The 1,153,433-nt window shown below is 47.1% G+C and overlaps 1 protein-coding gene across 5 annotated transcripts; it reads left to right on the forward strand.

Annotated features, from left to right (window-relative positions):
- The first annotated feature begins 45,424 nt into the window (after positions 1-45,424).
- Positions 45,425-970,006, forward strand: GLT1D1 (glycosyltransferase 1 domain containing 1). 5 transcript variants are annotated; one of them, XM_069620126.1, is made up of 13 exons: positions 45,429-45,629; positions 150,317-150,465; positions 191,907-192,012; positions 253,238-253,289; positions 393,322-393,358; positions 403,845-403,901; positions 405,520-405,588; positions 562,192-562,287; positions 603,158-603,207; positions 705,099-705,142; positions 705,676-705,796; positions 803,021-803,119; positions 964,370-970,006. In XM_069620126.1, the coding sequence occupies exons 1-13, from the start codon at positions 45,562-45,564 to the stop codon at positions 964,535-964,537; spliced, it is 1,116 nt and encodes a 371-aa protein (XP_069476227.1). In that variant the 5' UTR covers positions 45,429-45,561; the 3' UTR covers positions 964,538-970,006. The 5 variants fall into 5 exon arrangements, with proteins under 5 accessions (XP_069476228.1, XP_069476231.1, XP_069476227.1 ...); XM_069620128.1 differs by lacking the exon at positions 405,520-405,588 and having other exon boundaries at positions 45,432-45,629; XM_069620130.1 differs by lacking the exons at positions 705,099-705,142; positions 705,676-705,796 and having other exon boundaries at positions 45,426-45,629.
- The last annotated feature ends 183,427 nt before the right edge of the window (positions 970,007-1,153,433 follow it).

A 1,153,433-nucleotide genomic window follows, 5' to 3' on the forward strand; every position in this document is an offset into this window, starting at 1 on the left:
CCCCCCACAAAGGACGGCTCCTTCTGTTAACACACAACCGTTCCAGCCAAAAGGCACGCAATAGTCGGGGAGCATTCAGATTGGAGGCTGGTTCCCAGGTCCTGTCCTCCGGGTGGTACCCCTTCCAATCAATCAGGTAGGATCTCACCCCGCGACGAAGGCAGGTATCCAAAATGGCAAGGACTTCATATTCATCCTCTCCCCTCACAGAGACAGGAGCTTGGGCAACAAGTAGCCGGGTACCGGGTACAAAAGAACAGGGCAAGGAGACATGAAATACAGGATGTACTCGCCAATGAGTCAGAATGTTCAAATGGACAGCAACGGGGTTAAGACAATGTAGGATCTTGTAAAGGCCTACATAACAAGGCAATAGTTTTCGTTTACCCCGAATGGTGAGGTGTTTAGTTGAGAGCCATACACGATCACCGCGGACATAGGAGGGAGCCAGTGAACGCTGCTTGTAGATGAGTTATGACCGATTCACATATGGCAACAAGAGTGTCTCTTGTGGCTTTAGCTGCAGGAATCTGCTTCAAGGAAGGCAGAACAGGTGGAAGAATCCTCGGATGTAGACCATATATGGCATAAAACGGAGAACAACTGACTAACGAGTGCCTGGAGTTATTGTAGGCGATATCACAATTATTGCTGAGATAAAGTTCTTGAGCATACCATAGCAGAGCACTCACGCAAAACCGGAAATCTGTGAGGGTCTGGTTGTGTTTGAAGGGTTAATGCAGGGGGAAGATATAGAGAATCTCCCTGAACCTCTTCCCACCCCTGCAACGACTAGATTAGTCAGCAGGGGGAGAGCAGTTCCAGGGAAACCCTCCGGGGAAAGAAACCCTGTATCCGGGATGCCGTCAACTCAGGAGTGATGATCCTTCATGAGGATTCCTTCGGGAGTCTTCAGAGAATGTTCTGTCTGAGTAATAATGAAAGTAGGAGTTAGATTGTTTTTTAAGGTGGAGTTGGAAATTAAAAGAGGTGAGTGAATTAGAGTGACATACCCTTTGGAGTGGACGGTACTTTGAAAAGACGTCAGTATTCGGGAGAGAGAAGCTTAGCGTGGCAATGCTGAGCGTAAAAGATAAATAGAATAGTTAGTCCTGGAAGTAGGGGCGAAAGAGATTTAAAGGAATGGGTAAGTACCTGGAAAGGGGGAATGAGAGAGCCTCGCTGTGAGAAGCGTCTGGGGTAGCCAAAAGCCAGAGAATGCTCGTCGGAGCTATCTCTGTTAGAGCGATCCGGGGGTAGCCGCTGGAAGAACGAGGCTGTGTGAAAGTGAATCTCGCGGGTCAGTGCCGGACGAACGAAGGAGACAGAGTTCGGTGTAAGGGGAGTCTGGATAAGCAATGTTGGTCCGGGGATTGGAACAGTCTGGAAATAAGATTTGAAAATTAAATGTATGCACATAGAAAACTGGGAAGGACAGAGATAGGAAGTAAGCCTAGAAATTGAACTCACGAAGCGTTGGGTAAACGGAGCAGCAAAGCATCCTTGCGTTGTTACGGTGGGTTGATATCCTGTGTACTGCGTACGAGGCAGAGACTTCCTGTTTCCAGCTAAGGGAAAAACTGCACCGTGGCCTCTGATACGTGCCGCCATCTTGCAAGGAAAAATGGATGATACGCGTCTGTGCGTCCAACGGCGCCACAGAGACCAATGGCACTTTGGAAATATCACAGGCGAATTCAGTGGTTCCCAGAACTGACAACCAGTTTGACTGATGTTGTAAGCACAAGCAGCGGAGATATTGTTCCATCGTGCCATTGGTACGTTCAGTCTGGCCATCAGTCTGAGGGTGATAGGCCGAGGACAACCATGCATCAATACCCAGAGAAGAGGTGAGGGCATGCCAAAAACGTGAGGTAAACTGTGACCCCCGGTTGGAGATCAGGACTGTAGGTAGTCCGAAGAAATGCACCACATGATCGAAGAACAAGCTAGCCAATAGGGGAGCAGTTGGTATGCCCGGGCACGGTATAAATCGTGCCATTTTTTTGAAGTCGTCGACCACCACGAGGATTGTTGACATGCCTTTGACCAAGGGAAGTTCCACCACGAAATCAAGGGTGACCGTATGCCAAGGATGCGGTGGTAAAGGCATACTCATCAAACGACCTACGGCTTTCCCTGGTTGTCTTACATTGTATACATATAGCACACCTAGAGAAATACTGTTCAGTGTCCTTCTTCATGCCAGGCCACCAGCACCATCGGTGCAGTAGATCGTACGTTTTAGCTTGACCAGGATGAGCTGCTAATGGGAGATCATGTGACCATTCCAGGGCCTTTCGTCTGGTTTGGTTGTCAGGAAGGTACAACAGCCAATGAACATAGGGAAGGCCAGCAACAAGTTTAGCGCCCAACACATCAAGGAATGAGACATGATCTTTGTGTCAAGGATGTCACTCTGTCAAGAGTGGCACCGGGCACCCAGGTAGGGTTTAGGTGGCCATGCTGATGCAAGGGGACAGATAAGCACACACAGCAGGAAGCTCAACAAGAAAGAATAATAGGTAACAGTAGCTGTGAACAAAAAGGGCAGAGAATACAAAGGTACAAACAAACTGGATTCCCTCTTGGGGTGTATGCAGAAAATGGGAAGGAGTGTTGCACGGACCTTTGGAAACTCCAGCCTTCTGCACAGATTGCTATTACAGGAGCCCACTCTGTATGCTCATGGCTGGGAACAACAGCTGTGGGTGTCTGTACAGAAACAGTATAACTGAAATGGATAACATAAGGGAGAACCAAAGACTCAAGGAAGAGAAGGACAGGGATCAAGAACAGGGGGTTGCAAACAAGGAAGAGAGTAAGGGAGCAGTAGCCAGGAAACAGAGGGGCTGCAAACAAGGAAGCAGGGCTGGAGTAACGGATGGCACAAGGTGCAGGCAAACTGTAGTGGACTGCAGAGAACTTGTCATGATCTCTGCTTCCAAAAGGCCAGGACTTACCCAACTCCCTTGGAAGCAGACCCATAACCCAGGTTCCGAGTGCCAGCCAGTCCCAATTGGGACCTTTTGGACCCTGTCCTGGCGCCAGTGGTGCCAGGCTCATAAATATGCCCAGTCCCAGCGCTGCAAGCGCCGGGCTCATAATGCTTGGGTGGACTTACCTGCAGCAGACCATGCTGCTTACTTACCTGCCAGTTGAACCCCTGATCCTCTTCTGTTTGGGACTACTTTTCCTGTTGGGTGGGGCAGGAGCCACTCCCTAGGTTCAGAACACTGGAACTCTTCTGGAAAGCCGGAACTCTTTTCTTACCTAGGCGTGGCTGTGGAAGGAGACACCTAAGCACTACAGGAGGCTATTTAAACCACACCCGATGGATGAATCTTGCTTTGCGTTATTCTGCATCCTCTGCAGCAGAACGCTCATCGTGTCTTCTGCATCTGATCCTGGGCCTAAAGGAAAGAGGCTTACCATCCTGAATCCAGTCTTCAGCAACATCTATAAAGACAAGAAAGAACAGGTTAGCACTACGGTCTTCAGTGACAGCTCATCTCTTACCTGGTCCATCGGCTGTCATCAACGCCTCGCGCAGCATTCCTGCATCTGAAAGACAAAGGCTTACCTACTCTTTACGCGCTCCGGAGGTCATCGCACTGCATTCCGGCATCTGAAAGACAAAAGCTTACCAACTCTTCGCACGCTCCGGAGGCCTTCGGCGCTGCATCCCGCATCTGTAAGACAAAAGAAGGTGCGTTTAAAGACATTGGGTAACGTTAAATACTCACGTGCCATTACTCCATCCACGCGGAACTCAGTGGGCATTCCGGCATCCTTCAGCAGCTCCGAACTGGTACCTGCAAAATAAAAGGACAGTTAGTGCGCATCGTGAAGCAAGCAACAAGCGCTTACTTACGCGCTTCCAGGCGCTTCTATTCCGCATACGGGTCCATCCTCAACTCACTTCAGCCAGTCAACCGCCATCGCCGGAACCCTGCAAAATAAGAGACAGCATTACAAAAGACTTTTAAAGACATTTGAAATATTCGGAACTCACCGTTCGTGAAGTAAACGACGGACAGCAGTCCTCTGAAGTCAAGAGGCCTGCGCTACCTATCCAGTGAAGAAACTGGTTACAGCACCCTGCCCCGAGGCAGATGGAGAGCTCGGCGTTCACTTACCTAAGGTGAGAGCGTTAACCTTTGGGGTTCTACAGGAGAGGAGAAAAGGAAAGAGATAGGGACACCCCAATAACCCCAGTTCATTAATCCCATATTTTCTATCTGCAGACATCTTACTCTTCGAGTCAGGCATACAGTGCACAGAGGTCCAGCCCAAAGAGCCAACCGGGTGCTACACATCACTTTTGAAGATATGGTAGTCGCCCAGTCAAGACCGGCGCCTCTGCGAGAATCAGGTGAGCGTTACAGAACCGTAGTAGGCTGCAAGGCAGGGAGCCCAGAGGAGCAGGGCAGCGAGGCAGGGAGTCCAGAGGAGCAGGACCGAGAGCTGTAGTAGGCTGCAGACAGAGAGCCCAGAGGAGCAGGGCAGCGAGGCAGGGAGCCCAGAGGACCAGGGCTGCAGGTAGAGGAGTGTAGTAGGCTGCAAGGCAGGGAGCCCAGAGGAGCAGGGCCGCGAGGCAGGGAGCCCAGAGGACCAGGGCTGCAGACAGAGGAGTGTAGCAGGCTGCAAGGCAGGGAGCCCAGAGGAGCAGGGCAGCAAGGAGCGAGCCCTCGGGAGCAGGACAGCGAGGCAGGGAGCCCAGAGGACCAGGGCTGCAGGCAGAAGAGTGTCACATGCTGCAAGGCAGGGAGCCCAGCGGAGCAGGGCAGCAAGGAGTGCTGGAATCAGAAGCTGGATGAAATGGCAACAGGAACAGCATTCAAATCGGGGCTCAAGGCAAAAAGGTGCTGGGAGAACTCTTAATGCAAGAGACTGAGCTCCTGCAGGCAGCTGCTTAAATACAGCCCTGCCCTGTACTGAGGCAGGCTAATTGGCAGCACCTGGAGCAGCACACCTGAAGGCAATCTGCCTCCTCCCTCTCTGGTCCTGAGAAGGTGGAAGCAGCACTGATCGCTCGGGCTTCTAGGGATTGTGGTTCCAATACTGATGAATGGGAATAGCCAGGAATTGATAACTGATGCAAGGTGCATTATAGTACATGTAGTTAGCTGATTTAAATAGGAACGTACCAAAGTCATGCAAATGGAATTTAAGGACCAAAGTGTGAATAGGGGTTGTTCAAAGAGTATTATGAAGATAAATGAGTTCCAAATAGTCCATGATGGTTGCCAATGTGTGTGCCAGTGGCACAGGCATGACAGTATGCCCCTCCTCATGCCCATCTCGAGGCCCCCTGAAAACTGACCATCAAGAAGAGCAAGTCCAAGGCCTGTCACACCGTGAGAGAGTCTTATACTAAAAAGGCACATCATGAAGATCCAAAAACTGTTAAAGACTGCAAGGTGAGAGTTAATAAAGGAGGAAACTTTGACAATGTTCAGAACCTGTGAGATTGAATCCAGAAAAGACAAAGCCTTAGGGGCACAAAACACAACAGCGCGTTCATGACCTGAGGGACTGTGAAGATCTGCTGCAGGCTCCATGGTATATATTGCTTTGAAAGTAGGGGTCTTCTTCAGGGCTAGCAACGGTACAGTGCTGAAAGGGGGAACCAGAGACACACCTGAATTGGTTGCTCTAGGAAGGTCTTCCAAATCTTCAGAAGGATTGGTAGTCGGTGTGATCTATATATTTGAAGACAAATCAGACAAGACAGGAATTTCATTGCAAAGTGTAAACAGGGGTATCTCTTTGTTCACAAATGGATCTTCAACGGTATTCAGATACATGGACTGGTTCTTGAAAGGAACGGTATCCTCTAAGCACTCGGTTGTCTCATTAGATATGATAGGAACTATCACCATTCCAGGATAGTTTGAGGGATGTAGATCAGGAGGAGAAGGTGCTGTGGGATCAGGTTGTGTAACAGAAGCAGAGGATCCAGCCGCAGCGAGCATAGCTGCGGAGGAAGCAGAATTCAGGGCATTGAGAGTATCAGAAGTAGCAGTAACCTCAGGAAACACAGCGGTTGGTTCTTCAGAAGCAGCAATGGCAACATCAAGATTTGTAGCAGGGACTTCAGGAGTCACAAATGTTGCAGGGACACCCTGAGTTGCAGGGAGTTCAGAAGCCACAGCAGCAGGGAGATCAGGAATAGCAGTAGGAAGTTCAGGTGCTGTAGCATCTGGGAGTACAGGTGCCACAGGAGTACCAGCGGGCAAGGACGCAACTGAGGCTGATGAGTAGAGTCTGGTAGTTTAGGCGCTGCAGAGGCACCAGCAGGAACAACCGGAGCTGTAGCCTTAATAGGAGAACTTTTAACTGACTTTGCAACAGGTACTGTCCTTGCAGGCAGAGAGGAAGGGGTGCTTCTACTGCAGTAAGAGTGATTTGAGATGCCGCCTCAGTAGCAGATTCATGAGTACTAGCAGGAGGAGCACCAGAGAGTGAGCTTGTAGATTCTGTAACAGGTAGCATGGCTGATGTAGGATCCGGAAAGGGTAAGCTTTCTGATGGTTGGCCGTCAGAGTCTTGTGTGCTCAGGTTGATAGATAGGTCGGGGGTATTGACTGTTGGCAAAACTGGATTCCAGACAGGTAGTGGGTATAGTTCAGGATCTGAGTCATGGTCTGGTGCACAAAAGTCCATAGAAACAGAGTACATCTCTGACTTGGTCACTTCAGTAGAGGCTGTATGTGTGAGTAAAGGACCGCCATCAAGGGTAAGAACGGGACAATCCTTTGACTCAGCAGGATCTCCAGTCAGATGATTACACTTGATTCGTGGTGTAATGGCAGTGTGAGCAATCTGGCCCACCGGAGGAGTTGATTCTTCACTATCCGAACAACAGCCTGAGTTACTGTGGCTAGTAAGTGAATGAGCTCTGTCAAGCTTTAGAAGGTATGCATATGCCAAGTTCAGATCTTCCATCTGCTCTGTATAAATCTGTATCTTTTTCTGTGTTACCATTCCAGGCCTTATCATGTCAATCTCTAAAGACAGAATGTCTGGTGTTTGGCAGAGTGTCAGATGGTCAGGTAAATTGTGTCCCTTTGCTAGATTCTTACAATGCAAATAGACAAATTCATCATAGAGGTATTCGGTTTGTCTTTTGAGGCGCAAGAGCTGTTCTTGTAACTGGTATGTTCTATTTGCCAGTTCTACAACTTCAGAATCTGGTGTAGCAGAAAAGCCAGGTGTTGCAATGTGAAGACTGACCTTGGTGTTATTGTGGTTAGTAGTTACTGGGGGAGCATTAAGACAACCGATGGTCAGTATTGGTCTTTTGTATCCAGGACCAGCTGCACTAACCTCAGGATACTGAATGCCTTATCCTGTTAAATGAGTGTTATCAGCAGTCTGGGGAGGTTGTGTAGCTTGCCAAGCTGATCTTGAGCATATCACTTTGGCAACAGCGTACTGTGGTTGAGAGTCTGCCACAATGAGTGCAATATCTTTGGCTGTATCAGTGTTAAGACATTGGTCCTGAGACAGGGCAGTCTGGAATATAGGAATTGAAGGTGTGTTTACAGGCTGAATGTCGAATGCAGTGTCAGCAGAAAAGCCAGAAAGCACATGAGTGTTTTCCACTGTTTGGGCTAACAAAATCTGCAAGAATTCATTATCTTGATGTAGTTCTTCTACAGATAGAGACTGCGGATCATAGTGTCACCCGCAGGCGTTCCGACTGGCGGTTTCTTCCGTGCTGGGTTTTGGGACGTAGGTACGGGAGGTACTAGTCCCTCCTTTGTGTCCGTTACTTTTTCCTCCTTGTAGCGCGGGGCCGCTGGGAGTATATCTACTCTCCCGGCCCAGCGGTCCCTGCCTTGCAACTATCCTTTGGAAGCTCTCGCTCTTCCGGGTATCTTCGCTCCTGCCTCGCTCTGTCCAGGCTTCAGTCACTTGCGCCCTCCAGCGAGTGTTCTTCTTGCTTTCTCTCCCCTCCAGTTTTCTCTGCCGCGCCTCAGCGTTTCTGTTTCTCTTCTCTTGCGGCCCCGTCCCCGCGGATAGGCGCCGCCCCTTTCCCTGTGCTTTTCTTTTCTCTCTCCGCTACTTGCCTGGCGCCTTTCTCCTTTGCTTACCTCTCCTCCGGTCCTGGCCCCGCTTGCGGCCTTGTCTGGTGGGTGTTCCGGGTCCCACGACAGGACTCCCCTGTTCCGCTGCAGTGTTGCCTTCAGTTACGCATACGGATCCAGTCTACTATCTACCTCCTACCCATCTGAAAGTCTACTTTCTGCTGGAACTACGCCTTCCGGGCTACAGACCAGAGGAGTCCAAGGGTTTTTCCCCATTCAGGGTTTTTTCCCCTATTTCGGCTTGGTTCCGGAAGGGAGGTCCTCGGACAGCTGTTCTCTTCAGCGGTCACGGTGGCCTCCCTCCGTGACAAGCAAGCTCATCGGAAAAAGGAGAAGGATTATCTACTCCGATGGCATCTGCAGGACCCCGACAGCGATTCCGGCGGTTCAGGTGAGGAGAGTTCGACAGAAGGGGGAGAAAAGGGAGACCAGGCACTTAAACTGTCACAGATTGCAACGCCAAAGAAAGACACCATGTCAGCCGAAGGGCAAGTGCAAGAACTTTGGAAGGCAATTCAAGCTATGTCTCAGGAACTTCAGGCAGTCAAAGCTGAGAACGCCCTCCTTAGACAAATGGTATCCGCCCGGGAACCTCCTCCTCCAGAACTACCGCCTACAACACTATCCTCGGGAAAATTTGATGGTGCCCCCAAAAAAGTGAAGGAATTCCTAGAGGCGTGTACCGTCTACTTTACTTTCCGACCCCGCACTTTCTCTACAGACCAAGCGAAGGTCGGCTTCCTAATCTCGAACATGACAGGCAACGCTCTGACCTGGGCCACTCCCCTAGTCACAAGCAACAATGCCATTCTCCAAGATTACGCACCGTTCCAAAATTCTCTGAGACAGACTTTCGAACGCCCAGAGTTGTCATTTACTGCTTCTGAAGAGTTGTTGGATGTAAAGCAAGGTTCTTTGGACGTCCTGTCGTATATCTCTGCTTTCAAAACAGTAGCCTCTGGCGCAGGCTGGCCAGAACCGGCACAGTATGCCGTTTTCAGGAGGGGTCTAAAAGAGGAGATTAAGGATGAGTTAGCCAGATCTACTCGCTCACCTACTTTCTCAGACCTGCTAACTGCTGCACTACATATCGAGTATCGCCTACAGGAAAGGAAGATGGAAAGACGCAAACAACGAGGCTCAGGATTCCTCCTGGATTCTCGGACATACTCTCCCCCTAGTCGTTCTCCCGCTGCCGCTTCAGAGGAACCGATGCAGATTGGCTTCACACGAGCACCTCTGACTGCTGCCGAAAGACGGCGAAGAAGAGAAAAAGGACTTTGCGCTTACTGTGGGTCGGATCAACACCTTCTAAAAGACTGCACAGAACTGCCTAACAAGAGGCAGGGAAACGATCACCCTCGGCATCAATAGGGACTAGTGTCCGGGGGTTTCCAGTTCTGTCTACTCGTCCCTATATTTCTCTAACTGTTTCTTCTTCTAACTCCAAGGAAGATTCCAGACTCATGGTAGTTTCAGCTATCATCATGATAGAAGGCGAGAAGGTGGAGACTTTCGCATTATTGGACTGCGGAGCAGCAGGAAACTTCGTTGATACCCTATGGGCCGATAAGGTCGGTCTACGCAGGATACCCCGGAAGGAAGGTCAGAAGATAGAAGGAGTTGACGGCTCTCCACTATCATCCAGACTCATCACCCATACCACTGAAGAGCTATCCTTAACAGTTTTTCAGCACTCGGAAGTGATAAGGTTCGACATCATCCGGGCTGCACATTTTCCAATTATTTTGGGGATCACATGGCTTTGCAGACACAATCCCCAAATCGATTGGACAAATAACCAGCTGAGTTTCTGTTCTGCATACTGCACCGAACACTGTCTTCCACCGAAGAGTCAGAAGGGCCTTCAATCTATTACTGCTCACACCTCCAACTGTGTGGGGGTTTTTGCACTACCCAATTTTTGTTTGAAATACTCCGAAGTATTCCAAGAAAGCCTTCACTCCAAACTGCCACCCCACCGGCCCGAGGACTGTACCATAGATCTGGTACCCAATGCACTAGTTCCCTTCGGCAGAATGTTCTCTTTAACACTTCCGGAGAAGCTTGCGTTACGTAACTATTTGGACACAAATATGACGAATGGGCTGATTCAGCCTTGGAAATCCCCTGCAAGGGCTCCCTTATTTTTCATCAAGAAAAGGGATTCCACTGAACCTAGACCCTGTATAGACTACAGAGGTCTAAATAAGGTGACTATCCGAGATCGTTATCCCATGCCATTGATCTCCGATATCATCGAGGCTGTACAAGGAGCCAGAATTTTTACCAAACTCGACCTCAGAAACGCATACCATCTGCTCAGAATCTCCAAGGGTGACGAATGGAAGACGGCATTCCGCACTCCATTCGGCCTGTACGAGTATAAGGTGATGCCATTTGGACTGGTTAACGCTCCTGCAGCGTTCCGAAGATTTATGGACAGAATGTTTTCCGACATGCTTTCCACTTCTGTCATCATCTATTTGGATGATATCTTGGTCTACTCCTCAAACTTACAGGAACACATCGTTCATGTCACTCAAGTTCTTGAACGTCTACAGAAGAACGAGCTATTGGTTAAAGCCGAGAAGTGCAAATTTGCGGTACCTTCTGTGCAGTATCTGGGTTACAAGTTATCAGAAGAAGGAATAGACATGGATCAAAGGAAGGTTCAGGCCATTCTCGAATGGCCCGCCCCCACTTCTGTCCGAGAGGTGCAGAGGTTCCTGGGACTCTCCAACTATTACCGAAGGTTCATCCCCAACTTCTCGGAAGTGGTGTACCCCATCACTCGCCTACTCAAGAAGGAGGCCTCTCCGTTCCGCTGATCAACCGATACAGAGAACAGTTTCAAGTTGCTCAAACATCTCTTCTGCTCAGCTCCGATTCTCCGACACCCGGACCAAATCATCCTGGAGACCGATGCCTCTGCAATTGCCATCGGAGCGGTACTACTTCAGGCTGTCGGTGGAGTGGAACATCCGGTAGCTTACTTATCCAAGACACTCTCACCCAGTCAATTGAATTATTCTGTCCTAGAAAAGGAGCTGTTGGCAATGAAATTGGCTTGCGACGAATGGCGCCATCTGCTCATGGGGGCCCGACATCCCTTCCTTATCAGGACTGACCACAAGAACCTGAAAGCCCTCCAGGAAATGGAGTGTTCTAATTCCAGGCAAGCACGTTGGGCCTATCTTTTCTCACAATATGATTACCAGATTTCTTACATTCCTGGGTCACTAAACCGTCTGGCAGACGCCCTATCCCGCGAGGACTCCAGCAAGGAAAGGGCCTCGTTATCCGCTGAACCTATGTTTCATTGCAACCGGATATTGGCCCTTGTTAGTTCTTTCTTACAAGAGGTTAAAACCGCTGTGGTTCAGGAACTTCCCCAATTACCGCTACACTCTGACTCTCCTTACCAGGAGAAGGACGGCTGGCTGTTCTTCAAGAAACAACTGTATGTTCCGGAAGGCATGCTGCGGAAGAAGATTCTGGATTGGTGTCACACTTCTCGCCTTGCAGGTCACCGCGGGGGAATCAACACCCTGGAGCTCATCTCGAGGAATTTTTCCTGGCCCACCGTGAGAAGAGATACCCTGGACTTTGTGAAAACCTGTCCTATTTGTGCTCGGTCTAAATAGCCGACAGGGAAACCGTTGGGGTTACTCACCCAAGTTGAGATGCCTACTCGCCCCTGGGGGTTGGTTTCTATGGATTTCATTGTAGACCTACCGGTATCCGAATCCTGTACCTGCATCATGGTCACGGTGGATGCGTTCTCCAGGATGGCACATTTCTCTCCTCTTTCTGGTGTTCCTACAGCCACCAGGATGGCTGAGGTATTTGCACGAGACATCTTCAGACTTCACGGTTTACCTGACAAGATCATCTCTGATCGGGGTAGTCAGTACACCTCGAGATTCTGGACAGCCCTGTGTAACCGATTGGGGATTGAGAGAGCACTCTCTTCGGGATTCCATCCCCAATCCAACGGGATGACGGAACGTCTGAACGCTACTCTCGAACTATATCTGAGATGTTACGTCACTCAGCATCAAGACAATTGGGTTTCTCTACTGCCTACTGCAGAATTCTCGTATAACAATACCAGGCACGCTGCCATTGGTCTCTTGCCATTCTTTTGTACTTATGGGGTCCACCCTAAGTCCATTCTTCCTGAGGTTCCCAGTTTCACCAACTCCCCAGCGCCCGAAGAGGTATTGGATCAGATCAAGGATGTCCATGCCACGGCATTGCAGAGTTTAGAGAACAGCAGGAGACGATCGAAGATCGGAGCAGATAAACACTGCAAAGAATGTCCAGATTGGAAGCCAGGCGACAAGGTGTGGTTGTCCACTCGGTTTTTACCCAGATGGACAAGACCCTCTAAACTCTCCCCTCGCTTTCTGGGTCCCTTTCCCATTCTTCTCAAGATCAATCCTGTGGCTTACCGTCTTCGGCTGCCTCCTTCTCTGAATCGCATTCACCCTGTATTTCATTTGTCTCTCCTTAAACCTTTCTATTCCGATTCTCATCACAGACCAGTGCCCAGACACGCTCCCTCACAGACACCCAATCAAGCAGAATTTGAGGTCTCCAACATTAGAGACTCTAGGTTCTACCGAGGGAGGTTGGAATACCTTTTGTCCTGGAAGGGTTATCCGGAGTCGGAGGACTCTTGGGAACCTGCTTCTCAGGTGCATGCTCCTCGCTTGCTCGCCAGGTTCCACCGCCTGCACCCGGGGAAACCTGGGGTGGTGCGGACTGGAAGGGGGCATACTGTCACCCGCAGGCGTTCCGACTGGCGGTTTCTTCCGCACTTGTTTTGGGACGTAGGTACGGGAGGTACTAGTCCCTCCTTTGTGTCCGTTACTTTTTCCTCCTTGTAGCACGGGGCCGCTGGGAGTATATCTACTCTCCCGGCCCAGCGGTCCCTGCGTTGCAACTATCCTTTGGAAGCTCTCGCTCTTCCGGGTTTCTTCGCTCCTGCCTCGCTCTGTCCAGGCTTCAGTCACTCGCGCCCTCCAGCAAGTGTTCTTCTTGCTTTCTCTCCCCTCCAGTTTTCTCTGCATGCCGCCGCGCCTCGGCGGTTTCTGTTTCTCTTCTCTTGCGGCCCGGTCCCCGCGGATAGGCGCCGCCCCTTTCCCTGCGCTTTTCTTTTCTCTCTCTGCTACTTGCCTGGCACCTTTCTCCTTTGCTTACCTCTCCTCCGGTCCTGGCCCCGCTTGCGGCCTTGTCTGGTGGGTGTTCCGGCTCCCACGACAGGACTCCCCTGTTCCGCTGCAGTGTTGCCTTCAGTTACGCATACGGATCCAGTCTACTATCTACCTCCTACCCATCTGAAAGTCTACTTTCTGCTGGAACTACGCCTTCCGGGCTACAGACCAGAGGAGTCCAAGGGTTTTTCCCCATTCGGGGTTTTTTCCCCTATTTCGGCTTGGTTCCGGAAGGGAGGTCCTCGGACAGCTGTTCTCTTCAGCGGTCACGGTGGCCTCCCTCCGTGACAAGCAAGCTCATCGGAAAAAGGAGAAGGATTATCTACTCCGACGGCATCTGCAGGACCCCGACAGCGATTCCGGCGGTTCAGGTGAGGAGAGTTCGACAGAAGGGGGAGAAAAGGGAGACCAGGCACTTAAACTGTCACACATAGTTACAAATGTCATAGTAGTTACACATAAAAGGGTCAGCGAGCCAGTGAGTGTAGTACTGTGCTTGCAAACCTTTGTTTACTAGGGCTAGTCTGTCATTTAAACTAGGGTTTTTGTTTGCTGTCCTTAGGAAAACATTGGATTTTTGCAGAGGTTTCTTGAACCGAAAAGAAAGCATCTTTGGTCTGAGTGTGCCTTTCCTGTCTATGGGACAAGAATTTTTTGGCTCTTGCATTCTGTCAATGATGGCACTCTGTCAAGAGTGGCACCGGGCACCCAGGTAGGGTTTAGTTGGCTGTGCTGATGTAAGGTGACAGATAGCAAACACAGCAGGAAGCTCAACAAGAAAGAAGAATAGTTAACAGTAGCTGTGAACAAAAAGCGCAGAGAATACAAAGGTACAAACAAACTGGATTCCCTCTTGGGGTGTTTACAGAAAATGGAAAAGAGTTCTCCACGGACCTTTGGAAACTCCGGCCTTCTGCACAGATTGCTATTACAGGAGCCCACTCTGTATGCTCATGGCTGGGAACAACAGCTGTGGGTGTCTATACAGAAACAGTATAACTGAAATGGATAACTTAAGAGAGGACGAAAGACTCAAGGAAGAGAAGGACAGGGATCAAGAACAGGGGGTTGCAAACAAGGAAGAGAGTAAGGGAGCAGTAGCCAGGAAACAGAGGGGCTGCAAACAAGGAAGCAGGGCTGGAGTAACGGATGGCACAAGGTGCAGACAAACTGTAGAGGACTGCAGAGAACTGTAGTAGGCTGCAAGGCAGGGAGTCCAGAGGAGCAGGACAGAGAGCTGTAGCAGGCTGTGGACAGAGAGCCCAGAGGAGCAGGGCAGCAAATGAGCGAGCCCAGAGGACCAGGGCAGCGAGGCAGGGAGCCGAGAGGAGCAGGACAGAGAGCTGTAGTAGGCTGCAGACATAGAGCCTAGAAGAGCAGGGCAGCAGGGAGCAAGCCCAGAGGAGCAGGGCAGCGAGGCAGGGAGTCCAGAGGAGCAGGACCGAGAGCTGTAGTAGGCTGTAGACAGAGAGCCCAGAGGAGCAGGGCAGCGAGGCAGGGAGCCCAGAGGACCAGGGCTGCAGGCAGAGGAGTGTAGCAGGCTGCAAGGCAGGGAGCCCAGAGGAGCAGGGCAGCGAGGCAGGGAGCCCAGAGGACCAGGGCTGCAGACAGAGGAGTGTAGCAGGGCAGCGAGGCAGGGAGTCCAGAGGAGCAGGACCGAGAGCTGTAGTAGGCTGCAGACAGAGAGCCCAGAGGAGCAGGGCAGCGAGGCAGGGAGCCCAGAGGACCAGGGCTGCAGGCAGAGGAGTGTAGCAGGCTGCAAGGCAGGGAGCCCAGAGGAGCAGGGCAGCGAGGCAGGGAGCCCAGAGGACCAGGGCTGCAGACAGAGGAGTGTAGCAGGCTGCAGGGCAGGGAGCCTAGAGGAGGAGGGCAGCAAGGAGTGAACCCTCAGGAGCAGGGCAGCGAGGCAGGGAGCCCAGAGGACCAGGGCTGCAGGCAGAAGAGTGTAACAGGCTGCAAGGAAGGGAGCCCAGCAGAGCAGGGCAGCAAGGAGCACTGGAATCAGAAGCCAGATGAAATGGCAACAGGAACAGCATTCATATCGTGGCTCAAGGCAAAAAGGTGCTGGGAGAACTCTTAATGCAAGAGACTGAGCTCCTGCAGGCAGCTGCTTAAATACAGCCCTGCCCTGTACTGAGGCAGGCTAATTGGCAGCACCTGGAGCAGCACACCTGAAGGCAATCTGCCTCCTCCCTCTCTGGTCCTGAGAAGGTGGAAGCAGCACTGATCGCTCGGGCTTCTGGGGATTGAAGTTCCAATACTGATGAATGGGAATAGCCAGGAAGTGATAACTGTAGCAAGGTGCATTATGATACATGTAGTTTGCTGATTTAAATAAGAAAGTACCAAAGTCGTGCAAATGGAATTTAAGGACCAAAGTGTGAATAGGGGTTGTTAAAAGAGTATTATGAAGATAAATGAGTTCCAAATAGTCCATGATGGTTGCCAATGTGTGCACCAATGGCACAGGCATGACACCTTGGCCCATTGCCTTAGTCTATCAAAGAGTGATGGAGAAACTGAACACACACAAACAACAGCACCGGAAGGTAGTATCGGTGTTATTGGTTTTTGGGTGTCCATATCGGTTCCGATGCGTGATAAGGCATCCGCCTTTCCATGTAGGGGGGCGGGGCGATAGGTCACAGTGAAATCATACAAGGTAAAAAACAAATGCCAGCGTATTTGCCTAGCGTTGGTGCATTTCACATGTGACAGAGCCTGAAGGTTCTGATGGTCTGTATACACTGTTACTGGGTGTCCTGCGCCCAGGAGGTGGTGTCTCCACTCCTTGAACGCCAATCTGATCGCCAGGAGTTCTCTTTCCATGATTGTATAGTTGCGCTCTGCTGGTGTCAGTTTCTGGGAGTGATAAGCCACGGGATGTAAACGCTGTGCAGAGGGGCATATCTCTGAAAGGATGGCCCCGACCGCAATAGCGGAGGCATCTGCTTCCACTATAAATGGAAGAGAAGTGTTGGGATGCTGTAGAACAGGGGCAGTAGTAAAAGCCTCTTGTAAGGCCTGAAAAGCAGACTGTGCTTTTTGGTCCCAAAGGAAAGGAATGTTGGGACTAGTTAGGTGGGTGAGTGGGGCCACTATTTCGGAAAAGGAGGCGATGAAACGCCTATAGAAATTCGAAAAGCCCAAGAAGGACTGAAGGGCTTTCACCGAATTTGGGACAGGCCAGTCCAATACCGCCTGGACCTTGGAAGTGCACATGAGTACCCCTTTTTAGGATATTTGAAATCCCTGGAAATCTACTGAGGACGCATGGAACACACATTTCTCTAGTTTTGCATATAGAGAGTGTTCACGTAGACGTAGTAGGACAGAACTGACATGTTGTATGTGTTGTGGGATCGAGTCTGAAAATATCAAGATGTCATCGAGATAAATCACAACAGAACAATCTAGCATGTCTCTAAAGATGTCATTAACAAAATGCTGGAAAGTAGCTGGGGCACAATCTGAGACGATACCACAATCTAAAGTGATACAGATACAACTCCCACTTTGGCTGTTCCTTCACTCTGCGAAAGTCTTGAACGCAATGTAAATAAAGACTTCCCCACAAGAGCACAGCCTGCAGGAATTTAATACACCTATCAGGCCGGGGGCTTCAGTGAAAAGGCAGGAGCAGCAACAACAGAGCTAGGGGAACAAAGAATAATACAACAGTTCAGAAATGCAGCCAGGAATGCCAGAATGCAGCAATTACCACCCACGATTCCCCACTCTTACCTACTCAGCGAAAAAGAAGACCAGCAACCTACTTGTATTCAGTGGGAAGGGTGATGTCTGTAGTGGATGAAAGAGGAAATCCGAAATCCAACACAGTTGTGCAGAGCCACCTAACTCGAACGGCACGAGGGCGCAAATTAAAGTGAAAGTTCAGAACAAATCCAAATGTGAAAACAGCATAGTGTCCCAAAGTGTTCAAAAAACAATACAAGAAGTGATCTGGTAGGCAGGAGAGCGTCCAATAGACTAGCGATGTGTTCAGGAATCTTGAAGGAGAAGGAGTTGGTGAGCCAATGAGTGCTAAGTGAGAGAGCAATTGGAAGGAAGTGCGAAAAATAAAAGTTCACAAAAAATAAGGAACTTAAACCAGGGCTTGCAGCTTTATTTTCACGCTAGTCCCTATGAAGAGCAAGGTCCAAAGATCAGAGGCGTCATAACAATAAGGGGTAAGCAAGAGGAAGTCGAAGTAACGTGTAGCAGAGTTTGGTAATCCAAGGGGACAGCAGAGGGAGTCAGGCGTCGGGAGACCAGAAAAGGACAAAGGCAGAGGCGGAGTCCTTATTCACAAACCGGGTCAAAGTAACAGAATGTCAATAGATACCAGGATACAAGTGCTTGTAACTAGCTCAGTTAAGGAGCACCCGATGTTTGAGACACCAGGAATTAAATACGGCAGTCACAGGAAGATGTGGAAACACATTGCGTGCGTGTCACGTGACCGCGGGATGGAGGGCTGTTGGGAAATGTAGTCTGACGAACCCCGAGCACCGAATAGCGCTGTGAGAGACACCAGGGTAGCCTCCAGGTGTTGACAGGCACCCCCAGACACCGCCACCTAGGAAACCGGGGCATGACAGTTCTTCCCCGTTGTCTGTAGTCTCTACATGTTAGGGTGCGGGCAGGGGGATTTCTCCGAAGTATGGCTTGATGTCACCCAGGAAGATCCAAGCTCTTCTTCCTTGTAGCTTGTCTGCAGATGGAGTGACATCATCAACTGTCAAAGGTCCGTTGAACCTTGTCTCGTCCCTCTTTTTTCTCGTGTGATTCCTCACCAGGACCGTGTCTCTGGGAAAAATTGATGGTACATGTAGATTCTGAACTGAGCTTGTAGTAATATCTCCTTCTATGCTCTGTGCTGCCCTACACCCTTTTTGTCGTTGCTACAGCTGTCCTGAAATTACAGTAAGACAAGATGTCATGCAATTCAAGTAATTTAGCATTTCAGACCCTATGATTTCTCCTGTTGGCTGGGCATCATATCTAGCTCTGTCTCGGGGTGTCAGTGGAGTATGCATTCTTCTGCCTGTGGCTATCTCGTGCGGTGTAAGATGATGGTCAGAACCAGGCTGGTTTCTGAGTGCATACAGTGCCAACGGAAGGCAGTGTAACCATTCCTTCTTTAGAGTAAGCTTCAACTTGGCTATCCTTTCCTTTAACAAGCCGTTGAGCTTCTCACAGACTCCATTACCTTGCGGGAGATACGCCGATGAGAACTTGTGCTTTATACCGAGCAGCAAGCTAATATCTTCGAAAACTGCATTAACAAAGTGAGGCCCATTATCTGACCTCAAGACCTCACATATTCCCCACCTGGGAAATACTTCTCTCATCAGAAATTTGGCCGCACATGTAGAGTCTGGGTGTGTACATCAACCTGCTTCTATCCATCTAGAGAATGGACACACCACAACAATTAGATACCTGTACCCATTACATACTTGAATCATATCGACGTAATCGACATGCAAGTGCTGAAAAGGTCCATTTGTCCTTGGGATGACTCCGCTAATTACTTTTAGTGTATGCCCAGCCGTGAACTGCTGGCAGATCATACAGTTCATAAAAAATGCAACGTGTTCCGCTAAGTTCGGTACAAACCAGTCTTCAGCGATTGTTGCTGTTATATTTCTTTTGACATGTGCGCTGGGTAATGCAATTGTTCTAATGCTAACTTTAACAGGGCTACAGGCATTACTGGTTTACCAGTGCTGTCTTGTCACCACAAGCATTTGGAAGGGTTTAAAGAACACCCTCGCCGCTTCCTGAGGTGCTTCCCCTTGGAGTTCCATTAACTGGGCTTGCCCCATGTTACTATAACCCTCAGGTTCACTTCGTGCAACGGTCATTCTTTCATTTATATTAGTGATTTATACATCCATTATGGGTTCCCCCTTGGAGGCCATAGGCTTGGCCTATGTGTCTGCCTCTTGATTTCCTCGTGAGATAAAATCTGTCCCCTTCATGTGGGCGGCGCATTTCACAAACGCTATGCCCACTGGGAGTTGTAGTGCCTTAATGAGCCTATCCAATAGGGCTGCGTGCTGTACTGGTGTGCCATCTGCTCAGAGGTAGCCTGTCCTTTTCCAGCTCCTAGACCCGCGTGCACTGTTGATGTCACATAGACGGAGTCACTGTACACCATCACTTCCTGATCTGCGTGATTCTCGATGGCGAGTATCAATGCCAATAATTCTTCAGCCTGTGCTGAATGCTGGGATGGCAATCGTGCACTAACAAGTACCCAAAACTCTCCATTTGCCATGTGTCTTACCACAGCGGTGCCTGTGTACCTCTGCCCATCATTTTGATTGATTCTCGAACAACCGTCAACTAAGACCATTTCTCCTTTTGCCAATGTATTTTCTTTCACTCTGGGAATTTCATCATAGAATTCCTCATAATTTGTGCAGTCATGGATCGGCTCTCCTTCAGTGACTGGCTCTGCTATGAACATAGCTGGGTTCACTATTTTGCATCGAACTATCTTAATCGATGGATTCGATATGATCACTTCATAAGCAGAAGCTCTCTGAGATGTCAATGTGCCTTTCGGTTTCTCTAGAATGGCAAATAGTGTGTGCTCGACAAAAAACGTCATTGAGCATCCCATCACAATGGTTGTAGCCTTCTCTATGGGGAACGCTGCGGCAACTAAACTTTGTTCGCAAGGGAAATGGCCTCTCATCACTGGGTCCAAATTCCCACTGTAGTATGCCAAGATATGATATGATATGATATGGCATTTGTAACGCGCCTATACACAAGTGTTTCAAGGCGCGATGAGGCAGCGTGGGGGGAACAAGGGGAAGACAGACAACGATCCTACTAGGCCAGGTGTCATTCAGACCGCGCAAGTTCAGGGGTAGGGGGAAGGGAAAAAGTGCAAGGGGAAGGGGGATAGGGGGAGTGCAGTACAAATAAGTAGAATAGAAATAAAATAATAAATAAATAGGGCCAGCTGGTGGCAAGTGCAAGGTAAGTGCAGACAAGTGCTGGGGGGGGGGGCTGTAGGGATACAGAGACAGTCCCGCAGTGCAGGGGTTGCCAGGGAGGCAGTGCAAGTGAAGAGTGACTGGGCCCAGGACCGAGGTCGGTGAGAGTGGCCCAGTTGCAGAATCAGTGCAGTTCAGGTGAAGAATTTAGCAGGGGAGAGGGAGAGAGAAAGCAGAAGTGAAGAGGAAGGTTTTGAGGTGCTTCCGGAACCGGAGATGGTTCTCCTCAAGTTTCAGGGAGGCAGGAAGGCTGTTCCAGAGGGAGGCCCCTGCCGCGGAGAGATATCTACCCCCAGCTCGTTGCTTTGAGAAGCGGCTGACCCTGAGGGAGTTGGAGACGGATGAGCGTAGGGCTCAGGAAGGAAGATATTTAGGAAGAGAGAGTTGAAGGTATTTAGGCCCTAGGCCCCAGAAGGCCTTGTGGACAATGCAGAGGGTTTTGAACTTAATCCTCGCAGCCATTGGGAGCCAGTGTAGAGATTTCAGTCCTGGAGAGATACGGTCCCTGGGCTTGAGGCCAAGGACAAGTCTCGCAGTTCTGTTCTGGATGAGTTGCAGAGGGCAGAGAGTGGAGGCAGGCAGATTAAGATAGAGGCTGTTACAGTAGTCCAGCTTCGAGAGAACCAGGGCTCGGGAGACAGTGAGCTTCTGGGGGAAGGAGAGGAAGGGAAGAATACCTCTGAGGAGGTGCAGCTGGTAATGTGACTTCTTAGAGACGTCAGATATATGAGGAGAGAAGGAGAGTGTGGAGTCGAAGATGACCCCGAGGTTTTTTGCCTTGCAGGTAGGAGCAGGAAGAGGGCCAAGAGAGGCCGGCCAGAGAGCTGCAGGGAAGGAGGGAGTGGGTGTGCCGATGAGTAGGATCTCAGTCTTACTAGCATTAAGGCAGAGGTCATTGGCAGCACACCATTCCTGGATAGCAGAAAGACAGTCAGAGATGAGGGAGGGAGAGGAGGAGGCCGAGGGTAGCCTGAAAATGAGCTGGGTATCGTCCGCATAGCACTGAAAGTTGGGGCAGAGGGCGGCGATGCGGTGGGCAAGGAGTGCCAGATACTGGTTGAACAGCCAGGGAGAGAGATTAGATCTCTGGGGAACGCCACAGGTGGAGAAAAAGATGTCAGAGAGGAAGGACCCAAGTTGGACCTGGGAGGGTCGATTGGAAAGGAAAGAGGTCAGCCACGCCAGAGCCTGACCAATGATACCCAGGTTATCACGGAGACGGTTGAGCAGGATGGCATGGTTGACAGTGTCAAAGGCAGAAGAGAGATCGAGCAGAATGAGAACACACGGAGTGTTGGAGTCGAGGTTCAGGAGCAGGTCCTCACGGATGTTCAGGAGAGCAGTTTCCGTGCTTCTGGCCGCTCTGAAGCCAGATTTATGGTCATGGAGACTATCAACAGCTTCAGCATGGAGGTTAAGCTGGGAGATAGCCAGTTTCTCCAGGAGCTTGCCCAGGAAGGGAGTGATGGAGATTGGGCGATAGTTAGCCGGACAGGAGGGGTCGGCAGAGGGTTTCTTAAGGAGAGGGTGCACAAGGGAGTGCTTGAGGGGGGATGGGAAGACTCCAGAGGCGAAGGAGTGGTTGCAAAGGTCAGCCAGGGCAGGAGCCAGGGAGTCGATGTGGTCCTTGATAGTTTTGGAGGAACAGGGGTGAATCTGTTTAGATGAGACTTTTATAGATCGGACTTGTCTGGAAACCTCGTCAGCAGAAAAAAGGGGAAAGGCAGAGAAGGAGGGAGGAGGGGTGGCTGCAGAAGGGCCAGAGGAAGAGCAGGGAAGAGAGGGGGGGAGGTGATAGGAGGAGAGTGAGGACAGGATGTCCTGAGTTTTAGAGATGAAGTGGGAGGCCAGTGCAGTGCAGAGGGCCTGGGAGGGGACAGGAGAGGTAGAGACTGCAGCAGGGTTGGCAAGCTCCTTGCAGATTTTAAAGAGTTCAGCCGAGTTGTTAGATGCCGCAGAGATGCGGGCTTGGATAAGGGCTCTCTTCTTGGTGAGAACAGAGAGACGGTATTGCCTTTGGAGCAGGCGGCAGGCCAGTTTGTCAGAGGTTGAACATGAAGCACGCCATTTCCTCTCTGCCACCCTGCACTTGCGTTTTATCCGAATCCGGATCCGAATCATACCAGGAGTTACATTTGGCTTTGGGCTACAGGCGGATTTTCATGACAGGGGCAAGGATATCAAGAGTATCAGATATAGCAGAGTGGAGCAAGGAGAGGGCTGTGTCAGGGTGGGAGTCAGCCGAAGGGGGGGGGGCGAGAAGGTGGCAGCGAAAGCCGCAACTGACACGCGCTTCATGGGTCGGATGACCGAGAAGGTGGGTGGCAATGATGAGGGTGGCTTTGCCTGTGGGGTAGGGAGGGTGAGGTGGGAGGATAGGAGAAAGTGACCACTCCAGGAGAGAGGAGTGGAGAGAGGGACAGAGAGGGGAAGGTCAGAAGAGATCAGAGCATCAAGAGTGTGCCCTGTAGAATGAGTAGGCCCAGACGGGAGAATAGAGAGTGAGAGAGAGTCGCAGAGGTCATGAAAGAGTCCAGTGGGGGGACAGGAGGCATCTAGGTGGATGTTGAAGTCCCCAAGAAAGAGGAGATGAGTGGTAGAGGACAGGAGTGAGGAGGAGAGGTCATCCCACTCAGAGAGGAAGGAGGAAATTTGACCAGGCTTGTACCCCAATGTGGTTCTCTGCGTGAGTACTGCCGTCATAAAACTGCCATTTGTGTGTGATAACAGGTAGAATTCCTTTGCATAATTGGGAATCCCTAAAACTGGTGCCGTGCAAATGGCTTTCTTAAGTTCAGTAAACCCTTCTTTCATGGTTTCAGACCATTCAACTTTTTTCTTTCGTCACCTCTGCCTTTTTTAGGGCCTGTAATAAGGACTTGGTATGTGAGCTGTAGTCAAAGACCCATTCCCTGACGTAATTACACAGGCCTAGGAAACTCTGCATCTGTTTTATCGTGTGTAGCTTGGCTGTGTTCAGTTTGGCTTCACCCCTTTCAGGGGTGATTCTTTTCCCCTCATGCGAGATCCGCTGGAATATATACAGCACTTCTTGCTGACAATATTGTAACTTTTCCTTGTCAACTTTATATCCTTTCTCAGTAAGTATAATCAATAGCTGAATAGAATCATGTCTGCATCATTCCTCTGTCGTGCTTCAAATTAAAATATCACCCACATATTGCAAGACAACATTCTCTAATGCGATGTTACTTAAGTCCATTTGCAGGACTCTATTGAAAATTGAAGGAGACTCACAGTATCCCTGGGGTATCCTTGTGCTTTTCAGACGCATCTGTCTGAATGTAAATGACGTCAAGTCTTGTGAGTCTTTTTGTAATGGGATTGAGAAAAGCACATTTTTCAAGTCAATCACTGTGAAATATTTTGCCTCAACAGGTATATTACATAGGATCATGGCCGAGTTAGGGTCTAGAGGGAACTCGGCCTCAACAATATCATTTATCGGGCGTAAATCTTGAATTAGTCTCCACAACCCTCCCTTTGATTTTTTAATCGGATAAACCGCGGTATTGCATGACGACTCTGATGTCACTAAGATGCCCTGTTCCATCATAGCAGAAATTGACTTGAACATCCCTTCATCTGCTTCCCTAGACATGGGATACTGTTGTGCTCTTGGCAAAATTGCTCCTGGCTTCAGTTTAATCCTTACTTCTCCGACTCAATAAGCCTACGTCATAGGGGCCTGTGGTCCATATCCATACTGAGACAGTTACCTGGGCCATGTCGTCATCAAATTATTCAGAATGGTTTTTTGCCAACATCATTCTCTAGGGCACTTCTCTTTTGATCAATCTCACCCAAAAAATGAGATTTACCTCAACTGTTATTTCCTCAGCGTCTGTTCGTTCGTTGAACAGATCGTCATCAGTGACGTCAGTTAGTCTGTGCCCTTCGATGGCGATTACTGTGCATCATTGTCTGCCTTCGTCATCATAACCATCGATAAACGCCATTTTTCCTCACACTATGGCGGTGTGCATTGCCATGAGAAACACTTGTCCCTTTTCCTTCTGCATAGGTATTTGTGGCCTAAATAGAAACTCATCCGGGGTTCTCATGGTTTTGTCTGCAAGGCCTGGTAGCCATGCCATTAGTATGCGTACTCCATACGCAAATATTTCTGGTTCCAGTAGAACAGCCCTCATAGCTGATTGTCCTGCGTATGCTCTAATCATTTCGCATACGCTCAGATAATGCATTTTTTGAGTCGAACCTACTATGCCCTTTTCCGTGAACGAGATTGTCATGTTTAACTTCGTCATCAAGTCTTGTCCCAAGATGTTTACTGGAGTTTGCCTTGAATATAACAGTGGCACATTCATGTCACATTCTCCTATGGAGACTGGAGGTTTTTTTCGTAAAAGGAACACGACTTGTTGCTCCTGTGAAGCCCTGAGTATTTATAGCATCGCTGGACAAGGAAAACTTGCCTTCGCGCATACACGGGCGTGTTGCACCTTTTTCTACTAGGAAGGAATATTCTTTATCCCCTATAAGGACATCTACCCTTGGTTCCTGGTGAGAGTCAGGTGTCACAGATAGGATAGAAGACATCAGGTTTCCCAGTGAGCTGTCCTAATCCATATATAACTTTGTCCCATGCTGCGTGAATGGATTACCTCCATCACCAGTGTTTGCTCTCATTCCAGAATTCGATGCCTGTCCTGCACTTGTTGTCTGCGACAGTGGCATTGGCAAATGTTGAGACTGTCCTTGTGGGTAACCTATCAAGTTCTGGTATTGTGCACTTTGTTGTGCTCCTGGCGCTTGCTGTTGCACCGTGTGATTCTGTGCAATTCCAATTCCACCCTGCTGTAAAACCACAGGTGGATTCACCGTTCCTATTCTTGTCCGCTGGCCACTTTGCACCATGCCTTGACTTCCTCATGTGCGTGCTAGGTGCCCTGATATCCCACACGTCCAACATATCATCGGTGGTTCGATTATTTGCCCCTTTGACATATCCTTGTTGCCATTTTGCATGTTTTGAAACCCTCCCTGATTACCTTGGAAGCCTCCCTGGTTACTCTGCCATCCTCTTCCCCGAAAGCCTCTCCCTCTGGGATAAAACCCATTACTGCCCTGATTACCTTGCTGTTGATTATTGACCTGCTGTATATTCGGTCCATCTGTGCTAGTTATCATTGCCCCTTCGATGGCATATTTTGACAATTTCTTCTGCACTAATTTTGCCTCTCCAGCTTTTCGTGCAGCCCCTTTTTTGCGATTCTTTTCTTGCAGTAGTCTGCAATAGTGAGCTATGGTCAATTGTATTTCAGACCACGGCTTGGCCTTGATTCCTACCAATTTCATGAGTTGCTTCTGTACCTGATCTGGCAGCCCTTGGCATAATATATGGTAAAACACGGGTATAGATTTCCCCCAAGATTCCTGCGTTTCCAACACCCATGCGTCTTGGAAATTGTGAATCTAAAGCAAAGGATCTTCGGATTCCTTCATTTTACGTGTCATTATAGCTCCCATGTCAGAAGTGTCTGGGTATAGCAATTATAATGCTTTCTATACCGTGGCACTGCAATTGTTAAATGGGGCTCCATCGTGCGCATTAACTGTAGTCACGCCAGGGTAGCCTGCATGTGTCCACACATTATCAGCTGTATCACCCAGAAAGGCAATTAAAAGACCCTTAATATCTCCAATAGCCAACGTGTTCCCTCTCATCATTTTTTCCAGCTCAAGTATCCATTTCCCAGCTCCCGATGTTAACATTGGGAGCTTATTTTTCAGGTTTTCTCGATCCATGTGTGGCCATGGAATACATTGAGGCCTCGTTCCTCCTTTTTCGAGCAGCGGGAATTGTAACACATGACACTCCTTTTCTTCTCTTATCACGTTTATGTCCACTGCAGGGGTAATATTCCTGCAGCGCTGTCTCCCTGGCAGCGTCCTTAGCCTGTTCACATAGGGCGGTGGAGACACCCCCCTCTGACCGTAAGATACTCCTTCGTGTCGGTCTGATTGTGTGCCTGACTCTAATGCCTAAGGTGCAGACTCACTAGAATCTGACCATCTTATTCCCTTTCCCTTAGAAAAGCATTTTTCACATCTTCTCTCATCTTCCTTTTCCTCGTATGCCTCTCTTTCTGCATCTGATACTGTCTGTGCCCAACTCGTGCAACTCCTCTCATCTCCCTTGTTCTGATTTAGTGTCAACCTATATATGCAGAGCTCTCTATTTCTACTACTTCTGGAGGCGTCCTCAGTGTCATACAACTGGGTGCTCTCAAGACGCTCATCCTCTCCTCTCTGTTGGGGTACTTGTTCTAGCCCCATTTCATCATATATTCTATCGATCGTTTCTCCGATGCTTCGGGTGTCAAAGTCATCCTCGACATTTGGCCTAGACGTGCCTGGTACTGAATCGTACTCAGGAAAGTATTCTTCTATGTCCTCCCAACCTACTACTGGATCAGGTTTTTTAACCACTCTTTAAAGATATTCAGGATCGTGTGCTCTCGGTCTTTGCTTGAATTCTATGTCGTCATCAAACTCTCTGCGCTTCCTCGCTTCCTCCCTGACTCTATCTTCTTCCCGTTGCTGTGCATCTCTATGTTCATTTGCTCTTCGTATTTCCTCAACCCTTTGTCTTTTTATTCACCTTTCCCAGATCTTTTGTTGTTCTTCTTCTATTTTCATCAGTTCCTGCCTACACCGTTCATCGGCTGCTCTCTGCTTGTAACTGCGTTTCCTTTCTTGCTCCTCATGATACAATTTCTCTCGTCTCTGCCTGTCTCTTCTTGTAATCCTCTCATCTCTCAATCCTTTTTCCAATTCCGTCTAATTTCTTTGAAAATCGTCTAGCTCTCCCATTTGTCTCACTTCTTCAATGCCTTTACCATTAAGTTTCAACAGAATCTGACCTCCCATCCATTCGTTCTGTGTGAATGCTATCTCATCAGTTCTATCCTCATCTCCTTTCCATCTTTTGCCCTTTCTCTTGGTATTTAGAGATGTACTTGTTTGCGTCTGGTCTCCGTTCCCCTTTCCGCATCCCTCCTCGTCCCTCAGGAATTTGGAGGTGATATCTCTATCTCTATCTTTGTCTGGTTTTTTGTGACTACTTTGAGTAGGTGACTCATATGCCGGGTTGCTATATCCTGTGGCTGCTTTAAGCTCTCTTAACGGGTTCAATCCTTCCTCTTTACTGACTTCACCTTTTGTTTCTGGCGGGGCAGGTGGCGCGGAAGGCGTCTCACCCCCCTCTGTGCATACATTAAGTATCCAATCTAAGGGCGGCTCTTCCTCCTTATCCTCTTGGTACATCTTCCAAAGCTCTAAACTCGCTAGGCGTTTATCTAATTTTTTCACAGTATACGTAGCGTGCAAATATGTCGTCATGTGTTGCAGGACCATTTTAGATAGTGACCCGCCCTGGGGCCACAGCATAAACATTTTGTTGGCGGTTCCCTTAACCCATTCTGCACTGTACTTTTTCAGCTTAGGTGCATGTTTTGGCAACTGTTTGCACAAGTGTATTAACGGTGTAACCTCTTCCATGCTTAAAATTATCTTTCCTTTCCCTCACACAACACTCAGTTATGTTTTGCGTTACTTAAACAATATCAACAATATGAGCGAGCACCAATCGTTGGAAGCTCCAATCCCGTTGTTTCCATCAAATTAACTTTTTTCTTTTTCAAACAATAATCATCGATCCACAATATACAGTGTCTTGGCCACACAATCGCATAATTTCCGTGCTTATTCCTCAACATTTCCTTATTTACTATGACGTTAGAGAAAAAAGAAAAAGAACACAAGAAAACATAAGACAGATGAGACAGACTACACAGACTCGACAGACTAGCCGGCTACACACTCTCTGCCCCTATGAGTTACCCCGACATGGAGTGTAAGCCTATCCCTTTCAAAGCATCTTTAACTGCTTTGGTCTCCTAATTCGCCCTATTTAATTCAGGACTTTGGATGCTGGCTTCTTCTAGCCGCTATATTAAGCGTAGGTATTTGGGCGTATCCTCTCTCTGCTCAGGTATCCTCCTCTATGCTCGGGTATCCTCCCGGTATCCTCTATGTATCACTTGGTCACCCTCAAGTCGTTACTTGTTTCCCCTTATATATATATATATATATATATATATATACATTCTACTCTATCTCTACCTTTATTTTTTGACCCGCCTCCCTCCGTTACCTTCCCTTACTTGTTCTAATGCATGCAACTTTTTGCCAAAGCGTTCAGTCTTATTCACTCACTGTTCGCATATTTTCCTCTCTGGATCCTCGGGATCACCGCTTTCGTTACCGCCTCTCCTGCTGTACACTCGATCGGCTGCTCGTAGAAGTGGGAAGGGGTTTTGTGGGTGAAACACAGGTTCCTTCAGACCTTACTTTGCAGGTTTATTTTTTTACTCTAGCCACTATCTACGGGGAGCTTCTCGGTCTCCTTAGCCGGATGGCAAAAGGACTTGTGATATTGCCGAGGACCTAGAGTTACTTTATGTTGACGGTCAATGGGTGTCTTTGTCTAATCGATAACCATCCTCTCTCTGCTACCAAGTGTGCACTAGGACCCCAACCGGCCCATAAAGCTGGGGGTTTCCCAATAGCACTTTAAGATGAGGCAGCAGCACCCGTGAGATGGATGGGGATGCAGATTAATACTCTAGCATCAAATCAATAAGACAACTTAATGGTTTGGCAAAGGGAGTCTGTTTAATGACAAGTACAAAAAACAGGGAGTTCAATGAATATCAGCAATCGCTCAATCTTCCTTCTCGCTTCCACTCCAACGAACTTCATAAAAACCACATCTTTTATACTAAAAAGTCATCATCCCTGACATGTAACGCTTAAAATGTTGCATGCAATTCTATTGGTTATGGGAAGGTAACTTTTCTATAGGTACTATATCTGTATACGATAGTGGAGTGAAAGGATTGGATAACTAGTGTCAAGTGGGGCATCTAAGTCCTTCCTTCAGAATGGCTATTGTGGACGTCACTAAAAGTACGACGTCCCATTGGTTCTACAAACTATAGGATCCTAGATTACATGGTCCATTGTGATTGGGTTGGCACCACGTCCCCTTGTACTTTTCCACTGGCTTAGCAGCGTGCAGAACGGTCGGCCATGTGCGGGGTGCTCGCCCACTCTTCCAGCCTCCCACCAACCAGTACCACCATCCATCACCGCCCCAATGGCCATGTGTCAATTAATTTCTTGTTGGTAGGCCTCGATGCTGCCTCTCTGTCTGGGAGAATTCGGCTATATGTGCACCGCACAAGGCCGTGCGTAAGTGTGAAAGCCCCAACTCTTCTTGTTTAGCAGGTCACGTGTTTCAGGCACTGTGAAATCGTCTCCGTCTCCATGCAATTTGTGTATTTGATTTTAGCTTTCTGCCCACCAAATGCCTTCTGCTGCTTATCCTGACTCCTTTGAACAGGATACTCTGCTCTTGGCGTCATAAACTGTATCTCCTATTCTTCTGTGTAAGCTTAGATGACCTTGGCTTCTTTGCACGGGTTTCATGCATCTGGGTTTTGTTTTTGTCCTTAGCTTTCGATTCCCATGTTGAGGGGCTCCTCTCCTGTGGCCTCTAGTAACTTGCGATTGATTCTGCTCTTGTGTACAGTGGAAATATACGTTATATAAAGTGCTCCTTTTGAGGTAGATAAGTGTAGGTGGCGCTTGCCACAATCTATCTCTCCACTAAGCAAAGCAAGCCGCACAATTTCCTAAGCTTTCTTGCGGTTCCAAGCATATGTACACGTGTAAACTGGTTGCATATCTTCATCGCTCTTATGGAATAAGCTTCTTACTTGACATCACTCATTTTGCTTCAAACTCAGGATGTCGCTTATTGTTACTCACCGCTCCGTAAACAGGTCAGGAAGATAGATAGATGACCTTGGAGACGATATGTACACAGGAATTGATATTCAGCCTCCAATTCCAGCTCCCCTGAGTACAAGACTCAGGCTTCCTCAAAGAGGGGCTCTTCTTTACAACGTACCTCTCTGCTGTTTCAATTGGAACAGGCAGAGGTGTCAGTTGAATAAGACAGCGGGGAGAACACACACCGCCAATACCAATGCTGCAAAGGAATACAAAGATATTAAACAGTGCTGAGAGAAACAATTAAGCAATCAAGCACAGTATTGGAGAGGAAATACCCAGGCAGGGATTGGAGTGGAACTTTCCCCGGGATGGACCTACAAGTAAAGAATTAAACTGAAATGAGTGAATTAATCTAATGGATTCTTCCTATAGAGAGTTTTTGGCACAAACAACAGACCTGAATTGTGGGACTCTCAAGGGTTAACGATTTCCAGGATTTGGAGAAAACAACAGGAAAAAATAATAAACAGGTAAATTAGTACAGGGAAGTAAACCCGGGCGGCACGAGGGTCGCGCTAGAGCCGGGTTGGTGCAGGATCAGGAGAGCATTAATATGAAAATAAGTTTGTTGTGTGTTGTAGTTCAATGAATGTCCCAAAATCCAGTAGAGAGGAATACCAACAGAGCAGTAGGTAAATGAGGTACAATAGTCAAAGTCAAATTTAATCCAGTGGATGCAAGGATTAAATTTAAAACCCTCTGCATTGTCCACAAGGCTTTCTGGGGCCTGGGTCCAATATACCTTCAACTATCCCTCCGTAAATACCTTCCCTCTCGAGCCCTTCGCTCCTCTACTTCTAACTCCCTCCGGGTTAGTCGTTTTGCAAAAAAACGAGCTGGGGGTAGATCCCTATCGTTGGCTGGTGCCTCCCTTTGGAACAGCCTCCCAGCCACCTTGAAACTTGAGGAAAAACATCTTCAGTTCCGGAACCTTCTCAAGACCTTCCTCTTTGCCTCTGCCTTTGCCCCCCTTCTCCTCTGTTGATCTGTTTCTTCTCATGGCATTGTGCACCTGGCCACTCTCTGTTCTTTCGGGCCCAGGTATCTGCTCACCCTGCCACCCTCCTGCACTGCCTCCAGGCCACCATCTGTACTAGGGTTCTGTATCTGCACCCATACAGTCCCCCTCCCACGTTTCATCTGCACTTATCAGATATACCTTTCTGACTAACTTTCACCTGCCACTTGCTGGCTGCACTACAATGGTTTAAAGCCCTTATTTATTAGTTATTATATTTAATATTTATTTGTTTTTCTCTCCTCTGGTTCGCACTTTTCCCCCATTTTCCTTTCCCATGCACTTGCACTTTCTTAAATGTCACTGGGCCTAGTAAGATTGCTGTTTTTTCTGTTTTTTCTCTCCCTTGTTCCCCTCCTTTCATTTCATTTCAAAGATGGCGCTGGCAGAAATAGCAGAAAACAAACACAGTTGGTTACCTGAAACACACGCTTCCCAGACGAGGGTTGGAGCATCTGAGGTGTTCCGAGTAACCGCTGTCGAATGAGTTGCAAAGACAGCAGGAGCAGGGAAGGACAATCCAAATAACATTCTGCGTCGAATACCAGAAGATCACGACAATGAAAAGGACGGAGAGAAGGCAGTCCAGGGGCAATCCGGGTCGATACCGTAGCGGTCTATAAGAAGTTCCAATGGAATAGAAGACATAACAATCCAGAAGTTCGAGCGTGGGTCGGAACCAGGAGATGAAGTTGGGATTTCGTGACAAGATTTCACGAAGAAAAACGGACGTAACCGCAAATAGTAAGAAACACTAATTAGCAGCAACAAGCCCTCTGGAAGACGGCAGTTTTAAACCCATAAGGGGGGTGTGCCTTGTTGTACGTCCTTCACGTACGAGACATGTCAGCTGACACGGGTTCCGCCGTAGCTTGTACAGGCACCATGGCAACCTGTATCTGCTCCATAAAGGAATCTGTGAATGGGACGTACTCCGCAGGGAAGTTTTTATCTGCCGAAGTGTAACACTTATCCATGGTGTTTCGTCTATTTTCGTCATTCACAGGTCATCATTTTCTTTATATGTTGGTCAGTCCGGGATCTTGTGACATCACCATTCGTCTTCCTTTAGGACTTTCTTGGCTTCTTCAGGCATTGTGTTTTGGCAGTTGTCAGTTTGTCTCACTTGTTGATATGGTTTTCTCAATGGGTACCTTACCGTCCAAGGTTTCTTAAGTGCAGGTACTTCAATAGGTGCTGTCTGTCTGATAGGTACCGGGCAGAGCCCCACTGCGGCTCTCTGTTGGTTTATTTGCTCATCATATGTCACATATTTCGGCGTGAATGTTCCTGGTACTTCAAAATGGGCGCTTTGAGTGCGGGTCATGCTTGGGACCTCCTCTACACATCTATTATAAAGTTGGAGTAGTTATGGTCAAGTTTATTGAGGTTGGCGGAGGTGGCGGGGATTAAGAGTTCTGTCTTGTCATCATTCAGGCATAGACCATGAGAGGCCATCTACGCCTGGATGATGAGGTACACTCTATTCACCAAGGCCAAATCCTCTTTTTAGTCTCCCGTCAGCAGGATGAGGATCTGGGTATCATTGGCATAGTTTGTGTAGGTGATACCAAGACCATCAAAGAGGGGCTTTGTGAATATGTTGTTGTTACACATCGGCAGCAGGGACCTCCCGTTCCTCTTTTTCATACATCTCCCTTGCAGGGAAATAAGCGCTCCTGGACTTCCCTATGGCACAGATACAGGTTGCCATGGAGCTTGTTTAGGCAACAGAGACGGCCATGTCAGCTGATACGTCCTGTGCGTAGAATACGTGTGAGGACGCCCCGCCCACCTGCAGTTTAAATCTGGCGTCTCCTGAGTGCTTTTTGCTGCTAATTGTGGCGTTATTCACGCATCTGCTTTTGTTCTGCATTTCCTCTCTCCCCTCGGATTACCCTCCGCGGAGTTATGCAAATTGCCTGGTTACCCGATCCTTGTTTACTCTTACACGGACTGCTATCGTGTTTCGCTTTGCTCTTGATATGGATTGCTAATTGCCGAAAATGGAACTCTCTCGGACTGCAATTGTCTTTTCCCATGGCTGGTGTTTGATCTCCTGGTGCCCGACTCGGAACGTCTCCCGGATTGCCTCACATGCGCTGCGGGTGCATCCTTGCTTCTCAGAGTACACCGCGTCATGCAAACTCCTCATGAATACTATGGAATTCTTGAACTTACTTGGAAACGTGAGTACTGTTTTACTGCTCTTCTGCAACATTTATAGAATATTCAACCAACATTCTTGAGATAATCATACACTGTCTCAACATTACCTTGACTGCTTCAGTTATCATTATTACTTGTACTGGGATTCTTGGGTCTCTTTCCTAAACCGGTACCTTCCGGACCTGCTGGGACAATTTCTACTAAGTGCATTATTCTGAACGCTTTCCTGTTTATGCACCACCAACCCGTACCTAATGCGCCCCTCATGCCGCTCGGGTCTATTTTTCCCATACTAACTTCCCTGTTTATTATTTTTACCTTCCGTTGTACTCCATTCAACTGGAAACTTTAGGCACTTCAGAATCCCTTTACTCAGGTCAGTCTTTTCTGTTTATTAACTATAATGGGGGCTTGCTGGTCTGGGTTACTTACTCACGATATTGGGGTTTGTTTCCTTGTAGGCTCAGGATCCATAACATATTCAGCGCCATTTAAACCTTGCCCTAGGTATTCCAATTTATGTGTTGTTGTTTTTGTTCCAATTGAATACTTACTGTACTGTTCTAATCATTTCTGTGATTCCTTTACAGCATTGGTTTGGCGGTGCGCGTTTTCCCTGCTCTTTTGTGCGATTGACACCTCTGTCTGTTTGTACCTGAACAGCAGAGAGGTACATCGTAAAGAAGAGTCCCTCTTCTGGAGGAAGCCTGAATCTTAGAATTCAGGGGAGCTGGAGTCCTGGAGGCTGATTGCTAATCTACTCAGTATACCACTCCTTTCTTCAAGATCGTATTACCAACGCCCCCACCAGTATACGGTGTGGTAACAGTTGTACAGGGTTGGTGACACACAGGAACCCTGGGGCACTCCGCAGGTAATGGGTGTGAGGTCAGCAAATGCTGCGGGTGAGAACACGCGCTTTGTCCTGTTGTCATGGAATGATTGGACCCAGCCTATTGTTTCTTGTAAAAAGTGGGCAGCGGACTCCAGGTGGTTGCACAGGATTTTGTGGTCCACTAAATCAAACGCCGCTGAGAGGTCAAGTACGAGCAGTAGAGCTGCCTTACCACTGTCTCTAATTGCATCAATTTGTGCCTTTAAGTCAATCAATGCTGTTTCAGTCCCGTGTTGGGGCCTGAAACCGGATTGGCATACTCCCAGAAGATGGTTTAGTTCTAGATGTTGTTGAATTTGAAGGTAAGCTATCCGGTCTAGAATTTTGAGAAGGAAGGGGACTGTGGTGATGGGTCTGTAATTAGTGGGTGTAGATGGGTCCAGTGTTTGGTTTTTGAGTAGTGGGAGAACCCAAGACTCTTTTAGATTAGTTGGGTTGGTACCGGAGGAAAAGGAGGCATTGATAAGTTAAGATATAAATGGTGAGCGATCTCTAGCTGTGACCTTTATGATTTGGGCTGCGCAGGGGTTGCCTTGGCAGTTTTATGGTTTGAGGGTAAGTATAACTTTTTCGACCTCTAAGATGGTTACTTTAGCAAAGCTAAAGCGGGGGGGAGGTTGTTTGGAGGGTGTCGCAGTGTTTTTGGATGGTTACAGAGTAGGTTTGGTAATCTTGGGGTTGGAGAGGTGGAGGGCTTCTTTTTTGTTGGCAATCTTGGCTTGGAGAAATGCTACCTTGTTGGATAAGGCATTTCGGATGCTTGTGCACCATGTTTTATCCTTCACACAGGTATCAGGGGCTTGGATAGGCGTTTCCATCTCTTTAAGGATGGTGTCCGATCCCTTGTCTACCTCCCCTTTCTCCTCACCTGTCTCTTCCGAGGTATGTATACAAGGATCAGTCTCTACCTTGCTTGGCTTCTCCTTAGTCCTTGGAACCTTGCTTTTCTGGGTCCTGGTCTTCTTTTCGTGAAGATAAGGTCTGGCCCCTCCGGAGGCCACCTTGACAGAAGGTTGGACCTATCACCGGGGAACCCCAGGGGGCCAGCCTCAGTTCTAGGGAAAAAGCCCGAAGGCGGAAAAAACCCTAGTCCATAGATGGGTTCGGAAGGTAGGACTTAGATGGTGTCAATCGATAAATGGCAACTCCAAGATGTCAGAGTAGATGATGTTGTTGATGAATTGAGAATCCAAAAGACAAGAATATATATTATACGGAGGAATAGGGTAGAGGACCCTGAAAATAGGGTAGGAAAAGGATGGTATAGATAAGAAAAGGGGTGCTGTAGGAAAAGTAATGGAGAAGGACTACTATACCCAACAACAGTGAGAAGGCAATTGAGCTGGCAATAGAACTGCCTAAGTAGTCTAGAGTAGCTCTAACCCCCCACGGCGAAACGGAAACGGAACCAAACGCCAGCAGGTCTTACGCCGTAGGGAGAGAAAAGAAGGTAGAGAAGTAGGCTAACGATACGCTGAGGCTTCTAGCTCAGCGCTTTCGTGAGAGAGGAATAGTGAAACCACAGTCCGAAGGGCTGAAGGGACAGCCGATAGTAAGGTAAGTAGGAAGCTCCTGTTCCCGGACGCGGAACACAGTGTGCGAGCACCCTCGCGGCCGGAGAACCAGGTTGAAAAGTAATGTACAAGTTTTAAGCTAGAAAGAAATAAAGAAGCGGAAAGGTACCGCAGCAGATATTACAGCGGAACTCGTGTGCGCAGAGCAGAACTGTAGCGAACACGGAATAGTAGAAATGAATGACAACAAGGAAACAAAGGAAGGAACAAGGGGAAAAGAGAACTATTAGGTAAACACAGGATGGCAATAATCCACAGACGGAGCGTTGAGAGAGAGTGAAACAACAGATACAACGCGCCGAAAAGTGGGCGGAGCCAGATTATATAAGCTCCAGCGTCCTGTCAGGCGCCATGTTAAGTGAGGACTAGACCGGTCATCGTCGGAATCGCCATCGATACCAATGTTTCCAATCTTGGTTCCTGACAGATGGTGAACAATTATTTTATGCTGGACTTAGTTATACTCATCTACCATAGTGAAGGGATCAGTATGGTTGGGAAGTGAGTTGAGGGTGGGTAGGAAAAGGGGGGTACGTTTTTCGGCTGTGATATTTCTTTTATTTCTGGTAAGAGTGGCAGAGGCTAGGTTATTGTTGGGAGGTGTGGGTACATTGGCCTCTAGGGTGAATGTTATCAGGTGGTGATCGGACCATGGTTGGGGTGTTATAGAGGTGATAGAGGACTGGCGATCTGCGATCCAATCAAGAGTCCTGCCTTTAATGAGGGTGGGTAGGGTCACTTTTTGGGTGAACCCTAGTTCAGCGAGGGAGTTGTTGATTTGCATACATGGAGGTCTAGTGGGTCGCTAAATCCTAGATTTAGGTCGCCTAGGAGAAGGCATTGGGAGCTGTTTTTTAAATTATTGGAGAGGATTGTGGTTAGGTCCTCTTCAAAGGACCCTAGAGGATCTGGGGGTATGTATATGATGTGGATAGTCAGGTTTTGGGTATCGGTAATAGTTAGCTTAGCTGTGAGGGATTCACAAGAGTCGAAATATTGTGATGGGGAGATCTTATTCCAAGTGGTTATTCCAAGCCACATTTAGGAACGTTTAAGGTGCCTCTCAGTTTGCTAGCGCCTCATCTCGCCACTATTCCTCACAGGGTTTCAATATGAGCCTTGCTCCCCCTCCTCTGTTGTTTCTGGCGGCAGAAATCTTTATCTTGTGTGCCACGAATGATGTTGGCTGCTACAATGCGGCCCTGCTCGTCTAAAATGTCGGGCCGCAAGAGCAGCTGGAAGCATGCGCCGCGTTCCGAGCCTCTTGGTGGGCTGGTGAGGGATGCAACGTTAAACTGTGCGGAGTGCTGCTAGAACCTACTGTTACGTCTCTGTCTCCTCCCCGCAGGCATGGGCGACTTGCCGCTTCATTCCTGCAGCGTTGGCAGTTGCCGTGGAGACATAGCGTTTCCCGGGCCAGGATTCGAACAGGTCACGTACCCAGTCAGCTGATCGGGACACAGCGAGGCAGACTCCACCCCTTAACAAACATACATAAGCGTTCGCTTCCCGGAAGATGCCGCTTCTAATTAGCGTTCTTCTATCCTGCTTCGTTTTGGACTGATTCATTGTATTTTGGACTTTTTGCTTGCCTGCTCGACTTGCTACAGCCTGCCCCTTCTGTGTTTTGGCGAACCGGACTCACGTCTTTGACGCATTCGAGCTTTCGCTCACTTTTCGTTACCTGCGTCTCTCGGGACGCTCTGATCTTGTTTCCTCTTGTTCCCTCTGGCGGTTGGCTCCCTACTCCGCTCTTGGGAACAAGATCTTTCTACCTGGGAAAGCATTCCACTTTGCTACATCTAGATCAGTATACAACTCTCCTTCCATTTAACTACTGTGATCCGCTCCAACCAATTCTTCTCTCTTGCCTTGACATCCTCTTCTGTGGTAATTATACGACCCAACCCTGCTGCAGCTCTGTTTGGATACCTACATCTTTGGAACTGTACTATACTTTATTTGGATTGTGCTGTTTGATAAAGACACTCTTGGAACCAACGTGTACCCTTACTAACCCCCCTCTTTATTATTTTGTACCTCCGTTGTCAGTGGCGTAACACAAAATGTGGGGGCCCCCCTGCGATCCATGCTAAGGGGGCTCCCCAACTCGGCAACAAATCACGGGTTGCGCCACACTCTGAACCGGCCTAGATTGTCACGCTTGCACAATACGCATGAACGTGCTGCTGAAGGGGTATGCAGCACACTGCACTAGGAGAATGATATAAATATGGGTTTTAGTGCAATATACAGCACACTTTCTGAGATAAATTGGCTATAAAGCCAGAGTGTTTGCAATTGTTTTGTAGGGTAACAAAGTCCAATACATGCCAGTCACCAACAGTGCACAGGAACATTAATGCTTTGCTATTAAAAATGCCATGCCACACTGAAAACATGTCCAACTGGCTGCACAATGTAGACCAGTGTAAACACCTAATAACATTATAGTAAAGCATGACAGGCCACATTTAGATATACCTAGAGTGGTTGCACCAAAACGCCACTCAGAGCAATAACACTCATCAAGAAAAGAGCACACATTAAAGAGTGTGTCTCTGCGGCCTCTAACAACACGACCAAACTCTTTAAAATCTGCAAGGAACTGGTCAATCCTGTCGTGGTCTACACCTCTCCTGTTCCCTCCCAGGCTCTCCGTAAAGCTCTGGCCTCTCACTTCTCTGCTAAATCTCAGGACATCCTGTCCTCTATCTCCTCTTCCTCTCTCTGCCTCCTTTGGCCATCTCTACTTCTCCTCCTCCTTTTTCCCCCTTCTCTCTGACAACACCTGACAAGGTTTCTAGACAAGTCCGATCTGTGAAAGTGTCATTCAAACAGATGCTCCGCTGCTCCTCCAGAACCGTCAAAGACCATATTGACACCCTCGCTCCAGCCTTGGCCGATTTCTATAATCACTCTTTCGCCACTGCAACGTTCCCCTCTCCCTTTAAGCACTCCCTTTTGCACCCACTCCTCAAGAAGCCGTCTGCTGATCCCACCTGCCCAGCAAACTATCATTCAATCTCCATCACCCCTTTCCTGAGCAAACTCTTGGAAAAGCTAGCCATCTCCCAGCTTACTCTCCACACTGAATATGATGGTTGTCTCCATGACCATCAGTCTGGCTTCAGATCTGCCAGAAGCATGGAATCTGCTCTCCTTAACAACCGTGAAGATCTGCTCTCCAACCTTGATTCCAGCATTCCTTCTGTTCTCATCCTTCATCTTTCCTCTGCTTTCGACAGGGTCAACATCGCCATCCTGATCAATCGACTCTGTGAGAACCTGGGCATCACGGATCAGACTCTAGAGTGACTGACCTCCTTCCACTTGGACCACCCCTCCACTCCCAGGTCCATCTTGGTCCCATTCTCTCTGCCACCTCTCTCTACCTGTGGCGTTCCCCAGGGCTCTATCCCATCACCCTGGTTTTTCAACCTCTACTTGGCCACTTTGGCCTCCCTGATCTCTCCCTTCTGCTCTAACTTTCAGTGTTATGCGGATGGCTCCGCTTTCCTTCAGGCTCCCCTCAGCCTCCTCTCCTCTCTTGCTCATTCCTGACTGTCTATCCACGATTCAGGATTAGTGCGACTCCAACGATCTCTGCCTTAATGCCAGTAAGAGAGATCCTTCTAATTGGGACCCTTGCCTCTGCGTTTCCTCTCTCACTACAGCAGACCGCCTTGGGCCCTCTTCCTTTGCCTTCCTGCGAGGCAAAAAACCTTGGTGTCATCTTCAACGCCACACTCTCTTTCTCTCCTAACATCTCGGACATCACCAAGAAGTCCCACTACCAGCTGCTCCTTTTCAAAGGGACTCTTCCCTTTCCCACTCTCCACCAGAAGCTCACTGTCTCTAGGTTGGACTACTGCAACAGCCACTTTCTCAATCTGTCTTCCTCTAGTCTCCGTCATCTGCAAATAATCCAGAACAGGACTGCAAGACTTACCCTTGGCCTCAAGCCCTGGGATCGTATTTCTCCAGCCCTGAAATCTCTCCACTGGCTCCTGGTGGCTGCAAGGATCAAGTTCAAGAACCTTTGCATTGTCCACAAGGCTTTCTGGGGCCGGGGCCCACACTAAATCCAATGCTCTCTTCCGAAATACCTTCTTCTCTAGCCCTTCACTCAGCTACCTCCAACTCTCTAAGGCTTAGAGGTTTCTCCAGGCAGAGAGTGGGGGTAGACCTCTCTCCTCTGCTGGTGCCTCCCTCTGGAATGGCCTCCCTGCCCCTCTCAAACTTGAGGCGCACCACCTGAAGTTCCGGAAGCAGCTCAAAACGTTCCTCTTCTCTGTTGCTTTCTCCCTCTCTCCCTCCCCTGCTGACCTACCTGTCTGCTTTACCAGAGTCTCTCTGAGTCCAGGCTCTTCCTTGATTGGTCACCCTTGCACTGCCTCCGGGCCTACCATGCACTTAGGGGCTGTAACTGTAACCCTGCAGTCCCTTGTTCTCCTTGCACAACCAATAGCCGCTCTGCCCTGGCTGCACTTACTCAGAGAATTGCTGCCCTGTTTTCACCTCCCCTCTCACTTGCACTTCCATCCCTCCCTTCCCCCTTACACTTCTCGTTCTCGCAATGACACAAGGCCTAGTGAGATCGTTTGTCTTGTCCTCCCTCTATCTTCTCTCTCTTTGCGTACAGTTGTGTACAGGCGCGTTATAAATGACTTGTATCATATCATTTTATCACGGATGCCTAGAAAAATATACAATGCCGCAGTAAGAAATGGCTAGACTGGCAGCACCCAAATGCCAATCTAGCCAGGTAATTAAATTTAGCAGGACTGCTTTATCAGAAATGTCTAGTTAAAAGAAAGTCACACCAAACTGAGGAATGACTAGACTGGCTGCACCAAAATGCCTCTCTAGCCACTAATACCACATATCATGCCTGCTTAGCCTGGACATGGACATCCATTATGATTTATCACACAATCCCGCCCCCCACACATCCCCTCTCCCTCCCACCTACTACCCCCAACCTCCACAATCAGATCCTTGGCCAGGAATTACCTCCACGTCCCTCTTCCTTGTCCCAGAGCTTACGTATGAGGCTCCTTGTTTCATAGTTAAGTACTGGGATGAGGAACAGTGGGACTAGGAGTGATGAAGATTACAGGTAGCTAAATCCGGCATTACCTCCATGTACCTATACCTCTTCCCAGTACTTGTGTACTGGGGCAGAGTGCCTCACACACAAGTACTACCTCATACATAAGTACTGGGACGAGGAAGAATAGGGCTTGGAGTAAGCAAGGCATTAAACACATGTAGTGGCGCAACACCATTGAGTTGACTGGGCTTCAGCACTACCCCCCCTGAAATGTTGGGCTATATTGGCTCAATATGGCTAACCTTTAGAGCAGTTGCCGGACCGAACAGGGCACAGATATTAAATGGCACCTGGTTTTTGCTGTTAACAAGAACCCAGCAATTACCAACATAAAGCATTACACTGTTAGTACCTGCATTCAAATGCCACATTGTTTAGGCAATTGAAATTGTGATGTGGGTTTAGTACTTGCATGCCAGGGGAGTGATTGGAAGGGTAGAGAGGGAACAGGAGACTTAAAGGGGAGAGTTAACTGCTTGTAACATTGAATATGCACTAGAATAGTCTCATTTAAATGCGTAAATAAGTTGGATGCCCCCACACAAATAAGTTTCCCCCTCCCCACTGCCTGTGAAGTTAGCGCCTCTACCAACATTTGAAGGATTAGCCCCCCGAAATGAAGGTTTTGTTGTGCCCCTGTACACAAGCACACACACCATTCACCATATATACACCCAGTCATCCATATATTTAAGTGTGCACCCTTTCACCATACACTCACACAGACAGCCACCCATGCATTTCAGTGTACACCCTTTCACCATACACACACAGGCAGCCACCTATACATTTGCGTGTGCACCCTTTCACCATAGACTCACACACGCACACGTCATAGAGTTGAGGGGAGCCCTATTACTTCAAAAAGAAATTGGAGCTCATTACGGGTCCAGCGGTAACTGTGCCGGTGCTACCGACGGGTTGCCGCCTGACCCGTAAAAAATTACTAGCACCTGACTTCCCTGTGTCACCGTGCTATTTTAAGTCCGGCGGCCGGGAAATCAGGCGCCGGTAATTTCGTTAATCCTCAGACTCCACGGGAATGGGGACACGGAAGCACCTGCACCATTGTTAACAGTGCCGGTGCTTCCGTGACGGGTCTGCCTACTGTGGCTGCTGTGCCTGGCAGGATCAGACCTGTCGGGCACGGCAGCCCGGCAGGCAGACCTGTAATATGCCGGTCTGGAAACAACAGTGCCTGTAAGCTTACCAGCACCATTGTTTCTGGACCGGCATGGTCAGAATGAGCCCCATTGTTTCTTTTTTAAGTCACTGGGCCTCATCACGAGTCTGCCGGTAACCCTTAAATGCAGCGGTAGTGCTATTACCACCGCATTTAAGGGTCTGCCAGATCATGGCCTTGGCGGATTTCCGCCAGGCTCAGAGCCGATTTTCGGCGCTATTACCGCCGGCAGGAAATCCGCCGGCGGTAATAGTGCAAATTTTCTCCGTTGGGCCCAATGGGGAATGAGGAATCAACTCCTCTGTCTGGGTTTCTTAAGACAGAGGAGCGTATTGCTTAAAAGTGGGATCACCCCAGCTTGGGCTGAACTATTCAACTTCACTCCCTCTTGTCTGTTGATTCGAGGTCGGGGCAACGCCCCGGTCTGGCCAACACAACCGTGAGTAACACCTACCTCCAGTACTTTTACTGTCACCCGACCCAGCCAGGCCATGCTCTCGTAACCAGATTTTTCATAGTGTACTTAGAAACAATGCTATTTGAAGCCCCTTCCTGTGTTGTCAAGGGGTGAAAGGACGTGTTCCATCACTTTCTGTGATGTCACTTCGGGGATTGGGTCAAATCACATCACTTCCCATGATGTAATCAGAGGTCAACGGTCGTGTGATGTCACTTCCGCTATCCCTGGCATTTTGGTGAAATGACGTCCCTGTGCCAGTGTCCGAAGGGACTAACACAAAAGAGGGAGCAAAATTGGAGTGGGGTCAAATAGGGCGAAAGACAAATAGTGATACAAGTAGATGATGAAACACAAAGAACATAACACACATACAGGGGTCGAAATTAGGATGGGATAAGCAGGAGTTAAAAGCAGCTTCAGGGTATCCAGCATTAACAAGTTGCCAGGAGCTACCACTTGGGAACGAGGAGCTAGTACATAGCCTTCCGCAAATCTAACTTCCACATAAGATGCAAACATATAATTTCCCTATTATTTATGACCCCTTAGGCTTTAAATGTCATACAGATGTGTCTTGAAGTGTATTAATAGATTTCCCCAAATGCACAGAGTTCAATTCACATTGGTTTGTTTGTTCAGCAATAGTTGGGGTTGGGAACCAAAAATAGCAATTGGTAGCTACAATAGGCTACAAGCAAGAGCTAAATAGCTCCCAGCTCCCCTGAATTTTGAACCCTTCACATGGAAAATGAGACAAATAGAGAATTATGTTGGGGAGACAGGGTACATTTGATAGAAATTTGTCGGGGAGACCCGGATGGCCCTGGCACGAGAGTAATGTTGTGACCTTACCATGTCAGACCCTGCCCCACGTAAATCATAGATTGATGAGTAACTGCAAACGTTTTCATTTAACGCACTTATTCTCGTGTGTTCCATGCTTTGTGTTGAGTAATTGCTGTACTGCTATGCTCCAACATAATACATTCAACAACATTGCTTTTTTTTAATGTTTGTGATATATAGTGCCACTTAGAGCCTCCATGTATGTCTGAAATAATGACAGACATTGATTACATTGAATTTGGATCTTACAGACCTTACCAGAAAATGAAGGGTTGAGGTAGTTCCTCCCATGACAAAGCCCTTATACCTGTTTGCACACTTCCAATCTTTGGCACCACTGAATAATTTAGGAGCAACACAGGGAAGACACACAAACTGCCAGATTCATGGAATTATTTGCGTGAAAAACGCAGATTTGCGCGCCTTTCTGCCCGAAAAAACCCATACGGCGCGCAAATCTGCGTTTTTCATGCAAATAATTCCATGAATCAGGCTGAAAATATCTTTCACATCTAAAATAACGTGCCTTTATTAAACTCAAGATTCTCTTGGACATGTGTGAAAAGACCATCCAGTGCTCTGTTTCCCTTTGAATTCTTGGACTTGTAGACGTTTCACATTTGAAAAGTAGGAAAATTACAAATCCCAGAATTCCGAGTAAAAACGGCACTGGTGGGAGGTGGGGGATGTTTTTGCATTGCAACTGCAGGCTTGAGCGCTGTGCATCCTTAACAGCAGCAGGTGTGTGAGCCAAAGGGCAACAGGAAAGATGGCAGCGCTGTACCCACTCCTGAAGAGCAAGTCCATGCCACTCCGGACAAAGATCAACGTCTGCAAGGCGATCATCAGACCAACCCTGACTTATGCCTCCCCAGCATGGATGACCTGCCATGAGCGACACCGGAAGAGTCTTCAGATAGTCCAGAACAAGGCCCTGCGGATATGGTCTGGAGCTCCACTCTTCACAAGGACAGCAGACCTTCACAGAGACCTGGACATCGAGAGGTTGGATGAACATCTAGCGAAGTCTGCCAAGAACTGGATCAGAACCCGAACCCTCTGATCAGAAGACTCGCTGCCACCACTGCAAACCCCTTCGACTGCAACCGCGGCCCATCACTGCGAAGACCCTGTGAAACCAGCCCTACTGTGACAAGACCACACAGACCAAGAAGAATACTAACCCACGACTACACACTCAACCCGAGAAGATGGAGTAATGAGGCTCAAGCCTCGGTATCCAAAAATCACAGCTGATGGATAAAATCTATCAGCAAGAAGAAGAACAAGCGCCCAAAGGGCGGGATGCAGCAGTGAAAGGGCACATGTGCTGCCTCTGCCCCGCCCCAGAGAGGCCTCCCCCCCTGTGATTGGCTGGTGCCAGGGAATAGTGGCCCGGGCCAGCGGCTCACTGCGCTGTTCAGCAGCACCATGCACAGCTGTGGCCGGGTTGCCACTGGTGACAGCAGTTCCCCGGGGGCCGAATGACGCCCGCCGGGGACTGCGAGCGCCGCCGCCATCTTGAAAGGGTGCACATTGCAGGGAGCGCAGCGGGAGCCGCTCGCCTGAAGAAGTACCTTGAGAAATATAGACAAGATATCTCACCGAAAAGAATTAGTGAACAATACTCCTGAGATGTCGCGCTAGTCTGGTAGTAGAACATATTTTGGAATTGAATGTAAGGTTTCTCGGTTTTTTAGCCATATGCGGCTGTAATTGTAAGTTGCAGGCAGTAGTGAGCAGATGACCCTTGCGTCGTCGCCGCTGTTGCGCCGGTCACTCTACATCTGAGGTCTTCCAGGGAGTCCGTCACCGTCCCGGGTGGCGGCGGTCTAGTGACGCTTGTCCGTCTTCTGTGTCGGTGCGGCGCCGGGGCATTTCTCAGTGACTGCGGCGGCAGTCCGGGAACTAGCTCCTCGCCTTTCCAAGATGGCGGTGGAGGCCAGCGTGTAGTCCTTCCTCTGTGTCTGGTGTGCGATGCTGGCAGCCCTCCAGTCCTGGCAGGCTGGACTATCAGGCAGAGGCTGTGACCCGGGGATCCTGGGGCAGCGGTGGGCGCTATGAGGCTCCTGCTGCTCGCCTGCCTGCGAGCCCGCACCGGCAACAGCAGCACGGCCAGCAGGATACAGTAAGAGTGGGAAGAGGGGTGGAGGGGGTGCAATTAAACAGAAATAATTAAATATCTACATGCATAGGGGTCCCTATAAGTTATGCATGGGGATTAATAACACCGGTAAAAGCCAGGGACCTATTGTGCCCAATTCTGATTGGGAGATGGCAGCCTATTATTTTTTATTTAATTTGCATTCTGGGTTTTGTAGTCCTGGACTTTGCTATTATAAAGCTATGCCTATTAGTAACAGAATTCAAACATCCATCTCTACAATGCATTTGGGCGTCTTGTTATATATGCGCTGTAATCAGATACTCCCCTCCCCTCTCTTACCAACCTATTTTCTCTCTCTTTATCACACCATTTCTTTCTTCTCCTCTCTCAATACTTATTCTAACGCATGCAAAACATTTTCCAACTTGTGCAAACACAGACATTTTGTGTCTTAGAAAAGATGTGCCCACTACTCGACCTTATTCCACACTGAGAAGATTTGACCCTAAACTTTTTCCCATTTTGCATTTACAGCTACACATCACCAAATTCCTATACACAAGGGACTGTGTGGCCCCATGACACATGCAAAGGAGAAACTAGAGAGCTGTGAATCCGTCTGGTCCTCCCATCAGAACACTGTGCCCAAAGCAGGCTTGCTGTCATGCAGAGACTGCATGACGCAATTGCACAGGAATGCAGCTTAGCATGTGCTAGACTAGTGTCAGTATGCAGCTGACCCCAAGGCAGCGTGGCAGGACCTGTTTAGCTGCAATGAGAATACCTGTGGCCTGGGGTGATTGAGAGCGCTCTTAACTGTGTGGCAGGAGCAGGTGGAGCCGTCGATGGGAAGAGAACTGGCATATACAGACATATTGCCACCACCTGGTCCAAATGAAGCCCTCATTTGAGGACTGAGCAATTTAAGCAAACTTGCAAAACAGGAGACCCGTGCACTGGCGGTTCCTGTGGGAAAGAAGTGGTTGAAGGCTAACGAGTGGGTAGCACCACCAGGGAATAAAAGACAGACATCCGGGTGAGTGTGGCCTACCCTGAGACGGAACCAAGATGCATGCAACTGCCTTTTGCTTGCATTGGATCCTGGACCAGGAAGAGATCCACCAAACCTCTTATGAGCGCTTTTCTTTTTCCCACCTGCTGCAAGTGCCAGCAGCACTCCGGGCTTGGCCCTCCCACTTAGAGGCAGTAGTAGGAATCACTCTGCTGTGAGGCCCAGCCAGGGCTCCGGTGGCAAGAAGCACTCACAACTCTCACCTCAGAGAGCAGTGTATTTACTTTACTTTTAAACTTTAAAAGCAAAGCAAATAGACCGCTCTCTGAAATAAGAAATCGATCGTTAACGTGACTGCTGCACCCGCAAACATGCAGAGAACAAAAGTCTGCACAGAGATTAATATATCAGTAGACCCTCTGTGTGGAAGCTAATGGCTTAACTTTTAGTTGGGCCGTGTCTCCAATGATTTGCTGTGCTTTGTTTAACTGAATAGCATGTGAGATGCAGTGTCGTAGACAGGGTAGTGCCTAAGTGGGTCCAGATAGAAACAGGTAAAACACACATACAAAAAAATGTGTGCGTGGATTGCATGCATGTATGAATGCATCCATGCATGTCAGGGGTGTCTGTAAGTGCATGCATGTGAATTCAGCATGAATGGTTGACATGGGTGCAAGTGTGAATGAGAAGAAAGTGAGTGTGGCTGTTCAGAGTGTTCGTGAAAATGACAAGCTGTATGGTTGGCTGAATTTGTATGAATGTGTGTATATCTGTCTTTGTGCATCCCTCTGTGTGTATCTGTCTGTGCGTGTGTGAGCAGTTCGACCATTCACACAGTGTGCATTCGTATGGGTTTTTTGAAATCTTTTATTAAATGTAATAATGGTAGACCAACCTCTGGAACATGTGTGGGGCTAGTACACACACAGTTTCCTATGCTCACACCATGACAAACAAATAGACCTGTGTGCTCTGGTTGGCCAACCACAGGCCCAGTCCACCCTGTCATATATAGTTGGAATGTGACCGCCAGGAGTACACTAGGTCATCTCCAGAAAGAGGGGGCGCAACCATGCCCCTACCATGGCCATCTTGATTAACTAACAAAGGCTCCATGTATCTGCTCTGTTATTTTGGTGGGTCCTGCTGCTGGTGGCAGTAATTAACATAATAATAGAGTGTATGTCAAACAGGCCCACCTGGGGCCTGGCTGCAGAGATTAACAAAGGATACAGGAAACCCAACAACCTTTCATATGTAACTGTGTCAACCTGAAGCCAGCACCCCCCTCAGTATCAATGATGGTTAACTGTCATGTCTAGGACTGTGTTCTTACAGTAGTCCAACCTGGTAGGGGGACCTCATTCATAAGGTACAAGAACTTGGTTTGCAGGAGCCAGAGAGTCTCGTCTCCCCGCAGCTTCAAGGTAGACCTGACGCTTTAATCACAAAGCACAGAGAGATCCATCAACCCGAGAGGCTCTTTGATGACCGGAAGATGGGTGGGACTTAGTATCACAAGTTTTCACCCCTTTACCTATCCTGTTGCAAAACACTCTGGTTATGACCTTATGCATACAAGAGATTGTTGGTAAGGACCCCAGGATTGGTTCATTAAGGTAGGCTTATCCTACACTAATCACTGTGGACCCTTTGGCTTGAGAAGATCTGAAGGCTTCACAAGAAGTAGCAAGAAGCACTCATCCTTGGACCTTGGCTGAAGGCACAGTCTGCCTTACAGCTTCTGCCAGTGAAGGAAGGCCAGGAGCATCTGAAGAGGGAAGCAAGACCCCTCCACTAAATGTCTCCCAAAGGAGCAGAGGGACCCTCCAGCCGCTCCAGAACCAGTACACAGCGTGCCCTACTAAGCTCTGCAGCAAGCTTCCTGGTTAGGAAGTGCCAGAAAGCCTTTGAACCTACAAGCAAGTACAAGGCAACTGCCTGCAAAACACTTCACGACTGGGGACCGTGTAAGAGGATTCAATTCAACACTACAGCTAAATCAATGCCTAGTCTGGGATACTGAATGGAAAGCCTTATTGATATATCTTTATGTCCAGTTCATGAGTTTTGGATGACTACCTCTATATAACACCCCTCTCTTAGAATCCCCCTGACCCCACTGAGCCAAGAAGTAGTTCTGTTTTGCAAGTTTAAAAGGTTTATTTGAGAAATAAAACAAAATATAGATACCACGCTTTTATAATAAATTAATTGTCGATATTGCCCTTATAAATATAATGTTAATCAACAATGGGTAATCTGGCACTAGCACACTTCTTTACAATCAATGAGGAGTTAGTATAGGATGGATAAAGTAGCAAAAATACTTTTATGATTTCAAATGGATGCAATGTTGAATGAAAATGCCGTACAGAAACTAATATGGTTTCACAAGATATCATATGTTCACTTTTCCCCTGGTGGCAATTCACCCCCCGCCCCCCTCCCTATATGCAATGCAAGGAGATGGAAGTAACACACACAGTTCTCAGGAATGCAATCAAATACAATACGAAATTCAATTCCGACCCCAGCAAGCTTAGAGAAAACAGGTATGAGTTTTAAAACACAGGCCCAAGTGCTTTGAATGGGGTGGCAAGGAAGTGAGAAATATGCTGAAAATACTTTTAATTCCCTTTAGGAGGTTCAGGGTGAGTGAGAGATACTTGGGATGAGCTCAGGCTCACTTTAGCAATGATTCAGGGATGGTTATTAAGAGGCAAACAAATTTTTAGCAAAGGAAAGCAAAAAGCTGCTATCTTTTTACAGGTAAAGAAATCAGGCCAAATCGCAAATCGCGGCAAAATTCGCGAGTGCGTGAACCGCGATTACGGCAAAAGTATAAGGAGTAGCAAGTAGGTTCCTTGGAAAGCTGAGATTCTAAGCTTTCAGAGGAAAGTTAAACCAAGTTCCTAGGACAAACGGTTCCAGAGATATGAACGATTTTGTAAAGGTCGTTTTTCGGATTTAAAGTAACTCAAATTGACAGGTGACAGCTTTGAAAATGACAGGTGACACGATTTCTAGGAGACAGTTCTAATCAGATTAAAATAGTTGGATTACATTATTTTAACTAAGAGTTTATGTCTGTCACAATCTGATCTAAGTACTCACTCCTAGCTTTGAAAGGACTGGACCTCGCCTTGGATCGGGACAGGATTGGCTGCGGTTCCCTCGCCACGGGCGGTCTCTGCGCGCAGCGCCTGGGTCAGCTCCGCTCTGCTGGGTCTGTCGGGCACCGGTTCTGCTCACAGCGTCTGGGTCAGCTCCCCGGATACAGCGGCCTGTGGTTCTCTGGATCTCTGGTCTGCTTTCTGGGTGTCTCTGCTTTCTCTGGGTACAGCACTGCTTCTGGATCTTTCTGGCGCAGGGTTTCAGGCCAGAATCAACAGCTCAGCCCGGCTGTGAATAGTCTGCAAATGATTTTGAGGCCTGCTGAAGAGAACTCAGCTTGTGGGTTAGGCCTGTTCTTTACAAATTATGAAGTAAAGTCTTGGTCTCTGAAGATTGATGGATTGAAGTCTGAAGTCTCCCAGCAGAGCGTCCCGCGGAAAGTGAAAAAGGGATCTCCACTTGTCCTGCACTGTCTGCTTTTATGTGTTTAGAAAGTGGGTGTGTGCGCAGCATTACTAAGCCAGCCCCTCTCTCAATTTATCATTGGCCAAGCTTTCCTTTCTCCCTTGATTGGGGGAAGGATAGTGTGTCAGAGGGATGTCATTTTATGGCCTGCAGAAAGGACACTCCCCTGTCAAATTGCACACAAATCTATATTTGATCCAAATACATATTCTCCCAAATACACAGTTGTTTTTACATCACCTACACACATCATATATCACATGAGGTAGGCACTGTTCCGACTCTGGCGTTTCTAGGAGCTTGGGTAAAGAAATGGCAACTTATTTTCGATTTTAGTGGGTTATGCAAAATTGGTTTTTCATTAAAAATTATACACATATACATGGCCTGTCCATACATACTCCAGTAAATTCCCATGTCTCTAGCCTAAACACAGAGTCTGTAGTATCAATAAATAGCGGGGTTTTGCCCCAGAACATCACACAAATTGGAGTTTGGGCTTGAATTGTGGGCAAAGTTTTCATTTTAACGATCCCCAAATTTCATATTTCTGTCATCTGGTTACCAAGAGTTATCAGTATTTCTGTAAAATATATATTTGCTTTCAATTCAAAGTACTGCAGTGTTTGAGTCCGCACCCAAAGTTTGGGGATGACAGTGATCACATTTCTCTCCTGGCTGGCAGATCTTTGTTGACAGGAAACAGTCAAAATCACCATATGCTATTCAAGGGAAAAGGTCTTTTGTGTGGGTTCCAGCAAACTGAGGTCAACAGACCAGGGGGCCACTTTGCATTTGGTTAGCATGACCATGTGATATCCTGGGCTTTCTGAGGTGAGAAGGTTTCCCAGCCTTTTGGCCTGTTAATCAAATCAGATTGTCTCTGGGAATAGCAGGTGGTTAGATTTCTAATTAACCCACAGTCTTTTGAAGTCCCAATTGTCACAGAAGGCTGATTATCTTCTGAAGTAGCAGTTCTCCTGTCAGAGTTTAAACCGCTAGCGCCGCCTTGAGTCCAAAGCGGGTACTGCATGGATTTTTTTTTTTTGGATCAGTCTTGAATTAATGCATTTCAAACAAGAGATTTTACATGGAAGTATATTATCCAGGTTCAGCACATGGCACTGGTGTGGTTCTGCCGTAAAATAACGTTGTGCCCATAATTTAACAATATTTGACCTGAAGAAAATGAATTCCCAATAGTTATGGGTTGCTTTTGGCAATCAGCATTGCCCCTTTTGCAATGGTTTCAGGCTACTGTGTGTAGCCCAATGGTGGTTATAGTCAGTGCCCTTCTGTGCCCACAACATAAGCAAAAATGGGTGGCCGCCTATTCTTCATGCATTTTCTGGGGAGTTCTGGCCATCATGATGTTTTCAATGCCAGTAAGGCACAGTTTTTGTGGTAGGGCTCGGATGCATGGGTAAAAACATCCCACAAGCGTCCGCCTTAAAGGACGACACAAGCTGATTGGAGAAGCTGGGAGAAGTGGCTCGACTGGCATCTAGCGACATCCTTCATAAAGGAAACTTTTGAGTCGGTCGAATTCCTTGATCTGCAACTGACAGTAACGCTGACCATTATCAAGCTGCAATGGCCGATCAGCACTGAGACACTGATTCCTGACCCTGAGCTGCCGTGTAAGGCAGCCTGCAGCCGTTTCTCCAGCTTCTCTCGCTGTACCATCTTGCTGCCTGATACCCGTAGCTGACTCCCGTCTCAAACTCTGCCACAGAAGCCTGCAAAACGCTCTGAAGCTGACTAGACTCTGTCGAACACCTACAGCACAATCTACATCGTGGTTCTGTCCCCCCTTGTCCTTCCCCGAAGGCCCCTAGAGACATATAAGACCCATTGCTCCCTTTGTGCTGAATATAAAAACCTTAAACGTTTGTGGTTGTTAATCATACAAACTACCATTCTTTCAGTATCCAGAGTGTATCCCTTTTCCCTCTTTGAAACTCTTTCCTCTGCATTCCTCCACAGGAGGGTTTAGATTTCCTAGTATTGCTAGAACTGTCTGTTGTGATATAAATAAAGTATATATTTTTGATACAACCTTGACTGGACAGTCCCTTTTTATCATTGGGTAATTGTATTTTCGCTGTGGTGCAACTAACTAGCGATCCATGACCTTTTGGCGATGAGGCTGCCATTCTGTCTGCGTTACCAAAATTCGACAATGAGATTTATAATGTGCTTGTTATTCCAATCTGTTTGGTTACCTTCTGGTGTATTAGAGGTGTGGGACTGATAAATGGTTTAAAAACAGATATTCATCCCTGTACCACTGGTACTCGGAAGTTGATTTGTCACAGTGTGTGTCTGTATCTGTAAGGTGCGTATCTGTGATGCTGTGCCCCACGGAGGGGGCTTTGGAGCATGAACATTTTTTGGCAGGTGGATGGCATGTTTTACTGGCATTTTATGTGCAAATGAAAGCCAACTTGCGTGTTATTATGTGAATGATGTTTTGGAGTGGGTTGAGGGTACTGCAGTGGGGCTGGCTGGCCCCTACTGTGGCATGGACATTTGGACTTGCATTAAGGGCAAAGCCAACCTGATGAGTGTTCTTACATGGGGAGGACATGCTTCCTTACTTCCTTACTGTGGCATGGCATTGTTTTACTGGTGTTAAGGTGAAAGGCAACATAACTGTCTTTACATAGATGGGGGAGGAGGGGCATTTGTGCAGCTCACAAGACAATCTTTCCTTCTGTGGCATGGCATTTTTTTTTTTTTTACTGTTAGGGGGAAAGGCAAGTGTTCTTATATGGTGGATTTGTGCAATGATTTCCTTTTATAGCGCTTTCGCCAAAACAATGTAGAGAGAACATATATAAAATTATCACGCTACTGAAGCAGGACCTCATTTATCTACCTGAGAAGGCTGAGCTGGCCTTGCTTGAATTTGAACCTGCAGATCACACGCAGACTGCAGCAGCAAGCGTTCAACCCGCTGAGCCATCCTAACAGCTAGGCAGCAAGGACATGTTTTATTATTGTGGTAATACCAAAGGTTGATTAATTCTAAACCCTCCCACCATCATCCGTTTGTTTTGATAGAGTGGGCAAAGGCATCATGAAGATGTGTTTGAAAATACTCCTGTGCATTGTTGGTGACTAGGCTTCGAATAGATTTTTATGTTTTACCCTACAAATCCGATCATAAACTGTGTGTATTTTTATACCCTATATATCACAGCAAGTGTACTGTAAAATGCACCATTTTAAACCCTTATTTAATTATTGTTCTCTTGCGGGAGAGGAACCCCCTCCAAACGCACCTTGAGTGGTTTAGTCTCCCTTGCTACATTGGGTAGCTCCTGCGGATTCAGACGGGCAGAACAAGCACAGTTCCCTCTTCTGGCTCCTCTTAGGATGAGCCCTACTACATTAGCTTGAGGACTCAAATCCTGGCTACGCCTCTGGTGAGTTGCAGTGAAGGATGCATTTAATGGTCCAAGGGAAGGTCTAACATCTGTTCAGCCTCATAGGCTCGGGGTGGGGATCAACCGTGCAATAGTTCAGCCTCACAGGCTCGGGGTGGGGATCAACCGTGCAATAGTTCAGCCTCACAGGCTCAGGGTGGGGATCAACCGTGCAATAGTTCAACCTCACAGGCTCGGGGTGGGGATCAACCGTGCAATAGTTCAGCCTCACAGGCTCAGGGTGGGGATCAACCATGCAATAGTTCCTCCTCACAGGCTCGGGGTGGGGATCAACCGTGCAATAGTTCAGCCTCACAGGCTCGGGGTGGGGATCAACTGTGCAATAGTTCAGCCTCATAGGCTCGGGGTGGGGATCAACCATGCAATAGGTGTAATGGCCACACTCACTATCGGCTTTACAACCGGCCACCTGGCTGTGCCCCTACCTCGCAGAGTTCGCTCTCTACAATTGGGTCCCATGTTGCCATACGTCCATGACCCTGAAGAGGTACGTGATCTATTTTGTGCGTGTTGAGCGCTTATTTCTTTCCCCGCCTGCCACAAGCAGGGTGCAGTCTCCATCGACTCTTTGCTCCCGGCCTGACATGTGGTCAGAGACACTCGCACTGGTCTCTTCCAGCTTTCTCCCCACCTCCAGTCTCGTCCTTTTGCACCCAGCGAATTTGGCACTTGTGCTCTAATCTGTCAGCCCTCTCCTATTTTTATGTTATTTGAGTACAAACCTAGGGCAATCAACAGAGCACTTTACAATCATTGGGGGAAGAACAAGGTGAGGAAAGCAGAGAAACGGCAGTGGAGGGTTGAGGAGGATCAATTTGGCAGCCAGGAATCTACAAGCAACAGTGGGAGGAAACCGTGGGGAGCAGATCACCCAATCACAGGTCTGGTTGCGATTAGAGGCTTTGTGGACCTATGTGTTGGGGAGGAGTCACTCCTCCAGGCATACGTTAGTTTTCAAAAATTGATTGGCAGCATGTATTAATCACATTTTTCTTGATTTGCAATGAAACCTGATTTTGTAGTAATATTTTAATTGTTACCAGAAGTTATTTGTAGCCAAGATATAAAATGAGCAACAATACAGTAGATGTGTTTGCCGCGGAAGTAAAACGTTATTGAGAGGAGTTTCTGCAAAATGTTAGCTGCTTGAATGGACATAAATATATTAAGGCTCTGAAAACACTTTTCAGTGCAAGGCTCTGTGCAGATGGGTGCTGTCAGTGTCGCACTGGGCAATGTCCTGTATATTGTGTGCTAGACCCATCCTTTGCTGTGTAAGCAGAAGTTTAATAAAACCAAAAATGTTCACGTTGTAAAAGGAAATTCGTAGCCTGAGACTAAGTACAAAGTATGGATTTGCGGCATGTAGGGTAAGTGTGACCTTGCCCGTCATGGATATCAACTGTTTTCATTTTAGCATTATCTTGCTTTCCATAAAGTGTACAGATCTAGTAATTATTCTTCTCCCCAATACACTAAATAGAAAACATTGTACGCTTGAAAGGAAATTCGTGCAACACACTCGGCTAAATAGAATGGCTCTTTATGGCCTTTTATTACACTAAAATTACTGCATAAAACAAAAGGTTAGTAATACATCACTGTTTAAAGTGCCTTTTCTGCAACTTTTAATCTCTGCCAAAATCTGCACTGGGGAACTCCAGGCCAGGCGAACAGAGAGATTTGTGCTTAACGGGGAATTGGGAAGCAGTAGGCCTATCCTTCCCCCGAAGCTCCATCTGATCTCCTGATCTGGTGCTCCCTAATTCAAACCTCCCACAAATGCAGGAAAGTACTTTTCCAGAAAGTTCTCCTGTTGGAAGCATCCATTGGCATTCGGCCGAAATGTCACATGGAAAACTCCAAGAGGCCTCTTTCTCATGGGAGCTCGAAAGACACCATAGTTTGCTTTCGGCTCCTACAACGTTATCTGGTGCTTTATTCAAAACAGGCCCTGAAACACTGCAGACTGGAACAATATATTTTTCTAGTGATTCAAAGAATGCAGACAGTACTCGGAGCTCACATTAAAATGCAGCCTTCACTGACGCTAGAGGAAAATGTCCACTGCGGCACCCAAAATGCATTTCCAATAGACTCCATGTTTATCAGTCAACAATATGACATTTCAAAAGCATTAGAAGCATTATTTAACACTTTCCAGGGCAGGGCACGGCCGCTAATGGGCTTCAACCCCTGCACAAAAGTGCAGCATTCCAGCACTGCGCATCCATGAAACCGGTATTTATCTTTATTGACACTCGGAGCAGCCATCTGGAGTGTGGATCGCAGGAATTGCATAAAGCCTGGTTCCCTTAAAAACAAAGTACCCATATGCCCATGATTGGAAATGAGTGTTTCCAGGACCTGCATGTGAGCAAGGAGGTGTGCAGGTGAGTGGGTTGAGGTCTGGCACTCCAGTGGAGACTCGGCCTGGAGCACCCCCCTCCAAGGACTGGGTGAAGGCTGGGCAGAGTCCCAGCATTAAATGCTGGCAGCTACTTGCAGACTCTGATTGCGTTTCCAGCCTCCGGATTGGCCATCTCTCTCCCGCGTATTGCAGTAGATGTGCAGACTGGATGGAACTATTGATCGCTCATTTGTGTTAACATAAAGTTAGTTTGGTGTATTCATTATGTAACGGGAAAGAAAGTTGGAGACTGTGCAGCGTTAATGGCATAGCAGGTGAAGATCTGGGCAAACTACGTTGACTATTGTAGTTTTGCAGCCATCTCACTTTCAGGGGAGCTGGTATAAAGCAACAGGGTGATGAGATAGAATGTCAAGGAGTTTGAGTACAGCTCATGGGTCGAGCACCAGTTTCACAGATGTATGCAACTAGCAGGTTACAGAACAAGGTTTGCCATAAAAAGCATTGGGCTGTGTAATCCTTACATTTTCAAAAGTGTTCGCTCCTCAGCATAATGCACTTTCCACAACCAAAATGACATATAGTTTACACTATGAGAAACACATACTTAAACTTTACTGAAAACCACAGTGACAATTCGCTGGTTTGAAGTAGCAATACTGTAATTCTGCATTGTGTAACAATTTACATTTTAGGAAGGGAATTGCGGGACTGTCTTTAACAAAAATTAAATAAAGTGAACACCTCGTCAGGATATAGTTGGCTTAATCGCCATTCTGGATTGCAATTATTTGGAAAAAAGAGAACATTTCTTGCGTAGCACTTAATTTTCAAAGTGGAGGAGAAGATTACTGCTGCACTCTCTCTTTGCCTCTTTGAAATTACAGTGCACAGATAAGAGGGTGGCAGGACCCCCGAGGACAAGAGAGTAATGCAGAGTGAGCTGTGATTTCAGTGAACAAAGTCATTTAAATGGCTAAAAGCAGATGAGGTGGCAGAGGGGGACTGGCGAGATGCAGCGCCAGGACTGATGAATTGGGTTGGTTTGAATGGGCTGCAGGCGATAGCATGTAGTGGGGACCTGCCAAGTCACCCACTGGGTAAGTTGTGCAGAAGAGGGGTTGTTTGCAATCACACTGCGCACACAAACTGCAGTTAAGTACAATTCGTTAAGATTTGAATTGAAATACGAGGCAGCCTGACATGTTTCGAGCTAGAGAGCTCTTCTTCTGTAACTGCATGTTGATTGATAGTTAAAATTAAACATTGCATTTGATTTTAGAACATACAATACGTACAGATCCCAGACACGGAGCACAATTGGCGGTTATTTCAGACCAATTCACAGGCCAATCGGAAATCCATACAGATGACACATTTGTTCAATTAAAAACATTTTAACGAATTATGCATATTAGAAAAAGGATATTGGCCGGATGCAGTCGGCATATACCCAGTTCAAGGTAAGTACATAGACAGGAAAAAGATGGAGAAAAATAAAAATAAGAAATGGCTGAATTAGCATATGTTCCATTGTTGGTCAAACAGATAGGCTTGTGATGTACTAATGAGATCAATTATTTAAGGTGTACCTTGGAATCTTGAGAAGTCGGTACAGGTCACTGGAGACGCATACATTTTATGTTTAATGATATGCAACTCAAGTGGTACTACAGCTACAATTGCCAAAGAGTTAGATAATGTACCTCACTTAACCATGCATTGGTGTAAGGTTCTTCTTATAATGCTGTGGCAAATCACGGGCTCCACTGAAATGGAAATGGATTGTGTTATCTGCACACTTGCGCTTTCCAATGATGTAATATACATGCATGCAATTTGCATGCTTTCATTTCGTTTTGTAAAGAAATAGTGAAATCATACCTATATTAGTGCAGTTGTACGTACGGGCACTAAATTAATCGAGGTTGAATCTGTGCATTGTTACGAGCCGTAACATTTGTTGGATTAAGGCATCCGTACGAAGCCGAGAAGAGAAGAAAAAAACACAAATGCGCTCACTAGCAGGCGTACTGGAACCGTTAAGACGGTCAGATGCGCTATTGAGACCCTAATGGCCCATTTAGGGGTATACACAAAAGAGCTACACTTACCAGCATCTCCGCTGTGAGGGCGGTTTTGGAGCCAAGCGCGAGCGGTCCGCGCTGGTTAATATAAAAGCGGGAACACGCTGGAGCATTCAGCAGTTCAGCGCCGAGTCCCAACCAGTCCGGCATGCTGGGAGTGCGTGTATTAAGTTGGGAGAACAGCCCAGCCATTGTGAAGATTGGGTTGAGCAAAGGATAGAAGCTAAAGGCGCAAGAATAAGCGTGATATGCAAGCAGTTGGCGACAGAAATTGAACATTGAAAATTAATTGTCGATGAAACGGGTGGGTGTGCCAGAATTATGCACCAAGATAAAATGTATGTATATGAGCAAGGGCAATGCATAGATTGAGCTGAAAGGGGCTGTACAGGGTCCATTGTGGACCCAACATAGATGAACCAAAGTGGCTGGGCATGAGTAATAGGTAGGCTGCGGTTAGCTGTTGATTACATCTTTGGCACCCAACGTTCCTGAGCACCATGAAACGGACTAATTCAAGGGCTACCTGTAATTACAGTCTGCCCTATATGAATATTGTATGGTTGCGTGAATATAAGTGAATGCTAATTATGCGCAATTGGTCAATTCTTCTGTATAAATCTATCCGGATTGGTTACAATGAGTCACACAGGCTAAATGGATGACCATCCTTGGATATAAAAAGAACTGCGCGATTATGTGATAATAATATAGTCAGGTCTACTCGAAGAAATACAGATAGTTCATGGTCCGTTTTGAGCCCATGTGCTACAGTACAATATTGGCAGATAAGATGGGCTTGGCCTGAATTTGAGGACAAGATTGCCTCCACGTTGAGGTAGGGAGACTTTGGCCATGCCTGCAAATTTAATCAAAGCTTTGTTATCCATTTGGTGGGCTAGTTACCAGTGAATAGCCGGCGGATATTTGGAGTCTTGATTAGAAATGGTTGACAGATGTTCCCGTATTCTAATCTTCAAGGGGCGAATAGTACTGCCAATATAGCGCTGACACATGTACATAAGATACAATATACACAATATTTCCTATTGCAGTTGATGAAGGAATTAACCTTGTGTGTGCCAAGATGGCCAAATTCGATTTTAGGAGTTTCAAATGCAAAAACGCACATCGAACAGCCCCCACATTTGTAGGAGCCATTGTTAAGTGGCTGGTGCAGCCAATTGTGTTTACGTTGTGTGTTTGACATAAATGAAGGAGATAGAATGTTCTTTAGATTATCAGCTTTAGTGTAGATGAAATGGGCCATTAGGGTCTCAATAGCGCATCTGACCATCTAGACGGCTCCAGTATGCCTGCTAATGAGCACATTTGTGGTATTTTTTTTTTTTCTTCTCTTCTCAGCTTCGTACGGATGCCTTAATCCAACACACGTTACGGCTCGTAACAATGCACAGATTCAACCTCGATTAATTGAGTGCCCGTAAGTGCAACTGCACTAATATAGGTATGATAAACAGCAGCAGGAGGTGCCAAGAATTGGGTTTGAACTGCGACAGAATAACACGAGGGAGGTTACTTATGAAGAATATTGTGCCGGAGGGAGGGGAGAGGCCTTTGGAAGGGGAAAAGGTGATGAAGACGAAGGATCAGCTCTATTCACCTCAGATACTGGACCTGAAGGATCCAGTGAAACCGCATCTTCCGGCCCTAGTACTGACTACACTGTTCCTGGAACAGAATAGCATTTCCCTAAATCGACCCTATATTTTGTCTTTACTGGGTCAGATTCCAAACCTAAGCCTAATTGAATCTACGGACATATACCTGGTCGATTATATACACAGGCAGAGGCTGGATTATGTCCGTATAGTGATACCATCCCCACTGGTCAGAAACCTTATGATGAAAGAAGCGGAAGAACTGTATCGTAGGGGTTTTGATATTTTTGAATATGTTCAGATCCAGTCAAATACATCAGTGACATCTCGAAACACAAGCAGAGAGCAGAGGGAAGGAGAAAGGAATGAGGAGAGGGAAAAGGAGGAGAAACGGGACTGTAGATGGCTCGCCTTGTCATTGAGAGAGTCCATTGACAGTCTCAAAAAACTAGGGAAGCCACTTTAGTAAAGACAAATGGTACTCTGAAATTGTTAACATGGAACTCGAGAGGTTCGGCTAATCTTCTACATAATGTGAGTTTAATGAGGGACCTGGCACAATATGATTTATTTATCCAAGAAACTTGGTCAAAGGTCCCTTTATGCTGGGAGGGCTTTACGGTGTGCTCTCTATGTGCCCAAGGGGGAGGTAGAGGTCGCCCTAAAGGCGGCCTCTTTATTGCAGCAAAGAACCATCTGAATCTGAAAATAATGGGAGAATGGGCCTTTGCATAGCATTTTCTGGCCGTGGGTTTCTTACTGCTGTACAACAACAGGGATGCACCTTTTTTGTTAGTTAATATTTACTGGAACCCGGCTGAACTCTCGGACAGGCAATTATGGCTGGAATTATGCAATTTAGGGTGGTTATTGCAGAATTGGTTGTTAATTAATACAGGAGGCCAGATAATGATCGCAGGTGATTTCAATGCAGCTATTCATGGGGATTCTTTTAGTGGGTATGTGTTGATTAGTAAATTGGGGGAACAGTATGAAAGGGTTGACAACCGAATGTGCAGGTGGAGGATGTAGTCCCACTTTGCCGAGATGTGGGGCTTGGAAATTCTGGTAAACCTCCATCCAACTTGGAAAGCTAGAGGCTGCCATTCGATAATCGACTACATCATATGCTCAGGGGATTTGTTCATCTGTTCTGGGAATCTTGAGTGCATTGAGACCACCTTTAGTGATCATTGTTTCTTGTCTCTTTTAATATGTATCATTGTGCCAATTGTGTCTAAAACTGGGTGTGAGTATAACATTAATGTCAATCAATCTGGGAACCGAATCTCATGGACGGGAAGAAAAAGTAGACAATTTACCGTTTCCATGAAAGCTGACATTGAGAATTTTTCAGAAGAACAGAGGAAAAAGACCTATGTGGCTAATACCTTTACAGAATATATCCGCAGCTCTCTGGAAAAATTGGGTAAAACGGATAACAGGGTGATCCAATTTAGGAAAGCTAGAACACATAATTTCGACCTGGAAATCGGAGATAAAAAGCGGGCCATGAGGAAAGAGGTCAGACTAATTAAGAAATTGAGATTGACATTTATTAAGATTGTGGATAGGATCAAAAAAATCAAACAATGTTATAAAAACTGGTCCATACAACATAGAATAACCAAAGGTCAGAGTGACGGGGGAAAAAATGCTGACCTCTTTAAGGGATTCTAACTCCAGAAACCTTTGGTATCTAATTAATAGTTGGGATAAACCCCAGAAAGAGTTACTTGTGAATCACATTAATGAAGCAACTTGGAAGGGTCACTTTGTTAACATGCACTGGCCTAAGAAGGATGTGGCAGCGGCCCCAGGGAAGCATGATACTAAGTGGCTTCTGAATTTTACCACTTGGGAGATAAAAAACTTGTAAAATCTAAAAAGTCTGCTGCACCTGGCCCTAATAATTTGTCTAATAAAATCCTCAAGTCTGACCCTGATTTATGGGGTAAAATACTTTCCACTCTGTTCGCCAATATACTCGTTACCAAAACTTTTCCATTGTCCTGGAGGGTATCTATTATCGTACCTATATTTAAAAAGGGTTCCCGATTATGTCCTAAGAGCTACAGGCCAATTGCTATGGCCGACCCGGAATCAAAACTGTTTTCGTCACTTGTCCTAAGAGATATCCAGAAATGGAGTGACGATAGATAAACCGGTTTTGGATATGAGACACTTTGGCTTTAGGAGAAATATGGGGACGGAATGCGGGGGGCTCATCTTGCATTGCTTGAGAGCAGAAGCAATGAAAAAGGCGGAGACCTCGGTATTTATTGCATCAATGGACCGGAGTTCCACGTTCGATGTGGTGGATAGGAATATACTGTGGATTAAATTAAGAACTTTAAACATGCCGGCAATCCTGTTGGATATTGTAAGGGCAATTTATTCTCAGACGGATGTGAGAGTTAGATTGGATTCAGCAGGTACCTTCTCAGATCTTTTTACCATTCATAACGGATTGCGTCAAGGCTGTAGACTGGCTCCAACAATTTCCAACCTATATGTTAGTTGCGCATATATTGCTCTACTAAATAGGGGGTTTGTTCCACCGAGAATTTCGAACATACGTATGGCCTGGTTAGCATACGGGGACGACTTTCTTCTAATTGATACCACTAAAGTGGGACTTCAGCGTATGCTCAGAGCCTTCGAGGGTTTCATTGACTCAATTGCATTGAAGGTCAATCCCGACAAAACTGTCATTGTTCGCCTAGGGAGGAAGAACAAGAAATTTAATATGCTGTCATGGGTATCGGGGAATATCAGTCTTAGAGCAAAAGTGGAGTTTAAATATTTGGGTTTCTCGATAGCAGGCGCACAGTCTAGACCCCTACTCCGTACACAATTGAAACTTAAGGCTGACATTGCTATTTCTCAAATGCGGGCCCTAGATGCAAAATTTGGGAAATTTTCAATGATTCCTCTTAGAGAATTTTATACTAAAAAAGTGATTCCCAGATTAACATATGGGGCTGAATTCCATCCCTTAGCATGCGAACGAGATTGGGCCTCGACAGAAAGCTACATCTGGAAATCGGTATTGTATCACCTTCCGAAATGTATCCCGTACAATTTAATTAAGTATGAAATGGGTCTAAACTCGCTTCAGGCACTGGTGACCTGGAAAAGAATGACATTATGGAGGAAATGTAACTCCTTAGATACCAATACTTTGTATCATTATGCAGGTCAAGATACTTCTAATCCTTTTATAGTGGAACTGAATGAGGAAATTACAAAATGTTTGATTCTATGGGGATCTCAGTCACGTCTTCGGAATAACCCGGCTAGGGTGAAAGAAAGTGTGTTGGGTTTTGACTGGATCCATACAAAAAATGCGATACTGAGTACCAAATTGTATCAACAAACGTGTGCATTAAATAAATGGCTCCCAGGGATGGAAAGCTATCTTAACAAGTATCCTAACATAACAATCCGAAATGACTTCATGCGTTTTAGATTCAATGTATTGCCTACTAACCAAATACTATCAATTAGATCTACTGTTCAATTAACATGGCCATGGTGCAGGTTCTGTAGGGCAGAAGGTATGGTAGAGGACCTGAAACACACATTGTTGGTATGTCCGGCACTGAGGGAAAAAAGACTCCTAGATTTCGCTCAATATGTTAATAACACTGCGGATGTGGACAGAGAATTCATTTGGTATAAAATGTTACACAATTGCACAGGCAATTTGAATATCAGGGTCGCAACATTTCTGAGAAATATTTGTGCTATGTTTTAAATATATGGAGAACTTTTAGACTGTGAGTTTTTACGTTCTAATTATGGTATGGCTTTCTTACTATGTAAGTTTTTGAGTATGAATAAGGATGCTTATTAGGTTACTTTACAAAGCTATGACATAAAAAAAAGCTAATGATACAACTGGGTATAAGTATTGCTATGTATTGTACAAGAGAATTAAGGTGTTCTTTCGACAATGGTATTTTGTTTCTGTTTTGAATCTTTGTAATGATAATGATTCTCTTTTCTTTTTTGTAAAGGTTTTTCTAAACCAAAACAAATAATAAAAAAAAAAAATTCCTAAATATAGGTATGATTTCACTTTATTTCTTTACAAAACGAAATTAATGCATGCAAATTGCATGCATGTATATTACATCATTGGAAAGCACAAGTGTGCAGATAACACAATCCATTTCTATTGCAGTGGAGCCTGTGATTTGTCACAGCATTATTAGTAGAACCTCACACCAATGCATGGGTAAGTGAGGTCCATTATCTAACTCTTTGGCAATTGTAGCTGTAGTACCACTTGAGTTGCATATCATTAAACATAAAATGTATGTGTCTCCAATGACCTGTACCGACTTCTCAAGATTCCAAGGTACACCTTAAATAATTGATCTCATTAGTACATCACAAGCCTATCCGTTTGACCAACAATGGAACATATACTAATTCAGCCATTTCTTAATTTAATTTTTTGTCTATCTTTTTCCTGTCAATGTACTTACCTTGAACTGGGTATATGCTAACTGCATCCGGCCAACCTATATCCTTTTTCTAATATGCATAATTCATTAATATGTTTATAACTGAACAAATTTGTCATCTGTATGGATTTCCGATTGGCCTGTGAATTGGTCCGAAATAACCGCCAGTTGTGCTCCATCTCTGGGATCTGTACATATTGTATGTTCTAAAATCAAATGCAATGTTTAATTGTAACTATCAATCAACATGCAGTCTCAGAAGAAGAGCTCTCTAGCTCGAAACACGTGTCAGGCTGCCTCGTATTTCAATTCAAATCTTAACAAATTGTACTTCACTGCAGTTTGTGTGCGCAGTGTGATTGCAAACAACCCCCTTTTTTGCACATTTAAATAGCTAGCTTTGCTACAAAAGTATCAATTTAATTAGTAAGCCTACAGAATCGCATATCAAATTGCTTTACGACACTGCTTATTTTATGCCTCGATTACTTGAAGAGGAGGGTCTTGAGCCTCACGTAAAGTTTCATTAGGACCAGATGCCAATATTTTTTGTATGTGTCAGTTCTTTCTACCAAGGGTTGTACCTGCTCCAGCCACACAGTTAATAACTCTCTAAATTCACTCCAGCCCACATGTATTCACAAGTGCAGCTAAACTGGTCCTGCCACACTCACTTAGTGCCAGCTTTGTATTTTTTAGTATTGGCTCACGCAGATGTGACCTGCAATCTCATGCTCCAATCAACGTATTTCAACCCCCACTCTTCAGGGCAAAAGATCAGCCAGTGAGTTAGTCAAATATGAAATTTGTAAAAAATAAATTGGAAGCGACTTATACTAAGTTGGTCTCCAGTTTTACCCCTCAGAGCACTACAATATACATGTATCCAAAACAATGATCAATACAAATGAAATGTTACCTGCCTATTTGAATCTTGCTATCTGTGGCGAACCAGAAGAAGGACGCAGACACTCTTTGGACCTGCTGAAGGGTTTTTTATTAAAGAATAAAAATAAAGGCTATCTCTCCCTATTGCTATGGGGTTGTTCCCGACCCACATAAACTAACTTGGGCGCTCGTCAGTCGTCGGTGAATGTCCAAAACAAACTGTCCACCATTCAGCACGTAGCTCACTGACCTTACTGCTATATTAACCAGAGTCAGGAGAATGACTCCCTTCTCCTGAATTGTGCTTATTGTACCACGCGTTGGTGCTTCTTTCAATAATTACGTTTCAGGTAGCCTCTTGTGACTTGTATGAACTCTTGAAGTTCCCTCAGGAGTTTCTTGATTCCGTTCTCCTTCTTAATCTTCAGTTTCTTTGCCCTTTTTGGGTTCCTCTGATTATCAACCGTCTCACAGCACCACTGCAAAGGACTTCGGTAGAGATGGGAACTTCTTGGATATTAACAGTTCTCATTAATATCATATACTTGGTCTGGGATATAGTTTGTCCTATTGGTTTCTCTGGTTTTTACTTCATTGCATCCATTCTCTATTTTTGTTGTTTGTACACCCATATGTGGACTCTCCCTCTTCATAAGGTATGTTTCTACAGCAGAGGCGTAGACCGGTTAAGGCCTGAACGGGCAAGGCCCACCCAGAATCTGTAAATGCCCACTTAGCAGTGCTGTATGGGTATTTACAAATGGTGATGTCACTGTGATGGGCCCAACTACGTTCGCTTTAGGCCCCACATGTTAGACAATCCTGGCTACGCCTCTGTTCTCCAGGCTCTTTTAGATCCCCCTTCAGGGTTTTGTTTCTCTCTTTCCTGCATTTATCGTTCAAGTTTGTCCTCAAAATTCAATATTTATACTGGGATGAGTTTCCCCAACTGTGTAATAATTCCTGTTTGGCTGCCCATTCTCCCAGTTACCGCCTTTAACAGCAGGAGACTTCTCCAGATTTGGGCCACCTCTGGGAACTTTCTTCCTCTTGCTTGGTTATCATTTGGCTTTTGTGCTCCAGACTTTGTTCTCATGCTGTCTCGATGCTCTGGCACCCAGCTTGACTGCTTCTTGCTTTCTTGCTGTTGTCTTGGCACTGTTCCACGGGCCCTGGCCCACCACCACTCCTCCGCTTGCGGTCATGCCACCACTTCTGCTCGGTCTCTGGCTTAATCGGCTTTTGCCTTTGGGGTTCTGCAGCGTTTCTCGCATCTCCTCCCCTCGCCGCCCCCTCTCTCACTCTCTTGTCAGGGTTACAGCAATTCTCGGGTGTTTCTGCTCCCCTTCGTTCAATGCAGGTCTGAGCAGCGCAGGCTTTGTGCTTCCCTTCCGCTCCTCCTCTTTTCGGTATATTTTTTTGGTTTACATTTTTTTTAAGCTTTAACAAAAAATGTAAGAACATCATCATAATTGCATATAAATTCAATTTGCCAATTAAATAAAAAAAAATAAACAATTCGTTACAGTTCAAATAAAAAAACCTATGGATGAATTAAGAAAATCTTATTAAGAACAAGCACAATCCACTACATTAGCTTACGGTCATAGATGGACACCGTCAAACAATAAATGAATGAACAGTTTACATGTGCAATCAATTGACAAATCAAACCCAATTACGATAAATTTAGAATCGTTTTAAAAAAAAAAGGTATAATGCTGGTAGGGGCCTTTAGTTGCTCGCATATGCAGGTCTCCCTCTTGTTCTCATTCAATATACGCCCGCTCTTCAACGTCCTCGTCTCTGTAGATTGGACACTTTCCTTTAAAGAGACAAGCTCTCTTTCTTTTTGCAATTGATGTACGTTCTCTTTTCTTTTATTCAACCCTTGAGGCTTGAAACGTTCTCGGCATTCCAAATAGTCCCATGTAGGCCATTAGCTGTATAGGTTTATGGACTTCCTCACAGGAACGGGAGTCTTTGTCCCCTAAGGTGGTGTCTCTACCATCTGTGACAAATCGGGGGGGAATTAGTCCTGTCTCCACAAAGGGGAGCCCCCCCCCCCCAGTGAGGCTAGGGGGGTGAGCCCACTTCACAACACCCTCGCCGAGGTAAGTAGGACTTCACCGGCAGAGATTCACTTTGGGGACAAGGACTCCAATTCCTGTGAGGAACTTGCTTCATCAGTAAATATAATGGCATACATGAGGATACTAAATCCTGTCGTCTTCTCTCTTTGATTCTCCTTTACTTCTTTCGGTTCCAGTACTCTGATATCCTTATCTCTACTGTGACACGTAGGATTGGTCCCATTACGATTCTCACTCATGTCTCTGGGTTTTAAATGTACAGTCTCTTGGACTTCACTTGGACGAGTTTGATTGGTGTAAGGCAACCAAACTCCAGATAACCAAGCAAGAAAAAACAAACACTCCCCTGGGAGACAAAAGCTGAGTGCACTTCTCTGCAAGGTAAACACATTTATTTTGTATACAAAAAGGTGACAGAGGGGCCCGTAGAACCTAACTACCACAGACCGCAAAAATTAGGTTATAAGGAAAGCTATTGTCATCAGTGACGCAGGCAGTATATTCAGTGTTATACACCCCAACACCCCCTCACATTGGTTACCACCTATATACATGCTACCTGCCCTCTATAGTCCCTCGGCCACACCCTAATCTACACCTACCCTCTTAACGTAGTCCCGCCCCACCCCCCGATTCAGTTCCCAGCTACTGGATTGTCGAGTTACCTGGAATGTTACCTGCCCCATTGGCCTAGTCCTAGGGTGTGCACTTGGTCGTTAATATGACATGAGCTCCGTGGATACCTTTTTGAGGTCAAATTGGCCCTTTTAAATGGGTTGTTTATGTAATTTACGGTATTGCAGTTTCTACCTCATGAGACTTTTATCTTGTATTGAATTATAATAAAATTATTTTGTATTGATTATGTACCCCTGATTGGTTAATGTGATTTGTAGCGATGCTCTAGAGTAAGCGACTGTTGAAGAAACTCTTTCTCTACATTTTTATTACTGATTAGTCTCACCTTCCCGAAGTTAGGGTAGAGGACCATTTTTATTAAAAGTGGTTATTTGGGTTCTCCAAAACCCTTGTTTGAGTTTTTTATAGTGGCTAACGGTCACAGAGATAATTTTGAGAGTGCGAGGAATTGCCATTGTCCTGTAAGACTATTGAGACTGTTTGCTTATCTTTTCCTACCCCGTTCCGGAAGTTGGATTACCGCTTTCTGATGATCATAGTGGTAATCCTTCACTCGCCCCCATCCGTTTTTTGTGAGCTAGTTTTTCTACGCTTAATCATGTCAGAAGAGATGACTCTCGCATATAGCTTGGGGAGGCCTTTCTTCTTCATGAAATGGAAAAACTCTATGGATCGATCCCAAGGTTCCCCACTTCTGCCCTCCACATCTCCTTTATCTGTAATATGTACTGTGCCAGGTCCTCACCGACCCGCATTGTTTGTGCTATTAGCCATTGAAGATCAGGGTGTCTGGGTATGCACGCCACAGCAATGCCCACACTCGGGCTCTACTCATGGCTGTCATCTCCTAACCATACTCCACCTTTATTCAAATGTTTGCCTGATCTCCTAATACTGCGGCAAACAAGCTCTTCATGACGCCCATAGCCATGGTAATGCGGGCTGTCTGTTTCTTAGACATTTATATTCACTACCCTGCACCCGCCTTGAGGGATGGTAGCACCTTTTATCAAATTATTTCTGTCCATATGTGGCCAGGGTACATATTGTGCACTCCCAGGACCCTTCTGTAACAATGGAACCTGTGCCCCCCACCATCCTTAGAACCTTCTTTTCCCCTCCCTGCTTTCCCGTCACTACTGCCATATGCCCATGGGGTGCCCTCACCAACTCTCCAACCGTGGTGTTATGATGTGTGGGGTCTCCTCCCCTTGCTCATTCTCTGTATCCCACTCCTTCTCCTGCAACTGCGCCCATGTCGGCGGCTGATTGGACCGGGCCATAATCTAAACATCCGGCCTTCCCCTATACTGCCTTTCAGAATACTGTCCATTACCATCTTTCTCCACATGCACATCCCTAATCACTGTGCTGTCAATTCTGAACAAAATGTCCCCTGCTTTCCATTTATCTGTTCCGATAGGTGCCCTGCCCTGTGCCCATCTCCTCTAACTCCGGTCTCACTAACTCCTTTTCAACGCTTCCTCTAACTGGCCTCTCTGGCTGTCTATGCACTTGTGCTTGAGTGCCTGCAGATGCTATAGGGTTCGTGATGTTCACATACTTGGCTGACGCTGATGGAGGAGGGGGAGGCGACGGGGGTGCAGCGGGACATAGGACGGATTTGCATACCCTGACGCAGCACGTGTGTGCTAACACCCTAGACTGGGAGGCTACAATGCTTGGGCTGTGGTCAGCGGGATGGGGTGCCCCAGGGCATTCGGGGCAGTGGACGTGGTTGGGACACATGGTAGGAGTGGCCCATTCGCTGTCTTTGCAGAGTCAGGCGGGGCATCTTCAAAATCCTCCATCTTCCGTAGTTCAACACCTTCTTTCTGTTCTTTCATTTCTTCCCCTTATACTTTGCAGTTAAAAATGTATGAATGTGTCCCAGAACCTCCCTGTTTTTTGTTCCCTGTTCTGGCCACGGTTTGTACATGCATCCTCTCATCTCGGTGACCAACTTTTTATGGTATTTAATTATTTTCTTGAGGAAAAATAAGTGGGCACCACTATGTAAATTGGTATTTCTTGGAATATTTTTTCATAAACTATGAGATTCAGGAAGGTAATTAGAAAAAGATTCACAGGAGCTGGCTTCGATGAGTCTGGAGACACCCTGACTCGTATAGCAAAAAGTCCGAATAGACCAGGTAAACCAACCTGACCACGTAGCCGCTCTCCGTATATTGTTCCAAATAAGGGACAGTGTAATTTACAAGGATGGTACTGTTTTCAGTAATAATGGTTCCTTTTGTAAAAAAATGTGGTTACGTAGAATAAATCACCAGTCTGAATCAAGGTCTCATTTGTTTATAAAGCAAAAAGATTTAAAGGTAATGACTAATTTAGTCTTCGTCAGGACGCGGCTACCATCTCCCACAGTTACAATCGATTAATGGTGCCAATGCATTTCGGAGCTAGACGCTCCTTCATCAGGGCAAGTCTGTATTACATAATGTAACATAAATAAACGGAGTGTTGATAAAATCACATAATTAGCAGAAGGGAAAACAATGAAATATATAAACACATCATGCATAAATCAATTGATACAAAATCAAGACATAATCATAAAAAATATAATAGGTCACATACCAGAACGTGTTGGAATGCAGGACGCGGTAAATGGATAGTGGGAAAAGGAGATGAACAAGTAAAATGAATAGTGGGTTAACAGAAAGATAAATATTCAATGTGAAGAGAAGAATTAGAAGTTACCTACAGGGATCGAGGTAGCCAGTAGTAAGAAGGACAAAATGTCCGGTTCACGAGGGATCGGAGGTCTAGGGACTCGATCAGACGAGAATCTGAAAATGTGACAGTATATCGGTAAGAACGCCAAAAGGTAACATGGAATTGTCAAGGAGACGAGAAGCAGTGTGCTTAACTGCGCTCGCGAGGCTGCGAGTGCACAGAGGCTGGAAACGCGGGTGGCAGTAGTGCGCCGTTTCGCATCGCCAGTTTACAGCGTTGCCTAGGGAACTGAAGCTTAAATAGACACGTGACCGTAGTCCGTGACGTGTCCGTCTAGTGAAAAGCGCGGTGCGGTTTGTATGCTGTGTTGCGAGACTAAAGGGGCCATTAGAAAACAAACAAACTGATTCTGAGTGCTAGTGAGTGTGAATGAGCTATTGTGGAACATAGAAAAAAATAAAAATTAAAAATTAAAAAATAATCAATGGACATAGAAAACATACTATATACAAAAAGAACAATATCTGCATAGAGGCAGAACAAAGTAATGAAGAAGTAAATAGAACAAAGTTAAATGACACAATTTTGTGTACACAAGAAACTTGTAAGTATCAGGAGCAATTATAGTGCTGCACAGTTATATTAAGACCATGTCTTCAATTAATCATCAGAGTGTGGAATACCTATGGACACTGGTCCCAAAAGGTAGCAACCACATGTGCTACCTTGGGTCCCAAACAAAAGTTCGGGAGGGGGGAAAAGTATCCAGGTAAGAATACATAAGATTATACAGATACAAGGCAAGTATATGTGCAAATACCATGGAACAACATGGATACCCTCAAATCTATGAGGAAGCAACCCATACCTAACATGGTCAAGGTTGAAACGTACTCAATGTAAAGGACATATAGTGTTTCACCACAAAGATTAATGTACCAGATAGAATGGTGTACAGGTGACAGATCACAATGTTCGTACCATTAATATATTGACTTGCAAAGCTTCGCTAGCGAACCGCTAAGAGAAAACATAGGAACATAACAACTCAGATGATACTTCCAGGATCACAAAACATAGGAACATAACAACTCAGATGTAACAATGGTAGTTAATCTCTTCATTCAGGCCATTCGGATAAAGACTACCTAGTCTGTCTATCCAAAAGGTTTCCCTTTGATTGAGTCGCAGGCCCAAATCTTCATGTGGATTGGTTTTCTTCAATACTTTCAGGATCAGGAACCTGATTTGGTTCAAATTATGGCTTTTATCCCGCCAGTGTCGTGCCACTGCTGAATTAGGGTTACAGTTACGTATACAAGAACGGTGTTCGTTCCACCGTGCTTTGGCCGATCTTGTGGACTGTCCGACCTAATACTTCCCACCGGGGCATTTGATACCATATATAATGTTCACACTATCACAGGTTCCAAATGTTTTTAGACAAATCTTATTGCCTGTTCTAGGATGGTATATAGTGTTGCCCTTGATTACTCCCGAACCTTTGTTTGGGACCCAAGGTAGCACATGCGGTTGCTACCTTTTGGGACCAGTGTCCATAGGTATTCCACACTCTGATGATTAATTGAAGACATGGTCTTAATATAACTGTGCAGCACTATAATTGCTCCTGATACTTACAAGTTTCTTGTGTACACAAAATTGTGTCATTTAACTTAGTTCTATTTACTTCTTCATTACTTTGTTCTGCCTCTATGCAGATATTGTTCTTTTTGTATATAGTATGTTTTCTATGTCCATTGATTATTTTTTCAATTTTTATTTTTTTCTATGTTCCACAATAGCTCATTCACACTCACTAGCACTCAGAATCAGTTTGTTTTCTAATGGCCCCTTTAGTCTCGCAACACAGCATACAAACCGCACTGCGCTTTTCACTAGACGGACACGTCACGGACTACGGTCACGTGTCTATTTAAGCTTCAGTTCCCTAGGCAACGCTGTAAACTGGCGATGCGAAACGGCGCACTACTGCCACCCTCGTTTCCAGCCTCTGTGCACGCGCAGCCTCGCGAGCGCAGGTAAGCACACTGCTTCTCGTCTCCTTGACAATTCCATGTTACCTTTTGGCCTTCTTACCGATATACTGTCACATTTTCAGATTCTCGTCTGATCGGATCGAGTCCCTAGACCTCCGATCCCTCGTGAACCAGACATTTTGTCCTTCTTCTTACTACTGGCTACCTCGATCCCTGTAGGTAACTTCTAATTCTTCTCTTCACATTGAATATTTATCTTTCTGTTAACCCACTATTCATTTTACTTGTTCATCTCCTTTTCCCACTATCCATTTACCGCGTCCTGCATTCCAACACGTTCTGGTACGTGACCTATTATATTTTTTATGATTATGTCGTGATTTTGTATCCATTGATTTATGCATGATGTGTTTTATATATTTCATTGTTTTCCCTTCTGATAATTATGTGATTTTATCAACACTCCGTTTATTTATGTTACATTATGTAATACAGACTTGCCCTGATGAAGGAGCGTCTAGCTCCGAAATGCATTGGCACCATTAATCGATTGTAACTGTGGGAGATGGTAGCCGCGTCCTGACTAAGACTAAATTAGTCATTACCTTTAAATCTTTTTGCTTTATAAACAAATGAGACCTTGATTCAGACTGGCGATTTATTCTACGTAACCACATTTTTTTACAAAAGGAACCATTATTACTGAAAACAGTACCAGCCTTGTAAATTACACTGTCCCTTATTTGGGGCAATATACGGAGAGCGGCTACGTGGTCAGGTTGGTTTACCTGGTCTATTCAGACTTTTATTTGTTATTGAATTATTTTCTCCCTATACAATGGAACAGCCGTGCACACACAGGGTTGACGACTCCATCTTGACTACCCTTGCTCAATTGTTACGTACTGTGTTAGACCAAGCTCTGGTGGTGTGGGGCCTTAGCGCCCCTTTCCCATTTCCAATCCCCACTCTCCTGTCACTCTCACATCACTACATCCTACATACACACCTTAGTCTCACTTCACCTGAATATATCCAACAAAATCGGACCCCACTGCAGCCTACATTGCCACAATAAAAACGCTAATAAACCACAACAAACTACTACTTTTCCTCATGCACCTTTTTATATGGATTAGTACAAAATGACAGCAGGCAAAAAATCCGAAGCCCAAAAGTCCGACCCCTATTTGTATATATATATATATATATATATATATACACTAGTGTATGGGGGGGAGTTAATAAAAATGTATAGGGGTAAGGTGGGGGGGGTCACCCCATATATATATAAAGGATCTGCCTGAAATTACCAAATGGAAAAGTCTGCGTCCCAAGGGATCCCAGGCCCTCTCAATACATGAGGGCTCTACCCTTATTCCTCTTTTCCTTTTTAATCCTACAGCGCTGTCTTCTCCCCCCCCCCCCAATTGGAGAGGATCCCGTTAATCTTTCATCCTCATACCATACATAATAAATACAAAAAAATAATAATTATATATATCTCGCCACGCAGGCTTTTCACTCCACTTTCATTTTAGCCACAACCCATTGCTGCACTCCCCAACACTCACTCCCCACATCTGTGTGGTTTCTCCACAAAAGGTGCACTTAGATCTACGTGCTCTCCAGAGTTCCTCCATCATGGGATCCCATCAACGGCCTGCACAATCAGAGCAGCGCCCCGTTCCGAAGGGCAGACAGGACTTCAGGCAACACAGCTCGGCCAAGTCATATGGTGTGCCCCTTTTAGAATAATGTGCGTTTCTCTTGATGCCAGACATGGAGGCGCCCCACCATGCCCCCCCCCCCCGTCACAGGATTAAATTCTTGCTCCTCATATCACAAATCGCGGGATGTTTCACTCCTTGCTCCCCCATTATCAGCTGCCCCTCCCTGTAGCTTCTCCTGGGCCTCTCGTGGACCATACTAATCAGCCAAATACTGATGGATTTAGGTGTCTGACAGTTCAAATGGGATGGCCATTTGCCAGGGGTCAGGGGGCACTAGTGCCCTAAATCTAGACCAGGCCTTTTGGCAGCTCAAGCCCTCTGCTCCGTGTGAGGAGTCAGTAATGCGAGGTGGACAACTGTTTAATGTTTGATCAAAATAAATGAAGTAAAATGCCCCACTCTCCCAACTCTGCTGAGGATTTTTCTGCCTAACCCTCTGCCCTCTAACACAAGATAACTGACCCTCACACTAAGCAACAAATACACAAAGCAAATATATGGCAATACAATATAACATAATCAACATACACAGTTTCTTAATAACCTTCTAATGTCCTGGGTAAATTCCCTTCCTCCAGTATTCAATCTCAATTCTGCTAATGTTCAACTAATTAACGAAATAAAGAAATCCTTGTAGGTAAGAGTCTCAAATCAGTTCTTAATGTTTCAAAGCCCAAGTAAAGGTTTGTTCACCAAGTTCCAATGATGGCAAATCATTTCTTTCTCCTTGGTCAAATATCAACTTTCCACTTCCTCAAAATAGCACCAATGTTAATCCTAGCCACAAGGCTTTGTCGCCACTTCTGGAAGACTTGTCAATTTCTGGCCCAGCACAGGAGTGAGAATATGGGGACTGGAGGAGGGCCACCACCACCACCACCGGAGCACACACCATGGGAGGAGCAGATGACCACCCTAATCGACATGGGTACGATAGTCGGAGGAGCAGAGGCAGGCACTGGCACCCAGGAGGCTGCAGATGAGTAGCCCCTCCTCCCCCCTTGGAAAATGCATTGTGTGTGTGGTCCACCTGTCCCTACCCGGTGTGAATGTCTGACAACCAGGCATTGGGGGTGCATTACGTGTGATGTACCGCAGCCACCCATGAGTGGCCCCTTTGTACCACAGCACCCTTGTGCCCCCAGGTATCCAGAGTAGCCTGAAGTACCTCCAATGTATAAATGCAAGCACGAAGGCGCACAGATCCATGGCCTGGCCACAGCAATGTGATATGAGCGTGTGTATCAAAGCACCCCCTCGCTTACAGCGCCATGCGAGGTGTGCATTTGCATCAGACATCTGAAAATGCCACTCCAACACATCTGAGCTGTGTCCCTTTCATGTAGTACATTCCAGCAATCCCAACATTGTGAATAACAAACATGTTATGGCCAAGCATGATACAAAACCTGCCCTCACCCCCTGTCAAGCATGTAAGTTGGCCTGTTCTCATACCAGACCCTATGTTCCCTACAGGCACGCATCGATCATCAGAGGGCAACGTTGAAGAGGAGGAAGCCGGTCCATCGGAAAGGCACGCCCAGACACGTATCCAGCCAGCACCACAACCCGGAGAAGGGGACCGGCCTGACAAATCAAGGAGTAGAACGCACCCAAGCTCACCCCACCGCAGCACAGTCACACCACCTCAACCACCCCAAGCCACCAGGGTGTCACTACCTCAACTGCCCCAAGCCACCAGGGGGTAGCAGGATGTGGAGGTAGCCACCAGTGGAACCAACACAAAGGACTGCCACACATCCAGTGATGAACAGCATGTTGCACCGGTGTTGTCACCCATTCAGAGTCCCAATCAGGAAATGGGCACACCCCAAGGGACCCCGGAGCAAGAGCATGGAGAAAGCCACACTTCCCATGTTCCAGCACTCGGAGTCGTGCCCACACACCATTGCCCAATGCGGAAACACCCTCCATCATATGGCTCACCTGCGGGCAACCCCTCATTCAGCGGCAGCCACACCAGACAGGCCACCACGTCCAACAACGGTTCCCCTACAATCCCACGTAGACCTGGCAGGCCGACGAGCCCCACAAGTGACAGACCCATAGCCCTGGGAGCAGCAGTAATAGCGCTCCTGGATGTCATTGAGGCACATCAGAGGCGAATTCAGGACATGCCGGCTTCGCACAACCTCCACATAAAGGCCATAAGCAGTGCTATTTTGGGGGGCAACCAAGACCATGGTGCGGGACAATGCCCGCAACCATAGAGTCATTGAGGGAGTGTACTGCGGCCCTCACTGGATTAGGGCATAGAGTCCGTGAACTCTGTGAGGTCCAGAGCAGATGCGGGAGGCCAATAACCTCCAACGCCAGGAGCTGCAGTTGGCGGGAACAATTCCATCAACTTTGACAACACCCACTGAGGGATCCCTGCAGGGTTCGCCCAGGCGACGTTCCTTGTGCCATCCCTAACGGCGCACCCTAGAAGGTGCTGGACATGGGAAGCGTCAACGTCCTTCATAGATGGACAGAGCACTGTTGGGCTGAGGACGGGGTACATGGACCCACATGCACTGTGTTGGGGTGCTGGTGGGTGGAGGGGGAATGTGTGCTGGGGTGTTGGTGGGGGAATGTGTGCTGTGGTGTTGGTCGGGGGAGAGGGGAATGTGTACTGGGGTGTTGGTGGGGGGGGGGGCTTTATTCCACGCAAAATAAATTCCTGCATAGAAAGCTTGGACGTTCATGATTGTGTTCAAGTGCTCTTTATTTGACAAGTGATGTATGTGACATGTACCTAACCACCTGTCTCGCCAATCCCTCACCCCATCCCTGTGGCTGTCTCAATGTCTGGTGTTGCGTTTTCTACTTGGCACATTTATCTACATTTGGCCAGGCATGTGAATGGCCATTAAGGGGTCGCTACCTCTGGGATGTTCATTGTCCTGACTCCACCTGCTCATCTACAGTGGTTTTGTGGATGTGGTTACAATTTGACTCACTTGGTATTCCTTTGTGGTGCCCAGGATGAGATTGCTCTTGGGTGTCAGGGTGAGTAGCAGCACTGCAACACAGACAAGATGCTTTGTGGTTGTTGTGTTTCCATTTGTGATTGTGCTTTCAAAAGTGTGTGGCATTCAACTTCTGTGTGTTCTGCTGTGGGGAACGTGTGCAGGGGTTCTTGTGCGACACACATGCATGGAAATAGTGCTGGCTGTGTCTCCTGGTGGCATGCACAAATTACTGTGTGTCTGCCCCCCTTCATCTGGTGAACCTTGCCCTGCATTTCATGCAAGAATTCTACTCGCCCAACATCCATGTGTGTTGGCCTCAGTGCCTCTTCATGTAGGCTGGCAGGGTACCGTTGCGCAGTACCATGGAGTCGTGGGTAGATCCTGGGTAGAGGGCGCAGCAGTGGCTGAATGTTAAGTAGGGGCTACAGGTCATCTGCATGTTGAGGGAATGGAAACTCTTCCGGTTCCTGTAGGCTGCCTCATGGCCCCGGGGTGCTACAAGTGCAACATGTGTGCAGTCTAGGGCTGCAATCTCATTTGGGACTTGGGCAATGGCATGAAACTGTGCCATGACTTGGTTGACCTGTGCCTGTGTGGCTGGCGATACAATGTGCTCATTGACATGGAGCAGCCGTGCATCCAGCACCTGTCCCAGCACGGCACTGAATGTGGACTGGGCCATACCATGCATCATGGCAATGGTGTGTTGGAAGCTGCCAGTCCAGAGGTACTGTAGGACGGACACAAGCATCACAAGTGAGCTCACAGCAGTGCTGATGGCTATACGGCTGCCTATGTCAGCCTGGATTGTGTCCAGCAACTGGGTGATGGTTGCCCTGTCCAACCTGTACTCTGTCACCAACTGCCGATCAGTCAGGGCCCAGGGTGTTGGCCTGACCCTGGGGATGGCTAGCCGCCTTGCTGGGGATGGTCGCCTCCACCCCCCCCCCCGTAACCACCACGCCTCCTGTGGTCCCAGGGCCCTGGGCTGGTTGTCGGGCCTCTATAGCTCCAGGCGCAGCATGTACATGTCCACATCAAGGCTCCCGGCTCCAAATGGAAGCATGGGGTGTTGGGGAGGATGTGCGGACCATGGGTGGGTCTTTTGTAGGCCTCTTGTGTGCATTGTTTCCACCTGGGCCCTTATTGCTGTCTCATGTTTTCTTTTACCTCCAGCATTTGGCCGGCAGTATTTTCAGCGGTATTGGCGCCGGTTTTCCGGGCGCCTTGTGCGCCAACGCTGTACTTGTGATCGGTCTCTAATAGCGTGTTTGGTTGCTGGCACTATAACAGCCGGCTGTTTCGGCACCGTCTGTAATGGTGCCGGCAGGATTTACAGTTGTGATCCGGCACAGCGGTATTGGCAGTGCTAATACTCCTGATGGGGCCCTTAGTATTTCATTAGCTCGAAGAAAAAAGCCTGCATCTCTGGGGCCACGAACAACAGGACTGAACTGTTCAAAATCTGCAAGGAACTTGCCAATCCTTCTGCAGTCCCCACCTCTCCTCTGCCATCCCAGTCCCTCTCCACTGGCCTCTCACTGCATAACCAAAACTCAGGACATCCTGTCCTCGCTCTCCTCTTCACCCTTCTCTTCTCCCTCACCCGCTCTCAGACCCCCCCTGGCCCCCCTCCCCCTTCCCTCCTACTCTCCTCTTTGTTGCCCATACTACCGGATGAGATCTGTAGACCAGTCCTCTCTTCAAACAGGTGCTCCCCTCCAGAACTATCAAGGACAACATTGACTCTCTTGCTCCAGCCTCGGCTGATTTCTGCAATCTCTCCTTTGCCACTGGCTCCTTCCCACTACCCCTCAAGCACTCCCTTATGCACTCTGTGCTCAGAAGCCTTCTGCCGACCCCTCCTGTCTGGCTAACTACCGTCCTATCGCCATTACCCCCTTCCTGGGGAAAACCCTTGGAGAAGCTTGTCATCTCCCAGCTTACACTCCACACTGAATCTGCTGGTTATCTCCACAACCATCAGTCTGGCTTCAGAGCAGCCAGAGGCACGGACACTGCACTCCTGAACACCCATGAAGACTTGCTCTCAAATCCTGATTCCAATTCTCCTTCTGTTCTCATCCTTCTTGACCTTTCCTCTACCTTTTGATACGGTCAATCATGCCACCCTTATAGGCTCTGTGACACCCTTGGCATCACGGACCTGGCACTGGACTGGTTGACTTCCTTCCTCTCTGACAGATTTTCCCAGGTTCAACTTGGCCCTTTTCTCTCCCCATCACACTCTCCACCTGCAGCGTCCTTCAGGGCTTTTTTCTTCTCGCCGTGGCTCTTCAACCTCTATCTTGCCCCTCTGGCCCATTTGATCTCCACCCCCTCTCCTCACTTCAAATGTTATGCAGATGGCGCGCAGGTCTCCTTCAAGCTTCCCTCCACTTCCTCCTCTTCTTCCTCTCTTATTCCTGACTGCTATTCAGGCATGGTGTGCTGCTAACGATCTCTGCCTTAATGCCATGAAGACTGAGATCCTTCTTATTGGGACCCCTGCTCCCTCATTCCCTCCCACTCACTGCCCCCCCCTCCGTGAGCCCCCTCCCCTCACCTTGGTGTCATCTTCGACTCGCTCTCCTTCTCTCCTCACACCATGGACCTCGCCAGGAAGGCCAGCTTTTAGCTGCATCTCCTCGGAGGCATTCTTCCTTTCCTCACCTTCCTCAAAAATGCACTGTCTCCAGATCTCTGGTCCTCTCGAGGCTGGACTAATGCAACAGCCTCTTCCTCAATCTGCCTAAATCCTTCCTTCGCCCCCTTCAACTAATCCAGAATTGGACTGCGAGACTTATCCTTGGCCTCAAGCCCAGGTACCGCTTCTCTCCAGCTCAGAAATCTCTCCACTGACTCCCGGTGGTTGCGAGGGTCAAGTTCAAGACCCTCTGCATCATCCACAAGGTCTTCTGGAGCCTGGAACTCCTCTACCCCCCCCCAACTCTCTCTGCCGAAATAGCACCCTGCTACAGCCCTTTCATCTTCTAGTTCCAACTTTCTGCTGAACAGATGTTTTTCCAAGCAGAGAGTGGGGGTAGATCTCTCTACAGCAGAAGCCTCCCTCTGGAATGGCCTTCCTGCCCCTCTCAGGCTTGAACTGGACCTCCTTAAGTTTCCACAGATTTTCAAGACCCTTCTTTTCTCTTCTTACTTCCCTCTCCCCATCCCCTTCTAATGTCCCCCTCTGCTGCATTGTGACTGGCTGCCTGGTTCCTTCTGAGTCTTGCAGGGCACCAGGCCCTCCTCGCCCAGTCTACCACTAGGTTCTCCCCTGACCCCACTTCCTCAACCTCCCAAAACCTGCACTTACCCTACCAAGCTCCCTCCCCCTGTACTAGCCTGGTGGGGCCTACACCCCTACTTAGTCTGATCCAGCCCCGTCCTGGCACTTAACATGTGGACCCTCATTCCCCCCCTCCTCCCCACTCCCCTGCACTTCTTGTTCCTGCACTTGCACGGTCCGAATGGCACACGGCCTAGTAGGACCGTTTTTTGTTAATCTTTATCCATGTCTCCTCCCCGCCCGTCTTATTGCGCCTTACCACACCATTTGCTGTATAGATGCATTATGATATGATATGATAAGGCATTTGTAACGCGCCTATACACAAGTGTTTCAAGGCGCGACGAGGCAGGGAGGGGGGAACAAGGGGAAGACAGACAACGCTCCTACTAGGCCAGGTGTCATTCAGACCGTGCAAGTGCAGGGGTAGGGGGAAGGGAAAAAGTGCAAGTGCAAGTGCAAGGGGAAGGGGGAGGGGGGGAGAGTGCAGTACAAATAAGTAGAATAGAAATAAAATAATAAATAAATAGGGCCAGCTGGTGGCAAGTGCAAGGTAAGTGCAGACAAGTGCTGGGGGGGAGGGAGGGCTGTAGGGATACAGAGACAGTCCCGCAGTGCAGGGGTTGCCAGGGAGGCAGTGCAGGTGAAGAGTGACTGGGCCCAGGACCGAGGTCGGTGAGAGTGGCCCAGTTGCAGAATCAGTGCAGTTTTGGTGAAGAATTTAGCAGGGGAGAGGGAGAGAGAAAGCAGAAGTGAAGAGGAAGGTTTTGAGGTGCTTCCGGAACCGGAGATGGTTCTCCTCAAGTTTCAGGGAGGCAGGAAGGCTGTTCCAGAGGGTGGCCCCTGCCGCGGAGAGAGATCTACCCCCAGCTCGTTGCTTCGAGAGGGATGAGCGTAGGGCTCAGGAAGGAAGATATTTAGGAAGAAAGAGTTGAGGGTATTTAGGCCCCATGCCCCAGAAGGCCTTGTGGACAATGCAGAGGGTTTTGAACTTAATCCTCGCAGCCACTGGGAGCCAGTGTAGAGATTTCAGTCCTGGAGAGATACGGTCCCTGGGCTTGAGGCCAAGGACAAGTCTCGCAGTTCTGTTCTGGATGAGTTGCAGAGGGCAGAGAGTGGAGGCAGGCAGATTAAGTTAGAGGCTGTTACAGTAGTCCAGCTTCGAGAGAACCAGGGCTCGGGAGACAGTGAGCTTCTGGGGGAAGGAGAGGAAGGGAAGAATGTCCATACATACCCAATAAATTTAGTTAGTTTAGTGCTGCTGCTTCCACCTCAACAACTTCGCTTCTACTTTGCCTCACAGTACTCCACTTTGTTTAGGCTAATACAATGTTGCATCTACTGACAACCAGATATTCCACCACAGCTTGAGTGCTTTGTACTACTAACACAGTGATTTGTACTTCAAGATAGGCTTCAACAAGATTCACTTTAAAGTACTTCAACACCTTAAAGTAGGCAACACACTCTTCCTCTGAATATCTCTCTTTAAAAAGGGGCAGCCTCTTTGCCTTTCTTTTCTGTCTACCACAATAACAACCAGGGTTTGCCTTTACGACTCACTTCTCTCTGTCTTCCACAGTCTTAGACAATACACGTTGTGTCAACTTCAAAATAACTTTATACAAGCAGCCAGTTTCCCTTCCTCAACTTTTGTCTTCACCTTTCTGCCAGGTACTAGCCCAAGTAATTACCCAGAAGCCTTGGTGCCACTCTCTTAGCTTCGGGTAATGATTGCACACTGTTTTCCTAGGCCAATGAACCGTTAGTATCTTCACAGTAACTGTTAGATTGCTTATCTCTGAGAAAGGCTGGTTGCACTCTTACTATGGGGAGACTCTTGGCTTGGGCAACACTTGCTCTTCTCTGCAATGATAAACTTTTTAAGTATTTAGCTTCTTGTAGATGAAAAGGTATGCTGCGTTAAAGTAAAGGATCGAGTTCAGTCTTCCTTTGAGAATCGCAATTAGACACACGCAAAATCTTCTTGATATAGTTTTCAAAGATCACAGGCTTCAGAAATGTTTTTTATAAATGTCCGGTATTCAGTAATGAACTTCGCAACATTCACTCTTCTTAATAAGCGACGCAGGACCACTCCTTCTGGTAGTTAGTCTTTTAATGGTTTGGCAATGTGTTCGAAGCAGCGTTTACTTTTCATGTGAGTAATGACTTCCCTAATATATGCAAGTGCAACTTTTCCATTGTTAAATGATCACGACTTCAGCTCGCTTTTAACCATACGAGTGAATAGGGAACTGGATACTGTTGCTGGCAATCTTCCGCAAGGTATTGCAATGCCAGGCTTCATTCACCGGCTTAGCGCTTCCTCTGTGGTTGCACCGCTTACACGATTTCGGCCACAACTTCTACTGCTTCTGGCTTCTCAGGGACCCACACTCTTCCTCTCTGAAGGTGTCTCTGGTTCGGCCACATGTTTAAGGAGCACATCTCGCTTCTGAGACACACAGCTTGACAACTGGTCCTTGCCACGGTCTCCAACACATTCTCTGCACGGCAACTACAGCAATCGGACTGGCATGGGGAAAGACAGCCTCTCTGCATGCTTTTTACTGCACAGCCTCTGCACTTCAGAGTTTGGGGGAACAGGGCCCTCGGAACAAGTAGGTGAAATCTGCAGTATACACGTCCCGGCATCCCTCTTGTTCTCCCATTTCTGCTTGGTTTGCCAGCTTCGTGCCTTCTTCCTGCTTTTACTGATACAACTTGCATTCCAGTCACAGTTCCAGCTTCTTTCTATTGCCTGCACCTGAGGGGGCCTTTTCTGCCTCTGAGGCTCCTTCAGGTGTGGGCTCTTGGGCTTAATTGCCTGACTACACAACTGCATGCATACTCGGCCCTCTTCCTCGTCCCAGTACTCATGGGATTATGGTACTTGTAGTCCCCTTCAACAGTTATTTCTTTTAAATATTGAATTGATTTTAAGGGTAGGTGTATTCCTCTTTATAGTCCTTAAAAGATGGACGCTTCCATTTGTGGTTATAGAGGCAGACATTTGATTCAAGGAATTTCCATGAGATCCTTTCACATTATACCTTTTGGGAGTAAGGTGGATGGTCATCCTGAAATCCTTAGAAGATCTTTCTATTGACCAGGCTTGCTTAGATTTTCCAGAATGTGTACCCAGAGTCGTAGATCTTGTATGTGGGTTGGGGATATTATTATGACAGTATGCCATCTCCTGTTTTGGGAACCCAGAAAGGTAATTCTTTCAGAGGACACATACTGCGTCTCATCCCACGGGATCTCCTCACCACCCTGGGCCTTGTCTCCTCCCAGGTGTTCCTCCCGCAGGACCCCACCTCAAGATCAGCAACAGGAAGCAAGGGATCTGTGTTTGTCCTTCCGGACGGGTGCAGCCCGTCCCCATGCTCGGCCATTCACATTCCTCTTTTAGTTTCGCAGGCCTACAACATAATACAATTATATTTTTATCTGCTGGGCCTGAAGGCCTCTGTTCGGTTTCACTGCTTGGGCTTGATGTGTGAAGGTGATACAAACTGCTTTTGTGCTACACTGCTGCATCTAACAGGGCCTGCAAACGAATAGGCCTCACTTCCAATATGGGGGTGTTTCAGTATCTCTCGCATCTGGGACCTGGGCATACATCCTCATCATTTTCCGCTAACTACTGCACTTCACTATACCTCGTGCTCGAGACCTACCTACGTTCCCATACCTGCTACAAAATATTATCTTCATTATTCCCATTTTGCACACTACAACCCCCTGAAGTCACGTCACCACTTTCATTTCCCCTTCCCCCTCCTCGAAACCACATGCATCCTAAGTTTTCTGAATGTGTGGGTGCAGCTGTCGGTTTTGTGAAGGCATCATGAAGCGCAAGACATAGACAACAGATTCAAAGTTCAAACAAAAATGTTTTATTATTTCAAATGTCAGGATGGTTGAAGGCCTAACTTGCCCTATAATAAGGTGGGATTTCCCTGCCTAAAGAAACTAAGGAACGTCTGAGTCAGAACTTTCAACTTAAAGCCTGTGTCCAAAACCTATACTTGCCCTCACAATTAAAGCTAAGAAATGTGTGTGGATGTCCGTAATAAAAGAAATAGCGTTCCACACAAAGTTCTGAGCTTCTTACAGCTCCTGGCTTACTTTTCAGCTTCCCATCCCCAATTTCAAGCAAGTTCCACAAAAGTCTTGTCATTCTCTTTCCCAAGTTCAAGACATCTGTTTCACTTCAGCAATTTCTTTATCTTTCACAATTGGAGTCCCCTAGTCTAGGCGCAGTTGTCAGGCCACAACATGCACCCATTACAGGTCGCGCAGCCAGGAACTCTAGGCTCTCCAGCTCACACAGCTTATTCTGGATTTGTGCCGGCGTTCTGATTCACTCACTTGGCTTCTCTTTGTCAGCCCCTTTGCTTTGCCACAGTGTGTTCTTTTCTCTGCCAGTCTTTTGGCCTTGCCACAATGTATTTTCATATATAGTTCACTTCGTGGTGATTTGGTTCCTTCACAACCTTGCTTTCATGCTCTCTCGCACTCTTCCATACTTGTTTTATTTTGAACTTCATACAACTTGTGCTTTGCTTCAACTGGCAATATTTAAATTTCACACACACTTGTCATCACGGCACATTGTTGCCAAAAAAACCTTCCTTTTAGTTTGGAAATTCCATCGTGATTTTTCACTCTGCCACTTGCACATTACATTGTCCTTGCATTTTCCTTTCGACCCGTTGCTTCTCCAGCCCCAACGTCAGGATTCAAAAGCGATGCCTTTCCGTGGCCACCTGACAAGAGGATCCAAGGGGAGTAGGTGTGAGGATACCCTCGGGTTTCTCACAGTAGGCTTGCATATGTGGCTTTCATTAAACATGGATGTGTTCTGTTATGCTATGTTATTTTGCATTTATATAGCGCCTTATGTACCATTGGTACAGTCTCAAGGCGCTGGTAGGTTGAACGCCCTCGGGAACCGAAGTTCAAGTCAGTAGAGAGTAGAGAGAGTAGAGCGAGTCAAAAAGGTGCGTGTGATGCACCAGATATGTGTGCAGGTGGTGTGGCATTCGTGTGATAGCTGCTTCTTAGCAGTAACTGTGGTGGTTGGGAGATCAGGAGTATGTGTTCGTTCTGGCAGGTTGTAATCCAGACCGATTCTGGCTGTGTTAGGCCTGAGGAGAACGCCTGGCTGGGGGGTGCGTAACCAGCAGTGTTTAGTTAGAGTGATGGGGGGTATGAGGCAGATGATGGTATGAGAACAGCTATACCGAATGGTGTCATAGTATCGCTGTGTTCTATTTGAGTGGTGGTGTAAGGAAGAGAGTAAGCATGTAGATTGGTGGTTTACTTAAGTGCTTGAGATCACGCTCATTCCAATAGTTCCATCAACTTCATCGGTTCCGTGTACTCCGACTGTTCGTGCATTACTCCGGCTGTTCCGTGCACTCAGACCGTTCCTTTCAATGCTCTTTCAGACGTTCCATGCCCTCCAAACCATTGCATGTACGTCACACTATTCTTTGCACTCCACTCCATTCCATGCATTCCAATCCGTTCCATGCACTGCAACCATTTTATGCACTGCAACCATTTTATGCACTGCAGCCATTTTATGCCATGTTTCTGCTTGCAGTCTGTATGTTGTGAGGAACCTGAGGGCATCCTCAATCCTTTTCCCCTGGTATCCTCTTCTCGGGTGGCATGGGAAAGGCCATTGCTTTTGGATCCTGACCCTGGGGGTGGATATGTGAGGGAGAATCACCTTGGCGGAGGAGACTTGGGGTGGGTAGAGGACTTCCTTAGGTGAGACATGGTATCCCCCATTTCCCTTTCACAACTAACCCTCTATTCTTCAAGCTTCTATTGGTTTTTGTCAGCCCTTTCCCTGTGTTCCCCCTCAACTATTCCCCAAAACACACCAGTATGCTACTGGGTCGAACTAGAACAACACTTCCTCATTATATTAATGTAGACACATATCAAACTCATTTGGGTACTGGGACGAAGAAGCAGACAAATCGAACAAACCATCCTCACTTTGTTAAAGTAGACGCCTATCAACCCCAGACAGGTACTGGGATGATGATGATGATGATGATGATGAGGAGGAGGACAAGAGTGAAACAAGACTACCCCTTTAATGGTGAGCGGTCTAGTCCTTCTTGGAGTGAGAATGGAGGCGAGAACTTTAAAAGCTGGAATACCGAAGGAAATGGAGTCAGCTGTAGGAGAACGCCCACACACTGCTGGGTGCAGGCAGATCTCTCTGGTGTATGTGTGGCAGGAGGAGCGCTGGAGATCGTGGAAAAGTGCAAAGCATATGCAGAGGGAAGAAAAGGTACAGGACGTTGGAGGCCGGTGGCAAGCCGTAAAACGGACGCCGGCGAAACAGAGGGAAACGGTTGTGTGAGTCATGCTTTGCAGATGACGCACTGCTGGGTGTGCACAAGCTATAGAAGACCGCTGGGAGAAGATATGAGGGACCCGACGAGGAGAGAAAGCAACCCGTGGCAGTGGAGGACCTTGCAAGGAGCCACAAGCCCGACCAGTGAGTGCGACCACAAGGGGGAATACCGGGCTGGCAGGCGGTTATAGAAATAAAGCTATGGACATTGGTATAAATGGAAAACACACATTGCTCTGTGAAGTTAAAGCAGATATAAGGCATTTTGAATACTGAACTAAATGAAAGCAAGTTGGGAACACTGTTGCCTCTTTAGGAGTGAAAGAAATATTGTGCATCTTACTGAAAGGATGTTTTTGAATTGTACTGAAAAGATGAACTGCATTAACTGAAAACAAGTGCTAGCAAAGCCAAGAAAGCACAAAGAGTTGTATGAGAAATCCAGCATTGGCCAAAGCCGAGGAAGTTACAATGTGCAACACACATACAATTCCATTCATAGTATTCCTTTCAATCTACATGCATGCACAGTTTAACAAGAGCTTGCATGTAATGCTTTGTCTCTTCATGTTTCTGGGTTGGAGATTTTCTCCAGTAACCCATACTTGGTTGAAACCCCTCTTCCCTCCCACATTACACCCGACTCTGCCCATGCATTGAAAGACAAGGGAATGCAGAGGATTTATCCTTTGCACAGTTCTTAATTAATAGTATACATTCTTCCGACATTCATTTTGTTGCACAACTTCCAGTTGGTACTATGGCTCCCTGCCTGCATAAATACATATCTCACTCACTCACTCACTCACTCACTCACTCACTCACTCACTCACTCACTCACACTCTCTCACTCTCTCTGATGGTACTTGCAACGATATCCTGGCCCAAAGGACCCCACTGGTTTAAACCAATACCTGTATGCACAAATGTTACTTACCTTTACAAAGTCGCAGCGAAAATGCTTTCAGATTTGTATTTTGTATTTCACTGCAAATTGGACTGGACCTTAAACCACATCTCATTTTGTATTTGATGTATGTAATGGACACTGAACATTGGGATATTAGCCACATGTGTCCCTGTTTTAGAATTGCACCTCCCTGCATACCCAGTCCTGTTACCTTCCCAGATCTTACCTTGATCAATTTGGACAATTTAGGGAATTCAAGGGATAAAAAAAGCATTGTTGCTTAGCAAGTTGCTGCGTACCTCTGTAGGTTTGACAGCTGTGTAGCAGAGCTATCTATTTAAATTACCCTGTTCATTGAAAGCATAACTCACTCTTCATTTCTCTCTTGTCCTCGGGGTTTACCACCCTCGTTTCTCTCTTCACTGCAAGTTCAAAGGGGCCAATGGTGAGAGAGTGCAGCAGTAATGATCTCCTCCAATCCTTTGGGACTAATGGAGAAACAGTCCTGCAATACCATTCCTAAAATGTTAAGTTGATACATAATGCAGAAGTACAGTATTGCTACTGTAAAACACTGTTTTTCAGTGAAGTTTCTAATGTATGTAAATTTTATACGTGCATCATGTTGACGAGTGAGCACTTTTGAAAATCTACATGATGGCACTATCCTCAAAAGCAATTGATGTCAAACCTATTTCTGTGACTTGCTGGTTGCATATATATGTGCAACAGGTGCTCAACACATAAGCTGATCTCAAATTCCTTCACCTTCTCTCCTATAGCCTTATTACTTTATAACCGCTACCCTGAAAGTGAGATGGCTGCAAACTACAACAGTCCAACTAGTTTGTTCGGCTCTCTGCCTGCTACACCCTCCACTCTGCTTAGGCTCTTACTTTTTTCCTCTTGTATAATTACGCTAGCTTAGTGTTTATGCAAAGTAGTGATCAATAGTTCCTTCCAGTCTGTACATCTACAAATCTACTGCAATACCATGCACTGTAGTTATAATGAAAAAAGAGAGAAAGGTGCCATTGCAAGGTCAGAGCTACGCTGTCAATGATAGGATTGGTCCAACAGCTGTGGTACAGGAGACAGTGTCATGCGGCAGCCCTGGGCGTTTTGGAGTTATTGGAGGCTCCATTGACTTCCCCATAACGCTCTTCTTCGAGACGTGCATTAGCGGTCTATATTGCCGAAACAAGCATACACCGGCTTATCAACACGGGATCGGTGCGTTGCAACCCTTGATTTCACTCCGGGTAAAATGCTTAGTAGTTCATTCTTTCTGCTTGTCCACTATCTTGCATTGCTTTCCCTCCAAGACTCGACTCCTACTCGCGTAGCCCATTTTCTCCTCGCTGCATCTCTCTATCACTTCCTGGTTTTCCCCTCTGTGCTCCGACAGCGCCTTTTGCTCCTCTGTCTGGTCCTCGGAGACATGCAGCCCTGCCTGATTTACTCTCTCGGCAGGATTGTGTGCCCAGGATTTCTTAAACTTTGTTTCACGCGCACTAGCACGCTGTCATATAGCTTTCATTCATCCTCCTTAAGTGAAACCTCTATTCCCTCTTTTGTTGCTTGGACTCTGTTAAGTCTCCGGATTCCATACTTCCTGTTTTCTGAACCTTTACATTTCCTTATTCAGTTGTGGAAGAGGTATTAAGAAGTTCTACTGTTCACGGAGATCTGCACAAGAAACATCCTGCGTGCTGGAACCTCCAGGGTTTTTCTGCCTGACTGCTTTTGCCTAGGCTTGGTTCAGCTGCCTGGAGTGCCCACTGCCTAGCAGTTTGCATATAAGGCACAGTGGCATCCGGGGGAGCTCCCCCTTATCTCTTCCAAAAGAAGAAGGGAAAGGAAGTGGACTCCAGGAGAAGGAAGAAGCATCCGGCGAATCCTCAGACACGCCAAGTGAGGAGAAATCCAAAGAGGAAATCACAGAACTTGAGAGACCGTGGCAACATAGGACGCAGTGTTACCAGAGCAGACTGTGAAATGAAGGTTTGTGGCTCTAGTTGCCTACGCTATAGACTCAATAAATGGTTATTCCAGTCCATTGTAAAGGCCAAAATTAGATATTGTTAGATAATTGTATTTAGTGATCTTATACAGCCAACATGTGTTTCGACCATACAGGTCGTCTTCAGGGTGACTTGCAAAGAATAATGTATCCCCTGCTGGAATTATCATGCTAATGAAGTTTCCAATGTGCTGGGCGTCTTACGGCCCACAACCCCGATGGGTAAAAACGGCGTCTTAGGGCCCACAACCCCGATGGGTAAAATTGGCATTCCGCGTGTATGCTCTGTAGTTAACCTCTAGAGCTCGCTTTGCTCTAAAATTATGCTTTCATTATATATTACCACCTACTAGGGATGCCGGGAACACAAGTGGAATTAGCAAGTAGCCGTCCACACTGCATGCCGGGCCACTGCCCAGCCTTCACCCTATTGTTGGGGGTGATGTCCCAGGACAAGTATTCACTGGAGTGCTGCACCTCGTTGTGTTTCATTTAATTTACCGTTTAAGATGTAGCTTCTAATTTTTTTGGGAGGTCCATCAAGAGACCCGGTCAGACAGGCATCATTCCATAAGCAAGTTGGGTGTTCTCATCTCTGCATGGGTCAATGGACAAGTCTTCCCTATGGGTAAATTGGTCCGTTTGATCCCCCACCTTCGTCTTCAACACCCAAATCCACATTCCAGCATCCTATCTCTCCTTCCTATGGGTATCCCATTCATTTTCCCTCTTGTCCTGTCCCTGTGTTGCCAGAGGTGTGGAAGGATGTTGTACTCTTTCTGAAAAAATACTATTTTATTTATACTTTAAACTCCTCAGTGCTGTTGATGCAAATCCAAACAAAGGATTAAGGAGTCATATTGCGAAAGAACAAGTCAAGATGCCCTTTATTGCTGGTTACCACACCACATAAACAGACAGCACCCCATCAACCCACCACCCAAATCTAACCCTAGCAGCCTCCCTTCTATCTCCGCAGAGTCTGGCCTATTACAATGCATGTCACTTCTGCTTGACCTCTCCCGCCCCCAAGGCATAAGAATAGTACTCCTTGTATCTATTGGAGGAGACTGACACATAGTTGGCATGGTTTTTGACATAACCTTTTATTAGTAATGAAAATAAAGAGAAAACCTAACTTTCCGTAACTCTAATAGGGGTTTCCCTGCCTCAACTATATACTAAAGGATTTGTCAAGAAGTGCGTGTAAATCGCCAGTCCACTGTCCTGTGTCAAAACCCTACTTCTGTCCATCACACTTGTAGGTAAACTGAAGAGGTAGTGGATCTTTGTGGTCTAGAAGAATGGCTCCCTGCTGAACAGTGGATCACAGTTCCAGTTGTTAGGTGGGACCTTAACCTGCAGGAATGACTCCCTTGCCCAGGTCTCAATTCCTTTCCAAGGTGCAACACAAAGTTCCAAGTTGAAATGTCAAACAAACAACAACATTCTCAGTTCAACTCAGAAAGGGTAAATTTCACCTCAAACATCACCACTCCTTATTGCACATGGTTACTTTTCACCATTGTGTTGCTGGAGAAAGTCTCCCTACTCGAAGTATCTTGTAAACTCAGTTTGCCAGAGAATGACTCCCTTCTCCAGGTGTCTGACTCTCAGTATTTCTCCACACACAGACACGGGGAATGGCTCCTTCCCCTGGCCTTTCTCCGGCTCTCTGATCGATGTGGGTCTCAGACCCGTATCACAGTTCCTTTATTGATTTGTTTTGGCAGACCTGGTTCACTACCGTTCCAGGTACTGCCACAAAGATGATTACTGCTGCTCTCCTTTTTAAGGTGCGGGTCCCAGACACTGCTCTCTTCTTTGTACTTCACTCTGCTAGCCCTGGTTTACTCTCTCGTTGGATACTATTATTCAATGTAATGCTGTGTGTTATATATGGGTCCTTTTATATATGGGTCCCTGGCCCCTGATTGGAGCCCTGTCTTGCCCCTTTTGCCGACCCTGACAGTCCATGTGCCTTCTGCGTCTCTGTCCTTTGTTGTGCAGCACTCTCCACACTTCTGAGATCCTCTTTGACTGCTCTTGCTCTTCTGATGCTTTCACGGCTTTTGCTCCGGCTCTGTAGCATTTTATTCAAGGACGGGCTGCGCGTCTCTGCACAATCGCTCTGTCCGGCGTCTTCCTATGCCGTGACTCGCATTTCCCCAGCTCCTCCTTTCCTGCTGTGCATGGCGGACGGGGTCGGGCGCCTCTGTTCTCTCCTTGTGTTCTGGACAGCAACCTCTCATTTCCGTGCTGGGCGTCTTCCGAGCTCACGGTTACTCCTGAAAGGGTTCAACGGCAAGGTAAGTCCTTCCTCTGTCTTTATTTGCAACTGGCAATAATATCTAAACGCTCATTAAGATTCCAATAGGGACTCTTCATGGCTCTGCACCTCCCCTTCATCTCAATACTTTTTTACTGAAGTCGTAGTCCAGTCCTCCCTTCTCTTCCTCGTCTCGGTGACTGCTGCCTCATCAATCTTACAGACATAAATGGAAGGGTGCAACAAGAAGGTGTGCGGTATGGGACAAGGGGGGTATGAAGGAGTTTGGTGGAGGCCTGGAATACTGCGTTCCCCCGAGATGTCTTCCCTGATCCCCAGAGTTTGAGTCTCCATGAGATCCTTCCGCTGAGCACCACCCCTAGGGAGACTATAGGGTAGTGGCCTCACCTCCCTGGCATCATGGGAAGGGGATCCCCCTCGGGAGAGAAATGACGACATCTTGGGATTGGTCACAATATCCATAGTCTGTCTTCCTTTTCCATCCAATCGCTCATCACGTGATTCTCTGCTTCTGCATCAGTCGCTCTGGTCGTCCTCTTCCGGTCTGGGACCACCACCACCCCTGACGCACTTTAGGCCAAGGTTAAGGTCCCATTGTCGAAACTGGGCTCGGCTGGCAGAATTGGGAAATGGCGACCAGGTGGCCTTCAACCATAACCCTCCCCCCCCGCTGCCCTCCTCAGAGTACTCCTGAATGCACTGTCTCAGAAGTCCTATTGTGAATGTCCCAATAGAGAGCCTCAAGCCAATAAGAAATTTCCCTATCCATTATCGGCTAGGATTTAAAGAAAAATAATAAATACTTGGGTCGTTGTATAAAAATGAGTGACACTTCAGGTATTCAAATATATCCCCAGAATACACCCATATAGTTGTTCACCCTCATATGTGTACACTGTCATCTCATACATTCATGGTATCATCAAAACAACATGAAACTTGTTCCCCCTCGCCCCAGGTTCATCAGTGTTCACAGCTTACCCCCCCCCCTACTTTTGCATTTACTGTTCAACTAATCTAACTGAACTACTTATACCCCGACAATAATTCCCTAATTCACCTTTCATTTGCACAGGGAATTCTGTTCTAATCTTCAACTGTCTATGGTTCACTCCTGCTTTTCATTTGCGCAGGTAAACCATCTACCACTACAAACATTACTCTTTACAGTGTATATACAATCATCCTCCTGTATTTGTAGTAACTTCCCCAATTCTTCGGTTTCCTGCTGTACTTATAGCAGGGCTAAGGAGGGGCTAGGGTCAGGGGATTACCGAAGAGTAGGTGAGCTGCAGGGTCTATTTTTGTATCACCACGACTCTTGAACGGCGACAGCACTTCATACAACACCAGATTGCCCCTGCCAATATAAGAACAAACTGTGTGAGACATACTATGGTAGTAATGTAAGGTTGTTTAGACACTTCCTGATCTACTGCACACAAAACATCTCCTGCCATGCATATTGGGGCTGTTCCATGGGCGACCTCAAATGCTTCTTTCTCTTTATTGAACACTGTTTCCAACAGCTGCAAACTCTTTGTTGCATCTGTTACATGTTTTACTGCTTTTTCTATATACCTGCTGTCCTTTCTGTAGCTGGCCCGAAAATAGTAAACTGCTTAGTACTTGTATGATCAGTAAAATGCACATCAGACTTTGGTGGTGCTTCTAACTCTACACAATGATCCTTCCCTCGAAACAACCATCTCCCTACCAAACTGGATCCAACTCCTTCAACCTCCAGAAGACTGTTTCCAACAAGCACTATCTGTGCCTCACTTTACTTAAACAGGTGGGGGCCTGTAATGGGTTCAGCGGTCATCCCTGTGCAAAGATCAGGTATCTGGAGGCATTGTTGGGTGTTTCCCTCCCATCCCCATACTTCATGTCACCCACTCCCAGCTGCATCCTTCCCACGGTCCGGGCAGTATTCTGCTGGCCCGTGCCCATAGTCCTTTGCTCGGCCGATGTGCTGTGAATGAACACTTTTTATCCTCCCAGTACCAGCCACTGTAGTTCCAGAAGTTCCTCCATTGCCGTTGATGTTCAGATATCCCAGTGTTATTCATCACCCGTCTTGGCCAACTATTATATCAGACGTCTTTTCTGATGGATATCAAGTGAGTGTTCAGGTAATCTTGCACCCCTTCACATGCTATATCTCACTCCAAATGTCCTGCTTCCAGTACAGCATCCTGCTTGCAGTTCTCCATCCATCAGTTTCTGAAGAGCACCTTTGGTAAGCTGACAAAGGGTGCCTATTACATGGAGCTCGCCAATACGTGCCTCACTGTCTGTAAGCGCTGACCCAGATATGAGCCTGGTGGCTTTCACAAGTCGGTCACCTGGCCCCTCTAGGTTTGTACCTTATCTATACCCATGGTTGCAAGTGCAATATTAGCTCAACTCCACATTTTACCCGGTACTTCCCTTTTCTGTTGTTCTTCAAACTCCTCTTGTTGCTGTGCCAAGCGGATTACTGCCCCCTTTGTACCATTACAGCAATGCGTAATCACCTCGACAGCAGAAGAACAGTAAATAAAACTGTGGCGACAGTTGGATTCAACACCATATATGTAGAGCCTGATCTATCCGGATTTGACACAGGTTTGTACCATAACCGTTGAGAATAAACTGGAGTAGACTTCATAAACTCTATTATGTCCATCTCTGGTGACGGGAAATGCTGAGTCATAGACCGTGCATATTCGATTTTCTAAACTGGCTGAAAAGTGGCACTGTGCATGGGTAGAATTGGAACCCATTTTGGTAGGTCAGAAGGAGTACACATACTCTGATTCATGTTCTAATCATGACTGTATTAAAGAGAAAAGATGAGGTCTAACTCTCCCTATTCTGCAAGGCTTCACTACCTAACAACACTAACTAAGGTGGTCATCAGTCATCCATGAATGTCTATAAACGAAGAACCATTCCCTGTCCAACTCTAACCTATCTGACCCTACCACTATTCTTAACCTAAATATGGGAGAAGGCCTCCCTTCTGCTGAGGCTTCTTGACCCGTCTCTCAGCCACTTTTCAGTAGAAGATCCTTAGTCTCTAGTAATTACTTTAACCAGTTAATTTAGTGTGGTCTTGACCTTGGGTTTCTTCTCTTGGTTTTCCTTATGATTGATCGTTCTCTCCTTCCCTGGATTGTTTTTCTAACAATTACCTCTTTGGAATATTTCTTATATTCATGAACAGTTCATTTTCCTTGGACTTTTCACTCGATTTGCTGTGGTGTTTTTACCTTGTTTATTTCATTATCAAAGTCCTCTTTTATGACGGATTCTTCTGCCTCTTAGGTCCTTTTGATCCGCTTTATAATCAATTCGTACCCAATAGATTTCTCTTGCAGGTGAACTTGAACTACTATTGTTGTAGTTTCTCTCTTCGGACTGTGACAAGTAGGAGCTTACAATGTTTTTTCTTATTACCTCTTGGTTCTCTTTAGTACGACGAGTATGAGCATTCCAGTAATGATTATCGTTCACTCGTATTATGGCTTTACACTCGTAACTGCGATGAGTAGGAGCATTCCAGTATTGATTTACATTCCCTTCCCGGGTCACCTGTTGTCCCTCTACATTCTGTGGGGAGGGTTCACGTCACCGGGTTCTTTGTGGGTTCAGAACTGGCTTCTTTGTCTCCCTTCCTGGCGTCTCTCCACCAGTTTCTCTTTCCTAGTTGGCGGTCTGCTATCTCGGGTTTCCACTTGTCACCACCACCACTCAAGGTCTCCCCCACCACCCCCTCTTTCTTCTCTCCTGCTGGTTTTCTGCCTACTGACTGTAGCACAGCTCGGGGCTCTGCACGACTGAAGAACACTGCACGTCTGGCCTCAGATGCTCGCACCCTGGGTTTTCATTTCCCCAGACTCCTCCCTTCTTTGGGATGATGTAGCTGGAGGGCTTCCCTGTGTGTACAAAGCCATTCCTTGTTCTCTCTGCTTGATTCTTTCCCTTCATAGGGCTTCATTTTTGTCCCAGTTGAACAAGATTTTAAATTGATTTATTTTGTTTGTCAGATTGGCAGTGACACATTTTTTTAACTTGTTTTTTGGATGTTTTGTCATCAGGTAGATTTACTGGTGTTATCTTGAAGGATCCTTTAGGGAGTTCTCCTGAGAACGGGAGTCCTTGTCCCAAAAGGTTGAGTCTAGGGAGGGTATTGTGGAGTGGACTCCCCTCCCTAGCCTCACAGGGGAAAGGCCCCCCTTTGGGCGAAGGGACACATTCCTGTGATTCGTCACGAGGGGTAGGCTTCCACCCACCCTGAGAACACGTCCACTATCACCAGCAGACACTGCCACTGATTGATATTCTCCAACTACCAAAGTACGAGCTGTACCCCACATATGGACCATAAGGGGGAGGATGAGCACCTGGTCCAATCGGCACACATTTCCCCACATTATTATGTAGACAAATTACACATTGTTGATAGTATTCTTTGGCCATAGTGCTAAACTGCGTCATACACCCTGAATGTTCCACTAACATTGTCATTGCATCCGTGCCAACATGAGCCTGCCACTGATGCATCCTGACAAGGTTTGCCACTACTAACCGCCCCTGCTCATCTCGCCACAGAGAGTCCTCATGCAGCCGGCAACTCTTCTTGGCCCAATTGTCTTTCTCCTTAGACGCGCGTTGCATATTCTCAATGTCTTTTATGAAGTCACTTCCTGCTCGTTTTGCACTGGTAAAACATATACCATTGTCCTCTAAGGTAGCAGCCAATTTAGCGGGTCGATCAGCAAAGTCATTCCCAAAGCTAATGGGATCATCCAGTCCCTGGTGGGGGCAGCACACTTATCGATAGCAATTCGCTCGGGCAGCATTATGGCATCTATAAAGACCAGTGCGCACTGACAGTTTGTTTTTTAATGGGTGTACCAGTTGAAGTCCTGAAGCCTTTCTGCTTCCAGAGCTGATGAAAGTTGGTGGCTAAACCAAATGTGTATTGTGAATCGGTATAAACATTAACAGGCTGCTGGGCCTCCAATCGGCAGGCTCATATAAGACCCACTAACTCTGTCACCTGGGCTTACGTCAGATGGGGCAGTTTCAACTCTCCACCACTTCCCTGGGTGCACATACCACATTACCTGCCCCCACCTGCCCACTCTGATTTCTCAAGCACAATCCGTCCACAAAGTACTTGAGATTTGGGTTAGATAATGGTAAATTGGAGAGGTCTTTGCAGGACCTTACCAAATAGTTGGTCACTGACAGTCATTTGGGGTAGAATCGTGTGCCTCTCCCTTCTTTGGGATGTGTAAGAGGCTGGATTCAGAACTGAACATCTAGTAAAAGTAATGTTGCAAGAGTTCAGTAAAAGCATCTCATATTTGCTGTCTCTCAAAACCGAAATGTACTGAGTCTTTCCCTTGAATGATAATGACACCACCGCGTGTGGAACAGCCACCTATAAAGGTGACCCTAATAGGATACACTGCCAACGGAGCAGCAGCCACTGATCGTAGGCAGAGCAGTATTCCCGCCACAACGGGGTCCAAATCATTACTGTAATAAACTCACTCTCACAAACAGCAACATCTCATCAGACCTGAAACAATTTACATTCCACTCCCTGTTGCCTTCTACCATCCCAGGCACAAAAGGCTCCCTTCTAGACAAAAATGCCTCTATGGTTTAGAGACACAAAACCTCAAAGTTGACCCCAGTACAGAGCTTGTGATACTTAACACTACACACATCAACACAACTGCAAAACTACAGTATGTTTTTCTTCTCACCCTACTTACATTGCCCACCCAGATTCACTGGCTTACCTGGTGACCATGCAAATGCAACAGAGCACAGTGTAAACGCTATTTACGAAACCTGTAATTGAACACGAATAACCATGTGTGCTTAATCTAATACCCGGTCAGCATGAAATAAATAATATCTCTACATTATATCTAACATGGGGCAATTTGTCTCCCCCAGGTAATCGAAATCACGAAATTGTCTCGGTGTTCTAGCCCCCCAGATGCTTGTTGGCTCTACTCCCATTCCCAGAGCTATAACTAATGCCCTGTTGTTGGTTTGCCACAAATCCTCGTTGCTTTGTGTAATCCACACCAGGACGCTAGTGTCTGGCACACTGATTTCTAATACAGAGTTTGCCCACAAGGTCCAGGCCGAACGTTAATGGCCACCTTATACGATCCCCCCCAGGTGGCTCTATTACACAAAAGAAGTGGTTGTGGACTCCCTTAGGGTTTGGTTTGCTCAACGTCAAAAAAGAGGCTTAATCCTTATTTTAATGTAGATTCTTCATTGGCATGTTGGGAGACTAACTGGAGAGAGCGAAATAAAAAGGGTGTTACTACCCGAATCTTATCTTCAGCTCATTGCCGCCAAATCGAGCTAATCAATGTCGACTTGATTCAACGGCACCTATAATACTTGCTTTGATTTTGTTTGTTAATCCAATCATGCTGGGCTTGCTACCTGAGCTTCAGGTCGGCTGTTTTGATCTGAGTGATCATGCAATGCTTCACGAAATGTAGTGTGGGTAGGAAGCGAGCACGGGACATTCTGTCCCATAACCCCTCAGTTGATCTATGAGGAAATAGACTAATGTGGACAACGGTTAATATGGATAGCCTTAATTTGGCCTTGATTGGGAGTGGACAAACCGGGTGTGAAATAATGTGGGAATGTAAATGGGACTTAAAGAGAATGTATACGTATACAGGCCCCATGAGAGCAGACATTCAATTGTTAGTAAGTAAGAAAAAAGAACTAAATGCAAAACTTTGCAGAATTAGGAGGTTTCAGGTTCTTGGTGATATGGATAAAAACTTTTTTACAGAATGGCTGCGTGAACATCAATTTCGTGACTCTGCATCTAGGTGGAAATGTATACATGTTTTAATAAGAACTCGCGATACAAAGGTTTTGGCAGATGAGGCGGCACCAAAGAGCTGGTTCTGCTTTGAATGAAGTCTGTGCTATTTCAGAGTCCACTTGGGAACGCTTCATTACGGACGTTATTGGCTTGCTAAGGAAAATGGACCTCCCTTTGAGTGGACGACACTCGTGGGTACTGCAGTGCAGATCCATGTATGGAGGCGGACCTAGAGGGAATCATTGGCCCGGACGGTCTGTGTGCCACTCTTATAAAGAAAGATCCAACATGCTGGACAGATTTATTGAAAATAACAATTGTATCTCCACGGTCTTGGCAAGAATTCACAGCCCGATTGTTCTAGATTGTTAGCAATGGTTGATTGCAGAGCTAAGGTTTTTGCTGACTTTCTCCTTGAAATGTTAACGGAGTGGTCTACATCGTAACAGTTGCTACACAGTCATCAAACGGGTTTTAGAAAGGGTCTTGGTACCTTGCACCCAGTTTGGGTCCTTTTCACTTTAATATCCAACACTTATCACTACACAGAGTCCTCTTTATATTTGTGTTTTGTGTACTATTGCGCAGCATTTGATAGTGTCAATAGGATGCAATTGTGGAAGAAATTGGACACTTTGGGGGCGGGGGGGATTGACCTGTCGCTATTATACTGTATTAAACTCCTATATAACGATACGAGTGAGAGAGTCCAAATGTCGCAGGAGGGTGTTCTATCTAGGCCTTCCTACTAATGTAGGGTTAAAGCAGGGTTCTTTCATTGCGCCCTTTCTTTTAACTTGTACATTGCAGATTTTGCATGGACTTAAGTAAGGCACACCACTACCCTCCCCACTTTGGTAGTGAGGATATTGTATGTTTAACCTACTCAGATGAGACGGTTATCTAGCTAGGACAGCAGTAGGTTTACAACACTCCTTTAATTGCAAATATGTGAAAATTAAGGAATGGTGCATTAACATCGCGAAGACCAGAATAATGACCGTTGGGAAAAAGCCCCATGCTGGTTCTTGTTTTAGCTGGTGCTTGGGGGACATTAGACTGGAATAGACTGCAAGTTATACATTTTTGGGAATTCTTATTAATGCCACCTATTCTTTTAGTTACTTTGTCAACCATTTAATCCAAGCCTTAGGTGGAATTATAATGGAAATCGGGAGAGTTATAGATAACAGCCGTGACTGATCTCTTGATGTCAAACTCATGGTTTATAAAACTTCAATTGTTCCCGGCATATTGTAAGCCTTAGAAACTTTACCAGAGCGGGCTATTACCTGGTTGCCAAAAGACAAAGCCAGAATTTAGCGATCCCTATTGGGTCACCCAGTGTCTGTTCTGGTGGATTTGGTTGTTTCGTCAAGTGTTTTTTTTCAGTGGGTATTTTTACGAAAACAATTTTCTGAAAAAATCATTGAAATTGTGTGGGGTTGCGAAAGGGCAGATAAGGGGTTGGGGGACAGACAATAAGAAATAAGTGAGAAAGGGGAACTTGGGGGTGGGGGCGTATTAACGCCATAAATAATAAAAACAAAAATATGACTTTTATTGTTAAAATTCGTTTGTAAAAACACCTGTTGTAAACATCACTGTCGATGATATCACATTGAACTCCGTAGCATATGGTTTAAGTATTTGGAGAAAATGGTCAGCCTACACTGTGAAGAGATTGTTCTGCATTGTGCGATTGAGCACAAGGTCCCTTTGTTCCTAAATAAATGTAGTAAAAGTAGAAAGTGCTGTCCCTTACGCACTTGGCACATCTACGCAGGTATGTGGTCTATGCACAGCAGGGTATGCTACAAGATTGACCAAGGAGTTATTTGTTGATCCGCTTTATTTTATACCCGCGCTTTTACTTTTGCCAGTACTGGCTACTACTGGAGCATGAGCAGGTATTCCTAGGGAGCAAGGGTTAGTCGCCTTTCGGGGTCCCAGGTGGAATCGATTTGTCACTCTAAGGAACACATGGTGGCAACAGTAAAGACTGACACAAGTGATCACAGTTCAAGGGTGTTTATTAAACTGTATATGCAGGTTGGAAAAACACTAATCGAAACCTAAATCTAATATGGCAGCAAGCTACGACCATCAAATAATAATAAGGCAGTCCTAGGGGCGTCTTGTCAAATAAAAGGGCCTATACTGAAAAACAACTTTTGCCAAGCCTTAAAACTAAATACAAAAAGAGTGTGGGATGGTGTTCACAAGAAACAAAGTATTCACAAATGATAAGTCAGGATGTGGTAGCCAGGAATATCCCTCCCCCCCCCCCCCCAAGTTTTGAGCATGGGACTAGGTGGAACTCCTGAGCACAGTACACTCTCGAGTTTTACCAGCATGAGACAACAGTTCTGTTCTCATGTATCGGGACCTTTGGTGGTTAAGTCTCTTTTCTACCAAAAAAGTCTCTTGCCTCCAAGGACCTGATTTGTTGAAAAAAAAACAAATATGACAAACAAGAGTTCCTTTCCAATGTACGTTGGGGGATGACTTCTCCCATAGGGCCCCCTTTCTGGGCTCAGACCCTTCTCATATGTTTCTCCCTTCGTCGGGTTCACTATGGCATTCACATGTCGTTGGGTGATGGTTTTCCATCCCTGGATCCCCCTCTTCTGGTCTCGGACCCCTCTTGAATGTTAACCTCCCTCCGTCCGGTTCACTATGACTTTTTCAAAACAATCTCAACTGTTGCATTCACAAGTTTGCTTTTTTAAACAATGCACTGTGGACATCCCTCCTTCGGGTTCACTATTGTCATCACAATGTTCTTTCTCTTTTCTCGCTAAGCGGCATTCATCTCCCTGAGCTTTCCAATGGTTTGTCTGTCAAAGACTTTTGACTGTACAGAGGATTTTCCTAGACCCATGTATGACCACTTTGAACATTTACTTGCGGCTCTCCTAAGGCCGTCTGGTATCAGTAGTTTCAACAAATACAGGATCAACGAGAGTCTCTCGAGTGAGCACCCACGTGGTGCCACACCCCTCTGCAGCTGTTTTTCCCCTTAATGTTAACCGTTCTTTGAACTTCCCTTAATTTGCCACTTTGCGACTTTCTTTCAACACAGTTTGGTTTCTTATCGGCTCTCCCCATGACTCACCGGCTGTGATGAACCGCATGGCTTTCTTGTATCTGGAGTCAAGGATGGTACCACGGTTGCAGGCGTCTCTCTGTCCTGCTTATCAGCGTAGGCATGCTCCGTGTAGAATTGACATCTGCTGTAACACACGCTGGCTATTGTTCGCGGTCTTACGATTCATTGTGCGGAGGTTTCGCGGGTCTGGATCGTGGTGTGCGAAGGTGTTCATGTCGGAAAAGGAGAAGGGTAGAGTGTTTGAGGATGGGGGAAAAGGTGTTATAAGAAGGGCAATACTGCATCTCACCCATTGGTGTCCCACTTCCACTCCCCAAGGACCCCCCATCCAGGTGATTCTCCCTCACTGGTCCACTGCCAGGAACTGGATCCAATAGCGATGGCAATGTCCTGGCCACCTAGATGACAGATCCACTGGGACTAGTCAGGGAGACACCTTCCGGTTTCTCACATCAGTTATTACTCCGTGTGTTGCACTGAGTGAGATCAGAAGGGCTCTTCCAGGTTCAAGACATACAGATCTGACCAGTTTTGGAGTCATTGGTGGTCACAGCAGCAGCTTTTCATATATGGCAAAGTGCCAACATTAGATTAGAAGCTATTATAGTGTGAATGGATTTTGTGGGTTTGAAACAAATATGATAATATTGTTATTTTAGATTTTGAATGTGTTGGCCTAAATAGATTGTTCATGTTGTATGACTCTGGCTACAAGTGTGTATTTATATTATGTGTATATAATGTTTGTATGTGTTGGTGTAACCATAAGCACTTGAATATATACCGGGGTTATAGTGCCCTAGTTCAGAGGGTTAGGAAGCCCTTCTCTCCACCTTCAACCCCCCCCCCCTCTCCCTATCACTTGCTTTTAGGGGAAAGTGACCATCCCACTATAAGTGTTTGTTCACGCGTTTCTCTTCCTGAATGATTTGGTTTGCCCCACTACCCTAGAGGGTGCCCTTACTGGTGCTCTTCATACCGATAAGGGGGCAGGGGGGCAGGGGGTCAACAGGTCAAGGCCCAGCTTCTAAGGTCCCCTCAGAGGTTAGCCAGACATTTTAGAGCCTCTCCTGAGAACAAACAGCACTTCTGCTTTATCGTAACGTACTGTTAAAATGGCCAACCGTGATTGCCAGACTAGACCCACACTAGAGCTTTAGTTTAAACCATTTATTTAGAAGAAATTACAGAAAGTGGGCAACATAATAAAGGGCTTTTCCACAGGATGTCCCTAACACCAAACTAAGATGTGTGTGTAACTCAGTGCAGAATAGTTTCTTCAACTAAAGGGGGTGCTCAGATAGTCTCTTCAAGGTAGGCATCAACATCCAAGACCTTTCCTCTAAAGGTTCCTAGGTGCAGGCTTCCTGGGGGACCTCCCGCCTGCCCTTTCTCTGTGAAAGAATCTCGCCTCAGAGGTTAAGTACCGAGTTCCAGGGTAGGACCCCTGCTTGATGTTCCAGCTTCTCGCTGTTTAGTTATGATCTGTGTTGTCCATGTCTGTTTCTTAGAAGCGTCTCAAGTCTCAGGCTTGTAGGTCTGTGGTTCAGCAGAGTGAAGGGGCGGGTGGTTACCAGGTCCAATCCCAGGTTTCCTTACCCACCTCAGTGGGTCCTAGCCACTGTTTAGTTTCTACTTTCCGCATTGCCACTCTGCGATCTCGTACCTCCTCCCACTATAGATTTAACCACTTCCGATCGGGGGTTCGCCCCTAGCCTAACCTTCTCCAACCAATATCTTCTGCACTTTATATCGCTGTACTTGATTCCTCCTCTCTCAATACTACTAAGTCATGAACCCTCCTAAATACTCCTCTCTACACATTCTATGCTCTTCACACACATTCTGTACTCTACAATGAACTCTTCAGATATACGTCCTACTCTGCTCTCAGTTTTTCCTGCTTCCTCAGCACTGACTACACGTCTAACACCTCATTCACCTTTCTCCACAAGCGTCCTCCTGCTAACCGTCCACCTCCTCTGGTCTCACTAAACCACAACTTTTGCCCAACCTTATCCTTGAACTCTTGGGGTTATAGATCGTGCTCTGATCACTCGGGGATATAGTGTCTGGCTCACTCAAATGTCCCCTGATCCCCTCAACACCGTGCATTCTGCTTCTCCAGTCCCTTCCTCCATGCTCCACTCCAGGCTCTCGTTCTCTCCGGGCTCTCTTCAGACACCACCCAGGCGACTCTCCTACTGTGCTCGATTATCCCGCCCTTGGGTGAGCTTCAAATTGGGTTTGCAGCTGGGAGTTTCTTCAAAACCTAGCTGGATGATTGGTACCAGTGTTTTTTTTTTTTTGGCAGGAGCTGGACCTTTTGCTTTACCCATCGTTACAGAAATTCTAAGAAGGCAGGTAGCCATTTTGGGGTTGCGTGATTTGAGTAAGGACTTTGCATGCCGCTTTCTCTTCTGTGTTTCATATGAATCATGTATTCCCCTGTTGGCAATTGTTTCTGTGCAAACCTGCTTTCATAGTTTGTTGGGGCTGTTTAAAAAAATAATTGGCACATGTCAAAATTATGTTATGGATTGCGGTTGAGTAAAACCTATTGTCTGTCTGTTGCTGACAAGTACATTCTGCTTTGATGAAGTCATCCTGTAATGCTTTGTGTTCACTAGGCTATACATAGTTTGTGCATTCACTATGACACAACTCTTGTTTGTAGCATTCTCATGCTTTTGTGTTGATTAAATGGATCGTGTGCAGTAGCCAAACATTACATGCATAACAATAAATGTGTGGGTTCAGAAGGAAGCACAGTGTGTTGAGTACTCATTGCAGAGATCTGAGCTCAATGTTCATATGCAAGATTACAATACCAAATTCCAGCAAGGCTGACTCTGCCTTTCCTATGTCTGGAGTTGATAAGTCTGCATGTATATGTACTTTGTTTGTAGCACAGCAGGTGCTACTATCAGCAGTGTACCTGCACCAGATAGGGGTTGTTATAAAAGCATCAGTGTGGTGAAGCTCTAGAATTCGGTTTATTCATACGGGTGGTTTTAAAACCTAGGCAGCCATCTATAATGATGAGCATAATGTGTTAGTATGGATAACAAAGGCGTTCTCTCGTATACTGGCTTTGACGATACTGTGATCCTGGGAAAATGTTATATTACTGACAGTACTATGCTATCTTCTGTGAAAAGGTTTTAATATTCATGAGGAAAAAATGTGCTTGCACTTGGAATCATTGTATGTAAATGTTCTCATGAATATTAATGGAGGGTATTCTGAGCACCCGACGTGGATTTGGCCCCCAAGTCCTGGAGTTGGACAACCCTGGAAGCCCATTTGGGTGGATGGGGTTCTAGACCGAAGAAAGCAGACCACGTGTGCAGCCCTCTGGCAAGCAGATTTTAAGGTCTGCTCATTTGACACAAAAAGCTGTTATCATTGTACAATTAAAAGGTTTATCTGCACGTTTATACTTTACAATTTCTCAAGCCTGTGTTTTGGGCATTTTTAAAGCTTCAACATACAAAAGAGAAACCTCAACAAAATCTTAACATCACATCAATTCGACTGCTGGAACCTGTGCTCCCTTGGTGTTGGAGGCAATGAATCTAGAATCATTACCGTTTTGCCTAATGCACTTCTATAGCTTTTTGTTTTTAAAAATGGTCTTGTTGCGTTCTGTGATTTGTGTACTTTCCAAGTTGGTTCTATAAAACTGGATTATTTTTTGTTAATGGTAAGAACTGGAAAGGAAAGTGGTGAAGTGCAGAAATTGCAGAGTGTACGCAAATCACAGCATCACCCCTTAACCATGTTGTGATCCCCATCTCATTAACTTCGTATTGCCTAACTTGCCAAAATTACCAGTCCCTAAACCTTTCAAAATTGTCGCCCTTCAGAGGGATTTCGTTTTCCGGGTTATGTGATGAATTACACAGAGTGCTGGCTTAATCCCTGCTAGGTGGCCGGGGAAAGGCAGCCTCTACCTTATCCTGACCCTGGGGGTGGTATTAGCCGGGTGGATCACCTGGGAGGAGAAGGCCACCAAGGGAATAGGGTGACTCTGTTGGGAGGGACGTGGCACTCCTCTGCTTTGGCAGGAAATGTTTACATAATGCCAGAATATTTAATGCCATGTTGTTGCAGTAAGGCTTCCCTTTCCAAAAGCACTGACAGCGTAAATAGTGGAAACCCTTATGGTACCAGGGGAATGGAACATGTAAGAATCAGAATATTGATGCCATTGTTTTTGAACAATGATTCCCCCTTGGGTTTGAGCTACGAAATCAAAAATCAACCATTTATTCCTTCAAGACCCTTTTCTAGTAGTATATTCTATAAATGGAGTAAATTGGATAAGATGAAAACTGAAACTTTTGATTAAAAAGGAAAATAACCTTAGGGACTTCAAGTCCCATAATGCGATAGGTACTGGGACTAGGAAGAGTGACTCGGAGGTACACAACTGCAGTATGCAGTCCAGTGTTTCTGACGACCTGCAACTGAGCGGGAATCGTGATTATTTAAATCTCCTTCAGGTGCCGGTCAAGAGAAGTAGTGTCCAACAGCAGTGTGAGCAGCCAAAGCTGAGGAGTGAAGACGCCGGAGACGTTGCTGTGTTTGCTGTTGATTGTGGAGCCGAGAGCATTGTATTAGCAGGGTAGCTGATGTGCAGAAGTCGCACAGCAGAAAGCTGTGCTGTAGCAGGTTGCCCCGTGAGAGAAAGGAGTCCCCCCCCCAACCCCCCTGTTTGTGGTTGAGTCCGGTGGCTGGCGTGCACCAGAGTACTCTGGGAGCGAGGCCAGCTCCCTTTTTGAAAGATGAGAGCCGTGAAAGTACAGTCGGAGCTGTCGAGAAAAGAAGTTACAGTGGTGGCGCGTCAAATGGACATGGAGAGAAAGACCGGTGAGTTGGCCTATGTGTGGTGTTCCTGGGGCACTCCGTGATAGAGCACTAGGTACTAATGAGAGTGTTTTGGGCATAATACCAATACGGGGAGGAAGCGAGAGAAGACAGTTTGCAGATATTATTGCCTAAGTAAAAAGAAGGGAATATTTAAGAAACACTGTAACCACCTTTGCCAAGGTAAAGAGGGAGCAGTATTGCAAAACGTTAACCATCATTGCCAAAGTAAAAAGGGGGTAACATCTGCCCAAAGTATAATTCCCGACAATAGGCACTCCTTCCCACAAAACTATCTAAACTAACCCATTGATCAAGGCAGCCCTTATCAATGCGCGATCTATCCCTGCCCACGCACTGGACATTGCTGACTTCATAATCACTGAAAACCTTGACCTCTTAGCTTTCACTGAAACATGGTTACATGCTGCATCTGGTCCTTCACTGGCTCTAGCCATACCTGCCAACTATTCTATAATTAGATGTGACGGGAATACTGGCCAAGCTAATGGGGGTGGGATTGCCATTATTTTCAAGAACTCACTTGACATTAAAGCCATCCCCAACACCCAAATCCCATCTGCTGAATCACTCTTTCAAATTGCCGCTATCTTCCAACCAGACGATCAAATTACATCTTATATACCGTCCACCTGGTCCTATTTTACCTTCAATGAGGACATTTTGTCACTTCTCACCAACAATGCTAAACCAAACTCTCAAAGCATAATATTAGGTGACTTCAACCTAGGTTTTAAGGACCTAGCAGATACTAATGCCACGGACTTAGCCAGTACGCGCTCGGACCTAGGCTACTCCCACCACATTCATGAACCAACCCATATCAAAGGTAGAACCCTAGATTGGCTTGCAGACATTAACTGCAATATAGATTTGACCACCATCACTCTGTGTATCTGGTCTGACCATTACAAAATAACCTTTGCCATTAACACTATGCCATACTGCCCTAGTGTCGGCACGGCACCAGCGACTCACTCGTAATAAGAAAAACTTCACTATAGACACTCTTCTCTCTCTCAATAATACTCTACATTCGGCAGACCCTACAGTTTTAGTGGACGCCTACAACCAGGCCATGCTGAAAGCACTAAACACCATTGCCCCACTAAAAATGCGCAAAGCCAAACCTCGTGCCCACCTCAATTCCTACACAATACACACCTCATCTGAGAAAACTCTGCAAAACAAAAAAATGCTGAAGCATGTTGGAAAAACTGCCGCTCTCCTAACAACAAAACTGTTGACCATTGCATCCTCAAATTACAAAGGAGCTACCATTCAAGCCAAACAAAACTACAATGAACGCATTACGCTAGCTGAATCAAATACAAAAGAATTATTTAAGATTCTAAAAGAACTTGATTCTCCTATCAACCCTATTGACAATTGTAGCTCAGATGCCACATGGTGTACTAACATCCAGAAAGCTCTACTAGATAAAATATCAATGCTCCAAACTAAAATCAACCACAAAAAACAACTTGTGATCACTGACCCTGATCATAAACTAATCCTCACTAACAACACTAGTCCTGAACCATCCTTCAAACCATTTAGCTTCACCCCACTTGACACTTGGGAAGTAGTTAACATCATCAGGAAACTAAAACCCTCCAATTGTCAAGGTGACCGCTGCCCCGCTCCTATCATTAAAGCCGCTGCACAGGACCTTGCCCCCTTCATCACGAATCTTATACTTCTTTCAAAACAGGCACGGTACCCGATAACTTAACTTAAAATATGCCTGGGTTAGTCCACTCTTCAAAAAACCTTCTCTTGACCCTAACAACCCTTCGAACTACAGACCTATTACGACGGTGCCTTTCTTGTTAAAAATACTGGATCGCGCCGCCTACTTACACATTCAAGCATATCTAGAAACCAATAATATCCTGGGCCTTAGACAATCCGGTTTCCGCCCCAGACATGGCACGGAAACAGCCTTGATCGACTTAGTAAACCAAATACAGGATGTGAAAGACAAGGGCAAATTAGCACTCCTACTACTTCTCGACCTATCGGCCACCTTTGATCTTGTGAACCATCGTATACTGTGCCAACACCTTAAATCAGCCGCACATTTCTCCGACTCTGCTACTTCGTGGATTAGATCTTTCCTTGATAATAGAACTATGAGTCTTCTCATCTTCAGCCTCTGCTCATCCTTCTCCTGTACTCTGTGGGGTCCCTCCAGGATCTTGTGTATCCCCCACGCTTTACAATGTTTTCACTAAGCCTTTATTCGATATTCTTGACCATATGGGTGTATCGTATACTAACTATGCCGACGACATGGGGGGTGGGGGGAGGTCCAGCTTTCCTGTCCAGACGGCAAAGCTCTGGAATACGCTTCCTACCTCTATTAGATCTGGGGCATCTTTCCATATCTTCAAAAGAAATTCCACACGCTGGCTACACAAACTAGACTGCTAGACCCCCTATAGTTCCACTAACCTGACTGCGGCTGCGGTCCACCCTTCTTGCTCTGTCTGAATTCAATACTCGTATTGTTTACTCTAGTTGTAACCTTTTGTAATGTGTAACTGAATACTCCTGCATAACTGTACTGCATTAAGAGCTTTAATAGCTGTAAGAAACGCGCCCAGCTGCCCCAGGGCCGGGAGCGCTTTATAAATAAATAAAATACAAATTCGATAAACAAGAGCTTGTGGAAAACTTTATTCTGAAGAGTGATGAACCTTGTTTAATCATCAGACAATCGAATTGCCAAGTAAAACCCTCAAGGAAGAAAGGAAACACAACCTGGCCATTGAAACAAACTTTGTGTTGCCCTTGAAGCAAAACTGGAATATTGAAAAGATCTTTACCAATTGGAACTTTTGTTTAGGAAAATCCTGCTATAAACCTGGGGAAGGGGATCCAACCCTAGTTAAAAGGATACTTGGTTATGAAAGCCGTAATTGAATCTAATTGTTGTTTTGTTGAAACTGAATAGCCATCTGAACTCCTATTTTGTTGAATGTACAAGTGCGAGGGACAGGTATCTTTTTGATGTTAGTGTTTTCCTTTAGTCTTAGTTTTATTGGCAGGGAAACTCCTGCCTATAAAATCCACATTCGGTTAGGGAAAGTGAGGAGTTTGTCACACCCTTTTAAGTTAATAAAATGGCTACTTATGAGAAACCTTGCTCAAGTTGTCTGCCTCACATTTCTGACCTCTCACAGTATGATCTTCAAAAAAGCCTCACTCATGGTTTTCACCATGAGTGGTTTTCACTGGCTAATAGTGTTGTGTCTCTATAATAATAGCGAGCAGTCATATTGCACACAATAACCTGGTTTCTTTGGTCTCTAATGGCAACACAACCTGAAAACCATGTGCATCTCCAATTCTCAGTCTGTCTGGATATGAACACCTTCATGGTACCTTCTGATCTTCCCTATGTATGCTAGGGGGTATGTAGCGTTCTCCTTGCTGTCAATGAATCTCCTGTATCCATGCTTGAGCACCTTTGCATTCCGCGAGGCATCTAGTGTGCGTCGTCTGTCTATTCCGGATTATGTGCACCTTTTTCACATGATCTGTCCTGCATTTATACCATTGCCAGTATACCTTCGTCCTGGATGCTATTGATGAAAAGTGTCCTGTACCTATGCTGGACCACAAGTAACTTTATTCTTAACTGCCAATGTTACCCTTAAAAAACTACTTGTTTATCATTCGGAATGCAGCAAGAATGAAGAGGGTAATGGGGCTGAAAGGGAGTACCTAGGCTTCTTTTGAATGCTGCAAGGCACCATATAAAGCGATGGGTGATGATCGCAATGAGGCGAGCAAGACCAGATATTTGGATCCCTCAATTCCTTTGGTTGGGTGAAGGTGTGGGGGGAGGGCACAAAGGTGCTTAAGATGGCCCTGCCCGGGTGTGCCATGAACAGATTGGGGCCAGGAACATTGCGTAATAAAATTCTCCTTTTAAAAATAAGAAAACAAAGTTCTTGGACCTAGAGAACCATTCCCTGGGTCACTGGAAGGAGTCCAAAAGAAGTAGACTTCCTCTAACTATCCTTCCTAGCACTCACATGTAAGACCACTGCGACGAGTGATCTCGCTTACCCACATTCCCGCTGGGGCAAGCAATCTTATCCCTGTTTGGATGCCTACGCCATGCAGTACGGTTCTTTCCTTTAAGCTCCCCTCCGTGTGGCTAACTCCTTCTGCATTGCATGCTTCACATAGAACACTTACAGTGGGCCGTGCACAGCCAGTTATTGCATATGTATTGCTTTGCAGGTGAGGAGGATGTTCGTGATGTCACTAGTGCTGACACTACCCCGGTGTCTGACCCATGGTGCCCACCTCCTCTTTACCAGTGGCTCACACAGCTTGAGGGATACTGGAAACATAACCAACTTTGCCCGTAACCACAAATTGCAGTGGCGCACACCACCAGACTTTGCTCCAGATGTTAGGGCACTGACTCTACACTAGCTTCACACATCACCTGCAGGAAGTGTGAGAAACCAGAAGGTGTCTCACCCACTAGTCCCTGAGGATGTGTCATCCAGGTGGCCAGGACACAACCATCGCTTTTGGATCCAGTTCCTGGGGGTGGACCAGTGCATGAGGATCACCTGGGTGAGGTGTCTTCGGGGAGTGGGACACTGGATGGTAAGATGCGGTATCCTCTTCCCTAGAATACCTTTACCCCATCCTAACAGGTAGGATATTTAGGAATTCAACCACACGCGCCTTTATTACAACACAAACACTTTTTCACAGACAGCCCGCGACAAGAGAAAACGTACTAACACCCGAGCCGTATAACTGACATACCCCAATACAATGGTCAAGCAATTACTGACCAACACACACCTGACTTCATCACAATTTCCCACACCCGCAAAAGGCAGAGCACGAGAGCACACTCTGAGCGAGGCAAAGCACATGAGGAAAAAAATTGTTCCAACATGGCAGTTCAACACGAGGAGAAAGATGGCGAAACAGAAGGGGATCGCAAGGAGGGAAGTTCCCTTGACCTTTTCAAAAAGGAACCGTTCGCTTCACGAAGCCTCGAGAATAGAAAGCATACAACTAAGAAACCAGGTTGAAGAATCCTGCATTGTGTCGGAGGTATCCGAGGCCGTCCTGCGTCGATAATAAAGGTGGGAGTGGTACTGTCCTTGGCACCAACAACAAAGCACTGTCAGTTAAATCAACAAAGCTGGTGAGTTGGGGAGACCAATACAATACCGGTCTGTGTTGAAGCCAAGGTTACAAGCAGCAACATTGTTTGGCAAGCGCTGAAACGAACATTGCATGAAACGCATGCGATAACCAATGCAAGTAAAGTTAAAGCAGATGAGTGATTTAACTTTAAAACCAAGGTACAATATCTTGGACCGAGTAGTTCAGCACCACATGTGTGTTCAATGAAAGGTCTCTGTAAGGTATCCAGCTAAGTGAAAGAGTAGCAAAGGATTGTGAATCGAAGTGGTACTGCAACGGATCAAGCAGAATCCCGTTCACAATCAAGTCTTCGATGTTGATACAGTAAAGAAAGTTGATGGCAAAGTAGATAAATTGGTCCGAGCCCGGCAGAGGGAGACTGATTGAAGATTTTGTGTCAAAGTGGATTTGAGCCCGGCGCAGGGGGATCCAATGTGACTAGTAAATCCCGTAAAAAAATGGTGTATATGTGAAATACCTAATGTAAAGCAACTTTGTTGCATCAGGCCCTCTTAAAGAAGGGACTTCGAATGGCGAAGAGACTTTGGCAGAGACTGTCATAATGTTGACATTTTGAACTGCACCCTCATGCTAGTGAAGCCAGAGACTGCTTAACTTGCGTGTGCCGCCTTGCCCCGTGCTGAAAACGTGGGGAAGGGAAGCCAACGACTTGAATATCCTGAGCTATCATTTCTTGAACACTTTTCCTTTGCAGAACACATTTCTCACACTATTTGTATTTAGAGGTAAGGATTGGCAATAGGTTTATTAGTTTACGCCCTTTTATTTTGACAAGACACCACTAGGATCTTCGTAGCTTGCTCCCATCTTTAGATTTAGGATAAATAGTTGTTTTTTAAACCCAATTGAAGTTCAATAAACACCCTTGAACTGTGGTCACTTGTGTCTGTCTTACTGTTGATACCAAGCCTTTCCTTACAAAAGCCTCCAACAGCGCCGGCAGCAGGGGCTCGCTCTCTCAGGACCACCTTGTTGCCAATATGTTCATAGCACTGCTCAAAGGCAGGTAAGTACTTCAAAGGTGTTTATTAAGAATACAATGTGAACCCCTTCTCCAGGTTGCCCTCTGTCTTTGTCCTCTTCAACTGTTTCTTTCTGGGGCGCCACTATCCAGTCCTCTCTAAACATTCCAGTAACCATTAAGCATGGATATAGCAACATAAGAACTAGAACACTCATGATACAACACAAGGCTACCATTGTTGAAGGAGAGTCAAAAGGTACAATCTGGAAAGTGAGTGATTGGTGTTATGATTCACAGGATCTCGTCACTTCTCTCCAAAGGGGAGCCCTTCCCTGTGAGGCTAGGGAGGTGCGCACGCTAAGCAATATTCCCCCTAAGGGTGGCAGTAAGCAGGACCTCACAGGGAGAGACTCGGTGAAAGAACTCCCTAATCCTTTTTCCTTTGAGGCCATAAGTACCTAATCAGTACCTCAAGAACTCCAACCTGAACTGACCACTGTTTGTATTGTAACACCTCTCACCTTACTCAAAACCCACAATACTGACAAGAGGAAGAGTGAAGGAAACATGAAGTGTGCCAACAGGTTGGAATCCAATCATACTGGAACGAAGATGAGTGAAAGAGTGATAACAATCACTTCGCCATTAGAAACATACATCACTGGAAAGAGTTGGAGCCATGGAGTAATGAAGAATACGTCTTGGAGACTGAAGGACAATGATCCTCTGCTGGGGAAGTCCCAGAAAGATCATATACAAATCAAAGATGGACTTGGAGAAAGGGGAAGCCAACACAGAGCAGGCGTAGCCCTGGAAGCTCAGACCTGTGGAAGTAAGCTGGTCCTCATTCGAGGACGTGGCGAAGCAGAAGAAAAGCAGTCTAGGAGCCGGCAACGAGCCGACTCATGTGAAGGTGTGGAAGATCCAGGTGGTGGAGTGACCTAGAGCAGGTGGACCGGGCAGTGCCCAAACAACTTTGAGGACGATATGCAGAGGGCACTGCAGAGCCATAGAGAAGGACAGAAAGCCAAAGGGTGAAACGCTTGGAGTGTTCATCAGCCCGAAGTAAGCCCGCAACCCCAGGAAGAACCAGTGATGCTGACCCATCAAGCTAAAGTAAACGGGAGTGGCGGGAGACCCGGGAGGGCAGCGTGGTACAGAGAAGGCAGTAGCGAAAGTCAAGGATTCTACTAGAGTCCTCTTCTTGTCTCTGTAATTATGACAACATTAAAGCAAGTCCAGAAGACTTTAGGAGGCATCTACCTCATCCCAGTATTGGCAAAGTAACTAAAGTCAGCCAACGGGACTACGGAACTGGTGGCACTCGTCCCAGTAGCAGGAAAGAGTGTAGAATAAATACAAGAGGATCGGAAAAAGGGACCCTGGTTGCAAGTCCCATTAGAACAAAAGATTGTGATTATCTGGAGGAACAGTCGGGAATAGCAGAATGGCTGAAACAGTCGACACTAGAGCAGAGAGGAAAACACTATTTAAGAGAGGCTAGAGGAGTCCCCCTTAAGGGACTAAATGGGTTACTTAAGACTATCACAAGGAACTATATGAAGATGAGCTACTTTCCTGCATCCCTTTTTGTTTTCTGGTAGGGTCTAAGTAGATAGTTTATGGACTCAAGATGGGTTATTTTGATTATTTCAACATCATCGACAACAAGCATCATAGTTGGATTTCTGTTAGACAGGAAACCCCTTCTTTGTATAGGGACAGCTGGGCCTATTATTTCAATAAGGTCTTGGTTAAGAATGCCAACATTTTGTCCGCCTTCTTTTTCTGACCTACCACATAGGGCAGAAACGGGACAATCTGAATGTATTCATTTATAAAGCGCTAGCAAACCCATAGGCAGCAGAGCGCATAACATCTGACACACACAGAACGTTAGAGGAAGTATCAAAAGTATCAAGTTGGAGAACAGTAAGATCCAGGAAATTAGGAAACCAGTTTGTCAACAGAAACAGGGTAGAGTTCTTGGGAGCGAGGCTATACACTTATCGGGAGACTTACGGAGTACCATCTGGGAAGTTGACGAGCTCGTGGGACAGAAGGGAAGATTGAGGTTGCCAGAAAGAGTGGATTAGATTGCTTTTGGGGAGGGAAGGGGAAAAAAAGAGGGGAAATGCAGGGGTACCAATTGGCAACCCAAAGGCGGAAAGTTGGAAGACCATAAAGACATGTATAGAGTGATCAGTGGAGCAACAACTGAGTGAGATGGAGAGCAGTTTGAGGAAGCAACTTATAAGAGACTCTCTTAGAGAGAGGGAGACATCCGAGGCAAACCTTTAGTGGTACAAGACGGTTGAGATGGATCACCTGAAACGAAAGGGAACCAAGATACCTTGATAGACATGAGTGGGAGGTGGAGGTGGAGGTGGAAGTGGAAAGACTTGAGAAGGGGTTAGTGCCCTACCCTGAGGGAACAGTAGAAGGGAAGAGAGCTAAGAATAGGAGGTTCCTGTGGACGACGCTGGTCTAGAATGTTCAAGTCAGCAACACACCAGGATACAGGAAGGAGTGATTGGAAAGATGTTTGGCAAGCTGGGCAGGCCACTTGGGAGGAAGAGAATGCTTAGGAGCAGGTCCCGCTACTCTGTGTAGCCCAACCAAGGCCGGGGAGACCTACTGGTGAGAGGCCCTAAGCAGAGACCACAGGGAAAAAAAAGCTTGCTGGAAAGGTCTAGGTGACCACCAAAACACAGCTCGCCAGAGAGGCATGGAAGTGCAGCAGAGGGCTGTGTGCTGGACAAGGAGGTAGCTCAAGGTCCAAAACACTCCCTCATGGATATTAACGGAGAAGCACGGTCCTCCTTAACTACAACACTTGGTGTGAGATACTTTGGTTTGGACACCTGGAAGATTGTTTTGTTAAACTTTGGGGTTTTATGTTCCCAACCGTTCTGAAGCTTTTGTTGGACTTTTTGTATTTTATTGGATTTTATATAGCGCTTTTAGCCAAAGCGCTTTACATAGAACAGTTAATCCATTATAAGCAAAATGAATTATTACATGAATCTTGCAGCAGAGAACAATATACAGACAATTTATAGTGAAACAAACAGTAGTATAGAATTGCATATAGCTGAACGGTGATCGAAACAGCCATTGTTTGTCAGGCCGGTGGCTAGAGTAGGTAGGATTTTAAGGCAGTGCGGAATGAGGAGTTAGAGGTGATGGACCGTAGAGGGAGAGGGAGAAGGGTCCAATGAAGTGGGGCGAGAAGTTGGAAGGAACGGAAACGGGATTGAGCAAGAGGAGCGGGCGGGACAGGGAGTAGGAAATGGTTGGCAGAGCGAAGTGGACGAGGAGGGAGGTAAGGTAGGGTGGAGCAAGACCATAGAGAGATTTAAAGACAAGACAGAGGAAGCTGAATTTGAGTTTGGAATTAAAAGAGCGTCAGCCCAGCGAGGAGAGAGAAGAAGAGATTGAATCATGGAGAGGGAGAGAGAAGACTGAGCGAACGGATAGCACAGTGGTAGATTGATTTAAGAGGGGCTAGATGTGAGGAAGGGAGACCAAAGAGGAGAACAGAGCAATGGAAAAGTCGAGAGAAGATTAAAGAAGATATTAAGAGTTTAGTGGCATGAAAAGTGAGAAAGGGATGAATTTAGCGCTTGTTGTATAGGTGGAAGCAACCGGCCAGGGAGGTGAGAGAAATGTGCTGATTGAAGGAGAGGTTGGAGTCGAGGTGGAGACTGAGATTGCTGGCACTGGGGGAGAAAGGAGGGAGGAAAGAGAATGGAAGGAGAAGGAGGAGGGAGGGTATTAGACAGAAAGAAAAGAACTTCAGTTTTCTCAGTGTTCAGGGTGTGAAAGTGGGAGGACATCCAGGATTTGATAGCGGTAAAACAGGATGAGAGTTTATGATGGATGTCGGGGGTGAAAGATGAGAAGTAGAGAAAAAGCTTTTGGAACACTGGACATTGCAGCAAAGAAATGATTTGTCGCAAGACTGTGATCTTTGGATGTTTTCTTTAAGAACCCCCTTGGCCCGAGTCATCACTTCAGAGACTGCATTTTGGAAGCCCCATTCCAACCTTTACTTTGCAACACCTTGATCATCCTGACACTTAGTATTCAGTATTCAGTTTACCCACCGTTATCGTGACCAGTTCGGTAATTCATTTGAGCATCGTCCTGACCCCACTTCTGGTGCGATTTGCAGATTTCCTCTGTAAGGGTGCAGAATGATGACTGATACACATGTGGCATGCTGTTGGCATAAACTTTTATTAATGCGAAAATAAAAGGGAACATCAAAGAGAAAACCTATTTCCATATTCTAAGAGGGGTTTCCCTGCTTCAAATTAAACACTAAGGAATCAGTCTGGAAGTCCATGAAAACAAGAGTCCACCCGTCCTGTTTCAAAACCCTACTTCTATCCCTTACAATTGTAGCTAATTAAAGCGGTAGAGGATCTTTTGTCCAGAGGAACGGCTCCCAGTTCCACTTGTTGGGTAAGATCTTTGCCTGAGGGAATGACTCCCTTTCTCAGGCAATCAAGGTACCAAACAAAGTTCCAGGTTTACACGTCAAACAAGCAGCAACATTTTCAGTTCATCTCGAAACGGTACATTTCCACCTCAAACGTCAACATTCATTATTGAACCAACCTTATTTCTTCACTATTGCGTTCTTCGAGAATGCAACCCTTCTCCAGGCCTCTTATTCGCTGATTTCAGAATGCCAGGAAATGTCTCCCTTCCCCCTGCCTTTTCTCAGGCTTACTGTAGTTGGTTTTCAGCAGAATGCCTCCCTTCTCCAGGTATTCTGCTCTCCGTGGTTTCACAATACCAGTGGGAATGTCTCCTTTCCCCTGGTCTTACCTCTGACTTTTTCCCAGTTCACACAGCCAGGGGAACCTGGTTCACTATCATGTCACGTATGGTCGGCTTTCTTTAGCTTTCATCTTCTCTTCAGTCTCTTCCAATGAGACTGTGAAGAGGAAGATGTCCTCCACCTTCCCCTTGGTTGTCTCTAAATTCGGGTAGGGTCTGTCAACTGATTGTGGTTCTCTCTTCTCTCTGGGGTTTCCCACCAGTCGCAGACTGAGGTTGGTGTCTCTCTGCAGCCCCACTGTACTTTCCACAACCTTCGCTGGCCCCAAACAGCCTTCCGGCAACCCGCATACCTTTCTGTGTGTGGTCCGCAAGAGTGTCTGATAACCTCTGCGGGGTCCCTGTGGCTTCCGTGGAACCCTTCTATACTGCAGCGTCTCTGCAGCTCGGACTTCTTCCCAGTCGTGCGGTTCTTTCCCGGCACCACCCAGGCTTTAGGAATGACTGGACTTTCCGTCCGCCAGACTGCCGTGCTGTACCTCATTCCTGGCCTGGCTTTGGACCTCTCGGCTCCCTTTCCTGCGTCCTCGTCTGCTTCCTCTTCCTTTGCAGTAGCGTTTTCGCTCTTGCAGCTCCTCCAGGGAGGGCTAGACAAATTGGTAAATTCCTCTTTGGTTTTTATTGGAGAAGTGCACAAAAAGCTGGATTGCGTCATGTGCTTGTTGGTGATCAGCATTGTTCAGCGCCTATTTCTCATCCCAGTCCTTGTTCCATGATGGTCTATGCAAGTACTCTCTTTCCTCCCTCGTCTCAGGACTAATGAGTGGTAGACTAATTAATAAACATACATAGGGGTAAATTAAAAGGTACTGGGGTCTAAGGGAGGATTATTAGGGTTTGGCTGATGGTCAACAGACTGCGTTCTCCTGCTGTGTCCTCCCTGTATCCCAGAGGGGAAATCCCTCCTCATGAGATCCTCCCGCTGAGTACCCCCGCCCCCCCGGGGGACTGTCGGATAGCAGCCTCACCTCCTTGGACTCATGAGAAGGGTCTCTTTCCCCCCGCACCCCCATCCTGGGAGAAGGGTCGACCATGCTGGATTCATCACACCCCTCAAAAAAGATCTTTGGTCATTGGTGTCTATTTCTGTTAGCACAAGGTATGGTAATAATGGGTGGTAATAATGAGCAGCGCTCGTATACCTGAGAGTTCGTAGCGCTATATAAATGCTAAATTATTATGATTATTATTGTATTGTGCAGTGATTCCACAGCCCATGTGTTGGGACCTTGCCATAGTGTTTAAATCGTCCCCTGTTCTTCCATTGTACCACACTGCAATTTAACATTCCTTCGATCTATGACCATCCGCCACGAGTCTGGCAACTTACCGTCTTTAACTTTCATGACATTGCCCTTTTACTATATGCCGTGCATCTTGCCCTGCCACTACTATATGGGTGTGCACAGTGTCTAGTGTATCATTCACTTCAACTATCCTGTAGGCTGCTGCAGTGGAATAAGCTCATTTAGCGTAGCGCCGCAGCTGATACCCCGCCACCACCACCACCACCGCTGCCTGCACCACCTCTGCATTGTATATAGAACCTGTTGACATCATCACACGTCGCATTGTGATATTAATCTGCTGTGTATACCTGTTTAACTCTCACAATGTCTTCCATGAGTATGCCGCCTACTTTGCAGATCTGAATTCCAAGCCTGATTTAAACTGCAAAATTGTGCGCATTTACTAATCCCAATCTGCGTGTAAACGTTAGCATGCGTACCTCACATATGTTATCGCAAGTGTCATTGTGTATGATCTGGTGAGCTCTCTGCAAACATCGGCTTGCCAGCAAATTGTCACCATTCCAAAATGTATGGTATATATTAATTGCACCATGTACTCGCTAGACAAAAGTCATTAGACAGCAAACCGACAAACTCCTCGTGTGTGTTGCTTCCTTGTTTTACTGCAGATACTTTTCAGTTATCCTTCGCCATGCTTTTTACTGTAACTGCTCTTTTACTTTTACTGTTTTACTGCCTATGCTTATCAACTATCCATAGCATGCCAAACGCCTCCCATAGCACCATGTTCATATTGCGATCGATTTGCAAGGATTCCATCAGCCAATTGCATCCTACTGTATGACGTGATGCCCAGGACTTTACTAGGTATCCTCCTATTGGCCCCTACCAGACAGTGTAGCCCACCGCACTATACTCAATAGTATTTTGCTCCAAGTGCACGGCTTGTACTATGCTCTGTGGTATGTTATAAGCGTACAGCATTGTATTGCGCATCACGCCTATACTACACACCCTTTTATAAGAACTTGCTAAAACTACCATTCACCCTAGACCCAGAATTACTTGCCAAATGCATCTCAGACGTTGTAATCTATTAGGCGCACCGCTACGCGCACTGGCAACATTGCTACTACTAATGATGCCTGTCCAACAGCAACACCATTGTCCTAACACGTCCACTGTAGCCTCGCATCACCGCCCACTCACCGTATCCAACATAATGGCCATTAACACCACAGACGCCACCCTATGCTCCAGAGGCACATTCATCCAACTAGGTATAGGCCTAGCACACTTGTACTGTCCTAGACACCACCCCCTACCGTGCCCCACCCCATTCCTGCCAAACATACCAGCGTTCGCTACCGTACCTATCATCACCCCATGGCACCCTTCACCATGCCTATCCTAGGCATAACTCGTCGTGTCAGGCTCTCCTCCAGAACACACAGCTCCCTTGTACTCACTAAACCTATACTAGGTACTATGAGAAAAGTAAGACTCTTCTCCAGAACATCCAAGATCCACACCCTCCCAAAGGCCTCAAACAACACAGGCAGACACCAAGCCACCAGCATTAGTATACTGACGTCACCGAACTGAATCTTAAACAACATAAAACCCACTGCACCCTCTCCACCTGTACTCGGTGCTCAAAAAACACTATCTGCCATACACATAGCATACCTAAAAGGAGCACTGCTCAATGTAAGATCGATAGGAGCGTATGCCGTAGACCTACACAACCTTATCCTAGAATACATACATACATGATTTCTTAGTTCTAACGGAAACCTGGCTCCATTCAGTCTCAGGCCCACTACTTGCCATCGCCATACCACCTGAGTATACATTACTAAGATCAGACCGCCAAGATACTACAGGCAGAGGAGTAGCTATCATTTCCAAATCTTCTCTCCAATTCAGAGAATGCAAAACCGAACAATACTGAGGTACAAACTCCTAGCTCTCAAATTACCCCCAGACCTCAAAACCACTATTAACTTTCTAATAGTATACAGATCCCCCAGCTCAAACAATTACCCAGACATCGAACTACCTCTTCTTATTTCGCCTCCAATCAAGCCCAATACCAAATTCATCCTCCTAGGAGACATTAATTTAGGGTACAATGATATCTCAGACCTTAAAGCTACCGCTTTCCATAATGCCTTCTAGGAAATACAATTCTCGCAAATTGTTAACTCCCCAACCCATTCAAAAGGTTGAATCCTAGACTGGAATCTCACACTGAATACCACAGTCCACTTAGAAGAGATCCTAGAGATTTCCTGGACAGATTACTTCCTCATTAAATTCAACATTGTTTTAACTAAGGGCCCCACTCCACCCACTACCCCTTCTGCACCCATCTTAATGAGAAATGCACAGAAACTCACCCCTGAAAACTGATCTCCCTTGCTAAACAAGCTACTCAATGTGCACCCTCCAGCGGATTCTAATCCAGACAATATCGCACTGCACTATCACACCTGTCTTAAATCGGCTATAGATGAAATAGCCCCTCAGACCCAAACTCCCTAATCTTAAACGCAGCAATTCATGCTTCAATGATGACCTCATCGAATTTAGAAGGGGAAAAAAGGGCACTAGAACACCTTTTCAGGAAAAACCCTACCTGCGAGTGAAAAAAAACTTCTGCTAATATTGAAAGCCTACAAATTGGAAGTATTTACCCAGAAAGCCAACTCCCTTAATATACACATCACCAATGCCACCTCAAACAGTAAATAATTATTCTCCATCAGAGAATTGGAAACACCCATCCCCCCTGCTAGCTTAGCTAGAGTAAAGTGAGTAAGCAATGGTGTACCACCATCCAGGATGCAGTAGTATGTAAGATAAACACACTCCAATAAAATAGAGCTGCATAGAAAACTTTAGTACCTACAGCAGAGCCAATAACATTAGCATTGACTCACTCCACAACAAATATCCCTGAATTCCACTTCACGCCAGTGAACACAGATTTGGTGCTCAAAACCATATCCTCACTCAAACTCTCTAACTCCAAAGGAGACAGTTTCCCCGCCAAATTCGTTTAAGGACTGCACCCCCATACTAGCACCCATCATCACCAATTTCGTTGATGCATCATTTAACATGAATACCATCCCAGCTAACATCAGAGAAGCCTGGGTCACCCCACTCCTCAAAAAACATCCTTGGATCCCACTACCCCCAACAATTATAGGCCCACCACCACAGTCCCCTTCCTACTCAAAATCATAGACAAGTCCAATCCCATCTCGAAAATAATCAGTTACTAGGGGAAAGACAATCGGGCTTCTGCCCGAGACACAGTACGGAGACGGCATTATTGGATTTAAAAAAAACAAATAGACACTATCAGAGACTCAGGGAAACTGTATCCTATTATTACTCGACTTATCCACAGCCTTGGACTTAGTAGACCACAATAAACTATGTCTGACATTCGTGAATAACTTACATTTTTCAAAAGATGCTAGCGCCTAGATCAAGTCATTTCTTGCAGATCGTACATCTAGAGTAGCAATAGGTGATGTAGCAGCAGGCCCAATAACAGTCCCACTGGGAACTCCCCCAAGGATCCTGCCTCGCCCCGACGCGCTACAACGCGTACACAAAATTACTCTTTGCAGCGTTAGATGCTATGGGAGTAATATACACCAACTTCGCATATAACACACAAATACTCATCCCCATCTCAGGCAACCTCGAACAGGACACCATTGTTGTCAACAAAATGTACTCCATCATCCAGAACTGGATGGCGTCCAATAGCCTCTGCCTTAACAGAGAAAAAACAGATTTTGATAGTAGGATCCCCAGACCGACTAAGTAAGCTCCACTCACAATATTCAGCCATAGTCATTGACAGTACCTCAAACAACATCTCCAAGTCAAAACTTTAGGGGTTTACCTAGATTCTAGCCTTGCCATGTGTAAACCCATTAGTGCACTCTCCTCATCTACAGCATACACGGCTAAACTTACAGCTATAAGTAGGCCCTTCATAACACCCCAAAACTGCATCACGCTTGCTAGAGCCCTCATCCTGGCCAAGATCGACTACTGCAAATTCTCCTATTGGGGACCTAAAAATAAAACATAAACAAAATGCAACTACTTCAGAACAAAGCGCTTAGAGCAGCGCTAGGCATAAAAAAGAGGGACCACATTGCAGCATAGAAGAGGCCCATTGACTTCTCACACAAGCCAAGATACTACATAAAACCCTCACCATAGCACACGGGTGTATTAGGCACTGCACCCATGCCTAACCCGCAAAAACACAGCTAGAACTCGCAGATCTAACAGACATGCACCTCTGCATCCCCCGCTTCAAGAATGTGAGAACAGGTAACTTCAGCTGCCCAGTAGCAGCCCCCAGAATAAGGAACTCGCTACAGCCTACATCTGCAATGAACCCTCCCTCCTAAAATTCAAGAAAACCCTCAAACCCTGGCTCTTTAATAAATTCTAAAAGCCACAAGACCTCCACACCACAATTCAACTGTGAATGTAAATACTAGAATGTAAGATTGTAAACCTGTATTACCATGTAACTTTTAAACTTTTCTTAATGCAAGCCATTCTTTCGTGCAATTCTCTGCACATACCACTGTATGCCTGCGAATATGCGAACATGTAATGACTAAGTATCCAAGTAATCTTGTAACCTACGCCGTGACACCCCAGGGTTTGGGCGTATAACCAAATGCAATAAATAATAAAAATAAATAAGGGGGATGCATCACCCAAAGCACAACATGTGCAGTCGCCTCTAGCCACTGGCTAGTGAGAATTGGCTCTTGGCGAGTAGGAAAGGGTGTGATGGGTGTTGCGGTATGTGTACAATTGAGGGGTGAGGAATTTTTTTATGGCTGCCTAGTAGCTTGAACTTTGACATTTTGACCCCTACATCTCGCCTGTATTTTGAAGCATGGATGAAGATGCACTGACTTTTCTTTGAGTTCCCTGGTTCCTCTGCATTTTCATCTCTCGGGTCCCATTCCCATATTTGATTATAACGGGGACTCATGGGAGGGGGTTTGAAAATCTTATTTGCCCATAGTGTATGACGTCTAGCGCTCTCGTTTACGCAAGCCCTCATTGGGCTGCATTTGTGATCCTGAGAATGATGGCGACATTTGGAGACCATATCGGGATCTGGATATAGAGATCGAGTTGCAATAGGTGGGTGTGTGATAAGAGGAGGATTCTTTGCGGGCGAGTTGTGATTTGAGCCAGTTGCCTGACGTGGTGCGCAATGAGAGTATGCAAACAGATATGTGGAGCTTAGCCGCCAGGAACGCTGGTCTGCTACTCATGACTGCTTTGTAGATGATACATTACGACTTGAACAGTATCCTGGCCCTGGAGAGGAAGCCAATGTAGGTCACGTAGGGCGTGATTTGGTCAAATTTTCACTCGCCCATATTGAGACGTGCTGCAGCATGGTGGGCTTGAAACACTTATGTATAGGCGTGTTACAAATGCCATATCATATATCATTAGGGGAGCCAAGTGAGAGCCTGTGAGCCCCGTCAGGGAGGGCATTGCCCTTATCGATGTGCAAGACCACAACTGTAAACTACTGGGCTGGATACACAGATGTTAGCCCAGTCTGATCTGATCCTCCCAGCAATTCCCATTTCTGCTCTGAGAACTACATTACTCTAGTTCTGGTCTTTCTTCTCCGATCTTCTCCTCTACCACCCCATCGCCTCTCACCATTTGTAATGGTGGTCTAAACAACGGTGCTGGGCATAGAAAATTGCCTCTGGGAAAGACCTCTTAATGATAAGCGCCCCCACCCCATCTTGCTTTTTACCCACCCTAAGGAGAGCTAGAGACAGGCTGGCTAATTCAGTACTGTAACCAGCCCCTTCTTCCAACCCATTGCCTCACTTCTCCCCAAAACTCCCCCGTCTCAGACTCGTTTCGCCCAGTGCTGAGATGCAAGGGGATGCCAGCCTTCTGATTACACTGTATAGATTATAAAGATTTCTTTCTTATTGTAAAGCACTTTCACTGCGTACGTATCCTAATGCCCTCTATAGAAAGTGTTAAATGTGTTTTAGGAAAAATGGGAATGAATTTCTTACTGAACCACCAAAAGAGCATGCAGTGCACTCGGCCACAAAGTACTGCCCTCTTATTTACACATATGAAGCAGCCCCACCACCCCCCGCTCCTAAAGCTCAGCACAGCCTAGGGGGTCCAAGGTAGATGTGGCTGCTTAGGTTGGTGGGGGAAGGAGATGGCAGTATTCATTTTCTTCTGCTCATTACTTCGCAGGTGTTGGTGCATGACTGGGGCTGTGATGTGCAGTCTGCGAGTTCTAGCTTGTGTTTTTTTTAATTGGGTTAAATTGAGTAGTTTAGTGAAGTTACTGTAGTGCCAAATGAAATCTGCTAATAAATGCAGAACCATAAATGAATTGCTAATAAAGGGAATGGGGTGGGTGCACTATAACATTAAAAATAATTTCCTGAGCTGAACAAATAACCGAAACAAAACCACATCCTGAATATTAATTTTAAATCGAAAGTGAGATTAATGAGCATTTTCATGGCTTTCTGCCTTTTTGTGTGTTGATATTGGTGGAGTTGCAAGAGCGTAAGAGTTCAGAGGACTCGAAGTTTGGGTGTCTGTTTTTTAAAGTGCTGCACTAGAAGACAGCGTATTTGGAGCCGTTGGTGCAGAGCCTAGCAACAGCTTGAGGGAAGGAAATCCCTCCAATACCCCCAGATTTGGGGGAAATACAGTTGGGTAGTGTACGGCGTTGAAGCCGGCTGGGCACTGCCCACTCGAGCAGTCCTGGCTTGTACTAACTGCCACTATGTGGAGGCTGGAGGGGGCGGCACCTTTAACTTGATGTCCTCTTAAAGCTTCCTGCCTCTGAAATAGTGTTCACGGCCCAGCGTGAGCTGGTTGTCGGTTCTCGACTCCAGTGCTTGGAACATTTAGCTCGAAGACCCTGTGTGTCCGGCACCTCCATGGGTGGCTTTTTGCCCACCCCACCGACCTGCTTAAAGGTTTCGATTGATTGGATCTGGGGAGGGCCTCTTTCCCCTGTGCTCAAAAGAAAATATAAAACAGCCAAGACCTACTTTTGGACCTTGTCCAAGGGAAAGGGTCTGCTGGTGGCTTTTCACCACCACAATTGTGTCTCTTTATAATAGGCCCTTGTTTATGTTCACAGTCCAAAACCTATAGTTCGTGTATGACTGGTGTGCGTTTTTGGGATTTCAGCTGGATCTCGCTGGTTTTGCTTGAACCTTGGATGGCTCTCAGTCCTTCTCCCTTCAGGAAGACTTTTTAATTACCCCTTCCCAGTCTGGGGGGCTTTCAGCCTCTTTGGGGCTCACTCTTGCTCATTTCTCCCTCTTGGTTCCTCGGTTCTTTCACCCACACAAGGCTTTTCTGCTTGTTTCCACTCTCTGGAGCTTCTTGCTGTTCTCCCAACTCCGGGATTACTGGCCTTTTCCCAACATCGGGGCTTCTCTGTTTCCCCACTTTAGGACTTTGTGCTCCTTACCCACGCTGGGGCTTCTTTCGGTTTCTCTCCCCACTGTGGGCTTCTCCTTCTCACTCCCCACTCTGAGGCTCAGTCTCTCTCCACTCTGGGGCTCAGTCTCTCTCCACTCTGGGGCTCAGTCTCTCTCCACTCTGGGGCTCAGTCTCTCTCCACTCTGGGGCTTCCCCCCACCTCATGTTCATCAGAAGCCACTGTATTCCTATATCTGATGAGTGGTGCTCTCCGGGCAGGCTATGTAGAACTGCTTCTTGTCGGAGCAGTTTACACAACTCCTCAACTGGACTTAATGGTGGTGGGCATCTCCTACTGTTTTCGACTGGCTCTGTGGAGGAGCTTGTGGGCGATTCTTCCTTTGGCATTTGCCCCAGCTCCCTGAGATACTCAGTTCTCACCCAGGCTGCCATGCCCCACGGCTACGGTTCTTCGCCTTCTGGGCAGCGTTGCACTTATTTCAATGCCACATCTGACGTTCTGTCTCTCGGAGCGTCTTTCCTCTCCATGTGCACTCCGACATAATTAAAGTCTGTGCGACGAGTGGATCCTCCTTTCGAATTGGTTCCTCGCTTGACGTGACTTCAGGAGGTTGGTTTTCCTGTTCTGCCGTTTTCCCTAAAGAGGATCAAATGAAGTTTGGGTCAGAAGCTGAGAGAGCCATTGTTTAAGTGTTCTCGCACATCTTGGTTCCTGCATACCCCAGGAGGGGAAGGATGGTGACTTAAGTCTCTCCCTGGAGTTTCGCTGTTGCCCACGGTGGAGTCACCTACAGAGGGATGCTGCTTACCCAGTCCCCTAAAGGGTTTTGAGCTTAGCAGGCTCACCTTCCTATTCCCAAAGGGGGTGGCTCCCTGTTGGAGAGGGGCGACCACTCCCTGAATTTCTCACAGTACACGGAGCAAATTGGGTTCCAGTCTAGGGGTGCTCTCTGTACTTTCCCTGTACCTTGAAGGAGGTCCCCACTTCTCCAGCCCAGACTTCTGTACAACCACTGCTTTTTTCAAGATAGGTTGACTACAGCCAGTCCACCCCTGCTTTCAAATTCTCTCCCTTACTCTGTAGGAGCCTAAAGGCCATACCTTATCTCGCTAACTTCCTCCGTCACCTCCTATGGGGCCTTGCAGGGTAGTCTTGTAGTTCTGGTGCCCTTCACCTGATGACGGTCCCTAAACATTCTCTGCACTCTCCGGTCTATTTTTTTCCCTCTCTTGGACTTTCCCCTCTTTCCCTCCCTCTCTTCTGGTCACTCTTTCACTCTCTTCTGCTCTCTCGCCCTCTCTTCTGCTCTCGCCCTCTCTTCTGCTCTCTCTCGCCCGCTTCTGCTCTCTCTTACCCTCTCTTCTGCCCACCCCCCCACTTTTTATTCTCCCTCCAAACTACCTTCACTTATGCACTCACATACAGCCAAATTGGTTCCACCCCCTCAGTCCCAACCCTTTTCCTTTATCCTCTCAAGGCACTCAATCTCCTCAACTCTTACTCCACCTGCTACAACCTCCTTGCTGGTCTCTTGGTCCTTCTCTTCTGACCTCCTCCATCTCGCCCATGCACCATTCACTCTCAACTCAACCATCTGGCTTTTTATGGCCCTCCCTTCCCTGCTTAGGAACTCCCCTTGGCTGCTACTGGTTCCCTGGATCATCTGCCCCCCTGGGAAAATCCATATCTGAGCTCTACCCTTGAGGGTGGGATTTCTCGCGAAGTCTTCCATAATCCCTCTAATCTGCTCAGAGGGATCATTTGCTCTTTTATTTTTAACATTATCATTTAAATAAACCTCTCGTCATTTATTAAGCATAGTACAACAAAAATGTATACATAAATAACACATTTCCATTAGGACTAGTAAATCCTTCTAAATCAAATACGACATATTAGGTTAAAAGGAAGAAAATAAGACCCATTTAAAAGCCATCCACCCCACCATAGTGGAACTTCTCCTCTCTCAAACATTTATCTGCATCTGTTTAAATTCTATGAACACTTTACGAAACAATACATTTCTCTTTGATCTTTTCCTGTCCCTGGTGAGTCTGTTGACATATGGTCTGGGGAGTATTCCTGAGTCTCCTCTACTCTGAGGTAGTCCTCTGGCAGTTTACATTTTGCTTTTGTCCACTGCTCTCCTGTAGGTGGCTTGTGGAACCTTGTAGTCCCAGTTTTCCCTTTTCCTTTTTTGATCCTACCCACTGCTCCCCTGCAGGTGCCTGTGGAACCATGCAGTCCCCGTTTTCCCTTTTTCTTTTTGCTCCTGCCCACTGCTACCCTGCAGGTGCCTGTGGAACCATGTAGTCCCCGTTTCCCTTTTTCTTTTTGATCCTGTCCACTGCTACCCTGCAGGTGCCTGTGGAACCTTGGAGTCACCGTTTTCCTTGACTTAGTACTGCATCCTGGAGCCATGATCCATGCCAGCTTTCTGGGTAGTCTGGTGCCCACTGGCCATTCTAGTCACTGTAAAAAGAGTGCTGGGGGCTGAGGGCCCCTCAAACCCCCACCCCGACCCCCACCCTCACCCCCACCATGCTCATACACATGACCTTGTCGCAATATTCAACACCTTACTGTTTCTGTGTATGTTCTCTGTTCCTGTGTGCGCACAGGCTTGGTCCCAAACCTCAATTAAATGAATAAATAGTGCTCTCTGGTTACCAGGAAAAGTAGTTAGCTGAGGGTAAAATGGAAAGTGGCAATGTGTACTGCGAGACATAATGGGTGCAATTCATTTGTTTCCTTTATACGCTTTTCAAATTCTTTGCGAAAGATGAAGACCAATGAGGCAACTAAATATCACATCATACTGGCATTGCCCTTTGGTTGTGTTATGTCTATGAAGAAACGCAGATACATGATCATGTATTTACATAGATAGCAGTACTGAGGTATTGCCTTGTTACTGGTAGAAACAGTGGGAAACTACAGTAAGGGAACAAGAGTAAGACTCGGACACAGTGGCATTTTTGGTATTGGTTAAATACTTTTATGAATAAAATAAGAGTGGTTTGCGGAAATCCTACCTATTTCTAACTTTAGGAGGGGTTTCTCCTGCCTCAACAAAACCAAGGAACGTCTGTGTCAGAATGTCCGGTGTCTAAAATCCTAAGCTCTATATAACGTCTTTTAGCCGAACACCTACAGCTTCTTTCCAAAGTTCTGAACACAAAGTTCTTAAAGTACAAAAACGAAAATCAATAAAGTTCCACCAGAAAAGGACCTTCCCTTCGCCTAGATTCCTCCTGGCTTTTCAATGTCCCTTTTAATATACTCCACACTCTCAGAGGAGGGGGGGTTCTGGGGAGTGACCCCCTTACCCTGAGCATCCTTTAGTTTCACAGTTCAACAATGTTCACACTCCAAAGGGGTATTGTTCTTCCCTTTGAGATCCAGACCTACACCTTCAGATCAACCGTTAACATGCAGCAGACTTTTCCTCTTTTCCCCCAATGCCTGGTTTACTCTCCTGCCAGTGCTTTTGACATTTTTGCTTGATTTTCTTAATCGGCCCTCTTAGTATTTCAACGTAATTTCACTTGCTCCTTTATACATTTGCTATTCCATTCCCAATAAGTGCTGCGACAAGGGAGATGACTGTAAACACTCCTGATTGACATTGTGTCTCTGACCCTGTCTTCATAGGTTTCTGATTTACCCAAACGTGGGTCTCCCCGCTCACTCTAGTGGCCTCACCAGTTTCGCTTGGTGACTTTGGGCACCCTTGTCGCGTCCATGCAGCTCTGCAGCATTCTCAGACAGGCAGCTGGCGTCTCCCTCGCTCTCCGGTCTCCCCGGTCGGAGAAAAGCTTCTTCTCTGCTAGCTTTCAACCCGGTGGGATCTTTTCTGACATGCTGCTCCCCGGGATGTTGTGCCTGCTCCTTATCTACTCGCCGGTAAGCTGCCTGCTCAGTTGCGGTCGGCACAGAGAAGATCCCTCCTCTGCTTTTCCAGCCCGTGCCGGGAAAGAGTCAGTCTCCATAAATCATCGCTGGTAGGGACTTTTTAATAGTCCAGCATCGATCACATGTCCATAACAAGTAGAGTGCATGGCGTGCTTCTCAGCCTTTGTGATCTTCCTCGTCCCACTAATTCCATATGAATATGTATGGATGGGATTATTATTCATACTTATTTGTTCTGTTCTTACATCACAAAGGTGGGAGGGTGACGGATTATTATTGTTTTCATCATTGCTCTTTTAGGAAAAGGGTTAATGCCATGTTCTATCCAGCAAGACTCCCGTACTGCCCTGAGATTGGTCTCCCCCTGCACCCCAATGTGTTGCTCCCACCAATAGCCTCTGTGAAGGCATCATGAAGTAAGGCACAGACAGATTCACTTTTCTAAAATAAATGGTTTTAATATCGATTCAAAATCCACTTTGTAACCTTACAGGCTTTTCAACAATGTACTTTCGCTCGCTCCACTCTCTCTCTTGTCTGGTGCTCTGCTGAGCAGCGCTCACCTCTTCCAAACCTTCTTGCTGCTGTCGCGGCTCGGGGATCTGCAGTGCTCTTGACCCTCTTGCGGCCCACTGTGGCCTCAGCATCTTTCTGGCTCTCCTGCAGCTTTCAGCGTCCTTTTCACCAGTCCCTCTCCAGCCGTCTCCATGTCAACCTCGCTTCCCAGGCGGGTCTCTCTCCCCAGTATCAGATTAACTTTGAATTCAATAGCGGTAGGAGACTTGAACTTGTCGTGTAGCGGATGAAATCTCCCTACCAATGTAACCCTCAGGGGTACTAAAGGACAGACTGAGGGTTCTATTGATTGGAAGAGGACTGGACACCCCGGGAACCCTCTGGCTGCAAAGGAAAATCTCTGATTAGTACAGAATCAATACTGTGTACAGCAGACCAGGGAAAACCAGGAATTAGACTAACCTGGGAAAAATAGAGTGCAATTCCTGAGACGAAAGAAGCAATGATATCAGTATACGCAGTCAGGAAGTTGTAAGCAACCAACCTGCAGACAGAGTGAAATGCAAATGATAAATTCAAAAGATTTACTAAATAATAACCAGTTAAGGGGCACTGGATCAGCACTTACCGGGTGAACAAACTGAGTTCCGTGGACAAGGTGCACATTCTATGAGCTGGAAGTACCCTGTTGTAGGTAGAAGTTGCAGATAGTCTTTCCTGATGAGGCGGACCAAGCAATCTATACCAAACGGCACGAGGACGCCTAGAGTCCCAAAAGTGCTATTGGGCAGTCTCCAGTCCAGCACTTTCGCCCTTTCTCCCACTGGCACGAGGACGCCTAATTAAAGTCCTGAAGTCCAAATCCAAAAAGTCTTAATGAAATCCAAAATCCCCAAGAGAAGAAACTGAGACGGTTCATGTCGAAATACCAGAGCTGGCTGAAGAAGCAGAATCAGTTCACAGAAGCAAGTCGGAAGCAGTCCGCGTCGAGAATGAAAGTTCCAAAACAAATCCAAACGTGCTAAGCAAGGAGCGTAATCCCGTAATGCAGGCCAAGGGTCGAGAAGTGTAGAATTACAAACCATGGAAGAACACGCCACTGCCGAAGCAAAACAACGGGATCAGAAGTGTTAGTCTGTTGCTAGGGGCGGGGATTTATTGCGTTACACGCGGCGTTCCATGTGAGCGCCGTCGTAGTGGCGTCTCTGCAGGGCGTGAGATGCCGAGTACCCGTCACCATAGCAACCACCAACAAGCATGGAAGGATAATGGCGTGCTGTGTGGGGGGAAGCCGTGATGATAAACACAACGGGTACCCCCCCGCGAAGCTTCAGCCCTTCCGGGTAAGCTTCCAAGACGTCTCCTTTGAGTTATATAATGGCAGCGTAGTTTGACACGTGAGGGCGACTGTCGTTTTCTGACAGTTTCCTCCCCTAAAGGCACCCTCACACCTCGGGAGGCAAGAAAACTAGCCAATAAGGCCAGAGCATGTAGTTTGGATTCAGGCTCCCATGTACGATCCTCAGGACCGTACCCCTTCCAGTCCACTAGATAAAGCCTAACCGCGTGAGATACCTTAGTATCAAGAGTGGCATTAACCTCATACTCCTCCACACCCTGAACCAAAATCGTGGGCGGAGGGGTGGACGGGTAACCTAGTCTGCTTTGTGCAGGGTTTGAGTATGGATACATGAAACACAGGGTGTATTTTCCAGGCAGATGGCAGATCCAATTTCAGTTCCAGAGGATTAATAACCTTGACCACATAAGACCCCACGAATCGGTGGCACAAGGCAAACCTTCATGCCAGGTGCATATGATGGCGCATCCCTTCGATGACGGTCAGCGTATTTCTTAGCCTGTTCTTGGGCTTGCACCAGATGTTGCATGACATGGCCGTGTAATGAGGCCAAGTCTCGAATGCATTCTTGAACAGCTGGATTCTCAGACGTGGATCTGGGATTCAAAGGCAGGGTGCGGGGATGCTGCCCATAAAGAACAGAAAATGGCAAAGTACCTTTGGATGCATGAGTGGAGTATGTGATCTCCGCCATCATCAAGACTGCCAACCAAATCTCTTGGTGTTAAATTTTTGTTCTAGAGTGACGTTCAGTCTGGCCATCCGTTTGAGGGTGATAGGTGCTGGAAAACCTATCATCACTACCCAATGATTGTATGCGATATCTCCAGAAACGTGAGGTGAACTGTGCTGTGCGGTCTGATAGTATGATTTCCGGGAGACCAAAAAACCTGAATACATGACGCAAGAATTTTTCCGCAAGGGCAGGAGCAGAAGGCAAACCTTTACATGGTACAAAGAGTGCTAATTTCGTAAAGCTGTTTACTACCACCCAAATTGTATCGTAGCCGCCAACCAATGGTAGTTCTGCTATAAAATCCATGGCGATCATAACCCATGGCCGAGCCGGAACAGTAAGTGGCTGTAGAAGACCCATGGGTTTTGCGGAGCTGCATTTGCTTTGGGCTCACATTGAACATGAAGCGATTCCATAACATCCTTGTGCATGGAGGGCCACCAACACCAGTGTTTTAACAAATCCATAGTCTTTCGTTGACCTTGCTGCCAAGCTAGCATCATGACACCAGGACATGGTCGTGCGACGGGTGCTGGAATCAGGTATATAGATCTTGCCTTGTACATAGGGCAAGGATTGAATAATGTCCATGTTATACGCCTGGATTTCAGCTAGGTTTTTAGCCACCCGTTGTTGTATGACGGTTCTCCAGATGGGGAGCAGGTGCAAGTGGATCTAGGTCACCTGGCCTAAGCCCCGCCCACCTGGTGCCTTCCTGCCGCTCTTTTTCACCATTTAGCAAGCCCCGCCCACCTGGTGCATTCCTGCTTCCCGCTCTTTTTAACCACTTGGCAAGCCACGCCCACCTGGTGCCTTCCTGTTTGCCGCTCTGCTTCCCTACTTAAGAAGCCCTCCAGCTTCTTTTCCTTTGCAGATGGGGAGCAGGTGCAAGTGGATCTAGGTCACCTGGCCTAAGCCCCGCCCACCTGGTACCTTCCTGCCTGCTGCTCTTTTTCACCACTTAGCAAGCCCGTGTTTTCCTTCACCATCACTGTCTTGTGGCCAATGCTGGATTAGACTTTTATGGACTTCATTCATTCACGGTGCGTCACTCTTTCTCAACTCTCATGCTGGACTTCCTTTGCATCTTGTACTCATGGGGTCCTGAATCATGCTGTTTCCATCTTCTTGTATCCTGGTTTACAACATTGTGTTACTACTGACTTCTGCAATTGTATTCGCCCTCCACTCTTGCTTCTCCACTCTTTTTGACTGCTTACTCTCTTTTCTCTCCTCCTTTCCCTTCTCCCTTTTCCCATCTCCTCCCCTTACTTTCTTCTATGCACTTACTCTGTTAGAATTGTCACTGGACCTAATATGATAGCAACCTCGTCTGTTTCCTCCACCCTCCCATTACTGTTTTTTTTTTCCTCTCCACCACTCCTCCAGCACTATCTGAAAGGTCATCAGGTCTAGTATGATAGTGTTACGCTCACCTGACTCCCACAGAGGCGGTGGCCTGGTTCGCGCTGCTGTGACCTCTTCTAAGGTGATGCGCAGGGTTCGGAAGACAGACTGGACCGGGCCCCCAAATCTGGCTTGTCTGGCTCGCAGAAGTATCCTTCTGTAGGCAAAAATAGGGGATTAGCTGTCTGCGGGGTAATGCAATCGGCCTCCCACTTTCCCCTCACCCTCCTCGAAACCCTTCTGTGATTCCTCGTAGCATCTCACCTTAGGGTCTGGAACGACAAGCTCTCCATCCTGCTTCTGATGCAGGGGCGCGTTGGTATCCAGTTACTTCACTGGATTTTCGGATTGGTGAGAACCAAACTTGCTTGGCTTCCAGGTAAGTTTCTTGATAAGAGGTTCCCCTTGTGTCCATGCATTAATGTACTAATGCTAGTGTCTTTTTCCCCATAGGGGCCGGGGTACGGAATGCCGGGGAACAGGCACCGACCCGAGATGAGAGGTGAAATCCTTGTAGAAATCAGGTAAGTCTTTAATGAGCGTTTTTTGGTAATGTCTTTTCATTCGCTCATTAATGCTGATGTCTCTTTTTCCCCTTAGGGGCCGGGGTCCGGAAATGCCAGGATGCGGCGCGGACCCGAAATGAAGAGGGAATGAATCCACAGGTAAGTCTTAACATGGAGATTTAGCTTTCATTATTCCCTTCTCTCTCTCACCTTTTGTTCTGGTCTTTTTCTCCCTAGGCGCTGGGGCGTGACTGCAAATCCGGATGATCGCTGCAGAACATGGAGGCGCCCTGTAAAGGTGAGTGGAATGCGGCGCTGCAGCGATCGACACGATGAGCTTTTAAATAAAAGTTTTCCTTTTCAGGATTGTCGGCGAGATGTCTCCGGGATGCGGATTTTAGCAGGTAAGGACTTTTCCTTCTTCTGTTCTCTTCTCTTCTTCCTTTGCAGGTGATCCAGGATGCTGGCAGGCGTGGCAGAAGTCAGGATGCAGGAGCTGACACGGTGAGCGTCCAGCTGCTAGATGCAGAACAACGCGAAGCACGTGTGGCTGTTCGGGTGGGGTTTAAATAGCCTTGGAAGAAGTTCCAGGTATGTATCCTTCCCCGACCACGCCCGGATGGTAAATTAGTCCCTCAGGTAAAGTAGTTCCTTTCAGGCCTCAAGGAGGGCCTCTATATGGGGTTGCTGGGTCCTTCCTTGGGGACTGGATGTCCGCTTTCGGGGACGCAGGGCCTGAACCGTCTCCCCGGGAGCGGGCATCATGACAGATAGTTGCTTGTTTTGTTCCTCCCATCCCTTTCTGCACCCCTCTCCCTCACCTTTTTGTTTTTCTCCGGCTCTACCAGAAATGTCGTCAGGCCTAGTACGGTAGTCACCGGTCTGTTTTCATTTCTTTCCCACTCTCCCCCTCCCTTCCTTATCTATGTCTTAGCTCTTGCACTATCTGAAATGTTGTCAGGCCGAGTACGATAGTTAATTTCACATCCTTGCTGTTCATGGCCTGTAAGAATGTGGTTGTATTTTCCCTTCTTCCCTCCCTTGCCTTGAAGCGCTTTGAAACACATTGTGTATAGGTGCTACATAAATAAAGGATCATATCATAAACGATAATTTCTCAAGGAGACTTTTAGAGTACAGGTACTAACCACTTGATTCGGCAAAATCAAACCACCGTCTTGGATACAGGTCTGTTTTTTTTTTCTGTGTATCCTCGACGGCGCATCTGCTTTTGAATGTAATGCCCCTGGCTGGTAGGTCAATACGAAATCATACATAGAAAAGAATTCATGCCAACGGGCGTGTCGTGCAGTCATGCATTCCAACGACTGTAAGGCCAGCAGGTTTCTATGGTCTGTATAAACCTGTACTGGTTTCTTTGCCCCAAGGAGGTGATGTTGCCATACCGTGAAAGCCTCACGCAACACCAGTAATTCCCGCTCTGTGATCGTATAATTGCGTTCATAGGCCGTGAGTTTCCTGGAATGGTATGCTACGGGATGAAGAATACCAGTATCTGGACATGGTTGGGATAAGACTGCTCCTATGGCCACGTCACAAGCATCGGCTTCAACACAGAACTGCTGTTCAACATTAGGATGTTGCAAAACCGGAGTGGATGTAAGAGCGGCTTTCAGAGCATCGAAAGAGGTCTGGGACTCAGGCAAAATGACGCTTGTTACTCGTTAGGGCAGTGAGAGGAGCAACAATAGTCAAAAAACAACAAATAAAGCACAGATAAACATTTGCAAATCCAAGGAAGGACTATAACGTCTTCAAGGATGTTAGAACCGGCAAATCCAGAACTGCTCTTACTTTTCCGTTGGTCATCTTGACAGATTGACTCATGATATCGTAACCCATAAATTCCACACTTGTGGAATGAAATATGCACTTTTGAAGTTTTTCATGTAGCTGATTATCGCGTAGGCGTTGTAACACCTTGGATACATGTTTAACATGGACTTCATAGGAAGATGAGTAAATTAATGTCGTCCAAGTAGATGACCAAAAACCGGTCCATCATGTCACGAAAGATGTCGTTAATGAAGTTCTGTAAAGTGGCCGGTGCATTGCATAGTCCGAACGGCATGACCAGATATTCAAACAGGCTGTACCTTGTCTTAAACGCCATCTTCCATTCATCACCTTGTCGGATCCTTACAAGGTTCTATGCACCCCTGAGGTCTAACTTCATGAAAACTACCGAAGATCCTAACTGATCTAATAAGACATTGATCAACGGTCTAGGGTATTGGTTCCTTACAATGACTGCGTTAAGTTCACGATAATCTATACAAGGCCTTAGATCACCCTCTTTCTTAGGTATAAAAAATAATGGAGATGCTGCAGGTGAGCGGGAAGGACAGATGAAGCCGATATTTAGAGCCTTGTCGAGGTATTCTTTCAATATGGCATCCTCCTTTTGTGTCAGGGAATACACCCTTCACAAAGGTATTTTGGCCCCCTCCACGAGATCAATAGGGCAGTCGTATGGTGGATGCGGTGGGAGCGTTTCTGCGCCTCCCTTGTCAAAGACATCTTTGTATCCAGCATACTCCGGAGGGAGAAAAGCAGCAGTGACGCTACCAACTATGGCTGCTGAGTCCAACAAGGCATGAGAAGGGCTGGGAAGGCTATCGCTCGCTTGTGAGCAAATGGAACGGCAAAGCATTGAGTCAAAGACCAATGAACCAGCGGCCCAATCAATGACTGGATTGTGCTGTCTGAGCCAGGGTAAGCCTAGAATTACCCTGAACTGTGGTGCTGTTATTACATCAAAAGAGATGATTTCAGAATGACTGCCATGGATGTTCATCATCAAATCTATGGTTCGTTCAGTCACTAGACCAGAGAGCAGAGTAGTGCCATCACTGCATTGACCACTTCTGGTTGTTCTTTAGTAACTAGTGGAATGTGCCACTCCTGAACATACTGGGCGTCAATATAATTACCAGTAGCACCTGAATCTAGGACTGCTTCCGATAACCATGGGGTTCCTTCCGGATATGTGAGAGTGGCAGGTATCGTGAACGGTGCAGATAACGAGGAGCCCTGAGAGGCTTTGCTCGGCATAGGGACTCGGTGTATTGCCGGGCTCTGGCATTTCCCCATTTAAATGTTTTTTTTGGGACATGACCGCAGGTAATGACCAAATGAACTGCAACAGAAACATACATTGTTCTTCTTGCGGTTTTCCCTCTCGTCTGCAGACAAAGGACCACGGACAGCTCCTATCTGCATGGGTTCGTCAACACCGGAAGTAGGGTTCACACTACTATGACGGACGGGTGGTGGTAAGCGTTTCTCCCCTTTTCTCTCCCTCTTCCGGGCATTGATCTAGAGAAATAGATCCAAAAACTCATAAAAAGATGTAGGCACCACAGTGACTGTAGCAAGGATATCCTTAAGCGTGTCAGACAACCCTTTATAGAATAGTGCAGCCTTCTTCTCATCTGGCCATCCTGTCTCTGTCACCAATTGATTTAATTTGGCCAAGTAAGTCAATAGGGGTGCCTCGCCTTGCTGTAAATTGAGAAGTTCCAGGTCGGTAGCCTGAGACTTGTACCTGGTGTCAAACACTCGGCTCATGGCACTTATCAGTGCATCGCAATCGTATAGTAAATGGCTACCCTGTTCTAATAAAGTGTTAGCCCAGACTGCTGCCGTACCACCCACAGTTGGGCAGCACAAAAGCCGCCTTGGTGGTTGAGTCCGGGAAAGAAGTCGGGTGGCACAAAACGTGCAGCCTGCACTGATTGATAAAAGTTCTAAAGATTTTAGGATCGCCAGAAAAACGTTCCGGCGGAGCCAACGGAAACTATGCTGCCATGTACACAGGAACCGTATCTGGTCGTGCCTGGGCTCTGGCAGAACCCGAGCCCGAAGCCGAGGCCGAAGGCTGAACTGGAACCCCAGTCCCACCTGCTCATAGTTCTACCTGCATGTCATCAATGCAGCAGTGAGTAACGTTATGTGCTGCTGTCATGTCAGCACGTAGGTCGGCCCTGAGCTGGACCAGAGTGGCCAGTGGGTATCCATTGGTGTCCATGTGTAAGGCTTCTGATTCTGTCAGAATAACCTTGAACTCAATAGCGGTAGGAGACTTAAACTCGAAGAGGACTGGACACCCCGGGAACCCTTTGGCTGCAAAGGAAAATCTTTGATTAGTACAAAATCAATACTGTGTACAACAGACCAGGGAAAACCAGGATTTAGACTAACCTGGGAAAAATAGAGTGCTACTCCTGAGACGGAAGAAGCAATGATATCGGTATACGCAGTCAGGAAGGTGTAAGCAACCAACCTGCAGACATAGTGCAGACATAGTGAAATGCAAATGATAAATGCAAAAGATTTACTAAATAACAATAACCAGTTAAAGGGCACTGGATCAGCACTTACCGGGTGAACAAACCGAGTTCCGTGGACAAGGTGCAGATTCTATGAGCTGGAAGTCCCCTGTTGTAGGTAGAAGTTGAAGATATAGTCTTTCCTGATGAAGAGGACCAAGCAATCTATGCCCGACGGCACGAGGGGCCTAGAGTCCCAAAAGTGCGATTAGGCAGTCTCTAGTCCAGCACTTTCGCCCTCTCTCCCGCTGGCACGAGGACACCTAATTAAAGTCCTGAAGTGCAAATCCAAAACGTCTTAAGCAAATCCAAAATCCCCAAGAGCAGAAACTGAGAAGGTCCATGTCGAAATACCAGAGCTGGCTGAAGAAGCTGAATCGGGTCACAGAAGCAAGTCGGAAGCAGTCCGTGGCAAGAATGAAAGTTCCAAAACAAATCCAAAAGGGCTAAGCAAGGAGCGTAATCCAGTAATGCAGGCCAAGGGTCGAGAAACGTAGAATTACACACGATGGAAGAACACGCCACTGCCGAAGCAAAACAGGATCAGAAGCTTTAGTCTTTTGGTAGGGGCGGGGCTTTATTGGGGTACACGCGACACGTGATGTTCCACGTGTGCGCCATCACTGCAGGGAGTGAGATGCCGAGCTCCCGTCGCCATGGCAAACCCCAACGCGCACAGAAGGATAATGGCGTGCCGCGTCGGGGGAAGCCGTGTGTTATGTACAAAGGGAGGCTTTCACATAACCAGTAGTTTAAAGGTAAAGAACCTTTTATTTGCAAGTTGATGACATAAGACGACCCCCAGCAGGAGGAGTACAATCTTCCCACTAAGGCCCTGCTTCTTCACTGGCTCTCCTTGGAACCCTGCTACATAAGATGCAGTTCTATGTTCTATAGTATCTAAGTGACAATAGACATAGTGAAGGAAATATTATACACTCATGGTTTAACAGGTAAACATTGGAAACACTGCACATCCTAACACCTCTCCTCCTTAAACATAACAAGTAACTGTGTGGGTGAGGACCCACTAAAATTGAAACCTGTAAAACACATATTGAACAACTGAAATTGAAACCTGTAAAATAAATATTATACACTCGTGGTTTAACAGGTAAAACATTGGATGCGCTGCAAGTCCTGGCACAAATCAAGAGCATAGATATATGACATCTAGTGGTTGATTAGGTAGAGTCACAAGAAAGTCCCTGTCTCCAACTAACTGAAGACAAATTAACATTGAAACGGAAAAGCCACCCTTTCCTTATTCCAAATAGCTCCTCCTTTGACCAACACTGACGAACCCAAGTCTTTCACAACTTGCTTGGGTTCAGAAAACAACGAGGCTCCTTTACGAACTTTGGTGGGGAGCTTGACTTTAATCCAATCACCCTCTTTGACCTTGAGTTCCCTACAACAATTCTTCTGATCATACCTCTCCTTGGATCTAACCCCAGCTTCAAAAATTCTCCTTTTTACACTCTCTAGATCCACATCCACCATTTTTGATTTGCCCATCCAACCTGGACATAAATGAGTATTTGGTTTTCTTCCTCTCAAGATCTCAAATGGACTCACGCCTGTGACACTATGGGTAGTTAGCCTATACTGGAACGTGCGTTCCATCACTGTTCTCACCCAATCTCCTCCAGTAGCCACCGCTATCCTAATAGCCTCCATCAGAGTCCTATTAAATCGTTCCACACACCCATTACTCTGGGGATGATATAAAGAAGTATTCACCTGCTCAATCCCATGATTCTCTAAGAATTCTTTAAACTCTCTGGAAACAAGTTGGGTCCCATTGTCAGACAAACACTTTCTTGGAAACCCTTCTCTCCAAAACAGTTGTTCCAAAAATCTGATTATACTACTACTGGATATGTCCTTGAGTACACATACCTCCGGCCATTTTGATAATAAATCTATGACTACTAATAGGTAGCTATCTCTGCCACCACCAATATTAAATGGACCGAGGAGATCCAACGCAATTTCGTCCCAAGGGACACGCGGGGACTCCCTCACTACCATGGGAACTTTTTGCACTTTCAAGCCTTTGTTTCCCTCAATACATTCCACACAGTCTTTGACTTGTTCCTCTATGTCCTTGTCGATACCAGGCCACCAAAATTCAGACCTCACAAGTCCCTTCGTCCTGGCCAGACCTAAATGCCCAACATGGGCCAACTCCAAGACAGACTTCCACATACCGACTGGCACAACCATCTGGTGACCCTTGTATAAATAACCATCCTGAATCCATAGCTCCTCCCTCACTTTGGCAAAACCATTCATCTCGCCCCTGTGGCTCTTAATTTTACCTTCTGCAACCAGAGCAAGTACTCCTTGATATACAACATCCTCCGTGCAAGACACATCCCACTCACTTTTCTTTAATGTTTCATGCACCTGGAATATTTCTGCACTCTCCTCTGAACTTGTAAAGTCACTATCGTCAGAAATTTCCCTCTGGACAGATCTAGACAAGGCGTCTGCAACCACATTAACCTCCCCCTTTACGTGGAGCATGGTATACTGTAACCCTTGCAATGCCGTGACCCATTTCATAATGCGTCTTGACACTCCCTCCAAACCACCTTTTGTAAAAATTCCAACCAAGGGTTTATGGTCAGTGCAAATGGTGAAACTCCTCCCCCACAAGAATCTTTTAAATTTCTCGACACCCCAAACGCATGCTAGAGCCTCCTTCTCAATAACTGAATATCTAGATTCTGGGCCCTTCAAAGACCTGGACGCAAAAGCCACAGTCTGTAAACCTGTCTGATCCTCCTGCATCAGAACAGCCCCAACACCATAATCACTGGCATCAACAAAAAGCAATGTGGTTTTACTTTCCTCAAATATTTTCAAAATGGGAGCATTGACAATAGCCTCTTTTATCATCAAAAATTCTTTCTTGCACCGGTCACACCATTTAAAAACGACTCCCTTGCGAGTGAGAAATCTCATATTCCTCGACATTTCTGCTAACCCCTTGACAAATTTGCCGTAAAACTCCACCAGTCCCAAAAATGATAGTATGTCCCCTTTAGACTTAGGCTCCTCCATTCTTTTTATGGCCTCAATAGCCTCCTCCTTGGGTCTAACCCCTTCCCCAGTGATCTCATGACCCAGGTACACCACTTTGTTGGCTTTAAAAGTACATTTTTCCAAGGCAACGGTGAGGCCTGCCTCCTTCAAAATATCCAAAACTCTTTTCAAACGAACATCATGCTCCTTCTCATCACTCCCACATACAAGAACATCATCCTGATAACACATCACCCCTTTTTCACCCCCAAGTAATTTATGCATAATACTCTGAAACACACTTGCGGCTGAGACCAAACCAAATGGCATGCGAACACACCTGAACAATCCAATCGGGGTGATGAAGGCGGTGAGATCCCTGGAATTAGGGTGCAATTCAACCTGATGGTAGGCCGATTTAAGATCTAGTATGGAGAACACTTTTGACCCAGCTACTCCCACCATCAGATCATCTATTCGGGGAAGGGGAAACCTGTCTGCCACAACCATGCTGTTTAGATGTCTAAGATCTATACAGAGCCTCAAAGACCCATTGCCTTTTCTGACTACAACTATGGGACTGACCCATTCAGATGCTTCTATCTTTTCAATGACACCATCTCTTTCCATTCTCTTGAGTTCTTCCTCTACATCTCCTCTAAGAGCAAGAGGAATAGTTCGCAGTTTTGCAATCTTAGGGACAGCTCCTTTCTTTAGGCGAATTACATGTACAAAGCCCTTGAGACACCCCAATTTCCCAGATAACGTGGTTTGTATCTCTGTGGGCTCTCCTCCCGCAACAGACATTACCTGCTCGGGATGACTTGCCTCAAGCCTTATCTTCAATTCAGCTTGATCACTCCATGACAACAATTCACCCCCTCTGTTGGTAACATACACACAACCTTTGGCCTTCCTGTCCTTAAACTGTAATTCAGCATCAAAGCAACCTATAATATCTATGGGAACATCTCCATAAGCATTTGCTTTAACAGTATTTTCCCACAGAGTACAACTATCGAATTTGTTCCTCCACACTTCCGCACTTATCAAGGTGTAGTCAGCACCACTATCCATTAGCATGCGTACGGGTACACCTCGAATTACAACCTCAGCATAAGGTTTCTGCATTTTCACTCTGCCATTGACAGCATTCACTGTAAATACCACTTCTCTGCCATCCTCACAATATGACTCATCTTCATAACTTGCACTTATTTCATGCACTTGATTTGACCCAGCATTAAAATTTCTACAACATCGGGCAATGTGCCCTCTCACACCACACTCATTGCATATGATATGAATAGCAAAGCAATCCTTATCAGAGGCTATATGCGACAAGCTTCCACATCTAAAGCATCTTCTCCCTGGAAAACCTCTGGATTGTCCTGAATCCCTAACCATCTTGAAAGAATTCATGTCTTTGGGAATCCCTCTGCTATCTTTTGCAGGAACCCATTGACGCCATCCTCTGCCAGTTGCCGGTCTGTTCTCTTCGCTCCTTTTAGCATTCTGCGAGGCGCGTCTTGGATTCCACGTACTCTGCCTCTGAACAACCTTTGACACCTTCAGCACTGAACCCCGACTCTCATCCAACTTGGGTTTACCATTGTTCACAGTATCCGATTGAAGAACTTCAATGCACTTATCTGTGTGTTCCACCATTTTCGCTATCTCAATTGCTCGATCCAAAGTGGGGTTCCTCTCTTTCCATAGTTCTTTCCCAATACTGTCATTGGAACATTTAATCATTAGCTGGTCTCTCAAGTGCTCATCCTGACAGTGATTGAATTTGCATTTCACTGCTAAGCCCCTTAAAGCCGTGACAAAATCCTCGATACTTTCCCCATTCTTCTGCTCTCTCGTGGCAAATTTATATCTTTCCAATATAATGTTCTCCTCCACTCTAAAATGCCTGTCCAGTTTGGCTAATGTTCTTTCATATGGACCAGCATCCAAAATGTCAGAAGGCTCCGGCAATCTCTTTAAGACCTCTTGGCCTGCAGTTCCCAAACAGTGAAATAGCAATGCCTCCTTGCGCTCATTGGAGTAGTTGGCACCAAACACTGCTAAGGCATATTTGCTGAATCCTTCCTTCCAGTCTTCCCATCTAACCCTGGGTTCACCTGGCACTGCCAGAAAAAACACAGGAGCAGGCACATTTGCCATGTCTCAAAGTTGCAGAATAGAATAACAAGCTTGCAATTCTGGTTTAACCAATAGAGCTCCCACCCAATCAGGTAGGTGACACTAATTAAAAGATAGCTGCTTGGTTATGTACTCACCCTGGAGCGCCTCACCAGGGTCATCGGCGGCGACTCCTTTCTCAACCTTGCTCAGTGTGGGGCCAGGGTGTCCAATGGCCGCTCAGAAAACACACAACCCAAAATCCAATTATAAAAGTGCCAAAGCCGTGTCTTTGCCAGCCCAGTCTCCACAAGTTCAACAAAATTGCAGGGGTCCAATTCCAGCTCCCACAGACCACGGAGCCTCCAGGGGTTTTCCTCTGGCGCTAGCAATGTCCCTCCGGTGGATGCCACACACTGGATGTCAGGCCGTCAATAATCCGCTGAAAAAGGCCCTCCCTCAGGCAAGTCAGGCTGGCTCCGCTCCACAGCCAGCACACTAGATCTGTAGAAAAGGCGCTGGGGGTCGTCCTCCGGGTCCCAGTCAAAATCCTCGTCGCCAAATGTTATGTACAAAGGGAGGCTTTCACATAACCAGTAGTTTAAAGGTAAAGAACCTTTTATTTGCAAGTTGATGACATAAGACGACCCCCAGCAGGAGGAGTACAATCTTCCCACTAAGGCCCTGCTTCTTCACTGGCTCTCCTTGGAACCCTGCTACATAAGATGCAGTTCTATGTTCTATAGTATCTAAGTGACAATAGACATAGTGAAGGAAATATTATACACTCATGGTTTAACAGGTAAACATTGGAAACACTGCACATCCTAACACCGTGATGATAAATGGAACGGGTACTGCCACACGAAGCTTCAGCCCTTCCTCGTAAGCTTCCAGGACCTCGCCTTTGAGGTATACAAAGGCGGCGTAGTTTGACTCATGAGGGCGACTGTCGTTGTTTTCTGACACCCAGACGGGTCTCTCCTTTATATATGTAGCTGTAGCCTCTCAGTTGGTTGCAAGTGCAAGTCCTCTGCTTGACTATAATTACATTTGTCAATGGGACATGTCTGAACCTTATAGTGGTCTTCAACAGTCCTCTTCCTCTTCCTCGTCCCAGTACCAAATTGGTGTACACAGATGGAAGTGTGCATTACTCCTGGTTGCCTCTTCCTCGTCCCAGTTTTAAAGGACTATCAATGTGGGACATTTGGTGTGTGTGACAGTGGGGAAGATTGGTAACCTAGAAAGGTAGGGAGGCTAGGGTGAATTCTGATGAGGGAAAAGGGGATACCATGCCTCACCTAAAGGCCTCTTCCCTCCACTCCCCAAGGACCCTCCACCCAGGTGATCCTCCCTCGCATATCCACCCCCAGGATCGGGATCTAAATGCGTTGGCCCTTCCCCTGTCACCTCAGAGGAAGACCCAAGGGGAGTAGATGGGAGGACGCCCTCAGGTTCTTGGCACCCCCAAGGGTTGCTATCAGGCAGCTTGTGCCCTTCCTTGGCCACATGAGGGGACACTCTCCCCAGGGAATTGGCAAGTACTTTGCTGGATTTGTCACTCTACCTATTGCTTCTCGTATAGTTTGTGTTCTACATTCCCTGTATTAACTTTTTTGGAAAAATCCCTTCTCTAATGGGACCTCTCCTGGAGACGCACAGGGGGCTGCTGCTCGTGCGCGGGTTGAGGTGTCATAGTAGCTTTTGGAGCTCAGTATGTGGACTTTCAGATGGTTTGGACTCGCTCTAAGCCACCTTCCAAGTTTCTCATCCCTGAAGTTGTTTATTTGTCATTGGTGGCCTTTCGTAACTTAAAAGCCCACACAAGTCTTGGTGCAAAGCTTTTAGTCTTCTTTGTGTTAAATGGTTACATAGTGAAGGTTGCAGACTCCTTCCCAATTCTACAAAATGCCCTTTTAGGATGTTGGATCCATATCCCAAGCTGCCTAAAGGCCGATGTGGCTCAATCAATGGCTTCAAGTAAAAAGAGCATCTTCCTTCAAACAGTCTCTTCGCCAGCCTCACTATGTGTCTTGTAATAATAGACCTCCTTCAGCGCGATGTCCATGCACTCGGTCCATAGCACAGCAGTCGAGCAGCACAATAGACCGAGTTCATCAAGTGTCTTTGTAGTTGTGCTGAACAGGCCCTGCAGCTTCTCGGAGGTGACAGTGGTAGGGTTGGTCCAGGGGTTATATAGAGGGGCCTTCACCTCCTACCTGATTACGCACCATATCCTGCAACCACCCAGCTGCTTTTACTGTCCTCCACGTTGCACCAATACTTGCTTGTGCCCATGAGCTCAAACCTGGTTCTTACCTCTGGGATTAGCCTCCTCTCCTTTCATGAAAAGCGTGTTTCTCCGCCCACCTACTCCTCACAATTTGTCTGCAAGTCGTGTTTGCCTTCAGTGGCACTCTTGCATCTCCAAGAGTCTCCACATTCCTCTCCTCCTAGTCTCTCTTTCACTTCCTCAAACCTATTCCCATCCTCTCTCCCCACTGTTGCTACTCCTGCCTTCTTCCCCCTGTTCATTTCCTCCCCTCCAATTTGGCCTCATTCCTTCTCTTAAAAGGTCACCTTTCTTCTCCCCTCGTTTTTTCTATGCCATGTCTCTGCCTCTTTAGGACTATTAACTCTTGTGTCACCCCACTGGTCCTTATTTCTCCTACCTCTTCGTTCAAATATTCCACTAACCTTCCTTTCCTCTGGTTGTTTCCTTCTCTCCTACTGCCTTACCAACTTCTCCTACCTCTCCTGCGCCACCACCCTTTCCCACCCCATACGCCTCACCTCCACCTCCTACCTCTGCTGTACCTGTGGCCTAATCTCGCCTCTCCTGTGTGTTCCTCCACTCCCCCAAACTCTGACACTAACCTTTGAGGCACTTCACTGCTGAGCCAAACTTATCTTCATATATGTGTCATGGTTACTCAGGGTCTGGGATTGGTTAGCGGCTAACCACTCTTAGTTCTCAATGAAAAAGTTGGAAGGATGTTTACGTTGTGCGGTGGGACGGCAGAGCCTGTAAAGAATCTGCCATTTTGGTTTTCTCATTGACCATGCATAGTGACACGCACATGTGGAAGCTTGTGCACTGGGCTAGTACTGCTCTTGTGGAGCCTGGTTCATTGCTTACTGTTTTCTCTTCACTTTTGGCCAACTGTTTTCTCAGGATTGCTTGGGGTGACATTTATTAAAGCATTCCTAGATATAGCATCATGGAGAGGATGTTGAGTCCATGCGGTCGCATCTCCTGAGGGGACAGAACCACAGACATGCTGTTGCTCCCCTGTTGAAGGGCCAGCATCACTTGGGGTAGGTGTATGCAACCTTTTTGACTACAACTCCCATCAGCCCTACCCAGCACAGTCAACGGGAGGAGTCACGGTTGTCGCAGTTCAAAACATCTGAAGAGCCCCAGGTTGCAGACCCCCTGCCTTCGGGGTTTACAAGGGACAAGCCCTGGCCCAGGAATCCACCTCATATTGGCACTGGGCTGCAAATCACTGTCCCCCGGGTTGCCCCAAACACGTTTAAGAAAGTGGAGACAGATTATGGGAGTTGTAGTCGAAAATATCTGGCTGGCCATATGTGTCGGCTGTTCTTACTTGAATAACCCAGCCCTTCATCGGTGCATGCTCCTAAAGGATCTTCTGTAGCTAATGATGCTCCGTCCGTGCTGTAGATACGGTGTTGCATGCTCCTGAAAGATCTTCTGTAGCCAATGATGCTCCTTTCCATGCTGTAGATGCGGTGTTGCATGCTCCTGAAGGATCTTCTGTAGCCAATGATGCTCCGTTCCATGCTGTAGATACGGTGTTGCATTACCCTAAAGGATCTTCTGTAGCCAATGATGCTCTTTTCCATGCTGTAGATACGGTGTTGCATGCTCCTGAAAGATCTTCTGTAGCCAATGATGCTCCGTCCGTGCTGTAGATGGTGTTGCATGCTCCTGAAAGATCTTCTGTAGCCAATGATGCTCCGTTCCATGCTGTAGATACGGTGTTGCATGCTCCTGAAGGATCTTCTGTAACCAATGATGCTCTGTTCCATGCTGTAGATACGGTGTTGCATGCTCCTGAAGGATCTTCTGTAGCCAATGATGCTCCGTCCATGTTGCAGATACGGTGTTGCATGCTCCTGAAGGATCTTCTGTAGCCAATGATGCACCATTCCATGCTGCAGATACGGTGTTGCATGCTCCTGAAGGATCTTCTGTAGCCAATGATGCTCTGTTCCATGCTGTAAATACGGTGTTGCATGCTCCTGAAGGATCTTCTGTAGCCAATGATGCCCCATTCCATGCTGTAGATACGGTGCTGCATGCTCCTGAAGGATCTTCTGTAGCCAATGATGCCCCATTCCATGCTGTAGATACGGTGTTGCATGCTCCTGAAGGATCTTCTGTAGCCAATGATGCCTCATTCCATGCTGGAGATACGGTGTTGCATGCTCCTGAAGGATCTTCTGTAGCCAATAATGCTCCGTTCCATGCTGTAGATACGGTGTTGAATGCTCCTAAAGGATGTTCTGTAGCCAATGATGCTCCGTTCCATGCTGTAGGTACGGTGTTGCATGCTCCTGAAGGATCTTCTGTAGCCAATGATGCCCCATTCCATGCTGGAGATACGGTGTTGCATGCTCCTGACGGATCTTCTGTAGCCAATGATGCCCCATTCCATGCTGTAGATACGGTGCTGCATGCTCCTGAAGGATCTTCTGTAGCCAATGATGCCCTATTCCATGCTGTAGATACAGTGTTGCATGCTCCTGAAGGATCTTCTGTTGCCAATGATGCTCCGTTCCATGCTGGAGATACGGTGTTGCATGCTCCTGAAGGATCTTCTGTTGCCAATGATGCTCCGTTCCATGCTGTAGATCGGTGTTGAATGCTCGTAAAGGATGTTCTGTAGCCAATGATGCCCCATTCCATGCTGTAGCTACGGTGTTGCATGCTCCTGAAGGATCTTCTGTAGCCAATGATACTCTGTTCCATGCTGTAGATATTGTGTTGCATGCTCCTGAAGGATCTTCTGTTGCCAATGATGCTCCGTTCCATGCTGTAGATACAGTGTTGCATGCTCCTGAAGGATCTTCTGTAGCCAAGGATGCCCCATTCCATGCTCTTAGATATGGTGGTGCATGCTCCTGAAAGATCTTCTCTAGCCAATGATGCCCCATTCCATGCTGTAGATACGGTGTTGCATGCTCCTGAAGGATCTTCTGTTGCCAATGATGCTCCGTTCCCTGCTGGAGATACGGTGTTGCATGCTCCTGAAGGATCTTCTGTTGCCAATGATGCTCCGTTCCATGCTGTAGAGACGCTGTTATCTGGAAAGGCTCACTCTTTAGCTTAAAGTAAGACCTGCCCTAGTTTTGCTAATGAAGTGAAGATTGAATGTAGTTTGGTTTATGCAGCATGTAGACAACCTGGCTTGATACGCAGACTGTGTGTGTTTGAGAAGGCACTGCTGTCGTCCTACTGGTTCTTCAATCACCCAGCTCCATGTATCTCTTTCATCCACACAGAGATCACTTGGAGGCGGCAGGACACATCTGTGTGCTTAAAGATGCTGCTGGTTTTGGAAGCTCGTCCGAAGTGGCCAACCTAGTCGCAGAGGAAGACTTTGAGGCGGCCCTCCTCATTCATCTCTACAAAGCAGGCCGGCTCCTTCTTGGTAATACCTTTTGTGTTTATGAAAAGCCCATCTTTCAATGTGAAAAGGGATCTGAGACCACATGGAGGGAGGGAGGGATGGCTGAGGAATATGCCTTAATCCGCTCCAGGTGTCCCCATCGAACACAGGCACGCGCCTCCCTGTTGGAGATCAGCATTGCAGAAGAAAGCAGAGTGCCCCCTGTTCAGAAGCTCCAAAGGGGTCTTTCTAAATGGTGTAATTCATCACAGCTAGATTGTAGAATTGCGCCTGCCTAAAATGCATTTTACAGGCGTTGCCTTTTCAAAGTAAAAGTGAAGGGGAGCAAACAGAAATGTACAAAACCTTGTTTTATTTTTCCATTAAAATGTGTAAGTCATGTTTTAAACTTTTACATTGTGGTGCTCAGCCATTCACCGCGGTGGGGCTCTTGAGTACAAGAGGTTTGAGAGAGTGTTTATTTTTTGGAGAGAGTTTTTATTTTTAAATTGCTCTTATTGAAGTGCTCTGAAATTGCAGTTCACAGTGAATGACATCCTGCCTGCTTTCAACACTAGCCTCCTAAAACGCCAAATGCATCACTGTACTAACTCTCGTCATCCCTCGCTGGTACCCTGAGTCCTATTGCCGCAAAATATTAAAATGTGCCTAGACCTGAAGTAAGAAGGCTTGGCAGCAGCAACCCACACCTTGCCATTCGACCCACAACAAGTCTCACAAACAACACCCCACTACTCCCGTCACTCACTCGCCCAATAAACGGATGAAAAGCAGTTATCGATGTCCAGGCCTAATAACATAGGACACTACATACACGTTCAGGTCGGAAGCATAAGCTGCTGCTGCTGCTTTGTTGAAAGGTGTTCACTTGCAGGTGATCCGTACACAGGCGACACAGCTTCAGGTTTTTTGAGTTGGCTTTCGAACTGTACCCGAGGACGGAATCGTTAAACTATTCCTCCCCGTGGGTCTCTCCTAACGGATCCTGCGTGTCCGTCTCTAGACTTTACATTTACATTAGACTGCATACTTGTTACTTCACGATTACTTTGCCCTTCTGATCAGTTGTCTCCATTATTTGACACAAGGTGCTCTGTGGCCGCCTCGCACAGTTTTTTTTAGGGGCTGGAAAGGGTTTCACCGCAACTCCACCTCAACTTTGGCCTCTCAGGCGTATTCCACCCCACCCCCTGCCTCGAGTTTCGTTGTCGATGCTGGTGGCTGTTCAGCACCCTGTGGTTCCTGACAGTTCTTTCGTGTTGGCTTCACCTCGTAATGCCCCCATGAATCTAAGGGGGCATGGAAGGGTATGGAAGGAGGAGACTGACACACAGGTGTCATTCTTTTGGCTATAAACCTATTATTTGTTTCAGAAAAAGAAGAGAACACTCTAACTTTCCCTATCTTCTAAGAGGGTTTTCCCTGCCTCAGCCTAAACACTAAGGAAAGCTGTCAGGATGTCCCAGAAAATAAAAAGCCCACCGTCCTGTATCAGAAACCTATTTCCTTCCCTTGCACCTACGGCTAAAGTAAAGGATTGGTGAGTCTTCTTGGTGCAGAAGAATGACTCCCTTCCTCTGGAGAGCGGACTCTGGTTCCATGGAAACAAGGGACTGTTCCCAGAGTGAATGACTCCCTTCCCCAGGCCACAATCCTATTCCGAGGAGAAAACAAAGTTCCCAGTAGAAAGTCATAAAGAGGACTACAAGTTCTTGGTTCAACTCAAAGTCCCAAAACATGCACATTCCTTATTGATGATGATTACAGATTTTTCTGTTGGATCCATGGAGAGTGTCTGATTCTATCCCATGGGGTATGACTCTCTTCCCCAGGGTTTTATTCAGACTGCCTTCTGTGTTGTGTCTATTGCGCAACACCAGATGTGATGTCTTTTCAGCATCGGGGTGAGGGGGGGGGGCTTCTCGTAATGCCAGAGGGAATGACTCCCTTCCTGTGGTGTTTCTCTGGCTTCTCTGCTGATCATTTAGCAGGCCTGGTTCGCTATCCTGCCAGGTACTGCTATTGCCCATAAAACTGTGAGACCTTCTTTTCTGCACTTGGGGGTCCCAGACACTTCAGGTGCAATTACGCGTACACAGTCTCTTTCCCAGGCTCTCTTCTCAGCCCTGTTCTCTGGGATACTTCCGCCCTTCTTTGTAGGGCCTGTGAGGGTGCAGAATGGTGGCATGTTTTGGGTTATAGATTTTTATTAATTAAAAGTGGGTTGGAAATATGCTCCTCTTGCCCTAAATCTAAGAGAGGGTTCACAACCTCAAAGAAAACTAGTCGGGAAGTCTGAAACTAAAAGGTCTGTCACTTGTTGTGTGTCAAACCTACCTCTGTCCCGAACACTAACAATCTAAAGTAACTCTGCAAGGAGGATCGCCTCTCAAAGTAACACGTGTTCATTGTCCTTTCAACCAACAGAAAAGTTCACAATCTCTCTGGTAATAACAGCGTTCCAAAATACGAGATTCCAGTGCTAGCGTTTATACTCCTTTCCCATAGACTCCTTTACTTATCTCACTGGGTAACTTGTGAGGAACTGTTTATTAGCGTCACAGTTCTTCATCCTACCAGCTTGGCACAGTACACTTATCAAGCGCTCTATACCAATGCTAGGCTTGTGTTCTTTCCCCTAGTCTTCTTTTTATCTTTATTACTGTTCCTTTTGGGCTTCTGAGCACCTTTTCTCTCTTAGGTAAAATGTCACTGGATAATTCACAAGGAACTGTTCCTTGGTTTCATAGATATTTTATTCTACCAACTCGGCACACTCCACTCCAACTCAGCATAATCCACTCCAACTCAGCACACTCCTCTCCAACTCCGCACAATCCACTCCAACACGGCACAATTCACTACCAAGCGTAGGATCCCTTTTATCAGTTCTAGGGATCTTGAACCTCTTATTTCCAACCTCTTCATATGGGTGTGGGTCCCAGACTTGCAAAGTGGCTCGTTCACTCTCCGGCCAATCATGGACTGTCTTTCTCTCGCAGAGTCCCAGACCCTCTTAATCTTCATCACTTCAAACTTAGGTTTCTCATATGTGCATGGGACCCAGTCTTGCAATGTAACTTAGTGCTTGCTTGGTTTACTTTCCTGCCAAGCATGCAACTCTTCCTTGTTTGCTTCTTTTAACGTCAGGGTCCCAGACCCTCTTGAGTATGCGCGCCACAATTGCGCTGATGTGTTGTATCCGCTTGGTTCACACTCTAGCCAAGTATACAACGCTTTCTGCTTTGCCTCGTTGGCCTTCAGGGTCCCAGGCCCCCTTCTTCTTGCTTCTGTGTTCACCCCATTGCTTTCCTGACCTCCAGCATCTCCCGGACAACCCACGTACCCGTTTCCTTCTTTCTTGCAGGTATCTGTGGTTCCTTGGCTGCTGCGCCTCTTTCAGAGGCTCCAGTAGCGTTCACGTCTCCATCGGGGTCTGCAGCAGCTCTACAGTCATCCCAACACTTCCCGGCTGCATGTTCTTTCTCTCACACTTTGCAGGGCCTGGGGCCCTTACAGGATTCACTCAGCGGCAACCAGAGTAGTGTTCTCCTCGCGGACCACGTTCAGGTTCTCTGTTTCCTCTGGCTACAGCTTCCCTTCTGGCTCGTTTCAGCTGCTCCTGTGCACGGCTCCTGCTGTTCCTCAGAGGATATATGTATATTTGTCTCTCCTGTCTCTGCCTCCCACCCCCACTCATCTGTAAGGAAGTGATGGTATCAAACAGTGAAGACAAACACAAGTGATCACAGTTCAAGAGTGTTTATTGAACTTTAAATGGGTCGGTTAAATGCCTATCTAATCCTAAATCTAAAGATGGGAGCAAGCTACGATCATCAAATAATAATGACGCAGTCCTAGTGGAGTCTGTCAAAATAAAAGGGCCTATACTAATGGACCTATTGCCAATCCTTACTTCTAATAACAAAGGGTGTGGGAAACAATGTTATGCAAAAAGAAATGTGTCAAGAAATATGTCAGCAGTTGTATTCCCTTCCCCCCACATTTTCAGCACGAGACAAGGTGGCACGTTCGTGCTCCAAACACTCTCTGGCTTCTCGGCCACAAGGATGCAGTTCCAAACACAAATATCAGGGCCTTCTGCGCCAAAGTCTCTTTACAATCCGAAGCGTTAGAGAGGGCCTAATGCAACAAATAAACATCAAAGTTACTTTCTTCTTAGAATTTCTACATTCACAAGATCTCAGGTGATTTATTGGTCACGGTTATAGGTCAAAGGATCGACTGCAAAGGGTCGAATGACAAAAGGTTTGAGTCAATAGTCTCAAACAAAAGGTTTGAAAAACATTTTTTTTTTCTTTTTTGGGGGGGGGGGTTTACCAAAACCCCCGTTTTTGTGTTAAAAAGCATTTTTTTTAACCTACACGGAAAACCCAAAAACAAATATATAAAAAAAAAAAATGGAACCTTTGGTTTTCGACCCTATTGACTCACCTTTTTGAATTCGAGCCTTTTGTAATCGATCCTTTGACTGGACACCATTGTTCACCACGGGTCCCACTCCGCCGGGCTCAAACCCTTCTTTTTACCACAAGGTTTACATTTGGTCTCCCTAGTTCGGCCTTGGGCCATGTAATCTCTTTTTCTACGTTTTCCTCTTGATGTCAAAATCGAAGATTTTCGAATGTGCAATGGGTTTTGCTTAAACCATTGTAGGATCACTTTGATTTACTTCACGCAATGTTTTTAGCACTCTTGGTGGGGTACTTCACTGAGACCTTCGATTGATCACATTCGGGGTGACGGACCACTCTGTCAACGGTTTAGTATATTTCCTTCTTAAGTTCAAGCATTCATCAGCAGTATAGCTTTACTCGCGTCTTTCATCATACGCATTTAACAATGTTTGTTCCAGTGCTCGGTATACAATGTTGCCGCTTGCAACCTTGACTTCAACACAGACTGGTCTTGCATCGGTGTCGCCAGCTGTGTTGATTTCTCTGGTGCTGCTTTGTTCTTCGAGCCAAGAACGATACCACAGCGGCTGCTGCTCCTCCTTGCCTTGATCAGTTACACAGGAGGGAATCCGGTATTTTCGACAAACAATGCAGGATTCTTCAGCCTGGTTTCCTGGCCTTGGCTTTCTTGAAAGAAACTATTCTTTGCCAAAAAGGTCAAGGGCATTTCCCTCCTTGTGAACCCTTGTTGGTTGGCCGTCCCTCTCCCCTCGTTTGGCCGCCGACTCGAAACTGCTGCTCCTTGTGTGCTTTGTCTTGCTCAGTGTGCTTTCATGCTCTGCCTTTTATCCATGTGGGGAAGTTTAATGGAAGTCAGGTGTGAGTAATTGCCTGACCTTGCCTGACCTTAGTAGTGGGACACCAGAACGGGCTGTCCGCATTAAAGTGTGAAAGTGTTGGAGAAGGGAAAGGGGCGGGGGATAAGGTTCCCACATATCCTACCTGGTATGATGGGGTAAAGGTGTTAGAGGGAGGGATGAGAGAGAGAGAGGGAGAGAGACTCTCTAGATCTCGCTCTCTAGGTCTCTCTCTAGATGTCTCTCTCTAGATGTCTCTCTCTAGATCACTCTCTCTCTCTAACTAGCGGGTCAGACGCCGTCTGGTTTCTCACAGCTTAGCTGCCTTCAGTCTCCTGCATGGGATTGCTGTACTGCTTTGGGAAAATCACTTGCATTGAGAAGTTAGACCGTTCACTCTGCTTCTCTAGAGTGTTCCTAGGATGCCTGGCCATCTACTTCACAGTACCAGTTTAAAAAGTATGTGTATAAATAACACTTTGTACTTTCTGGTCTTTCAGTATTGTCATGTATGTTGGATTGATTGAGTTGACAACAAAAGACATTGGCTCTATCTAGAGAGGGGGAAGGAGGATTTAGGTTTGTAGAAGGGGGTAAGTGTATTGAAGCAGGAGTCATACCGCATGCTCCGATAATGGTCCTCCCCAATCCCATAGAGGAATTCCTTCCCCATGTGTTCCTCCCTCAGTACACCACCCACATGGGGACAATTGCACTGTGGACGCAGCGCCCTACCTCCATGAGAAAGGTCCCCCTCCCCCTCTCCTAGGGGAGAAGGGATGCCCTCCTCAGATTCATCACAGGCCCCAGGCCATTCTTCTGTCTCCACCAGCTAGCCCCCTACCTCCAGGGAGCTTCTGTTCAGGATCCGGCCAATCCCAGGACTCAATCTTTGCCATCCCACGGTCTGTGTGGTCTGCTCCAGCTATGGCATGTCTGTAGCTGCTGCTCCCTGCTGGCCTGCCTTTCTGATGTTGACCACTTGGTTTCTTCTCTTCCTTCGGGATGGGCAGTCTGCTTACAGTCGGGAGAAGGGTTCTTTCTCTTTCGACCCTTTTCAGAGGCTTCACCTTCTCACCTTGTGTCTCGGTTCCCTGTGTTTCCCTTCGCCACACGGCCGACCTGCTTGCAGCCCCTCGAGGGGAGGGTGAATGCCATTTTCACTTCTTATGTTCCAGTCACTCACCTATTGTCCATATTGACTGTGTCTAAGGTTTGAGCTCGGACTGACTTCCTTCAGGGCTATGATGGAGTGGAAATGGATATCCATGCTGAGACTAATTTTAGATCCACCAAAGGGGTCACCATACGAAGATGTAGCACTTTTTTTGGGAAAAGGAGAAAATGTGTTCCTTAATAATTTGACCCTAAAGTGGCAGGAAATTCTGCGTAATTCAGAATGCTCAATGGAACTCCGGACTCATAATCCAATGGATGTCAAAGTTTGTTTGCAACATAGCATTGGATTCGGACAATCGACAATATGAGGCTTGAAAAGATCTCTGCTTCATATTCACAGTTAGACAAACCGAGGTCTCTCATGCCCCAATATCTGAGAGTCACCTGATCCAGCGATCAGAGCAGACTTTCTAAGATTTAGACAAAATGTACTCCCCAAGCTGGAAATTCTCTCTATAAGAAATAGAGAGCAGTTCTGTACTGCCAGTTGTGACGGATGCAAAGAAGATATAGCTCAGTCGCTTCATCATTTATTATCAAAATGCTCAGGAACTTAGGCGTTAAGAGTCGCAAGTTTCCAGAAATGTGTCCATGATGTAAAGTGGCTGAACTTGCGGAACTTAACTTTTGAAGTGGCTGCTCTTGTGAGAGCCCTTAAACTGGGGACAGGAGGGAGGGAGGGAGGGGCATACATCAGAGAACAGTGTAGTGATTTAGTTTTGAGTAATCATGAAATGTGCTATTGCTCATGATTTGATGCTCCTTTTTTTGTACTTGCTCTGTTGTATGATCTTGTATGAACAGTTTGCGTTTATGAATTAAGTTTGTTTTTTAAGCGTGTGGGGGGGATCCTTTTTGTTTCTCTTTCTTTTTCTTTCTTGCAATTGGTTGAGTATTTTATGGTATGTGTTAAGTCATTAATTGCTTTTTGTTTTGTATTCTATGTACGACTATGACACTATAAATCTACTCCATGCCGCCTCTTCGTCTTGGTACTGGTTATAATTCTCAACTGGGTTACTTGGATTCCTCTTCGTCCCAGTCTTCCCACGTAGGTAGTCCTACTCTTCATCTTCTCAGTACCTTTTAAGGAGGTTAGATTATCTACTTTACACAAGTACAAGGAAGTATGGGGAACTATGGTACCCGGTATAGCGTAGGAGGATGACGGAGGTTGTGGTATAGTCTGGATATACAGAGTTCTCCCCAGATAATCATCCCTAGTCCCAAGGGGGGGGTCCCTCCACATGAGATCCACCGGCTGGTACAAGGGGGGACTATTGGGTTGTAGCCTCACTTCCCTGGCTTCATGGGAAGGGGTTTCCCTTTGGGGAGAAGGGACAACATCCAGGGATTCGTCACGGGGGCTAATGCAGCACAAGAGTTCCCATACCAATAGCCTGGACCGCTGCAGCACCTATAATACTATGTCTGTCTTCCATCCTTACCTGAAATCGCGTGGGATGAAAGCGTGCCCACTTACATTACCTATCCCTCTTCGTACTACAGCAAACTCGTACAAAACAGAGGACTCTGAGATGCCACATGTAGAACATTTCTTCATGGCACTTACAAAAACTCCTCCGCATCATACCTAAGCCCACATCACAAATGTAGTCTATGCAGAGCAAAATAACCAGGCATCCTCAGTAAAGCAGTGAATTTCCAAACTCTGCCCGTTTAAGGGCCGCTGTGAGGAGGGGCCTGTCCATCCCTGTGCCCTCTCATGTGCAACATGGGGCGGGGCGGGGCTCGGCTTACATTTATAGTCTTCTACATTGCATGCCCATACCACAAATCCTTTGATTTTCTTCCTGTAAATCAGACTTGGTGTGTTCCTTCCCTGCATAAAACTTTGGAATTATTGCTTAGATCTTTCTCTTGTCGACACCTCGAGAGACCATTTCACCAGTCTTCGAATCTTTAGGTCCACTTAACCAAAACCCAGAGCTTTGAGTCAACAAGTGTCATAAATTGTCCATCACTGGTAATGCTTTCTGGAACGTCATCATCTGTGGATGAGAGAGAGCATCTGCAGCCCAATGTGTGGTGTCCTTGCTGTGCGCAGCCTGCCTATTGATGCTTTAAAATATATTTTTTTATTTTGCTTGTCTCCCGCTTTCCTTTCTATGGAAGTGGGGGACACCCCTGCATCCCCCAAGGCCCGGAATGGTAATGTCCATCAAGGGGAGCGGCTTACTTTTCGGATTTCGTTTTTTTCCCACACCAGTTTTTTTTGTACAGATTCCGTGCAGTTCTGTTCTTTAACAAATACCTCTTGTTCAATTTCTTGGGCCAATCGGAGTGCACCATACATGCCCCATGATGGCCCAAAAACCATGTGTACCGGAAGCGTCGGTGAACTGCTTCACCTGTGAGAATAATACTCAGGAGGTCATCCACCAGCTCACCACATTGACGTCCTTTAGGAAGTGTAGCCACGTTTTCAAATTTTCTTTCAAACCTGCCCCCTCTGCATATTCCAGCAGTTTCCACTGACAAACACCATACAAATAACCAGCCAGATGTGTTTACCTCTGCTTCGAAATGAAGCCTTCCTATCAATGCCTGTATTTCACTCAATGTAGATTTGTCTTCGGCCAAGACATTCTCGATGCTTTTAGCAAATGCCTTAACCTTCTCTGGCAGCAGAAAACGCAGAAGTCGGGTCAGGGTAACTCGGCGACCTGCTCTGCCACACCACAAAGAAAACCTAGTTATGTCTACTTCTTGGACCTACACACAAATCCCTGAAGGAACTGTATTGAGCCAAAGTGAAGCTTGATTTTTGGCACCCACATAGTAAGCGGTCCCGGAAACAGTGGCTGAGCCGGGGTGGAGCCATGAGGGGTGCTTGCCCATATCCCCCACCCTCTGGACTGGAACTCTACTCGCAGTTAAAAGCAAAAAAAATAAAAAATATTGGGCTCATGGCTGCACATGTACTGTGCTTACTGCGACCCTGCTGCAGGTGGCCCTACCCTTGACTTGGATGATCGTCCGTTTGGCAAAACGCAGGGTATCGTCCCAGGCAGCAGTGTTTGGTCTGGGTGATGAAAATTGCACTATGCTGCAAATGCAATTTCCTCTGGCACTTTTTGCCATCGGCCGCCCAGGCCCAGACTTTCTGGAGCCGACATGGGCAGGCAGGTACCAGAGAGGGCAGATTTGCTATGTAGAAAATGATCCACTCGCCCAGCCCAGAAACAAACGTCCACCTGGACCAGTGTGAGAAACCTGGAGGTGTCTCACCCGCTAGTCCCCGGGGAGCTGTCATCCAGGTGGCCAAGACATGGCCATCGCTTTTGGATCCAGTTCCTGGGGGTGGACCAGTGCGGGATGATCACCTGGGTGAGGGGTATTGTGAGAGTGGGACACCGGATGGCGAGACGCTCCCCTTCCCTGTAACACTTTTAACCCATCCTACCAGGTAGGATACTTAGACACTCAAAACCCCCTCCCCCTTCCCGACACGAATGGATTAACACCCGAGCTGTATACATATCATGTCCCAATAAATGGTCGCGCTGGGTCAGGCAATTACTGACCATTACACACACCTGACCTCCATTACACTTGACCACATGGATAAAATGCGGAGTACGACAGCACACTGAGCAGGGCAAAGCGCATGCTGGAAGCAGCAGTTCCAAGATGGGAGTTTAATACAAGGAAAAAGACGGCAAGACCGAAGGGGATCGTAAGGAGAGACATACCCTTGATCTCTTCACCAAGAGGCCGTTCTTTTCATGAACCTTCGAGAATAGGAAATGTAAGATCTGGAATCAAGGCTCAAGATTCCTGCATTGTGTGTCGGAGGTACCCGGGGCTCTTCTGTGTTGATAGTCAAGGTGGGGAAAATTGATTGCCGCTGTGGTACTGTCCTTGGCTCCTACAACTAAGCTACTCCAGTCAAGTTAGCATAGCCGGTGAGTTGGGGAGACTGATATCAGACCGGTCTGTGTTGAAGCCAAGGTTTCAAGCGGCAACACTGTATAGTGAAAGCTGAAGCGAACAGGAAGTGTATGTGCTAATCAACGCAAACAAAATTTAACAGATGAGTGATTGAACTTTGAAGCCAAGTTACAATACCTTGCTGTGGTCGAGCACCACATGTGCGTGCATTCGAAAGTCTCTGTTCGGTATCCAACCGAAAAGTGGCAACATCGAAAAGGATGATAAAGTATTGTAAAATCGAAGTGGCCCTGCAACCGGTCAAGCAAAACCCTGTGCACATTCAAAAGTCTTTGAAGTCCATGGCATAAAGAAAGTTGATGACAAAGTATATAAAGTTGGTCTGAGCCTGGCGGAGGGAGATCAGCTGAGAGCTTTTGGGTAAAGCAAGTTTGTGTTAAAAGTTAAGTTGGAAAGTGAAATCAGTCCAAGCCCAGCGGAGGGAGACTGATTGACTAGTGTGTTGAAAAGGATCTGAGCCCGGCTGAGGGGGTTCCGAGGTGAATAGTGAATCGCCTGAGAAATTGAGCACCTATGAAATTCTAAGAGGAAAAGAACTAATTGTTTGTCTGATCAGGCGCTCATAAATAAGAGAATTAGAAAGGCAAAGATACTGGGGCACAGTAGGCTCTGAAGCTAATGATTGAACTGTATCCTTGTGCTAGAGAAGCCAGAGACTGTGCTAAGCTTGAGTATTCTGCCTTGTCCCATGCTGAAAACCTGGGCAAGGGAGGCCAACGATCTGAAAATCCTGACATATATCATTTTATGAACACTTCTTTCTTTTTCGTCATCCTGTTTCCCACACTATTTGTATTTAGAGGGAAGGATTGGCAATAGGTTTATTAGTTTATTTTGACAAGTCTCCACTAGGACTGCGTTATTATTATTTGATAGCTTGCTCCCATCTGTAGATTTAGGATTAGATGGGCATTTTTCAACCCCCTTTTGTAGTTCAATAAACGCCCTTAAACTGTGATCCCGTGTCTGTCTTACTGTCGATACTATGCCTTCCTTACACCATTTAGTGCTACGGTTTTTGTGTGTGTGTGTGTGTGTGTGTGCGTGTGCAGATGCCTGAGAGCCACTCTGCCACCCACCACGGCTACAGCAGCAATGCCTTTCCTGCTGCCCCTGGCCGTGGCACTGCCCGACTCATAGCCCCTGACCTGCTTGCCTGCCCGTGTGTACATGCCATGCCCTGGCATTTAGGCAACGAGGAGCAGGTAGGTGTCGAAATAAAATGTGTTGTGTGTTTCTGTATATTGTAACAAATCTAGCAACATCTTCCCTGATTCTCTGGAGAGAAGCTTCTCTTCCATGACCAGGGAAAGGCAAAATCTACATGACTATGACCCTGGGGGTGGCTATCCGCGGGAGGAACACATAGGGAATGACGAACTCCAGAGCAGCAGCAAAATACTGAATCAAAATAAACCTTCAGCTATAATTCTTAATGACGCCAATGTGCCTTTACATGGCTTATTGTGACGCAGATAAAAAAATCCCAAGTTTTCTTGCCCAACAACCTTATTTACCTTCTCACCCAACCCATTTTATTTTTTTTTTTAGTATTGAGATGAAGAGGAATTGAACAATGAGGCTGACCAGAAGCGGTAGGCAAATGCCGCGTTCTAGTGTTTGAAGTTTAAGACACAATACTTCAAAGGTTTGCTGTTGGGTGTACTCCCCGGCCCGAACAGGAATTCACAAACCAGGGCCTCTGTGGTTAAGAAGAACTTCGAACAGATTTGCAGTGTTACAACATCAGACTTAAGTAATGCTTTGGGGAAAGCCATATTCTCCTTGGTGTTCTTCAGTACTCGTTCGCATGTTCCAACACCTCTGCAAGTTATGCTCCCCTCTTTCTGAATAACCTTTTCCAGAAGGGCAGCCTTCTTGCCACCCTTTTTTTTCCCCTACTGCGTTAACAAACACTGACAATGATATGGTTTCATTTTGCTTCTTCCTTGGCTTTGGCAATGTGGGTTTATACCAGCACTTGTTATGTGCTTCTTCAAATATGGATAACATGCTTTACAACCCTTGGAACTCTTTAGTCCCCTCCTGCCTTTGCCAATATCTGTTGGTTTTAAATTGCTGCAATATTGCTTTAATTTAGCTTGGGCCATGGTTGTCTGCATTAGGTATTAAAAGTATTGGCCCATAACTTTCGCTGGGTCCTCAAACTCTTGCACTTAAAGACAGTTATTTGGTTTTGAAAACTATTGTTTTCTCTGGTTTCTAATAGTTCAAAATTGCTTTTGTTTTCAGTTTTCACTCAAACGCGAGTCATTTCTACTTTGGAAATGCCTGTATCAAGCACGCAAGTGGTCTTGGGGCGCTCCGTTGTCACTATCAGCTTGTGAACTCACCGGGTAAGGCGTGCGCTTCAGTTTCCTTCACTGCCTGCTCACAGCTGCTCTGCTCCTGTGGCTCCTTGCGACCCGGCAATCTGCTAGTTTTGGTTCGCTGCTGCTCGCGTCACTTGTAAAAGGAGCTTAATTTGCTCCGGAAGCTCTCTGGTGCTCGCCAGCCCCCGGAGACGGCCTCATAGAGACTAAAGATTGCCATGCTTTTGCTTCCCGCTGCGCAGCTTCTGCAATTATTACAACTGGAGGCTAAGACCCTCTCAGGAATGGCTACTGTTCTCAGCTCAATAGTGGTCCCAGAGTCGTCTTCCTCCTCCAGGTTCTGCTCCTGCTGCTCACACTGCTCTCCTGCACTAATCGCCTGCACCTGAGGAGGCCTTTTAAGCCTCCCAGTCTTCCTCGGGTGTGGGTTATTCCTATTAAGCGGACCACTGCTGCGGTTCTGTTCCTCTTGAGCCCTCTTCTTCGTCCCAGTACTTCTGGAATTATGGGACTTTGAATGACAAAGTTACATTTTCTCACTTGAGTTTTGGTCTTAAACTCATTTCTGTTTCTCATAATATTCTTTGAAGGAACATCATAAGGAATAATCACAAGACTGAATTGTATCGAGGAATAAAGTTCTTTAGAGTCTGAATTGTTATTCACAAACTTCCATTCACTGTACTTTTGGGAGTTATAGGAGCTTCTAGCTTTATAATTCTCCAGGGTAATACAAAAAAGGGTTTTCATTTCTCTTAATGCCTAAGGATGTTTTTGTTTTTACCCAAATTGAGATGTTCTACTTGTGGAACAAGAAGAGTGTTAAAACAACAAGCCATTACATACTGTACCATTGAGGAAATGACCTCCTTAAAGGAAGACCAATACTGTATCTCCTTTCACAGAGTCCTCTCATTCCCCGTTCTCCTCCCAGGTGATCCTCCCGCAGAACACCACCCCAAGGTCATGTAAGGAAGGCATGGCATCAACAGTAAGACGGACACAAGTGACCACGGTTCAAGGGTGTTTATTGAACTTCAAGAAGGGGTATGATAAACGCCTATCTAAACCTAAATCTACAGATGGGAGCAAGCTACGACCATCAAATAATAATGCATTACTAGTGGTGTTGTGTCAAAATAAAAGGGCCTATACTAAAAAACCTATTTCCAATCCTTACCTCTAAATACAAATAGTGTGGGAAATAATGTTATGACAAAAGAAAAGTGTTCAAAATGATATGTCAGGTTTTCAGGCCATTGGCCTCCCTTGTCAACGTTTGTATTGCGGGATAAGGTGGTTCACTGGAGCATACCAGTCTCTGGCTTCTTTAGCACACGGTTACAGTTAACTCTGCATCAGAGCCTCCGGAGTAAGTCACGTTGCTTCTCAAAGTCTCTTCACTCAAAGGGCCTGATGCAACCAAATATACAGCAAGTTATTTTCTCTTCCAGATTTTCACAAGTATTCTCATCGGGGTGAGTCAGTATCTACTCCGGATCCCCCTCAACCGGGATCAGATCCTTTTAGCATAAAGTTCCACACAGCCTTCCCTGCGTTGGGCTCGAGCCTGTCTTTCACCTTTCACCTTTCACCTTTCACTTTACACACAATGTTCGTAGGTTTTTCCTTTTCGGGTGACTCGCGGTTCACCGTGGATACCCCTCTGCCATGCTGAGATCCCTTTTACATAATTAGTATCCCTCAGCCGGTCTCGGACCAATGTTAATTTTGCATCAAGTATCAAAGACTTTCGTATGCGCACAGGGTTTGGCTTGACCCGTTGCAGGACCACTTCGATTTCACAGTTCTCTTTCTTTTAACGTTTGCACCCTTTCTGTTGGATATCTACATGAGCACCCATATAATGCCGGACCACTCTGTATACAGTATTGTATTTTAGCTTCAAAGTTCATTCACTCATCTGCTGTCTTAATAATCTTCATACAATGTTGCAGCTTGCAACCTTGGTTTTCACATAGAGCGGTCTGGTATCAGTCTCCCCAACTCCACCGGCTGTGCTGCCTTCACTGGTGCTGCTTTGTTGTAGGAGCCAAGGACAGTACCATGGCGGCAAACACTTCTCTCTGCCTTCATTATAGATGCAGGAGAGCTCCAGGTACCTCCGACACACAATGCAGGTTCCTTTAGATTTTATTCCAGGTCTTATGTTTTCACGTTTGAAGGCTCATGAAAGATGCGATCTGTCATTGAAAAGCTCAAGGGTATTTCCCTTCTTGCAATCCTCTTCGGTCTTGCTGTCTTCCACCATGTATTAAACTGCCATCTTGAACTTTATGCTTCCTCATGTGCTTTGCGTTGCTCGGAGTGTGCTTTCGTGCTCTGCCTTTTATCCATGTAGGGGAAGTGCGATGGAAGTTGGGACTGTGTAATAATCAGTAATTGCCTGACCATTGTAGCGGGACATGTCAGATACGGTTTGGGGGTAAGTTTTCCCCTCACAGTGAGTTGTCAGTGAGCAAGTGTTCATGTTTGAAAAGGTGGGGGGGGGCAGTTGAGTTCCCTACATATCCTACCGGGTAGGATGGGGGTAAAGGTGTTACAGGGAAGGGGATACCCCATCTCGCCGTCCGGTTTCCCACTTCCACTCCCCGAAGACCTCCCCCCCCCAATCCAGGTGATACTTTTGGACTGGTCCACCCCCATGAACTGGATCCAAAAGCAATGGCTGTGTCCTGGCCCCCCGGAGGACTGATCCCCGAGGACTAGTGGGTGAGACACCTTTAGGTCTCTCAGTCAGGGTCAGAAAGCGTCTTCCTTTCTCAGGCCACCTGGGAGGAGACTTAAGACAGGAGCTTAGGAGTACGTAGGATTCATCAGTTACCGGAGCGCTTGAGAGCGAGAGTTGCATATCATTAACAGTGCTAGAAAGCCCAATTAAAGTAATTGGATTAACTGATACAAATATGAACATTGTGAAGAAAGGGTCACGATCCAATGCTTGAAAAAGGACATTGACATGAATACGACAAATGTGTTAAGAAAGGCTCGCTGACCCAATATTTGAAAAAAGAAGTTGATACTAATAAGAACTTTGCTGAGAAAGGGTCAGAGACCCAATACTGGAAAAGCATTATTTCTTGGATAACAGAGTAAGTGGCAAACGGAAAAAGCCCTGGCAGGATAGTCTATCGGGCAGACAGTGAGCCTGGGACCGACAGATACGAAAAGGTATAAAGCCCTAGCAGGAGACCAAACCAGGCACTCTGAGAGTCTGGGGATCCACACCCAAGAAACTGAACTGTGATATCCTGGCAGGAGAGTAAATCAGGAGTAAGAGAAGTAAACCTAAAACCGTGGAACAGCGAGAACGAATACAAAAAGGGAAGACCCATCCTTTTAAGGATCAGTAATAAAGCTGCAGTACCCTGGCAGAGTACACCGGGGGTAAAAAAGAGGAACAATCAAAGGAAAAGGGAAGAACCCACGGACGTCATTTCACTAAAATGCCAGGGGTAGCAGAAGTGACATTACATGACCCTTGACTTCTGACTTCACAGGCAGTGATGTCATTTGACCCCACCCCGAAGAGACATCACAGGAAGCGATGATGCACAATCTTGCACAACTTGACAAAACGGGAAATGGCATCACATATCATTGTTCCTAAGTACACTACAAAAAATATGGTTATGATATCACTAATGTGATACATAATGGACCACCATATGTATTGTTAATATCAGTGTGTATAGGCCCATATTACCAAATTACTGTGAATGCTGGCAGACGTCCAAGGCCATGTGAAAATGATTACGCTAAAGCGCTTTATATAGAATAAATCTACATACGATATCATCCAACCGGTGTTGGTACTCATTTATTGACCTCAGAATTGTAATAGTAATTGTTTATTTGTAAAGCGCTTATAAACAAGTGAAGTGCTTCATGGCGGGAAGTAAACGAGGGAAAAGCAGTCATCATTCTTAGGCTTTGAAGATTCCAAATGATCTTCACAAAAAACTAGCATACTAGGCTAGAGGCATTTCTACTAGTGCAAGTGCCAGACAGAAAGAAGGGGGGGAAGGAAAAGATCTATCAATAAACTACCGTATTATGCCGAACAACTTGTCTGATAGTGCAAGTGCATGACAGAGAGTGGGGAGAGGGAAAAGGACATACAGAACAATCAACTACCATACTAGGCACAGTGACATTTCAGATTGGTTGGTCGTCACTAATACGCCTATGCATAAGTATTTCAGATACAACCAAGCAAGGGAGGGCAGACGGAGGGAGGTTGTGCATGGAGCGAATTCTGAGTGCAGTAGAGCCAAGCAGAGTGCAGAGGCCCGGAGGTAAGTGCAGGACTGGAGGGGGAGTCTGGGACCTGTGAGGCTCTGGAGGTGCACCAGGTGACCAGTCGGCCAACTGAGCAAGTTGGGAAGTGAAAGGAGGAGGGAAGCAGGGGAGAAGAGAACATAGGTTAGCAGGGGAGAGGGAAAGTGGAAGAGGAAGAAGGATGAAAGGCTGAGTTGGCTGTGCTGGGATTCGAACCTGCAACCTGCAGATCATACATACACATCACAGCAGTGAGCGCTCAACCCACTGAGCTATCTTCCAGGCTATAGTAAAATGAGCAATTACATGTCTGAATGGAGCAACCTAAGGTTGTGAATAGAACACACACCGAGAGGATCACAGGAAGGGCCTACAGTGGGGGTCCCAAAATAAATCCCACGAAGGGGCAGAGAGTGGTACCTCGCATGTTAGGGAATGCAGTACAATGGCTGTTTGTTGAAGGGCCCGATGAGTAGGTCCCTAGTGCTGTAAGGTTGGAGGACTCTGCTGGACCATCACCTTCTGACCACAATTCCAGGGAAGCGGACTTCTGGAATGTTTTCTCTGCAGGGAAATGTCCTCTGTGTAAAAGGGCGACTGCCTGGTATCCAGTGACCCGGAGAACACTGAAGTCCACTTTCCCATGTCTCTGGGACATGTAGCCGCTTGGGACACCTCACCGCATTTTACAGCAGTCTTTTGTATGCGGACAGATCCATATATACCAGTTTCTGGCCCACCAATCTATCCAACCCCTATTATAGCACCCCTCTACCCGCTAGAAAATGTGGTGAGATGTCCTACTGCGGGTGCCATCAGGTGGGCAGCTGCCATTCCAATTCACAGAAAACACAAAACCAGCCTAGCAATTGTAGTTTGGTGATGATGTGTGCAAGAAAAAACAACGTGGTTGTGGAAAAAAGTGTTGTATTGCCTGTCTTGGGCCCACCAAATATGTGAGTTAAATTATTAGAATTCCTATTAATTTCCACAGCTACAGCGATATTGCTTCACAGCATGCATAGTTAGCTAGAGAGAGGGGGGGTCTTCTACTCCGGCACCCCTCCCCACGCTGCTAAAATGAACTTCCCCATATGTATTGACCCTAAACCTCTGTGGGCACCCCACCCTGCTTCTGGAGTTAAAACATAAAAAATAAACTTTCTCTGTGACCTAAATGCTCTCAGGCAATTAAGTAACATAAACATAAGACACAACGCCCTCCTAATGTTTATTCCTGAGGCATTCCCAATACCATCAGAATCAAAAGTGCCTCCTCAGAACACACAATGGGCACAGGTTAAACCTCTACTTGCTGCATAACCTCAGTCTTGTGACACAGCTCTCAAGTCGCTTGACAACGTAGACCTGTTTCAGCATATTTTCTAGTAGAAGGGTGGCCCCTGTACTCTGTCCCTCGAGAGTGAAAGGGGCTCCCATCCCCCTAGCCGGGGATCCCTACTTAGAAATGGCTTCACACAAGATTAGTTTACTGCAGCCAGGGTAACTCTACTCTTTAATCTGCCACTGATCTTGCAAAGCCTGAAGGCCGTAGCTCTCTGAGGTCCTAGGAGAACTAAATGAGCTAGTTGGTGCGGCCTGGCATTCCTTTTGTCTGCATGACAGTTTCTCAACCTTTTTTTTTTTTTTTTTTTACTTGCCTTACTAGGTCTGGCTCCACTTTCTATACCCCCTGAACTCTGTGTCTTTCTGCGCTCGTCTCCTGATCTAACCTCCTCCCTTCTAATCCTGCCATCATGTCTTTAATCCTGCATCTACTCCCCTACAACCACCTCTTGGAATAGGGTTGTGAGGTGAAAAGACAGCCCCAGAGTGACAAAGGTGGAGGGGCCATTCTAGGCCCCTATTGTGAGAGTGAAGCTGGCTAATGTGGAGTTCCATTCATATATAAAAGACAGTACAAAACAGTAATTTCCGACATAAGGCCTAGTGAAATGGAAAGAAATGGGCCTAGCCAACTCCGCTAAAATGGACAGGTGCGCAAGTGAAGGGGAATCTACCTGAGAGCTTAAAACTGATGGTTATGCCCAGTGAATAAGAATCATCATGTGGTACTGCAGATGCTGACTTTGTGTAAACTGGGAAAAGGCACCTTTTGACGGATTCAAACCTGCAGCAGTGCACAAGGGAAAATATGCATTGAAATGATAGGCATTTGGAAAATACCAAGGAGGAATTATGCCTTACATTTAAAAGAAAGGTTGAAGCCAAGGGACATATTTCAGAGAAAGACACTTACATTTCACAAATAAACTGACATTCAAATGGAAAGGTGCATTTGTTGGATTTTCTGTGTAATTGTGGCCTATGTGTGAATAATACCTACAGTTTATTTATTTGTATAGCGCACGAGCAGCCAGCAGGCATCGAGGCGCTGTTGCAAAGATTGTCTTATATGCACATATTTAACTTAGTTACGCAGAAATAATTAGCTCTTGGTTACTTTGAGCTTAAGAAACAATGTTGCATTAATTAACTTATATCACTTATCTGTCCAAACCGTATGTCAAGAAAGATTGTTTAAACAACATGGCCAGATATAATGCTAAAATGTTACATGTAAGCACATCTTGTTGGTTTGAAGCTGTATTTTCTGAAGTATGGATGCAGCTGGTATCCTCCCCACTGAACTGAAAGGTCTATGCCTTTTGAAAATTTGAACTTGAGACCTCAGCTGGGCCCACCAGGAAAAGCAGGAATGGTTCAGTTAGAATTGCAAAGAAATAACAAAAAATTAGATCAAAATGGTTGGAGTTGTAGATGAAGTGACCTTTTAAGGTCAGGTCTCCCATTGACTGTGCATTAGTGGACTACAGAAATGACCTTTTCAGGGCTGACTCGACCTAAAGAAATGGCATCAGAGCCACTAATGGATGATCAAACATTGTGTATGAAACAGACCTTGCTGATAAGCAGCTATTCGTGTCAGGTGATCATGGAGAAATGAAACTTAGTAAAAGGTGGGGGCTATGTGAAACTTAGCAGCGTAGGTGAAGCATTGCCATTGATTAACACTGGACTCCTTTTTCCTGAATAAAAAGAGACTTGTGTGTCCCAGTGAGCTCATCCTGGACTCCTAGTAATGGAGATAAGAAGCCTGTTGGTATCATGCAAATATGAATCCTGTGTGATGTATACAATTTGAGTTATGAAGACAATTATGATTCTGGCCTTCTCATAATTCCGGGGAAATGGAAAGTTGGTGAGATGATAGGTTATGGAAGTAAGGTTTGAATCAGGAAGGGGCAGATTTGATGGGCTTGCCAAAATATGATTATTATTTTCTGACTCGCTATAAAAGATAGAACTCAAATATACATATGTGCCTGCAGTTATCTAGGGTAGGTGCCATGTTAGATTTTTAGGAACCTTAAAAGGTAAACCCTCTTGTCTTTTTGGGATGATGAATCTTTCTCCTCCCTCAGCCTCCATCATCCAACCCCCCAACTCCTTGTCCAATCAACAGGCAGTGGGCATATTGGGGAAGGGGGAACTATGATAATAATGGGGTGTCAACAGCCCTATAAGAGATCAGTTTCCAATCTGATAGAGATCTTTCTTTGACTTTTTGACTGTTGGGACCTTTCTTTATTGCTAGAGGTAGTCTACTTCTGCACTCTTGCAAGTAACAACCAGCAGAGAGAAAGGGAGCTACCAAGGCATTTAACATTGCATGGGAGATGTGAACTGGGAATTCTACAAGCTAGCTGGGCCTGCCATATGAGAAGCCAGAGGAAGACTGGGTGCAGGGGACTACACTTGACCGAAGCCTTTGACCAGATTGTGCTGTCCTCAGAGGAGCCCTGCCGTTTCCCTGGATGACCCATTACCAAGGCCTCCCATGTAACTAGGTTAATCCAAATTGCAACAAAAGTGTGTGTGGGGGGGGTAATCTGCCAGCCTTAATCTTGAAACTGGGGAGACCCTTGGCACATTTTATTAAAGCTAACTCACATTAATTTCACTATAGAAAGTCCCCCTATCCATTTTAATTGAATTCTGTTGTGTTGGAAACTGCCTGCCTTAATCCCTTCCATTAAATTCTGGGGAGGGGTGGAGCTGTATAGAACCTTAGAGCATTGAATTGAAGATAAATTAATTAATTCCCTGTTAGAAAATCACAGGATAAGTGGTGTTAGAGTTTGAAAATAACAAGTTCATGCCCAGTGTGTTAGAGACGGTATAGTCAATAATGTATTTGGGTGACTCTGCCTTTCTGAAACCCCTGTCTCCTGTACAGAAGGGGGGTGTCCATAATCCCACAATAAGTAACCCTAAAACTCTGCCATTCAAGTGAATGTGGAGTGTGCGAAACAGAATTTCCCATTTATTTACTCGCATTTCAAAACGATTTTCCCAAGGCCCTGTATTTTATGCAAATAAAATGGCCAAACTGATTTGTTTTTTCATTGCCTATTTTTTAAACCCTGCCTGTTAAGAAAAATCCAAAACTATGTTGCTACTGTATTCCCACTCCCGGTACCTTGCCTTCAACTTAAGGGGTGACTTAGAACTGATGCCTGGGGGTTGCTGGGAGAGAAGAGCTTTGTGATCACTGGGCAATCACTGGGGTTTGTTTCAAATTTCATAACTGATAATGTGCAAGAAATCAACTGTGTTTTGATGAAGTCTTTAAATTCAACTTGTGTTGTAGCATCTGTAAGATCATTAGATACACAAGTCCATCAATTGGTGCAAGTAATTTGAAATTGTGATTGTGCCACAGCATCTGTGGCTGATTTCTTTGGGTTGTTTTATTGTTCTTTGTCAAACCTTAAATAAATATATATATTCTTACAATACACCGGCCTGGTTCCTAGCTCATTGGTGGTACAGAGGGTATTTTCTGGGGTGGTGCGAGACAGGTTGGAGACCTCACTAAAGTTGAATCTGTAGAAGTGCTTTTGGTGCAAGCCACATTGCTTGGGGTGGGGGGCGGCGGGAGGGACTCCCTGAGTTAAGTGACGGCCTAATAAATCATGACAAAGTGCCCCGCTCACCTTCCTTTGATATAGTGCCACGCTCACAGTACAGGCCCCAGTGATGTAGTGCCCTGCTTACTGTACACACCCCTGGGATATTGTGCTGTGCTCACTGCACAGGCCCCAGGGATCTACCTCCCCACTCATTGTACTGGCCCCAGGGATCTACCTCCCCACCCATTGTACTGGCCCCAGGGATCTAGTGCCCTGCTCACTGTACAGAATCCAGGGATCTAGAGTCCCGCTCACTGTATAGACCCTTAGGATGTAGTACCCTGCTCTCTGAACAGGCCCCAGGGATATAGCGTCCTGCTCACTCTACAGATCCGAGGTATAATGGCGTCTCGGTCACTGTACAGGTTCCAGTGATTATAGTGCCCTGCTCACTGTACAGGCCCCAGGGATGTAGTGCCTTGCTCACTATAAAGCCCACAGGGATACAGTGCCCTGCTCACTGTACAGTCCCCAGGGATGTAGTGCCCCACTCCTTGTACAGGCCCCACAGAGATGTAGTGCCCTGCTCACTGTACAGGCCCCGGGGATATTCAGTGCCCTGCTCTCCAAACCCTTTCTCCCACTGTTCCCTATCACAGAAGTCTTCTCTCTCACACATTTATCCACATACATGCCAACAGCCACAATGGTTGCCACTGTCAGTCCCAACACTGTGCCTTCACTTTCTCCAAAACTCGCCAAAGTCTCTTCCAAGCCCTGCTGCTGTTGCACACTCCTCTCTGGTCCTCCCGTCTCCTCTTCTGACCTCACCCAAACACTTCACTGCCAAAAGACTCTGCTGAGGTTTTATATCCCTCCTCTTCCTGCCTAGACAATTCTCTCCACTCCCATTCCCTACATGAGGCAGCTGCTTTCCTGGGCCAATCTATAGTGTAAGGGTGCAGAAGGAGGTGACTGACACACAGCTAGTGTTTGCTATAGACTTTTATTCACCAAGAAAAATAAAAGAAAACATAACTTTTCCCTACCTCTGTGAGGGGGTTTCCCTGCCTCAACTAAAATGGTAATGGGTCTATCAGTGTCCTTGTAAACTAAAAACTCTAACTGTCCCTTACACTTATAACTAATCTATAGGGTTGTGTCAATGTTCTTGGTCCAGGAAAATGTCTCCCTTCTCCTGGCCTGGGTGGCACAGTTCTGGTTGCAAGTTCTTAACCAGGGCGAATGTCTCCCTTCCCCTGACCCCAATACCTCCCAGACAAAGCATTGTCAATCTTGTAAGTTCTGTTTTCTCACCCCAGGGGAATGACTCCCTTCCTCTGGATCACAATATTCTGTGGTTTGATTATTTTTGCAGATTCAATCACCTGGAGAATGACACCCTTCTCCTGGTATCTTGATTTCACAGTCACTTTACACTCAGCAATACTGAGGGGGGAATGACTCCCTTCCCGTGATGACCCTTGTTTCACTGTTTTCCTTCTTTCTCAGTAACTCATGTTATATGTCTTATATGTCACTTTTTATTTTTTTAAATGTATTTTACATTCTGGCACTAGGCCATCCAAACCCGGGCCTTTCCCATTTGGCAGCCCCAGTATCGCCTCTTTGAGCTTCTCCACCAGTAATAAGGTGTCCTGTGCTTTCTTGGGTAGCATAGATGTGGGGTGTAGATGTGGCTCAACTACTTTGAAACTACTCTATTTCGGCGGCTGATGATGCCTCGCCTTTTGGTTGGTATACTTTGTGTAAAACGTGTGAAAGACATTGTGGTTATCTCCATCCCTGTGAGCTAGTTCAAAAAGGTAATGGGCGTTCTACCTGCCTTTCCCTGGACCTGATGAGCCAGCAGTCATCATGGACGATCTGCCTCCCCTTATCGTAGTGCCATCATAGGCCTATCTATAAATCGCACCTCTCTATTTGCCAACTCTCGAAATATATCCAGTTCAGCCCTAATGTCTGCCGGTAATATAGGTGTGTGGTCTTGCGAGTAACACTGCTGCAGCTCCCCCAGCCGTCTCTAGTCCCTCTCTAGTCTTGCCTTATAGTGTGCAGTACCCCATACTCTAAAGCCATTGCTTCTCCCCTAATATGAACCTTAAAGACTTGCCATAATGTCAAAATAGTAGGAATTGAGCTCACGTTGGTACTAAAATAGATTATGTTTTCGTGTCTGCTGAGTGAGAATGCAGAGCCCGCAGGGCTTCTGGTTTAAACCTCCATGCAGACTTTCTCTTGCCCTCTGTCGGTCAAGTTAGTGTCATCATAATTGGGGGTTGATCTGATTGTTTGTGGCAAAACGTTGCATTCAATGACGTCTATACGTGAGTGCATGTCATGTACAGAGGAATAATAAGTATACTCTTGTTCCCCATGTAGCATTCTCCACACATCCACCAGACAAATGTCTACTGTGCCCTCCTGTATTGCGACAGTAGCCCCAGTGCGTGCACAGTGTGTCTTCTCGTTCTGTCCCTGTCAACATAAAGTATGGTATTAAAGTCACCACCCCAGATTGTCGTCCCTGGGAAATGCTGCCATTCGGTGCAATATGTTGCCATAAAATTCTGTGTCATCTATGTTGGGACCATAACTATTCACTAGCACCAGCTCTCTTACATAGGTATCCATGAAGTATATAATATTGCCCCTCCCCATTTGCAATGCGTCACAAGCATTGGAAAAGTAAGGACTTGTGTACCAGGGTCATTAATCCCGATGTCCTGGTGGAGTATGAGGTGCAATACCGCTGGGTTCCCCAGCTGGCGGCTATTATCTTTCCTTGTTGTTCTACCATATGCTTCGCCTGGAGGATTAAGATTTTAACGCCATGTCTATTGTCTTGTGCCACTATCTTCTGTGTTTTAACGGGTTACCAAGTCCTTGTGCATTCCAGCTCAAACTTAATGTGGGACTGTGCGTCATCCTGGATGCACATCTACTGGTGTCCAGTCATTTGATCGAATACAAAGGATCGAATGACAAAAAGTTCGAGTCGAAAGGATCGAAAAAAAAAATTTCGAATGCATTTTTTTGTTTTGTTTTTTTAAATTTAACATAGTTAAAAAACATGTTGTTTTTTCTAAAGAAAACGGGGGGTTGGGAGACGAACCCCCGCCCATAAAAAAAAAAAACTGAAAAAGAATGCATTCACCCCTTTTTTTCCGGTCCTTTTGACTCAAAAAAATGCCATTCGATCGTTTGTATTTCGACCCTTTGACCTATAACCACATCTACTATATAGATAAGGGGTACTACACATAACCCGCATCTGTCACAATACTTTCACCATGTGGGTTTTAATATTCTTCCCAAACATTGTCCCTCCCCCTCCCTCACTGCCCAACTCCAACTCCAACTTCCAGCAATCAAAACAGTGCATTTGCAGTGCACTGTTTCATGGCGAACATAGCGGGGATCTCACACTTGCACAAATACGCCCTTTTCAGGCTAAGTGATTCTTAAACCCACAATGGTTACTATCTGCTAATGTAACATTTCAAACTTTGTATCGCTTGTTCATACAGTCAAATTCAAGATTTGGGTAAGTTCTGCATTGGGGAGTGGGTGGGTGACTCTATTTTGGCCTCAATGAACTTCACTGTTTCTACGGCATCGTGAAAAATAAGTTTTGCCGTCAACCTGAAATCGCAGCCTAACAGGGTAATAACACAGCATATTGTAAATTGTGTTCATGCAGCAATTTCTTGGCTCTTAGGAACTGCCGCCTTTCTTGCTGAACTGATACTGAAAAGTCTGGGAATAAACAGATTGTTTGCAAATTCAGTCGCAGTTCCTGCTTATCTCGGGCCAGCTTCAGCAGCAGGACTCTATCTCGGTAATTCAGAATTCTGGCGATGATCGGCCTGGGAAGGTCACCTGGCTTAGGTTTCGAAGGAAGGGCCCTCTGTGCACGCTCGACCGTGAAGTGAGGGGAGAGGGCATGGAGATATATATAATTTTCATGTATGAGCGTTCTCTGGGACTGCGACTATGCTCATGTTGTTCCTGCAGGATCTAGAGTCTAAGTCTTTGCGCTTAGATTTAATGGCCTCACTTCCCTCACCAATGTGCTCACACAAGTATGGTTCTTGTCCCAGGTTTCCCCAGTATAGCCCACTTGGTCTTCTGGTTTGCCAAGTACAGCCATGAGGTAGCAGTGCTCTCTCTTGCCCTTTTAGATTGTAAGTGCCAGGTTTCCTTGTCTCTAGACTTGGTTCACTGTCCTGCCAAGTACAGCCACGATGATGTTGGTTTATGCTTCTCTTCTCTTATGGGTGCAGGGCCCAGACCCATATCTCTCTACTGCTTGGATCTGGCAGACCTGGTTTACTCTGCTGCCAGGTACTGCCACGAAGAAGATGACTTATATTTTTGGGTGCGCGTCACAAATCCGTATTTCTCTCGTTAAATATTTATGGTTCTTCTTTACCACAGGGGTTCCCTTATTGCCCCCTGCTCTGTCGGTCTTACTCTATTAACTTCTCCTGAGTCTTCCCTGACTCTGTTGCGCCCCCACCAATCATCCCGGCAACCCAAATACCTCTAGGAGTTCCATCGGCGGGCTCTGGTCGATCTTGGGCTCTTCCTTCTCTAGTCTTGTGGCTTCCTTTTGCCTTCTGATGTACTGCAGCAGCTCCGAAGTCTCGGGTCCCTCGCAGAGGGTATGCCTGTACTTGACCTTACCGTCCAGCTTCTCCGTGGACTGCCCCTCTGCTCTACCAGCTTTCAGGTCAGTTCTTTCAATGCCAGCGTCCCGGTCAGAAACCCCTTTTTACGAATTCGGCCACTACCATTCGATCGATTATACAAAAAAATACTGAACATGTGGAGCGTGGGTTGCAGGACTGTTCCCCCCCCCCCCGCTTCCTCGACATTGAAGACTGGGTACTGAAAAAGCACAAAAAAGGAACAAAAAGGGACCCTGCAGGGGTAGCATTTACTGTATTTTGCGGCCCAATTGCACATTTTAAACTGGTTTTATGCCTTTTTCATTGTATGCTTAAATTTACAAACCATTCGCTAAGAGCCACGAGAAATCAAAGCGCTGGTCTTTGCACCTTTGGCAAGTCCCCCATTAATGCCCGTGTCTTTGCAGCCTTGGCAAGTCCCCCATTAATGCCAGTTTATTTGAACCCTTGGCAAGTCCTCCATTAATGCCTGTTTATCAAAGCGCTGGTCTTTGCACCCTTGGGAAGACTTCCATTAATGCTTGTGTCTTTGCATCCTTGGCAAGTCCTCCATTAATGCCTGTTTATCAAAGCACTGGTCTTTGCACCCTTGGCAAGTCCTCCATTAATGCCAGTTTGTCAAAGCACTGGTCTTTGCACCCTTGGGAAGACCTCCATTAATGCTTGTGTCTTTGCACCCGTGGCAAGTCCTCCATCAATGCCTCGTTATTTGCACCCTTGGCAATTCCCCCATTAATGCCTGTTGATCAAAGCGCTGGTCTTTTCACCCTTGGGAAGACCTCCATTAATGCTTGTGTCTTTGCACCCTTGGCAAGTCCTCCATCAATGCCTGTTTATCAAAGCGCTGGTGTTGGCACGCTGGGCATCGCATCATGCCCTCCATTAATGCCCATGTAGGCAGAATGCATTGGCGTCAGCGCCACACTCACCCCTCATTCTTCCACACTCAATCGAAAGGCGACAATTGCGATGTCCACACACCCACTGCTCCAGATAAGATATCAAAGTGGGAATATTTTACTCCATACTTTCAAAAGTTGCGAGTAAAATGATTTTTTAGGGAGTACAAAAGCAAGTCCCTTTCCAAACGGGAGTATTTTATAAGCGCGAAAAAATGTTTTAACAATAAAACGAATGTTGTCATAAATATTTCTTGGCACCTGGTTATTCATGCACATTAAGAGATGCATGTTTACCTCTTTGGGTCAAGCAGCAACAATAGTAGTTTCTTCCTTTGGTACTAGGTGTATTACTGGTCCAAACACATCCCTGGAGCTATGTGGGTGAAACTAGGGCGCAGGCTCCTATGTGTCAGTTTCCTATTTCTGTTGGAAGCATTTGTAGTCTGTATTTTTCTTTTTTGGGAGTATTTTCCCAATTGTTAGGGAGTAAGTGTCTGATAGACCCCTTATCTGTAGGCCTGCACACACCCATTTTAATTTTTTTACCCAAAACTTTCAAGTAATCAGTCCCTGCCTGGAGTGTGCTGTATATAGTTTGCAATTCTATTACTAAATATCGGCCAGACCAGGCCAAACGTGGCATATTTTCTAAAGTAATGATTTTAATCGACAAAATGTCCTTGTAGGAGCTAATTGCTGTCCTTTCACCTATTATATGTTAGCATGGAACAACTCTTGTGACATTTCCAACAAAGTCTGTAATATTCATTAATCCAAGATCTAGGACTTTGTTACAGCTTCGCCCGGGTTAACCCGCCCGGATAACATCTTTTCCACACTAAGTCCTTCAACTTGACTGGGGGGACTCTGGGGGGACTCTGTCCCTGACTGGTTGTGAGGCAGCTTCATGCTCACCCGCCCCCCCCACACTGCTTGTTTTGATAACCCTATGCCTGTCCTTAACTGGATGAGGGGTACGTTTCCGTGAATGTGAGACTGCGACCTCCCCTACATACATCATTACTGTCACCACCATCTACCCGGCTCCACAATGCCTTGCACAGCAACCCCCCTTTTGCGCCACCTTGACCCATCATCCAGACACACACTTACCCGTTCCTCCACTTTGGTCACCACAAACCTAGACAAGGGGTGGTCATTACGAAGTTGGAGGAAGCCATGGCGCTATTAGCGCCATGGCTACCCCCATACCACATACCGGGTCCGGATTCCCTGAATGGGGAAATACCGGGCCATTCCAACCTTAGAGGACCCGGTATTTCCCCATTCAGGGCACCCCTCCCCATTCGAGGCCCCATAGGGCTCAATGGGAATGGGGAGGGATAGCTCCCTGGTCTGCTAGCGGGACCCCAAAGGGCGCCTGGTTTTACCAGGCGACCTTTGCGGGTCCTGTGAGCAGACTCGTAATGGGGCGGTAAGGGGTTTAACAGTGCTGGCACCATTACTGGGGCCGTTAACCCCTTACCGCCCAACTCGTAATGACCCCCAAAGCCTTCACCATGGACCTAGGATTACGCTCTTTAACTGCGTCACCCACACGCACTTGCAAAGCCGGTCACTGACCACCCTCTCCATCTGCCTATACATCGCATTTTCTAGGATATCCTTCAAATCCACTAGATTTGACACCACCTGTCAGACACGGCGGCCTATGTTTTTGACCCTGCTTTTCTGCCCCTCATCTCAAATGGTGATTACTCGCTATGGGTAAGTGAGCACCTCATGCCAGTCCAAAATGTTTACAACCGCTAATTGTAAGGCATCTTTCTAAGACCTGTTTAATATCTCTAGTAACCTGTTGGCTGCGGTGTTGCATATGTCCTATCAGTGTCGTCCTATGATGCCTAATTCCTAAATATCTCGAACGTTATCTCTTTGGATACGAACTGCACGCATTATCCTAAATTACCAGGTACTCCATCCCAATCGGAAATCTCTCTCATGAATGCAAAAATCTTTTCTTTGGTAATGGTCTCTAATGCTGTTGCCGCTACCCACAGTGATGCATAACCCACCGTTACCAGAATGAATCTCAAACTTCCCTTGGGAACGTTGAATGGATCCATGATGCCTGGCACTAATTTACTCCAACCTTCTTCAGGGATCATGACAGGAAACTCTGGCTGCGTCCGTACTACCCGACTCTTGTCATTCACAACACATGCCGTGCAGTCCCTCGCAGCCGCTTCCACAGCACTCTCCATGGCTGCCCGCCTATAGGATTCCCTCAATCGCCTTTTTTTTAAAGGCTCTGGCCCAAATGCCCCTCATGGGCCTGCTAATCCATTGTCCTGTGCCCCTGTGTGTTCAGATCCCATCCTCTTTGCAGTGAAGTGACTACTCAGTGACCCTCATGAGTGGACGTGAAGTTTATTTATGCACTCCAAAGCCACCATGCCCGGTTGCAACTGTCACCTGTGAGAAACCTGAAGGTGACTCACCCACTAGTCCCTGGGGATCTGTTATCCTGGTGCCCAGGAACCGGCCATCGCTTTTGGACCAGTGCAGGAGGATCACCTGGATGAGGGGTCTTCGGGGAGTGGGACACCGGGTGGCGAGACGCAGTATCCCCTTCCCTGTAACACCTTTACTCCATCCTACGAGGCAGGATACTTAGGAACTCAACCCCTTTCTCCCCACCTTCCCAACACTAACACTTTCTCATGGACAGCTCCCTATGAGAGAAAACGGACTAACACCTGAGCCGTATACCTGACATGTCTCAACAATGGTCAGGCAGGGTCAGGCATTTACTGACCATTACACACACCTGACTTCCATCAGACTTCCCCACGCAGATAAAAGGTGGAACACGAGAGCACACTATGAGCAAGGAAAAGCACACGAGAAAGCATCACTTCCAAGATGGCAGTTTAATACAAGGTGAATGATGGCAAAACAGAAGGGGATCGTAAGGAGAGAGGTGCCCTTGACCTTTTTCTGAGAAGAAACATTATTTTCATGAACCTTAGAGAATAGAAGACGTAAGAACAGGAGACAAGGCTGAAGAATCCTGCATTGTGTGTCAAGGCGGGGAGAATTGCTTACCGCTGTGGTACTGTCCCTGGCTCCAACAAAGCAGCCCCAGTGAAGTCCGCACAGCTGGTGAGTTGGGAAGACTGATACCAGACCGAACTGTGTTGATGCCAAGGTTGCAAGCAGCAACATTGTATAATGAACAGTGTATTACGCGTATGTGATAATGCGAGGAAAATTGAATAACAGATGAGTGATTGAACTTTGAAGCCAAGATACAATACCTTAGAGTAGTGCGGCAACGCGTGCATGCTCATTCGAAAATCTCTGCAAGGCATCAAATTGAAAGGTGGCAAAAGAGTGAAGAATTGTGAAATCTAAGTAGTCCTGCAACGTGTCAAGCAAAATCCCATTTACAATCAAAAGTCTTCAATGTTAATAGCGTAAAGAAAGCTGATGACAAAGAAGATGAAGTTGGTCTAAGCCTGGTGGAGGGTGACTAATTGAACTTTGTTAGAGGATCAGAGGCCGCCTGAGGGGGATCCAAGATGAATAGTGAATCGCCTGAGAAATTGAGTACTTCTGATATCTTAAGAGGAAAATCACTTGTTTGTTTGTCGCATCAGGGCCTCTGAAAGAAGAGACTTTAAAAGGCAAGAGACTTGGGCACGGAAGGCCCTGATGCTAATGATTGAACTGTTTCCTCGTGCTAGAGAAGCCAGAGACTATGCTAAGCTAGAATGTACCTCCTTGTCCCGTGCTGAAAACGTGGGGAAGGGGGGCCAACGGCCTGAGCATCCAGACATATCATTTTGTCAACACTTCTTTCTTTTTCGTAAACAGTCTCCCACACAATTTGTATTAAGAGGCAAGGATTGGCAATAGGTTTTAGTTTAGGCCCTTTTATTTTGACAAGACACCACTAGGACTTATTATTATTTGATGGTCATAGCTTGCTCCCATCTGTAGATTTAGGTTTAGATGGGCGTTTTGTAAACCCTTTTTGAAGTTCTATAAACACCCTTGAACTGTTATCACTTGTGTCTATTAGGGAGAATTCTCATTCAATGGCTAATTCCCCTTACCTAGTGAGTCCCTCAGTAGCTTTGCTGGATTTCTGGAGTTTGTTTTCCACCTGGTAAGAGTGTGAGCTTTTCCCCCCCACTCTTACCTGTGTTTTGCCATGTGTAATTTGACTGTTTTTATGATTGTGGACTCTGGAGTACGCCTCTTCAGTAGCCCCACTCCTTTGTGGTGTTACACTGCACCTTCAGTGCAGTAACACAGGGTTGTCTCTTAGGCTTCCCACCGACTCCATTTTCTGGGGCTGACTACTGTCCCCCAGAAAAGGGTAAAGTTGCCATTAACTTTACATAGTCGCTTTTAACCATGGATCCAGTACACCCGATCTTATATGGAGTATTGGAAAGGGTTAATTCTTAGCCCTATTTATCTGTGCCTCTTGGAGCATTGTTTCGCTCCCTTAACATTAAGACTTGGCTGGTGGCAGTGGTACCTACCCTAATTTTCCTACAGCGGTTATATTATATAACGTGGTAACGTTTTAGGCTATTTTAGTAGCCTCGAACTTTAAACACGCTTGACCAAATATTTTTAGCTCGGCTCCGGTTGGGTTTAATTGCCATTTCTGTTTGTTAACATCCTTCTTGGCTCTTTCTTTGCGCGGCAAACCAAGTTTGCCTCCTTTGTTCGCCGACCTTTGGCGGGCTTCTGACCAGAAGCGCTCCTTTTGGCGTCTGGGTGTCTAAGGGGGGCTGAATGTGAGTGAGGGGTGTAGTCACCCCCTGCACAAGGTCTCCTTAGAGACCCAAGTCGCACTTTGTGTTGATTGACTGTGGTGGTTGTCCGGGCTGGACATCCCCCCTGCTGAGTGATTGACAGCCAGGCTGTGTGAATTGGGGATTTTGGCATAAAAGGCAGGACTCTTGGGCTAGAAGGGCGAGTCGCCACTGGAACTGCAAGGAACCAAAGAGAAGCGGAGAAGGAGATGGCTGCTGCAACCCCGGATCCCGGTGAAGCCCTGCTGCTGTCCTGAGCTATCTACCCTTCAACGACTAGAGAAGATCCAGTCTGGAGTCTTCTTCCCTTGAGCCGGGTGGGATCAACCAGCTCACCCTTTCTTCAGTCAGAGTATCCTCTTCCGGGTCGAAATCACTGCTGTGCTGTAGTGGTCCAGATAGCCATCAGAAGAGCCCTCTCCTGATTTAAAGGAGCGCACCTTTTATTCATCGTTGTCTTTTTCGCTGCTGCTGGCCTCATCCCTGGGTAGTGCAGATCGCTCCAGACGTCCTCCTTCTTGTCCCCACGACTGAAGCCGCAGGAACCGTGAGTCTGCAGGAACTACCAGGAACATCTGCCGTGGCACCAGCTTTTCTCCAACGGAATAAGGTACTGTGCACATTTGGTCGTTCTCTCCGACTGACCATCCGGAATCGGGGTGACCCCTTTTCCTCCATGAAGATTTTTACTTTCTTCCCTCCCTCTTATAACTTTTCCTTCCATCTGACAATATCTAAGTACTCTTGGCATCTCGAATCTCGAACTGTTCAACGTGTGATCCTCAGCAACTGAGCATCTGCTCCATTGACACTGGCGTAGGCCTATTGTCTGTAATCTGTATCTTTGAACAAGTCCTCGAGTCTCCTTGCCTTGAAAAAGTATTGCCTTTGATTTTTATTCACTTTTCCCTTGTTTGAAATTCTTAAGTTCAAAGTGTGTTTTAACTTCGTGAGCATTTCTATTCGCGGGTACTCGTTAGTATTGCAACACTGGTCTGTCAAATCCTAATGCACTTACCTTGACTTTACTGGCGCAAGTGGAATTGGTTGTGTCTAGTGTATTTTACTTGTGGTTTAAAATTTTTAGAAGTGAAGTGTTTTATAACAGATGGTTTAAAAATAAATGTACTTATAATTTTTTACCTGAAACCTTGAGTCGGTGTTTGCTTGAGTCACAGTAATTGTGCTCCCTTTGTGTAATCTCTGCTACTGCTCATATACTCTTGAGATAAGTCTGGCTGTTCCGCTACTGCTACCACTTTAACAGTGTAGTACAGGCTTGTACCAAAGGTGAACTTGTATTACCACTTGTAGTCATAATTGTGTGTAGTGGTCCCTAAGGGCACTGCACAGGATTCTGCCTAACATCTATCTTACTGTTGATACCATGCCTTCCTGACACAATGCAGGATTCTACATGGAACTAACATAGTATATCATACTAACACTGAAGTAGGTTCCAGCACGTAACAGTAACTACAACAACGTGCCTGGTTTAGATCTCAGATTTGAACAATCTAAATTAGGTTTCTTTTTGTGATAAATTGTTTAAATAAATAAGCCTTTCCCTTGACTGAACGGACACTTTGAGCGTGAAATTGATTTATACCTTTTCTCATGCTCAATTTGATCTGTAATGCTTTATATTTTACTCTCTGTAATTGTTACATTAATTTGATTTTGACTTTTTGTCTTTCATTTTTGTTTTCCATGTATGTATTGCATGTTTATGTCTAAGAATGGTTATCTAATGTTGCTAATGTTGTTTTAATGCACCCTTTTTATGTATCATATTTCTATGCAAATGTAATGTGTCTAATGACATTCATCCAATGTTCTAGTTTTGATTGATTTGATTGTTTTTTTCTACACTATTAATGTGTTTTTTACTAAGAATGGGTGTTGTCAAGGTGTCCTTTGTGCCGCATGATCGAATAGAGATAGAATTACCTTTATGGGTAAAGAGGATTGGACCAGGTAATTGTATGGTAAGAATTCAAACCTGATAGTGCCAACCCACAACGCACCAGTACCCCTTGTTGTTTTTTGATCCGGTTTAGGGCGTGTAACAAGCTGGTCCATATAGAGCTCTGTCAAATGTTCTTGGCAGCTTCACATTGCGTTGCTCTGATCCTGGTCTATTTGCAACACAGGGAAGTATTGTCTAAATGAAGTCTGGCTTCCATTGGTAGACCGTAAGACTGTCGCGGCAGGCTATAAATACCACCCATTCCGCGCTCGTTAACCTGCTCATGTAAACCCCCCCCTGCCCCCGCAACCACAGGTTTCATATACCCCCGTTGAAGATACTCTCCTGCAGGGCCTGATACCAGTGGAAGGAAGGGTGATCTTGGTTATTATATTTTGCACGTTTACCGCAACTGCTATCGCCTGAACTCGTCCCAGGCTGTTACCTGTGATGAATCATCACTGATTCCCCAGCGGAGACCGCCTCCCATGTGGCCAGGGGATGGCAGCCGCTACCTGACCCTGGGGGAGGCTATAAGAGGCAGGATCACGGGACAGGGGACAACTACCGGGGCGGAGAGGTGACTCCATCCGACAAGATGTGGTATCCCCCCCCCCTTCCCATAAGGAAGACCCTATAATACCAGAGTTCTTAATGGATTGTTATCAGATAACGATTCCCTCTTATAGTAAGTCAGAAAACCTTTCCTCTATATTATTCAAGTCAAGCCCCCATCTATGACTCAAACACTCGCAACTCACACATAACCGCTTCCGTTTCTGAGGTGTCTTTGTGAGACTTTTGAACACCACCCTCCAAGAAATCAAGTAACCTTTACGGACTTGAACTCCCATACCTCCTCTGGTACTAGGAGGAGCAAGAGGAGGAGGCGGACGGGAGGAGGAGGAAGAGGAGGAGGTGGAGGTGGTGGAGGAGGAGGACGACGAAGGAGGACAACGAAGGAGTTTGTGCAAACCAAGAGAAGCCCAAAGCCAAACATGCAGGCTAGTTGTTTTACTGCACCTAAAGTGCATGGGACATTTAAAAATGGCATCCACACTAATAAAAAAGGCAGTGCGGGAGAGAACAGTACAGGAGAAAACAGTACGAGAGAAGACGTGAATATCAAAGCAGTGGCTCGCAAACGTGAGACGCATACCGTTGTGGCGGGAAGAGAGGAGAGGTGCAGCAGGCACACCCGAAGGACCGTGGAAGCCGCAGAGGAGCTCCTGGAGGTACGGTCCTGCAGTGAGGCAGCACTCTCTAGTCCAGACCACAGAGAAAAGCTGTTGAGTGATCGTGGAGATGCAGGAAACGCTGGAGGAATGCTCGTACAGTCCGAGAAGCCGAACCAGTGAAGAAGCTCTATCGCAGAGGCATGTTAAGAGTCGGAGGCAATGGGAAAGACCAGCGAGTCCCTCAAGAGCAGTTGGGGACCCTGGGGCGTACCAACATGCATGCAACCGAGTGATGGAATGGTTGGAGATTGATAATGCGGACAATACTCAAAAGTGGTTCGAATGCAGACAAAATGGCAAACTAATTCAATATCCAATAAGAAGAATATCTGAATGCAGACAAAATATAGTGCAGCAACAAACCCCAGCCAAATGCAGATGTATGAGAGGCCTATGTGGGGGGAAAGCTGAAGCAAGTGTTACCATAGGCAGATCTAGACTGAACACTTCAGGGTATATGCTACTCTGGTTCAGTGAAAAGAACAGTGAAACAAATGAGAAGTCCTGGCAGGCGAGTATACCAGGCAGCTGATATTGTGGGAAGATGCCTGGTAGGGGATACCAGCTGATCTGAGAAACCCATGAAAAGACCTGGCAGGAAATTATACCAGGTGCTTGAAGATGTATAAAGACTTTTAGCCATTTGAGAATATACCTGACCGGGAAGTATACAAGGGGATCTGAAAACCCCATAGAACGATTTCTGTCATGGCAGTATACCAGGCAGTCCACAAGAAGAGCTAAAGAGAGACTGCTAAGGAATGTATTGTTTGACCAAGAACTTTGAGAGTCCACTGAAGACACAAAGGAACTGTTTGATAAAGAGACCCTCTTGCCACCGTACCTAGAATTCTAGGTGAAGGGAACCACCCTTTGTCTCCAAGGGTCTTTCCTTGGAGAACACTTGTGTTGGAGTCAACCTTCTATTTTGGTTGCAAACACGTTTTGCTTACATCAAATCAAAGACCTTTCCTTGTACCCTTTGTTGTGTTGTTTCTAGTGTGAAGGTCAGTTTAGGGCGGTTTGGACCCGGTTTTAAGTTACTGACTAATTGACACAGACAGATCTTTATTTTTATTTGTGCAGATAGCGAATTTCCTCTTTAGAATAGGTCTAGGGAGGCAGTTTCCCAACCCCCTTTTGTTTAATAAAATGTCTGGCTTTGAGAATATCATAACTTCGTGCTTGGCTCTCATTTCTGACTCATCACATACCTCTTAACGGTACTAAGCTATGGATGGGTTGGTACCATGAACATATGAACGGAAGCCCTTCATTTGTAGCAGGCCATGACATCTGAATGACCCAATGCTCAGGCAAGTTCCCTAGACACACTAGCAATGGTCTAGCAGAAGCTTGTTTTATTTTCAGGTGTTCACTGTGTGTAGTTAGGACAAACCTCCAAGAGGCGCTTAATACCTTTGCCTGATTTACTGCTTTTATGCTAGTTGAATGTTTGCAGAACCAAGTGTAAAGTGCAGTCTTTGTTTGCAGTGCTGCCCCGCCTTCAGCTCTGTTTCACTTTATTGGAAAGTTTGATGGTGATGAAGCAAATGTGGAAATGATATCGCCACAGTTCCTCATTTTGCAGTCTGCGTGATGAATACGTCTATGCTGTTTGTTCATTGCGAAAATGAGGTAGCCAGGCCTTGAGGAAACCAAAGAGGAACTCTCTGCTGGGGAGCGCAGCGACCTTCTGTTTGCCATACAAACCCCACCCATGGGATAGGACCAGTCATTGATGCAACCTTTGAACACCCCGCCCTCCTCTTGTTCCTGGTGCCCGACAGCTGTTGGCCTCCTCCGAGATGTAACTGCGTCTACCCGGGACATGCGTTCCTCATCAAGTGGAGTGTAGGTCACTAAACTGGAAACAGGGACCCCCATAGCACCCTTCTCCCCACCCTGCTACAAACATCTGCATTGTGGGATCACGGTTGCTGACCTATCTTGTTGCAGCTCCAACTCCCTGGCATAGTTGCTGGATGAAATATGTTGTGTCCATCTCTCCTGGTGCCAGGGCAGTCTCGTCCTTGAAAAGTTGTGTTTAAAAAAATAAAGGTTTTTGTGAAAATAACCTCTTTTTTGAGAATAGAGTCTCCAAAATATTCTCGTTCTTGTTGTGCTCTGGTTGTTAATGATGTCTACCTCCCTGTAACCGGTGAAGATGTAAAATGCTGCTTGGCCTTCTCTCTAGAGCCCGCAGTTTTCCAGGCAGCTGGATCAATGTAGTCCCCCCTTCCCCTTCATCATCTGTCAAACCTTTTGCACATGTCACACTGTCCCGGCTGTCAATCAACTCCTGTGTGAGTGTACATGGCATCCCCTTACAGATACGCACTAACCATTTCCTCAATACTTCACGTACTGAATCTCGACTCTTTCCTGCCTCGCCCTATACCACCCATACCTTACCTTCACCATGACCTCTGGCCACGATAGCCATAAGGAGGCACCCATGACCAGCCATCCTCTCAGCCCCATAGAATGGATGCGCCGCTTCGCTGCACCCCCACTCCTTGCCACCCATGCCCAGTGAAGAACAGAAACTGTAGACTTGGCTCCCGATTCTTACCTACTAGGTCATCCAATAAAAAAACTACCCAGTCTCTATCCCCATCCCGAACTGCCCCTAGCTAGCCAGCCAGTCAGCGCTGCACTCTTCATGGACAACACCCCTAAAACCACCATCAGCGCACTTGAACACCATCTGATCAAAGGTGCTCTCATCAATGCCCGCTCTGTCGCCCATGCACTTGACATTGCAGACCTTAGCTCCGCCAACAACCGCTTTCTGGCTATCAAGAAAACCTGGCTGCATCAGGCAGCAGGCCCAGCTCTGTTCCTTAGTATTGAATAACCCTCAGGGATGGCGAGGAGTGGCCTTTATCGCCAAAACATCCCTGGGCCTTAGAGCGACCCCCTTGCTGACCCTCCGTTCCGCTGAACTCCTGTCAGTTAAGTTCCAACTCTCCGCAGCACAAACCGTCCTTATGCACCTTATTTACAGACCTCCTGGTCACATCTCATCCTTCGAGGAAGAGATATCCGACCTCCTGACCACGAATACTAAATCAGGATCTCAAATCGTTCTTCTTGGGGATCTAAATCTAGGCCTCAGCGACCCTAATGATGCCAATGCACTCTTCCTGGAAAATACTATCTCCCAACATGGGTTCAAACACAGGGTCTCAGCCCCAACTCACAACAAAGGCATAACCCTGGACTGGCTGGCAGACCACAACTGCTCTACCGCCATCGTCAAAAATGAGCCAATTGCCTGGTCAGACCACCACCTCATCTCTTTCTCCATCCAAGGAAAAGCGCAGCCGAATACCGCACCGGCCACAATCCCGCAAACCCTCTCTAGGAATAACCGTAACATCAACCTGCAAAGCCTTGGACCCCTAAGCCACAACATTCTGACCCCTGCAAACTACACCAACCTAGATGTGGATAAACTTGCTGACCTCTACAATAAAATTCTTGAATCAGCATTAGGCGCCATCGCCTCTATCAAACTTACCAAAGCTAAACCAGCAGCCCACCTGAACAAATGGTTCAATCCTGAGCTCAAAATCCTGCGGAACGCCAAGCGCTTCGCGGAAGCCACCTAGGGAAAAACCCCTAACCCGGCCAACAGAATGTAATTCACAGCAGCATCCATCACCTATAAAACCTCTATCTTCAGAGCCAAAAAAGAGACCTACGACAACAGAATTGACAATGCCAAATCAAGAACAAAGGAGCTCTTCGCTATCCTAAGGGAAGTAGAGTCCCCCTCAACACCCTCAGAAACCTGCGTCAAAGATGCAGACTGGTGCGAGAGAATCCAAAAAGCTCTGGCAGACAAAATTGCCATACAATCAAAAATCGAACTGAAAGTCTAGCCTAGGCATAAGAGCAAACCCTCTACCACCACCTAATACTAAAACTCCTACGTGTCCTCACTTTTCTTTCACCCCTGTGGAAAGCATCATAAAAGGCCTCAAACCTTCTAGATGCCAAGGGGACTCCTGCCCAGTTGCCATCATTCAGGAAGGCGCCAACGACTTTCATTGCAGCCTTAATCGACGCCTCCTTCAAAACACGCTCAGTCCCTAGCAACCTAAGGAGGCCTGGGTCATGTTTTCTAAAAAAAAAAACAGATCTAGACACAAACATCCCCACTAATTTCAGGCCCAACACCACTGTCCACTATATCCTCAAGATCTTAGACAGAGTGGCTTATCTGCAAATTCAGAAGTACCTGGAAGAGAACAACCTCCGGGGCTTGAGACAATCTGGTTTCAGGCCAAGGCACGGAACAGAGACAGCCCTTCTGGACCTAAAAGTCCAGATGGACGAGGCAAAGGACAAGGGAAATCTAGCCATTCTCCTGTTGCTTGACCTCTCGGCAGCCTTAAACCTCATAGACCACCAGATCCTCACGGAACATCTGACAGCCTCAGCTGCATTCTCTAGCCAAGTGACTGCGTGGGTCCAATCTTTCCTAGCGGACCGGACCACACGGGTCTTCTCACCTGGGGCCTCAGCCCTCCCAATCCTCTGCGGCGTCCCACAAGGTTTGTGCGTCTCACCGACCCTATACAATATCTTTACAAAGCTATTGTTCGACTGCCTGGACAACTTGGGCGTCACATAACACTAATTATGCTGGCGATATCTGGGTTCTCTTCTCATCAGGTTGCTATGAAGAGACTACATACGGATTAACAACCTTTACCTGGAGATCCAAGCTGGATGGCAGAACATGGCTTATGCCTTAACAACGAGAAAACTGAGCTCCTTCTCTTCGGCTCCCAACCTCAAACGCCACAGCCTCCTCCACGGCTTACACTAACAAGCTTATTAATGCTTGCCAAGCCTTCCTCTCACCTGCTGCATTACTCTAGCCAGAGCGCTAGTGCTCTCAAAAGTCGACTACTGCAATACTCTCTTCCTTAGCACCACAGAGCGTAATCTGAACAAACTACAAGTGCTTCAGAACAATGCCCTCAGAGCAGCCTTGAGTATCCCACGGCACTCGCACATCTCCAGCTTCAGGCAAGATGCCCACTGGCTCCCGGTTCAAGACAGAATCACCTTAAGATCCCTTGTCATTGTCCACAAATGCCTCTCTGACGACCCTAATTACTTCACAGACCAGTTCAACAAGCACACTTCAGCCAGACCTACCAGAGTCCCGTATTCTCACTGTCCTAGTCATCTCCAAATTCTCCCCAAAAAAATTAAATAAAAAAAAGCCGGTGGTTCCAGCTTCCCAGTCCTCACTGCGAAGCTGTGGAACGCTATACCCATGAACCTCAGAGCTGAACCTTCCTTCTGGACGTTAAGAGCAAAAACGATGTCCTGTCTCGCCAACAAGAATGTCACCACTGTCTGACTTACTAACCAGTGTATTCTCCCCTGTGTCCACCACTTGACCACTCTGTAACCCGGTCATATGCACTTAACTGTTATCTTGTTGTATGTCCATAATTTGCTGTAACTTTCTCTAAGTCTCCGGCGCCCAGTTGCCTCAGGGTTCGGGGCGCGGTATAAATAAACTAAACTCATTCTAGCCAATCCTGTACAGTTTAACAATGTCACTTATATGGACAGCAGGTGCTTCCTTCTGGCTCAGGTAATCTGACATCTACTGCACCTAGAAACCTATGCATTGTGTGGAATAAAAGTTGTGATACTAGATTTGTGAACCATTTTCTGTCTCAGAATTCGGTACATGTATTCCTTCATTTTCTAATTCCAGTTCCTGCATTCGTCTTGTGCAGTTCTGAAGCCGCTCTTGTTCAGTTAGAAAGGACAGTGATTCGAGTATGGTTTGGTTTCTTGTTGCAGGCTGTGGGATCCCATTCGGAGCCGTCTTTGGAGGAACGGATATTAATGAAGATATTAAAAATGAGGAGAAATCCCTTGTGATGGGGGCCGTACTGGAGGAAGCCAGGTAAGGCATCAACAAAGTGTGAGCAGCTGTCGGGCCTGTCCATGGGGCTCTGTGCTCAAGAACATGTGTGAACTACCGATGGATGATGGAAGATGGTCTGGACATCTCCATGTGCAAAGGAGTAGGTGACCTTCTCCATGCTTGGCTGGAGTACGCGAGTAAAGGGTGTAACCATGCCCTTGCGCAAATGGATGATATATGCAGCTTCACGTTTGGATATGAGCTTGCCTCAAACTGTATCGATTCAGAGTGGGCGAGATGGTGCAACCAACATCGTGTGTGTTTGCAAAGTTGCAGCCAACTGGTTTTCTGGATAGTGCAACCATTTGGAGAGTTTGGCCAATTCAGTGTGTGGACGGAGTTTGGCGCAATCCCATTTACGTGGGACTGGGGGGACACTGTACATAGGAAGAACCTTATGTTGTGAGGTGTTTATGTCCACTGTATAGGATAGGAAGCGCTGTACTATTGCAGCGGCTTCATGGCAGTGAGGACCAGAATCCTCCTGTGCCGAATATTGAGCACAGACCTCCTTTGGAAGAGTAAGCTATGCGATTCCACCCTAAACCTCATTTGGTCCATTAGTCCACCAGATGTTTATTGCAAGACTTCCAAATAGCAGCTGGAAGAACCCTGAACGCTCTAACAACACTGTGAAATGGCAGCAGAAGCTGGGGCTGGCTCTAAACAGGAAGGGATGTTCTGAAATGAGGAAATCTTACTTTATAATTTCATATTTTCTGTACAGTGCACAGAGTCTTATTCTTGATGGGTGAAGTCACGGGCAGGCCCGCAGCAGGAGAAACATTTTCTATTCAAATGTCCCCCAGAGCAGAGACGCCGCTTTCTGGCCAGCATCGCTGACGGGGGCAAAGAACCCTGAGGACATCAGTGTTATTGGAAGCCAGAACATGTAAAAAGATTGCAAAGAAAGTGCACAGTGAGGGGTCACAATTGCTTGGTCATGGTGACCCACTAAGTTGCAAAGGGTAGAGCTTCGCTTTCACCCAACTTCGGTTTCTACGGGTTGGGTCCTTGGTGTGTGTCACCCCCTAACATTATATCAACAGGGAGATGGACGAGTAGCTCCTTAGAAAGACGATGATTTGAAATGTACAACAGATAGAAGAAGCCTTACCCACAGATATGAAAAAGATAACATTTCAGAATTGTTTTTGTACAAGAGGTGTAGGCCATCTATAAGGGCCCTGAATCAGTTTACTCCTGTTTACTTTGTTTTTTCATCCCCAATTTTTTTTCCATTTTGAATTTGTACCTTTTATTTTTTTTTTTATTTTTATTTTTTTTTTAAATTGGGTGTAGCAGCAATATGGGACAGGCATCCTCACATTAACCTTAATCCGACCCCACCTCTAAAACATTATCGCCTTTCCTACATTTTCTATTTGTACCTTTGTTTTGAAATGGACATTGTAGGTGAATTTCTTGGGGATGAATAACATAGAGATGCCCTCGCCTCTTCTCTCCAATTTCAGACCAGTGCCCAGACTTGTGCTGGCATCTTGTGCAGTAGTCGACACAATAAGGGTTCCTGGTAGGCCTTGATCTTCCAGGCTATCACATATAATCATATACAAAAAGTGATCAAGGCCCCCATGTCGCACAACATCTACCCAAATTTGCTTTTCAATTCTATAAACAATTTCTTTATTTTATTCATGTATCAAAGATCAATAGTTCTGTAAACAGGTGTACACACATACAAAGAGGCATACAATCATTGATTTACAAAATAAATGAAACCCAAGTGTCGATTCATACAAAAACACTTAAAGAATATGGTTCTATGTGATCATTTCGCTTTTTGTAGGTCGCCCAACAAAAAGACCGATTTTTCTTTTTTTCGGGCGATTTTTAGGCAGCCTGCAAAAAGTGAAAATCCACTTTGCCTTTGCCACCCACTCCTCACCCTCCCCCAACCTTCCCGAAGGGATTTGTTGAAAATCAGTGGTTACACCTCAGAACCACCCTCCCTCACTACCCCCCACACTCCCAGAAATTATACAAACACAACACACACTAACACTCAGTTGCAACACACACACTTACCCGTTCACCGTCGCAGCCGCTTCTGGGTCCTTTAGTGCCTTTAAGCCCCTGCACGTACTTGTGTGCGTTGCAGGGGCGTGACAATTCGATTTCGAAAGACCACTCCATGCTGTCGCGCAGCAGTCTTTCTAAATCGATTGTTGGGTGAAAAGATCTTTATAAAAATCTTTTCACCTGGACTGGAAAAATGTATATTGAAGATGAATCAAAAAACAAACATACTTATATTATACTATGGAAACCCCTGCTATATCGAGGGGACCCCCAAATCCTATTGGTCCTTTTTGTGACCTGCCCTTCATATGCAGTGTCTTGATTTCTTCAGATAGTCAGTCGACAGTGTGTTTTGGCCATTCTATGAGCAATGACAATGCTCCAAAATACATACAGCCTTCATCAGGACAAAACCAATACTTTAACGGACACCAAATGTGGTCCTGTGTTTTTCTTGTATCTCCCATGTGTAGCCCCTCAATAGTTGAATCTATTTTGCCAACTCTCACAGCGTTTACTCCTCATTTGTGACTACCACCTTCGTCTTCTGGAAGCTGGCCAACGGTAGTTGGCAAAGTCCAGCTTTACAATATCTGGTCTTTCAAAGGGTTCTGACTTCTGTCTTCTGGCAACCTAAGCCAGTATATCGGCTCCGGGTACCCAGCAGCTTAACTTCAAATCATCATAGCGCTCCTATGAAAACTGATTGACAGAGCAGGGACCTGGCATGCTGTTGACACATACAGCAGATGCGGTGGTGGAGACGTGCTGTATTATACCAGCCTGCAGCTCCTCACTCCTACTCCTTGCCGCCACCTTTTCATGTTACCTCCTCTACCACTCCTCTTTTACTCCTCATCACTACTGATCATCTCCTTCTACTACGAGTCTCCTCCCAAACCACTACTCAAGCACCTTCCTTTCAACCCTGTATTGCTCACTATACAATCACTCCTTACTCTAGTCTCACTAATCAATTGCCAAATTAACAGGCGCACTCACTCTGCAGAACCACTTCAACTCCTAAGCTAATACCACGCCTGCACCATGAATCCCCTATACAAGCTGCTGCACGCTCCATGCTCCTGCTAGTCTCTTGGTCTTCTCTTCTGCACTCTCTCGTTCCTGGACACATGTCCCATGGATGGCACTGATTTCCCTTCTGTTGGGGATGGGTCTGTGATTTTAGATGCAGGTTTTCTAGAAATGGATCTGAGTATCTGTTCCACGTGTTAAGGCGCAAGAGAAGGGTTTGTAAGTGAGCATCCTGACACAAGGGGGTGGGGGAAATCGGGGGTTGGGGGCCCTTTCACCTGCTCTTTCCCAAAGGGGAATGACTGATCCTGGTCTTCTCCCCTCATCTCCGACCACCCATGAAGAAGGGCTTCGACCCCTTTCTGAACTTTTCACATGGTACTATGGCAAAAGTAAAGGCGTTGAGGTATTCCCTCTCTATGGCATTCCAAATGTATTCTTGATGGTCTATCCTTCCAATTGTGTCCATCTTATTGTGCCCTATGACTCTATGCCCCTTCTTTGCTTCACAGGTAGGTTTATCCTAAATGAATCAAACCACTGCAAGGAAGGCATGGTATCAAACGGTGAAGACAGGCACACGTGATCACAGTTCCAGGGTGTTCAATGGACTTCAATGAGTTGGTTGAACGCCTATCTAAATCTAAGAATGGGAGCAAGTTACGACCATCAAATAATAATGCAGTCCTAGTCGAGTCTCTGTCAAAATAAAAGGGTTTATACTAATAAACCGATTGTCAGTCCTCGCTTCTAAATACAAAATGGTGTGGGACAATAGTGTATACAAAAAGAAGTGTTCCAAGAAATAATGTCAGGATATTTGAGCAGTTGGCTTCCCTTCCCCACATTTTCAGCACGGTAAGGCAGCATCTTCAAGCTTCGCACACACTCTGGCTTCACTGCCACGAGGATACAGTGCAAAGCATAGGTATCCGGGCCTTCGCCAAAGCTTCTTTTCCAATTACAGTCTCTCGTTGCAGAGTGGCCTGTCTTAACAAACAAGCACGAAAGTTCCTTTCTCAACAGGATTTCACATTCACAAGTTCTCAGTTCCAGTGTTCATCATGGGTCTCCCTCATTTGGGATCGGACCCCTTTTATCAGTGTGCACAATTGGTCTGCCTCGTTCAGGCTCTAACCATGTAATCTCCCTTTCTATGTTTTCCTCTTGATATAAAAAATCGAAGACTTTCAAATGTGCGATGGGCTTTGCTTAAACCTTGTCAGGACCACTTTGATTCACTTCACCCAATGCTCTTACTTTTGTTTCTTCCACTTTTTTGCTGGATACTTTTTAGAGCCTTCGATTGAGCACCCACTTGGTGCCAGACCACTCTGTCACTGGTATTATAGTTTCCTCCTTAAATGTTCAAAACATCCATCAGCAATGAAGCTTTCCTTGTGTCTTTCATCACACGCGTTTCAATCTTCGTTCTTGCGTTGTTTATACAATGTTGCTGCATGCGACCTAGACTTCAACACAAATCGGTCTTGCATCGGTTTCCCCCGACTCATCTGCTGTGTAGATCGCTCAGGCGCTGCTTTGATCTTGGAGCCAAGGACGGTACCACGGCGGCTGCTGATCCTCCCCGACTCAGTCAGTCATGCAGGAGGGCCCCATGTATCTCAGACACACAATACAGGATTCTTCAGTTTGGTTTCCTGGCCTTATGCTTTGTACTCTAAAGAGTTCTGGAAAGCAATGGTTTCTCGCCGGAAAGGTCAAGGGTATCTCCACCCTTGTGTACCCTTCTTGGTTGGCAGTCTTTTGTTCCTCTTTCAGCTGCCATTGGAAAAGTACTGCTCCTTCGTGTGCTTTGCCTCGCTCAGAGTGTGCTCTCATGCTACGCCTTTTTTCCGTGTGCAGAAGGTTAATGGAAGTCGGGTGCCAGTGATTACCAATAAATTGACTGACTTTGCCTGACCATAGTAGTGGGACATATCAGGTACAATGCTCGGCTGTCGGTCTGTTTTCTCCAAGAGCGAGCTGTCTGTGTCAGTGTGCGTGAAGGGAATGGGCACAGGGGGTAGAGTTTCTAAATATCCTATCTGGTAGGATGGGGTAAAGGTGCTATAGGGATGGAATATGGCGTCTCACGATTGGTTGTCGCACTCCCACACCCCGAAGACCCCTCACCCAGATGATCCTCCCGCACTGGTCGACCCCCGAAGTCCGGATCCAAAGGCGATGGCCACCTGAGAGAGAGACCCCCGGGGACTAGCGGGTGAGAAACCTTCTGGTTTCTCACAGCACATATAGTGCATACGCATGGACTGAAATGGAAATTCGAAACGCAGAAGCTAACAGCAGCGTCTGAGTATCCAGCCCTGGTCAATAAGCAGGAGCCAACTTTAGGGAACAATTAGTTAGTGTATATATAGCGTGGCACAAAAGATTTCAACATGAGATGCCAACTGTTATTGCCTGTCTATTTATCGATGATCCATTATGCTCTGTCTGTCTGTTAGATGTGTCCTAATGCTTCTTTATACACATTACCATCACACAGACTTAATGTCACATAGAGGTAGCACCATCCAAACATACAGATGTTTGGATGGTGCCAGTTGTCCTGGTAACGGTTTGAGAGGCCACCCTCAACGAGTTCCTTCCCTCCCCAATCGAGGTGTCACACAACAAACTGTTTAATGTCAATTCTTTATTCAGCCCTATTTCTGAAACCTCTCATACCCCTTGGATCCCTCCCCCTGAGCTACCAATAATCCAAGAACCAGGCCGGTGTGCAGGAAACATATTTGTATTTATTTGAATGATGGGTAATGGAGATCACACTAAACTACAGATGCCACCTTCTTAGTGGCTCGCAATTAAACTTCTTGTTACATAAAGCTTACAAGTTGGTTGGGAAAACCGAAATCTCAATACTTTTCTTTCTCATAATTTCAATTCAAGTAATAATCTACACTGTTCAATGAACAAAATGAGTTTACTTTTGCAATGCTGTGCAATTTGTATTTCCCTGCGCGCTTAAAAGGCTATAACTGTTTAGTTTACAGATTTTTTACAAATGCATGTGGCAATTATTTCACCCCCAATTTTGCTTTAAAAACCACAGGGTGATTTAACAGTGGGTTTTTCAGTCCTCCTCCCCCTATTTTGGTCTATGTTGGGGAAGTCGGCAGACAGAAAAATTAGGATGATTTTAGAATTTTGTATTCAGAACTCTCTGCCCCACTACACGTAAAGGCCTGTGTTTGGGAAGTTGGCAGTTTATGGATTTATTTTGTTTTAGTCTAGGGACAAAGACACCCCTCTTCCTAAGAGAAGTCTGGGTTAACAGACAAAATAGGATTACCCAATTACCTTACAGTCTATAGTGTTCAGCAAACGCAGGGAATTAGCTTTCTTAATCTTTAATTTTAACAAAAATCAACCTGTGGTATTCTGCCATGGGGAATTAATTAAATGAATATCTGTAGTCACATGGGCTGAGGAACTACACAGTTCTGCACCCCTCTCCCACCCACTCTAAAGGAAAAGTATGCAAGGCCAGCAGGTTACTTGCCTTTTGTTTTCAAAGTGGTCAATTCTACTTACATTGAAGACCTCTGTTTTAAAGTTCAGGAAAGGCTGCTGCATTTCAGGACCCTCTGGGATGACAGAGCAGGTGTTTGGTCTCGCCACTCTGAAGGATGGTCCACAGCTCTTCACCATAGGGCCCAGTCAGCGTAATGCTTAATCTCTGATCAAGATATATTCCGTGCTGGACGATTGGCAGCCAGCGCACAATGGCGACAGACTTCAGCGCTCTGCGACCTACAGCTTCAGGCTTCTGCCTTCACAGTAGAGTAAGGGAAAAGGCGAACACATTGACACCTTTGCTCCTGCCCTGGCCAATTTCTGCAGTCTCTCCTTCGCCTCAGGAGCCTTCCCCCTGCCACCTGAAGCACTCTCTTGGGCACCCTCTTCTCAAGAAACCTACAGCCGACCCTTCTTGCCCGGCAAACTATCGCCCGGTCTCTATGGCACCTTTTCTGGCCAAACTCTTGGAAAGCTGGCCATCTCACAGCTTAACCGTCACTCCGATTCTGTTGGTTGTCTCCATGACCACCAATCTGACTTTAGAGCTGCCAGAAGCACAGAAACTGCTCTCCTGAACATCCATGAAGACCTACTCTCCAACCTTGACTCTAACATCCCTTCTGTCCTCATCCTACTCAATCTCTCTTCTGACTTTGACTCGGTTAACCATACCATCCTGCTCAACCGTCTCTGTGACAACCTGGGTATCACCGATCAGGCTCTGGCCTAGTTGTCCTCTTTCCTCTGCGATGGACCCTGTGGGGTCTAACTTGGGTGCTCCCTTTACTCTTATCTCCCTCTCTACCTGCTGTGTTCCCCAGGGGTCTATCCTCTCTCTGGCTGTTCAACCAAAACCTGGCACTCCTTGCCCACTGCATCGCTGCTCTCTGCCCCAACTTTGTGCTATGTGGATGACACTCAATCATTTTCATGCTTCCCTTGGCCGCCTCCTTCTCCTTCTCTCATCTCTGACTGACTGCCTGCTATTCAGGAGTGGTGTGCCGCCAATGATCTCTGCCTTAATGCCAGTAACACAGAGATCCTCCTCATCTGCACTCCTTCACCCTCCTTTTCGCTCACTCTCTGGCCGGCCTCCCTTGGCCCTCATCCAACTCCCACGTGTGAGGTGAAGAACCCCAGGGTCATTTTCGACTCCACGCTTTCCTTTTCTGCCCACATCTCTGATGTCTCTAAAAAGTCAAACTTCCAACTGCACCTCCTCTGAGGTTTTACTGCCTTTGCTCTCCTTCCCCCAGAAGCTCACTGTATCTCGAGCCCTGGTTCTCTCTAGGCTGGATTACTGCAACAGCCTCTTTCTAAATCTACCTGCCTCTACTCTCCGCCCTTTGCTACTCATCCAGAACACATTTTTTTTATGACGTTTTTTATTCGAAATGGGGGGTTCCCCCCCTTTTTTAAAATTTTTTATTTTTTTAACATTTTTTTTTTAAATCCCGGACCTCAAAATAAATATATAATTAAAAAAAGAGAATTTTTTTTTTCGACCTTATTGTTAGTCGAGATTTTTTTTCTCGATATTTTGACCACCATCCAGAACAGGACTGCAAGACTTCTCCTGAGCCTCAAGCCCTGGGATCGTATCTCTCCAGCCCTAAAATCTCTCCATTGGCTCCCAGTGGCTGCAAGGATTAAATTCAAGACCCTTTGCATTGTCCACAAGGCTTTCTGGGGTCTGGTTCTAAAATACCTTCAACTCTCTCTCCGCAAACACTTTCCCTCTCATGCTCTTCGCTCCTCTTCCTCCAACTCCCTCCGGGTCAATCGTTTCTCAAAGAAATGTTCTGGGGTTAGATCTGTCTTTGGCCAGGGCCTCCCTCTAGAACAGCCTCCCTGCCACTCTGAAACTTGAAGAGAATCCTCTCTGGTTACGGAAGCACCTCAAGACCTTCCTTTTTGCTTCTGCCTTCTCTCCTACTCTCCCCGGTTGATGTTCTGCTTGGGCATCATGCACCTGGTAACCTTCTGATTTCGGGCCCAGGTACTTCCCACCCTGCCACGCACCTGCACTGCCCCCTTGCAACCTTTGCACTTTGGGTCTGTATTCTGTAAACCTACAGCCCCCCCCCCCCTTTCCCTGCACTTATCAGACACACCCTGTCTGTGCCTTAAATATAGCACTTGCCACCTGCTGGCTGCATTACCTTTTTTGTTTTTCATTCCTATGTACAAGACTTCCACCTTCCCACTTGCCCCCTTGCATTTCTCCCTTCTCTCTTCCCTGCACTTGTGCATTCTCAATGTCACTGGGCCTAGTAAGATTGTATTTTTTGTTCTCCCTGTGTCCCATCCCTTGCCTTGTCGCACTCTGAATCACATGGGTATGAGCACGATACAAATAAAATATCAATAAAACACCTTTCCCCTATAATTCTTAATCTCTTCCTGCCGTCTGCCAGCTTTTAGCCAAGGCGAGCACTCTTTTTTTTAAAATGTATTTATTTATTTATTTTTAAAATGTTGTCCCACGTGTAACAAGAGATTTCCGTGGAAGGGCACTGATAAGGTGTATATCTTTTGCCTTCCTCACGACCACTGGGAAGACCAATGCTGTTTGTGTAGGCTCTTTAAGCCGAAAACACTCCAGGATCAGCGTTCGAAACACTGGGCAGCTTTCCCGATGGAAGCTGGAGGAATCGGAGATGGAACAGGACAGCATCTGCATCCTACCGGACAACCAGGAAACAAGATTCCAGAGGGACAGTCCCAAGCTCTGAACAGCAGACACCTCGCTCGCCACTTGGTGACACTGCTTCACATGTTAAAACAGTACACTGGTTGGCGCCTCTATTAGAGACCGTGTAAAACTAAGCACATTTCCAAAGAGAAGAAAACACTACCTCTGACATCGGTTTTGACGCAGTCGTCCAAATGGACTAAATCCTCAACGGAGAAGGGTCCCTAGGCGCCCTCTGGGTTGGTGTCTCATAGAACATCCCTAGGGTTAACACCAAAGATTTTGTTTACGCTGACCGCGTCTGCATGTAAGGATTCTTTGGGTTCAAACGAGACAAAAATATAGGCGCCAAAATCCTCTGTTACGACGCATGTGGAAAAAACTAAAAACATATTCAGTAAGCCCGTTCACTATTACTGATAGACTTAAGAGAAAGAGGGATGTTCACACACCAGGGGAAAAATACTTTTCAGCACTAGACGTAGCTTCACGTGGGTCAGGGGGGATGGACTAAAACATTTGAGTCCACTATGAATTAGGTAGCTTTATTAGAACACCATCCCTTCAAACCTCATGACATTTTTTGGAGGAGGAGGCTCCAGTTAAAAGCGTGAGGGTTGCGCCCCACTTGCCCATCTGAAGAACTAGCGGAGATTGAAATGTTTTGTTATGTTGACGAAGATGAGTTTATAGATAATAAAGGTCTGGACCTAGAGGACCTTCCTGTCCCCTCCCCTGATATTGAGGGTCCAGTTTCATCTTCGTCTATTGAGGAGTGTTCTATATAATGATTTTCTAAAAAAAGCAGCTCATTGCTTCAAAATAGATGTGCATGAACCGGAAGAAGACACTGGTTTTTGCCAATGAAATCCCCAATGAAAAGAAGCAGGTTAGTCCACATAGACCACTTCTAAAATCAATAAAAATATGGCTGTAACAGTGCTGACAAAGCCCAGACACCCACAGTTTAAGCCAGCCCCAACAGATCCTGTTATCAGGAGTCACTTAAAACCAGATTCCTTGGTTGCCACTACAACACGGAAAAGCGGGGCACACCTTGAGCGTCGTCTGAAGCCCCTCCAGGTAAATAAAGTAAAAACAGTATGCTTTTGGCAAAAAAAGGCTCTACCTCTGCAGCCTTCCAGATGAGAATAGCCAACAATACAGCTCTTTATGACTAGTTACAAATGGGATATTCTGGAGGAGCTTGAAAACCATGCTCCAGAGCCCCTTAAAGCTGATATGCTAAAAACATTAGCTGAAGGCAGGCAGACTGCTAACGCAGTTCTTAAAAGTGCCCTAGATGTTGCAGAAACAGGTACGGTGATTGCAGAGGGGAACTCAAATTAAAAGATATGCTTGGCTACGTACTTCTAGTTTTGAGTAGAGACACGAGCAAGCTGCAAAATAAGACCACCAAACAATAGAAGCTTTAGACCAGTTCTCGAATCCTCCCTTTCAAAGAGGATCATAGTCCAATTGCTGTCTTTCTGTGGCCACGGACACTCGAGGTCACAAAGCCAAACCAACTACTCGCCAAGGACGGGTACATCTTTGTGGTTCTCCGGCCAAGGAGCAAGCAGTTAGTCCTGTTCTCTCAGACCATTTTGCAGGGGATGAGTTAGAGGGAGAGGCTAAAACACAATAGGTTTGGCAACACCCTCTAAGCAATGACATACAGTTTCAAGTCCACTCCCATATAACCTCAGTAGGGCGCCGTATTTCACAATATGCCCACATATGAGAGGGGATCACATCAGACAAGTGGGTGTTAGACACCGTAAGACACGGTTATTGCATGGAATTTCAAGAGAAGCTAAATTATTATCCACTACGGCACAGAAGAAATCTGTTAGAACACCAGTGGATTCTAGAAGAAGAAATGTTCGCACTACTGAAAAAAGAAGTGATGGAACCCTTCCCGCAATCACAGGTAAACAAGGGTATTTATTCTGTGTACTTCCTCTTTCCAATAAAAGACGAGAGCAAACACCCAGTGCTAGACATCAGGTTAGCAAACCGGTATGTCATGATGGCAACACTACAAGAAGTCCTACAATTGCTCAAAAGAGGCGACTTCATGGCAACAGTAGAAACAAACGATGCATAGTTTCATATTTTAATGCTACCAGCACAACTATCTAAGGTTCAAAGTGGGTCAATCACACTACCAGTTCAAAGTGCTTCCTTTCAGAATTATGTCAGCTCTGTGTGTTTTCACCAAAGTACTAGCTGTGGTAGCAGCACAACTGCGCAGAGAAAGCATTCCGGTGTACCCTTACCTGGATGATTGGCTGATAACCAGAGAAACTCTAGAAATGTGTCACCAAAATATGCAGAAAACTATCAATCTTCTGCACAAATTAGGCTTTTCTATCAATGAAAAGAAATCCAGTTTAATTCCACAGTAAACGAAAGCTATTCCTAGGGGCTATAATCCATTCCCCTACCAAAGATGCATTAGACCCGTCCCCACCCCCTCACCCCCAACGAGAGGGTCCAAAATCTACTAAATATGAATGAGGACACACACCGCAGATTCACTTTTCAAAATAGACACTTTCATTAACTTAACTGTCCGGATGGAAAAGGCCTAACTTGCCCTAGTCTAAGGTGGGATTTCCCGACTTAAAGAAAACCAAGGAACATCCGAGTGAAAGAGTTCCACGGAAGAATCTGTCTGTGTCCAAAACCTATACTTGCCCTCACAACTAATTCTATACAATGTGTAGGGATGTCTGCAACCAAATGAAAATGGTGTTCAACCCAAAGTTCTGAGCTTCTTCCAGCTCGCAGCTTCTTTTCAACCCCCTTCCCCAAGTGTAAAATAGTTTCATAACAAAGTCTCAAAATGATCTTCGGTAGACTAAAAGGGAAATAGTTTCAATCTGAAACCAGGGTTTCCTTCACCAAGTTTAAGGCAGTTCACAACAGAAGCACTGGGGTTCCCTTCCACAAGTTCAAAATAGTTCCATTTTAATTTCAGTTTTACTAGGTTCAAAGATTCACAATTTCTGTGGTTTACCTTCCGGTGGTTGATTTGCCTTCATTCCGGTATTTAGAAAATAAAAACATCTAAACTACTACTTTATTTTGATTCAGTTTGATGTTTAAATAGGCTTATGTATTTATGAAGTTGAGCAATAAAGTATTTTTTACACCATTGAAATGTCTATTTTGCAGATTGGAACTTTTCAGAACCGCTCCTTCTCTTTTCTCAAGGTGTATGGTCCCTTTAACACTTTACGTAATTGTTAATTCAAGGAACAGTTCAGACCGAGACCTTCGAGAACGTGTTCCGTTCCTTTCAGACCCACGCGACCACTCGGCTGCAATGTATACTTTCACATTTACTGGTTCCTTCACAGTGCGCATGGTCAGTTTCACACCGGGTTTCCTGGTCTCTGAAATTCACCGGCTTCCGCTGCAGGCTCCTCACATATCGTGGTGGACTCGCTTCAACTTGATGCCTCCAGGGTTCCCTCCTCTGCCCCATAGACACGCCTGCACTGTTGCCGCACCACAGGAGAACAAGCACACTGCCTCTTTTTAGAAGGCTGGCCCTTCAGCATGCCACTTTCTCTTGCGTTGCAGTTGCACCAGAGAACTCCTATTCTCACGCCACCCCAGTTCGGACCGCCAGCTTCGTCAGTCCCTGGAATTCCGAGCCTTGTCACCCGACAGCTCTTCAACCAACTGCTCCCAGCAGTGTCTTGCTTATCTCAACCCCTCTGTCCTCTTTTGGCTTCCAACTTTTATACACCTGATTGAGCTGCAGGAGTGAGTCCTCTTTCAACTGCCTGACTATAGTTAGGCTTATTGGTGAGACATGTCTGGTCTTTGTAGTGGTATTCCTCAGAGGCTCACTTCCTCGTCTCAGTATCCGAGTGGTGTAGTTGCATGTTGGTGTGTATGCCTCCTAGTCTCTTCCTCATACCAGTACTAGAATGGCATGACTGAGACAAAATTAGGGAAGCTAGTTTACATTAACCCATAAAGGTTGGAGAAGGATTGGGTGGGTTTTTATTAGGAAAAGGGTGGATATCATGTATCGCCCATGGGCCTCCCAGTCCCCAATGACTCTCCACCCAGGTAATCCTCCCTCCCTCCCTTGCTTGTTCACCCCCAGGTTCCGGATCCAAAAGCGATAGCTTTTCCCTGGCTACCTGCGCAGAGGTTCCAAGGGGAATAGGAGTGAGCATACCCTCAGGTTTCTCACATAAAGCAGATCCCTTGTTATAAAGCCAGTCAGCAGAAAAGTCATGGAGTTAATGCATCTTCTCGGCACCATGGCCTCATGCATCTTCATCGTGCCAAACTTAAGGCTGTATGCGCGGCTAGTACAGAAATGGTTAGTGAAACAGTGTTCGCAAGCGAACGGCAATTGGGGCGATCTAGTCTAGGGTTTGCAGGAGGAGGTGTTAGCCCTATGGACAAAAGAAAACCTGTTGCAGGGAAAAGCTTTTGTCAACCATCCAATAAACCTCACTATCACAACCAAATCATCACTCGAAGGGGTGAGGGGGGCATTTTAGCACAAGGAATGTAGCCATGCACTGTCCAAGAAACACATCAATGTCCTGGAAATGCTAGTCATCATCAAAGCACGCCGAGCTTTCAAACATCTGTTGGTGGGAAAGAATGTGCTGATTATAACGGACAGCACAACGGCCATGTTTTACCTCCACAAGCAAGGCGGCACTCATTCCCAAACGCTTTCCACACTGGCACAAAGGATATGAAATTGGAACCTGCATTTCTAATTGCGTCTTTCAACCCCAATCCCCTGGCAGACACGCGAAGCAGAAACATCAATCGATCCTCAGCCCACGAGTGGGAGCTAAATGCAGACATTGCAAACAACACGCTGGGGGCAGCCAGACCGACCTTTTTGCCACAAAAGAAAACACAAAATGTTATGTTAAAGCTTCTTGTACCGTACAGTGTTGCCGCGCTCTGGCAGATCTGCAATGCAAGTAGTTGTCTGCTTCAGTTTGGGGAAACAAGTCACTGAGCGTTGGTGCATTTTCAGTCGGTAGCCATCATGTGGTTAGTAGCACCACCCCCAACAATCCATCTAAGTGTGACACATTAATGTTCCCAACAATCCATCTAAGTGCGGTACATTAATGTTCCCAACAATCCATCTAAGTGCGGTACATTTCCTACCCCCAAGAATATGCCAAAGGTACTCCTCCAAGTTCCCACAGGATGCGTTCCAAGGGGAACGCACTGTGGATCAGTTGGTCAGGGACATTTGCTCAGGCTATTCCTCCAACCCCACTCTTGAACAAAGTCATCCACAGGCTACACGATGAACACTTGGTGATGATCTGGATAGCCCCAATGTTGGCACTTCAAGCCTGGTACTCCTACCTCCTCAAGATGGCCATTTTCCCACCAATAAAAATAACATACATACTGTGTCGAATCGGAAGAAGGAATTGGACACGGTAAGGATATTCTGAATTCTATTGAATGTGTAATTTCTCTATTGCTAAAGAACTTCCCTGCCTATCTAAAGAAACTAAGGCTGCTCGTCCGTCACCGGGGAGTCCCAAAGTAAGAATGCTCTCGGTCCAAACCTAACTCTGCCTGACCCTACCACTAGTTCAACCAACCTATACTCTGCCAAGAGAAGGTCATTCTTGCCCTAGGCTTCTCGTAGTTCCTGATACTCTGCATGGGAATGTCTCCCTTACACTTGAGCTGCTTAATGCAATCTTCTTTGGTAAGCTCTGGATATCTCCTCCATGAGCTCTTGTAAAACACTTCTGGGCTTGGTGCTCTCTTTAAGCTTATGCTGCTTACATCTTGTTTTGAGATAGTCTCTCACACTCCCTTTCACAGTCTCTCAAAGCATCCTTGGCTACTTTGCATGGGACTTGATCCCCTTTTAGATTCCTCCTGCATTCTCTCTTTATTACGCTTTCTTCTGTTATCGGGTTCTCTTGATAGTCTTATATCATTTCCTCCAGAAGCCGTGCTTGGGCTTTGCTGTACCCACTCTTTGTCCATTAATTCATAAGACCTTTTCCATTCTTCTCAGGGTAATTGTCTCTAGTCCCTCTTTGTTCTCATCACAGGGTTATATGTAACTGGCTTTATGAGCCTTTACCATTGGCAATCAAACAAACAACTTTATTCCTCATATCTCATTTTTGTGACTGGGACGAGTTGCACTCATCATGTGCTCTTGCCCCGGCTGCCTCCCGCTTTTTCCATTCTCCTGGTTCTTTCATCTGTGTAGGGGAACATTACAGGGCTTGTCTCTTGCTCGGGTATTCTTTGTTATCAGTTTTCCCGTTCTGGATTCTCTGCAGTATCTCGTTCTCGACTTCCCTTTGGGCTGCAGCCATCCACAAACACAGCCGACGGGGAGCTTCTTGCCCTCCCAGCGGTGATGGTCTTGTCGTTCAGCAGGTGTCTCACCGACCACAAGGCGTTTGTCGTCACGCCACCACGAGCTCCTTGATACTCGGACAATGGTTTCCCAATCGCTGTTCTTGCTGGCCTCCCGGCATCTCACTGTGGCGTTCCTCACCAATTTGAAGTCAAGGGCTACGTGGCTCGGCTCTGTTCCGCCCCACCAAGGTGCGATTGCATCAGTGGGCTTCCCCCCGTGTACCATACTCTCCTCCTCATTCCTCCACTCGTCTCACTTAAATACATGTCTTTTTTTAAAGAGACATCCTCTTTTCCTTTTTCTGATAGATTCACTTCAGCATTGCCTGCAGCCATAAAGATGTCATATTCTGCTCAGGCAGTCCCATATACGCCGATGTGTTGAGCAATCTAGGGAGTTACTCATAGCCACAGGAATCCTTGTCCCCTAAGGGGGCGTCACTCCCAGTGAGGTCCCATTTGTCCGTACCCTTACGGAGCGTATTGTGGAACAAACTCACCTCCCTAGCCTCAATGAGGCTGTATCCTCTTGGGTAGAAGGGACAAATACCCTTGGTTTGTCACAACACACATCACGTTATCACAAGAGCAGGGCCAAATCCTACATCCTCAACCTCAGACAACCAACTGAGCGGCATGGCTACTGAAGTCCTAGAGTTCGACCATTTTAATTTGCCTCACAGACTAATGCAAACCTTAAGAGGCCCGTACCCCAAATACACAAAACTGCCATTTTATCAAATGGAAAAGATTTGTGCTGTGGTGTGAAAGATCGAACTTCAAACCATGCACAACTTCACAAATAGGTTCTTACCTGTTATACATGTTAGACTTGGGTTTAGCCTTAAATTCATTAAAAGTCCAGTAGCATTGCCTTCATATAAAACCTTGCAAAGCAAGGTTTCATGGTGCAGGGTTCCAGTTGCCAAAGCCTTTATGAAAGGGGTTAAATGACTTTAACCTCCAATCGCAAACCCACCTCCAGGTTTGGATTTAAATGTTGTCTTCAGCAAGCTCATGGGGCTACTGTTTAAGCCAATGCATTAAGCAAGCTTTAAAGATGTCACTTACAAGGCTGCTTTCCTTGTAGCTATTACTTCTATTTGTATGGAGTGAGTGAGCTTCATGCTTTATCTGTGGCACAGCCTTTTGTCACAATGCACATAAACAAGGTGGTCTTAAGAGCGCATCCATGTTTTTCACCAAAATACACTTCAATGTTCCATGTTAACTAATCCTTGGAATTGCCTGCTTCCTTTCAAAACCTGCAAAACTCTGGAGAGCTCTTCGCACATTAGATGTGCATGGAGCAGGCATGTACTACCACAACAAAGCAACACCACTCTGTAAACCAGAACAGTTCTTTGTGTCACTTGCTGCTGAAGAGCAGGATATCCTGTCTCCAAGGCTGCCATTGCAAAATGCATGTAGCAGTGTTACACATTAACATATAAGCCTCTACCATTCTTAACGCGTCATAGGGACGAAATTACTGACGGGTGGGACACGCCGCTCTGAAGCATGCATTTGTCTGGGTTCCTTCTTTTAATCCACCTCCTTCATCTGGTACTACTTGCTAGTCTATGCAACGCATGTGATTGTAAGCAGATCCAAAAGCCTCGGAAGACGAGCGTTGCATACCTGTAATCATCTTTCTGGTACTTGTTTCTTCTTAGATTCACATGTGCATACCCTTCCTCTACTCACTGGGAGTATGAGAAACATAGACCAAGAAATCAGTAATTATTGTTGATCACAGTTCATCGCATACAATTTATTCACAGCAGACTTCATGCTACCTCCGGTCAGGGAAAATAATGTGAGGACCTCGACGCATGAAGGATCATGGGTCCAGTACACATCACGATAGGGATAGTATTACAAACATACTCCGTCGAAACCCCTTTTCGAAATTGAAAACAAATCTTGTGATAATCCAACCACTAGATGTCCGCCTATGCAAAGCATGTGAAACTAAGCAGATACACGCATCAGAAAGATTATTACAGGTATGTAATATTTGTCTTATAGTTTCTGAAATCTATTTTTTTTCATAACTACTACCACAAATCCAGGTCTGTACATTGAGCAGTAATGTATTTTTTACATAAAACATACATTTCCAGCAGCGTCGTCGTAGCCAATGCTTCAAAATATGATGAATGAGATGAGTGAAGGGAGAATAAAAGATGTTCCATTTTATTTCCAAAACATTTATACGTTTATGAAACTTGATAGGAAAGGGAGTTGTGCCAAAAAGGTGCACTGAAGGAGGGAAATGGAAAACATGCCTATTGTAAGGATTTTGGGCTCTCCCTGTTGTACAGGTTTGTGTCTCTAGTAGATGTGGATACAGGAGGAGTTGGCGCGCTACGTTTCAGTTGATGTGGCAGTTTTCAGAAGCAACCCCCAGCAATGGCAAGGCTAATGCCGATGGGCTGGGTTGCCTCTGTACTGTTATTATTCATCACAGTCATTAAAGCAATTGATTTCTTTTCCTTCATTGATTGGCACCGGAGCGTTCAGAAAGGTGCTTGAATTGTAGATTCCTTGTGATACGCCACAAAACCTCATAAAACCAACTATTGAACGGCACAGGCCTGCATAATGAGTTCCCTGCTTTCATAGTGGTTTCAGTCTAATAGGAATACACTTTTGTTTTCAGTGCATCTTTGTCGTGCCTTCTAATGATGAGCAGGGATATAGGCAGGACTGTTGCTAATTTTGGGTTTGTCGTGACTCTGGGCTAGCTAGCCTTTTTGTTTGTAACCCCTGAGCTTCTCTCCGGGGCTACAACCAAAAGAGCCGTGGCTATAGCCCACTCAGCCACCCCTAGCAATGCTTCTGGATTTAGGCTCAGTACAGAACCACGTGGCTTTTTAGTCGGGTATTGCTGCATTGTCTCTTTGCATCCCATTACTCTGCTAGGGATCGTTCCACCGGAAACAGCTCATTTTGATCATTGTAAGTCTGTCTTGGAGGCAGGTCCAGAGCCATGTTCAATTTAACCGCTCACACTGCTTTTTTGGAGTTGGGGAGATCTCCGGTCTCTCTCCTCACCCCCCCCCCTCGTGATCTTTGTTTATCATTATGGCCTCCCTCTTGTACTCAGGGTGAACTTGTTTAGTGTTCATCCATCTATGTTTTGCTGATAATCATCTAGTCTTTCGTAGAGCGGAAGCTGGCCTCCTGGGTGGGTGCTTGCCTTAGCGCTGTTGAGGGATGAATGCAAGTCCATTGAGTTTCATGAACCTAGTACCTCATTGTCAATCCCTCCTCTAAGCTACAGCATTTTATACCGCTGCTTGGACTCCGTCTATTGCCTGCTTTAGCGGTTGCTGGAACTAGAAAGGGGATACCTAGTGAATACGTAGGATATGTAGATTGTGTAGTTTGAATAATTGTATTGAAACTAATAGGCATGTTTTTACTTGTTGTCCAGCTCTGAGTAACTTGACCTCGAGGGATTTGTGCATGATGTCAAATGAATAAGTAAATGGAACTTTTGGGTAAGGTGTGTAAGTGGGACATCTATTTCCCTAAATATGGCTTTGTTTCGCTTATGGCAGAGAACCAATTTAAAAGCAGTTCAATGACCGTATGAGCTGAACAAAGGGATTTAGTAGGTTTAATGGCATGAAATATTTAAAATAATAATGGATGAATAAGGAAATGTGTATCGAGTGCTGTTCTGCACCATGGGAAGTATTAGCTAGGAGATGGACTATACTAAGGTCACCAGAAAAGGCTTTTTTTTTGGGAACACCTACTGGTTTTATTGAGTGTATATTGTGATTATATATTTATTAATATTGATTCATGAAAGGATGTAAAGATGTATAATGTGATATTTTACTTAATATATTAATGTGTAAGTATGATAAATCTATGTGAAAAATTCAATTTTGAACTAAACACCTAAAATAAAAATAGGTAAAAGAAACTAGAAATCTAGTATTTGTTGGCAGCCAGTAATTTAGCCAGTCGAACCTTTATCTCCAAGCACTGGTAACACACCCTGCACCGATTCTCAAGGTAAAGCATCTTCGATTTGTACGATTATTATCCTTGACATTGGCAGTAATGTTCACTAGGCTATTCACTTTTTTTAATTCTTTTTTTTAATATAAAAACTTTCATTTGGTAAACAAATGTAATTTACAAATGCAGGACATGTGTTTGGGTGCAAAGTTCACTCCAGAATCACTGGTTTACAGGTTTCATAAAAATTTCTTTCCATGATGTTCCAAAAGCAGTACACTCCTGCCTATTACACTCAGAAGGCAAGAACACATCACATAAACACACAGAAGTAAAATGGAAAGAACGCTGGACTAACGACGGAACAAGAGAAGAACTACAACAACCACACAAAGTGTGAAAAGGAAAAGATGGGATGGGAACAATAGGTAAACGATGCTGCAGGTTGCAATGTGGTACTGCTGGTCCCCGAGGAGAAAGTCCAACTCCCATGCGCTGGTTCTGGAGCATGATCCTCTTGTATGGGTTAAAGTGCAACATTGGAATGTTTTGGGGTTGTAGCAGACTACAACATTTGTGGGGAAATGTCTTTGAACGGATTTCTCTAGCGCTAGGGGTTGAGCTGTCGTTGGAACCATCATCTGTGATCTTCAGCTTTATTCTGAGGTCTGTAGCTTTGTCGGGCAATTTTCTTTGGTCCTACGTGGCCTTTCCAAAGTGACTTCATTTCATGTCTCCCTCTGTGCCGGGCCTCTTTCATAATGGGAGTTGAGGAATGGGTTCTTCATCGCGCTCTTTTGTCCCCTTTTCTTTCTCACCGTCCTCCTCCATGTCACTTTCCTGCTGATCCGGGGGACACACCTGGAACCCCCGCCACTTCCTCTGTCCCCCTACTTCCCTCACTACCCAGTCCATTCCCCCATTCCCTAACCCATGTCCCCCTCACTCACCTACACTCCTCAATGCAGCTATGCTGGCCTGGCCCGTGTCCCTGTACTCTGCATGCAGGCGAAAACAACATTCTGTGCTGGATTGCGTGCACTACACCTTTCCTGCAGGGACCATCAGGGGCCTGCCTACAGGACTCGAATGAGCCCAAATAGATAAACTGAAAGTATGTATGGCAGACGGGCATCAAGCAAGTATGCTACAGTTATCCAGGTATGAAAGAATCATACTTAGTAATAGTATCCGAAAGGGAAAAGGTGTGGGAATATGGCCTTTTATGGAGCAACTTCAATGAATTGTATGTTGGCTTGCATGCGATTTTATAGCTGAGTGTGTGGCACAAGGATCATACAACAGGATGGTTTCTGCAACACAATGAGCCTTTTTCAACTATCCCTAAACAGTCCCACTTTGATCGCACTGTCTGGTCAGTCTTGGAACTGAGGCATTCCCCTCCCCCGCCCCCCCCACCCTTCTTCTCTCCTCAAGTCTACCCTCTAGGCGTTGCTGGTTTTCTGTTAACTGCTCCGGGTATAATCAAATCTCAACGATATTCTGAACTAATGGACTTGGTACCAAGGGGGCAGTTCTGGCACTGCCTAATGCTGCAAGAGTAGGGCCATGCGATCGTCCTTGCCCAGGGTGATGCACTCTGCACTTACCTCTGCCTGTTTTGCTAATGTGCTAATGTTCCTCCTCGATGTTTAGCCACATGCTAGTTTGTCCTCCCACCATCTCGTTTAGATCGGGGTCTGATCCTCTGCGCCTTGCCTTGGGCCCACCGGGGACCCCCCCCCCCCCAAGCCTCCCTTTGCTGGTTCTCTACTTTCTCCTATTGTTCTTCCTCTACTACAGCCTTCAGATATTTGCCAAATCTCTCCTTTTCTTCTCCTGCCACTTCTCCTGCTGTTCAGCAGCATCCTCCCTCCTTCTCCTGCCATTTCTGCGTGATATTTGTCTACTTCCTCCTGCCAATACCTCTAGGTTTACCCACCTCTTCGTCTTCTCCCACCACCTCCTCCTGATAGACCACTTCCTTCTGCCGCCTGTGATGAGCCGACAATGAGACAGGGACACAGAGGTCTCATGTTTTTAGTTACAGACTTTTATTAAATAGTAATGGGGGTTGGAACATGCCTCGCATTCCCTAAGCCAAGAGGTATTTGCCTACCTCAACAAAAATAAGGGTCTGTCCTGTGTCAAGATGTCCAAAGCAAAAAATGTCCTGTGTCGAAGGTCCTATCCTAGCCCTCACACTCTAAAAGTAACTCTAAGGTGCTTGGAAAGTGCACAAATGTTCAAGTTCAACAAAAAGGTATACATCCAACAAAAGCTCCAACTGAATGATGTTCACAGTTCCACGGAATGATTCCCCCCGGTTTTTTTCTCCAGCAAAGCAAAAGTTCAAAAGAATAACCAAGTTCTTTACAGTTCAAGAGGATGACTCGCCTCCTCTTGATGTTGTAATATAATCCAGGAAAAACAAGTCCGTTTCTCAGATGCTTTTCGCATTCAACGCAATCCAAAATCCTAAGGGCATGAATCTTCCTTGGAATTCTGACTCACAAAACACCTGGAGTACTCTCCTGTCAGGTTCTTTCGTATAGTTTTCTTTTTTTTTTACTTTATTTTATAGTCACATCAGAACAGAGCCAGTACAGATACAACAGAGCATCATAACAAATAGTACATGTCGTTTCAAATCTCATATTACATCGTTTGTCAGATCAAAGCATTGACGAGGGTGTAAAGTCATTTTCCGAAAGCATATTACAAAAGTAGCTCCTAAACGGAGCCCAAATATCTTTAGGGCGGCAGGTTGCAGATACAGTTAATACAAATTGTTCTTCACATTCATTCACCATTGTAAGGTCCTTAAAGTCTTCTCGGCGGGGTGCATTAGCAGATTTCCAGCACTTTAATATGCAGCGTTTCGCGATTACACAAGTAATATTAAATAGACGTTGAGTGGTCTCGGCCACCTTACCAATGTCCATGTATAGATATTTCAGGGGGGAAGGGGAAGCAGGAATTGATGTGATTTCCTCAAGGATATCAGCGACTTGGCCCCAAAACACCACCACTGAGGGGAATGCCCAGTACATATGGTAGGCGTCTGCGTTTGGCGCGTTACATTTGAAGCATTTCCCCGTACATTCCGCCACAAACTGGGCCATCCTAGCGGGGGTGTAGTGTAATTGGTTGAGTATTTTAAATTGAATTAGTCATAACCCAGAATTAAGAGATGCAGATGTAGTGAATTGACAGTACTTGATCCATTGTCCCTCGCTCAAATTGGCTCCCAAGTCCCGTTCCCAGGTCTCCTTCATGGTATTGCTGGAGGTTGAGTGTGACTGAACCAGGGTATACAACAGCAAGGCCCCCTTTTTCTGTCCCTCAATCGTCGTTATAGCCCTTGTTCATTCATGAATTGGAGGTTCAATAGGGAATGTTGCAATTTAGCAGCAAATGCAGCCTTCATGCGGTGGTATTGGAATCGTCTGAGCAACTCACCTCCCACAGTGTCTGTAAAGTCCTTCTGTGTTACATATGTACCCCCGGGGAACATATGCCGCATTTTAAGTTGTTTGGTCAGGTCCCAAGCTATCTGTAGGGCTTTATCAAACGTGGGTGTGATGTTTGGGTAGTCCCATAGTGGGACTTCTGTATCATATGGGACTTCAATTCCAATCCTCTTATATATTTTGGACCACGCATGTACAGTAGTGCTTACCGGATCAAACTCACAGGAGTCTTTGTGACTGGGGCCAAAGATGATTGACCAAACATCGGAGGGGGAGGCAGCATATTTCTCAATGGGGATATGCGTGGCTGTGTTGGCGGGATCAAACCAGTGTTTAGCGAATTGTGCCAGGGCCACCAAGTAATATAATTCAAAATCTGGGTCCGCAATGCCACCACTCAAGAACGGTTCCACCAGTTAGGCCCATTTCAACCTGGCGGTCTTCCCACTCCACACAAACGAGGAAGCAAGTGATTGGAGTTTCTCAAGGCTGGACTACTGTAACAGCCTCTATCTTAATCTCCCTGCCTCCACTCTCCGCCCTCTGCAACTTATCCAGAACAGAACTGCGAGACTTGTCCTTGGCCTCAAGCCCAGGGACCGTATCTCTCCAGGACTGAAATCTCTTCACTGGCTCCCAGTGGCTGCGAGGATTAAGTTCAAAACCCTCTGCATTGTCCACAAGGCCTTCTGGGGCCTGGGGCCTAAATACCTTCAACTCTCCCTTCCTAAATATCTTCCCTCACGAGCCCTTCGCTCATCCATCTCTAACTCCCTCATGGTCAGCCGCTTCTCGAAGCAACGTGCTGGGGGTAGATCTCTCTCCGCAGCAGGGGCCTCCCTCTGGAACAGCCTGCCTGCCTCCCTGAAACTTGAGGAGAACCATCTCCGGTTCCGGAAGCACCTCAAAACCTTCCTCTTCGCTTCTGCCTTCTCTCTCCCTCTCCCCTGCTAAACCTGCTCAACTCCCCACTGAATTCTACACTTAACCTGCATCTGGGCCACTCTCAGCGACCTCGGTCCAGGGCCCAGCCACTCTCCACTTGCACTGCCCCCCTGGCTCCCCCTGCACTGTGGGACTGTCACTGTATCCCTACAGCCCCCTACCCAGCACTTGCTCTGCACTTACCTCGCACTTGCCACCAGCTGGCCCTTTTTATTTATTATTTATCATTTATTATTTTATTACGCCACTTACCTTGTACTGCACTTTTCCCCCCTCCTCCTCCCCCTGCACTTCCTCCTTTTCCCCTTACCTCTGCACTTGCACGATCTGAATGACACCTGGCCTAGTAGGATCGCTTGTCCGTCTTCCCCTTGTTTTCCTCCCTCCCCGCCTCGTCGCGCCTTGAAACACTTGTGTATAGGCGCGTTACAAATACCATATCATATCATATCATATCATATCATATGAAGATGGTTTTGCCGGGCCAGATGGGTATGTTACAGAAATAGTACAGTAATTTGGGAAGGACTATCATTTTAAGGAGAGCCACTCGACCATATAAGGAAATAGGGAGTTTTGTCCACAACTGTAATCTAGCTGTTAATGTCAAGGAGTTCTTCGTGATTGTCTGTATACAGTATGTTTTTATTGTTAGATACAACCACTCCCAAATAGCGGACTCGTATCGGAGACCATTTGAATCCGCTTATGTTTGAAAGGTGGACGGGGTCAAAGGAAATAATTCCAACTTGGAGACATTGATCCTATACCCAGAGTATTTGGAGAACAAATGTATATCTGCCATAATAGGTCCCAAGTTGGTTTTCGAATCTCGGATATAAAGCGGAGTATCGTCGGCATATAAAGATATTATCTGTGGGTGCCCTGTCATCCTAAATCCTCTGTGTGTGGTTATTCCAGACAAATTCTGCCATGGGCTCAATTGTAAGGGCAAACACAATGGGGGAGAAAGGACAGCCCTGCCTGGTACCCCTACCTAGGGAAAATAGAGAAGATATAGTGTGGTTAGTGAAGACCCTAGCTTGCGGGTTAGTGCAGAGCAGTTTGACGCATTTAAGAAGCTACTGTCACAGGCCAAAGCACTTCAGCACTGAGAATAGAGATGCCCAAGACACTGAGTCAAACGCCTTCTCTGCGTCTACGGCTGCAATTGCTGCATTATCTTTCGGATTGATCTGCGCCATTACTCCAAAGAGTCGTCGCAGATTAAGGGCAGTGGAACAAGTGGGGATAAAACCCGCCTGGTCGGGATGGACCAAGGTGGGCATGTGTGGTCAAGTCTGATTGTAAGGATTTTGGAAAAGATTTTAGCGGCTGTGTTTATCAGGGAAATGGGTCTATATGAGGACATGTCATGTGCAAGGTGTCTGGGCCTAAGGAGTACAGTGATCACAGCTTCGCGCATGGATTCAGGAAGTGTGCCCATTCCATTGCTTCTTCCCACACCTTCCACCAAATAAGGGCTAGCCTATCATGGAATTCTTTATAGAGTTCGGCGCCTTGGCCATCTGTGCCCGGGGCCCTGCCAGATGTTAGTACCTTTTTATAGCAGTAGAGATTTCTTCAAGTGTAATGGGCAAATCCAATGCAGTATGAGTTTCCAGATTAAGGGTGGGGAGGTCAAGTTCCCGTAGGTAGTTGGTTATCTCCTCTACGGATTTTTTCATCTCGATTAGCGTAAAGTATTTTGTAAAATTCAGCAAAGTTGGCATTAATGTCCTCTTTCCGGTTCACCCCGCCCCCCCCCCCTGTATGGTCTGAATACTGGCAGTCTGGTTACAGTAGCTCTCGGCTTTAAGCAGGTTGGCCAGGAATTGACCTGCTTTGTTACTTTTGCCTGATCTGCGGGCACGGGCAGGAGTAGCCATATATAGGACTTCTCTGTGGACCAGTTTATTAAACTCACATAGTGTGTCGTGGATGTCAGAAAGGATTTCTTTACTGTGTGGCACTGTAATCCACCTAGAGCGCTGCTAGTTTAGCTTCCACTATTCCCAATTCCCTTCTTACTGTTGTCAACAGCACAGTTGTCTTTGCCATAATGATACCACACACATATGCATACATGTGGGTCCCCAAGTATGGCGGAGGGCATCCTGCAGCGCCTGGCATGCTGTGCAACACCTCGTAGAACCAGGGTGAGGGAGATCGGGGAGTGGTCCGAGAGGGTGCAGGGGTGAATCTCGCAAGCCGATATCTGAGAGGGACGAGCGAACGATCCAGTGGTCTATTTGGGACTCCCAGTCATGAACAGTTGCGTAGTATGTGTACTTCCTTGTAAGTGGGTGAAGCGTGCACCATGTCTATCGACATTTGTGCAATTATCTGCCGTAGGGTGGATGCGGCCTTCGTGAGGGGGGTAACAATGGATCTATCAAGAGACACATCGAGAATAGTGTTAAAGTCCCCCTTCCCCCCCATAGCACTAATGCATCTTCAGATGCGTCAAGCATACCCAGGATTGTCCAGTAAAACTCTGGGTCATCCAATGTTTGGCCCGTTGGTGTTGACTATTAACATTGATCGGCCAGTCACCTCTCCCCATACCAGTGCAAATCTGCTATGAGTATCCACCCTACTGTGCAAGTATCGGAACACCAGTGATGGGTGAATGAGGGTAAGGACACCCCTGGATTGGGCAGAATACTCTGTATAGTTTAGCAGTTTAGCGACTATGGTGCGGGAGGAGCTCCTGGCTTGGGTGCTGGGCCCTGTCCACCAAGAAGTGGTCTGTAAAGGCGTTGTCGCCGAACAGGGATTTCAACAGCACTTCAACATGTGTTTTCATGGGGCCCTTGCAGAAGGACTCTGCTACTCCCACAATACCGATGTTGTTGCGTCGGGACCTGGATTCTAGGTCATCACATTTGCCACAGAGTTTAACCATCTCACCTTTCAATAGAGTAATATCGCAAGTGTTCTGTCCGATGGAATCTTTATTATTGCTGATCCTGGTTTCAATTTCTGTCACTCGTGCGCTCTCATTTTCAACTCAGGCTTTCAGCGAGCCAATGGTGGCAACGATATCCTCTAATTTCACATTGACTGACATGAACCCACTCTGTACAGTGACGAGGAGCTGGTCATATCTTGAGTTTTCGGAGGATGTCATCGCGGGGGGGCGGGGGGTCAGCCGGCGGTGGCCGTATGTTGGTTGGGGACTGGCTGCTTTTGAAGGAGTCCATTGGTCCAGTCCTCTCTTCTTTGAACTAGTTCCCTTTGTCATCGCCGAAGCCTAGAGTATAGATGTCACTCAGTCTTAGACGAGGCTGCGGCATGCAAGTCTACAGCTAGGGCTGGCATTTGCGGATGATTAATATGGCGACTCTGTACATCTGAATGTATCTGTTTGCTTTGTCACTGGTTTATCTCGAGGCAGTTTTGTAATGAGGCATTCAAAAGGAAATGTACTCTTGTGGTAGCCCTGCTTTGTGGAAGGACAGGTGTACAGGGGAAGTATATAGTAGAAGCAGAGTGTCCGCGTATTGCTCCTCCCAGGCGCCAGGCCGGTAGCAACTCCTCAGAGAATAGCTCGGGATTTCTGGGGCACCACCATGCAGTCTCCGAGCCCCTTATTTCCAAGGACCCATGGGGTGTAGAGCACGGCCAGTCCGGCGTGCATGTCTTTGTATGTCTCAGGTTGCTTCAGTTGTTACTGCAACATTGACAGATGTTTAACAGCTTGTCTGTACAGCAGTGCACTGAATGGGCTGTGGTCTCCCACGTAGTCGTACCAAGGAGATTATTGTACGTAGTTTTCACATTGGCCCATCAAATACCAGTTCCCATGTCGTCCCAAGAGCGTGGTTTGATAGGTGTTTAGCCAGACCTGTAGTTGGAGCCGTCCAATTAGCTCCTAATTAGGTTGTCACTGTGCGTGTTAAGGCAGCCTCACTTCGGTCGCCAACAGCAGGGCTGCGCCAGTAGCTACAGCAATCTTCCCCCTAGGGGGTCTCCGGCTTGTGCTAGCAAGTGTTCCGTGTGGGGTTAGTACAGTGCAAGCTTGCCGCTTCTGTGTAATTGATCTTGAAATGCCTGTAATTGAGATATCAAGCTAGGGAGTGTAGCGGTTTTTCGGGGGTAGTTCGGTGGTTCCGATACCGATGTACCGCTGCAATCGCCAGCCGTATAGGAGCTGTGATGGAGCGTCGCCCAGACAATTTTTATAGGGGTTCTCTTATGTAGTGCAGGGGGGATGGTGAGGAGGTGACCAGCAGTCGTAGACACAGCGCACAGGCCCAACAAGGTACACTGAACGAGCTACAGTGCCCCGCCAGTGACGTGGCACTTTTGCTAGAGTGCGTGATATGTGCCGGTCACTTGCACACTCCCCCACCCCCCCCCAGTTCACTGCTCCGAGCCGCTGCGGGCCCGGCAGCCACCAGCATAGTTTGTGTTAGTTTTCCCGCTTGCCACCACTGCTGCAGTGTGTTCTGCAATACTAGGGTCTGGACGGTGCGTACACCTTGACTGTGTACGTGGCATAGGTTGTCCACATTATTCTTGTTGTTCTGTCTGAGTGGGTGGGCACCCCGAAGCGCTTCTGGTGAGTGATTGTCCAAATGACTTCTGCAGCTCCCCAGACCCCCTAAGTGCGCTGCTTACGGATAGCTAGATTGACCCTTTTAACATACGCCTGCATGGAATCTCTCCCACATTCCAAGCCGCGGGCCACGAACCGCCCATGCGCCACAGGTCGCACACACCCACACGGTTCAGTGACCGGACGCAGCCGAAGGATCAGGGCAGTACGCTGCTTCCACCAACAGTCTCCCCTCAACTACGGCAGATATTTACCGCAGGACCTCGGCGTCAGGATCTGCTCCCAGTGGAGTCCGGTGCTGTCTAGGGTCGGATCCAAGGGCGTGGGCCGGATTTACCAGGTCTCCCCCGTCGTGGCTTCAGGGCAGTCAGGATAGTTGAACGGTTCCATAGGTTGCCCAGCGCCACAGGCGTCTTCTCTCCGGATAATGAGGAGAGCTTGTGTATTTTCGCCTGATGGCCACACACCAGGGCTGTCCACGTTGCAGTCGTCTGATCAACTATATCAACGGGGGCAGGGTCGCCACCGCCCGGTGGTGCAGGGAGACAGTCTCGCTGCTCGGATGTCATCTCGAGTAGTCGCTGTGTTGTTGGCAAGCCGCTGCATATGGTGTAGAGGAGCCCATTCGTTGCCCGCAGGCGGCCCCACTCAGTGCGGCCTGGAGGTGTTTCCTATCCTGCGGGCTAAAGTGACCGCACTGCAGTACCTTTCCCCGGCCTCTGCTTCCCACAAATATCTTGGTCAAATCTAGTTGGATTTCGTCCGAACTTTTCCCAGCAGGTGTGCACAGACCTTGGGATAAGTTGCATGTCGCTTACGTCTCACAGGTGGCCCCAAAACAGGATGGTAGATGGTTCAGGATTTCAGCCGGAGAGGATCCCAACACTCAGACAGCCATCTTGTGTGCGCGCAACAGCGCCCCCTCTTTCATTTAGTTTCTTGATAAAATTTGGGGGCAGGTCCTAGACTCGCAAAACACCTGGTGTACTCTCCTGCCAGGTTCTTTCATATAGTTTCTTGATGCAATTCCGGTGCAGGTCCCAAACTCGCAAAACACCTGGTGTACCCTCTTGCCCAGTTCCTTTCCACATTCTCTGCAGTTCAGTTTGCACACTTGACTTTGCCTGGTATACTCTCCTGCCAGAACTTTCTGTTGCAGTTTATTTCACACACTTGACTGCCTTGTATTTTCTCCTGCCAGGAATTTGCTTATCATACCATGTTCCTATGGCTTCCCTTCTGTCTTACCCAATTTCATACTGTTTCCCTGACACCAGTCCCATTGTCTAGGGCTTCTGAGGTCGTGCCCAACAGTGCTTTGGTGTCCCGACCCTTTCCCTGGGCTCACTGGTTGCTTTCTTGTACTCTCTCTTTGCGTCTCCCACTCTGCCTCGGATACTTCTCGAACTCTTGCGACTTTTACTGAACCTGCAGGCCCCTGCAGCAGGTGCCCGGGTGCGGTCAAGCGTCCCAGCTCCCTGCTTGCACTGTTTGCTTCCTTTCACCTAACCGCAGCCTCCACAGAGCTTCACTGTGCATGTCGCTCATTGTTGCTCCGTCTCCTGCGCTGCTGCCAGTTGCTGTACTCCCTGTCTCACTGCTCGGCTCTTCTCACCACAGCTGGGTAAGAACACGATGAACTCCATAATTCTCTGCCCGGCATTGTTTTAAACGGCGTCGGGCCAATTGGCTTCCTCCAGCTAAAAGACCACTGGTGTTGGTTCTCACTAGAAGGAATCATCATTGCTCCTTGCTTCTTCTTCATCTCAGTTTGTGTTACTTTATTAGTTATCTGATATTGAGGAGTACTATCATTAGATTTGTCAAAGGATTCAGGGGAATAATGGTAGTATGACATAGGGAATGGAGGGAAAATCCTTGAAAGGTAAAGGGGATACAATGTCTCACCTGATAATGCCATGTCGCCCCATGGGGGTTGACCACCTCCCTTGTGGTCCTCCCTCAAATAGCCACCCCCAGGATCAGGATCAGGTAGCAACTGCTGTCCTCTGCCCACACAAGGAGAGGCTACCTCCGGGAAAGGAGTGATGACCTCGTCGGATTCATCACGCTCCTCGATTCTCAAATCTGCTCTTTAAGCTCCTGTTGTCAAGTCACACCAACAGCCTTTCACAACCATCTCCAAGCAGCCACACTATCTGTGTGAGACTCTGGACTTATAGAGCCTTCCTGAGTCAGACTCTGTGAGGGTCTTCACCCGTGATGGTATATTGGTTCTGGAACTGGAATTGACTGATGTTGATGGGTTCACCTGGGTTAGTTAATTGATTGACGAGGAGCACCAGGTCTTTAAACAGCTTGTCCATGATCTCATATCTGTCATGATTATGGCCTGCTGGGAGCTGTGGGGGCTGTACAATACTGCTTCACTGAAGTCGATACTTTAAAACTCTGGCAAGTGCAGATACATGTTTGAAGTTCTTTTTTGATAGCATGGCTCGCAGATTCAGTCCTATATGACCTTACTCTACATGCGGCATTGGGAGATTTTCATGTTCTCCTGAAGACGGTGGTTCAAAATGTTAAGAAGATGCCAGCATGCAAACACCTAATGGACACCACTGCATCAGAAGATACTTCATGGCGGTGGTTGCAGTGAGTTTGAAAGTCTATGTGGGTTGGGGGAATTGTTTCAGAGGAGAATTTGAGAGGTCGATATGGTGGGAAGAGGAAAACGGGTGGTGCACATGCTAACTTCCATCCACAAAAGACAGGTACACCATCTCAGTGCTTGTGGTAGAGCGACACACTGGAATTCGGTGGCCAAGCTATGGGGAGTGGCAGGAGTATGTCGGCAGATTGAGGATGATCAGGTTAATCTGCTGGCATTTAGATTCCAGGTAACTTTGATTAGAAATGCAATATAACTATTTTGTGGCCCCTTGCACGTACTCTCGCTCAGTTAACCACTTGCTGATACCATTGTCAATTAGGCTGGCTGCATTGTTTTGTAAACAGTTCTGACATGTTTAAATGGCCAATTGTATCCCTTTACCAGTGCGAATGCTAGTGTTATGAGTGAATTACAGCAGTAAACTACTGTACTTATCTTCAATTCACTAACGTTATTGACTTATTCAATAAAATGTGTTTTCTGTACAGTTGCTTTTTATTTATTATTACTGTTCAGAAGCCTTTATGGCCTCTCCAGAATATCTTGAAAATATGTCCAGCAGATCAGATTAGAATACAGCAGGTCGGTGGTACCGGCCTGTAGCACATCAATGTGTGCATTCTTAGATGCAGGCTGCAGCTCATAGTCATTAGCAGTTGTTGTGGTAGTGAAGGGTCCCACGGGTAACAAGAAGCTTAAATTATGCGTGCTATATTGGTGGCTCGGATGACAGCGATGTTGACATGATGTTGCAATTTAGCAGGAATCCAGTCTAGCCAATGGGAATGAGATATGTTTTGTTTTTGTTTGTGTTTTAGTCAATATGGTTTTGAATTGCATGTGCGCCGCACGATAAATGTTAAAACTGCTGATGCATGTCTGATTTGCTGCAGAGTTCTTTGATAAGTAATTGTGCTGGCTGAATACCTGGGTTGTGCAATTTAACTGTGTGTGACCGAGAAACTAGTTTTACAAGGTTGGGGAAGGACTGCAGCAGCTGCGATGAATATCAGATGGTCAGTTTCGAGCACACCTTTTTTATGGGCTAGGTGCATTGTGAAGGGGAGATGCAATCTCTGTAGGTGTATAGAATTCTGTTACTGAATCACTGGAGTATTCCGGACAGGTGGTGCTAGTTTTTAGGACCGTACAGTTGAACCTGATGCGGGTTGCTTGCGGGGAAAAGAGCACTGATAGATCATGGGTTTTCAATAGAGTTGTCAAGGTGTGGGTTGGGACCATGTGGGCTGGAATGGTAAGTTGCATAGTTTAGAATGAAATGTGGACACCAACCTGTTTAGTGACAAAACCAGCAACAATAGATGAAAAGGAAATGTGTTTACTCTCCTCCTCTTCACATCAATGGGATGTTCATAGAATAGCTGTGTGCATCACAAGTAGGGGTAAAGGTTTCTAACCAGATGGAACCCATGATAATTTAAATTGTTTGTAAATTGTGTATTTAGTAGATGATACTATGACCAAATATGGAAAGGCCCCATAGAAAGGTGTATAGTAAATATGAAACATGCATTTAGAAGTTAAAGAGGATGGTGCTTAGATTAATGTATCCAATAAGAAGTGTGTGAACTGAAGGGAATATGGTTACATTGTATCGGTTTAACCAATCACGTGTGGGGGGTTGACTCTGTAACAAAACCTTTGGGAGTTTTTTAACTGTTGCAAATTGTATAAAATGCGTGTTCTTCGTGTGGTTCAGAGAGACAGGTTAGTTTGACTCCATGTCATCTAACACCTCCCGGCCGTTTGTACAATAAACATGCTTTACAGACAATGCGTGTACTGTGAGAAACCAGAAGGTGTCTCACCCACTAGTCCCCGGGTATCGGTCATCCTGGTGGCCAGGACACGGCCATCGCTTTTGGATCCAGTTCCTGGGGGTGGACTAGTGCAGGAGGATCACCAGGGTGAGGGGTCTTTGGGGAGTAGGAGTGGGATAACACCTTTACCCCTTCCTACCAGATAGGATATATGAAAACTCTACCCCGCTCCCTTTTCCTACACAAACACTTTCACATTGATAGCCCGCTTTGGGAGAAAACAGACTAACACCTGAGCAGTATATCTGACGTGGCCCAATACAATGGTCAGGCGAAATCAGGCAATTATTGACCATTACACACACACACCTGACTTCCATTAAACTTCCCCACATGGATAAAAGGCGGAGCACAATAGCACACTCGGAGCGAGGCAAAGCACATGAGGAAAGAGCAGTTTTGAGACGGCAGCTGAACGAGGGACGAAAGACTCTGAACTACGAGGGGATTGCAAGGAGGGACATTCCCTTGACCTTTCAGGCAAGAAACCATTACGTTCATGAGACCTTCAGATTGGCCAGTTTAAGGGCAGGAAACCAGTCTGAAGAATCCTGCATGTGTGTCGGACGTACCTGCCCTCCTCCTACATGACTAATCGAGTCGGGGAGAAGCAGCAGTCGCTGTAGTACTGTCCTTGGCTCCAAGAACAAAGTAAGACAGATGGAGAATATCGACACAGCCCGTGAGTTGGGGAGACCGATACCAGACTGGTCTGTGTTAAAGTCAACTTGCAAGCAGCATCATTGTATAATGAGTGCTGGAACGAACATTGTTAAAAACGGTGGGATGAAAGACAGACACGGTTAAAGTTAAACTGCTGATGAATGCTTGAATTTTGAAGGGACCAATACGATACCAATGACGGTGGTCCAGCACTGCGCACATGCTCAATTGAAGGCCTCTGTAAGGTATCCAGTCAAGAAGTAAAAGTTATAGTGTTGTTAGGAGAAAGAGTGTGTGAATCAAAGTGGTCCTGCGATGGGTTAAGCAAGTCTTTGATTTTTGATATAGAAAGGAAATATTGGAAAATGAGAGGGTGGTCCAAGCACATTCGAGGGAGGCTAATTGAGAACCTTGTTAAAGAGGGTCTGAGCCGGAGAGAAGGGGACCCGGGGTGAACAGTGAACCACCCGAGAAAATGTGCATGTGAAATCCTGAGACGAAAGGAACGTTAATATTTATTTGTCGCATCAGGCCCTCTGAAATAAGAGACTTTGAATGGCAAAGAGACTTTGGCACAGAAGGCCCGATACTGAGATTTTGAACTGCATCCTTGTACTAGAGAAGCCAGAGTGTGTTGGCTAACCTGCAGTGTGCCGCTTTGTCCCATGCTGAAAACGTGGGCTAGGAAAGCCAGCGGCTCAACTATCCTGACATATCATTTCTTGAAAACTTTTCTTTTGCATAACTTTATTTCCCACTTATTTGTATTTAGAAGTAAGGATTGGCAATATGTTTATTAGTATAGGCCCTTTTATTTTGACAGACTCGACTAGGACTACATTATTATTATTTGATGGTTGTAGCTTGCTCCCATCTTTATATTTAGCATAGAAAGGTGTTTTACCAAACCATTTGAAAGTTCAATAAACGCCCTTGAACTGTGATCACTTGTCTGCCTTCACGGTTTGATACCATGCCTTCTTTACAGTACATACTCTTTAAGGGTGGGCCTGTTTCTTGTTACGGTCGTCAAAAGGCCCACTCTTACACAGTACTAAGGCACCTGCCTATACCCGCATGTGGGCACCATCGTGGCGAGAGTGAACTTCTATTCCCAGTCCTCCGGGGAGTGGAGCATTTTGACAGAGGAGTAAATGTAATATGTACGAGTGGAGATTGCAGCTGCCACAATCATCCCCCCTGTTGAACGTTTGTGGAAGCTCTTGCACTCCATTTCTTCCTCTGCGCACTTGCAATATGCCACAATGTCTCCCTTTTTGCCTTCTTCCTTAGAATGCGTTCATTGGGACATGGGTATCCAAAATGTTGTTGCATGCCTTGTCTGATTCCCGAGGTATAAAGGTGTGAAGACCTACCAGAGCATGCTTTTTTTTACAGAGGACGCATGCTCGTACACTCGAGAGCATCCGGTTGACTCATGCCAGTCAAAGAGGAGGCTAGGATTGCGAGCCTCCTGTGCCACTTCCCGCTGTGGCATGACTTTTCCCCCTTCACTGGGCAGTCTCACTCCACCAGCTTCCATTACCTCACCCCCACCCTCTCTACTTGTCTGCCGGTCCTTGCGTATGCTCAAACAAATGGCTTGGGCTGGCAGGGCGTTGCTGGCCAAGCCTGCGCCTCTACCTGGTGCTTAAGCAGTGCTGGAAATGAAAAAAAAATGTATTGGGGGAACTGTCACCTCTTTGGAGGGGCGGAGGTGTGGGAAGGAGGGGGCGGGACCAAGGGGGTCTGCTCTCCAGCTAGGTTGTGCAATACAGAACCCAATCCTAGCGATTTACATAAAAGCAAAGAGCATTATGGGCACATCATAATGTAAATAATTTTAAATGTTTAGCATGTCTTATAGTGATTTAGTAAGAAGCCCTTTTTAAGTGAATAATGGACTCTTCTGTTGGTCACAGAATTGACCCTAATAAAGACATGACTGTAAATTGCAGGACATATATACTAGTTTGAACAGCAGCAGCACTGTATGTGAGGCTTTGACAGTTTCTGCCTTCAGTGCTGAGTCTTCTGAAACCCTGTTGATAAACGAGTTACCCGTGTGTGCACTGTAACGAGCCGACTGCTTTCAGAAGCGCTCAGTGCCGAATCTTCTGAAACCGGTTTGCTTCTTGAGGCAGCAGGGCCTAAGAGTCGTGCACTGGCCCCTGTGTGAGTTATGTGCTGGCCCCTCAGTCTGGGAGACAGAGCGGTGCTCCGGCAAGGTATTTTTTGACAGAGCGTCGCTCCGTCTTGTTCCAGCCCATTTCCTGCACTGGCGCTTAATGCTATAATTGAAGCCTGATTTCTATGCTTTTCCTTTGTTCTTCTCAAAGTTGCCAATCGGAAAGCTGGCAATCGAGGCTGTATCCACCTGTAAAGACTGCATTCTAGTAATGTGGGCGGAGGCCAACTACTACACTATAGAGGCCTTGGGTGTCATCTTGGACTCCACCCTCTCCACCTGGGCCTCCCCTTCCTGCTCCCACCTGTAAGGCTAAAAACCTCAGGGTCATTTTCGACTCCACACACTCCTTCGCTCCTCACATCTCTGCCATCTCTAAGAAGTCACACTACCAGCTGTACCACCTCAGAGGTATTCTTCCTTTTCTCTCCTTCCCCCAGAAGCTCACTGTCTCCAGAGCTCTAGTCCTCTCTAGGCTGGACTGTTGCAACAGCCTCTTTCTAATTCTGCCTGCTTCTACACTCCCCCCCCCCCTCTGCAACTTATCCAGAACAGGACTGCGAGACTTGTCCTTGGCATCAAGCCCGGGGATCGTATCTCTCCAGGACTGAAATCTCTGCACTGGCTCCCAGTGGCTACAAGGATCAATTTCAAAACTGTTAGAACTCACCACCAGGTAACAAGGATGGTAGGAGCACGGTAGCAGAAGACTCCGGAAGTCGCTGTAGAGTTCTTCACACAATTGTAACCCTCTGCTGTGTAAAGCTTACAGACAGAAGGCTCAAATAGTTGGAAGAAGAGACACACACACCCGATGGCACTAACTGGGAGCAATAGAGGGAATACCAAGATCAGTACTGTTGTAATCTTGTATAACCGAAAGTAACAGAATACCAACTACACCAACCTGAACGGTGGTACTCTGCGTTGATATTACAGAAGGGTAGTGAAGATTTCCTCAGTAGCCCGGGGATTCCGAAGCCAATCAATACAAGAACAAAATAAGTCTATTGAGGATTCTACGCGAGAGAGTGATTAGAGTACTAATACATGAAAGGAGAAATGGTTCTTAACATTCTGTGTTTCGTAGTTTCTGTGGTCCCAGTTTTAAGGATCCAAGGTCCTACCCCGATGGCGCAAGGACGCCTAGAACAAGGAGAGTCTCTAGTCTCGGAGATCCAACGCGGTGGAGTTCGAGGAGTTCCCCTTCGAACTATTCCAAGAATCCAGGCAGATGGGTCTTTCTGCAGACAAGATGGTGGCAGGGGCAGGCAGATGAAAAAACTTCGTAGGATAGATGCAGGCAATGGAAAGCCAAATCGCAAGGCAGAGGCAGTCCAGTATGCAGAACGAGTTGGCAACTTGCAAGCTATGGAAAGCAGAATCACAAGGCAGAGGCAGTCCAGTATGCAGAGTGGGTTGGCAACTTGCAAGCTATGGAAAACAGAATCACAAGGCAGAGGCAGTCCAGTATGCAGAATGGGTTGGCAACGTGCAGGCTGTGGACAGCAGAATCACAAGGCAGGGGCAGTCCAGTATGCAGAGCGGGTTGGCAACGTGCAGGCTATGGAAAGCAGAATCACAAGGCAGGGGCAGTCCAGTATGCAGAGCGGGTTGGCAACGTGCAGGCTATGGAAAGCAGAATCACAAGGCTGGGGCAGTCCAGTATGCAGAGCGGGTTGGCAACGTGCAGGCTATGTAAAGTAGAATCATAAGGCAGGGGCAGTTAAGTATGCAGAGTGGGTTGGCAACGTGCAGGCTATGTAAAGCAGAATCAAAAGGCAGGGGGAGTTCAGTATGCAGAGCGGCTTCAGTAAGCAAGACAAACAGCAGCAAGGACGTAGTAAGGAAACAGGGTTGGACAGAAGCAGGTAGACAAGAGGCAGAATCGAAAAAGGCAAAATAAAGGTATAGAAAACGAGGATTCCAAGAAGTACGAGGCGGTTCCAAACCCTTCAATCAGAAGCGCTGTGCCGTAGACTGGGGGCCGGCTTTATTCTGTGTACATCACGTGCCATAGTCACATGATATGTTGATGGCCGCGTGTCTGCGCCAGAAGCGTTCTCCTTGTTGCCAGGGCAACCGGTAACGAGCGAGAAACTGAGCTCGATGTTGCAGCCTAGGGTGATGTCCGAAACGTGAAAAACGAAGGCCCAAGGATTTCTTTTTGGGTGTCGGACGTGCCGACAAGTTTCTTTCCACAGGTACTTTAAACCCAGACTGTGTAGAACCGTGATTCCTAACAAAAACCCTCTGCAGTGTCCACAAGGCCTTCTGGTGCCTGGGGCCTCAATATTTTCAACTCTCTTCCTAAATATCTTCCTTCAAGCTCTGAGGCCTCCCTCTGGAACAGCCTCCCTGCCACTCTGAAACTTGAGGAGAATCCTATCCGGTTCCGGAAGCACCTCAAAACTTTTCTCTTTGCTCATGCTTTTTCTCCTCCTCTCCCCTGCTGACCTCCTGGCTGAAACTGAAACTGCACTGGTTATCTGGGCACCCTCCGATCTCGGGCCCAGGTCCCTCCCCCACCAGTCACACACACCTGCACTGCCTTCATTGCAACCCCTGCATTTAGGGACTGTTTCTGTATCCCCACTGTCCCACTACCAGCACTTGACACCTGATGTCTGCACTTACCGTTGCACTTGCCACCTTGGCAGTACTTTCACTTATTGCTTATTTATTCTTTTATCCCATGTACTGCACTGTCCTCCTCTCCTCCCCCCGCACTTTCCCCCTTCCCATGCACTTGCGCGATCTGAATGACACCTGGCCTAGAACGATCGTTGTCTTTCTTCCTTCTGTCCCCCCCCCCCCCTTTGCCTCGTCGTGCCTTGAAACACTTGTGTATTGGCGCGTTCTAAATGCCATGTCATATCATATCATATATATCCTCACATCTCCCGACTTCTCAGAAGTCATATTATCTGCACCTCCTCAGAGGCATTCCTCCTTTCCTCTCCTTTCCCCAGAAGCTCACTATCTCCAGAGCTCTGGTTCTCTCTAGGCTGGACTACTGCAACAGCCTTTTTCTTAATCTGCCTGCATCCACTCTTCGCCCTCTACAATTTATCCATAACAGGACTGCGTGACTTGTCCTTGGCCTCAAGCCCAGGGATCGTATCTCTCTAACCCTGAAATCTCGCCACTGGCTCCCGGTGGCTGCGAGGATCAAGTTCAAGACCCTCTGCTTTGTCCACAAGGCCTTCTGGGGCCGGGGACCACACTACATCTCACTTTCTCTTCCTAGGCATCTTCCTTCTCGAGTCCTCCGCTCATCCATCTCCAACTCTCTGAGGGTCAGACGCTTCTCCAGGCAGAGAGTGGGGGGTAGACCTCTGTCCTTGGCTGGGCCTCCCTCTGGAACAGCCTCCCTGCCTCTCTCAAACTTGAGTAGGATCACCTTAGGTTCTGGAAGCAACTCGGGACCTTCCTTTTCGCTTCCGCTTTCTCTCTCCCTCTCCCCTGCTGATTGTTATTGTTGTTGTTATTGTGCTTGTACCGCGCCAAAGCCCGTAGGCATCCAGGCGCCGAGAGAACAGAGTACAGTGAATAAAAAGACTACCGCAGAAGATTAATCTAGTTAAAAAGATGTGTTTTTAATTGTTTTCGGAAGGCAAGAAGATCTGTTGTCTTGCGCAGGGATGCAGGCAATGCATCCATGACTTGGCTCCCTGGGTGTGAAAGGCCCTTCCAGAGCCTCGAGAGCGTTTCACCCAGTGCTGTACCAAAAGATAGCCTTCAGCCGACCTGAGGTTTTCTTTAGGCTGGTAAATGCTAATGACATCCTTAAGGTAAGCAGGAGCACTACCAAAGATGCATTTATGGCATATGGTTATTAATTTAAATTGAATTCTGCTTTCCACAGAAAGCCAATGCAATTTTTTTTCTGGCTGCAGTAGTGGGTTCTGAGCGCTTCATTTGGAAAATGATGCGAATGGCTTTGTTTTGTATTTTTTGTAGCTCCTGGATTTCTGCTTTACCTGCACTGCCTAGAAGTGCATTACAGTAATCTACACGTGGCAAGATGACAGCTCTCACGAGTTTAATACGGTTTTCAACCGAGACTAGTGGTGCAACTTGCCTGAGCACTTTAAGATTGTTAGGGAGAATTCTCTATTTAGGCTGAATTTCCTAACCTAGTGAGTCCCCCAGCAGCTTTGCTGGATTTCTGGACTTTTTTTTCCATCGTGGCAAGAGTGAGACTCTTTTCTCCCACTCTTTGACATTCTGAGGAATTAACCACATTCATGTCCATGTGTTCAATGGGCTATTGGGTCTTTTACTCCATAGGGTCTCATGTGTTTTACTACGTGTGTTACACCGCACCCTCCGTGCCGTAACACTGGGATGTCCTAAAGGATCCCCACCATAGACTCCATACCCTGGCACTGACTACTGTCTCCCAGGGCATGTAAAGTCACCATTGGCTTTACCAGACCTAAATTTACTAACAGAACTAGTACAAACCACCCTATTGTGGACGCACTGGTAGGGGTAATTCGATTACCCCTGGGTCTGTTGTTCGAGGGGGCACTGTCCCGTCCCCCCTCGTCGAGTTTTGGCTGGTGGCAGTGGAAACTACTTTGTATATTCGACCCCGAATATAATCCTATGGGATTCTTCCCATTGTTGGAGGCTGATACTTTTTCACGTTAGTCTCTAACGTACTGCCGGTTTATTTGTCTTAAATAAATCTACCGGGTGGTATTTTCTACCAGAACTCGGTTTTTAAAATGGCGTCTGTGTTCACCCCTAACTCCGAACCAAAGGTTGAGCCCTTTGTTCCACTTTTGGCAGGCTTCGGCACAGAGGCCCTCCAAAGTGGTGCCATTCTGTCTGGGTACCACAGGGGGTGTGGGAGGGGGTTTAGGCACCCTGGACTGAGTTGCCTTGCCAACTCAAGTCGCACTCTGGTGTGATTGGCCCAAGTGGTGAGCCGCCCCGCTCACCACTTAGCGTGTTTTGATTGACAGCTAGGCTGAATGAATGGGGGTTTTCTGCATAAAAGCAGGGCTTTTGGGACTTGATCTTCAGAAGTCGCCACAGGACCTAAGAATCCGACGAGGGTAAAGCTGAGCCGACCTGCAACAACGACACCTCTGGTGGAGCCCTGTTGAACCGACTCATCACTTCCCAACGACAGAGGAGATCTCCCTGACGCAGAGTCTTCTTCCCCTGACTGGTGGGAACAACCAGTCCCTTTGCTTTTTCTTCGCTTCCAGGGCGTAGTGGTCGAATTGCCCGTGCTGAGCACCCCGGAAACCGGATAGCCACTAACCTGTACCGCGACCAAAAGGTGGTGCCTTGTGACAGAGCACTCCGCGGATGGTCTCTTCCCTGGTGGTGCAACGATCTTCAACTTTCCTTCGATGACGAGACCATCTCATCTCTTGGCAAAGCCCTGACTTGCATCCACCACCAGGAACAACTGCCTCCGCCGGAGCTGTCTCTTCACTTACAAGGTACTGTGTCCGCCTGGCTTCCCTTGTGACGGTTAGCGTGAGGTGTCTTAAATCCTTACCTTTCCATTGGGACGCCTCCAGACCTTAACATTTTGTTCTAAAATGGGCCAACCTTTCTGTGTCAATTTGCTACTAAGACTCGAAGTGCATTTCCACTGTGATACTTTTTGGGACATATCGCCTTGCCTCTCTCCGAGTGGGCCTGGCCTCTGACTTTGTGATCAACAGTAGACCCTTCCTTGCTTGCCTTGCATTTGCTTCGTAAAAGTGTTGGTACCGAGTTTGTTTCATACCCTGCCTTTTCTCTCCCGTTCTAACGAATATTAGAGTGTCGTCTAGGTTAAAGCATTCACCTCTGTCTGCAAAAAAGTGGTGCCATTGAACCTAGACTTGTCGAACTATTGTTAGGGCATTGATCTACTTATAGTAATTGTGATTGAAGTTGTTTGCCGTATTAGTGCCAGAGTGTTTTTCATAGATGTGTTTTTAAAATAAATAATTATATATCTTTACAGCCAAGCTCTGTTCCGTGTCTGCTTTTTCTACTGTGAAAATTGCCCTATCTTGTATACTCCACATACTGCCTAGCTTTTCTTGAGGGAAGTCTGACTGCTCAGCCACCGCTACCAATTGAATCTTTGTGGTAGAGACTGCTACCAAGTGAGTTTACTGCCAAACACCTGTAGGCCTAAACTTTTTGCAGTGGTCCCAGAGGGAACTGCACAGGGTTCTGCTTAACAAAGATGATAGTTAGTGGTAGTGGCTGCAACATGGACTTCACAGTCTGAACTGTTTTCCATGAATGTGCCCAAGGTTTTAACTTTCTGCACGATGTTGATGAAACTACCATCTATCCTAAAACCAGTATACTCCTGGGCCAACTTAATTTGTGCCTGTGATGTCTGTCTGCTGTGCATACTGGTTACCTGGACTTGCTGCACAAACGGTTGACCTTACACTGCCGCAGGGCCTCCCAACCACTTAAGGGACTGTATCTGCAACCCTACAGTCCCCTGATTCTCTGCACCTATGAGCCACCAACACCCGGCTGCACTTACTAGTTACTTGCACTCTCCTCTCCCCCCTACCCCCTTGGCACTTCTCCCCCTCCATCCCACCCACCCGAACTTGCGTAATGTGAATGACACAAGGCCTAGTAAGATTGTTTTGTCCTCATTCTGTTTTCCCTTCTTTGTCTTGTCGCGCCTAGAAACACTTCTGAACAGGCGCTTTATAAATGACTTATCATATCATGCCCTACTTGTATTCATCCCAGTTTGGTTTATTTGTGATCTATTGGAATGACCATTCTTACAATGTGATCCTATTGTCAATTAAAGGTTTATTTTTTACATAGCCTCTAACGCCGACACACGTTCAAACCTCTGCGGTCTTTCTCAAGGATTTAAAGATGGAATCAGTTTATGATGTATATGATTAGTGAGATGAAATACAAAGAACCATATATGTAAATACACGTCCCAACATCTACAAGTAATTGGATAATATAAGGCAGTATCACGGAAGGGGAAAGTGAGGGGAATAACAAACGAGAGAAATAAAATGACGAGAGAGGGAAAAAAATGTGTCATTGGCATCGTTTAGCTAATGTCCTTGAAGTTTATATTGTTATTCTTTGACCATATGAATATCTTGGCTGCCTTACGTGAGAGAAGAAGCAAAAAAGAAATTAAGTGGGCACCACTTGGAAGCATCCGCTTGAATTCAATAATACAAATGTAGAAAAAAGTAAGAATAATAATAATTGGACTTTTTAGAAAAGTATACAGGAGCTGGCTGTGATGAGCGTGGAGGCACCCTGACTCGAAAAACATGTGAAGCAGGAGACCAGGTAAAAATACCTAGCCCCGCAGCCGCTCTCTGTTGGACCCAACATGGGTTGTGGTAATATAAAGTTCTTCAGAACTGTAGTTGTTCAGTGTGTGAATGAGGTATTCAAAATTCAATAAGCAAGTTTTCAAAAGAAATGAGTCTTCATTGTTTTACAACAATGATTATCGAAACAAATCTCAAGGAACAGTCACTAATAAATTATTAGTGAGGAAGCAGCTGACACATCTTTTGTATAGAACAGACTTAACCTGCCAATGCATTTCGGAGAATCTTCTCCTTCATCAGGGCTAGTCTATAGTATTGCAAATCAATTGAATGCATAACGACAATACATTTGATGACACATTAACATGATAAATGGTAAAGCAAATGTTTCAGAAATGAGTGGATTTCCGGAAAAAAGAAAAACGATGCCAAAATGTAAAGGACAATTGTATACATGATGTTGAAATGGGAAGAAGAATCTGTATCTTTTACCTCTAGGGTGTGAACAGCCTTATTCTAAAATGGTGCCGTGTTTTGTCCGTACATAAAACGGTATGAGGCTTTCGTACTGAACGCTCTGTGGAAAACAGGGCAAGGGGATCATGCCGCTCTGGAAAATGAACATGGGGTTCAAGATCAATGACATGAATCAGGGGCTCAAGACTGGTAATAGAAAATACGGTGCAAGCGTACCTGGTGATTCACGGGTGGTATCTGCCTCAGCTCCTGGGCAGATGCGTAATCGCAGCCGGGTACTGCCGTGACTAACCGTTGCTAAGGCAACGGTACTCTTAAATGCCACGTGACCGCATCACGTCCAGGAAGTGGCGCGATGCGGAGGTTGAAACAAAATGCTGGTAATGTGGTCATCGAATGGAATTTAACCAAAGCAATCATTTGTATGATTTACTACTGTTGTACCAAGTATTGTAGTGGGTCTGTAAATAAAAAGGAACATTGGGCATAAACATAGAAATGGAAGAAATACTCAACATTGAAATAATATCACTCATTTGAAAGAACTGTACAAGGAAACAGTGCATTGCTTACATAAAGATGCTAATATGGAACGAGACCCCATCGGGAAATACATCATGTAATATGGATGTGCACCATTGTCATGGGCGGTGCCGCCAGTGGGTGGCACCTTGGGTCCCAGGCTGAGGATCCGGGATCTACGGCAATGGTGCTGATACTTTAAAAAACACCTCTAAGGAAGAGTGAAAAAGAATGAGTCCCAGACAAAGGGCCCGGGATCAACGTAATGATATGTAAAATCACCTCTGTGGAGAGATGAGTCAAAGGGAAGAAAAATGGGGAATTGAGGTTGTTGCAAATACTGTACATTTAGGAAGTCAACTGAATATCAAAAATGTGAATAGGTCCACGTGGTATAATGTGATGGAATACAGAATAGATCAAAATGTTGAATATAGCAGGAAACGCATCGAATTTCAAATGCGGCAATGATAATTGATCTCCTCATTGAGACCATTTGGAGCCAGGCTGCTAAGCTTATTGATCCAAGAAGTTTCTCTCCTGTTGAGCCATAAGCTCAAATCTTCATGTGGATTGTTTTTGGACAGAGCTTCTAGGATCAGAAACCTGATCTGTGTCAAGGTGTGGCTCTTTTCGACCCAATGGCGGGCTACTGCAGAGTTAGCATTGCAAATGCAGGAGCGGTGTTTGTTCCAACGGGTTTTGGCTTCGTGAGACACACATTAGTGGAGGCACACAATTTTTGACCTTAGTACTCACTTTGAATTAACATGTTGTTTGAAGATATTGAAGGACTTTCATCAAAATGAGCTGAAACCCTATGGTTTTCAATAGAGGAGGTGACTGCAATTCTCAAATTGATTAGCGAAACGTCAATTGGCGCACAAGGGGCTACATCCAGAGATCCAGCTAAACGGATCAAACAGTTGGAATATTTAATACGCAAAGAGATCAACAGCAAATTACATGCGATCACATTGGATCGCTATTTTAAGAACCAACGAATCCCCAGAGGCTTACGCATACAACTCCGTCCCTCCCCATGCAAGGAGAGTAAAGAGTTTGTAAGTGGGAGGCCATCTTGAACAAATGCTCCTTGGACCTGATTTTATTGACCATCCAAGAGCTTTCAAAAAATGTGACTTCCCTCAACACTGAAATCCAAGATATTGAAAAAGAACTAGTTTGCTCACTGGGGAAGGAAGAATACGATATCATTCTGGCAGATATCAACACTAAACTTGAAGATTACAAGACTGAGTTGGAACAGAAGAAAGTCAAGAAATTCAAACGTGATACTTGTGACTACATCAATGAAGAAGTGTACACGTGGATGGATACATATGCACCAATAGCACCTAAAAAGCGCTAAGTATCCATTGGACAACACATCCAGCTCTGACTCAGAAGCACAGAGGGATTCTGAGACTTCCACAGAACAAGCAATGGGTAACTCCAACCGTACAACCAGTCATTCAGCACAAACACCCTCAACTTTGGCTTTTTTAGGCGCCCGCCCAAAAGAACCCGCAAGGGATGGAGGAAATCTAAGAAACAAACCACAAACGAGATTGCAACTACGGAAACCCTAGTCATCAATATCTCCCATAGAACTTTGAACAAACCAGAAGAAGACACCCTACAGAAAGGACTCAGCTTCGTACCTACACATAGTAAAACATTATTCGATACCAAGATCGAACTGTATACGTTTGTCAGGAAACTCAAACTCAAGGTCTTTTTCGAAGAATTAGAAACCCATGAGGGTCCAGAAAACATCCCTGGTTTCCAAGAGTTCAGGGCCAAAAGTGGATTCATACCACCTATCACAGTACCATCGATTGACATCTTTCAGAAGCTTGTCACCAGAGACCTTGAATGGATCAGCTATAAAATCCCTCCGCACAAGAATCTCAAACCCCACGAGATGACAACTCATTAGAAATCTCTACAGTGACAAGAGTATAACGATAAGCCCAGCCGACAAAGGAGGCGCTCTGGTTATTATGAATACTGTTGATTATGATGAATGTAAGAGACAACTATAGGACAGAACTGTATATGCTCCCTTGGATCATGACCCCACCATTTCTATCAAACAGAATTTGGAGACACTATTGGACAAAGCCATGGAACTCGACTGGACACACTCGCAAATATCTGAACAATAACTATCCCAGAATTCTGAACTTTTACACATTACCCAAAATCCATGAAGATCTTATCAAACCTCCTGGAAGACCTATAGTTGCAGGCATGGACAGAATCAATCAACCACTAGGAGTCTACATTGATTTCTTTCTTCAACCGCTGATACAGAACACCCCCACCTACATCCGTGATACCATCCATTTTTTGCAGAAGCTCAACACCATGACTCCAACAGGATCACTTGATGTTTACCATAGACGTTAAGAGTTTATACACATCCATACCTCACAACCTTGGAATTGAATCGGTTGAATGGTTATTACTACAAGCACCTGATGTTAGAGCGCAAAAAATAATTCATATTGACCCTTCTCCAATTTATTGCTGAGAATTCTTACTTTCAGTATCGCAACCAGTTTTTTCTGCAGATTTCCAGAACATCGATGGGTCCCACCATGGCACCCACATATGCGAATTGCTTTATGTACAAATTCGGGACTGATTACGTACTTAACAAACGGGAAAGGAACAAGAATATCCACCTCTAGGTACGATACATTGACAACATTTTTGGATTTTGGACAGGCACTGAGGTAGCATTTACTGTCTTCTTTGACTACCTGAACAAAATCAACAGGCGTATTCAATTCACCAGAGAAATATCACACAATAAGATCACTTCCCTCGATGTCAAAATGGAGAAGAAAACAACCGGTTACAGTACCACCCTTTTTTGCAAAACTACTGATCGCAACAACCTACTACACCGTTTGAGCTTTCATCAACCTAGCTTACTCAAGAACCTTCCCTACAACCAATTATTACATGTCAAAAAGATTGTCAGCGATCCTGAAGACTGTTTGGCACAACAATTTGAGATGAAAGAGAAATTCCTGACACGTGGCTACAAGAAAGAAGAATTGGTTTCAGCATCCCAAAGAGTGGATACTCTTGACCGAAATACTTTACTGTCCAACACTAAAAAAAAAACAAGAGAGAACTCAAATCGCCTGTCTATGTCTCCAAATTCTCAGTTCAGAGCAATAAGATCAAAAACACCATTAAGAAACATTAGAGTAGCTTCAAGAACGACATAAGGGTAAAAAATGTGTTTGATGAACTACCGGTGTTCGCTTACCAGAGAAGTAGGAACCTACGGGATGAATAAGTGCATAAAAGACCGCCGACAAAAGAACTGATCATTCAGCGAACTGGAACATTCCCTTGTCTCCACTGTACTAACTGCAATTCGGTACTCAAAGGCAACATCATACACCATCCACGTACAGGCAAGAAGATTTTCCTGAAAACTTTTGGCACTTGCGATAGTGCCAACATTATATATGGTATCAAATGCCCATGTGGGAAATATTATATGGGCCAATCCACTAGAACAGCCAAAACCCATTGGAACGAACACCGCTCCTGCATTCGCAATGCAAACCCTAACTCTGCAGTAGCCCGCCATTGGGTCGAAAAGAGCCATAACTTGACACAGATCAGGTTTCTGATCCTAGAAGCGCTGTCCAAAAACAATCCACATGAAGATTTGAGCTTACGGCTCAACAGGAGATAAACTTTTTGGATCGATAAGCTTAGCAGCCTGGCTCCAAATGGTCTCAATGAGGAGATCAATTATCATTGCTACATTTGAAATTCAATGTGTTTCCCGTTATATTCACTGTTTTGATCTATTCTGTATTCCATCACATTATGATACCACGTGGACCTATTCACATTTATGATTTTCAGTTGACTTCCTACATGTACAGTATTTGCAACAACCTCAATTCCCCATTTTTCTTCCCTTTGATTCATCTCTCCACAGAGATGATTTTACATATCATTATGTTGATCCCGGCCCCTTTGTCTGGGACTCCATTCTTTTTCACTCTTCCTTAGAGGTGTTTTTTAAAGTATCATCACCATTGCCGTAATCCCGGACCCTCAGTCTGGGACCTAAGGTGCCACCCACTGGCGGCACCGCACATGACAATGGTGCACATCCATATTACATGATGTATTTCCCGATGGGGTCTTGTTCCCTATTAGCATCTTTATGTGAGCAATGCACTGTTTCCTTGTACAGTTTTTTCAAATGAGTATCATTATTTCAATGTTGAGTTTCATTTCTATGTTTATGCCCAATTTTCCTTTTTATTTACAGACCTACTACAATACTTGGTACAACAGTAGTAAATCATACAAATGATTGCTTTGGTTAAATTCCATCTGATTACCACATTAGCAGCATTTTGTTTGAACCTCTGCATCGCGTCCAGGAACACTTGCACCATATTTTCTATTACCAGTCTTGAGCCCCTGATTCCTGTCATTGATCTTGAACCCCATATTCATTTTCCAGTGTGGCACGATCCTCTCGCCCTGTTTTCCACCGAGCGTTCATTACGAACGCCTCATACTGTTTTATGTACGGACACAACACGGCACCATTTTAGAATAAGGCTCTTCACACCCTACAGGTAAAAGATACAGATTCCTCTTCCTATTTCAACATCATGTTACAATTGTCCTTTACATTTTGGCATTTTTTTCTTTTTTCCGGAAATCCACTCATTTCTGAAACATTCCACGATCGGTATGTCACCATTTTCATTTGCTTTACCATTTATCATGTTGGTGTGTCAAAAAATGTATTATGTATTTAATTGATTTGCAATACTATAGACTATAGCTGATGAAGGAGAAGATTCTCCTAAATGCATTGGCAGGTTAAGTCTGTTCTATACAAAAGATGTGTCAGCCGCTTCCTCACTAAGAATTTATTAGTGACTGTTCCTTGAGATTCTTTTCGATAAACAATCATTTTTGTAAAACAAAGACTCCTTTCTTTTGAAAACGTACTTATTGAATTTTGAATACCTCATTCACACACTGAACAACTACAGTTCTGAAGAACTTTATATTACCACAACCCATGTTGGGTCCAACGGAGAGCGGCTGCCTGCCTTACGTGAGATGGATATGGAATTAACTATTTCATGATCTCGCCATTTAGTCCTAGTGTATTGCACCTGTTGCCCGCTCTTGTTTCCTGCAAGCAGGAATCGTCCTTCATATCTAGATACTGCTCTGTGCTTATCGTCAATACATTATCTATTTAATACCAAGGGTTACTCTCCTTTTCATGTGCTTTAGGCGTTCTGTTCTCCTATATTGCTTAGCTTCATAATATGTTGTTCATGATTCATAGTTTGTTTCTGTGAATGACAATTTCTATATGTTATGTTATTTTGCACTTATATAGCGCCTTATATACCATTGGTATGGTCTGAAGGCGCTGGTAGGTTGAACACCCTTGGGAACCGAAGTTCAGGTCAGTAGAGAGAGTAGGGAGAGTTAACGGCACGTGTGCGCCCCGGGTATGTGTTCAGCTGGTGCGGTATACGTGAGGTAGCTGCTTCTTAGCGGTAGGTGTGGTGGTTGAGGTCTGGGGTATGTGTTCGTTCTGGCTGGATTTATCCAGACCGACTGTGGCTGCATTAGGCATGATGAAAACGCCTGGCTGGGGGGTGTTTAACCAGCAATGTTTACTTGGAGTGATGGGGAGTGAGCGGGAGGTGTTGGTATGAGAACAGTTATACCGAATGGTGTCATAGTATCTCTGTGTTCTAGTTGAGTGGTGGTGTAAAGAAGAGAGTAAGCGTGGGGTGTGATATGATGGGTTACATGCTCTTTCAAACGTTCCTGCATTCCAGACCATACTATGTATGTCGCGCAGTTCTATGCGCTCAGGTCCGTTCTACGGACTTTTATTCATTCCATGCGTCCCCGACAGCGCTACACTCAGTTCTGCTCGACGCACTCATGCATTCCAGTCCGCCCCGCGCGCTCCTGACTGCCCCACGCATGCACTCCTGTCTGCCCCACACATGCACTCCTGTCTGCGCCTGTATTGCGCACTCACCCGCTCCCCGCACACAAATATAAAGGCATTTATGTGGTGCGGTCGGCAATTCGTACCCTGGACGCAAGCAGAGCCCACTGCATTACAGGACTGTGAGCTCTGTGACTCTTCCTCTGAAGATTCAGTACTGCATTCCTAGCGGAATAGCTTCTGTCCGCATTTGGCGTTCTGTGAACTTCTGCGGTTCTTCCCTTCTACGTGATCTAAGTTCATTAAAGTGCTACCATCACATTTAATATCATGATACACTCATTGTACCCTCTAAATAACTTCCCTAGAGATCCTACAGTTTTGAGGGCCTATTGTAAAATTGAGGCCTTTAATGAAAAAAGGAACCAGAACATTGGGGACTTCAAGTACTCGGATGAGGAAGAGGGACTCGGAGACCAAAAACTGCAATGTGCAGTCTAGTGGTTCTAATGACCCACACCTAAGTGGGACCTCTGAATATTTAAAACCCCCTCAGGTGCAGGCCATTAGAACAAGATGATGGAGCAGTCGATGAGGTTGCCAGATGCAGTTGCAGCAGTAGGAGCAGAGAAATGAAGATGCTGGAGCCGCCAGTGTTTTTGAAGCAGATGCCGGTTCTGAAAGGGTCTTCTAGATTGAAAACCTGTAGTGCAGACGTCGTGCAGCCAGAAGCAATGTTTTTTATTTATTTATTTATTTATTTACATTTATAAAGCGCTCACACAGCCCGCAGGCATCGAGGCGCTGTTACAGGAATTGTTTGTTTTTCTTAGTTGCGAAATTGCGTTTTTTTTGTCTTAGTTACACGCGCTTAAACACCCGGAGGTTTCTAAGCGCGGACCCGGGGATCGAACCTGTTGCTGCTTCGTGTCGTCTTGCTTCCAAGACGCGCACGCTGCCGCTGAGCTATCCTCCCGGGTTTTGAAAGGCTTTCCCCTTGGAGAGAGAGGCTCTCTTTATTGGGTGCCTTGTCCTGGTGTCCGGCGAGCTACGGAGTGCACAAGGAGCGAAAAAGGCTCCTTTCCCGATCTGTGCGGGCCACAAAATACAACCAAAGCCGTTGCTCGCTCAGAATGCATCAGAAGAAGCAGAACCGGCAGTGGATTGAGCGGATACGTCTGGGAAAGAAAGAAGCCACGGATACCAATCGATTCATGCTTTGAGGCTCGGCGTCGGGCAGCCTACGGGTCCTGGATGTGGCCAGGCACTGCCTTGCGGCGCAACTTTTGAAGGCCTTTACTTGGAAGTTAAACGCCAACCAACTCCGTTGGATAAAGCTGGAGGAAGACTGGTGTCGGAACCCATTAGAATCGCTCCTACACATGGTAAAACCCCGGGACCCTCCCAACTCGGGCCCCTTAGCAGCGACAAGAAACACGGAGTGCTGGAAAAGGGCGGCCCGCCAATGGAACCGCAGAAGCGTTGTGGGCCCTCTCTCCCGGATCTGGGATAACCAGGCCTTCTCTCCGGGAATTACACCAAACAACTTTGATAAACGGAAGGAAGGAAGGAGGGCTGACGAACATGGCAGACTTCCTCGAGAATGGCTCCTTGCTAACTTTCATAGCCTACAAAGCCAAATTCCAAGTCCCAGAAACTGAGAGATTCCGGTACACGCATCTCAGACACTGGCTATCCCACGACGTGATAAGGAAAAACGGAAGCAGAGACCTAACAGCCCTAGAGCGAACGCTCACAGCGGGCCCCCTCGCCCCCTGTGGAAAAATATCCACCATGTTCAGGCTGCTAGATAGATCAGACCCCAGCAAAAAGAGGCCTACATGCAGTAATGGGACAAGGACATGGGTAGAGCCTTCGAGCCTGAGGAATGGAGCCACACCTGGGCCCGAGTACACAAAGGTTCAAAGTGTGTCGCCAACAAAGAAGGCGCAATTAGAGTTTGCTACAAGTGGTACCGAACACCAGAGATCCTCACTAAATGCAATCCAACAATTCCACCACAATGCTGGAGAGGATGCTCAGACAGACATTCTGTTCAACCTCCTGTGGTCATGTCCCAAAGCCACACAGTTTTGGAAAGAGGTTCTGGAACAAATCAAATCCATCACTGATCTCTCGATCCCATGGGATTCTGTGATATTTCCGCTGAGAGCCACGGGCGAAGGCCAATTTCCACTAACCGGCTGTATAGCAGACAGGTGCTCTCATCTACTCACAGCAGCGAAGATCTCATTCTCAAGGCTATGGAAATACCCTGAAGGCCCAGCAAATCCCATGCGGTGGTCTAAGTGTTGGGACATAGTAGCGGCAGAAAAAATTACAGACTTCTGTTTCGGAAACTAGAGCAAGTTCTACAACACCTTGGCACCCTTTCTAGACTATACGCAGCAATTTCCAGGAGTGGCGAGAAAAGCCCCTACCCTTTGATGGATGGCAAAGCAGAACTAAAGAGCCAACCAGCGGGCAGCAAGCATACACTGAGAGGCCTCACGCCGAGCCAGGGACCTTCGTAGAAACCGTATCCCGGACCCAAGCTTCTCATACTGCAACTGGACCCTCGGATGTGAAAGCTCTCCCTCACATAGCACAATGTACAGTCAGCTCCAACCTAAGGTCTTTTATTGTTGTGGTTTGTTTGCCTTTGTTGTTTCCTGATTTCACAACTAATCATTGCTCATTCCAATCGATTTCTCACGATATGCTTGTAACTTGCACTTAAAATACCAATAAAAAGAATCTTTGAAAAAATTAAAATAAAGAAACCAGTGGGTTTACCTTTATTAGGTAATCCCAGAATGCTCTGTAGTCGACCGCTGGCTGTTGATCATTATTTTGAATGCCAAACAAATAAAAGAAACTCATATTGGCATTATGAGAACTTTGAAAGAGGACAAGAAAGAAAAGAAAGGTTATTATTGCCCAAGCCAAGAATATTGCCACAGTAGAGAGAGGGCACTATTGAACCAAAATAGAAACCCACTTTGCCAAAGTAAAGACTGGGCAATACTTCAGAAAGACGTAAACCAACATTGACAAAGACAAGAGAGAACAATATTGCAGAAAGTGTAACCATTATTTCAAGAGTGAAGATGCAATAGTTAAGCAAAATACCAACAAGCGTTGCCTAAACCAGGACCAGTGGAATAAACTGCACCAATGTGTAATGTATCCTTACAGAGGAAGTTGTAAATCCTAATGTTGCTGAAAGTCCAAGACTTTTCTAAATGTTTGAAGTAAGCCTCACCACATAGTACTTGTAGTAGTGTTAGGAGTTGTTATCCTGGCAGGCGAGTATACCAGGAAAGGGATTTCTGAAGGTAGTCCTGGCAGGTTAGTGGACCAGGAAGAAGATATTGAAGTACAGCATTGTGGTTGAAGGTTGTGAAAGAAAGGAAGTAGCAAGGCCACAAATGTGTTTAATGAACTGTCTCAAAATTATCCTGACAAACGTTGTTGAAGACAAATTGTGAAAGTATTATTTTTCCAGGAGGAGAGGTTAAGTTGAAATATTATTTGTAAGTGTAAAGGCAAAGACCCGTTTCATTTTGTGGAAATGTTGCCAAAGGCCAAGTGACAGACATTTGGAGTGAGAAGAACTTGGTATTGTATTCAGAACAGCACTTGGCTACTAAAAGGAACTTTCTATTTTAAACTTTGAACTGAAAGATCCTGCCTTAAAGTTGGAGAGGGGGATCAGACCCTGTTTACAAGGATACTGACTTATAAGGTTTATGTTCAAGCAGAACGGTTATTTTGTTAAACCTGAATTGGCCTATGATACCTCTTTAATGAGTGTGATGTATTTATACATTTTTGAGGGACAGACTCATTTTTTTTAGTGTTTTCGTTTAGTCTTATTTTGATAGGCAGGGTATTCTTCTCAAGTTAGGGTTAGCGAGGCGTTTATCACACCCTTTTAAGTTTCTAAAATGGCTAATTGTGGAAAACCTTTATCAAGTTGTGCACCTCCCATTTCTGACTCTACACAGTGCACAAGGCGCACTATTTGTTACTTGCCATGAGTTATCACGCACCAATGTCTAGTAGTGAGTGCAAATGAGTGGGTTCCGTACCATTCCTGTTTTGTGAGCATGCAGGATTAGTACATCTCTACTTTGTCATACTTCTCAAAGTAGTGTTTTGTTTTGTGGTATTGTATCATTTTATTGTGAATTATACATCCTTCATGAATTCCTTGGACCTTCGGGTAAATGCAAATACATCGGCCATTATGGTTTTCCAGATCGGTAAACGAAGAATTTCAAGCTGCCAACAATTTTTACCAATGCCAGCAAACATCTGCTTCCCCCTCTAGCTTCAATGGTAAGGCCCTTGCTTCCAAATAGGGGGGAAATGGAGCAGGCTTTGGCTTTGATGAAATCATGCAAGATACACTTGTTACGAATCGCCCTAACTGGGTATCTAGTCAATTCATCTAAACCCATTGCATCTAACGCCACACCATCACATTATATTCAACGAAAAGCACTACCAACGAAGTACCTTTTCATTGACTATAATTCAATGGTATAATCGAAACTGGGGTTAGGGTAAGATTAAGGGTTAGGGTTAGGGTTGGGGCTATGGTTAGATTAAGGGTTACATTAGGGTTAGGTTTGTGGATTTTGGGGGAGTCTGGGGGGAACCCCCCCAAATATACCAAAAAAACATTAAAACGTTACAAGGAGCTGGCCAGTGCGGACATTTCAGCACTGGACAGCTCCATGTGACGTTTTAACGTTACAAATAAAGCATTGAAATGCTGTCTTTTACATGTAAAAGTGCATTTCCATTGAAACCAGTCCATTTTATATTTTCGATGGATTGGTTTCGATGGAAAAGCACTTTTACATGTAATAGGCTGTCGATATATTGGTAAACGTTGCTTTGGTTTCGATGGTGTGGCATTTTGATGCTTCAGTTTCGATTAAATGACTAGGAATCGCCTAACTGTGTATTAAGTAAGACCAGTGAGTTGCAAAATATTGTTTATTTGTTTTGGGAGTTTTCGGACGTAAACATTCTGCAAGTGATTGAAAATAACTTTTTTTGCCTCCCGCCGTCTGTTCCCAGTTTTGTCACCCATAAGGAACTTAACTTATCAGATCTAGAGGGTGAATTCACAATAGAACCTGTCATATTTTGTTTTCAACTATGGAATAACCTGAGGGCTGCTTTTTGTAATTTTATTATCAGGGCTAGCCTAGCTAAGCCTCGCGTGCATACCATCCAGTGGCTGCAATATTATATTAAGTCCGATCTCCAAAATCCAAAAGATTCACGCACAAAGCCACTTTAGAAACCCAACTCCAATTGGTAATGAAGGTGTTAGTATTTTAAAAGTGCCTTTATTGATGTTCAAAGAGAAGAAAGAGTTATTAAAACCATCCAATGCAAACGTATCAAATTAACAGCCTACAAGATTATTTTAAGTGGACTAATTGACTAAAAGAAAGCTCCCTAATCACGAGGGCAAGATTTATTAAACTGCCCATAAGGACTGTGCCTGTTTCATGGTCAATACGTATCAAATTAACAGCCTACAAGATTATTTTAAGTGGACTAATTGACTAAAAGAAAGCTCCTTAATCACGAGGGCAAGATTTATTAAACTGCCCATAAGGACTGTGCCTGTTTCATGGTCAATTTCTCATGGTGTCAGCAGCTGCGAACTATGTGGTACCTCGAAGAAAGATGTCTTGCATGTGTTGTTCTTTTGCCCAGCATGTACTCGACTCGTCCGAAGAACCCAGATTCTGATTTTGAAAGAGTCCGGTATTCATCAATGCTGCAAGGTTGAGTTTCCATGTGTAAGATATGTGTTATGTTTGAGACAAGCCCAAAAACAGAGGGAAAAACAATTGCAAGCACCTCGGGTCTGATTAATTTATAGGACCCCAGATTATGCTAGGGGTGTAACCTGAAGGCAGAGGTTTTATAATGCAGGGCAGGTCTCTTTAAGTAGTTTATATCTGCGCATATACTTATAGGATTTTTTTTAATCAGTTGAAGTACATTTTCAAGTATTTTCCATTTTAGTGCCTGGGTTATGAATTCATGCTTCGTTGTATTTTTCCGCTGCTTTCATGACACATATTTGTCAAAATAAAGTTACTGTTGATGATGGCATTGTTTTGCAGCCCCCCCCATAGATCATGCACAGTATGTGTAAGCACTCTTTGCTAATCCTGCCTTCCTTGGAACATTGGGCATCCAGCATCCTTACCATTAACTATATCCCGGAGTGATATCCGAGAGAGACCGAGCGACAGACAGACTTACTTCCTGAATTGCAGCCAGACAGTCTGGTATAAGAGAAGAAGCAGAGGTTAGCCTGGTTACGCTGGGAACTGTCCTGAGAACACGCCATGTGTTACCAGTATTCCATTGAGCACCACGGAATAGTTAACATTTAGAGTTATAGAGAACATTTAACCGTGCTGAAATGTGGGGTGTGGAGGACAACAAGGGGGCCAGCTGTAGCGATTGGTCACCAGGAGGCGTATGCCATTGTTACTTCAACTACTGCTTTTTAAATTTTACTTTTATAGCTTACATTTTGATAGACTCAATTTGCTCAGGGTGACCAAATACGGGGGTGGGGGGTTGTGTGTGTGTGTGTGTGTGTTTTTTTAAAATATATATATATATAAAGTTTACAATGCAGAGCAGTCGGGAATAATTCTGTGCTGGTTGGGTTTGGGCATGTTTATCTTACAGGGTAGGGGTCGAAATTGGAATTTGTAGAGCAGGAGCTGTAAATGGCCCCTGTGGCGATTGACAGGATCGTCACTTTTCTCCAAAGGGAAGCCCTTTCATGTGAGGCTAGGTAGGTGAGCCCACAACGCAACATTCCCCCTATGGGTGGTGGTAAGCGTGACTTCAAAGGGAGAGACTCCCCTCTTCGGCACAAGGACTCCTGTTCATCAAACTCCCTAAATCACTCTATGAAGAACCATTGGAACCCTCAAGGCTGCAGGAGAAACATCCTCCACAAGTCAATGTTTGTAATTGTAATGTAGCACCAATTTACCATCAAACAAACCTACTGAGAAGAAGAGGATACCAGAAATAGATTGCCCAGTGGCTGGCAGCCAACCATACTGGGACTAAGAAGATTGAGTGAGTGAGGAAGAGCACTCATGAGAGAGAGACACAAAGAACTATGGTTCTACGCTGGTGAGAGACCAGTACTTCCCCTTAAAAACAGAAGACGGACAAACGTATGTTGTTGGTGGAACTTGCGCGGCTCAAACCTGGTGAGAACGAGAGACCAGAGATCCACGAGAGGTCCGCTCAGCCGAGAGGACTCCGGCAACCATGAGGCGGAAGAAGCACAGCGAGGACGGCGAGCCAAACTGCATGCCCAAGAACGAGAATGGAGGCAGTGGCATGACCCCGAAGATGTGGACTGACTGTTCCTAATACAACGCAATGACCGCAACTGGAAAGGCTCTGCGGAGCCGCGCACTCAAGCTGGAAACAGAAGACAGGCTGGACGCGGCCAAGATGTGAGTGGCAGCCGGACCCCACAGGAAGAACCAATGACACCAATTCATCAGAATAAAGGTAACTGGAGCAGCAGAAAGCGCGTGGGGGGACTAATCGTATTCTTGGCAGTGGTTGTGACTACCTTAAAGAAAGTGAAGGACAGTTTATCAACCCCACAGAGTGGTTGAAGCGTGATTCAATGATAGAAAGCCATCTAGAGCCACTGCAAGAATCCGAAAGGGATAAGACCCTATTGTGAGAAACCCAAGGAACTGTATTGAAAGACTTAAAGGCGAAACAGAAAGGGTGGAAAGAGCCCTTAGAAGAATTAAAGGATTGGATTCACATGGTCACCTAAGACTATTTGAAACTGGACTAAGCCTACCCAGGAGAAGGGAGTCTTGCTACTGGACCCTTCCTTTTCCTTTGATATTTAACTAGTGGGAAGGTTAGGATTGGATAGCTTTTGGATGGAGGACGGAGCATTTGTTTAGATTGCTATACTGACGACAAGGCCCATAGTCTTGTGTTAGGTAGGGCAAATCTTTGTGGTAGGGACCGATAGTCCCGTTCTTACTATTTTAATAAAAAGAGAATTGTAAGAATGCCACCATGTGGTCACCCTCCTTCTTCTGACCTACCACACGCCTGGAAGTCAGGATGTTCCTCTAACCAGGAGCTACACATCTGGCCTAGGAGCTATTGTTTAATCGGTGGATAACTTAAAAAGAGATCAGCACATAAGAAGACTAAAAAATGTAGAGATAGAAAGGAAATCTCTTTGTATAGCGATTTAACATGGATAGTTGCACACGCCAAAATAGCCAATCAGAAGTGCTGGAAAGACTTGCTTTTCTTCCCAAGCGCGCATATCGCACACCATAAACCCCTCTCACTATTGCTCTGTTGTTCTGTCGTTCACTCTTTTGCTGACTGCTTCTATCGATTCTTCTTGCCATTCCTCATTGCATTCCTTTCTCTTTTATTTTCTGTCATGCTAGTACCTCTCGTTTAGTCATTTGCGATCTTTGCCGCTGCATCCATAACTCTTCAGCTACGTTTGTTTGTTACTGCATCAGTCTCTGCTGCTGTTTCTTTATCACCACACATTTCTCCCTTTTCTGTGATGCCACCTGGCTCATTCGTCTCTTTTTCCCTCGGTGTTCCTGCAGAATGCAGAGCTAACACCTAGCGAGCCCCAAATCCAACTTTCATGAGAGGCGCAAACTGTAGAGGTTTCTTAATACTCCTTTAATACAAATGCCCAGACATTTAGTGAACGTCGGAGAAGTATGGTTGTAGAGCACCAGTGACCGAGAGCCAAAGGTAGCTCCTGGTGGTGCTAGGCTAATCAGGCTGTCGTAGGCTATAGCCAGCAGCTGAACTGCTCCCTGCCGGGGGTGAAGAAGGTGCTCCATAAAAAGGAGGATCTGGAGTTCTTTTCTAAATTTCCTGAGGCCGTGGCGATAGTGATGCGCCAGAGGTTCCACTAAGATCGGGAATGCTTGGCTCCCGTTTCTTTTTTGTGTTTTCTACTTCTCCTGTCTGGCCAAGACATGATTTCTGGTGATGTGCTGACTGCCGGAGATGACGAGTTTGCTTGCTAGCTAGGAGAAAGGTTGAATGGTGACTGTATATCACGTAACTGGCTTTGAAGGTGATGGGTGATTGTAGGGTTGCAAGTGAAGTTCCATGTGCACAAGTTATATGGCGATACCCGTGGCGACCTTTCATGAGGTGGCAGCTTGCATGTTTTGGTACTCATTTGAATCTTTTTTGGTTTACTCCTTTTTCTGATGCCCTGACTTTTCTGTTGGATCCTAATTGGCTCTCATCTTTTTCCAAGATTTAAGAACCGTTTGATGTGGTGGTTAGGAATGTGTCTGACTTGACATTCAAATTGACATTCATTTTTACCCCCCTAGCATCCAAATGGGCCTCTTCATTCCCCTGCAACCGTGACAGTAAGGTGTTCTGTGGAGTGGCTGAATCGGAGCCCATTACCATCACCGGTGGGGTGCCGCAGGGGGCTTGCACCTCTCCCCGTTTCTATAATATTTTCACGGCTCTGTTATTTGCCATGCTAGACCATGATGATGTAATATTCACCAATTACGCAGATGACCTGCAATGTGTCATCCCGTTATCTGGCTCGCAAGACTTGGATGAACTGGCTTTTAAGAAAGTCTTCCCCATCAGTGAAACCTGGATGGTTCACAATAAGTTGCCCTTAAACAAATCCAAAACCGAGCTCTTAGTTATTGGATCCACTCATACACTCAAAAAACTTGGTCCAAGCCATGACAGTTTTCAATTAGGTGATGAAACTATCATTCCTCTGAAAAAAGTGAAGACGCTTGGTGTTACTTTTGATCAGCGACTCTCCATGAAGCAACATGTCAGCAGTTTGGTCTCTTCATGTGCTTACTATCTAAAATTATCAGCACACTTAAGACACTTTATATCACAAGAAATGCCGAAACTATCGCAAGAGCAATTATAGGGTCCAAAGTTGACTATTGTTCCGGCCTCCTAATGGGCCTGGACAAAATTGATCGTAACAAACTCCAAGTGTGCCAAAATGTATATGAGAGTTCTGAGACTCAAGCGCAGAGACCATGTTACGCCTGCCAGACGCGCTCTCCATTGGCTCTGTGTGGAGACTAGAATTTTATTTAGAACCCTTACCATAATACAAAAATGTAGACCGGGTAAAATGCCGGACTATCTACAACTACTTCCTATGAGAACAAATGGAAGAGCCCTGAGATCAAACAGTCAGCACCTTCTAATTGTCCCAAAATGCAGAACGGCAAGGTGGCTAGCATTCTTTGCTATTGGGCCCAAGGTCTGGAACGCTCTCTCCCTAGAGATGAGAAGAATTGAATCACAGGAGACTTTAAAAAAAAAAGCTGAAGACTTATCTTTTGAACTAATATTGTTTTTAAACCAGGAATTACATTTTAATATTTAACTCTCCCTGTTATACTGTGTTTTTATTTGTTTATTGTGATGTTATGTCTTGTAGCGCCCTGAAGCCCTAGGGTCCATGACAGTGCTATATAAATACAGTAAAGTAAAAGCGGATTGTGGCAGAGCTTGCAAGCATTATCCCTCTGAGTGCATGATCACCAAACTCCTAAGCAAGCTCCATCAAGGCACTGTCTCCATGGACCTAATCTGCCAGGCTAGAGGAGTCCAGCATGAAGGCTGTGCATGGAAGTCTTTTCCCCTGCCGTGTGATTCCTATGGAAAGCCTGTGGGGGAGCAGAGGGGTAACTCGGGGTGCCTCTTATTCGCAACCAGTCATCGCTGCTTTCCTCACCTCCCAGAATGCTGATATTTTGGTACTTTTTGACTTTTTCAAGAGCATGCCATTTGCTTTTCAGGTTTGCAGTGGCGTTTACAGGCCAGATGAAGGAAGCCGCAGAACTGCGCTGGGTATGTTTGAACGCTAATTATTTTTTCTGTTTGTTCATTCTTCAGAAATCGCAGCACTGTAAGTTTAATGTGTCACATGAAATGACTTCTGCTCAACAGGAGTAAAGGATGAGTAGTGTCTAAATCGTCTACTCGGCCCCCAAGCATTCTCCAAACCAATAGGGACCCCAATCATGAAGGTAAAACGGGCACAGTTAAGACATGTACACCCATCACCTTTTGTGCTAACGTGGGCCAAGGAAAGGCTATATTCTCAGCAGGGGTGTGAATGTCATCCAGTAGCGACCCAAACGGCAAAGTACAACAGTTCAATATAAAATAATGCCCTCTATAGGATCTATAAGAATATATACTTTAATTAAACACTATAAAAACCCACCCTTGTAAAAGAAGACAGAAAATGCAGAACAGGAAGGTTTAAGCACTCTAGATAGTTTGTCAGGGAGGAAATGCAACAGTGTTGTTCAAATGGATGTCTTTATGGAAAAAATTGAAAATGGCTTTAGCAATCTCTCGACCAGGGGGACAGGGTTACTTGCAAGTGCCTGATTCCAATGTTAGGCAGTTGAGTGCTTCTCAGGCTCTCCTCTCCAAGCCTAGGGAGGTTTGCAAGTAGAGTGACAGGCCATGGTCCTCAGCAGAGGTTACCGCCAGTGTGCCCAGGGAGTGGATAGGGCGCAGAGCCTGCCTTTGCATTGGACCACTCCTTCTTTACCTCAACGGCTGTAGGCTTTAAAAAGGTGAACTCTCGTAAATGGGGTCCAAATGCATTATTTCTCAAGTCCTTGAAGGTCCAAAGGTGAATCCAAGAAAAAGTGGGAGACTGTCTTTTTATCGGCAAAATGACATTTGCGATTGGAGGGAAGCACACCTGCCCGATTGAAGGGGTCCAATCCCTGTCATTGTGACAAGCACCCCTTGCTTTCTAATGTCATACCCAGAGTGCTTTTCTCCCCCCTGGAAGTGGGGGAGGAAGGAGAGGAAAGTCCAGAGAAAAGTAAGATGCAGGAAGCCTTTCTCCACCCCACATATGCTACCCGACTGTCCTACCTCCGCCCTTTTCCAAGCCTACAGCTTTAACGGTGCTGCGGTGTGCAGCTCCCCAGTGTGAGGAAGGTGTTGGGAGGCAGATGAATGGGTCATCCAAAGCTTTTGCCCCTCCCCCACACCAATACCGCAAATGTGAGAGACGTTACTCACTGAGACAGCCGTTCCGCCCTTCTCCCCCACTGATACAGCAGGGTTTGCGGACAATATAAACTGAAGAGGGTAAAAGCATTCAAACTAACATAACAGAAAAAGCTCATGCATTCAGCACAAAGCAAACATGCAGCCCACATGAAGACCATGTACAATAGGTAATATGTGCATTTAGACATATAGCATCCGCAGACATGAAGAACACTTAGAGAGCCAATGTATAAGGTGCATGCAACAGGAACGACACACGAGTACAGCTCACTAAACACAGAAGCAAGAGCACAATTGGGCAGCCATCTTCTTAAAAATGGAAGCCACAGCATGTCTTTGAACGAACACAGGCCTGAAGACCTTGAGAAACCTCAAAAGGCTGAATCCACTGAAATACATATCTGTGCAGAGCTCGGGCAGTGTCTGGCAACTAGGACCTAGGTTACAGTGAAATAGGGGAGGATCAGAACGAGGGAACAAAGGCACAAGGTAGCAATTCCCAAGATGCAGACAGTATCCTCCTAGATTAAAGTTTTATAAGAGTACAACCAGCCTTTGTTAGTCAAGTGCATAGGAAGCCAAACGAATAGAATGTCCCTGCTAGCAAGAGAAAACACAGCACACATTAATATTAGATAAAACCTCAATAAATGGGAGGTAAATCTATTCCAAAACACTGCCCCATCGCACGTGACCCATAATTGGAGAACACTGGCCATTCATTAGAAAGAAAACGCAGATATGACATCTGCTATAATCCCTAAAATCGCACATAGACACGAGGCGCTACACAAGGCAAAGTACAAAGGGATTGCCCGGTCTCATGGACTGAGAATGAGGGATGGTAACTTTTAATTGAAGGAAAAACGCTCCATGTGCCTCTCCCCCTCTACTTTACATCTGGCTCACATCTTGACGACCTCTGAAGTGTCCAAGGTTGGTAATCAATGTGCCAACCTATCAAATAACTTAGTTTCATCCCGCCCAGCAAGTAGCATGCCAACCAATTCCTTGTCGTAGAGATGTTTTATCCTTTATCAATATAGGGGTGGAGCCATCAAATACTTATAACCAAATGAACTGTTTAATCTGTATGCAATCTATATGTAGCCAAACCCATTAACCAATTCCCATAAGCTTTGTATGCTATCATGTTATGACATCATTGATGACGTATTTGTAGTACTTGGGCAACTGTTTTTGATCAGCATGTTGAGAGCAATGAGATTTCTATACGTGTATGCTATCACGGCTTTATCTTGATGTGAATAAAGCTGGATTTGGAGGTGCACTTTGTCTCCTCTGTCATTGAGTCTGGTTTGGACTGATTCCGATTCCTCTGGGGTTTTGGGGTCACCTTAACAAAGGCCTTTGAAGCCAGGCTCACAGGGCATCTCCAGCTAGAAGGTCCCAGGCCTAGCAAGGGAGCTCTTACCTCCCGGAGAGTCGATAGAGGCATGCATCCTGCCCCTTGGTCTCATTCGCTGGAATGCAGGCAGTTAGGTGACTGAAATCCACATGGCCTCCCATCTCTGTCTGGGTTCACAGGGATGGCATCGGCATGCTACAGATCAGATGTGGCTTTAATAATTGTCTACTGCCAACCACTATAACAATAAATATGTTCAGAGTGTCCTACCCCTCTGTGGGTAGTTATAATTATGCTGGTTCTGGAACAGCGGTATAGACTCAAATCAAACCGCTTTACTGCAGTGATTTGGCTGTCACTGTAGCGGTCAAACAGGGCACTTGTGCCATCTGGACCTGCTCCGTGCCACTGAGCAGGGGCTGCACATCAGGACACTGATGCACACTATGTTTAGGCACGCAGTTCCGTGTAAGGTGGGTCTGGTTGGCCAAGAACCCTTTCGGAGATGATTACCCACATGTTATCTGCCTTCCAGGTAGGCGTCCGCTGAGATGGAAAAGGAGCGGGATGCCAAAGCCATTGGCACTTGATGTTATTGTCGGCGAACTCCATTTGCCACCCAGGGCACTTATTTTTTTTTTTTAAAACTTTATTTTTGTTTTCCTTATCACATGACATACGTTTCAATTTCCCTCCAACATTGAAATACAAAAAATGATTAGTGATTCCCCCCCCCCACTGATTCATACTGTACTTCTGCATCTTTGTACATGTGCATTTTTTTGGCTGTATTAGGGTTCCCGGTCACTGGGGATTCATGGTGAGTTCAGTCACTATCTGAGTTCTCCGTGTCCGAAGGAGTGCCACGTAGGTATGCTCTGAATGGGGACCAGATGTCTTCCGGTCTGCACGGTATGGGCAACATCCTTGTGTACGTCTCCTCGCATTCGTTAACATATGTTAGGGCTGCGAAGAATTGTTCAGTGCGTGGGGCGTGATTGCTCTTCCAATTTTGAAGAAAGCACTTCTTGGCTATCGCGCAGGCAACATTGAACAGTCTCCTGTTTTTTTCTGTGGTTTTACCTATGTCGCCGAACAGGTATTTCTGGGGTTTGAGCTGCGCCTGGATTTGTGTCCTATCTTCCAAGATAATTGACACTTCACGCCAGAACCCGGCTATCGGGGGACAGGCCCAGTATATGTGAATCCGCATGAGGGTTGTTGCATTTCGGGAAATTTCCAGATAAGGAATTATCAAACTTTGCCATTTCGACTGGAGTGTAATGGAGCTAGTTCAGCATTTTGAACTGTATTAGTCTTAGGCCCGCATGCAGCGAGACTTTCTTAGAAAGGAGGCAGTATCTGGCCCATTTCCCTTCTTCTATTTTAGTGTCCATGTCCTTTTCCCATGAAGCCTTGATGTTCAATGATTTGGTGTGTATTTGGACTATGTTGTATAGCTTGGATACCCCTGTGCCAGTTTGGGAATACAAAGATTGATAATATGCATGTTCGGGCGGTTCTACTGGGAACGTTATCCATCGTTTCTTGAATGCCGCTTTCATACGATGATATTGCAAAGTGACAAGTTGTTTTCTCCCTACTGTGTCCGCAAAATCTTCTGGGGTTACGAATCTACAATTTGGGAACATGGCTTTCATTTTAAATTCATACTTCGGGATCCAAGCCTTCTGTATGCTGATGTCATATGTTGGCTTAATTCCCGGGAAGTTCCATAGCGGGACCTGTCAATCGTAGGGTGTGTCTATGCGGAGCCTCTTACTGATTGCGGCCCATGCTGCGATTGTACAGGATGCCGGGATGAATTTGCAATCATCTTTGAGATTTCGCTAATATTATGGATCTCGGGTCTGTTGGGCGGACCGAGTGTCGTTCAATGGGGACATGTGGTGTTCTGTCTGTGGGGTCCTGCCAGTACTTTGCGTATTGTGCCTGTGCCACTTGATAATATAGCTCAAAGTCAGCGCGGCAAAGCTCCCCATTTCATAGGGTTCCACTAGTTTGTCCCATTCCAGCCTGTTGGCTCCGCCATTCCATATGAAGGTGGTCGCCATGGAGTGTAGGTTTTCAAAAAAGGGTTTGCGTGGCCATATTGGAACATTGAACATGTTGCTGAACATATAGAGGAGCTTGGGGAGCACTACCATCTTAAGTCCCGTGACTCGGCCAGCAAGTGATATGGGAAGTCCAGCCCAGATTTGGAGTTTGGTATGGATCATCTGCAATGGGAATTCATAGTTATCTATATATAAGGACGTTTTGTCTCTGGAAACCAGGATTCCCAAATACCTAATGTGGTTAGGGGCCCATGTCGGGCTGTGCGTGTAGGGCAGATAGTGACCTGTGTCAACGGGAAGATTTCAGATTTAGTGGTGTTTATTTTATAGCCGGAGTGTGTAGTGAAGTCTCCTATCACTGTTAGTATGGGGGCTAGGTTCTTTTCTGGTTATCGTATATACAACAGTGTGTCATCTCCATATAATGAAATGGATTGATAAACACCCACCATTCTTATGCCCCTTAGTTCTTGCTCCAATCTGATTGCAGCCACCACCGGTTCTACAGTAAGAGCGAAAAGGATGGGAGAGAAGGGACATCCCTGTCTGGTGCCTTTATGTAAAGTGAGATGGTTGGATAGGGTACGATTTGTTAGGACCCTAGCTTTGGGAGAGGAGTAAAGAAATCTGACACACTGTGCAAAGTACGGGCCGAACCCAAATTTGTTAAGCACTTCAAACAGGTATGCCCATGAAACCGAGTCGAATGCTTTCTCCGCATCCAATGTTATAGCTACCGCCTGTACTTCCGGGTTAATCTGAGCCATGATGCTGAATAGTCTATGCAAGTTTAAGGCCGTGGACCTTGTTGGAATAAAGCCGCACTGGTTGGGGTGTATTAGGGTGGTCCTTTTGGGTAACAATCTAGTGGCGAGTACTTTAGCGTAGATCTTGGCGTCTGTGTTAATCAAGGAGAGGGGGCGATAGGAGGAGCGCTCATGGGCGGGGGCATCTGGGCTTCAGTAAAACCGTTACCACTGCTTCTATCATTGTGTCCGGCAGTGAGCCGGAGCTCATGGCTTCCTCCCATACTAAAGTTAGTATTGGAGCTAATATTGTGGAATATTCTTTATAGAGTTCAGAGCTCAGGGCGTCTGGTCCTGGGGTTTTGCCGGCCGCCAGTGATTTGATCGCTTCAGCAATCTCTTCACTGGTTATTTGCTGCTCGAGGGCCCAGTTATCTTCGAGCGAGAGCCTAGGGAGGGTGATCTTGCTCAGGTATTTCCTTATGTCTTCCTGCGTGCGTGTGTCCTGGTTTGCGTATAGTTTGTTGTAGTATTCAGTGAATTCAGCATCGATTTCTTCTTCCCCGTGTACAGCTATTCCATCACCTGTCAAAATGCTTATGATTGGACTGTGGTTACATTCATTCCGTAATAAGTGCGCTAGGTGATGTCCTGCCCTATTGCCCGCCCCGTATCTACGCGCCCTGCTTGGCGTGGCCATATATTGTTCTTTAGTTGCTAAATCATTAAATTTTGGAGGTGTGCGTTAATGTCGGCCACAGTTTGCTTATTATGTGTTGTGCTATATTGGTTTTCGAGTGTTTTCAGATGTGTTTCAGTATTGTCTAATTCGGCTCCGACGGTCTTGAGGAGTCCGGTGGTTTTGGACATTATGCTGCCTCTTACCCACACCTTGAATGTTTCCCATATTGTGGCCCACTTGTCTACTGACCCTTTATTCAGTTGGAAAAATTCCTCCATTTCACTATAGTGACTCTGCCACACTTGGGTCCTTCAAGATATTTGAGGGCATTCTCCATCGCTGACATGGTGGTTTAATATTATGCAGTGATGCCTCAAGTATGACTGGAGAGTGATCCGAGAGGGTGCGGGGGGTAGTATATCGCAGCGCTCTACTGAGTTAATCAGGGACGAGGAAATGAACCAGTACTCTGTGTACTGACGAGTAGAACGTGTATTGCCTGTCTGTTGGGTGTATCCCTCTCCAGGCATTGGTCAGGGTTAGTTACGCTAGGGCTTGATGTATGATGGTGGCCGATCTAGTGAGGTTCCTCTGTTTACTCGAAGACCTGTCTAATGAAACATCAAGGATAGTGTTAAAGTCCCCTCCCCACAACACCCAATGCGCCCACTGTCGAACCAATTTCGATGAGGAGATGGACATAGAATTCGGGGTCATCTAGATTTGGGCCATAGGTGTTGATCAGTATCAATTTTTTGCCTGCCACTGTGCCCCAGACCACAGCATATCTGCCCTGTGGATCAATTTGCTTTTTTCGGTGGCAAACCCCAGCAAAGGGTGTATTAGCGTGAGGACACCTCTGTTCTGGAATGAATATTTGGTGGTGTCTGTTATTACCCCATTGTCGCAAAACACTTTCATTGGTTCCCTTCAATGCATGAGTCTCTTGGAGCATGGCAATGTGCGGGCGATGTCTATTGATGTATGCTCCCACTTTATTGGCTTTTGCCCTATTGTTCAGGCCCCGGATATTCCAGGTAAGCAGTTTAAGTTTTAACCCAGCAGGTGTTTTGGTTTTCTGCACCATTTCGCTGGGTTCCAACAGAGCTTTGGGGGGGAGGTAATCTCTTTGGGGGGGGATCAGCGCATGATACAGTGATTTCATTTTTGACTTCAAACAAACCGGTTAACCTCTTCTCCTTGTGCCCAACTGGGAGTAACAGTGTTTTTGAACAATAGAACAGTCCCATGTTGCCCGTGCCAACCCCCACCCACACCATCGGCCCCAACTTTATGATGATCCCTTTGTTACAATCTTGTGGTTCTCCCAAAGGGAGGACGAGTGCTGCAACGCCGCTTAGTCGAGCGCGTCTCATCCGGCTTCATTTGGGGTATGGAAGCTGTGATACCCCCTTCTGCCACTTTAACTGTATAGGTTCAACGTAAGGATATAATGGCGTTGTAATCAGACAATGGACGTCTTTGAAGCTTATGCTGGTTGTTGCAGATCGTTTTGATCAGGTTCATGTCTTTGTATTTTATTTATTTGTATAGTGCACCAGGCCCAGGGGCAACCAGGCGCATCACTTAGTTACAACATAAGAAAAACAGACAGAACCATAATTACAAAGTTTACAAGTATAATACAGAATTTACAGGTATGATAATAGCAATGAGAGGACAAGCAGATTATATATACATGTACAAATTAAGCAGAGAACCCAGAGCTAAATGTCCTGGGCGGCCAGCCAGGTTTTCATAAGGTGTTTGAATCTCGGGAATGAGGGTTCTGCTCTAAGCTCATTAGGAAGCGTGTTCCAGAGTTTAGCTGCCAAGACAGGGAAGCTAATTCCACCTGATCTTTGGAGATTTAAACGTGGAACCTCAAGGCAGTTTAAATGAGCCATTCTGCGGGGTCTAATGGACTTGTGGAGGGCAAATCGGCTGGCCAGGTAGCAGGGAGCTTGGTTATGAAGGCATTTGTGGGTAAGAGCCAGGGTTTTCAGGGAGATACGGTGTGGGACTGAGAGCCAGCGAATATTGCGTCTGGTGTCGGATATGTTTTGGCGCCTGGGAATGTTGAGGGCAGCTCTAATCGCATTGTTTTGGGCAATTTGCAACTTGTTTAGGTTGCAGCAATTGGTGCCTCGGTACAGTGCATTGCAGTAATCAATCTTGGATAATACAAGAGTTCTAGCCAGGGTGACACAATTGGTTGCAGAGAGGAAAGGGGGACAGGCTGTAATAAGCTTGCAGGTACATGCCGCTGTGGAAGAGACTGAGTTAGTTTGTCTGGTCAGGGATAGGGTCGAGTCAATGTAGATCCCTAGGGTTTTTGTGTCCTTGGCGGTTGGGATGATAATCCAATCGATGATGAAGGACTTGAACGCACGGTTGAGTTTGGTAAGTTTTTGTGGCGAACCAAGAAGGAGGAGCTCAGTCTTCATCATTAAGACAGAGTCCGTGTTGAGCTATCCACGCCTGGATGACATTGATAGCGAGGGAGTCAGCCGTGTAGTCACCTGAGATAGGGATTAGTATCTGGGTGTCGTCGGCGTAGTTGGTGTAACTGACACCCGGATAGTCCAAGATATTGAAGAGAGGTTTGGTGAACACGTTATACAACATGGTGAAACACAAGATCCTTCTGGCACGCCACAGCAGACAGGTGCAGGTGGGGCGGCTGCTAGTGGAGAGAACATGCGCATTGATCTATTGTCTAAAAAGGAGCTAATCCAGGTTGCAGCTTTATCGGAGAAGTGTGCAGCTGATTTAAGGTGGTGGCAGAGGATTTCATGATTGACGAGATCAAAGGCCGCCGAGAGGTCCAAGAGGAGTAAGAGAGCAAGTTTGCCTTTGTCTTTTAGATCTTCTATCTGTGTTTTTAAATCTGAGGGCAGTTTCAGTGCCGTGACGTGGCTGGAACCCAGATTGCCTAAATCCCAAGAGTTTGTTAGATTCAAGGTAATCTTGAATTTGTAGATATGCTTCACGGTCGAGGATTTTTAGTAAAAACGGGACCGTGGTGATTGGCCTGTAGTTAGTGGGTATAGTAGCGTCCAGGGTAGGTTTTTTTCAATAGGGGGATGACCCACGTGTCCTCTAGATTGTCGGGTACGATCCCAGAGCTAAAGGAAGAGTTGATGAGCGTAGCAATGAATGGTGCTAGGTCATGAGCTGCTTCCTTGATTATAGCTGCCGGGCAGAGGTCGCCTTGGCAATTGGTCGGTTTAAGGCTGGTGATGATCTTTTCCACTTCGGAAATGGAGAGTGGAGAGAAGCTAAAAGGAGTCGGAGAGTCTGGGATGGGGTGGGGATAGGGTTGGGTTGTTGGTTGGATTGTAGGCTTGATTGTTTGTTATTGATTTTAATTTGGAGGGTGGCAATCTTGCTGAGGAGAGCCTCTTGGATTTTGGTACACCAAGTGCTATCTTTGATGCAAGTGTCTGGTGCAGTGACAGGGGTTTCAAGTTCTTTTAGGATTCTAAACAATTCTTTGGAGTTGGATTTGGCTTGTTCGATACGTTTATTGTAACTCGAGGTTTGGGTTTTCTCAGTTTGGATGGGGCGATGATATCTAAGGCTTTTTGCATAGTGAGGTTAAAGGTGTCAACCATAGCCGTGGGGTCGGAGCATGAGCGAACCTGGCGGAGGAGTCTGTCGCAAGTGATGTCACGTTTATTGCGGGTGGCAGTAGCCGGTGCAATGGTAGGAGAGAGGCTGGCAGGTATGGACTGAATGTTAAACGTAATTAAGTTTAGGTCGGTCCATGCATACTGTTGGTTAGAGATGATATGGATAGGACAATTGTGGGAGGCTAGCCAGTCGAGGGTTCTGCCCTTAACGTGGGTAGGTTGGTTGATAAGCTGTATGAATCCTGCATTCATAAGCATATTATCAATAGTCATGTCAGCAGTGTCATTGGGATCAGTGAGGCCCAGTTTAAAGTCCCCTAACATCAAGGCTTGGGATTTGGTTTTGGTGTTATGAGTGATGATGTTTGAAGGGTCCTCAGCGAAGGTGGATAGCGGCCCAGGTGGCCGGTAAAGTAGATGGAAGGTGATAGTGGTTAGGAGTGACGGCTAGTTTGGCTGTCAGTGCTTCCATAGAGGAAAAGTGATGCACAGAGGAGAGGTGGAAGTTTAGAGCATTTTTATGGATGATGGCAATGCCACCACCTTTGGACTGGTTAGAGTTACGATTGTGTCTGATAATGTTGTAACCTGGAGGGATGCCAAGGGAGAGTAGTGGGCCAGAGGCTGCGTGAAGCCAGGTTTCGGTGATAGCGATAAAGTCGAGGTCGAGGGTAAGAATAAGGTCAGCCACTTCTAGAGCCTGAGCCGTGAGTGATCTGACATTGATTAATGCACCCTTAATATTGCTAGTGTTAGGAAGGTTGGGGTGAGGTGATGGGTTTTTCAAGTGTGTGGATGCGGTGGAGGTCAGAGGCTGTTTGTTTAGATGCACAAAGTGATGGGAGGCGTACGTGAGTCGCGAGCCAAGTCTGGCATTTCTCAGGATGATGGAACATGGTATGTTTGGTGAAGGTCTGGAAGCAAAGTGTTGGAGCCATAAGGCTGGGTTGTTGAGTTAAGGGTTGACGTGGTGAGCAGTGGACGGCATAGTCATGGTGTTGTGAAGATTGGAATAGTGGAGGGAGGCGGTGGTGTAATTGGGTATTGTTCCACCGGTGTGCCATGTGAGGTAGAGTAGGGTGGGCAGTATTCTTGGAAATAGAGTAGTGAGGGTGGAGGGCATGTTGGCCTAGTACAGTCTAAAAGCAGATGCCTACCAGATCTACAAAAAGGGTGGTTGTAACGCTCACCTGATTCTCGCAGAGGCGCCGGTCTTGACTGGGCGACTACCGTATCTTCAAAGGTGATGTGTAGCACCCGGTTGGCTCTTTGGGCTGGACCTCTGTGCACTGTATGCCTGACGTGTAGAGTAAGATGTCTGCAGATAGAAAATATGGGGTTAATGAACTGGGGTTATTGGGGTGTCCCTATCTCTTTCCTCTTCTCCTCTCCTGTAGACCCCCAAAGGTTAACGCTCTCACCTTAGGTAAGTGAATGCCGAGCTCTCCATCTGCCTCGGGGCAGGGTGCTGTAACCAGTTTCTTCACTGGATAGGTAGCGCAGGCCTCTTGACTTCAGAGGACTGCTGTCCGTCGTTTACTGCACGAACGGTAAGTTTCGAGTCATTCAAATGTCTTTAAAGTCTTTAGTAGTGATGTCTCTTGTTTTGCAGGGTTCCGGCGATGGCGGATGACGGGCTGAAGTGAGTTGAAGATGGAGCCCGTGTGATGAATAGAACCGCCTGGAAGCACGTAAGTAAGCGCTTGTTGCCTGCTTCACTATGCGCTCTAACTGTCTTTTTATTTTGCAGGTACGAGTTCGGAGCGGCTGCAGGGTGCCGGAATACCCACTGGATTAGATGTGGAAAGGAGTAATGGCACGTGAGTATTAAAGTTCCCCAATGTCTTTAAACGCACCTTGTTTTGTCTTTCAGATGCGGGATGCAGCGCCGAAGGCCTCCGGAGCGTGCGAAGAGTTGGTAAACTTTTGTCTTTCAGATGCCGGAATGCAGTGTGAAGACCTCCGGAGCGCACGAAGAGTAGGTAAGCCTTTGTCTTTCAGATGCCGGAATGCTAACCTGTTCTTTCTTGTCTTTATAGGTGTTGCTGAAGACTGGATTCAGGATGGTAAGCCTTTGCCTTTCAGATGCCGGAATGCTAACCTGTTCTTTCTTGTCTTTATAGGTGTTGCTGAAGACTGGATTCAGGATGGTAAGCCTTTTTCCTTAGGCCCAGGACCGGATGCAGAAGACACGATGAGCGTTCTGCTGCAGAGGTTGCAGAATAACGCAAAGCAAGATTCATCCACCGGGTGTGGTTTAAATAGCCTCCTGTAGTGCTTAGGTGTCTCCTTCCACAGCCACGCCTAAGTAAGAAAAGAGTTCCTGGTAAGAAAAGAGTTCCTGCCTTCCAGAAGAGTTCCAGTGTTCTGAATCTAGGGAGTGGCTCCAGCCCCACCCAACAGGAAAAGTAGTTCCAAACAGAAGAGGATCAGAGGCTCAACTGGCAGGCAAGTAAGCAGCATGGTCTGCTGCAGGTAAGTCCACCCAAGCATTATGAGCCCGGCGCTTCCAGCGCTGGGACTGGGCATATTTATGAGCCTGGTGCCACTGGCGCCAGGACTGGGTCCAAAAGGTCCCAATTGGGACTGGTTGGCACTCGGAACCTGGGTTATGGATCTGCTTCCAAGGGTGTTGGGAAAACCCTGACCTTTTGGAAGCAGAGATCATGACAGTGGTTGAGGTAGAGGTGCTGTTGTAGGCAATTACGCACAATGTTAAACAATAATAACAATGACCACCGTAGATGCAGTGGCGTGCACAGAAAGTAAAGCAGCAGTACCCGCGGTAGCAGTGTATTAGGGTACAGATACTTAGATACCTAGATTCGATTTTAGCAGAGGGAGCCAAAAAGGCAGTCGATTAAGATGCAGAAAGGCACAAGTTCAAATGCATTAGTAACGAACACATAAATGTGATTTGTCTATGAGGAGAGGGGATAGTAGAGATGTCTACCAGAATGTAGAGTACATAGGTCCGACTAAAGGTGGCGCGCTGTTGCAAATGTTTTAAGCAACCTTAACGTCCAATGCAGTAAATGGGACACATAGCAGATGCCGGTAAGGTAATAAAGGGAGCAGATTGAGTGGACAAGGTAAGGGGCGCGGGTGGAGTAGGTAGGACAAATATGGATTACTCACAACCTCATAAGAAACGAGCAAGGGGTATGGCATTGGGCTCTGGTCAGCTCAGGACAGTCTCTGGACAGTTGTTGGCCTTGCCCTCAGGGCTTTTCCCAGAAGGGCCGGCTTGTGCCTCCCGGCGACTGATGGGTGGAGAAGTAGGGTGGGAGAGCCAATCATCAGTCTTCTCAGGTCAGGTGAAGGAAGCACAGAGTAGGGGAGGCTTCAGAAGGCACGGGCGGCCATCTTGGAATGGATTCAGCCTCGTGTGCTGTAATGGTGGTGGAGTGGTTGAGGCTCAGTCAGAAGGACAGCCACAACTTTACAAAATTTGCAATGTGCAGCAAACGCAAGCGTTTTGAATTGTAGTGCACAAACAAACCAAGAATCGATTTTAAATGGTTACCGCGCCTAACGCGCTAAGAATAACCCAGGGAGTCACAATTGCTAGGGCTAGGTGACATAACTTGGTGCAGTCCAGCACAAGGTGCAGCAGCAATGGGTCACTGCTCCAGCAGTGGCTAGGAGCTCCTGCTCCAGCACAGACGATTTTCGAGTGCTCTGGGCATCAGGCACTGAGCTTTCGTATCACAGGGCCTTTCCAGGGGGCTGGGTTCACGCCTCGTCGCCTGATAGGTGGATTGGCACGCTGGGAGAGCCAATCATCAGTCTTCTCAGGTCAGGTGAAGGCAGCACAGAGGAGGGGAGGCTTCAGAAGGCACGAGCGGCCATCTTGGAATGGATTCAGCCTCGTGTGCTGTAATGGTGGTCAAATGGTGGTCTTCCAGGAGGGAGAGGAATTGAGGCCTCCACGTATGCCAGTACCGCTGTGGGAGATTCAAAGAAGTGCATCCATTCGCCATGTTGTATGCGTAACTTTGCTGGGAACAAGAGAGCGTAGGGCACCTTTGTAAGTCACAGCTGACGTTTGATGGATTCGTAGGATCGTCTTTGGACTCCTGCCTAGAAGTCGGGGTATATGTGGATGTTGTGTTTCCTGTGTTTCAGGGGTCCCTTTTCCTGTGCTAGTCTCAGGGCTGTATCTCTGACCCTGTAGTTCAGCAGTCTGACGATGACCGTATGCGGAGGGGCCCCCGGTTTGGGTGGTGGAGCGATGCGCCCTTTCAACCAGAAATTGTGGGGAGAATGAATCTTCACCCAGGAAGATTTCAGCAGAGTTTCGATTCGAGATTACAGTGGGCCTTTACAGAAGGATTCTGAAAGTCCAACTATGCGTATATTGTTCCATCTCGACTCCAAGTCGTCACTCTTGTCCCGGAGCTTATTCATTTCCCCTTTTAGGAGTGTGATGTCATGGGTGTTTTGGTGGGTTGAGTCCTCGTTCGCACTGATTCTGTTTTCGGTGTCTGTGATCCTTGCACTTTCTTTGTTTACTCTGGCTTTGAGAGAGCCTATTGTTCAGACCATGTCATCCAACTTAACATTGACCGCCAGGAACCCATTTTGCACCGTGGTAAGGAGATGGTCGAATTTTGTGTCATCTGTAGTAGAGGATGTGGTGGCTGTCGGTGGGTCCGGGCCTTCGGAGGGTGATTGTAAGTTCATGAAAGAATCCATTGGTTCGGTTTTCCTGCTTTTGACTACGTTTTTCCCGGGCATCTCAAGGTTATTTGCTATGATTGTTGTGGTCGAAATGAAGAGCACGGATGTCCTATTAGGTTCAGGGATGTCTAACCGAAGATGCAGGTTGACGTGGGTGCTGGTTGGCCAGTGGGGTGGGCTCAAGGCCGACTGTGCCACAGTGCAGGTTCCCGTCTCCCTCTCGTCCTTTCTTGGTCTTCAGTTCAGTTCTCTGTGGTCACGACTTTAGGGTGGCGTGGCCAGGTCAATTTGGGCTGCGAAGGTCGCGATTGTGACCTTAATTGTGTCGCTTGAAAGATTAATGGAGCTCCCTGTGGTTAGTGTACAGATCAGGTCCAGCGATAATAGGGAGCGTGCTGCAGTTGCCCCTCCCCCACACCCCTGTCCCCTGCCCAGGAGGATAATTGGTTGACAGAGTTCTTGGTCCCGTCGTTGGCAGCAGCACCCGATAGCCTGGCACAGCATCAATACCTTTATTTGGGCGTGGGACATGGTAGAGTTTAATATCCACCATAGTGACTGCTACAGTGTTTTTGTCTCCCCAGGGGTCCCGGCTTCTGGGGGCATTGAATGAGCAAAGAAACTGATGAATCTTGCTGATCAGAGTATAGGCCTCCCTCAAAGATCTCGCAGAGCTGCTGGGTTTGTTTTTGGTGGCACTCCATGGAAGAATAGGAGGGAGAGCTGGTGGCATTGTTCTTTCACATGCGGGTGATGGCCTGGTGGACAGGAGGGCTGTTCGGGAGTTAGGTGTTTTCTGGAAATGTTAGCTGTTGCTATACAAGTTCAAATGCCTGCAGTGTTTAATAGTATGGAACATGCTGGCTCTCCCTTGCCTTAATTCACCCCTTCTCACCACTGCTATCACAGCTGTCCCTCGCAGCTTCCTTCAGCTATATGGCTATGTAGTTCCTCGAAATGTATGCCTATGTCGTTCCTCTAGTTTCCCTGCCCTCGCTGCTAAACAATGGAACGCCCTCCCCCAACACTAAGAACAGGAGAATCCTATTGGGCCTTCCGGAGAGCATCCAAAACCTGGTTATTTGCCTACATTTCTGTCGGGACGCACTAAACTGCACCTTTTTTTTTAAACCTGTGAAAGAAAATGTGTTTTTATGTTACATGCAAGTCTGTACATCTGAATACATACCTTTTTGTTAAGCATCTTTTAAGAAGGGGTTGGCCAATGGGCCTCGTGCAACTGTTTGTTTCTCAAGTGCCCTGATGCCTGAGGGTTTGCGCGCGCTATACAAAAGCCAAAAATAAATTGGTGGTTGTAGGTAGCGTTCTCCCTAGGTTTGAGTGGTCGCCGCTGGGTACTATCTGCCCGCGGGCCTGCAACCCCCACACCCTTAATCCTGGTGGGCCCAGTCCGTGGGGGGTATATGCAGCGGGCGTGGACACATTGTCCTTTAAATTGTGTACCAGCTGTCTTCCAGATGTGTTGTAAGGTAGGGTGGGGCAAGTCCATGGGTAGTTTTGAAGATGATGAGAAGATGTTCATACTTGGCTCTTTGTGTCCTATATAGCCAGCCAATCTGGTGACCGAAGCAAGAAAGGTTAAAGTGTGCAAATTGCAAAGTTGAGGACTTGGTCCAGAGGTGAAAAAGCATAGTTTTGAAGTCCATGGAGAATACTGACCCAGTATAGCTGGTTCTCCATCAAAAAAACCAAATCATTGTAGGCCACAACATTTTGAAATCCAAGGTGCTAGTGGGTACATTGGAACAACGGTGGAATGAGTACGGACATAAGCCGTTAGTGACCAGATATTTGGAAGGTACGGTTTCCAGGGAAATGTTTACACTATTGAGAGCTAATGTCATACCCTGTGTACGGAGGTCCGCTCACGCAGCTTTGCTTGAACCAGTTTCTCCTACAAGAGAATCAAGCACTTGGAAGGGAGATGCTTGTGTATCCTCTCTCCGAGAGAATGAAGCACTTGGAAGGGAGATGCTTGTGTATCCTCTCTCGGAGAGAATCAAGCACTTGGAAGGGAGATGCTTGTGTATCCTCTCTCCGAGAGAATGAAGCACTTGGAAGGGAGATGCTTGTGTATCCTCTCTCGGAGAGAATCAAGCACTTGGAAGGGAGATGATTGTGTATCCTCAGCACTTGGAAGGTAGATGATAGTGTATCCTCTCTCTCGGAGAGAATCAAGCACTTGGAAGGGAGATGATTGTGTATCCTCTCTCTCCGAGAGAATCAAGCACTTGGAAGGGAGATGATTGTGTGTCCTCTCTCTCCGAGAGAACCAAGCACTTGGAAGGGAGATGATTGTGTATCCTCTCTCCGAGAGAACCAAGCACTTGGAAGGGAGATGCTTGTGTATCCTCTCTCCGAGAGAACCAAGCACTTGGAAGGGAGATGATTGTGTATCCTCTCTCTCCGAGAGAATGAAGCACTTGGAAGGGAGATGATTGTGTATCCTCTCTCTCCGAGAGAATCAAGCACTTGGAAGGGAGATGCTTGTGTATCCTCTCTCCGAGAGAACCAAGCACTTGGAAGGGAGATGATTGTGTATCCTCTCTCTCCGAGAGAATGAAGCACTTGGAAGGGAGATGATTGTGTATCCTCTCTCTCTCCGAGAGAATCAAGCACTTGGAAGGGAGATGATTGTGTATCCTCTCTCTCCGAGAGAATCAAGCACTTGGAAGGGAGATGCTTGTGTATCCTCTCTCGGAGAGAATCAAGCACTTGGAAGGGAGATGATTGTGTATCCTCAGCACTTGGAAGGGAGATGATTGTGTGTCCTCTCTCTCCGAGAGAACCAAGCACTTGGAAGGGAGATGATTGTGTATCCTCTCTCTCCGAGAGAATGAAGCACTTGGAAGGGAGATGATTGTGTATCCTCTCTCTCTCCGAGAGAATCAAGCACTTGGAAGGGAGATGATTGTGTGTCCTCTCTCTCCGAGAGAACCAAGCACTTGGAAGGGAGATGATTGTGTATCCTCTCTCTCCGAGAGAATGAAGCACTTGGAAGGGAGATGATTGTGTGTCCTCTCTCTCCGAGAGAACCAAGCACTTGGAAGGGAGATGATTGTGTGTCCTCTCTCTCCGAGAGAATGAAGCACTTGGAAGGGAGATGATTGTGTATCCTCTCTCTCTCCGAGAGAATCAAGCACTTGGAAGGGAGATGATTGTGTATCCTCTCTCTCCGAGAGAATCAAGCACTTGGAAGGGAGATGCTTGTGTATCCTCTCTCGGAGAGAATCAAGCACTTGGAAGGGAGATGCTTGTGTATCCTCTCTCGGAGAGAATCAAGCACTTGGAAGGGAGATGATTGTGTATCCTCAGCACTTGGAAGGGAGATGCTTGTGTATATTCTCTCCGAGAGAATCAAGCACTTGGAAGGGAGATGATTGTGTATCTTCTCTCCGAGAGAACCAAGCACTTGGAAGGGAGATGCTTGTGTATCCTCTCTCGGAGAGAATCAAGCACTTGGAAGGGAGATGCTTGTGTATCCTCTCTCCGAGAGAATGAAGCACTTGGAAGGGAGATGCTTGTGTATCCTCTCTCCGAGAGAATCAAGCACTTGGAAGGGAGATGCTTGTGTATCCTCTCTCCGAGAGAATGAAGCACTTGGAAGGGAGATGCTTGTGTATCCTCTCTCGGAGAGAATCAAGCACTTGGAAGGGAGATGATTGTGTATCCTCAGCACTTGGAAGGTAGATGATAGTGTATCCTCTCTCTCGGAGAGAACCAAGCACTTGGAAGGGAGATGGTTGTGTATCTTCTCTCCGAGAGAATCAAGCACTTGGAAGGGAGATGCTTGTGTATCCTCTCTCCGAGAGAATCAAGCACTTGGAAGGGAGATGCTTGTGTATCCTCTCTCCGAGAGAATCAAGCACTTGGAAGGGAGATTTACTGCTAATCTCTCATGGTCCAAGTGATCTACAGGTGGCTGGCATTGTGCTCACTTTGGGAAGCCTGCCTTTATCTTTATTGCCGGATACATGAACTGATTATCTATAATCAAGGATAAAGAATTCGATCTAGTAGTAGGGGATCTTTGTAACTTTGTCCTAGTTTGATGGTGTAAATCCTGTCGTGATAAATGTGAATTATTGTTTTTTTCACATTTTATTAGCTGTGTTTCTGCACAGGCACTTTGGAGCAACCACCTGGATTGTAGAATAAACACCATAAATAATATGGATTATTTGTGTAACTATTTATACTTTGGTATCATTACATCTTCCAGTTGCTGGAAGTTACTATGTTTTGACTGAGGGGAAAGTGGCTGTGCTGTGGTTTTTAACACGTGGGACTTTGTGAAGGGAGGCTCATAAAGTGGGTTACATGTGAATTATGAGGTGAATGTTTTGTTTTTTAAATTAAGTTTTGTTAGTGTGCAATGCTTTTATGGATTGGTTTATCCAAACATACTGTTACTGACTGACACGTGACAGCGTTGCAGCCTCACGTTCCATTGGCTGCTGCTGCTTGCCTGTCAAGCGCTGATGCATGCCTTTTTAGTGCCTGGGGTGTACTGTGCACTGGTGTCTTCTTTCCGGCATACACAGCGTGTGTTACCAGGTAGCACTGAACAGTGGCCTGTAGTTACTGGGACCCATGATATTTTAGATTAATGAATCTATAAATGGCTGCTTGCTGGACCGACCACTGGCATAGCATGCCATAACCCAAGAGTACGGCTCGTTTCCATAGTTATAAGGACTATCCTCAACAAACTTTCCAAAAATGTCCTGTAGGATAAGTCACCCACGCCACCCATGCCAAGGCGCCACCCAGTAACACCATTGGAAGTTCACCTCCAGTTCGGAGCCACTTGAGCAAGGCATTGTGGTCATGCAAATTAGCTAAATGCAAGCCTTTCGCTCCAGAAAACCCGGTCTTGCAAGACCGTGCTTTCTTATATAGTGCTTTTATCTCCTGCAAATCCATAGGAACTGTGTGTGTGCCTGTGTGTGTGCCCATCGTGTGTTGAGCGACCCGAGGAAGCCATGTGGATGCGGATGGTGACATGCCCACTTTGGGTTTAACATTAGAATAGGTGAAGATCCAAGCCACTGTGTTTAACGGAGTGTTTGATCCTGAGGGGTTGGTGCGTTGTTCTGGCAGTCGTGTGCAAATCAGTGCTAATGAGACTGTTGCGATGATTCCGATGGAGTCATGACTTCCCTTCCGGAAGTAGCCTCTCCCCATGTGACCAGGGGACGGTAGCCGCTTCCTGATCTTGACCCTGGGGATGGCCATATGAGGCAGGATCACATGGGAGGAGACAGCCTTCGGGGGAAGTCATGACTTCATTGAATGATGCATGGTATCCCCCGTTTCTTTTGAGAATACCCCAGCCATTCCCCATGCATTTATGGCTTGTCATGTGTTCCCTCACCCACCTAGGAAAGACAATTAAGACCTTCTCTTTGACTCTGTACATTCATCAAATGTGGATGGGCCTTTAAACACCATTAGAAACATTCTGCCAGGAATTGTCAAAACCACACTACCAGTACTATAAACCCAAGAATACTGGGACGAGAAAGATGCATTGAGTAATGAGTATTTCTGTTAGCCCAAAGCACACTCTGCACTCTATTGTTTGGGAAAGTCCAGCTGAGAGATTAAAACTGGCAAAACAGCTGAGGGGGTCAATCTTGCTGACTAGAGAACCCAACGTCTCTCGATGAGACGGGAGGACTGGAATGGTGTCCGTGGAGCAGGGAAACTTTTTGAAAAGAAGGAAAGCAGACTGCAGTTGAACATACGCGGTGAGGATGCCAGAAGCAGACCGCTTCTGGGCGTACACTGGTACTACAAGGCAGGCTCCACCGAACTGAAGAACGGAGAAACATGGAACCGAAAGGCAGAAGCCGCGAAACCGTGAAGACGCGGCGAGAGAAGGCAGGACGCCGCACAACCACCACAGGCTTGCAGCAGGTGAACTGATATATGCCAGCCAAAGCCGGTGAGTCCACCCAACGGACAGGGGGACCACGGGGCATGTCGGAAAGTATGTCTAAGTACAACCATCATAATTGAGGTAAATGAGAATGAACGAGCAAGGAAAATACTCATAAGAAGGCATAACAAAGTATGCAAATGAATCTATCAAGTGTTTGAAGGTATGGATTACATTAATGCAAGAAGCACTGGCAGGATAGCGCACCAGGCAAGTTTAAGGAAGTTGAAACAAGTAAAAAAGACTAACAAGTTTGGGGGTGTGTGCGGAGCACACATAGGAAATGTCCTGGCAGGAGAGTTTAGCAGGCAGCTTGAGAGACACAGAAGTATACAAGAGTAAGCCCTGGCAGGAAAGGATACCAGACAGTGTTAAGTTAAACAGTATGTTATACAAGCATCTAAGAAGGTCCTGAGAAGGATATATATCAGGACTGCCAAAACACCATGCAAACATATTAAAAGGGAGATAAAACCTGGCAGGAGAGTACACCAGGTATCCTGAAAAGACAAGGTCCTGGGAATGATATACATATTGGGACTGGCAAGAGACTGTGCTGACATTTGTATTTTGTAGTTTGTACCAAACCGTATAGCGGTGCTGATGACATGATTCGTACAGAATAAAGCTTAACCCAAATACAGGACCACCATGAATATAAACGAACCCTATTTAAACAAATGTTTAAAGCTCTATGAAATTGGTAGAGTGAACGAACGGTCCTCAGTTCCAATGGTAAAGAATTCCAAAGTTTTGGACCAAAAACAGAATCTTCGGTCTCCCTGAGACTTGTACACAGAGTGGGGTATAGACAGAATGACAGTGGCTGGAGCGCAACTGTCTGGCAGACTGGTATGGATGAATAAAATCCCTCAAATATTGAGGAGCACTGCCATGTACACATTTAAAAATAAGGCAGGCTGCCTCAAATATGATGCGATCCTCTACTGACAGCCAATGCAAGTCACAGCGGAATGATTACACATGAGCAGTTCTGCCCAGCTTGAAGATCATCCTGATTGCCGTATTTTGGCCTTTTTGGAGTCTTTGGATTTGTTTACATGGGATTCCTAGCAGCTGACTGTTGCAGTAATCCGAATGGGTGCTGGTCAAAGCACCAACCACAGACGCATGATCTTCTTTAGGAATATAGCGAAGTGCCAGGCGTAGGAGTCTCAACACAAAATGCACTGCCTGAACCTTTGCTCCCACCTGTCCTGCACTGCCAAGATCATCTTGCCAGACACAGCCCAAGTTCTTTACCCTAGATACACATTTTGGGGTCTTTCCCAAAAGGGTTGGGATGGGCAGTTTCTTGGCTGTGGTCAACAGATGTCTTGGTCCGAACATATGAAATCTTGGCAGGAGAGTATACCAGACGAATGCACATTTCCAGGCAGTTTTAAGTTAAACTGTGTATATTATTGTTAATCAGTAGGCGGGAGACAGTAGGCGGGTATAAGCAATATGTCCTTTATTCAGTTTAGCAACCAGGTATCTTTTATAAGTGGCTCTTTCAAAACAAAATCAAGGTTGTCACACTCAGACGTTGCTGTGGCTTCCTAGGATGAAAAATAACAAACCACCATATGCTCGGCACGAAATTAAAGTATACAAATGTTCAGTCAGGTTTTCACTTTTTTTATTTTGCCGCTCTGCAGAACACTCCGTTAAACAGAAACACCCACTGTACTTCTGCTCGCCCGATGAAAATAAAGAAGAATGTTTGTTCGTTAAGACCTTGCCTCCCAATGCCGGCTTGGCCGCTGCTTTAAGGTCCTAGTCATGAGGAAAGAGCTTTCGTTCCTGACCCTTGTCTCCGGCTCACTTTTGCTGTATGCTTCTGGGCCTTTGGTCTGGCATACAGGGTTCCATGGTGCCTGATGTCATGATCTCTGCTTCCAAAAGATCAGGACTTGCCCGACTCCCTTGGAAGCAGACCCATAACCCCGGTTCCGAGTGCCAGCCAGTCCCAATTGGGACCTTTTGGACCCTGTCCTGGCGCCAGTGGCACCAGGCTCATAAAGATGCCCAGTCCCAGCGCTGTAAGCGCCGGGCTCATAATGCTTGGGTGGACTTACCTGCAGCAGACCATGCTGCTTACTTACCTGCCAGTTGAACCCCTGATCCTCTTCTGTTTGGGACTACTTTTCCTGTTGGGTGGGGCAGGAGCCACTCCCTAGGTTCAGAACACTGGAACTCTTCTGGAAAGCAGGAACTCTTTTCTTACCTAGGCGTGGCTGTGGAAGGAGACACCTAAGCACTACAGGAGGCTATTTAAACCACACCCGATGGATGAATCTTGCTTTGTGTTATTCTGCATTCTCTGAAGCAGAACGCTCATCGTGTCTTCTGCTTCTACCATCCTGGAATCCAGTCTTCAGCAGCACCTGTAAAGACAAGAAAGAACAGGTTAGCACTACGGTCTTCAGTGGCAGCGCATCTCTTACCTGGTCCATCGGCTGTCACCAACTCTTCGCGCTGTATTCTGGCATCTGAAAGACAAAGGCTTACCTACTCTTCGCATGCTCCGGAGGTCTTCGCACTGCATTCCGGCATCTGAAAGACAAAAGCTTACCATCTCTTCGCACGCTCCGGAGGCCTTCGGCGCTGCATCCCGCATCTGAAAGACAAAAGAAGGTGCATTTAAAGACATTGGGCAACTTTATTACTCACGTGCCATTACTCCTTCCCACGCCGAATCCAGTGGGTATTCCAGCACCCTTCAGCTTCTCTAAAGCTCCGAACTTGTACCTGCAAGATAAAAGGGACAGTTAGTGCGCATCGTGAAGCAGGCTACAAGCGCTTACTTACGTGCTTCCAGGCGCTTCTATTCCTCACGTGGGTTCGATCCTCAACTCTCATCAGCCCGCCATCCGCCATCGCCGGAACCCTGCAAAACAAGAGATATCATTACAAAAGACTTTTAAGACATTTGAAGTGCCCAGAACTTACCGTTCGTGCAGTTAACGACGGACAGCAGTCCTCTGAGGTCAAGAGGCCTGCACCCTTATCCAGTGAAGAAACTGGTTACGGCACCCTGCCCCGAGGCAGATGGAGAGCTCGGCGTTCACTTACCTAAGGTGAGGGCGTTAACCTTTGGGGTTCTACAGGAGAAGAGAAAGGGAAGAGGAGAGAGGCACCCAATAACCCCAGTTCATTAATCCCATATTTTCTATCTGCAGACATCTTACTCTTCGAGTCAGACATACAGTGCACAGAGGTCCAGCCCAAAGAGCCAACCGTGTGTTACACATCACCTTTGAAGATACGGCATTCACCCAGTCAAGACCGGCGCCTCTGCGGGAATCAGGTGAGCGTTACACCTGATGCTTCCAGACCTAGTATGCCCATTCGAATCCTGCCATTTCTTCCGGCTACTCTTCGCCGCTCGCACTCCGTCAATGCTGCGGTTCTTGAATGATTGACATTTAGGGCTTTTTAAGCTCCGGTTGGATTGCCGTGATTCCTGAAACTGCATGATGGGATTAGTTGTTCCAGCTTCACCCGTTGCTGGGCACCTCTTTGTAATTTCCGGCACAAGAACATTATGCCCTGGGCTTCTCACTGTTTCACCTTTCCTCTTACTTGTTACCCCTGCCTTCTTACTCTCTGCCAGTACGGATTTTTCTGGGATGTTGGCGTCCGCCGCCCTTTAGGCTGAATGGACGGTTACATCCGTTACAGACATCGTCGCAGATTCTTGGTGCCCCTGGCACGAGTGCAGTGCTCTGTCCCGATCGCCAGGGATACCCACCTCACAATTATACACGCATCCAAGGAGGTCCTGATAAGGATCTAGATCAGGACTGGCAAAAGACTGTATTGGAATCATACAATGTGAGAAAACAGAGTGTGTCTCACCTGCTAGGCTCCGGGGATCTCTGTCTCGGGGGGCCAGGGAACAGCCATTGCCTTTGAATCCAGAACCTGGGGGTGTACCAGTACGGGAGAATCACCTGGGTGAGGGGTCTTTGAGGAGTGGGGGTGAGGTAGCCGATGGTGAGATGCAGTATTCCCCCCTCTTTTGTTTATCTAACCCATCCTATTTTTTAAGATTATGGGGTCCGAACCGCCCCCTTTTTACACAAACACTGGGCCAAGGAAGAGGGTGACTGAGAGTAATCAGACTAACTCTAATACATCATACTGGGCATGTCCTGTTAATCGGGTCAGGGAAAATCAGGCACTTGACTCTAAGTGCATACTACACCAGATACCAATTGGCTCTTCTCGCACGAATAAAAGGCAGAACCCAGAGACACACTTTGAGCAAGGTGGAACACTAGTACGAGCAGAACCTCTGGGGTGAAGGCAAACCCACTGGAGCAGAGCAATGGACCAAGGGACGAGAGCAGCGGGTCAAAAACCCCAAGAGTTCCCTACTGGAGGTCGTTGCCTCCGACAGGTCGTGAAAGTCATGTGGAGAAGGCCAGATCCCAAATCAGAAGGCTGCTTTGTGTTTCAAGGATGCCAGCAACCTTCCCAGGTGAATAGCAGAGTTGGGGAGGCGAGGCCACGCCTGTGGTACTAACATTGACTTGTTAATTGGAAATTGTAAAACCAAGAAAATGGCGCACACAGCCGGTGAGTTGGCAAGTGACCAGAGAGACCATGTGTGTTAGTTTGAAGTAGCAACATTATATCGCAAGTGAAGGTTGCATGCGTGGCGATGAGACGCAAGGAAAGGCAGACCTGTGAATGAACATTGAAGTGAAGACCGCTATAGAATCAGCGATACTGAGTAACTCAGTGGTCCGGCGAAAGAAAGTAGCCCACTCAAATCTCAGTGAAAGGTGCATTGTTTGCAACGATGAAGCGAATGAACTGCAAAAGCGAAGCAAGCGAAATTAACTCTTAGAGAAGGGGGAGAGTGACATTTGAGCCTGGAACTTTGAGTTGAAGTGGTCCTGCGGAGGTCTGTAAAGAAAGCCACGCACATGTATTTTCTTTGGAACACTTATACACAACTCAAGGCCAATGACATTACTCCTTTTCACCTTCGAGTTCATTTATTAGAATGTGAGGCTCAGAATTGAACTTTGGACGGACGGTTTTGCTTTGGACATTTTAACATCGACAGACCCTTAGTTTTGGTTTTAGGTAGGGAAGCGCCTCTAGAGAGGCATTTCCCCACCCACTTTTATTATGTGTTTTGACCAACACCATGACTCACTTGTTTCAGAGTTTCATTCCTGACTTCTCACACTGTATTGATGGGTAATCTGGTCCTTGACTGGCTCCACTAACTAACGAATCGGCCGGGCGCACAGGTGTTGGAATGCATGATCAAATCACTGCCCCTCCCAAACGATTTAGATTGCGGACAATTATATTAAAACATGGAGGGTGCTGTAGGGGTAAGGGGAATTCTTATGGGTCGAGGTAATCGGTGGGAGACACATCTATTTCGGGAGATTGTACAGGGGAAGCTAGCCATTTTCTTTGCGCTAGCGATATGTAGAATGCATTTCATGTTCATGACGGTTATAACCTGAACTAATGCTGCAGTTGAGAGTAGGCCTGAATTCTTGCAAGTCGTGTTGAATTACAAGTCCCAGGCGCGGCAAGGAACACGCACATACACTCACACATAAACTTATCAAGCCAGACCTTTGAACAATGCGAGCAGCTAAATGGGAGAAGGGCTGCGGGCCAGTATAAAGGCCATGTCCATGGGAACCGGGGCAGAGGTCTTGGGTTCCCAAAACATGAACTGAGATTTAGGACACTAGCGGCCACCAGAATAATGGTCGTCTTATTTGAACTACCAGATGCACAGAAATAACACTCTCCAATCCTTCAAGAAGTGGATGGATTAGTGGGACACCACGACTACCTCTTGTGAGGGGTAACTGATAAACAGGGGGGGGGGCAGAGAACAAGGCCCGTGATTTATAACCAGGAGAGCAAAGGGTGATGCCAATACAGTGGGGAGGCATGATGGGGGGTGTTAGGGAGAATTCTCTGTTAAGGCTAATTTCCCAAACCTAGTGAGTCCCCTAGCAGCTTTGCTGGATTTGTGGGGTTAATTTTTTTTCTCCTGCTAAGAGCGAGACTCTTTTTCTCCCACTCTTAGACATGATTTGAGATATCCTTTGACTTTGTAATTTGTTTTATGGGCTGTGGGATCTTTTACTCCATAGGGTTTCATGTATTTTTAGTAAGTGTTTTACACAGCACCCTCAGTGCAGTAACACAGGGGTGTCATAGTGACCCCCAAACATAGACTCCATTACCTGGGACTGACTACTGTCTCCCAGGGCATGTAAAGTCACCATAGACTTTACTAGTCTTAAATTGTGAACAGTACCAGTACAAACCATCATATTGTGGAAGTACTGGTAGGGGTAATTTTCCCCTGGGTCTGTTTTTCGAGAGGGCACTGTGCAGCCCCCCTCGTCGAGTTTCTGGCTGGTGGCAGTGGTTACCACGCAGAATATTCCACTGGAATATTTCCTATGGGATTTTCCCATTCATTTTAAACGCACCACTTTTTTGGTGCAATGTTAAAGATACCGCCGGGTTATTTTATTTAATATTTATTCCCCGGTTGGGTCTTTTTGCCAGGACTCGGTTTTAAAATGGCGTTTGTGTTCGCCTATGTAACTCCAACTCAAGTCGAGCCCTTTGTTCCACTTTTTGCCGGGCTTCTACACAGAAGCCCCCGAAAGTGGTGCCACTCTGTCTGGGTCTACAGGATGTGTGGGAGGGAGCTTAAGGCACTCTGGACTGAGTTGACTCGGCAACTCAAGTCACTTTCTTGTGTGATTGGCCCAGTGGTGAGCCGCCCGGCTCACCACTTAGCATGTTGGAGTGACAGCTAAGACTGATGAATGGGGGTTTTCTGCATAAAAGCAGGGCTTTGGGGACTGGAACTTCAGAAGTCGCCACAGGACCAAAGAATCCGAAGTGGGAGAAGCTGAGCCAACCTGCAGTGACGACACCACCGGTGGAGCCCTGCTGAAGCGTCTCACCACTTCCCAACGACAGAGAAGATCTTCATCCGGAGAGTCTTCTTCCTCTGAACTGGTGGGGATAACCAGTTCGCCCTCTTTTTCACCTTCTTGGATCATCTCGTGGTCGAATCGCCCGTGCCAAGCACCCAGGCGGGCGGATAGCCACGCTTCAACATTACAGCGAATAAAAGGGTAGTACATTTTTAACCGGGAAACTCTGCGGCTGGTTTCTTCCTTGGCAGTGCAACGACCTCCAGCTTTCCTCCACGTCGAGATCTCCTCTTCCCCTGGACGAAGCACCGACTCCCGCTGCCAGGAACAACTGCCCCCGCTGGAGCTTTCTCACCATTTCAGGTACTGAGTCCCGCCTGGTCTCCCTTGCAACAGACTGTTCAAAGTGTCCCATAAATCCTTGACTTTCTATCCTGGGGTGACCTGGGACCTGCTAACTAACTTTTCCTGACTTGATCCAACCCTTTTTGAACTATCTGCAAAGACTCTTCAATGTACTATTGAACTGTGTGATCTTGGACACATTCCGCCTTGCTCTCTCCAAGAGTGGGCCTGGCCTATGACTTTCTACTCCTCAGTAGACTCTGCCTTTTCTGACTTGCTCTGGTTCCCTTAAAGTGTTGGTATTGTGTATTTTCCTAATTCTGCCTCTCTCCCCCCCCTTCTTAACTAACTTATTGGAGTGCCATCTTAGGTTAAGCGCTCACCTCTGTCTGTAAATAAGTGGTGTTTAACTAAGACTTGTTCAATAAGTAATCAGAGATATATATATATATATATTAATAGTGACTGTGTTTGAACTTGTTTGCCATATCAGTGCTAGTGTATATTACAAAGTGTTTTTTAAAATAAATAATTATATACTTTTATACCCAAGCTCTGATCAGTGTTTGCTTGTGCTACTGTATTTTAGTACCTATCCTGTATACTCTATATACTGCCTAACTCTTCTTGAGAGAAGTCTGACTGCTCAGCCACAGCTACCAGGTAAATCTGGGTGGTCCAGACTGCTACCAAGTGGGTTTGCTGCTAACTCCTGTGGTCCTAAGCCTTTTGCAGTGGTCCCAGAGGGAACTGCACAAATTTCTGCCTAACAGGGGGGGGGCGAGGGGAATGGGCTCCTGCATGTCTGGGATGAGCGGCATTCTGGTCTGCAAGGACCAGGCTAGACTTATCTGCCGAGTTCATGTTGATGAGCAGGGGTGCACATCACATGGTTATTAGTAAAGACAGAGTGACGTCTCTTAAGTTTAACCAGTTACTTTGCAGCACTTCAAGGTGGAGAGACTGTTATCCACGTGTGGTGAAGATGGCACAGCCAATTGGAAACCATTAGTATGTAAATAGGCTGCAGCAAATAAGGGTGGGGGATGAATATTGTATATCGAGTGCGTTATGATGATGTGCACGTTTATAAGATGAACTCCATTTTGAGGACGAGTGCGAGAGTTCAGTGGCAGTGGACTTGTAATATACCCTGTAGCCTTTCCCTTTTGTATACAAAATAAAGCTCCTGCTCATCTCGAAAGAGGGCACACCTAGCGTTTTTCCTTAGCTGGTGGTTGTGGATTTACCCTACACTGGTACTGGGGAAGAGGGTAAGGGGGGGGCACGGTTGTTCCTGCAGAAGTTTGAGCATGGGAGAAGAGTACCAACAGCAACACCAGATACGTGTTTTGGCTTAGTCTGGCCTCATCAGTGAGGTGAAGCTGAACCTCTCTAAGCACAGAGAGCAAGGGTTCCATGTCTGGATTATCCTGGGTAACTTCGGGTGAAACACAAAGTTCCTAGAAATGCACAAAAAGGTCTGGGAGCCCCTCACCGAGAACATACATGGCCAAATAACCGGTTCCATGGGAGGGTGCCCAATCGGGAGTGTCTACAACCATATTGTAGCTTATTTTACCTTTCAGAGAGGAGCCCTTCTACTGAGAACGAACATGGGTCAGATACCCTGTTCTAGGGACTTTCTTCCACGCACGTTTTAGCTCACTGGACCCCTCAATGAGGAGAAATACCCATTTGCTTATCAGTGTTTGTCCCACCCACATGGGCAGTCCAGCACCGAAATGCTATGCTATGCTTTGCTTTCCGTGGGGGCGTGGACCGATAGCCTGTGCATTTGAGAAGCATAAGCTGTCTGTAACCTAAGGGTCTGGGCTGTAACAAATGAAAATAAATAAATGGCGCCCTGACGTCGCTTCTGCGGGCCTTGGAAACCCCTTACCTTGAGTCCTCCCTCCCTTCCGATGCTGTTGGCACAGTGTGAGGTGTATTGTCTTGAAGAGCCTTTTAGTGGCTCCAAGAAGCTGTGCGTAACCGCACATGAATCGGACAGGCTGGCTTCTGCGCACATGGGGGTGGGGGTGGGGGGGGGGGGGAGGGTGGACGCTGCTGCAAGTCCAAGGCCGGCTGATCCGTTTCTGGAAACCAGTAAACTCCAGTGTGAAACAGGAGAAGCGGCGCTTTGAGTTGGGTGGGCACACTGAAGCGGAGTAGAGAAGAGGGGGGGTGTGCAATTGTAGACCGGACATCTACCACAGCCCCATGCCCCCTCCACCCTGAAACGTAACCCCTCAGGGTAGATGGGCCTGTGGGTAAAGGGGGAGCGCCTCCCAGTGGCTTTCCTTCCTAAAAGGATAGTCTGGCTCGGGGTGAGTCGCTCTCACACAGGGGGGGGGGGCTCACTGTGTTTGGGTGTCTCTGCCCCAGCCCCACCGTCCTTTATCTGATTAGCCCCCTCCTGGTTTCCCTATACAGGATGTCTGTCCACCTCTGGATTACTTCCCGTGTGTGACCAGTTAAGTGACCCCCCCCCCCCCACGCCCCACGCCCCACTTCTGTGGTGTGCAGCGCCTCTTATCACTGTTCCTTTCGGAGCTCTCAAGCCACGCTCTTTAGTGCACGGGGTCGATGACTTTATCAGTGGGATAAAAGCAAGTATAGGCGCGCTGTGCCAGGCTCCCAGCTGTCGGGCGAGGTTCGTGCCACCTGCAGCAGGAAGGCCGTGTGCTGAGAACTGGCATTAGCCACCGGATGCAGGCCAGATGGCAGCCGCAAGCGTCACTGGGGTCACTTCTGTGGCCCCAGCGTGCACAGGTGGAGCTTGCCTGTGGCTACACCCCGAGCAGAGAGTTACTTCTTGAGTTCTAAGAAAATCTAAGACCTGTTTAAAAGGCTAAAGGGCATTCATGAGTTCACATTTGTTCCCCACAGCGCCGCCATGCGTCTGTGTTGGACACCAGCACTTTAGAAAAGCTTCGTAGTGCCCCAAAGCACCTTTTTGCTGGATTTTTGTATTTGATGAAGAGTAAAACGAATCCAGATAATGAATGGTGTGGTGTGCTGGCTTTGCCGCAGGGGAACACAGCTCACTGCACCATGATGTCACCTGCTCCCGAGGGAGGGTGCATTGCAGGGTCCTCGTCCTGTCTGGCCTCCTGATGGCTGACAGTCTATGGCTTTATAAAGCGTCCTTCCACGAGAGACTTTATCACACTTCAGAGCTGCCACAAGCACAGACACTGCTCTCCTGAACATCCGTGAAGACCTGCTCTCCAACCTTGATTCCAGCACCCCCTGTGTCCTCATCTTACTTGCTCTCTCCTCTGCCTTTTACACGGTCAACCATGCCATCCTGCTCGAGCGTCTCCGTGATCACCTGGGGATCGCTGCTAGAAAAACCTCTCCCGATCTAAAAGCTTGGGAGGATTCACTATTGGCTGCAGGACAAAACATCTCCCGATCTAGAAGCTTGGGAGGATTCACTATTGGCTGCAGGACAAAACACCTCCCGATCTAGAAGCTTGGGAGGATTCACTATTGGATGCAGGACAAAACATCTCCCGAACTAGAAGCTTGGGAGGATTCACTATTGGCTGCTAGGAAAACATCTCCCGATCTAGAAGCTTGGGAGGATTCACTATTGGCTGCAGGGCAAAACATCTCCCGATCTAGAAGCTTGGGAGGATTCACTATTGGCTGCAGGACAAAACATCTCCCGATCTAGAAGCTTGGGAGGATTCACTATTGGCTGCAGGACAAAACATCTCCCGATCTAGAAGCTTGGGGGGATTCAATATTGGCTGCAGGACAACATTTCCCGATCTAGAAGCTTGGGGGGATTCACTATTGGCTGCAGGACAAAACATCTCCCGATCTAGAAGCTTGGGAGGATTCACTATTGGCTGCAGGACAAAACATTTCCCGATCTAGAAGCTTGGGAGGATTCAATATTGGCTGCAGGACAAAACATTTCCCGATCTAGAAGCTTGGGAGGATTCACTATTGGCTGCAGGACAAAACATCTCCCGATCTAGAAGCTTGGGAGGATTCACTATTGGCTGCAGGACAAAACATTTCCTGATCCTTTTGGGAACTAGTAAACTATGACCCAGGATATTTCATGACCCGAATCAATCATGACGAATGTACCCGAGTCTGCTTGTGTGGGTCGTTTTGGCCCTCTTTACAATGCACCTTCCAACACCAGACGGCCGGAGACCATCACTGAGTTTAAGGGCACCCAGTGAAAATGTAGTGCGTGAAAAGGTTGTGGTGAAAATACCTCTGCAGTAAAATAAGTTGCCAAGTAAAAAGTAGTCTATTCATGCAACGGAAAAGTAGCCAAACATGTAGTGCTGCTAGGGTAATTTTAACATTAAGGAAGATTTAGTGGGCTTGTGATTGGCTGGTTTACGGTTAGGATGGGGATTAGAGTAAAGATGTTGGGTATTGGTAAGTCATTAGGGTAGATTAAGTGTTAGGGTAGGGGCTATGGTAAGGCTAAGGCTAATAGAGTAATCGTTTGGGTAAGTGTTTAATGAAAGGGATAGGCAGGTTTGTGAGGACTGGTGATTTTAACGTAGCATAGCGGTTAGGATAAACCTAGTGGGTTGCGTAAAGAGAGCATTAGGGTAAGGCCAAGTTTAGGATTCGGTTAAGGGTTTGGGTTAGGGCAAGAACTGTCATTTGTGGAGAGCTGGTGATGGGTTTGGAGATACGTTCACTGTTCATTTTCTATTTATTTTGTATTGAGTAAAAATGCTTTAGCGCGCTGAAGGGTTAGTGTTCTGTAAGGGTTCAGGGTAGAATAAGGGTTGTAATTGGAGTTAAGGGAAGGTTTAGGAATGGAGTTAGGGTGGTTGGGGAGGTTTCGTTTGAGGTTCGGGTGATATTTAGGGTTAGAGCATGTACATTTGTGTATTTAAGAATAGCTTTTTTGGCAACCTTGTTACTGGCAACATTTTCACAACTTGGATTGCTTGTATTGGAGGACTACTGTGATCAATCCTACAGAATCCTCACCACCAAGACCCTGCCTAAAGTCTCCTCCTAGGTGGCCAGGGAAAGGTAGCCGCTTCCTGCCCCTGCGGTGGTATTAGCCAGGAGGACCACCTGGGTGGGGAAGGGTGCCAGGGGAGCAGGAGGACTCGGTTGGGTGAGATGCTGTATTTGTCTTCCCCAAGGAGGAAAATATCATTGATGCAGGAATATGTAATGGCTTGCTGCTGTCAGAGAGAGCTGTTATTTTCCCAAGCTGCTGTCAGAGAGAGCTGTTATTTTCCCAAGCTGCTGTCAGAGAGAGCTGTTATTTTCCCAAGCTGCTGTCAGAGAGAGCTGTTATTTTCCCAAGCTGCTGTCAGAGAGAGCTGTTATTTTCCCAAGCTGCTGTCAGAGAGAGCTGTTATTTTCCCAAGCTGCTGTCAGAGAGAGCTGTTATTTTCCCAAGCTGCTGTCAGAGAGAGCTGTTATTTTCCCAAGCTGCTGTCAGAGAGAGCTGTTATTTTCCCAAGCTGCTGTCAGAGAGAGCTGTTATTTTCCCAAGCTGCTGTCAGAGAGAGCTGTTATTTTCCCAAGCTGCTGTCAGAGAGAGCTGTTATTTTCCCAAGCTGCTGTCAGAGAGAGCTGTTATTTTCCCAAGCTGCTGTCAGAGAGAGCTGTTATTTTCCCAAGCTGCTGTCAGAGAGAGCTGTTATTTTCCCAAGCTGCTGTCAGAGAGAGCTGTTATTTTCCCAAGCTGCTGTCAGAGAGAGCTGTTATTTTCCCAAGCTGCTGTCAGAGAGAGCTGTTATTTTCCCAAGCTGCTGTCAGAGAGAGCTGTTATTTTCCCAAGCTGCTGTCAGAGAGAGCTGTTATTTTCCCAAGCTGCTGTCAGAGAGAGCTGTTATTTTCCCAAGCTAACTGAATGTGGTGACAACAATCATAAACAGTTATGTATTGGGAGTAAGAAAACTCCTTTTGAAATCACTTACATTAATAGAAATGAAAGCTGCTATGACTCCCAGGGGAGTAATGAAGCAGAATCTTTAAATAGGACCAATTCAGACCCTGAAAATCCTCATTCCTCTGAAAAGCCAAATCCGTCGTTGAATCCTTATAATACTCCTTTAGGGAATATAGAGAAATGAACTTGGTATTGATATTTCATTGGAAAAGCTGATTTTGACATTGTGGACTCCAGTCCCACTATTCCCAAAGTCCCGGAACGAAGAAGAGGGCTGCAGAGGCACGAGACTGCAAGTTGCAGCCTATTAGTGGCCCACACCTGAGGGAGATTGGGAGGCATAAAAAAAACCCTCAGGTGAAGGCCATGGAGAAGAGTAAGGAGAAGAGCAGTAGCAGGAGCTGGAGTAGTTGTGGAACATCCATGTGGCGGCAGAAGTTAGGAGTGCAGAGCTGCTGGGACCACCATCGTGTGCCGAACGGATGCTGGTCCTGGGAGGGTCTCTTCTGTACGAGACCTTGATTGCAGAGGTTGCGCAGCGGGAAGCGATGGGATTGATGGCTTTCCCCCTGAGGACCGCAGCTGCAGAGGTATGCAGCGGGAAGCACGCACTATGTAAGACTTCCCCATTGTCAGACAGGCTCCGGTGGAATGCGAGTACCGTAGAACTGTAGGAGCAAGGAGAGCTCCTTTATCGACTGGCTCGGGCTGCGAGAGACTGAGAAGGGAGTGGTTGCCGGGCTGCACAGAAAAGCCAAAGCAGAGGACCTGGAGGCAGCGAGGCAAACTGACGCGCACGCCAGATCCGATTATGACACCAGAGTGCTCAGTAACCGCCTGCTAGCCAAGTCCAGGGGCCTTAAGCATGGAAATAATATAAACGGAGTGAAGTGGAAAAAGAAACTTCTTTATAAATACCCAACTGTTACAAAGCAGATTAATTATTCTTTTGCAAACCAAGCTGATATTGATATTTATATTTTATTTCTATCGCGCTCGTCCACAAGTGTTTCAGAGCGCGACAAGGCAAGGGAGGGGAACAGTGGAGAACAAAACAGCGATCTTACTAGGCCCAGTGACATTGAGAACCCGCAAGTGCAGGGTAGAGGGAGAAGGGGAGAAGTGCATGGAAGGGGGAGAAGTGGAAAGTGCGAAGCAGAGGAGAAACAGATAAATAATAATAATAAATTAATAAATAATAAAGGCAACAAACAGTGGTAGTGCAGCCAGCAATTTGCAAGCTGACTCAAAACCGAGCAGGTGGCAGAACAAGAACTTAACCATCAGACCAGAAGGGTGTGATTGTATCTATATGGGTCAGATTAAAGGCCAGCAACAAGAGGGGGCAAAAACCAGAGAACCCGATACAAACAAACATTGCCAAAGCCAAAAGGGAATCCTACCAAGGCAAGTTATAAAGAACCAACATTGCCAAAGCCAAGAGAGGGTAAATCATTATTCAGGTGTTTGTACAACGTACTGCCCATGTGTAATGGAGGTCATAAGAGGAACTGGCTTAAACCAACATTGCCAAAGTCAAAGAAGCGTAAATGCTGACCGTGGGGAAACAAGAGTGGCAGCAGGGCTGTTCGTCTGACGGAAGGCATCCAGGAGAAGGGTAGCATAACGTGTATTGCATGTGGCAATCACAAGTGTCTATTAAACAGCACTAATGTGTTTGTTTTCTCAGAAGACAAACCTGATGTTGTGAAGCAAAGGACATTGCTAACTTGTTGGAAGCTAACCTTTACTGCAGAAGTACCTGTTAGTAGTTTTATTCTGTCCTGGCAGGAGACTACACCAGGGCAGAGGACCTTATAGTAGTAGGCCTGGCAGGTGAGTGGACCAGGTGGAAGTCATTGAAGTACTGTGGTGTGGGTGAAAGTTGTGTGAACTGTTAAAGAATCACCCTGACAAATTAATATCGTTGAAGCAAGTGTTGTCAACTGCTGTTGAATTATCTAACAGTGTTTATTGTGAACTGGTGCAGAATTATCCTGACAAAGACCTTTTTGTTGATCCTGATGAACTATGGAAGCATTTTCATGATAAGTTGTTTTGACCGAAGAGGAAAACCTTGTTGAACATTTTTGAACTGTTGGTTGAGTTCAAGTTGGAACCAAAATAACTGAATTGGGACTTTGCTACAAGACCGGATTTCCTTATCCTTTTGGAACTGTTGAATAGAATCCTGCTTGAATCTGGGGAAGGGAAATTCACCCCGATTATAAGGAGAGACCGTTATCCGGTGGTGAACATAACTGTTATATTTGTTATATTTGATCTGCCATATACTACCTTGTTGAGTTGTTGGATGTACAAGTGTGAGGGACAAAAACCTTTTGTTAGCATTTCTTTTAGTTTATTTTAGGCAGGGAAATCCTCATTGGGGTAGGGATAGTGAGGCTTTTATCCAACCTTTTGAATTTATGCAATGGCATCTTTTGAAAAATCTTCAAAAAGTTGTCAGCCTCACTTTTCTGACACATCTTTTAGTTAAACGTTTTGCTGACTACATTTTCCTGGTGACGTATTCCCATAGAACCAGTTTAATATAACCTTAGAAGAAGCAAACTTGCTTTGAACAAGTCACTATTGGGTAGAGGCCCTGGACCTGACAGTAATCCTGTGGAATTGGTCAGACACCTGCAAGAATTCTGGCCCCCGTTCCTAACGGTTTGTCTGAATATGTAAGTAAATACATGTTACTTGGCGTCCTGGACATCTGCCATTATTTATCCTATTTACAATGGTCCTGGAGACCTACCCAGCTCCTACAGGCACATTTCCGGCTTGGATTCACAGTTTAAGATCTTCGGAAGGGTCATCCTTGCTAAATTGCAAGTCAGGATCGCCAAAGTTAATATTCTCAGAGTTCCCACTTGAGTTTAGAGGGGGACTGGGCCCCGATGAACAGCCACTAGATTCATATCCGGGTGTGGCAACTCATGATGGTGGAAGAGGGAAAAGCTCTACCTTGCATCTTTGGAACCTAAATAGCATTTACTAAGCTAAATAGAAACATATGTGTTTGCCTGAGAGATTACAACTGTCCGGTGGTTCTAGTTCACATATGATCCATCAATCTTCAAGAGCATGTTTGTGTAGTGACGGAGAAGGCCAGTGGACAGCATGGTTTCTGGTTGAAACAGGTGTTGGTTGGGGCTGTGTTGTGGCCCCAATATTGTTCTCACTTTGTTAACCTTCTAATATAAAAGCTAGTGGAACTCGCAGCAGACCCCCCCCCATTTTGGTAACATTTCAATTCCATTCTTGGCCTATACGGTGTGAGAAACGGGATGCTGGCTCCCTAGCTAGTCGCCGGGGATCTGTCATCCAGGTGGCCAGGACACAGCCATCGCTATTGGATCCAGTTCCTGGGGGTGGACCAGTGAGGAAGGATCACCTAGATGGGATCCTTGGAGATTGGGACACCAATGGGTGTGTAGAAGAGGTCCCAAATAAAACCTGCACTCCAGTCGTCCATTTTGAAGTACCAGAAACGTTCACACCAAAATGTGACGTATGATGAGCAAATAAACCAGCAGAGCGCCGCAGTAAGGCTCTGCACACTGCCTATCAGAAGAACAGCACCTATTGAAGTACCAGTACCAAGAAAACCATGGACAGTAAGGTATCCATTAAGAAAACCCTACCAACAAATGAGACGAAATGAAGATTGCCTAAGTACCGTCCTGGAAGAAACCAAAATGGTCTTAGTGGAAGACGAATGGTGATGTCACGAGGACCCGGACTGACTTGCAGATAGAAGAACTGACGACCCGAGAATGATTCAAAGAGACGAAACGTCATGAAAAAGGATATTGTGAACCTAAGGTAAAAGGACAAGGTCAAAATGCAAAGAAGTTTAAAGCTGTAAGCAAGATGAAGACATTCAAGCAGTTTACACCTGTAAATACGCTTGGAACCGCACGAAAGATAAGAAAACAGTGCAGCTTTCTGTGCTTAGTAGAAGAATAGTGCGGCAAGCGCCATTATACATAATCTACCTCAAAACGAAGCACAGTATTCTAAGTGTATTTCTACTTTGCACAAGAAGCAGAATCAACCCAGGTTACTAAAGGCCAAATGAGAAAGATTCATATTTAGCAAAACGAGAAGAGACGGCTGAATCGAAACTCGGCAGAGGCAACTCGTGCCAGGAAAGCGAAGGTCGTACCAATAGAAGAAGCGAACAGTAGCTACATTTAATTGAAACTAAGAACAGAATATCCTGCCTCTGAAAGGTCGAGATAAGAAGATGTAGGCAGGTGTCGGGCTAAATGAGAAACAAATACACAAAATTGATAGAAAAGAGAGAAATTGACGGTGTAGGAATCACGTGACCAGCCGAGCAAGAAGAAGCAAGGGATTACACCTATGCTTGGCACCTGTCCAGGTGGAGATATCCAAACTTTTCCAGACAGAAGATGCAGTCTTGAGGCCAACCACAGTGAACTAATTGACACATGGCTACTAAGGTTATGATTGGTTGTAACAAGGACTGGAGGAAGGCCGGGTAACTAAGGGGCACCGCGCACCTGGCCGACCATTCTGCGTGCTGCTAAGCGAAGTGGAAAAGTATGCATGGGGTTGGTGTCAACCCAATCACAATGGACCAAATAATCTAGGGTCCTATAGTTAGTAGAACCAATGGGACGTCGTACTTTTAGTGACGTCTACAGTAGTCATTTTGAAGGAAGGGCTTAGACGCCCACCTGACAGTGTTAACGCAATACCCTCACTCCGTTACCATATACAGATATAGTACCTATAGTAAAGTTACATTTTCCTAACCAATAGAATTGCATGTTAACTTTTGGGTGTTACACGTCAATGATGATGATTTTTGAGTATAAATGTTACAACTTGTATGAAGTTCGTTGGAGTTGAAGCGAGAAGTACCATCGTATCACTGCTGATATCTGTACTTGTTATTAAACTGACTCTCTTTGCCAAACCATTGAGTTGTCTTATTGATTGGTGTTGGAGTAATGAATCTGCACCCCCATCCATCTCAAGGGTGCAGCTATCTCGTCTTGAAGTACTTATGAGCAAACCTCGGCTCTATATGCCGGCCTGGGGTCTCGGAGTATAGGTGAGATGCGGTATCCCTCTTTTTTCAACACCTTTTCCCCATTCTACCACGTAGGATATTCCAAAACACTGCCCCATCCTTTTCTACACAAACACTTTTGCACAACACAAAGGACTAGCACCAGAGCCGTTTACCTGACGTGTCCCAATACCAGGGTAAGGCAAAGTCAGGCAATTTACCAGAATCACACACACACACCCGACGACACTCTCTTCCCCACAGGGATAAAAGGTGGAGCACAAGAGCACAGGATGAGCAAGGCATACTGCACAACATAAGAGCTAACTCAACACAGCAGTTCAAGAGGAGGAGACTGACGGTGCAGACTGAGACGGCGACAAGGAGAGTCGACCTTGCCCTTTCTGACCAAGGCCTGTGGAACCTCCGCAGAGGGAACGATAAGTCAGCGACCAATAGCCAATGTGTATTGCAACAGATGTGCCTGGCACGCGAAACCCTCCTCCCCTGGTTACCAAGACGGGGAGAGATGCTGTTCTCAGTGGTACAAACGTTGACTCCAATACATCAGAAAGCCAAGCATTTCATCACAGCCGGTGAGTCGAAGGGAGTGTCGATAAGAAGCCGAACTGTGTTGAATGGAAAGTAGCCAAAGCCAAAATTGAACTTTGAAAAGCAAAAGGATACTATTAAAGAAAAAGGGGGGAAACCAGTTACAGAGGAGTCTGCACCACGTGCGTGTTCACGCCGGAAACTCTGGCCGATGACCAAACGATAAAGACTAACACAGAAAGCAGGCCTTGGGACGAGGTGAAGAACAGCCAAAGTGGTCATACAAGGGTCTTGCAAAATCCTCTGTACTGTTGAAAGTCTTAGAAGACAGAGAATTGTGAAAGATAAGGGAAGGGAATCCCGCATGGTGAAGATAAGTACATGAACAGTGTGTTACAAAAGTAGACGAGAGTGAACCTGGCAGAGTAAAGCCAACAACCAGGGGCAAAGACCGAAAAACTCTTTTAAAAGACATTAAGATTTGTGAACGCAACAAGCATTGCAAGACAGGGGGAAGGGAAATGTCCCCTTTGTCATCTGAGGTCCGAGCCCGGCTGAGGGAGATTCAGGGTTGTAAAGTTATCACCCCAAGTTCACTGAGAAAGGAACTGTCTTGATCATTTGTTTGAATATGACTTCTGAGGGGTCTGCGCCCTGAAGAGGAGTTCCAGGGTTGGAGCCATCACCCAAAGTGTTTGTAGAACTGAACTTTGTGTTTGTTTGTCGAGAGCATCAGGCCTCGAAGGCAAGAGACTTCATTAGAAACCGACTTAACCATCGAAGAACCTGAGAGCCTATACGGAACTGTTAGCTCGTGCTGGGAAGGCTTGAGCGTGTGCTGTGCTCCAAAGTCCCACCTTGTCCCATGCAAAAACGTGTGGAAGGGAGAACTCGAGGCAATCGCATCCTAACTTATTATTTGTGAACCCTTTCTTCCTTATTTTGAATACCCTATCCCACACTCTTTCTGTAATTGGTTGTAAGGAATTGGCAATAGGTTTTTCTTAGTATAGGCTTTTTACTTTGACAAGACGCCACAGGGACTGCCTTATTTTTCATTTGATGGTCGACGCTTGCTCCCATTTTAGGTTTAGGGTAGGCCTTTTTCCACTATGCACTTGCAGTTTAATAAACACCCCTTGAACTGTGATCACTTGTGTCTGTCTTTACTGTTGTCGCCATGAATTCCTCACAGCGGACAACACTGTTTTGGTGGCCAGAACACCTCGAGCCCTACAAAAACGAATTATCATTTACACTGATTTAATGAGTGATGTAGACCTAGTAATAAACTTCTCCAAATCGCCTGTAATGACTCTCCAAATGAATTCCCATGGAGGGCGCGTTGGCTCTTCACCTTCTCTCTTTGTAGACGAGAACTAGGCTGACTTTCACCACTTCTTATTACTTAGGCATGACCTCCACATCGACATTGCTGGGTACTAGACATTGCACTAAGCAGGTAAATAGCCGGATACCGGCTGTAGGTGGCTATAGGGGCTATAAGGGTTATAGGGGGGCATTTTGTTTTGCCAGTACCTATAAATGCTATCCTACCAAGTTAATGGTGAAGATTTACTCTATCAAAGTAAAACATGCAGCCAAATATGGTGTGGGGTTTTGCCAGTTTAGCACAGCTCCAAGTACAGGAGAAAAGTGTTTAAATCGAGTCTTTGGTTTACCAGCCTCTGCTGCACGTTTTGTAGCACATCAGGAGTTGTGTTTACCTTATTTGGAACATTAACTTTTGCTTGAACCAATGTCTCTTTGGTTGCGAGTATGGTGCCGCGATAGAGCTGTATTTTTTTTATTTATTTCTACCGCGCCGGAGCCCACAGGCATCGGGGCGCCACATGTACACGCAGTCACATTATACAAACAAGTCACGGGACAACACGAGTCTACGGATTTTCAGGCGGGTTTTAGCTTAGATTAAGGGCGTCATCTAAACAAATTCTAATGCAACGTATTTTGAGTCCTGGTCTGTCCTCAGAAAATAAGACCCTGGCTTACCCGTGGCGGAGGCATGTAAAACAACACCCTCTATGATCAATGCTAACTCAGTATTTAAAAATACCGCTATTATTAATACTCAAGCAGGCAAGGTCTATAAAATGAGGCTAGGAGAGTCCTTGGCTCTGCAGAGAGAACGCCTGGAGCTAATGACAACCTCCAACTGTTACAGCGAATAATGTTGAAAATTATCTAGCGTTCTCCAACTATTTAAGGGGAAGCTTCCTTATAACTAGAGCCAGGTTCAATGCCCTCCCTCTCAGGGCAGTAACTGCTAAATGGGTTGCCCAATAATGTCCATTGTGAACTCTGTAAGGCGGGTTCTGAAGATCTATTGCACCTTTTTGTTTTTTTGTTTTGCTTGTGGCAATATTCACTGGTGGACTTGTATTCCATTACTGCACAATCCTAATTGTTGGCAGTGCTGGCTGAGTCCTCATTGGTTTCCATTACCTAGATTTTCTAGGTCAGGGTATCTTTAGCGATGCGTAAGAAATGTCTTTCTAGTGAGCATCCTGATTGTACCTGAATCAGGACAGTTTATCTGTACTTTTTGAATTTTTAGACTCGCCAAACGATTTCTTTTAACGTTGCATGCTGCATAGGGTTAAGCCGTGGTTTTATGCTACTATTTATTTGTAATAAAGATCATTGATCAGAATTGGAAGTGCCAATTTCGATGTACTATTGTGAACTTGTCTGCTTTGCTTTCTAGTATTAACCCTAGTGGCTTATTCTATATATGACTTGTTTGATATTCTGTAATTATCTATTTGTTTGTTTATTCCTGTTATTTATTCATGAAATGTTCTGATGTTATAGTATTTTTTTCCTTAAATACATCTATTTTGACTGACAATTAGAACAGCTTCCCCATTTCTTATTAAAGTCCAACCCTAAGATGCTTTGGGGCCTTGTGTCCAAAAGTCCCCAGTTCCAAAGTGTATACTCCTTCAGGTAAGTTCTTATAGGAATAGCAGTGCCAGTGGTTATGATTGATGAGTTAGTTAGATGAGGGTTCAAGTTCAGTTCAAGTGAGTACTCCACGCAATCCAACACACTACGATAGGCTTAGAGAAGGATCCTCAACCCAGGTTCCACCACCAAAGGTCAGGTCAGAGTGAGTTAGGTTTATACGCCCCAGATACCTGTTGCTTCCCACCCCAGTCTCCAATAGTGTATGTACACTTACCCATCTAGCTCAGAGTTCTCCAGATACCACAGTTGTAGGGTCCAGACTTTGTTCCGGGCCTCTGCTTCTGTTTTTGTTTCTTGTTCCAACCGCGAGGGCGGTGTAGACAGAAGAGATACTTTGTGTCACAGATTTATGTGCACAGGAATCTGTTCCAGGCCCCTTCCAGTTGGAGACCCAAACGAAACCAAGTCATGAATTCTGTTGGTGTCGAGCAAGGGGCACTGGAGAGGATCCAACAAAGATCACTGGGGTCAAGTGGCGACATCCAGCGGTGAACACAGGAGCATCCGTGGCACAGCTGAGGCGGCTGGAAATGCCGGAACAGGTGACTGTTGGCACAAGCTGAAGATCTGCCCAGTTCCAATGCTCTGCTCGGAACGACGCCTGCTGCGGCAGTGAAGCCCAGGACAGACCCTGGATGAACTACCGCTTCATCCGTGGACACCTCAGAAGGTATGTATCCTCAAGCAAGGGTCGGGACTTGGGGGTCGAAGCACCACCAGAGCCTTTTCTGAGATCGGGTTAGAGGAGCAGGGCTTCACCGGGACAGCACTGGAGTCGATGCTTGTCAGCTGCTGGTGGTCATCGGCGGGCTGCTGGTATTCGGCAGGTCATTATTGAAGCAAGGCTTCTACCAACAGTCACAGGAGTTTTCTTTTTATACAAGGTTCAGGCTGTGAGAAAGCCGACCAGTGGTGAGGATCTGCACCATTCAAATAGCTAGTGGCTATAGATAGCCACTGGCCAGCAACAGCCTCTTTGGCACCAGTGTGTCTCTATCTATATATATATATATATATATATATATATATATATATATATATATATATATATAGTCTATATACACACACACACACCGGCTCCCCCGCAAGTATGAGCAACACCGGGAAGGAAAGTAAAGCAGAAGGCTTTACTGGCCTCCAAAAAGGCAGAGAGACTGGTGGGAGGAAAGCAGCACATCTTTCCTAACAGACGGGGAAACCCCGGCCCTAATCGTAGTTCTTGGATGGCCACTCTTGCCCCAGTGTTCCTTCTCCCCTGGTCTATTTGGTCTATTAATGGCAGCAGTAAAGCAATGTTAGTGATAATAAAGCGTTTGCATTGGAGAATCTGCAGTCCAGTAAATCCTGCAGAGTGTTGAGCATGCCACATTGTAAGTCTAGCAGCAGTGCAGCGCATGCCCGCAGCCAATGCCCACCACCGCATGGGGGCGGGGGGTTACGCCCCTGCCTCCCCACGTTAATGTAAATAGCAGAAGCAGAGTTGGCATTGCCCCAGGAAGTAGAGGGCTGTAACCTGGCACAGAGGCATTCCCGCAGCCATCGTGCATCATTTATAGACCCCGCCCTCGGGCCCTAATGGGCGATACAGGCCTGTTATACGGCCTTGCTGTCCTGTCTAGGGCTCGTCGTGCGTGGTGGGCCTTGGGTGGGGTCTCTGAAGCGTGATTACAGCCGCTTTACTTGCGCTGATGCCGGTAGCAACGTGTTGTACAACTCGGGGTGCATGTCCTGCTGTTGGTTTGGACAGGATCCGTGTGACCCTGGGCAGATTTGCAGAGACCCTGATGGAGTGTAAGGTCACTCGGAGTGGAGGGCTTCCGCCAGCATGCCCCTCTGGGAGAAGGAGAAATGTGGCGGGAGACCACCTTCTGCCAGCTGGCACTGTCAGCCCCTCCACCTCGCGGCCCAGCAGTCTCCTCGCCCGCCCTCCTCCCCTCACGCCCTCCATCGCCTTCCGGTCTGCCGCCATGTGTATGCACCCCTGAGTCACAGCAGGTTCGGCTTCCGGCGGTGCCGACTCAGCCCTTCATACTGGGATACACAACACTGTGCACTAATGACACTTACTACAGCGCTTGGAACTTGGGGGTGGAGGGGTGGTGGGTATCCGCTGTCCGCTATGAATGAGTGCAGCATTTCATTATTGGCAGCTATTAACTCTGCCCCCCCCCCCCCCCGCGAGGGGATCAGTGCGAAGCTGAATGATGGCAAAGGGGCGACCTCTGGTGTGTGTGTGTAGCCCCGTTTACTGAGGGCCACGCACCCTCCCGTATCTCCTGGGGGCACGTGTCTTGGCTTGGAGTGATGCCATGTTGTGGGAAATGCGCCCTGATGCCAACCCTTTGCCCGCTCCCCGCTGCTGGCACAGAGTCGGCATTGGCACCGCTTCCCTCCCCGCCGGGCATGGACTTGTCCCCACGCTGAACTCCAGAGCGGCAGCTGCTTGGCACGGGAAGCGTGGGCGCACGGTGCCAGGCCCCTGGGGCATCTTACACGTTTACCACTCACTCACTGGCAATCAAACCGGCAGCGCCCTGGCGGCAGGCCACGGGGCGGGCACACGTGTAACATGGAGCCTGGTGATGAACATCGCAGCATTGAGCCACGACTTCTAAAACTGCGAAGTCCGCGGACCCGGCCCAGGCTTTGTGTTTTGAGAGACCCCTTCCCAGGGAAAGGCGAGGGTTCTGACAGCAGCAAACATGCTTTATGCTGGGGGTTCAGCTGCCCGTAAATAACTCGTCCGCACACTCCCCACATGGTTCATTAAAAATGAAATCCGCGAATATTGAGAGCCAAATTGGCATCTCTCTGAAGCGGGCCCAGCAGCGCCTCCCCTGAGCTGGTATTAAATGGTTCGACTTACTCCGCCTCATGGCTTAATCCATCCGCGTGCGCGCCCCGCATCCCTAATTGGAGCCGACGCTATTACCCCACATTAGTATTTTCATGCCGGCTGTGGCTGCCACGGGACGGCGGAACACCGTGAGGCACACCGTGAGGCATGCGTAGGCCTTTCGGGTACTGCACACTCTGCGCCCAGTCTCTTCCCAGGACCCCCCTTCAGCGCAGTAGAAATGCCGTGGAGTCCTGGCACCGGAATCTAACCTCCACGGTAGCCCGGCATGCCGCCAAGCTCCACACACTCTGTGCATGTACCCCAAGATGCTCGCAGGCGCGTCAGGGGTGTGCACCTACCTCACTGTGCTAGGGGCTGCTGGTGCAGGCCGCCATGGTTGCGTCTAGGTCTTCGACATTGACCTCAAACCTCCCCACCAATAGAGTGTCAAAGAAAGTCCATGCTTTGGCAAAGAAAGTTTTCGCCTCGGGGCACATGGGCACACAGCTCTTCAGGCTGTGTATGCCTCGTGTGCCTTTGCAAAATGTTCGAATCTTCTCTGGAACTCTATCTCCGAGGCGGGAAAGATTTCATCGAGTCATCGGAGATGCTCAGTATCAATTGAAGGTCCCCCCTTTCGGCTTGACCTCTGCCCCCAGAATCTAAGCTGATTGCAGTGGTAGTGGGCCAACGCAGAAGAGCTGTCATCTTTAGGTTTCCATACTTGGACAAAGGGCTGATCCTGGCACGGTCGCCCGAGCAAGTTTGGCAAGCAGGTCTGTTTGAGGGAATTTCTCCCCAGGTGGGTATTGGGGCACGCGTTTCTGGTGGAGTGGGTCTTTGGACCTCCATTATGCATCCCCCACTCATCCTTTGGGGTTCTCGGGAGGATGCAGAGATTCAGGGCTCATCTGATACTGATCTCCCAAGACTGGGTGAGGAGGACGTGGTATCCAGATCTCCTGGATTCAGAGATTCAGGGCTCATCTGATACTGCTGCCTCCCTGGCTTCCTCGAGGTCCAGACCTTTTGTCAGTCTGGAGGCAATGTGCTTAACCTGAGCCCGGACCCACCCTACCTGTATGCTTGGCTCCGCAGAGGTACAGGGAACTGGGACTTCGAGGAGGATGTACTAGAGGTGTGTTCGGCTGCGTGTAGACCGCCCCCTATGTCTCTGCTTGTGTGCAGATTGAGAAAGTGTGTGCCTTGGTGCAAGGTGAAGGGAGTGGATCCCATGTCCTTTCTGGCCTTAGCCCAATCACGCCTACCAGTGGCCACGGTGTGATGCTGGAAATGCATCGGAGGGACAGGGCCTCCGTATCCTTGTCATTTACTGCTTTTTATCGTGTGTTCTGTCGTGTTTTCCTTGCAGGAGTTCATGTGGGACTCCTGGTGGTGCAGCTCTCTTTCTTTTGGTTAGGTGAACGGACCCGTGGGATACCCTTATGGCACCCATGGGTGGGGGTACAACCCTGTGCCCCTAGTGTATGTTTTTGGGCACCTGTGGGTGGCCCACAGAGCAGGGTATGGGCTGGTGGCAGCTCCATGCTGAATTTGACAGGTGCGCAGAGTATCCTCCATTTTGGGATACCCCGGCCCTGCCATTGGGATCAGTTGATTCCTGATGGAAACCAAGATGGCCCCGGTGGCCTCTTGCTTTCTATTACCCATTACCTTGTTTTCCCAAAGTCCTGGGAAGCCCTGACTCTGTCCCTTCCCCCTGACTGGCTGTTGGATGGAAGTGCCATATATGGTGTCGTTGTGAAGGCCTAGTCAGACTAGCTGGAGCCTTCCCGGTGATGTATGTTGTGGGTACCTCCTGTGGGTGGGACCTGGGTGAATAGAGTGTGAGACGAATATGCATTCTGTGTTGTGGGTGTCTAGTATCTGGTGGTTGACACAATGACTGAGACAGTCCTGCCCAAACCGGTATGAATGCAGCTTGGAGTGTTGAATGGCTCGGTACTTGTCCCAATACACATAACTTGTTGTGGGTGTCTGGAGAGAAGTGAATGGCCTGAATACCTCGTGTGCCTGATTGGCTGCCTGCCTGCATGAATGCCGTAGTCGTGATTGGATGCTTGAGTGTGACCCAGCGGAATGAATGGGAGATCAACAGTATATCTGGGGATGTCTCACTGCTAGGAATCATGTTCAGAAGCTGAAGTCTACTATGACGAGCAACTGGATTAACTGACGCTTGACCTTGAAGCCCTGCTGGACGAGAAGAATTGCTGTTGCTCTCCTTCACAATCTGAAAGCTGCTGTGCCTCCAAGGACTGACCCAGAGAGGACCTGGTAAGGCGCCCTCTTCCCGAGCTACGAGGGACCATCGTGGACAGCTGATCTTTGCCAACGCTCCCTGGTAGACAGACCTTCGACAGGCTGCTGACCCGATACGGGGACTGCTGCGGAACTCCAAGGAGAAGCACTCGGACTGTTGTCCGCCACTGTCGACGACTGCCATCGCCAACCGGAGCCGCCGTGCTCCCTGTTTGCCTAAGAACTTCCATTGATCATCGGACGCTCTCGTCTGCATCATCATCCGCTTGTCTCCTGCTGGAGAAGGCCCGACCGTCGACGCACCGAGGAGCATCCACCAGTGGGTTTCCCGCCACCTAAAGACCACAGACGCCGACGACTCGACACCCTTGCTGGGCCACAGTTCTTTATCTCTTTGCGGTCCAGAACTATTGTCACCGAGGTGCCCTGCACGCCTCTTCCTTGCAGGACGCCAACGCTCTGTCGTTGACGAGCACTGCTAGGAACGAAGCGGCCACTTCCCCGCCATAGTTCACCCTGTTCACCGTCGGACGTTCGACGACCCGTGACTCCTGCTTTAAAGGGAGGGCACTCAAGAAGGACCGGTCGACGCATCGTCGGAGAACTCTACTCCACCAGGTACATTGGGGGGGTAAAACCTTAACAGGAAGAAGTAAGACTATTGAACATTTGGACTGGGCTTGTGTTATATATCTTTATCTACAGGTTGCCCAGGTTGGGGGGGGGATCTCCACAGAGAACTGTCTAGGGTACGGGGCCAGTATTCTGCCTATTGTTTCAACCCCCTTGCGTTCCTTCCTATCTCTATTGCTGGTTTACTCGTTATTGATCTGTGTGACATTTTAACCGTACAGTTGATGCACTTTAACGAGATTCGATAACATTAGTGGTACCACTTTTGAGTTGTATATATTTATCATTCTTGACTTCCGAGTACAAAGTGCGTTGTTGTGATCGTGTACATACCTTTTGAATATTAATTATATAAAGACTGTGTTTTCAGTAATACAGTGTGTGGACTTTCCTTTGTGGGGGTTCGGGGACTACACTGTACTTAAGAACCAGCCTGCATCACCTCCTGAGAAGCTAGGCCTTGATTGCGCGTCCATTGCTACCTTATAGAGAATCTGGGCTGGGGTCTTCTGTGCCTCTCCTCTACCATATAGAGAGCAGAAGTACAGACACCCCCTACCAGTCTTTACACACGGTAACGGGGTATCTGGTGGTGGGCGCCATACTAAGGTTCATTCTTTACCCTTCCAGTGGTGTCCCAGCTCTTCAAGGGCGTGGTCAATTCTTTCCCTCCTTTTGCCTTTTGTGGTTCCTGATTGGGATTTGAACTCGCTTCTCACCGTCCTGATGGCGGCTCCGTTTCAGCCATTCCTTTAGGCTCCCATCAGACTTGTTACATTGAAGACTGCTTTTTTGGTGGCAACCGCGTCTGCAATAAGGGTCTGTGAATTTCAGGCACTCTTGTGTAAGGCCCCCTCCCTGAGGTTTTTTATGGAGAAACTATCCCTGAAAGTTACAAAAAAGGTAGCAAGCGTCCCTCTCTAAAAAGAACATGACCTGATAACCTGTTCTGTGTTTTTTTTCCCCACATTGAGAGTCCGCAGCTATCACTTTTTGCTCACTATGACTTTTCACAAAGGAGGAATATCCATTTGCATATCACTGTGTCCCGCCCACAAGGGCAGTCCAGCACCGAAATGCCAGGCAAAACCCCTTTGAACAAAAGTGCCAACAGAAACCCCAGGCACATGTTTCAGCCTTGTTGGGCCTCATCAGTGAGGTGGAGCTGTGCCTCTCTAAGCACAGTGAGCAAGGGGTCCACCTCTGGGTTCCCCCAGGTTACTTTGCATGACCAACCCCAAAGTCCTTACTAAAATACAATAAAGGTAGCAGGCGCCCCTCTCTAGAAAGAACATGGCATGATAACCTGTGGTTTTTCCCACTTTGAGAGTCCACAGCCATCGCTTTTAGCTCACTGTACTTTTCACAAAGGAGGAATACCCATTTGCATATCAGTCTTTGTCACGCCCACAAGGGCAGTCAGTACAGAAATGCCCGGCAAACCTATTTGAACAAGAGTTCCAACAGCAACCCTGGAGAAACTATCCCCGAGTTAGCACAAAGTTTTTACCAAAGGGGGTATCGGAATTCGATCTGAGCCAGAGCATCGATATTTGATCCTCCACCACATCCTCCAAGGATGAGGAGCGGCTCCACAGGTTGGATCCCAAGTGGGTGATGAGTTTTTACGGATCTATGTGATTACTGTGACCCCCAGAAGTCCAACGGCCGAAAATGCAACTTTTTTTTTTCTTCAACCACCTTTACACCACATACATATGCAGAAAACCCCCGCAGTCTCCCCATATTTGTATTATGTCCCATACCCCTCCACATATATATATGTGGTGTAAGGGGGGGGGAGTCTGAAAAAAGTCTGAATTTTCAGCAGTCAGAATTATGGAAGTGACATTTTGGTATATTTCCGTGTTTACCTGGCTAGAACAGGCAATTTCAGGAAGGGTGATTTATTGTGTTTCGGCAATCCAGGTTGGGGTGAGCGGTTGCCAAGCAGACTATAGCTCGTGGGATAGTGCTGTGCATTTCTGAATATTATCAGAATGCAGGTACGGAGGTTCCAGCAGGGCTTAGGGTCCTCTCTACTAGAGGGGTCATGGCTTCCTCGGCTCTGCAGAGGACAGTTCCAGCTAGAGACATTTGCCATGTGGCAACGTGGTCCTCTGTGCGCCCGTTTGCCAAGCAACTTAGACATTGCCCGAGGGGCCGATGCTTGCTTTGGTAGCACGGTACTTCAGAGTTTCTTGGTGTCGCGTCTAACCCTCCACCAGTATGGACACTGCTGTCTATCAAGATGAGGAATCTGTGGGAGAATGGAATCCATTGGAGATTAAGTTACTTGCCAGTGCTGTTCTTTCTATGGATTCTTCTCCACAGATTATTCATCGCCCTCCCAGCCTACCTCGCTTGGAAGTCCATGGTCTGAATTTCAATCTGCGGCCACACCTCTATGTGCTGATGACATGAGGAGCAGAGTGCTACACTGGGACTGCAACATCTAGTTTGCTATTGTTTGTTTTGATTGCCTTGCCCCCTTTCTGCAGTTCCCTCTCGCAAAGTTGGGAACTGAGATAAGAGGGCATAGTGCATCCCCTTAGTACAGCGATCGATTTCCCGTCTGGTGTCAAGAGTGGTGCGGTTGAATATGAGCGGCACTACGCCCCCTTTTGAAAGATTTTCGGTGCAGATGCCGCTAGAGGAATATCAAGATGAGGAATCTCTGGGAGAAGAATCCATAGAAAGACCATTACTCCTTTTTAGGGAGTAAAATAGTAAGTCCCATTCTCAAATGGGAGTATTTGATAAGCAGTCTACATTGTAAAACAGAAGCGTTTTGTAATCAATATTTATATGCAGCAATTTATTCATGCACATTAAAAGATACTTTTTACCTCTTCACATCAGGCAGTAACAATAGTCGTTTTTCTGTGGCATTATGTGCACAACTGGGCACAACGTGCCCATGGAGCAGTGTGGGTGTAAGCGGGGGGGGGGGGGGGGGGTTAAGATCCTATGTGTCTGTCCCTTCTTTTACTTGTGAGTAGTTTGACTCCCTGTTTTTATTTTTTGGGACAGTTTGCCTATTTTTAGGGATTCAAAGTGTCTGATGCACCTCTTATCTGTAGGGCTGCTTTGGTGGCATCCAACCTCTTTGGAACATGTCCTTCTGTGTAGTTACCCCAACATACTGAACTACTATCCCTTGCATAATATGTTGTAGGATAACTACTAACAACATGTTGGCACCAGAAGGAGTCCCCAGTCCTGTGCCTAAATGGTGTCGTACTCCGGAAATGCCTGTCATCCCACAAGAGATCCCTTTTTTTTTTAGAAAGCGCCTTTCATCGCTGCAGGAGCTGTTGCTGCTTCTATGCGCTATGATAAACCGAGGAAGGCTCTATTGCCCTGCTGCACACACTTCCAAGCGTTCACCACCAGAAGATGTAATGTTGATGTGCAGCGCTGCATGCTGTTCCCAAAGGCCACTGCATGTATAATTCTCAAAGGAGGCCTGTGCGTGGGGCACCAGCCTTTCTCCAGGCTCTTTTCATATAGCCAAGTGAATGGACACAGCCTTGGGACCCCCGATGTGGAGCAGATGTGTCATCCATTGTTACCCAGACATGAAAATCCTGATGCCGTGTGCATGCCTCTATGTGGGTCTTGGTCACAAACCCGCTAATGTTGCCTGAGCCTTCTGCACCAAGGCCAGTGTGCCTTACATCCTCGGTGATTCGAGCATACACGCCTTTTCTCACGGCCATACTGCTGTAATAACTTCTCTGCTCATTCCTATGTTTTCACCCCTCAGGGGTGTTATTCCGTCCCCTTCCCATGGATTTATTTCAAAAGGGTCCAGCAAGAGTGCACCACACTGCCCCTCTTGGGATGCCAGAACATATTTGAGATTGTGCCATTTTTTGCATCAAAATGTCCTTTCTTTTTAAAGGTTGCGCTAGGATTTTAAAAAATGAACTGTTTCTCCTGCGAGCAACAAGGCAAGGTGTAACTTTACCTGCTGGTAACTGGCTGTTATTTTCTATTGCCAGCTGTGAGGAATTCGACCATCCGCACGAGGAGAGTGTGCTCGCCTGGGCTTATTTGATTTTGTTAATGATGAAAATCAATGATGGGAGATCAGCCTCTGATAAATGTGTGAGGCCATTCCGCACACATTTCATCTGCTTCCCGCACAAAATGCATAGTCACGTGTACTCCGGGAAGACGCAGCCTACAGACGTCTTCTTCCCCTCTCATATTCAGCTGGAATGTGACACCCCGGGTACATCAAAGAATCTCAAGAAGGGGGGAAAGGCACACCTTCCTCCAGCCAAGGGAAGCCTCATTTAAATATCAATGGCATCATGGATCTGCATTCCTTTTGTCTAGTCTGGCTGGTGACAGTGCATACTATACTAACAAGATAATTGAAGCAAGCCTGAGGGGGCTTGGTTGCCGGATAGACAACAGGAAAGGTGGGGCTAATGCCCCTTTGGTATGCAATGTGTCAACTTGAAGCTAGTTCCCACCTCTCTGTATGAAAGGTAGTGAACGGGCTGTCTGGGTCCATCAGTTACCGCAGGTGTCTCTGCAGAGCAGACCCCTTTCAGAGGGCAGAAGTATGTGATTTGGGGAATACAAAATGCTCTTGCCACATACTTCAAGGGAAACCTGCGCTTTAATCAAGAGTGACAGAGCGTGCATTTAATCAACAGGAAGATGGGTGGGACTTAGGTATGTGTTGTCACCCCTCGTCTGTCCTGTAGCAGGGCACTCTGATCCTGATATCATTCACAACAGAAGATTGTCTGTGGGGATCCAGGATTGCTTCATTAAGGTAGGCTTAGCCTGCACCAATCATTTGCGCTCATTTGGCTTTAAGAGAGGACTGAACCCCTCACTTGAGAGATCATCCGACAACTTCAAAAGGAGTAAGAAGATGGGACTCCTTTGGATCCGGGCTGAAGGTACAGTCGAATTTACATCTTCCCCCAGCAAAGGAAGGGCAGGTGTTCCAAGAGGGAAGCAAGGTCCCTCCCCTAACATCTCCCAGGAACAGAGGGAGATACCAGACTCGGGACCCATCCAGCAGCGCCAGAACCAGTGCCCATCCAGCAAACAGCGTGCCCTGCTAAGTTCTGCCAGCAAGCCTCCTAAATGGGAAATGCCGGAGAGTCTCTGGACAAAGGACAAGGCTGTTGTCTGTAATCGCTCTCTTGAGCTTTGGGCTGTTCTCATTGAAAGGACGATACGAGCCCTTCGAAGAAGCTAGGAGGAGTTCCATACAAGCATCATCCAGCATCCATCTTTTAAAGACACTTTCGAGACCGTCGATTCCTCCAACCCTATCCAGCTGCACCACTGACTGTTGTCATGCCACAGTCACAAGAGCCGTCCGAGCTGCCTCGACCAGCATTCCAGATCCACCAACCGGCACAGAGACAACGATTCTTGGCCCGAGCCACCGTGCCGGGCAAGCCTGCACATGTCTGTCCAGCCTCGCTTGCTGAACTGCTTGCCGCCTGGTATCTGCAGCTGTCTCCCGCCACTTACTGTCTCAAGGGCTCCGGAGCACTCTGGAACTGTCTCAATGTTGTCGAGCCCCAAGAACCTCTTCAATACCAGGTACATTGTCATTCTGTCCCCCTGGTCCTTCTTCGAAGGCCCCTAGAGACAGTTCTGATCCTTTGCCCCCTTGGTGCTGGAACCTAAAAACCTTGAACAGTAAGATTGATTACTTTACCGACTACCCTCCTGTCAGTAGCCAGAGTACATCCCTTTCCTTCATGAAACTGTCTGTCCTCTGTATTCTTTTACAGGGTGGGTCGTATTTGTAATGTGCTGGAACTGTCTGTTGTAGTAATAATGAATTCGATATTTTTATACAACCTTGCCTGGAAAGTCCCTTTTGTCATTGGGTAATAATTGTATTTTCGCTGTGTTGCAACTAACCAACGATCCACAACCGTGCGGAAATAAGCCTGCTGTTCCGTCCATGTTACCAAAATTGGACAAGGAGGTCCTATAATTCACTTGTATTCCAATCTGATAGGATCCATTCTGGTGTACTAGAGGTGTGGGGTTGATTGATGGTTTAGTAACCTATATTCAACCATGGACCACTGGTGCCCCGGAAGCTGATTCGTCAGACCAGCACTACCAACCAAACGGTTGTAGATGCAGCCTGGACCTTTGGTCCCTTACAAGGTTTTTCATAACCCTTGCATCCCTCCCTGTCCTCCAACCCCCCTACAGAGCCTGTTTGCATCCTTCTCGCTTCCCCCCCACCATAGGATAATTTACCTTCAGTGTGATAGCAAAATTCTTCCAGGACACGCACTATGATAGGGTATGTCTCAAAATATTTGGCCAGTCACTCCCTAGGGGAATGCTTGTGTTGCTGCAACTCTCAATCTACTTTTAACTATAATAAGAACAGCACTCCATCTACCACCTTCAAGATAAGTGTTCTTTCTCTGGTGTTGCTGCTGTCAGTAATGTCTGGGGAATGTCTCGCAAATGCCCACCTAACATTGTGGCTCAGAGTGAGAACGCAAGGGGACTTGGGGGAGGGGAGAAAGCCAAAGTGTGACCGTTCCTTCTCCCTGAAAGGCCAAGTGACCAGGTCAGAACTACACTTCCCAAGCGAGGTGTGGTGCAAATCTAATTTTAAAACAATAATTTCAAACTAGAAACGTTTGTGACACCATCTATCTAAAGGCTTGGCATAAAGAGTCGAAAATCAAGAATAAACACTTTTTTATAATACAGGCTATACGGTATGGCAGAGAAAAGTGGAGCTAAAAAGTTTCCTTTAAACCAATAAAATGTGTCGGGATGTTCAGAAATCAACTATGTGCTGCTCGGGTTGCCCCTCTACTGTGTGCTGCTCGGGTTGCCCTTCCACTGTGTGCTGCTCAGGTTGCCCTTCCACTGTGTGCTGCTCAGGTTGCCCCTCTGATCGTTAGTTGCACTATCTCGGTTTTCAACGCCTCTAGGGGGTGTTGCCTGCACTTCTCGGCCGTCGGTGTGTCTTCTGCTGTTCAGTTTCCGATTGGCTTCTAGGGAGCAGTACTCAAATGATGATTTGATTTTTATGTCCACTTCCTCAGTGTGCTTTTGGAAGTGAGTGTCCAAGCTCCAGCCTGCAACAGTTATTTTTTGGATTCGGGTTCTCAATGCTCCCTGAGGCCCTATGCCAATGTTACAGCAAGGGATTGGTCTTCAAGGGTCACTTTTGCTCTTGCAACTCTGACCTGTTCCTGCGTGTCGTGTTTCTCATTATACTTCACATCTCAATGCTATCCCTGCACTCTTGCATGAAGTTCCGGCGTGCCACATTTATCTGTACGCCAGTGATCTCAGCTCTAAACTCTCTGGCTTGAAGTTCCAGCATACAGAGTCTCTCCAGCTAGTCAAGCCTTTCGTAGTACTCCTGACATTCTGACTGTAAGGTCCAGCATACAGTGTCTCTTCGGATTGAAGCGGAGGGCCCAATGCCCTCCCTGGGCATGACACCTGTGGGTCTGGCAGCAGAGACGGGGCACAAGGGAAAGAGGGAACACGGGCCATCTTTAATGCATCTCAGGATACCAAAGAGGGCACACGGGCCATCTTTAATGCATCCCAGGATACCAAAAGAACACCAGCCACGAGAATAGCAGGGTTTATATAGGCAAATTACACTGACCTCTTATTTTCATGCAAATGCAGGATACATTTTCAATAGGCTCTCTTAACTAACATATGAGCCCTCCCATCTTTCAATTGGCTGGCTTTCTTGTCAATCACCAAGCCCACATGACCTCTCTTGACAAGCCTCACTTGACTGGCATATAGGCTAATTAAATTTGTGTGAGATCCTACTGACCTTTATTATAAATCCTTTAATGTCTTCAAAGGAGCTGTCTTTATCGGATCACTGGAGTCTTTCTGGCAGGCTAAACAATGTTTTTCATCTTATTTGTTGCAAACCAAGCAGCTGTTTGCTCTAATTTGGTATTTTCCCAGACCTATAACTGGCCTCCCTCAAGCCATCCTTGTCCGATTTGCTGCCAAGAAATTCTAAATATAAGCACCAGCTGCAGTGAACTATCCATGAACTGCTGTAGAGAATGATTTCATTATCTTTGCATGACTATGGGTTTTTTTCCACCGTCTTGTTTTTAGAATTTAGTTGACTTTTACTCTAGTCTGAATGTTCTGTGCCACTACCAATGGGGAGTTGGGGTCATCACTCAGTTTCTGTTCAGTTTTCAGACTAGATTTTTGATATTCACGATATATGTGTAATACCCGAGATACCCTCAACTGCGTGAGGCATTCTGACCCTACAAAATGTCGCCGTAAAATGTGCCTTTTGGCCTACAAAGCGCTACAATTCTAATTTTTGCAATACTGAAACTATTGATCAGCCTGACAAGTGATCTGCATTCAGTTTTGGGGTGGGAGGTCTAGTAGCTCCTCTACAGGGTAGTTGAGTCTTTCATAGTTCTCTTGACATTCTGACTGTAAAGTCCAGCATAGAGAGCATCTTTATGTAGGTTCTCCATGCCTGCTAGGAATTACATCCTCAAATGCAATGTTTCTTATGTAGCCAGCCTCTTGGAAGTGTGACGCCAGGTTCCAGCGTATGTCCCCTATTCTGAAACTTAATGGTTGACCTGCTTGGAGCCCCAACCTCAAACGCTCCTTCTCTGGTGTCCAGGATGCATAGACGACTTAGACCTTGACGTTGTTACAGAGCTTCCGTAGGTTAGTCCTGCTAATAAAGCTGTTGCGGCCTTCTTCTGCCCACACAATATTGTCCGTTATATTTGTTGTTGGTAAGAGATGGAATAGCATAAAGGGTGGAGGATTGGGAGCAGGAGAGGGAAGCTGCATACCGCGCAGTAGAGGAAGTTCAGTACCAACGTATGCATGCCAAGGAACAGTGTGGGCTATTGCTGCCAAGGTCTGCAACAAGGATAAAAGCAGAGCACAGAATCATGCAGGAAAGTGACGAAAGTGGCCAGCAAAGGGTGATGTCAGAGTCCCCAGGAGTTATCCAGACAAGGAGTTAGGCCAGGGAATTATCTGATGGACAGGAACCAGGAGATAATCCACCGCCGGCTTGTGCCCAGTGAGTAAGATGCTGCAAGGGAGACACCATACCAGAAGCCACCCTCCCTTTATGGCTGCCATAGAGTAGACTGGCCCATGCATTACCTGGAGTACTCTTCACACCCCGCCCCCAACACCTTCCCAAGCATCTGAGCGCCACCCAGGCAGAGGAATGTGGTTTGACTCTTTTCCATGGCACATGCCCAGCATGGCCAAAATCTCCAGACAAGACATCATCCCTCACAACAAAGCCCCCCCCCAACCAGTGTGATTTCATCGCCCCCACGTAACCCAGTGTGATGATCCACCACTTGTCTATGGCAGGGTATGCCCAGTGAGGAAGATGCCACAAGGGTGATACCTGCCCATTAAAGCAGGTCGACTATCTTCCCGTGCTGGCTGCCATGGGGAAGCGGGGCCCATTCACCATGCAGAACCCTAACCTTGTTCCATGCATTCAAGCCCCACTCAGGAGGAGAAACGTGGATTGGATCCTTGCCACCGCTCATGACTGGGCCTCTCTCTTCTCATTAATATCAGCACTCTGGGTGATGGCCATCCTTGCCTTCTGGTTCCCCTTGACCTCTCAACAGCATTTGACACATAAGACCACCAGACACTTATCGACAATCTACATCATCTCATGGGGATCAGCAAGATCGTCCTCAGCCATTTGAAATCATACCTTCCTAATCGACACCAGTTCATATAAGTGGATTCTTACGGATCATCAACTCTACCCATCTCCTGTGGAGTCTCAAGGATCCATCCTCTCCCCCTTGATCTACAGTCTTTACATGGAGCCGCTTAGAATCCTCCTTGCTCCCCAAAACATTCACATTCACCAATACTCTGACACACAGATCTACCTCAATATATCCTCCATGGAAGACATCAACACCCTCAAAGCCTGCCTCTCATTGATCCAGTAGGGAATGTCCAGTGCTTACCTAAAGCTTAACCCCTCCAAGACTGAATTCCTACTTCTGACCAACAACACCAAGCACGCAGACCTGGCTCTCTGCTGTTATGTTAGGTTACCTGAGTTTTGATGGAGCGCTGCTTTCACCCAAAGTTATCTTAATGCTGGTGGTAAATTAGATGGATCAGAGGCCCAATTTTGATTGAAAAGATGGGTCTTTAGTTGATTCCCAAAGGCAGATAGATTCTTTTCACCTCCAGGCAATGGTGGCAGACTGTTCCACATTTTAGCCGCAAACTCTGAGAAGGAGCGTGCACCTTTTATTTCTCTTTTGTAGAGGGGACTGATAATGGTATTTCCTTGGTTACATCTCGTGGGGTGTCGAGGTGTATGCAGTTTGAGTCTAATCAAGAAAGAAGTATTTGGCCAACTCAGGGTCTTCAAGGCGATGCACATACTCCTAGATGCTGTCCGTTTCGTTACTGACAGCCAGTGGAACGCTCTAAGTGCAGGGGTGATATGGTCCATTTATGCTATGTTCAGTAAGTCTGAATTTTGTATTCTGTACTCTTTGGAGGCGATGAAGTGAGGTTTGCGTTATACCTAGCAAGGCACTGTTACTGAAATCAAGTATTGATGGAGTCAAAGCATTTACAGTGTTTACTTTCTGGGGGAAGCAAAGTAGAGCGAGCATTGGTTTGATTTTCCTTTAATAGAAAAAAACTGCATTTGTGGTAGTTTCTATCCATCCAATTCTTGATGGCAACTAGACCGTTTTTAGTTTGCTGTAATCGGCCCTTTTTCAATGTCAATTAAAATATGTGTTTCCACATAGTTGAAAGAAGAGTCCATATGCTATGCTCATCAAGGGCTTCACACCCCAGCTGGCCACCTGTGCCACGTCCCTTGGGTTTGATATCGACCGACACCTCCATCAAACAGCACATGGCAAAGAAGATACAAACCACAATGTACAACCTTCTCTGCTGCAGAAAATCAAGGCCCTCATCCCAGAAAATGTCAGATCTGCTGTCCACGCCTTGTCTTTTAAAACTTGCATGGTGGCAATGCCCTTTTGCAATGCCATCCGGCGACTACCCTGGCTCACCGTAGATGTGTCCTGTATGCTGCAGCATAACTCCTCAAAGGACTCTGCAAAATCGACCACATCACCCTGACCCTCTTCGAACTGCACTGGCTCGCGCTGCAAGCCTGTATCATCTTGAAATCCTGATGTATCATATACAAGGCTCTCACCCGGAGGTTCCCAAGCTACCTCAATGAGTTACCAGCATCTCCAAAGGCCTACGATCTGCCAGAAGTAATGACATGTGCAGACATGAACTCGGCCAGTGCAGGAAGGAGAAAACTAGAAGACCGGCCTTCTGTCTACGCTCCAAGACTATGGAACTTCCTCCACATCAACATCCGCCTCTCGCTTCTACAGTTCAGGAAGGAGCTCAGGACCCTCCTCTTCAAGAAATGGCTCCTCACCAACACCTAGGTCCATGCACCATACACCGTCCATTCCCCACCATAGCTGAGACTGGATAATCTGTTCCCTGTGGTTTCCTTCCCTGGTTGCTTGTAGATCCATTGCTGACAACTGCTCTCCCTATCCTGTTGTTGGATCCCCTCTCCCTTGATTCTCTGCTAGTTAACCTTGATCTTCCAGCTATGATTGTATACTCTGTTGCTTCCTGAAACGAGGTCCATGTTCAATAAATATCCCCAATAAAAATGGCCTCACCTGGACATCCAGCGAAGGGTTGTTGGCGCCTAGATGGTTGCTGGTTCGGCCACCTCTCCTCTTCATCAGTACCCTTGGCTAGATGGTGTCTGGAACAATGCGCTATGAACAATCGAGCAGGAAGCCAAAGTTTTCTTTCCTACTGTTGTGCCTGACGTAACTTAGCGGGCCTCGTTCCCCTCGCAGTTCTTAGCGTAGCCCTAGGCACCTTTATCTCCATACCACATTCCTGGGCTAGTTTTAGGCTCCCATTTCTCCCCTTCCATCCTCTACACCCCCACCGGGCTGGTTGTAGGCGCCCATTCCTCCCCACAAACGAACAGGTTTGAAGAACCGAAAGAACAGGATTCAGTAGAACCGAGGCGCACCGAGATCTCCGAAGCGAACAGACGGAACTGAGGCTACGGGTGTCGTGCGTCCTACTTATAACATCCAGTGACGTCGGCTCGACGGAGGCCCTCGAGGACAGCGTATCGACGACGACGCCGAAAGATTTTCCGAAGCAGCACAGCTGTGGTGATTACTGCAATAGATATGGAATACGTCGTCGGACCATCCCATCGAAAGAACGTTACCAGGTAAGAGTAACTTGTTCTTCTTGTCAAGGTTCGATAAAAATATAGATTTTTAATGAAGAATGCAGACAACTAGCTAAACATACTAGCACACTCCCACCCCTGTAAAGAAACGGACAATGCAGAATTTGGTAGAAATGCACTCTGGGTAAATGAGCAGGGGTGTTCTGACACTGGTGGAGAGTGGGGGTAGGGGCCAAATGTCCCCATTGTCCCAGAAGTGTGTCACAGACAGGGCCTTCTCATAGTACTCTGTCTTTGGGGCTCAACAGCACTGAGCCAGGCTTTACGGCATTGAACCAGGAATCTGGGAGCTTTCGGCTCCAGTCATGGCCATCTGTCACTGCTCTGGCTGAATCATGGAGCAACAGGTCCCAACGATAGGGTGCTATTCGTCTGCGGTGTCTGATTGCATGTCGCAGACATTGGAATGGTGGGTAGTGTTTAATTGGTGACGCTGGAAGCCTTGGGAACAGCGAATCAGAAGCTTACTTTCGGCGGCAAGATGACTTAGCTTGCTCAACATGGTGTCTTGGCACTGCAGCACCATCTGGTTGGAGCTCAAAGAAGCTGGCGGCCAACTGGCGTTGCCGAATTGGTGACTTGAAAAGACTTGGTGGGGCCTTGGCTATAGAAGCGTCAGAGCTTCAGCGTTGAGCAACCTCTGAGCTGCAGTGACTGTTGAGCGTTGGAGTTAAAGATGACCCCATTGGTTCCCATGCAGCAGCTTAGATGGTGTGTAAGGTGCTCAAACCTTTGTCAAGGCAGTTTGGAGATGCAGTGGCAGCCAGGGGGGTCACTATTCCATTCTGTAGTTGTGGGGAGTCCCAAACCAGGGATTCAAGGACAAGGCGTGTCCTTCTGTTCCACTCCCAATCTAGTGAGCTTGCTTGGCACCTTCAGGGGTTCTTTCACCTCCAGAGACATGGTCCTGGATCCAGTGCAGCCACAGTGAGGCCTTGGTCGCGTAGCAGCCACACCCACTGTTCCCTTGGGATAGCTTGAGGGCAGAGTTCTCTTCTGTCTTGGATTCCTTCTCTCTTTACTTGTCTGGCAGAGCACTTTGGGATAGACTGTATCACTTGCAGAGGTCCTGATGAATTCTTCTTTTCCTTGTCGAAGTCCTAATATGAATCCTGGAATGAGCGGGTGCCCCACTCCTTTTATTGGCAAAATGCTCTGAGATTGCCCAAAGCAAGTCTGCTGCAAGGGGTCCAATCCCTGTTGTAACAAGTGTCCTTTGCCTAATGACTTCTCGTCGAGAGTGCGTTGCTTGCAGGTAGTGGAGGGGACAGTGAAGGGAAGTGGATGCTAACTGAAAGCAAATGGTGGGACCTTCTGCAACCTGAAGTCCCTCCATCTTCCATGGCTGCTAGTTTCAAAGGCTGTCCAGTGATCGGCACCCTGGTGGGAGGGACGCTTTGTCATTGCTGCCTCTGAAGCGCCATTCCCAATGTATAATTGTATATATCTAACCTGCACCCCCGTGCTCCATGTAACGAAGTTCCTCATAAGTAACAGCTCATCGATGCCCCAGGGCTGTTTGTGCTCTATACAAATGTAATAAATAAATAAGTCTATTCTTCCTACGTACTTGACATCTAACCACCTGAGCTCCTTAATCTATATGTTCCTAATCTATCCTTCTGCCATCCTATCTATCCTTCTTACGTACTTCACATCTAGTCATCTCTGCTCCTTAATCTATAAATTCTTCCATCTTTCCCTCGGCCATCCAGTCTATCCATCCTACATAGTTCACAACTAGCTATCTCTGCTGCCTAATCTACACGTTCGTCCATCTATCTTTCTGCTATCCAGTCTATCTTTCCTACGTACTTGATAGCTAGACATCTCCGCTCCTTAATCTACATGTTCTTTCATCTATTCTTCTGCCATCCAATCTATCCTTCTTACGTACTTCACATCTAGCCATCTCTGCTCCCCAATCTATACATTCTTCCATCTATCATTCGGCCATCCATTTTATCTTTCCTATGCACTTCCTATATAGCCACCTCGGTTCCTTAGTCTATATGTTCTTCCATATATCCTTCTGCCATCCAGTCCATCCATTCTACATGCTTCACATCTAGCCATCTCCGCTCCCTAATCTATATGTTCCTCAAGCTATCCTTCTGTCATCCAGTCTATTTATCCTTTAATACATAATATCTATCATTTCGTCCATTTATCAGTTTTCCTTTCTTCCCTCTGTTTTTCTGAGTAGTCCTTACAACCTCCACATCTAGTCTCTGTATATTTTGAAATAAAAGGTATGAATTCTAATTCTGGAAAGCGAGTCCCTTTATCACTACGTGCCGGAGTTTGACAAAATGCAGGAACACTTAGAAACAAACTCAGCTTTGTATTTAAAGTCCTCACAACCTTCTCACTGGTGGGGACTTTACCGTTTCCTATGGACACTTTGACACATAACCGTCACTTGGGTTACTGGGATCAACAGATCAGTCTCGCGCAGCTTAAAGTTTAACTTTGTTAATTTGGCCCTGTGCTGTATTTGTCTCAAACTAACCAGGAAAGACGCACATTGTAACTAAAATGTGTCTGGACAATGGAATACACAGAAATCCAAAGTTCGTATTGTCCCTCGCAGCGGGGTTAGTACCAAAGTGAAAATGGTGCACCCATTTATCTTCCCCAACTAAACTGTGGTCTCTGCCATTATCTGATGGTTGTTGATATCCAGTGGTTCCCCCTTCCCTGGTGGAATGTGGTCACAAAGGAAGGTCCCAAACAAGCAAAGTCTCAGGCCCAGGCTTTTGGGTTTCCCGCAAACCTTTTAGTGTGTCCAAGTAGGTGCGTCCCTGGTGTGCTGTGCCACCTCCAGGATGGGAATGTAGAGCTGGATTTGTTCCGTTGGGCAGTTCCAGCTCCTGCTCCAATAGTCCACCCTCCTTAAGAACCTGATTCTTTTCTGCAAATACTGGTTGATCCACGGATAATGATCCTTCGGTCTCCCTGAGGACAGTCTCCCAGACCTCGGCCTCTCGGGGTCTGGTTCTCCGTCCCCTGCTCTGTATTGCTGAGCCCGTCTGATACCCCCCCCCCTGCCTGCAGCCAACCAGGTCCGCCTGAACCTGCCTGATCTGTATAGCTTCCTCCTCCTCCTCCCATTCCCTGCTCCCAGATTCCTTCTTCCCGTCACCTCAGTCTCTTGCTCTCATCCCAAACCTCCCCTTGCCAAGTGCTTTGAACACTTCCGCATCTTTTCCAACTTTCTCCAAACTATCATCAACCCCTCCTTGGTATCTACTGCCTCCTCACTATTCTCTTCCAAGTATTTCTCGACTACCTCTGTACTATAGCCTGTCTTCTCCTACATTCTGTCACTAGCCCCAAAACACCCACCTCCAGCCTCCTGAGGGATTTTGATCCTCTCAATAAACCACCTGATCTGTCGCCAACCTCTGTGTTTTTTCCCTCCGCCTGAAACCTGCCACAATACTGCTGCTGGTTCCCAACCATCTCCTCTTAGTCACCAGCCTCATTATTCGCCTCTTGTGTCTCTAGCTCAGATTGACCACCCCTAATGTGGCCTCGCCCAGCCCCCTGGCACGCTAGCCACCTCTGGTTTTCCCTCGCCTGGTCACCCACTCCAGAGCTCTGTTCCAGCCTCTGCCATGTACTCCCTAAGCTCGCCACTTGCTTCCAAACTCCCCTCTCCAGTTCCAACTCACCTTCACAACTCTATCCACTCTCCAAATGCCAATCTCCTCTTCCTCTAAACACCCACTCTGATTGGGTGGGGTCTCTGAGTTAGGTAGTGCCCTGTATCTTTCCCCGGGGCTGGGCTTTGGGTGAGGGTCTACATCTGTGCCCTGTAAATGGGGCAGGATGCATTGGTGGTTGTTTCTGTGTGCACATGGTTTTAATTGGGGCTGGACCAAGCCATCATCTGGCGGTCTGTCATAATGGATTCCTCCACTCTGCCTTTCCTGCTCCTATCTGGTGATGTTTGCGCTGGGCCTATGTCACCTGTTTGTCTAGCGTTTGATTGGTGCGCTGGTCAAACACTTTCAAATCCTTTCATTTAAATCTTTTCTGAATTTGTGTAAATTTCCTTTTTGTTTTGTTATTCAGATGCCACATTGTATCCTCGGGTAGGGCACCGTGGATGTGTACAATGTCCCTGCGACTGTTCACTTCCGTGGAATGGGGGTCAGGGTACTGTGCCCATAGGTTCGCCGCTTACTGCCCTGGGCCCATCATCCCCTAGCGTGGGGGGACAGACGCCCCCTTACTAAGGCCACCTGTTAATCTCTGGAACAGATGGGCAACATTGGGACAATATATAGATGCCCTAAGGGAGGTAAAAGGGGTAACCCCTTTCCGAATGAGTCCAGAAATGTGGGTGCAGAACTATGAGGCTTACTATGTCCAGCCGCCCCTTCTTTTTAAATCCTACTTTTTTCAGTGTAGTCTTATTTTTAAAGTGATTTGGTATTGAGCAGTTTTGAACGGATGAGGCGAGATGAGCATTAACCTAATTCATCTTTAAAATATTGAGTACACATTTGCTCTTTGAAAACAAATTGATGACTGCACGATAGAACCCCCGCCCCCTGTTCAGCTCTTTTCATTCTGTTAAATGCAAGTTAATGGTTAACTCTGATGCCCCTTAATGTCTGTTATTGAGAGAACCTCCAACCATGACTTGAGAAAGTTCAAAACTGTGCAGTAGTATGTTCTGCTCAGTTTGCGGATTTCTAGCCCTGCTGGGGTCTTGTGCCAGCCATCACGTTTCCTCAGCATTTATTCATTTCATGCAGATAAAGCAGTGTGCCCAGTGATTTACCGCCCCTAGGGCAACCGAGGACAACTGGCAAATTGAAGCGGAATTCCTCCTTGCAGATGGACTTTCTTTGATGTCCAGAAACTTTCTACCAGAGCTTTTGACAATGGATATAGGGGAGATGGTCCTGCCTGACCATGCTGACGTTTTGCTGGCGTTGACCTGCTCTGGGCTATTACGTCTGGTGAGAAAAGATGGCACTTACATAACGCCTTACTACCAGGGGATTCTTTTAAGAATATTGAAGGGGAGCCGACTTCATATGCCTCGGAGAACAAGGGCTCATTAGTGGTAATGGTGTTAGGATGCACTGAAGGCCACTATTGGGCACAGATAATAAGTTCTGCCTTGCATCAAATGATCTCGCAGAATAGGGAAGGTGGTGGGGGTAGAGGGACCCACAGGGTATCTAAGAAAGAGAACAGCTCTGGTACCTCCAAAGGCAAGGAAGAGGTATACAGAGCGTAGAAGACTTCAGATCACTGGCTTACACAAGAGCAGAATGTGAATTCGCACCTGGGAAAGGGCCATCAGCCAATCTGGTGGCTGGAACAGCGGGTGAGAATAGACATTCTCCGCCCGCTTCTTCCAGCCAGCTAAGGCCTTCCCCAGGTGGCAACATTTTTTTTCTATTATATGTGGGGAGGCAACTGGAAGCTTCTCCCCGTTTACTACATACCTCCCGAACTGTCCCAAAACAAACCCTTCCTCTGTCCTCCCCTTTCCTGCCTCCCCACTTATCTGCCAGAGACCAGACCTTTGTGCTCCAGTCTCTGCTCTTCTCCTGATACCGGCTTCTATAGAAATGGAAAAGGGACTTTGTCCCTTTTCTATATGGCAGTGGACATCTTTTCTTTTTTCTTTTTCCTCAGGAGGTTGGTTGCGCAAGCAGCGAATCTTCCAAGGGTGGAGAAAAAAACATTTGCACCCCAGGGTACGTATGGCTTTCACGACCAGCGGTAGGGGGGTTGAACATGGCCGCTAATGGCCCACAGCACGAGCTGAGGTCCATGTTTGGCACAGGCCTACCTAAGCGCGGGTTGGCGGGCCATTACTGGCCATATTCACTGCCCGCCATAGTCGTGAAAGCCATACTCTTTAATACCAGACAGGATAGAATAGGAACCTTATTAACGAGTGGTTTTAAGGAAGAAGAAAACAGTTGGGTAATGTCCAATAGGAAAGAACATGTTCAATAAGGATGAGGGTGTTCCCTAAGCTTTCAGGGTGTTTTATGAAACTTGTATAGACGTAAAACCATCATGGGAGGCGTAGTATTTTGAACCTTTTTGGTGATCTTGATTTACTGGGGCTGGCTGGTGGCGTTTGGGAAGCAGGAGAACTTGACCTATGATGGGAGAAGAAATATTCCAAGCATGAAAACTGATGCAACCTAATGAAATCCCTGAACTAGATAAATCGAAACTGCAGTTCTCTCAGGTCATTATGATGAATCCTGAAGTCCTCCCTGGAGCCCAGCCTAAAATCTGCTCCCATGTGGCCGGGGAAGGCAGCCGCTACCTGATCCTGACCTTGGGGTGGCATCTGGAGGGAGGATCACATGGAAGGAGATGGTTTTCAGGGGGGAGTGGTGACTACCTTGGGAGGGGACATAGATTTCATCTAATGAGGATGAGAACCCTATAATTCCCAAATATCTAATGGCATGCTTTCACTGTGCAAGTCCAGTCACCTCATGAGAAAATCCAAAGAACTTTCTATGAAAAGTCACCTAGACTGAATACGTTTCATATTCCTCGGGAACACATGAATGAAATGTGGCATCCTCCAATTACCGTTTATTTATTTATTTATTTATTTATTATTTATTGCATTTGCTGATCTGCCCAAACCCAGAGGTCTCCCAGCGTAGGTTCCAGGATTATGGAAGCACTTGATGGTTACAGAGCAGAACGTAAATATTAAAACCACGAGCAATGACATTTTAGTTACAGAAAAATCAGATTGACAGAGTTTAAACATTTACAGATAAATACAGTTAGTTACAGCAGAGAACAGTTACATCAGTCCTATCATTGTGGACAAGTCTAGTACGGGAAGGTTAGAATTTATTAAACCATATTTTTAGTGGGTATGAGACGGCTCATTGCTTATGTTTGCGGGGAGTGAATTCCATAATCTGGCAGCTGCTACAGGGAAACTGGATACTCCTGTCCTAGAATTCTTGAAGCGGGGAATGAGTAGATGAGTACTAGTGTTTGACATAAGGAGTCTGGTTGATGTTTTTCGAGTGAGACAGTGCTTCAGGTAAGTAGGAGCTTTTTGGGTGATGCATTTATGTGCAGTGTGTGGAAATCAGGACAGTAGCCGATCTGGAGTTTTTTGTAGACCTTTATTACACACTGGTTAAATGTAATGTCTTAACCACGGTAGTTGGACTCCAGGTTGACCCCACAGTTACTTCACTGTGAGTAAAAGGCACCAGGAGTTCCTCTTCCCTTGAAGTGTCTCCTATTCTCACGGACCCGGATAGGCCCACCAGTTGCTCTCACTCTCCTCTCCTTCTCCCTGCAAAAAGCAACAAAAATGCCATTAGGCCAGTCCCTTTTATACCCGGTGCTTGGAGGGAAAAAGGGCCAATCAGGGACATCTTCCCTCCCCCCTTTCCGATTGGTGGGGACTCTAGGCACCCACCCTCTATGAATAGAGCTGCCCCCTCCCCTCCTCCTCCTTTACCTTGGCTGCCTGGTTCCGGCTCCCCCTCCCTGTTGTCAGCCACGCCCTCTCCATAGGCTCCGCCCCCCCAACATGGTGTCTCCCTTGAGGTATGCTTCCTGGAGGCCCGTCCTGCTCGAGGCCCCATGCTGCTGCTAGGGGTCTGCCCTGCTCGAGGTAAGGAGGGGGTTCTGATATGTCCCCCCTGTCTGGTTCCTGACCATGTGTCTGGCGCACCTCCGATGCCGAGCGGCCGGCACGAGCCGGGCTCTCTAATTCCCGAGCCCCGCCGCCGGAGGCCGCCGAGGTACGCCGTGTTCGCGGGTCGCCCAGCCGCAGCGCTAGTGGCCCGGGTCCTCGTGGGCAAACGCGGCGCTGCGGCTGTGGGCACCCACGGCGCTGCGGCTGCAACGCCGGCACTGTCGCGGGACGCCGATAAGGCTCTCCCTTTAACAGGGACGCCTCCCCGGCGCCCGCCCTCAGCGCCGCACACGCCCGCGGTACAGCGGGCTCCTCTGGCCGGGCGTCCCGCTCTCCGGCGTCCACCCTCACATCCTCACACAGTGGTAAGAGTTTTGTACAGTATTCTATCTTGTATAGGTAGCCAGTGTACCTCTCTCCTAGACTGTGATATATGGCCCCCTTTCTTGATCCCTAGAGCTGCTCTAAGAGCTTTATTTTGCAATAATTGCAATTTGGCTAGATGTGTCTTGGCGGTGCCTAGCAAGAGTATATTGCAATAGTCTAATTTAGACATACGAGCTCTAGCAAGTGAGATGCAATTCTGTGTAGTGAGAAGTTGTTGACTGAGGGAAATTAGTTTTGCTGTATAGGCTGTGGAGGAGGGGAGCGAGTTAATGTGTTTGCTGAAGGTTAAGCTGGAATCTAGATAAACTCCTAAGGTCTTGACTTGGTTGGAGATGGGAATAGGGGTACCATCTATGACAATAGAGGTGCAATCCTGATTCACTTTTTCACTTGGGCTGGGGATACTACAATAAGGATCTCAGTATTTTCCCTGTTTAGGCAAAGGCTGTTTGTTGCCATCCAGTTCTGGATGAGGGAGTAGATTTTGTTTATAAGAATGGTGTCTTGTTCTGTTCTTGATTACCAGTGATTGGAATGAGTATCTGTGTATCATCCTCAAAGTTGGTATAGATAACTCCCATGGCATCTAAAGATGCAAATAGAAGTTTTGTATATGCATTATAGAGCATGGGGAGAGACATGATTCTTGTGGTACACCTATGGGGATTGGTATAGGATCTGACGCCTCCTTGCCTATGGCTACTCTGGAAGTGTGCTCTGATAGGAAAGATTTAATCCAAGCGGTTGCATTATTTGAAAATTGAAAGTTATAAGATAGTGCCAGGCATAATTTTTTCGTGGTCCACTAAGTTGAACGCGGCAGACACGTCAAGTAATAATAAGATGCAAAGATTTCCGGAATCTCTGACAGCGTCCATCTGATTTTTTTAAAATCAAATAGTGCTGTCTCGGTGCTGTGTTTGGGACGAAAGCCAGATTGTCTATTGCTTAGTAAATGGTTGTTTTCTAAATGTGTTTGTACTTGGGTGTAAGCAATTTTGTCGATTTTATTTTAAGGAGGAAGGGGACTGTGGTCATGGGTCTATAGTTAGTGGGTATAGTGGGGTCTAAGGTGGGTTTTTTCAATAGGGGCGTGACCCAAGCTTCTTTAATGTCTGATGGGACCGGGTTGCTTCTGAAGGAGGCGTTGATGAAATTGGTGATGATGGGAGCTAGCGTTAGCGTGCAGGACTTTACTAGTTTGGCAGGAAAGCTATCTCCTTTACAGTGTGAGGGTTTGAGAGAGGCGTTGGTCTTTATTACTTGGTCCTGGGTGACTGGGGAGAAGTTAAACTGTGTTGCTGAAGCTAAATTTTCAGTCAAGACAGCCGGTGCGGTGTCAGCGCTCTGGACCAGTAATTTTCTTTTAGTCATAATTTTATCTGGTAGAGATTTGATTCTGGTGGCTAGGGCGTTCTGTATGGTGGTGCACCAAGCTTTACTACCGATGGCTGGAATTAGATGAGGGATAGGTGTTTCCAATTCTCTAACAACTGTAAACAGTTCTTTGCTGTTGGACGCGCCATTGGTAGTATGTGAGTTCAGGGTCCACTGCAGCATCAATGAGTGACATGGAGATGCCGAAAGAAGCCAGTGATTTGGCCTGCAGAAAAAGTTTGACCCGGGGCGCTCCGAACCAAATGTTTGCTAATACCAGACAATTTTGAATATCGAACAAGCAGAACTAAAAGGAGAAAACTGTAACCCACGTTGCCAACAGCCAAGACACTATAACAAAGAGATAAAATGCAACAAAGCTGCTTTTCTCTTTTCCTGAGATACCAGTTTGGGGAAATCTGTAAACCATATTGCCCACAGTCAAGATACTCTAAAGATAGGCAACCATTACTCAACCCTCCTCACAGGGGATACTGGTGTGGCGAACCTTGGAACAAATATTGCCACTAAACGATGAGACTAATTGTAGAAGTTTGTTGTTCCTGGCAGGCGAGTATACCAGGAAATAAACAGTTGCTTTGAAGGAATGTGGTGTGGCAAGTGTTGTGGAATGAATCTGTTAACCTTTATCATCATGACAAACTGTTGCATCACAAAAGACAGTTGCTGTGCTAACCTGACAAAAAGTATTCCATTTGACGAATAGTTGTGATATTCTAACATCCTGGCAAGGATACTGTGTGAAGGAAACAATTGCTTTGGTTTATGAACTAGTGACATTTACTTTACTAAGAACGCTACTGTGTGGAGGAAAATAATTACTTTGGTTTTCGAATCACTGTTTTGTGAAAGAGACTTTTACTTTTTACCAAGTGGAAGGGCTCATTGGATGGAAACATTTTTTCGTTGAACTGAACAGAACTTTATTTAATCAGCACTTTTTCAAGGGACTTCCGGAGTTGATCAAGGGGAAGGGAGTCGCACCCTGGTCACAAGGAGTATTTTCTAAGAGCTATAATTTCAAACGTTTGCACTGTTTTGTGGAACTGAAGCCGGATATATTTACTATTTAGTTATGTGTATTAGTGTGAGGGTCAGATACATTTGGACAGCACGACAGCTTTCTTTAGTTTTAGTTTGCTAGGTAGGAACATCATCATTAGAAAAGGGATGGATAGGTGTTTATCTCACCCCTTTGTTACTTTTAATTTAAAAAAGCAAAAAATTGAGAAAATTACAACTTTGTGTCCGTCACGTATTTTTCTGACCTCTCGCATCATTCATTGGAATGCTCGCCTCTGTCTTAAATGAGGTCTACAGAGCGATTGAGAGAGATACAAATATAAGCTACACAGTATTTGCTCTGCTGTTGCCTCAGTCTTCACCTAACTAGCACAATAGAAGATGTACCAGGCCAATAAGACTTTACCCCTCTCTTCCTTGACCTTTTTACCATTTACTTTTGTAAAACCCTGTTCCATGGTCGGAAGGACCATGCAGGACAAGGCAGGAAGAACTATGAAGTGCTACTACATGTAAGATATGTTTGCAGACATGCAGAAACCTCTCTAAGGTGCAGGCTAATTTAGACATTAATTACACAAAACCGAAAACGTCCACTGCTTATGATGGTCACAACGGAAAATGTGGAATTGCATGCTTCTGCTGGTATTGTAACAAAAAGCATGGACACCACTCTACTTATGTTTTGGTGGTTGTCACTACTTGCCCTTGTGCAAGGAAAAGCCATCAAAATTCCCAATTCAGCGCAAAGGGCTGCGCTAACCCTGGACCAGTATACAGGGCTGCCAAACAGCAAATGCCGAGCGGGGAACGTGTATTACTGGGGTGCGCGGGAAGTTCCACACGCGATTTCAGCAGGATACGTGTATTTCTGGGCTGCGGGGAAGTTCTACATGCGATTCCAGCAGGGTACGTGTATTACAGGGGTGTGCAGGAAGTTCCACACGCGATTTCAGCAGGGTCTCTGTGGTGCGGGGAAGTTTTGCACACGATTTCAGCAGGGTATGTGTATTTCGGGGGTGCGGGGATGTTTTACACGCAATTTCAGCAGGGTAAGTGTATTACTGGGGTGTGCAGGAAGGTCCACACCCAATTTCAGCAGGGTACGTGTATTACTGGGGTGCGGGCAAGTTTCACACGTGATAGGCCCTGTGCGAGTGGGGTACGTGTATTTCGGGGGTGCAGGGGAGTCACGTGAATTGGCAGTGTGGGTCCTCCCAGGTGTTCCCTCTACACCCTCCACGGCCCCTGCAGGCAGACCACACCACAGGGGACTACCCTGCACCCCTGGTCATGTCCCGCAGGCAGCCCATCCACCATGAGCATGCCCCCACAGCCAAGCCACATGTCACCTTGCACTAGTGATCACCAACGCATTACCCCCTTGCACCCCCACCCCCCAGCAGTGCAGGGCACCTGCCAGCAGGCCCCCACTCATGTCCCCTTGCACCCCCACCCCCAAGCAGTGTAGGGCACCTGCCAGCAGGCCCCCACACATGTCCCCTGCACCCCAACCCCCAGCAGTGCGGGGCACCTGCCAGCAGGCCCCCACTCATGTCCCCTTGCACACCCGCCCCCCAGCACTGAGGGGCACCTGCCAGCAGGCCCCCACTCATGTCCCCTTGCACTCCCACCCACCAGCAGTGCAGGGCACCTGCCAGCAGGCCCCCACACATATCCCCTGCACCCCCAGCAGTGCGGGGCACCTGCCAGCAGGCCCCCACACATATCCCCTTGCACACCCACCCTCCAGCAGTGTGGGGCACCTGCCAGCAGGCCCCCACTCATGTCCCCTTGCACACCCACCCCCCAGCAGTGCGGGGCACCTGCCAGCAGGCCCCCCACTCATGTCCCACTCATGTCCCCTTGCACCCCCAGCACTGAGGCGCACCTGCCAACAGGCCCCCACACATATCCCCTGCACCCCCAGCAGTGCGGGGCACCTGCCAGCAGGCCCCCACTCATGTCCCCTTGCACACCCACCCTCCAGCAGTGTGGGGCACCTGCCAGCAGGCCCCCACTCATGTCCCCTTGCACACCCACCCCCCAGCAGTGCGGGGCACCTGCCAGCAGGCCCCCCACTCATGTCCCCTTGCTCACCCACCCCCCAGCAGTGCGGGGCACCTGCCAGCAGGCCCCCACTCATGTCCCCTTGCACCCCCACCCCCCAGCACTGAGGGGCACCTGCCAGCAGGACCCCACTCATGTCCCCTTGCACACCCAACCCCCAGCAATGCGGGGCACCTGCCAGCAGGCCCCCACTCATGTCCCTTTGCACCCACACCCCCCAGCACTGAGGGGAACCTGCCAACAGGCCCCCACACATTTCCCCTGCACCCCCACCCCCCAGCAGTGCGGGACACCTGCCAGCAGACCCCGACACATGTCCCCCAGCCAACACGCCATCACAATCTAGATCCCTGGCCCTTATGGCCAGCCTCCACATGCCAAAGACCCACCCAAGTATTGCATCCACCCACATAGAAATGCAAATTACATGATACAACCCCATTTGCAAGTATGTAAATGAACACATGTCTGTCACACACACACACAATAGGTGCAAGTGAATGTCAAAACCCATATCATGACATGAATGAAACCAATGAGATGATACCACAAATGGAAGTATAAAAAAATATATATTAAAGATAACATGAACGTAAATCAAATTAAACACACAACAATGGGAATAACAAAATAAATGGTCCATGTCCGATACATTATGAAAATCAAGAAACCATAAGCAAAAGAAATCCCAAAAGAAATGTTGTCCAAAGTCACAGTTCAAAAAATCATTGCTCCATGGTGAAAAAAAAATCAAAAAAGATGAATCCAATGTAAAGCTATGTACAATTGAAGAATCCAGGGTCCATGAGCCCAACGTAAGAAATGAAACCTACCAAAAACTACTATCTAATAAAAAAAACTATATACAAAAATGTGGTCCATTATCCAAGCGGTCCAAAATAAAGGAAAAACCAAAGGAAACCTAATACTAACTATTTACAAGGGCAGCGGGCAAGTCCAACGGCCAGGGCATCATCAAACTCCTGCTCGATGTCCTGGAGGCGGTCCTCTTCCATGGCCCTGAGGGTTCGCAGAGGCGATGACATCTGGAACTCCAGGTCCCTGCGAATGGCCTCGAGGCACTCGGCCCGCCTCAGGGCCCTACGCATGGAGTTCTCCACCCTGACCATCGTGAGCCGTGCCTCTTCCGCCCGCTGCCGCTCCGCATCTATCACATGGCCCAACCGCTGCCACACAGAAGACACTTCCCGTCCAGGGTCCTCCTGCCCTCCGGCCGATGCCTGCCCCTCCGATGTTGATGGCCCGAGCCATCATGGCTCCCACCTACAGCCTGCTCCTGCTCCTGCTGCTGCTGCTGTTGCTGTCCATGTGTCCTGTCCGATGGTGCCTGCACATCCTCCATCTGCTGGTCTCCAGATGTGGTGTCCACCTCTGCTGGACCGCCAACTCCCGACTGTGGCAGGGATGGGATCTCCACCAAGCTGGCTGTGTTGGTCAGGCCAGGTCCACAGGGGGCCCTGGTGGAATCTGGGCCGGAAGACGATGTGAAGAACGACCGGCGCATAGCCTCCACAAAGGAGGAGAGGTCCGCCAGAGTGCACGTCACATGTAGGAACCCACCGACCAGGGCCCCTCCCAGCAGTGCCACGTCACGACACTGCTCTTCGTGATGGCGTGCGTTCTCCGCCCAGGAAGAACGCACGTCATCACGAATGACACGCGTGCACAACGCGACACCCACCAGGACGATTCCCATTCGGTCGCGGGACCACTCGCCCGCAGGTAGTGGAGAGGCAGGTGATATGGCACTCTCCCCTACCTGCGGACGGGCCTGGGATGGGGCCTCCCTGCTGGTGCATGATGGTGCAGGCACAGGGTCAAGGACAGCGACATGCACAGGCCCCTCCGCGGTGACCTGTGCTGCCTCCTGACCCTGGCCCTGGACTGCACCACTTGCACCAGTGGACCTACCCCCCACCAGGCCCCATGTGCGGCTCTGTAGCGGGCTCCTCCTCCTCTGTGGAGACCACCAACCTGGATGTCTCCACACCGTCTTCCGCCATTGGAAGCCCCTGTGGGGGCTCACCCGGCCCTTCCGCCACAGCCGTTGTGGCAGACGCAGCACCAGCCCCCTCGCTCCCGGATGATGGTCATTCCTGGGAGGGTGGCTGGGCCTTGCATCGACGCCCAGTGGAGGCATCACCGCCGCCTGGCTCCACAGCGCCGTGTCCGCCCTCTTCTTCACTTGACGCTGCGTAGAGGGAGACATGGAACACAAGCATCAGGGTACAGTACAAAATACCCTAGACGGGAAGCAATAACACATGAGTGGCACTGTCAAATATCACTTCTATCCTGTCATTCCACAACACATGGGTGAATGCACACAACACACATGCAGAAACAGTCCTGGCGCCTGCAATCAACCTCAACATCCATGTAGAAGGGCCCTTGTAAACCAAGATGTTGCCTTCAAAGTCACATGCATCCTTGGCGTTTCAAAGTCACACACACACACTTCTCAGGCACACACACACACATGTGCACCATACATGTACATGACATCAGCACCCATTCCTCACCCCCCTCCATGTCCAGGAACAGAGACAGCCATGCTTTCATGTGTGCATTCCACATAGAGCTCCCCGTGTTGCATTAAAACACATGCACCAACCATGTGGTTCACACATAACTGGTCTCACATGCATCACCATAATGTCCCTGCACACACACATCCATACATGAACTATGCCACACATACAGGCAAGCATCAGACTACCAGCACACTGCAACATGCCCTGTCTCACACACCAATGCTTGGCCACTTACCGCTCAACTCCAGATGGGCCGGGCCTGCCTCCGAAGGACCTGGGCGTCGAGTGCTGGGCCTACGTGTTCCAGGACCCTCATCTGGATGGTACTCGGGTGTGCCCGGCCCCCCTCCGCGACACACCGGGCCTTGTGGAGGGTCCTGGACCTGAAGTCCTCCCAGCGCTTCTTGACGTGCTTGATGTCGCGGGTTGCCACCCCCTCCGCGTTGATGGCAACCACTACGTCGTCCCAGATCCTCTCCCGTCCTTCCTTGTTGGTGCATGATGTTCAGAAGAGGGCATCATAATGCCCCAGGACTTGCTCCACCAAGACACCAACTTCGGTGGCAGTGAAGTTGGTGGCCCTCTGCCTCTCTGGCTGGGGGTTACCAGTGGTGCCAGATGGAGATGTGCCCGACATGGCAACCCCAGAGGCAGGAGTGGGTGGGCAACTGGGCCTGGGGCTGGGCTGTGGAGCGATGGAATCCCAGTCGGGAGTCTTCTGTTCCAGCAGGGGTGGACACAGCAACTGGACCCCTGCAGATGGCTGACGTGAAGGCACCAAATAGCAGGGCACGTGGGCAGACAGGCAGCAGCAGATGGCTGGTGGGAGAGTGCTCGGGGCTCTGGGGAGCAGGAAAATGGCTTTTTGGGCAGGAGCGTGGTCTTCCGTGTGTACGCGTGGCCAGCTTGATACGGAGTGATTTGGCATGTGAAAATCTTGCACGTCAGCGTGTAATTCGAGGAAAGGCCCTTAGCGCATCAGCAGACGTACGCGATATCATTGGACCAAAGGCCCTTAGCGCGTAAGCGCGTCTGTGACATATTGTGCACGGGCGTTGCCCTTTCGCATGTAAAACTTGCCGCGCACCCCTGAAATTCACCTACTGCCTCGACCAGGGCACTTTCGCGTGTGAAACTTCACGCGAGCCCCGTAATACACGTACCCTGCTGAAATCGCATGTGAAACTTCACGCGAACCCCAGGAATACACGTACCCTGCTGAAATCGTGGGTGAAACTTCACGCCAACCCCAGGAATACACGTACCGTGCTGAAATCGCGGGTGAAACTTCACGCGAACCCCAGGAATACACGTACCCCCGCTCGCTCGCACAGGGCCAATATTCCTGGGGTTCGCGTGAATTTTCACACGCGATAGGCCATGTGCGAGTGGGGTACGTGAATTTCGGGGGTGCACGGGGAGTCCTACACGTGAATTGGCAGTGTGGGTCCTCCCAGGTGTTCCCTCTACACCCTCCACGGCCCCTGCAGGCAGACCACACCACAGGGGACTACCCCGCACCCAAGGTCATGTCCCGCAGGCAGCCCATCCACCATGGCCATGCACCCCAGACATGCCACCTGTCCGCTTGCACCACTGATCACCAACTCATGTCCCCCTGCACCACCAACCCCCCCAGCAGTCAGTGGCACCTTCCAGCAGGCCCCCACTCATGTCCCACTCATGTCCCCTTGCACCCCCACACCCCCAGCAGTGCAGGGCACTTGCCAGCAGGCCCCCACTCATGTCCCCTTGCACCAGCACCCCCCAGCAGTGCAGGGCTCCTACCAGCAGGCCCCGACACATGTCCCCCAGCCAACACGTCATCACAATCTAGATCCCTGGCCCTTATGGCCAGCCTCCACATGCCAAAGACCCACCCAAGTATTGCATCCACCCACATAGAAATGCCAATTACATGATACAACCCCAATGGCAAGTATGTAAATGAACACATGTCCGTCACACACACACAATGGGTGCAAGTGAATTTCAAAACTATATCATGACATGCATGAAATCAATGAGATAATACCACACATCGAAGTATGAAGAAATAAATGTATTAAAAGCAACATGAATGGAATTAAAATCAAACAACCAACAATGGGAATTAAAAAAAAAGCTGCATGTCCGTAAAATAATGAAAAAGAAATCCTAATCCAAAGGAAAGGTGTCCAAAGTCACAGTCCAACAAAGCAAATCCAAGGGAAAAACAAAAGTGAAAACCATTGCTCCATGGGGAAATCCAAAAACAAAAGTTGAATCCAACAGTCAACTATATACAGATAAACAATCCAGGGTCCATGATCCCAACTGAAGAAATGAAACCTATCAAAAATGCTACCTAATGAAAAACTATATACAGAAACGTGGTGCATTGTCCAAGCGCAACCAAAATAAATAAAAAACCAAAGGAAACCTAACACTATCTAACTATAGGGCAGCGGGCAAGTCCAATGGCTCACATGTTGATGTCCCGGGCCAGGGCATCATCGAACTCCTGCTCGATGTCCCGGAGGCGGTCATCTTCCATGGCCCTGAGGGTTCGCAGGGACGATGACATCTGGGGCTCCAGGTCCCTGCGAATGGCCTCGAGGCACTCGGCCCGCCTCAGGGCCCTACGCATGGAGTTCTCTGCCCTGACCATCGTGAGCCGTGCCTCCTCCGCCCGCTGCCACTCCGCATCTATCGCATGGCCCAACCGCTGCCACATGGAAGACACTTCCCGTCCAGGGTCCTCCTGCCCTCCGGCCGATGCCTGCCCCTCTGATGATGAAGGCCCCGAGCCATCATGGCTCCCACCTCGTTGTTGCTGCTGCTGTGCCGCTGCCTGTGCCCTGGCTCCTGCTGCCTGCACATCCTCCTCCAGCTGGGGTGCAGTTGTTGAGGTGGCCACCCCTGCTGGATGTCCGACTCCCGACAGTGGCAGGGATGTGTCCTCCACCAGCCAGGCCGCAGGGTCAAAGGCAGCTCCACAGGTCACCCAGGTGACACATGGGTGGGAAGATGGCACGGAGGACGGCTGGCGCATAGGGGGTTCAGTTGAGGAGGGGGTCGGAACAAGGTCCAGAAAACCGAGGAATCCGGCCCTGGTGAGCTGTCCCAGTGGGTCAACGCAGTCAACGAGCCATGCGAGAAGACGTGCAGTCTCCTCATGAAAAGACTCCAGGTCAGCTCGCATGGCACGTTGACGCAACGCCACCCCACCCAGGACAGGCTCAACCCAGTGACGGATAGCCACATCCGCAGGGAGAGGAAGGCCAGTTGGTGTAAGCCAATCCTCTCCCTGGGAACGGGTCTGGACATAGGTATCCCTGCTGGTGCAAGATGATGCAGTCGCAGGATCGGGGACAGGATTACACACAGGCACCTCCGCGGCGGCCTGTGCTGCCTCCTGTCCCTGCCCCTGCACTGCACCAGTGGAATCCCCACCTCCAGACCACGTCTCTGTCCCTTTCACGGCCTCCTCCTCCACCAAACCCCCCACCAACCTGGATGACTCCGTGCTATCTTCCTCCGTCGGGCCCTGTGAGGTCTCAGCTGCCCCTTCGGCTGCCGAGGAGTCCAAATCCAACCTCCGCCTCTTGGACCTCCCCTCGGCAGCTGCGACCTGGGATGCGGCACCGGACTCCTCACTCCCTGACGAGATGACAACCTGGGAGGGGAGCCGGGCCTTGCGTCTCCGGCTGGCGGTGCGATCCCTGCCGCTGTGCTCCACAGCACCTTCTCTGCCCTCTTAATCAGTTGACGCTGCAGACAGGGAGAGATAGGAGACGGGCATCAGGGCACTGTACAATGGACTCATACACACATTACAGTTGTACATGAGTGGCATTGTCAAACTTCAGACATGGCATCACAATCCCCAACACACATGTCATTGCAACTCACACACATGAGCTATTCCACAGCCATATTGCAACAGCCAGCACCATCCATACACATACATACAGCATGAGCAGCCAAAGGTGAGCCAGACATCACATGAAACACAGGGAGTGCACTAGACATGCACACACGCCACCACAATTACATGCATGTGTACACCTCCGCCAACTGTCGCAGTGATGAGATTGGCATCCATGTCACATCTGGCAATCAGTCTTCTACATATCAGTCTCACATGCATCCATATTGCATCACTGTTGCACCCATGTCAAATACACACACATGCACATGTACACGGTGCAGATACATGCAGCTGGAACCAACATACATGTGTGACACCACAACCATGCCAACATACATACACAGTAATCCAAACATGTTTGCTCACACATCTGCATTTGGGCTGCATGCTTACCCACACATACACCATCCATGTGTCTCACACATGAAAGGACTTGCATGCGTCAGCCTCACAGCCCTGTACATACACATCCATACATGGCCCTACAAAACCACATGTACAACCTGCACACTACTGGCACACCACCACGCGCACAGCTTCCAGTCAGTATGCATGTACACTTACCGCTCGACTCCAGACGGGTCTGCCTCTCAAGGACCTGGATGTGGAGCGCTGGGCTATGTGTTCCAGGACCCTCATCTGATGTTCCGACAGGTGTCCCCGGCGCCCCGTAGCATCCGCTGCCTTCAAGAGGCGCCGGGGCTTGTTGAGGGTCCTGGACCTGAAGTCCTCCCAGCGCTTCTTGACATGTTGGAAGTCGCGGACTGCCAGCCCCTCCGCGTTGATGGCAGTCACAATGTCCGTCCAGATCAGAGTCCATCCTTCCTTGTCGGCGGCCGAACTTCCGAAGAGGGCATCATACTGCCACAGGACTTGCTCCACCAGGACACCAACTTCGGTGGCAGTGAAGCTGGTGGCCCTCTGCCTCTCTGGCTGGGGGTTGCCAGTGGTGCCAGATGGTATAGTGCCCGACATGGCAACCCAAGAGGCAGGTGTGGGTGGGCAACTGGGTCCTGGGGCTGGGCTGTGGAGCGATGGAATAGCAGTCAGGAGTCTTCGGTTCCAGCAGGGGTGGTCACAGCAACAGCACCCCGGGCTGACGTGCAGGCAGCAAATGGCAGGGCACGTGGGCAGCAGGCAATCGGGCAGCAGCAGATGGCAGGTGGGAGCGTGCTCGGGGATCTGGGGGGGCAGTCATTCGTGATCTTCCGTGTGTGAACGCGTGGCCAGCTTGATACGGAGTGATTTGGCACGTGAAAATCTTGCACGTCAGCGTGTAATTCGAGGAAAGGCCATTAGCGCGTATGTGCGCTGACGCGCTTGTGCGCTAAGGGCCTTTCCTTGAATTTGATTGGACCAAAGCGCGTAACGCGTGTCTGTGACGTGACACACGCGGGTGTTTCCCTCATAGCACGTGATGACAGAGCACACATGGAAAAGCTGCACGTCTGAGTGTCAGCGCGTGTAATTGGAGGAAAGGACACATACACGCGTAAGTGACATGTACGTGTGGGCCGGTTTAAAAGGTACGTGTAGAACGCCATTTTTTTGTACGTGCTTTTCGTGGAGAGCGAGTGGGTAAATTCTGTACTTCTTGTCGGTTTACACCCGATTACTTCACAGCGTTTCAAGTTCGTACTCCCTGTTACCCCTGACAGCTTTCATTTTTTTACTTTTTTTGGGCCTGTTTCCTCAAACAGTGTTCACTTCTCCTTTTGTCCTGTATCCTCAGAAAGTGTACAATTCTTCTTTTGGCGGAGGTGTTGCCAACGCGCACACGCGCACATTTTTCACGTTCTTATTCCAGGCAGACGGTGAGTTCCGCACGTACTTAGCAACTGTGCTTGCCCCGTGTGTCGCGTTCCCCTTCAAAGGTCATTGTAGGTAGCGTGTATTACGCGTACGCTTATTTTTGTTTCTGGGTGCCACAGCGTAGTGCGGGTTCATTTTTCCACGTACGTGGTCTACGAGGGGTTGTGTGCACGTTTATTTTTGGTTTTGGGCTGCCTGTGCGTTGCGTGACCCGTCATCTTCCCCCCAGGGGTCACAGACAGCCTTGTTAGAGCACTAGGGTACGAATTCCATCTAGTAACCTACCCCTTTGACCCCCAATTGCCCAGGACAATAGTTTACTGCTCCTCCCATACGCACAACAACATCAGTGCTATGGTTGGGAGGCGACCAAGCGGTAAGGGAGGCAAAGGTGTCCGACCTTCAAAAGGTGGACGTGGTGGGCGCGGTAGGGGAGGTGGCCAGGATTTGCAGGGTGCCCCTAGACCCCCATGTGTGGAGGACCAATCAGGGACGCCCATGCTCCCCCCCCCCCCCCCCATGGTTGAAGGAAACACCGCTGAGACCATCTCAGCTCAGCCCCTGTTGGACCAGCCCATTGTGGCACCTGACCTGGCACAGGATGACTCACTGGCTAACTTCCAGGTCAGCAAGTCTAGGCCACGTGTGGCAGTGCAAGTTGTCACCAAGGCACGTGGATCTGGGGCAGCTATGTCATCTGCTGCCCCAAGTATGCCCCAAGGTGGTGAGGCTGCAGGGGCAGCTGCAGCTCCATCCGCCCCAGCTCTGACTCTCCCAGCCAGGACAGTGTCGGTCCTGGTCCATCATACTGATGTTCCCCCTGCCAACATCACACTTCAGACAATGCCTGCACCAAGTCCTATGGTCAATGTGCGTTCACACACTCAAACAACCCAGTCCACCGCTGATTCTGCCCCTACTGACCAGAGTGGCGTTAGCCACTCTGGCTCAGCTCCACCTTCTAAAAAGAGGAAGAAGGGTGCTCTGGCATGACAGGCTGAGACCCCAGGCACGGCTACACACTCTGGCACGTCAAGGAAGCCTTGCTTTAATGACGCAGAGCTTAATGCACTTGTGAGCTATGTGTCGCAACATAGCCACGAAATGGTGGGGACTGCAGGGTCCAAGACCACACCTGGTCAACGTAAGGCACACTGGCAGACCATCGCCGACCATATAAGTGCCCTTGGATTTGTGAGGCGCTCAGCTGATGATTGCTACAAGCGGTGGAACGACCTGAAACGCAGAGCAAAGGACAAGCTGGCCTCAAATCATGCCGCTACTCTGGTGACTGGCGGTGGGTCTCCACAAGAGGACAACAAACTCACTGAACATGAGTCTGTTGCTGGGACCTTCGTCACAGAGGAACAGATCCGAGGTGTGGGAGAACTACCTGATTACGAAGCATTGTCCGGTGAGTGCCCATGCGTGTGTGTGTAGTGCATGTGTATGTAGTTTGGATGACGGGTTCTGATTGAGTGCCATGTGAGGGTGTGTTGTGGGTCACCCATTTCCTTCCTCACATGGGATCCCGAGCCTTGTATTTGGCTATGACTGCATCCCTTCTGCCCACAGTATCCTATTAGGTCCACAATTGTGCAGTTGACCTTGTACTGCCATCTTGCAACTACATTGGTCAGAATTTGTAAGTGTGCCTTTAGGATAATATTTTCCACTCTCCCCTTTTTTGCTAGACATTTATCAACCATATTGTGACATATGTGATATGCTTCGGTCATTGTTTACTGGCCACACCGGGGCAATGCTTTACCTGGTTATCTACACAATGAGAGCATTCAGGCTGATGGAGTATTGGCCAGCACAAATGTTTAGATGAGTGCCTGTTTGCATGTTGAAAATGACAGATGTTTCCTGCGATGTCAATGTGAGGAAAAATAGATCAGCCAACTATTACTGTATTCTTGTACCTTGCATGTGTTGCTGTGAGTGGCACATGTGTACTTAGTCCCAGTATGCAGCATTTTTCATGTCATCATGTCCATCTCATATGGATGGGTGACAGTACTCAATCACTGACATATGGCTGTACTTGTCAAATGTACCATGGCTATGCTAAATGCCATCTGTGTGCTGCCATGTGTCATGTATGTGTATTGGACATGCCACTCATAGGCCAATGTGTGATGGCAGTGCTACCCAGCATGCAGCAAATGTGTTGCTCTCCCATATTGGTGTCATCAGTGTCTGCCTTTTGCCTCCCCTTACTACTCAGTGACAGTGCAGGCATGGGAGGGTTATAGTCATGTGGGACATGTGTGAATCATGTACTGGTTCTGTAGCTTGACAGGCCTATTTGTGTGCTATGGTGCTAATGCCTGTTTCCATTTTTTCTCTTTCACATTTTTGCAGGGGATGACGCACTTGATGCAGTTGAGGTTGAGAAGATGGTGCAGACCCAGGAGGAATCCCAGGCACGACTGGGCACCGGCGGGGGACGTGGTGTGGTGGTGGGTGAGAACCCAATCCTCCTGCAGACCATACTTTCCAGGGGTGTCTCTGGATGCACCTCCCCAGACCTCTATTCAGGTGCTGATTCGGATGATGAGACCTATGTGCTGTCACAGGTAAGTGTTTCTGGCAGGGATTCTGTTCTGGCCAACCCACCTGCACCAGGGGTAGATCCATCTATGGGGATGTCAGTGTTGGTAGAGGCGCCTTTGGCGGTTACGGATGCAGGGTCACACTCCACAGCATCTGATCCTGTTCCTGGGCCAGCGGATCAGAGGGGTAATGCAGTCCTGCAGCCTCAGGCGGTGCCAGCACAGCAAGGTGCACATCGCCTTGCCCCAAACAGGTGTGGTGCCCGTCGATGCGGTGGCCGTACGCCACCAGGCAATAGCATATGGGAGAACTCCATGTACGCTATGGCAACCCAACAGTCGGCATCAGTTGAAATGATGGCTCAGGCAATGGAGAGAGTGGCCACTTCCATTATCCCCCCTGAAAGGCAGATGGAGCAACTACAGCAGGCAACAGACTCCATTTGCCAATCGCACAGGGAAGACATGTTGGCGTCCAACAGGGACCGATGGGCGGCACTGGAGACTCTGTGCCAATCCATCTCAATAGAGTCCGAGGCCCACAGGGAAGCCCTGAGTGAAGAACTCCATAACCTCAGGCAGACTCTTCTTGAGCTTGAGACTTCCGCTAATTTTAGGGCAGAACAGCGGCTGGAGCACCTCACAAGTACACTCTCAGCTGAGATGCGGGCAACTCGGGAGGAGATCCGGGCATCACGTGAGGTGTTGCATGGGGATCTCCGCACTATAATCCTCCAGAACGAGACCTTCCACACCCGCATGCTTGCTGCCATGGAGGACCATACCAGGGCTTTGCGTGGGCTGCCTCCCATAGCATCACCACCTCCTGATGCAGAAGCAGAGGGTCATGAGGGCGACAGCAGCAATTCTCCCATATTGGCATAGCCGTGCAGGCCATGAGCCCATGGAGGTGTTTTTTCCCCAACATCCACACAGGTGGCTGTTAGTGTGCACTTTGTCCTCGGACCTTCTGGGTGGCCTCCCCCCCCCCCCTAGCTCCCTCATGGCCATTTTTGATTTAAAAAAAAAATTGACAGTGTGTTGCCTTGTGTGGCTCCCGTGGGCATCCACTGTATTCCGGCTGGGCACATGCAGGCTTGTGCTGAGTTTGGGTTAGATTGGGTTAGTCGCCTGTCATTTTGAGTTTACTTTAAATCCGAAAAACGACCTTTACAAAATCGTTCATATCTCTGGAACCGTTTGGGCTACGAACTTGGTTTAACTTTCCTCTGAAAGCTTAGAATCTGAGATTTCCAACAAGCCTACTCCTTATACTTGTTCCGCAATCACGATTCACGCTCTCGCGAATTTTACCGCGATTTGCGATTTGGTTAAAAATCCAGCCACGTGTAACCATCAGCAGTCATTTCTTTCCTTGCTAAAAATTTGTTTGCCTCTTAATCACCATCTCTGAATGATTGCTAAAGTGAGCCTGAACTCATCTCAAGTATCTCTCTCACCCTGAACCTCCTAAAGAGAATTAAAAGCATTTTCAGCATATTTCTCACTTCATTGCCACCACATTCAAAGCACTTGGGCCTGTGTTTTAAAACTCATACCGGTTTTCTCTAAGCTTGCTGGGGGGGGAACTGAATTTCGTATTGTATTTGATTGCATTCCTGAGAACTGTGTGCTCCTCTTTCCATCTACTTCCATGTCTTACATTGCATAGGGGAGGGAGGTGAATTGCCAGAGAAAAAGTGATTATATTATCTTTTGCTAAAATCATCTCAAGTATTTCTGTACTGCCTTTTATTCCTCATTGCTTTTCCCTTGAAATCATAAAAGTATTTTTGCTACTTGATCCATCTTATACTAACTCCTCATTGATTATAAAGAAGTGTGCTAGTGTCAGATTACCCATTGTTGATTAACATTATATTTATAAGGGCGATATCGATTATTCATTTATTATAAAAGCGTGGTATCTATATTTTGTATTATTTCTCAAATAAACCTTTTATACTTGCAAAACAGAACTACTTCTTGGCTCAGTGGGGTCAGGGGGGATTCTAAGAGAGGGGTGTTATATAGGGGTAGTCATCCAGAACTCATGAACTGGACATAAAGATATATCAATAAGGGTTTCCATTCAGTATCCCAGACTAGGCATTGACTTAGCTGTAGTGTTGAATTGAATCTTCTTACAGTGTAAAATGACATCATCTGTGTAGGCCATCCAGAATACCTTTTTGTTACCCAATTTGGGACTGACAAATACAGATTTTGCCAATGCAATGCCCAAATCTGCCAGATAAAGATTATAAAAGGCATGGTACCAAAAAGGACCCTTATCTCAGTCCCCTAGTGACTCTTATCTTATTTGCCAAATATCCTTCCTCATCCAAGCATACTAGAGCACTGTTATCATGGATAAGTTGAAGTATGGCTAATAAGGTAGGTGGAATGCCCCATGCTCTTAATTTAGCCCATAGTTTATCCCGATTTACGGTGTCGAACCCCTTGGAAAAATCAGTCATGGCTACATATAACTAATCATTTTTAGTTGCCTAGTCCTGGTCTCTTAATGTCATAAGAATAATACCATTTAGAGTAGTGCTCATGCCTTTTCTAAACCCAGTTTGAGCCTGATATAATATATGCTTTTCCGCTCTCCATCTCTGCAGTTGTTTCAAAATCAAGGCACAAAAGACCTTGATATCCGCATCAAGGATGGTGATCGGGCAGTAATCAGCAGGGTCTGACCGATCTCCCTTTTTGAAAATGGGTATGATTATCGGCTGCTTCCCATGTCTCTGGCAGTCTTGGAGATAAGAATTTTTCTAAATGGCATATATAATAACGGAGACCATGTATCTCTGTTAGATTTTAGGATCTTATGTGAAAGACCATTTGGACCAGCTGTGCCAGAATTAGACGCTTTGACAATAAGATGATCGATATCCGCTCTTGCAAAATCAATGATCCAGGGTGCATCTTTAGCACCAGGCTCTACTGCATTGTTGATGGGATTATCGCCTTCCAATGCAGACACTATTTATCTTCAGTGACTTCATTCAGTTATTGATTCTGAGGGTGATTGAGGGTATTAATCATTGACTAGAAATTTCTCGTGTTTTAGTTATTAGCGTATTTAAAAAATGTTCTCCATCAGCCTGTAAGAGAGAATACTGATGTGAACGAGACCAGTTTTTATAGGACCTCTTTAGTCGATTTATATTTATTTTGTACATTTCATCTGTTTTTTTGAGTCTAAGATAGCAAAGTTATTTTCTATGAAGCCTTTTTCTACAAAGAACTTCATTATCAAATTTATGACGGGTGCTAGATCAAATAACACTCATGAGTGTCATGAGTTTAGGGGTTTCTTGACTGCAAATAAAGTCTTTAAAACCTTCACGTGGGCATACTTTTCCAAGGGCCTGTGTATCATTTTCTTGGATCATTCTAAAGAGAGCCTGTGTAAGTTGCACGCCATTTTTTTTAAATTTTCTAATTCGGTTTCCAATGTTATTTACTGAGAGGTCTAGATGTATGCTTGGATGTTTTATTTTCTTTAGACAAAATTTAGTTATTTTATTATGATCACTTGCCATAGTTTCCTCAATGTTCATGGTCCTACAATATGCATACATTGATCGTGAAAGATGTACATAGTCAATTGTTGAGGACTTCGAGCCACTTTTCCACGTAGGTTTTGGCTCCAAGTCTCCACGTACATTACCATTCACCCTCAGCAAATCCCATTTTTTTGCCCATATATTCCACTTTTCACCATTTCTTTTACTCATTCCCTTTTTTAGATTATCCAGGGACAGACAGTTGGAGTTGAAATCACCAGCAACAATCAAATTTGGGTCGTGGTCCATTAACCAATTATCCAGAAGTCCCGAGACTTCCCCTATGAAATCGTTAAGAGTGGATATAGCCACATTCTAATATATTCAAGACTGATAGTTAAGGTTTTGGAGCACGTGTCTATCTCTAGTTCAACTCCCAGGATTCCTGGTATTGAGTCAGAGATTGTCGTTCTTCTTACAAGAGAATTCCTTACAGCAACCAGTAAACCACCTGATGGTCTTCCACCTGAGAGGCTATTGGCCATTTGTTTGACTATCGCAAATCCATCAACCCATATTTGTCGACCTAGCCAGGTCTCCTGAAGCAAGACTGTCATTCTCAAGACAAATTGAGCTCTGGTGATCAGCCTGAAGGAAACTGTTAAACCCTCTAGAGTACCAAACTAGCATTTGTAGGTCCCCCACTATAAAAGCAACCGAGGTAGTGTAACAGGCTTAACAATCTCACCCTTCAAGACTTTAATCAACCAAGCCGAACCCTTAACTTCACACACTTCCGATATTACAACCATATCCATTACAGTAGGTTTGTTATATATGGGATCATCAGCCATCTCTAGGATACCATATTTTCCCATTTCCTCATATTCAGCCAGAATTGATTTTGCAATGAATCTGGAGCAGAGAACAACCTCACGGCATTGGTGCGATCAATGTCTGGAAATCTTTTATAATCAATGTCATGAGAGGTGATGCTTTCCGCTCCCAATACTTTGTGCACTAACTTAAGATTGTCTCTACGATTCAGGAGAACTTCAGAGTTTAGATCGTATTTTGATTTTAAAAAAACCATCTTTCAACAATTCCTGGACAGCTCTTGTGATCCAGTTTTTTACTTTTAGTCTGTTTATTTTGGTCCGCTAGCTGAGCCTCAGAAGAAGAAACCTTTTTTGAATGGGCATTCCCAGTAAATGACCCAAGATTATTTTGCGGCCCAAATAGACAAGACGTTCTTGTTTCTCCAAAGCTAAGCAGTTGACTCTTTCTTATGGAGCCAGATTGTAATTGAGCAACATCCCCTGGATTATCCTTAATATTTATAGGGGGGTTCAGGCAGTTGCTACTATTTCCTATATTCACATTACATTTAGTTGGAGAGGTCTCTGTATCTTTCCCTGTCATAGGTTTCCTCTTTCTTGCCTCCAATATCGGCGCTCATTGGACCGCTTTGGCTCCAGGCGGGACACCTGCATTTCTTTCCACTTCGGGTGCCTCTACAGATAGTTCAACTTCCTGTCCCGAGGACGATTCGTCGGAATGTTTTTCTGGTGGATTTATGAGATCTGCTTTGTCCCACATTACTAATTAGTAGTTTTTGATCTTCGTATCTACCACGAAAAAGATTAGTCTGAACAGATCTATTTATAATTTGGCCCATATTGAAGGGTTCTTTCTCCAAAGTTCTAGCTCGTATAGTATCTATTTTGTTAGGAGAGCATGCTACATTTACCCTTTTTGGTACCGTTCGATCAGAGTCCAGAATTGCAGTAAAGTGTTTTTTTGTCAGGGCTGCAGTTTCCATTGCAGAGGGCACCATAGATGACCCATGGTATCCAGTTATAATATCGAGAAAAAAATGTCAAAAAAAAATAACCAAATGTTTTTTTTTTATTTTTTATTTGTATGTTTTTTTGGGTTTAGGTAGTAAAAATCAACAGAGTTTGAGGGGGAAACCCCCACATTAAAAATGTTTTTTTTTTGAAAAAACATATTTGAAAAAAAAATGTTCTACATTATTTTTTTCTACATTTTTGCAGTCGACATTTTCACTATAAACCATGACCCATTGCCTACTTAGAGTTCCAGCAGACCTTTATTGTGATTGTTCAGATTGTTGCTAGAGGTCGAGGGAGTATTTGCTCTAGTTTCTACAAGGGCCAAGTATGGATGGGCCTCGAACCTCCTCAGATTGAAAACATACATTTCAAGAATTTTCTTGATCCCTGTCTTTTAGTTTTTTTTTCTTCTTTGTTTGGTGCATTGATACTTTGTGAGGTCAGTGTTTTTTTGCTTGTGGGGGATCGGTCTTGCTATTGGTTATCTGTTTGCTGTTTAACGCAGTAACAGTATTGTATTCCCCATTAATGAATAGGGTAGATATTAAGTCGGTCCCTATACATTTGTCTAGCATTACCTTAGATGTTTCCTGCGGGTTAAAAGCCAGACTATTTAGAATGTCCATTTTCACATTTAGTTCACTTAAGATACGAGTATGCGCTAGGACCTCATCCCAAATGCTATCGTATAGGGCCACAGGACGTATAAGGTGATGTCAGCTTTAGTTGCTCATCTGCTTCCCTTAAGCTGTGATGTGATGGGTCAGGATGTATGTTTTCTCTCTCCGATTGCAAGGAGTTGGGAGTCATTAGTTCTACTAGCTCTGATGGTGAGTCTTGCAACACTGGACATGAGGTATATTCAACCTCTGAGATCTAATGTATATACCTCTTAGCATTGAGGTGTTTTTCAGTACTTTCTTCATGGACGGCACACTGATCAGAGCGTATTGTTACAGAGGCAACGTATCCGGTGTTGCCAGCACACTCTAAGATACTGCCATCAGTTATTTGCTCCTCACAGACACAGAGGTTTGCCTTAATGCGTTCTGGGCATCTAGTTTCCATACTAGTCCCCACTTTAGGGAAGAACTCTGACCTTCGTCCCAGCAATTGTTGTTGCACCCAGGGATCTCGCCAGTGTATTTCAGTGTTTTTTTCTCACTATTGTGCAAGAGTTTGCCGGTAGTTTTCACCTTTTCAGATTTACCCATTGAATTGCCAATTGTTAGAAGGGACATGGTACCCCTAGATTGTCCACGTTGTTCATTGGCACATGAGACCTGGGACAGTATTTTCAACTACATGCCTCCATCAAGCCCACCACCCCCTCCCCCCCACAGACTTGTCTGTCATTTTCTTCTGGCCGTGTGTTTGTGGCTGAAGTTATTTGCATCTCCCGCAGGCAACAACCCATCTGTCCATCGGTTACTTTCATAGTTACTTTGGTTTTTCCCCCCCATCAGTCCATTGGTATACACCTCCTGAAACAACATCCGGTTCACCACCCCGGGGACTCCTGATTGGCCTGCGATCTCACTGCCCACCTCAGTAAATATTTGAGGCTCGATCTCCGTGCCTGTCAGTGTTCCAAAGTGCAACCCCTCCAAGAGGTTTTATGCCGATATATGGCAAACCTCTTGATGTAATTTGTTACAAGGGACCAAATGACTGCACAGCTTTTAGATAGGGTCTGTGAGGCTTACTCTATGGACAGGATACAATCGTAATAATCCTGGCAGAGCAGAGCTACATACCAAACAGGCTCTTACTAAAGTCAGAGAGATGGCTGCACAGATTGAATGTATCGATCGGGTGGTCAGGGGGAACAGGGAAGTCTTTGATTATGGATACTTACAGCTGCAGAGATAACGGCACTCCGGTTGACTCTAGACTCTTCAGGGTCTCCGAGATACTCTGGTACCGTGTCCACAGCAGACCACTCAGTCTCATCCACTCCGTGCAGCGCTCCACGCTCTGTGAGGGATTAAATGTTTGGACAGCAACAACTCCTTATTCAAATAAATAGGTATGGAAAAAAGATTCTACAAATAAAGAGCGCACAGCCTCCAGCAGAGCACTCTTGTCTCCTCCACTCTGCGCTGATTCTTTGAGGGTTTCTGAGCCCCTTTTATCCCTTTCTAGTAAAGTGTCACTTGGCAACTCACAAGGGATTTCTTCTGGCTTTCATGCCTCATTATCCTACCAACTTGGCACAGTTCGCTACCAAGTGTAGGATTCCTTCTGTCAGTTCCAAAATTCTTATCTCTTGTATTCTCAATCTCTAATGTGGGTGCGAGTCACAGACTCACAATATCTTACATGACTTGGCTCACTCTCCTGCCAAGTCAGTGTTCCTTCACTGTGTGTCTTCATTTTTGTCACAGGTTCTCAGACCCTCTTAAACTTCATCAGTTCAAACTTTGGTTTCTCGTATGGGTGCAGGTCCCAGACTCTGTTCCCGTTGTATCTGTTCGGTTCACTTTCCTGCAAGTATACAACTCCTTAGCGTCCAACATTCTCTTTCCTGCTTTTGTGGGTGGCCATTGCTTCCCCAGACCTCCAGCACCTCCTGGGCAACATATGGACCTGTTTCCTTTCTTCTCCTCTTTATTTGTCTTGCTTTCAATTGGATGTACGTGATTATTTCAAAGCTGAAAATTTCCAATACAAAAATTACGAATTCTAAATGTCCTGAACGTAATAATAATGCACATCAACCCGCCCACTATCCCCCTTTCTTCCCTCCACCCCCCCAACCCTAAAATGTATCTCCGGCGCCAAACGTACCTTTTGTCCTTCTCTGCAGTGCACTCCCTGCAACGTGAGTTTTACCTCCCCATTCAGGGGCGGAACTTCTGCCGCAGGTTCCTTTTTTTTCTTTAAAAAAACTTTCTATGGCCACCATTTTCCTTTTTTATGGAAGTGGAGACAACCCCGCAACCCCCGAATTCCCATAATGTTGATCAAGGGGAGCAAGGACACACCGCAACCACTGCTCTCCTTATTCAACATTATTGGATCTCAGGTTTTTTCCCAATACCGAATTCGGCATTTTTATCCGTGCATTTTTTTGGGACGTTTTCTATGGCTACCCTTTCAATCAGGGTTTCAGACCCTCTTATTCCCTCATTTTATTTGGGTTCAGGGTCCCAGACTTGTTCTAATGCGTGGTGCTGCCTAGTTTACTCCCCTGACAAGCATAGCACGCTTTCTGCTTTGCTTCTCTTTCATTCAGAGTTCCAGACTCTCTTAATTTCAGCTCTTGCTTGGATGCGGGTCCCAGATCTACACTGTTGCATTGTGTCCGCGAGGGAGGGAGGGAGAGAGGGAGATGGATATATATATATATATATATCTCCCAGATGCTCTCTATCCAGCTTCTGTGGGTGCACTGTTGCTTCTCAGGACCTCCAGCACCTTCTGGGCAACCTGTGTACCCATTTCCTTCCTTCTCGCAGGTATTGGCAGTTCCCGGGCAGCTGCCTCTCTCTGCGAGGTTCTGGTAGCGTTCGGGTGTCCAGTGGGGTCTGCAGCAGCTCTGCAGCCTTCCAATGCTTACCAGCTACGTGTTCTCTTGCCCTCTCCCCCTTTCTTCTAGATCCTGCTACCTGTCTGGCTCGTGTCAACTGTTCCTGTGCACAGCTCCTGTAGTTCCTCCTCAGAGGACCTCTCCCTCCTTTCCCCAGCTGAGTCACTTTCAAACTCCTGCATGGGATTGTTGACCCGATTGGGTCACCAGTGTGATCCTTGGACTCCCGGTCATCTTCGTCGTAGTACCAGTTGTTTAGAGTCAATGCATGATATGTTGTACTATCTGATTTCTTTTTTTTTAGTCTTGTTGTGCATGTTAAGTTGGCTGACTGGGCAACAGAACATATTTGCTCTATCTAGAGAGGGGGAAGAAGAATTGAAGTTTGGAGAAGGGGTTAAATGTATTAAAGTAGGGTCATTCTGCGTTCTCTAATGATGGTCGTCTCCCGTCCAATAGAGTGATTCCTTCCCCATGTGATCCTCTCTCGATGCACCACCCCCAGGGCGACTATTGTACTCTGGATGCACTGCCCTGGCCCCATGAGATGGCTCTCCCCCTAGGAGAGAAGGGACGACATCCTCAGATTTGTCACAGAATGGATAGCTCAATCACTTTCCTCATCAATAATAGTGAATAGTTCTATGGAGAACTATGTAGCATTGGACACATGTCGAAGGGATTTGCACGATGCCCTTGGCTAGTGTGCTAATGGCAAAATCGTACTGAAGCTTTTCGAAATATGCTGCGGTTAGAGTGTGGTTTTGGTAGTGACTGAGCAGAGCAGGATTGGGGATTTATGAATCAATGGAAGTTTGGTGACATTGGCACGATTTATATACTGACTAGTCCTAAATATCGACTATTGCCTTTGAATAGTGTGGGGATCAGAAGAACGACGCAGAGTTTCGGAGAACATCTTCAGAAGGACTTTATTAAATGATATGGTGAAACCCTGACTATCCAATTGCTTTGTAGTATTCCCTACCAATTTGATTAACTAAGATGCTCGTCAGTCGTCTTGAAATGTCCAAAAAGAATGAGTCCATCGTCCAAAAACGAATGCTATCTGACCAGACCACTAAGTTGAACAAAAAAAATAAGGTCAGGAGGTGCATTTTACACTGTTCTTTAGTCTTTTTAAACTCCAGTTCAATGCTTACTTTTCAAATAGTCTTATGTGACTTCTTGTATGGACTTGTTCAATACTCTTGCTACTCCCTTTCTTTGATGTAATGAGTTTCCTTGAGTCTGGTTGGTTCCTTAAGTTAAACTTGATATAGTTTGCATAATCATGCTTACTATAAGTCTATATGGGATTCTTTTTTCTCTTGTCAGAAAATATTTTCCCTCTCTCTCTCCTCTGTATTCTCTTGCCAGTTATTATTTGTGAAGGCTTCTTGGGCCTTCTGCTCCTTGTCTTCTGTTGTTCTTATATCATTCTTTTATACCACTCATTCACTTCACACGCAGGGTTAATCTTCCTTTCTTTCCAGTTTAACACTGTACATTCTTGTACGTTGTTTCTCCTAAAGGCTTCCCAGCTTTTCTCACTTTCTTTGCAGTGTACTTCAAACTCTGACAGTTCTTTCTCTCCCATTAAGGATTAGTTCTTCTCTTTAGGTCATTTAGGCAGTTCAAGTTTAGCAACAACTCCATTGGTTTCCATTTTAGGGTGGGTTATACTCCTTTCCTTCGACCAGGCAGTTCTCAAGTTTGTCTGATGTACTTTCTCACTTTTCTCGCATCTACTGGGATGAGTTTCAGCATTCTTGTGATTCTCGTCTTGATTTTGGCTCCTCCCTGGTTCTCTCCCTACTCGTTCAGGTGGGAACGTCTCTTAGGTCTCTTCGTGTGTTCTCTGTTCGTCATTTGTCTACTTGCTAGCATCTTTTTCTGATGCAGCTCGTCCTCTCTCCAAACTTTGGTATTCCTCAATAGGGGACCATATCCGCTGTAGTGGTTTGGCGGTCTCAGGGTTGGGGCCCGGGCAGCCTGGCCACTGCTGGATCTTCATGGTCACACCGCCATCAATGCTCCAGAGCCGCTGTTGTCTGCGTCCCGTCTCCTTGGGTCCCCACGCAGCTTGATTCTCGGTTGCTGGCTTCCAGCAACTTTAGACTTGGTGGGCTCTGCGCTTGTCCCCGCCTCCAGACAGTGTAATGTTACATGGGGACATCCCCTGCTTCACCATGCAATCTTCTTTCCTTCCCAAAGTTAATGAACACTCCTCTTTACATCCACTCATCCCGATGGACCAAAGCTTTTCAATTAGAGAGCCAGCTGCTCTTTTCTCTCGTGGGTAACACGCTTTCTCTTGCTCCTTCAAGTCTTGATAATTGGAAGTTTTGGCTATGGGAGACATTCCCATATATGCCATTATATGGCTTGGCTTCAGGAGTTACTAACAGGAACAGGAGTCATTGTCCCCTAAGGAGGGAGTCTCTCCTGGTGAGGTACCACTTGCCTGGAGCCAAAGGGAGTGTGTTGTGAAGCAGGCTCACCTCCTTATCCTCACAGGGAGAGGCTCCTCCTTGCGGAGGAGTGTAAGAAAGGCATTCCATCGAAGTAAGACACACAAGTGACCACAGTTGAACGGTGTTTATTGAACTTTCAAAGAGGTGTGATAAACACCTACCTAAATCTAAGATGGAGGCAAGCTACGACCTTCAAATAATAAAGAATGCAGTTCTATTGGAGCCTTGTCAACATAAAAGGGCCTATACCAAAAGAAATAAAAAAAATATTGCCAATCCATACTGCTAATTTACAAATAGTGTGGGGGAATGTTCATGAAAAAGAAAGAAGTGTTCACAAAATGATAAGGCAGGATGTTCGGGCCATTGGCCTCCCTTCCCCACGTTTTCAGCACAGGGCAAGGCGGTTCACTCAAGCCAAGCACACACTCTGGCTTCCTTGAGACAAGGATACAGTTGCAATGCCTTCTGTGCTCAAGTCTCTTTTCCATCCAAGTCTCTTGATTCGGAGAGCCTGATGTGCAAACCAAAAACATAAAGTTATTTTCTTCTTGTAATGATATGGTTTGGGTGTCTCTCCCTGAATCCCTCTCAGCCAGGCTCAGATCCCTTTATTTTATGATTTTAAAAATTATTTCTTCTTGGGTGACTCACGGTTCACCTCGGATTTCCCTTAAGCTGGCTATATCCCTTCTTCACCTTGAATTCGTCTCCATCAGCTGGGCTTGGACCAATTGCAGTTCACTTTATACTTATCGTAGACTTTTGAATGTGCACAGGCTCTGGAATGACCTGCTGCAGGACCACTTCAATACCAAGTTCCTTATTTTACAATGCATTTAAAACTCAGTTCGATACCTTACAGAGATCTTCGAATGATCACCCACGTGGTGCCCGGAGCACTCTGTACCTAGCCTCTTATTTTGCTTTCTCAAAGTACATTCACTTCTTTAGTTCCCACTTGTTCGTTCCTCTCATCACATGCGCTTCAAACACTGTCCTTTGTGGATTTCTTCTTAGTGTTGCAGCTTGCAACCTTGGGTCAAACACTAGCTGATTTTGTTTCTTGTTTCTCTGGCTCACTGGCTGTGCTGCTTCTACTGGCGCGGCTTTCGTGCAGCAGCCAAGGACAGTACCACAGCGGCAATTGTTCCTTACGGCCTGGGTTATCAAAACTGGAGCGCCCCAGATATGTTTGATGCACAGTGTCTGATAGATCATCATCAGTTCCCGTTGTTAGGCTTCTCACTTTCCAAGGCTCCTGTCAGTAATGGTTTCTAGAAGTCAAGGGTACTTCCTCCTTGCAACCCTCTCCAATCTCGCTGCCTTTCTCCTTGTTATATCGCCATGTTGGAACTGCTGCTTCCTCGTGTGTTTTTTCTTTCTCAGTGTGTGCTTTCGTGCTCTGCCTTTTATCCGTGTGGGGGAAGTGTGATGGGATACAGGTGTGTAAATGATTAGTAATTGCCTGACCTTGCCTGACCAGGGTGTTGGGTCATGTCAGGTATTCAGCTCTTGTGTTAGTCCGTTGTCGCTCACGATGAACTGTCTGTGAGAAAGTGTTGGGGTAGATAAAAGAGGATAGGGGGGGTTGAGCTTCTAGGTATCCTACCTGGTAGGATGGGGAAAAGGTGTTATAGGAAAGAGGATACTGCATCTCACCCTTCGGTGTCCCACTTCCACTGCCTGAATACACTTCATCCAGGTGATCCTCCCGCACTGGTCCATCCCCAAGAACTGGATCCAATAGCAGTAGAACATATTGTAGACTGGCCCTTGTTTCAACTGGTCTTAAATCTGCTTGGTTTCAGAAAGGAAATAGGAACTGGCCGGAATGGTCTAATAATACGAGAGCAAGCCAGGTGTTCTAAATCCTGCTTTAAAATGCATTTCCGGACATATCCACAGTGTTTGATCGTGTCAACAGATCAAATTTGTGGCAAAAATTAAAGTCTTGGAATCTCCCCACTCCATCTTCGATATACTAATCGAGTTGCATGCGAACAACTCTTTACAGATCAGACTAAATTCCATAGGCCATATGTCTCTCAAAGTAAAAACTTGGAAGGTTTACGACAAGGCTGTGTACTGACCCCGGCTCTAGTTACTCTCTACATTTCTGATTTGGAAAACCTTTTATGCAAGGAGACTCCATATCCTCCTAAATTGGCCCACATCCCTATGAAGCACAGGTTATTGCTTTATTTGCTGAAACTCCCATTGGATTGCAGCGAGTGCTACATGCATTGCAAAAATATATGGCGTCCAACAATCTTTGTATCAATACACTGAAGACAAAAATACTAACCATCTCCAAAACGAGAAAAAGTAATCCATATTCCTGGAATCTGGCATGGGACAAATTAGAGGTAGTCAGTGACTATACATATTTGGGCCTCCGTATTTGGTCAAAAACCTATGTATTTAAGATTTGCAATCCTATGCCAACTAGAGCTATTGTTTGTGTCCCAAATGGCTACATTTGATGAGAACTATGGTTGCTTTTCATTTCTTTCAGTACTGAAATTGTTTAAATCTAAAGTGGTCCCCACCGTAATGCACAGAGCAGAATATATTCTATTAATCGCAGCATCAGCTGTCAGAGGATTGAGGGCTTGATATTGACCAGGACATTTCGAATGGTTTGTGTCCTCCAAGGTATTCCACATCTTTGGCATGTAATGTCCACAGCTGTGTACTTTGGAAACTTTTTCGGCAGAGGATGTGTACAGGAGGGCGGAGCGACCTCTGACGGGCCCATGGGATCAGAGCTCACCCTCGAGTACCTTCAAGACGAGATAGCTGCACCATGAGGTGGATGGGGTGCAGGATTCTCTTACTCCAACACCAATCAATAAGGACAACTCAATGGTTTGGCAAAGGGAAGTCCGTTTAATGACCCGTACAAAAACGGGGAAGCAATAGGAAATCAGCAGTGATGCGGTCGCACGTCTCGCTTCAACTTCCACCTTCTTCATTCAGACAGCAATAGTTCTAGTAAATTCTCTTCATCATTGACGTGTAATACTCACGTTTGTCATGCATTCTATTGGTTAACAAGAAAACTTAAGTATAGGTACTATATCTGTATATGGTAAGAGTGTGAGGATTGGATAACTCTTATCGTGTGGGCGTCTATGCCCATCCCTCTACATCACTCATGCTAGACGTCACTACAAGTATGATGTCTCATTGGTTGTACTAGCTATAGGACCCTAGATTATTTGGTCCCTTGTGATTGGGTGGGTTACACCCCTAGGCATAAATCTCCACTTTAATTAGTAGCATGCAGAATGTTCACCCAGATGCGGCGTGCCCCGAGATTCACCCTGCCTCCCTTCCATCCAGTACTTTAGGGCTATGTGTCAATTAGTTGGCAGAGGATGGCCTCGAAACTGTAGCTTCTTATCGGGAGAAGTTATGCATCCTCTGGGTTTGGATGACATCAAACGGTAGTACCTCTTCGCGCTTGGCTGGTCACATGTCAGTACACCGTGGATCTGCTTCATTTTCCCTCTATTTGTGTATTTGATTCTTCCTTTAGCTTTACCACCTGCCTGGGCCTCCTTATCTCGACCTTCACTGGCAGGCTGCTATGCTCTTAAGTTTCGGTTCTTCGAAGTTGCCGCTCTCCTCCCTTCCTTAGGTTGACCTCGAATTCAAAGGCATGAGCTGCTTCTTGCTAAGTTTCGATTCCGCTCTTTCGTCTGGCTTTGTGCTGGTATATGAATCCTGGCCTGTTTGACCCCGTTCATTCTGGGCTTAATTCTGCTTTTGTAAAATGGATTTGCACTTGTGTAATGTGATTCTTTGAGGTAGATCTATAGTTGGCACTTGCCACACTATTCTTCTACTAAGCATAGCAAGACGCACTATTTTCTTGGCTGCTTGCGTTCCAAGCCTATTTACAGGCATTAGCTAGTTGTAGATTTTCATCCTAATTCTTTATATTTCGACATTTTCTTCTTCCAAGTCCATTACATCATTATTCTTTACATCTCGTCTTTGCATGTCATCTTTCGATTGTCGTTTACGTTCATCTGCATGTCTGTCCGGGCCCTTGTGTCGTCACCTTCAATGAAGGCCCTTTGGGTTTCTTCGGGGACAGTTTGTAAGTAATCTTCATTTCGTGTCAGCTGCTGGTATGGTTGTCTCAATGGGTACCGTGCTGCCCATGGTTGTCTGGTTATTGGCATTTCAACAGGTATTGCTCTTTTGATGGCCAATGGGCAGAGCCCTAGTGCTGCTCTCTGTTGGTTTATTTGCTCCTCATACATCACATATCTCGGTGAGTATGTTCCTGGTATTTCAAAATGGGTGGCTGGAGTGCAGGCCATATCTGAGACCTCCTCTACACTCCCCCCTCTGGTCGGTTCATCAACCACTTCTGCTTCCTCCTTTTGGATTCATCTTGCTTGGTTCTTCTGTGTCCATTTCTTCGTCTTCTGGGTTTGTACATGATGGTGTGAAGGAGTGTCTCTTTGGGGTCCTGATTTTTATCACTCCTTTGAAGCTTTCTGCTGTTTTTACATGTTCGTCTTTGTTCCAGGTCATTAGCTGACACTGTCCATTCGGGCTGGAATAGATAGATTTTCCTTCATACTTTCTTCGTTTTCTGGGATACACAAACTTTGTTCCTTCTGGCGCATACTCGCTGGCCTTCACAAAGTCTCTAATTTCTTCATCAGTCAGGTCTCTGGGCTTCCATCCTGGTTTGACATTGATCATGATCTTCATCCATATGGCTTTCTTCGCAGTTTTCTGGCACTGTGAGATGATTATCTTGATAACACAAAATCCTAATAGTATCATCAGCAGCAGAGCTCCCAGGAACTTGAATATGTCTGCCATCCATTGTGGGACCCACGAGAATAGTGTTCCAAACCAGCTGTCACCACCAACTTCGTCAGTTTCATCGATCATCTGGATCTGTAGGTTTGTCAGCATACTTATGGCTTCTGTTAAGGTCCCATTTTCTACGTCATGTGACGGTATAAATGTGCAACTTGATTCTCCGATTTTTGCGCAAACACCTCCATCCATCGCTGTGATCATATCAAGTACATATCTGTTCAGTAAAGTGATCAATCGAATTGCTCTTAGTTCTTCTTTAATCGCGTTGAATACTTTTATGGTGGTGTTGATGGTCTGTAATAATTCCCATCTGGTTATCTGCAACCATTTGGTATCTACACCAACTTGGATTCTTGGCATGAAGATCGTTGTGAACACTGATGAGGTGAGGCTGAAAAGCCTGTGCTCATACGGGATTGCATGGAATGCTGCTTCTGATTTGGCAGAAAAGTAATTTTCTCTCTTCATTCGGGATACCAGCTCCACAGATCTCCTTTTCCTCAGGTGGGCATCTGCTGTCCAGGTAGTCGTTCAGTTCATTGTCATCTTCATGCAGGCTTCTCTTGATTCTTAGTGTCTTCCTGTAGTTTGCTATTACTACATCTCTAAATGCATCTGTGTGACTTTTCTTTGCTGGGGGGTCTCTCTGGCATGCTGGTTGGTGGAGCAGGTTTCTTTATCTGCATCAATGTGGTAGGTGGAGGTTTTGCAATTCTATCCTTCTTCTTTGCGGTTTTATTTTTCAGTTCCTCCTGCCGTTACTTCGCTCTAGCTATAAACGGGAATAAATGATCTATCAACATTTGTGTCTTTGCAGTGAATTCTCCCGTAGCCGCTTCTGTCTTCTTGAGGGCTTTTGCTATGTCTGCGTTAGTTGGCCTTTCACTTGATTCTCTTCGGCCTCTCTCATTATTTACTGGTACTGGTTGTTCGGTAGGCAGTCTCGTGCTCTCTGTTGCCTTCGCTTGAGGTTCTGTGGCCATTGACACTCGCCCTGGTTTGTGTGCATTCAGTGTGTGGGTGCGTGTAGTTGTCAGTGCTATGTTTTCATCCATGCCGTGCTGACCCTGTCTCCAGCTTTTCTCTTCATTCGTTACCACAAGTGTGTACGGATCAGCGCTAATTACATTAATTTTCAGTTCATTTGCTTTACCATTAGATTTCCTTGGGACTGGGATGACTATATAGGGTCTGGATGCTTTTGTGGGACTCATGTGTACCCCATCAGGTGGGTGTACTGAAATTGAAACACTTCGTGTACCAATAAAAAATGCAGTTCTGATCGTTAAAGATAGCAAAATGATGAGAAACACAATGCATAAATACATGATAGTGCGGTCGGTTGAACGGCAACGTTTCCTTCCAGAGAAGCGAGGGTGCCCCTCTGCTTGTGGGAGGACCTGGTTACTGTTCTGGGCCCCCATCTCAATCATCTACTCAGTGTCAATGTTATTGTTTTCCCCCAATTCGATATTGTTCTCGACCAGTTTGTGTCATAAAGTGCCTGGTGCTTCACAAGTGTCACCCCTCTTGCGGGTGATGATTGTTTCTGGATACAGGATACAGTTCTTTTGCTATACTATGGAAAAATAGATTAGACTAATGCTTTGGTGAGTCACTTTTACTGTGCATGCTCAAAGTAAGTAAGTTCCCAGTCCACCCCCCGAATCTGCTTCAGTCCTGAGGACATGCTGGACACTGCCATTTTTTCCATTTCTTCACATTGAACAGTCAAAACAAATAAAGGCGAAGTTCTTGTATCTGCTTCCTCGATCTGTCCATCGGTGGAAGGTGTCACTGGAATCTCCTCATATAATCTCTGAATTTTGGACAGCACCACTTGCAGCATGATACCATGGAGGAGCGTTCCCATCTGTGCAACGTTGGTTGGATCTCTGATGAATGTGAGGATGTCAACCTCGATAGGTCTCTCCACCATTTCTGGAAAGTCAGTGGCTAGTCTAAAGAGGACGTTGTGTGCCAGTCGGCTATCCTTGGGTGACAGGGATATTTGTCCTGCCTTGCTGGATTCTACAGGCCCTTCCCTTGACGTGAACAGTCCTTGCACTTTCCTGATGCGTGGATTGCCACTAATTAACTGAGTTTAATCCACAGCTGGTTCAAATGTTCGGAGTTTGCTGGATCTCGAATAAACGTGAGAGTGTCTGTGTTCTCCCGACAATACCTTGGCACTCCTCTATGATCCAAAAGAAAAGGGTATTAATGAGTTCATCTATAAACGCCTGCGGTGGAAGCATTTGTGTCCTTCTCGCTGTACTCGGGCAGCACACTGAAGGCTTCTGTGATGACGGTAAGTAGCTGCCAGATTATCTTCTTGATGGCAGGATCTTGGATAAAGTCTGAGGCACTGGTGACCTTCCATACTAGTGATGGATATGATTCCAATAATAACTGGAAGTAGGTGAGTACATCCCTTGTGATGTTTCTGCTGGGGGACACCATAAGTGCTGCCAACAAGGTCTTGATATTTGATGATTCAGGATACTGTGTTTAGCTCTTAAGGTAAAAGTCCTTGATCACATTCTATTAGAGTCTTGTTTCTCAACAACGCTTAAGTGTGGTTTGGTTTACAAGTTTGTGCCAACAAACGCGTTGTGGCTTACATGCGCAACTTTCTTCTTCACCCTGCAACTAGGATGCACAGAGTGTCCGTTTATGTCCTTATCCCCTTCTGCTTAGAGGAAATGTCCAGTTTAAGCCACAACTTGCACAATGGTTCTTTCTGTCTTGGTTTTGCTGCTCATGCATCCTTCTTCCTCGTCATGGACCTTGTCTGCACATGCTGTATTTCTTCCCCGTTGTCTGTGGTTTCTTCACGGTGGAGTGCAGCTAGAGGGCTTTTTCCGATGTAGAGCTTAATGTCATTGAGGAAAATCAATGCTCTCCTGCCCTGCAGTTTCACAGCTAAAGGAGTGCAATCCTCCATGATAAAAGGACCATTGAATCTTGGCTCGTCCCACTTGTTCCTCGTATGTTTTTTCACCAACACAGCATCTCCAGGGAAGACGAGTGGAACACGTAGACCTTGAACTGCATCTGTTTGTGTCTCCTGCTGTATTTTGTGCTGCACTGCACCCTTTTTGTCATCGCTGCAGTTGGTCTGAAATTATAGTAAGGCTGCATGTCATGCAGTTCAGATATTTGTTAATTTCGGTTCCCAGGACCTCTTGGGTTGACTGGGCATCACATCTAGTTCTGTCTTGAGGGGTTAGGTGGGGATTCATTCTCCTTCCTGTGAACTCGTGTGGCGTAAGATGATGGTCGGAGCCTGGTTGGTTCCGAAGAGCATACAATGCCAGTGGAAGGCAGTGCAACCATCCCCTCTTTAGAATAAGCTTCAACTTGGCTATCTTTTCCTTTAACAAGCTGCTGAGCCTCTCACAAATACCATTACCTTCTGGATGATAAGCCGACAAGAACTTGTGCTTTATACCAAGCAACAAGCTAATCTGCTCAAAGACTGAATTTACAAAACGAGCCCCGTTGTCTGATCTCATCGCTTCACACACCCCACATCTAGGGAACACTTCTCTCACCAGGAATTTGGCCGCACAGGTAGACTCTGGGTGTTTACATGGGCCTGCTTCTATCCATCTAGAGAATGGACACACCACTAAAATTAAGTACTTGTACCCGTTACACACTTGGATCATGTCGACATAGTCGATATGTAAGTGCTGAAAAGGCCCATTTGGCCGGGGGATGACTCCTCTCACTACTTTTAAATGTGTGCCCAGTGGTGAATTGCTGGCAGATTATGCAGTTCACCAAAAAGAATGCAACATGCTCTGCTAAATTAGGTATAAACCAGTCTTCCGCGAGCGTTGCTGCTAGATTTTCTTTCGACATGTGTAATGGATAATGCTATTTTTAGTAAGGCTACAGGCATTACCGGTTTACCGGTGCTGATTTGCCTCCACAATCAGTCAGAGGGGTTTAAAGAACACCCCTGATGTATCCATAGGTTCGTCGTGTCCTGTGGTGCCTCCCCTTAAAGTTCTATTAGTTGCGTCTGCCCCAGATTACTATAGGCTTCGGGTGTGGTACGTGCCACCATCATTCTCTCATGGGTACATGCCACTTCCACTTCCATGATCGTCTCACTTTTGGAGGCCATACGCTTGTCTTCCGTGTCTGCTGCGTGGTTTCCGTGTGAGGTGAAATCTGTCCCTTTTAGTGTGGGCGGCGCATTTCACGACCGCTATGCCCAGTGGGAGCGGTAGTGCCTTAATCAGCCTGTCCATTAAGACTGCATGCTGCACTGGCGTGCCGTATGCTCAGAGGTAGCCCCTCCTTTTCCAGCGTGCTAGTCCTGCGTGGACCGTGGACGTCACATAGGCAGAGTCACTGTACACCGTAACTTCCTGGTCTGCGTGATTCTCAATGGCGAGTATCAACCCCAATAATTCTGTAGCCAGCGCTGAATAATGATATGGTATTCGCGCACTGACGAGTACTCGAAATTCTCTGTTTGCTATGTGTATCATTACGGCAACGCCTGTATATCTTTGTCAGTCTTCTTAGTCGATTCTCGAAGTTCCTTCAATAAAAGCGATCTCTCCTCCCACCAGGGCATTTTTTTTTTTTTTTCCCTGGGGATTTCATCATAGAATTCTTCATAGTTTGCACAGTCATGTATCGGCATCTCCTTCAGTGACTGGCTTAGCTATGAATGGAGCTGGGTTCACTGTTTTACATCGAACTATTTTGATCAATGGATTAGATATAATCACTTCATAGGCAGAAGCTCTTTGAGATGTTAACGTACCCTTTGGTTTCTCTAAAATGGCGAATAATGAGTGCTCGACGTATAACGTCATAGAACATCCCATCACAATGGTTGTCGCTTTCTCTATGGCGAACGCTGCGGCCGCTAATCTTTGTTTGCATGAGAAGTGGCCTCTCATTACTGGGTCCAGGTTCCCACTGTAATATGCCAGAGGCTTGTACCCTAGCAAGATCCTTTGAGCGAGCACTGCTGTCATAACGCTGCCATCCGTGTGTGAGAAGAGGAAGAATTCCTCTGCATAATTAGGGATCCCTAGGACTGGAGCCGTGCAAATCGCTCTCTTGAGTTCTGCAAATCCCTTTTCCATTGTCTCGGTCCATCAATGTTTTCCTTGGTCACCTGGGCCTTCTTTAGGGCCTGGAGCAAGGGCTTGGTATACGAACTGTAATCGAATACCCATGCTCTAACATAGTTGCAAAGGCCTAGAAAGCCCTGCATTTGTTTTATCGTGAGAGGCTTAGCTGTGTGCATGATGCCTTCTGCCCTTTATGAGGTCACCTTTTTACCTTTATGTGAAATTAGCTGGCCTATGCACAGCACCTCCTGTTGACAGTATTGTATCTTTTCCTTGTCAACCTTATATCCTTTCTCAGCCAGTATAGTCAGTAGCTAAACAGAATCGCGCCTGCATTGTTCTTCTGTGGTGCTGCAGATCAAGATGTCGTCCATGTACTGCAAAACAACACTTTCTAGTCCAATATTGCTTAGGTCCATCTGTAGGGCTGCTTTTCAGACGCATTTGTCTGAATGTAAATGACGTCAGATCTTGAGAATCTCGGTGCAACGGGATTGAGAAAAAGGCATTTTTCAAGTCAATCACTGTGAAATATTTTGCCTCGATGGGTATGTTACATAGGATTGTAGATGGGTTAGGGATTAGAGGGAACTTGGCTTCAACAACGTCATTTCATGCTCTTAAATCTTGGATTAAACGCCAAGACCCTCCCTTTGATTTCTTGACAGGATAAATCACTGTATTACAAGAGGACTCTGACGTCACTAAGATGCCCTTTTACATCATGGCAGATATCGTCTTGCGATTCCTTAATCCGCCTCTCTGGACATGGGATATTGTCTGGCTCTTGGTAAAATTGCTCCTGGTTTCAGTTACATTTTTACTTCTCCCACCCCCTTCAGGAAGCCTACGTCAGAGGGTCCTCTAGTCCATACTAAGACAGGCACCTGGGCCATGTCGTCGTCAAAGTATTCAGGACGTATTAGCGCCAACATCCTTCTCTGAGGCCACCTCTCTTTTGATAATTTTTACCCAAAATATGAGACTCACTTCCATCCTTGTCTCTTCTGAGTTTGGTTGTTCTTCAAGCAGATCATCATTGGTGACGTCAGTCACTCGATAACCTTCTTCAATGGCGATAATCGCACACCATTGTCTGTTCATCATCGTAGCCTTCGACCAGTGCTACTTTCCCTCGTACGGCTGCAGCATGTATCCTTAAGGGAAATACTTGTCCCTCCTCTTCATGCATATGTATTCTTGGTCTGAATAGAAACTCATCAGGGGTTCTCGTAGTTCTATCTGCGAGGCTTGGTAATCCTGCCATAAGCACACACATGCCAGATGCGAAAACTTCTGGCTCCAGCGGTATTGCTCTCATGGCTGTTTGTCCTGAGTATGCCATGATCATCTCGCATACGTTTGCATAATGCATTCCTGGAGTGGAGCATACTATGCCCTCCTCCGTGAACGAGATCGTCATGTTCAATTTTGCCATTAAGTCTCGACCCAAAATGTTTACTGGGGTCAGACGTGAATATAATAGAGGTACATTCATTTCACTTTCTCCTACGGAGACTGGGAGTGCGTCTGTAAAGGGAACTTGACTGTGAGCTCCTGTAAAACACTGAGTATCTATGGCCTCGCTGGTCACGGAAAACTTGGCTTCACGTATGCATGAGCGTGTTGCACCCGTGTCAACTAAGAAGGAATATTCTTTAACCCCTATGACGACATTCACCCTTGGTTCCCTATTAGGGTCTGGTGTCCCTGACAGGATAGAGCACATCAGGGTTCCCAGTGAGCTGTCCTAGTTCATATATAAGTTCGGTCCACTGTACACTTGTGCATTCTCTCCATTCCCGGGGTTACCTCCTCTTCCGGAGTTTGTGCCCTGGGCCATTTGCGGTGGTGCCTGTTGGAATTGCCCTTGTGGCAAATTCCCCATGTTCGGGGGTTGGACCCCTTGTTGCGCACCCTGCTGCACGCCTGGTGCTTGCTGCTGCACTGTGAGATTCTGTGAAACACCCTGTTGTGAGATTGCAGGTGGATTCGCCGTGCCTGCTCCAACTCCTTGGCCATTTTGCCACGCGCCCTGACTTCTCCACGTGCGCGCTAAATGCCCCGTCATTCCGCACAGCCAACATACTGGTGGTGGTCAGATTATTTGTCCGTTTGACATATCTGGGCTGCCCGTTTGCACGTTTTGAAAGCCTCCTTTATTGCCTTGAACCCTCCTTGATTACTCTGCCATCCTCTTCCTCTAAATCCTCTTCCCCTTGGGTACTGGCCTACGTTACTTTGGTTATTCTGCTATGGGTTAGCCACCTGATGTAAGTTCTGTTCAGCTGGACTAGATAGCATGGCTCCTTCAAGGCATACTTTGATCATTTCTTTTGCACCAGCTTTGCTTCCTCACCCTTTCGTGTTGCCTCCTTTTTCCCCGATTCTTTTCTTGCAACAATCTACAGGAATGTGCGATAGTTTACTGTATTTCTGCCCAAGGTGTAGCCTCTATCCCCACCAATTTCTTGAGCTGTTTCTGCACTGGTTCTGGCAACCCGTGGCACAATATGTGGTAAAACACTCGTATAGATTTCGTCCAAGATTCATGCGTTTTGAGCACCCACGCGTCTTGGAAATTCTGGATATAAATCAACGGATCTTCTGACTCATTCATTTTTCGAGTCATTATAGCTCCCATATCGGAAGTATCCGGGTGTAGCACTTGCAGCGCTTTCCATACTGCTGCTCTGCAATTATTAATTGGCACTCCGTCATGTGTAGTGTTAATAATGGTTACACAGGGTATCCTGCCCGTGTCCACACATCGTCTACTCTCTCACCCAGTATGGCAATCAGTAGACCTTTAATGTCCCCTATAGCTAACGTGCCACCCCCTGTCATTTTTTCTAACTCATGTATCGACTTCCCGGCTCCCGATGTCAGCATTGGAAGCTTGTTTTTCAGGTTCTCTCGATCCATGTGTGGCCATGGAATATATTGCAGTCTTTTCTAATAGCGGAAATTGGAATGTGCAGCCTTCTTTCTCTTCCCCCATAGTTCCCCTGTCTATCGCTGGGGTAACATTCTCACATCACCGTCTGCCTGGCTATGTCCTCAACCTGTCTATAGGTGGGTGCTGACACCCCCCTCTGACCATGTTCCTTCATGCTGGTCAGACTGCGTGGCAGACTCTGATGTCCTCGGTGCAGACTTGCTAGCGTCTGACCATCGTACCCCTTTGTCCCTTGGGAGCCGCTTTACGCGCCGTCTCCCATCTTTATTTGTCTCACACTCCGTTTCCTCTCCGGAGTCAGACGTTGATTGTTCCCAATTCACGCAACTCCTTGTGTCATCCTCATTTTTACTGATTTCTTGTCTGTCCAGGGACAGTCTCCTGCTCCCACTACTTTGGGTGCCATCCTCAGTGTCATATAGCCGAGTGCTTTCCAAGCGTTCGTCTTCCCTTTCCCTTTGGGACATTTGTTCTAGCCCCATTAAATCATATATTTTATCAATCGTTTCCCCGATGCTTCTGGTGTCGAAGTGATCTTCAATATTTGCCCCAATCGTACCTGGTACTGAGTCGTACTCAGGAAATAATTCTTCAATGTCTTCCCATTCTACAACAGGATCGGGTCCTCACCTCTTCTCTGACCTTATCATCTTCCCTTCTCTTTTCATTTCTACGTTCATCTGCCCTTCGAACTTCCTTATCTTTTTGTCTCTTTATCCTTTTTTCACATACCCTTTGCTCTTCTTCCAACCTTAGCTGTCTCTGTCTGTACTGGTCATAGGCTGCTTTCTGTTTGCGATCAAGCTACTTCTCTTGCTCCTCGCGATATAGTTGTTCTTGCCTTAGCCTTTCTTTCCTTCTTATCCTTTCATCCCTTAACTCCCTTTCCTTCTCCTTCTCCCTTCCCTGTGCCTCATCTGACCTTTCCTTAGGTCTCGCTTCATCACTTCCTTTTCCATAGAGTTTCAACAGTATCTGCTCTCCCATCCATGTGTCTTTTGTGAATGCTATCTCATCAGTTCTGCTCACATCTACTTTCCATTTCTTTCCCTCTCTCTTTATCGAGAGATGCACTAATCTGTGCCTGGTCCTTCCTCTCCTCATCGCGCCTCTCCTTGTCCCTCGGAACTGCGGAGATAAGATTCTTATCCTGATCCTTCCCTTTGTCGCCCCTACTGTACGTAGGTGACTCATATGCAGGGTTCCTATACCCCATGGCTGCCTTAAGCTCTCTTAATGGATAGAGTCCCTCAGGCTTGCTTCCCTCGGTTTCTGTTTCAGGTGGCGCAGTAGGCGTCTCACCCCCCCTCCGTGCATATGTTTAATATCCAGTCTGCCGGTGGACATTCATTTGAATGTTGGAACATTTTCCAAAGTTCTAGAACAGCAAGATGTTTCTCTAGTTTCTTGCCTGTATATGTGGCTTGCAAATAAGTTGTCATATGCTGCAAAACGGCTTTTGATAAAGACCCATTTTGAGGCCACGGCATTAAACATCTTGTGGGTGGTACCCTTAACCCACTCAGTACTATACTTTTTAAGCTTGGGTGCATGTTTCGGAAGTTGTTTACATACTTGTGCTAATGGAGAAATGTCCTCCATGCTTAAATCTGTTTCTAACAATACTTTCATGCAACTTCAACACTCCCAACAATATGAGCGAGCACCAAATACTGCAAGCTCCAATCTACTCTTTTCCTGCCAGAACATTTGTATCACCAATTTACTTCAAAATCATCAATTTGTGTGTGATTCCCTCTTAACTATAGAATCGTGTAAAAACTCTACTTATTTCAAACAGGGCGACACATTTCCTTACATGTGACATACGACAGAACACATAAAACAGAAATTTGACAGACTAGACAGACACCAGCTGGACACAAATATCTTTCTCTAATTTGTACCCCGACATGGATTTTAAACAAACCCCTTTTACAATGTCTTTAAACGTGGTAGTAGTATAGTCCCCTATTACGTGGGCTCTGAGTTCACGTTTCTTCTTACCGCTACATTAAATCGCAGAAATAAGGCGTATCCTCTATCTTAGGTGTCTGCCCTGGTATTCTCTCTTTTCTCGGGTGTCTACCCGGGTATTCTCTCTTTTTATTCCATTATTCTCAAGTCATTATCCCCTTCTATACATACAGTCTTCTCTACTTCTGACTATTTTCTTTTCTCCACCTCACTCTGTTACCTTTTCCCTTATTTGTTCTTATGCCTATGACATTTGCCAAAGCAGTCCATTTTTTGTTTCACTCTCTGCTCTCATGGTTCCTCTCTGGATCCTTGGGATCACCGCCTCTGTTACTGCCTTCTTTAGTCTTTTGTCTGTTCCGCTGCCCGTAGGAATGGAAGGGTTTATGTTTTTAAAATGGGTCCCTTCAGACCCACTGCAGTTTTGGATATATTTAATTTATCATTGTCCACGGGAAGCTTCAGTCTACTCGGCCAAATGGCGAAGGACTTGTGATATTGCCGAAGACCTAGAGTTACTTAGTATCGACGGTTAACAGGTGTCTTATTTTAATCAATAATCGATGGTAAAAACCATCCTTTCTGCTACCAAGTGTACAGGAGGGCAGAGCGACCTCTGACGGGCCCAGGGGATCAGAGCTCACCCTCTAGTACTTTAAGACGAGATAGCTGCACCATGAGGTGGATGGGGTGCAGGATGCTCTTACTCCAACAACTGTAAGTGATTTCAGTCCGGCACTTCACCTAAGTCAATGCCTAGCGTGAGATGCACAACTGAAACCCTTAATTTATTTGTGTCTAAAAGATTTCATTCTGAACGATGTACTACTTATATCACGACCCTCTCTTTGAATCCCCCCAGTCACACTGAACCAGGAATCAGGCTGGTTTGCAAAGTTAAAATTTTTATTAATGTATTGCACAATATATATCACACTATTTTAATGGGTATAGAATGATCACCAATGGGGTGATGTCACACTAAACAATCTCTTTAATATCAAGTAGTAATGATGGGGGGGAAAAAATTATGCAGCACAGAAATAAATGGCACTATGATTACTATTTCCCCCTGCCCACTCCTCAGTCCCCCAATATGCAATATGAAGAAATAGAAGGGGACAGAACAGGTTTCAGGAATGCAGAATTCAACAAAATACATCAATCCCAATTTCCCCCCAGCAAACACCAGAGAAAAACAGAATTGATTGGCAAACTTGTCAAAATGGTTTTAAAGTTGGCTTTGAGTTGAATACTGAAAATGGTCTAAATCACTGAAATGGTTTAAATACTAATGGGAGCTGCTTTGTATGGTTTCAAACAAACACTAGCAATGATTTGTGACTAAACAGCAATGGAATTGAGGTTGGGTGCAATGAAAAGCCATTTTACACGTTATAGATTTTAGCCAAACTAAACATTTGCAGCAAACTTTTCTGCACGCGGGAATCGCGATTGCAGAAAAACTATAAGAAGTTGGGTTCTTTATAAAGCTTAGGATGTTAGCTCCAAGTAGACACTTAAATATCGTTTCTAGCATAAAATATGAAGAAGTTATGGACGTTTTCATGGAGGTCGTTTTTTTTTTCAGATGGAGGCAAAATGTAAACAAGATGCGCTTTTAAAATACAAACAAGGTTTCTTTATACTAGGGATGGACTATGAAGATGCAAACTACACGACGGCACAGCCACCAGACCAGGACATCTCCGATCAGGTTTTTAGCCGCTGAGACGCGCGCCTTCTTCAGAAAAATATATCGGCGCAAAGATGATTTTAACCATATTATTACAGAAGGACTATAGGATAAGAGAGGGAGTTCAGGCAAGACAAAATGGATTTCTAGCAATACAGTTCTGGATATGAGATGGATTTGAGTTGGGTAGGGATGACTATGGACAGTACATAGGTTAGTGACAATCCTATACTATGGATACCCACTACCAATGTTTTGAATGGAACCGTCAGGGATTCTGGTTCTGGTCAGGGATACTTTCTGGGACAGACTGCTGGGCACACAGGACTGGTCTGCTTTCGCGATCAGCAAAGCGCTCTGGACACTGCACGGCAGGACTGGACAGCAAGGCGCTTTGGTCTACACTGCACAGCATGACTGGCCTGGATCTGCAATGGCTCTCTGGTCTGCACAGCGCACAGCATGGCACCAGAGTGGGTTTTAATCTGCTCTTCTGGTTATGAAGATAATTCTTTGGCAGGCAAGCAGTTACAGCACAGCCTGGCTACTTCTTTGGTTTCCCCGTTAAGTTTGTGGGATGGGTTCTGGAAGTTAGGCCCAGCTGAAAGTGGTTCATCTATGCTCTGAGCCTTTCTGCTTTCAAAGTTTCTGTAGTCTGGAACAAGGAGTATGAATGGATCTCCTTCAGAGTGCTTCGCCAAATTCGGGATGGTGGGTGGATCAGTCTGTTTTCTAGGTCCTCAGCTGTCTCTATTTATGTGTTTGATAAAGGGGTGGGTATGCTGAATTATCCCAGGCGCACCCCCTAGGTAGTCTATTGGCTAAAGGCTGCTCTCTCCCTTGATTGGAGGAGAAAACAGAGTTGTCATCATGATGTGGTTTATGAGGCAACATCCTCCCCTTTGCCTTTTGCACATAAAATCTATTTTTGCTATAATACCTCTTTACATGTGTACAATATTTATACCAATAACACATAGATCACATATTTTGTGGAGCACACCCTCTTCCAATCCTTGTTGCGGTGGGATCTTGGGTCTGGATTTGACACATTTTTGCACTTTTTGTCCGGGACACAATATCTGATTTGTCCAATATTTTGTACATATCTGCACAAGATTTCTGGGCATGATCGTATGAAGTTTGATGCTTCTGACTTAAATACAATTGCTACAAAACCAGAATTTTCTCTGTGCCTTCTCAGAACCTCGCACAGAGTTCTGGCTCCTTTTAAAATGTGCACAACAAAATCACATTAACAATGCTGTTCTATAATTTTTACAACTTCGCACAGTCCTTTATCAGACTTTTTCAAAAATATGCTTTCTGTGCTTTATGAATCAACAAAAGTGTCTGTCTCCGCCTCCATCTCCTTCTTGCAGCTCAAGAGCAATCTCCGCCCTCTACCCTCTGGCAGTTGCCACTTTGACACTTTACAATCTGCATATCCTTTCAGCCAAGGAAGGTCCATTGTCTCTGCCAAGAGCAGCCCAAAATCTCCTCCCTTGATTTAATCAACACATAGTTGTAAGTTCCAAGCCTTGGTGGGAAGCAGTAGAGATGCCTTTTGTTGGGGGAAGCTTGGAGTGCAGCTAAATTCACTGTCAATTTATAACATTTTTCTTAATTTAAAATAAAACTTGCAATTTTTAATCAACCAGCTAGAACTCGGATTCCAGTCTCTAAATCATGGAGATTACATAGTTACAACCTATGTTCCTCTTGATAACAGGTCACTTAATTCCAACCATTTGATTTCAATTGCACAAATGTAAGCTTCTGATGCAACTAATGACCGCTATCCTACAGGCGGCCGCTGAAATTGCACCCATAGTTTGACAGATTTTCACAGGCAAGCACACTTTTTACTGTGGATATTTTGATGATAGATTCCACTTTCCTGAAATTGTATGTTTATAGTGATTCCTTAAATGAAGTGGCGGGTAACACCCAGCAAAGATATTGGATGTTTTGTGGTGTTCTGGACCGGTATTTTGTATTTTCAGCAACCAAGAAAAAGGGATTTAAGAGCAATTTCTGGGTTTCTTTCAATAAAGCACTGCCTTTCAGCAGTTTCCATGTTTACTTGCTGGCAGACCAGTGACATATTTCAGCATTGAGGTCTCCTTTCCACTACTGACAACAGGCAAAGTAGATTTGGCAGCCATCTTTTTGTGTTTAACAGAGGGCAATTTCCATGGGTTTTGGCGCGCATAGGGCTTTTGCGGCCATTTTGATTCCTGCAACATCAGCACACAGGGATGTCGCAGGGCAGAGCCAGTGGGTTAAAACATCCCACAAGCCCCCCCCTCGCAATTTGACTTTTGACCGCCCATCAAGGGGAAGTCGTGAGATTGGGATGTTCAATTTTTTTCTTTCTGGTCCAAATGGAAAAATGTGTCTACTTCTCCCATCAGTACTGGATCGACAGGTTTTCCTCGCCGGTTCCTGATGAGAGTATGGAGCGATACCCCAGGCCCCTTGGATCTTTCCTTCCGGTCCCTGGGTGGTCCTCCTTGGTGCTTAGGATCCATGGTTTCAAATTCTAGGATGACAAAACTGAGGATATTTGTAGACCTTTCCCCACCACTAGTCATGTAGTGGGGTAGACACATACATTTGACATATGACAATCTTTTCTGTTTGCAATTATTCCTAATTATAACAGATGGAATAGTTTTATAGTTGGAATTCTAGGGGTCTGGGATGTCCCCCTCTGGGTTGTTGATGAATCCTCCAGTTGCTGCAGAGTGTACCTAGGATGGCAACACTTCAGTTGGTTGATGTGGGCCCACTTATCTTCCCCCTCTGCCAAACTGCCTTTGGGGATATGGATTTTGTAGGCAACTGGTGAGATTTTGTCTGCAATTTCAAAAGGTCCCCGCCAGCTAGGAAGACATTTTTGCTGTTTGGCCTTGTTCCTTTGGAAATTGTACAAAACGACCCGGTCTCCTCCTTGGTATTCTTTTCTAGCAGGTCTAAGGTCATAGTGGGTCTTCATACTGTCTGCACAATCATTCTAGATTGTGCTGAGCATAGGCAACATCATGTTGAAGGTGTTTTCTCAGATTTTCAACATACTCATGAGTTGTGGAAGCATTTATCCAGGTCTGCTCTTGGGTTCTGTAGAGCAGATGCTGGGGAAGCACCATCCTTTGTCCAGTCATCAGCTCAAACAGTGACATTTTAGTTGCAGAATAAGGGGTAGATCTGATGGCAATCAGGACAAGAGGTATTTGGATGTCCCAACTTGGCCCAGAATCTGCCACAAACTTTTTTAATATGCTCACAATTGTCTTGTTGTATCTCTCAACTCCACCACTAGAGGCTAGCCGGTAGGCAATGTGTAGGTTCCTTTTGACCCCAAGTATCTCCCACATCTTTGTCATCACTTCGCTAGTGAAGTGGCTACCTCGGTCTGCCTCGATCCTTTGGGGTAGTCCAAAACGCGTGAAGATGTGGTTGATCATCAGGGCAGCTGCTGTTTCTGCCTTGCAATTTTGGGCTGGGAGACATTCCACCCATTTAGTGAACAAGCATGTCACAGTCAACATGTACTTATTCCCCCTAGAGGAGCGAATCACGGGCCCGATAAAATCAACTTGTAAATCTGACCAAGGCAGTGTCATCCCCCTCTTTTGGAGAGCGCACGGTGTGTGAGGGTTGTTGGCTGAAATTGTGCACACACGAGACACCCCTTCAAGTATTGGTCGAGGTCCTGCCCCATGTGTGGTCAGTATGCAATCTCTCAAGATTTCAAGTGTTGTATGAAACCCCCGATGACCGGCTGTGGCCGCATCATGGGCGTGACTTAGCATCAGGCTTAGTAATGAGGTAGGGACCTCTCACTGATACTGGCCAGCTGTGGATCTCCTTACCAACAAACCGTCTTGGATTCAGAACATTTTTGGACATTTCATCAACACTCTTGAGGTCCTCTTTCCCTATGTAATCGGTATCCGTCAGGGGAAAGTTCTCAGGGTCCTCAATGTGTTGATAAAACTTACCAATTTTTGGATCCCCTTTTTGAGCCGTAATCAAATCAGCATCTAGGGTCTCCTTACTCCATTACGCAGTTGAGTTCATTGTGAGCATTTGTCTGGGACCTAATGATAGCAGTGACCTGGATTTCCCCCAACAGGGACTCGATCTCAAGTAGATCCCCCTGGATGGCTCCGGTTTTGGCCAGCAGATCAGCTAGGTCATTTCCAATTTTGTCTGGTCCCTCTACTTTAGACTGACCCTTGATCTTTGTCCAGTAGATGGTCATCCCATTCGAGGTGACCAGATCAATATTTTGAATTTCCCATGTTTCAATGGTTTGTTATTAGCACATAGCATGCCTCTGGTTTTCCAATTAACCAGGTGCCCCACGAACCTGTTCCGTACATAATCCGAATCAGTGATTATGACCAGTTCGTGGGGTTGATGTTGGACAGCAGTGAGGATGGCTTGATGCACAGCCATCAACTTTGCCACTTGACTACTTCGGGGATCAATTTTGTACCCAGCGGAGGGTTCTGGGGCATCATTGTTACGCTCACCTGGTGTCCACGGGGGCGTCTATCTGAACTGGGCTGTTACATCTTCCCGCGACACACGGGGCGCCGAAATGATGGACTGGACTGGACCACCTAGCTTAGCTTGTTTTTCCCGTATGAATACTCTTCTGTAATGGAGAAAAGGGAATTAGCCACCTGCGGTGACTGGGCGCCAACCCCACCTTCCCCCCACTCCTGCGATCTCTTCCCACAAATTACTTTCCGAACTCTTGGTATGTTCTCACCTGATAGTTTGGAAAGATGAGCTCTCCATCCTGCCTCGAGCGCAGGGGCGCGTAGATGACCAGTTACTTCACTGGTGTGGGATGTTGGAGAGTTGCAGAACGGTCTTGACTCCATAAGGAAATAGTTTGAAAAAAAGTTCAAAAACGTCTGGCCTTCCAGGTTGCCATAATAGTTCTTGAGAAGAGTTCCAAGTGGCAACCAGTAAGATGCAGGTAAGTGTTTATGGATTTTGTTCAGTTCGATAATGAGGACCTGGTCTAACCTATGACCCTTTCCTTTTGCAGGCGCTGAATCGGTGGAGGTTCCGGTGATTGCGGCCTCAGGCAGTAACCAGGTAAGTCTGTAGCGGAATTCGGTTTCCCCTACTTGCGCTTTTGCGTTGCTTTTGTTTCCCCTTTGGGGCGGGGGTACAGCGGAGAAGCGGTCGACGACGTGCCGACCCGAGATGAGGTAAGTCCCCCCTGTGGTATCAGGTATGTCCTGGGGATTGCCTTTGTCTGGGAATGCTCCCTTGCTCACCTTATTGTCTTTATTTCCACAGGTGTTGGAGAGCGGCCGCTGGATGCTGAAAAGCACGATGGAATGCAGAGGATTGCTTCAGGTGAGTTCCCGCGCGGCGCTGCAGGGTGCGAAGCAGCACACGTCTGATGATTTCTTCCTTCTAGATCAGAGCCAAGAAGATTCAGGATTCAGGTAAGGATTGCAGGTAAAAACTCCGGTTCTAACCTTCCCTCTGCTTTCTTTCAGGTTTTCAGGAGTTCCGACATCCAGGCGAGCATGGCTGAAGACTGGAAGCTGCTGCAGGCACGGTGAGCGTTACGCTGCAGGTGCAGAATAAATCGAAGCATGGGTTGCTGTCAGGGGGTGGTTTAAATAGCCTTGGAAGTAGTTCCAGGTAAGTATCCTTCCGCGGCCCCACCCGAGTAAAAAATAGTTCCTAGGGAAAAATAGTCCCTCCTAGGCCTCATTTGACTTCTGGTCACTGGCAGCATGGTCTGCCTCAGGTAAGTTAGCAGCATGGTCTGCTTCAGGTAAGTCCTTGACCATGAGCCTGGCGCCCATGGCGCCAGGACTGATTCTGAACTTATGAGCCTGGCGCCATAGGCGCCAGGACTGCACCCAAATATCCCCTAATTGGGGTTCATGGGCTTGCATTAAATGGCATGATGCCTGCTTCCGGGGTAGCTGGGCCAAACCTGGTTTCCCGGGGGCAGGCATCGTGACAATCATTTACCAATGCATTCCCTACGCCGGCCACAAGTTCTTTTTCCCCGTTGTTGTTAACATGTTGTAACGCTCACCTGATTCCCGCAGAGGCGCCGGTCTTGACTGGGTGAATGCCGTATCTTCAAAGGTGATGTGTAACACACGGTTGGCTCTTTGGGCTGGACCTCTGTGCACTGTATGTCTGACTCGAAGAGTAAGATGTCTGCAGATAGAAAATATGGGATTAATGAACTGGGGTTATTGGGTGCCTCTCTCCTCTTCCCTTTCTCTTCTCCTGTAGAACCCCAAAGGTTAACGCCCTCACCTTAGGTAAGTGAACGCCGAGCTCTCCATCTGCCTCGGGGCAGGGTGCCGTAACCAGTTTCTTCACTGGATAAGGGTGCAGGCCTCTTGACCTCAGAGGACTGCTGTCCGTCGTTAACTCCACGAACGGTAAGTTCTGGGCACTTCAAATGTCTTAAAAGTCTTTTGTAATGATATTTCTTGTTTTGCAGGGTTCCGGCGATGGCGGATGGCGGGCTGATGAGAGTTGAGGATCGAACCCGCGTGAGGAATAGAAGCGCCTGGAAGCACGTAAGTAAGCGCTTGTAGCCTGCTTCACGATGCGCACTAACTGTCCCTTTTATCTTGCAGGTACAAGTTCGGAGCTTCAGAGAAGCTGACGGGTGCTGGAATACCCACTGGATTCGGCGTGGGAAGGAGTAATGGCACGTGAGTAATAAAGTTGCCCAATGTCTTTAAACGCACCTTCTTTTGTCTTTCAGATGCGGGATGCAGCGCCGAAGGCCTCCGGAGCGTGCGAAGAGTAGGTAAGCCTTTGTCTTTCAGATGCCAGAATGCAGCGCGAGGCGTTGGTGACAGCCGATGGACCAGGTAAGAGATGCGCTGCCACTGAAGACCGTAGTGCTAACCTGTTCTTTCTTTGTCTTTACAGGTGCTGCTGAAGACTGGATTCCAGGATGGTAAGCCTTTGTTCCCTTAAGCCCAGGATCAGAAGCAGAAGACACAATGAGCGTTCTGCTGCAGAGAATGCAGAATAACACAAAGCAAGATTCATCCATCGGGTGTGGTTTAAATAGCCTCCTGTAGTGCCTAGGTGTCTCCTTCCACAGCCACGCCTAGGTAAGAAAAGAGTTCCTGCTTTCCAGAAGAGTTCCAGTGTTCTGAACCTAGGGAGTGGCTCCTGCCCCACCCAACAGGAAAAAGTAGTCCCAAACAGAAGAGGATCAGGGGTTCAACTGGCAGGTAAGTAAGCAGCATGGTCTGCTGCAGGTAAGTCCACCCAAGCATTATGAGCCCGGCGTTTCTAGCGCTGGGACTGGGCATCTTTATGAGCCTGGTGCCACTGGCGCCAGGACAGGGTCCAAAAGGTCCCAATTGGGACTGGCTGGCACCCGGAACCGGGGTTATGGGTCTGTTTCCAAGGGAGTCGGGCAAGTCCTGATCTTTTGGAAGCAGAGATCATGACACATGGTAAGAACATCCATCCACATAGACCGTGGGCATTCCCTCACACTTGTCTTCTTCAAAGACTTTGTGTGGGGAATTAAGGTATGCCTCCATGTTGTCCTTGATTTTTAGACTTTCGTCCTCGTTCTCTGGCACAATCATGCAAGTCAGCCAGACCTTGCGCGAGGGGACGCTTCTTGTTTTGGCCATATCTGACCTCTACAGGAAAGCCTTGCATTGACCGCATCCAGGAAGTAATTCGGGATTACTCACATTTCCGGCCCGGATTCTGTCACTTTGGAGATATTGCAGAGGCTGGTGTGGAGTCTCCACTATGATGTGTTCCCCCTGGATAAACGGGCGGTAATTCTTCAATGCCCACACCGTTGCCAGGAATGCCTTCTCACAATCATTGAATTTTTCCTCCACAAAGGATAAAGTTTTACTCTCATAGGAGATTACTTTATTGACCTTGTCATGCTTTTGATATAATACTGCAGTCAAACATTTATTTGAGAACCCTGTCTCCAAGAAGAACTCCTTGCTTATGACAGGGTAAGATAGGCAAGGCGCTTGTGAGAGGCTTCTTTTGAGTAGTCTCACTGCCTCGGCTTGTTCTGGACCCCATTCCCACTTGACCCCCCCTTAAAAAGATGAATCAGGGGTCTTGTGACCTCTGCGTAGTCCTCAATGAACTTTCTACTGTAATTAGTTAGTACAAGGAGGCTCCTTAGTTCCCGCAGAGTTGTGGGGTCTTTTAATTTCTGGACTGTTTCCACTTTCTTTTCCTGAGGACAGAGACCCTGAGGAGTAATCTCATGCCACAAGAAATTTACACGGGTTCTACACCACTGTGCTTTCTGAAAGGAAAGTTTTGCTCCGGCGGCCCTCAACTGCGTCAGAACATATTGGATCTCCGCTATGTGTTCCTCCACAGATGAACTTGTGATGAGGACATCATCTACATAAGCCAGGTTACCCCTCTCACGCAGGTCGGGCATGGCCTTGTGTAGAAAAATGTTAAATTAATTGCCGGAGTTGATGTATCCGAAGGGAGTCTGGGTCCATGTGCACTGCTGCCCCCTGAAGATGAAAGCTAGCTTGTATTGGTCCTCCCTACTGACGGGTACAGTCCAGTACCCATTGGTCAGGTCAATGGCAGTGAATACCTTTGACCCCTGGATCTGGGCCAGCCCTTGGTCTATGTAGGGAAAGGCCATCGAGAAGTATGGACTAGTTTGTTGAGTTCCCTTAGATCGGCACAGAGTCTCCACTGGCCGTTTGTCTTCACAATCCCCAGCACCGGATTATTGAAGGTGCTGTGGACTGGACGAATTATCCCACTGGACTCAAGGTTCTTTATTATTTCAGTAAGGGACTCCATTGATGCGAGAGGCAAACGATATTGCTTCACAAACACTGGAGTCATGCCAGGGTCCGTGGGAATTGTTGTGTGGATGTCGGTGCGACCACAGTCATGAGTCCACCGCAAAGAGATCTTGAATATCTAAGAAAATGTGTTTCAATTTTTGCTTCTGCTCCAGAGTCTTGCAGCCATCAGCTAGGTTGACTCTCTCTTCAACCATCTGCCTGAAGCCTGGAAAGACTTCCAGTTTTGCTATCTCAGCGGCCTCCTCCAGCTGGGTGGAGAAGTTCCTGGTCAAAGTGCTGATTTGGACTGGTGGCTTCAGGTGGGGAACGCAGTCCTCGCAGACTTGGAATATCACCTCATTCCTCCTGAAGTCGCAGATCACATCTTCCTTACCATACGGGCAGGAAGTGTACACCAGGAAATTCTCCCCATGCCGGGTGAAGATCCTGTCTGGTGTTGTCATCGTCACTATCACTGTCAAAACAGTCCCCATTGAGGAGTCTACGTGGGGATCTGTTTGTGGGTCTGTCTTTAAGGAGGGCTCTACACAGCGGCGATGGAACATAACTTTAAAATTCTCCACTCATGGCATCACTCTCCTGTCACACTGTCCAGGATGTATCCCAACGTGTTTCCGATGTGTCCCAGAGCATGTGCTAGTAGAGGAACATGGTTCCATATGTGGTGGGAGTGCCCGGTCATACAGGTCTATTGGTCAGAGGTACTTAGTTGGATTAAGGGCATCCTGGGAACATGTCCCTCTCTCCACCCTCTGGAGATCCTTTTGGGTACGCCCTTACCGGAGAGTGATGACTTGCCTTTTTCCAGGGTGGAGGGTGCGATGTTGAGGGCTGGGAGAATGGCCTTGGCTCAGAAATGGTAGTGCCCTCAGGCCCCCACGAAAGCGGAATGGTATAATGAGCTCTTAACTATTTTTACATATGAGAAACTAACTGCTATTGCCAATGATAATATGGCTTCGTTCTTGCAGGACTGGACAATTGTATTATTGAATGAGGACTGTGCAACATTAACACTCCAGCTGATTTTGGGCTTTGTCCGAAGTGTATAGATGCAAAGAAGGGGTTGAATATGTGGCTGTACTACGGTTTTCCGCAGTTTTTGGGGACTTTGCCGATTGAAAGGGATTTCTGTTTTGCTCCTTTTTTGGTATGATGCTGTGGCTCTTCGTTTTATGCACTGGGTTAATTTTGAAACCTTTCTTCTATTGGTCTGTTGATTCATCTGTAGCTCTATGGTTGGGGGGGGGGGGAAGAGCGGGTGGGTTGGGTGGGTTGGAGGATGTGAGTTTTTCTTATTGTAAATTGACTTGGATGTTTTGATCCCGTTCTTCTTATGATACTTCTGTTGTCAATGAAAAAGTTTCAATAAATAACAAGTGCAAAAAAAACAGACCTTGGGGATTGGTTCTAACACTTCATTACCTAAATCTATGGAAAAATGTCAGTCATTAACCACCATTCCAAGAATGGTGCCTGCAGTTAGTGATACTCTTTAAGTCGCTGTTATCCACCTCTTTTGGAATGGTGTCATGTTCTATGTTGACTAGTGGTGTTGGGTTTACCCCTAACCCTTGCTGTTGGAAGTGGGCATTAAGCTGAATATAGGTTTCAGTTCCTGTCCTCTTTTAACTTTCACTTCCAGTGAGAATTGTAGGGTCTGTTCTGGGATGGTGACTTCCTCTCCAATCTGAATTTTTACTGCATAAGGCAGCAGCTGAGCTGACCTAAATGCTTTCTCTGGGTCATCAAAGCCCATGGGATTGCCCGCTAATCGGGACCAAGCTTTGAAGTTTATTAGGTCCAAACTAATGGCAAAGTGTCATGACCCTCGCCCAAAACCCCCTCTGGCAAACCCATTGGCCAGGTGGAGTCAGGACTCGGGCCTCTAGAGCCTGGCATCCTCTTCAAAAGCCCTCATGGGGCCAGTCCTGGCGCCTATGGCGCCAGGTTCATACACCATGAACAACAATGTACTTGGGAACTACTTCATTGTATTGGCAGCCAACATGGAGGCATCCACATAGCTTGGTTCCTAAGACCCAAGCTATACGGTCTAGTGTTTTGGGTGTGGCAGACTGTAAAGTAGTGAGCCAGAGACAAGAAGTTAAGTTACCCAATATTATTTTATTCTTACAGCTCACCAGAGGTTAAATGGTTGTGCACCCGGACTTCTCCTTATCCAATTAACTTCACTTAGAGTTCGTAGCAACAAAACAAAAATAAAGTGTCTTCCAGGTTTATCAAAAGACAAAATTCAAGGATTGCAATATTGCTTGTCCACAAATGAATGCAGTTCAAAATATGGAGAACCCAGGAATGGCAGCCTTTCTTTGTTCAAAGCAGCAATATTCAGACTCGAGCGTTTACTCAACACTTCCGAATGGTTCAGAGCCTTTCTGTTCAAGCTCTGCAGCCGGTGCTCGGAGCCAGCCGTTCCACACTGGCCTTGGCTGGACTTCATTAAATAAACAAACTTTCCTTTTTCCGCCTTTGGGACTCAGGCGTCTTCATCTACTGTGCAGTCGGATTTGACTACAAGTCCGGTACGGTACACTCCAATGAGTGTTCCTTTTTTCTCTAATATGCCCACTGATCTGGGGTACTGTCCTCGTACCATTCCGAGTCCACTCTGTCAGCCTCCTTCCACTCCTGCAAAACGAGAGACAAGTTGAGCTGTTTTCTGATGCTTTTAACCCCGGTGAGTCTCCTCCCCAGTAATTAGCATTAGGCGTTCCCAGCCCTGGGCTCCTTACACCTGAGACTAATTCACCTCTTCCCAGCTTCAACTTCACGGAGTTGGCTTTGCATTTAACCCCCGCCTGCCCGGGACCCCCATTATATGGAAATGTGGTTTTTCGTCTTCCTTGTCTGATTTCTATTCCCATTTACTGGCTTTTGTTTTGATTATGTATCCATTGGGGCATTCTGGGATATGTAGTTTGTCTTTTCTCTTGTGTCTCTTATATTTATATTGTCCGGCGTGATAGTTGATTGGTGGAGCATTCTGGGACATGTAGTCTGGGCTTTTACTTGTTCCCACGTGTCTCTTAAACTTGTCATTATACGGTCTGGTGTGATTATAGACTCATCCCCCTCCCTCTTGTTTTGTTCTGTATTGGCCGCTATTGGTTCCTCATCACACAGGCCTGGAACTACTTTCCCTGGTACTACTTTACCTGGGCTATATAAACCACACCCTGACTTCTGAACATGCTTCGTGTTACTTTGCAACGTGACGCTCACCGTGTCCAGCTATTCCCTCGAACCTCGGAGAAGCAGAACCTGCAAGGAGACAAAAGGAACATCATTAGCAGCAGCATCTTACCTGCAGTCTTCATCTTTAAACACTTGCAGCTACTGAGAACAGCTTCCTCGAATCTGCACGCCTCCCGGACAGAACGACCTGAAAGAGGAAGATAGAGGCAACATTAAAGAAAGCAGTAGAGACATTTACAAATTACGAACTGCTCAAAAGGCTTACCTGGCTGGTCGGCTCTTGGCTGGCACCACTCCGGACATTCCACTCGCGCTGAAGAACACTGCGACCTACAAGGAAGGAAAACACAGGTTAGCAAAGGCAAGACTTCCCAGTGCTGCGCATAGCGCTTACTTACCACATCATAGCGCTCTTAATGCACCATAATTTACCAGCGGGGCTCAACCAATCCAGTTCGCCGCGCTGAAGCGCCGCATACCTAAGGGAGAAAAAAGACATTTTAAACAAAGAAAGGCATGCAGGATAGCAACAAAACTAAAGAACAGCAATAAGACCTACCTGAACAATATCAAACGGGCCGGTGTCAGTGAAGTAACTGGACCACACTCGCCCATGAAAGACAACGCGCCCCTGCAAAGATTTAAGTGTGCTCTCCGTCCTGCAAAGAAGGCAGGACGGAGAGCACACTTAATTCTACCACAAGGTGAGGAGAGGGCGCCAGAGGGACTGAAAGCATACGGGGGTGGAGAGAGGATACTTCCCCCCCCCCCCCGTCGGTCAGTTTTGAACACAGTCCTCCTGTATTTTCAGGCAGAACCTTCCCCACGGACCACATCAGGGCAAAGCTGAGGAGCATACCAGCGAGTAACCCAGCTGGGTGGTGTCCCTGTGGATACCAGGTGAGCGTAACACAAACCGATTGAGAATGTCACTGCTGAAGTAAAATGCAGCAGGGACATCTCGCACAACCCAACAATTCTGGACTATGCTCTTGTCGCCTATGGAAACTCTGAGCATACACCTGCTAGGCAGGAAGTGTTTAGAATTTGGCGTTTCCAGGTCCATTTCCCATTTGTCTATCAGTTTAAATGTGGGAATGGCTGGACCTTGTGGGAGTTTGCGGAACATGGCCTCGTTGATGACGCTCTTACCGTTGTTCACACACCCTCGGGCGAGAACGGTCCTTCCCTACATTTAACTGAATAGGGATGAACAACTTCTCCTCAATTTTCTGAATATCAGACAGGATTTGAGCTGATTTCTCATCTTTCTGGACTATAGGAGTGGGAATTTCTGATTGGGAATTTGTAAAGAATTTCAGTGTTTCCTTCCAGTATGGAATGCCACCTTAGACTGGAAGGAAGGTTGATTTTCAGAAATAGAGAGGGCCACCCCTCCCCCCCCATCACCGGTTTGTTGTCCTACTGCAATTACTGTCACGTCTGGGATTTGGTTGTTCTGGAAGTGAAATTCTATTTGCTCAGGTTTTTGTTCAACCATGCGGCATGTGCCGTTTAAACTAACATGGTTGACACTATGTTTCAATTTTATTGGTCAGTTAGTCTGGGTCCAGAGGACCTTGTTTGCACAATCTATGAGAGGTGACAACCTTTGCAGGATGTCATTCCCTAGTAAACAAGGTGTGCCCTCTGGAGTCACAACTATGACCGGGTGCTTCACCTTGTGTCGCCCAATTTTAATATCCAAATCCACAGTCCCCTCGACTGGAATTTCCTTCCCGTCGAAGTTCTGAAGTTGTCCAGGAAGAGGGGTGAGAGGAATTTGGTATTTCTCCCCCCCTTCCTGAATTCTGTTGGTCAAAGGCCCTTTTTGAGAGAAGGGTAGCTTGGGAGCCATTGTTCACCAGTGCCAAAATTGTACACTGCCCCTGTATTTGGACCGGGGCATAAAATCTTCCCTCCCTTTCCTCAAGGGGGCAAAGATAATGTACATTTTTTGACAACTGGTGGGTTAGTTTCTTGGTTTTGGACACTGACAGGAAGGTGATTTAGGCAGGATTCTGTTTGGAGTCTTGGGGATCTGAAAGAAAAAGGTGACAGCTAGATATGGGGGAAGTTCTCGGTTCCCCTGGTTCTGATTCTGGGCCGTTCCATCCTTTTCGGATGCACTTACCAGGATGGGTTTGAACCAGGGGATCTGCATGCTGATGATGGGTGGTGCTAACTCAGTCCCCACATCTACCAAGTCTAGATTTGGATCCTTTGGGACCCATTCTTCTTTGGGAGGAGTTCCCCCATCTCTGAAGGAGAAGATCCTTTTCCCAGGATCCTCTGAGGATCCCTGTCCTTCAAACTGGAAGACTTGCACCTCCTCCCCAAAATGGGTCTTTTTGGGCTCTTGATTTCTCCTACCTCTCCTCTGCTCCTTGGGTTTTAGACTTTCGGGGGCAGGAGATTTTGGTTCAGTTTACTACGTTTCCAGGGGCTTTTTATATGTGGGGTAGGAAACTTCCTCCAAGGCTTTACACTCCCCTTGTGCCTCCTCCCTGGGAACCGGTGGGTTGTCAGGGTTCTTCCCCTGTCATTGCTCTGGAGCACTAGGTCCTGGATTTGAGGCATTCTACGCCACCATGCTCATCTGAGGGTTCTGTTAAGCTCTCAGCATGTGACCCAGATCCTGTGCCATGTTTTGGCCCTGGCGCTCTAGTTGGGACACCTGCTCTGGCTTGTTCGGGGTCCTCATGTCTCACCTTGGCTGATCCCGGGAAGGGTAGCTATCCCTTCTCCCAAAATACCCCAGGTTAGGAAAATGTGGGTACCCCTCCACCCTTGGCCTCCCCTCTCCCGGATTGTGCTGTCTGGGCTCAGGAAATTGAGGAAAGAAGGATGGATTGTTTTGGGGGTTGAAATTTGGCGGGTACCTTGGGAAGAAATTCTGCCCGGTATTTGGGGGATTACTGCTCTCCTGGGGGATGTGAGGAGGGAAGTTCCCTGGGTTAGCTGCTGTCTGGTTGGATCCCTCCTTGGGCTGGAGGAGTCCACACATAACCCAGGATGGGTCAATTCCCCTTATAGTGGGGGCTGAAGTAGTCGGGGGAGTGAGGGGTCCCATTTGTGGGGTTACCTCCCTGGCTCCCTGTTTGTGATTGGCCCGAGGGCCTTCTGAGTTTGGGGTTGTTTTGATTCTGTGCGGGCAGGTTTTTAGCCCCCCATCTCTAAATCTAAAATTGGGGCAACCTTCACCTCCGCCACATTAGCAGCACCAGGGGTGTTGGTTGTTTTTGGAGCTTTTGGGATTCTTTTTGTTTTCTACTGGCTTTTGCACCTCATAAATACGTATGGCTTGTTCGATGACCCAGTCTAGTGATCTTTTCTCATGAAAGTCCCTCACTAGCTGGGTCATGATGTACTTAGGGAAAGCGTGGAAGAAAGTATTTACAAACTCTTTGCTGTCAGTGCGCACCCTTCTAGTGGTCTGCGCAAAGGCACGCTTCAACTCTTGAACAAATTCTTGTGGGGCCTGATCTTCCCCACATTGCAAGTTAAAGGGTGCCTTGCGAGCCTCCTGAGGGTTCCTGTGCACAGAAAAATGTTTGAAGATGGCCGCCCTATAGGTGGACCATCTGGAATGATTCTGATCCTCCAGCCCCGCAAAGAAGCTGGAGTACTCTGGAGAGAAGGTCCACTTTACATATTGAATACAGCTTTGGCTGTCCTTCAAATGGAAAGTCTCCATTTGTTCAAAGAGCTCAAGGTGCTCCCAAACCGAATATTTCGCATTCTTATGATAGGGCGTGATGACGCTCCTAATGGCCGTTTTCGTTTTAGGGGATCCTTGAGCAAGGCCCTCTTGACCTTGTTGGCTTTTTTGGTTTGGGTGACCCTGGTCCACTCATCCTCTGACTCGGAGGCACTGTTACCAGAGGTGCCTGTCTGGTCTTCTAGGCTCTCACGGATTCTGTGAGCTTGGGAATGGCTGGCAGAAGGTGGGTGCCTAGATTCTTGAGTCCTGTGGCGCTCGGAGGAGTCTTCTGATTCCTCCTTGCTACCAGGATTTGCTGAGTACCCCCTTCCCCCCTTCCTAGCTGGGCAGAGGTTTTCAGGATGCCCTTAGTGGGCCTACTCTCATGGAGTTCCCCACTGAATTTTACCATCTGGTCTCTGGGTAAATTGTGTGTTTGAGGATCCATTTCTCTGACCCTCCCCTCATTGGAGTCTCACTGATCAGAGAATAGGGCCCTAGCACTTGGGAACCCATACCCAGATGCCCGCCCATCCATTCCTGGGAGGTGCTGATCTATGAGCCCCATATTCCTCATTGGATTGAAGTCTGCCATCCCCGTGGCCCTTGGTTCATGTACGCCAGTGGACACTGGGGTGCAGAGTCCATGGAGTGGAAGAGATAAAGGTCTCTGGTACTAGGGCTCCTGAGGTTATGCTCAGGTGTTTCCCTTTCCCAGCAGACCTCATCTCTCTCAGTCCCTGCTCCCTGTTGCCATGCAAGAACCTGACCTTTTTGTTCTTCTATCAAGGCCTTGCTAGTCTCTATCAGTTGTTCCTGCATAGCTACTTGTCTGTGGAGCCTGTTATTTTTCTCACAGAGAGCCTCATTGTCTGTCTGTGCTTCCTGTGTCATTTGAGAGTACTGGGCCAGTTTTTGCTGCAGGAGGGTTACCTCCGAGTCCTGTCCTTACTGGCCTGATCCTTCCTTGCCAGAGCATCTTCCATCCTCCTGGAGTGCTCTAACAGTTTTGTGTAACCTTTTTGGAGTTCACCCAGTCCCTGAAGGGCCAGGTGATTTTCTTCCATCTTATCTTTTAAATAACTGACCTCCAGGCCTAAGGTGTCCCTTATCGGAATAAGAGTACCCCTCTGTGCAGCCAGGTCGTCCCTTTGTTTTTGGAGTGCACCAGCTTTCTGGCGCTCCTCATCGAATTCTGCCTGTGTGTCCAGGTCTTTCAGGATTCATTTATTATTTTCTTCTTTTTCTTGCTCTAGGTGGTTTTGCAGGGCGACTACCTGCTCTGTGCAGGCCCTATTAAATGTATTTGCTGTTCCAGCTTTTTCTGGCTCTGCAGTAGAGAGTCCAAACCTTCTTGGCACTCTTTCTGCAGCGCCAGTACTTTGGTAATCTGCTCTACCTTCTCCTGCTGCAGGATAGCCATATCTTTTTATTTTTAGTAGGTACTGCCTGGTTTCATTTTCTGATTCATGGCTCTTTTGTAGCCCTTGCTCTGCAGAGTCCAGATCAGTTTGGGCTTTTTCTAATGATTCTAGTTGCTTGTTTGCCAGATCTAGGTTTTCAGCATGTTTGTCCTGTATTACTCAAATGTGGAGGTACAGATATGCCGCTATTTTGGCAATCTTACTTTGCTCTTCTTTTACCTTAGGGGTCATATACAGTTCACTCAATGCCATATTTAATGGACCCTGATCTCGCCATATATTTAATCCTGTTGCAGTGGCCTGTTCTTTGACTTCCTGCAACCACACATTCTGATCCTGCTCTGTCCATTCACCCCTGACAAATAATGTGTGCAGTAGGTGTTCTTTCGCCATATTGATTTCTACCAAGGTCGCCATTCCGGAAATATTAATTTCCTTTCTGATTTACAGGAGTTGTTTTTATTTTTGCAAAACAGACCAAATTCCTTAGAGCGTTCCTATTGAGGGGTGCTTTTCACAGGGTAACACAGCGTGGTAGCCCAACAGGGTTTATGTACCCCATCAGTTAGCACACTGTATTAGACTGTCACAAGTGATATGTCTAATTCAGAAATCCGGGATGAGCCCCCAATCTTGTAAGTGATTTCAATCCGGCACTTCACCCAAGTCAATGCCTAACGTGGGCTGCACAACTGAAACCCTTAATTATTTGTTTCTAAAAGCTATTGTAATCCGAACGATGTACCACCTATATCACGCCCCTCTCTTTGAATCCCCCCAGTCACACTGAACCAGGAATCAGGCTGGTTTGCAACGTAAAAATATTTATTTATGTATTGCACAATATATATCACACTATATTAATGGGTATACAATGATCACCAATGGGGTGATGTCACACAAAACAATCTCTTTAATCACAAGGGGTAATGATGGGGAAAAAATAATGCAGCACAGAAATAATACTTTTGGGAATGTACAATCAAATGGCACTATGATTACTATTTCCCCCTGCCCACCCCTCAATCCCTGCAATATGCAATATGAAGAAATAGAAGGAGAGAGAACTGACTTCAGGAAAGCAGAATTCAACAAAATATATCAATTCCCAATTTCCCCCCAGCAAACACCAGAGAAAAACAGAATGGATTGGCAAACTTGTCAAAATGGTTTTAAGGTTGGCTTTGAATGGAATAGGTAAAACACTGAAAATGGTCTAAATCACTGAAATGGTTTAAATACTAATGGGAGCCGCTTTGTATGATTGCAAACAAACACTAGCAATGATTTGTGAGTAAACAGCAATGTAAAAACTTGATTTTGAGGTCGGGTGCAATGAAAAGCTATTTTACACGTTCTAGATTTTAGCCAAATGAAAAATTTGCGGCAAACTTTCCCGTGTGCGGGAATCGCGATTGCGGAAAAACTATAAGAGATGCGTTCTTGGGTTCCTTATAAAGCTTAGGATGTTAGCTACAAGTAGACACTTAAATATCGTTTCTAGCATAAAATATGAAGAAGTTATGGACGTTTTCGTGGAGGTTGTTTTTTTCAGATAGAGGCAAAATGTAAACAAGTTGCGCTTTTAAAATACAAACAAGGTTTCTTTATACTAGGGATGGACTATGAAGATGCAAACTACACGACGGCACAGCCACCAGACCAGGACATCTCCAATCAGGTTTTTAGCCGCCGAGACGCGCGCCTTCTTCAGAAAAATATATCAGCGCAAAGATGATTTTAACAATATTATTACAGAAGGACTATAGGATAAGAGAGAGAGTTCAGGCAAGACAAAATGGATTTCTAGCAATATAGTTCTGGATATGAGATGGATTTGATTTGGATAGGGATGACTATGGACAGTACATAGGCTAGTGACAATCCTATACTATGGATACTCACTACCAATGTTTTGAATGGAACCGTCAGGGATTCTGGTTCTGGTCAGGGATACTTTCTGGGACAGACTGCTGGGCACACAGGACTGGTCTGCTTCCGCGATCAGCAAAGCGCTCTGGACACTGCACGGCAAGGCTGGACAGCAAGGCGCTTTGGTCTACACTGCACAGCACGACTGGCCTGGATTCGCAATGGCTCTCTGGTCTGCAGAGCGCACAGCATGGCACCAGAGTGGGTTTTAATCTGCCCTTCTGGTTATGAAGATAATTCTTTGGCAGGCAAGCAGTTACAGCACAGCCTGGCTACTTCTTTGGTTTCCCCGTTAAGTTTGTGGGATGGGTTCTGGAAGTTAGGCCCAACTGAAAGTGGTTCATCTATGCTCTGAGCCTTTCTGCTTTCAAAGTTTCTGTAGTCTGGAACAAGGAGTATGAATGGATCTCCTTCAGAGTGCTTCGCCAAATTCGGGATGGTGGGTGGATCAGTCTGTTTTCTAGGTCCTCAGCTGTCTCTATTTATGTGTTTGATAAAGGGTGGGTATATTGAATTATCCTAGGCGCACCCCCTAGGTAGTCTATTGGCTAAAGGCTGCTCTCCCCCTTGATTGGAGGAGAAAACAGAGTTGTCATCATGATGATGTGGTTTATGAGGCAACATCCTCCCCTTTGCCTTTTGCACATAAAATCTATTTTTGCTGTAATACCTCTTTACATGTGTACAATATTTATACCAATAACACACAGATCACATATTTTGTGGAGCACACCCTCTTACAATCCTCATTGCGGTGGGATCTTGGGTCTGGATTTGACACATTTTTGCACTTTTTGTCCGGGGCACAATATCCGATTTGTGCAGAATTTTGTACATATGTGTGCATGATATCTGGGTAAAATCGTATGAAGTTTCATGCTTCTGACATAAATACAATTGCTACAAAACCAGAATTTTCACTGTGCCTTCTCAGACATCGCAGAGATTTCTGGCTCCTTTCAAAATGTCCACAAAAAAAATCACATTAACAATGCTGTTAATTCTATAATTTTTACAACTTCGCACAGTCCTTTATCAGTCTTTTTCGAAAATAAGCTTTCTGTGCTTTATGAATCAACAAGTGTAGTGTCTGTCTCCGCCTCCATCTCCATCTTGCAGCTCAAGAGCAATCTACGCCCTCTACCCTCTGGCAGAGGCCACTTTGACACTTTACAATCTGCATATCCTTTCAGCCAAGGAAGGTCCATTGTCTCTTCCAGGAGCAGCCCAATATCTCCTCCCCTGATTTAATTAACACACATGTGTAAATACCTAGCCTTGGTGGGAAGCAGGAGAGATGCCTTTTGTTGGGGGAAGCTTTGAGTTCAGCTAAATTCACTGTCAATTTATAACATTTTTCTTAATTTCTCTAAATCATGGAGATTAAATAGTTACAACCTATGTTCCTCTTGATAACAGGTCACTTAATTCTAACCATTTGATTTAAATTGCACAAGTTTAAGCTTCTGATTCAACTAATGAGAGCTGTCATACAGGTGGCTGCTGGTACTGCGCCCATATTTTGACAGATTTTCACAGGCAAGCACATTCTTTACTGTGGATATTTTGATGATGGATTCAACTTTTCCTGATATTGTATGTTCATATTGATTCCTTAAATGAAGTGGCGGGTAACACCCAGCAAAGATATTGGATGTTTTGTGGTGTTCTGGACCGGTATTTTGTATTTTCAGCAACCAAGAAAAAGGGATTTAAGAGAAATGTCTGGGTTTCTTTCAATAAAGCATTGCCTTTCAGCAGTTTCCATGTTTACTTGGTAGGCAGCCCAGTGACATATTTCAGCAGTGCGGCCTCCTTTCCACTACTGACAACAGGCAAAGTAGATTTGGCAGCCTTCTTTTTGTGTTTCACAGAGTGCAATTTCCATGGGTTTTGGCACGCATGGGGCTTTTGCGGCCATTTTGATGATTCCTGCACCATCAGCACACAGGATGTCGCAGGGCAGAGCCTAGTGGGTTAAAACATCCCACACACCAATCAATAAGGACAACTCAATGGTTTGGCAAAAGGAAGTCCGTTTAAAGACAAGTACAAAAACGGGGAAGCAATAGGAAATTGGCAGTGATGCCGTCGCCCATCTCGCTTCAACTTCCACCTTCTTTATTCAGACAGCAATAGTTATAGTACATTCACGTCATCATTGACGTGTAACACTCAGTTTGTCATACAATTCTATTGGTTGGAAAAGGTAACGTAAGTATAGGTGCTATATCTGTATATGGTAAGAGTGTGAGGATTGGATAACTCTTTATCGGATGGGCGTCTATGCCCATCCCTCTACATCACTCGTGCTAGAGGTCACTACAAGTACGACGTCTCATTGGTTCTACTAGCTATAGGACCCTAGATTATTTGGTCCATTGTGATTGGGTAGGTTAGACCCCTAAGCATAAATCTCCACTTTAATTAGCAGCATGCAGACTGGACACCCAGATGCGGTGTGCCCCACGATTCACCCTGCCTCCCTTCCATCAATCAGTACTTTAGTGCTATGTTTCAATTGGCTGAGGATGGCCTTGAAACTGTAATTTCTTATCGATAGAAGTTATAGCATCCTCTGGGTTTGGATGACATCAGACGTTAGTACCTCTTCGCACTTGGCTGGTCACGTGTCAGTACACCGTGGATCTGTTTCATTTTCCCCCTATTTGTGTATTTGATTCTTCCATTAGCCTCGCCACCTGCCTGATCCTCCTTATTTTGACCTTCACTGGCAGGCTGCTATGCTCTTAAGTTTCGATTCTTCTGAGCTGCCGCTCTACTCCCTTCCTTGGGTTGACCTCGATTCCTAGGCATGAGCTGCTTCTTGCTAAGTTTCAATACCGCTCTTTCGTCTGGCTTTGTGCTGGTATATAAATCCTGGCCTGTTTGACCCCTTCCATTCTGGGCTTAATTCTGCTTTTGCAAAATGGATTTACACTTGTATAATGTGCTTCTTTGAGGTAGATATATAGTTGGCGCTTGCCGCTCTATTCTTATGCTAAGTATAGCAAGCTGCACTGTTTTCTTAGCTTCTTGCGTTCCAAGCCTATTTACAAGCGTTAGCTAGTTGTAGATTTTCATCCTACTTCATGGTTACGTTTCTTTATATTTCGACATCGTTTCTTCTTCCAAGTCAATTACATCGTTATTCTTTACATCTCGTCTTTGCGTGTCATCTTTCCATTGTCGTTTACGTTCATCTGACCGTCTGTCCGGGCCCTTGTGTCATCACCATTCGCCTTCAATGAAGGCCCTTTGGGTTTCCTCGGGGACAGTTTGTAAGTAATCTTCTTTTCGTGTCAGCTGCTGGTACGGTTGTCTCAATGGGTACCGTGCTGCCCATGGTTGTCTGGTTATTGGCATTTCAACAGGTATTGCTCTTCTGATGGGCACTGGGCAGAGCCCTATTGCTGCTCTCTGTTGGTTTATTTGCTCCTCATACGTCACATATATCGGTGAGTATGTCCCTGGTATTTCAAAATGGGTAGCTCGAGTGCAGGCCATATCTGGGTCTTCCCCCACCGATGTCCTGCGTCGATGGCGTCGGGGTGATGTCCCTCGAAGGCCTCTGTCGAGGGTAACGTCACCGGATGTTATAAATAGGACACACGGTGCCCGTAGCCTCAGTTCTGTTTTTTCTGCAAACTTGTTTGCTTCGGAGACTCGGCGCGCCTCGTGTATTCCTTGTGAATATGTCTTCTTCTTCGACCCCTCTGACTCTGCGGTCTGGCTTTAAGACTTGCCGGGAATGCAAGTCTAAGATCTCGATTACGGACCTGCATCGCATTTGTTTGTGGTGCTTGGGCGAGAGTCATTCCACCGACGACTGTTTGAAACGCCAGTCGCTGACTGCTAAGGCCTTGCGGGAGCGTAAGGGGAAGTTACAGGTAGGTAGGGGTTCTGAACCCAGTAAGTCTCGTAAACCTTCCAAAGGGATGTCCACCGACGATTCGAGGGGTGACTCTCAGCGTCGGAAGGAGTCCCGGGGATCTCGGTCCCAGAGTGGTTCCTGCCATTCGTCCTCCTCGTCTCAGCATTCATGGAAGCGCCGTCACTGATCGCTTTCCCCGTCCTCCTCGGAGGATGGTGCCTGGAGGAAAGTGGCTTATCCTACGTCCTCGTCTCTGGAGGAGTGGGCAGCGTTCAGGGAGCAGATGCTGGCGATTTTCCAATCCCATTGCACAGTTCCGTCCGTACCTTTGCAGGAAGCAGGCAAGGAACGGTCTCGATTCTGGCTCGGGTCCACAGCGCAATTCTCATCGGGAACCTTCGAGGTCCCGTTCGGACAAGGTTTAGGTGGATTGCCAGAGACGTGCTTCCAGATCTCGGTCCTCGCCCCCGGCGAGACCGCAGAAGTCTGGTAAGGGCTCGCAGTCGCCATCGACTCCGTCAGCGCCGTGTCCGTCGGATACGGATGTTGAAGCTTTGCCTTCACACCAGCCCTCGGCGCTGTCGACCCCCCCTCGATGCCAAAACCGTCGGCGCTCTCGAAGCCTTCAGGGCCTTTTAGCTGGGATTTGCTGATGGAGGTCCCTGGTATGGTGGATCCTCCAAGGAAGGCTACTTCCAAGTCTTTGGGGCCTGTTGAGGACTCCAGACCCTCTCCTGTCCGAAGCAGGAGTTTTTCCTCCCTCTGGATGACATCGATGAGGATGAGGAAAGGTCAGATTTAGATTTTGACCTTGTTGAGCCTGATGTGGCTCCTGTCTTTTCCGGGGACAGTCAGAAGAGTTACATCAATCTCTTTGAAGCTTCCAGTTGCTTGTTTGCCAGATCTAGGTTTTCAGCATGTTTGTCCTGTATTACTCCAATGTGGAGGTACAGATATGCCGCTATTTTGGCAATCTTACTTTGCTCTTCTTTTACATTAGGGGTCATATACAGTTCACTCAATGCCATATGTAATGGACCCGATCTCGCCATATATTTAATCCTGTTGCAGTGGCCTGTTCTTTGATTTCCTGCAACCACACATTCTGATCCTGCTCTGTCCATTCACCCCTGACAAATAATGTGTGCAGTAGGTGTTCTTTCGCCATATTGATTTCTACCAAGGTCGCCAAGGTTGCTTGCACAGGACCAGGCATCTTCACACTGTGAAGCCATCATTCTCTATTCTGGATCACAGAATTCTTCCATCCCATTTTACCCAACACCTATAAAGAAAATATGTAGTTCAATCTCCTTGTGCAGGAAATCTTGACCCTGCTGGAGAAAGGCACTATAGAACTGGTGCCTGTAGCGGAGAGGAACAAGGGGTGGTATTCCCCATATTTATTTATTCCAAAGAAAGTCGGGGGGATTGAGACCCATCTTGGACTTGGGTTGGTTGAACAAACTTCTCAGTAAGGACAAGTTCAAGGTGGTCACTCATTCTCAGGTCCTCCAGGCCCTTCGACTTCAGGATTGGTTGGTGTCTCTGGACCTCCAGGATGCTTACTTCCATGTGCCGATTCATCCAAAACACAGAGTATCTCAGGTTTGCAGCTGGCGACTTGCACTTTCAGTTTCGGATCCTGCCATTTTGATTGACCTCCGCCCGAGGGTCTTCACCAAGCTAATGGTGGTGGTGGCAGTGTATCTCAGGCGAGGGGGGGGATTCACGTCTACCCCTACCTGGATGACTGGCTGATCCAAGCGCATTCTCCCAAGCAAGCTCTGGCTCATCTCAGCATCACCTGCCGCTCCCACTACAAGCTGGCCTTCTCCCTCTATTTCAGGGAGACTCATCTGACACCTTCCCAGCAGCTCCAGTACATGGGGGCTGTGTTGGACACGTCCTTGGGTGGGGGGGAAGTGCTCGCCTCCCAAGGTGAGGGCTCATCACATTGTGCAGATGGTGGACAGGTTTCAACATGCCAAGAGTCTCCCGGCTTTTGAATTCTTAAGGTTGCTCGGCCTCATGGCATTCTGCTTTTTTCTGGTGCCAGATGCCAGGCTGCGGATGAGGTCCCTGCAATGGGTCATCAAGATGCAGTGGTCACAATTCTCAGGCAAGATATCGGATCCTGTTCAGATTCCACTCTCTGTCTCAAAGGATCTGCTGTGGTGGGCCAACGAAGGAACATGATGAAGGGGAAGCAGTTTTGGCAACCGTGCCAGAGGTGACAGTAGTGATGGACGCTTCCCTCACAGGATCGGGAGCTCATGCCACAGATTTGACCGCCAGCGGTCGTTGCTCTCTGTTGGAGTGCAAACTCCACATCAACCTGTTAGAGCTGAGGGCCATCAGGCTGGCCCTGAAGGCTTTTCTGCCATCTGTGCGGAGGAAGTGTGGCCTGATCATGACAGACAATACAGTGGCCATGCATTACCTCAACAAAAAAGGGGGGGTAGGGTCACTCTGGTTGGGCAGAGGGGTGAGGCAGCTCTGGTTCTGGGCAATCCAGCAGGGAATAATTCTCGGCTGTTCATCTGGCCAGAAAGGAGAATGCGGCGGCGGACGCTCTGAGCAGGCAGAGCATTCTCTCACGAGTGGGAGTTGGCTCAGGAAGTCCTTCTGGAGATCTTTGCGACCAGTGCCAACCGGAAGTGCGAGAGATTCTGCTCAAGGGAATTTCCTCCGAATTTCCTCTGAGAGGATCCTTAGGAGACGCCGTCGTAGTGGATTGGTCATTCCCACTTCTGTACGTGTTGCCCCGGTCCCCGTCATTCCTCAAGTGTTAAGGAGGTTGCCGAGGATCGGATCCCACCTGATCCTCATTGCTCCGGATTGGGCCAGGAGAGCATGGTACCCGGACCTTCTAGACATGTCCATTTGCCCTCCACGCCATCTTCCCTATGGAGAGGATTTGCTCTCGCGCGCACGAGGGTTCTCAATCCAGAGGTCAAGACTCTCAACCTTCACGCTTGGTATCTGAAAGGTTGAGGTATAAGGATTGGGACCTCCCGGATGACGTGATGGAGGCGTTGCTTTCAGCCAGGCGGCCAGCAACAAAATCCTTGTACCGTTGGCGTAAGTTTTGCGACTAGTGCAGGGGACAAAATGTTGATCCTTTTCAGTGTTCCATTCCTATGGTTCTGTCTTTCTTGCTTTCTTTGGCCCACAGGGGCCTTCAAGTAGGTACCATTAAAGGTTACTTTGCGGCGCTCCCCATCTTCAAGCGCTCGTCTGTAGAATGTTCTTGTTTTAAGATTCCTTTAATTTCACAATTTCTTAAAGCGCTCACTAATGTGTTCCCGCCATCCCCGTTCCAAGTGCCAGTTTGGGATCTAAATTTGGTCTTGAAATTCCTGATGAGTGCTCCATTTGAACCTTTGCACTCTTTTCCCTTGAGACTATTGTCTTTCAAGACAGTGTTCTTGGTTGCGGTTACTTCCGCTCACAGAGTGAGTGAATTGCAGGCACTTTCATCTAAGCCACCCTTTACTGTGTTCCACAAGGGTAGGGTTGTACTGAGGGTACGTCCTTCCTTTCTACCTAAGGTAGTGTCTGAATTTCATTTAAGCTAGAAAGTGGTTCTGCCTTCTTTCTATCCTCCTCCTCCTCATCCTGGTAAGGAAGAGGAGCGACTCCATAGGTTGGACCCTAGGAGAGCTCTGAGCTTTTATATTTCTAGGATGTCCAAGGTCAGAGTGGACGATCAACTCTTTGTGGGGTATGCTGGACACTAATTGGGCCCAGCTGTTACCAAACAGACCTTGTCCAGGTGGACTATCTTCACCATTACTGAATGTTACTGATTGGCGGGCAAGGACCCTCCTGAAGGGTTGCCAGCTCATTCCACTAGGGGCGTGGCTACTTCCACAGCCTGCAGCGGGGAGGTCCTATTAGGAATATTTGTGATGCAGCCACATGGGCTTCTATCCCCACCTTTGTTAAACATTACTCACTGGATACGCTCCATGGTCAAGATATGGTCTTTGGAAAGGCGGTTCTTTATTCTGCCATCTGATTGGGTATTCTAAATTCTTTTCCCTCCTCTGTTTTCTGGCACTGCTTTGGGAGTCTGTCAAAGATGTGGAATACGTTGGAGGACACAATCCATTCAAAGAACAAGTTACTTAACCAACTGGTAACGTTTTTTCGACTGGATGTTCCTCCAACGTATTCCACATCGCCTGCCCCTCTGGTGAATTTCCTATGCTATTGCAGCTTACGTTCCCACAAGGCTTTGTGCAGTCAAGCAGGCATTGGGTATGTGCATGTCACACGTTATGGAGGAAAAAACATAAACTGAGGCTACGGGCGCCGTGCGTCCTATTGATAACATCCGGTGATGTAGTCCTCAGCGGAGGCTTTCAAGGGACATCGACCCGATGCCATCAATGCAAGACGCCCCCTGCCGAAAAAGTTTCCGAAGTACACAGCTGTGGATAATAATGGTCAAAGATGTGGAATACGTTGGAGGAACATCCAGTCTAAAGAACGTTACCAGTTGGTAAGTAACTTTTTCTACTCTTGCCGCCCAAGAATGTCCCAGCTCAGTACGCCGATATGAATTGGGGCTTACCTCTTTTGAGGCTTTATAAGCTATCTCTGTATCGTACACTTTTAGCCTGCCCTTCGAATTCATTATTTCTAGCTCTGAGACTAGCATTACAACAAAAATTCTTAAACTCTTATGCTTTGGGCAGATTCTTGTGATGAAATTTTAAAGGAAGTCAATGCCCTGGAAGACACTGGGACTGTAACACTTTGGCGGTCGGGAGAGCTACTTGGAATGGTGATCTGTCTAGCCACGTGATTCCTCGATATGCTATAACATATTTAGGGTCTGTTGAGAAAAAAGGTGTTCTTCCAGAATACATTTAAAAAAATTGCCCTCTTGGGCAAATAGGAATTCTTTTATACATATCAGATTAAACCTTATTAGTGCAAATTAAATCTTATGTTATCGCATGGGAAACCAAATATGGCAGAATCAAATGTCGACTACATAATTCAGAGGAAAAGGTGAAGTCCTTAGAACTTCTTTTTATAGATTGTCCTGCATTATCTGATTTGGAATTCTCGATATTTAGTCGCTTTGTACATAATGAATCTTTATTCTCCAAAAACATCTTGTACAGCTTTTTAGGTGGAGCACAGTATTAATGATGTTTTCTTCTAATGTTGTTAATTGAATAATGGAATTAATAACTAAGGAGGAAAACAAATTAACTCTTGGGAATATATTTTAAATTCATTTATATTTTTGTCAAATATATTGTATATTTACTTATTTTGTATGAAGTGTGAAAAGTTTGTATAAACTATAACGCAATAAGAAAATAAATAATATGCATTCTCAGTTTATTATGAAGCCATGGTTTTGTTAGCAAACCTAAAAATATGACCCTTTTACTTTATCTTTACAGCCGCATTGTAGAAACAAAATATATGTTCAACCTCAAGGTAAGCATATCAAAGTTGAAAAAACAATGCTTAGGTTGTGTGAGTTGTTTTGTTTGTTCCTCTCCTCTTATCCATAGGTAATGCGGTCGTTCTTCGCAGACTCCCGTTCCACTCCTTCTTGGACTGGTCATGCCCTGTCCCTAAAGTCCTCTTTCTGCTGTCTTTCTTGCTCAAGACTTTCATTTGTATTTCCCATTCTCCAGCATGGGTCTGGCATGGATTCACATGCTCATGAATATTCCCCGTCGTCAGGCTGGGAATCCTCGGTAAAGAAAAAATCAGTATCAGTTTCGTTTCTGATCTGTCTTTCTTAGTAGTAACCAATCACTGATCTCTGGGTCATACTGCCCCCAGCCAATGACTGCCCTCTCCCTAAACCCCTCCCCCGGCAGCCATCCTCAGATTTTTACCGCACGTTCAAGTGTTGGGAGTCCTCCTGCTTTAGCTCTTGAGCTTTTACTGCATTTTCGCGCTTTTTCAGGAGATTTTCTCATTTTTTCGGTTTAATCGAGCCTCAGGCTCCACCGTTTCCACTTCCGATAACGGGGACCCGTTTCGGAATTCTTCTATGCCCCTCAAGGGTGAAGTTTTCGTTGAGTTACGCTTCTTGGAGGTTCCAGAAGATCTACGGCCTACCTCACCGGACATGGCCCAGGACAAGGGAAGCTCGACTCCCCGATCCAAGCTGTTCAGGAGCTCCCGGGATGTGGATTGCAAAATGTTTTCAAGGAGGACGAGCATTCGAGATGTCTCTACTGCCTTCATGAGGACAAGACGCACGTGGAGAAGGACTGTGCGTTCTGCAAGAACCTGTCGGAACGGACCAAGCAAGATCGTCGTTCCCACCTCACCGCCTGGCTGGAGAAGGGCATAGCATGTGAGAAGGTGAGGAAAAAGTCTGAGCGGTCTTCTCAGTCCTGTGAGGGCGCCCCGACGGGGGCCCAACAGAAGGCCAAGCACCGTGAGTACGCGGGCACCGGGAGCGCCGAAAGGTCGGGCTCTTCGGCTGCTAAGCAGGGCACGACTTCCCCGGCACGATCAACGACGAGCCAGCGCTCTGGTTCGGGCAAGAGGAAGTCCGAGAACCCGGCTAAGCTTCTGGAGAGGCCCCGGTCAATCTCGAAGGGAGCCAAGGGGGAGTGAGGCGATGACCCTCCCCCCAAAGCGAAGGCCAGGGCGCACCTAAGGTGGTGAGGGCCTTGATCCACCCAGCAAAGGCCTCTATTGAGGTTGTCGCAGCGGCCCTGGCGAAGCCGGCAGAGACTACGCCAGTGGAGGTGGCCTCGGGGGCCCAGAGTTTCCCTGCCACCGCGGAGGGAATCCTCTTTCCAGCCCATCGTGAAGACCCTCGTGAAGACCCCGTTGGAAAAGGAGGGGGGGTGGTGGCCATTACGGACTCGGATTCAGCGTCCGAGGAGGATCTGGTGGAAACCGTGAAAGGCCTCAATGAGAGGTTTGAAGGCCTCAACGAGAGGTTCGAGAAGTTTCGATCCCAGGGGAAGGTTCCTGCTGATGGGATCGAAGATAGCGACGATGGCGACGACAAAGGCCCAGTGGAGCAGCCATCCCGCCCATCGCAGCCATTGCCCGAGCCCCAGAATAGCTCGGCGGCCATTTTGTTGGTGATCCAATCCTTATGTACTGAGAAGGACGAGGTTGCCACGGACCCCGATGGAGGATCCAGAACCAGGACCGTCGGGAAGCCTCCGAACAAGTGGAGGAGAGTCCACCCTGCACCACCCTTCGTGCCGGCAAGGCCTGTGGACCCCTCACCCCCCTCGCCGGACCCTCGGGATGATACGGCGACGGACACGGACGACGACGGTGGCGATGATACAACAGACATTCCTTCATCACCCCTTCGGGCCTCTCTGCCTGACGAAATTGGCTCTTTCCACGCCATGATAGCCAGGGCATCTGAGCTCTTCCAGCTCTGCCCTGAGGAACAGAAAAAGGAAGGCTTTCTTTACCAACGACGGGAGGCCAAGAGAAAGACGGTCCTCACTGTACCGCTGCTTGACGACATCTGGGACGAGCGACTGGCTATCCTGAAGAACCCTTCCACGACACCTGCCAAAACGGACCGGTACGAGAAGAAGTACCGGGTCCCCGATGCCGCCCCCTTGTGCCTCAGGGCCCAGCCTACGCCGGGCTCGGTCGTCTCGGCAGCGGCCAAGAAGAAAGCGGCGGGTGCAGCGGCTTTCAACTTCCACTTCCCCGCCGGACAGCGAGGGCAAGAAATTGGACTCGGCGGTGACAACGATTCAGGCGGCCAATGCCTTAGCGATTGTGGCCCGTTACGACAGGGAGCTTTGGTTCAAGATATCTACCCTGCTTCCTACCAGACGACAAGAGGGCAGAGGCCCTACAGATTCTGCAGGAAGGTGAGGTGGCGTCGGATCACGCCATAATGGTGGCAACGGACATTGCCGATACCGATTTTCACCAGCTGGGCAACAAGGTTTGCCTTCGATGCCGAGGATGGCTCAAGGCGACAGACTTTTGCCAGGATGTCCAGACCAGAGTGTTGGACATGCCGTTCGATGGCAACAACCTGTTTGGGAAGACGGTGGATGAATCCCTCCAGGCCATCAAGACCGACACAGACAGCCCGAGCCCTAGGAGTCCTTCAGCAACGGTGGCCCTGTCAGAGCTCCGTAGGCAGATAGGGAGCCTCCAAGGGATCCATCGGTGGCTCTTCTACGTACCGCCAGACGGCCCGCTCCTCGTCCCAGGAGGCCTACAGAGGTCGCGGCAAGCAAGGAGGGTCTCCCCGCCGTCATCAAGGAGGCCAAGGCGGCAAGGCATCTTCCAAACAGGACTGAACCGGCCGTGGCGTCGGGCCCCCACCGAAGCACCCAGGTGGGAGGCCGGCTGACGAAGTTCGTCATCGTGTGGGAGTCCATCTCCACCGACCGTTGGGTGCTGGACACCCTGGCCCGTGGACACTCGCTAGAATTTCAAAATAAGTGTCCTCGCATTCCTCCCGTGGCCAAGAAGGAGAATAGCGTCCCTCAACTGCTGTTGGAGGTAAGGGCGATGCTCAAGAAAGGTGCCATTGAGCTTGTCCTCAAGAGGCTCCGGGCTCCGGAGTATACTCAAGGTACTTCCTCGTCAGAAAGAAGACAGGTAGTTGGTGCCCCCTCCTGGACCTTCGTCGGTTAAACAAGTACATCAAGGCACAGAAATTCAGGATGGTCACCCTCCAGCACGTGCTGGGACAGCTGGAGAAGATCGACTTCCTATCGTTGCTGGATCAGGAGGATGCTTACTTCCACATCCCCATTCTAAAAGGACAGAGAAAGTTCCTCAGATTCCTAGTCCAGGGGCATCACTACCAATTCAGAGCCCTGCCGTTCGGATTAAAGTCGGCACCGAGGGTGTTCACCATGTGCCTCACACCAGTGGCGGCGTGGCTGCTCCTGCAGGGGATCCAGGTCTACCCCTACCTGGACGACTGGCTAATCCGTGCAAGGTCAAGAGAACTTGCCGTCGCACACACGGCGAGGACCGTCCGCCTGCTCACGGAACTGTGATTCGCCATCAACAACCCCAAATCCCACCTAGTTCCGTCGCAGGTGGCACTGTTTCTGGGAGCGAAGCTCGATACAGTGGAGCGATTGGCATCTCCGTCGGAAGAAAGGACGATGGCCATTTTGGGAAAGGTACAGCGCCTGTTAGCCACGGATGTGGCCAGGGTGAGGTCCATCAAGTCCCTCCTCGGGATGATGTCCTCATGCATCTACCTTGTGCCCCTTTGCAGACTTCGGATGCGTCCGCTACAAGAGTTCCTCGACGCCCACTGGATTCAAGCGGCGGGCAGCTTCGAAGAAAGGATCCCGCTCGACGAGGAGTTCCGTCGGGCGATTCTATGGTGGGGTACCCGTGCGCACCTCACGGCAGGCACAGAGTTTCAGAGCCCGGCGTATCAGGAGACAGTGACGACGGACGCCTCCCTGGAAGTATGGGGGGCCCACACCGGAGATCTCCACGCAAGAGACCTCTGGCTCCCAGAGGAGAGGTCTCTCCACATCAACATCCTGGAGCTACGAGCCGTGTTCTGGGTGCTCAAATCGTTCCTTCTGTCCCTGAAGGGCAAAGTGGTGAGGATCTTCACCGACAACACCACCACGATGTTCTACATCCGGAAGCAATGAGGCACCAGATCCCCAGCCCTATCCAGGGAGGCCCAGGATCTGTGGCACTGGGCCGTCGCCCAGGGGATGTTTCTGGTTCCCTTCCACCTGGCAGGAATAAAAAACACCATCGCCGACTCACTCAGCAGGGAGCTACGCTCATGCCACGAGTGGGCACTACGCCAGGACCAGATGGATCGGCTCTTTCAACGATGGGGCAAACCCCAGATCGACATGTTCACGACGGCGACGAACTCCAAGTGCCAGAGGTTCGCCAGCAGGTTCACACAGCCGAGGAGCATGGGCGATACTTTCTCGTTCCCTTGGGCCTGTTCCTGTACGCGTTCCCTCCGTTGCCGCTGCTGCTCCGTCTCATCAGCCAGCTCAAGAGGTCCAGGTGCAGGATGATCCTCGTCGCACCGGCGTGGCCGAGACAGATCTGGTTCCCGGACCTTCTGGGCTTGTCAGCGTCCCCACCTATCAAGCTGGCGATGGACGCGGATCTTCTCTCCAGAGAAGGAGGCGCCATTCTTCATCACGACCCGGAGTCGCTGAACTTGCATGCTTGGCTCCTGCAGCACTAGAGTTTGGAGGATACGATATCCCGGCTGTCTGCAGAGAGGTTCTTGCAAAAGCCAGGGCCTCCTTAACTCTCAAGTGCTATGGACATAAGTGGAAGAGGGTCTCTGTCTGGCGCCGTGCACAGAAGATTGACCCTCTGTGGGTTACGGCCCCTCAAGTATTGTCGTACCTACTGTCGCTGGCAAAAGCTGGACTGGCTCACTCCTCCATCAAGGTACATCTGGCTGCCATCTCCCGATAGACCAGAACTACAGGACGGGCGTCCTTGTGGTCTAATCGCCTGGTGAAGGAATTTATGAAGGGACTATTCCGATCGTTCCCGTCGGTGAAGGCCCCTGACCCAGCGTGGGAGCTCAACGTGGTGCTGACCATGCTCATGGGGGACCCATTCAAGCCTATGCATTCGGCGATGTTGAAGTTTCTGTCGTAGAAGACAGCATTTCTCGTGGCCATCACCTCTGCACGACGAGTGGTAGAGATCCAGGCCCTATCTTGCAAGCCTCCATACTTGACTTTTCACGACATGAGGGTGGTGCTGAGGACGCACCCCTCCTTTATGCCCAAGGTGCCGTCGAACTTCCACCTCAACGAGCCCTTGGTGTTGCCAGTTTTCTTCCCTTCGTCGCAGGCCGAGAGGACTCTGCACTCGCTGGACGTAGCTAGAGCGCTGAAGTTCTACGTGGACTGCACGTAGAGTTTTCGGAAGACATCACAGCTGTTTGTGAACTTTGGACCTGTGAATCAAGGGAAGGCTCTCTCGAAGGCTTCCATTTCCAGATTGCTCTCTGGCTGCATCATGCACTGTCACCGGTTGGCAAACCGACCGCTGCCCGGCCGTCCGAGAGCCCATTCGACCAGAGCGATCGCTGCTACCACGGCGTTCCTGTCTGGTGTGCCCCTGCTGGACATCTGCAGGGCTGCTACGTGGAGGTTAACACACACCTTCACAAGATTCTACTGCATCGATCGGGACTCCAGGGAGGAGTCCAGGGTCGGCCAAGCAGTGCTGCGCAACCTGTTCGCTTAAGGTGAGCCTGGTGAGGAGGTAAGAGATGCTTAATGTTGAGTTGTTGTATTGCTTAATGTTGAGCCTGTTGCCACCTGCCGTGGTTGTGCATGTGTATACTGCTATGTATTCTTATATTCATGAGCATGTGAATCCATGCCAGACCCCATGCTGGAGAAGGAACAAGTTACTTACCTGTAACTGTTGTTCTCCAGCATGGGTCTGGCATGGATTCACATGCGAAACCTCCTTCCCCTCTGCGGCTCTTTACTTGGTCATACTGCCACTTTACGTGCTACCAAATCTGAGGATGGCTGCCGGGGGAGGGGCTTAGGGAGAGGGCAGTCATTGGCTGGGGGCAGTATGACCCAGAGATCAGTGATTGGTTACTACTAAGAAAGACAGATCAGAAACAAAACTGATAATGATTTTTTCTTTACTGAGGATTCCCAGCCCGATGACGGGGAATATTCATGAGCAGGTGAATCCATGCCAGACCCATGCTGGAAAACAACAGTTACAGGTAAGTAACTTGTTCCTTCCTCTGCTTGCACAGGACCAGGCATCTTCACACTGTGAAGCCATCATTCTCTATTCTGGGTCACAGAATTCTTCCATCCCATTTTACCCAACACCTATAAAGAAAATATGTAGTTCAATCTACTGTATTTTACTTGGACACACACCAACACGAACTGCACATATCGGACACATCACCTTTCCACCATGACGAGTTAAGTCGCCTTTTCTGTTGAAGTGTTCAGGTGCTCCATCACATGGACATGTTGGAGTCCATCTGCCCTCATTTGTTTATTTTCTTGTGACCACCCTTTCATGTTACCTGTGTTCATTCCAGTCTCTTAACTGTTATCAGCTCTATCCTTGGGGACAAGTACTCAATATCTGCAGAGGAACTCACAAAATTCCTCTCTTGGACCCAGCCCTACAGATAAGGGGTGTATCATCCACTTTTACTCCCTAAAAGTAGGCAAATACTCCCAAGAAATAAAAATAGGGAGTAAAAATACTCCCAGGAAAAAGCAGGAAACGGAAACACGTAGGACCGTGTGCTTCTGCTTTCACCCACACTGCTCCATGGATATGTTTGGGTCAGTAGTGCACATAGTACAACAGAAAGAAACTACTATTATTACAGCCTGATTAAAAAAGAGACATTGTTTACTACTTCCATTGTGCATGAATAACTTGGTGTAAAGGAATATTTATTACAGAAACATTTCCATTTTCCAATGAAAACATTTTTACGCAGTTATAAAATACTCCCATTGAGAATTTGAATTAAATCTATACTGCCTAAAAAATTATTTTACTCCCAACTTTAAAAAAAATAGGAAGTGATACTCCCACTTCAAAATATTATCTGGAGCACTGCTTGGACCAACAGTAACGTCACAGCTGCAGAAAGACCAAGTCACTGCTTGTTATAGTGCCATAGGACCCTGCCTGAAGAAATATCTGGTAAGACTAACGTGAAAGAAGAGTGAACAAGCAACACCAATCACTCACTGGGCACAAAACAGCAATACTATGACAAGGAGGAATGAGCGAATGATGGAGAGCGCTCAACTGGAAGAGAGAAAGGACTATAATCCTCCACTCTGGAGGGCCCAGCAGTGTATCATAAAAAGGGAAGAAGGACCATTTTCAGTGAGAAGTGAAACCCGGGAGTGTCAAACCAGCGGTGTTGTCGAAGCGGATCCAAACTGGGAGATCCTCCGAGTTGAGGACGCAAGCAGTTGTCATGTGAGGGAAGCACCAGCAGAGCTCAAGGAAGAGGAAATCCGGGAAGGAAATCCCCAAGAAGAGAGCCAGTCATGAATGCTAGCTTGTGACCCAAGAGAGGTGGACGGTACAGTCTGGTAACTATGCCAAGAAAACTGCAACATTGGCGCTGCAGAGCCATGGACAAGAGGGGGAGATTCTGAGAGAAAGCAGAAGCCGTCCTGACAGAACAAAGAGAAGTCCCTATTCTGCAAGCTGGCCCAGTGACACCAACCCGTGCAATAAAAGGTAACTGGAATGACGGGAGACCTGGGAGGGAAGGCAAGTGTAGGAGTACCAGAACCATACTCGGATCAGTAGCCGTGATATAAGAAAGTCAAGCAAGGAATATTATTGGCACAATCATCACAGGACTCATCCTGCTCATCCCAGTGATACGAGAGAAAACCGAGAAAGTGAGAATCTTTATCATATGCCTTGTCTCAGTAATACCATAAATAACCCAGAGAACGTGAGACATTACTGGAATCATCCTACTCGTCTCAGTAATAAACTAAGTGGCCAAGAGAAGAACTACTATTGGGTCTATTGTACTTGCCCCATTGAGAGAATCTGTGAACCAGAAAAGGAGAATTTGCTGTAGGATGTCTTACTCATGTGGAGTTAAACAACCATAGGAAGACGGAAACCTGGAAAACCATAGACCGGTTCTTTTTTCCCCATTGATACTAGAGAAAGAGACTTTCGGAGTCACTTGACAAAAGCACAAAGAGAAACTCAAAGGTCAAGAACGCCAAAGAAAAGGACTTTACAAAGTCAAGAGAAAGGGGAACCAGGAAGTTGAATTCCCCTAAAGGAACTGAATAAGTTGATACAACAGATAGCCAAAAACTATCTAAGAATTATATATTAAGGTTGAGAAAGCTTTTCCAGGAGAAAGGAGTCATTCGCCTGGTCTTTAGATGTTTGTCTTAGTAGTAGGATCAGTGCAGCTTTGTATTGGATGATGGACCGACTGTTTGCTTTGGACTTCACAACTTCACAACTGAAGTGCACCATGGTTAGTTTTGTTAGGCAAGGAAATCCACAGATTAGGGGACAGTGAGGTCTTGTACCTATTGTTTGCAATAAAACATCTGTAAGAATGCCCCAAACTGGCCTGTCTCCACCTTCTGACCGACCACATCCCCCTTGTTTACAAGGGTATGGCCTCCCCTCGTGCCCCAGTGTATGTCCTAATCCATCGCTGCATGTCCACATGTTGTCCCTTGTTTATACACCTCTTCCTCCAGCTTATTTCTATCTATGGCCACTAACATTTGCTCTCTTGGTTTACTAGACATTTCCTTGTTTCTTCACCATACCTGGTGATTTTTATATCTGGCTTGAGACGGAAGTGCTTGCCGCTATCAAAACTATCTCCACAAACCTCTGCAAATTAATTTCAAACAATTGGTCCCATAGAAAAACTGCCGAGGCTGTGCGCTTCTAGGACCAGTTTCTACAACCAGATTGGCATCATTGTATCTGCCCATCCCAACTACCTTGAGGCCACAACCTCGCTATCTCAATCACCATATTCACAGAACACTCCCATATTTATGCAAAGCCACCCAAATGGCCCCTAATGTTGACAAGTCCTTAGGCAATAATTCAAACACAGAGCCCCACATCCCATCTTGACTTCAGACCACTACACCAGACAACCTGCTCAACGTCATTTACTACTGTATACACACAATCTGGGACACTGTAGTTTCAGAAAATCTCCAAAACCTTTTAAAAAGAATCAAGCCTTCAAATGGTTTTACCCCTGAGTTGAAATGTCTCAAACGTCTTGGCACCAGCCTCCCCTGCTAGCCCACTAACAAATTAATTTGCTTCGGGCGCGCAGGGTGGATAGAGGGAGCACAGATGGTTAGAGGGCACGCGGGGTGGGTACAAAAGATGGATAGAGAGTGCAAAGATTAATAGATGGAGTGATGGATAGAGGGAGCACGAGCAAGATGGATTGAAGGAGTGAGGGATCGAAGGTGCGAGAGATGGATGGATGGAGTACGAGAGATGGATGGATGGAGTGCGAGAGATGGATGGATGGAGTGCGAGAGATGGATGGATGGAGTGCGAGCGATGGAGCGATGGATGGATGGAGAGTGCGAGCGATGGAGCGATGGATGGATGGAGAGTGCGAGCGATGGAGCGCTGGATGGATGGATGGATGTATGGAGAGTGCGAGCGATGGATGGAGAGTGCGAGCGATGGATGGATGGAGAGTGCGAGCGATGGAGCGAGCGATGGATGGAGAGTGCAAAAGATTAATAGATGGAGCGATGGATAGAGGGAGCACGAGCAAGATGATTGAGGGAGTGAGGGATCGAAGGAGCGAGAGATGGAGTGCGAGAGATGGATGGATGGAGTGCGATGGATGGATGGATGGAGAGTGCGAGGGATGGATGGAGAGTGCGAGGGAGGGAGGGAGGGATGGATGGATGGATGGAGAGTGCGAGCGATGGAGGGAGGGAGGGAGGGAGGGCTGGATGGAGAGTGCGAGCGATGGATGGATGGAGAGTGCGAGGGATGGATGGATGGATGGAGAGTGCGAGGGACGGATGGGATGGGAGGGACAGAGTTGGATGGATGGAGCGCGATGGAGGGAGGGAGTGCGAGAGTGTGTGGGAAGGAGTGCGTGCGAGGGACGGAGGGGAGGGAGTGCATGGAGTGCATGCGAGGAGAGAGATGGGTCAATAACTGCCCCTGTACACTAGTGTTTCTGGGAGGGCTGGAGGGAGGGGCTGCGATATGGAGAGAGCACGCAAGAGATGGTGGAGGCAGCGCAGATCGGGCCTCCTTTGCATGTTTTGTGTGATCGCAGAATGCTTTCCCTCTTCGCCGGGGGTCTTCGCTCTGCCAGTCTGCAATGCCCTACCTGAGTGATCTTGTTCACAGAGCAGTCCCAGGCAAAGCAAGCTTCATGTGTTGCATAGTCAAGGTTTAAAATGGCAATTTTTCTTGTTCCCAGGAATATTGACCTCGCCAACTCCAGCTTTCAATTATGAGACGTTTCTGCGCAGCACAGGTACCATTTTGCATGTTAATGAGTCGGGGAGAAAATGAAAATGGAAAGCTCAACATGTTCTTATAGAAAACCATAAAGCAAAACAATGGCACTCCTCCAAGGTCCACTCAAAGATTTGTATTCCAATTCAGTGTTTTTATCATTTTTTTATATAACAAAAGAGCCAAGTGCTTGTATCTTATATAACATCTGTTCAGTGAAGTGCTTACACAGGGAAAAACAATGTTACAACTGATCAGCTAATGTGCCCCAGCTGTGCCTCTCCCCCATGCAAGAGGAAAGTCATGACTTCTGTGCCGCAGTGGTGTTCAGAAGATCTCCATCCTCATGTGTGCTTGTGATATTGGTTTGCTTTTGGCGATGCACAAACAGCTCATTAGTGGCTTCTGTGCCTTAACGAGTCGAGTATCCACAGAGCCTTGGGGATAATCTAGGCCCAGCATAGAAGGGGTTACCATCGCTGATGGCCTCACAAACCCCCTGGCTCTAAGCTGTGATTCAAAGGTTTCTATTAGAAAGGATATCATGTATTCAGAGTTGTAGTGTGCTATTAGTCTGGGATACACTAGTGTCTGTGCCTCTCTCGTTCCCCCCCTCACAGTACATGCCTCCATACATCTGAGTGTGGTAACAAGTGATGGGCCAGCCCCACTGTCTGAGAACTGGATAAGGTGAGGGCCTAAAGGCTGTAGCCTTCTCTATCCGATTCCCTCCAGGGTTCTTCTAAGGAGCTCCCTATCCAATACGGTGTCTGGTCAAAGGGTCGAATACATTGTTTCGAACTACAATAGTTTCGAAACAAAAGGACTGAAAAAGTCGAATGCCTTTTTATTTCGTATAGGAAAAAAAACTGGGTTTTACACTAAAAACAGGGGCTTTGGGGGGGACACCCCCAAAAAACAAAAAAAAAGTACGTACATTCGACTTTTTTTTTCGGTCCTTTTGGTTCGAAACTATTGCATTCAAAACAATTGCATTCTACTCTTTTACCTACAACCTCCAATACTCACCTGATCCCATGGTCGAAGGCTACCTCAATATTCAATTCAATACCTGTTTATTCGACAGTAAAGAACATAAAAATAAAATGCACAAGAACTAAACACATATAAAAAACATGCATAGAAAAAAATTACACTGAATAAAAAGGAGATACAAAAGTATGACTCTTCGTGGAACACTGCTCGTCATTCCAAATCATTGTGTAGCGCCCAAGGGTGTGATCAGTCTACAGGTTTCACATATTCTCTCATGTTAAAAGCACATTGCACATGAGCTAATAAAGCCAGGCCAGTGCGAGGAGTTTCCACCATGGGCGACATTAGCAAACGCCCAACTCGTTACTCCCAATAAAAGCATACGCCTGGCAAATTAATAAAAAGTGCAATAAATCCTCATATGATGCTTTGCATAATGGACAGTTGGGCTCTCCATCGTGACCTGGCCATGTCGCTATGATTGATGCAACCTCTGTTTTGCTGATAGTTACTCCAGTCTGGTAACCCTGAATGCGATTGGTTGAATGTATTGTGTATGTGCAATTGAAAGAACAAAGAAATATCGAGGCTGAGTACCACAAAGGAAATGCACCAATCACAGATCTTTTATTACTGTACAGTTTACAAAGCAAAACAGATAGCCATCTGGCTCCCAACACCTCGCAGTGTGTACCAGCTGACAAAGAGAGGTGAGAGAGTGCCTTTTATACAATTCATGTAATATTGTCCAGCTTCTCTTCATTTTAATAATTCTTGGTCTAGAGTTCGTGCCTAGTTCACATACAGATTATACAATATTATGCAAAGGATTACATAGGTTTGCATTTACATGAAGACACAATAGCGCTGTATGTTCTCGTATACCCCGGTAAGCCTTATACTAAGTTCTTTTACGTACGCTCCAGGTTTGTTCTTCATTGTCCCAATGTTTATACAAGGATGAGTCTTGTGAGCTGAGACAACACTTAAACAACAGTTCATATGACGCACAAGGTCTCATTGCTCAGTCTAAACAGTTGGCTCTCGGACAACCTAAACATTAACAGAACTCCAAGGTCGGAAGGCTTGGTTGCAAGTTGAAAACATAGTCCACCATTTTAGAACGAAGAACACACGAGTAGAAATCAAAATGGCGGATGAATCTTAAAATGGTGGCGAAGTTAACTCAGAATCTGAACTTTGCAACGCAGTTTTCCGTGTAGCGCAAGTAGGCTTAGGCCAATATAAATACGAAGGAGGCACTATATAATTACTGTTTAACACAATTACATGGATTCCTTCATTCATTGGTCTCTGGGCTTGGATAAAAAGCCTGAGGTGCTGTTTTGTTTTCATAAAATTCATAGCATCAGTAGGATGTGTAAAAAGAGTAAGTGCGTTTATAAAAAAAAAAATCTTCTTTTATTCAAAATCCATTAGATCTCCTTATAGCAGAGTTTTACTGCGAGAGCGTTAATTAGAAAATGGGTCAGAGTTGCCTTGTCATGGCCCCACAGTCTCATCCATTGACAGGTTTCAGGGAAAGCTGATCTTCAAGGTAAAGTGTGTTTAGTTCTAAATGTGCTGCAAAGTTCGATGATGATCATGATGGGTCTAAAATGTTCTTCAAAAAGTTATTTTCAATGATTTGAAGCAGGGCAAACTCTGCAATTCTCCATCAATTCAGCCCCAAAATTGCAACCGCCATGGATTTGGATCTATACTCTTCCCGGGCCATGTTCACCGGTTGGGCCGTGCACGTGGCCATGTTCACCGGTTGGGCCGTGCACGTGGCCATGTTCACCGGTTGGGCCGTGCACGTGTTCACTGGTTGAGCCATGCACGTGGCCATGTTCACAGGTTGGGCCAGTCAGGTTTTCAAGAATCTAAGTATTCCCCAGTGGTTTGTTGCATTTTAACACATCGCTTTGACACCTGAGCATTACCATTCAGCCTCATAATGAACTGAACACCCAGATAATCACATTCTTTTTTTTTTTTAAATGATAGAGTTTAATTTTTAAACTTAATTTGTCAGTTTCTAAGAATTTTCCGTTTTATGCATTTCTAGCTTATGATGTCTTTGTCTAGCTTTAGTATTTCTTGAAAAAATTGGCATATCGTAAAAATCAGTTTGTTTAATTTACCATTGAGCATCATCGTCCATCTTTCTTCTGCCTCCATGTTCTGTTCTGCGATCTTATAGAAGGCACCGAATCTGAGTCTTTGTGTTGAAAGGTTGTCGCATTCCACCAGAAGATGATGTAATATTTCTGGTTTCTGTGTCTCTGGACAGAATCAGCAAAATTGTTCTGTGGACAGGATTAGCCTCGTTTTTGCTAGGTAGAAGTGGGTAGGTATGGTGTTCATCCGTATTTTCAGGTATATTGCTCGAATCATGTTATCTGGGAAGATGGTCAAATAGGCTGGAAGCTCATTGATTGCTCTTATGTCCGTTTTGCATTGTATATTCAGGCTGTATTTTCTTTTGTGGTTATTGGTTTTTATCCAATCGTTTCTCATCAGCTTTATCTTTGCTTGTTGAGGGCGCAACGTGAGCATTTCGTGGAGATCTCTAGTTTATCATATGTCGATCAAGGTTGTCTTTCCATTTACGAAGGATTGTGTTGTTCATTGCGCTCGGGTGTGATCTTAAGATTTGGAATGCAGTTTTTTTTGCGTCCGCTAGCAGCTTACGGTATAGATCAAGATGTTTTGAGGGGATTGGGTCCTCCGACGTATTCCATATCTATGACAGGTAATGACCACAGCTGTGCTGCTTCGGAAACTTTTTTCGGCATCTACGTCCTGCGTCGATGCGCCGTCGTCAAGGACCTCCTCCGACGTCATCCGATGTGATAACTAGGACGCACGACGCCCGTAGCCTCAGTTCCGTTTTTTCCGCGAACGTGTTGCTTCGTGAATCTCGGTTATGCCTAGACTCTTTAGAGTTCTGTTCGTTTTTGTGAGAAAATCCTTCGTCAGAAGATGTCTTCTACTTCGTCTTCAACCCCGCGTCCGGGCTTCAAGAAGTGCGGGGAGTGTGGGTCCAAGATGTCTGTGATGGACTCGCACGACGCCTGCCTCTGGTGCCTCGGGGAGGCCCACGACACGGATGACTGTATCGACTGCCAGTCGCTCACGTCCTAAGCCTTACGGGAACATAAGAAGTTGTTGTCGGTAGGCCGGGTGTCCAAGCCCCGGAAGTCAAAGTCTGCGGGGCTTTCGACAGATGATTCGAGAGGTGACTCTCCGCATCGTCATCGGAAGTGTCGTGGGTCTCCTTCTAGGAGTTGGTCTCGCCACTCCTTGGCCTCTTCGAGGCATTCTCGGAAGCGCCGACAGCGGTCCTCTTCTGAGGACTCTGCCCGGCACGTCGCTTACCCCACCAGCTGTGCGACGCCGGAGGAATGGGCTTCCTTCGTTAAGAAAATGCTGCCGATTCTCGAGTCGGAGGGTACTAAGCCGTCCGCGCCCCCGAGTGGGTTCGGCCGTAAGAGGTCGAGAGACACCGCTCGCAAGAGTGGTCGGCACGGGTCAAGGGAGAGGTCCCGTTCGGACAAGGGGATTCGTTCTCGACGTACCCATTCCAGGTCCCGGTCCTCGACGCGTTCAAGGCCGTGTGCACCTGTGATGTCTTCGAGGAAGACATCGACGCCTGAGGCGTCAAGTGCGTCGACAGGCTTTCTCGAGGCTCTGTCTCCGCGGAAGTCGTCAACGCTTAGGTCGTCGAAGGACAGGCTCGGAGCTCCGGACTGTGTCGACGCCGTCGATGCTGGCGGCGCTGCATCTGACGTTGACGCCGATTTACTCGACGCCGATCCTCTCAGCGCCGATGCCTGTTCTCTCGACGCTGGCGCCGATTCACTCGACGCCTTTCGAGGCCGGGGTGTCGGAGGTACCCCGTGGCACGGGGGAACCCCCTAGAAAGGCTCTGGTTAAGAGCAAGCACTCTCGGGTGCCTTCTTTTCACCACCTGGAATATATTTCGGAGGTGGATGAGGATTCTGATGGCCTGGTTCCTAGTCAGGTTCCAGATGGGATGGTCTCGGGCCATAGTCAATTTGACGATTTGAGACAGTCACTGCATGATGCCAGTGGACTGGACACCTCTCCGGAGGTGGAGTTTTGTAGGCCTGAGCCTGGCTCTCATGCCGATTCCTCGTACCGGCGCCTTATGGCTAGGGTCTCTGAGTACTTGGGATGGTCTGCTCCCCCAGGGGAGTTTGTGCAGGATGATCTCATGGACATCCTTGATGTTGCTCCTCCAACGGACCCGGTACTGCCGTTTCATATGGCTCTACAGAGAAGGGTGGCAGCGGCTTGGACTGCTCCGGAGAGTCTCCCGGCGGTGGGCAGGTCCTTGTCGCGAAAATACCGTCCAGCCAGTAGCGACCCCTGCTACTTGACCAGGCACCCCACTCCGGAGAGTTTGGTGATGCAGGCGGCCATGGCCCTGCAAAGCAGGCGTCGTACCCTACCATTCCTCCTGATAGGGACGACAAACGTTTTGATGGCTGGGCGAAGAAAGTGTTTTCTTCAGGTGGTATGGCGCTTCAGGCGGCCAACTCCATATGTGCCTTGTCTCGTTTCACACACACTCTGTGGAACTGTGTTGTGTTAGCGGCTGAACATATTCCCGAAGGGGACGAACGGGATGTTTTCCTTGCTATGGTCCAGGATGGTAAGGATGCCATGTGTGAGTCCGTTCAGTCGGGTTTGGACATGGCTGAATGCGTCAGCAGGTTCATGGCGGCGAGCACCGTGATACGCAGGTTTGCGTGGTTGCGGAAGTCGGGGTTTGCTCCTGATGTGCAGTCCCGGCTCCTCAACATGCCCTTTGACGGTGAACACCTTTTTGGCAGCAAGGCTGATGAGAGCCTTGAGAGGTTGCAGACCTCCAAAGCTGCAGCAAAGTCGTTGGGCGCTGCAGTCCGCCAACCTCCGCCTTTGCATCCTAGGGGACAGCAATGGAGGGGTGGTTCCTTTCGCTATTACTCGTCCTTCAGTAAAGCGAGAGGAGCGGGCAGTCAAAGAGGCCAACGCAGGGGTACCAGAGGTGGACGACAGGGTACCCGTGGTGCCAAGGCCGCTCGGGCAGTTGCCTCTTTGCCCTCAGGTAACGTCGCAGCCACTACCACTCAGTCATGAGGCCATGTCCCATGGTTCGCCGGTTGGGGGAAGGCTGGCGCAGCATCTTGTAGAGTGGTGTGCCATTACTTCAGATGTGTGGGTTCTGGAGATCATAACCCACGGCTACTGTTTTCCCTTTCGGCAGAGGCCTCACGACAATCCACCAGGGAACCTCTCTTTGAAGTGTCCGGATCCGCTCCTTGCGCAGGAAATTCAAGCCCTGCTGGAGAAAGGTGCCATAGAACTGGTGCCTGTAGCGGAGAGGAACAAGGGATGGTATTCCCCTTATTTTTTGATTTCGAAGAAAGACTGGGGATTGAGACCCATCATGGACTTGCGCGGTTTGAACAAACTCCTCAGGAAGGACAAGTTCAAGATGGTTACTCTCTCTCAAGTCCTCCAGGCCCTTCAGCTTCAGGACTGGTTGTGTCTCTCGACCTCAAGGATGCTTACTTCCATGTGCCGATCCATCCCAAGCACAAGAAGTACCTGAGGTTCGCGGTTGGCGACTCGCACTTTCAGTTTCGGGTCCTACCATTCCGATTGACCTCCGCCCCGAGGGTTTTCACCAAGCTCATGGTGGTGGTGGCAGCGCATCTCAGGCAATGGGGGATTCACGTCTACCCCTACCTGGACGATTGGTTGATCAGGGGGAGCTCTCCCGAGCAAGTCCTGGATCATCTGTCCGTCACCTGCCACTCCCTTCACAGGCTGGGCTTCTCCCTCAATTTAAAGAAGTCCCATTTGACGCCAACACAGCAGCTCCAATACATCGGAGCAGTGCTCGACACTTCCCTGGGGCAGTGTTTTCCTCCCTAGGAGAGGGCTCTTCACATTCAGCAGATGGTGCACAAGTTTCAGCATGCCCAGACGCTCCCAGCGTTCGAGTTCTTGAGGTTGCTCGGCCTCATGGCATCCTGCATTCTTCTGGTGCCAGAGGCTCGCCTGGGGATGAGATCTTTGCAGTGGGCACTCAAGATGCAATGGTCGCAGTCCTCCGGCAGGATGTCGGACCCGGTTCAGGTGCCGCCCTCGGTCGCCCAGGACCTTCTGTGGCGGGCCGTCAAAGGCAACTTGATGAAGGGGGCTCCGTTTTGGCTTCCCTGGCCGGAGGTGACGATCGTGACGGATGCATCCCTCATGGGATGGGGAGCTCCTGCCAACGAGCTGACAGTCAGCGGTCGTTGGTCTCTGTCGGAGTCCAGACTCCATATCAATCTGAGGGCCGTCAGGCTAGCCCTGAAGGCTTTTCTGCCGACTATGCGAGGAAAGAATGTCCTGATCCTGACGGACAACACAGTGGCCATGCACTACCTCAACAAAAAGGGGGGGGGGGGCAGGGTCACTTCCTCTGTGCAAGGAGGTGATGCAGCTCGAGTTCTGGGCCATCCAGCAGGAAGTTTCGATCTCGGCAGTTCATCTGGCCGGAGACGAAAACGTGTCGGCGGACGCTCTGAGCAGGCAGAGCACGATCTCTCACGAGTGGGAGTTGGCTCAGGAGATTCTCCTGGAGATCTTTGCCCTTTGGGGGACCCCTCAAGTGGATCTCTTCTCCTCCTGTGTCAACTGGAAGTGCGAGAGGTTCTGCTCGCGGGAATTTCCTCCAAAAGGAGCCTTAGGAGACGCGTTCGTGGTGGAGTGGTCATTCCCGCTGCTGTACACATTTCCTCCAGTCCCCGTCATCCCGCAAGTGCTGTGGAGGTTACGGAAGTTCGGTTCCCGGATGATCCTCATTGCTCCGGCGTGGGCTCGGAGGACATGGTACCCGGACCTTCTCGACTTGTCCATCTGCCCTCCACGTCGTCTTCCCTACCGAGACGATCTGCTCTCACGGGAGGGGGGGTCAGGTTCTCCATCCAGAGGTCAGATCCCTCAACCTTCACGCTTGGCTTCTGAAAGGTTAAGGTATAAGGATTGGGACCTCCCTGAAGACGTGATGGAGGTGTTGCTCTCGGCCCGACGGCCAGCAACAAAGTCTCTGTACCGTTGCCGTTGGCGTAAGTTCTGCGACTGGTGCAGAGTTCAGAATGTGGATCCTTTTTCATGTGACATCCCCATGGTTCTGTCCTTTTTACTTTCTTTGGCCCACAGGGGCTTGCAAGTGGGTACCATTAAAGGTTACCTGGCGGCGTTGTCCATCTTTAAGCGCTCGTCTGAAGAGTGTTCCTACTTTAAAATCCCTTTAATTTCACAGTTTCTGAAAGGGCTCACTAATGTGTTTCCTCCGTCACCTTTCCTGGTGCCCGGTTGGGATTTAAACCTTGTTTTTAAGTTTCTTATGGGTGCTCCGTTTGAGCCTTTACATTCTTGCCCTTTGAGGCTGTTAACTCTGAAAACTGTGTTTTTAGTTGCGGTTACTTCCGCTCGCAGAGTGAGTGAGTTACAGGCACTTTCAGTTAAGCCACCCTTCACTGTATTTCACAAGGACAGGGTTGTCCTTAGAGTTCGTCCTTCTTTTCTTCCGAAGGTGGTTTCGGAATTTCATTTGAGCCAGAAGGTTGTTCTTCCGGCGTTCTATCCTCCTCCACATCCTGGTAAGGAAGAGGAGAGGCTCCATAGGCTTGATCCTAGGAGAGCTTTAAGCTTTTATGTTTCATGCATGTCCCGGGTCAGAGTGGATGATCAACTCTTTATTGGTTACGCTGGAAAGCGTTTGGGACAAGCTGTGACGAAACAGACTTTGTCTCGCTGGATTATTTTGGCCATCTCGGAGTGTTACTGCTTGGCGGGTAAGGACCCACCGGTTGTCTTGCGGGCCCATTCTACCAGGGGTATGGCTGCATCTACTGCCCTGCAGAGGGGTGTTCCTATTCGCAACATCTGTGATGCAGCCACCTGGGCTTCAGTACATACATTTGTACGTCACTATTCCCTCGATTCCATCCGAGGACAGGATCTGGCCTTTGGCAAGGCGGTCCTTTGCTCTGCTATTTGATTGGCAATTCTAAATTTTGATTCTAAATTCTTTCCCTCCTCCTTGCTCTGGTACTGCTTTGGGAGTCTGTCATAGATATGGAATACGTCGGAGGACCCAATCCCCTCGAAGAACAAGTTACTTTCTTACCTGGTAACGTTCTTTCGATGGGATGGTCCGACGACGTATTCCATATCGCTCCCTCCCTACCTTCCCCGCTGCAGAATTTCTTTTGCGATTGCAGCTTACGTTCCGCAAAGATTTGTGTCTGACTGGCAGTGGACTAATGTCACACGTTCTGGGGGAAAAAACTACAACTGAGACTACGGGCGTCGTGCGTCCTACTTATCACATCGGATGACGTCGGACGTTGGAGGAGGTCCTCGACGACGGCGCATCAACGTCATCGACGCAGGACGCAGATGCCGAAAAAAAGTTTCCGAAGCAGCACAGCTGTGGTGATTACCTGTCATAGATATGGAATACATCGTTGGACCATCCCATCGAAAGAACGTTACCAGGTAAGAAAGTAACTTGTTCTTCTATAGTATGATCGAGCTGATTGATTGCACTGCTACTTCATGTCTTATTCTGGGCATTGGAAATGAAGGTTGGAGTTGCAGGATCTTGCGCCAGAAGCACGTTTCTAATTTTGTCCAGTTATGTGGTGGCATTAATCATTGCTTCAGTTCCATAGACAATTGTTGGGATCACTTTTTGCTTGTAGTATGTCGTTATGGGTTTGAATGAGTATTTTCCGTACTTTCACTGTATTACACATCCTTGTCTTGTTAATGAATGGATTTTTCCTTCCAGCTTCATAGTCCATTCCTTTTCCGATTTTGATTGGTTTATGTTGATTCCCAAATGTTTGAATGTAGATACTTTGTCTAGCTGATCACCCTTTAGTCGGAGTGTTGTTTTTCCTTCTTGTAGTACATTTTGGTCAGTGGCATGACTTTCGTTTTCTTTGTATTGATTGTAAGTTCATTGATATCCATTTATTGGCCTAGTTGTGATAGACTATTTTGAAGGCCGGGAGCTGTCTTATCCAGTAGGATGATGTCATCCCCATACATCATGATTTTCACTGGCTTGAGTTGATCTTTGGAGGATTCAAGGCATCTAGTTGGAAGTGGGTCTCAATATCTGCTGTGAAAAGGTTATAGAGCGTGGCTGCTAGGGGACAGCCCTGTTTTAGACCATTTGAGGTGGGGATATTCGCTGTTGTTTGTCCTTCTCTGGTAAGTCTTATTGTTATTGAGGTGTTTGAATAGAGTTGTTTGATTGGTCCCAAGATGTCGTTTGGGCATTTCCATATTTCGAGTTTGTCCCATAGTTTTTGCCTGGCGATACCATCGATTGCCATGTGCAGATGTATGAAGGCCGCATATTTTCTCGATTGCTTCATGCTTAATCGAATTCAGTAAAAGTAAATTGACGTTTGTGCCAACGTTTGGAGTGAAGCCAGTTTGTCTGGTTGCAAACCGTTGTGTCACGGTTGCTCATTGCTTGAGTTTTTGCAGAAGAATAGATGCAAACAGCTTCCCCAGGGGATCTACTAGTGCGATTGGGCGAAAGTTTGCTGGGTCGTCTCTAGGTCCTTGTTTGTAGATGGGTACTATTGCGGTTTTCCACGACAAGGGTATCTGGTTGAGGTTGTTTATTAGTACCAGGATGTTGCTCATAAGGTTGGCCCATTATTGTGGGTCTTTCTTAATTATTGCATTTGAGGTCCCATCAGGGCCTGGAGCGTGGGATATGTTTAGTTTTTGGATCATATCCAAGATGTCTTGGTTGTCGCAAAGTATCGTCCACTTTGTCTTCTTGATCAGAGGTTTGTTGTCCGTTTCTGAATGTCGGGCTTTATATATGTTTGAGTAGTGTTGGGTCCATTGTTGTTCTGTCACGTTTCCAGTGAGTTTGTGTTGGTTAGCTGAGTTGTTGTTCAGTATGTTCCATAACTCTCTGAGGTTGTGGGTCTTGTATGTTTCTATGATGGCCTCTGCGTCTGCTTGTAGAAGTCATACGATGGGATTTAGTCCAGTGGTTGTAGTTTTGTTTTGCCGCTTTGATTTTTATGAATGAGTCTTTGTCTTTTGTTTTCTTTATATGTCGCAGGGTATTTCTCAATATCTTTTTCTTCTCGGCTAGCTCCTTTTTGTAGGAGTGAAGGTGTTTTCTCGGGTTGTTGTCATCTGCTTGTAGTAGGGAATTAATAGCTATTGATAGTTACGTTTCTGGACATCAGGCAGTGTTGTTTGGAGGAATTGCTTTGTAAGCGTAGCAGTTGCTTGTTGGGTTATGCGTAGTTTACTGCCTGCTGTGCAAACCTCCAGTGGGATAGTTTGGTGAGGCTGTAGTTGTTGCTGCATGTTTCGGCCATGTATAACAAGCTGGTTGTGGTCACTTTTTGTTGTTTTGATTATGCTAACTTTTTCTTTGGAAAGGTAGATGTAATGGATGACAGCTGACGATTTTCTGTGGGACCAAGTTGGTAGTATCTTGTTCGTCTCATCTGTGGGGTGATCGATGAGTGAGAGGTTGCGGATAATGATTTCTTTTGTCCATCTTTTGGCGCGTGTTGTCAGATCTTTGTGTGGAATAGCTTGTCTATCTGAATGCCGTAAGTGAAAGTTTAGATCTCTGCATATCATAAATTCAATTGTTATGTACTTGCTGATGAGTTTGTCTATTGTTAAGAAGACGCCGTCAAGAAAGGTTTCGTTGTTTATTGCTAGAGGGTTCCAGTAGAGCTTAATGATAGTGATTATTCTTTCTTGTTGGTGGTTTGGAGAGGCAGAGTTTAAGAATCCTTTTATTTTTATGACAGTGTTTTGTATCCACGAGTTGATGTTTACAGATTGAATTATGGTCCATGTTGGGTCGATCTTGATTAGGGTTAGTAAGCCTGATTTTGGTCTTCCTTTGGATCTTGTGGGTGCTGGGATGAGGAAAGCTAGAAAGCCGTCACAGCATGGGGTATGTGTCAGCCAAGTTTCTTGAAGACAGATGATCTGGTGCGTTTCAAGTTCAGGTGATGGATCGTTAAAGAGATGGCCATTGCCCCTGGTGTTCCAAGAGCACATGGTCCAGGTGTTCTTGAGCTTGTTTGATGGTTATGAGATATTGTAATATCGAGATATAATCACATTCTGATTCTGATACCCGGCATTTTAAGAGTTACTGGTGTGGATTGTTGGATGATTAGTTTCTCTTGCCAGCTTTGCTAAGCAAGAATGTTGATTTTTCAGCATTGAGGTTGTTAGGTAAGATTTCCACAGGGCTGGTAAATCTTCCTTGCCTGGTTCAACTCCAGAACTTTTTGCTTTCTAGTGAGATATTTTCCATTAATACCTCAGTGAGTGGGAACCTTTTTCCACACTCACCTGTCTTTAACTCTTTTTATGGGTGTCATTTTTAAGACTCTCCATAGTGTCTTTTTAAAGTTATCATGTTTAACAACTTATTGGCAATAAGTGCCTGTTGTTGCTGGGTTGCCCTAGGGGGTTGCCCTAGGGGGTTGCCCTTGGGAACTACAGTTCCCAAGGGTAGAAAGGATCTTTGGATCCCTTTTACATTTACTTCTGTGAAACCAGCACACCCCACCTTATGTGGAGTGCTGGGGAGATACAATGTATCCCCTTTCACATTTAAACTGTAACAATTCTGTTACAGTGACAAGCTTACCTTTAATGGCTGGTGGCAGTGATACCTTTTACTAATTTGGTGCACCTTTACCGCGTGCTGTAATCACAGCTGCAGTAAAGGCACCTAAGGGTGCTCATTTTTACCAAAATGGCCCCTGTCTTCTTTTTCTGCCATTTTAGTGTTTCTTGTCGTTTCTTGTTCCTTCCCCTGACATCCAGGGCGGGAAATTCCTTTGTTTGAGTTTTGCCTTTGGCGGGAGTCCCCTGGACACCCCGCCCAGGCTCCAGTCAGTCTGTAAGCACAGGAAGTGGGGGATGGGTCCCAAACTTCCCCCTCCTTTGTCTTAGGTCTTCCTTCAACTGGGCCAAATCCCAGTGGGGGGTTGGCTGTCCTGATTGGACAGCCAAACGCCCCTTTCTTGTAAAATGCGGGGAGAGAATGCAGAGGTTGTGTTGCAGTTCCTGATAAATACTGGAAACCTGGAGGCTGAAGTCATGTCGACCACTGGAACAGAAAACCGAAGAGGATGACGAAGGAAAAGCGGCGGGAATGATTTCCAGCGGCCGGAGAGCCTGCTTTGTAACCGGAGCCTGCTGCAGCCCTTCCTTCCGATCGACCTGGGGACTCCGAAAACGACGACCCGAACCCAGAGCCTGGTGAGACCCACTAGACTCGAGACGACCTGCATTTTGAGCCATCCCACGGGTTTCTGCGACCTTGCGTTCTTGCAATACCCCAATACCCTGGGACCTCCAGCCACTGTGCGGTGCACGGTCTTCCGAATTCCGAATCTTGCTGAAACTTCGTGGACATCTTGGTCTATCTCCAGAGACACGAATCGAGTCCAAAAAGTCCCCTCACAAGAGTGCTGGACCTTTTAAACGACGAGAATTCAACCGCGATTTTCTGTCTTCTTCTGTGCTCCTTGAAAAGGCGCCAAACCCGCAGAACCGCATTCAGCCGCGAGAGAAATCTTGCCTAGAGCCTTCTTCATCGATCCCTGCTGCAAAGTCCCTTCTGAGGTCTTGTGTTCAGTCTCCAGGACAAAAGGAATCCAGTGACCAGGTATTTGGCTGCAGTCCCTGAAGTTCTCCTGCTGCAATCTCTTCTTCATTGCTGAGGTACTGTGTTGGCTTGGGTATATACTTACCTTAAGCCTGTTGGGATTTCTGTGTAGTCCTGGGGTGTTTTCTGTGATTGGGAGGCCCCTCGTCCAGTACACCCAGTCCCACTGCTAGAATCCTGCTGGGGTGTCTTCTGTGAAGCCCCTGGACCCTCTTCTAACCCTAGAAGTAAAGTACTCACTTGGTTGCCAGTTTTCCTAAGGAAACCCTGACTTTTGCTACTAAAGAACTTATTCTAACACTGCCTGTTGGTCACTAGTCCTAGTGACCCCCCTTCTGCCACTGAGAACACTCATGCTCAAAGGGAAAGACTTTGAAGGGATTGGGACTTCTGCCTAGAAAAGAAATCAAGTGTTTTACTTACTGAGTTGGTTGGTTGGTAACTGTAATTCTAAGAGTGAACAGTTACAAAAGTTCTTACTGATCTTGAATGTGTGATGCACTGTTCTTAAAAGTATGGTTAACATCTTTTCTTCCTTAGCCACTGTTTTGCCAGTCTAAAAGAAAGTAGATGTGAAGGTATTTTACTCTCCTGTGATTAGGTTGTGCCTCTTTACAAAAGTAATGTGTTGGTTTCACCGGATTATTCCAAAAGGGTAATTGTATGAGTGTCCTCCAACTGTTGGTATCACCAGGTTAGTCCTGTTAGGATAACTGTATGAGTGTCCCCCAACTGGGTCTTGCTTCCCCTGACTTGCTGCTAGCCTGTCTTTAATAAGTCTACATTAGGTTGTTGCCTACCTTGAATATATATTCATTAAAGAGTGACATTGGGTTTTACTTTTCCCTTCATGGTGAAGTCAAAGTAAGTGGGTTTTACTTACCTGGTGTTAGCTGTGTGCCATCCAAAACAAGTTACCAGAGTTATTGCTCACCTCAATCTGGGGTTCCCTGATTTTCAAAGCATCTGTAATTATACATTACATCCATAGGTTTTACTCACCTGGTATAACTGTGTGTTATGACAAAAGTAGTTATAGGTTTTTACTGCACCTAGAATAAGTGTTTGACTATTCACCAAAAGTATATTGTCCATTTGACTGTTTATGTGATTTGTTACAAGAGTCACTGTACAACTGGAAGGGCCTACTGTCCTTGTATTACCAAAAGTAATCTAAAAATAACCATTGGTCTTTTACTCCCAAAGAATAGGCTTGGCCTATACTAAATGTGTATAACAAGGTTTTGACTTCCCTAGAACTACTGTTAGTTGTTCCAAACAAGGTCTATACTTGGGTCTGTGTACCTTCAAGTATAGTGTTGTGTTTTATATTGTGATTTCATATAATGTTTCAGTATTTACTTAACCCCTAGATTTATCTGGGCCTACCTGTATTTAAATAAATCCTTTATTTTTATAATACATAGTGTTTCAGTGTTTCTTTGGATCATTTGTATTACAATTTTCACTTGTACTGTATCTACTGCCCTCTCTCCCTCCTAAGATAAGCCTGGCTGCTCTGCCTACGCTACCATGTACTCAGGTGGTACAGTCTTATACTAAGAGTGGAGTCTTGTACTGCCTCAGTTGAATGGTTTTACTAGGCCCTTAACTGGACTTCAGAAAAACTGTCCTAACAGAGGTTTAAATCTTGAGAGCTCATAAATATAGTGTATGCCGTGCTGAGTTATTGTAAGCATGGGGGGAGGGGAGTTCTTGCCATGATCACTGCGACATCGGCAAACACCAAAGCCAGCATAAAGCGGTTGCTGATTTTAGGGGCATCAGCACCAGTCTCCAAGAAGGCTGTTAAAATGAAGCGAAAATAGGAGCAGGCCAAGAAAACATCCTTGCTGCACTCACTCCAAGAGTGATATAGGCCTATAAGCCCCTGCACCGTCTCTCCTCCCTTTCTTGAATGTTGGTTGTATAATACAGGGGTCTGTGATATTCTGAGACTAACCATAGCAATATAACCTATAGTCAAGAAGGTAGCCCATATATCTGTGTCCTAGGAATGCCATCAAAGCTTGGCCTTTGGCCCAGTGTTTGCTTATTTTTGGCTTCCATAACCTCCGATAAAAAGTATTTGTGCAGGGGAGTAATTCACTAGCTATCGTGCCGGTAGTATTTAACTGGGTAATCGTGGGCAAATCTTCCATAAGTGCGAGATGTTCTGAGTTATGAAGGCAGAAAAAATGTTTTTCACACTTGGCATCTTCAATGGCGGTTTCTAGGCTACATGATACTCAAAGGTAACTTGGCCGTGAAGATGCATTTCCCCAAAACTTCTTGGAGTCGGTAAGTGCGGCGTCCTCAGTTAAGTTAGACCATGACTGGTTAGCCAGTTCTTTCTTTCTGGCAGTAATGCCCTTTTATATATGCCCTGGGCCTGTTTGAGTTCCATGTTGGGGGTGTCTGCATTTTTGACTAGTGTGACATGGTCATTCTTAGCTGTGGAGTATCCAGTGTTAAACCATCTCTTTGATGTGGACAGGCCTGAGGTCTTTAAAGTATGAGAAAAAGAAATTGAGAGACTCCCCATCAGCTTGTGATGGATTAACAGCGCCTGTGTATTGTTAGGGATACTTTCTTTGTTGAATTCGTCCCATTTCCATCTATTTATTTATTTATTTATTTATTTATTTTTACATTTATTTTACATTTATAAAGCGCTCACACAGCCCGCAGGCATCGAGGCGCTGTTACAGGAATTGTTAGTTTTTCTTAGTTGTGTTTTTTTTTTCTTTGTCTTAGTTACGTATTTATAACGCGCTTAAACACTCAGAGGTTTCTAAGCGCGGACCCGGGGATCGAACCTGTTGTTGCTTTGTGTCGTCTTGCTTCCAAGACGCGCACGCTGCCGCTGTGCTATCCTCCCGGGATCTACTGCAATTGACAGATATGGTGACTGAAGCTAGGGGAGGGTGTACATTTGTGGGGATTGTGCAAAGAGACCAATTGAATGACCTGTGAATGGGATGGTAGTCGCTGATATTTGATACCTGTACTTTGAAATCAATTATGGAAGACCATTTTGTCCAAGATATGATCGATCATAGAATAGCCACTTGGGGCCGATGGGATGTTGGAGGAAGTGCGACCATTTAAATAGCGTAGCCTCCATTCCAGCATCCACCCATAAAATTGGAGACCTTTGGAACAAGCCCCCAGGTCCCTCATGCAAGGATCAGGAATACCCAAAATTTGATCTTCGTTATTATCAAATAACTCCAAGTGGGTACCACTTCCCAATCGTAGGTTGAAGTACCATCCAAGCAACACCCAGTCATTCTTGCCAATTATTCAAGTCACAATAGTGTTTGAGACATTATTTTGTTTTTCAAACTAATTATAAAAATGGATCAAAACAATGTTGTCATTTGTATGGCCTGATAGTTTGAGCAATTGTATGAAATTCAGAGAGGGTTTATATGAGATCATTGCAGATTGAATTGTTCTGATGAAGACGGCCAATCCCCCAAATTGTCTGCCACAGGTTTTCTGGCAAAGGTTTTGTTAGATGCATATATTTGGTAAGAGACATAGCCATCAATTGCTATGTCTTCGATTGCCCAGGTTTCTTGAAGTAAGATTATATCATGTGTAATGGGGAACTTTAAGTCTCTGTCTACTTTTAAATTACTAGATGCACCTGCAATATTCCAGGACACCAATGATATCAGAAAAGTGCCCAGTTTGATACTACTCTGTTGTCATTTGTTTTGGTAATGCCGGGCTTGAGAAGTTGGGGGTTGGGCGGTCTGTCCTCTTCCTCGAGTGAAGATGTTGAAATCTGTTTGTCTGCAATACAGCCTGAAAAGGGCACTCTGGAAGCCACAATCTTAAGTCTGTGGTGTTAAGGATTCATATGGGGTACCCTTTGGTTAGACTTCTACTTGGAATGTTTAGTTCGATTATTGTCTTTGAGACTGGAAAGCACAGTAGTTGAAGTATATAAATGATAACTGGCGTGTGGGATTTAGGACCTGGAGCATAGAAATAAGATTGAGGTAACATTGTAGAATGATTACTTGTTCCTCACCACTAATATTGGAATTAAATATGTAAGTGTAAGTAGTGTAAGGAGTCGGGAACGATACTTGGACACAAATTAGCCATGATTTTGGTTAAATCATTTTATTGAAAATAAAATAGATTGGGAAAATGCCTCTCAGATCCTCCTCTAAGAGAAATGTCACTACCTAAATCAAAAACTAAGGATCTGTCTGTGTCAGATGTCCAAACAAAAACTGTCCTGTATCCAAAGTTCTAGTCGCACCCTCACACTATAAACTACATTCTAAGGTGGAGATGGTCTTTAACCTTGATTTGTTTAGAAACGTGTTTGTAAAGGATAAAGGTCCTTGCTCCAGAGGGTGGTTCCCTTCCCCTGGATTCCTCTTTACTCCTTGATGTTTCACAAACAACAGTTCCTTGAGACTTTATGGTCAATAACACTGCCACACAAATGTCTGGCTCTGTATTTTTGTCTCATTCTGGATGCCTGGTGTACGTTTCTGCCAGGGTTTTGCTCCTTTTCTTCTGGTTAACACAATCCCTTTTCCTAGTCTTGATGTTTTCCTCCCAGGACCTCTTGTATTCGCACAGTGGTGGGTGCCTGGTACATTCTCCTATCAGGGATTCCTGTATTCACACACTTGTAATTGCCTGGTAAACTCTCCTGCCAGGAGGCCTGTTCATGTGAGGCTTCTGCCTTTTTCCAGAGTTGCCCACGTACGTTGTCCGATAATGTATCTTCTGGATTTATTATCCTATTCGGGTTTCCCATTGACTTGGATTGTATGCATTTACATATCTATAACGATTTTGCTGATGATTCAGTTCCCCTTTTAGTAATACGTCCTTTTGTTCCTTCTTGCTCTGTGGATTTATTTACAATTACTTTGATTCGGCTCTGCTGCTGATACGCCCCAGTGTCCCTGCTGTCTCTGGTTGAACTCACTCACCCTTTTGGCATTCCTGGATTCTCCAGAGGTCAGCTGGCAAAGCATTTCCATCTGCTTTCCTCTCACAACCGCTTCCTTTTGGTTTCTCTGTCAATCGTGGCTTCCAGTTGTCTTGTCTGCTTCGTTCACGGCTCCGGCAAGTAAAGCGCTGTTCTATCACCTGCGAACGCCCTGGAGACTCTCACCGGCTCCTGGCGTTCCTGCAGCATGTCCTTCTCAAGCACCATCTTCTATCTCCTTGGTCGGTGAGCCGCCTGGTTCCACAACGCCAGTCTTAGTGTTTCAACTCTTCGATCCTCGTGGAGAAACGCAGCTCTCTCCCTCTAGCAGCAGACTTAACTTCTCTGCCTCCGCTCTTTACATTTCTCAGGTACAATTGCATGCCTAGAGCGCTTGCTGGGCTTGTGGTCTCCTTTGGTAATTCTGGGAAAGGAAGTCGATTTTTGACAGTTGGCCCAAAAAATCTGGATACGCATTTTCAATTTTTTTCCAATGACAAGTTGGTCCCAGATGATGGATGGCTACTGGAGAAGGTGGTTTCAGAAGTCTCACAAGGCAGACCACAGTTGGATGGTTGGCCTATAGGTCTGAGGGAAAAGGTTTTCCCTCTTCTTCATGGGAGGATGAGTAGATGTATGACAATAGGCCATGAGGGTATTAGATATGGGAGGGTTATCTTCAAGGGGAAATGGGGAATACTGTGTCCCACCGTAGGAAGCCATGACATTTCCCGGAGGTTCTCTCCCCTATCCCCTCCCCCTCCATGTGGTCCGCCCTCATATAGCCGTCCCCAGGGTCCGGATCAGACGCAGCTGCTGTCCCCTGGCCACATGAAGGTTTGAAAAAGATGCCACATTGCAGTCTGCCCCCAACCCCAAAGGTTTTCATAGTCACCGACCCAGCACACTCTTCTTGCCATAAGTAGTGATTGTGGGTCGATCTTTTGACCAATCAATCTGGTGTTTATCCAGTGCATGGTTTTGTTAATCAAACTTATAGTTGACTGTCTCTGAGAAGGAGAGAGAGGCTGGACCCCCACCAACGGTAGTGCTGCTGGTGCTAGGTGATCTTTTTGTTTCTTGGATCTATTGTTTCTTGATGCATGATAGGACAACGTGGGTACGAATCGGCTCTCTTCCTGTTGGTTCATTGGTTATGAATCTCCACCAACAGCGTTGCAGCCTCTATTGTCTTTCCTGCATCTTGGTTCCTCAGTTGGCTCGGCGCTGTGGTTGGAGTCGGACGACTACGTGTTATCATAGCATTAGCAGGAGTTGAGTCGTGGCTGAGTTCTTTGTCAGCCTTTGTTCTCATAGGGGTACATGTGACACCAATTTATGCAATGACTGGACCTCCTTCTTGACCACTCTCTCATCCATAATCCTAAGAGCACTAAGGACAGCAGGTCCCCCCCCCCACTTTGTGTTTATTAAGCATTTCAAATTCCACTCAGAAACAGTACAAACAAATAATGCAATGCATTCCCAACTCCCACCACCCTACCACCCCCCCCACCCGAACCAAGAGCGACATAAGGGTCCATGAGCGATGCACAAAACTTGCACAAAGGGTAGAGCAAAGGAATTGAACAGAGTAAGACTTTTCCACCACCCATCCCCATCGGTTGGGACCCTAGTGTACAATCATCCGGCTAAGGCGTATTGGAGCGCAGACCATCCCCTTTCGCCTTCGAACCCAAGTAACAGCTCAAATAGATTGGAGCCTTAGGGCTTCACATTCCACACTCAACAGCACAGTCATCCGTTCCTGTATAAAAGAAGACATATCATTGGCTATCGCCGCGAGTTTCTCATACGTACAAATTGCCAAAAGTTTATTTAGCCACTCTGTTTTCGTTGGAGCATGGGACTCTTCCATTTCTGTGCTAGGGCCATTCTACCCGCCCTCAACATAGCACACGTCACTGTAGAGAAGGGCACTTCCTCACTCTCAGGCCTGGGGACACCCAGAAGGATCTCCATGGGATGTAGGGAGGGACACAATCCCAGAATGCTCTTAATCCAACTGAGGAGCTCCGCCCAAAATGTCTGTATAATTGGACATTCCCACCACATGTGGAACCACGTACCTCGGCCAGAGCAAGCCCTGGGACACATAGGAGAAACGTTAGGGAACATCTTGGACAGGGTGGCCGGGGGTCGATGCCAGGAATGGAGAATCTTAAAATTATGCTCCATGGCTGCAGTATAGCCGCCCCTTGTATATAGCCCGAAAAACCAACTCCCAAGAATGATCATCCAGGGCCCCTCCCAACCTCTCTTCCCATACATGTTTAAAAGCTTGTCTGGCCTCCAAAATCTGCCATAACTAAGACATTATAAATTTTGGAGAGCGAACCCTTCCTGGATCTAGCCTCCACAAAGATCTTCTCAAATGGAGTTCGAGGATGGGAAAGGAGGACCACCCAGTCCTTCTCGGTTAGGATGCCCTTAATTCGCAGATAGTCAAAAATGGAGATTGCCTTCTCTAGGAGTGCTTCTGACACCTAGGCGAAGTCTACAAAACACCCCTGATTAAACAATTGAGCAGCCCTCTCCAGCCCCTGATCCGACCATGCTTGAGTCCCACAAAATCCTCTAGTCCCTAAATTTAGCGGGGGGCCCCACAAAGACTACATCGGAGAAGACCACGAAGAGAGGTACCTGTTAACCCTATTCGGTTTCCACAGTGCCCAACGGACCGAAATAAAAATGGGATGGGATTTGGTCACTATCGGTAAAGCGCCTGGGGGGCCCAAAGCAAGTCCCTGACCTTATAAGGATGAACCTGCACATCCTCTACGAATGACCAATATATTCTAAGGTCATCCTTGAGGTGTTCCATCATCACCCGCAGTTGAGCTGCTTTGTAATACTGTTCACAGTCCGGCAGGCCAAAATCCCTGTACGCCTTAGGAAGCGTCAAGGTGTCGTATCTCACTTTAGCTCTCTTGCCTCCCCAGACAAAACGGAGAAGGCGTAAACGAGAGAATCAAAGAAAGAACTCGGGATGATACAGGGGAGAGGCGAAAAAGATAGAGAAGCCGGGGGAGGATATTCATTTTCACAGAAGTCATACGTCCAAACCAGTAAAGGGTGAGTGGAGCCCATCTATCCAAATCCCTGTAGATCTGGGCCTGCAAAAGGGGGGAAATTCAGTTCATAGATTTTTCCCAGATCCCTAGGTATGTTGGTTACCAGATATCTAGTACTAATTCTCTCAACCCTCATCCCGAGGACATCTATCATTCCACCAATCTCCCCGTCCACCCTACCCATTGGCATAATGCAGGATTTAGACACATTGATCTTTAGCCCCGAGAACGCCCCGAAACACTGAATCAAATCTAGCAACCGCGGGAGAGAGTCGTGAATCCCCGTCAGATACACCAAGATATCATCCGCAAAGAGAGACAACTTGAATTCGCAATCACCACACTGTACCCCCGAGATACCCAAATCGCCTCTAATCATAGTGGCAAAAGGTTCCATTGCCAGAGCATACAGAAGGGGGGAAAGAGGGCATCCCTGGTGAGTTCCTCTGGATAGCGTAAAACTCTGAGAAGTGCTACCATTAACTAACACCCGGGCCTTAGGATCATTATACAGGGCCGACACCCACCCACCCACAAAAACGGTCACCAAACCCCATTCTACGGAGCACTTTTCCCATGTATGGCCACTCCACGCGGTCAAAGGCATTTTCGGAGTCCAGCGAGAGGAGAGAAGCCTCAGACTTCCGTAGGGACACCTCATGCATAAGACCCAACGTTTTCCGAATATTATCGAAGCCCTGTCGCCCGGGTATAAAACCAACTTGATCCCCATGGACCAACGAGGGGAGGAATCTGGAAAGCCTGGTCGCCAGAATTTTGGCTAATATTTTTACATCAATATTAAGAAAGGAAATGGGCCTGTATGACTGGCAAAGGGATAGGTTCTTCCCTTCCTTCGGAATGACCACAATTAGGGCTGACATCATGGAAGGGGCGAGGCAACCCATGCCCAGGGCGTCATTAAAGAACTTAGCTAGAAAGGGAACCAACGTGGATCGAAACACCTTGAAGAACCGAACCGTAAACCCATCGTCTCCCGGAGCAGTGCCACTCCTCGAGGAGATAGCGTCAATCACCTCCTGAGAAGAGATGGGGAGCTCCAGGGAGGCCGAATTCTCTTGCGCAAGGTGCGGTATAGGGAGAGAGTCAAAGAACCGATCCACCTCGGCTCCATCCCCCGTGTATTCCGAGGTATAGTGTTTCATAGTCCTGCCTGAACTGGTCCACTATTTGCGCATCACCCAGAAACTTCTTGCCCTCCCGATTGACAATAAGGTTGACTCGCCTACTTTTACGAAGCTCCCTCAACCTCCAAGCCACGATCTTGTCCGCCTTTCCCCCCTTTTCCATATAGCGCTGCTTCAGGAACGCAAGCCTTCCCTCAGTCTGGCCTACAAGGAGGGCGGACAACCTCGCCCTAAGATTCTGAAGTTTCTCCCACTTGCTTGGAGCCATTTGCGATTTCAACTTCCCTCCTGGCTGGATAGCTGCTATCTGTTCCCTCAACTTAAGCTCCTCTAGTCCTTTCTCTCTTCCTCCTAGCTCCCATTTCTATCAGAACCCCTCTCATCGTGGCCTTCAACGCATCCCACACAGTTTTCTTTCCACTTCCCCAGTGTCGTTGAACGAGAGAAAATCGGTGATTGAGGTTAAGAGGGATTTCCTCATTTCCCCATCCCTTAACAAGGAATCATTACAGACCCATTTCGACTTACCCTGGGCCAACAAAGGAACATGCAATGAAACTCGAACAAGATCGTGGTCGGACCAGGGGACAGTCTCCACATTAAATTCCGAAATGCAATCATAGATGGATGAGTCTACAAGCACATAATCAATCCGGGAGAAGGATTGGTGCACTGCAGAGAAGTAAGTGTAGAGGGGATCTCGGGTGTCTCCGGCGGGGTGAGCATCGACCAAACCCAGTTCCTCATTGACCCGATGGAATACCTCTGCACACTTAGCCTGGGTCCTAACATCAGGGCAGGGCTTGGAGGATTTCCTGTCTTTATTGGGGTCCAAAACCATGTTGAAATCTCCCCCGACTATCGGGACTCCCTCTGCGAATTCTCTAATCCCCCCCCCACCTTCTGCCAGAAAATGTCTTTCCCTTTGTTCGGGGCGTACACCCCCACAAAAGTGAAATTGCGACCTTTCACGTCTCCTTTAAACATAATGTAGCGCCCCTCTGGATCAACCGTATGGGCCCTCGGAGAGAAGTGCGCATTTGGCGAAACCAAGAGAATAACCCCTCGCTTTTTTGACCCATATGAGGATCGGAACACCTGCTGGACAGCTCTAGACTTCAGGGTAGGCTCCTTCCCCCTCACCCAATGAGACTCCTGCACAAAAGAAAGTGAAGTTTAAGTCTTACAAATTCCCTCAACACCAATGACCTCTTGTTCGGAGAATTTAAGCCCCGACTGTTCAGGGATCCCACCGACAGGGGTTGAACCGAATCACCCATTGGAAAAGCCACTTAACTCGTCCACCCTCTGAGGGGGGATCTTTGCGCGAACCCAGCTCCATACCCTCTGTGCGCACAAGACAGTCAAAGCCAAGACAACTGAACAAAACTGACTACAAAACATATCGCTCTGAACCCCCTCCTCCCGAACAAACCCAACCCCCTCCTTCCCCCAACTTGTGAGCGTCTGAAAGGACTTTGGCATCCAATTGCCAAGTCCCCAGACCACCGTGGATCGCCCTCACCTGGGCGACAACTCCCTCGAAACAGCACAGTGATCCGAGCCCCCCCCCTCCGTTATAAAGGAACCGGTAGTCGAGAAGGCCATCTAAAGGTCAAACAAAAGTACAAACAAGAACCAAGATCACCTCCCCTTTAACCAAGTTCCAAGGACTTGCCATCTCGACCCTCAACCAGTTTCTCGTTTCCACCTCAAGAATTTGACTGTCCTGGAGACGGCGTATTCATCCTTCTATACTTCCTGTGTCCTCGGACTCGCCGTCGTCCTGAGGCCTCCGAGGAATTTTTCCGACTGCTCTTATCAGGGCCGTCACTCGGCTGAAGCTGTCCAACAGGAGGGTCCCCAAGCATCTCTCCCATCGCTCTTTGTATATCGGTTTCAGAGGAGAGGGAGTACTTGTCGCCGTTGAACTCAAAAGATAGCGAGAATGGGTGGCCCCATCTGTAGCGCACCCCCCTGGCCTGCAACCAAACCATCAGCGGCCTACAAAGCCTCCGGCGGGCGAGTGTAAGAGCCGAGAGGTCCTGATATATAGAAGTCTTGGCTCCGTTCCAGTCAATTGGACCCTTGCGGCGAGCCAACTCTAAGATCTTGGTTTTCTCCACAATGTAATGAAACTTCACCAGGATTGATCGGGGACCACCCGTGCTACCTCCCGCCCTGTGAGCCCCATCGATGGTGGGGATGCTGGTGTTTTCACCATCAAACAAGATATTCACAATTTCCTTAATCTTTCTCTCGATGTCCACTTGCGTCTCCCCCTCCTGTTCTGGAACACCAAGGAATCTCAAATTGGAGCGTCGCTCCCGATTCTCCAAATCGTCCAGTTTGAGCATGAGCTTCTCCTCCCTCCTCTCTAAATCCGCAAGCCGCATATCAAACTGGGTTTCAAAAAGATCAGCCGAAGACTGATTAGCTTCAAGGGCCTGGATGCGGTCCTCCACGTCACCCACCTTTTTGTCTAGGGAGTCCAGCCTCTTCCCAATGTCTGCTCTTAAACCTCGAATCTCCTCCAGTAATGCCGCCATATTCCGACTCATAGCTAGAGTGTCCGTGGCCTCGGGCTGGATGGTAGCCTGTATGTTGGAACCTCCCTCCATGCAATGAGGTGACCGCTTAAACCTTTGCAGAGCCTGCACTCCGCGCATCGACAATTGCACTCAGCAACCACAAAGACTGCGCGACCCCCCCCCGGGCGTGGGAAGGGGCATACAACCCCTCCTCTACACCCGCTCTGAGACTGCACAGCTTCTGCGCACCCCCTGGCCAAGCTTGCCGTGGATTCTCGGTGGAGGAGCAGGGGTCCTTTCCCCGCCACCCCCGTGATCAGCAGAACTCCAATGCAGGTAGAACACAGAAAAGGGGGTAGCTCTGGAGCAGTTCAGGTTCCTCCTCTCAGTTCCGGCCAGGGGTCCGCTCCAGAGAAGCGTGGGAGACACAGAGGCCTCTTAAAATGATGTCCAGGTTGAATGTGTGCGTGAGGGCATACCCACAATGTCACTTCATGAATCCTCAGGGCAAAGGCAGTCCAACCATAGAGGAGCACAGTAGAGAGGACCCGCCCGCAGCTACTGGGATGCACGTGTGCGGGACCCCAGACACACACAAGGGCGCCCGGCCCTCAAAAGTTCCAAAAAACTGCAGTTGCCACACCCCCTACCATGGACGGGCTGCAGGTAACGAGCCAAAGAAGTTCCAAAAAACTGCAGTTGCCACACCCCCTACCATGGACGGGCTGCAGGTAACGAGCCAAAGTCCCCTTGCCGGAAACGATGCTGCGGCGGGCGGCTTCCCCAGAACAGATGACCAAAAAAAAAAGGGGGGGTGCTGGCTGCCCACCCCGTCGCACAGAGTTGGAGAGGGTCCTCACCCTGTCACCCCTCTCAACAGGGACGTTCAGCCCAACAGTCCCACTGAACTTTTCTTGGGGCCCTTTGCGTCGTCACAGCTGAGTGCAGGTCTCCCGGGCCAGCAGCAATACGGCAGACACAACCAGTCCCCCAGCGTCCGTTCTTCGTACTGGCTCCAAGCTCCTCGTCTTCCAACAGCAGGTGCCGAGCAGAAGGTAAGGATGCGCCTGCTCTCCGCCTCCACCCGCGGGCAGGCGCTCCCCCTCCGGCACACCAGAACGTCCCGCCCCTGCACCGGAGAACAGCTGGCCACACACGATCTTTCACTCCGGAGCATCCACGGCTCACCCGGGGCCTGAAACTAATCCGCACACCCCCGGACCGGGGACCACAAGCACAGGGGGCCTGCAGGACAACCGCCACCACAGCCCAAGCGCGGGCACTCGGTGCTCCTCAGCCCCTCCCCCGCCGCCAGCAAGACCGTTGGAAGGCGGCTCTCCCGACGGGGCTGGCAACAATGCTCCGTCCGGCGGCTGTAAGGAGGGCTGCAAACAACCACTTCCCGGCACCTCCGGAGGTCGGGTCTTCGCTCACTGGACTCACAATGATGTCAGAAAGCGCCAGGGGGGACTAGGCTCTGCATACACCGGGCTGGGGGCGGGGGCTCAAAATTCGAAAATTACCCGCCCAGGTGAGGAGATCGGCTGTGAGACTTCAGCTCATCTCAGCACCCCCTGGTGGCTCCCAAGACAGCAGTTTTAAAACCATTCAGAAGGTTTGTGGTCAGCTGTTATTTCTCAATGAAGTCCGCCTTCAAGGTGGTTAGTTCTTTAGCCAGATCTAATAAGACTTGAGCATATATTGTTTCCTCGCTGTCCAAATGAATCTTGTCTGGGCTGGTTTTGCTGACTTGCTTTGTCAGATAAAGGTGTGAAAGGCACAAGGTCCAAACATCCTTTCATAGCAGGCTTTTGCATAACTGCTACACAACTTTGGGTTGATATACTTGTTCAGATTCCTTAGGAGGATCAAGTTGATTTGGGACCAACTTGGACTGGTTAGTTGTTCGGAACAGTTTCTCGGGTGAAATATTGATTCCATGTGGCAGTGGCAAAGAAAGGTCCCTAAATGGGTCCTCCATTGGGACTGAGCCCATTCGGAGGAATTGCTAAGATTTTAACCCGTAGGCCCTTTAAGCAAGGTAGCGCTATATGGGATGGATGGGGGTGCAGAAGTTCCTCCTACACCAATAAGATCGACTTGGCAAATTTTGCTGTTTTATTAACCATTATCTAAAACAGGAAGTACAACAGACATCAACGGATGTTTCACAAGATCGCTCAGCGAATTTCATAAAAAACACATTTGTATAGTAAAAACTTGTCATCATTGACGTCATACTGTGTGGCAAACTAAGAAAACCTAAGTTGGATCGTGGTAGGTCAACGGAAAACATCCAGGTTTACTTTGTATGGGGGATAGGATTGTGATTGGTTCTCTACAGACAACTATGCCCACCCAAGTGCAAGTAATCTTCAGTGTCATAAAATACACAACGTTTCATTGGGTCTTACTATAGGGCTCTTTACTACGTGGCCCTCTACAATTGGTTGGCACGCTTGTATCCTTCTGGAATATTCCCCTCGCTAGCAGCGTGTAAACTTGTACCCGAGGTGCTGGTGGTTTGGACTTCACCATGCCTCCCCACCCAATTAGCCCATCATCACTCAAGCTGTCTGCCATTAGAATAGTCTTTGAACTTGGCCTTGCAAAGTATTACTGCTCCTGGGAATAGAAGGGAGTGTGAGCATACCCGTATCTTCAAGTATTAGTGTGGTTTGCCCAAAGTCTATTTCCATTTAGACCAAGTGACAGGAGACCGTGTTTTGAGCTCCTTCTTCGTAGTAAATACTAGTAAAATTAATAAAACTGGGCACTCATTGTCTTTCTTTTTCACCTTAACCAGAGCTTGTCTCGCCTCTCACGCTCATTGTATCTTTCCACGATAGATAACCAGTTTCTTGGCTGCCTCAATCCTTGACGCTGGGCTAGACAAGCCTTCTCAATTCTTCCTCCATCGTCAGCTGTTTTTTCTACTGCACCACGCTTTAGCCCTTCTGTTCATGGGGTCCAAGTTTGCTAAAACATGATGTGGAACATCCGGATTCTATATAATGGCGGCACCGCCTGCAGTCTATTCTCTACGTATAGCCAGCCTTCATGAATACTTAGTCTACTTGGTTACAGCATCTGTACAATTATAAAACGGCTTGCATTTTCTTTAGTGATCTTTGCATGTGCTTTTTTTTATCACATGAATTTGCACAGACAATTTACTATCAATGCAAATCCTAGGGAGCAGTGTGGCAGGGCAAGAGGACGATGCGGCTATGGTTTTGACATTTCTTAGATTATTAAAGGATATGAATAATGCCCATATCTCCCCATTGCTTTCTAGGGTTTCCCAGCCGATATTAATAACTAAGGTCCGAGCCAGTCATCAAAAAGTTTACAAATAAAAAAGAAAAGTCTGCTGTCCAAAAATGATTTCTGCCTGACCCCACCATTATTCTAACCCGAATGAATGAAGTCCGGAGAACGAATCCCTTCCCCGGACTGTGTCTCTTCTTAAAGAGTTTGTTCTTCAATCCAAAGTCTTTTATTATGGTAATGTTAAATAGACTCTCTTCGCCTGCTTTATTAGACCTTGTAACTCCTTCCACGGATTCTTGGCTTTGTTGTTTCTTCCCTGTTAGTTTTCAATGGATCTTCTCTTAAGCTTTGTTTAACGCTACTATGTCCTTTTGATTATTTTGGCATACTTTTAGTGGGGACAGAGTTTCTTGTGTAAGGAACTCATGGTGGCAACAGTAAAGACAGACACGGTTCAAGGGTGTTTTATATACTGTATAATGGGTGTGAAAAACGCCAAATCTAAACCTAAGATGGGAGCAAGCTTCAACCATCAAATGAAAAATAAGGCAGTCCGTGTGGCGTCTTGTCAAAATAAAGGGACAATACTAAAAGAAACCTATTGCCAAATCCTTACAATTAAATTGTTACGCTCACCTGGCTCCCACAGGGGCGTTGGTCGGACCTGGCCAGCTGCGGCCTCCACCCACGTGATGCGTAGTGCAGCGATGACTGACTGGATCCCCCCTCCTAATCTTGTCTGCTTGACCCGTAGAAATATTCTCCTACAAGTGGAGAGATGGATTTAGCCCCTTGTGGATTCAAGTGATAGCACCCCCACTGTCCTCCCCACTAATCACCTCTGAAGCGCCCTCTCAGCAATCTCACCTTATATTCTTGAAGGATGAGCCCTCCATCCTGCGAAGCACGCAGGGGCGCGTTGATGACCATTTACTTCACTGGCCTGAGTATATTGGAAGAGTTGTAGACGAATCCTGACTACAAAAGGTCCTGGCAAGGAGCCGTATGTATATAGTTCGTAAGAGTTCAAAATGTCTGGAATTCACTCCTGTCCAATTCCTCTTTTATCTTGCAGCTTTGACCCAATAAGAAGATTGGCAGCTGAAAGCGCTCCGGTGAAAGTCTGTTACCCAACACTGTCCGGTAAATAATGCCAAGGGTTAAACTTGCTGCTTTCTCCTTATCTTACAGGTGCGGCATAAGAAGATGTGGCGTGCTGATGAATTATACCACCGGCGATCAAATCAGGTAAACTTATGGCGGCTAAAGAGATTGTCTCTGTCTGTTCTCTCTGCTCACCTTGTTGTTTCTTGTCCCCCTTAGGTGCCAGGATTCGGCGATGTAAAGGTGGAGACAGCGCCGGATCGAAGAGATGCTGTGTGGAACGGTGAGTATGGCGCAGCGCTGCTGCTGGCGATGCAACGCTTTTAAAACAAAGTCTTATCTGGTTTGAAGATGCGATGAATCCGGAATCGGGTAAGAAATCAGGTAATACTCTTGTTCTAGCCTTGCTTCTTTCCTTCTTTCTAGGTGCTCCAGGTTCGAGGCGGGCGTGGCAGAAGGCTGGATGCTGCTGCTGGCACGGTGAACGTTACGCTGCTGGATGCAGAATAACGCGAAGCGTGTGCTGCTCTTCGGGCGTGGTTTAAATAGCCTCAAAGTAGTCCCAGGTAGGTATTCCTCCCCAACCACATCCGAGTAACAAAATAGTCCCTAAGGTAAAGTAGTCCCTTCCAGGCCTCACATGGGCTTGGATCTTCTTGCAGCATGGTCTGCATCAGGTAAGTGTGCACCTATGAGCTTGGTGCCCATGGCGCCAGGACTGATGTCCCATATGAGCCTGGCACCATAGGCACCAGGACTGAACCCAGACAGCCCCTAGCAGGGGTTGCTGGGTTTTCTCAAGGCGACATGATGCCTGCTCCCGGGGCTGATGGACGTGGTCTGGATGCCCGGTGGTATGCATCATGACATAAATACAGAAAGAGTGTCGGAAAGGGTTTTCGAAATAAGTGTTTGTAAATAATATGTCAGGATGTGATTGCCAGGGGTCTCCCTTCCACACGTTTTGAGCATGGTATAAGGTGGCACTTCTGAACACAACACACGCTTGTGTTATCGCCAGCACGAGACGACAGTTGAGTATCAGCGATTAGGTTCTTCGATGGCCAAGTCTCCTTTATCAAAAGTCTCCTGCCTTCGAGGGACTGATGTATTCAACAAACACAAAGTTCCTTTCCACGTATACTTTGGGTGATGGATTCACCACTGGGTCCCCCTCTTCCGGGCGCTAACCCTTCACAAATTTTATTCCACAAATAAAATAAGTTCCTTTTCTCAATGAACTTTGGGTGATGGCTTAACCCCTGGACCTCCGTCTTTCGGGCTCAGACCACTCTCGACTGTTAGCATCCCGCTGCGGGTTGGGTTCACTGTGACTTTCAACACAATCTTCCTCTGTAACACTCACAAATCTTAATGTCTTTTAAACAGTTTATTCTGTGGACACCCCTCTGCTTGGTTCATGCTTGTTAACACACTGTTCTCAGGGACTTCAGGCTTCGCCCATTTGTGTCAGCATCCCTCGGCCGGATTCACTCTTGCCAACTTCATCAATCATGCCTTTTGTAAACATCTGTCGGTCAAAGCTTTTCGAATGTACAGAGGATTTTGCAAGACCTCTGTATGACAACATTAAATATTCCTTTAAAGCATTCCCAGGGTATTTACAGTTTCAACAAACGTGGTCTTGACCAGGGTTTCTCAAGTTAGCACCCACGTTGTCCTTGATCCTTCCGCAGCTGGTCTTCCCTTTAAGAAAAAAGTTCTTTGAACTTCCTCTAAATTGCTACTTTGCGGTTCTTGTACAACACAGTTCGGTTATTATCGGTTCTCCCCTTGACTCACTGGCTGTAATGAACCAATTGGCTTTCCAGCATAGCTGGACTCAAGGTCAGTACCACAGTAGCAGGCGTCTCCCTCAGTCCTGCTTATCAGCGTGGGAATGCTCAGTGTACTAATAACATCTGTTGCAACACACTTGGGCTATTGTCCACAGCCTTACGATTCCCTCTGTGGAAAAGGGCAAGGATGCATCTCTCCTTATTTGCCGCCTTTCTCCAACTTTCTCCTCCTTTGCTGGGTCTGGATAACTGTCTCGTTGTGCTGTCTGCTTCGCTTTGCATGTGCTTTCATGTCCCAACTTTTTTCCCTGTGGGGAAGGGAAAGGGCCGTACGGTGTGTGTGGTTCTGGTCAATTGTCTGATCCTTGTATTGGGACATATCAGGTAAACGGTTCTGGTGTTAGTCTGTTGTGTTTCGTGTTGCGCAAAAGTGTTTGTGTCGGAAAAGGTAGGGGGGGCAGTGCTTTCGAACGTCCTACGTGGCAGGATAGGGAATAGGTATTGGAAGAAGGAGAATACTGTGTATCACCCATGGTTCTCCCACTCCCCAAGGACACCCCCATCCAGGTGATCCTCCCTCCATGGTCCACCCCCAAGAACCGGATCCAATAGCGATGGCAGTGTCCTGACCACCTGGATGACAGATCCCCGGTAACAAGCCAGGGAGACACCTTCAGGTTTCTCACACTTGGTATTTAACATTCTCTCTGTCCTGAGATGGCATATTTGGCGTTTCTTTCGTATATACCCTGCAGGTCTTTACTTCATACGCATATGATTCTCTTCCCAATATGCACAGTTGGCATTAGCTCGCACCGATTGCACGTGCACCAGGTGGAGACGGCGTCCATGCGACATGGTCCAGGCTCTTCATCCGTTGACTGGTCCTCCCAACTGCCGTCCGAATCCCCATCGTTTTCGCGTGCTTGCCTTTCCAGTAGTTCTTCCTCGGTGTACTCGGGCTCGTACATATACGGCATTATTGTAGCCATTGTGTGGTAAAGAAAGTAAAATAATTTACAGAGATGGTACAGGTGTTCACAAGGCCTAGAAGCGGCGAAGGTAGCTGACCAGAGCACAGAAACGAGTCACAGAATACTCAAAGTAACACAGAGAGAGGAATGGAATCGAAAATCTGCTGCTGTGTGTTGTGAAACGGTGTGTTTATACTTATTGAGGAAAGAGGCGTCCTGCCATTTCCATGGCGACACTTCATTAGCTGAGGCGCAGCGATTGTTGACACGAAACGTGCTTTGGCGTTGGGAAATGGGCGGTACGCGTCTGCTGATGTCAGGCTCAGGGGCGGGGGATTTGATTTAGTGCCGCAAACGCAGGTGAGCCAGGTCGATGGGGGGAAATGATAGGATTATGACAAAATGACGGCTCATTTCGAGTGCGTTAATGGACGAAAAGTCGGGTAAGGTCCATAGGAAAGTTTTCTACGATCTACCGATTTATGCTTAAAAACACATGGCCGAACCGTAGGGACAATAAAAAAAAAAGTCCCGGAACTATCCTTTAAGGGGTTAATGAAACATAAAACGTTAGAAGGCATTGAATGGCGAAATACCGAAAAAGGCCTTGGCACTGGGGGGCGGAGGGGGGTTAAGGCAGAGATTGTTGGAGGTGCACCAATCTTGAATCGATGATAGACAGTCGGGAATGAGCGAGAGAGGAGAGGAGGCTAACTCCACTGCCTTTATTTAGAAGTGTTAGTGTCTGCAATAGTTCCACTGCCTTTGCTTAGGCTCTTTTTCTCAACAGTATTTGTATCAGTAACATTTGTAGGATGTTTCGAGGCATGTGTTGTGGGGAATTGTGGTATCTTGAACTTGCTGAAATCTGAAATTGTATCCATTTGTGGCTGTCACGCTCACCAAGGCAGCGACGCGCTGCTATACATGTACTTTTCCGCCTTTGGCTTTCATTTTGCCCTCATTGCTTGTGGGCTCCGCGATAGAGGATTTTGAGCAGTAGTTGCGAACTACAATTCCCATCAGCAAAGGAATTATATTGTCATCCGCGGCGCGTTAGCAGGGCGCTTATAAGGCTAGGCTTTGCCGGTTCGCATGGTGAACGGCTGCTGGCCCTTGGAGAAACTCAGAGGCTTTGCTAGGGGTGGGGGGGGGCTTAGAGGGCTGTTTCCCCGGGTCTTTTGGTTGAAGCCCCGGATAGAAGCTCAGGAGATGCAACCAAAAGGCTATAGCTAGCCCCGGTCCTGCAAGTCCAGAGATTATCATAGCCCCAGATCTTTTCCAGACCTAGCAACACCCCTGGAAACTCTTACCTTAAAGGTATTACGCAGTTATTTCACTCTTAGCGGATTACTCTTGAATACTCACTGCTCTAACCCAGCAACATGCCAGCGGTCCTCACACTCCTGCACAATGTGCGCAGTCAGAAAACCGATAGTCCTGCCCAGAATGTTACTGGCCATCATACTAAACACACAGGGCACCACTGCAAAACCTGTCTGACCATGCACCTGAACCCTGTGAGATCTGTGACTTGAGGTTCCTAAAAGGGGCCGGGAATTCCCCAAAGCAGAGTACAGAAGCAGTGCTGGGTGACCCTGTGACCGAGCAGGGTACCTGTGCTGGCTAGTGGAGAGCACGGAAGGCCATATTCCTGGCATTCCTAGTGCCCCGATGAATTCTGTTACATTAGACACTAGTGTTACTGCTGGTGACTCTCGCCAGGGATCCTCTCTTACATGTCCCTGCTGCACACACGATCTCTCGTCCAACGTGGAGGTGAGGTTGCAGACTATCTGGTAGCGCAGCTGGGTGCGCGTCTTGGCACCACATCTGCACGCCCAGCTCAAGCCATCGCACGAGAGCGCGGAAGCGGCTCAGGTAGCCATGCCCTGGTGGGGGCTGCGTGGCCCCCAGCGGAGCATGACGCGCCTGCGGAATAAAGCGCCTATCGCCTCCTGTGCCGCAGTAGCGCTGCTGGGCCAGGGTGCCAATCGAGACCTCTGGGTCATCAAGGGAGCCACTGCGGACTGCTATTGGCATAGACATGCTGCTTTCCACATGGCACCGTGTAGGCCACTTCTTTGCGTGATGGCGGGGCCCTGTGTTTGCCCGTGTGCTCATATGTGACATTTATAACGCGCCTGTGCGCAAGTGTCTACAGCTAGGCGCTGCAGCTCAGAGGTTTGGGGCCCTTGCCTGCTGAGCCGTTTTGGGGCAACCACCGCCTGGCCAGTGAGTGATGCGCAGTCGGTCCCTTCCAGGTGGCACCTTTCCGTGGGAGGAACCGGCACGTCCTCTGCATCTGTTGCCCACCCCTGAGTGCCTAGATTGGCGCGTCACGGGCCTCCGCCTGTGCCAGGCCTGTGCCCGCGAGACACGTCAGAGTGTGATGAATCGGCACGGTGCCCCGCTGCTGCCAGGCCAGGATTGATCGAGAACACAAAAAGCGCGCATTGAGCAATCTGAAGCTGAGAGGCTGGCGCTGAATAATGGCACGCGCCTACTGGCGAGGTGCACTGCTGGCACCGCGGGGGTCCATTTTGAGCCCAGCGAACAGCTGCTGCTCGCCCACAGAGATGCACGGGGCGCACTGTGCTGGCTGCTTAAGAATGGAACGGCCGGGGATTAGTCACGCTGGGACAAGTGGCCTGACCGGAAAGCTCGCAAACAAGCACAGCGCGGGCCTGCAAGTGCAGCGCCAAGTGCAGTGCATGCAACGGCGGCGCGGGCATGCAAGTGCAGCCCAGTGCACGAGGACTGCCAAGTGCAGTGCATGCAACGGCGTTGCGGGCCTGCAAGTGCAGCGCCAAGTGCAGTGCATGCAATGGCGGCGCGGGCCTGCAAGTGCAGCCCACTGTACGAGGACTGCCAAGTGCAGTGCATGCAATGGCGGCGCGGGCCTGCAAGTGCAGCCCACTGTACGAGGACTGCCAAGTGCAGTGCATGCAATGGCGGCGCGGGCCTGCAAGTGTAGCCCAGTGCACAAGGATTGCCAAGTGCAGTGCATGCAACGGCGGCGCGGGCATGCAAGTGCAGCGCCAAGTGCAGTGCATGCAATGGCGGCTTGGGCCTGCAAGTGCAGCCCAGTGCACGAGGACTGCCAAGTGCAGTGCATGCAACGGCGACGCGGGCCTGCAAGTGCAGTGCATGCAATGGCGGCGCGGGCCTGCAAGTGCAGCCCAGTGCACGAGGACTGCCAAGTGCAGTGCATGCAATGGCGGCGCGGGCCTGCAAGTGCAGCCCAGTGCACGAGGACTGCCAAGTGCAGTGCATGCAATGGCGGCGCGGGCCTGCAAGTGCAGCCCAGTGCACGAGGACTGCCAGTGCAGTGCATGCAACGGCGGCGCGGGCCTGCAAGTGCAGCGCCAAGTGCAGTGCATGCAATGGCGGCGCGGGCCTGCAAGTGCAGCCCAGTGCATGAGGACTGCCAAGTGCCGTGCATGCAATGGCGGCGCGGGCCTGCAAGTGCAGCTCAGTGCACGAGGACTGCCAAGTGCAGTGCATGCAATGGCGGCGCGGGCCTGCAAGTGCAGTCCACTGTAAGAGGACTGCCAAGTGCAGTGCATGCAATGGCGGCGCGGGCCTGCAAGTGCAGCCCACTGTAAGAGGACTGCCAAGTGCAGTGCATGCAATGGCGGCACGGGCCTGCAAGTGCAGCCCAATGTATGAGAGCTGCCAAGTGCAGTGCATGCAATGGCGGCGCGGGCCTGCAAGTGCAGCCCAGTGCACGAGGACTGCCAAATGCAGTGCATGCAATGGCGGCGCGGGCCTGCAAGTGCAGCCGAGTGCACGAGGACTGCCAAGTGCAGTGCATGCAATGGCGGCGCGGGCCTGCAAGTGCAGCCCAATGCACAAGGACTGCCAAGTGCAGTGCATGCAGTGCAGCATGCAATGGCAGCACGGGCCTGCAAGGGCAGCCCAGTGCACAAGGACTGCCAAGTGCAGTGCATGCAGTGCAGCATGCAATGGCGGCACGGGCCTACAAGTGCAGCCCAATGAACGAGGACTGCCAGGTGCAGTGCATGCAATGGCGGCGCAGGCCTGCAAGTGCAGCCCAGTGCACGAGGACTGCCAAGTGCAGTGCATGCAATGGCGGCGCGGGCCTACAAGTGCAGCCCAGTGCACGAGGACTGCCAAGTGCAGTGCATGCAATGGCGGCGCAGGCCTGCAAGTGCAGCCCAGTGCACAAGGACTGCCAAGTGCAGTTCATGCAATGGCGGCGCGGGCCTACAAGTGCAGCCCAGTGCACGAGGACTGGCAAGTGCAGTGCATGCAATGGCGGCGCGGGCCTGCAAGTGAAGGACTGCCAAGTGCAGTGCATGCAATGGCGGCACGGGCCTACATGTGCAGCCCAGTGCACGAGGACTGCCAAGTACAGTGCATGCAATGGCGGCGCCGGCCTGCAAGTGCAGCCCAATGCATGAGGGCTGCCACGTACAGTGCCTGCAGTGCAGCATGCAATGGCGGCACGGGCCTGCAAGTGCAGCCCAATGCAAGAGGACTGCCAAGTGCAGTGCATGCAATGACGGCGCGGGCCTGCAAGTGCAGCCCAATGCATGAGGACTGCCAAGTGCAGTGCATGCAATGGCGGCGCGGGCCTACAAGTGCTGCCAAGTGCAGTGCATGCAATGGCGGTGCAGGCCTGCAAGTGCAGCCCAGTGCACAAGGACTGCCAAGTGCAGTGCATGCAATGGCGGCGCGGGCCTGCAAGTGCAGCCCAATGCACAAGGACTGCCAAGTGCAGTGCATGCAGTGCAGCATGCAATGGCGGCACGGGCCTACAAGTGCAGCCCAATGAACGAGGACTGCCAGGTGCAGTGCATGCAATGGCGGCGCAGGCCTGCAAGTGCAGCCCAGTGCACGAGGACTGCCAAGTGCAGTGCATGCAATGGCGGCGCGGGCCTACAAGTGCAGCCCAGTGCACGAGGGCTGCCACGTACAGTGCCTGCAGTGCAGCATGCAATGGCGGCACGGGCCTGCAAGTGCAGCCCAATGCAAGAGGACTGCCAAGTGCAGTGCATGCAATGACGGCGCGGGCCTGCAAGTGCAGCCCAATGCATGAGGACTGCCAAGTGCAGTGCATGCAATGGCGGCGCGGGCCTACAAGTGCTGCCAAGTGCAGTGCATGCAATGGCGGTGCAGGCCTGCAAGTGCAGCCCAGTGCACAAGGACTGCCAAGTGCAGTTCATGCAATGGTGGCGCGGGCCTACAAGTGCAGCCCAGTGCACGAGGACTGCCAAGTGCAGTGCATGCAATGGCGGCGCGGGCCTGCAAGTGCAGCCCAGTGCACGAGGACTGCCAAGTGCAGTGCATGCAATGGCGGCACGGGCCTGCAAGTGCAGCCCAGTGCACGAGGACTGCCAGGTGCAGTGCATGCAATGGCGGCGCAGGCCTGCAAGTGCAGCCCAGTGCACGAGGACTGCCAAGTGCAGTGCATGCAATGGCGGCGCGGGCCTACAAGTGCAGCCCAGTGCACGAGGGCTGCCACGTACAGTGCCTGCAGTGCAGCATGCAATGGCGGCACGGGCCTGCAAGTGCAGCCCAATGCAAGAGGACTGCCAAGTGCAGTGCATGCAATGACGGCGCGGGCCTGCAAGTGCAGCCCAATGCATGAGGACTGCCAAGTGCAGTGCATGCAATGGCGGCGCGGGCCTACAAGTGCTGCCAAGTGCAGTGCATGCAATGGCGGTGCAGGCCTGCAAGTGCAGCCCAGTGCACAAGGACTGCCAAGTGCAGTTCATGCAATGGTGGCGCGGGCCTACAAGTGCAGCCCAGTGCACGAGGACTGCCAAGTGCAGTGCATGCAATGGCGGCGCGGGCCTGCAAGTGCAGCCCAGTGCACGAGGACTGCCAAGTGCAGTGCATGCAATGGCGGCACGGGCCTGCAAGTGCAGCCCAGTGCACGAGGACTGCCAAGTGCAGTTCATGCAATGGCGGCGCGGGCCTACAAGTGCAGCCCAGTGCACGAGGACTGCCAAGTGCAGTGCATGCAATGGCGGCGCGGGCCTGCAAGTGAAGGACTGCCAAGTGCAGTGCATGCAATGGCGGCACGGGCCTGCATGTGCAGCCCAGTGCACGAGGACTGCCAAGTGCAGTGCATGCAATGGCGGCGCCGGCCTGCAAGTGCAGCCCAATGCACGAGGACTGCCAAGGGCAGTGCATGCAATGGCGGCGCGGGCCTGCAAGTGCAGCCCAATGCATGAGGGCTGCCAAGTGCAGTGCAGTGCATGCAATGGCAGCACGGGCCTGCAAGTGCAGCCCAGTGGAGGAGGACTGCCAAGTGCCGTGCATGCAATGGCGGCGCGGGCCTACAAGTGCTGACAAGTGCAGTGCATGCAATGGCGGCTCGGGCCTGCAAGTGCAGCCCAGTGCATGAGGACTGCCAAGTGCCGTGCATGCAATGGCGGCGCGGGCTTGCAAGTGCAGCTCAGTGCACGAGGACTGCCAAGTGCAGTGCATGCAATGGCGGCGCGGGCCTGCAAGTGCAGTCCACTGTAAGAGGACTGCCAAGTGCAGTGCATGCAATGGCGGCGCGGGCCTGCAAGTGCAGCCCACTGTAAGAGGACTGCCAAGTGCAGTGCATGCAATGGCGGCACGGGCCTGCAACTGCAGCCCAATGTATGAGAGCTGCCAAGTGCAGTGCATGCAATGGTGGGGCGGGCCTGCAAGTGCAGCCCAGTGCACGAGGACTGCCAAGTGCAGTGAATGCAATGGCGGCACGGGCCTGCAAGTGCTGCCCAGTGCACGAGGACTGCCAAATGCAGTGCATGCAATGGCGGCGCGGGCCTGCAAGTGCAGCCGAGTGCACGAGGACTGCCAAGTGCAGTGCATGCAATGGCGGCGCGGGCCTGCAAGTGCAGCCCAATGCACAAGGACTGCCAAGTGCAGTGCATGCAGTGCAGCATGCAATGGCAGCACGGGCCTGCAAGGGCAGCCCAGTGCACAAGGACTGCCAAGTGCAGTGCATGCAGTGCAGCATGCAATGGCGGCACGGGCCTACAAGTGCAGCCCAATGAATGAGGACTGCCAGGTGCAGTGCATGCAATGGCGGCGCGGGCCTACAAGTGCAGCCCAGTGCACGAGGACTGCCAAGTGCAGTGCATGCAATGGCGGCGCAGGCCTGCAAGTGCAGCCCAGTGCACAAGGACTGCCAAGTGCAGTTCATGCAATGGCGGCGCGGGCCTACAAGTGCAGCCCAGTGCACGAGGACTGCCAAGTGCAGTGCATGCAATGGCGGCGCGGGCCTGCAAGTGAAGGACTGCCAAGTGCAGTGCATGCAATGGCGGCACGGGCCTGCATGTGCAGCCCAGTGCACGAGGACTGCCAAGTGCAGTGCATGCAATGGCGGCGCCGGCCTGCAAGTGCAGCCCAATGCATGAGGGCTGCCACGTACAGTGCCTGCAGTGCAGCATGCAATGGCGGCACGGGCCTGCAAGTGCAGCCCAATGCACGAGGACTGCCAAGGGCAGTGCATGCAATGGCGGCGCGGGCCTGCAAGTGCAGCCCAATGCATGAGGGCTGCCAAGTGCAGTGCATGCAATGGCAGCACGGGCCTGCAAGTGCAGCCCAGTGCACAAGGACTGCCAAGTGCAGTGCAGCATGCAATGTCGGCGCGGGCCTTCAAGTGCAGCCCAGTGCACGAGGACTGCCAAGTGCCGTGCATGCAGTGGCGGCGCGGGCCTACAAGTGCTGCCAAGTGCAGTGCATGCAATGGCGGTGCAGGCCTGCAAGTGCAGCCCAGTGCACAAGGACTGCCAAGTGCAGTTCATGCAATGGTGGCGCGGGCCTACAAGTGCAGCCCAGTGCACGAGGACTGCCAAGGGCAGTGCATGCAATGGCGGCGCGGGCCTGCAAGTGCAGCCCAATGCATGAGGGCTGCCAAGTGCAGTGCATGCAATGGCAGCACGGGCCTGCAAGTGCAGCCCAGTGCACAAGGACTGCCAAGTGCAGTGCATGCAGTGCAGCATGCAATGGCGGCACGGGCCTACAAGTGCAGCCCAATGAACGAGGACTGCCAGGTGCAGTGCATGCAATGGCGGCGCAGGCCTGCAAGTGCAGCCCAGTGCACGAGGACTGCCAAGTGCAGTGCATGCAATGGCGGCGCGGGCCTACAAGTGCTGCAAAGTGCAGTGCATGCAATGGCGGCGCGGGCCTACAAGTGCAGCCCAGTGCACGAGGACTGCCAAGTGCAGTGCATGCAATGGCGGCGCAGGCCTGCAAGTGCAGCCCAGTGCACAAGGACTGCCAAGTGCTGTTCATGCAATGGCGGCGCGGGCCTACAAGTGCAGCCCAGTGCACGAGGACTGCCAAGTGCAGTGCATGCAATGGCGGCGCGGGCCTGCAAGTGAAGGACTGCCAAGTGCAGTGCATGCAATGGCGGCACGGGCCTACATGTGCAGCCCAGTGCACGAGGACTGCCAAGTGCAGTGCATGCAATGGCGGCGCCGGCCTGCAAGTGCAGCCCAATGCATGAGGGCTGCCACGTACAGTGCCTGCAGTGCAGCATGCAATGGCGGCACGGGCCTGCAAGTGCAGCCCAATGCACGAGGACTGCCAAGTGCAGTGCATGCAATGACGGCGCGGGCCTGCAAGTGCAGCCCAATGCATGAGGACTGCCAAGTGCAGTGCATGCAATGGCGGCGCGGGCCTACAAGTGCTGCCAAGTGCAGTGCATGCAATGGCGGTGCAGGCCTGCAAGTGCAGCCCAGTGCACAAGGACTGCCAAGTGCAGTTCATGCAATGGTGGCGCGGGCCTACAAGTGCAGCCCAGTGCACGAGGACTGCCAAGTGCAGTGCATGCAATGGCGGCGCGGGCCTGCAAGTGCAGCCCAGTGCACGAGGACTGCCAAGTGCAGTGCATGCAATGGCGGCACGGGCCTGCAAGTGCAGCCCAGTGCACGAGGACTGCCAAGTGCAGTGCATGCAATGGCGGCACGGGCCTGCAAGTGCAGCCCAATGCATGAGGGCTGCCAAGTACAGTGCATGCAGTGCAGTGCAGCATGCAATGGCGGCACGGGCCTGCAAGTGCAGTCCAATGCACGAGGACTGCCAAGTGCAGTGCATGCAATGACGGCGCGGGCCTGCAAGTGCAGCCCAATGCATGAGGACTGCCAAGTGCAGTGTATGCAATGGCGGCACGGGCCTGCAAGTGCAGCCCAGTGCACAAGGACTGCCAAGTGCAGTGCATGCAATGGTGGCAGGGGCCTGCAAGTGCAGCCCAGTGTACGAGGACTGCCAAGTGCAGTGCATGCAATGCGGCGCGGGCCTGCAAGTGCAGCCCACTGGACGAGGACTGCCAGTGCCATGCAGTGAAGCATGCAATGGCAGCCCGGGCCTGCAAGTGCAGCCCAATGCACGAGGAATGCCAAGTGCAGTGAAGTGCAGTGCATGCCGTGTAGCATGCAATGGCAGCACGGGCCTGCAAGTGCAGCCCAATGCAGAAGGATTGCCAAGTGCAGTGCATGCAATGGCGGCATGGGCCTGTAAGTGCAGCCCAGTGCACGAGGACTGCCAAGTGCAGTGCATGAAATGGCGGCACGGGCCTGCAAGTGAAGCCCAGTGCACGAGGACTGCCAAGTGCAGTGCATGCAATGGTGGCACGGGCCTGCAAGTGCAGCCCAATACACGAGGACTGCCAAGTGCAGTGCAGTGCAGTGCATGCAAGGGCGGCCCGAGCCTGCAAGTGCAGCCCAATGCATGAGGACTGCCCAGTATTTGTATTTTGTTTATTTGTATAGCGCAAACCAGGCCCGAAGGCTACCGGGCGCATATCTTTGAGGCAGTGGTTCCATAACAGTATGACATTTCAAATAACATTTTGAATTGAACAATGGAATCGGAACACATTAGAAGTATAGACAGAAATACATAGGTAATCAAGTATTCAGAGTGAAGGTTGGTCATCCGAGGTGACTAGCCAGAGTTTAGCTTTGTGTTTGAATGAGTTCAGGGAAGGCAGGTTTCTGATAATAAGAGGGACAGAGTTCCACAGTTTGGCTGCCAGGACTGGGAAGCTGGACCCGCCGGCTGTTTGTAGCTTGTATCTGGGGATCAGTAGGCTCTGGCTAAGGAGGGTAGACCTTAGAGATCGAGATGGGGTGTACTGCGTGAACCGTGAGGAGAGATAGATGGGGGGCCTGGTCAGGGCAAGTGATTTTAGTGAGATCTTTTGGGGGACTGACAGCCAGTGAAGGTTCTTCCTGGTGGGCTGATCTAGGGATATTGAGGGCTGCTCTGATGGCGTTATTTTGTATGATCTGGAGTTTGTCTACGTTGCATTGATTAGTGCCTTGGTATACAGTGCATTACAGTAGTCGAGTTTGGACATGACCAAGGCCCTAGCAAGGGTTATGCAGTTCTGCGTGGAGAGAAAAGGGCGACATGCTGTGATCAGCTTGCATGTGTATGCAGCGGCGGCCGCGACTGCATTAGTTTGTCTGTGGAGGGAGAGAGTGGAGTCGAGGTAGATTCCAAGAGTTTTAGTATCTTTGGAGACTTTTATTGAGTTTCCGTTGATATTAAAGGACCTGAACATGGGGTTCAGTTTAAGTCTTTGCTGTGTACCTAGGATGAGGAGCTCTGTCCTATCGTTGTTAAGACAGAGCTCATGTTGTGCCATCCAGGTTTGAATGACATGGTATATGTCATTTAAGGATTTCGAGTCTACCGTGTAATCACCCGTGATGGGAATGAGTATCTGGGTAACATCGGCATAGTTAGGTGACACCCAGATAGTCAGGCGCATCAAACAAGGGTTTAGTGAAGACATTGTAGAGGGTGGGGGGTGCACACAATCCTTGGGGGACCCCGCAAGGGACTGGCGCAGGGTCGGCAGAGGAAGTTGGGGAGAATACCCTCATATGTCTGTTATCCAGGAATGATTTAATCCAGTTAGTGGCATTGTCAGAAAAGTGGGCTGCAGTTTTCAGATGGTGGCAGAGGATTTTGTGGTTGACCAAGTTGAAGGCAGCAGTTAAGTCTAGTAGCAGGGCTAGTTTACCTTTGTCTTTAAGATCCTCAATTTGGGTTTTGAGATCGAGGAGGGCTGTCTCCGTACCGTGCTTGGGTCTAAAGCCGGTTTGTCTAGTGCCTAGAAGTTTGTTGGTTTCCAGGTAGTTCTGTATCTGGAGATACGCTGCTCTGTCGAAGATTTTTAGCAGAAATGGGACTGTCGTGATGGGCCTGTAGTTGGTTGGGACCTCAGGATCTAAGGTTGTTTTTTTTTAGAAGAGGGATGACCCACGCATCCTTCAAATTGTTGGAGACCACGCCAGATTGAAATGAGGAGTTGATAAAGGTAGTAATGAAAGGGGCAAGGTCATGGGCCGATTCCTTAATGATCGGAGCTGGACAGGAGTCCCCTTGGCAAATGGAAGGTTTTACATTGCAGTTGATTTTTTCAACCTAAAGGACGGTGAGCGGTGTGAAGCTGAAAGGCACAGGAGAGTCTCGGGTGGTTATTTTAGGTGGCAAGGTATTGCTAAATAGGGGTGTGTGGAGGGAGTTTTGTTTGGCGTTAATTTTGGATTGCAGAGTAGTTATTTTGTTGAGAAGTGCATTTTGTATATTGTTGCACCAGGTGCTGTCTTTGGTTCACACGTCAGGGGCAGGTGAGGGGGGATTCTAGTTCTTTGAGAATTCTAAATAATTCTCTTGTGTTAGATTCTGTGTTACGCTCACCTGGACCCCACAGGGGTGTCGATCGGACCAGGACAGCTGCGGTCTCCTTCAACGTGATGCGTAGTGCAGAGATGACTGTCTGGACTGGCCCGCCTAGTCTTGTCTGCTGGACCCGAAGAAGTATTTTCCTGCAGGTGGAGACGGGGATTAACCACCTGTGGGTTTTAGTGATGGCCTCCCAACTGTTCTTGCTCTCCCCCACTAATCACCTCCGATATCCCCTTAGTAACCTCACCTTATGTTCGTAAAAGATGAGCTCTCCATCGTGCGTGTCTTGCAGGGGCACGTAGATAACAGTTACTTCACTGGTTTGAAGGCGTTGGGAGAGTTCCGGGAAGTATTGACTCTGAAGTCCCTGGCGGGATTGGTAAGTATCAAGTTCAAAGAGTTCAATGTGCCCTATGTTCACTCTTGTCCCCTTCCTTCCTTCCTTCCTTCCTTAAGTTGCAACTGAGTTCGTGAGAAGAAGGTCTCGTAGCTGCTGCTGGCGTTCAGGTAAGAGTCTGTGTTACCCAACGCTGTCCGGTAACTATTGCATGCGCTAACGTGTTGTTTTTCTCCCTCTTTACAGATGCGGCATATGAAAATATGGAGAGTTATGGAATAATACCGCCGGTGTTAAATCAGGTAAGTCTATGGTGGTAAGAGGTTGTATTTGTTGATTCCCTTGGCTCACCTTGTTTTTTCTTGTGTCCCCTAGGTGCCGGATTACGGCGAAGAAATGGAGACAGTGCCGGATCGACAGATGCAGTGAGAACTGGTGAGTATGGCGCCGTGATGGAGCTGGCGAAGCGACGCGTGCAGGACTGATGTACTTTCCTGGTCCGGAGATGAAATGGTTCCGGAATTAGGTGAGGAATTTGAAATAAGTTAGTTTTCTAACCTTGTCCTTTTCCTCCTCTTTATTCTAGGAGCTCCGGATTCGAGGCGGGCATGGCAGAAGACTGGATGCTGGCTGCAGGCACGCGGGCGTGGCAGAAGACTGGATGCTGGCTGCAGGCACGGTGAGCGTCACGCTGCTGGATGCAGAATAACGCGAAGCATGTGCTGCTGTTCGGGTGTGGTTTAAATAGCCTCCAAAGTAGTTCCAGGTAAGAAGTTCCCTAGAGCCACGCCCGAGTAAAAAATAGTCCCTGTAACAAAATAGTCCCATCCAGGCCTCATGTAGGCTTGGACTCTTTTGCAGCATGGTCTGCATCAGGTAAGTAAAGTCTATGAGCCTGGCGCCTATGGCGCCAGGACTGATTTCTATGATGAGCCTGGCGCCTAAGGCGCCAGGACTGAACCCAGACAGCCCCTATCCGGGGCTGCTGAGGTTTAAACAAATGCCTGGATGCCTGCTCCCGGAGCTGAGGGCCTTGGTCCTGATGCCCGGGGGTAGGCATCATGACAGCCTGCTTGGATATGCGTAAATTATACGTCTTTTTTGGCTTAAAGGATGGCTTCCTTATAGTTAAGTGAGGTGGTCAGGAGGGAGGCTTTATTAGTTGCACTAGGGTGACTTTTCCAGAGGGCTTCGGCCTTGCGCTTTCCTTTACGCAGAGCGTTAAGCTGCGGGGTGAACCAAGAGTTCAGGTGGGAGTGTTGTTTAGCTTTGCGAATTTTTAGCGGGGCTATGCTCTCAATGGCTTTGAGCATCAGGCTGTTGAAGGTGTCTACTAGGACGGTGGGGTCCTTGTGTTGCGTGGCACAGGTGTTCAGAATAGGGAGGATGAGAGGAAGCAGTTTCTCCCTGGTAATGTCCTTATTATTTCTAGTGGGTATAGCGGGGGCTATGGTAGGTGTGGGCTGAGGGTTGGTGGCTGGCATGAAGAAGGTAATGACGTGATGGTCAGACCAGGCGCAAGCAATGTTGGAGCTGACAGTGGTGTTACAGTTAAGGTCCGCTAACCAGTTGAGTGGTCTACCCTTGTTGTGTGTAGGATCACGAATGCGCTGCTGGAAGCCTAGGTTGGAGAGGGTAGTGGCAACTTTAGTGGCCATGTGGTCCTTGGGATCGGAGAGGCCGAGGTTGAGGTCGCCTAGTAGCAATATCTGGGAATTAGGCTTTGTGTTAACCGACAAGGTGGATGCAACATTATCAGTAAATGATCCCAGTGGTCCTGGAGGTCTGTATATAAGGTGGAGTGTTGCTGTGTTGGTAGGTGAGAGGGATAGTTTCACTGATAGTGATTCTGCAGAGCTGAATTGTGTATTGGCGGCAACCCTCATAGTGATCTTGTCACTATGTATGAATGCGACTCCTCCAGTCCAGTGCAGTCCATGCATTGTAGCATGCAATGGTGGCACGGGCCTGCAAGTGCAGCCCAATGCATGTGGACTACCAAGTTCAGTGTGGCTTGCAGTGTAGCATGCAATGGCGGCACAGGCCTGCAAGCGCAGCCCAATGCATGGGAACTGCCAAGTGCAGTGTAGCATGCAATGGCGGCACGGGCCTGCAAGTGCAGCCCAATGCATGACAATTGCCGGTGCCGTGCAGTGCATACAGTGTAGCATGCAATGGCGGCACGGGCCTGCAAATGCAGCCCAATGCATGACAACTGCCGGTGCCGTGCAGTGCATACAGTGTAGCATGCAATGGCGGCACGGGCCTGCAAATGCAGCCCAATGCATGACAACTGCTGGTGCCGTGCAGTGCATATAGTGTAGCATGGAATCGCGGAACAGGCCTGCAAGTGCAGCCCACTGCATGTGGACTGCCAAGTGCAGTGCAGCATGCAGAGGCTGAAGGCAAAGGGCACTGCAACATGACATGCATTAGTAAGAAAAGCCTGGTCTTTCGTTTGGGACCCCAGCACATTGCAGCCGTATAATGAGTGAAGAGACCCCACAGGTGAGTTTTTGGGGTGGGTCATTTTTTACCAACAGCACAGGACTCGGAATACCCTTTAACCTGAAGACATTTTTTGTTGGTGCAAATGAAGCAAGTCACATGACCCCCAGCCCCGCCCAAATGTTTGAATTTGTTTCTCACTCCTTTTCACACCACACAAGTCTCTCCCAACCTTTTCCTCATGCATACCCGGTTCTCCCCTTTCACATCCTGTGTTCTCGTCCCTTCAGCACACAACACATTAAACACGCAGGGGCGACTGGAGGAGGAGTCAGTCATTCACAAGACCTCATGAGTCTCTTCCCTCCACAATTCCTCATTCTTCAAGTGCTCTAAACTTCTCACCTGCTGTTAGGCAAGATTGTATGCAGTACCCTTTGGGTGCACTACAATAACCTTGACCTGGCAATAGGGACACCCAACCTTTGGTATAAGTCTGAACTAAACAGGTTGGTAGTGTGGCTGAGCCGCAAGGCTTATCTCAAGAGGGGTCAATGTGAGCTGTAATGTAGTGACACAGTTTCACAATACAGTTATCCAAATAAACACACTCAAGGTTTCTTGATAAAACAATTATTTATGTCACATTCAGTTATATAAGCCTTGTTCAGAAAGGTAGCAAAAACACTTAAATATACTTCAAAACACACTCTTACTTTCTCTAAATCAAATGACACCCATTGTGGATGGCACACACACTTACTACACCCTCAGGTGACTTAAGTAGCTAGGGCACTGTGGACATTGATTTCATTTAGAGCAATACTGAGATAGGTGAACACGATAGAATAGAGGAATAAAACAAAGGTTAACAAATAACGCATAAACAGGCAAGTACTTTCAAACACTTTCTAAAGCACACAGTCGGAGGTAAAATGGTGTCTCTCGGGGAGCCAGGGCAGCCAATGTTAATTGCACAATGACAAGGGGAGCTCAAGACCTTCTTTGCAGGTAGGTAAAAAGTCTTGCACAATGTTTTTAGAAATATTTGTAGAAAATAGAACACTTCAAGGGCCACAACCTGGGAGGCCTGTGAGGGGCAAAGCTTTAGCAACTTTGCAAGGTAACCAAGACAGGTCTCAACTGAGAGCAAGTAAGACTACACAACAAGAGGTAAGTTCTCTTAGACTTTACAGTACCTCTGGTTAGAAGAATTGGTTCCCGCTGGCTTCTGTTCCTGTACAGCTCTGCAGATTGTGTTGTTCCTGAGCCTCAGTCATTGGGAAAAGAGGGAGGACGTCTGGGGACTCCTGCTCTGCAATGGGATGGTCAGCGGCTTAAAAGCGATGCACACAATCTGGTGTTCCTCTCCCTGGCTCTTCGGTTCCAGCAGCAACTGCAGTGGGAATACAATCCGCTTCGAGACGATGTTCAGGCGGGCTTACGTTGGAGTTGATTGGTCCCACCAACTCAAGGGGAGAAGTCGTCCTTGCAGGGCTTCTCTAGTCGAGGCGAATTTGGAGCTTCAGCACAGCAGCTGGGCTCCACCGGGCAAACCAACAGTCCAGGAGTTGCAGCAGTTCTTCCTCGGATTCCTTCGTCCAGTGGTTGACTCTGCCTTCCAAGCCAAAAAGCCTTGTCTTTTATGGTGGTTTCTCCCATTCATTCCAGCCTAGCTGTCAATCACACAGCAGGGCGGCTGTCATTGCCGAACAGCCAGCCGGCCAATCACCTTTTGGGTGCATTCCTGTAACCAAGGAGATAGAGCACAGGGAGTTTCGGCACCTCCTTCACTTCCTGCTCCATCCAGACATACTGGAGCCAGAGGCGGGTGTTACGCCGTTGGCTGGTCACACCCAGCGGACGAACGCCCATAGGTCTACCGTTCCTTCCCTCTCTGGTTCTGGTCCACATTCCCCTTCTACCCCCACATCTCCACTCCTTCAGGCAGTGCGGCAACGGCAGCGGGTTATAATATACAGGAAGGGCACACGAAGGCATCCTGTTGGTTATGGGCATACTTAGCTGTTACTTTCACCACATCAGTGGCAGCTACCCGGGTGTCTCTCAGCCGGCCGGAGGAGCCGCCGGCTCCTCCCGCTGCATCGTCACGCCTCCAGGAAGACCCGCAACATATTGATACTTTGGGTCATGTGATGAGGAAATGTGCCAGATCACGCGTCATGTGACGGGGCCACATGACACTCCTCTGCCCATTCAAAACCTGAGAGGGAACGCTCATTCAGTGCTTCACAGCTGATCCATTTGAGTACTGTTCGGCGTCTTCTTGTATTTCTGTCACGGTACTGGACTACGGACTGTTTTCCTGGATTCCTCTGGTCAAGCTCTTGGTCATCGTATTGCTCTGCTGTTTCAGGACTCTTTGAACTGTTTTTTGGATTCCTTTGGATTGCCCTTGGCTTCGACGCACTCGGCTCGTCTCGACCTTAGAACTCTTCACGGACTGCATACGGATCTCCAACTCTACCCACCCATGCAGTTATTTGCAGTGCTATACCATCTCAATTGCCTTCCAGTGTGACACCTTACCCGCTGCTGCTTGTTGCACTCTGCAGCTGCACGGAACACCTCCATTCCATCTGTGTCATTCAGAACCCAGACCCCTCCATCTTGATAAGCCCCTTGGTATTCATTTACGCCATGTTTTAATTGTTTCGCTTGCCATTGTACTTACCCATTGCTTGCCTTACGCGGTCGGGGGGGTCTCCGGTGTTCCTGGTTCCTGGCATTTCCGGCAATCAAAAAAACCTGTGGCCTCAAGGATCGCTCAGGGAGTTATTTGTATCTTCCTGAGTGGTACTTGTGGACAGAGGCCCCATAATCTTCACGACCATCAAGTCATAACAGCGGGCTTCACTCGTGAATCCCGCCAAAAAGAAAACAAAGACCAAACCTGGTTTGGCCGGCAGAGTAAATCTCAAGAAGGACCTTCCTGACGGGAAATGACAAAAAAAGAAGACTGGGCCATTTTGACACAATGGGTGGTACCCATGGGTGCCTTACCGTGGCTGTGAACGCAGCCCGCGGTAAAAACACACAATGGCAGTAAAAAGTAAACCACTGCCACCAGCCATTAGTTGTAGGAAGGGCGACATAAAAATGATACATGAGAAACTAGACAAAGGGGATACTAAGTAACCCCTGCACCACCCTATCGTAAGATAGTGTGCACTGGGTCTAGAAAGTTACAAATGTAAGTAAAGTCAATTTCACTTTGAAACAGTAGTTTCACCAAGAGAATGTATTTAAACCTTTGCGAAATCTAAGTCTTCCCTGTGCCACTGCACGGAAGGTGCTGTGCGACACAATGTAAACATGATGCCTATGGAGCTTGTCAGACTCAAAAGTTTAATAAGAACACAGAATTTAAATCACATTAAAATTACATGAGAATTCCAAGATGGTGGCCGTGAGGGGTAGACGTGCCTGAACGTCGCTCCATCTCTGCCCCGCCCCCAAGGCCGCAGCAAAGAATATCGCCAATAAAGCGGATTTAAAAACCGAGGCAAAGTGCCCCCGGCGAACCAAGAACATTAGGGGGCCAGAAATCCTAGGAGCCCTCACACTGACTCGATCGCATGGTGCCTGAGTAGAGGAGTGAAGTGTGGCAACACTACACGGGGAAGCCCGCAGACACTCGAGTGTGCAGGAGAAGACCAGAGGTGACAGGAGGTGGACAATGCGGTCGCCCGAGCGCACACCCAACGATAATTCCCCCCTTCCCCATCCATGCCGGGGGGGCGTGCGGAGAAGGATACACGTGCCTGCCCACACCAAGCACTGGGCACTCAACATCGGAAGGATCGGGCGTGGCACCCCACACAAGGATTCGAGGTGCGGGCAAAAGAAGCAGCCCGAGCGGGCTTCCAGGGGAGAAAGAAACACAATGCAGAACGAAGCACTGCGGCCAAGGAAACGAGGTATTGGCCTCATAGCACGGGGAAGGCCCAACATTCGGAAGACCAGGCTCGCGCATCGATGAGCGTGGGAGCCGGAATGACCAGGGAGGCCCGAGGCATCTTCCCACGCCACGAGCGCCTCAGAGGAGCAGCACAGACCCCCCAATATAGGCGGGAGAAAGGAGAGGATAAGTCCGCCAGCGCACACACGACCAGCAGGGTTCAACAGATGCACTTTGGGTAAGGCGCGCCCCCCGCAGCATACAGCCGCGCTCCCAACGTTCTAAGGAAGTGACTGCATAGCAGCCCAAGAGACACTGCCTGCTCACGGAGGCCTAAGCATACCCATCTTCCCTCAAGGACAGCGAGAACACCCCTGAAACAAGAGGGGGTCCTACATGGGAGAGTGGCCCAGGGGACATACATTGCAAATACCAGTGGGGCACCCAGAAGACGAGGCAGCCCCCCTGCCCCCAACAACTAGAGGACCATTATAGCAGACGCTCCCAAAGCAGGGGTGGAGCCCTCTCCGCGCACCAGGCAAGCAGCAGCGGCACCCCAAACAATACCATCACTGGGGTACAAAGCCATAAGTCATAGCAAAAGGGTTGATAACCAAGAGGACACTCAGGAAGACCCAATCCCCGCAAACTTCGTGCAAGCAGCACCCCCCCCCCCTCCAGCACAGCAGGAGCCGAGAAATGAGAGGGATCCAAGAGCGATCTCACACCCGGGAGATATTTCTTCAAGGTTCCCTCAGACTCACTAAAACAGTGGACACTCCAATACATGCAGGCGACTCCCGCAAATGGCGCACAGCAGGGACAGGGCTGGCAGAGACACCAAGGACCACCACCATCCTCCAGCAACGTGGGAATAACTGCTCAAAGACCCCAGAAGGTAAAGGGAGTGGAGGACATTTCACCTGAAGTATTCGAACTACAAATACTCCAAACAATATCTCGGATTGGCAAACTGCGTCCAGGGGCCAACCCACACACAGACACAGGAGAAATTGCCAAAGAGTCACATAGTGGGGAGAGTCCACACAGGACTTCAACAAAATAGGAGACCTACAGACCAAATTGCCCCAAAGAATCTGGCAACCCCTCCCACCCTGGCTTCCCATGAGATAATACACCTGAGGAGACGCCTAGCTGTAATAAATCGCACACGTGTCAAAATCAAGGGGCGAAAATGTCACCAGCCTCAACGCAACCCCAGACAAGAACCAAATCTGGTGTAGCTCTGGAGCACAGAATCAACCACCCAATTGAAGGGAAAGGGACAAGACGACCCACGTACAAACCGGGAACAGTGTGTAGCTCAGACAAACATGGCTAGTAAGGAAGACATGCATGCATAGTTCAAAGAGTTCCAAGACCAATTCATGACCACGATCTGCACCCAATTCGACACCATAAGAGAGGAAATGAAACAGGCAGTCCAGGAGATGAAAGCATATGTGACATCTCTTGGGGAAAGGACAGACACGCTAGAGGGAGTTGTGCAAAACCTGGAGGAAGAGGCGCAGCAAAATGGTAAGACCTAGGAGCGCCTAGCCCGCTTGGCATACAATCTAGAACTCCAATGTGAGGACCTAGAACATCGCTCATGGAGATCGAACATTAGATTCAAGAGGGAGGCGGTACAACAGGTCTTCAAAGACATCCTTTCCCTAGAGGATGACACAGACATCCAAATTGACAGGATCCACTGGGTGTGCCCGCAAAGAACAGGTGAGACAGGAGCACGACCCAGGGACACGTTGGTAGCACTCACAGCCTATACACAAAAGGAACAGATCCTTCGGAGAGCCAGGACAATGGACCACATACGGATGAACGGGGTGGACATACAACTGTTCCAGGACCTAGCGCAAGGAGAGAGATGGCCCCAGCAATCAAATAATTAATCGCTAAACAAATCAAATACAAATGGACATTCCCCTTCGGGCTACTTTTCACGTGTGAAGGGAAACAACAAAGAATTGCCACCTACGAAAGTCTACGAATCATGAATACACAAGACCAAGACAGCATCCTGGAACAGGTCAGGAGAAAGATCAGGGCAGCAGCGTAACCCCTGGGAATGGAAAACCATACACAGAAAAGCACGACTACCTACCAAGAAAAAGTGAGACCACTACAGGGGACAGACAGAAAGGCAAGACACCCACTGCATAACCGGCCACCGAGAGCAACATTCTCAGCAGCCGGCGGCGATAGGTTGCAGTCAGAAAGAATGCAGACATTAGGAAGCGGCCAGGGGGAGGCGGCCTAATCGGCGTCACCACGTGGAATCCGCATGGAGTTTAGGAGCCCCCACAAAGTTATCCCTGAGAATACTGATGGCCTGGTGTGAAAGGCGGTAGGCCTGAGCATCCATAGGTTCCAGAGTCCTCAGGACAGTTCTAGGGGGGAGGGTAGAATGCAAGTTGGGGGTTGCATCGGAGAGGACGGAATAAGAATGGGTACATGGGGAGTTATAGGGGAAAGGGATAAGGGGGGAGGTGGAAGAGGATGATGGCAGCAAGGATCTACAAAGAGAAAGCAGTTTGACAGCAATAAGGCATTGCAACAATGCAGCAACATAATCCTGGGAGCATGGATAGCCGGGATCCCAAAGCGATAAACGTCTTATCTTATATTGTAAGAGGAATGAACACTCCCATCAAAAGGAAGAAATTAGAACGTCAAGTGTGGAAACTTCAAGCAGACATCCTGCTATACCAGGAAACTCACAAGGAAAAAGATGGGGCACAAATCATAATCATGGGGGCATCCCAGGTATACCAGGCAAATGCGGGGGAGAAGAGAGCAGGGGTCCTCATAGCAATACATGATAGACTACTTGCCCAAGTTCAGAAGTCCTTTGCAGACGAGGAGGGGCGTTACCTTTTTCTCAACGTTACCATTGGAGGTAAACCACTCAGCTTAGCATTGGTATATGCACCCTATACAGGGCAACAAGGCTTTCTGAAGACGACTTTAAGGGAATTAGAAGATTTTCGCCACAGGGGAAAAAATATTTGGGGGAGACCTCAACATAGCTTGGGACCCACGAATAGACAGTATCAACACAGCATGGACAGGAGCTATTGCCCCTTCGAGAGCTTGGGGAAAACCTTCGAGACTCTAGCACTACAGGACGTCTGGCGTGGAAACAAGGGGAACATGCAGGAATACACCCACGTCTTATATGTACACAATTCCCAATCCAGAATTGACTATATTTGGGCTTCCACAGGACTGATCGGGAAAGTGGCAGATATGGCAATCGGCCCAATATCCCCCTCAGACCACGCCCCATTAATAGCACAGTTTCGACACCAACAATCGGCGGAGAGGGGTCTGGTCTTGGAGGTTCCCAGAGGACACCCTCCATGATGCTGTATAGGTAGGGTTGGTCAGGGAAAAGACAGAGTGCTACTTTGAAGAAAACTATAGGGGGGAGACTCCTCAGGGGTTGGTTTGGGATGCTTTCAAGGCTGTCCTGCGAGGGGAATTGATAGCGTTGAAGGCACAAAGGGATAAGCAAAGACGGAAATGGGAAGAGGACCTGGAGGGAGAACTGAAGGCATCAATGAGTGAATTAGTTGAGAATCCGGGTAAAAAAGTGTAACTAGCCCTGAGGCACACACTATGGCAGCTGGGTCTACTACAGAATAAGAAAGCGGAAATGGCCCTCTTACACCTGGAACACAGGTACTATATTGGCGCGAATAAAGCAGACCAGTTACTTGCCAGGCAGCTCAGAGAAAGGGGGCGCAAGATCACCATCCAACGGCTAAATGACGACAAGGGCCAGATGAAAACGAGGACATGGATGAAGTGATGAGGGCATACTGTCAGCTCCTGTACCAATCATACTCACCCACAGAAGGAAAGCAAAAGGCATACGTGAGCAATATACAACTCCCCTAGATTACGGATATAGATACAGAGGCGCTGGAACTAGAAATACAAGAGGAGGTCCACCGAGCTATCAAAAACCTTCCGAAAAATAAAGCGCTGGGGTTGGACGGATGCACTTATGTCTTTTACAAAAAATATAGGGATATACTAGCCCCTAAAATGATGAAATTATGCAATACATTCAAAGTACAAGGGAACATTCCAAACTCCATGAATGAAGCAAAGCTGGTTGTCTTCCCCAAACCAGGGAAGGACCCGGCACTCCTGGGATCATACTGACCGATAGCCCTGATCAACGTAGACGGGGGGGGGGGAATGTTTTTGGGGGGGCGGTTGGGGGTTGGGGGGTTGGGGTGGGAGGTTTGGGGGGGGAGGGGCGAACAGTCTCTGGCCTCCAGATAAATAAACAAAAGTTGGAAATGTTGAACTTGACGGCGGACCCTCAACTAGTGGAAAACCTGGCGATAGAGATGCAACTGAACAAGCCCCCGGACGAGCTTCAGTACCTAGGAATTAAATTAACTGCCACAATGGGACAGGCCTATCGGGCAACCTACCCGAACATTCTAGCGAAAGTGAGAACAGACCTCGAGAAATGGCACTCCCTGATCATCTCCTGGTGGGGCAGGATGACGGTAATAAGTCGGTCCCGCCGAAGATTCTGTACTATTTCCAAACACTCCCGGTGGCGATCCCACGAGCGTTCTTCAGGGCCCTCAACAAACTGGTGATGGCCTTCATATGGAAACGCAAACCGCCCAGGCTGGCAATGTTTACTCTATGTACATCGATCAAGCAGCTGATGTTCCAGGAATGCAGGAGAAAAGTGGGGATACAGACCTCAGAGGAATATAAATACACTCAACTGAAGCACTGGGTCTCCTCTCCCCTCAATAAGGAAGCAGCCACAAGACAACTAACCCCGTTCGAGACCTACATAATGTCCGACTCGGGCTCCAAGAAACTGGTCTCGAATCTCTACAGGCTCCTAAATGACCAAGGGGTGGACACGCAGTGGGCCTACATGAAGCGATGGGAAAAGACGTTGGGAGTGCCTGTATTAAGACAACAATGGGCCTTGACATGGAACAGAATTCCAAAACTGACCCGCTCTATCCAAGTTAGAGAGATGTGGCTGAAGGTGCTAGTACAGTGGGACTTCACACCAGAAAGACTCCATGTAACGTTCCCGGCCATGAGTGACAAATGCTGTAGAGGGTGCCGGGACAAAGGGAACTGGAGACATATATTGTGGGGCTGCCCGATCCTTCAACCCTTTTGGGAAGAAGTAAAAGCTCAAACAAGTAAAATGCTCCTAAAGCCCGAAACAATATCAGAATCAGTATGGCTAGCTGGACTGTGGCCTCTGAATTAAAAGGACTACTCTAAAGCACAGCAGAGGGGAGGAATGACATTGATCATTGCAGCATGGCTTACGATAGTCCAGCAATGGAAACAGAAAGAACCACCTTCACAGACCGACTGGCTACACAAGGTATGGAGATTTGTCTCACCGGAATGGATGACGTATAAACTGCAAGGAATGCGTGAAGCTTTCCTTAAAGATTGGGGCAACATATTTACCTACAAAGTGACTACATGATCCAATGGTGCCCCCACAACATACGAATACTGGACCTGAAGAATGCCGAGTCCTGAGGTGGAAGAAGATCTGCAGTCCATCATCCTGGGGGGCAAGGGGGAGTCGGCGAAGGGAACACAAGGGAATTAATTCACTGTTTAGGAAAATGCTAATAAACACAAGTTTAAAAAACAAAATGACATGAGAAAAAAGTCCTAAAGTCCAGCAAAAGAGCTGGGGGTCTCTAAGGTAGAAGGGAATTTGAAAATTTCTGAGAATTCCCCCTAACACCTGCCCCTTCTCTCTCTCTCTCTCTCTCTCTCTCTCTCTCTCTCTCTCTCTCTCTCTCTCTCTCTCTCTCTCTCTCTCTCTCTCACACACACACACACACACACACACACACACACACACACACACACACACACACACACACACACACACACACACACACACACACACACACACACACACACACACACACACACACACACACACACACACACACACACACACACACACACACACACACACACACACACACACACACACACACACACACACACACACACACACACACACACACACACACACACACACACACACACACACACACACACACACACACACACACACACCCCCCCCCCCCCCCCCCCCACCTTCCCCAACACTATGGCTCCTCCCTACCTGTCATGGTCATGAAGTCAGGGGCACAGGCATGCAGGGGTCGCATGCACAGGAGACCTGGGTGGACACTGTCCTGGTGCCTCTGGCGCCAGGCTCATGAACAAAAGTAAACAAGAACATCCGTTTATTATGGACATAGCACTTCAGATACATTAACCTTGAACATTCCATCCATTAAGCAGCCCCAAGTGTATTCTTGGGTGTGGCTGCTAATGGATGGCAGGGTGTGGCTGGTAAGCCATTCCTAATGGGCGTGCCCACGATCTCAGCTATATAAGCTGCCCCGATTCTCACGACAGACGCTTCACGTTATTCTGCACTTGCAAGCATCGTAACGCTCACTGTCGCCTGAGGTCAGACTTACCTTTGAAGATCCTGCTTCCTGGACATCCTGCTTCCTGCTAGCATACTTACCAACTGGGGGAAGATGTTCTTACCTGTACATCTTTTCGGCGAACCAAGTATTCATCTTTACACTTTACGGAATGCCGAATTTTTCATCTTGGCACTGCATCACGACACGCTCCATCGTCGACAGCAGCGCCTGCAAGGAAAAACAGAAGACAAGGTTAGACATCGAAAAAACATTCAGTTTAAGGTTGCGCTTCCCCATACTTCGTGCTTTCCTTAAGCCATCACTTCCATCCGGCCGCGTCACACGTCTCCCAGCTGCATTGAGGCCGCATTTCCATCTGAGGGAAGAAAACAGAAGAGAGACATTACTGCGGGCATACAGAGGAGCAACATATAAAGACATTAAACAGAATGAACAGCATCACAATAGCTCAAGAAAGATTTACCAATTATAAGGAGAAGCATAGTCGCAGCTGGACTGGACTAATCCTCATCAGGGATCAGTGAAGGAACTAGATCCCATTCGACACGCCCCTGCCAAAAGTAGCAGGACGGATAGCTTATCTTCCATAATTTGCAGGAGCAGTATCACCACGTACCACCGCTCACAGCTTTTCAACTGAGGGAGAGGCCTGAAGGGGGTGATTCAAGTTCAGGGAGGGCTGCAACCGTGCCCCAACGCCTCCGCAGAAATCAGGTGAGCGTAACAGCACCTACGTTATTTACTAAGGTGCTCGTCAGTCACTTGTGAATTCCCAAAGGAATAAATCCGCTGTCCAAAACTACCTTTACTGACCCGACCATTATAAAAACTAACTTGAATCAGGAGAATGGCTCCCTTCTCCTGAAGGAATTCCTAGTACCAGTCTTTAGACTTTCTTGACTTCTTGGATCAGAACCCTCCAGTTCCTTATTTCCGTTATTGGGCTTTCAATAATATACAATCTGCAAATAGCCTCTCATGACATCTTGGATCAAACTCTCTAGGGATCTTTTATTAATTCTCCTTTCTGGGTTCTAGCTCTCTGACCTCTATTGTGTTTACTTGGTATGTGGTTCGATTGTTTGCTTTCTCAATGCTCTGGGCCATCTCGGGGTTCCTCTGCAACACTATAGAGACTTTGTGTAAGATGTCGAATTACTTTCCCCTTTTCCCGGGTATTTCTATCCCTTCTTCTCTTCTCTTCTCTTTGTATTAATTGATTCAACGGTTCTTTCTAAAATGTCACAATATTTGCATCTTTGTTTCACTTCTAACTCAGTTTCATATTTTCTTCTGGGACGAGTTAACTATGCAGTGTGATTCCGTTGGGTCCTCCTGGACTTCCCATTGTCCCAGTCATCTTCTTTTTGGTAGGAGAGTTACTTCAGTAGCCTTTTTCCTCAGAGGCTGCCTTGGTTGACAGACCATCCATGCCTTTTCTTCCTTGGTATCACACTCCTAATGGTTTCTCGTTTCTTCGTTGTAGTCTTGGTACTCTGTTTCATGTCAAAACACCCTGCAGGCTTCTCTGCTTTGTGGTATCGGGGAAGTTATTTAGACCCTCGGTCCACCACAGACTCCTTTCGTGGTGTCACCACATTTAATTGTACTCCTGCCTTTCAATTTGCTTGCATTTCGGGTATGCCGTAATAGTTCCGGCGTACCGTTTGGCGATGCCCAGCGAGTTTGAAACTCGCGGGTTTCCTAACTTCCTTCACCGTCAGGACTGACGTAGCTTGGTGTCTTTCCTGGCTTGTATATGTGGTTCTCTGTCTCGCTCTCCATTTGGCCTCTCAGAATGCAGCTATCCTATTGCCTGTCCCCACACTGCCGCCGCTGTCGGAGGTGGCCGTTCTAGATGGTGCAGCCTGACATGGCACAGTCCTAGAGTAGGGTCCATTCCTCGAAACTCGCAGCGAGACCGGCCGCGAGGTTTGCAGCGTCTCCCTTCTCGTGTGTTCTCAGCCCCTCTGCGTAACTGCTCCTTGGCATAAGGAGAAGGACACAAACGCCAGTGTCGTTATCGCAGACCCGGTCTGTATTCAGGTGACCTTCCTTTGATTTATGTTACAGGGAGCATCGGAGCATTGGTAGTGTCTTCACTGAGCACTCTTTCAACTACACGCTCAGAGTGCTCCGTGGTGGGCTCCGTGTAGCATACATTGGTAATCACCTGTTATCTCTCTTCTTATAACTACACCCATACTTTGTCACTGTCGCCTGTAAAGATCACCAAACCATCTAAAATCACTCTCTTTAGTGATATGCCAGTTACAAGGCTAGACACCATGTATAGCAGGGATTAGGGTACAGACCTGCCTATGGAAACAAACTGTTTCCAGCACTGGGTTGGGGCACTCCACTATTCAGTCCGATGCCTTGGGCGGGGTGGAACTCTTTTCAATCTCCGCCTTCGGCTACCCACAGACTTCAGAAAGAACATCTTTTGTCCACTAATCTCATGCTCGCCAATAAACACTACAAGAGTGAGGACAGCAATGCTCGCCCCCCTCCTCCCACATCTATACAGTCACTGATAAAGGTGTCTGATATTCATGTCCATGAGGGTGTAATTGGGGAGTCGCTAGAGGACATGTATCTTGATAAACCAGAAGACTATGTGCCTTTGGGCACCCAGATATGATCAGTTTGACCAAAATAAAATCAGAGGAGCAATCGGAAATAGGGACCGTGGAAAGCAATGATAGGGGGCTGTGTGATTCCAAGGCACCAGAAAACTGGCCGCTTCTTAGGGATCTTATGCTTCGGGACCTTGCTGCACGCACAAATATTGATGACTTTCAGGGGTGGGTGGTTTCTGCAGGCCCCAAAATACCTGCATCACACCCAGTAAACTTGCAGAAGTCAAAACAAACGGAACTTAAAGGAATGGAAAAGTCCTCTCAAACTCCCCCCTTCCAAAATGGATCCCATCAGGGCTGCCAAACTGACTAAATAGAGTCTCTTCACGAAGGACTGTCTTCCCAGCTGAAGGTAGCCCTTCCTGTTCTTTGCCCCGTGGGTGAAGTCCTATTGGAGGGCAATCCGCCTCCTCTTAAGCCTGTTACTTCATCTCCTCCCTTAATTTACAAGGATATTCGGCTAAAAAAATCAACAATGTCAAAAATTAGGGATCCCAGTTTTTGTTTTGTTTTGGACTCCAGAAACCTCATCATTACTAATGTGGACAAGCCGAGGGAATTTGAATCAAGGGAGGCTCTTAAGAACAAAATCTTAGCTTGGCTCGATCAACAAGTGGGCCCTAACTGTGTCAGAACACAAGACTGTAAAGTCCTCCTTAGAATACAGATTAACAATTGTTGTTCCACAGACAACACTGACTGTATTGTTATTGGATGTGGTGTAAGCATTTTAACTTTCATTCTAACTTTCATTGCTCTCGTCTACTAAGTTAAGAAGTGTTTTGAACTGACTTGTTTTATTCATCATGTATGTCCTTGTATAACATATCCAGTTTTTCTTTTTTTCGTTGATGTTGTGTATTTTGTCTATGTATTTTGGATTTTGTGCTTAGTATTTGGGCGATTTATTTCTGTAAATGTTTGTCGGCGCCCTTAAGCCCCAGGGGCAGCGCTGCACAGTGTAAATAAAATCAAATAGATGCACGTTTATCTACATACTTGTCTCAGTGGTTTGGGCATTCCAACTTAAAGAGACATTGGACCTCACTAAGAGCATGGCGGTCGGGGAACTACGATACCGGTAAGCATGCCGGTACCGTAGTTCCCGGACCGCCATACTATGGGCTGTGCTTGTGGGTGCCTGTCAACCCTCCAGGTTTTTCCTGGCTGGCTGACCGGCTCCCGCGAGCACAGCACACCGGATGCACCGGCACAACTCTGCATGTGCCGGTGCATCCAACGTCCCCATTCCCATTCAGCCCTATGGGGCCAAATGGGGATGGGGGGAGTCCCATATTCCCGGCACCTGCAAATGGGTAATTACCGAGTCCGCCAAGCTTGGCATGACCCAGTTCTTGCCCATTCACGGGTGCCAGAAACAATGAAACTCGGGCGGCAGCCATGCCAGTTTTAACAGCACGGCTAACGCCAGAGTTGTAATGAGGCCCATTATCTTTTTCCGTAAGTTAATAGTATCCATCAGGAGTCTCTTTGTTCCAGTCTTAATACTCTGTTGTTTTTGGGTTTTTTTTAAACCTTTTTATTGTAATTTTAAACACAAAACCACTTGAACAACAACACACTACACATTTCTACTGGCACTTTCAAGTTGGAGTTAGAGTCCATATTATTCCTTATTTGCTCTGTTCACGGCGAGGCCCTTTTTCCTCCCATCCATAATGTTCGTGCGTTACTCTTCTGTATTCCACCCGGGTGCATGTGGGCCGTCCATCTCCCCTTTGGCTCATTTCGTCTCGTGATCCCCAATCTTCCTCTGTCGTCTGCTTAGACCTCAACCAGGCCTCTTGACTCACCTATGCTATCCCTTTCATTGCTTCCAAACAGGTCCTGCACAAGGGTGTTCTATGCCAATATCTTAACCCCACTGTTGCCTTCACCCCTTTTTGACGCCCTCGTCCACACTGTTTCGGCAATCCCCCATTTTTGCATGTCCGCCGGCCTCCACTCAATCGAAAGTCCTGTGCTTGTGTTCCACGTCATTGCTATGCAGCGTGTGCAGGATGGATCCCAGCTGGCCCATAGGCCTGGGGGTTTCCCAAACAGCACTTTAAGATGAGTAGCAGAACCCTTGAGATGGATGGGGATGCAGATCCGTACTCTTGCACCAAATCAATAATGACAACTCAATAGTTTGACAAAGGGAGTCCGTTTATTATCAAGTACAAAAAAATGAGAAGTTCTAAGAATATCAGCAATCGCTCGATCTTCCTTCTCGCTTCAACTCCACTTAATTTCAGAAAAACATAACATTTATACCAAAGACTCGTCATCACTGACGTGTAACTCTTAAAACTTAGCAAGCAATTTCATTGGTTCTAGGAAGGTAACTTGACTATAGGTACTATATCTGTATATGGTAACAGGGAAAGGGGACACCTTTCCCCGTTACCATATACAGTTGCCCTACCTGACAATGTCGGGTGGGGCAACTAAGCCCTTCCTTCAAAATGGCTACTGTAAACGTCACTAAAAGTACGACATCTCATTGGTTCTACTAACTATAGGACCCTAGATTACACGGTCCACTATGATTGGGTTGGCATCAATCCCACTCATACTTTTCCACTTGCTCTTAGCAGCATGCTGAATAGCCGGCGAGGTGCAGGGAGTTTGTCTGCACCCCTGCTTCCCTCCAATTATTGTTACAATCAATCATCACTTCAGTGGTCATGTGTCAATTATTTCTTTGTGGTTAGCCTTGAGTCTGTTTCTTGGTCTGGAAAAGTTACTATGGCGTAAGTTTCTGACACTTTTTACATCAATTGTATCACTCTAGGCTCAGGATGCCACTTATCCATGGTATTTCGTCTCATGTCCTTCTCGGGTCGTTATATCTTCTATATGTGAGTAAGTCTGGGTTCTTATGACGTCACCATTCGTCTTCCTTGAATATCATTTTAGCTTCTTCAGGTATTGCATTCTGACAATCGTCATTTTGTCTCACTTGTCGACATGGTTTTCTCAGTGGGTACCTTACTGTCCAGGTTTTCTTACCTGTCGGTACTTCAATAGATGCTGTTATTCTGATAGGTACTGGACAGAGCCCAACTGCAGCTCTCTGCTGGTTTATTTTCTCATCATACGTCATATATTTCGGCCTGAACGTTCCTGGTATTCGAAATAGGCGGTTGGAGTGCGAATCAAGCTTGGCACCTACTCTACAGGCGTTTTGCCAATATTGTCATCAAGTCTTTCATTTTTGCCAAGTGTGTTCTCTGCTTGTTTCCTCTTGGGAACAGACCCAGTAGATAAGATGCCAGCGACCATGCTTGCATTTGGATTTCCCTGTTTAGCACTCTTTCCTTGATAATGTCCAAAAAGTTTGTTATTCTCGGCATGACCAGAACATATACACCATATCCGCCAGCTCCACCGCACAGCGTGGGCAGCTCCAGGTCTGTCTATTCCCCATGCTTGACATTCTTTTTGGCGTTAGAGATGCCCTATGTATGAGGTAGAGCTGCATCTGTTGAACCTTGCGTTTCTGGAGACTTTCTTTGCATATTGGAGGGCCCTGTTCCATTCCTCATCCTTGAAGGGTTCCTGAAACTCTTCTTCCCATTTAGCTCGAGCTTGTAATTCTCTCGTGTTAGTTCCTAGTAATTGTTCATAAGGCCTGGTCACTGTGTCCCCCCCCTCTGAAATGTCAAACCATGAATCTAGTGCCCCCGTGGGTCATCTGCCTCTGGTAGGGTCTCCCATCTGTTCCTTATCATCCTAACCATGCTATTGTACAATATGAATTGGCCCCTCTGCATGCCTTGCTCTTCTACCAGGGTCTGAAAGTCGACCCAGTGTCCGTTTTGCTACAGATCTCCTATTTGGGCTTTTCCCTTGTCTTCCCACTGTGTTCTGAACATTGCCAGCTTTGCTATGCGGACATCTACTAATCCCCTAGTGGGATATGCCTAGAGCAGGGTCTCTTGTGCCTTGGATTTTCCATGCTCTTTTCTATAGGGCTCGGCCCAACTTTATCATACTGGGGAGTGCTTTGGCTGAAGCGGTGTCTGTCCACAGGAGCCCTCTCGGGTAATACCGCTGCAGCGACGGTTGAAAAAGTATGGCATCTAGCCACCGTTCCACTAATTGAAGTTGAGCTGCCAGATATTATCATTCAAAGTCCAGGAGCCTGACAGCCCCCGCACTCGTAGCCCATTTGTTGTGTATTCAGTGCAACCTGTTTCTCCCTCCTCCCCACGGGAACTCCCTTGTCATGGCGTGTAGCAGTTTAAAGAATGACCCCATAATGTTGTAAGGAATGTTAGTGAAATAATACAGGAGGCAGGGTTGGACCGTCATCTTCAACGGGGCCGCCCTACCTATCATCCTCAACGATAGTGTCCTCCAAAACTGCATGGCCTTCCCTATTTTATCCAGGGCCATCTGTGTGTCGGCCTTGTGTGTCTCTTTAGTATCATGGTATTTCCACCCCTAGATATCTAAAGGTAAGTGGGGTCCATGTGAGGCCTATATCCAGGCACCGGTCTAATGTCACGCCACTCTGGCCCGCCAAGGGCAACAGCAAGGATTTTTCCTTATTGATGGTGATTCCCGACAGCCTGCCAAATGCTGCCAGGGCTTCGAGCAGGTCCAGCAAGTGAGTCTGTGGGTTCAGGACATAGAGTAGCATATCGTCCGCATAGATGGATATTTGATGTACTTCCCCATCTATCACTATTCCGGTGTTCCTGTACTCAGCTCTTAAAAAGGCTGCAAATGGTTCTAGTGCCGCCAGGATATATAACATCAGGGACATGGGCATCCCTGCTTTGTACCCCGTGCTATGCTCCAATCCTCCGAAAAATGTATAAAAGCCTGATCCAATGTAGGAACCCTTCTCCTATCCCAAAGTGGGCTAGCACTCCCAGAAGCCAGTCCCAGTTTACTGAATGGAATGCCTTAATGGCATACAGTGACGCCACTGTGCTTTCCCCCTCTTCCGGATTTGTATTGTCGATGACGTAGTGGAGTCTGTGGAGATTCCACGTAGTATTCTGTGCTGGTACATACCCAGTTTGGTCTGGGTGCACCAACGTGGGCATAACCCTTTTGAGCCTGTTGGGCAGGGCCGCTGTGAGTCTTGGTTTATCAGGAAGATTGGTCTACCCGACCCGCACTCTAGGGGTGGTTTCCACGGTTTTAGTATAGGCACTCTTATGGATTCAGACATGCTACTCGGGAGCCGTCCCCTCTCGTATGCCTCCTCTAGTGTCTCCAGCAGTCTCAGGCAAGACTGTCCCTGCATTTCTTGTAGAATTCCCCTGGTAGTCCGTCAGGTTCCGGGGACTTCCCTGTCGGTAGCTGAGCTATGATTGCCGATAGTTCTTCCACTGTGAGGGGTGTGTCTAACATTTGTGCTTGCTCTTCTGTTAGGTGGGGAAAGTTTGATTTCTGCCAGAGCATCTGTTATGTCTCTCTCCTCTGGCTCCTGGACCCGGGAGTATAGTTTCTTGTAGAATCTCGAGAAAACTGTTTATGCCTTCCTGGGTCCTAATCACCTCCCATTGTTCGTCTTTTATTGCATTTATCAGTTCCCGCTTGCCCTCCTGTTTAGTTAACCAGGCTTGGAGCCTGCCGGGCTTGTCTCCCTCTACATGTTACCTCTGTATGTACTTCCCATAATCCAGCTTCCTCAACCTCTCCCAAATTGCCATGCACTGTTGCCTTAAGGTGATGAGATCTCCCGGTTCTCCCCCATCTCGCCCGCCCGTGCTTCCGCCCTCTTGACCTCCTTTTCTACTCACTCTAGTTCAGCCAAAATCGCTCCCCTGAGGCCTCCAGTCTTCCCCATTGCTTCTCCTCTGACCACCACCTTAAGGGCCTCCCAGACCGTTCCAGTGCTATCCACACTCCCTGCGTTATGCTCAAAATAGTCTTCTATCGTGCTCTGGATGTGCTCCTAGAATTCCCCATCCAACAATGCTTCCGCCCTCAGTCGCCATGTGCGTATGGGGGCTCTCCTGTATGTATGTTCCCAAACAACCCCCAGCGAGGCATGTTCGGACAGTGTTCGTGCATGAATGTGTTCCCCGGTGAATTCCCCCAGTGTCTCTTTGCCCGTGAACAAAGTCTATTCGAATGAATGTCCCATGCGGGGCACTATAGTATGTGTATCCCCTTTTGCCCCTGTGTACCTCTCTCCAGACGTCTTCTAGCTCGAGCTGCTCCAGTATCTTCCTCAGTGTCTTGGCTGGCGGCGCAGGTTTATTATGCTTTGTGTCCAACCTGTCCAGTCGGGGGTCTAATGTGCAGTTGAAGTCGGCGGCCCAAATAATTGTTGCATCCCTACTTGGGGCCAGCCGAGGTGTAAGTGTCTTGAAGAACTCTGTTGCTTCGTTGTTGGGAGCGTACGTATTCACCAGGCATACCTCCCGATTCTCCAGCATTCCCTGTATGATCAGGGCCTTGCCCTCCGCGTCCTTTTCTTGTTTCATGAGTTGGAACGGGATCTCTGGAGCGATCCATGTCGCCACTCCCCTTGCATAGTGAGTACATTCAACTGTACATCTGGCCTCCCCATTTCTTGGCTATCTTAGCTTGCTTTTCGGCCGTCGGGTGTGTCTCCGGTAATATTGTAATGTGGACCTTTGACCTATTCTGCCAGGCGTAGACCCTTAACCTCTTGACTTAGGCGTTTAGCCCCCTGACGTTCCATGCAACTATATTTAATACCTCCTGGTCCGTGTGTTCACTGGATCTGGGGGCCTGCTCGTTCCCATGGGCTTGTGTGCTGCTGTTCTTCTAGTGTTTGGTGCTTCCGGGTCTGCCTCCACTTTCCCCAACTCGTTGGGGTGGTGTCGGTCCTTGCCATCCCCGGTAGACTCTTCCTGCATCTGGTCTGTACAGGCCCACGTTCTCTCTCTGCCTCTCTGATTCTCTGTGTTTGGACGTAGCTCTAATTGGTCTCTCTTCTCCTCTGCCGTGTTCTTGTCGTTGGATGCTTCTTCCTCCACTCGTGCCATCTCCTAACCAAACTAACCCAGTAACTACTACTTCACTCGTTCTATCCAACCACTCACTAACTGTAACTTATAACCAAATACCCAGCCTCCTGCCCCCTGCTTGGGCCTCGCTGCTTCTCTTGCACCGCCCACCGAGGTGAGACCGGCTTGCGGCAGCATGATGCCTTGAAACTGACATCCTAACTAACACAAGTCTTGGGGTTGCGTGTCTCGCGGCCATCCGCGGGAATAGCAAATCCCCATGCTCATTTAATTATATGTCTACTGGCTTGCATAATGTCTATAGTGTTGGGACCGTCATCCTGTGATAGGTTCATTCCTGCTGAACTCGAGGTGAATTCTCATTATTGGCGTTGTTTCTGGGTCTCCCTTGTGGGATGCCCTGTCAGTCCATGTATTCCTAGGCCTCCTCCGTTGTCTCAAAGAAATGTGATCTGCCCTCAGTTTTGCCGGGTACAGCAACATATAACCTAAACCAGCTGACTTGAGACGTTCCTTGTTGGGTCTGTATCGAGCACGTTGTCTCTGGACCAGGATGGTGTAGTCTGGATAAATTGTTATTCTGGAGGAGTTTCTGTTCATCACCCCCCCCCCTTCTCTAGAGAATGTCAGTATTTTATCTCTGTCTTTGAAGTTCAAAATTCGTGCAATCATTGATCTCGGAGGAGCCCGTGGTTGAGGCCTCTTGGTCGGGGCTCTATGGGCTCTCTCCTGTTGGGTGTCCTGACCCACGTTTAAGCTATCATGCTACAACATTTGGTGCTGTGGGCTTAGAAAATTCAAGATGGCGGAAAACCCACATGTGCGCCGAAATCCAGGAAAGCTGCGCAGTTTGTGCGCACACCAAAATGGTTGCCTCACTTGTCACCCACCAGTGCGAGAATGAAAGGCCGGGTTGCCATGAGGGAAATGGGTTGCCAAAGGAAAAACAGTAGCGCCGGTTAGCTTCAAAGCGCTTTAAAATCACCATTGGACTACCCGCACAGTAGTCTGAAACCATTGGGAATGGCAATGCTGATTGCCAAATGCAACCTAGAATTGTGGGGAATTCATTTCTTAAATCCCAAAAATGGGTGCAGTACCAGTACTCACCACTATCCAAAAGCCGGCGTTTTAAAACCACCCTGTGTTTCTCTGAAGGAAGGCTCAAAATGCCTATTTTCAAACATTGCAACATGTGCAAAATATTCACTGAACACCAGCAGACATTTGGCAGAATGAGGTTTTGTGTGCTTACAAAATCTGGGAAATGAAGAGCCCAAAACAATGCTTATAACAAAACTGCTATGGAGTCAGCAGTTTAAGTTGCACTGGATTTAAAGACACTAAAATCGAAAATGTTTAGATTAAATGAGTGACCTATGTTTGGTGTCACATGCCTTTGTAACTGTTGAAATGTCATAGTTTTGCACTTAGAATCAGCATTCTAGCTGCATGTGTAAAATTGCAAGTTAATTTAAAAAGCAACAAAAAACATCACAGTTAGCTGAAAGTCTGGCTTAAGGAACTTGATTCTGCCTGGCAACTACCCCCATCAGGAGTGAAACTTGAGTCACAACTGTGTTCCCAGGCCTATCTGCCTTTTGCTGGCCACACTAAGGATATGCCATCTCTCTGATAATTGAATTAAGGGGAGCCCCACAGAATACAGGAGCTCTGAACAAAGCCTGTCTTGACTCAGGCTAAGGTTTTATTACAGCGGTCGTAAAATGTAGCTTCCTCTTGGCAGAAGCTGGGAGGGGCACTGCCTGTGAGAGCAAGCTGGCTTGGCAGAACTGGATAAACCAGTATTTCCACCATGTGACCTGGGAAACCACACCCCTTTGTAGCCAGAATATTGTTTAGAAAAAGATGAATAACTCATGGTGCGGACATGTGAAAATTTTATAAATGATACCATAATTCTTGTGATTTTTCTGCCCACAGTTTAAGAGGTTTTTAGAACCGGTGGTATGTTCAGGGGGGTGTTAGCGGAAAAGTGGATATTACTCTAAATGTATGCATGTTAAAAATCTGAAACTTCATCAGTTAATGTCCATACTCCCTGCGCACATGCATGTAAAGTTGGGTCAATGTCAGAAATTGAAAAATCAGTTAAAAAGTCAATTATGTGCCATTTCTGAATGCAAGCTCTTAGAAACAGCAGATTTGGACAGAGACATGGCTAAATTCAGCCACACCATGTATATGTAATTTCAAGCAACTGTGTAACTGTGAAATATGTCTTTTGTTATCAAATATAGAATATGTGCAATCTGACAGGGGAGTGTCCTATCTGCAAGCCATAAAATGACATCACTCTGACTCACAGTTCCTTCCCCAATCAAGTGAGGAATGGAAATTTGACCAATGACAAGGGAGAGGGGCAAGTTTAGTTATGACCAACACACACACCCACTTGCAGAACATATAAATGGACCACTGAAACTTAGGTAGAGACCTTCAAATCCATTTGCAGCTGGAAGCTCTGCCGGAAAAATCCATACTTACCTCCATCAAATTTCAAAGAGCCAACACTTAGACTCCAAGATAAACAGAGACTTCAGAACCTTAACCAGAAAGGCCACTGCCAGCAAGAGTATTTGTCAGCAGGCCTCAAAATATTTTTGCAACTGAACTCTTCAGACAGCCGGGCGAGCCGTCTGAATTTTGCCAAGAACTTTTGCAAGAACCCGGTGACAGAAATATCCAAGGAGAAGGCAGGACCCGACCCAGAGAACCGGTGCCTAGCAGAGACCAGGCCATTGTATCCAGAGTGCTGACCCCGATGCTGTGAGCAGTTCCAGAGACCAGACGCTGTGCCCAGAGACCGTCCGAAGTCCAGACCTGTTGACCAGATCGTGACAAAGCCGCCTTCCTGTTTAAAATCTCTTGTGAGTACTCAGCAAAACTCAGCACACATCTCTTAGTTAAAATCATATAATTCAATCCATTTTTAATCTAAGTAGAACTGCAGCTTAGCAATTGTGTTATCCTGCCATCATTTTTAAAACTGAAAAAGTGCTGCGTTTAAAATTTGCAAAACCAAAAACGACCTTTACTAAATCGCTCATATCTCCGCGACCGTTTGTCTTAGAGACTTGCAGTAACTTTCATCTGGAAGCTGAGATCCTAGGCTTTCTTAGGACCCCAAAACGATAGTGATATTCCTTGTGGTTCCTCTGTAATAGCGCTCGGCGCATCCGCGAATTTTACCGCGATTTGCAAAATTCTCCACGTGTGAAAACAGCAGTTTGCTTGCCTTCCATTTGCCAGAAATTCGTTTAACCTGCTAATCATCCCTGAATCATTGCTAGTGTGAGCCTGGACTAATATTAACTAGATACCACTCACCCTGAACTTCTAGAGGGAATTAAAAGCAAATTTAGCATATTTTTCACTCCATTTCCAGCACATTTAAAAGCATTTTGCCTGTGTTTTCAACTTCTGTAGTCTAAGTTGCTGGGGTGAACTGAATCACATTTGATTGCATTTCTGAGAACTGTGTGTTTTCCTTCCATTTCCTTGCATTGCATAAAGAGGGGGGGAGTGGATTGCCAGAGAAAAGTGATTACATTGTTTTGTTGAAATCATATCGAGTCTTTTCTATACTGCATTTCATTCATTCAACCTTACATTTCCTTGAACCCTATAAAGCATTCTCTACCACATTATACTTCTGTACCTATTTACCAGTGTGCTACCTTATCCATTTCATGTCAACTCCTTAGTGATTATAAAGAAGTGTGCTAGTGCCAGATTCTCCGTTGTTAATATTTATCATATTAGATTAAGTGTGATATTCAATTATTAATTTATTATAAAGTGTGATCTATATATCTATTGTTTAAATTATCAAATAAACCTTTTAACTTGCAAAACAGAACTACTTCTCGGCTCAGTGGGGTCAGGGGGATTCCAAGAGAGGGGTGTTATATAGGGGTAGTCATCCAGAACGCATGAACTGGACATAAAGATATATCAATAAGGGTTTTCATTCAGTATTATAGACTAGGCGTTGACTTAGCTGTAGTGTTGAATTGAATCCTCTTACACTCCACTGCAAAGCCTTGGGACAGTACCCCTGCCCCGATCTTGTGTAACAGGAGGATGTCGATGTAATTCGTGGGCTCCTGGCCCTCTTCTCCCTCTGGCAGTCCTACGATCCGGATATTATTCCTTCGAGCCCTCTCTTCTGCATCCTCCACCCTCTGTTCCAGGATCTTCACTCGTCGGAGCACATCTAACATTTGGGTCTTGGTGGTTGCAATGTAAGTGGTATTTTGCTGAACTTGTTGCTCTGTTGTACCCACACAATCGGCCAGATTCCATGCATCTTGTCGGAAGAGGTCCACATCCACCATTACCGTGTCCATCTTGTTTTCCAGGGACGCCTTCAGGGCCACTATGGTGCACAATATTGGCCTTTCGCTCTCACCCTCCTCCTGCTGTACAGTTCTGGACGAGGCCATGGCAGCGTCCGATGGAGTAGGCTGGCCCTTATCTGACTTCCTGGCAAAAGGTTCAATGCTGGTTTGCCTGCCTTTACCCCCTTTCGATTTGCTTGGCATTCTTTGCTTGTTCGGCATAACCCCGTTCTTTTCCTCCTTCTCCTTACCGGGCAGCCCACCAAGCTTCTTCTATGCTCTCCCTGATTTGCCCTGGGGGCCTGATGAGCCGTGCACTCCTCTGGTTGAGGCGCTCTGCTCCTCTTGAGTCACTGGTTCGTTTGGTGCGTTGCTCGTTGCACTCTGATGTCTATGGCACTCCGTCAGTCATGTGCCATCCACTGCGTGAGTCTCCTTGGGTTGTGCACCTCTTTGCCCTGCAACGTTACTCCAAGGTGGTTTGTGCTCTTCCCCCGTGGGCTGGCCTTCGCCGTTTATGCATATATGCGTGTGTTTGGTGTCTAATTAAACCCTGGTGCTGCAGGGCGGTTCTCAGCGTGGGACACTGTTGACTGTGCTCCCCACTCCCACCACATGCAAGGTCTTGTGTCCAATGATTCTTCTCCCCTGTACTGTTAATTCCCTTTCCTCTGTCTTGGCCTTGCTCTTGGTGCTTTTGTCTAGTTGCGAAGCTACCTTTTTGTGTTCCCTTTTACGGGCCAGTCGTAGGGCTTCTTTGCTGGGTTCTGTTGTGGGGTTCCTTGTTCCTGAGCAGTCCGGATACCCCCAGGCTTCCAGTACCTCCTTCGTTTCCCTTCCAGTTGTCGGATGGAGCGTTGCACTGTGGTGGCTTCAGGGTGTTTATTCGCCTCTGGTCCGAGACCTTCCTTCCCTCCTGGGGCCTTCCACCACTCTGTCAGCTTCCCTGTGGCGGGACAGTGTTACCCGGCACTGCCCTTCCTATGCCGGTTTGCGGTTTTGCCTGCTGCCTAGGCCCTGAGGTGCCCGCTGTAAAGACTGGAGGGCGGTGCCTGTACTTGTGCTCTCTATATGGTAGAGAAGAGGCATAGAGGACCCCAGCCAAGATTCTCTATTGTGGTAGCAATGGACGAGCAATTAAGGCCCAGCTTCTCAGGAGGTGATGCAGGCTGGCTCCTAAGTACAGTGTAGTCCCCAAGCCCCCACAAAGGAATGTCCACACACTGTATTAGTTAAAACACAGTCTTTATATAATTAATATTCAAGGTTATATGCAGTCACAATAACTCACTTTGTGCTTAGTTAATCTATAATGGCAAATGTATATAGTTCTAAAGTGGTACCACAATTATTATCAGATCTCATTAAAGTGCATCAACTATACTCTGGTTAAATGTCACACAGATCACTTAATAAACGCAACCAACAATAGACATAGGAGGAAAGCAGTTGGTTAGAACAATTGGCAGAATACTGGCCTCTACCGTTAAACACAGTTCCGTGTGGAGATTCGCCCCCCACGGCCCGGGCAACCTGTAAAGTAAAGATATATCACAAGACCAGTCCATATATTGTTCTAGAAGTCTTATTTCCTTCTACAATAGTTCTACAACCCCAATGTACCTGTAATAGCAGTGTTTGTCATTGGGTCATCGACGGATCCTTCTTGAGCGGCTCACTTTAAGGCAGGAGCCACGGATCGTCGAGATCCCACGAGGAAAAAGGGTTAAACGATGACAGTAGGTGGCAGCTTCGTTCCTAGCAGTGCTCGTCAACAACGGAGCTTTGGCGTCCTGCAAGGAAGAGGCGTGCGGGGCACCTCAGTGAGGATAGTTGAGGACCGTAAAGAGATTGTGAAGAAATGTGGCCCAGCAAGGGCGTCGAGTCGTCCGGTGTCTCTACGATAGTCAGGTGGCGGGAAACCCACCGGCGGATGCTCCTCGGTGCATAGGCGGCCTCGACTTTCTCCGGCGGGACAAAGCGGTCGACGGTGTAGGCGAGAGCGCCTTTGGATTAAATGTTACTTAGGCAACATTTAGCACGGCGGCTCCGGTCGGCAACTGGGATGGACAAGTGTCCGGGCGCTTCTCATTGTGATTCTGCGGCAGTCCCCATCTCCGGTCGGCAGCCTGTCGTAGGTCTGTCTACCAGGGAGAGCTGGCAAAGATTAGCAGTGCACGATGGTCCTTGTAGCTTGGGAAGAGGGTGCCTAACAAGGTCCTCTCTGGATCAGTCCTTGGAGACACAGCAGCCTTCAGATTGGTGAAGTAGAGCAGCAGCAAGACTTCTTTTCCAGCAGGGCTACAAGGTTAAGCTTCAGTTTCAACTTCAGTTTCTCTTCAGCTTCTGAACACGAATTCTAGCAGTGAGAAGCCCCCAGATATACTAGTTGATCTCCCATTCATTCTGCTGGGTCACGCTTAGGCAACCAATCGGTCAGAAGGGCATTCATTCATGCAGGCAGCCAATCAGGTGCATATTGCATTCAGGCCATTCACTTCTCTCCAGACTCTCACAACATGTTATGTGTATTGGGACAAGTTCCCAGCCATTCAACACTCCACCCTGCATTCATACCAGTTTCGGGCAGGGCTGTCTCAGTCATTGTGTCAAACACCAGAAACTAGACATCCACAACAAGAAGTGCATATTCGTCACACACTCCATTCACCCAGGTCCCACCCACAGGGTGTACCCACAACATACAGTCACTGGGAAGGCTCCAGCCAGTCTGGCCTGGACTTCACAACAACACCATCTATGGAACTTCCACCCAACAGCCAGTCAGGGGGAAGGGACAGAGCCAGGGCTTCCCAGGACTATGGGAAAACAAGGTAACAGGCAATAGAAAACAAGAGGCCACAGGGGCCATGTTGTTTACTATCGGGAATCAACTGATTCCAATGCCAGGGCCTGGGTATCACAAAATGAAGGATACTCGGAGCACCTGTCAAATTCAGCATGGAGCTTCCACCAGCCCATATCCTGCTCTGCGGGCCACCCACAGGTGCCCAAAAACATACACTAGGGGCACAGGGTTGCACCTCCACCCATGGGTGCCATAAGGGTATCCCATGGGTCTGTACACCAAACCAAAAACAGGAAGAGCTGCACTGCCAGGAGTCCCACATGGACTCCTGGCCAGAAAACAATACAGAACACAAATGAAAAAGGACTACAGGACAAGGACAGGGAGGCCCTGTCCCTCCAATGCATTTCCAGCATCACACTCGCTTGCCTCTAGTCTGTGCACCTCCTTCTCAAGGCTGTACTCGTGGCCAGGCCACGATGTCCTGCTCGATGGACTGTGCCTTCCCACGTGTCCATGCCAGTTCTGTGGGTAGTTTATGCCCTTACCCCTGGCCCCCTCTGAGCCTGAGCCCACTCCCTGTAGTTGCTAATGTGGGACTGTGTGCCGTATATTGTAGTCTTTCATGTGCTGTGTCTTGGCTGAGTTCCGCACTCTCATGTTTCCTTTAGTTCTCGTTCTGTGGGTGTCACCTGTTGCACACCGGCAACTCCTTTTTGACTCATCTTATAATAGTGCTCCTAGGGGTGTCTGCGGGCCTCCTACCTTGCACCTGATGCTCGGCGCTGGGACCGCAGTCTGTGTCTTTCTGTGCGCTGTTTGGGAAGGGCTCCTTCTGCTTCTATTGGGCCAATGGTCTTCCTCCGTGTCCCTCGTCTGGGCGTTCTCGCCGTCCCCCGACATTTGTCCCCAATTGCGCCTGTTGTGGGCCTTCACTCTCCCCCAAGGGGCCCGTTTCTGGTCCTCCCAGCGTCCCCCCACCCCTCCAGTCATCCTCCCGTGTGGTAATTGCTGTTTATGTCGAGTTCTCCTGTGATCGCTATGCCCCGGCCTCCAGGAGTGCACTTCCAGCCTCCCCAGTGCTTGCCTGGGACTAGTCCGCTTGTCTCACTGATAATGCAGCTATGACCTCTGCTTCATAGCAGTCCTCCCATATAACAGGGCGCAGGTTTGATGTTTCTAGAGTGCGTCGGCTGTTGCCTTTGTGGCCGGACCGCACCAGGGTCTGCAGTCCGTATGTTAACTCTAGTTAACAAATCCCGCTTGCTGCAGTCATTGCCTCTTACGCCAATGCTGTATATGGGCAGACCCTGGAGGGAGTGGACTATTGGTTGCAATCTTTGCTATGGGAGCCAGAGCGAGTAGCACTGTTATTAAGGCTAGCAACAATATATCAGCCGCTTCTTCTTGTAGGGTTCTGCTTCCCAACGGGCCGCCCGCAGTATAAACCATCCATATATTTTCAGCCATCTCACTATTCTCGTTTGCCTCCACACTTCACCTGCCGTCGTAGCTCAGGTTGGATCACCGCTGGGACTTTGCACGGCGCCCGCTCCAATGTGCTGGCAAAGGGCCCGCTCCGACGACCCCTACCACACTGCTATTACTCACGAGGTTGTTCTGTGGCGGTCGCCATTTTCTTTCTTTCGGTTGTGGGGCTTCAGTGTTCCAAGCTTAATTCTCCACGTCGGCTGCAGCAAACAGTGTGTTTGCACTCGTACAGTCCTGCCTCCTTCCGACATCCAATATAGTATTGCACATGGACCCGTGCAACCTGGGTGCCCTATTTCAAGCCAGGATACTGACGGATCACCGAGAGCTCGAAGAGAAAGCGTCCTCACAACATGGCTGCTTAGCCACGCCCCCAGTCCTGATACTCCTATTATAGTGTTTTTTTCAATAGTCTTGATAATGTATTGGATTTGGCATTTCAAAACATCTCATTTAGGCCACTTTATGCATCGTCTGAGGGAGTTCCCAAAGGGGGAGTCCCTCCCGGTGAGGTCCCACGTGCCTCTATGTAAATACCAAAATAATGTAATTGCCATATTTTCTTTGCCTCAGCAAGACTTAAAACATTGTCCATGTTATAGCATTATGTCCATGTTAAACCAATTGCTTTTGTGTCCGTACACGAGGCCCAGGGTTTTCGCCTCGAGCACATATTACTCATAGATTCAGGAATGTCCCCGGCTCTCCTTTCCCATGAAGCTACATAAACAGCGTTTGTTAGCACTTTTTACACTTCCCTCCCACAGTGTGCAGCTTTGCAGGTCAGCATGTGTTCGCCGACCCTAGAGTCTATTTTATAAACAATGATTGTCTGACATCCGCGCTCTTTCCTGGGAACATAAGCACAAATCCATCTGTACTGACTTTTGTTATTCTCTGGAATCTGTGTGAAAGGGATTGTTCCAGGTGCTCGTGCGTCACTCTGTAAAAAGATATATCCTGCTTTTGTTCAACAGCCCATAAATGGACATCATTATCACTACAGCAACAGGATATATGTAGCTTGTAAAATTCCCTGTGTCAAGTGTAATGAATTAGCTTGTGTACGACCATACATGTCAAAGGTTATATCTGCGTCTTGAAGCGTATTATGACTTGCTTAGATAAATTATATGAGTGATGACCATTTGCGATGCCCGGCCTTTGTAAAATCTCACCGCAATGTCTGGGAATACAGCCAAAAGTCTTCCGACAAGAATTTATATGTTTGGAAAATGTCTGGTTCTGAGCCAGGCATAAGACTCAATGTAATTGTTTCCCTATAAAAGCATGCTCACCGTAACACTGGCAGCAGACACTAGCAGCATCCCTCTGATGATGCTACGTGTCGGCCCTTCCGCGGAAGCTTTGTTTTATTGCAATAAATGATTGGTAAACTCACATACGAGTGCGTTTATTTTTGACGGAGACCTCCGCCTGGTGAATTTTAGCATTGACTAATTGGCGTCCCTGGGTGGGCCTTGCAGATGCAGCCCATCGCTTTGATGCGTGCCTTCCAGTGAGCTCCCGTCTCCGGCGGACGACTTATTGGGCCCAAATTCTATTGCACCTTTTCTGCAAAAGCGCAAGTCCTCATCGGAGACGGAGATCAGGAAGAAGGAGAGACGACTGCTCTGCCAAGGACCAGACGAACCAGACAGAGGGGAGGTCTCCTTGGTGCGGTGAGTGAATTGTATCTGCAGAAATTGTATTGGTGGACGGTAAGCCACAATTGGTATCAGTTTTATGGTACGTATTATTTTTTGGGTTTGGTAAGGTATTTTATTAATAATGGGAAACTTGTGTGACCGAAACAAAAATGAGGAACCTATGCATGCACCTGCTGAAGGCACTCCGTGTTATACTATGCTAACTAACTATGGGCTGGGGGCGGTACAGTTTTGCAAAAATTGGGAGGACTACACAAAGAAGTCCGTTCAATTTAGATGGCCTCCTAAAGTCGGGACTTTTGTTATTAACACAATCGAGCATTTGGAATTAGTATTATTAAGAAAGAAGGTCCGCCCTGCCCAGCATGATGCTATTCGCCAGTGGCGAACAGAAGCGATAAAGCAGAAAATGTCCCAAGATAAAAAGGATAGAAAGAAACAAAAACGAACCTTGCAGGAGAAGGCCTGTGAGTTGGATAATAAAGAGTTTGAGCACCAGCTAGATGTAGAGGATCGGGCTGCCCTAATAAAATATAGTAAAGGTATGTACCCACTTCTCCCTAAAACAGAAAAGGAAATTGCCAGCTTTAACATCGAAGCTGATCAGGATGCAGTCAGATTAACAGAAATTCTTTTGCGACTAACAGTACCTGTCATATTCCCATCTAATATTGCGCCTCAAGTGCCTTCTGCACCTCCTCCTCCACCCCCACCCCCTTATGGTACCCAGATCGGCACCATGGATCCAAATAGTACTGAGGAAGAGGAAGCAGGGCATTTGCCTAGAAAGCCGCCCTTCTTCACTCGGGTTGAATTTGCCAGGTTAGAATACATAGCAAACGATTTATTTGATAACCCGGCTGGAGGGGTAAAACAGAAATTGAACACCTGCCAGAAGAAGGAATTTCGCCAGGTAATGAGAATACATTGCGACCTTGTTAATAAGTGGTTGAGAGATGATGCCGAGCGCCCGTGGCCTGCGGGTTTGCATAACATTTATAAAGACCTTGACACTGAAAAAGATCGGGCAGCTCTATGGGATAAATACAATCAGATAATTGACCGGGTAACTAAGGAAAAGAAAGATTACCACGACCAACTGATGTGGGAAGAAGAGGAAAATTGTAGAAGAGCGCAGTCCTTGCATGATGCCAAACCGACGGCTAACGCTTTGATTAAAAGGATACTTAAAGTAGAGGAGCCAGGGAAGTTAGACTATTCGACGGACATATTTGCCACCCGTAGCGAGGCAACTCGACTGGTATGTCTGGAAGGACTTTTAAACAAAATAGGACATGAATGTGGAACAGGTGGGCGGAGGAAGTTTGTAAAAAGGTGAAAGAGTGCGAGGCCGAGTTAAAAACGTATAAACCTAATTGGGAAGTAGAGGATCTCAGGACGCGCAGATTGTTCAAAGAATTATTAGAAGTATTTCTCCCAAAAACCCCAATGATGGCACCCGGGAGGGAATGCGCGCCTATTGTTACAGCAAATGTAGACCCAGCCAAAGACCCCATTGTAACCAAAACATATGTCTATGTACCCCTCACTAGAGCAGAATTGTTTAGTATAATAAAAAGCACCCCGGACCCTAGGACTAACGCCGCAGGATTCTATAGGGAGCGAAGAGCGCTATTCAAAATGTGTACCTTGACTTTGCAGGACATTGATCATGGGATGTCTGCAGTGACACCGGCAGATGTATGGGAACCCTTTAGATCTCAGGACCCTTCTGGGCATGTCATCAATTGGACAGCATTAGAAAAAGAGGATACAGACCGGAAACCAATTGACCCCATTCCAGAGGGCCTGAAAACACTAGGGACGAGAATATTAAAAGCATTAAGTGACGTGTTGCCAGAGGTAGATGTGAATGTTGAGAAGATGGTTGCTGTTATACATGGCCCTGTAGAAACAGTTGGGGACTGTTTCCTGAAATTTGAAAGTGCATTTAAGGCACACAGTGGTCAGTCTGTTAGTAACCCTACGGGTCAGAGGTATTTCACCATGGGCTTTGTGAAGGGTTTGCGTAAAGCAATTAAGAAACCACTCGAATTGGCCGAGAGCACTTGGCAGGCAAGCACTCCGTCCCAGATTCTAGAGATGGCTAAATATTACGAATGGCAGGAGGAGGAAGAAATGTAAGGTAAGAAACAGGCAGACAGGAACTTAAAAAATAAGGTTCGAGGGGATTGGGTCCTCCGATGTATTCCATATCTATGACAGGTAATCACCACAGCTGTGCTGCTTCGGAAACTTTTTTCTGCGTCCTGCGTTGATGCGCCGTCGTCGAGGACCTCCTCCGACGTCATCCGATGAGATAAGTAGGACGCACGACGCCCATAGCCTCAGTTCCGTTTTTTCCGCGAACGTGTTGCTTTGTGAATCTCGGTTACGCCTCGACTATTTGGAGTTCTGTTCTTCTCGGTTCTTCGAACCTGTTCGTTTTTGTGAGAAAATCCTTCGTAAGAAGATGTCTTCTACTTCGTCTTCGACCCCGCGTCCGGGCTTCAAGAAGTGCGGGGAGTGTGGGTCCAAGATGTCGGTGTGTCAGCGATTATACAATGTTAGATATAAATATCAATTGCTCCAGGTGAATAGAGAAGGAAAACAGAAAATCACCTACCTGGGCTGGATGAACGAAGAGAAATGTCCTGTGGCCCGGTGAGTGCCTGGAATGGATCTCTCTGACTTTCCTTGCAGAAATTAGGAATTCCCCTGAAAACCCCCTCCGGAGTCCTGCTCAAAGGCTTGATCCCCGGGAGGTTCCCAGGGAAACCCTCACGGGGGAAAAAACCCTGCGGAGAGCTGCTAGAGAGCGTTGTCTCCCCGAGATGTTCCAGCGCGGGATGCAATTCCGCCTTCTGTGGTTGGGAGCTTCTTAGCAATTGAGACTAAGTTCTGGCTAAGAAGATAAGATTAGATTAGGTTAGAGTAGGATATAATTTCCTTGTCTATCAGTTTACCAGACCCCCTTTGTATTTTCTGTTCTATATCTTACCCCCAGTTAGTAGGAAGAGAGGCGTCCTGGGAAATCGATGTGAAGGAAGAGAGAGGTAACCTGGAGTTCCCAGAAGTACTGAATCGATGGGCTAAGGAAAACAGTAGAATAGAAAAGAAAGGGTAGAGGGAAATATAGCTAAAGATCCCTAAACAACAGTAGCAAAAACCGTAAAATATAAAGCCTACGAGTTTGTAAACAAAGGAAGCCTCCCGGAGACTGCTCACGGGGGGGTGGCAGTTAGCCTGGGGTGTTGAGGTAGGTAACTGCGCTAGAATAAAAACATGAAAAGGGAACAACCGATTACGGAACTCCCTAGACTGCCGATGGAAGAAGGATTAATATAAAGCGTACGGAATACCTTGTGGAGGGCGAGGATCTGCATTCCGAACAAAAGAGAAACTGGGCTGGAACCGCGCTCCTAAGAGGCGTGGTTTAACTCGTCCGAAGTCTGGTAAAGTCTTTTTCCGTACTGCCGTAGCAGTCTGCAGATCAAGAATAGAAGGGAGAATAACAAGGTAAGAGAGTGTCAGAAGGAGTCAGGAATAAGGAAGCAAGGATAGGTAAACTGTAACAAACTAACTCACATAGCGCTTGTATACTCCTATGAGATCAGCAACGCACTGGACTCTTGGAGGATTCGGTTGATAAGCTGCTTGGGAGGATGTGACGTCAGTGAGCTGCAATGTGTTCTGGTATAGAACATCTAGACTGTTGTGTGTGCTATGATCGCCAGATATGGCGGCCATGTTGAAGTACCTCCCAGGATAAGGATCTGCCGTACAGAACATGACACGGTGACGGACTCGCACGACGCCTGCCTCTGGTGCCTCGGGGAGGCCCACGACACGGATGACTGTATCGACTGCCAGTCGCTCACCTCCAAAGCCTTACGGGAACGTAAAAAGAAGTTGTCGGTAGGTCGGGTGTCCAAGCCCCGGAAGTCGAAGTCTGCGGGGCTTTCGACGGATGATTCGAGAGGTGACTCTCCGCGTCGTCGTCGGAAGTCTCGTAGGTCTCCTTCTAGGAGTCGGTCTCGCCACTTCTCGGCCTCTTCGAGGCATTCTCGGAAGCGCCGACAGCGGTCTTCTTCCAGGTCCTCTTCTGAGGACTCTGCCCGGCACGTCGCTTACCCCACCAGCCGTGCGACGCCAGAGGAATGGGCTTCCTTCGGGAAGAAAATGCTGGCAATTCTCGAGTCGCAGGGTACTAAGCTGTCCGCGCCCCCGAGTGGGGTCGGCTGTGAGAGGTCGAGAGACACCGCTCGCAAGAGTGGTCGGCACGAGTCACGGGAGAGGTCCCGTTCGGACAAGGGGACTCGTTCTCGACGTACCCGTTCCAGGTCCCGGTCCTCGACGTGTTTGAGACCGTGTGCACCTGTGATGTCTTCGAGGAAGACATCGACGCCTGAGGCGTCGAGGGCATCGACAGGCTTTCTCGAGGCTCCGGCTCCGAGGAAGTTGTTGAAGCCGTCGACGCTCAGGTCGTCGAAGGACACGCTCGGAGCTCCGGCTTCGAGGACTGTGTCGACGCCGTCAATGCTGGCGGCACTGCATCTGACGTCGACGCCGATCCTCTCGGCGCCGATGCCTGTTCTCTCGACGCCGGCGCCGATTCACTCGACGCCCTCGACGCCGGGGTGTCGGAGGTACCCCGTGGAACGGGGGAGCCCCCTAGAAAGGCTCTTGTTAAGAGCAAGCACTCTCGGGTGCCTTCTTTTCATCACCTGGAATATATTTCGGAGGTGGATGAGGATTCTGATGGCCTGGTTCCTAGTCAGGTTCCAGATGAGATGGTCTCGGGCCATAGCCAATTTGACGATTTGAGACAGTCACTGCATGATGCCAGTGGACTGGACACCTCTCCGGAGGTGGAGTTTTGTAGGCCTCGGCCTGGCTCTCATGCCGATTCCTCGTATCGGCACCTTATGGCTAGGGTCTCCGAGTACTTGGGATGGTCTGCTCCCCCAGGGGAGTTTGTGCAGGATGATCTCACGGACATCCTTGATGTTGGTCCCCCAACTGATCCGGTGCTGCCGTTTCATATGGCTCTACAGAGAAGGGTGGCGGCAGCTTGGACTGCTCCGGAGAGTCTCCCGGCGGTGGGCAGGTCCTCGTCGCGAAAATACCATCCAGCCAGTAGCGACCCCTGCTACTTGACCAGGCACCCCACTCCGGAGTGTTTGGTGGTGCAGGCGGCCACGGCCCCGGCAAAGCAGGCGTCGTACCCTACCATCCCTCCTGATAGGGATGACAAACGTTTTGATGGCTGGGCGAAGAGTGTTTTCTTCGGGTGTTATGGCGCTTCAGGCGGCCAACTCCATCTGTGCTTTGTCTCGTTTCACACACACTCTGTGGAACTGTGTTGCGTTAGCGGCTGAACATGTTCCCGAAGGGGACGAACGGGATGGTTTCCTTGCTATGGTCCAGGATGGTAAGGATGCCATGTGTGAGTCCGTTCAGTCGGGTTTGGACATGGCTGAATGCGTCAGCAGGTCCATGGCGGCGAGCACCGTGATATGCAGGTTTGCGTGGTTGCAGAAGTCGGGGTTTGCTCCTGATGTGCAGTCCCGGCTCCTCAACGTTGCCCTTTGACGGTGAACACCTTTTTGGCAGCAAGGCTAACGAGAGCCTTGAGAGGTTGCAGACCTCCAAAGCTGCAGCGAAGTCCTTGGGCGCTGCAGTTCGCCAACCTCTGCCTTTTCGTCCTAGGGGACAGCAATGGAGGGGTGGTTCCTTTCGCTATTACTCATCCTTCAGTAAAGCGAGGGGAGCTAGCAGTCAAAGAGGCCAACGCAGGGGTACCAGAGGTGGACGACCGGGTACCCGTGGTGCCAAGGCCGCTCGGGCAGTTGCCTCTTTGCCTTCAGGTAACGCCGCAGCCGCTACCACTCAGTCATGAGGCCATGTCCCATGGTTCGCCGGTTGGGGGAAGGCTGGCGCAGCATCTTGTAGAGTGGGGTGCCATTACTTCAGATGTGTGGGTTATGGAGATTATAACCCACGGCTACTGTCTTCCCTTTCGGCAGAGGCCTCACGACTATCCACCAGGGAACCTCTCTTTGAAGAGTCCGGATCCGCTCCTTGCTCAGGAAATTCAAGCCCTGCTGTAGAAAGGCACCATAGAACTGGTACCTGTAGCGGAGAGGAACAAGGGATGGTATTCCTCTTATTTTTTGATTTCGAAGAAAGACGGGGGATTGAGACCCATCATGGACTTGCGCGGTTTGAACAAACTCCTCAGGAAGGACAAGTTCAAGATGGTTACTCTCTCTCAAGTCCTCCAGGCCCTTCAGCTTCAGGACTGGTTGGTGTCTCTCGACCTCAAGGATGCTTACTTCCATGTGCCGATCCATCCCAAGCACAAGAAGTACCTGAGGTTCGCGGTTGGCGACTCGCACTTTCAGTTTTGGGTCCTGCCGTTCTGATTGACCTCCGCCCGAGGGTTTTCACCAAGCTAATGGTGGTGGTGGCAGCGCATCTCAGGCAAGGGGGGATTCACGTCTACCCCTACCTGGACGATTGGTTGATCAGGGGGAGCTCTCCCGAGCAAGTCCTGGATCATCTGTCCGTCACCTGCCACTCCCTTCACAGGCTGGGCTTCTCCTTCAATTTAAAGAAGTCCCATTTGACGCCAACACAGTGGCTCCAGTACATCGGAGCAGTGCTCGACACTTACCTGGGGCAGTGTTTTCCTCCCCAGGTGAGGGCTCTTCACATTCAGCAGATGATGCACAAGTTTCGGCATGCCCAGACGCTCCCAGCGTTCGAGTTCTTGAGGTTGCTCGGCCTCATGGCATCCTGCATTCTTCTGGTGCCAGAGGCTCACCTGCGGATGAGATCTTTGCAGTGGGCACTCAAGATGCAATGGTCGCAGTCCTCTGGCAGGATGTCGGACCCGGTTCAGGTGCCGCCCTCGGTCGCCCAGGACCTTGTGTGGTGGGCCGTCGAAGGCAACTTGATGAAGGGGGCTCCATTTTGGCTTCCCTGGCCGGAGATGATGATCGTGACGGATGCATCCCTCACGGGATGGGGAGCTCATGCCAACAAGCTGACAGTCAGCGGTCGTTGGTCTCCGTCGGAGTCCAGACTCATATCGATCTGTTGGAGCTGAGGGCCGTCAGGCTAGCCCTGAAGGCTTTTCTGCCGACTGTGCAAGGAAAGAATGTCCTGATCCTGACAGACAACACAGTGGCCATGCACTACCTCAACAAAAAGGGGGGGCAGGGTCACTTCCTCTGTGCAGGGAGGCGATGCAGCTCGAGTTCTGGGCCATCCAGCAGGAAGTTTCGATCTCGGCAGTTCATCTGGCCGGAGACGAAAACGTGACGGCGGACGCTCTGAGCAGGCAGAGCACGATCTCTCACGAGTGGGAGTTGGCTCAGGAGATTCTCCTGGAGATCTTCGCCCTTTGGGGGACCCCTCAAGTGGATCTCTTCGCCTCCAGTGTCAACCAGAAGTGCAGAGGTTCTGCTCGCGGGAATTTCCTCCAAAAGGAGCCTTAGGAGACGCGTTCGTGGTGGAGTGGTCATTCCCACTGCTGTACGCGTTTCCTCCAGTCCCCGTCATCCCACAAGTGCTGCAGAGGTTACGGAAGTTCGGTTCCCCGATGATCCTCATTGCTCCGGCGTGGGCTCGGAGGACGTGGTACCCGGACCTTCTCGACTTGTCCATCTGTCCTCCACGTCGTCTTCCCTACCGAGACGATCTGCTCTCACGGGAGGGGGTCAGGTTCTCCATCCAGAGGTCAGATCCCTCTACCTTCACGCTTGGCTTCTGAAAGGTTGAGGTATAAGGATTGGGACCTCCCTGAAGACGTGATGGAGGTGTTGCTCTCGGCCCGATGGCCAGCAACAAAGTCTCTGTACCGTTGGCGTAAGTTCTGCGACTGGTGCAGAGTTCAGAATGTGGATCCTTTTGCATGTGACATCCCCATGGTTCTGTCCTTTTTACTTTCTTTGGCCCACAGGGGCTTGCAAGTGGGCACCATTAAAGGTTACCTGGCGGCGCTGTCCATCTTTAAGTGCTCGTCTGAAGAGTGTTCCTACTTTAAAATCCCTTTAATTTCAGTTTCTGAAAGGGCTCACTAATGTGTTCCCTCCGTCACCTTTCCTGGTGCCCAGTTGGGATTTAAACCTTGTTCTTAAGTTTCTTATGGGTGCTCCGTTTGAGCCTTTACATTCTTGCCCTTTGAGGCTGTTAACTCTGAAAACTGTGTTTTTAGTTGTGGTTACTTCCGCTCGCAGAGTGAGTGAGTTACAGGCACTTTCAGTTAAGCCACCCTTCACTGTATTTCACAAGGACAGGGTTGTCCTTAGAGGTCGTCCTTCTTTTCTTCCGAAGGTGGTTTCGGAATTTCATTTGAGCCAGAAGATTGTTCTTCCGGCGTTCTATCCTCCTCCACATCCTGGTAAGGAAGAGGAGAGGCTCCATAGGCTTGATCCTAAGAGAGCTTTAAGCTTTTATGTTTCACGCATGTCCCGGGTCAGAGTGGACGATCAACTCTTTATTGGTTACGCTGGAAAGCGTTTGGGACAAGCTGTGACGAAACAGACTTTGTCTCGCTGGATTATTTTGGCCATCTCGGAGTGTTACCGCTTGGTGGGTAAGGACCCACCGGCTGGCTTGTGGGCCCATTCTACCAGGGGTATGGCTGCATCTACTGCCCTGCAGAGGGGTGTTCCTATTCGCAACATCTGTGATGCAGCCACCTGGGCTTCAGTACATACATTTGTACGTCACTATTCCCTCGATTCCATCCGAGGACAGGATCTGGCCTTTGGCAAGGCGGTCCCTTGCTCTGCTATTTGATTGGCAATTCTAAATTTTGATTCTAAATTCTTTCCCTCCTCCTTGCTCTGGTACTGCTTTGGGAGTCTGTCATAGATATGGAATACGTCCGAGGACCCAATCCCCAGGGAAGAACAAGTTACTTTCTTACCTGGTAACGTTCTTTTGATGGGATGGTCCGACGACGTATTCCAGATCGGTCCCTCCCTACCTTCCCCGCTGCTGAATTTCTTTTGCGATTGCAGCTTACGTTCCACAAGGCTTTGTGTCTGGCAGTAGACTAATGTCACACGTTCTGGGGGAAAAAACTACAACTGAGGCTACAGGCGTCGTGCGTCCTACTTATCACATCGGATGACGTCGGACGAGGTCCTCGACGACGGCGCATCGACGCAGGACGCAGACGCCGAAAAAAGTTTCCGAAGCAGCACAGCTGTGGTGATTACCTGTCATAGATATGGAATACGCCGTCAGACCATCCCATCGAAAGAACGTTACCAGGTAAGAAAGTAACTTGTTCTGCTAATGCAACAACTGGTACAACCATCTTATAGTAAACAAAAGGAGCAGAAACCCCAGGAAAGAAACCCAGCAGGTAATGCCCCACAATGGACACCCCCACAAATTGATCAGTGTTCATTTTGCAAACAGACGGGGCATTGGAAAAATGAGTGTCCTATATTGATGGCACGAGGTGGTCAACCGGCGGGTGGGAGAGGAAGAGGCTGAGGTGGACCTTATACGGGAGCACCCCAAGGACAGTGAAGGTTTGTAAACCCTGAAAAAAATGTATTCTCAAATGGCGCGGCGCAGCGACAAATGGTTGAAGTGAATGGCAATGGGTTTGCGGAGGATGAACTGAGTGGAATGATGTTCTTTGATAACACAGCAGCAATAAGTTGAAACACCCCTAGTGAACCTGGGGAGGCGGTGTCTGTTCCTATATACCAGAAAGGACCGTATGTTAAATTGCAAATAGGACAGCACCCCACCGTTAAATGCTTGGTTGACACCGGGGCAGGTAACAGCTCGGTTGACGCCAAGGACGTCCCCTCAGTTCCACTATCGGGTGAAAATAAGGTTTCTCTAGGGTTCGGTGGGGAACCCATATGTACTCCAGTGTCTCAGAAAGTTGAAACATCTATATGTGGAGTGAAATTGACTAACAAATGGTTACTTACTAACAGGTGTCCCGAGAATCTCCTTGGATTAGATCTTTTGAAAGCTCTAAATGCAACCATTGATCTCCGACAGGTGTGCGAATGACCATATGTAAATCCAAAGTGGGTGGTGGTTATCTGACTGAACCTTTGTCGCCAGAATTACAGGCATTGCCCGCAGAGCTTTGGGCTACTAGTAGTAATGATGTGGGGGTTTTGAACATTCCCCCTGTTGTGATCAAGGTAAAACATGGTGTCCCTCTACCCCGAACCCCACAGTACAGAATATCTCCAGAAGGGGAAGCAGCATTGGTTAGGATTGTACAGGACCTGATGCAGCTTGGGGTTGTTGACGAATGTGATGACAGTCCCTGTAACTCCCCGGTTCTTCCAGTCCATAAGAAAGGAGATGGAGTGACCCCATACAGATTTATTATTGATCTCAGGAGAATTAATAAGGTTGTGGACCCCAGGTATCCAGTTGTCCCCAGTGTGACTAGTATTCTTACTATGGTCCCCCCCACGGCTACTTATTTTAGCGTCGTGGATTTGAAAAATGCCTTTTTCTCCATACCCATAGCTGAAGAATCCAGATACCTTTTCTCCTTTGTGTTAGCACAACGGCAATATAGGTTTTGTCGAGCGCCCCAAGGTTACACAGAGAGCCCAGCTATTTTTAGCCAAGCACTAAAACAACAATTGGATGAAATTCTGTTACCCCCTGGTGTGATGCTCATCCAGTGTGTGGATGATATTCTTATTTGTGGAGACACTGAATTGAGTTGTAAAGAAGGTACCTTGATCGTGTTACAACATTTGGCATATCATAATCGCAGAGTGTCGCTTGAGAAAATGCAATATTTAATGCCTAAGGTTGATTATTTGGGATATGTCCTCACTGCAGAGGGTCGATCGCTGTCACCTGAAAGGGTACGATTAATCCAAGAAATGGCCTATCCCAGTACCTTTAAAGAATTGAGACGACTGTTGGGTATCACTTCATATTGCCGCCATTGGGTCCCTGAGTTCTCCCTGTTAGCAAAACCCCTGTTACAATGTCTGAAGACAGAGCAGGATCAGATACCCTTCACTTGCACGCAAGAAATGAGAGAGGCCTGCAACGCTTTGAAAAGCGCCTGGTGTAGTGCCCCCGAGGTTGGGACACCCAATTATGACAAGCCATTTACTCTTTTCGTACATGAACAAAAGGGTTGCGCCCTAGCTGTATTGACTCAGGAACAAAACGGAAAGCAAAGGCCTTGTGCTTATTTCTCTGGCACATTGGACAGTGTGGCTGCGGCACTTCCCCCCCTTGCATGCGATCGGTTGCCGCAGCAGCGGTAGCTCTCAGTGTGCTGGTTTAGTACTGGGGACTGCTATAATTGTGAGAGTTCCCCATGCCGTAGATGTGTTGCTCAATACAACTCAAACCCAGCATCTTACAGCAGCCCGCTTGACACAATATGAATTGACATTGTTTGCACCAAATGTAACTATCATGAGATGTAATACTTTAAACCCAGCTTCCCTTTTGCCCTTGCCGAGTGGTGAGGGAGATCAAGACATGCATGATTACCTTATACGCACTGATGAGCAGACCCGAGATAGGGTCGATCTCAGTGACCTTCCCCTAGAGGGAGGTGATGGGGTTCTATTTTGTGTTGGCTCGTGTTACAAGCTGGAAAGTGGGGAGACAGTGGCTGGGTACGCGATTACAACTGAAAGTGACATTGTCCATATGGAACGCATACCCGAGTTATCAGCGCAAGCTGCAGAATTAAGGGCATTGACAAAGGCTCTAGAATTAAGCAAAGGTTTAGCTATAACCATCTATACGGATTCAGCCTATGCGCATGGTGTGGCCTTTAATTTTTGCCTGCTATGGAAAGAAAGAGGGTTTCTCACCTCACATGGTACCAAAATAAACAAATTATTGATGGCATTGGCTGAACCTGCTCAGGTGTCTATAGTGAAATGCTCCGCCCATTAAAAGGTGGTAGATTTTGTGGGGCAGGGAAACGATTTTGCAGACCAGGTGGCTAAATATGCAGCGGAACACTGTAAACTGCCCCTTCCAGAGTGTAACGTGCTGCAAAGGAATGTGGCTGGGAAGAGGGATGAGGGTAAATTGGGAAAGGACCCTGAGGAGATAGTACAGGACATTCAAAGGGAAGCGGCAGATTGCGAAATTAAAGCATGGACTAAGGACAGTAACAATGGACAAACTTCTAAAGGGGTGTGGCTGGATAAAATCAAAATGAGGTGGTTGCTCCCTGACAGTTATTTACCCATGGTAGTCGATATGGCGCACGGGAATGCCCATGTTAATGCAAATGCAATGGAGGATATTCTAAGCAAGGTGTGAAAACAGGAAAATTGGATCGTATTGCAGGAGGTGGGTGGGCAGCACAGTGTGCCATCTGCCTCCAGCACAATGTGGGCAAATCTGTGAAGGTACCAGCGGGTCATAGCAGACTCCCTACGCAGCCATTTGAAGTAGTATACATGGACTTTATACAAATGGAACCAGTTGCTAAACTAAAATATTGTCTTGTAATGAGGTGTGGATTCTCTGGTTGGACGGATGCTTACCCCCTAAGAGACAACACTGCTATTTCCACAGCTAAATGTATCCTGAAATACTGGGTGCCCCAGTACACGGTGCCCAGCCTTCTGCATTCCGACAACGGAGTACACTTTACTGGTCAAGTTGTGAAGCATGTATTTACTGCCTTAGGCATCGATCAGCGATTCCATTCCATTTATCATCCCAAGAGTGCCGGGATTATTGAACGATCGAATGCCGTAGTTAAAAACAAATTGGCAAAAATCTGTGCCTCCACAAACCTGAAGTGGCCAGATGCCCTTCCTTTGGCGTTGTTGAGTATGCGGACCACTCCAAAGGGGACACACAAATTGTCCCCCTTTGAGATCGTGATGGGCCGCCCCCCAAGTGCCTAGTCTGTCCCTAAACCAAGGGTTATTGGTAACATTGAACAGCCATTGTTGAGGGATTACTGTGCTGAACTCACACATAAACTATCTATTATCCATCAACCGGTGAAAGAAGCAGCTCCGCCAGCCTAGAAGGAGAGGGCCATGCCATCAAACCAGGGGACTATGTCCTGGTAAAGAGCTTTGATTGCACAAATTGCCCGCAAGCCCGCTTTAAGGGGCCATTCTTGGTCCTCTTAGCAACACAAACCGCTGTCAAGGTAGCGGGTTACAAGACGTGGATACACGCCAATCATCTCAAGAAGGCACCACCTCAGATATTCCACCCCCCGACCAAGGACACAGATCATTTTGCGCCGAACTAACGGAGGACACTCCAAGGTATAACTTGCGCCCCAGGAAGCAACATTGATTGCCTATGTCAGAACAAGCAAGGACAATTGAAAATACAGATGAAGTGGCCTCAGCAACCCCTCCTGGGTATGAAGTAGCCCCACCGAGACACAGATGAAATGGCCTCAGCACCCCCCCCAAGGCTAGGAAGTAGCCTCAACGAGACGAGTCAAGGTAGGAGCCAGAAGTGGTGACAGCAGGACGGGTTATACTGTGCAACCCTTGGGAACAAAGTAGGTTGTTAAAATGGATAATGGGGATGCGGGACAGAGGCGTCCTCGAGTAAATAGATATGCATGCACCCCAAAGGAAAAGCTCATCTTATCCCTTGTCTGTATTTTTATAACAATAGGGTTCGCCATATTCCTCTGGTACCTTGAGCATCATGATATTTATGCTGCCCGTAACCTGCTACCCACCACATCGCAGCCCCCTACACTAGAACCAGTAACTATTCCCCATGTAGATCAGGAGTATCGGAACAAACACCCCAGGAATAGCATCCTGACATGGATGAATGATACGAATCAGATTCTAAATAATACCAATTGTTACATCTGCACGTATGTTCCCCATAGCCATGAAAGCGGACCTGAATGGTACGCAACTCCTGCCACAAATGACACTTGCATACCCCTGCGGAATTTTCTCTTGAGTGCCTCTAGGAATGATACCTCCACTTATACTATAACAGACAACCATTTTGGTGAGAATACAAAAAGGAAATTAGCAGAAATCGACTGTAAATATGACGCACATAAAGAACTACTGTGCTCGGTAACTGATGAGAATAGAGAACAAATACTCGACATGCTCAACTCGACAACTTACGATAGTGGGAAAAGGGAGGACTGGAGGTCGTACACAGTTAGTTTCATCGGCCCACATTCCCCTGACGTCAAACGCAACCCGGTATCTAAATAGATCCGCTCCCTGTCCGCCAGATACAAGGTTCATAGATCCGGTCCTTCTTTATACCGGAGATGGGAGGGAAGAAAAACTACCCTCCCTGATACCCGTGCAGAATATAATTCGACAAGCACCCTTTTGTTACCAACGAACCCAACCGCCTCATAAGGGTGTCTTTATGGGCCAACACACCTGTCTGATTACAGTGGATTTAAACAGTTTGTCAGCACCCCTCCTTCCTCCAGAAGGGGCCATGTTTATTTGTGGGGAAAACGCTTACCTCTGGTTGCCCAGCTATTGGAAAGGCAGATGTACTGTTGGCTATATAATGTTAGGACTACATTACAAGCCATCAGAAACTGCTAATTTAAGGAAAGAAACTAGGAGAACAAGATTGAGTATGGGGAATTATGGGCGAAGGAAAAGAGGTGTTATCACTAAGGAAGACACTACTTGGGATGAATTCTTTGATTTTCTAAAAGGCATAGTGATGCCAATGGGAATAGTTATGAATTCCAGGAGCATTAGGAACCTGGCTAGGTTAGTGGAGAAGGAATTAAATGTGACAGGCGACATACTGGCTAACCTTACTAAAGAAGTACAGGCAGTCCGGATGGTCGCATTACAAAATCGACTGGTATTAGACACAATGCTTGCAGAGGTAGGAGGGGCTTGTAAAATAATTGGCACTTTCTGCTGCACTTTAGACCTGATTATAGCACCGATATCTTTAAAGGGATCGATGAAATGCATAAAATGGCAGCTCAAATCCATTCTGAATTTGGGCCCGGGGATGGGACATCCTGGTTCTGGGATTTATTATGAAGCTGGGGATGGAAGCTTCTCACCCCTCTTCTCGTCGTGGGAGGATTAACAGCTGCTTACTGCTGTTGCATCCAGTGCTTTCCCTTGTGCTCATCCGTCATAGGAGACTGCTGCAGAAAAATGATGGGCACACTCACACCCAAGTCCACAAATGCCATGGTCACTAATGAGATGATAAAATTGGAAGAGGCGATCGAGGGGTTACACACGATTGACGTATCAGATAATGAAAGTGAAAGAATAATTAAATACAAACCAAACCAGGTGTATTATTGATAGTCTTGCTGACGCAAAAGGGTCGTTTGTAAATACCAAAATAATGTAATTGCCATGTTTTCTTTGCCTCAGCAAGACTTAAAACATTGTCCATGTTATAGCATTATGTCCATGTTAAACCAACTGCTTTTGTGTCCGTACACGAGGCCCAGGGTTTTCGCCTCGAGCACATATTACTCATAGATTCAGTAATGTCCCCGGCTCTCCTTTCCCGTGAAGCTACATAAACAGCATTTGTTAGCCCTTTTTACACTTCTCTCCCACAGTGTGCAGCTTTGCAGGTCAGCATGTGTTCGCCGACCCTAGAGTCTCTTTTATAAATAATGATTGTCTGACATCCGCGCTCTTTCCTGGGAACATAAGCACAAATCCATCTGTACTGACTTTTGTTATTCTCTGGAATGTGTGTGAAAGGGATTGTTCCAGGTGCTTGTGCGTCACTCTGTAAAAAGAAATGTCCTGCTTTTGTTCAACAGCCCATAAATGGACGTCATTATCACTACAGCAACAGGATATGTGTAGCTTGCAAAATTTCTCCCTGTGTCAAGTGTAATGAATTAGCTTGTGTACGACCATACATGTCAAAGGTTGTATCTGCATTTTGAAGCGTATTATGACTTGCTTAGATAAGTTATATGAGTGATGACCATTTGCGATACCCGGCCTTTGTACAATCTCGCCGCAATGTCTGGGAATACAGCCAAAAGTGTTCCGACAGGAATTTGCATGTTTGGAAAATGTCTGGTTCTGAGCCAGGCATAAGACTCAATGTAATCGTTTCCCTATAAAAAAGCATGCTCACCGCAACACTGGCAGCACACACTAGCAGCATCCCTCTGATGATGCTACGTGTCGGTCCTTCCGTGGAAGCTTTGTTTTATTGCAATAAATTATTGTTAAACTCACTTAAGAGTGCGTTTATTTTTGACGGAGACCTCCGCCTGGTGAATTTTAGCATTGACTTCTACCCCTAGGAAGCGTATTGCAGAGCTGCTTCACGTCCTTAGCCTAATAGTAAGGGATTCCCTCATGGGGGTAAGGGACAAATTACCTCAATTCGTCATAGATACCGCCCCTCATCACATCACACTCTGTCTTGAAACGTCCCCCCAACCTCATTGAGTCTATAGGAATTGGACACACCCTATATGGAGCATATGATATTTTCCATGGATTATACAGGATTGGACTACTTTTCGCATGATGCACGCCAGTCAGCTAGATGCATGCACCATCCTTCTGGGACCAGATACTTACTCTGAACATAGTCTTTTATGCTTTGAAGAGCCAAAGGTTCCTACTGAACAACGCAGGGTAGTCTTCAGGTTGCTCTTACTTCTTTGACTGCTTCTAGTACGTGACCTACCCTACGCTTCTCCTGAATTGCTTTTTTTAGTACTTTTGCTTTGAACTCTGCTGCCTCTCCTCCTTCCTTCTTTGCTATCCCCCTCTTCCCCGCAGATGAGGTTTCGAGACAAGTCTAATCTATGAAAGTCTCGTCAAAACAGGTTCACCCCTGTTCCTCCAAAACCACCAAGGACCACATCAACTCCCTGGCTCCTGCCCTGGCTGACTTCTGCAACCACTCGTTCACCACTGGAGTCTTCCCATCCCCTGTGAAGCACTCCCTTGTGCACCCTCTTCTTAAGAAACCCTCGGCGGACCCTTCCTGCCCGGCTAACTATCACCCAATCTCCCATCACTCCCTTCCTGGGCAAGCTCCTGGAGAAACTGGCCATCTCCCAGGTTAATCTCCACACTGAATCTGTTGGTTGTCTTCATGACCATCAGTCTGGCTTCAGAGCTGCCAGAAGCACAGAAACTGCTCTCCTGAACATCCGTGAAAACCTGCTATCCAACCTTGACTCTAACACCCCTTGCGTCCTCATCCTGCTTGATCTTTCATCTGCCTTTGACAATGCCAACCATGCCATCCTGCTCAACCGTCGCTGTGATAACCTGGGTCTCACTGTTCAGGCCCTGGCGTTGCTGACTTCTTTCCTCCCTGACAGACCCTCCCAGGATCAACATGGGTCCTTCCTCTCCGCTATCTTTTTCTGTACCTGTGGTGTCCCCCAGGGGTCTAACCTCTCTCCCTGGCTGTTCAACCAATACCTGGCACTCCTTGCCCACCGCATTTCTGCTCTCTGCCCCAACTTCCAGTGCTATGCAGATGACACCCAGCTCATTTTCAGGCTACCTTCGGCCACCTCTTCTCCCCTCCCTCCCTCCCTCCCTGCTTCCCTCCCTCTCTCTTCTCTGACTGTCTGTCTGCTATCCAGGAGTGGTGTGCTGCCAACGACCTCCGCCTTAATGCCAGTAAGACTGAGATTCTCCTCATAGACACACCCGCTCCCTCCTTTCCTGTAGCTCTCTGGCCGGCCTCTCTTGGCTCTCTTCCTGCTCCCACCTGCAAGGCTAAAAACCTTGGCGTCCTCTTCGACTCCACACTCTCCTTCTCTCCTCACATCTCTGACGTATCTAAGAAGTCACACTACCAGCTGCACCTCCTCAGAGTTATTCTTCCTTTCCTCTCCTTCCCCCAGAAGCTGACTGTTTCCAGTACTCTGGTTCTCTCTAGGCTGGACTATTGCAACAGCCTCTTCCTAAATCTGCCTGCCTCTACTCTCCGCCCTTTGCAACTCATCCAGAACAGGACTGCGAGACTTGTCCTTGGCCTCAAGCCCAGGGATTGTATCTCCCCAGGACTGAAATCTCTGCACTGACTGCCAGTGGCTGCAAGTATTAAGTTCAAAATCCTATACATTGTCCGCAAGGCCTTCTGAGGCACGAGGCCTCAATACCTTCAACTCTCTCTTCCTAAATATCTTCCTTCTCGAGCTCTCTGCTCATCTGCCTCCAACTCCCTCAGGGTCAGTCGCTTCTCCAAGCAAAGAGTTTATGGTAGCTCTTTCTTTGGCTGGGGCCTCCCTCTGGAACAGCCTCCCTGCCTACCTTAAACTTGAGGAGAACCATCTCTGGTTCCGGAAGCACCTCAAAACCTTTCTCTTTGCCTCTGCTTTTTCTCCTCCTCTCCCCTGCTGACCTCCTGGCTGTAAGCGGAACTGCACTGGTTACCTTGACACTCTCTGATCTCGAGCCCAGGTCTCTCCACCACCAGTCTCACGCACCTGCACTTCTTGCCTGGCAACCCCCGCACTTGGGGACTGTTTCTGTATCCCTAGAGTCCCCCTACCAGCACTTGATACCAGATGCCTGCACTTACCCCTGCACTTGCCACTTCTGGCTGTTACTTTTACTTATTGTTATTATCTATTACCTTGTAATACACTGTCTCTCCCCCCCCCCCCTTCCCACGCACTTGCGCGTTCTGAATGATACCTGGCCTAGTAGGATCATTGTCTGTCCTCTTTGTTCCCCCTCCCCTGCCTCGTCACGCCTTGAAACACTTGTGTATTGTCACGTTATAAATACCATATCATATATCGTATCATAGATCATACCTGACACCTGTGTGTTCCGTGGTACGTGCTTTGTCAGTCTCTGATGGTTCCTGCTTTCTCATCTCAGTCTGACGCCTTGGACTCTGGACCTGCATGTATAGCTTGGACCAGGTTTTGTCAATTCTTTGGTCTTGGAGGTTTCTATCTCCTCATTGGGATATTTTCCATTCCAGCCCTTCAAGGCTTTCTTAGTTCGTTTCGCCATCTCTCAGGATATTCTCAGTTCCAGCCTTTCAAAACTGTCTTCTGTGCCTCTCCGTCCTCCACCCGCTTGTTCTCTGCTACTGTGTACCTGTGTGCTTGCAGCTGTATGTCTTAGGAGAGGTGGCGTCTTTAGGCTCTGAAAACTGCAGACCTAGCTGTCTCATAGTCTGTCTTCCTCGGCTCCTCCTGTTGTTGAAGGTCAGTACCTTGATGTCAGGGTTGTTTAATGCTAGTATGCTGCTTGGGCGCGTCTGGCTTCCTTGACAGGGATACAGTCCCTTGCTCACCGGTTGCTTCCTGGCCTCTGTGGCATTCCACAAGTCCTCCACCCACCATGCTTGTGCCACCTACAGGCTCTGGCAAGGGAGGCAGTTCCTCCTTTGCTCACCAGCTCAGACTGCTGGCCTTTTCCAGCTGACTTACTCGCACCCCTCTGTGATTTAATCCAATGGAGTCGTCATGGATTTCCTGGCGGTAACCTCCTCCCCTGTGGCCAGCCTGACCGGGGGGGGGCGGCTATATGAGGGAGGATCCACAGGGAAGAGACGGCCTCCAGGGAGATGTCATGGTTTCATTGGATGAGACATGGTATCCCCCCATTTGCCCATGGAGAAAACCCCTTGATACCCAATACCATAATGGCCTATTGCCATACATCTATACCCTCCCTTTACCGAAAATAGAGAAACTTTTTCCCAAAACCTTTTAAGCCACATTTATATCCCTTGTCTAAAAAGAACTGTTGAAAGTGATTTCCCAAGTAATCTGCATCAGTTTACATCAGTGGACTCCTTTTCCCACAAACACCAAAGTACTGGGCCAAGGAGGAAGAAGGGAACAATACAGAGCAGAAGGAACCTCAAGCTTAATGAGCATGCTAGTTGTTTTCAGAATGCATCTGTGTGCGGGACATTTAAAGATTGAAAACAAACTATAGGAAGCTGCTATTTGGGAGAAGTCATCGCACCTCTTTGCGAGGCGTGTGCGCCCTGGAAGCACAGACTGGTGTGGCTGAGCCAAGGTGCTCGCCAGCAAGGAGACGGAGGAATATTGTGCGAGCAGGATGTGCCGCAGACATGCCATGAACCGACCGAAGCTTCCTGGGCATTTGGCAATGGGAGAAAGCAATGGTTCACCTACCGCAGACCAGAACGAAGGCAGGTGTGCTGAAGCGGAGCCGCAAGGGTGAATTTGAACGACATGGAAGCAATCCACAGTGGGAAACAGGAGGCAGAGCTTTGCCGTGTGAGTGGAAACGGAACTGAAGACACCACACCGAGTCGGTGAGTCAACCCAAGCAAAGTGGGGACCCCGGGGCATTTTGGTGACCGCGCCAAACACAATTCGTAAACTTTCAAGCCACAGAGACATTAAAGAGATGGTTTGCAAACCAAGAAGGTATTTTGCAAATACAAACCCCAGCCATATTAGTGTATGGAATGCAGATATGGGGGAAACACGGGGTGAATCTTGAAACACCCAGTATACAAAACCAAAGAAGGTATGCAGTTCTGGAAGTAAAAGAGGAACTCTTACCTATGAATATAAGAAGTGCTGCAGGCGGATAAACCAGGCAGCTACAAGTGCATACGAAGGCCTGGTAGGGGAGTATACTAGGCAGTTGCAAATCTACAGGAAGTCTTAAGAAAGGACTGTTTGTTGAACAAAAGAAAGAACTTTTGAAAAAAGGAACTACAAGGCTAAGTAGCCTGGTAACTAACAGGATTGTTATGGCCCAAGAAAGACACAAAGAACTGTTAGACCAAGAATCATTTGCGTTAAGGAAGCATCCAGGGGAAGGCAATCACACTCTGGAACCAAAGCTTGCTACTCTTGGTTACATTTTATGTTGAAAGGATTAATTAACCTGAGACAAAATCCAGGAGTAGGGAATTCCCCTGGAACGAAGATCTTTGTTTTCACCTTGGAATACTTGTGTATTTGAATTGAGGAAAAATCAAAAGGGAGGGAATACCCCTCTGGAACCACAATGTTCTTTTACCTTGTAGAACATTTATGTTGGAGGAGTTCTATTTTTCATTTTATTTCCTTTTTTTGCAATCATCAGGGTAAAAACATTTCCCTTTTCACCTTCTAATTTAGTTTTTAGTATGAGGGTCAGGATAGACCGTTTTGACACATGAACAGTTTTGTTTTTGACATCCCGATATGGACAGAACCATCGTTTCTGGTTTTAGGCAGGGATATACCTCTTAGAGTGGGGTCAGAGAGGCATTTTCCCAACCTGTTTCATGTCAATAAAAGCCTTTAACCAAAAACAATGTAACTTTGTGTCTGCCTTTCATTTTCTGACTCCTCGCACCTCTCTCACTAGTGCCCAGTCTTTCCAGTTCCTCCCTTAAATGAGAAAAGAGATCCCATTGGTTCTCAGCAGCAGTACCTGGGGGAGGCAGAAACCAAACAAAAGGGCCCTGTGCTTCTTAACATTGTTCAGCCTCCATGTAGGCTATGAATGTTTGGGAGTCAGTATAACGGGGAGGTAGACTTTTATCTTTGTTTGGTAATGCCTCGTACCCCAAGCGGTTAACCCCAGTGAGAATCTGCTTGCCCTTTCCAATAGGGAGTTTTTTGCTTACCATGCTCACCTCCCTAGTCTCAAAGGGGGCTGATCCCCATTGGGGACGAGGGCCGAATTCCCTGATAGACATCGCTCTCTCCTTTGCAATGTGTTCCTTGTATGAAACATATAACATTTTGTTATACTTGATCAGCTCTTTTAAAACTGTTTTGCTGTCGCTGGGAAATTCCTTCATCCAGCTTTCTGCTCCTTTCTCCATGGTGTAGCCAGCTGGGACTTTACCCATCGTGTGTGCACTTTCTGGTGTTTCTAATCTCTATTCCTGTTGTGTATTTATACTTTTAGTAGAATCTCTTTCTGATTCTCCTGGGATTCATTAGAAGCAATGGAATTTACTTTGGTATCCCTCATCTGCCCATGAAGAAAATCCCTTGATACCCAATACCCTAATACATCTACACCCCATTTTATGGAAAATAGAGAAACCTTTCCCTAAAACCCTATAGCCCACACTTGATCCCTGGTCTAAAATGTAAAAACCCCAAAGCTACCTTTTCCAGTTCTAACTATCCACCATATAGAGCTGGCTCATTCAGAAGGGTTGAAAGTGATTTTGCAAGTAACCTGGATCAATCGACATAAATGGACTCCTTTTCCCACAATCACCCAAGTAATGGTTTGAGGAAGAAGGAAAGGACAATGCCTAGCAGAGCAAGCCTCAAGCGCAATGAACGTTCTAGTGATTTTCGGAATGCACCTGTGTGCGAGCATTTAAAGATCGAAGGCAAACCCTTGGAGGCTGCTGTTTGGGAGAAGTTGTTGCACCTCTATGCAAGGCTTGTGGAGCTTGGAAACAGGAACCAGTGTGGCGGAGCTGAGCAGCTCGCCAGAGAGGCATCAGAGAAACTCTGCGAGGACTGGATGCTACGCAGAAACGCCAGGAGTAAGTGGAAGACTCCTGGGCCTTCGGCAACCGAAGAAGGCAGCGTATGACCTACCGGGACCTGGATGGTAGCAGGCATGCAGAGGCGAAACCGAGAGAAAGACCAGAACGACACATGAGCAGTCCAGAGTAACTGCGAGGGCAGTTTGCGTAAGAGGGAACAGGACCAAGATCACCATGCCAAACCCAGGCATAGCAGGGACCCTGGGGTATTTCGGCAACCACACCAAGTAAAAACTATATCCATTAAAGCCAGAGAAATGAAGTTAATAAAGAGACTGATTGAAGACCAAGAAATTGCTTAAATCGCTTAACAAAACCTTTTCTCCACGCAACTAAGTGGACACATCACTCAATGGGAGGTGAAAGAATTCAATTCACATCCATGACATATTGGAAAATAAATGTATTAATTTATTAAAATATACCCTAAGGGTTATAAAATATCATAATGTATCAAAAATAGAAACAGTAGGAAAAAGAAAAAGCTAATAATTCATATTAACATAATGATTGCTAGTAGCATTCACCATATATAGTATGCAACAAACCCAGATCCACTCAAATCACCAACTATTCAAACCATACTGCACTCATACACACCTTAAATAAAATAGTAATCAAAAAATAAAAAAAATGCATAAACATGGGAGTTTTTACACAAAAGTTATAGCACCATTCACAAAATCTAGCCAGTAACAAACACTGTACTGCTAAATATAAAGTTTCCCAAAACTAGAAAACTTAAATTGTCTCATTAATTGATAATTAATCAGGACAGGAATCAAAAGATCAATCAAAAGACCAACGTGTTTCTTTCCATCTTCATTATTAAATCATTTATGTGGAAATTCATCAGGGATAAAGGTCTGGAGTCTTCGGAGCTGAATGGTACTGGATTGTCGCAAAGCACTGTACAACTGTCTTGGCCTGACACCTAAACAAGAAAGCGAAAATTACTGATCTCATACCAAATGAATTCAATGAGTTCAGCATTTATCTGATATGCTCTATCAATGGGCGAGTTATCAGGGTCAAATGACCTAATGAAGAAAATATTCACCTGATTGCGGTCACAAACAAAAGTGAATGGACCAGCAAAGCTTTCAGAACTATATGAATTATGTTCCAGCCCAAAGTGCTGTGTAAGAGAGTAAAAATAAATATCCCTAAAGATGGTGTAAAATGTCAATCGGTGTAATAGCTGGTTACACCGATCATAAGGAGTCACTCGAGAAGTAGTAGTGACAGACTGATTACGATTTAAATAGGTAACAAACTGTCATGATCTCTGCTTCCAAAAGGTCAGGGTTTTCCCAACTCCCTTGGAAGCAGATCCATAACCCAGGTTCCGAGTGCCAACCAGTCCCAATTGGGACCTTTTGGACCCAGTCCTGGCGCCAGTGGCACCAGGCTCATAAATATGCCCAGTCCCAGCGCTGGAAGCGCCGGGCTCATAATGCTTGGGTGGACTTACCTGCAGCAGACCATGCAGCTTACTTGCCTGCCAGTTGAGTCTCTGATCCTCTTCTGTTTGGAACTACTTTTCCTGTTGGGCGGGGCAGGAGCCACTCCCTAGATTCAGAACACTGGAACTCTTCTGGAAAGCAGGAACTCTTTTCTTACCTAGGCGTGGCTGTGGAAGGAGACACCTAAGCACTACAGGAGGCTATTTAAACCACACCCGATGGATGAATCTTGCTTTGCGTTATTCTGCATCCTCTGCAGCAGAACGCTCATCGTGTCTTCTGCATCTGATCCTGGGCCTAAGGAAAAAGGCTTACCATCCTGAATCCAGTCTTCAGCAACACCTATAAAGACAAGAAAGAACAGGTTAGCATTACGGTCTTCAGTGACAGCTCTTCACTTACCTGGTCCATCGGCTGTCACCAACGCCTCGCGCTGCATTCCGGCATCTGAAAGACAAAGGCTTACCTACTCTTCGTGCGCTCCGGAGGTCTTCACACTGCATTCCGGCATCTGAAAGACAAAAGCTTACCAACTCTTCGCACGCTCCGGAGGCCTTCGGCGCTGCATCACGCATCTGAAAGACAAAACAAGGTGCGTTTAAAGACATTGGGGAACTTTAATACTCACGTGCCATTACTCCTTTCCACATCTAACCCAGTGGGTATTCCGGCACCCTGCAGCCGCTCCGAACTTGTACCTGCAAAATAAAAAGACAGTTAGAGCGCATCGTGAAGCAGGCAACAAGCGCTTACTTACGTGCTTCCAGGCGCTTCTATTCATCACACGGGCTCCATCTTCAACTCACTTCAGCCCGTCATCCGCCATCGCCGGAACCCTGCAAAACAAGACTTTAAAGACATTAGAATTACTCGAAACTTACCGTTCGTGCAGTAAACGACGGACAGCAGTCCTCTGAAGTCAAGAGGCCTGCTCCCCTTATCCAGTGAAGAAACTGGTTACAGCACCCTGCCCCGAGGCAGATGGAGAGCACGGCGTTCCCTTACCTAAGGTGAGAGCGTTAACCTTTGGGTTTCTACAGGAGAAGAGAAAGGGAAGAAGAGAGAGACATTCAATAACCCAGTTCCTTAATCCCATATTTTCTATCTGCAGACATCTTACCCTTCAAGTCAGACATACAGTGCACAGAGGTCCAGCCCAAAGAGCCAGCCGTGTGTTACACATCACCTTTGCAGATACGGTATACGCCCAGTCAAGACCGGCGCCTCTACGGGAATCAGGTGAGCGTTACAGAACGCAAAGCCTACCACAAAACTCCCGTCCAGGCGCTATGGAAACCTCGGATACAGACCAGCTAGCCCAGTTACTTGGGGAACTAAGGGCAGAAGTGCATGCAGCCCGTCAGGAAACGAACGCTCTAAGAAGGGAACTGATTGTTTCCAAGGAGCGAACAGATGATCTCGCTAGACAATTGCTACAGTCACAAGCCGGACAGACCCCGTTACCCGCATCTGGGGGTAATCTTCCTTCTACATCCTCTATGAATCCAGTGCAGATCAACCTACCTGGGAATGTACCTCTGGCTCCGCCCGAACGATTTTCTGGTGACCCAAAGAGGTTTGCAGTATTTATCAATCAGTGCCGGTTGCATTTCTTATGCCGGCCAGCAGCCTTTCCAACTGATCAAGCTAAAGTAGCTTTCGTGCTTTCGTACCTTAGTGGCAATGCGGCAGACTGGTCGATCCCTCTAGTAAACCAAGATGATCCGGTCCTCCATGATTTTCAAGCTTTTCAGCTCAGTATGGAAAAACTGTTCGCAAGACATTCACAGGGGCAGGCCTTGGACAATGAGCTTCTTTCGTTGCGACAAGGTAATCAAGACCTTTTGGCTTATATTGCGTCTTTCAACAGACTGATAGTGGAAACTCAATGGCCTGAGGACAAAAGGATTACGCTGTTTTATAGAGGTCTACGTGGAGAGCTCAAAGATGTGTTAGCCCAAGTAGTGAATCCCCCACAAGATTGTTCGGACTATATAGACTTAGTCGTTCAAATAGATCACAGACTGCAGAACAGGAAGGCCGATCGTTCCAAGTTTGATGCTCGAGTATTTTCCAAACCGCCAACTCCTTCCAAAGGAGTAGACCCCGGGGAACCCATGCAAATAGGGGGTCTGAAAGGTCCTCTAACACAAAGGGAGCGGGAAAGGAGAAAACAGTTGCAATTATGCCTCTATTGCGGAAACTCAGGGCACTTTCTTCGAGACTGTCCGGTGAAACCTGCCAAGAAGGCAGTAGGAGCTGCAGTTACCAAAGTTACAAACTCTGAGCAGGGAAACGACCTCGCCCGACAAGAATAGAGGTCCTCTTGCCGAGCGTGAAAACCAGTTCCGTGACCTCGCATTTCGTGATACCTATGGTCCTCATTAGCCCTGATAATCCGGATCGATTACATGCAATTGAAGCTTACGTCGACAGCGGTGCCATCGGCAATTATGTGGATCATGAAATGGTTTTGAGGATGAATCTAACTCTTTGTCCCAAGGCTGTAAAGGACGTCATTACTACGGTGGATGGTACGGAGATAGCCTCCGGGCCAGTAACGCATACCACTCAAGAGGTGACGCTAGTAAGTCAAGATGGACACCATGAGAAGATCGTGTTCGATGTGATCAAGGCCCCTCAGTTTCAGATTATTCTAGGAATACCTTGGTTAGAGAAACACAATCCTCTGATCGATTGGCGAGCAAGAACGGTCCAGTTTCCAGAATGTGTCTCTACTTGTCACCCTCCACCTGGTGTTGCACTGGCAGCAATTTCTTCAGAGACTCCCCAGTTACCTCCCGAATACCTAGAATACCAAGATGTTTTCCGGAAGGATCAGGCTAACTCTCTACCTCCTCATAGGTCTTATGACTGCCAGATAGACCTGATACCTGGATCTACTCCTCCTTGTAGTAGAATTTATGCCCTCACCGAGCCTGAGAACCTTCACCTTCGACAATACCTGGATCAATACCTGGCAAATGGGTTTATTCGTCCTTCCAAGTCCCCTGCTTCTTCAGCTTTGTTCTTCGTTCCAAAAAAGGAAGGAGACCTTAGAACTTGTATAGATTATCGCTCCCTGAACCAGATCACCGTTAAGAATAGATATCCGTTACCTTTGATCCCTGAACTCCTGGACCAAGTCAGAAAAGCATGCATATATACAAAGCTGGATCTTAGAGGAGCTTACCACTTGGTACGAGTAAAAGAGGGCGATGAATGGAAGACGGCCTTCCGCACCAAGTATGGACTATTTGAATATCAGGTCATGCCCTTCGGACTTTGCAATGCCCCGGCCGCCTTTCAATATTTTATGAACGATGTCTTCAGAGAGCTCATAGATGTGTGTGTTGTTGTTTACATTGACGACATCCTCGTTTATTCTTCATCGGAATCTGAACATCGGAAACACGTGAAAATGGTCCTCGAAAGATTGCGTCAACACAAACCTTTCGCTAAGTTGGAAAAATGTGTTTTCAACGTGACTGAAGTTGAATTCTTGGGATTCATATTATCACCTGGCGGAGTGCGTATGGATTCAAAGAAGGTCGATGCAGTTCTCAAATGGCCATCACCATCCTCCGTAAAAGGTGTGCAAAGCATGTTAGGCTTCGCTAACTTTTACCGCAGGTTTATCCCCGAATTCTCTCGAATAGTCCAGCCCATCACTGCCTTGTTAAAGAAAAACAAACGTTTTGAATGGTCTACCGAGGCGGAACAAGCTTTCCAGGATTTGAAGACTAAATTTATCTCTGCACCAATCTTAAAACACCCTCGCCCCGAACTCCCCTACATCGTGGAAACTGATGCTTCAAGCCTTGCCATGGGGGCAGTTCTATCACAAAAGGACCCGGTAACCAATCAGTTGCATCCCGTGGCATTTTGGTCCCGCAAATTCTCGCCTCCTGAAATCAATTACACGATTACTGACAAGGAACTTCTGGCTATCAAGTCTGCCTTTAAGGCTTGGCGGCATTATCTGCTGGGGGCCCGACACACCGTTACTGTGATTACGGATCACCGAAACCTGCAATATTTGAAAACCGCAAAAGCCCAATCCTCTAGACAACTCCGTTGGGCATTATTCTTTGCCGAGTTTGACTTCATAATTACCTATCGACCTGGTACAAAGAACGGTAAAGCTGATGCCCTTTCTCGGATGGCAGTGGAAGAACACTTGATCAACCCTAAACCTGTACCAATCATTCCCGAACAAAGAATTCTGGGTGTAATCGCCACAGAATCCATAGAGGAAGTTAAGGATAAGGCCAGGCAACTTGTAACTCCACCAGACATACAGAATTGGCATCTGCAGGGAAAGGACTTTGCAGTAAAGGACAACTTATTGTATTTCCAAGAACGATTATACCTACCCAGCACAGATTTACAGAAAAAAGTAATATCTTGTTATCACGATTCTTTAATGGAAGGACATCCCGGTATGGCCAAGACCTCAGAAAAGATCAAGCGCTACTTCTGGTGGCCGTCTTGGAAAAAAGATATCAGAGACTTTATAATGTCCTGTGGATTATGTGCCCAAAACAAGAGTCAAAAGGAAAGACCAGCAGGCCTCTTACGCCCTATTGACATCCCACCTCGCCCTTGGCATACGCTTTCTATGGACTTCATCACCGATCTACCTCCATGCTCCGGATACAATACGATTCTAGTAATCGTGGACTTATTCTCCAAGATGGCGCATTTCATTCCGCTCAAAGGCTTGCCAACAGCAGCAACTCTGGCCCGAGAATTTCTCGAAAACATCGTCCGACTGCACGGTTTTCCTTCGGTTCTAATTTCGGATCGAGGTAGTCAATTTATTTCTCATTTTTGGCGAAGTTGCTGTCGGTCGGCTCAAATTGATGTGAGACTATCGACCAGTCACCACCCTCAGACCGACGGACAAACCGAGAGGACCAATCAAACTCTGGAACAGTATTTACGCTGCATGCTGCAACAAACTGAAAAAACTTGGAAAGACATCCTTTGGATAGCCGAATATGCCTACAATAACTCTGTCCATTCGGGAACTGGGAAAACCCCGTTTTTTCTTTTGTACGGCAGTCACCCTCGAACCTCGGAGTTGGATCCCCTCCAAGATCTTGAAACACCAGCAGTAGACTACCTGCATTCTACAATCACCCAAGCCTTTAAGGAAGCTGTTTCTCACCTTCAAAGGGCTAAAGAACAATACAAGAAAGGAGCAGATCAACATCGGAAGGAAGCCCCTCAATATCAAGTAGGGGATCAAGTCTGGTTATCCACCAAATATCTACCTCTAAAAGGGCCATGCACATTCAACCCAAGATACCTTGGTCCCTATTCCATCACTACCATAGTAAACCCAGTAGCGGTCAAGTTGGACTTGCCCCCGCACATGAAGATACATCCGGTCTTCCACGTCTCTCTATTAAAACCCGTGCAACCTCAAACCCGACTAACTAAATCTCCAAAACCTATCCTAGTTGATGGAGAACTCGAGTTAGAAGTCAAAAGCATTCTGGACTCCAAGATCTCCAAATCTAAACTATTTTACCTAATTGACTGGAAAGGCTACGGCCCCCAAGAGAGATCCTGGGAACCTGCTGAATATGTCCACGCTCCTCGCCTAATCAAAAGATTTCACCGAACATTTCCTGACAAGCCAAAACCCCCGGAGAAGCCCGGTTTGGGAGGGGCCTTGAGGGGGGGTACTGTCATGATCTCTGCTTCCAAAAGGTCAGGGTTTTCCCAACTCCCTTGGAAGCAGATCCATAACCCAGGTTCCGAGTGCCAACCAGTCCCAATTGGGACCTTTTGGACCCAGTCCTGGCGCCAGTGGCACCAGGCTCATAAATATGCCCAGTCCCAGCGCTGGAAGCGCCGGGCTCATAATGCTTGGGTTGACTTACCTGCAGCAGACCATGCTGCTTACTTGCCTGCCAGTTGAGTCTCTGATCCTCTTCTGTTTGGAACTACTTTTCCTGTTGGGTGGGGCAGGAGCCACTCCCTAGATTCAGAACACTGGAACTCTTCTGGAAAGCAGGAACTCTTTTCTTACCTAGGCGTGGCTGTGGAAGGAGACACCTAAGCACTACAGGAGGCTATTTAAACCACACCCGATGGATGAATCTTGCTTTGCGTTATTCTGCATCCTCTGCAGCAGAACGCTCATCGTGTCTTCTGCATCTGATCCTGGGCCTAAGGAAAAAGGCTTACCATCCTGAATCCAGTCTTCAGCAACACCTATAAAGACAAGAAAGAACAGGTTAGCATTACGGTCTTCAGTGACAGCTCTTCACTTACCTGGTCCATCGGCTGTCACCAACGCCTCGCGCTGCATTCCGGCATCTGAAAGACAAAGGCTTACCTACTCTTCGTGCGCTCCGGAGGTCTTCACACTGCATTCCGGCATCTGAAAGACAAAAGCTTACCAACTCTTCGCACGCTCCGGAGGCCTTCGGCGCTGCATCCCGCATCTGAAAGACAAAACAAGGTGCGTTTAAAGACATTGGGGAACTTTAATACTCACGTGCCATTACTCCTTTCCACATCTAACCCAGTGGGTATTCCGGCACCCTGCAGCCGCTCCGAACTTGTACCTGCAAAATAAAAAGACAGTTAGAGCGCATCGTGAAGCAGGCAACAAGCGCTTACTTACGTGCTTCCAGGCGCTTCTATTCATCACACGGGCTCCATCTTCAACTCACTTCAGCCCGTCATCCGCCATCGCCGGAACCCTGCAAAACAAGAAACATCATTACTAAAGACTGTAAAGACATTAGAATTACTCGAAACTTACCGTTCGTGCAGTAAACGACGGACAGCAGTCCTCTGAAGTCAAGAGGCCTGCTCCCCTTATCCAGTGAAGAAACTGGTTACAGCACCCTGCCCCGAGGCAGATGGAGAGCACGGCGTTCCCTTACCTAAGGTGAGAGCGTTAACCTTTGGGTTTCTACAGGAGAAGAGAAAGGGAAGAAGAGAGAGACATTCAATAACCCAGTTCCTTAATCCCATATTTTCTATCTGCAGACATCTTACCCTTCAAGTCAGACATACAGTGCACAGAGGTCCAGCCCAAAGAGCCAGCCGTGTGTTACACATCACCTTTGCAGATACGGTATACGCCCAGTCAAGACCGGCGCCTCTACGGGAATCAGGTGAGCGTTACACAAACGTCTCCTTCATATATATAAAAATGGATGGAACGCAGATGTAATGGAACAAACAAGGACAGCTGATAATGACCTTATAGTGATGAAGAACCTCACCCATCTAACCAAAAGGGTGAGGGAAAGAAAAAGATAAAGAAGCATAGACCGCGTATTGATGTACCAAATCTGTTGACTCCAGTAATTCTAAAAAAGTGTCACTTACCCTGATATAGGACGACTACTAGTCAGTTGGAAGGTGTGGGTAATCAGGAAATGATATACCATACACATACAGAACCGTATACTGACAATGGAAATGCACCCTGCAAAGAAGGAACAAAGAAAATCTATGTATCATATGTATAGCAAGTCAGGCTCAATTAGGACATTAGCTGGTAATGACCGCCATAGGTTGAACCAAAGTTAAAACACAAGAATGATTGACAAATGAAATTCAGAGGGGCGCTTACTTTTCATAACATTGTGAGCAAAGCACTTGTTTGTGTTTGAACAAAGCCGCGCTTAGTCGAGCGAAGTGAAGGGAGATCAATTGTGCGATGATAGATGCTACGAGTATGCCTCACAGTCATTGTAAATTGGTACCTATAAGATAGACGAACAAACCCAATAACTGTCAATGAAAAATATGGAAAAAAATGGGCGGCAGCACAATTTTTATCATAACCAGACAGCAACAACTCCGGGAAATGCCTAAAAAGCGTCATGAAATATTCAATGAAATGTCACGTCTCATGAGCCCGTGTAATATACTAAAAGTTTGAACACTAAACACCGTGATTGGGTGATGTTAACAGCCGTGCACATAAACTATGGTCCCGGAATGATTCAACGGTCGTGTCAGTTGGAGAGCGTAAAGCTGTTAAACAGTTAAACAGCCCGTGTACTGCCCTATTAACATTCATAACGTGTGGTACTCACCTTGTGCAGTCGCAGGACCCGTGTCTGTGGTCAAAACGAGGAAGTCTTCTGAAAAATAGTAGGACTAACGGAAGTACGTATAGCTATCCCATATATATAGTAAAACATCAAGGCTCTCGTTACGTGATGTAGCAAAATAGTGACTCGTACGAGTGGTCATATTGAAGTGACTGCAGTGATCTAAGGAGTACACAGTAAACCTGAACACGTAGAACAAGCAATAGGAACAAAATCAATCTCGATGGTGGACCGTAATAAGATTGAATACAAATCCTAATCAAAACGGGACAGTGCAGCAGGGGATAATAATAATAATGGTAAAAGTAACCTGTTGCACAAAACCTTCAAACAACAGTTACAAAACCAAATCAAACTGCTCATTAAGACCGATCAGGTGACTTCTGGTTAAAAATATTACCCTAATTTCTTCATTCACCAAAATACTTCTGCTCGTGTTGCAACCGTTGGCAGTCTGTATTTTCTTTAGAACTTTCAATTTAAATTTTCACAATCGTGGTTATTGGTCAAAAAATATCCAACAATTAGGGCTGTAACATTTTTATTCCTAATGCAGCTCTTATGTTCAGTTATTCGAATCTTCACCTTTTGTTCGGTTTGTCCAGTGTACAGTTTTGGATAGGTACACCAAATGGCATATATAACACCATTAGTGTTGCAGTTGGTGAATAACTTCTGTTGCCAGGGTTTTTTTAGGCCTATATCCATAGACATACTCTGTTTGGTAGAGGAACAACACTTGCACATGTCACACAGGGCATGGCCACTGGGACTATCTAAACCCCATTGTTCAGTGATAGTTTTTTGAGAAGTCAACTGGTCACTGATATCGTTCCTTGTTATCAATTCTTTAAGATTACGTCCACGTTTAAGCGCACATCTAGGAGTCGGAATAGGATTATTGCCTTTCTATAAAATGTGCCAATTCTTCCTAATGATTCTTACAATCTTATGAGACAATGGATTGTAAGTACTCACAATCCCTAATCCATCCGGATCAGATGTGGGTGATTTTTTTCTTATACTCTAGTAAAGATTTGCGGTGGTTATTGGAAGCCCTTTTAAGAGAACGATTGACAATTCTTCGGTGGTAACCTCTTTGGATGAGGTTCTCACTCAGAATCTCGGCTTCCTCCCGAAATACATCAGGATTAGTGCTGTTTCTCTTCATCCTAAAAAATTGGCCAAACGGGAGGTTGTCACGAAGTGTTTTGGGGTGGAAGCTGCCATATCTTAATAGAGAATTCCGATCAGTGGGTTTGTGAAAAGGTTTGACTTGTAGAGTATTATTGATGTTATTCACTGAAATCGTTAAGTCTAAAAAGTCAATGTTATGCCTTTCATAGTGAATGGTGAACTGTAAAAATGGATTAATACCATTAAGCCAATCAAAAAATGTCAGTAGGTTCGTCTCTGGGGCCACCGCTTGCTCACATCCACCCCTCTGACTCGATATTCATATACTCTCCACAGGGTCCCCAACTAGGAGCCCTGATGAAGGCGGAACTATCGCAATAGAATACCGCCGAAACGTGACGAAGACAGGGAATCAAATCACACATATATCCCTGATCCTTTGGAACTTATATTCCGGTTCCAACCATCAAACCTCACGTTGGCAAGGATAAAAAAGATATCTTGTATCAAAGACCCTGCAGCATTAATTGCTTGAAATTAACAATTGCAAAAAGGGACTATCACTGAACAGTATCCACAATTTGGGCAATGATATTGTCTATTTATTGAACCAGTATCATGTATATGTCCATTTTGCACTCTACTTTATGATTTAGTCACTTTAGTGTAAAGAAATGAATATAAACCCAATGTTCTTTGTGTTTTTTTGTTTTTTTTCTGTGAATATAATTGTGTTAAAACACTTATGTACACTGTAATCTCTCTCCAAAAAAACGTTGTCTTCTCAATGTACCATGTGGATGTACTTGTATTTTGTTCTACCCTTGGTTGAGATTATAACCTTGTTGACTTCCGATTATGTGTTCCGGTTTTCTTTAAATATATGATTTTTATGTCCTTGGAAGTAGAAAGTGATTGTCTTGTATTCTTCCTAAACTATATTAGTTACCTTTTATTTATTTCTCAAACACTGGAAGCATCACCGTAATATTTTCCTTTGAAACACAGAACTACTTCACTATTTGGGTGGATATATAAGAACAGCGGTTGATCTTACCTTAGGATTTCCGCAATCCGGAAACCTTTCAAAAATAATAATTTATTATTTTTAAAGAAGAAAAAATACGAAAATAAATAGTAGCAAGGGTACATTCTTCTGTTTAGATGTTCTACTTTTGGCCTAGTACCCTTTCAAAAAAGGCCTCCCCCTACTGACCCCGTCTGGGGTTGTTTGTTATCATTCCACGGCAACCGTGTTGCTTAGGGCCTTTCCCTGATAGGACTCTAGTTAACCTCTTTAACCTGAACTTGTCCATCTCCCTCTCTAATTTCTACACTCTTTCCCAGAGTTAACCCTATTTCGGGTGTTGGTCTACACGGGGATATTGGACGACAGACCCTACGTTTATCCGCCATCCAGAACAACCCGTGAGACATCCCCCTGTTGGGTATGGCTGAAAATGCTACATTAAGCTTTACTGACCAACAGATCCAGGACACCATAAGTGGTCCCTCATTTTTTGACCCCACAGGTGATAATCCCCCTTTAGGTGCCACAAATACAGGAGACAACATTCTACGCCTTAAAAAGAAGTGTTTCCGTACCGAACTCCACGCACACTTCCTAAGGGAATACTTAAGAAACAGCATTATCCCTAGTGGACTAATAGTGAGAAATACTCCGTGCCTCTTTTTAGATGACAAAGAATACGTAACCAACTTTAGTTATGTGGCAACAAAGTGTAGCCGGGACTTAATGGTGTTAACAATTACCACGGCCCAACGTATTGCTACCCAAATTCAAAAAGAATTAGATTTAGAGGAAACAACCTTCATAACCAACACAGCCATTACTAATGCCAAGAATCAGTTAACTGATCTCAACAAGCAGTTCTCGGACTTTAAAACTGCTACTCTCACCAGAAAAACCAAGAAACTTCAGAAAGACATTAAGGAATTTCAACTTGAAATCATCTACCCCTATATTGCTGATAATTACATCAACAGTTTAAACATAGGTCTGGCCCAAGGCACAGGCTCACGGACACAGAAAAATCGCCGGAAAGGAGCAACCTTCTCCGGTTCCAGCAGCGGGTCATCATCTGATGACCAATCTAGACAACCACTGCCACAGGGTCACCAGCTGCCCAACCCAGCCTTTCCCCCACCATCCTTTTATCCTTTTTTAGGGGGTGGCGGGTTTGGCAACCCCCAGTGGTGTTTTCCACAATGGGGTTTTCCACCACGAGGAGGTGGAAGAAACCAACGTCCCCGACGCCGACGACCGAGATACTGAACTCCAATACCGATTCAGAAATAATTCCTATATTCAATCTAGCCGGCATACCACTTTCAACGGCAGAAACATCCGTCCTCAGCAAAGGTTTATCATTCGTACCAACAGGTCCCACTGACTGGTACGACTCCGAAATGGAGATTCGAACCTTCCTACGCAAAGTAAGACTACAAACATTCTTTCATGAACACAACCTAGGTACGGAGGAAGATGAGAAAGACTCTGGGCTACATAATCCCTCTTCATTCACGCCCTCAGACAGCCAAATACCCACTGAAATCCTCACTTTTGAAAGATGCATCTTGAATGACTTCGCCAAACTACAAACCAAAACAATCAAGATCAAACACAACCTAAGTTTATCTGAAAAACAAGCTTTGATGTCGCTACAGAAAAATAAAAACATCATTAAGCCTTCAGATAAAGGTGGCGGCTTGGTCATTATGACCATTGACCAATACAAAGATATGGTGCTGGCACTACTTAATGATACAGATAGTTATACTATCCTTCGTAAAGACCCAACACAAGAAATCTGCCAAGAGATCCTAGAAACCGTAAATTTCGCTTTACAGCGCGACTGGATCACCAAAAAAGAATCTGAATTCCTAATCAAATCACGAGGAAGAACCCCCTGTTTTTATGCGCTTCCAAAAATTCATAAGGATCCCACTAACCCACCAGGCCGCCCGATAGTCTCTGGCTGTGGCTCCATTCTTGAACCACTCTGTAAATTCATTGACTTCTTCCTACAACCCATCAGTACAAATACATTTACCTACCTTAGGGACACTACACATACCATTACCATATTTGAGGGCATGGATTTTGACCCCACCAAACAACTTTTGGTAACTATGGACATTAAGTCCCTTTATACAAGTATACCGCAGGAGGAAGCGATCGAATGCATACGGACATGGCTAACCGCCGAGCTCCCAGCTGACCGGACCCCCACCAACTTTATCCTTGAACTAATGTCAATAGCACTACGGAAAAACGTTTTCACCTTTGACAATTTATTGTACCTACAGACAAAAGGTACCGCCATGGGCGCAGCTTTTGCTCCCAGCCTAGCAATCCTGTTCATGACCAAATTCGAACAAGATTTTGTACTAACGTTAACATATGGCAGCCCCAGATTAGCCATTGGTACCGATACATAGATGACGTGATTTTCATATGGACCGGTACCACCCCCCAACTAATGCCCTTCTGGGCCTGGCTCAACACATGCAATATTGACATTCAATTCACCATCGAGCATAGTGCTTCTGAAATCAAGTTCCTGGATCTGTCCATTCAACAAAAAAATGGTAAACTCACATGTAATCTGTATCGTAAACTCACATCCAGGAACACATTATTGCACTATTCCAGTAACCACCCTACACACGTCAAGGACAACCTCCCATATGGACAGTATCTCCGAATACGTAGAAACTGCACAACACTTGAAGACTTTAATTACCATGCAGATAATCTGACCACCCGCCTAAAAGTAAGAGGTTACCCTAAAAAACAGCTTGAGCAAGCCAGGAAAAGGGCAGGAAACAGTAACAGAGAAACCCTTCTCGAGTTACAACGCGATACCCAAGACACCCAAGAAGATCGCCTCACGTGTGTTGTTACCTTTGGAACCCACACATCACAAATAAAGAAGATCATCAGTAAACATTGGCACATAGCACGCCTCAACCTTCCAGAGGAACCAATTCCCAGATTTGCCTATAAAAGAGCAAAAAACATCAAGGAACACTTAGTACACTCCCAATTCCAGCCAAATAAGAATCCCACACGAACATTAAGACCACTGCAGGGCCATCACCCATGTGGCAATTGCGTGGCTTGCTAATTTACAAAGAAAATGAGTAGTTTCCAAATTGGACAACGCAAATGGATTTTGAGGGATCTCACTAACTGCAAAAGCCAGAATGTGATTTACTGTATCGAATGCTCCCTGTGGACTTCGGTACATAGGTCAAACCACAAGAGCAGTCAACATCCGGATCTCGGAACACAGATCTAGAATCAGGTGTAAGAATCTTACATCACCCCTAGTTGAACACTACATGGAGGCAAACCACACACCAAACAATCTCTTCTGGTGGGTAGTTGAGAAAATTAAGGGGAGCCCCGATATCCAACAAAGCCTCCTTAGGAAAGAGTCCAGGTGGATACACCTACCACCATGGCCTCAATGAAATCTTTCAGCCAGTAATATAACAATTATGACGTATGTTTGCTTCAACGTCTCTGCCCATCACTACTGATTAGACCCTCCATATGCACACAAGCTTTAATCAATAAACTGCGACAAACAAAGCTCTTGCTTTTCTCTGTTCTTGTCATGTATATATTAAAAATACGCACGGAGTTACGCATTCCTCCTTTTGCCTCTTTGCTCAGCCCACGACTTCACATGAGACCGACAGCAACACTTTCTCTACACTGAGGCAGACTGTAAACTGATACTATCCCCCAGCATGCTCGAGTGATTTTGTCTCGGGTCGCCATGACAGCGATCAACTACGCGGCTCAGCGCATGCGTGATCATCACGGCCCCGGCAATTTAGAGCAGGCAGTCACAGTCTGCACACACCCTCGAACCAGACGGGACGGGTGAGACGAGCCTCCAGCCTCTCCCTCTCCCAGCGGATGTTTGCTGAGTCATGCAACAGTTCAGAAAAGCAATGCAGCGGGTAAGCGTGAAATGGGTTTTTTGTCCTTTTCCCCAGGCACGCCTTCACCTCGCATGCAGCTTCTAATACTCCATGCCACCGGCCCGCTCTCCACTCAAAACTCTTTTCGCAGCCCATTTATTTGGCACTTCGACCCACGTGACTGAGTTTAAACACTCCAGACCGGCCGCCGCACTGCTTCTTGCAAACCTCTCGTGCACACGACATCGTGAATGCACTTAGGCATCCAAACGCACAGCGCGCAGTTTTGGAGCACTTCTTTCACTATTCTGGTTTTGGATCCAAGCACCAATAGCTACAACATTTAAGCCACATTTTTGGTGCACAGAATTTTTAATCCACCATCCCAACACCCTCGAAACAAACGAGTTCTGGTCCTTAGTTCTGTTTTTCTTACACAGGCAACAGTCGCCAGCCCACAGTGAATAACTACGTTCCACAAAGCACCGACAGAGTTGAAAATTTATCCAAGCGGTGCAATCTCTTTACTATCAGGTAATCACTACTGGTAGAGCATTACTCTCCACTTTTTAATACCTTTCTTATATGTAGCTACTTAGCAATTTCCTATTAGTACTACATAACTTGGGGGCAAGACCCCCGATCTACAGCCTCTGTTCCCCTCTTTTCTATTATTTTCAAACCTTATGCAGGATATCACCAAGATGTGACTGTGACTTTATCTGAGAGCTCTCAGTGTTCACATAGACGTATGATCTTGTCGCCTGATTTTCTCCCCGTGTGGCCTACACCCGAACCTCTGGGATCTGAAGCACCGGCAGGTAAGCCGGCCACCGGTGCCGAGAGTTTTAAAATATTTTTGTGCAGTGCCCTCAGTACAAGGGGCCACCGCTTGCTCACATCCACCCCTCTGACTCGATATCCATATACTCTCCACAGGGTCCCCAACTAGGAGCCCTGATGAAGGCGGACCTATCGCAATAGAATACCGCCGAAACGTGACGAAGACAGGGAATCAAATCACACACATATATCCCTGATCCTTTGGAACTTATATTCCGGTTCCAACCATCAAACCTCACGTTGGCAAGGATAAAAAAGATATCTTGTATCAAAGACCCTGCAGCATTAATTGCTTGAAATTAACAATTGCAAAAAGGGACTATCACTGAGCAGTATCCACAATTTGGGCAATGATATTGTCTATTTATTGAACCAGTATCATGTATATGTCCATTTTGCACTCTACTTTATGATTTAGTCACTTTAGTGTAAAGAAATGAATATAAACCCAATGTTCTTTGTGTTTTTTTTTTGTTCTGTGAATATAATTGTGTTAAAACACTTATGTACACTGTAATCTCTCTCCAAAAAATGTTGTCTTCTCAATGTACCATGTGGATGTACTTGTATTTTGTTCTACCCTTGGTTGAGATTATAACCTTGTTGACTTCCGATTATGTGTTCCGGTTTTCTTTAAATATATGATTTTTATGTCCTTGGAAGTAGAAAGTGATTGTCTTGTATTCTTCCTAAACTATATTAGTTACCTTTTATTTATTTCTCAAACACTGGAAGCATCACCGTAATATTGTCCTTTGAAACACAGAACTACTTCACTATTTGGGTGGATATATAAGAACAGCGGTTGATCTTACCTTAGGATTTCCGCAATCCGGAAACCTTTCAAAAATAATAATTTTTTATTTTTAAAGAAGAAAAAATATGAAAATAAATAGTAGCAAGGGTACATTCTTCTGTTTAGATGTTGTTCGTCTCTGTGCCAGATCATCCGCACATCATCAATACCTTTTCCATAAAATCTGATTATGGCGAAAGGTATTGCCCTCACTGCAAATGCTTCGTTGTTCAACTGAATCAAAATAAAGAGTAGCTAAGGTGGGGGCCACGGCTGAGCCCATGGCCTTGCCATGGATCTGTTGAAAATAATCATTATTGAATTTGAAGTAGTTCTCTGTTAAGGCTAATGAGGTACACCAAAGTATGAAAGAATTGGGAGTTATACCTGGTGTGCGTTTAGCAAGCAGCAGTTTTTCAATCGTGTCGAGAGTGGATGACTGTGGAATCTTCGTATATAAAGCAACAATATCCAAGGTGACCAATATGTCTTTACTACTATTAAAAGGAAAATATTCAATGAGGTTGATGACACTAGTTGAGTCTTGTATCAACGTCCATCTGTGGCCATCAAAAAACCGCTCTTATGACCGACTTGGTCCTTGAAAATACCCATGTGACCTCTATGCCCCAACTCAATCGCTGCACTCCTCAGATCTTCCGGGAAAAGTGAACGCCCTCCTCTTTATCAATTCTCCTTGGACAGACAGCTCATCCTTAATGCATCTACATTTCTTTACACTATATATGCTGACTCCTGGTAACTCTTCTCCATCACCATGCCGTTTCTCTCTGACACAACGCTTGACATACAGATAAATGTCCTCCTAACATGCCTTGACCCATCCGTCTTCTGCCAAACACTCATCAACATTAAAAATATCTCTATCATCCACTTTATTGTCACTACCGGGATCTTAATCCGCAACGTCTTTGCTGTAAGTATGTCCGCAACCAAATTTTCTTTTTGTTCCACATCTTCAACTACAAAATTCAATCCTTGAACTCTCGTCACCCACTTCATAATTTGCCTGGAGATGCCATCCGAATCACCCTTAGTGAATGTCCTCCCATAAAGATACACTGTAAACTTTCCAATGGCACAGCCAATGCCTCCTGCTCAATCGGAGAGTACCTCCTCTCCACATCCTTCAGCGTCCTGGGTGCAAATGCTGTTGCACACTTGTTGCCATTGACCTCCTTCTGCACCAAAACAGAACCTAGGCCTAAGTCACTCGTATTAGTATAAACTACTGTCTTGAGATTGTCTTTGAATCCACTGAGTACCGGCACCACCACAATGCAATCCTCGACACATATGAACTCATCTTCACATTCCTGAGACCACACAAATGTAACCCCTTTACTCGTAAGCCTCCTGACTTGCGAGCCCCTTTATGAACTTTGAGTAGTATTCAACCAGCCCTAGAAACGATGAAACGTCAATCTTGGTTTTGGTTTTGGGAGCTGGCATCTCCACAATCGTCTTCACCGTGCTGATCTTGGGCTTAATCCCTGCACTCGACAAATTGTAACCAAGGTACTCAACTTCACTCTTTCTAAAGTGACACCTCACGCAGCTTCCCAAACAAGACTCAGTCTGTGATCATGATCTACTATGCTACACGGTCATATCAAAATGTCTTCCTGGTAGAACTTCACTCCAGGAAGATAGATATGATATTTATTTCTATTGCGTTCATGCACAAGTGTTTCAGAGCGCCAAGCAAAGTGTGTATTACTCTTTGAAAAAGTCTGGCTGCTGACTCAAGCCCAAAAGGCATGCACACACACCTAAACATGCCAACATGGATAATAAAGGCCGTCAAATCACACGTCTGAATGCAAGGGAATTTCATGATACACTGACTTCAAATCAAGGAAGGAAAATATCTTGGCCCCAGAATGATCAGAGATTAACATATCGGTTTGTTTGTTTTATTCACTTTTTATGCGCGCCAGACCCATGGGTAGCAGGGCGCAGCAATGAGAAAATGCAAAGCTTACATGGTTACAACATAGAATGATATGCAGTGTGCAATAAAGGTCTCTAAATCACAGATAATTACAAAATATACAGTGTTCAAGGTATGGTCAATCGGAGTTACAGACATATACATTAAAGTTTGACGCGAATGATTACAGTGGGGGAGATAGGTGACACAGGTCAGCTAAGGTCAGTAGAGGTTAGGAGGTGAATGACATTTTTTCTGAAGCGAAGGAAGGGCAAGTCCACTCTCAGGTCTTGTGGCAGTGAATTCCAGGTTTTTGCAGCCTTTACAGGGAAGCTATTTCCACCGATCGTGGTGAGTCTGAAGTTAGGCATTATTAGACAGTTAGAATTGACACCTCTGGTCGGTCTGAGAGAGGTTTTCCTGTGGAATTTGTCTATCAAGTATCTGGGGCGGAGTTATTGAGGGCTTTATGGGTCAGAGATAGCATCTTGAGTTGTATTTTGTTGTCCGTGGTCAGCCATTTGTGGTGGCGTCTGGCGGAGGAGATAATGGGATCTTTTGTTTATGCCCAATGCTGCTCTCAAGGCATTGTTTTGTAATGTTTGTAGTCTTTGGGTTATTGTTTGATTGGCTCCGTAATATAGTGCATTACAGTAATCAATTCTGGAGAGTATTAAGGCTCTGGCCAGGATTAAGCAACTGTTATTAGAAAGGAATGGTCAATTTGCAGGTGTAAGCCGTAGAGGAGGCAAGGGATTTTACCTGTTTGTCAAATGATAAGGTGGAGTCAAGATAGAATCCAAGGGTTTTTACATCCCTGGACACTTGGATGATATTTCCATCTATATTGAAGGAGGAGAATTCCTGGCCTAGTTTTTTAATATTGGCTTGGGTGCCCAAGATTATCAACTCTGTCTTATCATCGTTCAGACAGAGGCCATGAGTGGCCATCCATGCCTGGATGATAAGATATACCTTGTTCACCAATTCCGTGTCCTTCACGTGATCCCCAGAAAGCGGGAGGAGGATCTGTGTATCATCTGCATAGTTAGTGTAGGTGATACCTAGAAGGTCCAGATCATCAAACAGGGGCTTGGTGAAGATGTTATTTAGAGTTGTGGAGACACCAGAGCCCTGGGGGACACAACACGAGATGGGGGTGGGATCTGCCGCTGCTGAGGGAGAGAAGACTCTCATGGTTCCCTCGCTCAGGAATGATTCGATCCATCTGATAGCCTCCGGGGAGAAGTGGGCGGCGGAGTCCAGGTGACTACAGAGGACTTTATGATCCACTAAATCAAAGGCAGCTGAGAGGTCCAGGAGTAGCAGGAGTACTGTCCTCCCTTTGTCTCTCAGCTCGTCAATTTGGGATTTCAAATCAATTAGGGCAGTTTCTGTTCCATGTAAAGGATGGAAGCCCGATTGTCTCTCTCCTAAGAGGTTGTGTAGTTCTAGATGCTTTTGAATTTGGTTATATATAGCTTTGTCCAGTATCTTGAGAAGAAACGGTACCGTAGTAATTGGGCGGTAATTAGTGGGGATGAGGAGGTCTAAGGTCTGCTTTTTAAGGAGGGGGAGCACACAGGACTGTTTAAGATTGGCAGGCATGGTGCCTGAGGCAAAGGAGGCGTTAATCAGTTTAGTGATGAAGGGAGATAATTCTCTGGCAGCGTCTTTTATTAGTTGTGCTGGGCAGTTGTCACCTTTGCAGTTGGAAGGTTTGAGCGAAAGGATGATTTTTGTCTACTTCCTGGGTGGTCATTTCAGAGGGTATTGCTGTGCGCCAATAAATTATTAGTGTGAGGCATTTTAGGCGAATCCTGAATTTTCAGTGTTTCTTTTTTTTGGAATGTGATTTTATTTGCTAGGGCTTGTTGGATATCTGTGCACCAGGATTTGTCCTTGGTACAAGTGTCCTGTGTGGCGATTGGAGACTCAAGTTCTTTTAGAATGGAGAAGAGCTCTTTCATGTTAGAATTGGATTTGGCTATACGATCGTCGTACGAGTTGCGTTTTGCCTGGCAAACTTCTTTTTTGTATAGTGCAGAGAGAGAAGTTGATTTAGCTTTATCAACTGAAGGGCAGAGCCTCCAAGTGGTTTTGCTATTTCTTTTCAGGATACGTAGGTCTCTTTGCTGTGGTGTAAACCATTTGTTTAGATGAGCTTTAGGTTTGCTTGATCTAAGTTTGAGAGGTGCCAGTTTATCTAGAGTAGAGAGCATAATGTTATTGAATTCATGCACTAAGGTACTAGGATTTAGATTTTCAGATCGTTGAGGGTGGGTAATATAGCGGGGATAACCTTCTCTGCAGTAATGCATTTTCTATTTCTAGTTAAACATAGTGGCGCTAGTAGAGGGGCCATAGGGTTGGGTCTGGAGGTGGCTAAGTTAAAGGACACCAATGAGTGGTCAGTCCAGGGTAAGGGCATTATGGAAGAAATAGTGGCTGAGCAGTTAGTCTATCCAATCTAGCGTTCTCCCCTTCAAGTAGTGCGTGGGCTTGTCAACTTTTTGAGTTAGGCCTAGTGCGTGAATCATATTGGCTACCACTGAGGCATTAGTATCCGTAATGTCCTCGAAGCCTAGGTTAAAGTCCCCAAGAAGGATTAGTTGAGAACATGGTTTAAGGTTGTTAGTGAGTAAGCATTGACCTTGACCTTAGCCTCCTTCAGAACACAGAGCAAATTTCAACTCCCATGTGTCTTTGTCAATTAGGTTGTAATCCGCAAAGCTGTCAGTTGACATCAACACCTCAACTCCCTTGATCATGACTAATGATCTGGGATTGTTCAGTTTCCCCCCCTGTCACTGCAGTCACTATTTAAATAACTCACACCTTCCACAATTTCCGAATCTGAGTCCCTGCAATCATTCTCCTGCACACTCCCAGACTTGACAGACATCCTGCAACATTTGGCCAGATGACCTCTCATACCAGACAGCCGGCATTCGACATGCACCGCAGTGCACTTTCTTGAATTTGCAAAACACTGAAGACGTCCACAACTAAAACATCTCTTCTGCTGTAAATCGCGGGGTCGAGCACCTTGTCTTCGGGAATCTAGAAGGTCCAGGCCCTCCTGCCATCATTGCTCATCATCTCACTAGTCTTCTTGCTACCCTGACAGTGACTCCTCATGCCAGAGACCACGCCAACTCCTGCAGAAACCCTCTCTGCAGTGTTCTTTTCTGCCTCAAGACTGAGCTGTTAATGCACTGAGCAGTGTGCTTGACTTGGTTGGGCGATTTAACTTCAAAATGCTTATCTAATTTGGCAATACTTATGTCAAAGCTGTTCCAAGTCGTGGCATCTGGGGGCTGGACAGGCTGTGGAAGCCTTTGGAACAACACCTGACCTGCATTACCCAGACTGTGATAGAGCAAGGCATCCTTCCTCTCAACCGCATAGTTCGTGCCATATGCTGCCAAAATAAACTTGAAGTCCTCCTTCCAATTCTTCCACTTCATCAGTGGTTCACCAGGTTGGGATAAGAATAGGGCTGGTCCAGGAATGTTCTTCTCCTAATCACAAATCAGCTGCACTGGCACGTCCTTAAGGAGCCGATATCCTATGCTTGGGAGTTATGCCAGATGCCTAAAAGTGGATAATTGACAGTACTCCACTGACTGGCACTTAACACATTTTATCAACAGTACTGTGTTTAAATGGTCAGTCAAAGGTGATCTACTGATTGGCACCTGAGAACTGTAACAAAATTACTCCTCTGTGTTTACACATACACAATTGGTAGTGTCTTACTGATTGGCACTGGCTGCACTTAAATGACAAGTTTTCTTTTTTAGATTCACTCTTCTTTAATTGCCTTCGTAAAAGCGCTGAGCACCCAGCGTTGTTGCCGGTTGCCACCGAAATACACATCCAATATGGCAGCATGCACGGAGATGCTGGAGGGTCCTTTCCCCTGAACTCCTGAAGATAACTAGCATTTGTGTAGATCACACGCACACTGCGCTCGCCGTTTGCCACTTCGCTTGACCCGCATTCTCGCTGGGCTCACCTGCTCTGCACTTTACTGCCTGACACCCTGCCAGAGGCCCCCAAATTCCACCTTCTCGCTGTGACAGGGGCAGTGACCACCATCTCAATCCCTCCAGCGATCACGGGCTCAATGCTTCATGCAACGCAGCTGGCAGCAGACCTGCAACCAGCAACGGATCCTCCGAAGCAAAACGGCTCCTCCAAAGCCCTCTCACCTGGCTCTGCAGCAGGCATGGACTGTGCAGGCAACACAGGGATTCAATACCAGCAGCTGCACTAAATACCTGTCACTTCTCCCACTCCGTAGGTTCGCTCCTGTGTCCTTCTCCACTGCAGCCAGGACAGAGACTGACACAGATGGTGCAGAAGAGTTGAGATGTATTCTTCAGACAGCAGCAAGATAAAGATGCAGTCATTACTTCCAGTTCTCCTTGTCAACCGACTATCAACATTCCTGATGGTTAAACCATAATAATTCCATGCAACGGAAGGTAGTGACATCAGCACATTCTGAGATGGACATCAGTGAAACGTGCAAGAATGATAACTGAACTTTATGCATGCATGCCATACGCACTGTAAAGAAAGATAAGTAAGCAGCCTTACAACAAACTCCTCTTAGATCAGGGTAGAGGGTCCTTTTTCCCCAAACTTTTTTGTTTTTAATGAGTCTTTAACCAGAAACAAGACTAACTTGTGTCCGAGTTTCATTTCTGACTCTTCACGTTTGTCACACGCGGGATCAGGCTCAGTTGACATAAATTGGGGGGGGGGACCCTTACATTTGAGAAACTCGGCAACAGAGCTTCCGATCCATCAGTTTATCACAGAGCATTCTATTGGGTTTGACTTATGCAGTAGCAGGGAGGAGTTGATCCAACCCGGGGATCAGGTTTTAATACCCACAGACTTGGTCCTCATTCCTCCACATGGAACTTACATTAGACTTAACACTCAGTCAGGCTTAGCCTGGCGACATGGTCATGATGTCATAGCATGCAGTCATAGACTCCAACTATAGAGGTGACATAAAAATCTTGATGCAAAATAACAGAAAAGAGGCATATCCAGTAAAGGCGGGAGAAAGAATAGCCAAGGGGATTCTGGAAAAGCCTCGATTTCTTAACACCAAGGAATTTAGAAATTCTGACAAAACTGAAAGGGGAAACCAAGGGCTTTGGGGAGGCAGGCATAGATTCCCACAGCACATCAGAGGCAGCAGAAAATAGGAAAACAGGGTTGATTTCAGGTGGTCTTCTCACCAGGTGTAGTTTGGTCAATGTCACAAAAATGAGTTCAATCAAAAAGGGCTGTTTGTAAAACCTTCTCCACAGAGCCCTTGCAATATTCTCAAATACTGTCAATGTCTTTGGTTCCTTTGGGTTCCCTTCCCCAAGCGTCAACTTGTTCAAGTTCCAAACACCGCAAAAGAAATAGAGCGCAGTTCCTTTGAAAAATTCAGGGTTCCCTTCCCTAAGCTTCAATCCTTTCAGCACTACAAAACAATAAGTCTCCAACTTTGCTAGGCCTCTCAGGCCCCCTTTTCAGTTTCCAACACAAATTCAGTCTAGCAGGATGTACTTTGCTTTTCCTTCAATAGCATGAAAAAATAGGTATTCCACGTTTGTAGGCCTCTCAGGGTTCCTTCCACAAGCTTAGGCCCCTTATTGGTTTCAAACACAAGTTCACCTTGTCTGAATGTACCTTTCCTTTTATATACCGTTCTTTTACACTCACTTCACTTGTGGGGTACAATCAGAGACTTTCAAAACCGCCTGGTTCTTGTCTCCTCCTAGGCGGGACCACTCTGCTCTTATGCTCGTTATGTTAATTAATGTTAATTAATTTTACACAGCGCACGAATACCGAAGCATTTTGGCCTTAAAGTAAACCCGGAGGATTTAAGAACTAGCTGACAAAAAGAGTATTTCGAATTGATACGTTTTTGACAGCCAACGAAAAGAAAGGAGGTTTTTTGTAGCCCCTAGTGAAACCGGCAGGGAGTTCCTCAACTTCGCGGCTGCCACAAAGAAAGAGCATCCCCACCCCCCCCGTACCGGCTCAATCTGGTAACAAGGAACCACGAGAAGACAGGAGCCCTTAGACCGCAGTTCACGGGAGGGCACATAGGGACAGAAATGTTCCTGGAGATAGCACCAGAACCATAAAAAGCCTGATGCACTATTACCAGTGATTTAAATGGAACCTGATAGAGAACCGGGAGCCAGTGCAGAGATCGCAGGATGGGGGAGATATGGGCACCATATGGGTTACCAGTGCAAATCCTGCCCTTGCCGACTTCTGCAACCACTCCTTTGTCACAGAAGTCTTCTCCTCCCCCCTGAAGCACTCCCTTGTGCACCCTCTTCTCAAGAAACCGTCCGACGACCCGTCTTACCCGGCCAACTACCGTCCAATTTCCATCACTCCTTTCTTGGGAAAAACTCCTGGAAAAACTGGCCATCTCCCAGCTTAATCTTCACACTGAATCTGTTGGTTGTCTACATGACCATCAGTCTGGCTTCAGAGCTGCTAGAAGCACGGAAACTGCTCTCCTGAACATCTGTGAAGACTTGCTCTGCAACCTTTACTCCAACACCCCCTGTGTCCTCATCTTACTTGATCTCTCTTCTGCCTTTTGATACGGTCAACCATGCCACCCTGCTCCATCGTCTCTGTGATAAACTGGGCATCACTGGTCAAGCCCTGGAGTGGCTGACTTTTTTCCTCTGTGACCGACCCTCCCAGGTTCAACATAGGTCCTTCCTCTCCTCTATCTCTACCTGTGGTGTCCCCCAGGGGTCTAACCTCTTTCCCTGGCTGTTTAACCAATACCTTGCACTTCTTGCCCATCGCATTGCAGCACTCAGCCCCAACTTCCAGTGCTATGCGGATGACACAACTAATTTTCAAGCTACCCTCAGCCACCTCTTCCTCTCTCATCTCTCACTGTCCTTCATTTAGGAGTGGTGTGCTGCTAATGATCTCTGCCTTAATGCCAGTAACTGAGATTGTCCTCCTCAGCAAACCCGCCCCCGCCTTTCCTGTCTCTCTCTGGCTGGCCTCTCTTGGCCCTCTTCCTGCGCCCACCTGTGAGGCCAAAAACCTTGGGGTTATCTTCGACTCCACACTCTTTCTCTCCTCACATCTCTGATGTCTCTAAGAAGTCACACTACCAGCTGCACCTCCTCAGAGGTATTCTTCCTTTCCTCACCTTCCCCCAGAAGCTCACTGTCTCCAGAGCTCTGGTTCTCTCTAGGCTGGACTACTGCAACAGCCTCTTTATAAATCTGCCTGCCTCTACTCTCCACCCTCTGCAACTTATTCAGAACAGGACTGCAAGACTTGTTCTTAGACTCAAGCCCAGGAACCGCATCTCTCCAGGACTGAAATCCCTGCATTGGCTCCCAGTGGCTGCGAGGATTAAGTTCAAAACCCTCTGCATTGTCCACAAGGCCTTCTGGGGCCTGGGGCCTAAATACCTTCAACTTTCTTCCTAAATATCTTCCTTCTCGAGCTCTTCGCTCATCTTTGTTGAGCAGAGCGGGATTGAGCGGTCGCCCGTAGCCCTGTGCAGCATCTGTGAGGCTGCCCTGTTTCAGGCCCCGTTGGGCTCAGTGAGTGTTTCATTTGCATTCATTTTTTCAGGCACTGTTTTGTTTGTATTTTCATGCTCCGTACGCGTTGTGCTGCCCCCTGCTCCCTCCCACCTCTTCACTTCCTGGTCCTCCTCTCCCTTCTACCTCCCCGCCTGCCTACCCCCCTCTGATTGGTTGTCCTCGTTGTCCATCCAGGACTACGTGACGACCGCTCTCCACGCTCGCTTCTTTGTTGAGCAGATCGGGATTGAGCGGTCGCCCGTAGCCCTGTGCAGCCATCTGTGAGGCTGCCCTGTTTCAGGCCCCGTTGGGCTCAGTGAGTGTTTCATTTGCATTAATTTTTTCATGCATTGCTTTGGTTGTATTTTCGCGCTCCGTGCGGGTTGTGCTGCCCCCTGCCCCCTCCCACCTCCTCACTTCCTGGTCCTCCTCTCCCCTCTCCCTCCCCGCCTCCCTGCCCGCCCACACCCCCTCCTGCCATTAAACCCCCCTCCCCACCCCCCTCTGGGCAGCCCCCTGCCCGGAAGCCCCCTCGGCTAAGGGCCCCTTAGGCAAATGGCGGCTCCTACGGCTGCGGCTCCTGATGTGTCTGCAGGGGACGCCAGGCGCCGCTTCCGCCGTTCTAGCTTGTTCGCTCCACCTGCGCGCCCAGCCCACCCACCCATTCACTTCTTTCGCTTGGTTCTACACTCACTGTGTTCCGAAACTTTTGGTAAACTAGGTCTGTCTTTCTCCCCTTGCAGGACTCTCAAACTTAGGTGGCCCCTACACTGGGTACCTAACACACATTTACTGTGCTACTGTTGCTCTGAAATGTTGTAAACTAGAGCTTTATTCTCCCCTCGCAGGACTCTCAAACGTAGGTGGCCCCTACACTGGGTACCTAACACGCATTTAATGTGCTACTGTTGCTCTGAAATGTGGTAAACTAGGGCTGCCGCTCATCCCTTGTCCGCTTGCCCTAGTCTGTCCTCCCTCCCCCCCTCCTTATCCCATGGTGCTCTCTATCTCACCTATCTTCTCTAACTGCTTCTCCATTGACTATCCTGCTCTCCTCACTAAATCTGGTAGGAAAAAGCTTAAAAAGGACATCCTGGTCTCCATCCCAGGCCTCCCTATCGCTGACACCTACACTAATGCCTCCTCCAAGGAAACTCTTACTGACATCCTCTTTTTCGTGCCTTCCCCTGACCTATGGACCCTTCATATGGTCTCTGTGCTCTCTCCCTTCTCCTCTTCTCCCATTAATGGTGGCACCCGTTGGGATGTCCTCTTGGCCCCCTTCCGCTCCTCTAAGTCGATCATTAATGTCTACACTAATGGGACTGTCTTGGTCCAAAGCCCTCAGGCCAACCTCCACCTCTTTGATAGACGCTTCCCGCGCCTCATCAACTCCCTTTCCTCTCCTGCTGTCCCCTCTTCTCTGTCATCGGCTACCTTGCCTCCACCCTCTCATCCCACCCTCTCTCGGACTCCTTCACCTCCACAGGGCGTACCTCTGATCTGTACCCCTCCGTGGAAGTCCTTCAAGGAGGGCAACCTTCTCCACATTGCCACACTCAACTCTCGCTCTGCCGTCAAACATTCCTCTGATATCTGTCGCCTTCTTGAGGAACTGGACCTCGACATCCTCGGTCTCACTGAGACATGTTTCACGGCCAGCTCTGTCACCAGTTTTGACACACTCCTACCTGACGGTTACAAGATCTTTTCCGTGCCCAGGCCCAACCGTGCTGGGGGGCGTGGCCCTTATCTTCCCTGAGTGGATTCCTGCCACTGTCACTCCTAGGCAGACCTACTCCTCCTTTGAATGCCTTGTCTGCCGCCTCTCTCCCAGCCACTCCCTTACAGTGGCTACTATCTATCGGCCACCTGGACCTCTCCTCCTTACTCCTGTCCTACCTCTCAACTCCTCTTGCTTGGAGACTTCAACATCCACATTGATACCTCCTGTCCTCCCTCTGGACTCTTTCGTGACCTCTGCGACTCTCTCTCACTCTCTATTCTCCCGTCTGGGCCAACTCATTCCGCAGGGCATACTCTTGATGCTCTGATCTCTTCTGACCTTCCCCTCTCTGTCCCTCTCTCCACTCCTCTCTCCTGGAGTGATCACTTTCTACTATCCTCCCACCTCACCTTCCCTACCCCTCAGACAAAGCCACCCTCATCACTGCCACCCACCTTCGCGGTCATCCGACCCATGAAGCGTGTGTCAGTTGAGGCTTTCGCTACTACCTTCCCCCCCCCCTGCCTCCCTTCGGCTGACTCCCACCCAGACACAGCCCTCTCCACTCTATCTCTGATACTCTTGATATCCTTGCCCCTGTCATGAGAACCCGCCTGAAGCCCAAGGCCAAATGTAACTCCTGGTATGACTCGGATCTCGTCACGCTTAAACGCAAGTGCAGGGTGGCAGAGAGGAAATGGCGCGCTTCATGTTCATCCTCTGACAAACTGGCCTGCCGCCTGCTCCAAAGGCAATACCGGCTCTCCGTTCTCACCAAGAAGAGAGCCCTTGTCCAAGCCTGCATCTCTGCGTCATCTAAAAATTCGGCCGAACTCTTTAAAATCTGCAAGGAGCTGGCCAACCCTGCTGCAGTCTCTACCTCTCCTGTCCCCTCCCAGGCCCTCTGCACGGCACTGGCCTCTCACCTCATTTAAAAAACCCAGGACATCCTGTCCTCACTCTCCTCTTATCGCCTCCCCCCTCTATTCCCTGCTCTTCCTCTGGCCCATCTGCAGCCACCCCTCCTCCCTCCTTCACTGCCTTTCCCCTTTTTTCTGCTGACGAGGTTTCAGGACAAGTCTGATCTATGAAAGTCTTGTCAAAACAGGTTCACCCCTGTTCCTCCAAAACTATCAAGGACCACATCGACTCCTTGGCCCCTGCCCTTGCTGACTTCTGCAATCACTCCTGCGCCTCTGGAGTCTTCCAATCCCCTCTCAAGCACTCCCTTGTGCACCCCCTTCTTAAGAAACCCTCTTCCGACCCCTCCTGCCCAGCTAACTATCGCCCAATCTGTATCACTCCCTTCCTGGGCAAGCTCCTGGAGAAACTGGTCATCTCCCAGCTTAACCTCCATGCTGAATCTGTTGGTAGTCTTCATGACCATCAGTCTGGCTTCAGAGCTGCCAGAAGCACGGAAACTGCTCTCCTGAACATCCGCGAGGACCTGCTCTCAAACCCTGACTCTAACATCCCTTGTGTTCTCATTTTGCTTGATCTCTCTTCTGCCTTTGACACTGTCAACCACACCATCCTGCTCAACTGTATCTGTGATAACCTGGGTATCACTGGTCAGGCTTTGGCGTGGCTGACGACCTTCCTCTCCAATCGACCCTCCCAGGTCCAACTGGGTTCTTTCCTCTCTGACATCTTTTTCTCTAGCTGTGGAGTCCCCCAGGGATCTAACCTCTCCCCCTGGCTTTTCAACCAGTATCTGGCACTTCTTGCCCACAGCATCGCCGCTCTTTGTCCCAACTTTCAGTGGTACGCGGATGATACCCAGCTCATTTTCAGGCTACCCTCTGCCTCCTCTTCCCCGTCCCTCATCTCTGACTGTCTTTCTGCTATCCATGAATGGTGTGCCACCAACGACCTCTGCCTTAATGCCAGTAAGACTGAGATTCTACTCATCGGCACACCCACTCCCTCCATCCCTGCAGCTTTCTGGCCAGCCTCCCTTGGCCCTCCTCCTGCTCCTACCTGCAAGGCAAAAAACCTCGGGGTCATTGTCGACTACACACACTCTTTCTCTCCTCACATATCTGACGTCTCTAAGAAGTCACACCACCAGCTACACTTCCTCAGAGGTATTCTTCGTTTCCTCTCCTTCCCCCAGAAGCTCACTGTCTCTAGAGCCCTGGTTCTCTTGAAGCTGGACTACTTAACAGCCTCTATCTAAATCTGCCTGCCTCTACTCTCCGCCCTTTGCAACTCATCCAAAACAGGACTGCGAGACTTGGCCTTGGCCTTGGCCTCAAGCCCTTGGATCATATCTCTCCAGGACTGAAACTTTGCACTGGCTACCAGTGGCTGCGAGGATTAAGTTCAAAACCCTCTGCATTGTCCACAGGGCCTTCTGGGGCCTTGGTCTAAAATACCTTCAACTCTCTCTGCCTAAATATCTTCCTTCTCAAGCTCTTCGCTCATCCACCTCCAATTCCCTCAGGGTCAGCCGCTTCTCCAAGCAACAAGCTGGGGGTAGATCTCTCTCCGCAGCAGGGGCCTCCCTCTGGAACAGCCTTTCTGCATCCCTGAAACTTGAGGAGAACCATCTCCGGTTCCGGAAGTACCTCAAAACCTTCCTCTTTGCCTCCGCTTTCTGTCTTACCTTGCACTTGCCACCAGCTGGCCCTATTATTTATTGTGTATGCTACTAACCCTGTACTGCACTTTCCCCTCTCCCTTTCCCCTTGCACCTTTCCCCTTCCCCTCCACCCTTGCACTTGCGCGGTCTGAATGACACCTGGCCTAGTAGGATCGTTGTCTGTCTCCCCCCCCCCCCTGCCTCGTCGCGCCTTGAAACACTTGTGTATAGGCACGTTACAAATGCCATATCATATCATATATCATATCTTCCTCCAACTCCCTCCGGGTCATTCGCTTCTCCAAGCAACGAGTTGGCGGTCGATCTCTCTCTTCGGGTGGGGCCGCCCTCTGGAACAGCCTCCCTGCCACACTGAAACTTGAGGAGAACCATCCCCGGTTCCGGAAGCTGCTTTAAAAACGTTCTCGCTGCTTCTGCTTTTTCTTCTCCTCTCACCTGCTGAACCTCTGGCTGAAATTGCACTGGTCACATGGCTACCCACTGTTCCCGGGCCCAGGTTCCCTCCACCGCCAGTCGCACTCCTTGCACTGCTTTCCTGGCAACCACCGCACTCTAGACTGTCGCTGTATCCCTTCAGTCCCGCTACCAGCACGTGACCCAGATGTCTGCACTTACCCTTGCACTTGCCACCAGATGGCCATACTTACTATGTTATTAGTCTATTATCCCGTGAACTGCACTCTCCCCTCCCCCTCTCCCCTGCACTTCCCCCTTCCCTTACCATGCATTTGTGTGATCTGAATGACACCTGGCCTAGTAGGATTGTTGTTTGTCTTCCCTCTGTTCCCCCTCCCTTGCCTCGTCGCGCCTTCAAGCACTTGTGTATAGGCGCGTTATAAATGCCATATTATATCAAATACAGGCAGCATAGTTTTGGAGGGGCTGCAGATGATGGAGGAGGTACAAATGTTGGGCCAATAAAAAAGAGGTTCAATAATCCAGCCAATTTAGAACTAAGGAGGCCGTAACTAAAGGCCTACGTTGGACCGGAAGAAACGGCAGGACCTTGCGAAGCCCCTGAAGTTGAAAGAATACTGTTTTACAAATGGGCCCAACTTGGCCATCCATCTACAAGGAAGCAGAGAAAATGACTCCCAAGTTTTTACCTCCAAAACCGTGGAGGGACATGGGCCGAGTTCTATGGGTCAGAAGGCAGGAGACCAGGTTGAAGCAGACGCGGAGACAACCACCCGAGGGCCATGTGGTGGGTACATCACCAGGACCTCTGTCTTGTCCCCATTCAATTTCAGCCAATTGCTGCCCATCCACTTACTCATGGCCAGCAGGCAACTCCTAAGCTGAGATGCGAGGCCAATTTGGGTAGAATCCATTCGGACGATGATTTGCATATCAGCATAGGAGTAACACCTGAAGCGGTAAGAGCGGATGAGCAAAACAAGAGGCTGTATATAGATATTAAAGAGGGCCTGGGACAAGGCTGATGCTTTAGGGACCCAACACAGTAAGACCGAGGCGGCTGAGAAAAAGGAGGCAGGTGTCAATATTTGGCTACAGTCGACCAAGAAAGAGACGAACCAGGCCAAGACCTGACCAGAAAGGCCAGCCGCTGCCAAACGATCCAGTAGTATCTGATGGTCCACTGTATCGAACGCAGCCGATAAGTCTAACAAAATGAGGGCTCCTGTTCCACCTCCATCAGCCATCAGGCAGAGGTCCTCATGCACGGCCAGGACGAAAACCAGACTGGAAGGAGTTCAGAAACAGAGCGCTCCAGAAAAGAGGTGAGCAAAGGGGAGACGAGCGATTGGGAACTGCAGTTTTCCTCTCTGCGATTGATCTGACAAAAGGATACGATCAGGTCCCTGTTAATCCAGAGGAAAGGGGTAAAACAGCATCTTCCGCTACCATTGGGCTTTTTCAGTTTAAGATATTACCTTTTGGATTTCAGGGGGCACCGGCCCCCTTCCAAAGGTTAATGGACCAAGATCTCCAACCCTATGCGTTTTTCTGCAGGGCATCCATTGATGACCTCATCATCCACAGTAGACCCTGGGAAGAGCATGTTCCTAGTCTCAGGGGTCAGCATTGCGAGGGGGACACACAGTTGCAAGTTCCCCAACAGTAGTCCTATATTTTAAAGGAAAATGGGCATGGAAAAAGGTCTATTTTGCCCTAACCCAGGGGGAATGTTCCTACCTATAAAATTAAGACTAAAGAAAGTTGATGTGTCCAAAATACATTTGACCCTTACACTAACATTTAAAATCAAAGGCTACATTATAACTCTTGTCACTTGAACCAAGTTATGCAAAACCATACATATATACAACTTCAACAGAACAATCCTTGTCTGCAGGGTCTAACTTTTCTTTCTCTGAACCTTTCCAGGGGAAGGCATCTGAAAGGGGATGGGAATGTTTGTGTCGTTGGCATTCCCCTTAACATGACGAGGCTAATGTTCTTTCTACAATACAGGTTTAAATGGTTTGGACAACAGTCTTTTAGTCTTTAGGGTGGCAAAAGAAAATCTATTTTTAACAAGGGCTTGATATGAGAAAGTTCCTTCAAAACTGGTTGGTATCTAGCAGGAAACAGTCTTTTATAGTTTTTCAGGATGACAAAGCAAAATGTTCACTTTCAACAGAAAACTTGATATAAGAAAGTTTCTTCTCAATATAACCTTGGATTTCCTGGTAAGCTCCCCTGCCCAGAACCTCTTTACTGAAATATTCAGTTCAACAAAATACAAATAGAACAAACTCTTTTCCAACACAACACTGAATTTCCTGGTATACTCCCTTGCCAGGAGTATCCTCCCTTTGGCTCACACAGATCCCCTGGTGTACTCTCCTGCTAGGTATCTTTCAAAAAAGGTTTCACTACCTTATCAGCTCTTTCTGAAACATTCACATTTCTCTCAAATGTTCTCACAATTGCACCTTTTCAGGGGCACAACCTTGTTTACTTTAGTTAACACTTGCATCAATTTTCCCATAGTGGAATCCCCTATATGAGGGGTTATTCAAGCTCCTTCTTTCAACCTCTTTTACAATGTCTCTTGGCAATGCTTGTTCTTTCTTTTGGCTTATGGCAATGCTGGTTCTAGGTTTCCCCCAATTGACATTGCTTGGGAGAATTGTACCATATTTACCCTGCGTTTCGCTCTGTAAATCTATTTGGTCGCTATTCAAAACCCACCGGTCTCTTCTGGTGTCTCACACTTGTGGTTTTCTGTAGTAGCAGAGCCCTGACTCAGGTGTGACATCTGCAGCTTGTCAAACTGCCTTTCAGGGCCTCTGTCGGCTTTGTGGTCCCTTGCTACTACCGTTGCTGCCTGTGGATTTGACAGCATTGTGGACAATGTGTTTGTGGGTGCCGGCTACTTTGCTGCGCTACACTGGAGTCCTCTTGTCTCAGTTCGGTCTCCCCCAATCCGTTACATCGTGTGGACCAGTGCAAGTCTGGGAGCACCTCTCCACTTCAGCTCAGCTTGCTCCTGCACGTCTGCCTCTCTCTGCGGCTACGCTTCTCGCTCTGCCTACTCTACAGCCCGTTCCGACTTCTCCTTCACCTGTGGGTGATTTCCAGATTTAAATGTCTGTGAAATGGATTGAATGCACCACAACTAGACCGCACGTCACTCTTAGTATTGCTGTTAATTCTCATTGACTCCTTATTCATCTTCCTTGTCCCAGCACTAAAAGCCTTCTAGGAATTGGAGTGCAAAGCATTTTCACAGTGATTCAAGTTCTTTTGTTGAACACTTTTGTCTACATAACAATCATCATGAACACCAGATGTCAAATGAGTTTTAGGGAGGTTATGCATTTAGGAAGAATGAATAAAGTTCATTTCATGATGTCCCTATAATTAGAGGGTGGGTCTGAATGACAGCAGGCCATTAGAAACTTTGGGAGCAGGGTTTCTTCTTCCCAGTCAAGGGAAGTATACCGCGTCTCACCTGTCGGAGCCATCGCTTCCCGACAGCAATCTCCTCTCATGTAATCCACCCTCAGAATACCACCCCCAGGGTTAGGATCAAGTAGTGGCTGCCTTCCCCTGGCCACATGGGTGGAGTATATCGGCTGGGGTGAGCGATGACTTAGCAGGGTTCATCACACTAGTTAACATAGCATTAAGAAAAGCTGGGCTCACAGCAAATCCAAAGAAATGTCACCTGGCACAATCAGCTGTCAAGTATCTTGGATTTTTTTGTTGGCAATGGGCTGGTTGAACCCCAAAATGAGAAAGCCAAAGCATTGAAAGAAACCCCAAAACAAAGAAAGACTGTTTGTGCCCTCCCTGTCTCACACGTGCAAGAAAATAAAACAGACACTCCCCGGACAGGGAATAAGGCAAAAGAGAGCAGGCTGCGAAATTTCAAGGAAAGGTTTATCTAGATCTCTGAGAGCGCTCTGACAAAGTTAATGTTACATCACATTATATAGGCACAAAAATGTGTCTAACATATGATACTATGATGGACCTGGATTGGTCAGCTGGGGTGGTGCTTTAGGTGTGGGCATCGTCTCGCCCTCCTGGTTGGTTGCTCGGTTGGCGGGAGGATGAACGTCAGACATCTGTATTCCGGATGGGTGAAGGTCAGGTCGTTGTGAGAGACGGTGGTCACTAGCTAAGCTAACATAACTCATTCTCTATAATGCATGCACTAAATATTAGTGATTCAAAAGACTCTCAGTAGTTTATCATGTCTTCTATAAAAGTCATTCAAGTGTGTATCTTATATAACATTTGTATTATACAAGTCAGAGGTTGGGGGTCTTGACCACTATAATACAATACCCAGAGTGTATGTCCATACGTGCAAGAATCTCAGGTATGTGACATTTGTTAGTATTGGGCACAATATACTGCAGCAGAGGTCTAATGTTAGTTAGGGGTCTGCTGGGTCGGCATCACGGCACGGTCAATGGTCTGGCACATGAAAGGAATATCTTGCAGGGACACAGGGTCAGAATTGCAGTAAGTTTCCACTGGCGAGGGTAAGAGGGCAAGGACGCTTTTGTGGAGATGGATGAGCTATGTGCTTAGCTCATGTTGGTTCACATGCAGGACAGTGATCTTAGAGGAAGAAAGATGTGTTACATTTATTATTTGTTGCAAGCACCTCCGGCTTCAGCGTGAGAATGGAGCTGCAGAATTTTCCATTCGGAGTGGGAACGAGGGTGGGGGCCGTGTGCTCTGAGCCTGGCTGCTGCGGGGAAAGGGAGAGAAGCATTTCGTACTATCGCAGTGAGGCCTGGTCACCAAGATGGAGTCGAAAGGGGGTACAAAAATGGATGCCCTGGGTCCTGCTCAGTGGTCCCATCTATACAAATGTAACCCAAAGTTAACATTACATAAGGGCAAGGGGCGAACCCACTACTGGAGGCACTTGGTCCGAGTCTTGTACTGAGAAGTGAAGGATGCGAGGGGCCTACTGGCCCCTTACTCCCACACATTCCCCCCTTTCGTTACATCTAAATTAACGAATATTTATTTTTTATTCTTTTCGTTCTCCCTCCGGTAGTACTCAGCCTCTGCAACTGCTTCGTCCCACGCTGGGGTACCCTTTATTGGCATCCATGCCCTGCACACGCTTCTCAAGCTATTCCCTCTTCTTGCATATTCGTCTGGCGTGCACATCAAGTAGATCCCACCATCTCCGTCTAAGTCCACCCATACCTCTCTATACCATTGCAACTCCCTTGGTTCCCTTATCGTTGTATGATGCAAATGATCAACCCTGTCACCATATTGCCTGTAAATAGCTGTCATCCTGTATTGCGGTGTGGTGTATTCCCCTATTTGTATTTGTGCATCTATCATAGTAGCTACCGTTGTCGGTCGGCCCATTGTTACCATCATCATAGTTGAGGTAGGCATGCTCTTTTCACAACACCGGAGTCCCAGTTGGCACACACAGAACAATAGGAGCACAAAGACGATGATGGGGACGAGTATTTTCATTGCCACGTTTACCCATGATGGTATCCAGCTGAACAGATTGTCGAACCATGTGCTTTCCTCTGCGCCTCCTTCCATTCTCATCCTCTCTCCTAGATTGTGTACTGCTGTCATCACATGTGAGAGTGTCCCGTTATCAGCATCTTCAGTTGGCACGGACGTGCAACACGCCTCCCCAATTTTTCGGCAAACACCACCGTCCATCGCCATGAGGAGATCTAGGACAGATCTGTTTTGCATTGTCATTAGGCGCAGTGTGCGGAGCTCTATTTTTATAACTTTGAACCCTTCTTCAGTGTCGTCAGCCAGTTGGATGAGCTCCCAGCGCACTATCTGCAACTATTCGGCGTTTGTTCGTGCTTGCAGTCCCAGAACAAGAAGTGAGGCGAAAAATGTCTCTGCTGATGAAAAGAGCTTGTATTTCTGCGGGATCTCAGCAAGGAGTTTCGATGATTCGGATGAGATGTAATTGGAGGACATTTTACTTCGTGTTAGTTTTTTCTTCAGTTCATATTCTGACAATATTTCATAAGCTGGAGCATCTGTTATCATTAGTTCGGGCGCTGTCGATGGTTCAGCCGATTGCCCTCCTGCTGATATGCCAGCCGATTCTCCCATCATTCCTTGGATATGGCTTTCAGGTATTACCATCAGTGCTGTATGGAGGGTGGCTAAGGCACATGTACCTTTCCATGCTGTTGGGAGGTGTACATAGGCTTGCTTGCCACAAATCCAGTACATGTCCATGAGTGCAGCGGTGCCTTTCTTCATGTCAGGTATAATTACCGTCTTGTTGCATCTCCGTGTATCCCCCATGTTCACTCTTCCTTCCCCATGGAAACACAGTTCATGTGGTATCTCTTTCTGTATTTTGATATGTTTTTCCAGGGCTGTGACCCACGTTAGCTTTGTGACATGTTGCGACCAGATGGGGGCACATACTTCTTTTATCCATTGGAAGGTGTTGTTGGATAGCCCTCGGAGCGCCTCTGCTTTACATTCGATAGATTCCTCATGCCATTTATTTTCTGCATACCTCGTCCCCCTGATAACAAGAAACGGTTCCTTAAGGCAAACTACTCCTTGGCGCTTGCTGGTGCATGTTCTCTCATGTTCCAGTTTTTCCATTGTGATGGTGTGCGCTTGGAAGGTGCTTTTTATCCCGCACAGAACCAGATGAATTAAACATTGGGCCTCCGACAAGGGCACTTCCTGGGGTATTAACACTTTCGGTGTTCCTGATCCATGTGGAATGAGCGAACAGACATAGCAGCTTTCATTTGTTGCCTGCTTCGCCGTGGCACTCATGTCAGAATACCATTTATTTGATTGATCAGGGTGGCGGGGGTCTTCTATTTCGTCTAGCCCCAGGTCATGATAAATGTATCTTTTCTCTCCTGCCCCCCTTTTTCTTCTCCTTTTTCCCCATTCGTTCTCCCCTTTTTGGGAACATTCCATCCCAGGCTGTGTCATTGTTGTTCGAGATGGCATGTATATACTCATTAGAAGCAGCAGCGTAATATGAGGTAGGGGGTATGGTTATCTGTGCATATGTATTTGTGTAAATTACATCATTTTGCCAATAATAATCGCCATCATATTCATTAAGTTCATATTCATATTTGGAAGTAGCAAGGAGACACTTGTTGGGTCTGCGGTGGCGTGTTCTGGAGTTTGCATTACAACTGTACCATTAGCATCAATGTCATATGTTTCTTTCCACATCGTCTTTACCCCAGTTCATATCAAGTGGGACCCTTCTCGTATCAAGTTAGCCCCGCTCCTCCCCTTGTGCATGTCATTAACCAAAGATAAGTGTATAGTACTAGGCCATGAAAAACAACATCACTGAAACAAAACTGCAGCACGTTTCAAAACATATTCAACATTGCTGAACCTATTAGCCCTAATGGAGTCCCTATCGCTATCTAACATAAAGGTGTTTTCGGTGATTGCGCTGCGTTGGTCCATTTGCCACCTGGAGGGGCGATACAAAGTTGTTAAGTCACCAGAATAAATACAGTTGTATATCTACATATTTACTTTTTCATTATTCACTCATTTCTGCTATTCACTTTGTTCACTGTTATCTTAATTACGTCCTTTGCTTTAAGCATTTCATGTCAATATTGAGAGAGAGAGAGAGAGAGAGAGAGATAGTGGTGAAAAGAAAGTGGAAGGAGAAAAATGACATGGACATAGTTCATTTTAACCAGAGGGCGTGTCGTCATTTTCGCCCTTTACATGTTCTATTTACTTAAATCACATTATCATTGTGTCTGAGCCTCATCCTCGGTGCCGCTTGCGCATTCCTGTTGAGTCTGAGGGAGTGCACTATCGCGTGCCCTCCTCGCATCTGAGAGGAGCACCCAATATTTCAGTCCCTTTAACTGTGGTGGGCGTACTATAAATGACCTCGTAGGGGCCATGAAACCTCAGTGAATTCCATCTCCTCACAAAGCTCCTAACGTAGATTTGTGCTCCTGGCATCAGTTGCCCGCTTGGGCTATCATGGTAGTATCGCTGCATTTTTAGTAAATGGTGGTGCAATTTGTCGCGCAATGCTGCGTACTACGCGCGTCAGTTGGGGCAGGTATTCCTTAAATTCCTCCCCCAGCACTGTGGCAGCTCTGTGTGCGTCTGATGCTCTCCTAATCGGGGAGTGTGGTGTGTGTATTTGCCTCCCAGTCACAATCTCATGGGGGCTCAGATGGTGGTCCTTGCATGGTTGCGTTTTGAGTTGAAACAGTTCTAGGGGTAAGCAATATACCCAATTCTTTTTCAGCGTATTACACAATTTTGATAGTTTACTCTTTAGTAATCCGTTGATCTTTTCCACCACCGCATTCACCATCGGATGATAAATGGAACACAGTTTGTGTTTCACCCTGAAGAGTGACGTCACTTCCTTGAAAAGGTCATTCACAAAGTGTGTGCCGTTGTCTGATCTTATCACATCACATATTCCCCAACGAGAAAAGACCTCTCGCACCAGGAACTTCGCCGCACACCTCGCGTCTGGGTGGGGACATGGACCCACTTCCATCCACCTTGAAAAGGGACATACCACTACAGTTAAATACCTTGCTCTGTTACATCGCTCTCCCATGTCAGCGTAATCTATGTGTAGTTCTCTAAATGGTCCTACTGGTTGTGGAAGGGTGCCACGCAGTGTTCTCAATGTCTTTCCTGAATTGTATGTTTGGCATGTTGTGCATTCTACTACAAATTTTGACATATGTTCCTGTAAATTGGGGACAAACCAATGTTCCTGGATGTCTGCGGCAATATGTTGTTTTACTACGTGGGCTGGGAAGTGCAGCTGTTGGAATGCTACCTCTAGCAATTCTACTGGCATCACTACCTTTCCTGCTGTCTCCTGTCTCCAAATTAGATCTGTGGCTGATTGTTTGTACCCCCGTTTGCTCCACAACTCTTGCTCCTCCTGTGGTGCTCTCCTTTGTAGTTCTATTATCTGCGCTCTTGGTGTGTTACTGTACGCCTCTTCCAATGGCTCTGTAATGGCTGATTTTACAACTCACTCGACTGTTGGTGTTGTATTGAAATACGAGGCCTCCTTCACTGCTGCGTCGGCTGCCACGTTTCCCAATGAGACTGCATCTGTGTTGTTGGTATGGGCTTGGCATTTCACCACTGCCACTACCAATGGTTCTGCTAATGCATCTATCAGTTCAGTCAATAGTGCGGCGTGCTGTACTGGTGAGCCATCCGATCTCTTGAACCCCCTCCTACGCCAGCGGGATAGGCCTGAATGGACTGCGGTTGTTGCTTATGCTGAGTCTGAGTATATTGTTACTGTGCATCCTTTGGCTGTATGCAGTGCCTCAATCAATGCAGTTAGTTCTGCTGCTTGTGTGGAGTAATGGGACGGGAGGCGCTTCCGGCCCGTTTCAGGGTTTATCAATGCTGACCCATCTATGAAATATATCTCTCCTTCCTTCAGGGCTTTTTTGCTCGCTTTGGGAATGTCATCACCCTCCCCTTCATAGGTGGCCTAGTCGTGTTCTTGCATGTCCTCTCTGGTGCATGGTTCTGTAATAAATGTTGCTGGGTTTACTGTTTTGCACCTGACAACGTGTACGTTGGGGCTCGAAATTATTACCTCATATGCTGTTGCTCTTTGTGTGGTTAAAGTTGATTTTGACCTCTCAAGAATTGCAAATAAGGAGTGTTCTGCATATAGTGTTACCGAACATCTCATCACAATTGTGGCGTTTTTTCAATGGCGAAAGCGGCTGCAGTGAGGGACTGTTCGCACACGAAGTGTCCTTGCATCACTGCATCTAATGTTCCGCTTTAATAGGCCAATGGTTTGTGTCCTAATGATGTTTTCTGTGTGAGCACTCCTGTCATCAGTGTTCCATTGCAGTGTGAAAATAAGAAAAATTCCCTTTCATAATCTGGGTTCACGAGTACTGGTGCATCTGCAATGAGGTCTTTTAATCTAAAGTACTGTGCCATCATGTCATGTGTCCATTTTATTGGGGCCCTACTCTTCTGTGCTTCTTTCAATGCTTGTAGCAATGGGCGTGTGTATGCTGCGTAATCAAGGATCCATGCTCGGCAATAATTACATATACCGAGGAATTTTTGCATTTCTTTAACTGTTTTAGGTATGATCATGTTGTGTATAGCAGCTGCCCTGTCTGGGAGTATCCGTTTCCCATCTTTTGATATTAGCTGTCCGAGGTATACAACGTCAACCAGGCAGTATTGCAATTTTCCTTTGTCCACTTTATACCCCTTGGCAGCCAACACGTTTAATAGTGTTAGTCTTCTCTGCACTTTTCTTCTGTGGGGCTGCAGACGAGTAAATCGTCTACGTATTGTATAATGGTGCTCTCTACATCTATGTTTCCAATATCTTCACGCAGTACTCTGTTGAAAATGCTTGGGCTTTCGCAATACCCCTGTGGGAGTCTGCAATGTTCATACCTATTGTTTCCTAGTGTGAATGCTGTCGGGTACTGCGAGCCAGGGTCGAGTGGTATGGAGAAGAAGGCATTCTTCAAATCCACCACAGTAAAACATGTAGATTCTTTGGGTATGCTGCACAGTATTGATGCCGGGTTAGGCACTAATAGGAACTCTTTTTGGATGACGTCATTGAGTGGGCGGAGATCTTGGATCATCCTCCACGCCCCTCCCTTTGCTTTTTTGATCGGGAAGATAGCCGTGTTACAGGGGGGAGTTTGATGGCACTATAATACCTTGTTTTAGGAGTACATTTATTGTTTTCCTAATCCCTTCTTCTGCTTCTCTGGACATGGGGTATTGTTTCACTCGTGGCAGTATGGCACCTGGTTTTAGTTTTATCTTTATTGGTGTCACCTCATGGAGTAATCCTACATCGTGGGGGCCTGTAGTCCAAATTTCAGGCGCCACCTTGGCCATGTCTTCCTCAAATATTGTCGGCGGGGCATTAATACTAGCCATAAGTGGGTTGTGTACACATCTGTACGGAATCATGATGTCACATGGTATGCTTATTTCCATTCTTATCTCTCCATCATCTTCGTTATCAGTGAATAATTCCTCATCGGTTATGTCTCTTAGCATTATGTTGGGGTCTATGCATAACTGAGTTCTCTACTCACACCCATGCACGTCCAATCCTATGACCACAATGCGTTTGCTTGATACCTGAACTGCCTCGATGTCTATGGACATTATCGTACCTGGCACAACATCTGTGTGTGCAATTGGGCGGAATATAAAATCTGATGGTGTTCTCCATTCTTTTCTCGTTATCTCTGGTACCACTCGGGCTAATACCTTGATGCCATAAATAAACATGTCTATGTCAATGGGTATTCCTCGCACCACAACTTCATTCATCACTGTGCTGATCATCAACATTGCTCGTACTGGGCATACTGCTGGGGTGGAGCACACTATTCCCCGCTCAGTAAACGAAATGGTCATGTTCAATTTACTTAGCAAATCTCTGCCCAGTAAATTGATTGGCGCGTCTTCGTGGTACAGTAAGGGTGCACACACGGTTTTTCCCCCTACTGTTATAGCAAGATCTTTAGTGTAAGGAACTTTTAAAATAGCCCCAGAGAACCCCTGCGTTTCCAAATTCCTGCCTGAGAGCGGAAACCGCCCTTCCATAAGACATGATTTCTCTGCTCCCGAGTCTACCATGAAGATCAACTGCTTGTTTCCTATCTCTGCCCGCACTAGTGGTTCCTCTTCTGCACGTAGGGTGGTGGATAGGACTGGACACGCAAGTGTTCCCTGTGGGCTGTCCTAGTCTGCATACCTTTCTTGCCCTGGTACTGAAAAGACATTGTCTCCGACCACTGTCACGCTGCGGAAGGGCACAGGAGCGCCATTTGCAGCCGTTGCGAAACAGTTACTATTTGCATTGTTTACAGCGTTTTGTCTCGCCATGGGTTGCTGTGCGCTGTGATGCGGTTGTGGGGGTGGCTGTCTTTGCTGCATTTGGGGTTCGTTATAGCACTGGTCTTGTTGTCTTCCCCCTCCCATTGGTAACCCATAGGGGCTACCTGGGTGTGGGCATCCACATCCTTGTTCATTTTCCATGGGCTGCTGCCCTTGGAAATACCCTGAAGGCCGCATCCTGCAATCCCTCGAATAATGTCCCCATCTCCCACAGTTCCAGCAAGACCCTTGCGATCCTCCTCTCATCCCCTGCCCACCAAATCCTCTATTCCCCATACCCCCAAATCCTCCTCCCTGGCCACGGTACCCGCCTCTTCCTCTTGCTGGTCTTTCTTGCCACTGTGGTCCGCTGTATGAATCCTCTCCGTTCCACGGTCCTTGTTCTCCTGCTGTCCGCACGCTGCTATTGTCACTGGCCTACTTCCCGCTCCTTCATCCCCCTCGTTTTCTCTATCTGCGGCTACGCTGGCGTTTACGGCGGCGACCGTCACCAATTTGTTCTGCACCAGTTTTGCTTCGTCTGCCAGCCTTTTTTGTGCTATCTCTTTTTCCCTCTCTTTGATCCTCCTGCAGTGGTGTACAATTATACTCTGAATCTCAGGCCACCCCTTGGCTTCTATCCCAGTTATTTTATCCAAGGACTTCTGTACCTCCTTAGGGCGCCCCTTTTTGATGATAAAGTAAAACAAGGCGGTGGACTGGTTCCACGCCGTGCCAGTTTCGTTTCTCCACAAATCCTGCGCCCACAGTATGAATTGCGTAGGATCCTCGTTCTCCTCCATTGTACACTGCATCACTAAATGTAAATCTGGAATATCTGGAAACATGCGCCGCAATGCATCCCACACTTGTGCTCGAACGTTGTTGAACGCCGACCCATCGTGGCGGTCACAACTCATTGTTACTCCGGGGAATCTGGCATTTTCCCATACTGCATCTGCCTGATCGCCGACTGCCGATACTAACAAACTTTTTACGTCGCCTATGGCTAATGGCACCCCTGCTGTGTGTTTTTCGAACATGTGTATCCATTTCCCAGCTCCTCCCGATACGGGGGGGAGAACTTTCAAAAAGTTATTTTTATCCATTTGGGCCCATGGAATGTAGTGCGGCCTACCTGCCCCCTTGTGTATCAACGGCATCTGTAACTTATGTTTCTTTCCTGTTTTACTTACCGTACCTTACTTACCAACATATTCCCTGTTCGCTGTCTTAATCTACCCCGCAATCGTGGGGGTGATCGCGGGTCCATCATCGAAATGATGCGGCAGTGGGGACCCTTCGGCCGCCAATCCTTCATATTCGTCTAGATCACTCCACACCTCTTCTATCTCTGTTTCTTGTTCGTAATTCTCCTCCTGTCCTTCCCCTTGCTGACTTTCTGGAGTAGCTGGACATATAATCCTCACTGGTTTGTCATTCAGATGGAACAGGAACTCCCCTGATCTCCACTCCTTTTCTCGCCCTTGTGGTATGTGTGTCCCTTGGGATGTTATGGATCGTGCTGACTCTGGTGTTGTTGGTGCTAGTTCCCCTGTTGTGCTTGGTGGGGGTGAGAGATCTGTTACGGATAATGGAGGCACCTCCCCTCCCCCAGGCAGCATTTGTCCTCTGTCGCACAATGCTCTCAGCCGTGTTTTTTCCATCTGCGCATGTGCTAGCTGGCGGTCTAACTCTCTGGTTAAGTGTGCTAAATTCACGGGGGTGCACTTGTCGGGCCATACAAACCTCCTTTATCATAGGGCGGTGGTGCTGTAGCTACCGCTCCGTTTGAGGGTGTGGGGGTGAGACATGCCGGTACGTATAGAGGCTCGCTGTACCCTACTGCTGGTCTTGACATTAAGGGATATATTTTAGTTGTCACCTTCAGCTTGCCTCTTCCTGCGTTTTCGGGTTTTCACTCGTTCTTTCTTTACCTACCTCTGCTGTGGGTGTAACTTCCTCGAACATTCGCCACAGGTCCAGTAGGTCTCTTCTATTTTGTAACTGTTTCCCCTTATATCTTGCTAACAAGTGTGTGGACACTAAATCTAACACCCGTTTATCGAATGACCCACCTTCTGGCCAAATCGGCGTGTCACTATCTCCTTTTATCTCCGTCAACCATTGATCGTGGTACTTTTGTATCTTTTCACTGTATAGAGGAAGATGTTGACAAATATGGGCTAGTGGTGTTATTCCCCCCATGATGATGGTTCTCCTTGTGCCTGTGTGTATGGTTGAATCTGTCTCCCTCTAATCATCCCTCCACCCACTCGTCCTTCCTTCTAGATCAACAGTATATTACGGGTCTTTCAATTACTGATAGTTTCTACGTGCACATATATCTATCAACACATGTCAGTATGCAATGTCACTAATGTGATTATTGCCCTTCCAAATTCAACAGTTCACTTTTGCATGTATACACTTTTATCAACAAATCAATTGCAATACCTTGATATTCTTGAAAACAAATAGACGGAACATGAAAAACATATAACACATATCATGCACATGCACTACCTACACGCTTTTATTTCCCCTTTGTTCCCGTTAGCACTCTGTCCCCATTTCACCTATTCTCCTCATTCACTCCCCACCTCCTACACCTTCTTACTCATTCCCAAGAATTCTCACTTACATGGAAAAAGAATATTCTAAATAACTACTCCGAGTCTACTCCATACACGAGACTCCTACTATTTTCTCTTTATCTTCACTTATTTATTCTGCACTGGACGAGACAATGCTACGCGGCGCCTCCTTCTACCCCGTTCGGGCTAGGATACCTCTTCTCTTCTTCTCTTCACTTCTCACAAAACCTAATGGCCGTATAAAGGACAGATCAGAAAAGCCTCATCACTCACACAGGCCCTACTCTTCCCTATAATCCGTTACCACCGGTTCCCCTGTTCCCTCCTACTTCCCCCTTACCTTTCTTTGGTAACCTTTGCAACCGGCACTCCCGTGTTCAGCCAGGTGATCCGAGGGTCACCGTTTGCGGTCCGATCCCAGTCAGGCTCGCACCCCAACCAAGCCGTGGCCCGCCTCGGCGAGCAGCTTTTCAGTTGGGTATTCGTCAACCGGGAACCCTTGACCCTTCTTCATAGTGCGCGCAGGCTGTCCGGCCACGGAGGCGATGGTTTTGCTGGGGGGCGTACCGGATCTCGCCGCACGGCGCAGGCCTCGAGGCACCTCTCCGAATCACGTCGCAGGGGGTCACCAAATGTTTGTGCCCTCCCTGTCTCACACGTGCAAGAAAATAAGAGACACTCCCCGGACAGGGAATAAGGCAAAAGAGAGCAGGCTGCGAGAGTTCAAGGAAAAGTTTATCTAGATCTCTGAGAGCGCTCTGGCAAAGTTAATGTTAAATTACATTATATAGGCACAAAAAGGTGTCTAACATATGATACTATGATGGACCCGGATTGGTCAGCTGGGGTGGTGCTTTAGGTGTGGGCATCGTCTCGCCTTCCTGGTTGGTTGCTCGGTTGGCGGGAGGATGAACGTCAGACATCTGTATTCCGGATGGGTGAAGGTCAGGTCGTTGTGAGAGACGGTCACTATCTAAGCTAACATAACTCATTCTCTATAATGCATGGACTAAATATTAGTGATGCAAAAGACTCTCAGTAGTTTATAATGTCTTCTATAAAAGTAATTCAAGTGTCCTACAATCCAAATGTTATAGTTGATATAAAGTCATAGGTTAGGGGTCTTGACCACTATAATACAATACCCAGAGTGTATGTCCATACGTGCAAGAATCTCAGGTATGTGACATTTGTTAGTATTGGGCACAATATACTGCAGCAGAGGTCTAATGTTAGTTAGGGGTCTGCTGGGTGGGCACCACCGCACCGTCAATGGTCTGGCACATGAAAGGAATATCTTGCAGGGACATAGGGTCAGAATGGCAGTAAGTTTCCACTGGCGAGGGTAAGAGGGCAAGGATGCTTTTGTGGAGATGGATGAGCTATGTGCTTAGCTCATGTTGGTTCACATGCAGGACAGTGATCTTAGAGGAAGTAAGATGTGTTACATTTATTATTTGTTGCAAGCACCTCCGGCTTCAGCCTGAGAATGGAGCTGCAGAGTTTTCCAGTCGGAGTGGGAACGAGGGTGGGGGCCGTGTGCTCTGAGCCTGGCTGCTGCGGGGAAAGGGAGAGAAGCATTTCGTACTATCGCAGTGAGGCCTGGTCACCAAGATGGAGTCGAAAGGGGGTACGAAAATGGATGCCCTGTGTCCTGCTCAGTGGTCCCATCTACGCGAATGTAACCCAAAGTTAACATCGCATAAGGGCAAGGGGCGAACCCACTACTGGAGGCACTTGGTACGAGTCTTGTACTGAGAAGTGAAGGATGCGAGGGGCCTGCTGGCCCCTCAATCCCACACAAGACCTATGAACCTTTTTAGGTTTAGCAGGATATTACCGACGTTTCATCCCTATTTACTCATCCATAACATCTTGTCTTACTGATAAACTAAAAAATGCAGAACCACAAAAGATAAAATGGAAAGAAGGCAAATAGTGCTTTGATAAGTTCAAGCACATTCCTTGTATTGAACCCGTTTTGAAAGTGGCAGATTTCAACCGGGAATTCCTTCTACAGACCGATGCTTCAGACATCGGCTTGGCGGTGGTTCTTTCACAAGATCATGACAGCATTGAGCGCCCTATTCTTCACATCAGTATAAAATAGTTTCCTCGAAAGACAAACTATGCCAGTATTGATTTTGAGGCGCTGGCGATAAAGTGGGCAATAACCCATCTTAAGTACTATCTGAGGGGCGGCTGGTCACTGATTACGCTCCATTAACAGATGAGCTTCCGCAAAAGACGTAAATGCAAGAGTTAGATTTACAGCCCTATTGTTTTGCAGTGGAACGGAGAAAAGGAAGAGAACAGGGTAATGTGCGCTTCCTTTCCCGTTTTCCAATAGGTGCTAAGAGAACCAGCAGCATTAGGGGAAGGGTATTGTGAGGGGTCAGTAATGTGAGACTCAATACTATGTTCAGTTTTCTCAAGATCTGACATTTTTTTATAAACCAAAATGAACAATAAACCCTAACAAAACCTCCTATACCAGGGGGATTCCTTACCTATTCTAGCATCTAAGGCCAAACCTCAGAACATTCACAATACTAACCCTCACACTAAGCAACATAAACATTTAAAGGAACATAGAAATAACCTAAAGGAAAGGTTTTACCAATCAACCAAAGTCTTGAAATGTTCCAAAGAAATAAGCTTGCACACAAAGGTTCACACATAAAATTCCACTGGTAACAGTTCTTCTTTGCTTTGCTTGATGAAAAGACTCACCTTTCCAAGTTCCACAAAGAAAACCGCACCACAAATGGGATTCCTGGAAAGCCTCCTTCCAAGAAAGAATAAACAAAGTTGAAGACAAAAGTACCACTCCTGCTTAATAATTCTACTTGCAAATTCTGCAGTGTCTTTATATACAATTTTGTCAGGATGCTTCTGCTTGGGGTTTGCTCTCTCTCCAGCAACTCCCTCCTACTAATGAAACTATGTGAGCAGGCTCTCTTGCCCCACATTTGACTTTGGCTGCTGCTACATTCAACTGCTGCAGTTCTGACAATTGTATTGGCGACCACAGTTCAGCTGCTGCTACTGTAACCTGTAGGGTTAGTCAATTTCCACAAGACTTGTTCGACCTCTACATGTTGGCAAGGCGCTCTTCTCTCTTGTGTGCCAAGCAAGAGCAGCCTCTTTGCCTTTCTTTCTGTCTTACAGCTACCACAAAATATGTTCTTAGCTTTCAGACTTTTTCTTCTTCTTCTTCAAGATGTTGATTTGAACATGTACCCAGCTCCTTACCCAGCTTCAATGACGACATTTCTCCAGGGGTTATCCCAAAGTTGTAGTGCCACTTTTCTCAGCCTTGGATACCCTTTATCACCCAAATGACAAAGGACTCTCGTAACAACAGCTTCAACAACCCACTGCTTAGATGAGCTGGATATGCTCTAATAGGGTTTGATCTACTGGCTTGGGTAATACTTGTTCTCTGCTTCATCGTTCAGGGTGCTACAAGAAGTCAGTTTTCTAATAAAAAAAGGACACACAATTTCGTTTTACTTTGAAATGCCACTTCAAAAGATGCGCATTCCCACCTTTCGGTCAGCTACCAGCCTCCAAGGTTATCGGGAAACAGTGGGACTCATTACAAGGTTGCCGGTCTGGAAACAACAGTAGCGGTAAACCCGCCGCCACCGTTGTTTGTTTCCGGACCGGCAAACTACAAGTTATGCAGGCGGTGGCCTTACTCACTCCAGGTCTGACCTGGCGGGAGTAACGCCACCTGCATGCAGACGGGAAATGGAAACACTGCCACCATTAATTACAGTGCCGGTGTTTCCATGGAGTTCATGGGAATGGGGAATAAAAAATAACCAGATCACCAGGGTTGTAATGCCCCAGTGATTCTGGAAAGTCCGGAGCCGGTAATTCACTACGGGTCCGGCGGATGCCTGCCGGTTTTTCCAGCACGGCTAATGCTGGACTCGTAATGTGGCCTAATGTCTCATGTGCAACCTCTTCAGAAGTTAAAACTGTGCTTGCCAAATTTTGGGAAAGTCAATTAGATTACCAGTAACTTTGGGCGTGTTAACAGGAGCCACGCGAACACTCGGCATAGAGTTATATGATAATCTCATCACGTGTTACATTTCCCTTGTTAAAATGTCTTCCCATTTCTACGAACAACTTTAGCTCGCTTGAATATGTATGCGAGTGACCATAAAGCTGGCTACAGTTATTTATTGGTTGATTTGGAGTATGGAGCAATCCCTGCGACTGCGAGCTGCCTCTGCTTTCCTGCATGATTCTTCTACTGCTGCTGCTGCAGGCACTCTTGGGACCCACACCCCTCTGCTGCACGGGTGTCTCTGATCCGGCCTCATTTAGGCAGTGTTTTCCACTCTCCAGTTGTCCTCGGCTTGCTTCTGCGGTGGATGCACGACTTCCGCTCTGCATTCACAGCAATTAGGCGCACCTGGAGAGACTGCCTGTTTCTTCCAGTCTCTTCCAATGCTGCCACAGCCAAACAGGGTTTGTGAGCAAAGGGCCAACTCAGAGCATGCAGGTGAAATCTTCCCTTCCTCTGCTCCGCCGTCCCTTCTGTGGTTACACCTCCTTGTGAACTGCCAGCCAAGTGCTCTTCTGCTTCTGCTACTGCTGACCTTCCAGCTCCTGCTTCTTTTTTTCTGCTCTCCGCTCCTCTCCGCTTCCGCCTTTTATACCCCTCAGGTGGGTAAATGGGTTTTAGGTACAGAGGCTTGCCTGCCGGACCTCCTGCATGCCTCTTTAGCCCTCTTCTTCTTCACAGTACTTGAGGGATTCTGGGACATGCAGTCCATTGTAGAAAGTTTAATTTTTTTCTACATCTCTAAAAGGGTTAAGTAGAGACTTCCTCCCTTGATATTATAATTGGAGTAAAAATGTTCAACCTTTTTAGAGACCGATGGGGCAGAAAGTCACAGGTTCGCAGTTCCTGTTTGAATACGTTTGACACTGTGGAGGATATGGATTTTTAGGGGTGTAAAATATAGGTTAATTAGGTTCAACCCTAGATTGAAGTACTTCTAAGATTTTACCTTTTTACCCTTCGTAGGAGGCTGAGATGTATCAAAATGGCAATAGGCCAATTCCTCCTCTAAGTTTGGGTTAAAAAAAGAATTCTCCCAGGAAAAGTACTGTCTCACCCTTCGAAATATCCCCACCTCCCTGGACCCGGTCTCCACCCAGCTGATCTTCCCGCAGCACACCACCCCCTGGATTGGGATCAGGAAGCGTCTGCCCTCTTCTGGCCACTGGGAGGAGACTTTAGGCAGGGTTTTAGTGGGGGTGCGGGGAACAGCAGGATTCTCCTCAGTATGTGATGAATCTTGTGACTAGAAGACAACGGCCGCTAGCTGATCCTGACCCTGGAGGCGGCTTTATGAAGGAGGATCACATGGGAGGAGCCAGAAGGGCCTCTAGAAGCCAACAAGCATCGGCAGGGTCAGCCGCTCCCTTTACGCCAATTTGATTTTCCCTCCCATGTTGCACCTGTTGGTGGATGGTTGGCAGGGCATTGGCCCCAGTGGCAGGAAATACCTTCCAAGGCCTGGGCCCTGCAGTTGATTCAGTGGGGTTATTGTCTGCCTTTCCTAAAGGGGCCTCCAGACAGACCTCCACCTCCCCTGATCCAACCTGTTGTTGAAGGGTGCCGTGGAAGAGGTACATACCGATCAGAGTGGCATGGGTTGGTATTCCCGTTACTTTCCGGTGCCTAAGAAGCGAAGAGGTCTCTGTCCATCTTGGACCTCAGGGTCTTGAACAAGTTCCTGAGGAAGGACAAAATCATGATTATTTCGATGTGCCGATACACCAAACGCACAGGAAGTTACTATTGTTGCTCATTGGTGACAAGCACTGTCAGTTCAAAGTGCTTCCCTTTGGGTTGACCGCTGCGCCAAGATTTTTCTCCAAGCTGATGGCGGTAGTTGCGGCTCGCCACAGAGCACGCTCTCACATTGATATTGATATTTTAATTCTATCGCGCTCGTACACAAGTGTTTCAGAGCGCGACAAGGGAGGGGAACAGGGGAGAACAAAACAGCGATCCTACTGGGCTCAGTGACATTGAGAACGCGCAAGTGCATGGGGGAGGGGGGAGGGGAAAAGTGCATGGAAGGCGGGGGAAGTGGAAAGTGCGAAGCAGAGGAGAAACAGATAAATAATGAATAAATAATAAAGGTAACTAACAGTTTTAGTGCAGCTAGAAAATTGCAAGTGCTAGGTTTAAGGCAGCAGACAGGGTAGGTCTGATGAGTGCAGGAAGAAGGGGGGGGCTCTATGGGTACAGATACAGACCCCAGTGCAAGGGGGGGCCTGGAGGCAGTGCAGGAGGGTGGCAGGGTGAGCAGGTACCTGGGCCCGGAGGACAGAGGGAGGCCAGGTGCATGCTGCCAAGAGAGCAGATCAGCAGGGGAGAGGGGGAGCGAAGGCAGAAGAAAAGAGGAAGGTCTCGAGGTGCTTCTGGAACTAGAGATGGTTCTCAAGTTTTAGAGTGGCAGAGAGGCTGTTCCCAGCTCGTTTCTTTGAAAAACGACTGATCCTGATGGAGTTGGAGGTAGAGGAGCGAAGAGCTCAAGAGGGGAGGTATTTGCGGAGGGATAGCGGAAGGTATTTTGGACCCAGGCCCCAGAAAGCCTGTGGACAATGCACAGGGTTTTGAATTTAATCCTTGCATCCACTGGGAGCCAATGTAGAGATTTCAGAGCTGGAGAGATACGATCCCAGGGCTTGAGGCCAAGGTCTTGCAGTCCTGTTCTGGATAATGTGCAGAGGGCGGAGGGTAGAGGCACGTATATTTAGAAAGAGGCTGTTAGAATAGTCCAGCCTAGAGAGAACCAAAGCCTGGGAGACAGTGAGCTTCTGTGGGAAGGAGAGGAAAGGCAGAGTACCTCTGAGGAGGTGCAGTCGAAAATCTGACTTTTTAGGGACCTCAGAGATGTGGGCGGAGAAGGAAAGGGTGGAGTCAAAGATGACCCTGAGGTTCTTAGCCTCGCAGGTGGTGGTATGAGGAGGGCCAAGGGAGGCCGGCCAGAGAGTGAGGTGAAAGGATGGTGAAGGTGTGCCGATGAGGAGGGTCTCTGTCTTGCTGGCATTCAGACAAAGATCATTGGCGGCACACCAATCTTGAATGGCAGTTAGGCAATCAGAGATGAGAGAGGGAGAGGAGGTGGCAGAGGGCAGCCTGAAAATGAGCTGAGGGTCGTCAGCGTAGCACTGGAAATTTGAGCAGAAAGTGGCAATGCAGTGGGCGAGAGTTGCCAGGTATTGGTTGAAAAGACCGGGTGAGGGGTTAGACCCATGGGGAACACCACAGGTAGAGGGGAAGATGGATGAAAGGAAGGACCCAAGTTGGACCTGGGAGGGTCGATCAGAGAGGGAAGAGGTCAGCCAGGCCACAGCCTGATCAGTGATACCCAGGTTTTCAGAGACAGTTGAGCAGGATGGTATGGTTGACCGTGTCGAAGGCAGAAGAGAGATCGAGGAGGATGAGGACAGAGGGAATGTTAGAGTCAAGGTTGGAGAGCAGATCTTCACTGATGTTCAGGAGAGCAGTTTCCGTGCTTCTGGCAGCTCTGAAGCCAGACTGGTGGTCATGGAGACAGCCAACAGAATTGGAATGAAGGTTAAGCTGAGAGATGGCCAACTTTTCCAGGAGTTTGCCAAGAAAGGGAGTAATGGAAATTGGGTGATAGTTAGCTGGACAAGAAGGATCAGCTGTGGGTTTCCTGAGAAGAGGATGCACAAAGGAGAGCTTCAGAGGGGAGGTGAAGGATCCCGAGGCAAAGGAGCGGTTGCAAAAATCAGCAAGGGCCGGAGCGAGGGTGTCAATGTAGTCCTTGATGGTTTTAGAGGAACAGGGATGAGCCTGTTTTGACGAAGCTTTCATAAATCGGACTTGTCTAGCGACCTTGTCAGGGGAGAAAAGAGGAAAGGACGAGAAGGATGGTGGAGGGGTGGCTAAAGGAGGGTCCGCAAGCACAGATGGGGAGGGGAAGGGAGAGGAGGGGTGTGGGTGGAGAGGGTGGACAGGATGTCCTGGGTTTTTTAAATGAAGTGAAAGGCAAGGGCATTGCAAAGAGCCTGGGAGGCAACAGGAGGGGTAGAGACTGCAGCAGGGTTGGCCAGCTCCTTGCAGATTTTAAAGAGTTCGGCCGAGTTGTTAGATGCTGCAGAGACATGAGCTTGAATGTGGACTCTCTTCTTGGTGAGGACAGAGTCTGTATTGCCTTTGTAGCAGGCGACATGCCAGCTTGTCAGAGGATGAACAGGAAGTCCTCCATTTCCTCTCAGCCGCCCTACACTTACGTTTAAGCGTAGCTAGGTGAGTCATACCAGGAATTGCACTTGGCTTTGAACTTCAAACGGATCCTCATGACAGGGGCAAGAGCATCAAGCGTATCAGAAATTGAAGAGTAGAGCAGAGACAGGACTGTGTCAAGATGTGAGACAGCCAAAGGTGGAGGGGGGTAGGGGGGAGAAAGTGGTGGCAAAAGCCTCGACTGACACAAGCTTCATGGGCCAGATGTCCGCGAAGGTAGGTGGCAGTGTTGGGGTAGGCTTAGCTTGAGTGGGAAGTGTGCCAGGAAGTCCTAGAGGAGGTCTTCATTCTCTGGGGTACCTCAGCAATGGATCTGTTCACCACGGAGTCCAACAGGAAGTGCAAACAGTTTTACTTGAGGGAATTCCCAGCGAACGGTGCACTGGGGGATGTGTTTCTGGTGGATTTGACCTTCCCTCTCCACTTCGCCTTCCGTCCAATTCCCGTCATTCTTTGGGTTCTCAGGCGGGAGGTTGAAGAGATTTCGAGCATCCATGATCCGGATCGCCCCGGATTGGGCGAGGAGAACATGGTACTCTGATCTCCTAGAGCTGACCATCTGTCCACCTAACTGGTTGCCTCGGCAGCCGGACCTCCTGACCCAGTTGGAGGGTCCAGTGTGCCACCCGACCCGGAGTCCCTCAACCTACATCCGTGGCTCTTGAGAGGATGAGGTATGATGACTGGGACCTCACAGAGGAGGTACTTGAGGTGTTGCTGGCTGCATGCAGACCTTCTAATAGATCTCTGTATGCATGCAGGTGGAGAGGATTTGAGGCGTGGTGCAGGAAACGCAAGACTGACCCTATCTCTTGCCCCACCACCACAGTGATGGAGTTCCTTCAGTCACTGGCCTCTTCAGGCCTTCAGGCTGCCACGGGCAAGGGGTATTTGGAGGCGCTGTCTGTATTCAAGAGGTCCCCAGACCAAGGTTCCTGTTTCACCATTCCGGAAGGGCCTTTTCAACAAGTTTCCACCAACCCCTTTTTTTGTCCCATATTGGGATCTTAAACTGGTCTTGACCTATTTGATGGTGGCTCCGTTTGAGCCTATGCACTCATGTTCTTTGTGGCTGTTATCCCTTAAGACAGCCTTTTTGGTTGCTATCACATCTGCCAGGAGGGTTAGCGAACTGCAAGCCGCCTGCTGCAAACCTCCTTTTTCTAAAGTTCTTTCGTGAGACAGTATCTCTTAAAGTCGGACCAGGATTCCTTCCTAAGGTGGTTTCAGAATTCCATCTGTCCCAGTCTGTTGATTTACCTGTTTTGTTACCCTCCTCCACATCCCTCGAAGGAGGAAGAGCGGTTCAACCGCATTGATCCCAAGAGAGTGTTGAGCTTTTGTTACTCGCAGGTCTGAGTTTAGGAAATCAGACCAGTTGTTTGTGGCCTACTTTTTGTCTAGAAAAGGCCTTGCCATCACTAAACAAACCCTATCACGGTGTATTATTTTGTGCATATCGGGGTGTTACCAATCAGCAGGCAAAGAAATTCTAGCGGACATTAGGGCCCACTGGACCAGAGGGTCTCAGCCTCCACATCCCTTCAGAGAGGAGTCCCTAATAGGGATATATGCTGGGCAGCCACCTGGTCATGTTTACATACATTCACGTCGTGCCAAGAAGGCGGCCACCTGCTAAGGAGATACGCAATCGAAGCAGTGTTAAGCAGACTAGGGAAGCAGCGGAAGATCAACTGAGCCGTCATTGCTCTCAGAGGAAAGAAGGCAGACTGACAGCAGAAGCATTGTTGCAAAGCCTGACCTCCAGAGGGAGTCCGCATGAGGAACCAGTGAGTTGGCAGAGAGTGAATGGTGACTTGGAGCGCTGCGTACACAAGCTGCCACAAACCCGTAATTTTGAATACTAAACAAAGCTAAGCAGAACGTATTTAATGAATACCAAATAATGAAAGCAGACTATTCTAAGTAGCAAAGAAGAGAGTTCCTCATAAGGGACTCCAAGAGGGAAAAGTGTAGAACCAGTACTATCTACAGCCAAAAGGCTGTCGAAAGACGTTGGGCAAACTACCAATGGGGGAAATCTCTAACCAACATTATCACAGCCAGGTTACAGACAGCCCACATCAAGACAACGTCTAGGACAAGCTTATAACTAGCTTTACCTGGGGTGTTGCTAGGTTTGTATAAGATCCGGGGCTAGGCTAATGTTGGGACTCTGGGCTAGCTAGCCTTTTGGCTGTAGCCCCTGAGCTTCCATCCTGTCTACAAACAAAAGACCCGGGGCTATAGCCACTTTAGCCCCAACCCTCCGTGCAGCGACGCCTCTGAGCCTTACCAGTAGCCAAGAAGTTGAGACAAATGCTTAATAAAGCAACCAATGTATAGGTTCCCTTTAGAGAGATATCGTTCTGGGAAAGCTTATATCTCACATTAACAACAGCCATGAAATTGTGAAACCACACTAAAAGACTGAGTGGAGAACACTGGAATCAAGTTTGAAGTTAGTGGTAGGAGTTTTCATCCGATCAGGCAAGTAAACCAGTAAAGGGCTTGCAGTGGTTAGTCCTGGCAGGTAAGTGGACCAGGAAAGATGATGGTTTGATATCTTTGTAGCAGAAATATTTTTGGAAATAAGTTTTGTTGAATCAAAAGAACTTATGGGATTTATCAATTGTTGACAAGCAGTAGCTTCACTGAGACAATTTGTTGTTGCTATTCTGACAAGAAGTATTGATGTGCTGTCTTGATAAAAAGTTATTTTGAAGAAAGTGTTCTATTATCATAGAACAATTGCATTTGGTTTTGGAACCTGTGTTTTGGAGAGAAAGTCAATTGCCCTTGCAAGAGGGGTGTTGTGGAAGACATTGAGTTGTTTGAATTGTCAACCATTTGTGGTGAAAAGGACCTTTGTTGTTTCTCCAAGGAAGACTCTGTGATTGAAAGACTCTTGTATTTCTTTGAACAGAACTTTGTTGAAACATAACTGTAATCTCAGTATTCCTGAAATTATTTGGCGCGGAAGGCAATACAACCGTGGTCGCAAGGAGTACTACCAAGAACATTTCAGTTTGAATTACAAGACAGTTTTGTTGAACTAAACTTTAGCCAGATGTCTTCCTTGTATGATTTTATTGTATGTATTAGTGTGAGGTCCAGAGATATTTTGAACAGTAAGTCAAGTTTCTTGAGCTTTAGTTATCTAGGCAGGGACCACTCTTTTGGGTTAGGGAAAGTTAGGCATTCATTAAATCCTCTTTCTGCTTTGAATAAATGTAAACTTTGAGAAAACCTTACCTTTGTGTCTGGCTCGCATGTCTGACCACTCGCAATATACTGCTATGCAACATGCTCATGCCCCGCCCCTTTCCGCGGGACATCCCAACAGAATGGAGGAAAGGGGAATTCAAACTAATAGTACAGTTGTCACTGCGATTAGTAGCGTTTTCAATTGTAACAGTGCTTTTTGTTTTGTCCAATGCTCTGTAGCAATCCCCGGGCCCTTGCAAAAATATCTTTATTTTTAAAAACATTAACTAAGTTATTGAACGTGAATGGATATTTTAAAATTCATTATGTTGAGAGAGATTGAATGAAGGGAATGGTGCCCCATTGTTGTACTTTTTGCAAGAGTAATATGATGTTTCAAATGTTTTATTTCCATAATATGCTCTTGACCTTTAGATTGACCTATTCCTGATGAATTCATGTTTTAGCATTGAAGCTTATTTGCCTGTTTTGATATCTTTGGTGGTATTATTTCTGAGACCCATTTTTGATGCACATAAGGATTGTGTCTAAGATTTGGCCTTTTCTGGATGGCGTGTGCTATCGAAATGCCTTCATACGTATTTTTTGTTGTGTTGTGTGTGCACCGCCTCCTTCCAGCCCACTAGTAGAATATAGTGCATATGATGTACAAGCATCGCATCAGGGCTACTGATGTCTTAACATCCCACCGTTGTCTTTCAGGGATTCAGCAGGAACTGAACAAGGTGAAGCTCTTCGTTTTGGTGTGTGGTCTGCGACGAGTGAAGGACCCTCTCTATTTGGTGGATGCATTTTCAGGTGTGTACCCTGATTACCTTTCTGATGAGTTTGGCTTGTGATGCTTTCGGATTTTTACCTCATATTTTGGCTGCTCCATATAGAGCACTTCATGGCAGCATATGGGTGGTAGAATTGGACTGCAAATTAATATTTGCACTATAGCATTAACACATCATGACAAGTACACACCATAGCAGCATTTGTGAACTCCACCTTCTTTTCCTGCCCTTTGGCATCAGCTCAGAGCATGACCACCCGTCCCCTTGAATAAGTACTTTAAGATGTTGTTACTGCGCAACATCTTTACATCTGTTTACAATATTGATGTGAAACCAAGGCATGTTCCCTGCCAATGCTTTTCCTACCTACCAGACATGTTACATTCTATACTCTGATATAGTTGTGTTTTTTCTACTTAGAAATTGGTAATTGTGCCCATACTGGTTCCTGCATTTTCATTTAGTCGTTCATGGTTAGAATAACATTGACGTGATCAGTGAGTCAATGCAACACCATAAGCATAGTGCAGTATATAGCAATATAGAGGGGATATTCAATACACCAAGTGTGATTTGTTTAAAAACCAATTGTTTATTTTCATGATGCCATATTTTCAATGCTCAAATCACCAATGGGTACCCTCATTGCACCTTTTGCTTAGTTCCAGTAAGACGCACCTTGGTCATGTTTTATAATCCTGCTATGGTTATTTACAGGTTCATCCATTGCAAGAGAATCATAATCCTTGCTCGGGATTGTTCCTGTAATACTCCATAAATCTGGCCCTTTTCATGACCAATTTTATAAATTTTTTACTGTCCCAAGGAATAGTCCCAGCCGAGCTTAAATCCCCACAGTTACTCCCCTTCTAAAAAGAAATCCAATCTCGACCCAAGTGACCTTCAAATCTACTGGCCGTTAGCGGGCCTCTCTCTTGGCCAGGAAAGATCTTGGAGAAAGTTGTGACCAATGAACTCCAAGATCATGTGGAGAAACGCTCTCATGGATGCTTTGCTGTCTGGCTTCCCCTCCAAGCATGGCATGGAATCGACACTGGTGGCAGTGTGCGATGGTCTCCTGGATTGAGCCGATAAGGGTGAACTTTCCTCCCTCTTGTTGATGCTAGACCTTTCCGCAGCGTTCGATACGGTAGACCATAGTATCCTACTTCTCTCATTTAAAGACAACAGCGTAGTCTCGGACAGGGCTCTGCCGTGGTTCAAGTCCTTCCTATCCATTCGATCCCAACAAGCTAAATGCAATGGTTTTTTTTCTCATAGTCTGACACTCAAGGCTCGTCACTTTCACCTCTCCTTTTAAACTTGTATATAAAAACCACTGTGAAGCATCTTCTGGGCATTTTACTTAAGTGTCCACTCGTACGCTGATACATTTTTCTGAAGGTTAGCAACAGTGAGTAATCGTTCCAAAGAATTGATCATTGTTTGAACGCAGTAAATCTCTGGATGACCCGCAACCAATTGCAACTTAATGCCAACAAAAAAGGAAGTTGCACTGTTTGGCCCTAAACACCTGCTAACAGACCCCGTCAAAGTCTCCCCCTCCTCCCTCCCTGCCCCCATGCTTTATTGCCTCAAGCCTTGCCTGTGCACTCTAAATAAAAAGAAATGTGGCTGCATCTGGCAAGCAAACCTTGGAAGTGAAAAACAGGTCTGGACCAAGGTGCAGTCTGTGTTCTTCTCTAGGACTCCTGCATCTTGCCCTCTCTTTCGTTCCGCAAGAAGACCATGCTATGGTAGTGGGAGCACTGGTTAACTCCTGTGTAGATTATGGGAATAGTTTATTGGTAGGCTGTCCAGAGAAACAACGGTCAAGTCTTCAGAGAGCCCAGAATGCAGCCGTTCTGTTAATTTTTAAAGTTCCAATATATTCATCTATATCAGGACTACGCAAATCACTACAGTTACTCCCTGTGAAAGAGAGAATAACATTTAAGGTCTTGTGCCTGGTCTTCAGGTGTCTCCAAAATGTGCTCCTTCGTATCTGTTAGGACAGGTTTTCAAAACTCCAACTAGGAACTTCATAAAACCATGCAAGTAGGCAATACAGAATCTCCAAGTCTTGGTATAAGGCTGTACCACCTGAAAGCATGTGGTAGCATGGACAGAGCAACGGGAGAAGTTCCCTATAGTTGGGGAACTCCCGTCCCCTGCACACTATCACTAGCTTATCAATAAGGCAAACGGTAATGTATACTTATGTATCCGATTTGTATCGCATTGATTACATGTGGAAACCACTTCGTTTGCATATAACAGGCATGTATTACACAATTCTTTTAACATAAAAATGTGTTTAATTCATTAGTAGATGGTAACCCAGCGTGTTTCAAGATAAATTCTCTTCATCGGGGGTCTTCAAACAATGATTGATCTGAGAAATGATCAATTCAGGAAATTAATGTCTTCCAAGAATCATAAGTTTACCCACATAAGTCACACTACCACAAAAATGGTCCCATTTGAGGATCAACTTCTTAATGGGTAAAACAAAAGGTTCCTGACAAAGTTCCATAAGTGCCCAATGTCCTGCATCGCTATTGGAAATTAAGGCAAACAAGCTACTATAGGTTAACGGTGAATGTGAGATTGGTGGTCACAAGTATCGCCCAGATTTTGTTAATCAATTCGCCCAAATGTATGTCTGTCCCTCCGTCCACAGTAAGGTGTCAAAAACTGACTGTTATGTACCTTTCCAGACGTCAGTCATAAGGGGTGTGGTGGCACATCAAGTACTGTATAGAATTCCAGTGACATCAGTCTTCAAATTCCATGAGAAAACCCTATAGTTGCATAAAAGTAAAATATTACTCTCAATGGAGCCCAATGAGTGTCTAGCAAATGCAATCGTAATCTCGGGGTGTGAGTTGTACCACCCCCGGAAATTCCATGGGATAGACGTTTTATGATGGTAAGGAGTCGTCTTCTCTCTGTGTAAGAGAGAGAGTGTAATCTGTCTATGAAACCATTTATAGTTGTGGCATAGTATCTCCGGGCTAAAGGGCATCAATAGCATCGCATAAGAATGCTTACCCTAATGTCAGCTCTGTGAGTGTAAAATTCAAGCCGCGATCTCCTTGTAGTCATCACCGGCCAAAAAGGTTCATCTGCAACAACAGAGAATGTTTGGCAAATGAAAATGTATCCCCAGGAATGTACTGCTAGTCAGAGTGAACTAAGTGAAGGAGCAGTCCTCCCAACCAAAGAGCTTACCCTTAAGGACAGATTTTTACTCCGTCAAACTTTGAGGTGTCTTCACAGCGTCCACGGAGGGGATCGCTGTTACAGTGACCGCTGTGTATAACTGTGTCATTGCGGAACGTGAGGGTGTCAAGCCTCAATAGCGGCCGTGACATCATGAATGTAAACAAACCCGCATTATGGTGCGGTTATAGAAAATGGTTTAAAAAGTCCAAATCATTCTCGATATTTGAGTGAACATAACATGGTCCAAATAGAGGGCACCATCGACTTTCCTAGTAAAAAGGGAATGTTGCAAGATGTATCTAAGGTAAGAAAGCATGAAAAAGGAATGGACAGACCAACTACAGCCAAGTGTGTAAATCCCAAGTCAAACATGTAGTTAAACACACCAAACCTCCACCACAGGCCCTGATTACTACATCTGTGACCTCCTCTATTGCACCAAAGCTCCTGAAACGTTGTTGAAGTCCCTACAGGGTAAAATATTGGTTGATCCAGCCAGACATTTTTTCCCCCCTTTTCCCCCTTCCTGAAGTTCAAAGAACAAGCACATGGACAAAAGAAAGATTTGAAAAGACTATGGACAGGGTATCTGATTGTGTAACCTTTCATGGAGAAATACCCCATTAAGCAGAAAACCCTGCTCCAGACGCCACACCCTCCACCACATGATGTCTCTGAAGACACTGGTAACATCTTTCAAGATGTCAGACTATCAGGGTGATTTATATTTATCCAAGACCAGCGGGATGAAGATTAACAACTTTGGCAAGGGGACGCTGATCAAGGGAATTGGTCAGCAACTCCCAGCCGTGATACCCTGGATGAGCCTGATGTTTCTGACGATGTTGATGATCCTCTAGAGCAGCCCAGAGACTCGTCTCCCATGGACAATCAACTCCTTTTTAATAATCTGCTTGAAAGAGCAGCAGAGCCCTTTCAAATCCAGACTCGGGGAAACTGTTTCTGATCCTGACTTTGTAGAGAACATCTTAAAGGAGGAAAAAGGCTGTTGGCAAGTCTACCCCCCTCTTGAATTCTACCAAAAAGAGAATTGTGCCTTCCCTTCTCACACCAGCCCTCACACGGGCTGGAAACCTAAGAGTGAAGAAAATGTTCAAGCCGGCATCAAGTGACCTGCTATATATTCAGGGTCATGTACCACCTGATTCTCTCGTAGTCACTAAAACTAGGAAGGCGTGCTGGAGTGCCACTATCAAATACTGAGGCACCTCCGGACAAAGAATGTAAAAAGCTGTACTCTTTAGGCCAGAAGGTCACTGCTTCAGCCATCTACTCGTCACGCATTGCCAATAATTCTATGCTGTAGGCAAGCTACAGTGATGTCCAGTGGGGGTTGCTCCATAACTTGACTGACGTGCCCGAGCCACCAATTCACAACTACTAAACATCATCAAAGAGGTTACCCATAATATTGTAAAGAATACTCTGGCCTCTGCAGAGTCCTTGCACAGGGAATCATATTAAAGAGGCACTCTTGGTGCGAATTCTGGGTTCAAACCAGAAATTCAGGCCACCGTACTAAACAGGCCTATTGAAGAATTAGTTTTGTTTGGCAAAGCTGTGGATGAGGATTTAAAGAATGTAAAGAAGGAACACGACAAGCCGATGTTTCAGACAAGGCAAGGGTAGAGGTAGGAGTGAAGCCTCTAGAGACTCCCCTGCCAGCAAGTGACTTTCCCATAAAGCTTCTCTCCCATGTATCTCCGGTAGGAGGCTGGATTCCATCATTCACCTACGCATGGCAGGCGATAACCTCAGATCAGTGGTTGTCGACTACCATCACAGACGGATACTCTATCGAATTTCTACTAAAGCCATGTTACAATCTGCCAAAAAACAGAAGGATGTTGCCAGACCATCAGCTCATACTGCAAGCGGAAGTAAAGACATTGCTTTAGAAAGGAGGCATATAACTCGTCCCTTTTCTAGAGGTAAACGAGGGCATTTATTCAGTGTACTTCCTTGTACCCAAAAAGGACTTAACCATGCTCCCTGTATTAGATCTGCACCCCGAAACAAGTATGTCAAGTTTGAAGAATCAAAAGCTACCGTCCCTGGAACAAGGAGTTAACACTCCCAAACCAACACCAAGGACATCTCATGAAGAATGGACTCGTGTACCCTATGGCTATATGTACCTTTGTAAAACAACTCCTTTACTATGGAACTCTGGAAACACTGAGACGAGGAGGCTAAGTCTAGAGGAAAGAAGAGCCGAATAACAAACACAGAACTTTAGTCCTTTGTTTATATCTGCCAACCAGGCAACCGATTAAAGAGAAGAGGGACTAGTTGTTGTTGGAGTCGAAGAGGCAGTCTAAGACCGAGTAAGAGCAGTTGTGGAAGAAATGGCAAGTGGCAAATAGATAATCATCTATACGAGCCATGCCTATCAGCAGGGGAAATGGTCATCCGTTTGAAACCCGAGAACGGGTACGGCACTGTGGAGAATCTGCAGAGTGGTGCTGTTAACCATAATAGAACGCTGCAGAAGTGTGCATCGGAACCAGCGTCTGATGAGAGACCCTGCTGCTGTAAAGGAATAAGACGCAACGCAAAGTACTATGATCACGCGGTTACTGCATCACGACAGCGGGCAGAGCTTACACCTAGAAAAGATCTCTTTGAGCTGGATTGCCATAGACTGAGAGAACCGAGGGGGCAGATTGATAACTTTCTATCCCAGTGGGACCGACGGCCACAGAGTCAGCAGGGCGAACGGACGAGGAGTTTGGAGAACACCTTTTTCCTCAAGTTGTGTCACAACTGTAAGCAAGGGGATCCAGTGGGAGGCAATCACTACAATTGAAAAGACAAACTGGTACGGGTGCAAGCTGAATATGGGGGGCAACCCAGCAGTGTTTAACTGGGGGAAGTATTTGGTTGAGTGGACAGAAAGGCAAACCCTCACTCCCTTTTACAGGAAAGCAAAGGCAGCCATTTGAAGAGGATAGGCAAAAACCTGCAAACCATTACCAATATATAATATTTACTTAAAACAAGCATACACCACCTGGAACTAGTGTTCTGGGGAAATTGCTGGAAATCGTGCTACTGAGCTATTTATACTGGGTAAGTGGAAAGACCCATAGATTCTGACAGGAGAATACGCCAAGCCTACGGATCAAACTAGAACCCAGTGATCCCAATCCCCTATCAACTGCTGGGAACCAGCTTGATAATTGAATAAAGTGAATACTAGAACTCCACAATAAATCGGAGGAAGCCACGTCTGGCAGAAACGGATGGAACCTTGTATTGTGAACTCTTCGTATCTAAACCAAAAGACCAGGGGAAGGGGATTGTCCCCTTGGGCATTACTGGATACTCTTCTGGGGATGGAACATACCCCCTTTATACAGTGAGACATTTAGAGAAAGCTGCACAGAAGCAGACGAAAGACATATTATTTTTCCCCTTTTAGTGGGTTTAGTAACATTTAGAGTGTGAGGGTCAGATTAGGATTGGACGCAGGACGGAGAACTTCTATTTTTGAGACATCCTGACCTTCTCATTGGTTAGTTTTGTTGATGTAGGGAAACCCCTCATAGAGTTAGGACTAGTGAGGTGTTTTTCCAATGCCTTTTATTATTTGAATAAAATCATTGAACAAAACCATCCCCTGTGTCAGTCTCCATTCCTCTGACCCCTCACACAAGCCACACAAATTGAGGACAACTTCACTGCAGGAGGCAATCCCTCTTCTCAAGCAGGGCAACATTGGATATGAAAGATGCATACTTTCATATTTCAATGTTGCCAATGCACAGAAGGTTCCTGAGGTTCATAGTGGCAAACGCTCATTATCAATTCAAAGTACTTCCATTCAGCATAGCCTCAACGCCAAAGTGTTTAACAAGGTTCTAGCAGTGGTGGCGGCCCACCTTCGCACAACGTCCATTCTAGTGTATCCTTGTCTAGATGACTGGCTTATTACAGGAGACACACCCCAAGCCTGTCTCCAGAATACAGTCTACTTACTGTTCCAGTTAGGGTTCTAAATCAACGAGAAAAAAACAAGTCTCGTACCCAGTCAGGTGAAATAATTTCTGGGAGCTTTAACTTGGATGAAAGACAGCATTTTCTTCCCCTCCAACCACAGGGTCCAAAACACTTTATTAAAAATTCCACAATTTATAGCTGGTCATCAGATAACCGTACGCAAGTCCATGTGCCTGCTCAGAATGATGGCTTTCTGCTCAATCTAAGAGTGGCTCGCAAGACAATGGTCTCAGGCAAATGGTCAGTGGGACGACCTAGTGGTTGTCTCGCAGTCTCTAGTTCTGTCCCTGCAGTGGTGGTCAAGGGAAAACCTCCTCAAAGGGAAATCATTCACCACAGTGTCAATAAAGGCGAATCTTTTTTTTTATTATTAAGTTTATTGAATTTTCTAGAAAACATACAAGCAACAAACTTATCAGCATTGTAATCCTAGAACTCATTGCATAGAATCCACACCCCATATCCACCCCCAACCTTCACAGAATCTAAAAAGCAAAAAACAGGCCAACTTATTATCACATGTCATCCAAAAACCCACCCCACATATCATCAAACAATTTCAACTTTTTGTTCCTGCGAAGGATAACCTTCTCAATTCTGGCCACTTGCCTCAAGTCCTCCACCCATTCTGAACAGGTCGGTCTCTCATCACATTTCCATTTTCTCAAAACAATTTTTTTCGCAGAATTTGTAGCCCTAAAAAACCAGCATTTCTGTGGATAAGGGAGATCTTCCACTTTATCATTCTCACCCAAGATGATAGTGTTATAATCAAAATCCTCTTGCAGTAATAGAACCTCATTAATCTTCTCAGTGACACTCCTCCAAAATGTCCTCAGTTCATAACAGTCCCAGATCAAGTGTTCAAAGGAGCCGACATCATGCTTACACCTCCAACAGGACTGAGTCAATCATCCCTCTCGCATAAAGTCTCTGGGGAGTCCAAAACACTCTATTAAGAATTTTGATTTGGCGGCATTGTTCTCCAAGATTAATGGATGTCAGAGTTACGTTTTTACAAAGAAACCTCCACCTCTCCACAGTCATATCAGAGCCAAGGACCTCAGACCACTTAGTTAACAACCCCTCTGCTGGGGTGTACTGTTGGCTCAGATTTCTATATACTTTGGATGCCATACCACCTAATGTCTTATATTCAGGTAGCCATAACTGCCAACCACCGCCATCAACAGTTCTCTGGTTCCGCAGCAAACCTCTCAATTTTCTGTATTCACCCATTGTACAGTCTCTGAGATCTTTAATTTGTGAAAGTCTTCTATAGCTGATCCATTTGCCGTCTTCCATCAGATCACTCAACCATAGTACACCACTCAGGAGCCAGTTCAACCACAATAGCGGCCTCCCATTCAGCAAAATACCTGGATTCAACCAGATAGGGATGTAATCATTATCACATACCTTACGCTTACTTTTCTTCCATAGTTCCCTCCAACAAGTTCTCAGGAATCTTGTCGGCGGAAATGAGCGATAACCAGATCCATCCACCGTGGACAGTATGGCCCTAGGCGGCAACGGAGAAGAACTACTTGATTCCGCCAGCGTCCAAACATCCTCCGAATCTTCAATAAATGGAACCAGATGCCTGGCTCCAAAGGCCAAATGATAATTCTCAAAGTCAGGAACCCCCAAACCTCCACAGTCTTGGGGCAGCTGCAATTTCCACAAGCTGAGGCGTGGCTGTTTGTTCTCCCAGAGAAAAGACTGGATTAAACTCTCAATTTTCCGCCAATGGCCCTTCTTTACGTCCAGGGGAAGCACACTGAGCACATAGTTGATTCGCGGTGTTGATGTCATTTTCATGGCATTCACTCTCCCCCAGAGACTCAATTTAAGTGCATTCCATCTCTTCAGGTCCACCTCCAAAGATTGAATCACATGTGTAATATTGACATCCATTATTTTCGAGACATCATTCGTTGGCCAAATCCCAAGGTATCTCATCTTATTCGGACACCACTTAAAGGGAAAGCCCTGCATCTTCAAAACAGTGCAAGTGGTTGATGCCGGCAGCGCTTCCGACTTGGTCCAATTGATCTTGTATCCAGAAACCTTGTTGAACACATCGATCAACTCCATCAGCAGAGGAATGGAGCTCTCCACATTCTGAACCACCACCAGCATGTCATCCGCATACAAACAAACTTTCTGGGAGGCTGCACCAAAGCGTACGCCCTCAATTCTATCCTCTTCTCTTATCCTCACAGCCAGCAATTCCATGGCGATCACAAACAGAATTGGCGACATTGGACAGCCTTGCCTCATCCCTCTCCCAAGTTCAAAAATGCCCGAGTCCATGCCATTAGTCCGAACACAAGCAGTCGGCCGGGAATACAGCAGTCTTATCCATCCGATCATGGTATCTCCAAAACCAAAGCCTTTCAATGTACTTAAAAGATATGTCCATTCAATACGGTCGAAAGCTTTCTCAGCATCCAAGGACAACGTCACCACATCATTATGGTGTTCTTTGCTTTCATACAGTGTCAGCAACAATCTTCTCACATTTTCTGAAACATGTCTGCCTTTTACAAATCCAGATTTGCCTACATCTACGATATCCATCAGCGCATTCTCAATCCTCAAAGCTAACGCTTTGGCGAAAATCTTGTTGTCCGTGATCAATAAACTGATCGGCCTATAGCTGCCAGTTTTCACTGGTGATCGTCCCTCCTTCAGAAAAACGGAGATTGAAGCATGTCTTGTTGAACTTGGAAGGTACCCATTCCTCAAAGAGGCGCGCAGCATCTCTAGCATCAAAGCAAACACCTCTTCTGGGAAAATTTTGAAAAGTTCAGCTGGTAGCCCATCCGGGCCTGGACACTTCCCAGAATTCAGCGCATAAGCAGCCAACCTGAGATCCTCCATGTTCAAATCTCTTTCCATACACTCCAAGGATTCCAAACTCACTTTCTTCAGATGGCAGTCATCAATGAATTGACCAATTGTACGCTCAGATAAGTTGATCTCTGAAGAGTACAGGGTTTTATAATACGACAGAAATGCCGCATTAATCAGGGCGAATCTTAACACAGACGCCTCCCTATCAGGGTGGGGAGCACATTATCTCCATCATACAGTGCACAGCGTTTGGGCTCAGACTCTAGCGAACAAGCACATCAACCTGTTAGAACTTCTAGCAGTGTTCAAAGCTCTGAAAGCCTTGCAAGATCGGTTATGAGGGAAGTCTGTTCTAGTCCTAACAGGCAGTACTACAGCCATGTTTATATAAACAAACAGGGAGGGACACACAGACACACTCTACAGGTCTGTGTAGATAAGCCCAGAACATATGGAATTGGGCGCTGAGAGACGCATGTTCCAGGGGAACACAATCTTCTAGCAGATGTCCTCAGCAGAAACGTACAGCTTCCCACAGAACACGAATTGGAGTTGCACGCCGACATTTTACACAATGTCTTCACACAATGGGGTCATCCAAATATTGACCTCTTCGCAACACTGGAGAACGCGAAATGCACAGACTTTGCCTCCAGGTATCCCCAGACAGGATCCAAAGGGAACGCCCTGTGGATGAATTGGTCAGGGAGATTTGCCTGTGCTTTTCCCCCACCCCCAAGTCCTCTCCACAACAGGATAGTCCACAAGATACACAGGCACATGTCAAACATATCCTAATAGCTCCAATGTGGGCCCGACAAACATGGTTCCCACACGTAATGAGGTTGTCTCTTTGCCCTCCAATCATACTTCATGCCTGATCCACATGCTGTCACAAGATCATGGATCGACACTGCATTCATGTACTCAGACACTGAACTTAGCAGGGTGACTCCTGAATTCATGGTTTGGACATTTGAATCTGCCTCAAAGATGTCTGGACATTCTCAAAAGACACATAAACTTAATACTAGACGCTTCTATTTTAATGAATGGAAAAGCTTTGTCATTTGGTGTAGATCACGTAGCATCACTCCTATTGACTGCACACCCTCTCACATTGTTCTATACCTACTTTACCTTTTGGATTCAGAGCTAGTCTTTAATTCACTAAGAGTGCATGTCTCAAAAGAAAGTCTCTTGGTGGAAAGTCCCTGTCATTAAATCTTTTATGGAAGGGGTCAAAAGATGACACCCTCCAATTTCAAATCCAACTCCCGGAAGGGACTTGAATGTGGTCCTTACTAAACTTATGGGCCCTCCTTTTGAGCCAATGCATGAAACCACTCTTGGGTGTCTCGCTTATAAGACTGCTTTTCTCATGGCCGTTACATCTATGAGGAGGGTCTGTGAACTGTTCTCAGTTTAAAATCCATTCATCACCATTAACAAGGACCAAGTGGCTTTACCCACACATCCTCACTTCTCTAGTAAATTCATCTCCAGGTTTTATGTCAACTTTCTTCCAAAACCCTACAAATTCAGTGGTGAGAAGCCTCCATACTTTAGATGTCCGAAGAGCTGTGATGTATTACCTAATGGAACTAAACCACTACAGAAAACAGACCAGTTTTTTGTTTCCATGGCCACTGGAAGAGAAGGGTAAACCTGTCTCATAGTTGGCTATTTCAAAACAGATTGTAAAATACATCCTGATACTCTTTCAAAGAGAACTTTACCTTTTACAACCAGGGCACACGCCACTCGAGGGACAGGTGCTACTTTAACTTTCATTGCAAATGTACCTTTAAATGCCATTTGCAAAGCAGCTGCCTGGAGTTCTTTTCATACCTTTACACAGCATTACCGTTTAGATACACATTTTAAGAGTGAGTCACAGGTGGGTCAGGCAGTGTTAAGACCTCTTTTTGCCGCTGTTCTTTCTAACATCGCACCTCCTTCTCCAGTTACTGCTCACTAGTCTATACACAGCATGTGATTATAAGCAGATCCACAAGCCTCAGAAGGCATACATTACTTCATAATTGTATTCCTGATGCTTGTATCTGCTGAGATTCACATACGCCCATCCTTCCTCCCCTCTTGGAGTTAAAGTTACATAGACGTCATGGGTACAATAGACGTCACACAGGGATAGTATTACAAACATTTCCAGTCGACGTGCCTTTTTCGAAACTCGAAAGCAAGAATGCAGTATTCTGCACCTACCACTAGATATCAGCCTGTCCACAATTTAGAGGAATTACTTTTTAAGATGTTCATCCACAAATATCTATGAAAAGGTAACTAAATACAACTTAAGAGCAACGTTGCCTGCTTGAGCTGAAGGGCACCAATCTTCATCAGTCGCTCTTCCAGTTTCAGGTTCCACAAGACTTGTTGGAAACGTCTTTGTCAGGGTGAGTTGTTGGGTGTGCCAACTTATTTGTTCTCCAAAAGCTTTCCCTCCTCTGTATTGCAGTCACTCCCAGTTTCAAGACCAGAGTGGCTGTCACATGGATGTATTTTCCAAATTCCTGTCGGAAGGAGGAGTTTGGAAGGAATTTGGAACCATTGCATCTCGTACGTTGCTCCGTTCCTGAGTTGGGCAGTGGGAAATGGTTTCAGGTTTCCTGTTCTTGATTTCTGCTCTTGTTTGCTAGAGTCAATCACCCACAGATATTCAATGTCTTTATGAATCACTTTTTAAGCTTCTTATTTTATTCTAGCCTGCCTGATTGGCAATTTAATTTACTCAGATTGTTGCTTGACTTGAACTCTTCTGCCCAGGCGCTGCTCGTTGCAGTCTTTGTTTTTTGGTACAGTTGATAAGCTACCTCGCTTTTCATAATTATATGTTGCTTACAACTTCACGTCTTCCCTTAGTTGGGCATCTAATAAAACTGTTCTTCGAGTTAAACAATATTCTCTTCAAAGCCGTTTATTTCAGAAATATTTCCATAAAAAAATCAATCCAAATACATATCACGTGTGCACATTGCACCTTCAAACATACCTTTTTCACAAAGATAGAAACAATAATAGAAAACTGATAAAAAATGACGATAAGCCACAGATAAAATTAATTTTAATTAATTATGGATTTTCTGTTATCTAGAGCTCCCTAACAAATGTTAGTAGGACCAATCCCCCGCTCTAAGCGAATCAGCGCTCAGAAAAAAAACAAAGCTGGTCTATGTTCAGTAAAACCAAGTTCCCATAAAATCGGTCTCTGGCCCTCGCTCTGGGCTCTGAATATGCCGGGCAAAACAATACAAAATGTGAAAAGTCCTCTAACGCAGCATTGCATGATATTCAAGATTTCTTCATGGGATTACGTTCCCAGACTGCCGTAATAGCTCTGAGAGGAAGACAAAATGTGTTCTGGTGATCAACATTTTTGTTGGGCCAAATGATAGTGATATGATAAGATTGTACAATGTGTTAGCATTCAGAGTCACACAGATTTCTGTGTTGGATAATAACACAATAAAAAAAAGTAGACGGGAGCAGCAATAGATGTTTATTTCACTTAAATAAACATAAACATGACACATTATGTAGAGAGACTGTCCAAATGCATTGTGGTGAGTTACCTGAACTCCCCATCTTGATATGTGCGGGATGGAAGCCACTGGTAACTGGCCTGGATTGGCCACTACTATATGTGGATGGATCCTGCAGGCCCACTACTCCCCTCTGCCCCTCACTTACGAGATGTGGTAATGCCCCCTGCCCCCGGGAAGACTTTCCGGCCGCCGCCCATAAGGATTGAATATGCTACAATGCATTGCGAGTAGTGTCTGCAGCTCCAGAAACAAAACTGCCAATTCACAAAAGTGGGAGGATATGTGGTGTGAACTCTCCAGAATTTCCGAAACCCAAAGTATGCGTGTCCCAATCTTAACCAAGCTGGCAGAATCACCAGTGCGGTCTGAGCGTCTGTGCCCCTTCTCACCTACCTCTACAATGCAAAATGCTGTTTGCCCGCTCCCCGCTAGAGAAGTGAATTGGAGATGACACTGAAGACTATGCATTGTCATGGGTTTTGACCCATGTTGAATCAATAGACTGGGTAGATGTGGGGATGAGCTGTCGCCGCCCATTATTCTATCCCAGAACAAACTAAATCAATAGACTGGGTAGATGTGGGGATGAGCTGTCGCCGCCCATTATTCTATCCCAGAACAAACTAAATCAATAGACTGGGTGGATGTGGGGATGAGCTATCGCCGCCCACATTCACGCCAGAATAGGAAACTGTGCAGTACTGGCATGGAAAACATCATGATGGCCAGAACTCCCCAGAGAGTGCACAGGGAAAACATGAAGAATAGGCTGCCACCCATTTTTGCCTATGTTGTGAGCACAGGAGGGCACTGCCTAACCACCATTGGGCTACACACACAGTAGCCTGAAACCATTGGGAATGGCAATGCTGATTGCCAAAAAAGCAACTCAGAACTGTGGGGAATTAATTTTCTTAATCCCAAAAATGGTTGCATTACCAGTACTCACCACTATCAGAAAGCCGGCGTTTTAAAACCACCAGACTTTTGTGTAAAACTGAACAAATGAAACAAAACCAGACCAAGGAAAGACTTGCTAAGAGGTGGATACAATGTAAAACTATATTTAGAAATGACTTGAAGGAAGTCATTATTTAATGTATATATCAAAAATTGTAAGTGATTTAAACTGGGAACAAAAAGTGACATTTAGCTGAAACCTGGCTTAATGAAACTGAATTCTGCCTGACAACTACCCCCGACAGGAGTTGAAACTGGATCAACAGCCACTCTTCCCCTTGCCAAAAGGAGTTGTCACCTCTCTGATTAGATTAGGGGTGGAGCAGCTGGGGACTACAGGGAGTTGAACAAAGGCCTGTCCTGGACTCAGGCAAATGTTATATTGGGGGCGTCGTAAAAGTGGCTTCCTCTTGGGAGAAGTGGGAGGAGAAGTGCCTCTGGGAGCCACCCGAGCTGGAGGCGGGGACAGGCAGAAGCTTCCCCCGTGTGCTTTGGAACCTAAACCACACCCATCTGGGCCAGAGCATAATTTTAAAAAGATAGATAACTCATAGTGCGGACTTGTCAGAATTATATAAGTAATATCATTATTTTTGTGATTTTTCTGTGAACATTTTGAGAGGCGTTAGGACCCTGTGGTGTATTCTGGGGGGTTACTAGCGGAAAATAGGGTCTCACTCCAAATGTCTGCATGTTAAAAATCTGACACTTCATCAATTAATGTCCATACTCCTTGCGCACATGTGTGTAATTTTGGGTAAATGTCCGATATTGCAAAACCAGTTAAAAAGCGAAAAATGTTGTCATTTTTGAATGCAAGCCCCCAGGAAGATCAGAGGCGGACAAGCATGGACCATAAGGAATATATCATGTGCACATGTAATTTCAACAAATTGTTTATCGGGGAAATATGTATTTGAATCAAATATAGATTTGCGGGCAAACTGACCAGGGGAGGATCCTCTGACCATAAAACCTACAGCATCACTCTGACAATCCATTCCTTCCCCCAATCATGGGAGAGGGAAGAATTGGGCCACTGACAAGTAGAGAGGGGCAGGCTTAGCTAGGCCCAGGCACACACCCATTTTCAAAACACATAAAAAGAGACTGCTGGGACAGGTAGAGGCATTCAATTCCATTTGCTGCGGAGCATGCTGACCGACGACTTCACATCCAGAGATCCAGATTTCAAATCCATCAATCTCCAAAGACCAGAACTTTACTTGAGAACTTAAAGCAAGGGCCTAAACCCACAAACTGAGAACTCTTCTCAGCAGGCCTCAGCATCCTTAAAATCATTTGCGAACTATTCCACAGCCGGGCGAGCTGTCTGAATTCTTTTGCCAAGAACAATTGCCAGAGACCAGACCAGAGATCCAGAGTGACCCATACCGCTGTGAGCAGAACCAGAGAGCTGACCCAGATCACTGTGAAGTGCCGAGACCAGAACCGGAGTCCAGTCCAAAACCTGACCAGATCCGTGGCGAGGCCTATTTCAAATTTATATTGTGAGTACCTAGCAGAACTGTGCAGAACCAATCTCTTAGTTAAAATGATCTAATCCAAACTATTTTAACCTAAGTAGAACAGCCTCCTAGAAATCGTGTCATCTGTCATTTGTAAAGCTGCACAACTGTCACCTGTCAATTCTGAAGCTGCAAGCTGTCACCTGTCATTTTGAGTTTACTTTAAATCCTTATACCGTTGCCGTAATCACGATTCACGCACTCGCGAATTTTACCGCGATTTGCGATTTGGTTAAAAATCCAGCCACGTGTAACCATCAGCAGTCTTTTCTTTCCTTGCTAAAAATTCGTTTGCCTCTTAATCACCATCTCTGAATCATTGCTAAAGTGAGCCTGCACTCATCCCAAGTATCTCTCTCACCCTGAAACTCCTAAAGGGAATTAAAAGCATTTTCAGCATATTTCTCACTTCATTGCCACCACATTCAAAGCACTTGGGCCTGTGTTTTAAAACTCATACTGGTTTTCTCTAAGCTTGCTGGGGGGGAACTGAATTTCGTATTGTATTTGATTGCATTCCTGAGAACTGTGTGCTCCTCTTTCCATCTACTTCCATGTCTTACATTGCATAGGGGAGGGGGGTGAATTGCCAGAGAAAAAGTGATTATATTATCTTTTGCTAAAATCATCTCAAGTATTTCTGTACTGCCTTTTATTCCTCATTGCTTTTCCCTTGAAATCATAAAAGTATTTTTGCTACTTGATCCATCCTATACTAACTCCTCATTGATTATAAAGAAGTGTGCTAGTGTCAGATTACCCATTGTTGATTAACATTATATTTATAAGGTCGATATCGATTAATAATTTATTATAAAAGCGTGGTATCTATATTTTGTCTTATTTCTCAAATAAACCTTTTAAACTTGCAAAACAGAACTACTACTTGGCTCAGTGGGATCAGGGGGGATTCTAAGAGAGGGGTGTTATATAGGGGTAGTCATCCAGAACTCATGAACTGGACATAAAGATATATCAATAAGGGTTTCCATTCAGTATCCCAGACTAGGCATTGACGTAGCTGTAGTGTTGAATTGAATCTTCTTACAGCATCAACCACCATTTAGGCCCTCAGGTAATTAATCATTGCTTGACTTGGACTAATAGCATAAAAGTGCACTTAGGAGTCCCCCAAGGAATAAGAAATCACAAGAGAATTTTTAGAATCTCATAGGGGCAAGCCAATCGGGCGGAGAATTGGGAAGCCATCCCCAACTCAGAATGTGTTAAAGGGCTGGAGAAAACAGTTAGGGAGATGGTTTAAGTAAAAGATGTGCTCACCATCGCGCCTGTGCTACAGGGCGAGTGTTGAAGGTTGAAAAGCAGAGACGCTGACATCCTGGGAAAAGGCTGAATTTTAAGGAAAGCTTGGGAAAACACTACCGGACGGCCGGGAAGGCTGGTTTGTAACCTGCTAAGAACTGGAACGCCTGCAGTGTATTTAAGTACTTCCAAGGATCCAAGTTGGCAAGATGCAATCCAAGGTTTTCCACCTGTGATCCCTGGGAGTGGAGAAATCTCACCTGTCACAGGAGGGTGACATAATATTGACTGCCTGACGAGGACCCTGAATGTGGGGGGCCAGGATTCCCATTAGCCTGAGATATCCAAGGTCCATGGAAGACTTGTGGTGAATCCTGAGTAATCCAAGGTATAGGCAGGACCTGCTGTGTATCCCGGGCAACACTAGACCTAGGAGAGAACTTTCGGGAATTCTGAAAACCGTTGGGCAATGAGGAGCCTGCAAGTGAACAGCCAGCACATTTCAGAGAGGACGCGATCTATAGAAATAATATCTATGAAACTATTCATCCGTGGATGGCCCTGCACAGCCTCTGTTTAAATGACGAAAAGACAGATATTCTGCTCATCGGCTCTCCAGCTCGCTTGGCCAAACTTGACAACATGTACAAACTCTTCAACATAGATGGTCACAAAATCCCTGTCGCCCCTGCAGTAAAACACTGGGTGTTTACCTAGATGCTACCCTCAAGTCACAGCAAGAGAACCACATTGCCTCTACTTCAGCCTATGCAACAAAGCTAATCAACACCAGCAAACCTTTCCTTTCCATGGAAAATCGGCTCACGGTCGCCTGAGCACCGATTGTGGCTCTAAGTTAGATTAATGCACCTCACTACATCGTGCACCTCAGAAAAAAACTGAACTAAACTACGGGTTATACAGGACAACGCTCCCCGGGCAGCCTTGGACTTGGGCAAAGATGCACACATTTCGGAGACCAGAAAAGCTTTCCACTTGCTGCTGGTCAGAGAGAGAATTACATTTAAGACTCGCTCCATTACCCACTGATGATTATCCAAACATATGCCTTCATACGTCACTCGGAAACTGAAAAGACAAGCCCGACGAGTCCTCAATGATCTGCTTACAAACATTGCCTGACTATCCCAAGATTGAACCGCAAAAGAGCAGGAGTTTCCCGGTCTACGCGGCTGGCCTCTGGAACAACCTCCCTGCCCACCTGCAGGCTGAACCATCCTACCCACTATTCAGAAAGAAACTTACAACGCCCCTGTTCAATTAACCTACTGTATTGTCTTCTCCCACCCTCCCTCCCCCAACCTGGCTTTCAATGTACTGTAACTAGTGCCCAGATGCCCTCGTGCCGGTATTACCCAAATTATTTTATATATATATATATATATATATATATATATATATATATATCAATTATAACAAAATATATATATAATGAGGAGTTGCGGGGGGTTTCCCCCACATATATGTAATAATTTATTTATATTTAAATAGCACGCAAGCAGTACAGGGGCATTGAGGCGCTATTACTTGCAATAACTTGGTTACAGTTATTGTCAATTGGTCAATTTGGTCAATTGTGCAAAGGTCAATTGTGATTCGAACAATTGTAGTTCGAACAATTCGTATACAACCCTCGTGCCAGGTGCGCTGCCATATTGTATAAATAAATAAGCTTTGTAACTGCATACCTGGAAGACGTCCTAAAGACCAGCCGTGGAAGGGGGGCAGAAAACAAGTCCAGACTATGTAACTCATGAAGGAGTCTTCCCAGGAACAGCTGTGTTTTGGTTATTTTGATTAGTGCAAGGACAAACCTTTGAGAGTAATGACATCTAATTTTTACCACTTTAAACCCTTGTGTCAAGGTTGTCATTGCTCTGCCTAACACAGCATGGAATGTAGTCCTGGGAAAACCAGTCTTAGCAGTATAAATATGAAACCACTGCAAGGCTATTTTGACCAAACATCTTTCCTGCTTTCCTGTGCCGATTGTTAGTTTGTGTCCCACTCAGAACTCTAACATTTTACTGGGTTTTGAGTTGCCTGATTTTTCTAGTTTAAGCTCTGCAAAGATTACTGGAAGCAAAGATAGGCGACTAAGCATTAAATAGGGTATGTGGTTGGTGACATCGACTAATTTAGGAAAGGAGAATGTTGATATTGAACAAATATGCTACACATGTGTTCAACTTCAACAGAATGCATGTTAGTGGTAAAAAAATTAAATGTCTTGTGGTTCATTTATTTTGTTGTTTCGTTCTTACTTAGTTTCATTTTAGAAATATGACCCTTGTAAGACTTGCACCTACCTACATTGTTTTGCCTAAAAAAGGAAAACTAGTTAGATGTGGCAGATATGTCTTTCCAACCTAGACTTATTTATTTACCACTATTGGGTTCCACGTCCCTGAACACTAACCACTGGATAGATGAGGGACATTTAGCAAGTCCCTGAGGGAGTTTAGCCAGGTAAGGCGGTTAACCTTTAGGTCATCATCTCACCTAAATGAGCTCTCGGTATCTGGTAACCAGGGTGCTCGGGCCCTCTGGGCTAGGGCGGACGTGTTTGCAAACCAGCTAGAAGACGTGAAGGTCCTAGGAGCCATTGACAGTTCAATAAAAACCTTGAACTGTCTTTGAGCGCTGGAGTGTTTCTTGAGCTGTCTGTGACAAATGTTTGAAATAAAGATCATTCAGGCCCTGATACAAAGGCTTCCCACTACTCGAGAGAAAGATGCTAAAAGTGGCATGAATCAACCCAACACCAAGATTACCGACCAGGCCCACACCCACGTAGTTGCAGCTATGACTGAAATGTGGAAGAGACGTTGGCGGTCTTACTGAGTAGGAAGGCGCTGGTCAGGACTGTTCTCCGTATTGAGGTTTCCAAAGGGACATAGGGGAGAATCACCCCTAAGTCTGGTCTAACTCATAGGCACTTGATGAATGTGGAAGCAGGAGATATTGAAAGTGACTATCAGCGAGACATCAAAGTTGTCCTCTTCAACCTAGGGAGTAAACCCTGCCAGATTAGACCCATCCAAATTATATCCCAATAGGTATATCAGTAGATTCTCATCCTGAAAGTGGAATAAGTCCGGGATCTGGGCTACAGAAAAAGATCTGAAAGAGTGGGGAAACAAGGCAATGTCACAAAAAGACCCAAACCCGCTACTATGGCTGGAAGACCTTGTGATGAATCCTCGTCACTGGGCCTAAAAGCCAGTGGGGGAGCCGGCTCCTGAGAAACAGACACTGTCCAGCTTTGCTAACGGATGTTGCGAACTTGCCAGGTCTGTACCTTCCTTACATGAAAATAGTGTTGAAAGACTTTGTCCAGCAGGCGGGAGAAGCAGAGGATAAGAAGAGCACTCACAAGATGTGTTTGTTTATTCATTTACTTATATACAGCAGGAAAAATGCTCTATTGAGCACAACAGAGCAATAATGGATAAGAAATCGATTTGATGGGAAGCAGTGAGCTTCTAACAATGGGGTGAGTTTGATGGGCATTCTGGGCAGGCTGTGGAGGGGAATAAATGGTTTTGTCGAGAGGACAGAGCATAGTTGGGGAGACCAAAGAGGATGCTGGTACTGTAGTCCAGTTTAGAGAAGACAAGAGTGGTTAAGAGAGGCTTGGTGGTTTTGAAAGGGAGGAAGTGCCTGATTGTCCTAATATTTAGGAGATTGCGGTGCGCTGCTGTGCCAGTTTTGGAGATAAAAGTAGAGAAGGTGTGAGAAGTGTCATAGATTACGCTGAGGTTTCTAGCTGAAGAAGAGTAGGCAAGTATCGGGTGGGATCTGGATAGGCAGAGGAAGAGATGAGCGCTTTTGGCAGGGAAGAAGAGAACCTCTGTTTTGGTACAGTTTAACATCGGAGAGATGGAAGCCATCCAATATTTAACGGCAGAGAGATCATTTGAAAGTTTGGTAGAGAGATTGGAGGAGAGTTCATGAAAAGAGAAGATGATTTGGGTGTCTGCGAAGATTTGGTACATGAACCCAAAGGAGGAGATTGGTGCCCCAAGATGTGTAGAGTGTAAAGAGGAGTGGACCCAAGACAGAGCCTTGTGGAACAAAAACAGAAGGAGTGAGTTGAGAGGTGTTGCTCCAGGAGACCGAGAATTGGTGAGGTGCAAGGCAGGATTCAATCTAGGCAAGGGCTTGATCGTGAATCCCAAGAAGATAGAGTATTATGGAGATCAGAGTGATTGACAGTGTCAAAGGCAGTGTAGAAATAGGATAGAGGATGGGTTGGAGTGCTTAGCAGAGGCGATGAAGTTGGACACATGCATGGGAGCCTTTTCTGTAAAATGTCAGGAGTGGAAATCTGATTGTAGGGTGTCTCGAAGGTTGTGGATGTCTAAGAAATTGGTAAGGCGGTTGAACACAGCCCTTTCGAGCACTTTAGACTAGTGCGGAAAGAGAGACACAGGGTGAAAGTTAGCCGGTAGGTTTGGGTCAGCCCCTTGCTTTTTTTAGGAGAAGAATGACCATGGCTGTTTTGAAAACGGAGGGAAAGCAAGCAGAGTCGAAGGACAGGTTGAGGAGTCCAGTGAGGTGAGAGGCCACTAAAGGGGCAATAGGCTTGACTAGATGAGGAGCAAGAGGGTCTGATGGGGCGCAAGAGGGGTTAGCCTTCTTCAGTAGAGATAGCACTCCATATTGGTGTGACTAAAGTGGGAGATGGAGGCAGCGGGTGATGGCAGAGTAGGCAGAGTGTAAAACTTAAGAGGAAGGGAGCGTGTGGAAGGTCAGGAGAGAATCTGTGATGTACGAAATGTTTGCAGTGAAGTATTCAGTTTGGTCATTAGCTGTGACAGTGGAGTTGACCGTCATTGAGTTAGGAGAAGTAAGGAGGGAGTTTAGGTTGCCCAGTAGCTGGCGTGGATGGTTGGAGTGAAAGTCAATGAGGGTTAGGTAGAATTCTCTTATCGCTCTATCAAGAGTTGACTTGAGAGTGTTGGGACAGAGGTAGAGTTGCAGGAGCCTCCGTTTGTGCAGCAGCCGACACATGTCTGTGCAGAGTGAATATATGAATTGGCTACTTGAATGTATGAATGGGCTGTCCCATGGCTGAGGATGCTGAAATTTAGAGGTGAAAGTAAGCAGTGGGAAGGGACTCAATGAGGGTTGGGTAGAATTCCATTTTTGAGAGAGTTCAGGGCAGAGAGATAAAGTTGCAGGTCCTCTTGCGCGTAAGTACGCATACATTTGCGCAGCAGCTGATGCAAGTCTGTGCAGAAAGAGCGTATGAATGGGGTGACCCATGGTTGAGGATGCTGAGACTTAGGGGTGAATGTAAGCAGTGGGAAGTAAGAGGAGAAGGAGTCCAGTGGTAGGGATTGAAAGCTGGAGAAGACAGTGTTGGTGGAAGAGACATTAGGTGTGACATAGAGTGAAAACTGTAGGTTGGAGAGAAAGTGGGCAATGGCAGAAGGTTTACATTTCGTTTTAATAGATGACGCAAATGGTGATGAAAGGTCAGAGGGTGGAAAGGAGATGGTGGTGGAAATTGAGTGGCCTTATATGGATGGTGTGACAGTAGTATTGGTGGCTGAGAGATAGGTGGTGATGTGGTGATGAATAAGAGATCCAACGAGTTACCCCCTGCGGTGGGTAGTATAAGGAGGGCATGGTATCAACAGTAAGACAGACACAAGTGACCACTGTTCAAGGGTGTTTATTGAATAATAAACCTATAAACCGCTAAGAAGCGAAACACAAGAAGACACTCTGAGCGAGGCAAAGTACACGAGGAAGCAGCAATTCCAAGATGGCAGTTTAATACAAGGCAAAGGTTGTTAAAACAGAAGTGGATCGTAAAGAGGGAAGTGCCCTTGACCTTTTCGACAAGGAATTGTTACTTTCACAAGCCTTCGAGAATCGGAAATGTAACACCAAGAAACATGGTTGAAAAATGCTGCATTGTGTGTCGGAGGTACGCAGGGCTTTCCTGCGTCGATAGTCAAGGCGTGGAGAATCGCTTGCCACCATGGTACTGTCCATGACTCCTACAACAAAGCCACGCCAGTGAAGTCGGCACAGCCAGAGAGATTGGGAGAGTGATACCAGACTGGTCTGTGTTGAAGCCAAGGTTGCGAGCAGAAACATTGGACAGTGAACGCTGAAGCAAACGGTGAGTTTTTTAACAGGTGTGAGGAATTTAACAGATGAGTGATTGAGCTTTGTCTAATGTATTGGATCTTGGCTTCACAGTGGTCCGGCACCACGTGCATGCTCATTCGAAAGTCTCTGTAAAGTATCTAACTGAAAGGTGGTGAAAGAGTGACAAAGAATTGTGAATCTAAGTGGTCTGCAACGGGTAACCCTGTGCACAATCGAATGTCGAAAGTTGATTACAAAGGAAATTGAAGTTGGTCTGAGCCCGGCAGAGGGAGATCAGCTGAGAGCTTTTTGGTTAAAGCATGTTTGTGTTGAAAAGTTAAATTAGTCTTAGCCTGGCGGAAGGAGACTTATTGAATATTGTGTTGAAACGGATCTGAACCCGGCTTAGAGGAATCGGGTGAATAGCGAATCACCTGATAAATTGAATACTTGTGAAAGCTTAAGAGGAAAATAACGTATTTTTTGTCGCATCAGGCCCTCTGAAAGAATAGACTTTGAAAGGCAAAGAGACTTTGACACAGAAGGCCCTGATGCTAATGATTGAACTGTATCCTCGTGCTAGAGAAGCCAGAGATTGTGCTAAACTCGAGTGTACCGCCTTGTCCTGTGTTGAAAATGTGGGGAAAGAGGTCAGCGGCCTGTCCATCCTGACATATCATTTTGTGAACACTTATTTCTTTTTCCTAACCCTGTTTCCCACACTATCTATATTTAGAGGTAAGGATTGGCAATAGGTGTATTAGTATAGGCCCCTTTTATTTTGAGAAGACACTACCTGGACTGCGTTATTATTATTTGATGGTCGTAGCCTGCTCCCATGTGTAGATTTAGGATTAGATAGGCATTATTTAAACCCTTTTTGAAGTTTAATAAACACCCTTGAACTGTGATCACTTGTGTCTGTCTTAATGTTAATACCATGCCTTCCTTACAGTAGGGAAACAGGAGTTCAAGCGATGCCAACAACTGTTGGCGAGGCGAACTGTTAGTCTCCAGTGGAGGCTACGTAGCCCTGTCTTGCCGACACCAAGCAACCCTGACCAACCCCAGAGGTTAAGATTTATTCTAAACCTTCTAGCCGTCACCTCTTTTGTTTTGCTATTGTCACTCCGAGTGGGACAGGTATACCTAGACGTTGATCTTGTGCCTGCTGGGCCCAGAGACCCAAACTGCTCCTCACTGATGACGCCCAGTTTAGCCGAAACATATCTGGGGATGCTTGTGGTCTCGTGCAGAAGGGATTTGACGAAGCATTTTCTTAGTGCGGACCGAGAGCTGGGATTGCCTTTGGAGCAGGCGGCAGGTCAGTTTGTCAGAGGATGCACAAGAAGCGAGCCATTTTCTGTCAGCCATCCTACACTTGCATTTAAGGGTGATGAGGTCAGAGTCGTACCAGGGGTTGCACTTGGCTTTGGGCTTCAAGCGTATCCTCATGACAGGGGCAAGAAAATCAAGAGTATCAGAGATAGAAGAGTGGAGCATGGAGAGCGCTGTGTGAGGAGGAGGAGGAGGAAAAGGAAATCCACTCCGGGAAGATTATATCTCATTGCGGAGCAGATCTTGTAGCCATCAGGGAGGAGAGTGTCAATGCTTGTGACAGAGCTGGCCGTGAACCATGTCTCGGTGAGACCGAGTACATTGAGGTCAAGTTCTTCCACAAGGCGGCAAATGTCAGAGGAGTGTTTGACAGCTGAGCGAGAGTTGAGTGGCAATATGGAGAAGGTTGCCAACCTTGAAAGAGTTCCGGGGAGGGGTATAAATCGGAGGTATGCTCTGTAGAGGTGTAGAAGGAGCCCAGGGGGCGCTGAAGAGGAAGGAAGAGAGGGCAAGGTAGCACAAGAGGAGGCAGACGGGGGGGATGCAAGGAAGCCGAGGAAGGGAGTGAAGGGACAGTGGGAGAAGAAAAGAAATTGATGAGGCCGGAAGCGTCTATCAAAGAGAAGAAAGTTTGCCTGAGGGCCTTGGACCTAGATGCTGCCATTCCGGTAAACATTAATGATGACGTTAGAGGAGTGGACGAGGGCCACAAGGGCCTCCACCGGGTGCCATCATTAATGGTAGCAGAGAAAGGAGAGGGCACAGAGACCATATGAAGAGTCCATAGGTATGGCAAGGGAACGGCAAAGAGGATGTCGGTGAGGGTCTGTCTGGAGGAAGCACTGGTATAGGTGTCAGCAATAGGGAGGCCTGGTTTGGAGACCAGGATATCCTTTTTGAACTTCTTCTTACCAGACTTGGTGAGGAGAGCAGGATAGTCGATAGAGAAGTAGTTTGAAAAGATAGGAGAAACGGAGAGCACCATAGAGTTAGGTGTGTGTTAGGCAGAATCCTGTGCAGTGCCCTTAGGGACCACTACACACAATTAAGACTACAGGTGGCAATACAAGTTTTACCTTTGGTACAAGCCTGTACTACTATGTTAAAGTGGTAGCAGTAGCGGAGCAGCCAGGCTTATCTCAACAGTATATGAGCAGTAGCAGAGATTACACAAAGGGACCACAATTACTGTGACTCAAGCAAACACTGACTCAAGGTTTCAGGTAGAAAAATATAAGTACATTTATTTTTAAACCATTTGTTATCAACACGACACTTCTATTAAATTCAAAATCACACTTAAAATACACTACAACTAACCATTTCACTTTGTACGGTATAAATCAAGGTAAGTACCCTGTGTTTGAATGGACTGGTGTTATGAAACAAGTAACGTTACCGTGAATACAATTGCGATCACTTTTTGACAGTTTGGTCTACTAAATAAACGCGTATCCGCAGCAAGAATTGCTACCGGGGCAGAAACACACTTAGCACTTCAGATACCCAGAGGGAGTTGGGGGCAAAAATCATAGGCAATACTTTGGTTAGGCAAACAGAATCGGAAAACACTCATAGACAGATATTCAAGAGTCAAGGCCGGAGCCAGTGTCAAGTGGAACCTGGTTCCTGTTGTCGAGGATCACACAGTCGGACAGTTCACGATTCAACGTAGCCAAGAGTACTTAGATATTGTCAGTGTTCGGAAGCAAAGGTTACAAGAAAGAGGGAAGATGAGGACAAGCCTTGTAGAACGAGAAATGGGGATTCACCCAAATTCCTCAAGCAGGACACAGTACCTTGTTCAAAATGAAGAAGCTGGTGCCACGGCAGTTGTTCCTGGTAGTTTCCAGCAGACTCACGTTTCCTGGAGCTTCAGCAAGAAGGACGACGATGAGGGAGTCTGCACCACGCAGTGATGAGGCCGGCAGCAGCGATGATGAATGAAAGGTGTGCTCCTTAACTCCTTAAAAACAGGAGAGGCTCTTCAGGTGGCTATCCGGACCACTACAGCAGTGTGCAACGATTTCGACCACGAAGGAAATCCTCAGGCTGTAGAAGATGAGCTGGTTATCCCCACCAGGCTCAAGGGAAGAAGACTCCGGACTGGATCTTCCCTGGTCGTCGAAGGGTAGATAGCTCAGGACTGCAGCAGGGCTTCACCGGGAGGGGGTAGTTGCAGCAGCCGTCTTCTTCGTCGCTTCTCTTCGGTTCCTTGTAGTTCCAGTGGCGACTCTCTGACTTCCAGTCCAAGAGTCCTGCCTTTTATGCGAAAATCCCCCATTCACACAGCCTGGCTGTCAATCACGCAGCAGGGGGGTTGTCCAGCCCGGACAACCACCTCAGCCAATCATGGAAAAGTGCGACTTGGGTTTCCTAGGATACCCTGTGCAGGGGGTGACTACACCCCTCCCTCACATTCAGCCCACCTAGACACCCAGGAGCCTAGAGGAGGGCTTCTTGACAGAAGCCCGCCAAAAGACAGTGAACAATGAAGGCAAACCTGGTTTGCCGCGCAAAGGAAAACACAAGGGCCCTCATTACGACCCAGGCGGTAAGGAGTTTACGCCGGCGTAAACTTCACCGACCCTTACCGCCTGAGTACGAGTTCCCGTAGCGCCATGGCGGATTTAACACCTGCTTTTAGCAGGTGTTAAAATCCATGGCGCTAAGGGACCTCGTTGTTAATTACGCCACCGTAATTTACGGTGGCGTAATTAACGCCTTCCCCACTCCCATTATGCCCTATGGGGCAAAAATGGGAATGGGGAAGGGTAAATGGGGATTGGGGACTTACCGCCCCGCCAAGGTCGGAATGGGGCGGTAAGTCTGCCAACCACCATGGCGGAGTTGGCAGCTTAGCGCCATGGACCATGGTGCTAATAGCACCATGGTTCTCCGCCAAGGTCGTAATGAGGGCCAAGGAGTTTAACAAAAAGAAATGGCGAATAAACCGCCCCGGAGCCAAAAGAAAAAGTATTTGGTCAGGCGGGTTTAAGTTCGAGTCTAATACAATAGCCTACAATACTACCACGTTTATAGAAGATAACCGCGGTAGGAAAGTTTAGGGTAGATACCACTGCCACCAGCCAATTCTAAATGTTAAAAGAACGAAACAATGCTCTAGGAGGTACAGCTAAAAAGGGCTAAGGACTAACCCCTTCCAGTACTCCATGTAACTTTACCCTTTTCTGGGGGACAGTAGTCCGCCTCAAAATTGGAGTCGGTGGGAAGTCTGCACGACAACCCTGTGTCACTGCACTGAAGGTGCTGTGTAACACACAAAATAAGGGGGCCACTGAAGTGGTGTACTCCAGAGCTCACAATCCTAAAAACAGGTAAGACACATAGCGAAACATAGGTAAGAGTCGGGGAAAAGCTCACACTCTTACCAAGTGGAAAGAAATAACCCCAGAGATCCAGCAAAGCTGCTGAGGGACTCACTAGGTAAGGGAAATTAGACATGAAATGAGAATTCTCCCTAACAGTGGGGGAAGAGGAAAGATGAAGAGGGGTGGAGGGGAAAGGTATGGGGGACAGCAGGGGAGGACACAAGGAGGGGTGCGAACAGACGAGACTGAAAGGGACCAGACAATAGTAGTCAATTGAACTAAGTAGAGCTCAGATGGAAGAGCAGGTAGAAACAAGGCAATCCGGTAAGCAAATCAGGTTACCAGGGCACCAAGAACAGAGCAGTAGCTAAGAGGGAACCTAGAGGAGGGAGGAGCACAGCAGAATACAGAATATACAAAAGGACAAGGACAAAGCAACCAACAAATGTAAACGTAGAAGAAGGAAGAGTGCAGCAGAACGCAAAGCAATACAATGCAAAATGGAGCAGTCAATGAGGAAGAGCAAAGGGGCCGCGTGGGTGCAGGAGGATGGTGACGGGTGAGGCGCGAGGTGTTAAGATGGATTTCTGAACCCTGACCTGGCGGGCAGAGGTTCAGAAGGCCAGCCTAGTTTCTTGGAACAGGGTAACCTTCTGGACAAGCCTCGACCAATCAAGGTAGCATTGGCAGCGGTCAAGACTAGGTCTCAGGTGGGGTAAGGGTCATCGAAAGCCCACAGTGAGCACACAGTGAAGGACACCTCAAATTATTCTGTCAGTCAAAAATACATATACATTTATTAAAGGCCTTTTAAATCAAACACAAGCAAAGATGAGCAGTAAGACTTAAACTAAAACCACACTACTACAGAACATATATACAGTTACAATGGCCTAAATGAATGGCACACAGTAAGGGTCCACAACCTTTAAGGGAAAGGAGCAAACAATGCGACTATACTTTAGGCCGTCCTTCACTTTATGGATCCTAACTGGAAGGCAGTCCAGTCCCTACGTGCGGTTGGGCAAAAACGGGTCTCTTGCAGGGGCTGTAGAAGCTCAGGAAAGCAGGTGAGGCAGTGAAGAAGTTCCTACTATTCGAGGAGGGTCTCCCCAAGAGGGCAGAACAGACTCCCAAGAATTGAATTGCTCGGTATCATATGATAGGTTATTTATAACGCGCTTAATACCCATAGGTGTGGACCCGGGGATCAAACCTGTGTTGCTCTGTCTTGCTTCCAAGGCAAGCATGTTGCCCTTGAGCTATCCTCCCGAGCACAGGCTACCTTGATAAAAGTGAGTGGCCCTCAAGGGACACTCATGCGTAAAAAATGGATGGATGCGCCAGGGGCCACTGATAAGGGATGCAAATACTCACCGACCCAAGGCGCACTCCGGATCAAACTTTGCCAGTCGAGTCCACTTCGGTTGCGGGTTCAAATGCTGCAAAAGTGCAGCTCTGCGGCTTTCAGCGGCTGAGTTCCAGGGATGATACTGTGGTGGGAAAGTGGCGATTTCTCGTCTCCTGGTGAAGGGATCAACTCCATTTCACTGCAGCTCGTCTCAGGGCAGAGGGGGGAACCACAGCAGCACACCCATGAAGTTTGTCACCACGGCTGGGCGAAACGGTGACTGCGTGTACTCGGGTTCATGCATACTCACTTAATTCTGGACCTAGAGCACCTAGGTGTGTGAAACTCTGCGGCAGAGTGCCTTCAACCCAGTACTTACGATCTCCAAAGTCTCAAGAGTTAACTCAGACTGCGGCGGTTCCAGGGCAAGGGTCCTGCACAAGCTGGTCAGTCCACTGGTTGGCCCAGGAACACTTCCGAAAAGGCTCACTTGCAGGTTAAGGTTGCCACTATTCAAATGGGGCGAAGCGCCTTTGCAGACCTTTTAGTTCGGTCAGATGCAGAGGGGTCCTGCAGGACAACATTGCGCTCAGGGTGCCAAACCTTCCAGCGGTTCCTCTCGGCTTCTTAATTTTGGGATGCTTGGATCCTAGCCTAGGTTCAGTGAGAACTCAAGAGATTGACCTGGTATGGGTGTTTGGGCCCTTCTCTTATCCAGAATATCCTTTGTGCCAAAACAAAGAGGACCCAATGGGACCGGCTCACATACAGCCATGCCAGACATGGACCAATCACGGACCACGGTGGTCCCAGTCATTCCCAGCACACCAGACTCTCTGGCACTCAGGATGTGTATTGGAACTAGACAGTCCAGCCCACATCCTGGAGGCAGACACAAGGCATGCAGAAGTCTGCGAAAGCTTGGGATTTCGCGGGAGAATGCATGACCAAATGAAGACTGGCGCGGGTCTGCTCAACCTGGGAAAGGCAAAGGGACAAGATGGCCAAAGAACAGAATAAAACCTCATGGCGTGGCCATTTTGGAACCAGGCCACCTTCCTGTGCCAACCGCAGGAAAATGTAGTTTGCGTGGCAAGAAAGGGTTAAAAATATGCTAAAGTAAAAGCTGCCACCAGCCCTGTCCAAGGCACATCTGAACGTCTACCAAAAAATCCTTTGAGGGAGCCTAGGGCCTTTGGAAACGAAAGGAAGAACCCAGCGCACTGTACTGTAAGGTACATTGTGCACTATTAATAGGTTGCAGAAAAGTTGCAACATAGGAAAGGACTAAGGGAAACAAAGTCTCCCAGTACTGACTGTCTTTAAGGGCACGTCAGTTTCCCCTTAACGAAGTAAGCGAAAACCCAGCAGAGTGCAGCAGAAGGCTGTGCTCCACTGGCAAAAGTCTAGCTAGGCTTGTCCAACAGCAAAAAGTTGGGGAGGGGGGATACAAAACTGGAGGGATAATTACACATAAATGGAAATCTTTTCTAACACGAGGCACGTGTGGTCGGGAGTTGAGAGGAACCAAGCGGTCAGGGACGCGCAATGCGACCTACCAGCGATGGAAGTGCGAGGAACAGGCGGTCAGGGACGCGCTGCTATGAGCGAAACCAGGGTGGTAGTGCGTGGAACCAAGCAATCAGGGATTGCGAGGGTCCACGCGGGCTAAAGGCGCGAACGAGGCCGAGGATGGAAGGGCGCTGAGATGCACAACGATCATGGAAGTTCAGAGGAACACACTGACGCAAGCATGGCCAAGGATGGAGAGGGTGGTAGAGGGACCATGCAATTCGGAGGTGCATGGGAAAGCAGGGAAGTAGAAGGCACAGAGGCGTGCACGATTGAAGTTTGCGGGTGAACACAAAAGTCAGGGGATGCGCAGCACACACGGAGGTACGCAATGGAAGATTGCGAGCGGCCACGCATGTAAGGGAGGCGAAGCGTGAGCGATGCGAGGATGGAGGTGGCGAGGCTGCACACATAACAAGCAGCGCTAGAGGCGCACAGATGCGTACGCAAACAAGGAATGCGAGGGGCAATGCAACACAGGGAAGGGCACGGGAAGAAAAGATGGAAGGGTGAGACCGGAGCTCTACAGGGGTAGGAGGGGAGAGCACAGTAAGATTCACAGGCGAAAGGTAGCACCAAAAAGGGGGACAGGGGGAGAGGCATAGGTTGCAGGGGAGGGAAGGGACATAATCAAGGACGAGGCTCGGTTGTAAGGGCTAAGAAGTGCAGGGCAGGTTAACTCCCCAACTTCTTACATGGTGGCTGCAGACAGCAGGGTGAATTGTCTGCACTCGCTGTCTACGCCACAGGCCCCTTCGTCGCCAAACACCTGCGTCGTTCAACACTGCAGCCTTGTCCTGCGAGGGCTTTGCCGCAGAGGGTCTGAACCTCTGATTTTATAGGCTCGGTTGCGTGGACGTAAAACTAACTTGTTATGTGGGAATTGAGCAGCGTCTCCTGCGAACCTTCATCGTTCAATACTGCGGCCTTGCCCTGCCGGCCAGTGTACAACATTACAGATGCATAAAGGAGCGCTTTTTAGTAGTAACCACAGAACAGATATATAGCTGGGGGTAGGATACAGAGGGGCAGAAAGGAGGGCTACAGCTGTACCGGGTGGCAGGGAGGAAGGAGAGTGGCAGGCGGCGTGTGGCGAGTCATGTGGCACTAGGGGTGACATGATGGCCTAGGTGTTGCAGGTTCGGGGTCTGCTTACCTTAGCCCTGCTGGATTCCGGAAGTAGGAAGATTTCGCTGGGTGCAGACCATTCACCACCGCTCATTGGGCAACACATGTCCATGATTGTCATGGCAGAGCTTCCAGAAGAGGCTCTTATTGGGAGTGGTTTCCCCGTGTTTTACCTCTTCCTCAAGGAAGTGAATGGATCTCAAAGTTCTTCCCAGGGGTGTTAGGGGGTGCGGGGCCTAGTGAGCAGGGAAAGGGGAAGAATCCAAACGATAGAGTGGAGGTGTGTGAAATGGTCACTAGTTTGACCTTGGCAAGAGGGTAGTGGAACCCCCTTCTATAAGGGGAGAGAATGATTGTAGAGAATGCAATGCCAATTCTAGCCCTGAGGGGGACTGTGGCAATGGAGAGGGACCAGATTCCTGTCCAGCCCCCCGCCACCCCGCCCCCACTGCCCCGTCTGTTTTTCTGCAGTACTGAATTATATCACCCAGTGCCTATGACCCAGAATACTGGCAGAGTATTTTTTTCTGGTTTCCGAATGGCCAGTGAGTGACAGGAAGAGCCCAGCAGAAGAATACAAGCGTCTCATACAATGCTATAGTCCAGACCCGACAAAGAGACCACAACCAGCTTAAAGTGCTGCACACAGGTCTGAAAAGGGAGCGTGTTGATCCACGCGCGGTAGCTCCGCGACACCTAGAAAGTCCTCCCCATTGGGTTCACGGGAATACCAGAGACTTAAGCAAACCTGCATCATTCCAAAAGGGACGAGAGACCTACCTCAGAAAGGGAACCGCATTGAATCCCTGGTGATGGTACGGACTGACGGGAGATGGCCAGCAGTGACGGGTACATAATGTGTCAATTGAGTACGCCTATACAGAGCAATGCCCCCGCTTGCTTGGTGTCTCTGGTGCATGACTGCATTATACTTGCAATCCTTTCCATGCTCCAAACCTTCTGGTAACTTGGTTTCCCTCTCAAGTAGATGAAGAACTCTGATGTGTAACCCTCTTCTCAGATTGGGGGTCCACGGGAGCGTGTCATTGTGCCCTGCTTCCTACCATTATGTGATATGCAGGGACCCAGTTGTAGCTTCCCTTAATCGCCAGTTGAGTCTAAATGGAGGCTTTTCTCCGGGGATGTTAACCATATCCTGTCACATTAATGAGATTGGTCGTCTCACATCCTTCACTTGTATGTCTCCTGCCCATGACATACGAGAACACCCTTTCATTGGATCCAGAGTTCAGACTATTGTGGCAACGCAGGGTCTGTGATATGGGTAACTCTCATTATGGATTGCCATGATTGGTGGCCATTGACCTTGGGATCTCTTGCCCAACGTGCCCTTGAGTTGATGCTGACCTTGACAGAAGTAGATTAAATTGGTCTAGGGTTGGTTTCATGACTGTGTTTTTTTATTGAACAGCCCCACTGGAGATGGAAACCTCGCCATATTATCTATGACGTCACGGCTTGACGAGTTGGACGATGTTGTTTAATCCTAAAGGTCAGACGTTTAACAGATTGCAGTGCGGCGAGACGTCCCACCTGACCTTCTATTCTGCACACATGTTGCAAGCGTTGCCCCCGCCTGAAGATTCTAGACGGTGTCTACGTCTGATGCGTGCACCCCATGCGAGCAGTGGCCACGGTGCACAGCTGTATTGCACTGGATGTGCTCTCCCTTGCCTGGGGTTCCCCCCTCTTCGGGGTACCATGCGCACTCTGTTGAACTGACCCAGAGTAAGCACTTTCCATCCACAATGGTTTTTGTGCGGCGTGGTTATCTAAGATGTACACACACAAGCCATGTTACAAAGGTTGCGATCCGTTTTTCCTGAATAATATTATTATTGAAGATGTTCGCTTAATGAAGCTTTGAACGAGTGCAGCTTCCAAGGGGCGGTCTCTTTATTCTTTTTAATTAACAGTAGCCAGAACACATTTTAAGGTTTTTACGAGCGTCTCAACTTTTCATTCTTTTTTTAAAAAAATGTTGAGCCCTTCCTCTTCGAGTATTGAACATTTAAGGACATATGCTTAGTGTCTGCCTTGTTCATCACGAAGCAAAGGTGCCAACACTTAGGTCTGCAATGTTTTTTTTTAGTAAAGGATGCTGGGAGATGTGGTGTGGTGCCTGATCACAGTGGTAACTTTGATGTTTGCGCTCTAGATATGTCGCTCAACGTGCCTGGGCAACAGACTTCATTGTTTTTGGTAACCTCACAAAAAATTGTATTTGTTCAGCAACTGGTTCCACGCTCAGTTGAAAACATCTGGCAATCAAAACCTTGCAGACCCCCATCTCTAGTGTAACAGGTCGCCACGTTGACCACTTCTGGGCATTAACTCACGTGCAACTCTACAGTTTGGGAATAATTACTTCTAATAATAGCGCTATAACCCATGAACTCAGAAGCGTCTGGGGGCCCAGAAGATATTTGCTCCAGCTGAAAACATAGTGGCGCGTTTACAAACGTTCAGGGTTAAGTCAGGTGGCATACATTGCCCATGCGAATATAGTTAATGATCACAAACGAAACCTGTTGGCAAAGGCAATAATTAAATACCCGAATCTCCAACATTACGCTTTTAAACTGGTTCAAAGAATCCATAATTGTTTCCTCCTTTTAACCAGAAAAAAATCCTGACTTGTGGCAAGTTACAACAGAAGTATGTTCTAAGCATGGAAAACAGCAGAAAAGCACATGCTTCCATGTTGTACCCCCTCGAATCACTGGCTCTGGCGCCTGCTCCTTTGCTTGGGGGGAGGGAGGGGCTGTCACCTCCGTTGCCTACTCTTGGGGCCACTGTCCTAGTTGTGCCTATTTTTCCTTCATTTAAAGATAGGCTGGACATGAGTGCATCACAGCACACACTTCTAGTTCACACTCAAGGAATGTGCACGGCTTTCCTCCTGTGCTCCAGGATAAGTTCTGCTTCTGCTCCGGGCTTCAGCACCTTGGGAAGGAGAGTGTCATGACCAGAAATGTGTGTTCCAAGTACTAGATGCGGGAAAGGGAAGAAAGACCAGTACATTTCTAATTAAAAGAAAGCCCCTAGAGGAAAGGACTGTCCATCAAACAAACCGGCTAAACCATTCAGCCCCCCAACATAGGGGCTCTAGAGACTCCACTGTCGGCTGTAGATCTAAAGGTCTTCTACACTGGGTTCTAAGAATGTTTGGGACATGAACTTAGTTTAAAACGAGTGCATTTTCTTCCTGTCGCTAATTACTTCAAATAATCCAGTCCTACTTTGGGGTCCTCAAACTGTTAAAAAGTTTACTTTTTTCATTTCTAAAGATGGAGGGTTTGTTTCAAACCATTACCCCAGGGAACAAGGAAATGTGCTCCTGCCCTGGGGCATTTATTGAAGTGTGGTTATACCCTCGCGGGTAGGCCATTGGGGATTGAGCCCAGCAAGGCGATGGTCAGAGTTGTACGGAGGAGTAATTGCTCGTGCAGTCCCAGTTGGGTTGTGGATTTTGACAGATTTGGCAGCACACTTTTCAGAAATGCTTCCGTTTTATGCACTGATGACAAGCGTATTTGATATCTGTAACATATTTTCTTATATTTCTGAAATCAAATTCTATTACACTCTGGCAAGTATGAGAAAACAATGCTACTTACTAAAACAAATGGTATAAATACAGACTGAATGCACACACCTTAGGCACAGTGACCAAAAACCATGCCCATGAGGGTGAAAACTCCTGGCACAAAATACACTAGTCTACACTATGAACACTAAATCTGCCTTTAATGGATATTCAATGTAGCAACATGATGGCTCTCGACACATGTTTCAACGTCTTGTGTAGGCTCGCAGTTAATAGTAGAGCCCATCTTCTTCATAGCCTATTTGTTTGCATTTGTCAATTTCCGAATTCTCTTTGCGGGCTTTAGCCAAGTGAAACTCCTAATTTATGTATTATATAAGTTAATAAAATGCTGTCGATTTACAATATGTCCACTGATCTGGTATTATACTCTGAAACGTTATGCCAGCAATTTTGTATGGCTCAGAAATGCCTTATAAATGAGGAACTGTAGCTTGAAAAATTGGACATGATCTGGAGTATTGTGTTCCAGGGATTACAATTAGATATGATCTAGGCTTGAACTCGACTGAAGATGCCATCATCGCATCGTCAATTAGTATCGTTTGAAACTCATTCACTTTATTCCTTGATGGGGAGACCAATGGAGGCCATTTACAAACTTTGAAAAGCGGTGTAGCGTATAGTATATCAGTGGAGACCTTGTTGGAGAATCCGATTTGCGTGATAAGGATGATTCCAGACTTGGACTCTATCTACACCTGTGATGATAGGAGTAGATAGGCCCTGAAAACAAGAAGAGCGGCACTCTACCGCATTACCTGCGTCAATGTCCTGTCAGTAGATTTAGGGAAGAGTTTATGAGAGTGCGCTTTAACCTTCTTTATACCAGGGACATTGTATTTACTAGAGCGCAAATGGGAAAGTGCTACGTATCAGTTCTGTCATCAGGCAAAAAACCAGAGAAGAACTTTATAACGCATTAGTTTGATTTGTCGTTTTTTAAACCGCGATACTTTTTGGCATTACATACGACAGTTCTTGGTTTGCAGAAATACTGGAGATTACTTGCTAGATTGTGAACTATGGAGACAATGTGTGGGTTTTTATATATGATTATCAGAGCTGTATTTGTGTGTAGGGAAGTCTTTATTTCGTTTTTGGGATCTATTTTGAAGTATTTTTGTTTATATGTTGTGTGATTTATTGTGTAATGTGTGCATAGTGTTTGAAATAAACCACATACAAATGAAACAACAAAAGGAAACCCCTAATGTAAACTTTCCAGTGTGTTTGGCTTATGATTACAGGGCTCATAAACACCGGCGTTTATGTGGTTGTCCATTTGGTAAATTGGCCCAACTTCAGTTCCCAGATGTCTGTGTGCAAGGGAATACATGGGGAATTTTGTTTTTAAACACTTCTACAATGAGAAAGCAAGCCTTTGGGATTCTGGTTTGGATTGAAAGGGAACATTTGTTTTGCACAATATGTTTTCAGAGGGAATGCCATGTGTTGGGATTTTTGTTTTGAGGACACTAGCACATTCAATTGAACAGCCGGGCTACCCAATTACATTAGACTAGTCATTTACAATGCACTCGGATAATCTTTTGTCAATTGCAAATTTTGACAAAACATCACCCCGTGATAAATGACCCTTTGGGAATTAATTATATTTTTAGTTAATTGTGCTACGGTATACACGACCCACCCACTAACGGAGAGCACCCACCAATGCAACGGTAAGGGTTAAACAGAAAGAATCCAGCACGATTCAGTGCAACGGGATAGAGTGTTCTTCTATAGAGAATTCATTGAGTTAACTTTTTAGTTCAATATGGACAGGGTCTACCCAGTTTTGCCCCCACCCCCCTGCACACACTAAGGGAAAGATATTAATGCAGGTAGCTCCCCTCACAATTGATAGCGTTGGGATATATCTACTTATATGTTAGATATGTTCTTAGCTCAGGAGACCCGCCATATCCTAGGACCCTCTTTCAGGCAGGCAGCTCACACCTCAAGCCTCTATCCACCAGCCAGGTCCCTCCAGCCCCAGGCCCCTCTTAGATCCCTCTTAGAGCCCTCTCAGATGGGGTTACCAGGTTTCCATAAAATGTCCCTGGGTCTCCTTTTCTCCCTCCTTCTAGGTAGCTTTGTTGCCCTGGCAAGGTAGTGCCCCGATGGATTAGGCAGCTCTCCTAGTCTCTCTCCCTAGTGGTTTTCTTGCCGGTCCCCTCTTGGAAATTGCCAAGATATAGGGCTGATGACACCTACATATTATAATTCCCACAATACGGATTCACTAGCTCTCTCCCTTCACCTCCAACCAAGACGCCCACTGGCTGTTGATAGGACCAGAAGTTTGGAGGTATGGGTTAATGGAAGCTGAGGGAGGAGGAAAAATATATCATTTCAAAATGACAGGTAGTTTTACACTTTCGGGTTCTGAAAATCTAACACATCGGCTACCCTAATTTTTCGCAATTTGCTCCTGAGACGAAATAGTGGCAAATCTGCTGATTCAAACCTTACTTCCATAAGGTATCAACACATTTCTATCCCCTCTGAATTATGAGAAGGCCTGAATCATAGTTTTTTTTCATAACTCAAGTTGTATCCATCACACAATTCGTTTTTTCATGGTTCCAACAGGCTCTTTATCCCCTTTAGTCTGAGGTGAGCTCACTGGGACATACGATTCTCTTTTAATTAAAGAAAAGGTGGCCCATTGTTAATGGGAAGGCATCATATGGGTCCCTCAGTTTCACATAGCCCCCACCAATTATTAGGTTTCATTTCTGACTGGCCCATGTGATCAAGCCCTCTCCTCCTGGGCTTCAAAGGCTTTTGTTCGGAGCTAATGCACAGTTAATGAGGAGACCTGACCGTAAAGGTAATTTCTGCTGGCTGTGTAATCTGCAAATCTCCCAATTCTGATCTAATTCTCTATATAGCTTAGCAATTTAACTGAAAACCAGACACTCTTCTCCTAGAGGTCCTCAGCCAAAGGTCTTGAGGTCAAAGTTTCAGAGGCACAGACCTCCCAGTTCAATGGGGAAAAACAAGCTACATACATAATTCTAAAAGAAAATAGAATTTTACATTGACATGATGTAACATTTTGTATTCCACCTAGGCCTGCTGTTGATAAATAGAATCTTTCTTTTCTGCTACATTAGAGCAGAGGTAGATTCATTATTGATCTTATGCGCACAGAGAGGCCACAGTTAACTTCGGAAACCAGTGTTCATTTCTACAAAAACGAAATAGGTCTTTCTCTTTACAGGCTGTCATTTTATGTGATGAAAATTAAGTCCCTTTATTCCTGATAAACGCAGTCTGTCATTTGACTATTTCTTAAATTTCAGGCATCATTCCTCCTTTTTATCTTCCATATATGCAGTGTTTCAAATGAAGCTCTTGTAGAACATGCCAAGCGCTGTGGTAGCACCTTCCCATTGCAAAGCGCTCCTGTGCTCTCGATATAGGATCACGCTTTAAGCAATAAAATAAATGTGTTTCAAATAAGGCTTTTTATTGAGTACAGTCCCAAAGAGAAAAAACAAAAGGGACATTGAAACACAAAGATTGCCCCTGAAGATGTGCACGCTGCTCTATCAAACCGGGATTCTACACAAGTTGTTGAAACACCTGTTGGCCACCACCATCGTTATTGGTGGATTGCCCACGAAGTCAGACTGTGGTGGATATTCAGTGTTCCAGGTAATGTATTCTTCACCAGACTGCTCATCAAGTTTGCCCTTACGGCTTTGCTTTGCAATGATTGTAATGTTACGTGCACTAAATCCTTATTTATGCATATTTCTTTTTTTAATCATTATAATTTGCACTTGCTTGAGTATCTCAGTGTGTATCTAGAAATGTCAAACCTAAGTCAAAAATATGAATGCCCCTGTCTTTAGTTGGATAAAAACCATATGTGCTTGTAAAAGGTTTCCCTCCAAATTGGTTGTAGTCCATTGCCCAAATGGAAATCAAGAAGTCATTCTTTATTGCCCAGTGCAGAATCAAGAAGTTATTTTTCAATAAATTAGGGGCTCCCCATTCGTATGCACTCTGCCCATGACCATAGCATGTTTTCAGTTTATCTGGGTATGGCATAATTGAGCACTCTTCAGCTTCTTACTTTTTCAGGGAACAATGACATTTGTGGACCCTTGTCACTGCTTGTATCCACCAAAGTGCACCGGGCATGTTGGAGGTATATACAATGAAATAGGAAAGGCGCAGAGTAACTTTTACCAAGTGTTGCAAAAATGAGATACATATAAAACTAGCGTTTCTATAGGGAGTACACTAAGACATGCTTTGTGCTGTTGATGCAATAATATTTTCTAAATAAAGACAATCGTAATCCACTTAAAAGGACAGAGAAACCATTTTTCTGTCACAAATGTGACAGGTAAATGGTGCACTGCATGCGGTCTGTCATGTGGAAAGACACAAGTCTCTCTAGAACACTGTGAGCCAAAAAGTTACGGCAAAGAAAGAAATCCTGGGTATGTAGATAACAGAATTACTGTAAACCAGTGTACCTACAGTAGTCCAATTATTTCCTTGTTTCTGAAATTTGCTGTGAAATGTCCAAAATAAAGAAGTTGTTAATTAGGGGAACTCACCTAGAGTCGCACAAGAGATGACCAACTACTCTCCTACTAATAGTTGGAGTTTGGGGATGCAGTGAAGAAGAGGTGGTGGCCATATTCCGGTCCAAGCGGCCGGCCACTTGAAGGGAGAATGCTTGCAAGCACCTAAAGATGCTTTTCTGGGAAGAGTGAAGAATTGATAGAACTTTCTCCTAGTTGAAGAGTTTATAGAATAGCACAACCAGAATAGGCATGGGCTTGGGATCAACACAGGGAGAAAGAACAGGTGGAGCTGCGCTAGCGCACACATGGAATTGGGTGGACTGGAAATGCATGGCTGTGTTTTATTTTTTTAATGTCTGCGAGAACAGTTTGCGGGTGCTAATCTTTAATTTGAGCTATTGAAAGTATTTTTCTCTTGTAGAATGGCACCGAAAGGAACCCAATGTTTACATGCTCATCATCGGACCCACAGTAAGTTTTTTGTTGTTGGTTCATGAGTTCAGATATGCCACTATTTGTGCTGTCGCATACCTTGTTTTCCTTGTACAAGACACACTCTGGGATTTATAGAAGGACAAGTGGCTGGTGTACACACACACACACCTACACCCTTACACCTTCTGAGCTATTAAATGTGAAATGTGACTCGGGAGGATGGCTCAGGGGGCAACAGGCCCGCATTGGAAGCAAGACGACACGGAGCACCACAGGTTAGATCCCCGGGTCCACGCTTATAAACCTCTGGGTATTAATCGCGTTCTAAATAACCGATCATATCATAAATGCTTTTCCACCATCTCATTGAACGCTTGTTTTCTAAATCCAATTCAGCCCATTGTCACGGCTGAGGGGGAGAATAGGCTCCAGGAATCAAACGGGAGGACCATTCTTTTTATTTTTTAGCTAAAAAAGGGTGTGAGGGGGGGTTTCAAAGAAATGAGAAGGAAGCAACTCCAACATTTTTGGGGATGTATCGGTCGTTCCCTCTCATTGTCCTAGCAGTCAAAAGAAAGTCAGTTGGTCTCTGTGGTTCGTCTCCCTTGTATTTCTTGGCTTTGTTGATGCTGTTCGCTGTCCTAGACTTGGTCAGGCTTCTGCGATGTTAGGGGGTCCGTCCATCTGATTGGCTCAGGAGTCGGTGCTTGCTTCAGGTGGTGCCATACCAGGGTCAGACCTCCCAGATTTCCCTGGGCCCAGGGCGCTTTTGTGGTGAGCCACAGAATGCTGGCGACTGACTCTGCTGCCACAGGACACTCAGCAGGGGGTGATTTAGTGCCTCTTCCCCAGGATGCTTCTATATCTTTTCCCACCGCCCTGAGCTATTCTACCTTCTCTGAGTTTCCTCTCTGCTCGTTCTGGACACCCCACAATGATTGAGCCTCTTCATTTACACTCCGTTCTCTCCTGGCTGCCACCATCTGCTTTCGGTAATGTGGTTGTCCTGATCTATTTGTCTCTTGGTGGTCTAGCCATTTCACCTTTCTGAATTCTCTTACACTTCTTCCCTCCTTGCTCCTCATCACATTTTCCTCCTCGTCCTCCTTTATTCTTATATTAGAATGCCCTCCTTCTGCTCTCTCCTCCCCTCTACAGGTCTTTCTACTCATTTCCACCTGCTCTGCTTTTACTCCTATGAACTATCTGAAATGAAAGCCCGACACAAAGTTGTCATGTTTTTGGTTAAAGACTTTTATTTATTAACTTAGACCGGTTGTAAAAAGGCCTCTGACCCTGCTCTAAAGATGCGCTTCCCTACCTAAAACCAAAAACGAAGTATCTGTCTATGCCAGGATGTCAGAAATCAAACGCCATCCTTGCGTTCAACCTTCCATCCTGACCCTCACACAACAAGTGAGAAAGCAAATGTCGTTTACCTGGTATTGGCAACAAAACAAATGTTACAAAAATAATAGAATAGCTCCAACGTATATGTTCTCCAAGATGAAAAGATCTTGGTTCCAGAGGGTGATTCCCTTCCCCAAGCTAAGTGTTTGGCGGTGTTAGAGCCTAGAGGTTGAGCCGGGCGCTCATATGGACTCAACCCAATCCTCAAAAAGGTACTGAGCCATTGGGATATATTGTCTTTTTATCTTCTACTTACTGACTCAAAATCCTGCTTACTATTTTTGTGTTAACTGGTGCCAGTGAAGGAGCAGCTGCTAATGCTTTTGAGCTCCCTAAACTCACGGTTTTACGTGGCCGTGATGCCTATTTTGACATTTGTTTGTGCCAATTTATCCCCGTAACAACTCCGGGAAATTGGAGTGACGGCAGGCTTTTGCCTTTGAGCTCCATTCCCTAATGGCTCATGTTGGCGTTTTCCCCGTTTTTAATTTCCTAATCCGACTTCCAACTAGGAGGTTGATTGTGAAACTGATAGAGAGTGCTTTATAAGCCTTGTTCTACTTGGAACCTATTGAAAATTAACTGTGCGAATTTCCTGAACATTTTGGATAATTGGAAACGTAAAGAATTTTGCACAATAATAGAAAACAAGAGTGCTTGTGGTGCATGGTAGCATCTTAATGGACTAAATGTATAAGACCTGTTAGTAGATTTACCTGGGATTAAACAGGGCATGAACTGCACTCTTGTTGGTTTATTGTCGTTTGTGCTATTAAGGAGAGAGTGACTGTGGGTCTTGGCACTTTGAACTCTCAGTAGACAACAACGTTCACCATTAATAGTGAGACCAATTTCTGCCGCAGAAAAGGAGTAATATTTAAAAGACATTTAACCCATGTGATTGGTAAATACTGTCTCTCTAAAGTGGCATCCATTGTGGGCTATTTATATTTTTACTTGTAATTGCTTGTAATTTAGCTTTTCTATAAGCCTGCCCTTTGTTTTTGTTGCCAAATAGTTATCTCAGGAGATGGTGATTGTGGGCTAGAGCCCTTTGAACTCTCGGAAGTGTTCTAGAAAATTGAAGTATGTCACCGTCATTGACCAGATAAGCAGCAGACGATTACAAATAAAAAGTCGTCTGCTGCTGATTTACTGGTTCCTCCGGATAAATTAGTGCTGGTACACGTGAGTAAATCAATGGAAACTGCACTAAATATTCATAGAAATAGTTTCACATCACTACCTAATGTGCGCCCCTAGTGCAAACTATGGTAACAGATTTTGCATTGGACGAGTTCAGTGCCCCATAGGAATACGACGAGTATGTCATCCAAATGTGTAGGGGCCGCAGTGAAATCTAGATTCATGCAAAGACAAACCTTGCACCGGAGTGTAACACCAGTGGCCGGTCAGAAGATCATTGCTTTTTTCCCCACAAGCAGGCTCGAGTATGGAAATAAGAACCTTACAACCCCTTAGAGCATGTCTCGTGGAAGGCGCGGGGAATCTGACTGATAACAGTATGCTTGAGGGTGTGGGAAACACTGCTTGCTTGGCATTTGATATAGATCAGACTAGCTCTAAAGAAAAAAATTGTCTCCTAGAAAAAGTGTTAAGAATGAACACGAACCTTTACTGTTTAACAATCAAAAGTGTCCCGTGTAAGGAAAACATAGAGATGAAGTTCTCTCACCTGGGAATTTGGAGCAGAATAGCAGCTATGGATGTAGAAAACAAAGGTACCCAGATGGAGATGTTCTAGCTTCAGATAACTATTAGAATTCCCCCCGAGAAACACCCAAAGACCTGGGACAAAGGCCAGGGCAAGAGGAGGTTCCCAGGGAAACCCTCTTGGGGAATAAAACCCTGTGGAGCTGCTAGCGAGCGTAGACTCCTGAAAACATCCAGTGGAGGTAGATTACGCTACACTAGAGTGTGGTGATGAATAGACGTGTCTTTAAAGGATAGGATCCCGAGTAGAAGAATCAGATTGGCTAAAGGGAAATAGTGAAACAAAGTGGTTAGAAATGATTCTGCCTAGTACTGGAAAAGACACCTCTAGAAGCGGAACCCTTAGCAAGGGATCAATTGTAGCAAGACTTAGAAATGAGAGTAACCGACGATCCGGTATGATCTGAAAGACTGGATACACTGGAAGGTGTAGAACAAGGGAAAGTGATGAACAAACACTCAAGAGTAATTGGAAACAACCTAACCTCCAAGAGGGGAGTAGAGAAAAATAGTTACCCTGAATAAACAGAGACCCCCGTCTAGCTTGATGAGTGACTGAGGTTCAGAAGGGATGAGAGTACAGGGTGTTGCGTCTGGAAGACGAAAAAAAACTATAAATCCGCAGGACAAGAAACCAAAAATTCTTATAAATGTCTCAGGACAGGAGAAAAGGATGGCTACCGAAGGAAACCCTAGTAACCAACACCGGTCGAAGGCGGATGTTGGAAACAAATTTTCCCAAGGCGAGTGGCTTGGGCGGCTCTGAAAGAACCCCAGAACGGGAAGGCAACGAAGCGTCCTTATGTAAACACACATAAACAACAACAAAGATCAATTAGTATCAATAGAAAAGTGGCAATAAGAATATACACCCCAAAGGTAAGTCTGAGTAGAAAGAGAACAAGATTCCGCGTTCGCAAGCTCCTTGGAGAGTAGCAACGCGTCCTTGTCTGGGAGAAGCAGGCAGATAAACTGTTGGCGCGTCGGCCTGGAAACGTTGCAAGTCATTCTGGAGCGCGGCGCCTAGACTGCTGCACATACTGCAGTGGACTGCAGGAGCCGCCATGTTGGGGTCAGGCATCGCGTTAGGATTAACGCAGATAGTCGTGACAAAAAGGGTTTTCAGCTAATAAAACTCAGATCGTGGATGGGGAAATGTCATCAATTAATGGTGAGTTAACTCCTGGTTCCCCCATACAATTTCTGGGACTACTCCCTACGAGTAACCTAGTACAAAGTCTGGATATTAGTTGATGCATCATGCTATAAGGGAAGCTGACGAGCAAGTTAAGTTGTCATTACCATCAATCGCAGCACATAATTGTACTCTTAGTCCATCGGTAGAGCCTTATGTCAATATTAGAGATGAGGTCAAGGCTCATACCCTAATATTAACCAAATTAAATGTACAAAATGATATATTAAGCAATTGGGCTTTCAAACAGAAACAAATACCACCATTAGAAGTGACAAACAGGTGGGAACTACGAATCTCACTCTTGGTGCCCAAAATTTGGTTGTTTATGGTAGAGAACCGTCATTAGAAGAAGGGGTTAGAGATAAGTCTAGTGTTAGTTGTGACAAACAAATGGGAACAGCTAAAAGGTCTTGTACGCAGTAGAGATCTCTAAATCAGGATTTACATCACATAATACCAGAAAGGCAGAATGATGATCCTATAGGAAAAAATAAAAAATTAAAAGAAATCTAAAAATAGGAGGTGAAACCAGATCAGATGCATCCGTAGAAGATGTCTCACAAATGTACAGCTGGAGGAAAATGAAGTGGACCATAGCTGCTCTAGTAATATCACTAATGAAAAATCAAAGGGAGTTGCATCTGAGCCACTCATCTAAACATCAAAACATGGCATGTCAAACTAATTGTGAGCACCTGGTATATTCTGATTTGACTAATAACAATCAAGTCTGCCAAATCCCCAAAGTTAAACAAAATGTGCCATCATACGTAGGGACCATGGTGGTAATGACTGCTGGGAGACAAGGGAGTAATGGTATCTCCACCCAGACTATGCATATTGGAGATGAACCTGTGGAGCAAACTGCTCATGAAGAAACACAAACTATTGGGATCTCGGCTCAACAGGTGCCAGAAAGACTAATGCCGGAATGCTCCAATGATCATAAATGGAATACAGATACAGAACAAGTTAGTTTGGGGGAAAAAAGGACCAATCTGGGGGATAGAACGCAGGCTGCAATTTGTAAAATGCCTAAGCACCCAGGCTTAATCTCGGCTGTAAAGGGGAATGAACCATTAGTGATTGAGACCCGTGAATGCCAGGTCCCCAAACTAAGCAGGCGGGTGAATCATTCACAGAATGAAGAATGTGGGCACACTAGTGCTGATCCCGGTCGATCCTCTGATTTCGGACGGGAACTAGGGGTTAGACAACGGTTGACTAAAATGTTTCAGTTAAAGGAAAGGTATTTCGGGCTGAGAGGGATCAACTTGTATGGAAAACTCCCAGAAATATAAGCAAACCTCAAAAGAACCCAGAAAATGCAAGGGAGATCAGACAAATTAAAAGCATAAAGAAGACATGACACCATAGTTTGAACAACACCCACAATTATATCTGGATATAGCCCTTAACCAGGCAAATATGCTGAAACTCTTGTGTGAAATTCCAGTATTAGAGAGAATCTCGACATCAGATATAGACCACATTATTTTCCCCTATGAGGCCTGCACGGATTTAGTGGAGGGACATTGGTGGTCTTCCTTTGTCGTTAGATCTCTATTAGAGGAAAAAAGTGAATTTCTAAGGCTAGGATGCTTTGTGTATCAGGAAAGGAAAGAAATAAGGGTTTTATTGCATAGAAATGATGATATAACTGAAGATACACTTGGCTTCATAGTACTAGTTCCTCTGACAGGTGGTGGTAGTGCGAGTAACGAGGTAGAAAAATCTGGCACTTTCATTGAAAGATTGAGCAGTTTGAGTGGGGCTAATGCCCAAGGAAACTGCTGATGGATGTTCGAAACCTTCTAGTGGGAATTAGCAAAGCAAGATTGTGCCAAAACGTCATTCTGATATAGATGAACTGTGCTTAAATTTCTGGAATACAAGAGCTTTCAACAGCTTCTTGAGAAATGAGGACTAAAACCATGTTGTTGATGTCAATGACATTGTTCTATTTCAAGAAACATGGCTGTCCGTTACAATCTGTATAGATGGGTTGGATGTTAAACCGACCATCGAGGGGGTCTACTGATAGCAACAAGAAATTGAAAGATAAAGGCTACAAGCATAGTGTCAAATAGTTCACATGGTATTTTAACGGTCTCTATTGAATTGGAAAAAGGGGAAGAAGTTTACCATCCTACCGTTAAACCTCTTTTGGAACTCTGCAGTAGTAGGATTAGATATTTTCTTCATTGAAATATCAGAAATGTTAGGCCCATGGTTGTCTGCCGGTGAAACCTATGTGATATTAGCTGGTGAATTAAACTGTGATTGTTTAAATAAAATTGTGGGACTTGATGACTGTGAATGGCAATGTAACCAGGGCCCTACAGAAAACGGCAACCGGGGAAAGGCGGTCTCAGTTACAATAATTGTGATTCTATCTAGAGTTATGCTTGGCACATGCAACATATTTAATGTAAAATAAACCAACCTAAGCGGTCATAAAGTGCTTGTAACATCATTCAAGGTTGACATAAAAAGCTATTATTCTGACTGTTATAGGGATTAGATGGCCAACGGTAGAGGTTATTGGATCCAGAAATGTAAAAGTGGAGGGGCTAAACTGGTGAATAAACTAGAAGTATTTTATTATAACGCCACTGTGGAAGAGCTGACAGATGCATGTTCATCCAAGGGGTCCAAGGCATTTTTGTGGGACTGTGTTACGCTCACCTGGCATCCACGGGGGCGCCACCTAGCCTTGGTTGGATGATTAAAGATGGGTCTGCAATATAGGAGAGCTGGATTCAATACCAGATTGTCTTTGTTTTCCCACCTCCCTTGGCCTGAACTCCTTCCTCCCCCTTGGGCCTTCTTCTCAGTTTAATATTGTAAAAGGTGGATTCTCCGTCCTGCTCCTCATGGCAGGGACGCGTAGATGCGTGGGGGCGAGCAGCGACCAAGTTCCTTCACTGGTGCAAGCCCCCTGTATGAATCCACGCCTGCTGCGACTCCGTAGGTTTGCTGCTTTACAGTCTTAATATGCAGTTCTTATGTTCCTCTTAGTTTGAAAAATAATGTCTTGCTTCTTTCCTTTTAGATATGGAAAGGTATTCTAGTGTTGTCATGCAGTTTGAAGATGAGCTTGGGCCGGTAGGCGAAAGCGCGGTGTGCGCGATGCTGTCCGGTGAGTAATGCGCGATGCGCGGCACTGTTTCGCCTTTTATATTGCTAACCTGTGTCTTTTCTCTCCTTGCAGGTTGCAATGTTCCTCGCCGAGCGCCGTAATGTTTCAGCAATGATACTGACCAGGAGATGACTACCCAGGTAAGAATTGTGTGGCTTTCTTCATTCAGGAGGAAACATGAGTAAACGCTTACTAATGCTGTCTTTCTTTCTCCTCTTTCCAGGTTATGGTATTCCAGGATGCATGCGGTGCCGGATGATGGAGTTGGTACCTTCAGGTGAGTGGAACTGAAGTCCGCGATGGATTGAAGACAGGATATTGTTCTAGGTACGTTTCGTAGTGTTCTTTCTCTCTCTGCAGGTCCTTGGTTTCAGGTAAGCTGGCATCAAAGAACTGGACACGGTGAGCATTACGCTGTCCACAGCAGAATAACGCAAAGCATGTTCTGCTGTTTGGGTGTGGTTTAAATAGTCTCAGGTAAAGTAGTCCAGGTAAAATAGTCCCAGGCCTACCACACCCAAAGTAGTCCAGGCAAAGTAGTCCCAGGCCTGCCACACCCAAAAGACTAGACCGCATAGCTCAGTTCCTTGTAACTGAGCTATGTGTGTGCCTCCATGTTGGCTGAACCCCCCCAAGTTAAATAGTCCTAAGTAAATAGTTCCATTCTAATGTTGATTTTCATGATGGTTATGAGCCTGGCACCAAAGGCTCATCTTGGATGAGATTTTAAGGGCTTTGACCTGACCCTAACTGGAAGGCTGACTTGCCATTGAGGGCCAGGGGCAAGGGTCATGACACTGAGAAGCCAAAAAGTTCACAAAATAGGAATATCACCCATCCACATATATTCGATAGAGCCTATGGGTTAGGAAAATAATCTATAGGCATCAGATTCGGCAGCTAAGGCTGAACCAAATAAACAATGAGAAATATTGTGAGAAGATAACTGACCAAGCGAGACGGTTTAAACAGTGGACCCGCAATCAGATATCTAATGTTACAAACAGATGGTGAGACGATGCTCAATTTCCTCTCCCAAAAGAACTCATGAAATATCTTGACATTAACTAACAATCATGATAAATCGCATATCGAGTTCCAGAGTAATGGGGTAAGTGAATCCAATTGACGAACACACTGGATTGAAATGAATGGTGAGATTAAGTCTAACAAGATCACGCATGATTTGGGAGGATAGCTCAGCGGCAACGTGCTCGCCTCGGAAGCAAGAGGACACGAAGCAACACAGGTTCGTTCCCCGGGTCCGGGCTTAGAAACCTCTGGGTAGTTAAGCGCATTATAAATACGCAACTAAGACAAACTACAAAAAAACCAATTCCTATAACAGCACCTCGATGCCCGCAGGCTGTGTGAGCGCTTTAAAAATGCAAATAAATAAATAAGATATAGATTTTGAGAGAAAGGATATAGAGAGACTCATTGCAAAAGCCTCAAGGGCTGCAGGACCAAACAGCTTGTCCAACACGATATTAAAATTGAACAAAGGGTTGTGGTCGACACTGCTAACATATCTATCTTAGGAAATAATAAAATACAGATTAATGCCAGAAACCTGCAAAGAATCATTTATAATCCTGATTCATAAGAAAGGTAATCATGCAGATCGATGCGACTATAGACCCATAGCCTTACTGTATTGTGACAGTAAGATTCTTTCTGCACTGATCCTTAAAAAAATGGAATCCTAGGCCTCAGAAAAAGGTATCATTTCAAAATTCCAAAACGGGTTCAGGAAGCAGAGGGGGACAACACTGAATGGTTTAGTTTTATCAGTGCTGAAAGATGAGGCATGGTCTTGTACAAAAACCTGTATACCGTCTCTCTGTGTGTCTGATAGATTGTCAAAAGCGTTTGACACTGTTAACCGTCACCTTATCTGGCTTAAATTGAAAAATGCATTATCCCTCCATCATTGTTGGACATTTTGGAATATATCCACAAGGATATGACGATAAAGATTTGTCTAGATACCTCTGGTAATTTGACAGCTTTAATACAACCAGGGGATTAAGGCAGGGATGCATCCAGGCTCCTTACCTGTTCAACTTGTATTTAGTGGATCTTAAAGGGGCTTTTTCTGATGTGGCACTAGTTAGTCCAAAAATAGGAGTGCATGGAATCAGCTGGTTAGCACATGCTGACGATGTTTCCCTCCTAGACGTTACACCGATTGGACTCCAGCGGCAACTAGTGGCCTTCAGTGCGTACGCAGAAAGAAATGACTTAGTCATCAACCACAAGAAGTGCAGTATTATCCACTTCTATAAACTTAAGAACAAGGGACCTACATTTAAATGGACAATCATTGGTTTCCAAATAGATGTAATGAGTAAGATCGTTTATTTGGGCTTTTCTTTTACAGCACAACCAAATAAGGAAGTATTGGTAAAAAGAATTGAAAATAAAATGGACCAACTAGTCTTCCAAATGAAGAACATTTATTGTAAATTCTCTATCAAGCCTCGGCTAAGATTTTATGTCGGAAAGGTTAATACCGAAGGTGCTATACGGATGAGAGGTGGAGCCAATGGCCTATGGTTAAGTCTCAGGAGGATCGCCTTGGAAGCAAGACGACACAGAGCAACATAGGTTCGATTCCACGGTTAGAAACCTCTGGGTATTAAGCGCGTTATAAATAACCTATCATATATCATGGGAAAGATTGGAGGGTAAGGTATGGAAGAGAACCATAAACCTGCCTGCTTCACTGCCCATCGCCCCATTACGCTATGAACTTTGTCTTCTATCATTAAATGCTTGGTTTCAATGGGGAGTGGTGCCCCTCTTGGGAATAATCCACTCACCCTGCAAAAACACTTGGTATGTAGAACTTCAAGCAGCTATGCTTTTATTTATTGAATATTTATAGGTGCCTTTAAAGCAAATGTTGTTTCCAGGCACCACAAGACAAAAAAGGGGCGGTAACGGGGCACATAAACAACTGTCCCACTAGGCCTTGTGACATTTGGATCGTGCAAGTGCAGTAACGAGAAGTGCAAGTAAGTGGGGGTAGCAAGGCTCAGGGTCTAATCAAGTGCAAAGGGTAGCCCAGGGTGGGTAATTGTTAGGGGGTGCTAGAGGTGAGGACCACTGACTAAGTGCGAGGACACTGGTGGATCAGACTCAGGGGGATGCTAATTGGGAAGGGGGCAGTGCTGATGGGGGTGGGTGGGTTCTGGTATATACCGGTCAAGGAGGGCCTGATATCCAGTAAGACTCGTAGGGGGATCAGGCCGCCAGTAGCAGAAGTGGAATTAGCAATGGAGATATATGCGGAAAGAGGTTGAGAAAAGAAGGGTCTTGAGAAGTTTCCGGAACTTATGGAGGTCCGGCTAAAGTCTGAGAGGGGATCTACCCTCCACTTTCTGCTTGGAATAAACGTTTGATAAGCGGGGAGTTGGAGCTAGATGACCGAACGGCTCTAGCATGGAGGTACTTAGCGAGAGAGAGTTGGATATAGCGGGGTCCCAGGCCCAAAAAAGTTTTGTGGGTCTTCAGCCACCAGGAGCCAGTGTAGAGATTGTACAGCTGGAGTGAGGCAGTCCCTGGGCTTGAGGCCAAGGATAAATCTTGCAATCCAATTCTGGATTAGTTGAAGGGGGTGAAGGAAGGAAAGAGGCAGATTGAGGAAGAAGCTGTTACTGTAGTCCAGCATGGAGAGGACCTTAGCTATAGAGACATGAGTTTCTGGGGGAAGGTGAGAATGCCTCTGAGGCGGTCAAGCTGAAAGCGGGCCTTCTTGACGAGGTCCATGATGTGAGGAGAAAAGAAGAGAGGAGTTGAAGAGGACACCAGGGTTTTTGGCCTCACAAGATGGTGAGCGGGGAGGACCCAAGGAGAGCTGCCAGAGAGTGGGGGGAAGCAGTGAGCAGGGTTCCCCATGTCAGTCTTACTGGCATTAAGACAGAGATTGTTAGCAGTGCACCGTGCCCGACTAGCAGTCGGTCAGGAATGAGAGAGGGGGAAGTGGAGGTAATGGAGGGAAGCTTAAAGGAGAGCTGTGTGTCATCTGCATAACACTGGAAATGAGGAGAGAAGGAGGAGATCAAGTGGGCAAGAGGGGCAAGGCAGATGTTGAAGAGCCACAGCCATAGGATAGAGCCCTAAGGAACACCGAAGGTAGAGAGTGAGGTGGAGGAAAGGAAAGGGCCCAGTTGCACCCGGGAAGGAGTATCATAGAGGAAGGAGGTCTGCCAGTTCAGTGCCCGGTCCATGTTGCCGAGGGTATCACAGAGCTGTTTTATCAGGATGGAATGGTTGAATGTGTCAAAGGAAAGATCAAGGAGAATGAGAGTGGCAGTAGAGTCCGAATCAAGGTTACAGAGCAGATCTTCACGGGGGTTCAGTAGAGCAGTTTCAGTGCCTCTGGATGCTCTAAAGTCAGACTGGTGGTTATAAATGCCATATATCATGGCGACAACCAACAAGTTCGGTGTGGTGGCTCATTTGGGAGATAACCAACTTCTCCAAGAGTTTGCCCTCGAAGGGGGTGGTGGAGGGCGATAGTTGGACAGGCAGGAAGGGTCAGTGGATTTTTTTTCTTTTTTTTTAGGAGAGCGTGACCAAAGGAGTGCAGGAGGGATAGAGGAAAGGAGCCAGTGGCAATGGAGTGGTTGCCGAAATCAGCTAAGGCAGGAAAGAGAGAGAGGTTTTCCTTGATAGTTATAGATGAGTAGGGCAGCACCTGTTTGGGGACAACTTTCATAGAGCGGACAACTTGAGAGACCTCATCCGGTGCTATGGGCAAGAAAGAGGAGAGTGTGGGGGAGGGAAAGAAGGAGACCTGGAAGAAGGTGGGGGAGTAGGGAGCAGGGTAGAGGAGAATGCGGAAAGGATGTCCTGTGTTTTTAGTCATGAAATGGGAGACCAATGCAGTACAAAGGGTCTGGGATGGAAGAGGGGATGTGGAAACTGCTGTAGGATTGGTGAGTTCCTTGCAGATTTTGAGCAGTGCAGCCGTGTTGTTGGTGACTCCAGGGATGTGCGCTTGGATGTGGGCCTGGATGTGGGCCCTCTTCTTGAAATGGATGGAGAAACAATACTGCCTTTGAAGCATACGGCAGGCCAGTTTGTCAGAGGATGTGCTTGATGCCTGCCACTTCCGCTCAGCTGCTCTGCACTTTAATATCAGTGAGGCTAGGTCAGAGTCATACCAGCTGTTGCACTTGGAGGCAGGCTTCATGCAGATCCTCACGAAAAGGGCGAGGGTGTCAAGGGTGATGGAGAGGTGAAGGTTAGCAAGGGCTAGGTCAGTGGGAGAACCAACAGCAGGAGCAGGAAGGGGGTGAAAGTGGCATCAAAAGCAGCGACTGGCACTCTCTTCATCGGTCGAGTGAAGGAGACTGGCAGTATGGGCAGCAGCTCAGGCATAGAGCCCGGGAGCTTAAGGTGGGAAGATAGGAGAACATGGTCAGACAAGGAGAGAGGAAGAGTGAACAGGTTAGAGATAGGGGTGTCTGCTGTGATGAGCACATCCAAGGTATATCTGGCTGAGTGGGTTGGACCGGAGGGAAGAATGGAGAGGGAGAGAGAGTTGCAGAGGTCGCAGAAGAGTACAGTTGCTACTTCAGGAGAGTCAAGGTGGATGTAAGTCTCTCAGGAAGAGATGCTTGGTAGTGGAAGTCAGGAGGGAGGAGAGATCTGCCCATTCAGAAAGGAAGAGGGAGATCAGGCGCGGCAGCCTGTAGATGGTGACCAGAGTAAGCAAGAGGGAAGGAGAGACACAAAGCTTGCAGACAAAGCATTTAAATGAAAAAGAGTTGGATTGGGTGGATGTGATAGTAACTGGTATCCTTTTAGGGAAGATAAGGGCCACTCCGCCACCAGACCTGTCGGGCCTGTGCTTAGAGAGATCTTATAGCCCTGGGGAAAAAGAATGTCAAGAGCAGTGACAGAGCTGGCATTGAACCACATCTTGGTAAGGGCGAGGACGTCAAGGTCCAAGTCTTCATGAAGGAGACAGATATTAGAGGAGTGTTTAACAGCAGAACAAGCCTTCAAGGCAGCTAAGTGAAGCCAATTGCCACCTTTGAAAGTTTTCCGAGGTGCAGTACAGTACAGGCGTGTGGTATGCCTGTCGATGGTGGTGGAGAGGTCAGGAGAAGGGCGGCAGGAGTGGCAGGAGAAGGGAGGCAGTTAATGAGAGAGGGCATGTGCCGGTCAAGGAGGATAGAGGAGGTTGAGAACCTTGGGCTAGAGGATGAGAAGTGTGCCAAGAGTACTTCCCATCTGGTGCCACCATTAATGGGCGAGTAGGAGAAAGGGCAGAGGACTGAGCCCATATTGGGGGGGTGAGGTCCATGGGTCCGGAGAGGTGGCAACAATGAGGATGTCGGTGATAGTCTGCATGGAGGAAACAATTACTTGGGTGTCAGCGATGGGCAGGCCTGGATTAGAAACTAGGAGAGCTTGCTTGATCTTTTTCCTTTCCTGGCTTCGAGAGAGAGGTAGGATAGGTGATAGATTAACAGTTAGAGTAGATGGGGGAGCTGGAGAGCACCATGGATGTAGGGGCAGAGAAAAACAGACAAACTGCAATGCATGGAGAAACTCACCAGGCGGCCTAGTAGCCGAAAGACGGGAAGATGGTGTCCTATCCAGACTCTTTAGAACCAGCCGACCAATCGGGCCCTCCTTCAGCAGGACGGATGCAGGAGGACGTAGCAGGTGGAGGTCATAGGATTTTTTTTTTTAATCTTCAGGTAGATGGAATTCCTCACCGCTGAGATGGTTCTTTGTTGGAGGTGCCCTACTGTACACTGTGCATTAAAAGCATTGGTGCTGCGACATCAAAAGTGAAGGGGCCGCCATTTGTGGTACTGTGAGAACAAAGGTGAAGGAGCTGCATAACTTTGCAGAGCGGGTTGAGTAAAACGGAAGAAAGGAAATGAAGAGCACATATAGGTGCAAGTGAGGGAGAGGTGAGGCCCAGAGCAGGCCAAAGTGAAAACACCAATTTGTTGCCGAGTTATAGTATTGGTGGTGCCAAAATGTTGAGGAACAGGCTGAGTGGGACAGCTGGAGAAAAGAAAGGGAATATGAGGGTGGCGGTAAGGACGAGATGAGGCCCAGAGGGAGGCTAAGAATATAACCCCTCCGTTGCTGGCAAAAGTCTTGGTGCCGCCATCATGATGTGGAGCGGACTACGGCAACAGCCGGAGAAATGAGAGCGCACACAAGGGTGACTGTACGGGCCAGATGGGCCTCGAGGGGGCCATGAAAATCGCCCTTTCGTTGATGTCAGCAAAATTGGTGCCGTCATCCATGCTTGAGAAGTCCTCGAAAATGTCTTACACACGATGGAGTCATATACAATTACTGTTTCAGATCATTGTGGAAAAGAACTGAATGTACTATTTGAAAATCTACTGAATGTGAAAAAAGACATGAAAGAAATGGATTTGGTAGACACTAGAATACAAACGTGAAAATACAAAGTGCATTCTACTTTTGCGCGAGTGGATATCTCTGGTATTTTTGCTTAAATACCACATTAAGTATCCTTGTTCATAATCGAAAACCATAGGAGAACATTTCTTGCGGTTTAGGCTAAATCTCTTGCCCACAGGGGATATTTTACATACTCACTCTAAAAAATTGTAACCCAAATGTTATCTTTTGTAATAATTGTAAGGATGCAGGTGTTGTACAAACCCTCAAACACATAGTAGTTGAATGTCATATGTTGGTGGAAGAGAGTACAACTTTTCTCACATAGGCGTTTTTTCAGACTAAGTCACAGTTTTTGTATAGAAGATATTTGGAATTGTGTGAATGCAGGTCATGAACCTTTTTAACTAAAGAAGTTGTGATAATGCTATATGAAATGGGTATTTTAGATCATTTATTGAGATAATTCTAATAGTCCTGACAATCCATTGGCCATTTATTTTATGACTGGAGTTATATCTGAATGATGTTTACTTGTTTAATAGTTTAAACTGTTTTAAAATGTATATGTTGATGGATATTGTAATTAAAAAATCTCGATGTATTGTGGTGTTTTGCGAAAGATCATAGATTTGATCACAACCCATTAAAAGAAAAAAGAATTGCCAGGACTTCTCCTCTTGTACTTTCAACTCCCTGGTATATTCTTCATATCCAAAACCACATATACCGTCTTTGTTTCGGTATTTCTATCTGTTTCAATGTTTGTTTTAAGCTTTTCTCACATCTGAAATCCAAACACTCATATGTTATAGGGGTTTGGGTTCGCACTCTGCCCTTTTGACTCGTAAACAATCTTCTTATTGTTTCTGTCTCTGTATCGTTAGAACGTTCACACTGTCTGTTGGCGGCGGTCACTGAAATGCCCCAGCGTCCCCACTTTGCTTGGGCTTACTCGCCAACTGTGTGGTGTCTTCAGTCAGGTTCGTGCTTATGCAGCCTAGCTCTGCCGCTTTCTTCCCACTCTGGGCTTCTCTCACATCTCTCCGGCTTCCCTCATGGCTCCGCTTTTGCACGCTTGCTTTCCTTCAGGGCCCAGTAAGGATAACACTGCCATATCGAGCTGCTGTATGCCCAGGAATCCTCTTGTGGCTGCTGGCATCACCACAGCATATCCTACTCTCGCAAGGTTACTTTCCTTCTCTTCTTGTGAGCTCCTCTGCTCCGCCACACCGGCTAGTGCCTCCAGCGTCTACACACCGCTGCGAGAGATCCTAGATCTTCTCCTGAGCTGCCTCTCATAGTTCGATTGCAATTTTTAAATGTCCCATGCACAGGTATTTTCACCAAACTAGCATGCTTAGTGAGCTTAAGGCTCCTACTGCTCTGCATCACTTCCTTCATCCTCCTCGTCTCAGTACTTGGGTGGCTGTGGGAATTGGAGTCCATTGATGTTACTTGATGCCTAATATTTGGATAATCTTTTTCAATGATTCCATATGAACGATCAGGTCCATATTAAGGGTCATTAGAACTGAAAAAGGTTTCCTTGGAGCTTTTATACCTAAGGTTTTAGATGGACGTTTGGCCTAAATGGTTTTGGGAAGAGGTTTCTTTATTCACCCTAAAATGGGCTTGGGAATTACAGGCATGGCAACGGGCCATTAGGGTATTGGGTGTCAGGGGTTCTTCCTTCTACATCATGGGCAAATGGAGGATACTGCGCCTCTTCCAATGAAGCCATGACATCCCTCCAGTAGTTGTCTCCTCCATGTGATCCTCCCTCACGTAGCCGCCCCCAGTGTCAGGATCAGGTAGCGGCTGCTGTCCTCTGGCCACATTGGAGGAGGCCACCGCCTGGGAATCCGTGATGACCCCATTGGATTCATCACACTACCCTCTTTAGTTATTCACCAGCATCTTGTTGCTTTCCTCCACCACCACCCACTCCTCTCCTCAGTTGTCTGCCCTCCTCCTTTTCTTCCTTTCCCTGCTCCTACTCTCCAGGTTTTTTTGCTTTCCTCACCCTTTTTCCATTCTACCCTTCCTCACCCTTGCTTGCTCTCTTCTGCTTTCCTTGCTCACCTATACTCCCCACTGTTACACGACTGCTTGCCTTCCTCCAACACAACCAACATTGAGTGATGGATGTTTATGTAACTGCGTGTATCTCTAATTGCGCACAGGCTCTGCTGAGTGTAGAGGTTGGCGGTCTCAATTCAAATCATCCAATACAGGTGCTGTTATTTTCTGATTCCTGGCACATTGCTGTCATGGGCATCATTTTAGATGGGCATGGTTGTTTGTCCCTCCCCCCCCCAACTTTTGTGGCACACCGTTTTGTTGTATTCATTTAGCAGGGGCCCCTTTCATTTTTATGTCACCCCCCCCCAACCTAAGCATTTTCAGCAAAGTTACTCCACTGGATGCTGCACAGTAAACCTACAAGAGGGTTGCTTGCTGTTTTGCCTATCACACGGCTATGGCAACCGCTGCTGTGAATCTCCTCCTCCATCTCCTCTATTCAGGTGCCCGGCCCCTCTCCTGTTCCGTGACCAGTATCCCTAGAAATCTGTTTGTGATGCTGGAAATGCTTTTGCAGGCACATGGCCTCCTCGTCCTTGTCCTACCACTTCTCTTCTGTGTGTTGTTTCTGCACAGGAGTCCAGTTTGGACCCGTGGCAGCTACATGCTGACTTCACAGTGGCTCTCAGTATCCTCCATTTTTGCGATACCCATGCCCTGCCATAGGAATCGATGGATTCTGACACAAAGACAAGATGGCCACTGGTGGCCTTTTGGCTTCCTTTGTCTTCCCCCCCTTGTTTCACAAAGTCCTGAGAAGCCCTGGCTCTGTTCCCTTCCCCTGAACAGCTGTTGGGTGGAATGACCATCTATGGCTCTGGGGCTGCCTCCTGCCAGACTGGCTGGAGCCTTCCCAAGTTCTCCTTGTTGTGGGTACACCCTTGCGGTGGAGCCTGAATGAATGGAGTGAGTAGTCGATATGCATTCTGTGTTGTTGGTTTCTGGTTTTGGTTGTGTGAAAAAATGCCTGAGCTAGCCCTGACTTAAATTGGAATTAATGCAGTGTAGTGCTCTGAAAGGGTGCTGCCTTTATGAATGCACATATGTGTAATTGGCTGGCTGAGCCTGGCTAAGCCTGAATAAATGGGGACAGTTTTGCATAATGGGGGACCTCACACTGAAGTCATCTTAAGCTTTTATCCTAGGTCCAGCTGGAAGAAGAAGTCTGCAGCTGCAACTCTTCAGGAAATCCAAAGGCTGCTTTGCCGACTCAAGGACTGAACCAGAGAGGACCTGGAGAGGTGACCTCTTCCCGCAGCAACGAGGGAACATCGTGCAACGGCTATTCTTCACCCAAAGTGTCCTGGAAGCCAGTCCTGTGTGCCTTCCATCAGTGGAAAGGATCTTCGTGGGTCCATAAATGGAGTCCCAAGACATCTGAAAGCCAAGAAGTCCATCTGTGTCGCCCAGGGTGCAGAGGAGTGTTTGTGACCACTGGATGCCAAGTTGCTGAGTATCATCCAGAAGAGGGGATACCCTGGCATAGTGCTGCCCAACACCCGGAGCTGTAAAAGTTCCAAATAACTGTAGAATCCTTCAAGGGGCACTGTTGCCACATCTATCTTTTTCCCCCCACACCAGAGAAGATACAGGGTCGCTGTCTGCAGTGGAGTGTCGGCTGGTGGGTTTCTGTTAGGCAGAATCCTGTGCAGTGCCCTTAGGGACCACTACACACAATTAAGACCACAGGTGGCAATACAAGTTTTACCTTTGGTACAAGCCTGTAATACTATGTTAAAGTGGTAGCAGTAGCGGAGCAGCCAGGCTTATCTCAAGAGTATATGAGCAGTAGTAGAGATTACACAAAGGACTACAATTACTGTGACTCACGCAAACACTGACTCAAGGTTGTAGGTAAAAAATATAAGTACATTTATTTTTAAACCATTTGTTATAAACACAACACTTCTATTAATTCAAAAACCACACGTAAAATACACTACAACTAACCAATTCACTTTGTACGGTATAACTTCAAGGTAAGTACCCTGTGTTTTAGCGGACCGGTGTTGTGAAACAAAAGACGTTACCGGAAATACACTTGCAATCTCTTTTTGACAGTAATGACAGTTCGGTCTTACTAATGAAACGCGTATCTCACCAGAGAGAGTTGGGGGGGAAAAAATCATAGGCAATACTTTTGTCAAGGCAGACAGAACCAGAGAACACTCTTAAACCGAAATTCAAGAGTCATTAGGCTGGAGCCAGTGTCAAGTGGAACCGGGTTCCTGTTGTCAAGGATCACACAGTCGGATAGGTCACGATTCAACATAGCCAGGAGTACTTGGATATTGTCAACAGAGGAAGCAAAAGTTATAAGAAGGAGGGAAGACAAGGGCAAGCCTTGGAGGCGAAGAAAAGGGATTCACCCTAATTCCTCGAGCAGAACGGTTCCATGTAATAATGTCGTCACAAAAATATCAGCATACAAAATATCGCAGAAAAATTGTCGTTTTTTTGTGGCGACATTATTACATGGAACATGCGGGGGACACAACCGCAGGCCCAAATGTATTTTTTTTTGTATTTAAAAAAAATAATAAATGTTTGCCCCTATTGCGGCATATATGTGGTCACCCAAATAATATTGCCACAACATTTTCCAGGCGATATTATTTACGGCGACCATATTTGTGGCGATATTAATACCGGATACCAGCAGAACACAGTACCTTCTTCAATGAAGTGGCTGGTGCCAAGGCAGTTGTACCTGGTAGTTTCTTGCAGACCCACAGTTCCTGGAGCTTCGATCCGAAGGAGGACGTCTGGTGGGGTCTGCACCACACAGGGCTGAAGCCGCAGCAGCGACGGTGAGTAAAAGGTGCGCTCCATAAAAACAGGAGAGGCTCTTCAGATGGCTATCCGGACCACTACAGCAGTGTGCAGCGATTTCGACCACAAAGAGGATCCTCTGGCTGTAGAAGATGAGCTGGTTATCCCCACCAAGCTCAAGGGAAGAAGACTCCGGACTGGATCTTCTCTGGTCGTCGAAGGGTAGATGGCTCAGGATTGCAGCAGGGCTTCACCGGGACGGGATAGTTGCAGCAGTCGACTTCTTCTCCACTCCTCTTCGGTTCCTTGTAGTTCCAGTGGCGACTCTCACTTCTAGCCCAAGAGACCTGCCTTTTATGCGAAAATCCCCCATTCACACAGCCTGTTATCAATCACGCAGCCGGGGGGTTGTCCAGCACGGACAACCACCTCAGCCAATCATGGCAAAGTGTGACTCGGGTTTCCTACGATACCCTGTGCAGGGGGTGACTACAGCCCTCTCTCACATTCAGCCCACCTTGACAGAAGCCCGCCAAAAGACAGTGAACAAAGAAGGCAATCCTGATTTGTTTCGCAAAGTAAAACACAAGAAGGACTTTAACAAAAAGAAATGGCGAATATACCCAGCCAGAGCCAAAAGAAAAAGTATTTGGTCAAGCGGGTTGAAGTTCGAGGCTAATATAATAGCCTAAAACAATACCACGTTTATATAGTATAATCGCGGTAGAAAAGTTAGGGTAGACACCACTGCCACCAGCCAAGTCTAAATGTTAAAAGAGTGAAACAATGCTCTAGGAGGTACAGATAAAAAGGGCTAAGGATTAACCCTTTCCAGTACTCCATGTAAGATGGGGTGTACTGGATCTGTGGTTAAATGACTAAGTAAAGTTAATGGCAACTTTACCCTTTTCTGGGGGACGGTAGTCGGCCTCAGAAATGGAGTTGGTGGGAAGTCGAAAAGACAACCCTGTGTTATTGCACTGAAGGTGATGTGTAACACACAAAAGAAGGGGGCTACTGAAGTGGTGTACTCTAGAGTCCACAATCACAAAAACAGATGAAATACACATGGCAAAACACAAGTAAGAGTGGGAAAAAAGGGGTACGCTCTTACTAAGTGAAAGAACAAACTCCAGAAATCCAGCAAAGCTGCTGGGGGACTCACTAGGTAAGGGAAATTAGCCATAGAATGAGAATTCTCCCTAACAGTTTCCCACCACCAATCTACAAAGAAAGTGTCCAGAGTGTCCAGACTTGGTGTGGGTCCACAGTCTAGTCCGGTGGCTGTGTCCAGGTCTCCAGAAGCCAACCTGAAGTCCGTGCTGTGACTGCAGCACCGAAGAACTGAAAGGCGGTGAACTGGTAAATTCCAAAACTCAACACCTACTTCTGTCACTGCACCCATCGCCACTGAACGTCATCGATGACCACCAAAGGACTTAACTTCTCCATCTACGCCTTATTGAGGTCTATAGCAAGTTTAATCATCGTGGGAAATCCACAGCCGGCGTAACAACCCGATATTGGAGACCACTGTGACAGTCCTGCATTGCTGCCTTTCTGACACTACTTGGTCCACTTCTCCTGCTCGACCCCGCCATCCCAGTGACTCCTTCTCCCAAGGGGGCGGCCATCCACGAAGGGCATCGTTGAGTGAAACCAAGAAACTCCATCACTTCGCCTTCCAAGGTACTGTGACAAGTAAAGAAAGCATTCTGCCTGTGTTTCAATCATCACCTGCTTTTCTACAGTAATGCCGAATTATTTAAATGCTTTTTAAGAACTGTCAGCAGTTGTTGCATTACGATTGAATTTAAAGGTTACAGTGGTGCCACACAGAACTGTATGTATATTCAAGTGTATAAAGTACCTGATTAGATTTCTAGTACAAAATGAGTCTTATTTATTTATGTATATACCCGACTTTGTATCCTTTAATAAAAGGACTGTGTTATCACCTAACATAGTGTGTGGACATTCCACTGTGGGGAGCTTGGGGATTCACTGCATCTAAGAACCAGCCCACATCACTTCCCTTGAGTATCAGCCTATTTTGCTCGTCCATGGCTCTAATTGGAGAACCTTGGCGGGGGTGCTCTGTGCCTCTACCTCCACTATATAGTGGGCAGAAGTACAGATACACCCTCCAGTCTTTACACTGCTGTTGACCAGAGGGGAAGTAAAATGTGGCTCTTCTAATTTTAAACCACTGTTGAATATTCATTGGTTTAGAGACTGAGGGACTGTGTGGCTGCCGGTTTACTCCAGAGTCCTTCTACCTCCTCTTGAGTCTCCTGTGAACAATGTGGCTAATCATTATATCTTGGAAAAGGGGGTTAGTGTAATTTGTTTGTGCTTCTGGCAACCATGCTTTAATGGGGCACTGCCATTTTCAAAGCCTTGGATGTGAAGTGGGGTTTTGAACAAGTACTTTCTCACATAGGTTCGCTTGAAAAGCAGGTTAGTGATGGAGCAGTGGGGAGGGGCAGGACAATGGGAAGCATGTTACAGGTTAGAGATGCAATGGGTAGCCCTCCCCCCTATACCTGCTTCAGGGCCTAGATCAGGGAGAGCTGATGGGGACACCTGGCCACCATGGCTTCACCAGCATTAACTGCAAACCATAAACACTTGACATGGTCTTAGCATGCCACCTCATCCCACCTGCTCCCACTGGTCTGCGTGCCATCACGGACCCCTTTATGATATGGCTCTGCTGGCGTATCAGCATCATGGTTCCATTGTATTGTATATCAGATACATCTTTATATTTGATGTGTGCTATGGATGCATATTGCAAAGAAGATGTTTGTTATGCCCTGCAGACGTGACTTTTAGTTCAGATCTCTGAAACGTGAACTGCATCACTTATGAAACCCCAAATCAGGCATGTAATCAGAGTCCATGGTTACCCTTGCACTGATGAAGACATGTCTTCTACCAATAAAGGTGCAAACAAGGCGGGAATGGTAACATGATTTTTTTATTTTTTTTTATTTTTTTTATTTGATTTAATTGTATAAAACAATTTTTACAAAATTGACGAGGTGTAAAACGAAGAAAAGAGAAGTTTCCACATTAACTGTTCCAGGTTCCCCACCGTCATTCTTTGTCCTGCGCCCCAAACATCACGCCCGCGAGGCTCCGTCAGATCAATTCTTTTTCAATTCGAGTTCAGGTTCGGAGTCAGGGTCAAATTTTAGCTTCCCCCCAGGAGGAGACGAAATAGGGACGCCCGGCTGGCAAACCAGCCCCCTCTTAACTGCCATCAGGTGAGCAGTTTTAACTCTCGGAAGAAGCCCACCACCGCAATCACCCAAATAGTCTTTTCCCCACTTAGTAGTCGACACCACCATTCCTCTTCATCATAGATATATAGATTTTTGAACAAGTGTCCCAGATGTCTCTGGCGGGGGCCCGTGACTCCTAAGCAGTTTAGCAGTAGGTGTTTTATGGTTTCTGCCATCTCTAACTTTCTACAGAATCTGCAGGTTTTGTCCGAAGCCAGTTTTCTTCGGAATAGAACTTCTCTTGTGTGGAGAATGTTCAGGCGGATTCTTAAGAAGTTCGCCCTAAGATTCGAATCTGGCACTTTCACCAAGTAAGACTTAAGTTCGTTCACTTTAGCCAGTTGTAAAGGCAGATCAGTGAACAAATTCGAAGCGGCTGCTTTTTCCAGTGTATCAATCCAATCTTGGTGTAGTAGACGCAATTTGACCTTAGAAGGGTTGTAAATTAATTCGTCTTTAGAACTTCCAACACCCTTCAGAATTGCGTCGATCTTCGCCGCCCATTTTGTTAGCATTTTGCATGATCCCGACTGAATTTCTTGATGGATTTCTTGCATAATCAAAGGGGCGCTTGGGAGTAAAGACTTTCGGAATAGCATGGCTTCGTTACGGGTCACAATGGAGGTCAGCGATTGTAGAGAAAGTTCCCTTCTTATTAACACCATTGGAAGCGAGTCAGGGAGATTGAGGACCTTTCTCCAATAGAATCCTTCCAGTTTTAACCAAAAGGATGTTGGGAGGTTTGGTAGAGCTTCTGCCCCGTAGGTGAGTGTTGGGATCACTTTAGACTTATAGAACGTCACCACTGGCGCCATCGTGAATTTTCCATATTTTTTCAATACTGCTCGGGATTGTGAAATGAGTAGTCTCGCTTTGGACATGATGCTCTCCTGCATCATTGTTTCCTTACTGTTCTTGTTGATAATAACGCCCAGGTATTTGAAGCTATCCACCAGTTCAAGTTTGGTGTTATTTACCGCCCATGTGAATTTCTCCAACTTCCTTTCGTTTCCGCCCAGAGTCATGATCTTAGTCTTTTCCAAGTTCATCAAGAGGTTGTTTTCCTTCAGACAGGAGTCGAGGTTGTTTATCTGCCTCTGGAGGCCGATAGGAGTAACATCAAAGAGGATTATATCGTCCGCATATAATAGGCTTGAGATTTTGCTGGATCCCAGTGTTGGGGGGAACATCCGGACTCTTGTTTCGTGCTCTTTAAAATCGGCCGTGTATGCGTTGTACAGGGCGGGGGCTAAGGGACATCCCTGCTTTACCCCTCTTTCCGTCTTCATCCAGGAAGATAGCAGGCCTTGATTGTTTAACCGAACACATATTGTAGTTTCCGTGTACAAGGCCTTTATGGGCTCCAGTATCCTTGGGGGACAGGCGTGAAGTTGTAATTTTTCCCAAAGACGTTGCCTGTCTACCCGATCGAAGGCCTGTACCAGATCAATGAATGCCATGTAGATCTTCGGGCTGCCCTCGAACACTTTAGCTTTAAGTGTGCTCACCGCCAAGATGTTAACCGTTGTTCCAACATTTTTCACAAAACCCGCCTGGAAAGGGTCCGACAGGCCAGTCACGGAGATCCAATTACTGAAATTATCCAGGATTAGGGCACCAAAGAGCTTTCCTATGGAATCAAGTAGAGCGATAGGGCGGTAATGTGAAGGGTTATCTTTAGATCCCTTTTTGAAAATGGGGACCAGGATCGCTTTTTTCCATGACGAAGGAATGGTTGAGAGTCTGACGCAATTTGAGAAGACCTCCTTGATGAAAAGTGCCCAGAATTCCAATTTGTTTTTTTATATCAAAATTGGTTATTCCGTCGGGGCCTGCCGCTCTGGATCCATTGAGATGTATTATTTTCCCTTTGATTGTGTTCAGGTCCAGAGGGATTTCCCACCGGTCCCCAGAGCTGGAGGCCTTGCTCTCTTTTTTTTTCTCTTTGACTCCATACAGCTTTTCAAAGTGGGATAGCCATGTTTTTTCACCAATTGAATTTTGCAGTGCCTGGTTCACTACTTTAGAATTACCCTTAATCAGTGACCAGAAGTCGCGTGCCTTATGGCCACTGATAGCGCGCAGCATATTCTCCGTGTCAGCTTGAAACCTATTTGCTTTTGTTAACTTCAACCAGGTTTTATAGGTTTTTGCTGCCTTAATAGCTTCAACCTTCTTACTTAAGGATGTTGTTTTTGCGGCCTCCCGTTGCAATTTTCTGACCCCCTTTCTTCGTGCAACTAGCTGTTCATTGTAAGTATGGAGTGGGACCTTGTTTTCTTGCTTCAACGCTCCTTTTTTCCGATGGTACACTGTCAGAAGGGGCGAGTATTCGATCCGTCTTTCCGGGCATAAATTGGCAACCAGCGATCGTGCCTTGTATTGGGTGGTTATGTTGGCAATGGCTACTTCTGACAGTCTCAGCCTTATCCCGCTCTGATTTGCTTCCAGGTTCTGAGCGTCGTAAACCGCCTCTCTTCTCCGTGAATACCACGAGAAGGTGAGCAAGTTATGGTCGCTATGTTGCGTCCTGGTAATTGTAAAGGTTATGAGCAATGGCAATAGGCTTCTCGAAACCTGTATGTAGTCTATAGTTGCCGCTTGATCCTCTCTCTCCCAAGTTGGGATGGCTTTGAGCTTCTTCGCGTCCTTTTGCTTGAGGATGTACATCTCTCTTGCATTTAGAAGGTTGTGCCACATGTTATTTCTACTTTGGAGCACTTTGGAGTGGAAGGTTAGATCAGTATTCAGGTCTCCGGTGATGATCACGTCGCTGGAGGTAGATGTTATCAGAAAGTCGTCTATTAGAGTCTCGATTTGAGCGAGGAAATAGTCGTTGGTCACTCGCTTTGGGTTCCAGTAGACGTTGATCAATAGCATCTCTGCACTTTGATTCAGCTCCGAAGAACCTTCCTTCTTTTCCCACTCCAAGAGCGTCGCCAGAATGAATTCTGAGGCCAGAAGTATCTTTGACAATGATAAGCCAGAGCCCATTCTTATGGCAGTAATAAGGCCAGATCTCGGTCTGCCCCTCTCGCTTCTTTGAGCCGGCGAATGTGCCATTTGAAAACTGTCTAAAGTGGGCGGCTCAATTAGCCAAGTTTCCTGCAGACATAAGGCGTCGAAACTCCCAAAGTTAACGTCTGATGTGACAGTTAAGTGAGCAAAGCCTCTAGTATTCCACGATCCTAGTTTCAACAATGCTTCTGGGAGTTCCATAGGAGCCCATGCCTTCCTGAGGGAATCGCCGGAAGGCCCCTCTGGTGGCTACTGCCTTCTGATTTGGGATTTCTGGGAGTGCCTGCTATAAATTGTTCCCTCTGCAGCTGGGTCAATTTTTCCCGATAAGCTTCTGCCGTGCTTCGTTGTCTCATCTGTTTTATCAATGCGTTGGAAGATTCTATGAGTTACATTACAAGTCGGGTGTGATGCCGGTGAGAGATCCCTCTCCAAACTCACTCTCCTATTCGCATCCCGTCGAGTGTTCAGAATATTAGATTTGCGCCGGGTCCGGTTTTCGACATATTTACTGGGAGCTTGTTCCCCGGTAGGAATCTTGTACAGCAGAGAGCCTCGATCAGGTTCCTGCTGTCTAGATCGGTGATAAGACCACTCCTGCGGGGGCACAGACGGTGTTTTGCCCTCCCTCGCATTTGACAGATCGAAGCCAAGATTGTACAATTTGTCTCTTGCTTTCCAGATTTGTTCTTGAATATGATTCGATCCTATGTGTAGGAACGAACTATCTTTTCTTCCGTTAGGATTTGGTTCCAGGATTTTTATGTCTTTTGTAACATCGATATGAGACAACCGGCTCTCCTGAAACAGTTTGAATAGAGCTTTGCGGTTTAGTGTCCAACTATCCTGTCTATCATATATTCTTTGCAAGTTAAAAGTTCTTGTCGTCGTATTCCTTTGTCTAGGCGGAGGAGAGTGGTTAGAACGGGTGGCTACGTCAACCCGCCGGCCTGGTGATCCCGACGGAGCATGAGCCCTGGTTCTATACTGGCGTTTGGGTTTGTCAATTGATGGGCTCCTATCCTTTTTTCTGTCATGTTGGACCCAAGGGTTCTTCTCCCCTGGAGAGCGCGATCTTTGCTGAGGGTCTCGGGGGTGGACTTCGCCTTGATTTCTCCCCTGAAGCCCCTTGCCCCGCAATTGTCCCAAGTTCCTACTTGCTCTTTTTTGTGGCAAAGTAGTTTTTTCCAACACTCGCGGCGAGGTCGAGGGAGAATCAAGAAGCAGAGCCTTTGATTTTGGTTCCTCTGCTTCTCTGTTTTCGCGACTTTCCGGTTTTTTTCTTTTTTGATTCAGCGCTTGCGGAATTTCTGATTCATAACATGATTTTATGGTAAACAAATGGAGTGAACCATCTTGTGGCTGCATGCAGGAAGGACTCTGCTGGCTGGCAGACATCATGGATAATGGTTTATACTGTCCTATACCGATTTTATAACATACGACAAAGTTTCACACTCTGCTCAGTTTCTCACCAGTGTGATCTGTGCAAGTGTATGGCAACCTTCTTTTTGGACATCTAAACGTCCTTTAAAAGTGGGCTGATTTTGCCATTAACATGGATACATATGTCCTAACCCAAGGTGGGAGGAAGGGAAATAAAGTTATGTCACACTAATACTCTCACCCCAGATCCCAAATTCTGAGCACCATTTGGGGAAGTGTTTTTCCAGCCTCTATCTCTGGCCTTCCTTGAGTGTCCAGCTGCCGACTGGTAACACCACGGCTCTTCCAGCTATATGTTTGTCCCCTTTAAAGAGATTGACAGTATCCTCTTCCAAGGTCCACTGGAAAGGGAAGAGGTGTAGAAGCCAGGCTCAGTCTAATCAGAAATCCTTGTTGTCCTGTCCGGGTTTCATTTAGTTAACACCAGCGTCTTTATGTCAACTCTATCCTGCTGCCAGACTAAAGAAGCAGAGAGGGCCAGAGTAGAGCGGTCTTAAGCAGTTTTCCCCTTTTCCCGTACATTGCAGGGCCCCACCCTCTGTGGACAGTTAGCTGTGTTATGAAACTGAGCACCAAGAGTCTTGTGTAGAGCCCATAGGCCCTTGGACAAAAAATGTGCTAATATTTACAAGTAAGCATTCCCGATCAGCCTTATTATTGCCACAACCATTGTTGAGAAGCACAGAACCCTGTGCACAAGTGGAAATTCTGCAGTATAAGTGACGGGCATGATACAGACCCCTGGATGGATAATAGTTGTGAAGTTATAGGCTATATTCTCCCTACAGGAGGTTGTTTCGGACAGCCCTATAAATCCTAAATACCTTCAAAGGCTAATTAAGCAAAGTAAAGTCAAGAGATATTATGAATGGGGTGAACCAGGGTGGGTGTTAAAATATGACCAGGATGTGATGCAATGTCCAGCTGAGGGAATAATGAGAACAGTGCCCACACAGATTTTGCTCTGGAGAAGGAGTGTTGAGTTTCAGATCATGAACTGTGGTCCCCACAAAGGAAGAGCGTTACCTCTGCCTGGGTAATGCAGACTTCTTGGTTCTTAATCATGCTGAGGGTGATCTGGAAACCCGTGAGGAAGGAGAGACCATTTGGAAGAATGTGGGGCCTGTAGACATTTGACTCACCTAAAGACTGCTCCGTACAAAGTGCTACATTTTCTAAACCAGAGGACACAGGAGGGAGAGCCCAGAACAGGCGCAGGACAGTGGGCTAACAAAGGCTATACACAAGAGAGGGTCCTGCCTGTGAGGATACTATTTGATTGCACACTAATTCACAGTGCAAATTTAATTCCATAAACGGCACACTAGCAGCATATTATTAACTGACAAGTTGTGCAAGGCTGTGTCAAAAAATGCAGTGCAGGCACTCAGAGTGAGTTACAATGTGTTTTACTGGTAGTGGACATAATCATTATTATGAACATACAGCAAAATTTAAAACATTCTGTGTGTGAATGTCCATCAGAATCCAAGGGGGTTCATATAACGAGAAACAGGTTATCTTATACTGAACAGAGAGGTACATATATCAGTAAGCTTTCAACCTTGTACATGGAAGGGTGAGTTACCCGAGTACATGAATATTCAAGCCAATCATGTATCAGCATTACTTCATGCTCAGTGTACATGTGGCAATGAAATCTCAACAGTGTCAATTGTTCTCCCATATAATGCGGGAAGCCAGGCTGTAAGGTGACCTTGTGACTTACTACAAGGTCACCTTACAGCCTGGCTCGAACAGACCCTCCTATGGTCTAAATAGGATAGGAAATCCCCCTGAAAATAATATTACATATGATGTCCACTCCCTAAGCACTAGGTGCAGAATTGTGTGCACCTGAAGAACTCAATTTTCTGGGACTCTTTTTCCATCACCGACATTCTACTTACAGTGTTCACAAGAAATTGCAACTCTGCATGAAGCAATGCATTTGTAGTTGGAAATATTGTTTATTCTTGGCTTCCCCCATTATATGTGAGAACAATTGACACTGTTGAGATTTCATTGCCACATGTACACTGAGCATGAAGTAACTAACAAGGGATATCTAACAAGGGATATCTGTCCCTCACACTGATGCATGCAACAAATAAACATGGGAATGCATGGCAGCTCAAAACAATGATTGAGCTCACAATGTAACCCCAGTCTCTCTTCATAACCTCTGAGAACGTCCTTCCCCAGGTTTAAAACGTGATTCTGATTCACAGTTCAAGAAAACCTGGACATCCTGGTTTGCAACACAGTTCCCATAGAGTTTGATGTAACTTTAATTTGTCAACCATAGTTCCAACAGAGGAGATAAACGTTTCTTCCTCTTCCTTAAGCAGCTTCTCAGCTCATCAATAGCAACAATAACTGTGCTGGTCATGATGTTTTGCCACCATTGGTATTTTCCAAAGAAATAGTTTCTTTGCACCAGCTTCACACCGCTCTTCCTTTAGAGCCACAAACAAATTAAATGGTCTTTGTCAGGACCACCTCGTAGCACTTCAACTTCCACCTGGTCTACTTCCAAGCAGGCCCGCAACCTCAGTTCACACCTGGTTTACTTCCATGCAGGCCCGCAACCTCAGTTCACACCTGGTTACTCCCATGCCATGACCACAACCTGAGTTCACACCTGGTTTACTCCCATGCCAGTCCCACAACCTCAGTTCACACCTGGTTTACTTCCATGCAGGCCCGCAACCTCAGTTCACACCTGGTTACTCCCATGCCAGTCCCACAACCTGAGTTCACACCTGGTTTACTCCCATGCCAGTCCCACAACCTCAGTTCACACCTGGTTTACTTCCATGCAGGCCCGCAACCTCAGTTCACACCTGGTTACTCCCATGCCAGTCCCACAACCTGAGTTCACACCTGGTTTACTTCCATGCAGGCCCGCAACCTCAGTTCACACCTGGTTACTCCCATGCCATGACCACAACCTGAGTTCACAACTGGTTACTCCCATGCCATGACCACAACCTGAGTTCACACCTGGTTACTCCCATGCCATGACCACAACCTGAGTTCACACCTGGTTTACTCCCATGCCAGTCCCACAACCTCAGTTCACACCTGGTTTACTTCCATGCAGGCCCGCAACCTCAGTTCACACCTGGTTACTCCCATGCCATGACCACAACCTGAGTTCACACCTGGTTACTCCCATGCCATGACCACAACCTCAGTTCACACCTGGTTACTCCCATGCCATGACCACAACCTGAGTTCACACCTGGTTACTCCCATGCCATGACCACAACCTGAGTTCACACCTGGTTACTCCCATGCCATGACAACAACCTGAGTTCACACCTGGTTTACTCCCATGCCAGTCCCACAACCTCAGTTCACACCTGGTTTACTTCCATGCAGGCCCGCAACCTCAGTTCACACCTGTTACTCCCATGCCATGACCACAACCTGAGTTCACACCTGGTTACTCCCATGCCATGACCACAACCTGAGTTCACACCTGGTTACTCCCATGCCATGACCACAACCTGAGTTCACACCTGGTTTACTCCCATGCCAGTCCCACAATCTCAGTTCACACCTAGTTTAATCCCATACCAGGCCTACTTCTTTATAAGTTTGCCATCCGGAAATACTTCCCTGCATGAATAGCGTTTTGCAACAAGTGCTTATGTGGTTAAGATCAACTAAGAAGTGGTACACAACAGCTTCACAGTATTCAACAAAGTGCAGCTTCCAAAAACATTCAACAACCCTTCAGGGAACACGATTCCCAGTGTTGCTCTTTCATACTTCTTTGCAAATGAGGCTCCTCTCCCTCTGGATATATTCTCCCAGAAGGGCAACCTTTTTGCCACTCTTTTTTCCCCACTTCACAAGTAACCAATGATTGACGGGGACAGGGTCAGTTTCTGCTTTTCCCTAGGGTTTTGGCAGTGTGTATTTTCCCCAGCTTTTAGCATGTGTTCTACAAAATATGGGCATCAAGTGCCAGAGTTTATAGACATGGAATGAGCCCCCTTTTGTTGTTGGCAATATTTGCTAGCCTGTATTCGCCTTGGTCTTAGTTTCTCTTGGCTTGGGCAATGCTTGCAGGTATTAACTCTCAACAAAGCTACCCTGTCGGGTATCTGGGTTTTCCACAGACTTTAAATTCTAAGGTTAAAGTCATTTGGCTTTGTTACAATAGGTTTTTGCTGCTTTTCCCTAATTCGGTATCAAATTAAACTTTCACTTTCACTCACACCCGATTTGCTGCTTCTGCCTTTTTGCAATAGTTCGGTATTCAAAATTGTTCTTTGAACTACTTTTACTTCTATGTGAGCATTGCTCACTCGCCGAACGCCTGCTTCTGACACGCAAGCTGGTACAGAGCGCTCTGGGTCACTACCAGCTTGTAAACTCGTCGGCTAAGACGTGAGTCTCCATTCCCTTTGTTGCTTGCAGGACTTCTGTTGCTGTGGCTCCTTGCACCCGGTAAAGTGATTCTGTACTCTGCCTTCATCCATGCCACCTACAATTGGAGCTCCTTTTGCTCCTGAGGCCCTATGGTGCACGTCAGCCACTGGAGACCATCTTGAGGCCCTCTGGTGCACGCCAGCCACCTCAGACAGCTTCCTGCACACTTTCCTCTGCGCAGCCTCTGCAGAACAGGTCACCAGGGGGAAGTTTACCTCCGGCACGCCTAGTGCTGCGTGACCTCTACACTTCAGATTTCTGGAGACACAGACCCTTTAAGGACTGGCAGCTGATATCTGCCAAACAGTGGTCCTGGTGTCTTATTTTTCTCCTCCAGCTTCTGCCTGGGCTTCTGGCACGAACCACGTTGCTTTGATTTCAACAACTCCTCCTCTTCTATGGCCTGCACCTGAGGGGGATTTTTAGGCCCCTCTGTCTCCCTCAGGTGTGGGTCATCTGCATTAATGAGCTGACTACTCCTGCAACATTGTACCTTTTCAGCCCTGTTTTTCGTCCCAGTACTTGGGGAATTCTGTGTCTTGAAATCTCTAATGGGAAAATTAGGGTTTTGAGTTTGTTTTACTATTAAACCCCAGTGTGTTCCTTATAATATTTCTTAAAGGAACATCATGCAGATTAGTCATTAGTCTTGATTGTAAAGAAAAGCGCATTTCCTTTAAGCTGTTATTCACAAATTTCCTTTCACTGCACCTTCGGGTGTAACGGAGGTCTTTAGCTTTACAAGTCTCCCCAATTTTAGAAGGGTTTTGATTTCTCCCAAGGCCTAGGAGTTTGATTGTTTTAACCCTTATTTATATGCCTATCTTCTGGAACAGCAAAATGGTTATTGCTACAAACCATTGCATACTTTGGCATTCCGGAGGTATCCTCCGAAGAGGAGGACAAATACTGCGTCTCATCCCACGGAGTTCTCTCATTCTCCTGGGCCTTTTCTCCTCCCCGGTGATCCTCCCGCAGGACACCACCCCAAAGTTCAGGATCAGAAAGCATCTGCCTTTCCCTGGCCACCCGGGAGGAGACTTTGGGCAGGGAAGTAGTCAGGAGTCTGTAGGATTGCTCACAGTAGGCATAACCCCTGAGAAATCCCACCATGTAGCTTGATAATGCCCAAGTCTTAACATAACAACACCTCCGAAACTGTGTTATTGTAAATTATCGAACCCATCTGATGACAAAAGTACTGAGACGAAGAAGCGCTCAAAAATGCCACATTTGAGTGGATCGAAGAATACAGCAGCTGATGGCAGTTGGAAGGATGTTCTGCTGGGACTGTCTCGCTATTTAAGCTGAACAGCAAAGACAGACTAAATACTTTGTCATCCAATGACCCGTCCAGCAAAGGCCCATATGATTCGGGCAAGCTGGAAGCTAAGATAGGACCAGTGTGAGAACCAGGTGACCGAGGCGGCTCTATTGTAGCCTGGAGAGATGGTACGGTGCTTTGGGAGATGGCAGCGCGACTCGTCTCCAAGGCTGAGAAGAGAAATGGCGGGACACCCGAGAAGTGTCTTGCGAGCCGGTTAGGAACCGTCATGTTAGACTTGCAGAGACTGAGGTCTGTTGGCACGACCTGTAGTGGGTGGACCGTGCGGTCCGTCAACTGTGCCAAGACCACCTACAGCAGAGCCACTTAGGTGACTATCACGGGAGAGCGAGAAGAGGACGGCGAGGATGCATAACCTTCCAAGGCAGGACAAAGGGTTCCGACAGTTGTGCTGAGGCGGTCTGCAATAACTTGAGGTGGAGAGCGGTGAGACGCAGATAACTACTAAAGGAAGAAGTTGAACTAAGAAGTGTGGACCAGCGACTCCTGGCGAAACCGGTGAAGAGTTCCCCGGGAGAAGGTCACAGAAACGTGTAAAAGTCTGGGAGGGGGTCGGGCGGTTACGAGACTGTAAACTATAAAGGAATAGAGAAAACCGTAAACCATTTTGTGATACATTTCCTAGGCCATTTCCATACAATTGTGGTACTGGAAAGTCGAGAGGTACTCCAGGAACAGCTTGATCATCCCAGGGGGGACAGATCAAGATTTGTACTAAACCTAGAGACTGTGAAAACCTCCCAAGGGAGCTACACACCTTATTAAGAAGTGTGGCAAACAGTGGGGCACCAGCTAGGAGAATGGAGCCATTCTCCAGTCCCACGAGAACCTTGTGTGATCATCTATTTTTCTGTTAGGATTACAGATAACCCTGAATGTTTGTGGAACTTTTACTTTGTACACCCTGAGAGGCGTTTGAATGCTTTACGTCCAGGAGATGGAAGTAATTCTCCTGGATTACAAACAGTAGCTGGACTTTATGGTATTTTGTTGTAGTGACAGGGATAAAATAGGAGCCTTTGTGACTGGAATGGTGCCTTTTTGTTTGGACTCGCACAGACTTCCTGATGAGCACCCAAGATTTTTTAGTTTAGGTATGGACAGATAGGTGTGGTTTATCATTTAATAAAGGTCTATAGCCGTCACTCTGGCACCACTTGGTCATTCTCTTCATTACTTGTCGCCACAACTCCCAACAGCTCTGTTCTAAAGACGTGCTCCACAGGTAAAATGTTCATGTCTGAGAACAAGTGGTCGAGTGGTTAAAATTAATGGCTGCAGGCTATTCCACTCCGTTTAAAGGTAACTGATTAGTGATTTCAGAAGAAAGTTCAAAGGTCATTGGTGGTTTGGCCTACATTTAGTTTTTGCAGGTCTCCTGTTGGCACTAATACCAGCAAATCTATCTTCCTTTTTTTTTTTTTTAACCATCTTTATGTATTGCATTTTCTAAGAGACATGTGTGACGGCGCAGGCCAACATAATCAGGAATGTGCGGGTATGAAAATAAAACTTGGAAAAGTGAGCATCACATGAAAAAGCCAGCATCAAAATACAACATACTGTCTAAAACCACATTAGCGTGAAGTGTTCCATCCCCTCTTAGCAATCAGAACAAAGATATGTATTTATACAACCTAGGCTTGTATGCCCCATGATCGGAATTGTAAGGAAGGCATGGCATCAAAGTAAGACAGACACAAGTGATCACAGTTCTGCTGTAAAATGGGTGAGACAAATGCTTAATTTAAATCTAAATCTAAAATGGGCAGCAAGCGTCGACCATCAAATGAAAATAAGGCAGTCCTAGTGGAGTCTAGTCATATATAAAGGGCCTATACTAAATTAAAAAAAATCGCCAATCCTTACCGCTATGCTACAAAAATAGTGTGGGCTAATGTTCACAGAAAAGAAAAGTGATCACAAAACAATAAATCAGGATGTTATGTCCGGGGTCTCCCTTCCCCATGTTTTTAGCACGGGACAAGGTGGGACATCTTGAGCACAGCACACTCCTGGGCTTCTCCGGCCTGAGGTTACAGTTCCTTTTCCTTGATATCAGGGCCTTATGTGCCCAAGTCTCGTTCCTGCAAAGTCTCTTGCTTCAGAGAGCCTGATATGCCAAAAAAAACCAAACGAAAGTTCCTTCTGCTAATCTTCATGTCGGGTGATTACTGTTCAGCCTAGGATTCCCCTCAGCCGGGCTCCGATCCTTCTCAACGATGGCCTCCCTCAGTCGGGCTCAGACCAACTGTTCATTGTGGTGTCATAACTCTTAACCCTGGCCCTCTCTGGCAAGTCAGCCTTCCAGTTAGGGCCAGGTCAAAGGCCTTAAAACCTTATCCAAGACTCTCTTGGAGTCAGTCCTGGTGCCTTTGGTGCCAGGCTCATAACCATCATCAACACCAACATTAGAATGGAACTATTTACTTGGGACAATTTGTTAGGCAGAAACCTGTGCAGTTCCCTCTGGGACCACTGCAAAAGATTTAGGACTACAGGTGTTTGGCAGTAAACCCACCTGGTAGCAGTCTGCACCACAGAGATTCACTTGGTAGCTGTGGCTGAGCAGTCATACTTCCCTCAAGAAGAGTTAGGCAGTATACGGAGTATTCACAATAGGTCAAAAGAACACAGTAGAACAAGTAAACACTGACCAGGGCTTGGTGTAAAAGAGGTATAATTTTTCATTTAAAACCACATTGAATAAAACAGACTGGCACTAATATCAAGCAGTTCAAAAACACAGTCACTAAAAGATATACACTCCCTTAAAAGAATATTAGACAAGTCTTAAGTAAACCCCACTTATTTTCAGACAGCGGTGAGCGCTTAACGGAGATGGCACTCTAATAATTCGTTTTAAAAGGGAGAGAAAAGCAGAGAATAATTTGAAACAGGTCCCAACACTTTCACAAGAACACAACAAGAGGGGAAGGCAAAGTAAAACTGTGAAGTTAGAGTTCAGAAGGCCGGATCCACTTTAAGAGGATCAGAACGAAATGTGTCCAAGATCACACGGTTGAAGTGCACAAAAGTCTTGAAAAGGTTCAGAAAGAGTTGGACCAAAAGAAAGGGACCAGTTAGATGGTCAAGGCGGCCAGCCCAGTCCAGAAGGTTAAGGGATTATTATTACCTTGTAGCAATCTTTAGAAAGGGAGGCCTGGCGGACACAGTACCTTAAAGTGGTGAGAACACTCCAGCGGGGGCAGTTGTTCCTGGCAGCGGATGCAAGTCGGTGCTTCGTCCGGGGGAAGAGAGGATCTCGTCGGGGAGGAAGACAGGAGTCCGTTGCACTGCCAGGGAAGAAACCAGCCGCAGAGTTTCTTAGGTACAAGGAGCGGTCCGTTGATTCGCGGTCCAGTGGTGAGTGGCTATCCGGCCGCCGGGGTGCTTGGCACGGGCAGTTCGACCACAAACCGGTCTGGGGTGCGAAGAAAGAAGGTAAAACTGGTTGTGCCCACCAGTCAGGGGAAGAAGCCTCTCCAGCCGGGAGATCTTCTCTGTCATCGGGAAGTGGTGAGTCGGTTCCGCAGGGCTCCACCGGTGGTGTCGTCGTGGTAGGTCGGCTCAGCTTCTCCCTCGTCGGATTCTCAGGTCCTGTGGCGACTTCTGAAGTTCCAGTCCCAAAAGCCCTGCTTTTAGGCAGCATACCCCCATTCACTCAGCCTAGCTGTCAATCAAACATGCTAAGTGGTGAGCCGGCCGGCTCACTACTTGGGCCAATCACACGAGAGTGCGACTTGAGTTACCAAGGTAACTCAGCCCAGGGTGCCTAAACCCCCTCCGACACCCCCTCTTGTACCCAGACAGAGTGGCACCACTTTTGGAGGCTTCTGTGGAGAAGCCCGCCAAAAAGTAGAACAAAGGGCTCGACTTGGGTTAGAGTCACAGAAGAGAACACAAACGCCATTTTAGAATCGAGTCCTGGCAAAAAATACTAACCGGCGAATTAATATTAAATAAACCGGCGGTATGTTAGAGGCTATGAGAATTAAATAATTAAAGTTGGTAGCCTCGAACAATGGGAAAATCCCATAGGGAAATATTCGCGGTCGGATATAAAAAGTAGTATCCACTGCCACCAGCCAAAACTCGATCAGGGGGGACGGAGACGTGCCCCCTCGACTAACAGACCCCGGAGCAATCGAATTGCCCCGACCAGTACGTCCACAATATGATGGTTTGTACTGGTTTCTGTTAATAATTTGGGACTAGTAAAGCCAATGGTGACTTTACATGCCCTGGGAGACAGTAGTCGGTCCCAGGGTATGGAGTCTATCGTGCGGATCCTCTAGGACACCCCAGTGTTACGCCACGGAGGGTGCGGTGTAACACACATAGCAAAACACATGAGGCCCTATGGAGTAAAAGACCCCATAGCCCATGGAACACATTGACATTCAAATTACACACATTCATGTCCAAGAGTGGGAGGAAAAGAGTCTCACTCTTGGCAGGAGAAAAAACAAACTCCAGAAATCCAGCAAAGCTGCTGGGAGACTCACTAGGTCAGCCTAAAGAGAGAATTCTCCCTAACCCTATTTAACTTGGGGGGTGAGGGGGTTCAGCCAACACGGAGGCACACACATAGCTCAGTTACAAGGAACTGAGCTATGCGTTCTAGTCTTTTGGGTGTGGCAGGTCTGGGACTATTTTACCTGGACTACTTTACCTGCAACTATTTAAACCACACCCAAACAGCAGAACACACTTCGTGTTATTCTGCTGTGGGCAGCTTAACGCTCACCATGTCCAGTTCTTTGATGCCAGCTTACCTGAAACCAAGGACCTGCAGAGAGAGAAAGAACACTACGAAACTTACCTGGAACAGTATCCTGTCTTCAATCCATCGCTGACTTCAGTTCCACTCACCTGAAGGTACGAACTCCATCATCCGGCACTGCATGCATCCTGGAATACCTTAACCTGGAAAGAGAAAGAAAGACAGCATTAGTAAGCGTTTACTCACGTTTCCTCCCGAACGAAGAAAGCCACACAATTCTTACCTGGGTAATCATCTCCTGGTCAGTATCATTGCTGGAACATCACGGCGCTCGGCGAGGAACATCGCGACCTGCAAGGAGAGAAAAGATACAGGTTAGCAATATAAAAGGCAAAACAGTGCTGTGCTTCGCGCATTACTCACCGGACAGCTTCGCGCACACCGCACTTTCACCTACCGGCCAATGCTCATCTTCAAACTGCATGACAACACCAAAATACCTTTCCATACCTAAAAGGAAAGAAGCAAGACATTATTATTCGAACTAAGAGGACCATAAGAACTGCATATAAAGACTGTAAAGCAGCAAACCTACAGAGTTGCAGCAGGCCTGGATTCCCACAGGGGTGCTTGCACCAGTGCAGTAACTTGGTCGCTGCTCGCCCCCCACATCTACGCGCCCCTGCCATGAGGAGCAGGACGGAGAATCCACCTTTTACAATATTAAGGTGAGAAGGCCCAAGGGGGAGGAAGGAGTTGTGAGGCCAAGGGAGCTGGGAAAACATAAACAATCTGGTATTGAATCGAGCTCTCCTATATTGCAGACCCATCTTTAACCAGAGGCCTTACCAAGGGACCGGGAGAGGGTTCGAGAGTGCAAATCATCCAATCAGGGCTGGGTGGCGTCCCCGTGGTACCAGGTGAGCGTAACAGTCATGTTCACACTTGTCAACCTGTTCACAGATGTATCACTGTTCACCTTACTTGGTAGACATGCCTCCGTCAGGTTCACATTTTTCACTACAATGCAGTTCACTTAGCTTTTCAATCAAAATATCATCATCATCTTGTAATATTCAGAAGTCTCAATGTTTTTTTTTTTTTTTTAAATTTACTTTTATTAAATTTTCAAAGTTAACATTTATCTTCATTTAAGGCAACACAAAGGAACAGTTACATCAATAGGTATAGAAAGGATTCATCATCATCTTCCTGTTCTACATCATGTATTATCATAGATAAACGCTCGGTACAACTGAGAGTGTGCACATTTAGGAAGTAATAATTAAAAGAAAAAAGGCATGAATAAAATCCGAATATTGAACATTCTTTCCAAACATTAACAGTTTTTCCCCTCCCCCCTCCCCTGCCCCGAGAAAGAGAGACAAGTCTTTTCGGGAATAGAGTGTTATGGTGCTGTGGTCGTCAGTAAGGATGAAGTTTCTGTTGTGTGTGGTGTATTTAGGGGTTCGACATGTAGGAGGAGCGCCTATGGTTTATGTCATTCATAACGGGGGGTCATCCACGTCCGGAGTTGGGTACTCAATAGAGGTGTGTGCTCTCAGAAAGTCCGACCATAGGAGCTCGGATTGCGTCGCTCTACCGTGGAGGGAAGCTGTGATTTTTTCCATGGTGCATATGTTCAGCACCACATTGATCCACTCTTGTTTAGACGGGGTCGTGAGCGATTTCCATTTGGTGGCTAGTAAAGCTCGGGCCGCAAGCAATAAATAGGGGGTTAGGCCTCGGACCTTTGTCCATTCGTCTTCAATTTTTTCGAGGCTGAACAGGATTAGGTGCGGATCTGCTGTTCTGTGAATCCCATCAGTGTGTCTGATCCATCCCAGGACCTCATCCCAAAAGATCTTGATCTTGGGGCACCCCCACCACATGTGCCAGTAGTCTGCAACCTGCCCACATTCACGCCAGCAGGAGGGGGAGGAAGATTGGTACATCTTGGATAATCTATATGGGTCGTATTGCCAGCGATGTAAAAGTTTTATGGAGTGGAGTTTATATTGACATGATATGGAAGTACGCGACGCCATGGCACACATTTTGTCCCATTCTTCATCCTCTATATCGGTCTCCATATCAGTCTCCCATCGCCGTCTGAGTGCAAGTGAGGATTTACCATCTCCGCTCAGAAGCAAGGTGTATATGAGAGAAATCAGATTCTTCCTCTGCGTCTTGGAATCTAGCATTTTTTCGAAAGGGGTGAGGTCTCTACTTTATCTTTCTTTCCACTCAGATTTGGTCAATACCCCCTTAATTTGTAAATAATGGAAGGTGGAGAGGGCTCCAATATTTAGAGCTTCTGTTAATTCTGGGAGGGTGATAAATGAGTCACTGCGGAGAAGCTGGCCCACTCTTTCTAGTCCCGCTTCAAACCATGTCTGGAACCTCTCAACATTGGGGATATAGTTATTAATGCCCGGAGACCAAAGATGACTTAGTGGGGACGGCCATGTCGTGATTCCCGTCATCTCCGAACCTTCACGCCATACATCCCATATAGCAACAAAGAGCGGGTGGTTTCCCGTTCTCTTCAACACCCGGTTTCGTGGGGCCCACAACCATTCTCCTAAGGTCGCTGGGGCGAAGTAATGGTTGTCCATCGCTACCCATTGTGGTTCTTTGTGATTGCGTAGGTGGGGGACAAACACACGCAATTGGGCAGCAATATAGTACTTCCGGAGATCAGGGAGTCCCACCCCGCCTTTGTCTTTGGGGAGCGTCAACGTAGAGTAGGCTATCCTGGCCTTTTTCCCCCTCCACAAAAATTTAAGGATTTCCCTCTTCACCTCATTAAAGTATTGATCCGGTATTTTAATTGGGAGCATTTGGAAGGGATAAAGAAACCTCGGGAGGGAAGTCATTTTGATGGCGTTAAGGCGGCCAAGCCATGAGATCGTCAGTTTATCCCATCTGGCTAGGTCTGCACGGAGCTTAATTAGAAGTTGTGGGAAATTTGCTTCGTACAGGGAGTCTAGTTGTTTCGTTATTTGTACCCCTAGGTATTGCATCTTGTCGTGTTCGATCGACAAACCCAAAGAGGAGTATTTCACAGTATTCGCCTCGGCATCCCCCTGAAGGGGGAAGAGTGTAGTTTTGGCCCGATTAATCTTGAAACCCGAGAGGGGACCGTATTCCTCCAATAAGAGGATGGCTTGGGGGACTGATTTCTCAGGATGGACCACATGCAAAAGGATATCATCAGCATACAGAGCGAGTTTATATTCAGTGTTACCTAGATGGATCCCCTCTATGGTTTTATCTTCTCTGATCTTATATGCAAGGGGTTCAAGAGATAGGGCGAATAAGATAGCTGAGAGGGGGCATCCCTGTCTAGTGCCTCGTTTCAGTTGGAACCATCTGGAGTACTCCCCATTCACGAACACCGAGGCAATGGGAGACGAGTATATCGCTTTAATTCCCCTTTTAAGGTTTGGGCCTAATCCGATTTTTTGAAGGACCTCCATTAAGAAATCCCAGTTCACCCTGTCAAACGCTTTTTCAGCATCAATTGAAAGCAATGCCGGGTCAGTATTTAGTTTGCGGGAGGCATGCACCAAATGTAGTGTCTTGCGCATGTTATCTGCGCCTTGGCGGCCAATTATAAAGCCCACCTGGTCAGGGTGGACAAGGCGGGGCATAAGGGATTCAATCCTAGCTGCGAGGACCCTAGAGTATATTTTGGCGTCTATATTTAATAAGGAGATGGGGCGATATGATCCACACTTCGTGGGATCCTTCCCTTCTTTCGGGATAACTGCTATGAGTGCTTTGACAAATGAGTCTGGAGGATTCCCTGTTTCTAGAATTCGATTGAATAAGCCAACAAGGAAGGGTGTGAGTTGCGGGGCGAATGTTTTGTAAAAACCCGCTGTGTACCCGTCCTCTCCCGGGGATTTGCCTATTGTAAGTCTCTTAATAGCCTCTTGGATCTCCTCTCCCGTTATAGGGGCATCGAGCGTATCCGATTCTGTTTGTGTCATTTTGGGCATGGCAACGTCGTCCAAGTAGGACCGAATGCTGGGGGTGTATGAGTCGTCTTCGGGGGTGTACAGGGTCTCATAGAAATCCGCAAAGGATTCTGGAATGGTGGGGCGGGGAATTCCCACACCCGATTCTCCTTCTCGTATCTCTTGGACCCTGCGTTCCGCCCTTTGGGCACGGAGTCTAGCTGCTAATAGCGCGTCAGCCTTGTCCCCTTTCTCATAAAACCGCTGTTTCAAGAGGAGGAGCTTACGGGCTATTTGCTCATGTTCCAGGAGGCGTAACTCTTCCCTTTTTTCCCTTGCTTCTAGAACTTTGTCAAAATCTACAGTGTCCCCTTTCCTCGCATCACTTTCCAATTGTGTAATTTCTGTGCGGATTCTGTTCTCGATTAGGGCCCTCTCTCTTTTTTTCTTGGCTCCCTCCCGCATGAGGATTCCCCTCCACGTTGCCTTCCCAGCTTCCCAAACCCTTTGTTTCGAGACTTCCCCAGTATCATTCGTTCGGAAATATTCTTCAATTTCAGTTTCTATCTCTAGCTTAAATACAGGATCCTTCCATAACGTCTCGTTACACCTCCATTGTCCGCATCTAACGGGCAAGGAATCCCATGCTAAATCAACAAAGACCAAGTCGTGATCGGACCATGAGATGGTCGTGATTTGTGAACGTTTGGCCGTGTCAAATAGGTCACTGGAGGAGTAAAGGTAGTCTATGCGAGTGGACGTGTTGTGTGGGGCCGAAAAGAAGGTGTACTTTTTCTCCGTTGGGTGCATGCAACGCCACACATCCATCAAGCCATACAAGTCCATCATCGCTTTAAATTGAGTGTGATCCCCTCTGCCTGTTTCACGTCTTTCTGGGTTACCGGGATGCCAGTCGAGATCCGGGTCTGCCCATATATTAAAGTCTCCGCCAATGATGACGTGACCTGTTGCCTCTAGCATTACTTTGGGGATTGTCTTGGATAGGAATCGGAATTGTCCCACATTAGGGGAGTAAATTGTGGCGATCGTAATGGCTAGCCTTCCAATGGTCCCCGACACGAGGAGAGTCCGACCTTCTGCATCGGACCAAATTTTCGAAACCTTAAAATCCAACCCCTTTCTGATGAGTATTCCCACTCCTCCCTTCTTCAAGGGTCCAGAGCCCCAGAATTCCAACCCATTTCTTTTTCCCCCCAGGATTGCCCTTTCCTCTCCTCTCATGTACTTGGTCTCTTGCACAAAGAGTATATCCATATTTGACCTTCGAAATTCTCTAGCAAGGAGTGATCTTTTAGTGGGTGAATTGAGACCTTTGACGTTAAGCGTTCCCACCCTCATGGTGCCCCTATTGCATGGTTCAGCGGTCAGTATAGGAACGTTTTGAATGCTCGTGAAGACCTGATGATCGCTGTAACTTCAAACCTTGGAGTTTAGACAACCATATCAGCATTTCCCCCTTTAAGACTTTCAAGTGTTCCCTAGGTTCAACCCAGAGTCTCTTCCCGGCTCCCCACCCACCACCCCCCTCCCTTCCCCGAGTTCGGTGGCGTTCGATCGATCCCAGTTGTAAGCACTGGTTCGAGTTCGAACCACTAGAGGAGACCGTTACTTCACGGTCCCCGTATCTAATAAACATTACTAATGTCCAATGAGCCCCCTATTGCCCACCCCCGACAATAATCGGTTCAATGTCACATAGGTGGAAGAGTCAGAACCAATTTTAGAGCACATAATATCAAAGTCTTCATATTAAAGGTTAAATCGACTTCGGTACATTACACTTGTTCGTTATCAGCTGCCTCCTTCTGAAGGGCCATTCCCTCTACGATACTTCCTCGAGCCCTTCACCCTCCTTCGTTTCGGGCCTTGCACATGCCATTCCTCTTGGCTTCTAGATGGTTGGCTGCGACTCTCTCCATGTTCCTGCGGGCCCAGTAGTTCGGAGATGCATGCTTTGATTTCTTGTTCAGAGTTTAGTCTAATTCGCGTGCCCTCGTGCTCAAAGGAGAGGGAGAAGGGGTATCCCCACCTGTAGCGTATGTCCCGACCCTTAAGCCAAGTAGTAAGCGGTTTGCACATTTTCCGTAGAGCTAGGGTCAGAGACGAGAGGTCCTGGAAAATAGTTATTTGGGCCCCACAAAGGGTGATAGCACCTCCGCTCCTCGCTTTCTCCAACACTCTCGTCTTGTCCTGGTAACGGTGAAACCTGGCCAACACCGATCTTGGGCCTCCAGCTCTGTGGATGCGCTCCGTTTTAGGCTCATCAATGTTGTCATCTGCGACGAGGAGCTTAATGATGTCGTGGAGAGTTGATTTCAAGTCCTCCTCCGTTTCCCCTTCTTTCTCTGGAATCCCAAAAAAGCGCAGGTTGTTTCTCCTTTCGCGGTTTTCCAAATCATCCATCTTGAGTGTAATTTCCTGTTCCCTTCGTTCCAGGTCTGTAATTCTATTGTCTAGCTGTGTTTCGTGGATATGAATCGTGGTTTGATTATTTTCGACTCCTTCGACCCTGTCTTCTATGGTGTCAAGGCGCTGTGTGAGCTTGTCGATTTTCCCTCCAATGTTGGCTCCCATGTTTCTTATTTCCGCTAATAAATCTGCTATGTCCCCCTTCGTAGCAGCGGTTTCTTTGTCCATTGCGGAAGGTGCAGCCATTTTGGGCCCAATGTAAGCGTAGGCAGCAAGTTTCTGTTGAGCGGTCATGCGTCCGTGAACCTGCTTCTCACACGTTGGTTCATGGGGTTGCCGGAGTACTCACTGCCACAGAGGAGGCACACGCCCCTGTTCCCTTTCCTCCTTCCCTTACAACTACGGTTAGAGCCAGGTGTGTCTGGGGGCCATACCCTCTGCGGAGCTGATGATTTGTGTCTTGTAGTTTGGGCAGGGTCTCTTTTCAGTGGTTACAATTGGCTACTGGGTACTTGGTAGTCTTCCAGAGAATTTCAGTCTCCTCGTGACTGTGAGCGCTAACGATGCGCTCAATATTTTCTCGACCCTTTGGGGTCTTAATACAGGGGACTGCGGATGGTTAGAAGGGTCTCCGCCGCATATGGTGGAATCATCGGCGCGGGGTCCTTGTATCGTGAGGGGAAGCGCACGTTGGGATCGGCGCGTTATGGCCTTCCAGGCTTGGGCCGCAGGGTAGAGTCACTGGTGTCCCACGGGTCCGGGGTATTGGAATGGGAGGAGGCACACGCCCTGGAGTTAGGGGCCGTACCCTCCCGCTTGAATCGGGCTGCGAGGCTCAGTGTAGCTCTCAATGTTTTTTTAAACAACCATTTGGTTTGCTTTCTCCACTTTACTTAGGTACCCCTAATCTGAGCTCAGCCCTTCTTTCCATGGCTTCCCAAAGCACTTGCCAATTCAAACCGAGACTTCTGAAGGGCGGTCATGTATCGCTGGGTCACTGTTATTCTATGGCAAGTGAGTGCTTCACAATGTCACAGTTCATCCGATGTTGCCCTCAGCCAGGCGCAAAAGCCAGTTTCACAATTCCCTCAGTTGGGTTCACGCTTCCACATTCGTCAAAGGCTTATGCATGTGTCAGACTTTCGATTGTACAAAGGATTTGGCTTGACCCCTGTATGACCACTTTTACACCTCACGCAGGCCTCTCCTAGGGCCTCTTGGTATTTGTAGTTTCACCAACCTTAGTTCAATACATTCTTTGTTCAAGAGAGGTACCAGCCAGAGGCTTTTGAATGAGTGCCCACGTGATGCCGGATCACTCCAACTCTGGTACCAAGTTTGTTGACAAAAGACCTCTTTTCTATTTATCTTCTGTTCTTCATATATAATGTTGCCACTGCAACCTTGAGCCTAACAGTCCGGTCCGCTGTCAGTTTCCTCCGACTCACCGGCTGTGCTGAACTGGTTGACTTCTCTTTTGTGGCTGGAGTCAGGGACTGAACCACAGCGGCAGGCGCTTCTCCCCGTCCTTGTGCGGGAGGGCCCTGTGTACCATTGACATCTGTCACACCATTCGCCCAGCAGTGAATCAGTCCTACATTTCCTTTCTCTGAGGCTTTGAAGGTTTGGTTTGCAAAGGGCAAGGGTAAGATGAAGTGAGACTCATGACCTCTCCCCTGATGAACGCCTTCATAGTGTCCCAAACTGTGCTCAGGGTAACATCACCAGTGAGGTTATTATCAAAATAGGCTGTGATGTGCACAGTATTTTTGTAATGACTGGAGGGGGGGGGTCTGTACTTCCGCTCTCTATATGGTAGAGGAGAGGCACAGAGGACCACAGCCAAGATTCTCTATTATTGGGAAACGTGGTCGAGCAATCAAGGCCTAGCTTCTCAGGAGGTGATGCAGGCTGGTTCTTAAGTACAGTGTAGTCCCCAAGCCCCCACAAAGGAATGTCCACACACTGTATTACTGAAAATACAGTCTATATATAATTAATATTCAAAGGTATGTACACTATCACAATAACTCACTTTGTACTCAGAAATCAACGATGGCAAATATATACAATTCTAAAGTGGTACCACCAATATTATCAGATCTCATTAAAGTGCATCAACTGTACGGTTAAAATGTCACATAGATCAATAACGAGTAAACCAGCAATAGAGATAGGAGGGAAAGCAAGATGGTTGAAACAATAGGCAGAATACTGAGTCAGTTACCTAAACACAGTTCTGTGTGAAGATCCCCCCCCCCACCTGGGCAACCTGTAAAATAAAGATATATAGCATAAGCCCAGTCCATATATTGCTCAATAGTCTTATTCTCTCCTATAATGTTTCTACCCCCCCAATGTACCTGCTGGAGCAGAGTTCTTCGAATAAGCGTCGACTGATCCTTCTTGAGTGACTCCCTTTAAAGCAGGAGCCACGGATCGTCGAGAGGCGTAGAAGAAGGTGAACTTGGCGTCGACGAGAAGTTCGAGGGTGCCGAGACCACAGCGTCGATCAAGGCGGTGCTCGTCGGCGACATCCTGCGAGGATGAGGTGTGCGGGGCACCTCGGCCATTGATCGTTCAGGACCGCAAAGAGTTTCTGAAGAACTGTGGCCCAGCAAGGGCGTCGAGTCGTCGAAGTCTTTGTGGCCTTCAGGTGGGGGAAACCCACCGGCGGATTCTCCTCGGCGCGTCGGCGGCCTTGACTTTCTCCGGCAGGACAAAGCGGTCGACGTTGAGGACAAGGGAGTCCTTCGATTCAAATGTTCTTAGGCAAAGGAGCGGGCAGCTCCGGTCGTCGGCGGCACAGCGTCAAGTGGTCCCCTCTTCTGGGGCAACACAACTTCGACGGGCCTCCAGCGGTTACACAAATCTGCGAACCCTGGTCGACGGCAATGGACTTTGACAGCGGCGAAGTCCTGGTGCTTCACTTCGTTCTCCTTAGCGGTCCCCGTCTCCGGTCGGCAACCTTTCGAGGGTCTGACTACCAGGGAGCTTTGGCGAAGGTTAGCGGTGCTCGATGGTCCCTTGGAGCACGGGAAGAGGGCGCCTTACCAGGTCCTCTCTCAGATCAGTCTTCGACAAATTTGGCAGCTTTCAGATCAGGTCGAAGAAAATGCAACAGCAAGTCGTCTTCTTCCAGCTGGGCGTCGAGGATCAGCAGTTCCAGTTACTCTTCAAGTGTAGACACAGCTTCTGAACAATTTCTAGTGGTGAGAGGTCCCCAGATATACTATCCTGTCTCTCATCCACACTGCTGGTTCACAATCAGCAGCCAATCATACAGAAGGGCATTCATGCAGTCAGTCAGCCAATCAGGCATACAGTGCATTCAGGCCATCCTCCTCCCTCTCAGACACTCACAAAAAGGAATGTGGATTGGGACAAGTACCCAGCCTTTCAACACTACACACTTCATTCAGGCCAGTTTCGGGCAGGGCTGTCTCAGTCTGTCTTTCATACCAGAAACCAGACAGCCACAACAAGAAGTGCATATTGGTCACACACTCCATTCACCCAGGTCCCACCCACAGGGTGTACCCACAACATAGTCACTGGGAAGGCTCCAGCCAGTCTGGACTGGACTTCACAACAACACCATATATGGAACTTCCACCCAACAGCCAGTCAGGGGGAAGGGACAGAGTCTGGGCTTCCCAGGACTTTGGGAAAACAAGGTAACATGCAATAGAAAGCAAGAGGCCACAGGGGCCATCTTGTTTTCCTTCAGGAATTAACTGATTCCAATGGCAGGGCCTGGGTATCCCAAAATGGAGGATACTCCGAGCACCTGTCAAATTCAGCATGAAGCTGCCACCAGCCCATACCCTGCTCTGTGGGCCACCCACAGGTGCCCAAAAACCTACACTAGGGGCACAGGTTTGTACCCCCACCCATGGGTCCCATAAGGGTATCCCATGGGTCTGTACACCAAACCAAAAACAGGAAGAGCTGCACTGCCAGGAGTCCCACATGGACTCCTGGGCAGAAAACAATACAGAACACAATGAAAAAGGACTACAGGACAAGGACAGGGAGGCCTTTCCAGCATCACAATCTTTAAGTATCAGGTTGTAGAATTTCCAGGGTCTCTGAGTCAGAGGCGAGAATCCTGAGACCGAGAGAGAAAAGGAAACAAGAGCATCGTCCGAAAGATCAAGGACATGGATCTCACTCTCCAGAAATAGAAGGGGTCAAGGAAGAAGATGCCAAGAACATGTGAATGCACAAATATCCCAAGTGCACACGAGAATAGTGCCTATAATCCCTCAAAGCACTCTTCAGCCGCCAGATATGTACGAGATGTAGCTCAGGTAGAAGCTGCATGACGGCTAAGGAGTTCCTGAAATCCTTCCTGGTAGCAGGAAGGGTCTTATCTTTGTTAGGGTCAGGCACAACATTAAAGTCCCCCCGAAACCCTCCCAATCACCAGGGCAAATTAGTAGTGTACTCCAGAGGCCCTATAGAAATAGGTCTTGGTGATCATTGGGCCGTAGGCCGACATAAATGTAAAAAGGTTGCCCAAGTACGATCCCTTGACCCCCAAGGACCTGCCGTTGGAATTGTGCAAGATGCAGACTTAATGAAGGGAGTGGATTTAGCAAATAGGATAGCTACGCCCCCCTCCTAGAGCCACTAGTGACAAATAACCCTGGTAAAAAATGGGAGTGTCCAGTCCTTTTTTTCATCAGCCCTCAAAAGGTGAGTCTCTTGTAAAAAAAAGAAAGACCAGGCGCGGAGAGATAAATGAGCCTAGACATGATGGACTTGCGTTTGATTGGTGAATTTAAGCCCAGGACATTCCACATAAGCGTGCACAGTGCGAGATCCTGTGAAGTGTGGAAAGTGCTGGACATTAAGTATGTGATGCAATACCTTAAAACCAGTAGCCCTCATACCTGCCCTAAAGTGATTGCCTTAAGTGCTATCTGTCCCAGTTTTTACCCCCCCCCCCGCCTTCCACCCCAGAAAACAAATTTCCCAACCCCCAGCAATGGAGAATACCTTGAATAACCCATGTGTTGCAATGAAGAATTCAGGTCGAAAAGCGCTCAAACTAAATATAGGGCAACCTGCTGCGGGGAGGAACCCACAATCAAACCGAAAATCAAAACCACAGAAGCCTCCAAACTGAGAAGGGCCGAGTGTTCTGCTATGCAGTAAGCCATCAAGGCCTCCAGAACAAGGAATCGCCAAATATCGAGAGCAATCTGAGAAATTAGACCCCAGTTCGGAACGTTAGTCGGGATAACTCGGGTGGGTTCGACCCCTTCTTTTTCAAGACCTTTCCGACTTTGGTCCAAGGGCCCACTCTGGCGCCAGGTTAAACCTGCGGCTGCGGTGACTGGCCATTGGCTGTGTAAGACCCAATCTGGTCGGGGGACAGGAACTGTTCAGCGTCTTATGGAGGTCGTCCAAGACCGGTTCTGATAAGTAAAGTGGAGAACTGTAACAAAATCCCATCTGTATGGAATATCCTTTTTGCAAAGCCATTCTATGAGAGGACAAAGCAATTTACGCTTGAATAAGGTCACTCCTGCCTGATCCTTATAGAGGGGTCACGGTGGAGCCTCAAACAGATCTCATTATGTTATCGGGCCCGGGCCGGGATCCTTTCTTTCAGTTTATAGAAATTGACCTGCATGAGAACATCCGAGTGTAGTCGCGCCATTCAGGGCCCGTCAAATGGACACACTGCGTCCGATTTAGCTCAAGCGTCCAAAATATCGCCGAAAATATCAGAAATAGGTCTCCAGGTCACGGTCCAAGATGTTGGTTGGAACTCCTCTGATGTGGATATTGTTGTGAAGAGTGACTCTGTGTCTTCGTACTTATCTCTGCCCTCTGTCTTCAAGGGATTCTATATGCTGGGCCCATTCACTCGTCTCGTACGATTGCTCGCACAGAGTGGTCTCAACCTCCTCGACCATGTGCTATACTTCATCTAAGCGCTTATCAGTAGCAGCGACCTTCCCTGCCATGTCCGCCAGGCAGCCTTGTATGTCTTCCCGAATTTCGGTTAGCCATTGCAGTAAATTCTTCTTCGTGGCCATCTGCGAGCCAGATCACAAAGCGCACTCGCCGTGGACCTGAACCACCGCAGTGAGCTCTTTCCTACCGCAGTCCTGGATCTCTGAAAGGGAGCTGATGTCTGCTGACTTTTGGAGTTTCCCTGATTTAGGCATGAGGCGGAATCCGAAGGTACAGAAATTGTAGGGAATTCGGGAGTATCAGGTTGTGGTGCAGCTAGCTAGTATGCCGATCAGGAGTTCAGGGGCAGCTAGCTAGTATGCCGATCGGGAGTTCAGGGGCAGCTAGCTAGTATGCCGATCGGGAGTTCAGGGGCAGCTAGCTAGTATGCCGATCGGGAGTTCAGGGGCAGCTAGCTAGTATGCCGATCGGGAGTTCAGGGGCAGCTAGCTAGTATGCCGATCGGGAGTTCAGGGGCAGCTAGCTTGTATGCCGATCGGGAGTTCAGGGGCAGCTAGCTAGTATGCCGATCGGGAGTTCAGGGGCAGCTAGCTAGTATGCCGATCGGGAGTTCAGGGGCAGCTAGCTTGTATGCCGATCAGGAGTTCAGGGGCAGCTAGCTAGTATGCCGATCAGGAGTTCAGGGGCAGCTAGCTAGTATGCCGATCAGGAGTTCAGGGGCAGCTAGCTAGTATGCCGATCGGGAGTTCAGGGGCAGCTAGCTAGTATGCCGATCGGGAGTTCAGGGGCAGCTAGCTAGTATGCCGATCGGGAGTTCAGGGGCAGCTAGCTTGTATGCCGATCAGGAGTTCAGGGGCAGCTAGCTAGTATGCCGATCAGGAGTTCAGGGGCAGCTAGCTAGTATGCCGATCGGGAGTTCAGGGGCAGCTAGCTAGTATGCCGATCGGGAGTTCAGGTTCAGCTAGCTTGTATGCCGATCAGGAGTTCAGGGGCAGCTAGCTAGTATGCCGATCAGGAGTTCAGGGGCAGCTAGCTAGTATGCCGATCAGGAGTAGCTAGCTAGTATGCCGATCAGGAGTTCAGGGGCAGCTAGCTAGTATGCCGATCAGGAGCTCAGGGGCAGCTAGCTAGTATGCCGATCAGGAGTTCAGGGGCAGCTAGCTAGTATGCCGATCAGGAGTTCAGGGGCAGCTAGCTAGTATGCCGATCAGGAGTTCAGGGGCAGCTAGCTAGTATGCCGATCAGGAGTTCAGGGGCAGCTAGCTAGTATGCCGATCAGGAGTTCAGGGGCAGCTTCCGAGAGGAGAAACCACCGCCAGCCAACAGTCAGGAGATGGACCAAACTGCAGCACCGTAGTATGCCGGGGCCCCCAGGAGCCGGGGCGACAGCAGCTCAATGGATTCCAGATGTTAAGCAGGACAGAGTACCCTCAAACTGTAAGTAATGGGCCCCCAGATCAGGAGATTACTTAAGGTGGGCCAACAGCCAGAGATTGGAGGGGTCCAACTTGGAAGCAAGCAGCAGAAGTAGGGCTGATGTGTGCAGACTATCATAGGGGCTCCTCAATGAAGGCGGGTACCTGAAGGCTCCATAGAACTAAACTGCATAACTTGTGGGAGGCTGAAGGGCCCCCAAGCGCAGGCACCCCAAGAAACGGATGGGGGAGCCCAATCCAGGCCCTCAGTGGGCTGGAGCAGCGAAAAGAGGCCGTATGTGAGCGCTGTAGGAGGAGGAGCAGTACTCACCAGAGCACCGTGACATTGAACAAAGGTGCTGGTGCCCCCGCAGACGCCCTACGGGATCCACCGGCGTGAGGGCCACAAAGCCCCAGCTGCACAGCTTGCAATATCAAGGGAGGGGAGAGGAAGCTCCTGCCCCCTCAGGAGCAGCAGCAGGCAACGCAGGCCACCAATAGCCCTGCTGCCAGGGGGAGCGAGAGCCACGCAGACTGGATCCTGATAGCAGGGGACCGTGGCAGAGGGGTAGCCATGCAAGCCAGGGTTCCAAAGGGTGCAGGGAGCGAGGCGCCCTCCCCCGCCAAGGCAGATCACCCACCAACGGATATACACGCTTAGGAGGTTTCACAATGCAGGGGAAAGGCCGCGTCTAGGCCCGGCGTCTAGGCCCGGGCGGACGCACCCCAAGGCCAGAGCCCAGCAAGCTGGAACCCAGACAGGAGTCTCCGGTGGCGGTCCCAAGCCCGTGCTGGGATTAAGGAGACTCAACGTGGCTGATAAAAAGCATACTATGGGCATATTACTCCACTCAGACGGCCATCTTATCACATAGCGCGCCAGGCCATGCCCCTCTATCTTCCTATTCTAAGCTCTCCTTAAAAACACTTAAGACAGCAAGCACATTTTTGTTTGTTTCATTTTACACTAGCTGAAAGCTTTGATTACTGTTGATTCGGCTTGCTTTAAGGCAGGTAAATGAGCACTGTTTCCTAATATCTATGTAAAGGGGGCAGGAAAGTTGGAATTCACAATGTCTTTTCTCCCTGCTCCACAATTCATGCATTCATCTCATCTTCCATCTGCTGGTGAGCTATGAAGACGGCCAGGGCGGGATATTCAGGTGGAGTGTCAGGAATAAGGATTTACTAAGAAGAGGATTGGTATGACCCAGGGGTGCCTCAGCAAAAAGTCTAGGTACTTTGAATCCGAGACAGTCGCAGTGCTCGTCAGGCCATATCACACACTCATTGCAATTATATTCACTATTCACCTGGACTGTAACTGGGAGGCCAGTGGGGCAGGGCATTGCTGCCCTGGGGGCATCCCACCCCGGAGAGCTGCAGCCTTAAGTGATAGATTCCAGGCTTGAGCTGGCCCTCCTAGTCTCACCCCTCCAGCCTCTCCTCCATGTGGATCCGGAGTTTTACAGAACTTCAAGGTAAGGCAAGGAGATGCTCCAAAGAAGTGGCGGAGTCGGTCGCAGAGTCTTTGGGTCTGCGTCTGCTTCAACTTGCTATCAGATTGCCTGCCTGTGATTGCCTTCAATCTTCACTACCTTCTACAGAAACTCCAGTCCTCTTTTTGTCTATATTGTCCAGGAAACCCAGTCTGCACCACTTCAAAAGACACTTTTCGCCGTGGAGCGGGCCGCGGAGTCGGTCGCAGAGTCTTTGGGTCTTCGGGCTATGCGGGACTCCTGCGGCTCCTTGCGACCCCCTACGCTATCCCGCGATTGCTACGGCTTAACTCTGGGCTACAATTAAAGGTGAGCATCAGTGCAATCCCTCCTTTCTGATATTACTGTCGAAGGCAACATTCTTCATCTGTGCCTGTTTTTTATCTAATTAGCCCATTTCTGGATTCAACACTTCTGCGCACATTTCGCTCTGCACATTGCAATATAAAGTGTATAATGCCCTCCAGAACGTTTTTGCTTTCCGGCAACACGGAGCCCCGGCCCTTTTCCATTGCGTCTCCTACGGTGCACTGAAGTCGTCTGATCTGACAACTCCCAGGTGCTTTACCTTGTATGTCGGGTGGAGCCTAGAGACTAGCGAGCCAGTGATTATACCATCAGTGGCGTGGATTATATTGATAGTGCAATCGCTGGCAGACCCATTGTATTTATCTACCGTATTAGTCAACTGCTTGCTCTTAGTATGTCACCAGATCCTAGGGTGACTCGCCTGATGTGGGAGACCGCGCGGCACCCACCCTTTGCGCCTGCACGCCTTCCGGTCAGGTCTCCTGGCGATTTTTTATCTCGCGCACTATTCATACGGCTGGCTTCACTCACCCACTTGATTTGAAGGGGACTTGTGTGTAACGTGTGTGAGACCGCAGGACATCTGCCTTTGGATCTTGCATGCCCATTAGTCATACGCTTAGACATTTTCAAATCTGTATACCAGTCAAACTGTCATCTATCAACGTGACCTGAGTCATCTGTGAATAGCAGGTGAGAGACTGCAGGGCAACTGCCCCTTGATCTTGCACGCTTCCTAACTAAACCCTCAACTTCTCTAGAATTTGCATACCAGTCAAATGGTTCCTCACATCTAAAAATCGGAACTAACAGTGACATATGCTCAGCGTGAGAGACTGCGGGGCAACTGCCCTATGATCTCGTACGCTCCTCAACCACACACTCAGGTACCTTAGATCTTGCATATCAGTCAAACGCCTCTTTATACACAACGACTAGAACTGAAAATTATATATGCACAGCGTGTGAGAAACTGCGGGGCAAGTGCCCTTTGATCTCGCTCGCCATCTGAACTACTAGCCCCTTCCACTGTGACAAGAGTCCGGACGTTGAGAGTCCCTGCCGTGGATAGATCCTAGTGGGCCACCCCAATCCACCAAGTGACAGTATGACAACTAAGACACCTAAAACTGTTCTTGGGCCTAAGGGCCTAAGACAAAGTTATGCTGCAAACTAGGTTCTGCTTCTCCTGCGCCCATGCCGAACAAATTAAAATAGCTGACCTTGGAACAGACTATATCGAAGAAACGCAAATGAGCGCCCTCTAACCAAGTCAAGATAGAGGGAATAATTGACCAAGAGCATCATCAAACAAGCTCCTTAGTCCAAAGTCATAGGATGAATGACCCCAACGAACAGCTGCACCAACACATAGAACCAGAACCTGCCCACCCGGAACAAGAACTACCATGCGCCCAAGAGACAAATGCGGATACCCTCCCTCGACTGTCTCCCATAAAGGACCATACTTGATGGACTGGAGCGACCTTGGTCACTATAGCCACCATCAAAGATGGCTATAGAAACCAGCAACAAAGAGCCAGAGGTGTTCTTGGCTACCCTAGCCAGCAACAAGGATAACTTTACAAAATCTGGAAGTGAAGAATCGAAGCAACAGATAGTGGTCACCCACCAACCCTATCGCAACAACACTGCAAATGTCCAGATCAAGTTTCCCCCACTTCGACCACCCCTGCATGGAAAGTTTTCCCCAGATATAAATGCAGAACTGCAAGAGCACACGCTCTACTATTAGTAGAGACTACACAGACTGATTCCATGCCTGCATCCATTCCCACATCCAAAGAGAATTTAGACATTGCTTCATCTACCAAGCATCAATTAGTGGAATGTTCCAATAATTGTTCCACTCATATCCACTCGTCAACGCTCATTATTACAAAACCCACAGCGAACAACATCCAAAGAACAGCAAGCAAGACTTACAAAGCTAAAATGGCTGAATACTCATGCTAATACAGCATAAAGAAAAGATTCAGACATTGATCAGCCATTAAAAATGACCACCAAAGCTGCCAGACTATCACTTGCTATCACAGAGATTGAGTCAATGAATAGTGTGGAAAAAACGAAAAGCAATATTTGGTAACATCGCACCCACCAGATGTTCTGAAGCTACCTCCACTCCAACAATAACCCAAAATCTACAACCCCTCACTACAACAAAGGAAAATGAATTCCAAGAAACAATGTCGACGCTATCGAAGTCGCAAACTGTACAAATAACAAACTATCACCACCAAAGACCCCAAAATGAATTCCATTCAAAATGTGAGAAAATAAGTCCTCCAAACCACTTCTCATATGACTTTGAAGAGTCCTTTTATGCACCATTGGTAGAACGAGAAACTCAGAAATCATGTACATCAAACCAAAATAGGAAAAACGACAACCTATACCCGCACACCGAAAATCTGAACCACGATCAAAGAAACCAGCCGAGAATTCCAACAACCATGATCGACCTACAAAACATGTTGATAGCAGTGGTATCTCAATCAATTATTCCTTTTCTCAAATTACAAGAAGACTCTAAAGATGCCATTTGTGATCAAGCTACATTGTTAGCCTTAATCCACACAAAACAGGTCTACATGGAAAAAATGTTAACCACACTTGAAAAAAAATTGGACTCTGAAGTGGACCAATATCACTGCGATGGTAACAGAGACTATGTGAAATTGCAAGAGGAGAGAGAGAGAAGAGAAAAATAGACTCACGACTAACGTTATGGCTTGGATGCAAGCATCACAGCAACAGACACAGCCAGAGGCTAGTGGCAGAACAATATTTGATACAAAAACCACATCTACCGCGCCTGCACCGTCTAGAGAATTACAACCTCCAACTGGCTGTATTGACAATTTCTCAATCTTGGTACCTACTATATTACCTCTAAAGTCAAACAAGGAAGCTCACCCAGATACGGAAATTTTTCATATCTTCACGTCTGGAGCTAAACCCACAAACATACAAATAGGAAAGCCGCCAACAAAAAAACTGTAGGTGCCAAACAAAACGGCTCAAGGGCTTTCCTACGCACAGTAAATCAACCAGTGAAACACTCCACGAATCAGCCCACCGCTCCTGAAGACCGAGTAAAGAAACCCAATGTAGCACCATCGGAAAGGAATATTCTAAGACAGATGCTCACATCCCCAAATGGCAGTGACGAGGACATTTCAATCATCACAGACGACTTAGTAAACCTTACAATACACACAGACAGCCACGAAGAGGCTGACAACGATCACATCTCATTTAACGATTCTATCCTTATCATTGTGGATGAGTATGCAGCAATTACACACCAGAGCTTTGATCTGACATGCGAGGACGAATCAGACGAATCAATGCTAGATGAAATCTCTTCATCCACTGAATACTTGATTGACGAAGAATTTGTAGATGTTTCACTATCACCTAGACCAAACGGAGAACCTCACAAAAATAACTAAGTTCCAACACAAATATGTACGCGCCTGATTATGATCGGACAGCACGACATTTGCAAAGAGAAGCAAAAAAGGATGATTCACGCATTGATAAGCAGATCTGCTCTCCAGAGTTCATCAATCCAATACCTGATCGAATTCAACATATATTGCAGATAGAAAACCAAACCATCAAAAATGAACGACTGATATTGAACCGAACCAATATGCTCCTACTGCTAAAGGCAATACCTTACCTTAAAACAATCTCGTCCCGAGATATTAAACTTGTAACATTCCAGGATCACACCCAACTTGACAGTGTTACTGGAACTATGGGATCGGCCTACAATGGAAAAAATACTCTTGCAAGCCGAAGTCCTATTAAACCTGGGCTTCAGCTGCAATCAAGCAGCACCAGAGACTATATCTGATACATCAGGAAAGCAGAATAAATATACAAATCCACTACCAATTATGAACCTGGATATTGAGCGATTGAAATATACAAGTTATGATCCACATTATAGGCCATCTGCTCACCAGGAATCACCAGAAACGACACCAGAAAACAATTCTTTCCAAAGTAATGAGAATTATCTGTTCAATCGCGATTATGAAGAAGCAGATTATAACACCACTCAAGATATATCAACTGTATCATAACCACCAACAATAAACGATTTCCAATGGTCATTATGTAGCTGTAACACAAAGGGTAATACTCATCGATTTAATCAGCCAGCAGTCGATCTAGAACCAATTACCATAGTCTGCCTACAATAAACTTGGCTGACAAAATCACCAAGTTGCGACAGCTTTATTACTCTCCTGAATCCTGCAATAAAAGGCACTCATGGTAGACCAGCAGCAGGCCTCCTGACATTAATCAAAATCTTACCACAATGGACAGTAACAACATTAATCCATGGACACAGAACACCATCATCCGAATTCAAGCAACTGACTAACAACCGCGATCGACTCATATCCAATATGAATTTATATTGGAATCCAGTGACTTTGAATGACAGCATATTCCTAGAAGGTGTTTTTTTAACCATCGATGAAACACTCCGTAGAACACCAGTATGTGGAATTCATTATATGTGGTGATTTAAACATACACTTATATAATAAACTTGGCCAACAAATGGAGTATGTCGAGATGTCAATACATGCAAAAAAATGGCTGAAAGAAATCTCCATTCGGAATCTCAAACAAGTTGATCAACTCAAAGACCTTATGAACAGAACCTTACCTACATGGGATAGTGGCAAAGCAACAGCCATAATAGACTACGTATACTTGTCAACAGAATTAATGGCATCCATCATAGAGACTCTAATCAAGACTACGACAAGATGTGACCATCATCAAGTAATAGTCAACGGTTCTGGCCTCGCCCAATCCAGAAAGATCGATCTCCTCACACAGGCAGAAGTCTCTGGCAAAAATTATAGACTGCGACTGACCCATGAGCAAATAAGAGACCTCACAAATCGTATCCAATTAACATCAATGCCAGATACTGATAAACTTAATTAGGACACCTTCTGATTCCTTTTCTAGAGCCGAGGACGAACCAATTGAAGCTACATAACCATCACTATAATACCGTACTTGCTCAGAAAAAAAAGATGTGCAAGGACATTCGCAATCTAAAATCAACAAACGGAATTTCAACTATTTCACAGAAGAAAAAAATAAAACAAGTGTATGCAAACTGGAGGAAATCATATCGGGCAACATTGCTACAAAACGATGCAGAAGCCATGATGAAGGCATACAAGAACCGCAATCCAAGACAACTGTGGAATCTGTTGAACAACGACAGTAACCAACAGCTTTTGATAGCAAATGTGACCAAACAAAATTGGATAGATCATTTTTCAAACATATATAATGATTCCCCTATTGCCACGTTCGCTGCCACACAGACTGAATAAAATATGGAAAATGTGTTAAGACAAAGAAGAGTTGATTCAGATTTCCGGCAAACTGAACACCTCACGAGCCCCGGGACCTGATGGTCTTTCATATGCAATCCTAAAACAAAATGCGGAGCTATAGATTCTCTTTATGATGCAACTTCTATAAACCATCAATAAACAGAATAAAATTCCCCTATCATGAAGAACAGCGACTATCGTCCCTATATACAAACAAGGTGCTCAAGATAATCCCCAGAACTTTAGACCAATCGCATTACTGGATCCACTGGGTAAGATTTTTGCCGCAAACTCAAGGAATGGGCCACAGATACAAAGCGATTTGCAGCGAGACAGACTGGATTCACCCCTAATGTTGGTACAAACGTGAACCTCCTCATAATGAACCTGATCAAGAATGAAGCCATAGAAAAGAAAACACAGATCTACACATTTTTTTTGGATCTACATATGGCATTTGATTCTATATCGAGAACAAGACTATGGGAAAAATTATCGGCATGGAACTGCCCAATGGAGATTCTAGAACCAATAAAGTTACTATATTCCAAAACCACAATTGCTTTGAGACTCTCGAAGAATGGCACAACTACCCACTCATAAATACAACAAAAGGTTTAAAGCAGGGCTGCCCCCTTGCAGCCACCTTATATAATGTATACACAGCGGATTGTGAAGAACAACCTAAACGACTTGGCTCTAAACCCTCCGAAATTGAACTCAGTCCCAATTCCAGCATTGTTCTACGCCAACGATATTATCCTACTGGATAAAACTACTTCATGCTTACAACAGAGTTCACACCTGATGGGAACCTACATGAAGACCAAAAAACTGCGTATCAACACCACAAAGACCAAAGTCATGGCTTTAGTAAAACTGCCATTTAAGAAGCAATCACCATTGAAATTGCTTAGTGACAATATCTATTTGGATGAAGTTCAACCTTCAAATACCTTGGCATCATGCTAAACCAGTCAAAAATGGAAAAACAATGGCTTAATACTGTGGAAAAAAACTCCATTATTAGCCAGACAAGGATGTGTCCTACACCGGAAATAGGGCAAATTTTCATTTAAACCCATCATAACATTCTATAGCAGAAAGTAATTCCGGTAATTACCTACGGTAGTGACGCAATGATCCACTCACAACCTAAAAACTGGATGAAATTTGAGGCAATGTTCTGGAGGAAGATTTTAAGACTACCAGATTCATATCCAATGGCCAGAATTCGCTATGAAGTCGCGACTCAATCACTATACTCAATAGTGATATGGAAGCAACTCGACCATCTAAGAAAACTTTTGATAAAAGACGAAATACCAGCTATAGCGATTCTGAAAAACAATCCAACTGCTTTGCACAACACAGTTCTACGGAAATGGAAAGAGCAACTACTTCGACAATTAAAAGATGAAGACATTTTGCTTGAAACACTCATGAACAGACCTCAGCATGCAAAAATTAAATTGGCAAACAACAATTGGATTAGAACCTGCCATGCCAAAACTTTATATTCCAGAAACCTTCAAAGCCAATCAAACATACGAGCGCTAAATGAAAACCAAAGTACATGGAACTATTTCCTGGTCACAAGGTCCGCACAGTCTATATGGAGATTCGTCTGAATAATTTGCCCACAAGAGACAAACTTGCAATGATACGGCAAATTCTGAAAACTGATAGATACTGTCGTTTTTGCAAAGATAGCTAAGTCCCGGAAACAATTCATCATTTAGTAATGATCTGTCCAGAATTAATGGATAAGAGACTGATCTTCGGCAACTACTTCGATATATCGGCTAAGCAGATGGACAAGGATATGCGATGGTCATTAATACTGAATGGAGGTGAAAATAAACAAATTTTCACGATAGTTCAATTCTTACAACATGTTGTAGGACTGGACGCCAGACTTTAAAAGGAGCAGAAGTGAAGCTCCTGATGACTATTTGTCTTTGGTGCGCCTAGAGTGACGGCAAGAAAACTTTTTTTTTTCTTCTAAATATCTAAATGTATACCTTTTCAATTTTTCTAACTGTAAATTGTAACAAACGAAATCATTTTAAATAAAAAGAAAGTAATTTCCCCGCAATTACTCATTGTCGTAAATATGAGGGGCACCACATCTCGGTGCCATAGAAAGTGGCGGATCACACCTGAGCCCTTAAGAACTTAAATCTCTGGTAAAGTCATGCCACCACTAGAATGCCTGCTGATGGGAACTGTGGCCCTTGCATGCCTTCATCAGCTCATGCTTGGATTTCCGGCTGAACCATGTAGTGTTTTATACAATCTGATGCCTTTGTCGCGGTCTGCCTCGTTGGTTCCTCGATCTGCTTCCGGTTCAGTGGCATGACGGACATCAATTCTCTGCTTCTTTTCTTTGCTCGCCTTTGAAACCAATATAACTGTTTAATACCCCTGAGTGGCCTAGTGTAGTTTTCAGGGATATAAACGATACCAGCTGCGGGGAGAGGACGTTAAGTGAGATTAAAACATTTCACCGGAGGTGCCTTTAGACTGTGGAAAGCTGCCTTCATAGCAATAAAAACAAAATACATTATCTCTTTTGATAAAGATTTCCCAAGATTTTCCTCATGCATACCCAGGCCTCTGGGTGTTGTCTGAGAGTTTTCCCAGTTATCTCACCAAGCACATTGATCAAGGAAGTAGGCCGCTAATTTCCAGGAATGATGTTAGCGTTCTTTTAATATGTGTAGATTACAGGGTCTTGGCATGTGTTGTGCTCCCCCTATCTCTTCTTCCTACTCACCACCAGTATCCTGATCTTTTCAAGAGGGGGTAGGTGGGCCTACCGGAGAGAAATCCAGAGCTGCTCCTACCGCTGCGGTGGGATTTGAGAGGGCCCCAATTCCTGCCTCCCCCCGTGCGCCCAGTGCCAGTCTTTACTGAGCAATCCACCTTGGTCTCATGCCACACCTCACAGACCTGATGCTTGCCATTTCTTTCTTGTTTCTCCTAGTGACATCCCAACCCAAAGAGGAACAAGTGAGAAGCATCTGAGTGGGAGCAGGCACCAGAGCCATACACCAACCTCTTGCAGACGTCAACCTAACCACCAGTATCCAGCGGCCCAGGATTCTTTGATCCTCTGGCGGCAGGGAGAGGACCCCGGAAAGGGAGAACCGCAGTATCACCAGTACGCAACTGACCGGGAATCCATGAGGTGCTGGCATATAGCTACGGTGAGCACGCACGGCCGCTGCCAAAATGCTTAGACCGCCAGGGACTAATACAGGGAATACACGCTTCCATCTCCAAACAATGGTACTTCCCTTCACGGCACAAGGAACGTAGCACCTGAACACGACCTTGAACATTCAGCGTTCAGGAGCGCTATTGCTGTTCCGTAGCTGGACTGCACAGAGGAAATGATGGGGCCTAGCCCACTGTCTTTTCTGCTTCGAACATATCAGTGATGTGCAAGATGGGGCCAGGTTGGCCAGGGAGAGAAAGCCAACCGAGAGGCAGGGGAGGATATATAAAGAGAACACAGGAAGTGTGGTTGTGGGGGAGGTCAGAGGAGGAGGAAGTGGATGCCCCAGAGACCTGGAGGGAGAAAGGAGCAACTGAGTATTGAGGTGATTTCTAGATAAGAGGAGATATTGGCGGGGCAGTGTTAATAGTACTTAAATGTGAGTGTGTGTGTTGATGTGGCAAAGGTGTTCAGAAGACTGCAAGAGTGCATAGTACTGAGTGAAAGGAGGGTGTCTGAGCGATAGCGCAGAGGTAGGAGTAGTGGTGCGGCCGGAGTACGAGTGCAGAGGAGTGAGTAGTAGGTAGTAAGAGTAAAGGGTGGCAGCAAGGACCAGCAGGAGTGAGAGATGTTGCAGGGACAGGAAAATAGAGGAGTGAGTGGGGGAGAAGAAAGGACAAGTAGAGTGGGTGGAGTGAGTGGGCATGCAAGGAGCCGCCCGAGTCAATCGGGGCATGTGCAAGGCACTATTCCCCATCCCTGTAGAGCGCCACCACTGGTCAGACTAGGGAAGCCCATGCTAGAGGTTAGTGGGACAAGGTCAAGGGTCCTTAGGTGAACATTAAATCCCTTTTAGGGATTAACATACTGAGGGGGAACTATTGCTATTTACTAACCTTGTGCAAAGGACATGTGGGCGAGGGAGGAGGTGCATGGAGGCGAGAGAGAGGAGCGGCCATAGGGCCGACTGATGTATGGAGGTGAGAGAGAGGAGCGGCCCCGATATATGGAGGCGAGAGAGAGGGGCAGCCATAGGGCCGACGGATGTATGGAGGTGAGAGAGAGGGGCGGCCATAGGGCCGACGGATATATGGAGGCGAGAGAGAGGAGCGGCCATAGGGCTGACTGATGTATGGAGGCGAGAGAGAGGAGCGGCCATAGGGCCGACTGATGTATGGAGGCGAGAGAGAGGGGCTGCCATAGGCCGACTGATGTATGGAGGCGAGAGAGAGGGGCGGTCATAGGGCCGACTGATGTATGGAGGCGAGAGAGAGGGGCGGTCATAGGGCCGACTGATGTATGGAGGCGAGAGAGAGGGGCGGCCATAGGGCCGACTGATGTATGGAGGCGAGAGAGAGGAGCGGCCCCGATATATGGAGGCGAGAGAGAGGGGCAGCCATAGGGCCGACGGATGTATGGAGGCGAGAGAGAGGGGTGGCCATAGGGCCGACGGATATATGGAGGCGAGAGAGAGGAGCGGCCATAGGGCCGACTGATGTATGGAGGCGAGAGAGAGGGGCGGTCATAGGGCCGACTGATGTATGGAGGCGAGAGAGAGGAGCGGCCATAGGGCCGACTGATGTATGGAGGCGAGAGAGAGGGGCGGTCATAGGGCCGACTGATGTATGGAGGCGAGAGAGAGGAGCGGCCCCGATATATGGAGGCGAGAGAGAGGGGCAGCCATAGGGCCGACGGATGTATGGAGGCGAGAGAGAGGGGCGGCCATAGGGCCGACGGATATATGGAGGCGAGAGAGAGGAGCGGCCATAGGGCCGACTGATGTATGGAGGCGAGAGAGAGGAGCGGCCATAGGGCCGACTGATGTATGGAGGCGAGAGAGAGGAGCGGCCATAGGGCCGACTGATGTATGGAGGCGAGAGAGAGGGGCGGTCATAGGGCCGACTGATGTATGGAGGCGAGAGAGAGGGGCGGCCATAGGGCCGACTGATGTATGGAGGCGAGAGAGAGGAGCGGCCATAGGGCCGACTGATGTATGGAGGCGAGAGAGAGGGGCTGCCATAGGCCGACTGATGTATGGAGGCGAGAGAGAGGGGCGGTCATAGGGCCGACTGATGTATGGAGGCGAGAGAGAGGGGCGGTCATAGGGCCGACTGATGTATGGAGGCGAGAGAGAGGGGCGGCCATAGGGCCGAGTGATGTATGGAGGCGAGAGAGAGGAGCGGCCATAGGGCCGACTGATGTATGGAGGCGAGAGAGAGGGGTGGCCATAGGGCCGACTGATGTATGGAGGCGAGAGAGAGGAGCGGCCATAGGGCCGACTGATGTATGGAGGCGAGAGAGAGGGGCTGCCATAGGCCGACTGATGTATGGAGGCGAGAGAGAGGAGCGGCCATAGGGCCGACTGATGTATGGAGGCGAGAGAGAGGGGCGGTCATAGGGCCGACTGATGTATGGAGGCGAGAGAGAGGGGCGTGCCCGATATATGGAGGCGAGAGAGAGGAGTGGCCATAGGGCCGACTGATGTATGGAGGCGAGAGAGAGGAGTGGCCATAGGGCCGACTGATGTATGGAGGCGAGAGAGAGGAGCGGCCATAGGGCCGACTGATGTATGGAGGCGAGAGAGAGGAGCGGCCATAGGGCCATACCGAGAGAGAGGAGCGGCCATAGGGCCGACTGATGTATGGAGGCGAGAGAGAGGAGCGGCCATAGGGCCGACTGATGTATGGAGGCGAGAGAGAGGGGTGGCCATAGGGCCGACTGATGTATGGAGGCGAGAGAGAGGGTGGCCATAGGGCCGACTGATGTATGGAGGCGAGAGAGAGGGGCTGCCATAGGCCGACTGATGTATGGAGGCGAGAGAGAGGAGCGGCCATAGGGCCGACTGATGTATGGAGGCGAGAGAGAGGGGCGGTCATAGGGCCGACTGATGTATGGAGGCGAGAGAGAGGGGCTGCCATAGGCCGACTGATGTATGGAGGCGAGAGAGAGGAGCGGCCATAGGGCCGACTGATGTATGGAGGCGAGAGAGAGGAGCGGCCATAGGGCCGACTGATGTATGGAGGCGAGAGAGAGGGGCGGTCATAGGGCCGACTGATGTATGGAGGCGAGAGAGAGGAGCGGCCATAGGGCCGACTGATGTATGGAGGCGAGAGAGAGGGGCTGCCATAGGGCCATACCGAGAGAGAGGGGCGGTCATAGGGCCGACTGATGTATGGAGGCGAGAGAGAGGGGCGGTCATAGGGCCGACTGATGTATGGAGGCGAGCGAGAGGAGCGGCCATAGGGCCGACTGATATATGGAGGCGAGAGAGAGGAGCGGCCATAGGGCCGACTGATGTATGGAGGCGAGAGAGAGGAGCGGTCATAGGGCCGACTGATGTATGGAGGCGAGAGAGAGGAGCGGCCATAGGGCCATACCGAGAGAGAGGGGCGGTCATAGGGCCGACTGATGTATGGAGGCGAGAGAGAGGAGCGGCCATAGGGCCGACTGATGTATGGAGGCGAGAGAGAGGGGCTGCCATAGGCCGACTGATGTATGGAGGCGAGAGAGAGGGGCGGTCATAGGGCCGACTGATGTATGGAGGCGAGAGAGAGGGGCGGTCATAGGGCCGACTGATGTATGGAGGCGAGAGAGAGGGGCGTGCCCGATATATGGAGGCGAGAGAGAGGAGCGGCCATAGGGCCGACTGATGTATGGAGGCGAGAGAGAGGAGCGGCCATAGGGCCGACTGATGTATGGAGGCGAGAGAGAGGGGCGGTCATAGGGCCGACTGATGTATGGAGGCGAGAGAGAGGGGCGGTCATAGGGCCGACTGATGTATGGAGGCGAGAGAGAGGGGCGGTCATAGGGCCGACTGATGTATGGAGGCGAGAGAGAGGAGCGGTCATAGGGCCATACCAAGAGAGAGGAGCGGCCATAGGGCCGACTGATGTATGGAGGCGAGAAAGAGGGGCGGCCATAGGGCCGACGGATATATGGAGGCGAGAGAGAGGGGCGGCCATAGGGCCGACGGATGTATGGAGGCGAGAGAGAGGGGCGGTCATAGGGCCGACTGATGTATGGAGGCGAGAGAGAGGAGCGGCCCCGATATATGGAGACGAGAGAGAGGGGCAGCCATAGGGCCGACGGATGTATGGAGGCGAGAGAGAGGGGCGGCCATAGGGCCGACGGATATATGGAGGCGAGAGAGAGGGGCGGCCATAGGGCCGACTGATGTATGGAGGCGAGAGAGAGGGGCGGTCATAGGGCCGACTGATGTATGGAGGCGAGAGAGAGGAGCGGTCATAGGGCCATACCGAGAGAGAGGAGCGGCCATAGGGCCGACTGATGTATGGAGGCGAGAGAGAGGGGCGGCCATAGGGCCATACCGAGAGAGAGGGGCGGTCATAGGGCCGACTGATGTATGGAGGCGAGAGTGAGGAGCGGCCATAGGGCCGACTGATGTATGGAGGCGAGAGAGAGGGGCTGCCATAGGCCGACTGATGTATGGAGGCGAGAGAGAGGGGCGGTCATAGGGCCGACTGATGTATGGAGGCGAGAGAGAGGGGCGGTCATAGGGCCGACTGATGTATGGAGGCGAGAGAGAGGGGCGTGCCCGATATATGGAGGCGAGAGAGAGGAGCGGCCATAGGGCCGACTGATGTATGGAGGCGAGAGAGAGGAGCGGCCATAGGGCCGACTGATGTATGGAGGCGAGAGAGAGGGGCGGTCATAGGGCCGACTGATGTATGGAGGCGAGAGAGAGGGGCGGTCATAGGGCCGACTGATGTATGGAGGCGAGAGAGAGGGGCGGTCATAGGGCCGACTGATGTATGGAGGCGAGAGAGAGGAGCGGTCATAGGGCCATACCAAGAGAGAGGAGCGGCCATAGGGCCGACTGATGTATGGAGGCGAGAAAGAGGGGCGGCCATAGGGCCGACGGATATATGGAGGCGAGAGAGAGGGGCGGCCATAGGGCCGACTGATGTATGGAGGCGAGAGAGAGGGGCGGCCATAGGGCCGACGGATATATGGAGGCGAGAGAGAGGGGCGGTCATAGGGCCGACTGATGTATGGAGGCGAGAGAGAGGAGCGGCCCCGATATATGGAGACGAGAGAGAGGGGCAGCCATAGGGCCGACGGATGTATGGAGGCGAGAGAGAGGGGCGGCCATAGGGCCGACGGATATATGGAGGCGAGAGAGAGGGGCGGCCATAGGGCCGACTGATGTATGGAGGCGAGAGAGAGGGGCGGTCATAGGGCCGACTGATGTATGGAGGCGAGAGAGAGGAGCGGTCATAGGGCCATACCGAGAGAGAGGAGCGGCCATAGGGCCGACTGATGTATGGAGGCGAGAGAGAGGGGCGGCCATAGGGCCGACGGATATATGGAGGCGAGAGAGAGGGGCGGCCATAGGGCCGACTGATGTATGGAGGCGAGAGAGAGGGGCGGCCATAGGGCCGACGGATATATGGAGGCGAGAGAGAGGGGCGGCCATAGGGCCGACTGATGTATGGAGGCGAGAGAGAGGGGCGGTCATAGGGCCGACTGATGTATGGAGGCGAGAGAGAGGGGCGGTCATAGGGCCGACTGATGTATGGAGGCGAGAGAGAGGAGCGGTCATAGGGCCATACCGAGAGAGAGGAGCGGCCATAGGGCCGACTGATGTATGGAGGCGAGAGAGAGGGGCGGCCATAGGGCCGACGAATATATATGGAGGCGCGAGAGACGGGCGGCCATAGGGCCGACTGATGTATGGAGGCGAGAGAGAGGGGCGGTCATAGGGCCGACTGATGTATGGAGGCGAGAGAGAGGAGCGGTCATAGGGCCATACCGAGAGAGAGGAGCGGCCATAGGGCCGACTGATGTATGGAGGCGAGAGAGAGGGGCGGCCATAGGGCCGACGGATATATGGAGGCGAGAGAGAGGGGCGGCCATAGGGCCGACTGATGTATGGAGGTGAGAGAGAGGGGCGGCCATAGGGCCGACGGATATATGGAGGCGAGAGAGAGGGGCGGCCATAGGGCCGACTGATGTATGGAGGCGAGAGAGAGGGGCGGTCATAGGGCCGACTGATGTATGGAGGCGAGAGAGAGGAGCGGCCCCGATATATGGAGGCGAGAGAGAGGGGCAGCCATAGGGCCGACTGATGTATGGAGGCGAGAGAGAGGGGCGGTCATAGGGCCGACTGATGTATGGAGGCGAGAGAGAGGGGCGGTCATAGGGCCGACTGATGTATGGAGGCGAGAGAGAGGAGCGGTCATAGGGCCATACCGAGAGAGAGGAGCGGCCATAGGGCCGACTGATGTATGGAGGCGAGAGAGAGGGGCGGCCATAGGGCCGACGGATATATGGAGGCGAGAGAGAGGGGCGGCCATAGGGCCGACTGATGTATGGAGGCGAGAGAGAGGGGCGGCCATAGGGCCGACGGATATATGGAGGCGAGAGAGAGGGGCGGCCATAGGGCCGACTGATGTATGGAGGCGAGAGAGAGGGGCGGCCATAGGGCCGACGGATATATGGAGGCGAGAGAGAGGGGCGGTCATAGGGCCGACTGATGTATGGAGGCAGGAGAGAGGGGCGGCCATAGGGCCGACTGATGTATGGAGGCAGGAGAGAGGGGCGGCCATAGGGCCGACTGATGTATGGAGGCGAGAGAGAGGGGCGGCCATAGGGCCGACTGATATATGGAGGCGAGAGAGAGGGGCGGCCATAGGGCCGACTGATGTATGGAGGCGAGAGAGAGGGGCGGCCATAGGGCCGACGGATATATGGAGGCGAGAGAGAGGGGCGGCCATAGGGCCGACTGATGTATGGAGGCAGGAGAGAGGGGCGGCCATAGGGCCGACTGATGTATGGAGGCAGGAGAGAGGGGCGGCCATGGGGCGACTGATGTATGGAGGCAGGAGAGAGGGGCGGCCATAGGGCCGACTGATGTATGCAGGCAGGAGAGAGGGGCGGCCATAGGGCCGACTGATGTATGGAGGCGAGAGAGAGGGGCGGCCATAGGGCCGACTGATGTATGGAGGCAGGAGAGAGGGGCGGCCATGGGGCGACTGAAAACCCTTGGACCGCCTCTGAGATTTGGAGTGCATCTTTGTGCTCTATTCTCGGGTCATATGTGCACTTTTATTATTTTGTGTATTTTTCCTGTAAAGTCTGCGCTGTTCTCTCATTCTGTGCAGTGATGAAAAACGAATGTGTGCGTGAACTTTGCCAGCCGCCCAGTTATTTTCAGTGTTGAATTTCCAAGCACGTGCTTTTGTTGGAGCAGGCAGCGCCCTTTCCGCGTTTCATCTGCGCCCCCTTCCTCTCGGTTGCACCGCTGGAGAGGAAGGGGGAAGTGGGGCGGAAGTGCAATGAGCACATTTGTGCCATCGACCTAAATATCGCGGCGGCGGCTCCTCGCGCCAAGATTGCGCGCTTTGATTTTGGCTTCAGGAATCAAACATCTCAAGCAGACTAAAAAGACCATTATTTGTATTCCTGCCCCTTAAACTTTTATCCACTGCGTTTCTGTAACGTTCCATCTTTCTATGTCTTTTAAGAGCAGCAAGATGCAAGATGGGATACACCTCGGATTTAATTAAGCAGGAGGCGCTTTACCCTCACGGCGCATTGATACAATCCCCTGTATGCTCGTTCATTTCATGGGGTGCTCCAGTGGGGTTCACTCCATGTAGTAGCCTGGCATGTAAAATGGCTCCTCCATAAGGCAGACACGCGTAGAACCAGGGGGATAGAGTGTTTTGGCCACAGGAGAATTTGTCGAGGAAGTAATCGAATTTTTGACAACGGATTTTGCCCAAAATATATGGGGCGGGTGGGTTTAGTTGAATAATTAATGTAGATTTTCAGGGGGTGGGCTGTGGGGGTCTCTCCCGCATATATTTGCGGCAAAATCGACCAGTAAAAAATAATAATAATAATTTGGTGAAAACGTTTGGATCATATCCCATAGAACTAAACCATGATGAAACATCAAACCACGCGTGTAGTCTGAGCTGCTATGAATTGAATTGTTGTTTTATGTATATCGCGCTCATACACACGTGTTTCATGTAGCATGTTGTGTGTATCATTTGCTGGTTGTAGTGCTAGTAGGAGGGGGAAACCCAGAAATCGGTGACATCCACCGCCTTTCAGGTTTATTTCACAGGAACCAGAGAGCTGGCACATGCCATGGGTTGCTTGTGTGGAGGCACTGGGCCTCTTGCAGCCCCCCATCAGCGCCAGGCTGTACTTGTTGGATGACTTGGGCAGGTTGGCGGCCACTTCTGCCTTCAGCAAATCCAGCAACTCCTACCACCAGGGTCTCACACATACTTAACACTCTGTCATCAAGACAGCATGTACATGGCAAGCACTCTACTGGCGATGGTGCGTGCATTGGCGTAACTATGGTCTCTGACAAGACCCTGATGAGTGTTAATGTTTTGGGGATAGCAACTGGGATGGGTGCATGTGTTTTCGAGACTCGAAAGAAAAAAAAAAACGTTTGGAAACAGTCTCTTGTTTTATTGACATGCGCTTGTTTGTCACACTCAAAAGAAGGTTGCACTTAAAAGTTTCTTCACATCCTGCTTGCATTACTTTGCGTTCTGGTACTTGTAGTCTTCATCCAAGATGGAAGGGAAAAAGCGACAATCGTAGCATGTTTCTAGAATTTAGATGGCTGTGATACGTGTGCTTTTAACAAAAACACTGTTATTAGGCACCACATTAACACAATTGTACCAGCAAGTCCGGAGAACAGGCAATGGCCTTGCAGACTGATCTGAAATCCTGGCTTCATCCATTATTTAAAGTGTGTAATATTGGGCACTCCAGACATTACACCACATAGAGTAATGCCTGTGAGCATTTGTAAATTGCACAAAACGTTGTCTCTTAGTTTACTCATGGCAACTACTTGTATTATAACTTTCCATGGTGCACTTGAGCATCGAACAATGATCCAACCTCATATTCTGCGCTGTCCCTTCTGGGGATGTCGCTGCATAGGAGGCCCAACATACCTGTTGCTGGACAGGGTCTTGCAAGTCCTTGCATGATCCAACATGCAAATACCTTCTAAATAACTTGCCACAGCATCTGTTAATTCAGCCTACTCGAAGAAGACCACATTGAATAGGCTGCTGGTCATGTGACCAGGCCTTGCCACTCAGTTGCTCCACCCGCCACCAATTTAATCAGTCCTCCATAGCGGTCCTCATCACCAGCGTCCTCAGAAAAGAACATGTGAAGACGAGCACCTCACCTCTTTGTGCCTGTTCGGGCTTCATAGGCCAAGGGCCTGACCCGCTTTCCTGCATTTCACCTACAAACTAGTTGCTAGTACTGCTACTCACCAATAGACACCCCATGTGTCTGCACCCTCCACAGCCATCCCCTCTCTCACTAGGGTTGGAATGGCCAACGGCCCTGGGCAGCCCCAGCAAACAAGCTACCCTGGTGAACCTCATCAATATTGCCCTTGCCCCCATCCAACGCCCATGGACTACATGCACACGCCCTCTCATGTTGATCAATGCTCGCTCAGCAGTCGCTCGTGCTGCAGAGATCGCTGACCCCATCTCGTACAACAACCTTGATGCCCTGTTCATCTCTGAAACATGGTTCAGCCCATCCTCCCCACATGTTTGACATCCTCCTATCCCAAAGCTTCTGCATCCAGTATCCCGACCGACCAGGAAGGGCATGAGCCAGATTGGCAATGAGCGATAGGCTGTGGTCCATTAGCTCCTCTGCCAGAACAAGCTCATTTGAATCGCGCACCTGTGGGTCCCTCTATTGCACAAGGACCCCATCCCCTTCCACCGCATCTACAGACCACCCCTCAATAGTGGCTCCTTCATTGCTCACACCTCCAACTTACTCCAACTTACTCCTCTACTAAATTAGCACATTCTATTAATGTCTTTCTCTGTGATTTTAATGTCCCAGACTCACAGGCTCACAACCACACTCAAAGCACACTTTTTGCACTGACCACCTCCATGGACCTTGAGCAAATGGTGCTTTTTCCCCATGCACACCAAAGGCAACACCCTAGACTTGGGGACTCATTACGAGTTGGGCAGAATTTCGGTGTAAATCTGCAAAAATACCACCCAATGAATTACTGTTACCGCCAATTTGTCCAATGGATTTACCGCTGGATTGCAAGTGGTGGTGGCAGTGTTAGTCCCCATTCATTTGGAGTCCATAGGACTCTATGGGGATTTCAGCAGAAAGTGGGAGGAGTCACTTCAGCACGATGCTGGAGGTAAATCCCCCCCACTCCACAGCCAAACTGGTGGTATAGCATAGCAGGAAGAGGGCGGTAATTCCGTTACTTCCACTTTTTTCCTGCGCAGATATATTCGTAATGGGCCCCTTAGTCTTCACATCTTCCCCCTGCATTACCTGTGCAGACCCTTTTGCACTTGACCGGTCTGACCATGCCGCCATCCCATAATCAATCACCCACTCGACTACGGCTCACAAAGATCAGCTAAACGTCCCCTCACTCAATGCTGCTCATTCGAAACCTTTGCGGTCAATGAGCTAGAACCATCCTTTGCAGACTTCCCCACCACAGGGAATGCCTAAGGCCTTCTGGAATTATTCAGCAACTCTGCTGTGAAACTGGTGGACACTCATGCCCCCCAAAAATCCAACCTGGCTAAGACCAAACCATCCGCCCCATGGTACACCACCAAGCTAGCCTCCAACAAACAATCGGAGCCCTAAAGAAACAGTGGCATAAAAACCATAACTCTGGAGACCTCACCAACCCCAAATCTCTGCACGCAAACCATACGATTCGATTAACGAGGTCAGAGCTGCTTACTACTCCACCACCATTGCGGCACTCGCTAACAGGAGCAAAGCCCTCTTTGAAGTAGTAAAGCATTGTACCAAACCCTCACCGGACTCCGAGGTGCCTGCAACTCGGGAAAAATGCAACCGAATAAACATTTTTAAGAAACAAATAGACAAAATCCGAGAGACCATCAATCGACCTCCCACAGCATAGCAACCCCTGCACCCTGGCACGCACACTGCCGTCTGGACCGAATCCTCTCCTCTCCCCTGGATCTCCTAAAAATGATTGCCTCCCTCCAACCTACTTCTTACGCTGACAATATAATTCCCGCCTCCATCGTTAAACAATTGACGAGCCCGGCGCTCAATGTGCTGCTCCGCAACATTAATGCCTCCCTCACAGAAGGATAATTCCTGGACACCCTCAAGAATGGTCTCAAACAACCTCTTTTGAAAAAACCAACCCCGGATCTAGACAACCTGGCCAACTACAGACCCATTACAAACCTGCTGTGTTTTGTCAAGATCTTGGAAAAAGCAGTTGCTACACAACTACTTGCCAGAATCGAACAACTCAATTTCTTGAATGACTAGCAGTCATGTTTCTGCCCAAAGGCATCAAGACAGCCACAATCCGAGTGGTGGATGATCTCTCCAAATCATGGATAAGGGTGACTCATGCCTCCTTGTCCTCTCGACTGCATCCTTCTCTCCGTCTTTGCTGAGGGATGGGATTCTCTGGCACTGTCCTGAATTGGTTGACCTCCTACCTCTCAGGCAGACACAAGGCTGTCCAGATTAACTTGTTATGTTGTAACCGACTGCAGGTCTCCTGCAGAGTCCCCCAAGGCTCCTTCCTCTCACCAATCCTTTTTAACCTTTACATGGAGTCTCTGGGCACTCTTCTGCAATCCACCAATATGCAGACGATACTCGAATGTACATGAGAGTAGATAGCGCGCAGGACATCATTCTTCTCCACGGTTACCTAGTGCGAGAGGTCATAAATGAGAGGCAGACACACAGTTGTAATGTTTTCAGCTTTAGACATTTTATTAAAAATAAAAGGGTTTGGATAAAGGCCTTTCGGTCCCTATCCAAAATTAAGTTTCCCAGCCTGAGCAATCAAAACTAAAGATCATTCTGTGTCTCGTCATAAAAGGTAGGAAAACTGTCCTTGTGTCGAAAACATATCTGACCCCGGCACTGAAAGTGAACACCAAAGGGTACAAGATAAATGTCTCTACTTTAGATTCAGCAAAAAGTCTGTAAAAAAAAACAAATGTCTAAATCCAACAAAAAAGTCTTTGTCTCCAGGGATGATTCCCTTCCCCTGAACTGTATCGGGTAGAGTATTGGGAGTGTTCTGTTCAAACAATGTTCCTTACCGGTTAGTCGAAATGTCCCTTTCACACAGCACCCTCCCAAAGATAAGTGTCTTTTCCAAGCAATGTTTTAAATAATGGCAAAAGGGTCTTTTCTACCCCCAACTGAAATTATGGTGTTTTAACACTTTCTTGGGGATGATGAAAACATGCCTTTTCCAAACAATGGTTCTTTAAGAGTAGTAGAAATGTCTTTTACACAACACCTTCTTAAGAAGGATGGAAAGTGTCTGTCTTTTCCAAAAAGGTTCACTGCCGGATGCGCTTCTTTCACCAGGGCTTCTTATAGCCTTCTCTTGATCTTTCAGTCCTTTCTCTTAAAATATAACAGTTGTACTCCTTCACTATTAATACTTGATTGGCTTCAGGTATTACTTGTTCCAACCCCCCCCCCCGCCCCGCCCATATCGATATGTTATATATGGAGACTTGTTTAAGTTTTGTTGGTTAACTTCTCCAAATACTTGTAACATTCTTCCCCATATTGATTTTTCACATGTGAAGACTTGTACAGTTCTTTCCTTTCAACTTCTTCATTAGTGTTCAATCGCTTATCACAACCTTTACTCCAGTTTTCCCCATATCAACATTTCATATACAGAGACTTGTGCAAATTCATTCTTTCTATATTCAAAACAAATTTCCAATTGTTTGTATTGTTGGTACTCCCCGCGGTTCCCAATACTTCTGGGCAAACTCACCAGTGTGTGCTGGCGTTTCTGTCCCGGGGCGTATGGCTGGGGCAAAGTCGCTGCTTCGGGAAAGCGTTTCCTGCTCTGCAGACCCTTTCACAGTTCTCCTGTCGGCTTCCCCTTCCCTTGCCAGTTGAACTGCTGCTCTTCACTCCAACCATGTCCCTGACAGCCTCACCACTGCTGCCGCAACCCCAGGGGTCCTCCTGCAGCACTCACCGTGCTTCCACCGGTAGGAAGCACCTGCCTCCTCCAGCGCAGTCTACTCCTGGGTGTCTGCCCTCGGTTCTGCTTCCCACTTCACCCACTCTGTATCGATCGTTTCCATCTTGACTTTCACTACTGACTTGAAAAGGCCACGCCATTATTAAATGCCCCGCAGCCTATTCACATCACAACAACTAGTCAGCATATTTTTCTTTGTCTTTCTTTTGATCCCATTAACTCCTCCCTTGTCCCAGTACTTGAGATTTTCGGGGAGATGAAGTCCATAGGATTATTATGCTTTTAAAGTTGTATTGCTTTCTTTTATTTTTATTTGAATCAAACCCATCAGAAACAGGAGAGGTTATATATAAGCTATGTACATATGAGGTGTGAATGGTATCCTGTCTAGGGTGTTTGACAAGAAATGGTTTTAGGGGTTTATAACTGGAAGGATTGGTACGATGACAACATGCCATCAAAATTTAGGAATTATAGGGTGGTCATCACATGGAAGAGAAGAATACAGCTTCTCTCCTTCTGGGGTCCCCACATATCCCTAACAGCCATCTCCTCCCATGTGATCCTCTTTCATAATACCGTACTCATTGGTCTGCCTGCTAAAAACAACTTGTCCAACAATGGCTCAATGATATGCGATTAGAAGGATTTCACACAAAACCTTCCTACTCAGCAAAATCCTTAGGTTTCACCAATGACCAGAAACACACAGCCAAGAAGGCCCAAATAGCCTGGCTCAGAATCTCTTCCCTTTGAAAAATCAAACCCTTCATCCCGCCGCAGAACTTCCTGACCGTAGTGCGGGCCCTTGTGCTCTTGAACATCGATGGAGGAAATGCTTTCCTGACAGGGGCCCAGCTGCTCACTTGACTTCCCTATAAAGCAGTCCACCACGCTGCAGCACGTCTTATTACGGGAGCATGGACATTTGACCGAATTGCCCCCATCCTACACATACTACATTGACTTCCGCTGCAAGCCAAGATACCATTCACGACTACATGTGTCATCTACCAAGCAGTCACGAGTAGCACACCAGTTTACCAAACGGCTTGAATCACAACTCGTCCGCAAAGAGGACCTAAAAACAATCCCACCCTCTGGAACTCTATTCCGGTCACGGCTCGGAATGCCCCCACAATTCTTACATTTCTCAAATCTCTCAAAACATGGCTCTTTCAACAACACCTGCCCGAGGACTAATTCCAATGGACGCACATACTGACATACCGACCTCCCAGTTCTGCACTATTGTTAAAAGATGGCAGCCCAAATGCCGGACACCCACACTCTGTACAGCACGCTGCTGCTCTCGAGCTAGGTCCATGCTTTAAACTATACAGAACTAGGAACTGTCTATGTGGTGGTTTTGATCTCTGGTTCTGGGACGACTCTGACAGACTAGACTCTCAGCTGGACGGGCATGAAACCTCAGAACAGCAGGCATAGTGGCTCCTTCAATGTGAAGCGCTCTTTAGGGCACAGCAGAAGCGGGGCAACAGTCCCGAAACTCTCCTGTGTCCAACCATGGATGTCTTCCAGATTTCTCCACTGTAAAGAACCAGGAATAAGGTTGGATACAGGAGAGACAGCTAGAAACAGTAGTGTGTAAAAATTCAGAAAAAAAGAAAAGGAGAAAATGATTTGGGTATCGCCCACGTAGAGATGGAATGAGAGGTTATAGGAAGCAATGAGAGCAGAGAGAGGGGAAGATGATAGGAGAATAGAAGAGGCCCTAGGACAGACCCTCGTGGGGCTCTGTAACATACGTACGACGTATGGTTTTGGCCATAAAATTTAATTAATCTCTGTCCCTAAGGTGTTTTTTTTTTTTTTTTAAACCTAAAACCAAATCTAAGGGTCTGTCGACGTTAGAATGTCCAACACAAAACTGTCTTGTGTCCATAGTACTATTCTGGGCCTCACATTCTAACAAACTAAACTCTAAAGTGGAAAGGTTAATATCTTTGGCCTTAAGTGGTTCACAAATGTTTAAAAAGGAAAGAAATGCCTAACTCCAACACACATGTTCCTTGTTTCAGAGGGTGATTCCCTCCCCTGGATTTCTCTTCCCTTATTTATTTATTTATTTATTCGCATTTGTTAAGCGCACATGCAGCCCGTAGGGCATCGTGGCGCTTGTTACAGACATGACTTGAAACAAGGAACATGTGTGTTGGAGTTATACATACAATGAAGTCATTACTTAGTTGCAAGAGAGTAGTAAGGCGAAGATAGGAGAGGAAGAGGAGATGATGTCGTAGGAGGAGCTAGTTGAACAAGGTGGTTTTCAGTTTTTTTCGGAAGGCAGTGAGAGAGGTTTCTGCTCTGAGTGTGCTAGGTAGTGTGTTCCATAGCTTCGGGGCAATGTATGGGAAACTTATTCCACCTGCTCTAGCTCGTTTGATGCGTGGGACCCTAAGTTGGTTGGTGTGGCATTGTCTGGTTGGTCTAGTGGAGTGCGATCTAACTAGAGTATCAGACAGGTATGAGGGTGCGGATAGGTTAATACATTTGTGTGCAGTGGTAAGTATTTTGAATGTAATGCGCTCTTTGACAGGTAGCCAATGTGCTGCCTTTCTGGCTTGCACAATATGGTCCCGTTTAGGTATATTGAGGGCTGCTCTTAGTGCATTATTTTGTGTTGTTTGGAGTTTATTGAGATTGGTGATGGAAGTGCCAGCCAATAGCGCATTACAATAATCTATCTTGGCTCCAATGGTGGCTCTGGCAATAGATAAGCAATTATCTTTGGTTAGGAAAGGTTTAATGGCATTAATGAGCTTAGTGCTCAGGGCGGAGGCAGAGACAATGGAGTTGACTTGCTTGTCCATGGATAGGATGCGTCAATGTGGACTCCTAGTGTTTTAACAGAAGGTAGAACTGGGATGACACAATTGTCTATGCAGAAGTTTGTGTACAGTGGGTCGAGATTCTTGAGAGTGGATTTTTGGCCAAGGATGAGAATTTCGGTCTTATCACCGTTAAGACATAGGCCGTTCGTGGCCATCCATGCTTGGATGGTGGTGTATATATTCTGGAGGGTGGCTGCGTCCTGAAGGTAGCGTCCTGTGAGCGGGAGGAGTACTTGGGTATCGTCAGCGTAGTTGGTGTATGTGATCCCAAGTGCGTCCAATTTATCAAAGAGAGGTTTGGTAAAAAGATTATAGAGGGTGGGAGCTGTACATGAACCCTGAGGGACTCCATACCTGATGGTGGTAGGCTCTGCGTTGGCTATATTGGAGAACACTCATCACTCTACCTTCGAGGAAGGAGGTAATCCAGTTTGTGGCTTGTTTGGAGGAATGAGCGGCCTGAGGGTGGTGGTTCGTGAGAATGGCATGATCGACTAAATCAAATGCCGCCGAAAGGTCTAGGAGGAGCAAGAGGGCCGGCTTGCCTTTATCTAGGATTAGGGTGATCTGATTCTTCAGATCTAGTAACGCGGTTTCAGTTCCATGACCTTTACGGAATCCGGACTGCCTTTTACCTAGGACAGAGTTGTTTTCCAGGTAGGCCTGTATCTGCATGTGTGCAGCTTTATCTAAGATTTTTAGGAGAAATGGAACCGTTGTAATGGGCCAGTAATTGTTAGGTTGGGCGGGGTCCAAGGTTGGTTTCTTTAAGAGCGGTCGTACCCACACCTCTTTAAGGCTGTCCGGGACTTTACCCGTCTTGAATGAGGCATTAATGAAAGCTGTGGTGATCGGTGCGAGGGGTGCAGCACACTCTTTAATTATGTTGGGGGGGCAAATGTCGCCTTTGCATTGAGATGGTTTGAGCTGTTTAAGGATGTGGAGAGTGTCCGACTCGGTGATTGGCGAAAAATTGAATTTTGAGGTGTGCTTATCTTTGGCGGTATTGACGGAGAGGGTCTGTTGGGGGTGTAGAGCCCTATAGTGTTCTGCTATTTTAGTTTGGAGAAGGTCTATTTTATTTAACATCGCTGTTTGGATGCTATTGCACCAGGCTTCATCCTTAACGATCTCATCTGTGCAGATAGGGGGGATAGTGAGCTCTTTAAAGATGGTGAAGAGCTCTTTTGAGTGGGAGTTGGCTTCCAGGATACGTTTATTGTAGGTTTCTGACTTCGCCTTGAATATGGCATTTTTGTATTTTTTAGAGATACAAAGGAAGTCTACTTTGGGGGCCTCACAGGGATTGGCCTGCCACGTTTTGAGGGCTTGGCGCTTACGTTGGCGCAGATTTAGTAAGTCATCCGTGAACCATGAGTTAGAATGAAACGATTTTTTTTCTTTTTTGTTTTCAAGAGGGGCTGCGGTGTTGATGGCCATGGTGAGCGTGTTTTTGAAGATCTCTGCTAGAGTGTTGGGGTTGGAGGAGAACGGGGGTGCTAGGCAAGGGGTGTTAAGGAAGGGACGTATATTGTCTGCTGTGAGTTTTTTGGCACTTCTGGTTAGCGTGGCCGGTGCAGGTTTTAGAGGTTTGGAGTAAGATGATATGGGGATGCAGAATTGTAGGCAGTTGTGATCAGACCATGGAAGGGCTGTGTTAGAGTTGAGAGTGGATCCACAGTTGTGATCTGCCACCCAGTCTAAGATACGGCCTTTATTATGGGTCGGGGCAGTGACTATTTGTGTGAATCCTAGATCTGTGAGGTTTCTTGCGAGAGTGGTAGCTTCTTTGTCGAGTTTATCATTATATCCAAGGTTAAGGTCTCCTAGAAAGAGTTTTTTGGAAGTTTGTTTGATGTTTTTTCCAAGAAGATGGTTGACTATGCCTTTGAAGTTATTAGCAGGGCCTGGGGGTCTATATATGACGTGAATGTTTACAGTATTTTTGGGAGAGAGGGTAAGTTTGGCTGAGAGGATGTCAATGGTGTCTTCCCCGGAGGTGGGAGTCTGTCTTAAGGCTAAGGTGTCTTTAAAAATCAGTGCAACTCCACCTCCTATTTTGGTTAATCTATCCTGTCTTAGGATAGAGTATCCTGATGGTACAGCTAAACTGATAGTCGGGCCAGCGGCAGAATGCAGCCAAGTTTCTGTTATGGCTAACATATCTAGGTCCTGGTTGGTAATAATGTCATTAACTTCTAAAGCGTGGGCGTTGAGTGAGCGAACATTTAATAACGCACATCTAAGGTGTTGGAACTTTTTTGGTTGTGGTGGCTTGAGGACGGTACTAGTGATGGACTTTTTGGTAGTGTGTGTAGGCTTGCTAGTCAAGTGGTGTCCGACTTTACGCTGGTCATGTGAGGTTGGATCGGGCGTTGGAGCACTGTGATGGTGTATGGTGGCCAGGTCTTGGTGTGAGTGCGAGAGCTTATGCGTAAGTTCCTGAGTGTTACCTGCATTGGTGTTGAGGGGAATGCTAATGGGAATGCCCGTGTTCTGAGTCTGTACTGTCTGAGTATGATCTCGGGGGAGTAGCGTGTGTGGTGGTGTGTCTAGGTTCCATGATATGGTTGTTGGGTAGCCCTGCGGGCATAGAGTAGTCAGTACTACTGGTCAGTAAGGTGTGGACTAAGCCTATGAAGAGGTACAATGTATGTGTGGCGTACATATTGGTTGCTTATTCAGCAATGTCAGTTCCTTGAGTTTCTCTTCATCAATAACACTACCAGTATAGAAAACAACTTGGCTCTCTGTACCTGGTGTACTGTCCTGCCAGGTCTTCATTCCTCTTCCCTAGGTTGGCAAGGCGGATTCCCGGTGTACTCCTTTATCAGGTTTCCAGGTCTCTTCTCTTGGGCAACAACACAATTGATACACAAAATAACTTGGCTGTGAGGTTGAGTCTTAATATATGTCCTTCTTAGAACTAGGATACCTGGTGTAATCTACTGCCAGCTTTTCACCCCTCCTCTTGTGATCAGCACAGCCTTTTTGCTAATCCCGATTTGGCCTTCTCAGGATCTCTTTAGTCATGTGTTTCCTTACAATGTTCAACTTTTCCTTGCCTGGTGTACTTCCCCACCAGGTCTTTCTTTTATGTACACACTTGCAACTGCCTGGTATATTATCCTGACTGGACTACTTTTGCATGTGTTTTGCATACACTCACCAACTAAAGTCTTTCTTACGCATATGCTTCATTAACACTCATTTGGTTTTGGCATGGCTCCACTACGCCCCAGCGTCCCTGCTTCCCTCTGGTGGGCTCACCGGCTCTTGCTGATGTAGTCTCCTTCTCCCGCGACAAGCTGGTAGCGGTCATTGCATGTTTTCTCCACTGTTCCTGCATCTGTTTCTCTGCGTCTCGTGATCCCTGCTGGGCTCTTCTGCTAAGTGTCTTCAGGCTCTGGTGAGGCAAAATCTGCCTTCAAATACTGGTGAATGCCCAGGAGCCCTCTGTTGGCTTCTGGTGTTCCCGAAACATGTTTCTTCTTGCGGTCAGCTTCCCTTTCTTTGGTTCCGGAGTCAGTCAGCTCCACTGCCTGCTCTACAGCCTCACGGTCTCTCGTCCGAGAGAAGCAGCTCTCTCTCTCGCCAGCAGTGCTGTTCAGTCGGCTGCTGCTCTTATTTAAATCTCCCGGTCACAGGTATGTGCTCGCAACCACTAGAGCGAAGCTTGTGTTCCTGGTCTTTCCTGATCTTCATTACTCTATTCATCTTATTTATTTATTTTATGTATTGGATTTTTATAAGGCGCTTATACACAAAGACGTGTTTCAAAGCGCCACAAAACAAAAGTGAAGGGAACAAGGGAGCAATAAACATTAAATAATTGAGTGAATAAATAGAAACAAAAACAAAAGAGGTCCGACTAGGCCTTGTGACTTTCAGAGCGTGCAAGTGCAGCGAAAAGAAAAAAAAAGGGGGGGGGGGGTCGGTGTAAGTGCCATTTGGGTCCTCCGGGGTGGAATGCAAGGGATGCCTGTTGGGGAGGCAACAGGTAAGTGCATGAGCTTAGACGCTTCCAAGTGAAGGGGGGAGGTCTACTGCCCAACAAGTAAGTGCAGGGCAGAGGAAAACCACCCAACAGGCAGGTGTTGCCCAGAGGGCAGTGCAGGGGGGTGCTGGTGGCGATTGGGCGAGGGCCAGATCCTGTTGGACTCTTGAGAGACCAAGCTACCAATCTGTCAGAGGGGATGGTTAGCATGGGAGTGGTAGAGGGAAGAAGGAAGGAGAAGAGGAAAGGTCTTGAGCTGTTTGCAGAACTTGAGGTGGGAGAGAGAGAGAGAGATCGAGAGAGAGAGATCTCGATCTGCCCGCCCCCAGCACTTTGCTGATCAAACATTTCTCAAAGCAGAGTGTTGGAGCGGTAGGATTGAAGGGATCTGGAAGGAGAGTGTTGAAGGGAGAGATGCAGGTAGTTTGGTCCCAGGACCCAGATAGCCTTGTGGATGATGCAAAAGGTCTTGAATGTGATCCTTGCAGTAACCAGAGTCGGTGGAGAGATAAAGTCCCTGGGCTTCAGGCCAAGGATAGGTCTTGCAGCCTTCTCCTGAATTAGTTGCAGAGGGCACAGGTCCAAGATGTGAGGAGAGAAGGAGAGAGAGAGGAGCCGAAGATGAACCCAAGGTTTCTGGCTTCAGTGGAAGGAGAGGAAGGTGAGCCCATGGAGGGAGACCAGAGTGCAGGAGGGAAATGGGGAATAGGTGTCCCGATAGGAAGAATCTCGGTCTTATTGGCATTAAGACCGAGATCATTGGAAGCGCCCCACGAGTGAATAGCAGACAGGCAGTCAGGGATGGTAGAGGATAAAGAGGGGAGCTTGAAGAGGAGTTGTGCATCTGCGTAACACTGGAAATGAGAAGAGAAGGCAGAGATCAGGTGTGCAAGAGGTGCAAGGTAGATGTTAAAAAGCCAAGGCAGGAGGATGGAGCCCTGGGGAACACCACATGTAGAGAGAGTTGTGGTAGTGGAGGAGCAGCCCAGGAGCACCTGGGAAGGCTGATCAGTGAGGAAGGAGGTCCACCGATCCAGTTTAAGGTCTGAGATACCGAGGATATCACAGAGCCGCCTGGTAAGAATAGAATGGTTGACCGTGTTAAAGGCTGAAGATAGGAGAATGAGAATAGCAGGAGAGTTAGTCATGGTTTGCAAGCTGTTTTTCACAGGTGTTCAGGAGAGCAGTTTTCGTGACTCCAGATGCTAGGAATCCAGGTTGGTGGTGTAAAGACTGGTAGGGGGTGTCTGTCCTTCCGCTCTCTATATGGTAGAGGAGAGGCACAGAAGACCCCAGCCAAGATTCTCTAGAAGGTAGCAATGGACGAGCAATCAAGACCTAGCTTCTCAGGAGGTGATGCAGGCTGGTTCTTAAGTATAGTGTAGTCCCCGAACCCTCACAAAGGAATGTCCACGCACTGTATTACTGAAAACACACTCTTTATATAATTAATATTCAAAGGTATGTACACGATCACAACAACGCCCTTTGTACTCGGAAGTCAAGAATGATAAATATATACAATTCTAAAGTGGTACCACTAATGTTATCAAATCTCATTAAAGTGCATCAACTGCACAGTTAAAATATCACACAGATCAATAACGAGGAAACAGCAATAGAGATAGGAAGGAACGCAAGATGGTTGAAGCAGTAGGCAGAATGCTGACCCCTACCACGAGGCGCAATTCTAAGTGGAGATCCCCCCACCTGGGCAACCTGTAAATAAGATATATCGCACAAGCCCAGTCCATATGTTCAATAGTCTCACTTCTTCCTTTTAAGGTTTTACCCCCCAATGTACCTGGTGGAGTAGAGTTCTCCGACGATGCACCGACCGATCCTTCTTGAGTGCCTCCCTTTCAGGCGGGAGCCACGGATCGTCGAGAGGTGTCGGGGAACTTGGCGTTCGGTGTCGGGGAATCGACGGCCCTTCTTGAGTGCCCTCCCTTTAAGGCAGGAGTCACGGGTCGTCGAACGTCCGATGGTGAACAGGGTGAACTACGGCAGGGAAGTGGCAACTTCGTTCCTAGCTGTGCTCGTCGACGACAGAACGTTGGCGTCCTGCAAGGAAGAGGCATGCGGGGCACCTCGGTGACAATAATTCTGGACCGCAAAAAGATGATGAAGAACTGTGGCCCAGCAAGGGCGTTGAGTCGTTTGCGTCTCTGTGGTCTTTAGGAAACCCACCAGTGGATGCTCCTCGGCACGTCGACGGCCGAGCCTTCTCCAGCGGGAGACAAGCGGATGACGATGCAGACGAGAGCGTCCGATGATCAATTAAAGTTCTTAGGCAAACAGGAGCACGGCGGCTCCGGTCGGCGACGGCGGTCTTCAACAGTGGCGGACAACAATCCCAGGGCTTCTCTTTGAGATTCCGCAGCAGTCCCTGTATCGGGTCGGCAGCCTGTCGAAGGTCTGTCTACCAGGGAGCGTTGGCAAAGATCAGCTGTGCACAATGGTCCCTGGTAGCTCGGGAAGAGGGCGCCTTACCAGGTCCTCTCTGGGTCAGTCCTTGGAAACACAGCAGCCTTCAGATTGCGAGGGAGAGCCACAGCACTCCTTCTCGTCCAGCGCGGGTTTCAAGGTCAAGCGTCAGTTACTCCAGTTACTCGTCATAGTGGACTTCAGCTTCTGAACACGATTCCTAGCAGTGAGAGGTCCCCAGATATACTGTTGATCTCCCATTCATTTCCGCAGGGTCACAGTCAAGCATCCAATCACGACTACGGGCATTCATGCAGGCAGCCAGCCAATCAGGCACATGAGGTATTCAGGCCATTCACTTCTCTCCAGACACTCACAACAAGTTATGTGTATTGGGACAAGTACCGAGCCATTCAACACTCCAAGCTGCATTCATACCGGTTTCGGGCAGAGTTGTCTCAGTCATTGTGTCAACCACCAGATACTAGACACCCACAACACAGAATGCATATTCGTCACACACACCATTCACCCAGGTCCCACCCACAGGAGGTACACACAACATACATCATCGGGAAGGCTCCAGCTAGTCTGGCCGGGCCTTCACAACAACACCATATATGGCATTTCCATCCAACAGCCAGTCAGGGGGAAGGGACAGAGTCAGGGCTTCCCAGGACTTTGGGAAAACAAGGTAATGGGTAATAGAAAGCAAGAGGCCACCAGGGCCATCTTGTTTTCCATTAGGAATCAACTGATCCCAATGGCAGGGCCGGGGTATCCCAAAATGGAGGATACTCTACACACCTGTAAAACTCAGCATGGAGCTGCCACCAGCCCCTACCCTGCTCTGCGGGCCACCCACAGGTGCCCAAAAACATACACTAGGGGCACAGGGTTGTACCCCTGCCCATGGGTGCCATAAGGGTATCCCAGGGGTCCGTTCACCAAACCAAAAGGGCGAGCTGCACCGCCAGGATTCCCACATGAACTCCTGTGCGGAAAACATGACAGAACACACGATAAAAAGCAGTAAAGTACAAGGATACGGAGGCCCTGTCCCTCCTATGCATTTCCAGCATCACAGTTGGTCATGTAAACAACCAGCGAGCTCTGTGTATTGGATTAGTTGGGGGAAGACCAAATTCTCCAGGAGTTTCCCAAGGAAGGGTGTAGTAGAGATAGGATGGTAGTTGGCCTGGCATGAGGGGTCGACTGAAGGCTTTTTTAGGAGGGGATGCACAAGGGACTGGCTGAGAGGAAGGGAAAGACCCATAGGCTAAGGAGTGGTTGCAGAAGTCAGCAAGGGAGATGTTGTCCTTGATGGTTCTGGAGGAGCAGGGTGATACCGGTTTGGATGAGACCTTCATAGAGCGGACTTCTCTAGAGACCTCAGCCGTTGTGATAGGTGAGGAGGAGAAAGAAAGTGGACGTGGAAGAGAGACCAGGGGAGGTAGAGGGCTTAGGGTGGAGGAAGGGGAAAAAGAGAGGGAGATCATAATGTCCTGAGTTTTAGAGGTGAAATGGGTGGCCAGTGCAGTACAGCGGGTTTGAGAAGGAAGAGGTCATGTGGAAGACTACGGATGGATTAGCTAGTTCCTTGCAGATTTTGAGGCGTTCAGCCATGTTAGGGGCACCAGAGATACGGGTCTGGGTGTGGGTCCTCTTCTTGGAACGGATACAGGGACTGGCCTGTCGCCTACTCCAAAGGCAATATAGTTTGTCAGATGATGAGCCTGAGGTCTGCCACTTCTGTTCAGCAGCTCTGCCCTTGCGTTTCATCGCAGCTAGATCAGAGTTGTACCAATTGTTAGGCTTGGAGGCATGTTTCATGTGGATCCATATGACAGTAGCAAGAATGTTAAGAGTATTCGTGATGGCAGGATGAAGATTGGCAAGGGCAGAGTCGGTGGGAGAGAAAAGAGGAGGGATGAAGGTGCAGGCAAACGCAGCAACTGACACTCGTTTCATCGGTTGGATGACCGTGAAGGAGTCTGACGGTGTTGGTGGAGGCTTGGTCAGGGGCCCTCTTCACTGCAGTTCTAGTAGATATGGGAATGGAAATCCATTCTTGATGTCTTACTGGTAGTCTGTAAAGTCTTGTCAGTTGTAGATGACTTGTAGGTAGAGGCTGAGCAGGTGGTGTCATTCATTTTGAGGGTAATTCATATTGTGCAGACGTACATACAACTCTTATTAGAAGGTCTTCAGCTTCTTTCCTAGGTGTATGAGGGTAAGCGTAACAGTATGCCATTATTGCATGAAGCAGGGATGGGGTATCCTCAAAGGAAAAAAGGGGATACCATGTCTCTAATGGTGCCATGATATTCTACCAGAGGTTGTCTGCCCCCCTTGTGATCCTCCTTCATATAGCCGCCTCCCAGCATCAGGCTCAGGTAGCGGCTGCCGTCCGCTGGCCACATGGAGAGAGGTCACTCCCGGGAAAGAAGTGATAACGCCATTGGATTCATCAGACCACTTTAATCCATTTTTTTCACTGCTACATCTACCCCCTCCATTTCTTTCCTTTCCTGCTTACTCCCTCCCCTTCTCCTCATCTGCTCGTAACTTGGGCGCCACCTTTGACCCCTCTTTCCTTTACCCTCTATTTGCTAGCATAGCTCGTTCCTCTCGCTATGCCTTATTTAACCTCTGTCGTGCACGTCCCTACCTTTCCTTTTGTGCAACTAAGCTGCTTATAACTTCTGATCCTGTCTTTCCTTCTCTTTTTCTTCTTGTCCTGATTCAGACTGAAGCCCTTCCTTTTTTTTTCTTCTTTCTTTTTTTGAGAGTTGGTGGATGGGCTTAAAACTGTCTGGTTTTAATCTTTGTAAAATTTCTCGTCTCTTAAAAAAACGTTTTTACCTTTATTCTTTTTTCTTTCTGGCACTTTTTTCTCTTGTTTGAATACATGTTGTTTTTGTAAAGGTTTTGTACAAACCATAAACAAATCAAAAAAATAAAAATAACTTCTGATTTTCTCGCATTGATTATTGCTCTGTTTTTCTTCTTGCCTTTCACTTCACTGCGTCATTTCTGTCTTTAATCTGTTTGTCTTTTTCCCCATTCTCTTCGCTCTTCAAATTCCTCTTCTCTTCACTGTCGCTCCTTCCTTTTGCGTCTCGTCTTCTCTTTCACTTTCTATCGTCTTCAAATGTTTCCACAGTCTCCCCCATCTCTACCTTTCCTCACTCATTTCGCTTTATTCTCACAGTCGCCATTGTGTTCCCTGGACCACTTCCTGCTCTTTGTGCCTAAACCCCCGTGTACTTCACGGTTCTAATTTTTCACCCTACTCGCCCCCAAGCATTGGAACGCCTGCCCTCTATCCGTTCCTATTATTCCCTGCATATTTTTCAATCTAATCTCACATCTCATCTTTATCCTTGCAACAACTGAGCTTCATCCCCCATTACTTCTGCTCATTATTTAGAATGTGCTACTTCACCTGAATGTACTGTTATAAATCAAATATAATGCAAATACAAGGAACAAAATCGCCAAGGTATGGGGCTTAAACCACACGGCACAGACATTTTGAGCATATGGCACTCGGAAGCATTATGCAGTAAAAAAGGCTAGTGCGTGGTAGTGCATTCTAAAAAAATAAGTAAAAGACTGTTTGCTGCCAGCAGCCTGTCCTAGGCACATTAAGGAGGTAAAAAAGATTTTACAGAAACAGGGATGCACAGTATCCCTGGAGCACTTCACTGTAATGTTATGTTAGCTTGCATTTGTGTAGCGCCTCCTGCCATAGTTTATGGCGTTGAAGCGCTTTGCCTGCCATAGAGGCAAAGGAGTAATATGATGAACGTTCAGTAGTGGTAGAGAGAAGCAAAGTCGGGTTGATAGTTGGGATGAGGGCGAGGGATGGAGAAGATGCACAGGAAGGCACGAGAAGGAAAAGGTGGAGGAGTTGTGTGTACAATTGGACCACATTTATCCTGGGACCCGACTGTATTCAATGCAGCGCCAAGAGGCAAGACAGCTGGGGAGGAGGTGTTCTCTGCTCAAGGGGGAGGGTATATCTGACAATTATTCACTGCATGGTGAGCCTGGGCATATTTAGATGCCATGCCCAAGAAAGCACATGTGGCAAAGCCCTTAATCTTACTTCCCTAGGCCCTGTGATGAATCAGTGAGGATTCCTCCCAGAAACCTGGCCTGGGACCCTCCTCATGTGGCCAGGGACAGGCGACCCTTCCTGATCCAGACCCTGAGGGTGGTGTAATGCGGGTGGACACATGGAGTCTCAGACCAGGAAGACTGGGAAACCACCTGTTTAACTTTCACCATAATCTCACACTTGTGATGGCTGTTTGTCTAATTGAAGTACTGTAAAAAGATAACTTTATTGAAGGGGACTAAGTCCCATAATCCTAGAAGTACTGGGACGAGAAAGAGGGCTGAAAAGGCATGCAGTTGAAGTAGCCAGGCCTAACAGCCCACACCTGAAGTAACCTGGGAGGCATAACAGGCCCCCTCAGGTGCCACCAATTAGGAGTGGAAGGAGATGGAACTGTGACTGGAATGCGAGCTGGTGCAGACAGATGAAGGCACGAGGCTGGCAAACCAAGCAGAAGTGGGAGAACAAGAGGGATGCCGGCACATGAAGACAGCAGATTTCACCTGTTCCCCCAAACTCCGAAGTGCAGAGGCAGCGCAGTGGAAGACGTGCAGGGGGGGATCTTTCCACATGTGAGCCTGACTGCTGTGGTTGCCGAGCAGCATACATGCCGGAGACTGAGGCAAGAAGCAGCTGTCAAGCCATTGGTCTCTGGAGCGGGAGGAGCTTCCAAAACGTGCGGCCGGACCGGAGACACCTTTACAGGTGTGGATCCCCAGCAAGCCAAAAGCAGTAGAAGTTGTGGCAGAAGTTGGGAAAGTAGTGTCACCCACAAAGCAAGTGTACAAGAAGCCAGTCAGTGAAGCACAGCGTTCTATTACCTTGCACGAACATTGCTGGCAACAGTATCCAGTTCCATGTTCACTCGCGTAAGAAGTAAAGCCAGTAGAAGTTGTTTGTTGCAGCTTAAATATACATAATAATAGAAATTTAGCCTTTGCGTATAAAGTAAAAAGCATTTTACTTGCATGTGAAGTTGCTTCCATTGCTCCCTCATTGAATGACTATTATTGCTTAAAGGAATGGTCGCGTGTGCCTATTTAAGGAGAGACAACGCTGCTAAAACCATTACCGAACATCTAATCTTCACAATACAATTGGTACGATCTTTAACTTGTAAAAAAGACATGAAAGAGTAGTCGCGTGTGCCTTAATTGTGATTCCCAATGGAGGACTGAACTCGATCCTTCACTTTCACACGGGAAGACAATTATATACCAATCTTTCAATCTCAAAAACGATAACAAGGAGTAGTCGTGTGTGCCTAATTGTGATTTCTAAAGAAAGACTGACTTCTATTCTTTATCCTAACACAGCATACCTTTCATTTATAAGAAGTTAAAAGTATATAACTATTGAAGAAGAGAACATGCATTGCCAAAGCCAAGACAATATCTATATTAACAGTGAAACCAATATTTCCCATAGTTGTAAGCTTGGGAAAGTGAAATTGGCTCCTTGTAAAGACTATTTTGCAGTTGACGCAACTTGTAGTGCCATAGACTATGGAAGAGGGAGAGAAGTGAGTCTTAAAGACAAACTCAGGGTGTTATTATGGCAGACAGACAAGAGAGGCAAAGAGGCTGCCCCCTTTGAAGGAAGTTATTCAAAGGAAGAGTGCCTTGCCTACTTGAAGTTGTACAAGTACTTTGAAGTATATCTTGTTGAAGCCAATCTAGAAGTACAACTCACTGAAGCTGTGGCAATAGTCCAAAGTACTGACGCTGTGGCAGTAGTCCAGATCACTGAAGCTGTGGCAGTAGTCCAAATCACTGAAGCTGTGGCAGTAGTCCAAATCACTGAAGCTGTGGCAGTAGTCCAAATCACTGAAGCTGTAATAGGCCAAAGTACTGAAGCTGTGGTAGTAGTCCAAATCACTGAAGCTGTGGCAGTAGTCCAAAATACTGAAGCTGTGGTAGTAGTCCAAATCACTGAAGCTGTGGTAGTAGTCCAAAGTAATGAAGCTGTGGTAATATTCCAAATCACTGAAGCTCTGGTAGTAGTCAAAAGTACCGAAGCTATGGTTGTCAGTAGATGCAGCGTTGTAGTAGCCTAAACGAAGTGGAGTACTATGAGACCAGTATATATAACAACAAGGACCGTTTTGGGATTGCCTACTGTGGGTAACCCAATTCAATGTTCACACTTGAGAAACGCACAGTTTCTTTGTTAAAAGAGAAATTTCGAGAGAGCAACGTGTGTCTAGTTTGGTTTACAAGCGTATGTGAATGCACTGTGTCGTGCTAAAAAACACATGTTGAACCACAGTGGGTCATGTGTTTGCTGCTTTCTAGATGAAAAAAACGAAATCTTTAATGGATTTTCTCTATTAAGCAGGTGCAGAAATGTTAAAACAAAAAGAAGAAAGGTTGGATATTCGTCAATGGATTTCTCTCTCTCAATTCTTTCATTAGAACATGGGATCCTCAGTGTTTGTATTAGGGATTCATAGTCCAAATGCACTGACTCCGGGTAGTCTTGTTGTACTCTTGGGTCAGGTCATTCCATATCCGACCGGTTTCTGTGGTAGGGGGTAATTAAACCACATTCATCAGGGCTCAAAATGTGGGCAGGTGAGTGGATGCCCGCTTGGTTACTGTTTCAGCGTTGTCTGCATTAGGAATGTTCCTCTACCCTATCCATGTTGCTGGTTAACGCACAGAGGTGTTGTGGCGGCCTGAGACCCGCTGAGGCAGGTCTGTCCAAATCACTGAAGCTGTGGTAGTTGGCCAAATCACTGAAGCTGTGGTAATAGGGCAAATCACTGAAGCTGTGGTAATAGGCCAAATCACTGAAGCTGTGGTAATAGGCCAAATCACTGAAGCTGTGGTAGTAGGCCAAAGTACTGAAGCTGTGGTAGTAGGCCAAAGTACTGAAGCTGTGGTAGTAGGCCAAAGTACTGAAGCTGTGGTAGTAGGCCAAATCACTGAAGCTGTGGTACTAGGCCAAATCACTGAAGCTGTGGTACTAGGCCAAATCACTGAAGCTGTAGTAATAGGCCAAAGTACTGAAGCTGTGGTAGTAGGCCAAATCACTGAAGCTGTGGTAGTATGACCTGACCCAAGAGTACAACAAGACTACCCGGAGTCAGTGCATTTGGACTATGGATCCCTAATACAAACGACACTGAGGATCCCATGTTTTAATGAAAGACTTGAGAGAGAAAAATCCATTGAAGAATATCCAACCTTTCTTCTTTTTGTTTTAACATTTCTGCACCTGCTTAATAGAGAAAATCCATTAAAGATTTCGTTTTTTTCATCTAGAAAGCAGCAAACACATGACCCACTGTGGTTCAACATGTGTTTTTTAGCACGACACAGTGCATTCACATACGCTTGTAAACCAAACTAGAGACACGTTGCTCTCTTGAAACGTACTGAGAGACCAAACATGATTGTCCCCTCAGGGAATCGAGCAGAGGTGAAGTAGAAGCAGCAGCACGAAGTCATTAACTGTAAAGTCTAAAATGCTGACCAAGAGCTGTGTATCATTGAATGCTGCATTTCTTTGAACTGTGGCAAGTCTTCTTGAGGAGGTGACAAAGCGTTGTGGCCGGGATTACCATTGGTGCTATTTGATGGAAGTGGAAAGTGGATATTTCACCCAGGAGAACAGATTTGCTATTATTGGAACTATTGACTTTGAAATATCACAAACTGATTTGAGAGATTGTTTTCTTTGGTTTAATTTTAAGAGAACTGCCTTTGAATCCGGCGGAAGGGAAATCATGCAGGACCTTAGAAGGTTAATTCCGAGACTGTGAATGTTGTTCATATCTTTTCTTTATGTATTTGTTGCTAGTTTGAGGGCCAGTGATCCTGTGTTTGTGTTTTCCCCTTAGCTCTGGTTAGGCAGGGAAATCCTCGGCATAGTAGGGAGAGTGAGGCATTTTGATGAAAACTTCTTGAATAAAATGGCAAATGTCGGTAAATCATGAAAAAAGTTGACTGCCTCACGTAACTGACCACTCACAGCCCACAACAAAATCTGGGCCGGAATGTATGTCAGAAATCCGAATTTGCCAAATTACAAAACCTCAGTGAAAAACAAGCAAGAAACCTTTAGTTTCCTAATTTTTCTTGGTTACCAAAACCCTAAACTTGTAGGCTGACACAGCCTTCTACAGTGTCCTGGTGACCCAACACATGTAGAATTCCATGCACAAGAAAACACAGCATGCAAAGCAACTCTGCTTACTCCCCCTACGCCCTGAATGGCCAGGCTCTATATATGGGAACGCTGGAAGGAAAAATGTGCACGTTTAGCCGAGGGTGGTATTCCTTAGAAGCAGGAGCCCAGTCCGGCCTCCCTGGAGGTTCCTTTAAGGTAATAGTTGTATTAGCGTGTGAGGCAGGAATCCTCTTAGGCTGGGTGTTTACGGGAGTTATTTTACCTAATCCCGCCTTAGACTAGCCAACTCACCCTGGGCTGCAGTTACTGTATCCTGTCGACAGAAGGAATCATGCAGCCCTTTGGCCAAAGCTGGGGTGATGGTCAAGTTCACAGGTTAGATTTCCAGGTCTACCTTCTTTTCTGTGTGTTTAGGGGGTTCAAACCTGCTGTTTTATGGCTGCTTCAAAAGTGCTTGACAATTAGACATTTAAAGCAAAACATTATAATGAAACCTCAACATAATATTATATGGCCTAACTTGCTGGTATAAAAGGAAACTGACATATTCTCCACCCCTTTGAGTGAATGAGTGCATACAGTGGCAATCGGGTAGGTTCTAGTTAATGTGCATTTAGTTTTGTGAAAATGGCACTTTTTATCCCAGCAGAGGAAGGCATTACAAATATGTTTCTGCAGCTTCAAGCATGACATGGCGTTGCATAACAAGACAGTGTGGCATACACAACTAATTCAATGTAGCACTTCAAAACAGGCCTGAGCATAGATAATATAGCTTAGTACTTTCTCTATTTCTATCATCTCTCTATCCCTCTCTCTCACTCTATCTCTCTAGCTCTCTCTTTTTGCCTTACTTCGGTCTTGCCTGGGGAAAAGTGCTGTTTCCTTTTATTACCGGGTGCCATTACTCCTGTAAGAAGTCTCCTCTCTCTTGGACAGAGGGAAGAATGTTTGGGGGCTTTTGTTGGGAGAGTGATGGCCCCTTCTTTGACACAACAGTTGGCTTCCATAAATGGAGATTATTTTTTATTTATTTAGTTTACTGGACTGCACACTAGGCGTGTGGTTCTGGGCATGGTGCTTAAGGACCCAACGCATGTCATTGGCTCCACGTTGGTCAGACTTTTGAGTCTTCCACAGTGTCATGGTGAGCATGAGCATGTTGAAGCCCTACTAAGAAAGCACAGATGGCCAAACCCTTCTGCGTACTTCCCTACAGCTCCCAGCAATGATTGGGTGGGCTTGTATGTGAGCAGAAAGGAGTCCCAGAGGACATCACTTTGTAAATCGGTATCAAAAATATTTAAGATAATACAAAATTATTAATGAAATTAAATCATGCATGAATGAAAGAAAAACACTACAGTTAGATTGCAGGCAAAGGCACAAGTATAAAATGCAAAAACGCCAGTCATTCCCACCCAATAACCCTAAATCAATCATTCAGCAACATTTCATCTCAAATAACATTTGAACAAATCACAAAGATTACATTTCAGGACACCACCAATAATTACATGATATTCAAAAATGTGTGTTTTTTTGGAGTGGATCTTATTGGCTGTTAAATGGAGCACGATCACATATTCCAAACTGTTTCAGGACCGACCGGTTTCGACGTGTAGGTGTAGTTTCACCACGTCTTCATCAGGGGACCCATAATACTCTACAAAAATGTATATCTGTGGGGTCTGGGGGGTGCATGCCAGAACTCCAGCTTCCTGAAAAGTACGCAAGAACAACTTTGATTCATGTGGGGGATATCCTCAATAACGTTTTTACCGAAACCCTGGGCTTGTGCCCAGATTGTGATGTGTGTTACATTAAAATCCATGCAGGAACTATGAAGGGGGACGGACCCACCGCACTGGTCACCTGAAGGGTTGACCAGTGCCCCCAAAATAAATGTGTGAAGCAAAAGCTTTACCCACCTCCAAAGTCGGTTTAGGGTTCAAAGCGTAGCAAAATAGCTGCGGCGTTCTATTGATGTCAATGAAAGAAGAGAAATCTTGCCTATCACTTGCCCCTCCCCCCAGACTAGGGACAATGGGATATAATTCGCCGTTGGTGAGCTAGCAATCCTGGTGATCAACTAACAACTGGAACAAGCTATGTTGGGGCCCTGACCTGTGCTGTGCCATGAAGTCAGAGCTTTACGGGCTACCTGAGCAACTTGGGATTCGCCCCTTCATGTTCAGCGGCCACTTAAGAGGACGGTTGTCAGTCTGGGTAGTGAAATTAGGCCAAAATAAATTGGCTTTAGATTATGTAGTGGCCACACAATGCCACAACACTCCCTTTTCACAGTGGCCCACTTCAAATCCTTGTCCTTGAGTTGTCTGCTGACAAAACTGTGTGTTCTCTGCCCTTGTCAATTAGTTGCGATAACACTGCACCAATACAAGTGTATGAGGCATATGTCTGGACAATAACATGTATTTTATAGTTGGCAGCCCTGAAAACAGGGGCTATACAAAGGAAATCCTTTAGGTCCTTCATAGGCGCTCCCTGTCCATGTAAAGTTTAGACTTTGCCGGAGGGGCAGCATTGGTAACACTGTCTGCCATGAAATCCCCATAGTATCCAGCGCAATCAGCAAAGGCCCTCCCATGGGCTTGAGGTGTGGAGGGTCTCTGTCTTGTACAGCTTGTACTTTGCTGGATCTTGCTCCCACCTTCCTTGTGGCCAAGGTAGGCCACTGATCCGACCCTAATCTGGCACGTGGTTGGCTTTATGGTTTGATGGGTATCCCAAAGGGCCTGCAACACACTCATGAGGTCTTCATTATATTCCTCCTAACTGGAGCCAAGACTGCAGTGTCATCAAAGTATGCCAGACAAATGTCTTCTAGCTTAGTCAGAATGTGATGTAAAGCCTCTGAAATGCGGCACGAGCATTCGACTTTACCATGAATTGGTAAAGACTGACCGGTTGGAGAATACCTTTTTTTCCTTGGCACTCTCTCTCATGGATATTTGCCAATATTAGCTGGTGAGATCAAAGGATGTTTGCACCAGACTTCTCCACTAACTCATCTGTCAGTGGCAGCATTCAGAGCCCTGTAATGTATTTATTTTATTTATTTGCATTTTTAAAGAGCTCACACAGCCCGGGGCCATCACGGCACTGTTACAGGAATATGTCTTAGTTGCGTATTTCTAACACGCTTAATACCCAGAGGTTTCTAAGTGCGGATCCGGGGATAGAACCTGTGTTGCTACGTGTTGTCTTGTTTCCAAGACGAGCACGCTGCCGCTGAGCTATCCTTGCGGGACAACGGACAATGTACACTGCATCTCAAATCTGTAGATTCTGCTTTTGGTACAATGAGGCCTTAACTTGACTGGCATCCTCTAGCTCCTAGTCCTGATCGGTCCACTGCCTCCACTGTCTGTGCCATGTTGACACCAAGGAGTCAAACCTGGAGTTAGTGAAAACAGAGAGGCAAACTATCTAAGCAAAGTTTGACACTGTGGTTTCTTCTGGGTGGGTGGAGGGGGGGTTCACTTGTTCAACAGAAGCATCGGGAGGTCTCCTCTTGAATACATCTGGGAGCGGCTCACCTTTCTCTGTCTTAAGCCAAGAGTAGGGCTCCCGCTTCAACTCTCAGGGTGAAGCCTTCAGACTATTTATATTTCACACCTTGGGTTCCTCTTTGGAATGGCCAAGTCTGCTAAATAGTTACCCTTGCCTTCTTGCCCAGGTGAAGGCGGCAGTGCCATCGTGGTTTATTTCTAGCCAGTCCGTGCTACTTCTATTTGACTTTGCTGAACTAGTCCACTGTTTTTTTTTATACCATGTCTGCTATTTTGGTACTGTTAAAGCCGTAGGAAAGGCCCGGACAATACAGCAACGGAGAAGATTGGAGAAAGGCCAACCAGGGACCCTGGCTTTACCATGCTACAGTTACTGATGGTATCTCCATGTTTGTAAGCCTCTTGGAATGGAGCCTCTACTGTTCCAACCCACGATGGGCAGCAAATGACATAGACTGTGGCCCTTCTGGAGACGGGAGGTCAGCCCGAAAGATGGAATGCCCAAAGGCCTGGCAGAAGGGATGAATCTTGAGAACAGGCAGGCAGCGGCAATTTCTTTCTGAGTAAAAGAAACGTGTTGCCCAGTTGGTACATGGCTGCAGAACGCCACCAAAGCTCAGCTCTCCTCTAGGCCAGATGAAGAGAAAGATGTGCTTGGATGAGTCTGATTTCCCTTGTGTGGCACCGAATGCCAAGTTACCGAATTCACAATAGATTTTGTGTGTTGGTGTAAGGCCCTGCACCAGCTGGGCTGCTCATTGCCTTGTCTCGTCCTTGGTCTTCCGCCATGGATGGCGGCCTCTGGAGACAGGAAGGGAAGCGGATGCAACATCTAGCATGTATGGGGACCCTTTGGTAGGATTATTGGTCAATGTACCAGACATATAACCGGTGCACCTCTGCTCTGCTCTGCCCCAGAATGCAACATGCTTTCCCTTGCACCTTCCTGGAGTGTAAATGGAGGGAGTTGCTGGGTCAGGGCAGCGGTAGCGCGTCTCTGAATCAGCAATACCTTGTCATGGAGTCTCAATTGAGCCCACCTTTTTGTACAGAAGGTGACCCAAGGTTCTCCCAGGGGCCTGATTCAAAAGCATTTCGGAATGCACCACTCATGCAGTTTATGTTCATTTGTATTTATACTACTGCACACTGAAATCTGATCTAGTGCAAAGGAAAATTTACTTTGGACAATTGGCCTTAATGAGCTTCTGCCTGGATTGAGTAGCTTTTTATTTTGAGCTATTGGGTGTCACTCACGACACCTATAAACCGAAACTATTATTTTGGAGTATAGATGAAGAGAAAAGGCATACGAGGAGGCGCACACAGCCTGTAGGTGGTGTTTGGTTATTTGCCCTCCCATTGACTGTCCATGTCCATGCTAGTCTCTATGGTGGCTGGGAGGAAATGGCATGCTTCTGGTACATCCTCTAACAAACTAGCCTCCTGCCTGTTCCAAAGGCAATACCGGCTCTGTCCGCACTAAGAAGAGAGCCCACATCCAATCCTGCATCTCTGCAGCATCTAACAACTCGGCCAAACTCTTTAAAATCTGCAAGGAACTGGCCAATCCTGCCACAGTGTCTACCTCTCCTGACCCCTCCCAGGCCCTATGCATGTCCCTGGCTTCACATTTCAGCTCTAAAAACCCGGACATCCGTTCCACCCTCTCGTCCTCTTCCCCCTTCGCCCTCTATTCTCTCCTCTACCTCCGAGCCCCCTGTGGCCACCTCTACTCCCTTTTCCTTTCCTCTGTTCTCCCTTGACAAGGTTTCTAGACAAGTGTGATATATGAAAGTCTCGTCAAAACAGGTTCTTCTCTGTTCTTCGAAAACCATGAAGGACCATATTGACACCCTCCCTCCTGCCTTGCCTGACTTCTGCAACCACTCCTTCTCCACTGCAGCCTTCCCTTCCCCACTGAAGCACTCTCTTGTGCACTCTCTTCTCAAGAAACCCTCAGCCGACTCCTCCTGCATGGCTAAGTGTTGCCTGATCTCCGTCACTCCTTTCCTGGGCAAACCCCTGGAAAAGCTGTCCATCTCCCAGCTTAATCTTCACACTGAATCTGATGGTTGTCTCCCTTAAAGTCAGTTGGGCTTCAAAGCAGCCAGAAGCACTGAAACTGCTCTCCTGAACAACTGTGAAGACCTGCCCTCCAACCTTGATTCTAATCTCCCCTCTGTCCTCCTCTTATTCAATCTCTCGTCTGCCTTTGACACGGTCAACTCATGCCATCCTGCTCAATCATCTCTGTGATAACCTGGGTATCACCGATCAGGCCCTGACCTGGCTATGATATATTTTATTTGTATCACGCTCGCACACAGGCAGCGCGACTAGGCAAGGGAGGGGAACAGGTAAGAAACAACACAACAAAACAACGATCTTACTAGGCCCAGTGACATTGAGAACGTGCAAATGCCTGAGAATGGGAAAGGGGAAAAGTGCATGGAAGGGGGAGAGTGGGAAGTTAGGAGCAGAGGAGAGCGGATAAATATTAATAAATACAATAAATAGAAAATGGAGGCAATAAACAGTGGTAGTGCAGACAGCAAGTGGCAAGTGCAGTGTTTAAGGCAGCAGACTGGGTAAGTCTGCTAATTTCAGAAAAAGAAGAAACAAAATTAAAAAAAATGGGGGTGGGGCTGTGTGGGTACAGATACAATCCCCAGTGCAAGGGGGCCGGGAGGCAGTGCAGGATGGTGTCAGGATGAGTAGGTACCAGGGCCCAGGGGATAGAGGGTGGCCAGGTGCACAGTGCCAAGAGAGCAGATCAGCAGGTGAGAGGGGAAGTGAAGGCAGAAGCAAAGAGGAAGGTCTTGAGGTGCTTCCGGAACCGGAGGTGGTTCTGGCTGACCTCATTCCTCTCTGATTGACCCTCGCAGGTCCAACTTGGGTCCTTCCTTTCCTCTATCTCACTCTCTACCTGTGGTCTTCCCCAGGGGTATAACCTCTCTCCCTGGCAGTTCAACCAATACCTGGCACCTCTTGGCCAACGCAGTGCTGCTCTCTGCTTCAACTTTCAGTGCTATGCGGATGACACTCAACTCATTTTCAGGCTACCTTCTGCCACCTCTTCTCCTTCTCTCATCTCTGACTGCATGTCTGCTATCCAGGAGGGGTGTGCCACCAACGATCTCTGCCTTATTGCCAGTAAGACGGAGATTCTCCTCATCGGCACACCTGTTCCCTTCCTTTCCTGTCACTCTCTAGCCAGCCTCGCTTGGCCCTCTTCCTGCTCCCACCAAGAACTTTGGGGGTCATCTTCGACTCCACACTCTCCTTCTCTTCTCACATCTCTAAGAAGTCAAACTATCAGCTGCACCTCCTCAGAGGTATTCTTCCTTTCCTCTCCTTCCCCCAGAAGCTCACTGTCTCCAGAGCTCTGGTCCTCTCTAGGCTGGACTACTGCAACAGCCTCTTTCTAAATCTGCCTGCTTCTACTCTCCGCCCTCTGCAACTCATCCAGAACAGGACTGTGAGACTTGTCCTTGGGCTGAAGCCCATGGATCGTATCTCTCCAGCACTTAAATCTCTGCACTGGCTCCCAGTAGCTGCAAGGATTAAGTTCAAGACCCTCTGCATTGTCCACAAGGCCTTCTGGGGCCTGGGTCCTCAATACCTCCAACTCTTTTCGTAAATACCTTCCTACTTGCGCTCTTGATTCCTTCAACTTCAACTCCATCAGGGTCAGTCGCTTCTCCAAGCAACAAATTGGTGGTAGATCTTTCTTTGGCTGGGGCCTCCCTCTGGAACAGCCTCCCTATCTCCCTGAAACTTGAGGAGAATCATCTCTGGTTCCGAAATCACCTCAAGACTTTCCTAATTGCTTCTGCCTTCTCTCTTCCTCTCCCCTGCTGATTTCCTGTCTGATGCTGCACTGGGCACCTGGCTACCCTCTGATTTTGGGGCCAGGTCCCTGTCCACCCAGTTGCACACCCGTCTGCCTCCCGGCAACCCTTGCACTTGGGTCTGTATCTGTTACCCTACAGTCCCCCTACCAGCACTTTTGGACACATGCTGTCTGCACTTACCCTTGCACTTGCCACCTGCTGGCTGCACTTATTGTTATTGTTTTGATCCCATGTACAGCACTACGCCCTCCCCTTTCCCATGGCACTTTTACCCTCCCCCCCACCTCTTGCGTGATCTCAATGTCACTTGGCCTAATAAGATCAGTGGCTGTCTTCCCTCTGTTCCCCCTTCCTTGCTTCATCGCGCCTTGAAACACTTGTGTATAGGAGCGTTATAAATGCCATCTCATATGGCCATTCACACCCACTTCCTGCCCAAAACACCTCCCTATGATAACTCTTTGAGCTCAGTTTCATCAAGCAATACTAGCACACTTTGTGTTCGGGAGTACCGCCAGTGTTATTTCAAAGCAGTCTTCTGAGAGTCAATGACTTAATTGGAGCTGTAAAGGTGCTACTGGAGTAATAAAAAGGTCTTAACCAGGCCTGTCTTCAGCCACTCGATTAACAGACACTATGCCTGTCCTTAACAGAAGTCTTGTTGAAAGCCAGCATTGGCAAAGCCGACTGTTTTGGGTTGTGTACAAGTATTCGACATTTGCCAGGCACTGTTATTAGATGTCCCACAGATCGTATCTCTACAGGACTGAAATCTCTGCACTGGCTCCCAGTGGCTGCGAGGATTAAGTTCAAAACCCTGTGCATTGTCCACAAGGCCTTCTGGGGTGTGGGTCCTCAATACCTCCAACTCTCTCTTCCTAAATATCTTCCTTCTCGAGCTCTTCGCTCATCCACCTCCAACTCTCTCAGGGTCAGTTGCTTCTCCAAGCAACGAGTTTGTGGTAGATCTTTCTTCGGCTGGGGCCACCCTCTGGAACAGCCTCCCTGCCTCTCTGAAACTTGAGGACCATCTCCGGTGCCGGAAGCACCTCAAGACCTTCCTCTTTGCTTCTGTTTTCTCTCCTCCTCTCCCCTGTTGAATTCCTGACTGAAACTGCACCGGTTACCTGGCCACCATCTGATCTCTGGCCCAGGTCCCACCAGTTGCGCACTTGCTCTGCCCCGCTGGCAACCCTTGTCCTCGTGGACTATTTCTGTATCACTACAGCCCCCTACCATCACTTGACACCTGATGTCTGCACTTACCCCCTGCACTTGCCACCAGCTGGCTGCACTTGTATTTATTGTCATTATTTATTTTACTGTTATCCTATGTACTGCACTGCCCCCTAACCCGCCGCACTTGTCCGCCCCCATCGCTGCGCAATCTCATTTTCACCCGGCCTAGTAAGATCATTGTCTCTGTCTTCCCTCTGTTCCCCCTCCCTTGCCTCGTCGCAACCTTGAAACACTTGTGTACAGGCGCGTTATAAATGCCCTATCATATATCATACTTGATACCACTACGGCTGTGCCTGGCAAGTGCCTTTCCCATGCCTGCACAAAAGCCCAAACTGTTGGCATTGCCAATGCTTGGTTTAACAATGCCTGGTGAATGCAACTGTGGACTGGCTGTGGTGTCGTGCGTTGCATGTGGCGTTTTACCTGTAACTATGTAGCATGCTACCCTGGATGCGTGCCATTGACATGTTTCCCCATGCATGTCCCTTCTGTCTTTGCAGATCAATCCTGTGTTTACAAGTGAAGTTGAAGCCCAGCTGAGCAGGTGAGCATGCATTGTGGACCCCGTGCTCGCATGCCGTGCACGGGCTGTGCTGGAACGGTACCGAGGGGCCGCACAGAGAGAGATGGGGCCAAAGGGGGCTGGGGGCACATTGTCCCGCGCTGCCCCAGGGTCATTGGATTGCAGAGCAAGTGGCCGGCATAGACACTCGGGGTCCTTGAAACATAACTGTGCCGGCGCGTTGGGGCCCCCCTCGGCCTGCAATTCCGTGGCACTGGACATTTCATTTGGCTGCGTCAATGTTCCCTTTGTGCCCCGGGGAAGGTTATTAGCTGCGTTCACGGTGCTGTTTGTTTGCTTCTGGCTTCTTTTCTGTGTGCGCGCTGCGCGCTCCCGCGGAACAGCAAGAAGTCCTGTTCGGTGTTGCTGCGGTTCCTGAAGGCCATTTTGCTGGGAGTGATGGGGTTGGGGGGAAGGGGGTGGGGGTGCACCGAGAAGCAGCCTCTTGAAGCAATGTAACATGTTGTCTCTGTTCTGCTCTGAGCTAATGTGTGTACCCGAATCCTTGTTTCCAGGGTCGCTGGGGTGCAGCTGGCGAGGGAGATGCCCCAGGAAGAACTGCAGGCGCTTGTGAAGCACTGCTTTGCCCTGGTGAACAGCTCCATGTCCGAGGGCATGTCTGCTTCCATTCTGGAGGTAATTGCGCGCCGTCCAAGTCCAGAGGTGGCATGGAATCTTCACATGTCATATGTCTTCCCACTGCTGCATAGCATGAAAAGGACCAGCCAGGCAACCCGAGAAGTGCAGTCTTTGTTATCTGGGTTCTGAGTGGGTGGGTGGGCGATGGAGTGAGGGGCCTCATGTGTGTGTACAGCATGAGTGCATCTTACTCGTCTAATGATGACCTGTCATGACCCCACACTGGTTCAGTGCCGCATGGCAAAAGTCCGTGGCACAGAGAGACTTCCAGAGCGCTCTAGGCCTGCGCCCTCGCTACACCCCTGCTGGAGTGTCCCGAGCATGTTGCAATAAGCCAGACCCAAAAGCGTGTGCCGATCGACACGCCTTCACTAGAGTGGATTCAAACTGGACATCAGAAGCGAGTGTGTAGCTCTGGCAGGACCTGGTGCAGGAGTGAAGCGAGTGTGTAGCTCTGGCAGGGCCTGGTGCAGGGATGAAGCGAGTGTGTAGCTCCTGGCAGGGCCTGGTGCAGGAGTGAAGTGAGTGTGTAGCTCTGGCAGGACCTGGTGCAGGAGTGAAGCGAGTGTGTAGCTCCTGGCAGGACCTGGTGCAGGAGTGAAGCGAGTGTGTAGCTCCTGGCAGGACCCGGTGCAGGAGTGAAGCGAGTGTGTAGACCCTGGCAGGACCTGGTGCAGGAGTGAAGCGAGTGTGTAGCCCCTGGCAGGACCTGGTGCAGGAGTGAACAGAGTACGTAGCTCCTGGCAGGACCTGGTGCAGGTGCGAAGCGAGAGTGTAGCTCCTGGCAGGACCTGGTGCAGTAGTGAAGCGAGTGTGTAGCTCCTGGCAGGACCTGGTGCAGGAGTGGAGCGAGTGTGTAGCCCCTAGCAGGACCTGGTGAATGAGTGAAGCGAGTGTGTAGCTCTGCAGGAGTGAAGGGAGTGTGTATCTCATGGCAGGGCCTGATGCAGGTGTGAAGCGAGTGTGTAGCTCCTGGCTGGACCTGGTGCAGGAATGAAGCGAGTGTGCAGCTCCTGGCAGGACCTGGTGCAGGAGTGAAGAGAGTACGTAGCTCCTGGTAGGACCTGGTGCAGGTGTGAAGCGAGTGCGTAGGTCTGGCAGGACCTGGTGCAGGTGTGAAGCGAGTGTGTAGCTCTGGCAGGACCTGGTGCAGGGGTGAAGCGAGTGTGTAGCTCTGCAGGAGTGAAGCGAGTGTGTAGCTCATGGCAGGGCCTGATGCAGGTGTGAAGCGAGTGTGTAGCGCCTGGCTGGACCTGGTGCAGGTGTGAAGCGAGTGTGTAGCTCCTGGCAGGACCTGGTGCAGCAGTGAAGCGAGTGTGTAGCTCCTGGCAGGACCTGGTGCAGGTGTGAACCGAGTGTGTAGTTCCTGGCAGGCCCTGGTGCAGGTGTGAACCGAGTGTGTAGTTCCTGGCAGGCCCTGGTGCAGGAGTGGAGCGAGTGTGTAGCCCCTGGCAGGACCTGGTGCAGGAGTGAAGCATGTGTGTAGCTCTGCAGGAGTGAAGCGAGTGTGTATCTCCTGGCAGGACCTGGTGCAGGAGTGAAGCGAGTGTGTAGCTCCTCACAGGACCTGGTGCAGGAGTGAAGTGAGTGTGCAGCTCCTCGCAGGACCTGGTGCAGGAGTGAAGCGAGTGTGTAGCTCCTGGCAGGACCTGGTGCAGGAGTGAAGCGTGTGTAGCTCCTCGCAGGACCTGCTGCAGGTGTGAAGCGAGTGTGTAGCTCCTGGCAGGACCTGGTGCAGGTGTGAAGCGAGTGTGTAGCTCCTGGCAGGACCTGGTGCAGGAGATAAGCGAGTGTGTAGCTCCTGGCAGGACCTGGTGCAGGAGTGGAGCGAGTGTGTAGCTCCTGGCAGGGACCTGGTGCAGGTGTGTAGCTCCTGGCAGGACCTGGTGCAGGAGTGAAGCGAGTGTGTAGCTCCTGGCAGGACCTGGTGCAGGAGTGAAGCAAGCGTGTAGCTCCTGGCAGGACCTGGTGCGGGAGTGAAGCAAGCGTGTAGCTCCTGGCAGGCCCTGGTGCAGGTGTGAAGCAAGCGTGTAGCTCCTGGCAGGACCTGGTGCAGGTGTGAAGCGAGTGTGTAGGTCTGGCAGGACCTGGTGCAGGTGTGAAGCGAGTGTGTAGCTCTGGCAGGACCTGGTGCAGGGGTGAAGCGAGTGTGTAGCTCTGGCAGGACCTGGTGCAGGGGTGAAGCGAGTGTGTAGCTCTGCAGGAGTGAAGCGAGTGTGTAGCGCCTGGCTGGACCTGGTGCAGGTGTGAAGCGAGTGTGTAGCTCCTGGCAGGACCTGGCGCAGCAGTGAAGCGAGTGTGTAGCTCCTGGCAGGACCTGGTGCAGGTGTGAAGCGAGTGTGTAGCTCCTGGCAGGGCCTGGTGCAGGTGTGAAGTGAGTGTGTAGCTCCTGGCAGGACCTGGTGCAGGAGTGAAGCGAGTGTGTAGCTCCTCGCAGGACCTGGTGCAGGAGTGAAGCAAGTGTGTAGCTCCTCGCAGGACCTGGTGCAGGAGTGAAGCGAGTGTGTACCTCCTGGCAGGACCTGGTGCAGGAGATAAGCGAGTGTGTAGCTCCTCGCAGGACCTGGTGCAGGAGTGAAGCGAGTGTGTAGCTCCTGGCAGGGACCTGGTGCAGGTGTGTAGCTCCTGGCAGGACCTGGTGCAGGAGTGAAGCGTGTGTGTTGCTCCTGGCAGGACCTGGTGCAGGAGTGAAGCGAGCGTGTAGCTCTTGGCAGGACCTGGTGCAGCAGTGAAGCGAGTGTGTAGCTCCTGGCAGGACCTGGTGCAGGTGTGAACCGAGTGTGTAGTTCCTGGCAGGCCCTGGTGCAGGTGTGAAGCGAGTGTGTAGCTCCTGGCAGGGCCTGGTGCAGGTGTGAAGTGAGTGTGTATCTCCTGGCAGGACCTGGTGCAGGAGTGAAGCGAGTGTGTAGCTCCTCACAGGACCTGGTGCAGGAGTGAAGCAAGTGTGCAGCTCCTCGCAGGACCTGGTGCAGGAGTGAAGCGAGTGTGTAGCTCCTGGCAGGACCTGGTGCAGGAGTGAAGCGTGTGTAGCTCCTCGCAGGACCTGGTGCAGGTGTGAAGCGAGTGTGTAGCTCCTGGCAGGACCTGGTGCAGGAGTGAAGCGTGTGTGCCTCCTCGCAGGACCTGGTGCAGGTGTGAAGCGAGTGTGTAGCTCCTGGCAGGACCTGGTGCAAGTGTGAAGCGAGTGTGTAGCTCCTGGCAGGACCTGGTGCAGGAGATAAGCGAGTGTGTAGCTCCTCGCAGGACCTGGTGCAGGAGTGGAGCGAGTGTGTAGCTCCTGGCAGGGACCTGGTGCAGGTGTGTAGCTCCTGGCAGGACCTGGTGCAGGAGTGAAGCGAGTGTGTAGCTCCTGGCAGGACCTGGTGCAGGAGTGAAGCAAGCGTGTAGCTCCTGGAAGGACCTGGTGCGGGAGTGAAGCAAGCGTGTAGCTCCTGGCAGGCCCTGGTGCAGGTGTGAAGCAAGCGTGTAGCTCCTGGCAGGACCTGGTGCAGGTGTGAAGCGAGCGTGTAGCTCCTGGCAGGACCTAGTGCAGGAGTGAAGCGAGTGTGTAGGTCTGGCAGGACCTGATGCAGGTGTGAAGCGAGTGTGTAGCTCTGGCAGGACCTGGTGCAGGGGTGAAGCAAGTGTGTAGCTCTGGCAGGACCTGGTGCAGGGGTGAAGCGAGTGTGTAGCTCTGCAGGAGTGAAGCGAGTGTGTAGCTCATGGCAGGGCCTGATGCAGGTGTGAAGCGAGTGTGCAGCGCCTGGCTGGACCTGGTGCAGGTGTGAAGCGAGTGTGTAGCTCCTGGCAGGACCTGGCGCAGCAGTGAAGCGAGTGTGTAGCTCCTGGCAGGACCTGGTGCAGGTGTGAAGTGAGTGAGTAGTTCCTGGCAGGCCCTGGTGCAGGTGTGAAGCGAGTGTGTAGCTCCTGGCAGGGCCTGGTGCAGGTGTGAAGTGAGTGTGTAGCTCCTGGCAGGACCTGGTTCAGGAGTGAAGTGAGTGTGTAGCTCCTCGCAGGACCTGGTGCAGGAGTGAAGCAAGTGTGTAGCTCCTCGCAGGACCTGGTGCAGGAGTGAAGCGAGTGTGTACCTCCTGGCAGGACCTGGTGCAGGAGATAAGCGAGTGTGTAGCTCCTCGCAGGACCTGGTGCAGGAGTGAAGCGAGTGTGTAGCTCCTGGCAGGGACCTGGTGCAGGTGTGTAGCTCCTGGCAGGACCTGGTGCAGGAGTGAAGCGTGTGTGTAGCTCCTGGCAGGACCTGGTGCAGGAGTGAAGCGAGCGTGTAGCTCCTGGCAGGACCTGGTGCAGGTGTGAAGCGAGCTTGTAGCTCCTGGCAGGACCTAGTGCAGGAGTGAAGCGAGCGTGTAGCTCCTGGCTGGCCCTGGTGCAGGTGTGAAGCGAGCGTGTAGCTCCTGGCAGGACCTGGTGCAGGTGTGAAGCGAGTCTGTAGCTCCTGGCAGGACCTGGTGCAGGTGTGAAGCGAGTGTGTAGCTCCTGGCAGGACCTGGTGCAGTAGTAGTGAAGCGAGTGTGTAGCTCCTGGCAGGACCTGGTGCAGGGGTGAAGCGAGTGTGTAGCTCCTGGCAGGACCTGGTGCAGGAGTGAAGCGAGTGTGTAGCTCCTGGCAGGACCTGGTGCAGTAGTAGTGAAGCGAGTGTGTAGCTCCTGGCAGGACCTGGTGCAGGGGTGAAGCGAGTGTGTAGCTCCTGGCAGGACCTGGTGCAGGAGTGAAGCGAGTGTGTAGCTCCTGGCAGGACCTGGTGCAGGAGTGAAGCGAGTGTGTAGCTCCTGGCAGGACCTGGTGCAGGAGAGAAGCGAGTGTGTAGCTCCTGGCAGGACCTGGTGCAGGAGTGAAGCAAGTGTGTAGCCCCTGGCAGGATCTGGTGCAGGAGTGAAGCGAGTGTGTAGCTCCTGGCAGAACCTGGTGCAGGAGTGAAGCGAGTGTGTAGCCCCTGGCAGGAGCTGGTGCAGGAGTGAAGCGAGTGTGTAGCTCCTGGCAGGACCTGGTGCAGGAGTGAAGCGAGTGTGTAGCTCCTGGCAGGACCTGGTTCAGGTGTGAAGCGAGTGTGTAGCTCCTGGCAGGACCTGGTGCAGTAGTGAAGTGAGTGTGTAGCTCTGGCGGGACCTGGTGCAGGAGTGGAGCGAGTGTGTAGCCCCTGGCAGGACCTGGTGCAGGAGTGAAGCATGTGTGTAGCTCTGCAGGAGTGAAGCGAGTGTGTAGCTCATGACAGGGCCTGGTGCAGGTGTGAAGCGAGTGTGTAGCTCCTGGCAGGATCTGGTACAGGAGTGAAGCGAGTGTGTAGCTCCTGGCTGGACCTGGTGCAGGAGTGAAGCGAGTGTGCAGCTCCTGGCAGGACCTGGTGCAGGAGTGAAGAGTACGTAGCTCCTTGCAGGATCTGGTGCAGGTGTGAAGCGAGTGTGTAGCTCCTGGCAGGACCTGGTGCAGGAGTGACGCAAGTGTGTAGCTCTGGCAGGACCTGGTGCAGGAGTGAAGCGAGTGTGTAGGTCTGGCAGGACCTGGTGCAGGTGTGAAGCGAGTGTGTAGCTCTGGCAGGACCTGGTGCAGGGGTGAAGCGAGTGTGTAGCTCTGCAGGAGTGAAGCGAGTGTGTAGCTCATGGCAGGGCCTGATGCAGGTGTGAAGCGAGTGTGTAGCGCCTGGCTGGACCTGGTGCAGGTGTGAAGCGAGTGTGTAGCTCCTGGCAGGACCTGGTGCAGCAGTGAAGCGAGTGTGTGGCTCCTGGCAGGACCTGGTGCAGGTGTGAAGCGAGTGTGTAGCTCCTGGCACGCCCTGGTGCAGGTGTGAAGCGAGTGTGTAGCTGCTGGCAGGGCCTGGTGCAGGTGAGAAGTGAGTGTGTAGCTCCTGGCAGGACCTGGTGCAGGAGTGAAGCGAGTGTGTAGCTTCTGGCAGGACCTGGTGCAGGAGTGAAGCGAGTGTGTAGCTCCTCGCAGGACCTGGTGCAGGAGTGAAGCGAGTGTGTAGCTCCTGGCAGGACCTGGTGCAGGAGTGAAGCGTGTAGCTCCTCGCAGGACCTGGTGCAAGTGCGTAGCTCCTGGCAGAACCTGGTGCAGGAGTGAAGCGAGTGTCTAGCTCCTGGCAGGACCTGGTGCAGGAGTGAAGCGAGTGTGTAGCTCCTCGCAGGACCTGGTGCAGGTGTGAAGCGAGTGTGTAGCTCCTGGCAGGACCTGGTTCAGGTGTGAAGCGAGTGTGTAGCTCCTGGCAGGACCTGGTGCAGTATTGAAGTGAGTGTGTAGCTCTGGCGGGACCTGGTGCAGGAGTGGAGCGAGTGTGTAGCCCCTGGCAGGACCTGGTGCAGGAGTGAAGCATGTGTGTAGCTCTGCAGGAGTGAAGCGAGTGTGTAGCTCATGGCAGGGCCTGGTGCAGGTGTGAAGCGAGTGTGTAGCTCCTGGCAGGATCTGGTACAGGAGTGAAGCGAGTGTGTAGCTCCTGGCTGGACCTGGTGCAGGAGTGAAGCGAGTGTGCAGCTCCTGGCAGGACCTGGTGCAGGAGTGAAGAGTACGTAGCTCCTTGCAGGATCTGGTGCAGGTGTGAAGCGAGTGTGTAGCTCCTGGCAGGACCTGGTGCAGGAGTGAAGCAAGTGTGTAGCTCTGGCAGGACCTGGTGCAGGAGTGAAGCGAGTGTGTAGGTCTGGCAGGACCTGGTGCAGGTGTGAAGCGAGTGTGTAGCTCTGGCAGGACCTGGTGCAGGGGTGAAGCGAGTGTGTAGCTCTGCAGGAGTGAAGCGAGTGTGTAGCTCATGGCAGGGCCTGATGCAGGTGTGAAGCGAGTGTGTAGCGCCTGGCTGGACCTGGTGCAGGTGTGAAGCGAGTGTGTAGCTCCTCGCAGGACCTGGTGCAGGAGTGAAGCGAGTGTGTAGCTCCTGGCAGGACCTGGTGCAGGAGTGAAGCGTGTAGCTCCTCGCAGGACCTGGTGCAAGTGCGTAGCTCCTGGCAGAACCTGGTGCAGGAGTGAAGCGAGTGTCTAGCTCCTGGCAGGACCTGGTGCAGGAGTGAAGCGAGTGTGTAGCTCCTCGCAGGACCTGGTGCAGGTGTGAAGCGAGTGTGTAGCTCCTGGCAGGACCTGGTTCAGGTGTGAAGCGAGTGTGTAGCTCCTGGCAGGACCTGGTGCAGTATTGAAGTGAGTGTGTAGCTCTGGCGGGACCTGGTGCAGGAGTGGAGCGAGTGTGTAGCCCCTGGCAGGACCTGGTGCAGGAGTGAAGCATGTGTGTAGCTCTGCAGGAGTGAAGCGAGTGTGTAGCTCATGGCAGGGCCTGGTGCAGGTGTGAAGCGAGTGTGTAGCTCCTGGCAGGATCTGGTACAGGAGTGAAGCGAGTGTGTAGCTCCTGGCTGGACCTGGTGCAGGAGTGAAGCGAGTGTGCAGCTCCTGGCAGGACCTGGTGCAGGAGTGAAGAGTACGTAGCTCCTTGCAGGATCTGGTGCAGGTGTGAAGCGAGTGTGTAGCTCCTGGCAGGACCTGGTGCAGGAGTGAAGCAAGTGTGTAGCTCTGGCAGGACCTGGTGCAGGAGTGAAGCGAGTGTGTAGGTCTGGCAGGACCTGGTGCAGGTGTGAAGCGAGTGTGTAGCTCTGGCAGGACCTGGTGCAGGGGTGAAGCGAGTGTGTAGCTCTGCAGGAGTGAAGCGAGTGTGTAGCTCATGGCAGGGCCTGATGCAGGTGTGAAGCGAGTGTGTAGCGCCTGGCTGGACCTGGTGCAGGTGTGAAGCGAGTGTGTAGCTCCTGGCAGGACCTGGTGCAGCAGTGAAGCGAGTGTGTAGCTCCTGGCAGGACCTGGTGCAGGTGTGAAGCGAGTGTGTAGCTCCTGGCACGCCCTGGTGCAGGTGTGAAGCGAGTGTGTAGCTGCTGGCAGGGCCTGGTGCAGGTGAGAAGTGAGTGTGTAGCTCCTGGCAGGACCTGGTGCAGGAGTGAAGCGAGTGTGTAGCTTATGGCAGGACCTGGTGCAGGAGTGAAGCGAGTGTGTAGCTCCTCGCAGGACCTGGTGCAGGAGTGAAGCGAGTGTGTAGCTCCTGGCAGGACCTGGTGCAGGAGTGAAGCGTGTAGCTCCTCGCAGGACCTGGTGCAAGTGCGTAGCTCCTGGCAGGACCTGGTGCAGGAGTGAAGCGAGTGTCTAGCTCCTGGCAGGACCTGGTGCAGGAGTGAAGCGAGTGTGTAGCTCCTCGCAGGACCTGGTGCAGGTGTGAAGCGAGTGTGTAGCTCCTGGCAGGACCTGGTGCAGGGGATAAGCGAGTGTGTAGCTCCTGGCAGGACCTGGTGCAGGTGTGTAGCTCTTGGCAGGACCTGGTGCAGGAGTGAAGCGAGTGTGTAGCTCCTGGCAGGCCCTGGTGCATGTGAAGCGAGTGTGTAGCTCCTGGCAGGCCCTGGTGCATGTGAAGCTCCTGGCAGGCCCTGGTGCAGGGGTGAAGCGAGTGTGTAGCTCCTGGCAGGACCTGGTGCAGGTGTGAAGCGAGTGTGTAGCTCCTGGCACAACCTGGTGCAGGAGTGAAGCGAGTGTGTAGCTCCTGGCAGGACCTGTTGCAGGTGTGAAGCGAGTGTGTAGCTCCTGGCAGAACCTGTTGCAGGTGTGAAGCGAGTGTGTAGCTCCTGGCAGGACCTGGTGCAGTAGTAGTGAAGTGTGTGTGTAGCTCCTGGCAGTGCCTGGTGCAGGAGTGAAGCGAGTGTGTAGCTCCTGGCAGGACCTGGTGCAGGTGTGAAGTGAATGTGTAGCTCCTGGCAAGACCTGGTGCAGTAGTAGTGAAGCGAGTGTGTAGCTCCTGGCAAGGCCTGGTGCAGGTGTGAAGCGAGTGTGTAGCTCCTGGCAGGATCTGGTACAGGAGTGAAGCGAGCGTGTAGCTCCTGGCAGGACCTGGTGCAGGAGTGAAGCGAGCGTGTAACTCCTGGCAGGCCCTGGTGCAGGTGTGAAGCAAGCGTGTAGCTCCTGGCAGGAGGTAGTGCAGGAGTGAAGCGAGCATGCAGCTCCTGGTAGGCCCTGATGCATGTGTGAAGCGAGTGTAGCTCCTGGCCGGCCCTGGTGCAGGTGTGAAGCGAGTGTGTAGCTCCTGGCCGGCCCTGGTACAGGTGTGAAGCAAGTGTGTAGCTCCTGGCAGGAGCTGGTGCAGGTGTGAAGCGAGTGTGTAGCTCCTGGCAGGACCTGGTGCAGGTGTGAAGCGAGTGTGTAGCTCCTGCAGGACCTGGTGCAGGTGTGAAGCGAGTGTGTAGCTCCTGGCAGGACCTGGTGAGGTGTGAAGCGAGTGTGTAGCTCCTGGCAAGACCTGGTGCAGTAGTAGTGAAGCGAGTGTGTAGCTCCTGGCAGGGCCTGGTGCAGGTGTGAAGCGAGTGTGTAGCTCCTGGCAGGATCTGGTACAGGAGTGAAGCGAGTGTGTAGCTCCTGGCAGGACCTGGTGCAGGAGTGAAGCGAGTGTGTAGCTCCTGGTAGGACCTGGTGCAGGTGTGAAGCGAGTGTGTAGCTCCTGGCAAGACCTGGTGCAGTAGTAGTGAAGCGAATGTGTAGCTCCTGGCAGGGCCTGGTGCAGGTGTGAAGCGCGTGTGTAGCTCCTGGCAGGATCTGATACAGGAGTGAAGCGAGTGTGTAGCTCCTGGCAAGACCTGGTGCAGTAGTAGTGAAGCGAGTGTGTAGCTCCTGGCAGGACCTGGTGCAGGTGAGAAGCGAGTGTGTAGCTCCTGGCAGGACCTGGTGCAGGTGTGAAGCGAGTGTGTAGCTCCTGGCAGGGCCTGGAACAGGAGTGAAGCGAGTGTTTAGCTCCTGGCAGGGCCTGGTACAGGAGTGAAGCGAGTGTGTAGCTCCTGGCAGGGCCTGGAACAGGAGTGAAGCGAGTGTTTAGCTCCTGGCAGGGCCTGGTACAGGAGTGAAGCGAGTGTGTAGCTCTTGGCAGGACCTGGTGCAGGGGTGAAGCGAGTGTTTAGCTCCTGGCAGGGCCTGGTACAGGAGTGAAGCGAGTGTGTAGCTCTTGGCAGGACCTGGTGCAGGTGTGAAGCTCGAGTGCGTATGAATCACAATCCTGGAGGAATTGGAGGGCTGCTTTCTCTACAGATGCTAAAATAGATGCACCACAGCTGAGTGTAAACAAAATAGTATTTTTTTTTAATTTAAATAATGTTGCACAGTTTAAATATAAACTTTACACATAATTCAAATAGACATATAACAAAAAATAAAATACATTAAAGTAGGATCAGATAGAATAAGTAATGCAGAATAACCTCAATTAAAACTGATTTCCAGCACATATAATTTCCAAAAATATCAATCCCCATAGAGATAGAAATACAAATTCTCTCTAGAGAAGATGTAAATTAACATAAAGATGCCATCGATGATTCATTTCAATTCGCAGTTCAGATAAACATGCATTTAAATTCATTATTCATTATTCAAGGTCTAGACCATCTCATTACCCAGCCATGAGAATTTGGATTAGGAAAACTCCACCAGACCATAATTAACACAAAATAGTAATAATACGGTGGTCATGATGGAGAATGTGTGGTCGAATTCTGCTGCCAAACACTAGGCAAAAGTAGTGTGTTCCCTCTTCTTACACGAATGTGCCACCCTCTTGCTATAACATTGAACATGTGTGCCAAAGTGTTTGAATGTCCACGGAAGTTGCCTGGATTTCAGCTCAGAAGACCTCTTCCTGCTGCTGCCATTTAACTCTGTGCTTCTATCCACACGTGTCTGGCATTCTCTTTGGCCCCTTCTGTCTCTGGAGGATGGCCAGCTGTTCAATCTCCGTACTCGCTGCTCGGTCATTCGTCTCCCATTTAGTCTCAGTCGTTCTCCACAGCCCTCGTGTGTCTGTAAACGCTGCTAAACTCTCCTGCCTCTGTTCCCAATGCTCATTCCTTAACGACACCCCTCCTGTCTCTTTTCACACGGTGGTCCTTCTACCCAGCCTTGCTGTCTATCTTCCTAAACAATGCTCAGTCAGTCTCCTCAGACCCATGCTCATTCATGCTCACTGGCCCTGCTGAGCCTGTACACAATGCTCAGTCATTCTCCTCATCCCCCCCTCTCTATATAGAGTGCTCTGTTATTTGTCCCTGCTCTCCAGTCTCTGCTAGCACTCCTCAGTATCTTCTCTGTCCGCGTGTAATTATACACACCACCCAGCCTCCTGAGCTCTCGGGTCTCTGTTCGCAATGCTCAGTATCTTCTCTGTCCGCGTGTAACTATACAAACCACCCAGCCTCCTGAGCTCTCCTGTCTCTGTACGCAATGCTCAGTATCTTCTCTGTCCGTGTGTAACTATACCCACCACCCAGCCTCCTGAGCTCTCCTGTCTCTGTTCGCAATGCTCAGTATCTTCTCTGTCCGCGTGTAACTATACACTCCACCCAGCCTCCTGAGCTCTCCTGTCTCTGTTCGAATGCTCAGTATCTTCTCTGTCCGCGTGTAACTATACCCACCACCCAGCCTCCTGAGCTCTCCTGTCTCTGTTCGCAATGCTCAGTATCTTCTCTGTCCGCGTGTAACTATACCCACCACCCAGCCTCCTGAGCTCTCCTGTCTCTGTTCGCAATGATCAGTATCTTCTCTGTCCGCGTGTAACTATACCCACCACCCAGCCTCCTGAGCTCTCCTGTCTCTGTTCGCACTCCTCAGTATCTTCTCTGTCCGCATGTAACTATACTCACCACCCAGCCTCCTGAGCTCTCCTGTCTCTGTTCGCAATGCTCAGTATGTTCTCTGTCCGCGTGTAACTATACCCACTACCCAGCCTCCTGTGCTCTCCTGTCTCTGTTCGCACTCCTCAGTATCTTCTCTGTCCGCGTGTAACTATACGCACCACCCAGCCTCCTGAGCTCTCCTGTCTCTGTACGCAATGCTCAGTATGTTCTCTGTCCGCGTGTAACTATACCCACCACCCAGCCTCCTGAGCTCTCCTGTCTGTCTCTGTTCCACCACCCAGCCTCCTGAGCTCTCCTGTCTCTGTTCGCAATGCTCAGTATCTTCTCTGTCCGCGTGTAACTATACAAACCACCCAGCCTCCTGAGCTCTCCTGTCTCTGTACGCAATGCTCAGTATCTTCTCTGTCCGTGTGTAACTATACACGCCACCCAGCCTCCTGATCTTCTCTGTCCGCGTGTAACTATACCCACCACCCAGCCTCCTGAGCTCTCCTGTCTCTGTACGCACTCCTCAGTATCTTCTCTGTCCGCGTGTAACTATACCCGCCACCCAGCCTCCTGAGCTCTCCTGTCTCTGTACGCACTCCTCAGTATCTTCTCTGTCCCCGTGTAACTATACCCGCCACCCAGCCTCCTGAGCTCTCCTGTCTCTGTACGCACTCCTCAGTATCTTCTCTGTCCGCGTGTAACTATACCCGCCACCCAGCCTCCTGAGCTCTCCTGTCTCTGTACGCACTCCTCAGTATCTTCTCTGTCCGCGTGTAACTATACCCGCCACCCAGCCTCCTGAGCTCTCCTGTCTCTGTACGCACTCCTCAGTATCTTCTCTGTCCGCGTGTAACTATACCCGCCACCCAGCCTCCTGAGCTCTCCTGTCTCTGTTCGCAATGATCAGTATCTTCTCTGTCCGCGTGTAACTATACCCACCACCCAGCCTCCTGAGCTCTCCTGTCTCTGTTCGCACTCCTCAGTATCTTCTCTGTCCGCATGTAACTATACTCACCACCCAGCCTCCTGAGCTCTCCTGTCTCTGTTCGCAATGCTCAGTATGTTCTCTGTCCGCGTGTAACTATACCCACTACCCAGCCTCCTGTGCTCTCCTGTCTCTGTTCGCACTCCTCAGTATCTTCTCTGTCCGCGTGTAACTATACGCACCACCCAGCCTCCTGAGCTCTCCTGTCTCTGTACGCAATGCTCAGTATGTTCTCTGTCCGCGTGTAACTATACCCACCACCCAGCCTCCTGAGCTCTCCTGTCTCTGTTCGCAATGCTCAGTATCTTCTCTGTCCGCGTGTAACTATACAAACCACCCAGCCTCCTGAGCTCTCCTATCTCTGTACGCAATGCTCAGTATCTTCTCTGTCCGTGTGTAACTATACACGCCACCCAGCCTCCTGATCTTCTCTGTCCGCGTGTAACTATACCCACCACCCAGCCTCCTGAGCTCTCCTGTCTCTGTACGCACTCCTCAGTATCTCCTCTGTCCGCGTGTAACTATACCCGCCACCCAGCCTCCTGAGCTCTCCTGTCTCTGTACGCACTCCTCAGTATCTTCTCTGTCTGCGTGTAACTATACCCGCCACCCAGCCTCCTGAGCTCTCCTGTCTCTGTACGCACTCCTCAGTATCTTCTCTGTCCGCGTGTAACTATACCCGCCACCCAGCCTCCTGAGCTCTCCTGTCTCTGTTCGCAATGCTCAGTATGTTCTCTGTCCGCGTGTAACTATACCCACTACCCAGCCTCCTGTGCTCTCCTGTCTCTGTTCGCACTCCTCAGTATCTTCTCTGTCCGCGTGTAACTATACGCACCACCCAGCCTCCTGAGCTCTCCTGTCTCTGTACGCAATGCTCAGTATGTTCTCTGTCCGCGTGTAACTATACCCACCACCCAGCCTCCTGAGCTCTCCTGTCTCTGTTCGCAATGCTCAGTATCTTCTCTGTCCGCGTGTAACTATACAAACCACCCAGCCTCCTGAGCTCTCCTGTCTCTGTACGCAATGCTCAGTATCTTCTCTGTCCGTGTGTAACTATACACGCCACCCAGCCTCCTGATCCTCTCTGTCCGCGTGTAACTATACCCACCACCCAGCCTCCTGAGCTCTCCTGTCTCTGTACGCACTCCTCAGTATCTTCTCTGTCCGCGTGTAACTATACCCGCCACCCAGCCTCCTGAGCTCTCCTGTCTCTGTACGCACTCCTCCGTATCTTCTCTGTCTGCGTGTAACTATACCCGCCACCCAGCCTCCTGAGCTCTCCTGTCTCTGTACGCACTCCTCAGTATCTTCTCTGTCCGCGTGTAACTATACCCGCCACCCAGCCTCCTGAGCTCTCCTGTCTCTGTACGCACTCCTCAGTATCTTCTCTGTCCGCGTGTAACTATACCCACCACCCAGCCTCCTGAGCTCTCCTGTCTCTGTACGCACTCCTCAGTATCTTCTCTGTCCGCGTGTAACTATACCCGCCACCCAGCCTCCTGAGCTCTCCTGTCTCTGTACGCACCCCTCAGTATCTTCTCTGTCCACGTGTAACTATACCCACCACCCAGCCTCCTGATCTTCTCTGTCCGCGTGTAACTATACCCACCACCCAGCCTCCTGAGCTCTCCTGTCTCTGTTCGCACTCCTCAGTATCTTCTCTGTCCGCGTGTAACTATACCCGCCACCCAGCCTCCTGAGCTCTCCTGTCTCTGTACGCACTCCTCAGTATCTTCTCTGTCCGCGTGTAACTATACCCGCCACCCAGCCTCCTGAGCTCTCCTGTCTCTGTACGCACTCCTCAGTATCTTCTCTGTCCGCGTGTAACTATACCCACCACCCAGCCTCCTGATCTTCTCTGTCCGCGTGTAACTATACCCACCACCCAGCCTCCTGAGCTCTCCTGTCTCTGTACGCACTCCTCAGTATCTTCTCTGTCCGCGTGTAACTATACCCGCCACCCAGCCTCCTGAGCTCTCCTGTCTCTGTACGCACTCCTCAGTATCTTCTCTGTCCGCGTGTAACTATACCCGCCACCCAGCCTCCTGAGCTCTCCTGTCTCTGTACGCACTCCTCAGTATCTTCTCTGTCCGCGTGTAACTATACCCGCCACCCAGCCTCCTGAGCTCTCCTGTCTCTGTACGCACTCCTCAGGATCTTCTCTGTCCACGTGTAACTATACCCACCACCCAGCCTCCTGATCTTCTCTGTCCGCGTGTAACTATACCCACCACCCAGCCTCCTGAGCTCTCCTGTCTCTGTTCGCACTCCTCAGTATCTTCTCTGTCCGCGTGTAACTATACCCGCCACCCAGCCTCCTGAGCTCTCCTGTCTCTGTACGCACTCCTCAGTATCTTCTCTGTCCGCGTGTAACTATACCCGCCACCCAGCCTCCTGAGCTCTCCTGTCTCTGTACGCACTCCTCAGTATCTTCTCTGTCCGCGTGTAACTATACCCACCACCCAGCCTCCTGATCTTCTCTGTCCGCGTGTAACTATACCCACCACCCAGCCTCCTGAGCTCTCCTGTCTCTGTTCGCAATGCTCAGTATCTTCTCTGTCCGCGTGTAACTATACCCGCCACCCAGCCTCCTGAGCTCTCCTGTCTCTGTTCGCAATGCTCAGTCATTTTCCTGAGCCCTGCTGGCTCTGGTCCTAGTGCTTTTTCATTCTACTGAGCAGCAGTTCATAAGTCTCAGTCATTCTCCCCAGGGCTTGCCTTCACTGTCCACAATGCTCAATCGTTTTCCTCAGCCCTCCAGTATCCCCACAGCTCTGACATTCACGTGAAAGTGCTTCCCTCATTCGTCACTGGTAGAAACACTTGTGTCCATGCGCGTTTTAAACGCCAGATCATATCATGGAGCCTTGGCATCGTGGTGGGTGATGTCCGTTCTTCTCCTTCAGATGTTTCTGGATTACTCTGGACTGCTGATACCGCTTAATTACATGCGTCCAAATGAGCTGATATGTTAGGATATCAGTGCAGGTGGTCGTCCTCCCTGGGAAGGCCCTACTGCACTCAGCGTCCAGTGGCATCCGAGCCAGCCTTGCAAGTCCAATGTCAGACCCGTGACCACATGGGTGTATTCTCTTAGCCACTCGCGGCACGCTTAGGCATGTGCCCGGCCTGCCCTGTAACACCCGACAGGTCACTGTCCATTGCTCTGCTCGTGCCTGACCAGTGCTGCGTGGATGCTGATCTGGTGATCTGGTGATCCGAGAATCAGAAACAGGGTTTCTACACATGAAGGGGTGCTCAGGCAACACATAGAGGGGTGCTCTGGCAACACATAGAGGGGTGCTCGGGCAACACATAGAAGGGTGCTCGGGCAACACATAGAGGGGAGCTCAGGCAACACATAGAGGGGAGCTCAGGCAACACATAGAGGGGTGCTCAGGCAACACAGAGGGGAGCTCAGGCAACACATAGAGGGGTGCTCAGGCAACACATAGAAGGGTGCTCAGGCAACACATAGAGGGGAGCTCAGGCAACACATAGAGGGGAGCTCAGGCAACACATAGAGGGGAGCTCAGGCAACACATAGAGGGGTGCTCAGGCAACACATAGAGGGGTGCTCAGGCAACACATAGAAGGGTGCTCAGGCAACACATAGAGGGGAGCTCAGGCAACACATAGAGGGGAGCTCAGCCAACACATAGAGGGGAGCTCAGGCAACACATAGAGGGGTGCTCAGGCAACACAGAGGGGAGCTCAGGCAACACATAGAGGGGTGCTCAGGCAACACATAGAAGGGTGCTCAGGCAACACATAGAGGGGAGCTCAGGCAACACATAGAGGGGAGCTCAGGCAACACATAGAGGGGAGCTCAGGCAACACATAGAGGGGAGCTCAGGCAACACATAGAGGGGTGCTCAGGCAACACATAGAGGGGTGCTCAGGCAACACATAGAGGGGTGCTCAGGCAACACATAGAGGGGTGCTCAGGCAACACATAGAGGGGTGCTCAGGCAACACATAGAGGGGAGCTCAGGCAACACATAGAGGGGAGCTCAGGCAACACATAGAGGGGAGCTCAGGCAACACATAGAGGGGTGCTCAGGCAACACATAGAAGGGTGCTCAGGCAACACATAGAGGGGAGCTCAGGCAACACATAGAGGGGTGCTCAGGCAACACATAGAGGTGTGCTCAGGCAACACATAGGGGGGTGCTCAGGCAACACATAGAGGGGTGCTCAGGCAACACATAGAGGGGAGCTCAGGCAACACATGGAGGGGAGCTCAGGCAACACATGGAGGGGAGCTCAGGCAACACATAGAGGGGTGCTCAGGCAACACATAGAAGGGTGCTCAGGCAACACATAGAGGGGAGCTCAGGCAACACATAGAGGGGTGCTCAGGCGCTGAGGGGGCAATATAGGAGGAAGTGTGAAAGGGTGAGGCAAGGAAAGGAAGGTTGCATAGAAAGAAGATCAGTCATGCATTTTCTTGAAATGCAAATCTTTATCTGAGGAAACTAGTGCAGCAGGGTCCATGGTACATCTGAAGTGACTGCTAATGGTTGTCGAGGCCTTGCCCAAGGGATGATGGCGAAACACGTGTCCAACACCTGCTTCCAGATCCGAGACCACCGTTAAAGTTGGTTGCTAAACTGCTTGTCATGTTGTCATGGTTTCTCCAGGCTGGGTGCTGTTTCCAAAATTGGCAAACCAGGCACCCTAAATCGTGCTTTGCTGTGTCGATGTATTCGCCCATTTCTATAGTGAGCCCCCACTTCTCCCCCCACCCCGCTATGGGTCTCTTGGTGCTGCTCGCCTATTGGTTGTTAGTGCAAGCTTCCCTGTGTGGACGCAGGGTGACACAGGTGACATGGTTATCACGTGGCCAAAATAAGATCTCAGCAAAGGTTGTGGTGTGGGCATTTTCGATATTTTAAATCTCTGTAATTTAGGTGGGTTCAGTGTATAGATATTTATAAGGTACAACAATGATTTCTCTACATAGCCACATCTTAGTTTGTGGCGTATGTGGCACACAACGCTCCAGAGACAGTGAGCAGCGGCTCCCTAGAACGCGGGCACTGCAGGGTGCACATTCATGTCATTTTAGGGGGGGCACATTTTGTCTCATTCATTTGGCAGGGTCCCCATTCCTTTAGATGTAATGTCCCCCCAAGCATTTTCAGCAAAGTTACTCCGCTGAGGGTGAGGGCCATAGTTGAGTACACCTTTGGGATCGCTGTCGCAGCAGATCTCTGGATCAGTCGGCTACAGGTGTGCGGCTTGGTTCTTGGGTCCTCTCACAGGAGTAGTCACTGCTTTCACCTGGGGGGGTGAGAGTTGTAGGACACACTGGTTGAGGCTTTCATCCATGCCGGTGCTTTTGAGACCAGGGAAGGGACCCCAAGGGGTCTTGGGCTACCTCTGGTCGCAGGCAAGGCTGGTTCCCCAAGGTACTGGGCCAAGCTTCCTATGTTAGGGTCTTGCTAGAGTCCTTCATGGTGTCTGGTTTCTTCTTTCCTCCTGCCGCTACTGCCATCTAGAGCGGCCCTCCCATATTTATGGAAATTGGGGTGAGGGAGAAGGTGCACCAAGTTGCGACAGCTGGCCAATCAGTCGTGAGCGCGTATTCATGTTTTGGATAGTGCTTCATTACCGCTTCCAGGCACCCTAGCCTTACTGGGCAGACCTGGTATTCACCCAGGCTGGTCATACCCGTGTAAATCCAATCCTGTGTCTCTCGCGCTTCGTCCATCTGCTGGACCTCACTTCTGGAGTTTAGAAGGGCCAGCTAGCTGTCTGTTCACCAGAGCACCTCAAATGTATACAAACGGTCATCAGTTAGGGTGGGCCCCACACCGGCAGCGAGGCCAGGCCACCTGACTAGGGAAAGTCTGAGCGCATGGTGGAACCTCTGCCTTCCAGAGAGGGCCCTTCCGGGGCAGACATCTGGGGTCGCGTCCCGGACCAGCTCTGCAGTTCAGAATGGAAAAGGTTTTTAAAAAAAAGTGGACCATAGGGGGAGACAAAAAAACATTCGGGGGCTGGGGGTTGCTGAGAGCTGTGGCCTAGTAATTTGTCTTGGAGTGGCTTTTAAGCTGATGATCCAAACTTTACAGGAATCATTAGAAAATGCCATAATGTCAGTCCTGGCCCAGATGAGGTCATCGCTAGGGTGGCGCAATTTATTCACCGATTTGCATAGTTTCACAGATCGCCTTAAGAAACTCAAAGCTCCACGATGGGGTCCAATAAGGGTTTTTATTCTCAGATTGCGGGTGGTTGCTGGACGGTGGTATTAGCGGCTGGGTATTGTGACTAAAAGGGAGTGTCTGCGAGCACGGGATTGGTAACCCTTACTATCCAGACTTGCCTTTCTACTGTGGAAGGGCCTGAGGGCCAAGGCCTTTTCTACCGGACGCCCTACAGGACTTCCCAGGGGAATAAACTCTGGTTATTCCCAATTGATGGACTTTCAGATAAATGGCGCCCTTATTTCCACAGACATTCTCCTGTGCACACGTTCACTCGCTTCCATTCGCTCCTCTCCTTGATCTTCGTCCCTTCCTGCTCTCCCCACCATCTCCTCTCCCTCTGGTGTTCTCCTGCTCTACTCCCTCCAGTTCCCCCCCCTTCTCGCTCTTTCTTCCCTCCCACTGCTTGCCTCCTGTGTCCCTCAGCTCTTCTGACATCCTACTTCCCCTCGCTCTCAACAGACTAAGGTTACTCTATACTGTTTACTATGCACCCCCTCACCCCACTACCATTCACTCCCACAGGCACTGTCACAATCCCAGCTACTCTTTGCACTAGGCGCCACCCTCCGTCGCAGACACAGTACCTCACCTGCACTCCTATCCAGCTGCTCCACAAACATCTCAAAGCTCTGCTCCGCCCTCCTCCTGGTCTCTCGGTCCACCCGCACACCATACGCACTCGTCGGCGTTCACTGGCTTTTTATGTCTGGGTCATTTTCTGTTTATTCTCTTCCCCACTCCCCATTGCCTATGCGCCCAATCTGTGTTTGTCTTTTCCCACAGGTATCGTGGCTCTGTTACTTGCGGGGCACTTAGTTACAGGGGTGGGGGTACAGGTTAATTATTCCTTTGCAGTTTATATAATATTTAAGTATGCCCACAGACATGCTGTGGTTAGTGTAGGGGTTGGTTAGGCAAAGAGCATGGTTTTCAGTGCCTTTCGGAATGCCATATGTGATCCCTCCGCACGTAAAGGTTGAGGGTGGGCATTCCGTTGTAAGGATGCTAGGTACGGGAAGCTGGCGCCACCAGCTCTAACTCTTTTGACCAAGTGCACAGTGAGCATAGAGTAGGGCGTTCTGGTGGGTTTTACGGAGGTGGCGGGGTGACTCCTTTGTGACATGTAGGCAGGCGCGGGGAGGTGGATGCACTTGTGGGTCAGTGCCAGGGGCTTTGAATATAACACGTTCTTTTAGAGGGAGCCAGTGGACGTGTTGCCTGGTGGCCGTGATATGTTCCCTTTTGGGGATGGCCATGGCTGCGCGTAGTGCACTGTTCTGGATGACTATGACCGCCTCAGCCGCTGCTTACAATCCGCAAGCTCATCAGGGCCAGCAGACCATTCCTATCACCCAACAGCTGCCTCACGCTCGCCAGAGCCCTCACACAATCCAAACTGGATTACTGCAACAGCCTGTACCTAGGTGCTAACCAATCCATACTTAACAAGCTGCAGGTACTACAAAATAACACTCTGCGCGCAGCCCTCAACATTCCCAGACGAGAGCATATCTCCACCACTAGGAAAGCCTGCAAATGGCTCTCCATATGCCAAAAAATGTATTTAAAAACCATCTGCCTCACGTACAAGTCCCTCAATCATCTAGCACCACCATATCTAGCTAACAAATTCACCATGAAACCTGCTACCAGATCCACCAGATCCTCCAATACTCTATGCTTGACAGTGCCCAGATTCCACCTAAAAAGAGTTGGAGGGGCAAGCTTCACAGTACTTGCCTCCCAACTCTGGAACACCCTACCTCACAACATCAACATTATCGAGTCCTTCCAGATCTTCAGGAAGCAGGTCATCAGCTGGCTCCTAAACAAAGAGTAGTCCCACTAACACCAGTCCCCACACCCCTGTGCGGCAACTGGTTTATGTACTGTATTTATATTGTAAAGTGTATATTGTGGGTATTGTATGTGTATTGTTTACTGTTAAGTGTATATATATGTATGTATTATAAGTATGTACGAAGTATGCACCACAAAGATGCTTCTCAATGCTGTAACCGTATTCTTAAACGCCCTTCTACCCCTGGGTTTGGAGCACTATACAAATAAAATAAACAAACAAATTTGTCTAAGTTTTTTGCTAAAGTGTTTAAGAAGAGAACGTTGCAATAGTCTAGCCTTGAGCCGGTGATGACTCTTGCTATGTTGGTGCAGTTCTCGTTAGAGAGGAATGGTCTAGCTGTATTCAGAAGCTTGGCATGGTAAGATCCTGAGGAGGCAATCACGTTGACTTGCCTAGTCATGGACAAGTTGGAGTCCAGGTATACTCCCAATGTTTTCACTGAGTCCGATACTGGGATTCTGGTGGAGTCAACGGTGAAGTGGCTGAATTGAGTGTCGAGATGTTGAGTGGAATCTACCAGTAGAAGTTCAGTCTTGTCTGAGTTCAAGCACAGTCCGTTGGCTGCCATCCAAGTCTGGATGGTGTTGTATATGTTGTTAAGAGTTCTCTACTCTGTGTCATAGTTGCCTTTGAGTTCGAGTAGGATCTGAGTATCGTCCACGTAGTTGGTGTAGGAGAAACCCAGGGCGTCGAGAATGAGGAAGAGGACGTGTGAATATGTTGTAGAGTGTGGGCGAGAGGCAGGAGCATTGGGGCACCCCACATAGGATGATGGTCGGTGAAGTGAATGCTAAGTTAGAGAATACTTGCATGGTCCTTCCTTGCAAGAAGGATATGATCCAGGCAGTAGCATTGGGGGAGAATTTGGCCGTGGTAGTAAGGTAGTGGGATAAGACGTTATGGTCTACGAGTTCAAATGCCGCGGAGATGTCGAGAAGTAGGAGTGGGCTGGTTTACCTAAGTCTCTGGTATTGTCCATCTGGTTTTTAAGGACCAGTAGGGCGGTTTCTGTCCCATGCCCAGGGCGAAAACCTGATTGGCGCAGCCCTAGGAGATTGTTCTCTTCAATTAATTGTTGCACCTGCAGGTAGGCTGCATTATCGATTATTTTTAGTAAAAATGGGACCGTGGTAATAAGCCTGTATTTGTTTGGAGATGTAGGGTCGAGAGTGTTTTTTTTAAGAGATGGCGTACCAGGCTTCCTTGAGCCAGGAGGGAACCTTTCCTGTGGCAAAGGAGGCATTAACGAATGCTGTCAGGAATGGCATGAGGGGGTTGGCACAGTCCTTAATGATTGCAGCTGGGCATATGTCTCCTTTACAATTAGATGGCTTCATAATTTTCATAAGGTTGATCATGTGTTGTTCCTGAATTGCTTTGAATAAGAATAGGGGGGCCGACTGGAGATCGGCGGCGTCTGTGGATGGAATAGTGTTGTGGATAGGAGTGTTGGATAGTGAGTGTTGGGTAGTTTGGGTTTTAGTTTGGAGGGTGTTCATTTTGTTGCACATGGCAGTTTGGATTTTGTTGCACCATGCCTTGTCTTTAGTGAGGTTCTGTGGTGGGGGGGTAGAGGTATCTAGCTCTCAGAAGATAGAGAATATCTCTTTAGTGTTGGACTTAGCCTCAAAGATTCTGGTTTCGACAGAGTTGGCTTTGGCGCGAATTATTGCTTTTTTGGACTCTTTTTAACGATTATGAAATAATTCCATAGATCTGATTCTACTAGGGTCAGATTGATTTATCATAAAGACCTGTGATGAAACTGACAATGTCATCACTCTATCCCCAGAGGGACGGCAGCCACTACCTAATCCTGACCTTGGGGGCGGCTATATGAGAAAGGACCACATGGGAGGGAGGCAACCCTCAGGAGGATGGCAGAACATTGTTAGAGGAATTCACATACCCCACTTCCCTTTTAGCGATGTTCCTTCTCTCCTCATGCCTTAATGGCATATTGTAACCCTCTCCCTCAAACCCTTGCCATGTCTACTTCATACAGTCTCAAACAGGGAGTGACATGTTAATAACTTAGGCGAGGAAAAGGCAGGGAACAGTAGAGATTACTCCCATTGAGAGCCATTTCCAACTTCGACATTATACTAAAGACACTGTGACTGCAACTGAGACGAGAAAGAGGAACAGAGCAATGAAGATGACTGGAAGCGATAAGCTAACTTGGCGGCATAGTCTTTGGAAGGTGCTCCAGCCTGCCGGGAATTTTAATTTCATGGCAGCTTACTGGTATTGTAATGACCAAGTGCATTAGCTGTAACAGAACTGTGTGTTGTACTATTCATAATGTGCCAACGACTGCTACCATTCCTGTACCTCTGTAACTAAGCTCTTGCAAGTAACAGAGCCTCAATGCCCCTGGGCTGTTTGCGCGCTATATAAATATAAATAAATAAGACAGCGTGAGGGAGAAGTGCAGAATCTGTGTAATTCTGCAAGCTGCTCACAGACCAGACAGCACGTTACAGGAGAGCACGCTGTGGGAAGCAAAGCCAAACCTAACACAACAGTGTGATAGGAAACTGGGTAACGGGGGGCTTGCCGCCTGTGTTGGAGAGGCAGCGGGAGCCATGTAGAGTGGAATCGAATGTGGCAAAGCCACAGCAGCTGACGGGACGTACTCTGAGGCAACAAGCTGCACTTAGAAGAAATGAAGAGGCACAGGAAGCATTCAAAGCACCTAGTAAATCCAGGGAAGACAGGCGGGGTACCGCTGTTCCTAGGAATGCATGCCACTCCTTGAAAATAACGAGCAATGCTGAATGAAACCTATGAAGGGTTTAACGTGGTCTTAAAACATACCAGGAATGTTTCGCTGGGCCCATACCTGAAAGGAGGAAATGAAACAAATACAAGTGCAAATATTAAAATACATTTTGTGAAACTGGAGGTGATAAACGGGCAAACATCATTTTGTGGGCTAAAGGAAAGATAACCAAGTCCTGGCAGGAGAGTATACCAGGCAAAGAAAAGCATTTGAGAGAGACTGCACGTCAAGTGTTTGAAAGATTACATAGAAGTCCTGGCAGGAGAGTATGCCATGCAAGGTCAAGTGTTGAAACTCTGGCAGAAGACTACACCATTTGAGTTTGCCGGGTATATAGCAAACTACAGTGGAGGAGAATCTCAACGAAGACCTATGCCTTTTGGATTGTGAGTTGTTTTCAAAGTGGAAAGAAAACTTGGCAGTGGGCATGCCAGGTGACCTGCGAGTCTGGGACCCACACCCAAATTACAAATATTGGTATGAGAAACCCAATGGCGGATTCATGCCTTTGGGATTTTGAGCTGTCTTCAATATAAGGAGGCATCTAGGAAGGGAGCCCATTCCCTGGAACTGTGAGCACACCGAGAGGAGGGAGTTACCCTCTTGGATTCATTGTTTGAATGTTTGCATATTGGTGAAAAGGAAGCTGCGGAAGTGAGCTATAAACCTTATCCATTTGGAATCTTTTGGTTTGCATCATACTTTTATGTTGGATTTGAACACTTTTGAGAATCAGAGACGATATCCTTTGCACCTTAGACTGTGAGGGCCAGAATAGAATTACGGACACAGGACATATTTTCCTTTGGACATCTTGACAAAAACAGATGTCTTAGTTTTTGGTTGAAGTAGGGAAATACCTCCTTGGTTAGGAATAGTGAGGCATTTTCCAACACAGTCTTTATTTGAATAAAAGTTTATAACCAAAAACGGAGTCCTCTGTGTCCGTGTCTCATTCCTGGCTCCTCACAGACCGCTTTGGTTTTCAGTTCACCCTACTCTTCCTTCAGTCCCACTATTCTGCTTGGGACACAGGTTTAATCTTTCTTTCCAGGACAAAGATGTATTCAATTTATTATTCCCTCTTTCGGTATCTCTGTGTCTGTCTTTTATACGAAACACGTCTCTCGCATACTCGTTGCTTGTCTCGATTGTTCAGATTTTCAACAGGGAGCCGCTCTGTTTGTTGCAGCTTCCCTTTGGCCCTATCAGCGTAGTTGTGCCGGCCAGCTGTCCACCACGATTCTCTTGCAGTCGCCCCATCACCAATTCTCGAGCTCCATTCAGCTCGTCCCCTCTCACACTCTTGGCTATGCTGGCTTCTCAGTGTTCTCCCTGCTTCCCAGTAGATTTGAATTTTGAGGGCTCTGCGCCCTCCTGCGCCTCCGACCTTTCCCAGGTTCACATTAACAGGGGACCTCCCCTGTTTGTAGACGCCTTCCTCTCTCGCTTCTTGTCTCCCTTTTCGCCTCATACTCGACAAGTGTTCCTCTTTCAATCCGCACATTGCAGTGGATTGGTCACCTTTTCTTAAAGAGACAGTTTCTTTCTTTGGACTAATAGCATTAGTTATCATCTTCACCCCAGTCCTGATAGTTGACAGGGTTTGACAGACCCATACATGCCATCATCTTAACAGGTGAACATCAAATCCTAGTGCAGAGTGTCGGATTGTATGCAAAAGTTGAGGGTATAGGGAAACCCTAACCACCAATCATTGACCCTGGCACCATTCAACATTTTTTGTTCGTTTTATTTAAGTGTATTCAGTTATAACAGACATTTTACTTTTTCATTCCAACGTCCAATTCTTTTTCATTTCCCCTTCCCATATCCAATAAAGAAGGAAAAGAGAAGCTAAAAATAGAACCAGTTTACCCTCCCTCCTACTAATGCCAGCTTTTCTAACCCAAACCTTGGATCATGGCCATATCCCTGGGTTAGCGGCTGATTCCATTGTTCTCCCTCAATTTTTTAATAACAACCTCAAGAAATGTGAACTCTGTTTTTGACCCCCATATATCAGTTTCCACCTTTTCTCAGCATCTCGTCCTGCTACACCAACGATTTGTCCATGCAGGTGAATTGTTCTTAATTCTTTCAATTTTGGGAAGAAGAGAGTCAAGTGTTCCAGCGTTTCGTTCTTTGAATCACACAGACGACATTTGATTGAGCCCCGATGTCTGTTATACCTCCGGAGAGTGGTTTTGTTCTGTTGAACATTGAGCCTGAAACTCATGTCCCTTTGTTTGTTGCATGGGAATTTCTTTAGATCCACTGGAGTCACTTTCATGTTTCCATGATTTCTTTTTGAGAGTGTATGGGTGGCTGACATTGGTCTTTTTTCTCTGGTTTCTCACCAGTCATCCGCCCATAAAATCCTCTGTGTGAGCAAAGAGTTTTTACATGGGGTTTCCGGCGATGTACCCATGTTATTCAGGATCAGTTCACAATCCGTTTTCCATTCGTTCAGAACCCAGTCTTTCATGCCTGGCTTGCATAATCCCGATTATTTCAATTTGCGGGGAACAATTACTAAGGTTTGCTTCCTTAAAGAGCATTACCATGTTCCATGTGACTTTGGCACGTAGTAATATCAACCCTAGTTCATGCCGAATCACTGCTATCGGAATTGCCATCGGGAGACGTAGGATGCGTTTCCAGAAGGAGCCTTCAAAGAGGTCCCAAAGCTCCTGACAGAGACAAACCGGCTTCTGCCCTAAAAGTAAGTACAGGCGATACCTTTTGTGTATAGAAGGTTATGATAGGTTGAAGAGAGAATTTTTCAAACCTTCTGTCAACCGCGCTACCTTGTGCAGTAAGATTTTTAACTTTCATCCTCAAGCCGTCAATCCATGCTTTTTCTCTCATTGTTGTGCTGATCATTGTGCCAGACCGTTTATTTCTTGACTGGCATCCGGCGTTTCCCATTGAGTAGCCAACTTTCTTTATTTTTCTTTCCTCCTCTCACGTCACCCAATATCATAATCTATGATTTAGCAGCATTTATTTTCAGGCAGTTCTTATCCACATAACTCTGCAAAAGGTTTAGTTTCCTTTGAAAGACAATCTTAGTCTGTTCCAAGAGGACCAGATCACCCGCATATGATGGCCTACCCGCCTCCATTCCATTAATTTTCTGAGGAAATGGTGTTTTATCATGCAGAGCCCTTTTCAAGTCTTCTATGAATAAATTGAATAACTTTGTAGCTAAGCTAGCTGGAATTCTTGTTTTAGCCCCTTTGCAAGTTCGATTTTGTTGGAGAGATTTCCCTGTTGGTCCAATTTGATCTGCATGTATGTTAAAGGTATTTGTACCGCGCACCCACACCAACGGAATTGGTCCCCAGGCGCTCTGGCGTATCTGTAAACGATAAGGTGGTATGGGTTAGGATAAGAGGGAGTAGGATAGTGAGAGGAGTGGTGTTCTGTTGGCAGCTTCAACTCGGTATACACCGGGTGCTGAGCTTTGGTGCGGGTATTGGATCGATGTCAGTCCGCATGTGCTGTTGCTCCGGTTTATGTGTTGTTGCATTGTTGTGGCTTGTTGTGCGAGAGATGGTTGTGTGAGTTTTTTCAGGGAGAAAAGTATGCAGAGTTTGAGCTTATATTGGTTAGTGGGTTACCTGACCTTTAGCATGCTAACATTCACAGTTTTGTCTAAGTGTGGCACTTGTTGTCCTTCACAATCCTACCTAGATGTGGCGCAGGCTAAAGTTTAGAATTCTATCTAGGTGTGGGCATGCTAACATTCACAATTTTATCTAGATGCTACGCAGGCTTATGCTAACTTTCAAGTTTCATCTAGGCGCGGGCATGCTATCCTTCAATCAAAATGCCATCTAGATGCGACGCAGGCTAATGTTCACAGTTCTATCTAAGTGTGGACATGCTAATATTATGGCAGTCTATGTTATTGGGAGGTAAGATAGAGTGGCAGAGGTTTTCTGGAGTAGAGTAATTGCTCTACTCCCCACCCATACCACACTCAGTTTTTGTTGGTGTCTGTTAGCTGCTGGCTTCCTTGGCTTCCCCTGCAGACACATCTTGCAGCCGCCAATGTAGGATCCGCCACTTGTCTCAGGGTCCTTCGCCACAGGGGCTGCCGGGCAGAGGGCTGCCCTGGGATGTCTTTGATATGGGGTATGTGGACCAATCCGGAGGCAGTGGGCGGGCTGGGAGGTAGGCAGAAGGGAAACCAGGAAGCGGGCGGGCACAGGGATACAAAACACGCACCGAGTGCACAATGGTGCTTTTAAGCGCCATATATTAATATAAAGTTGCCCTTTTGGGTGAGGGTTAGGAGACTCCTTACCTTGCTCAGGTGGCCGCTGCTGATGGCGGCTAGCATCTAGTGCGGAGCCTCGCTGCGGTCTCTGTTTTGCTTCTTTTTATTTTTTTATTTTAAAAGTCCCAATCAGGACGGGGAGGCGGCAGAAGGGAAACCAGGAAATACCAAAAATACAAATCTTTAATAGCAGCCAATAGATCTTTCGGGCAGCCTCTGGCTTCCAGTTTCTTCCATAATAGATTGTGGTCTATACTATCAAAAGTATATTGTAGAACTTTGCTGACCATGTACATTTTTTGTTTCTTGTGGCCGGCCTTTTTTTAGTAGGCCCAGTAATAGTAAATTAAGGCTGCACCCTACATCTTTAACATATCCAGCCTGTCTGCTATCAAAATTTGTTGTCCTCTTGATCCATTCTTTGAAGTATTTTAGAAGTAACATCGTGAATATTTTTACCAAAACATCGAGCAACGCGATTGGCCTATAATTCGCTGGCAGTAGGAGGTCCCCTTTCTTAATTCTCTGGACCGCTATTGCTGCTATCCATGAATCTGCAACTTTACCAGTTTTCGTTATTCTTTTAAATAGGATTTCGTAATGCTCGGCCCACTGTTCTGGGCTGCTTTTAGGACCGCATTGGAGATGCCATCTGGACCTGTAGCACATGATCGGCTTGCTTTTTTGATGAGCAATTCTCCTCTCTCTTGAAATCAATGTTCCAACTCTGGGGTACCTTCTTTTCATAGAAGGGAATTGCCATAGTATTTTGATGCTGGACTGTCCATGTGGGCGGGACAAAGACTAATATGCAAATGGATATTTCTGGATATTTCCCATCTGTGAAAGGTACAGTGTGGCTGTGGACTCTTGAGTGGGTATCTTCCCAAAGAACAGGTCAATGGGGCGAGTTCGTTCTCGCAGAGGGGCGCCTATGGACTATTTATTTTTATTTTTTTATTTTTTAATCATTTGATCTGGTTTGCCTTGGGGCTGGATGACAGCTTGGGTTCTGTTGTGGTATAGGGACCCTTAAGACACTATCTGACAATGACAACGCTGCTGGAGGACTTGTCCTTAAGGTTAATCCATGTTCACCTCTCCCTTCTAATTGATGTTTGTGAGGAGTCGCTCTCATGTTTAAGTCGAAGCCCAACGAACAAAAATTGTCATTTGTGTCAATCATTAGTGTCGTTAGGGCCACAGAATTAATTAGCAAGGTCACATTGTCATGGATTTTCTCATCTGGGAAGCTCACTATCTTGATGTCCGCAGATTGTATAACTCTCAATCTTGGTATGTGGTGCAGGAGCGTCATTAGGTTTGATCTATTTAAGATTAAGCCATCATCAGCTCTCAGAATTCTCTCCAATGTAATAGTTAGACTCTGGTCCCAAGCCATTTCAATTTTGTTTTTTTTCAATGTGGTTTGGTCTTTCTGGACTTCTCAGGGCTGGGTCCGTCCTTCCTCTGCCTTGGGTTACCATGCCTACAGAGAGGCGATCTTGTTTTGACTTTTTCAGTAATTCCTTCGTTAAAATTTCTTGTGGCTGAGAGTCGACACCCGACTTAGCCCCAAGCCTTAGCGCATCTCTTTTTTTTAAAAAAGTCAGAATATGAGGGGCTTTTGTAGTCACCCCTGTCAAAGGGGGCCGCCCCTCTTTGTGTTGGTAGACCTGGGCTCCCCTTAGTTGACTCCCCACATCAAGTTGATCACTTTCTATACTGATAGGTCGAGTCTAATAGACTCTCCTCAAATTCTTCATCTCGATCTTCCTTGCAACTGGGGCTCTTGGGGGGGGGATTTTGCTTCTCTGAGGTTTTGAGTGGCCCCCTCCCAGTTTCATTTACGCTCAGTTGGCCCTTTCGCAGTGATTTGGTCGCTGGAGGGTCTTTTAAGTTTCTTAGAAATCTTCTTGCCCACAGAATTTTCTTTGGCTCGATTTCTTGATGTTGTGGTTTGACGAGTTGATTGCCACGTTAATTTTCTTTTTTCCTCTGGACACTTTTTTCCTGGCTCAAAGATGGAGAAAGGGTTCTTCTGTCCTTTATGCTTATCACTAGACCGTTTTTGTGAGTTTTAATTGAGGTCCTCCAAGGAGGCTGCAGTATCGGCCTCACTGTGAGCCATGGCACTAATTGTTAAGGTCTTCCGTTGTATAGAGGTTTCTGGTGTATAACTGGTCGGAGGCCATTTTCCTGCATCTTTGCAGCACATTGGCCAGACTGCCTGTGGGACTTGTCCCTTTGTTTAAAGCTTCACTGGAGACTTAGGCACTAGGGACAGAGTTCCCATCGCTGATATCCACATTGTTAGACTTTAAGATGTCCTTTTTTTTACTTTGCAGATTATTTGACCATGAGACCATTTCTCGGACACCCTCTTGGAATATGAGTTTATCTGATATGGCATCTTGCAACAGATCGATTTAAAGATTTGGGAAGAACGCCTTCCAATTCTTTTTCTCTCGTAGAGATTCAATAAAGGATTCCACAAATATGAACTTGGAATTGATCAAGGCATTCAGAGTTGACTGATACTTGTAATTTTCACTCAGGTTATCATATAATTTGAGATTGGGTGCCAAGGTTGTTTTGACTGCGGATAAGATTGAGGCTTGTTGGTCTATTGCCCAGGCTGGTTGACTAATCGCCTCCTCAGCAGAATTATTTTGTTTATGGATCCTGGGTGGACATTTCTCTAGAAGATTATCTTTCATCTTGTTCCTGGTCAGAGTTTTCACTATCCTCCGATTTGGAAGAGTCAGTCACTTGAGGGGTCAGTCGTACCCTGGGCATACCGACGACCTTGGCCCTTTACATATCTCGGCTTTCCATTTCTGCTTTGTTCTACAAAGTCCGGAGGACAACATCTGCGCATATTGTATGGTTCACTATGACCCAGTCCCTGTTTTCCGTCCGGTATGACATTTTCATCCTCTAAAGTGACATTTACTGGTCCCTCTTGACCTTGTCCCTGACTGAGATCAGGGCTTCGACCCGGCCTCTGATTATGGTCAGCGCTTCAACACCCTCTTAGGGCCAGAGTGGTAATATCTTTAGTGAGGCGGGCTGCCCAGGGAAGATTTTTACTAGGGTCCTGAAGCCAAGGTCTTTTGTTGGCATAACATCGCCTATTTGCAGAGTGGACACCCAAAGATTTTTTCAGGGAGTTCGTAGCAACCAGGGAAAGATCATCCCTCAAACTCTCACCAGTTTGATTTGTCTCGCATGCTTCGGGGCTTAGAGTTTAGATTGTCGTAGTCTGTGTTGGCTTGCGGTTTCTACTTTATATTGGTATAATGATCGGATTCGGTCACAAGGTCCTCCACATCCACATTTTCCAACGATGCCACCAAGGGAGTCGAAACTTCCTCTCTCAATCGGGTTAGTTTTACACTCTCTGAGGAGACTGTTGGAAGCGCGGGAATAGAGCTATTCTGTTTATCTGCTGGATCCGCCGCAATTTGTAGACACACACCACTGTCCATAATTCCGTTACTCCCACTGAATAGAGAGGCATTTCTCAAGAGATCCTCATCCGTTCATTCCAGGGGAGTGGTCGGTGCTCTCAGGGGAATTTCCATCACAGAAGTGTCTTTCCTGTTTGAATCCAGAGATTGCGGCGCTGAGCTGGGAATGGTCTTTGCTCTAAAGTGCCACTTTAAAGTTCCCATATCTTTGTAGAGGACTTTCCTGGCAGCTTAGACTCTGGTCGAGCTTCACCCCTCGTTTTGAAAAGTGGCGTGTAATCCAGCTTCCTGTGTAGATTTTGCACTTGATAACAGGGTTGTTAAGGGAGTGATTTGGGTGACCACTTCCAGAGCAGACTCCGGAGGTTGAACAAACCTCACTCCCTCCGCTTCGCTCGGTTGGCTTGAGGGTTCCTTTACCAAGTCTGAATGGGAGCGAGATAATGATGTTCTGAGGCACTTGGCCTCAGGGCAATCCATTCTTTTGGCAATGTCATTTGGGGGACTGGCACCCAGATTGGGCAGAAGACAACCATGCATTGGGGGGGTTCAGAGGTTTTGTGAAAGCAAAAAGAAGATATCGAGGCTGAGTGCCCCAAAAGGAAATACACCAAACGCGGGTTCAAAAGATACACAGATCTTTATTCTACAACTGAACAGTTTCAAAGAACAAAGCAACAGATAGCTATCAGGCCCTCAGTACAACACAGCAAATTCCAGCCCTGTTCGGTGTGTTCAGAGAGTGGGGCTGTACAGCAGAATAGTCGCACCTTTTATACAATCCAAAACGTGATGTCCAACCCACTTGTAACTTAATGAATCTTGGATCTAGGGTTCGTGCCGAGTTCACTCCTAATTTATGCATCTGTACATTTAGGGGTTATCCTTAATACATTCGCCAACAAGTTACAATAGCAACAGTGTGTCTTTGGATTTCATATTGAGCCTTCGTACACATTTATACAATATAGTTAAACAAGTGTTCACATTTGATGCTTGAACAGTATTGTGCACGATATATATTTATGGATTAGCTTTGTTGGTACAGGTAATCCTCTATACACAGGTCAACGAAGGACAAGGTCTCTGTACATGACCCTAACATTTGGCCTGCGGGCAGTTTGCACATTAACTTGTACATAGAGGTCAAGACGGCCATGTTACATTGGGGAGGAATCTGGCTCAAAAATACAAGCGGACCTCACTAATTTACATACCCCTCCATGTTCACACAGGATGACATCTAATGCCATCCGGTTCTGAAGTGCTACTAACCTTATTGCTTTCTGTTCTAAAGTCATATTAATAGAGTATGTCAGTGGTCCGGTTGATGGTTCTCTCTCTCGCTAGTCTCCTGATATTCTCGGAGTTCATTATTTGTCCCCAAAATGGTACAAAGGATTTCGCTACGTCTCCCAGAACTTGTGCTGGAGTGTCACCATTCTCGTCCCGCCGTGGACGAGACTTTGAAACCTCTACAGTACTGGCTATGAATACCCCGGGTAACAGGATCCCTAAATAACAAGTTCCCTGCCAATCCCTGGGTAGCCAAGGAATGCTACATTACTGCAAGCAAAGTAGACAGGTTCGCCTGCATACAAAGGTCTGTCTTCCTCAGTCAAATTCGCAACGTTGGCGCAACCTTTAAAATCACCCATTGACTGAGTACCATTCCTCTGTATGCAGAAAGAAACTGACTCGGGGCTATGGTCAACAGTGTAGGAAGGAGGCGTGGCATCCTTATTGCCTATAGGAGCCATTTCAAAAGAGATCAAGGATTGAAAAGGGCGAGACAGTCTATCAGAAGGCCTAATAGAAGCAACATTAAGCTTACTACTATTTGCAAAGAGCGAGCATCCCAGGGGAGTCAGAACACGTTTTTCAAACTGATTCAAATTAGTCCCATCAAAGTTTCCTGAGTTGCTATCGTTCCAGCGACCAAAGAATAGTGCTCTAATAGAAGCATAGCATGCAGTTGTCAAAGGTAGAGGATGAATATACCAACCTAGCCCCTTGTTAGGGATAATTCTCTCTTTAGGCTGAATTTCCTAACCTAGTGAGTCCCCCAGCAACTTTGCTGGATTTCTGGAGTTTGTTTTTTTTCTCCTGCCAAGAGTGAGACTCTTTTTCTCCCACTCTTGGACATGATGTATGGTATTCCTTTGACTGGTAATGTGTTTTATGGGCTATGGGGTCCTTTACTCCATAGGGTCTCATGTGTTTTTCCTGTGTGTTACACAGCACCCTTCGTGCAGTAACACAGGGGTGTCATAGTGACACCCCACCATAGACTCCATACCCTGGGACTGACTACTGTCTACCAGGGCATGTAAAGTCACCATTGGCTTTACTAGTCCCAAATTATTAACAGAAACCAGTACAAACCATCATATTGTGGACGTACTGGTCGGGGTGATTCGATTGCCCCGGGGTCCGTTTGTCGAGGGGACACGTCTCCGTCCCCCCTGATCGAGTTTTGGCTGGTGGCAGTGGAAACTACTTTTTATATTCGACCGCGAATATTTCCCTATGGGATTTTCCCATTGTTCGAGGCTACCAACTTTAATTATTCAATTCTCATAGCCTCGAACATACCGACAGTTTATTTAATTAATATTAATTCTCTGGTTGGTATTTTTTGCCAAGACTCGATTCTAAAATGGCGTTTGTGTTCTCTTCTCTGACTCCAATCCAAGTCGAGCCCTTTGTTCCACTTTTTGGCAGGCTTCTCCACAGAAGCCTCCAAAAGTGGTGCCACTCTGTCTGGGTACCACAAGGGGTGTAGGAGGGGGTTTAGGCACCCTGGACTGAGTTACCTTGGTAACTCAAGTCGCACTCTTGTGTGATTGGCACAAGTGGTGAGCCGGACGGCTCACCACTTAGCATGTTTGATTGACAGCTAGGCTGAATGAATGGGGGTATGCTGCATAAAAGCAGGGCTTTGGGGACTGGAACTTCAGAAGTCGCCACAGGACCTGAGAATTCAACGAGGGAGAAGCTGAGCCGACCTACCACGACGACACCACCGGTGGAGCCCTGCGGAACCGACTCACCACTTCCCGACGACAGAGAAGATCTCCCGGCTGGAGAGGCTTCTTCCCCTGACTGGTGGGCACAACCAGTTTACCTTTCTTTCTTCGCACCCCAGCCCGGTTTGTGGTCGAACTGCCCGTGCCAAGCACCCCGGCAGCCGGATAGCCACTCACCACTGAACCGCGAATCAACGGACCGCTCCTTGTACCTGAGAAACTCCGCGGCTGGTTTCTTCCCTGGCAGTGCAACGGACTCCTGTCTTCCTCCACGTCGAGATCCTCTCTTCCCCCGGACGAAGCACCGACTTGCATCCGCTGCCAGGAACAACTGCCCCCGCTGGAGCGTTCTCACCACTTTAAGGTACTGTGTCCACCAGGCCTCCCTTTCTAAAGATTGCAACAAGGTAATAATAACTCCTTAACCTTCTGGACTGGGCTGGCCGCCTTGACCCTCTAACTGGTCCCTTTCTTTGATCCAACTCCTTTTTGAACCGTTACAAGACTTTTGTGCACTGCAACCGTGTGACCTTGGACACGTTTCGTTTCGATCCTCTTAAAGCGGATCCGGCCTACTGACTCTGAATTCACGTTTTTACTTTGCTTTCCTCTCTTGTTCTGCTCTTGTAAATGTGTTGGGATCTGTTACAAATCGTTCTTTGCTTTTCTCTCCCTTTTTAAAACGAACTATTAGAGTGCCATCTACGTTAAGCGCTCACCGCTGTCTGAAAATAAGTGGGGCTTTACTTAAGACTTGTCTAATATTCTTTTAAGGGAGTGTATATCTTTTAGTGACCGTGTTTTTGAATTGCTTACTATTAGTGCCTGTGTGTTTTTCTAGATGTGGTTTTAAATAAATAATTATATCTCTTTTACACCAAGCCCTGGTCAGTGTTTACTTGTTCTATTGTGTGCTCTTGACCTATTGTGAATACTCTGTATACTGCCTAACTCTTCTTGAGGGAAGTCTGACTGCTCAGCCACAGCTACCAAGTGAGTCTCTATGTGGTACAGACTGCTACCAAGTGGGTTTACTGCCAAACACCTGTAGTCTTAAATCTTTTGCAGTGGTCCCAGAGGGAACTGCACAGGTTTCTGCCTAACACCCCTTATCCCTGTGTTGCGGTAAATGTGAACAGACCCAACAGTTGGACTTATTAAAGACGCCATGTGTAGCATTCATGATGAGTAATAGTGTGTTATTATGATATCTATGTCTGTGCTGAGAGTCACTAGGTGTTATGCTCACCTGGCTCCCACAGGGGCGTCTGTCGGACCTGGATGGCTGCGGTCTCCACCAATGTGATGCGTAGTGCAGAGATGACTGACCGGACTGGCCTTCCGAATCTTGTCTGCTTGACCCGTAGAAGTATTCTCCTGCAAGTGGAGAGATGGATTTAGCCACCCGTGGATTCAAGTGATGGCACCCCCCACAGTACTCCCCACTTATCACTCCGAAGTGCCCTTTCAGCAATCTCACCTTATACTCTTGAAAGATGAGCTCTCCATCCTGCATGGATTGCAGGGGCGCGTTGATACCAGTTACTTCACTTGTTTGAAGGCGTGGGAGAGTTCCGGAGAGTATTGACTGTGAGGTTCCTGGCTAGGACCAGTAAGTATGAAGTTCATAGAGTTCAATATGTCCGATGTTCACTCTTGTCCCCCCCCCTTCCTTCCTTGTCTTGCTGAGTTTGTGAGAAGATGCTCTCGTGGTAGCTGGTTGCGCTCAGGTAAGAGTCTGTATTACCCAACGCTGTCCGGTAAAGGTTGCACGTGTTTAACGCGTTGTTTTCTCTCTTTGCAGGTGCGGCACATGAAGATATGGAGAGTTATAGAATAATTCCTCCGGTGGTAAATCAGGTAAGTCTATGGGGATTAGAGTTTTATATTTGTTGGTTCTCTCAGCTCACCTTGTTGTTTTCTTTTGTCCCCCAGGTGCCGGAGTTCGGCGAAGAAATGATGGAGGCAGCGCCGAATAGGAAGATGCTGCGAGGACTGTCGAGTATGGCGCGGCGCTGCAGCTGGAGATGCGACGCATACTGAAATGATGTTCTTTCCAGGTCCGGAGGCGAGATGGATCCGGAATCAGGTGAGGAATTTGAAAATAGTTCATTTTCTAACCTTGCCCTTTTCTTTCCTCTTGTTTTTAGGAGCTCCAGATTCGAGGCGGGCGTGGCAGAAGACTGGATGCTGGCTGCAGGCACGGTGAGCGTTACGCTGCTGGATGCAGAATAACGCGAAGCGTGTGCTGCTGTTCGGGCGTGGTTTAAATAGCTTCCAAAGTAGTTCCAGGTAAGAAGTTCCTCAGAACCATGTCTGAGTAAAAAATAGTCCCTGTAATAAAATAGTCCCATCCAGGCCTCACGTTGGCTTGGACTCACTTGCAGCATGGTCTGCATCAGGTAAGTAAAGTCTATGAGCCTGGCGCCTAATGCGCCAGGACTGATTCCTATGATGAGCCTGGCGCCTAAGGTGCCAGGACTGAACCCAAACAGCCCCTAGCCGGGGCTGTTGGGGTTTTAATAAGTGTTTGGATGTCTGCTCCCAGAGCTGATGGGCTTGGTCCTGATGCCCGGGGGGTAGGTATCATGACACTAGGAGATAGAGTGTGCAGATGCACGAAAGGAGTAGAAATAGTAGGTACATTTTCAGTGGACGACAAATTCTCATGCGGATGTACTTCTTCTAGCTACCAGAAGCCTAAAACAATGACTATTATGAAACCAATTAACATTATCACAAAACAGCAGTACGTTTCCGGGGGCCCACATAGTTAAATGTTCATTTCCGTAACTGGTCAGTCTTTTCCCTTTTCCATACGAGCGGAAGCGGTTGCAGGCATTATAATCTTCAAACGAAAAACACCATTGTTTTTAGCTAGCGACCTCCAGGCCGAGCGTCGTCTTAGTCCTTCCACAAACCCTAGCCAACAGAATCCCCTTTTCAAACAATTAATCGGGCCAAAAAGCAAGCCCTTGATGACTTTCTTCTTTTCCAAGCGCACAGCCGAACCGTGCCGTAAGTCTATTTCCTTGGACGCAGATCGTACCTTGCGATCCCTGGTACTGATTGATCCGTGAACGTGTTGTCACTTCCCACTGGAAGCGGCGAATGAACGGAAGTAAGATTAGAGGCACAATTGGGGATCACCTCTGTAAACGAAATGGTTGGAATGGCTGTTTCCCCAGACCTCACAGAATCAGGGAGAATCCCTGACAATTTCGATGCTAGTTACTGCTTCGGGATCGTTGGTTGCAGTACTGATGAGGGGATCTGCTTCTTCTGTATCGTATGGCACTGGGTGTGGAATTTTCTTGGTATGTGTCGCATGGATCCTGAAAGGGGCCCCGCCAACGAGGTGCAAGGCAAGACGATCGTTCGAAGGACTTTACGAGGATCCACTCCCCAGGTCGTATGCTGTGACCGGGGCCCTCGTATCGTACAGGTAAAGCCTCTCGCACCTGGTGATAAATCAAATACAAGGTTTTAGTCAACTGGCTACAATAATCTGAAAGAAGTACATTTTCAACTTTTCTCAAGGAACGACATTTTGTAATGTTCCAGATATTAGGAGGCCTCCCCATTACCACCTCAAAGGCAGACAGCCCAGTCTTAGTTTGAGGGGTTGTACGCATTGATAAGAACACAATTGGTAAGGCGTCCGGCCATTTTAGTTTGGTGCCGGCACACGTCTTAGCGAGCTTGTTTTTGATGATGCCGTTGTCTTTCCATAGTCCGGCACTCTGAGCGTGTCTGGCCGAATGGAACCGCTTATCGATCTGTAATCCCGCGCATATCTGCAGAATTACAGCAGCGATAACATGTGGACCATTGTCCGACCAGATGACTCTTGGTAGCCCGAACCTTGTGAAGTACTCCTTTAACATAGTCTTTGCAATAGTCATGGCTGTAGCGTCTTTAACAGGAAAAGCCTCAACCCATTTTCTTAAAGCACAGATGACATCTAACACATACTTTAGATTATTACACCGTTCCATCTCAATAAAATCAAAGTGGAGAACCTCAAAAGAGACAGAAGGTGGACCAAAACTTCCCCTAGGAGTTGGCGTATCCTTTACCACATTATGCTGTAGACAGATCATACATTCTTGGACAAAGCGTTCAGCTACCTTAGAGATTTTGTCGTTTACCCATACTTTTTCCAACATTTGTGTGATTTTGCATGCACATATATCTGTGGGACCATCGGCCATAACAACCATCATAATGTACGTGTCGGGAAGTAGCCATTTCCCTTCAACTCTGTCTACCCAACACCCATCATTGTCCAGTTTCCCCAAGCCCCCAGCCCATTTCTTAGACTCTTCTAATGTGGTATCGGCTTGGATATCCCTTACGGAATCAATACCCTCATCCATAGTACAGGCATTTGTGGCCTCCCTTGAAGTGTACATATCTGAATAGAGATCAGTGGCAGTCTGTTTAGCTACCTAATCAGCGAAAGCGTTCCCTTTCCCTACATCATCTACAATCTTCTGATGTGCTGCGCATTTTACGATAGCCAGCTGAGTAGGAGGTGCAAGCGCTGAGAGTACCCGTACTATCAGGGAGCCATGCTGGATCTTTGTATCATATCATGGGAAGTTAAGAACCCTCTTTCTGACCAAAGTCTCCCAAAGTTGTGAACCACCCCAAAGGCATACTGACTATCAGTGTATATATTCACAGTAAGCCCTTCGGAAAGTTTGCAAGCTCGGGTCAAAGCTATAATCTCTGCGGCCTGCGTAGAGTTATGCGTGATTCCCTTTGTCTCTTGTTCGGTTTTGTAAAGGCAGTCATGTGACTCTTCGTCACTGCAAGCAGTACCTTGCGGGAAAGGTAAGAGTTCAGCCGGATTGAGAACATAACACCTCTTAATTTGTATGTGTGGTGCAAACCAGATCAATTCATATCTCGTCAACCGTGCGGAAGTGAGGTGTTGCGTTTGAGTTCTGTTCAGTAGAACATCCACAGAGTGAGGTACCATTACGGTTAAAGCATGGCCTAGGACCATTCCCTCACTGTGTTTTACAGACGTAGCAGCAACAGCTCGCAAACATCTTGGCAAAGCGCATGCTACAGGATCAAGGGCGGAAGAAAAGTAACTGCATGGCCTATTCTTCCCTCCATGTTCCTGCGTTAATACAGCCAAAGCACATCCATCACATTCATGCACAAACACAAAGGGCTTTTCATAATTTGGTTTCCCCAAAACCAGTGCCGAGCACAATGCAGTCTTGAGCAAATCAAATGCACGCTGGTGCTCCATGTTCCACTGCAATGGCGAAGAAATGGCCTTCTTTGTCGGAGCCAACATCGGCTTAATCGTTAACGAAAAGTTGGGGATCCACTGCCTACAGTAAGAAGCCATTCCTATCAAGGCTCTGACTTCCTTCTGTGTATTTGGGACAGACATGCTAGAAATGAGTTATATCCGTTCAAGCATCAATTTTATTCCCTCCTTTGACAGGAGATAGCAAAAAGGCGACCTCCAGACAACAATATTGAAATTTTTTAAGCAAAGCTTTATGTCCATGATTAGCGACGTGAATAAGCAACAACACAGTGCCCTCCTTACAAACATTCTCTGAGTCAGCAGCTAAAAGCAAGTCATCAACATATTGAAGCAGTGTACAAGTAGAGGGCAACTCAAGGGTATCGAGCTGCTCTTTCAAAGCCCTACTGTACATGCTAGGACTTTCCGTGTAACCCTGCGGTGCACAGGTAAATGTGAAGGAGTGTCCCCCCCAAGGTGAACGTGAACAAATATCTACTGTCCTTGTGTATAGCAATACTAAAGAAAGCATTCTTTAGATCCACAACACTAAAGTGAGTAGCTGAAGCTGGGATCATAGTTAATATCGTGGTCACATCAGGCACAATTGGAAATTGTGGAGCGACGATCTTATTGATGGCACGTAAATAAATTATAAAACGGAAAGGAATTGCATTATTGCCTTTTTTGTACACAGGCAAAATCGGACTATTGCACGAACTACCTCCAATTTCCTCAATCGCCCCTCGATGCACAAAATCGGAGATGATGCATTTCAAAGCTTGCTCACCATCGACTGAAATCTTATACTGTGGAATATGTGGCAGCTTCACTCCATGTTTCAAAACTATTTTAACAGGCTCAATTTGCAAAACACCGACATCATTGTCGTCAGTTGCCCACAAACATTCCGGAACATCACTAAATTCCAGCAGCAAAGGTCTGGTCAAGAATTGAGAGACGGAAAGTTGCTGTGGTGAAATCGTCAAACGCACTCCAACAGAGGAACAATGAATTACCGCATTTAATTCCTTCAACAGATTCAACCCAAGCAAATTCTCTCCACATTTCGAAGTCAAAAGGAATGGACAATGGTCCGTAAAGGGACTACCATTTCTGCTGAAGATACTGGACCGTGCAGCTTACCTGCAGATCCAAAAACTACCTTGAATCAAACAATCTGTTAGGTCTACGACAATCCGGATTTCGGCCCAGACATGGGACCGAAACGGCTCTATTAGACCTAAAAACCCAGATCGAAGTCCTGAAGGACAAGGGCAAATTAGCAATGCTATTACTCCTCGACCTTTCCGCCGCATTTGATTTGGTTAACCACCAGATCCTTTGCAGGCACCTCCACTCTGCTGCCAACTTCTCTCCCTCTGCAGCGGCCTGGATCAAATCCTTCCTGAGCAACAGATCTATGAGGGTCTTTGCACCTTCCGCTGCCGCAGTTCCCTCCCCTATTCATTGCGGTGTTCCTCAGGGTTCTTGCGTGTCACCTACTCTTTACAATATCTTTACGAAACCACTCTTTGATGTGCTTGATTATCTGGGTGTCTCCTACACCAACTATGCGAACGACACCCAGATACTCATTCCCATCTCTGGTGATTATCTTGCTGACACCAAGGCCCTCAATGACATCTACTTGGTCATCCAAGCCCGGATGGCCCAGCACCAGCTATGTCTGAACGACGATAAGACGGAGCTACTTATCCTGGGTACATCACAACGCCTGAGCAAACTTGAGCCATCCTATCAGTCATTCATCATAGACGGCAACTCCATACAAGTCTAGAAAGACACTAAAACACTAGGCTTTTACCTGGATTACACCTTATCCTTGTCAAGACAAACTAATGCAGTCGGGTCCACCTCCGCCTACACGTGCAAACTCATTTCAGCCTCACCACCCACAATAGCGTCACACTAGCAAGAACATTTATCATGGCAAAAATAGATTACTGCAGTGCTCTATATTTAGGCACCAGCCAGGAAAACCTGTCCAAACTCCAAACCACCCAGAACAATGCAATTCGAGCGGCCCTGAACATCCCTCGTAACCACCACATCTCAGAAGCCAGATCTAGCCTTAAGTGGTTAACCGTGAAGCAGAGAATTTCCCTAAAAACGCTTGCCCTCACGCACAAATGCCTAGCCAACAAGGCTCCGATCTATCTCTGCAGTCGGCTTTCGCGCCACTCCACTGCCCGACCACTAAGAATTGCTCAGACTCACTGCCTTACTATCCCTAGGTTTAAGCTCCAAAAAGCGGGAGGCACTAGCTTCGCTGTCCTAGCCTCCAAACTTTGGAACACCCTCCCCGCTGCCATCAGAGCTGAAGACTCCTTGAACACCTTCAAGAATAAAACCAAATCTTGGCTCTTTGACCAGCAATAGTTGTGTTAGACATCTGTCCTACTTACCCAGCCCGCCTGTTCCCCTGCACGATTTCCGGTCTGCTACCTTCCCAACTACCTCAGGGATACTTCCTCTGCGGAGCCTAGGGACACTGTACCATGTGTAATATTTGTAATTATTAAGATTGTTATTATGCTGTATTGGTATACTTTTATTGTAATTTATCTCCCTGTATGTTCTTTTCTTGCAACCCTGTACAAATTGCGCCCTGATGCCCCCGGGCCTGATGGTCTGCGCGTTATAAATAAACAAATACAAATACAAAGAAATGGGTACCGGCAAAGAAACCGGACAGGCAACTGGTGTGCCAGAAAACCCTACAGAAACGTTAGTTTGCCCTGACAGTGGAATGTTTGGAACCCGAGAATGATCAGTGGAACACTTCTGTTCCCCTGTATCTATCAAGAATAGATGTTTCCTATTTCCCACTATCATTTCAATGTAGGGACCTTTCTGATTAACGGGAATAGGCGTCGGGTCCAAAACCTGTTGCGGGCAATCCTAGCGAAACAAAATGTTGTCAAAAGGAAGTTCTTCAGAGAGGTAAGCAGCAGAAGGATGATCAAATATGTTTCTAGTATCCACACTTGGTGCCTGATTATCCTGTGAAAAAGATTGCTGTGAATCTTGTGCAAACTGACCTCTACCCGGGAGGATAGCTTAACAACAACGTGTGCGCCTTGGAAGCAAGACGACACAAAGCAACACAGATTCGATCCCCGGGTCCGCGCTTATGAACGTCTGGGTGTTTAAGCGCATTATAAAAACGCAACTAAGACAAAAAAAAAACAATTACGCAACTGAAAAAACAAACAATTCCTGTAACAGTGCCTCGATGCCCGCGAGCTGTGTGAGTGCTTTAAAAATGCAAAATAAATAAATAAAATACCAGGACCCCCTTCACCCGGGCAACCTCTGGGTCATCTACCCATATTCCCAAATGTGTTGTTTGACCTTTGTCGGAGGATCGGGCATTGTGCACGCCAATGACCCTCTTGCCTACAATAGACACACTGCTTAATGTTTACAGGACCCAAGGGCACATCTGCTTGTGGGACATACTGACCTCTAATTTGTGAATTACCTCCTCTAGGGGCTCTGACAATTTGCTGTAATAGTACTTTTGTCTTCAAATTACCTTTCCTCTTTTCGACTCTTTCCTTTTCATGATTGACACGATTCTCATAGTACTGAGCCATGTGCAATACTTCTGATTGAGACTTTGCTTGCCAAGCGCTCTCAGAAGACATAATTTGCGACTGGATGTCAGGCAGCAATCCACGCACAAATTTGTCTACGAATAATCATTTCCCAGACTCTGTGCCTAAATCTTGTCCAATGAAATCCGAGAATACCTTTTCGAACCGATTAAAGAACTTGGTAACACCCTCAGACTTCCCTTGGACACAGGCAGTAAGCTTGTCCCAAATAATTCTCTTTTTGGGAATTATAGTTTTCAATTTCGCAACGATTCTGTCAGGTAAAGTTAGTATCACCTGAGGGGGTCTCTCGCCAGCTGGCCTTTCTCCATCGAGTCTAATTATGTTGGCCCATGTATCTCCTAACCCTGCTACGCCATCTATAGTCCTAACCTGTTTCCACAAATCTACGGGCAGGAGTACAGGAAATAGCAGATCAATATCACTTAAAGTGAATACTGAGGATTGCAAAACGGACTCTATTTCTTTATAGAACCCTGTCGGATTTTTCCTAATGTCGGGAATAGATTGTCTAATGGTGTTCACTTCCTGTCTCGAAAACGGGACGTGAACATACTGCGAAACATAGTGTGCAGGTATATCCTGAGCTGGCGTACCTGCTGCAACATTAGCGGGGATCTCAACTTTTGGGAAGAATGTCGGAGGAACCTCTCTCTCAGGCAACTGAGAAATGGGCAACTCCAAACGCTTACTAAGCAACAGCGCTAAATCGAGAGCTAAAGCAGCCGAAGAAGTGTCAAATGAAAGAACTCTCTTGTAGATACTCAATAACTCGGCGGGACAACAAATCTTTCTTTTTACACACTCATCCTGTAGGTACTCTACCATTACCTGTATCACTTTCCTCTGCATTTCTGGCGTATACTGACTATACGTCTCATATACTTCAACAGGAGTTATCGATGTGTCTGAGATCCATCTAATCGCGTCTTTCGTGCAAATTCGGATTTCCTCAGATATCGATTTATGACCAGGAAGGAATTGTTTCTGCACATAGATAATGTCCAAACTATCTCCATCTTCATCCTCATTCTGTAACCTTTCCAACTCCTTTCTATACTCAAATACCCTCTCATCATGCTCTTGTACTCTCTCCGCAGTGTCTCTAGAGAACGCTAAGGTGTTCAGATCCCTCACCACTTGCGGGAGATCTGTATCATTTAACCTGTAAAACATTACACACAAATGAATTCCTAATCCCTCAATCAAAACATTTTTCTCAGGAAAATTGTTCATATTAGAAAGTGTAGCAAAAACATTAGCTTGATCACCCTTCGCCATACAATGCTTAGCGCTTGCAATCAACTCACGTTTCTTCTCTGGAGGTACAGTATTACGAGTGACAACCCTTGATCCCGTTCCCTGATCTACTACAAGCGGTATAGAACCACTTGGAAGAAGGAGAGTAGGCATGTTCAACGGAGGTGTTACCACTGGTGCAACAGGTAAAGGTGGAGGAGCAGGTGGAGGAGCAACAACAAAAGGAGGACCCACAACTGGAGGAATAGGAACAGCAGGAGGAACAATAGGAGCAACAGGGGGAGGAATAACAGCAGGAAGAGGAACGTACGGAGGTGGGGCAGTGGCACCAGACCTTTGTTCATTTAACAATTTATCGATAAATTCATCGGAAACATGAAAGTCTTTAAAAGGATTGATTTTGTGGATACCAAGTGAGAAAGCCCTATCCATATTCCTAGCTGACTCAGACTGTTTATCTTGGTCATATAACAACGCTTTTTTGGCGTTTGTCTTAGGACGGTGCGCATGTTTTTCTCTACTCTTAAACTGCTGTAAAGCTTCTTTCTTCCAATTCTGTAATATGTCAAATGCTGCAGGTCTAGCCTTTTTCTTTAATAGAATGGATTCTAAGTATTCCATATGAGGAATTTCAAAACTACCATTGATTGGCCACTGAAGTTCGGAAGCATGTCTAGTTTGTCTGTGCCAAATATCATTAAACACTATACTACCAATGCCATGCTTACAGTACATAGTACAAGCCGGCGACCCCTCCTGTGGCGCCGGATGGCTAAATTCCAAAGATTTTCTGTCCTTGCGGAATAATGCCCTGAAGCAGGCAGACAATTTCCCAGGCATATCAGAATACTGGTGTTACCTGGTCAGTAATTGCACTTGCAAGTGTAATACGCCAAAACAAATTATCAGGATACTTAAGAATCGGGTCACGACTCACCTGATCAAGCCTAAGGAGGTCCGATCTGAAAGTTTTTCTAACAAATTTTACCTCGTGTTTGGTGATTTCGGCAAATCTGCCCGCCTCGATAAGTGGACCCCCGTCAAGATGCCTACTCGGACAGCGTGCTCACCGTCCAGGGACCGGGCCGTGCAGCGCTGCTGAGGTGTTGCGTCTCATTCAGGAAAGGGGCCCCTTTTATACCGTCCGATCCCGGTCCAATAGCCGCGTCAACCTTCAACGAGCTGGCATCAATCTTGAGGGTCCTTATTCGGGCGCCATCTGTGAAAGCAAAAAGGCGGAGTACCCCAAAAGGAAATACACCAAACGCGGGTTCAAAAGATACACATCTTTATTTTACAACTGAACAGTTTCAAAGGACAAAGCAACAGATAGCTATCAGGCCCTCAGTACAACACAGCGAATACCAGCCCAGTTCGGTGTGTTCAGGGAGTGGGGCTGTATATCAGAATAGTCGCACCTTTTATACAATCCAAAACATGATGTCCAACCCACTTGTAAGTTAATGAATCTCGGATCTAGGGTTTGTGCCGAGTTCGCTCCTAATTTATGCATCTGTCCATTTAGGGGTTATCCTTAATACATTCGCCAACAAGTTACAATAGCAACAGTGTGTCTTTGGATTTCATATTGAGCCTTCGTACAGATTTATACAATATAGTTAAACAAGTGTTCACATTTGTTGCTCGAACAGTATTGTGCACGATATATGTTCATGGATTAGCTTCGTTGGTACAGGTTATCCTCTATACACAGGTCAACAAAGGACAAGGTCTCAGTACTTGACCCTAACATTTGGCCTGTGTGCAGTTTGCACATTAACTTGTACACAGAGGTTAGACGGCAATGTTACATTCAAAACGACACTGTCCATCATCTTAGAACACAGGGTGACTTTAGAGTGAGAATCTAAAATGGCGGATGAACCTAAAATGGCAGCTAAGATCAGGACCTTGAAGCACGGATTTCCTCGCAGAGCAACTTGGCCTAGGCCAATATATATATATATATATATATATATATATACGATCTAGAGGCTATAATATGATTTCCCGTTCGACAGTTTCGGCAGCACCAGAGAGGTACACACTGCGCTGCACGCTGAATCAAGAGCAACTGCTTTATAATTAAGACGTACCTGTCTTGTAGTGCGCTGCGTCCCCTTGGAATCCAGTTCTGCTTCCCTTTGGCTTGATAGTCCGTTTCTTCCTCTTGTGGTGCAGTGGCTCTCCCTCCTGCGAACACTCTGTAAACACTCGGCGATGCTCCGTGTGGGGAGTGTCGGGAGTGGAGGTTTTGTAGATGGAAAGGGCAATTGACAGCGAAGACAGACTCTGTCAGCACAACTCAGCCGGGAGTCAGATAGCCTGGAATCTCCTGCAGAACACCACACTCTGCAAACATTCCGCCAACCAATGCTGGCCACCACATGCTTTCATGTCCATTCTCCTAGGCAACCTCAAGAGATGTGGATTCCAGAGGCATCCCAGAAGGGGAACCCCAGCAATCGCTCCCAGGTCACCCCATACATGCCTTTGTGTACTGCTGGCTGGCGTTCTCGTCAGTAGAGTTGACCCCACTTGATAATTCCCGATCTCCACCCAATCCCACTCAAGGGCAACGAGGTACAGTTACCTGGATACTGTATTATAACACACTGAATACTCCATTTGTGAAATCTTCCTCTGAGCCAAAATAGCTATTGCTTGTGCAGCCCATCTTTTATCATTTGTTCCACCTACCAGTGCAGCGGTCTGAACCAGAATTCTGATCCACTGAGACGGAGTACCTGTGCCTAAGCCCTCACCTTTTCTGGTCCATACGATTCCTCAAAATGCCTCAGAAATAGGAGTTGTGCCCTCGGGGAGATCTGGACTGAAATCATTAGGTGAAAAATAATCAGGGCACCATAAGAAAAAGACACAAATAGTGAAGGGGACACTCAAACCACTCTCCAAACAGAGCAAAATAGCCTTTTTATCCTACGACCACTTCACCAAAATGTGCCCTATGTAGGCCTGTGCACAAGGGGCCCATACATTATGTGGCACACCCTACTTTCTACGGATGGGTTCTAGCGCATGTTCTGGTTGGCAACCATTTCTGACTGATGTACACTGGTCAGTTAATTACCCCCAGCTTCTCCTCTTCACCAACTTCCTCACTTATTGGGTATCTCCCACCTCATGATAAAATTCAGATTTTTACAGAACTGCGCAGACTCCTTTTTGTACCTCCCATTAAGGATACACCTACCCATGTCCTATTTCTGCTAAACAGTGTAATCAAGAGGCAGGCAGGTGCCAGGGTGTGCAAGCCCAAGTTCTGGTATCTTGATCCGGGTTCACATGAGACTCAAAGGAACAGCTGATTCCAGCTGTGACCCTTGGTGGGCCCTCGGGGAGTAGCAGAAAGGGGTACAAAGAGAGGATCTCTTAATAAACACAAAGGGCATCTTCCTGAATTCCAAGATGACCTATGATTATTCACTAGTCATTTGGGGTTCTCAAATCCAAACGCAAACAATTGTGAGGTTCATAGGCACCTCCCAAAGTTCAAGATTTCTCAAAACATTGTGATACCTGGTCCCCTGGAGGGCAGATCAGCATTTACATTAATAAAATCTTGTCACCCGAATCCTCACCTGCGCCAGCTGTAGTCCTGAAGGCTTAGCTGCACCGAAGTAGACATAAGGAAAGCGGCCCCTGCTGTGTGAAGTGCATATATGGAGGGAGGTCTGCAGAGTTGAAAGAGTTCCTTTTGTATGGGCCTAGCCGGGACAGCAAAAGGCTGCCTTTCCCTGCGGACCCAGTGAAGAAAGACGGTCGTCAATCTATGCTATAGGGGTTGAACAAGCTACGCCCACTTTGGCTGCTCAATATGTTTGTTGTTTAAAATATGATGCCCTTTCCTTTTAGGGGTCTCCTTTCTGTCACAGGATTTACAAATAGAAATAAACCCTGTTCTGTGGGGTCTGCAGTCTTCAGCAAGGCGTTAGAAAGTATTGGCAGGCACCCACACAATCTTGTCCGATGTTTGGCTGTCCACCGAACACCTTAGCCTGGACATTCATTTAATATGCGATGGGGCACGAATTGTTCATCCAGGCCTACTAGTAATCATATACATGGCCATGCTACCATCCGTCCTGCCCCACGTTTCAGCAGACAAGCTCAATAACATTCCCTCTGGTATCGTAATGCATATTTTATTTATTAAACTAACCAACATGCTCGTTGACATGCAGGCTATGGACTTGTGACCTAGGATTCACGGGATCTCGTCACTGCTCCCCAGAGGGGGAGCCCTTTTCTGTGAGGCTAGGGAGATGAGCCCGCTACGCAATATTCCCACTAGGGGTGGTGGGAAGCCGGACATCGCAGGGAGAGACTCCCCTCTTGTGGACAAAGACTCCGTTCCATCAAGGAAATCCCTAGACCCCTTTATGAGGAGTTGACAAGAATATCTGAAGATCCGTCTGATCACTCCAAACCAGTCTCTCTCTGGTACTTTAACATCTCCAAGAATCCATCTCCTCAGGTCGGATGTACTGGGAAGAAGAAGAATTTAAGAACCATGCAGAGTACAAAGCGAATGGCAGCCAACCGCACTGGGGTGAAGAAGATGGACCAAGGAGCCATGAGTCCTCAAGTTAAAGAAACAAAGGTAAGTGCGTCTATGCTGGGGAGGACCCAGTGTCGTCTAATAAAAACAGAAGCACCAGCGTAGTTTGTCACTGGCGCCCAGGAAGTTCAAACTGGGGCTGAGGACGAAGCCGGGACATGCTCACACTTGCTGAAGGAAGAAGACACCAGAAAGGTTAAGGAGGCACAGAGAAGGCAGGGAGCCAAGCTGCGTGCCTGGGAAGAATCTGGAGGGGGTAGCGTGACCCAGAGAGGGTGGGACCAGATGGTCCTTAAAGTGTGCCAAGACTGTACCAGAAAAGGCATAGGCAACACAGAGCTACTTGGAAAAAGGAAGAAGGCACAAAACCGAACTGTATACCTTGGAAGAACCTGGAGGCGGTGGCCTGACCCAGATAGGGTAGACCGTGTGGTCAAACTGCATCAAGACCGTACCAGGAAGGAAAAAGTGAACGACCAAAGCCGTTGTACCAAAAGGAGGAGCCTGACCCCATGGGAAGAACCAGTGATGCCTACCCGTTGCAAAAGAGGGAACGGCAGAAGATCAGCTGGGGGACAAATTGGAAGGAAAGTGAAAATCACCAAGGCACTAATCATACTCTTCCCAGCCCAAGTAACTATTGGAAAGAGAGTGAAGATTACCAAGGGACTAATCCTACTCGTCCCAGTACAAGTAACTGTTGGAAAAAGAGTGAATATTACTGTTAGGATGCACAAGGAGGAGGCTGACAGAAAGGTGGTATATTTGTGAACAAAGACTTTTATTCAGTGAAAAAGAGAAAAGAAACCCTACCTATCGCGAAAAGTCTCCTGGTCCCTGTGGCATATGCTGATTGGTTGTTAATTATGTTTATAATCCAAAGCGCTTAACAATATAAAAAGGTACAATAATGGGAGAAGCATATTTACAATCATGAGACAAACCAGTGTAACAATATGTAGAACAGTTTCCTTAGATGGAGGAGACGGGGGAAGGGTGCTAAGGAAGGGAGGGGGGGTAGCCAAGGAAGGGGAACAATAATTCAGTTGTCTGATTCTGATTTAAATTCCAGAGGGTGTGAAAAGGGGGAAGGGGCAGGTATAAAGGGGATAGGGGGGGACAGGGGAGATGGGAGGAGAGATGAAAGGAGGAAAATCAAGGGGGGGAGTGAAGGAGGGCTTTCAAGGTGGTGCGGAAGGAGGAGTAGGTGGGGATGGAGCGGATAGAAAGAGCTAAGGAGTTCCAGTGTAGGGGAGCCAAGAGCTGAAAGGAACAGAGGCGTAAAACCTCCTTGATGGTGGTGCATTTGTTGTCTGAAGCCATGCCCCCTCTGGAATCTTCCCCTCCCTCGAAACCCCAGTTGGAACACGCCCCATCCCATGTACCCTCCTCCCATGGCCAGTGCGTATTGCTGCTGTTGATAATGTGGCTGTGGTGCTGCTGCTTGTGTCTGTAGTGTTGAGCTAGTTATTACAGCCCCTTCCATGGCATATTTTGACAATTTCTTTTGAACTAACTTAGTCTCATCAGCCTTTCTCTCTTCTGCCTTTTGTTTGACCTTCTCCTGCCATAGTCTGCAATTGTGTACTATTGTGAGCTGTATTTCTGGCCATCCCTTTGCTTCCATCCCTAACAATTTCTTCAAACTCTTCTGTACAGGTTCTGGTAACCCCTGCACTAAGATGTGATAAAAGATTACTATTGTTTTGTCCCACGGCTCTCGAGTTTCAAGGCGCCAAAGCTCTTGAATCTCTTGAATATATTGTACTGGATCTTCATCGTCATGCATCTTGCGTGATGTAATAGCCCCTATGTCTGACGTGTCTGGGTATTGTGTCCGTAATGCTTGCCACACCGCTGCTCTGCAGTTTGCGAATGGCGACCAGTCATGTGCTGTGTTTTGTCTGGTCACCCCTCGGAACCCAGCCCTCTTCCAGATGTCATCAGCTGCGTCTCCCAATATAGGTACCAACAGCCCCTTGACGTCACCCACTGCCAGCCTGTGGTGGTTGTCAACTTCTCCATTTCATATATCCATTTCCCAGCTCCCGTACTCAATGAGGGTAATCGCAATTTAACATTTTCCTTGTCTGTGTGTTTCCAGGGTGCATACTGAGGCCATGTCCCTCCCTTCTCTTATAAGGACATCTGTGAGTATGCTGCCCTCTCCTATGGTGTTCTTAGATACTGTCTGATCTGAATAGGCCCTCTCTCATCCTCAATGTCTGTACACATGTCTAAAGGTTCTAGTGCAGGCACTCGTTTGTTATAGATATTGATATTTTATTTATATCGTGCTCGTACACAAGTGTTTCAGAGCGTGACAAGGGAGGGGAACAGGGGAGAACAAAACAGCGATCTTACTAGACCCAGTGACATTGAGAATGCGCAAGTGGATGGGAGAGGGGGAAAGTGCATGGAAGGGGGAGTGGAAAGTGCGAAGCAGAGGAGAAACAGATAAATAACAACAATAAATAAATAATAAAGGCAACAAACCGTGGTAGTACAGCCAGCAATTTGCAAGTGCTAGGTTTAAGGCAGCAGACAGGGTAGGTCTGATAAGTGCAGGAAGATAAAGGGGGGCTGTATGGTTACAGATACAGACCCCAGTGCAAGGGGTGGCCCGGTGGCACTGCGGGAGGGTGGCGGGGTGAGCAGGTACCTGAGAGAACAGATCAGCAGGGGATATGGGGAGCGAAGGCAGAAGGAAAGAGGAAGGTCTTGAGGTGCTTCCGGAACCGGAGATGGTTCTCCTCAAGTTTTAGAGTTGGCAGGGAGGCTGTTCCAGAGGGAGGCCCCAGCCGAAGGCAGAGATCTACACCAGCTCGTTTCTTTGAAAAACGACTGACCCTGAGGGAATTAGAGGTAGAGGAGCGAAGAGCTCGAGAGGGGAGGTATTTGCAGAGGGATAGCTGAAGGTATTTTGGACCCAGGCCCCAGAAAGCCTTGTGGACAATGCAGAGGGTTTTGAATTTAATCCTTGCATCCACTGAGAGTCAATAGAGAGATTTCAGAGCTGGAGAGATACAAGTCTCGCAGTCCTGTTCTGGATTAGTTGCAGAGGGCGGAGTGTAGAGGCAGGTAGATTTAGAAAAGGCTTTTACAATAGTCCAACAAAGAGAGAACCAGAGCTTGGGATACTATGAGCTTCTGCGGGAAGGTGAGGAAAGGCAGAGTACCTCTGAGGAGGTGCAGTAGGAAATTTGACTTTTTAGAGACCTCAGAGATGTGGGCGGAGAAGGAAAGGGTGGAGTCAAAGATGATCCCGAGGTTCTTAGCCTCGCAGGTGGGGGTAGGAGGGTGGCTAAGGGAGGCCGGCCAGAGAGTGAGGGGAAAGGATGGTGAAGGTGTGCCGATGAGGACGATCTCCGTCTTGCTGGCATTCAGACAAAGATCATTGGCGGCACACCAATCTTGAATGGCAGTTAGGCAATCAGAGATGATAGAGGGAGAGGAGGTGGCAGAGGGCAACCTGAAAATGAGTTGTCGTCAGCATAGCACTGGAAATTTGAGTAGAAAGTGCCAATACAGTGGGACTAAAGTTGCCAGGTTATTGGTTGAAAAGCCAGGGCGAGAGGTTGGATCCCTGGGGAACACCACAGGTAGAGAGGAAGATAGACGATAGGAAGCACCCAAGTTGGACCTGGGAGGCAATTTGTTCCCCTCGTGAGCTCTAGACAACCACCCTCTACAATTGCCAGGGCTGCTGCTTCTCTCGTGCGCCCTGGTAGATCCCTTAGTCTGTTAATGTATGTGTTTAGTGTTGTTTTAGAGCATTACACCTGTCGGTCGTGTGTTGTTTTTGTTCATCTCGATCGGACCCTCTTTCCCTCTGTCCATGAGACCTGCATTCCCATGATGTCCCTTCACCTGTCCTTGTGAGGTAGTTTGCTATGCTCCCCCCTCTCGTCTCCGCTGTGTCTGTCATTGTCAGACCCCACGTCCATGTTACTACAAAAATCGTCTGAAAAATTGAATTTCCGTAATGCGTTATGCTCCAAATCAAGATCAATGTCCACTAAATTATATTTGCTCTCCCCTTTCAGTAATCCTAGGCGTGCTGCGCCATGCCCTACCAAGCTGTCCGCATTTATATCTGTGCTATCTGGTTCTATACGCCTCTCTCCCTCCCGGCTTTTCCTCTCCCATTCTAGTGCAGCCAGCCACCCTTATTGCTCGCTCATCCTCCGCCTTCCGCGCTCGTTCATCCTCCGCATTCCGTGCTCGTTCCCTTCCCAGCCTGTCTAACTGCAACTTTCTCTGTTTTCTCTCTTCGAACTTGAGTGTTTCTTGCTCTATTATCTGCCTTCTCCACTCTGCCAATTGCTCCTCCTTCTCCTCTCTCCCTATCTTCCCTCTTTCTCTTTTAGTTCCCTTTCTATTCTCTCCGCTCTTTCCTTATCCATAAGCGCCTTCTCCCTTCCCAGTTCCCTTTCTTCCTGTTCCAATTTCTCTTTCTTTTCCCTCTTCCTCTCTTCACATTTTAGCCTTGCTCCCTTGTCCCTCTCTCGTTGCTCCTCTTCCTTTACTTGCGCTGCCCAGTCAAGCCTTCCCTGCTCCCTTTCCAAGTCCTCTACGACACTTGTTGCCCCTTCTGCTACCCCTGTTGTCTTCCCTTTATGTTTCAAGAGTATATGTGCTGCTATACATTCCTCCATACCTATGCCTTCAACTTCTGCCTTTGCGCGCTGCAGCCCCTCCTCGTTTGCCTCAGTGCTGCTGGCGGCCTGCGCTGCAACTCGCGGTTTCTCCTCTTGTGTATGTGGTGGTGGTTTATATGTTGAGTTTGAGTACCCTTCTGCCGCCCTTAGTTCCCTTAATGGATATATTCCCTGGTCATCATCTGTGACATCGGATACTACGCTAGGAGGGGCAGGTGGGGGTGCGGAAGGGTTAGACTCCTCTTCCTTTACCTCCTGCAGCTTCCTGCCAGGCTGACGTCATGAACCATCACCTCTGCTATCAACTTGTTGGGGGAGAACTCCCAAGCAAGCAGGGTGGTTGCTAGGAGTTCGCGAACTCATGGAATGCCTAACTCATTCCGTTTCCCAAAAGGAACGCAATTCCAGACAGGTAGCAAGTTCAACTGTGGTTTATTACAGCCAACAAACCAACATGGATTAGTACATGGAGAGAAATCCAGGCACAGCTCAGCAAACACTAGCTTGCAGGCCAGTTTTGTATCACAGATGCATCATGACGTTCTAGTCTGGGCCCTTCTCCAGGAAACCGATCACCTTCTGTGATTGATTGTTGAGTGGTAGTTTTTATAGCGGTCCCTATAGAAGTTAGTTCACTGGTCCTCCCATGTCAGGTGTCAGGCCTGGACCATCCCCGGAAAATGCTATTTCTAAATGCTACAGTATACGGACCTGATGATTGGTTGGTAGCCCCGACTACCCACCCCTAGGGCCATACATTGTGATTGGTTGAGCTGCTAGCTCCCAGGCCTGGTTCCCAAGTTGGTTCTCAGCTCAGAGTGTACCTGTTCAAGGTGATTTGTGCAACTATGTAACTGCATTATAACTGCATGTGAACCACCATAATTATGAGAGTGCTCCTTTCCCATTGTACAACTTCAGCTTTGGTTGTAACAACTTTGTTGCCAGCCACTGTGGCTCGTGAGACCGCTGGTCTTCCCAGCCATCAGTTCTTGCCTCACCGTCGGTTCTGCTGGATCACGTGTTCAGAGACCGTGGTTGTGAGCTTCTGGCGCTCTGAATTAGTCTGAATTTTAAGGAGAATTAGTCTTGTCTGCCGCGTTGGTGTTACTTCAGTTCAGGGGAAAGAATGTCACTTGCAACAATGCAACCTTGGCAGTCCCGTTCCACACACGACAGGTCTCTGGTACATGCTGCATCCAGCTTGGCTTCAGCTTTCTGAGATCGTTGTGGCCTACTGTGATTTCCTAAGCTATAGTCTGGCTTCTATTGTATGTGCTTTTCCATAGTATGCATAGGTTAGTGGGTTCCGGCCTTGCCGAGTCCCTCCAGTGTTCCTGAATTTCTGTAGGGTTATTTGCATGTGAGCATCTGCAAGCGTGTACAAAAGATTTTCGTTCTTCTTGCGGTTTCTGTGTTGTTGCGACAAGCCAATGACAAAATAATGAACATGTAGACAGTATGTACATGTTACTGTCCTCTGTCTTATAGAACTGTAGGCGTGTGTTTGGGCGCATGATTGTGTCCCGATGTGCGGATGGCATGTGTGCTTCATGTCTAAAGCGGATATGTCGTGTTGTCTCTAACAACTGGATGCATGGCGTCTTGCCACTTTTAGTCAAGACTGTCAATGGAGTTGTCTTTGGCTCCATCCTGTGGGGTTTCGTCCACCTGGGGTAATGTTTGTAAGGCTCTTGGGTTGTAAGATTGACTAAGAGGGTATCTTTTAACTATATTTGTCCATCGTGGGAGCAGTGGGGGTTGGTTCGAGCTCGTACGATCAGCGGCCATATCGTCTTTGGTTCTTATTCCGGTTCGAGTATTTTGCAGGTGGGGAAACGGCATCGGATTGAGACCTTCCCTTGTCAAACTAGAAATTATATCGTGCCTCCTATTGCTATGAATATATGTATATTGGCCTACGCCAAGCTGCTAACAAGCTGCTTATAAACTACATGTGAATAAACTCGCATTGCAAGGTCCTGACCTTAGAAACCATGTAAACTGTCATTTTGGGTCAAGCCGCCATTTTAGGTTTTCTTGCTCTATAAAGTCACCATGTGAGCTAAAATGGTAGCCTATGTTATTCAGAACAGAACTCGATTGTCATGACCTCTGTACAGCTAATGTATAACTTGCCTGCAGGCCACTTGTTAGGGTCATGAGCTGAGACCTTGTCCTTCTGCTGACCTGTGTGCAATGGATTACCTGTATCACCGAAACTGATCTATAATTGAATGAGAACACCTGCTTAACTATATTGTATAAATTAAGTCCCGCATTGTAATGTTAGGCCTAGAGCATACATTACCATTTCTTCTTGTTAATGTATAAACCTAAGATGAACTAGATTTGACCTGGCAAGGGACCCTAGAGCAGTAACTTATTTATGGAATGGTTAACCCAAAGGAGGGCTGAACAGCAGGCTTGAAATGTATAAAAGCCTGACTGTTTCAATGAATTTTTGCACTCACTGAGCACACTGAACCACGCCGGAGTTCACTGTGTTGTACTGAGGGTCGATAGCTATCTGAATTTTGTTCTGTTCTTTTGTAACTGGATTCAGTATAAAATAAAGTACTTTGTATGTTCCTTTGTAACCTGTGTTTGGTGTGTTTCCTTTTTGGTTACCCTGCCTCATATTATTTCCTTGTTTTCACAGTTGGCGCCCGGAATAGGGACCCTCAAGATTGATGCCGGATTATTGAAGGTTGACGCACGCTATCGGACCGGGATCGGACGGTGTGACATAACGGGCCCGACTGAACGAGACGCGACACCTCAACAGCGCTGCACGATCCGTTCCCTGGACGATAGCCGTGTGGTCTGAGACGGCATCTTGACGAGGGTCAATTTTTTGAGGCGGGCAGGTTTGCCGAAATCACCATACACAAGGTAAAATTCGTTAGGTAAGTCCTTTGTAAACCGATCGGTCCTCCTTAGGTTTGGTCAGGTGAGTCGTTACCAGACTCTTAATTCAACCCTGACAATTTGAATTTGGTGCATTGTATCTGCAGACACAATTATTGACCAGGTAACACCGAGTATTTGAGAAATGCCTGGGAAATTGTCTAGCTGCTTTAGGGCATTATTCCGCAGCGATAGACAATCTTTGGAATTTAGCCGTCCGGCACCACAGGAGGGGTCACCGGCATGTACTATGTACTGTAAGCATGGCATTGGAAGTGTAGTATTTAATAAAATTTGGCACAGACAAACCAGACATGTCCCCGAACTTCAGTGGCCAGTCAATGGTAGTTTTGAGATCCCTCGTATTGAATATTTAGAGTCAGTCTTGTTAAAAAAGAAGGCCAGACCTGCAGCATTTGATGTTTTGCAAAATTGGAAAAGAGAAGCGTTGCAGCAGCTTAAAAGTAGGGAAAAACATGTGCGCCGTCATAAAACAAATGCTGAAAAGGTGTGGTTATATGATCAGGACAAACAGTCTGAGTCGGTTAGGAATATGGACAGGGCTTTCTCACTCGGTATTCAGAAAATCTCTCCTTCTAAAGATCTTCATGTTTCTGATGAGTTTATCGACAAATTGTTAAATGAACGAAGGCCTGGTGCCTCTGCACCACCTCCGTATGTTCCTCTTCCTCCTGCTGTACCTCTTCCTGCTGTTATTCCTGCTCTTCCTGCTCAACCTGTTGTTCCTATTCCTCCGGTTGTTGTTCCTCCACCTGCTCCTCTGCCTCTTCCCATTGCACCAGTAATAGTACCTCCATTGAATTTGCCTGCACCCTCACTCCCAAGTAGTTCTGTACCGCTTGTAGTTGATCAGGGTGCGGGGTCGAGGATTGTTACTCGTAATACTGTTCCTACAGAAAAGAAACAGGATTTGTTTGCATGGGCTAAGCATTGTATGGAGAGAGATGATCGAGCTAATGTTCTTGCCACACTTTCTAATATGGATAATTTTCCTGAGAAAAATGTTTTCATTGAAGGTTTAGGGATTCATTTATGTGTAATGTGGGGTAAATTAAATAATGCAGACCTCCCACAAGGGTTGAGGGACCTGAATACTTTAGCGTTTTCGAGAGACACTGTGGAGAAGGTACATGAGCATGTTGAGAGGATATTTGAGTATAGAAAGGAGTTGGAAAGGTTACGGAATGAGGATGACGAAGAAGAAAGTATGTATGTACAGAAACGATTTCTTCCGTGTCGTAAATCGACATCTGAGGAGGCGCGAATTTGTACAAAAGATGCGATTAGATGGATTTCAGACATATCGATAACTCCAGTTGAGGTATATGACACATACAGTCAATATACGCTAGAAATACAGTAATGGTAGAGTACCTGCAGGATGAATGTTTAAAGAGAAAGGTTAGTTGACCCACAGAGTTATTGAGCATTTATAAGAGAGCTTTTTCACTTGACACTTCTTCAACTGCTTTAGCACTCGACTTAGCTCTGTTGCTTAGTAAGCGTTCGGAGTTGCCTACATCTCAGTTGCCTATGAGAGAGGTTCCTCCGACATTTGTCCCAAAGGTTGAGATTCCTGCTAATGCTGCAGCAGGTACACCTGCTGTGGACATTCCTGCACATTATGTATCGCAGTTTGTTCACGTCCCGTTTTCACGACAGGAAGTGAATACTATTAGACAAACTATTCCTGACATTAGGAAAAATCCGACAGTGTTCTATAAAGAGATAGAGTCCGTTTTGCAGTCCTCAGTGTTTACCCTAGGCGACATTGATTTGTTATTCCCTGTACTCCTGCCTGTAGATTTGTGGAAACAAGTTAGAACTATAGACGATGTACCAGGGTTGGGAGATACATGGGCTAACATAGTTAGGCTTGATGGGGAAAGGCCAGCTGGTGAGAGATCACCTCAGGTGATACTAACTTTGCCTGACAGAATCATTGCAAAACTGAAAACTATAATCCCCGAAAAGAGAATTATTTGGGACAAGCTTACGGCCTGTGTCCAAGGAAAATCTGAGGGTGCTACCGAGTTCTTTAATCGGTTCGAACAGGTATTCTCGGATTTCAGTGGACAAGACTTAGGCACAGAGTCTGGGAAAAGATTATTTGTGGACAAATTTGTACGTGGATTGCTGCCTGACATCCAGTCCCAAATTATGTCTTCTGAGAGTGCTTGGCAGGCGAAATCCCAATCAGAAGTACTGCACATGGCTCAGTACTACGAGAACCGTGTCAATAGTCGAGAAGAGAAAAGGTGATTTGAAGACTAAAGTATTGTTACAGCAAAGAGGCCCCAGAGGGGGTAGTTCGCAGATTAGAGGTCAGTATGTTCCACAAGGGAATGTGCCCTTGGGTCCTGTGAATATTAACCAGTGTGCCTATTGTCGCCAGGAGGGTCATTGGCGTGCACAATGCCCCGTCCTTCGACAGAGGTCGAATAACACATTTGGAAATATGGGTAGACGATCCAGAGGTCGCCCGGGTGTAGGGGGCCCTGGTAGAGGCCAGTTTTCGCAGGATCCCCAACAACCTTTTTCACAGGATAATCAGACTTCGAGTGTGGATACTAGAAACATATTTGATCATCCTTCTGCTGCATATCTATCTGAAGAGCTTCCTTTTGATGATGTTTTGTTTCGCTAGGATTGCCTGAAGCAGGGTTTGGAACCTACACCTATTCCCGTTAATCAGAAAGGTCCCTACGTTGATATGGTAGTGGGAAATAGGAAACATCAATTTTTGATAGACACTGGAGCACAGAAGTGCTCCATTGATCATTCTCGGGTTCCAAACATTCCACTGTCAGGGCAAACCAATGTTTCTGTAGGGTTTTCTGGCACACCAGTTGTTTGTCCGGTTTCTTCACCGGTACCTATTTCTTTGGGTCCCTTTGCGGACCACTGTCCATTTCTCTTGACTTCGAATTGTGGAGAGAATTTGCTGGGGTTGAATCTGTTGAAGGAATTAAATGTGGTAATTCATTGTTCTTCTGATGGAGTGCGTTTGACGATTTCACCACAGCAATGTTCTGTTTCGCAATTCTTGACTAGACCTTTGCCGCCAGAATTCAGTAATGTACCAGAGTGTTTGTGGGCAGTTGATGACAATGATGTCGGTGTTTTGCAGATTGAGCCTGTTAAAATAGTTTTGAAACATGGAATTAAGCTGCCCCGTATTCCACAGTATAAGATCTCAGTTGAAGGCGAGCGAGCTTTGAAGAGCATTGTTTCCGATTTTGTGCATCGTGGGGTGATTGAGGAGATTGCAGGAAGTTTGTGCAATAGTCCGATTTTACCCGTGTACAAAAAAGGTGATAATGCAATTCCATTTCGTTTTATAATTGATTTACGTGCCATTAATAAAGTCGTCGCTCCGCAATTTCCAATTGTGCCTGATGTGACGACAATATTAACCATGATTCCAGCTACGGCTACTCACTTCAGTGTTGTGGACCTAAAGAATGCTTTCTTCAGTATTCCTATACATGAGGATAGTAGATACTTGTTCGCGTTCACCTTAGGGGGACGCTCATTCACATTTACTCGTGCGCCTCAAGGTTATACTGAGAGTCCTAGTATTTATAGTAGGGCTTTGAAAGAGCAGCTTGATACCCTTGGATTGCCCCCTACTTGTACGTTGCTTCAATATGTTGATGATTTGCTTTTAGCCACTGACTCTGAGAGCTCTTGTAAAAAGGGCACTGTGTTGTTGCTCATCCATCTAGCTAAGCATGGTGACAAAGCTTCGCTCAAAAAGTTTCAATATTGTTGCCAGGAGGTCGCCTATTTAGGCTATCTCCTGTCAAAGGAGGGAAGAAGATTGACACCTGAAAGAATAAAACACATTTCTGGCATGTCTGTCCCAAATACACAGAAGGAAGTCAGAGCCTTAATAGGTATGGCTTCTTATTGTAGGTTATGGATCCCGAACTTTTCACTAGTGATAAAACCGATGTTGGCTTTGAGAAAGAAGGGCATTTCTTCGCCATTGCCATGGAAATCGGAACATCAACATTCATTCGAGTTGCTCAAGACTGCATTATGTTCGGCGCCAGTGTCAAGATGCCTACCCCCGGAGCATCAGGCCAGGCCCAGCACCCCCGGAAGCAGGCATCATGCCCTCGGGTAAAAGCCCAGCGGCCCCTTATAGGGACTCTTTGGACTCAGTCCTGGCGCCTTTGGCGCCAGGCTCATGTTGGACATCAGTCCTGGCGCCATAGGCGCCAGGCTCATAAAGGGAGGTGTTTTGTGCACTTACCTGATGCAGACCATGCTGCACGCTTCAGGCCTCCCTGAGACCTGAAAGGGACTATTTTTTCATAGGGACTATTTTTTCACTCGGGCGTGGCCAGGGAAGGATACATACCTAGTTGGGGAAGGATACATACCTGGGACTTCTTTGGAGGCTATTTAAGCCACGCCCAGACAGCAGCTCATGCTTCGCGTTGTTGTGCTTCCTGCAGCTTAACGCTCACTGTGTCTGCTCCTGCTCCTGGACTACAGCCACACCCGTCTTGAACCTGGAAGACCTGCAAGGCAGGAAGAGAAGAGAAGGTGAAAACCAAGGATTATTTCAAGCTTCTTACCTGCATCCGGAATCTTCTCGCCAGCATCCCTGAAGGAAGACTTCAATTTAAAAGCATCGCGTTGCTCGCTGAAGCGCCACGCTTCACTCACCTGTCCTGTTCTCGAGACATCTCTCGGCTCCATCGCGGCTGTCAGCATTGGACGCCACATCTCTGCACCTAGGGGAGAGAGGAAGAAACAAAAGGTGAGCAGAAGGACACACAGAAGGAAAGCCTAACAGCCATAATACTTACCGGCTTTTCTTCCACATTTCGGGTCGGCGCCGCCCCGTTGGCAGGTACCGTACCCTGGCCCCTATGGGGAAAGGACTAGAGACATTTCAGAGGAATGATGAGGACATCTAGAGGGATCGCCCTCATTACTACTCACCTCGGCAGGTTAACCCCTCGACGCATCGCCTTCATTCTGCACCTGAAATAAAGGACAGATCACAGGTGAGAAAGACAGCATAAAGGGGGCCTCACTTGAACTTTGAACTTTCATACTTACGGCGCATCGCTCAGGAAAGTCAAGTGGATTTTGCCAGCGCCATTCTGAAAACCAGTGAAGTAACTGGACGAACGCGCGCCCCTGTACCAGAAGCAGGATGGAGAGTTCAACCTTCCAAACCATAAGGTGAGCTTAAACCGGGTTTGGAGGAATAGAGAGGAACGGAGCGAGGAAGGGGGGAGCTAGCACACCATTCTGCAGACTGTTAATCCCCTTTCTCATCTGCAGAAGGATATTCCTATGGGCCAAGGAAGCACGATTTGGAGGTCCTGTCCAATCTGTGTTCCGGTCCTGCGCATCACGCTAGAAAAGGCCGCAGTAATCCAGACTAGATCAGCGCCCCCGTGGGAACCAGGTGGGCGTTACAGCCAGTTTTGGGCACACCGAACTATGAGAAGGCCTTTGTGGTGTTTGTGCATGAATGTGATGGATGTGCTTTGGCTGTATTAACGCAGGAACATGGAGGGAAGAATGGGCCATGCGGTTACTACTCTTCCGCCCTTGATCCTGTTGCATGCGCTTTGCCAAGATGTTTGCGCGCTGTCGCTGCTGCTGCGTCTGTAAAACAGAGTGAGGGAATGGTCCTAGGCCATGATTTAACCCTGATGGTGCCTCACTCTGTAGATATTCTATTGAACAAAACCCAAACGCAACACCTCACTTCCGCACGACTGACAAGACATGAATTAATCTTGTTTGCTCCCCACATTCAAATTAGGAGGTGCTGCGTTCTTAATCCAGCTGAACTCCTACCATTCCCGCAAAATACTGTTTGCGGTGACGAAGAGTCACATGACTGCCTGTATACTACTGAACAAGATACAAAAGGCAGAGTTGATTTGAGGGACACTCCTTTGGATAACCCACAAGGGGAGCTGTTTTGTGATGGCTCCTGCTTCAAACTACTGGATGGTACATCCACAGCTGCTTATGCAGTCACTACATTGAGTACGGTTGTGGAGACCAAGAGAATTACGCATAACTCTGCGCAGGCCGCAGAGATTATAGCATTGACTCGAGCTTGTGAGCTTTCCGAAGGGCTAACAGTAAACATATATACTGATAGCCAGTATGCCTTTGGGGTGGCTCACAACTTTGGGAGACTTTGGTCAGAGAGAGGGTTTTTAACTTCGCATGGCACCAAGATCCAACATGGCTCCCTGATAGTACAATTGCTTTCAGCGCTTGCGCTCCCTAATCAGTTAGCAATCATTAAGTGCGCAGCACATCGCAAGATTATAGATGATGTAGGGAAAGGGAATGCTTTCGCTGATCAAATAGCTAGACAAACTGCCTCTGATCTCTTCACTGAGATGTATGTTTCAAGGGAGACTGTAGATGCCTATGCAATGGATGAGGGTGTCTGGTCTGTACGGGATATCCAAGCCGATGCCACATTAGAAGAATCCAAGAGGTGGGCTGAGGGCTTGGGGAAACTCGATGATGATGGGTGTTGGGTGGACATGGTTGAAGGGAAATGGTTGCTTCCTAATGCCTATATAGTAATGATGGTTACCATGGCACACAGTCCCACACGTGTGTGCTCAACAGATCACGAGAATGTTAGAGAAAGTCTGGGTAAATGATAAGATTTCAAAAATTGCCCAGCATTATGTCCAAAATTGCATGATTTGCCTACAACACAATGTGGGAAAGGGGACAGCAACTCCAAGAGGTAGCTTTGGGCCTCCTTCTGTCCCGTTTGAAGTGATTCACTTTGACTTTATTGAAATGGAGCGATGTAACAATCTAAAATATGTCCTTGTGGTCATTTGCGCCTTTAGTAAGTGGGTCGAGGCTTTCCCTGTTAAAGACGCTACAGTCATGACCACTGCAAAGACCATGTTAAAGGAATTCTTCCCATGGTTCGGTTTGCCGAGAGTTATCTGGTTGGATAATGGTCCGCATTTTATCGCTGCTGTAATTCTACATATATGTACGGCATTGCAAATTGACAAACGATTCCATTCGGCCAGACATGCTCAGAGCGCCGGATTAGTGGAAAGACACAATGGTATCATAAAAAACAAGCTCGCTAAGACGTGTGCCGGCACCAAACTAAAATGGCCGGACGCCTTACCGATCGTGTTACTTTCAATGCGGACAACCCCTCAAACTAAGACTGGGCTCTCTCCCTTTGAGGTAGTAATGGGGAGACCTGCTAATATTTGGGGTTTGCCTAAAAGCTGCGCATTGCGTGATGTAGAAAATGTACTTCTCTCCGACTATTGTAACCAAATGACTAAAAACCTGTTTTCAATTTATCACCAGGTGCGAGAGGCATTGCCGGTGAGGTACGAGGGCCCCGGTCACAGTCTACGACCAGGGGATTGGATCCTCGTTAAATCCTTCGATAGAGCGTCTGGCCTCGCACCATGTTGGAGGGGCCCCTACCAGGCGCTCCTGGTCACTCAGACTGCGGTGCGGGTAGGAGGACGTCGCCACTGGATCCACGGCAGCCACACAAAATGGATCCCACACCCAGTGCCATACGATACAGAAGACGCAGAACCCCTTTCCGACATTGAAACCAACGTACCCGAAACGGCAGACGGTGGAAAGAGAGTATCGGAGGCCGTTCCAGAAGTTGTAAGGCCCGACAAAACGGCCATCTTGCCTCCTTGCTCTCCCACTGCATCGTTTGTGGATCATCCATCTTCTGATCCAACTTCCGTTCACTCGCCACCTCCTGTGGGAAGTGACGACATCCCGTCTGCTGATTCTTTTGCACCGGAAACTGTGAAGTATAATCTCCGCCCAAGGAGATAGGTTTGCAATACGGCTCTTGCTGTACAATTGAAAGAATTTGAGGGCTTGCTTTTTTTTGGCCCAATTGCATAAAGGGTTCTGCTGGCTAAGGGTTGTGGGAAAAGACATTAAGAAGACGCGCGACCGGAGTCGCCAGCAAACGAACAATTGGTGTTTCTCGATTGAAGACGACAATGCCCGCATCTGCTACCGTTCGTACTGAACTTTTGGACAAAAATGTGACTAGGAGAGACAATGAGCAGATATGTATGGGGGCCCCGAAAATGTTTTGTTGTCTACTGGTGATAATCACGGGACTTTTAGTAACTGTTGGTTGTGGGTTTTGGTATTTGGAGAGAATGTACCCTTTGAATGATTTCCTACCTGTTGAAAATATAACTGTTGTTCCCACTCCTTCTGTGCAACTACATACCTTGTCACCTAGAGATCTTTTGCATAGATGGAATTATCAAAATAACACTCTACTTCTAATTATGAATGCTACCCATGCAATCTTTAACAGAACCAATTGTTGGATCTGCTCGCATTTACCGCAACATGGGGATAAGGGGCTAGGTTGGTATATTCACCCTTTACCTTTGACAACTGCTTGTTATGCTTCACTTAGAGCACTGTTCTTTGGCCGATGGAACGATAGCATCTCGGGGAACTTTGATGGCACTAATTTGCATAGTTTTTAGAAACGTGTTCTGACTCCCCTGGGATGCTCGATTTTCGCAAATAGGAGTAAGCTCAATATTGCTTCTATTAGGCCTTCTGATAGACTGTCTCGTCCTTTCCAATCTTTGATTTCCTTTAAAATGGCTCCGATAGGCAATAAGGATGCCGTGCCTCCTTCTTATACTGTTAACCATAGCCCCGATTCAGTTTCTTTCTGCATACAGAGGAATGGCACCCGGTCAATGGGAGATTTTAGAGGTTGTGCCAACGTTGCAAATTTGACTGGGGAAGACAGACCTTTGTATGTAGGCGAACCTATCTATTTTGTTTGCGGTAATGTAGCATTTACATGGTTGCCCAGGGATTGGCAGGGAACTTGTTATCTAGGAATCCTGTTACCTGGGGTGTTTATAGCAAGTACTGTAGAGGTTTCGAAGGCTCATCCACGGCGGGACGAGAATGGCGACACTCCAGCACAGGTTTTAGGAGATGTAGCGAAATCATTCCTTCCATTCTTTGGGCAGATAGCGAATTCCGAGGATATCAGGAAACTAGCAGAGTACTGGAGAGCATCAACCGGACCACAGATATACTCTATAATATGACTTTAGAGCAGAAAGCGATCAGATTGGTAGCGCTTCAGAACCGGATGGCATTAGATGTCATTCTGGCTGAACGTGGTGGAGTATGTAAACTAGTGGGGTCCGCTTGCTGTGTTTTCGTACCGGATTCCTCCCCAACTATTTTTAAGGCAATACAGAATCTGCACATTCTTAGTTCAGAAGTGCATGTTCCCGAGGGAAATTGGGATCTTAGCGCTTGGTTCTGGGACTTCTTGCGGTCTTGGGGTTGGAAAGTGCTTTCAGTCTTGCTGATTATTTTGGGAATTCTGCTATTTCTTTGTTGTTGTATCCAATGTCTACCAAGTATAAGTTCAATGCTAGGGGGATGTTGCGCTCAGGCGATAGGTACAATAGGACATAGTGTATTCCCCGGATAAAACCTCTAAGAAGTATGTACTGAAAGAGATCTTAGTAAAAGATCTAATGGCGATAGATATTTCTGACAGCTATTCAGGGTGTATGGACGATGACACATGGAGTTATTTGCAGGGAGATCAGAAGTAGTTTAGCACTTGGCATAGGCCAAAAGGAGGGTTTGTCAAACTAGAAATTATATCGTGCCTCCTATTGCTATGAATATATGTATATTGGCCTACGCCAAGCTGCTAACAAGCTGCTTATAAACTACATGTGAATAAACTCGCATTGCAAGGTCCTGACCTTAGAAACCATGTAAACTGTCATTTTGGGTCAAGCCGCCTTTTTAGGTTTTCTTGCTCTATAAAGTCACCATGTGAGCTAAAATTGTAGCCTATGTTATTCAGAACAGAACTCGATTGTCATGACCTCTGTACAGCGAATGTATAACTTGCCTGCAGGCCACTTGTTAGGGTCATGAGCTGAGACCTTATCCTTCTGCTGACCTGTGTGCAATGGATTACCTGTATCACCGAAACTGATCTATAATTGAATGAGAACACCTGCTTAACTATATTGTATAAATTAAGTCCCGCATTGTAATGTTAGGCCTAGAGCATACATTATTACCATTTCTTCTTGTTAATGTATAAACCTAAGATGAACTAGATTTGACCTGGCAAGGGACCCTAGAGCAGTAACTTATTTATGGAATGGTTAACCCAAAGGAGGGCTGAACAGCAGGCTTGAAATGTATAAAAGCCTGACTGTTTCAATTAATTTTTGCACTCACTGAGCACACCGAACCACGCCAGAGTTCGCTGTGTTGTACTGAGGGTCGATAGCTATCTGAATTTTGTTCTGTTCTTTTGTAACTGGATTCAGTATAAAATAAAGTACTTTGTATGTTCCTTTGTAACCTGTGTTTGGTGTGTTTCCTTTTTGGTTACCCTGCCTCATATTATTTCCTTGTTTTCACACCCTCTTCAACCTTATCCAGAACGTATCCAGGCCCATTGTCATTTTTCTCTTCACTGCCCTTTTCACCAAGTTTCTATCTGGAAGGAAATCTGGTAACTAAAATAATTCAGCACTTAATGAATGCCTTATCTAGGTAAGAGTACGGTGACTAGTCATTAGAGTTCGTCCCTTCTTCCCTAGTGGGAGCCACCCACTTTGAGGCTAGAGAGCTGAGCCTGCTAAGCAAAACCCTACCTAGGGGTTTGGGAAAGCGGGACCTCAATGAGAGGGACCCCCTTCACGAAACAGTGCTCCCATTCTTACGGCAAACTCCCTATACCAAAGAAATGATCTGCCTACATGGGAATAAGAAAAACTGATGGTAGATCTATATGTTGGACTCAAAACAACCCGGACATTACCTCTGTGTGTTTGGCTCAAGGTAATGCTGAAATCTCCATAGGTTCGACAGCTGATGTTTAACATGAAGTTACGGAGTGAGAATAAATGGCTGACAACTGTTGACTGGAGAGGGAGCGAAGCCACAGGCAGAGGGGAGCCTCAGACGTGGGAACGTCGGCGAGGGGCAGAGCCATGCTGAACAGCTGTGGCGCAGAGTGAGGCGGACGGCTAAGGGAGATGCCGCCGCCCTGACACAGAGACGTGCAGGGCCTGAGAACCAGAGGCTGCACAAAACAAAGCTTATCTGGAGGCGTGACCATGCCCAGGACGTGGTGGGCTTTGGTGCCCGTGAACTGGTGCAGAAACCAGGAACCGAGGGAGGAGTGAATCCTCTGCTCGCAACGTGAGAGCAAAAGGGCGCGAGAACACCAAGAGGAGCGGAATCCGAGAACTACTTGTACCCAATTCGGGGGGAGTGGTATGCCGTGGAGAACACCACCACTGCCGAAGAGACACATCCTCCCTGTAGCGAACCCTACAACACTGAAGGTACGTGGGTTGGCCAGGTCCGAAGGAGGTGGGAAGAGGAAGTAACAAGTGGGGGAGAAGGAAGGATTGCCCTTACCACCTACTAGGGTCGAAGTGGCCCAGAGAGAGAGAGAAAACATGAGAGAAGGCGATGGGTTATGGGAGCCTGAGAAACCAGAGTAGTATCAACCTCCAGGAACCCACAAGAGCACGGAGCCACAAGGAAAGAGGGGGGTTATCCATATCCCCAAGAGATGAATGGGACATTGGGACAGAAGAACCCAAGTGAGCTCAAGGGGCCCATTAAGCAAAGAGAAAAATGGATATGAGGGAAGTATGGAGGCTCTCAATATCTGAACCAAGAGAACCAAAACGAATAGAAAAGGGGGGTCAGCAAAACCCTAGTGGTAGAAGTGAAAGAACAAGGGGTGGGGAGAAGCTAGGTCTTCCCAAACACCTCCCGAGAATCTAAAGAGTTTGACGAGAAAGAGAACACAAGACCAGGAATATGGTTGTGGATACCGGAGAAATCTGAACAATATAAAGGTCAGGAAGAGGTCAAGGGAGTCCCAAGAACTAAAAGGGCCAGATGGGAAGAGAGGGCAACCCTGTACCAGAGAGAGCACCCGGGAGGCACTTGCAGCAGAGAAACCAAAAGGAAGTACCAGGGTCCACAACCAAAGCGTGGAGCTGACCCAAGGAGAACCTGGGGCACCCAACCTTTGCAATCGAAGGGGTGGAGAGCGATTAGAGACATATCCCTCCACCTACAGATATTTGAAGTGTTTGTTTTGCTGGAATTTAAGACCTTTTATTGTTGACCTTGGGAAACTTGAAGAATTTTGATAGACTGCCTGGAACATACGGAGAATGTGTTGATTAAGGATAACCAGTGGATTCAGAGCCAGGAAGAACTCCTGGAACACCTGGTATGGATCGTGGGGATCGTGCTGAAAAATCCCAAGTGTAGAACACCCTAGCTAATTTTCTTTGACATTTGTCTTGCTCGGTGGTGGAGCCAGTTTAGTGGTTAGGTTTGGACCAAGGACTAGTTTTCTTTTGACCATTGACGAGCACCGTAGTTTAGTTTTGATGGGGAGGGAATCCCCCTTTGGAATTCGAGTTAGTGAGGTGCTTTCCTTTAAGGTAAATAAAGATACTTGGACATCCTATCCTCTGGCCCGAGTCCCCTTTCTCTCTTGTACTAACAGGAAGCAATCCCCACCTGTAGCGGGATACAGATTAAGTAGTAAGATAGGTTCTTGCTTTTGCTTGTCACGTTTGTACATCTAATGCATCGACCATTCTGGTTTGAAAATGCAAGTTTAATTATTACGCACAAGTATGTCCGTCTTTTTAGCCAAAAGATGCATGGCACCCCCTAGTTTAAATAGTAATCATTCACTGGATTTAAATGCTTGTGAGGGCTGCAATATGTGAGCTTCTGGGCACTGAAGAAGCTCATATATTGTATCTTTTATGTGCAGTCAATCTAGTGACCCGTGGCGGCAAATCTGAATTTTATTTGAGGTTTTCAGTAAATTGATTAGTATTACCCTCTATCATTTGGCAAAGGGGATTGATGTACTCGGAAATGTGTGATTTGGTTGAATAATGAAACTTGTATTTTTGAAACATTATGTTCTATATTTTGATAATGCAAGCAAGAGCCTTTTGTATTATAATTTCTATGCGGGCCGCACCTTGGACACACCTGCTTCCACGCAGGTAGGGAATCGCGAGAGAAGATCCGCAGAACACTATTTTGTATATGGACGCAGTGCCCTTTAGAAATCTTTCTTAACATAACAAAATGACCAGTGCAAGCCCCATTGGGAGGTTCAATTTCAAAACTAGATTTTATTTAAACATCTATGAACCTAGCAATAAACTCGACTTTAAAGTGTTTATAAGTGAAAGGCACAAAGAGTGGCCTTCAAGTGCTTTCTTTGTATGCGCATAGTTCACGTGCATACCCTTTTCTAAAGCCATGAAGCCACCAGACCGTGCATTATGCATGACACCATCTGGTACCTGAGCTGCCCTCCATTATTGCTTCCTTGTTGATATTTCTCAGGCAGTGCAGAGCTCATTGTTCAGCCCTCGGGCTCGAACCTGATGGCTTTTGCAATCGAGATCTCAGACTCTCTAATGAAAGATTGTAAAACTGATGAACAGGAATGGTGGGACATGATCACATGCGATAACAACCTGTGACAGGGAAGCAGAAACGTACAGAGACTGATTGTAATAGAGTTTTACTTCAAAAAGTACATGCGTGTGCTGTTAACAGCAACAGTATGGAGTGAGCGTGAGACATTTCAGTGTCTGGGAGCTGGATCAGTTGTACATGCAGTCCAGGGTGTAGATTGGCATTCATACAGACACAGCTTAGAGTGAGGATCAGCATTCACACATGCACAGGCTAGAGTGAGGATCAGCAGCCATACGGACACAGCCTAGAGTGAGGGTCAGCATTCACACAGGTACAGGCTAGAGTGAGGATCAGCATTCACACGAGCACAGCCTAGAGTGAGGATCAGCATTCACACAGGTACAGCCTAGAGTGAGGATCAGCATTCACACATGCACAGGCTAGAGTGAGGATCAGCAGCCATACGGGCACAGCCTAGAGTGAGGGTCAGCATTCACACAGGTACAGCCTAGAGTGAGGATCAGCATTCACACGAGCACAGCCTAGAGTGAGGATCAGCATTCATACAGGATAGTGAGGATCAGCATTCATGGAGGCTAGAGTGAGGATTTGCATTCATACAGCCTAGAGTGAGGATCAGCATTCACATGAGCACAGCCTAGAGTGAGGATCAGCGGCCATACGGGCACAGCCTAGAGTGAGGAACCGCATTCATACGGGCACAGCCTCGAGTGAGTATCAGCATTCACACGGGCACAGCCTCGAGTGAGGAACCGCATTCACACAGGCACTGCCTCGAGTGAGGATCCGCATTCACACAGGCACTGCCTAGAGTGAGGATCCGCATTCACACAGGCACCTACTAGAGTGAGGATCAGCAGCCATACGGACACAGCCTAGAGTGAGGGTCAGCATTCACACAGGTACAGGCTAGAGTGAGGATCAGCATTCACACGAGCACAGCCTAGAGTGAGGATCAGCATTCACACAGGTACAGCCTAGAGTGAGGATCAGCATTCACACATGCACAGGCTAGAGTGAGGATCAGCAGCCATACGGGCACAGCCTAGAGTGAGGGTCAGCATTCACACAGGTACAGCCTAGAGTGAGGATCAGCATTCACACGAGCACAGCCTAGAGTGAGGATCAGCATTCATACAGGATAGTGAGGATCAGCATTCATGGAGGCTAGAGTGAGGATTTGCATTCATACAGCCTAGAGTGAGGATCAGCATTCACATGAGCACAGCCTAGAGTGAGGATCAGCGGCCATACGGGCACAGCCTAGAGTGAGGAACCGCATTCATACGGGCACAGCCTCGAGTGAGTATCAGCATTCACACGGGCACAGCCTCGAGTGAGGAACCGCATTCACACAGGCACTGCCTCGAGTGAGGATCCGCATTCACACAGGCACTGCCTAGAGTGAGGATCCGCATTCACACAGGCACTGCCTAGAGTGAGGATCAGCAGCCATACGGGCACAGCCTAGAGTGAGGATCAGCATTCACACAGGTACAGCCTAGAGTGAGGATCAGCATTCACACAGGTACAGCCTAGAGTGAGGATCAGCATTCATATGGGCCCAGCCTAGAGTGAGGATCAGCATTCATACGGGCACAGCCTAGAGGGAGGATCAGCATTCACACGAGCACAGGCTAGAGTGAGGATCAGCATTCACACGAGCACAGCCTAGAGGGAGGATCAGCATTCACAAGAGCACAGGCTAGAGTGAGGATCAGCGGCCATACGGGCACAGCCTAGAGTGAGGATCAGCATTCACAGAGGCTCTTCCTAGAGTGAGGATCAGCATTCACACGAGCACAGCCTAGAGTGAGGATCAGCGGCCATACGGGCACAGCCTAGAGTGAGGATCAGCATTCACGCATGCACAGGCTAGAGTGAGGATCTGCATTCACACATGTACAGGCTAGAGTGAGGGATCAGCATTCACACGAGCACAGCCTAGAGTGCGGATCAGCGGCCATACGGGCACAGCCTAGAGTGAGGATCAGCATTCACACAGGTACAGCCTAGAGTGAGGATCAGCATTCACACGAGCACAGCCTAGAGTGAGGATCAGCGGCCATACGGGCACAGCCTAGAGTGAGGATCAGCATTCACAGAGGCTCTGCCTAGAGTGAGGATCAGCATTCATATGGGCACAGCCTAGAGTGAGGATCAGCATTCATACGGGTACAGCCTAGAATGAGGATCAGCATTCATACAGGCTAGAGTAGGGATCAGCATTCATACAGGCTAGAGTGGGGTCAGCATTCATACAGGCTAGAGTGAGGATCAGCATTCCCACATGCACAGGCTAGAGTGAGGATCAGCATTCATACAGGCTAGAGTGAGGATTAGCATTCACACATGCACAGGCTAGAGTGAGGATCAGTATTCATATGGGCACAGCCTAGAATGAGGATCAGCATTCATACAGGCTAGAGTGGGGATCAGCATTCATATGGGCACAGCCTAGAGTGAGGATCAGCATTCATACGGGCACAGCCTAGGAGGATCAGCATTCATACAGGCTAGAGTGGGGATCAGCATTCATACAGGCACTGCCTAGAGTGAGGAACCGCATTCACACAGGCACTGCCTAGAGTGAGGATCCGCATTCACACAGGCACTGCCTAGAGTGAGGATCAGCATTCACACAGGCACTGCCTAGAGTGAGGATCAGCATTCACACAGGTACTTCCTAGAGTGAGGATCTGCATTCACACAGGCAATGCCTAGAGTGTGGATCAGCATTCACACAGGCACTGCCTAGAGTGAGGATCAACATTCACACAGGCACTGCCTAGAGTGAGGATCCGCATTCACACAGGCACTGCCTAGAGTGTGGATCAGCATTCACACAGGCACTGCCTAGAGTGAGGATCAACATTCACACAGGCACTGCCTAGAGTGAGGATCAGCATTCACACAGGCACTGCCGAGAGTGAGGATCAGCATTCACACAGGCACTGCCTAGAGTGAGGATCCGCATTCACACAGGCACTGCCGAGAGTGAGGATCCGCATTCACACAGGCATTGCCTAGAGTGAGGATCCACATTCAGAGGCACAGCCTAGAGTGAGGATCCGCATTCACACAGGCACTGCCGAGAGTGAGGAACCGTATTCACACAGGCACTGCCTAGGGTGAGGATCAGCATTCACACGAGCACAGCCTGGAGTGAGGATCAGCATTCACACGAGCACAGCCTGGAGTGAGTATCCGCATTCACACAGGCACTGCCTAGAGTGAGGATCTGGATTCACACAGGCACTGCCTCGAGTGATGATCAGCATTCACACGGGCACAGCCTCGAGTGAGGATCCGCATTCACACGGGCACAGCCTGGAGTGAGGATCAGCATTCACACGAGCACAGGCTAGAGTGAGGTCAGCATTCATATGGGCACAGGCTACAGTAAGGATGGGCATTGATATGGGCACAGCCTAGAGTGAGGATCCGCATTCACACAGGCACTGCCTAGAGTGAGGATCCGCATTCACACAGGTACTGCCTAGAGTGAGGATCCGCATTCACACAGGCACTGCCTAGAGTGAGGATCTACATTCACACAGGCACTGCCTAGAGTGAGGATCAGCATTCACACAGGCACTGCCGAGAGTGAGGATCAGCATTCACACAGGCACTGCCTAGAGTGAGGATCCACATTCACACGGGTACAGCCTAGAGTGAGGATCCGCATTCACACAGGCACTGCCTAGAGTGAGGATCCGCATTCACACAGGCACTGCCTAGAGTGAGGATCCACATTCACACAGGCACTGCCTAGAGTGAGGATCAGCATTCACACAGGCACTGCCGAGAGTGAGGATCAGCATTCACACAGGCACTGCCGAGAGTGAGGATCAGCATTCACACGGGTACAGCCTAGAGTGAGGATCCGCATTCACACAGGCACTGCCTAGAGTGAGCATCCGCATTCACACAGGCACTGCCTAGAGTGAGGATCCACATTCACACAGGCACTGCCTAGAGTGAGGAACCACATTCACACAGGCACTGCCTAGAGTGAGGATCCGCATTCACACAGGCACTGCCTACAGTGAGGATCCGCATTCACACAGGCACTGCCGAGAGTGAGGAACCGCATTCACACAGGCACTGCCTAGGGTGAGGATCAGCATTCACACGAGCACAGCCTGGAGTGAGGATCAGCATTCGTACAGGCTAGAGTGAGGATCAGCGATCATACGGGCACAGCCTAGAGTGAGTATCAGCATTCAGAGGCACAGCCTAGAGTGATGATAAGCATTCGCACAGGCACAGCCTAGAGTGAGGAACCACATTCACACAGGCACTGCCTAGAGTGAGGATCTGCATTCACACAGGCTCTGCCGAGAGTGAGGATCTGGATTCACACAGGCACTGCCTAGAGTGAGGATCCACATTCAGAGGCACAGCCTAGAGTGAGGATAAGCATTCACACATGTACAGGCTAGAGTGAGGATCAGCGATCATACGGGCACAGCCTAGAGTGAGTATCAGCATTCAGAGGCACAGCCTAGAGTGAGGATAAGCATTCGCACAGGCACAGCCTAGAGTGAGGAACCACATTCACACAGGCACTCCCTAGAGTGAGGATCTGCATTCACACGGGCACAGCCTCGAGTGAGGATCCGCATTCACACGGGCACAGCCTCGAGTGAGGATCCGCATTCACACAGGCACTGCCTAGAGTGAGGATCAGCATTAACACGAGCACAGCCTGGAGTGAGGATCAGCATTCACACGAGCACAGGCTAGAGTGAGTTCAGCATTCATATGGGCACAGGCTAGAGTAAGGATGGGCATTGATATGGGAACAGCCTAGAGTGAGGATCCGCATTCACACAGGCACTGCCTAGAGTGAGGATCCGCATTCACACGAGCACAGCCTGGAGTGAGGATCAGCATTCAGAGGCACAGCCTAGAGTGAGGATAAGCATTCACCCAGGCACAGCCTAGAGTGAGTATCAGCATTCACACGAGCACAGCCTGGAGTGAGGATCAGCATTCACACGGGAACAGCCTAGAGGGAGGATCAGCATTCACACATGCACAGGCTAGAGTGAGGATCAGCATTCACACGAGCACAGGCTAGAGTGAGGATCAGTGGCCATAAGGGCACAGCCTAGAGTGAGGATCAGCATTCACACAGGTACAGCCTAGAGTGAGGATTAGCATTCACACGAGCACAGGCTAGAGTGAGGATCAGCGGCCATAAGGGCACAGCCTAGAGTGAGGATCAGCATTCACAGAGGCTCTGCCTAGAGTGAGGATCAGCATTCACACGAGCACAGCCTAGAGTGAGGATCAGCATTCACACAGGCACTGCCTAGAGTGAGGATTAGCATTCACACGAGCACAGGCTAGAGTGAGGATCAGCGGCCATAAGGGCACAGCCTAGAGTGAGGATCAGCATTCACAGAGGCTCTGCCTAGAGTGAGGATCAGCATTCACACGAGCACAGCCTAGAGTGAGGATCAGCATTCATACAGGATAGTGAGGATCAGCATTCATGGAGGCTAGAGTGAGGATTTGCATTCATACAGCCTAGAGTGAGGATCAGCATTCACATGAGCACAGCCTAGAGTGAGGATCAGCGGCCATACGGGCACAGCCTAGAGTGAGGAACCGCATTCATACGGGCACAGCCTCGAGTGAGTATCAGCATTCACACGGGCACAGCCTCGAGTGAGGAACCGCATTCACACAGGCACTGCCTCGAGTGAGGATCCGCATTCACACAGGCACTGCCTAGAGTGAGGATCCGCATTCACACAGGCACTGCCTAGAGTGAGGATCCACATTCACACAGGCGCTGCCTAGAGTGAGGATCCGCATTCACACAGGCGCTGCCTAGAGTGAGGATCCGCATTCACACAGGTACTGCCTAGAGTGAGGATCCGCATTCACACAGGCACTGCCTAGAGTGAGGATCTGCATTCACACAGGCACTGCCTAGAGTGAGGATCAGTATTCACACAGGCACTGCCTAGGGTGAGGATCAGCATTCACATGAGCACAGCCTGGAGTGAGGATAAGCATTCACACGAGCACAGCCTGGAGTGAGGATCAGCATTCACACAGGCTAGAGTGAGGTCAGCATTCATATGGGCACAGGCTAGAGTAAGGATGGGCATTGATATGGGCACAGCCTAGAGTGAGGATCCGCATTCACACAGGCACAGCCTAGAGTGAGGATCAACGATCAAACGGGCACATCTTAGAGTGAGGATCCGCATTCACACAGGTACAGCCTAGAGTGAGGATCAGCATTCACACGAGCACAGCCTAGAGTGAGGATCAGTGACCATACGGGCACAGCCTAGAGTGAGGATCAGCATTCACTGAGGCTCTGCCTAGAGTGAGGATCAGCATTCATACGGGTACAGCCTAGAATGAGGATCTGCATTCATACAGGCTAGAGTAGGGATCAGCATTCATACAGGCTAGAGTGGGGTCAGCATTCATACAGGCTAGAGTGAGGATCAGCATTCGGACAGGCTACAGTGAGGATCAGCATTCACACATGCACAGGCTAGAGTGAGGATCAGCATTCATACAGGCTAGAGTGAGGATTAGCATTCACACATGCACAGGCTAGAGTGAGGATCAGCATTCATATGGGCACAGCCTAGAGTGAGGATCAGCATTCATATGGGCACAGCCTAGAATGAGGATCAGCATTCATACAGGCTAGAGTGGGGATCAGCATTCATACGGGCACAGCCTAGAGTGAGGAACCGCATTCACACGGGCACAGCCACGAGTGAGGATCAGCATTCACACGGGCACAGCCTCGAGTGAGGATCCGCATTCACACAGGCACAGCCTCGAGTGAGGAACCGCATTCACACAGGCACTGCCTAGAGTGAGGATCCGCATTCACACAGGCACAGCCTCGAGTGAGGATCCGCATTCACGCAGGCACTGCCTAGAGTGAGGATCCGCATTCACACAGGCACTGCCTAGAGTGAGGATCCACATTCACACAGGCACTGCCTATAGTGAGGATCCGCATTCACACAGGCACTGCCTAGAGTGAGGATCCGCATTCACACAGGCACTGCCTAGAGTGAGGATCCACATTCACACAGGCACAACCTGGAGTGAGGATCAACGATCAAACGGGCACATCCTAGAGTGAGGATCCGCATTCACACAGGCACAGCCTAGAGTGAGGATCCGCATTCACACGAGCACAGCCTGGAGTGAGAATCAACGATCAAACGGGCACATCCTAGAGTGAGGATCCGCATTCACACAGGCACAGCCTAGAGTGAGGATCCGCATTCACACGAGCACAGCCTGGAGTGAGGATCAGCATTCGTACAGGCTAGAGTGAGGATCAGCATTCATACAGGCTAGAGTGAGGATCAGCGATCATACGGGCACAGCCTAGAGTGAGTATCAGCATTCAGAGGCACAGCCTAGAGTGAGGATAAGCATTCACACAGGCACAGCCTGGAGTGAGGATCAGCATTCACACGAGCACAGCCTGGAGTGAGGATCAGCATTCACACGAACACAGCCTGGAGTGAGGATCAGCATTCACACGAGCACAGCCTGGAGTGAGGATCAGCATTCACACAAGCACAGCCTAGAGTGAGGATCATCATTCACACGAGCACAGCCTGGAGTGAGGATCAGCATTCACACGAGCACAGCCTGGAGTGAGGATCAGCATTCACACGAACACAGCCTGGAGTGAGGATCAGCATTCACACGAGCACAGCCTGGAGTGAGGATCAGCATTCACACAAGCACAGCCTGGAGTGAGGATCAGCATTCACACGAGCACAGCCTGGAGTGAGGATCAGCATTCATACAGGCTAGAGTGAGGATCAGCATTCACACGAGCACAGCCTGGAGTGAGGATCAGCATTCACACAAGCACAGCCTGGAGTGAGTATCAGCATTCAAACAGGCTAGAGTGAGGATCAGCGATCATACGGGCACAGCCCAGAGTGAGGATCAGCATTCACACAAGCACAGCCTGGAGTGAGGATCAGCATACACACGAGCACAGCCTGGAGTGAGTATCAGCATTCACACAGGCTAGAGTGAGGATCTGTGATCATACGGGCACAGCCTAGAGTGAGGATCAGCGATCATACGGGCACAGCCTAGAGTGTGGATCAACATTCACAGAGGCACAGCCTAGAGTGAGGATAAGCATTCACAGAGGCACAGCCTAGAGTGAGGATAAGCATTCACAGAGGCACAGCCTAGAGTGAGGATAAGCATTCACAGAGGCACAGCCTAGAGTGAGGATAAGTATTCACACAGGCACAGCCTAGAGTGGGGATCCGCATTCACACAAGCACAGCCTGGAGTGAGGATCAGCATTCACACGAGCACAGCCTGGAGTGAGGATCAGCATTCATACAGGCTAGAGTGAGGATCAGCATTCACACGAGCACAGCCTGGAGTGAGGATCAGCATTCACACAAGCACAGCCTGGAGTGAGTATCAGCATTCAAACAGGCTAGAGTGAGGATCAGCGATCATACGGGCACAGCCCAGAGTGAGGATCAGCATTCACACAAGCACAGCCTGGAGTGAGGATCAGCATACACACGAGCACAGCCTGGGATGAGTATCAGCATTCACACAGGCTAGAGTGAGGATCTGTGATCATACGGGCACAGCCTAGAGTGAGGATCAGCGATCATACGTGCACAGCCTAGAGTGTGGATCAACATTCACAGAGGCACAGCCTAGAGTGAGGATAAGCATTCACAGAGGCACAGCCTAGAGTGAGGATAAGCATTCACAGAGGCACAGCCTAGAGTGAGGATAAGTATTCACACAGGCACAGCCTAGAGTGCGGATCCGCATTCACACAGGCAAAGCCTAGTGAGGATCAGTATTCATACTGGTACAGCCTATAGTGAGGATCAGCATTCACACAGGCACAGCCTAGAGTTAGTATCCGCATTCACACAGGCACAGCCTAGAGTAAGGATCCACATTCACACAGGTACAGCCTAGAGTGAGGATCAGCATTCACATGGGCACAGCCTGCAGTGAGGATCAGCATTCATACAGGCTAGAGTGAGGATCAGCATTCACATGGGCACAGCCTGCAGTGAGGATCAGCATTCAAACAGGCTATAGTAAGGATCAGCATTCATATGGGCACAGGCTAGAGTGAGGATCAGCATTCACACGGGCACAGCCTGCAGTGAGGCTCAGCATTCATACAGGCTAGAGTGAGGATCAGCATTCCTACAAGCACAGCCTGGAGTGAGGATAAGCATTCATACAGGCTAGAGTGAGGATCAACATTCACACGAGCACAGCCTAGAGTGAAGATCAGCATTCATACAGGCTAGAGTGAGGATCAGCATTCATACAGGCACAGCCTTGAGTGAGGATCAGCATTCACACGGGCACAACCTGCAGTGAGGATTAGCATTCATACAGGCTAGAGTGAGGATCAGCATTCGCACAGGCACAGCCTAGAGTGAGGATCAGTTTTCACATAGGCATGTTGTAAAGTGATTTAGCTGTTGTTCTCTCACTGTCTGGTGGGAGAGTCCTGTGAGGGGTCAGTAATGTAAGGCAAACAACTGCTTGTAGTTTTCTCACTATTTGAAATTTTATTTTAAACAGACATTTAAAAGAAAACCTAACTAAGCCTTCTCTACCAGGACTTTTCCTACATAGTCTAAGATCTAAGGGAAAATATCCTAGCATACACAAAACTAACCCTCAAACTAAATGACAAAACATTCAAAGTGAAACATAAACAACATACATAAAAAGATGACCAAATAACCAATGACTTGGAAGTTTCCACCTTTCATGGGTAGATTTCTTCCCCAGGAATGTCCAAAGTAAATTTCTCCCAAAGAAAAGTGAAGTCTTAAATCAGTACTTGCAAAGATCCAAAGAAACAAAAGTTCACTCAAACAAAAATCCACTGGTAACCATTCCTTCTAAGGTCGCTGCAAAGTTCCCTTTGCAAGTTCCACAAAGAAAACCGCACCAGTGGTAATTCTGGATAACCTCCTCACAGGATAGAATGATCCAGTTGAAAACAAAAGTCTAGCTTCTGCTTCAACAACAATTCTGCTTTTGTAACCTTGGCAGCATCTTTAAGATAACTTGTCAGGATGTTGCTTCTAAAGGGGTTGCTTTCTCCTTGGCAAATCCCCTGTGAAAATGGTACTGCGAAAGCGGCTCCTTTGCTGCACAGTCTATTACTGCTTCAACTACATTCCATATAAAGTTTTCTGACAAAATTATAGACAACCGAGTCTACTGCCTCTGCTGCAACTTGATACTCTGAAAATGTATTTGGCAACTTAGACCAGACTCTTCAACCTCTGCAGGTAGGCAAGGCACTCTTCTCTTATACCATAAGATTGGGCAGTGTCTTTGCCTGTTCTGTCTGTCTTACAGCTACCACACACATCTGTCTTGGTTTCTAGACTGCTTCTCTCTCTCAGCTTTAACAGTCTCAGCTTCACAGATTGTTAATCAGTTATTTTATCAAGCACCCAGCTCCATGCACACTTTCTCGTTTCCAGTAGGTACCCCAATGCTGTATTGCTACTCTTCCAGCCTTGGATAATCTTGTCACCTTTTTAGACGGAGGTCTCTGGGCTTAAAACAGCTTCAACAACTTAAAGCATCAGTGTTTAGATCTTAATTGAGTTGGTTTCACCCTAGAAAGAATGTCTAATGGCTTAAGTAATGCTTGTTCTTCTTGTGACTTCAGCAACTTCTGCTACTGCTAAATAATTGTTCTGACTGTTACAAACGTCAGGTTTCTCTTTAGACTTGAATGTAGGTATGCGCAATCTCTTTGATAATGTACTTCCACTTAAAGACTTGCATTCCCTTTTATTCGTGCTGCGTTCTGCTTTAACGTGGGTCGGAAAGCACAGTTTCTTAAGTGCAACCTCTCTTTGATTTTCAACAGTCTTGTAACACTTGGGAAAGTCGGCTGCTATGTCATGATGCCTACTCCCAGGCATCCGGACCAAGCCCATCAGCCCCGGGAGCAGGCATCTAGACATTTAGTGCAGCCCCGGCTAGGGGCTATCTCTGTTCAGTCCTGGCACCTAAAGCGCCAGGCTCATAGTCATTACTTACCTCAGGCAGACCATGCTGCAAATGACTCCAATCCAACATGAAGCCTGAAAGGGACTATTGGGACTATTTTTTTACTCGGATGTGGTTCTAGGGACTTTTTACCTGGGACTACTTTTGAGGCTATTTAAACCACGCCCGACCAGCAACACACGCTTCGCGTTATTCTGCATCCAGCAGCGTAACGCTCACCGTGCCTGCAGCCTGCATCCAGTCTTCTGCCACGCCCACCTCGAATCCGGAGCTCCTAAAACAAAGAGGAAAGAAAGGGACAAGGTTAGAAAACAAACTTATTTCTATTCCACTCCTGATTCTGGATCCATCTTGTCTCCGGACCTGTAAAGAACATCATTTCTGCACGCGCCGCACCTCCAGCTGCAGCGCAGCGCCATACTCACCAGTCTTCACAGCATCCTTCGGGTCGGCACTGCCTCCATCATTTCTTCGCCGAACTTCGGCACCTAGGAGACAAAAGAAAACCACAAGGTGAGCCGAGGGAACCAACAAATATAATTCTTACCACCATTGATTTACCACCGGAGGCATCCTTTTGTGACTCTCCATATTTTCACGTGCCGCATCTGTAAAGAGAGACAAAACAACACGTTTTCCACGTGCAACATTTACCGGACAGCACCAGGTAATACAGAATCTTACCTGAGCGCCACCAGCTGCCACAAGAGCATCTTTTCACGAGCCAGCTGCAAGACAAGAAAGGAAGGGGGGAACAAGAGTGAACATCAGACATATTGAACTCTATGAACTTAATACTTACTGGTCCTCACAGGAACATCAGAGTCAATACTCTCCGGAACTCTCCCAAGCCTTCAAACCAGTGAAGTAACTGGAATCAACATGCCCCTGCAAATCCACGCAGGATGGAAAGCTCATCTTTCAAGAATATAAGGTGAGATTGCTGTGATGTGAGGGCATTTCTGAGGTGATTAGTTAGGGAGGACTGTGGGGGTGCCATCACTTGAATCCACAAGTGGCTAAATCCATCTCTCCACTTGCAGGAGAATATTTCTAGGGGTTAAGCAGACAAGATTAGGAGGGCAGATCCAGTCAGTCTTCGCTGCACTACGCATCACGTGGGTGGAGACCGCAGCTGTCGTGGTCCGACCGACGCCCCTGTGGAAGCCAGGTGAGCGTAACATGCTACTTCTTGAATGGCTACTGGCAACGTTCTCCCTCGCACATGACCGCTCAGTAATGCTTTAAATGCAACAATGGGAATATAAAGGGTTTTCTTGCTACGCGGGCACTTTTAACTTGTGCTGAATAAGCGTGTGATACAATTCCTTTTGTTATGAAGACTTCCTGTTACTAAGAACAACTTTACTTGCTTCTACTTTCAACGCAAGTGATAGTTTACAACACAAGTGATAGTTTAGCTGGTTACAGTTACTGGCAAGGAGTTCTTCATTATTTGGAGTTCGAAGCTTTGTTTACCGGCTCCAAAGTCCCAGCACTTTGCGGGCTGCTTCCACTTTATGACCTCCTTTCTTCTGCTGCTACTGCAGGCACTCTTGGGACCCACACCCCTCTGCAGCACGGGTGTTTCAGATCTGGCCTCGATAATAGTCTTCTTTTCTCCAGCTTCCCTCGGTTTGCTTCTGCACACAGGCTTGGGTGGATGCACAACTGAAGCTGTGCATTCACAGGAATTAGGCGCACCTGGAAACACTGCCAGCTTTGCCCAGTCTCTTCCAACGCTCCCCCTGCCAAACAGGGTTTGTGAGCACAGGACCAACTCAGAACCTGCATGTGAAATCTTCTCTTCTCTCGCCCTGGCGTCTCTTCGGTGGTCAAACATCCTGGTGAACTGCCAGCCTGGTTCTCTGCTTCTTCTGCTACTGCTGCCGACCTTCAAGCTCCTGCTTCTTTCTGCTGCTCCTTCCTGCTGCCTATCTTTGCTGCAGCCTTTTATGCCTCTCAGGTGGGGCAATCAATTGGATTCAGGTACAGGTCCTTGGTGTCAATTGCCTGACCCTGCCAAAGGCTGTTACGTCTGCCTGCCTATCCTTTAGCTTTGCATGCCTATTCAGCCCTCTTCTTCGTCACAGTTCCTGAGGGATTCTAAGACATGTAGTCCATTTTAAGGCAATTTGATTTTTCTACTTCTTAACTACTTTTAACCACGTTTTTACTTCCCTTCGTGGTTTTAGATGAGGGATTGTGGGTAGAGACAGAAGGTGCAATACTTTGACTTCTCTCTGTAGTGTGCCATTGCTATTGGGGGAGGGGAGAAAGACATTTACTGATAACAAAGGTTTGTTCTGGGGGTGTGGCAGATTTAGATGTTTTACTCCTAGGTTTTACCAACTTAGCTTTAACCATTGTCTGAAACCCATTAGAACCACAACAGGCTATGATCTCTCTCGTAATAGTATAAAGAGCATCCCATGTCTCATCCCATGTAGTCTCCTCTCCACCCAGGAAATACTCCGGCATTCACCACCCCCAGGATTGGGAAAGCGCCTTCCCTCTCCTGGCCTCCTGGGATGAGACTCTAGGCAGGGTCCTGCTGAAGGATCCACTGGATTCCCCATAGTCACTAATAGGCCAGTGTCTTGCAGTCTGCATCTCATTGGAAACCCTTAGCACAGAGGATGTCATTCCCGGGAGGGATGTTGAAAGAAACGGTCATTTGCCATATAAAGCAAAGCTGAAATGCACTGAAACCAAGACCCTGTACTGCAAAACCTCACTCACTCAGCAGGTGTTCAGTCATCGTTTGGTACCTTACAGGCAGCTGGAGATCCATCACTGTCTGGCACATCACAAGCAGCAGGAGTTCAGTCATTAACTGGAGCCCCTGAAGCAGCAGGAGTTCAGTCATTACCTGAGCCCGTAAAGCAGCAGGAGTTCAGTCATTACCTGTAGCCCCTGAAGCAGTAGTTCAGTTATTACCTGGAGCCTCACAAGCAGCAGGAGTTCAGTCATTACCTGGACCCCCTGAAGCAGTAGAAGTTCAGTCATTGCCTGGAGCCTGTAAAACAGCATGAGTAGGAGCCCCTGAAGCAGCAGGAGTTCGGTCATTATCTGGATCCCCTGAAGCAGTAGATGTTCAGTTATTGCCTGTAGTCCCTGAAGCAGTAGGAGTTCAGTTATTGCGTATAGCAGCAGGAGTTCAGTCATTACCTGGAGCCCCTGAAGCAGTAGAAGTTCAGTTATTGTCTGTAGCCCCTGAAGCAGCAGGAGTTTAGTCATCACCTGGAGCTCCTGAAGCAGTAGTTCAGTTATTACCTGGCACCTCACAAACAGCAGGAGTTCAGTCATTACCTGGAGCCCTTGAAGCAGTAGTTCAGTTATTACCTGGAGCCTCACAAGCAGCAGGAGTTCAGTCATTACCTGGAACCCCTGAAGCAGTAGAAGTTCAGTCATTGTCTGGAGCCCGTAAAACAGCACGAGTAGGAGCCCCTGAAGCAGCAGGAGTTCAGTCATTACCTGGATCCCCTGAAGCAGTAGATGTTCAGTTATTGCCTGTAGTCCCTGAAGCAGTAGGAGTTCAGTTATTGCGTATAGCAGCGGGAGTTCAGTCATTACCTGGAGCCCCTGAAGCAGTAGAAGTTATTGTCTGTAGCCCCTGAAGCAGCAGGAGTTCAGTCATTTCCTGGAGCCCCTGAAGCAGTAGATGTTCAGTTATTGCTTGTAGCCCCCGAAGAAGCAGGAGTACAGTCATTGCCTGGAGCCTGTAAAGCAGCAGGAGTTCAGTCATTACCTGGAGCCTCACAAGCAGCAGGGGTTCAGTTATTGTCTGACCTCCCGCCCATTGTTGTGGAACAAGGGCTCAAGGTAGCTCCTGTGCCGCTGACACTTTTGCGGCAACTCTATCCACTGTTCTATCATTCCATTCCACCAATCGGGGTGGCTTTCTGCAGGATGCCCATTGAGTACTGCTATTGAATACCCATTTGTAATTCTTGTAACAGCCAGCATTTATACAGTGCAGTTTTCGCCATGTTTACCCTCTCCACGCTGACAATCGCAAGGTGATATTTGCACAAAATAGGTTTACAGGGTCTCGACTCTCGACAGAAAGGTGGGTCGAGACTTGTGTGAATGGTCATGTGATTGTGTGTGTGGATTTGAGTTGGTACAATCACGGTGATGGGTCTGTATGGGTAAGTGTGCTTGGCTGGGAAGGGAAGGTTGGTGTGTGATGTGAGAAGTCAGTGGTGTGTAGGTGATTGCAGTTTGAAGGGATAGGACAGGCGTGTTGTCAGATGGATGAAGTGGCTGAGACGTAGTTTGAGGTTATGGACATTGGTGGTTAAAGTAGCTTGTGTGATCTGGGCATGAAAGGTGGGGGGGGCAGAGGGGTGGGGGGGGCTGAGGTTATGTGAATAAGAGGAATGAAAAGGGCGTTGTGGGATGCAAACATGAGTGCTGTTCTGGACCCAGGGGTGGCCTGTGGGTTGATGTCACACGCGTATGTGTGAGCAGGGGGTTACCCATAGATTGAAGAGTTGCAGTGGATGGAGCTAAGTCTTGATGGGATCAGCCGGGGTGATGGAAAGGAACTGCTTTTGGAGGTGAGAAGCCAGGGGAGAATGTTGATAGGCTGGTGATAGGCTGTGACCTTTTGGGAAGAGTAATAAAGTGTTGGTGGTGGAGTGGGGAGTGGTGGTTAGGGAGGTGAAACTATTTGTGGATGAGTGTCAGCGTTCATGTGATTGGCTGAGGGTGGATGGCACTGGTAATATAATCGTGTTACTTAAAGTGTGCTTTCATCTAAGCGCTGTGCATAGAACATTTTAATATGCAATTATGACCCAGCAGAAGTTGGTACTCATTTAACCCCCGAAGGATGAAAGGCAGATTGGCCTTGCCTGGATTAAAACTTGGAACTTGAGGATCATGCACTGATCACTGCAGCGAGCGCTTAACCTGCTGAGCAATAGTACTGGCTGAATAGTCGGATATGCTAATATGGCGGGTTTGTAGTTGCTGTTGGGGGAATTAGCCAAGGGTTCTATGAGTGTGGAGGGATGGTGAGGGTGTGTGTGTGTGGGATGAATGGTAATGATGGGAGGGTGAGTGTTTCAGGAAGTTGAAGGGTGAAGATGCGGGGGCCGAGGTTGTGCTGTGGAGCACGTGATGGACTGTGCACATGGATTTGTGAAGTGTGGGTGCACTGTGGTGGAGTTGGAAGTTAGCTGGGGAGTGGGGGAGTGTCAGTCTGGAAAAGTGAATACCCTTCATTTGAATGACAGATGTAACTTGATGGTCGCAGGCCAACCGTCTTATGCACCGAATTATAGAAATACAGACTGCTATGCTTGACCAACAAGCGGCCATTTTAAACCTAGCAAGAATCGCCATTTTGCTTGTTAACCATTGCTCACTGCTTTGCAGCTTGCAATTCTTGCGGATTCTGCTTACTCTGCTCAACTGTTAACATTGTTGTCTGAATATGAAAGGGCAAGGTCGCGGGACTGAGGAGTTCGTTGAAACTCCTCATGAGTAGCCCAGAAAGTAATGCCCACGCTCCCTCTCTGTAGCCTTGAGGGAGAGCTGCAGGGCATTTAATCATTTCACAGCTGCCAGCCAGTCTCGTACTGTGGCAGAATATGTTAGAATAAAGCAGCTAAAGGCTTGAATTATGCTCTTCTTACGGCCCCCCTTCACAAAACCCTTTAGAGCGTGTCGGCTCCCAGGACACGAATAGTACCTCATAGATAGCAAAGCTTGGAATGTGACTCTTCCCCCCGTGTGCAGCTTGCTTCCAAGAACAGAACCACCGTGTTCTGTTCAACAACTAAAAGATGCCTCCGTACTTTCTAATTGCACATTGTTACTAGAATAGACATCGAAAGTGTCATAATTGTCATACCCGTCAGAAATGTCCATCGTCATCCCGAGTTCAAAGAAACTTAATAAAGGAGGGTGTTAAACATGACATAGCTGATTGTATGATATGCATTTTGTATATATGTAACTGATGTACGTAATTTGCTGCTCTTGCGTCCCTCGAGGTCTAGGAAACTCACGTCGCGGGGCGTGAGACCACAGTTGGCCAATTGGGACTATTTTTGCTTGCAATAAACCTAGCATTGGGAATTTGTACCTCGTGTCTGCCGCATCTTTTCGTGTATGGTTATTGCCTTGTTTCCATATCGCGAGGGACCCCTAGGGGCCCCTTTCAAGATGGCGCCCGAATAGGGACCCTCCCCCACTTGCCCCATCGTATATGTTGTAACGGAGTAAAGGCGGAAGAACGGCGAGGACAGGATGATCGAGCCGGGATCAAGAGGTGTACGGGGCGCCCTGTAGAAGTGAGGAGAGATTCCTTCGCAGATCTGCACACATCTGATTCCTGATCGACGTACCGGGCCAGAGGGCAAAGGAGGCGAGGGTCCCGAAACAAAGCAGAAGCCAGAGAAGCGCAGACTCGACGTTGGGAGAGGTTGCGTTAGGACAGGCGACTTGTTTTATCAGGTGAGTCATTCCCCGATTCAAACAAAACCCTGATTTTTGGTAGAGTGTTGATTTTGCTAATTCAAACGTCCAGGTAAAGGTTAGCTAACCAAAGGGGAAGGTTAAAAACATGCCTGGAGTACTGTCCACTTTAGCGGGGCTTTTCCGCTGCGGTAGACTGTCCTTGGAATATGGCCAAAGTGCACTGCCTGGGGGAACGCCGGCTTATGACATGAATGCAAAATATGGTGTGGGTGCGATAATAATTTGTGAAATTTGGCATAGGCAAACTAGAAAGCAACAGGACCATCAGTGGCCGATTAATGGTAGTTTTGAGATTGCGAGGACAGATAACCTAGAAAGGGTGCTGATTAGGAAAAAAGCGCGACCCGCAGCTTTTGAGAGTGTCAAAGATTGGAGGAGGGAAGCAATGCTCCGATTTAGGAGTAGAGAGAAGCATGCGCGTAGGCACAAATCGAAGGTTGAGGTAGCAGAAGAAAAGGAGGAGGAGGAGTGGACGGCAAGTCTAAGACGGGAAGGAAGACGTGAGCAAATGAACATAGGAGTATACCCGCAGCGGGAACTACACATAGCAGACGAATTAATGGAACATTTGCTAACTAATACGGGTCGAGGCCCAAAACCAGAATCAAAACCAAACACGCCAGTAGTGACTGCACAGGCCCAACCAGTAGTTCTCATACCCCCTCCCAAAGCCCAAACACTTCCCCTCATGCAAGCGTTAACCCAAGCCCCGCCCACAGCACGAGCACTCCCACAAGCACAGACCGCGGACACACAATTTCCCAGCACCCAGGAAGGCCCGTCACAGATGCCACCTGTGTCACTTGTCCCATCCGCCCCTCCCAAAGTCGAAATTGAGACCGGGGAGACGACAGGCGGGGCTGGAGGAACAGGATTTGGACGGGTAACTCGAAGCGCGATCAGCAAAGAAAGAAAGATTGAATTACAGCAAGAGGCAGAAATGTACATAGAAGGAAATGATGGGACGGCAGCATTGGCCTCATTGTATGGGTACCGAAGAAGCAACGAGAGACAGGTAGTGTTGGAATGCATGGGGGAAATTTTGGTGGGAGAATGGAAAAAGATACTTGGGAATTTACCGCCACAACGATTGTTAGATTTGAATAAGTTAGCACGCAGTGAGCAAAGAGAGGAGGATGTAAGAAAACATGTGTACAAACTCATTGAACTGAAAAATGAAATGGAAGATAGATATGCTGAAATGTTTACTACACCTGGATATAGTAGTGAGTGTATTAAGAAAGGTAGGAACGAGGCGTCGAGGTTGTATATGCAAAAATCGTGGCCGAGAGTTTTTTCAGGTGGTGCAAAGCATTTGCCGGTACCGGGACAAATGGGTGATGAACAAAGATTGCAGGCATGGGTGGGGGAAACAATGCGATGGATGTCGAACAAAAGAATGTCAGTGAAGGACGTAAGTGAGATATGTAATGGGTACCCATTGGAGATGAGAAAAGAAGCGATGCGAACAATAGTAGGGGTGTTACTGCAGCAGGTCATTGGATACAATAGAGGTAGAGGAAATGCACAAGGCCGGGGAAATTTGAATAATATGCATGGGGTGTCATTGGGATTAAATCAATGTGCGTATTGTAAGGAGGAAGGACACTGGCGGGCGCAATGCCCGCACCTACAGAATAGAGGTGGGTTTGGTCAGAGAAGGCCTCATAGAGGACATCAGGGGTCAAACGGCCCAAGCAGAAATAGCATGCAGCAGGGATACACCAATGGAGGTACTCAAACCCAATCCTATGGTCAAAACCAAGCGCAACAGAACCAGGCATTGAACCAAAGTGTTCTGAACCAAAATCAGGGCGGGCAGGGCCAACAGAGAAATGATCAGAGTGGAGGACACCGAGGGGGAAATGGGAATATTTTTGATACACAGCCAAACATGTATTATAGCAGCAGCGGTGACTACACATCGGACAATGTGTTATTTTCGCAATAGGACAGTCCTCGGCAGGGGTCGGAACCAGTGTCTATTCCCGTGAATCAGAGAGGACCCTACGTAGAAATGAGAGTCTGGAATAAGGAGCACCGTTTCCTTGTAGATACAGGGGCGCAGAAGTGTTTGATAGACCACCACTTGGTTCCGGAGATCCCACTGTCGGGGCAAAAGAATGTTTCTGTAGGGTTCGCAGGTACACCAGTAATTAACCCCATGTCCGAAGCTGTCCCGATTACAATAGGACCATTTACGGAACAGTGTCCATTTCTTCTGACAGAAAATTGTGGGGAGAACTTGCTAGGATTAAATTTGTTGAGAAAATTGGGGGCAGTTATACATTGTACAGCAGATGGGGTGTTCCTCACGATGTGGCCTCACGATGCACCGGTGACGGAATTTATGTCATAAGCGTTACCAGAAGAGCTAAGTAGAGTACCAACCTGTCTGTGGGCAATGCATGATAACGATGTAGGATGCTTGAAAATAGAGCCAGCAAAAATAACTTTGAAAGAAGGTGTTACATTACCACGAATTCCCCAGTATAAAATTTCTGTTGAAGGTGAGAAGGGATTAAAGAGTATTGTTACTGACCTAGTGAGATTGGTGGTGGTTGAAGAAATTGCAGGTAGCACATGCAACAGCCCGATTCTTCCAGTTTACAAGAAAGGAGGCAATGAAGTACCATATCGTTTCATAATTGATCTGCGCGCATTGAACAAAGTGGTAGACCCACAATTCCCTTTGGTCCCAGATGTCACAACAATACTGACCGGCCACTGCAGAATACTTTAGTGTAGTTGATTTGAAGAACGCGTTCTTTAGCATTCCACTGGATAAAAGCAGTAGATATCTGTTCGCGTTCACTCTAGGAGGTCGATCATTCACATTCACACGCATTCCACAAGGATACACAGAAAGCCCAAGCATTTACAGCAGAGCGCTAAAAGAGCAGCTAGACATGTTAGCATTACCCGAAGGTTGTGTACTCTTGCAGTACATAGATGACTTGTTATTAGCTGCTGACACAAAAGAGATCTGCAAAGAAAGTACTATATTACTATTGACACACCTAGCGACCCATGGTCACAAGGCAAGTTTGAAGAAATTCCAGTATAATCAAAAGGTGTCTCTTATTTGGGTTTCCAACTTTCGAAAGAAGAGAGAAAATTTAACACCAGAACGCATAGAAAGTATTTCTAGTATGCCTATTCCAAAAACTCAAAAAGGAGTGAGAGCTGTAATAGGCATGGTCGCTTATTGTCGGCAGTGGATCAGTAATTTTGCGTTGATTGTGAAGCCGATGATAAAGTTAACTAAAAAGGATGCAGTGATGCCTTTACAGTGGGATGAGGAATGTCAGAAAGCGTTTGAGCGATTGAAAGCTGCATTGTGTGCTGCGCCAGTTTTAGGCACTCCCAACTATAAAAAGATCTTTAGACTATTTGTGAGTGAGAGTGAAGGATGTGCATTGGTGGTTTTGACACAGGAACAAGGTGGAAGAAATAGGCCGTGCGGCTATTATTCTTGACATCACATGGGGCCAGGATTTAGCATGGGCCTTTGATTGTGCGATTGTTGTCTGCACTCACGTTTCCAAAGCGCCTAGCTATAGTGAAATGCGAGGCGCATAAAAAAGTAACATGTAAAGTGGGAGAGGGAAACACATTTGCAGACAGGATTGCAAAACAAACAGCCACAGATTTGGGAAATAAAATGATGACAGTACAGACTGAGGAAGTACCTTGTATGATACAGAATGGAGTTGCCACAGTCAAAGAAATGCAGGCTGAGGCCACGACCGAAGAGATTCAGGGGTGGTGTGAGGGCTCTGCTGAGTTAGATTTGGAAGGATGATGGGTGGACAAAGAGACCAAGAACTGGATTGTGCCAAATTGTTACGTAACCGCAATGGTTACAATGGCGCATAGCCCTACCCACATTTGCGCGAAGAAGATGGTGCAGCATTTATCCACAGTATGGAAAAATGAGCACATAAAAAAGAATGCAGAAAGGCTAGTGCAGAATTGTATTACGTGCCTGCAATACAATGTAGGGAAGGGAACTGCGACTCAAGTAGGTAGTTTTGGCCCACCCTCCATGCCTTTGAGGTGATCCATTTTGATTTCATAGAAATGGAAAGGTGCCAGAACTACAAATATGTTTTAGTGGTGATTTGTGCATTTAGCAAGTGGGTGGAGGCATATCCTTTAAAAGACTGCACTGCCATGTCAACGGCAAAAGTAATGATGAAAGAGTATTTCTCCCGGTTCGGGTTGCCCCGTGTCCTGTGGTCAGACAACGGCCCACACTTTGTGGGCGCAGTAGTACTGCAGATCTGTGCAGGTCTGCAGATAGAGAAACGATTCCACAGTTCCAGGCATCCCAGTTCTGCCGGGCTTGTTGAGAGACATAACGGTATCTTAAAGTCAAAGATAGCTAAAATCTGTGCTGGGAGCAAGTTGAGTTGGGTGGATGCATTCCCCCTAGCGCTATTGTGCATGCGCATGTCTGTGCAGGCTAAAACTGGGCTCTCCCCCTATGAAATTATAATGGGGAGACCGGCAAATGTATGGTACGCACCGCAGCCCAAAAGATTATGTGAGGTCGAGCATCCTATGTTAAGCACGTACTGTGGCCTTTTAATGCAGAAGTTGCGTTTGATTCATCAGCAGGTGCAGGAGGCGTTACCAGTGTGATACACTGGACCGGGGCACTCGCTGGAGCCTGGAAGCTGGGTCTTGATAAAGAACTTTGAGCGGAAGACAGCATTAGCACCCAGTTGGCGCGGCCCCTACCAAATACTTTTGGAGACGCAAACAGCCATTCGTGTGGACGGACGGAAAGCATGGATCCATGCGACACATGCCAAAAGATTCCCTGGACTGCTGATAACTTCCGACGACCAGAGAAAGGAAACGGTCTCGGAAACGAAAGAAACTGTTGCCAGTCCATTGCCACAGCATCAGCCTGAGCGAGAAGTGAAACTCGAAACAGAGCCTGAGGAGGCTGCCAGTAAGGGGAAAGGGCGAAAAGTGCCCCAACGCTGCTCAGCAGAAACAACATCACTGCCGAGCGACACAAACCCTGCATTGCAAACACGAGCAGAAACAACGCGTGTACCCCTTTGGCGCCCACCAGTTTCTGCAAATGCACCAAAGCGAAAGAAAAACTACATCATTGCCACGGCGCTCATCGCTACCCATCATTGTGCCGCAGGCTGACACTGAGCCTGATACTGAAAGTGCAACGCCACTATTCACGGATCATACAATACCAGGAGTGAAACGGTATAATTTGCGGCCTCGACAGGCAAAGTGATCCACAGATCTTTGGTGCTTTTCTTTTGCCTTTAGTTCCACTCACAGACGGAGTAGGAGCCAGGGGCGTAGAGGAGAGAAGTGTGAGAGTTGTGGAAGTCGGACAATTCAAGACTCGCGGCTCCTCGGTGCGCTTATAAAAACATGGCATAGCTGATTGTATGATATGCATTTTGTATATATGTAACTGATGTACGTAATTTGCTGCTCTTACGTCCCTCGAGGTCTAGGAAACTCACGTTGCGGGGCGTGAGACCACAGTTGGCCAATTGGGACTATTTTTGCTTGCAATAAACCCTAGCATTGGGAATTTGAACCTCGTGTCTGGCGCATCTTTTCGTGAATGGTTATTGCCTTGTTTCCATATCACGAGGGTGAAGTGTATAGTAGAGATGTGCAGTTTGGCAGCTGTGGTTGGCTAGAGGGGGGGGATTGGTTCTATGTGGTGTGTCAATAGGTGAGCAGTGGGGGCATGTAGTAGGGGGGGCAGAGTTTGGGATGCATGGTGTAATAGCTAATGATGTGGGGAGGGGAAAGGACCTCCTGAAGGTAACCAATGGTGGCACTTGTAAATCACAGCCTTCACCATCTGCATGGCTTCTTAGCAGCAACTGCTCCGTGGATGTGCAAATAAGGAGCTTTTATTGTTCGTTTTAAGACTAGTTTAAGTAGCTGTGATTATTAAGGAAGGCCCATTAGTCCAAGAGTAAGAGGGGTAACTTAGTTTGTAACATTCTTAACTTTAAGAAGCCCTAGGGCATACGTGCGCTTTATAAGAATATATAACATAACATAACATTAACAATATCAAACTATGAAGCAAGCATTCACAGTCTACACCCCCAGACTGTGGGGCCCCATGCCCACTAACCTCAGAGTTGCACCCACAACCCTCCACAATTTACAAAAACAAATCAAGACTCTCCATTTCAAGGAGCAGCTTCACCCGCTGTAAGATGCACCCCCAAACCAAGCCAGTAGGGTATCCCTCCTGACAACCAGTGTACAGCCAACCTCCCCTCTTCTGCCGCCATGCTTGTTCCCCCTTCACCACTGTTACATGTGTCCTGCTAAAGTAGCCTTTTCTGTGGGATGGTGGCCACAGAGGAGGATCTAAAATCATGTTCTAACCCTCCGTGCTTTCCAAAGAAGAAATCTCCTTTTGCACAGCAGTCTGGTCCCACCCACAAGGACGGTCCAGCGCCAAAATACTGGGCAATTCTCCTCTAACAAGAGTATCAGCAGCCACCCCCTCACACAGGATTCTGCCTGGCACAGAGAGCAGCGGGTCCACATCTGGATTACCCCTAACACAGAGAGCAGCAGGTCCACCTCTGGACTACCCCCTCACACAGGCTTCTGCCTCACACAGAGAGCAGCAGGTCCAAATCTGGATTACCCCCCCTCACACAGGCTTATGCCTGGCACAGACCGCAGCGGGTCCACATCTGGATTACCCCCTCACACAAGCTTCTGCCTGGCACAGAGAGCAGCGGGTCCACATCTGGATTACCCCCAACACAGAGCAGCAGGTCCACATCTGGATTACCCTCATAGGCTTATGCCTGGCACAGACCGCAGCGGGTCCACATCTGGATTATCCCCTCACACAGGATTCTGCCGGGCACAGAGCAGCAGGTCCATCTCTGAATTACCCCCACACACAGGCTTCTGCCTGGCACAGAGAGCAGCGGGTCCACATCTGGATTACCCATCAAAAGTGCAAATGGATATTTCTCCTCTGTTAAAGGTACATAGAGCAAAAATGCAGTTCTAGAACATCCCAGAATACCGTTTGCAGTTCTGGGACGTGCTGAGGAAATTGTTTAATTGCCACCCGCAAAATCTGCTTAACCCATCTCAGAAGAACCTGGGTAGAATTGTATAGTGAAGTCTATTCTGACATTACAGCAGATACTGAGCCAGTTGTATTTGACGTAGAAGTACCCTGGTCTCTGAATTCTGATGTGGACGGCATTTTAGGTGTTACGGACAATGTGCAGCCAACCCCCTATTAACATTTGATCTACATTTGTACCAGTAATCATCTATGGGGCAGATGCTATGTTGATGTGGAAGGAGGTGAACTGGCCAAGTCTGGAGGGCATCTTCTGGAAAAAAGCATCAGATCTGCCCAGGAGTTGCCGCCATGCACTGGTCCGGTACGAGCTCCTCCTGTCGCCTCCAGTTCCAGGTTCTATGGGAAGTGTTAACCTTCTATAGGAGAATCCCTACTGCAGGTCAGGTTTCTGTGTTTTGACAGGTTCAGCTGGCTTCGGAGAGAAAGGAGAAGCACAGACTATGCGAATGTGCTGGGACCTGTGATAGCATGTTATCAGAAGCAGATTTAACTAAGAAAGTTCTTTATAGACTGTCCGCAATTAGTAAAACACGTTTGACTGAGGTAGATTCAACTGGCGCCTCTTATCTATTTGTACAACCTATGCCCACCAGCATTATGCATCGCTAGATGGGAAAGCAGTAAATACGGTGCCGATGAACATGTCAGTGTTTCCCGATAGTTCCTGGAGAAAATAATCTTTAAGAATTTGGTTAAACATGTTAAATACGATGGAAATCCTGGGAGCAAGGTTGAACATTGTGAGGGCAAATAAACTGTGCCGGGTATGTAAAGGTCCTCACATTTAATCTTTATTTAATTGGTGCTTGAAATGGGCGAACTTGGTGGATCTCCGGCAAATCTATCTTGCGAGATTCTTTGACGGCTTTCTTACGATGAACGAGGAAAGGATTTGGAAGGTATCTTAGAAGGCTTCAATGTTGCCATGAAATTGAAATTGAGAAGATGTTTGAAAGCAGTTTTTGGGATAATGGAAGAGCAACATGTAATATGAATGTTTTGCTCTTGTATTGTATTAGTCTGTGTGTATAATATTATTGTAAAGTTTAATCTATAATGATATTGTGCATAATTATTTTATGTTCCGGTTGTGTTCGCTCTGAGTAGAGGGGCTCCCACAATTCTTGCAAATATGTAATGTCGGTAGTAAACGTGGTATTGAATCCGTCTATCCATCTACTGCAGAGGTCTTCGAACTCCTAGAGGGGGCGCCAGAGCCCAGCATGAAATGTAAAAAAAAAAAAATGTTTTTTTTTTTATTATAATTTTTTTTTTAGATTGGGGAAATGGAAGGGGGCAGCTCACATGGTCAGACTGGACCATACAACGGTCTTAGGCACCAATGAAAACATGGCCAGCAGTTTCAAATGGATATTCAGTCCTTTAGTCACAGACTGTTTGAATAGTACCCAAGGGGTTGTTTTTTATTCAAATGTAAACAAATTGTGATATTTAAAGAATATTTATTCAGCAACAATGGTCAAAACTACTAGCTGCATAGTGAAGCAACTCCTCAAACTGGCCCACATTGGCCAAAAAAGTGGCCCATTTTGATTGGCCTACACTAGCATTTTGCATTTTTGGTACAGTCATCGCCCTATTGGCCAGTCCAAGCCTGCCGACTCCTCCCTAATGGGTGAGGGGGCGTTCACCCACTGGCCACCTCGCCCATTATGGAGGAACCGAGGAGCCAGCCCAGTGAAACACTGAGCACTCCCTCAGCTGCTTTTTCCAGCTGAGGGAGTGCTCCTGCGCTGGCAGAACTGTCAAAGGGAAACAGTTTGCCTTTGACAGTTCATTTCCCCAGCCGCACAGGACCACTGAGCCATGTAACGTTGGGGGTCTTTTGCTTCGCCAGCCTTGCATAGCTCATTGGAAATGCTGGCTGGGGCACTGCATGTATGTATGTGCGAGGGGGTGCTCCTGCGCCTCCTCGCACATATGCGCAGAGCAACCTGGAGCGGGGCATTTTAGCAACCATGCGCAGGCCCCTGCAGAAGGTAAGTTCATGGCGATTTATTTTTTATTTAAATGTGTATGCTTGTGTTATGGGACTGTGGTGGGAGCAGGATGGGCGACAGAACTGGGATAGTGGGGAGAGCCCAGGGTCTGTACTGGGAGTAGGGTGCGGTGATGGCACGCAAAGGTTCATAGCGATTTCTACATACTGTCCATCTGGCACTTTTAGGGGGGCCCGGCCTGCCCAAGCTTGGCTCAGGGGGGGCCCGAGCCAAAACAGTTTGAAGACCACTGATCTACTGTATGCCCCATTGCTTCCCAAAGTCTTACTAAAAATTAAAAGAATAATCTCATTTCTGCTCATATTTCATCTTGTATTAAAACAATCTGATTCATGCAGTTGTTGTATCACCAATTTTCAGGCAATGGATTTGGAAGTCCCAGTGCTTGCGAGGAACATTCCAGGAAACTCTGCAGTCATAACCCACGAGGACACAGGACTGCTCTTTTCAGACCCACAGGTAAAACAGTATTGAGATGCATTATTGTGACATGTGTCTCTGTTATATAATGGTGAAAGTCTATTTCAACACAGTGATCTAATTATGCATTCATGGATAGCAAACCTCCTCTAGACCACTGCACAACGGTATAGCACAGCACACGTTGCAGCTGCTTAGATTTTGTTTATAGGTTAATGCCATTCACTCATAACCTAGCTCTTAGAAGGAAGTGCTTATTTTTTTTTTTTTATTGTAACATATAGTTTAACTAAACTTTTATTACAATTTGCATCAATCGCGTTTATCATTAGCAAAAACATTTCACCAAATCCATTCTTAAATTTATCTAGAACGATATCAATTTCAACAGAACAAAAAGCCTCAGTCTTTGTGCAGCTCAAGTCCTTAGCTACTACATATTAGGCCATTGTTAGAATCTTATCCATGTAGTTAATTGCAGCACAAATTAAATTGGTGTTATTTCCAGATAACAATGTCAACCACCACTCTTCCATATTTCCAGTTAACGGGATGAATTTATTTAGGAAGAGAGATCTTGTGTCTTTTAATTCCGTACATTCAATTATCAGGTGTTTGGAGGATTCAATGTGTGTCTGACAAAATCTACATATATTGGAATCAGTTTCCTTATCACGTTTCAGCCATTGCATCTCCTTTGTTTTATAGAGATTTAGTTTTAGTCTTAAAAACTGATCGCGATGATATCGTGAAGGAAATCATTTTAGATATTTTGATGTTAAATCGATTCCATGGGTCACTGGTCCATTATATAAGGAGGAAGCAAGGCAATTTCGTTTGTTTTCATCTTGAATCCAATTCCACAATCTTAGTTTTTTCTTAGCTATTTGTGGTAGATTTAAAAGCATTTCTAACTTAATATCAGCTTGAAGCAGAATCGCTCTGACTTTGTCAGCCCAGCTCTTGATCAGACCATCGTGAGGGAATTCTTTGGTTGGAGCCAAGATGTGATATGGAAGGGAAGATGTAGATAGGTACATTTTCCTCAATAATGCTACCGATCTCCACAAAACTATTCCATACAAGGATTCTATCGATAGCTCATAGCGGATAGCTGATACAGAAATATTTGACGGTAGTTTTAGTATTTTCCACCAAAAAATTCCTTCCAATCGTGGCCAAATGTCTTGATTCAAATTCCAAGCAGCTTCACTCCCAAAAGTTATCGTCGGCACCACTTTTTGTAAATAGAAGGTCAAGACTGGAATTAGCGAAAATTTCCCATATTCGGCATGTAACTTTGATCCTTGGAGAGACAGCATTCGCATACGACCAATTAGTTGTTGAGCCCAGTCCCATTCACGAATGGATTTATTAAATAGGACTCCTAAATATCGTATGGTGGAAATAATTTCAATTTGTTCACCATCAATTATCCATTTAAAGTTTTTATTTCTTTGTCCTTGCTGAGGGCCAAATACCATGATTTTTGTTTTCGCTACATTCACCTCAAGATCATTTTTTTGAAGATACAATTGAAGCAAATTTAGTAGTCTTTGCATTCCGATTGGAGTTGAATCAATCAGAACCAAATCATCAGCATAGATGGCCCAGCTGATCTGTTGCCCGTTTATTTTCGGGGGAAAGCATTTTGTTTCCTGCATTGATATAGGTAAGTCTGCCATGAATAATTTAAACAGCGTAGCTGCCAAAGGGCATCCTTGCTTTACACCTTTTTCAGTTTTTATTTCATTTGTAAGATCTCCTTGTGCGTTGATGCGAACACTAATTCTTGTGTTCTCATGTAAAGCCATTATAGGATCGAGTAATTCTGCTGGGCAGGACCATTTCCGAAGTTTGTCCCACAGCAAGTTCCGATTAATACTATCGAATGCTTGCCGTAAGTCAACAAAAGCAAGGAATAGATTTTTTGATTTTTGTAGGGCTTCTAGTTTTAATATATTTAATAGGGTTAGATTTAATTCTGTTCCAACTCCTTGCGTAAAACCCGTTTGACGGGGGTCCACAATCCCGGCATCAGAAGCCCATTTGGTCAGTTTTCTTTGTAAAAAAGTTGCGAAGATCTTTCCGATCGTATCGAGAAGGGCAATCGGGCGATAGTTGGCAGGGTCGTCCCGATTGCCCTTCTTAAAAATTGGAACTACAATCGCAGTGCTCCATGATTTTGGCAGTTCTCTTATGTTGGCAATTCTTGCAAAGATTTCTTCAATGAATTGAGACCATGCTTCCTTGTTTTCTTTGAGCATGATATTGGTAAGGCCATCTGGGCCCGCTGCTCTTGAATTATTTAATCTTTCAATTGCCAACAGGATATCTTCTGACGATTCACAAACATTCCATTTAGTCTTCTTCATTGGTATAATTTGCACTGCAATTTTAGATGATTTTTTGAATACCAATTTAAAGTGGTTCTCCCACATATTTGAGTTAATTCCATTTGCCATCATAGCATTTTGATTTAGCGATCCTTGGTTTAGAATTGTCCATATCTCTCTGGTGTTATGTTTCTTAATGAGATTTAGTATCGTTTCTGCTCTTTCTTGATCTCGGATTAGGGCAAAAGACTTCAGCCAATTTCGATATTTTTGTTTTCTTTTTTTAATGGCATCGAACGATTGTGTACCTAGCTTTTTTTTCAAGCTTCTAATATCCTTGTGCAGTACTTTTTTAGCTGCACTAATTGTAGCACTGTAGACATGTTTATTCAAATGTGAGATGATTTTATTCCCCTGTTTCTTGATTTTAAATTGCTGAAGCAATGGAGCATAATTTATTTGACTTCTTGACATTCTCACATCAGACAGAGTTTTCTTTAAAGTATTTATCTGTTGTTTGCTAATTCTCAATCTATTCGCACCTTGGTTAATCTCCAGGTTCTCTGTTTGTGAAGCTGCCAAGGGTTCACTGGGCATCCTCCAGATTAACTTAAGAGCATCATGATCGCTATTTTTCGTTCTTATAATTCTCAGCTGATCAATTTTGCATAGCAAATTTTTTGTAGACCAAATATAGTCTGTTTTATATGATTTATTCCGATGCCAAGTGTAACTCGCGGGGATGTCTCCTCTGACATTTCCATTTAACATTTGACAATTCCTCAGTTCGAGTTCGGTTTTCCAGCGTTGCCCACGGGCTATCTTCTGTATCTTTAAATTAGACGTATGGAGCAAGGGCCATTTTGAATTTTCAAACCATGAAACATTCAGGTCTCCACAAATAATGACTGTCAGATCTATTGGGTCAGCCATACAGACATCAATTATTGATGTTACTGATGTTATAAATGTGCTGGTTGAAATCATGGCCGGATTCCAATATGTGTTTATGATCAATAGTTGAGAGGTCTTCATATATTTCTTTTGCGTACTTTGCAATAGTGTGCTCTGCACAAATAAATTTGGATTTTCACTTCTGATCACCTTCCATACATTATTGATGTTTATCATCGTCACTAGCCCTGAATATGGACGGCCTTTACAATTCTTTCCGGCCGGATTTAACAGGATTTCATATCCATCTCTAACTGGAACTTCTCGCAACCATGTTTCCTGCAGACAAATTGCCAGATTTTCTCGAAGTGTAAAGTGCAATTCATTAAATAAATGTGTGAAGCCCCTTGTGTTCCATGAAATCAGAGAATAGCGGACCTCCTTCTGTTTTATTTGCTGCTAATGATGGTTGAATTGCCTCGATGTAGAGATCTCAGATCTTCTCTTTTGTGTGACATCTATTCTAATCGATTTTTTTATTGGTGACTTTGATTTTCTTGTATTCTGTTCAATTAGTCGTCTCTCTCCTTTCCAAGAGTCATTATCATGCTCATGAATTACTTTTACATTGTCAGTTGAGTCGATTTCACTCTCAGATGATAGCTCAAATCCAAAGAAAAGTAGTTCATCTTTTGCTGCTAATAAAGTTTTTTTGATTATTTGAGACTGTATGTGCAGCCTCACCCAATCAGAGCGTTTTTCAGTCACATATTCGACAATCGAGATGTCTTCCGAAGTTATTGTCCTCAGTGCGGGAATACAGTGTAAGAGTTTCATTACATTTCTTCGGTTGAGATTTACTTCATTTTTATTACTCAATATGTTTTCAAGTTCTAATTTCCAAGTAGTTGTCTGATAATCATTCTTACACTGATGAGTCTCGCTTGATGAATTTTTAACTTGTTTCCTTTGCTGTGCTTGCGTCAATTTTGGATTTAAAGTACATGGCTTGTAGTCATTTTGTCTGTCTATTAATGAAGGAATTGTTTTTAGGTTTGATTTACTAATATTCAAACCATTGAAAGCCTCCTTTTGACGGACTTGACATGACTTTGCATCTTCTACTAAAGGTTTTCTCGCTTCACTTGACCGTGAAGTTGGGTTACTCACAATCACCGATGATTGTCTACTAGATGTGATTGACTGATCTTCGATGCAGTTTGTTAACTCTGACTCTTCTCCTTCTTCCACTGAATATGTGGATAGATCACATAGCTCAACAGACACATTTGATTGAGAGTCTATTCCATCTTCCAATTCAACTCTTGGACGTTTATTGGGATTTTTCTTTTGTGCTTCTGTATGGGACTCATGATTTCTAGTCTTAGTTTCACCACTGAGTTTTGATGTAGCCTGTGGTGGAGCCTTTCCATTACGTTCAAAGAGGCCCACCTTCGGGGGTGTTGATAAGTTCCTTATAAATTTCTTAGAGCTGTTGGACCTTCTCATCTGGTTACCATTCGATTTAGTTGTCCTTGGTTTTGATATCTTCTTTTGTTGCACTTGTGGTACTACCTTCTCGGCAGACACCAAAGTTTTGGCAGGACCGGTAAATATCCCATAAGAGATCAGCTTTTTTTTTGCGTTCGAAGTTGTACTTGGAACTTGCTCATTATTAACATCAGCAGTTTGAGATTTATCAGTTTCTAGTTGTCTTTGAGCTGATTCATTACCAGACTGCGAAGCGCTCGGCGCTAAAGACTTTTCTTGCTGGAAAGGATTTAACGCACTCGCAGACAGTACTTTAGCAGCACCTTGTAAATCTTGGTGTTTTTTTGCCATTGCAATATCAGAAGCCAACTGAATAGTCTCTAATGAACCCTGTATCGAGTCACTAGTTGCAATCAACTGACTATTCTGTATTTTCGTGATAGGTGAGGAAGCACTCTCTGAAGTGTGTAATACTGGAGCATAGTTCATCTCACACTTAGTATTGTGAGTACGGGATAGCAACTCTGTTGCAGCTGAAATTCTTGCATTATGACGGATCCATTTAGTACATTCTAAAACTGCCTCTATCAAATCAGATTTATCCGTCAATTCTTTAATTGCAATGTCACTCAAGCGATTTTGCCATTTTAGGGATGCTTCTGCTTCGATATCTAATCGATTTTGAAGATGCTGATTGATAGATTCCATTGTCGTTAGTTTTGTTACCAGATTTCCAATCATCACGCCTTGGTCCTTTATTGCTTCATATAAGGACTCATATAATTTCGTGAATGGTGTAAGGGCTATTGAAGTGGCCGCCAATACATTATTATGTATTTGTAAAGTTGCCGCCGTGGAAAGATTACTTTCAAGGCTATTTCCATTTTCCATCTCAGACTGTGTTTCTATACCAGTGTGTGTGGAAACATGACATACTGCACTCCTTGATTTCGGCATTGCGGCACTGTTATTTTCTTTTGGGTTCCCTTCCAGATTTTTTGGTAGTGTTTGTATGCTCTTTGCAATCATCGGCGTAGCTGGTTTCCTATATGGTGTACTTGTGCGTTCTTTCGAGGTGTTGAAGTGGACGTCATTTAAATTTCCCGTTGATTGCAATTCCTTTAATTTTCCATACCTCGATGACTGTAAGGTGGAGGGAGATGGAAAGTTTTTAGCAAAACTCTCGTCTAACCTCTCCTTCATTGCTTCAAAGTCCATTTTTAAGCGCTCTGTTAACCGGACTTCACGGGCTTCTCGGGCTGTTAATTCATTTAGAGGCAGCTTAGCACCAGTCGGTGCCTTCATATGACTTCTTAGATGGTAAGTCTAAAGCCTCAGCATGCGTGTTCTCCAACATTTTAGAAGCAAAGCTTATACTGTTTTTTTTGGCTGCTTTGTTGTTCAGCTCATTATCAGCTACAGGCGAGTTAATGCAGATAGAAGAGACACAATTATTTAAAGTAAGGTCAATTAGAACGCCGTTTGCGCCACTTTGTAACTCGCTACTTGGATCTGTTACATTTATTGGCTTGATAAATTGTACCGCTGGCACGACGGGCAATTGTAATTCTGTTTCAGGCCCATCTGCCTGCAGTAATATTTGCGCGGGTGGATGGAAAACATTTTGGTGGCTATTAGACAGGTTATTTATCCGGTTTATTTCACTTGATGGAATTTGAGGCGATTTTAATAGAATGTCATCGATGTCATGCTCCGGATTTCTAACCTCGAGTAATTCCGTATCAGTGATGTCAAACGTGGATGCAAATAAGGCATTATTTCCTTCCATTGGCAGTTCTTCACACATTGTCTTATTGCTATCACATTGTTTGGTGAATAACAAAGGCAGAGGCGGCGGCATGATGTTGGTCTCGGATACTCCAGCACGGCATCTAGCGGCTAGTATAGCTAGAGGGAGCACTACTTGAGACTCGACATATTTCTTTGAACATGTTCGTTATAACCGCTTACCTTGCTTTCCTCATGAGGCTTTGCTGTATCGAGCTGCCGCCGCTGTAGTAAGGTCTTTTGACGAGTCAGCGGGCCAGGAACCACCGCCATGAGTTTCTCCATGAGCCTCTCCCTTTCACGTCCTGTAGCGGACTAGAGCAGACAGGACTCTACTCGGGACTCCGCGCGGCGCTTCGCGCCGGGAGTCTCTATTTGAAGGGAGGGCACTCCAATTAAAGTCGCAGTGACACGTTGCTGCAGCTCCTCACCAAATGGAAGAAAAAAAAAAACAGAGTAGACTGGAGCAGACTGGACTCTACTCGGGACTCCGCGCGGCGCTTTGCGCCGGGAGTCTCTATTTGAAGGGAGGGCGCTCCAATTAAAGTCGCAGTGACACGTTGCTGCAGCTCCTCACCAAATGGAAGAAAAAAAAAAACAGAGTAGACTGGAGCAGACTGCTTATTTTCAGCGCTGCTGCCATTTGGAAACCAGCCAGCGTGTTTTCGCATCAGAACAGCAAGTCCAGAAAAGTTACACAAATCCCCACAGACAATCCATTTGCTTGCCAAGATGAGATTGAACTCCGTCTCACCAAGAGAGTTGTTAAATGAAATTGTGCATGTTTCGAATGTTTCATCATTGCTGGACGAATCTTTCAAGGTGGGGGAGGGGGGTGGGCAAGAGTAGAAGTAGGCCATGTAATCTTACCATTTCATCCTCCGGATGATCCCCGCTATAAAAGGGTGATGCGCGCGCACTACCGCTTTTTCCACTCTTACCGTCGGCATTAGATGTGGAAGCTTACAGTTCAGAGCACAGGGCACAGAGGTGCAAGGTGTTAGCTTGAAGGCAGAGCTTACGAAAAACCTACAACACTGTTGGGGGTCTCTGGGTGCCCCCACGCGTGCCCGTGAGCCCCTCCACCCACAGACTCAGACAGGACACGTCTGTGTGCTTCGGGCTCCCCGGTCGCTCTGACGCGGCCGGGAACGCCCCGTTTATTTAAGGCGCACGCGGCGACGTGCAACGTCACGTCGCCGCGTGTGCGTCTCCCTCACGGGGCAACGCCACACTCCTCCTTTTTCCGGGAGGAACAACAACAACAGATACTTCCAAAAATTGCACTGCACACAACATAACAATTGCAAACTCAGAGCCCATGCCCCTTTAATGTCAGCCTCCCGATTCCCCTTACTCCGGACCACAGACAATCGTCCCCAGCACATAGTCTCCGAGATAGGCAGGTCTCCCTCGCCCAGCCCTCTGGGGGTACCTCCCGCCTACCTCAGCCGCAGGAGTCCCAGCTGCTCCAGTGCCTCGTTCTGGCGACCCCACGAGTTCCCCCCGGGGGGTATCTTCATCCGGGAGGACAGTCTCAGCCGGGTCAGGCGGGAGCTCAGCTCGAGAGTCCCCCAGTTTCTTAAAGAAGCTCACATTCCGAGTGACAGCCGACTTCCCGTCCGAGGCCGTTACCATCGATCCCTTTACTGCCACCACGTCCAGCGGCTCCGGTTCATATGGGAGCGAGAGCTTTCCGTGGGGATGCCGATTCCTGATCAGCACTTCGTCGCCCGGTTCCAGCCGCTGCGGACGAAGACCCCGCCGTATGTTCTCTTGATGTGTCCTTGCCTGTCGCTCCGCTTCCACCCGTTGGTCATCTATTACGCCGGGTTCCTTTTCATGTACCTCCGGGAGGAGACCTCGGGGGCATCTTCGGAACAGGACTTCAGCCGGGGCCACCCCCGTTGAGGCGTGTGGGGTGGTGCGGTACACTCTCAAAAACTGGTATAGCGCCCGCTGGAGGGGCTGGCCCTGTCCCTGGGCTATCCGGAATGTTTTGTTCAATGTCCTCATCAGCCTCTCCGCGTCTCCGTTCGCATGGGGCCACAGTGGGGACACCTTCCGGTGCGCCACTCCACAGCTCTCCAGAAATTCCGAGAACCTAGCGCTCTGGAATGGGGATCCATTATCCGAGCACAGAGTCACGGGAAACCCATGGGTGGCAAAGATTTTCTCCACAGCGCCCACCACGTGCTCAAATGCCACCGACTCGACGAATTCCACCTCAGGGTATCGGGAGTATTCATCCACAATGGCCAGGAAGTGAGTGCCTACGGCCGTGGATCCGAAGTCCGCATGTACGACCTCCCACGGCCGGGTCCCTCGTGGCATTACTTCGATTTCAGGCTCCCGCTGGACTGGGGAGGCCGCCTGGCACCACACACAGGCCGCTACGAATTCGTCCACTTTTTTTCTCTAGCTCGGGAAACCACACCTTCATCCTCAGTCTCGCCTTTGTCTTGGCGGCCCCTTGGTGTCCCTGGTGTGCCAGGTTGATGACTTCATGGATCTTGGAGCCCGGCACCACCAGGCGATCGCCCCGCAGCAGCAGGCCCGACTCCGTGAAGGACAGTTCGTCCTTTACCTTCCAGAGTTGCTCGAGGGTCACTTTAGCTTCTTGAGTGCGCCCTGCACTCTCCAGTTCGGGTAGCGGCATTGCGTTGGGGGTGGCACCCTCTACCACCATCCTGACGTGGTCATCGGCTTCCTCAGCACACGAGTCTTGTGCGGGTCCACCACCGCCCACCGGGTGCCTGGACAGGTAGTCAGCAGCATTGTTGGTACCCGGCCGGTAGATTAGGGTGACGCTATACTCCAGCAGGGCCAACATCCACCTCTCGATTCTGGCTGGTGGTTTTGAAGATGATCCGGCCATGATCGGAAGCAGCGGCTTGTGGTCCGTTACCACTGTCACGGGTCTCCCCAGCACATAAAGCCGAAAATGCCGACAGCCCCACAAGACAGCCAGCGCCTCGCGTTCAATCTGCGAGTATCTCTGTTCGGTCTCGGAGAGGGCTTTGCTGGCATATGCCACTGGCCTTATCCCCCCATCTCTGCCCACTTGGGTGAGCACAGCACCGAGGCCAAACGGGCTGGCGTCCACCACAATCTCGGACTCCAGGGCGGGGTCAAAAAAAGCTACGGGATCATCTGCTGTCAGGGCGCCTTTGATGTCCTCGAACGCCGACTGTTCCAACGGGCCCCACTGCCAGGTGGTATCCTTTTTCGTCAGGGCCCTCAGAGGCTCCGACCTCGAGGCTAGATTCCTGATGAAGCGCCCACAGTATGTTACCATTCCCAGGAAACTCCGCACATCTGACGCCGACTCAGGGGGGCGCGCGGTCCTGATGTCCTGGACCTTCCTGGGGTCCGGAGATACACCGCCCTCCTTGAAGATGAAACCAAAGAACTCAATGGTCGGGCGGAGGAACTCGCACTTGTCCCTGTGGAGAGTGAGCCCCAGCGACTGCAGCCTCTCAAGGGTCTTGGCCAGACGTCTCAGATGTTCAAGTTCCGTCCTGGCAAAGACCAGAATGTCGTCACTAATGTTTAGGACGCCCTCCAGGTCTGCGAGAGCGCCTCGGATCAAGTTCTGAAATACCTCGGCTGCTGACGACACTCCGAAACTCAGCCGCTTGTATCGGTAGAGCCCCCTGTGGGTAGTGAAGGTTGTAATATATCGGGACTCTGGGTGGAGGACAACTTGGTGGTATCCAGCTCGTAAGTCCAACTTAGAGAAGAACCGGGCCCCCTGCACTTCAGCAATGATGTCATCGATTGTCGGGGTCAGGTGTCGTTCTCTCCTGATGGCCTTGTTGGGCAGCCTCATGTCCACACAGATCCGGACGGAGTCCGGCTGTTTTGGTTTCCTCGCCACTACGATAGGGGATACCCATGGTGTCGGGCCCTCCACCTTTTCGATTATATCCAGGTTCACCAGGTTGTCTAGTTCCATGTCCACCTGGTCCCTTAGATGAAACGGGATCCGCCTGTGTTTCAGAGCCACGGGCTGCACCGACCCATCAATGTGGAGTCTCACGGGGTCACCCTTCATTCTCCCAATCCCTTTAAAGATGTCAGCGTATTTGTCCAGCAGATCGTTGATGTCCTCTAAGTAGACTGAGTATGCAAAGCTCACTATGCCAAGAGCCTCCGCTGCCGCACAACTCAACAGGGTGTTGCTGCTCACCGGAGTCACGTAGAAGCGGGCCTTGATCTTCGTCCCGTCATGCTCCACCTTGGCGACAAACGCACCGTCCAGTGGCAGGGGCACCCGCCCACCAAATGCAAAAATGCGGGCTCTCGGCGTCGCCAGCCTCGGGGGTGGGTTGAGCGCGGCATAATGTCCTCTCGCCATTACGTTGACTGAGGCCCCCGTGTCGACCAGCACCGGGACCGGCGAGCAGTTCACCTCCACGACGCATCTCGGCTGTCTCCTGCTCCTCCCCTTGAGGACTTCCATGCTGGAGACGAAGAATATATTCTCCTCATCCTCCTCCTCCACTTCTTCCGCCGGCGTCTCCTCTCCCGCCTGTTCCACCTGAGCTACATTGGGCGGGCGGTTTTGGCGAGGGGTCCACAGACGGGGTTGTCCCCTCGGAATCAGTACAGGCAGGGTCGCCCTGCACACCCTCGAGAAGTGGTCGGGCACCCCACAGCGTCCGCAGATCTTTCCTATTGCCATGCACTCAGACGAGTGGGGGAGGTCATAGCCGCACTTCTGGCATGACTCCACTGGCTTACCAGCTCTGTCTCTGGGAGTCCCACCGGGCCTTCGCACCCCTCTGCCGCCTCGCCAGACAGCGCACACCTCTTCCGGCCTCGCTGCGCGGGATCCGGCCTCCATCTTGTTGGCACGGGCCTCCGCCACCTCATGGCACCGCCCGAGCTCCAGGATTCTGGGCAGGGTGAGTCCGGGCTCTCTCAGGACCTGTCGCATCAGCTTGCCAGATGGACATGCCTGGATTAGCATGGTCCTCATCATATCCTCCGCATCCCCCCACGCACACCCTTGGGATAGGCGGCGTAGGCGGCCATAGAAGGTGTCGAGCGTTTCATCCTCCTTTTGTCTGGCCGAGAGCATGACGAACCTCTCATAGTCCACGTTGGCAAGGGGAATGAAATGCGCGAGGAGGGCGGCTTTGGCTTGGTCATAGGAGTTGTCCACCGGAGTTAACGACTCAAATATCTCCTGCACAGCTGCTCCGGCCGAATACAGCATCGTAGCCACCTTGCTGTCATTGTCCGTGACCTGGGCGGCCCGAAAGTACATGTCCAGCCATCCAATCCATCTTCTCCATCGGGGGCCCAGGCTGGACGGAGGACCCGTAGCGTCAAACTCCGGAATGGGCTGCAAGGCCGCTTGCGCCCTGGCTTGGGCCATGGCCAGGGGTGGTGGTTGGTTCGGGGGAAGAGCGGCACCAACCGTGGGTGTAGGCAGCCCCGACGTCGCAGGACGTGGGGTTGGCTGTGGGGGATTCTGTTGAAACAAGTCCACCAGGCTTTCGTCCTGCGAATCCTCCGAGGCCGTGGCAGTCGCACCCTCCAGGGCGCCGAAATCACTCATGGGCCCAAGCGCACAGGCGCCCTCGTTCTAGTCCTGAGGGCCGCAACTTGCACCTCTCTCCACACTGCCACCACCCTCGTGATGATGAAAGGGTTAAAGAAGCTACCTTGCGGCGTCTCGTTCCAACGTGGATCTCAGGAGCGGGCATGCCATCACCCACGTGATGATGAAGGGGTTGAAGAGGGTCCTTGAACCAAATGTTCCAAAAATTGAGCTTCAAAAATGGAGTGGGCTGAGAAGGCCCAGCCACCTCAGTCCATCTTCCAGCTACCACACGACATTACAGACTGAAAATTGGCCAAAATATCAAAATTCAGGCATGGGCCTGCGGGTTAGGCTGCCCGCAGTCAGCTAATCCAAAAATTGGGCTTGGATGGCCTTCCGACTCCAAACCGGAGCTTTCGGAAGTTCCTCAGCCACGTGCGCAAGATGGCCGCCAGCCGCGTGTATGGTCCGCGGCCACAGCGTGAGACGAGACATCCGCGGATGTTTCGTCGTCGGAGAAAAATAATCCGGGATCGCTCTCACCGCCGGGCCCGGGCATCCAACACTCGTCGCCACTGTTGGGGGTCTCTGGGTGCCCCCACGCGTGCCCGTGAGCCCCTCCACCCACAGACTCAGACAGGACACGTCTGTGTGCTTCGGGCTCCCCGGTCGCTCTGACGCGGCCGGGAACGCCCCGTTTATTTAAGGCGCACGCGGCGACGTGCAACGACACGTCGCCGCGTGTGCGTCTCCCTCACGGGGCAACGCCACAAACACTGTCTTTGCTATAGTTCAAAATGCAAGCTCCTATTTAATCCATGCAATCGTTTAGAAGTACTCTTTTTGCTGGGAAGTCCCTCTTAGACTAACTGCCTGATACATGGCAAAGAGTTCCAGGTTCAATGTAAAGAGCTACACCGCGGCGGCACCTGATAGTTTGCCCAAGGGGAGCTTTGAAATACCAATCAAAATTACATCAGAATGCTTCCCCTGAGAAGAGGCGCATTCATTTATTTTGAGTTGATTTTTCTAAAATGAACCCTTTGTCATGGGTATTTATTTAACAATTATAAAGCGCTCAGAGAGCCCGCAGGCATCGAGGCGCTGTTGCAAGAAATGTTTGTTTTTCTTAGTTGCGTAATTATGTTTTTTTTTGTCTTAGTTACGTATTTATAACGCGCTTAAACACCCAGAGGTTTCTAAGCGCGGACCCGGGGATCGAACCTGTTGTTGCTTCGTGTCGTCTTGCTTCCAAGACGCGCACGCTGCCGCTGAGCTATCCTCCCGGAGGAGGACGTTTTGCCTATTTAATAACATTCTCCAGAAAGCTGACATCTTTGGTGCATTCTGCTACTTGTATGAAATGCTAGTTTATACCCAATGGTTTAGGAAAGTGGTTAGCTCCTAGAAGCATTTATGTATGTGTTAATGTTTTCTATGAACACGACGCAGCATATATTAGAGAAATAAGCAACATCTGTGTACTAAACCACATCTGGGTTTAAATAGTCAATAGAATTTGCAGAAGAAATAAGAATTTCAAATGTTACAGATACATTAGCTTGATTCATAACATGCTAGGAATGTGAGAGCAATTTCTAATCCAGATGTGAAACTCTTTTTACATTGATTACATAAAACAATAGTGTTGTTTGAATTCACATACATTCCAGTTAAATATGGACTCCTTACGAGTGTTGTTCATATTTTGCGAAATGCTCCCTATTCATGAACAAAATGCACCTTTGTCAAAGACTCAACTGCGCTTCCCACGTGGGGGAGTAAAGGCAGGCTGCTTGCCTATAAACATGTTACTGTCTAGAAAGCTAAAAGTGGTTTCTAAGTATTCTGGTTAGGGGAGATCCATGATCCATGTCAGGTGCTTGGGGGAGAGGGTCTACTTGCCAGAGGTCTAACTGCCTCTGATGCCCTGTGTCGGATAGACTACTAGTCTCTGCCACAAGCCTGCCACAGCCCAAGTGGGCATTTTCACTACCTCTGTGCATGCTGGGTTTGATGAGAATTGTGCTTATTTTAATATTTTAAGAAAACATAATTTTTAATTTCTTAATTGCACTAAAATGCCACTGGGTTATTCAAGCTGTTCATTTCAGGTGGGGCTGTTGCCCAAATCAATAGTACTCATCTTTTTCAATTTTACATAGATAAACATCAACCCCAGAACAAAAGCTTTTACGTTTTTACTCCATTATCTCCTTCAAGCAAATATGTCGGCGTCAGACACCCTGCGTCAAAAGCCTGGAATCTCTGATGCTACTACTGACACCATCTTTGATTAAGTAATCAACAGAAAAGGAGAGACAAGATCTCAAGTTCAACACATGTTATTAACCAGACATAGTAGGTTTGGAGAACTCCTACAGGGGCTAGCGTCAACTACAATTAAAGATGGACCGTTTTCCGAAAAGGGTCCTGATGGATAACTCTGAAGTTGTAAGGAATATTTCCAGCATCTGACCCATGTAACCCTCCTGGGATTCTTGACTTGATGTTATTCATATCACCTCGCCTCAGGTTAATACTCTGACAAACGCCTCGCAGTGATTATTTCTTCTCCCTTTGCTGTGGTCTATTGGATGCATTCTTCTAATCCACCAGTCTGGGGTCGACCTCCTGGACAAAATCTTTCGGCCTCAACAGTCTTTTGTTTTATTTTTAATTCTCACTTTTTTCAGGTTCTGGGAATGTAGTTGGCATAACGCTACATTGCCAGTACCCATCGTCCAAGAAGATACTCTCGTTTGTTTTGGGTGCCTGCTATTGTCTGGGATACAGTCTTCATCAGGCCTGTGGCACGCTCCATCTTGGCTCTTTGGTTACTCCTTCTCTCTACAGGATCACCTTCTTGCTATGCCATTCCCTTTCGCCCTATGAGCAGGTGTATAGGGCTCCTGACCATCCAGTAGCTCCCGTGGTGTCATCCTACATGCCCCCCTCTCTTTATTCCGAGGTTGGACCTGCGTTGGTCCCCTTTGGTTAGTTTCATGTGTTTCCAGTAAGCCTCACTTGTGCGTGTATGCAGCCTTCCCACTGAGGTGATTGGCCGCGAGTGAGGCTTTAAAGTCCTATTCTGCATTTTTCAAGTGAAGCGTAGAGCCTGCCTGTGGTGCTGCTCTGTGGTGTAGCAGCTCCTCATTACTGTCCTTCTCCGATTCCTTGGATCAGGAAATAGCGTGTGCCTTGTCCAGGAATGAGACATGCAGGGGTCCCGCTGCAGCAATCTCTCTCTCTCTCTCGCCCTCTACTAAGGAGGCTTCAAATGTCTGATCGGAAGGTAATGCCAGGTATCGGGTAATATTATCCCCATAAATAATGTTGCCATATATATATATATATATGGTTGCCGGGAAACGGCATAGGCGACATTATTTATGGGGATCATTTATGGGGTAAATGGGAGAGGGGCTGTCCCCTGGCTCCTTTAAAAAAAATAAATGGGAGTTGTGAACCCGCAGGTTCCATGGGTTAATATCGCTATAAAAAACAGCGGCATTCTTGTATGGCAATATTTTTGCGAGGTTATTAACACGTGGAACTGTAATGTGATGAATCAGAAATGATTCCCCCCAGAATCCTGCCTGGGACCCTTCTCATGTGGCCAGGGGAAGGCCGACGCTGCCTGATCCCGACCCTGGGGATGTTCTTATGCGGGAGGATCATGTGTGGGGGGCAGATTACAAGGAAGGAGAAACCCCCCCTTCTTTAATTTTACCCAAAAACGCAATCTCTTAATGGCTTATTGCAAAGTAGAAAAGGTTAGGAAAACTAACTTTCTTGGTAGGGACTTCAAATCGCATGATTCCCTTAGATTCCCTGTGTGGGGGGGCAGCACTGGGAGGCAGACAACATTTTGATGGTTCTTCAAATCACGCCATTTCATTAAATCATAAAACTTACTAAACGCCTCACTAACCCTACTCTGTTGAGGATTTCCCTGCTTACCAAAACTAAAGGGGAAACACTCTAAGGATGTCTGGCCCTCACACTAAACATCAAATACAAAGAAAATATATATGGCAATTCAAATAACATCAACACTGAAAATCAGAATTTCTTGATAACCTCTCAATAACCTGGGTGAATTCCCTTCCCCCGGATTCAAAGTGAATTCATCTCCAATGTTAAGAAGAAAGTAAAACCATATAGATAATATAGTCTCAGATCAGTTCTTGAAGTTTCAATGTCAAGTTTTGTCAACCAAAGTAACTACAAAATCAAAGCTTTTCTTCTTGGTGAAGTAAGGACTTTCCACTTCCTCAAAATAGCATCACTGTTATTCTCAGCCACAATCCTTTGTCACCACTCCCAATTATCTAAGAGAAACAGGTCTTGGTTAACAGTTATGTCTCCATCCACCAGATTAGGATTGACAGTAGGTATCTTTGTCAGGATGGCGTCACAATGCTGCCACTTCTGCTTCAACAACTTCACTTATACTAAAGTTCACCATGAGAGAACTATCCTTTGCCTCATAGTATTATTCACTTGCACTACTGAAGTCTTGCATCTACTGGCAACCAGATATACCACCACAGCTTCAGCACTTTGTGACTCAAACAGTTTATGGTTCTGACAAGAGTTACTTTAAGGTATTTAAACAACTCAAATAGCCAAGGCACTCGTCCTCTGAATATCTCTCTTCAAAAGGGGCAGCCTCTTTGCCTCTATTGTCTGTCTATCTCACCAACAACCTAGGTTTGCCTTTAGGACCCACATCTCTCCTTCTCTTACAGTCTTTGGCAATATAGATTGCGTCAACTTCAAAATAACTTGAGGAGAACCATCTCTGGTTCCGGAAGCACCTCAAGACCTTCCTCTTCACTTCTGCAATGTGCCCCTCTTCCCCCCTGCAGATCTGCTTCTCTCTCTCTCTCTCTTGGCACTGTGCACCTGGCACCCTCTGTCCTTCGGGCCCAGGTACCTGCTCACCCTGCCTCCCTCCTGCACTGCCCCCGGGCCACCCCTGCCACTGGGATCTGTATCTGTACCCATACAGCCCCTCCCCCCCATTGTTCTTCTGTACTTATCAGATATACCCTATCTGACTAATTATGCACTTGCCACTTGTCTGTCTGCACGACCGCTCCTCACTGCATTTATTTCTCTTATTATTTATTCTTTTCTCTCCCCTGTTCCTCACTTTCCACTTCCCCCCTTCCACGCACTTTCCCCCTTTTCCATGCACTTGCGCATTCTTAATGTCATTGGGCCTAGTAAGATCGTTATTTTTGTTCTCCCCTGTTCCCCTCCCTTTGCTTGGTCGTGCTCTGAAATTCTTGTGCATGAACGGGATATAAATAAAATATCATATCATGAGCAGCAAGTTTCCCTTCCCCCACTTTGCCTTCATTTCTCTGCCAACTGTTAGCCAAAATAATTACTGAGAAGCCTTGGTGCCACTCTCTTGGCTTCAGGTAATGCTTGCTCACTTGTATCTTAGGCAAGGCTAAACGTCTATTAGGCTCACAGGATTGATTAGATTGGTTTCTGGCTTTGAGGAAGTCTTTCAGCCAAGCCAGAGAATACTCTTGACTTGGGCAATGCTTGCTCTCCTACTGTCCATGCAATGGTTAAACACTTGACATTTCTGTATGAGTAATTATTGTTTGTTTGAATAAAGATTCAAAGTTCACTCTTTCCTTGAAAAGCAAAATTAAGCACACGCGACCACTTCATACGTTTTACAAGTTTTAAATGTCCAACAATGGCTTTCCGTATCGCTTGCTCTTTACGCGAGGGAAAGAGAAAGTACTCGATCAAACGCAAGTGCTACATTTCCAATTGTCCCATTGTTAATAACTCAAAGAACAACTTCAGCTTGATTCTAATTATACGCAAGTGAATATTAAGCTGGATCTTAAAGATCTGACTTTAGGCAGATGTACCTTAGACAAGCATTTGTTCACTTGAAAGCTGAACGGCAGATCATTGGAAAGGGTAAATGTATATGTGTACTTAGTATTTGCGATCAGATCAAATCCTCTGTTATCCTATTACGGGGATAGAAGTGTTATGAAGACCTTGAAAAAGCTGATGACAATAAAGCGCTATATAGCACACAGTGGGGGCTACAATGTGGTGGGCCTATTGGAAAAATGTTGCACTAGCATTGCACCCGGCCTACGGTATGGCCTGTCTGTGCTTTCAAGCGAGTACATTTCATGGTTTGACCACCTCCAGGGTAAACTACTTTGCTCTATTATGAATCTTCCTTGGTCATTGCCTGTAGAAGGACTGAGACAGGAATTTGGGGTACCTTCGCTGCGATCGACCTGGTACCTACAGAGAACACTTCTTTATGCTAGGTTTTTCCATAGTAGTTTAAACTCTGTTGGCTTACTACGACTATGAGGCAAACACACTGATATTGGCTAAAGAAATACCTTTGTCATCAACTTGAAAAAGACCGCTGAAACACACCTAGCCCAGGTTTTAAGGCATTTGTGCCCAACGCCACAGATTTTATGTGCGGTTTGGATACTTCATAATGACAATAAGATATTATCTGTTCTGGCAACTTTAAAAGGTTCTCCCTTTTTAAAGGACACATACTGCGTCTCATCCCACGGGATCTCCTCACCAATCTGGGCCCTAGATCCTCCGGTCGTACACCACCCCCAAGGTCAGCATCAGGTAGTGTCTGCCTTCCCTGGCAGCCTGGTAGGAGACTTTAGGCAGCGCTTTAGTAAAGAATCTGTAGAATTCATCACAACTGGGACAAGGAAGAGGGATGCAGAGGAATACTGGTGTAGGAGTGGCCAGCTAATTAGTGTAGATGGCCTACACCGGAGTGAGACTGAGAGGCTTAAAAAGCCCACTCGGGGGCAGGAAGAAGAGCAACAGGAGAGGAGAAAGTGGTGTGGGCTGTGTACGCATATGAAAGTGAAGCTGGAGGCAGGACAAGATGCCGGGACCATTCCACTCTCTCCAACTACTTTATCGGTTCCCTTCGCAGCTGTCTACTATCCTCTCCACTCCCTTTCCATCCTCTCCTTTGCTTCATTCTATCTTGCCGCCTTCAGATGTTCTACCTGCTGTTTTCCATCGCTATTTAGTCCCCTCTACCAGAACCTCGATCTGCAGCTCTGCAGCTCTGCGAGCTACCGCCACTGTTCCTGGAGTAGCCATGTTGAAGTCAGGCAGCCCAGTCTGAGAAAACGCCTGACTTCCTTTCAGTGATCCTGCCACCATTCTATTTTCTGGACCCTGCAATATATTCTTCAGTCAGGAACCCCAAAGCAAGGGTGGATAGCTACACAAGTAAAGCATGGGCCACTGACACCAGGGAAGCCTTACTTTGCAAGTTCCAATCCCTAGGCAGGACGGACTTGACATTTCAACCATCTGAAAGCGCAATGAACAATTGAAATGGGTTACTAATATCACCTGTCAAGTCAAAGACTTTGTTTCGGGCAAAGCCCATAAAAGAATAACACAAAAACATAAAATGATAGATAAAATAGTATACATTCTAGCATATTTTAATTCCATATCCATGAACATCAGAATTAATCTTAAACATACATACATGAATTCAGATTTACGTTCACAATACGTGTCTGAACATCAAGTGACTATGCCGATGTGGCCCCTGGTACCCGCTAGGTGCGGCTTTGCCGGCCGTGAACTACACCATCGATGGACCTGAACTTGGGAAGTGACTCCTGAACGGACACTGATGGGAGATGGACTGGTTTCCTGCTGCCCCGCTGTTTGGTTAAAGAGGACTCAGTAATCTTGTGTTTGATGCTGTGAACCTGCATAGTAACTTCATGCTTTAAGGGGTCTCAGGCGAGAATAATCGGGTGAGGCTGTGCTCCCACAGTTGCGAGGTGTGCATGCAATACCGGTAGACAACCATGGTGTTTGTTTGTGTAGGTTATCGTTTCGAGCCCCAGGTTAATAAAGGGTTTTGTAAACTGTGGTAGAACTGCCGATGTTCCTCTAGCAGCTTACCTGCAACGAATGTCACCTGTGGAGTGTGTTTAGAAATGGGTTAATATGTTAGGTCTTTAGTGGTGTGAGCAAGCTGAGTATGTGGCGGTGGCAAATCTCATCATTTGCCCACTCCACAAGTTCTAAACCAACCCGCATGTTAGTGTTTTGTAACAGGCGGGATGCCTGGATGTTTCAGCACTGTTTGTTTGTTCATTATGAAAAAGGAGGAGTGTTACGTGGGACCCGCCTGGGTGTGTTGCCCCTTTAAGGGGATGGTTTGTCCTCACGTGTATTGCCCCTTTAAGATGGGCCATGACTGCGTCATGGCCCAAGCTAATAAAAGGAGCCCCTGCAGGCACGTGAGGGAAAACGGCTGCAGACTCCGTGGAAGGTTGGTCTGAGTCCGTGTCTCCTTGATAATGTAGGCCGCAGGCCTACCTGTGGGAGGTACAGGCCTGCAGGCCCTGTTGACATGGGACTCTCGTGCCAGGACGGTGGCCGAGGTCCGCATGGTCAGGACCCTGGCAGGCTGTGCCCCCACCCCGATGGCGCTGGTGTCCCATAGCGCCGAAGGGCCTGCCGGATGGACATGGCAGGCCCCAAACTCCCACAGGCGCTGGGCCTGTTTGGGTGCTGTGAGGAAGCAGCACCCCGGGGGTGCCTGCCGGATGGACATGGCAGGCGACCCCCAACAATGTGCTGTGAGGAAGCAGCACCCCTGTGTTGCCTGCCATATGGACCTGGCAGGCGACCCCCAACACCGAATACGTCTGATATTTAAAAAAGTTAGGCAAATCAACAAAAAGTGCGTGTCGGACTCTACTTGTGTGGAGGAAAACAAACAAAATGTTGAGGATCGCAGGGCCATGCGCAGGTGAGCTGTGCTACAGGTGAAACCTTTAGTCTATGCCTGATGATAGCTTGAAAACGTTTTGTCGAGGTAAAGTTTTGTAAGCAAGTTGGTTTTAAATGAAAGATGGCCTGGAAATCTTGCTGAGGTAAGGGAATCGAGAATCCAGGTCTCCAGAAACAAGGTGTCATCGGGCTTAGACCCGGTCACACAGACGGTCTCTCGTGTAACTGCTTCATTCAAAAGCCATGGCAGCCCTAGTCTATGCAACAGGGTTTCCAAAAGCATATACATTCGCACGCCGTGTCATCTGTACACTCTCCCACGTCCCTGAACATCTCATTGTAATGTCTTGGGTTGTTTGATGTATTTAAGTATAACCAGAAAACAAGAGGCTTGCAGGAGGACACGAATGTGAGTGTTCAGACCCGTTTCCAATGTAATTGTAGTTATTCTGGCAGGAAGAATACATGGTTTTTAAATAAATTACTTTCCCGCTATAGTCAATGGGTTAATGCCATCATACCCGCAGAGGCTGCTGCTATATAAAGCAGTGAACCGCGCTTGGGCCATGTATACATCCAGTGCTGTTAAAGGCGGCCATATTGGGAGGTCAATGTGCCCTTTGAATGAGAGCATCTTCTAAGAATGAGTTCAATATTGATTAGTTGGGAAGTGCATTTTGGTTTATCCTGAAACCAGGCCCCCCCACGTAATGGTAAAATCTCCCCTGCTGCAGCGGATCCCCTTCGATACTTGTCTTTACTTTTGGTACAGGATGGCATACTAGAACCACTGTGTTAGAACGGTTAATCAAAAGTCTTCTTTCCTTGCAAAATTCTATTACAGCTGCCAGCTGTCTTTGTATGCCCATTGTATTCTTTGCAATGAATACTGTGTTATCGGCAGGCATAAGGATTGCCAACTTTCCGCTTGGCAATACAGGAGGCATCAGCATTTAGCTTTTTGATTATTAAAATCAAAGCATTAACCAACATAAATTAAAGAGTAGTGGGGCAAGGGCGCATCCCTGGCATACTACTTTTGTGACACAGAATGAATTTGTCCTTTCTGTGCCCTGCCCACATCTATCTATGGCTGTGTTATTCTCATGCAGCTTTCTAATGTGTCTTAAGATTTCTAAAGGAATGTTAAGGTCATTTAAACAATTCGATAAAATGCCCGGGTCTACAGAATCAAAAGCAGATTTAAAAACTACAAACCCTTAAAAGCGATTCCTTCTCCACGGTCACATTTTGCTTTGGACAGTAAATAAACAGAACGTCTGGTCTATTGTGCCCATACCCCTTTTACAACCAGCCTGAATGTCTGAAGTAATGTTATCTTCTGCCCATTTCTAAAGGTGGGATAACAGCAATTTCCCAGAAACCTTAGAAGAACTTCAATAAGGCGAACGGTCTGTAGTTTACAGGTAGTTGCATATCGCCTTTCTTATAAGTAGGGATGATCTCGGTCTGCCGCCAAGTGGAAGGAATGCAGTCAGTACTGTTCAGATAGTTAAAAGCCATACAAGACCTTGGACCCGTGTCTTTGTCTTCTTGGAAGAGATCAATGGGATTCCTGTCCACACTGGGGCCTTTGCTCTTTTCTTAAAGATATATGTGCCCTGCATATTTCCTCTTCACCAAATTCTAGCGGAGCCCGAGTGGCAACCTGCACCTCCTCTCATCACCGCGCTGAGGAGTTGGAGGAGAACCTTATAATATTATTATATACTGGCCTGGCCACTGCGTCCCGGGGACTGGGAAGAATGCGAGTGGTAAACTGTGAATGGGGGAAGCTCCAACCTCTTCTATCCTTCGGGGGTGCAGGATTCCTGGTTTCAGCATCCCGTCCCTGGGGCCTGGTATGTGACATTGTCCCACATCTCAGTTGTGGACAATGGTGTCTGGTCAATTACTTGACTGGAGTGGTGGCAATAGTTCCTGTTAATGCCCTTGAAGGAGGACTGAGCATAGTTTAAGAGCCTCAACCAATCGAGTAGAGTCCAGGATTGGCGTTCTCCTTCAGAAATTACTTAACATAATGAGTTCAACTGGTGCATGTTCCAGAACACATATTGTGAACAATTCAGTAAAATAGTCATTACAATTTACAGTTGGTGCAGTAGTGTAACAAATAATTACATAGTACAAATGTGCATTTTCCAGCACATTTGCATGACCGCTTTGCCGGCAATATGTTTCAGTATTCTTCTAGTGCTGGATTACATTTTCATACTGGCCCGCATTTTCCACTGGAACACACACAGCGCGTTCATGTAGTTCCCCTCTAGCTTTCCTATAGGACATGCACCCTAGCGTCCCCTACTGGATACAGGAAAGAGGCCCTGCAGGTCTTCCCTTGCAGCAACCCCCCCAACCCAAGTGAAGGCTAGCATGAGCTTTTCCTGCAGGCCGTAGGAAATCCTTTTATCGGGCACAGCACTTCTGAAATGTGAGGTCTGCGTAAGAGAAGGGGTGACCTCCATACCCTAATAGGAGGTTCTGCCCCCCCAATCCTTGTTATGCCCCGGCTGACACCGGGTGTGAATGTATTGCTAGAGTAAATACTATTTTGTAACATAATATTGAGAATATTGCATTTATTTCGAAATATATATCTATTCTGACAAAGGGAAAAATGTTGCAGGCTACACAATGATTTATTGGCTTGAAGTATTATACTGTGTACAGCGGTCTTTTTTAAATTTATTTTATACTGGGTCAGGATATCCAAGATGGGTTTTGGAAACAATTTCAACATGAAACAAAATGATAATGCACAGGTGTGAGACTAGAGTGGAACAGATCTGTGATGGTATAGGACTAACCATAAAGCTTGAGTTTAAGTGTTAAGGGAAATCTGGTCTGCAATCCTTTAAGATGGATCCTGAAAGTTGGCCCTACACCTCAAGATGATCGATTGGACAGAATGGGGTCTTACCCTGTTGATGCCAAATTTAACAAATGATCCAACTTTAAATGCAAGACCTTGTTCTTATCCTTGATGAAGCTAAATATTATACAATACTCGTGAACATGAGAGTGGAATAAGGGTAGGAACAGCTTACCCCAGAGTGCCATTCGTTTTGGGGTCTTTATTTAGACCTCCTATTTTGGCTTGTTCTCTGTGTATCCATTGACATAATGCTCCCCTCCGCTGATGATCTTGGACTGAGCCCATCAGCTAAGCGTCGTACCAGCCTCTTGTTTTGTGGTCTTGAAATTTAACGTTTTATGGCATGGTTGAGTATTGAGGTGTAACTGTGTTCTGAGATTAGTGCAAATTTGTTCCAGAGGTTGGAAGAAAGACTGCCGTGACTACTGCTTCTTTAATGCATTGGTAGTTCTGTGTAGTGAAAGGCCTTTCATGTCATGCGTGAAAGCTTTGGGCATGGACAATGGAAAAGATTGGTTTTTTTCTAGCGAAAGACTAACGTTGTGGGAGTGATTATTGTTGGCCAAGAAGTTGATTACGTGGCCGTAGGAGAGCCAAAATGCCATTTTGCTGGAAGCTACAGGGTCAACGATTGGGAGAGTAGGCTACTGGACTAAGATGGAGCAGATATTTACTAGAATTTAAATGTTGCCTGGATGAAATTGTTCACTTGAATCTTTCTCTGCTTAGTTCTGTCCCTTGGAACATTGTTCTCCGGCAAAACACATGTTGTGAGTTTAGTTGATGTATTCTTTCTACTTTGTTTTGGTGGTACAAGGGACACGTGGCTCACTGGAATACTGCTTTACTCTGTTGCTTCCAAATCCAAAGTGCACTGGGAGTCTTGAAGTTTGGGGAGGGGCCTGGGAGGCAATGGGGGATGTTCCTCCAAATACTCAGGATTGGGTGCTTGGCGCTGAGGAGTGGCATTGTAGGGGATCCACCGAACACTAAAAATGAGCCCATCCCGATAGCTGCTTTCTGGGCCAATATTGCATGTGATGCAGAATGGGAGGCCCAGCCTAGATTCAGTCTTAGGCCAGTCTGAAATACCGGCTGACCACTGTGCAGCGGTCCAGAAGACTCGGCCACGGACTCGACCCACATGAAGTACATGTGCGGAAACTACCTGCGCAGCAATGCTGTGCTTCACTTAGCCACACCATGTTGCGCCATGGAATGGAAGGGAAGCAGTGGGTTTAGGGTGTTAGTTGGAGTCCTACAAAGAACCGAGATGTGCGACAGTCTGGTCCAAAAAGCACACCAAAACAATGAGATTTTGTTCAGTGTGTTTATTTAATGAGTGTCTGCATAGTAGTGAACAAAAAGGTAGCTAAACTTCCCCTTACTAATGAAAAGTCACATGAACAAAAAACAGCCCAGGTGGGATCCTCCAGGTATGTGTCCTTCCCTTCCCACCAAATGTGGGCACTAGACCCTCGGGCCCCTTCACTCTTGGATACAAATCCCAGTTTTGAGTTCTGGGAGGTTGTACCACGTCACTCTTCGCTGTCGTTGTACGATCATGGGGTTCCTGAACACTCTTCTTTTCCCCAAAATCCTTATAGCTGTAAGGAGTTTTCTCCCGCTCCACTCCTTCTCTGGTCTTGTGGTCTTGAAAGCTCACGGGATCCTGATCCATCGTCGTCTGACTCGAGGTGCATACTCTCCATTGTCCCTTACCCAATGTAATTACCGATTCTAGTGAGTGGCTGGCTGGCTGGTTGCAGCTGGCAGGGAGAAGTAGATATGAGGTTCCTGGTTAGGGTGACCACACCCTTGCCTTCTGCCGCTTCCCCTCTCTGTACTGACTACTCCGACAGACCCAGGCTCATTTGTGTTCTCACCATGTGTGCCTGACTAGGATCAAATTAACCCTTCCATGCCCTACTTATTTTGTGTGTCTAGGCCCTGGTTTTCCTTATTTGAAATCTTCTCTCCTTCTTTCCCACTCTTTCTGTCACCTTCATCTTCTTAAACAGGTTCTCTGTCACTTCCTGTCTCACCAATGATAGAACAATAAGTGCTAAAAACAGCCTGTGTCAAGCACTGACAAATTCAAGTTGAGGCGGTAGCGAGTAACATTGCATGATTGCGTGAGGATGTCTTCACGTGTCATCTAATGACGTTGGCCGTCCAGAGCAGAAACTTAAATGGAATACTTGCAGGGGTCGAAGAACAAGACACTGACAACATCCTTGAAAGGAATATACCTAGAAGGTATCTGAAAAAACTAAACTTGCAAAACGGGAAATAAAAGTGGAAAATACTATATATGGGGAAGAAAATATAACATATAAGAAGGAAAATGAAAAATAAAATTCAAATGAAGGAATTGAAAATGGATAATAACAATTGCAGAATTTAATTGGATAGAATAAACCCTGTATTTTAAAGATTAACACATGAAAATGAACTATGATGTGATTACACAGTAAAGAAACATGATAGTGTCCTACGATGTGCAGAATCATATCCATCAACACAGGAACAATTTCATCAGATCACAGAAAACATGACAAATTTCACTCCTCATTTATTCCCCCTCAATTGATAGTCATGCCTGTAAATCCAGGAAGCTTCTCAGCAATTCATTGTAAACCTGTTATTACTTCCGATACCTGGAACCGAATTTGGGATATTTGATGGCAATGTTGCTGAAAATATCTTGCCAACTCAGAGTTTGTATATCAAATCTGTGTCTGCATCACCCTGCATCCAGTACTTGGGCAAGTTGGATGCTAGCCGTCCTTAATATATCCATCACTCCTCTTCCCGGCGCTGCACTCTGTCTCCTGCTGGAGCATTTGAATGGAAAAGAGCTGTCTCGCAAACCCTCTCCCTCTTGTGTGCTCTCTGCCATTCTGTCTCTAGCCCTCATTTTCTCACCTTACTCTCCCTTTTTCTCCCTCCCTCTTGTCCCCTCTTTCAGTAAATTTCATAACAGCCGATGGATCCAAAAGCTCAACTCAAGCATCAGCTACCACTTCCTTACACATAATCTTTGCATATTGCACCATGACAGATTCATCTGAGACTTTGTCCACACCCTAATCAACAGCAGAAGCATTATAAAGATATTTGTCACTGAGACAGAGGCACACTTCTCAGTAAACACATCGGAGGAGTTACAGCGCATCCACTTTACAAAGAGCATTTGGACAGAATTGTGGATGAATTTCAGGTGCTTTTTCATGGTATCAGCTGCCTTAAGGACCAAGAAGTCTGTTTACACACAGACAACTGTTCAGTGTTACAAATCTGGGCCATTTGTCCCTTCTTCCCAAGGGGGAAGCCATCCCCTTCGGGGCTAGGGAGGTGAGCCCACTAAGAAAGACCCTCACTAGTGGCCGGGGACAGTGGAACCTCACTGGGAATGACTCCCTTCTAGGGGTCAAGGACTCCCATTTCTACAAGGAACACCCTATGAAGAATACTCTGTCTGCATAAATGAGAATAGAAGAAACTTCTGTTTTGCACCCAGCACATACTGACATTACTTTCATATCATTTGCTCAAGGTAATGCTGGAATTCCCTTGATCTCAGCAACTGATGGACAGCAACGCGCTCCTTTTGAAGTATGGCAACGAGAATAAAGATACGAGGACCCTTGAGCCAGCGCTAGCATGGAGAGACGCTGAGCGAAGGCAGAGATGTCGGAAGGGCGGCACAGATAAAGGTGATATATCCGACAAAGAGACTGGAACGGAAGTACTGTCTTACCTGGTGGCATGACCATACTGCAGCAGTGGTGGGTCTAGGGCCTACAAACTGACACAGAGACCAGGATAGAATGGAAGAATGAATCCTTCACTCTGAATGCAAGGACCACAGAGACTCCCAGACAGAATTTGGAACGCAGACTCTTATGTGCTGGCGATGCCGAAGAGAGGGGTGAACGGCAACATACCCCCTGAGACGCCATCCCGCTCGAGCACACCCTAAGGTGGATAAGGTGCCAGGGTTGCCCAGGGGAGATGGAGGTGAGCGGAACCAAGCAAAGAGCAAGAAACTAACCAGGAGGGTTACGGGGGCCTAGAAACCAGAGTATTGAATATTTCCTGGTGATATGCCCTGGATGTCGCGGCTGGTGTAATCGATCCCGCCTATCGGGAGCGGGCGGTTAAGATAATCGTCCATAACCACAGGTCTCAACCCTACATGTTTAAGGATGGAGAAGCCATAGTTTAGGGGATGCTTCAACAAGCCCTTGCCCCATTTCCCCAAGAGGTTAGAGACCCTAAGGGCAGTGGTCGAAGTGTACGAAAAGAAGTAGTGGAACTATGTTCCCTGTAGGCCTGCCCCCCCTCCAACACACAATCCAAACCCCCAAACAAACCCACCTGCTATTTAAGGGAATGTTCAGTGCACTGAAGTGCAAGCTTCAACTTCTTCCTACACTTTTATTTTAAAACTAAACCATTCCAGAATGGTTTCTTTTTCAAATAAAAGTATAGGAACAGTGAAACTTAAAAATAAAAAGTATAGGAGCACCGCTCCTGCCCGCTCCGGCCCACTTCGACCTCTGCCTAAGGGAAACCAAAAAGGGGTCATTCCAGTTTGGGATGACTGACCTTCCTGAAGATGAAGTAGACCCAGTAGAGACTGAAGACATTGCACCGCTACCCGACCTTGCCTTTGCGCGCAAATGATCCAGCCCGTACCAAGGCCTTTAGGAGGGGAACGGCAGAAGAGCATGGGCGAAATCAAACCAGACCATTTTTCTTCCTTAAAAAGGGATTATTGTATAGAGCGGACATCTGGAGGGACGATCTTCCCCAAACTCAGTCGGTGATCCCCCAAAGCCACAGAAGGATATAGTTGGAGCTGGCCCATTCCCATCTTGCTGCCATCCACCAGGAAATGGGGAAAATCCAAAGCCAGGTGATGCCCAGGTTTTATTGACCAGGAGTCTATGTGGACATGAAAAGCTATGTCACGACTTGTAAGATCTGGCAAAAGCCACAGCCACTCCGGTACCTCAGTCCCCATTATAACCTCTACCAATCTTTCAGGTACTATTTTCACGCATGTTCATAGTAGGCCCACTAGAAACATCTAAATTGGGGAACAAGCTTATCCTTGTAATTGTTGACTATGCTGCTATGTATCCCGAAACATTCCCCGTCAGGAATAACAGGGGTCAGCAAATTTTAAAGCACCTACTTCCCTTCCTTTCTCAAGTCAGATTCACAAAGGAAATCCTCACAGATGAATGCATCACATATATGTCCAAGATTATGCTGGATGTCAAAGAGATATTACATTAAAACTGTGCGTATGTCTGTGTACCACCATGAGGCCGATGGGCTCATGGAAAGGTTCAATCAAACCTTAAAACGAATACTACACAAGTTAATAGAGATTGATGGCTGTAATTGGGACGTCATGATTCACTGGGCTCCCTTTGCTGTCAGGAAAACACCACAAGCATCTCTCGGATACTCCCCTTTTGAATGATTATACAGAAGGGAACCTTGAGACGTACTCGACATGCTGAAAGCGACATAGGAGGAAATAGAAGAGGCTACCCTACCCACCTCCCAAACGAGCCAAGAAACTGAAAACCTATATGGCTGCTGTTGGGGAAATTGTGAAGTATCACTTAGGCACAGCCCAAGAACAGCCGAAGGTTCTGCATGATAAACACGCTGTTGACCAATCCTTCTCCATAGGTGAATCCGTCTTAGTTCACCACCACCACCACCTCAGAAAATAAGATTATTTCTAAATGGTATGGTCCCTATACTATCCTGGAAAAATGGTCCTGTGAATGAAGTGTTTGACTAACCAGACAGACGTCCGAAGATGCAGATATACAATGTAAACCTGTTGAAGGAGTGGAAAATCAACTCAGTAGAGGAAACTACAGTGACCATGGCCACACTCCTTACAGATCAAGGCCTAGAGACCCAATTTATACCCAACCATCTACCATCCGTCCAACAAGAAGACAGTCATGGTTTGGTAAAACAGTTCTCAAAGGTCTTCTCTGAACAACCAGGTAGAGTGAGTAACTTTTTCTATTATATTTGTACACAAGCCAGACAGATGGTAAACTTGAAACTTTACCGAATCCTGGAGGCAAGAAGTAAAATTATAGAAAAGGGCCACAATGAAATGCTGAGGGCTGTTAAGTCTTAGGAAAGATTCCAATGCCCGGGACATGAGATGGTTTCTAAATCTCCAACCATTTTGTTTCTCTGTGGGACATCGAAAAGGGAACGAACAAGGAAACTTGGACTTTAAGTCTCTTCCCTCTTACCACACCCCGGGGAGCCTCTCACTTAACGGGGTTGGGGGGTACTTGACGAATCTGGGCAATTTGTCAGTTCTTCCCAGGGGGGGAACCACCTCCTTTGAGGTTAGAGGTGAGCCCGCTAACCAAGGCCCTACCTCACTGGGACTGACTGCGCTCTAGGGGACAAGGACTTCCCATTCCTACAAGGAACTCACTATGAAGAATACTCTGTGTGCATATATGGGAATCGAAGAGGCTGATATTACTTCTGTTTTGCATCCAACAATTACCGATATTGCTTTCATATAATTTTCTTAAGGTAATGCTGCAATCTCCTGAACTCAGCAACTAATGAAAAGCAACATGCCACTTTGAAGTACAGCAGCGAGAAAAAAACGACAGGGAACCTTGAATGGAGGAGGGAGTATCCTATGCTGAGTTGAGTCTCTGACGTGCAGACATCCTGGAGGGGCGGGCCACGCTACACCACAGAGCCAGCGGTAAAGTGGAGAGACGCAGAGAGAAGATGGAGACGTTGGAAGATCGGCATTGACAAAGTTGATACGGCCAAGAAAGAGACTGAGACGGAAGGACTGTCTTACCTGGTGGTGTTAATATACAGAAAAATTGTCCAGAGGACATCATTTTTAATAAAGTACCACAATATATTTAGCATATTTAGCATGATGCAAAATTTATAAGAAATTAATTAATCATATATTCATCGACAATTCAAATTTTATTTACATTGCAGAAAACCTAGACTTAAAAACATACCAATTAGTCAAACTGACAGTGAACCATTCACTCATTCGTCCACATTCGGTGCCAATCATCAATCCGCAGAATGCTAAAACATTTACCAAAATACATTAAATGTGTAATAGGACCTTCTAATGGTCACAACAAACCACCTTATTTCATAAAGTGCATTCAATGTTAAAGATCGTTGTGATTATAAAGCATGTGATCGGCTAGTGGAGTGGATCAGGTTAATGTAGTGCATATGATCCCACCCCCAACTTTCTCCGACCGGTTTCAACGTATAAAGATGATTTGATCAACTTCTTCATCAGGAAAACCATATTATGTACTTACAACAATGTTCATGCATTTCAACATCAGAAGTCAATATAACAAACTGGTTGAAATCAAAATGGCGTCAGTGCCTCGCTGTTGGGAAGAAGCCGAAAATATTTCACATTGGGCACTATCAATGTAAGTTAATGCCACTAATGGTGCTTCTGAATCCAGTGCGTCCAACTAAACACGGACCCGATCAGTATACCGTCCGCTGGCCTCCACAGCGCAAACTGATATGATGCGCATGCGTGGTCAAAAACTACGTAAGGTTGGTGTGGTGGGTCTGGGAACCGCGATCCGACACAAAGACCAGGATAGAAAGGAGCAACAAATCCTCTGCTCTGAATGGGAGACTTCCCATGAACTGCTCCCTGTGTAAAAAAAATTCACTTATTTAAACCGAAACGTTATATTGAAGTGTTGTTGTTAATACATCAATCTAATAATACATACACATAGGCAATGGCTGCAGCATGGACCATTGAAGTACAATATTAACAGGTAACAATACAAGAATTACTACACACGTGTTAGTACAAACAATACATATCAAGAGCATCAATGCATGTAAATCGGAGGCACACACAGGGTAAGTCTCGTAAGGATGAAAGAAACTCCATGACCAGAAAATGACACTAAGATTAGAGTTCATCATCATGTATAAAAATGAATAGTCTGTTTGCGCCCTGCTTATTGCCTCATGTGGACTATAAGCTCAGGCCAAACCCTGAGGAAAGTAACTTACAAACATATAACAAGGTTAACGTCTAAATATACAGCACCTTCAGAATTTTTCAATTCGCACCGTCACTGAACAAAAACAGCCGGGTTCAATATGTGATGTCATCAATGATGCCATTTGTGATGTCATCTTTGATGTCCTGGCTGTTGGTGTTCTCCTGCATAAACTATGAGACAACTCTATTTAATCGGCGCTTTTCTTTTGTGCACTGTATCAACCATACCAGCGTTTTAGCTGTTATTGGCTAAGAGGTATCCCTATCACCTTATGAAAGGCAGAAAGGACCCTGCCAACATGTGAAGTTATGCATGCAAGTTCCATAGAAATCTCCAGAGAGCTACATATATGTAAACCTGGCCCCATGGGTTGGACCCTCTTGATTGGCCTCCACTGCCCCGTTCCTAAGCATTGTTCTCGCACTGCATTGGCCCCCTTTTTTAATGGAGGTTGATTGCACTTTAGCTCTCTGACAGAGCTCTTGAAGATGAAGATGCATATTACAAAGGCCTGTGTCTCAGTCAACTGCTCCGTGATGCAAAATGGTGGATTATGGTGAAAGCTTTTATAGTCGTAGACAATTGGTAGATGCAAGTGGAACAGTTAAAGTTGGAGAGAGTTGTTAAATTTTGCTATTAAGAGCATCTTTTGTTTCCATGATGCTTTGAACATTCAGATGCTTTGCATGTTTTGGTATTTTTGTTGGAATTTGTAGGGAATCTGGGAATTTCATCCCTTCTTCCCAGGGGGAGAGCCATCCCCTTTGAGGATGGGGAGGTGAGCATGCTAAGCAAAGGCCTCCCTAGGGGTTTGGGGAAGCTGGACCTCACTGCGAGTGACCCTCCACCCTAGGAGACGAGGACTCCCATCCCTTTGTGGAACTCCCTATAAAGGAAAGACTATCTGCATACATATGAATTTGAGAAGAAGATATTGGGGGTCATTAGGATTTTGCTGGTGTTCCGGTGGTAAATCTGGCCGAATACTAGCAAACAGTATTACCGTTCCCGCCACCTGATCTCCCGGAATTACCGGGCTATTACAGGTGGCGGGAAAGGTGGTAAATCCCCTTTGCATGGAGTCCCATAATATTCCATGGAGGAGATTGTCGTATTACCGGTCTCGGTAATACCGACTGTTTTTTGCCATTTGGGACCTGATTTACCTCCAGCTCTTGGCTGGAGGTAAATCAGGCAACACCCAATGGTAAACCTGTAGTTTGGTGGTGCGGAATAAGTGGCGGTAACGGAATTGCCGCCACTTTTCCTGTTCGCCAAACCTGTAATGACCACCATTGTCTCTAATCATGGGACCCGAATCAATCTTACTGACAGGTACAGACGTTTGGTTCAAGACAATGCTGGTTGCCAGGAGGACGTGACAGCGGATTGTGATGAATCATACAGACTCCTCACTAAATGCCTGCCTTATGTCTCCTGCCAGGTAGCCAGGGAAAGGCAGACGCTTCCTGATGCTATCCTTGGGGGTGGTGCTCTGCGGGAGGATCACCTGGGAGGAGAAAAGGCACAGGGGGAATGAGAGGACTCTGACACAGTATTTGTCTTCCTCTAGGGAGGATGTCTCCTTAATGCCAACACATGCAAAGGCTTGTTGTAATAACCATCTATAGTTCTGCAAGATACACATAGAAATATGGGTGAAACCAATCACAAACTCCAAGGCCTTGGGAGAATTGAAAATCCTTTCGAAAACCGTGGAGACTTGTAAAGCTAAAGACCTCCCTAACACCCAAAGGCACAGTGAAAGGAAATCTGTGAATCATAACGGTTTTAAAGAACTGCCTTCCCCTTCTCAATCAAGTCTGTTGACTAATCTTTGTGATGTTCCTTTAAACAATACAATAAGGAATGGACTTGGGTTTAAAAATAAAAATCAAACTCCAAAACCTAACTTTGTCATTAGGGACTCCAAATCACATTCCCGAAGTACTGGAACGAAGAAGAGGGCTAATGAGCAATGTTGCAGGAGAGGTCAAATTGTTAATGCAGATGACCCACACCTGAAGGAGACAGGCTTAAAAGGCCCCCTCAGGTGCAGGCCATAGAGAAAAGCAGAGGACGCAAGAAGCATCAGCAGCGTGGTTCGTGCAGGCAGCCCAGGCAGAATGTGGAGGAGAGAAGACCCCAGGACTCTTTTTCGGCAGATATCAGCTGTCGGTCCCAAGAAGGGCTGTCTTCCCAATCCTGAAGTGCAGAGGTTGCGCAGTGGGAAGCGTGCAAGAGGGAAGCTTGCCCTCTGGAGAGCTGTTCTGTAGGGGCTGCGCAGCGGAAAGCAAAAGCGAGGTAAGATTTCCTTCCCAGGTGCACCCGAGCACCTTGAGGCTGACTCCGGTGCCTTAGGAGCAAAAGGAGCTCCGGTTGAAGTTGGCACGGGGCGCAGGCGGACTAAGGGAAGCAGTTTGCCGGGTAACCAGAATCCGCAGAAGTCCTGCAAGCGGCGAGTTCACAAGTTTGTAGTGACCCCCAGAGCGCTCTGCGCCCTCTCGAAATACAAGGCTCGCGTTCAGCGAGTAAGCAACACTCGAGTATCAGTGAAAGTAGTTTCTTTGAATCCCAAACTATTGAAAAGCAGCAAAAGCAGCACTCGTGTATGTGTGAAAGTGGTTCTCAAAGTAATTGTGAATACCGAAATATTGAAAAGTAGCAAAAACATTGTGTAACCAAGCCAAATTACTGTAACTTAAAAAGTGTGAGTCTGTGGAAAACCCAGCAACCCGATGGTGCAATATTGTTAAAGAATTAATACCTACAAGCATTAACCGAGTCAAGAGAGACTAACATCAAGCCAAATACAATCCAGCAGGAATTGCCAACAGCAGAAAAGTGCTAATGAACTGTCTGCAAGTTGTAGAACCTGTCCCATCCTCTGTCCAGCATATGGTGAAAGCTTGTGTAAACTCACATTATCAAAGCCAAGGGAGAAGCAGAGTGAGACACTATCATTGTCAATGTTTGGTTACGTGTGCAGTGGGGAAGCAAGAGTAGCAGAAAGGCTGCCCTTCTGAAAAAAGGATATTCAGAGTGAGAGGAGCATTAGTTACAGAAGAGTATTAGGGAACACCACTGTGAATCTTGTTTTCCCTGAAGAGTTGTTAAATGTTTTGAAGCTGCAAAATGTTGAGTACTGTGAAGCTGTTGTGATCCTTTTGTCAGTTGATCTTAACCACAATGCACTTGTTGTTGTGAAACGTTGTCCAGGCAGGGGAGCATACCCGGATGGTAAACCTTTTGGAGGAGTAGGCCTGGCATGGGGGTAAGTACTGCAAAGTTGTCCTGACCAAGACAATTTGTTTGTGCTGCTGAATGAAGAACTGTGTAAAGTTGTTACAAAGAAGTTGTATTCCTTTTGAACTTATTAGCTGTGGCAAATCATCCTGTCCAAGACAATTCTTGTTGCTATTGATGAACTGAGAAACTATCCTTTCTCCAGCATGGGGTCTGGCATGGATTCACATGCTCATGAATATTCCCTGTCGTCAGGCTGGGAATCCTCGGTAAAGAAAAAATCAGTATCAGTTTTGTTTCTGATCTGTCTTTCGTAGTAGTAACCAATCACTGATCTCTGCGTCATACTGACCACAGCCAATGACTGCCCTCTACCTAAGCCCCGCCTCTGGCAGCCATCTTCAGATTTTTCCCGCACGTTCAAGTGTTGGGATCCTCGTGCTATTGCTCTCGAGCGTTAGTGCTATTTTTCACGTTTTTTCTCAGAAACATTTCTTGTTTTTCGGTCAAAAGAGCCTCAAGCTCCACCGTTTCTTCATCCGATCAACGGGGACCCGTGTCGGATTCGTCTACGCCCCTCAAGGGTGAAGATTTTGTCGAGCCACGCTTTTGGAGGACTCCAGAAGTTTCTCAGGCCCATCTCGGACATGGCCCAGGAGAAGGGAAGCTCGACGCCCGGAAAGCTGTTCAGGGTCTGCCCTGGATGCCAGCTTCAGAATGTCTTTAAGGAGGACGAACACTCCCTTTGCCTTTATTGCCTACATGAGGACAAGACGCACGTGGAGAAGGACTGTGCGTTTTGCGGCAATATGTCCGAGCGGACCATGAAGGACCGCCATCAACGTCTCGCCAACTTTCCTGGAAGGAAAGAGCCCGTCAGGCGAGAAGAAGAAGTCCGAGCGGTCTTCTAAGACCTATGAGGGCGCCCTGGCGATGGGGGTCCAACAGAAGGCCAAGCACCGCGAGTCCGCTGGCACCGGGAGCGCCAAACGGTCGGGCTCTACGGGCGCCAGGCAGGGCGCATCCTCCCCAGCGCCATCAACCACGAGCCAACGCTCTGGCTCGGGTAAGAGGAAGGCCAACACCCGGCGAAGCTCCTGGAGAGACCCCGGTCGAGCTCGAAGGCCCCATCGGAGGGGGAGCGAGGCGGTGACCCTCCCCCCAAGGAGAAGGTGGTGAGTGCACCTAAGGTGGTGAAAGCCTTAATCCATCCGGCCAAGGCCTCTATCGAGACAGTCGCGGCGGCCCTGGCTCAGCCTGTGGAGGCTACACCAGTGGTGGCGACCTCGGGGCCCAGAGTCTCCCTGCCACCGCGGAGGGAGTCCTCTTTCATGCCCATCGACAGGACCCCCGTGAAACCTCCGACGGAGAAGAGAAAGGGGGGGCAGGAGGTTGTCGTGGATTCGGCCTCAACCTCTGAGGAAGAGCTGATCGAAGTCTTAAGCCACGGCGTTGGCATGGAAGAAGACCAGCCCGTCGGGAGGGACCCCGACGTAGGAGACGACGAGAACGTCGAGGGTGCCGACGGGGCTCCTGACCGCCCGTCGGACTCCCCTCAACCAGTGCCGCAAGACAACTCGGCGGCCATTTTGTTGGCTATGCAGTCCTTATGCTCGGAGATAAGGACGAGACTGCCGTTACCACCAACGGAGGAACCGCTCCCGACGGGGGACCCGGAGCCAGGCCCTTCTGGGAGCCCTCCCCCTAAGAGAAGAAGGATTCATCCTCGACCTCCTTTTCAGCCATCGCGCCCTGTTCAGCCCTCCTCCCCGTCCACGACACGTGGGGATGATACGGGGACTGACACGGCCGCGACGGGTACAGACGAGGTTTACGACGAGGATCTCCCGTCGTCACCTCCCACCCGGGCTTCCCCGCCCGACGAGATTGGATCGTTTCACTCCATGATCGCCAGGGCATCCGAGCTTTTCCAGCTCTGCCCGGAAGAGAAGAAGAAGGAAGGTTTCCTTTATCAACGGCGCGAGGCCAAGAGGAAGACGGTCCTCGCTGTACCTCTACTGGACGATATTTGGGATGAGGGCCTCGCCCTCCTCAAGAACCCATCCACGACGCCGGCTAGAAGGGATCGGTACGAGAAGAAGTACCGGGTCCCTGACGCGGCCCCCTTGTGCCTTTGGGCACAGCCGACCCCGGACTCGGTCGTCTCCGCGGCAGCCAGGAAGAAAGCGGGGGCGGGGCGCGGCCTCTACGTCGACCTCCCCGCCGGACGGCGAGGGAAAGAAATTAGACACGATGGGACGCAGAGTCATCTCGTCGGCAGCGACGACGATTAAGGCGGCCAACACCTTGGCTATCGTAGCCCGCTACGACAGGGAGTTGTGGTACAAACTGGCCCCCCTGCTGGACTTCCTACCAGACGACAAGAGGGCGGAAGCCCTAGAGATCTTGCAGGAAGGAGAGGTGGCGTCGGACCACGCCATTACGATTGCGACGGACATCGCTGACACTGGATTTCGCCAGTTGGGCAACGGCGTGTGCCTTAGGCGGCGTGGATGGCTCAAGGCTACTGACTTCCATCAGGACGTGCAGACCAGAGTCTTGGAAATGCCGTTTGACGGAAACAACCTGTTTGGGAAAACAGTGGACGATTCCCTTCAAGCCATCAAGGCGGACACGGAGACGGCCGGGCTCTTGGGGTTCTCCAGCAACGGCGGCCGCCCTTTCGGAGCGGCGGAGGCAAACAGGGTGCCTCCAAAGGTTCCAGCAGCGGGGTTTTCCACCTACCGTCAAGCGGCCCGTTCGTCGTCACTGGAAGCTTACAGGGGACGAGGCAAGTCAGGCGGACCCCGCCGTCGTCGCCAAGGAGGACAAGGCGGCAAAGCCTCGTCGAAGCAGGACTGAACCGGCCGTGGGGTCGGGCCCCCACCGAAGCACCCCGGTGGGAGGCCGGCTGGCGAGCTTCGTCAGCGTGTGGGAGTCCATCTCCACCGACCGTTGGGTGCTGGATGCCCTAGCTCAGGGTCACGCGCTCGAGTTTCTAAAGAGGTGCCCGCGCGTCCCCCCTGTGGCCAGGAAAGAACATCACGTCCCTCAACTTCTCTTGGAGGTAAAGGCAATGCTCAAGAAGGGCGCCATCGAGCTTGTCCCAAAGAGGCTTCGGGGCTCAGGAGTTTACTCAAGATACTTCCTCGTGAAGAAGAAGACGGGAGGATGGCATCCCATCCTGGACCTACGACGACTGAACAAATTCATCAAGGCACAGAAGTTCTGGATGGTCACCCTCCAACACGTCCTGGGTCAACTGGAGGAGGGTGATTTCCTGTCGTCGTTGGATTTGGAGGATGCCTGCTTCCATATTCCCATCCTAAAAGGACACCGAAAGTTTCTCAGGTTCGTGGTCCAAGGGCGTCACTACCAGTTCAGAGCCCTTCCCTTCGGATTGAGGTCGGCACCCAGGGTGTTCACCAAGTGCCTCGCACCGGTGGCGGCGCAGCTGCACCGAGAGGGGATCCACGTCTACCCCTACCTGGACGACTGGCTCATCCGAGCAAAGACGAAGGAGCTCGCCGTGGAGCACACGGCAAGGACCGTCCAACTACTCACGGACCTGGGATTCTCCATAAACTACGCCAAGTCCCACCTGGTGCCCGCGCAAGACGCACTGTTTCTGGGAGCGAAGCTCGACACAGTGTCGCTTCTGGCCTCTCCGTCGGAGGAAAGGACGAGGGCCATCTTGGGCAAGGTGCAGCGGATGCTGGTTGCGGACGCGGCCAGGGTGAGGTCCATCAAGTCTCTCTTCGGAATGAATTCTTCTTGCATTTATCTCATCCGCCTGTGCAGGCTCTGGATGCGCCCGTTGCAGGAGTTCCTGGACGCGCGCTGGATCCAGACGACGGGCAGCTTCGAGGAGAGGATCACACTCGACGAGAGTTTCCGACGAGCGATCCAGTGGTGGGGCACCCGCACGCATCTGACTGCGGGCATGGACTTCCAGACCCCCGGCCACCAGGAGACAGTGACCACGGATGCCTCCCTGGAAGGGTGAGAGCGCACACCGAAAATCTGCACGCGAGAGGCCTTTGGCTTCCGACAGAGAAGTCCCTCCATATCAACGTCCTGGAGCTCCGTGCAGTGTTTTGGGCGCTCAGGTCCTTTCTTCCGTCCCTCAAGGGCAAGGTGGTGAGGATCTTCACCGACAACACCACCACCATTTTCTACATCAGGAAGCAGGGCGGAACCAGGTCCCCAGCCCTGTCCAAGGAGGCGCAGGATCTGTGGCATTGGGCCGTCGCCCAAGGGATGTTTCTGGTGCCGTTTCATCTGGCAGGGATAAAAAACACCATCGCCGACTCGCTCAGCAGAGAGCTGCGCTCGTGCCACGAGTGGGAACTACGACAGGATCTAGTGGACCGCCTCTTCCGACGGTGGGGCACACCCCAGATCGATCTGTTCGCGACGGCGACGAACTCCAAGTGCCGGAGGTTCGCCAGCAGGTTTCCCCAGCCGAGGAGCATGGGCGATGCTTTCTCGTTCCCCTGGGAGGGCCTGTTTCTATACGCGTTCCCTCCATTGCCATTGCTGATCCGGCTCATCAACCAGCTCAAGAGGTCACGGTGCAGGATGATCCTCGTCGCACCTGTGTGGCCGAGGCAGATATGGTTCCCGGACCTTCTGGACTTGTCAGCGTCTCCGTCAATCAAGCTGCCAGTGGACGCAGATCTTCTCTCCAGGGAAGGAGGCGCCATCCTCCATCACGACCCGAAGTCGCTGAACTTGCAGGCCTGGCTCCTGCAGCGTTAGAGTTTGGGGGTTACGACATACCGGCCGACTGCAGAGAGGTTCTTGCAAAGGCCAGGGCGTCCTCAACTCTTAAATGCTATGGACACAAATGGAAGAGGTTCTCTGTTTGGTGCCACGCACAGAAGATTAACCCTCTACGGATTACGGCTCCCCAGGTACTGCCGTACCTTCTGACGCTGGCCAAGGCTGGACTGGCGCACGCGTCCATCAAGATTCATCTTGCTGCGATCTCCCAATACACCAGAACCACGGGGCGGTCGTCTTTGTGGTCTCATCGTCTGGTGAAAGAATTCATGAAGGGACTGTTCAGATCGTTCCCGCCGGTGAAGGCTCCGGCCCCGGCGTGAGAGCTCAACGTGGTGCTGACCAAGCTCATGGGACCTCCGTTCGAGCCTCTGCACTCGGCTCCGTTGAAGTTCTTGTCGTGGAAAACAGCGTTTCTTGTGGCCATCACCTCCGCACGAAGAGTGGGAGAGATCCAGGCCCTTTCCTGCAAGCCCCCGTACTTGACTTTTCACGACACGAGGGTAGTACTCAGGACGCACCCCTCCTTCATGCCCAAAGTGCCGTCGGACTTCCACGAACCCTTGGTGTTGCCTGTTTTCTTCCCGTCGCCTTCGTCGCCGGCCGAAAGGACTTTGCACTCGCTGGATGTGGCTAGAGCGCTGAAGTTTTACGTGGACCGCACGAAGTGTTTTCGGAAGACGTCACATCTTTTTGTGAACTTTGGACCTGTCAATCAGGGGAAGGCTCTCTTAAAGGCCTCCATTTCCAGATGGCTCTCCAGCTGTATCATGTACTGTCATCGGTTGGCAAACCGACCGCTGCCTGGCCGTCCGAGAGCCCATTCCACCAGAGCGATCGCAGCTACCACGGCGTTCCTATCTGGTGTGCCCTTGCTGGACATCTGCAGGGCTGTACGTGGAGGTCGACGCACACCTTCACGAAATTCTACTGCGTCGATCGGGATTCCTGGGAGGAGTCCAGGGTCGGCCAAGCAGTGCTGCGCAATCTGTTCGCCTAAGGTGAGCCTGGTGAGGAGGTAAGAATTGCTTAATGTTGAGTTTGATGTAATGCTTAATGTTGAGCCTTTGCCACCTCCCGTGGTTGTGCATGTGTGTACTGCTATGTATTCTTTATTCATGAGCATGTGAATCCATGCCAGACCCCATGCTGGAGAAGGAACAAGTTACTTACCTGTAACTGTTGTTCTCCAGCATGGGTCTGGCATGGATTCACATGCGAACCCTCCCGCCTACCCCTCTGCGGCTCTTCACTTGGTCATACTGCCACTTCACATGCTACCAAATCTGAAGATGGCTGCCAGAGGCGGGGCTTAGGTAGAGGGCAGTCATTGGCTGTGGTCAGTATGACGCAGAGATCAGTGATTGGTTACTACTACGAAAGACAGATCAGAAACAAAACTGATACTGATTTTTTCTTTACCGAGGATTCCCAGCCTGACGACTGGGAATATTCATGAGCATGTGAATCCATGCCAGACCCATGCTGGAGAACAACAGTTACAGGTAAGTAACTTGTTCCTTATCTAAGGAGGATAAATCGTGTTCAAGGAAGAGGAAGAGCCTTCTTTTTTCTTTATTGAATCACTGGAGTGTTGGAACTTTCTCTTGACAAGTAGAAACTGCAAAGAACTGTGTTGGAACTTGGTTGGGAACCAGGATTTCCTTATTTTCTTTTCTTGAACTGTGAAGCAGGATCCAACTTAAACCTGCCGAAGGGGAATGCGCCCAGGTTATAAGGAGAGACTGTGGTTACATTACAAATTCAATCATTATTCTTTTTGAGCTGCCATGCATTTCCTTGTTTATTTATTGTAAGTGTAAGGGACCGATATCCTTTGTTAGAGTTTTTCCTTTAGTACATGGTAGGCAGGGAAATCCTCATCAGGATATGGTAGTGAGGCGTTTATCCAACCTTTAAAATATGATAAAATGGCATTTGTTGAGAAACCTTCTAAAAGTTGTCTGCCTCACATTTCTGACTCCTCACGTGATCCTTTCCAACATGCCCATTCTTGGTCACAGGAGACAGATTAGAAGGCAAACTGCGTTGAATGGAGGAGAACAGATCCGCGGAGGCAAGACTCTGGTGTACTCACCTCAGAGGTGTGGCTATGCTTCTGTGCAGATCCAGCTGCCATGGAGAACAGCGTTGTCGAAGGAGAGAGCGAGATACTGCAGAGCAAGCGACAAACTGCAATACCATGACGAGACCAGGACCGTGAAAATCCAGTCGCAGCTGGAGGCGCACCCCACTGAGGATGTGGTCGGAGGGGATCCCAAGCAACGATGCTGAGCCCAGCCCATAACAAAGGAATGACTCCTCCGTTCGCAACAGTGAAGGAGTCTGTGTGGAAGTTAATGCAGAGCAACCCTCTGGAGGATGCTGGAGACCAGAAGGAAGCAGCAAGTTGAGCAAGTGCAAGCCGCCTCACCGGAGTGAGCCCCCGGGCAGAGAAGGTACACAGGGTGCATACATTGGTGGGAGAGAGAGTCCAGAGGGGAGCAAGGGAAGTGGAAAAGATGGCCCCAAACCCAGGCCATGGGCTCACAGGCCCCAAGTAAAAGGAACATTTTCTTAAAGAGAAAGATGGTAAAAGGCACAAGGCCCGAGTATAGTAACCAATCAAACTGAGTATATATACTATTCCGAATCAGAGAGAAAGTACCTGAAAAGGGGTTATCGGCAACCCTGGAAGATAAAGCCAGATGAAAGGGAGCAGTCTTCCAAAGAGAGCAATTGTGAAATGCCTTGTTATAATATCGAATCAAACGGAATATAGACATTTAGTCAAACCAAAAGAAGTACAATTAAAAGGGTGTTATCATCAACCCCGGGAAATAGGAGTGCGAGATTGGGGGAACCTGTCGAACCTGAAAAATACTAAGAGATCCGACTAGAACAAGTCGTGGAGAAAGCCAATGAGAAGCTAGGAGTGAACCATGGGAAGAGATACCGAACCACATGGTAAAAAGGTATTAAAGAGTTATCCCATCGTCTACACCCAATTCACAATGTTAATTTCTGAAACTTTACAGGTGTTTGGAAAAAACACAATTTTCGTTGCGAACTCTTTTTGATAGGAAGACCATTATTAAGGGCAAGAAGAAATATCTCAGACCGACGAGAGTTCACGATTACACAAACTCTAGAAGTAGTTTATGATGCTTACTTCAAGTTGCGTTGTTGTTAATGGTAGTGGCAGGCAGGAGATCAGTTTGGACGGAAGACTTTGTTTTGATGAGCCCCTTAGTATACTTTTGAAGGTAAGGAATCTCCCTTTAGCAATAGGGATAGAAGGGCATTTCTTTCATTTGATATTAATAAATCTTGTTCAACACACTGGGCCTCGTTACAAGTCTGGCGGTAACCCTGTGGTTGCTACCGGCGGGTTGCCGCCAGACTTGTAAGATTTACCGGTGCCCGGCTTGCCAGTAACACCGGGGGATTACAACCCCGGCGTCCTGGAAAGTCAGGCGCTGGTAAATTGGAATTCCCCATTCCCATTGAGTCCCATAGGACTCAATGGGAATGGGGAATGGGGAAGCACTGGCACCGTTTATAACAGTGCCGGTGCTTCCGTTACGTCTTGCTTACTGTGGCTGCTGTGTCTGGGGCACAGCGGCTCCGGCAGGCAACCCCGTATTGTGCCGGTCCGGAAACAACGGTGCCGGACCATTGTTTCCGGACCGGTACAGTTGTAATGAGGCCCACTCTATTTTGGTCTGAGTCATTATTTTGATTTGCCACAGATGATCATTACTAACTTTGATTTGCCACAGATGATCATTATTTTGATTTGCCACAGATGATCATTACTAACTAGCTGTAACTTATGTGCCATTCTACCACACTCTCTACTCCGTCTCTCTGCTCTTTGCCCCCTCTCTTTCTCTGACTTGCTCTGGTTGCGTGCTCGCTCTCTGTGCATGCTCTTTCTCTGTGCATGCTCGCTTTCTCTGTGCATGCTTGCGCTCTCTGTGCGTGCACGCTTTCTCTCTGCGCGCACTTTCTCTGTGCGTGCGTGCTCCGAGGGAAGCTCTGACTCTCTTCCCGTGCGCGCTCTCTGCATGCATTTGCTTTCTCTGTGTAGACTCGCTCTAAGCACGCTCGCTCTGCTCACTCTCTGCGCTCTCGCTGCACTCTCTGCGCATGTATGGTCTCTCTGCGTGCGCTTGCTCTCTCTGCGCATGTTTGCTCTAACCGCACAGGCCATTGCTGCACGGGTCAGAGGATGATGAAGAAATCAGTCCGTCTTTGCTGTTCAGTATAAATAGCGGGGACGGCCCTGGCGTAATATCCTTCCAATTGATTGCAACAATTCTAGCTTTCATCGCTCTCACCTGTAGTGTTTTTGAGCGCTTCTTCGTCTTAGTAGAACATTTGTCATAATATGGGTTTGATATTTCACAATAAAACAAGATTTTGGCTTTAATGTCAGTCTACGTGGTGGGATTTCACAGGAGTGTGCCTCCCAATTGCATCCTTCTCCCCAGGAGAGGAGCCCCCCCTCCCGCCAATGATATCCTCTCACATTTTACCACCCGTAGGGGGAGTATTGGGGGAATATTGGTTAGTGGCCTCAGGGAAACGTGAAGGTGTCTCCCTAGCTAGTCCCTGGGAATCTGTCATCCTGGTGGCCAGGACAAAGCCATCGCTATTGGATCCAGTTCCTGGGGGTGGAGCAGTGAGGGAGAATCACCTGGATGGGGCCCTTGGAGAGTGGGAGTGGGACACAAACGGATGAGATACAGTATCCCCCTTCTTTCAACACCTTTTCCCCCATCCTACCAGGTCGGATATTCCAAAACACTGCCCCCCACCACCCTTTTCCAACAAGAACACTTTCGCACAACACAAAAGACAACGGACTAACACTGGAGCCTTTTACCTGACATATCACAATACAAGAGTCAGGCAATTGAGCAGAATTACACACACCTGACGGCCCTTTCCCTTCCCCACAAGGATAAAAGGTGGAGCACGAGAGCAAGGCAGACGGCACGACGTAAGAGCTAACTCAGCACAGCAGTTCAAGAGGGGAATAAAGATGGCGCAGTGTGAGAGGATGACTAGGAGAGAGAGAGTCGGCTTTACCCTTTCCGACCAAGGCCCATCGAACCTCCGAAGGGGAAATCATAAGTCAGCGAACAATAGCCAGCGTGTATTGCACCGGATATCAATAGTACATGAGAACAAAGAAACGTTAGTGCACACCAATCTAAAGGGAGGTAAGTTTTAAGGAATTGAAAAAAGAACTTAAAATAATTCAAGGTGTGGGGAAGGAGCTATGATCCTTGCTCAAGATCACAACAAAATACAAAAAAACAAAGAAGATCCAAAAGTAGAATCCTCCCGTCCCCTGCACACACTCTTATACTGTCTGAGCAGCCAATATTCAATGGATACTGTAAACAGTTTTTAAACAAATGAGTACACAGTTTAACGAAAGAAGAGAGCAAGTATGTAATTTTTAAACAAGAAAAATGGGTTTAATAACATCAGATTTTCTGTAAGAAGTATAAAGTCCGTAAGCAGCTGACGTGTTTCGAGGTTAGAACCCCTTTTTCAAGAGCAACACGGACTGGAAAGGAAAAAATGACACAAATCACCAAATCAATCTTGTAAACACTCTAAGAAAAATCAATATTCACTAATCAGCACAAGAGTCAATTTCTAATAAAAACTGTCAATCATGTCGATGGTGGTCGGTCAAAAAACCGAAAACAAAATATCGAATTACCAAAATCTCGAATCCAAAATCTCGAAAAAAAAAAAATCTCGAATTATTTATTTATTTATTTATATGTATTTGTGGGTTCAGGTAAGTATAAAAAAAGGGTAAAATAAAAAAAAGAAAAAAGGGGGGTTGGGGGAACCCCCCCATTTCGAAATAAAAACGTATTAAAAAAAAAATTCGAGATTTTTTTTTTCGAGATTTTGCATTCGAGATTTTTTTTCGAGATTTTGTAATTCGGTTTTTTCACTATAAACCCATGTCGATACAGTGTTAAGGGGAGCACCTCCATCACCGATAGCCAGCTGGATGTGACCCCACATCGAAATCGGTCAAATGTATTGTTTAGTATCCCGTTAGTAATAGTGATCAATATTCCCATGTATTAAACCCTCTCACATGCATAACATGCCTCTAAGTGCAGTGAAAGCCCACGGACCCAAAGGGCTTACCTGGGCTCCATGCATGAGGCGCAATAGAATAAAGGGATGTGTAGTAGGATGAGAAAACGAATCCTACAGTGTGGAGAAAAATGATGGACCAGCGTAAATAGCTCGACCTTGCAATGCCCACGTTTTAATTTGTAAAATCAAAGTAGCTTGATAAAAACAAACCTGAGCCAGTTGCCACTAATCCACTTAAAGATAACAGCATCTAAGCGATGTCTCTTGGATTCATACGGGCTATTCAGCTATGAAATTTGATATATTTGTGGACCGACAGAAGTTCACTGTAACAGAAAGAATGGAAAACGAAGAGCGCAGCGTCACTTCCCATATTATCATTGACACACAAGATACTCGTTACTAGTAACTATGAGGGAACGATCAGAACTATAGGCAGTGGTCTGTAGTAAATAACTTACCCCCTCCAGGGGTCCCACTTCCACTTCTCTCGAATGAATATTTTAAACGGGAACATAATCCATTATCTACTTCCAATGTTGTAACTTTCTCTGTAGTCAGTACTAAGATTACTCCATGGTGCTTCAATCAATAGTGCTGTGAAAAGGCCAAAATGGGTGCATCAGTAATGAGGAAACTCCTCCTCGTATCGCTCGTTCAAAACGTAATCTGAATATCTCATGATCAACAATCTTAGCATACCCTGTGTGACAAGTCACTCCTCTCCTGCAGCGTGTGGTAACGAGTGCACAGCATCTGTCTACATCACCATGGTAACAAGAAATGCTGTGAGCATGCACGGTACGCCATCTTGGAAATGCCGGTTAAATCCAGTACAATCCAACACTAAGGAAGGACTAGCTGCTAGTTCTCTGACAATGCATATCCATCTTGGAAGGGCTTCGAAATCAATGAGTGCAATTCTATTGGCTGTTCATACAGTATAAGAGTTTGCAGGGGGGGGGAGGATTCGACTTTTGGACTTTTTTTTTTTTTTTTTTAATGGTACATGAGACCCTCCTCTGCTGACTGCCAAGCCGGGGAGAGGAGCTTGTCTCTGTGGTACCAAACTTGACTCTGAGGCAAAAGAAAGCCTAGAGGGCCATCACAGACGGTGAGTCGAGGGTAGTGTTGATAGGAACGCAACTGTGTTGATTGAAAAGTAGCCAAAGGCTGAGTTGAACTTTGAAATCTAAAGATGAGTCTATGTCAATTTGTCACATTTGAAAAGTAAAAGGATACTAATAACGAAGAAGGGGGAAAACCAGATACAGAGGGGTCCGGCACCATGAGGGTGCTCACGCAGGAAACTCTGGGTGATTACCCAACGGTAAAGACTACCTAAACCAGAAGTCCTTGGGAAGAGGCGAAGAAAGGTCAAAGTGGTCACCGCGGAAAGTCTTTGACCGGCAGATGATTACGAAAGCAAAGGGAAGTGAATCCCGTATGGTGAAGATTAGTACATGAACAGTGTGTTGTAAAAGTTGTTGAAAGTGAACCCGGCGGAGGGAAGTTGACAAAAGGGGCAAAGCCCGAAGAACTGTTTAAAAAGACATTAAGACTTGTGAAAGCGAGAAGTATTGCAAGACAATGCGAAGGGAAGTATCCACCTTGTCATCTGGGGTCTGAGCCAGGCCGAGGGAGATCCAGGGGTGCAAAGTTATCACCCAAAGTTCACTAAGAAAGAAACTGTCTTGTTAATGTGTTGAATATTACTTCTGAGGGGTCTGCGCTCAGAAGTGGGGGACCCAGGGGTAAAGCGATCACCCAAAGTGTTCGTAGAACAGAACTTTGTGTTCGTTTGTTAAGAGCATCAGGCCTCGAAGGCAAGAGACTTAATTACAAAGAGACTTAACTCTCGAAGAACCTGAGAGCTGATATGGAACTGTTAACTCGTGCTGGGAAGACTCGGGCATGTGCTGTGTTCCAAAGTCCCACCTTTTTCTGTGCCAAAAAACATAGGGAAGGAAGACTCGTGGCAATCACATCCTGATTTATGATTTGAGAACACTCCTTTCTTTATTGATACCCTATCCCACACTCTTTCTGTAACTTAGTTGTAAGGAATTGGCAATAGGTTTTTCTTAGTATAGGCCCTTTTATTTTTACTTGACGCCACTAGGACTGCCTTATTTTTCATTTTTTTGGTCGATGCTTGCTCCCATCTTAGATTTAGGTTTAGGTCAGGTGTTTTTCCACCCTGTATTCATTGTTCAATACACGCCCTTGAAATGTGATCACTTGTGTTTGTCTTCACTGTTGCCACCAGGAGTTCCTTACAGTGCACGCTGTGTGCTTGTGTGTGTGTGTGTGTGTGTGCGCACACGCTGCCTGTTTGTGCACGCGTGCTCCCTCTGTGTGTGCGCGTGCGCTCTCGCTGTGTGTGCACACTCTTGCTATGTGCGTGCATGCTCTGTGGGAACTTACTTCACACTCTCTGTGCTATGTGAAGGTTCAGAAATGAGAGGCGAACACAAAGTTGTACTATTTTCATCATCAGACATCTTTATTAAAATAAAGGAGTTGGGTGAAGGCCTCTCTGCCCCTATGCTGAAGAGTTTCCCTACTTAGGAAACTAAAACTAAAGATGAGTCTGTGTCAAGTAGTCACATTTATAAACTGTCCTTGTGTCCAAAACCTACTAATATGACCCTCAAACTAGAAACAAACAACTAAGGGTGCAAGGAAACGTCTTGGAGTTGTGGTTGGCAAAAACTGTCCACAACTAAAGCAATAACATTAATTCAATGAAAACATTCTTTTCCAGGAGAAATCACGGGATCCAGAGGGTGGTTCCAGTCCCCGGGATATTTAAGTAGGACGGCAAAATTGTCTTTTCTGAACAGTTCCCTAAGGATAGCAAAAGTTTCTCTCAAACAGTTTCTTTAGTTCTTTATACTCGGTTCAGAAACGATCTTATGCAAACAATATCTTCCAGCTTTGGACTGAGTTCACACATAAAAATATCTTCTTCAAACTAAAAAGTCTAAATTAGATTTCATTGTTAGAGCTTTCATGGATCTCCTGCTATACTTTCCTGCCAGGAATCCCCTTGAGGACTCGTCAGATCCCTGGTGTACTTTCCTGCCAGGTCTCATTCCCACATTGTCTTATAGCTTCCATATACTTTGGGTGGAGGGCCTGGTATACTCTCCTGCCAGGAATTCCCTCCCCCCTGGGGTCTTGTAAATCCTTTTGTGTTCTCTGTTTGATGTGCTCATTTCACACAAACTTCTTTTCTGTTTCACTGTCCTTTAAGCCTTGACGCACAGTTGCATTATTTCGCTATATTGCTGCTTTATTTGCTTGGGGTGTTACTTTTTTCAACTTTCCCTACATTGACATCTGGTACATGGGGACTTGTTCAAGTTCTACCTTTGCGCTTTATTTGGTCGGTATTAAAATATTCTTATGGCATTTAGATAGATAGATACAACTTTATTTCTGGCAATGCCCATAAAGAAACATTGAAAACCCACAGCACAAATGTTAGAATAGCTAAAAATAGAAACAATCACAATACAATTACATATGCTGCAGTAAAAGTGCTCTCAATTCCAGCTCATGCTCAAGATAAACATATATTTGTTGCGCATAGATAACACTTGGGTGTGGGGGGGATAAACACTTCTTAACCCCTGATCTCTAAACAATGGACAAAGATGTTGGCACCACAGTTTCGCATATATAGGGCATATTAACAAAAGGTATAACCGATCATCCACATGTTGATTAGAAAGGCACCAATTCAAACCTTTCCTCCTTTTGTCCTGCAAAGTGCCTTTCGTAAAAAATACATTAGACGTTTGTGAAGGACGACGTCTTCCTTCTTGTATCATTAAACCAAGACATGTATTTTGATGCTCCCAGATAGGTCTTCCTGCTAAGATAACCTGCATTGCTTCTTTTATTAGATTCACAGGCATCTCTTTCAATTTGTTTTAATTTGAAAAGGCCTTGGTTAGAGTTTCTGCAGACTCACCCCCCACCCCCACCTGATTTGCCATAGAAATAATCCAAGTCATACGAACATAGTTTAACTTCTATTGTACGTCTGAGTCCAAAATATCCTAAATTAATGACCTCGTCAATGATGCAGCTGGGTTAACCCAGAGACTGAGCCAGAAGAACAGTGTTTGGCGCTGACTAGGATCTGAAGCAAACATCATACCACATTCCTCATGTAATATGAAACCGGGAAAGCCTTGATTTGCCCCCATAATTCCTCTTAGGAACAGATTTTCTTTCCTTTGAACAGACAAAGGTGCCTGATGCCCCCAGACTGCTGCTCCATACGTAGCCACCGGGATGGACTTCACTTTAAAAAATATGTAGGGCGTGCTCAACTGGAGCCCGCCCATACTATTTCCATAACGCAGTATGGAGGCATTAATCTGGACGCATTTACTTGCCTGAGAATCAATATGTATACGCCACGCAAGGCCTTTCAAAAAATGTCACACCCAAGTACGTAAAAGAGATAACCCATTGCACGGCATGTCCTTCGGCCTATATGGTTCTTGTTTTACTTTTTATGGTCCCAATACACATTACCTTTGATTTTTCCACATTTATTTTCAGATCTGTTTTGGACCTGTAGCTACAAAAGCCCTTCATCAACTGCTGGAGGGCCCTTCCCGTTCTTGCAATAAGAACGGCATCATCAGCGTACATTAACTCCGGGAGTCCTCTTCCAGCTAGCTTAGGTACATCACTCGAAAAGGTCGTTTAAAATGGCAGACAGTGAATTGATATAAAAAATAAATAGCAACAGGGCCAACACACAACCCTGTGTAACGCCACAAGTTGAATTTATGGGGTCTCATAACTCCTCTAATGCGTTAACACGTATTCTTACTGAGACGGCTGTGTGCCTAGCTACCAGCCGATCCAGTAAAGAGGGCGGCATGCCAAGGGATTTCAGGTATGACCACAGCTTCCTGCGATTTACGCAGTCGAAAGCTGTGCTTAAGTCCATAAAGGTTGCAAAAATGGGGTCCCTATAGCCATGTGCATATTTCCCCAAAATAAGAGACAAATTCAGGATTTGGTCAACCGTCCCCCCGCCTTTACAGAAACCATATTGGATATCTGATAGCATTCTCCTCTACCCAGTCCATGATTTTCCCATGGAGTGCCCGGCCAAACCACTTAGCTGTTGTATCAATTAGGGAAATTGGACGATAGCTTGTTGGATCTACAGTGTTCCCCTTCTTAAAGATCGGTAAGACAATAGCCTGGTTCCATCTGCGTGGAATGGTCTTACTCCATGAGATAATATTGCACACTCTGGCTAGAGCCACTCTAGCTGTTGCTGATAGCAGTTCAACCAGAGGCAAAAAAAAAATGATATCTTCATGGGTGGTTAAAAATAGAAAGAGAGCTGCAGTGACAGAGGCAACCCTGAGGTGGGAGCTGGCCTGGTAATTGAAAAAAAAAAATACACAGTCCTAGCAAAGGCTCCTGGCTCCAACTCCAAAACCTGGAGACGTTATAGTTGACCTATGAATGGAGGAGTACTCTCCAGAGATTCCAAGGAGCCAAATCAGACTTGGACTTGGACTTGTGGGGAATCATTGTTGCTAGATTGCCGACGGTAATGGACCCAAGAGAGCCCTTATCTAGCTAGCCCGTGAGAAGGGGCAAACACCCTAGGTGGAAATGGAAGGAGATTTGTTTCAACATTGTAATATGTTTTCTGACTAACTTTTGTGTTGATCGTTTGGAAGAAGAGTTTACAGTTTATTTCTCAGTACAACAAAGTCCAGTTCATAGTGCAAAAAATAGGTGTCACACTGTCATTTGCGTAAATCCACTTCAAATTTTTATTGTGTGGTTATATTCTTTCTAACCAACTACACAGATTAAATTCATTGATTCTCTGGGTTTCATCCCCGCCTCAAACGCTCGAGGCGTTTGCCGTCTCTGGTCTTGCTTCCGCGTTCTTTTGCAATCTTTCATTAATCTGTGTAGTTGGTTAAAAGATCAGCCCTGATTTGAGAAAGGTGCTGGAATCGCCGAAACACGTGTCATTAAAAAGGGCATTTCTAAGAAACAATATAACCACCCAATAAAAATTTGGAGTGGATTTTCCAAAATGACAGTGTGAAACTTTTATTATTTGTGGCGCAAAAATATATGAAACAACTTTGCACTATTTTACTCAAACGGAGTAGAGAACCTACTTCCTCTGTTCAACGTTTCATATGTATGCGACACTACTTGCTTAAAAGGGCTCTTGGGTCCATATGTTAGTACTCCCTTTAAGGTTCCTCATTCCTTTTCAAAGTCCAGTTCATGGTTTGCGTCCAACCTGGCTGTACATGACAGGGCCTAGAAGGGAGTCAATCCTGTTTGGTTCAGTGTGAGGATGGTTGGGCTAGGACTATCATATACAAGCTGATGGGAGAGATGTCGATCTCTCATGGTTGCGGTCTATAATGGGGAGGGCGGGTGTTCACTTGCTGTTTGAGAGTGACTATGTAAATGGGCAGATTCCTTGCTGGTTCCCCACACAAGTCTGCCCTAACTGTGGGCGAACGACGGGTTCTCCCTTTGAGTGCGCTGGACCCGGGATCTGCCTTTGCTTTTCCACAAGAGAAAGGGATTGAAGGTCATTGAATACTTACCAACATGACCCCTTCCAGTCCTGGATTATTTCTTTGCATTCTGCGAGTTATAGTTGCCCTTTTCCAATTATAAAACTCTGACTACAAGTTCCAGAATGCAGAGAAAAGGTCATCACTGGGTTAGCACCTGCAGATTGGAACGTGTTATGTTGGCAACTATGGCTAATGTGACCAATAGGCCCAGTCACAGGTTTCTGGTCTTCCTGGGAGATGCTGGATCGAGGATGGCCAACTCTATAGAGAGATGTCTTTAGTAAGTATTGCTGTGGATTATTTACACTTTTATTGGCCATTCTGAAAACTGGGTTGTATGTGCCTCCTTTTTTGTGTTGACAAACCAAGCCCATTTTTAGTTGTTATACACATGTATATCATTGCAGTCGATGCTCAATGACTGCTGGGAATCTTTGGTTCAGATTTGAAGGCCGCTGCCATTGGCACCTTCTTTCAATACTGTTCGACCTTTCAGTTCTCGGGTCTTTTAGACAAGGTTTCCTTCAGGGTTTTTGTACAGGTTTTGTAGTGTTCTCGATTCATCGTGAGTGTATTTGAATGTATTTATATTTGGTATTGATTTGTAAATTATTCGGGGTAAGCGGCTGCTTGTGCTTGGCTTACCCTGGATTTGTTGGGTGTGAGTAGGTTTTTACTATTCGATCATTATTTGATTGGGTTTATCTGGAAATTGTAATCCTAATCAAAGTAATTTGGAATACTTAACGTCGTTTTAGTCTTTTCAACTTGTGTAAATTTATAATAAAAAGCTTTTCCTGTTTTCACTGGATCTCGGCATACGCAGTCTCCGATTGCTGCAATGTGATTGATTGCTGTAGTGTGATTTTTTTTTTTTTCCCGTTTGTTTTATCATTGAATCCATCATAAAGGTGATTGAGTGCTCGTTTTTTACTGCAACAGGGTTGTGACGAAATGTGGATTTCGTCCTTTGTCCCCCAGGGGAGACCCTTCCCGTGGAGCCATGGCGGTGCGTCCACAGTACACCAGTCCCCCCTGGGGTGGCGCACTGGGGGAGGATCACATGGGGGAGGAAACCCCTTGTGAGATTAGGGACAACCACCCACAGATAATACAGTATTTCTCTGCTTTATAAGCCCTTCCTCCTTCCCCCAAACCAAACTCCGGTCGGTGCCAATATTTTCTATTGTGAGGTCAAACAACCTAGTAGGTTAGACCTGACTAAGGCCCTGGATAATACATCAGCATCCCCCCATACACTTCTCCCCCGGTCACTAGTGTACTAATCTCCCCTTTGTATGTTGGTAGGATTGAGCACACAGTCCCCTTTTTAAATTACTGGGATGAGGAAGAACAGGAATTACCTAGATAGAGCCTCATTACCAAGTACTGAGAAGAAGATCCTATTCTAGCCAAGGGAGAGTTCGAAGATAGATACTGATACGAGGAGGGGAGGAACGGAACCATGAAGATTACTCTTAAGGACCATCATGAGTGGCCTAGTGGTTGCCAGCTACTCATTGGTTCTAACAATTCGGCCGAACTCTTTAAAATCTGCAAGGAGCTTGGCAATCCTGCTGCAGTCTCTACCTCTCCTGTCCTCTCCCAGGCCCTCTGCACGGCCTTGGCTTCTCATTTCATCTCTAAAACTCAGGACATCCTGTCCTCTCTGTTCCTCTGCCCCTCCTCCCTCTACTCCCTGCTATTCCTCTGGCCCTAATTAGGCCACCTCCCCTCCCCTCCCTCCTTCTCTGCCTTTCCCCTGTTCTCCTCCGATGAGGTTTCTAGGCAAGTCCGTCTATAAATGTCTCATCAAAACAGGTTCATCCCTGTTCCTCCAAAACCATCAAAGACCACATTGACTCCCTGGCTCCTGCCCTGGCTGATTTCTGCAACCACTCCTTGGCCACTGGAGTCTTCACCTTCCCCCCCTTAAGCACTCCCTTGTGCATCCTCTTCTTTAGAAACCCTCTGCTGACCCTTCCTGCCCGGCTAACTATGGCTCAATCTCCATCACTCCTTTAATGGGCAAAATCCTGGAAAAGTTGACCATCTCGCAGCTTAATCTTCACACTGAATCTGTTGGTTGTCTCCATGACCATCAGTCTGTCTTCAGTGCTGCAAGAAGCACAGAAACTGCTTTCCTGAACATCCATGAAGACCTGCTCTCCAACCTCCATTGTGTCCTTATCTTACTTGATTTCTCCTCTGCCTTTGACACGGTCAACCATGCCATCCTTCTCAACCGTCTCCCTGATAACATGGGTATCGACAATCAGGCCCTGGCTTGGCTGACCTCCTTCCTCTCCGATCCACCCGGCCAGGTCCAACTTGGGTCCTTCCTCTCCTCTATTTCTATCTCTACCTGTGGTGTTCCGGAGGGGTCTAACCTTTCTCCCTGGCTGTTCAACCAATACCTGGCACCTCTCGCCCACTGCATTGCTGCTCTCTGCCCCAACTTTGTGCTATGCAGAAGACACTCAGCTCGTTTTCAGGATCCCTTCCTCTACCTCTTTTCTTTATGTCATCTCTGACTGTCCACCATCCAGGAGTGGTGTGCCGCCCATGATCTCTGCCTGAATGCCAGTAAGACAGAGATTCTCCTCATCTGCACACCTGCTCCTTTCCTGTCACTCTCTGGCCGGCCTCTCTTGGCCCTCTTCCTGCTCCCACCTGTGAGGCTAAAAACCTTGGGGTCATCTTTGACTCCACACTTTCCGTCTCTCATCACAACTCTGACGTCTCTAAGAAGTCACCATACCACCTGCACCTCCTCAGAGGTATTATGCCTTTCCTCTCCTTCCCCCAGAGCTCTGGTTCTCTCTAGGCTGGACTACTGCAACAGCCTCTATCTAAATCTGCCTGCCTCTACTCTCCGCCCTCTGCAACTCATCCAGAACAGGACTGTGAGACTTGTCCTTGGCCTCAAGCCTAGGGATTGTATCTCTCCAGGACTGAAATCTCTGCACTGGCTCCCAGTGGCTGCGAGGATTAAGTCCCAAACCCTCTGCATCGTCCACAAGGCCTTCTGGGGCCTGGGGCCTCAATACCTTCAACTCTCTCTTCCTAAATACCTTTCTTCTCGAGCTCTTTGCTCCTTCGCCTCCAATTTCCTCAGGGTCAGTCACTGACTGAGGTCTCAGCCAAGCAACGTGTTGGTGGTAGATCTTCCTTTTTGCTTCTGCTTTCTCGCCTCTCCCCTGCTGATCTCCCGTCTGAATCTGAAACTGCACTGGTTACTCTCTGATCTCGGGGCCAGGTCCCCTCCCCGCCATTTGCACACCTGCACTGCCCCCCTGGCAACACTGCACTCTGGGACTATTTCTGGATCCCTACAGCCCCTAGTAGCACTTGACACCTGATGTCTGCAGTTACCCTTGCACTTACCACTAGCTGGCTGCACTGTTTGTCTTTATTCCTTTTACTGTTATCCTATGTACTGCACTTTCCCCTTCCCCCCAACACTGTACTAGCGCAATCTCAATGTCTCCTGGCCTAGTAGGATCGTTGTCTCCGTCTTTCCTCTGGTTCCCCTCCCTTGCCTCATCGCGCCTTGAAACACCTGTGTATAGGTGCGTTATAAGTGCCATATCATATCATACCAAACAAACAGAGTAGAAAAAGAGCAAAGACTCCAGAAGAAGTTAAGCCTTCCCTGGAGGAGCAAAAAGCAGGAGTCCGGTGCTCTAACAGAAGTGGCTATGGACCACTGTACCACCCAGAGAGAGGGTGGAACCCTTGAACCCCAGGAAACTGTGGGGAACTGAGGGAAGCTGGAAACTCTCACAGGAGGAACCAGGAGTTATCCCCCTCCGAGGAACTGCGGGAGCCATGCAACGGGCGAGCAGACGAGAGTTGAAAGGGAAGCTGTGAAAGGAGGAGGAGGAGAACCCAAAGGTGGCACAGGACAGAGAGTCAGATGTCTGCAGAGCCGCTGCAGACTCCGCCGGTTTACCCAAAATGCTACCAGATCCTCGAAGGGATGCGGCCGCTCGAGAATTCTTGGTACCTGCACGGAAGAGACAAACTGGTATGTGGGTTACCTGAGACGTGCTAGAGGTCCGGGGAAGCACCGGGGTGAAAGCAGAAGATGGGCCTAAGAGGGTCTGGGACCCTGAGTGACATGTAAATTAATGTATAAAAGGGTCTAGGACCCCAAGAGTACTAGGATAAAGAAACAGGAACCGTATGTTTTGCATGAGAGTGAGCCAAATAAATATGATAACGAATTGTTGTCTGGGACCAGCACCCATATATGAAGTCGAGAATAAGAGGGTCTGGGGCCCCGATTGTAAAAGAAGCAAACAAGGATGGGTTGGAAACAATGCTACACTGCGAGTCTGTGATCCGCACCCAAATGAGAGACAAAGTTTAAAGTAACGAAGAATAAGAGGGCCTGAGGCCCTGTGAGAGAAGGAGATGAGAGTACATGAGAGGAACATTGCTTGGCAGGAGAGCGAACCAAGTCGTTTAGAATATTGCGAGTTTGGGACCCACAGGAGACACTGAGAATGAGAGGGTAAGGAACCCTGGAACTGATGAGAGTCCTACGCTTGATAGTGCACTGTGCCAAGTTAGTAGGACAGAACTGTGAATTCAAGAAGCCTATTTTTGTGAATTGCTTAGTGACATTTACCTGAGTATTAAGTGCTCAGAACCCCCAAAAGGAAGGAACGTGAGATACAAAGAATTCTAGGGGAAAGGAGCACAACCCTAGCCTTGGAGTGTTGTTTTTGTGAATATTGTTTATGTTCATTTGTTGTGATTACAAGAGAAACAGTACTTTTCATTTGCTTGGAGATACCATGAACACTTTACTTTGAGAAGCGATCATCCTTGAACAGTTGCTTTAAATTATTAGTGTGTGGGACAGAGATAGGTTTTGAGATACGACAGTGACATTTTTAGTTTTGGACTTCCTGACAAATTCACTAGTGTTTTTGAGACACGGATCCCCCTATTAGCTTTAGGGATAAAGAGGCCTTTTCCAACTTTTTCTTGATCAATAAGAGTCTGTACCAAGACATATGCCACCATTGCGTCCGAGCCTTCAATCTCCACCCGTAGAGGGTGTAATTGTGATGATAGTTATTTTCTATGCTGCAGATGGGTAGAGTAGCCAACGAGTGTGCTGACCATACTAGGTTTTCAGCAAAACCACTGACTGCGTATGTAACAACTCTATTCAAATGCATTGTGTATTGTGAAACACCTGTGTATAGGCGCGTTACAAATACTATATCATATCATATCATATATCATATCATATCATTTTGCTAGACTGTCCAGAAAACAGGCAGCAGGTTTAGCTCCTGAGCACCGGGCGAGAAGATCCCTGTTCTACATTGTAGGTTTCTGTGAAGTGGATTCTTTTGGTGCATGGCCTGCCTATGGAAGGAAATGGCTGCGTAGATGTGATGTGGCATTTGTAACGTGCCTATACACAAGTGTTTCAAGTAGGTAAGAGGTTGGACCGGCCTTGGGCAATCAAAGGCCGTTGGGCACTACCCACTTGCCTAGGGTATCTAGATCGTTTCTAATAGTCCTGGACAGTAATTGCACCATTTAAGGTATTTCAGAAAGCATTGCTGGATCCTGGGACGGTGCCCCATCTGCCCTGTATTAGCCGGCTCAGTAGACTGAGGCTGTGAGGTTGCCCATTGCTAATGAAGCATGGGGAGGAACCTCAGTTTATTCACCCACGTGAACAGAAGAGAAGTTGATGCAGAGAGGTAGCGGGGGGGGTTATACTAGAAGTGAAGAGGTATTCTCCTCACAGGCCTCACCCACTGGATGTGGGCACTATCTGGTGTGATGGACCACAAAGCTTAACGTGGTAGCCTGTGGAAGGCCCACAAATGGCCAAGACAGTGCTTTCCTGAGTTGTTGATACCTGTGTCCGAGTAAACAACCAAAAATAGAACCCCCATGCCACATTCCACTGTGGCAAGCTGAGGGACCTTTTAGCAGTTGAATATTCCCTCACCACTTCATGTGTGAGTGAGAGGTGGGAGCAAATGCTGAACACGGCTGCAGTCCCCCAGGCAGATGTGGGGTACAGGATAACGAGTGATGCTCAGTCCACTTTGAGAGAACCAGTGGATAGTGATGCTGGTCCTCTAGGCTTTTCTTGGTATATCCAGTATGGCAGGCCTTGTTCACACTTCTACCAGGTACTGCCACGAAGAAGATGACTGGTGACAATCTTCCTTTTCGGTTGAGGGTCCCAGACCCTATTCTCTATGCTTTCTTCTGCATAATTATTATCTTTTGAAATATTGTGGGGACTTTCCCTCTTTCCCCTGTATTGGGAAACCTGTCTCTGTTTCCCATTCTGTTTCCTCTGTGACTCTTTTGTGCTCCCACCAACTGTTCAGATTGCCCCTGTACCTTTAGGGTTGGAAACGGTGTCTCCTGGTCTGTCTCTGGTTGTCTATCTGTGTGTTCAGCTCTTGTGTGGCTTCCCTGGCTCTTTGGTGTGCTGCAGCGGTTCTATAGCTGTTGGTCCCTTGCAGGCAGTGTGCCTTCCTTCGACCACACTGTTCGACTCCTGCACTCTGCCAGCATCTTGCCCGGTCCGCCACTGTAGGACCACATGTGGACGTCTCTCTCTGCGTCCTTATCCTCAGCCTCTTCTTCCCGCACCAAACCCCTGTCTCATTCTCGGTTCCTCCATGGAGGGATTGACAATTGGGGAATTCCTTCCTTTGTCGTAATTTGGAAGGGCCATTGACAAATAGAATGCTTGTTTACGTTCCTCCAAGTGTTCTTCAGTGCTCTGCACCTCCGCCTCGTCCCAGTACATCCAAAGGAAGTCCTAGTTAGATCATCCCTACTCTTCCTCGTTTCAGTGAATGTTGGAAATTCAGTCGTACAGACTAACATAGCGGTGGGTGATATAGATGTGTGGTTCAAAGGGTAGGAGGATGTATAGGGTGCTGGCTGAGGGGTGTCATACTGCAATGGCCACTCACAAGAGCCTTTGACCCTAGCTCACTCTCTCATGCCCTCACTATCATTTAGCCTCCAATAATTAATTCTTACAGATGTGGCTCTTAGCGGTGCCCGGAGAGGGACTTGTCGGAGTGTGTGGTTCTCTTTTGTAGACTTTTTCCCACCACAGAAGACCAATTTATTGAGTGCCTCCATGACACTTGCCACAGGTCACCAAATGCGCTTTGATAAGTTACAGAATTGGTCAATATTTAGCATTTGTTTAAAGCTGGTTTGCAGGAGGGCCAACCTAAGGGGATTCCCTATTCTAACCCTTTGCCTCCCGGGGGCTACCCTGGCCTCGAATTTCCCATTCCTCAGATGGTGGGACTTTGGGACTAGAGTGTCGCGCTCCGAGAGTTCCACGATCAGTCTGAGGAATCACTTGGGTTAGATGCCGCTAAAGTAATTCAGACTTCCCTCCTGAGAGCACAGCTTGCAGGGAAAAGAAACACCTGTCAGGCCAAGGGCTCAGGCAAAAAGGCAGAACGCACAGCGGAGCTAGAGGGAAGAAAACAAACAAAGCAAATATTACATACCGTTTGTTGACAATTCCAGTCCCTCTACCCCCTCCGAACCCCCACAAGCTTACCTGTGTATTCCTTTCCTTCAGCGGAATACCTACTTGTGATAATACACAAGAATGGGAGTGCGTGAGGGTCCGAGGAAGTTTTCTTGCTTGAATGAAGGGGGACCATAGACTTCCCTCAATGGTGGATTAGTGATGTCAACAGAAGAGTGTCCCCCCAATCCAATGAGTGAAAACAAAATCAAATGTTCCAAAAGCAAGTAGGCAAAAGAAAACAGCAGAGCGTCCTAGTATCCAAGGAGTGAAGCCAAGTGTCTCAAGATCCAAGGGGGCGGAGTAAATGATAAGCGCAGCAAAGCGTCCCAAAATAATCCCACGAGTGATGAACACAGCAAAGCGTCCCAAAAAATCCCACAAGTGATGAGCACAGCAAAGCGTCCCAACAATGATCAAGAAGTGAGGTTTCTCCGCTCGGGGAGCGGGTGGCCAAGAGTGATTTGAAGACTACGGGGTTGAAGGGAGGCGGAAACCAGACATGAGAAGTAGAATCCAAAACAAGTCTGAGGTGTATTCCGTGGTCGAGCAGGGGAGTTGATCAAACGAAGGTCTAAAGCTGAACCAAGGAGACGATAACAAGGTCCAAGGTAAGCATAGAATTCAGGAACCAGAAAGGCAAGGAATAGGTGAAAAGGAACTTCTTCCAAGAGCGTAGCTCGCGTAACGCAATGGTTTAGGAGCACCGGCTTGCTGGGGGCGTGGCCATTTATAGGAAGTGAAATGCAAATGAGGCGTGGAACGCACGCAAAAAGAAAGTAAAAAACGTTCCAAAGGTTCCTTGCGGGCATCGTCCTCTTGGGAGATGTAGTTGATTACCGGCGGTGGCGTCGGCGTTGCCGCAAACGCCAAGTTAAGCGCCACGGGCTTCTCCCCTGGGCATAAGGATAGCCTAAGAAACCGGGGGACGTGACAGTACCCCTCCTCAAAGATGGGTCTCCCCCGGGTCTCGGACCATTAGACCGGAGAAACGCCCGCAAAAGACGCGGAGCGTGAAGATTTGAGGCGGGTTCCCAGGTACGATCTTCGGGGCCATAGCCTTTCCAATCTACTAGATAATGCCGGGTGCCCCGGATTACTTGAGTATCTAATATGGCCTGAACCTCATATTCCTCCTCCCCCTGAATCGCAATAGGAGCGGGACGATCACCCAAACGTGTACCGGCAACATAAGGCCGTAATAGGGAGACGTGGAACACGGGGTGGATCTTCCAAGCTGAGGGTATGCCCAAACGATATGCCACTGCGTTGATGCATCGCGTGATGGTATAGGGACCCACGTAGCGGGGATTCAGCTTACGTTTGCCTGGTATGCGAAGGTGCACAGTGGATAGCCAGACCTTGTCCCCCAGGTGATACTCCGGGGCTGATCTACGATGCCTATCAGCATTTTGTTTTGTGCGATCCTGTGCTTGGTGTAGATGCTGAAGCACAGCGGCACGGATAGACCGTAACGACTGGGCTGTTGCCTGAGCTGCGGGTACTCGTGCCACTGAAGGAAGGGTGGATGGTAGAACTCGAGGATGTAAACCATACATGGCATAGAAGGGTGAACAACCAGCCGATGCATGGCAGGCATTGTTGTAAGCGAATTCCGCAGCCCCCAATACAGACAGCCAATCTGATTGATATTGTAGGCACAAACATCGGAGATACTGCTCCATTGTGGCATTAAGACGTTCTGTCTGCCCGTCCGTCTGAGGATGGTATGCTGAGGATAGGCGAACGTCAATGCCAAGAAATCGAGTGAGAGCCAACCAAAAACGCGAGGTGAATTGGGATCCACGATCTGAGATAAGGATCTGAGGGAGGCCGAATAGGCGGACCACCTGTTCGAAAAACAACTTGGCCAATGTAGGAGCAGAAGGAACACCATTGCAGGGGACAAACCGTGCCATCTTGGTGAAGGCATCTACCACCACCAAGATAGTGGTTAACCCCTGGACTGGTGGCAGCTCTACCACAAAATCAAGTGACACAGTGTGCCATGGGCGTGATGGGATGGGCATTTTTTGGAGAAGCCCCACCGGTTTTCCTGGTACCGTTTTGCATTGTGTACAGACGGCACATTTAGATACATAGTCTGCCACATCCCGTTTCATATTGGGCCACCAACACCACCGGAGGAGTAGATCAGTTGTTTTAGTTTGTCCTGGATGAGCCGCCAGGCGAGTATCATGGGACCAGTTTAGGGCCTGTAACCGAGTCCGAGCATCAGGGATATACAAACGTTCCTGTACGTAAGGTAATCCCGATATCAATTGTGCTTTTAGCCCTTGAAGTACCTCCCCATGGTCAGCAGCCCAGTGGCGGATCCGTTCTAATAAGGAACCGGTTGCAGCACAGACACACATAACCGTGTTGTGTGGCAAAACAGGAAGGACTGCTTCCTCGAAGGGGATATCAACTCCGATACGAGAAAGTGCATCGGCCTTGCCATGCAAGGGGCCCGGTCGATAAGAAACCGTGAAATTGAATTGAGCAAAAAACAAATGCCATCTGATTTGTCTAGAGTTGGTACATTTCACCGTGGATAGAGCTTGTAGGTTACGGTGGTCCGTGTAAACCGTGACAGGGTGTCGACCCCCCAGTAGATGGTGTCTCCACTCCTTAAAAGCAGCTCGAATAGCCAATAGCTCACGTTCCATTATAGTATAATGTTTTTCCGGAGCAGTCAATTTCCTGGAAAAGAAGGCTACTGGATGTAGTTGCCGAGTCGTGGGGCATTTTTGAGATAAGATCGCCCCAAGGGCAAGGGCAGAGGCATCAGCTTCGACGATGAAAGGTAATAGGGGGTTTGGATGTAGCAAGACCGGAGCCGTAGTGAACGCCTCTTTCAAGACCTGAAAGGCGTCCTGAGCCTGAATGTCCCAACAAAAGGGAACTGAGGGACTGGTAAGGCGTGTCAATGGGACTACAATGGCTGAAAAGGATGCAATAAAGCGTCTATAAAAGTTAGCAAATCCTAGGAAAGATTGCAAACCCTTAAGCGAAGTAGGAGCAGGCCAATCAAGGACTGCTCGTATCTTTGCATCATGCATATGAACACCCTGAGAGGATATCACGAATCCTAGAAACTCCACAGAGGAGACATGAAAGACACATTTTTCAGCCTTTGCATATAACCCATGTTCCCGAAGACGGAGTAACACCGTCCGGACATGGTTCTCATGTTGTGATAACGTTTCCGAGAATATTAATATATCATCCAGATATATCACAACAAAAACATCCAACAGATCTCGGAAGATGTCATTGACAAAGTGTTGGAAGGTTGCGGGGGCGTTACATAGACCAAACGGCATTACTAGGTATTCAAAAAGGCCGTATTTGCACTTGAAGGCAGTCTTCCACTCGTCGCCCGCACGCACTCTCACCAGATTGTAGGCCCCCCTTAAATCTAGTTTCGTAAAGAGTTTGGCGGTAGAGAGGCGATCCAACAACTCCGAAATGAGGGGTAATGGATACTGGTTTTTTATTGTCACAGCGTTAAGTGCACGATAATCTACACAAGGCCGGAGATCCCCTTCCTTTTTTGGGACAAAAAAAATCGGAGAAGCAGCTGGAGAACGGGAAGGTCTTATATGTCCCAATCTCAGAGATTTCTCGACGTACTCCTTTAGGAGTTCTTCTTCAGGCCGTGCCAAAGAATATATCCTTCCGTGGGGGAGAATGGCATTGGATACCAAATCAATCGGACAGTCATATTCCCGATGTGGCGGCAGTTGTTCAGACAAACCTTTGTCAAACACCTCAATCAGGTCCTGATATGCAGAAGGTATTTCCACCGTCATCCTAGTAGTAGCGTTACAAGTGAGGATACTTGCAATCAGAGCCTTACATGGAGATGGGTGAGATGTCCCGTGAACTGAAAAGCAGTCCTTCAGACACAAGGGAGAAGAAAAAAGCACTGTTTGTTCCACCCAGTCAATGATAGGGTTATGTTTACGCAACCATGGGAGGCCCAAGATGACCCCAAATTGCGGTGTGGAAATGAGATCGAAGGACAGGTATTCTGCATGCCCTTCCGTTGTGCTCATCCGCAAGGGTTGTGTTTGTTTAACAACATGACCCGAAACCAAACAGGAGCCGTCTACTGCATAAACAAGTTCTGGTGACTCCTTACGGTCTACCGGGATATCATAGGTTGCTGCCAGATGTTCATCCATATAGTTACCTGTTGCCCCGGAATCTATCATGACTGGACTAGAAAAGACTTGAGAGTTGGGCAACATAAAAGACATATCTAAATATATGTGCGCGGCAGCTGTCTGAAGGAATGAGCCATTGGAAGGCTGACCCGTCACATCGGCTCGATTTAGGGACGGGTCGTGGCGTTTCCCGCCCGTTTAACAGGGCGTTTAGGGCAGACACGAATGAAATGTCCCGTTTGTCCACAATACAGACACAGATTGTTTTGCATTCTTCTCTCCCTCTCTGCTTTTGAGAGGGGACCTTTTACTGCCCCAATTTGCATGGGTTCTACCTCTCCAGTGGTTGGAGAAGATCCCAATTCGGATTTGCCAGGGCGAGGATCAAGGTGACGGCGTTCTCCACGCCTTTGTTGCATCCGAGCATCGACCTGTAACACCAAATCAAGCAATTCCGGAAATACTGAAGGGATAGAAGGGACAACGGACAATGCGTCCTTAAGTTCTTCTGATAACCCCTTATAAAAGACTGCCGCCTTTTTTGATTCAGGCCAAGAGGTTTCTGCGGCCAGCTGATTAAATCGGGATAAATACGCCAAAAGAGGTTGTTTCCCCTGGGAAATTGCCAAAAACTCTAAATCCGAAGCCTGAGCCTTATATCTGGTGTCAAAGACCAGATTCATGGCGACTAGTAGGGCATCGAAATCGTACAAGACCGGGTCATTGGACTCCAACAACGGATTCGCCCAGGCCGCAGCCATACCCCCTAGATGGGAGAGCACAAAAGCTGCTTTTGTTTCAGAATTAGGGAATGCCAAGGGACGGCATAGGAAATGTAAACGACATTGATTGACAAATGTCCTATACGTTTTTGGATCTCCTGTGAAGCGTTCCGGGGGTGCCAATGGAAAAGGACCCGGCAACACCACAGGGGCTAGGGGTGTCGGAGGAACCGGTGGTGGTACAGGAGCGGGAACATCCCCAAACTCCTCATCCACCGGCAAGGGTTGCACAAAGCTTTGCATGACATCCATGCGTTGGTGCAAAGCGGCATGTGCTGCTGCCATGTCTGTGCGTAACGTGGTAAAGGCTTGCATCATAGCAGCCATAGGATCTGCATTAGGATCCATCTCGGACAGGCAGGCACCAGTATTGGGCTCCTAAATCTGTCGCGCTCCGAGAGTTCCACGATCAGTCTGAGGAATCACTTGGGTTAGATGCCGCTAAAGTAATTCAGACTTCCCTCCTGAGAGCACAGCTTGCAGGGAAAAGAAACACCTGTCAGGCCAAGGGCTCAGGCAAAAAGGCAGAACGCACAGCGGAGCTAGAGGGAAGAAAACAAACAAAGCAAATATTACATACCGTTTGTTGACAATTCCAGTCCCTCTACCCCCTCCGAACCCCCACAAGCTTACCTGTGTATTCCTTTCCTTCAGCGGAATACCTACTTGTGATAATACACAAGAATGGGAGTGCGTGAGGGTCCGAGGAAGTTTTCTTGCTTGAATGAAGGGGGACCATAGACTTCCCTCAATGGTGGATTAGTGATGTCAACAGAAGAGTGTCCCCCCAATCCAATGAGTGAAAACAAAATCAAATGTTCCAAAAGCAAGTAGGCAAAAGAAAACAGCAGAGCGTCCTAGTATCCAAGGAGTGAAGCCAAGTGTCTCAAGATCCAAGGGGGCGGAGTAAATGATAAGCGCAGCAAAGCGTCCCAAAATAATCCCACGAGTGATGAACACTGCAAAGCGTCCCAAAAAATCCCACAAGTGATGAGCACAGCAAAGCGTCCCAACAATGATCAAGAAGTGAGGTTTCTCCGCTCGGGGAGCGGGTGGCCAAGAGTGATTTGAAGACTACGGGGTTGAAGGGAGGCGGAAACCAGACATGAGAAGTAGAATCCAAAACAAGTCCGAGGTGTATTCCGTGGTCGAGCAGGGGAGTTGATCAAACGAAGGTCTAAAGCTGAACCAAGGAGACGATAACAAGGTCCAAGGTAAGCATAGAATTCAGGAACCAGAAAGGCAAGGAATAGGTGAAAAGGAACTTCTTCCAAGAGCGTAGCTCGCGTAACGCAATGGTTTAGGAGCACCGGCTTGCTGGGGGCGTGGCCATTTATAGGAAGTGAAATGCAAATGAGGCGTGGAACGCACGCAAAAAGAAAGTAAAAAACGTTCCAAAGGTTCCTTGCGGGCATCGTCCTCTTGGGAGATGTAGTTGATTACCGGCGGTGGCGTCGGCGTTGCCGCAAACGCCAAGTTAAGCGCCACGGGCTTCTCCCCTGGGCATAAGGATAGCCTAAGAAACCGGGGGACGTGACATAGAGAAAGCTAACCCCTGCTGTCTATTGCTAATCTGGGCTATTAATGACGGTTGCAGCCCTCTCGGACTCACACCAACTGTGAATGTCTAATATCAACCTGACCTGGGGTCCCCCCAAGAAAATGATGGTCCTGGTGTGCCTGCTGTCTCTCATCCTCACTCTCATTCACTTTCTCTCTCCTCTCCACGTTATTTCTCTCTCCTGCTCTTTTACCACCTTTCCCCTCTCCACCCGCCCCCTCTTCTCCTCTTACCCCTAGCACTCTATTTCTCTCCCTCTTACTTCCTCTTCTCCCCTGCTTTCTCCTTCCTCCTGTTCTTCCTCTCTCTCTCTCTCTCTCTCTCTCCTGTCTCACCCTGTGATCCTCGTCGCCATTCAGTCCCTCTCTCTGTCCCTCTGACGTCTCACTCTTTGCTCCTTCTTACTACTCCCCCATATTCCTTAAGCTCTTCCCTCTGCACGTGCTTGTCTCCTTTCACCCTTGCTGCCACTCTTTCACTCCCTCTCACTCGCTTTTCCTAGCCTCCCTCTACTCTAGCTTCATTATTTCTTCCTCTCTCTATCACTCGTTCCAGCACTCATTTGCAAAACAGCCACATGCTCGTGATTGGTCTCTCTCTGTCTGTGTGTCTCTATCTCTCTTCCAATTTCCAAAACTTCTCTGCTTCTCTGCTCCCAAAACCCTCCATCGTTTCCTGGTGGCAGGGGTCTTTTGTACACATGCCTCCTGTTCTGACCACTTGCTCACCTTCCCGCTGGTCCTTGTCTGCACCTGACCTCTAGGGCCAATCTCTTCTTCCTTCTTCCTGCGGGTCTCTTTAGCCCATCCCCTTTCCTGCGTAGGCGTTTGTGGGGTTCTGTGACTGCTCCCTTTTTCTTCCAGCTAACCCATGTAGTCTGTATTATGGCGGGTAATCTGGAGATCATCAAAGGAGCGAGACTCGTCGGCTTTGGAGACCTTTCCCCACGAAGATGAACTGCTTTCTGGAGCCGCCGGTGCTGTAAGGAGTAAGAGACCACCTGTGGGGTTCAAGCTTGCCAGGCATGATGCGACAGACCGTAATACCAAGGTTAGATATTTATGGCACAGTTAGAGGGTTCAGGTAGCGGGGCCCTGCCAACTCCCTTCCCCCGCCCCTACACTAGAATTGGCTGTGTCAAATACCCCGATAGGCCGCCTACCTGGGGTTTGGAGGGTCATTGTACCTCTAGAAGGGTCAAGTCTATAACTCTGTCATACAATCAAGAAAAACCTGAAGCTCCAGAACGGAGATGGAACGAAGTGACAAGTCCTGTCCCTCCACAAAAGAACTCTCTCTGGCTGGAGACGTCGAATGCAAAGGTGTGCTTGAAAAAACACATTTGTTTGGAAAAAGCCTTGAAACTGTATATTCGGTGCCAAGAGATACCTCCTCAATGGAGCTGGTAAATGAGCACCCCAATGTCCGCACACTGCATGATGGGGTGCTGAGCAGCCGGGCTATGCTAAAGTGACAGCTTCCACTTTCTCTGGTTTTCCCGTTTCCTTATTTAATTTCTTTGAATGGGGGACAGGGATGCACGTGAGAACTTCTCCTGCTATTAATGGTGCCCCCTGATCAATGGCATGCCAGATAGGGATTCACGTGAGAACTTCTCCTGCTATTAATGGTGCCCCCTGATCAATGGCATGCCAGATAGGGATTCACGTGAGAACTTATCCTGCTATTAATGGCACCTCCGATCAATGGCATGTCAGATAGGGATTCACGTGGGAACTTGTCCTGCTATTAATGGCACCTCCGATCAATGGCATGTCAGATAGGGATTCACGTGAGAACTTGCCCATGCCCGATAGGGATTCACGTGAGAACGTGTCCTGCTATTAATGGTGCCCCCTGATCAATGGCATGCCAGATAGGGATTCACGTGAGAACTTGCCCATGCCAGATAGGGATTCACGTGAGAACTTCTCCTGCTATTAATGGTGCCCCCTGATCAATGGCATGCCAGATAGGGATTCACGTGGGAACCTGTCCTGCTATTAATGGCACCTCCGATCAATGGCATGTCAGATAGGGATTCACGTGTGAACCTGTCCTGCTATTAATGGTACCCCGGATCAATGTCATGCCAGATAGGGATTCACGTGAGAACGTGTCCATGCCAGATAGGGATTCACATGAGATCTTGTCCATGCCAGATAGGGATTCACGTGAGAACTTGTCCTGCTATTAATGGCACCCCCTGATCAATGGCATGCCAGGTAGGGATTCACGTGAGAACTTCTCCTGCTATTAATGGTACCCCCTGATCAATGGCATGCCAGATAGGGATTCACGTGAGAACTTGTCCTGCTATTAATGGCACCCCCTGATCAATGGCATGCCAGATAGGGATTCACATGAGAACTTGTACTGCTATTAATGGCACCCCCTGATCAGTGGTATGCAAGATAGGGATTCACGTTAGATATTGTCCTGCTATTAATGGTACCCCCTAATCAATGGCATGCCAGGTAGGGATTCACGTTAGATATTCTCCTGCTATTAATGGTACCACCTGATCAATGGCATGCAAGATAGGGATTCACGTGAGAACTTGCCCATGCCAGATAGGGATTCATGTGAGAACTTGTCCTGCTATTAATGGCACCCCCTGATCAATGGCATGCCAGATAGGGATTCACGTGAGAACTTGTACTACTATTAATGGCACCCCCTGATCAGTGGTATGCAAGATAGGGATTCACGTTAGATATTGTCCTGCTATTAATGGTACCCCCTAATCAATGGCATGCCAGGTAGGGATTCACGTTAGATATTCTCCTGCTATTAATGGTACCACCTGATCAATGGCATGCCAGGTAGGGATTCACGTTAGATATTCTCCTGCTATTAATGGTACCACCTGATCAATGGCATGCAAGATAAGGATTCACGTGAGAACTTGCCCATGCCAGATAGGGATTCATGTGAGAACTTGTCTTGCTATTAATGGCACCCCCTGATCAATGGCATGCCAGATAGGGATTCACGTGAGAACTTGTACTACTATTAATGGCACCCCCTGATCAGTGGTATGCAAGATAGGGATTCACGTTAGATATTGTCCTGCTATTAATGGTACCCCCTAATCAATGGCATGCCAGGTAGGGATTCACGTTAGATATTCTCCTGCTATTAATGGTACCACCTGATCAATGGCATGCAAGATAGGGATTCACGTGAGAACTTCTCCTGCTATTAATAGTACCCCCTGATCAATGGCATGCCAGATAGGGATTCACGTGAGAACTTGCCCATGCCAGATAGGGATTCACGTGAGAACTTGTCCTGCTATTAATGGCACCCCCTGATCAATGGCATGCCAGATAGGGATTCACGTGAGAACTTGTACTGCTGTTAATGGCACCCCCTGATCAGTGGTATGCAAGATAGGGATTCACGTTGGATATTGTACTGCAATTAATGGTACCACCTGATCAATGGCATGCCAGATAGGGATTTACGTGGGGACTTGTCCTGCTATTAATGGTACCCCCGGATCAATGTCATGCCAGATAGGGATTCACGTGAGAACTTTTCCATGCCAGATAGGGATTCACATGAGATCTTGTCCATGCCAGATAGGGATTCACGTGAGAACTTGTCCTGCTATTAATGGCACCCCCTGATCAATGGCATGCCAGATAGGGATTCACGTGAGAACTTGCCCATGCCAGATAGGGATTCACATGAGAACTCGTCCTGCTATTAATGGCCCCCCCTGATCAATGGCATGCCAGGTAGGGATTCACGTGAGAACTTCTCCTGCTATTAATGGTACCCCCTGATCAATGGCATGCCAGATAGGGATTCACGTGAGAACTTGCCCATGCCAGATAGGGATTCACGTGAGAACTTGTCCTGCTATTAATGGCACCCCCTGATCAATGGCATGCCAGATAGGGATTCACGTGAGAACTTGTACTGCTATTAATGGCAACCCCTGATCAGTGGTATGCAAGATAGGGATTCACGTTAGATATTGTCCTTCTATTAATGGTACCCCCTAATCAATGGCATGCCAGGTAGGGATTCACGGGAGATATTGTCCTGCTATTAATGGTGCCCCCTGATCAATGGCATGCCAGGTAGGGATTCACGGGAGATATTGTCCTGCTATTAATGGTACCCCCTAATCAATGGCATGCAAGATAGGGATTCACGTGAGAACTTGTACTGCTATTAATGGCAACCCCTGATCAGTGGTATGCAAGATAGGGATTCACGTTAGATATTCTCCTGCTATTAATGGTACCACCTGATCAATGGCATGCCAGGTAGGGATTCACGTTAGATATTCTCCTGCTATTAATGGTGCCCCCTGATCAATGGCATGCCAGGTAGGGATTCACGGGAGATATTGTCCTGCTATTAATGGTACCCCCTAATCAATGGCATGCAAGATAGGGATTCACGGGAGATAGTGTCCTGCTATTAATGGCACCCCCGGATCAGTGGTATGCAAGATAGGGATTCACGTTAGATATTGTCCTGCTATTAATGGTACCCCCTAATCAATGGCATGCCAGGTAGGGATTCACGTTAGATATTCTCCTGCTATTAATGGTACCACCTGATCAATGGCATGTCAGGTAGGGATTCACGTTAGATATTCTCCTGCTATTAATGGTACCACCTGATCAATGGTATGCCAGATAGGGATTCACATGAGAACTTGTCCTGCTATTAATGGTGCCCCCTGATCAATGGCATGCCAGGTAGGGATTCACAGGAGATATTGTTCTGCTATTAATGGTACCCCCTAATCAATGGCATGCAAGATAGGGATTCACGGGAGATCGTGTCCTGCTATTAATGGCACCCCCGGATCAATGGCATGATAGATAGGGATTCATGTGGGAACTTGTCCCGCTATTAATGGCACCTCCGATCAGTGGCATGCCAGATAGGGATTCACGTGGGAACCCGTCCTGCTATTAATGGAACCTCCTGATCAATGGCATGCAAGATAGGGATTCACGGGAGATATTGTCCTGCTATTAATAGTACCCCTGATCAATGGCATGCAAGATAAGAACCCACGTTAGATATTGTCCTGCCATTAATGGTACCCCCTGATCAATGGCATGCAAGATAAGAACCCACGTTAGATATTGTCCTGCCATTAATGGAACCTCCTGATCAATGGCATGCCAGATAGGGATTCATGTGAGAACTTGTTCTGCTATTAATGGCACCCCCGGATCAATGGCATGCCAGATAGGGATTCATGTGAGATCTTGTCCTGCTATTAATGGCACCCGCGGATCAATGGCATGCCAGGTAGGGATTCACGGGAGATATTGTCCTGCTATTAATGGTATCCCCTGATCAATGGCATGCAAGATAGGGATTCACGGGAGATATTGTCCTGCTATTAATGGTACCCCCTGATCAATGGGATGCAATATAGGGTCACGTTAGATATTGTCCTGCTATTAATGGTACCCCCTGATCAATGGCAAGCAAGATAAGGATTCACGTGAGAAATCGTCCTGCTATTAATGGTAAACCCCTGATCAATGGCATGCAAGATAGGGATTTACGTTAGATATTGTCCTGCTATTAATAGTACCCCCTGATCAATGGCATGCAAGATGGGGATTCACGGGAGATATTGTCCTGCTATTAATGGTACCCCCTGATCAATGGGATGCAAGATAGGGATTTACGTTAGATATTGTCCTGCTATTAATAGTACCCCCTGATCAATGGCATGCAAGATAGGGATTCACGTGAGAACTTGTCCTGCTATTAATGGTGCCCCCTGATCAATGGCATGCCAGGTAGGGATTCACGGGAGATATTGTCCTGCTATTAATGGTACCCCCTAATCAATGGCATGCAAGATAGGGATTCACGGGAGATAGTGTCCTGCTATTAATGGCACCCCCGGATCAATGGCATGATAGATAGGGATTCATGTGAGAACTTGTCCTGCTATTAATGGCACCCCCGGATCAATGGCATGCCAGGTAGGGATTCAGGTTAGATATTGTCCTGCTATTAATGGTACCCCCTGATCAATGACATGCCAGAGAGGAATTCACGTGGGAACTTGTCCCGCTATTAATGGCACCTCCGATCAATGGCATGCCAGATAGGGATTCACGTGGGAACCCGTCCTGCTATTAATGGAACCTCCTGATCAATGGCATGCCAGATAGGGATTCATGTGAGATCTTGTCCTGCTATTAATGGCACCCGCGGATCAATGGCATGCCAGGTAGGGATTCACGGGAGATATTGTCCTGCTATTAATGGTACCCCCTGATCAATGGCATGCAAGATAGGGATTCACGGGAGATATTGTCCTGCTATTAATGGTACCCCCTGATCAATGGGATGCAAGATAGGGTCACGTTAGATATTGTCCTGCTATTAATGGTACCCCCTTATCAATGGCATGCAAGATAGGGATTCACGTTAGATATTGTCCTGCTATTAATGGTACCCCCTGATCAATGGCATGCAAGATAGGGATTCACGTGAGAAATCGTCCTGCTATTAATGGTAAACCCCTGATCAATGGCATGCAAGAAAGGGATTCACGTGAGATCTTGTCCTGCTATTAATGGCACTCCTGGATCAATGGCATGCCAGGTAGGGATTCACGTTAGATATTGTCTTGCTATTAATGGTACCCCCTGATCAATGGGATGCAAGATAGGGATTGACGTTAGATATTGTCCTGCTATTAATAGTACCCCCTGATCAATGGCATGCAAGATAGGGATTCACGTGAGAAATCGTCCTGCTATTAATTGTACCCCCTGATCAATGGCATGCAAGAAAGGGATTCACGTGAGATCTTGTCCTGCTATTAATGGCACTCCTGGATCAATGGCATGCCAGGTAGGGATTCACGTTAGATATTGTCTTGCTATTAATGGTACCCCCTGATCAATGGCATGCAAGATAGGGATTCACGGGAGATAATGTCCTGCTATTCATGGTACCACCTGATCAATGGCATGCAAGATAGGGATTCACAGGAGATATTGTCCTGCTATTAATGGTACCCCCTGATCAATGGGATGCAAGATAGGGATTTACGTTAGATATTGTCCTGCTATTAATAGTACCCCCTGATCAATGGCATGCAAGATAGGGATTCACGTGAGAAATCGTCCTGCTATTAATTGTACCCCCTGATCAATGGCATGCAAGAAAGGGATTCACGTGAGATCTTGTCCTGCTATTAATGGCACTCCTGGATCAATGGCATGCCAGGTAGGGATTCACGTTAGATATTGTCTTGCTATTAATGGTACCCCCTGATCAATGGCATGCAAGATAAGAACCCACGTTAGATATTGTCCTGCCATTAATGGTACCCCCTGATCATTGGCATGCAAGATAGGGATTCACGTGAGAAATCGTCCTGCTATTAATGGTACCCCCTGATCAATGGCATGCAAGAAAGGAATTCATGTGAGATCTTGTCCTGCTATTAATGGACCCCCGGATCAATGGCATGCCAGGTAGGGATTCACGTTAGATATTGTCTTGCTATTAATGGTACCCCCTGATCAATGGCATGCAAGATAGGGATTCACGGGAGATAATGTCCTGCTATTCATGGTACCACCTGATCAATGGCATGCAAGATAGGGATTCACAGGAGATATTGTCCTGCCATTAATGGTACCCCTTGATCAATGGCATGCAAGTTAGGGATTCACGTTAGATAATTGTCCTGCTATTAATGGTACCCCCTGATCAATGGCATGCAAGATAGGGATTCACGGGAGATATTGTCCTGCCATTAATGGTACCCCCTGATCAATGGCATGCAAGATAGGGACTCAAGTTAGATATTGTCCTGCCATTAATGGTACCCCCTGATCAATGGCATGCAAGGTAGGGATTCACGTTAGATATTGTCCTGCTATTAATGGTACCCCCTGATCAGTGGTATGCAAGATAGGGATTCACGTTAGATATTGTCCTGCTATTAATGGTACCCCCTAATCAATGGCATGCCAGGTAGGGATTCACGTTAGATATTCTCCTGCTAATAATGGTACCACCTGATCAATGGCATGCAAGATAGGGATTCACGTTGGATATTGTCCTGCTGTTAATGGTACCACCTGATCAATGGCATGCAAGATAGGGATTCACGTGAGAACTTGTCCTGCTATTAATGGTGCCCCTTGATCAATGGCATGCCAGATAGGGATTCACGTGAGAACTTGTCCTGCTATTAATGGTTCCCCCTGATCAATGGCATGCCAGGTTGGGATTCACGGGAGATATTGTCCTGCTATTAATGGTACCTCCTGATCAATGGCATGCAAGATAGGGATTCACATTAGATATTGTCCTGCTATTAATGGTATCCCCTGATCAATGGGATGCAAGATAGGGATTCACATTAGATATTGTCCTGCTATTAATAGTACCCCCTGATCAATGGCATGCAAGATAGGGATTCACGTGAGAAATCGTCCTGCTATTAATGGTACCCCCTGATCAATGGCATGCAAGAAAGGGATTCACGTGAGATCTTGTCCTGCTATTAATGGCACTCCTGCATCAATGGCATGCCAGGTAGGGATTCACGTTAGATATTGTCCTGCTATTAATGGTACCTCCTGATCAATGGCATGCAAGATAGGGATTCACGGCAGATAGTGTCCTGCTATTAATGGTACCCCCTGATCAATGGGATGCAAGATAGGGATTCATGTGAGAACTTGTCCTGCTATTAATGGCACCCCCGGATCAATGGCATGATAGATAGGGATTCATGTGAGAACTTGTCCTGCTATTAATGGCACCCCCGGATCAATGGCATGCCAGGTAGGGATTCAGGTTAGATATTGTCCTGCTATCAATGGTACCCCCTGATCAATGATATGCCAGATAGGAATTCACGTGAGAACTTGTCCCGCTATTAATGGCACCTCCGATCAATGGCATGCCAGGTAGGGATTCACGGGAGATATTGTCCTGCTATTAATGGTACCCCCTGATCAATGGCATGCAAGATAGGGATTCATGGGAGATATTGTCCTGCTATTAATGGTAACCCCTGATCAATGGGATGCAAGATAGGCTCACGTTAGATACTGTCCTGCTATTAATGGTACCCCCTGATCAATGGCATGCAAGATAGGGATTCACGTTAGATATTGTCCTGCTATTAATGGTACCCCCTGATCAATGGCATGCAAGAAAGGGATTCACGTGAGATCTTGTCCTGCTATTAATGGCACTCCCGGATCAATGGCATGCCAGGTAGGGATTCACGTTAGATATTGTCTTGCTATTAATGGTACCCCCTGATCAATGGCATGCAAGATAGGGATTCACGTGAGATCTTGTCCTGCTATTAATGGCACCCGCGGATCAATGGCATGCCAGGTAGGGATTCACGGGAGATATTGTCCTGCTATTAATGGTACCCCCTGATCAATGGCATGCAAGATAGGGATTCACGGGAGATATTGTCCTGCTATTAATGGTACCCATCTGATCAATGGGATGCAAGATAGGCTCACGTAAGATATTGTCCTGCTATTAATGGTACCCCCTGATCAATGGCATGCAAGAAAGGGATTCACGTTAGATATTCTCCTGCTATTAATGGTACCACCTGATCAATGGCATGTCAGGTAGGGATTCACGTTAGATATTCTCCTGCTATTAATGGTACCACCTGATCAATGGTATGCCAGATAGGGATTCACATGAGAACTTGTCCTGCTATTAATGGTGCCCCCTGATCAATGGCATGCCAGGTAGGGATTCACAGGAGATATTGTTCTGCTATTAATGGTACCCCCTAATCAATGGCATGCAAGATAGGGATTCACGGGAGATCGTGTCCTGCTATTAATGGCACCCCCGGATCAATGGCATGATAGATAGGGATTCATGTGGGAACTTGTCCCGCTATTAATGGCACCTCCGATCAGTGGCATGCCAGATAGGGATTCACGTGGGAACCCGTCCTGCTATTAATGGAACCTCCTGATCAATGGCATGCAAGATAGGGATTCACGGGAGATATTGTCCTGCTATTAATAGTACCCCTGATCAATGGCATGCAAGATAAGAACCCACGTTAGATATTGTCCTGCCATTAATGGTACCCCCTGATCAATGGCATGCAAGATAAGAACCCACGTTAGATATTGTCCTGCCATTAATGGAACCTCCTGATCAATGGCATGCCAGATAGGGATTCATGTGAGAACTTGTTCTGCTATTAATGGCACCCCCGGATCAATGGCATGCCAGATAGGGATTCATGTGAGATCTTGTCCTGCTATTAATGGCACCCGCGGATCAATGGCATGCCAGGTAGGGATTCACGGGAGATATTGTCCTGCTATTAATGGTATCCCCTGATCAATGGCATGCAAGATAGGGATTCACGGGAGATATTGTCCTGCTATTAATGGTACCCCCTGATCAATGGGATGCAATATAGGGTCACGTTAGATATTGTCCTGCTATTAATGGTACCCCCTGATCAATGGCAAGCAAGATAAGGATTCACGTGAGAAATCGTCCTGCTATTAATGGTAAACCCCTGATCAATGGCATGCAAGATAGGGATTTACGTTAGATATTGTCCTGCTATTAATAGTACCCCCTGATCAATGGCATGCAAGATGGGGATTCACGGGAGATATTGTCCTGCTATTAATGGTACCCCCTGATCAATGGGATGCAAGATAGGGATTTACGTTAGATATTGTCCTGCTATTAATAGTACCCCCTGATCAATGGCATGCAAGATAGGGATTCACGTGAGAACTTGTCCTGCTATTAATGGTGCCCCCTGATCAATGGCATGCCAGGTAGGGATTCACGGGAGATATTGTCCTGCTATTAATGGTACCCCCTAATCAATGGCATGCAAGATAGGGATTCACGGGAGATAGTGTCCTGCTATTAATGGCACCCCCGGATCAATGGCATGATAGATAGGGATTCATGTGAGAACTTGTCCTGCTATTAATGGCACCCCCGGATCAATGGCATGCCAGGTAGGGATTCAGGTTAGATATTGTCCTGCTATTAATGGTACCCCCTGATCAATGACATGCCAGAGAGGAATTCACGTGGGAACTTGTCCCGCTATTAATGGCACCTCCGATCAATGGCATGCCAGATAGGGATTCACGTGGGAACCCGTCCTGCTATTAATGGAACCTCCTGATCAATGGCATGCCAGATAGGGATTCATGTGAGATCTTGTCCTGCTATTAATGGCACCCGCGGATCAATGGCATGCCAGGTAGGGATTCACGGGAGATATTGTCCTGCTATTAATGGTACCCCCTGATCAATGGCATGCAAGATAGGGATTCACGGGAGATATTGTCCTGCTATTAATGGTACCCCCTGATCAATGGGATGCAAGATAGGGTCACGTTAGATATTGTCCTGCTATTAATGGTACCCCCTTATCAATGGCATGCAAGATAGGGATTCACGTTAGATATTGTCCTGCTATTAATGGTACCCCCTGATCAATGGCATGCAAGATAGGGATTCACGTGAGAAATCGTCCTGCTATTAATGGTAAACCCCTGATCAATGGCATGCAAGAAAGGGATTCACGTGAGATCTTGTCCTGCTATTAATGGCACTCCTGGATCAATGGCATGCCAGGTAGGGATTCACGTTAGATATTGTCTTGCTATTAATGGTACCCCCTGATCAATGGGATGCAAGATAGGGATTGACGTTAGATATTGTCCTGCTATTAATAGTACCCCCTGATCAATGGCATGCAAGATAGGGATTCACGTGAGAAATCGTCCTGCTATTAATTGTACCCCCTGATCAATGGCATGCAAGAAAGGGATTCACGTGAGATCTTGTCCTGCTATTAATGGCACTCCTGGATCAATGGCATGCCAGGTAGGGATTCACGTTAGATATTGTCTTGCTATTAATGGTACCCCCTGATCAATGGCATGCAAGATAGGGATTCACGGGAGATAATGTCCTGCTATTCATGGTACCACCTGATCAATGGCATGCAAGATAGGGATTCACAGGAGATATTGTCCTGCTATTAATGGTACCCCCTGATCAATGGGATGCAAGATAGGGATTTACGTTAGATATTGTCCTGCTATTAATAGTACCCCCTGATCAATGGCATGCAAGATAGGGATTCACGTGAGAAATCGTCCTGCTATTAATTGTACCCCCTGATCAATGGCATGCAAGAAAGGGATTCACGTGAGATCTTGTCCTGCTATTAATGGCACTCCTGGATCAATGGCATGCCAGGTAGGGATTCACGTTAGATATTGTCTTGCTATTAATGGTACCCCCTGATCAATGGCATGCAAGATAAGAACCCACGTTAGATATTGTCCTGCCATTAATGGTACCCCCTGATCATTGGCATGCAAGATAGGGATTCACGTGAGAAATCGTCCTGCTATTAATGGTACCCCCTGATCAATGGCATGCAAGAAAGGAATTCATGTGAGATCTTGTCCTGCTATTAATGGACCCCCGGATCAATGGCATGCCAGGTAGGGATTCACGTTAGATATTGTCTTGCTATTAATGGTACCCCCTGATCAATGGCATGCAAGATAGGGATTCACGGGAGATAATGTCCTGCTATTCATGGTACCACCTGATCAATGGCATGCAAGATAGGGATTCACAGGAGATATTGTCCTGCCATTAATGGTACCCCTTGATCAATGGCATGCAAGTTAGGGATTCACGTTAGATAATTGTCCTGCTATTAATGGTACCCCCTGATCAATGGCATGCAAGATAGGGATTCACGGGAGATATTGTCCTGCCATTAATGGTACCCCCTGATCAATGGCATGCAAGATAGGGACTCAAGTTAGATATTGTCCTGCCATTAATGGTACCCCCTGATCAATGGCATGCAAGGTAGGGATTCACGTTAGATATTGTCCTGCTATTAATGGTACCCCCTGATCAGTGGTATGCAAGATAGGGATTCACGTTAGATATTGTCCTGCTATTAATGGTACCCCCTAATCAATGGCATGCCAGGTAGGGATTCACGTTAGATATTCTCCTGCTAATAATGGTACCACCTGATCAATGGCATGCAAGATAGGGATTCACGTTGGATATTGTCCTGCTGTTAATGGTACCACCTGATCAATGGCATGCAAGATAGGGATTCACGTGAGAACTTGTCCTGCTATTAATGGTGCCCCTTGATCAATGGCATGCCAGATAGGGATTCACGTGAGAACTTGTCCTGCTATTAATGGTTCCCCCTGATCAATGGCATGCCAGGTTGGGATTCACGGGAGATATTGTCCTGCTATTAATGGTACCTCCTGATCAATGGCATGCAAGATAGGGATTCACATTAGATATTGTCCTGCTATTAATGGTATCCCCTGATCAATGGGATGCAAGATAGGGATTCACATTAGATATTGTCCTGCTATTAATAGTACCCCCTGATCAATGGCATGCAAGATAGGGATTCACGTGAGAAATCGTCCTGCTATTAATGGTACCCCCTGATCAATGGCATGCAAGAAAGGGATTCACGTGAGATCTTGTCCTGCTATTAATGGCACTCCTGCATCAATGGCATGCCAGGTAGGGATTCACGTTAGATATTGTCCTGCTATTAATGGTACCCCCTGATCAATGGGATGCAAGATAGGGATTCATGTGAGAACTTGTCCTGCTATTAATGGCACCCCCGGATCAATGGCATGATAGATAGGGATTCATGTGAGAACTTGTCCTGCTATTAATGGCACCCCCGGATCAATGGCATGCCAGGTAGGGATTCAGGTTAGATATTGTCCTGCTATCAATGGTACCCCCTGATCAATGATATGCCAGATAGGAATTCACGTGAGAACTTGTCCCGCTATTAATGGCACCTCCGATCAATGGCATGCCAGGTAGGGATTCACGGGAGATATTGTCCTGCTATTAATGGTACCCCCTGATCAATGGCATGCAAGATAGGGATTCATGGGAGATATTGTCCTGCTATTAATGGTAACCCCTGATCAATGGGATGCAAGATAGGCTCACGTTAGATACTGTCCTGCTATTAATGGTACCCCCTGATCAATGGCATGCAAGATAGGGATTCACGTTAGATATTGTCCTGCTATTAATGGTACCCCCTGATCAATGGCATGCAAGAAAGGGATTCACGTGAGATCTTGTCCTGCTATTAATGGCACTCCCGGATCAATGGCATGCCAGGTAGGGATTCACGTTAGATATTGTCTTGCTATTAATGGTACCCCCTGATCAATGGCATGCAAGATAGGGATTCACGTGAGATCTTGTCCTGCTATTAATGGCACCCGCGGATCAATGGCATGCCAGGTAGGGATTCACGGGAGATATTGTCCTGCTATTAATGGTACCCCCTGATCAATGGCATGCAAGATAGGGATTCACGGGAGATATTGTCCTGCTATTAATGGTACCCATCTGATCAATGGGATGCAAGATAGGCTCACGTAAGATATTGTCCTGCTATTAATGGTACCCCCTGATCAATGGCATGCAAGAAAGGGATTCACGTTAGATATTGTCCTGCTATTAATGGTACCCCCTGATCAATGGCATGCCAGGTAGGGATTCACGTTAGATATTGTCTTGCTATTAATGGTACCCCCTGATCAATGGCATGCAAGATAGGGATTCACGGGAGATATTGTCCTGCTATTAATGGTACCCCCTGATCAATGGGATGCAAGATAGGGATTCACGTTAGATATTGTCCTGCTATTGTTAGTACCCCCTGATCAATGGCATGCAAGATAAGAACCCACGTTAGATATTGTCCTGCCATTAATGGTACCCCCTGATCAATGGCATGCAAGATAGGGATTCACGTGAGAAATCGTCCTGCTATTAATGGTGCCCCCTGATCAATGGGATGCAAGATAGGGATTTACGTTAGATATTGTCCTGCTATTAATAGTACCCCCTGATCAATGGCATGCAAGATAAGAACACACATTAGATATTGTCCTGCCAATAATGGTACCCCCGGATCAATCTCATGCCAGATAGGGATTCACGTGAGAACTTGTCCATGCCAGATAGGAATTCACATGAGATCTTGTCCATGCCAGATAGGGATTCACGTGAGAACTTGTCCTGCTATTAATGGCACCCCCTGATCAATGGCATGCCAGATAGGGATTCACGTGAGAACTTGCCCATGCCATATAGGGATTCACGTGAGAACTCGTCCTGCTATTAATGGCACCCCCTGATCAATGGCATGCCAGGTAGGGATTCACGTGAGAACTTGCCCATGCCAGATAGGGATTCACGTGAGAACTTGTCCTGCTATTAATGGCACCCCCTGATCAATGGCATGATAGATAGGGATTCATGTGAGAACTTGTCCTGCTATTAATGGCACCCCCGGATCAATGGCATGCCAGGTAGGGATTCAGGTTAGATATTGTCCTCCTATTAATGGTACCCCCTGATCAATGACATGCCAGATAGGAATTCACGTGGGAACTTGTCCCGCTATTAATGGCACCTCCGATCAATGGCATGCCAGATAGGGATTCACGGGAGATATTGTCCTGCTATTAATGGTACCCCCTGATCAATGGCATGCAAGATAGGGATTCACGGGAGATATTGTCCTGCTATTAATGGTACCCCCTGATCAATGGGATGCAAGATAGGGTCACGTTAGATATTGTCCTGCTATTAATGGTACCCCCTGATCATGGGCATGCAAGATAGGGATTCACGTGAGAAATCGTCCTGCTATTAATGGTAAACCCCTGATCAATGGCATGCAATCAAGGGATTCACGTGAGATCTTGTCCTGCTATTAATGGCACTCCTGGATCAATGGCATGCCAGGTAGAGATTCACGTTAGATATTGTCTTGCTATTAATGGTACCCCCTGATCAATGGCATGCAAGATAAGAACCCACGTTAGATATTGTCCTGCCATTAATGGTACCCCCTGATCAATGGCATGCAAGATAGGGATTCACGTGAGAAATCGTCCTGCTATTAATGGTACCCCCTGATCAATGAGATGCAAGAAAGGAATTCATGTGAGATCTTGTCCTGCTATTAATGGCACCCCCGGATCAATGGCATGCAGGTAGGGATTCACGTTAGATATTGTCTTGCTATTAATGGTACCCCCTGATCAATGGCATGCAAGATAGGGATTCACGGGAGATATTGTCCTGCTATTAATGGTACCCCCTGATCAATGGCATGCAATAAAGGGATTCACGTGAGATCTTGTCCTGCTATTAATGGCACCCCCGGATCAATGGCATGCCAGGTAGGGATTCACGTTAGATATTGTCCTGCTATTAATGGCACCTCCGATCAATGGCATGCCAGGTAGGGATTCACGTGAGAACTTGTCCTGCTATTAATGCCCCCCCTGATCAATGGCATGCCAGATAGGGATTCATGTGGGAACTTGTCCTGCTATTAATGGCACCCCCTGATCAATGGCATGCAAGATAGGGATTCACGGGAAATATTGCCCTGCTATTAATGGCCCTCCTGATCAATGGGATGTAAGATAGGGATTCACGTTAGATATTGTCCTGCTATTTATAGTACCCCCTGATCAATGGCATGCAAGATAGGGATTCACGGGAGATAATGTCCTGCTATTAATGGTACCACCTGATCAATGGCATGCAAGATAGGGATTCACGGGAGATATTGTCCTGCCATTAATGGTACCCCTTGATCAATGGCATGCAAGTTAGGGATTCACGTTAGATAATTGTCCTGCTATTAATGGTACCCCCTGATCAATGGCATGCAAGATAGGGATTCACGGGAGATATTGTCCTGCCATTAATGGTACCCCTTGATCAATGGCATGCAAGATAGGGATTCACATTCGATATTGTCCTGCTATTAATGGTACCCCCTGATAAATGGCATGCAAGATAGGGATTCACGTGAGATCTTGTCTTGCTATTAATGGCACCCCGGATCAGTGGCATGCCAGGTAAGGATTCACGTTAGATATTGTCCTGCTATTAATGGTAACCCCTGATCAATGGCATGCCAGATAGGGATTCACGGGAGATATTGTCCTGCCATTAATGGTACCCCCTGATCAATGGCATGCAAGGTAGGGACTCATGTTAGATATTGTCCTGCCATTAATGGTACCCCCTGATCAATGGCATGCAAGGTAGGGATTCATGTTAGATATTCTCCTGCTATTAATGGTAACACCTGATCAATAGCATGCAAGATAGGGATTCACGTTAGATATTGTCCTGCTATTAATGGTACCCCCTAATCAATGGCATGCCAGGTAGGGATTCACGTTAGATATTCTCCTGCTAATAATGGTACCACCTGATCAATGGCATGCAAGATAGGGATTCACGTTGGATATTGTCCTGCTGTTAATGGTACCACCTGATCAATGGCATGCAAGATAGGGATTCACGTGAGAACTTGTCCTGCTATTAATGGTGCCCCTTGATCAATGGCATGCCAGATAGGGATTCACGTGAGAACTTGTCCTGCTATTAATGGTTCCCCCTGATCAATGGCATGCCAGGTTGGGATTCACGGGAGATATTGTCCTGCTATTAATGGTACCTCCTGATCAATGGCATGCAAGATAGGGATTCACATTAGATATTGTCCTGCTATTAATGGTATCCCCTGATCAATGGGATGCAAGATAGGGATTCACATTAGATATTGTCCTGCTATTAATAGTACCCCCTGATCAATGGCATGCAAGATAGGGATTCACGTGAGAAATCGTCCTGCTATTAATGGTACCCCCTGATCAATGGCATGCAAGAAAGGGATTCACGTGAGATCTTGTCCTGCTATTAATGGCACTCCTGCATCAATGGCATGCCAGGTAGGGATTCACGTTAGATATTGTCCTGCTATTAATGGTACCTCCTGATCAATGGCATGCAAGATAGGGATTCACGGCAGATAGTGTCCTGCTATTAATGGTACCCCCTGATCAATGGGATGCAAGATAGGGATTCATGTGAGAACTTGTCCTGCTATTAATGGCACCCCCGGATCAATGGCATGATAGATAGGGATTCATGTGAGAACTTGTCCTGCTATTAATGGCACCCCCGGATCAATGGCATGCCAGGTAGGGATTCAGGTTAGATATTGTCCTGCTATCAATGGTACCCCCTGATCAATGATATGCCAGATAGGAATTCACGTGAGAACTTGTCCCGCTATTAATGGCACCTCCGATCAATGGCATGCCAGGTAGGGATTCACGGGAGATATTGTCCTGCTATTAATGGTACCCCCTGATCAATGGCATGCAAGATAGGGATTCATGGGAGATATTGTCCTGCTATTAATGGTAACCCCTGATCAATGGGATGCAAGATAGGCTCACGTTAGATACTGTCCTGCTATTAATGGTACCCCCTGATCAATGGCATGCAAGATAGGGATTCACGTTAGATATTGTCCTGCTATTAATGGTACCCCCTGATCAATGGCATGCAAGAAAGGGATTCACGTGAGATCTTGTCCTGCTATTAATGGCACTCCCGGATCAATGGCATGCCAGGTAGGGATTCACGTTAGATATTGTCTTGCTATTAATGGTACCCCCTGATCAATGGCATGCAAGATAGGGATTCACGTGAGATCTTGTCCTGCTATTAATGGCACCCGCGGATCAATGGCATGCCAGGTAGGGATTCACGGGAGATATTGTCCTGCTATTAATGGTACCCCCTGATCAATGGCATGCAAGATAGGGATTCACGGGAGATATTGTCCTGCTATTAATGGTACCCATCTGATCAATGGGATGCAAGATAGGCTCACGTAAGATATTGTCCTGCTATTAATGGTACCCCCTGATCAATGGCATGCAAGAAAGGGATTCACGTTAGATATTCTCCTGCTATTAATGGTACCACCTGATCAATGGCATGTCAGGTAGGGATTCACGTTAGATATTCTCCTGCTATTAATGGTACCACCTGATCAATGGTATGCCAGATAGGGATTCACATGAGAACTTGTCCTGCTATTAATGGTGCCCCCTGATCAATGGCATGCCAGGTAGGGATTCACAGGAGATATTGTTCTGCTATTAATGGTACCCCCTAATCAATGGCATGCAAGATAGGGATTCACGGGAGATCGTGTCCTGCTATTAATGGCACCCCCGGATCAATGGCATGATAGATAGGGATTCATGTGGGAACTTGTCCCGCTATTAATGGCACCTCCGATCAGTGGCATGCCAGATAGGGATTCACGTGGGAACCCGTCCTGCTATTAATGGAACCTCCTGATCAATGGCATGCAAGATAGGGATTCACGGGAGATATTGTCCTGCTATTAATAGTACCCCTGATCAATGGCATGCAAGATAAGAACCCACGTTAGATATTGTCCTGCCATTAATGGTACCCCCTGATCAATGGCATGCAAGATAAGAACCCACGTTAGATATTGTCCTGCCATTAATGGAACCTCCTGATCAATGGCATGCCAGATAGGGATTCATGTGAGAACTTGTTCTGCTATTAATGGCACCCCCGGATCAATGGCATGCCAGATAGGGATTCATGTGAGATCTTGTCCTGCTATTAATGGCACCCGCGGATCAATGGCATGCCAGGTAGGGATTCACGGGAGATATTGTCCTGCTATTAATGGTATCCCCTGATCAATGGCATGCAAGATAGGGATTCACGGGAGATATTGTCCTGCTATTAATGGTACCCCCTGATCAATGGGATGCAATATAGGGTCACGTTAGATATTGTCCTGCTATTAATGGTACCCCCTGATCAATGGCAAGCAAGATAAGGATTCACGTGAGAAATCGTCCTGCTATTAATGGTAAACCCCTGATCAATGGCATGCAAGATAGGGATTTACGTTAGATATTGTCCTGCTATTAATAGTACCCCCTGATCAATGGCATGCAAGATGGGGATTCACGGGAGATATTGTCCTGCTATTAATGGTACCCCCTGATCAATGGGATGCAAGATAGGGATTTACGTTAGATATTGTCCTGCTATTAATAGTACCCCCTGATCAATGGCATGCAAGATAGGGATTCACGTGAGAACTTGTCCTGCTATTAATGGTGCCCCCTGATCAATGGCATGCCAGGTAGGGATTCACGGGAGATATTGTCCTGCTATTAATGGTACCCCCTAATCAATGGCATGCAAGATAGGGATTCACGGGAGATAGTGTCCTGCTATTAATGGCACCCCCGGATCAATGGCATGATAGATAGGGATTCATGTGAGAACTTGTCCTGCTATTAATGGCACCCCCGGATCAATGGCATGCCAGGTAGGGATTCAGGTTAGATATTGTCCTGCTATTAATGGTACCCCCTGATCAATGACATGCCAGAGAGGAATTCACGTGGGAACTTGTCCCGCTATTAATGGCACCTCCGATCAATGGCATGCCAGATAGGGATTCACGTGGGAACCCGTCCTGCTATTAATGGAACCTCCTGATCAATGGCATGCCAGATAGGGATTCATGTGAGATCTTGTCCTGCTATTAATGGCACCCGCGGATCAATGGCATGCCAGGTAGGGATTCACGGGAGATATTGTCCTGCTATTAATGGTACCCCCTGATCAATGGCATGCAAGATAGGGATTCACGGGAGATATTGTCCTGCTATTAATGGTACCCCCTGATCAATGGGATGCAAGATAGGGTCACGTTAGATATTGTCCTGCTATTAATGGTACCCCCTTATCAATGGCATGCAAGATAGGGATTCACGTTAGATATTGTCCTGCTATTAATGGTACCCCCTGATCAATGGCATGCAAGATAGGGATTCACGTGAGAAATCGTCCTGCTATTAATGGTAAACCCCTGATCAATGGCATGCAAGAAAGGGATTCACGTGAGATCTTGTCCTGCTATTAATGGCACTCCTGGATCAATGGCATGCCAGGTAGGGATTCACGTTAGATATTGTCTTGCTATTAATGGTACCCCCTGATCAATGGGATGCAAGATAGGGATTGACGTTAGATATTGTCCTGCTATTAATAGTACCCCCTGATCAATGGCATGCAAGATAGGGATTCACGTGAGAAATCGTCCTGCTATTAATTGTACCCCCTGATCAATGGCATGCAAGAAAGGGATTCACGTGAGATCTTGTCCTGCTATTAATGGCACTCCTGGATCAATGGCATGCCAGGTAGGGATTCACGTTAGATATTGTCTTGCTATTAATGGTACCCCCTGATCAATGGCATGCAAGATAGGGATTCACGGGAGATAATGTCCTGCTATTCATGGTACCACCTGATCAATGGCATGCAAGATAGGGATTCACAGGAGATATTGTCCTGCTATTAATGGTACCCCCTGATCAATGGGATGCAAGATAGGGATTTACGTTAGATATTGTCCTGCTATTAATAGTACCCCCTGATCAATGGCATGCAAGATAGGGATTCACGTGAGAAATCGTCCTGCTATTAATTGTACCCCCTGATCAATGGCATGCAAGAAAGGGATTCACGTGAGATCTTGTCCTGCTATTAATGGCACTCCTGGATCAATGGCATGCCAGGTAGGGATTCACGTTAGATATTGTCTTGCTATTAATGGTACCCCCTGATCAATGGCATGCAAGATAAGAACCCACGTTAGATATTGTCCTGCCATTAATGGTACCCCCTGATCATTGGCATGCAAGATAGGGATTCACGTGAGAAATCGTCCTGCTATTAATGGTACCCCCTGATCAATGGCATGCAAGAAAGGAATTCATGTGAGATCTTGTCCTGCTATTAATGGACCCCCGGATCAATGGCATGCCAGGTAGGGATTCACGTTAGATATTGTCTTGCTATTAATGGTACCCCCTGATCAATGGCATGCAAGATAGGGATTCACGGGAGATAATGTCCTGCTATTCATGGTACCACCTGATCAATGGCATGCAAGATAGGGATTCACAGGAGATATTGTCCTGCCATTAATGGTACCCCTTGATCAATGGCATGCAAGTTAGGGATTCACGTTAGATAATTGTCCTGCTATTAATGGTACCCCCTGATCAATGGCATGCAAGATAGGGATTCACGGGAGATATTGTCCTGCCATTAATGGTACCCCCTGATCAATGGCATGCAAGATAGGGACTCAAGTTAGATATTGTCCTGCCATTAATGGTACCCCCTGATCAATGGCATGCAAGGTAGGGATTCACGTTAGATATTGTCCTGCTATTAATGGTACCCCCTGATCAGTGGTATGCAAGATAGGGATTCACGTTAGATATTGTCCTGCTATTAATGGTACCCCCTAATCAATGGCATGCCAGGTAGGGATTCACGTTAGATATTCTCCTGCTAATAATGGTACCACCTGATCAATGGCATGCAAGATAGGGATTCACGTTGGATATTGTCCTGCTGTTAATGGTACCACCTGATCAATGGCATGCAAGATAGGGATTCACGTGAGAACTTGTCCTGCTATTAATGGTGCCCCTTGATCAATGGCATGCCAGATAGGGATTCACGTGAGAACTTGTCCTGCTATTAATGGTTCCCCCTGATCAATGGCATGCCAGGTTGGGATTCACGGGAGATATTGTCCTGCTATTAATGGTACCTCCTGATCAATGGCATGCAAGATAGGGATTCACATTAGATATTGTCCTGCTATTAATGGTATCCCCTGATCAATGGGATGCAAGATAGGGATTCACATTAGATATTGTCCTGCTATTAATAGTACCCCCTGATCAATGGCATGCAAGATAGGGATTCACGTGAGAAATCGTCCTGCTATTAATGGTACCCCCTGATCAATGGCATGCAAGAAAGGGATTCACGTGAGATCTTGTCCTGCTATTAATGGCACTCCTGCATCAATGGCATGCCAGGTAGGGATTCACGTTAGATATTGTCCTGCTATTAATGGTACCCCCTGATCAATGGGATGCAAGATAGGGATTCATGTGAGAACTTGTCCTGCTATTAATGGCACCCCCGGATCAATGGCATGATAGATAGGGATTCATGTGAGAACTTGTCCTGCTATTAATGGCACCCCCGGATCAATGGCATGCCAGGTAGGGATTCAGGTTAGATATTGTCCTGCTATCAATGGTACCCCCTGATCAATGATATGCCAGATAGGAATTCACGTGAGAACTTGTCCCGCTATTAATGGCACCTCCGATCAATGGCATGCCAGGTAGGGATTCACGGGAGATATTGTCCTGCTATTAATGGTACCCCCTGATCAATGGCATGCAAGATAGGGATTCATGGGAGATATTGTCCTGCTATTAATGGTAACCCCTGATCAATGGGATGCAAGATAGGCTCACGTTAGATACTGTCCTGCTATTAATGGTACCCCCTGATCAATGGCATGCAAGATAGGGATTCACGTTAGATATTGTCCTGCTATTAATGGTACCCCCTGATCAATGGCATGCAAGAAAGGGATTCACGTGAGATCTTGTCCTGCTATTAATGGCACTCCCGGATCAATGGCATGCCAGGTAGGGATTCACGTTAGATATTGTCTTGCTATTAATGGTACCCCCTGATCAATGGCATGCAAGATAGGGATTCACGTGAGATCTTGTCCTGCTATTAATGGCACCCGCGGATCAATGGCATGCCAGGTAGGGATTCACGGGAGATATTGTCCTGCTATTAATGGTACCCCCTGATCAATGGCATGCAAGATAGGGATTCACGGGAGATATTGTCCTGCTATTAATGGTACCCATCTGATCAATGGGATGCAAGATAGGCTCACGTAAGATATTGTCCTGCTATTAATGGTACCCCCTGATCAATGGCATGCAAGAAAGGGATTCACGTTAGATATTGTCCTGCTATTAATGGTACCCCCTGATCAATGGCATGCCAGGTAGGGATTCACGTTAGATATTGTCTTGCTATTAATGGTACCCCCTGATCAATGGCATGCAAGATAGGGATTCACGGGAGATATTGTCCTGCTATTAATGGTACCCCCTGATCAATGGGATGCAAGATAGGGATTCACGTTAGATATTGTCCTGCTATTGTTAGTACCCCCTGATCAATGGCATGCAAGATAAGAACCCACGTTAGATATTGTCCTGCCATTAATGGTACCCCCTGATCAATGGCATGCAAGATAGGGATTCACGTGAGAAATCGTCCTGCTATTAATGGTGCCCCCTGATCAATGGGATGCAAGATAGGGATTTACGTTAGATATTGTCCTGCTATTAATAGTACCCCCTGATCAATGGCATGCAAGATAAGAACACACATTAGATATTGTCCTGCCAATAATGGTACCCCCGGATCAATCTCATGCCAGATAGGGATTCACGTGAGAACTTGTCCATGCCAGATAGGAATTCACATGAGATCTTGTCCATGCCAGATAGGGATTCACGTGAGAACTTGTCCTGCTATTAATGGCACCCCCTGATCAATGGCATGCCAGATAGGGATTCACGTGAGAACTTGCCCATGCCATATAGGGATTCACGTGAGAACTCGTCCTGCTATTAATGGCACCCCCTGATCAATGGCATGCCAGGTAGGGATTCACGTGAGAACTTGCCCATGCCAGATAGGGATTCACGTGAGAACTTGTCCTGCTATTAATGGCACCCCCTGATCAATGGCATGATAGATAGGGATTCATGTGAGAACTTGTCCTGCTATTAATGGCACCCCCGGATCAATGGCATGCCAGGTAGGGATTCAGGTTAGATATTGTCCTCCTATTAATGGTACCCCCTGATCAATGACATGCCAGATAGGAATTCACGTGGGAACTTGTCCCGCTATTAATGGCACCTCCGATCAATGGCATGCCAGATAGGGATTCACGGGAGATATTGTCCTGCTATTAATGGTACCCCCTGATCAATGGCATGCAAGATAGGGATTCACGGGAGATATTGTCCTGCTATTAATGGTACCCCCTGATCAATGGGATGCAAGATAGGGTCACGTTAGATATTGTCCTGCTATTAATGGTACCCCCTGATCATGGGCATGCAAGATAGGGATTCACGTGAGAAATCGTCCTGCTATTAATGGTAAACCCCTGATCAATGGCATGCAATCAAGGGATTCACGTGAGATCTTGTCCTGCTATTAATGGCACTCCTGGATCAATGGCATGCCAGGTAGAGATTCACGTTAGATATTGTCTTGCTATTAATGGTACCCCCTGATCAATGGCATGCAAGATAAGAACCCACGTTAGATATTGTCCTGCCATTAATGGTACCCCCTGATCAATGGCATGCAAGATAGGGATTCACGTGAGAAATCGTCCTGCTATTAATGGTACCCCCTGATCAATGAGATGCAAGAAAGGAATTCATGTGAGATCTTGTCCTGCTATTAATGGCACCCCCGGATCAATGGCATGCAGGTAGGGATTCACGTTAGATATTGTCTTGCTATTAATGGTACCCCCTGATCAATGGCATGCAAGATAGGGATTCACGGGAGATATTGTCCTGCTATTAATGGTACCCCCTGATCAATGGCATGCAATAAAGGGATTCACGTGAGATCTTGTCCTGCTATTAATGGCACCCCCGGATCAATGGCATGCCAGGTAGGGATTCACGTTAGATATTGTCCTGCTATTAATGGCACCTCCGATCAATGGCATGCCAGGTAGGGATTCACGTGAGAACTTGTCCTGCTATTAATGCCCCCCCTGATCAATGGCATGCCAGATAGGGATTCATGTGGGAACTTGTCCTGCTATTAATGGCACCCCCTGATCAATGGCATGCAAGATAGGGATTCACGGGAAATATTGCCCTGCTATTAATGGCCCTCCTGATCAATGGGATGTAAGATAGGGATTCACGTTAGATATTGTCCTGCTATTTATAGTACCCCCTGATCAATGGCATGCAAGATAGGGATTCACGGGAGATAATGTCCTGCTATTAATGGTACCACCTGATCAATGGCATGCAAGATAGGGATTCACGGGAGATATTGTCCTGCCATTAATGGTACCCCTTGATCAATGGCATGCAAGTTAGGGATTCACGTTAGATAATTGTCCTGCTATTAATGGTACCCCCTGATCAATGGCATGCAAGATAGGGATTCACGGGAGATATTGTCCTGCCATTAATGGTACCCCTTGATCAATGGCATGCAAGATAGGGATTCACATTCGATATTGTCCTGCTATTAATGGTACCCCCTGATAAATGGCATGCAAGATAGGGATTCACGTGAGATCTTGTCTTGCTATTAATGGCACCCCGGATCAGTGGCATGCCAGGTAAGGATTCACGTTAGATATTGTCCTGCTATTAATGGTAACCCCTGATCAATGGCATGCCAGATAGGGATTCACGGGAGATATTGTCCTGCCATTAATGGTACCCCCTGATCAATGGCATGCAAGGTAGGGACTCATGTTAGATATTGTCCTGCCATTAATGGTACCCCCTGATCAATGGCATGCAAGGTAGGGATTCATGTTAGATATTCTCCTGCTATTAATGGTAACACCTGATCAATAGCATGCAAGATAGGGATTCACGTTAGATATTGTCCTGCTATTAATGGTACCCCCTAATCAATGGCATGCCAGGTAGGGATTCACGTTAGATATTCTCCTGCTAATAATGGTACCACCTGATCAATGGCATGCAAGATAGGGATTCACGTGAGAACTTGTCCTGCTATTAATGGTGCCCCTTGATCAATGGCATGCCAGATAGGGATTCACGTGAGAACTTGTCCTGCTATTAATGGTACCCCCTGATCAATGGGATGCAAGATATGGATTCACGTTAGATATTGTCCTGCTATTAATGGTACCCCCTGATCAATGGCATGCAAGATAGGGATTCACGTGAGAAATCGTCCTGCTATTAATGGTACCCCCTGATCAATGGCATGCAAGAAAGGGATTCACGTGAGATCTTGTCCTGCTATTAATGGCACTCCTGGATCAATGGCATGCCCGGTAGGGATTCACGTTAGATATTGTCCTGCTATTAATGGTACCTCCTGATCAATGGCATGCAACATAGGGATTCACGGGAGATAGTGTCCTGCTATTAATGGTACCCCCTGATCAATGGGATGCAAGATAGGGATTCATGTGAGAACTTGTCCTGCTATTAATGGCACCCCCGATCAATGGCATGATAGATAGGGATTCATGTGAGAACTTGTCCTGCTATTAATGGCACCCCCGGATCAATGGCATGCCAGGTAGGGATTCAGGTTAGATATTATCCTGCTATTAATGGTACCCCCTGATCAATGACATGCCAGATAGGAATTCACGTGGGAACTTGTCCCACTATTAATGGCACCTCCGATCAATGGCATGCCAGATAGGGATTCACGTGGGAACCCGTCCTGCTATTAATGGCACCTCCGATCAATGGCATGCCAGATAGGGATTCATGTGAGATCTTGTCCTGCTATTAATGGCACCCGCGGATCAATGGCATGCCAGGTAGGGATTCACGGGAGATATTGTCCTGCTATTAATGGTACCCCCTGATCAATGGCATGCAAGATAGGGATTCACGGGAGATATTGTCCTGCTATTAATGGTACCCCCTGATCAATGGCATGCAAGATAGGGATTCACGGGAGATATTGTCCTGCTATTAATGGTACCCCCTGATCAATGGCATGCAAGATAGGGATTCACGGGAGATATTGTCCTGCTATTAATGGTACCCCCTGATCAATGGGATGCAAGATATGGATTCACGTTAGATATTGTCCTGTTATTAATAGTACCCCCTGATCAATGGCATGCAAGATAGGGATTCACGTGAGAAATCGTCCTGCTATTAATGGTACCCCCTGATCAATGGCATGCAAGAAAGGGATTCACGTGAGATCTTGTCCTGCTATTAATGGCACTCCTGGATCAATGGCATGCCACGTAGGGATTCACGTTAGATATTGTCCTGCTATTAATGGTACCTCCTGATCAATGGCATGCAAGATAGGGATTCACGGGAGATAGTGTCCTGCTATTAATGGTACCCCCTGATCAATGGGTTGCAAGATAGGGATTCACGTTAGATATTGTCCTGCTATTAATAGTACCCCCTGATCAATGGCATGCAAGATAAGAACTCACGTTAGATATTGTCCTGCCATTAATGGTACCCCCTGATCAATGGCATGCAAGATAGGGGTTCACGTGAGAAATCGTCCTGCTATTAATCGTACCCCCTGATCAATGGCATGCAAGAAAGGGATTCACGTGAGATCTTGTCCTGCTATTAATGGCACCCCCGGATCAATGGCATGCCAGGTAGGGATTCACGTTAGATATTGTCCTTCTATTAATGGCACCTCCGATCAATGGCATGCCAGATAGGGATTCATGTCAGAACCTGTCCTGCTACTAATGGCACCCCCTGATCAATGGCATGCTAGTTAGGGATTCACGTGAGAACTTGTCCTGCTATTAATGGTACCCCCTGATCAATGGCATGCAAGATAGGGATTCACGGGAGATATTGTCTTGCTATTAATGGTACCCCCTGATCAATGGGATGCAAGATAGGCTCACGTTAGATATTGTCCTGCTATTAATGGTACCCCCTGATCAATGGCATGCAAGATAGGGATTCACGTTAGATATTGTCCTGCTATTAATGGTACCCCCTGATCAATGGCATGCAAGAAAGGGATTCACGTGAGATCTTGTCCTGCTATTAATGGCACTCCCGGATCAATGGCATGCCAGGTAGTGATTCACGTTAGATATTGTCTTGCTATTAATGGTACCCCCTGATCAATGGCATGCAAGATAGGGATTCACGGGAGATATTGTCCTGCTATTAATGGTACCCCCTGATCAATGGGATGCAAGATAGGGATTCACGTTAGATATTGTCCTGCTATTAATAGTACCCCCTGATCAATGGCATGCAAGATAAGAACCCACGTTAGATATTGTCCTGCCATTAATGGTACCCCCTGATCAATGGCATGCAAGATAGGGATTCACGTGAGAAATCGTCCTGCTATTAATGGTGCCCCCTGATCAATGGCATGCAAGAAAGGAATTCACGTGAGATCTTGTCCTGCTATTAATGGCACCTCCGATCAATGGCATGCCAGATAGGGATTCATGTCAGAACCTGTCCTGCTACTAATGGCACCCCCTGATCAATGGCATGCCAGGTAGTGATTCACGTGAGAACTTGTCCTGCTATTAATGGCCCCCCTGATCAATGGGATGCAAGATAGGGATTCATGTGAGAACTTGTCCTGCTATTAATGGCACCCCCGGATCAATGGCATGATAGATAGGGATTCATGTGAGAACTTGTCCTGCTATTAATGGTACCGCCTGATCAATGACATGCCAGATAGGAATTCACGTGGGAACTTGTCCCGCTATTAATGGCACCTCCGATCAATGGCATGCCAGATAGGGATTCACGTGGGAACCCATCCTGCTATTAATGGAACCTCCTGATCAATGGCATGCCAGGTAGGGATTCATGGGAGATATTGTCCTGCTATTAATGGTACCCCCTGATCAATGGCATGCAAGATAGGGATTCACTGGAGATATTGTCCTGCTATTAATGGTACCCATCTGATCAATGGGATGCAAGATAGGCTCACGTAAGATATTGTCCTACTATTAATGGTACCCCCTGATCAATGGCATGCAAGATAGGGATTCACGTTAGATATTGTCCTGCTATTAATGGTACCCCCTGATCAATGGCATGCAAGAAAGGGATTCACGTGGGATCTTGTCCTGCTATTAATGGCACTCCCGGATCAATGGCATGCCAGGTAGGGATTCACGTTAGATATTGTCTTGCTATTAATGGTACCCCCTGATCAATGGCATGCAAGATAGGGCTTCACGGGAGATATTGTCCTGCTATTAATGGTACCCCCTGATCAATGGGATGCAAGATAGGGATTCACGTTAGATATTGTCCTGCTATTAATAGTACCCCCTGATCAATGGCATGCAAGATAAGAACCCACGTTAGATATTGTCCTGCCATTTATGGTACCCCCTGATCAATGGCATGCAAGAAAGGGATTCACGTGAGATCTTGTCCTGCTATTAATGGCACTCCTGGATCAATGGCATGCAAGATAGGGATTCACGGGAGATAGTGTCCTGCTATTAATGGTACCCCCTGATCAATGGGATGCAAGATAGGGATTCATGTGAGAACTTGTCCTGCTATTAATGGCACCCCCGGATCAATGGCATGATAGATAGGGATTCATGTGAGAACTTGTCCTGCTATTAATGGCACCCCGGATCAATGGCATGCCAGGTAGGGATTCAGGTTAGATATTGTCCTGCTATTAATGGTACCCCCTGATCAATGACATGCCAGATAGGAATTCACGTGGGAACTTGTCCCGCTATTAATGGCACCTCCGATCAATGGCATGCCAGATAGGGATTCACGTGGGAACCCGTACTGCTATTAATAGTACCCCCTGATCAATGGCATGCAAGATAGGGATTCACGTGAGAAATCGTCCTGCTATTAATGGTACCCCCTGATCAATGGCATGCAAGAAAGGGATTCACGTGAGATCTTGTCCTGCTATTAATGGCACTCCTGGATCAATGGCATGCAAGATAGGGATTCACGGGAGATAGTGTCCTGCTATTAATGGTACCCCCTGATCAATGGGATGCAAGATAGGGATTCATGTGAGAACTTGTCCTGCTATTAATGGCACCCCGGATCAATGGCATGCCAGGTAGGGATTCAGGTTAGATATTGTCCTGCTATTAATGGTACCCCCTGATCAATGACATGCCAGATAGGAATTCACGTGGGAACTTGTCCCGCTATTAATGGCACCTCCGATCAATGGCATGCCAGATAGGGATTCACATGGGAACCCGTCCTGCTATTAATGGAACCTCCTGATCAATGGCATGCAAGATAGGGATTCACGTGAGAAATCGTCCTGCTATTAATGGTACCTCCTGATCAATGGCATGCAAGAAAGGGATTCACGTGAGATCTTGTTCTGCTATTAATGGCACCCCCGGATCAATGGCATGATAGATAGGGATTCATGTGAGAACTTGTCCTGCTATTAATGGCACCCCCGGATCAATGGCATGCCAGGTAGGGATTCACGGGAGATATTGTCCTGCTATTAATGGTACCCCCTGATCAATGGCATGCAAGATAGGGATTCACGGGAGATATTGTCCTGCTATTAATAGTAACCCCTGATCAATGGGATGCAAGATAGGCTCACGTTAGATACTGTCCTGCTATTAATGGTACCCCCTGATCAATGGCATGCAAGATAGGGATTCACGTTAGATATTGTCCTGCTATTAATGGTACCCCCTGATCAATGGCATGCAAGAAAGGGATTCACGTGAGATCTTGTCCTGCTATTAATGGCACTCCCGGATCAATGGCATGCAAGATAGGGATTCACGGGAGATATTGTCCTGCTATTAATGGTACCCCCTGATCAATGGGTTGCAAGATAGGGATCCACGTTAGATATTGTCCTGCTATTAATAGTACCCCCTGATCAATGGCATGCAAGATAGGGATTCACGTGAGAAATCGTCCTGCTATTAATCGTACCCCCTGATCAATGGCATGCAAGAAAGGGATTCACGTGAGATCTTGTCCTGCTATTAATGGCACCCCCGGAACACTGGCATGCCAGGTAGGGATTCACATTAGATATTGTCCTTCTATTAATGGCACCTCCGATCAATGGCATGCCAGATAGGGATTCATGTCAGAACCTGTCCTGCTACTAATGGCACCCCCTGATCAATGGCATGCTAGTTAGGGATTCACGTGAGAACTTGTCCTGCTATTAATGGTACCCCCTGATCAATGGCATGCAAGATAGGGATTCACGGGAGATATTGTCCTGCTATTAATGGTACCCCCTGATCAATGGGATGCAAGATAGTCTCACGTTAGATATTGTCCTACTATTAATGGTACCCCCTGATCAATGGCATGCAAGATAGGGATTCACGTTAGATATTGTCCTGCTATTAATGGTACCCCCTGATCAATGGCATGCAAGTAAGGGATTCACGTGAGATCTTGTCCTGCTATTAATGGCACTCCCGGATCAATGGCATGCCAGGAAGGGATTCACGTTAGATATTGTCTTGCTATTAATGGTACCCCCTGATCAATGGCATGCAAGAAAGGGATTCACGGGAGATATTGTCCTGCTATTAATGGTACCCCCTGATCAATGGGATGCAAGATAGGGATTCACGTTAGATATTGTCCTGCTATTAATGGTACCCCCTGATCAATGGCATGCAAGATAAGAACCCATGTTAGATATTGTCCTGCCATTAATGGTACCCCCTGATCAATGGCATGCAAGATAGGGATTCACGTGAGAAATCGTCCCGCTATTAATGGTGCCCCCTGATCAATGGCATGCAAGAAAGGAATTCACGTGAGATCTTGTCCTGCTATTAATGGCACCTCCGATCAATGGCATGCCAGATAGGGATTCATGTCAGAACCTGTCCTGCTACTAATGGCACCCCCTGATCAATGGCATGCCAGGTAGTGATTCACGTGAGAACTTGTCCTTCTATTAATGGCCCCCCTGATCAATGGGATGCAAGATAGGGATTCATGTGAGAACTTGTCCTGCTATTAATGGCACCCCCGGATCAATGGCATGATAGATAGGGATTCATGTGAGAACTTTTCCTGCTATTAATGGTACCGCCTGATCAATGACATGCCAGATAGGAATTCACGTGGGAACTTGTCCCGCTATTAATGGCACCTCCGATCAATGGCATGCCAGATAGGGATTCACGTGGGAACCCGTCCTGCTATTAATGGAACCTCCTGATCAATGGCATGCCAGATAGGGATTCACGGGAGATATTGTCCTGCTATTAATGGTACCCCCTGATCAATGGCATGCAAGATAGGGATTCACGGGAGATATTGTCCTGCTATTAATGGTACCCCCTGATCAATGGGATGCAAGATAGGGTCACGTTAGATATTGTCCTGCTATTAATGGTACCCCCGATCAATGGCATGCAAGATAGGGATTCACGTTAGATATTGTCCTGCTATTAATGGTACCCCCTGATCAATGGCATGCAAGAAAGGGATTCACGTGGGAACTTGTCCTGCTATTAATGGCACCTCCGTTCAATGGCATGCCAGATAGGGATTCACGTGGGAACCCGTCCTGCTATTAATGGAACCTCCTGATCAATGACATGCCAGATAGGAATTCACGTGGGAACTTGTCCCGCTATTAATGGCACCTCCGATCAATGGCATGCCAGATAGGGATTCACGTGGGAACCCGTCCTGCTATTAATGGAACCTCCTGATCAATGGCATGCAATATAGGGATTCACGGGAGATATTGTCCTGCTATTAATAGTACTCCCTGATCAATGGCATGCAAGATGAGAACCCACGTTAGATATTGTCCTGCCATTAATGGTACCCCCTGATCAATGGCATGCAAGATAGGGATTCACGTGAGAAATCGTCCTGCTATTAATGGTGCCCCCTGATCAATGGCATGCCAGGTAGGGATTCACGGGAGATATTGTCCTGCTATTAATGGTACCCCCTGATCAATGGCATGCAAGATAGGGATTCACGGGAGATATTGTCCTGCTATTAATGGTACCCCCTGATCAATGGGATGCAAGATAGGGATTCACGTTAGATATTGTCCTGCTATTAATAGTACCCCATGATCAATGGCATGCAAGAAAGGGATTCACGTGAGATCTTGTCCTGCTATTAATGGCACCCCCGGATCAATGGCATGCCAGGTAGGGATTCACGTTAGATATTGTCCTGCTATTAATGGCCCCCCTGATCAATGGCATCCAAGATAGGGATTCACGTGAGATCTTGTCCTGCTATTAATGGCACCTCCGATCAATGGCATGCCAGATAGGGATTCATGTCAGAACCTGTCCTGCTACTAATGGCACCCCCTGATCAATGGCATGCCAGGTAGGGATTCACGTGAGAACTTGTCCTGCTATTAATGGCCCCCCCTGATCAATGGCATCCAAGATAGGGATTCACGTTAGATATTGTCCTGCTATTTATAGTACCCCCTGATTAATGGCATGCAAGATAGGGATTCACGTTAGATATTGTCCTGCTATTAATGGTACCCCCTGATAAATGGCATGCAAGATAGGGATTCACGTGAGATCTTGTCTTGCCATTAATGGCACCCCGGTTCAATGGCATGCCAGGTAAGGATTCACGTTAGATATTGTCCTGCTATTAATGGTACCCCCTGATCAATGGCATGCCAGGTAGGGATTCACGTTAGATATTCTCCTGCTATTAATGGTAGCACCTGATCAATGGCATGCAAGATAGGGATTCACGTGAGATATTGTCCTGCTATTAATGGTACCCCCTAATCAATGGCATGCCAGGTAGGGATTCACGTGAGATATTGTCCTGCCATTAATGGTACCCCCTGATCAATGGCATGCAAGGTAGGGATTCATGTTAGATTTTCTCCTGCTATTAATGGTACCACCTGATCAATGGCATGCAAGATAAGGATTCACGTTAGATATTGTCCTGCTATTAATGGTACCCCCTGATCAATAACATGCAAGAAAGGGATTCACATGAGATCTTGTCCTGCCATTAATGGCACACCCGGATCAATGGCATGCCAGGTAGGGATTCACGTTAGATATTGTCCTGCTATTAATGGTACCCCCTGATCAATGGCATGCAAGATAGGGATTCACGTGAGAACTTGTCCTGCTATTAATGGTACCCCCTGATCAATGGCATGCCAGGTAGGGATTCACATTAGATATTCTCCTGCTATTAATGGTACCACCTGATCAATGGCATGCAAGATAGGGATTCACGTGAGATCCTGTCCTGCCATTAATGGCACCCCCGGATCAATGGCATGCAAGATAGGGATTCACGTTAGATATTCTCCTGCTATTAATGGTACCACCTGATCAATGGCATGCCAGATAGGGTACCCCCTGATAATGGCATGCCAGTTACACATGTTCACATGCAGTGTAACAGATCGGAGGGTAACCGGAGGGACGCCCCTGTGTGGAAGGACTACAGGCTTGAAATCTATGAAACAAGAAGACGTCCTGCCACTTACATACCATACATACAGGCATACCATGGTTAATGTATGTTTTGTTTATTCCAAAAAAGTGTTGTCTAGAATTAATCTGCCCTTTGAACCCATCCAAGGTCTATTTCTAGGTTTGAATAATAAATGGAACTGTAAAATGCATGTATCATGGCAACCTTCTTTAATGGGCTGTACCATTCCTTTTTCTTCATTTTATTTTATATCAGTCTTTGCATATGAATAAACAAATATTGCAAAACTAATAATTTCTTTCTCAGTAAATGCACGTGTTGAACACAGCATATGTAAACACAGAAGTGTAACACAAGATGAACAGTGCAAAGTGCGGAAACCGTCAATTAGTTCCAAAGGCGGTATTCATGTGCATTGTTGCAGCTACAGAACATGTTTCAGTGAGTCCTTGTAGGTGTCCTCGTCTGGGACCTAATATAGGTCGAAATGCAGGCACAAAGTGACCAATCCTGGGTCTACGTCAGGGTGATGAACCCTAGGTGTGTTGTGGACTCTGCAGCGAGGAAAACGCTGGGTCCATGGAGGTTTCGGCTACAGATAAATGCGCCTTCACCCGGGCATTGGATTGTGTTTCCCTGAGGAAAGAACACACGTGTAAATAGTGATGAGAGTTTTATGAAAAGAGACTAAGAGCAGAAGCCCAGAGAGAAGACTCTGGGAGGGGGGGGGGGTTATAGCTTCAGTGGAAGCTGAGGAAGTCATCTCTTCCAGGGGTACGCACCGCTGATCTTGTATGGACCCCCTTGGGGTGGAGGAACCGTTCCTATGAAGGTGTGGAGGTTAGTACTGTGCCTTGATGGATTCGTAGACGGGTGTCCCTGCTGCTTCTGTGGTGCTAGCGCCCCCTTGCTGCGTAATGGTAGTTGTTTCTGGGCAGTGAAATGCTCTCTGTTGGAGAGAGCAGAGTAAGGGGGTAAGGGAGTGAACAATCCCAGTAAAGAGCCCTAACACTTTCTTACTTGTGGGTGTAAAAGGGAGTTGGGCACAAAATAGCACAGGGTGGCGGGTGTTTACTGTGCTAGGGTTGGTAATGCACTCCCGAAATGGAAATGCCTGCTAGCCCCGTTATTCTGGTGTGTGCTATGCAGGGGCGATGGCATCTGGTGTGAGGGGCCCCTATGTTAGTCAGGGTTTCTTGATTGCTTCTATCCGTGAAGGTTTAAAATGAAAGAGGCGAGAGAGAGGGTGGACAGGACAGGACCTGAGGGTTGGGCTATTGATTCCGATCGCGGTACTTCCGCCCTGCAGATTAGAGCGCAGTGTGATCGGGTTGTAAAGAATGGAAAGTGGGGGGCCGTGGGGTGTCTGTCAGCTTACCGCCGCGTAGTAGCTTGGAGAGACCGGAGACTGAGCGTCTAGCCTTCTGCACGGCCTGAAGCTGTTGTCTGGCGACAGTGTGCGTGCGTGTGCGTGCGTGCAAGACAGTATAGTGTCTAATGCTGGCACCGATGCGCAAGCGCCTGGTGGTCGAGTTGCAGGCCCTGTTGTAAATGCTGCCATGGTAACCATGGTTGGATTCATATGTTATGGAAAGAGAACGTTGTGGAGCCGCGTTGGTGATGGTGATGGTGGTGCCAGGTGTCTCTAGTGGCTCCTAGGTACCGGGAGCCTTGTTCTAATGTTGATGAGGCTGTGTCATGTTGCAAATTTGGCAGATTGAACGGAAAATCCCGCAGGCTGGGGCTGAGAGAAGCCTAAACTTGGCTGAGGCATCCGTGTTGCTGGAAGCCCCCATTCCATAGGGGGCAGTACGAACTGCGGGCTTACGAAGGGGAAACCTAATCTGGCCATGAAGTTGTAAATTCAGGGCACGGGGCGTGAAAGAGTACACTTCAATTGTGGGGGCATGTGGGTCTCGCCTCATTCAGTCCTAAGGTGATGGATTGAAGTCTAAACATCCCCCACGATTCTTAGTGGTTCCGGGCATTGCTTGCAATGGTGGTGTTGAGGACTTTGTCAATAACCCACCATTTGTGTAGAAGTGCGATATAAATAAAATATTTCATTTTTCTAATCCCTTTGATCTGCCCCTGTCCATACCTCCGATGTTAGGGTTAGGTAGAAAGGGCACGGCTGCTTCCTGAGCCAGTAATCCACCTGACAAGTTCATCGGAAACTGGCTGTCGTCCCGAAAACCCAAACCGTAGGTCCTCTCCCCGGCTGCTGAATAACGAATTTCTCCCTTCCATTGGCTAGGGCCCTCAACTGACTTGCCCCCTCACATCTCTGCCCATGTGACTGTCGCACCCAATTCATCCTTTCCTCTGGACAGAACCGGAAACATTCTAGGTGTGAGAAGGGCTTTCCTTAAGTATTTAGAGAAAACTAAGGGAAATATGCAGAGAAAGCGGGTTTCCATGAATGGCGGCGAGGTCTCCCAGCTTCTAAACAATCCGTGGCAAGAGCGACAGTAATTTATCCAGCCTCGGAGCACGCTACCAGAAATCCAACAAGGTAAACCCAGAACTTGTTCCCCCCGAAGAAACGCAGATCTCAGAACTTTCCAGTGACGTGGAAGTCTGTACATTCCTTATTTAAATGTTAGTGTCTAGACTTGGATGCAGAGGCACTTTCTAGGCCGGTAAAACATCGCTACGGGACATCGTCAAATGGAGGCTTCGTTGGCTTTTGTTTCTTTGTCGACTCCTCGCATCCTTTCTTGGATGAGTTTGCTATTCTGAGTGTCTAGAAATATTCTTGGTAAATCTCATTATTGAGAAAGAAATGTTACTTATTTGTAATTTCAGTTATCCATCATTTGTGCCTGCATTAAAGTCATAATGTCCCCACCCCCTTCCCTGGAGAGATGAACGGGGAAGTATTCTACTAAAGCGGATCTTCCTTCTCTCTCACTGATGGATAAAGAAAGTAGGTCTCTACTGTTACTAGAGATGGAGTCGTGTTGCCTCAGGCCAGGAGGTAGCACCTGAGGGAGACTGGGGACACCACCCACCACGTGATGCCAACCCTTGGGGGAGGTATACGGTGGCACCCCAGGGGCCTGGCATCTCTTCTCTCTTCTGTAGTCTGTCTCAGGTCTTCAAGAGCTGGTCATGGGTAGGACTGAAGAGGGGCCTTACAGGTGTAGAATTCTGGTTGTACAAGACTCAGAATTACTTGTAATCTTTGTCCACCATGATGGGTAGCTTCATACAATTCATGAGCAATACTCCTAGAGGAGGGGGGTCTCTGAGAACACTTAAAAAGATCAATGGAAACCTTCTTTCCAAATTAGAAAGCAAACTTGCTGATCTAACGTTATTTTATTTTGTAATTTATACATAACATAATATTCCTCCAAAAAGGGACGGACACTGCAGAGAAATGAGTTTACTGTGAACTCAGCAGCTCATCCTCACTGAACGTTTGATTAGGTCCAGTGCTCAGTTTTTAATGTTCTCATTTTCATTTCACTCTCCATTCCCTGTTTCGATTGGACACTGCATCCTATGCTTTTTAAAGATCATTTATCTATTGGAGTGATTCAGGAAGTGTTGTTCACTTAAAGGTAGGAGTGCTCTGCACAAAAGACATTTGAAATATAATGCAACATTTTCAGTGCAACATATTTTATAGCCAACCCATGTCTGAAAGGAATAATACAAGCCAGCTATTCGACTACTCAGCAATTCCCCATATGGAGTCGCTTAATGAAGGGCTGCCTGAGCGCACACGTGTCTCTTAATGCTTTTATAAGTGCTGCTACATGAGGTGGAAACCTGATGGGTGCAGGATGTGCACAGCAGCAGAAAGGACCCATTTGCATGGAAGGCCTGCCTTATTTTTACAGCATCTTGGAGCGACACACCTCCTTGCTCCAGGTTTGTCAGGAAACAGCCGAGAAGGTCTTTCGAATCAAAGCCTCGCCCTAAGGGGAATTGAGGTCAAGAGCAAAGAGGAACCGGTGACGGTGACAGTGAGTGGGATCGCACTTCTTGATATAGGTGCAGCCGCCATCCTATGAATAGTGTTTGAAGACCATGGCAGACCAAGCAACACATGTGACACACAAGGACATTTTAAAGACTTTATTACCATTTCCAGGATGGGTTTATTGGTAGTCATTATTGAATGCGGACCTACCTTCTAGAAGCAACGGAGCCCTTTACAAATAATCGAGGTAAGCATTCAGTGAAGGGAGTAGAGCTACAAGAGAGTGGGGAGCTAATGAGAGGGGCAGACAGTAGGAAGTGGTCTACAAGCAGCCAGGGTAGGAATCGGGGGAGCAGATCACTGATTCTTAGGTTAAATGGGGTGTGTGCCAAGGAGCAGCCCTTCCTTGAAGAGGAGGGTCTTGAGCTCCTTCCAGAAATGTAGAAGCGAGGGTGGGAGTCATGTGTTTGACAGGCAGAAGGTTCGAAAGTGTGGGGGCATAGACTCAAAAGGCCTGACTTCTGGTTCTTTCCTTCTTTGCCCGATGGCGTCATGCCTGCACGTGTACTTACTTCTCGTGGGATGTGGTGGGATCGTAGGCCCCCAGAGATTCTGAGATTCTCGGCAGGTAGTTTAGGGACTTGATGGCAATGGCCTTCTAGATGATGCAGCTGGATTTGATGGTAGCACGTGCTTGCAGCTTCATGCCGGCACGTGTACTTACTTCTGGTGGATCTTAGCCCTGCTGAGACTCAGATTCTCAGCGGGTAGGTTGGGGACTTGATGGCAATGGCCTTCTAGATGATGCAGCTGGATTTGATGGTAGCACGTGCTTGCAGCGGCAGCCAGTGTAGTTCTTGTGCATCCTCTAGACTCATTCGGTCAACACCATGAGCTGTAAGTGGTGGAGCTTCTCTTCAACTTTAAAGCAAAGCCAATTGGAGGAGTTTAAGGGTTCTGTCACCTCCCTCTCCCAGGGAACTCACTTTCCTCTTCGCCACCTGTATACTCCTTCTCCTCCTCAACGTCGCACCACCTACTTGTTCTCCCAAATCTCCCCCACCCTGAGCTTTCACACCTTCAGATTGGAAGCTCATTCCTAGCTCCTAATTAGGCCAAACATGCCCTCTCATACCTTCCTGATCTTGCGAGCTATAATCTTTCCAGGTTCCTGCACTTCCTTAGTTCCACACTTCTACTCCAGGAGGTTGTCTGGCACCTCAAGGGTGAGCAGGATTTCTGGTTCTAGTGCACAGGCAGGAGAGGTGCCGTGGTCCACGGGAGTTCATCCCGCCTGTTTCTATGGGCATGGTTAGGGTACAGCGCTCTTCCCTGCTTTGGATGCATTCTGTCTTCACATCTATGGCAGAGGACTTTGGAGCAGGCTGGACTCCTAACAGAGGGCCAGTAAATACTTGTTCTTGTAAGAATGCAAAGAGGAATCAAAGAATGGATGGGTGCACCACTCTTTATGAAGGCGGAAGGTCACAGGTTATTGGTCCAAAGAAAGCATGCTGTAAGGGGTCTAGTCCCTGTGGTAACAGTGACCCTCCTATTTTCAGAAAGAGATCCGGAAAAATTGTTTATGAAATAAAATTCTTTTTACTATTCAATATGTGAAAGAACTGATTCACGTACAAGTAGACAACATAAATAGCAGACCGCAGGAATGAATGGACCAAACAGAATTAAAAACAGCCGGAGGGACAACAGGACAACCATCCAAAATAAACAAACTCCTCAGTCACACATCAATCAAAACCCACTACCACACATCATAACTATTAGACAAAATATTTGAAATTGGAGAAATGTATGACCTTAAATGGCCGGGATTGAAAAAGATTGCTTCAACTTCTGGCCAATCCAGTCATCTTCAACAACACTCAACCGGTTTCAATGTATACGAGTGATTTATGGCGTCTTCGTCAGGGAATAACTTCTGAATGCAATTGAAATTACAAAAGTAAATGAAAGACTGTCTGCTCCCCAGTCATCCTTTTTCAGGATCAAAACAATTCACCAAAAATGAAGCAAACAATTATTAGTGTGCTTCCAATTTTTAACAGAGATATAATCAATTGACTGGAACAATCCCTGAAAACCAAAGGTTGAACAGTGAGGTGGTGACCCCTCAATCGAGTGCAAACAGAACAGCAAAAGCCCTAAACACAAAAAAACGTTTGTACCCCACATGCAGAGCGTCACCCATTTGTACTCGATACAAAGCGACCCAAATTAAACAGTGAGGCATCGCATCAAGTCCGAAATGAAAGAACACGACCGATAAACAAGAACGTTTTTGTCAATTGCAGGCAGAATTATTGGCAGATCTATAAGACAACAACTGAATGAAAAACTGCGCACCAAAAACAGGACCTCCCTAGAACACGGACTAAACACTAGTGGGCTCCACATATGAAGTAACCATAAGGGCCCGCAGTGCTTGGAACCAGAACCCCTAAAGTCAGACCACTATGACAGAACTAATGACTGCCCTGACCAGCAAAGGTACTTGGCCAAATAGGTTAAAATGTTAAAGGTTGGGAACACTCGTGACCAGAGAACCTGAAGGGATGTATTCCTTTGGACATGTAATTTATTTTATATTCTGCTCTGTTAGTTTATTGTTTTGGTTTATTTTCCTTTCCAGCAGCTGCCGCATTAGGTGCAGGTCAGGGTCCCTGGCCCCACTTCTTGGACTACCGGTCTGTGTGTTGCGGTTGCCTGCAGGCTGTCGTTCAGTCCCATTGCTGCCTGCATTGGATTGGACGGCATTGATACCATGTGTTGATTTAATAGGCGCATCGGGCGCTCGCCCAAGTTAAGGCCGTCTGGCTCTCGGACGGGCGAGTAGAACGGAGGCTGCACTTCCTATTAAATTTTCCTGCTCCTCTTTACTCCACTTGATTCCTGGGGAAACGGTGCTAACACCTGGGATGCCCTGTGCCACACTTACTTCAGATTTACAAGCTTTAAGGTGTGTTGCTAGTAAGATGTTGCTCGTTCGATCCCGGCACACGCCTCCGATTGCTACGATTTATTTAGGGGTGTTTCTCCTGAAAGGTTACTACAGGATGCATCGGATCCTGTTTTAGTCCAAGCTTTCCCGCCAGACTATAATATCTGGGCTGTTGACAGAGACTCTAGCCATCCCGGCAGAGGCTTAGCAGTTATTTTCCATGCAGCCCTGTCATGTGTTTTATTGCCACTCCGGCATAACATTCAAATGGAAACCTTATCTGCTCGTATTAATGTATCTGCTACTCAGACTGTGTATGTTATGCTACTGTATCGTCCACCAACTCCTGGCGTAGCTTTCTGCTCCTTGTTTCTGGACCTTGCAGCTGATCTTAAAAATCTGTATTCGGACCTAATTATCCTTGGCAACTCTAATTTACGTTCTATAAAGGTTGCACCCGCCTGGATTGATAGCTCCTTGCAATCGATTAATGACTTGGACCTTTTACAACACATTAAGGGCCCAACTCGTAGACAGGGCAATACATGTTTTCAGTGTTTTGTGGAACGACAACTTTGTTCTTCCATTTTCAATAAACTGTTTCATCCGTCAAGCTGCTTCGGCTGGATCTCGTGTGCATACGCACCGATGGTCCTCAATTTTTCCTGCAGTGATTTCAGCAGCGTTGCAATCTTCCTGCCCTATGGGTAATTTTGATTTATCCCAGCTGTGTTTGGCTTTCAATGATATAGTTGATCGTATAGCTCCCTTAAAGCCATTTAAACATGAGCTCGTCCTTCAGAGCCGTCGTTTTCCCCTTATATAGCTGAGCTTTGCTTGCACGCAGACACGCCAACAGGAAGTGACGTGCTGATTATTCATCCTCAGCTGGAACTTTTTTCCGGGATGTGACAAGCTTATCAGCAAGCTATATTTCAAGCAAAACGTTCCTATTTTTCTGGCCAAATCACACATGGCCTTAACCAACCTAAAGTAAATTCTCTTTGAGATAACTCTTCTCCTCATAACTCAGTTTCCTCTACACTGACTCTGTGTTACAGAGGATTGGATCTCACAAACTGTTTCCACTAGCTCATCCCCGTGGCCCACCTTTTTGCCTGTGTGTTCAGGTGACATTATTCAGGCTATGCTTAAACTCAAATCACTTCCCCTCTCGGCCCTATCCCTCTTTCAGTTTTCAAACTAATCATATCTGATATGGCTCCTTGGGTCACATCTGCTGTAAACCACTGTTTTCTTTCTGGCTCGATTCCTGTAACTCTCAAACACACACACTCTGGTTATTCCACTTTTGAAAAAGTGCTTCTCTGGAACCTTTGCTTCCCTCTAACTATCGGCCGATTTCTTTGCTTTTCTTCTGATGAAACATTAAGATTCTTTAGTCACTCCACTTCTTTTCTCAAATTATCTTTTCTTTAATCCTTTCCAGTCAGGTTTCAGAGTGGGCTGTGTCACCGATTCGATTTTGGTGTCGGTCATGGATGATCTTGTGAGACTTGCGGAGCTGGGTGGTACTGGTGTGCTGATTTTATTAGATCTGCCGGTGGTCTTTGACACCGTAGACCACTCCATTTTACTGCACAGATTAGCCACTGTTGGCATCTCCAGCTCATGGTTGGTCTGGTTTAGTTCTTTCTTGCTGATTGCTCTCAAACTTTCTTTGTCTCCTTACACGTCATCTTAAAGATCTGTCATGTGTGGTGTTCCCCAAGGATCTGCTGTTTCACATATTGTTTTATGTATATGTTCAACCTCTTGCAAAACTTAATCAATCCTTTGGCTTTCTCTGCTGTATGTACGCCGACGATACAGAGATTGTGGTTCCTGTTAACCTCGAAAATCTGACAGTGGCTGCTAATCTTAATAACTGTTTGAAATTTGTTGGGGACTGGCTGTGCCAGAACTGGTTTAAGCTTAATGGCGACAAAACAGTGGTGTTGATCATTGGCTCACCGCCTGCCTTCTCCCTCTGGCTGCCTGATTTCTGACCTGCATCCTTGGGTCCCTTTCTGCAGCCAGTGTCGGCTGTAAAAAACCTGGCAGTGAAAATATCTGCCTCCCTTTCTATGTAAGCACATGTGGGCTTGATCTGTCAGCAGGGCCATTTTAAATGTAAGGCTTTGCGCAAAGTTCTTCACTTTCTTTCTCACTCTCTGCATGCTCCTGTTGTTGCCTCTCTAACTCGGAGTACTTCGGATTATTGGAACGCAATATATTGAGTTCAGCCTGCCTACTTATTAGACAGGCTGCAAGTGCTGCAAAACCTAGCTGTCCGTGTTTCTGGTCCATCAATTTGTTACCATATTTCACAATCGTTACATAGCCTTCATTGGCTTCCAGTGGTACACTGTATCGAGTTTAAAACACTGCGCTTACTTCCCAGAGACTTTAATGGCTTGGGCGCAGACTATCTACAGAAAACCTTTTGTCGGTATGTCTCTTCACGATTGCTCTGCTCTTAATCTGATTTTCTGATGCAAAGAGTATCGATCCAGATCTGGAGGCCGAGCTTTTCCTGCTGTCCGCCTATGGAATAAGCTTCCTCTTTCGTTACGAATGATGGTTGATATTCTGGCTTTTTCCGACGCTGTCTTAAGTCTCTCCTATTCAATTAAATCTTTTGATTTATTTCTCTTATGACTGTTGCTCCTGTCTTCATTGGGTTTCTGTCAGTAGCATGTTGCCCTAGGGTGTAAGCTGCACTATACACATTTTCTAAACATAAGCGCCTGGGGACCAGTTCCGTTGGTGACGGTGCGTGGTATAAATCTCTTTAGCATTGACATGTACGGTCAACCAGTTTAACAAGTGGGTTACTACTTCCCCATCTGTGGTGGACTTTGTGTGCAGTGTGAAGGACACAGAACACCTGGCTCATGCTGTGCCGGCAGCAAATCCAAGAGTTACAAAAAGGTATCCTGGGACGGCCCAGATATGTGACTGTACCGGCAACAGTAGAAAGGGAAGTTAGGAAGACTTGAATAGCCGGCAGCCATCTTAGAATGGCAAGGAAGGCAGGCTATTGGGTAGAAAGGAGAGGAATTCTAAATTAGCCTGACTAATCAACTAAGCACAATGATTAATAACAAAAAATAGTTGACTGTGTAACTGCCATCTCAAAACCAGACCGTAGCTGAAGGCCACTAATGCAGTGGACAGGTCCATACCAAACGATTGTGTTTTAAGTAAATCTAGATTGTGGCCAAGTTATAATGATACTCTAACTCGCCAATGATGACTGGGTTTACACCAATAGGGAGCTGAATTAAACGGTGGAAGATGTTTCCATATTCTTATCAGCAGGCTGCCATTCAACATTAAGGCCTTGCTTGATTGTCTTTAAATTGAAAATCCATTGTGTTCCTTTTATGCTAGTTTGCTACCAAGTATTTCGCTATTCCTCCCACCGACCTTCTCTGTACAGAACCATACCAATTCTTCAACCGTATGACCTTGTTCTATGTAACGTGGGGTTAATGCAACTGTTCAGGTTCCCGTTCAAATTTTAGAACACTGCTCGTTGATTTTGAGGTGAAACATTCGTGTGTTTTTTTTCAATGTAGATTTTGTCACAAGGACAAACAATGACATAGATAATGTTATAACTTCCGCGTGTCGTAAAAGATTTAAAACTGCCAAGTTTTTCCAACACTGTCAAAGGACTGATCTTTTTTTTAAAACTTGCATGCTACTCAGGTTTGACAAGTGTAATGGCCTAAAACTGGATTATTGGTCAGGTTTAGTATATTAGGTTGAAAAACTGGATTCCTATTGGCTCAAACCAATTTCTGTTTAAGACATTTGACTTTTTTAAGGCAAATAACGGCTTGCGAATACGTCAAGTTCTTCAATTCTTAAAAATGGAATTGCGTATAGCCTGACTGGGTTAACAAAAAGTCAAGGCACAAACTAGGTTGTCCGTTCTCCGTCAACTATGATGAATACTTAACAAGGCTTCACAGTTGGCATATTTTGCCCTTTTCCGGCAATGATGTGCAAACTTTTCCAGATATTCCTGTGTCTAAAGTCTATCCTCAAGTCTATTTGCATGGTTATCTTTTGTAGATCCGTGAACACTAACTGTTCAAATGTCAACACCTCCTAAGGCATGTCTGTATCATTCGGGGTAGATGTCGACTGTTCCTGCTGTCCTGTAATGTCCTGTTCTAGATCTTCCGTCCTAGTAGCAAAAAAGGTTTTTAGCCGAACCTTCCACAAGACTGCCTTAACTTCCGAAGTAAGGCTCATAGAACTTGGGGTTTTTGTAGGCAGAAAAGCAAGGCCTCTCTTTAGTACCAATATCTCTGCATCATTTAGAATGTGAAATTATACATTAAGGTACTATTTTCTGCAGAGTTCACCTAAATAAGATATAGTAACCTAGGAAGCTATCTATTGTATAAATGTATATTGATGCCAGTGTCACCGGTATGTATCTGTATTTTTGCTATCCTGTCATATGTAACTATGTAACCTGTACTGCGCCCAGATGCCTACAGGCCCAGTGCGCACTATAAATGAATAAACAATTACAATTAAAGATCGCTAACCAATGATTTATCTACGGTATACGGATAGATCATCAGGTACCTAGTGTCGGTAAGGAGTTTTTCATTTGGTTGTTGTCTTATAGATCTTGCAATAATTCTGCCTGCAATTGACAAACACGTTCTTAATGATCAGTTGTGTTCATTCATTTCGTCCTTGATGTGATCCCTCACTGTTTTTCAGGTAATTTCTGGGTTGCTTTGTATCCAGCAGAAATGGATGACGCTCTGCATATGGGGTATAAAGGTTTCTTGTGTTGAGGGCTTGGTTTTCAGGGATTGTTCCAGTCAACTGAATATATCTCTGTTAAAAATTGGAAGCACACTAATATTTTTTTGCTTCTTTTTGGTAAATTGTTTTGTTCATGAAAAATTATGACTGGGGAGTATTCTTTCATTTACTTTTGTAATTTCAATTGCATTCAGAAGTCATCACCTGACGAAGATGTTACAAATCGCTCATGTACATCGAAACTGGTTGGGTTGTGTTGATTGTTGAATATTAATGTATTGGCAAGAAGATGGAAATATGATAAGTTTAAGCCATCTTTTTCGATCCCGACCATTGAAGCTTGTTACGCTCACCTGATTCCCACGGGTGCGTCGATCTGGACTGGCCCACTGTTGCTTCCACCAGAGTAACACGTAGAGCCGAGATGACAGACTGGATAGACCCACTTAGCTTTGTTTGTTGGACCCGTACGAATATCTTTCTGCAATGGAGAAAGGGAATTAACCTCCCGTAATCTGAGCGTTAACCCGCCTTCCCACTCCCCTTGTCTGCCCACAGAACACTCCTGAAGTTCCCTCTTAAGCTCACCTGAAGATTTGGAAAGATGAGCTCTCCATCCTGCGTCGAGCGCAGGGGCGCGTAGACGACCAGTTACTTCACTGGCGTGGAGGAATTGGTGAGTTCCAGTATTGACTCCAAGTCCAATTGTTCGTAAGAGTTCAAAAGTCTGATCTTCACTCTGCCAGATTCCTTGCAGGTTGCGGATTTAAACCACCAGAAGAGTTCCAAGTGGCAATTGGTAAGATCCTGGTAAGTCTATTGTGGTTCTCCCCTTTGGGGCCGGTGTACAGCGATGATGCAGAATTAACTGCGCCGACCCGAAATGAGGTGAGTACCCCCCTGTGGTAAATCAGGTAAGTCTTTGGGGGTAGGTTGTATTGTCCTTGTTTTTTCCCCTTAGGGGCCGGGGTGCGGCGGTGATGCGGAATTGACTGCGCCGACCCGAGATGAGGTGAGTAACCCCATCTGGTAATCAGGTAAGTCTTTGGGGGTGATTTGTATTGTCCTTGTTTTCCCCTTAGGGGCCGGGGTGCGGCAGTGATGCAGAATTGACTACGCCGACCCGAGATGAGGTGAGTACCCCCTGTGGTAAATCAGGTAAGTCTTTGGGGGTGGTTTGTATTGCCCTTGCTCACCTATCTGTTCTTGTCTCCCCCAGGTGTTGAGGAATGGCCTGGAGATGCTGGATTTGCGATGGAGTAAAGGAATGCAGCCACGGTTGGTGAGTTCAGCGCGGCTCTGTGAGGTGCGTGGCAATGCACCTGAGAAGGCTTCTCTCTTCCAGATCGACGATGTGCTGGATCAAGGATTCAGGTAAGGGTTTTGTTCTGACCTCTTCTCCTTCTCCTTTTCTTGTTCCAGGTGTTCCAGGGCTGAAGCGGGCGTGGCTGAAGACTGGAGCTGCTGAAGACACGGTGAGCGTTACGCTGCAGCAAGCAGAATAACGCAAAGCACGTGTGGCTGTCCGGGTGTGGCTTAAATAGCCTTGGAAGAAGTCCCAGGTAAGTACTCTTCCACAGCCCCACCCGAGAGGAAAGGAGTCCCTGAGGTAAAGTAGTCCCTTTAAGCCTCATTTGGCTTGTGGCTTCGTGCAGCATGGTCTGCATCAGGTAGGTATGCAGCATGGTCTGCAACAGGTAAGATTTCTGTAATGAGCCTGGCGCCCATGGCTGACTTTATTCTTATGAGCCTGGCGCCATAGGTGCCAGGACTGTAGCCAAAGAGCCCCTAACTGGGGTTTTTGGGCATGCTTGAAGTGGCATGATGCCTGCTTCCGGGGTTGCTGGGCCTGGTCTGGCTTTCCGGGGGCAGGCATCGTGACAAGCTTGTCAATTTTCCTGTTTAAATATTTTGTCTAATAGTTAGGATGTATGGTAGTGGGTTTTAAATGATGTGTGAGAAGTGTGTTTATTTTGGATGGTTGTCCTTTGTGCTGTTTTTAATTCTGTTAGGTCCATTCATTACTGCGGTCTGCTCTCTATGTATGTTGTCTACTTGTACGATAATCACTTCTTTCACATATTGACTAGTTAAAAGAATGTTATTTCATAAACAATTTTTCCGGATCTCTTTCTGAAAATATAAGGGTAACGGTTGCAACAGAGATTAGACCCCTTAGCACATGCTTGCTTTGGACCAATAACCTATGACATTTTGCCTTTTTAAGGAGAGGTGCAGAATCTCAGTCTTTGATTCCGCCTTGCACTCTTACAACGACAAGCATTGCATGGTCCTCGGTTGGGAAGACGGAAGCATCCAAGGCAGGGGAGAGCTCTGTACCCTAGCCACGCCGAGCGAAACATTGGGAATGATCTGCTGTGGGCCCGTACCAGAAATCCTGCCCACTGGAGATGAAGCACCCCTGCAGGTGCCAGACAACCTCCTGGAGTGGAAGTGTGGAACTACAGACTTGTCTTGACCCTGGAAACACTGGGTTTGGCTTCAAGTAACCATAGAACCAAGGAAGTGACCCCTGGCTCTACCTGTATCTCCAAACTGCCTCGATCCAATTTGTGCACCGTCAACTCGTCCCAGCTGCTGAAAGTGAACTGCCAGAGTCTGCCATGACCGTGATGCTAATCTGCCCCCTGCACCTCCTGAGTTTGCTCTATGCCGCAGCTGTTCTATCTCCTCCTCTCATCCTACCAGCTCACACCCCTCTTGACGTTACAGCCTGCCTTTGGCCTAAGTAACTGAAAGAGGTGAAGGAGGTACACCTTTCCGTGCTGTGCCTGTTTCACCTTTGAGCTGGATCAGTGCTGATGTATTAGTGTGGTGCTGAGTAGGTTTTTTAGCCACTACTAATCCCTTTACTTCTGCAGGGCAGTAGTCATTCTGCTACAGGAGGCTCAGGAATGAGGCTCTTCTATGGTCAGTCTTGGACTTGGGGTGTCCCGACACCTGCCCCAGGGAACAGGGAAGGTTGTCCCCTTGCACTGCACAGGAAGCTTCCCTGCTTAGTGAAGGAGTTGCAGGAATGGGGTTCTAAAGTGGTCTGATTGGGTCTTGGGATGTCTTGACCCTTGTCCGCATAACATGGAAGGTGGTCCTGTTGAAATGCATGTGGATTTGTGGATCCCCTTGCTTTCTGCTTTTGCGGCCCACCAGGTGCTGACTTTGGGAAGTGAAAGGAGTCCTCAAGAAGGTCTGTGACACAGAGGCGGCTGTTAGATGTTTGAAGGCCAGCTATCATAGAACCTGTTAGCCTCAATGTATTTATTTATTTTATTTTTCATTTATAATGCGCTTAGTACCAGTGAGTGGTTTCTAAGTGCGGATTGGAGAATCGAAATCATACTAACAAAGAAAATTCTATTTTCCCAATAAGCCTTGTGTATCCACGTGGGACTGAATACCATTGGGGTACAATGTAATGCACACCTTTTCTCTCAAAACACAAGGGGCCAGGACAGTCTCTTCTCAACAGTGATTATAAAGTTGGTGAGGTTTGTGTTATGCTCCATATTACTCAGTCTGAAGGGTACCCTGTCTGGGCTTCTTCCTGCTTGTCTCTAGCCGTTGGTATGGTACGACCACCTCTGGTTGGACTTGTATCTCCCCTACACATCATTGTCTCCACCATAAGCTGTAAGTAGTACTAGATCTCTTCAACTTTAACAGAGTCAACTGGGTTTGCCTTACCTAGTTTCAACAAGTGAGTTTGAGGGATCGGTCACCACCCTCGCCTATATTCCTGACCTTCCTCTTCACCAGCTCTCTATTCCTGCTCCTTCTCAACTTCACGCTGCATACTTTTTCTTCCCATTACCAGTTTGCTAGATCTCTTCAGATTAGGTTCTACCCGTTACCACCTGCTTTAGACCAGGCATGTCTTCTCGAACCTTCCTGATCTTTCTAGCTATGATGTTTCTTGCATCCTAGACTTCCTCCTCTGGTCTCCAACCAACGTGCTCCTAATTTCTCCAACCTCCTCTCGATTTTGCCAACCAACCTCCTCCTGACTTATCTTCCCCTTTCGTCTCTATCCTCCTATCTCCCTCCAAACTCAGTCCGCGCTCTCCAACTTGCCCCAAAAGTCTGATCACCGTTCCGACTCCAATAGCACTTTGATCCTTACCCTGGGGTTTTGTTTCCTGTCAGGGCCTCCCTTCTCAGAATGTATTTGTGTAAGTGGCTGTTATTGACTGCACTTAATTGGCTCACCTGTGCTTGCTGTGGAACTGTGGGGGTGGAGCAAGCCTTTAAAAGAATGATCCGTCATCTTTAATTTTTACCTCCACTAATTGTCTGTATTCCTTTGTCTGCAAGTGACCCCAGGGCTTGTACCCGCACTCTGCGGTAGAGTCACCTATTGATGAACGTGAATGTGGCGCGGTTTCCTTGTGTGAGCTCTCTGAGCTGCGATTGCTGTGAGAAAGCGATGTGCCCCTGATGATTGGGTGGACTTGCCTCCCAAGTGCCGCAAGAAACGGTAATGCACCCCTGCTGGTTTAGTGGACTTGCCACCCAAGTGCTGCAAGAAATAGCGATGTGCCCCTGATGGTTGGGTGGACTTGCCGCCCAAGTGTGCCCCTGATGTTTGGGTGGACCTTCCGCCCAAGTGCTGAAAGCAATAGCGATGTGCCCCTGATGGTTGGGTGGACCTTCCGCCCAAGTGCTGAAAGCAATAGTGATGTTCCCCTGATGGTTGGGTGGACCTTCTGCCCAAGTGCTGAAAGCAATAGTGATGTTCCCCTGATGGTTGGGTGGACTTGCCACCCAAGTGCCACAAGAAATAGCGATGTGCCCCTGATAATGGGTGGACTTGCTGCCCTAGTGCCGCAAGAAATAGCGATGTGCCCCTGATGGTTGGGTGGACTTGCCGCCCAAGTGCTGCAAGAAATAGCAATGCCCCTGGTGGTTGGGTAGACTTGCTGCTCAAGTGCCGCAAGTAATAGCGATGTGCCTCTGATGATTGGGTGGACGTGCTGCCCAGCCCGGGTGATGCAAGAAACAATGATGTGCAGATGTCCCAATGGGTGTTCACTTCTGGCGCCAAAGGGGTTTTATTGCTTGGTTACATGGTTTTCTTCACTGGAGTTCATTTCCCTCCAAAGGACAGTCTTTAAATATATTATTGTTTCGGTTTAGCAAGTGTAGGAGCTCTTTTTCCTTAAAGGGGCAGTGCTCCTTAATGTCCTCATGTGTTTGTCGTCTGCCCTGAGTGGCGGTTGACCAGGAGATCTTCCCCATATACTGCCCCAGGGCCCATCTTTGCCAGTAGCTCAGTGACGCCCTCCCTCCCCCATGATAATGCCGCTTAGTGACCTGAGAGCTAGTCGGGGAACATGTAAACCAAAGTAAGAAAGCGTGTTGAGGTTCAGGCGTCAGTTGCACAGATGTAGGAGAAAGGGCCCTGCAGTAGAGCCGACAGGGAGACAGGGTGGAGGGTTGCTGGTGTGCAGGTAAGTCTGGTAGCAGTTCTCTGGTGCAAGGGCTGCAGGTAAGTGCAGGGAAAGCACAGGCACGCCTGAGCAGTCCTGAGAAGCGCCAGGGCTAACACTGGCAGAACATGCCACATGAAATCACTCGCATATCACAGGGTTGAGGAATGGGCAGAGGCATCGGGGCTGTGATTTGGGGAGGGTGGAAGGGGGGGCTGTGTCTCTTCTCCATGTGAAAGAGATTAGGAAGGGCCTGCAGGTTCTGTCCCGATAACCTGGAAATTGCAGGGAAAGACTTGTGTTTTCTAGTTCTTGAGCCATTGGCGAGAGGTGCGGCAGGTGTGTTTGTGATTTACTAGCCGGGTCAGTTAGTCCTGTGGCTTTTCAATTTTGCAAAACCAGAAGGTTTATTTTCAGACACATTCTCTTGGAGGATGGCAGTGATATCATTCCAATGCAGAGCTTGATTGGTATTTTATTTTCAGGCTTGAGAGCGTAGACCAGGCCCCCAGATGCTTCCAGAAACCTTTTGGGGTTAGGGGTGAAGACAGAGAGCGAACAGAAGAGAGGGCAGCTTTAAAGTAACAATGTAGGTACACTCTGCTGGGATGTAAGCAGTCCATAGTCACCACATCATGCAAGTGGGGTGCAGGCAGAAGGATCGCTTTTGTTTTTGAAGGACTATAGTAATTCTACCATGATTGAGGAGGAAAGCCTATGGCCAGGGTGGGGTTTGAGCACATTAAAGGGCCCCGATGATCTAGAAAAGCTGCACCAGGCGGGTGCTGGATGTATGGTAGCAGTGAGACCAGCAGGTGCTGGATGTATGGTAGCAGCAACACCAGCCAGTGCTGGATGTATGGTAGCGACAAGACCAGCCAGTGCTGGATGTATGGTAGCGGCAAGACCAGCCAGTGCTGGATGTATGTTAGTGGCGAGACCACCCAGTGCTGGATGTATGTTAGCGGCGAGACCAGCCAGTGCTGGATGTATGGTAGCGGCGATACCAGCAGGTGCTGGATGTGTGGCAGCGGCGAGACCAGCGGGTGCTGGATGTATGGCAGTGGTGAGACCAGCGGGTGCTGGATGTTTGGCAGCGGCGAGACCAGCGGGTGCTAGATGTATGGTAGCAGCGAGACCAGTTGGATAAAGAGTCGTCCATAAGAAAAGCCATCCAAGCCAAGAACTTGGGGGCAAGTATGGGGACGGCTCAAGGTTGAGCAGGGAGGTAGAGGGAAGAGGCAGCACAGTACATGTCTAGGCCGGACCATCCGTGGCCTAGAGTGTTGAGGATGGAGGTGACATAACTAGGTCGAGAGCTGAAAGGCATCGGAGAATGGGAGTGGGGGGGCTGGAGGGGTGCACATGCAGCCAATTTAAATGGGGGCCATGCACCCAAGTTAATTTGTGCTTTGTTAGGGACGGGGTGGCAGGAGAAGGCAAATGGAAGACCCGCAGGTAGTCCAGCCTGAGTGCAAGTATTCCATAAGATCACCAGACAGGAGTGTGAAGGAGAAGTGACCAAGCAAGGGTGTGTAAAGCATTAAGAGGTCAAGGTTGGGTAGGGATGGGGCGGGCAGGATCCATAGAAGAGTGGATGCGTCCTCCTTATGTTTCATATTTCAGGCGGGTTTTGGACAAGACGCTTTTCAGATATTTATGGAAGTAGGACAGGGAGGGGACATAACATACTTCAAGATGGGGCGAATTCAGGTTAGGTTCATTTTCCCAAAAGCAATCACCACCATACTCGTTTGTTTTATTTTCATTATTCGGGCTTATAGCAGCAAGTGGAAGGAGGGGGGCTGCTGCTGCGCGATTAATGTGCAAGGTAGTGAGATTTGTATGATCATAATCGTCATTAACAGAATAATTATATTTCCACATTGTTTTCACACCTGCCCATATAAGTATTGATCCTTCTCGTATTAGCTGTGCCCCGCTCCCCCCCCTTTTTTCATGTCCTCCACAATGAAAAACACAGTATAGTACCAGGCCATAAAAAATATCATAATCGAAATCAATATCCAGAATATTTCACAGCACACTCTAAATTATAATATTTATTAGCCCTATTAACTACCCTATCACTAACTAAAATTGTGCCATTATCTGTGAGTGCACTCCTTTTGACCATTGAGTTACCTGGAGGGGCAATATGAAATGGTTAAGTGACGGGCAAACATTACATTACGTTTTTTATTTTATCATTAATATCTACTTTGTTGCTAAACAATACTTTCTATGGTGTGCACACCTTAATGCTATTTTTCTATATTTCTCATACATTAAATTGCTATTATATTCGTTTGTAATGAACATCATTTTCTTTCAATAATGAGCATCATTTCTATATACAGGCTGTGGATTGTCATTTCATGAAATTCGATAAAGAGAAAAGAGAGAGAGAAATGTGTGACTGCTTTCTTAATGCATTTCAATTCTTTCTCTTCTTCAATTTCTACTGTTTTCATAGTTATTTCCCTACCCACTAGCAACTTCATTGCTGTTCTCCTGCTCGTATGGAGGGATTGCCCTATCACGTGCTCTTCTCACATCTGACAGATGCACCGAATATTTATATCCCTTAACCTTTACAGCAGTAGGTGTGCAGTAAATTACCTCATACAGGCCATGAAATCCTGGAGAGTTCCACCTCCGAACAAAACCTTGCACATACACATTTTCTCCTAGCATTAACTGGCCCTTTGGACTGTCTTGGGCTGGCATTGCAGTGTCTCTTTCAGCATTTTCAGTAAAGGGTGGTGCAACTTGTCGTGCTATGCTACGCATTGCGCGTGTCAACTGTGTAAGGTATTCCTTGAATTCTTCCCACAGCACTGTGACAGCTCTGGAGAAAGTTCTGCGTCTGGTGCAGAGTTCAGAATGTGGATCCTTTTGCATGTGACATTCCCATGGTTCTGTCTTTTTTGCTTTCTTTGGCCCACAGGGGCCTGCAAGTGGGGACCATTAAAGGTTACCTGGCGGCGCTGTCCATATTTAAGCGCTCATCTGAAGAGTGTTCCTATTTAAAGATTCCTTTAATTGCGCAGTTTTTGAAAGGGCTCACTAATGTGTTCCCTCCGTCACCTTTTTTGGTGCCAGGTTGGGATTTGAACCTTGTTAAGTTTCTTATGGGTGCTCCGTTTGAGCCTTTACATTCTTGCCCTTTGAGGCTGTTGACTCTGAAAACTGTGTTTTTGGTTGCGGTTACTTCCGCTCGCAGAGTGAGGGAGTTACAGGCACTTTCAGTTAAGCCACCCTTCACTGTGTTTCACAAGGACAGGGTTGTCCTTAGAGTTCGTCCTTCTTTTCTTCCGAAGGTGGTTTCGGATTTTCATTTGAGCCAGAAGGTTATTCTTCCGCCGTTCTATCCTCCTCCTCATCCTGGTAAGGAAGAGGAGAGGCTCCATAGGCTTGATCCTAGGAGAGCGTTGAGCTTTTATATTTCGCGCATGTCCCGGGTCAGAGTGGACGATCAACTTTTCATTGGTTACGCTGGAAAGCGTTTGGGACAAGCTGTGACGAAACAGACTTTGTCTCGTTGGATTATTTTAGCTATCTCCGAGTGTTACTGCTTGGCGGGTAAGGACCCTCCGGCTGGCTTGCGGGCCCATTCTACCAGAGGAGTGGCTGCGTCTACTGCCCTGCAGAGGGGAGTTCCTATTCGTCACATCTGTGATGCAGCCACCTGGGCTTACGTCACTATTCCCTTGATTCCATCAGAGGGCAAGATCTGGCCTTTGGCAAGGCAGTTCTCTATTCCGCAATTTGATTGGGCATGCTAAATTTGTATTCTAAATTCTTTCCCACCTCCTTGCTTGGTACTGCTTTGGGAGTCTGTCATAGATATGGAATACATCGGAGGACCCAATCCCCTCGAAGAACAAGTTACTTTCTTACCTGGTAACGTTCTTTCGATGGGATGGTCCGACGACGTATTCCATATCGCTCCCTCCCTGCCTTCCCCGCTGCAGAATTTCTTTGGCGATTGCAGCTTGCGTTCCGCAAGGCCTTGTGTGTCTGACTGGCAGAAAACTGGTGGCACACGTTCTGGGAAAAAACTATAACTGAGGCTATGGGTGTCGTGCGTCCTACTTATCACATCGGGTGACGTTGGCCGTCAGAGGAGGTCCTCGGGGACGGCGTATCGACGTAATCGACCCAGGACGCAGACGACAAAGATTTTCCGAAGCAGCACAGCTGTGGACATTACCTGTCATAGATATGGAATACGTCGTCGGACCATCCCATCGAAAGAACGTTACCAGGTAAGAAAGTAACTTGTTCTTCTCCCTCCTGCAATGCATTTTCACTCGCTTTGGGAATATCATCCTCTTCTCCCTCATATGTAGCGCAATCGTGTTCCTGCATATCTCCTACCGTGCATGGTTCAGTAATGAATGTAGCTGAGTTTACTGTCTTACACCTCACCACATGGACATTTGGACTGGAGATTATTTTGTAGGCTGTTGCCCTTTGTGTTAACGTTGATTTGGATCTTTCTAGAATTGCAAAGAGTGAGTGTTCTGCATATAGGGTCACTGAACATCCCATCACGATGGTGGTGCTTTTTTCTATTGCGAATGCCGCTGCAGCAAAAGCTTGTTCGCACACAAAGTGACCTTGCATTACTGAATCCAATGTACCACTGTAATAGGCCAGTGGCTTGTGGCCTAGTGATGTTTTCTGTGTCCGCACTGCAGTCATTAGAGTACCATTGCAGTGTGAAAATAAGTAGAATTCCCTGTCATAGTCTGGGTTCGTGAGAACTGGTACGTGTGTAATGAGATCTTGCAATTTGAAATACTGTGTCATCTCATTTGTCCATTTTATTGGGACGTTATTCTTTTGCGCTTGCTTCAGTGCTTGTAGCAGTGGGCGTGTGTATGCTGCGTAGTCAAGTTTCCATGCACAGCAGTAATTACAGATGCCGAGAAACTTCTGCATGTCTTTTACTGTTTTTGGAATGATCATATGGCGTATAGCCGCTGCCCTGTCGAGTAATATCCTTTTACCATATTTTAAAATTAGCTGTCCTAAGTAAAGTACTTCCGCTAGGCAATATTGCAGTTTGCCTTTGTCCACCTTGTACCCTTTCGTGGCTAACAAATTCAACAATTTTATTGAATTGACCCTGCACTGTTCTTCACTCTTGCTGCAGACAAGTAAATCGTCTACCTATTGTTTTATTGTGCTTTCTACATCAATGTTTCTGAGATCTTCATGCAAAATCCTATTAAAAATGCTGGGGCTTTCACAATAATTCTGCGGTAGTCTGCAATGTTCATATCTGCTCCCCCCTAGTGTGAACGTGAGGTACTGAGAGCTCGGTTCAATTGGAATGGAGAAGAAAGCATTCTTCAGATCCACTACTATGAAACATGTGGCATCTTTAGGTATGCTGCACAATATTGATGCTGGATTAGGGACTAATGGGAATTATTTCTGGATGATGTCATTAAGTGGGCGTTGTTGCTGTGTTACTTGGCGAATTAGATGACACTATTATCCCTTGTTGTAATAGGGCGTTTATTGTTTCTTTTATTCCTTCCTCTGCCTCCCTGGAAAGTGGGTACTGTTTTACTCTGGGCAGTATGGCTCCTGGTTTTAATTTTATTTTGATTGGTGTAACTTCGAGTAGTAGCCCTACATCATGGGGGCCTGTGGACCATATTTCTGGTAACACCTTCTCCAGGTCATTCTCAAATATGGTTGGTGGGTGGCACGTTAACACTAGCCAGATTGTGAATTTCCCTATGCTGGATCATATCACATCACAAGGTATGCTTATCTCCATTATTATCTCCCCGTCACTTTCACTGTCAGTAAACAATTCTTCATCTGTTAAATTGCTCAACTTTATGTTTGGGTCTATGCACAACACTTTTCTCCACTCGCATTCATGTGTGTCCAGTCCTATTACTGCGATACGTTTGCTCGAGACCTGCACCCCCTCTAGGTCAATAGACAGGATTGTTCCTGGCACAATGTCTGTATTTACAAATGGGCGGAAGACAAAATCTGAGGGTACCTTTCATTCTTTCCTTGTTATCTCTGGCACCACTCGTGCTAACACCTTGATACCATAAATGAACATATCCATGTCAGTGGGCACCCCTTCACCACAACTTAATTTGTCATTGTGCTGATCATTAGCATCGCCCGCACAGGGCACACTCCTGGGGTTGAACAAACTATCCCCGTTCAGTAAAGGAGATCATCATGTTTAATTTACTCAAGAGGTATCTTCCCAGCAAATGTATTGGTGCGTCTTCGTGTTACAGTAGAGGTGCGTGCACTGTTCCCCCCCCCCGCCCCACTGTTCTATCAAGATCTTTTGTGTAAGGAACTTTTAAAATAGCCCCAGAGAACCCTTGCGTTCGGCCTTCCATGAGGCATGATTTTTCTGCTCCCGAGTCTACCATGAAGATGAACTGTTTTTTGCCTATCTCTGCTCCCACTAGTCGTTCCTCTTCTGCATGTAGGGTAGTGGATAGGACTGGACACGCAAGTGCTCTCTGTGGGCTGTCCTAATCTGCATATGTCTCTGTTCCTGGAACTGAGAAAACGTTATCTCCCACCACCGCTGCACTGCGAAAAGGTGCAGGTGCGCCATTAGCGGATGTTGCAAAAAAATGTTTGCTCGCATTTCCTACCGTATTTTGTCTTGCCATTTGGTGTTGCATACCCCTCTGCTGTGGTTGTTGCTGGTGCTGCTGTCTTTGTTGCATTTGGGGCTCATTATAATATTGCTTGTTTTGTCCACCCCCTCCCATCGGTAACCCATAGGGACTGCCTGGGTGTGGGTGGCCATACTGCTGCTCGTTTCCCATGGGGGGCTGTCCTTGGTAATAACCCATAGGTCGCATTCTGCATTCTCTTGAATAATGCCCGCACCTCCCGCAGTTCCAACATGAGCCTTGTGGTCCTCCCCTCATCCCAGGTCCTCCAAATCCTCTGTTTCTCATCCCTCTGAATCCACCTCTTGGTCCTCTGTACCCACCTCGTCCTCTTGCTGGCCTTCCTTGCCATTGGGGCCCTCAGTACTGTTCCTCTCCATCCCACTGCTCTTGTCCACTTGCAGCCCATGTTGTGGCCATTCTGGCTGGTGTGTTTCCCATTCCCTCTTCTCCTTCGCCGTTCCTGTCAGTTGATGTTGTTGCATTCAGCGCTGTGACCTTCACTAACTTATTTTGTACTAACTTTACTTCATCTGCCAACCTTTGCTGTGCTATCTCTTTTTCTCTTTCTTTGATCCTCCTACAATGGTGCACAATTATGCTCTGAATCTCGGGCCAACCCTTGGCTTCTATCCCAGCTATTTTATCCAAGGCCTTCTGTACCTCCTTCAGGAGCCCTTTTTGATTATGAAGTAGAACAGGGCGGTAGGCTGATCCCACGCCGTACCCGTTTCACTTCTCCACAGGTCTTGCACCCGGAGGATGAATTGCGTAGGCTCCTCCTACTCTCCCATAGTGCATTGCATCACTAGGTGTAAATCTGAAATGTCTGGAAACGTTCTCTGCAATGCATCCCATACTTGTGCTCTAACGTTGTTAAATGGCGATCCGTCATGGCGGTCACAGCTCATTGTTACTCCCGGGAAACCCGCCTTCACCCACACTGCGTCTGCTTGATCACCAACAGCGGACACCAGCAAACCTTTCACATCCCCTATAGCCAATGGTACTCCCGCTGTGTTCTTTTCGAATGCATGTATCCATTTCCCCGCACCACCCGAAAGTGGAGGGAGAAGTTTCAACAAGTTATTCTTATCCATTTGCGCCCACGGTATGTAGTGTGGCCTCCCTGCTCCTTTATGTATCGGAGGCATTTGTAGCTTTTTTTTCCCTCCTCTTACTTACCATTCCCTTCCTCGTTTTACTTACCAGCATGTTTCCTACTCTCTGTCTTAACCTCCCTTGCCATCTTGGCGGGGCCCTTTCACCCTCTTTGTCGAATGGGAATAGCAATGGAGAACCTGTTGCTGCCACTCCCTCTTCATACTCATCCAAATCTCTCCATACCTCCTCTACTTCCTCTTCTTGTTCCCTTCCTTCTGGGGCATCCCCTCTCTGACTATCTGGTGTTGCTGGCTGTATTATTTTCACGAGTTTGCCATTTAAGTGGAACAGAAACTCACCTGATTGCCACTCTTGTTCTTGCCCTTTTGGTATTGGCGCTGACGGTGGTGGCAGGGAAGGTGTGGATCCCCCTGCGCTGCTTGGCTGAGGTGTACCAACGTTAATGGTGGTACTTCCCCTCCCCCTGGCAACATCTGGCCCCTGTCGCACAAGACTCGTAACTGCGTTATCTCTAATTGTGCATGCACAAGCTGTCTGTCTAAATCTCCTGTTAATTGTGCCAAATTCACTGGTGGAGCACTGGTTGGGCCGTACAGCCCTCCTCTTTCATACAGGGGTGGGGCAGTGGCAGACGCCGCTGCCGGCGTCGTTGGTGCTGTGCATGTTGGCACATATAGGGGCTCACTTTACCCCACTGCAGGCCTTGTCATCAACGGGTATATCTTGGTAGTGTCATTCTCTGTTGTGGTTGTCATGCATTCTCCCCCTATAGCCCCATCTCCTCCTTCCGGCACCTTCTCTTTCTCAACTATCGCATCCTTACTTACCTCCCCTGTAGGTGCTATTTCCTCGAACATTCGCCACAAATCTAGAACTTCCCTTCTGCTCTGCAATTGCTTTCCCCTGTATTTCGCGAGCAAGTGTGTGGATACTAGATCCAATACCCTCTTGTCGAAGGACACTCCCTCCGGCTATATAGGCGTTACGCTGTCTCCTTTTATTTCCACCACCCACTGAGCATGATACTTTTGTATTTTCTCACTGTACAAAGGGAGATGCTGACAAATGCGTGCTAATGGTGGTGTCCCTCCCATCATAGCGTATTTGTACTCTTATTTTTGGTCACTTCACCTTCTGGGGATAAATACACAATCGGCCAGCAATCTCGATCTTGTGACAATTCATATTCAACCTTGTTTAACCTTTGGTGCCAACAAATTTTCAAGAACCTTTTTACTTACACCACCTCGCTGGAACCACAAAATATTTCAAAAGGTATTCATTGTTTGCCACTATTCAACTGTTTATCATATTATTCACACATTTCATCACTGAATTTCCTGATCAACCTTAATTATTTTTCGATTCACAGATACATAGGTACTTACTTAACAGACCAACATGTTACACTGTCGTACATGAACATAGAAACACTTAACATGAACTACCTCAGTTTTGTTCCCCGTATTAATTTTCAATTTATACCCCTCAACCTTGTTTTCTCATGCACTCCCCACCTCTAAGCCCCTCACTCTATCTCACCAAGAGTTCTGCTCACACGGAAAAAGAATATTCTAAATTACTACTCCGAGCCTACTAAATATATGAGACTCCTACTATTTGCTCTTTATCTTCACTTATTTACCTGCACTGGACGAGGCAATGCTACGCGGCGCCGCCTTCTACCCCCTTCGGGCTAGGATCCCTTGTACCGCTTTTGCCTCTTTTACAAAAACCTAATGGCCATATAAAGGATAGGTATGAAAAGCCTCAGTAACATTCTCACAAACCCTGACTTTGCCCTAACTTTTATCTTGCCCACTCTGTTATCTGTTCCCCTTCCCCTTCCAACCCCTCCTTTATCCCTCTGAAACCTTTGCAACCGGTACTCACGTGTTCAGTCGGGTGGTCCGAGAGCCACCGTTCACGGTCTATCCACAATCTGGTCCGCACCCCAACCAAGCCGTGGCCCGCCTCAGCGAGCAGTTTTTAGTTGGGTATTCGGTAAACGGGGACCCTTGGACCCTCTCATTGTCCGCACAGGCTGATCAACCGCAGAGGCAATGATTTTGCTGGGGGGTGTCCCGGATCACGCCGCGCGGCACAGGGCCTCAGGGCACCTGTCCCAAATCACATCGGGGTCACCAAATGTAAAGGCCCATCCCCGTTTTAGCACGTGCAATACGAATAAATAGACACACCTCAACGGAGAATGAGACTAAGAGAACAGGTTGCGAGAGTTAGTGTTTTTTTTTTTTTAATCAAGAATTGGCATCCAGAGAACTCTGCTGCCGAGAGCACTCTGGCAAACATTACAATTACATCAGTTTATAAAGGCAGAAATCGTCACCAATGACATCATCGTATAAGGGACTACATGGACACAGGATTGGATAACACATGTTGCTGTAGGTGCTGCTCCTTCCAGGTTGGTTGTTTGGTTGGCGGGAGGGTGAGCGTCACAAGGTCCATCTGCCCGTGTCCAGGCGGGGTGAGGGTCAGGTCCCTGTGAGGCAGGGCGGCCGCTAACTAAGCTAACATAATACACTACAATAAAACATGCACTAAATAATAGTCACTACAGCTCCTTTGAGCAAATCATTATAAACCTATAAATTGTATTTGTGTAATCGACCATTACTTATTGGGACTTATATGGGGTACCAGGTTAAGGGTCTTGACAAGTATGATAACAGTGATTGCGGGATGGGTCTGGACTCATCAAAGAGGCTGGGGGGGGGAGTTGACGTTTGTTAGTTGCGGGAGACAATATACTGTGACAGAGGTCTGATTTTAGCTAAGGGCAGGCTGGGGTGGGTTTCATGGCAAGGTCACATATCTGGTACATCGAGAGAATACCTTACAGGGACACAGGGTTACACTGGCAGTAATTTTCCAATAGCGAGGGTGAGGGGGCACGGGCAGGTTTGTGGAGATGGATGAGCTACCAGGCCTGGCTCAGGCCAGTTCACACACGGCACAATGATCTCAAAGGAAGAGTGAGATGTTACATTTGTTTTTGTTGCAATTACCTCAGGCTCCAGCGTGAGAATGGAGCTGCGTAACTTTCAGACAGTTAGAAAGGGGGAGGGCCTTGTGCGTGGTGTATGTGGCGCTGCTAAGGGGAGAGAAGCTTTTTTGTATTCTCGCAGTGAGGCCTAGTTCAAAAAGATGGAGTCGAGGGTGCACAAAATGGATGCCACGTGTCCCGAGCAACAGCCCCATCTACGCCAATGCCAGCATAAGGCTGATATTAACATAAGGGCGATGGAGGTGTCCCCCACCATTGGGAGGCTCATGGTCCAAACTGTACTGAATGCATGGTGGGGGGGGCCCAAACGGTCCCTCACTCCCACACAAGCTCTACTTAAAAACTAATCCTGCGTTCTTAGTGATTTCATGGAGGGGAAGGTTTCCTGCCACAGTCCTGCTTTCCTGAAGGCATCTCAGGAGCTTAGGTGAGAAGCGCTGTACAAGGTTCTTAAAGAGCACTGCACAGAATCATGGGAAGAAGGACACACCTGCAATGTACTTCAGATTTATTCATTGGTTGTATACAGCACTCACTTCTACTGCCAAGTGGCAGACTCGCACAGCGGAGAAGGCAAAGGATCGGCTATGGAGACTGTATGTCTGTCACAAGGGAAGCCTAGGGTACAGTACCACAGGAGACTGGAGGTACAGGACCACAGGAGACCGGAGGTCTGTCACAAGAGCCTCTTCTGGAAATCCTGAGACGCTATGGGCTGGACTTCCACTCATATGCTAACGACACCCAGATTTTTGTACGAATTGTTAATTTCCAGGAAGCATTTAGCAAACTAGGGCAATGTCTGGAAGGATTAAGCAGCTGGATGTCAAAGAACTATTTGCAGCTTAATGCTGACAAAACAGAACTTCTATTATTCGGACCTAAACATCTGCAGACAGCAGCCAAGAAGCTGCCTATTCCGTCGCTTTTGGGCAAGAGTCTCAAATTCGGATCTAAAATCAAAAACCTGGGTTGTATGTGGCAAGAAGATCTTGGCAGTGAAACCAAGGTGGGAGCTAAGATCAAAGCAGTACACTTTGTCTTAAGAATGCTACAACAAGCACTCCCCTACATACCAAAAAAGGACCATGCATCCATGGTGGGGGCACTAGCCAGCCCCCACCTAGACTATTGTAATAGTCAATTGTTTGGTATTCCTTCTAAACAGCTTCAGCGGCTTCAGAAAGCACAAAATGCGGCTATTAGATTAATATTCAAGCTAAGAAAAGCTGACCATGTGTCTCCATTTTGTCGGGAGTTGCATTGGCTCTCAGTTGCTGATCACATTAAATTCAAGACAGCCTGTATTGTCTTCAAATGCATAAATGGCATTTCCCCCCCAGTAATTGCAAGAGCTAATTCAGCCATATTATCCGACGAGACTACTGCGCTCTAGCGACACCAATCATCTAATTATTCCTCACTCGGTTTATACATTTCAAGGTGACAGAAGATTTTCAGTCTTTGGTTCCAGGTTGTGGTACTCCCTACCACTACCACTAAGAACAATGAGCTCACTTCTTCAATTTCGCCGAGCACTGAATACCTTCCTGTTCAGGTAGACGGCCCCTTGTTTTTTGGGGCATTGTTTTGATCTTTCTAGTCTACCACCACTTGTGTCATCTGGCCAATATACGGTTCATTTCATCTGGTGTGCGTTACAAATACAAAAAAATGAAATGAAGAGAAGCCTGGGGTACAGTAGCACAGGAGACTGGAGGTATGGGACCACAGGAGAAGGGAGGCCTGTCACCAGACAAGACTGGGGAACAGTGCCACAGGAGACTGTAGGTACAGGACCACAGGAGACGGGAGGTTGTCACCAGAGAAGACTGGAGGTACCGGACCACAGGAGATGAGAGGCTTGTCACTAGAGATCCCTGGGGGTACAGTATCACAGGAGACTGGAGGTACAGTAGCACAGGAGACGGGAGACTTGTCAACAGAGAAGACAGGCATACAGTACCACAGGAGACTGGATGTATAGTTCCACAGGAGAATGGAGGTCTGGTGCCAGAGAAGACTGGGGGTACAGTACCCCAGGAGACTGGAGGTACAGGAACACAGGAGATGGGAGGCCCATCACCAGAGAAGACTGGGGGTCCAGAACTACAGGAGACTGGAGATACAGGACCACAGGAGACGGGAGGCCTGTCACCAGATAAGACTGGGGTACAGTACCACAAGAGACTGGAGGTACAGGACCACAGGAGACGGGAGGCCTGTCACCAGAGAAGACTGGGGTACAGTACCACAGGAGACTGAATGTATAGTTCCACAGGAGAATGGAGGCCTGTTGCCAGAGAAGATTGGGGGTACAGTACGCCAGGAGACTGGAGGCCTGTCACCAGAGAAAGCTGGGGTACAGGACCACAGGAGACTGGAGGTACAGGACCACAGGAGACGGGAGGCCTATCACCAGAGAAGACTGGGGGTACAGTATCACAGGAGACTGGAGGTACAGGACCACAGGAGACGGGAGGCCTGTCACCAGAGAAGACTGGGGTACAGTACCACAAGAGACTGGAGGTACAGGACCACAGGAGACGGGAGGCTTGTCACCAGATAAGACTGGGGTACAGTACCACAGGAGACTGAATGTATAGTTCCACAGGAGAATGGAGGTCTGTTGCCAGAGAAGACTGGGGGTACAGTACCCCAGAAGACTGGAGGTACAGGAACACAGGAGACGGGAGGCCTGTCACCAGAGAAGACTGGGGTACAGTACCACAAGAGACTGGAGGTACAGGACCACAGGAGACGGTAGGCCTGTCAACAGAGAAGACTGGGGGTACAGGACCACAGGAGACGGGAGGCTTGTCACCAGAGAAGACTGGGGGTACAGTACCACGGGAGACTGGAGGCCATGCAGCCCGCCTCTCCTGAAGGGTTAGTCATTACATGAACACGTAGCATCCCTGACCAAAAATGATGTGACCAACAACACAAATTCCAATAACCTGCAGTGTCGGTCCTTTATTATTATTTTTTTTAAGAAAAACAATATTTGAATAAAGTTGGTCAAATGTTGATATAATGTACCCTGAAAGCCCTGAACCAATCATTTAGAAATTAACGATCAGAATCTTCTCCAGTTTGTTGGATGGAAGATGGGGTGCAGCTGCTCCCAGTGCCCTCATTCTTCACCTGCCCTATTATTTCTCCTGCCTTTCCTGACTGTGGTTGTGTGAGGTCATATATTTGAGGGTGAGAGGCTCTCATCTCTATGGGTGGGCAGCCTAGTCTCCGCTCAGCCACACAATGCACAGAGTTGGGAGCCTTTCTGTGCAGACGTGTTCTGCAGTTAGTGTTGACCTGCCTGTGCACTCACTGTGCATTGGGAGAACACATCTCCTGACTGCCGAACTACCACCAACCCTACCACGCCCCACCTATCTTCCATACGTCTCTTTGGCCTCCTGTCTTCTCACTCTGCCTCACTCCCCTTTCTAGCCCCCACCTGCGTACCATGCCTCAACCCTAACCTCAATACCCCACTCCCACCCTACCTCACCCCTCCCGACCATACCGCAACACAACCCCACCACCCGGCATCCCCTTCAGCAGCCTCACCCCTGTGTGCTTAAAGATCCCTTTCTGCCAATTGCCAAGGAGCCCCTCACTCCCTTTTTCTCTTTCCCTCACTGTGTTCTTCCCCCATTAGGGAGATTTCTCACCCAAGTACTACATTCCCTCTACCTTAGAGCCCTCCAGCTCTTTTGCTATATTTTGGGACTTGGGACTTTTCATTTTCAATGGGTTTTTACTTTTGTGTGCTTTGGTAATGGAGTTTTAAAACAACTCCATGGCATCATCTTTTTCTATGTGTCACACAGCACCCTCAGTGCAGTGACACAGGTATGTCTTTCAGACTTCCCAAGGTTTAAATACCTTCTCTGGGACTGACTACTGTCTCCCAGAGCATGTAATTTAAATTGACTTTACTAGTCTCTCTAAATGTACAGACCCAGCACACACTATCTTCCTATAGAGTGCTGGAGGGGTTGCCTAGCATCCTTGCTAAAACTCGGGTCAGCCATGTTTTTCAATATGGTGCCCAAGACCTATCTGTAAAAACAGACTCTGGTCAACTTTTTTCGCCATTTGTTTTAGGAAAGGTCCTTGTGTTTGTCTCTGCGTGCCAAACCAGGTTTGGTCCCTCTGTTCGTTGGCCTTTGGCGGGCTTCAGTGTTGAAGCCCTCCTTTGGTGCCTGAGTGTCTGGGGTAGACAGGATGTGTGAGTGAGGTTCCCAAAACTCCCTGTGCTTAGTCTCCTAGGAGACCTGAATGCACTCTGGCCTGATTGGCCGGCTGGCTGTCTGGCAAGGAAAGCCACCCTGCTGTGTGATTGACAGCTAGGCTGAAATGAATGGGGGAAAACTGTTTAAGAGCAGGTCTCTGGGACTTGGAAAGCAGAGTCGACCGCTGGAAAGAAAGAACCGAAGACTGAAGGAAGAAGACTGCTGCAACTTCTGGACGACTGGTGAAGCCCTGCTGTAGGTCCGAATTGCCTGAAACTCCATCGACAGAGAAGCCCTTCAAGGTTAACTTCTTCCCTTGAGTTTGGAGGGAACAACCAACTCGCAAGCCACCTGGTCACCGTCCCCATCCTGGTTGAATTTTCTTCAGCGTGCTGTTGCAAACCGGATAGCCAGGGGGAAGGAAACCAGCTCGTGGACTTTAAGGCACTCGCACCTTAAACCGACGTTTTGCCAAGCTTGTGGCCTCTTCCCTAGGCAGTGCAGGAACCTCCCGACCTCCTCCTTCTTGTCCCCACGACTGAAGGTCAGAAAGAGCGAGATATGCTCGAACTGCCTCAGCTACAGCTCTTCTTCACTTTAAAGGTACTATGCAAACGCGCTTCGGAAAACTTTTCGGCCACGGTGAATGTTTGTGAAACTTTCCCGACTTCGAAGGCTTGTCCTTCCGTAGAACATTTGTCTAACTTTTCGTCTGACCAAATTCTTCTAAGATCCGTGGCAAAGACTTAACTGTTTACTACCAGAACTGTGCTACCCTATACAAAGACCCTGAACCATTGACTTTGGCCCAGGCCTATGAACTGAATTGCTGGTTGTAGTTTACTGAAACCCTTTGCCCTGCCTATGAAAGTATTTGTGCTGTTGATTCTTAAAACCTTGTCTTTTTCCCCCTTTTTAAAGTATCTGAAGTGCCATTTTTCTCCCACTTCAGGGGAGCTGAACTTGTTCAGTAACTTATTGGTTGTGTATTTGTTGTTTATTAGTATATGATATTGAGCTGCTCTTGCTAGTGTAATGCATTCAAACTGACTAAATAAATAAATGTATATTCTTTTACCAAGAAACCTTGAATAAGTGTTTGTTTGAATCACTGTATTTGTTGGTCCTTTGTGTAACTTGTTCTGCTGCTCACTCAACTCTTGAGATAAGTCTGGCTGCTCAGCCACTGCTACCACATAACTGTGTAGTAAAGGCTTGTACCAAAGGTGAAATTGTACTGACACATATAGTCTTAATTACGTGTAGTGTTCCCCAAGGGTACTGCATGTGATTCTGCCTAACTATGATTGCAAAGTGCCCCATTGCTTCCCGCATCTAGGTCTGCTCTCAGTAAATATCCTAATAGTTCCTGCATGCCTCATCCATCTCTGATAACCTCCTGCCCAACCTCTCCCCTCTGTGACCCATTTACATGCCTGGCCTCACCACTCTATGCCCACCCTCTTGGACTCCCCTCTCTGTGCCCAGCCAAGCTCTACTAACCCACCCTCCATCCCCAAGAAATCCCCCCCAAGCAGTGCCCTCCTCCCTCACAAGCCCCTCCCTCCCACTCATAGATGACCTATACCCTCCCTAACCCACCTCCTTCATACCCCTCTCCCTACCCGCACCCTCTTCCCTCCTTGTCCCAGCACCTCTCTAATCTCACCTTCCCAGCACCTTTCCTGCCCCTCCCGCCCACCCATGGCCCCGCGCCTCTGGCCCCTCCCGCCCACCCATGGCCCCGCGCCTCTGGAAATGGCCCCGCGCCTCTGGCCCCTCCCGCCCACCCCTGGCCCCTCCCGCCCGCTTGCCCTGCCTCACGCCACTGGTCCCTGGCACCCGCTTGCTCTGCCTCACGCCACTGGGCCCTGGCGCCCGCTTGCCCTGCCTCACGCCACTGGGCCCTGGCGCCCGCTTGCCCTGCCTCGTGCCGCTGGGCCCTGGCGCCCGCTTGCCCTGCCTCACGCCTCTGTCCCCCCCTACATTGCCCTACCTCACTCCCCTTGACCCCCTCTCATGCATTCTGTATTGTGGCCACTTGTTTACTGCATTTTCTCCTAGTAATGTAAAAGGCAATTTGCCAGTGCTTGGTATAATTGGTGTTTGACTGTTTTGTGATTGGATGTAAATGTAAAGAAGGAAGGGGCATTCCTCTGAGCTTGTTTCATTGCTGGATCTCCAGAGGTTGGCGTTTTCTATCCTAGCTTTTGCCAATGGGTGCCTCCAGTCCTGTTGCAAGCATGGACTATTGTTTCTGCAAATCCTGATTAATTTAGCAGTAAATTGGCATATGCCAGTGTTGCCATCTTTCCTTGCATGTCCTAATTCTTGGCTGCCACGTGGATACATTGTGTCTTGTTTAGGGTCGGGTCCCGTTGAGCTGTTGGCGCTCTTTACATTCTTTTGTGTTCATCTGTACCCAGACTGATGCCTGCTGGCAGCTGGTCTTCCATGAATGGTCACTGTGGAAACATAAGCTCTGCATTATTCACTGTGGGGCAGGTTGGCATCTCCATTGGCTGGCACCTGGCATTGGCGGAAGGCTTGGAAGGTTGGTGTGATGATTTACAGAACAGCCATTGTCTGCTCCGTGATCTCCCCTTTGTAGAGCGGGAGGCAGTTGTGTGCTGTGCTCGGTGGTCATGAATGGATCAAACATCACATGACTTGATCCTCGCCTTATCCAACATTGGCACAACGCGTCTCATCCCGTTATCAGCAGGATACTGGATCTGTCTCTTTAGCAATCAGACAAAAGTCATGGTCTGATGCCACCTGCATGGCTTCCCGACAACCAGTTGTGTTTCCTACTTAATGGCGTCCATCTTTTCCCATGAAGCAGTTATTGTTCAAAGCGGGAGTCTTGTATCCGTAGTCCCCTCTTCTGGAATAAGTGGTGGATGGAGAACCCACTCAAGTTTGGGGATCCCTTCTTGGAAGGAGTAAAAATCGAACTTACCAACTCTCATCATGCTACCTGCGGATGGTATTGTGGTTCACCTCGAGTCATTTAAAGTGGCCATCTAGTTTCCTTTGCCCGGGACCATCTGCTTTGGCCAATTAGGTCACCAGAAAGCACTTTTGATAATGTCTGGTTCGGGGTTAGTCTCTTTGGTGCCTGCACTCCCTCCATGAGCCCATGAGGTAAGTGAAAGACAATCCTCCCCTGGCCGTTAAGTCTGTGGGCTTGATCGCCAATCCATGCTCCCAAGAGAGTCTCCGGTGCTGTTAAAGAAGATTAAGGAAATAGATTGTGCTTGTTTTTAAGAGTTATATGATATTATCATTTTGCACAACCAAATTTTCATGCTAATCATGGCAGTGTTCTACATGACCTGTGCCGGCTTAAATGTGTCTTCAGAGTGTCAAAAGTGGGAAATATATGAGCAAAGACATCGCAGGTGTGTCCTAAAGAGGCACATAGTGGCATTGTTGGGGCAAATCCTCCCAGCTGTGCCCTTCTAGGAGTAAATGCTGACTTGTTGGTGCAAAGTCCTTAAAGATGTGTTATTACAGGGACAAATGCTAGCACGTTGCCGGAAAGCCTTCCTAAGTGTGTTCTTATCGGGGCAATTCTGGCATTTATTTTCCGGTTACTAACTACCCGCTGGGCTGCTGTCTCTTTCTCTGGACGTTTAGGGCATGTTTAGTCCGGTGTAGAGTTGCCCGTCTGCCCTTATTCTCTCATTCTGATGGTCCCTCTGGTGGTGAGACATTGCACCCCATCGGTGACCCTAAATAACAAATAGCGCGTTATGCATAATCACTCCCCTTCACATACTCATGAAAAGATGACTAAATGAGTATGAGTTGCCCTCAATAACTCCTCAACAAATCAAATGGGTTTTCACGAGTTTAAGTCGAGACTGACCAATGACATGCAAAGATAAGGTCTGAGGACATGCTTCAAAAAAATCTGGACACCTGCCCAGACCATTTCAATCTAATTTAGGTCCAGAGAGTCAGGTTGGGGAATGCCCAAGGAGAGCAATGTTTTGGGTTGCTGCCCATAGTCATCAGTTTGCTGGTGCCACCTGAGTGCACTGAGAATGTCCTTCAAGAAGAAGGGTGCCCACTATCCCTTATGGGTTGACTGTGGGATTCAGGTCCTGCTTGGAGACGGACCCCCACCCTGCAGAAGTCGAAGGTCACGAGATGTTTGGTTGGTGGCTTTTGGACTATTCTGAAATGCCTCTCTGTTGAAGTGCACTATGGATGTTTTGTCCCCGACCAGCATGTCTGTGAAGTCCTCCCTTGTCCCGCTCTTTTTTGCATGGAGCATGTTTGCCTCATAGATCTGAGGGTAGAAACTAGTACAGACCAAAACACAGCATCACTGTGCTGTAAATGAAGCCTCTGTTTGACCTTCCATCCCTTCTGATTGTATAAAAAAAGTCACAGTTGCCAGTTGTATCACAGTTATTATTAAGGTTAAATCGGTTTTATTTGTTTTACTCAACTGTCTCCACGATGGAGCAGGTAAATGCCGCCATCTCATCTTGAGGTTATTTGCTTTGCCGTAGTAGGCCTCTTATCACCAAGGAGATCTGCGCCACTCTTGCTCAGGCCATAATTGGTGCGAAAATGGACCATTGCGTCAGTCTCCTTAGTACTGCTAAGAACAATATAGCAAAGCTCCAAGTGTTAGAGAAGTGAGTCTCGTATCTCAACAGAAAAACACGCCTGCGCGTACGGCTCTACACGGTCTACCTGTGAATGAGTGCCTGCATCCCAGGATCCTCACTAGTACTCATGAATGTATTGTTGGTAAAAGTCCATTGTACTTCAAAAAGAGGAAGCAATCTGTTCGACTGCTAAGATCTAATCGGGGTATTCTGCTCTCTGCGCCCGTGTGACCCTGGACAGGGCGGGCAAATTCTCCTCTAATTGCTTTTTCTTCGTCACTCTGGAACAAGTTGCCTTGCGTGCTAAGGATGGGTTCCTTGCTCACATCATTTAAGAGAGCTCTTAAGACATTCTTTTTCACTTGAAGCCTTTTGGGCGTGGTCCTGCTTATCCTTCTACTGCATGGCTTTATTCTGTTTCATTTTTCTATGATCTTATAATTATTTGCTTATTTTATTGTTTTTATTGTTTTTTTGACTTGTGTTTTTATTTTTGATTGTTTTTTTTAATCCCATGCTTCTTAGGGTTTGTGAGCTGTTGGTTCTTGTATTTACGTGCACCTGTTTGCCTTTGGGCCTAAGGCACATAAACTTCTCACAAGCCCTGCACAGAAAGCACACTTCGAGGGGATTGGGTCCTCCGACGTATTCCATATCTATGACATGTAATCACCACAGCTGTGCTGCTTCGGAAACTTTTTTCGGTGTCTGCGTCCTGCGTCGATGCGCCATCGTCGAGGGCCTCGTCCGACGTCATCCGATGTGATAAGTAGGACGCACGACGCCCGTAGCCTCAGTTCCGTTTTTTCCGCGAACATGTTGCTTTGTGAATCCCGGTTAACGCCTCGACTCTTTGGAGTTCTGTTCTTCGAACCTGTTCGTTTTGTGAAAATCCTTCGTGTGAAGATGTCTTCTACTTCGTCTTCGACCCCGCGTCTGGGTTTCAAGAAGTGCGGGGAGTGTGGGTCCAAGATGTCGGTGACGGACTCGCACGACGCCTGCCTCTGGTGCCTCGGGGAGGCCCACGACACGGATGACTGTATCGACTGCCAGTCGCTCACGTCCAAAGCCTTACGCGAACGTAAGAAGAAGTTGTCGGTAGGTCGGGTGTCCAAGCCCAGGAAGTCGAAGTCTGCGGGGCTTTCGACAGATGATTCGAGGGGTGACTCTCCGCGTCATCGTCGGAAGTATCGTGGGTCTCCTTCTAGGAGTCGGTCTCGCCACTCCTCAGCCTCTTCGAGGCATTCTCGGAAGCGCCGACACCGGTCGTCTTCCAGGTCCTCTTCGGAGGACTCTGCCCGGCACGTCGCTTACCCCACCAGCCGTGCGACGCCGGAGGAATGGGCTTCCTTCGGGAAGAAAATGCTGGCGATTCTTGAGTCGCAGGGTACTAAGCCGTCCGCGCCCCCGAGTGGGGTCGGTCGTGAGAGGTCGAGAGACACCGCTCGCAAGAGTGGTCGACACGAGTCACGGGAGAGGTCCCGTTCGGACAAGGAGACTCGTTCTCGACATACCCGTTCCAGGTCCCGGTCCTCGACGCGTTCGAGACCGTGTGCACCTGTGAGGTCTTCGAGGAAGACATTGACGTCTGAGGCATGGCTTTCTCGAGGCTCCGGCTCCGAGGAAGTCATCGAAGCCGTCGACGCTCAGGTCGTCGAGGGACACGCTCGGGGCTCCGGCCTCGGGGCTCGAGGGTTGTGTCGACGCCGCCGATGCTGGAGGCGCTGCATCTGACGTCGACGCCGATTTCCTCGACGCCGATCCTCTCGGCGCCGATGCCGGTTCTCTCGAGGCCAGCGCCGATTTGCTCGACGCCATCGACGCCTTTCGTGTCGGAGGTACCCCGTGGCACGGGAGAACCCCCTAGGAAGGCTCTGGTTAAGAGCAAGCACTCTCGGGTGCCTTCTTTTCTCCACCTGGACTATATTTCAGAGGCGGATGAGGATTCTGATGGCCTGTTTCCTAGTCAGGTTGCAGATGTAATTGTCTCGGGCCATAGTCAGTTTGACGATTTGAGACAGTCACTGCATGATGCCAGTGGACTGGACACCTCTCCGGAGGTGGAGTTTTGTAGGCCTGAGCCTGGCTCTCATGCCGATTCCTCGTACCGGCGCCTTATGGCTAGGGTTTCTGAGTACTTGGGATGGTCTGCTCCCCCAGGGGAGTTTGTGCAGGATGATCTGACGGATCTGATGTTGGTCCCCCAAACTGATCCGGTACTGCCGTTCCATATGGCTTTACAGAGAAGGGTGGCGGCGGCTTGGACTGCTCCGGAGAGTCTCCCGGCGGTGGGCAGATCCTTGTCGCGAAAATACCGTCCAGCCAGTAGCGACCCCTGCTACTTGACCAGGCACCCCACTCCGGAGAGTTTGGTGGTGCAGGCGGCCACGGCCCCGGCAAAGCAGGCGTCGTACCCTACCATCCCTCCTGATAGGGACGACAAACGTTTTGATGGCTGGGCGAAGAAAGTGTTTTCTTCTGGTGGTATGGCGCTTCAGGCGGCCAACTCCATTTGTGCCTTGTCTCGTTTCACTCACACACTGTGGAACTGTGTTGCGTTAGCGGCTGAACATATTCCCGAAGGGGACGAACGGGATGGTTTCCTTGCTATAGTCCAGGATGGTAAGGATGCCATGTGTGAGTCCGTTCAGTCGGGTTTGGACTTAGCTGAATGCGTCAGTAGGTCCATGGCGGCGAGCACCGTGATACGCAGGTTTGCGTAGTTGCGGAAGTCGGGGTTTGCTCCTGATGTGCAGTCTCGGCTCCTCAACATGCCCTTTGACGGTGAACACCTTTTTGGCAGCAAGGCAAAGCTGCAGCAAAGTCGTTGGGCGCTGCAGTTCGCCAACCTCCGCCTTTTCGTCCTAGGGGACAGCAGTGGAGGGGTGGTTCCTTTCGCTATTACTCGTCCTTCAGTAAAGCGAGAGGAGCTGGCAGTCAAAGAGGCCAACGCAGGGGTACCAGAGGTGGACGAGAGGGTACCCGTGGTGCCAAGGCCGCTCGGGCAGTTGCCTCTTTGCCCTCGGGTAACGCCGCAGCCGCTCCCATTCAGTCATGAGGCCTTGTCCCATGGTTCGCCGGTTGGGGGAAGGCTGGCGCAGCATCTTGTAGAGTGGCAATCCATTACTTCAGATGTGTGGGTTCTGGAGATCATAACCCACGGCTACTGTCTTCCCTTTCGGCACAGGCCTCGCGACAATCCACCGGGGAACCTCTCTTTGCAGAGTCTGGATCCGCTCCTTGCGCAGGAAATTCAAGCCCTGCTGGAGAAAGGCGCCATAGAACTGGTGCCTGTAGCGGAGAGGAACAAGGGATGGTATTCCCCTTATTTTTTGATTTCGAAGAAAGACGGGGGATTGAGACCCATCATGGACTTGCGCGGTTTGAACAAACTCCTCAGGAAGGACAAGTTCAAGATGGTTACTCTCTCTCAAGTCCTCCAGGCCCTTCAGCTTCAGGACTGGTTGGTGTCACTTGACCTCAAGGATGCTTACTTCCATGTGCCGATCCATCCCAAGCACAAGAAGTACCTGAGGTTCGCGGTTGGCGACTCGCACTTTCAGTTTCGGGTCCTGCCGTTCGGATTGACCTCCGCCCTAAGGGTTTTCACCAAGCTCATGGTGGTGGTGGCAGCGCATCTCAGGCAAGGGGGGATTCACGTCTACCCCTACCTGGACGATTGGTTGATCAGGGGGAGCTCTCCCGAGCAAGTCCTGGATCATCTGTCCGTCACCTGCCACTCCCTTCACAGGCTGGGCTTCTCCCTCAATTTAAAGAAGTCCCATTTGACACCAACACAGCGGCTCCAGTACATCGGAGCAGTGCTCGACACTTCCCTGGGGCAGTGTTTTCCTCCCCAGATGAGGGTTCTTCACATTCAGCAGATGGTGCACAAGTTTCAGCATGCCCAGACGCTCCCAGCGTTCGAGTTCTTGAGGTTGCTCGGCCTCATGGCATCCTGCATTCTTCTGGTGCCAGAGGCTCGCCTGCGGATGAGATCTTTGCAGTGGGCGCTCAAGACGCAATGGTGGCAGTCCTCGGCAGGATGTCGGACCCGGTTCAGGTGCCGCCCTGGGTCGCCCGGGACCTTCTGTGGTGGGCCGTCGAAGGCAACTTGATGAAGGGGGCTCCATTTTGGCTTCCCTGGCCGGAGGTGACGATCGTGACGGATGCATCCCTCACGGGTTGGGGAGCTCATGCCAACGGGCTGACAGTCAGCGGTCGTTGGTCTCCGTCGGAGTCCAGACTCTATATCAATCTGTTGGAGCTGAGGGCCGTCAGGCTAGCCCTGAAGGCTTTTCTGCCGACTGTGTGAGGAAAGAGTGTCCTGATCCTGACGGACAACACAGTGGCCATGCACTACCTCAACAAAAAGGGGGGGCAGGGTCACTTCCTCTGTGCAGGGAGGCGATGCAGCTCGAGTTCTGGGCCATCCAGCAGGAAGTTTCGATCTCGGCAGTTCATCTGGCCGGAGACGAAAACGTGACGGCGGACGCTCTGAGCAGGCAGAGCACGATCTCTTACGAGTGGGAGTTGGCTCAGGAGATTCTCCTGGAGATCTTCGCCCTTTGGGGGACCCCTCAAGTGGATCTCTTCGCCTCCAGTGTCAACCGGAAGTGCGAAAGGTTTTGCTCGCGGGAATTTCCTCCAAAAGGAGCCTTAGGAGACGCGTTCGTGGTGGAGTGGTCATTCCCGCTGCTGTACGCGTTTCCTCCAGTCCCCGTCATCCCGCGAGTGCTGCGGAGGTTACGGAAGTTCGGTTCCCGGATGATCCTCATTGCTCCGGCGTGGGCTCGGAGGACGTGGTACCCGGTACCTTCTCGACTTGTCCATCTGCCCTCCGCATCGTCTTCCCTACCGCGACGATCTGCTCTCACGGGAGGGGGGTCAGGTTCTCCATCCAGAGGTCAGATCCCTCAACCTTCACGCTTGGCTTCTGAAAGGTTGAGGTATAGGGATTGGGACCTCCCTGAAGACGTGATGGAGGTGTTGCTTTCGGCCCGAAGGCCAGCAACAAAGTCTCTGTACCGTTGCCGTTGGCGTAAGTTCTGCGACTGGTGCAGAGTTCAGAATGTGGATCCTTTTGCATGTGACATCCCCATGGTTCTGTCCTTTTTACTTTCTTTGGCCCACAGGGGCTTGCAAGTGGGTACCATTAAAGGTTACCTGGCGGCGCTGTCCATCTTTAAGCACTCGTCTGAAGAGTGTTCTTACTTTAAAATCCCTTTAATTTCACAGTTTCTGAAAGGGCTCACTAATGTGTTCCCTCCGTCACCTTTCCTGGTGCCCGTTTGGGATTTAAACCTTGTTCTTAAGTTTCTTATGGGTGCTCCGTTTGAGCCTTTACATTCTTGCCCTTTGAGGCTGTTAACTCTGAAAACTGTGTTTTTAGTTGCGGTTACTTCCGCTCGCAGAGTGAGTGAGTTACAGGCACTTTCAGTTAAGCCACCCTTCACTGTATTTCACAAGGACAGGGTTGTCCTTAGAGTTCGTCCTTCTTTTCTTCCGAAGGTAGTGACGGAATTTCATTTGGCCCAGAAGGTTGTTCTTCCGGCATTCTATCCTCCTCCGCATCCTGGTAAGGAAGAGGAGAGGCTCCATAGGCTTGATCCTAGGAGAGCTTTAAGCTTTTATGTTTCACGCATGTCCTGGGTCAGTGTGGACGATCAACTCTTTATTGGTTACGCTGGAAAGCGTTTGGGGCAAGCTGTGACGAAACAGACTTTGTCTCGCTGGATTATTTTGGCCATCTCGGAGTGCTACCGCTTGGCGGGTAAGGACCCACCGGCTGGCTTGCGGGCCCATTCTACCAGGGGTATGGCTGCGTCTACTGCCCTGCAGAGGGGTGTTCCTATTCGCAACATCTGTGATGCAGCCACCTGGGCTTCAGTGCATACATTTGTACGACACTATTCCCTCGATTCCATCCGAGCACAGGATCTGGCCTTTGGCAAGGCGGTCCTTTGCTCTGCTATTTGATTGGCTATTCTAAATTTTGATTCTAAATTCTTTCCCTCCTCCTTGCTCTGGTACTGCTTTGGGAGTCTGTCATAGATATGGAATACGTCGGAGGACCCAATCCCCTCGAAGAACAAGTTACTTTCTTACCTGGTAACGTTCTTTCGATGGGATGGTCCGACGACGTATTACATATCGCTCCCGCCCTGCCTTCCCCGCTGCAGAATTTCTTTTGCGATTGCAGTTTAGGTTCCGCAAGGCTTTGTGTCTGACTGGCAGTTGACTAGTGTCACACGTTCTGGGGGAAAAAATGACAACTGAGGCTACGGGCGTCGTGCGTCCTACTTATCACATCGGATGACGTCGGACGTCGGAGGAGGCCCTCGATGACGGCGCATCGACGTCATCGACGCAGGACGCAGACACCGAAAAAAGTTTCCAAAGCAGCACAGCTGTGGTGATTACATGCCATAGATATGGAATACGTCGTCGGACCATCCCATCGAAAGAACGTTACCAGGTAAGAAAGTAACTTGTTCTTCTCCACCCCTCATACTGCGACCCTCCAACCCCACAGCCTGCCTGCACGTTTGTGGTTGCAGGAAATGCACAATATGCCATTGGCATGATTCAATGCCATGTGTGTGAATGAGCCACGTCTCATGCAGTACATTTAATCTTTCTTTCCTGACCCTGGGAAATGACCTAAACACTGACATTAACGCATTTACTGCACAGTACTGTGCACATGCAGTCCCATTCCACATTTGGGAAGACCTAAGGGGGAGACGTTGCACAGCAAGGAGGGGGTTTGTTTTCATCACAAAGCACAGTGCCATTGGCCTTACGGTGCAGTGCGCCATTTACCTTCCAGGGCTCACTGAGCACAGCACATTATTTATGATATATTATGCCTTACCAGAGTATAGCGCCTAGGTCGCTAAGCTTGTTACCTAAAGCTGACACTCAGTGTTTAAGCACATGTGATGTATGTTTGCTGTTAATTGCCACCGTTTTTTAGAATGAACTACTCCACTAGTGATCTTGACAAATACCTTGTGAAAGCCAGCCTGCCACTGAGATGGGGCTCCTTACTCCTGAATTAGCGCTTGTTCCTCATGAGTCCTCGAGAGGACCTCGTCTGACCATACAATGCTTGCTTAGTTATCATGTAAGATTAGCCTATGCTATGTTAGCGCTGGTATTCGAGGACCTGTACGCACGCACATCTGGTAGTTAAGCCACACTAGCATGCCTGGAGCTCTCGCAATGCACTGCCATTTCGGCTTGGTACTCCACCCATGTGCTTCTTGGCACCAGTACAATAACTACTGTCCAAGTGGCTATACGTCTGAACTAAAGACGGGCTGACCTCTGTAAAGTAATGGAAATTCCTAATCTCAAACCTAATGCTAGTACTGGTCGCCTCAAATATAAGGCCCATAGCCACTATGCAACGCTAACTATGTCTAACTCACTACCTCAAGCTCGCTCCAAAACACCTCCTGAATTCCTCCCTGCACATCACGATCTCCACAACCCAACCAATGTGAAAGAAGAGTCCACGCTTATTACTTCTTGCCCTCTTACACCTAACCAATGGATCCTGCTATATGCCACTCTACCTGGTGCACCAACATTCAAAAAGCCTTGCTGTATAAAATTGCACTACTTCAAATCAAAATAGAAGTACAAAAACTCAGTTTGCCACCTGCTTTCCAATTCACAGAGTCTAGGGATACTCCTCCAAAACCTTTCATGCTGTGCCCCTGTTTCGGTAATCGAAGGAAAGAAAATAATCTCCAGCCTCAAACCATCTAGATGTCAAGGTGACATCTGCCCAGCTTCAGTCGTAAAAGACGCTGGAGAGGAACTTGCTTCCTTCATGTCTATAATAAACACCTCCTTTGAAACAAGTATTGTCCCAACCAACCTCGAAGAGGCCTGGGTCCTCCCATTACTTAAAAAACCTACCTAGACCCTAACATCCCGACCAACTATTGGCCTATTACAACTGTACCATTCCTACTCAAAATACTGGTAGAGCAGCGTACTTGCAAATTCAAAACCACTTGGAATCGAACAACCTCCTGGGCCTTCCCCAATCTGGCTTCAGACCAGGTCATGGTACTGAATCTGCGCTTATAGTCCTAAAAATCCAAATGGATGAACTAAAAGACAATGGCAACCTAGCGCTCCTCCTTATACTCAACCTATCTGCGCCCTTTGATCTGGTTAATCATAAAGTCCTCTGTAAACACCAGACTACGGCAGCCCACTTCTCCACCAAGGCATCCTTAGGGATACAGTCCTTCTCTAACAGAACAATGAGAGTTTTCGTCCCGACTGCATTCGCTGGACCTGCCCCAGTATCTTGTGGAGTTCCGCAGGGCTCCTGTGTTTGCTGGACATTGTATAACATATTCTCTAAGTCTCTTTTCAACCATCTGGATGACCTGGGTGTTACCTATACTAATTATGCGGATGACACCCAAATCCTCATTCCCATCACAGGTTGCTACAACACTGACTCGAAACTACTTGATGAAATATACCAAACCATACAAGTGTGGATGGCTCTTAACGACAAAACTGAGTTACTCCTTATAGGATCTCAGAATAATATAAACACACTTGACGACCAATTAAATTCTTTCAACATTGACAGTAGTACCATCAAAGTGTCAAAAGAAGTGAAAACCTTAGGCATCTACTTGGACTCAGCTCTTACTCTTACTAGACAAGTTAATGCTACGGCATCAGCAGCAGCCTACACATCAGACAGTTGCATCACTCTGGCCAGATCACCGATACAATCGAGGCTCCACTATTGCAATGCCTTGTACTTGGGTACGAACAGCCGCAATGTAAAAAAAAAAAAACACAAGTACTACACGACAATGCCTTAATATCGGCGCTCGATATACCAAGAGCCAACCGCATTACGTCTGCAAGATGAAATGCCCTATGATTCCAAATCCTTCACAACAATATCTCTGACACACAAAAGCCTCTCTAATGCAGCTCCAGCATGTCTAGTGAATACATTTACAAAGGTCAAACAAACAGACCTACTCGGTCTACACATGCACCCCATGCTAAAGATCCCTAGATTTAAACTACAAAAAGCAGGGGGAAACAGCTTCCTGGTTCTAGCTGCCAAACTTTGGAATTCTATGCCCCCAGCTCTAAGAGCAGAACCCTCCTTTTGCACTTTCAGAAAAAATGTGAAAACCTGTCTCTTTGCACATGAGGGCTAATGTCATCGAACTGCCAGGAGTACTTTGTATCAGAGCGGTCGTGTGTGTTAAGCAACACGTTTTCAAAGGTCTCCGAACACCGGGCAATTCAATTGAAGTAAAGCAAACTAATATTGAACAACAGATAAAGCAAAAATGAGCCACAAGCAAAACCCATAATTATTGAGTACCAAACTAAATCAAAACTTTGTTAACAAACAGAATTAAGACATTTCGAATCCAAAAAGTGAACATAACCTCAAAAATAATCAAACCTCTATATGCTGAGTTTTGAAATGAATATATAAAGAGTAAGAAAGCCACTATGTGATGAATTCTAAAGTGAATATAACTTTGAAGAATAAGGAAGTAAAACCCCAGTATGCCGAGTTCTGAAGTGGATGTAACGTTCGAGAATAAGCAAAACAAAAGATACTGAAGCTTGATTTACAGTGGAGCTTAAAAAATTAAACAAAGGAATATTGATACAAACTTGTGTGAAAGCTACAAACTACAGAAACAAATATTTGAAAGCAGAAATAATTGAACTTTGGAAATTAAAATTTTGAAGACAAGGATGTTTTCTTTTGTACTGTGTTGCTCAACAAACTAAATCTCAGGGAATGGAACCCTGGCGCTTTGAGATATTTGCTGCAGTGAGAACGGAGTCTCAAGTTTCCCATGTATTTGAACTGTGTTTCATAGAACTTGGGGAAGGGAACCCAGAGTCTTGATTAGACTGTCACCTTGAGTCTAAGGAAGGTAATGTTGAGACTTGTTGTGGAACTGTTTTAGACTTGGGTAAGGGGGCTGAAAGGAAGCTGCGAGCTGGAAGCAGCTCAGGACTTTGTCGGACACTGTTTCTTTTGGTTGCTGACATCCCTACACATTGTACACATTTAGTTGTGAGGGCAAGCATCGGGGTTTTTACACAGATTCCTAAATTGAACTCTTTGACTCACTTTCCTTAGTTTCATTTAGGTAGGGAAATCCCACCTTAGCATAGGGCAAGTTAGGCCTTTTCCCATCCTGACCTTTAAGTGAATACCGTGTTTTATTTGTAATTCTGAATCTGCTGTCTGTGTCTTGCTGATGCCTTCACAGTGTGCTTCCTCCTTGGAGTACTAGATTGCACACCACATGAGGGCAATTCCGAGAGGTGCAAGCCATTACTAGATTTCTTTAATCTACCCAGCACCAAAAAGCTCCTTCAGATTGCTGCATATATCTGTGTCCGTCATTGTACAATGCTAGGAAAGTGGAGAGTACAGCAGGTTTAGTAGTTCGCAAGATGCAATGCACAAAGAAAGCAAGCCGCCCTGAAAAAGATCATTTAAAAGGTGATAGGCTGAGGATTGCAAGAAGCTCTAAACCCTGGAGTTTAATAGTTTGATTGAGTACAAGGTTAAGTACAGCATTCAATGATTGGAGCCTCAACAATCTGGACGCTTGCCCATTGCATCCTGTTTTGACAGAAATCGCCCATCTGAAAGGTTCAAATCCAATTTGAAAATGGTAGACTGCCACACAACCTCAATGCATCACAAAACACTTTGCAAGAGGATAGCATGATACCCTCCCCATCTGCGGTCCGCCTCAGTTAGTATTACAATTGCTTTTGTAAAAGACATTACAGCAAGCCCAGCTGGTCCTGGTCCAGCACATTACACCAACCAATCACAAACAATATGGAGCTCGCCTTATGAAAAATAATCAAGCACTGGGGGAGAGGCTTGAACCCAGCTTCTATGGCTGCTCCCTTTTAGTGCTTGCCTCTAATGAACCCTTACTTTAGAACTGTTTTTGTGTTCTCTGCCTTTTTGTTTGAAAAACAATCCCACACAGTTCAATCAAGCAGTATGTTTTAGTTGTTTGCTATTTTAACACATGGTTCATATGTAATAAAAATCATGAAAAGCCTAAAAATAGGGCGCTGATGGAGAGGTTTAAATTCAGCTCACAAGACTGATCCCTTCATCCGTAGGCCAGGCACCATAAGAGATGGCATTCCGTGCCTACGCTCAAGGACAGTAGATCATTTGGCATGTTGCATGTGTCCAAACCTTGCGCATGGGTCGTGTAGTTTGAGACCAGCAGCATACCGTGGAGAGAGGTGCAATTGGGTTTCTTTGTGTGGTATCGATGAAGGGGCTATAAAGAAATACATATGTGGGTCCCATAGAAGCAGGGTGTTGTATTGCGGCACAGGTATATAATGGGCCAGGTCATATTACTTATGTACAAGCACCACCTTCTCCAATGGATTTCCCTCTTTGCTGCACTATTTGGGGGCAAGAATAGCTGCAGCCCTAGTCTTCCTCGTACACAGATGGAGCCTCAGTGCTGCCATCCACAAAGTTCTGTGAATTGATTTAAGGGCTAACTTGTAATTGTGTGCCTAGTGTCAGCATCTGCTTTGAATGTGGCCTAGGTCTGCTCCTGCACAGCATATGCCTGATTGGAGAGAAACATTTTGTTGACCAATTGTGTCACTGCAACTTTCTTTGTGGACCCTCTACCAACCACCCTCATATCCTAGGCTAGGTATGCATTTGACACATACGTGCACACACACACACACACACACCCCTACACACACCTCTGAACCATCTGTTTATGCCTTGCAGTAAGAGTGGACCCAACCTCATCCACTTTCCTTGCTACTTCAGTGAAGCCTGCAATGACCTGCACATTGTTGAGTCCTGAAACTCAAGATGCCGTCAGTGAAGCCCGACCTGAGGTGCCACTTCAGCAGCCTCTCCCCCCACACCCTATTGTTAGCAAGTTTGCCCAAATAGACACTTGTGATTGGATCACAGATTCAACCGAGGCCTCATTGACTAACTCTAATTGATCCATGATCCTCCTGTACCCAATGCCACCGCCCCACACACCACCACCAAGAGGCAGGACCACGGTAGTTGACAGATAGTTTAACTCCCTGTGCCTCATTTGTATATCTCGGAGGACAATCAGGTGGGGGCATGCCATTGACACACTGAAGGCCTGCTGCTGACTCCACCTCCAGAAGGTCTTCTGCCTCCTTATCTTTGCATGAGCGGAACCTGTGTAGGCCTTATCTCCTCATAGCTGTTTCCTCTTTGAATGTGTCATTCCCACCAATATGGGCATTGAAATCTCCTCTCTGTACTTGTTGACCACCCATCGCAGTTGAATCCTTTCTAAAATCTCCATAAAAGACTCCTGGTAGGAGGAGGCCGTCGGAACACTCGTTGGATCGTAAGGATATACTAGATAGATTTGTTTAAGGCCCGACTGGTTGGTTGAATTGCCCAGTTTATTACTTGTCCTGGTCAGGAGCATACGCTCTCTGTCCTTTAGCTTGGTGAGCACCCATGTCCGGGGGCCACCCTTGGGTCGCCCCTTTTGCTCTTTCATTGCCGGAGTGGAAAAGGATCAAAGCTCTGGGCGTGCCAGTACCTGGGATGCTTGAGTTTCTTGCAACCTGCAGATGCAGGGTTCATTCAAAAAGGCCATTCAATCCTGGCAATTCAATTTATTTTCTACCTTCTATGTGAAGTTCTTGTTAATTGGTTTGTAGCGGGAGGATGCCATTAAACTTGACCTAAAAGCACTTGAGAGCCACTATGACTTTGGGTGTATTTTGGTAACCACCAGACAAAGACTGTCAGTTGATTACAGACATGGGGGAAGTTGTAGTGTACCTCTTGGATGTCCCTTCTCATCTATTGAGAACATACCTAGGCCAACCATATGTGGGAGACTTGCACAAACACACAACTACTGCACTACAGTGTTGGTCTGATTGACTGGGATCAATACTACATATCTACTACCCTGGAGCTTGTAATGTTTATCTGCACAATAGGTGGTGTTTGCAGCCCCATGCAATCTACATGGATGGATTATGGTAATCCATACCATTGTAGCGTTGTTTGGGGGTGGCAGAGCTAATAGGGGGGCCCGGTACCCTCTGTAGAGAGAACCAAAGTCTTGCTGGTAGGGTAATTTCTCCCTTATTTTGGCCGATTTTAAAGTACTGTCAATTTCCAGCAACTGCTTCCTTTCTTGAGCCCTTTGCATTAACGGGGCGTTAGTCGATGTTGTGACCTGCTGGTTCACAGCTAAAGTCACAGGACCAAACTGGCCCCTGGTTCCCTCTTCCAGAGATGGATCCAAAACACTGCAGGGCTCATGCAACACCTCGCTGGACTGATGGGCCTTAAAGGGTCCTTTCGAAGACCAAGCCCCTTCCATAAGGTGATGCAGATATAATAAATATGTTACATGCCCAAAATGATTGCTTTTTGGAAAAATGCGGTCTTCTAGGAACTTTGATTAGAACAAATATAGAATTTGCTCCTGATTCAAGGACTTCTGCCAATGATGTCTCGGGGTTCGGTGACTTTAAATGAATGCTGCATTATGGTAACCTTTAAACAGCTTCTATCCAGACCATATGAAAGGACTCTATGCAAGCTTCTGCAGTCCAGGTATGGATCTGTAGAATATCTGATCCAGGAGTGGATCTGTAGAATATCTAAGGACCCCTAGGTGAGCAACAGATCCACTCCTGGACTGCAGAGGATATGAGGACCCCTGTGTGAGCTTCTGCAGTCCCGGAGTGGATCTGTAGAATATCTGATCCATGAGTGAATCTGTAGAATATCTAAGGACCTCTAGGTGAGCTTCTGCAGTACAGGAGTGGATCTGTAGAATATACGAGGATCCCTAGGTGAGCTTCTGCAGTCCAGGAGTGGATCTGTAGAATATACGAGGATCCCTAGGCGAGCTTCTGCAGTCCAGGAATAGATCTGTAGAATATCTGATCCATGAGTGAATCTGTAGAATATCTAAGGACCTCTAGGTGAGCAACAGATCCACTCCTGGACTGCAGAGGATATGAGGACCCCTGTGTGAGCTTCTGCAGCCCAGTAGTAGATCTGTAGAATATCTGAGGACCCCTGTGCGAGGTTCTGCAGTCCCGGAGTGGATCTGTAGAAGAGGACCCCTATGCAAGCTTCTGCAGCCCAGGAGTGGATCTGTAGAATATCTGAGAACCCCTGTGCGTGCTTCTTCAGTCGAGTAGTGGATCTGTAGAATATCCTAGGACCCCTGTGTGAGCTTCTGCAGTTCAGGAGTAGATCTGTAGAATATCTGACGACCCCTGTGCAAGCTTCTGCAGTTCAGGAGTGGATCTGTAGAATATTTAAGAACCCCCTGTGCGAGCTTCTGCAGTTCAGGAGTGGATCTGTAGAATATACGAGGATCCCTAGGCGAGCTTCTTCAGTCCAGGAATAGATCTGTATAATATACAAGGATCCCTAGGCGAGCTTCTGCAGTCCAGGAGCGGATCTGTAGAATATACGAGGATCCCTAGGCGAGCTTCGGCAGTCCAGGAGTGGATCTGTAGAATATAAGAGGATCCCTAGGCGAGCTTCTGCAGTCCAGGAGCGGATCTGTAGAATATACGAGGATCCCTAGGCGAGCTTCGGCAGTCCAGGAGCGGATCTGTAGAATATACGAGGATCCCTAGGCGAGCTTCTGCAGTCCAGGAGCGGATCTGTAGAATATACGAGGATCCCTAGGCGAGCTTCTGCAGTCCAGGAGTGGATCTGTAGAATATACGAGGATCCCTAGGCGAGCTTCTGCAGTCCGAGTGGATCTGTAGAATATACGAGGATCCCTAGGCGAGCTTCTTCAGTCCAGGAATAGATCTGTATAATATACGAGGATCCCTAGGCGAGCTTCTGCAGTCCAGGAGTGGAGCTGTAGAATATACGAGGATCCCTAGGTGAGCTTCTGCAGTCCAGGAGTGGATCTGTAGAATATACGAGGATCCCTAGGCGAGCTTCTGCAGTCCAGGAGTGGATCTGTAGAATATACGAGGATCCCTAGGCAAGCTTCTGCAGTCCAGGAGTGGATCTGTAGAATATACGAGGATCCCTAGGCGAGCTTCTGCAGTCCAGGAGTGGATCTGTAGAATATACGAGGATCCCTAGGCGAGCTTCTGCAGTCCAGGAGTGGATCTGTAGAATATACGAGGATCCCTAGGCGAGCTTCTGCAGTCCAGGAGTGGATCTGTAGAATATACGAGGATCCCTAGGCGAGCTTCTGCAGTCCAGGAGTGGATCTGTAGAATATACGAGGACCCTAGGCGAGCTTCGGCAGTCCAGGAATAGATCTGTAGAATATCTGATCCATGAGTGAATCTGTAGAATATCTAAGGACCTCTAGGTGAGCTTCTGCAGTCCAGGAATAGATCTGTAGAATATACGAGGATCCCTAGGCGAGCTTCTGCAGTCCAGGAATAGATCTGTAGAATATCTGATCCATGAGTGAATCTGTAGAATATCTAAGGACCTCTAGGTGGGCAACAGATCCACTCCTGGACTGCAGAGGATATGAGGACCCCTGTGTGAGCTTCTGCAGCCCAATAGTAGATCTGTAGAATATCTGAGGACCCCTGTGCGAGGTTCTGCAGTCCCGGAGTGGATCTGTAGAAGAGGACCCCTATGCAAGCTTCTGCAGCCCAGGAGTGGATCTGTAGAATATCTGACGACCCCTGTGCAAGCTTCTGCAGTTCAGGAGTGGATCTGTAGAATATTTAAGAACCCCCTGTGCGAGCTTCTGCAGTTCAGGAGTGGATCTGTAGAATATTTAAGAACCCCCTGTGCGAGCTTCTTCAGTCCAGGAATAGATCTGTATAATATACAAGGATCCCTAGGCGAGCTTCTGCAGTCCAGGAGCGGATCTGTAGAATATACGAGGATCCCTAGGCGAGCTTCTGCAGTCCAGGAATAGATCTGTAGAATATCTGATCCATGAGTGAATCTGTAGAATATCTAAGGACCTCTAGGTGAGCAACAGATCCACTCCTGGACTGCAGAGGATATGAGGACCCCTGTGTGAGCTTCTGCAGCCCAGTAGTATATCTGTAGAATATCTGAGGACCCCTGTGCGAGGTTCTGCAGTCCCGGAGTGGATCTGTAGAAGAGGACCCCTATGCAAGCTTCTGCAGCCCAGGAGTGGATCTGTAGAATATCTGAGAACCCCTGTGCGTGCTTCTTCAGTCGAGTAGTGGATCTGTAGAATATCCTAGGACCCCTGTGCGAGCTTCTGCAGTTCAGGAGTAGATCTGTAGAATATCTGACGACCCCTGTGCAAGCTTCTGCAGTTCAGGAGTGGATCTGTAGAATATTTAAGAACCCCCTGTGCGAGCTTCTGCAGTTCAGGAGTGGATCTGTAGAATATACGAGGATCCCTAGGCGAGCTTCTTCAGTCCAGGAATAGATCTGTATAATATACAAGGATCCCTAGGCGAGCTTCTGCAGTCCAGGAGCGGATCTGTAGAATATACGAGGATCCCTAGGCGAGCTTTGGCAGTCCAGGAGCGGATCTGTAGAATATAAGAGGATCCCTAGGCGAGCTTCTGCAGTCCAGGAGCGGATCTGTAGAATATACGAGGATCCCTAGGCGAGCTTCTGCAGTCCAGGAGTGGATCTGTAGAATATACGAGGATCCCTAGGCGAGCTTCTGCAGTCCAGGAGCGGATCTGTAGAATATACGAGGATCCCTAGGCGAGCTTCGGCAGTCCAGGAGCGGATCTGTAGAATATACGAGGATCCCTAGGCGAGCTTCTGCAGTCCAGGAGCGGATCTGTAGAATATACGAGGATCCCTAGGCGAGCTTCTGCAGTCCAGGAGTGGATCTGTAGAATATACGAGGATCCCTAGGCGAGCTTCTGCAGTCCAGGAGCGGATCTGTAGAATATACGAGGATCCCTAGGCGAGCTTCTTCAGTCCAGGAATAGATCTGTATAATATACGAGGATCCCTAGGCGAGCTTCTGCAGTCCAGGAGTGGATCTGTAGAATATACGAGGATCTCTAGGCGAGCTTCTGCAGTCCAGGAGTGGATCTGTAGAATATACGAGGATCCCTAGGCGAGCTTCTGCAGTCCACAAGTGGATCTGTAGAATATACGAGGATCCCTAGGCGAGCTTCTGCAGTCCAGGAGTGGATCTGTAGAATATACGAGGATCCCTAGGCGAGCTTCTGCAGTCCAGGAGTGGATCTGTAGAATATACGAGGATCCCTAGGCGAGCTTCTGCAGTCCAGGAGTGGATCTGTAGAATATACGAGGATCCCTAGGCGAGCTTCGGCAGTCCAGGAATAGATCTGTAGAATATCTGATCCATGAGTGAATCTGTAGAATATCTAAGGACCTCTAGGTGAGCTTCTGCAGTCCAGGAATAGATCTGTAGAATATACGAGGATCCCTAGGCGAGCTTCTGCAGTCCAGGAATAGATCTGTAGAATATCTGATCCATGAGTGAATCTGTAGAATATCTAAGGACCTCTAGGTGAGCAACAGATCCACTCCTGGACTGCAGAGGATATGAGGACCCCTGTGTGAGCTTCTGCAGTCCCGGAGTGGATCTGTAGAAGAGGACCCCTATGCAAGCTTCTGCAGCCCAGGAGTGGATCTGTAGAATATCTGAGAACCCCTGTGCGTGCTTCTGCAGTTCAGGAGTAGATCTGTAGAATATCTGACGACCCCTGTGCAAGCTTCTGCAGTTCAGGAGTGGATCTGTAGAATATTTAAGAACCCCCTGTGCGAGCTTCTGCAGTTCAGGAGTGGATCTGTAGAATATTTAAGAACCCCCTGTGCGCGCTTCTTCAGTCCAGGAATAGATCTGTATAATATACAAGGATCCCTAGGTGAGCTTCTGCAGTCCAGGAGCGGATCTGTAGAATATACGAGGATCCCTAGGCGAGCTTCGGCAGTCCAGGAGCGGATCTGTAGAATATACGAGGATCCCTAGGCGAGCTTCTGCAGTCCAGGAGTGGATCTGTAGAATATACGAGGATCCCTAGGCGAGCTTCTGCAGTCCAGGAGTGGATCTGTAGAATATACGAGGATCCCTAGGCGAGTTTCTGCAGTCCAGGAGTGGATCTGTAGAATATACGAGGATCCCTAGGCGAGCTTCTGCAGTCCAGGAGTGGATCTGTAGAATATACGAGGATCCCTAGGCGAGCTTCTGCAGTCCAGGAGTGGATCTGTAGAATATACGAGGATCCCTAGGCGAGTTTCTGCAGTCCAGGAGTGGATCTGTAGAATATACGAGGATCCCTAGGCGAGCTTCTGCAGTCCAGGAGTGGATCTGTAGAATATACGAGGATCCCTAGGCAAGCTTCTGCAGTCCAGGAGTGGATCTGTAGAATATACGAGGATCCCTAGGCGAGCTTCTGCAGTCCAGGAGCGGATCTGTAGAATATACAAGGATCCCTAGGCGAGCTTCGGCAGTCCAGGAGCGGATCTGTAGAATATACGAGGATCCCTAGGCGAGCTTCTGCAGTCCAGGAGCGGATCTGTAGAATATACGAGGATCCCTAGGCGAGCTTCTGCAGTCCAGGAGTGGATCTGTAGAATATACGAGGATCCCTAGGCGAGCTTCTTCAATCCAGTAGTGGATCTGTAGAATATTCTAGGACCCCTGTGCGTGCTTCTTCAGTCGAGTAGTGGATCTGTAGAATATCCTAGGACCCCTGTGCGAGCTTCTACAGCCCAGGAGTAGATCTGTAGAATATCCCAGGACCCCTGTGCGAGCTTCTGCAGCCCAGGAGTAGATCTGTAGAATATACAAGGATCTCTAGGCGAGCTTCTGCAGTCCAGGAGTGGATCTGTAGAATATACGAGGATCCCTATGCGAGCTTCGGCAGTCCAGGAGTGGATCTGTAGAATATACAAGGATCCCTAGGCGAGCTTCTGCAGTCCAGGATTGGATCTGTAGAATATCTGAGGATCCCTAGGCGAGCTTCTGCAGTTCAGGAGTAGATCTGTAGAATATCCCAGGACCCCTGTGCGAGCTTCTGCAGCCCAGGAATAGATCTGTAAAATATACAAGGAACCCTAGGCGAGCTTCTGCAGTCCAGGAGTGGATCTGTAGAATATACGAGGATCCCTAGGCGAGCTTCTGCAGTCCAGGAGTGGATCTGTAGAATATACGAGGATCCCTAGGCGAGCTTCTGCAGTCCAGGAGTGGATCTGTAGAATATACGAGGATCCCTAGGCGAGCTTCTGCAGTCCAGGAGTGGATCTGTAGAATATACGAGGATCCCTAGGCGAGCTTCTGCAGTCCAGGAGTGGATCTGTAGAATATACGAGGATCCCTAGGCGAGCTTCTGCAGCCCAGGAGTGGATCTGTAGAATATACGAGGATCCCTAGGCGAGCTTCTGCAGCCCAGGAGTGGATCTGTAGAATATACGAGGATCCCTAGGCGAGCTTCTGCAGCCCAGGAGTGGATCTGTAGAATATACGAGGATCCCTAGGCGAGCTTCTGCAGCCCAGGAGTGGATCTGTAGAATATACGAGGATCCCTAGGCGAGCTTCTGCAGCCCAGGAGTGGATCTGTAGAATATACGAGGATCCCTAGGCGAGCTTCTGCAGCCCAGGAGTGGATCTGTAGAATATACGAGGATCCCTAGGCGAGCTTCTGCAGCCCAGGAGTGGATCTGTAGAATATACGAGGATCCCTAGGCGAGCTTCTGCAGCCCAGGAGTGGATCTGTAGAATATACGAGGATCCCTAGGCGAGCTTCTGCAGCCCAGGAGTGGATCTGTAGAATATACGAGGATCCCTAGGCGAGCTTCTGCAGCCCAGGAGTGGATCTGTAGAATATACGAGGATCCCTAGGCGAGCTTCTGCAGCCCAGGAGTGGATCTGTAGAATATACGAGGATCCCTAGGCGAGCTTCTGCAGCCCAGGAGTGGATCTGTAGAATATACGAGGATCCCTAGGCGAGCTTCTGCAGCCCAGGAGTGGATCTGTAGAATATACGAGGATCCCTAGGCGAGCTTCTGCAGCCCAGGAGTGGATCTGTAGAATATACGAGGATCCCTAGGCGAGCTTCTGCAGCCCAGGAGTGGATCTGTAGAATATACGAGGATCCCTAGGCGAGCTTCTGCAGCCCAGGAGTGGATCTGTAGAATATACGAGGATCCCTAGGCGAGCTTCTGCAGCCCAGGAGTGGATCTGTAGAATATACGAGGATCCCTAGGCGAGCTTCTGCAGCCCAGGAGTGGATCTGTAGAATATACGAGGATCCCTAGGCGAGCTTCTGCAGCCCAGGAGTGGATCTGTAGAATATACGAGGATCCCTAGGCGAGCTTCTGCAGCCCAGGAGTGGATCTGTAGAATATACGAGGATCCCTAGGCGAGCTTCTGCAGTCCAGGAGTGGATCTGTAATATACGAGGATCCCTAGGCGAGCTTCTGCAGTCCAGGAGCGGATCTGTAGAATATACGAGGATCCCTAGGCGAGCTTCTGCAGTCCAGGAGCGGATCTGTAGAATATCCGAGGATCCCTAGGCGAGCTTAAGCAGTCCAGGAGCGGATCTGTAGAATATCCGAGGATCCCTAGGCGAGCTTCTGCAGTCCAGGAGCGGATCTGTAGAATATCCGAGGATACCTAGGCGAGCTTCTGCAGTCCAGGAGCGGATCTGTAGAATATCCGAGGATCCCTAGGCGAGCTTCTGCAGTCCAGGAGCGGATCTGTAGAATATCCGAGGATCCCTAGGCGAGCTTCTGCAGTCCAGGAGCGGATCTGTAGAATATCCGAGGATCCCTAGGCGAGCTTCTGCAGTCCAGGAGCGGATCTGTAGAATATCCGAGGATCCCTAGGCGAGCTTCTGCAGTCCAGGAGCGGATCTGTAGAATATCCGAGGATCCCTAGGCGAGCTTCTGCAGTCCAGGAGCGGATCTGTAGAATATCCGAGGATCCCTAGGCGAGCTTCTGCAGTCCAGGAGCGGATCTGTAGAATATACGAGGATCCCTAGGCGAGCTTCTGCAGTCCAGGAGCGGATCTGTAGAATATACGAGGATCCCTAGGCGAGCTTCTGCAGTCCAGGAGCGGATCTGTAGAATATACGAGGATCCCTAGGCGAGCTTCTGCAGTCCAGGAGCGGATCTGTAGAATATACGAGGATCCCTAGGCGAGCTTCTGCAGTCCAGGAGCGGATCTGTAGAATATACGAGGATCCCTAGGCGAGCTTCTGCAGTCCAGGAGCGGATCTGTAGAATATACGAGGATCCATAGGCGAGCTTCTGCAGTCCAGGAGCGGATCTGTAGAATATACGAGGATCCCTAGGCGAGCTTCTGCAGTCCAGGAGCGGATCTGTAGAATATACGAGGATCCCTAGGCGAGCTTCTGCAGTCCAGGAGCGGATCTGTAGAATATACGAGGATCCCTAGGCGAGCTTCTGCAGTCCAGGAGCGGATCTGTAGAATATACGAGGATCCCTAGGCGAGCTTCTGCAGTCCAGGAGCGGATCTGTAGAATATACGAGGATCCCTAGGCGAGCTTCGGCAGTCCAGGAGCGGATCTGTAGAATGTACGAGGATCCCTAGGCGAGCTTCGGCAGTCCAGGAGCGGATCTGTAGAATGTACGAGGATCCCTAGGCGAGCTTCGGCAGTCCAGGAGCGGATCTGTAGAATGTACGAGGATCCCTAGGCGAGCTTCGGCAGTCCAGGAGCGGATCTGTAGAATGTACGAGGATCCCTAGGCGAGCTTCGGCAGTCCAGGAGCGGATCTGTAGAATGTACGAGGATCCCTAGGCGAGCTTCTGCAGTCCAGGAGCGGATCTGTAGAATGTACGAGGATCCCTAGGCGAGCTTCTGCAGTCCAGGAGCGGATCTGTAGAATGTACGAGGATCCCTAGGCGAGCTTCTGCAGTCCAGGAGCGGATCTGTAGAATGTACGAGGATCCCTAGGCGAGCTTCTGCAGCCCAGGAGTGGATCTGTAGAATATACGAGGATGCTTATCTGCGGCAAACTTGATTATAAAGATTGAAGTACACCTGTGCCAACTTCCCCAAGTTGTGAAAAACCTCTTATTCAACTTAATGGTGGAAAACGTTAATTACTGCACATTTCTTGTATAAGTCAGTTTACTTAATTGAAAAGGATTTGAGTTTTTAATGAAAAGGCTATTTTGTATATCTTCACATTACATTGTAAGCACGACACCAAATGTCAACTTTTTTCCCCAACCAAACTCCTGAATATCTTGCATCCTTCCTATTCCAATGTTTTAGAATTCTAAAACTGTAGAAGTTTATTAAAAATACTTGGTGGCTAGTGTATTACATGTATTTAGGAATTTTAAATGAGTTGGAATAGTTGGTTTAAAATTCAAACATATTTTTCTACTTAGTTGTTCTTTAAGAAGTAATGGAATGTATTCCAACCTTATTAATGATAAAGTAGCTGCAGTATATTTAGAAATGTTTAAGGTGTTTCCGCTGTTTACCATTTTGATATAAAAAATGATTTGGGAATTTACAAATCAGTTAGAAATGTCAGACTAATTTAGTAAATATTGACTGTAACACCCACTGGTTTCCATGTTATTTTCCAGGAATGTGTACAGCTCGCCCAGCGGCTCATTAGAGAACCTGCTTTAAGAAGCCAGATTGTGTCAAACGCGAAGGAACGCGTAAAGAAGCATCACTCATGGGAATTGGAACGGCAAGTTTATCAGCGCCTCATTGCGCGCACTCAGTGTCCAGCGGACTTTGAGGGCTGACTGCGAATGCACCATCCAGCAACATTCACGGGCATAATGGAACTTTGACAATTCTCTTGTTGTTCAGATGTCGATGTAAGAAGTTCTCCACTTCTGAAGGTTAGAATAACTTGGGGTTGGAAGGAATGCTGGGCAATCAATGGATTCAAAGGATGGTTTTAGGTTGCGGGACACCACCGAGACGAACCCATTTGATCATGAAGGGAAATACATGTTTTAAAAGCACTTCAGATTACTGTCTGAAATGCATGCATGCTTGAAATATTTTCCCTAACTGTAATTTCTTCAATATTTGGTTTTCTTTTTGTAAGCGTGTATATTTAATTTTTTTATGAGTTTATTTTGGTGTGGGTAAATCTTGTTTTTTCAATTAAATGATATTTTTGTACCAGCCTGACATTGGAAAATGCTTTGGATGGGGTTGGCCGCCTTGCCACAACCTTTCTTTTGCTTGGAGCTGTTTGAAGCAGTTTCTTTGCTTTCCTCCAATGGAAGTACATGTTTACGGTTGTTCTTTTTTACCCTTTTGATAAATCCTCTTCTATTTTCTACCGATATAAACCTCAATAAGGACATGGTGCACTTTTTATTTCTTTTTGTATAGAACTCTCCTCTTCGGTTTCCCCGCAGAACTTCTATATCACCACAATTATACTCCGATTGGCCATATGTGCTAACTTGCCCCATTCCATTTCGGACGATAAGGCCAGTCTTCGTTTTAATTATGCATTCTGGACATCTTGCAGGCTTTCGTTTCAATAACCAACTCTGTCTCCCCTCTGAAGGCTCTGAAATGAAAGGGTCAAGTATCACAAACTTAGTTCAGTGACCAATTGCGTGCTCTCCGTCTACAGCCGAGACAAGCAAGAGCGCAAATGGCGCCTGAAGTATTGCTCCGAAGCCACGTTAACCCTGCAGCTGGCCTCGGTACGGTCACAGAAAGCCATATTGAGGGAAACATGCTTTCTTTTCCCAACAAGTAGAAACATCTTTGAATCAATCGCGTGAGTTATTTAAATTGGTGCCTTTCCGATCAGCCCCCTCTTCTGAATTGGTACCTGCGTCTCAATCGTTATGCAACTCTTTGTCCTCATTTTTTGTGGATGAAATGGAGAAAATTTGCAAGGATCTTCTGGCGCTCAGACGGAGTCTAGCTCAGCAAGAGATGTCTGTGGCCACAATAGGTCCGGTTTGGGATGCTTTTCCCACGTTTACCCCTGAGGAAGTTATGTTGGACACAAATAGGCTAAAATCAGCCTCCCTGATGGATGCCATCCCATTGCTTGTCTTGAAAGAGATTATGACCCAGATTGCCCCACTGATAACACAGGAGGAGACTATCTCATTTCTAACTGGCCAGATCCCTGCCTCTCTCAAACACACTCTGGTAATGGACCTGTGTTCTTCGACGGAAGTATAAAGAATTGGGGCAGAATTGACCATAGGTGATTTCGCTGCGATTCAATTTGTACTTGGGTCAAATAAACCCAAATATAGTAGTCCAACAAACATCCTCATGTCCCCCGTACTTACCTTTCCACTGGGCACCGCTCCTCCTATAACCCTGCAGCGTCAGTTCTGTCCCTCTAACGCGGGTCAGATCTGACACTGCAGGGTCCCTTTTTTTATTTTGGCATCCGCCGCTTCAAAATTTGCAGAAGCAAGGGAAACCCAGAAACACCTGATGCCGAAGATAACGAACATGTGGAGCAGGAGACACTCCCCAGCCCCCGCTCTTCATGTTCGGGATTTTTGGATTCATATTGAATGCACACATTCGAACTTATGGTAGTGACCGAATTCGATCAAATCTACCATTCTTTCGAATTTGTGCAATCAATTTGGGTAATACCCTGGTGATTCCTCTGCTAAAATAAATCTACACTTGATCCTTCTGTTTCTGCGAACTTTCGCCCTATATCCCTACTTCCTTTTCTTATGAAATTACTTGAGTCTGTCCTCTGCTTATCGCTTTTCTTGGGGAATCCTCTATTTTTCCATCCATCTCATTCCTGGTTTCACCCAGGACAAAGCACAGAGCGGGTTCTGGACTGTTGTGGACGACCTCACTCTGCTGCATGACCAAGGAGGCGTGGGAGCTCCGATATTGCTCAACTTGTCAGATGCCTTTTACAATATTGATCATGCCATCCTGCTTGGTCGTTTTGCTGGGGTCAGCCCTCTTGTGCCTTCTGGCCTGGTTCACGTCCTTTCTCTCGTTCCTAGTCCCTTCCTCTTCCACCTTTCTGCTCTGCTCCCACTGCTCTTACTTGTGCTGTTCCCCAAGGCTCCACCCTTTCCCCAGTGTTGTTCAATGTTTATGTTCAGCCACTTACCAAACTCACCTTCTCCCATGGCTTCTCCTGTTACGCATACAATGAAGATGCTCAGATCGGCTAAACCTGCTGCTGCCGGAAACAGCAGTCCGGTTTAGGACGTGTCTTGAAGCCATGGGGGAATTAATGTGTAAGAACTGGCTTTAACTGAATGGGGGTAAGAGTTACTGGTGGTGGGCCTGCCTGTTGTTGCCGCTCATTGGTCCCCTCCTTTCGGACCCCCCTCGCTTGGCCCGTGCCCGATTTCAGTGACTATGGTCTAAGATATGGGGATAATAAATCTTTTGATGGCTGCCCAGATTAGTGTAATTTGTCTGACGAGGCATCTTATAGTTAAAATTGTTCGTAGGGTCCTTCCCTTTCTTTCTTCACACCTTTGTGTCCGGTGGTTTCTTCTCTGGATCAGTCTTCTTTAGATTATTGTAAATCTTTCTTTCTTTCGCGGCCAGCATATCTGATCCAGTGGTTGAAGATCCTACAGCAATCCTCAGCTGTGGTAGCCTCTGCTACTCCCTGCTCTGCTCACGTCTCTCCCATCTTGTGCAGCCTGCACTGCCTTCCAATTGCTAAGCACGTTCAATTCAAAGCACTCTGCGTAGTGCATTGGGTGCTGCGGGGGTCTGGAGCCCTGTATCTGCAGGCTAAATTCAAGCTGTATGTTCCTCGCTGGACCTTGCGGTCTGCTGCAGCCTATCTGGTGGAGATGCCACGTTTCAGATTGACTCGGTCGGTGGTCGGTCCTTTTCAGTATTGGCCGGCTCCTTGTGGAATTACCTTCCTCTTGCCCTCTGGCTAGGGGCAGACTACTTGCCTTTCAGGCACTGTTTAAATACTTTTTTTGTTTTTCCTGTTTCACTGTCCTGTGCAAGCTAGCGCCAAGTTGCCTTTGGGTGTTTGTTGCGCTTTATAAATTCTGCTAAAATAAGATGGGAACAATAATTACTGTCTGCAGTGCACTTCCCTGTTCGTCACGTCTGCCGCACCTCCACCCCCGTTTTAGGGCATTTCATAACACACCTTGACTAAAATGACCATGTTGTCTCCGTTTTTGTTTTTTCCATGCACACGGTCCCCAAGTTGGGCGCTCCTAAAGTTAGGCCTAACCAAGGTGACTATGGCTTAAATGTATATTCCCAGTTTTACTGTTTTTTAAAATGCTGCTTTTAAAACATTTTCTTGTGTTTGCCAATGCTTTGCTCAACACTTATAGAATGATTGTCTAGGGATTAAAAAGCAACTTTGTGAATGTTCAACATTTCCCGATTTTTAAAATGTACCCAAATCACGGATTAACATAATTAATGTTCTTACATTTTTCATAGTATTATATTCATCTGTGCAACATTAAGAAGTTCTATTTTTATATCTATAAATGTAAATATATATAGGTGTGTGTGTTTATTGTTAAAGCAAATAAGACTTGATCATTGTCATAACCAATGTGTATTGAGGGGACTAGTTTCTTGACAAATTGGGAAAGGATGGGATGAATTATGAATTAGGATCATTTAATGTCAAAGGTTATGTGGGACATTAAACATGAATGCTACTGTATGTAATCTTTGATTCTGTATCATAGGATTTCATTGTGTTCCTTTATGTGCAACTATCAGGGCTGCACAGCTTGAATTTATCTGTAATGGGGTAATGAAGAAAATGTAACAATGTCGGACGATAAATTACTTTTTGGATTAAAACTCTTCTCATGAAACTGTTAATCTATTTATCAAGAAATTTGGAGGCGGCAGTATTTAAATTTATCACAGTCATCACATAGTCTCCTTGCAGCTGCATGGTTGAAAAAAGCTAATCCTAGAAATGTGGTGTAAATGTATTATGGGAAGGAGGGGAGGATGGAGGTCGATGACTTTCTTTGATCTTTAAAATATACTTAAAGCAAAGAGAAACGACCTGGAAAAGGGTACATACTCATTTCTTTCTCTAGCTGAGCATTGAAGGTGGAGCCTTATTTGTGTTCTTTCATAAACAAATAAGTTAATATGTCTATATTTTCAGATCTCTGTAAAATGTCAGGAAATTGAAAGGTAAGACACGAGCGTCCACGAAGTTAGAAACTTTACTGTGTACAAACATAAAACCATGTTCCCTGACCTAAAGATGGTTTTCTAGGTGTGTTTTAAAGAGTTTCAAATAAATGTAAACTAGAAAAGTTTTGTAAACTGGCTCATATCGGATTAGCTACAAGAATATAAAGACCTTATGTGTGCTCATGTCTCTCCCATTGCCCATGCTGGGAATTGCAACTGTGAATTTAAGAGCCGGCCAAACCACCCGGGTGCACAGGCATATAGAGTGAGAGCTTTGCTTTTTTAGGAATTGTTGAATTCATGGACAAAAGGCGATGTTTTAAGGAGAAATGTTGGTTGCAAATGTTTTTAATGCCTTTACAGTTTATAAGGAATCCATTTGATATAAAATTACAATTCCCCGAAATCATAATTTTTAAGATCACCATGTGACAGTTCATTTTTTAATCCTTTGCATGAAATGTCATAGCATGTGTACATTTGTCAGAATCTTGTTTTTAGTTTTCAGCTCTGGTTTTGCATATGGTCACTCCTTTGCGTCATGATTTGCAACAGTAGTTCTTTTCATCACAACATATATTCTCGTCTGCATATGCCTAAGACTCTGCTCCATTTCAGGGTGTGAAATGTCACGTGTCTGCTTTTTAGGTTGTTCCGTTATGTGCAAATATTCAGTTTACAAGACCCATGATGCACAGATAGGAAGCAGAAGAAACATAGTTTGGCCTGCAATTTCGTGACCAAGGGAGAAGGGGGACTTTGGATCCCTTGACCGATATTACCTGCTGGTTGCTGGGATCCAAGACGGCACTTGTGCCACCTGCTGAGGGGGTTTGTACCATGTGGCGTCCATGACATTATGAAAAGCCTTGAATAACAGTCTGATTTGTGTAATGGATCCGCCGAGGCCGGGCTTATATTTGCATCCAGAAAGTTAGTTTACATGCAGCCGTTAACGCACATTGTACCCATACAGTCTTTTTCTATAGACTTTTATTTGTACTATGTGGCTGTGCCAATGTATTTTTTAAGAAGGGCTGATGTTAACTTATAATTGTATTGCTAATAAAGAATTATAAATCATACACATTCTGCTTGCTTTCTTGTATATTTTTCATTAGTAATCGATGTCCATCTGCAAACCTCGTATCGTACCACTGCGATTCCAGTCCAGAACCAATACACAACCAAAAGCTAATATATATTTATAACTTGTGCGCTGCTTTAACTTTGTGAAGTGTTGTGAGGAGTAGATTGGGGGGCCCCCCTTTCCTCTATAAGTACATTTTGACAGGTGGGAATGCCCCCTTTTTGTCTTTAGCCCCTTTTGATATTAATTTTAATATCAAACATTTTTTAGATCAAAAAGTTATCAAAATTATATCAAATGTATATTTTTATAGGAAGTGTTTTAATATGTTTTGATATGAAATGGGTATCATTTATAAAAATGATTTTAATATAAACATTTTATTAAAATGTTTTTAATATGGGAGAGCGTGTTTGCACTGTTGCCTGGTCGAGGGCATAGTGAGTTGGTTGGAGTTAGCCAGTTAGTGTGAGGTTTTGGTGGCGCTTTGATGACACCGGAGTGGGTTGTGGCCATGATGGCATGATGTCATGATGGTATATAAAGCTTGCTTTTGATAAGCTTCTGTATAATTTTATCTAAACTTTACATTGTTTCTATTTATAAAAACAAAAAAGGGACTATCAAAAAATGTTTTGATATCAAAACAATTTGTATATTAAAGTTTTATTTTTAATTTGATATCGAGTTTTTTCTTTTTTTATGTGAAACATTTTTGGTATCAGATTTTTTTATATCACAATTATATAGGATTTTTTTATATCAAAATTAAAAAATGTGATGTCAAAATATCTGAATTATTTGTTATTTTTATATAAAGCTGGAATACATTTGATAAGCCCTGAATACATTTAATATAAACTTTATATCATTTTAATATAAAATGTGATAGAAAGGGCTGGTTTAAGGCTAGGGTGACCGAGGGGTGGGCTTTAGAACCCAGACATATTGCTTTTTGCAACAGGGTGGAAAACACAACACTTTCTGAGCTAACCAAGGGCTGTTCAGAAAATGGCGACTATGATCAGCCATAGCTACGACATGGGGAGAACAACCCCAGGAGCCCCTGTGGATTTTATGGTGTATGAGGGGATGGAAGATGCTCAGGATTTAATGGGCGGTTATGAACCTGAAGAGTTTTGGGACAATGACGATGCAGTTATGGAGCAGTCATTTGCAGGCGATGCGAGCGCTGAAGACAAGGACTGTGAACCTATGACACTGCAGGCGGATGCGGAAATGGAGCTGGAGACGGATGCCGCACCCCCCGCAAACCTCTCCGGAACCATGATGAAAAACAAGGGCGTGTGTGCGGGGATGGGGATGATCCAGGCGGCGGCCGGGACTATTAACACTTATATGTTTGTTATTCAAACCAACATGAAAACACAGGTTATTGTGAACATAGCCTGTGTAAGACCTGTCTGCTGCTGATGGTGACCGATAGCCATGAAGACCGTGCAATTAATCAGTGCGCTTGATGCTCAAATCAAATTATAAGCCTGGGGGTAACAGTCTGTGTAAGGACTGTCTTGCACTAATGGAGACTGACATGGACACAGCGGCCCTGCTTCACGCTGATATTCAAGCCATTCAGGGGGTCACGGCCATAGTGACCCCCTGAACTTTTACAGATGGTGCTATGGACATACCCAGCAGGATGCTCACGAATGTCTGGAACTATCTTACGTGGATAATTTGCTGCGTAAAATATGTTTTGTGTTGAACCCTGAATGCAGTGTAGATTTGCTGCGCTTGATGCAGCCATTGACACAGATAAGGATCGTTGCTGGTACTGAACGCGGTGTACCTAAAACATTAAAAGTTATAACATCTGCAAATAACCCTCTCTTGAAAATGAAGCAATTTAGATGCATGTATTCGATGGGGCTTAGAAACCTCATGGAGAAAACAGTTCCCAATTAGTCGGGGATAAAGTATATATAAATGTGCACCTAATTGAGTGAAACACGATTGCTTAACAAAGTGGCGGCATTCAATGTTTTCGTGCGGTATTCGCATTTATATGGATTCTATAACCGGGCCAATTATTTTAGCATTTTAATTTGAATATATTTTGAATAAAAATTGCTGTTTTAAAAATGAAAAAATATGTTTATAAAAAATTGACTGTCTTTATGTTGAGCTGTTACGGGGTAACATGTCTACACTGAATCTGTCGAAAATATATTATGATGAAGGAGGTGTTGAGTAATTATGTAGGGGTTGACAGGCTGTGTTGTAAACTGTGATCCGATGGTCAGAAGGTGTCACAGGGAGCGGTTCAGAAGTGACTTTCAAGGAAGGATGCCTACATGCTACACAAACCAGCACAAAAGCATTTTAAACGGCAAATGACAGTGGTATGTGATATCAATCAGCAGTGGCAGGCAGATATTATGGATCTGAGTCAGTTTCACAAAGATAACTATGGTTTTCGATATATTCTAGCCGTCATCAAAGTGTATCAAATTAGGTTCATGTTGAGGCTTTGAAGAAAAAGGGGGGCCACAGTGTAGCAATGGCTTTTAAGCACATATTTAACAAAGGCGGGGTTCCTGCTAAACTGCAGATGGACGCTGGTAAAGAATGTTTAAATAAGCTTTTGCAGAATCTTCTAAAGCAACACGCTGTGCACCACTTTGTAACACACTCTGAAGTTTAAGCCTCCATTGTAGAACGTTTTATACACACATTTAAAACATGACTCTAGTGATTTTTCTTACAGCTAAAAACACCCAAAGATATATGGAGGTGCTACCTTCATTTATAAATGTATATAACAATACACATCATAGATCTATTAAAACCAACCCTGCTGATGTAACATCAAAGAACCTGGAGGTCTGGAAAAAACTGTACTTGGAAAGACTTTTTAAAAAGGGGAGCATGAGCAGATTTCAAAACACAAGGCCGCCTTTACATAGGGATACAAGCAGAACTACAGTGACAAGATTTTTTATCGTAGGAGTGACTCAGAGGGAGGGTGTCTATATATACACGGTAATTGATTATTCGGGCAAGGGTGTTCAAGGTTTTTTTATAGGGAGGAGATCCAGAAAGTCAGTAAAGACCAAAAGCGAGTTTATAGAATCGAAAGTCATAAAAGGTAAAGGCTGTGGAGCCAGAAAACAATATTTAGTTAAATGGATGGGCTGGTCTGACAAATTCAACATTTGGGTGTCAGCCGGATACATAGAGACTATGGGTGTGTAGCAGTGGTCAAAATGGAGTCGGCACCTTTTTAGATCATGCTTCCCAGCAACGCTTCAGCCGAGACATTTCCAGGGAACAAAATCTCCAACTTCACTGTGAAGCTGGTCAAACCCGTAAATGTGGAGGGGCAGTGGACCTTGGCGCTCACCGAAGTGCAGTACTTCCAATCGTGGGACACTTTATCCCCGGGGGAAGCAACCTTTATTATAAAATGAACAAACCCTCCCAGGCTCTGGTCGGGTGGATTTCCCTAGGGGCATCATTCAAATATACCAGAATTTATGAGAGTCATCAACAAGGCTGTATCAAACAAACCTGAATAGGAAGTCACAATGCTACAACTGCGCAACATACTGGGGGCTGCAACACATTGGAAGTAAAGAACCATGGGATAATACCTGCACCGACATTAATAGGGCTTTTTGTAGCTTATTGCTCTATTGCGATGTTGTGGAGTATCAACGGCTGGGGAATAGCTATGCCCGCTACTTAGAACTGTGGAGATTAAAGGTAACGACGACGATATAATGAACATTCAATACAACAAACTTGACTATGTTCCCTTGTCTAAAAACCATTTTGACACCATCAACATACAGATAAGAGATGACCAAGGGTGGTTTGTATCATTTAAAAACTGAAAAATCTGGCTGCTTTTGCACTTCATACCGCTCCGGCTGAAAGATTAATCAAACAGCGTTCTAATGGCTGTGGTAAGGACCTATGGCGACCACAGTCTCTATATGGAATACTACATGAACCAGGCCAGTTACGGCGATCAGTCATGTTTTAGCGGAGCTCCCATCATATATGCGGCAGGGCTTGGCGGTATCTTTAAAAGTCTTTTTAGACGCGCAATGCACTTTCTACGTCGCAGTTTTCAGTTTCTTCAACCACATGGGAAAATGGCCACTGGCAATATTGCAAAATATATTGTGGGATGCGCGACAGCTGCGGTTGCTGAGCGGCTTGCCCAACAGAAAAAGCAGGACAGATCCAGCCTCATTTATAAACCATGTAGGAGTGTTAAGAGGAAGAGGTTGGTGTCTCTGCTGCACAACCCCCTGAAACCTACCTGGAAAAGCAGATCAAGAGCCCGAAGCACACAGGCCCACGTAAGAAGCTGAAGGAGGAGGATCGCACCTTTACTAGTGTTATGGATGGAAGGGGGCCCTTCCGTGTTCCCTGTGGCCAACTGTTGTGCTTTAAATCGAGCATGGGGAAGTTCAGTAGTGCGGCGGAGAATGTTCAAAGCGCTGCATCACATGCAGGAGTGCGTTTGCTGCGCCATGGCCGGCAAAGGGAGAATAATGGTGGCGAGCAACAGCGCTTGTCACTGCTAATGCAGAGGCCAGTAGAGGTAATTAAATTCATCTTCTGGTGTCAAAGAGGACAGAGACTGCAAGTTTTCGCAGTTCGGGTTGGGTAACTGTTGCTTTGAGGCAACGGAAGTTCTTTGAGGTAAGTGTGGCACTGTGTTTAAATGAAGCTGATTTCTCCAATATTTATTTTATGCAACTTCCACTGTGCTTGGTTATTGGAATGATTTAACAATGTCAGAGAGTTACGGCAATCATACCGTTACTGTTATTATTATACGAAGAGTATTTCAGCTGTTAATTCAAGGTGAATGGAAAGAAGGCTACTGTGAGTGCCTGTGTATGATTCTTTGCTGGAGTGTCGGTGTATTATTCTTTGCTGGAGTGTCGGTGTATTATTCTTTGCTGGAGTGTCGGTGTATTATTCTTTGCTGGAATGTCAGTGTGTAATTCGTTACTGGAGTGTCAGTGTATGATTCTTTCAGGTCATGGTAAGTCTATCGCAATGGATGGCACTGTATTAGGATGCGGTGCATTTGGAATGTATTTTTATTTTCAAATTAGTTTGAGTTATTAGTTTAATGCTTTGAGGAATTCCAGCTATGTACGTTGCAGGAAGGTAACAGACTTTTTGTGTTTTCTATAAATTCTTTGAGCATGTTTTTACGTTATTAGCATCTTATAGTTAGTGCATTGTTGGCGCTGATTGGATGAGTGAGTTTCACATGGGTATCTGTGTGTGAGTGGATTGGAAACCTGAACTGCATTTGAAATGTATTAATGAGATGCATAATATGTTAGTGTAACATCTTTTGAGGCATTGCATGTTTTAGTGTTGTACCTTTAAGACAACATGGACTTGTAGGTTGAATTTATGTGTTTGTAAATTGAACTGTTGTGATATTTCTGCGCATCCCAAGGTTTTTGCTTCAGCTGTCATACCCAGACAAATCTCCTGGGGGGGTGTGGATCACTATGCCCCACCTGCTCTTGTATCGCAGGGCCTTTGTGCACTGTGTTACTCCTAAATTACTCCTATGGACACACTAACATAAGACACAAAGAAAACACATGAATCGATTCAACAATAGATACACTTTTATTCATACACAGCAATGCATGACGCAAACACTACTATAATGCAAATCTCGAATTTGCACCTTTTATGCTTTTGGTGCAAATCTGCCATGCAATGCAATAACTGTACGCCTTACAGGCTTTTAATGCAAGCAATCTAATAGCAACTCAAATCCACACCATACTTTACACTCTCTCTCTAAGACAAACCCTGACTGATTACCCCATCTATCATGTCAGCCAAAGCTCTGTGTGAGTGTCTGTTCTAATTTCCCATGCACGTGTCTTATTCAACAATACTCCCCTTTTGCTCTGTGTTGCTCTGTCTCTCCTCTCCAGCTAACTCTGCAACAGGGCTAGGCCTCTCTCTGCCAGATGGATCTCATCAGCTCTCATCAGAATGCTTCCCCTTCTGCATATCGGCCAAAGCCATCCGATTCTGCTGCACCCAAACCCACTTGCCGAAGTACATCCAATCACTTCCAAATGCCTCTCCAAGTCATCTCTCCTCTCTGAGTGTCAGTGTGTCATCTCCAACTCAAACCCATATCCAACTACTAGCCAGAACTTGAACTAGAAACTCCCAAAGCCTCACCTCTGATTATACTGTTCAATGACATGCATACATATCCATGGTTACATGTCTCTCTAAGCTAAAATGCCTCTCTATCTGTCAACATTTCTAAATGTGAGCAGTGCCTAAAAGTCTGTGATGCATGTCTTGTACTTTTCAATCACTGCGTGTTCTGGTTAATCACTGAGTGTTCTGGTCATCATGACATTTCTCGTCATATCTATACCATGTCTATGGCATGGCCCTCTTCTGTCTGCATTCACCATCCTACCATCTCCTCATATGTCTCCATTCACTCCCTCTCTCCTTCTGCATGTCTCTCCATGCACAATCACTCCCTCTGCATGGCCCCCACTTTTTCTCTGTCTGTGAAGCACAACCCATGGCCTGATATAAGCCAGCAATGCCTTCTCCACTCGGACAAAAGTCACGTTTAATCTGTCTGCCAAGAAAACTGTTTACGCATACTTCATTCACACTAACTCATAACTACTTCCCAGTGCCGCAGCGCTTCTGTGTGTCTCATTCAGGATGGCTTCATGCTTTCTCTAGTGCTTACTCTCTCTCTTGCAAACCCAAGCGCTATCTATAATGCAGACTCAATGCATATTCTAAGTGCACACTCATGCATGTCTCTCTACAATGCATACATAATACATAACATATCTCTACATGTCTCCACAAATATAACATGTGTCTCCACATGGCACTACACGTATAACAGGCCTCATTCTATAGCAAATACAAATGGCTACATATATGTGGATAATCTAATGTCACTACTTCATGTCACTACTAATCAGAATGAATGATGGATAACTGGATCCCTAAATGGGTAATGATTCTCTCATGATAACAACCAGGCTTCTCCATACTATCTGGTTTCACAATCTGGGTATGTGTTTTGTGTGTGTGTGTGTGTGTGTGGATTTAATTCATGATCACTGTGTATTGTCAGAAAATTCTGTGGAGTGTTCAAATTTTCTGGTTACTGAGACATATTGGTGTAACTGACAGGCTAGTTGAGCAGCTTGTGGGAGTCAGTGTTGGTGTAACTAGTGGCAGGCTAGTTTAGTGGCTTGTGGGAGTCCTGTTTTGATCTAGGGTTTCTGCTGAGACTTTGGAGATGTGGGTGTCTGCATCTCATTCCTTTGAATTTTTTTGAGTGTGGTTCCTCGAATCATTCAGGAGTTTTTCCTTGGTTGGTTCTGGGTGCATGGCAGCTTGCCATCTTTTTGGCTATGTCCACCGGGTAGAGTTTTGTGTATGGTGGGGCTTGGGTGTCTGGCCAACACTTGTAGCTGTGTGCTTGTGGTTTGGTTGGCCAGTGTGGCAGTGGGTTTCCTCCTTAGCAGAGAGTGGTTGTCTCGAAGAGAATGCTTTGTGTGTGTGTGTGCGTGCTTAGGTTTGACAAGTGTAGGATTGAGTCCCTATATGTGTGGTTAGTGTGGGTTGTTGTCCCAGTTGTTCCTCTCAAGTTCTTTCAGGGCTATTGTTTTGTCTTCTCGTTTGTGGCAGCAGGACCTTGTGCCAGTCTCTCTTGGGCATTTGTGCGTGGCAGCTCCATGATCCACTTGTGGCAGGGGTGGATAGAAGGCGTCCGGTGTTGTTTGAGGGTATTTATTGTGGATGTTTGGTTGCCCGAGGTGGGGCTGTTAGTGCTCGAATCTGGCGGGATTGAGGCTCGCCAGTGGCAGGTGAGTGGGAGGTGTCTGGTTTTGCTTTGCCTGTATTGATTTTTGTAATTGTGTTGGCTGGGTCTGTCCGTCAGAATGATAGTTACACCTGTTGGTACAATTCCCGTTATTAGACCTGGGTGGTGTGTGTGAGGTGTTTAGTGATGGCCATGTGATGCATGATGCATGGTGCATGGTGTGGATGCGTGTTGCAGTAAGGGAGGCGGTGTGAGGATTCGCCTCTTTCCTCTTGGTATGGTGTGGTATGTGTTAGGATTGGCCTTTCTCCCTGCTTGGATAGTGTGTGCATGGACTGATGTAATTTGTGGAATGTTTGCTGTGGGCTTGGAATGTGCTCCACCCAGGCAGTTTAGAGATGTAAGCCTGTGTGGTGGGAGCCAGTGGGCTCCATGTTCTGTTATTTTCTCTTTATCTCCTATGAACCTGATGACAACTGATGAATTTGCATACTTGAATAAACCTACTGAAGAACACCATCAACCTGACAGTGTATCCTTTATGTATTAAAGCCTGACCACTGCTCATAACGGCCCGATTCATGGCATTGTTTGCACTGCTGAAAAGTGGCTTTGCACTGCCGACATAAACCCTAATTCATGGAACTGTGCAAAGTGTATTTTATTTCTTTATTTCTTTAATAGTTTTTTTATAACGCGCCTAATACGGTACCGGAGTTCAGTTTCTAAGCGCAGATCCTGGATTCAAACCTCTGTTGCTCTGCATGGTCATGCTTCCAAGACCAGCGTGTTGCCCTGTGCTATCCTCCTTTTTAGAAGGCAAAGTCAGTGCAAAGTTAATTTTGGTACTGCAAAAATGACTTTGCACTGACTGTTAGGAAAGATTTCATTATTGTGCAATTTTCCCTCCAATTATGGACCCACCCAGACTTTTTGCTTTTGTTTGGTTTTCCTATCCTGACTTTTTCCAGTGGAGCCCAGCCTTCAGCTGAACTCACCTGGGCTTTTGCTCACTTGTTATGTGAAAAACAGACACATCTTTAAGACTGTTGGTACTGGGAAACTGTTTCCCTTAGTCTTTGACTATATTTCCATTTCTTGGTAACTTTTTAACAGCGCACAATGTACCTTCCAGTACCGTGTGCTGGGGTCCCTTTTTTGTTTTATGGCCCTAGACACCCTTAAAGGAATTTTAGGTGATTGTGCAAGTGTGCCTGGGACGAGTGGTTACCGCGTTTGGCTCAAGACTGTGGCCAGGTACGAAAATGGCCAAGCCACAATGTCTTTCGTTCTGTCCGATGGCCATTTTGTACCTTGCCTTCACCCATGTCGAGAAACCCAGGTGTTCCTTATTTGGCATGCAGCCTCCCACGGGAGGCTGCAAGCCACTCTTTCACGGGCTCCTGCATGTCACGTCTGTGTGTCCAGGAAGAGGGTTGGGACTGTCTAGTACCAATCCCCACTGCTGGTGCCAGGATGTCTGGGGTGCCTGAATGACTGAGACCACCATTGACCATGTTTGGTCCATGTCTGGGATGCCTGCAAGAGAGCATATCTTCTATTGTAAGTCCTTGATTTTGGCACAAAGCTAATCTTGGATAAGAGGAGGGGCTCTGCATCCATTCCAGATCAATCACCTGTGTTCACACTGAACTACAGAAGGAGCCAAGTCTCCTGCATGAAGAAACAGACTCCTGAAACCACTGCTGACGCTTTGGAAGGCTTTAGCACCCTTCACCCTCTGCTTTCTTCATCGAACCAGAAGACCTGCCAATGCACTTCACCCCTTTGGAGTGGTGGGAACTACTACTCTCAGTGCCCCCTGCTTACCCACTGAAAGAGCACCTTTGGAAGTGTTCCGTGGGCCATCCAGTGAACTTCCCAGCACTACCTCGGAGTACCCTGTAGAACCGCTGCTGTCTCGAGTATGAATTCAAGACTTGGAACATTGCTGGCTTATGTCCCTGTGCATTCTCCCACCAAATTTCGTAGGCCTAGCTCCTCTAGGTCCTGAATTAGGAGAGTGTGCCACGCTGCCCGCACTTGATTCCTACATCACTACTGGTTGGTGACAGTCACTGTAGACCCCTTGCTGTTCTGCTCTCCTGCACCCTGAAGCTCAATCCACCGAAACTTTCTTCAAACCTCATAATGGAAGCTGCGGTAAGGCAACTGTCCCGCCAGAGACAATCGTTCTCCACTGAAGCCACTGAGAGCCGGAGACCCACAAAACTGCAGAACTCGAACCTATGAGTGACCTCAACTAAACTGGCAAAGATTGTTCTGGTCTGTGCCGAGGGTCAGTGAGTACTTGCATAACTTACCAGTGGCCTCCTGGCGCAGCTGATCGTTTTTACACACGAGTATCTCATAAAGGTATTCAAACTTGTCTGGGTTAGCCTGGTTCCCTAGCTATTTTCACCTTTTGAATTCGGCTTTACCGCCAAGAGCAGGGCCTACTCGAATGGTAGGAACCAATTCTTCACCGCCTCAAGTCCCTTCCTGACTTGTAACAGCCCCTACAAGAAGACCTGCTTTCTGCTTCATCTGCACGATCGTGCGTATTTACGCACAACAGTACAGCTGAGCACGAGACTCAATGCTTCATAGGGTTGGACTCTGAAGATCGGGAACAAATTCTGAAGAATTGCCTACTGCCATGTTTTTGATAATTTAATCCTCTCTTTACAGGTTGTGGTTGCAGTTATCACTATAATTCAGTAGGAAACGTAATGTGTATATACTGTATAGATTAAGGGTTTGTGTGATCATTGTTTTTCTCATTGCTAAAGTTACTTGTCTATTGGTCAAGCCAACAATAAATCCTTTCAAAGTTGAGCTATTGTAATGCTCTCTGAGTACGAGCAAACACCACATCAGCAAACTGCAAACCCTCCAAAATAACGCTCTGAGAACTGCCCTAGGCATCCCTAAAACACATCACATTTCCCACACCAGGTGATCCACAAACTGGCTGGCCATAAAAGACAGAATAAAGTTCTGATCCTTAAACCTTACCTTCAAATGTCTTGCCAACATGGCTCCATAATACATAGTGGAGATATTCACTAGACATACTTCAGAACGTCCCATCGGAATGGCTCAAACCAACAGCCTTAGGATCCCTAAATTCAAACTCAAAAAAGCAGGAGCGACTAGTTTCTCAGTCATGACGTCCCAACAATGGAACTCAAAGCCTGAGCTACTCTGTCCTTCCAATCATTCAAGAATGATGCAAAATCGTGGCTGCGGTCCCGCGACCTCTGAATAGGACTCTCACCACATAAGCTTGCATTCCGACGTTGTATAGATCCCAATCCATATATGACACCTACGACTCTATTACACTGAAACCGTTCATGCCATCCCTACTGTATGACTGTTCTGCACCTGTAACTGTACATGAAAATACTGCTGTAAATAACCTATAAATGTGTAAATGTATATTGAGTCAATGTATAATGCTTGTAACCTTTAAAACTGTACTGTGGCCAGATACCTCAGGGTTTGGAGAGCCCTATAAATGAATAAACAATACAATAAACACATGTATAGCTATTTTTCATATATGCTTGTCTAAGAGTAAATTGGGGTTGTTGATGTGTGTGCTCATTGTGGGCTTCTGATCACTCTCACCCCTCCTGAGACTTAGTCTTGACCACCTGCCAAGCTACCAAGATTGGTCTGGCTTGTCCAGAAGGTTCCCCTGTTTCATTAAACCGAGGGTGGCCTCCTAAACCTCTGCCCACCAGGTCAGAGTTTAGAAATCCATCTTAACCAGTGTCATCCACAAAACATTGAAAACTGGAGCAGAAAGTAGTAATGTGGTGGGCAAGAGGTGCCAGATAGTGGTTGAAGAGCCAGGGGTAGAGGTTAGACCCCTGGGAACACCAAAGTAGAGAGAGAGAGAGATAGAAGAGAGGAAATACACCAGTTGGACCTGAGAGGGAAAGTCGGTGAGAAAGGTTGTCAACCAGGCCAGGGCATAATCAGTAATACCAAGGTTGTTGCGGAGGCGATTGAGCAGGATGGCATGGTTGACCATGTAAGAATCAGAGGATAGATTGTGGAGAATGAGGACAGAAGGGAGATTAAATTCAAGATTAGAGAGCAAGTCTTCACGGGTGTTCAGGAGAGCAGTTTCCATGATATGATATGATATGGTATTTGTAACGCGCCTATACACATGCTTCTGCCAGCTCTGAAGCCAGACTGGTGGTCATGGAGGCAACCAACAGATTTGGCATGTAGATTAAGCTGGGAGATGGCCAGCTTTTCCAAGAGTTTGCCCAGGAAAGGAGCAATGGAGATCGGCAATAGTTAGCCAGAGATGAAGGATCAGCCGAAGGCTTCTTTAGAAGAGGGTGCACAAGAGAGTGCTTAAGGGGGAGGGTAAAGATGCAGTGGTAAAAGAGTAAGGGTGTGGATGTGGTCCTTGATGGTTCTGGATGAGCAGGGGAGAACTTGCTTTGATGAGACTTTCATAAAGCGGACTTGTCTAGAAGCATAGTCAGGTGTGAACAGGAGAAAGGAGGAGGAGAGCCGGCCACAGACGGGTCAGGAGTGGAGGAGGAGGAGGAGGAGGAGGAGGAAGTAGAGGAAGAGAGTGTGGACAAGGTCATGCAGAGGGCCTTGGAGAGAACAGGAGAGGTGGAGACTGCAACAGGATTGGCCAGCTCTTTGCAGATTTTGAAAAGTTTGGCTGAGTTGTTAGATGCTGCAGAGATGTGGGTTTGGATGTAGGCTCTCTTCTTAGAGAGGACAGAGAGCCTGTTCTGCCTTGGGAGCAGGCGACGGGCCCAATGCCCTCCACTTCCTCTCCACCACCCTACACTTGCATTTAAGGGCAGCAAGGTTGGAATCGTACCAAGAGTTGCACTTGGATTTGGGCTTCAAGCACATCCTCATGACAGGGGTAAAGATATCTGGAGTGTTAGAGATGGAGAGATGAAGGTTTGAGAGGGCTGTGTCAGGGTGTGAGTCAGCCAAAGGTGCAGCAGGAGGAGAGAAGGTGGCAGCGAAAGCCTCAACTGATGCACGCTTCATGGGTCGGATGACTGATAAGGTAGGTGGCAGTGCTGGAGTCGGCTTGACCTGCAGGGAAGAGAGGTGGGAAGAAAGGAGAAAGTGATCACTCCAAGAGAGAGGAGTGGTGAGAGGGTTAGAGAAGGGGAAGTCTGCGGAGATCAGAACATCCAGGGTGTGCCCTGCAGAGTGAGTCGGGCCAGAGGGAAGAATAGAGCGAGAGTGAGAATCGCAGAGGTTGTGAAAGAATCCTGAAGAAGGGCTGGTAGCATCCAGGTGGATGTTCAGGTCTCCGCGGAGAGGAAGTTGAGAGAGAGGCAATGAGTGAAGAGGAGAGGTCGGCCCACTCAAGAGAGAAAGAGGGTGACCTGGCCAGGCGGCCTGCAGATAGTAGCCACAGTAAGAGAGAGGCCAGGAGAGAAAGAGCCTGCAGACCAGGCATTAAAAGGAGGAGTAGTGCTGCATTGAAATGATAGAACCAGGGATCCACTCCGGGAAAATCAAGGCTACACCCCCACTGGGATGGTTGGTTCTGTAACCCCCCTGAAGTCTCCACCCAAACATTTTGGGACCCTCTGAAGGCTTATATTCGGGGATATGCAACTCAGCCTGGGCAGCAAAGAAAAACATTTTAAGATACAAGAGACAAACCTATTGGAGGACATTGGCACTCTTGAGCACAAGCCTAAGAGGGCAAGGCCCCTTAGTACACTCCAAAGACTGGAGAAGGCTAGGGCAGACTTTCATGAAATCACAGAATGGAAAACTTAAAAAATATTTTCGAAAAGAAGGCGTTTTTATTTGAAGAAGGCGATAGGCACACCAAGAAGATGACTTTCAAAGCACAAGAACGATACCAACAGAACTTGATTTATAAACAATTTAAAACAGATGGTTCTCTAACCACAGATTACAGAGATATACATGTCCAATTTGTTAGCTTTTATACAGACTTATATGGGCAACAATCAAACAATAAAAATGTAACTAGGCATTTTCTAAGGGAAGCCTGAGACATGCGTAAAGTCCCACAACTGGACTCCGTGGTCATCCCCCAATTGACCCAACACACTCAGCTCGCTGGAAGTTTACCTGACTATCAATCTGAATTTCCAGCATCCAGAGGCACAAAAACTACTCTACTGAACACCCATGAAGAATTGCTCCCGAATCTTGACTCTAACTCTCCCGCTGTTCTCATTCTCCTTGACCTCTCTTCTGCCTTTGACACGGTCAAACATTCTATCCTTATAAAGCGGCTCCATGATACACTTGGTATTTCAGACCGGGCACTGGATTGGTTGATATCTTTCCTACCTGACTGCCCTTCTAAGGTGCTCCTGGGCTCCTTCTCCTCCTCCTCCACCACTCTCTCTACCTGTGGTGTTCCCCAGGGCTCTACCCTCTCGCCTTGGCTTTTCAACATCTACCTAGCACCTCTTGCTCACCTGATCTCTGACTTCTCTCCTCATTTCCAGTGTTATGCAGATGACACAACTCTTCTTCAAGCTCCCCTCTTCCTCCTCCTTTATCATCCCTGAATGCCTGTCTGAGATCCTACCTATCGGGTACCTACTCCCCATTTCCCTCCTGCACTCTGACTGCCCTCTATGGGCTCACATGCCTCTCCTACTGAGGCCGGAAACCTTGGGGTCCTCTTCAACTGCTCTCTCCTTTACTCCTCCTAGGGCTAGGCTGCCTGCCTGTGCCACCTATTCTGACTCATGTATTATTTACTGCCACCACCCTCAGGAACGGGCCGGCCACAATGTCTATACGCCGGATCTTACCTTTTGCACTGGATATGCTGCTGCCCGCAAATTAGGGTCAGGCTGTTGTCTGTGCCACCCATACTGACTCTTGCATTGCCAGTTGCCACCTTACAAGATAGGGCTGACTTTCTTGTTTTATGCCATCGGATTTGACTGTACACTTGGCTGGAGCTGCTGCCCTCAACATGGGTAGTCTGTCTGTGCCACCTATACTGACTCTTGCATAACCTGATGCCACCTTTCAAGATAAGGCTGGCTTTCTTGATTTATGCCACCAGATTTGACTCAATGCATTGTTTGTGCCTTCGTCCTGCTAGGAGGGATCAGGCTACATGTATACTTTTCTCATAAGCACTTATGTAACTAAAGTAAGCTCTCTTAATAGCGCTGCGATGCCCAAGGGCAGTTGTGTGCTTTACAAATGCAAATAAATATAAATCAGAGGTATTATTCCTTTCCTCGCCTTCCCCAGAAGCTCAATGTCTCTCGAGCTCTGGTCCTCTTCAGGCTGGACTACTGTAACTGCCTCTTTCTTTGCTCTGTCCCCTTCAACTAATCCAGAATAGAGCTGTGAGATTTATCCTTGACCTCAAGCCCTGGGTCCGTATCTCTCCAGCTCTAAAAATCTCTACACTGGCTCCCGGTTGTTGCAAGGATCAAATTGAAGACCCACTGCATTATCCAGAAGGCAGTCTGGGGCCTGGGTCCATGCTACCTGCAACTCTGTCTTACTCAATACTTGCCTTCCAGATCCCTTTGATCTTCTGGCTCCAACTCTCTGCTGATCAAATGCTTCTCCAAGCAGAGAGCTGGGGGCAGATCTCTCTCCTCAGCTGGGTCTCTCCTTTGGAACAGTCTACCTCTTTCTCTTCGTCTTGAACCGGACTACTACAAGTTCTGCAAACAACTCAAGACCTTTCTCTTCTCCTCCTCCTTTCCTCTCCCGTGCTAACCAGCCCCATCTGTTGCTGTGATTGGTAGGCTGGTTCCTCAAGAGTCAAATGGGGTCTTGGCCTTCTGCCCAAGCACCTCTGCACTGCCCTCTGGGTCCACACCCGCCTGTCAGCTGGTTTTTCCTCCGTCCGCACGTACCTGTTGGGCGGTAGACCTCCCTCTTTCCTTGGGATGTCTCCAACCATGCACTTACCTGTTGCCTCCCCAATGGGCACATCTGGCACTTCCTCACTAAGGGGACCCTAATAGCACTTACCCTCACCCAAACCCCCCCCTTTTTTTTCACTGCACTTGCACGCTCTGAATGTCACAAGGCCTAGTAGGACCTATGTCTCTTTCTATTTATTCATAGTTATTTTCATTGTTTATTTTTCTCCCTTGTTCCCTTCTCTTGTACCTTGTGGCACTTTGAAACACTGGCCCTCATTACGAGTCCGGCGGTAGCTGTGCCGGTAAAACCGGCAGGCTGCCACTGGACTCGTGGGGAATCACTGGCGCCGGACTTGCTGGAATTACCGGGGCATTACAGCCCTGGTGGTCCGGTAATTCCGGCGCCGGCATTCTGCACTCCCCATTCCCATGGAGTCCAATAGGACTCCATGGGAATGGGGATTGCGGAAACACCGGCACCAAGCGGTAATGGTGCCTGTGTTTCTGCGTCCGTCTGCTGCGGTGCGGGTGTATTGCCACACGGCCACAGATCTCGTAGTTAGCTGGTCCGGAAAACAGTGCTGGTACGGTTTTACCAGCACCGTTAAATCCGGACCGGCTAAGTTGTGATGAGGTCCACTGTCTTGTTGTATAAGCGCCTTATAAATGTCCAATAAATAAATAAATAAATAAACCTGTCACAGTTGAAGTACAAGCAGTGGTATTTACTTTTAGCACTGGGAAAGCATGAGGCACAGACGTGCTCCTTATAGATCTGTGTAAACAGCTGAAGGAAGACATTGCCCCTCTGCTAACTCAAGAGAGGGGAAATGACATATCTCTAGAGGGGCATTGACATTGTACTTCTATCAGCCAACAAAGAACGGAAGGACCCGTCGCCATGTGCCTCACATAGGCACATTTCTTTAATGAGCAGCGACTTAGATACTTGCTAAATGTCTCTGTATGGGATTGAAAACAATTTTACCCAAGGTCATCCACAAAGATCAAACAGGCTTCCTTCAAGGGAGACACTCAATAGACATTATACGAAGGGTCTTAAATGGGGAAAAACATTAAGAAGTGAGGGCTATTCTCTCACTGGACGCTGAAAAGGCCTTCGATCGGGTCTGTTGGGATTTCCTATTTGAAACAATGTAGCATGTGGGCATTGATGGAAAATGTAATCTGGTGCTATGCTCTATACAGAGCGCCACAGGCTTCTTTCCAAGCAATGGCATATCATCTCCTCCTTTCAGATGCCACTCTTGTAGTAGACAGGGCTATACATTGTGCCCACTGCTATAGGTATTAGCCATAAAAACACTGGCAGACCAAATTGGAAGTTTGACAGTGTACAGGGGCCGAACGGTCAGGCCTACAGAACATAGGAGTTCCCTGTATGCCAACAATATCCTGTTGTTTATTTTTCAGCCGGAACAGACACTGGCAACCATTGGCAAAATCCTTGCCATGTTTAGCCTTATGTCAGGATACTAAATAAATAACTCAACCGTTCCCTTTAATAGGGGAAGGGGATAGAGAACCTTGTTGGCAAAGCCCTGTTCAAATGAGTATGAGATCAATTCAAATACATTTTCTAGGAATTTGGCTTCCAACAGATCTCACCAAACTCTATAAGCTAAATTATACCCCACCAATTTCCTCAATCAAAAGAAGCCTAGCCAGATGGGATATTCTCCGTTTCTCGCTAACCGGCAGAATTAATGCAACTAAAGAAAGCCTAATGCCCAAACTAGTGTACCCATCACGTATGATTCAGATTAGTATACCAACAAAAACCTTCTGTAAATTAGAGTCCAGCATTGCCAAATTTATCTGGAGGAAAAAGAAGGCCAGACTAATAATAGCAGCCCTGAAAGCATTGAAACCCCTTGGAGGCCTCGCCCTCCTTGATTGGAGATCGTACCGTAGAGCAGCACAATTGATAAAGGTTAAATGATGGACTCACCCCAGGATAACGCATAGTGGAAAAATCTAGAGTCTCTTGAGTTTCAACCATGAACCTTCCCCCAAATCCTGTACCTCCTATGGGATGGGCTTCCTCGATGTATGAAACTACACCATACCAATGGCTTTATGCTTAGGGCATGGGGGAGTCTTCGCAGGAGAGAGGGATTCCAATTAGCCTTCTCCTTAACTAACGTAAAATCCTGGTTGTAAATGATGCATAACTCTGGGGTGGGTACACACGCTCTCCCAAGAAATAGAGCTGTGCTGACGCTGAAACCTCTATACCATGATCCCAATATTCTAGGATTTGAAGCACTGAAGTGAAAAGCGATATTAGGGGATTTGGAGTGGCTTTTCTACGGGGGACTATGACAAAGGATGAGGGCCAAAATACGCCCAGAGGCGAAATATTGAATGTTGACAGCATGGGATGAGAGTCTAAGGGGCCCTTATAATACCTACCCCCAAATGAACCCAATCTATGTAACTTTGATCCCTGATAATAATGCCTGCATTGCCGCAAGTGTGGTGCCAGGACCTTCCTACTCACTCTCAGGTCATGGACTCCCCAGCAGTGTGGCATGCTGTCTGAGATGCGTCTAAACTCTAAATCCTTCCGGGTCAGGGAAAGTCCATATGAAATTCTGCACCGGTCCTGAGAGGGGCGCAAGAGCAACACAGGCATGCTGGCGACGCACAGGGAACACAAGCTCCTCGGGTAATGTGCTGTGGTTGCCCAGGTCTTGGGGCAATATGGTCTAAAGCTAGGAATGCACACAGTAGAATATGTCGCAGAGAACCCCTGCACTCGCCGGCTCTATTGTTACTTGGAGACCGTATACCCTTACTCAATATCTCATCAATGGGGAGAGGAGCAGTTGACACTCAGAATATCGGTCATTAGAGCAGTAGTTGGGGAATGGAAGGTTGAAAGGGGCCGGTCCGTTCGTTGATGGCGTAATCAGTTAAAGGAAATTACCATAGCTGAAGAATGGGGCCTGCTAAAGGATTTCCTCCCAGATAAGGTTGGGTGCATTAGAGAAGTGTATGAAAAACTCTCCCATACTGCGGGCGCACATACATCGCATTCCTCATCGTGGTGTGGACATGAGCCTCATCCCGGGTGAGTTAGCGGAGCATTTAGGAACATGATCCAGGGTCTACGCATAAAGGGAGGATTTGGGAAATGAATACCATTGTTACCCCCCTCCTTTAAGAGACGCGCCAGGCCCCCTAGGACTAGTACGGGGAATGCAGGGGACCAGTAAAGGTACTCGTGCCCCCATCTTTCCGCATGGAATCCACAATACCCATGTATGTCGGGTTACCGGGTTACCATGTGGTCAAGGGCGGAACATCTTCCAATCATTATGTCTAAGAGCATTTGATCAGCCTATGAACAGCTCCCGATTTCCACGGGAGAAGGTTAGACCCATCTGGAGGAGTGGCGCCTTATCACCTGCTTCCGGCCATTGAACCGGAAAGAGGAAACACAGGGCCTGAATAATCAATCGACACCTCATTTCAATTTCAATGACGGTTTTGCTGGTTTTTGGTTTCAGATTTTTTGTTTTTTTCTGTTGCCTTTGAGTTGTCCTGACTCTTTTCTGTTAATGTCTGTTGTGAATTGAATGCAAATAAAAAAATACTAAATAAATACATGAAATTGCATTAAAGTTGGGGAGTAAAATACCCCCAGTGCAAAATCTTACTGGGAACCCTGTGTCTGCCACACCAGGACACTGGCAGAACAGGGGGCACATCCCAGAGGCTTCAGGGGCCCCATCCCTGAGGCTTCAAGGGCCACACCTCACAGGAATCAAGGGCCACACCAGGACACTGGCAGATCAGGGGGCACATCCCAGAGGCATCAAGGGCCCCATCCCGCAGGCATGAAGGCCCTGATTGCAGGCAGCGCTTCGCTGCGTTTACACAGAAGGCCCTTTTAACAGGTTCTGTTTGTTTTGTGTCTGGAATGATTTGAAAGCCCGCACCCAGACGCCCCCCGTTAAGTGAATCCCCCGGCGCTCCCGCCACACGTGCAATTCCACGTCTGCTGAGGCTGCGGGGAAGTTGAGCGAGAAATAAGGTCGCCTTATGATCAGAGGCGTTGCTAGGGGGTGGCTAAGGGGGCTATAGCCCCTGGTCTTTTGGTTGTAGCCCCGGATAGAATCTCAGGAGCTACAACCAAAAGGCTAGCTAGCCCCCAGTCTTGACAGTCCTGACATTAGCATAGCCCCGGGTCTTATCCAGACCTAGCAACACCACTGCTTATGATTAAGAAGAGCTGCCTCCTTCCCGGGGAGAGAGCTGCGAGGGGGGCGTCTGGGGCCCCGCCTGCCCCCCTCCCCAGGGAGAGAGCTGCGAGGGGGGCGTCTGGGGCCCCGCCTGCCCCCCGCTTCTCATTCCCACCACAGATGCAAAGATTTCCCGCCCGTCTGCATTCGGAATGGGCGACGGATTTCATCATTTCTCGTCGCGTTTAAAGGAGAAATAGTCGTTTTTTTCCATTTGATAGTTATTTTGTCTAATATTAACCTGTTGAGTGTCGGGGCCTTCAATGCTGAAGTATTAAAAAAAAAGCTTCAGGCCAGTGGGTACTGTGGCAAAGATGTCCCCACACACCAAACTCCCCCCAACCAAACAAATTAGGGTGCCCGGTGCACATATGTGTATACGTCCTTGGGGGCAGTACAAGCACTAACATTTCTCTTGACCTGCCCTGTCCTGCTCGTTCAACTCATAGTAAGTAAGGATATCACATTTGAATATAGTGCTTCATGGCAGATTGCCTCTGTTTCCAAGCACTGTACTATGAATCATTTTGCCCCAACTAAGGATACTCTATAAACACCAGAAAGGTGAAGGGCTGAGGTGCGCTGGCTCGGATTTGAACTCGTGTCCTGCAAGCTGAACATGCATGCATTGGGAGTAATGTAGCGCTGTTCCTCTTGCACTGTCACATTTGTATCTCAGTGACAGCAACATTCACTCCGAGCAGCAAAACATTTATGAAGATGATTTCTTTCATTTAGATTCCAGCAATACAGTCGGTGATCATCAAAAGGGCAAAGTTCTCCACCCCATTCAGTTTGTATCTCCATGAATGTAAAGGTCCTTGGCCGAGACATACATGTTTTGACTTTTCCGGCTACAATATTGCCATTTCTTCATCAGGGTATTGGATTTTCAACATCATATGAGAGGGGGTGTTGTGACTTCCAGGGCACCAGTGGTCCAGGGATGAATATCGCTTTCTAAACCAAGTCAATTCTAAACCTCCTTATCCAATTTTTCTAATGTGGGTGGAACAGCAGGCTTGTCTCCGAAAGGTTGCGGATTGTTGGTTAGTTGTAAAACAGCAAGAATCCAATTATTACCCAATGATAAAAGGGACTGTCCAGTCAAGGTTGTATGAAAATATCAACATTATTATTATCACAACAGACAGTTCTAGCACACTACAAAATACAACGCACCCTGTAAAGGAATGCAGAGGACCGAGAGTTTCAAAGAAGGAAAAGGATGCATTCTGGATGCTGACTGGAAGGTATTCCGTATACTAATTAATCACAATGTTCAAGGATACTTGGTTTCAAAACATAGCTAGCAACGGGTCGTAAAATGTCACTAGGAGCCATCGCAGAAGGACTCCAGGGACAGATCCACAATATACCTTGTGCTGTAGGAGTTTTAATGCTTGACAGAGTCGAGTCAGTTTTAGGGTGCTTTGCAGCACCTACAACAGAGTTCAAAATGGGAGACAGCTTGCGGGTATCAAGCAGCAAGCAGTTCGGCGAGAGAGGCTGCATGGATGGCTGCAGGGCGGCCCACACGGCAGCTCGTGGTCAGGAATCGTCTCAGTGCTGATCGTCATTTCTGAAGCACTGCTCAAGGCATCTTGTATGGCGTTAGCAACTGTGACGTAACAGCTGTGCAGTTGGTTGCAGCTCGAGAAGCTCGACTGGCTCCAAAATATCCTTTACCACAGACATCGGTAGGTACTTGTCGATGCACTGCTGCTAGCTTCTTCACTGGGCTCGTATTGTCCTTTAAGGTGGAAGGGCTAAAGCTGAGGAGAGTGTTTTACAAACAACAAAAAGGTATCCTACCACAGGGTAAGTTTATGACAATATGTTATTCATAGTATGTCCATTTGACTTTTCAGAAAATCAAACCATAACATAAAACTTTAACTAGGTGTCCCCAAATGTTCTTTGTCAGTTGGAGAATTTAATCCATATAGTTATTATGAAGCAAAACGATTGCTTCATAAGTCAGTTTTATTTAATTTGCTGATGTTTTGTCTACTTTTTCATATAGACTATTTATATGTGATAAAGTCAATACATATTTCATAGCAAACATTTCGGAGCCAGTACATGGGCAGTGCCTAATACTATGCAGGCGAAAGCTCCCCATATCTATTTATTGGTGACGTCGATTTTTGCAAATAGTAAGGAGATGGTATCGGCAATGGTGGAGTCCGGGGCTACTGGAAATTTCATGGATATTGCATTGGCAACCAAGTTAGGACTCCCCACGAGAATCAAGGAGGAGAGCGAGTAGGTGCAGTCGGAAGATGGTTCGTGTTGGACATCGGGTCCTATTACCACCCAGACCCAGGAGATGAGGATGTGGTATGGTGAGGGTCATGAGGAGGTTATTATGTTCGATTTGATTGCTGCTCCCCAATTTGAGGGGATTTTGGGAATGTCCTGCTTAGTGGAACATAATCCAAGCATAGATTGGAGAGCAAGGATTTTGGGCCTCATTATGCCCCCGGATGGTAGCTGTCCTGGTAAAAACGGCACGGTTGCCGCCGGAATAATTTTTTTTGCAGCACCCAGCAATGGAGATTTACCGGGGCATTACACCCCCGGCGGTCCCGGTAATTCCCCATTGCTGGGCACTGGGAAAAATGAACTCCCCATTCCCATTCGAGTCCCATTGGATTCAATGGGAATGGGGGGCGGACGGATGCACCGGCACTGTGTGGAACAGTCCTGGTGCATCCGTCAAGGCAGAAAGTCACACACTCGCAGAACTCGGAGTATGCCGGTCCAGTAACAGCGGTGCTGGTAGCTTACTGGCACTGTTGGTACCGGACCGGCATACTTTTAATGAGGCCCATTGACTTTTGGAAATGAGCAGTGCAGATCCCATTTAACTGGCATTGGGGGCCCCCACAACCTTTTTGGTGGAAGGAGCGAATCAGCAGGCCACGATTGGCGCAGTGGTCACCACCTTGCCAGTGGAATACCAAGAGTTTGCTGGTGTTTTTGACAAGGGCGGTGCATCCCAGTTGCCGCCCAATAGGCCATTTGACTGTTTGATCGATTTGGAATTTAATGCTAGGTTACCTTGCAGTCGGGTGTATGCTTTATCAGAAAATGAGACACAACACTTGCGGGAATGTTTAGATGAGATGTTGGTCTGTGGGTTTATACGACACTGCAAATCCCCAGTTTCGTCTCCATTGTATTTCGTGCAGGAGGGCATCTTTAGGACTTGCGTTGACTATAGAGCTCTAAACAGGGTGACCATCAAGACCCGGTTCTCATGGCCTTTAATTCCGGTATTATTCGATCAGGTAAAAATGGCCAAGATTTACACCAAGTTGGACTTAAGGGGGAGTACCATCTCATCAGGTTGAAGGAGGGTGACGAGTGAAAGACAGCCTTCCATACAAAGTTTGGCTTATTTGAGTATTTTTGATGCCTTTTGGTTTGTGCAATGCGCCTGCAGCTTTTCAACAGTTCATGCAGGAGGTGTTGCGAGAATATTTTGATTTATTCGTGATTGTTTATAATGATGATATTTTGATTTTTTCTGAGTCTATTGAACAACATGAAAAACATGTCAAGGCAGTTCTAACCAGGTTACAGGAGTATCATTGGTTTGCAAAGCTAGAAGAATGTGAATTTATGTTACCAGAGTAGAATTTTTGGGTTTCATTTTGACACCGTCAGGAGTAGTTATGGATGACAAGATTTACATCTAGGGGTCTATTTCTCCCGCAAACTAATAGGTTGTGAACTGAATGATACCATCATGGAAAAAGAGCTCCTGGCAATCAGCAAAGCTTTTCTTGAATGGCGTCACTACTTAATGGGAGCCCGGCATCCAGTATTATTATATTTTTTTGTTAACATTTTTTTATTAGGTTTTTACATGTCATAACAATTACATCACACAGAGCAACAAGCTCAACTACAATGTCCACTTTTCAAGGATCCAATTACCACCACCCTCCCTACCCCGCCCCCTTAACTACAGCCTGCACGTTGTCTGTTAATCACGATCATTGCATCCCCCTCCACCCATTGCTGCATACTATCTTTAGTTTCCGTATTTGCAAACAACATTACTGTCAGCGCTATCCATCTCTGTAAATCTATCCCAGGCTCCTCTGTTTGCACTCTAATTGCTTTCTCCCACACTCATGTCTCCGCCGTGCACCTCCTGTCCAGTTCCCTCCACCATCTGCCTACGCTCGATGTTCTTGCGTCTTTCCATCCCATGGCTATGCTAAGCTTGGTTATAATTTGTATCAAGTCCCTTAGTTTATTCAGCGGCTTGTCTTCTTATTTTTTTTGGATCGTCCTATCATGCAGGCTTCTAGTTTTTTGATATCTAGTTATATACCGCTCTGGGCCACCTTTAATGCCACTTTCTCCCAAAAATCTTTTATGACCGGGCATCCCCTAAACTTGTGTGTGACCCCGGCCTCTTCCTCCTTGCATTTGGGGCACACTTGTGAGGAGTTGGTGCTAAGACCTCGATCAGGCTTTTCCTCACCTCTTCCATCCTATCAGACACTCCTGGACGTTCTGGGGCCCTCTGTTGCTCTCTAGTTCTCTCTGTCACCCTATGGGACCCTCTGGCATCTCAGCAAAAGCAATTCAAGCAGCAGTCAAGGAGGCAGAGTTAGGTTCATCAGGTTTTATTTCATGCTAGACTGACACAAACAGCATCGTTATCAAGTACACAAACCCCTCTGCCAGCTGAAAATGGAGCTCCCTTTTATATCTGTCAGAGAAAGAGGATTCAAACCCCCACCTTTTCTAAACAGGTCTAGGCAAAGTTCTCTGCCGACTACATTTGCGCACAAGGCAATTATTTCTTATCTGTTTAAGCCTTCAAACTAAAATACATTCAGGCACACATCCTAGGATTTTCCCGGCCACTCTACCCCAAATGTGGTCATGTAGCTGTTTCCCTTGGCTACATTTTCAGACACAGCCCAATTAACTGTCTGGTTTCAGAGCGCTTATCTGTTTTTTTTTGCAGGGCACTGTGACCTTGAATTGTTCAACTCTGGGCTGACTATGCTGCCACTGTCTGTAGTGAGTCAAATATATTATTTTACTTGTATAAAGGCATTGTCAGTCAAAGGCATTGTTGGTTACATAAATGGCAGAGTTCTTTCCTGTCTGGGTATAGGAAAAATGTATATAATTTTCCTACTCAATTTTTATACAGTGCATTCTGTACCTTGCCTACTTACTAAACCATGATGAAAGCATTTTCAACCTTATGAGTTCCATTTTCACACATTTGCCATACTAAATAATTCCATACGAATTTCTCTGCCTAGCTTTAAGTGGGGTGGGGGGTCACTTCCCCGTCTTTAAAGTTCTTGTTTGTTAAAACAATGACTTTAAACCATATCCATGTCCACCCTCCTTGATACTTATCTAAAAACATCCTATCACAATCTTACAATTTGTCACATACTAACACATTGTTATTCTTAAAACAAAACATGTGTGTGTCTCTAAACTACTTTTATCTTCTTCCCTTTAAACCCTACTTCCTTTCTCCATTTGCTTTACTACTAACTGAATGCCTTAGATAATTTCACAGCCATTGTGAGACTTGAGAGGTTGGTCAAGCTTTGAGATAACCCATTAGCCCATTGTCTCTTCGTATGTCATATCTTGTCTGCAACTCCCACCCCAACAGAATATAATCTCTCCTTCATCTTCTTCTTCTGCCCATGCATATACATATATATATATATACATATACCTTCTTCAAACTGTGTCTTCCCCTCTTGTTCCACACATTTGTTTCTTCCTTATCTTCCACTTTACTCGTCTTTAGTATGGCGTTGGTGGACCGTCTGTGTCCTGTCGACTTTGTCCTTTCTTTTGAGCTGATTTCACAGTCAGTCTCCCATGTTCTTTTGATGTTTAGACCTGGAGTCCATTGTCTTTTTTTTCTTTTTCACAAAGAGTTCATTTTTACTTTAGAGTTTATCTTTCAATTAATACATTGTTCAAATGAGTCCAAAAGAGGGGATGTTTCAGCATGGGGACACAGGGTTAGGGCGGACTTTTGCAGACACAATTCAGACAAACAACCTTGGTTGGGCTTCCACTGGGTTTCTCTATGACCTCCCTCTTTCCTCACACTGTTAAACGTTAATTTCCTGAGGCATACAGGCACCTCGACGTATACCTGTAATATAAAACTGAATGAGTTTATTTTGTAAAAATAAGCATGTCTCTTTTATTTGCCACATTCTCTATTGACCATTTCCTTAAAACCCCTCTCCTTCACATTCCAGCTCTCATATCCTACCTCCTAAAAAATTGCGAGGCATTCCCTCTTATTGGACACCCCCGCCCCCTAGAAAAAGCTACAGGACATTTTCATTTAAACATTTCCTTTTAATGGGTCATTCCTGCCTTAAAACAAAACACACCCCATCCCTAGCTCTGTGTCAGCTGGCTAGAAGCTGAGTTTGTTTACATAGGACACATTTTTCTCTTGAGGGTGACGCGTGCAACCCTAAGGAGACAAAAATAACAATTCAAGAAACATGTGTTCTTCTTTTCTGGTCTTCTAGGCACATCCATAGCAGATGACAGAGACGTCCTTGGGGATCCCCGTCGTCTGTAGAAAGTCAAAATAGGGACAAGTCATTCGGGCACTGGTAAGGGGTTGGACTTTCTTCCCAACATCAACCCCTTCTTCCTTTTCTGCTATCAAAAATACTTTCTGGATCATTCTCCCCTACTCGTTGGTGCACATAAACAACTATTTTCCAACCACCCTGCAGGATACTTAGTTTAGGCTTGGTTCTTTGCTCAGCTTAGCTGCATGTGCTTCCTGGTTAGCAGTAAATACTTGCTGGTTAGCTGCACATGCTTCCTCAGCTCAGCAGCCATTCTTCCTTTTCTCTTCTTGTCTTTTGTCGGACCATAGCCTTTGCTCATGCTTTGCATTCATCCTATGCTGACAAAACAGAGGCGTTTCTCTGCACACCATCCCTGCCTAACGTAATCTAGTCTACCCCTGTTTTTTGAGATTGTGGCACCAATACTTACTATGTGCCTCCATTTTTATCGTACCCAACAATGTTTGCCTCTTCTAATAATTGCATACCCCTATCACATCAACCTTCTTTGACATTATAAACACAACAAAAATAATTACTCACCTTCAATTTAACTTCTGTTTTCTGTGGTTGTCTGAAATGGCCATGTTGTCATCTATTTTCTACTCTTTCCACACCTGATTGCACCTATCTTTGGAAAACAGCCAACCACTTGAAGACATTGTGTCTCTTACTACCTATTTTCCTGTTACTCACCTGGATCCTCTTACTTTTAGTGCTGATCAATTGTGTGTCCACACCCTTTTAGCATGAACTAGTACTTACCTTTTTCTTTTTATCACTAATTTAAGGTCATGCAGACATTTCTCGTGCTTTCACGCAAAGGTCCATAACTTTTACCTGTAAAATAAATCAAAATTGTTACAGGCACTCAAACATTTTTTTTTTACTTACCTCACTATATTTTCTAAAAATGGCTTGTGTGTGATTTTCCCTTGTTTGGTTGACCCAATGTTTTGTCAGCTATGCTCCTTCTCTCTCTCTTCATGGTCACTAATGCTTTTTATTGCCCTTCGCTCCTTTTTTGCTGTTGGCCAGGAAACCTCATAAGTGCTATTTGTTTCCAATTTATTTGATTTATTGTCCTTTTTATGCTTTTAAGTTTATTCCCTATCCATGTATTCATTTGCCAAATTGTTCCCTTCCTCAATTTTTCCTTTATTCATTTTTTATTTAAGATAATCAATCATTTTCATCTTTTCCCGATTGATTTTTTTGTGATCCTGTGTAACAGAGGGCCAAAGTCTCCCTAAAGTTTTTAATCCTTTAATTTAATCATCTCTTATTCATGTTTTTTCCATGTATACTAAAACACACTTCCTTTCTTTTTCGGCGTGGTGCTGTAAGGAAAGTACCATTTCTTACTCCATTAAGCCCTGCATGGCTGTATTGTTATCTATGACATTGTTTAACCTACATCTTTTTACCTGAACCATTACTGTCCTTCATGATTCTTATTTCATTCTGTTTGCTTCTTACTCATTTGCCAGGTTTCCCTACGTTATGGCTGCCTCTAATTTCCTGGAGGTCATCTGTTTCTTCCTTTTGTTCATAAATGTTCATGGCCTGCCTGAATTTATAAAATATTTTCATTATTTCCCCACCAGGTCATGCAGCTATTACCATGCTGCCAAAATAATAAAATCCTTTAGTTTTTTATCCAAACAATCTCATTGGCCTTCTGTCGTTTTCATGCCCTCAAAATCATGCTTATGTCTAAATGGTGCATGTCCCAGATACACAAACATGCTTTCCTCTGTATCCTAAACACCATCATCATGCTTTCACACTTTGTCATTCAATCCTTTCTTCAACCATCTGAATCCTATAATACTAGAATCTCTACTGATCGTCCTGAATCAAAAAGGTTTTTCCACTTTCAAAAGGTTTTCTCCACGCCAGCCGCCAAAGCCTCAAAAATGATAAAATACCACCCGTGGTATAACACCATTCAGGCTGTCCTGTCACGCAAGGTGGAGCTCCTGAAAAAGGACCTTTAGGAGCCCCCAAAAATCCCCATTCATTGCATTATACATGCCCTCAAAAACTCCCCCAAAAAGCAGGCCACAGGGGACCCAATATCCCTCTTCAACTTCAGAGGGCTTCATAAGTCAAAAATAATAGAGAACATGAATAACATTTGGACCATTCAGCTGCAAGGCGATGCCTGCCCCTGCCCGCGTATTAGTTTAAAAACCCTGTGTAAAATCCCTTGCTCCACATCTCATGACGTTCACCAATACCTCCTTCAATCCCAACACTATTTCTACAGCTGTGAAACAACCCTTAGGAGTGTTCCTCCACTCACCCTTGCCCATGCCATGCCAGGGACATGCTACAGTCTGTTCTGTTGCACTTATCATTGGAGTGCCATTGCTCCCGCTTCACTACCACATTCACTAATGCCATCGGCCCTTTCCTTTCCCCACAATGCTTGCAGAAATTGCTCATTCATTTCCTGTGTCATTATCAGAGTAAAATTGGACTACTGCACTACCATCCTTGTAGACATCCTAGCAAATAATATTCACAGGCTCTAAAAGTGCAGAGTGATGCTGTGTGCAACTCTCAGTATTCTCAAAAGGTTATACATTACTCGCGCCAGGCGAGCTACTCACTGGCTACCCGTGAAGGAACGGTTCATTTAAAAATCCTAACCATTATGCATAAATGTATGTCTCACACAGCACCAGTATCTAACTGATGCTGTTAAGAGTCAGTTCAGCCTGACCCAAAAGAAGTCACCATGTCACTCAATTACAAGCCCCACTAACCAAAGAGCTAATGCCAGATGTCTAAGCTTCCCCGTCTTGTTCCCAAACCATGGAATGCTTCCTCTAGCGATCTTAGAGCAGAACCATCCCTCCTCATTTTTCCTTTTCGCCAAAATCCTCAAAGCTACCTTATTTAACTACCCCTATTAGTTTCCCCAGCGGTGTCTATATGTATTCCCCCTGCTGCTTGATAAACCTCTATGCCATGTGTTTACTCAATTTCTACTCTATCCAATCTAAGCTAAACATGCATCTCGTCCATTGTAACTACAATATGTATTTGTCCTATAACTACAGGTGAAGTTGTGGCATGCAACCACTTATGCATGCCATTTTCATTGTAATCTGCATACCTCTGTAGAGGTGGTCGCAGACATGGCCTGCACCCTTGCCCCCCATTTCGAGGTACCAGGAATATACTCACCAAAATATGTGACGTACGAGGAGCAATTGAACCAACAGAGAGCTATACTCGGCCTATGCCCGATGCCCATCAGAAGAGCAATACCGACTGAAATGCCTATAGCCAGACAGCCATGGGCTGCACGGTACCCTCTCAGACCACCATACCAGCAGCTGACACGAAATGAAGACTACTTACAGACTGTCCCCGAAGAGACCCACAGAGCCCATGGAAGGTGAATGGTGACGACATAAGAGCCCAGACATGATGTACAGATGAACATAAATGACGAACGAAAAATGACACACAAGGGCAAAATACAAAGAATAAAGATGTACTGGATGTGTAAGAAGAAATGATGTTGATACATAAAGAGACGTAAGGAAACGTAGCTGCAAAACGAGATGGAAGTCTTCAACCAGCTAACGCTTATAAATAGGCTTGAAACGCAAGAAGCTAAGTAAACAGAACTGCTTGCAATGCTTAGTAGAATAATAGAAGCGGCATGCGCCAACTATATATCTACCTCAATAAAAGCACACTATACAAGTGCGACTCCATTTTGTAAAAGCAGAATTAAGCCCAGGCTGCAGAGGGCTAGCAAGGCCAAGATTCATATTCCAGCCAAAGCCAAAGGGAAGAGCGGAATCGAAGCTCAGTAAGGAGCAGCTCAACGCCTGGGAATTTGAGGTCAACCTAAGGAAGGGGGGGGAGCTGCAGCCTCAGAGAATCAAAACTTCAGAGCATACCAGCCAGCCAATGAAGGTCGAGATGAAGAGGCCCCAGGCAGGTGGCAATGCTAAGGAAGAATCAAATACGCCAATAACACGTCTGATGTCACCCAGATCGCCGTAACTTTTCCTAATAAGAAGCTACAGTTTCGAGGCCATCCTTAGCCAACTAATTGACACATAGCCCTAAAGGTACTGATTGATGGAAGGGAGGCAGGGTGAATCTTGGGGCACACCACATCTGGGTGTCTATTCTGCATGCTGCTTATTAAAGTGGAGATTTATGCCTAGGGATGTAACCCACCCAATCACAATGGACCAAATAATCTAGGGTCCTATAGCTAGTAGAACCAATAAGATGTCGTAGTTGTAGTGACGTCTATCACAAGTGATGTAGTGGGATGGGCGTAAACGCCCATCCGATAAGAGTTATCCAATCTGCATGCTCTGTTACCATATACAGATGTAGCACCTATACTTAAGTTACCTTTCCGACCAATAGAATTGCATGACAAACTTATGAGTTTTGAACGTCAAATGATGATGAATTTTTCCCATAAAAGTTGCTGTCTGAATGAAGAATTGGGGAGATGAAGCGAGACAGGCGATCGCGACTCTGTTGATTACCATTTGTTTCCCCGTTTTTTGTACTTGTCATTAAACGGACTTCCCTTTGCCAAACTATCGAGTTGTCCTTATTGAATTGTGTTGGAGTAAGTGAATCCTCCACCCCAACCTCCTTTTGGTGCAGCTATCTTGTCTTGCAGGTACTAGAGGGTGAGCTCTGACCTATGGGCCCGTCAGAGGATGCTCTGCCCTCCTGCACACTTGGTAGCAGAGGATGGTTCGACCATCAACTATTGATTAATTAATACTAAGACACCCATTGACCGACGGCACAAAGCAACTCTAGGCCTTCGGCAAGATCACGAGTCATTCACCATTCGGCTGAATAGACTGAGAAGCTTCCCGTGGACAATGATAGTGTAAGTCCATAAAATCTGCAGTGGGTCTGAAGGAAACTGCCTTTCAAAGTATAAGCCTTCTCATTCCCATGGGCAGCGGATCAGACGAAAAGACCGCAAGAGTCGGGAAAAAGAAGGGGCGGTGATCCCGAAGTTCCAGAGAGGAAAGGATGCGAGCTGTGAGTGAAACAATAAACTCATTACTTTGGCAAATGTCTTGTAGGCATTAGAACAAGTAAGGGAAAGGTAACGGAGGGTGGCAGAGAAATATAAAAATAGTCAGAAGTAGAAAAGACTGTATATATATATATATATATATATATATAAGGGGTTAATGACTCGAGTATAAGAGAAAAAAGTGGTTACCGGGATAGACACCCGAGAGAAAAAAGTGGTTACCGAGATGACACCCGAGAGAAAATGTAGGTTACGGGGAGGACATGCGAGAGAAAAAGTAGGTTACCGGGAGGGCACCCGAGAGAAAAAAGTAAGAGGATTCGCCTTGTTCCTGCGCTTTAATACAGCGGTCAGAAGAAACGTGAACTCGGAGCCCACATAATGGGGGACGATTAGACTACGGTGACGATTAAAGATGGCACTAAAGGGGTTCGTTTAAACCCCATGTCGGGGTATTTATTCGAAGGCAGGTATGTGTGTGTCCAGCTGGTGTCCGTCTAGTCTGTCAAATGTCTGTCATGCGTATCCTGTTATATGTAAAAAATGAAAAGAACTGTATCATTTATTGTTTGAAATGAAGTTTGGGTTTTACGCGATTTTGTAACTAAGAGGGAATCGCCAATGGATTGATGTTCTTGAGTAAATTGATAATATAGAATTTTGTCAGGAAAGATTGGATTGGAGCTTGTGTATTTGGTGCTCGCTCATACTGTTGGACGTGTGAAGTTAGCTTAAAATATTGTTGGTAACGAAATTCAAGTATGGAAGAGATAACCCCACTTGCCCATTTGTGCAAGCAGTTGCCCAAACATGCACCCAAGCTTAAAAAATACAGCACAGAGTGGGTTAAGGGTACCGCCCACAAAATGTTTATGCCGTGGCCACAGAAAGGGTCCTTATCTAAAGCCGTCTTACAGCATATGACGACTTATCTATATGCCACATACACAGGCAAGAAACTAGAGAAGCGCCTTGCTGTTCTAGAACTGTGGAAAATGTTCGAACAGCCAAAGGAGGAAGAGCCTCCTACAGACTGGATACTAAACGTATGCACGGAGGGGGGTGAGACGCCTACCGCGCCATCAGCCCCGCCTGAGCCAGAGATAGAGGGGATTAAGTCAGAGCGACTCTACCTGCTAAGAGAATTTAAGGCAGCAACTGGGTATAGCAACCCCACATATGAGTCACCTACGTACAGTAGTGACGAAATCAAGGAGCAGGAAATTAATTTTACCTCCGCAGTCCTGAGGGATGAGGAGAGGAAAGACGAGGCACAGAGTTGTGCACCTCTCATTAAGGAGAGAGAGGAAAAGAAATAGAAAGGAAGCAAAGGCAGAACTGATGAGATGGCATTCGCAAAAGACGAATGGATGGGAGGACAGATATTGTTGAAACTCGATGGTAAAGGAAGTGATGATGTGAGACCGAGTGAGAAGTCTGATGAGACACAAAGAAGGGAGAGAGAAAGGGAGAAGGTAATTAGGGACGAAAAAGTAAAAAGGAAGGATAGGCTGAGATGAGAACAACTATATCGCGAAGAGCAAGAGAAACAGCTCGATCGCAAACAGAAGGCAGCCTACGACCAGTACAGACAGAATCAGCTAAGGTTGGAAGAAGAGCAAAGAGTACGTGAAAAGAGAGTAAAGAGACGGGAAGATGAGGAAGTTAGAAGGTCAAAGGAACGTAGAAATGAAAGGAGAAGGGAAGAAGATAAGACTAGAGAAGAAGCGAGGAAGCGCAAGGAAGTCGATGATATAGAGTGCAAACGTAGACAGAGGGCACAGGATCTTGAATATTTGGAGCGGGAAGTTAAAAAACCCAATCCTGTTATAGAATGGTAAGACATTGAAGAATTCTTTCCTGCGTACGACTCAGTACCAGGCACGAGTGGGGCAAATATTGAAGATGACTTCGACACCAGAAGCATCGGGGAAATGATTGATGAAATATACGATGAAATGGGGCTGGACCAAATTTCCAAAGGGGGAAGGGAAGACGAGCGCTTGGAAAGCACTCAACTATATGACACTGAGGATGTCACCTTAAGTAGTGGGAGCAGGGGACTGTCCCTAGATAGGCTGGAGATTGGTAAGAACGAAGAAGATGCAAGGAGTTGCATAAATTGGGAACAGTCAGAGTCCGGCCTCTGGTGGGGAGACGGAGGATGAGACACACAAAGAAGGGAGACGGCACGAAAAGCGGCTCTCAAGGGACCAAGGGGTACGATGGTCAGACGCTAGCGAGTCCGCACCTAGGGCATCGAAGTCTGCCGCGCATCCTGGCCAACTTGAGGGAATTCCCCGTGGTCAGAGGGGCGTGCCAGCACCTGCCTATGTAGACAGATTGAGGACACTTCCAGGTAGAATGCGATGCAGGAATGCTACCCCAGCGATAGACAGGAGAGCTATGGGGAAGGAGAAGGAAGACTGCACATTTCAATTCCCGTTGCTAGAAAAGGGCGGCGCAAGACCACAATATATTCCATGGCCACACATGGATCGAGAGAACCTGAAAAACAAGCTTCCATTGCTGACATCGGGAGCTGGGAAGTGGATCCACGAGTTAGAAAACATGACAGGGGATGTCACGTTAGCTATAGGGGACATTAAGGGTCTCCTGATCGCCATACTTGGTGAAAGGGCAGACGATGTATGGAAACGAGCTCGGTACCCTGGGGTGACCATAATTAACACTACCCATGACGGAGCGCCATTTAATAAGTGTAGGGCAGCAGTATGGAAAGCGCTGCAAGTGCTATACCCAGACACTTCCGATATGGGAGCAATAATGACTTGAAAAATGAGAGAGCCAGAGGATCCGTTGATTTATATCCAGAATTTTCAAGACACATGGGTGCTCGAAACGCATGAATCTTGGACGAAATCTATCCCTGTATTCTACCATATATTGTGCCAAGGGTTGCCTGAACCGGTGCATAAACAGCTCAAGAAATTGGTAGGTGTAGAAGCTAAACCGTGGGCCGAAATACAGTTGACAATTGCACATTACTGTAATTTGTTGCAAGAAAAGAGTTGAAAAAAGGAGGCAACTCGTAAGGGTGAGGAAGCGAAGCTGGTGCAAAAGAAACTCTCAAAGTATGCTCTCGAAGGAGCCATGTTGACAAGCCCGGCTGAACTGAGTGCACAACATGCAACTAACCCATCGCAGAAAAACCAGGGTAATGCAGGATTTTACCCGAGGGGAAGGGGATTTAGAGGAAGAGGATGGCAGAGTAATCGGGGAGGGTTTCAAAGTAATCCGGGAGGTTTCCAGAATAATCATGAGGGTTTTCAAAACAGATGGGCAGTCCAGATATGCCAAATGGACAGATGGCCCGACCACCACCAGTGTGTTGGCTGTGCGGAATGACAGGACATGTGACACGCGCGTGCAGAAACCAAGGCGCATGGCAAAATGGACAAGGAATGGGAACAGGCATAGTGAACCAGCCTGCCTTCCCGCAACAGGGCGGTGCACAGAATCACACAGTGCAGCAACTGGCACCGGGCGTGCAGCAAGGTGCGCAGCAAGCGGTTCAACCCTTGAACATGGGGAACTTGCCACAGGGGCAATCCCAACAGGCACCGCTGCAAATATCACAGGGAACAAACTCTGGAGGGGGAGTCAACCCTGGAAATGGAGGAAATCCACAAGTGTACAGTGGACCGTACTTCTATATACAATAGGACAGCTCATGGGGAACTCTGATGTGCTCTATCCAATGAGTGACACCAGACCCTAACAGGGAACCAAGGGTAAATGTCGTCATAGGGGAGAAAGAATATTCCTTCTTAGTTGACATGGGTGCAACGCGCTCGTGCATACGAGAAGGCAAGTTTTCCTTGTCCGGCCAGGCCATAGATACTCAGGAGCTTACAGTAGAGTTCCCTTTACAGATAATCTTCCAGTCTCTGTAGGGGATTGTGAGATGAATGTACCCTTATTATATTCATGCCAGACCCCAGTAAACATTTTGGGTCGGGACTTAATGATAAAGTTGAATATGCCAATTTCGTTTATGGAGGATGGCATAGTATGCTCCACTCCAGGAATGCATTATCCGAGCATACTCCGGACACATAGCCATGAGAGCTATACCATTAAAGCCAGAAGTCTTCATGTATGGTGTGCGTGTGCTCATGGCAGGATTGCCAGGCCTCGCAGATAAAACCGTGTGAACTCCTGATGAGTTCCTATTCAGACCAAGAATACCTATGCATGAAGAAGAGGGACAAGTATTTCCCTTAATGATACATACTGCTGCAGTGCGAGGGAAGGTAGCACTGGTCGAAGGGTATGATGACGAAGGCAGACAATAATGCGCTATTATCGCCATTGAAGAAGGGTATCAAGTGACTGACGTTACTGATGATGATCTGTTCGAAGAACACCCTGACCCATAAGAGACTAGGGTGGAAGTGAGTCTCATATTTTGGGTCAAAATGATCAAACGAGAGGTGCCACAGAGAATGATATTGGCACTGATGCATCCAGAATACTTTGACGATGACATGGCCCAAGTGCCTGTCTCAGTATGGACTACAGGACCCTATGACGTAGGCCTCCTGAAGGGGGCAGAAGAAGTGAAAATTAAACAGAAAATTAAACTGAAACCAGGAGCAATTTTACCAAGAGCGCGACAATATCCCATCTCCAGAGAAGCGGAGGAAGGGATCGCAAAGACAATTTCCGCCATGATGGAGCATGGCATACTAGTGATGTCAGAATCACCCTGTAATAGTGATTTACCCCGTCAAGAAATCAAAGGGAGGGTCTTGGCGTTTAATCCAAGATTTAAGAGCATTAAACCGAGTTCCCGCTAGTCCCTAATCCATCTCCAATCCTATACAACATACCCACTGAGGCAAAATATTTCACGGTGATTGACTTGAAAAATGCTTTTTTCTCAATCCTGTTGCACCGTGATTCGCAAGATCTGATGTCATTCACTTTCAGACAAATGCGTCTGAAGAGCACGAGATTGCCACAGGGGTATTGTGAGTCTCCGTCCATTTTCAACAGAGCCCTGCAAATGGATCTAAGCAATATTGCAGTAGACAGTGTTGTTTTGCAGTATGTGGATGACATTCTGATCTGCAGCACCACTGAAGAGCAATACAGGCGCGATTCTGTCCAACTACTGACTATATTGGCTGAGAAAGGATATAAAGTTGACAAGGAAAAGTTACAATGCTGTTGACAAGAGGTGCTGTACATAGGCCAGCTAATTTCACACGAGGGAAAAAAGGTAACCCCAGAAAGGGCTGAAGCTATCATGAACACGGCAAAGTCGCTCACGATAAAGCAAATGCAGAGCTTCCTAGGCCTGTGCAATTATGTTAGAGCATGGGTCTTTGACTACAGCTCGTATACCAAGCCCTTACTCCAGGCCCTAAAGAAGGCCCAGGCGACAAAGGAAAAGATTGAATGGACTGAGGCAATGAAGAAGGGGTTTGCAGAACTCAAGGGGGCGATTTGTAAGGTCCCAGTTCTCGGTATTCCTAATTATACAGAGGAATTCTACGTGTTTTCACACACAGATGGCAATGTTATGACACCAGTACTCGCTCAGCGAACCTCACTGGGGTATAAACCCTTAGCGTATTACAGTGGGAGTCTGGACCCGGTTATGAGAGGCCACTTCCCATGCAAACAAAATTCTGCTGCCGCCACGTTCGCCATAGAGAAGGCATCATCCATTGTAATGGGATGCTCCATGACGTTAAAGGTCGAGCACTCATTATTCGCCATTCTAGAGAAACCAAAGGGCATACTGACATTTCAGAGAGCGTCTGCCTATGAGGTGATTATCTCTAACCCATCAATCAAAGTTGTTAGATGTAAAACAGTGAACCCAGCCAACGTTCTTAGCAGAGCCAAGGTCTGAAGGAGAGCCGATACATGACTGCAAAAATTATGAAGAATTCTATGATGAAATCCCCAGGGTAAAGGAAAATGCCCTGGCGGGAGGAGAGATCGTGTTCATTGATGGTTCTTCAAGAATCGACCAAGAAGACGGACAAAGATATACGAGCATTGCCATAATAAAACACATAGCAAACAGAGAATTTCAAACACTCGTTAGTGCACAAATACCATCTCATTATTCAGCACAGGCTGCAGAATTATTGGCGTTGATACTCGCCATTGAGAATCATGCAGACCAGGAAGTAATGGTGTACAGTGACTCCGCCTATGTGACGTCCACGGTGCATACAGGCTTAGCACGCTGGAAAAGGAGGGGCTAATTCTGAGCGCACAGCACACCAGTGCAACACGCAGCCTTATTGGACAGGCTGATCAAGGCACTACAGCTTCCAGTGGGCATAGCAGTCGTGAAATGCGCTGCTCATACTCACGGGACAGATTTCATGTCACGTGGAAATCACGCAGCAGACACGGAAGCCAAGCGTATGGCATCCAAAAGTGAGACGATCATGGAAGTAGAAGTGGCACGCACACATGAACGTATGATGGTAGCACGAGCCGCACCAGAGGCCTATAACAATGTGAGGCAGACTCAACTAATGGAGCTCCAAGGGGAGGCACCTCAGGAAGAGAAGAATCTATGGAAGCGTCAAGGGTGTTTTTTAAACCCGTCTGATGGGCTGTGGAGGCAAGACAGCACTGGTAAACCAGTAATGCCTGTAGCCCAACTAAAGATAGCACTGGAGCAATTACATTACCCACTACACATGTCAAAAGAGAATCTAGCAGCAACGCTCGCAGAAGACTGGTTTATACCAAATTTAGCTGAGCATGTTGCATTCGTTATGGTGAACTGTATAATCTGCCAGCAGTTCACCGCTGGGCACACATTAAAAGTAGTGAGAGGAGTCATCCCCCGGCCAAATGGGCCTTTTCAGAACTTGCACGTTGATTATGTCGATGTGATTCAAGTATGTAACAGGTACAGGTACTTAATTGCAATGGTGTGTCCATTCTCTAGATGGATAGAAGCAGGTCCTTGTACACACCCAGACTCAACCTGTGCTGCTAAGTTTCCTGGTGAGGGGAGTGTTCCCTAGATGGGGGGTGTGCGAGGTAATGAGGTCATATGACGGGGCTCACTTTGTTAATGCAGTATTTGAACAGATTAGCTTGCTGCTTGGTATAAAGCACAAGTTCTCATCGGCGTATCATCCAGAGGGAAGTGGTATATGCGATAAGCTCAACAGCTTGTTAAAGGAAAGGATAGCCAAGTTGAAGCTTACTCTAAAGAAGGGATGGCTGCACTGTCTACCACTGGCATTGTATGCACTTCGGTACCAGCCAGGCTCCGACCATCATCTTACGCCGCACGACAAGGATGCATAAGCAGCAAAGACCAGAAAAGGAACTCCCGCGCAAGTTGTGGCTTAAAAACAGGGACATTTTCCACAGGGAAAAAGGGGGAGTAAGGACATAATACGGACGCTCTGTGCATTATAGTTGCAGGGTGAAGAAGAACGAAAAGGGGATGAGGGTTTAAAATGGACACTCTGTACATCACAGTTGCAGGGAAAAGAAGAGAATTGTGCATCCAAGCCACAACACACTGATCACACCAACTTTTAAATCAAACCTTCCTTGAGCATTGCTGAAAAACAAAGACTCTGATAAGACTGTGAGCGAAAGACTTTTCAAAACAGTGTCCTGAAGCAGCCAATATCGAGACATTGTTTCACAGACTACATGGTATCTCAAGAAAGAAATCTCACATGGGATGTATTGACCTACTTTCAGCTAGTGGTTATTTCATACCCGTCACTTGTAGGAAGAGTCTCCAGTGTCACAGACTTTATACAAGATCCTGCTACTAACTGTCATCGCAGAAGCCCTCGCTGAGTTGCCCAAATATAGTGAAAAGGACACAAATGCTTCCACCACAAGTGATCATCGATGAACTCAGGTACACGCTTTTCTTTCGCATTATAGAGGAGTGCCCAGGACTCATCGGGAGAACAACGGATACCCTCACGTACATCAGGGATCCAAGAAACACTGAACACTTGAACCAACTGTGGATCAAGCTAAACTACGTGGTCGCAATCCACACAGCAGGAAAGTGCAGAGACTGTTCATGTCAAAAGAAAGGCCTGTGATCCAGAACCCACCAAAGCAGGACAAATGTCCCTGTCACCCGAGGACAGACGGCTGGCACATAATGTCCTGTTTCGTCTAGTCACAGACTATCCAGAAATGGTAGGAAGGCCTGCAGAGGTTGACGTCATCACCTTCCTCAGAGACACAGCTAATGTTGCACACATGGGAACACTCCTCCATGGAATCATGCTCCAGGTGGAACTATCCAACTTCCAGCGAGAGTACCTGAGGAGATTCCAGTGAAACTTTCCACCGTGGGACAGATCCAGGAGACAGAGACACAGTTCTTCATTTTACCGCCGTGGAACAGATCGAGGAGACAGAGACACAGTTCTTCATCCTACCGCCGTGGGACAGATCCAGGAGACAGAGACACAGTTCTTCATCTTACCGCCATGGGACAGATCCAGGAGACAGAGACACAGTTCTTCATCTTTCTGCCGAGGGACAGATCGAGAAGAGCAGAAACGAGAACTTCACCTTTTTGTGTTTTTCATTTTTTTATTTTTATTGTTCACATTATTTTTATCTTTATTTCTCCTTATTTTTGTCTTTAATTTTGGGTTTGATTTCCGATTGGTGCCAAGCTTTCCCTTTCACATTTAACAGGTACCAGCATATCATCAGGACCGAAGCAGGTTCGCGAGGTGAACTGGGAACTTACCTATTTTAGATATGCATAATGAATGTGACTTGCCAAAGATGTTAGCCTAACCTTTTCTCCACAGTCTAGCAAGTGAACTGTATCCCATAACCAGAGACTACCGTCGTCACCCGCAAGAGGGGGGACCCTTGAGAAGCACTATACACTTTATGTTACAAACTTTTGAGAAACAAGCTCGGAGTAAGTGAAAAGAAATAAACACTGACAATAGACTCATGTTCGAAATGGGGGCCCAGAACAGTAACTTGGTTCTACCTCCAAGAGAGGGGCGCCCCGCTTTCCTGGAAGGAAATGCTGCCAGCTTTCATATAGATCGATAATGTGTATATGCATGGTAATTATCATTGTTTTTCTGTCACTAACAATCAGAACTGCATTCTTTATTGGTGCACAAAGTGCTCCAATTTCAGTGCACCCACCAGATAATGTACGTATGAATCCTACAAAAGCACCCAGAACCTATATAGTCATTCCGGTTTAAAGAAAACCTGATGGTAAAGTAAACAAACTAAAATTGAATGTAATTAGCAGTGAGTCATACACATTTGAGGAAATGAATGAAGAGAAAAGCTGAAGACAAGGTCAGCACGGAATGAATGAAAATGTAGCACTGACCACTACAAGCACCCACACACTGAATGCACACAAACCAGGATAAGTGTCAATGGCTACAGAACCTTGAACGATGGTAACAGAAAGTAAGAGACTTCCTACCGAACAACCAGTTACAGAAAATAGTGGAAGTAACCAAGAGGAAGCAAGCAAAAGGCCAACTAAAGAAGATATAACCAAAGCACTCAAGAAGACAGAGACAGCTACACAAGAATTCACTGCAAAGACGCAAATGCTGATAGATCATTTATTCCCGTTTATAGTTGGAGCGAAGAAACTGCATGAGGAACTGAAAAATAGAACCACAGTGACTAAGTGACTATTGCAGCAAGCACATCAGTTCCTAAAAGCACCAGGCCCACGATGAGGCCTCACGTTGGACAGACGGTACACAGGTGGTGGTTAAAGGAGCTCTGCGAGAGAATAGATGAGGAGAAGAAGAGAAACACAAAAACTTCTTTCACCACAGCGATACAGTTAAAGAAGCCTGCCCCTCCGACAAGCATGATTGAGAGACCCCCCAGCATGGAAAAGCAGCACAGACGCATTTAAAGATATAGTTATAGCAAACTACAGAAAGACACTAAGAATAAAGAGAAGCCCACACGAAGATAACCATGAACTGAATGACTACCTGGATAGCACAGCGCATCTGGGAAACAACATCTGGTACCAACACATGAAGGAGGTTGGAAGAAGAAAGCCGAAGGTGACTGCTTCGTCTGTGCACTTCTACCATACAGCATGGGAAAATCCAAGATCTTTGTGGCCGTAAAAATCAATGTCCCGACAGCACACTGTATGTCACACGTAGCAATGTGCAACACCAGAGGACAATTTATGGGGAGAGACGCCTCATTGATATGGGCAACTGAAAAGGAATACCCCGATGAAGACGGCTACGTCCAGGACATTAAAACAAGAAACAGGGCACATACCAGGAATCACGTGATCAGGTACAAGAAGCCAGAAACCAAAGGATCAGGAACGAGATGGGAAATAAGCCTGAGACTGAATGTCCAAGGAAAAACTCCAGAAGAAGCCCAAATTTGGAAGAATAGAGGTCAGCTGCAGATTTGGGGAACAGAGCTTTCTCCAAACGGATCGGAAGAAGGAGTAGTAATATGCCGAGCGTGGATGGTCCTTCGAGCCTGCAAGGAAGCAATAGAAAACTCACAAAAACTGTGCAAACCGCTGTGGCCAAAGTTGGTAAAGCTGCTGACATGGGTCGAAGACAGAGGAGGACCCTTGCAGATAGTGCTGCTGGAAAGCCCAAAATTGTGCTTCAGAAACAATGGCACAAGGAAGATGGGAGAGAATCAAAACTGCGGACGAATCTTTGAAGTCCCAGGAATGGCGCAAGGGACTGCAGTAATTATGGACCATTACTGGGCGTGTGGATCTGTAAGAGGATTCAATTCAACACTACAGCTAAGTCAATGCCTAGTCTGGGATACTGAATGGAAACCCTTATTGATATATCTTTATGTCCAGTTCATGAGTTCTGAATGACTACCCCTATATAACACCCCTCTCTTGGAATCCCCCTGACCCCACTGAGCCAAGAAGTAGTTCTGTTTTGCAAGTTAAAAGGTTTATTTGATGATTTAAACAATAGATATATATATCACACTTATAATAAATTAATCATTGAATATCACACTTAATCTGAGCAGTAATCAATAATAGATAGTCCGGCACTAGCACACTTGTGAATAGGAACAGAAGAATAAGGTGGTAGAGAATGCTTTATATAAGTTCAGATGGACGTAATGTTGAATGAAAATGCAATACAGAAAATACTCAATATGATTTCAACAAAACAATGTAATCACTTTTCTCTGGCAATTCACCCCCCCCCCTTTATGCAATGCAAGGAAATGGAAGGAAAGCACAGAGTTCTCAGAAATGCAATCAACTGTAATTCAGTTCACCCCAGCAAGCTTACACTACAGAAGTTGGAAACACAGGCCCAAAATGCTTTTATGTGTGCTGGCAATGAAGTGAAAAATATGCTAAAATGCTTTTAATTCCCTCTAGAGGTTCAGGGTGAGTGGTATCAAGTTAATATTAGTCCAGGCTCACTCTAGCAATGATTCAGGGATGGTTCTTAAGAGGCAAACGAAATTTTAGCAAGGAAAGCAAGAACTGTTGTTTTCACACGTGGAGAAATTTGCAAATCGCGGCAAAATTCGCGAGTGCGTTTTTCGCGATTGCGGAAAAAGTGTATGGAATAGGAATGCGGTTCTAGGTTCACTGAAAGGCTAAGATTCCCAGCGTTCAGAGGAAAGTTACTGCAAGTCTCTAGGACAAACGGTCACGGAGATATGAGCGATTAAATAAAGGTAGTTTTTCGGATTTGGAATGTTTAAATTCAAAGTGACAAGTGCAGCTTGCAACTAGAAAATGACAGGTGACAGCTTTACAAATGACAGGTGACAGTTAGGAGGCAGTTCTACTTAGATTAAAATAGCTCGGATTAGATTATTTTAACTAAGAGATTGGTTCTGCACAGTTCTGCTAGGTACTCACACTATATTCTTGAATTAAATGGGCCTCGTCACGGATCTGGTCAGGTTTTAGACTGGACTCTGGTCTGGTCTCTGCACTTCACAGTGACCTGGGTCAGCTGTCTGGTTCTGCTAACAGTGGTCTGGGTCAGCTCTGCTCTCTCTCTGGGTACAGCACTGCTTCTGGATCTTTCTGCACAGCTTTCTCTGGAGATTGATGGATTTGAAGTCTGGATCTCTGGATGTGGTATGGTCCGGCAGAGCGCGTTGCAGCAAATGGAATTGAATGTCCCTATCTGTCCTGACTGTCTGCTTTTATGTGTTTTGAAAATGGGTGTGTGTGCAGCATCACTAGGCTCTTCCCCTCTCCACTTGTCATTGGCCACTTCATCCTCTTCCCCTTGATTGGGGGAATGAAATGAAGTGTCATCATGATGAGGTCTGTTTATGGTACAGAGAACCCACCCCTGTCAAATTACACACAATCTATATTTTGACCCAAAAGACATATTTGCACAGGTACACATTTGTTTAAAATTACATGCACCCATCACATATCACAGGAGGTATACCCTGTCCAAATCTGCTCTTCCTGGGAGCTTGCATTCAGAAATGGCAACATATTTCACTTTTTGGTCAGGTTACCAATATCAGATTCTTACTCAAATTTACCCAAATGTGTGCAAGGCATGCAGGCATTAATTGATGAAGTATCAGACTTTTAACTTGCATACATTTTAAGTAATACCCTCTTAACTGCTAGTTTGCCCCCAGATCATGCCACCGGTTCTAAAAACCTCTTAAAATGTGGGCAGAAAAATCACAAGAATTATGGTATCATTTAAATAATTATGACAAGTCCGTACTATGAGTTATTCATCTTTTTCTAAAACCATATTCTGGCTACAGGGGTGTGGTTTCCCCCCAGCAAAAGGTTGAATTTCTGGTTTTTCCAGTTCTGCCAAGCCAGCTTGCTCTCACAGGCAGTGCTCCTCCCCTTTCCTTCCAGGAGGAAGCCACATTTACGACTCCCACCAATAAAACATTTGCCTGAGTCAGGACAGGGCTTTGTTCAATTTCCTGCAGAGCCCAGGTAATTCAATCAGGGAAGTGTTATATCCCTTTTGGTGGGAGCAGCAAAAGGGCAGCTAGGCCTGGGAACACAGCTGTTGTGCAAGTCTCATCTCCTGTCAGGGGTAGCTGGTGGGCAGAATTCAGTTCCTTAAGCCAGGCCCCAGCTAATGTCACTTTTAGTTACCCAGTTTTCTGCATTCAAGTAAAATTAACCATTTTTACATATGCAGCTAGAATGCTGATTCTAAATTTAAACAATGACATTTAAACAATTGCAACCTATGTGACACTCAAAAGCAGGTCACTCATTTCTTTTAAACATTTAGATTTTTAGTGTCTTTCAGTCCAAATTTACTTAAACTGCTGAAATCCACAACTCAGCCAGTCTTGTTATAAACCTTCAAGTCACTTCAGAATATAACTTTAGATTGTATCCACCTCTCAGTAAGTCTTTCTTTGGCCTGCTTTGGGTTCATTTATTCAGTTTTACACACAAAAAAAAAGTCTGGTGCTGTTTTAAAACGCCGGCTTTCTGATAGTGGTGAGTACTGGTAATGCACCCATTTTTGGGATTTAAGAAAATGAATTCCCCACAATTCTAGGTTGCTTTTGGCAATCAGCATTGCCATTCCCAATGGTTTCAGACTACTGTGTGGGTAGTCCAATGGTGGTTTTAGGCAGTGCCCTTCTGTGCCCATAACATCGGCAAAATGGGTGGCAGCCTATTCTTCATGCACTTCCCTGGGCATTTTCTGGGAAGCTCTGGCCATCATGATGTTTTCCATGTCAGTACTGCACAGTTTTTGAGGTAGGGCTTGGATGCATGGGTAAAAACATCCCACAAGCCCCCCTCTTGCGATGGCCATTCTGTTTCAATGATGGAACTCGCAAGACCTGGGATGTTTCCTCATCTTCTTCCAATAGATGGCACAGTTCAGCATCTTTTCCTCCATCCGGTACTGATCCATCGGTTCTCCTCGCCGGTCCTGATGGGAATATTGGGCGGTACCCTGGGCCCCTTGCGTCTCTGCTCCCGGTCTCCGGATCGTCCTCCTTGGCCCGTCTCCAGGTTTTCTTTCTCATAGGACGACAAAGGAAGAGCGGCAATACCTATTCATAGACATTTTTCCCCCACCATTGATATAGTGGGGTGGCATATACATTTATAGTCAAAACATATGAACATGCACATTTCTTTTTGCATTCAAAAACGAAAACACCCACATTGAGAAACTCAGAATTTGATAGGCGATATGTAGTATATTTTAAGTTAGAACTGAATTAATCTGAGACAGTACCCTCTAGGAATCCAGAGGATTCCTCCAGTTGTTGCAGAGTGTGCCTGGGATGGCAACACTTCAACTGGTTTATGTGTACCCACTTGTCTTCCCCCTCTGCCAAACCGCCTTTGGGGATGCGGATCTTGTAGGCCACAGGGGAGATTTTGTCTATAATCTCAAAGGGTCCCTTCCATGTAGACAAAAATTTTCGCTGTTTGGCCTGGTTCCTTTGGAAATTGTATAGATAGACCCGGTCCCCCACCTGATATTCCTTCCTGGAAGTCTTCAGGTCATAGTGGGTCTTCATGCTATCAGCTGATCTTTCTAGATTCCGCTGAGCATAAGCAAAAGCATGTTGAAGGTGTTTCCTTAAATTCTCCACATACTCATGAGTTGTGGAGGCATTTATCAGTGTCTGCTCTTGGGTCCTGTAGAGCAAATGCTGAGGAAGCACCATCTTGCGTCCAGTCATCAACTCGAATGGTGACATTTTGGTTGCAGATGACGGGGTAGATCTGATGGCCATTAGGACCAGAGGTAATCGGATGTCCCAACTTGGCCCAGAATCTGCCACAAACTTCTTTAATATGCTCACAATGGTTCGGTTATATCTCTCTACTGCCCCAGAAGAAGCTGGCCGGTAAGCAATATGCAACTTCCTTTTGACCCCCAGTATCTCCCACATCTTTGTCATTACTTCACTGGTGAAGTGGCTACCCCTGTCTGACTCAATCCTTTGAGGTAGACCAAAACGGGAAAAGATGTGGTTAATCATCAAGGCAGCTGCGGTTTCTGCCTTGCAATTTGGGGCTGGGAGACATTCCACCCACTTGGTAAACAAGCATGTCACAGTCAACATGTACTTATTCCCCCTAGCAGAGCGAATCACGGGGCCTACAAAGTCAATTTGTAAATCTGACCATGGCAGTGTCATCCCCCGCTTTTGGAGAGGCGCACAGTGCGTGAGGGATGATGGCTGAAATTGTGCACACACAAGACACCCCTTCAAGTATTGGTCGAGGTCCTGCCCCATGTGTGGCCAGTATGCAACCTCTCTTAAGATTTCCAATGTTGTGTGAAACCCCCTATGACCGGCGGTGGCCGCATCATGGGCGTGACTTAACATCAGGATTCGGAATGAGGTAGGAACCACCCACTGATCGTGGCCAGCTTTGGATTTCCTTACCAGCAAACCGTCTTGGATCCGGAACATTTTTGGACATTTCATCAACACCCTTAGGTCCTCTTTCCCAATGTAATCGGTATCCGTCAGGGGAAAGTTCTCAGGGTCCTCAAGGTGTTGGTAAAACTTACCAATAATTGGATCCCCCTTCTGAGCGGTAATCAAATCAGCGCCAGGGGTCTCCTTACTCCATTGGGCAATTGAAAGGTCGTTGTGAGCATTTGTCTGGGACCTAGTGATAGCAGTGACCTGGATTTCCCCCAACAGGGACTCAATCTCAATTAGATCCCCTTGGATGGCCCCGGTTTTGGCCAGCTGATCAGCTAAGTCATTTCCAGTTTTGTCTGGTCCCTCTACTTTGGAATGACCCTTGATCTTTTTCCAATAGATGGTCATCTCATTCGAGGTGACCAGATCATCAATGTTTTGGATCAACTTCCCATGTTTCAAGGGTTTGTTGTTAGCACATAACATGCCTCTGGTTTTCCAATTAACCAGGTGCTCCACGAACCCGTTCCGTACATAATCCGAATCTGTGATTATGACCAGTTCGTGGAGTTGATGCTGGACAGCAGTGAGGATGGCCTGATGCACCGCCATCAATTCTGCCACCTGACTACTTCGGGGACCAATTTTGTATCCAGCGGAGGGTTCTGGGAACTCCTTCACCCATGCATTCCCTACGCCAGCCACCAGTTCTTTCTCCCCGTCGTTGTCAACATGGTAAGAGCATCCATCCACATAGACAGTGGGCATTCCCTCACACTTGTCCTCTTCAAAGACTTTGTGTGGGGAATTAAGGTATGCCTCCATGTTGTCCTTGATTTTTAGACTTTCGTCCTCGAGACAGTTTTCTCTGGCACAATCATGCAAGTCAGCCAGACCTTGCGCGAGGGGACTCTTCTTGTTTTGGCCATATCTGACCTCCACAGGAAAGCCTTGCATTGACAGAATCCAGGAAGTAATTCGGGAATTACTCACATTTCCCGGCCGGATTCTGTCACTTTGGAGATGTTGCAGAGGCTGGTGTGGAGTCTCCACTATGATGTGTTCCCCCTGGATAAACGGGCGGTAATTCTTCAATGCCCACACCGTCGCCAGGAGTGCCTTCTCACAATCGTTGAATTTTTCCTCCACAGAGGATAAAGTTTTGCTCGCATAGGAGATTACTTTATTGACCTTGTCATGCTTTTGGTATAATATCGCCGTCAAGCACGTATTAGAGAACCCCGTCTCCAGGAAGAACTCCTTGTTTCTGACAGGGTAAGCTAGGCAAGGCGCTTGTGAGAGGCTTCTTTTGAGTTGTTTTACCGCCTCGGCTTGTTCTGGACCCCATTCCCACTTGACCCCCCCCCTTCAGGAGATGAATCAGGGGTCTGGTGATCTCTGCATAGCCCTCAATGAACTTTCTGCTGTAATTAGTCAGTCCAAGGAGGCTCCTTAGTTCCCGCAGAGTTGTGGGGTCTTTCAGTTTCTGAAGTGCTTCCACTTTCTTTTCCTGGGGACAGAGACCCTGAGGAGTAATCTCATGCCCCAAGAAATTAACACGGGTTCTACACCACTGTGCTTTCTGAAAGGAAAGTTTTGCTCTGGCGGCCCTCAACTGCGTCAGAACATAACGGATCTCTGCTATGTGTTCCTCCACAGATGAACTTTTGATGAGGACATCATCTACATAAGCCAGGTTACCCCTCGCACCCAGGTCGGGCATGGCCTTATGTAGGAAAATATTGAACTCATTACCGGAGTTAAGGTATCCGAAGGGAGTCCGGGTCCATGTATACTGCTGGCCCCCAAAGGTAAAAGCCAGCTTGTATTGGTCCTCCCTACTGACAGGCACGGTCCAGTATCCATTGGTCAGGTCTATTGCCATGAATACCTGTGACCCCTGGATCTGGGCCAGCCCTTGGTCAATGTAGGGAAGAGGCCATCGGGAAGTATGGACCCGTTTGTTGAGCTCTCTGAGGTCGGCGCAGAGTCTCCACTGGCTGTTTGGCTTCAATATTCCCAGCACCGGATTATTGAAGGTGCTGTGGACTGGACGGATTATTCCCCGGGACTCAAGGTTCTTAATTATTTCAGTAAGGGACTCCATGGATGCGAGAGGCAAACGATATTGCTTCACAAACACTGGAGTCATGCCAGGGTCCGTGGGGATTGTTGTTGTGTGGATGTCGGTGCGGCCACAGTCGTATGAGTCTACCGCAAAGAGATCTTGGAAATCCAAGAAAACTTGTTTCAACTTTTGCTTTTGTTCCAGAGTCACACAGGCATCAGCTAGGTTGACTCTCTCTTCCACCATCTGCCTGAAGCCTGGAAAGACTTCTGGTTTGGCTATCTCCGCGGCCTCCTCCAGCTGGGTGGAGAAGTCCCTGGTCAGAGTGCTGATTTGGACTGGAGGCTTCAGGTGGGAAAGGCAGCCCTCATGGACCTGGAAAATCACCTCATCCCTCCTGAAGTCACAAGTCACATCTTCCTTACCATAAGGGCAAGAAGTGTACACCAGGAAGTTCCCCCCATGCCGGGTAAAAATCCTGTCTGGTGTTGTATTGTCATCACTGTCACTGTCAAAGCAGTCCTTTGGGATTGGCCCTAACAGTTCATTACCTAAATCTATGGAAAAATGTCGGTCATCAACCGCCATTCCAATAATGGTGCCTGCGGCTACAGTAATACTCTTTAAGTCGCTGTTATCCACCTCTATTAGAATGGTGTCATGTTCTATGTTGACTAATGGAGTTGGGTTTACCCCCAACCCTTGCTGTTGGAGAAAAGCGTTTAGATGTATGTAAGCATCAGGGTTTTGCAAATATTGTCCTCTTTTAACTTTCACTTCCAGGGAGAATTGTCGGGTCCTTTCTGGGATGGTGACTTCCTGTTTGATCTGAATTTCAACTGCATAAGGTAGCAATTGAGCTGACCTAAATGCTTTTTCTGGATCATCAAAGCCCATGGGATTATCCGCTAATCGGGACCAAGCTTTGAAGTTTATTAGGTCCAAACTAATGGCGAAGCGATTGAGAATGTCACTGCCTTAGTAAAAGGCGGCAGTAACGTCTCGCACGACCCAACAATTATGGACTATGCTCTTGTTGCCAATGGAGATTTTGAGCATACACCTGCTTGGCAGGAGATGTTTGGAATTAGGTGCTTCCAGGTCCATTTCCCATTTGTCTATCAGTTTGAAGGTGGGAATGGCTGGATCTTTTGGGAGTTGGCGGAACATGGCTTCGCTGATGAAGCTCTTACCGTTGTTCACACACACTCGAGCGAGAACAGAGTCCTTCCCATCATTTAACTGAACAGGGATGAACAACTGCTCTCCAATTTGCTGAATATCAGCCAGGCTCTGAGCTGATTTCACATCTTTCTGGACTATAGGAGTGGGAGTTTCTGATTGTGGATTAGTAAAGAATTTCAGGGTGTTTCCTTCCACTGTGGAATACCACCTTAAACTGGAAGGAAGGTTGATTTTCAGAAATAGAGAGGACCCCCCATCACCAGTCTGTTGTCCTACTGCTATTACTGTCATGTCTGGAATTTGGTTATTCTGGAAGTGAAATTCTACTTGGTCAGATTTTTGTTCAACCATGTGGCAGGTGCCGTTTAAACTAACATGGTTGACACTCTGTTTTAATTTTATTGGTCGGCTAGTCTGGGTCCAGAGGACCTTGTTTACGCAATCTATTAGGGGTGACAACCTTCTCAGGAGGTCATTCCCTAGTAAACAAGGGGTGCCCTCTGGAGTCACAACTATGACCGGGTGTTTCAACTTGTGTCTCCCAATTTTAATGTCCAAATCTGCCGTCCCCTCGACGGGAATTTCCTTCCCGTCAAAGTTCTGGAGTTGTCCAGGAAGTGAGGTGAGAGGAATTTGGTAATTCCCTCCCCTTCCTGCATTCAGTTCATCAAAGGCCCTTCTGGACAGAAGGGTAGCTTGAGATCCCGTGTCCACCAGCGCTAAAATTGTACCCTGCCCCTGTACTTGTACCGGGGCATAATATCTTCCCTCCTTCTCCTCAAGGGGGCACAGATAATGCACATTTTTGGACGACTGGTGGGCTAACTTTCTGGTTTTGGACATTGCTAGCGAAGAGATTTGGGCAGAATTCTGTGGAGAGCCTTGGGAATCTGAAAGAAAAAGTTGGCAACTGGAGATCAGAGCCATTGTGGGTTCCCCTGGCTCCGGTTCCGGGCCGCCCCGCCCTTTTTGGAGGCAGTCATCAGGATGGGTTTGAACCAGGGGATTTTGGTATTGTGGGTTCTGGGATGAGATGGTGGGCGGCGGTAGCTCAGTCTCCAGATCTCCCCAGTCTGGATTTGCATCCCTAGGGACCCATTTTTCTTTGGGAGGAGTTCCCCCCCTCTCTGAAGGAGAAGATCCTTTTCCCAGGATCCTCTGAGGATCCCTCTCCCTCAAATTGGAAGATCTGTACCTCCTCCTCAAACTGAGTCTGTTTGGGTCTTTTGTTTCTCCTACCCCCCTCTGCTCCTTAGGAGGCAGACTTTCAGGGGCAAGGGATTTTGTTTCCGGTTCCTGGGTTTCCAGGGGCTGTTTACAAGTGAGGAAGGAAGCTTCCTCCCAGGCTTTACACCCCCCTTCCCTTTGTGCCTCCTCCCTGGGAACCGGTGAGTTATCGGGGTGCTGCCCCCGTCATTGTTCTGGAGCACCAGGTCCAGAGTTGGGTGCGTTCTGCGCTGGCATGCCGATCTGAGGGTTCTGCTGAGCCCTCAGTATGTGACCCAGATCCCGTGCCATATTTTGGACCTGGCGCTCTAACTGGGAAACCCGCTCAGGCTGATACGGGACCCTGTTTTCTCCCCTGGGCTGATCCCGGGGAGGGTAGCTATCCCTTCTTTGGTAGTACCCCTGGTTGGGAAGATTTGGATACCCCTCCACCCTTGGCCTCCCCTCTCCCGGATTAGGTTGTCTGGGCTCAGGGAATTGGGGAAAGAAGGATGGATGATTTTGGGGTTGGAAATTGGGTGGATACCTGGGGAAAAAGTTCTGCCCAGGATTTGGAGAATTTCTGCCCTCCTGTGGGAAGTTGGGAGGGAAGTTGTTAGGTGCTTGGTTGGATCCCCCCCCTTGGGCTGGAGGAGTCCACACATAACCCAGGATGGGTCGATTACCCTTGTAACGGGAACTTACATAGTCAGGAGAGCGAGGGACCCCATTTGTGGAACTACCTCCTTGACTCCCTGTTTGTGACTGGCCCGAGGACCTTCTGGGCCTAGCATTATTAGGTGCAGGTAGGTTTTTAGCCCCCCCCATCTCCAAATCCAAAACGGGGGTGACCTTTACCTCTGCCACCTTGGCAGCAGCAGGGGTATTGTTGGCTTTGGGGTTTTTGGGCGCATTATTTTTATTTTCTATTGGCTTCTGCACCTCATAGATCCTGGTCGCCTGTTCAATGACCCAGTCTAAAGATCTTTTCTCGTGAAAATCCCTCACGAGCTGGGTCATTATGTATTTGGGCAAGGCATGGAAAAACGTATTAATAAATTCTCTGCTATCCGTGCGCACCCTTCTTGTGGTCTGTGCAAAAGCACGCTTTAACTCCTGCACAAATTCTTGTGGGGCCTGATCCTCCCCACATTGTAAGTTGTAGGCTGCCTTGCGAGCCTCTTGGGGATTTCTGTGAACAGAAAAATGTTTTAATATGGCCGCCCTATAGGTGGACCACCTGGAATGATTTTGGTCCTCCAGCCCTGCAAAGAAACTGGAGTACTCTGGGGAGAATGTCCACTTTACATATTGGATACAGCTTTGGCTGTCCTTCAAATGAAAAGTCTCCATCATTTGCTCATAGAGCTCCAAGTGTTCCCAAACAGAGTACTTGGCGTTCTTATGATAAGGCGTGATGACACTCCTGATTGCCTTAATCTGTTTCAATGGGTCCTTAATCAAGGCCCTTTTTGCCTTATTGGCCTTTTTGGTTCGGGTAACCCTTGTGCATTCGTCCTCTGACTCAGAGGCACTGCTCCCAGAGGTTCCTGTCTGATCTTCTAGGTTTTCCCGGATTCTGCGAGCCTGGGAATGGCTGGCAGAATGTGGGGACCTGGTCTCCTGTGTCCTGTACCGCTCAGAGGAGTCTTCAGATCCCTCCTTGCTGCCAGGATTTGATGGGTACCCCCCCCCACTGACCTAACTGGGCAGAGGTTTTCAGGATGCCCTTAATGGGCCTACTCTCCTGGGGTTCCCCATCAAATTGCACTGTGCTTGGGTGCCCATACCCGGATGCCCGCCCCTCCATTCCTGGGTGGTACTGGCCTATGAGCCCCATGCTTCTGGCTGGATAGTAATCTGCCATCCCTATGGCCCTGTGCTCATGTGCGCCAGGGGAGATGGGGGTGGCAGAGTCCAGGGACTGAGAGAGATAAAGGCCTCTGGTACTAGGGCTCCTGGGGTTATGCTCAGGAGTTTCTCTTTCCCAGCGAACCTCATCTCTATCCGCCCCTGCTCCCTGTTGCAATGCAAGAGCCTGCGCCTTCAGTTCCTCAGTTAAGGCCTTACTAGACTCTATGAGTCTCTCCTGCATCGCTACCTGTTGTTGGAGCCTATCATTGTGCTGGCAGAGAGCCTCATTCTCTCTCTGCGTTTCCTGATTGGTCCTGGAGCACTGGGCCAGTCTTTGCTGCAGGAGGGTTACCTCCTGAGCTGTGTCCCTATTGGCCTGCTCCTTTCTTGCCAGAGCATCCTCCACCTTCCTGGTGTGCTCTAACAAGTTCTGGTGTTCTTTTTGGAGGTCACCCAGTCCCTGGAGGGCCAGGTGATTTTCTTCCATTTTCCTTTTTACGTGGCAGACTTCCTGGCCTAAGGTATCCCTTTCCTGACTAAGAGCCTGCATCTGTGCCGCCAGGTCGTCCCTTTGCCTTTGGAAGGCACCAGCTTTCTGGCGCTCCTGGTCAAACTCTGCCTGGGTATCCAGGTCTTTCAAAATCAGTTTATTGCTCTCTGCCTTCTCCCTATCTAGGTGGCTTTGCAGGGTGACTACCTGCTCAGCACATGCCCTATTGAAGTCTAACTGTTGCTCCAGCTTTTTCTGGCTCTGCAGTAGGGAGTCCAAACCTTCTTGGTACTCCTTCTGCAAGGCCAGAAATCTGGTATCCTGGTCAGCCTTTTCCTGTTGCAGGATGTCCATATCCCTTTTTATTTTAATGATGTGCTGTCTACTCTCATTTTCTGACTCCTGGCTCCCCTGCAGCCTCTGCTCAGAAGAGACCAGGTCAGATTGGACCTTCTCTAACGCCATCTGTCGCTTATTCGCCAGATCTTGGCTTTCAGTACATTTATCCTGCATGTCTCCCATATATAGGTACAGGTATGCCACTATCCAAACCATCTTGTCTTGTTCATCCTTAGCTTTAGGAGCCATGTATAGTTCACTCAGGGCCACATGTAAGGGACCCTGATCTCTCCATGTATCTGACCCTGTTTCCGTGACCTGTTGCGTGATGGCCTGCAACCAGACCATGCGGTCCTGGTGAGTCCACTCACCTCTCACAAATAACTTATGTAAGAAGTGCTCTCTGGCTATTTTCATGTCTACTAAGGTCGTCATTCTGGAATTTGAGTTCCTTCCTGACTTACAGAAGTTTGTATTTTATTTTTGCAAAACAGACCTTTTCCTTAGAGCGTTCCTTTGAGGAGTGCTTTACAGCGTAACACAGCGTGGTGATCCGACCGGATATGTGTATCTGGTCAGCTGGCACGCTGTATTAATCTGCACCAATGGTAGATCTAACCCAAACGTCCTGCTCGAGCCCCCAATTTGTAAGAGGATTCAATTCAACACTACAGCTAAGTCAATGCCTAGTCTGGGATACTGAATGGAAACCCTTATTAATATATCTCTATGTCCAGTTCATGCGTTCTGGATGACTACCCCTATATAACACCCCTCTCTTGGAATCCCCCTGACCCCACTGAGCCAAGAAGTAGTTCTGTTTTGCAAGTTAAAAGGTTTATTTGATGATTTAAACAATAGATATATATATCACACTTATAATAAATTAATCATTGAATATCACACTTAATCTGAGCAGTAATCAATAATAGATAGTCCGGCACTAGCACACTTGTGAATAGGAACAGAAGAATAAGGTGGTAGAGAATGCTTTATATAAGTTCAGATGGACGTAATGTTGAATGAAAATGCAATACAGAAAATACTCAATATGATTTCAACAAAACAATGTAATCACTTTTCTCTGGCAATTCACCCCCCCTTTTATGCAATGCAAGGAAATGGAAGGAAAGTACACAGTTCTCAGAAATGCAATCAACTGTAATTCAGTTCACCCCAGCAAGCTTACACTACAGAAGTTGGAAACACAGGCCCAAAATGCTTTTATATGTGCTGGCAATGAAGTGAAAAATATGCTAAAATGCTTTTAATTCCCTCTAGAGGTTCAGGGTGAGTGGTATCTAGTTAATATTAGTCCAGGCTCACTCTAGCAATGATTCGGGGATGGTTCTTAAGAGGCAAACGAAATTTTAGCAAGGAAAGCAAGAACTGCTGTTTTCACACGTGGAGAAATTTGCAAATCGCGGCAAAATTCGCGAGTGCGTTTTTCACAATTGCGGCAGAAGTGTATGGAATAGGAATGCGGTTCTAGGTCCGTTGAAAAGCTAAGATTCCAAGCTTTCAGAAGAACGTTACTGCAAGTCTCTAGGACAAACGGTCACGGAGATATGAGCGATTAAATAAAGGTAGTTTTTCGGATTTGGAATGTTAAAATTCAAAGTGACAAGTGCAGCTTGCAACTAGAAAATGACAGGTGACAGCTTTACAAATGACAGGTGACAGTTAGGAGGCAGTTCTACTTAGATTAAAATAGCTCGGATTAGATTATTTTAACTAAGAGATTGGTTCTGCACAGTTCTGCTAGGTATTCACACTATATTCTTGAATTAAATGGGCCTCGCCACGGATCTGGTCAGGTTTTAGACTGGACTCTGGTCTGGTCTCTGCACTTCACAGTGACCTGGGTCAGCTCTCTGGTTCTGCTAACAGTGGTCCGGGTCAGCTCTGCTCTCTCTCTGGGTACAGCACTGCTTCTGGATCTTTCTGCACAGCTTTCTCTGGAGATTGATGGATTTGAAGTCTGGATCTCTGGATGTGGTATGGTCCGGCAGAGCGCGTTGCAGCAAATGGAATTGAATGTCCCTATCTGTCCTGACTGTCTGCTTTTATGTGTTTTGAAAATGGGTGTGTGTGCAGCATCACTAGGCTCTACCCCTCTCCACTTGTCATTGGCCACTTCATCCTCTTCCCCTTGATTGGGGGAATGAAATGAAGTGTCATCATGGTGAGGTCTGTTTATGGTACAGAGAACCCACCCCTGTCAAATTACACACAATCTATATTTTGACCCAAAAGACATATTTGCACAGGTACACATTTGTTTAAAATTACATGCACCCATCACATATCACAGGAGGTATACCCTGTCCAAATCTGCTCTTCCTGGGAGCTTGCATTCAGAAATGGCAACATATTTCACTTTTTGGTCAGGTTACCAATATCAGATTCTTACTCAAATTTACCCAAATGAGTGCAAGGCATGCAGGCATTAATTGATGAAGTATCAGACTTTTAACTTGCATACATTTTAAGTAATACCCTCTTAACTGCTAGTTTGCCCCCAGATCATGCCACCGGTTCTAAAAACCTCTTAAAATGTGGGCAGAAAAATCACAAGAATTATGGTATCATTTAAATAATTATGACAAGTCCGTACTATGAGTTATTCATCTTTTTCTAAAACCATATTCTGGTTTCCCCCCAGCACAAGGTTGAATTTCTGGTTTTTCCAGTTCTGCCAAGCAAGCTTGCTCTCACAGGCAGTGCTCCTCCCCTTTCCTTCCAGGAGGAAGCCACTTTTTACGGCCCCCATAATAAAACATTTGCCTGAGTCAGGACAGGGCTTTGTTCAATTTCCTGCAGAGCCCAGGTAATTCAATCAGGGAAGTGTCATATCCCTTTTGGTGGGAGCAGCAAAAGGGCAGCTAGGCCTGGGAACACAGCTGTTGTGCAAGTCTCATCGCCTGTCGGGGGTAGCTGGTGGGCAGAATTCAGTTCCTTAAACCAGGTTTCAGATAAAATGTCACTTTTGTTCCCCAGTTTAAGTCAAGACAATTTTTTACATATGCAGCTAGGATGCTGATTCTAAATTTAAACTATGACATTTAAACAGTTGCAACCTATGTGACACTCAAAAGTAGGTCACTCATTTCTTTTAAACATTTAGATTTTTAGTGTCTTTCAGTCCAAATTTACTTAAACTGCTGAAATCCACAACTCAGCCAGTCTTGTTATAAACCTTCAAGTCACTTCAGAATATAACTTTAGATTGTATCCACCTCTCAGTAAGTCTTTCTTTGGCCTGCTTTGGGTTCATTTATTCAGTTTTACACAAAAAAAAAAGTCTGGTGCTGTTTTAAAACGCCGGCTTTCTGATAGTGGTGAGTACTGGTAATGCACCCATTTTTGGTATTTAAGAAAATGAATTCCCCACAATTCTAGATTGCTTTTGGCAATCAGCATTGCCATTCCCAATGGTTTCAGACTACTGTGTGGGTAGTCCATTGGTGGTTTTAGGCAGTGCCCTTCTGTGCCCATAACATCAGCAAAATGGGTGGCAGCCTATTCTTCATGCACTTCCCTGGGCATTTTCTGGGAAGCTCTGGCCATCATGATGTTTTCCATGTCAGTACTGCACAGTTTTTGAGGTAGGGCTTCGATGCATGGGTAAAAACATCCCACAGATCCAAGCCATATATAAGACTACCGAAAAACTGGGGAGGCATATGCACGCTAGTGAACGTCCATGTTCCTGCACTGGTGATCCCAAAAAAGTACTTTAGTATTGACAGTTTCCCGAAAGCAGATGCTCATCTAAGGAAGAGGAGATCTGTGGAACTGGTATCCCGGATGAAGAGAGAGAATTACTTTTCTGCCAAATCATAAGAAGCATTCTATGCAATCCCATATGAACACAGGCTGTTTAGCCTCACCTCAACAGTATTCACAACACTACTCTTGCCACACATCCAAATCAGAGTGAATGCTAAATGGTTGTAAATAACCAGATGGGAGTTATTGCAGACCATCAACACCACCATAAAAGGATTTAACGCGATCAAAGAAGAACTGAGAGCAAGCCGATTAATGACCCTCCAGAACAGATATGTACTTGACATGATCACAGCAAAGGATGGAGGTGTTTGCGCAAAAATCGGAGAATCATGTTGCACATTTATACCTTCGCATGACGAAGAAAATGGAACGTTAACAGAAGCCATAGGTATGCTGACAAACTTAAAAAACCAGATGATTGACGAAACCGACAAAGTGGATGATGACAGCTGGTTTGGAGCGCTGTTCTCATGGGTCCCGCAATGGATGGCAGTTATATTCAAGGTTCTGGGAGCCTTACTAGTAATGATACTGCTAGGATTCTGTGTTATCAAGATAATCATCACACAGTGCCAGAAAACTGCGAAGGAGGCCATTGGGATGAAAATCATGGTCGATGTCGAGCCAGGATGGAAGCCCAGAGACCTGACTGATGAAGAAATAAGAGACTTTGTGAGAACCAGTGAATTTGCACCAGAAGGAACAAAGTTCACGTATCCCAGGAAACAAAGAAATTATGAAGAAAAATGGATCTATTGCAGCCCAAATGGACAGTGCCAGCTAATGACCTAGAATAAGGACGAACACGTAACAGCAGGAAGTTTGAAAGGTGTGATAAAAATATGGACTCCAAAAATACACACGTTCACACCATCATGTACAAACCCTGAAGACGACGAACTGGAGACAGAAGAACCAAAGAAGATAAATCCAAAGGAGGAAGCAGAAGTGGTCGATGAACCGACCAGAAGGGGGAGTGTAGAGGAGGTCCCAGACATGGCCTGCACCCCTTTCCCCCATTTCGAGGTACCAGGAATATAATCGCCAAAATACATGACGTACGAGGAGCAATTGAACCACCAGAGAGCTATACTGGGCCTATGCCCGATGCCCATCAGAAGAGCAATACCAGCTGAAATGCCTATAGCCAGACAGCCAACGGCTGCACGGTACCCTCTCAGACCACCGTACAAGCAGCTGACACGAAATGAAGACTACTTACAGACTGTCCCCGAAGAGACCCACAGAGCCCATGGAAGGTGAATGGTGATGACATAAGAGCCCAGACATGACACACAGATGAACATAAACGACGAACGAAAGATGACACACAAGGGCGAAATACAAATAATAAAGATGTACTGGACATGTAAGAAGAAACTATGTTGATACATAAAGAGACGTAAGGAAACGTAGCTGCAAAACGAGATGGAAGTCTTCAACCAGCTAACGCTTATAAATAGGCTAGAAACGCAAGAAGCTAAGTAAATGGAACTGCTTGCAATGCTTAGTAGAAGAATAGAGCGGCATGCGCCAACTATATATCTACCGCAATAAAAGCACACTATAAAAGTGGGACTCCATTTTGTAAAAGCAGAATTAAGCCCAGGCTGCAGAGGGCTAGCAAGGCCAAGATTCATATTCCAGCCACAGCCAAAGGGAAGAGCGGAATCGAAACTCAGTAAGAAGCAGCTCACCGCCTGGGAATTCGAGGTCAACCTGAGGAAGGGAGGAGAGCTGCAGCCTCAGAGAATTGAAACTTCAGAGCATACCAGCCAGCCAGTGAAGGTCGAGATAAAGAGGCCCCAGGCAGGTGGTGATGCTAAGGAAGAATCAAATACGCGAATAACAGGAAAATGAAGCAGATTCATGGTGAACAGACACGTGACCAGCCAAGGGCAAAGAGGTACCAACGTCTGATGTCACCCAGAACCAGGATGCCATAACTTTTCCTGATAAGAAGCTACAGTTTCGAGGCCATCCTTAGCCAACTAATTGACACATAGCCCTAAAGGTACTGATTGATGGAAAGGAGGCAGGGTGAATCTTGGGGCACTCTGCATCTGGGTGTCCATTCTGCATGCTGCTAATTAAAGTGGAGATTTATGCTTAGGGGTGTAACCTGCCCAATCACAATGTACCAAATAATCTAGGGTCCTATAGCTAGTAGAACCAATAAGACGTCATAGTTGTAGTGACGTCTATCACGAGTGATGTAGTGGGATGGGCGTAAACGCCCATCCGATAAGAGTTATCCATTCTGCATGCTCTGTTACCATATACAGATGTAGCACCTATACTTAAGTTACCTTTCCGACCAATAGAATTGCATGACAAACTTATGAGTTTTGAACGTCAAATGATGATGAATTTTTCCCATAAAAGTTGCTGTCTGAATGAAGAATTGGGGAGATGAAGCGAGACAGGCGATCGCGACTCTGTTGATTACCATTTGTTTCCCCGTTTTTTGTACTTGTCATTAAACGGACTTCCCTTTGCCAAACTATCGAGTTGTCCTTATTGAATTGTGTTGGAGTAAGTGAATCCTCCACCCCAACCTCCTTTTGGTGCAGCTATCTTGTCTTGCAGGTACTAGAGGGTGAGCTCTGACCTATGGGCCCGTCAGAGGATGCTCTGCCCTCCTGCACACTTGGTAGCAGAGGATGGTTCGACCATCAACTATTGATTAATTAATACTAAGACACCCATTGACCGACGGCACAAAGCAACTCTAGGCCTTCGGCAAGATCACGAGTCATTCACCATTCGGCTGAGTAGACTGAGAAGCTTCCCGTGGACAATGATAGTGTAAGTCCATAAAATCTGCAGTGGGTCTGAAGGAAACTGCCTTTCAAAGTATAAGCCTTCTCATTCCCATGGGCAGCGGATCAGACGAAAAGACCGCAAGAGTCGGGAAAAAGAAGGGGCGGTGATCCCGAAGTTCCAGAGAGGAAAGGATGCGAGCTGTGAGTGAAACAATAAACTCATTACTTTGGCAAATGTCTTGTAGGCATTAGAACAAGTAAGGGAAAGGTAACGGAGGGTGGCAGAGAAATATAAAAATAGTCAGAAGTAGAAAAGACTGTATATATATATATATATATATATATATAAGGGGTTAATGACTCGAGTATAAGAGAAAAAAGTGGTTACCGGGATAGACACCCGAGAGAAAAAAGTGGTTACCGGGATGACACCCGAGAGAAAAAGTAGGTTACGGGGAGGACATGCGAGAGAAAAAGTAGGTTACCGGGAGGGCACCCGAGAGAAAAAAGTAAGAGGATTCGCCTTGTTCCTGCGCTTTAATACAGCGGTCAGAAGAAACGTGAACTCGGAGCCCACATAATGGGGGACGATTAGACTACGGTGACGATTAAAGATGGCACTAAAGGGGTTCGTTTAAACCCCATGTCGGGGTATTTATTCGAAGGCAGGTATGTGTGTGTCCAGCTGGTGTCCGTCTAGTCTGTCAAATGTCTGTCATGCGTATCCTGTTATATGTAAAAAATGAAAAGAACTGTATCATTTATTGTTTGAAATGAAGTTTGGGTTTTACGCGATTTTGTAACTAAGAGGGAATCGCCAATGGATTGATGTTCTTGAGTAAATTGATAATATAGAATTTTGTCAGGAAAGATTGGATTGGAGCTTGTGTATTTGGTGCTCGCTCATACTGTTGGACGTGTGAAGTTAGCTTAAAATATTGTTGGTAACGAAATTCAAGTATGGAAGAGATAACCCCACTTGCCCATTTGTGCAAGCAGTTGCCCAAACATGCACCCAAGCTTAAAAAATACAGCACAAAGTGGGTTAAGGGTACCGCCCACAAAATGTTTATGCCGTGGCCACAGAAAGGGTCCTTATCTAAAGCCGTCTTACAGCATATGACGACTTATCTATATGCCACATACACAGGCAAGAAACTAGAGAAGCGCCTTGCTGTTCTAGAACTGTGGAAAATGTTCGAACAGCCAAAGGAGGAAGAGCCTCCTACAGACTGGATACTAAACGTATGCACGGAGGGGGGTGAGACGCCTACCGCGCCATCAGCCCCGCCTGAGCCAGAGATAGAGGGGTTTAAGTCAGAGCGACTCTACCTGCTAAGAGAATTTAAGGCAGCAACTGGGTATAGCAACCCCACATATGAGTCACCTACGTACAGTAGTGACGAAATCAAGGAGCAGGAAATTAATTTTACCTCCGCAGTCCTGAGGGATGAGGAGAGGAAAGACGAGGCACAGAGTTGTGCACCTCTCATTAAGGAGAGAGAGGAAAAGAAATAGAAAGGAAGCGAAGGCAGAACTGATGAGATGGCATTCGCAAAAGACGAATGGATGGGAGGACAGATATTGTTGAAACTCGATGGTAAAGGAAGTGATGATGTGAGACCGAGTGAGAAGTCTGATGAGACACAAAGAAGGGAGAGAGAAAGGGAGAAGGTAATTAGGGACGAAAAAGTAAAAAGGAAGGATAGGCTGAGATGAGAACAACTATATCGCGAAGAGCAAGAGAAACAGCTCGATCGCAAACAGAAGGCAGCCTACGACCAGTACAGACATAATCAGCTAAGGTGGGAAGAAGAGCAAAGAGTACGTGAAAAGAGAGTAAAGAGACGGGAAGATGAGGAAGTTACAAGGTCAAAGGAACGTAGAAATGAAAGGAGAAGGGAAGAAGATAAGACTAGAGAAGAAGCGAGGAAGCGCAAGGAAGTCGATGATATAGAGCGCAAACGTAGACAGAGGGCACAGGATCTTGAATATTTGGAGCGGGAAGTTAAAAAACCCAATCCTGTTATAGAATGGTAAGACATTGAAGAATTCTTTCCTGCGTACGACTCAGTACCAGGCACGAGTGGGGCAAATATTGAAGATGACTTCGACACCAGAAGCATCGGGGAAATGATTGATGAAATATACGATGAAATGGGGCTGGACCAAATTTCCCAAGGGGGAAGGGAAGACGAGCGCTTGGAAAGCACTCAACTATATGACACTGAGGATGTCACCTTAAGTAGTGGGAGCAGGGGACTGTCCCTAGATAGGCTGGAGATTGGTAAGAACGAAGAAGATGCAAGGAGTTGCATAAATTGGGAACAGTCAGAGTCCGGCCTCTGGTGGGGAGACGGAGGATGAGACACACAAAGAAGGGAGACGGCACGAAAAGCGGCTCTCAAGGGACCAAGGGGTACGATGGTCAGACGCTAGCGAGTCCGCACCTAGGGCATCGAAGTCTGCCGCGCATCCTGGCCAACTTGAGGGAATTCCCCGTGGTCAGAGGGGCGTGCCAGCACCTGCCTATGTAGACAGATTGAGGACACTTCCAGGTAGAATGCGATGCAGGAATGCTACCCCAGCGATAGACAGGAGAGCTATGGGGAAGGAGAAGGAAGACTGCACATTTCAATTCCCGTTGCTAGAAAAGGGCGGCGCAAGACCACAATATATTCCATGGCCACACATGGATCGAGAGAACCTGAAAAACAAGCTTCCATTGCTGACATAGAGCTGGGAAGTGGATCCACGAGTTAGAAAACATGACAGGGGATGTCACGTTAGCTATAGGGGACATTAAGGGTCTCCTGATCGCCATACTTGGTGAAAGGGCAGACGATGTATGGAAACGAGCTCGGTACCCTGGGGTGACCATAATTAACACTACCCATGACGGGGCGCCATTTAATAAGTGTAGGGCAGCAGTATGGAAAGCGCTGCGAGTGCTATACCCAGACACTTCCGATATGGGAGCAATAATGACTTGAAAAATGAGAGAGCCAGAGGATCCGTTGATTTATATCCAGAATTTTCAAGACACATGGGTGCTCGAAACGCATGAATCTTGGACGAAATCTATCCCTGTATTCTACCATATATTGTGCCAAGGGTTGCCTGAACCGGTGCATAAACAGCTCAAGAAATTGGTAGGTGTAGAAGCTAAACCGTGGGCCGAAATACAGTTGACAATTGCACATTACTGTAATTTGTTGCAAGAAAAGAGTTGAAAAAAGGAGGCAACTCGTAAGGGTGAGGAAGCGAAGCTGGTGCAGAAGAAACTCTCAAAGTATGCTCTCGAAGGAGCCATGTTGACAAGCCCGGCTGAACTGAGTGCACAACATGCAACTAACCCATCGCAGAAAAACCAGGGTAATGCAGGATTTTACCCGAGGGGAAGGGGATTTAGAGGAAGAGGATGGCAGAGTAATCGGGGAGGGTTTCAAAGTAATCCGGGAGGTTTCCAGAATAATCATGAGGGTTTTCAAAACAGATGGGCAGTCCAGATATGCCAAATGGACAGATGGCCCGACCACCACCAGTGTGTTGGCTGTGCGGAATGACAGGACATGTGACACGCGCGTGCAGAAACCAAGGCGCATGGCAAAATGGACAAGGAATGGGAACAGGCATAGTGAACCAGCCTGCCTTCCCGCAACAGGGCGGTGCACAGAATCACACAGTGCAGCAACTGGCACCGGGCGTGCAGCAAGGTGCGCAGCAAGCGGTTCAACCCTTGAACATGGGGAACTTGCCACAGGGGCAATCCCAACAGGCACCGCTGCAAATATCACAGGGAACAAACTCTGGAGGGGGAGTCAACCCTGGAAATGGAGGAAATCCACAAGTGTACAGTGGACCGTACTTCTATATACAATAGGACAGCTCATGGGGAACTCTGATGTGCTCTATCCAATGAGTGACACCAGACCCTAACAGGGAACCAAGGGTAAATGTCGTCATAGGGGAGAAAGAATATTCCTTCTTAGTTGACATGGGTGCAACGCGCTCGTGCATACGAGAAGGCAAGTTTTCCTTGTCCGGCCAGGCCATAGATACTCAGGAGCTTACAGTAGAGTTCCCTTTACAGATAATCTTCCAGTCTCTGTAGGGGATTGTGAGATGAATGTACCCTTATTATATTCATGCCAGACCCCAGTAAACATTTTGGGTCGGGACTTAATGATAAAGTTGAATATGCCAATTTCGTTTATGGAGGATGGCATAGTATGCTCCACTCCAGGAATGCATTATCCGAGCATACTCCGGACACATAGCCATGAGAGCTATACCATTAAAGCCAGAAGTCTTCATGTATGGTGTGCGTGTGCTCATGGCAGGATTGCCAGGCCTCGCAGATAAAACCGTGTGAACTCCTGATGAGTTCCTATTCAGACCAAGAATACCTATGCATGAAGAAGAGGGACAAGTATTTCCCTTAATGATACATACTGCTGCAGTGCGAGGGAAGGTAGCACTGGTCGAAGGGTATGATGACGAAGGCAGACAATAATGCGCTATTATCGCCATTGAAGAAGGGTATCAAGTGACTGACGTTACTGATGATGATCTGTTCGAAGAACACCCTGACCTATAAGAGACTAGGGTGGAAGTGAGTCTCATATTTTGGGTCAAAATGATCAAACGAGAGGTGCCACAGAGAATGATATTGGCACTGATGCATCCAGAATACTTTGACGATGACATGGCCCAAGTGCCTGTCTCAGTATGGACTACAGGACCCTATGACGTAGGCCTCCTGAAGGGGGCAGAAGAAGTGAAAATTAAACAGAAAATTAAACTGAAACCAGGAGCAATTTTACCAAGAGCGCGACAATATCCCATCTCCAGAGAAGCGGAGGAAGGGATCGCAAAGACAATTTCCGCCATGATGGAGCATGGCATACTAGTGATGTCAGAATCACCCTGTAATAGTGATTTACCACGTCAAGAAATCAAAGGGAGGGTCTTGGCGTTTAATCCAAGATTTAAGAGCATTAAACCGAGTTCCCGCTAGTCCCTAATCCATCTCCAATCCTATACAACATACCCACTGAGGCAAAATATTTCACGGTGATTGACTTGAAAAATGCTTTTTTCTCAATCCTGTTGCACCGTGATTCGCAAGATCTGATGTCATTCACTTTCAGACAAATGCGTCTGAAGAGCACGAGATTGCCACAGGGGTATTGTGAGTCTCCGTCCATTTTCAACAGAGTCCTGCAAATGGATCTAAGCAATATTGCAGTAGACAGTGTTGTTTTGCAGTATGTGGATGACATTCTGATCTGCAGCACCACTGAAGAGCAATACAGGCGCGATTCTGTCCAACTACTGACTATATTGGCTGAGAAAGGATATAAAGTTGACAAGGAAAAGTTACAATGCTGTTGACAAGAGGTGCTGTACATAGGCCAGCTAATTTCACACGAGGGAAAAAAGGTAACCCCAGAAAGGGCTGAAGCTATCATGAACACGGCAAAGTCGCTCACGATAAAGCAAATGCAGAGCTTCCTAGGCCTGTGCAATTATGTTAGAGCATGGGTCTTTGACTACAGCTCGTATACCAAGCCCTTACTCCAGGCCCTAAAGAAGGCCCAGGCGACAAAGGAAAAGATTGAATGGACTGAGGCAATGAAGAAGGGGTTTGCAGAACTCAAGGGGGCGATTTGTAAGGTCCCAGTTCTCGGTATTCCTAATTATACAGAGGAATTCTACGTGTTTTCACACACAGATGGCAATGTTATGACACCAGTACTCGCTCAGCGAACCTCACTGGGGTATAAACCCTTAGCGTATTACAGTGGGAGTCTGGACCCGGTTATGAGAGGCCACTTCCCATGCGAACAAAATTCTGCTGCCGCCACGTTCGCCATAGAGAAGGCATCATCCATTGTAATGGGATGCTCCATGACGTTAAAGGTCGAGCACTCTTTATTCGCCATTCTAGAGAAACCAAAGGGCATACTGACATCTCAGAGAGCGTCTGCCTATGAGGTGATTATCTCTAACCCATCAATCAAAGTTGTTAGATGTAAAACAGTGAACCCAGCCAACGTTCTTAGCAGAGCCAAGGTCTGAAGGAGAGCCGATACATGACTGCAAAAATTATGAAGAATTCTATGATGAAATCCCCAGGGTAAAGGAAAATGCCCTGGCGGGAGGAGAGATCGTGTTCATTGATGGTTCATCAAGAATCGACCAAGAAGACGGACAAAGATATACGAGCATTGCCATAATAAAACACATAGCAAACAGAGAATTTCAAACACTCGTTAGTGCACAAATACCATCTCATTATTCAGAACAGGCTGCAGAATTATTGGCGTTGATACTCGCCATTGAGAATCATGCAGACCAGGAAGTAATGGTGTACAGTGACTCCGCCTATGTGACGTCCACGGTGCATACAGGCTTAGCACGCTGGAAAAGGAGGGGCTAATTCTGAGCGCACAGCACACCAGTGCAACACGCAGCCTTATTGGACAGGCTGATCAAGGCACTACAGCTTCCAGTGGGCATAGCAGTCGTGAAATGCGCTGCTCATACTCACGGGACAGATTTCATGTCACGTGGAAATCATGCAGCAGACACGGAAGCCAAGCGTATGGCATCCAAAAGTGAGACGATCATGGAAGTAGAAGTGGCAAGCACACATGAACGTATGATGGTAGCACGAGCCGCACCAGAGGCCTATAACAATGTGAGGCAGACTCAACTAATGGAGCTCCAAGGGGAGGCACCTCAGGAAGAGAAGAATCTATGGAAGCGTCAAGGGTGTTTTTTAAACCCGTCTGATGGGCTGTGGAGGCAAGACAGCACTGGTAAACCAGTAATGCCTGTAGCCCAACTAAAGATAGCACTGGAGCAATTACATTACCCACTACACATGTCAAAAGAGAATCTAGCAGCAACGCTCGCAGAAGACTGGTTCATACCAAATTTAGCTGAGCATGTTGCATTCGTTATGGTGAACTGTATAATCTGCCAGCAGTTCACCGCTGGGCACACATTAAAAGTAGTGAGAGGAGTCATCCCCCGGCCAAATGGGCCTTTTCAGAACTTGCACGTCGATTATGTCGATGTGATTCAAGTATGTAACAGGTACAGGTACTTAATTGTAATGGTGTGTCCATTCTCTAGATGGATAGAAGCAGGTCCTTGTACACACCCAGACTCAACCTGTGCTGCTAAGTTTCCTGGTGAGGGGAGTGTTCCCTAGATGGGGGGTGTGCGAGGTAATGAGGTCATATGACGGGGCTCACTTTGTTAATGCAGTATTTGAACAGATTAGCTTGCTGCTTGGTATAAAGCACAAGTTCTCGTCGGCGTATCATCCAGAGGGAAGTGGTATATGCGATAAGCTCAACAGCTTGTTAAAGGAAAGGATAGCCAAGTTGAAGCTTACTCTAAAGAAGGGATGGCTGCACTGTCTACCACTGGCATTGTATGCACTTCGGTACCAGCCAGGCTCCGACCATCATCTTACGCCGCACGACAAGGATGCATAAGCAGCAAAGACCAGAAAAGGAACTCCCGCGCAAGTTGTGGCTTAAAAACAGGGACATTTTCCACAGGGAAAAAGGGGGAGTAAGGACATAATACGGACGCTCTGTGCATTATAGTTGCAGGGTGAAGAAGAATGAAAAGGGGATGAGGGTTTAAAATGGACACTCTGTACATCACAGTTGCAGGGAAAAGAAGAGAATTGTGCATCCAAGCCACAACACACTGATCACACCAACTTTTGAATCAAACCTTCCTTGAGCATTGCTGAAAAACAAAGACTCTGATAAGACTGTGAGCGAAAGACTTTTCAAAACAGTGTCCTGAAGCAGCCAATATCGAGACATTGTTTCACAGACTACATGGTATCTCAAGAAAGAAATCTCACATGGGATGTATTGACCTACTTTCAGCTAGTGGTTATTTCATACCCGTCACTTGTAGGAAGAGTCTCCAGTGTCACAGACTTTATACAAGATCCTGCTACTAACTGTCATCGCAGAAGCCCTCGCTGAGTTGCCCAAATATAGTGAAAAGGACACAAATGCTTCCACCACAAGTGATCATCGATGAACTCAGGTACACGCTTTTCTTTCGCATTATAGAGGAGTGCCCAGGACTCATCGGGAGAACAACGGATACCCTCACGTACATCAGGGATCCAAGAAACACTGAACACTTGAACCAACTGTGGATCAAGCTAAACTACGTGGTCGCAATCCACACAGCAGGAAAGTGCAGAGACTGTTCATGTCAAAAGAAAGGCCTGTGATCCAGAACCCACCAAAGCAGGACAAATGTCCCTGTCACCCGAGGACAGACGGCTGGCACATAATGTCCTGTTTCGTCTAGTCACAGACTATCCAGAAATGGTAGGAAGGCCTGCAGAGGTTGACGTCATCACCTTCCTCAGAGACACAGCTAATGTTGCACACATGGGAACACTCCTCCATGGAATCATGCTCCAGGTGGAACTATCCAACTTCCAGCGAGAGTACCTGAGGAGATTCCAGTGAAACTTTCCACCGTGGGACAGATCCAGGAGACAGAGACACAGTTCTTCATTTTACCGCCGTGGAACAGATCGAGGAGACAGAGACACAGTTCTTCATCCTACCGCCGTGGGACAGATCCAGGAGACAGAGACACAGTTCTTCATCTTACCGCCATGGGACAGATCGAGGAGACAGAGACATAGTTCTTCATCTTACCGCCGTGGGACAGATCCAGGAGACAGAGACACAGTTCTTCATCTTTCTGCCGAGGGACAGATCGAGAAGAGCAGAAACGAGAACTTCACCTTTTTGTGTTTTTCATTTTTTTATTTTTATTGTTCACATTATTTTTATCTTTATTTCCCCTTATTTTTGTCTTTAATTTTGGGTTTGATTTCCGATTGGTGCCAAGCTTTCCCTTTCACATTTAACAGGTACCAGCATATCATCAGGACCGAAGCAGGTTCGCGAGGTGAACTGGGAACTTACCTATTTTAGATATGCATAATGAATGTGACTTGCCAAAGATGTTAGCCTAACCTTTTCTCCACAGTCTAGCAAGTGAACTGTATCCCATAACCAGAGACTACCGTCGTCACCCGCAAGAGGGGGGACCCTTGAGAAGCACTATACACTTTATGTTACAAACTTTTGAGAAACAAGCTCGGAGTAAGTGAAAAGAAATAAACACTGACAATAGACTCATGTTCGAAATGGGGGCCCAGAACAGTAACTTGGTTCTACCTCCAAGAGAGGGGCGCCCCGCTTTCCTGGAAGGAAATGCTGCCAGCTTTCATATAGATCGATAATGTGTATATGCATGGTAATTATCATTGTTTTTCTGTCACTAACAATCAGAACTGCATTCTTTATTGGTGCACAAAGTGCTCCAATTTCAGTGCACCCACCAGATAATGTACGTATGAATCCTACAAAAGCACCCAGAACCTATATAGTCATTCCGGTTTAAAGAAAACCTGATGGTAAAGTAAACAAACTAAAATTGAATGTAATTAGCAGTGAGTCATACACATTTGAGGAAATGAATGAAGAGAAAAGCTGAAGACAAGGTCAGCACGGAATGAATGAAAATGTAGCACTGACCACTACAAGCACCCACACACTGAATGCACACAAACCAGGATAAGTGTCAATGGCTACAGAACCTTGAACGATGGTAACAGAAAGTAAGAGACTTCCTACCGAACAACCAGTTACAGAAAATAGTGGAAGTAACCAAGAGGAAGCAAGCAAAAGGCCAACTAAAGAAGATATAACCAAAGCACTCAAGAAGACAGAGACAGCTACACAAGAATTCACTGCAAAGACGCAAATGCTGATAGATCATTTATTCCCGTTTATAGTTGGAGCGAAGAAACTGCATGAGGAACTGAAAAATAGAACCACAGTGACTAAGTGACTATTGCAGCAAGCACATCAGTTCCTAAAAGCACCAGGCCCACGATGAGGCCTCACGTTGGACAGACGGTACACAGGTGGTGGTTAAAGGAGCTCTGCGAGAGAATAGATGAGGAGAAGAAGAGAAACACAAAAACTTCTTTCACCACAGCGATACAGTTAAAGAAGCCTGCCCCTCCGACAAGCATGATTGAGAGACCCCCCAGCATGGAAAAGCAGCACAGACGCATTTAAAGATATAGTTATAGCAAACTACAGAAAGACACTAAGAATAAAGAGAAGCCCACACGAAGATAACCATGAACTGAATGACTACCTGGATAGCACAGCGCATCTGGGAAACAACATCTGGTACCAACACATGAAGGAGGTTGGAAGAAGAAAGCCGAAGGTGACTGCTTCATCTGTGCACTTCTACCATACAGCATGGGAAAATCCAAGATCTTTGTGGCCGTAAAAATCAATGTCCCGACAGCACACTGTATGTCGCACGTAGCAATGTGCAACACCAGAGGACAATTTATGGGGAGAGACGCCTCATTGATATGGGCAACTGAAAAGGAATACCCCGATGAAGACGGCTACGTCCAGGACATTAAAACAAGAAACAGGGCACATACCAGGAATCACGTGATCAGGTACAAGAAGCCAGAAACCAAAGGATCAGGAACGAGATGGGAAATAAGCCTGAGACTGAATGTCCAAGGAAAAACTCCAGAAGAAGCCCAAATTTGGAAGAATAGAGGTCAGCTGCAGATTTGGGGAACAGAGCTTTCTCCAAACGGATCGGAAGAAGGAGTAGTAATATGCCGAGCGTGGATGGTCCTTCGAGCCTGCAAGAAAGCAATAGAAAACTCACAAAAACTGTGCAAACCGCTGTGGCCAAAGTTGGTAAAGCTGCTGACATGGGTCGAAGACAGAGGAGGACCCTTGCAGATAGTGCTGCTGGAAAGCCCAAAATTGTGCTTCAGAAACAATGGCACAAGGAAGATGGGAGAGAATCAAAACTGCGGACGAATCTTTGAAGTCCCAGGAATGGCGCAAGGGACTGCAGTAATTATGGACCATTACTGGGCGTGTGGATCTGTAAGAGGATTCAATTCAACACTACAGCTAAGTCAATGCCTAGTCTGGGATACTGAATGGAAACCCTTATTGATATATCTTTATGTCCAGTTCATGAGTTCTGAATGACTACCCCTATATAACACCCCTCTCTTGGAATCCCCCTGACCCCACTGAGCCAAGAAGTAGTTCTGTTTTGCAAGTTAAAAGGTTTATTTGATGATTTAAACAATAGATATATATATCACACTTATAATAAATTAATCATTGAATATCACACTTAATCTGAGCAGTAATCAATAATAGATAGTCCGGCACTAGCACACTTGTGAATAGGAACAGAAGAATAAGGTGGTAGAGAATGCTTTATATAAGTTCAGATGGACGTAATGTTGAATGAAAATGCAATACAGAAAATACTCAATATGATTTCAACAAAACAATGTAATCACTTTTCTCTGGCAATTCACCCCCCCCCCTTTATGCAATGCAAGGAAATGGAAGGAAAGCACACAGTTCTCAGAAATGCAATCAACTGTAATTCAGTTCACCCCAGCAAGCTTACACTACAGAAGTTGGAAACACAGGCCCACAATGCTTTTATGTGTGCTGGCAATGAAGTGAAAAATATGCTAAAATGCTTTTAATTCCCTCTAGAGGTTCAGGGTGAGTGGTATCAAGTTAATATTAGTCCAGGCTCACTCTAGCAATGATTCAGGGATGGTTCCTAAGAGGCAAACAAAATTTTAGCAAGGAAAGCAAGAACTGCTGTTCTCACACGTGGAGAAATTTGCAAATCGCGGCAAAATTCGCGAGTGCGTTTTTCGCGATTGCGGAAAAAGTGTATGGAATAGGAATGCTGTTCTAGGTTCACTGAAAAGCTAAGATTCCCAGCGTTCAGAGGAAAGTTACTGCAAGTCTCTAGGACAAACGGTCACGGAGATATGAGCGATTAAATAAAGGTAGTTTTTCGGATTTGGAATGTTTAAATTCAAAGTGACAAGTGCAGCTTGCAACTAGAAAATGACAGGTGACAGCTTTACAAATGACAGGTGACAGTTAGGAGGCAGTTCTACTTAGATTAAAATAGCTCGGATTAGATTATTTTAACTAAGAGATTGGTTCTGCACAGTTCTGCTAGGTACTCACACTATATTCTTGAATTAAATGGGCCTCGTCACGGATCTGGTCAGGTTTTAGACTGGACTCTGGTCTGGTCTCTGCACTTCACAGTGACCTGGGTCAGCTGTCTGGTTCTGCTAACAGTGGTCTGGGTCAGCTCTGCTCTCTCTCTGGGTACAGCACTGCTTCTGGATCTTTCTGCACAGCTTTCTCTGGAGATTGATGGATTTGAAGTCTGGATCTCTGGATGTGGTATGGTCCGGCAGAGCGCGTTGCAGCAAATGGAATTGAATGTCCCTATCTGTCCTGACTGTCTGCTTTTATGTGTTTTGAAAATGGGTGTGTGTGCAGCATCACTAGGCTCTTCCCCTCTCCACTTGTCATTGGCCACTTCATCCTCTTCCCCTTGATTGGGGGAATGAAATGAAGTGTCATCATGATGAGGTCTGTTTATGGTACAGAGAACCCACCCCTGTCAAATTACACACAATCTATATTTTGACCCAAAAGACATATTTGCACAGGTACACATTTGTTTAAAATTACATGCACCCATCACATATCACAGGAGGTATACCCTGTCCAAATCTGCTCTTCCTGGGAGCTTGCATTCAGAAATGGCAACATATTTCACTTTTTGGTCAGGTTACCAATATCAGATTCTTACTCAAATTTACCCAAATGTGTGCAAGGCATGCAGGCATTAATTGATGAAGTATCAGACTTTTAACTTGCATACATTTTAAGTAATACCCTCTTAACTGCTAGTTTGCCCCCAGATCATGCCACCGGTTCTAAAAACCTCTTAAAATGTGGGCAGAAAAATCACAAGAATTATGGTATCATTTAAATAATTATGACAAGTCCGTACTATGAGTTATTCATCTTTTTCTAAAACCATATTCTGGCTACAGGGGTGTGGTTTCCCCCCAGCACAAGGTTGAATTTCTGGTTTTTCCAGTTCTGCCAAGCCAGCTTGCTCTCACAGGCAGTGCTCCTCCCCTTTCCTTCCAGGAGGAAGCCACATTTACGACTCCCACCAATAAAACATTTGCCTGAGTCAGGACAGGGCTTTGTTCAATTTCCTGCAGAGCCCAGGTAATTCAATCAGGGAAGTGTTATATCCCTTTTGGTGGGAGCAGCAAAAGGGCAGCTAGGCCTGGGAACACAGCTGTTGTGCAAGTCTCATCTCCTGTCGGGGGTAGCTGGTGGGCAGAATTCAGTTCCTTAAGCCAGGCCCCAGCTAATGTCACTTTTAGTTACCCAGTTTTCTGCATTCAAATAAAATTAACCATTTTTACATATGCAGCTAGAATGCTGATTCTAAATTTAAACAATGACATTTAAACAATTGCAACCTATGTGACACTCAAAAGTAGGTCACTCATTTCTTTTAAACATTTAGATTTTTAGTGTCTTTCAGTCCAAATTTACTTAAACTGCTGAAATCCACAACTCAGCCAGTCTTGTTATAAACCTTCAAGTCACTTCAGAATATAACTTTAGATTGTATCCACCTCTCAGTAAGTCTTTCTTTGGCCTGCTTTGGGTTCATTTATTCAGTTTTACACACAAAAAAAAAGTCTGGTGCTGTTTTAAAACGCCGGCTTTCTGATAGTGGTGAGTACTGGTAATGCACCCATTTTTGGGATTTAAGAAAATGAATTCCCCACAATTCTAGGTTGCTTTTGGCAATCAGCATTGCCATTCCCAATGGTTTCAGACTACTGTGTGGGTAGTCCAATGGTGGTTTTAGGCAGTGCCCTTCTGTGCCCATAACATCGGCAAAATGGGTGGCAGCCTATTCTTCATGCACTTCCCTGGGCATTTTCTGGGAAGCTCTGGCCATCATGATGTTTTCCATGTCAGTACTGCACAGTTTTTGAGGTAGGGCTTGGATGCATGGGTAAAAACATCCCACAAGCCCCCCTCTTGCGATGGCCATTCTGTTTCAATGATGGAACTCGCAAGACCTGGGATGTTTCCTCATCTTCTTCCAATAGATGGCACAGTTCAGCATCTTTTCCTCCATCCGGTACTGATCCATCGGTTCTCCTCGCCGGTCCTGATGGGAATATTGGGCGGTACCCTGGGCCCCTTGCGTCTCTGCTCCCGGTCTCCGGATCGTCCTCCTTGGCCCGTCTCCAGGTTTTCTTTCTCATAGGACGACAAAGGAAGAGCGGCAATACCTATTCATAGACATTTTTCCCCCACCATTGATATAGTGGGGTGGCATATACATTTATAGTCAAAACATATGAACATGCACATTTCTTTTTGCATTCAAAAACGAAAACACCCACATTGAGAAACTCAGAATTTGATAGGCGATATGTAGTATATTTTAAGTTAGAACTGAATTAATCTGAGACAGTACCCTCTAGGATTCCAGAGGATTCCTCCAGTTGTTGCAGAGTGTGCCTGGGATGGCAACACTTCAACTGGTTTATGTGTACCCACTTGTCTTCCCCCTCTGCCAAACCGCCTTTGGGGATGCGGATCTTGTAGGCCACAGGGGAGATTTTGTCTATAATCTCAAAGGGTCCCTTCCATGTAGACAAAAATTTTCGCTGTTTGGCCTGGTTCCTTTGGAAATTGTATAGATAGACCCGGTCCCCCACCTGATATTCCTTCCTGGAAGTCTTCAGGTCATAGTGGGTCTTCATGCTATCAGCTGATCTTTCTAGATTCCGCTGAGCATAAGCAAAAGCATGTTGAAGGTGTTTCCTTAAATTCTCCACATACTCATGAGTTGTGGAGGCATTTATCAGTGTCTGCTCTTGGGTCCTGTAGAGCAAATGCTGAGGAAGCACCATCTTGCGTCCAGTCATCAACTCGAATGGTGACATTTTGGTTGCAGATGACGGGGTAGATCTGATGGCCATTAGGACCAGAGGTAATCGGATGTCCCAACTTGGCCCAGAATCTGCCACAAACTTCTTTAATATGCTCACAATGGTTCGGTTATATCTCTCTACTGCCCCAGAAGAAGCTGGCCGGTAAGCAATATGCAACTTCCTTTTGACCCCCAGTATCTCCCACATCTTTGTCATTACTTCACTGGTGAAGTGGCTACCCCTGTCTGACTCAATCCTTTGAGGTAGACCAAAACGGGAAAAGATGTGGTTAATCATCAAGGCAGCTGCGGTTTCTGCCTTGCAATTTGGGGCTGGGAGACATTCCACCCACTTGGTAAACAAGCATGTCACAGTCAACATGTACTTATTCCCCCTAGCAGAGCGAATCACGGGGCCTACAAAGTCGATTTGTAAATCTGACCATGGCAGTGTCATCCCCCGCTTTTGGAGAGGCGCACGGTGCGTGAGGGATGATGGCTGAAATTGTGCACACACAAAACACCCCTTCAAGTATTGGTCGAGGTCCTGCCCCATGTGTGGCCAGTATGCAACCTCTCTTAAGATTTCCAATGTTGTGTGAAACCCCCTATGACCGGCGGTGGCCGCATCATGGGCGTGACTTAACATCAGGATTCGGAATGAGGTAGGAACCACCCACTGATCGTGGCCAGCTTTGGATTTCCTTACCAGCAAACCGTCTTGGATCCGGAACATTTTTGGACATTTCATCAACACCCTTAGGTCCTCTTTCCCAATGTAATCGGTATCCGTCAGGGGAAAGTTCTCAGGGTCCTCAAGGTGTTGGTAAAACTTACCAATAATTGGATCCCCCTTCTGAGCGGTAATCAAATCAGCGCCAGGGGTCTCCTTACTCCATTGGGCAATTGAAAGGTTGTTGTGAGCATTTGTCTGGGACCTAGTGATAGCAGTGACCTGGATTTCCCCCAACAGGGACTCAATCTCAATTAGATCCCCTTGGATGGCCCCGGTTTTGGCCAGCTGATCAGCTAAGTCATTTCCAGTTTTGTCTGGTCCCTCTACTTTGGAATGACCCTTGATCTTTTTCCAATAAATGGTCATCTCATTCGAGGTGACCAGATCATCAATGTTTTGGATCAACTTCCCATGTTTCAAGGGTTTGTTGTTAGCACATAACATGCCTCTGGTTTTCCAATTAACCAGGTGCTCCACGAACCCGTTCCGTACATAATCCGAATCTGTGATTATGACCAGTTCGTGGAGTTGATGCTGGACAGCAGTGAGGATGGCCTGATGCACCGCCATCAATTCTGCCACCTGACTACTTCGGGGACCAATTTTGTATCCAGCGGAGGGTTCTGGGAACTCCTTCACCCATGCATTCCCTACGCCAGCCACCAGTTCTTTCTCCCCGTCGTTGTCAACATGGTAAGAGCATCCATCCACATAGACAGTGGGCATTCCCTCACACTTGTCCTCTTCAAAGACTTTGTGTGGGGAATTAAGGTATGCCTCCATGTTGTCCTTGATTTTTAGACTTTCGTCCTCGAGACAGTTTTCTCTGGCACAATCATGCAAGTCAGCCAGACCTTGCGCGAGGGGACTCTTCTTGTTTTGGCCATATCTGACCTCCACAGGAAAGCCTTGCATTGACAGAATCCAGGAAGTAATTCGGGAATTACTCACATTTCCCGGCCGGATTCTGTCACTTTGGAGATGTTGCAGAGGCTGGTGTGGAGTCTCCACTATGATGTGTTCCCCCTGGATAAACGGGCGGTAATTCTTCAATGCCCACACCGTCGCCAGGAGTGCCTTCTCACAATCGTTGAATTTTTCCTCCACAGAGGATAAAGTTTTGCTCGCATAGGAGATTACTTTATTGACCTTGTCATGCTTTTGGTATAATATCGCCGTCAAGCACGTATTAGAGAACCCCGTCTCCAGGAAGAACTCCTTGTTTCTGACAGGGTAAGCTAGGCAAGGCGCTTGTGAGAGGCTTCTTTTGAGTTGTTTTACCGCCTCGGCTTGTTCTGGACCCCATTCCCACTTGACCCCCCCCCCTTCAGGAGATGAATCAGGGGTCTGGTGATCTCTGCATAGCCCTCAATGAACTTTCTGCTGTAATTAGTCAGTCCAAGGAGGCTCCTTAGTTCCCGCAGAGTTGTGGGGTCTTTCAGTTTCTGAAGTGCTTCCACTTTCTTTTCCTGGGGACAGAGACCCTGAGGAGTAATCTCATGCCCCAAGAAATTAACACGGGTTCTACACCACTGTGCTTTCTGAAAGGAAAGTTTTGCTCTGGCGGCCCTCAACTGCGTCAGAACATAACGGATCTCCGCTATGTGTTCCTCCACAGATGAACTTTTGATGAGGACATCATCTACATAAGCCAGGTTACCCCTCGCACCCAGGTCGGGCATGGCCTTATGTAGGAAAATATTGAACTCATTACCGGAGTTAAGGTATCCGAAGGGAGTCCGGGTCCATGTATACTGCTGGCCCCCAAAGGTAAAAGCCAGCTTGTATTGGTCCTCCCTACTGACAGGCACGGTCCAGTATCCATTGGTCAGGTCTATTTCCATGAATACCTGTGACCCCTGGATCTGGGCCAGCCCTTGGTCAATGTAGGGAAGAGGCCATCGGGAAGTATGGACCCGTTTGTTGAGCTCCCTGAGGTCGGCGCAGAGTCTCCACTGGCTGTTTGGCTTCAATATTCCCAGCACCGGATTATTGAAGGTGCTGTGGACTGGACGGAATATTCCCCGGGACTCAAGGTTCTTAATTATTTCAGTAAGGGACTCCATGGATGCGAGAGGCAAACGATATTGCTTCACAAACACTGGAGTCATGCCAGGGTCCGTGGGGATTGTTGTTGTGTGGATGTCGGTGCGGCCACAGTCGTATGAGTCTACCGCAAAGAGATCTTGGAAATCCAAGAAAACTTGTTTCAACTTTTGCTTTTGTTCCAGAGTCACACAGGCATCAGCTAGGTTGACTCTCTCTTCCACCATCTGCCTGAAGCCTGGAAAGACTTCTGGTTTGGCTATCTCCGCGGCCTCCTCCAGCTGGGTGGAGAAGTCCCTGGTCAGAGTGCTGATTTGGACTGGAGGCTTCAGGTGGGAAAGGCAGCCCTCATGGACCTGGAAAATCACCTCATCCCTCCTGAAGTCACAAGTCACATCTTCCTTACCATAAGGGCAAGAAGTGTACACCAGGAAGTTCCCCCCATGCCGGGTAAAAATCCTGTCTGGTGTTGTATTGTCATCACTGTCACTGTCAAAGCAGTCCTTGGGGATTGGCTCTAACAGTTCATTACCTAAATCTATGGAAAAATGTCGGTCATCAACCGCCATTCCAATAATGGTGCCTGCGGCTACAGTAATACTCTTTACGTCGCTGTTATCCACCTCTATTAGAATGGTGTCATGTTCTATGTTGACTAATGGAGTTGGGTTTACCCCCAACCCTTGCTGTTGGAGAGAAGCGTTTAGATTTATGTAAGCATCAGGGTTTTGCAAATATTGTCCTCTTTTAACTTTCACTTCCAGGGAGAATTGTCGGGTCCTTTCTGGGATGGTGACTTCCTGTTTGATCTGAATTTCAACTGCATAAGGTAGCAATTGAGCTGACCTAAATGCTTTTTCTGGATCATCAAAGCCCATGGGATTATCCGCTAATCGGGACCAAGCTTTGAAGTTTATTAGGTCCAAACTAATGGCGAAGCGATTGAGAATGTCACTGCCTTAGTAAAAGGCGGCAGTAACGTCTCGCACGACCCAACAATTATGGACTATGCTCTTGTTGCCAATGGAGATTTTGAGCATACACCTGCTTGGCAGGAGATGTTTGGAATTAGGTGCTTCCAGGTCCATTTCCCATTTGTCTATCAGTTTGAAGGTGGGAATGGCTGGATCTTTTGGGAGTTGGCGGAACATGGCTTCGCTGATGAAGCTCTTACCGTTGTTCACACACACTCGAGCGAGAACAGAGTCCTTCCCATCATTTAACTGAACAGGGATGAACAACTGCTCTCCAATTTGCTGAATATCAGCCAGGCTCTGAGCTGATTTCACATCTTTCTGGACTATAGGAGTGGGAGTTTCTGATTGTGGATTAGTAAAGAATTTCAGGGTGTTTCCTTCCACTGTGGAATACCACCTTAAACTGGAAGGAAGGTTGATTTTCAGAAATAGAGAGGACCCCCCATCACCAGGCTGTTGTCCTACTGCTATTACTGTCACGTCTGGAATTTGGTTATTCTGGAAGTGAAATTCTACTTGGTCAGATTTTTGTTCAACCATGTGGCAGGTGCCGTTTAAACTAACATGGTTGACACTCTGTTTTAATTTTATTGGTCGGCTAGTCTGGGTCCAGAGGACCTTGTTTACGCAATCTATTAGGGGTGACAACCTTCTCAGGAGGTCATTCCCTAGTAAACAAGGGGTGCCCTCTGGAGTCACAACTATGACCGGGTGTTTCAACTTGTGTCTCCCAATTTTAATGTCCAAATCTGCCGTCCCCTCGACAGGAATTTCCTTCCCGTCATAGTTCTGGAGTTGTCCAGGAAGTGAGGTGAGAGGAATTTGGTAATTCCCTCCCCTTCCTGCATTCAGTTCATCAAAGGCCCTTCTGGACAGAAGGGTAGCTTGAGATCCCGTGTCCACCAGCGCTAAAATTGTACCCTGCCCCTGTACTTGTACCGGGGCATAATATCTTCCCTCCTTCTCCTCAAGGGGGCACAGATAATGCACATTTTTGGACAACTGGTGGGCTAACTTTCTGGTTTTGGACATTGCTAGCGAAGAGATTTGGGCAGAATTCTGTGGAGAGCCTTGGGAATCTGAAAGAAAAAGTTGGCAACTGGAGATCAGAGCCATTGTGGGTTCCCCTGGCTCCGGTTCCGGGCCGCCCCGCCCTTTTTGGAGGCAGTCATCAGGATGGGTTTGAACCAGGGGATTTTGGTATTGTGGGTTCTGGGATGAGATGGTGGGCGGCGGTAGCTCAGTCTCCACATCTCCCCAGTCTGGATTTGCATCCCTAGGGACCCATTTTTCTTTGGGAGGAGTTCCCCCCTCTCTGAAGGAGAAGATCCTTTTCCCAGGATCCTCTGAGGATCCCTCTCCCTCAAATTGGAAGATCTGTACCTCCTCCTCGAACTGAGTCTGTTTGGGTCTTTTGTTTCTCCTACCCCCCTCTGCTCCTTAGGAGGCAGACTTTCAGGGGCAAGGGATTTTGTTTCCGGTTCCTGGGTTTCCAGGGGCTGTTTACAAGTGAGGAAGGAAGCTTCCTCCCAGGCTTTACACCCCCCTTCCCTTTGTGCCTCCTCCCTGGGAACCGGTGAGTTATCGGGGTGCTGCCCCCGTCATTGTTCTGGAGCACCAGGTCCAGAGTTGGGTGCGTTCTGCGCTGGCATGCCGATCTGAGGGTTCTGCTGAGCCCTCAGTATGTGACCCAGATCCCGTGCCATATTTTGGACCTGGCGATCTAACTGGGAAACCCGCTCAGGCTGATACGGGGCCCTGTTTTCTCCCCTGGGCTGATCCCGGGGAGGGTAGCTATCCCTTCTTTGGTAGTACCCCTGGTTGGGAAGATTTGGATACCCCTCCACCCTTGGCCTCCCCTCTCCCGGATTAGGTTGTCTGGGCTCAGGGAATTGGGGAAAGAAGGATGGATGATTTTGGGGTTGGAAATTGGGTGGATACCTGGGGAAAAAGTTCTGCCCAGGATTTGGAGAATTTCTGCCCTCCTGTGGGAAGTTGGGAGGGAAGTTCCCTGGGTTAGGTGCTTGGTTGGATCCCCCCCCTTGGGCTGGAGGAGTCCACACATAACCCAGGATGGGTCGATTACCCTTGTAACGGGGACTTACATAGTCAGGAGAGCGAGGGACCCCATTTGTGGGACTACCTCCTTGACTCCCTGTTTGTGACTGGCCCGAGGACCTTCTGGGCCTAGCATTATTAGGTGCAGGTAGGTTTTTAGCCCCCCCCATCTCCAAATCCAAAACGGGGGTGACCTTTACCTCTGCCACCTTGGCAGCAGCAGGGGTGTTGTTGGCTTTGGGGTTTTTGGGCGCATTATTTTTATTTTCTATTGGCTTCTGCACCTCATAGATCCGGGTAGCCTGTTCAATGACCCAGTCTAAAGATCTTTTCTCGTGAAAATCCCTCACGAGCTGGGTCATTATGTATTTGGGCAAGGCATGGAAAAACGTATTAATAAATTCTCTGCTATCCGTGCGCACCCTTCTTGTGGTCTGTGCAAAAACACGCTTTAACTCCTGCACAAATTCTTGTGGGGCCTGATCCTCCCCACATTGTAAGTTGTAGGCTGCCTTGCGAGCCTCTTGGGGATTTCTGTGAACAGAAAAATGTTTTAATATGGCCGCCCTATAGGTGGACCACCTGGAATGATTTTGGTCCTCCAGCCCTGCAAAGAAACTGGAGTACTCTGGGGAGAATGTCCACTTTACATATTGGATACAGCTTTGGCTGTCCTTCAAATGAAAAGTCTCCATCATTTGCTCATAGAGCTCCAAGTGTTCCCAAACAGAGTACTTGGCGTTCTTATGATAAGGCGTGATGACACTCCTGATTGCCTTAATCTGTTTCAATGGGTCCTTAATCAAGGCCCTTTTTGCCTTATTGGCCTTTTTGGTTCGGGTAACCCTTGTGCATTCGTCCTCTGACTCAGAGGCACTGCTCCCAGAGGTTCCTGTCTGATCTTCTAGGTTTTCCCGGATTCTGCGAGCCTGGGAATGGCTGGCAGAATGTGGGGACCTGGTCTCCTGTGTCCTGTACCGCTCAGAGGAGTCTTCAGATCCCTCCTTGCTGCCAGGATTTGATGGGTACCCCCCCCACTGACCTAACTGGGCAGAGGTTTTCAGGATGCCCTTAATGGGCCTACTCTCCTGGGGTTCCCCATCAAATTGCACTGTGCTTGGGTGCCCATACCCGGATGCCCGCCCCTCCATTCCTGGGTGGTACTGGCCTATGAGCCCCATGCTTCTGGCTGGATAGTAATCTGCCATCCCTATGGCCCTGTGCTCATGTGCGCCAGGGGAGATGGGGGTGGCAGAGTCCAGGGACTGAGAGAGATAAAGGCCTCTGGTACTAGGGCTCCTGGGGTTATGCTCAGGAGTTTCTCTTTCCCAGCGAACCTCATCTCTATCCGCCCCTGCTCCCTGTTGCAATGCAAGAGCCTGCGCCTTCAGTTCCTCAGTTAAGGCCTTACTAGACTCTATGAGTCTCTCCTGCATCGCTACCTGTTGTTGGAGCCTATCATTGTGCTGGCAGAGAGCCTCATTCTCTCTCTGCGTTTCCTGATTGGTCCTGGAGCACTGGGCCAGTCTTTGCTGCAGGAGGGTTACCTCCTGAGCTGTGTCCCTATTGGCCTGCTCCTTTCTTGCCAGAGCATCCTCCACCTTCCTGGTGTGCTCTAACAAGTTCTGGTGTTCTTTTTGGAGGTCACCCAGTCCCTGGAGGGCCAGGTGATTTTCTTCCATTTTCCTTTTTACGTGGCAGACTTCCTGGCCTAAGGTATCCCTTTCCTGACTAAGAGCCTGCATCTGTGCCGCCAGGTCGTCCCTTTGCCTTTGGAAGGCACCAGCTTTCTGGCGCTCCTGGTCAAACTCTGCCTGGGTATCCAGGTCTTTCAAAATCAGTTTATTGCTCTCTGCCTTCTCCCTATCTAGGTGGCTTTGCAGGGTGACTACCTGCTCAGCACATGCCCTATTGAAGTCTAACTGTTGCTCCAGCTTTTTCTGGCTCTGCAGTAGGGAGTCCAAACCTTCTTGGTACTCCTTCTGCAAGGCCAGAAATCTGGTATCCTGGTCAGCCTTTTCCTGTTGCAGGATGTCCATATCCCTTTTTATTTTAATGATGTGCTGTCTACTCTCATTTTCTGACTCCTGGCTCCCCTGCAGCCTCTGCTCAGAAGATACCAGGTCAGATTGGACCTTCCCTAACGCCATCTGTCGCGTATTCGCCAGATCTTGGCTTTCAGTACATTTATCCTGCATGTCTCCCATATATAGGTACAGGTATGCCACTATCCAAACCATCTTGTCTTGTTCATCCTTAGCTTTAGGAGCCATGTATAGTTCACTCAGGGCCACATGTAAGGGACCCTGATCTCTCCATGTATCTGACCCTGTTTCCGTGACCTGTTGCGTGATGGCCTGCAACCAGACCATGCGGTCCTGGTGAGTCCACTCACCTCTCACAAATAACTTATGTAAGAAGTGCTCTCTGGCTATTTTCATGTCTACTAAGGTCGTCATTCTGGAATTTGAGTTCCTTCCTGACTTACAGAAGTTTGTATTTTATTTTTGCAAAACAGACCTTTTCCTTAGAGCGTTCCTTTGAGGAGTGCTTTACAGCGTAACACAGCGTGGTGATCCGACCGGATATGTGTATCTGGTCAGCTGGCACGCTGTATTAATCTGCACCAATGGTAGATCTAACCCAAACATCCTGCTCGAGCCCCCAATTTGTAAGAGGATTCAATTCAACACTACAGCTAAGTCAATGCCTAGTCTGGGATACTGAATGGAAACCCTTATTAATATATCTCTATGTCCAGTTCATGCGTTCTGGATGACTACCCCTATATAACACCCCTCTCTTGGAATCCCCCTGACCCCACTGAGCCAAGAAGTAGTTCTGTTTTGCAAGTTAAAAGGTTTATTTGATGATTTAAACAATAGATATATATATCACACTTATAATAAATTAATCATTGAATATCACACTTAATCTGAGCAGTAATCAATAATAGATAGTCCGGCACTAGCACACTTGTGAATAGGAACAGAAGAATAAGGTGGTAGAGAATGCTTTATATAAGTTCAGATGGACGTAATGTTGAATGAAAATGCAATACAGAAAATACTCAATATGATTTCAACAAAACAATGTAATCACTTTTCTCTGGCAATTCACCCCCCCTTTTATGCAATGCAAGGAAATGGAAGGAAAGTACACAGTTCTCAGAAATGCAATCAACTGTAATTCAGTTCACCCCAGCAAGCTTACACTACAGAAATTGGAAACACAGGCCCAAAATGCTTTTATATGTGCTGGCAATGAAGTGAAAAATATGCTAAAATGCTTTTAATTCCCTCTAGAGGTTCAGGGTGAGTGGTATCTAGTTAATATTAGTCCAGGCTCACTCTAGCAATGATTCGGGGATGGTTCTTAAGAGGCAAACGAAATTTTAGCAAGGAAAGCAAGAACTGCTGTTTTCACACGTGGAGAAATTTGCAAATCGCGGCAAAATTCGCGAGTGCGTTTTTCGCGATTGCGGCAAAAGTGTATGGAATAGGAATGCGGTTCTAGGTCCGTTGAAAAGCTAAGATTCCAAGCTTTCAGTTACTGCAAGTCTCTAGGACAAACGGTCACGGAGATATGAGCGATTAAATAAAGGTAGTTTTTCGGATTTGGAATGTTAAAATTCAAATTGACAAGTGCAGCTTGCAACTAGAAAATGACAGGTGACAGCTTTACAAATGACAGGTGACAGTTAGGAGGCAGTTCTACTTAGATTAAAATAGCTCGGATTAGATTATTTTAACTAAGAGATTGGTTCTGCACAGTTCTGCTAGGTATTCACACTATATTCTTGAATTAAATGGGCCTCGCCACGGATCTGGTCAGGTTTTAGACTGGACTCTGGTCTGGTCTCTGCACTTCACAGTGACCTGGGTCAGCTCTCTGGTTCTGCTAACAGTGGTCCGGGTCAGCTCTGCTCTCTCTCTGGGTACAGCACTGCTTCTGGATCTTTCTGCACAGCTTTCTCTGGAGATTGATGGATTTGAAGTCTGGATCTCTGGATGTGGTATGGTCCGGCAGAGCGCGTTGCAGCAAATGGAATTGAATGTCCCTATCTGTCCTGACTGTCTGCTTTTATGTGTTTTGAAAATGGGTGTGTGTGCAGCATCACTAGGCTCTACCCCTCTCCACTTGTCATTGGCCACTTCATCCTCTTCCCCTTGATTGGGGGAATGAAATGAAGTGTCATCATGATGAGGTCTGTTTATGGTACAGAGAACCCACCCCTGTCAAATTACACACAATCTATATTTTGACCCAAAAGACATATTTGCACAGGTACACATTTGTTTAAAATTACATGCACCCATCACATATCACAGGAGGTATACCCTGTCCAAATCTGCTCTTCCTGGGAGCTTGCATTCAGAAATGGCAACATATTTCACTTTTTGGTCAGGTTACCAATATCAGATTCTTACTCAAATTTACCCAAATGTGTGCAAGGCATGCAGGCATTAATTGATGAAGTATCAGACTTTTAACTTGCATACATTTTAAGTAATACCCTCTTAACTGATAGTTTGCCCCCAGATCATGCCACCGGTTCTAAAAACCTCTTAAAATGTGGGCAGAAAAATCACAAGAATTATGGTATCATTTAAATAATTATGACAAGTCCGTACTATGAGTTATTCATCTTTTTCTAAAACCATATTCTGGTTTCCCCCCAGCACAAGGTTGAATTTCTGGTTTTTCCAGTTCTGCCAAGCCAGCTTGCTCTCACAGGCAGTGCTCCTCCCCTTTCCTTCCAGGAGGAAGCCACTTTTTACGGCCCCCATAATAAAACATTTGCCTGAGTCAGGACAGGGCTTTGTTCAATTTCCTGCAGAGCCCAGGTAATTCAATCAGGGAAGTGTCATATCCCTTTTGGTGGGAGCAGCAAAAGGGCAGCTAGGCCTGGGAACACAGCTGTTGTGCAAGTCTCATCGCCTGTCGGGGGTAGCTGGTGGGCAGAATTCAGTTCCTTAAACCAGGTTTCAGATAAAATGTCACTTTTGTTCCCCAGTTTAAGTCAAGACAATTTTTTACATATGCAGCTAGGATGCTGATTCTAAATTTAAACTATGACATTTAAACGATTGCAACCTATGTGACACTCAAAAGTAGGTCACTCATTTCTTTTAAACATTTAGATTTTTAGTGTCTTTCAGTCCAAATTTACTTAAACTGCTGAAATCCACAACTCAGCCAGTCTTGTTATAAACCTTCAAGTCACTTCAGAATATAACTTTAGATTGTATCCACCTCTCAGTAGGTCTTTCTTTGGCCTGCTTTGGGTTCATTTATTCAGTTTTACACAAAATAAAAGTCTGGTGCTGTTTTAAAACGCCGGCTTTCTGATAGTGGTGAGTACTGGTAATGCACCCAATTTTGGGATTTAAGAAAATGAATTCCCCACAATTCTAGGTTGCTTTTGGCAATCAGCATTGCCATTCCCAATGGTTTCAGACTACTGTGTGGGTAGTCCATTGGTGGTTTTAGGCAGTGCCCTTCTGTGCCCATAACATCGGCAAAATGGGTGGCAGCCTATTCTTCATGCACTTCCCTGGGCATTTTCTGGGAAGCTCTGGCCATCATGATCTTTTCCATGTCAGTACTGCACAGTTTTTGAGGTAGGGCTTCGATGCATGGGTAAAAACATCCCACAGATCCAAGCCATATATAAAACTACCGAAAAACTGGGGAGGCATATGCACGCTAGTGAACGTCCATGTTCCTGCACTGGTGATCCCAAAAAAGTACTTTAGTATTGACAGTTTCCCGAAAGCAGATGCTCATCTAAGGAAGAGGAGATCTGTGGAACTGGTATCCCGGATGAAGAGAGAGAATTACTTTTCTGCCAAATCATAAGAAGCATTCTATGCAATCCCATATGAACACAGGCTGTTTAGCCTCACCTCAACAGTATTCACAACACTACTCTTGCCACACATCCAAATCAGAGTGAATGCTAAATGGTTGTAAATAACCAGATGGGAGTTATTGCAGACCATCAACACCACCATAAAAGGATTTAACGCGATCAAAGAAGAACTGAGAGCAATCCGATTAATGACCCTCCAGAACAGATATGTACTTGACATGATCACAGCAAAGGATGGAGGTGTTTGCGCAAAAATCGGAGAATCATGTTGCACATTTATACCTTCGCATGACGAAGAAAATGGAACGTTAACAGAAGCCATAGGTATGCTGACAAACTTAAAAAACCAGATGATTGACGAAACCGACAAAGTGGATGATGACAGCTGGTTTGGAGCGCTGTTCTCATGGGTCCCGCAATGGATGGCAGTTATATTCAAGGTTCTGGGAGCCTTACTAGTAATGATACTGCTAGGATTCTGTGTTATCAAGATAATCATCACACAGTGCCAGAAAACTGCGAAGGAGGCCATTGGGATGAAAATCATGGTCGATGTCGAGCCAGGATGGAAGCCCAGAGACCTGACTGATGAAGAAATAAGAGACTTTGTGAGAACCAGTGAATTTGCACCAGAAGGAACAAAGTTCACGTATCCCAGGAAACAAAGAAATTATGAAGGAAAATGGATCTATTGCAGCCCAAATGGACAGTGCCAGCTAATGACCTAGAATAAGAACGAACACGTAACAGCAGGAAGTTTGAAAGGTGTGATAAAAATATGGACTCCAAAAATACACACGTTCACACCATCATGTACAAACCCTGAAGACGACGAACTGGAGACAGAAGAACCAAAGAAGATAAATCCAAAGGAGGAAGCAGAAGTGGTCGATGAACCGACCAGAAGGGGGAGTGTAGAGGAGGTCCCAGACATGGCCTGCACCCCTTTCCCCCATTTCGAGGTACCAGGAATATAATCGCCAAAATACATGACGTACGAGGAGCAATTGAACCACCAGAGAGCTATACTGGGCCTATGCCCGATGCCCATCAGAAGAGCAATACCAGCTGAAATGCCTATAGCCAGACAGCCAACGGCTGCACGGTACCCTCTCAGACCACCGTACAAGCAGCTGACACGAAATGAAGACTACTTACAGACTGTCCCCGAAGAGACCCACAGAGCCCATGGAAGGTGAATGGTGATGACATAAGAGCCCAGACATGACACACAGATGAACATAAACGACGAACGAAAGATGACACACAAGGGCGAAATACAAATAATAAAGATGTACTGGACATGTAAGAAGAAACTATGTTGATACATAAAGAGACGTAAGGAAACGTAGCTGCAAAACGAGATGGAAGTCTTCAACCAGCTAACGCTTATAAATAGGCTAGAAACGCAAGAAGCTAAGTAAATGGAACTGCTTGCAATGCTTAGTAGAAGAATAGAGCGGCATGCGCCAACTATATATCTACCGCAATAAAAGCACACTATACAAGTGGGACTCCATTTTGTAAAAGCAGAATTAAGCCCAGGCTGCAGAGGGCTAGCAAGGCCAAGATTCATATTCCAGCCAAAGCCAAAGGGAAGAGCGGAATCGAAACTCAGTAAGAAGCAGCTCACCGCCTGGGAATTCAAGGTCAACCTGAGGAAGGGAGGAGAGCTGCAGCCTCAGAGAATTGAAACTTCAGAGCATACCAGCCAGCCAGTGAAGGTCGAGATAAAGAGGCCCCAGGCAGGTGGCGATGCTAAGGAAGAATCAAATACGCGAATAACAGGAAAATGAAGCAGATTCATGGTGAACAGACACGTGACCAGCCAAGGGCAAAGAGGTACCAACGTCTGATGTCACCCAGAACCAGGATGCCATAACTTTTCCTGATAAGAAGCTACAGTTTCGAGGCCATCCTTAGCCAACTAATTGACACATAGCCCTAAAGGTACTGATTGATGGAAAGGAGGCAGGGTGAATCTTGGGGCACTCTGCATCTGGGTGTCCATTCTGCATGCTGCTAATTAAAGTGGAGATTTATGCTTAGGGGTGTAACCTGCCCAATCACAATGTACCAAATAATCTAGGGTCCTATAGCTAGTAGAACCAATAAGACGTCGTAGTTGTAGTGACGTCTATCACAAGTGATGTAGTGGGATGGGCGTAGACGCCCACCCGATAAGAGTTATCCAATCCGCATGCTCTGTTACCTTATACAGATATAGTACCTATACTTAAGTTACCTTTCCGACCAATAGAATTGCATGACAAACTTATGAGTTTTACACATCAAATGATGACACATTTTTCCCATAAAAGTTGCTGTCTGAATGAAGAATTTGGAAGTTGAAACGAGACAGGCGATCGCAACTCTGTCTTTTACTACACTTGCTTGTATGCGATACTCAATTGCCTTGCAAAACGCAGGATCATTTTGCATTTCATGGAGCGATTGCTTAACTTAGCAGTGTTATCTCAAAGAACGGCTATCACGCATTCCTTTCTTGTTGAATCACCATATGTGCTTTCATGGGTCATCTTAACCTTGCTTCTGGGTGAATGAAAGCATTTTTATTTTCTCATGCATAGTTGCATTCTGCTAAACTATTAATTCTCAATTGCGTGTTTTCACGCAGCTGCTCGGACTTTATTTTTCATGCTAATCAAAATATATTTATGTTTCTGTCATCTCACAAATGCAAGCTAAATTGAAATATAAAAAAAAAACTATCTTTTAAACGGTGGCATGCAAGCCCCAAACAGAAAATTCCACAATAAAAAAAAATCACAGCTTGTTTCACTTCAGCGAGACATCCTTGTCAACACTTTTCCCAATTAAAACGCATACAAAACCTTGACTAGCATTTCACCAGGCTCTGTTTTTTGCCTTAAGAATCATTCACTAATTTCTTGTCTAAGAACCAATTATTTTCACACCTCACAGGCTCACAGTTCATTTCTTAAGTTATAAATTATTGGGCTTTCTACTGCACACAGTTAAAAAAAATACTTCTGCACAGTGCATTCCTTTTATGAGCGCTCTTAAATGCGTGACAACAATACTTCTATAACTCGCTATAACTCTGTTATTTAAATGCGAAACTCTACCGTACTTAGCGCAATCCATGTGTTACCTTGTCTAGTACTAGGAAATCAATTTTAACTCCATAGTTGCTAGTCTGATTTTTTTTGTTTTTTGATGGTTACAAGTGCAAAGGCTTTTTACACTTATCTCAGTACTGTTTGACTTTTTTAAGGTGAAATCACCACGAGTTTGTGTGCCTTAAGTCATAGCATCTGATCATCTACATTATTGTTATTTTTTGGCATTTTCAAAACCTTGGCTGAACGCCAATTTTTTAGATTAGCTTGAAAATGTCATTTTATATTATTTCCAATGTTTTACAGTGCACACAGACAGTTACGCCATAAAATGAAACAAATGAACAGCCATAACATATAACAATTAAACACACAACATAACATGACATGTGACAAAAAAAATCAGACAGACTCCGGCCGGCTACATTTAAGTGCACTTCCTAGTGTTACCTGCCTCTGAAGGTACACTCCTACCCCTATATATGTGCGTTTCTTTACAAAACACGATTTCACCCCTTTCAATGAATCTTTAAATTCTCTTGGTCTCCTAATCACCCTATTAAGTGGGCTCTGGGAGAAAAACTCCATCCAGCTGTCTTTAAACTCTAGGCAAATGGGCTTATCCTCTCTCTCTCTCTTGGGATGTGTTCCCCGGTATCTCCACTTCTCAGGTATCTTCCTGGTATCTCTCTCTATTGCTCGGGTACCTTGAGTCAATATTTTTCCGTTATATATACACATTATACTCTTATTCTGATGTTATTTTTTGTTCATATCCCACCTCCCTCCATTTTGCTGGGGTCCCCCATGAATATTTGACACTTGTGATTTTTTAAATGCTGTTAATTTCTTGTTTTCTTTTTCAAATCTGGACTGCCATTGTTATTTTTCCCTGAAAAGTTCCCATATATATATCGAATTGGCGAGAGGAAATGGTGAAATGCACTCCCGCGGGCCAGGCGTTGAAAACGCACTCCAAAATTTCGGAGAAAGCTCACAAAGACACTGCCTAGAATACAGGTGTCTTTAATGTTTTTTTTAAAAAGTAAAAATGCATTGTACAAAGTGATTTACAACACATGAGCAGCAACAGACAGACAGACAAAAGCAGGACGCCATGGTACACAGCCTGCAAAACAACGCGTTTCGCGCTAACTCAGCGCTTGATCACGTAAGGGGAGGAGGGATTAACCGGTACATATAAACATGAAAAAAGCAGTCCTCCAACTATGTCGGCGACTGGGCAAAATGAAGGATATAAGACGAAATGAAGGTGGCCATTATGGAAGGGAGTCGTAATGCATGGAAAGAAATAGTGCAGATAATATAAGCACTAGAGCAAACCCCTCTCAAAACATAAAAGAGAGAAAGGGAAAGACTGGACTGCCGACTAACTGCTCAGTGCAAAAATTAGTCAGTAGGTATGTTAAGAAATGTAACCTCAAATTGCAAGCACCCAATGATGTTACAACATAAAGCATGCAATCAAGTTATTAAATCAAATGTAGAAAAAATAAGTATACATATTTGATGAATCAATCAGATGTGATCACAAATATAGCAACATTTGCATCAATAACAATATACATACATATAAAGCAGCCCACTCCCCCATATTGGCAATTCAATGGTATGAGAATAACAATTATTCAAAGTTAAAACCATCAAAACATATAATTGATAAAACCAGAACCACAATATGGATATTAAAACCGCAAAGATAATAATAAAACCTCATCATATATATCCACTAGTTGAACTGTTCCCATTCATAAAACATGGAGAAGCCAGCCAGAATTTCAGCCATGATGGTCAATAAGAACGGCTAATACAACACTACATGTCCGAAAGTGCAAGTGCAAAGGAGTTACCCAACTAAAGTGCAAAGATAGCAGCCAGACAACAGTGTGTCTATCCAACCTCAAAATAGTGAGGCTGTACTAAAGTGCAAGTGCATCAGCAGCAAGCAAACATTGTCAATGGTCCAATACCACTAACAGAAATGTTCAAGGACATGCAGTTTTTAAAAAAAAGGCCCCAAATGACCCCACGTAAATAGATCATAGAATAAGGCTGGCAAAACCAATGTACAGGAATGAGCAAGGAATCACAGACACAAGGAAAACTGCATATAAGCCTCAAAGTGAGGAAAATATAACATGATGTGTACCACTTCCCATATATTGCAAAATATAGAGCTAAATCATAAATCAGACGAAATAAGGAAAGGGATAAAAAATATAAATAGACTAGACAGTCTAAACTGAAAAAAACCCTACAGGAACACAAGATCAAAGTCCAAAGTGGACATAAACGTGAAGGAACAAGAAGCCATAAAGAAGGCAAATCGGAACCAAAGTGGCAAGAGGAAAATCGCATATGTGTATGAAGAGCAGATAATCAAGCAAATGTAAATCAAAAATCAGAATGTCAAGTGCCCAGAAAAGTATACAACTCCTCATCAACATTATGTCCTTTGGGATACTTTGTATCGAGATCCAGAATAAATCTGGTTTCAAGTTGTCTCAATTTCAACACTCGGTCACCTCCCCTAGGATGAGGAGGTACATGTGCCACTGCAAAGAAAGGCAACATTTTCAAATTATTATCATGTTCAGATTTGAAGTGCTTGGCCATTGGGTACGCCGGGTCAGAGTTCTTAATGGCTCTTAGATGTTGCAAAATTCTGAGTTTCAGTTTACATGTTGTACTTCCGACATACCATCTCGAGCAAGGGCATGAAAGCACATACACGACAAAAGTCGTGTCACAATTGATGGCAAATTTGATCTTTTGCTGAGTTTTCGTGACTGGATGAACAAATGATTTCTGTGCTGTGGCATGAGCACATGCTTTGCACTTCATACATTTGGTCAACCCCAATGGAGAAACTGGAAGCCATGTGGTAGAGGACTGATTCTTGCCACCTGGAAGTAGAAAACTAGGCACAAGTTTATCTCTTAGGGACGGTACACGTTTGTATGTCAAAGTCGGGCGTTTGGCCAGAATAGGCCTCAAATCATTGACTAAGGTGAGAACACGCCAGTGTTTTTCAATGATTTTTCGTATGTTGTTAGAGGCAGTGTCGAATGAGATGATGAATCTGGGGTCATTATTGGCAATGTCTTTAGAATTAGTATCATAGAGTAATCTGTCTCTGGACATTCCACGCGCTCGAAGATAGGCCATTTCGATAGTTCTCTAATCGTACACTTGTTTAAAAAAATCCCTAGCTGTCAATGCACAGTGATGATCAAAACAGGCGATGTTTGAACAATTACGGCGATATCGGATAAATTCACTGTATGGAATGGACTTTTTGCATGATACCGGGTGACAGCTGTTGGCATGGAGGGGTAGGCCAGTATTTGTCGGTTTCTTATGAAGAGCCGTGTGAATACCTGAATTATCCATCATTACAATGACATCCAAATACACAATCTCAGACCGACTATGGCATTCAGTAAAGGCAAGATTGGCCTGATTACTATTGATGCTTTTAACAAACGACAACCAATCACTTTCCAAACCCTTCCAAATAATAAAGACATCATCAATGTACCGCCACCAAGAAACAATCTGTGTTGGAAAACAAGATAGCAATAGGTCTGACAGAAAAGTAGCCTCCCACCACCCCATCGTGAGATTAGCATAGGATGGTGCAAAGGTACTTCCCATAGCAGTCCCCCTCACTTGTCGAAAAAAGGACCCCTCAAACAGAAAAACGTTATTATGCAGGCAGAACAAAAGCTTATCCAAAATCATAGAGCTGTGCCCAAAATAATTAAGAGAGCGAGTGTCCAAATAATATTTGCATGCATTAATCCCAACCGTGTGACTGATAGACGTGTATAAGGAAACTACATCCAATGTGGCCAAAAGCAAACCTTCCTCGCAAGGTGTATTAGTCACATGTTGTAAAAAATCCTTAGTATCCCTCAGGTAGGATGGTAACACTGATACGAATGGAAAAAGTGTTTCATCGATAAATATATATATATATTCCCCTTCTGCCATACTGTTCTCCTTCCCTGTGTCCCTGTCCCTTCTTTTCTATCGGCTAGGGCAGCTGCAGTCTGCTCCATATCTATCTTATTTTCTATCCCCTTTACTCCACTCTTATCTTGGGCAGAACAGTATGGCTCACCTTAGTCTCCTAGTCTTGACTGTCCAGGTTCTTTTCGGCTTGAAGAGATGTACTCTGTTCAGTAATCTGATCAATCTGTTCATCATCCTATCTGTCCTGGTTTGGCTCGGCATATGAAGAGGAGGTGCTAAGACCTTGATCAGGCTTTTCTTTACCTCTTCCATCCTATCAGGCTCTCCTGGATGTTCTGGGGCCCTATGTTGCTCTCTAGGGCTCTCTGTCGCCCTCTGGGACCCTCTGGCATCTCAGCAAAAGCAATTTAAGCAGCAGTCAAAGAGGCAGAGTCAGGTTCATCAGGTTTTATTTCATGCCAGACTGACACAAACATCATCGTTATGAAATACACAAACCCCTCTGCCAGCTGAAAACGGAGCTCCCTTTTATATCTGTCAGAGAAAGAGGATTCAAACCCCCACCTTTTCTAAACATGTCTAGGCAAAGTTCTCCACAGACTACATTCGCGCACAAGGCAATTATTTCTTATCTGTTTAAACCTTCAAACTAAAATACATTCTGGCACCTATCCTAGGATTTTCCCGGCCACTCTACCCCAAATATGGTCATGTAGCTGTTTCCCTTGGCTAGATTTTCAGACACAGCCCAATTAACTGTCTGGTTTTAGAGCGCTTATCTGGTTTTTTGCAGGGCACTGCAACCTTGAATTGTTCAACTCTGGGCTGACTATGGTGCCACTGTCTGTAGCGAGTCAAATATATTATTTTACTTGTATAAAGGCATTGTCAGTCAAAGGCATTGTTGGTTACATAAATGGCAGAGTTCTTTCCTGTCTGGGTATAGGAAAAAATGTATATAATTTTCCTACTCAATTTTTATACTGTGCATTAGGTACCTTGCCTACTCACTAAACTATGATAAAAACATTTTCAACCTTATACACATAACACCCTCTAAAATATGAATGCCTTTAAACCATATGAGTTCCATTTTCACACATTTGCCATACTAAATCATTCCATACGAATTTCTCTGCCTAGCTTTAAGTGGGGGGGGGGCTGCCCCTACTGCATTCAGTTGTTGGTACCTTATCTTCATTTTGGCACCTCCATTACACTCGGTGCTCGGCTCCTTTGAATGTGGAGACAACTGCCACTTGCATATATACAGTTGTATTAATTGCAGCCTAGCATTTCTGGAAACTTTCTTATGATATCTCTTAATCCCCCCCACTCCTTCTCCTCCAGTGTCCGCCCCAATTCCCTCTCCCATTTGCTCTTGCAATTCAGTTCAGCCCACGCAGTGCAGCCCAATAAGACCTCGTAAATTCTGGACACCTCATGTCCACCTTCAGCCGCTGTAAGTAGCATCTCGACATCCTCATTTTCAATATCACCCTCCGTAACGTTAGGCCATCTTCTGCGCAGCAACCCTAGGACCGTGATGTGAAATAAGAACTGTCCCGCCTGTATCCCAGATCCCTCTTGCAACTCCTCAAAGGTTTTCCACCTCCCCTCACCGTCAAATAACCAACCGTAGCCACTCCACACGTCTCCCATCTTGATTCTATCATGGTTCGGTCGCCCTCTCTGTTGCCCACAACCACCACTATCGGTATCTGCGGGTAGAGTGGATCGGTTATTCCCACATCCCTACAGGCCCTGTGCCAGATTTGAATGCCCAGTTTCACCATGTAATAGCTCCCCTCCTGTCTCCCCGCTGGGGCCCAGAGGAGGTCTCTCAGGTGATGTCCCTTCAGCGTGGGCTGCACTAGTATTGTCTCTATCACGGATTCATCAGCCATCCATTTCACCACACGCTGCAGCTGACACGCCAGAAAATACAACTCGGAATTCAGCACCCGCAGCCCTTTCTGGTCACACAGCCTCTGCAATGTGTTCGAAGCCACCCTGTGCCGTCCCTCCTGCCACAGGAACCCTCTGCATAACTTCTCCAGTTCCCCGAACAAGCGCTCTGGTATGTCATGTGGGACATTCCCGAAGCAGTGCATGAGTCGCGGTAGTGCCACCATTTTCAACAGTGCCACCCTCCACATCACCCACAAGGGCAGCTTACTCCAGAGCCCCATAGAAGCAACTAGACCTGCCTTGGGGACCTGATGGATGTTGATACCCAGATATCTGAATGTAGTCCAGTACCAGGGTAAGGGGAGAAGTGGCAGATTCTCTTCACCCAATAATGCAGTGGCTGCTGGTGGAAATAGGCATGATTTCCTCTTGTTAACTTTAATACCTGTCAGCTTGCTAGAGTTGTCCAGCACCTCCAGCATATTTGGCAAGTTCACTTCACGGTCCTGCCCGTATAATAGCACATCATCTGCGTAGATCAATATCACACGTCTACTCCCATTGATATATATGGCTATGTCCCCATATTCCTTCCTCAGATATGCCACCATGGGTTCCGCGGCCAGTATATATAACATCAGGGACATCAGGAACCCATGCCTAGTGCCTCTATACAGTTGCCATGCCACTGAGTACCTATTGCCTGTCTTAATCCTGGCCATCGGTTCTGTATATATCGGGCACACCTATCTCATGTACTGCGGGCCAATCCCCATTTTTTCCATCGTGGCATACAACCAGTCCCTGTGCACTGAATCAAATGCCTTTGCAGCGTGTAGACAGGCCACTGCACCATGTGTGGGCCTGTCTGCCGTGTTGTAAATCACGTGGTGAAGCCATCTCTTTCAGAGATACTCCTTCCGGGCACATACCCCGTCTGATCCGGGTGGATAAGCCTGTGCATCACTCTCTGGTGTCTGCCCGCCAGGACTGCTGTTAGGATTTTGCTGTCCTGATTTAATAGGGACAGTGGCCTATAGGATCCGCAGTCTGTGCCATCTTTGTCTGGTTTGAGCAGCGGTACTATCAGGGCCTCCTTCATACTTGTGGGCAGTATCCTGTCCTCAAACGATTAATTGCACACCTTTGCCAGCAGCAGCAGCAACATTTCTGCATATGCCTTATAGAACTCACCTCGAAGACCATCCGTCCCTGGTGCCTTCCCTCCAGGCAGGGATCTGACACTGGTGTTATGGAGGCCTGCAGTAACTCCGCCTGGGAGTCCTCTAACCTGGCTAGATCGATCTGATCAAGTACATCTTGTAATCCTTCTTCCGTGCCACCCTGGGGTGCTGCATATAATGCTTTATAATATTCAGAGAACACCTCGTTTACCCCCTCCTGTGTCCCGAATTCCTACATATCCGCATTCCTGACTGAGCAAATAGGAGGCCTGATGGTCTGATATCTGCACGGCCACACTAGCATCTTCCCCAACTAGTCTCCTAACGCATGGCTCTTCTCCAAATATTTTGCATATTTAAACTTCCCGAGCCTTTCCCTCTGTGAAAGGCCGGTTTGTCTCAGCGCTATCATCTCCAGTTGCTGCTGTCCCACTAAGGCCTCCCCCTCCCGTTCCTTCAGTTCCCTCTCCGTCTTCCCCAATTCCCTCACCAGTACCTTTTGCACACCTCCTGATTCGGCTATCATCACTCCCCTGATTACCACTATATATGCTTCCCAGACTGTGCTCACTTTATTTGCGCTCCCTTCAGGAGCCGTTACCTTGGAAGGATTAGTCATTCAATCTACATAAGCAGAGCCGGCACGCTGCCCGAGTGAGCAGCACTGACGGATGACCGCAGTGTATATCTAGATTTATAGATCAAACTTGGGTGAATCGGCCCAGTTGTTGTTGGAGGCTTATGTGGTGATGCCTTGTGTTCCACCGCCCTGACCCCCAATTAAAGACGCAACAGAGACATACACGACGAACAAGAAAAAACGCAGAGAAATAGGATGCACAGGATTGCACAGTGTTGGGTCTAATTGACTGTAGAGAAACAGTGAAAGTCCACACTTCACCATTCGTGACTGACATATTTTTTCAATTTTACTTGGACGAGTTAAATGCACAGACAACCTTTTGGCTCAATCAAATGAACACATACCCATGTGATCAAAAATAAAGACCCTTCTTATGTCCTGATGAGGGTACCGGTTGAAATATTCTATCATCAACCTGGCCTGAAACTCGAGTCGACACAACTACAATGTCCAACCCCTTTTTAGGATCTTAATTGTTTGTTTTTGGTCTATATGAATATATGTGGTGAATTGTACATATCAGAACAATTTGATAATATGTGCCAATACGATATGAAATAATTGATACATTATTAGATGACAAACATCAATCTCCAGCAAAAGTCTAATAGTTAGACTTTACGTGGTTTGAAACAAAGGTTTACAATTGTGTGTTTAGCACAGTATGATTGGGTTTGTGAATGAGGGTGTATGTGATCGAGGTGGATGATTAGGTATGTGTGATGACAGTATGGTGTGTTGTGATGATATAATAGAATGTATTAGCTGCATTTTTTATTGTAATTCTTGTATTAAGGTTTTACAAGATTGTTATTCTATGACTGTCACCCTTTGTACACAGTTTCTATATATATGAAGATGATGATGTTTACAAGATAAAAAGAAAACATGAATAAAATAAGAATACATTAAATTAAAATAAACGTATGTTGATGATTTTTTTAAATTAGTCTCTCTGAGCGGTATTAGTGTTGAACAACCGTGAAATAATATGAATGCCAAGCAAGTCTGTACGTGTCTTTGACAGTTGTACTTTTTGTGATGTTACTTCAAACGTGTGCCTGGTTATATGGTTTAGGAGGGGGCAGTGCCCTCACACCGACTCCCGGAATAGCTAAGGGTGAGGGGCACACTCCGCCACAATGTGCGCGTACCCACTGCACTGAAGGTTCAAAGCGGCTGTCCCCATAGACTACTGGCACACGGCTCAGCAGGCCTAACAAGAATACTCTTCTTGTTTGCCACCTTATCTGGTCTCGTCCTGGAGCTCAGCGGTGTCTTCAGGCTCCCAGCGTCGGCTTTGCCACAGAATGACCTTTAGTCTACAATGCCTCTATCAGTTGCTCCTGCCGACCTGGGACAGCCTCTTCCCCCACTCCTCACTGCCGCTACTGTGTTCTGCCCTTTTGTAGCTGATCCCCTGAAAACCTCTCCTGATGTGCAGCTGCAACATTCATATGTCCGTGGATGCAAAAATTGGCACGTATGGTGGATTCAAAGTGCATCTTTGTCTGAGGATCAATGTAGGATCTGCAGGAGCTCATGGGAAGCATGTCTAATCCGGCAGCCATGTAGCCACGCCCCCTCAGCATCCAGTATTAGTTATCACTGATCACAAGAATTTGCAGAACTTAAGATCGGCAAGGACCTTGAGTTCCCGGAAATTACGATGGGCACAATCTTTGAGGAATTTGACTTTGTGATCACATACCGGCCAGGTAGGAGCAACGGAAAGGCAGATGCACTGTCCAGGCAGGAACATATGGGAGGGCAGTGTCAAGTGGAACGAAGTATCATTCCAGTGGAGAAGATTGTGGGTGGAGTGACTCAGGAGGTGCTTTGGGAAGTACATCAACACTTTCCAAAGAAAGAGTGGACCGAGTGGGTGAAGAGGGGATGGGCAAGAGTCATCCGGGGAAGTTTACCTTATAAAGAGGGGAAGTTGTTTCTCCCCAATGAGTCATTGAGGAAAAAGGCCTTGTTTTGGTGCCATAATTTCCCCATGGCAGGTCATGTGGGTGTCAGGAAAACTCAGGACTTGGAGCAACGGTACTTCTGGTGAGAGGAGTGTGCCTCCCAGGTACAGGAATATGTGGCAGGCTGTGAGACCTGTGTGCGGTCTGAGGCAGATCATTTGAAGAAGCTGGGTTGTTGCAGCCATTGGCCCTCCCACAGAACCATGGGTGTGTGCCTATGGACTTTGTTACAGAACTGCACCAAAATGGAGATTGTGGTACAATCCTGGTGGTAGTGGATTATCTGACGAAACAAGCCCATTTCATACCGTGTGATGGTATTCCAAGTGCAGGTACTCTGGCGGACTTATTTTTTCAACATATAGTAAGATTGCATGGATTGCCAAGAACTATAGTATCTGACCGTGGGCCACAATTCACCTCTCGGTTTTGACGTGCTTTCTGTAAGTTGCTCGGTATCTACTCTGCCCTATCCACTAGTTACCATCCCAAGACGGATGGTCAAACAGAAAGAGTAAATCAGACCATGGAACAATATCTGGGGTGTTTTTTGGCCGAGGGCAAATCCTCTTGGGTCCGGTCTTTATGGCTGGCAGAATTCTGTTATAACAAAGCCAAACATGATTCGTTGGGAATGTCCCCACATTTCTGCCTGTATGGCCAAGATTGTCAAATGTTACCAGAGGAGGTTCCAAGGTTTAATAAGATCTCGGCAGTTACTGAACGCATGTGGGAGTTTCTCGAGATACGAGAGAAGGCACGCCAAAATCTGAACATGGCCAAGGTAGTCTATAAGAGTTAAGCCGATCGGAGAGATGATCCAGTCCTAAGTATGTGGTGGGAGAGGGGCGTGGCTTGGACGGCCATGTAAAGGGACGTGCTCTCGTGGAGCTCCGCTGATCCTGCAATGATCCTGGAGGGGAAGTGCGTGCATGGGAACCGGCCGGCACCAAAAAATAATGTCCGTGTGTGTGAAGATGACGGCTACACTCGCTGAAACTTTGATGCGAGTGGAGGGTGAGGACACTGAGTTATACTCGTCTACTCGCAGCGGGCCCCGAATCAGCGAGTGGAACAAAATGGCGGCGGAGACAAAGAGGACAACAGGGGTCGCGAGATGTAGGTCTTGTGAAGCCCCTGTATCGAACTCCAAGACCAGCGATTAGAAGCAGACCGTGGCATTTGCCCGGAACGTGCTGTTTCTTCACTGAGGCAGCGCACATCTGAAGGCACACGCACCCGGAGCTGGTACAACCTACGGACTGTACATTGCTGAGACTCGTCCAGCAAACTGGTAGCCGACGCTGGGCCCGTGGCGTAATCGGATCGAACGCCGGCGGAACCCAGGAAGATTCATTGTGGCAGCGCACAAATAAGGTGGCCGCGGATCCTGGGGCCACTTAAAGCGGCACTTCTGGGCCTGGGCATTGTGGGCCGGATGGCCTTGTGATCGCGGAAGGGGGGGAACAAAGGGAGTGCGGCGAATAGGTGAGCGCACTCGAGCACTGGCCACGGAAGGAACACGACAGAGACCGGGCCATGACACCGAGAGGGTACGAGCACGTGGGAGGACACGGCCCACTCTGGGCGCGAGGGAAGAGACAAGTACATACTTGGCCTGCTGAGAGTGGTCCGTGACCACGCGGACCTTTGTGCAGAGGGAGGCACGGCAGGCCCTCGCCCAGTTAACATAGCAGGATGTCCTCTAAAGTGGTTAGACCCAGGAACCGACAGCCCACGATGGAGGCTTACGCCAGGTCGCCCCCAGAAGCGGAGTGGGGCAAGAGCAAGGAGACCCCCACGACAACGGCGGAAACACCGGGCACGATCCAGGAGGTGCTGGCAGCGATCGCAGATTTAAAGGTGGCCTGGGAGACTAAGTTGGGCCAGGCAATGAAAGAGATGCAGGAGGGCCTGGACCTCAAGATCGGAGCGGTCCAGGAGGAGGTGAACCTGCTGAGACAGGACGTGCGAACGATTGCGGAGCGCACTGGGGCCCTGGAGAAGGAGATGGCCCCGAACACGGAGGCGTGCGCCGCACATGGAAAGGAGCTCCATGCCCTCGTACAACTAGTGGGCAATCTGGAGGACAGAGCTGAGCAAGCAGAGGGGCGCGCCAGATGCAATAACATCCGTATAGTGGGCCTGCCGGAAGGTACAGAAGGGTCAAATCCCACAGAATACGTGGAATCCATGCTTTTACAGGAGATAACAAGCGAGGTGCTGACCCAGGGGTTTGCGGTTGAAAAGGCGCAGAGGGCCCTGACAAGGAGAACACCCCGTGGAGCCCCTCTGCGGCCGCTGATCACAAAGATCCTGAACTATCGGGATCGGGAGAAGATCCTTGAATATTTCCGGAGGGGAGGAACGATTGAAAGGGGTTCAGCAAAAATCACGGCCTACCCGGACTATACGCTGCTTGTACAGCGTAGTAGGATGACCTTTGGATCGGTGGGAAGGAGGCTGAAGGACGCAGGCCATCGCTACATGTTGCTCTACCCAGCCAAGTTGAAAGTGTTTTATAAGAACAGATCCCTTTTTTTCGAGACGCCAACCGAGGCAATGGATTGGCTGGATATGCAGGGCCGACCTCAAGAACCGGATGTCCAGATGGGAGCTGCAGGAGATAAGTAGCAGATGGCTGTGGCACCTAGGGTGACACAGCCAAGACATTGGGACTTGAATATAGAGTTGTATTAAGTTTGTGGGGGGTGTGTTGTAGTATCAACTGGCTGGACCCGCTGGACGCACCAATCCTAAAATAGACAACTGGGAGCTCCTAGGAGGCATCCCTTGTACCCAATAGTATTATACTTAGTTAGGTCACTGTTAGATCGGTGACGCCCCGCGGGGTCCTAGTCCTCAGCGACGGGATAGGACCAGACGCGGGTGGGCCTGAGATCCAGGGATGGAGCTGGGCATTTGTTGGGGTAGGGCAGGGTGGGTGGAGGGGATGGGTGTGCAGTGGATGGGAGTTGGGGAACAGGGAGGGGGGAAACTGTTGAGGAGGGGAGGGGGAGAGTCAAGGGAAGCATTGTAGGGAGAGGTGGGTTGGGCACAAACCGAGTAGATGGCATCGGGTAATCTCGGAATTGTGACCTGGAATGTACGGGGCCTTAATAGCTACCTGAAACGTAATAAAGTGATGCTGTATTTAAAAAGGATGCACATTGATATAGCCCTGCTGCAGGAGACTCATCTCACAAGGGAGAAGTTGGAGGTTGTCAGGCGAAAATGGAGGGGAGATGTTGTGGGGGCTACGTATTCTGCGTACGCTAGAGGAGTTATCACTTGGGTGGCGCTGCATGTGCCGCTCCAGGTGCTTAGCTCAACGCTAGACCCAGAGGGCAGAATGGTGGCGGTGACAGGACTCCCCCCGGAGAACAGGGAAGTGCACATTATAAATCTGTATGCCCCTAACCATGATTCAGCGGCTTATTTCAGGTCCCTTTACAGCAAAATTAGCCCCCTGGCTGCGGGTGCGGTGGTGTGGGGAGGGGACTTTAATTGCACCCTGAATCCTAAAATGGATAGGTCAGTCGACAAAGCGGGGAAGCCGGCGCCGGCAGCCAAAGCACTGGGGACATTGTTAAAAGATTTAGGCCTAGAAGACGTGTGGAGAAGGTTGCATCCAATGGATAGGCAATACTCGCACTCTGCAGCACCACATGACCTGCACACGAGGCTAGATTATGTGTTCGTAGCGGCTGAGATAGCGGGAGAAATGGTGGGAGCGGAATACAAGGCCCGGGTACTGTCCGACCACTCGCCTTTGGTGGTAGAGTGGCGACACCAACCCCCCAGAGCGCGGATCCCGACATGGAGACTTAGGACTGAGGCATTACAAGATGAGGGGATCCGGGAGGATTTGAGGGAGGCCATCGAGGAATATTTTGATATAAACACGGGCAGTGTGCGCTCGGTTGGAACAGTATGGGAGGCGTTCAAGGTGGTGGTGCGTGGAGTAGCCATTTCAAAATCTGAAGGGCTCCAGGGGGGCATCGAAAGGGAACTTCAGGAAACGGAAAGGGAGGTGGAGGGTCTCACACGACATGAGGATACCGCCCGGGAGAATAGCGATAAGATAAAAGACCTACAGTTAACCTGCAGTGGACTGTGGGATAGGCTATGTAGACTAAATTACAAGAAATACACGGCGAGGCTACACACAGGGGGCGATAAGCCGGGCAGATTGCTGGCCTGGCTGTATAAGAGTGTGACCCTCCGCACAGTGATCAGTGAGATTAGGGATGAGGAAGGTTGCGTCTGTAATACCCAGGAGGGGGTGAACGAGGAGTTCCTCAAGTTTTACAGACACTTATATGAGGACGCAGGGGAGGATAGGAGCCAAGACATACTGGACACGTTAGAGGACATAGAGCTGCCCACCCTGGACGACCTAGAACGCGCGGAATCGGACACCCCTATCACCTCGGAAGAGCTGGAGGTGGTGATCCAACATTTGCCCACGTGTAAGGCACCCGGGACGGATGGGTTGCCTAGTGAGTTTTACAAGACATACAAACAGGAACTGCTTCAGCCACTGCTTGCCATGTTCAACGAGGCCTACGAGCAGGGGGTACTGCCATTGTCCCTTCGAGAGGCGATGATCATCCCACTCCTGAAACCAGGCAAGCCGGCCGTGGAGTGTGGGTCTTACAGACCCTTGTCTATGCTGAAGCAGGACAGCAAAATACTAACGGCAGTGCTGGCCAATAGGCTGAAGAGGGTGATTGGTAAGCGGATACACCCAGACCAGATGGGATATGTCCCCGGCAGGAACATTACAGATAACCATAGGAGGCTACACCACATCATTGACCACACTGAGGAAGATACGAGTGACCTGGCTATCGTGTCGCTAGACGCGGTCAAAGCCTTTGACTCGGTGCAATGGCCTTGGTTGAAAGCGCCCCTGAGGGGATAACCAGTTGTTATACAGCACCCCGGTGGCGAGAGTTAAAACAGGATCCATAATCTCAGATACTTGGCAACTCAGCAGGGGAACCAGACAGGGATGCCCCTGGTCACCCATGTTATACATTTTGGCATTGGAGCCGTTGGCAATATGCCTGCGGCAACAATACGGGGAGGTGGGGATTAGCACGGTAAGTGGTAGACACCTGGTATCGCTGTATGCAGATGACATGCTCCTTTATCTGCGTTATCCGGAGGAGAACCTGCAGTATGTGCTAGAGGTGATGAACCGATACGCCACCCTCTCTGGCATATCGGTGAACCCTAGGAAGTCTAGTCTGTTCCCCTTGGGTAGATATAAGAATGTCCCGTTACAGAGGCTGCCTATCCTGCCAATACCATGGCAGACTGAGACATTTAGGTATTTGGGAGTAAATATTTACCACAAGATCGAGGCGGAGCATAAACATAATACAGAGAAAGCAATAGAGGGAGTTAAGAACAGCATATTGCCCCTGACTATGATGGGGAGAGCGGCTTTGCTTAAGGTGGTGGTCCTGCCTAGACTCCTGCATTTTGTGAGACTTCATAGCTTGTGCAGGGGCTTCATATGGGGTAACTCCAGGAACAGAATGGCCCTGTGGAAACTCCAGAACCCATGTGACAAGGGGGGCATAGGCCTGCCAAATTTTGAGCTTTATTATCTGGCGGGGCAGCTGCTGTACGTGGCCAGGTGGCTGTCGACTGAAGACTCGGCGGAAGCCAGACTTCTGCGGGAAGACTCGGCCCCATACTTTTTGAATGAAGTGGTATGGTTACAAAAGAACAAACTGGTGTAAAGCGGGCGGCTATTGAGGCTGGGCTGGGAGGTTTGGCGCAGCACGTGGAGAATGATGGGTGACATAGAGCTGTTCTCTCAGCAGGCCCCGCTGGTGGCGCTATGCGGGAGCGACTCTCAACTGTTTGAAGCGGTCCGTAGATATTGGGAACCAGTAGGCCTGGCCACCCTTGGGGACATATGGCAGAAAGGGGAGGCATTGGAATTTCAGAGGTTGCAAGAAGAGACAGGGGTGCATAAAGGCCAGTATTTAACCTACGCTAGGCTCATGAAACGGGTTAGGGAGAGATGGCTGGAGACAGTGCTAGAAGATGACCCTGATGCCTCCCTGGAAACGATGTATGATGTTTCGGAGGGCGGGAACGAAATATCTAGAATATACGAGCTTCTAAGAGCAAAGGCAGGGAAGGAGCTGCTTCAATTGAGGCAGGACTGGGAGGAGGAAGTTGGAGGACCCATGACAGATGGGCAATGGGAGAGAGCCCAAAGGTACCATAAAAAGGTATCCCGGAATGCGAGACTCCAACAACTCCAATTGTATGTCACTCACAGGGCTTATTTGACTCCCTGGAAACTTGCAAGGTTTGGAGGCTCGGCTACACAGAAATGTCCCAGGTGTGGGGAGGTGGAAGCGGGGCGGCTACACATGTTCTGAGCTTGCCCGGAGGTGCACAGATTTTGGGATGAGATTAAAACTAGACTGGCTGGTGGGGGAGTGGAGCTGGACGTGGGATCAGCTTGGCCATGCATGCTTGGGTTTTTTCCCAGGCCACGGGATTTAAAGCACATAAGCAAAATGAAGGACTTTGCCTACATCCTGGCCAAGCGCAGGATCGCAATGGGCTGGAAGGCGGCCCACAGACCCAAGGTGGAGCTATGGTGGATGGACCTCCTCAGATGGGTGGAGGCGGAATCTGTAGTTTGGTTTGAAGCGGTTACTAGGGGGGGAGGGAGAGGAGGAAGTAGGGCCCTTCTTGGCCTGGCGGCAATTGGTGACCTCTATCGCAAACCCTCACCAGGACAATAACGAATTAGAGGACTCGGATGAGTGCACAAGCACTGCGATACCTGATAATGCTCCTGTAGATGACATGAGTGTGCCGGCTCTAGTTTGTGGGATGGGAGGGGGGAGGACAGAGAATTAGACTGTATAATGTGATGGTTTGATGCTGATTATGTACGTCCTAAACAGTTGTAATGTGTGTTATTTTGTTTGGTTTTATTGAAATAAAAATAAATGTAAAAAAAAAAAAGTATGTGGTGGGAGATCGGGTATGGTTGTCCACTCAGCACATTAAGTTCTTTGGGTCTTGTAAATGTTTGCCTCGCTTCATCAGACCTTATACCATTGTGAAATGTTTGTCAGGTACGGCGGTGTGATTGTGCCTGCCTTCACATATGAGGATTCATCCAGTGTTTCACATTTCTTTGGTTAAACCCGCAGCCCCTGGTGTGGTGACAAGGAAGACTACGGGGGTGATGAAGGATGATCAAGAGGAATTTGAGGTGCAGCACATCTTGGACTCCAAGTGGCGTGGCAAGAAACTTTGGTATGTAATTTCATGGTTGGGTTGTGGTCCTGAGGACGATTCTTGGGAACCTGCGGAGGCAGTGCATGCAGATCGTCTGGTAAGACTATTTCACCGGTCACAGCCGGGAAAGCCAGGTCCTGGGAAGGGCCTTAGAGGAGGGGGTAATGTAAGGAAAAAGGGCTGCAAAACGGCCCAAGGACGGTATTCACGGGCAAGAGCGAGCCAAGGACTACATTTTCCATGATTTTTTGGGATTCAGTTGGGCCGGTGCATGCACAGGCTCGCGCACGCTACTTGAGTTCCTCCTCTGCCTGTGCTGCCTGTTGGTGATTGCTGGCGTGGCAGGCATGCACCGGAGGAGAGCAGGTGGGCAGCGTTTTCGAGCAGTCCATGCAGTACTCCATGCAGTGAGGTGGCTTGTAGACTTCGTCCCTCATTTGGGGAACGGAGCAGGTCACTGCAGTGTGTCCGATAAAACATTGCCTGGGGTGGTACCGGCGTGCCCCCACCGGCCTCAGTTAAGTGCAAACATGTAGTGCGGGAGTGTGTTGGAGAGTGTTACCAGTCATTATTTCAGTGTGACTCGCACAGTGTGTTTGTTTCCTATGTGCTACTCATCAGCATGCTGTGAAAAGCTACAATCCGTGCAATTGAGTGTCGCACGTGTGTTTCACCATAACATTTATCACAAACTCATGCTGGGCAAACTGCAGAAATCAGAATCCTAGCATTCAGAACTTTGGAACGTTTCTGGAATTATTCATGAGAAAAGCGAGGGACGCTTATGTTGTTTGTGGCTGCTTGCTCTTGTCCTAATCTATGTGTTGCTGCAAGTTGCTCACTTTAAAAGCATTTCTATGAAAGTAGCCTCTGCTAAGTGACAAGGCAGGAGGGTTTGGGTTGACAAATGGGGGTACCATGCTGTAGCACTGCTGTTTTGTGCTTCTGTCATTTCCATGTTGTATGCTGCTGCAGTTATCGGGAGACTACTGATAACCCATTATGTGCTTATGTTTGTTGCTGGCTCAGTGGTGAACAGGTGCGAGGGACAGGGGTTTTGAGAGCTATAACCTAATCAAGAAGGGTGTTAGCCTAGCGTCAGGTGTAGGATGGGAGGTGTTTGCATTGTTCTAGTTCATGTGTGCGATCTAGCAGGTTTATTTACCTAGGTTCCCCATACCTATCCAATTCAAGCACCATAAACCTCTTTCCAGAGATCCTAACACCCCCTACTTATCCCCAACCTCTCCCTAACCCTCCTCCCCCCATTGGCTGTCTCGAGGTTACCTTTATATGCTAAAATCAGGAGCCGTGTCAAACAAGCTGGGAGGGGTCAACTACATATGGCTTCCGTGGTTAGGAAGGAGTTGTGTGATACTCCAAGGGTGTGACACAGACCCACATAAACGGCACACGCAAGACAACGTTGGGATGTTGTTCCAAGCTCCCGTGATTTCCAAGGTCTTAAAAGAGATGGCTTTAAGTTTGAGGTAATCCCAGAACAATGTGTTGCCAACAAATGTTCTGATGTAGCTCGGAAATTGTTTCCGCGAGAGAATATGCTCAGTAAATAAGCCGTTATTGGACTTCATTGCAAGGTCCGCGATAAACTGCTCATGAGACCAAGCATAGAAAGACGCTTGCATGGCAGTTTTGAACTGTGGGAGTGACCAGCTTATGCAAACAGCAGACGCCAAGTCAAACCATTTAGCAGTGTTATTAATACAGTGTAAGGCACTGCCCTGCATGAAGGCAGCCTTGTCCCGGCCGGCATTAAAAATGAATGAATTCAAGGTGCCAGGCTGTGCATTCGCTAGTCTCCAATAAATATTCAAGCAAGGCAACTGCAGTCGCGCCTTAAAGGAAACAATAACAAACTGAAGGAAAATGGTCTGCACCGGGGTGCATTTGGGGAGGCGAGATAGCCTCTTCAGGAGGAGAAAAGACTCCAATTTCACCAGACCCTCGTCACTCACATGTTGCCAGCCAACCGCCCGCACATAATAATAGGGCTGATCTTGGCAGTGTATAATTTCGCCAGAATCCCTAGTGAATAACCCCCTCCAGAGCGGGCCAGGTTGCTCAAACACCCACAGACCCGGCAACTTCTCTGCTTAACATGGTCCAAGTGGGGAATACCACAAATGCCAATGTCAAAGCGGGTTCCCAAGTATTTATATTCACTGAGCACCTCGAGTTTATTTCCCACGAGCTGCCAGGTCATGATGGACTTTATGGCCAGGAGGATGAAACCCTGTGACTTCTGATTTCTTAGTAGTAACCACGAGTTCCCGGGTGTCCGAGTAGGTTTATAACAGGTGCAAAGAGGCGTGTAGGCCATGCAGGGTAAGGTTGAGCAGTACGATGTCATCTGCATAGACCATCCATTGGAGGGAAAGGTTGCCCAACTTCGGGGGAATCAATAATGGATTGGGCAGCGCAGCACCAATGTCTGCTAGATAAGGATTAAACAGAAGTGGCGCAACAGTACAGCCCTGTTCCAAGCCACGGGTCGTAGATATCCAAGAGGAGGTCCTACCCTACTGGTCCAGTCGAGCTTTCACCCTAGTGTCAGAATGGAGGGCGATGGCCATAGACGAACGTCCAGCTGGAATATTCCATAGGGATAGTTTCTGCCAGAGCTGTTTTTATGCTTTAACTATTATTGCAACCCCTTGAGACCCTCCCCCCCGCCACCACGTCGAAAGGTGGGGTGCGTCCTAGCGTACTGTAATAAGCCCCCCTGTTTGCAGATTTCAACAAATGCAGTATGACAATTTGGGGGGACCACAATGAAGGTCACTTTGAGATAATGAAGAGGGCTCAAAGCAATCAGAATGGATCCCTCAATGACATCTGCAGTAGCGGCCGGGATTTGGGGTTGCGGTTGGCCAATCAGGAGCCTAAAAACACTCCTCAGAGTCCGCAGATGGGCCTGCAAGCTCAAAATATCCCTAACACTATTGTGGACACTTTTGTTTTACAAAACCTGCACATTTTCACCAGACGAAGTGAAAAAGGTGATTGAGAGCAGACAGTTGCGTCTCGCACAGGTTTACTGAATACCTAACCCGGTGGGTTTAGCGGTAGTTGCGAGCGAACTTTGCCATTGACAGTTTGCATGGGAAGCAAGTGTTGGACGCTCTCCCCATGAAAGGTGCCATTCCACGATGAATTTCACAAAAGCTTCCACAACATTTCGGAGCTGTGTGGAAATTCCTTTTGAAAGAATGAGTGCAGATTTGCCAAACGGCACTAACGCTCTGGACATCAGGGCACGCTCGTCTCATGGGGAGTGCAACTTCACCATAACTAAAGCGTCACAAGGTGTGTGGGGCCCGCCACAGAGCTGTCTCGCACCCGCTGCGCAGTCACAACACCGCCCGATGCTGCCAGCCCCCCTTTTCTAATGCATGCTGTTGAGGAGTGTTTCATATTGTCTGGCAGTGAATAAACAGCACACACGCTATTTCTTGGCACGTTTAAAGTGAACTGAACAAGTAACTTAATAAAGAAGAAGCAGCTCTGTCTGCTTAAATTCTGCCCAGTCTAGAATGAGAGTTATTTTAACCAGTTTACTTGCTCCCCCCAGCGGATGCATCGGAGATTGGGTTGAAAGATGGAAATACGCGATTTTATCTTGCAAACAAACACGGCTCAGTGACTCGGGTCAGAAGTGGGGGCTTTGCTCCCGTGGGTGATGTCTGCAATACACTGGAGGTCCATTGAGTGGCTCGAAGCTGCCAAAGAACTGTCAAGGAACTGTTGTGAATACAGTTGTGAACGTTCACTATCACCGTGGAAGAAGGGCGTTGGTGCGTTTGTCATACAATCCTCCTCTGTCCTCGTCGGCTGGGGCTGTGCCACCCTCTGGTCATTGGTGCTTTTCAGTCACAGTATTTTGATTTCATATGGCCAGAGTTAAGTTGATTACACATATCTCTATTCCTACAAAGGAGAACATCTGTTAGTTTGTTCCTTATACAATTCACACCGTTCCACCAATCTGCAGCACATTTTGCATAGTTACCTGTTAGGACCCTGCAGACATTACGGGCTCCATGACATGTGGACACCCAACCTCTTTCCCCGGATTTCAGTCCCTTCACACATGAGGCGGTTGCCTGGAATCGGCGAAACATCATTGTGGTCGTAGAAGGACCGGACAGAGCTCATGTTAAGTGTCTCGACACGAGGAACAAAAACATGAAGATTCCCAGGACCATGAAAACCACGTTTCCAGGCATTAGGACGCACCATTTCTGAGATATTTGCACTGCAAAGCACTGCACCATGGCAGGGTAAAGTGACAGGTGGAGAGAGCACACAGAAGGTACCAGTATGCTGCAGCACGCCAACTCTCGCCTCACCTCCATGTCTGCCAACAGTTGATGAGGGTGTTGTCATGTCTGTCTACAAAACCCGTGCAGAGAACGGGTACATTTTGCTGGTATATATGTATATTATAGTGCAGCGATCACTGCACTATAGTAAGTTGAGTATCAAGATACATAGGAAACCTGAAAAATAAATTGCCAATAACCTTTAACTTGCATGCCGGATTTGGCTGGAATTTTGCAAACCAAAAGTTATTAAGAACTTTTTTTAAAACGCTCATTTCGCCTAGTCCCTATTCATTTTCCCATAGAGAAAAAGTTAAAACTTTGCTCCAGCACACAGCCAAAACCACTGGACGGAATTGGACCAGATACAATACAACTTGGGTACGAAGTGTTGACTCGAATTCTGGGATGAGTCTGGGGTTATTCCGTCCAGTAGTTATTCAAATATTTTACAGGGAAGAGGGGGGGCTGCTTCTCCCAAAATTATAGCACTATCTACCATGGTGATTTGCAGCAGAGAGGCTAAAAGACTTTTCAGAAATGAAAAAGCAGCCATTTTGTCCCAAAATTCTATTGCTAATAACCTTTGAATTGCTGGATAGATTTGGATGAAATTCTCAAAACAAAATACTTGTCAAGGGCCCCCGAACTGCAAATGTTGGGGATAATACATTATAAAATGAAAACATTATTAAGAAAACAAAACACGAGAGTTTCACAGTTTTCACCCCATTCATTTTAACATAATGAAAAAGTGCAGTCGTAGTGCAAACAACGCTGGCCAGATATCAACCAAATATGAAACAACATGGGCACAACGCGTTGATTTACATTTCTTGACTGGTTTGGGGTGAATCCATCCAGTAGTCTTTAAAATATTTGACAGAGAATGGGGTACCCCCTGATCCTTAAATCCTTTATGCGTTGGTGCTTTTTACCGCAGAGAGGCTGAGTGAGGCTAATCACTTTTCACTCGCTGGGTGGATTTGAATGAAAGTTCTAAACAAACAGTTTATCAAGAGCATCACTAAACTGGACATTTTGGGAACAATTAGTTAGAAAGTTAAAACGTTATGAAAACATAAAAACACTGCTTTCAGCCTACTCACATTCATTTTCCCTTAGAGAAAAAGTGCAGTTTTTGAACAGCCGTAGTGTGAAAACTGCTAGGCAGATTTGGACCAAATGAGAAACAATTTGGGCACAGACCATTGCCTTAGTTTCCTTGATTGGTTTGCAGGGACGTCATTACACCAAAATGCCAGGGGTAGCAAAAGTGACATCACACACACACCCCTTGGCCTATGATGACATCATAGGAAGTGATGTCATATGACCCCACCACCAAGTGACATCAGAGGAAGCAATGTAACATGACCTTTCACTGCTTGATGAAACAGGAAGTGGCATCACAAAGCATTGTTCCTAAGTACACTAGGAAAAATATGGTTTTGACATCACTGTAATGTGATATACATTTCATACAAGAATGGATCGCCATATGTATCATTAATACCAGTGTGTATAGGCCCATATTACCAAATTACTGTGAATGCAAGCAGACATCCAAGGCCAAATGATGATGATGTTTTATTATATAGCACTTACACTTAAGCGCTTTATATAGAATAAATATACATACACTATCACCCAACCTGTGTTGGTACTCATTTATCACCCTCAGCAGGATGAAAGGCTGAGTTGGCCTTTGCCGGGATTCGAACCTGCAACCTGAAGATCACACACACATTGCAACAGCGAGCACTCAACCCACTGAGCTACTTAAACGGCTATCTTACCGGCTATAGTAAAATGAGCAATTATATGTCTGAGGGTTCTCAAAGTCAGAAAGCAAATTACACTCTGTAGTGGATACCATTAAACTGGTAACTGAGATTGAACAGCAGGCCAGTACATCTGCAGGTCTGATGCAAAGTTGGCCACATGTCAAGCCTGTGTGGATCTATATTTCAGGCTTCAGAGGTTGTCAAAATACATACTATCTGGAGGGTTCATAACTGTGTATTAAAGAAGTTAGAGTAACGCAGGGAAAGCAACGCAATCACATGGGATCCTGTCCTCTGGTCAATCGTTACCTCACACATGTAAACAAACATCCTGAACAGCATGCCAGGGGGATGGTAAAGATAGAAACATTACAACAAAGCATTGATTGTAGCACAATGAAAGAAAGGGCCACTTGATGTGCTGTGGTCAGACATTTCTGCACTGTACACAAGCTTTCCGGCCCAAGGATGTAGTCAATTGACCGAGGACACTGAGACGGAATGTCTTGTGATGATTGTAACAGAGACAGCGCCAGAAAAAAACATGCTATAACTGCAACTCTAAATGCTTTTTGGAAGACTTTGTCTGCCTTGTGAATTTGAACTGTTTAAGAACAGACTAAATCAGTGACTCACCCCCTAAAGTGTGCCTGAAGTAAACCTTTAATGGGCAGTTGGTGAGCAGGTGCAAGTGGATCTAGGTCACCTAGTCTAAGCCCCGCCCACCTGTGAATCACTTTAAACTGTTGGTGCCTTCCTGGTTTGCTGCTCTTTCCTTTGCAGATGGGGAGCAGGTACAAGTGGATCTAGGTCACCTGAACTAAGCCATGCCCACCTTCTTAGCCCTGCCTCTTCCTTTCTGTTCTTAACTCATAGATCAAGAGCATCACCCGCCCAGGTGTAGAGCAAAGGTCAGACGAAGAAAAGGGCAAGTTCTCTTTGGGCCTGTTCTGACCAGGAAGACCCAGGGCCGAACCCCTGCTCAGACAACAGGTAAGCATGCGCAGACATGTGTTTTCTCCCTCTGTCCCCACAGGCCATCCCACCATCATCAGGCAACGTCAACTTCTCTGGTGCTGGGGTGAGGACAGGTGTTCCGTGGCACAGTAAATTGTGCTCTCTGACCTATTGTTGTCACCCCCCTTGCTTACTGTTCCCTGCACATTCCACTGTTTGCTCAGTACTGTACCTTTGCCTTTGCCTGCACTCCTTACTTCTAGGTTCTTCAGTTGATTACTGTTCCTGGTGAGTTGTGAATCTGCTTTTTACTTCGACACTGTCGTCGTTTTATTCCCTATCATATTGACATTGTGGTATTCTCTGTTTTTTTTGCATTACCTGCATTCCTTACTTCCATGTTCCTTGTTGTGTTTTTGTTATCTGGGGATTGTTTTTGACCCTGCAACTGCTCTTGGTTTTGGCGTTACTTTGCATTGCCTGCACTCTTCCTTGATGTGTTTTGTGCTTTGTTGATGGTCCTTGCATACTGATTTAATAGGTCCGTTGTTTCTTGTTCTGTGCCATTTCTCTTCCCATTTGTTCCCTCTATGGTGCTCTCTTTTATTTATTTATTTACATGTATAAATCGCACAAAGCAGGCCTCGGGCCTCGTGGTGCTGTTACAAGCAAGGATTACTCTGTTACAGAAGCCAGAAAGAAGAACAGCCTGTCTGTGTTTCGTGGTTACTTTGAACCTAATACCAGACAGGTAACGGTTAAACATGCAATGTTACAGGGGTTGGGGGGGGCTCTACGGTTCAGGGGTTATAGGAGAACTGTATACAACAAATACCTACATGAACACAGGCATAGAAGGGGTGAGCCTAAGGGTGTAGTGTGGCCTAGTTGAAGAGACTCATTTTGAGGGCTTTGCGGAAGGACAGGTGCAAAGTTTCATTCCTCAGGGTATTAGGGAGGGCATTCCATTGTTTTGGAGCTATGAATGAGAAGCTGTTGCCTCCCGCTTTGGCCCGCTTGATGGTGGGGATGTTCAGTTGATTAGAGTAGTGTGATCGTTTGGGTCCGGAGCAACTGGCTCTGACTACTTTCTCTGAGAGATAGGATGGAGCTGTGAGGGAGAGGTATTTGTGGGTTATGGCTAGGGTCTTGAATATGAGGCGTTCTTTGATGGGGAGCCAGTGTGCAGCACGTCTAGCATGGGAGATATACTCCCTTTTGGGAATGTTCAGGGCTGCTCGGAGCGCATTATTTTGAATAATTCGCAGTCTGTTGAGATCTTTGTAAGAGGTGTAATCAAAGAGAACGTTTCAAAAGTCAAGTTTTGCACCTATGGTGGCTCTGGCTATTGAGAGACAGTTCTGAGTAGATAGGTAAGGTTTGACTGCATTAATCAATTTTGTTTAAGCTTCAATTTCATGAGCTGCATTATGTGTGTTTACACTTCCATTCATGAGCTGCATATGTTTGTTTACACTTCCATTCATGAGCTGCATATGTTTGTTTACACTTCCATTCATGAGCTGCATATGTGTGTTTAAGCTTCCATTCATGAGCTGCATATGTGTTTTTAAGCTTCCATTCATGAGCTGCTTTATGTGTGTGTTTAAGCTCTCCTTTCATGTTTTACATTATGTGGGATCAATTAATCAGTGTTGTGAGTTAAGTTGTGAGCATGGTAGAATAGTGTGGTTACATTACGAGGCAGGTGCAGTGGTTTAGAGTATGCTTTAGACCTAGGAGGTATATGTATTTGTTGTTTATACCTTTCCTTAATACCCCCTTACCTATCCAATCACACCCCCTCAACCTCTTTCCGGTTTCCCTAATCTCCCCATAACCATCCACAACTTCTCCCTAACCCTCTTTCCTCCATTGGTTGCCGTGTGGTGTCTTGTTAGCATCACATCAGACACCAGTGCCAACCACGGTGGGAGGATCATACTCCTTTTGGCTTCCGTGGTTAGGGAGGAGTTGTCAGACCTTCTTCTCTAGCTTGACAGTAAAACCATTGAGAAACCAATAGGCATGCAACTCCTCCAACATATTGAAACCAACAACCTCCTTCAGTTCTTCCAAATTGGCTTCAGACACAGATACAGCATAGAAATGGCTGCCATCAAGATGACTGTCAACTACTTTGAAAATCTTGATGATGGCTGTTCTTGCCTCCTGGTTCACCTTGATCTCACAGCAACATTCGACAAAGTAGACCACCAAACACTCATTGACAATCTGCATCACCCCATTGGGGGCAGTGAGATTGTCCTCAGCTAGTTGAAACCCTATCTTGCTAATCACCACCAGTTCATTCAAATGAATTCCTCCAGATGATCAATCCTACCCACCACCTGTGGAGTCCTGCAGGGATGTATTCTCTCCCCAGTGATCTTCAAAGATTACATGGTACTGCTTGGAACCTTCCTTGCTCCATACAACATCTGTATCCACCAATACACAGATGACACGCAGCTCTACCTCAAGATATCCTCCATCAAAGTAATCTACAGCCTCAAGGCCTGCCTCTCTTTGATCCAGTCCTGGATGTCCAGTACTTACCTGAAGCTCAACCCCTCCAAGACAGAATTCCTACTGCTGACTAATAACTGGCTCCCCGTGGCTGTAAGTATCAACTTCAAGACCCTCTGCATTGTCCACAAGATTTTCTGGGGCCTGGGACCACTTGACCTCCAACTTTCTCTTCCAAAACCTCTTCCTTCTCGAGGTCTCCCCTCATCCACCTGAAACTCGCTGAGGGTCAGCCGCTTCTCCAAGTAGAAAGTTGGGTGTAGATCAATCTCCTTGGCTGGGGCCTCCCTCTGGAACAGCCTCCTTGCCTCTCTCAAACTTGAGCAGAACCACCTCCTGTTCTGGGAGCAACTCAAGACCTTCTTTCTTGTTTCTGCTTTCTCTTTTCCTCTTCCCTGTTGATGACCCGTCGGTTTCCCGCAATGGTCACCTGGCCACCCTCTGAACTCCGGCCAAGGCTCCTGCATTTCCAGTTGCCCTTGCACTGCCTCCGGGCTCCCCAGCACTTAAGGGTCGGTCTCTGCAACCCTACAGTCCCTTCTCTCTGCACTTATGAGCCACCTGCTGGCTGCACTGGTGAGTTAACTGCACTTCCCCCTTCCCCTCCAACTTGGTACTTCTCCCCTTCCCTCTTCCCCACACGATCTGAATGACACAAGGCCTAGTAAGACCATTATTTTGTCCTCTCTTGTTTCCCCATAATTGTCTTTTCGCACCTAGAAACACTTGTGTACAAGCGTGTTATAAATGCCACATAATATCATATTGTATCAACACAGAACACCCTGACTTCTTGTTACTCACCACCCCAAGATTCGGAAGATTGAAACCGGACCTCGAAGACAGAAGTGGTGGAAATCTCGGAGCAACCAGTCTCGACCTCAGCTACCCTGATTTTAGTAAATCAGGCTTCCTCAAAAGAGGGGCTCTTTTCTATGATGTATCCCTCTGCTGTGTTGATAAGACAGACAGAGGTATTAATCAAATAAAAGAGCGGGGTAGACACATACACCGCTAGACCAACAGCTGAAAAGAAACCACAGAAAGGGTTGTAAGCGGTAAGGATAAGAATAATAATTGTAAGACAATCAACTATTCATGAATACCTGAATAACAAGTTGGTTGGAGTAACAGAGTAGATACAGGGCCTAAAAGAACAATGCAAAGGACAATAAGGAACTAGCTTTACTGAGTTAAGGACTCCCCTTGGAACCCTAGTGAATGCACAACTGACCTGGAAGGAGATGGTTGAGGAGCCAAGAGGGAAATCCAGTTGAAAAGGACACAACGACAGGAGAAAATAATAAACAGGGAAGTTAGTGAGGGAGGAAACACCCGGACGGCACGAGGGACGCACTAGGTACGGGTTGGTGCAGGTAACTGGAAAGCGTCCTGAACTGCACTTGTAAGATAAGAGTACAAATCCAGCACAATGTCCAAGAAAAAGTAATTTTCTTCACAGCGGAAGTAGGCAGTGTTTATCCAAGAAGCAAATCACAGGAAATTATGACAACTAGAAATGAAGACACACTTACTGAAAGCAATTAGTGTCAGGCGATGATTGTTCCGATGAAGCCCTTGTGGAAGGAACCAAAAAGCTACAGAACATAGGAAAACGACTTCTGACAGCCGTCAACAATCCAGGAAACGTTCCGCATCGTAACAGCGTGTAGAACCAAAATCAGCAGGGCAATCCCTGAACAGACCGAGTGGAAGGCAAAGTCAAAAACTAGGGAAACTAAGTTGGAAGGTTTGAAGAAGGAATTTAGCTCGAGGGCTAAACACGTAAGAGTACGTGTAGACTACAATTTGCAGCACCGAGCCCCGAGAGGAACCGGATTAAGAAGGCAAGGGGCGGGCATCGGTGTACGCGTAGTGTGTAATGCGCGTGTCAGCTGACACGGCTGATACTGATGCCGAAGTCCATACAGTCTCCATGGAAACCGATAACACTGCCACAGCGATGTCTTTCCCCGGACGGTGTGAGCCGGTGTAACTGCTGAGGGAGACTGGCGAGAACAGCGCTGCCGGAGCGTAACAGCATCCGCCCCCAAAGATGCCGGCAACCCCCGGGAGGCATGGAACTCTCTAAGAAGATCAGGACAATGCAAATTATCAAGGGGTTCCCAAGTCCGATCCTCGGGACCAAAACCCTTCCAATAAACCAAGTAAAAAGCAATACTTCTAGTTATTCGACAATCCAGAATACTTGACACCTCATACTCCTCCTCTCCATCCACCAACACAGGAGGTGGACGAGCCAATAAACATGTGGAAGGAGGACAGGGTTTGAGTAAGGACACATGGAAGACAGGATGGATACGCCATGACTTCGGCAAAGCCAACTTCACAGCGACAGGATTGATCATAGAGATGATGAGAAAAGGACCCACGAATCATGGTAGCAAAGATCTTTTACCTGCTATTCGCAGGTTCCGTGAAGACAACCCAACTTTCATACCGACCCGATAGTCGGGGCCAGGCACACGGCGAGCATCCGCAGTCCTCTTGGCATGCTCTTGGGCCCGGAGTAAATGGCAACGGATGTCCCGGTGCAACTGGTCCAGATCACGAACACAATCCGAAGCAGCTGGATTTGTTGTAGGCAAGGACGGGTTGAGAAGCAAAGACCATGGATGATACCCATATAGGGCAAAAAATGGTGACACTCCTGTGGCTGAATGCATGGAGTTATTATAAGCGAATTTCGCTTGGGGTAATGCAGTAAACCAAGATTGCTGAAATTGAAGGCACAGAAAACGCAAGTATTGTTCTATAGTAGCATTTGCCCTTTCAGTTTGGATGTCCGTCTGAGAATGATACGACGAGGAGTATCTGTCGCCGATGACAAAAGAATCAGTGAGTGCCCTCCAGAAACGAGATGTGAACTGCGTTCCCCAATCAGACACGATGATGGACGGCAATCCAAAAAACCTGAAAACATTAGCCATAAACAACCTGGCCAACTGAGGAGTGGAAGGCAAACCTGCACAGGGCACAAAAACGGCGAATTTGGTAACGTAGTCAATCAATACCCAAATGGTATCATGTCCACTCACTTCAGGTAGATCGACTATAAAATCCATTGGGACCATGTGCCAAGGTTTGTAAGGGACCGGTAGTGGACGTAATAGTCCTACAGGTTTAGATCTGGAAGTTTTGCATTGTGCACATATTGCACAAGAGGAAACATAGTCTTTGATTTCCCTAGACATGTTAGGCCATCAGGCCCAGCGACGTAAGGCCTCTACTGTCTTCTTGTGGCTGGGATGTGCTGCAATGACAGAGTCATGAGACCACTGTAAGGCCAAGGTACGTGCATGACCCAGTGGTATGAAGATGCGTCCTTTTATGAATGGGAGACCCTGAACCATGTCTAGGTTTAGATCAACGACTTCCGTAGGATGAGAAGAGACACATTTCTCAATGACAGAGCGTAGAGTGGGTTGCACAGCACACGCACAGATAACCTTATTAGGTAGCAGTGGAAGAGGTTCTGTCTTTGACGGCAGCTCCTCAGCATGAATGCGAGATAGAGCATCAGCAGACACCTGAGCCCTGGCAGGACGATAAGTAATAAGAAAATCATACTGCGAAAAGAACAGATGCCAACGGGCCTACCTGGCAGTCAGGCATTTCATGGTCTTAAAAGCCAATAAACTCCTGTGATCAGAAAAAACTGTGACAGGATGACGAGCCCCTAATAAATGATGCCTCCACTCAGAAAAGGTGTCTAGGATGGCCAAGAGTTCATGTTCAGTGATTGAATAGTTCTTTTTCCTATGTTGTAAGTTTACGAGAAAAGAAAGCAGTGGGATGTATTTCACCAGTAAGAGGACACTTCTGCGACAGAACCGCGACAATAGCAAAACCAGAAGCGTCGGCTTCCACATAGAATGGTAACTCCGGATCGGGATGTTTTAGAACAGGAGCTTATGTGAAAGCCAATTTTAGTTGTTCAAATGAATCCTGAGCCACCTTAGACAAGACATGTGGAACCTTAGCACTGGTCAAGGAGGTGAGAGGTGCAGAAAGCCCCGAAAACCCATGTATGAAACGCCGATAAAAATTGGCGAATCCCAAAAATGATTGAATTGATTTCACTGTTTTTGGGCTAGGCCATTCCAAAATAGCCTTCACTTTGGATTTGCTCATGAAAACTCCCTGATTGGTCAAATCATATCCCAAGAACTCAACCTCCGGGGTATGAAAAATACATTTCTCAATTTTCACATATAAGTGATTGTCTCGCAAACACTGAAGTACAGTTCTGACATGTTGGATATGTTCTGGAAGTGTCCTGGAATAAATCAGAATGTCATCTAAATAGACAACGACATACTGATCTAATATATCATGAAAAAGGTCATTCATAAAAGCCTGAAAGGTAGCTGGAACATTGTAGAGACCAAACGGCATCACAAGGTATTCATAAAGACCGTAGCGTGTCTTAAATGCGGTTTTCCACTCATTCCCTGCTCTCATACGTACCAAATTGTACGCTCCTCGGAGATCCAGTTTCATGAAAATTTGTGAAGAACCCAATTGGTCGAGAAGGACCGATATTAACGAGAGTGGATGTTGATTTTTAATGGTCACAGCATTCAACGCACAATAGTCTATGCATGGACGAAGATCTCCTTCTTTTTTGGGGACAAAAAAAGTGGAGATGCCGCTGGCGATTTGGATGGACGTATGAAACCCATCGCAAGTGCTTTGTCGATGTACTCCTTTAACACTTGGTCTTCTTTGAGCATTAGCGAATACACCCTGCCGGTAGGTGTCTTAGCCCCTGGTATCAGATCTATTGGACAATCATAGATCCGGTGAGGTGGAAGGGTCTCTGCCATACCCTTGTCAAAAACATCCAAATAATCCATATATTCAGGCAGAACTGAAGGTATTGCATTGGCAGAGATAGCTCCTATATGCAAAGAGGAGACAAGCGCTTGAGTTGGACTACTCTGATTGATAGTATGCAAGGAAGTGCATGACGTATTGCATGCAGAGGATGCAAACTCCACCAGTTGGGAGGACCAATCGATGGCGGGATTGTGGTATTGAAGCCACGGAATGCCCAAAATGACTTTGTAAGCAGGCGCCTTGATAACATCAAAGGATATCTCCTCGGTATGACCTTCTTTAGTGGACATGAGCAGCGGTATTGTCTGGTGAGTAACCATTCCAGAAATCAAGGTAGATCCGTCGACGGCATTCACAATTTCAGGTTGTTTTTTTGGGTATTAAGGGAACCCTAGATACAGATGCAAAACACTGGTCAATGTAATTGCCTGTGGCTCCAGAATCAATGATGGCATTTCCCTCAAATGTTTCTTCATGGGCTACCGAAAAGGTAACAGGCGACCTCTTTTCCCCACGACGTTCAGCCTTTCGAGCGTCTATTTGGAGGACTAAGTCGAGGAGTTCAGTGAAAGCGGTGGAACCACAGGAACTGTGGATAGTATGTCTTTCATCAGCAAGGCCCTGGTCAAATACTGTGGCTTTTTTCTCTTCTGGCCAGTCCGTCTCTGCTGCCAATTGATTGAATCTTGCTAAATAAGCCAATAGAGAGGTGTTCCCCTGCCTATGTTTAAGGAGCTCAAGATCTGTGGGTTGGGTGGTGTATGTAGTGTCAAACACCTTGCTCATCATTGAAAGAAGAGCGTCACAATTGTATAACACATGGCTGTTGGATTCGAGCAATGGGTTAGCCCATGCTGCTGCCGTACCCCCTAAATGGGATAAGACAAAAGCTGCCTTAGTGGTGGAGGTAGGAAAGGACGTAGGGCGGCATAAAAAATGCAGTTTACACTGATTTATAAATGTCCTATACTGTTTTGGATTGCCTAGAAAGCGTTCTGGAGAGGCCAAAGGAAACTGAGTGGTAAGCATCACGGGAGCTGGTTATGAATTAGGTACAGGAAAACCAGATCCTTAAGCCATAGCTTCAGCTCCTGCTTGGGATGCTGGTGAGGTCACTAGAGACTTAATTGCACCCATGCGTTGACGCAAGGCCTCCTGAGCTGTGGTTAATTCAGAACGTAACTCAGTGACCATTTGCACTATTTGTGCTAATGCATCGGTTGTCTCTGTAGACATCTCTAAGGCTGCTAATTCTGTTACTCATCACACCAAGATTCGGAAGATTGAAACCGGACCTCGAAGACAGAAGTGGTGGAACTCTCGGAGCAACCAGTCTCGACCTCAGCTACCCTGATTTTAGTAAATCAGGCTTCCTCAAAAGAGGGGCTCTTTTCTATGATGTATCCCTCTGCTGTGTTGATAAGACAGACAGAGGTATCAATCAAATAAGAGAGCGGGGTAGACACATACACCGCTAGACCAACAGCTGAAAAGAAACCACAGAAAGGGTTATAAGCGGTAAGGATAAGAATAATAATTGTAAGACAATCAACTATTCATGAATACCTGAATAACAAGTTAGTTGGAGTAACAGAGTGAGATACAGGGCCTAAAAGAACAATGTAAAGGACAATAAGGAACTAGCTTTACTGAGTTAAGGACTCCCCTTGGACCTCTAGGAAATGCACAACTGACCTGGAAGGAGATGGTTGAGGAGCCAAGAGGGAAATCCAGTTGAAAACGACACAATGACAGGAGAAAATAATAAACAGGGAAGTTAGTGAGGGAGGAAACACCGGACGGCACGAGGGACGCACTAGGTACGGGTTGGTGCAGGTAACTGGAAAGCGTCCTGAACTGCACTTTTAAGATAAGAGTACAAATCCAGCACAATGTCCAAGAAAAAGTAATTTTCTTCACAGCGCGAGTAGGCAGTGTTTATCCAAGAAGCAAATCACAGGAAATTATGACAACTAGAAATGAAGACACACTTACTGAAAGCAATTAGTGTCAGGCGATGATTGTTCCGATGCAGCCCTTGTGGAAGGAAGCAAAAAGCTACAGAACATAGGAAAATGACTTCTTACAGTCGTCAACAATCCAGGAAACGTTCCGCGTCGTAACAGCGTGTAGAACCAAAATCAGCAGGGCAATCCGTGAACAGTCCGAGTGGAAGGCAAAGTCGAAAACCAGGGAAACTAAGTTGGAAGGTTTGAAGAAGGAATTTAGCTTGAGGGCTAAACACGAAAGAGTACGTGTAGACTACAATTAGCAGCACCGAGCCCCGAGAGGAACCGGATTAAGAAGGCAAGGGGCGGGGCATCGGTGTACGTATAGTGTGTAATGCGTGTGTCAGCTGACACGGCCGATACTGATGCCGACGTCCATACAGTCTCCATGGAAACCGATAACGCTGCCACAGCGATGTCTTTCCCCGGACGGTGTGAGCCGGTGTAACTGCTGAGGGAGACTGGCGAGAACAGCGCTGCCGGAGCATAACACTTCTAGACCTGACTCTCTGCTATGCACATCAACTGCTTCACAACCCAGCTGGTCACCTGCACCACTTGGGTTTCACCTCAACAGACACCTCTCCTTCAAACGGTGCATTACAATGTACATATAAACAGTTTGGTGTTAACTTTCTCTCCTGCAGAATATGAAGTCCTCCAGCACAGAAAACAACCTCAGATCTTCTGTCCGAGCCTTGGTTCTCTCCCACCTGGATGGTGGCAACAACCTTTTGGAAGACCTTCCAATGACTATACTGGTGCCCCTGAGATATGTCCTGCATGCTGCAGCACGACCCATCCAAGGACTCTGCAAATTCAACCAAATCGCCACAACCCCCATTGAACTGAACTGGCTCTCGCTGCAAGCGCATATCATATTAAAATCCTGTTGCATTCTCTATAAAGCTCTCACCCTGAACTCCACCAAGTGACCTCATTGAGAACCTCAGCATCTCCGGAGACCTATAATCCACCAGAAGTAAGGACATGGTCCGACCTGAACTTTGCCAGTGCAAATATCTTTCAATGAGAAAATAACTGAACTACACAAAGAAGATAGGGGGGTTTCCATGGGGGAATCTCTATGGCAATGCTGAAGAAGATAATGCTTATTTAATTTATTGCTGGAGATTTATATACTTTCAGGAGAGGGCCTGATGGAAATCAAGGGAGCACCAGGGCATCACGGCAGGCACAATCAAGGGGTCAGTCAAGTCTTCTCTGTGTCCTCCAAAAAGGTCCCACTCCAGCTCCTGGCTTCACTTCAAGAGTTAGGCCCAACTCTGCAAGTATGATTCCAGATTTGGTCAGCTGCACATTTCAAGATTTGGTAGGAAAAAGTCCTGATTTGAGGCAGAGTGACCTATTTATAAGTCAAGTGACATCACTGGTTTGTCATAGTTCTCGTAGAATTGATAGGGTAGTGTTCAAGGGTTCCCTCCCATCTGTGGGCCGATAGGTCCAAAGAAAGTGGGAATGTTCTAGGAAGCCAAGGGAGCATACCCCATCAATCATCTAACTGGGACAGGGGGCTTGGTCTGGTATTTGCACATGGAAATCTGACTGCATGCAAATGCCCTTTCCCATCATATTATGATACACATGCCAGCATTTGTGAATACTTCATTTTTCAGGGAATCACATAAACCTTGTTTGATGTCTGTGCGACATATTGATGCAAAGCTGCAGTATTTTCTCGTTTTCTCCCAACTATATTAATGAAAAATATGGCACTCGGTGGACAAAATATGGGTAACAGTTGACATCTTTTCTCAAATTTTTATGGTCCCCACATGTAAGCAGAGATCACAATCCAGTTTTTCATCTCAATTTTTGGTATGTTGGGGTTACCAAAATTGTTTTTGTCTCACCAGAAGTAGGTCACTGATAGATTTCCAGAAATCCGAACATGAACTGTGTACGATCAATATTGCCAAAGTTATTCCATAAACATCATATCCCCTATTCTGTGCAATGGTTGTGCCACTGTTCCTCAATTCTGCCCCCCCACCCTTGAAAGGGATTTGGTTTTTGCTCTGACGTCAAGAGAAGTTCCTATAGTTAGATTAGCCAGAGGCTTCAAGGGCTGATGGCCAGCTTTATTACAGCCTAAGTGGTTTTAGTCATAAAACTGGGGAGCAGGAGAATTTTTCTCGTCCCCCACACAAAGGTTCTCTCCCAGCCTTAGGTTTGTATTTTTAACAGAATTGGCTAATACTTGAAGAAGGAACAGACTTTCATTCCCATGACAACGGGCCTTTGAAATCTAGTTTCACACTTGAAACCCACAGCAGAGAAATGAAACCAGGATTCTGGCCTGCCCCTCACTACAAAATCAACGTTCGCAAATGCACACAATCTAAACATGTAAACCCTTAGACAAGTAATTTCCTGCAACAGTGATCATAGAAGGGCAATATTATACACACATTAAAAGACTTTAGCTGTACATGTGAATGCTTAAACAGTTGATTTTGACGGCACAATTGCAATGTATTTTGTCAATTCCAGCCATGAATGGCTTTCACTTTGCTGCCATTCCACATCTTCATATAGATTCTGTAACGTATTGTTTTCTCTTGTGATGGGCTCATTATGGACAAACTTAAGTTCCTCTATTATACAGCTGGCACACATTTTCATGAGCATATCTGGGAAAACAGATTTTTGCGCACAATTATTTCTGTCACAATAAACAGCTCCGTTCTGCTATGCAGGCTTGCACACAATCTTGGCATTTTCCTTTCACATTCTGGACACTGCTGTTTCTGACAACAGGAATTCAACCATTTGAGACTTTTTTCAAACATGATCTCATGCCTTTCCCTTCTGTGAGGCAATGAACATTTTTAGGCATCTCCACGTTTGGATGCCTAATTTCACTCCTTTTTGCTTTGAAATTGCTTGGCCTTATTTCCATGTTATTTCAAAACAGGCCTTTCATTTTGGGGAGCCCTCATACTGACTCCAGCCTTTAGTTACGCATCCAGGCTATTTCACCCCACAAAATCCCCCCTCCTAGCTCTTTGGTAACTTTATTCAGAGAAATGAGCTAGGAGAAAGTGCAGTGTTCATTTTATGATGGCTAGGTTTGTCCGTTGGGATCTCCTTTACAGTCCGCCTGCTCCCGGATTCATGCCAGGACTCTTCTTCACAGTGCGTCTTCTCTATTCCTGGTCCTGATGGAGTGGTGCACTGGTTTGTCCCGCTCTCTTCAGATTTTTATTTTTCCATTAGGTTGTGGGCCCTGGGTCTCTCCCCTTCTGGCGGCTCCACTCTGACCTGTAGAGGCAAGGAGTTAATGCATCTGCCAAAAGAACAGAGAGCTTACGTTTGTTATACATGACCTTTTTCCCAGGTAGAGACGTGAAAATAGACAACCAAACAGCAGGAGAAACACATACACGGAACACATTGCATTTCACACATTTGTCTTACATATACATATTTAAAACACACATTTCTTTTACATTTTAATACTCCATTATCTTTTCAAAATAATAATAATGTTCTACTCCCTGTAAATATATGATTGTCTTCATCCGGGTTCCAATTCCTTACCTTTATTCCACAGAGGATTCCTGGGCTCTACGCTCACTGTATTCTTTAATCAGTCGCAAGTTCTGCCTGGGATGACAACTCGTCAACTGATTGATGTGCACCCATTTCTCTTCAGTTTGTTCTCCTTTAGGGATGTAGATCTTATAGGTGACAGGTGAGATTTTATTTATAATTTCAAAGGGGCCATGCTATGAGGGAAGCAATTTCCACTCCTTGGTGTGGTTCCTTTGAAAATTGTACAACTTGACCCTGTCTCCTACTTGATATTCATGTTTAATGTTTTTTTTATTCGTAGTGGGATTTTATCCCCTCTGCCAATTTTTCCATATTTCATTGTGTATATGCAAAAGCATGCTGAAGGGGTCTTCTCAAATTCTCAATATATTCATGTGTCCTGGACACGTTGATAAGGGTCTGCTCTTGCGTTTGGTAGAGCAGATGCAGAGGTAGCACAATTTTCCATCCAGTCATTAGCTCGAATGGAGACATTTTTGTCACAGACTATGGTGTAGACCTGATGGCCATCAGGACAAGCAGTAATCGGATGTTGCAACTAGGCCCAGAGTCCGCCACACCAGATGCGCCTTCAAGTATTGGTCGAGGTCCTGACCCATGTGTGGCCAACCTCTCGCAGAATTTCCAAAGTTGTATGAAACCCCCGATGACCGGGTGTGGCCACATCATGGGCGTGACTTCACTTCAGGCTTCTGAATGAGGTAGGTACCACTAGGGATGTAACGGTATCACGGTATACCGTTAAAGATACCGTGAACCACTCAATTGAACAATAATAACCGTCACATTGTGTATACCGTTCATACCGTTAAGTGCGCTTTTCTATCTAATTTGGAAAGGCTGCAGTAAGCAAGTGCTGCACAGTCTTGGTCTTGCACTGTTGGATGTGCCATCTGCCAAGTAGTTTCAGTTGGAGCAGTTTTTAATGCCATTCCATAAACCACATGTGCCTGACAAAAAAATCAATATGTTAGCAATAGGAAGAATAAATACAGTGCCAACAAGGGAAAGGGTTTACTTTGGGTTGGCGGGTTTTGGGGTATATATATTTATAATGGATAATGTTTGCTAAACATAAGACAATGGGGTATTTGCCTGGTTCTATCATTGTATTTACATACAATAAGTCACACTGCGGAATTCACTCATCTCTGTGGTTATTCCCTGCTGCCATACCAAAGCGTAATATCTCTGTGATTACATGAACATCTTCTTTTGGCCCGCAAGTAAACTAAAGGCTGTAACGTAAAGAGAGCGTGCGTGTGCATGTGTGTGTATGCGTACAAGCTTATACGACCATCAGCCTCCATTGATCTGTGGCATGCAGGTTATAAAGATGGCAACATGTTCATCTTCACCAGTAGCCAGTGGGGGAGCTAAAAGCCAAAATGACCACTTAAGGAAAGCTATTCAGTTTGCTTTGGCAGTTGCAGCAGGCTCCCCCCCCCCCACCCTCTCCACACGTGCGTTTGTGTTTGGTGGAAGCAAGGGATGGCATTTCAGTGGAAAGTATGTTGAAAATCCCAATTCTGGCCCTGGGTGCCTGGTTTTGTTTGTGATGATAAATCTGACAATGTATGACCTTTTAGAAAATATTTGCTAAGATTGGTTAACTACACCTGCTATACCGCGATAACCATGATATACCGTCATTTGGCAAGAAGGTTATCGTACCATCATAAAACTAATACCGTGACACCCCTAGGTCCCACCCACTGGTCACATCTAGAGATGGGTCTCCATACAAACAAACTGTCTTGGATTCTGAACATTTTGGGAAACTTCCTCAACACCTGGAGATCCTATTTCCCGATGTAATTGGTTTCGGTCATAGGAAAATTCACAGGGTCTTCAATGTGTCGATAACATTTCCCAATGATTGGATCCGCTTTTTGTGTGGTAATCAGATCAGCATCTGGGGTCTCTTTACTCCACTGGGCAGTTGAGAGTTCATTTTGGGCAGGTTGTTGGGACCTGGTGACAGCAGCGCTCTTGATTTCCCCCAACAGGGACTCAACCTCAATGAGATCCCCATAGATGGCTCAGGTTTTAGCTAACTGGTCAGCCTGGTCATTTCCGGTTTCGTCTGATACCTCTATTATGGAATGACCCTTGATTTATTTTCAGTAGATGGTCATCCCATTAGAGGTGACCAGATTGTCAATGACTTGTATTAGTTTCCGGAGCGTGATTGGTTTGTAGTTTGCACACAGCATGCCTCAGGTTTTCCAATTAATCAGGTGCTCCATCAACCAATTCCTGACATAATCTGAATCAGTGATTATGGCGAGTTCGTGGAGTAGGTGTTTTATGGCAGTGAGGATGACCTGATAACCCACCATCAACTCCACCACCAGACTACTTTGGGGACCGATCTTGTACCCAGCGTAGGGCTCTGGGGCATCATTCACCCAGGCATTCCCAACGCCAGCTGCCAGTTCCTTTGACCCGTTGTTACCAACATGGTAGGAGCACCGGTCCACATAAACTGTGGGCATCTCCTGGCATATGCCTTCCGCATATCTTTGTGCAGGGAAGTCAGGTACATCTCCATGTTGTGTTGGTTTTTAAGACTTTTGTCCTTGAGACAGTTTTCTCGAGCACAATCATGCAGGTCCGCCAAACCTTGCACGATGGGACTCTTCTTGTTTTGGCCATATCTGACCTCCACAGGAAAGCCTTGCATGAACAGAATCCAGGAAGTAATTCTGGAATTACTCACATTCCCCGCCCCAGATTCTGTCACTTTGGAGATATTGTAAAGGCTTGTGAGGAGTCTCGATGATGATGTGCTCCCCTGGATGAACGGGCAGTAGTTTCTTAATGCCCACACCATTGCCAGGAGTGCCTTCTCACAATCGTGAATTTTTCCTCCACAGGGGACAAAGTTTTACTCACATAGGAGATTACTTTGTTGACCATGTCGTACTTCTGGTATAATACTGCTGTTACGCAAGTATTTGAGAACCCTGTCTCCAAGAACTCCTTGTTTTTGATTGGGTGATCTAAACAAGGCATTTGTGAAAGGCTTCTCTTCAATAGTTTCACTGCTTTGGCTTGCTCTGAACCCCACTCACACTTGACCTCTAGTAAATGGACCAAGAGTCTTGTGGCCTCTGCGTAGTCTTCTATGGACTTTCTACTATAATTAGTCAGTCCAAGAAGGCTTCTTAGTTCAAGCAGAATCGTGGGGTCCTTCAATTTTAGTAAGGATTCCACCTGTTTTTGCCTGGGGAGAGAGACCCTCAGGGGGATTTCATGCCCTAGGAAGTTCACACAGGTCTTACACCACTGCGCCTTCTGGAATGAGTTTCGCTCTGGCTTCCTTCAACGGGGTAAGAACATAGCGAACCGATTTCTGCTATATGTTCCTCCGCGGTTGAGCTTTTAATTAGAACAGCATCTACATAGGCCAGGTTTCCTCGTCCACCCAAGTCGGGCATGGCCTTGTGCAGAAAAATGTTAAATTTGTTGCTGGAGTTTATATATCCAAAGGGGGTTTGGGTCCACATGCACTGCTGCCCTCCAAGGTAAAGGCCAGCTTGTACTGGTATTCCCTACTCACGGGTACTGTCCAGTAACCATTGGTCAGGTCAATGATGGTATACACCTTTGACCCTTGGATCTGAGCCAGTCCCTGGTCAATGTTGGGAAAAGGCCATCTGGAAATGCAGACCCGTTTGTTTAACTCCCTAAGGTCTATGCAAATTCTCCATTGGCCATTGAGTTTTAGTATCCCTAGTACCGGATTATTAAAGGTACTGTGGACTGGATGAATGATCCCATGGGGCTCTAAGTTCTTGATGATCTCCGTGAGCAACTCCATAGACGTTAGAGGAAACCCATATTGCCTCACGAATACGTGAGCCATCCCAGTGTCCGTGGGTATGGATGTAGAATGTATCTCGGTGCGACTACAGTTGTATGAGTCCACAGCAAAGATGTCTTGAAAGTCACAGGCATCAGTGAATTTGATTCATTGCCTGAAGCCTGGAAATACCTCAGGTTTTGCAATTTCCGCAGTATCATCCCGTTGTGTGGAGATATCTCTTGTCACGGTTTTGGCCTGGACCGGAGGTTTCCAGTAGGAGAGGCAGTCACTGTTGACCTGAAATACCACCTCATCCTTCCTGATGTCACAGGTTACCCCCCCCCCATAAGGACAGGAAGAGAACACCAAGAAATTCCCCCCTTGCTGTGTGAAAATCTTTTCTAGAGATAAGTCATTGTCACACTCGTAGCAGTCATTGGGAATCAGTCCCATGATTTTATTCCCTAAGTCATTGGAGAAATGTTGGGCATCAACCACCATTCCAATGAAGGTGTCTGAACCCAGAGTGATACTCCTAGGGTCGCTGTTATCCACCAATATTCGAATGGTGTTGTGTTCTAGGTCAAGTAGTGGTGTTGGGTTCAAATACAACTCCTGATGTTGGAGGTGATGATTTAAATTTACATAAGCATCCAAGTTTTGGTGTTTCTGTCCTATCTTAATTTTTAGGGGAACAGTGAATTGTTGGACCAGTCCTGGGATGGTGACCTCTTCTCCAGTTTGAATTTCAACTGCATATGGCAGCAATTGAGCTGACCGAAATGCCTTTTTCAGGGTTGTCAAAGCCCACAGGGTTGCCCCTCAGTCAGGACCACACTTGTAATTAATTAGGTCCAAATGAATTGCAAATCGATTAAGAATGTTGCTGCCTAAGTAGAATGCAGAGGGGCCATCTCGCACAACCCAACAATTATGATCTATGCTTTTATCACCAATGGAAATTTTTAGCATGCACCTGCTATCCCGGCGATGTTTGGAATTGGGAGTTTCCAGGCCCATTTCCCACTTATCAATCAGCTGAAATGTGGGAATGATCTGATCTTTTGGGAGTTTCCTGAATAACTGAAGCTTTTTCCATTATTCAGGCCTACTCTGGCGAGAACAGATTCCCACCCACCTCATTTATCTGAATAGGGAAGAACAGCTGTTCACCCTTTTTCTGAATATCAGCCAATCTTTGAGCTGGTTTTTCATCACCTCTTACCATGGGATTTGGGTTTTCTTCAAATTGTGGATCAGTATATAATTTCAGGGTATTTCCTTCCAGTGTGGAATACCACTTGAAACTGGGAGGAAGGTTGATTTTCCAAAAAACGGAGAAAGGTTCCCATCCGCAGTTTGTTCTCGCACAGAGATTACAGTTATGTTGCAGACTTGATTGTTCCTAAAGTGGAATTCAATTTGGTCAGACCACTGCTCAACCATATGGTGCCCTGTTTTAGTTTAATTGGCCAGTTAGTCTGGGTCCAGAGGACCTTGTTCACACAGTCTATTAGGGGTGACAACCTCTGAAGGAGGTCATTCCCTAGGAGACAGCGTGTGCCTTCTGGAGTGACGACTATGATCGGGTGTCTCACACTATGTCACCCAATTTTGATCTCTAGATCCACAGTCCCCTCAACGGGAATGTCATTTCCTTCAAAGTTCTGGAGTTGTCCGGGAAGATTTGTGAGGGGAATTCGGTGACTCTCCCCCTTCCTGAATTGATTTGAGCACACACCTTTTTGGATAGAAGGGTGGCTTGGGTTCCTGTATCCACCAGCGCTGAAAATGTGCACATTGATGGGGGCGTAAAATCAGCCTTCTTTCTCCTCAAGGGGGCAAAGGAAATGTGCATTTTGGGCCAGCTGGGCAGTCAATTTCTTTATTTTGAACTCTGACACTGTGTGATCTTGGGCAGTTTTCTGTGTCAGAGTCCTGGAAAAATTTGGCATCCTGAAACTTGGGGGATTTGGGAATTCCCTTTTCCCCCGATTCTGTGCTGTCCCCCTTTTCCTGGAGACAGTCACTTGAACCGGTTTTGGGGGAGGATCCATCATAGATTTCTGAGTCATTGGGTTGACATTTTTGGGGTTCAGGGATTGGTGGTTCTGGGTTAGGCCCCATACTTACCCAGTCTAAGTTGGGGTCTTTTGGGACCCATTTTTCTTTGAGAGGGACCTCCCCCCGTCCTTGAAAGAGAAGACTTCTTCCCTGAATCCTCCAAGGATTCTTCCCATTCAAATTGGAGGACACAGACTTCCTTAACAAACTGGGTTTTCCTTGTGCCTTGGTTTCTCCTACTTACCCTCTGTTCCCTAAATTGCAGTTTTTTGGGGGTTGGAGATTTGGGATCAGGTTAAGAGGTTTCTAAGGGCTTTTCACGGGTGATGAAGGAAGTTTCCTCTAGGGCTTTGCATCCCTCCTCCTCTGGAACCTGTTGGTTGTCTGGGTTTTCTCCCCGCCATTGCTCCGGGGTGCCAGAACCTGGGTTTGAGCTCTTCTGGGCAGCCATGTTCATTTGAGGGCTCTGCTGAGCCCTCAACATGCGACTCGGGTCTTGGGTCAAGCTCTAGACCTGGCGCTCCAGTTGTGACATCCTCTCTTGTTGATATGTGGGTCTAGGATCAAACCTTTGCTGCTCTGGCGACGGGTCACTGTCCCTTGTCCCAGAGTAGCTGCTTTATTGAGGGTTTCCCTGGTAGCCCTCCTTTCACGGTTTTATTACACAGCACACTCCAGCCAGGGACTCCTTCCCCGACACCGAATGTGGTGTGCAATAAAACGCTTTTTATTTTTAATAAACCACAGATTCTTTTTTTGAGTAGCCCTCCAACCCGTCTCACAACCAACCTCCACAAACAACCTGTGTCACAATGGACCAGGAATCAGGCCGGTGGGTATCAATAAGATATGTATTAATGTATTATTTAACGAAAAAGGAAAATAATCAATATACAGTAGCCACCAATGTTATGGCAACACAAATGTAATGATCTGTACAGAACAATTAGTTTAAGATATCATATTACAATTCACACCGTTCTTAAATAGCAAAACGGAAAACAAACAATATTTATAAAGTGATAGCACCCAGGGTTGAGCACACCCCCCTGCAACACTCACCCGCAAACATCAGCTAAACTTGATTACTTTGAATAGAAGGCAGTGGCAAGGTGCAGGAATGGAGAGAGAAAATCACATTTGGGGTAAAGCCCACCACCACAAGATGGGAAGCTAGCAAAGAAAGTGAAACCCCGTTCTTTTTAGCAAAACCGCAGAATGGGGTTTTGGTTCTTACTCAGAACTGCTGGGGACAGAATGAAAGGGAATTCATATTGCTTACACTTTAGGAGATTGGGAAAATTTAGAGAATACTAATCATCCCACCAGGGCAACAATAGAAATGAAGTGGGAGAATCGGTTTTGGGAGAAAGCAAATGCAAAAGGGAAAAATACAGTGGCAAATGGAAATTTGTTTACACTGGGTTTACAAAGACAGGCAGCTCAGGGAAGGGGTTTAGCTCACAATAGGAAAATCGGGTTTGAATGTCAAGGACAGAGGCACAAACGGGTAGACTTCTAGGCAAAAGGGATTCCTCACAATGGAATGGCGGTTTGGATTTTAATAGGACAGATGCAACTAGGAATTCGTAGGGTAATGAAAACAATACACGGACAAATTGGATTTTTTCAGTTACAAGGAGACTAATGGCCTCATTACACGGTAGGTGGTAAGGGTTTACCGGGACTGGTATTTTACCGGTACTGGTAAACCCTTACCGCCTTACTACGAGGTCCCTTTGCGGGTTGGTACATTAACGCCTGCTTTTAGCCTCCCTTCCTCCCACCTACCTGCCCGCCCACCCCCCCGCTCCTCCTCCTATTGGGTGCCTTCTGGTTTAATCTGACCCGTTTGGGCAGCCCCCTGCCCGCAAGCCCCACGGCTAAGGGCCACCTAGGCAAAGAGCGGCTCCCTCCTGTGCGGCTCCCTGTGTGTCTGCAGGTGTCCGCAGGGGACGCCATTCCGCCGCTCCATCTGTGAACTCCACCTGCTCCCCCGGCCCACCCCATCCTTACCTGTTCACCCCCTTGCAGGGTGTCTACACTTCTGTGCCCTGATTTTTGTGGTAAACTAGGGTTTTTCTCCCCCCGCAGGATTTTCAAACTTAGGTGGCCTCTCCACTGTGTACCTGATTCGCATTACTGTGTGTTCTGATCTTGTAAACTAGGGCTGCCGCTCTCTTCCTATCCACTTGCGCTTGTCCTGTCTTCCCCCACCCACTCCCTCCTATTCTATGGTGCTCTCTATCTCACCGATCTTTTCTAACTGCTTCTCCATTGACTATCCTGCTCTCCTCACTAAATCTAGTAGGAAAAGGTTTAAAAAGGACATCCTGGTCTCCAACCCAGGCCTCCCTATCGCTGACACCTACACTAGTGCCTCCTCCAAGGAAACTCTCACTGACATCCTCTTTTTCGTGCCTTCACCTGACCTATGGACCCTTCATATGGTCTCTGTGCTCTCTCCTTTCTCCTCTTCTCCCATTAATGGTGGCACCCATTGGGATGTCCTCTTGGCCTCCTTCCACTCCTCTAAGGCCATCATTAATGTCTACGCTAATGGGACCGTCTTGGTCCAAGGCCCTCAGGCCAACCTTCACCTCTTCGATAGATGCTTCCCGTGCCTCATCAACTTCCTTTCCTCTCCTGCTGTGCCCCTCCTCTGTCCTCAACTACCTTGCCTCTACCCTCCCCCTCACCCCCTCTCTTGCTCGTTCTTCACCTCCGCAGGGCGTACCTCTGATCTGTACCCCTCCCCGGAAGAAGTCCTTCAAAGATGGCAACCTTCGCCACATTGCCACTCTTAACTGTCGCTCTGCCGTCAAACATTCCTCTAAAATCTTCCGCCTTCTTGAAGAACTTGACTTTGACGTACTCGGTCTCACTGAGACATGGTTCATGGCCAGCTCTGTCACCAGCTTTGATACACTCCTACCTCATGGTTACAACATCCTCTCTGTGCCCAGGCCCAACCGTGCTGGGGGGGGTGTTGCCCTTATCTTCCCTGAATTCCTGCCACAGTTACACCCACGCAGACCTACTCCTCTTTTGAATGTCTTGTCTGCCGACTCTCTCTCTCTCCTAGCCACTCCCTTACCGTGGCTACTATCTATTGGCCACCTGGTCAAATTTCCTCCTTCCTCTCCGAGTGGGCGGACCTCTCCTCCTCACTCCTGTCCTCAACCACTCAACTCCTCTTTCTTGGTGACTTCAACATCCACCTGGATACCTCCTGTCCCCCCTCTGGATTCTTTCGAGACCTCTGCAACTCGCTCTCACTCTCTATTCTCCCGTCTGGGCCAACTCGTTCTGCAGGGCACACTCTTGATGCCCTGATCTCCTCTGACCTTCCCCTCTCTGTCCCTCTCTCCACTCCTCTCTCCTGGAGTGATCACTTTCTCCTCTCCTCCCACCTCACCCTTCCTACCCCACAGGCAAAGCCACCCCCATCACTGCCACCTTCCTTCTCGGTCATCCGACCCATGAAGCGCGTGTCAGTTGAGGCTTTCGTTGCCACCTTCTCGCCCCCTCCTCCCCCTTCGGCTGACTCCCACCCTGACACAGCCCTCTCCACTCTGCTATATCTGATACTCTTGATATCCTTGCCCCTGTCATGAGTATCCGCCTGAAGCCCAAAGCCAAATGTAACTCCTGGTATGACTCGGATCTCGTCACCCTCAAACGCAAGTGCAGGGTGGCAGAGAGGAAATGGTGTGCTTCATGTTCATCCTCTGACAAACTGGCTTGTCGCCTGCTCCAAAGGCAATACCGGCTCTCCGTTCTCACCAAGAAGAGAGCCCTTATCCAAGCCTGCATCTCTGCGGCATCTAACAATTCGGCCGAACTCTTCAAAATCTGCAAGGAGCTGGCCAACCATGCTGCAGTCTCTACCTCTCCTGTCACCTCCCAGGCCCTCTGCACGGCACTGGCCTCTCACTTCATTTCAAAAACTCAGGGCATCCTGTCCTCACTCTCCTCCTATCACCTCCCCCCTCTATTCTCTGCCCTTCCTCTGGCCCTTCTGCAGCCACCCCTTCTCTGCCTTTCCCCTTTTTTCTGCTGACGAGGTTTCAAGACAAGTCCGATCTATGAAAGTCTGGTCAAAACAGGTCCACCCCTGTTCCTCCAAGACTATCAAGGTCCACATAGACTCCCTGGCTCCTGCCCTTGCTGACTTCTGCAATCACCCCTTTGCCTCTGGAGTCTTCCCATCCCCTCTCAAGCACTCCCTTGTGCACCCCCTTCTTAAGAAACCCTCTTCCGACCCTTCCTGCCTGGCTAACTATCGCCCAATCTCTATCACCCCCTTCCTGGGCAAGCTCCTGGAGAAACTGGCCATCTCCCAGCTCAATCTCCATGCTGAATCTGTTGGTAGTCTTCATGACCATCAGTCTGGCTTCAGAGCTGCCAGAAGCACGGAAACTGCTCTCCTGAACATCCGTGAGGACCTGCTCTCGAACCTTGACTCTAACATTCCATGTGTTCTCATTTTGCTTGATCTCTCTTCTGCCTTTGAATCTGTCTACCATACTATCCTGCTCAACCGTCTCCGTGATAACCTGGGTATCACTGGTCAGGCTCTGGCGTGGTTGACCTCATTCCTCTCCAATCGACCCTCCCAGGTCCGACTGGGGTCTTTCCTCTCTGACATCTTTTTCTCTACCTGTGGTGTCCCCCAGGGATCTAACCTCTCTCCCTGGCTGTTCAACCAGTATCTGGCACTTCTCACCCACCGCATCGCTGCTCTCTGCCCCAACTTTCAGTGCTATGCGGATGATACCCAGCTCATTTTCAGGCTACCCTCGACCTCCTCTTCTCCTTCCCTCATCTCTGACTGTCTTTCTGCTATCCAGGAATGGTGTGCCGCCAACGACCTCCGCCTTAATGCCAGTAAGACTGAGATTCTACTCATCGGCACACCCACTCCCTCCTTCCATGCAGCTCTCTGGCCGGCCTCTCTTGGCCCTCTTCCTGCTCCTACCTGCAAGGCAAAAAAGCTTGGGGTCATCTTCGACTCCACACTCTCCTTCTCTCCTCACATATCCGACGTCTCTAAGAAGTCACACTACCAGCTACACCTCCTCAGAGGTATCCTTCCTTTCCTCGCCTTCCCCCATAAGCTCACTGTCTCTAGAGCCCTGGTTCTCTCGAAGCTGTACTACTGTAACAGCATCTATCTAAATCTGCCCGCCTCTACTCTCCGCCCTTTGCAACTCATCCAGAACAGGACTGCGAGACTTGTCCTTGGCCGCAAGCCCAGGGACCGTATCTCTCCAGGACTGAAATCACTGCACTTGCTCCCAGTGACTGCGAGGATCAAGTTCAAAACCCTCTGCATTGTCCACAAAGCCGTCTGGGGCCTTGGGCCAAAATACCTTCAACTCTCCAACTCTCTCTTCCTAAATATCTCCCTTCTCGAGCTCTTCGCTCATCCGCCTCCAACTCCCTCAGGGTCAGCCGCTTCTCCAAACAACAAGTTGGGGGCAGATCTCTCTCCGCTGCAGAGATCTCCCTCTGGAACAGCCTTCCTGCCTCCCTGAAACTTGAGGAGAACCATCTCCGGTTCCGGAAGCACCTCAAAACCTTCCTCTTTGCCTCCGCTTTCTCTCCCCCTCTCTCCTGCTAATACTACTGAAACTGCACTGAATCTGCAACTGGGCCACTCACCGTTCTCGGTCCTTGGCCCAGCCACTCTCCCCTGCACTGCCTCCATGGCAACCCCTGCACTACGGGACTGTGTCTGTATCCCTACAGCCCCCCTTCCCAGCACTTGTCTGCACTTACTTCGCACTTGCCACCAGCTGGCCCTTGTTATTTATCCTGTTTGCTGTATGCTATTAACCCTGTACTGCACTTTCCCCCTTGCACTTTTCCCTTTCCCTCTACCCTTTGCACTTGCGCGATCTGAATGACACCTTGCCTAGTAGGATCGTTGTCTGTCTCCCCTTGTTCCCCCCCTGCCTCGTCGCGCCTTGGAACACTTGTGTATAGGCGCGTTACAAATGCCATATCATATCATACCGGGGTGCTAATTACGGTACCGCATTTTGCGCTACCGTAATTAGCACCTTCCCCATTCCCATTATGCCCTATGGGGCTAAAATGGTAATGGGGAAGGGCAATGGAGGAAGGAGGAATTACCGCCTTCCCAACCTTGGAATAGGGCAGTAATTCCCCTTTCCTCCAAGGCGGTACCGGTAAATTACCGGCATGAACCATGGTGCTAATAGCGCCATGGTTTACCACCTACTGTGTAATGAGGCCCTAATTCTTATGAGGCAACACTTTGATGACTATAATAATTCAATACAACACCAGGGACAAGATGGTTGGTTTTGAATGGCAACGATCTTGCACTGTGAATTTCAAATAGGGAAATTAATTGTTTTACTTAAAAAAGAAATACTAAGGATTCACATAGACAACTGAGAGGTTTTTCAAAGGAGATATGCTAACATACACAAGCAAATAAGAGATTCTTCTAGGGAAGATGACTGGATTACACTGGCAATTTGGGGGTTTCAATGGGAGAAATATTGGCTGCAATGCTACAAAAATGAAGGGTTTATGCAATGTAAGGCTGGGGTTGCATGCTTCTTACAAAGCAAGCCTTGGTTTAGGATTCAAGAAAGCCACCTGGGTCTCAGGACACTCTGGACAGCTAGGACAAGGGGTCTGGCCACTGCACTCTCAAAGATGTTAACGTTCAGCAGCCTTCTCTCCGTCCTCCTTCTCCTGTCTCCCGGTTTTTGTGTCTCTCTCTAGTCCTAGTACAGTCCCCTTATATAACATGAATGACATCACTAACTTTACAATCTAGGGGGAGTACTCTGTAATTATCCCTGCTGCTCGAATAGGATAGTTTACCATACCTCTCTCCACCACCTGGCATGATTGCTTCAAGAGAAGAGAACACCATCTGTCTGTTTGCATTTATTACAATTTCTTTGTTCTCATTACCACTTTTTGGCAAAAAATCAGTTATGTCTCATAACTTCATACCTATACTAGAGCCGGCCATATGAAATAGATATGCGGTTTCAGTTAATCACATGGAATTAGGCAAACCGATCGCCAACTTCGTATGAGGTAGCATGGCCCTTTGGCACATTTTTGTCATTTTCATAAAATGTATAACAGTTTTGACTCCGCAAATGATCCAGCAAGTTCCTAATTTCATCTTCCATCTTTTCATCAACTGTCATATTTGTCACCTGTTCAGCTGAACCAGAAATGAGTCTTAACTGGCCATTTCAGTCCCCAAAGTCCTAGGGAAATGCAATTAGTCTCTTTAAAACCACCTGGAAATTACTTTAGAAAAAAGCATAAAACAAAATTAATTCTTATTCTGATTGCTGCAAAAATGCTTAAAATGAAACCAGTCTTTTAATGTAACTTGGGAGTGTCTTGTTCCACCTGGGTGGAGGGCCGCTTTATCCCCCCACAGCCATCTGTCTCCCTGGGCTTAGCCTGTAACCAGAGTTGTTTTATAAGTCTCTTTGAAGTGGTGTGGGTTCTTTAAAATGGTTGCAGGAAGGGCTCACACCTCCTTGTCAAGCTTTAGCCATTCTTTGCCTCCTTTAAACACTATGGGCTCCTGCCTTCCTGTCTGGCAGAGCAGGAAATTATGATGCCCTCAACAGCATCACATTGTATTGTAGGATTGTTATAGGGTATGTGTGATATTCAGCAGGAAGTAGGGATTTATTATCATGAGTTCCTGCCTTCATGCCGGAAACTGTTTTTCCTGACGTAAGTGTCTCTTCAAAAGTGACTGGAGTTTTGTGGGTCGGAACATAATGTACATTGCTTTGGTCAACACCCCACATCATATTTCCTTGCTATTTTCTGCATTAGCAGTGCTATCTTTCCACTGTGGCTTTGAAAGCCGTTTTCTTTTCACACGTGTACAGGCTTTTTACTTTAAATGTTTAAATACTGTCCTTCAGGTCATAGGATTATAAGTTCTCCTCCTTGGGTGAATTCACATTTGCTTTTAGTCCAATGATAATGATGAGTAGGACCCCTTTTCCCATGGTTCTTCTGTTTGAAATGAACACAAAGCAAAAGCCAAGCTGTTTTTTGTTTGCCATGTTTAAATGGCTGCTGTTCATGTGAAAGGGAAAACAAAAGCCATTTTTTTGAACTGTTGAAATTCTTGCCCCTTATGTGAAATAACAGTACAGCAGGACTGTTTTTGGTTGCAATGAATAACTTCTTGTCATTCAGGTGAATAGAAAGTAAAGCAAGGCCATTTTTGGTTGCAATGTAGAACTTCTTGTCATTCAGGGGAAATAAAAGCAGAGCAGGGCCATTTTTGGTTGCAGTGCAGAACTTCTTTCCATTCAGATGAAATAGAAGCACACCTGGGCTGTTTTCTGTGGCAGTGTTTAAATGCTGATGTTCAGGTGTGGGGGCTTCTGTCTAGGGCCTTTAAATGTACCCCACACTCCATCCTTGATCTCCTTTCTCCCTGATTTTGGGGTCTGGACTCCTAAAAGTGTGGAGAGGGAGGAGGATGGTTCTGAAGGTTGGGGTTTGGAGGGTACCCGAGGAAGAAACTTAAAATGGATGGGGGAAGATTACTGCCCTTCTGAGAGAATTTGTGTGGGGAGTTTTGAGGAAAGTTTCCTGGGGCCATACTTACCTGATTGGATCCCCCACTTGAGCCGGGGGAGTCCATACATACCCCAAGATGGGTCTGTTCCCCTTGTTCCTCGGGCTTATGTAGGTGGCAGAGTCAGGTGACACATTTGTGGGGTACCCTGCCTGGCTACCACCCCCTTGGGACTGGTCAGAGGGTCTTCTCTGCCCCTCATTCAGTTTGTTTGCGGGAGGGGTATTTTTAGAGCCTCCCATTTCTCAGTCCAAAAATGGGGGTATTCTTCACCTCTACCACCTTGGCGGCAGTAGGGGTGTTGGTTGGTTTGTGATTTTTGGGAGAATTTTTGTTTTCCATTTGCTTTGGACTTCATAGATCCGGGTAGCCTGTTCTATTACCCAATCCAGGGTCCTTTCATCGTGGAAGTGCCTAACCAGTTGCGTTTATGGTGTACTTAGGGAGGGCATGAAAATAGGTACTAATGAACTCACTACTATTTGTGTGAATCCGTCTAGAGGTTTGGGCAAATGCCTGCTTCAATTCTTGCATAAACTCTCTTGGGGCCTGATCCTCTCCGCACTGTTGTAGGCCGCCTTGTGAGCCTCCTATGGGTTCCGGTGTACGGAGAGGGGTTACAAGATGGATGCCTTGTAGGTAGACCATCTTGAATGATTTTGATCAGAAGCTGGAGTATTCTGGGGAGAATGTTCACTTGACAAACTCCATGCAATTATGGTAATTTCTGATGCCAAATCATGTCATCATCTGGTCATACAGCTCCAGATGCTCCCAGACGGAGTACTTGGCATTTTTGTGGTACAGAGTCATGAAACTTCTGATGGCTTTTATTTGTCGGATGGGGTCTTTTACCAGAGTTCTATTTTTTGTTCGGCAGCCATATTTTTACCACTGCACCTGAGTCCACTCACCCTCAGACTAAGAGCTGCTACCATTTGTGGTCCCGTCCCTATCCTATAGGTGCTCCCTGATTCTTTGAGACTGGGAGTATCTCCCTGAATGACGGGGCCTAGTCTCTTCTCCCCTGCGGTATTGTGGGCTTCTGGGTCACTTCCCTTGGCCTCCCTTTTTCGCACAGAGGAGTACTCATCTGACTCCTTCCTTCTTCCAGGGTTGGTGGAGAGCTCCCCCAATGGGTGGAGGTTTTCAGGATGCTCTTTTGGGGCCTAAACTCTGACTCTTCTTTATCTGCAAAATGGACCAGATGGTCTCTTTATAACCTATGTCTCTGCCAGTCTAACTCCCTGATCTTCTCTTAATAGGAAGCCTCCTGGTTAGATGTGTTTACCAAAATATTTTTGAACCTAAGCAATGATGCACGTCCATCAATATCTGATGGGGGCTGGCCTTCCGGCTCAGTCATACTAATCCTAATTGAGTCTAGCTGCCTCATATTTCCTGGTTCTTGTGAACTCATAGGCACGAAGTTAGCAGCGCCTTGCGCATACACAGTGGTGAGTTGGCTTGAGGTCCCTGGTACAGAGGACATCACACCATAATCAGGGGTTTCCCTTCCATTCCAGCCCCTATCTCTTGGTAGTATGCAGAGGCCTGAGCTTTGTACTCTGCTGCCAGGGCTTAATTGACTTCTATGACCTTAATTTGTGCCACTACTTGGCTCTGTGGGAATACTCAAACCTCTTCTTTTGCAGGAGACTAATCTCCTCACTCGCATTTTTGATCTGTGTTGTTTGCTCTAGGTCAAATTCTATTTGTCTCATATGTCCTATTAATTTTTCATTCTCTACTTTTATGTCAGTCAGTTCCTGAAAACATGACTCGCCTTTCTCCAGGTCTGCCTTCAACTGGCCCACTTCCTGACACAGGGTATCTTTTTCCTGACACAGCATGCGATTCTGTTCACTGAGTTGATCTCTTTGTTGTTTCATAGCGCTCAACTTCTAGTGCGCCTGGTCAAAATCTGCTTGGGAATGGACCTCTTTAATAATCAACTGGTTAGTCTGCTCTTCCGATTGCTTGATCTGATTTTGAAAAGCGCACATGTCCCCTAGGCAGGCAGTATTGTACGTCACTTGTTGACTCAATTTTTCAGGTTCTGAACCCCTTCTTGACACTCCTCTTCCAGTGCAGAGAATTGGGACTCTCACTCTGAATGAATTTGTTGCTGTGCTGCCAACTCATTCTTTAGCTGCTGAATGATGTTCCCTAATTCTAACTCATAATTTTGGCTCAGTAGCACTTTCTGCCCTGCTTGCCTTATATCTCTATGTGCTTGCTCTAATAACTCATATTGACTTTGCACAGAGGCTACACTCTCCTGGTACCTTTCCTCCATGATCATCATGGGGAAGTACATATAGGGAGTGAACTGCACCTTTTTATTTTGCTCATCTTTGGTGGTCTGCATCATGTAAACATCTGTCAGGGCTTGAAGTAACAGGGCACTGTCTTGCCACACATCCATAATTATCATACTAGATTGCCAGGCTTCATGTCCATGTTCGGCCCGTTCCCCTTTAATGAACAATTTGGATAGAAGGTGCTTCATAGACATGTTCATTTCCACGTGCTCATTGTGAAGAGTGTTCTGCACCTTGGACACATTTTCCTTGCAAGTGCAAACTCTCTGCTCCTGCCTAGTTTATACGCACAATATTTTATTTTGGACACCGCCCTGACACCCAGGCTACAAGTTTGGCTGGCGCCTTCACAATGTAACTCGGCTTACTATCCACCAAATGTAACAATACCTTCAATGGGCTAGTCTGCAATGCTACACTGTCACAGGTGAAAACACTACCCTAATCCCAGACTACGAGCCCAGAAGTTTGTCACAATATATTATGCAGCCCAGGCAAGTCAGGGATCTCGCTCCCTTGCAATGACTGTGGCGCAGAATAAAACCGCTTTTTATTTTTACAATCCCATTTCATTTAAAGGAGGTCTCCAACCCATCTCGCACCCAACCTCCACCAGCACCCCGCACCACAGTAGACCAGGAACCAGGCTGTTGTGTCATCAATTAATATTGTATTAATTTGTGATTTAATGAGAAGATTGAATAAACAGTTACAATTGCCCCCAAGGTGTAGCAACACAACTTCAGAGTACTTTTAGTCACGGGGTACCCTAAGACAACTGAAACATGTATGGCACAAGGATTTACTTTGCTGATTGCACCACTACCACCAACAGTTCAAAACTCCAGGAAACTGAATGCAACTCACAGGAAAGTCCATGCGTACACAAAGGATTCTTGAGACCCAGCGACCCTCAACCCCTCACCCCCCCTAGACCTCCACTAGGCTTGTCAGTTTTGAATGGAAGGCCGTGGCAGGGAATGGGAACACCAGGTTAAAATCGGATTTGGAATGGGGTTTTCAGAAACAATATGGGAGCCAGCAATGAATGAGACAATTTATTTTTCTGCACCTGATAAAACAGGTTTCTACTTAGTTAGGACAACTGCTATGGGACAGCACCGAAGGGAACTTTGTGCTCCTTAGACTAGAACACAAATAGGGCTTTAGAACCAACGAACCAGCCCACAATAGGAAAACCGATTTTAGTGCATGTAAGGCATGGGCAAATAAAAGGGAAATGCAGTAGGACATTTGTTATCAAAGTATAGTAGGGGAAGAGGGATAGACTAGGAAAAATGGTTTTAGACAGGGTAAGCTAAATTTCCAGTGAAACGAAAATGCAAACGACACTCTTTTTTATTAAGGCTACAAATGACAGACACACTTTAAGCAATGGGGAAATCACGATAGGAAAATCAGTTTTCAGTTAAAATGACAGAGGCACATAATAGGTAGGCTCTGGGCAAGGAGATTACTCACAATAAGAAATCCGTTTGGGTTCAAAATGACAGATGCAAATAGAAATTTGTTTGGTAAAACACCATTTAAACACACGGACAAATTTGTTTTTAGCTCATAATGAAATTAATTCAATAACTAATTAATAACAACTCACAAGACACTGGGAAGAGATAGTTTCTAATTCTATCTCAATCCCGTGAAATAATGTGGAAATTAATTTACTGAACAAAATTATACTAGGGATCTACACAAGCGACTAGAGATTTTTCAAGGGAAATGACAGAAATGCACAGGCAAACACAAAGGATTTTCACTAGGAACACTTACTACAATGCACAGAGAAGTGAAATATTGTCAAATGGGAAAATCACTGAATTACACAAACAAAGAAGATAGGGGGGTTTCCATGGGGGAATCTCTATGGCAATGCTGAAGAAGATAGGGCTTATTTAATCTATTGCTGGGGATGAATATACTTACAGGAGAGGGCTTAGTGGAAATCAAGAGAGCACCAGGGCATCACGGCAGGGACAATCAAAGGGTCAGTAAAGGCATCCCTCTGTCATCCATAAATGCCCAATTCCAGTTCCTGGATTCACTCCAAGAGTTAGGCCCAACTCTGCAAGTATGGTTCCAGATTTGGTCATCTGCATGTCTCAAGATTTGGTAGGGAAAATTCCTGATTTGAGGCAGAATGACCTATTTATAAGGCAAGTGACATCACTGATTTGTCATAGTTCTTACAGAATTGATAGGCCAGTGTTCAAGAGTTCTCTCCCATCTGTGGGCTGATCCAAAGAAAGTGGGAGTGTTCTGGGAAGTCAAGGGAGGATACCCCATCAATCATCTCACTGGGACAGTGTGCTGGGTGTGGTTTTTGCACATGGAAATCTCACCGCATGACAAATGCCTTTTCTCATCATATTATGACACATATGCCTGCATTTTCTAATACTACATTTTTCAGGGAATCGCATAAACCTTGTTTGATGTCTGTGTGACCTATTGGTGCAAAGCTAAGATATTTTCTCATTTTCGCCCAAACTATATTAATGAAAAATATGGCACTCGGTGGGCGAAATATCGATAACATTTGACATCTTTTCTCAAGTTTTTATGGTCCCCACATTTATGCAGAGATCACAATCCAATTTTTCCTCATAACTTTTGGTAATTGGGGGTCAGCAAAATCATTTTTGACTCACCAGAAGTGGGTCGCTGACAGCTTTCCAGAAATCCGAACATGAACCGTGTATGATCAATATTACCAAATTTAGTCCATAAACATCATATCTCCTATTCTGTGCAATGGTTGTGCCACTGCTCCTCAATTCTGGCCCCACACCCTTGAAAAGGATCTGGTTTTTGCTCTGACGTCTGTGGTTAGATTAGCCAGAGGAATGGCTAATGGCCGGCTTTATTACGGCCTAAGTGGTTTTAATCATGAAACTGGGGATCAGGAGAATTTTCTTATCTCGTAACCCCACTCCCCTCACCCCTGCACAAAGGATCCCTCCCAGCAGCCTTAGGTTTGTATTTTTAACAGAATGGGCTGATACCTGAAGAAGGAACAGACTTTCATTCCCATGACAACGGTCCTTTGAAACCCACAGCAGATAAATGAAACCAGGATTCCGGCTTGCCCCTCACTGCAAGCATTTTAATTTGAAATCAACTTTAGCAAATGCACACAATCTAAACATGTAAACCCTTGCACAAGTAATTTCCTGCAACAGTGGTAATAGAAGGGAAACATTATACACATATTAAAAGACTTTCACTGTACATGTGAATGCTTAAAGAGTTGATTTTGACGGCACAATTGCAATGTCTTTTGTCAATTCCAGCCGTGAATGGCTTTCACTTTGCTGCCATTCACACATCTCCATGTAGATTCTGCGACTTATTGTTTCTTCTTGTGATGGGCTCATGCTGGACAAACTTAAGTTCCTCTATTATACATTTTGCACACATTTTCATGAGCATGTCTTTAATATAAAGGGAACAACTGATTTATGCACACAATTATTTCTGTCACAGTAAACAGCTCCATTCTGCTGTGCAGGCCTGCACAATATCTTGGCATTTTCCTTTCACATTCTGGACAACAGGAAATCAGCCATTTGAGACTTTTTGCAAACTTGGTCTCATATCTTTCCCTTCCATGAGGCAATGAACATTTTTAGGCATCTCCAAGTTTTGATGCCTAATTTTGCTCCTATTTGCTTTGAAATTGCAGGGCCTTATTTCCGTGTTAATTCAAAACAGGTCTTTCATTTTGGGGAGCCCTCATACTGACTCCAGCCTTTAGTTACGGCATTCAGGGCTATTTTACCCCACAATGGGAACAAAAGTCAGACTTTGGAGTCAGGCCCACTGGCACCCGCCACCCAGGCTTACATGGCACCAACTCCCTGGGCTGCAACCTCCAGTCATGCACAAAACATTTCAGTGACATACCAACATCCTTAATCTGACATCATGCACACCGAACATGCAGGAAGGCAGGATACAACACACCTCCCTTCCATTAACTCTCACAGTGGGGACACAAACACACCTCCGACTTCAAGCATCATGCACACCATACATCCAAGAAGGCAGGATACAACACCTACATTATTGCACCATTTCCTTCCTGATTTACCAAGCTCAGTTAGTTCTGTGTTTTAGGGCTCGGGTAACTGTCAGGAGCAATACATTTCTGCAATTATCCAGTGACGAGGCATGCCACTGTTGGGCAATGCTGAATAGAAATACAGCTGCTCAAGAGAAATGTTCACATTTCGTTAGCTGTCTGCAGAGTCTCCCTCTGAAAACAATAGAAGGTGGAAGAATGGCGTTGCAGTAAAATACCTAACCTGTTTGTGGACAGTGTGATGTGAATCTTGGGAATTTCACCTGTGCTGATTGTTGACATCTGTCAAATGGGACATTTTTCGAATCATTATGAATGAAGGTTCCATTATAGATGTGCTGTGAGTTTTGCTTTCTGAAGAATCCCTTAGCATGATGCAATGCGTCCCGTCAAGAGGAGCAGTATACTTCACTGTTCCATGCGTGCTTGTCAAATGCTTTCCCTTGCTACTAAAACAAGCCCACTCTTGAACTGAAATTTGTGAGCTGCGAGACATCAGCATCTTGAAGGCATGTACAGTCCTCCACTTGCTGCCATTTAACTCCTTCTTGCTATGCACCAGATCCAGTCCCCCCAAGCAAGACATATGGCACCCATTAGAGCATGCATGATTTCGAGACATTGGATAAGAAGTCTCATCTCTTGGTTTCCTATCAGAGTTCCATCTTACAGTATCCCCTTCAGGAGTGGTGGGCTTTTGAAATGTGCTCTGTGCAGAGAGCTACCCTGCAGAGCACCCAGCCTTACGCATTGTTTGTAAACCTGGTACCTCTTTTCAGCCCTCTATCAAATTGGCTGCTGCCTAAACCATTACCTAGCCACAGTGGCCTCTCTACTTGAGGTGAAGAAAGCCCAGTTCTTGGGGACTTTGGGGTCTTACTCCCCATTTTCAGAGTCCATAAATCTCAATGGGGATTTCAGTGGAAATACCGCCGGCGGGAATTCCACAGATATTTGGCAGTAAGGTGTAGGATTTATCTCATGCTTTTGCTGGAGTTAAATCCTCCACCTTACCAGCAAACTTGGAGTATGGCGGTGTGGTAATGCAACACCCAGGCAGCAGCAATGGAATTACCCCCACAATTTTTACCCACACTGCCATACTTGTAATAAGGCCCTCTGTGAAGATCAATCAGTTTAAAAATCTCATAGCAGCAATACACATTGAGGTACTAGGTTGACACAACAAGCGAGCGATGCCAAAACCATACAAGGAACAGTTCATCTAAAATTAACTCAAATTTACCAAACACTTGATTACGAACATGCATCAATTTGTCATATTTAATAAACAAATGTTCCAAAGTTTCTACCGCCTTATTACAAAAACGACACAGTATTTCATTTTTAGGAATTTGTAGCCTTGCACCTCTCAAATTATTAGTTGGGAACCTCGACGTCACATAATGCCAACATGGTTCACTATTTGATTCGTTATATGATGCTTTATTAACTGATAGCAATGTTTGATATTATAATTATGTTTTGGTTCTTTGATCTTTGATCTATTTTCTTTTTCTTCTTTCTCGTCCCCCTTTATTTCTTACCTTTTTTAAATGACCTTGGTATTGATGTGATCTGATATGTGATTGTGCTTGTTAACATTTCTTTTAGGTTTCTTGTTGATCTCAGCTATTCAGTTGTTGTTATGTATTTTGTTTACCTGAAAATAAAACTCTTTAAATCTGACATCATATGTGTACATTGTTTTGAGGAATGCTTTCTTAAAAAACGTTAAGCAACATTAAAAGATTTTATAACGTATTCAAAATGATTACAAATTGTATATCTAAAAAGTAAATCCCCATTTGACACCCAATCAGAATAAAATAGAAAGTGGGCGGGAATAACATTCTTCCTCTGAGGAGCCTGCCTCCCTGAATGACTTCAAGCACCTTTCTCTCCACGACGATAAGACCCAACAAGATTCGACCTTCATTAGCGTTTCAGTAGATTTCATCGAACACCATTTCACCTAATGAGGTGTCACCAAATTAATTTCATTGAAAACGGTAGGTGAAATGGTATATGTGTAATACATAAGTGGGGTAAGGGTATAGGTTAGGGTAGGGTAGGGAACGGTGAGCAGGGTTGCAGTGTGGAGAGGTCCGGGGGGGTCTTCCCCCGCAATATTTTTAAAAAAGTAGGAAAAGAGAAAAGGTCATTTCATTATTCGGTGAAATGGATTTGGTGAAATCTCCAGTAGGTGAAATATTTTCTAAGAAATCACATACATCTGTTTATTACCGCCTCAAGTAAAATATATAAAGAACTGGCTGGGGACCAAGAAACCTCTCTACAACTGTGAACAGCTCCAAGATATGCAAATCTGTAGGGATTAATGACCAAGAACATGCAGAAATGCAGGCAAAGGACCCCCCTGAGTGAGGGACAAGACTTTCTTCCAAATCTTGCTAACAGCTAAATGGGTTTCTACACCATACATTAATCTAGAGGTTATTTTCTGTGGTAGTATGATATAACTGAAGACCATGAAAATCTACAAAACCTCCTATCCAGGAATAAGGTTTGCCTATGCGAAGGGATCTGGACGCTTAAGAAGGGCCGTATTGGGAACTGATTAAACCCCACTATAGTTTACAGGCATGACCCTCACAAGTTCTTATTTTCAAATGTTGAGCAGTTTATTCCGCTGCTATTACAGGCCCAGAAATATGTTGTGTTACGTGTGGAGCCGCTACAGCCCAGATCTAAAGAAGGCACGTCTAAAATCTGCCGGGTGAAGCCTTGTGAGACCCATCCCTTGGACTGAGTTTTGTGACGGTCTTACCTGTTATGTTTTGACTTGCGATTTAAGAAGCCACTTATGACATCCCCGACGGAAGACACTGATGCGTCCGCCCTCTTTTCTTTGCTCCCTTTAGTCTGCAGACAATTTCAAAATACCACCGCTGCGCACCGCCACCACCACCGTACACCGCACACTCACCAGAAAAACTGTGAACAATATCCAAGGCTCCTGCTCACAAACTGCGGTGACTGAAGGCATCCAGCCTTTAACACTGCACCCTGATGTGTGTCCAGAGCCAAGGAACTATTAGAAGCCGGCATGCCATCCATCCACAATACAAAACCAACACGGTCTTGTGCCAAGTTTTGGCACCAACCCAAAGCACTGAACATTTGCAGCCTATGCCCCATATGCTGTGATTTATGGGCACTGAAATAGTTCAGATGAAATTTTTTAAGGGAGGCCAAGTCACAGTGCAGTAATGTGAAGTCAAGGACCTGTCTCACAACATGGTCTACATCTGTTCTCTCTCTCTTTCAAGCTCTCTATGTCTCTGTCCCTCTACCCCTCTCCCTTTCTCTATCTATATATCTATCTCTCTATGTCTCCATCCCTCTATCCCTCTGTGTCTCTCTCTCTCTCTGTCTGTCTCTCTCTCTCTCTCTCTCTCTCTCTCTTTCTATCTAGCTATCTAGCTATCTCTCTATATCTATCTCTCTACATATATCTATTTATCTCATTATCCCTCTATCTCTATTAATCTATCTATCAATAATAAACACTTGTGTACAGGCGCGTTATAAATTATGTATCATATCTTATCATATCATCACCTATTCATCTATCAGCTATCTCTGTCCATCTATCCCTAGTCCTCTCTCTATGTCTCGATCCCTCTATTTAGCTAGCTTTCTCTCTATACCTCTCTATATCTAACTCTCTATCCCTCTATTGCTATCTATCTCTATATGTACATCTATCTATCACATATTTATCTGTCTAGCAGCTATCCAGCTATCTCCCTAGCCCTCTAGCTGTCTCTCTCTATATATATTATAGGTCGCCAATAGCCACCCTATAGTTAAGGTAATTCAGACTCCCATAGGAACCCCTCATAATTCTATGGTCAATAAACTTTTGATTCGAGTAATGGTTTTGGCGGAAATTTTGAAAGTGATTAAAAACCCACACCCTCCCCCGCAAACTGGAAAGTTTTGTTAAGATTAATCAAAAAATAAAAAGGTTATTAAGCGTAAAAAGATTTTTTTTCTCCAAAAGTGCGGCCTATTTTCCATTCATTTGCTCATATACAAGCAATGATAATTTTTGACGAAGTGCACAGCCCAAATCGCTGGCTAGATTTGGATCAGGTCCAAAACAACTTGGGCACAAAGTGTTGAGTTGCGATCCATGCCTGGTTTGTGGTTATTGCGTGCAGTCATTTTTTAAATATTCAACGGAAAAGTGGGTGCCCCCTTCCCAAAAATAGATTTTTAGGGGATTTACCCAAAACAGTTTTTTTTTAGAAATGAAACAACCACCATCTTGTTTTTCTCTCGATGCAAGAGATGTCTGTGGCTATAACCGGGGATATGGGAAAATGAAACGCAGGAAGGTAAAAGAACATGCAAATGCCATCAAGCTAGAGGTGGGGGGTGGCTAGAGGGTACCAAGTGAAATTTGGGGGTTGAAGGAGGTCTAGGGACTGAGTTTGCAATACAAAGCTTTCTTATTATTAAATTGCTGACATCTCAAAGCAAACTTTGTCACAGAAACAGCGTGTGTTGTGGCTGTAAAGGGAGAGGGCAGGGGAGGTAGGAGGCCATCTGGGGGGGGGGGAGTGGGCACAGATGAGGCTATAGATAGCTGAGGATATGTGTAGTTTGGTACCTGCGGTTACAGGATTTGTCTTTTTTTTAAAGATATTTTGACAGCTATAGTGACGTCAGGGGTGAAAAATCACTGGCCACAGCCAGTGACACAATTGCCATCCAGGTTTCCCATCCATGCAGTAACCAGGACAGACCCTCCTTAGCTTCAAAGTGAGGAAGGTGCCGCCTCCTCAGATCACGTTGCCTGATAAATGAGCCAACGTTACAAGACCCCTTAGAGAAACAGGCCGGTCCTTTCCTTGCTTTGAAGCTAAGCAGGGTCAGTCCTGCTTTGAAGCTAAGCAGGGTCAGTCCCAGTTGCTGCATGGATGGGTGACCAAACGGGTATCCAAATTATTTAATTTTTTAAAACCGTGCTACTGTCAGTCCTTGGAAGTTTTGCACTCAGAGACCATATTTTGCCTTTTGCTGAATTGCATTCTGGAAGTTATAGTCTCACAGTCGATAATACAAAAAATAAATATTTTTACTGCAACCGTGGGTTTCTCATCCCAGCAGTAACTGAGACGAACTCTGCTTAGCTTCAAAGCAAGGAAGTGGTCAGCCCCTTAAGGCTACGTTGCCTAATGAATAAGCCCACCTTACAAGACCAGTTAGAGAAACATGGCTGAAGGGGCTGGATCCTTCCTCGCTTTGAAACTAAGACGGGTCGAATCCCAGTTCCTGCATGGATGGGAGACAGTCCACAGGATCGAATGCAATGTGTTTTATTTGTTTTAAATATCTCATAACACACGGCATCTGCATTATTTTTTTAAACCGTGCTACTATCATATCTTGAAAGGTTTGCACTCAGAGACACTTTTTTTGCCTTTTGCTGAATTGTATTCTGGTAGTTGTAGTCTCACAGTCAAGATGGGGGGGAATAATGCCACAATTGTACACATAGTCCTATAATGATTTATATATTTGAGTGACACTATGGTATGTGTACTTTTCAAGTCAGCCTTATAAAGCAGAGTATTTTTGAAAGCTAGAAATGGTGGTGAGGAGGGGAAATGATGGGAGGGCAAGTAAGTCATGAGTATTTGCCCAAGATGTGGCAAGAGAGTTTGCAATCCTGGACACTGGTGCAGTTATAATCCCCTGATTGTGGCTGCTTTTAATGGCACCAGTAAAGGACACATTTTCAGAGGGCGGATGCAACCCCTTGGCTTTTTTTTAGGTTGGTAAGCTTGCTGAAGTATTTGGTTACCAGGATTTTACTCCGGTTGTCATGTTCCCAATGCAGACGCTTACTCACAAGATCACAAGCACTTCTTTCGTATAGGGATTTAGTTTTCCAGGGAATATTTCACGACAGATTGCTAGGTTCACAAGGTGAGCACCTTGCATACTTTGCCAGCATATTGTTTGCAACATTTCCTATCTAGGGTTATTTTTCTGGTGTTGATTACTTTTTTTTAAAATCCAATGCTATTTTGTCTTGCACACTTTTGTCTAAGGATTAGGTCTATTGAACTACATGTGTATATTTCACTTTAAGATATTCTTTCTATCTCTATCTATCTATCTATCTATCTATCTATCTATCTATCTATCTATCTATCTATCTATCTATCTATCTATGTATGTATCTATCTATCTATCTATGCATCCATCTGCTCTATCTATCTCTATATTGCTCTATCTGTCTATCCATCTATCAATTGCATCTCTCTATCTATCCATTTGCTCTTTCTATCTGTCTTTTTATCACTCTATCTATCAATCGCATCTCTCTAGCTATACATCTGCTCCAATATATCTGTCTATCCGTTCTATCACTCTAGGTATCGGCTCTATCTATCCTATGTATTGCATTAAGTTATCTATCGAAATGCTCTATATCTCTATCTAGCTACTTATCTATGGGATATCTATCTGTGCTATCTATCTAGCTATCTATCTATCTCTATCTATCTATCTATCTATCTATCTATCTATCTATCTATCTATCTATCTATCTATCTATCTATCTATCTATCTATCTATCTATCCATTTGCTCTATCTATCTATCTATCTATCTATCTATCTATCTATCTATCTATCTATCTATCTATCTATCTATCTATCTATCTATCTATCTATGCATCCATTTGCTCTGGCTATACTATCTATTTATCTATCTACTCTTTCTATCTATATATCTGCTCTTTCTATCTATTTATCTATCTATCTGACCTATCTATCTATCTATCTACTCTGTCTATCTATCTCTATATCGCCATATCTGTCTATACATCTATCAATCGCACCTCTCTATCAATACGTCTGGTCTATCTATCTCCCTATGTATCAATAGATAGAGCAGAGGGCTCTCTATCGCTCTATCTATCCATCTGCCCTATATATATACATGTATATCCGCTCTGTCGCTCAATGTATAGCATTTATTTATCTATCAAAATGTTCTGTAGCGTTATCTATCTACATGTCTGTCTGGATGTGTAGCTCTCTCTATCACTCGCTCTATCTGTCGCCCCCCCCTTGGAGATGAACGTGCAACCTAGGCCACCTCATGTGGAGGACCTTCGTTCCCATAGCGCTGAAAGCAGCGTATCTCTCTAAGGTCTAACACCAGAAAGAGTGAGGTGACAGCACAAGAGTAAAGGCGCCCAGGCTGTGCCCAGTGAGGTGACAGCACAAGAGTAAAGACGCCCAGGCTGTGCCCAGTGAGGTGACAGCACAAGAGTAAAGGCGCCCAGGCCCTGCCCAGTGAGGTGACAGCACAAGAGTAAAGGCGCCCAGGCCCTGCCCAGTGAGGTGACAGCACAAGAGTAAAGGCGCCCAGGCCCTGCCCAGTGAGGTTACAGCACAAGAGTAAAGGCGCCCAGGCCTGCGGGAAAGGTGGACCTCTTGGAAAAAGTGTTTCCGGAACGCCAAATGCCGCCAGACACCCTGGGGGGCTTCTAGGCCCAGCGCACGCTCCCTTTCCACAGATGTTCTATGTACTCCAGCACGGACTGGTACAGGAGAGAGGGTATTCAATACCGCCACGCCCCCTCTCACCGGCAGGTTTAAACATTGCATTCCCCGCGCACCCGTGCGTGCGACCCTGAGTGCGGTTTGGCTGTTTGGCGGGCTTCGCGGCATAGGGCAGTATACTTTATTTTTTGTTGTTGTGATTTTTTGTTTACATTTGGAATTGCGTGGGTTCGAATACTCATTGCTGGCCAAACCAGGCGTCTTGGAAGTATCCTTGACACAAGATACCTCCCGGATTGTGTGTCCTGTAGACGCTAATATATTGTTAACTATTTTATTGTAATTGAACTCAGATTTTGATTTTTTTTGTCACCTTCTTCTGTTGTGCTGATCTTACTACTCTTATTTATATGGCCTGTGTTTGACTATTGTCTGGGGTCCCAAATTCGGTGCTTGCCTTATTACTGTGGCTTCACACTCTATGCTGTATCCATTGTTGACCATCATGTTACTATGTAAGTCTGCTGACTTTTTTGTAAACATTGTTAACTTTTACGTAACTATACAGGTCTGCTTGACTATTTTGTAACTATTTCTGACCATTACGTAACTTGGATCTATGGCCAACTGTGAATTGCTCCTCAGGTGCTGCAGCCTCTCTGTATTTACTCCTGATGCTGGCACGTTGACCAGTCTGTAACTCATGCCAACAAGCCCTTTTGTAATGTTGCCAACTGTCTCTATGTGTCTGTACTTGTAAGAACCACTTATGCTCAAGCTCCCAGATACCTCAGGGTTAGGTGCGCTCTACAAATAATAAACTAAACTAAGCTATGCCGTAGCCGCATACGCATTGAAGTCAACCATGCCTCAAAGTGATCTCCAGAACCCTCCAGAGGTCAAAAATGGTAATGAGCCATTGTCGAATACACACGGTTTAAGGAAGCAGGGACAATAGAACTTCTGTCGAAATCCTTGACCTCTGATATCAAGGGCTATTGGGTTAAGCCAAAAGAGTGGAGCAAAACTAACAACACATTAGGAAAGGTCTCAACATTACAGGAGCTGCCATAACAGAATCAAAATTCAGACAGTTCCAAAGACCTCCTAATATATTTTGATGAAATGCCTGACTCAGCATTAATTGCAGAAATCAGCAAAATGGAACACGGGGTGGTGTCATGTGGAATGAGGAGGGCACATTAACATTACACAATGATAATTTGTCTCAGAGGGTCTTAAGTGACTGAACAGGCCAGAATGGTGGGACTGAGGAGTGTGTACCTCTACTCCCACCGGTCACGGAAGCCCAGGTTGATTTTACATAAGATTTAGAAAGGGCTTCTCTTCGGTCACAAAAGCAACCTTGGTACCAGAGTCCATTTAATGGACTCATTAAAAGAGGAGTCCCTAATTATGCATGATTTGGAACCTCAGCTCCAGGCACTACCCATTGTTTAAAAAATGGACCAGGTGCTTGTTCAGCAAACCCAGCCTCTGGATGTAGGCACTTCTCGTCCATTGAATCTTTCAGGCTTTCCAATATTATACCCAGAGTTTTTAATTCCTCCTCAGGTTCATCTATATTGTTCATTAATCCAACCCCAAGTCGGTCGTTTGGCCTGGATCCGGATGCTACCCCCATGTTGGAGGTAACCGTGACACGATGAATGCAGGTATATTGGCATTGGCCAAACTGTTTGAAACCCTGGACAAAGAATTTGACGACCACACAATGTAATTGGCTACCCTCATCGAAAAGGTCACCATTCAAGAACATAATATAGTAATGGAATCAAGGTATTTGAACCAAGGGGCAAACATAGCCATCACAAAGGGATCCGTTGTCGCCGAGATTCAGACCGGACTCCAGAACAGGAGGGAATTTACTATTAAAGACGATCCCCTTCTGACAGTTCTGAGGGCCATTACCATTGAGGAAGGTGAGAGCATTAGGCACCAAGAATAGCCTCAGGAAATCACTGAGGATCCGATGGAAATTCAAGAGCCACTGTTTAAAATAGTTACTAACCGTGGAGGGGGTTGTTGTAAACCCGCGCAAGCATCAAACAAGGCAACGAATCCAAGGTTATTAACCAAATCAACCATGTATGGCTCAAAGACATGCCTGCAGGCCTTATCTACACCTCCTCATGAGGATGAACAACCAAACCCTAAAGGGAAAGGTTGCAAAGAAGTCAAACAAAGCAAGAATCAGAAGTCGGTAAAGATTGCTGAAGAGGCTATAATTAATAATTCAATGACGATCCAGAATCAATGGGCCCCAGCGCATTACCTGACTCAGTAATGCCCCCGCAGGGAGGGGCTTATTGCTATTAGTATTCCGGGCTTGAGTCCTGGAATATTAATAGCAATACCATGTTCATTTTGTTTCACTTACCTTTCCGTCCTTCGTTCTGTAGCGTACTGAGGGCTTCCAATGAATGGAATGCCTCATACGTACTTGTAGTGCGGGAAGCCTGGCGGCCATGTTGGGGGAAGAGATTGAGGCGCACTGTAGTGTGACAGGATTTCAAACGTCAGAAGCCTGTTTTGGCAAAGTTTTAAATTCTGTCACAGGGAAAGGGGATTAGCAAATTGGGTTGGTTTCATTTTTTCAACAAAAAAAAATAAGTTCCCACAGAAATGAAGCGAACAAATATGTAGGGAATGTTAACAAATAGGTTGTGAAATATGCACTGTTCATTGCTGTGCATTTCCTGGCACAGTCAGAGTGGTCACTGGGTACAGAAAATAGGAGAGCATTAGGAACACATGGAATGTGTGTTCAGTGAAACATGTTACTGCTTGGGGCACAGGTGCATTTAAATTTGTGATGGGGATTGAATGATGTATTGTGGCAGCTAGTTCTGTATATTGCATGTGTGCCTGTTGGTCCTGCTGGCAATGTTGAATGCATGTGTGTATGAAATGATTGTGTGCATGGCATTGTGACATGGGGGCAATTATTTGTAAGCGGCATGCTACCGTGGTGTGTGAAAGATTGATGTGGAAGTAGAAGGAGGAATCGGAGAATTAGCAAGTGTGAAAAAGAAACATGGAGTTTATTTCACAAACAGGTATTTTTAGTTACAGAAAAATTGAATTGTAGTGAAGAAATTGTACAGTGTTATCTAGGTGCACCATCAAATTGCATGGAGCATGAAGGAAAAAGAAACTTTGAAGTACAAAAATACATATATTATAACACATAAATAAACAGAAGTTTGCAAAATATAATACTGCTTTTCTTGAAAGGTTACAGTGTACATGTAAGTAAAAAATACTATAGCTTTATCTAGGTGCACCATCAAATTGAAGTGGATGGAATGTGTCAGTGTGAATTGAATTTAACGTTACAGAGGAAAGTAAATGAACAGTTTACGAATTGTGGAATAGACCTTGATGTAGAAACAGGATTTTCAAAGGTGACCGATGAGGTGGCGGAACAGTAGGGAACACAATTGTAAAGTGAAGGCACACTGTTTGTGCAAGTGACAGTGGATGTTGATGCTGCAGAAGAAAGGTTGCTGGATCCGTGATGGAGAACCGATGACCACTGTAATCTTTCTGCTGCTTGCGGCTGCCAATAACTCTCTATTGAAGAGCCATTACGATGTCCCGTGACAGACATTATTTGACGCGATTCTAGTCCCGCTTTGAATAGCAGTTGTCCTGCAGTGGCTCGAATGGAGTGATTGGTGTAGTTGCCTTGAAGATGTGCGCGATGACTGATTTTCATCATGAAATTGCCGAGAGTATTTTTGCCTAATGGTTTGTTGGAGTGCCATGTTTGTCCTGTTAGCAGCTCTTGTTTTGTGAGGCGACGAAGAGCTACAAAGAAACGAGGTGCATCAGGAGGAATCCTGGATATGTAACGGACCAATGAATTTACTGGACAGTAAGGGGCATCCGGAATGGCATACTTGCGGCCACAAAGATTTCTGCGGTCTCTCTCAAAAAGAGGATGGTGGTTTTTGGTGAGCTTATTGAATGTAAGGTTGGCATACTGATTGCCATTTTCATCGGTGATGACAGTAAACGCATTGGCGGGTAACAGTCTGAGTCCCTCACGACCGTGATGGGCAAAATGTATCTGAATGTCAAACCACACTTTGAATTGTAGGGTATCTGGAGAGTCAATGTTGAATACACCAGAAGTACGTAATTTCTGTAGATCAAGGGGAGAGATAGCATTTTTGTGTGCAGCGGTGTCTTTGCCTGCTCTGCGTAGACGTTTTATGATACTGACAAAGACGTTATTGGCACTTAAAAGGCCTGGTTGTGCATTATGTTGATGTTACGGCTAAATGGTGGATTGTTCAGATTACGATTGATGCCAGACCGTAATGAAATTAGGCTTTGTTGTTGGTATTCAGTTCCAGCCGCAGTGCGAACTTCGGCATAAAAATGACGAAGGAGTGTTGCCGAAGACTGTATGGGTTTGGATTCAAAGGATGTACTGTGTCCTTTTTCAGAAAGCCAGCTTTTAAATGTTTCAATGGCCCATTTCTTTGCAAGTTGGGTGTTTGTTTCTGCTTTGCTGAGTTCAATATCACCTAAATCCATATTGCCCACAGTAGCATGTCTCTTTGTAACTGTTGCCTGACTAGTAAAAATAGTTGAAGGACTGTTACCAGTATGATTGTGGTGTCTGTCCTTTGTTTCTGACTCACTTGTTTCCAGCCACTGCTCAAATGTGTGAGAGCCAAAGAGATTGAAATGTATGTTGCTCACCGTTGTCATGTTGGAAATATGACTTGCATTTCTAAGTTTGCTTTGCTGTGCCATGAGGAGGTCGTATGAAATATGTGGCGTGACGAATTTGGAATTCCCACAGAGAAAACAGCTGCGTGTGTGCTCTTTCAAGTTATAGGGTTTGATACCGAACTCTCGAGGGAACCTGGAAACATTGTTTACAGCTGCGGCGGGAGGATCTTGGAACAAGGGATTACTTGTCAGGTAAAGCCCGCGTTTGGACCAATCAATTCGCTTTTACAGAGTGAGCGCAACACTCTGGGGTATTAATCTGAGTTAATGGATACAGCAACACAAGAATATTTGTTTAATTTTACAACACAATTAAATTACGGAAGATATAATTAATGAGGACCCTTCTATTAATATCCGACAAAACTTATTCCCAATGCTAACTTATACATTAGAGCAAAGAAGACAATGCTCAGTTAACGATCATATCTTTGGAGGCAAGAGAGAAGGGAGGCTACTCAGATGGGTTTAGGAAAATGATTGTAAAGCAGGACGGGCAGACAAGTAGGGGTCGATTCCGTAGATGAAAGGTCAATTACGAATTATGAATATAATAAAAGATGTGGGGATTCAGTATCTTCAGGAAGACACCTATGGCGGGCCCAGGCAGATCCACAGAAAAAGGTCAATGATAACAATTGTTCATATTTGCAGACTAGAGGAAGGCCAGTGGAAGAATTGATCTTAAATAGAGCCAACATCTTAAGGTAATAGCCAACATACTGGGGCTAGGAGCCATCCAATCATGCGACAAAGCACAGGTCAAATTCCTTAATGATTACTACCTAAATAGAGTCAGGATGGTTGTTCCATCTCAATTGGTTAGAGAGATTTTATTGGCAGCAAGGAAACACTTTCAATGTGCAGGGTTCACGTTGGGTGAGGACCACAAATTGTTGCCCTCAGTGAAAAAGTGTCCAAACGTGACATTACCACTGCAGACGAGGAAGATGCCTTCTATCCCATCATTCAAAACCTCTTGCCCACATGGACACAACAAGATGGGTTAGGAGATCGAGATCCTGGATCTTTCATCAGTTCAGGATCACACAGACTTCGTCTTAGATCCCGGGCGCCTTGGCAGACAAGAGGCATTACTAACAAAATGAACTACCGGTTTACAAGAGAGGTAGGATGTTGAGGATACTTCCTGCAATACCCAGGGTTTTAAACACTTGTTATTGTATGAAAATAATCTGTTGGTCTTTGTTGACATTGCAATGCTTCAGGAAACTTGGCTTCTTGACCCTCCAGTGTGGGCGGGATTTGCTATATGCCTGGTACCTGCCCTTAAGGCCGTGAAGGGGAGATCTTCAGTGGGTTAGTTATCTGCTTTCAAAATGGGCACAGGATTAACATTGGAGTCCTGGGAATCACCGAATGTCTTCATTCAGCTAACGAAGCCCCTGTGTCCTGCTGTCAGTGATCGACAGACAGGTCATTACGCAATTTTGAATTTATATTGAAACCTGCTGTCAATTACTGATGACCCATTTCGTGTAGGCTGTGGAAGCTATGCTTGATTTAAGTTTGGGTGATGCCAACACCATTACAGTTTTTATTGCAGGCAATTTGAACATTCAAAGTTTTCAAAGAAAGGAGAAATTATTAAATACAAGAGCAAAGAGGTGGTTGATGTTGATGAAGGACAGAGGATTTTTCATGTTGAACGGAGCTTTAAAGGGAGACATCCCTCCCCGTCCAACATGGAGATGAGCTGTCCAAGTTGCTGTTATTGATTAATTTGTTGTCTCAAGAAACATTTTTATGACTGTGAAAGATTACCAGGTGACAACACAGATTAATAGTGATCACGATCTTGTACTTGTCACCTGGGAACTGGCTTTGATAATCCCCCAGGGGGAGTATTACCATATCAGATGGGGAATAAATAGGTTTAAATGGTCTGAATTAACACTAGAGAGATTAAATGACTGTCTAAAGACCGGGGGCTCTACACCTAATATACATAACACTTGAGATGGGAGCAATTACGTGGCAAAACATTCGATTGGGCACTCAGCCATTATTTAAAAATAACAACTAAGGAAACATTTCAGAGCATTGGCTGAAGTCGGTGTCTCCTGTAGAGTGGTATTGTCAGAAAAACTGAAACTAAGATACAGGAATTGGTTGAGAAGTCATAGAGTCAGGATTCTTCAGCAGGATGGGGAAGCCATGTTGTGAACCAGAAGCCTTTAAGAACAGTGCCCAATTATGGTCACTATTAAAAACTGGGAATAGTTTTGAAACAGATACCTTTGTTGATAGATCCGATTCAAGAACATGTGTGGGTACAGTATTTCCCAAATCTATAGGCTTCCTCGAGTTCGACAGACCATCTGGTGAGGCAAGATTGGGACACACATGATTCTGTGGTTTTTGCGCAGGATGATATTGTAATGCAAATCGAAAACTTGAGTAGTTCTAGAGCTCCAGGCCCAGATGGCCTTATATATTTCATGTTAGAATCTAATCCTGATGCATGGTCTAAGATACTCTTGACAATTTTTAAACATGTTCTGACCACTGAACACATGAAGCAAACCTGGAAAAAGTGGGTGATAATATCTATATTTAAGATGGAAGACCGAGAGGCCCCTCAGAATTACCGGCCAATGGCCCTTCTGGACATGCGGAGGAAAATGTTTGCTTGTCTATTACTCAGAGATTAGATGAGCGGGGTTAAGGAGACGGGTTATTTTGATACTCATCAATCGGGGTGTGTTCTAGATATGGGGACAGTGATATATCTGGTAGCATTAACTCTAATAAAAAAAGGGGAAGCCAATCAGGCTAGCCAGTAAATATTGCATTTATTGATTTCAAGCTTGCGTTTGAGTCGTTACCAAGAGATATATTATTTAAAAAAATGAAGGCGGCAGGGTGCCCGCCATATATCCTGGCGTTCATTCCCCAGCTGTTTTCAGGTACATCAACTCAGGTTGGATTGACGCAGGGGGGTCTCAGGTTTGAAACAAGGGTGCATTTTGGCCACAGCACTTTTTAACTTGTTCATAGGTGACATTGGGGAAAATCTGAAGAAGGTTAATTGTTTCCCTCTGAAATTAGGGATGACTGCTATATCGTGACTCCTACACGCGCATGTTTCTGCCCTATTAGACAAGACGCTCGAAGGCCTGCAGAGGCAACTATATGCAACTAAGAATCAATGAACTATCAATGTGGACAAGTGAAACCTTGTGATTTTAACTCCGAAGAGGGTTTTAAGAGAACTGTGGTAAATTGTTTTTTTATGCAAGCAACCATTAGTTGTACTTAAAGAATAGGAATAATTGCAAACCAAGAAGCCCTTATAGACGGGATAGGAGGCCTAGAATGGAGACAGCGGCAGCTCAGGCTCTTATTATCCATAGGAAGTCCGGGAAATGTTCTTATATTCCCGCTGTCACAAGCAAAAGGTTGTGCTCACGTTGATCTACGGGGCTAAGACGAAAATGGTAGGATGTGTCCCAGATTGAAAACGACTGGAAGAATTGTATTGGAAGAAGGTTCTGTCTCTCCCGCCAAGGCCACCGATCCAAATCATTCGTTTTGAGTTAGGATTGTTATCACTAAAGATGATGAGGAAGTGGTGTGCCTCAACATTGTTTAGGAAATGTATTGCTGCGAACTCTATAATCCCGTTTTTTGGACATTTGTTAGAAGGTCAGATGGATCAGTCTTTGCAGTCATGTTCGACAGCTTTATGCACCAGCATGAAGCAGGCAGACCCCATAGGTATCCATAGGTATCCATTGTATACGCTTGCAAGGAGCATGTGCAATGGGAATGAACCCTCCTCGACATGTCATCATGGAGCACTGCTTGCCATGCGCACATGCAAGAGGAGCTCCCAATGAAAAGTAAACGATGCAGGCAGGGTTTACTCACTTTGCACTGTGGAGTGCAAATGAAAAGAGCAAAAGGGTAGCGTGTAAACTTGTACAAACTCTTTACATTTTCACCCCGCAGTGCAAATTATGAAAATTTGGCAGCTGGCATCTGTTTATGTTACAGTGTAAACATAATTACGAATTTCACAAAAATGAGCCCCTCGGAAATGAGTGTAGGCAAGGGCAGTTCCTTAGAAGCCCCCCGGTGTGAGGGAGTCACAAGGTGGGATCGTGTCCAAGGCTACAGAGAGGTCAAGGACGATGAGGACAAAGGAGATGTGGGAACAGAACGCAGTTGTGAGCAGTTTGAGACATGGGTGAGCGCTGTTTCCATGAATTCACGGCCAGGGAACCCTGACTGGATGGGCCACTGAGTTTGCATGTTGCCAGGTAGATGGTTATGCAGTCAACGCCCCACACACGCGGATTCTAGAACAGTGAGGCGGAAGGAGGACAGTCCGGCAGTTCCCTCGACTATTGGGGTAAACTGCTGTTTTCTTTGGGAGTGACAGAGGGAGTGACAGAGGGAGAAACAGAGGGAGTGTCAGAGGTCAGAGGAAGTGACAGCGAGAGTAACAGAGGGAGTGACATAGGGAGTGACAGAGAGAGTGACAGAGGGAGTGACAGAGGGAGTGTCAGAGGTCAGGGGGAGTGACAGCGAGAGTAACAGAGGGAGTGACATAGGGAGTGACAGAGGGAGTGAAATAGGGAGTGACAGAGGGAATAACAGAGGAAGTGACAGAGAGAGTGACATAGGGAGTGACAGAGGGAGTAACAGAGGGAGTGTCAGAGGTCTGGGGGAGTGACAGCGAGAGTAACAGAGGGAGTGACATGGGGAGTGACAGAGGGAGTGAAATAGGGAGTAACAGAGGGAATAACAGAGGAAGTGACAGAGAGAGTGACATAGGGAGTGACATAGGGAATAACAGAGGGAGTGACGGAGAGAGTGACATAGGGAGTGACAGAGGGAATAACAGAGGGAGTAACAGAGGGAGTGTCAGAGGTCAGGGGGAGTGACAGCGAGAGTAACAGAGGGAGTGACATAGGGAGTGACAGAGGGAGTGAAATAGGGAGTAACAGAGGGAATAACAGAGGAAGTGACGGAGAGAGTGACATAGGGAGTGGCAGAGGGAATAACAGAGGGAGTAACAGAGGGAGTGTCAGAGGTCAGGGGGAGTGACAGCGAGAGTAACAGAGGGAGTGACATAGGAAGTGACAGAGGGAATAACAGAGGAAGTGACAGAGGGAGTGACATAGGGAGTGACAGAGGGAATAACAGAGGGAGTAACAGAGGGAGTGTCAGAGGTCAGGGGGAGTGACAGCGAGAGTAACAGAGGGAGTGACATAGGGAGTGACATAGGGAGTGACAGAGGAAGTGACAGAGGGAGTGACATAGGGAGTGACAGAGGGCCTCTAAATTGTACATCTAAGTGGCACACAGTCACAGGCCTTTTGCGGAAGGGGGTGCCCATTTCTTTCGTACAAGTGATGAAATGCCTTGGTGCATTTCATCTCTTGCCCCAAAAAAGATTTGAGAATATGGCCGCTGTGTGCTGTACAGTGAGCGCAGCCAGCTTCACAGGATTACATGAGCAGCACAGAATGCAGGCATGAAGCACAGCCAGGTAGCAGGGTTAGAGCTTCAGCAGAGCACCAGGAAACAGCCTGCCTTGCTCTGTAAACAATGGTCACTGCCTTCTGTGAATCAGGCAGCCATGTGGGGGAACCCCGCATGGAGGGGGCCCAGAGCAGGAGCCCCTTTTGCCCTCTGTGAAGACATCACTGGTAGGCAGCAGGCACAGCCAGAGCAGTACACGTGTTCATCTTTGGAAGGGGCGCAGTTCATCTGAAATATTAATGGATCCGCAGAGATTGTACCACCGGGTGGTCTGTTGAGCCTCACTCACCCTCTCAATAATTGATGAAGCAGAATAATACCTCAAAGGGAAAGGGTAAACTACGCCTTGGAGTTTGTGCTCATAGAATCGGACAGCACAACTGTACAGGACGCTGGATGGATGACCAACCACGTGACCACTCTGAGAGCAGAGACTGGACTGAGCGCAAGCGGTAGTCACAATGACTATAGTCATGAAATATAGAGGACAAGGCAAAAAAGGGGGCAGGCCAAGGCTTCTGTTAGGAAAAATGTCAGTAATGCTATTTTACCCTTATATTTGGGTAAACCCCAGACCTTTTGCTTTTGTCTCAGCCTCCTGCCCTGACTTCTGCCAGTGGAGCAAGGCCTTCAGCTGCACTCCCCTGGGCTTTTGCTCATTGTTCCGGGGAAACTGACGTGCTCTTCAGAGAGTCAGTAATGAGCAACTTTGTTTCTCTTATTCTTATGACTTTGTTGCCACTTTTGCCAACTGTATTTCATTGTGCAAACTACGTGACACTACCGCGCAATAGGGTCCTTGCGTTTCCGGGCACTAGCCATCTACTAAGGATTTTTTGATAACTGGACTGGATCATGTGCCTAGGAGTAGACAGTTGACAGCAGAGGCCTTTTCATGTTTATGAACATTTACTGAGCCAAAGCGCGCTTACTGCATTTGGTTCAAGACTGTGGCTAGTGTCTGTCATGGCCATGCCACAAGGTCTTCTGCTTTGGCCCTTTTGTCCATTTGGCCTTCCTTCTGGTCTTTGTGACCTGGGGAGTCCTTATTTGGGCATGCATTCACCCACGAAAGTCGCTGCTTTTCGCTGGCTAATGCATGCCACGCATGTAGGACCCCAGGAAGTGGGCTGGGATTGTCTGGTCCCAATGCACACTACTGGTGCCAGGGTGTCTGGTGTGCATGAGGGCATGATTGGACCACTGCTGGCGTGCATGAGTGAGGCAGATGTTCTCATTGGCAAGCTGGGTGCGAGCACTCACTGGACTTGTGAATATGAGGAGGGGTCCTGAATGCAGACCCGCAGATCATCAACAGGTCCGAATCGACCTGTACACAGAGCCAAGTATCCAGAAGAGTCAAGCAGACACAAGGATTATCTCCAGAACCGTGAAGAAGGTTGGCACCCTGATCGCGCTGTTGTCTCCCGACAGGGCCCTGCATTGCACTCGATCTGTGAAGACCTGTAAGGGTTCTTCAACCCCTTGACGTGGTGTGACCAATCACTCTCAATGTCTCTGTGTTGCCATGCAAAAAAGCCTTCTAGGAAGTGTCCCTGGGCCCTCCAGTGGACTGACTAGCTCAAACCTTGGCACTTGCGAAGGAGCGTTGTCTTATCTAGTTTTACCTCAAGCTTTGGGGAAATCCTAGCTGGTGCTGCAAAGCACCTTTTGTTATCCCAGCTGCTTTGGGGTGTGATAGAGAAGCGTATGTCAGACCACGAGACTTGGGTGCACCTGCATCACTGTGCGACAGTGACGGTTGCGCTCCTTCTTGTTCCCTGAGACCAGCTGCATCAGTGTTTTGTTTCTCCTGAAACCAAGACAAGAGACAGCTCCTGGTGTAAACTGGACCTGCATCTGCACCCGCAGTGTCTGTGCACTTTGAAACCAAATCAAGGGTGGGAAATCGCACTGAGAGCAACTCTCTTTAGACCTATCAAGTTTGGACCTGGAGTGAGCTAAGGGCAGTGAGTAATCAAACCACTTACCGTTGGCCCCTAGTTCATCCATTGCATTTTTACGCACAAAGGATCCCTTGTGGTCCTTGCCTTGGCTCGGGTGCCCTCCACTTTCTAAAGGCCCCCCACATTTGGGAATTGCTTTGTTCTCCACAGCAGATCCTCCCCTGGCTCTCTGAACCCTTTTCTACAATTCAGAATCCTCCCTGTAACTTTTCCAACCCCCCTTGAATATTGTACTTTGTGTCTTTATGTACGACCGAGTGCTTTATGCGCACATCTAACATTGAGCACAAGGCTCTAATCTTAGAAAGTTAGCGTAGTCCATCTCTGAAGTTTGCCGATGTGATTACGTTTGCCTGCCCTTTTCCCTTACAGGTTTTTGTGGTATTCTGCACTTTACCGCTTTGACCAAAAGTGACTGTACATATATTTTACATAGTGTATGTTTTATTTATTTTATTTAATGCATATTTATAAGGTGTCTACACACCAGTGTTTCCAGGCACCACAAGGCAAAAAGTGGGGGGACAAGGAGATGAAAACTATAACGTTCCTACTAGGCCTTGTGAAATTCGGATCGTGCAAGTGAAAAAGCAAAAAGTGCAGCGGGAGAGGGGCAGGGGAGTGGGGCAGAGGGGAATGAGGGCCCACGGATAGGCAAGTGCTAAGGGGAGCCCAGGAGGGCAAAAGCCAGGGGGTGATGGGGATCACTGTAAAGTGCGGGGATGGGTGGAAAGGAGGGGAGGGGTGCCATTCATCCTGGCTTGTCAGGAAGGGGGCCTGAAGGCAGTGCTAGTAGGGCAGCTGCTGGGGTAGACTCGACAAATGGGGCCTGGTGTCCTGTAAGATTCATAAGAAACCAGGCTACCAGTCACAGCAGGCAGACTGGGGCAGTTATCAGGGGAGCGCGAGGGGGAAAGAAGTAGAGAAGAGCAGTGTCTTGAGCTGCTTCTGGAACTTGAAGAGATCTGGCTCAAGCCTGAGAGGGACAAGGAGGCCATTGCAGAGGGAGGCTCCTGCCGTAGAGAAAGATCTACCCCCACTCTCTGCTTGGCAAAAGGTTGGATCTGCAGATAGTTGGAGCTAGACGACCGAAGGGCTCTAGCAGGGAGGTATTTTGGGAGAGAGAGTTGGATGTAGTGGGGTCCCAGGCCCCAGAAAGCCTTGTGGATGATGCAGAGGCTCTTGATCTCTGATCCTAGCAGGCCCCGGGAGCTGGTGGAGAAATATTAGGGCTGGAGAGATGTGGTTTCTGGGGTTGAGGACAAGGATAAGTCTTCCAGTCCAATTCTGGATTAGTTGGAGGGGGTAAAGAGAAGAAAGAGGCATATTGAAGAAGAGGATGTTGCAGTAGTCCAGCCTACAGAGGACCAGAGCTCTGGAGACATTAAGTTTCTGGTGGAAGGTGAGGAAAGGGAGAATGCCTCTGAGGGGGTGAAGCTGAAAGTTGGCCTTCTTGGCAAGGTCTGTGATGGGAGGGGTACAGGAGAGAGAGTAGTCGAAGATGACACCAAGGATTTTTGCCCCACAAGAAGGTGAGGGGATGGGACCCAAGGAGGGTGGCCAGAGAGTGGGGGGGAAACAGGGAGCAGGTTTCTGAATGAGAAGGATCTCAGTCTTACTGGCATTAAGGCAGAGATCATTAGCCGTGCACCATCCCTGAATAGCTGTCAGGCTGTCAGGTTTGAGAGAGGTAGAAGAGGAGGCTGGGGAGGGAAGTTTGAAGTAGAGCTCTGTATCAAAAGCATAACACTGGAAGTGAAGAGAGAAGGTGGAGATCAAATGGGCAAGAGGGACAACGTAGATATTGAAGAGCCACAGCGATAGGATAGAGCCCTGAGAGACGCCACAGGTAGAGTGTGATGTGGAGGAGAGGAAAGGGCGCAGTTGCACCTGGGCAGGTCGGTTAGACAGGAAGGAGGTCAGCCATGCCAGTGCCAAGCCTGTAATGCCAAGGGTATCATGAAGATGGTTTATGAGGGTGGCATGATTGACCATGTCAAAGGCTGAGGAAAGTTCGAGGAGGATGATAATGGAGGGAGAGTTGGAATCAGGATTTAAGACCAGGTCATCACGGGTGTTCAGGAGAACAGTTTCCATGTCTCTGGAAGGTCTGAAGCCCGATTGGTGGTCGTGGAGACAGCCAACAGATTCAGTGTGTTGGATCAGTTGGGGGATGACCAACTTCTCCGGGAGTTTGCCTAGGAAAGGGGTGATGGAGATAGGGCGATAGTTTTCTGGGGCGGAACAGTCACCAGACAGCTTTTTTAGGAGAGGGTGCACAAGGGAGTGCTTTGGGGTAAAGGGAAAGAGCCTGTAGCAAAGGAGTGGTTACCGAAGTCGGCCAATGCACGGGCAAGAGTGGAGATGTTGTCCTTGATAGTTCTGGAAGAGCAGGGCAGCACCTGTTTGGAGGAGACTTTCATAGAGCGGATTACTTTAGAGATCTCATCTTCTGGGAGTTTGCCCAGGAAAGGGTTGATGGAGATAGGGCGATAGTTTTCCGGGGCGGAACGGTCACCAGACAGCTTTTTTAGGAGAGGGTGCACAAGGGAGTGCTTCGGGGGTACAGGGAAAGAGCCTGTGGCAAAGGAGTGGTTACCGAAGTCGGCCAATGCACGGGCAAGAGTGGAGATGTTGTCCTTGATAGTTCTGGAAGAGCTGGGCAGCACCTGTTTGGAGGAGACTTTCATAGAGCGGATTACTTTAGAGACCTCATCCGGTGCAACAGGAGTGAATGCGGAAGGTACATGGGGGGCGAGAGGGGAGCCAAGGGAGGCAAGAGAGGTGGGGTGGGTGTGGAGAAGAGGAGAGTGATGACATAATGTCCTGGGTTTTAGTAGTGAAGTGGGAGGCCAGTGTGGTACAGAGGGACTGGGAGGGAAGAGGAGAAGTGGAAACTGCAGTAGGAATGGCGAGGTACTTGCAGATTTTGAAAAGTTAACCCGTGTTGTTGGTGGCCCCAGAGATGCAGGCTTGGATATGGGCCCTCTTCTTAGAGTGGATGGGGAGTCACTATATATTTTTATTACTGTGTTTTCCATTATTCACTTATGTTTGTTCTTGGGCTCAACAAACACCTCAGATCACCCCCACTCCTCCTTTGACTTAGCCTTGACTGCTCTTCAATTTACAGTGAATTGGTCTGGCTATCTTCCTAAGGTATCCAGTGATTTTAACTAATAGAAAACAGAGAATGAATTTAATAACGAGACTTAAATAGCGAAAAAATAATGATTTAAAAAAAATGTTTATATGTGGGTTGGGTAACAGGTTAAAACAGGTGGGGAGAGTGTTGGGGTGAGTTTAAAAGTATAGGGAAAAGGAGTTTTGGGGAGCCCAAATAGAAAAAAATGAAATCGATATTTTTTCGGTGTAAAAGATTTGTTATTAATTCATTATTTAATTCACATACAACCCCCTCCTAGAAGTGTTCCCTGTTTCACTAACAAGGGTGGCCTCCTAAACCTATGTTCACCAGAGCACAGTTTAGAAATCCATTCTCACAGCTTCTGTGAGTGATATGAGTGCCTACTCGTGTGTGCTGTAGCCTCGTGTGTAGACTATTGGTAAGAGTTCAAAGGGGTACTTCACTCAAAAATGTTATTCTTTTAAAAGATGGGGCATAATAAAAAATATACGTACACGTTTATTTTTATTAAAGTTCCTATGTAACATTTTCGGCAAATGAGCCTTAAAGTGGGAACTATGGCAGCATCCATTTTGGGAAATGAATGAGCCTCTCTCTGCTGCCGCGGCAATAATCAAACAAAAGTCCCCTACTGGGAGCTTTTGCTTATTGCTGCTGGAGAGCAGTGAATGCTGGCAGACTACAGCCTGCCAGCATTGTATTGATAATTGCAGTTACTTTCTTTTTAAGTTTCCAGGGCTCTGGAAACTTAAAACTAAAGTACCGGCAATTAGGAATTTTTCACTGCCCCACTGATGCAGCGGATGCCAGAATATTAGTAATTGATGGTACTTTGTTTTAAGTTTTGTGGGAACCCTGGAAACCTACAGCGAAAGTACCCACAATTATAGAATATCAATAATTGCAGTTACTTTCTTTTTAAGTTTCCAGAGCCCTGCAAATCCCCACCAAAAACATGGAACACAAGTCCATGTCATGACTATGTTGTATATGCAATGTTCAACCTAGTACGGATACCAAAAGAGACTAGACTTGAGTTTAAATAGTACCACTTGCTTGGAAATGGGGGACCTGTTCAAAATAAGTAGAAGTGCAGTGCATCAATGCGCCACGGCACAGAGAGACACTCTCGCTAACAGAATAAAATAAATTAATAAGGTACACTGGCTATGGGGTTAACACCATACCGGCACCCTTTCCGGCCCACCATTCTACGAGAATGCCGGTAGGCGCACGGATCCCCCGGCAGGTCTGACCTGCCAGGAGTTCAGGCCCCTCTCAGCAAGTCACTCACTAAAGCAACGGGGCCAGTGCTTCAGTGTCCCTATTCCCATGGAGCCCTGTGGGCCGCCAAGGGAATGGGGATTTACCATTCCACCGCTACTTGTGATATCCCGGTGGCACCGGAATAACCGGCAGCAGAATCAGTGTTACAGGGTTGACGGCAATCCGCTGGCAGAACCCGTAGGTTACTGCCAATCTCATAATGAGGCCCTATGTCTCTAGAGTTGACTAATGTATTTAAACTACAATAAGTATGTAACAGCATACGATTTAGTGCAATCGCTATACTGATACTATGCACTGGTAGTGTAGATAGAAGTAGAGAGTAGCGAGAAGAGTGGAGAGTAGTCTGATGAGAGAATAGTAGATAGTATTGGGAGAACAGAGTAGTTTAGAGCAGAGCAGGGGGTAGACTTGAGGAATAGAGTAGGGAGAGAAGAACATTAGAGGCACAGAGGGAGGAGGAGAGGGAGAGAAAAAAGGAGAGTGAAAAGAACAGCAGGCGATAAGTACAAGAGTGTGAGCAGTAAATAAAGAGTAAGACCTGGGTGATTGGAGTGGACCACTTCTTAGGGCCATTCTTCTTGTGGGAACCCAGTTTAGGATCCACCTAGAAGACCCCAGAGCCAGTAAGAGAGGTAGGGTGTTTGCCTTTAGGCCCTCACCAGTAGGAAGCCAGATCTTAGACAGTACGGGTTACCGGTCTCTAGTGACCACCTTGGGATTTAGGGATGCTGTGCTGGAGAGCAGGGAGCCCAGCCACAGTAAGACAAAAGAGAGAGAGACAGCCCTTAGTGAGACCACATTCACACACTAGAAAAGAATCCTTGAACCATCTTGGAGAGTTAGTGTGCTCTTGAAGCCACCTGTGACAATACCTCCTACAATGCTACCTGCACACTTATTTCTACATCCCATGTTCCTTCTCCTCCCTAGAGGTCCAGGTCCCATCACCCTGCACGTAATACACACCCCAGAGAAGACTCATCGCCAGGAGACCAACTGCTGGCGCAATACAAAGGATTGTTTTTACTTGATTACTTCTTAAGTAAAACTTGATAGAAGCTGCAAGAAAATATGTTTCGCAATAAACTATTTCAAAAAAATATTTTGAAATATTTTATACAAGTCATGACCAGTAGTCTAACAGAAAATGTGGGAGCCCCCTGAAAAATCCAAGGAGATGGCAGTAAAATTGCTTCCAACCAGAATACTCAAGGCGTGGTCCAATTTGGGGCCACTTGAGTGTAGGGGCCTGTCATTCAGCCTGTGGGGTAGGGGGCTGCATGGGTTTCGGTTTCACCCCTGGCAATGACCCCTTGTGCCCAATGACAATCGTGATAATTCAGAAATGAGCCCTGGCTGCAACCTCTTCTTCTCCTCTTTGATCCAGAATGCATTTTCCAAATTGCCTTCCAAAGGAATAGTGACTCAGCAGAACAGAGAAGCATGATCATGAAATTCCAGAAAAAGTTTCCAGGGAAATGTGCATCCAGTAAACCCACATCTTTTTTTTTTAACATCTGTTTATTAAGTTTTGTACAGAGTAAAGTCCACAAACAGATCAGATCGGGACAGACATTATCTCCAGTACTCCCCAACCTACATGGATCTGTACCCTTAAGACCCACTCACTTCCCACTACCGCCCCTCTCCTCCTCCACCCGTTACACCCACCTCCAGAGGCTTCTGCTCCTGTCTCCATCCCTTTCTCCCTCTACTCTCCTTCTGCCATGCCTGCAACTAACCCCCATCTTATCCCCAACCTCCCCAAATCTTCTTGTATTTCTGTGGGCAAGTAGAGCGGCATTGTGATCTGCCGAAGGGTAACAACTGGTCCATGAGAAGGATCACGTGGGTTAATACGTTTCCCCCCTATTTTGAATACCGGTTAATGGATCCTAAACCTTATGGAAAGTTAGTGATGGACATTTGGATTTCTATTATAGAGCCAAAGTATTTTTATCAGAATTTTGATCTACATGATGAAAGGGCTTGAGATGAAACGTTCTAGTAGTTGACGCGCCATACACATCCATTGCCTTGATAATGCTATTTGTATTTTACATTTATATAGCGCACATGATGGACCAAACCATATAGCGGCGCAGTTGAAACAACAGTTTCATGTAAAGCAGAGCTAGGCCCATAAGGGGACGCAAATATAAATGTAGCCATGAGATAACCTTATCTGAACAAGAATGTCGTCAAGGCCCTACGAAACTGGTACAATGATTTGAGGGTCCTGATCTCTATGGAATCAAATTCCACAGTTTAGGACGTAAGACTGCAAATCTTCTGTCTCCCCTTGATGTATAAACTGAGTGGGGAATAGACAAAAAAAGACAGTCTCTGGATCGTAGACATCTTGAGGGTTGGTAACGTTAGATCTTATCCTTCAAGTATGCTGGAGCGAGCCCGTTCATGCATTTAAAGATAGGGCAAGCTACCTTAAATCTAATGCGATCTTCCACTGCTAGCCAGTGCAAGGTGCGACGAGAAGGTGAGACATGGGCAGTTTTGCCCAACCTGAAGATCATTCTAATGGCCGCATTCTGGGCTTTTTGAAGTCTCTGGACTTGTGTAAATGGAATGCCGATCAACTGGATATTGCAGTAGTCCAGATGTGCATTTGTCAGGGCACCCACTATAGAAGCATGATCCTCAATGGGAATATCGGGAAGTACCTGTCGCAAGAGTCTCAAGGCATAGTGCACCGCCTGCACCTTTACCTGCCGCAGGAGTCTCAAGGCATAATACACCGCCTCCACCTTTACCTGCCACAGGAATCTCAAGGCATAATACACCGCCTGCACCTTTACCTGCAGCAGGAGTCTTAAGGCATAATACATCGCCTGCACCTTTACCTGCAGCAGGAGTCTCAAGGCATAATACACCGCCTGCACCTTTACCTGCAGCAGGAGTCTCAAGGCATAATACACCGCCTGCACCTTTACCTGCCACAGGAGTCTCAAGGCATAGTGCACCGCCTGAACCTTTACCTGCCGCAGGAGTCTCAAGGCATAGTACACCGCCTGCAGCTTTACCTGCCACAGGAGTCTCAAGGCATAATACACCGCCTGCAGCTTTACCTGCCACAGGAGTCTCAAGGCATAATACACCGCCTGCACCTTTACCTGCCGCAGGAATCTCAAGGTATAGTTCACCGCCTGCAGCTTTACCTGCCGCAGGAATCTCAAGGCATAATACACCGCCTGCACCTTTACCTGCAGCAGGAGTCTCAAGGTATAGTTCACCGCCTGCAGCTTTACCTGCCACAGGAATCTCAAGGCATAATACACCGTCTGCAGCTTTACCTGCCACAGGAATCTCAAGGCATAATACACCGTCTGCACCTTTACCTGCCACAGGAATCTCAAGGCATAATACACCGCCTCCACCTTTACCTGCCACAGGAATCTCAAGGCATAATACACCGCCTGCACCTTTACCTGCAGCCGGAGTCTTAAGGCATAATACACCGCCTGCACCTTTACCTGCTGCAGGAGTCTCAAGGGATAATACACCGCCTGCACCTTTACCTGCTGCAGGAGTCTCAAGGCATAGTGCACCACCTGCACCTTTACCTGCCGCAGGAGTCTCAAGGCATAATACACCGCCTGCACCTTTACCTGCCGCAGGAGTCTTAAGGCATAATACACCGCCTGAACCTTTACCTGCCGCAGGAGTCTCAAGGCATAATACACCGCCTGCACCTTTACCTGCCGCAGGAGTCTCAAGGTATAATACACCGCTTGCACCTTTACCTGTCGCAGGAGTCTCAAGGCATAGTGCACCGCCTGCACCTTTACCTGCCACTGGAGTCTCAAGGCATAATACACCACCTGCACCTTTACCTGCCACAGGAATCTCACGACATAATACACCGCCTGCACCTTTACCTGCCGCAGGAGTCTCAAGGTATAATACACCGCCTGCACCATTACCTGCCGCAGGAGTCTCAAGGCATAGTGCACCGCCTGCACCTTTACCTGCCGCAGGAGTCTCAAGGCATAATACACCGCCAGAACTTTTACCTGCCGCAGGAGTCTCAAGGTATAATACACCGCCTGCACCTTTACCTGCCGCAGGAGTCTCAAGGCATAATAAACCGCCTGCACCTTTACCTGCCGCAGGAGTCTCAAGGCATAATACACCGCCTGCACCTTTACCTGCCGCAGGAGTCTCAAGGTATAATACACCGCCTGCACCTTTACCTGTCGCAGGAGTCTCAAGGCATAATGCACCTCCTGCACCTTTACCTGCCGCAGGAGTCTCAAGGTATAGTTCACCGCCTGCAGCTTTACCTGCCACAGGAATCTCAAGGCATAATGCACCGCCTGCACCTTTACCTGCCACAGGAATCTCAAGGCATAATACACCGCCTGCACCTTTTCCTGTTGCAAGAGTCTCAAGGCATAATGCACCTCCTGCACCTTTCGCTGCCGCAAGAGTCTCAAGGCATAGTGCACCGCCTGAACCTTTACCTGCCGCAGGAGTCTCAAGGCATAATGCACCGCCTGCACCTTTACCTGCCACAGGAATCTCAAGGCATAATACACCGCCTGCACCTTTACCTGCAGCAGGAGTCTTAAGGCATAATACATCGCCTGCACCTTTACCTGCAGCAGGAGTCTCAAGGCATAATACACCGCCTGAACCTTTACCTGCCGCAGGAGTCTCAAGGCATAATACACCGCCTGCACCTTTACCTGCCACAGGAATCTCAAGGCATAATACACTGCCTGCACCTTTACCTGCCGCAGGAGTCTCAAGGTATAATACACCGCCTGCCCTTTACCTGCCGCAGGAGTCTCAAGGCATAATACACCGCCTGCACCTTTACCTGCCGCAGGAATCTCAAGGCATAATACACCACCTGCACCTTTACCTGCCGCAGGAGTCTCAAGGTATAATACACCGCCTGCACCATTACCTGCTGCAGGAGTCTCAAGGCATAGTGCACCGCCTGCACCTTTACCTTCCACAGGAGTCTCAAGGCATAATACACCGCCTGCACCTTTACCTGCCGCAGGAGTCTCAAGGTATAATACACCGCCTGCACCTTTACCTGCCGCAGGAGTCTCAAGGTATAATACACCGCCTGCACCATTACCTGCCGCAGGAGTCTCAAGGCATAATACACCGCCTGAACCTTTACCTGCCGCAGGAGTCTCAAGGCATAATACACCGCCTGCACCTTTACCTGCCGCAGGAGTCTCAAGGCATAATACACCGGCTGCACCTTTACCTGCCGCAGGAGTCTCAAGGCATAATACACCGCCTGCACCTTTACCTGTCGCAGGAGTCTCAAGGCATAATGCACCTCCTGCACCTTTACCTGCCGCAGGAGTCTCAAGGTATAGTTCACCGCCTGCAGCTTTACCTGCAACAGGAATCTCAAGGCATAATGCACCGCCTGCACCTTTACCTGCCACAGGAATCTCAAGGCATAATACACCGCCTGCACCTTTACCTGTTGCAGGAGTCTCAAGGCATAATGCACCACCTGCACCTTTCGCTGCCGCAGGAGTCTCAAGGTATAGTTCACCGCCTGCAGCTTTACCTGCCGCAGGAATCTCAAGGCATAATGCACCGCCTGCACCTTTACCTGCCACATGAGTCTCAAGGCATAATACACCGCCTGCACCTTTACCTGCCGCAGGAGTCTCAAGGCATAAAACACCGCCTGCAGCTTTACCTGCCACAGGAGTCTCAAGGCATAATGCACCGCCTGCACCTTTACCTGCCGCAGGAGTCTCAAGGCATAATACACCGCCTGCAGCTTTACCTGCCACAGGAGTCTCAAGGCATAATACACCGCCTGCACCTTTACCTGCCGCAGGAGTCTCAAGGCATAAAACACCGCCTGCAGCTTTACCTGCCACAGGAGTCTCAAGGCATAATACACCGCCTGCACCTTTACCTGCCGCAGGAGTCTCAAGGCATAAAACACCGCCTGCAGCTTTACCTGCCACAGGAGTCTCAAGGCATAATACACCGCCTGCACCTTTACCTGTCGCAGGAGTCTCAAGGCATAATACACCGCCTGCACCTTTACCTGCCGCAGGAGTCTCAAGGCATAATACCCCGCCTGCAGCTTTACCTGCCACAGGAGTCTCAAGGCATAATGCACCGCCTGCACCTTTACCTGCCGCAGGAGTCTCAAGGCATAATACACCGCCTGCAGCTTTACCTGCCACAGGAGTCTCAAGGCATAATACACCGCCTGCACCTTTACCTGCCACAGGAATCTCAAGGCATAATACACCGCCTGCACCTTTACCTGCAGCAGGAGTCTCAAGGCATAATACACCGCCTGCACCTTTACCTGCAGCAGGAGTCTCAAGGCATAATACACCGCCTGCACCTTTACCTGCTGCAGGAGTCTCAAGGCATAGTGCACCGCCTGCACCTTTACCTGCCGCAGGAGTCTCAAGGCATAATACACCGCCTGAACCTTTACCTGCCGCAGGAGTCTCAAGGCATAATACACTGCCTGCACCTTTACCTGCCGCAGGAGTCTCAAGGCATAATACACCGCCTGCACCTTTACCTGCCGCAGGAGTCTAAAGGTATAATACATCGCCTGCACCTTTACCTGCCGCAGGAGTCTCAAGGCATAATACACCGCCTGCACCTTTACCTGCCGCAGGAGTCTCAAGGCATAATACACCGCCTGCACCTTTACCTGCCGCAGGAGTCTCAAGGCATAATACACCGCCTGCACCTTCACCTGCCGCAGGAGTCTCAAGGCATAATTCACCGCCTGCACCTTTACCTGCCGCAGGAGTCTAAAGGTATAATACACCGCCTGCACCTTTACCTGCCGCAGGAGTCTCAAGGCATAATACACCGCCTGCACCTTTACCTGCCGCAGGAGTCTCAAGGCATAATACACCGCCTGCACCTTCACCTGCCGCAGGAGTCTCAAGGCATAATACACCGCCTGCACCTTTACCTGCCGCAGGAGTCTAAAGGTATAATACACCGCCTGCACCTTTACCTGCCGCAGGAGTCTCAAGGCATAATACACCGCCTGCACCTTTACCTGCCGCAGGAGTCTCAAGGCATAATACACCGCCTGCACCTTTACCTGCCGCAGGAGTCTCAAGGCATAATACACCGCCTGCACCTTTACCTGCCGCAGGAGTCTAAAGGTATAATACACCGCCTGCACCTTTACCTGCCGCAGGAGTCTCAAGGCATAATACACCGCCTGCACCTTTACCTGCCGCAGGAGTCTCAAGGCATAATACACCGCCTGCACCTTTACCTGCCGCAGGAATCTCAAGGCATAATACACCGCCTGCACCTTTACCTGCAGCAGGAGTCTCAAGGCATAATACACCGCCTGCACCTTTACCTGCCGCAGGAGTCTCAAGGCATAATACACCGTCTGCACCTTTACCTGCCGGAGGAATCTCAAGGCATAATACACCGCCTGCACCTTTACCTGCCGCAGGAGTCTCAAGGCATAATACACCGCCTGCACCTTTACCTGCCGCAGGAGTCTCAAGGCATAATACACCGCCTGCACCTTTACCTGCCGCAGGAGTCTCAAGGCATAATACACCTCATGCACATTTACCAGCCGCAGGAGTCTCAAGGCATAATACACCGCCTGCACCTTTACCTGCCGCAGGAGTCTCAAGGCATAATACACCGCATGCACATTTACCTGCCGCAGGAGTCTCAAGGCATAATACACCGCCTGCACCTTTACCTGCCGCAGGAGTCTCAAGGCATAATACACCGCCTGCACCTTTACCTGCCGCAGGAGTCTCAAGGCATAATACACCGCCTGCACCTTTACCTGCCGCAGGAGTCTCAAGGCATAATACACCGCCTGCACCTTTACCTGCCGCAGGAGTCTCAAGGCATAGTGCACCGCCCGCACCTTTACCTGCCGCAGGAGTCTCAAGGCATAATACACCGCCTGAACCTTTACCTGCCGCAGGAGTCTAAAGGAATAATACACCGCCTGCACCTTTACCTGCCGCAGGAGTCTCAAGGCATAATACACCGCCTGAACCTTTACCTGCCGCTGGAGTCTCAAGGCATAATACACCGCCTGCACCTTTACCTGCCGCAGGAGACTCAAGGCATAATACACCGCCTGCACCTTTACCTGCCGCAGGAGTCTCAAGGCATAATACACCGCCTGCACCTTTACCTGCCGCAGGAGTCTCACGGCATAATACACCGCCTGAACCTTTACCTGCCACAGGAGTCTAAAGGAATAATACACCGCCTGCACCTTTACCTGCCGCAGGAGTCTCAAGGCATAATACACCGCCTGCACCTTTATCTGCCGCAGGAGTCTCACGGCATAATACACCGCCTGCACCTTTACCTGCCGCAGGAGACTCAAGGCATAATACACCGTCTGCACCTTTACCTGCCGCAGGAGTCTCAAGCCATAGTGCACCGCCTGCACCTTTACCTGCCGCAGGAGTCTCAAAGCATAATACACCGCCTGAACCTTTACCTGCCGCAGGAGTCGCAAGGCATAATACACCGCCTGCACCTTTACCTGCCACAGGAGTCTCAAGGCATAATACACCGCCTGAAGCTTTACCTGCCGCAGGAGTCTCAAGGTATAATACACCGCCTGCACCTTTACCTGCCGCAGGAGTCTCAAGGTATAATACACCGCCTGCACCTTTACCTGCTGCAGGAGACTCAAGGCATAATACACCGCCTGCACCTTTACCTGCCGCAGGAGTCTCACGGCATAATACACCGCCTGCACCTTTACCTGCCGCAGGACCGCCTGCACCTTTACCTGCCGCAGGAGTCTCAAGGCATAATACACCACCTGCACCTTTACCCGCAGGAGTCTCAAGAACATCCTGCCAGACACAGCCCAAGTTCTTAACCTTACAAACTTTAGGTTGGTTTCCCAGGAGGGTTCAGAATAGGGAGTTTCTTGGCAGCATTGAGTGAGTGTCTTGGGCCAAAACAGAATAAGTTCAGTTTTCAGTTTTAGCTGCATTTAATTGAAGCTGATTATTAGACATCCTTTTCACCCCCACAACTCCCATGCACCTCGATCCCTGCAACCAGCATGAGAAATATTGAATGGCATTGCACCCCGCGTGAGCCCCAAACAGAGAAATTTCCCCACCAGCCTCAAGCTGAGCTTCTGACCCCCAATAGCAAAGGAGCAAGTGGCAGATAAGGTTTAGTAAAACATGTCACATACCCAGGAGAGCAGAAGGTAGCTGATGCCGGCTAGGGACACTAAGGGAACACACTGTGCCCAGCTGCCCATTTCATGTACATATCGGGGTAAGAAAAGGTCACAGCTATGGGCTTTCACTTTTAGCAAGATATAAACCTAGGCATTATGGGATGGGCAGGAAAGCATGTCATGCCTTTCTAGAGCCCTGACCTCTTTACACCCTGAGAACAGAACGCGGTTTTGCTGCTGCTCACCTTGCAGACAGTTTCTAGAGCGGTGACTCCTTATTCTTATGTGACTAGTTCAATACTTGGACAGAGCCTGCATCTTCATTCTAAGGCACCCAGAGCCTTCCTGATGAGAACACATTGGCCATTAGGATCTCTGTGGACTTAGCCGTGAGTGGTGCTAGGAACCACCTGACTTACACAACCGTTCTATGCGTTTTGCTATCGTTGAATGCAAGCTGTTGCAGCCAGAAGTCGCTATCTAAGAGGACACAGGATGGTGTGCCCGGGGAAAGGGAGGAAGGAGGTTTGTTGGAAAAGAGGCAGCAGAGGGGAGGGGAGGGATGGCACTGGAAGCCGGCTGAAAGATGACTTCTGTTTTTGAAGAGTTCAGCATGAGACTGCGGACAGCCATCCAGCGACGAATTGCAGGGAGACAGTTTGTAATCCGTTCTGAGATGGCTGGCGTGACAGAGGGAAAGGAGAAAGCAGAGAGGTGATAGTGAAAGACAGATCACGAAATACATCTTCCTAGTGCAGAGGTAGAAGAGCAGAGGTCCAAGGACTGATCCTTGGGGGACGTCACTAGGGTGAGGATTGGGGTCAGGGGCTTGCAAGTTCCAGGGGATTTTGAAGGAGCGCTCTCCCAGGTAGGAGGCGATGCAGCTGAGAGCAGATTTGTGGAACCCAATATCCTGAAGAGTGAGATGCCAAGAGGAGTGTCCACTCCAGACCGTTGGCATGATTGTACACATGGATGGCAGGTTTGGGGCAAAGATGGGGTCAATCTATGTCTGAATGTGTGAACAGCTCCTTAGTAAGTGCAGTAGACAGTGAAAAGTGGGTGCAGCACACATATGCACTCCACTGCACCCTTTCAGTAAGAATATGTGTACGTAGAACCCAAGGGCGCATTACAGAACCATTTGGCATGGCAGACTTCAAAAGGAACGGGAATATTCAAGAAAATGTCCTAATATCACAACTATCAATAATATCATGACAGAAATGGTAAAGATTTAATAAACACTCCCCCCTACTTAGCTCATAAACTAGGCTGCAACAGTAAACGCCAAGCTGTACATAAACACATTGCCAGGAAGAGCCAAACAGCCTGGTGCCAGCTTGCTCTTCCCTGCAAAGTCAAGCAGAATGGCAGTCCAAGCCTCGGTCATCTCCCACATGGACTGTAGCAATACTCTACTCGTGGCCGTCCCAACTGCCATCTTGGCCCCCATGAAAGCCGCCCAGGACACTGTGCAAAACCTCATCACA

This window comes from Ambystoma mexicanum, chromosome 10 (genome assembly GCF_040938575.1).
Source record: "Ambystoma mexicanum isolate Mex_15411 chromosome 10, UKY_AmexF1_1, whole genome shotgun sequence".
Taxonomy (NCBI): domain Eukaryota; kingdom Metazoa; phylum Chordata; class Amphibia; order Caudata; family Ambystomatidae; genus Ambystoma; species Ambystoma mexicanum.

What these genes read in the sequence shown, in the direction of transcription:
- GLT1D1 (XM_069620126.1), top strand. Translation starts at nt 45,562, where the DNA reads ATGAGGCTCCTGCTGCTCGCCTGCCTGCGAGCCCGCACCGGCAACAGC. An exon ending in AAGCCGCAGAACTGCGCTGG is followed by an intron (nt 253,290 to 393,321) that starts GTATGTTTGAAC and finishes TTATCTTTACAG; the next exon opens with CCGCATTGTAGAAACAAAAT. An exon ending in GACGTTTCTGCGCAGCACAG is followed by an intron (nt 403,902 to 405,519) that starts GTACCATTTTGC and finishes ATTACTGTACAG; the next exon opens with TTTACAAAGCAAAACAGATA.